This window comes from Paroedura picta, chromosome 4 (assembly GCF_049243985.1).
Source record: "Paroedura picta isolate Pp20150507F chromosome 4, Ppicta_v3.0, whole genome shotgun sequence".
Taxonomy (NCBI): domain Eukaryota; kingdom Metazoa; phylum Chordata; class Lepidosauria; order Squamata; family Gekkonidae; genus Paroedura; species Paroedura picta.
This window is the reverse complement of record NC_135372.1, coordinates 92,745,738-93,892,026: the sequence shown is the minus strand read 5'-3', so window position 1 is coordinate 93,892,026 and position 1,146,289 is coordinate 92,745,738. Positions and strand designations below refer to the sequence as shown.

Here is a 1,146,289-nt window from a genome sequence, read left to right as displayed (position 1 = left end):
CTATATATGTGTATAAGAAAGATAATGCAGCTGTGTTGATGGCTACAGGAGAATTTTTAAAAATTAATCTGAAAGGTATCATTTTTGTGCTATATGTATTTAAAGAAATTATCTTACAATTAGGACCATGAAGACAGGAAATGTTAAAAGTTTACTTTAAATTACAGTAATTAGTAATTATAATAGTCATTATTAGTAATTAGTAATTATAATATATAATTAATTAATAGTAATTATAAGTAGAAATGCCATTAAAGGAATGCCAAACCAAAAGATAGTTTTCACCTGCTGGCAGAAGACAATGATAGAGAGGTATGAGCACAGGTGGATAAAGATTTAACTCTGAGGAGACACATTCCTGAAAGTATCAAAGCCTTTCAATAGGCCATTTATCATGAGAATAGTCATTCTAAGGATTTTGATAAGTGTAGCTGGCAGGCATGCTTAGTTAATAAAAAAGGACTTGGCATACTATGTTCCATTTGTCTTGAATTTGTTCCTGAAATTCACTCACCTTGAGGTAAGAAATCAGAAATGGGGAACTCTTATTGGAACATGGTAATGTCTTTCAAATTACAAAGGACTGAACAGATTCACAGTACTGGATCGGAGGGGGGAGACTAAAAGGAGTATTGGTGTCCTTAAGGTCAAATTCATTTCAAAGTATGTGCAACATGCCTATTGTGTATTCAAAATATATTAGGTGTTTGCTAATAATCCATTTAGTGGTTTTCTGATTTATACTGTATTTGTAAACAGTGTAGAACAAGCTGCATCTAGATGTGCTATCTTTTTGACATCCATCAAAGTGCCTTCTGTTATGTAAATATGGACAATATTTTCAATGCTCCCAGTAGAACAATATGTAAATAAAGCAAGCTCATTTCCCTTGTATAGGAGGAAGAGTGTATCTTAGACCTTTTTACAGTATCAGTTTTCCCATGAGTGTTTTTCTCTTTATAACAGCCATATGAGGCACTATCCTCAGCTCCAGATAATGGAAAGAGGCAGAGATAGCTGATTTATGTTACTGTTGTTTGTTTTCTGAAGATGTATGCATAAGTGATGGATTCAAACTGGCTTATTCACGCTGTCCCTTCCCTAATAGGCAGATTGAAGGATTCTTAATGTTTTAAGTTTAGATTTCAACTTTTAATAAAAGTCATCTCAGGATTTTACGGCATCATTAATACAGATTTATTTAGCAAAGGGACAGTAGAGGGGATCAGTACTGATGGCACAATATTTCTGAATAAATTAATGGATAATTAACAATGTTTGCTTGATTGGTCACTATGAATCTGATGAGGGAAAATAACTGTAATGAACACTAAATACAAAGGCTAAAAGAAATAAAATGCCACAGAAATATTTTGGAGATACATTAATTATACATAAAAGTAAATGTAACTTGTTTGCAGTTGAGGTACTTCCTTTCATTAACAATGATTTTAGAAAATCTTTTTAGAAAATCTCAGATCACATGCAATTCCACATTAAAATTCAAGCAATTTTTGAAGAATAAGGACTTAATATATTAACTGTTCAGCCTTAATAGCTGGTGCCCTACTATCCGCCATTTGGGCACAAGGACACAGTGGAACAGCATGATCATTCTTAGTGTTTCAAAGCTGATAAATCTGCCTTGGCTGGTGTACAAGCTTAGAAACTTGCCAGCACAGAATTTGGTGTGGAATTCTAAGAGCTATTTGGCTGATGCTGGAACTCAAATGTTGGTACAGTTTACTGCCTGTGCCTGGGGGCCATCCCAGACACCTGGCAGGAACAGGAGGGCTGCAACTATTTAAGGCAAAGATTGGTCATGCTGGCAACAGGGCAGTGGGCATGCAGGAGAGCAGGACCAGAAGAGGAAAGCTGTGTGCTAGTTGCCATGGTGATGGTGATATGCCTTCCAAGCAGGAGAGGCCCAAGTGTAACATGAGAGGCCAAAGAGGACTGGGGCATGTTCACAGCCTATTGTGAGGCATTTAGGGACAGGGGGGAAAAATTCTGATTTCCCCTCAGTTTTCAGCCAGCCGAGCCCAAGCTTTTGAAGGAGTGTGAATTACCATTGTCCCTGGATCTGAACCTTATTTGTAAGAAGGATATGGACTATAGTCATATGTACATCCTTGTATTTTGAAATGGTTTTTTAACTTATTTAATTTAAAACATTTAAAATGTTGCTTAATAGGGTGAACTCCATGCTTGTATAACCTATTTAATTCAAGGAAGAATCTTGAATACATTTTTAAATTAAAGTACTAAGAGTTCATATGTATGGCAGTGTGACCCACATTGTGACACTTGCACTTATTAAACAACAATAACCAGCTTTAAAAGACATATTTTGAACAGTAATTAAGGAGATGCATATAAAACTACCAAGATGGAATAATTCAGGTCTATTGCAGCAGATCGGGGTCTCAGTCTTTCCAACTTGTGCATAACCAGTCTCTTGAAGACACACCAACTTGCAGCTGTGCTCTGTATTGGGATGTCCTCTATTCTTTAAAGGAGTTTCTGGTACTTCTAAAATATTGATACATAGTTTCATCGAAGAGTTTCTGCCTGCCTGCTGCTTCTGGCCCTCCAGTCCCTTAGGAAATAGTGTGCCTTTTTTTCTTTATAAGGAATACCCCAACTCTTTAACTCCCTCTAGTGCAGTGGTCCCCAACCTTTTTATCACCGGGGAACGGTCAATGCTTGACAATTTTACTGAGGCCTGGGTGGGGGGTAGTCTTTTGCTGAGGGACATCGTTGCTGCCACCTGAGCCCCTGCTCCGCTTGCTTTCCCACCGGTGCCCATGACTTCCTGCTGCCCACTGGGGGGTGCTGCCAGCAGCAGCTGCGCAGTGCCACGCCAAGGGGGAGCCTCAGCCATGGCAGCCGCTGGAGAGCACCAAAGGTGAGCTGGCGGCAGAGTGTCAGGGCAGCCCCTGAGGCAGCAGCCAGGGAGGAGGATGATAAGGAGCCACATCCCGGTACCGACTGATCCACAAACCAGTACTGGTCCCCAGACCAGGGGTTGGGGACAGCTGCTCTAGTGGACTCAAGGTCACTCTAGTTCAGTGGTTCTCAATCTTCCTAATGCTGCAATCATAGAATCATAGAGTTGGAAGGAGCCATACAGGCCATGTAGTCCAACCCCCTGCTCAACGCAGGATCAGCCCTAAGCATCCTAAAGCATATAAGCAAAGTGTGTATCCAACCTTTGCTTGAAGACTGCCAGTGAGGGGGAGCTCACCACCTCCTTAGGCAGCCTATTCCACTGCTGAACTACTCTGACTGAAAAAAAATTTCCTGATATCTAGCCTATATCGTTGTACTTGTAGTTTAAACCCATTACTGCGCGTCCTCTCCTCTGCAGCCAACGGAAACAGCATCCTGCCCTCCTCCAAGTGACAACCTTTCAAATACTTAAAGAGGGCTATCATGTCCCCTCTCAACCTCCTTTTCTCCAGGCTGAACATTCCCAAGTCCCTCAACCTATCTTCATAGGGCTTGGTCCCTTGGCCCCAGATCATCTTCGTCGCTCTCCTCTGTACCCTTTCAATTTTATCGACGTCCTTCTTGAAGTGAGGCCTCCAGAACTGCACACAGTACTCCAGGTGTGGTCTGACCAGTGCCGTATACAATGGGACTATGACATCTTGTGATTTTGATGTGATGCCCCTGTTGAAACAGCCCAAAATAGCATTCGCCTTTTTTACCGCCTTTTTAAATAGAGATCCTCATGTTGTGATCCCCAACCATAAAATTATGCAAGTGTTCTTTCACAGAAATTAAACCAAAACTGACCAATGGCGTGACGATCCATTGTTCATGATTGTATATAAATTGTTTTTCCCCCAGTTTCTCAGTTCATCTGCCTCTTGTCCCACCAAGCTGATCTCGCTCTTTTCCGCTGCTCCAGACAGACTAACGTTCTATTTTGATTACCCCACAAGCTGGTGTGTGGACAGCACCCCCCCCCCCGGCCAAGCTGCTTGTCCTGCCATGACCCCTGTGAAAGGGTCATTCGACCCCCAAACGGGTCCCGACCCCAAGGTTGAGAGCCACTGCTCTAATTTAATGTATTTAAAGGTGTAAAATCTGTGGAGACCAAACTGAGATGTCAGTCAAAAGGGCAGAGTTTTCTTCTATTCCAGTTTACTCAGCTCTGTTTTGCTGCAGTGCAACCACAGACTTTTTCTCCTGCTGCATTTATTGAGGGGGGGGGCACCATGCTCCCTCCATCTCAGCCCTCTAAAAGATCAAGGCTGGCATCCACTAGGCCCAGTAGGATGATTGATGAGCCACAAACTAGTTGCCTGATCAAAAGCAGCTGACCCTTTAAGCGATTGTGAAGCTCCATGCTGGGTGTGGCAAAGGGGAGTAACAAGAAATGGTACAGAAGGAGTTATTGGTTCCTCATAGGCTGGACCATGCCCCTGCAAGGTTTCTGGGTACAGCATGGCCACTGGGACCTGGCTAAGGCCTTAAAAGGGCTGGAGGGGGGAATCCCTTAGCTTAAGTTCCTGGCTCAAAGAAACAGAACTAGGGGAGAGAAGGTAGAGAAGAACCCAACTTCCTGACTATCTCATCTGAGGCCAAGGGAAGGTACTTCATCTAAATTACATTCTGGTGCATGATGGCTGGGGCTAGGATTCTTACAGTTTTCTTCCCCAAAAAATTTTGATCTATTTGTGAAGCATCTGTGGGAAGTGGCAACTAATGAAGCCAAAAATGTTGGCAACCCATGATGGTTTAGAACTACCATGCTCAAAATTGGGGACAGGAAGAATCCAGTCTGCTTTGGCATATTCTGCCCCCTTTCTAGCCGTTTACAGGCAAAGTTTTCTACATGCATCTTCCATTGGCTTGGGGTATTTCTTCTGAGCTGTACCACAGGTTGGCTGGCCAGCTACGTTTTGGAAAGTATCCACTTCAAATGCTGTGAAAAGTCTCTTGTTTTGGGCAGCAACCAGACATTGTGAAGCAAGACTTTCCTGTTTCATTGCTGCTTCTAATGACAAAGAAAGCGATGAAGTGCTCAACAGGTTATGGAAATCAGGCATGTTCGCGTAGGACATACAATTTACACAAGCAGTATACGTCATCTGGATATGATGCAAATTGCAGTGCCCTGACTTTGGACTTTGAAATCTTCTCTTTGTTTGTTTATGACTCATTAGAATTCATGATGCTACAAGCCTTGCCCTCTTGTTTTCATCAGAAGCAGCAAGTTAAGGGGAGTTGTGTCATCTGCTCAATTCTCCTGTGCATCTGTTTGCATTTATTTTGATTTTTTCCTTCACAATCCCAAGGTTAGAACATGTTCCAAATATATAACAGCTGAACAAAGTTACTAATTGATATTTTAATGGCTGTAATAATTTTGCTCTTCTTTTACTGTACAAGTATCTGCCATCCACAATCATTCAGTATTTTTCTTTAAAAGTATTTATCATCAGTATATCTAATTCTGAACATGGTCCCATCTGTGGAAATGAAATCCAAAAATGGAGGCCATGGACAGACAAGACAGATTTTTCTACAAACCTGATCAAAGTTTGAGGTGTACAGAATCTGAAATGCGGAGAAAAAAGAAAAAGAAAAATTAGGGAATTAAAACCCTCCAAAGTAACAGAAAGCAGCACTGTAGCTTTAAGAAGCAAATGTCCTCCATGGCCACTGCATAGAGAATCACAGCAATATTGGCAGTCTTCAAGCCTTGGTTTTGCCACTAGAAGGCACGATTAGGAGACCGGGTCTTTTTCTTTTCCAGGGCCATTTTGTCCTTTGATGGAGGACACCATGGCCATGCCCAGCAGCAGCCACCAGACAACTTGATGTATGACTTGCATGACTCGCTGCTGTTAACAGCAGCCATCCCATGAAAACCAGTGTAGTGTAGTGGTTAGACTTAAAGACTTGGATCTGGAGATGCAGGTTCAAATCCCCATCATCCCATGGTGCTCACTGAGTGACCTCAGGTCAGTCACACATTCTCAGCCTAATGTTCCTCACAGGGTTGTGATGATAAAGTGGAGAGGAGAATGATGCAAGCTACTTTTGGTCCTCATTGTGGAGTAAGCCCATCATAAATAAAGTAAATAATAAATATAGCTGAATATGGGAAGCAGAGAAAATATGGGTGGGAAGGAGAGAAGGAAGCAAGCAAAGGGGAAATGATATGGAGCAGAGAAAGGAAATTAGAAGGAAAATGCAGGACAAAGTAAAGTGACTTCTGCAAGTGCTTTCAGGTTCCCACCATGTAACTGAGTCAAGCCTGGTCAGCACCACACAACTGAGACTTGCCTGATGACTGGCACCATGCAATCCTGCAAAGGAGAGCCTGCTGGGGCCGGGAGCAGAAGACAGTAACCAGATAAAGATAAGGTGGCTGGTGAGTGGGAAGGAGAAAAGGAAGCAGAAAAAAGGGAGCAGCTATCACATTTCAAGGACATGAGAAAATAAACTATCGGGAAGGGGGAAACTAGATTTTCCTCCCCCACTTCCACAAGTTCTTGTTGGTACCCCATTTACTGCTTATAATTGCCACAAAAATCCAATGGTTGCCTATAAAATGGTGCTTTTCTGTCAGCCCCTGCGCATGTGGGAGCTAGTTGTTATCTTATTCCTAGACTGCTAAGGCTTGCTTGATGTTTGTTTTTCATATTCATGAGGTTGTTGCATGAGTGTGAAATGGATCTCCCAAGTGTTGCTGATGCACATAGAATTTAGTGGGATTTTGCCACTCTGTGATGTTTACTTGCCACATCCTTTTCCTCCTGCATATGACTTGTAAGGTCTTTTATGGTAAAGTTTTACTGTGCTGGCACAATCCCCAGGCCTGTGCCATTGTACATTATCAGATCTACTTTTTGGCCTGTCCTATAAGTCCAAAAGCTGTGCCCATATACAATCTAGAATAGACATAAGATAGTTCACATTTGCAAAGTATTTTATTTCAGGGCATATTTAGGATATTTCTAAATAAACAAGCCACCTGCATATTCACGCTTTAAAACAGACCAAGAGTTCCAAGACAGTCAAGATTGCAGGCCCGATAGGGGCAGTCTATAAATATGAATAAATACATTTTTAAAAGTGAATACTCAGGGATCCAAAATCAAAGATCACTTAAGTCTGAAAGACTTTGTCCCTGTTCTTTGGGGCTTCCTGGTATCTGTAAGCAACATTGTTGCTTTCTTATTACATTTTATTTTATTCTTACAAATGTTTCATTTATGCATTTCTCCATTCAAGAATCTTAATCCTTCTGAGCTTTTTGTCTCAGGAAATCTGGAGAAGACTCTGGGAGCTGCATCAGAGCTTTTTTTAACAGGTAGAGAATCAACTGTGAGATGTATCCAAAGGAAGAAACAAGGAGGCCACAATTATATCACAAAGGGCTTTAATTAGAAGCATATTCATTATTGGCACTGAAAGATGTTCCTGGTACAATTTTGGCTTTTACATGAAGAGTGAACTCTCCTTATATGCTCAGTGTCCTTGTGTTCCCCACATTGTAGGCCTTTTCATGCTGGTGAATATCCGCTGCTTGCTGGTTCATTAACATTCATTCACGCAAAGGATGTCTCACGCTGGACATGTCTGAGCCTACAATGTCATACCACTCCTTCTCTTGGAGTCTTTCCTTGCAATTGGGCTGAATGACAGTATTTCACTGAAAGTATGCCCTTGAAAGAGAAGCAAATGACATGAGGGTAGTTGTGTTCAGCTGCACATATGGAACACTTTAGCTTTTAATTAGTGGATGACATTCTATCATGACGTGGAAGGATTCCAAAGAGAAAGTGACTATAACAAAAGTTCAGATGGGTGCCAACCCTTTTATGGTTGATAGCCTTTCAAAAACTCTGAAACAACTGTTGAATTACATATTTAAGAATTCTGTTTCTATAAAAGCATGGGAGGAGGACATTATTCAAGTTTGATTCTCACATACTTCCCAAGCAACTAAAAAGAATTCAGATGATGGCATTTGAAAAATGTATACAAATGAAGACATTGGACTTATTTGGCATGCAAGCTAATTTAGACTATAATCTCATACTAACTTTCTTAGAAGTCTATAGCAAGGAAAGAGAATGCAGTTGGTGCCAACAATATAACCGCTGAGGGGAGGAGGGTGTACTTTGGGGAAGGCAGTAAACAAAAATAGATTTCTAAGATCAATGGAAGGTGCAAAAGGTATGTTGTAAAACATGGGAGCCAGTAATAGTGGAACTAAAAACAAAACAAAGCAATATGGTACATTCCCCAGAGAGCCATTTTAGTTGGTTGCAGTAAAAATAAAAAAGTGTTCTTGTGGCACCTTAAAGACATTGCAGCATGTGTGTTCATGGAAGATCCAGCCCTGGCTACTTGCTGTGCTGACATGCGCGCTCTCTCTCTCTTTCTCTCTCTCTCTGCCCCTCAATGTACAGCTTGAATGAAGTCTTCCTGATTTTGGAAACTTTGAAATAAACTCCAGTTTGTGTGATGTCTGAATGCAAGTGCCTGGGCAAACTGGAGCTTGATTCCGCACCACAAGGCAAGATAAAGCCAGAGTTGTGGTTGTCATAAACAAGTCTGTGGTGACATCTCGTGTAATGAATTTTAGCTAGGTCATTCACTGAAACGTGTGGGAATAGATCTGCCTCATGCTGCTGGTCATGATAGGAATAAGTCCAATGCAAGAATTCACAAGTCTGACTTTCTGCATTCATCATAAGACTGTCTGTAGGGGAAAGTACCTGCCTTTCTCTCTTAGCTGTGTACATTATCTGCAGGAAGTGAGACGCTGATTCTGGCAGTCCTTATGCAAAGGTATCCAGCCAAACTTACTTTTCCATTCACTTATTGTAAGCTTTTCACCCTCCAGAGAATCATCATAGGAGTGTTGTGCCTCTGTCTCTTCCTCAATATCTCTGAACCGGTCAAAATATGGGTGAGCCAGAGCTTGTGTGGCTGTGAGACGCTTTTCCACATCCAGCTGCAACATCTTGTCAAGTAAGTCCACCGCTGCAAGACAGGGAGGGGGGTATTGCTTGTTAAACAACACAACAGCTTTTATGGACGTTGAGGCTGAGAAATGAAGATTGATGCACAGCTCTGAGGTGCTTTCCCATCTCTAGCTGTGAAGTCACATCCAGCCAGTGCAACATGGATTTCCGTATTATATCATACTCCCTGGAAAGAGCTCAGCATAGTTCTCACAGAGGTACTGGATAAAATGTAGGAGAGGAGAATGATGTTAGCAGCTTTGGGGCCTCTTTGGGGAAAATAAGTCCCAGACATGTTTACTTCCATGGAGATAGATCAAGATCAAGATGTTAGTCTGTGTATGGCAGTAGAAAAGAGCAAGAGCCCAGTAACGCCTTACAGGCTAACAATATTTGTGGCAGGGCATGAGCTTTCATGAGTCAGCTGTATCTGAAGAAGTGAGAAGTGACTTGTAAAAGTTCATACCCTGCCACAAATGTTGTTAGTCTTTAAGGCAGTCTTCAACCTTTTGACCATGGAGGAACCCCAGAAGTGGTGACATGCCCCTTCAGAGAAGTGTGCCGGTAAGCAAGATGCAGGAATTAGCCAATCAATTGATCATTTTATTCATATAATTTATATACTGTCCCTCACTATGATGTCTTAGGGTGGTGTATCATTTCCATTGTGGAGAGAGAGAGACTAGGCCTGTAGTGCAACAGGAGAAATGGGCTCCAGTAACATCTCGTGATGTTAGCCACTATCTGAACTTCTGGGAAAGGCTGCGTAACCTCCAGAGAGCTCTCACGTAACCCCAGGATTCCCCAGAGCCCAGGTTGGGAATCCTTACTTTAAGGTGCTACTGGACTCACACTTATTTATTATTAGACTTATAGACTGCCACTCTTGGCCCAGCTGGCTCATGGTGGTTTATATTTAAAAAATAAAAACATATAAAATCCCATTACAGTCAATACAATCAATGGCAGCATAGTCGGCAACCTAATTTGCTTTATTCAGACCATTCCCTATTTGAGAACATCAATTCGTTTAGGCTCTAAAAATACCCCCAAAAGACAGCAAGTTGGACATCAGTATCACAACTTGACAGAAGTAATTTCCATCAGATTGTCCCTTTCCCAACAGCAGATGCTGCTGCTAATGCCTGGGGAACCTTCCAGAACAGTATACCGTGTGACATAAAAGTTGCCACAAGGAGAGAGATTTGGAAGGAATTCACCTCCCTCTCTCTTCCAATAACAATATAACACTGCATTAACAGAGATAATGCTCATGAAAAAGGGGAAGCAATTTCATCTGAGTCCCTCTCTTGGCACCCTTTGTACTGCACAGCATCCTGTTATGTGAGGGGAAATGTCTAACAACTGACCCATAACTGGATTGCTGGGTTGAATTGGGCTGAGAATCTAATTGGTAGTATTTTTTTTAAAACTGGCTCAGGTCTTTTCAAACTTCATTTATATATTCACAAGTAGTATTGTGAACTTAGATCTTTTCTGAAGATGAAAACATAGTACTGAACTGAAACAAGTTAGAGGTTGTTTGCTCAAATATTCTTCTGTATGTGGTTAGTGCCATGTCACCTTGCATAGATGCTGATGCAGAGATATGTAATGTGTGAACCTGTAGGTAGTAAGTACAGCCAGCAGCAACTTCTGTGACAGCTGGGAAAAGTACCACCATGGTCATCATGGGAATTGCTCCTGTCTAGACTACACCAATGATCCACTCAGACTCCATTCCTCCATGCAACTGCATATCCAGGGAGAGTATGCTTTATGGGAACACAAAAGAAGTTGAGTACTGAAACTGTAATGACAGAAAATATTAAGTCTTGTAGATTACATTATAGCAAATGTGGCAAATAAAGAGAAGCTACAAATGCAGATGTCACTAAGACAATTAAATTATACTAGGCTTGGAAACAGGAAGACAGGAAACCCCAAAGGTAACTAATCTGTCAAAGCCGTTTCCTTGTCAGTATCTCTCTGATTCTGGAAATGCTGAGCTTATTCTTATATACAGCCTAATAGGGAAGGAGTGGGGTGGGAGATAACAGGGGAGGTTCATTTGCAGCTAAGTCCCAGCTGACAGCTGTATGTATGAAACATTTCTTGACATAAAAGCCATAAAAGGAAACTTAAGCCTGGTCTACACATGCCATAGGCTAGAATCCTTCACTCTGATGCAGTCTTGTTTTCTTCTGATTTTCAGGGTGTTTTCAGATGGGCACATTCCGAATGCAACTGTCCTCTTGTACAGCCTGAAGAGGTACAGCCCATGATTGTACTATGTATGTGTAGTCAGGCTGCATCACATAGATAGAACCTCTAGCTTCCTTCTGTCTGTCCTACAGTTCCCAATGCCTTCCATGTCAGGTCCAAAGAAGAAGAACATGTGTTTGAGGAGCAATAATATGAAAAATCACTTGCTTTGCTGTTTATCCATAGAAAAGTTCAAGAAGAGCTTCCACTCTAGAAAGCCATTGTGGGCAACACTGCAGCTGGGACACTCTGGAATAAATATTGCCACAGCATCCTTTCATTTGTAATCCCTTGTCCTTGGATGTCTGCAAGTACATCTCAGGCAGTACACATAACAGACCCATGTAATCACTGGCCATGAGGGAGGGAGAGTGAGCGAGCCTATGACTGCTGTCATCACTGTCATGGTTGGATCCAGTTAGAGGAGAGCCTGTGACTTCACTGGCACTACAGGGTCACTTAGCTCAGCTTGCGATGGGCTGCCAGTGGTTTCCTATAGCAGTGGCCCACTGGGCAGGCTCCCTGTAAGACAAAAGGGCCAGTCCCCTGCCTAGTAGCAACTAGCTAGTTCAACTATCAGGGACAAAAAAGTTAAGTTATGAAGAAGAACAGTTGGTTCTTATATGCCACTTTTCTCTACCCGAAGGAATCTCAAAGCAGCTTACAATCGCCTTCCCTTTATGCTCCCCACAACAGACACCCTGTGAGGTGGGTGAGGCTGAGAGAGCCCTGATATCACTGCTCGATCAGAACAGCTTTATCAGTGCTGTGGCCAGCCCAAGGTCACCCAGCTGGCTGCTTGTGATGGAGATCGGACTCAAACCCCGCTCGCCAAATTAGAAGTCCGCACTCCTAACCACTACACCACACTGGTGTAGAATGTCCCTTACGTTTGTTCTACTCTGTGTTTTTTTCAAAGAAAGGCTTCCAGCCTCCATTACTAAACAGAAGAAAATCAAAGGGAAAGCAGAACAAATAACTCCTGGGCTGCATGTTACCAGCAAGGAATGGGACTAACTAGTACAGGCTGGCACACACAGTCCTATGGACTGAAAATGCTCAATGCAAAAGGAGACTTGGCACTAGTTATTCCTGAATTCAAAAATTCATGTGCATGCAGTTTGGCAAGAATTGCATGTTTCTCCTGCAGCTGCTCCCAGCTACTCCCTTTCCACAGATGTTACAACAAAGTGACAAATGTATTCAGAGCTCCAATCACCCCTTGTGTAGTCACACAGTGAAGTGGAGAGAGGAGGGTGATTTTGATTCAGATCATGGCTAGAAGGATTCATTCAGCAGGAAGTGTTGCAGCTCAACGGCAACCATTGCCCAAATTTCCCCTTGCCAAGGTATAATGAGGTACTTTCAGTTTTAGGGACTGTTTTCTTGTTGCTACAAGTCCAAGCAGTGCTGCTAGGAAAGTAACTGCTATCACATCAAGCAGTGTTTGTTACACTGAGTGGGAAAGTCCTCAGAGAAAGTGGCCACCATCACTTGGAGCAGTAATTTGGATATACAACAGGATGTACCACAGGATTTGGCTCAAAGCAGTTACCTCTAATGTCATGGCTTAAAGCTTGTTTGCCATGATGGCAGCTGATTGCCATGACAGCATTCTTTTGGCCTGGTGGACATGCAGTGATTGGCATGGAGTCATCACCTGGGGTTGGTGCTCTGAATTCAGAGGGATGAGCTCCCGCAAAACACTAGTCCTCAAAGGGCCTCTTACCAGCCTTCAGAAGGAGTCTGAGGTGTGGCAAGGCAAGCTTCTACCTGCATTTTTTCCATGGAATGCCATTTCAGTGAGTAATGGGAAAAACAAATACAAGTATTTCCTAGACAACATACTCATTGTCACTTATTTTATAGGAACGTTCCTTATTTTAAGCTATATCTGCTCATTTGCTGTAAGGCATTTCTTCATTATGTCTTATGTTAATACTTACGTTTTCTTTCACCATTGTTTACAATCTCTGGCTGTTTCTAGATCTCTACAAGTCAAGTGTCATTGCATTATCTTTTGGATGGCCCACCAGTGGTGTATCTAGGGTGGGGTAGCCAGGACATATGCCCTGGGTGCCAGTTGGTGTGGGGGGCCGCAGCAGGAGGACCTGAGCCAGGAAAACAGGCAGGGCTGGGGCCCATTATGCACGGGGGGGATAGCGCACATTCGGGGTGGAATGGCGGTGACTAAAATCACTGATAACGCACGGAGCCGGCTGCAACTGGCCACAGATTCGGTGCATGCCGTTGAAAAAGCTGCGTTAGTGAAACGTGGAAGAAAGCGCAGCTTCCAGGTGACCGGGACGCAACCAGAAGCAGCGCCAGGGTCACCGTGTGCATAATCGGTTACTCTGGGTTTTGCCGCCGTTGCGTCCTGTCCCGTGCATAAGCAGTTTGCTTCGGTTCTTCCCCCTCCGCGTTTTCCATGTGACCCAAAATCGCCGTTTCGGCAGCCGTGCATAATGGGCCTAGGTGATGCCAGGCAGTCAGGGGAACATGGGACTCCAGGACGGGCTGAGGCAGAGCTAATGTGCCTTCTGTAGCCTGAGCCAAATGTGCTGGCAGAGGAGTCACAGGGCCGAAGTAGCAGGCAGACTCCAAGCACCCGATCAGCTGGCCACTGTCACCAAACCAGCCTTTGCATTAGGGAAGGTTGCAAATACCAGTGGCTCGCAGCCCTTGGCTGAGTAGTGGTTTCTGGGAAGTGGAGCGTGCAGCAAGGGCCTCATGGCCGGACTGCAGCTGGGTGCTGGAGTAAGAACTGCTTACTGTGATCAGGGTGCGTGGGTGTGTGGCAAGAGGGGTGCCAGAAGCCAGGCCTATCCCCCCCCCAGCCAGGGCAACAGAAGCAGCGGTGACCAGGTGCCCCCCCAATCACCCAGGACATGCAGCCAAATATGACTTGCAGGAATCCCGTACCTGTGTCCCTAAGCCCTGCCCTCCCCACTGCCTCTGCATCATCAAGCCCCACCCACCTGCTCCTGCATCACCAAGCCCCACCCAGCAGCCTGCCCCAGGTACCAAATAGGCCAGGCATGCCACTGGTCCATTCCACACAGATTCTTTGTAGCAGGAGTGTGGCAAATGGAAATCGCTACGAAAAAGCAGTTATGCACAATGTCATAGACAATCTACCACACTCCTGAAACCGATCCGCAAAACGCTTCATTGTAGCGCTTTCAGGGAAATCCCAAAAAGTGGATTCACCCTCCGGAAAGCGCTACACTCTTGCAACCAATCTGCAACACTAGCAGAAGTCCCTCCCCCTGGAACACTAGCAGAAGTCCCTCTCCTCTGATCTTCCGGCGAAGCGATCGCCATTTTTTTTTTCTCGGAGCAAGTGGAGATCAACGAACCGACAAGCCTTCGTTTACCCAGCGAGGCTTCCCCGGCTGCAGTCCCTCCCCAGAGCTGTTTTAAGTCACCAAGCACCACACAGCCCTGTTTGCTGGTTTATTTTCCCTTTATTTTTCCCTTTATTTTTGGCCGAAAATCACACCTGTGTGGGGGGGGGAGGGAGGATTTTTTTTTCACTCGAGGGAGCGTGGCAACGATGAAACGGCAGCTCACATGCCACCTGCTAGCTAGATAGGTCTCTCCGTTGCAACGAATCAACGCAGATTTGTTGCAACATGTGTGTTTTTTTTTAACCTGCCTTAAAGGGAAAGGGGCTTTTCGGGAGCATGATAACGGCCACCCATTGTCTGCTTGTATGATTGACGGCCAGGGTCGGAAGAAAGCTTGGCAAATATTGCTTCCTGGATAGTAATTTTTGCTGAGACCAGAAACCTGTAGGAAACAATAGAAACGCAACTGGATTCCACTACAAAGGCAGGTATGCATAACGATGAATTCCACTATTTAAAATGGTGTTTTTTTGTCAGAAACCAATTTGCAACATAGATCCTGGTGCGGAATGGCCCACTGTTTTAGTCTAAGGAATCTGCTTTGAGGTCCATCAAGAAAGGCAAACTATAAACTATAAACATAAATAACAACACAGAAGAGCATGGATATTCTTGCTCCACAGAAAAGAGATTGCCGTGTCCTGGTACACTGTGTTTTTAAAAAATCCATCAAAAAAGACAAAAGTATCACATTCTGGTAATGTAATTTCTGTGATGGGGAGTCTCAGGAAAATAGTTTGACACCAGTGAAAGTGTTATAAAACCACTTACCTAAAGGATTGGCTCTTGGAAAAAGAAGAGATAAATCCATTTTTGGAATCTTGGGGAGAGTCTGTATATAGCTTTTAGCCTAAAAGAGACAAGAATTTCATACGGGCATACAAAAGTATGACTGGAAGAATACTAGGGAGAGTATTTAAAAGACCATCTACTGCTGAGTATCCAGACTCAACAATTCTTTCAGCAGTAGCATATGATAAGCCTGTTAATAAAGCAAACAAAGTAACATTTTCTCCTGCTTCACTACCTGTGCCTCCCTCTTGCTGTGATCACTGGCAGCTCCCTTTCACTAACAAATGGCCTCTCTGCTTGCCTTTCACTCCCTCTCTTTGAAGTAATTAACAGTTTCATCCTAAGCGCAGATTCAGCCTTCTAAGTCCATAGATGTCAATGGATGTAGAAGGGTGCTAGGATGGCATTGTTAGTTCTACGTAAGTATACATATATGATGCATCCAAATCATGTAAGTGAATCATGCACACAAGGAGTTTTAGTTGTCAGTGTTTGATTGATTGATTTTGCGACTTTTATACTAATCCCTCACAATATGACATCTTGGGGCTATATAGACTATATAGCTATATTTTGCCACAGCTATGAGAAAGCGATAATTCACTATCTCTTTATAGACAGGAGATCAACACAATAAAGGAAGCTACAGCCCTCAGTGTGCAAGACCTGAACCAGGCTGTTAATGATAGGATGCTTTGGAGGCCATTAATGCATAGGCTCATGATAACACCCCATCCCCATACACACATACACATCTCCCTCTCTCCATCCTGGCACAGTTTTTTGCCTGATATCCAAACTATGTTCCAACTACATTTTAGCCTTTAAGGATTATTTTCATTATTTCCATATTTTACTTTTAAGTACCAATAGGGCAGTATCTTAATCACATGGGGGAAAGGTGGTCGTACGAGCAGGGCAGCTGGGCACGTCTAGGCTATGTGGTGATTTCATCCCTGCTTGCCTCTGCTCTTTGTGGGTGAGGAACTGTAAGGCTATGGGATTTTCTACCATCTCCTTCAGCTGGAGTATCCCAGTGTCAACTTAACATTTCTGGTAGATCTCCCAGCCATTGCATTGGAAGTGGATTGCATCCAAATATCCTTAGCAACCCTGTGTAGCACTAACATTTTAAAAAAATGCTGGTTGTACAGTGCCACAATGATATAATTCTGATTTGCTAAAACTGTGGATACGCTATTAAAATTAATAGTTAAATTAAAATTTAACAAGAAAATTAAATTAAAAACCGATTAAGTGTACATCTTTAAAACCCAAGCCTTTGCTTTTCTCTTACTGCTTTGTCTTCTAGCTTCTGGACAAACTCATCACTAGGGCTTCCTGTCACCTTCAAGATCTGAGTCAGCTGGTCTAGATCTGGCAAGCAAAGTTAAGGTTTAGCAACATGGACAAAATAAGGTGCTAGAAAATGAAGTGACAAATATTTGCAACATCCTAGATTCTCAGTGACAAAAAGGCTGTGATCCACAACCTCAAAGTCTTAATTTACTTTGCATTGTTATACATTTTTGTGTTACCTTTTATACAGTGACTGTATTGTTTGTCTTGTAAGGGCAATAATGGATATGTGAATGGAAGTGACATGAAGGCATTTATGATGGCAGATTTTCCCCATCTCCCCCTTCTCACAGCAGTCATCTGTGAACAAAAAAGTCTTTGCTGGGACCACCATAGACAAAAAGCCACCAGGTACAAGAGGCTGCAGTGGGACCAGGGAATTGTTTAAAAGCATTCCTACTTTGCTCTTGCACCATCTCAACTATTACTTCTTCTGCCAAGTCTTCTCTTGGTGCATGAGTTAAATGAGGGTGATTTCCCCCATGAATAATAATGGTTTGGATCTTATGCAATACTAGTGGGATGGAGGGTTAGATCTTCTTTCTCTTCTCCCTGGAGAGGTCGGGGAACCTTTGTGGACAAAAAAGCCATGCAACACAAGCAGATGCAGTGAGGAAGCAGAAGAGGATGGACTTATCCCAATTTAACCAGGGGAACCTCTTGCCTGAGCAGAAATGTCTTGTGTTGGTGGTGCATTGGATCCAACTTATTACTGGCGCTGCTGCTGTTCATAATGATTAACCATTTTGTATCTTTCTGAGCAGAACCCTGTAAAAATCTTTATTTTCATCATTCCATTCCCTCTGTGATCAGTGACAGTTAACTATATCCTCCGAATATTCCAAGTGGAGATAACTGTGGAATCATAACAGGCAACATTTGAAGGTTTCCCTTCTCTGCTCTGGCCTTGTCACAGGCTGTTTTTCTCCAGATGCTTCTGACCTATGTATGCATTCACTTTAATATGCCTAAAGAAAAGCATGAAATGGTGTGAGAAGTAGCCTACAAGCCAGTGTGGTGTTAGGACTAGGATCTGGGAAACCTAGGTCCAAATCCACTCTCTGTTAGGGAAACTGCCCAGGAGATCTTGGACCACTCATTCAGCCTAACCTATCCCACAGCATTATTGTAAGGATAAAAATGGAGGAGGGGAGAACTATATTGTAAGCTACTTTGGGTCCCCACAGGAGGAACATAAGGAATAAATATAAATGAAATATATTAAAAATGTTAGCTAAATTGATTTAGCATGAGACCAAATGTGACAAGAGCAGGAAAAACTTGGGATAGGATTCTGAATGGTCTCTAAGGAATTGGTACTTCTGCCTCCTTCCATTTCCCCTCTCCGTATTCCACTTGTAATTCAAGCATGGGGAGCATTGGGCTTGATCACTCCCCCCCGCCCCACACACACACACAGCATTTTAATGTCATCCCAGAGGAGCCTGCAGCAGTTTGAGAAGGATACAGTCTTTGCCCTTAAACAGAGTTTTCCCAGTCAGCATTTCTGCCATGATACAGCCAACGGACCAGACATCCACTGTTTAGGAGGAAATGAAAAAGAAGAATGAGAAAGAACTAACAATGGATTTGGAAACAGCGAAAAGCTAGGCTGTTTTGGAGGCCTGCAACAACCCTGCATTTTAGGATTAATTTATAAAATGATACCTTAGCATTATCGTTTTACAGTACCAAATTGAATGGTTCCAAATGCCACAGCACTGTTAGGTAAAGGCTTGCCCTTATTTGCAGCACAACCACACAGCAACAGGAGAAGAGAAGCACTGTTTTTTAAATACTCCACCTTTCACTACCTGAAGGAGTCCCAAAGCAGCTTACAAACACCTTTCCCTTCCTTTCCTCACAACAGATACTCTATGACAGTGGTCCCCAACCCCCAGTCCAGAGACCGGGACTGGTCCGTGGATAAGTCGATACTGGGTCGCAGCTCCTCCTTGTCCTCCTCCCCGGCTGCTGCCTTGGGGGCTGCCCTGCCACTCTGCCGCCAGCTCACCTTTGGTGCTCTCCAGTGGCTGCCATGGCTGGGGCTCCCCCACGGCGTGGCACTGCACAGCTGCTGCTGGCAGCGCCCCCAGTGGGCGGGGGGAAGTCAGGGGCGCCGGCAGGAAAGCAAGTGGAGCAGGGCTCAGGCGGCGATGGTGACATCCCTCGGCAAAAAACTACCCCCCCCCCGGGCCTCAGTAAAATTGTCAAGCGTTGACCGGTCCCCGGTGATAAAAAGGTTGGGGACCACTGCTCTATGAGGTAGTGGGGCTGAGAGAGCTCTGTGAGAATAGCACTAAATGAACCGTGACTGGCCCAAGGGTCACCCAGCTTGGTTACATGCAGAGGAGTCAAATCCTGTTCTGCAGATTAGAGTCTGCTGCTCTTAACCACTACACAATGGTGACTAGTGTTTGAGGATAGATGTACATGGCTATCTAAATACCAGAAGAAATTGCTAAAATAAGACATACACCCCAATGTAAGACAAGTGTTTGAGAGTCATTAAAGGATGGACTGTCTGTACTAAAAAACATTAATCATCACTGGATGTTTACTTCATATCTCTTGCGAGAACTATGAACTCAAAAGATCCAAGGTGCCCACTAAAATTAGGGTTAAGACGAGAAGAAGCTAAATAAGAAGTATACCATCTTTATAACAGGCATGTTTATTTACCCAGTTTTAGCAACTGCCTGCGTAAATGAGGAGCAGCATGAGGGGACTGTTTTGCACTTATTTAGCAGGATGCACTATTGTTGCAGGAAACTAAACTCACAGAAAGCCTCATGAAAAGGCTGAATGCAGCTATTCCACATCCTAATGAGAAAAGTTGCCCAATAAGTCTCCAAATAGGTTATTTAACACACCATTCTGATTGTAATGCATCCAGTTAAGAATCACTTCAGGAGCTCTGTACCAACGAGTCACCACATAGCCTGTCATTTCTGAGTCGGCATGCCTTGCCAATCCAAAGTCCAAGATCTGCAGCATAAAAAAAGTATGATAACGTGATGGGGGAACCAGAGAACACAGAACTCCACCAGCAAGTAAAAGAGATTCTTTTCAGCATGAACACTCTGCAGTTGTGCTCTCTCTCTCTCTCTCTCTCTCTCTCTCTCTCTCTCTCTCTCTCTCTCTCTCTCTCTCTCTCTATCTATCTATCTATCTATCTATCTATCTATCTGTGGGTTCACTTCAGCTCCAAACAAACAACACTTTACTAGAACCAGAAAATACTGAACACAGACAAGCAGAACTGAGGAACTTATATACATGTTTGAGACTCCTGCCTAGACATGTGATTGGTCCTTAAAAGAGGCCCGTGATAGGTCCATACGCCTGTCTGCTGGGAACCAGTGAATCCCTAACATGAGTTCAGGATTCCAGTCTTTGCTCAGAACTGAAGGCTTCGGAATGTCGACAGACACAACAATGATGAACAAGAAAAATCCGAGTAAGCCGATCAACTGAGGGAGTCATATCTCTTGGTCCAGCCCCAGGCCCAGTCAGCTTAAGGGAACAAGAAGGCTGGCCCAGGAAAGTCACATGGTAGCTATTGCCACTTAACCCAGCCCAGGAGAATTGTGGTAGCTGCCACTACCAGGCCTGGCCTTGGTGAATCCATTAGGGTGGTATGGGAAGAAGGGGTAAGGGTCCTAATCTGTCGTGCTTTGGCCTCCCAATATGCCTTGGACATGCTAAAGATAATAGCAGATCCTAATTACCACCTATGATGTTTTCCAGTCAAAGCACAAAATGGTGGAGTTAAACTAGAGTAGACGTGTTTAACATTCTGTACGTGGCTAGGCTGAAATTCTATGACAATTTACTTTGGTGCAAGCCCCACTGACATTTTCCACATAAACAGGATTAGATTGCAATACATCATTGAATCAAAAGAGCTCACTTAGATCAACAATGCAATGTGCTACATATTTTATACTGAAGAAGGGTTTTTCTACCTTTAGTTCACAGTCTTCATTCACTGCCAAATTGCCAGGTTTCAGATCCTGTAACATAAACATTAAAAAAAATCAGAAAATAGCTAAGTCTACCATTCAATAATGACATCTTTCATTTCATCCCAATTTAACATATGTATAATATAGTTAAACTTGGTTTAAGACCATTTCCAAAGAATCCTGAGAGATATAATCAAGGGTTTAGTTTTATCTGCACAAAATGTACATTTTTGGGGGTTCCTCAAAGGGAAACCCTGCCCAGTTAGGCTATATAAAGAAGCACTGAGTACACTGTTGGTGTCCATACTTAAACGCATGATCTCTGTCTAGGAGGCAATGCAGATGCTACAAACAAACCTCAGGGTGTTCTTGATGCACATGAAAATGATTACTAGTTATGCCCGCCTGTTCCTCCTCCTTCCCTCCCTCCCTTGTCCCCTCCTGCAGCCTCCAAGAACAAAGATAGAAATCTTCAACTAACTACAAAAAATGGGAGAAGCTTGAAGGCAGTAGAGATATGATGTTTAAAGGCATTGACTGGCATTGAGTGCGCTGCTTAAGATAAAGAGCCTGAATCAGAATCAAGTGAATGCAAACGTACCCTATGAATGATTCCAGCAGAATGAATATACTGCAATAAAAAAGAGAGGCCTCAATTTGATCATTAGTCAAACAAGTTTATTTTTTCAACTGTTAATAATTAGTCAAGATCCTATGTGATAGAGAGTATTGTATTTAGTCCCTTACAATTTGTATGTGAATTCATTGGAAGGTCAGTAGCTCTGAGAAAGTCTACTCTACATCATTTCTCCCAAAGGGGAAAGAATAGCTAAGCTGAGAGATGGTAGGCTTTCTAGTCATCTCGCTTACAAATAGAGTCACACACTGAAAACAAACTACTTCTCTGCACATGATTTATTTCAGTTGCTGAGCTCTCAAATAAAATAACATGGGGAATGTGAAAAATTATGATCTTTTGTAATGAGCAAGCATGCAGATATTGATTTTTTTTATATATAAAGATGGGAATCTGGCCTCTTTGCAGCCCATTCCCACAGAAACTACTTTCAGATATTTCACAGTTCAGCAGTCTGAACATCTGACAAGATCAAATTCTTGTTTTGAGATTTTCCAAATCCTGCTTACCTTCAACCCTTTCAGCACCTGGTAGATTAGATACTGGATCTTTTCATCACTGAATTGATGTCCCATAATCTTTTGTAAATCAGTTTGCATGTAAGGCATCACCAGGTAGCTAAAAGGCAGTAAGACAATACCCTGAGTGTGGAGAAGCATGGAGTGAACTACACTAATCTTCCTCCTCTCACAAGGCAGATGGAATAATGTGTGAGCCACTGACAGGCTCACAGTGCAATCCTGAAGAGAGTTATACCCTTCAAAGTCCATTGAAGTTTAGGATTACACTGGAAGGCTCCCATATCTGAGAACAATAGTGCATGAATGTCCACTTCAGCATTAGGAAGAGCCATTTGAAGAGGAAAAAGAATCTCCCATGTATTCCCACAAAGGCTTCTACTCTGATCTGATTTTAGCATCTCTTTGCTACTTCTGGACATACCCCTAGGTTCTCTTTTCAAGACACCAATCAAGAAAGTGAGACCCTATCAAACCCTGATTTTAAATGAGCCATTGCCCACACACTACAGATATGGCACAGTGTCATCGCCTACTACAGCAGTGGGGAATGCTCCCTTCTTTATCCTATAGGTTCTTAGGGTAGCCCTACTGGTCTGCAAGAGAAGAGTTAAGACTCCAGTCTAGCAGCACCTTGTGGATTCACTCAAGTTCAGCAAACTTGCATTGTAATTCCCCCTTGAATTTCTTTTCTTTGAAGACTGCCACTCATAGGTCAGCAATGGTCAAAATGTTCTCCCACTGGTTTATCATATTATGTTTTGGTTTTACATGGAAACACTGTAGCCTGTACCATTGGTATTTCATGCACCCCCCCTCCCCCAGTTTGTTAATTGTGGCCATACTTCATGCATCTGATGTAATGAGCTCTAGTTCACCAAAATCTTATACTGTTGCCACTATAAAACTGCCACCCTTCTTCAGTTTTCATATCCTTATATGGCATCTGTTAATGTAAGCACAGCCACTATTTGTCATTTAGAGAACAATACTGCCAAAGTCAAGCATTTCTGTTCCCCATTAAAATCAGAGAGGGAGAGGTTTAACCTATTCAGTCCGATGAGCCTTAGAAATGCTTAATGTTGGCTAGATCGTGCACAATGTGTACCAAATACTTTATGTTTTTATGGAAGAACTGGATTTTACAAATTGATATGCTATATCAACCTCCAGGGTACTTCTTGGTAATATAGTGGAATATGAGAGCTCAGCTTCTAAAGACGGATACATTATTTAAGTTGCACTTCAAAACCAAAACAGCTGGAGTTCTTAGAATTAAGATAATTAAATCAGAACATCCAAATCTGCTTAAATAATACCACTCTCTAGTTTGATTGGTTTGAGGATCAGGTTGTGGGGCTATTCTGATCCATTTCACCCATGGCATCTAAATTTCATCTACTAACCAGACTGTCTGTTCAGCACAGGCAGCAATTAAATACAGCAGTTGTCAATTGGAAGCCATAATACAACTGATTAATACTTCATTAGTGTATAGATATCTTGACAACAGATTTTAGACTATTAAAGGCTGAGCCTATTTTGAAAAAAATAAGGGAAAAAGTTATACGCTCAGCATTTCAGTTTGTAAATATATAAGAAATAAAAGCAAATTAAACCCATTTGTATAAATTGCTTCTTTTGCAACAGTTATCCCACTTCTACTAGCCACAGACAGTAACCAAAATTATTGTTTGTATTCTATCCCTTTGCTCAGTGCATGCATCCTATCAGCACAATGCATGTTGTACCAGCAGAAAAGCTTCTTGCATCCACAGAATACATCTCCTGCCAATGGAACCTAGTGCCCTTCAATGAGTATCCCACAATTTTGGGGCTACAAACATGAAGGACCTTTCTTGGGTCGCCACTCATCTAACCTCACATGGCAAGGCCACCTGAAGCAGAACCTCCAAAGATGATTGGAGTGGAAGGAAATTCATGTGGGAGAACTTCCTTAAGATATGCTACCCCCAAGCCATATAGGTCAAGCACAGAACCTTGAACTACATCTGGAAGCAAAATGAGAGACCTCTGGCCCATTCCTGTTAACATTCTGGGCACAGCAGTCTGCATTACATCTAGCTTCTGGCTAGTCTCTAAGGGAAGCCCCATGCAGAGTGCATTGCAGTAATATAATCTAGATATTATCAGGGCATGCACCACAGTGGCAAGATATTTCCCATACAGGAAACATCACAGCTGGCTCACCAGCTGGTTCACCAGGGAAAGGCATCCCTGGCCACTGGTACCACTTTTTAATCTGCTTCTCACTGCAACCTTCCTTTTGTTATGTTACATCCCAATTACCTGTTGGTCTGTCCCTGCCACAGCATATCATAGTAATTAATTATAAACTACTTGTGGGGAAGGAATTAAGTACTGGTTTTCACTTTTCACTCATAACCACCGTTCATTTTAAAATTATCACACTACCAACATCACAAAACGAACATATATGAACAGTAGCTATATACAAAAACAAGTATTACAGTGTAGTCCTTTGCTGAGTTTCAATGCCCATTGACTTCAATAGACTTAAATGGATGTAATGCTGTTTAGGACTGAAATTATATGGACAAGTCAGGCCGAAAAAAGAGAAGAGGATAACATGGAAAACACGGATTCAACTGCCTGGCTAGAATGGATTCTGGATTCTCTATTGAAATTGAATAAACAAATAATGGCAATTCCTGGCAAAGTATGATGGCAAAGTGTTTGACAATGACCGATTATGCATGGGCCAGGAAAGGTGGGCTGGTGCCTGCATACCAGCAGGGCTAATCCCAGTTTACACATGATGCTGGAGCCATCCAAGCCCCCTACCAGCCCTGGCCTGCATTAGGGCCTCTGATGGCATGCAGCAAGGGAATGCAGATTCTTCCGCATTCCCATTCTTGCCGTGGTGGCCATCAGAGGCCCAGCCGGGCCAGCACCATACATACCTACCTATGGTGTCCCTGCAGGGACACTAAATGCCCTGTCCAGCTTTGCAGGGCTGTGGGGCCCAACAAGGCATTCTCACCCTCCCACAATGGTGGAAGAGCGGCATACTGCTCTCCCACCATTGTGCAGTGGGACCCCCATGCCCCCTGTCCTCCCTGATGCTGTTGCCACCATGAGGCACAGTGGAATTCACCTGTCCTGAAGTTGTGTGTGTGCATGCACAGCTCTGGGGCCAGACTGTGTGCACTGGGGGATTTATTCCCCCATGCATACACGGGACACTAGGAATCGGTGGTGGCCCTGTGTGGCTGCCCCTGTGCATAATCAGTTAATGAGATGCAAATCAGGAAATTCACAGTTTGAGTCTTGTTTCTGCTGTGAACTCAGACACTTAATTAAGCCACTATCTCATCAGCCTCAGACTCCACCTGCAATAGGGGAACATGTTAATGGGAGTAATAAGATAATGTATGTGAAGTATTTTGAAACTTGACCTGTCCCTTGTTACGGTTAAGAAGTTACATTCTTGACCAATGTTCATTCTGCTTAATCCTTCCTCTTTCTCAGATATTCACATGAACATATCTGAAATATCTCAAGGTTTTGCCTGCCACACTTTTAGGGTGGTTGCAGTTTTTCAACTGCATTTTTAAAAAAGAAATCCAACTTCTCAGAATAGACTCTTGCAACAATAAAGACAAAGCAAACTTACAAGTCCTGGAATGCATCAAAGGAAGTAGCTGAGGTGAAGACATCAAGCAACCCAATGACCTGCAGAGGAAGTGAGCTCACAATGTACGGTTATAAAGAACACCAAAGAGAAGCACAAACGTGGCCCCCTCCCAGGGCCAGATTATGACATGATGAGGCCCTAAATGATGTCAGTTTAAGAAGCATCATGCAATAAATGTCACAGTCTGTTATTCTCGTAGAAAGAATGCAGTTGTTTTTTTTTCTTTAAAACATCTCAGGTGCTTATCTGCAGCTTGTTCTGTGACTGATTATTAGTACTCATATCTATATCACAGAGTATGGAGAGGAAGAATTCATCCCCTCTCACAATATGTTTAAGTGAATTTGGGATTTTGTATTAATGTTTAAATTAATATATTATGGTAGATAAAGATCTAATCCAAGCAGTCATAACTTTAGTATGATATTTGTAATATACTGGAATTACAAGTTGAATAATGAAGCTCAACCTAATGCACTCTTTGCATTCTTGTAGCCAAAAGAAACTTCCAAAAGATAGTTCAATTCAAGTCAAGTAGCAACCTAACATGATTTTCAGGGTAGAAGCTTTTGAGAGGCAAAACTCCCTAAACCAGCTTGGTGTAGTGGTTAGGAGTGCCGAATTCTAATCTGGAAAGCAGGGCTTGATTCCCTGCTCCCCCACATGCAACTAGCTGGGTGACCTTGGGCTCGCCACAGCACTGATAAAGCTGTTCTGACTGAGCAGTAATATCAGGGCTCTCTCAGCCTCACCCACCCCACAGGGTGTCTGCTGTGGGGAAAGGAAAGGGAAGGCGACCGTAAGCCTCTCTGGAACTCTTTCGGGTAGAGAATAGCAGTATATAAGAACCAACTCTTCTTCTGACACTTACAGAGGACTTACAAAGTTTGCTGTGGACTTGGGCTGTGGTGATTTCAACTCTTTTCATATTTAGAGGTCCTCATACTGGGAGGCTGTAGTTGTATGTATGTATAAGACTTTATTGTTTCCAGCCATAGTCCATTACAATGTTAGCAATATCATAGCGGTTGATATCAAAAAAGCAATAAAACAATTAAAACAGTATATGCAGTGGTCCATAGATAATGAAAGATCATAAGAATTTGGGTCTCTAGCTCTCTGGTGGCATAAATTTTGCCCGAATTTTCCTTGGTGCTAGTGCAAATAATGAGACATTATAACTGATTAGGGGGTTAATATCCGATAATAAAAATACCATTTTGTCTAAATTCGCAGGGAAGTTCTGGCCATTCAAAAATCTCTCAATATATTTGGTTCTTGGCTCCAGGTATATATAATTATAGAGGTCTTCGGCAGCAGGTTCTCCACAAATACAAAGGCGAAGGACAAAAGGTACACCAGAAAAACAGCCTGAGAGTAGAGCTGATGGCATAGCTTGAAAGCGTAAATGGGCAAAAGCCATTCGAAGTTTTGGCACAGAAATCGTTACTAAATAGTCAGATCTGAGATGGACTTTTTTGAATAGTTTAAACAAAGAGGGGAAATTAGATTTTATTATTGTTTGTCTATCCAATATGGCATAACTATTAAAGATCCAGTCTCTCAGATTAGACCCATCAACTTGTGCTTTTAATAAATCATCTGGGATAGAATACCGTGATCGCATTTATCATAGCAGGCAAGTCGAGAAAAATCAATATTCAAGGTTAGGTCAAAACACTGCTTGAATATTAAATTGGTAGTGTCTTTTCCTATGTTTTGTCCAAAATTTAAACAAAACTGGCTTTTTCCCCACCTCCCTTACATACTAGACAGCATGTTTCAGTGGCAATTTAGGGCCTTTCCATGCAATGCAGTGTGTGTGTGTGGGGGGGGGGGGGGGAACAGAACCCGACAGCTGATTTGGTCTTGGATTCTACCAGCATGCTCCACTGGGGCACTCCTCTGGTGCAGGGCTGGATTAAGGCCAACTGATGCCTAAGCACAACCCAACAAAGGTGCCCCACAAACCGCCCCCACAATTGCTCAACTGACCAGACATTAAGACTCAGTGCTGAGAGTGAAATAGTTTTCTTCCAGGCCATTCCCCAGGCCAGACCCCACAATTATATTGAATTTAAATGTTATATAATAGATATGCAAATTATTTACTGCACATGGGCAACAGGAAAGAATGCAAACATATATTGGAAACTATTTTGAATCACCCTCCAAGAAATTATAAAGCAAAACACGATCTGATACTATCTCTACTGAAATTATTTGCTCTTGAGAGCATACTTTTCAATTTTGAAAATCCTCTTTCTACTGAAATCAGTGTTGGTGGACAATTTTTTTTAAAAAAGGTATTCTAATGGAGAAATATAATTATTTGAATGAAACAAAACATCTTTTATTCCATTGCTTTCTAACCTTGAAGATATTTAGAGTTTCAATATACATGGATAAAGTTGCCTAACTTTATTTATACTATAAAATGTTTTTTCTGACTTTTAAAAACTGCAGTCTTTGATCAAGTGATAAGGGCTCAAAACTGACCTGGCATAACAAATCTGCTTTTCTGCTTAGCAGAGACAAAGGCATCCAGTCTGTCTTGTCACACAGTTGTCCCTGCTGTCCCCCCTTCTTGGTTCTAGTGTCTCTACTGCCTATCATTTGTTGTGAATAGCCATAACAGAAGGGATGATTGAGAAAACTGTTTTGTCTTCAAGGTGCTCCCCTTTCCCTTGGTGCTCTGAACACGTGCTTAGTTTGCTTAATGATTAATCCAGGGCTGCTCTGCTCCAAGAGTGTTCTATCAGCAGAAGAGCACCGTTGCTGGCAAAAGAACCTGTCGATGGAAGGCAGGACTGGTTCCAGTCATTTGGCTGCTACAATAACGCTTCTGCCATGCTTTCTTTCTCAGCAAAGTCCAGGGCAGCAGCTGGTTGGAACAGATGGGGAGACTCCTCCTTTCCAAGCTACCCCCCGTGCAGTATCCAAGCTGGACTACAGAGCCACTGCTTCTGGAGCATGCTCTGGACAGGTACCAAAAATTGACAGGGAGTTTCCTCCTCTGCAGTCCTTGAAGGACAGACTGTAGAAGCCCTGGTTCCTACCATCCCTTCCCTGTTGATTTCTTCTTCTGGAGTTCCAGAGCATGCTCTGCTCACCCTGTGGTCAACATGGGTTATTTTGGATCTTGACATGGCCCCAGATAAAAGCAAAGTTTTAAAGCAGTTAGTGAAGCATGTTCTTTCAACTAGTGTATGTAGTGGACTTTGCAGTAGCTGGAACTCATGGAGAGTGATAGGAGATTCTGATGGACAGGATGGAGGTTCTGACAAAGCCAAGGATAGGCATACAGACAGCACACTAGATGAGACCATAATTACAGGTAGAATTGAAATGAGTAAACCAAAAAATGAAGACCTGGATCTCTTCAGACAGGTACATAGCCACAGAGACTCTGTGGAGAGGTACATAAAGGAGAGTAGGATCATGAAGGGACCTCAAATAGAGGTTTGAACCTACTAAAATAGTCCCTAAAGGTTCCAGTCACAAGAGTAGAAGGGGCAGGTCCCATCCTTTTGAAATGAGTGTATTTCCCAGAGTGTATTGCAGAATTCATCCCAGGTATGAGAAAGTGATCAAGACAAAAAGCTATAAGAATGAGAGTTTCAGATATTTCTGCCAGAAATTGTTGCCTTAAGTTGAAAAAGTAAGATGTAAGAAGATGAAGCTTGTCAAATACTTCCAAGGCAGTCCATGGGATCTTCATTTTCAGCAATCACAAACCCAAGGCAGGCTGCCAGACTGGAACATTGATACAGCTCAGTATAAGAACAAGTTGCATTTTGAAGGTGAACTCAGCAGGCTGTCATTGAAGGTCCAAGAGAGATAGACATATCTACCAAGATAATTCACTTACATGTTTAAAATTGCTGCAGCCACAGAGAAAAGCTGCATGTAAATTCTGCCAATATTGGTTTGGCTGAATTTTGCTTTAGTCAACCAAGTTCTGAAATGCTGACTTGTGTTTATTTATTTCAATTGTATTCTGGGTTAGGTGGAGCGAGTGACTGCCCCAAGGTCACCCAGCAAGCTTCAGTGGCAGAGCAAGGATTCACACCAGGGTCTCCTTAGTCCAATACTCTATTCACTACTCCCACACTAGACATTAAACTTCCATCCCAGGTAGTATGCAAGAGAGTCAGACAGTATGCATGCCCATGAATGGAGAGGTTACTCACATTCTCATGCTGCATGTGCTTCAGCAGGGTGAGTTCTCGATAAGCTCGCTTGGCAAAGATCTCAGACTGGAATGGGCGACAGAGCTTCTTGATAGCCACTTTTTCTCCTGTCTTCTTGTCTGTTGCTGAGCTGTGGCAAAGAATAGACACAGAACTTTGATTGTGCTCCATTTTTGCTACAATTGGATTCAGACCCACTGGGTTTCTATATGGATCACCAGATCTAATTGTAAGCATAGTTTCGTAAACCTAGGGCCTCCTTTAGCATTACATAGTGGCAAATGTTATTTTCTGTTCTCGAGTTCGGGCTTTTTTAACCAGTGTTTTGTGCAACCTTGGGGTTTCTTGACAATCCTGGAAGGGTTTCCCGAATGGGTGGGAGTTTATTAATTTTAAATATATATTTAAAATTTGTTAAACTTTTATTGGGTGATATGACCATAAATGGTCATATTGACCTTTTCCCCCTCCCAAATAGCCAATGATAGGGGTGGTGGGGATGGGAAGGAGAGGGGCCCCTGGTGTGTGTGTGCTTCCCAACCATATTCTTCACAATCATGCCACTTCTGGGGTTTCTCAAAGCCTGAAGAATATTTCAGGGGTTTCTCAATGGTAAAAAAGTTGAGAAAGGCTGTTCTATTTCATGTACACACAATAGGAAGCCATGGTTATTGGTGCATCCTGACACCCAGATGTCCAGTCACTGGTTTATATTTTAACATTTTGCTCAGCTAAATTTGGAGACTTTTGCTCCTAAGGAGCCTTCCTTCAGCAGAAGAAACTCTCCCATGGAAGTCCTCCTGCTCTGCAAGAAAACAACAAACAATATAGAATTATAAAATCCACAGTATTTTATGTATATGTTTGATGTGTATTGTAAAAAAATCACAATGTACGTATGCTAAAGCAGTTCTGCAGGCCCTGCAAAAGGGAGCTCTTCTGCCAGGCATTTGGTTGAGACCAGGCTTAACCAACAACATCTGCAGGGCCCCTGCTCTCTCCCTCCCAGAAATCCATCAATGCATTCTGCTCCTGGACCTGTTTGCACTGTTTGCACTGTTACAATTATCTGTTGGTAGTATTAATGTTATGGTTATTTATATGTTATGGATTGTTTCTTGCATCATTTATACAATTTATGTAAACCGGCCTGAGCCTCTGGGGAGGGCGGTATATAAATAAATAAATAAATAAATAAATAAATAAATAAATACATACATACATACATACATACATACATACATACATACATACATACATGTATGCCTTGCTGCCTCAGCAGTTTATTTATTCTTTAGATTTTTAGCCTGCCACTTTCCAGAGACTTGTGTACAATATAACCTCCCACATAAAATATGATAAAATCCCATCCCAATAGAACAACAAAACAAAGTTAAAAAGAGGATAAAACAGGATTGGCTGTATAATCCCTCCCCACATCCGTGCAAGCGTCCACCCCCCAGGGTGGGGTATGCTGGATATTACTGCGTAGCCTGAGGAGGGTCTCCCATTGTTCCTGGCTCTGACCTCAACCAAAGACCTGGCAGAAGAGCTCCATTTTGCAGGCCCAGTTCTGATCTTTCTTTGACCAACAGGAACTAACATGCCTTGGCTTGTGATCCCCTCCCCCTCCCCCCCCCAATTATATGCCTGTGTCACTGGTGATAACCTGGTCTACCATCAACGGTGAATATATGGATGATGGAAACAGTAACAGCTTTAAACAGGTGATCAAAGTGTTTATGCCTAGAGTGTCTGTAAACACAGATTGTCAGAAAGAGCCTAGCAGTGAATGAAACTGACAGAAGGGGAAACTGGTCTGTGTCTGTATTATTTACATTTATTATATTCCACCTTTGGTCCATAACAGAACTCAAGGCTGCACATAGAGGGGTTTGCAGATCTCCCATCTAGACACCGACCAGTCCCAAACCCAGTCCCAGAGCTTAGCTTCAACACGTGCCTTTCAATCCTACCCAGAGACTGTATCAGGTTTCTCTCCTACAGTGTTCCTGTAGCACCACTTTCAAAGGCCGAGTGCCAGGCTCAATGGGCTCTTGATTTCACTCAAGTAGGGATGTGCTAATATTTTAGCCATGTTTTGAAATTTCTGACACACATTCATTGCTATCGATCATTTTCCTCTCCAAAGTACTATGAGAGAATATCATCTGGGCTCCAAGATAGGAAAGAAAAATCTGAACTCCCAGCACAAGAATCAAATATTTTCATAACAAAATCTGAGGGAAATAACGAAGGAACCCCTGGAATAACAGCTCATCTCCAGGAAATGAGGTACATTGGGGGTGGACTCCATAGCATTATATGGTCCCTCCCCCATCCCCTCAAATGCATGGGTTTGCAATCACTCTTCCTTCATGGCCAGTCACTGGTTTGTATTCTAACGTTTCCATTCCCAGCTCCTGTCTCAGAGTCTCCCAAGTATTTCCCAACCCAGAGCTCACAACCCTAGAAACAACAGACCAAAGTTTAATAGGCACAAAATTGACAATAACATTTTGCATAACCTTCACTTAGGACATTTATTCATATTTTGATGCCATTGTACAAATTTTGCCACTAAAGATTACCAGATCTGGCAGCCATAGCCATCCTGAATAAGCAGACCTGCATAACAACATGCTTGCATAAATATGTTTGTTCCATCCACCTATTACATTTTTAGGCATGCATTTAAAACAGGTGTCTATCTTAAACAGCAATATGGAGACAGACTGACTTTCCATATTCTTTGGCATATAAGGAGTTTTGTCCTACCATAGGTTCGTGCTTATTAAATGCTGGCATTATTTTTATTCCAGGCTATTGAGAACTGAACTATATCTCCCTAATGAAGAACATGTCATCTGATCAATGTGCTTCTGGATCATATTGTTCAGCATTTCCAGAAATGTCTGAATTTTCTTTCTTCCATTCCACCCCAAAGAAACAAGCTGGTTTTTGTGTCACCTCTGACTATTTATAATCCAGGCACCAAAGAACTGAAATCTGACACACAGAACCCTGCAGGAAATGGGCCAGTGGTAAACTAGGAAGGTTACACACATGTACAAATCATTACGGCTGAGCTGTTGACGCTTAAATTGACGCACACTATGTCCGGAAGGAAACAAAAGCACCTTTTCAAATAGCTATCTCCATGATGGAGGAGAATGAAGAGGGACCTCACCCTGATTTCTCCCAAGAACCCAAACCTACAGTCTCCCATAACCCAGTCTCTCCCTTTTCCAACTTGCCAGGCTACAAAGCTACTCACCAGACACAGCCGTAAGCCCCAGATCCTACTGGGTTGATGGAAACATATCTCTTAGGCAGCTCCCAGACGGTTTTGTTTACTTCCTGCCTGTAGAAGCCCTTTCTCCTGGAGAAGCTCATGTCCTGTGTGTCTGGAGTTGAAATTTCCAGTGCACTGGGCCCCCTGTAAGATTCAGGGAGAAACCCAGATATTTTCCCCCAGTCTTCCTAAGGAAACTGGATGCTCCAGCTTTCCTTCTCAGGTGCGCTGTGCACAGTAAGACGTGTCCCTCCTCCCTCTGCCCACACATGAGGCCAGGAAGGAGGCATCAGGTTTCAGATTAGACACTCCTCTTGCAGGTACTTTCAAAGAACTCACCTTTCCTTTGTAAAGTAGGAAGCAGACATTCCTAGCTGATTCAGAACTGGGAATGTAGTGCTAAAAACAAAATCTTCTGAGTTCCTCACTTACAGAAATCCTGCAGTTAAAAGAACAAGGGTTCAGAGTAGAACACATTGTGTTTCTTTCTTGGGAAATTCTTAATGCAACTAGATAACCAGGACTTAGAAAAATCAAAATTGTATCTGAAGATTCCATTTCCCTTTTTAATATGTAAGAGAATGATATAGGTATTTTAACATTCTAAGAGACCAATTGAAATTAATGATAAATTGAATTATCCATCCCTTCCCACTGAACCTGTGTCAATATTATTTTTCTGGTTGGGGGGAAAATAAAACATATTTATGAGGACTTGTGGGGAACACCTTATTCCCCCCTGTATTCCTTCCTACGGGCAACCCCCATGTTCTCACCTTTCCCTGCATCCTTCTCTCCATATCACCTGCCCACCTACCCACTACCTTTTACTTCCCCCACCCCCATCTTCAGTATCGATTTAAATGTATACTCTGTCTTTCTCCACAATGGGGACTCAAATCAGATTATTTCAATCTCCTGTCCTTCATTTTATCCTCACAACTACCCCATGAGATACATTATGCTGGAAATGTGTGACTGGCTCAAGATCAACCACTGAGCTTCCACAATCTGAACCTGGGTTTCCCAGATCCAACTCTGAAATGCTACCCCTATATCACAGTGAGGTATCTCTGAGAGGTGTTACTCAAGGCTAATTTTATGCTTTGTATTGTTATCTGTAGTGTTTTATATTTTATTCTTTACCTTTATGGTATTAATATTGTTTTGCAAAGGTCTATGGCTTTTTATGCAGATAACATTTATTCATCCATTCACTACATCACACTAGCCTTTGTGGGGAGGGGCTGCTGTTGAACAATAGCAAGCCAAATGAAGAAACACTGTTGGTTTCTGGTGGAAATACACCCAAAGCAAATGAAACCAATAGGCAAAAGGTTGTGTCTTCTTGAGATTTATTAAAACCTAAATAATTTTGCAACCTGAACGGGGTCCCAGGTATTCAATCCCGCTTTCTATTGCTTCTTCAGTGGTTGCAATTGTAGTCTTAATATAACATATAACATCACCAGTATTAAGGTTCAGGATATTGGGGCACAATTGAAGAAGTGACCCCTTTACTGAAGAGCGATTGCCTATGTGATATGTGACTGGCCCTATTCCAACATGGGCAGCCGGACACGTTCCACCCCCCAGGCTCTTTCACAAATATATAGAGGAACCATGGATAAGGATATGTGTGTGTGTGCGCGCGCACACACACACACACACACACACAAATACTCTGGACAACATTAAAAAGTTGAAAATGATAAAAGGAGTTCCTGTATTTGTGGCTGTTGCTAGGCAACCATAGTATTCCAAGTTTGGTTCTGTCAGTAGAAGGCAGGGGAAGAGGGCAGGTGGGTTCACTAGTAGAGCAGGAGAAGGTCCAGGGCTGGGATACAGAGGATGAAAGTCACTGTGTGAAAGCCACTATGGTGGCCCTGGAAACCCCTCCCCCCCCCAATCACCAGTGCCAAGGCCAGGCAACCCACACACCAAAGGCTTGGAGCCATGAACAGAAGACAGCTCTTTCTACAAATCTGCGAAACGCCCTTTGTAGAAAAATCTGAAATGTAAAATAAACAAAAACATTATACTGTTTTAAAAACTCTATCAATATATCTAATTTGACTATGATAATTTTCATTTCAGCAGTGACAGGAAATAGCTAGTTTCTGTCTCACAGACCATCAAGAGCCAGAGTGACTCAGAAGATATATGTCTGTCAGGGCTATCATCCCACCAGAAGAGATAACGTACATCCCTGATGAACAGAATCATTCTTATTGGCATTTCTATGCCCTCTCTGTCCACTTCCCACTGATCATTCTCTCATCTCAGACTTGGAATGAACTTTCTCATTCTGTATTCCCAAGTGTCCTATTTGTAGGAGGTATTTTGTTACCTGTGCTTGTACCTGCTGGCAAGTAGGCAGAGCAGTGCAGATTGGGAGCAATACATGAAGATGTTCTGGCTGCTCATCTGCAGACAGGCAATTCATCTGATTTACAGGCCCTGCTCCCTTCTCCATTTTAGTCTGGTATTTAGTTTAGCATTTTTCTCCTAGCCCAGTTTAATACCAGAAGTCTGCTGGGGTGAAAGAAAAATGCTAAATCAGCAAAGAATAGCAGGACAACATTTTTTTTCTCCTCATCTCTGTTCTCCAATTTTTATTTAAAATAACGCCTACCCCTACCTGAGTACCCTGGGAAAGGAGAGAAAAATCACATGGCAATTCACACCTCACTGTAATGTTATTTATTCATGACATTTTATCCTACTTTTCTTCCACCACTGGAACTGAAGGTGATTTCTGGCCTGTCATCCTCCTCATTTACCAGACCTAGACCTTTTTTTAAAGCTCCAGCAGTGTATCAGGTCCATCTGATAAAACCTTGGCCCCATGAGCATTTAAATTTCCTCCAGGATTAGGATACTTTCTACCACCTCCTTGAAATTTGTCAGGGAAGATTCTTTTGGTGATACGTGCAGTCCATTAAATGCTCACCTTTATTGGCTGGAAAGTTAAAGAAAAAGTGCAGGTAGACCTATCCCACTAAAATAAATAGATTAACTTAAAAATAACAGAAATATGAATAGGTGTAATAATATAATATGAAAAAATATAAAATATTAAAGAACAAAACTAAACTGGCCCACACTAAAACCTCTATGCAGATCCCTAGCAGCCAGCAAAATATCTTAAGACTAGCCCAAGGTACTACTCTAAATGTTAACTATAGGGCCAAGAAATTAAATGCAGGATTAATCTCCCACAAGTAATATGATCCATTCCTCAACTTCTAATGAGCCATAAGCAAAACAGGTGTATGTACCACGCTGAGATAAGCAGGGCATTAGCTACAAATGAATGACTCAATTCACAAGTCTAACTATATGTGAGAGGAGAAGGCAACACCGCCTCAGGTCACTAGCCAGAGCAGGTGAAAATTCCTTCCATATCTCAAATATGGGAGAAAATCAGGCCTTCTCTGTGACCAAACCCCAGCTGCTTCAGATAATGTGTTTGTCGATGAGTGTACAGTCTTCAGGTTCCAGAACTTGTTTTCAAACAAAATGAAAAGGTAAAGATTTACATGGGGAAAAGGCCTCAAACACCAGAAAACAAGCATCTGTTTAGCATTAGGTGGCAAATTGTGGGCATAAAACAACTATTCACTAAATGCATCCAACCAACCATTATCGACTACAGTTCATTTCTTCTAGAATTACCCTTAAGCAACTCCTGTCATTGGCTTATGACCCAGTTACAATGGAAGCATATTAACACATTGTACACAAGGATGGAGAGTTCATGAATTGCAGTTCCATACTAGCCACAATCTGATGGAAGACCTTGGTGGTCAGTTGGTGTCTTCCAGTTTGGCTTCCATTGGTGGCCAATTACTTGAGCTGTTTTAAATCATTTCAGTGATCAGTACCATCACATGATGATTGATTGCTACACATTGCAATTAGTTGAATAAATTAATTCATTGCCTCACCATGGGAGGTCAGAGGTTTGGTCATAGCATGAAAAGAGTGTATAGATAATAGGCTCTTGCACAGGATAATGATTATTAATTCGTCATATTTCAGGACTGTGTTGTCATCTCTTTGCTCATGATGAGGACACCTGATCTTTGCACAAGGAAAACCTGGTGCTTGAAATAGCATGAGTAGGTCATGAGAAGACTATTGGTGGGAAGAGCTGCTGTATCTATACTTCAGCATCTATGTACAGGTGCTTGTAAGGAGAGTGTTAGAAAAGCTAAAGCTCAGTATGTGCTTAGGCTAGCATGAAATCCTAAACACAACAAAAAAGGGTTCTTTAGTTATGTTCAAAGTAAGAAAAATAGTAAGGACATTGTGTAGGCAAGAAAGTGAAACTGTAACAGGTGATGGAGGGATGAACTGCTGAATTCCTACTTCTTTTCAGTATTTTCTTGTGAGGGAAATTATGCTCATTGTGGCAAAATCAAGAGCTAAGGGCCTTGATGGAACTGTCAATGTTCTGCAGGGCCTGTAAAACGGAGCTCTTCCACCAGGTGTTGGGTTGAGGCTACGCTAGGAAGAGCAGCTCCCTCCCTGCACAGGACTGTTTAAGGCCTGTTGAAGTTGCCCCCCTGGAGGGTTGACAGCTGTTGTGAATGGGGGGTAGGAGTGAAGTGGGATATCCTGCAGATTGTGATTTTGCCGCCCAACTGGTTTGTGTGTATACTGTTTTATGTGGGGTTTTTAGATTTTTATGTAAACTGCCACGAGCCAGCTGGGTCCAAGAGTGGCAGTTAACAAATATGAATATAAATAAATAAAAATAGATAAACAAACAAACAAACAAACAAATAAATAAATATCACATGATGGGAGTTGCAGCCCACTGTAGGGCTACATCATAAACACCTTGTTTCCTTACAACTTCATTTAGTCCTCTGGGCCGGATGAATTGAATCCAAGGGTACTAAAAGAACTTGCAGATGTAATTTCTGAACCTTTAACCTTTATCCATTATCTCTGACAATTCTTGGAGAACAGGTGAAGTGCCAGAAGACTGGAGGAAAGCAAATGTTGTCCGCATCTTCAAGAAATGGGAAAAGGAGGATCCAGGTAACCTATCAGCTTGACATCTATAGCTGGCAAAATTTTAGAACAAATCATCAATCATACAGTCCTTGAACAGCTAGAACAGATGGCTGTGATTATTAAGAGTCAGCATGGCTTTCTTAAGAACAAGACATGTCAGACTAACCTTATCTCTTTTTTTGAGAAATTTCCAACTTCGCTGGATCAGGGGAATTCTGCAGATATACTTTATTTTTATGTCAGTAAAGCTTTTGATAAGGTTTCATATGATATTCTTGTTGACAAGTTGGTAAAATGTGGTATGGTTCCATAAGTCTCTGCAGGTGAGCTGATGTCTGCTTAGTGCCCAACTGAGGTGGGGGTGGCAACCTTACCCAGGTTTTCAGAACATAGTGGTCCGAACATGGCATGGCTGTAGCCACGACCGTATCTGTGTTCAATCCAGCGCTAAAATGAGGTCCAGAGGGTGGCCTGCCTGATGGGTAGGGCCAACAACAAATTGCGAGAGCCCTAGTGTTGCCATGGCTGACGCAAGATCCAGCTCATTGCCAGTGGACAGTAGTTCTGCATGCACATTAAAGTTCCCCAGAATTAATAGTCTAGGAAACTGTAATGTCCAGGCAATGACCACCTCCAGCAGGGTTGGCAGGGCATCTGGAGGTAGATTGGGCACGTGGTACACCAGCCAGATGGCCACACTCTCAGTTGTGCCCCACCCAAATCCAACACATTCAATTCCTGGAACTGTCGGTGCAGGGACAGCCCTGAAGGAGATCTTATCATGGATCAGGATTGCCACTCCCCCTCCCCACTGCATGGTCTGTGACTGATGGTGGACAGAGAACCTGGCAGGGACTAGTTCTTTAAGAGCAACTGTTTCACCATCCCTGGTCCAGGCTTACATCATGCATCGCAGGTCGACCCCCTGCTCTGCAAATTAGGCATGCAGGTGGAGGCTTTGTTGTTGATTGACCTGGCATTGCACAGCATCAGTGCTGGAGGTGCGTTGTTCACCATTGCCTCTACCCTAGTGGCCTGAGAAATGGGGTGGAGGTTAGAAGGGGACCAAGCATGTTCGTATCTCAAGCCCTGTTTTTTGTCCAACCTCCTTCCACCGCTGTTTCTGCCTCTTCCCCTTATTATTGGGATCCCTGACCTGCTTGGGTCCTCTGTTGATGTTATGACTGTGATTATGCCTGATGTTTGTGGGCCATCCATGTCTGATGTTTTGCTGGCTCTTCTTTGGGTAGCTAACAGTTTAACTTCTAGGGAACCTTGTACCCTGGCTTTCCTGCTTAATTGTCTTTGAATTTGGATTTTGCTTGGTGGTTAATTTTGCTAGGGTTCAATCAGACCCTGGTTCTGTCTTTAGCGGGGGGATTGGTTTCTGTTGTGTATGGTGAGATTGTGTGTCTTTGGAGAGATAGCCCTGATTGCCTCTCAAGCCATCGCAGGGCTTCCCACTATGGTCATTGGGTGCATGTAGGGTGTGGTTTGCTGTGGGGTGTTTCTGGAGGGGTGGCCCTGATCACCAGATATGGAATCTCAGGGTTGCCCAGTACAGGTGTGTGATGTGTGTAGGGTGTGTTGTTGTTGTTGTTGTTGTTGTTGTTATTATATTTATTTCCCACCTCTCCCTATAGGCTCGAGGTGGGTCATAGTAGACTCAACCCCATTAAAACCTCCATTAAAGACTTTAAAAATACCAACATGACAGCAGAAAATCCCCAACCCTCCCCTTACTAATAACGGAGATAATGGAAGAGAGCGATGTACACTTCCTGACTCCCGGGGGGGGGGGTGATGCCCCTGATTCGCTGACCCCAGCCTCAACCATAGACCTGGTGGAAGAGCTCTGTTTTGCAGGCCCTGCGGAAAGCTGGCAAATCCCGCAGGGCCTGCAGCTCACTCAGGAGCTCATTCCACCAGGTAGGGGCCAGGACTGAAAAGGCCTTGGCCCTGGCCCAAGCTAGCCAGTTTGGTGTAGTGGTTAGGAGTGCGGACTTCTAATCTGGCATGCCGGGTTCGATTCTGCGCTCCCCCATATGCAACCAGCTGGGTGACCTTGGGCTTGCCACGGCACTGATAAAACTGTTCTGACTGAGCAGTGATATCAGCGCTCTCTCAGCCTCACACACCCCACAGGGTGTCTGTTGTGGGGAGAGGAAAGGGAAGGTGACTGTAAGCCGCTTTGAGCCTCCTTCGGGTAGGGAAAAGCGGCATATAAGAACCAACTCTTCTTCTTCTTCTTCTTCCTTAGGGCTGGGAATGATCAGTAGGTTCTTGCCCGCATAGCGTAAGGCCCTGTTTGGTAGGTTGGGTCATGTTGTATGTTGAGAGAGGGATCTTGTTAATGAAGGACTACATTGATTGGGAGATTATTAATAGTAGTCATTGGTTGTTTCGGCTTAGGAGCAAATTAATTTGGTTGGGAGGGAGGGGTTAAATTGTTTGGGTGAAGTCAGATCAAGTTGGATAAGGGAGCAATCAGTTTGGATTTGGCTGGGGTGGGAGGTTAAATTAATTAGGGGTATTGCTGTGGGTTAAAACAATCAAAGGATTTGGTGGGAGTGGGCAAAGTGCTTATCCTTCCCTTTCACCCCTTTCCTCTGTGTGCACAATGTTTCCCATTTGAAGAGTGCCTATCCCTCCCACTCCCTTTTCTCCTGTTTCCCCTGTTAGAGTAATGTTTCAGCCTGATTTTTCCTGCAAATTATTCACAACTGTTTAATAGTTTCCTGCCTAAATTCTTCCCGCTAAAATTCTTCCCAATTAGTTGTGGTTTTCTAATGATCCTCTTGTCATGCACAACCCCCCTCCTGTCCATGGCTGATCTGGGTGGTGATTGGGACCTGCGGTAGCAGCAATGTCCAAGGGCGGTGGACTCTTTGGGGGCCATGGTGGTGGAGGAAGCCGTGGTAGTAATGAAGGCTGCAACAATGGACCTGCACAGCCCGAAGTCCATGGGCCATAACAGAGCTGTGGCTTTTCCACTGATGTAGGAAGGAGGGACATGTTTGGTCCCTGCAACAGGTATGTCATAGATCACAGAACCCGCTTACTCTTTATGTCAGTAAGAAAACTGGTTGGATTTACCTTACAAACTTAGAGAAGGTACACTCAGGCTGATTCTGCACAGGTGGAAAAAAGCCAAGAGGGCAGTCATATGGAAGTGGGGTAATCCCTGCTTCTATATGACTCAGCCACCAGCCAGACCTGCTGCAGATCAGGCCCTCAGTTGCCTTTAGTCTGCTGCAGGGGCCAACAGGGTCTGTCCTACATCAAGCCCATGTGGACAGGGAGGCCCAGCTCCACCCTGCCCTACAGTGACCCAAAGGGTGCAAAAAATGCCCCAGGCAGCTTCGTGGCACTTCACCGCGATGTGCGGCAGACCAGAGCATTTTTTATTTTGCCAAATACCCCCCTGTAGTCCCCTCATGTGGCGGAACCATTCTGCCACTGCTTTATTTCCAGGGGGAGCAGATCCAGTGCTGAAATGTGTCCCCCGAGGACACAGAAAGCTGCAGAGCATGCAGTTCTGCAGCAATGCACCGCTGGTGGCATGGTGTGGTCACTGCTGGTGTGTGGAATCAACCTCAGTTTTCCTGTTAAGGGGGATCAGGCTGGAGATCTACTTTTTTATTTGAAATGATGATGACATGCGTACTGGCTATGTTTTCAAGCAACAAGCAATTTTACCTTGCATTAGAGCAACATGCAACATTACCTTACATGTTGTGTAAATAAGAGTGAAACTTAATCCAAAGATGCTTGAAAACAGTTTTCATCTACTCACAAAATATGTTTAGAAACGCCTATCGACCAATTACTTGGGGAGCACAAACAATGCATATAGTTTGCTACTGTGTTCATATATACCTGTTTATATTCCTAGAAAGAAGTTTTAAGAATATTTATCCTGTTGCAAAATACTAGTGATTCATCCAAACATTAGGCATCTTTTCTAATTAGATTAAATGTATTGCATGCAGATCCACATTGCTGTTCAGAACAGAAGCTCAATAACTGATTTTTTTTAGTTCTTTATTTATATATATGGGTTGGTTGTTCCAAATGTAAACAGCTGGTTTTCTATTTCATGCAGCCCCACTTCTGTCTTCACAGAGCAGCTTGGACATACCTACCAATCTCCATTCATTTCTTGTCTTCGTGAGGATAAAATCGGCAAAGTAGCTGTTCTTAAATTTGAAGTGGATGCTTACAATATCATACTCAACACTCAATAATGCCATTACAGTAAACAGGATGTCTTTAGCCACTATACTGAAGATGCTTGGGGGGGGGAGCAGAATGTGATGCATATCACCATAAAAATGTAAACATATACAATGGAACCTGCTTGGAAGAAAGTTCTTTTGACCTCAGTGGAACTTGGCTGTTCTATTGAGTAATTCAATTGTCAACTAGGTGATTTGGACATGCTTAAAACATCTGCATTCAATACATGACTGGTAGCCATAGAAATATTTTGGCCACAAGAATGATTAGTTTACAATTTAGCACTAGCAGCTTTCTCAGCAGCTTAGGCATAATGAACATTTTGGGTTTTTCCCAAATATTTACCTTCTGCAGACCCAACCATTTTATCAAGCTGAGATAAAGAGTCCTCCATCCTCTGCTATCCAAGGGTGAGCCCAGACACACACTATTCCTCTTACTTCTTTCCCACCTTCCTCCATTCCTTTCCCCATAGTTCAGGTGCCCAGCTTTAAGAATAACAAAATATTCTAACTCTGGGCACATGGACATTTTAATCACAAATCAATTCTGACAGTGGAATCTTCAGATTTGCTAATTTATAGAATGTCTGTGGGTAAGATTTCCAAGAATTTTGTGAAAGAAAATTAGCTGGCTCTATTATGAATAGTTGCACGAGAACTTCTGCAGCAACTCGTATGCTTCTGTGTAAATGGAAAAAATATCTTTAGATTAACTTTTACTCTTTTTAAAACAACATTTTCATGCAAGATAAAAATAGTTTATCCACGAGAAGTTACCTTCCACGTGTAAGAGGAAACCTTTGGATCCAACTCTGTTAAGTTTATATTTTTGTACACATCTTAGAAAAAGAAAATCTGATTTAAAGTTGCACAAATACATTAATCTTTTCCGGGAAACTTTTATTTAAATAATGGCCTGTGTGTCCATGGAAGAGCATTTGTTTTGTTTGCAGAAAGTCCCAGGTTCAGGCCTCTACACCTATTTATTAAAAGATCAGGTAGTGCTGCTATGAGGACTTGGAAAGATCCTTCATTTCCCCCTCAAACGGATCCCAGACACTTAACAAGAAACTCAAGAGGCTTATGCAGTTTTGGGGCTGAGGCGGAGCCATGGCACTTGGATAGCTCGATTACTTCGAGCTCCTGTTCCACTGAGGGTCAATCACTGCTGTGATTGACAGAATCGGGTTTTGGGTACGCTAACCCAACCATAAATCTTCTCAGGAATTCCTTGTGAATCTCTGGGGCCTCTCTGTTCCGCAGGGAAATTAATCTCCCACTGGAACGTAAGCTCAGTGTGCACAGGGTCCAGCAAGCGCCGTCCGCCATCTTAAAATCTTTTTTCCTTTTCTTCTTTTTTCAACTCTGCAATCTACAAAGCTTATTTTAATCTTCCAAGATAATTGGACACCTCCCAGCAAGACCTTCAACTCACCACAACTCCGGAGCGAAAACATCTGGCAGACATCAGATCGAGCCTACAAACAGTGAGTGGGGTTTCCCTCGGCACCTTCTTCCCTGGAATGAACTCTCGGCGTGGAGAGTTGCTCTCGCTAATCCAAACAAGCCAGAGTGACAGGATTTATTACCACTGAAATAAATATTTCCAGGAAGGTGTAAAGGGGGTGAAGCAGCCAAATTCCAAGATATTGAGTCATTAATCAACGCAGAGATGCAAGTGCTTTTCCGCTTCTCCGTCTTTACTTTTCCCCCCGTTTCTGGCTCTGCTTGATGCCACCTCATCATGAGGCAGGCTAATTTTCTTTTCTAAGCGAAGAAGGACTTAAATCAACTCAAACTAATAAGTATTATATCTGTTTTTGGTCTTCGAAGATAAGAGAGATTAGAGCCGTGGAATCTCGCGAGAACTAAGCTCTAGAAACATTCCTTTAATTCAAAACAGACTGTTGCTTTCGTTAGGACTCTGTAGGACCTCTACTGGCTATCTGCAAAATTGCAAATATATTTTGGAAACAACATATGCATAATTGATTAACAAAATTCCAAACCTGGAACATGTTTTCGTTTAAAAAATTTGCATATCTTCTAGATAAACAAACACAAGACCTGAAAGAATCTCTAAATGGTTCACTTAAAAATATGCTCATGGAGTTTAAAGGCATTAAGGAAGAAGTCTCTAACAGGAATGATGAACCAATGGTAGTGGCTGATGATTGCTTTAAACAAGATGGAAAATTACCAGCAGAAGAGGAATCTGAAATTATGGAGATGGAAAAGGGGATGTCAGAGTCTTGCAGCTCAGATAAGGACACCCTACCTGAGAAGATATATAGCCACTCCAAAGCAACAATACACAAGAAAGACATATGGATCTGCGGTGAAAGCAATCGATTGAAAGGAGCTTCATGGAAAAACATCTGTACTGATATTGGAGTCCAGGAGGTACAACTGCTTCAAGATTTATCGATGTATACTTCGAGGGAAAGACTACAACTGTACTTTCCCAGCCAAAGACCAATAGGACAGAACATTAGTCAACGGGAGCTACAAGACGTAATAAGCCTCGAAATGAGACCTCCTTAAGAAGCTTGGGGAATGGAAATGCAACACAGTGGTCGAAATTCCTTTCCTCTTTTACCTCCTGTATGTAGCCATATAGGCAATATAACTAGTTAAGAAGTTAATCTGGGGTCTAAGATCTTTTAAGTAAGCTGAATCTGTATTATTAAACCTAATTTCGCACTGCCTACTAGCTCAAAATCAAAGCATAACTAAAAGGAGACACCTAATGGAATGGGCTTATATTATAGTGTGGGGTTTTAGATTTCCTATGATAGCTGAATTTGAATTATCTAGCATATCTCTGTAGTGACTTTCAGCCTAAACTTAATGCATAACTAAAAGAAGGTTTTTAACTGAGGAGGTGTAAATATAACTAACGAAAAATCTATTCTATTAATTAATGAAGACTCCATTTTATTATTTCTGGTATTAACAATGTATACCTATACATATTTGTTTCTCTTCTTTCTGTACAATTAAGCAGGCTTATTCTTTTTTTTCCTTTTTCCCTTTTTCTAGTGAAAATGTGGAGGGCTCTAGGACTACGTTAAGTATAAACTGTTTATGATTGTTAAAACTATCAGAAACTATGCAAACAAATGTTGAAATGATGGTAACAAGGTAGACTTCTCTTTTTAAATGTGGTGCAAACGTGAAAAAGTCTATAAAAAGTCTATAAGCTTTGGGTAAAAGTCCATAATATTGTAGCCAGTTTATAATCTTAAATGGAGAGAAGAGGGTTTTTAAGATTGAAACAGGGAACCAAAATGTTTTTCCACAGTGCTTCCTAACCCACATACAGAGCTTCTTCTTCTATGCGACGACGGCAGAAAAACTAGAATTGGCCAAGAAATGGAAAACGTAAGAACTACCCTCGACAGAAGACTGGGTGAATAAACTAGCTGATCTTACCAAGATAGTCAAACTGACACTAAGAGGTCTTTCAAGAACAATGGGGCCCTTACCTGAACTATTTACAAAAGGGATTAAAAATGGGGAACCAAGTGTATCAAATGAAGAGTATAGCTCTCCTTTTCTGTATTAACAATGTAGATTGCATGTATCTTACTGTCTTCAACTCTTCAATTCTGGAAAATAAAATAAAAACTTTCTAAAAAAAAAAAAAAAAGAGGCTTATGCAGTTTTAGCTTAGAGGCCTTAATTGCAACAAATCCAGCAGCAATCTTGACAACCACAACAACCGACTCCTTCTTCCCAGATAACATCAGGAGCCAGATGGCCTCACACCCAAATACTAACTGCATCATACTATTTATTACAGATAGGTGATGTAATGATCTCTCAGTCCCCTAGATAGCTGCAGTCAGAGTTGACAGTACTGAGTCTGAAAGACTAACTCAACAAAAGAGGGCTTAATGCATTCAAATATGAATTTATCCTACAAATTGGCTGCATTAGAGGGAAAGGTAAAACAGTGAATCTTCCTTTCCTTGGCCTGCTTGAGAAAAACTGCCATTTTGACTCTCCAAATCTTTCTGATATATCAACTATACCTTAATTTACTTGCTTTTCATTGTATTTTGCTATTATATTATTCTGAATTCTGAACAGTGTTAGGAAAATGTAGAATATGAATAGGCTATCCTCCAGTGTTAATATGTAAGCACAACTTATATCTATGCTAGTAGAGTGGTCTACAATGGCAGATACTGTTTCCACAGGGGAGAAACAATATCAGCAGCAGTAACAGGGCTTCCACGTGGCTGTTTTTGCTAGTGTCCCTGGCCCAGTCCTGAGCAGCTGCCACCCAGGGTTTCCAAATTATAAGACAAAATCAGTAGTAGAGTAATGCCAATATCCAGATAGCTTTTAACAATAGGAGTAGCAGGTTCTCTGCATTCCTAATTTTTCATTCAACAGATCTCTACTTGCTTTACATTGCAGAGACACACATTTTCCTTTTACATCTTACAAACAATTCTAAAATATATATATTTTTAATTGTAAGATGAGAATTCAGAGAATAGTTATATATACTGTAACAATGGTGTGTGAATACGGTATCCTAGCGCCAGTTTAACAGAATGAGTAAGTCTTCTCATTGTTGGGGAAGAATGTCTGCCATGGGATCAGAGTCAGGGGCAACGGTACTATGTGAGTGGGAAGAACAGAAAAAACATGGAGAAACCACACAAATGCACAAGGGTGTTACAGAAAGAAACCTGCTTTCCAGCAACACTGAATCTTGGGCAGATGTGGAAATGTCCACTGAAGGGACAACTCCAGAGGTATGGCAATAACATGCTCATACATTTCAGCTGTTGTCTATTTCTTAGAACTGGATTATGAAACCCCAGCCCCAGCTGGCATAATTTACAATGAGAATCTTCAGTCCTCGACAGTTCTTACCATGGATATGCATTCAGCTAATCGGAGCCAACATTTTTATTAATTGAGATGCATTTCTCAACCTATCTTCATAGGGCTTGGTCCCTTGGCCCCAGATCATCCTCATCGCTCTCCTCTGTACCCTTTCAATTTTATCTACGTCCTTCTTGAAGTGAGGCCTCCAGAACTGCACACAGTATTCAAAATGGCTGACCCAAAAAATCCTGAAAACATTCAAGAATTTTTTATGACTGCCAACTAGCTGCAGTTAGAGTGTATTCAAAGGGCTCTCAGTCCCTTTTGGTACCTTCAAGTGAACTCTGCTTGAAGAGGGCATTTAAAGATACCGCAAGGCTGTTAAATGCCTTCAGAGTTCACTTTACAATGCTGCAGCTTTCAAAACATATTTAATTGTAAAGGAACTGCATTCCCTTTAAAGTTGAAATGCCTTTCCCCCTTCCACTGGAAACAATGGAGGATGGGGGCATGTTTTTGTTGGGCTTATAGAATTGCCTCCCCGGTCCAATCTTTTTCAAACTTGGAAGGTTTTATTAGGAAAGGCACGAGCAGCTAAACAGCAAATTTGATGCCTCTGCCTCAAGAATAAACACCAAAGAACAGAGCCCCAAATCCATTCTCCATTATAGCCATTATAGTCCCCATTGGCCAGTAATGGTCAAACTGGAACTCGCCAGGTATTCATGGACTACAGTTCCCATGAGCTCCTGATAATTGGCCATTCTGGCAGACTATAATGCAGCAGAAAAAATTCAGCATTCCCACACATGTACAGAATCTGACTACCATACTGGCATTGGGATTGGGAAATATTGGGGGTTTTTTAGTTCAATATACTAAAAAAATACTGTTTTGGGGATTTTCTTTTTGCACACCCTTGGTTCTTACCATAGCTTGTAGTTTCCAATAGGCAGTATTGTGATAAATTTGAAAGTGGCCTTTGACATTTCCAAAATGCCTCAGTCATATTTCAGTGGTAAAGTCTAACGAACAGAGGATTTTTCAGCTGAACGAAAATGACGCAAGAACCACCCATGCTTGTCGGGTTTCTTGTACATCACCACTGGGTAGAATCATAGCACTGGAAGGGTGTCTATAGGCCTTTTAGTCCAACCTCCACTGCTCAATGCAGGATCAGCCTGAAGCATCCATGTTAATTACCTGTCCAGCCACTGCTTAAAGACTGCCAGTGAGGGAGAGCTCACCAACTTTTTAGGCAGCCTATTCCACTGCTGAACTATTCTGAAAGAGAGTTTTCCCCCCTGATATCCAGCTACTTTCTTTCTACAAATAGTTTAAAGTCATTACCACGGGTCTAATTCTTGCTGCCAACAGGAACCCCTCCCTGCTGTCCTCCAAGTGACCTTATGTAAGTAAATAAAATAAATCTCTCACCTGCATGCTTTCCTGGTTCTTAATGCCATTAACGGCCTCTAATAGTAATAATAATAAATGCATCTTTCAGCCAGTTAAAAGATAGCAATCATCTCTCTCTCAGCCTTCTTTTCTCTGAGCTGAAGACTCCCATGTCCTTTAGCCTTTCCTCATAGGGCTTGGTTTGACTTTCTTTTTAGCTGATTGTTCAAATTAATTTTGTTTTCTTAATATAGGATTACCATGTCTTTCCTCAGGTTTCAGTATTTTAAGGGATTTGTGTGTTCTATCTGGCGTTAGAGGATGTTTGATCTATCAGCTTTTATATTTTCAGTTGGAGGCTGCCATTCTCCCTTTCTTCCACACGACCAAAGAAGCAACCCAGTATAATCCCCCCATCACTTTATTTATTCTAAACAGATGTACATGGCACTTTATACATGATGCAGGGGGCTTAAGATAATGTTCTAAGAACATCTCCTCTACTCCTCCATTTTACAACAGTGAGTCTGGTAAATAAATCTGGTGAACTCAAGAACACTGTGTGTTATTTTCTTCTATTGGATTACTGTCCAATAAAGGCATTATGTATCTTTTCTGTCTCATATAACTTATTTACAAGAAGGGGTACTTTGAAAGGCAGTAAATGATGTCCTTACCGGATAGGAGTTATAATGGTGATTTCTTTTTTAGCCCACGTAACACTGAATTGTCAGACACAACCATCAAAACAAAAGGTGCAATGGTATTGTTTTATAAGGACCAACAGACGATTAACTCTGAAAAATAGGTTTTATTTTAAACCAGTGGCTTTGTGTGATATCCTATATGGCAAAACCAGTTAGAGCAAAGTTCCTGGATATGAACAAAATTGCAGAATTCCTCTATAAAGTGTGTACTTCTGTCCAGAATTCAGGCAGTAGAACAGCACCACACCACAGGGCTCCACAGGGGCTCCCACAGAGAATATCACCTTTGAGATATTCCCACTCACACACAAATATCTATACATTTTAAAATCTTTTGTAGTATTTCTGCATGTAAGTCACACTGTAGCATCTACACATAAAATGACTGATAAAAATAGTCTCTGTATGTTTTACAGAATGTATCTACATTTCCATCTGAATATCCAGACTGCAGGTCCAGCATAGGGTTGATTTTGTTTGGTCTTAAGAAGGCTTCTGAACCAGAAGCATGAAGGAGCACTGCTCTCTGGACCCCAACTCCAAGTTCTCTACAGAGTCTGCCCTGAAGGGAGATTGTTACAAACGAAGGATCTGATGGCTTCATTACCCACATGCCATCTTTTTGTGGCTTCTCTGTACAGAGGGATAAATACACAAAAAAATCCCAGATCAATCAGAAAACAAAAATACTGCAAAGCTATACTCTTCAGTGAGGCAGGCATATAATCCATGCATGATACCTGCATTATACATTTTTTTTGAAAAAATACTTTAAAAATAGGATCTCAAGATACCCAGAATACCCAATGAACACAAAATACTTGAATCAAAACCCCCGCCCCGCCCCCGGTAACTTCACTTACATCTGTGATGTATTAATACAATTATCTCAACCATGTGTTCTGGCACACAGACTGGTAAAGGAAAACATTTTTAAAGCCACAAAAAGGAAGAACAAAGAAATGTGCATGTTCATATGTCCCTTTTTCATATAGAAAGTGCCCAAAACGTCAACAATGAATTGCACAAGGTATGATGGATGCTGCAGTTCTTTATGGCTCTGACTGTGGTACTGAATAAAGTGATTTATTGGCTGATTTACCATCCCAGCGCCTCCTCCAAGGTAACACAAGTAAGCTGATGTATGCACATACAATCTGCCCCTCCCCCTAATTTAAAGAATATACACAAAGCGCACAGGCATCATGACAGAGCTATTGCCAAGATGTCTTAGGGCATGGGTAGGACAAGGAAAGGGATATGACCAAACTAAATTAATGAGGGACACAACCTCTACTCTCTTGGATGGTCTGTATCCTGGACATAGTAGTCACACAGGGCTACCTTGCAGCTCATGCCTTGAAAAGCAGCAAGCTCAAAACTCCATTTACTGTTAAGAAAGAAATAACCCAGACCTCATTTCCTCATTAACTTAAGGCACTTTTTTGTTTTTACTATTTCAGACAAAAAATTCCAAATAGCTGTTTACAATACTGGGAAGAGGCCTTGGGTGTAAAGCAACCACCCAGCATGGGATAGCAATACATCCCTCATTCTCCCTCCTCTCCCCTGGAAAGCAGAGGGCACAGTTCAAATAGTAGTTTAACTTCCATTAGCTAAGTCTTTTTCTGGACAGCCATTTAATGGCAAGAATTGCTACTGAGAATCTGAGGTCTCAGCTTCCCTGCATAATATCTGCCTTGCCCCAGAGCAGTGAAAGCTGGTTACCAACCATAAGGGCTAAAAAGCAATTGAACAGGCCTTCAGAAGCATGTCCCAGGCTGTATACAAAAATACAAGAGAACATGCAGCATGTTTACATAGTAACTGTATAAATACTTTCCTCCAAATCTCCCCTCCCCATTCAATACACAAGCACACACACAAAACCCCTCCACCAAGGAGAATCTTCACGGCAAGAGGCACTTGAATGATACTTGGAGAATCCCTATGAAAAGGCCTTCCCCTCACAGTGATATGGGACAAAGGGAGAGAAACAGATTCTCAGGACTCCATCTCTTCTTGGTCAAGCGGTGGTGGCACAAAACTAATTACTTCATCATATGTCAGGCCTGGGGGAAAAACAAATGAAGATAAAGACTTTAATATGGCTAATGGCTAACATTCCCCTCCCCTCCTCAGATGAGCAACCACTCACTTTCAATCATTCATCAACATGACAAAGGAGGTGGAAGGGGAACATATTACATTAGAACAAGGGCCTAATGCTTCCAGATAATTTTGGCCAAGGTACTCCAAACTGCCTATTGAGGCAAGATGGTAGAACAGAGAGCAGCTGGTCAACTGTATTATCTCTTGTTTTATCTAGAGCCATTTCAGTCTTGGCTAAAGGGCAGAAACTGCTTTAGTCACATTGATAGAGAACTTCTGCTTGGAATTGTGCCCTTGGTGATTCTCTCAGACTTCTACAGAGTCTTTGATACCATCAACCATGGTGTGTCCTTTTGAAGTAGCTGGGAGTTGCTACCACCAATCTGTCATGATTCCACTCCGACTTGTGTGGTAAGCTTTAGTTGTTAGAGCTAGTCAACTCTGTGCCGTGATCATTATATTTTTGGGTACCGCAAGAGTCTATATACTCTCCCTCCCCCCAGGCTGTTTAACATCTACAGAGAGTCAGCAATTAGAGGTTGTCAAGGGATCTGTGGTTCATGTATGCTGACATGTACAGTCCCCCCCTGAATCCCTCACTTGAGTGTACTGAAATAACACTTGGAAGACACGGACTCCAATCCCCACTCTGCTATGAGATTTCACTGGTTCATCTGGGGCCAAGCCATACATTTTCAATTGAACTTACTTCACACATTGCTGTAAGCATAAGTGGAGGAGAGGAGAATGACTTAAGCTGCTTTGGGTTCTCATTGGGGAGAAAAGCAGGGTAAAAAATAAATCTCTAACCATGGGTTGTTCTCAGGAGTTCTTAAATATTTGGAAAATGGAAGATTGTTTAGCATTAACCAAACTGGTATATTTCTCATGATAATATAAAGTGGTTTTGTTAATATTTACTAAGGGATATTTATGTATTTATTTTTTTTAAATACCAGAGTTTTAATTTAGTGGTAAACATCACACCAGCTTTGTGTAGTGGTTAGGAGCATGGACTTGATTCCCCACTCCCCCACATGCAACCAGCTGGCTGACCTTGGGCTCGCCACAGCACTGATAATGCTGTTCTGACTGAGCAGAAATATCAGGGCTCTCTTGGCCTCACCCATCTCACAGGATGTCTGTTGTGGGGAGAAGAACGGGAAGGCGATTGTAAGCCGCTTTGAGACTCCTTCAGGTAGAGAAAAGCGGCATATAAGAGCCAACTCTTTCTTCTTCTCCACAAGGGGCATGGGGCTTTTGTGAAGCTTTACTCTTAGCCATCACTTTTGCCCTGAAGATTAATCGACAGGGCTGGATACAGCCTTGCTGTGAAATCAAATCCAGCTGGCAAAGAACTGAATTGCTCAGGTGGCAAACCACCACCCAACTGTACTGCTACTGATTTGCATTCAACATTATCCTGACAAGTATTGTTCTGACCACAAGAACAGTGAGAAAAAATGGTAAATGACCCATGGCTCACAGTGTAATCCTAAGCAGAGTTGCACCTTTTAAAACTCAATGAAATCAATTACCTTGAAGAATGCAACTCTGCTCGGGATTGCCACAATACTGGATAAGTCTTCTGGCAAACTTACTTTTCCATTCCTCAATATCAAGTTCTCTGCTTTCAAAGGACTGGTCATAAGGATCTGCAACTGGCTCATCATCAGGGTCATGATACTGAGCAAAATAGGCATGAGCAAGTGCTTCAGCGGCAGTGATTCTTTTGTCTGTGTCCAGCACCAGCATCTTCTCCAGCAAATCTACAGCTTCACATTCCCAAAGAAGGTGGGAGAGGGGGGTTTAAAGTGCAACAGTTATTAAAAGTTCTACTTAAAGCTATACAAGATCAGGATCTAATTGCTGCAGTCTCGTGAGGAATAATATTCAATGGCTTTCTCTCAAGCAATACTTCAACCTTTGGCTGGGAATGGGTACTAAGGTCAAAACATGCCCAACATGATATCTTTTTGTATTGTAAGGAATGCTTGACAGAAAGAAGGATTCTACAGGATATTAGGATGCATTAATGTTGGTCTCTCTCTTAAACTAAATAATCTCAGGGAAGTAAGATTTCGTAGCAAGCAGCCACTCTTCATTAGAGACAATTATTTATTCAATGATAGCCATGAATCTAGAGAACTATGATGGTTTCATACCACTAAATTTCAAAGGTCTAGCTCTAGAAACACTATCAGTCTCTGAAAGATGCAAAAATGTGCTGCAATTATAGGAACATTCTGAGCAACTCAGAGGAAATGCCCGAAACATTTTCACCTCCCAGCAATACATTAATTAAAATCCACTACCATTTTAGACATAGGTTTCCATGCTGCCCCAAAGGACCCATCAACTCAGTATATGCATATTATATCCCCTATTGTAATGAAAGTGCTCCATGTCTTACCCAGTGGATTGGCACCAATAAATACATTTTCAAAATTCATCTTCGGCATGTAAGACAAGGACTGTATGTAGTTTCTTGCCTGGGAGAAAATAAAACATATTAAATAGTACCTTCATCTAACCAGAAAGTTCTTGTTACTGCAAGAACCTATCAGCTGTTTGTTTCAGCACTCTTACCCATGTAATTGGCTCTATTAAGAATACATGCTAACTTCTGGTCTTTATGACTTGTGCAAAACTGGAAGAGAATCCTCTGTTACACAGTAAAGCATGCTACAAGGGATGAGTTTCTGCAGGACAGTAGTAGCATCCAGAAGCCTTTCTTTCTTTAAGTGCTAATTCAATACAAATCTTACCAAATGCAACATGATGCAAGTATTACATGTGAACTGACACAACACCAAGATTCAGTAACAGTTTGTTCCACTTCATTCAAATCTGGTAGCCTTTCCTCCATTCTTTATTTGCTGCATGCGTGTGTGCGTTTTTGTTGCTGATTTGATTTTTGTGGTAATCTGGCCAACACCACAAAGGTAAAGTTAATTGTCCTCCCTAAAACTATGTAATTAGGCTAAAAGGAACATTTTGAGTGCAGACCAAGCATGCACACCTGTTAAGGTCTCACCTCATGGCTGGGCATCCTGTTAATGAGATATGCAGGGGGTGTCCCCGTCAGACGCATGATCTGCTGAAGCTGGTTAATATCTTAGGTGCCTTGTCAAGGGCTTTGTTAATTTACAATATCAGTGTAAACACACAATCAAGACTGCATACAAGGCATCTAGTCAGCACAAAACAGGCAGGAAATACTTTGTGTGTCATACCACCTTTAAGCACAGGAATGTGGACTAGGAAGTAAAGCAGCTTAATATTAGAAAATCACAGTTAACAACCCTTCAGCAAAGCCAAACACTAGCCTACTGGTTATCATGAATAAGCCATCCTAGCCTGGATATTGCTGCCTTTTAAGAGTCTCTTGAAGCAGGGCAGTTAGTCAACTTGATAAGGCTGCTACAGAATATGGTTTTCTTCTTCCTATCTGGACTTACAAAGCTTAGCTTTCACTCTTCTGCTGCAGAAGATAATATATTAAAACTGCAGCATACAAAATGTTTATTTTTCCTTCAGTAGACATTAACATGAGTAGAGCTACATGCAATATTAGAACATTACTAGCAAGGCACAAACAGTTCCTTTGTTAATTCACAAAAATCAAATAAAAGCTGCCAGCAACGAAAGCATTCCAAGCTTCTGCAAATCATGCACAAGCCATCAAGATGGCACAATATTAGCAAATTTATTTATATAGGTGAAAAGATCTTACTATACTTAATTTTGATGTATGGGGAAAGATAGCAGCTACTAGCCTATATGCATGCTGTAAGTGGAATCATACTAAAGCCTACAGTGCTAGTATATCATAACTTATTTTCCCTAGAATATCTTACCCTTTAAAGTTCTCATTTAAAGAAGTGCCATTGTATTGGAAGATCTGCAGTGAATGAATGGTCTTCAAAGTAGAAATGCATCTCTTACTTTTATTTCATGGACTCACATGTGGAATACAAGGATATGATTCAATTTCTGAAACTTATACAATCCAAGCTGAAGGGCCCATTTTGAAATTACTGTTAAATGTTCAGTCACCTCTAAACTTGACTTCTATACCTTGCTCTACATGGGCCTGCCATTATCCTTGACCTGGAAACTACAATTAGGTTCAGAATGCAGCCGCCTGTGTCCTTACAGGCAACCCCTGGAGGGCCCAAATTTGACCTATTCTTTGGCAGCTGCACTGGCTTCCAGCTGAATTCCGAATGAAGTTCTTACCTTATTGGTTCTTACCTTTAAGGTCACTCGTGGTCTGGGACCGGCATACCTAAGGGACCACCCTTCTGATATATCCCCCAAAAGGATTATGCTCAGCAAGCACCAACTGGCTAGTAATCCCTGGCTCCAGGGAATTACATCTGGGTTCAATCAGGGCCAGGACTTTTTTGGTCCTGGTCCCTACTTGGTGAAAGGAGCTCCTGGAAGAGATCTGGGCCCTGTCAGAACTGGCACACTTCCACAGGGCCTACAAGATGGAGCTTTTCCACCAAACCTTTGGATGCAACCAGTGGTTTAACAACATCAAATTAGTCCCCCCCATAGAAAATCCCCACAAAGAACATCAATATGATTCTAAGCCAGAAACAATTAATGATTGCACTGAGGACACTGTTGAATTTTGAAATTCAAAGACTTTTAATGTTTAATTAATTTATATGATTGTTATTACCATTAATAATGTACACCACTGTGAGCTGGTATGGGAGAGCAGTATATGAGTCAAATAAAATAATAATAATTCCTTACTCTTTAGCATAGTCATTTCACACTTGGCAGTTATCCTATATTTCAATCACCAGTCTATGCACTTTTGCTACTTAATTTACAACAGGCCAGGATTCTACCTGATCAATATCCCATACCACAGTGTTATAATTTGGTAGGAGGCTAAACTGAATCCTCATCTGCCATTTCATCTCACGATTTTGTGAAGTCACTTAAGTTGACAGGCTGCTTTAAGTGTGCTCTGCCATTTAATTCTGCATTTTTTCACCACTCAGCATTCTATTTTCTGTATGTTATCTGGGCCAGGAATAACTGCTAAGCACATATAAAATGAGAATGAAATGCAGGTCAGAAAAATCTGATCAGGTATAAATATGGAGCAATCTGTTGTGTAAGATAAATTAAGTCTAGGGTAGCTATGCAGAGGCAGGCAATGGTCTCTTGCCCTGAAAACCCTACAACCACCCCCCTCGGTAGTCTAATCTAATCACAGCCATGAACACCCATCCAAAGACCTAAGTTTTGCCTACATGCTCATGTGTATACAGGCACCCTTTTGGTACTGGAATGGAAAACCCTAAGGTGTCACTGTAAGTCAGTTGCAAACTTAATGGCACTTTCCACTATCACTGTTAAGGAAATACTAGTATTTTAGACTATTTCTACAATGCATATACAAAACAAACAGAAAATAATGAGGAACAGTAGTCTACCAATCCATTTTACTTTTTAGGGATCAGTCCCCCCACCCCCCCGACCCTAACCACAACTACTGCTATTCAATCCCCTATCCCTGCCATAATCGCCTGCTGACTATATCCTAAAGAATGATGCCAGAATTTTTGTTTTAGTTTTCCATGGCAACTGGAATTATAGCGGTTTAGATCCACTGGTGCTTTTCTGTAGGTACAAGGATTTCTGCCCCTGCAATGCAGCTTTCTCACTGCTCTCCCATCCTGCACCCACCTGAAATGCCCCCCAGAAATCCAGTCCTGGGGAAAAAATACCTCCATCCATAAGATTTCAGGGGGCATGTTAGGCTGCTTGAGGGATGGGGAAAAGCCATGCTCTACAGGTGGTAACCCTTGCACCTCTGTTCCAGTGGATCCAAATCAACCTCTTGAGTTCCATTCTCTTTTTCATCCATTTCCTCTCTATAATCAACATTCCACAGAAGATACAGCAACAGAGTATGTTGATGATACTTACTTTCCCATGCTGACCCAAGAGCATGCTTTAAATATCTGTAAACTGAGTACCAATATGCTGAATCAGAATTCCTTTCAGTTTACCTCTTCTCTAACTTCTGAATAAATTTTAATCTCTACAGTCTGCCTAATAATCTCAGACCTTACTACAGTTTTATTTTAAATCAGTTTCTAATCAAAGCACTTATATGTTAATAGAAAAGGTGGATTATTAAGCTCTATAGACACTATAAGCTCTAGTAACAAGTGAAGTGACTTCCAATTTTCATACTAGTTCCTAAACAGATATTTTTTCCTTCTGGAACTCTATTTGGGCAATCAGACATGGAAGTACATTCAGTACAGTCTAAAAAACCCATCCCTAAGAAATGTACTTTCCCATTAAGAAGACAGCAGACATGGGCACACCTACTGAATATGTGAGCAACAGTCTACAATAATAGCATATAGTAGCTAAGCTTAGTACAGCCTACAGACACACAAGGGGAAAATAAGCAAGATGGGAGGAACCAGTTACACAGTGAATAGTACTAAAGAAGAGTGAAAATTCAAAAAGAGCTTATGAGAACAAACTGAAGGGGAAATAAACTAAAGAGGAACAAGACAGAGCCAGTCTACAAGATGGCAAAGCAAAATGTAAAAACATACAAAATCCCGGGAGGGAAGACATTGCAATCAGGTTATAAACTCACAGACTCTGAAGAGATTTTCTTCAAAAGCTCAGGGCCTGGGGTTCCAACGAGTCTCAAAATGAGCTTCAACTGATCAATATCTAACGGTGGACCATAAAGGAAAATGCTGGGACAAATAAAATGAAAAGCAGCAGCCCAAATAAAGCGGAAGGGGAAAAGGATAACCAAATGCCTTGATTGCAATAACCATAAGTAAGATTTGAACATCTTGTGTGTAAAAGCATATATCCCACATATACCTACCAGCTGAAAATCCTGAATAAAAATTAAAACATGCTCAATCAAACCTGGGATATTAAGACCTAGCACTATGACAGGTATCTAACATATGCAAATGATTACTCACACTAGATGTCTACACACATGAGTAGTATATCAGCAGAAAGGTCAATTCCCACTGAACTTTTATAAGGCGTCATTTTACTGATCATGGACAGGAATAGATAATATCCAATTCTGAACAGTATGACTTCCCCAAGGAATCCAGCTGCTTCTTCAAAATTTTTGATTTTATGTTTCAAAACTTATTTTGCTTTCAACCTAGTAACAATATAGTAAAAGCTCTCCTGAAAGGATTATTGAAGAGAGCCTGGTTGAGTTTCTGTGATCACATGGCTTAGCTTTATTGCTCTACCTAGTGCTATTTTCTGGACATTTCTAGTACTTAGTTCATCTCTTTCTCCCTCCCCCACATTTCCCAACCACTGCCAATTCCAGCAAAGATGCCCATTTAAAAGCAGCATACAAAACTATCCAATCTGCTCAATTAGGGTTCTAGGGTGGCTTTAGATGTATAGACTCAGTGATTAGTAAAGTCATTAAGAATTAGTAACAGCAGTAAGATGGCAAAAGAATAGCAAGCACAAGTGCTAGTGAACAGTAAGGGTTACTGTTGCTGAACATTTTAGAGCCTGAGACAATCAGCACATTTGAACTGGGACTAGGTCTCTCTTTCCCCACCATGAGGAAAAGTTAACTAATGACCAGGAAATTGGCAGCAGAGCCCCCGCCCCCGCCCTTGGAGATAGTCTAACCCCCTGCTCGACTATGGGTCAAAATCAATATGAAACAATATGAAATCAAGTTATCCAAAACGGCCCATTATGGGATTATAATACGGAATAATCAATGGCATTTTAAAAGCACCTTGCTGTTATTGATGAAAGGTTATTTAATTCAAGACAGAACATATGGCAAATATCTTCTTATTCTCCTCTCCATATTAAGAGTTTCTGAAGGACATCAAGCAGGACTCTAATTGCAGTCTCTAGATATCAAGACTGCGACTCTACAAATATTGACAAGAAAATACCAATGAAATCAATGGGCTTTGCTTTCAAGTATACATAGGACTATGCTATTAAAACCTCAAAAGAATATGAAGATTAACAGCCAACCATCACACTATTTTCAAAGGGAAACTTGCTCACATGATAATAAATACTAAGATACAGTTGAATGACAGCACTGTAATATGGTATTCTGCTTGTATTTAGTGAACATAATGCTGTCTTGATTTATTATAAGGTCAATTGTCTATTTAATACTGCACCTTGGCCTTTATCAGTTAATTGCCAAAACTGTTCAGTGAATTGAAGACTGGATTAAACTGAAGCCTCTCCCAAAATCCAGTTTCCAATCGGGGGATTGCATCAATTCACCCTTAAAACAAGGAATCTAGTTCAAGTCTGTATTTCATTCATAAACCATAACAAGTCCACAAAGTAATACAATTAACATTTCAAAGATAAGCAAGTCCTGAACCACTATTTAAAACTACAACACAGTCAAGCAAGCAAAGTGTTAAAAAATGTCTAGTTTTGACCAGATACCCTCTGGCTGTCCTTATTATTTGATAGACACAGTAAGATCTGAGTGCAAAACAAGAAACAGATGCTGTCCAAGCACTTCCCCCCCTTCATGCCCATCTTTCCTGCAAGTGTAGGCAAAGAGTTCACTTTACTTCACTAGAACAACAAACACTATATCTAGGGAATAGGTAAAACCCACTGAGCATCAAAACTTCCCATGTAGATTAGCACTTGACCAACACCCTGAGAGAACTGAAATATACCTACAAGTTAGAACAAGAGTGCTGAATCTAACATTAGGTTTATCAGTGCTAACAGAATGCTCACTGTAGGAATGATGCCAACTGCAAGCAGCGAAGCGAAGCAAGCACATAAAGCAAAAGAAAAAACAAAGGGAAGAGCATGTAGAAGAAAAGCATGCAGATCTCAAAGGAGAATCACCAAAGATTGGCAAATCCCAATGCTTCTATTAGAGGGGGAAGATTGCATCCTTCCATCAACCCTTTGCGCAAGCCTTGAAAATGCCTCAGCAATTTACTCACAGAATGTTAAAACCAGATGCAAGCTTCAAGCAAGTAGTATCAAGAGAACATTTTGTTCTAAAAGGATTGTTGTGTTTATTTTTTTTAAAAAAAGCTTCCCTGGCTTAGAACATTGCGAACAGCAGTAATTCCTCACAATTCTTGAAATCGTTACCTCAGTTTCTTATACCATATTCACATTATCAATAGACTTTAAGACAGAAGCTTCCCTCCAATAGGTTAATCAAGATGTGACAGATGAAGATCATTCTTCCCATTGTTCTCCCTACAAGACTTGAGACCACCACAATCTAATCTACAACAGATTGGAAGAAAAGAAATTTGACACGTTCTTAGTAATTACTACATTATACACAGTTCCAGTCAAGGAAGCCTCCAATTGTTTAATCAAGCTTTTGCCCTCACCCAGCATTTTCATCTAAATTTTGGAAATACATGAAACAACTTTGGAAATGAAATTAGTTAAAATTACACATGTAGTACAGAATAACTTCACATGCCTCAAATAGGAATGGACAAAATCCACTGCAAAGATATTAGAAAATAAGACATTAGGAGAAGGGAAGAAATATTAGGAGGAAAAGGAAATGAAAATTTCAGGTTATAGCTATAAATTACTTCTTCCCATCTTCTCTGCACGTTGGAAAGTGAGGTGAACAAAACATTATGATACATTTAAGAGGAGACTGCACAATTATTTAGAAAAATCTAAATATTTGGGTAATGTCTAAGGCTAGTCTCAACAGTTTAAAAATCAGAGAAGTGACTCCAAGAGTGTTTAGCATTTTCTTCCAGAAGACACTGAAAACTTAAGCTAAAGAGCAATCCTAAACAAATTTACACTCTTCTAAATCCAATGAAGTTAATGGGCTAAAAGAATTTAACTCTGCTTAGGATTGTTCTGTTAGCTTGAACAAGAAGCAGCTTTTCATTGTGATAGGAAACAAAATCGGTAGTTTTCCTGTTTCAGAAGACTAAGCTGAAGGCCAGATTCCAAAAGACCTACGGATTTGCCAAAATTGTAATTTCCTGCTTCCAAGCACAAATGGCAGTGACTTTTAAGGAAGCATTAGAACTAAATTGCTGTTCACTGACTCCTGGGGACAAAGTTTCCCCCCTCCCCCATACCCTCACCTGCTTGCCACAAAGGCAGCAGGAAGACATCCCTGCCAAGTGCCTGCTGGAACACTGCTTCTGTAGTATCTCATGTACCACTGAGTTGGGGAAGTACAGTTTATCCAGGGCCACTGATGCTCATGCAAAGGACGCTAAGTCCCTTGGAACATACTTCCCAGGCTATCTGAGGTGCTGCTATATCAGTAATCCAACCAGTGTCAGGGAGCAAGGTAGGCCCACAGCATGTTCTCTCTGTACCAGCCATCACAGTCAAGCTAGGTAAGTGGGACACTCACAGGCAAGGGTTGGGGGTTAGGGCTCCAATCCTCCTGCACTTCTGATGTCACTGAGAATGTAGAATCCAGCAGACAGAGATTTTCTGATAGGTTTGGAAGACAGATCCTTTTGCTAGGCCCAATTCCAAATCAAGTTTGTAGAACAAGTGAGTGTGAGAGGAGTGTCACAGGTATTTGCATTAATAAGATAGAATCTTAAGAATTCCTGATCAAATGATCACAATGATCTCTTGTCTCCTTTTATACATATACACTGGGCCACTAAACTCTTTAAAAGGGTTGCATTGTAACTGTTGAAAAAATCCAACAGTGATTATTACTACATATGTTGACAAAAATGGGATTGCATTCAGGTGCATAAGGGGTTCATCAGAATTTGAAAAGGATGTAGACTTGGGATCTTTAAAAAAGTTCATAAAATATCCCTGGTGTTACAGTGTATAAAATGAAGCATAATTGCATAATCTTATATTATTTTAAAGGATACGGTCTGTACCAGGGAACAGTGTTCTTCCAGTCAACAGCTCAGCCATAATACATCCAACTGACCAAATATCAACTAAGGAAAAAAGTAGTTAGAAGCAAATGATTTTCTATATTCATATAACATTATTCCAGTACTAGGAAATAACCCCGCTGCAGGCTTAATGCAGCAGGCGCTAGTAGGCTGGGGCTAGTGGGGTTGGTGTCGGCGGTGGAGGGTGGGAGGGCGGGCCGCACAGCCGCGGGGGGCAGGGTCTGGCGACGGAGCCACTGGTGCAGCAACCGGCATGGCGGGTGGGGTGGCGGCGCGCTGCCGTTGGTGTGGTGGAGGGCCAGGTGTCGCGGAGGCCGCGGGGGGGCTGTGGCAGCTTGCGGCAGCAGGGCGTGTCGTGAGGCAGCGGCCATCCGAGCCGCATCGGAGCGACGAAATGGCGGCAAGCAGCGGCAGGTAGGGAAGCTGGCAGGGGGGCGGTTTGGGAGGCCGCACTGCACGCGGCTCGCAATTGGTCCCTTGCCGGCGGACTGACACTTGGAGGGCCCAATCAGCAGGCGCGAAGCGCATGCCGATTGGGCCCTCCGAGTGTCAGTCCTGAGGAAGGGTCCTATTATGGGCACCCTTCTTCATCACGGACAGGGCCCACCCTCGGAGCCCTTAACCGATTATTTAATCCGCTCCGCTAGGAGTGGGTTAAAGATTCTGATGATTGAAAAAAAATACAATGGCAGTCCAACCAAAAGTACTTAGTTTTAATATAATTACGTTTGTACTTCCTACGCTCCCATGATCAGATAAGTTCAGATGCAGAACTGCTCTCACTATTTTCAAAGGGATAATATTTCATAATAATACTTTAAAATTGAACATCCTACAGTACGGGGCATTTCAAGTGCAGTATTTTTATGGGTGGAAGGATTTCTTGCTGCAAAATGAGACTCTCTCATCCAGACTCCTCCAGCTGTATCTCTGAATGGCCTTGAGACTCTGTTCTGGGGTATCCCCTAACCCCCTGGGGCAGCACTTGATGTGACAGCAAGAGTGGGAAGGCAAGAAAGTCATTCTCCAAAGGTGGAACTCTTCCTGCCCATGGAACTGTTGCACAGGATCCAAGCCAACCACTATGGGAAAGCTAATAAAATAATACCTGTTTGATTATAATGCATCCAGTTCAGCATGATCTCAGGAGCTCTGTACCACCTGGTTGCTACATACCCCGTCATCTCATCATCGGTATGTCGAGCCAACCCAAAATCCAGAATCTGTACAACACAGACAGCCACTTAGTTGCACAATTGAAAAAGGCCGGGTTTCTCATTTCAGCAACTACAACTGGGAAACTCTATAACTGAATGTAGGGGACAACTGTAGGAACCGTTCAAGAAAAAGATATGGCAAAATCAAGTCTTCACCAACCTAAAGTTGCCAAGGCCCTGTGTAACCAAATTCAGCCAAGAGCAGTACCATTGCAGTCCTACTGCACAAAACTCCAAAAGTATAACATTGGAACTTTAAATATATGAAAGCATATCCAGACCTGAATATTCAGAAAATTATGAACATGGGCCATCAAACAAGCAATGGATTTAGGTTTGGGCCTACAGGAAGACAAACAATCACCAGGTTATGCACAAGTCAAACTATGCACACTAATGTGTAACTAACCTTTAGTTCACAGTCCTCATTCACAGCTAGATTACTAGGTTTTAAATCCTAAAAAAAAGAAAAAGAAAAAATAGCATTTTAACACTAATATTCCTTATCAATTTTGAAATTTACTGTTAGTAGTATCAACAACTATTCCTTGTACTTTAAGACAATATCACAATTCACAACAATCTGAATTTTTCACAGCCCACAGCAATCCCATGCAGGAGTAGCACACATCTAAAAATTCCCCCACCAAAAAATAACAGATACATACAAGTAAAATACCAGCTACTTTACAAAGCTACATGTTAATAAAAGAATGTAAAAATGCGTAGAGCCACCACTGTGACAAAGTGAATCAAAAACAATCTGGAGTCCCAGCTCTCTTTTGCATATCTTTAACCCAAACGTCTACTGTAGCCTTTCTCAACTTTTTTACTATTGAGAAACCCCTGAAACATTCTTCAGGCTTTGAGAAACCCCAAAAGTGGAGTGATCATGCAGCATATGGTGGGGAAACATAGTTGTATACATGCCCACCTGAGGCCCCTCCCTTTCCACACCCTCCAGTGCCATCATTGACCATTGGGGGGAGGGTCAACATGACCATATATATTCCCCCCCAGAAACTTTAGCCAAATGCCTGGAAGAAGTGACGAAATGGCTCAAGCAGAGTCATCTGAAGCTCAACCCTTCAAAGACGGAGGTCCTGTGGCTGGGTAAGAAGGGAACAAATGAGGAAGCGCACCTACCCAACCTGGATGGAGTGCATCTAACAGTAGCCCACTCCACCAGAAACCTGGGGGTGATCCTCGATGCCTCCCTTTCCATGGAGGCACAGGTCACAAGAGTAGCGCGGCAGGCCTTCTACCACCTCTGCCAAGCCAAGCTACTAGCGCCCTACTTGGCACCAGAACATCTAGCCACAGTGATCCATGCGGTGGTCACCTCTAGACTGGACTTCTGCAACTCGCTCTATGCAGGCCTGCCCTAATCCTTGATCTGAAAAATGCAACTGATCCAGAATGCAGCAGCCAGGATTCTCACCAATACACCGTGGAGATCTCACATCTGGCCTGTACTTCAACAACTCAACTGGCTTCCAATTGAATTCCGGATCAGGCTTAAGGTTTTGTTTTTTACCTTCAAGGCCATATGCAGTCTGGGTCCAGTGTACCTAAGAGACCGTCTCTCCGCCTATACCCCCAAAAGAGCATTACATTCTGACAATGCCAACTGGCTAGAGATCCCTGGCCCCAAAGAAGGATGCAGGTTTTCAACGAGGGCCAGAACCTTTTCTGTCCTGGCCCCCACCTGGTGGAATGAGATCACCTGAAGAGATCAGGGCCCTGTCTGAACTCCCAAAATTCTGCAGGGCCTGCAAAAGGGAGCTCCTCCACTAGGCATTTGCCTGAGACCGTCAACAGGCCCCCTCTCAGATATCCCTTCAGGGCCTGAACCAGTCTGTCCTCTCGGGGGCCTTGGCTGGGTTCCGTTCCTGTTGTATTGTTTATGATCACTGAAATTGTGTTATTGGATTGTTGTTTGTTTGTTTGTTTGTTTATTTATTTATCATACTTCTATACCGCCCTCCCCAGAGGCTCAGGGCGGTTTACATTATAACAGAGAACAATACATAAAACAGTCTGTAAAACATGTATAACTGATAACTAATAACTGTAACCAAATAACAACACAGTATAACAGTAAACAATATAGTAATACAAACAGGTCCAAGGCTTATTGATGGGATTCTGAGGGGGGTGGCTTATTGATGGAATTATGAGGGGGGGGAGCAGGGGCCCTTGATCGCTGTTGATTACGTCTGGTCTCGGCCAAATGCCTGGTGGAGGAGCTCCTTTTTGCAGGCCCTACGGAACTGTTTAAGCTCCGTCAGGGCCCTGGTCTCCTCTGGGAGCTCATTCTACCAGGTAGGGGCCAGAACAGAGAATGCTCTGGCCCTGGTCGAGACCAGACGGACTTCTTTAGGGCCAGGGATCCTTAGCTGATTGGAGGCAGTAGAGCGCAGAGCTCTTTTGGGGGCATAGGCGGGGAGGCGGTCCCTCGGGTACACTGGGCCCTGACCGCGTATGGCCTTGAAGGTAATTACCAGAACCTTTAGTCTGATCCGGAATTCAACTGGTAACTATTGCAGCTGATGGAGAATAGGCCGGATATGAGACCTCCACGGTGTTGCTGTGAGGATCCTGGCTGCTGCATTTTGAACTAGTTGTAGTTTCCGGGTCAAGGCTAAGGGCAGGCCTGCGTAGAGCAAGTTACAAAAGTCCAGTCTAGAGGTGACCGTCGCATGGATCACTGTGGCTAGGTGTTCCGGGGCCAGGTAGGGTGCTAGTAGTTTGGCTTGGCGGAGATGGTAGAATGCCAGCCGCGCTACCTTTGTGATCTGGGCCTCCATTGTGAGGGAGGTGTCCAGAATCACGCCTAGGTTCCTGGCGGAGTGAGCCGTAGAGAGCTGCACGCCATCCAGGGTGGACAGGCGCGCTTCCTCGCATGGGCCCTTCCTACCTAGCCACAGGACCTCAGTCTTTGAAGGATTGAGCTTCAGACGACTCTGCTTGAGCCATCTCGTCACTGCTTCAAGGCAGCTGGCTAATGCTTCTGGGGGAGTTGTTGTTGTATTGTTTATGTTATGTACTAATTTGTTCCATGTATCCCCCATGTTGTATGTAAACCGCCCTGAGCCTTATGGAAGGGCTGTATAGAAATCAAACAAACAAATAAAAAATATCTCTGATACATGATTAACTCCCATCCATTCAGGAAACCCTTCCAGGGCCATCAAGAAACCCTGGTTGAGAAAGTGTGACCTAGTGTAATAAATACCTCAACAGTTTTCAGATTAATTCTGCACCTCTTTTGCTCCCTTCTAATAACTTTTAAGGTGCACTGAAATGGGCTTTGTCAAAGAGGATACTTACTCTGTGTATAATGTCAGCTGAATGGATATACTGTAAAATAAAAGATAATTTAAAAATTAGTTTGAGAGCACCATCTTTTATCTTCATTATGAAGAGGCCCGTAATGTTAGCTGAATGATGCTAGTGGAACAAAACCTCCCCCTCCCCTGCTGGGCTGCTTTTTGAGAGAGATCCATCTTAAACACTGTGGACTGGGCAAAGTAGAGTCTGTATGGGAAGTGGAAATTGTGCACTTTATGTCCATGGGAAATAACCATTTGAGCCATCCTAAAACATTGCCTTTAAAATAATTAACTCTAATGGTTCTTTGAAGTACAGTTAAAAAAACAAACAAACCAGCCAACATAACTAGAAGTTCTGAGAATTTTAAAAGTCACAGATTTCTAGTAGTACACGGAATGTATACCAATGACCATTATCATGACAAACATATCTGGTAGATGTTGCCTTAAATGTCACATTGTGATGAAAAAGCCTATCTTCCAGATCATCAGGTGCCTGGCTGATGCAGATTATAGCACATAGACAGAAACATAAGCAAGACATTTTCATCAAACACTTTAAAACAGTGGTCCCCAACCCCCAGCCCAAGGACTGGGACCGATCTATGGATCAGTTGGTATCGGGCCGTGGCTCCTCCTCATCCGCTTCCCCAACTGCTGCCTCGGGGTCTGCCCTGCCACTCTGCCACTGGCTCACCTTTAGTGGTCTCTGGTGGCCGCCATGGCTGGGGCTCCCCCTCGGCGTGGCACTGTGCGGCTGCTGCTGGCAGCACCCCCCAGCGGGCAGGGGGAAGTCAGGAGCAGTGGTGGGAAAGCAAGCAGAGCAGGGGCTCAGGCGGGGGCGATGACGTCTCTCGGCAAAAGACTACCCCTCCCCCCGGGCCTCAGTAAAATTGCCAAGCGTTGACCGGTCCCCAGTGATAAAATGATTGGTGACCACTGCTTTAAAGGACCAAACTGGAAGGAATGAAAATAATGAAACCATGCCTCTTCATTTTCACATGAACCTCATTCTTTCTGTCTATCTAGTGAGAAAATAAGAACTTTATGTTGGCTGACTTTTCAGAAGCTACGAAGATGTATTGTCTCTAAACATATAATTTGCCAAAGTAACCAACAGGATAAAAAAAGCCCAGTTTGCCAATTTATTTCAGACGTTTTGTGTGAAGTTAAATCTTTCAAGTATTACTTCTAGACTTTTTTTCTGCAGGAGAAAAGGATTATCACACCAAAAGTTGAAAGAAGTGACATAAACCATTCAAGTTATCCTCTCTGAAAAAGAAGGGGTTATGGTATTTTCTATTACAATTCCCATTTTTATAGCAAGAGCTACTGATTTAAAGGGAATTAAGTACGTACCTTCAAACCACGAAGAATTTGATAGATAAGAAACTGTACATGATCATCTGTGAGCTTCTGACATTTCACAATATTGTTCAGATCTGCTCCCATAAGATGGGTTACAAGGTATCTAGAAAGCAAAAGTTAAGAAAATGAAATAATGTTCCCCATCTTTGCCACCTGTCTCCTGAAACTGAGCTACACATGGGACAAAAGTTAAAGCAAACCAAGTACTTGGGAAAAAAACAAGGCTAGATCACTATGGTATGCTGTCAGCAATCAAAAACATTTCAACTTCATTTGTCATCCAAAAGGATGAATCTGCAAAATCAAAAAGGGTCTTCTATCTACTTAAATGCACTGTGAAGAATATAGATGGCTCAACAGTTTATGATAGGCTTGTCTTCCCAGTGCAATACAAACTGCACTCATTGCACAAAACTATTTACAATTTGGCAGTTCTGTATTTTGAAATTGTACAATTATCATACCTATAACCCTACACATTTCTACTTAGGAATCATTCTATCTTTAAATAAATCCAGGTAACATGTATGTGCTGAACATTCTTGTGCAATTTAACTAGGAAAGCAACATTATCTCAATAAGATAATACAATTTTATTTCATAGAACCATAGAGTTGGAAGCAAACCTCGAGGGTCATCTAGACCAACCCCTGCAGAATTAAGGAAATTGACAACTACCTACCCAGCCACTGTAACCAATTCCATGCCCAAATGATGCCTCCCCCCAAACCAGATTCTCTGACCAGTCTGGCCTGGAAGAAATTCACTTCCTGATCCCAAAGTGGTGATTGGCATTTCCCTGGCCTGCAAGAAAGGGCCAGAAGAGCCAAGCACTGACACAATCCTTTCTGCCTACCCACTCACAATCTGCCTAAGTTTGTTTCATTTATACCCCCACCTTTCTCTGCAATGAGGACCCAAAGTGACTTATATTGCTCTTCTTTCCTCAGCTTTATTCTTGCAACAACTCAGTGTGGCAGGTTAGGCTGAGAGTGTGACTGGTCCAAGGTCACCCAGCAAGCTGCCATGGCAGAGTAGGGATTTGATTTTTAAAATTTCCAGATATTTATTACATAAAGTGCACTAGTTCAACATATTAAAAACATAGTCGTCAAAATTTAAAAGCATCACATTTCTAATTAAACATAGAATAGACCAACACAGAATGAACCAAATGCATTTCGACCCTGTGGGGTATTCCTCAATGGGCAAATTATTGTGAGGAATGCACTCATGCATCAAATCAAAGGGCAATCCTTTGGCTGTTTCTTATAGGGGCCTAGTTTTTAGTCTATATTGGTGGATAGGCAAACATCAAGTTTTGTCTTTGCACCTTCCTCTGCTATGTGTAGAAACCTGAATGTGAATCTCTATGGGATCCAGCTCCACTCACACAATACTACCTACCCTTGACATGCAAACTGAATTGAAACACACGGGGCTACTTGCATAAGAACTGATATACACTCCCTATCAACATGACAGAGCCCTGCATAAAAAGGCCTTGGGGAAAAACAGAAATCATTTTAAGTGTATATTCTGACAGTATGCCCTTGGAGCATGAGTCTTCAGAAGTTTCATTGTATTTGCATTCCTATTCAACAGGACCTCAATCAGTAATGCCCTTCACTGATTCAGTCTATCCACAGAAGTAGGAAAGTGGAAGAAGGATGGGGTGTAAGAAATAGTAAGCACCATGAAGTATCTATTAGCGAGGTACTTCTACACAGTCTTATTAAAAAAGAAACCTGACTCAACATGTACTTGGAAGCTATTACATACATGCCCAACAGGTTTGAACGCATCTATTTAGGACAGTTGCCATTTGATAATCCACTAGTCTCATGACATAACCACAAGTATCTGTGAGTGTACTCTGATACAAGTAATAGTGAATGAAACCAGACCTGACATTCCAACAGACTGAACAATTCATATGGTGAGCAGGAATATTAACATTATTGGTTTATTTGCTAACATGAGCAGCTGTCTCCAAGAACCTAGTGACTACATAGTCAAATCAAAATCCATCCAGCTAGACTACTTTCTTCAGTCTAGATTTCATTACCACAGTGCCCTCCCCTCCCCCGGTGATCATTTTTAAAGTTCAGTATTTTGCTTATGGTTACTAACTATGCTTACAGATTTTTAAAAGTAACAATATCATCTTCAACGAAAAAGGTTCCTACAACTCCACAAGTCACTCTTGGCACCAGAACAGTTACAGAAACTTATTATGACTGAGGATTGTGGCAGAGCAGCTGACATTATTTAAGAGTTAGGGAGTTACATCAGTGAAAAGATATCCAATATTTAGTCAGTACTCATAGAGTTGCATCAAATAGATTTTTTATGTGGCACTGATTCAAAAGACTGGAGTTAAGCACAGTCCAAGAATTACATTACTTTCTCTCTGTTCTAATGCTGAGCAAATGTGTGGTACAGCTCTACCTACCTTTCTATAATGCTTAACAAAGACTTGTTCAAGACAAACTCATACACCTACACATATTATTATTATACAATATATATTTTGTGCAATGAGAGATCAGGCTTCACTTAATTGTATTACCATGTTTACAATCACTGTCCAATAGCAACAGAGTCATCTCTAAACAAAGTTTTCAGGTCTATCATAACCATATTATAAACTCTCCTTATCAAACAGGCTTGAGCCTGCAAGCTTATTCCTGTATAAAGAAATGAAATTTGGATTACTTTGGAAAACAGCCAGATAGTTTGTGGTAGTTTCCTAAGTCTTACTTACACGTCATTGAATTCTTCTAGTGACTTTGCAGGTGTAAATACATCCAGAAGTCCAATAACCTGTTTTAAAAAAATAATAGTGAGAACACCCCACACACATTTTGATCATTAAACTGCTCTCTCTCAACTCAAGCATGCAAATTTATTAGTGATTTTCTCCATGAGCAAAGCTTTGGGCTCATCTCCACATACATGATGTATACAACTTCTTCAGCCTTAGCAAATCAGATTTCTGTGGTAGGGAAGGGCAATAAAAGAGCCTTGTAGCATGCATAGTCTCAATGTAAACTACTTCCTTAATGGAAATCTGTTTAAAGGATAGAGCTATTTTTTAATTTCAAATACAAAGGGTAAATCAAATAACTCAATAATAATACCTTTTATAGATGTTGCAGTGACATTTCTGTCTATCACAAAGTAAAGCTAAGCATGCTTAAGCACAGCTCATTTCAACAAAACTTCTGTGAAACCAGAAGCAACAGGTAAGACAGTCATTTCACTGGAGACAATCACAGGTAAAGTGAAAGACATACCTTACTGACAATAATCAGGAGTCACCAATGGAAGCAGAAGGCAGATAAATGGCTGATTGCACCGTTCTGACCAGAAGTTGTTAGCCAGTTCATAACTGCATGCTTGCACTGAGCCAACCCTATATCTACCATTGGCTTCCCACAGTTACTGGGATGGACATGCTTTCCTGTTTCCACTAAACTTCTCTGTAGTGGGAAGTGGCAATTCTTGCCAGCAAACCATCACAAAGGCAACTCCTGAAAACCATCTTATATTTAAATTGGTATTTAAGAATCATTACTTTCTAATTCATGACTGATAACTTCATTTACTAGCTACCATGCAGCATTGCGTTTTTGCTTGGCTTCCCATTGTTACTCTATATAATACTAGTTTATGGATATCGAACTTTCTATAACAAAGTACATTAGTGAATCATTACTGTTACTGTGTTGCAAGACCATCTCTTCCATTACGTCTCCCCAAAAAGCGTAAAGATCAAGTGATCAAAATAGGTTCAGGATCCCCGGCCCCAAGGAAGTTAAATGGACCCTGACCAGGGCTAGGGCCGTTTGAATCCTGGCCCCACTTTGGTAGAATGAACTGCCAAATGAGATCAGTGCCCTGCAGGATCTTAAACATTTCTGCAGGGCTTGCAAGACAGAGCTGTTCTGCCAGGCCAATGGTCGAGGCAAGAAATAACATCGAGAAATGCTGGCCTCCCTGCCTACAATCCACCAAATGAACTACGCCCACCCTCCCCTAGTGAGATTTAATATTTGGAAAGAGGTGGCAGCTTCTAATTCTAAATCTGTAACCATTAATAAATCCGGATGCTGGGAGGAGTGGGACTCACCGCCTAATCACCAATCAAGTTGGCGATCCCATTCCTGATTGGCGGTTTGTTAGATGGGCAGCCAATCAGGAAGGATGTCCCACTCCCAGTCGCGTCCCCCTCTAACTTCTTCCATTTGGAAGAAGTTCAAGCCCTGGTAAGCAGGAGCCGGGAGGGAGGGTGGAGGGCCTGGGACTGTGAGCTGCTGGTGGTGGGGGGGGGGGGGGAGGAGCACCCTGAGCAGCTGCAGCTCCAGCTGCAGCCCTGCCAGGCCTTGGTAGAGCTGCCAGGGCAGTGGGAGGAGGAGTGGACTGAGTGCCAGCACCTCCCCCCCATCCTGAAAATATTTGATCTAATATGATGTTTTTATCTGTGTTTTAACACTGTAGTCAACTGACATGATCTGCGCTGAGCCATCAAGTAAATAAAGAACTGCACTAGTTATTACAGGAACAGGAAAAACTTCAAATCTGGTTACAAAGATGAGAAATATTGTATCCTTTAAGCACACTTATAACAGCATTTTCTCCAGCAGAAATACAGGACTTTTACTATACAGAATCACTGTAAGGTATAAATGCAATACATGGAACCAAATTGATAAAATCAGGATGGGTAAGTGCATCATGGTCTAGCTATACTCCAAAAGTGGACTTCACATATAACCAGGCACATCAAGAAATACCCTCCCTTCTAACAGTACTAAAGCACAGAATATTTAAGCAAAACGGGGTTGGATACTAAGAAATGCACTTAGAGCTCTGCTGGTAAAATAGATCCTTCTTTCATTGTCTGAAGTCTCTTTGGTTACTGGCAAGTTTCTGAGGATATGCGAATGATTGGGATCAGCGTGGGCTGCAGCTGAAGTAGAAAATCCAGAAATTTCTCCATGAGCGAGAAGTCATGATCAATAACTGTCCCTATGTAGATTCAGATGGGTAGCCGTGTTGGTCTGAAGTAGCACAATAAAATCAGAGTCCAGTAGCACCTTTAAGACCAACAAAGATTTATTCAGCGCATGAGCTTTCGAGTCCAAGCACTCTGCCAGACTATGGACTCCTTACATGACAGGGAATATATAGCAAAAATCAATATAGCAAAAATCAGTAGACTGTGTCACACAACCAAATGCAGCCAATGATAATTCTTTGTCAAAACAGCCAATCAATCCCCTGGAATATGGTGAGGTGAGAGCCTTTGATCACTGGCACAGGCAGTTTGGTTTCTCCTTGTATTTTTGTAAACCACACTGAACTCCAGGGGATTGATTGGCTGTGAAATGCTTTAAAAACAACCTGAACCACTCCGGATATATTCGAAAAATTACTCTTGCAGGTGGTGCAGAAATAAACTTACATTTTCATGTTTCATATGTTTAAGCAGACGCAATTCACGGTAGGTCCTTTTGGCATGTATGATGGACTGAAATGGTCTGGACAATTTCTTCACAGCCACTCGTTGAGCAGTTTTAGTATCAAAAGCAGAGCTATAAAACAACAGTTGCAAAATCAGTATTAAGAATGCATATACATACTGAGCTACAATATCCAACTCCTCAATAAAAATGTGTAACAGATTATGTCATGCCTATTGACAGATTTTAATCTGTGTTCAAGAAACAGACCACAAGTTTAAGATTTGTTCCAGAACACTTTCGAAACAAGAATGAAAAAGCAGAAATATTACATGCAAAAACAGAACTATCTTAAACAGTATTAATTTGGGACTAGATTTTCAAAGGAAGAATGATACATCTGTGCAATCATTCAGTGACAGAACAAGACACAGCAATGATTTCCTGTAGCTTTAGGTATTTCAACCTCTAAAAGTGCCTTTTGTGACATTTCAGAAGCTTCTTGCAGCACCAAGGAGGTTGCAGAAATATGTTGCATGTCTCATTGCACAAGTCATTTGTGAAAATACAGCTTCAAAATCCATCCACATTTATCGAACTCAGTAATATCTATGACAGTCTTTCAGAAACTTGGAAAAGATACAGTGGAGCTGTCACTGCTCATAATATGAATGTTTCTGTTGCTTGTCGTGATCTCTAATTCGACTGACTTTGCAGATGTTACACTTCAAATTGTGTGCTGGAAAACCAGAACCACCCCACTCTCCCCAAAACACAACCTATAAAGTTGCAATGGTACATAATGGTGTCCTTGGCACTGTTGAGTAGTACTGATAATGAGTATTGCTCATTCCAACCCTGACCTGTTTGGGAATTGTTCTTAAATTTTAAAGTGCTTGGTTTCTCAGTCAATAAAAGAACAGACCCCTTTCAAAAAGAGGAAAGCATAGTGCAAAACCTCCCAGAAGAGTGAGATTAACTAGATGAGAAGCTGCCTATAATTCAGTATAGTCAATTTTACCATTCCATTGGCCTTTTGGAATTAAGGCAAGGCAGCTGCAATTAAGAAATCATTAAAAAAAAGAGTAAACAGCCTTTTTGTCCTGCATTGACCCTTCTCTGTTAATTCTAGAGTGTGTCAATCTCTCCATGCTAGATCAAAGCTAGAGTCAGCATGGTTTAAGACAGAAGCTCATTTTATGCAAAAATTACTCTGTAGATTATGGATTTATTTTCAGTTATAACTGCTTCTGACACCAAAAATATAAAATGGAAGTTAGCGGACACCTGCATTTGCTTCTGGGGAAGTTTCTTTCCCCAAAGTTATCGATGAAGTGTTTCATTTTAGCCCAAAGCTGAACCCCCACTCTGTATCATGCCTTGAAGTACTTCAACTGCTTTTTGTGTTGCAAGATCCAGAAAAATAGTTTTAGCTAAAAGGAACATCATTCCACTTCTGCTTTCTCTCTCTGGCACATCTAAATCAAGTTCTGCTTTGCAAACTATTACAGAAAGAAACCCAATATTTGAAATTATTGTAAAAATAATGATGACAGAAATGGTACTCAAGCTATGGTACTCGTTGCAATTCAACACAGACTAAATCTGTGATAATCACCAAAGTTACAAAGATGTGGGAACAGCACAAAGCTAGAGACAGCAGACTTGATACATTTGATAAAGGCCTGAGAGTTCAGTTGGAAAGAGTTTGAGCAGTATCTAAACCAACATGCTTGCTGACTGAAAGAACTGTGATTTGAATCAACTGTAATTTGTAGTATTATATGTGCATGATGATATTTAGTAGACCATGCTGGGCTCCATTTTATTCACTACTAAAATAAAATCAATTTACAATTGTTTATGGACATTGAGTAGCATTTAATAGAGTTTTAATTAACAAAGAGTACTGGCTATATAGAACTGGATGCAAAGAACTGTGAGCAGAGCTCAACTCATAAGAATGGAACTTGCCCATCCTCTCCCATTGGCCTGTAGCCAAGGGCCCCCATCCCAAAAATGCTAACCCCAGGGGTTAAAGGATGCCCCCCCCCCAGTTCTAAAAGTGCAACAGAGCTGTCCACAGGATTGAAACCAGTGAATATCCCCCCCCCCCACCAACTAACAATGTCCTGGCAGAAAATAAATTTTGAATTTACAATATTGTTTTAACACAAATCTGATGTTATCCCCCCCCCCCCCCAATTCTTCAATCCCAGGATAACATTCCAAGCATATATAAAGGAGGATAGTGTAAACTAGTCTTTCCTCAAATTCAACAATATGAACTTCTCATTGCACTATTTTTACCAGTACAAATTTTCTAAAAGGTGCAAGCATAGTTACTGTATACTCCAGAGGGTCCCCCACCTCTTGAAACGGCATTCTGGTATTCTGGCTGTTATGGATTTTCAGGGCTGTGTGACCATGGTCTGATAATTTTGGTCCCTAACGTTTTGCCAGTAATTGTGGCTGGCATCTTCAGAGGCAGGACATGGCAAGATGAGAATCTCTCAGCGCCCAAGTGTGGCATTTGGTACAGAGATATTCCTATCTTGCTGTGCCTGACCTACTGAAGATGCCAGCCAGTTAATGGCGGAATGTCAGGGACTAAAATTACCAGACCAGGGTTGCACAGTCCAGAAAACCCACAACAGCCAGTTGACTCCAGCCATGAGAGCCTTCAAAAATTTATTTCAATATTTGTTTCACTCTAGAAGTGGATGCAAAAAACATGCTGCCAATTAAAATTCTCCCAATATCTCTGAGTTTTAAAACTTCCACTGATGCTTTTTAAATTAATCTGAACAAAACTAATGAACAATATCATAGCATGCTCTACAAAATGGTCCATTACAAATAGTACATAACTGTCCTACCCTTCTTCAGTTAAGCAGTGCAAAAAGCTGTCTCATTTTAACCAAGTGCACAGAATGGAACACTTTGTTTATATACACTTTCAAGTATTCTTAACTGACCACTCACAAAAATAACTTGTAAACATTGGATGGAGTGCTGAGTACAAACTTGGGAAAGGCTTAAACTTGAGGAGCTTAATTATCTGCAAGGCTGTTAGTGCACTATCTTTGCCACAATCAAACACACTAGACACCTGTCAATTCTAGTAGATAACAGCATGTACACACTTTGCTGAAGCATAGTACTGGCAGCTCAGCATGCTAGGAAAAAAACAAAACAGCATGACCTACAAATAGTACCCAATAAGCCTACCCGAGGCTGTTACATCTATCCTCTGGACTGTATGTATATAACTGTATACATAATTTGGTACAAATCATTTGAAACAAATATCACAAAAATCATTGATTTTTTTGTTTTACACATCTAGAAATAACAGCTATATAGTGATAAAGTCTTGTGAGCACAAAGTGAGGGAAGTCAAAAGATGTGGGGATACCAGCAAGCAGGGTACATAAAAACAGATTTTTCTTCAAGTCAGATTTACCTTTCAGCTACAACACAATAAAAAAGCCATAATGTGAAATGTGACTGCTATACAAATTACAATTTAAATGCTTTATCCTTAATCACATTCATCATGAGACAGGAATGTTTCTTATATAAGAAACGAATCACAAGCCTTTCTGTTCATTCAGCCATTATAGATATGACACAATGGATAATATACGATATTAAGTGCTTACTTCTGGAGGCCAGGAACTGACAAGCTATCATAGGAATTGGGATCCAGCTATTATCTCTGTAAGGAATAATTCTATGTTGAAGCAAGATCACCCAGCAAGGTCTCATATAACCTGGCAGTCCTTGTGTTTCTATTTTGCTAATCCTATTTGAGCTCTGGAATTTGCCCACTTCACCAATGGGGAAAAATCTAGCTTGAAGATCATGTCTACAAGTAATTATCAGTGTTCTCGCAGGTAAACACAGTGGAACACAGAGAAAATTGTGTTTTGAATTAAGATACACTGTTCTATGTGCAATCTGAAAAGTTATATAGTAAGATCACAGTCAAGTATACAATTTATACATGAGTTCTAACAAATCACAAATCAAACATCAGTAAGGACAGTTTTCAAAGAAACTTGTTAATATACAAACAGAAAACTTTGGACTTTTCTGTTGGTGATTTGAAACCACCATGCTAGCATATCATCCAGCTCATTTCTGTGGGGAGGCAAATGAAAGACAACTGCAATTCAGTGCCTACTTTCACCCTCATGACTCACAGAAACAGAAGTTAGGTAATATTAGCATGTATATATGGGTATAAAGTATATATGGGTACAGAACTTTACTCTTCTTGGCTTAATTGGAAGACAGGGTAAGAGGGCCACCACTGGCCATCCAAGGTACAAAGCTATCATAAGAGCAACTAAATGAACCAGCAGCAATGCAAAGGAGCAAAGGAGGATATGCAGGCAGGGCTCATTCTGCCCTATTCTTAAGCATCAGTTAAGAGAGAGAGAAAGAACATTAAAAAAGAAAACTACACAACTTTACTGCTTATCTACTCCAACAACAACAATAGTACAGCAGATGAATTATAGCTGTCAGCTTGAGAACCAGGGTTTCAAAGCCCCCCAGGCTCTATAGAATTTTGCAAGTAAAGTCAGGAAGTTACACCACCATGGTTTAAACATACTTCTACCCTGCCTTTCCTCTTATGAAAAGACTCAAAGCAGTTAACTACTATGATAACATATGACACACTACTCCCTTATGTGACATAAGGAAAACATAAGCAAGTAAAATACAGCCTCATGAATTCTAGAACCAAGAAATAAGACAACAGCATCAATTTATGAGGGGAATTTATAAGACTATTTTGTTTAACAGTAAATTAATGTGACAGTCTTTAAATTGGTCTATGTAGCTATGGAACAGAAGTGTTAAATCTGATCCTTTGCTTCTCAAACCAGACAGGCAAGAGATATATGTTCATGTATCACTTTCAGAATGTTTACAATGGTTTTGACAAACATAAGAATCCTTTAAAAATGCTGAGGAAAATATAAGAATTTTGTTGAAAAATCACCCATTTATCTTGAACTCGTAATGACCAGGCCATAGTTTGCCCCCACTAACAGTAACTTTCAGAATTCCTTGTATCACAAGCACCATCGACAATATGTTCGCTTGAGTGAGACTAATTTAATTCAGTTTAGCCATCTGTCCCAAATACTGTTTAAACATACATGAACATCAAGCTGACACCCTTTGCACTAATATAAAGTATACTGTGGAATACCACCTTATCAGCAAGCTGGGATACTTTCTGAATGCTGGGAAACAGCATTTCCCCAACAATGTATACACTTGCTAAGGCAGTGTCATCTGGGTGATTCAGCAATGGCTGTGTAGTTTCAACAGGTAAACTGCAGCATCTGGAAAGTTTGAAAGATTATCGAGAAAGAGCAGGAGAATATTTTCTGTCTCCACCCAGTATGATAGTAACGCAGACACACCTTGCCCACTGATTGGTACTAGAGCGTTCTTCAGGCAGAAAAAGATATCAAGTACTCCATTATCTAAAATAAAGACTTGCTTTATGTTCTTTATGCAGCATCATACACACCTCTGGATTTCCTCTTGCAGAGTTATTTGTAGCTATGGTAACATTCACACAGTGCAGGGTTCTTAAGGTTTCTATTTTTGCTGTGCCTAAGAAGGTTGTACTAATGGCACAACCACTTATTACATGGTCCTTGTGACATTTTCTAGGAGGTGCGGGACAAATTTCTTTCCTGTTTACCAATGCCACTCTGAAAATCCTGCTAATTTTAAACATCTCCTACACTAGGAAAATAAAATTTCCAGAAATTTTGAAGTCATGGGAAAACACAGGGTTTCCCCCCAAGAAAAGATGGACATTTAGAAATCTGTGCAACATTTACTTGCTGGTAGAACCAAAACTTTATTCAATGATTTAACAACATGAAATGCATTATTTATAATTCAGTTGGCATATCTGTATCTTTAAATAACTTCATGTTCTATCAGAAAAAAATATAAGCATACCCAATTCCTAAGCTACTGTACTGCTACACTACCACAACCCCATCTATCTTTAATTTTTGTCACATGAGTGGTAGGAAAAAATAAATATTTCATAGGAAATTATTTTCAGTGCTATCCCAAACTGTTCAATTTTTTTTTCAGTGGAAAAACAGAAACAGTCCTCAGAAATTTTCATGTGATGCATTCTGAATATCAAAATGTTTTCCTTAAAAAGCATTTTAATCATTATAAAAGAAAAAAACACATTTCCCCCCATCACTCCCTCAAATCTTTCACTTTTCCCTTGGGAAAAATGGGGGGGGGGAGTGGGGCCATGGGGGGTACACAGTAAACACTCACATCCCCCCAAATTTCCCCAGTTTTTTTTCCTAAGCCTCCAAATCCCCACCCCATACATTTCTCCCCTTTGTAGTATCTGCATTCCATTTATACAAAAAGTCCTCCTTGCTAAGAATGGGCAAAATGTCCAGGGAGAGTGATTTAAAGCCCTAGGAAATCATGAGGTTCATTGGGTGATCATGGGTCAGTCACACTTTTACTCCAGCCTTCTGTAAGGATAAAACTAAGGAAGGAGAGAATAGAATCAAGTACATTGCTCTGAGCTCGATGGATGAAACACAGGGTAAAAGTGTAATCTGTATTACGGACTGGGATCCTTTCCATTATGCAGATTCAAGAATCTCACATTATATGACCGATTTGAAGGAAAGAATGCAACAAAACCCACAGGGTTTTGTTCTTGGAAAGGTTCTGAAGTTATCTAGCCACTCAAGCTCTTCCTTAAATCAAAAGGACCAAGCCTCAGCTATTGGCAAGTGAAACTGGACAACAGCCATGGAGCAGCCCTTTCGTTCAACATTCGTTATCCAGGCACTGGATAGCCAAGATCCAGGGATCTTATGTTATGCATTTGCAGACAGACTGAGAGTGAATTTTAAGGAGTACAGAAGGACTGCAGGAGGAATCAAGGCGCCAGAACACTGCAGCAAGCTTAGCGCCAGGGTCTAAAGCCTGGGCCATGTACGAGATCAGAGTAAAAGAAAACAAACCTGCAAGGCTTCACCTGCCGCCGAGGTCTGAGCCCTTCAAACCCACCCCGCCCTCTGAACGGCTGCCCCCAACCGCAGCGAAGGCCCTGGGGACAGCAGCGCGGACCTCCGACCCCTCGACTCCGTGCAAGCCGTGCGGCCCCCAGCCCCGCCTGCCAAGGAGCCCAGTTTCCCGGCCACTCACCAGACGGAGCCGTACGCGCCGGAGCCCACGGGCGAGAGGTTCTGGTACCGCTCGGGCACCTCCCAGACCGTCTTGTTCAGCTCTTGCCGATAGAACTTGGGCCGCTCCTGGGTCATCTCGACCCCGCGCCCGCCCCACCCAGCGCGGCTGGGAGGGGGAGACTGCTGGGGCAGGGGGCGCCGGCTCCTCCCCCGCAGAGCAAGGGGGCTTCCTCCCTCCGCCTCCGCCTCCGCCTCCGCACGCAGCACCCACGGGCTGGCCCGCGCGCCTCCCGCCCGGGCTCCCGTCAAGCGGCTGAGGGCTGGGGAGGGAAAGCGCGCCTGCCACCCAAGGGCCGGGCCAACAGGTGCGGCGCGGTGCTGGGGAGGAGGCCGGCGCTTGCAGCGGGCGAGGGGCGGGCGGGCGGGCAATGACGACGGCGACTCGCCACTGTCTGACTTCTCCCGACCTCTTCCTAGAGCCCCGACCAATCGATCGCGCGAGTCTCGCGAGGCGTGAGACGCGGAAAAGCTCGAGGCGATGCCCCAATATGGAACCTGGCGCTAGGATTCCATGAGCTCAGCCCGCAGGAGGGAGCTCTCGCGAGATCTGGGGCGGGCTGGGATGACAGCGGAGGCGGAGTTCGGTTCGGGAAGGGCTTCTGCGGCGCGCAGCCTGCGAGGAGCCTGGCTAGACGGCGTGACTCGGCTCAGCGCCGCGATATCCTCACTCGGCATAGGGGTTCTGCGACGAAGGGGCGCAAAATCCAAAACCTCGTGAACCCCCGACTGGGAGAGAGACATGACTGTAATTTCAACACTCCGACGTATTTCCCTTCACGCTATGTGTGCCGTAGTGGCTTGCCTAGCCTAGGAGGAGGATGGGGCTTGAGTCTGCAATTGGTCACGGTGCTTAGTTTGCAAACAGCTGAGCCTGCCATAGAAATGTCAGAAAATAGAGAATTCATTGCATCGTCATGTCAGCTAAAGACACACTACGCATATCACGTAGTTCATGAACTAGCTCAACTAGTCCGCTTCCTCCCCGGCCCGCTTTGTGAGTTCAGGGCGCGGCCAGAATCACAAAGGCCGACGGCCACCTCACAATCCCTTCTCCGGCGGCTGAGCGGCCTGCGTGGGAGCGACGTCGCCCCACTGCCTTGCCCCAGCCGGGCCGGCGGAACCCCGCGCGCAGGAGGGCGAGGGAAGGCGCGGGACGAAGGCGCGGGCAGGAGGCGGCGCGTGCACTGCGCCCATGGGCCAAGGGGAGGCAGGACAGGCGCCGGACGCGCAGCTCCCGCCCCTGCCGCTCATGCCGACCCGGGGGCGGTGCCGGACACGCTTGGAAGAGCCGGGGGGAGGGGCCTTCTTGAGCAGCCCCAGCTCGGAAGGAAGTGACAGCAGCAGCGTCGAGGATATTTGGTGGCGCGCGCAACGGCGCGCGAAGATACCGGCCTTACGCACGCGCCGACCGGCTCGCCCGCGTCCAGCGCAAGCGCAGGGGACATCCTTAGAGCGCACGCGCGGGGGGCCGGGGGGGCTGCCGTCTCTGGCCGCCATGGAGAGGAAAGGTGAGCGCTTTGGATCTCTCTAGGTCTCGCCCGCCCGCCCCGCGCCTCCACCCAGGCTTCCCCTCCGCCCGTGGCTGAGCCTCGGGGTTTGCGACCTCCACGGCCTTGGCCATTTCCCAGTACGCACGAGAAGACCTCCCTCTTATGTTGAATCTTCTTGTTGAGTACGCCTCGGTTTCTTATTGAGGATAACTGCCAGCCTCGTAGGTAGCCCAACTCCCCCTCCCCCCGCCCTCCAGTAATGAGTAGGAGAGTGACAAAGAAGGGTAACTTCGCAGGCTGCCTTCATCGGCTCTTTTTAAAAAAGGGGGGCAAGATAGTCTGGGATAAGCCTAGAACTCTACCTAGTCCTGCCTGGGAATACCTTGTTGGTCTGAAGCAGCGGAACAAAGTTTGAGTCTAGCGGTACCTTTAGGACCAAATCTGGAGAAATGTGCTTGTACACAGAAGCTTTTATCCTGAATTTTGTGGGCCTTAAAGGTGCTACTGGGCTCAAGCTGTTCTTATCCAATAGTGTGTATAGGTTTGATGCTAACTGTATAGCTTTTTCTTTCCGTCTCCAAATTTCTTGATGCTTCTCGTTCTTCTGTTCATTATTCTCCAGTTCTAGCACTACAGGCTCGGAAGAAGCGAACCAAAGCTAAGAAGGAAAAAACCCAGAGGAAGTAAGTGTGGTTCTACAGCTATTTCAAACCCGGATGAGGTGATGCTACAGGCAGTGATAACTGTCTGAAGTTGTGTATGGAAGCCAGCCTGGTAGACTTTGTGGTTGTTGAAATAAGTACTCTCTCACACCCTCTGCTGTTTAATTAGTCCTGAAAAACAGCCTCATATATACTGTGACTTCTTTGACAACAATATTTTGTGACTTTCTAAAACGGCACCTTTGAAAATTTGTCCATAGTGCTAGCAGTCTTCATCTCAGTTTTTAGCCTTTTTTCAAGGCAAGTGTGTTGATTTAAAACAGTAGGTGGGTTTATAGACTGGATGGATCATATTGTGTTTATCAATTTACATAAAATAAATTAATTAAATCATGAACATTATGCATATATAGTCTTATAGTCATGAATACTGGATATAATGAATAGTGGGTAGAGCATGCAGAAAAATTTGAAGTTTGGATGTGGCTGTTATAGTGAATTATTCTGGCCAGCCCTAGATTTCATGCAGCATTTGTTTGCAATTGTTGTCAGAAGTCATTTAAGCATAAAATCAAACAACTTGAAAAAATCCTTCAGAAATTTTAAGATGATACATTGAACAAAAATATTAGTTCACAAGTAACCTCACAAATGGATAAGATTTGTTATGTTTACAGGTCTGTGCAGTTCTGGTATAAGCTTCTATAGGTATGCTTTCCTTAAACCAAAGAACAGAAATTATTGTAAACAGCCATGCTGTTACTATGGCTGGAATGAAGTTTTCATGAATTATACAGTACTTTGTGACTTTAACATTAATGCATGTTGATTTTAGATGCTTAATTCTCTTCATTGACACTTCTGGAAACTTTTCAAAGGCCTCTAGAATGTAGGTCTGCAGATATTCCAGTACATCTATTTGTTTCTTACTTGCAGTTGGTATAACTGGCAGGCCCAGAGCTAACTTGTTCATCTGCATCTTAATCCTATTCTGCTCTTTCCTGCCTGTTTAATCTTTTGCCACCCACTTCCTTTGTTTTTGATAGTGAAGGAAGTCGCAGAGCTTATACTTTGTGTAAATAAAGACTTCAATTCCTCGTATATCCATTGGGGAGGAGTCATAGCTCTGTGGTCAAGTACTGTTTCATAGCCACATGTTCAGTTCATGGAATGTTCTTGTAAGGATCCTAGGTAGCAGTGCTGGGAAAGATTTACACTCTGAAGAACCACTACCAATAGGAATGCAGCCTTATGGGAGGGTAGTATAGAAATACAATAAGTAAATAAGTTTCCTGTAAACCGCCCTGAGCCCTCGGGGAGGGCGGTATATAAACAAACAAACAAATAAACAAATGCTCCCTCTCTTATTCATTCCTTGTTCAATTTACTGCCATAGAATTGTTTTCAGTATGGCCTTATCTCTCATCTCAGTTTTGTAACTCTGAAATATTTGAATTAGCATATGACATTTTCCTTTTTTGAACACTTTTGTAACAAATTTGAATTAGAAGGAATATTATGATAATGATGCCATAGAATTGTTTTCAGTATGGCCTTATCTCTCATCTCAGTTTTGTAACTCTGAAATATTTGAATCTGCCTTGACTGTTGATTCAGAGATTTACTGCTTTATCCCAGCAAACCAAAAAATACATTAAACTCGAGTCTGAAAAGCATTGCTCATAAATTAGTGTCTTGAGTGCAATGGCTTTTATAGCATGTTAATCTAAGCAAGTTATTTTCTTGTTTACTGATAACACAGTAGGAAATTTGCTGTTTGACAGATGCATGGAACAGAAGAACAGCCAAGCATATTCATAAGAGCATGTCAGGAGGAGCATATTTTACTGTTGTTTAGACAGTAGATATAGTGAACATACATGGTCTAAATTTTCATATCTGTTAGCTATTTTAAAAGTTTGAAGAATCTTAAAAGAAGCCAGTGCTATTTCTTCAGCTGTGGGGTAAGATGCAATAGAAAAATGATTCTAAACTTTACTATGCCATCCATATTTATTGGATTAAAGCCGAAGGCACAGAGCGTAAGCTTTCCTTGGAAGAAAAATTCTTATAGGGCTAAGTGGATCTCAGCTTATTTTTTCAGTTCCCCCACAGAATTATCATACTCCCAAGAAGCACATCAAGATTGTCTAATTTTTAACTATGTCAAATTAGGTCTTGGGAGAGTTGTACAGTTTTCTGTTTGAACATGAAGTTTTCTGGCTGACCTTGGGTTGGTTACTCACACTAATTCTCACAGATTTTATTAGTTATATATACTCCCAGATTTGTTATCACTGTATAGGAGTGGAACTGTGAAATCATGTACTTGGCAGTGTTTTTTTGGGGTAGAAAGGACTGGTGGCACTTTAAGACCAAAGTTTCATTCAAGGTATAAGCTTTCATGTGCATGCACACTTCCTCAGTTACAATGAAATGGAAATTACCAGTCCATACATATAAGTAGAGGGTGAGCAGTAAATTAGCATACAGCATAATAGAGATGTTTAACAGATTCAAGGATCAAACAGGAATAACAAGCTTAGTTTATAAAGTTACCATTTGTTTGGGCTAATACTCCAGGTGGGGGACTTAGTAAAGCAAATATGTCAAAATTGTAGATTAATAATCATATGTATCTTTAATTGTGGGCTGCTGAGAGTAATTAATTGAGACCCTGCCATTACGGTCCATCTGCCTCTTCTCAAGCATGGAGGCATCTTTACAGTATCTTCTTTGAAGTGGGGTGATTGGCTATGTGGAATCTCCCCTGTTCCCAGGCCAGAGAAATACATACCAACCTACCATTCAAAATTACATTATTACTCATTACATTACATGACAATCTGATATTCTGAACTATAGTTCATTATGGGGAGGAGGACATCTGTGTGCATGTCTTAAATTCTGGTGGAGCACCCACTCTTCATCCATGTCCTCATTGTTATTTTCCCTGAAGGATATCCTTTCATCTGCTGACACTTTGCAAGAGGAAGAGTCATGAATATGGTGGTGATGAATAAACGTACTTAGCTTCATTTAACTCTAATGCAACTGGCCTCAAACAGTATCTCCTTTTATGAAGTGAGATAGTTGTGTTAGTGTGTATTCTGAATTGTCTGATGTTTTAAGGGTACTGATGTAAGATAAAAAACATTAAATAATACTTATATGTAAGTGTGCAGGAGCTTACAGAAGCCTACAGAAAATTTTATTAACCCATCTTCCCCCACATACCTGCATTAGTCATCTGTCCTGTAAAACAAAACAGGATCAGCTTTCATAAAGCTTTCTTGCTTACAGGCAATTGTCATTGCAGATAACAAAGCAAGTGCTCATTGATAGTCTGCAGCAATGTGTGTGGCATCTGGAAAGAGCAAATATTAAATCTCTGCTAAAAGCTTACAGTCCAAAAGAGAGAGGAAATGAGATCAAAAAGCAAAGATGAAGTTGATCAATGAAAACATATGTATCTGTTTAAATTGATGGGACCAGCATGATTGAATAACCAGAAAACACGGTTTTTTATACATAGCTGGAGTATTGCAGTGTGCATCCTCAGAGAATCTCTTCACGTACTTTTTCAGATATATGTCTAGCAATACGAAATGATAGTACAAGAAACAAATGTTTGAAACTATGTGTATCCTATCCATGGATATGCTTGGATTGGCCTGGCAAATATATGCTTGTTGACAAACCTAGGTTTAATTTAATTTACAAAATGGCTCTGCGTGTATTGGTGTAACAACTCACGATTGTCAAATTAACTAAATCATCAGATCTAATCAGAGATGTTCCCATTGGTTGTAGATGCATCTTCACTAGTGTGCATAAAAGAAGCATTCTTACCCTTCTTCCTTGGATACTAGAAAGAAAGGAATTTCTCTTCTTCTTTTCCCCCAGGTACTGATACAAGGTCTCCTTATGAAAGGTTTTAATCATTGCCTTTCATCCTTTGTAAATATGCAGGACAACAGGTGGATATGCAAAAGAGAAGCTCGGTTAAATTTCTTTTTTATCTCTCTCCCTTTTTTCTTCCCCACCAATTTACCCCCAAATCCCCATACTTTAAGGCTTTGAGGAAGCCTGGTTCTTTGGGAGAGAGAATGAAATTCATTTGTCTTAGGCTCTCCCCTCCCCCCATGAAATAGCCCTTTAATGCCATCAGTTTGAATTCCAGTGACACATGTTCTTGTCATGTACAAAGTTCTTGTCACATACAAAGTATGGACCTGGTATATGATAGATACCCAACTGGTGGTTGGGGCTAGTGAGTTGAATGTGGTCCCTACTTTCACAGAAAATATGTTCGATAGTGGATCCAGTTTCTCTCATCTGATTGTAGGAAAAATCTCTTAATTGGGCCACCTCTAATGATAGAGCAACATCTTATCTCTGTCTCCTAAGAATTGAATGTTCTGATCCCTCTCTTCCCTGGGCCCAAGCCTTGAAAATAAACTCTCGCCTTTGTAGCATCTGAAGTTGTCCCTCGTGTGAGGTGTGAATACTTACCGTTTCAACTCTGCAGCGTCTCTGATTGTTCTGATTATTTTCTTTTGAATCTTTTCTCCGTCTGTAAACAGTTCAATTAGCGTGGAACAAACTATGAAATTTGAAAACTTCCTCATGAGTCTTACTTCTGGACCAGGGTACTTGGTCTTTGTGAGCGCATAAAGGGAATCTGTCCACCAATGGAATTAGATGAGTGCATTTATTCCTCCAGAGCAGTTCAATTTTTTTCCTTTAAGTCCGCTGATAGTTGTGATAAATCATAATTAAATGGATTTGGGCAGGTTTTGGTCTGGATCAGGGTAGATCTGATCTGTCAGAGTGAGCTGTCAAAAAACCAAGTTTTTGCTCTGCCTAGGCAGGTAATGGGGTGGTTTGAAGGAAGGCTTTGAAGAACTCTGAATAGCTTGGATGATGAGGCAGAGATGGAGAGGGGGGTGGGTTAAGATCTGCTGCCTTGCATTGCTTCGCCTCCGTTTCCCTTCCATTTATGTCTATATGCAGCTTTTCTCTGTGGAAGTTGTTTCTAAGGGATGGGGAGAATGTGGCCATCTATGACTTGTCCTTCCATTGACTTGAGGGTGGCATTCTTGCATAGTTACTGTGCCTGGGAAAGGGGACGAAGCCTGGATGCCTACTCTTGTCTCCAACTGTCTCCTTTCTCCCCCACCCCCATCCCCTGGCTCCTCGAAGCTTGAAAAAAATATTTCAGGGGTTCCTCCACAGTCAAAAGGTTCTAGTCACTGCATCACTGTGTCTTAATATTTATTACTGACATTCTCTGTTCTTACATAGGGCTCCCAGTGGTCTCCCAGGTTACTGCTCAGTGAATCATGAATAATTTTAGCCTTGTAATGGTATATATGGTTCACTGAAGTATCTTAAGACTTCTTTATATGAGTTTTGTATGTTCTGTTTTTTTATATCATCAATATACTGGGGAATTTGGGAGAACATGCCTACATAGGGACAGTAGACTCCTGGCCTACTGCTGCGGTGTTTTGTTATCCATTTTGTTGTTGTTGTTTTGTCCATTTTCCTTCTGGAGTCTAAAGGAACAAGTGAGAGAGCCCTTGATCTCCCAACTCATGGGTGCAGGACTCAGATAATCACATTGATTCCTAATCTTTTGCAAAAGTATTTAGGATGCATTCATAGATTGTTCATAATAATTTTTTTAATTTCATGTTGTGATAAAAAGATTAAGATAAATTCTTAGAACTGTTAATAGTTATAGAATATATATGGGACTATAGTCATGTACTTACATGTTCTTATGTGTCTAGTATGCAGTTTGATTCAGCCTACGAATGAAAGCCAGCTGAAGTAATGGACAGAATGTTTTCTGCTAGAATAAGCAAAGTACAGCTTGAAGAATAGAACAAATAATCCTAGAAATGGCTTTCAGTAATAAAAGCCATACTGTTTCATAACCCCCAGATTGATGAATGAGCATATTCTATTTTTTAATATGATGGATAATAAAATTGTAGAATTTTAAAATTAGGTACTGAAGGGATTTTTCTTCACAGTCTCTTCACGGAGCCAGCGTGGTGTAGTGGTTTCTAACCTGGCAGCTTTTATGTTCCCCCACATGCAACCAGCTGGGTGGCCTTGGGCTTGCCACAGCACTGATAAAGCTGTTCTGACCAAGCAGTGATATCAGGGCTCTCTCAGCCTCACCCACTTCACAGGGTGTCTGTTGTGGGGAGAGGAAAGGGAAGGCGACTGTAAGTGACTTTGAAACTCCCTTGGATAGAGAAAAGTGACATAGAAGAACCAATTCTTCTTTTAGACTGTACCCTCCTTTCTTTCAAATATTCAGACTACAGATAAACAAGAAAAGCATAAGAATGGTTATTGGAAAGTGGCACAATAGGGTATCTTGTGAAGTTGTGAAAAAATAAATCCAGAATAACATTTTATGTAGATTAGTGATTCAGACAATCAAGAATGTTATTATGTTGGAAATAGTCAACAGTCCTTAAGGTCTGCAATGTGGATTGCGTATGCAACCAAGCCCAGCTTCCTAAAAGCTACTTTCATGTACCACTGAAATTCTTGACCTTTTCCCTTTTAAACAGCATATTAGAAAAGCCATATTACCAGTTGCTTTCAAAAGTTCTCTTTATATCACAACTGTTGTGCTATTTGGTGTGAGGGGAGAGGTTACCATCTAAGAAACTTAAACCACCTATACCCTCTTGTGTGGTTCTGATTTTTGCGCAGTTTGTTGTAACCCTGCCCCGGATTCTGTGCACTGGGATATATTTTAAGTTAAGACTCACACCATAATAAACACGTCAAAACAGTTCTAAAATGAGACTTTTGTTGAACAATTAAACAGTGTTATGCATGATTTCCAGTGTCTGTGGATTTGTTAACATAGGATTTCACTATGAGATCCTGAGTACCTTTCATTCTTCTCTATATGTTGCTTCTGGCCTTTTCTAACCCATAGGGTGTGTCCCAAAATACTAGGGTGCAGCTTGCAACATTTATCTCTAAGACACTTATATAAAGAAACGAGGGGCAGGATATCAATGTAATTGATATGACTATCAAATAATGTAGAGAGCGTGGCAGTTAATACTTTGTTTCCTAGCTCTGGTGTCACATGCATTGGCAAGAGGCTGGAAAGTGTGAATAGTGCTACCTCCAAAATTTTCATCTCTCTTCCAGCGGGACTTCCTTTAGAAGTAGTTGCATCATAATTCTAACCTGAATCAATGGCTTTGTTTGATTTTAGCATAATGAAGATTTGAAAATTGAACAGCCTAGAAATACTATCTCAGGCGTGCTGTTACAGCACTTCCTTGCAGATAGCCCTGCTGTCAATAAAAGGGCCCAATTAGATTTTTTATACAGGAGATGTGATTTCAAGCAGATGTGACATACATGAATGACCATAAGGAGCTGTGTGAAATGGCAGGCTAGAACTGGAGCTTTGTTTCTTCCTCACACCAAAGCAGTGTGCTGTGTGATATATATTTACAAATAAGATCTGTGTGCTGGAACTTGCATTTCAGTGACCAAGTGGACATGCGTGCTCTCCTTTCACTTCAATTATACCCTTTTCAACTTTTTCTGTTATTTGCTTTTGCTTATAGAGCCAGGTGAGTTGCATTTTGGCTTTCACAGCTGACATGTAGAGCTTAACTCCAGAGAGGACCAACACAATGCTAGAATGATGGTATGTGACTCAAGTCCTGTCTGATAGCCAAGAATATTCTTGATGCTTTTCTGCAGCTATCTGCTTTGCTTATCTCCGTGCAAACTTGGAACAAAAAGAATTACAGTATTTGCTGGCGTATAAGACTACTTTTCCCCCCTGAAAAACATTCCTCCAAGTGGGGGGGTCGTCCTATATGCCGGGTGCACTTCAGTTGGGATAGACATAGCTGCCCATAGTGGCACATAGTACTGTATTTTGAGTGGAAATGTTGGGGGTCGTCTTATACACCCAGTCGTCTTATACGCCGGCAAATACGGTATTAGGATTGGGATGATTTTTTAAAGTTCCTCTGACTATAGAATTGTTTTCAAGCTCCGGAAAAGAAGTTCTTGGTTCCTAAAAACGTTGCTGCTGGCTTTACATAAGCTTGGAAGTGTAATTTATTTTCCACCTTAGCCTCTGTAGTCAAGATAAACTGTCAGTAGTTGCTTTGATACTAAGATAGCTTAAAAAGTGAGTTTATTGAATAGGAAGCAAATGATTCCTCAATGCAGAAAAAGGAAAATTGGATTCCAAAATTTCTATACCTGGAAAGATTTTAGACGCTGTTAAACATTAGTCAGTTCAGAGTGTGACTAAATTTGCAAGAAGCAAACAAGCTGAGAGCAAAGCCCTCCAGTAATGCTGCAAGCGGTTTACCTGCAATGCAGTGCTAAGCATCTGCAGCTAGGTGGTGGAGGCAAATTTCTTTTCTCTGTTGCTTCTGCACAAAGCTTTGCTACATTCAGAAATAGCCGGCACTCTGCTTGCAATTTATGCAACCCTCTTACAAGGACCAGTGTGCCATCTGATTTTTGATGGCTCTTTCGAAAACTCTGGGTTTGTCTTCAGAGATACCGTCATCAATGGGAGTCCGTGCTTCATGCCGGTAAGTTATCCTTTTTCTTTTCTTCTTTTCAACAGGAGTAAATGGAATTTGATTCCCTCCGTGAGGAGTTTTCTGCATTCCGTGAAAGCACAAAATGTCCGTGAACACTGCAATTCAGTTATTTCTCTTTCTATCTCTCCCACTTGACATGTAATCTCATCAGGCACTTAGCTTGAGAACAAATGCAGTGAAGTTATCCTGTAAAGACAGATAGACTTTGAGAAGCCTTAGGGCTATGGAGTGATCTGATGTATTAAAATGGGCTATTTCCAGGCTTCCAGCATTTTTAGCATTTTAGCATTTTGACAGCTGTCTCTTCCTGTTCATAGAAATCCAGACTGTGGAATTCTTCATCAGCCTTTTGTCCCTGCTTGCAAGCTGGATTCTGTGCTGCTTGAATAAACAGATAGGAAGAGGCTTGCAGGTTTTGTCTTCAGTTTAACAATTTGCTTGAATAAACCCTTTGCTGAGAGTGTAAAGATGCATGGCTCTAATGTCTTTGTACCACATTTGTATGCTTTACAATTCTGGCCTGTCCCTATAATGATTGGGAGAACATTTTTGGAGGGTGGGGCAGGAATAGTGGAGAGGGCTGCATTGAATATTTTAAGGGATTTCATAATAAAGGTTCATGTGCACACTGAATGGCAGCAGTGCCTTTGAAATCCTTGCTAAAAATTTGATTACATGTAGCCTGTTACACTGCCTAAAAATAGTTAACTCATTTTGAAAGTATAAGGAGTTAAAAAGGATTAATTGCAGTGATGCCAAGCTTTCTGGAGCTTTGTGCTGTCCATCAGTCGTATAACATTTTGATTCCTTTGGATGAAGAAAAAGGGCAGTTCTCAAAAGCTTTGTGTGGGTTTTCTAGTAACTTCTTTGCTGCAGGGAAATTGTACTTGTAGAAGAGGAGTGAGTGTAGAATCCTCATGGCAGTCATCTGATCTTTGTGACTGGGGTGCTTACTTAAATTCAATTCCTTGTCCTGCATCTTCCCTAAGGCAGTGTGTGGGGTACTATATGACATAACCTAACAATTCACCATTCTGGAATTAATGACGTAATTAATTTAAAAATAGCTTTGCTGTGATGGGTGTGGCTTTGAGATGGTTTGATATTTATTTTGCCAACTGTATGTTTTCTTTCAGGGTTAAGGATTCACTAACTAGCATTCTAAATATTTTTGGAACCCACAGCTCTCAAAGCTTGTGTTAATCCTCGTACCTTTACAGTGTGGCCTTGCACTGATAGCTGTCTTTGTTGTATTCTAATTAGGTTTATGATTTTAGCTTTTTTCTAAAGAAATGTATGTGAGATTAAGGTAAATGTTGCGTGATATTTGGGGCAGAGGAATTCTCAGATCAAAATTCATCTGCCTTGTCAGATGAATATCATTTTTCTCCCATTTACTCAGCTACAGATGTCTATAACAGATGTGTTTTGAAATCATATATTTCAGAAAATGGATATTACTATTCAATCACTATTCAGTCTTTTGATTTAAAAAGATCACATCTTGTAACTGAGAAAAACCATGGGATCCTATTTTTTTAAAAATGCTATCTACGCTAGTATTTGGTTGGTCGGTATCCAAAGTTCACAATAAGACTTCCATCATTGTTACAATCTGTAGCCATAAGCTAAAGTTGAAATTATGTGTTCTTGTGCTGCAGAGCCATTTTTTCTCCCTGCAAAAGTGGTTTTCAGTTCCCATATGCCACTCATCCACATTAAATGCTTCTTTTGTGTTGCCCCACAGCCTAGTAGCACACTGAGCCGTTCACAGGGTTGGAATTCCTGTGAGTATAAGATGAATCCTCTTGTAGATATTCCACATTTGCTCATGAGAAGACACTCTTAAGAATTTCCATCCATACTGAAAGATTTCATTTCAAGCTTTGAGCCATTTCCACTTACAGGATAGTTCATACATTAGGTATATTATAGAACCTGAGCAATTCTACAGAGTGACATTAAATAGTCTTTGTTTGCAAGGGTGTCAAACATATGACCTGCGGACCAGTACCTGCCCATCCAGAGCTCTTATCTGACCCATAAGCAACTGGTCATTGTATTTCTTGTGAGATGGCAGATGCTGTGCATTGCATTCCTGTATACTATCTAAGCACTAATGAGTAGTGGGTGGTGGAAGTGGGAGAATGGGCATCAGGGAGATATTTTAAAGCAGGGGTAGCCAAACCGTGGCTCTCCAGATGTCCATGGACTACAATTCCCATGAACTCCTGCCAGCAGGAGCTCGTGGGAATTGTAGTCCATGGGCATCTGGGGAGCTATGGTTTTGACAACCCCTGCTTTAAAGAAATACTGTAAGAGCATTAGTGTTTTAAGCATTTTTATATTTTGAATAAAAAGTATTGTTAATTGGATTTGCCTGTGTTGTTTATAAAATTTATATCTTCCATACCTGGCATTACATTTTATGGCACACATGGCCTGGCCTGCCAAAATGATAGCAAAGCCAGTCACAAAACGATTGCTGCATCATGACTTCAGTAGCACAGTATACAGTATACATTCTTGTTCTGTGAATCTACAAATCTCCAGTAGTCGGCTTTCCTGGGCAAAAGCCCTATCTGGCCCAGCCCATTTAGTGGGCACCAGAAAAGGTATTGGCAGGTGTCATGGCACTCATGGGCACCACATTGAAAACCTCTGGTGTAAAATGAAGTTGAGGCAAGAATTGCTAATTTGTTGTGCAGCTATTTTGTAAATAACTTTTATTAAACTCAGAACACACCCCCCTCCAAAAAAAATGGTCTTGGCAGAAATGTTGGTCTTAAAAAAACACATAACTTTGCTATGTACCCATATGGCTACCAGCTTCTTCTGTCTACTTTTTGGAGTATAATGTTTGGACTATAATAGCTAATTACATTAAAATTAGTTCCTGACCACAGTTTATGAATGTAGTTAGTACAGTATGTTTGTTTACTGCTGCTCAGGCTAGGAACTAAGAAGGCAGTGCACACATGTAATGTTATCTGTGTTGAGCTCTGAAATTGAAAGAAGATAGGGATGCTTTATGACCAGGATTGGGGAGGGGTGTACAAGCCTTTGCATGTTTTAAGCTGGTTAGGCAGTTAGGCAGTGTTTAGTCTGCATTGGACCTATGATCAAACTCTTTAGGCTGTATAGAAGCTACCCTGGTTTTCCCCAATCACCTTCTTGAGAGATGCAAGTGTCTTTTTTCAGAAATGGGGCTTCAGTAATTTCACTGTGCATGTAAGCTTGGATCACTTGGAGCATTTCCACAGACAGAAGGATTTCTACCCACAGAGTGTGGCTTTCTTACTTCCTCCCATTTTTGCTACAGCCCAGAATGCCACTCAGAAATGCTGTTCCCAGGAGTATTTGGGGCTGCAGTAGTAGAAGAGAGCCAAGAATGTCATTGTCCGTGGATGGAAATCTTAGTATCTGTGGAGATACTCTGATGGATTCAGAGTGCTGAGTCTACCACAGCGTCCACTGGATTGTTTATTTGAAGTATTTGTGGAGAGGTAGGTCTAACCTGCTTAAATCCGTGGTAACCCAAGACAGGTTATCTATATCTGCATTTAAGGGCATCTTTTAAAAATAAGGACTTGTTTGATCCTCTTGTCGTCTATCCTCGAGTAGCGTTTTGGTGTATTCATAGCCTTACATTCTTTAGTCTGAGTTACTTGCATACAATAGAAAGCTTAAATTTATGCATTTTATTATCTGTATCAGACCTGAAACTCAACATCGAGGCCCTACTTCCCATTCAGAGAATGACCAGCCTGAACAAGAAGAAGAAATCCTGGGATCAGATGATGATGAGCAGGAAGATCCCAATGATTACTGCAAAGGTGAGAAATCATGGCTCAGAATTCTGCTGTCCACATTTGGAATTGAAAATTAAGGCTGTAAACCTTGTGGTGGAAATATTGGGGAGAGAGAAAGGATAATTCCAGTTTTTAGGAAACCACCCTAGATGGCAACAAATCATCTGCCCTCCAGAAATGCTGTAGGCATAGTCAATTGTTGTGTGTTATTGGTTTAATAATCATTTACATTGATTTCTTTAACTAGAGCAATAAAATTATGTACCATACACATCTTCAGCCAGGTCAATGTAAAATAGTGTCTTCTGCAGCTTTACTCATCTTTATCTTCATTTTCTTGTTTGGAAAAGAGAAACAAGCTTTCCTAGTTTATGAGAACCCAAACAATTTCTCAGTTTAGAAGGAATGAGTCCAAAGGAAGAGAATATTCTTTCTATGCCAGCAAAAAACCCTTACTGCTGTTAAAACGATATCATTACTTCAACAGTATCTAAACCCAAGTGTTTAAGTGTAATGTGACTTTCTTTCAAACATCAGCAGCTGACATATTTCTTGAATGGTTCCTACTTAGCTCTGAAATTTATTATAATTGGCACTATTAGTGGGACAATTGCTGGATAGCCATGTCCTAGCTTAACGCCTCTTTTCAGCAAGTTTAGCCTTGGTACCAAATATTACAGTACTTGTTTCCTACATTTGGAAGGGGGTTGGTCTAGATCAGTGGTCCCCAACCTTTCTGAGGTTGGGGACCGGCAGGGCATCAGGGTGCGGCCTGCGACCCGCGCGGGCCACGCCCACGCATCGCCCGCGCCCGCGCATCGGGCCGCACCCGCGGGCCATGCCCACGCATCTGGCCGCGCCTGCGCATCGGGCCGCACCTGCGGCCCGCGCCCGTGGGCCACGCCCGCGCATCGGGCCACGCCCACACAGGCGTGGCCAGCCCTGCTTCCCTCTCCCCGCCCTCCCGCAGTAAGAAGCTTCACGGGCCGCAAGCTTGCGGCCCGGGAAGTTTTTTACTGCGGGGGGGGGGCAGGGAGAGGGAGCCGCAGCCCGGCGCCATGGCCTTCGCGGCCCGCAGGTTGGGGACCACTGGTCTAGATGACCATGGAGGTACCTTCCAACGCTGTGATTCTGTTTCTATGAAAATGATCTGGAGATGGTATTTGACCCATTCATTTCTTTTAGTGCTTGTGATTTAGTTCTATTCACTCTGTCCCTTCCAAATTTCTTCAGCATCAACAATAAACCAGCTATTTTTCTGTATTTTGTTAAAAGCTTCAGAAATGGGTTTCAAGGTGCTCAGCAAATGTTCAACATTTCTCTTAAACCCAGTTTTGCTTACTTAGTCATCAGAATAGGCCAGATCTTTATATACCACTCAAGGCAGTCTAGTACAGAGTTCCATCTAACATCTTGTGGGAAAGTTAGCTTGGTTCCACTCTTTCTTCAGAGCAGCTGATGCAAAATAAGAGTTACAGATGTATTTAGCTGTTTCAACAACCTAAGCCTTTATTTCTGGAACACAAGTCTTTGACTGGGAGGTGCTTCAGATGAGATCTACAACCAAACTGTATACTAGATGGATGCTTTAGGATGCTTTGGGCTGATCCTGCGTTGAGCAGGGGGTTGGACTAGATGGCCTGTATGGCCCCTTCCAACTCTATGATTCTAGACATTTGAATACAATAGAAAGCTTAAATTTATGCATTTTATTATTCTGCTTTATGTGTATTTCCTGACATAACCAAGATGTTCTCTTCTTTTGCTGTTATACAAGCATTTACAACAAGATCACTGTGGACATTGCTTAGTCATCAAGACTTAGGGTAACAATAGGTAACCCTGGATATCCTCAAATCAATTCTCCATTATACCCTGTGGGGACCATTGACAATAGAAATTCGGCATCCACAAATATTTACCAAATCCGAATACCATAATAGTATTTTGATTTGGGAATATCAAGAAATACCAATATTTTGGGGGTTTACTATAACCAAAACATACTGGGTTTTTCGTATACCTCTACTCTAGACTTGTTGCACACTGTTTAATTTCTCTTCTTATTGGACTATATGATGTCTTTAAAAAATGTATCCAGCAACATCTGCTTTTCTGGGTGGACTGTTTCTTGGTCTCTGACTGGGACCATATTAATGAGTTTTGGTTTTCAATTAAACATGAAGAACAGTTTGTTGCATAATCCAAGTGGGTTGTTGTTGTTGTCATTGTTATTATTATATTTATTACCCGTAACTCTCGGCAAAGCTGGCTCGTAATGGGTTACAAAATAAAATAAATCAATACAATCCCCTAAAACCCATATTTTCTCCTTAAAACCAGCAATTAGAAAACTACCAACAACCGGTGACAACCAACCCACCCAGGTTGGAAAATCAGGGGAGAGGATGATCACCTATGGTGGGCTACTCCTCCTTTGGGGAGGCCCATAGATCTTATCTTCACCCTGGCCTCAACCGTAAGCCTGGTGGAAGAGCTCTGTTTCAGGGCCCTGCAGAAACCCGGAAGCTCCCGCAGGGCCCGCAACTCCTCCAGGAGCTCATTCGACCAGATAGGGGCCAGGACCGAAAAGGCCCTGGCCCTAGTTGAGGCCAGGCGAGCCTCCCTGGGGCCAGGAATAAGTTGGAACCCGCAGAGCACAAGTCCCTGCAGGGGGCATAGGGCATCAGGCGGTCTTGCAGATATGTGGGTCCCAGACCACTTAAGGCTTTAAAGGTTAATGCCAAAACCTTGAACCTGATCTGAGATGCGACTGGCAACCAATGCAGCTGCCTCAGCACAGACTGGACATAAGCCCTCCAAGTTCCTGTGGGGACCCTAGCAGATGCATTCTGCACCAATTGCAATTTCCGGGTCAGAGAGAAGGGTAGGCCAGCGTAGAGCGAGTTAGAGAAGTCGATCCTGGAGGTGACCTTTGCATGGCTCACTATGGCCAGATGCTCAAAGGACAGATAGGGTGCTAGTAGCCTTGCCTGGTGAAGATGGAAAATTGCCTGGAGGGCTACCTTCTTGCCCTGTGCCTCCATGTGAAGCATCCAAGGTCACACCCAGATTCCTGGCCTGGGGTGTGGTGGTTAGTTGTGTCCCTGCCAGGGTGGGCAAACATGCTTCCTGGTCTGCCCTCTTCCTACCCAGCCATAGGACCTCCGTCTTGGAGGGGTTGAGTTTCAGGCGACTATGCTCGAGCCACCCAGCAGCGGCTTCCAAACTACTGGCGAATCGATCTGGGTGGGGGGGAGTCTGGGCGGCCATCCATGAGGAGATAGAGCTGGGTGTCATCAGCGTACTGATGGCAGCCCAGTCCGAAACTCCGGACCGGCTGAGCCAGAGGGCGCATAAAAGAGGTTGGAGAGAGTACCGCTCTTTCTCTAACATTCTGGCTCTCATCGCAAACTTATCTACGGTGGTTCTTAGGTGGTGATTTTTTCCTTTTTTTAGGTGATCTACTGTGGCTATGTGATATATATGTTAGGACTGAAACACTATTCTGGCAAATAACTCTGAAACTATAAAACAGGAGGATGGTGATCTTGAAGGTAGATAGTTTCCAGAATGCTTTATGTTGATGATGGATTCCCCCCTAAACCAAAAAGTCAGTGGTGTTTCACTGAAGTTATTAATTGCTGTTCCATAGTGCCTGAAAAAACTGCCTATTTCAACTATTTGTTTCTTTAGCAGCTCTATCAAAAATGACTGTACAAATATATTTTTGTTCATGATGGTCTTATTTTTATTTCTTTTTAGATTTTTACCCTGCCATTCCCCAAAGGGCTCAGGGTTGCTAAACAACAAAGTTAAAGTAGTTAAATATAATTTCAATTTTAAAATCTAAAATTTAGTTTTAAAAATCAGCCAATCCAATTGTAAAAACTGCCTCATCTTAGAATCATAGAGTTGGGATCTCCAGGGTCATCTAGTCCAGCCTGCACAATGCAGGATCCTACAACTACCTGCCTACTCAATTTCATGCCCCAATTTCATGCCCAAGTGATCCCACCCACCAAAAATCTCCAGAATCCACCCTGGCCTAGAGGGAATTTACCAAACATTCCACAGTGATGATCAGCAGTTCCCGGCCTAAGTTAATCTTATCTTTAACCGCTCCTCGTGGAGCGGAATAAATAAAGCAGTAAGGGCCCCGAGGGCGGGCTCTGTCTGGGATGAGGAAGGGTGCCAATAGGCCCCTTCCCCCAGACTGACGAATCGGGAGGTGCGAAGCCTCCAATATGAGTCCAATATGAGTAGGACTGTTAGTTGTTCAGCCAACCATGTGCACCCTTGACCCGTGTCCTTCATGGCTGGTGAAAGCGGTGAGGAGGTCCGAGTTCCTCTCCAGGAGATAATTAACCTGCCCCTAGTTTCAGGGACTTCCTGTGGTTAGGCCACTTTTGAAAGGAAAAAGAATGAGCTGGATGCATCCAACCCAGCCAGCTGGTCGTGTATTTGCCATTTCTGGGTATGGTAGTTGGACAAGCAGTCACAGAACAGCTTCAGAGTTTCCCAAATGAAACACTGGCCCTTCATTCATTCCCCAGCACAGATAACAATAATAAATAATATTAAGAATATTCTGATACAATTTAAAAGATTAGAAGGCTGTCACTGTTCCTGATCTTCACACTATTGTGGGGACTCTCAGAATAATTTCTGTCCAACAGCCATATAAAACTTTGAATTTCAGTTGGGATGGATTGGAGCCAAAAAGTTAGGTGTCCTCATATATTTCCAGAGGCTGGACAGTGGGTGCATTGAACAGCACCCTTTTGAGAACCATGAAGGTTCAGACCTAATCTACAGTTAGAGTGTGGAGCCAGCAAGGTAGGGGGCCAGTACAGCCCTGGGAGTCTGCTGAGGTTGTAAAGCTGCATAATGAAACAGCTGGTGCAGTAACTGATTGCCACCTGCAGGAGGCCATCAAAGACTGTAATCCAGTTTGTAGTCACCCTAAACAATTTATTCATTGAATTTCTTGACATTTACAACAAGATATTAGAGGTTGACTCTGTGTGCATAGGATGGCAAAGGAAGAAAGAGTTGGTTCTTATATGCTGCTTTTCTCTCCCCAAAGGAGTCTCAAAGTGGCTTACATTCGCCTTCCCTTTCCTCTCCCCACAACAGACACTCTGTGGGGTAGGTGAGGCTGAGAGAGCCCTGATATTACTGCTCTGTCAGAACAGCTTTATCAGTGCTGTGGCAAGCCCAAGGTCACCCAGCTGGCTGCATGTGGGGGAGTGCGGAATCAAACCTGGCACGCCAAATTAGAAGTCCGCACTCCTAACCACTACACCAAGCTGGATTGAGGGTCTCTTTCTCAATAGTGTATATTTATTTTAAAACATTTTCTGCAAGCACAAATCTGCAGTTTTGAGAACTGCAACACCAAGCATTTGTGATGTATCTTCTACATAGAAAAATTACCCTAAATTTACAGAAATCTCTGGGATAGCATGAATTAATGGATTTATTTACAACAACAAAAAATGCTGCATGAAGGTACAGTTTCATACTACATAATTATAACTTCTTATTTCATGATAAAACTGTTTGGCCTATAGTGTGTCTTAAATAGAAAGCTATCCTTAGATCTCCCCCCCCCCCCAAAAAAGTTATCAAACAAAATCTAGTTTAAGTTTTAAAAAACTGATTTGAATCAAAAATTGATTTTATTTATTAAAAAATTTCCCGGGTTTCTATCTTCCCTACTGGATTCTATAAATGTTGTTCCTCAGGGGAAGTGGAGAGAGAGATTGTGGCGCTGCTGGTCCAGTCGCTTCCTGAACACTGGCTTCTCCCATGTTACTAAAGGTGTGGGTGTTGCTTTGTCACACTTCTCCTTTGCTCTTGCTACCTTTCATGTATCATCTTAAAGATGTTACATCCTTTTCGCTATGTTGTGAAAGTTATTATTTGCCATAGGTATCAGTAAAAAGTAGAACAAAACATGCAGTGACATAAAAGACAAAGAAAATCTTTGGCACACCTGCTTATAAGAGGGAATCTGTAAATAGTACAGTATTGCCCAGTGGTGTCTTTTTGTTGTGACCTCTGTGAGGGTATACTAGGGTTGTGCACAGCGGCATCCAAAGTGGCCTTTCCAGGAGAGGCATAGGCACTGACGCGCAACCCAGCGCCTGCATGCAGGCGCGGAGCTCTGTGCCTGCGTGTGTGCACTGACTGGCGCCCCTTCGCCTCCCCCACCCCCCACCCTGTGCCGCGGCACTGGCTGTGACGGCCTGGAACGGCTGCTTCGGACACCGCCACACACAACCCTAGGGTATACTCTGCTGCTGTCTGTTCATAGGGTTTTTATGGCCTCTTTAGGCATACTTCCCTCATACCTACTATCCTGTTGTGTTTTTGGAGGGCTTGTAAGAGAGTCTCTGATTTTAAAACTGCTTTGTGCATGTCTTGAAAGACAGTGGTGTCAATTACATTTTTTAAAATTGCTGATGGTTTTATTCTGTGATTAGACTTATGTTTTACTGATTTCATTGTTAACACCTGCCTTGAATCCCAGTTGTTTGGCTTAGAGACAAGCGTAGAAATGTATTCACTAACTAAAACTTAAATAGATTAATCACTGTATGTAGGTCTAGAAAATACAGACAAATTATTAAAATGAATGGTTGCCTTACTCTAATATCATGAAACTTACTGGTCAACTTTCCAGGCATGCGTGTCAAAAGTAGTAGTAGGGGTGTGAATGCATGTGAACACACACACAGGATGCCCTGAGCCTTCGGGGAAGGGCGGCGGGCGCATTTTAGTCCGCCCGCGGAGACTTATGGATCCAATAGGATTCCGGAATGCTCTGCGGGACCCGATGCCTCCTGGCGACTCACTGGCGGCCCTGGTGGAGGACTGGCAGTCCCGCCTATCGGCTGCCATAGATGAGATCGCCCCTAAACGTCTTCTCTGCCCTCGACTCAAACGGGCACCCTAGTATAACAGGGAGCTTCGGGAGAGAAAAAGGGAAGTGAGACGACTAGAGCGAGTGTGGCGGAAGACTCGCGACGAAGCTACGAGAACATCTCATCGCACGCTTATGAGGGCGTATGAGATGGCGGTGAAAGTGGCAAAATGGGAATTTTTTGCTGCGGAAATCGCGTCCGCGAGCTCTCGCCCGGCCCAACTATTTAGAACAGTTAGATCCCGTACCGCCCTTGAGGGGCGCCAAAATAGTAGAAAATTAGAACTAGGCTGTGAGGCTTTAATGAGCCATTTTGCGGACAAAGTCTCGTCGCTCCGCCGCGCTCTTCCCGCCACAGTTAATACAGTAAATGAACTGGAGACCTGTTGGCCGCCTTTGGAGGTGACGTTCGATGGCTTCAGACGGCTCTCTCTACCCGAAGTGGACGAGTTGCTAGGTTCGGTCAGGGCGACCACGTGCCCCCTCGACCCCTGTCCGTCATGGCTCCTCAAAGGAGGGGGCCAGAAGATAGGAGGCCAGCTCAGGGATATTGTCAATCTCTCCCTGGATTCCGGGGAGTTCCCTGAGCAGTTAAGGGAGGCAGTGGTCCGCCCTCTCCTGAAAAGATCTATGCTGGACCCGCGAGACCCAGACAGCTACCGCCCAGTATCGCACTTAGCGTTCCTGGGCAAGGTGGTCGAAAGGGCCGCGGCAGACCAGCTCCTGGCATTCTTGGAAGAAACTTCGGCACTCGATCCATATCAGTCTGGCTTCCGACCTGGCCACGGGGTGGAGACGGTGCTGGTCGCCCTGCTGGATGATCTCCGTCGCCAGCTGGATAGAGGCGGGTCGGCAGTGCTGGTTCTTCTGGACCTGTCGGCCGCTTTTGACACCGTGGACCACGAATTGTTGGTCCACCGCCTCGCCGAAACGGGGATACGGGGCACAGCTTTACGCTGGATACGCTCCTTTCTCCAGGACCGGACCCAGAGGGTAGCAGTGGGGGATGAGTTCTCGCGCTCCTACAGACTTCCATGTGGAGTCCCACAGGGCGCGGTCCTCTCCCCCACATTATTTAACGTCTTTATGCGCCCTCTGGCCCAGCTGGTGCGGAGTTTTGGACTGGGTTGCCACCAGTACGCTGATGACACCCAGCTCTATCTCCTCATGGACGGCCGCCCGGACTCTCCCCCGGAACCATTTGCCAGATGTTTGGAAGCGGTGACAGAATGGTTCGAGCAGAGTCGTCTGAAACTCAACCCCTCCAAGACGGAGGTCCTGTGGCTGGGACGCAGGGGGCAGGATCAGGAAGCGTGCTTGCCCACCCTGGGAGGGGCGCATCTTACCATCGCGTCCCAGGCCAGGAATTTGGGCGTGATCATTGATGCCTCCCTAACTTTGGAGGCACAGATCAAAAGAGTAGCAGGCCAGGCATTCTTCCAACTTCGCCAGGCCCGACTACTAGCGCCCTACCTGTCCCCCGAACACCTGGCCACGGTGATCCATGCAACGGTCACCTCCAGAATAGATTTCTGTAACTCGCTCTACGCGGGCCTTCCCTTGTCCTTGATCCGGAAACTTCAGCTAGTGCAGAACGCAGCTGCCAGGGTCCTCACTGGTACACCTTGGAGGGCCCATATCCAGCCAGTGCTGAGGCAGCTGCACTGGTTGCCAATTGCTGCCCGGATCCGGTTCAAGGTTTTGGTTTTAACCTTCAAGGCTCTACGCGAGTTGGGACCCACATACCTGAGGGACCGCTTATCGCCCTATGCCCTCCGTAGAGCTTTACGTTCTGCGGGAGAAAATCTATTGGTCGTCCCCGGCCCTAGGGAAGCACGCCTGGCCTCGACCAGGGCCAGGGCCTTCTCGGTCCTGGCCCCTGCCTGGTGGAATGAGCTCCCGGGAGAACTGCGGGCCCTGCGGGACCTTCCATCGTTCCGCAGGGCCTGCAAGACGGAGCTCTTCCGCCAGGTTTACGGTTGAGACCAGGCTTAACACCTATGCCCCCCCGGGACCTGAGGATTGGGATTAGACATGAGTACCATCAGTATCCCCTCTCCACTTGCTAAGGGGGAATGGGTAGTTGATTAGCCGCTCTTGCCAGGTAGTCATTAATATTGACATGTTAATTGGTTTTAATGTATTTTATGGGGTTTATACTGTTGTAACCCGCCACGAGCCGCAAGGGAGTGGCGGGAAATAAATTCAATAATAATAATAATAATAATAATAATAAATATAAATAAATAAATAAATGCACCCTTGATGGTGCAGCAAGGAAGAATTGATCTTCAGAAGTCATTCTGGTTAGAATGCAATGTTGTTGCAGCATTAATGAGGTGTTAGTCATATTTGTCTGGATATTTCCCCACAATGACAAGAAATTAATTTTGTATGAATAGTAAGTTCCAGGTGATTCTGAAAACGCCAAAATCATGTGAAGAACAAATGTTGAGTCATCATCTGTTGACTTGAAAGTTGTTTAGTGCTACTAAGACCGTATCTTAGTTTCCGCAGGGATAATAGTCCTGCATCAAATAGTTTGTTCTTATTGGCTGAAACAGACACAAAGCAAATTGAGATACTGGTGGAAGCTGCCCTTTTGAAGCACTTCTTGAGTTTGTCTGTTTGTGGTGAAGTAGCTGGAAGACCTGGATGGCATGGGGATGGGTGTTCTTTGTGAATCTGCTAGAGTAGCAAAAATCTTGTTTCTGATTATCTTCCCTAGAATATCTTTAACTCTGTCTACAAAACATTAGAGCAAACTGTGTGGCTTCAGCACTTGGAGACTCATGTTCATCTTAACCCTTCCATTTGTACCGAAATTTGGGACATGAGAGCTAGAGGCTTAGTACTGGTGGCTTAACTAAAGAGATATGTTAGCACACATGCCTGGAAAACACATAAACTAGTGTTTTCTGCTAAGAAAGAGGGTGTTGGTCATTTTTAGTGGGATAAAGTCTAAATATTGCTCACTATGAGGGGTAGAACTTCCATATCCTTTTTTATATAATGGAAGATTTATAGATCTGGAGCTTTGATACTTCATGTTATCTTTACAATATATGTGTAGCTCTCATGCCCAATTGTATGTTTTTAATAAGACTGCACAGACATGCTATAGCTTTTATTGCCAGGGAAGGCAAGTCAGTAATTCAAGAACAGTAACTTTCATAACTCAGTTTCATGCAGTCCATCCCACCATGCTTGTTTCTGTTTTGGATATCTTATTCTCTCTGAATATCAACCAGATTCTTAGCCAGCTTGTTGTAGTGGTTAAGAGCAGCAGTTTCTAATCTGGCAAGATGAATTTGATTCCCCACTCCCCCACATGTAGCCAATTGGGTGACCTTGAGCTGGTCACAGCGCTGGCTGAGTAGTAATATCAGGGCTCTCTCAGCCTCACTCATCTCACAGAGTGTCTGATGTGAGGAAAGGGAAAGGTGATTGTAAGCCCCTTCAAGACTCCTTCTTGTCGAGAAAAGCGTCATATAAATAAGAATACTTCTTCAAACAAAAGCTGGGATCTGGTGTCTGCTCCCCCTTAGTCTTGGCATTAGTTTTGTTATAGAAAGCAAGCTCCATATGTTTGTGACTTACAAATTTTACACATTTCTTCATCTCCAGATAATAGTAAAAAATCAATCGTATCTTCCTTTTTTATGACTAAGTGGTTATTGGTAGAAATCTTACAGATCTGGTAGAGCCATGTTCTTACAAACATAGTGTGCTTTATCAAAAGTAGCTCTTCTATTTCATGAGTCGAGCATTTCATAGCATTTTATGAAGTTACTTGCAGAATAGCCTCGTGGTCTGCTAAACTGTTTGTCTGGGCCTTGAAATTGCCATCAGCTGGTAATGCTTGTTTCACAGGTAAAGTTTACCTTACAGACATATTGCTTCCCTTAAGGAGACAAGGAGCAGCTTGATGGATCGACAGATTTTCTTGCTACTTGTCAGAGATTAGCGTGACCATTTTTCCCCAATGATACTTTCTAGCAGTTTGGTTTCTTAAATTTCATTTATTTGTTATGGCTATTCTCTTAGTATATTGCCAGGAAAATCTATAGACTGACGTCAGAGAAAGACAAAATAATTTTCAAAACTCGAATTCTTTATTGTATGGCCACAGGAGACAGGAAAAACAGATTCTCAAAAAACGTACAGCTCCCAGGCCCATTCTTATAGATGAGTATGTGCAACTCAGACCTAAAAATAATTTTTCCATTTGTAACAGACTTTCCAATATCTTATAGGCTGCTTTAAACCAGTATGTGATTTTCAGTATGGTGGTCCACAAGTCGAAATTTATTAGGAATGGTGATCCATACAGCAGGGGTAGTCAACCTGTGGTCCTTCAGATGTCCATGGACTACAATTCCCATGAGTCCCTGCCAGAGTTTGTAATTGCAGCTTGAGAAAATATCCAAGCGGCAGGACCTTGTCATCATGGGTGACTTCAATTTTCCAGATGTGTGCTGGGAAACAAACTCTGCAAAGCATCCTCAGTCATGCAACTTTCTGACCTGCCTGGCTGACAATTTCATTTATCAAATGGTAGATGAACCCACAAGAGGTTCAGCCATACTGGGCTTAATACTGACCAACAGGCAAGAGTTGGTGGATGTGAAGGAGGTGGGGACCCTAGGGGGAAGTGACCATGTCCTCATAGAATTCTTTTTGAGATGTTGAGGCAAGGAAGCTGGTAGCCAGACACGGATGTTGGATTTTCGTAGGGCAAACTTTCATAAACTCACAGACATGATAAGTGTCATACTATGGACGAGAATGCTGGAAGGGAAGGGAGCATGTGAAGAGTGGGCGCTACTCAAACAAGAGCTATTGCATGCTCAATCAATGACTATCCCAGAAAGACGAAAACACTGCAGGAGCTCTAAGAAGCCTATTTGGATGAACAGAGAACTTCAAGAGGAACTAAGAAAGAAAAGGGAAATGTTCAGGAAATGGAGGGAAGGACAAAGCTCTAAAGAAGAGTACCTACAGGTTACTAGGCAAGATCAATCATCAGAAAGGCCAAAGCTGAGAGTGAGCTAAGATTGGCCAGGGAAGGCCACTGTAACAAGAAAAGATTTTTCAGTTATGTGAGGAGCAAACGTAAAGTAAAGGAGGCAATAGGCCCACTGTTGGGTGCGGATGGACAAACTCTAACGGAAGATGCAGAGAAAGCAGAAAGGCTTAGCACCTATTTTACATCTGTTTTTCCCCACAGGTCCTAGGGTTTAGGCACATCTAGAGATGGCAGTAGCCAAAGGATAGTGTCTGGGTGGCAGGTTGACATGGATAGAGAGGTTGTGGAGAGGCATTTGGCTGCGCTGGATGAGTTCAAATCCCCTGGTCCGGATGAAAGAGTGCTCAAAGAACTTTCTGGAGAATTTGCAGAACCTTTGTCCATCATCTTCGGGACCTCTTTAAGGACTGGAGATGTCCCGGAGGACTGGAAGAGAGCAAATGTTATACCAATCTTCAAAAAATGGAGGAAGGATGACCCGGGAAACTACAGACCAGTGAGTCTGACCTCTGTTGTGGGGAAGATAATGGAGCAGATATTAAAGGGAGCGATGTGCAAACATCTGGAGGACAATTTGGTGATCCAAGGAAGTCAGCATGGATTTGTCTCCAACAGGTCTTGTCAGACCAACCTGGTTTCCTTTTTTGACCAAGTAACAGGTTTGCTGGATTGTGGAAATGCAGTTGATGTTGTTTACTTGGATTTTAGTAAAGCTTTTCATAAGGTTCCCCATGATGTTCTGATGGATAAATTGAAGGACTGCAATCTGGATTTTCAGACAGTTAGGTGGATAGGGAATTGGTTAGAGAACCGCACTCAAAGAGTTGTTGTCAATGGTGTTTCATCAGACTGGAGGGAGATGAGTAGCGGGGTACCTCAGGGCTCGGGGCTCGGCCCGGTACTTTTTAACATATTTATTAATGATCTAGATGAGGGGGGGGAGGGACTACTCATCAAATTTGCAGATGACACCAAATTGGGAGGACTGGCAAATACTCCGGAAGATAGAGACAGAGTTCAACGAGATCTGAACACAATGGAAAAATGGGCCAATGAGAACAAGATGCAATTTAATAAAGATAAGTGTAAAGTTCTGCATCTGGGTCAGAAAAATGAAAAGCATGCCTACTAGATGGGGGATACGCTTCTAGGTGACACTGTGTGTGAACAAGACCTTGGGGTACTTGTGGATTGTAAACTAATCATGAGAAGGCAGTGTGATGCAGCGGTTAAAAAGGTGAATGCCATTTTGGGCTGTATCAACAGGGGCATCACATCAAAATCACAAGATGTCATAGTCCCATTGTATACGGCACTGGTCAGACCACACCTGGAGTACTGTGTGCAGTTCTGGAGGCCTCACTTCAAGAAGGACGTAGATAAAATTGAAAGGGTACAGAGGAGAGCGACGAAGATGATCTGGGGCCAAGGGACCAAGCCCTATGAAGATAGGCTGAGGGACTTGGGAATGTTCAGCCTGGAGAAAAGGAGGTTGAGAGGGGACATGATAGCCCTCTAAGTATTTGAAAGGTTGTCACTTGGAGGAGGGCAGGATGTTGTTTCCGTTGGCTGCAGAGGAGAGGACACTCAGTAATGGGGTTTAAACTACAAGTACAACGATATAGGCTAGATATCAGGAAAAAAATGTTCACAGTCAGAGTAGTTCAGCAGTGGAATAGGCTGCCTAAGGATGTGGTGAGCTCCCCCTCACTGGCAGTCTTCAAGCAAAGGTTGGATACACACTTTTCTTGGATGCTTTAGCATGCTTTGGGCTGATCCTGCGTTGAGCAGGGGGTTGGACTAGATAGCCTGTATGGCCCCTTCCAACTCTATAATCCATGGACATCTGGAGGACCACAGGTTGACTACCCCTGCCATACAGGGTCAGGCCAAGATTTTTTAATGCCCTGGGCAAACCATGACTTTGACACCCATCTAGTCTAGCACCAGATGTTTTTGAGAAACCCACACAGAGTGCGAAAAGGGCATAGCTTCCCAGAGTATAAGAGCAATCCAGCTGAATATGGAGGTAATAGTCTAGTGTTTGACCACCTTTTTCTCTATTACTTTCTTTAATCTCACCTAACATAAGTAGTATCTGTCAGGATGTATTTTACTTGTTTCTTCTCCAATCTATATTCAGTGAAGAAAAAAAACCAACAAATGTATGGCATGAGGAACAACTGTTTCTAGGGTCTTATTTTGGTTTCAAAATACCCCTAGCTTGGCAGAAACATGCAGAGTTTTATGGAGCCAAGTATTGCTACTTCCAGGTAGATTCCTTTCTAAATGGATGGAAAGATTATGGGCCTGGTGATGATCAACAGCACATAGTACCAGAGGCCAAATACCCTACAGTTCCAGTCCAGTTGTGATATTTTATAGGCCATTTCCCACATAGCCAGTATAATCCAGGAGCTGGTATTTTAGTGTACCCACTTGCAATTCCATTTCAGCAATAAGAGGGAGAACTGGAGGTGGCATAATAGGTAGTCGTGACATCCATCCTAATGTATGAATAATGTGGTTGCATTGTGAGGAGTATTGTTTGTGAAGAACAGTTCTGTGTCTTGCATTCCAGTTATGTTCCCACTTTAATAAGCGAAGTTATAATCTAGCCTGCAGGTATCCACTGGTACTACAGATAATTTGGCTACTCTGTTTTCAATGCAGGACTCCCTAGTTTTCTACTGAATAATAATCTAAGGGGCACACACAACTGGACTGCCTCTCTACCCAATATCCTTGGGAGGCCAGTTGCTATGGATACTTTCAGGTGCTCATTCTGTCCCACTCAGGTGTCTGTTCAAATCCCCATTCTGAGCTTCCTGGTTCTCCCCCCCTCCTTTTCTCCCCCTCTCCAGAGGGCAGCTCAGAGGTGTTAAAAACATGTTGCCCTGATCACTGCCTTCCTCCCCTCCCCTTTCCTTCCTCTCCCCGAGTGCCAGTGGGATCTGAGCAGTGCTCCGCTTTAAAATGTTAAAAGCATGAGCAGACGGCCCAGCCTGCTTGGCTCCAGCATTTAGCACCCAGCTCCGTTCAAAGACTTCCTGTTGGGAAAGGTTTTCTGGCTTGGGTCTACTCGTGCCTATAAAACCTGGGTCCGATCTGAGAGCATTGCTGCAGTCAGTTTTCCTGGTCTATGTATTGCCTTAGCTGAGTGTTTGTCTGTGTGTCCCCTCTTCAATAAAACTAACTTTCTGGTGAACTGCCGGGCATCGGTAGTCACTGAGTTGGGATATCGAGAAAGGGCTCCACAACTGCACTATTTGCTGGGTTCGTGACATTGACTGCGCCCATGCTCTTAGATCGTTAAAACCAAAGGGGCATCCCCTCTTGGGGACCCTTTACGCCTATTGATGGTGAACAGATAAGAATTTGTTTGGCATCTTGTTTTGGATGGAAGATAACCTCTTGCTCAGGTCTTGACCCCCTCAGATAGGAGGACAGGATAGCTAACATCAGGTAGCTATTCAGCCACGTGCATGGGGTCTTATGCAGACCTATCATCAGCTTTTGTCCGTTTGGCTAATAAGGTTTTACATGATATTTAAAAATTAATTTCAAGTCCAACCAATCTAAGCCTCACCAACATACATATTAATGCATACTAATAATTAGTATTTGCCACAAACAAAGGAATGCCAACAACTTCACTTTATGTGAGTAATGTATGTCTGCCTCTGAAGACTGTTCAAGGTTTTGTAGTCTGGTGTTCACTCATTGGAGACAAAGTTTCAGTCATTATGCGCACATTGGATAATATTCTTTACAAGTAGATTTTCCTTTTTTGCATGGGATAGTCCAGCTACAAAAGCACACTGAAGTGCATTATCAAATGTGCAGAATGAGCTTTGATGCTGAAACCACATAAGGAGAGTACAGTTGTGGCAAACAGGATAAGAATCCACCAGGCACTGGACATCCAGAAGGAGTGTTCTCTCAATCTGTTCAGTGTTCTTAGAACCACAACTAACAGCACATTAGTGCCTTCTTAAAGTGTCTTGAGTTCTGCAACTCAAAGGGAAATCAGAATGGTTTTATGCCAATTGCATGAGAAATTTCATGGTCAAAACACAAATGCTTTGGCAGGCTCTTGGTTTCTCAAATGTAAATGGGACCTGGGCTCATCTACTTCTGGGGCTGAATTTCTGCCTGTTGCTGCACTTTTAGGAGTCAGCCTTTCTGTAGACCCATCTGGTGTAGCAACTTCCTTGCAACATGACGTGGGCCCAGGCATTTGCAACCTTGAACCTTCAAAACTGTATGAGTAATGAGGAGAACAGGAAATAGGCATTTCCATTGCAGTTCAAGCATGGTTTTCCATTGATTTATTTTGACCAGGACTCACTTTTCAGGTTGTATGTTTGAAGGTCTGCCAGCTCCTATAGAGAGGGCAGTGAAGCAGGCTTTGGTGGAATTTGAAATAGATAAATAGCAGCTGCTGGAGGAAAGGATAACACAGTTGCTCTAGCAGCTGAGCCTGCTAAGACAGTCCCTTCTTGCAAATTCATGTTTCATGTATTACAGATGGGTTCTTTGTCACCATGATGTGACAAGGGACTCTCAAAGCATGCCTTCCAATGGGAGTAGTTTGGTACTAAAAAATTCTCACTGCTTTCCCTTTATGTCACTTAGCCACGGCTTATGTTACACAAACAAAATGCAAAACAATTCCAAGGAATGTTTATTGTTTTTTATGAATATTTAGAATCTACCTTGGGAATAGGGAGAACTTGTAGAGATATTAAAAATTGTTCTGGTGAAAAACATGCAAGTGGATAATATTTTCTAATGAATTTGCAAAAATAATTTAAATACAACCACCTTACAAAGTGCTGGATATCCAGTGCCATCTGTGAAACTTTCAGGCATCTTTGTGGAATTTTTGAACATCAGCTTCAGTGGGGAAATAAATCATGATTCCAGATTTTTATGGAGTAATGTGGAATGTTTTGCTGTTAATTTACCGAAAGCTCTTAAATATTAGGTCAGTGATATGGTACAAAATGTGAAATGATGAACTAGTTACAAGAATGGGAAACACACATTCAGACATTCCCCTAATAAAATGAACTTCTAATGATAAATAAGAAATGTCATTTTTTAAGGCTGTGGTTTAGAGAGGGCTCTAGAATCAGGTCACCTTGGACGAGGGGAGAACAACTGTCTAGAAGAAGAGGTCAATGTGATCATTGATGAGGTGGGCATTCATGCAGATACAATACTACATAGCTGCTCCATCCAACAAGCACTTGACAGAAATGAAACAAAACACTGAAAAAATTATACCATTTCACTTCCCTTAAAAAAATAGGTAAAAGATTTTCAAAAAACAAAATGATGGTCCATCCGTGAAGAGCCACTAGACAGGATTAGAGCAAGGAAATTCTTAGACACCTAAGCAAGGAAACATTAGTCAGCACCACACAATCATGGGACTGTTTGTCAGAGGGTTCCAGCATTCAGTGTAGCAGGAACACTGCCCCAGGGAGATGTGATGAGCTGGCAACATTCATATTTATTTTGATGTATAGATGCCGAGTCTGAAGTTTTTAGCAATAAGGCTGGAACTGCAGGTAGAACATGAAAAATCCATGGAGAAAAATAACAAGAATTTCAACATGTACTGAGAATGCTGAGCAACAGGATCCAAGGAAACTGAGAAACAGTCAACCAGTCTATGCTTCTTGCCATGGAATTGGGTTAAACTCCAAGAGCAAACCTAATGGTAGAGCAAATGAAAGGCTTAGAATAGAAATGTCCAGGACAGGGATGGAAATAAAACCGTGCTTGAGGGAATGAAAAAAGACTCTTGTGCAATGCTTCAGCCCAAGAGAACAGGAATGGTGGAATATCTAGCTAAAATGCTTTTTAGAAATGGAACACTGGCATTATAGAATCATACAATAATAGAGTTGGAAGGGACCTCATGGGCCATCTAGTCCAATTCCCTGCACTATGCAGGACACTCACAACCCTATCGCTCATCCACTGTAACCTGCCACCCCCTTAAGCCTTCACAGAATCGGCCTCTCCTTCAGATGGCTATCCAGTCTCTGTTTAAAAATTTCCAAAGATGGAGAACCCACCACCTCCCAAGGAAGCCTGTTCACTGAGAAACTGCTCTAACTGTCAGGAATTTCTTCCGGATGTTGAGACGGAATTTCTTTTGAATTAATTTCATCCCATTGGTTTCTGGTCCATCCCTCCAGGGCAAGAGAGAACAACTCTGCTCCATCCTCTATATGGCAGCTTGAAGATGGTTATGAAATCCCCTCTAAGTTGTCTCCTCTCCAGGCTAAACAGACCAAGCTCCCCCAACCTTTCTTCAAATGTCTTGGTCTTCAAACCCCTCTCCATCTTTGTTGCCCTCCTCTGGACACGCTCCAGTTTGTCTACATCCCTCTTCTACTGGGGTCCCCAAAACTGAACACAGTACTCCAAGTGAGGCCGAACCAGAGCAGAGTAAAGTGGTATCATCACCTCCCGTGATCTGGACACGATATTCCATTTGATACAGCCCAAAATCCCATTTGCCTTTTTAGCTACTGAGTCACACTGTTGACTCATGTTCAATGTGTGGTCTACCAAGACTCCTAGATCCTTTTCACACTTGCTACTACCAAGACAAATCTCCCCCATCCTATATTGGTGTATTTGGTTTTTCCTACTTAAATGCAGAACTTTACATTTGTCCCTATTGAACTTCATTTTATTCAATTTAGTTATTCAGTTTATTCGAGCCTATCAAGATCATCCTGTATTCTGATTCTGTCTTCAGTTGTGTTTACTATCCCTCCCAGTTTAGTATCATCTGCAAATTTAATAAGTATTCCCTCTAAACCCTCATCCAAATCATTAATAAATATGTTGAACAACACAGGCCCCAGGACAGATCCTTGGGGTACTCCTCTTGCCACTCTTCTCCAAGAGGATGCTGAACCATTAACAAGTACCCTTTGGTTATGATCTGCCAACCAGTTAACGATCCACCAGACAGAATAAGGATCCATACCACGTTTTACCAACTTAAGGTATCTCCTATCCCAGAGAGTGTACTGGAGGCTGACAGAATCACAAATGTTCCTTTTTTTCTTTTATTCTCCTTTGTGCCCTTTCTCAGTGAGTGCAATAAAGAGCATTAGAATTATCTTGCTTACCAGAATCTAAGGAATTTGAATATAAATCACCAACATGCTGAATCAAAACCGAAGATGAGGAAAACAAATATTGGAAATCTGGGTGAAATGGAATAGATAAAAGGCAGAATAGAGATCCACATTGAGGTAGCAAAATGAGTTGACAGAGGGAGGAACATTAGAGGACTATATGGTGAAACCTTGTAAATGTTCAGAACAATAGCAGGAGACAGCCGCATTTGATGCCCTCCTCTGTTTAGGGTAACAATAGAAATTCTTGATAAAGTTTGTAAAGCTGTGTCATAATCTTCTGGTCTCTCTCTCCCCCCACCTTCCCAGATGGCTTCTTTAGGCCAACTGACGGCAACTTTTTTTTCCTAAACTGGTCTTCAGCCAATGTGAGCATTAAGCATTAATTGTAAGGCAGAATAGCATTTTTCAATTTTTCTGGATATTTATTAGGATCTTCAGTTACTTTGGTAAATCTTTACTAAGAAAATGTAGCTCACTTCTGGACCTTCTCTGTCTGATTTATCCAAGGATTTCTTCATATTCCATTCCAGATTTTGGGTTTCACATTTCAGGGCAAACATACATTTTCTGAGTTCTTTAGAAGTGGCATTTGATCATAAACACTGTAACTCCTCAGGACTTAAAGATCTTATCACAGGCAAACTGGAGGAAGAGAAACCTGAGCCTGCAGTTTAATTGTTGCTTAATGACTTTTTCTAGTGTATCAGGAGGCAAGAGGTGGGGAAAAGTGGAGCATTGCACGCCATATGCAAAGTACAGGACAAAGTAGAGGTTTCCATCTGGGATGGTATAACCATCCCATTGCCCTAAATAGTTGGTCAATGAAAGGAAATCAGTCACAGACGATGGGGCGGGGAGAGGGAGGGCAATCCAGATTCATGACAACATCTCCTTCAGGGCTCTCCCTGCGCCGACAATCCCAGGAATTGAATGTGTTGGCCTCGGGTGGTGCACAACCGAGAGCGTGGCCATCTGGCTGGTGTACCGTGTGCCCAATGCATATCCGGATGCCCTGCCAGCCCTGCTGGAGGTGGCTGCCTCCTGGAAGTTACAGTTCCCTAGACTATTAATTCTGGGGGACTTTAATGTCCATGTGGAATTGCTGTCTTCTGGCAATGGGCTGGACCTGGTGTCAGCCATGGCGACACTAGGGCTCTCGCAATTTGTTGTTAGCCCTACCCACCAGGCAGGCCACACCCTGGATCTGATTATCAGTGCAGGGCTGAGCATGGATCCGGTCATGACTACTGCCATGCCATGGTCAGACGACTATACCCACAAGACCCGGCTTACCCTCAGTTGGGTGCCAAGCACATTTCAGCTTGCCGTGGAGACTTATGGATCCGATTGGATTCCTGAATGCTCTGCGGGACCCAATGCCTCTAGATGGATTGGTCAGCGACTGGCACAACAGACTGCTGGCCACTATTGATGAGATAGCTCCCAGACGTCCTCTCCGTCCCCGTCTCAAGTGGGCCCCATGGTACACCGAGGAGCTCTGTGGGAAGAAATGGGAACTGAGACGACTAGAGTGAGTTTGGAGAAAGACTCGTAACGAAGAATCAAGAGCATCTTATAGAACGCAGTTAAGAGCCTATGAGATGACGGTGAAGTCAGTGAAATGCAACTTTTACTCGACTAGCATCGCAGCTGCGCACTCACACCCAGCACAACTATTCAGGGTAGTCTGATCTCTTGCCACCCTCAGTGAAGGGCACCAAAACAATAGACAATTTGACATTAGCTGTGAGACATTTGTGAGTCACTTTGCAGACAAAATCTCGACTCTCCGCCATGACCTCCCTCCAACTTTGGACACAGAAAGTGAACTAGAGGCCCCTTGGCCGTCTTTGAAGAGAACAATGAGTCACTTCAGACGACTCTCACTAGCCGAAGTGGACAGGATGCTAGCAACAACGAGGCCAACCACCTGCCCACTAGACCCGTGTCCATCGTGGCTCCTAAAAACAATAGACATAAGAATAGATGCCCCCCCTCCAGGAAATAATCAACCTTTCCCTTTCAACAGGAGAATTCCCAGAGGGGTTAAAAGAGGCAGTGGTACACCCGTTGCTCAAAAAAACATCCTTGCCTCTGCAGGAGTCTGACAACTACCACCCCCGTCTCACATCTGGTGTTTCTGGAGAAGTTGGTTGAAAGGACTGCTGCAGGCCAAGTATCAGCATTCCTGGAAGAGACTTCAGCCCTTGACTCATTTCATTCGGGCTTCTGGCCTAGCCATGGGGTGGAGACAGCGCTAGTCGCACTGATGGATGACATCCGTGACCAACTGGACCAAGGCGGGTCAGCGCTGCTGGTACTGTTAGACCTAGCAGCATTGACACAGTCGATCATGAGCTCCTTAGCTCATCGCCTTGCTGACGCTGTGATACAAAACTGCAAAACTGAGGTGTTCTGCCAGAGGCTAGATAATAACCTCACAATGCTGGCCTGCCCACTGGAAACACCTTCTGAAAACTTCCACCAATAAGAAACCTCCAAACCTTGATTAATCCCTAGAGGGAGATGAACAGGAGACAGTTGTATGAAGAATCTTATTGTGTTACTACTTAATTGTTTTTTATTACATTGTATTGTTTTAAAATGTTGTTAACTGCTCCAAGCTAACAAGGATGGGGAGGTACATAAATAAAATATTTATTATTTATGTTTCCAGGAGGTTACCATCTTGTAAAAATAGGAGATCTATTCAATGGAAGATACCATGTGATCCGGAAGCTGGGATGGGGACATTTTTCTACAGTGTGGTTGTCTTGGGACATCCAGTAAGTTTTTATTTTTTGGATGGGATTTCTCCTTTGTTCATGATGTTATGGACCACCAGCACAAGGCAAATGGTTATCTCTGTTTAAACTTCTTATTTCATGCCTTCTATAAGTAGATAATATATATTCAGGTTGTACACACAGGCCCATATTGTTTCTCTCATTAGTGCATTTAATTTTCTACTGACCTTACAAACAATTATTTTGTTCAGAGCTGATCCATAAATTGGTTCTGTTGTTTATGGCAATGATTCTGAAATTCTGCTGTTGGCACCATCTTGTTGCTGGAGGATTTGTTTTTTGTTTTGTTTTTTTGCACTAAATTTTGTCTCTATTTAGGGGAAAGAGGTTTGTGGCAATGAAAGTTGTAAAAAGTGCTGAACATTATACAGAAACAGCACTGGATGAAATCAAGCTGCTGAAATCTGTGAGTAATATACAAGCAGATTATTGTGATGTTTTTTACACAGTATGTTCCTTAAAAACATCAAGATTTCTGTGACTCGGTTTCTGTGGCATGAGAGCTTAAGAATGCATGAAGAAAGATATTTTTCATCTGAGAAGTAAAGCCAGATTGTTTTGAATGTATGACTTTGACTGTTGTGCAGTGGTCATTATTTGTATCATTCCACAATCTAGTTTAAGAAATTTAACAACATGGTAGTTGTGTCAAAAGCACACCATCTTGCAAAGGCAGGAGGTTTGGAAAAATTTGCATTGAACAATTAGTTGTAAAGTTCGTATTTTTCCTCTTCCTAGGTACGGAATACTGACCCAGATGATCCAAGCAGAGAGAGGGTGGTTCAGCTATTAGATGATTTCAAAATCTCTGGAGTGAATGGTTCCCGTATCCTTTTCATAGAACAGGCCACATGGGTAGAGCTTTTAAGTATAAGAGCATACACAGTTGATAGTCTAATTGCAGTGGGGGTGAAACATTGGCCCTGTAATCTATGATCCACAACAAATCTGTAATAAAAACATGTCGTTTCTCTTGGGACTTTGGCTGTCCACAGGGCATAACATCATAACTTTGTCACTGGATACAAAGCACATCTTGTTCTTGAGGATTGTGGTTAGAAAGAATGTTGTTGATCTTTCATTTAATGTATATGGTACGTACATACATACTCAAATGCTGGGCTAAAACATAACAACTGCACAATGAAAGATTCTGATCCTATGGGAAGTATAGCTTATCACAATATGTTTTGAAATGTTTTCATTTCCTGTAGTTGTATTGGCACAAAGCAATCCTTGTGCAGCCAGAGGCACAAAGTGCTATTTACTATTAAATGGGTATAAGAATAGCATATTTTCTGTGCTTACTAACTCCAGATTCACAAAAAGTCTATGCTGGCAAGGCTTAATGTGTTCTGCTCTTCTGCAAAGGAGATAAAACTCCATATTTTGCCCCTGTGGACAAGAGATAGAATTGCTAGCTCATGTCTTTTTGTATTACCCTTTTAATTCTAATATTCTTCTTAAATTTATTTGCCTATTGTTTAGTAATAATATCAATCTTATGATTTTAAGGTAGTAATTGAATCTTTTGCAAGGTTTCTGCTATTAACATTGAGGCATTGTATTGAATATATTACCTTTAATACCTGATTCATGTTGCTGTAATTGTAATCCATTCTCTGAACTATATTAATTTTATATGTTATTAAAGGCTATGCTAGTCTATAGATCTAATATATATTTACTTGTGGATGGAAAGAGATTTCCGGGGGGGGGGGTAGGCATTTTGTTTGTTTTTCCACAGACTGGCCTGGTTCTGATCTGGGTTTACCTTCTGTGCTGCCATGTGATGTCTCTCTTATCACAGTGTGGATAGGGCTTTTTGGTGGAGGGGGGAGGACTATTAATATATGAAAGAACTTACTTACCTGATGTAATGCTGTTGTGCATCAGCCTTGGTTGGGCTACAGAAAGCTACATTCAGAAAGTCTAGAAAAGAAAGAAAGTTTAAGGGTAAATGCAATTTTATTTTATTTTTGAATCAACACTTATATCTAGCAAGTTCAACCTTGACTCAGTTACAGATATTTGTATGGTGTTTGAAGTTTTAGGGCATCATCTCCTGAAATGGATCATCAAATCAAATTATCAGGGGCTTCCATTGCTCTGTGTAAAAAGAATCATTCACCAGGTATGTTCCTCTGACTATAAGTTCATGTGGGTATGTGCATTGATCTGAAGCAGCAGAACAAACTTTGAGTCCAGTGGCACCTTTGAGACCAACAAAGTTTTATGCAAGGTATTGTGTGTATCTGAAGAGGTGTGCATGCATACAAAAGCTTATACCTTGCATAAAACTTTGTTGGTTTAAAAGGTGTTGCTAGACTCAAACTTTATCCGACAATAGGGTTAATTATGACAAAACTTGCCATCAGGTATATAAAGCTACTTAAGACAAACAGACATTTGGCTTTGTGCTTTGATACAAATGCTGTTCAGTTAATTTGGTATTTTGTTGTGCAGCTAGAGATGCTTCCTTTCTTGGCAGTTATTCCATATTACCAGATTGAATAAACCTAATTTTTCACTGTGTTTATCCATCTGGGAGAATTGTCACTCTGGGATTCTAAGACGCAATCTCCTGTAAACAACTTTCTAAGGTAGATAATTGTCTTGACCTCAGTGGACCTCAGTGTCTGAGAGCTTTAATCATGCCTTATACCAGCTGCATCTTTATCCCACCCTTCCTTTAAAGAGATTAGGACAGTGCATAAGGGTCTTCTCTCCTGATTTTTAGGGATATGGGATTGAGTGAGAGTCCAGCCCAGGTTCACACAAAGAGCTTGGTAGCTAAGTAAGTATCAGAGTTGTAGATTATTAAAGAAGGAAGAAAGTAAATTGGGGGATGGGCAGGAGAGATATCTCAGGCTGAGTAAAGAGAGAATGCTAAATGGAATGAAAATCATTGCTTAAGCAACAAGTTGAAGATCAAATAAAGGACTCTTTTAGCATGGTTTCCATAGCAACAGAAGCTATTGACAACTTCATAAATGAGTCTGGAATTGATTGCTATATTTCAGTTGAGAACATGCACATACTACTTAATTCTGGTACTTTTCAGTATTTTTAGGTTATGCTAAATTTCCAGGCTCTCTAAATGCCAGTTTTCCTTATTTTTTCTCTTTGCAGGTTTTGCAAGGGCTGGATTATTTACACACAAAGTGTAGGATTATCCATACGGATATTAAACCAGAAAACATCTTGTTGTGTGTTAATGACCAGTATATCCGCAGGCTGGCTGCAGAGGCAACAGAGTGGCAGAGATCAGGAGCCCCCCCACCGTCTGGCTCTGCAGGTGCTTTTTTTTCTCCCCTTTTTCAGATTTTCCACAAGTAATCAGGTGATAATGGGTGCAAACTGCCTGGATTAGTCTGAAGCTAGTGGGTAGATTGTACACCATTGCTTAATACATTTTAAACATTTCTTTAGATCCTGCATACCAGGAATGCTAAGAATTTTGTGTGAACAGGTTTGGAGCGCCATTTAGGAGGGTTTTGTAAGGAAGTGAATCTTGGGGTGTACTTTGCATAACTTTCACAAATGTATTATGGCATAAAGGTTTTGTGGGCCAGAGCTCATTCTGTCATATGCATGAAGTGTTCACCCTTAAATTGCCAATGGACACAAGCTGAGGTTAATGTGCCATCCTTATGTCACAATAAATAAGACTATTGGTTTTATCTGCTCCATCTTGAGTTTGCTACTCCTCTGGAATTAGTATATTGTACCTTGTAGGTTCAAGAAAGGGCATGTATTATCTCTAGCCCTTGTTCTATATTATATGTTTAATTAGATAAGTAGCTTTACTCCAGTCTAGTCCTGTACATGTCAGTGAGTTGAGATTGGACTAACTCTGCATAGGATTACTTTCGTTAGCTGTAAATTGGACCCAACAGAAGGCAGCCCCTATATTACGTTATAGACAATATATGCTGAGTCCTGTAGTGACTTGCTTCCCTACAACTTTCTGTACAGACCAGATTCTGTACGCATATTTGTCATAATCTCATTTGTGCCAATATGAGGCTTCCAGAAATTGGCAACAGTTAATCAGCTAAGCTTTCAGGTTCAACTGGTATCTCTACAGAGAGTGATTTTTTGATAAAATAGTAAACTTTCATTTGTAATGAGTTCTGGGAGATGTTGTGTGATTGATTCTTGACAGCTGTATGTAATTTAAAGTAGCATACATTATGGGAATACTGCCGGTAGTAGCACCATCATCGATTAGTGGAATTGGGATGGGTTTTTGGCAATGCACAGCAGTCACAATCCTTTTATGTCAGCCTGTGCCTAGATGGCCAACCAGGGCTCCTTTGGCCAATGGCTCTGATTTCCAGAGAAAGCTTTATGGACAGATGGGTGTGTTTCTGCACATTGAAACTTTATTTTTGAAAGATCAGGTTTGCTACTCAGAAAAGCAGCTTTCCCAGCCCCCTCCATTTACATGAAGCACTTTGATAAATCTGGGTCAAAGAGCAGACTTCCGTAGGCTTATATATATTGGTCTGATAGGAAATGATAAATAACCATTGTACTTCCACTGAGAATTGCAGAGGTACTACAGTGAAATCACTACTGAAAATAATTGGTGCAATAATTAAATTGCTATGTTTCTTAGGAGCCTGGTACCTGGATTTTGTTGAGCCCTGTTCTATAGCATTATTGCAGTATAGACAATAAATATGCTAATTGTATTTCTTTCTTGTTTTACAGTGAGTACTGCACCACAGCCCAAACCAGTAAGTGCGGTAACATCTTTTTAGAGTCAAATTCTTTGCATTTATATGTGTATCATATTTACAGAACAGTTCTGAAACATTGAGGGCCGCCTACTAAAGTGAGGGGACCCACAGTAATTTCTGAACATATTTAGGTTAGCTGCCATATGGTGGTGTTTCCTTCCTTTGTGTTAATGGTCAACTTTTCCTTGCTTGATTAATGTTGAGCCACTGCAGTGTGGGAAATTTCTTTTGATTGGCTACCCAGTGAATTGAACTGTTTTTTTTTCATGAGACTGTACTGCCCACATGAACAAAACTGTGTTAGCTGGTTTGTAATCCTTAAATGTCCTTAGGTTATCTAGAATGAGGTCAACCATTACTAACTAGATCTAAAGCCCATTTCACTTAGGAATGAAATGGGCGCTAGATGGCCTGGGAGCAGGGCCACCCCCCACCCACCCGAGGCTCTCTCGAGCCTTCTCCCGGCCGGCGGAGCGGCCTCGCCGCGTCATAGACGCGGCGAGGGCGCTCCGCCGGCCGGGAGAAGGCGGCCAGGCCCACCCGCCCCCCAAGGCTCTTTCGAGCCTTCTCCCGGCCAGCGGAGCAGCCTTGCCGCGTCTATGACGTGGCGAGGCCACTCCGCCGGCCGGGAGAAGGTGGCGCGGCCCACCCCTCACCCATGGCTGTCTGGAGCAGCCGGGCGAAGCAGCCAATGGGGAGCCCATTGGCTGCTTGGGGCGGGATGGACACTCGGAGGGGCCAATCAGGAGCCGCCTTGAGGCTCTTGATTGGCCCCTCCGAGTTTTTATCCCGGACAGGGCCCGCCCTAACTCCTCCCACACAGCCCTTACTCCTTTATTCAGTCCGTGGCGCTCCGCGCCACAGGGCTGTTTAAAGATGATGAGGGTCAGTTATTTTCTCTGCATGAATACTGTTAGCTATGCTTCAGTATTCTGCAATGAAAAGCATATTTGGCACCTGAGAGGGTGAGATTCAGGCCACATCTGTTAAACAGTAAACACAGAGTTTCCATCTGGCATATTATATACATGTGCACCATAAATACCAGAGCACAGTTAGAAGGACAGGTTTGAGGCCTGTTTGAAAGATAAATGTTGCTGGCCGATGGTTTGATGACCATTTTAAAAAAATTCTGAAGCAGTGAAGGCCTGCTGAATTGTTTGTTGCAGTAGATGTCTGAAAGGTGTTGTATTTTTAATTGCCATACAGGCTGACAAAATGTCCAAAAATAAGAAAAAGAAATTGAAAAAAAAACAGAAACGACAAGCGGAGCTGCTGGAGAAACGCATCCAAGAAATCGAGGAAATGGAGAAGGAAGGAAGCCCTCGGCAGGCGCAGCCCGACGAGCAGCAAGAGATTCCAAGACCCCTTGAGCTACTCCTAAAAGAGAGCCCCCCAGATGAAGGGCTGCCAGGAAAGACAGGTATTATCATCCCTGGAAAACATGTCAATCGGATGTCCATTTTTTCAAGATGATGAGATTTTACAAATGGAATTAATAGAAATTTCTGAAAGGTGAAACACAACAATCCTCTGTTTTTTGTATTTCTTTTAACATCTGTACACCGCCCGTGGCGCCGCGGGCGCCACGGACTAAATAAAACAGTAAGGGGTTCTGGGGCGGGATGTGTCCGGGATGAGGAAGGGTCCAGATTGGACCCTTCCTCATGACAGACAACCGGAGGGACCAATCGGCAGGCGCGAAGCGCCTGCCGATTGGTCCCTCCGATTCCCAGCCCCAGCAACTGCGAGCCGCGCGCAGCGCGGTTCGCAGTTGCTCCCGGCCTGACGAGCCTCCAGCCGTCGAGAAGCTGAAGAAAAAAAAAAACACCCCTGTAGGAGCCTTTCGCAGCTCCAAGCCGAGAGCCAGCAAAAAGAAAAACCCTGTAGGAGCCTTTCGCAGCCCCAAGCCGAGAGCCAGCAGAAAAAAAACCCTGTAGGAGCCTTTCGCAGCTCCAAGCCGAGAGCCAGCAGAAAAAAAAACCCTGTAGGAGCCTTTCGCAGCCCCAAGCCGAGAGCCAGCAGAAAAAAAAACCCTGTAGGAGCCTTTCGCAGCCCCAAGCCGAGAGCCAGCAAAAAGAAAAACCCTGTAGGAGCCTTTCGCAGCCCCAAGCCGAGAGCCAGCAGAAAAAAAAACCCTGTAGGAGCCTTTCGCAGCTCCAAGCCGAGAGCCAGCAAAAAGAAAAACCCTGTAGGAGCCTTTCGCAGCCCCAAGCCGAGAGCCAGCAGAAAAAAAAACCCTGTAGGAGCCTTTCGCAGCTCCAAGCCGAGAGCCAGCAAAAAGAAAAACCCTGTAGGAGCCTTTCGCAGCCCCAAGCCGAGAGCCAGCAGAAAAAAAACCCTGTAGGAGCCTTTCGCAGCTCCAAGCCGAGAGCCAGCAGAAAAAAAAACCCTGTAGGAGCCTTTCGCAGCCCCAAGCCGAGAGCCAGCAGAAAAAAAAACCCTGTAGGAGCCTTGCGCAGCCCCAAGCCGAGAGCCAGCAAAAAGAAAAACCCTGTAGGAGCCTTTCGCAGCCCCAAGCCGAGAGCCAGCAGAAAAAAAAACCCTGTAGGAGCCTTTCGCAGCTCCAAGCCGAGAGCCAGCAAAAAGAAAAACCCTGTAGGAGCCTTTCGCAGCCCCAAGCCGAGAGCCAGCAGAAAAAAAAACCCTGTAGGAGCCTTTCGCAGCCCCAAGCCGAGAGCCAGCAGAAAAAAAAACCCTGTAGGAGCCTTTCGCAGCCCCAAGCCGAGAGCCAGCAGAAAAAAAAACCCTGTAGGAGCCTTTCGCAGCCCCAAGCCGAGAGCCAGCAGAAAAAAAAACCCTGTAGGAGCCTTTCGCAGCCCCAAGCCGAGAGCCAGCAGAAAAAAAAAACCCTGTAGGAGCCTTTCGCAGCTCCAAGCCGAGAGCCAGCAGAAAAAAAAAACCCTGTAGGAGCCTTTCGCAGCCCCAAGCCGAGAGCCAGCAGAAAAAAAAACCCTGTAGGAGCCTTTCGCAGCCCCAAGCCGAGAGCCAGCAGAAAAACATTAACCCTGTAGGAGCCTTTCGCAGCTCCAAGCCGAGAGCCAGCAGGAAAAAAAACCCTGTAGGAGCCTTTCGCAGCCCCAAGCCGCCACGCCCACGAGAGCCAACAGAAAAGCATTAACCCTGTAGGAGCCTTTCGCAGCTCCAAGCCGAGAGCCAGCAGAAAAAAACCCTGTAGGAGCCTTTCGCAGCTCCAAGCCACCACGCCCACGAGAGCCAACAGAAAAGCATTAACCCTGTAGGAGCCTTTCGCAGCCCCAAGCCGAGAGCCAGCAGAAAAAAACCCTGTAGGAGCCTTTCGCAGCTCCAAGCCGCCACGCCCACGAGAGCCAACAGAAAAGCATTAATCCTGTAGGAGCCTTTCGCAGCTCCAAGCCAAGAGGCAGCAGAAAAAAAAAACCCCTGGAGGAGCCTTTCGCCGCTTCAAGCCGGCGCCCTGGGAGCCCCGGCAGCCGCCCACAGCGCAGCTGCTGTGTGCTCCCTGCCCTCATGGCTCCAGAACACAATGGTGCCGCTGGGAAAGCCGCAGAAGAACAAAAAAATGCAGACGAGCCGCCACAGCCCAGCGCACCACACCTGGGACTCCCGCCTCCTCTTTCAGGTAGCCTGTCCCTCGCTCTGTCCCTCGCCTGCCGCTCGCTCTGGTCCCCACCTGCTAGCGCCCATTGTCTTCTTCATACAATGGGCTTTTTTACTAGTTATTATATAAACCAGCTAGTCCCCAGTTCAGAGTAGTCTTAATTAAACAGCTTAGGCCACTATCAGCAAGTATTAAGAACATTTCTAGTCCCAGGGTACTGTTTTCACTAATAGGTTCAACAATCGCTGACTAAAATATGTTTGTGTTAGGGTTCGACTTGTGGCTGGACTTCCTTCACTCTATAAGCTTTCTGACTTGGTTCCCCCGCCCTTTCCCTTTTTTCTTTTCAGATCTTATCTCACTTGTACCCGAGCAAACTATCTTAATGGAGGGAGTTGTTGAAAAATGTGTAACAGAAATCAATTGCAATGGTGTAATGCAAATGAATACCTTCTCAGACTCCAACAGTCAAGCTTCAGTGAGATGTGAGGAGGACCTTCATAATGCCAATGACTGCGGCAGTCCCATTCAGGAGCAACAGGAGAAGGAGGAGGAGAGCTGTACTTATGACCAAAGTAATGGTGGGTCCGAGGCCAGGATACAGGAAGCAATATCAGATTCATGCGTGCCATTGATTTCAGAAGTTCTAGATTCAATGGTATGCCAGGCAGCCTCAAGTGAAGAGCAGTATTTCAACGAGCAGCAGATCAGCAACTTGCAAGAGAGCATTCGAGCAGAAATACCTTCAGAGGATGAGAATGAGAACAATGGAACTTCAGAGAGCAGCAAAGGTACTGATTGCTTATGTGGTTCTGTGTAACAACCGGATCTTAAAATCTTGAGGACAGTTCACCTAAAGGACACAGTAGACATCACCCCTCAGAGGTAGAATGTCATCTTCTAATCTGGCGAGCCAGGTTTGATTCCCCACTCTTCCTCCACATGCAGGCAGATGGGTAACCTTGGGTTCATCACAGCCAGGATAAAGCTGTTCTGACTCTCTCAGCCTCACCTACCTCACAGGGTGTCTGTTGTGGGGAGAGGAAAGCCACTGTGAGACTCCTGGTTGAGAAAAGTGGCATATAAGAACCAACTCTTCCTCCTCCTCTGTCTTCATGCCTTTCTCTGTTATGCATCTAGTTGCTAATTAGCCAAGTGCTGTTTCAGTTATGATCACTGTTGATCATGGACATATGCTTCTTTTTTGCCCCTCCAGTATCTAAGCTATTTTTCATTTAAAATATCTGCATATAGAGAGAGCAAAATGTTTGACCGAATATAAGCATGATTCATCCATTTTCCTTACTAGTGCCCTCCTGCACTTTTAAGAAACCAAAGAGGAAAAGCTTAAAAGGCACACAAAATGGATTTTGAGAAATCCTAACATGTTTTGAGATTTGTTCTCGTTTTCAAGGATCATGTTTAAAGGCTATGCCAGCATACTTGAATTTACAATGAACATTTCCAGGCTTTTTAATTTGGGTATGTTTTGGGTTTCATTTGAATGGTACTTTTGAGGGGTATTTCCTCCTGGCCTTAAATCTATTCGCTGTTTTGAGAAACACACTTTGAAATATTTTGGGTTCATGACTCTAGAGTAATTTTTTTTAATCCTGTGACTGATATACTGAAAACAAATGGCACTTTTCAGGATTTGTAGGGCAGATGGTAGCTGTGCCCCTGTGTCACTAACTTCCGCTTATACATTTTAATTTAGGAAAATCTGCTGCTGGGAATTTCCTCCTTAATCCTCTTGAGCCTGGGAATGCTGATAAACTCAAAGTGAAGATAGCTGATCTAGGAAATGCTTGCTGGGTGGTAAGTTTAAAATCCTTAGGCTGCTAATCCCACTTTAATTAGCTGAATACAGGCACTACCATATCTCTTATTTTTAAGTGTATAAACTCAGGTCCACAAGTACTCTTGTTGAGCTGCTGGTGGTGACCATTATCTTTTGCTCAGGTGAGTTCTGTGTAAGAGAATGAGGATGGTTTTCCCTATAGCTATAATGTTTTTTTAAGGTTCTTGCTGCTTCTGAATGCTTTTTTTCTTTCAAAGTTTATTCCTACATACTTCTCTCTTTTAGTGGGGGCCCCTTCTTTGGGGGGGTGTAGATTGGGGCACTCTGGTCCAATATTTTGGGGGGGGGGGTTTGAGTAGATGCAACAGAAGCTACGTTGAACATTAGGTGCTTCTACCACAAAAACCAATCCACCCACGTCTCACGGGCCATAGCCTGCCCCTGGAAAGATTCCCCATTATAGCCTATTGGAATCATTGACTATAACAGTCCCCATTGACTAAAATGGAGCTGAAGACATTTAAAGATGTCACAGTCTCTTTAAATGCATTTGTGAAGTTTGTGAATAGCCAATAAAATACCGATAAGATACTTTTCGATTTTTTCCGGTTCAGATGGAGCCAAATGCATACTCCTAGTACATGCATTTACTGTTGGACATGGAGTCCCCCTTGCTTTTGATTTTGATGCAGGATCTTTTTCTTCTTTAGCATAAACACTTCACTGAGGACATTCAGACACGGCAATACCGATCCTTGGAAGTTCTGATTGGAGCAGGCTATAGCACCCCAGCAGACATTTGGAGTACAGCCTGTATGGTAAATTTATTCAAGTTGCCTGAATCATAATTGCTCTTGAATTCAAAATTCTGTGGGAATTTCTGTTCCTATGAAACAGACCTCAACTAATTTCAAATGATGGTTTGCACTCTGATTTACAGATTAGTGTATCCAAAGTGATGAACTGTAATGGGCCATCATACAGTATATCTTGCATTGCTTTGCTAAAACAAGAATGGTGAGGTAACTTGTAATTTGTTACTTCAGCTTTCCAAATATTTGGCCATAGTTGGGGAACCTTTAAGAGCAAGACAATTAAATACAGGCCAGAATAGGTCCTGTGAGCCTAAGGGAATAGGCTCCCTAGCTGTGAACAGATTTCTCATCACTAGAGCTTACAGTATTGAGATGGTACTTTAAATTTGTTGCTTCAGGTAGCAACTGAGCATCAGCAAACACTGTGAATGCTAACATCCTGTTTTGCATACATTTTTCACTTCAAAATGTAGCCTCAAAATGTAATAATGCAATAATAAGATCTTTCAGTACTGACAACTAGTGCTAACAGCTGTGGATCACCTGGAAATTGGATGGGTTTTCAGAGCACTGTGCATTTGTGATTGAGCATTTACACTGGCTAGCTAAGGAGTTTCAAGCACATGGTCCCAGCCTTCATGGTCAGCCGAGGTTTAGTCTCTTGCTGGTGTCCGCCTTGCATGACATTTCACCAGCAATGGCATGTAAAGAGAGGCATTCTTGCTGGGGGATCTCCAGCTTTAGTACTCATGGAACCCAGAAAGCCTAAATCTACAGATTTTCCAGAAGTTATACAGGATGCTTTAATTTATTCAGGCAAGATCTAATGGATTTTAGGTACCTTTGTAAAAATATATGGCCTTGGTCCTGTGGAAGGTGCGTGTAAGAATGCATGTGAACATGGTTTTCCCTGCCACGGGCTGCATCGGAAGAAGGGTACAGGACTCACATAGAGAGCAAGTCCTATTTCTTGGGAGGCTGTACTGAGAAGCAGGCACCAGGCTTCCACAGAAGCATTTTTGTTCTCAGAGAGGATGAGGAAGGTGATTTCATCAGGCACCCAAGTAATAAGTCTGAAAGCGTCTGACTCTATTTTTCCTCAGGCCTTTGAATTGGCTACGGGTGATTATCTCTTTGAGCCTCATTCTGGTGAAGACTACTCACGGGATGAAGGTGAGCACCAGTATAAAAGATTCTATGCTTTTACTTCCTTTTTCTTGTGGGAAAAGAAGGTGGAGGCAATTTTTAAATTTTGATTTGTGTTTACTATTAAAATTGTTCTCAGCGAGGGAAGCCAACAACCAGTAAATAAGAATAATTAAACTACTAGCAGTAAAATATGGGAACCATCTGAAAATCATGCTGCCTCTTAGATTCTTTAGATCAGTGGTCCCCAACCTTTTTATCGCCGGGGACCACTCAATGCCTTTTACAGAGGCCCGGTGGGGGGGGGGGTAGTTTACTCCTCTACTCTCAACCACTGCCCTAACGCTCTCTGATCGCTATGGTAATGTTTAAACATCCCTTCAAAATAAGATACTGACACGCCACAACTATGAACATAAGGAACATTTTATTTTCATGGAAATTTTAACTCATGACAATGACAAATCAATGGGAACCCTGAGCTTGTTTCTCTGCAACGAGATAGTCCCATCTGGGAGTGATGGGAGACAATGACACCCGAAGTGTGTTGTAAAGGGCCGGGGAAGATGAAGTAAAGGGCCGGGGGGGGGGAAGGCGTCCTTCGGGGCCCACCTCCAATTAGTCGAAGGACCACATGTGGTCCGCGGCCCACAGGTTGGGGATCGCCACTTTAGATGACTGAATCTTTTTTGAGGCATTGCTTTTATAGAGCAGGAGGGGAGGGTGGGAGTTGAATGCAAAGCACAGTTGGTGAAGCTGTACAAACAGAACACAAAGTTCCTCCCTCTGCAGTCTACTGAGTTATGCAGAATGCTGCTTCTAGGGGACAGGAAATCTCCAGGAACAGCATGGAGGGCAAATTGGGAGGGGAAAATGAGCAAAACTTGACCAACCCTCCTTCCACTACTTGTGAAGACAAAGTTTGGATTCAGTCCAGCTTTTCCAACAACTGTGTATCTGATCCAGGTTCACAAAATGATCTTGGGCCATGGGTTCATTGCTTCTCTCTTTCTGTTGGGGCACACAGATCACATTGCATTGATAATAGAACTTCTGGGGAAAATACCTCGCAAACTGATTGTGGCTGGAAAATACTCAAAGGAGTTTTTCACCAAAAAAGGTAAGAGGGGAAAGAATTGTGCATGTGTTTGTTGCCTGAAGTTCAGAATCTGAGGCCTCCAATCCAGAGTTGTGCTTGGCACAATCTAGTTCCTTTGTTATTTAAGAGAAAGTATCTTTCTGCTTTCCTAATATATCTGATCCAATATTCTGGAATACCCATTAGTGGTTGAGGTCCTTGGTAGTTATTTTGGTCCAAAGAAAAATCCAAACATATGAGCTGTATTTTACACTTTATCAAGATGAATCAAAATCATGCAGTTTTTATTTACTCCTGTATTTCATTCATTGAAAACAAATTCAGATGAGTTCTATTTATATTTATTTGTATGCCACCCTTCCCTAACAGCTTAAGGTGGCTCATAAGATTAAAATACTGTATTTGCTGGCGCATAAGACGACTGGGCGTATAAGACGACCCCCCCAACATTTCCACTCAAAATATAGAGTTTGTTTCATTACATTAGAGTACTATGGGCAGCTATGCCTATCCCAACTGAAGTATAGGACGACCCCCCCCCCACTTGGAGGCATGTTTTTCAGGGGGGGAAAGTAGTCTTATACGCCAGCAAATACTGTACATACAATGTAATATAAATACATTAACCTTTTGGAGCCCTTGTGTGTCTAAACTAGTAGCTTGTATGGAGGAGCTAGAAGTATTATGTTCAAGAGAGGTAATTATGCTTTCTATGGATTTTTCAACTGCAAATCATAATTAAGGGTAGTGTGAGGTCTTGACATATTCTGTGGAGTGTGTCTGGCATTTTGCTTGTCTTCTGATTACATCCGGGCTCGGAATGCCATACTATAATGTCCTACCTGGAAATAGTAACATTTGAGTTTAAATAGATGCATTGGATAAATGCAATACTCCTTGAGCAAGCAACATTAGAGCAGGAGGATCCCTTTTTTCTCTGTTGAGCAACATCATTTAATAAAACCCTACAGTCTGCTTGGTTAACCTTCCTGCTCATGTTAATAACATCCTATTAATTTTCCTGTCACTGCTTTCAGGTGACCTGAAGCACATCACCAAATTGAAGCCATGGGGCCTCTTTGAGGTTCTGGTGGAGAAATACGAGTGGTCCCAAGATGAAGCAGCTGCATTCACAGACTTCTTGTTACCGATGCTGGAGCTGAATCCTGAGAAGAGAGCGACAGCAGCGCAGTGTCTCAGGCACCCCTGGCTCAACTCTTAAAACGCTCCAGCCTGGCACCATGGCCCTATAGTCGGGTTTGCAGCATAATATATATTCACACCTAGATGGCCTCCTTTTCCCAAGTCAATTTTTCCTTGTTGATTTTCAGAGCAAAGCTTCTCCTCGAAGGCTTTTGAGATTTTAGATAAATCTTAACTGTTCATGTGAGTTTGTGTACTTGGCTCAGTCAGGACCATTGTCAGCCAGTGGGCATCCAATTTGCTTTGGTGTGGTTGGGGCTTGCCAAAGAGTTTTTACAGAAATGTGAAATTACCCCCCCGACTCCTCCCTGCTCAAGTACAGTACCCTGAAAATGTGGGGAAACCTCCATTGGGACACACTCCCTGAAATATATTGCCGTCATCCCAAGGGGGATGTGAAGAGCTGTGAATCCCTCCTTAGCTCGCTGACTCTGGGAGTCATTTTCCTAGTGCACATCCAGTTGCTGACAGTAAGAGGAGAAATAGCAAATGGCACCAAGGTGGTAGCTCCATGTGGAGCACTGAACTCTCAATTCTCTACTCATTCCTAAGGTCTCCGATCTGCTGCTTGGGTAATATCCCCCTCCCCCAGATATACTTTCCCTCTAGTCTTAGCCATTGAATCTTTTGGAACAGCTTGTATGAAATAGATTTTAGTCTCATTTTTGTTCCACAGTATTCTGGAGATTTCGGAGTCCAGTAAAGTAAGCTGCTGCCCTATGCTGTACCATGTGAACTTGAAATACATCTTGCAGTGGAGATGAAAGCAACAGGAATTGGTAGAAATAAGAATCTCTGCGAGATAGGCCTAAACATTGTTGCCTGTAGAGTTGCTGCTGGATTGTCCCTATGTTTGTATGCCATACTGCCTGGGACAGCACATGGCATGCCAGTCATGCATTTGGGACGATAGGTGCTTGATGATGATAAGGCCCCCAAAGCAGGGGACTCAACCAGCATCTGACAAGCCACTCTTTGTGCATGTCTGCCTTATGCCTTTAATAGCACTAGGTTAGCCATGTGTGGCATTGTACCTTCAATAGAAAGCTGTAAGTTTTCTTAGAAGAATGGGATATACCCTTACCCTTTAACAATAATAAGAAAAAAGGGATTGAGGGCTGTCTTTTTAAGCAGACATTCAGCTCCCACATCTCCCAAGGCTCTTGCTGGTCCTGCTAAATTGTCTTAAGTTGCTTGACTCTTGACATTTACCTTTCAGAATAGAATTCCCTTTCTTCAATATGGACACCAGGGCAAATTATACAGGGGATGGAATAATTTCTTTCCCCTCAAAGACAAAGTGTCAGTTTTTGTTTTTGTTTTTCAGAATCACTGCAAACTGGGTTGTTCAGCAAGACACAAATATAAACTTTTAGACTCCTAAGGAGAGGGGGCTAGTTGTCACTGACTCTTGTAGGTTATTTTTTTTAATATAGAAAGGTCAAGGGTATGTAATACTTGGTAGTTTTGCAATGAGTATCTTTTAGGCTTCCCCAGGCTATAAAATCCCCTTCCTTCTGCTCTACTGTATGGTTTGGGATGAGTTGGTATATCCAGCAATCTTTCCTTACTATGGACCAAATAGGCCTTTGAGATTATGAAAATTCTCCATGGCTGTAAACTGCTGGAGGCCTCAGGTTTGCAGGCAGTGTCAGGCAGTCGGTTGCAAAAGCTGCCAACGGTGTGACACTTGTTTTTTTGTGTGTGTTTTGAAATCTGTTTATAGTAACCTTATTTTCCCCTCTTAAAAAAACAACCCTAGTTCTGTTTTGTTTTTTTAAAAATAGTGTAACCATCCTACCCCATTTCCATGCTGTTGTTTGATGCCTGACTAGGCCTTTAGCAGAATCCATGCTGCATGTCTATTTAAGAAATCTGAAGTAAAGTTCTCTATGCACAATCTTAAAGCAAAAAGGAAAAAAAGTTTTAAAAGTGTAATGATTCTCTTGTAATATGGAGAATCTTCTTCACCTCCAAAAGCACTTCTGTGCCTATCTATAGAGAGATTTAAGATGGGACTAGAATGTATAATACATACTTTCTCTTTGAATACTGTGAAGACTTGCTGGCAGGGAGAATTGAATTTCTGGTGTCAACACAACCTTGTTTGCTTCAACATCTTGACTGCCCGAAAGGAGCAAAGGCTCCTTGGGGTGGGGGTGTCTGCATCTCTCAGTTTAAATACAAGTTGTCCCCCCCCCCAGCAGAAGGCTGATGCCACCACCTCTCTTGCACTACAAGAGCAGTTCAGGTTAATCCAAGAGAACTTGTCAAGATTGCCTAAGTATTTTGCGCTCACATCAGGTTGACTTGACTTCCAAATTGCCATAAAGTGCTCACTAACAAATTTGTACTTGTTTTGTTGGCCTAAAACCTGAAGGAAAAAAATACATTTTTATTCTTTCTATTGTGTGCATTGTCTTTTTTCCCTTTGTAAATGCAGCACAATAAACCAATTATTAAATAAATTGATAGGTACTTTTTGATACACAGTTTATGTCTATCCGTAGGTTTTATATAGTAGTGCCTCAAATGAGCTGAGGAGATAGTGAGCAGCTCCCATTAAATGATTGTTGCTAGTATGATTCTTTTCAAGGGGGGCATATCATGGTGATAAAAGCTGCCTATTGGTAGGGAAGCTGCACACCAAGGTTCGCTGACTAATTCAAAAATTTTGGTTCTGTTGTTTGTAATGCTGCAGAAAGTTGTTGACTTAATCCTTAGAAGATCAAACCCTGATCAATTGTTATTCGATCTGCATTATCAGAATCAAGACAGTTAAAGGCACTTTGGAAATGTCAGCAGCAAAAGATAGTTTGTGTTCATAAATAAATACAATAGCACAACACAATAACATATAAATTAAAAATTCTAAGTCCTGTTTATTGTCCAGTTCTTGGAAGCCAAAGGAGAAATTCTCTATAATGCATGGGGAACCGGGTTCTGGTATAGCACAGCCTGTTTCATGACTTTCTTCAGCAGCATTAACTAAAAGATTAAGAACAACAAACATAAAAATATGAATAGCCATATCCATACAAACTTATATTATTCATTATAAGGTAAAGGTATCCCCTGTGCAAGCACCGAGTCATGTCTGACCCTTGGGGTGACGCCCTCTAGCATTTTCATGGCAGACTCAATGCAGGGTGGCCTTGCCAGTGCCTTCCCCAGTCATTACCGTTTACCCCCCAGCAAGCATTTACCGACCTCGGAAGGATGGAAGGCTGAGTCAACCTTGAGCCGGCTGCTGGGATCGAACTCCCAACCTCATGGACAGAGACCTTCAGACAGCATTTCTGCTGCCTTACCACTCTGCGCCGCAAGAGGCATATATTATTCATTATATATATGCATAAATGAAACCTAGTCAGGGCACCTGGCTCAAAATGGCCTGTGTCTTACCTTTAAAGCTATAACCAAGGTTGGACAGTAATAACTGTATTCGAGCAATATTTTAGAAATTATTTTCCCATAAAATATTTATTAAGCGACTGAAGGAGGTGTTTTTCTGGTACCTACTGATCCACAATTCGAGACTGGCAAAACATGATCGGCAGTTTGAAATTAACATCCAGTTTCTCTGTTAACCTAGTGGTACACATTAGATTACAGATGCTGCAATGTCCACATGGAACAATGCCAACTATTCCGGGTTTTGGGGTCTCTGTTTTCCAACTGTCTTATGTCCTTTTTTGCTAATTGGCAATCTCGCAATGTGGTTTATGCAATCATATGTTCTCTCTGTGATAAATGGTATGTGGGTCAAACTACCAGAACTGTAAGAACTTTTATGGTTGGGCAAAGGTCTCTAATTAGGAGTGGAAATAATGGTTCCCCTTTAAGCTAACATTTCAGAGAACAGCATCAAAGAATGGGAACATTTAGTGTTGTAATTTTGAAAATCCTGAAACGTCAGAATGAACATTGTGACATAGAATCAGAGAGTTGGAAGGGGCCATACAGGCCATCTACTCCAACCCCCTGCTCAACGCAGAATCAGCCCAAAGCATCCTAAATCATCCAAGAAAAGTGTGTATCCAACCTTTGCTTGAAGACTGCCAGTGAGGGGGAGCTCACCCCCTCCTTAGGCAGCCTATTCCACTGCTGAACTACTCTGACTGTGAAATTTTTTTTCCTGATATCTAGCCTATATCGTTGTACTTGTAGTTTAAACCCATTACTGCGTGTCCTTTCCTCTGCAGCCAATGGGAACAGCATCCTGCCCTCCTCCAAGTGACAACCTTTCAGATATTTAAAGAGGGCTATCATGTCTCCTCTCAACCTCCTTTTCTCCAGGCTGAACATTCCCAAGTCCCTCAACCTATCTTCATAGGGCTTGGACATTTGTTGCAGGAAGAAAGTTTTTTTTTTTAATCCACAGGTTATCAACATTATATCCTAATGATTTTAACCCATCCTGGGAAATGGGGGAATTTTTATAATTTTGTAAATGATGACATAAATGTATGTATCACTTTAAGTGTATTAATGAGATTGTAAGGCATCTGGCTCACAGAGGATCAGTCTGTTACCAACAGTTTCTTGTTAGACATAGAGGACCAGTAGGTACCAGAAAAATACATCCTACAGTTGCTTTGTAAATATTTTATGGGAAAACAGTTTCTAGAATATTACTCAAATATTGTCCAACCTTGGTTATAGGTTTAAAGGTAGAGACACACGGGCCATTTTAAGCCAGGCGCCCTGACTAGGTGAGTTCCATTTATGCATATATATTATGAATAATAGGTTTGTATGGATATGGTTATTCATATCTTTTGTTCTTAATCTTTTGGTTAATGCTGCTGAAGAAAGTCATGAAACAGGCTGTGCTATACCAGAACCCTCTTCAGCATGCATTATAGAGAATTTCTCCTTTGGCTTCCAAGGACTGGGCAATAAATAGGACTTAGAATTTTTATTTATACATTGTGTTGTGTTATTGTATATACTCATGAACACACAAACTATTTTTTGCTGTCATTCTTTGTGTGCTCCTGTCGCTTGAAGCCTTTGGAAATATCACCTGCCATCTTGCTTCAATAATTGCCTGGAAAAGTGGGGAAATCTTGGAGGTGCTTGTATTGAATTGTCCTAGACTCTTGCCCCTAAAGAAAATCCTGTTTGTATCCAGATTTGAGGTAAATAATTTTTCTTGAACTTGACTGGGCATTTGAGCCAATACTGTTGCCAGCTTTTCCAGAGCTGCCTTATCTGTGCAAGTCACCTTTGCTCTGTGGCTTTCCTGTTCCTGGTGATCTGAATTGCCAATGGGCACGGGTGGGAGGTAGTAGGCTAGGGAAGGATAGGAAAGTTCTTCTAAGGCTGGCTAATAGACCAGTGGATATAGAAAAACAGTATATGCATATTTTTGAATACAGGTTTTGTTAATATCTACTTTGTGGGAAACATCAGTTAAAAATGGCCCTATGTTTACTTGTCTGTATTTCAAACCTGATCCAGAGCACATTAATCTGAAAGTATGAGCAGCTTCAAAATTAATTTGCAGTGACTCCTGTGCAAAGGAAAATCTATTACTGTGGTCTGAAGGATATTGTATGTGTGTATGTGTTACACATGAATACACCATGAACAAGTTTTCTATTTAGTAATAATTTTTATTTAAAAACAGTCAGCATATCTCTGTACTTTAAGTTAGGATTCATTCTACTACTAAAATATAGATACTTCTGTGGTTAACAGGAGAAGCTCATAAAATACCATCAAGATTTTAATTTAAAGACCCCCCAGTTATTTTGACAAAAAAACCTAGATATTATATATTTTGCATAGTTAAATCTATTTCAATGCATTGAGTTTGTCATAATTATGTATAGCCAAATGGATTTGGTCCCAAAAGAATACAGAAATTAGTATGTACATATAACAATTTGTGCACACCCTATTTAGCTTCCCTCAATCATGCCAGTGCTGCATCTACATCTGGCTGAGTTCCAGTTCGAAGAATTCCACAAACACAGAGAACCAGGGTCAGTGGATCCATGCTGCTGACGGTGGAAACTTCCTCAAGCGGAGTTTGCTTTCCTCAGATGTAAGATTCCATGTCCTGGGGAAGAGTGCAGCATAGCATCCAACTCATATATTCTTGTCTGGCATATCAGAAGTCCAAGTCAAGGAGATGGTCTTATTGAAAGGACTAGGCCTTTCTGGACAAGAGGATTTTGTAAACAGGATCCTTTGTTATTCTTGTGTCTTTATACAATCAAATAGTTTATAGATGCCGATGCTATAATGCCTGACAGCCACATGTTTCACTCCATCTTTTGAAGCCCAAGTAAGTTGGTGTGTGTATACTTAGTGTAACCAAGTGGCAGATGAAGCCACACATATACTGCAGCCTTCATCTTCATTCAAGTCCTTCTGTGAGACAAAACACATTCAAATTATTACTTTTGCAAATAAGGAATAGGTGTATTACTCCCTGGTATCCCCAGCTCAAATGGCTGCTGCTTGCGGAACAGCTACTATTAAGCATCTGACTATTGTGGAATACAAATCATGTCATATAACATACATGAGGTAGGAAATAAAATTGTAAAAAATCCAGTAAAAAAGAATGAGACAACATGAGCTCTCAGTTCTAAAATGAAAGGCGCTGTTGGCCATGCTTCCTACAGATGCAGAGGCCAGGTGCAGTCTACTTAGCTTTATGGTGTCTTGCATTTTGCAATTAACGGTAGCAGTCAGCTCAATTTAATATTTGTCCTGCCAGTAAGTCATGCTTTGGCACTGTGCTTCGCTTGATCAGACTGGCTGACCCTTAATTCTGTGGAAGCCTAGGGCTTGAGTTCATTGTCCCTATCCAAAGGGATGGCAGGATGTGGGTTAGTAGTCACATTCCTCATGCTAATATAGAGATACATCGAGCCCTGAAAGCTTTTGGCATAATCACAGGTTCTTGAAACTTACATGAAGTACTCCACTGTAGATAGTTTTCAGTGATGTGTGACAATCCCAGTTCTTAGACTTGCGAACACCCCATGAGCAGTGAGTAAGACTTGTACAATAAATCTTGTCTGGCCAGTGCTGAATTGCACAAATGAAGCTAAACTCAACCACCTGTTTTGGACTTCATCTCTCCCAATCCTACATGAACATTAATCTTAACAAGCTAGGCAGGTAGAATTTATAAGAACTGAAAGCTGTTTTGGACTGTAATGCATTTCTGACAGTGCAATGAGAAATCATGCCCCACTTCTCTTTCACAGTCCTTGCTGTTCTCACTGCCATGTCTAGTACTCTGATACCTGGACCTTATGGTAGGACAGAGAAAGGAAGGTTTCATGCACAAATGAGAATTACCTTTGTTATCAACTTGGAAATCGGATGGAAGGAGATTGTCTTGCCGGTTGCCTAACACAAATGCCAAGAAAGAGAGGATGAGGGCGTCGAGGATCCCAATGATGCAAAGGATGTATGCCCAACGCACTGTGCACACACCTAGTGTGTATTTCTCAGTCTTCTCACCACACATGCGTTTTACTTCTGGGGAGTCCCAGCCATCTGGGTAAAGCATGCAACCTATTGCCAAACCTGTAGCTGCGGAAGAAGGTGGTTTGATTATTATATCATCACCATAGGACTAACACTGTAGTGTGGCATCTTGTCGCATGTGAGCCAAATGCCTGGCAAAGGGAGACAACTTTATCCAGAAAGGTTTGTGAATGTAATGCTGGGTCTGCAAGAGGGCCCCTAGCAATGCAAAGGGGTGAGATAGTGAGAAAGTGACAAGTTTTGCCCATGTGCCAGCTTTGACAGGATCTGCTGCAACCAGGCTACCTCATCCTCATTACTTTGGGGGTAAAAACTGGTCATGGAGGTGATCATCCCTGGGCAGCTTCCCTGCCTTTAAGAGCCACAGGTTAGCTTGATGGAGGGATGGCTTGGATTTGTGTAAGCCCCTACCTTGCTCTGGACAAATGTGTGTGACGCTATCAGTGGCAGAGCCTTTCCCTGACTACTGAGCACCCATTCTCTTCCCTAGATGTGTCTGGCATTAGAGAGGAGGTTGCTAGTATAAATGAAGGCCTTCTCCCTTCAGTATAACTCTTGTTGCTTTTCTGGAGTGCAGTCTACCTGCTTGTTCTTATTTTGGGTTGTGTTTCTGAGCATTAAGCCTAGAACGCCCATGCCTCCCTTAAATAAGAGAACCAAAGAGCCTGGATAGATGGGACCCCTGTGTTGCTAGTGGTCCATCTACTCTGCAGGTCCAAATCTCTTCCTGAGTTAGCGGATCGGGTCATGGGCATGTGAGGATCGAAGCCAAGTAATTAGAAGTGGCTCAGGGTTTCATGACCTTGATGACCGTGGGTCTGTCACAGGTAATTACTGGCCTTACATTTAGCAGGGCACACGCTGGATTAGATCTATCACTCTGATGGAGAGGGTGATCTGGAGGTGGGAGAGTTAAAGAAAGATCATTGTCCTTTTTCCTTTGCAGTGGTGCTGGGCCCATTCAGATGGTCTACCCCAGGCAGCTTATGGATCCTGATGGGTTCCAGTCAATGCTTTGGGATTTTCCTACCATGACTGCCAACAATTTGGCCCAAGCTGTTGAGACAATAGCCTGTATGCCTCCTCTCCCCATCTTCCCCAGTCTCCCTGGGGAACTGATGGTAATGAAATGGGAGGGAGGGTGGAAAACGTAGATCAAGACTGATTGAACATGTCATAGAGCCTATATTAGAGTTATTCTGTGGTGGGGATGTTGGCAAATGAAATAGTGCTCCACCGTCACTGTGTCTGCCTGTTAACATCTCCCAAGGGCCAGGCTGGATGGAGAAGGCTTCTGGATCCCACTAGCCCCTCTGAGGAGAAGGAGGGTGGGGGAAAGCAAAGAGTGATGGCCAGCTGCAGGACCCTGGGGAGGCTCAGAGGTCTGGGTTGTGGACACAACTATGACCTGCTCCTTCTTCTGATGCCCTTGGATAGCTTCCAGGAATCCTTGACTCACTGGACTCACTTAAGACATTCCCTTGGCATTCTGTTTTTGAAATTCTGATTATCTCTGCCTCCCTTGCATGCCATCTGTGCTTTCTTCCAGCATAGAGCTGAAACCTGAGACCAACACAAGAGGCAAAGGAAACATCCAGCTTTCCTCCCTTGCTTGGGGGAGATGAAGGGTAGGAAGTGGCTGAAATGGAGCAACTTACCAGTAGCAGGGCCTTTCAGAGATGCCAGCACCTCTTCCACCCAGTAAGTAGCAGAAAGGGGAAAAAGAGGACAGATAAGCCCCATGATTAGCCATCCTTGGCAGAGTGTTCTCTCCTTATTGGCTTCACACTCCCAGGGACAGCCAATGGGAAAGGGATTGAGTTGTCTGTATGCAATGTGAACTGATTGGCCCTCATTGGAAGAGTGCAATTTGTACTGCTTGGCCCTAATTGACAGAGTGCAATTTGAACTGATTGGCCCTTACTGGCAAGGTGGTATCTCCCATCGGCAGCACACCTCCAGGATCAATCAGGTAGGGAGTGAGTTGGCTGCATGCAACTTCAACTTTATGTTTAGTGATAGTGATTAGGGATGGTAACTAATGCTGTCTGAAGAGATCCAAGAGGATCTCCACCATCTGGGTGCCTGGGCAACTATCTGGCAAATGGAGTTTCATGTTTTTAAGTGTAAGGTGATATGCATTGGCACAAAAATCTCAATGTTAGGTGTACACCAATAGGGTCTGAATGTGGTGAGACCAAGAAGGAGAAAGATATTGGGGGTCACAATAGCTAGTTTGATGAAGGAAGAATGGCCAACTAAGGAGAGACCTGAAGATTAGCAGTCCCACCCCTCTTACAACCTAACAAGCCCTTTGTCTTCCCACTCATGAATATGTTGGAGAACTGCTGACCAATCTTCAATCCTTGGAGAAGGTGCTGGACAAGGTGGTTGCTTCTCAGCTCCAGGGGTTCTTGGAAGAAGCTGATTTTCTGGACTCATTTCAATCTGGCTTCTGGCTGGGCTTTGGAAGAAGGACTGCTTTGGTCACCTTGGTTGATGACCTCTATTGAGAGCTAGAGAGGGGAAATGTGACCCTTCTGGTTCTTCTGGATCTCTCAGTGGCCTTTGATGCTATCAGCCACAGTATCCTATTGAGCTGCCATTCGCCAACGTGACTAAAATGATACTCCCATGGATCAGACAAGGTATTGTGACAGGTGACTAAGGTGTAACTTCTATTCGTTATACTGTTTCCTTTGAGATGTTTATGTGGTGTGTTCATCTCAATGGAATGGTATTTTATGCTATGCTGCAAACACTCAACAGATCTGTTTCATAAAATATTGGAATAAGTTCATAACAAAGATCACATTCAAACAAGCAAAAATGAAAACAAAGTTACTGATCAATATTAATGTAAGACCAGATAGATGGAACCCAGTTCTGAATGTCACTTCCAAATGCTTATAGTATAATCCCACCACTACAGATATGCTATCAGACATCTATCACAGAAACTGGTAATCTCCACCGTTTTTGGTGATATACAACAACTGATGCTCTAGGACAGCCTCTTGGATTTAGTTATTTTACTTTGGTATACTGTTGGCTGGTGCAGTGTGACAGTAAGCTGTTCTGACTGAGCAGTAATATCAGGGCTCTCTCAGCCTCACCTCCCTCACAGGGTGTTTGTTGTAGGGAGAGGAGAGGAATGGGAAGGCAAATGTAAGCTGCTTTGAGACTCCTTTGGGTAGAGAAAAATGGCATATAAGAACCAACCTTCTTTTTCTAATCTCTGCTGCAGAGCCATTGTTCATGCTTGCCATGAAGTTGCAGCCCTCTTTCTGAGAGCCAGTTTGGTGTAGTGGTTAGGAGTGCGGACTTCTAATCTGGCATGCCGGGTTCGATTCTGCGCTCCCCCACATGCAACCAGCTGGGTGACCTTGGGCTCGCCACGGCACTGATAAAATTGTTCTGACCGGGCAGTGATATCAGGGCTCTCTCAGCCTCACCCACCTCACAGGGTGTCTGTTGTGGGGAGATGAATGGGAAGGCGACTGTAAGCCACTTTGAGCCTCCTTCAGGTAGGGAAAAGCAGCATATAAAAACCAACTCTTCTTCTTCCTTTCTTATGGACACAACTGTCCTGAGCTGCAAGGGTGGTACATAAATGCAAACAAAAAAAATAGAAACTGTGGTAACCTAGACTTGTCTGATACAATATGATCTTATAGCTTTCCATTAGCCTTTTGTTCTGAATGGTCTTTTCAAAGTGTCACAGTCTGAAGAGAGCAGAAAGTGTGATGCTTCTTATCTGAGTGATGTGACCTAATCTTTGTCACCTGTTTTATGAAGAAGAGTTGGCTTTCATACCCCACTTTTCACTACCGGAAGGAGTCTCAAAGCAGATTACGATCACTTTCCCTTCCTCTCCCTACAACAGACAGCCTGTGAGGGTGGGGTGAGAAATCTTTGAGAGGACTGCTCTGTGAGAACAGCACTATCAGGACTGTGACTGACCCAAGATCACCAAGCTGAGTGCATGTGGAGAGGCAGGAAATCAAACCTGCCTTGCCAGATTAGAAGCCACTACTCTTAACCACTACACCAAGTAGTTGTTCTTAGCTATTGTTCCTGTTATTATCAGCAGATGTAAAGGTATTAAAGTAAGGAAGCCACCCTCTCCATAATTCAAGCTTCTCCCAAGCTGCAGTGAAATGTATTTTCTTTTCTTTTTTTTTCTTTTTAATCAGAACCTCATCCTTCAGCTACAGAACTCCAGCAGCTCTGGTTAAGCAGGACTATCCTTGTGTTAAGTGAGTTAACCTGTAAAACAGATTTGAAAGATTTCACCATCTGTACAGATAGTCATCAGCCCCAAAGAAGGCCTTTGCATCTTTCTGAGAGATCCACCTGCCAACATTTTTCTGGATCATATTAAGTACAGAGCTTTTGTTCTTAAATGGTAGGTTTTTGTTCATCTCCATGGGGAAAATTTCTTTAAAGCATTTTCATTTAATTAAATCAGTTGATGATCTGTACTTCTCTATGATAGTCTTCATTACTTGTCACCCAAGCCTTTCGTCACTAGTGGCTCTGGCTATATTCCCCCCACTGTACCCCAGCTACAAGCAGTTCAGAGTGGGTTCACTGGGTAGCAAGTATTCCAGGCTCTCAAAGGGCAGTAATAGGTATTCATCCAGCTAACCAAAGAATGGTCTTCTAGGACAGTGGTCCCCAACTTTTTATCACCAGGGACCGGTCAACGCTTGACAATTTTACTGAGGCCTGTGGGGGTGGGGATAGTCTTTTGCCGAGGGACGTCGCCGCCACCACCTGAGCCCCTGCTCTGCTTGCTTCCCTGCCGGTGCCCCTGACTTCCCACTGCCCACTGGGGGGCGCTGCCAGCAGCAGCTGTGCAGTGCCACACCGAAGGGGAGCCCCAGCCATGGTGGCTGCTGGAGAGCACCAAAGGTGAGCCAGCGGCAGAGTGGCAGGGCAGCCCCCAAGGCAGCAGCCAGGGAGGAGGATGAGGAGGAGCCACGGCCCAGTACCGACTGATCCACGGACTGGTACCAGTCTCCGGACCGGCGGTTGGGGACCACTGTTCTAGGATACAATACAAAAAGAGAAATAGAGGGTGTATTTTTTTTAAGTTCGACAAAAGAAAGGCTAGATCCCAGGCCAACATTTTCAACATCATGCTACACTGATTCATATATGTGGCTCAATAATTTCTTTCCACAAAGTTTCAGCAAGATTTTTTGGAAGTGGTGTCCCTAGCCCCAACACTGTCTAGCTTGGTGCTACTGTCCATGGTTCTGGATGTGGACATTTTGCTAGTTTATGGTAATCTAGAATTTTCAGCCTCTTGTGGCGCAGAGTGGTAAGGCAGCAGAAATGCAGTCTGAAACCTCTGCCCATGAGGCTGGGAGCAGCTGGCTCAAGGTTGAGTCTATCCCAGCAGCCAGCTCAAGGTTTACTCAGCCTTCCATCCTTCTGAGGTCGGCAAAATGAGTACCCAGCTTGCTGGGGGGTAAACAGTAATGATTGGGGAAGGCACTGGCAAACACCCCATATTGAGTCTGCCATGAAAACGCTAGAGGGTGTCACCCCAAGGGTCAGACATGACTCGGTGCTTGCACAGGGGATACCTTTACCTTTAGAATTTTCAGCAGTACCTGTGGGATTCATTAGAAGATCTCAAGAGTATGGTTTGCTGTTCCTTGTGCTCCGCTTATTGTACCTTGGAAAGGAAATATTTATTCAAGGTGTCTCTGACTTGTGGGAAACTAATTTTGAGGAAATGGCACTTGGAGTAATCTACTTTCTGTAGCAATATTTGCTATGTGTAGTGCAACAAGCTTCTTTTCCCCAGGTATTAGTTACACAAGGTTGTTATAGAACAAACCACTGCCTGCTGAAAGGTCATAGTTTCTCATAGAATTTCACATCCTTTGGTGTCCATCTCAAGTTATTCACAGGTCATTTAGTGTCTCAATAGAACAATATTCGCTGCCTGCATGAGCTAACAATTTTGTTACTGTTCATGTGATCATTTGTATGGGGAAAACAACATTTTAATAAGTCAGAGCTCACTTAATGAGATACACAGGGAAGTCCAACCACTCCTGACTCATGAAAGCATCTGCTAGAATAATTTTGTTGGTGCTACTGGACTTCTGTTTAATTGTATTACAGGAGACTAATCCTTATGGATTTATTCAGTTTCTGGTTATTTTAATATGCCAAATTAATCTTGCTGCACTTTCACACATTTTCAATATATATCACTGGCATTTTTGCTGCAATTATTTCCACCTGCTGAAACAGAACAAAGCTGGCAATGTAACCTTTCTCTTGCACATAAATATTTCAAAGGGCTTCAGGTGTCTGTTTTGGATTTCAGTATCATCTTGCTACCGAGCATACAGGCCTCACTGATAGACCCTGGGCTCATAAAAACAGCACAAGCCCCTTGCTGTCTGCCTTGTCTTAGAATTTCACCTCTATGGATTGGGCTGAGACAGTCACTCTGGTTAATCATGTAAGCACCACCTTAAACAGAATCTCTGAGGCTACATGGAAAGCTGCTACATGGTGGATGCTCTAATTTGAATGCCCTTCTTGCATAAACCTGCTATCTGGATCTGTTCCACCATGCTACAAGAGCTATACTCGTCCATCATCACTAGCATAAAATATATTTGTCTTTCAGCGGAGGAAATGATCTCACTTCCTCAGACCAGGGTTTTAAAACTTGGATACATAGGAACTTATTTTGCAGCACCAGAAGCACACTCTGTCTTCTAGGATGTCTTTAGTGGAAGTCTCAGCAGAAAACCTAAGTATTCTTAATTAGGCCTTTTACTGTCAATTTCTAATTGGATTAGCTACTGGTAAAATTATAACCGTCTTGGGCTAAACCATTCATTTGTTCCTACTAGAATAAGTCCAATCCCAAAGCAATCATGGTCGGGGACCTCAAAGAGCTCCATTGCACCCTGAATGATATCCCTGGGCTTGAGTTGATTATAATTCAAGTGTTGTTCTTAAGAAGGCTTCACAACCCTTCCCAAACATTCCCTCTGTGCAACTCACCTGCTGCCAGCTGCATCCAGGCACACACCTTGTAGACAGTGGCTGCATTACAGAAGAAAAACATGCTGAAACAGATGATGCAGCCAATGATAAGGAATGTGGAGATACCCACAAAGAACATAGCTGATTTGAAGGCACTCGAGGGGATGGTGCCAAAGTCCAGAGGGCTACCTTTGCAGATGAGCTCTCCTGTAAGGGCATTGCCAATGCAATAGGAGTAAAGGCCAAAATAGCCAGCCTGTGGTGTATCAATGCTGTCTCCAATCCAATACGGCTGGATGAAAGTCACCATCATCATCACGGCAAAGCAAAGGGTAAAGAGTGCCCACAGGACCCCCATGGCCCGGGCATTCCTCACATAGTTAGTGTGGTAGATTTTTGCCGCTTCCTGTGCTGGGAGCATCTTCGCCATGGTGTCACTAAGATCAAGATGCCTCCTTTACAGAACCAGTGATGAGCACGAGCAACAGGAATGCAGAGGCAGGAGTCAGAATGTTGCTTTCCCCCCTGATCTGCGGGGGTGGGGGAGAAGCAGGACAAACAGTAGAGAGCAGTAGGGATTCTGTATTCCACACTTAGCTTAGCAGATCTATCCAGTCTAATAGGAAGCAGCTTCAGGCTCTGAGATCTGCCCCCGGTTTATCTGCTGGCTCCCCAGAATGCTGGTCAGTTTATATTCCGATCTGCTCCTTGAGAGACTGCCAGAGCCTGCAGCTCCTCCTCCCAGACCCTGGCGCTTGTCGTGAAGTTGCCTCCTCCTCCTCCTCCATTTCAAGACGTAGCCCCTCCTGCTTCACTGTGGACCTTCATTCGTTCCCCAGCATTAGGGGTGCGCTGGGGGAAAGCCATTTCTTTCTTCGCTGTGTCCCTTCCTCAGCAGTATGCTCTGTTTCAGAACTGCGGACAGCAGCTGGCAGAGAAACTGAGATCCGAGTCTAAACGGAGGAGAGAAAAAGGAGGCGTGAGAAGGTGGGGGGCTGTTTCCCTTGAGCAGGATGTTAAAGGACAGGCGAAAACTACCCTGTTTGGGGGGGGGGGGGATCGACGAGGACAGGGACTTACTGGAGACCAGCTGAGCATTTTGCAAGAACATCCAACATTTCCAATTTAGGATTTTTGGCTCCTAGACTCAAAAATGATCTGCAAATGATCTGCAAACTTGGCCGTGACATTTCTCGGCCCTAGTTTCAGACCATGTCCCATACTTTCCACAGTGAACAGAAGCAAAAAAGTCACTGAGTTTCTTTGCTATCACCTCATGTTCCTTTAGCAGTCCCTTTATTTCTTTGTCATCCAAAGGAGCCTGACTGCTTCTCTGGCTAGTTTCCTTCTCCAGATATATTTTTTAAAGGTTTTTTTGAGCAATTTGTTCCTCAAAAAAATTTTTTTGCATGCCAAATAATTGACTTATATTTCTTTTGCCCAGAGCCCATGGTTCCTCCTATAAAATCAGTGGTGCAAACCTTCCACTTAAAAAAAAAGCCTCTACTTTTTATACCTTCCTTGACTTGTAGGTCTTCTTTTAGACTTGGCAGTACCGTTCAGATCATGAACTGTTACTGGGCAATATCAAAACAAAACTCCGCAACATCAAGAGAAAATCAGGGTTAAGGAAGTTTTATGTAAATAAAATTCCGCTCACATATGCAGTAGGGGTGAAAAATTGATATCAACTATTGAAAGCAACAGAGAAGATTCCTGATGAACTGTGACAGGAAATTAAATCAACAGCAGTTAAACACCTACAACACAAGAAGCCAGAAAAAGAGATGAAACTATAGGAATAGCTGAATGTAGACAAGCAGGGAAAGGCAAAAAGGAGGAAACAAGAAAATTAAATGCAGATTTTCAAAGGGCAGCAAGAATAGGCAGTGTAGCTTAGTGGAATCAGAAATGCAAGCAATTAGACAACAACAAAAAGGGACACAAGAGAAATTCCATTTGCTACTTAGAATCATAGAGTTGAAAGGGATCTCCTGGGTCATCTATGCAGGACACTCACAACCCTATTGCTCATCCGCTATAACCTGCCACCCCTTGTACCTTCACAGAATCAGCCTCTTCATCAGATGGCTATCCAGCCTCTTGTTTAAAAATTTCCAAAGATGAAGAACCCACCACCTCCCGATGAAGCCTGTTCCACTGAGAAACCACTCTGTCAAGAACTTCTTCCGGATGTTTAGACGGAATTTCTTTTAAATTAATTTCATCCTATTAGTACTGGTCCATCCCTCTGGGGCAAAAGAGAACAACTTTGCTCTGTCCTCTACTACATAGCAGCCTTTAAACACTTGATGGTTATAAGTTGTCTCCTTTCCAGGCTAAACAGACCAAGCTCCCCCAACCTTTTTTCATACGTCTTGGTCTCCAAACCCCTCACCATCTTTGTTGCCCTCCTCTGGACACACTCCAGTTTGTCTACATCCCTCTTCAACTGTGGTGCCCAAAACTGAGCACAGTATTCCAAGTGAGGCTGAACTGAAGCAAAGTGATCTGGACATGGTACAGCCCAAAATCCCATTTGCCATTTTAGTCACCGAGTCACACTGCTGACTCATGTTCAATGAATGGTCTATTAAGACTCCTAGATTCTTTTGACACATACTACTGCCTGCAAAAGCATTATCAAAGATAAACAAGGGAAGGAACTAACTGACCAACAGAGCATCAAGAACTGATGGTAGGAATACCCAGAAGAACTATATGTATGCAGAATGGAAGTTCATAGAATCATAGAATCATAGAAATGGAAGGAGCCATACAGGCCATCTAGTCCAACCCCCTGCTCAATGCAGGATCAGCCTAAAGCATCCAAGAAAAGTGTGTATCCAACCTTTGCTTGAAGACTGCCAGTGAAGGGGAGCTCACCACCTCCTTAGGCAGCCTATTCCACTACTGAACTACTGTGACTGTGAAATTTTTTTTCCTGATATCTAGCCTATATTGTTGTACTTGTAGTTTAAACCCATTACTGTGTGTCCTTTCCTCTGTAGCTGAAGGAAACAGCATCCTGCCCTCCTTCAAGTAACAACCTTTCAAATATTTAAAGAGGGCTATCATGTCCCCTCTCAACCTCCTTTTCTCCAGGCTGAATATTCCCAAGTCCCTCAACCTATCTTCATAGGGCTTGGTCCCTTGGCCCCAGATCATCCTCGTCGCTCTCCTCTGTACCCTTTCAATTTTATCTATGTCCTTCTTGAAGTGAGGCCTCCAGAACAGCACACAGTACTCCAGGTGTGGTCTGACCAGTGCCGTATACAATGGGACTATGACATCTTGTGATTTTGATGTGATGCCCCTGTTGATACAGGCCAAAATGGCATATGCCTTTTTTACCCCTGCAGTTTACTATCTTCAAAACGAAAAATAGAAAAAGAACTTGAGACGACCATTCTTGAGGAGGAAGTTGAATGAGCCTTGAGCCAATTGCCAAATAACAAGGCCCCAGGCATTGATATCATATCCATGGAACTGCTGAGATGTGTACCAATCAAAACCATTACAGCTTCATGCCAGAAATCTGGGGAACTAATAAATGGCCAGAGGAGTGGAACTGATGTGTGTTCATCCCATTAGCAAAAAAGGATGATTCAAAAAACTGTTCCAATTACCGTACAATAGCCCTCATTTCTCAAGCTAGTAAGATCCTACTAAAAAACAACACATAGTGACAACCATTGAAAAAGAATTACCAGATGTTCAAGCTGGCTTTCGACAGGGACATAGCACTAGCGATCACATAGCAAACCTGAGCTGGATTTTGGAAAACTCACAGGAATATCAGAAGGATGTCTACATCTGCCTTATTGACTACAAGAAAGCTTTTGATTGTGTGGATCACAACAAATTGTGGGAAGCCCTGCAAAATTTGGGGGTGCCAGTGCATTTGATCAAACTGATGCAGTCATTGTATGCAAACCAAGAAGCCATTGTACATACACCATTTCATGATACTGACTGGTTCAAAATACAGAAATTAGTGTGCCAAGGTTGTAGTCTTTCCCCCTTCCAAGTTTAACTTGTATGCTGAAATCATTATGAAAGAGATTGAACTCAAAGAATCAAACACTATAATTAAGACTGGAGGAAGGAATGTTAAATTATCTTAGGTATGCTGATGACAAGACCCTCCTGCCAGAAATTAAGGAAGGCCTAGAACAGCTGCTTACAAAGGTCAATGAAGCAAGTAAGAAATTTGGCCTTAAATACTAAAAAGACAAAAATAAGGACCACTGCAAAAAATAGACTTGTCACAATAACAATTGATGGTGAAGAGATTGAATGGATTCAAGGATTTTTTTAGCATCACAAATTGATGTGAGTGGTGATTGCAGCATGAAAATAAAATGTCAAATCTGGGTTGCTCAGCAATGATAAGCTTGAAATGAACAAAAGCAAGGACATATGCCTGACTACCAATTGTAGATTAGTTAGATCTATCGTATTTCCAGTAGCCGTTTGGCTGTGAAAGCTGGATGTCAGTCAAGAGAAGAATTGATTCATTTGAACTCTGGTGTTGGAGAAGGCATCTGCAGGTTCCATGGACAGCAAAAGTCACAAACAAGGAAATACTACAGCGCATAAAGTCTGCTCTATCAGTGGTAGGCAAAATCACAAAACTCTAGCTCACTTACTTTGGCCATATCATGCGATCCAACTCCATGGAGAAAGCAATTATGCTAGGACTGGTCAGTGGAAAAAAGAAACCAGACCGACAAAGAGCACAGTGGCTGGACATGACCAGGGTGGATGCCCGCCAGAACACTGCATGGCTGAGGGAGGTGGTGGGGGATCAGGAATAATGGTGACAGCTGTGCCATGGGATCACCAACAGTTGGACACAACTGAATGGCTGACCACAAAAACGTGCCTTTCCTAACCTGTGGAATGCATTCTATTGGGGTTTCAATTTGAATGGTTTTAATAGTTTCCAAGCATCCTCTAGGTTAGTGATCCCCAACCTGTGGGCAGCGGACCACATGTGGTCCATCGACTAATTGGAGGTGGGCCGCGAAGGACGCCTTCTCCCCCCCCCCCGGCCCTTTACAACACACTTCGGGTGTCATTGTCTCCCATCACTCCCAGATGGGACTATCTCGTTGCAGAGAAACAAGCTCAGGGTTCCCATCGATTTGTCATTGTCATGAGTTAAAATTTCCATGAAAATAAAATGTTCCTTATGTTCATTGTTGTGGTGTGTCTGTATCTTATTTTGAAGAAATATTTGAACATTACCATAGTGATCAGAGAGCGTTAGGGCAGTGGTTGAGAGTAGAGGAGTAAACTACCCCCCCCCCACTGGGCCTCAGTAAAATTGTCAAGCATTGAGTGGTCCCCGGTGATAAAAAGGTTGGGAACCACTGGTCTAGGTGTATGACCCTTCAAAGTTCTCTCTTTTGAAATCAAATGTCACAATTTTTAACTGTAGTGATGCTGACCTTACTAGCATAGTAAACGCTGTTCCCAGTTGGTATAACAACCCCTGTATTGAGACCCACTCAGAACTGAGCCCAAGACAACTATTCCAGTGCTCAGTCCTTTAAGATGCCTAGGAATCTCATTTCTACAGCATGACTTAAGCACATGTTTACCCAGTCAATTCATTAACTCTTGCATTTGTATCCTGATTGATGACCTTTTGCAAGATGATGATAACTGCCTCAGTCCTATCTCAGCTATAATTTCCCAGTCTGGTTGCATCTGATCTCTAGCTAAACCTTCCTGGCAGTCTTCCTCCCACACACACCCCTCTATGTATGGCTGAGGAAATTCTGTTTTGTTATATCTGAAGACGTGTGCTTGTACACAAAAGCTTATATCTTGAATAAAACTTGGTCTTAAAGGTGCCACTGGACTCAAACTTTGTTCTACTCAGTGAATGTGAGGCTAGTTTCACAATATAATAACATTCATTATCTACTTTAGTCACCTCCCTTATTTCCTAATTATGGGAATTATGTCACTTTATTCCATTACAAGGTACCTTCTAGCAGCAGAAGAGTCTCCTGCATCAGTGGGCAGTTAGCAAAATATATTCATGGGATCAAAACTTAAGTTTTGAAACTAACAGACAATGAAAACCTTATTGCAAATCCCTGGCAGGAACGGTGGATTTGATTGGCAGGTAATACCTACCACATAATGTTTTATTTTTGTTTGCGGGGGGGGGGGGGGGGATATGTTCAGTCTCATTTTTAAAAAAAAATCAGGCCTCTAATCAGGGCTTGAGAACCATTACTTGGTCCACAAGATATCCCACAAAGGTAATGGTTTTATTGGGGGGGGGGGGAAGGGATATGTTCAGTCTCGTTTTTTTATCAGGCCTCTAATCAGGGCTTGAGAACCATTACTTGTTTCATGACTTCTCAGCAAGTGAGCTGGATAGTTTCTAAAATGGCATTGGCTAGGCTATATTGGGAGTTTTAATCAATAAATTAATCAAATAAAAACATGTTTATCCCTGCTGTTTCTTGTGGAGAGAGCCCTGGACTTGAATATCAGAGAATCTGAGCACTTCCACCCCATTTAAAAGCACTGCTGGAAGTCAGCACCAAGACACTACCAATGAGCTGTCAAACTCCTCTCCTGCCTGTGGGAACAACACAGAGTATCTGCATAATAACTCATCAGCTGCAAGGAGTGTTCAGCCAGTGAGTCCTCTCATTGGCTATTTGCATCTGGCCTTGTACTCCAAATAAGTCCTGGATACATTTATCTCCTGAGAAACTTCTAACAGGCTGCACCTGTTATTGGCTCAAGATCATCTCCTATCTCTGGCTGGATGCATAACACCTCTGGGAAAGGGCAAGAAAGCAGCACCTGTTGCTATGTTGTTGTTATGTGCGAAGTCGTGTCTGACCCATCGCGACCCCATGGACAATGATCCTCCAGGCCTTCCTGTCCTCTACCATTCCCCGGAGTCCATTTAAGTTTGCACCTACTGCTTCAGTGACTCCATCCAGCCACCTCATTCTCTGTCGTCCCCTTCTTCTTTTGCCCTCGATCGCTCCCAGCATTAGGCTCTTCTCCAGGGAGTCCTTCCTTCTCATGAGGTGGCCAAAGTATTTGAGTTTCATCTTCAGGATCTGGCCTTCTAAAGAGCAGTCAGGGTTGATCTAGGACTGACCGGTTTGTTCGCCTTGCAGTCCAAGGGACTCGCAAGAGTCTTCTCCAGCACCAGAGTTCAAAAGCCTCAATTCTTTGACGCTCGGCCTTCCTTATGGTCCAACTTTCGCAGCCATACATTGCAACTGGGAAGACCATAGCCTTGACTAAACGCACTTTTGTTGGCAGGGTGATGTCTCTGCTTTTTAGGATGCTGTCTAGATTTGCCATAGCTTTCCTCCCCAGGAGCAAGCGTCTTTTAATCTCTTTGCTGCAGTCCCCATCTGCAGTGATCTTGGAGCCCAGGAAAATTAAATCTGTCACTATCTCTATTTCTTCCCCATCTATTTGCCATGAATTGAGAGGGCCGGATGCCATGATCTTTGTTTTCTTGATGTTGAGTTTCAAGCCAACTTTTGCACTCTCCTCCTTCACCTGCATCAACAGGTTCTTTAGTACCTGTTGCTATACTCAGCCCATTTTTCATGAAGTTGACCATTCTGCTAGGCTTGTTGGATGGAGGCACCATGAAATAATACGGAAAGATTCTAAATCCTCCAGTACACTCTGTTGTTTTTACTTAAAACTAAGAAAGCCTTGCATCTGGAGGTATAAGCCCTCCATCTCCAGAAGATAGAAACGGACAGCTTGTAGTACACTCTGAATAAATCCTCTAACTCTTTCCAGGATGTAATGAGCTTAAACAACAGAATAAAAGACTCATTTCTTTTGTATGGACACACACAAGATTTAAAAGCTGAAAGTAATCTTCTATAGAGCCAAAATAAATGGGAAGCATGCAGACAAACATGCATCTTCTTGAGCAAGTTACATGGTGTGATCATGAAATGTGACATATTGGATTGGAACATGGTAGGATGCTGTACCTGAATTCCTAGAGACTGGAGAAGCTGAGCGAGCCTGCATAGATCTATGCTGGAGACAGCACATGGAAGCTAGAACAATCCTTGATTTGCAATAGCTCTCCCTTCCCTTCATACTGCTTGATATTCTGCAGCCAGCAGATTTTTCTACCAAAGTTATAAAAGGTATATTTTTAAAAAATGGGCAAATGAGAACAAGATGCAATTTAATAAAGATGTGTAAAGTTCTGCATCTGGGTCATAAAAATGAAAAGCATGCCTGCTGGATGGGGGATACGCTTCTAGGTAACACTGTGAGTGAACGAGACTTTGGGGTACTTGTGGATTGTAAGCTAAACATGAGCAGGCAGTGTGATGCAGCGGTAAAAATGGCAAATGCCATTTTGGGCTGTATCAATAGGGGCATCACATCAAAATCACCAGATGTCATAGTCCCATTGTATATGGCACTGGTCAGACCACACCTGGAGTACTGTGTGCAGTCCTGGAGGCCTCACTTCAAGAAGGACATAGATAAAATTGAAAGGGTACAGAGGAGAGCGACGAGGATGATCTGGGGCCAAGGGACCAAGCCCTATGAAGATAGGTTGAGAGACTTGGGAATGTTCAGCCTGGAGAAAAGGAGGTTGAGAGGGGACATGATAGCCCTCTTTAAGTATTTGAAAGGTTGTCATTTGGAGGAGGGCAGGATGCTGTTCCCATTGGCTGCAGAGGAGAGGACATGCAGTAATGGGTTTAAACTACAAGTACAACGATATAGGCTAGATATCAAGATAAAAATTTTTACAGTCAGAGTAGTTCAGCAGTGGAATAGGCTGCCTAAGGAGGTGGTGAGCTCCCCCTCACTGGCAGTCTTCAAGCAAAGGTTGGATACACACTTTTCTTGGATGCTTTAGGATGCTTTGGGCTGATCCTGCGTTGAGTAGGGGGTTGGACTAGATGGCCTGTATGGCCCCTTCCAACTCTATGATTCTGTGATTCTATATTGCCCTGAAAACCCTACTCAGTATAAGTCACCTGTGGCTTGATGGAGGAAAAATTTCTTCAATGGAGGTAGCACAACTTAGTACCTATTGTCTCTTGGGGAAGCGATTAGAACACACCAGCAGTGTTCTTTGTTGTCTGTGCAGGCACTGTGTGTGTCGAATTCCCATGCTCTGCCACTGAAATCTTATAATGGAAAAGTTAGTTTCATCAGCTTTACACTGATGCTGTTATTGGGGGTTGAGTTGCAGGCTGGGGGAATGGATACAATCACACCATGGCTTCACCATCCGCTGATCTCTACTCCACCTACCTCTTCATATGACATGATCTTTGCATCTCAAGTCTGTGTATTGCTACTTGAAAGTAAATCCCACTGAGTTAAATGAAATCTGCTTCCAAGTAAGTGTGCATGAAACAGGAGCACTCTTAAGCCTTTGTAAATCCACTGAAGTGGGCTGATAAGTGTTATCTCTGCTGCTTCCTTTTAAGCTCTTCTATGACTATGAGAGATTTGTTTTGACCCTGAATTTGCAATCACCAGAATATGTGTTGATATACCATTGGAAGGTGGAGTTCATGTGACTTTGATGACATAGTTTATAAGTCTCCAGCATACCACTAATTCTGGATTCTTCTCTTAAGAACATCTGCTTTTACGCCTGAGAAAGAATGGAAAAAGTTTTGATTTTACTGCTGCTTCCTCTTGTCTTGGGAGAACCCAGTTCCAGCTCAAGGGGACTCTTATTAAATCTGGTAAGACAGAACTTATTACAATGCCATCCTAAGAACATTTTCCTGGGAGTAAGCCCCACTAAATAGGCCAAAGTCAGATTCAAAATAGACCTGCTCAGGATTGCTCTCTTAGCATGCAGTGCACTTCTCAAGGACAACCTCATGAGGGGGTTATGTACTCTGAGGCTCACGGTCTTCTTTCTTTCATGAATGGATTATTGTCCAGAGGAAAGGCATGTGTAAGCATTTTTTTTCACACACCAGGACATAAGCCAATAAACTTACCATAGGAATAGGATACAAAAACAAACAGAAGTAGGATTTTGCTTGGAGCTTCACATAGCCCAAGGTACCAGAACATGAAAGGCAAGTGATCAAGGTACAATTCTAGCTATATGGAGGAACAAAATATCTGTAGAGCTGGGTTATAGATATCAACATGTCGAAGTAAACTGGAACCACTATTACTGCTCTATTTGCCAATGTATCCATAAAATCAAGTTCTTGATCTCCCAAATGCATAAATAAAAAGGACCTTGGAAAGGAAGGGAATGCTGCTAAGGAGCTGAATATGAGACCTGTGAACTTCAGAGTGGTCGATTATCTGTTTAGTAGATAGTGCTGGGTTTTCACCCATGGATACCTGCATTCACATTCCTGCTGAGTCATGGATCTATTGCTTGGCTTTATCACCTGCTGTATGTTGGGTTCCAGATCCCCCTATCAACAGGGCAGAGTCTGCACTTACTTTTTTATTCCATTGTCAATCCTGTTGAATTCAGATCACTTTGAACTCAGGTCTTCCTCTTCCCCCCCCTCCCCATTGAAACAGGAAAGTCTTCTGCACGTGGTTAGGGAGGCTCAGAAGAGGGGGGGGCAAATGGAGACTCTTTCTTTGTTTTCTTGAAGGGGGGGAGAGGATCCAAGAAGTCAGAGGAGGGAGGAAAAAAATCCTTTCTTTTCTTGAGGGGGGGGACGACGAAGAAGGCACACAAAAAAATCCAAGGCAGACAGAAGTTGAGAGAACTTAGGGGCTTCTCCTTTAAGGCAGGCTTGTCACATGACCACCTGTAGCCAATCACGGGTCCTCTACCACGGAGGAGACCCCAGATTCAAAACAATGCGATTTTTTGAATATATTCAGGATTAAAAGCAGTCCAAGATATTGCACAATAAAGGTAGGGTCACTCCGGATCAATCCTTCTTGCTGCAGAAGGAAAATTTAAATCGCCCAAAATCCAAATGGAAATCACATTCTGTGTAGAGGGAAGGGACTGAATCGATCTGGGGTTGGAATAAAAGCTCCGTGCAGTTTACACCAAGGAAACTATTGTCTCATCAAGTACTTTTGTATGCAGTCATGGTGTGACCAGCAGCAAGGGTATCTCCCTTTTCCCTTATGGAAGCCTGAAACTCCCAGCAGCTTAAGATTTGTTTTAGAGAAGGCAACATCTATCTTTTCTCGACCTCAGCCTGAGCTGTGGTTATGAATTGAACAAAAAACTGGCTAAGGAGATTAGTTTCTTGACAGGATTTGCAAATAAGAAGCTACAAAGTGTAAACAAGGAACCCGTGACCAGTTTCAGCCTTGGGAGTCCCCAGGATGTAAAAAGGAGCTCATAAGAGCCTGAAGAAAGGTTGCTTAAAACTAAGAAAACCTTATTTCTAAACTATTAGGGCCTGTTTCCTGATGTCCTATGAAGGACAAGTGAAAGCTAGTCTGGGGAACAATGGGACCCACCTGGTTCTAAGGTGCTAAAGGATTCTATAACAGGTATATATAAAACAGCAGCAATAGTAACTGAATTCTGACCAGGAGCTCACTAACTGGGCTGCTTTACTGGCCGGACTATGGTGATGGGAGAGAGACCAGATGTACTGTCGATGGGACATAGCAAATGTTGGCTCCTCTAGCTTACACAGATAGTCAGGAAAGGCAGGAAAGGCACAAAAGACACAGAGCAGTTATACCTACGAGCTGAGTTGCTGCAGAAAAATAGGTTGGAAGCCAATGTTGCTCTCACAGTTCAAGATCATGGCAGATTCACAAAGTTTGATATCAGTCCAAGACTCAGGTTGGGAGGCGTTCAGTAGAGAGTTTTGTCTGAGGTCAGACTAGGCATGAATCAGGTTAATCACTAGCACCAACAACACAGGAAAGACACAGACCATTTCCACATTAGGAGACATATCATGTTTTAGCCTCGCATTGAATTTCCTTTGAATGCTGTGAGTCGATTCTAGGATTTCCGCATGTGCACTTTCCTCCCCTTATTTCCCAGGCTAAAATTTGCAATTTGCTTTCTTTATTGAATCTGACGGAGGCAGCCTCCCATCATGCTTTTCTCCCTCCCCCTTTTCAAAAAAATTTTTTTTTGCAAAATGGTGCCTGCTTGCACCTTTGTTTTTGTTGTATACCTTAATTGCACCATTCTGCACCCCTGATCGCCTCCCCACCACCACCACAGTGTCCTGTATGTAATAAAAAAACTTATTAAAATGTTTTTATGCTGCTGTGCAAGACTGCTTTTGTTAAACTTGGAAACAGCATTGTAATACAATCACTATGTTTTTTTAAAGACAGATTTTTTTGGAACAGAGGGAGGGGAGGAAGGAAGGGGAGAAGGAAGACAGGGAACAGGAATGCCCAAATGACTCAAAATAGTGGGCATGGGGAAAACCTGATTACACGCATTTCCGCATTGGGAAGGCCTGATGTAGATACTACCATAACTGATGAAACTGATGTAAGTGGGAATTCACAAAATGTATGTCAGATGGCAATTTGGGACTGCATCTAGATAGGCAAAATTAAACGTGGAAAACAACGGAAAAACTGACCCTTTAAAAATGCAAATCCAAATGATATTGCTACCTTGGAAACAGTCACATGTTGCATCCACAAAGCCTGAACCTTCTTTGCAGTCTTTATGGGCATGTGCCGTGTTAGGTCTCAGGTCCGCAATTACATACAGCTGTTGTCTATACTGCCCTCTTCTTCATTCATGGGGCTCCTGGGTTTCTGCTTCTGGGATTTCTAATTCATCCTCCATAGGGAGCTCCTTCTGCTTTGAGGGCTGACTCATGACACTGACAGGACAATAATGAGAGAGGCCAGGATAAAAGAGGAACTACTAAGGGCCTCACTCTGCTTCTCCCATCTCAATATCCTTTTCCAGCCACACCAGCTACTTCCTGAGCTGAAATATAATTTCAGGACAGTTATTAACAGAAAGGCTAGTGGAGCTATAATGGAAGGAAACAGCAATCCACTAGTTCTTACTGTGATGTTTTTAAAGATATTTTATTGTTGATTTAATGTAAGCTGCCCTGAGCCTGTTGGCAGGAAAAGGCAGCCTATAAATGAAGGTATTAATACATAAATCCTTCTAAATGCCAAGTGTTAAAACACTTGATATGATGGTATGCTGCTGGTACACTGGTCATTACATCCAAAAATTAAAACAGCTCATGGCACTTTTAATAACTGAGAACAATTACATTAATCTGCCTGGAGAATAAAAGACGTATGCATGCATGTACACATGCACATACACAAACACACACACACACACACACACACACACAAACACAACCTGTCTTGGTGTTTGCATTTAATTTAACTGTGTTTTCTTTATAGGACAATGGAGAGCTATGTGCACAGAGTTTGCAGTGCAGAAGTAGATGTTGCCACTGGCCTGGTGGATTAAGTTTAGCTCGTTGTGCAAATAAAGCAGCTGAGAACCAGGAGTGTTCCCTCAAAGTAGGTGGCCTTTCCTGTGCTGTAGCACTTGTTGACTGATGGTTTGGGTGCCTTTCTTTTCCATAGGGAAGAAAGTCAATAGAAATACCAAAGGCCATTTAAAAAGAAAGAGAGAGGTGATAAAGGAGGGTTACCAATATCAAGGTGGGGCCCAGAGTTTTTTCTGGAATGACAACTAATCTTCAGATCATAGATATGTTTGCTTTAAGAAATGACAGCTTACCATAGTGTCCAGGAGAAATGGAAGTCCTAGAGTGGCTAGAGAGGTTGGATGCTCTAGCTCTGACACTTCTCTTGTGGTGTACCATAGAGATGAGGTGAAACTTACTGGGTTTTTTCTGTGATGACACTAAATGCCAGAGGCTCTCGTTAGGAGAGAAAAGACAAAGAGTTGGTTCTTATATGCCACTTTTCTCTACCAGAAGGAGTCTCAAAGCAGCTTACAATCACCTTCCCTTTCCTCTCCCACAACAGACACCCTGTGAGGTGGGTGAGACTGTGAGAGCCCTGATATTACTGCTCAGTCAGAACAGCTTTATCAGTGCTGTCATGAGCCAAGGTCACCCAGCTGGCGGGGAGAGGTAGAACTGCTATTGACTGGCATCCTCTAGCTCCTATGGGCCTTCAAAGTGTTTTTTTCTCCTTATCATGAACAAAAACCTGAAGAAGATTCTGGGGGTTTTTTCAGGTTGAGTGGAACACAACTGGATAAGCAGCGAGTTCCAATGCTAATATTCTAACACAAATATTTAGGATCAAAGGGTTAGTATGCCATATGGAACACATACATATGAAAGCCTACAAGTGAAGATAAGAGGGAAGAAAAGGTGGAAAGGGGAGTCATGTGAGATGATAAATTTATATTTAAGATTTGAATGTTGAAGGGGAAGCGACATCACAGGAAGGAGAGCAGCTGCCCAACTGACTAGGATATAAAAACACCATCAATTTCTTGGGAACAATAAGATGTCAAAAATTGAAATCAAAACGGCAACATCTTTTTTCTTATTAAATGAATATATTTCTAATTTTCAACTTATCAGTATCCATAAATTCCAGATATGAGCCACCCGAATAGGATCCCAGGTATGCTTATCCTGCTATCAGTGTCTTCCTCAATGATTTCCAGTCAATATCTGAACAAAATATCATGTCTCACATGTCACCATGAATATGAGCCAGTAATACGTATCACCTAGGCAAGAGCTCTGCTTTTCGCTGGGGCTGTTTCTCCTCACATATGTGAATTTATGGATACTGGTAAGTTGGGAATTAGTGCCATTTTGATTTCAGTTTTTAACTTCTAATTGACTAGGGTATGACATCACAGGATGCATCCCATCTCTGCTGAGCTCCCTCCCCAACACCGCCTCCAGTTCTCCCGGGATTTCTGAAGCCTGAGTTGCTTACCTTAATGAATGCTCCCCAAGGAACAGAACTGAAGGACTGAGGTCCAGCCTCCAATTAAAGCACCTCAGAGAGTTGAGCCAGTCAAGCCCTTTGACCAAGATCTTGGAGAACCACAGCTAGCTGGAACTGACATGGACAAATATTCTGCCTCACTAAGTAAATTCATATATATATAGAGAGAGAAAGACAGACAGAGAGAGAGAGAGAGAGAGAGAGAGCGCATCACAAAGTTACTAGCAAATATTATGAAAGGCTGAAGGGGTGCTCTGTGATGCCTGAGGTTTGTAGAATGGAGATGCATATTGGTTTTTACACTTGAAAAAAGAGTTTGTTCTAATCTGTATCTTTGTCTCCCCTGCAGTCTCTCTATGGGGTGTACCGCAAGTGTATCTGTGAGTCTGGCTTAGTTTGTGATACTGACAGAACTATCGTGGGGAGCATCACCAACACAGATTTTGGCATTTGCCGGGACCCAGCAAAATAATACAAAATCAAAGATGAAATTCATTAAAGATACCCAGACGCTCCTCTGTGCTTCTCTGTACTGATGCAGCAACCACTTCTTTCAGGGCAAAACCCACCCCTGTTCTTGTGGTCCCCAGCAAACCCAAGTGTTAATATTGGTCTTGTCTCTTGCATTTGTCCTTGTTGCTTAAATAGTCTGTCATCAGAATATATAATCAGCTACATGCCCAACCTGCTACATGCCTAACCTGCTGTCTGAGCAAAAAGAAAAACAAACAAAAAATCAATTTAAACAATTTAAACTCTCTATCATACCAAACTCCTGGTCTGGTTCTAGACCCACTGGCTTGGCTGACTGAGGGATACAGACTGCTTGCCAAGGTCTAAGAACTAGCAGCTGTTCAGGTCTTGCGTGTTGGCCCAGCTCTCTACCCCACTTATTTTCTGAGCGTTCTGAAACAGAGCAGTTAAGCTAAGCTATGCATCAATTTTGAGGCGCAAACGGGGAGTTCACATTAGGTCAGTCGGGACACTGGTCTCTAAGCCCATCAACCAAGGGTTCTCCCTGCTTGTGAAGAAACTAGTTAGATGCTAAAACAGTTGCTTGACAAAACAAACAAACAAACAAATAAACAAATAAATATATAGCGGTAGCTTTGTCCTCTTTTCTCCAACGCATTTATTCGTCTCCTTTGCTTCCATATATTGGCCCTACCCATTGTCACTGTCATCATCTGAGCAAGCAGCTGCAATGGGCTGAAAGGCATCTGTGGGGCCAACAATGACCGGGATGCTGCTGTTGGTGCTCATGGTGCTGCTGTGAAGCGGACGGAAGTGGTTCCCAGAGCTCTGAGAGGGATAGGAATTCTGACTGGAGCCATTAGTGCTTTGAAGGGGTTGAAAGTTGTGGCCAGCATCATCGGTTGGGCTGCCAGCACAGGAGGAATCCTCGGTGACGCTGCTGGTGGCGGGAGAGGAACTGATGCTCGGATCAAAGGGGAGGAGATTGGGCTGGTTACTTCTGGTAGAGGCAATGTTGTGAGCACTGATGTCAGTACTGAATGGGAGATTGCTGATGACTCTGTTCCCATCCTTGTTGAGACGGAGGCTAAGAATGGCTCTGCAGGCCTGAAGCTGCACCTCTTCCTCCGGGTGGACAACGAGAGCAAGCAGGCGGTCGGAAAGATGGGTATTATCACCAAAGATGACGGTGTGAAGGGAGAGATCGTTGTACTGCCACTGAGTTGACTGGTACTGCGGGGTCAGGCGCCCTTCGCTAAGCTGCTCCACAAAGACTAACATCTCATAAAGCAGGTGCTCAGGCAAAGAAGGCAGGAAGAAGCTCAAGAAGTCAGGCGGTGCCTTAAGGAGAGACATGAAATACTAGCTTTAGTTCAGTGTCTCTTCTTCCTTCCCCATGCCCCTCTCCATCTCTATGCAGGTGGCTATCATAACACTGGGGAGCTCTAGTGTGGTCTAGTGGGTAAAATGTTGGACTAGGACTAAGGAGACCAGGCTTCAAACCATCACTCTGCCACATAAAGCTCCATAAAAAAATTCCTGAATCAGACCAATGATCCATCTAGTCCAGCATCCTGTCTGACACAGTGGCCAGTCAGATCTTCTGGATGGCCAACAACAGGGCATAGAGGCTGAGGCCTTCCCCTGATGTTGCTTCCTGGCTCTGGAGCTCAGAGGCTTAGTTCCTCTGAATTTGGAGGTTCCCTTCAGTCCCCATGGCTAGAAGCCATTGAATCCTCTGTTTATTCCTGAGACTGCCACTACATCTTCTAATAGTAGATACCACATTTCATCACTTCCTTTTGTCTGTCCTGAGCCTACTGCCCATCAGTTTCATTGGATGCCCTCGAATTCTAGTATTTTGGGAGAGGGAGAAACATTTCTCTTTGTCAACGCTCTCCATTCCATATACAATTTTATAAACCTCTATCCTGTCCCCTTTTAGCCATCTCTTTTCTAAACTGAAAAGTCTCAGACTCCTTAGGCTTTCCTCACAGGGAAGATGCTTCAACCCCCTAATCACTTTAATTGCCCTTAACTGTACTTTTTCCTTTAAAAAAAAATTAAATTGCACACAATCAGCATACAGTCCCCAACAAAAAAATAAAACAAAACCCCAACGCAACTCTGTAGCTTCATCAATCTTTTGATACAAATGAGGCTGTACCATAGATCTATACAGGGGCATTGCAATATGGCCATTTTATTCTCAGTCCCTTCCTAATAATCCCTAACTGCTGTAGCACACTAGGTTGACCCTTTCAACGAGTTATCCATTTCGACCCCAAGATCTTTTCCCTTCTCAGTCTCAGAAAGTTCAGACACCTTTAGCCTATACTTGAAGTTGGGATTTTTTTTGCCCCAGTGTGCATCACTTTACACTTACCATCATTGAACTTTCTTTGACAAATTGTTCCTTGGAGGACGGGTGGGATTAATATATGTTACAGATACACAGTATTAAACCTAACCTCTGACCAAGATGCTACAGGGAACCAAGGGTAGAGCTTGTCCACCAAGAGGTCCTAGCCTTGACCAGCCTGCACCAGAGGGTAGAATGGTGGGATTGAGGAGGGGTTGTGGCTCACCGATAGAATATCTGCTTGTAGAAGGTCCCTTATTCAATCCCTAGCATCTCCAGTTTAAAAGGACCAGGCAGCAGGTAATGTGAAATACCTCTTTCTTTCTGGCACCTTGGAGAACTACTGCTAGTTTGAGTAGACCAGGCTTTCTCAACCAGAGTTTTGTAAAACCTTGGGGTTTCTTGATGGCCATGGAAGGGTTTCCTGAATGGGTGGGAGTTAAATAATTGTGTATATATTTTTTAAATTTGTTAAACATTTATTGGGTGATGTGACCATGTATGGCCATGTTGACTCACCCACTCACCCCCAAAATAGCCAATGAGGGGCTTGGAGAGGGTGGGAAGGAGAGGGCCCCCAGGTGAGCATGGACACAGCTGTCCTTCCCAACCATATTTGCATGGTCACACCAATTTGTTTTTATGCTGATCACACAAGAGATTTTTCATGGAGCTGCATTTGTAAAGATTGAAAGCCTGGTAGCTGTAGAGCCAATCAAATGTCACTAACTTTGCAATGAACAAACTGGATACTGGAGACCTACAGGAAAGTTATCACTGCTATGAATTGAAAGGGAAAATGAAAGGCTGACATATGGCCTGCCAGAGCTGCCAAAAATTGCCAGAAACTGTGAATGAACTGAAGAAAGCAGCTTGGGAGTGTAAGATTTCTATCCTGGCTCTGCTTCCTCTCAAATGATGAGATTCTGATTGCTCTGGTCATCTGTATTACTCAGCTGGAATCAGACAGGGTCCCATATAGGTGCAGCCCCCAGGAAAAGGAAGGGAAAATGCTTCTGTTTTTATCAGTTTTCAAAGCAACTGGACATTCCCTGTTTCTGATTCTAGCACAAGGCTTTCTCATACAGGCACAAGGGTGCTCCATACCTGGCAATTCAAGATGTCAATCAGCAGATCTTCCTTTTGGGCCATTGCACTAAGGAGCTTGAGAACCTGCACCTGGAGACACAGAGGAGAGCATTTCAGATGTAATGGGGATAGCACTAGATCATTTTGCAGGGCAAACAAACCCCAAACTCTTGTAGTAGCAACTCCCAAAAAACCCTAGTAAATTAAAGAAGAAACAAGGTGGTACTTTTTATTGGATCGTCTTCAAGCTGCTGTAGGGACGCATTCTTCAATAGCTTAGATGTTCAAGAAGTGAGGCACCAGAGCCTTGATCTTGTCAGATTTTAGAAGCTAGGCACTATTTGGATGGGAGACCTCAGGGGAATGTCAGGGTTGTAAAATGGAGACAGGCAATAGCAACCCATTTTGGAATGTTTCTTGCCTTGAAAGCCCCACAGGGTGGTTATAAATAAGCTGTGACTTGATGGCATTCTCTCCCACTGATTCTAAGCTGATAGGGATCTTTCTTTAACTCTAGGACTGCCAGCTCTTAAACTGGTCCTTCTTAGCCATGCCTTTAAGATAAGTTTTATCAGGAGCAACTTTCAGGAGATGTTATTTAGCTCCATGCCATAGATATCTTCAACCATGGATTTCTCCGTATTAAAGGGACAGGATGTTATTTTCCTTGGCCAGTCGGGCCCCTTAATTGTGAAGAGGTTGACATTGGTGGAAGGTCTAGGTTAGCAGAGTTCTTCATCTCAGAATTATTTGCCATTCCTACCTAGGCAGAGCTTTGGACCAACCCAAAGAGGGTTTTATACCTTCTCAGGCTACCCTTCCTGGACCATTCATAGTACAAGTGAAGAGCATATCATTCAAAACTTGCTCCTGATATTTTTAAATAAATAGTCGCTTTATGTTTCTAGTTCTTTTGTACAGATGTGTTTTCAAATTTACCAGGAAAGTCCTTGCTTGCCAGCACTTGGAGGCTAAGCAGGATGTGACCCCCCCCCCCCCAAGGAAGACCTAGGCTGCTTTGTACAGCCAGGCAATGGCAATCCGCCTTTGTATGTCTCTTGCCTTGAAATCCCCATGGGATCTCCATCAGTCAACTCTCCGTAAGTCTTCACACCCACAACACACTTACAGAATGCTAAGAAGTCAGTCCCACAATTATGCCATTCTCAGTTTCATCCAGTCATCCCTGTATTGGCTTTGATCGTGTCGAGCCAGCAGATCCTTTGGTGTCCAGTAGATGGCGCAAAAAGGAAGGGATGGTCAATGATGCTGGTGCAGTAGGACCAGGCCATGGCCTGAGAAGATGGATTAGGGGCAGAAATGTCCATACTTCCAGCTGAAGGCCCTAGTTCTTTGCTAGAGAGTGAATGACAGCATATCTGCTGACCACAGTTACTTTTGCCCAGGATGGGTTTGTTAGGGTCTGGCAGAGTAAAAAGGCAACTCTCAGCTATGATAATCATTAGTCTTAGCCTAGCAATGATATTAAAAAGTAACTGACTAAACTAAACGCTGAAAAGTCAAAGAAACCTCAGGTTAATCCCAGTGGGATGAAATCCACATGAAATATACTTGGCATTTCTTTTAGTATACAATGGAAAAATTAAAAATTGTAATAAAAGCTTGTTCCAAATAGAAGACAATTAGTATAAAGAGAACATGATACTTGGATCCAAGTGAAACTATACTGCAAGAATATGGAGCATCACACCCTTTGGAGAGAGACTGACAAATACAAAACCAGTAGAAATAGGAAGAAATGCAATACTGAAACGCTGTTGCTGAACAGTAGGAGTTATTTTATGATGTGTGAGCTCTATGCAAAGATGTCCGCCCTCTGGCCCAGCTGGTGCAGAGTTTCATTGACAGGTTAAAACTAATGATTATCATAGCTGAGAGTTGCCTTTTTACTCTGCCAGACCTTATGAAACCCGGCTTGTGATGCTTGACATTGGCGATTGTGTTGTTACCAATTCACCTGCGGGGTTCTGCAGGGCATGGTTCTCTCCTCCACTCTGTTTAACATCTTTGCATTTTCTGGGCTGGGGTGTCATCATTACACTGATGACACCCAGATGTATGTCTTGATGGACAGACACCCCTAATCCCCCCCCCCCAGAGTCATTCGCCAGATGTCTAGAAGAAGTCTGGCTCAAGCAAAGCCAGTTGAAATTCAATCCTGACAAGACAGAGGTCCTATGGTTCAGTTGAAAAGGGGCAGATCTGGAAGCATGTCTACCTAGACTGGACAGCATGCAATTAAAGATCTCACATGCTGCCAGGAATGTGAACCTAATTCTGCAGTTCTCCCTTTCTATGGAGCCCAACTGGCATTTTACCATCTTCGCCAAGCGAGGCTACTAGCGCCCTATCTTTCCCAGGATCAGCTTGTCACAGTGATCCATGTGATGGTCATCTCCTTGCTTTGGAAATTACAGCTGGTACAAAATGCAGCTGCCAGGATCCTTACTAGGACACCATGGAGGGCCCATATCCAGAAAGAGAGAGACTCCTGCTGCACTTGGCTCCCCTCCCCATTCTGAGCTTCTCCAAACAAGTGCAGAATACTTTCTGTTTGAATTGGGGGGGGAGAGATAAAGGAAGACCCGAGTTCAAATTGATCTGAATTCAGCAGGATCCACAATGGGGAAAAAAAAGTAAGTGCAGAATCAGCCCTAGTATCAAGCCCAGTACTGAATGTCTCTTTGAAAGCCAGCGTGGTGTAGTGGCTAAGAAAAGTGGCCACTAATCTGGGCAACTGGGTTTGATTCCCCATTTCTCCACATGCAGCCAACTGGGTGACCTTGGGCCAGTCACAATTCTCTCAGAGCTCTCTCAGCCTCCCTATCTCACAGGTTGTCTGTTGTGGAGAAAGGGTAAATTGAGACTCCTTTGGGTAGTAAAAAGTGAGAAACAAAAACCCAGCTCTTCTTCAGCTCAGGCTTTGTCTGTACCCAAAAGGCAGCGGTGGAGGAGAAGAAGCCCCATCTCAGCTGTACCTTAGCCACAGTGTTTGCCATGAGCAGGACATTCATTAAGTTTGGTAGCAGCCTCTTCAACAGTGGGTGAGAGTGATCTGGTACGTTCATCGCATTCATCAGCCGCAGCCCAGCAGCCTGCAGGTTGCCATCCCAGTTGTTGACTACTAGCTCCATGATCTTGGGGATATATTCCTATATAAGAAAACACAGCAATTTCTTGTGATTATGAATGTGGCAGTGGGACATAAGCAAGACCAGCAGTAAAATCTGTTCTCAATTACAGAGCATACCAGAGCACACATAGAAAGCACAATTAGTTTTCTTTCAGCACTGGGTAAATACAGCCCATCCTTTACATTTAAGTTTAGGGGGCAGGAATCCCAGGATCAGAAAGGAGTGAGCCCCAGGACCTCTCATGTAAGACCAGCTATTTCCTAATAATGATCTTGATGTATTTTTTTCATCTATATGTGGAAGCTGCCAAACTATTTTATGGCACTCAGAACTTCAGCAAGTTTGTAGCCTTCTATTTTCAGAAAGCTGTTGTATGCAGTTAAGGGGAGGTTTTATACCCATGTTCTTTGTTTCTTCCCATATTAGTCACTGCCAACATCCCACTAGTATTAACCTGCCAGTCACCTATAACCCTCTCCCTTCCTCACTTTCTGCTACCCTTGCCCTGGGCAAAATATTCCAAACTCTGCAGGAAACCGAACATTGCATTCATGATATATTATGCAAAGAACACCAAAACATTCATACTCTCTTCCTAAATACTTTTAGAAAAGTCTTCAGATCTCCTTAGCACTCTCTATGTACTGTCATGCTGGCTACAAGACCTTTGTCAATGGTGTTTTATTCATTGAACATAGTGAACTCTAATAAATTATGTTATATTTAGCAAAGTTATATTTTACTTCTTGGCCGGGAGGTGGTGGAGAGGTTCTTCCGGAAAATCATGAAATAGAAATTCATATGAACAAGAACCCTCTCCCCACCAGATCCTTAAAGCTAAGAAAACATCAGGAGATAAAATACTGGTAAAACATTTGATAAACAATAATAAATAAAAGAGATATCACTCAAACATAATCAGTCAGAACTTCCATAAGTCTGCCTTTAAAGCTATCATTTTAAAATATGGTTCAAAGGTAAAAAGACTCAGATTCAATCCCAATGTTTGCTTGAAAAGGTGCGTTTAACACAGCTCCTTAAACTTATAAAGCCTGCATTCCAGGAGATATTCCAACAGAATAATCATCATGCCTATTAATATGTCCTGGGAGATAGAAAACTGGGTCTTTCTTACTTTCTCCCCCAAATCTCCTCCCGGAGTCTAAATGATCTTGGGTGCTTGAGCAGGCTGGTTTGCTCTCCTCTTCCTTCCTTTACCTGATTCTACTTTAGATATTCTACACTCCAGGTCTTTTGGATTTCTATTTTTGTTTTAATTTGTTACTTACAATGTTTTCCTCCTTTTACAGCGGTTTCATCAAAGATATCGGGACCCCTCCCTTATCTGTGAGAATGCCTGGTTTTGATACTTTTGTTATTGACATGGGACCAAAGAGATTTATTATTAGATACTGAACAAGCAGGGGACCCACAAGACCCGAGGAGATCCCATTCTTTCACCTCCTCTTGCTGTCACCTCCTCTTGCCTGCTTACCAGGCTGACTGCTCACCTGCCAAGCCATCCACCTGCTGATCTTCCTGGACCATTCAGCTGGCAGCAGCAGAAGAGGGGGAGTGAACAGGTGGTTCCACAGTCACCTGTCTGTAGCACCACCACCTTAGCTGGCTGGCCTGGTTTGGGCTCCCACTTCCCGGTAGATCTGCTGCAGATGACCTTTGAGACATACAGGGGGAGGAGGAATCCTGGAAGCAGTGGTGCCCATTGGCTTACCTGCCCCTTCACCCACTCTATCTGCCTACCTGCCTACCCCCACACCTCTCACAAAATCTTTATGTTGTCTGCAGATGCTCAGGCATTCCTCTTTTGGGGGGATTTCAAAGCCTCCTTTTTAGATTGTTCACATTTTTTTGCAAATTTGCCTCCCACTAGGTCTATAGAAGAAACTTCTTTCCCAGAGTGGGAAAGATGCATAGTGGGGCCTATGTTGAGAATTAGATGCAAAGATGCATATTGGGGCCTATGTTGAGAATTAGATGCAAAGATGCATATTGGGGCCTATGTTGAGAATTAGATGCAAAGATGCATATTGGGGCCTATGTTGAGAATTAGACATAACATGGGGAACCTGCAAGGACTTGTAGAGGACACCTTAATTCCTGCAGTTTCTGCTGCATTTTCTTTTTCTTTCCTCCTAGTAGCCCTCATATCCTCCCACCTCTCCTCATTTCCCCCCTTACCCTATTTCCCTACTTCCAACCCACCCACCATTCTACCTTTTATCTGCTCTCCCTGCCTTCAGCTATATTTATCATGTATTTATTTTATACCTCACTTCCCCCCAAAATGGGAATTCAAAGCAGCTTCCAGCATTCTACTCCCCCCATTTTATCCTTACAAGAACCCTGCTGCTGTTAGATTAGGCTAAGAATATTTGACTGGACTGAGGTCACTTTGCAATCTTCCACAGAAGAGTGGAGATTTGAACCAAGTCTGAAACTCCAACTACTATACCATTCTGGATTTGGTGGCATAGCTGATGCTGAAAAGTAGCAAGCAGCTGGTCCTGGGTGGGTCATGTGAGATCAGGGCACCTAGTAGTTGCTGCCAGGCCTGGCCCCAACTGGTCACCCCTCAAAGATCAAAGCAGCCCTGAAAAGGCCCTCCACTCACCTTTTACTGATAGAAACCAAGACTTGAAGGCTGGCAATACAGCTGTTGTTGCATAGCATCCCCAACAACAGCCACTAACAGGGCATTGATGCTAAAAGCACTGCTGCTATTACTTTGAACCTCTAAATGTATTTCTATTTTTATCCATCCCCATTTTTTAGATTTCAGACTTTTTCAGAGTTGTAGAAAGATCTGATATCTGTTCATGGTTCCAGTGTCTGGATTTAAGTATTCAAAGATTTGGCTATGTTGAAAGTTAAATATATATATTGATGATAATAGCAAGACATAAATTCTTTAAGTAGTTACCTGGATTTTGATTTTAAATTTCCATATATTTGTAAAAGGTCTGAGAGCATTTAAAGCCTCAGTTCTGACAGCTTTATCTGGGTCATCCAGGAATGATGCCACTAGTTTTATATCATCATAGGTACAAGCAGTTGCCTGGAAAGCAAGAAACAGACAATCAAGTGGGAATCTGGCAAGAATATAAGTTATATAAGAATATACTGTATTTCCTATACTTAGTGCACATTCAGATAACTGCACACACACAACCATATAGTTTGGCCCTGTTAGCCCCCACATGGGTGTGGGGGGTACCCTTTCATGTTAAGGAGCACTGAAGAAGGAAGAGCATGACTTTTGCTTAGTACCCCAACTCCATGATGCAATCCAGAGTTCCCAAATCCAAAACTCCACAGGGACATAGAGCTATTTGACCACTCATAGTCAGAAATAGGGCACCTATGAGGCTACACCAGAAGATATATGCACTGACCTAAAGGTAGAGATGGGAACTCTCCAAATGCCATGCCCGGGCAGCCTAGACACAGCTTTCTGTGCTGAAAAAGCCTACTGAAGAGTTGGGTCTCCGGCTAAGTCATTCAAGCAACTGCTGAGGCCGGCACAATTAAGTGAGTATTGATGCTCAACAGGGATTTGGTTCGCACTTGGCCACTGGCAGTGAGGAAGGTGGTGAGCATTGCTCCTGGCCCTGTGCCACCACTGGCCAGCTTTGAGCCAACTCCCTGCAGGACAGTCATATGGAAAGAGGCTGTGGGGATAATGGGAATGACAAACTCCCTTGCCTCACTGGACCACATATACCTGGCACACTGATGCAGCAAAGCAAGCCCGGCAAATCACTCTCACTCTTGCTCCAACCTCCCTTTGATTCTCTCTGAAGAGACAACCCAGCTATAGATCCCCAATCCTGCAAACTGTACCTTGTACTTCCTTTTCCACTCCTGTGGTAATGATTGCCTTGTTTTTCTCAATACATCTCAAAGACATTCCAGTAAAAAAATATTTGCTTTCCTTTGCTGAAACAGTCTCATCCCTTAACTCAGAATAAGGAGAATAAGAGCTGTTTTTTTTTAACTACCAGAAGGAATATGCTCTTCGCTAAATGAAGGAGCTACAAAGTAGCTAGCAAAGACCTTTCCCTTCTTTGCCCAACAATGGACACCCTGTGAGGTAGATGGGGCTGAGAGAGCTCTAAGAGAACTGCTATATGAGAACAGCTTTAAGAGAACTGTAACTAGCCCAAGTTCACCCAGCTGGCTGCATGTGGAGGAATGGGGAATCAACCCAGTTCTCCAGATAAGAATCCACCACGCTTAATCACTACACCATGCTGGCTCCTTAACCACTATACCACTCTTTAACCACTACACCACATGTGGAAGATCCCAGAGACTTACAGTGCCATCCCAAGCAGAGTTACACCTTTCTAGGCACATTGACTTAAACTGATTTAATCTGTTTAGGATGGTATTATGAGCCTCACAAATCTCTAGTAGAAAATAGTCAAGATCTCTAGTAGAACACAGTCTTAGGTATAAACCCAAATATGAGTTGGGGACCTGTCCTCATTTACTTCTGTCTTGCTGTTCTATGCTGCATTTTAGGCCCACTGACTTTGGACTTTCACCTCTGATTCCTTTAGAAGGACGCACTGGGTGATGGTGCGAAGTGCCGCCTTTTTGGAGGAGCCATCTAGGTTTGTGTTGAGAGACTGCAGGGTCCTTCTGAGTTCTCCTGGAATAGTTGCTCTTGCACATGGAGCCGGGCGATACTCAACAGAAAATCCTGGAAAACATAATCCATCAGTGAAAAGTAATCCCACATTGCTTATAGACAATGTTGCACTGGATTCTGTTCTGATTCAGTGCTACGGAAACAATGGGAAATGTCTACCCAAAAAAATTTATTGTATCATATTTTATGCATCAGTCTATGTAATAATATACATTTATGTATTCATTATTAATAGCTGTTACCCACATCTGTCTAAAGATATGAGTTGGGTTGAGGTGATAAGAGAGGAGGTGCTGACTGAGAAATCACCAAGCCCAGATGAAATATATCCAAGTGTTCTGAAAGAACTCAAATATGATCTTGTAGATTTCCTGCCTCCGTTCCCAAGGACTGGACGGTACCTAATGTTACTCCCATCATGTAAAGTTTCCAGAGGAGATCGGAGAAGCTAACATTGATATCAGATAAGTTGGTGAAATCCATTATCCGTTATAGAAATGTTAGTCAGAATGATGAACAAAAATTGTTAGGAAAGAATCAGCATGGATTTTGAAAGAAGATCTTCTCTCACTAATTCTTGAAAGGGGTGAACAAACATGCAGATAAGGGTGACTCATTAGATGTTGTTAACCTAGACTTCCAGAAAGCTCTTGATAAAGTTCCTTATGAAAGGTTCCTAAGTAAACTCAGCAATCATGATATAAAAGGACAAGCCCTCTTGTGGATTAGAAACTGGTTAATTAACATGAGAGAGAGAGAGAGTAAATATGGGCAGTTTTCATAGTGAAAGGTGGTAAGTAGTATCGTACTACAGGGCTGGGTACTCAGTCCAGTGCTTTTTAACTTGTTCATTAATGGTTTATAGTTGGGAGTAAGCAATAAAGTTGCTAAATTTGTGAATATCACTAAGTTGTTCAGGGTGGTAAGAACCATGGAGGACCAGGAGGTGCTCCAAAGGGCTGGGCAAGTGTGTGGCAAATGGAGGATCAACATGGGCAAGTGCAAAGTAATGCATGATGGACCAAAAATCCTAACTATAAATTTACATTGATGGGATCAAAACTGGGAGTAACTGACCAAGAGAGAGATCTTGGAGTCATAGCAGAAAACCCACTGAAGATGTCAACTCAGTCTGTGACTGGAATAGAAAAGGAAAGTGCTATGCTGGGGATTATTAGGAAGGGGATTAAAAATAAATCAGCCTACAGCATAATGCCCCTGCATAACTCTATGGTGTGGCCTCCTTTGGAGGACTGTGTACAGGTCTGGTTACAGTGCCTCAGAAAAAAGGGGTAACAAATGATTAAGGGGATGGAAAACCTTCCGTATGAAGAAAAGTTAAACAGGTTAGGACTTTTAGCATGAAGAAGCAATGATTGAGAGGTGACATAAGAGGTTTACAAAATTGTGTATGGGCTAGAGAAGGCAGAAAAAGTACTTTCCCCCCTTTCTCACCATACAAGAACTTGTGGGCACTCAATGAAATTAATGAGCAGTAGGGTTAGAACAAATAAGGGGAAGTACTTTTTCATCCAAAGGGTAATTAACATATGGAATTCACTGCCACAGGAAGTGGTGGTGGCTACAAGCATAAACAGGCTCAAGAGGAGACTGTATATGGAACAGAAGTTCATAAGTGGCTATTAGCCACAGCATATGGACACTGTGTCTCAGGCCATGTTGTTCTGTATTCTTTGTGCTTGGGGAGCAACAATGTTGGGGGGGGGGGAGCTTCTGGAGCTCTGGGTCCCCTGGTAGACCTCCTGATGACATCTGGGTTTTGGCCACTGTGTGACACAGCGTGTTAGTCTGGATGGGACACTGCCCTAATCCAATATGGCTTCTCTTATGTTCATATGACAGTTTTTCAAATATATGGTTCCCAAAGGTAGTATTAAAAAAAAATCCCTTGATTAATAAAAGATTCTAAGTTCAAAATGATAACAAATTCTGTTATCTAAGTTTTAGGTATACAGAATTGTTAATACAATAAAATCAGAGTCCAGTGACACCTTTAAGTCCAACAAAGGTTTATTCAAGGCGTGAGCTTTCGAGTGCAAGCACTCTTCCTCAGACCAACACGGCTACCCATTTGAATCTAGAATTTTTAATGGAAAGTCCAAGCAAGATCTTAGTACAGGAAAAAAAATTAAGGCCTAGTTCTCACAGAAGATAAAACCCCTGTAGACCTTATTGTTTTTATTATAAATTTCCCCCAATGTTTAACATAATTTACCCCAATTATCATAAATATATATAGTAACTATCAGTTAATAAGATCCTGAAATGAATATTAGTTGCATCATAAATACATCTAAAGGATCATAAACATTTACAGAGTTTACCTAAAGAGGTGGATCTCGTAGAGCAATTTCCTGTTCCCTGATGGAAGATTTCTGTTAGGAAAAGATGCCTTGTTTACCTGCTTCTCCCCACTAGAGATGCCAGCCTCCAGGTGGCATCCAAGGATCATCTGGAACTGCAGATCCCCTCCAGTTCTGCTGGAGAAAATGGATGCTTTGGAGGGTGAACTCCATGGCATTGTACCCCACGGAGGTCCTTGTGTCCTCTCCAGGCTCCATCCCCAAATCTTCAGGAATTTCTTAACCTGGATCTGGCAACCTTCCCCTCCCCGTTCCCTGCTGGTAGATGGGTGGGGGAACTGGCAACTCTACCCCCCACTACACTCCAAGATGCCCCTGAAAAGCTGTTCCCAGCAGCAAGGAAGGGGATATTTGGGATGAAGTGAGAAGTGGGCATTGAGACAGTCATATTTCACTAACAGAACTCTGCCCTTTAGTTAGTAAACTCCATAGGATCCAAGCCAAACCCTTTTGTATTCAAAGATTCTTACAGTGTAATTCTAAAAACACTTTGTTTGTGGAATAAATGGTTGAGAAATAGCCCTCCTCCACAAATCTCTCTCCCCCTGATAGTGTACATTCTCTGGGACTCCAGTAGGCCATATTCCCCATCCCTCTGTTTTCCTGTTCAACCACCCTAAACATTCAGCAATGAGCATGCTCAGTCCACATCAAGGTCTTTTATGCCAAGCACATCTTCTTTTAAATTTACAATAATGCTTTTCTGTATAGCTAGGGAAATCTCCCAAGTATACAGAAACCCCAGATATATATATATATGGGCATTGAACTATGAAGATTGGTATTAAAGGATAAATAAACTTGGGGGATAAATAAATTTGGGGTAAAAAATTCATAAGTAATATGAGGAACTGTAGGGACTATGTCATATGGAAATCCCTCCATACCAACATTTTCCCCTGGATTATATAAACTCTCAAATACTTTATCTCCTCCTGCTTGCCCTCCTTAGCTTGTCCTCCAAATTACATGCCTCCTGTAACATACGCAGTCCTCATCAGGACATTTTTCACATTTTGTTTTGGTTAATTTAAAATATAGTTTCTGCATATTTTGGATGTCTGTGGGTTTTGATACTGTTATAATCCTCTTTGAATAACTGGGTACAAAAGTATCACAATACTCTGTGCCTGCTTAATAATACCCCAAACATCTCCTCCAAATCCCTGGATCTCAATCTGTAACAGCTCCTTTTTTATTAAGCCTCATCTCCAATATTTACTATTTTATTCAGGATACATCTTCCATTCCCAAGGGATGCTATACCACTAAAACAAGCATTTAATAATGATTTTCAGCAACCCACAAACATAAGATTTAAAACCCATCCTCCATAAATATCTTCAGTCTTCCTGTCCTAAGCAATTATCCTGACCTTTAGCCCATTACTTCATATAATTAATTGCAGCATACTTATGTGGAGAACTGAGATGATGTAACAGAGGAGCCAGTTTTAATCAAGAATAATCAATGCAGAATGTCTTCAGCAATTGTGCTGAGATGAGACCTACCAAGATTCTGGGGTTACAATTACTGCCTTGTTGGCTGGGGAAACGAATGAAGCAGTCCTGGGGTAAAATGAACTTGCTTTAATAGCAAGATTAGCCTTAGACATTTTAATACCCTTGGCTATCTAGACTATCTTCCTATATCTCACAGACCCCTTGCTGTGACCCTCCCCTCCCCAATTCCAACAGATGTATTAGCTATTCATCCTCTGCTGGGCTCCTAACAATGGGAGGAAAAGATTATTGCAACAGAGAGCTCAACAAGAAAGAATTTATAGAAGTCTAGACAAAAGATGGATAAGAATTACAGAAAGGGAAAAAATGTGTCATTAATTACACAATAACTAGAATGAGTAGCCCAGAATGAAACAAATATAAGAGCAGTTGCCAGACATTTACATCAAATGACATACTACATGGCCATGACCCCTTTGGGAACAGAAAACCCACAAAGAGTGGTGAGAATTCTTCATCATTTCCATGTATCCCACATGACTCACTGGCCAAATCTCTTTGCTCTGGCTTGAATGAAGGACTTCTGATCGCTGCTAGGAGAGTCTTGGCCAACAGATAGATGGCTCCGGCCCCTGTAACTGCAGTTATCACATTTTTTGGAGTTATCAGATCATCATACTTGATCATCTCCTCACTTGAACTTCCAGGGACCCTGGCTGAGCTCTGGCCAAAGGCTACTCTTCTCTACCCAGCCTCTACCAGAAGGTGCTCACTATGCAGTTTGTGACGTCACCTGAGTCCATCATGACAACTGTGCTACATCATCATCAGAACGTGCTTAGTTTCTGAGTCTCCTCTCCTCCTCCATGAACTCCCTGAGATCTTGACAAACTCTCATGGCCCCATTCCTGACTCTGTAAAGCAGGGGTAGTCAACCTGTGGTCCTCCAGATGTCCATGGACTACAATTCCCATGTGCCCCTGCCAGCAAAGTCCATGAACATTTGGAGTCCATGAACATCTGGAGGACCACAGGTTGACTACCCCTGCTGTAAGGCACAGGAGGGTTTTAGGACACATTTGTGTACATAGATGCTTCTTGGGTTCACCTGTGTAAGTGTATTGTTTCCCTTTTATCATTAAAAGCTTTCCTGGAGAGATATCCAAGTAGTGAGATTACTTAACAAGGGCATTTCAGAAAGAAGGGCATTTCAGAAGCAGCATGCCAGAGGTGAATAATTTCTCAACAGGGGAATACTTTGGAAACATCTTGGGATCATTTGTTTGGTGATCCAATAGATTTGTATTGAGGTGATATTAGAAGTATATAGGATTTATCCCTCCATAGCTCTAATTCTCTATTTAAAGGAGACTGCAAAGGGGTAGATGTGTTAATCTACCGAAGCTAAATAAAAGCTGCAGTTTGAGATTTTATGAGCCACAGCCCATATAGATATGTGGAGGGGAAATTGTGCTGAGGAATCTTTATGGGAAATGGGAGGAGTCAAGACTTGGTGTGAATTACACCATAAATCTTTCAAGTGTAAAACTCAATTTACAGAGCCAAAGGGAGGAGTTGCTGGAGAAAGATTACTTGTGAGTTGTCATAAATCAACTGAATTAGCAGTTACATATTCTGGATGGTGTTGGGACTTTTGGACTTGAATGGGTCCTGAGTCTCTCCAGAGAAATAGAGCTACAGAGTAACTGAGAATTTTGAAAGTATGCAGTTATTAGTTACCTTTGTGGATAAGGCACAGATCCAAAGTCTTTGAGGTTTAAAAGAGAGTAATCTTTGTTGGAAAATATGAAAATATATCATATTCATCTGCTTCAGTCTCCTTACTGAAGCAGAGTAGAAAAGCTTAGAAGATGATTAAACAGAAAACACATTACAAGCCCCTATGGCTGGCTCAAGCAGACTACGTGCCTACATATTAGTGGATGGAGAGAGCAGAGAGCATAATGGCTGCTCCTTGCTTGCTTCAGCAAAAGCACACTGATCTGCTCTTGTTGAAGAAAGAGGAAGTGGGCGGGAGCTCAGTTTAAACAAAGGGAATCCCAGCTACCTGCTTGGGATTTTCCCACTGCAACCATGACCATTAGGTACACTAGTGAGCCCATAGGTACAGCTCAGCTGCTTAAATAGCTTAACAACAGCTGACTTCAACCAACTTACTTACTGATTGCAATTCCAACAGATGGCGAGGGAGGATAGAAGTTTAAACAGATAAGTGAATAGTTAAAGTGAAAATTAAGTGATATTGGTATAAGGTTATAATCTATAAAACATTTTAGATCACCTCACACCTAACTAAGAGACTCACACCTAGCCAGGTGCAGACTAGCCATTAAGGAAGATTCCCATTCACCAGATCACCTGGGGGCTGTCTTTCCCTGCTGATACTACCCCAACCCAGGATCATACCAGTCAGAACAAAAGGACACTGCCCCAATCCAATATGGCTTCTCTTATGTTCATATGACAGTATACCCAGCCTCACCCTATTGCCCAGCTTGGACTGGCATCTCCTGCTGAGGGCTGGCTGGGCACATTTTCCCTGCCTGCTTTGGAGGGATGGGGCTGAGGCAGGCTGGGGGTGATACCCTTGTTCTGGACACTTTCTCCTTCCAGTTCACCCTGCACCTAATTTTTCTATTATCAGCTCCTTTCCCCTTTACGTTAAGATTGTCACTTGAAAGCCTTGTGACGTAACTCATACCAAGCCTTGGCTCCTCACTACCTTCAAGATTTCCCAGTCTGATTTCCCCTTTAAATATGTGGGCTGTGACTCACAAAAATTCATATGAAAATGTTTTTCATCTTTAAAGTGCCACTGGAGATTTGTTATATAAAGAAGAAACATAGAGTGTGGATATTCTTTCACGTGTAATCCCCCCCCCCAAATAACGTAAGTTCTAAATTATGTAAAATATTTAAATTGCAGGCCATGAGAGTACTAAGGACAGGTCTCTCTAAACAAGGAGCTTGTTCTTGAATGCCGTAGAAAACATCTGGCAGAAGAGGGCAGCAAACCCCTAGAGATTGTGCAATTAATTCAGTGATTATGTATCCATAGTGAATGGAGCACCTTTGAAGACCACAGTTTGGTGAGCCAGAAATGAGAGGTTACAGGTAAGGGAGGTAGAGTTAATTCATGTCCCAATCCTGCCATGTTTTGCTTTACAGCACCATTGGCACAGCAAGAGCATCCTGCTCCTAGCTGGGTGCTTATGATCGTTCAGCCAGAAGAGTGGGATGTGTGTGCTTATCCTCCCAACTCGTTTCAGCTGGGAACTGGGGTCCAGTTCTCAGAGCCCCATTGCAGGGGAAAAAACCCTCCAAATTTAAAGCAATAGTTTCAGTTATATTGTTACTGCATCCTATGCTGCCTGTAGCAGCAAAAGCTAAACATAAAGATGGCAAAGAAATTTCACCAAGTACACTCCACTTTTCTCTCCAGTGCGCATTTTATCCTCACCTCAGCAACTTTGTCAAGGTAGGTGAGACTGAGTGAAAGAGGCTGGCCTTAGCTGTAGGTGTCCTCTTATCAAGCCTTGCAGAACCCTCCCTAGGGACCCACAACATTCTTGGGGATATTTTAGCTTGGAAAAATAGCACAGGGAGGCATAGGCCTCTCTCCCTGTCAGCTGTATGTGAAAAGCAGAAAACTAGTTATGCAGTGGTACAGGGAAAGTTCTCTGTACATGCAAAGAGAAACTCCTCTTCCTGGATTCAATCCCAATTCTGAAAACTTGACACAAACTAAATAATTAAGCTGGAATAATTCAGAGGACAGGAAAGAGAAACTATCTAGAGTAAGAGAGATGAACACACTCTTTTTGGAGGGGGGAATCTGTTTTTGTGAAATGTTACTGGACATGGATAGAAAACACAGCATGGATTTTTGTTAGCTGGAACCGTAATATAATTGTCTGGTTGTAGTTTACTGGAGGGAGCCAGGCTTAATTTCTAAACAGAAAAGTATTGGGGCTTTAATCTTTGTAGGATGTATCATCACCGTTTAAACCTTATATCTGAACAGAATTCAGCTCAGTGGTGAGGGGAAAGCATGGCACATATGCTCATAGCTGAGTTTCTTTATTGTTCAACTGTTATTTCTGCTTAAGAATTCTGTGCCATGAACACAATGACTGATGTTAAGCTCATTTTATTTTTTATTTATGTGTCACTTTATCTTTTGTAGAGACCCAAGGAAGCTTATCACGTCATTCTCCTCTCCTCCACTCAATCCTCACACCATCCCTGTGAGCATGGTTAGGCTTAAAGAATGCAATGGGCTCTAGATCACACAGTCGGCTTCCCCACCAGAATGGACCCTCAAACCCATTTCCCCTAGGTCCAACTCTGTAACCATTGTGCCATGCTGGGTCATGCTTCTTGCTGAGCCTCAGTGTTCCTCAGTTGTAAAATGGGACCCGTGTCCTGTAAAGCCTTTTAAATCTAGCATTTTATGCATATGAATGTGTTTTATATGTATTTGACCTGTTTCACTACTTTTGTCATCTGGAACTTCCTCTTGCAGTCCGTTTTTGTCCTTCATTGTTTGCCAGGGCATGGGCAATGCTTCCAGATCCCACTCATAGCCATACCCACTTATATACAAAGAGTGTCCCTATTTTCAGCTGTGAAATGCTGGAGAATTGAAGTGTATTCCTGAAAAGGTACCCGAAGGAGGCTCAAAGCTGCTTACAGTCGCCTTCCCATTCCTCTTCTAATGTTCTACACATGGGTGGATTTTTGATATTCCCTCTTCCGTTTCTGTCTCTTCTTTCTTAATAATACAGCCGTAAGTGTTCTATCACATTTATTTACTCTTCTTCCTCCAAGGAGATTAGAGCAGTGCACGTGGGTTTCCCCAGCATTTTATCCTCACAACAGCCTTGTAAGGTTGATTGGGCTGAGGCAGAGACAGACAATCCCACAATAATCAAGTAAGCTTCATGGCAGATGGAGGATTTGGACCTAGGACACCCCAGTATAGTCCAGGATGCTCAATAGTACAGTTGATGAGTTTTCATTGCACCACATACATATACTTTGCTTAACAAGCCTTTTGAGTAGAATGAGCCACCCTGCCCTCTACTGCAGAACGCCAGAATTTCATACAGCTTGTAGAGCAAATGCCACGAGGTTCTTCTTTACTCAGAGATACCTGGAACTTCCGTATCTCAGGTTGTTTCCACAAAGGTTATTTGCCTTAGGTTCAGCGCTGTTGGGAAGGGGGTTCTTCCCTACTCCCACAAAGCTTCGTGGTTCTGCTGTGCACCACTCGGGGTTTCCTCAAGGCTTCTTTCCCAAAGCATCTTTGCTTTAAGGTCTTGGGAAAGGTGGCAGCAAAGTCAGGCTGGCTGCTGGGTGGGGCAGGAAAGTTTGGATTTCCTCCCCCCCCCCCTTCATGGAGGGAGTATGTCTTTGTTTTTAATTAGCAACTGTAATATCAATGTAGCCAATGTAATATCAATATACCAATGTATTGGCATATCCCGAGGCAGAAAAATACTTGTGAAAAGTACAGGTGAGGGGATGGCTCCACAGGGGACTGGGGAAGAGGAAAGGCAGGGGGAGCTGCCACTGGAGGCCCCCTTCCAGCTGCACTGCAGGGGCACTGGCAGAAAACTAGAGCTTCCACAGGAAAGCACTGCTGTGTGGGAAAAGTCTGAGTGACTGGGCGCGTGACCACGGAGAGCGACACACTGAGAGGCACTGAGTTGGCCGTCCTCTTTTTCGTTCTTTTGCAGCCTTGACCATCCTTAATAGTCCTTTGTGCCGTTCTTCCTTGGGATTGCTTCAGGCTGCCCTCCCCAGGGATGCACGGGGGCCTGCTCTTCCCCCACGTGCAGCACCCGAGACCCACGCAGGCACCGGGTTCCAGGCAAAAGACGCCCAACGGCCGAAGGGCCTCTGCCCGCTCCCGGCTGCAGCCTGCCCGGAGGGGAAGGAGGTCAAGGAGCTCCGTCGTGTGGGTCGCCCGGCTCTTGTTATTCCGGAGCCCGCTTGCTCTGAGAAAACACACCGCGAGACCTCCGGCTCCTTCGGCGGAGCGACTCCCCCAAGACTTCTCCCGCCTGCCTTGCCTTGCTCCCTCCCTCCGCCCTCACAGGGCTGTTTTTAATGCTTGAGGGTACAGGATGTTCTGTTCTCTTTCTCCAGCACACACACACACGCCGCCCCTCCCCCTTTCTGTTCCTCACTCTTGGGCTTGCGGCCTTCACCTTTTTAACCCCTGCTCGGCAGTTCCTGCACAGCGCCGTACATAGTCAACAATGCCCAAGTTGCTGCTGTTCCCCCCTCCCCCGGTTCCCTCTCCCTCTCGCCCGATGATTGCTCATCCCAGAGGCGCAAAGCGACCTCTCCAGCCTCTCCTCGCAAACTCTGCCTGCTTTTGATGAGGGGGTTTCCTGAGCGGGGCTGGCTGGCGGCAGGAGGAGCCCACCCGGACAGCCTGTGGTTTAGGGGGTGGCTTAGAGGCAAAGCGTTACTTTTCCCCTTTGACGTCGAGTGGCAAGAAACCCCTCCTCTCGCCAGGATCGCGTTCGCTCTTCTCCCTTTGCCCCTCCTTTTGACCCTGGCTTTGCTACACAGGTTGGCTGTTCCTGGGTAACGAGGCTGGGGAGAGAATGACGTGGATGCGCTGATAGCACTGAGGGATAAGCGGCGCCATCTGGCAAGAGTTGGCTTCACTTCAGGAGAAAGACTGGCGATTTTGCCCTCGAAGAAGTCCCTTGACCAGCCGCTGCACCCACGGGGGTCCTGCACCTAGGACTGCCGCAGATCAGGCCTCCTCCTTGATCTGCCTCATCCCGGGCATTGAAAAACAGACTACAGTTCTTGTAGCCTTTTACTTGCACGATCTCCTGCAAAAGGAGCAAAAGGCAGAGGGAGAACATACACGTCTTGTAACACTACTGGGAATTGTCTCTCCCTGATCTATTTAAAAGAAATCGCTGGAAAACAAAATGGATGTTGTCATTTAGGCTTGTTCACCCTGGCTGTGCTCTCGCCTTGCCAGTACTGCTAGAGCTGAGCTATAGCCACTGAGAGAGAATCCCCCCCCACCCAGAAATTCTTGTTTGAAGTGGAAGGGGGTGGAATTGGTGCTCAGTGAGTGGATGCTATTTCTGCCAACCATATTGTGATTTCTGTACTTCTGCGCTTGGAGGATGGATTATGCTAATAAATAAGGGTGGAGAGGGGAGGCCAGATGCAGGATGTGGATTTTATGAACACCCTAGAAATGGAGGGGGAAGAGGGGAAATGTTTTGGAAGGAATTAAATGGTGCTCAGTTAGGGCTGGTGCAGCATCATTTGGAAAAAGGAGGCAGAAACATGCCAACTCTTCATTCATACCTTCTTTATATATTTCTCATCCTTCATGCCAGCCAGGAAGCTAACTGTTAGTAGAGTGAGTGGCAGTGTTAGAAATAATTAGAGGGGTCTGTAAGAACTGGAGGCTTATGTAACCTAGAATAAACTATAAATAAGCAAGGCCCAATTGCTTGCAAGGGCCCAATCCTGCGGGCCAAAGTCAACGAGAATTTTGCCATTCTCATAAGCAAGAACAAACTTTCTATTTGTCTCCTTGGATTTCATGCCCAAATTTCACACAGGTCCTACGGAGAGCCTTTCAGGAGGAATTTGCTGAGGTTCCTGCAGACAGCAGTTTCCACACCTTGAACCCTGGACCCTTCTGGGATAATGCCAGCCATTCCCACAATTTTGCAGGGGAAGATCCTTCCCTATATTGGGGACATTCTTGTGGACAAAAAGTGCTGGCTGAGGCCATGAGAGAGAACAGGAAGTACCATGGCTGGCCTTGTGGGGAGGAAACACAGCATGTCAGGTATATGTGTGAAATACATTCCCCTGTAAATGGGGTCTGACTGCTTTGGGATGAATCATTCTTTAAGAGCCATCTCTGCTGCATGCACAAGGCCCCACATGGTATGAAAGCGAAACCACAGGATTAGTTTCTAAACCCGTCAGGCTCATACTTTAGGGGCATTACTCATGGTAGCTCTGTGAAAGGCATTACTGTCTGATGTTAGCATGTGTGTAGTGGTTAATGGCTTATCTGCAGAGTGGGGCTGTCTGGCATTCATTTCTACTCCCTTCCTACTTGATTCCCCTACCTATGGGATGGGTACAATTGCATCAAGTTTCTCTGCTGGCAATATTGTGCAGAATGTGAAGCACAAAATCTCAGTCCAGGCCACTCTCCTATACATTGGTCTCCCACAGACCTTCTAAATGACTCATGCCTTGTAGATACATGTTCTTACAAATGAACCCTCTTGTTAGGTCTGCATATAGCCAGGCAAATTTGCACTTGGTAGGTTGCAAGAGTGTTAGTACAGACTGTTTGCTTGCAATGTGAGACTCTTTCTTCCTGGGCCTCTTGAGATCACTGAGGTTCAAGTTGCCACTTTCCACTTGCTAAGAAGACTCCTATGTCTTAAACACTGAACAACAGACACAAATTCAGCATCACTAAGCTGGAGAAAAGCTTTCCATGCTGAATTTCAGCTTTGCAACAACTCTTGACAACACCTCGGAGAGGATTGTTTCTCACTCTTAGCCTCCTTTCTCTTCCCACCCTTTCCTCTTTCCTCACCATACCTTATTTCCATTTCTTGCCTCAACTATGCCTCTTCCCAAATAGCTATGCTTCCTTCCCTTTTCTTCTCCTTCAGTGGCTTCTCCTCCTCCTTTGACCTCTGCTTTCCATGCTTTGCTCACTCCATCCATAACCCTTTCCTTTCTTTTTAATACTTTTTCACTGTCTGAGAAATACCATCATTGCCTTTTGACCCTCTCACCTGTTTTCTGGACAACAGCTTTCTCTGTAGACCTCTTACATGATCAAAGCAAGGTCTGGTTATTAACATTGTCTGGGATGTGCTCATATCTTGTCTTTGTTGCTGGATGAGAATTATCTCAGGCAGTGCCTTTTCTAGCGCTTGCATGTTATGTTTCTGACCGTTCATGGATAGAAGACATGGCTTTAAGCCCTTGCAGAACTTTGGGGTGTTCATGGATAAACTCATGCACTGGAAAGAAACCAGTAACTTCTCTAAGTGGTGAAGACTAACTGGTAAGTGGTATTTGTTGTTGTTAGTTGCGAAGTCATGTCCGACCCAACATGACCCCATGGACAATGTCCTCCAGACCTTCCTGTCCTCTACCATTCCCCGGAGTCCATTTAAGCTCGCACTGGCTGCTTCAGACTCCATCCAGCCACCTCATTCTCTGTCGTCCCCTTCTTCTTTTGCCCTCGATCGCTCCCAGCATTAGGCTCTTATCCAGGGAATCCTTCCTTCTCATGAGGTGGCCAAAGTATTTGAGTTTCATCTTCAGGATCTGGCCTTCTAAGGAGCAGTCAGGGCTGATCTCCTCTAAGACTGACCGGTCCAAGGGACTCGCAAGAGTCTTCTCCAGCACTAGAGTTCAAAAGCCTCAATTCTTTGATGCTCGGCCTTCCTTATGATCCAACTTTCACAGCCATACATTGCAACTGGGAATACCACAGCCCAGACTAGACGCACTTTTGTTTGCAGGGTGATGTCTCTGCTTTTTAGGATGCTGTCTAGACTTGCCATAGCTTTCCTCCCTAGGAGCAAGCATCTTTTAATTTCTTTGCTGCAGTCCCCATCTGCAGTGATCTTGGAGCCCAGGAAAATAAAATTTGTCACTACCTCCATTTATTCCCCATCTATTTGCGATTAGGATGTGAGTTTCCTGCATAGTGCAGGGGGTTGGACTAGATGACCCATGAGGTGCCTTCCAACTCTATTATTCTATGATTCCATGATTCTAAGGCTGGAATGCAGTTGTAAGTCTACCATCCTGCCAGACAGGTGTTGGTTGATTCAAAGACCCCATAGAAATGTGCTTGCAAGCATTACAAACGTTTACAGAAACCAACTGTAGATTTCATGCGTGCCCCAACTGTGGGAAAAGAGTTAGAAACACATTTTCCTTTATGAAAGAATGCCTGAGAGCCCAGGCCATGCTGCCATTTGAACTCTCAATTGTTCCCATCACGTGTGCATGGCTTGTCTTCCAGGAGGCATGCCAAGGACACAGCTACGCTCTGCCTGCTGTGGAGCTTCTCACCCATGGGCCTTGAAACACTGGCTAGACCCAGAATATGAGAGGAACGTGATCAAGACTCAGTGATCCTGCAACTGTGTTCAGGGGTCACATTTATCAAGGCCAAACAACATGTAATGTTAGAGACATAGGACTAACATTTAGTCTTAAATCTTATCCCGTCATTGCCTGTCTTTTTTATTCTCTGTGAAGTTAAGAGCAACTCAAGAGGGAGTGATCTGGGAAATGTCACAGGAGAAATAGGTAAGCACCCCTCTCTTGTGCTGTGGCCCGGATCCACATCAACCCCAGCTTCTGCTTTTTACATCTAGACTGTGCATTCTGATCACATTTCCCTAACATATCATCTTCCCCTGAGCCAGGGCAGTTTATTGGTTAGAGTGCTGGACTATCACCTGCCAGAATCAGGGTCCCACTGTGCCAAGGAAGCTTGCTGGGTGACCTTGGGCCAGTCAATCTTTCCAGGCTATCCTACTTCACAGGGCTGTTGTGAGGATAAAAATGAGGTGTGGGGAATGATACTCTGAACCCCCATAGGAGAGGAAGAACAAGGTATAAATATGTAAATAAATAAGTACTGACTACAACACACATTATTTGTTTGTTTATTTATTTATGTATTATTAATTAGACTTCTTACCCGCTACTCCCATACAGCTCGTGGCAGGTTCCAAATGTCTGAATAAAACCCCCCAATAAAATACCCCTTAAAACTACAGACAAAAATGCATCAAATAAAAACAACAAGAGTGGTTCCTCAGTGGAACAGGTTTCCTCGGGAGGTGGTGGGTTCTCCATCTTTGGAAATTTTTAAACAGAGGCTAGATAGCCATTTGATGGAGAGGCTGATTCTGTGAAGGCAAAGGGGTGGCAGGTTACAGTGGATGAGCGATGGGGTTGTGACTATCCTGCATAGTGCAGGGGGTTGGACTAGATGACCCACGAGGTCCCTTCCAACTCTATTATTCTATGATTATATGCAGCAAAACCATTAAATCCTCAATCTGCCTTATAGAGATGGTAAAACCATTAGGTCCCCAATTCTGTACCATAGAGAGGGCAAGGAAGGGCAGATCACATATGTACACCTATCTGTGTGTCTCAGTCAGGATCCTTGAATCTTTTGCCCAGCCCATCCCCTGATCTTTAACTGCACCATAAATGCACAGTGCTGAACACTTTGTATGCTCTGGAAATTCCCAGGGGTCAATGCCCAGGGCAAGAACTTGACCCCCATGGGCTTTAGGCAGGATTGAAAAGCAGGTCTACATTCAAGGATCAAATGCCGTGGGAATTTAGTTCATCCCTAATTGTGACAGTGAACAATTAGTCAGCAGTGCACATATGTGCTTGAATGAACAAATCAACCCTCTAATTCTCAGTGCCCAATAAGGGGGAAATTAAGAGATGTGATCCTATGACTAAGTATTACTCTTGTAGCATATGCACTGTTCATAAATTTAAAAAGTGTGGCAGAGCTTTCAGACGTAGAAACTAAGCATGCCCCCCATTTTAAAGATGGGTAAAGTGAGGTGCTTGATGGGCTCGCTGGTCTAACGCAGAAACTAGAGTCACAGAACTGGGGAGTTCAGGAAGGCTGCCTTGTGGACTGTGCTCTGGGCGTGCCCCCTCGGAAATAGCTGCCCAAGACAGCAGAAGTGGACAGACTGCCGGACTCATGAATGTCTCCCTTTATGCTCTGCAGTCTCCAGAGCCTGATGCGGTGTGTCAGGAGGACTGATGTTGCTGACCACAGGCCCGCAGGAGTGGTTTATCTAGCGACACAGCACACCCACTTCCCCGGCTGCTGAGTCAGGCTGTTCCCTTTGCTGCCTCGCGCTCTGTACATTGTGTTCCAGCTCTGCCTCGTTGGCACGTAGCCCAGCTCACATCAGCTTCTCACTCTTGTTTGTGTTCTCAGCTTGCACTGAGGGCTGGCTTGCAGCTCAGCAGTCCTCCCCTCCCCACCCCGTTCCTCAGCTTTACGGGCCAGAGAGAGCTGGGGCTCTTCTGCCAGAAGGAAGCTCTCATGCTGTGATGGGGCAATGCAGGAGGGCGGTGGGGCGGGGGAATAGACCATCGCTTTCCTAAGAGACTAACTCAGGTCGTTTCCCCTTTGACTGAGCGCTATTTGTTGTGTATAAATTGCCACACCCCCACAGGTCTAATGAGGCAAACAAATACAACATAAGACCATGGATGTAACTGACATGCATAACTACATCACAGTCTCCTGGGAGACACTTGTTTGTTGCACACTCATAATGATGCCACTCAGGTAACGGCTGGTTTCCAGGAGCCCCGATTGAAGCCTGTTCCCATCCCATCTCGCTTTAGTCACATGCTCACACATTTCTTGCAGGAAAGGTCTCTAGTCCTTGGCCCTGATAGTGATTTACCTGGGGTGATATGCCGTAATTATCACTCCTTTCAAACTGAACCGATGAAATGTATGAGCCTGCTGGGTGTGAATGTGTGTGTGAAAGTCCCATCTGCCTTCTGCCCAAGATAGTGAGATAAACCCAGTGTAATGAATAGGGTTGCTGTATAGACCAGGTGAGGGAACTGATGCCACAGCTGAGTCCATGCAGAGATGTTCAGTTGATTCAGAAGAAGTCAGGACGTGGTTGTCTTGAGTATACACCTGTATGCAGCATTGGCCCTGACCAGGGCAGAGTCTGCACGTACTTTGTTTATTCCATTGTCAATCCTGTTGAATTCAGATCGCTTTGAACTCGGGTCTTCCTCTCCCCCCCCATTGAAACAGGAAAGTGTTCTGCACGTGGTTAGGGTAGTTCAGAAGGGGGGGGGGGAGCCAAGCCACTCTTTCTTTTCTTGAAAGGTGGGGGGAGAGGAGCCAAGCACGGAGCCTCTTTCTTTTCTTGGAGGGGGGGAGAGATGATCGAAAAAGGCAGAGAAGGGAGAAAAAATCCAGGGTGGACAGAAGAGAGAAATTAGGGGCTTCTCCTTTAAGGCAAGTTTGTCACATGACCACCTGTGGCCAATCACGGGTCCTCTACCACAGAGGAAAGCCCAGATTCAAAACAGCCTTTAAATATTGAGGCTTAAAAGCACTCTAAGATATTGCACAATAAAGGTAGGGTCACTCCGGATCAATCCTTCTTGCTGCAGAAGGAAATTTTAAATCACCCCAAATCCAAACAGAAATCGAATTCTGTATAGAGGGCAGGGACTGAATCGATCTGGGGTTGGAATAAAAGCTCCATGCAGTTTACACCTTGGATAGCCTAGGGTAGCCCAATTGTGTTAGATCTTGGAAGCTAAGCTCTGGTCAGGGCAAATATGGACTTCCACAAAGGCTGTCCAGGATTCCTATGCAGAGGCAGGCAATGGCAAACCACCTCTCAACGTCTCTTGCCTTGAAAGCTCTTCTGGGCTGTCATATGTCAGCCACAACTTGATGGCAAAAACAACAACAACAACAACAACATTGTCCGGCAGCCTTTCATCTCAGAGGGCTTTCTTTTGGTAAACTGCTATGGATTATGGTGAATTAGGATTAGAATTAGGATTAGTCTAGTAGCCTCTTAAAGTCTATCAAAATACGTGGCAGGGAATGAAGCTGTTGTGAATCACTGTTCACTTCTTCAGATATCACTAGGGGATATTTTATTTATCAGGTGGTTTATAAACTACCATGGGCCCCATTTAAGGAAGACAGATGGAGTATAAAAATTTCAAATAAACATCAAATAAACTTCACTGAATCAGTTTGCACCAGCAATTTCCCAATATTTCTGGTGAAATCTAATTTGAAAGTTTCTGGCCTTTTTAATGCTTCCGCTATGCTTCATGGGGGATCCACACCCTTCAACATCCTTTGATTTTGATACACGCCCTTCTATTTAATCATGATCAGCCCTTGGCTTCCTCTGCCTAGTTTCACTAACAATTCTGCCCATTTATTTTCAAGTTGATTTGTGGTTCTGCAGGAACATCAGCCAGCTGCCATATCTTCCAAAATTTCTGTGATCCCTCCCCCTCAAAATCAGAGAGTGGACCCTGAGAAAACAGATAAGGAGTTGTTATACATGCAAGAGAAAAAAATGTTACCAAGGTCCACTCATAGCTGCATGGAGATTCTTGGCCAAGATAGCCCAGGCATGCCCAGTCACATCAGATATTGGAAGCTAAGCAGGGTCAACACTGGCTAGTACTTGCATGGGAGACCTCTAAGGAACTCTAGGGTCATGGTGCAGAGGCAGGCTGTGGCAAATCACCTCCAAACATCTCTTGTCGAGCTGTCAGACAATCCTAGGATCTCCTGGCTATACTACACACGTGCCGTAAGATAAATAAATAAATAAATAATATTTATTTGTTTATTTTGTGGCTTTTAGACCGCCCCTCTCCAAAAAGGTCTTGGGGCAGCTTATGACAAACCATAAAACATATAAAACCTAAATGTTTCCTGCTAAAATTAACAGTTTACTCCACAGTCAGTCCATCTAATGTTCATTCCCTAATGAGCTGAGGCTTACTGTTGTTGATGTTCTCCTGCCCAGCCTGGGTCAAGATTGGGGCATGCAGCCTGGGTGAGATCCCCTGGTGTGGGACTGGGCGGGGCTCATACAGATAGGAGAGATGCTACCCTTAGCCTCAACCAAATCCCTGATGGAAGAGCAGCTTTGCTGGCCCTTCAGAACTTTGAAAGTTCTATAAGGGCCTGGGTCTCTGCCGGCAGCTCATTCCACTAGGCTGGAGCCAGGGCCAAATATGGCCTGACTTTAGTTGAGGCCAGGGGAACTTCTTTGGGGCTGGGAATCACTAGCAGATTGGAATTTGGTGAGTGAAGAGCTCTTTGGAGGGCAAATACAGAGAGGCAGTCCTCAGGTATGCAGGTACCAAAACGCATAAGGCCTTGAAGGTTAAAACCAACATCTTAATGCTGATCCAGAACTCAATCAGCAGCCAGTGCAGCTGCTGGAGTACCAGATGTATGTGAGTTCTCCATGGGATCCTTGTAAAGTAAGGACTCGGGCAGCTGCATTCTGTACCAGTTGTAATTTCCAAGTCAGAGATAAGGGAAGATCTGCATAGAGCGAAATACAATAACCTGGCCTGGAGGTGACCGTTATATTGATCACTGTGGCTAGGTACTTGGGGTCCAAATGGGGCACTAGTAGCTTTGGCTGGCATAGCTGGAAGAACACCTGGTGAGCTACCTTCATGACCTGTGGCTTCATATTCAACCATCCAGGACCACTCCCAAATTTTTGATGGTCTGTGCAGCCTGGAGGGTGTACCCCATAAACACAGGGAAGGTGCCTTACTTTGTCAAGTCCTTTCCTACCTAGCCACAGGATCTCTATCTTCAGTGGGTTTAGCTTCACATGTCCTTGCTGGGGCCACTCAGTCATAGCTCTCAGGCATCTGACCAAAGATTTTTTTTGGGGGGGTGGCATATTCAGCCAACCACTCATTAACAGGTAGAGCTAGGTGTCATCTGCATATTGGTGACAACCCAGCCCATGTCCCAGACAAGCTGGTGTAGAAGGTACATAAAGATGTTGAAAAGTATCAGGGAGAGAATTATGTCCTGAGGGACCTTGCATTGGAGTTCACAATGCTGACATGACTGTTCCTCCCCAATAGCAACCCTCTGTTCCCTACCTTGGAGGAAGAAGATCAGTCATTGCAAGGCTGATCCCCGTATCTCTATGCCAGTGAGGTGATGAGCTAGCAGCTCATGATCAACAACACTGAATGACGCAGTCAGATCTAATAATACCAACAGTTCTGATCCGCCTTGGCCCAGTTGTCTATGGAGGTCATCTGTCAAAGTGCCATCTCCACCCTGTGAAAGCCGGATTGGAAGGGGTCCTATACCAAAGAGTGATCCTCATCTACAAGATAAACTGGGATCCAAATCAGTGCATCTTCCAGTTTTGAAATAGGGAGCACTTGTAAGGCTTGTTCTTATTAGGCCTTTCTCTGTAATTAACATTGCATACATATTTGTGCCCTTCAGCATTCTTCCATCAGTGCAGGAGTCAGTTGTCCATGGCAACTTTTGTGCTGGAAGAATGTTTGGATGACCTAACTGGATGTACAGGAGTTGCTTATATAAAATCTGTGTAGAATGTATATCACACCAGAAGGGAAGGGGATCAAATTCCATGGGGAAGACCCATGTAACTAAGTCCTGTCCACATGGTAGGGACATAAAGTTCTCATCTAAGGGACTCTTGTCTATCATCAATTCCCTTATGTTTGTACAATCAGAGTTTAATCATAAAAGGGAAAAGAAAGCTTCAACTCTGCTATTTGTTTGTAACCTCAGAGGAACCTTCATATTGCACCAACACGACAGTGATGAAAACTGACGCAAACAATGGCATATCACAAAGGGAAAATCACAAAGCAGCATCAGGTTAGTGAACACCTCAATAATAATAATAATAATTGATTAGACTTATATCCCACCACTTTCCGAAGATTCGTAGCAGCTTACACCCCCCCCCCCGCATAAAGCCCCATTATGGCCGGGGCTCTCGGCCCCCTACAACCACAAAAGAATGGTGGCCTAAAAATCCCTCCCTTGAGCAGACCTCCCTAGAGGTGGGGAGTGTAGATGTAATCAACTGAGTCCGAGGAGGGGGCATATATCCCTAGCACTAGTACTGACCTCAATCGAAGGCCTGGCAGAAGAGCTCCATTTTGTAGGCCCTGCGGAACTGTGATAGATCCATCAGGGTCCTCAGTTCTCCAGGAAGCTCATACCACCAGGTTGGGGCCAGGACTGAAAAGGCCCTGGCTCTGGTTGTGGCCAGGCATGCTTCCCTAGGGCCAGGGATCTCCAAGAGATTCGCACCCAGAGAGCGAAGCATTCTGCAGGAGGCATAAGCAGGCAAGCAGTCCCTCAGATAGGATGAGGACGATGTTGCTAGTGGTTTGCTGCTTGGACGCTGGATGTTGGCGACATCATGCAAAATGCCAAAAATGTGGCATCTTTAGCAGGTAAGCATTTCACTCTATTTATAGCATATAGCTTATAGAAAGGCCTCAAGAGTCCTGGGGAACTTAACCTTTGTCCCTTTTATGACAGCCCCCAGCTTCAGTTTTTAGAGCACTATTGAGAGCATTTGCCACCCCATTTCCTAGCCACAGACAAGGGAAGGGTTCAGGAGGTGTATCACATGAATTTTATTGAGAGCTCCTAATCTCTCTCCACTTGCTGAGCTGTATCTCTTCCCCATCCCCCTGTACAGGGCTGGATACTGTCATTTTGCTCTGTCTCCTGTAACTTCATCAGCAGGAAGCTTTTCCCACAATCTCCATCCAGTCCCCAAGTCACAGCCTGGAGAGGAGATTGGTACGGCTTGTTACACTCAGGCCGGAATGTACTTTGTGTTACAAGTGGCTGGAGTCCAGGCTCAGAAGCTGGACTTTATTTATACTTCCCTGCGCTAGGCTCAGTTACATCCTGCTGTCAGCAATGTAGGACTACCTGCCTGCTTCTCTCTACAAGAAGGATGACCAGATCTTTTAAAAAGACATTCATTCTGGGTAAGGCATCTTAGAGACCAAACTGCCTTGTCTGCCTGCTTTCTCTCCCCAGTGCACAAACCTTTGATTAACTTAGTCTCAAAGAAGGTCCGTGACATCTAAGAAAAAGTTTCCATCCACTTGGTGTCTGTGCCTGGGCTGGGAAGGCTCACTGGCTAGAGGGCAGCAAGCATGGGGGAAAGTGGGCCCCAGACAACTGCTGGCTCTGAATGACCTTGGCAAGCCACAGCGGCTTTGTGCCTCATTTCCTCATTAAGAGTAGAGAATCTTACCTCATGGGGGAAAGCACCTGGAATGCTTTTGATGGTAGGTTCCAGAGAAGCAAGCAAATTACCTTAGAGAAGCATGAAATCAAAAGGGGGAGGGGGGATTAATAACTCTGATATGTTAGACAACGTGGTCTAGTGGCTTGAAGATGTGGAGGTTGTTTGTAATACTCTCTCTGTCACAAACACATACTGTGACCCTGGGCAACAATTTTCATGCTCAGTTCCCATAACTCTAGAAATAATAAATTACCTACTTTGCAGAGTTGTTGTAAGGGTAAACATGCAACAGAAACACTTTCCCAGGAGTATAATTGAATAAACCTGAGTTGAATTCTGAGGAGACCTGCTCCAAAGAGCTCTCTAAAGCACTAAGGAAAAGTTCCCTTTCCAATGACTAGTAATCTTTAAAAGATGCTTTAGGAAGGCATTGCCCATGCTAACTCCGGACATTTATATTGACTGTGAAACAAACAGGTTCACAACTGTTTACTTTCTTTCTAAAATGAGTGTTAAAGAACACCCGTGTTAGCTCCATGCTGCTTTTATATTCAGCTCTCATGGCTTCCCCCAGAGAATCCTGGGAATTGTGATCTGGTGAAGGTATTGAAAATTCTGTTAAATATCCCTAATCGCTCTCACAGAATGATGCTTCCAAGGGTCCCGGAGGAGTGGAAATTAACAGTTTAAGTATCTGGTTAGATATGCCCTTTGACCTGGGGGGATGGGAGGGCGGGACTGCTAATCCACTTCTGCAAGTGCCTTCTACATCCTTAAGCCATTATCAAAATAGTCTTGTGTTTTCTGCATGCTGAGCTGTTTTGCTTTAATTGCTTTCCATTTCTATATACAAAGCAAAAGCAATAGTCATATAGTGAGGGAGTTTAACTTCTATGGCTCCTCAACTCATGGCTTCACTGTTCCCATTACAAAATTCTGAGGGGGTACAGAGACCCCGAAGCTAGGGAGAGGCTGAAAAGTTAGCTGGCAGCACAATTGTCTTGGGAATCTGTGTGACTGTGCAAAAGTAGAAAAGGCTATTTAAATTATAAGGGAGAATAGTAGTCATGGGACTGTTTGTGATTTTAAAGGCTTCATCTCCCACACTGGCTTATCCTGGGCCATGCTGAGATTAATGTGATCGAGCCAACAGATGACCTCCTGTGAATACAATGAAAACATCCAGTTTTCAGGGTTGACAGTGTTAGAGATTGTATTTTCATGAGGCAAGCTTAAGTTCTTCAAAGAGGAACATAAGACTCTGATCTGACAGATAAATTAACCATTTGCTCAGCTTTTGTGCTATGTGCTGACCAGATAGGTTTGCTCTTGTGCATTCCTTCATGTAGTGATTTATTTACTTCATTTATACCCCATCATACTTAATGGGGGCCTGAAGTGTTTTTCATCATTCTCTCTTCCATCACTGGATTTGTCCATTCTACCTTCTACCTGGTTTGCCCCAGGATCCTTTTGGGTTATGCTCCTGGGTCTTATCATTTGCCCCTATCCAGCACCAAGAGCTTGATATATCATCCCCTGCAAACAGATAGGGGTAGCCCAGCCACTATCTGCAGAATAACTGCTCTACATGTCCAAGGCTTTCTAAATGTCTGTAAAGATGTATGCATAAGGAAGGAAGGAAGGATTAGATGAGTTTTCTCATCCAGGGAGCAGGGGGTTGAATAGGGGTTTGTTAGGGAAATGTGCAGGGTTTGTTTTGTTTTGTTTTTTGAGAATGCATATGTAATTTTCAACTCATACTAATCTGAACTTTCTTTTATTCTTTATTTTATTGCCATTATTTATTATTATTATTATTATTATCCTTGATTGGGCTGTTTTTGTTTCCACTGGGTTCATTTTTGCTTCTAACTTGTTTTTGGCAAGCAATTGGGATGAAAGCCCTCACCCTGGGATCTTACCTACCAAATATCAGACTGATAGGAAAAAGATTCCTCATTTTAAAGAAAGTTTGAATGCTGACTTATGAAGCTTTGGTAGGTGCAATTTCGCTTCTTTCCAGTAATCTTTGAATAGTGTGTGTGACTGTGTGTGTGATTATAACAAAAATGGAACACATATATTTTCCTCCACCATCCTTATGTCATTGTTTTATTTTGTGTGTGTTTTTTTGCTGCTGCTTCTGGTACTAGATTGGATTGAGTGATAAGGCCCTCTTTGAGGGTTATTTTGTACTTAGCCTGAGAAGATCCTGGGGCTTACCTTGTAGCAGGTAGAATGCATCATTGTAAATTTTACCACTTTCTGCTTGCCAGTTTGACTTCTGAGACAGAAGCCAGACTGGGAGAAAAATTATTTCAGAAACAGGCACAATTAATCTCCCCTTGCAAAAGTGGTCCAGTTTTGACTCCCACTCAACAACCTTTAAAAAAAAAACGTGTGAACAGGAGATTTTTGTCTTTTTGGTCCTACAGATTTTAATAGCAACTAGAAGAGAGTTTGTTTTGACTAAACTGTTCAACTATATTTACAAGGAATTTGATACTGAGAGATCTCAGAAATTTGATCCTCACTGATCTCTCACATAGACTGTTTCCACAATGGAGACTTAGCGCCAGTCTGCAGGCTGGAGTTTGAGCTGGGGCAGGTTATCCCACCTTTTCCTGCTACCGCATGAGGGAGTATTTGGCCCAGTGAACCTTGTCCCCACTGAATTTGTACTCCTGCATGGGAGCCAAGGCAGCGAAGTTTCCAGTGCGGAAATGGTGAATGATGTTTTCGTATAACTCATGTTTCATCTGGTCCAGACCTGCAGTCCATTGGGGCATTTGGGTTTGCTTCAGTTCCCTCCAAGCATGAGCAGTTATCTTATGAAAGAGCATAAGCAAGCTGTTTGCCTCCCCCTCTTGCAGATGCACTGCCTATTTTGCAGAGGTCAAGAGGGATGGAATATTGTCCCCACCAGCTTTCTTCCAGAGAGACAATCAAAGTGCTGCCTGGAAGTCTACTGTCAGTCGTGGAGGAGTATGCAGCTTCTGCTATACTTCCCCACCACCATCACTGCCTGCTCTTGCATTTGCAGAACACAAGCAAAATGATTGCCTCTGGCAGACAGGCAGAGACAGCACCAGAACAAAACAGAAAACAGAATAACAAGCAAATAGGACCTGCTGCTTCTATGTAAATAAGGCATCAGAGCCTGCAATGATTGGTGGAAAGTGAAAACAGAGTCACAGAAATGCCTTTCTAAACAATCCACTTCAGTGGGAAAATCTGCTTACTCTTCTGATTGAGAGATGCCCTTGTCCCTTAGATTATCTGTGGTTGCCCTCTCCCTTCACTGTCCCGTTCTTGTTAAACTGAGTCAACAAGTCACCAGAATAATAAAAGATGTCAAAGATTCATGCTGATTCCTGTATCAATATATTTAGCAACCAGGTTGGTTATATTAAATAATAAAGAGAATTCAGTTTGGACTTTATTTTTTAAATGCACATTTCTAATTCACTTACTGATCAACAGCTATTTCCTTGCAGTGAGAAACTTGAAAGGATTATGAGATTTGGGTGAATAAGTGATGGCTGTACAATTCCTTGTCCCCAGCAGATAAATCCAAGAATCTGGCAAAGGAGAAAACTCAAAAGACATCAGAGATTTCAAAGTTTTGCAAAGAGGTTTTGCAAGTATCACTCATCTATGTCATTAATTCTGAATGCAACATCTGGATTTCCTGTGTGTGTATGTGTGTACAAGTGTATCTTTGTGGGAGGGATGGCTTGAAGCACAGTATGTACAGCTCTGAACAAAGAGTGTGGAATTTATTAGAGATATTCAAGGCTGTGATAAGGTGTCCCTGCAACATTTGGATAACAGAATTTATTTGCATTTTCCCTAGATATAGCTCGTATTTGTCATCCTTTTAATATTTGAAATGTTGCCACTAAGATTGGCTAGATCAGTAACAGAGGGAAAAGAACATTTTATCAGCCCTGCTTCCTTAATCCAGCCACTTCAAAAGGCTATCTCCATTTATAGGCATGCCTCTTCATTAGAATTATATGGAATCAATTCACAGTGGCACATTTATTTATTCATTAAAGTACTTGTTCCACTGGTAATAGTAAATATGTGGGATAAGGGAAGCAGAACACAATGAACACTTAAGTTTCCTTCTGTGATCCTAGGCCACAGCTAAAAATGTCTCTTGTGGTGAATGCAGCCCCTTCAGTAGGGAAAAGGAAACCCCCACCAGTCCTCCTTGCCTGGATGAGGGAAAGAATGCAAGCCTGGGCTGCTGCAAGTCATTTTTGCCTGCCCCATTAATCCTCCCCTGCGCGAGTACATCCTGTCCCTGTTTTCCTGGGAGTGCCAGGGATGGGGTTGCTGCCCCATTGTGAAAACTGTAAAGATCTTCCGATGCAAGAACAGTAATTGAAAATTGTTTAGACCTATCTGTTGTAGCACTTAAATTGTCATCTGGAGCAGCTGCACCCAATGCTGACAACGGGGACAGAATGTGCTAAGAGTAGGCAGGCTATTGTGTAACTTGGAGGCCCCAGCAAGCGAGCAGTAAACACTGCCTATACCCACTGACGTGTTTAGGCCTCAGCTCTTTTCAGCAGCGGAGGGCAGTGCTGCCGCACAGCTCAGAGTGCACAGCCACTCCCCATTGTAAACTTCCAAAACATAAAGGATTCTTGCGCAAGCAAAGGAGAACGTACTCCCCTCCCCCTTTGGGTTAAAACTTGGCACACTGAGATACCAGCCTCAGAACAAATATTTTTAGAAAAATGTACAAGGAGAGAAAAAACAACATTGGTGTGCTTGAATGAGGCAATAGTTTATCCAGAGTATGCAAGAGACATCTACACCACCTGTTTAAAAGCACCAAGGTTTTATCGTTTGAAAGAAAACTAGACATTCCCCTGCGGGAGAAGCATATGCCAAGCCATATGCAGCGTTCTTCTTATAAATATATAAATCTGTTTAGGACAAGCAGTACTTTAAATGTCAGTGCATAGATCCACGTGAACTGGCCGCAACTCCCGTTTGCCTGTTTTCATAAACAGGTGGGTTCGTTGCATGCTTATTACCTGACTCCACCTTGAATGCTGTTTGTGCCTTTCCACTGTATCAATTTAATAGTTATGGCGGTTTAATGTAGTCCACAGACATCTGGAGAGCCACAGTTTGGCTATCTCTGGATTATGCACTTTTAACACACTTTAGAAGTAGATTATCCTGCTCCGCACAGGAAAATCCTGCTGCAAAAGCACACTGAAAGTGCATTATCCATTATGTGTGGATGGATACTCTTCTGGCTGTTTGTTTCAAAAATGTTATGAACTGTAGTTGTGTACCAGATTCATGCTGAAGCATATGGAGCACCTCAAGTAGGAAGGGCCAGGGCTGGTCATGTGAAAGTCAAACCAGGGGCAGGCTGGAATGTTTAAACAGCCCAGACGCAACAAGCTAGACGGTCCCTGTGGCACTACAAGTCAGCACTGCAGGGGTGTCTCAGCTCAGTCCTGCCCTTTAGCACCAACAGTACATGCTGCCTCACCCATTGCCTTCTCCTACACCCTTAGCGGATGGGCAGGATGGGCTAGTGCTCATCACTGGCTCTGCTGACCACGTCTAAGAGGAGCAGCTCCTGCAGTGCCAGCAGATTTACTGGGTCCAGGTTCTACCAGCAGCCCTCCAAGGCAGAGGCCCACCAGAAACTTCCCCTGTGAGTTAAATGGCCAGTCCATCCCTGAGCCAAACCATCTGCACCTAAACCTCTTATACTGGAAATTCAGGCATGTGAAAATGGCAGGGGCATGTGATTAGCTGCATCACAATTGGTGATACACATTTGGATACTCCTTCCAACAGATCCCATTGGCAGCAATGTGAAATGTTTCCTGATCTGGCAAGTGATCTGTTTTTAGGTGGCCTGAGTTTCAGTGGGGAGGAAACTGGACTCAGCACATGTTTGTAAGCATGGTTTTCTAGTGCTTCACTGATTAAATGTTTCTGAGATGTGTTCTTCGGTCAGGATGGAATCCATCTGTATGTTTCTTGAGACACTTAGGATACTTGAAGTGTTTTGGTGACTCTGTACCATTATCTGTTCATTCATTGTCTAATTAACTTTGCAGGGGAAGGTTCAATCTTTTTTTTTTTAATGCAAAGCTACTCTGGAAATTGAGGGGGAAGGCTTTTTTTGGTGACCTTATGGGCAAGACTTTATGTGGTATCAGTCAATGAGCCCTGTGCTCAGCCAGCTTTTTCACAACTTGACCTGAGAGAGGAAAAGGAATGTTTGGGCACACTACCATGAGAGCCCTTTCCAAATGTTCTGTCTGGGAGGCAGCAAAGGGGGGTCTGCCCACTGCATCTCTCCTGCTACTCTCTCCCTTAACCTGCTCTTTCCCAGCGTTTTACTGCAGGGCAAAACTGAAGGTCTACTTACCTTGGCAGATGGGAGAGGAGGGGTGGATTTAAAAAGCATCACAGCCAAAGGTGTACAACAGCTACAACTGTTTGGACAGGTGTGATATGTGGGCTGACAGATGGCAGCCCTGCACCAAAACTAACAAAAGCAGACCCTCCCCTCTATGGCAGTGAAGCCATGTTTCAGACACTTTGTGGGCACAGGTCTCCACTAGGTGATTGTTAGTATCCTTCAGCCTGAAGGGAAGAGACAAGAAAGGCAGACAGATGTCTTAATTTATTCCAATAGAGCCAAGTGTTTGTATGGGTCCCCAGAGACAACCCTGTTGCAAAAGTAAGTAGACTTTTATTGCCACAGTTACGCAGGATCCTCCAAACATTGCAGTGGTTCTTCTGTGAATCAGTCCATTCCCAGCAAGCCACCTAGAAGAGTCCAAATAGTGTAGGCCTAAAACTGCACAGCAGCAGGCAAGATGAGGGCACTGCTCTAACTCCATACTGGTGTAGCACAGTGGCTACAAGAATGAGGTGTCTTCCCAAAGCTCTCTCAACCCCTCATCGTAAGGCTTGGATTCCAACCCCTCAACCATCCTAATTGCCCTTCCCTAAACACTCTCCAACTTGTTAATGTCCTTCTTGATCTGTGGCAGCCAGAATATTCCCAATGAGGTCTAACCAAAGCAGAATAGAGTGGTATTACAACTTCCCTTGCTCCTAGCAATGCAGCCTAATGGTGCATTAGCTTTCTCAGCTGCCATATTGCCCTGTCCCTCAATCAAAACTCACCACAGAGTGCCTTACATTCACTGGGTGACTTCCATGAGCCACTCAACTTCAGTTCCTCATCTGTGATATGAAGACACTGGCCAATCTTACAGATTTATTGAAAAGACTAGAAATATAGCCCATTGCAGTCCGAAATGCAATGGGCGCTAGCAGCCCCCAGGAGTGAGAGTGGGTATGGGGGGGGGAGTACCTGAAGTCCTTGCTGGAGTCCTGGTCTTTCGGCGGCGGCGAGCAGCTGGCGAGCAGCGGCAGTCCTCGCTGGAGTCGGCCGGCCCGGCAGAAGCCGGGAGAACGTCGGAGGTGGGCGGGAGGGGCTTCTGCCAGGGCCGGGCCGGGGCGGCAGCGAAGGAGCGCCTGGGCCGGCCCTGGCAGAAGCGTCTGCCATGGGTTCCCTTGGACAGCGGCCTGACGCGGTGAGAGGCGCTTCGCACCTCTCGCTGCGTCAGGCCGCCGGGCAGGGAGTCCCTGGCAGCCGCGCTCTGCGCGACTGCCGGGGGCTCCCTCGGGCGGAGGCCTGACGCGCCCGAGGCTGCTCCGCCGGCCGGGAGAAGGCAGCCAGACCCCCCCGCCCCCCCGAGGCTCTCTCGAGCCTTCTCCCGGCCGGTGGAGCGGCCTCGCCGCGTCTATCACGCGGCGAGGCCGCTCCGCCGACCGGGAGAAGGCAGCGCAGCCCACCACTCACCCATGGCTGTCTGTGCGGGTGAAGCAGGCAACAGAGAGCTGCACTTTGCGCGGCTCCCCATTGGCTGCTTGGGGCGGGATGGACACTCGGATGGGCCAATCAGGAGCCGCTTCGCGGCTCCTGATTGGCCCCTCCGAGTTTTTATCCCAGACAAGGCCCGCCTTAACTCCTCCCACAGTGCCCTTACTGCTTTATTCAGTCCGTGGCGCTCTGCGCCACGGGGCTGTTTAAAGATTAGCAGGAGTCAAAGTAGAGATGATTTTCCTAGACCAAATTATTTTTTGAGAGTTGGGTCTATTTCCATATGATCAGCCACACGAGAAATAAACTGCTGGTACCTTATTTCCCAAGTATAAAGGTAAAGGTATCCCCTGTGCAAGCACCAAGTCATGTCTGACCCTTGGGGTGATGCCCTCCAGCGTTTTCATGGCAGACTCAATACGGGGTGGTTTGCCAGTGCCTTTCCCAGTCATTACCGTTTACTCCCCAGCAAGCTGGGTACTCATTTTACCGACCTCGGAAGGATGGAAGGCTGAGTCAACCTTGAGCCGGCTGCTGGGATCGAACTCCCAACCTTGTGGACAGACAGTTTCAGACAGCATTTCTGCCACTTACCACTCTGCGCCACAAGAGACTCTTTACCCGAAGTATACAGGACCCTGAATCAGAGTTGGGCCAGGACACAGGGGGAGGCCAGTCAATAGCTTTTCACCTGGACCCTTCACCCAACATGAAGCACTGTTTGGAAGGTGCCAATTGCCCCACTGGGGAGATGTGCTTGTGGCCCATCTATGTGCCTGTGACTTCCCAACATAGTAAATAGCACCTTCCTCCACAGCTGTTTCTGAGACCGTTATGCACACGTTGGATAATGCACTTTTAATGTGATTTTGTGGTTGAATTTTCCCATATGGAACAGGAAAGTCCACTTCTAAAGAGCAGTGAAAGTGCATTATCCAACATGTGCATAATGACCCAGGTTGGGAACACAGCATGGAGCGGGGGAAGCTGAAGCCTCTTCTCTCCCTGCACTAGAATCCCAATCTGAACTGGAGCCCCACAGACTTGGAAAATTAGCATCCAAAAGCCTGATGTGTGGCTCCTGCTATGTGTTGGGTTGGGGGAATCCACACCAGGTTCTCAACTATTGTCTTCTCTAGTTTGCATTGAAGCTAATGTATTTTAAACCCTGTATTGAGTGCATTACAAATTTTAAAATTACAGGTAAAAACCCTCTAGGTTGAGCTGGCTGGCTTACTGAGCCTTTGGAGGTTGCCTTATTGGGATGCCATCCCTCAATTTCTGCTCCAGAATCCAGCCCTATGGTGCCATTACTCCAGTGAAGCCCTCCGCCCACTATGGGGAAGAATGATACCCCTCAAACTGGGCTCTGTATTCAGTGTCCACAGTGTGCCAAGCTGTCCTCTTAAAGGTGAAAGAACACAGTCAAAATCAATGCACATTGATTTTTACTTTTTCACTTTGTTTGCCCTTGAGATAGCAGGCCAGGTTCTTGAGCCTAATTAAGAGATTAGCAGGCTCCAGTCATTGCCAGAGCACCAGAACAAATGCAGAAATGAGGCTCCTGCAGGCCCTGCCTGCCCCTACAGGTGATGCCAACATGTTGCCCCAATACATCTGCTGTTCCTTATTGGAAAAGAGAGACAATGGCAGGCTGGCTCATCCAGCTGTATCGCTGCTGACTGGAGTTCTGCTGCTCATGACACTGCATGCCTGCTCTGTCCTACTTTGCAGGTGTGAAGAAGTAAGTTGAGAATGCTAGCCTTCTCCTGGATCCCCCAGAATTGCAGCTCATCTCCAGAATACAGGGATCAGTCATCTGGATAAAATGGATGTTCTAGAGGGTGGATTCTGTGGCACTGCACCCCTCAGAGGCCCCTGTCCTCTCCAGGATCCATCCCCAAATCTCCAGGAGTTCTCCAGCCTAGATCATAGAATCATAGAATAATGGGGGTAGGACTAGATGACCCAGGAGGTACCTTCCCCCCATCCCCTGCTGATAACCAGTTGGGGGGGGGGGAGATGGCAACCCTAGAGTGAGGTAGGTCTGATAGAAAAACAGATGGAACAAATGTCTTGTCAAACATCATGGGCATGGATCCTCTCCCTCTGAACACTCATGTGCAACCTCTGTGTATGAACTCCATATAGGTGTGGGGCAGTCAAGGAAATGAAGGAGATCTAGAACCAAACTGAGGCAATGCATAGTTCATCATTTTACTTTCACAAATGGTGGATTAGGATTTTTGTCACACCACTTTTGACTTTAAGAAAATCTCTGCCAAGTCAGACCAAATTCTATCCTGACCAACAGCTGCCAGTCAGCAGCTTGCAAGCAGGGCCTGAAGCTAATGGTTCTCCCTACCCAGTTCCAGCAAAATCAGACTGCCCCAGAACATGGAAGTTCCACTCAATGATTATCCATAATAACCACTGCTAGGCTATCACTGAGTTATCCAGGGGTTCCCAACATTTAGGGCCTGTGGCACCTTCGGAATCCTGACACAGAATGGAAGCCACAGCCACAGTATGTAGAGCTGCTAACTTCCAGGTGGAACCTGGAGATATCCTGGGATTACAAGTAATCTCCAGGCAACAGAGATCTGTTCACCTGGGGGAAATGGCTGCTTTGGATTCAGAAGGTGGACTCTGTGACGTTATACCCCATTGATGTCCCTCCACCCCCCAAATCTCCAAGTATTTCCCAACCGGGAGATGACAACTCTAATAATATGACTGCCACAAAAGTACTACCATAGGCTACAAAGCAATCCACAAAATGTCTGCCACAGCAGATCTTCAGTCATTCAGCAAAATCCCTATGATTTGGTGGAAGCTGCTGCCAAACAAAGTTTTAAAGCTGTCATTCCTTCCAAGGGAATTGATCTCTGTAGTCTGGAAATTAGGTACAGTTCTTGGAGTGCTCCAGCCCCCACCTTGAGGTTAGTAAAGCTACTGGGGAAATCTGTGCGCACATGAAAACTCATACTTGAATAAAACTTTGTAGGTCTTAAAGGTGCCACTAGACTAAAATTTTGTTATGCGCTTGGGAGCTTCTCAGGTACTATTTGAGATGCTACAAAAACCTACAAAACTGGTTCAACTAGAGACCACTGCAGGATGGGGGTGTTATGTATATGCTGAGAAACAACAATTCCACAATAATACTTCCCACTCTCTGAACTGCAGTCTTCTCTGCAGAGGCATATAGTTCAAAATCTAAAATTGCTTAAAATTGGTTTAACTATCTTCCCAAAAGATCCATGGGGACTGTAGTTTTAAAAGCTCCCACAAGCTAATTTCCTGGCTTTCTTGTATTGCCTTAACAATTTAAACATTTTGAAATTATTTAAATCTGAAACATAGACTTGTCCTTCTCAGGCATCATCTGGACAATTAGCACTTTTTATGGACATAGTATATTCTTGCCTTGACCACTATAGCCCAGGCTAGCCTGTTCTTCTCAGATCTCAAAAGCTAATCATGGTCAGCACTGGATAGTACTTGAATGGGAGACCCCCAAGGAATGCCAGGGTCATGACGAGGAGGCAGCCAATGGCAAACCACCTCTTCTTATTGCACAGATCCTCCCAGGAGCTCAGAAGGCCTTACTTGGTTCTTCTTTTCTATCTGTTACTGGCACAACCCTATGAAGTAGGCTAGGTGGAGAGTGGCTAGCCCAAGGTTACTGAGGGAACTGCATAGCCAAGGACTAAATGAGATGCTGGGAGGAGTTCAATGCTTGGAGCTCCCTGAGCTTTTGTTTTTTAAACTCAGTTTTCAGGTCCATAGGTGTCTAATTCAAACTGTGTTTCCCCAGAGGGGGAAATAGTGGTTTCCCAGGCCCATTACAGATCACAAAGATGGCATGGGGGAGGGAATTTGCACACCCTCTCTTCATACCACAAATGTGATCTAAAGTGGGGTTTTGTGTGCCTAAAAATGAAATGTAAACTCTCAGAAACTTGCCTGGTTTATCACTGAATGGGAATTTGGACTTGAGTTATATGATTGACATAACTGCTATATTACAGCAGTTCTCAGAAAGTCCTAGCATTCCTGCCTTTCAAGATTTCATGGTGACTGACCTACTCCTTTTAGCATCTCAGTCCTAAGCAGAGTTATACCTTTCTAAGCCAGTTGTCTTCAATGGATTGAGACGGGTTTAACTCTTCTTGGGATTGCACTGCTAATCTCCTAGGGATAATAATGTATATGTGTAAAGCAATGGAACTAACCATAGCCAACCTGCCCTTCTGTTCCTGCACTGCCCAGTGTCCCACTTTGGAGATAAGGAGAAACAGGCAGGAGTAGGCCAGTGGCAGCACCACCATACTTAGAGCATTTGTTTACCCCGTCTACATTTTTGAAATGTAGGCTTTTTAGATGGCAACATCACAATCTGCATGGAAAGAATGAGAGTTTAAATAAGAATATTTCCAGTGGAAAAAGATGCTAATGTCCTCCAAATAAGACAGTATTCCAAATTTCCCATGACTATTGTTGTCTACCCATCAGATCTACCCACCCCATATTTTATCCATCATGCTTCTCTTTAAACATGAGATAATCCTCTCAAATTATCTGCTAACAACCAATATGACAAGATGCTTAAAGGAGACAAGCAATATGTGAAGTTTTTTGTTTATTTAAGAGAGGTGTTTGTTACAAGTTGACAAATATTTTGACACACAAATACTGTTTCAATCTACCCAATTCATTCACACTAAAATGCATCTAAGTCATGTGCTTGGGAACTGATTTAAAATGTTTTTGGTTGGTTATGGGGAAAACTGATTTTCAATTCACATATTTAAAGCCCTGCCTGTGACCATGGCAGCCCCACTGAACAAGGAAGGCTGCTACAGCCATGGGGTAAAGTAAGATACTTTAGTGACCTTCCTGCGCCTCCCTTGACAGGGAGGCATCAAAGATCACACCCAAATTCCTAGTGGATCGCACAGCAGTAAGCCTTCTAGGCAAAGCAGTTTCACTTCCTCGCGTGACCCCTTCTTATCCAGCCAAAGGACCTCCATCCTGGAGGGTTTGAGTTTCAGATGGCTCTGCTTAAGCCAGATCACTACAGCTCTCAAACATCAGGTGAATGATTCTGGGTGAGAGTCTGGCTATCCATTAGAAAATAGAGCTGGGTGTCATCTGCATACTGGTGGCATCCCAGCCTTGAACTACCAAACCTTGAACTACCTGGGCTAGAGGGTACATGAAGATGTTGAATAGAGTGGGGGGGGGATAGAACTGCACCCTGCGGAGTTGACAAGAATGCAAGTAACTCTCTCCCACTCTGTTTGAAAACAGCCCCACACAACTTGGGCTACATTCACCTGGTACCAGTTGATCACAGAAATGGTGTACTCATCTGTCCCTTTCAAGAATGCAGTGCAAATATGTTCTGACAGACTGAATATTTTGAATGTACCCCCATGCCAAAAGTCTCCCGGCACACATGCAAAGCTGGGGAGCATAGAACACACTCACATACTTGCTTTATATGTGCTGGGAGACTTTACCATCAGCTCTCACTGATTACAAACATGTGACTCCCATGTAGATTCTGAGATGGTATATTCCCACGAGGACTGTACTACGTGCCTCTTCTAAGCATTTGAATCAGCTCTAAGTGTTCTGGAGCAACTCAGTCGTGAAATAACCATGGTAACTCTATTGCTACACTCAGCCTTGGTACCTGAATACTGAAAGGTAGATAATGGAACATCAGATTTTAACACAGGTCTTCACAGGCAATGCTGAAAAGGACTAAAAGGACTTCCAGGACTAAAATAGTCCTAAGCTTAAACTGTTTTCAATATGTGCACTGCTCTTCAAGAAGGGTATAGCCATTTAAAGGTATAATCTCAATTTTAAGCATAGAATACATTTGTCAGACAAAGCCAAATTAGTAAACCCAGTTATTTTGCTTAATGGACCTACCAGCTGTGTTTCTGAACCAGGGACTACTGTCAATGCTACTATTGGCTGGCTGGGAGCAGGCTGTTATTTCAGTTACTCGCGTATAAACCGAGGAGGGCTTTTTAGTGCTAAAAACTGTGCTGAAAAACTCGGCTTATATGTGAGTATATACGGTAGGTGTATCGATCTTCCTGATTCCTGTGGGAACACAAAGTTGCCTAGTGTAGTTTTTTTTACTACTAGATGTAGTAGCTGACTTCCTAAACAGACCAAATCGGGCTGTGTGTATCACACTAAGTTTACTATTCCCTTTGGAAGTTGGGTCATCCTTTCCCAACAAAGTAAGTGATTCGACTAAAAACAAAAGAACTACAGATTGGCCTCTCATTCACAAGAATAGCCAGGCATGTTGCAGCATATCTAGCATAACACATGGCCGTCCAAGGGTTGACAGGGGTGGAAAACAAAGGAAATAAGTCTATGAAGATCCTCTCCTGTATATGCAAGCAGGATTTCTTTATTCTTCTGCTGGACTATAGGCCACAGACCTCCGTAGTCTAAAAGAGATGAAGCTAAGGAACTGGTGGTGGTGATGGTAGTGGTGGTTGCGATGGAACGTGCCGTTAATTCACAGCCAACATATGGCAACACCTGAGGGTTTCAAGCCAAGAGGAGACTGGAGTTGGTTTGCCATCACCAGCCTCTGTGTAGCTGCTCTGGACTTCCTCAGTGGTCTCTCATGCAAGTTCCAGCCAGGAGCAACCCTGCTTAGCTTCCATGATCCTATTTATTTATTTATTTATTTATTTATTTATTTATTTATTTATTTATATTCCACTCTTCCCCAGAGGCTCAGAGTACATCACACTGGTTAAAATACAGAACATAAACATGCATAACAGAAATTTAACATTATAAAATTCTAAATTAGTTAGTTTCAAATTATTCGGAGCAGTCTCCTCCCAAGCAGAAAGATCAGCTTGGGCTTGTTTGGCCCCTCCAGGTCAGGGCACAATGAACCAGGATCTGGAGAATAGAGAACAACCTGGCACCACTTTCTCCCTGAAGCAGTGTATCATCATTATATGCCTCACTTTGTTGTGGGTGCTTAAGGTTATTTTATTAACTTTATTGAATAATTGGAAAGCAAAGTGATATCTTCCCATTTCATGCTGAAAGGGGGGGGGGTGATTTACTGCCCTTTCCCCCCTCCCCCATCCCTCAATTAGGGAGGGAAGGGGAGGCAGATGTCAAGCAGTGGCTGAGGGACAGGATGGCTTGGCATTGATCTTTGTCATATTGACCCCTGGAAGATGCACAAAGAACCCAAAAAGGCCAATTAGCTCTGCTCATCTTGCGCTGCACAGAGGGCAGCTCTGGCTTCTTGCTGAGAGCCCTGAGTGCTGAAGGATAGTATGCTCTCAGCTGAAGCACATCCCAAAGCTTGTCTGGGAGAGGGGTGGGGACTACGTATCAAGGATAAACTGTACTTGTAGAATGGCGAGGGAAGCCTGATCACAGCGCCTGATGGCCGCTTGGCTTTCTCATCCGCGCTTTATTCAGCGGGAGGTGAGGGGAGAGCATTCCAAAAGGATGTATTTTGCTTAGGACTGAAATAAGCATTGTTGAGGTCTAAAAGCAGTTTGATCTTACATAACATATGAGCTGCTGCAATTACACAGGCACCATCGGGTGAGTCGAGGACAGCGTGGCTGCTCTCACAGAGAATTTCCTGGCTTTTGTCAGTTTACGTCAATCTCACTGTTGTTTTAACATGGTTTTTGCTGCTTTTTTTCCCACTAAGCTAGCACCTTTAGAAGGGGGCTTGGGGTAGATAAAAATGAAGAGCATATGAAGACAGCCCATGGACAAGAATGCTGGCTGAAATGGGAAAGTCACTTCAAATCAAAATATACAGAGACATGTTGATTTTTAAAAAAGAAAAACCAACTTTCATTTCTGCAGGACCATTCCCTACTGATGTGGGATTGTTCTTTGTTCAGATGATGGGAGGGGTAAGGGTTAACCTTCAGTGTTCACACACACATACACACACTTGACAAAGAATACTTATGTTCCAAGTGTTTCTCTGCCAAAATCATCTTTAATTATAGACACTTAGGCTCCAGTACACTTTCACTGCAGTCCTCAACATTTTATTTGTTCTTTGCTGTCTCCTTACACAGTATGATTCATGTGCTTTGTACATTGCATCCTGTTTACAGTACATATTCCTACTAAGAGGCATTTATTTAGTGCCAGTGGTATAGCAGGCACTACACAAAACACTGAAATGAAATGGTTCATTCCTAGAGGATGGGTGGTATTTACTAGATGAACAAGAGCAGAGCAGACAGAGAGATAAAAGATTTAAAAACGGGACTGCAGGTGAGAAGGGAGCATCTGCTGGCAGTGCAGGGGCAGATGAGGAGTATCTAGGAGGTTTCTGCATTGGAAAGGAAAAACCTGTGTTCAATTTATCACTTAGTCAACAAGGTCCGGAGTTAACTTTGAGTCATTCATACTCTGAGCCTAATGTACACTGCAGGGTTGTTATGATGACATGAGGAGAACCATGTGTACCACCCTGACCTCCTTGGATGGCATCCAATCCAAAGCATGATAAAAATGAGACAAGTGGACGAGTGGTTACTACAGCCTCTATTGCATCTGCGTATTGTAACATAGTGATTAGGGTGTGCATTTAAGGGGACAGATTTTAAAAGAAATGTGTTCAATGCATCCACAGTCAGAGAATGAAATCTATCTTGGATATTGTCAGCTTTGCTAACAAGGGTGAGTGAGGAGTTATCTTTTAACAGTATGTATGAGATTTATAAACTGTGTGTGTGTGTGTGTGTGTGTATGCAATTGTGCTGGGCCACCAGAAGTAGAATGATGGGATAACATTCCCAAGGTCCATGTGTATCCAGCTCTTTGAATTCCCAGGTTTTATTTTTTGAAATGCAAGTCTCTAGCCTTTTAAATTGCAGAGACATGCCTTTGTCCTTATATCTCTGCTATGGAAAGGGCTAAAGGCTTACTTTTAAAAAATGGAAGTTGGAGATTCATCAGAACCTGATGAACATATTCGTTATAAAATTCTAATATTATTTGTTATTATAGTCCACATAGTGTAATTCACATATAAACAACAAAATAGGACATCCAATGAACAGAGTCTGGACTACAGAAATCAGTAAACAATCAGAAATCGCAAATATCCTAGTGCCAATTTTTTTTCCATTAGACTTCAATGGAAGGGGAGGAAATGGCTGCTGCAGGGACAATCTCAGTGAAAATCTGGGGTATTTGGCTGACATGGCTCCTCTCCATGGAGGATACAATGGACTTTTCACATCTTCCCTATTTTCCTTTGTCATTAAGCATCTGTGCATTGTTGTGAGTTTGCTTTTTTGTTTCCAGTGATTAGAGATATTTTAATATTTTGTTTTTCAGCTGAGCACTTTTCAAAAAGATTGGTAGCTCATTAAATGCAGCTTATTCACAGGAAATGTATGTCTCATTAGTTTTTAATTTATTCTGGTTAGATCAGTATTCTGACCAAGCCTGCTCCCTTTTTGTGCCATATCCTATTTCAATCTGCATATTGCAATCTGAAGAAGTGTTCATGCACATGGAAGCTCACACCCAGAATTAAACTTTGTTGGTCTTAAAGGTGCCACTGGATTCAAGCTTTCTTCGGTTGCTTCAGATCCACCTGAATCTGCCTATTTAAATATTTGCAGAGTGTACATCAATGGTTCCCAACCGTTTTGAGCCTCTGCACACATTTGGAATCCTGAGACAGTTGGGCAGGTGCAACCACAAGATGGCTGCCATAGATGGCTGCTCCAGTTTACCTTCAGTCATACAGTGAACGTCCTTGAGCTGTGCTGGCCCCTGATGCCAAATCAACATGTTAAAAAGTCTGCACAGCTAGTCAAATCTGCAGGCATCAGAAGCTTTGCTGGGCAGAAGTCCCACCTAGCCCTGTCTACTTTCTAAAAACATTTGAGGGTACTATGAAAGGTGCGGATGGGCCCATCAGAGACCCCGGTATAAATCATAAGTTAAGTGAAAGCTATTCTTTACTAATCTGGTTCCTTTTCCTTTACAGTTTCTTATTCTATTCATGCTATCAGGAATTTTGTTATTATCTGCAGTTTGACCTGTAAGTAAGAGTGTGTGAGTGTGTGTGTGTAATCCTCGTCCTATGGTGGTTCTCAGAAGTCAGGTGTTTGTGTATAGTTTGATTTTTTAAAGATGAAACATTTTATGAAGATTGGTGAGCAACTAGAAAAAATGCCCAATTAGAATAAACACACATACACAAACACATTTGAAAAGACCAGTGATAAAAATGGAGTTAGAACAATAGCCAAGATAAAGGCTTTGGGAAACCTTTGTCCAAATGACCTTTATTAGCATTAAGAAAAATCATAAGATAAATAGTATATCATCTATGAACTACTAAGTTCAGTGGGAAAGAACCTCAAAACAGAATGCAATTTAGGACAGGATTGTATGGGCTGTACAAATTATTAGCAGAGCACTAACTAAAACAAGTCTTGTGAAAATCAAACCCTGCTGGTTGAGGTGCTATCAAATAAGAGCTGATTCACAATGATCTCATCTACAGGGCATTCCAGGCAAGAGACAAGCAGAAGTTTTGCCACTGCCTTCCTCTGCATGGCAGCCCCAGTCTTCCTTGCTGGGTGATTTGGGCCATTTACCCTACAGGTTACTTCCCAAAAACATTTAGAATGGGGAACATTATACAGTACTACTTTAAGCAGAGCTACTCCCTTCTAAATCCTCTGAACTCAATGTGGTTAGAAGGATATGCTTCTGCTTTGAGATGGTGCTGTTAATCTCCCTCCGGTATTATTTCCCCATATGAATCATTAAGTTCAAAAATGCCAAGTTAAAGACCAAGGTTTAATCTGTGTATCTAGTTTTTAAGTATGTTGCTAAATCATTCCTAAATTATTGTATTCTAACATGCAGGATGAACTGAAGAGAATCTGATGAAGAAAAGCACCTCTGCCAAAATGAATATATGTCTAATTAGAATGAACTCAAAGATGTAACTTGCATTTATTTGCCCTTAATGATTCAGCACAGTTAAACAGGAATTTAAGAGCCACCTAACTCAAAAAACAAATGAGAGTTCAAAGAATGCAAAAGTATAATGACTAGAATATTGATTCAAGCTGCTTTTCCAGTCCTGGGGGACAATTACCACTAAGTCAACAAAAAGCATGCAGCCCCATGGGAACTGTACATCATGGAAATTTGCTAGAAGGCTGTGTACATTATTATTGAAAGAAGACTTAGAGGGAAGAGGCCCTAGCCGGCAGCATTCTTGCTGAACCGGATGCATGACCCAAGAGTATCCTCTCACCTCAAGCTGTAAAGGACTAGCCCTTTCCAGTTTTCCTGTAATGATTTCCTGTTTCTATAGATTGCCATGGAAACTGGGATGTCCCACTTGAACATGTATAGGACACTGGGTTCGGGGGTGCAGTGGGAGATTAAAGTGGTAATAGATGTCTGTTTTTATCCAAATTTTAAAATCCTTTGTTCCTTTAGAATTGGGGGGGGGGTGTTTTTTGCTTATTGCTGCTGCACAAATACCCATGAGAGTATTCTCCTGGACCAATTTGGATTTTGGTCTTTGTTGTACCACTGACCACTGTTCTGCTTAGCTGGTGCTTTGTTGCCCATGTTGTGACTGCTGCTTTTGACAAAGTTTCCTGAATTAAATTCACTTCCAGAATTAGTTATTAACTTAAAACTTTCCAGATCACCACTAAACAAGGTTCTCAAGATGGTTCACAAAAAAGTTAATAAAATATATTGCGAATATGCAATTACTCAACAATAAAATATAAACAAGTATCAACAAATACTACAAAGTACTAAAAGCAGCAAACAAAATGACTTGAAAACATCACACAAGTATCACATGAAAATACCACTAACTATTCCTAAATAATTGCTAGAAAACGCTGGAAGAATTAAAAAAATCAAGCCATACCTTTTGTGTTTCTGTTGAAGGTGCCTAATAGTGCAATGCTATACAGACTTACTCCAATTGAAGACCACTGAAATCTTAAATTAGAGGAACTTCTGGTAAAACTTCTAGACAGGATAGAGGCAACAGGGAAATATTGTTCATTATCATGTATATGTTACTAAATTTAAAGCCACTGAGACAAACTGAGGCCCTTTCATGGGAAATTAAAACCATAGTGCTGAAGCAATCAAGTTTGCATTTGACTTTCATCAGTTCTCTCTGGAAAATAATATGTTTAAAATTTACATCAGGTATCATGGGCAACCTGAAAATGGGGGTTCAGGTGGGTAGCTGTGTTGGTCTGAAGCAGCACAACAAAGTTCGAGTCCACTGGTAACTTTAAGATCAGCAAAGCTTTTTTCAAGGTGTAAGCTTTCACATTCTGTAGATACATTGACATCTAGGCCATACATACAGGTAGAGGCTGAGTGTAAATTAACAGACAACATAGTGATTATTTGAGTTTGCTAATTTACAGCTCACCCTCTTCCTATACGTATGGATTGGTAGCTTCCATTTCATTGTATCTCAAGAAGTGTGCATGCACATGAAAGCTTATGCCTTACAAAAAACTTTGTTAGTCTTAACGGTGCCACTGGACTCAAACTGTGTTCTACCTGATGTATTGCAGATCAGTGGTGGTCTGTAGACCATAGGTAATTAATATACTCTCTCTTTAGCCTATCCTGTTATTTCTGGTAGCCTGAGAGACATCTCCCTTAGCAGACGGTAAACCTAACCAAATATATTGCCACTGTTTAAAAATAAATCCCTATTCATTATGCTTTAATTTGATAATTTTATCTCAGTCACTACAAGGTTTTGATATAGATACAGGGTAAGGAATCCTATGCAGATGGTTGAGGCAGTGTGAGGAACTGTGGAGAAGAGAGCTATCGCCCCAATCGCTCTCCCACCAGAATCTACAAAGTAGTGGCTTGACTAAGCCACTTTCTTCCCCCTCCTTTCGCCCTCTTTAAATGACCTTCAATCACCTTCCACATCCTGAGCCTTCACAGCATGCCCAGTCTATATCAGGTTGTTTTTAAGGGAGAATAGGAATATTCTTTATTTTTTAGGTGCATGTAGCCATCTTTTTATGCCTACCTGGGGAATCTCAAATATGCAGAAGTACTTAGGATCTGGGAGATCAATATTAAAATCTTTCCTCTACCAAGAAGCTCAGTGGGTGATCTTGGGCTAGTCACTCTCACTTTTCACATAACCTACTTCACAGGGTTGGTGTGATGGTCAATGAAATGAGCTCAATACACAATATATATATATATATATATACTTCCCTGCATTGGTGGTCAGCTTTTAAACATTTGCTGCTGCTAATTCATTTCCAGATCACTTGCTTCCCATTTCATCAGTCTGTTGGCCTGGTATATTGTGTTGTTTTAGGGCCAGACCAGAAGAGAGCCCTCTTGCAGGGCTTGCAGCCTTAAAAGTACCAGGAAGGGAAGTACAGATTAGAAGCACAGCTTGAGGCAGTTAGCTAGAAATCCTTAGGACACTTACCTAAATATTTCAAACACAGCACTCATGATCTTGCCTTCCTCTCTCAACCTTCTATCAATAAACATCACATAAAGTGGATTCCCAACCTATGTAGCGTGAGCTACAGGAGAGCAACCAGCAGGCCATCAGCCAAAGAAATGTATGGAGGTGAAGCGCTATCTCTGCCTCCAATGTCCTGCCCTCACACTCGCCTCCCTCTCCCTTCTCTCAAGGATGGGAGGGGTTTTTTTTTAAGCAAATTGCCTGGAGCAATGAATACAAGTGTGCAGGCAAAGCCAAAAATAAAATATTCCCAAAGTTGTCACACAAAGCATGCCTCTCTGAAGTCCCGAGATTGTAACGAGATTATTTTTCTTAAGTTTCAAGTCTCGTGATTCCATAATGGGTGGCATTCAAAAAGCACTATGATTAGATGCATAGGCATTTCTATTGACAAGTTTTGAATTTTAAAAAATAGTGGGCATCGTGGGCCCTTTAAAACATTGAGAAAAGGGGATTGGTTGCCTGGCTTGATTGACAAGTAGAAGAGAGTCACGTGTAAAGCGCGTTGCTCTCTTCCACCATGTCAAGCGGGCTGTGGGGTATAAGGAAAACGAAACAGCAGCAGATGAAAGCGAGACAGAAAAAAGTTGAGAAATAGCCAGAAGCGTGATCATTTTTAGTGCTACGCCATTATGCTGGCATAATGCTATTTTTTTTAGATATGCAGAAATGCCTTAAGAATACTTGAACACCCAGTGGTGTGGTTCATGCTGTTTGCCAGTCATGAGCAGGGAGCCAGTTCTATTTGTGACTGTTAAGAAGCTTGCCCTTCAGTATTCTTTCCCAACAGTGCAGCAAAACACAACCAGCTTTTCATGCATGTATATTTTTCACACACCAAGGTTCAGTTCCACTCCCCCAACTTACTGCACTACTAGTCCACTCAGCAGGCAAATATTTAAATAGGCAGATTCAGGTGGGTAACTGTGTTGGTCTGAAGCAATGGAACAAAGTTTGAGTCCATTGGCACCTTTAAGATGAACAAAGTTTAATTGTGAATGCACACAAAAGCCACTGGACTCAAACTTTGTTCTATTTAAGTAGGCAGTTATATCAGTCATAAAACATATACATCAGTCCTAAAGAAATGTTCCCCCCCCCCTCATTTCTACAGTACAGTGTTAGAGTAAGTAGAGCTTACTAACATTAAAAGCACTTGATCTGTTTGGATTGGCAGTGTTTTGCATATGCCCAGGGTAGTTGTTGTTGTTTTTTGGGGGGAGGGGGAGTTCAGTCTTGTTTGGCAGACAGTTGAATAATTCAGTACCAAACCACACAGTTACGTTGATGAACTCAAGTCTGATTATCACAGTCAGCCCCTGTACATTCAAATGCTGACCACGAGCAGTAGTGGAGACACGGTTGTGAAAAAATGAAGAAAGTGATCAGGCAGTTTCACTACCACCCCTTCCCAAAGATGTCTTAAGCCCACTGCAGTATCCTTTGGTTCTGAAACCAAAATTTACTTCTGCTCACACTGCCACTGAGTACTCTGTGTGCCTTTTTGCTCATGATTCCATCTCCTGCACAAGCACAACAGGAAGTGGAAGAGATTGTGACTGAAGCACTTAGTACTTTAAAAACTAGGGGTGGCGAAGTGAGAGGTGACTCAGGGCCGTTCCGCATTCGTCCAAAATAGCACAATGGTTACTAATTGAAATTGCTACAGTTTTGCCATTATGCACAATGTCGTTGATGATCTGCAACACTCCTGAAACTGATCTGCAAAAAGCGCTTCGTTGTAGCGCTTTCAGGGAAATCCCCAAAAGTGGATTCACCCTCCGGAAAGCGCTACACTCCTGCAACTAATCTGCAACACTAACGGGAAAGTTCTGTGCGTTACCATTGTTGCGGTTTCTGCAAAGTCCCTCCCCCTGGCTCTCTCCTCTGATCTTCCGGTGAAGCAATCGCCATTTTTTTTTCTCCGAGCGAGCGGAGATCAATGCACCAGCGAGCCTTCGTTTACCCAGCGAGGCTTCCCTGGCTGCAGCCCCTCTGTTTAAAGTCACCAAGCACAAGCATCGCAGAGGCCTGTTGGCTGGTTTATTTTCACTTTATTTTTCACACTGTTTTCGGCTGAAAATCGCGCCCGTCAGGGGGGGGGATTTTTTTTTTTCACTCGGGGGGAGCGTGGCAACGATGAAACGGCAGCTCAAACACCACCTGCTAGCTGGATGGGTCTCTTGCAACGAATAAATACATATTCATTGCAACGGGTGTTTTTTTTTTTTTAACCTTCCTTAAAGGGAAAGGGGCTGTTTGGGAGCATGATAACAGCCACCCATTGGCTGCTTGACGGCCAGGGGCGGGACACAGCTTAGCAATAGCTATTCCTGGCTAGCGATTTTTGCAGAGACCGGAACCCTGTGGGAAACGATAGAAATGCAACTGGATTCCACTACAAAGGCAGGTATGCGTTATGCCGAATTCCACTATTTAAAATGGCAATTTTTCATTCAGCAAACAATTTGCTACATGGATCCCGGTGCGGAATGGAGTTGTCTGATAAGGCTGCTCTTCAGATCTCCAAGCTGCAGTGGCAGTACATTCTGATTGTATCCGGCTGACACAGTTCCAAAACATGTTACTGTCCTGTACAAAACCATCAGTGTAGGCATGACCAAAGAGAGCAAAGGCAGACCAACAAAACAATGGAAAAATGGGTTAGGACTGACAACTGTACCTATAGCCTTGAAAGAGGTTCCTTGCCAACACTCTGTGCTCAGGCAAGCCAAATTCTACACACCAGCAAGGGAGGAACTCTGCAACCTTGAAGAAATTCTAGGAATGAAGCACATTTATAGAATCACTAGTAATCAAGCCCGCTGTACCTAAAATACAGCAGGCGCTAGGCATGAGAGCCCCTGGCAGTCACGCAGAGCGTCAGGCCGCTGGCAAAGGAGCAACTGCGAGCCGCGCTCTGCGCGGCTCGCAGTTACTTCCTTGTTAGCAGGGCGGGAATCGGCCGGGCCAATCGGCAGGTGCTTTGCGCCTGCTGATTGGCCCGGCCGATGGTCTGTCCGGAGGAAGGGGCCAATTGGCACCCTTCCTCATCCCGGACCGAGCCCGCCCTAACTCCTCCCACAAAGCCTTTACGGCTTTATTTAGTCTGCGGTGCCCGCGGCGCCGCTGGCTGTGTTCAGATAGAATCATAGAATCATAGAGTTGGAAGGGGCCATACAGGCCATCTAGTCCAACCCCCTGCTCAATGCAGGATCAGCCCTAAGCATCCTAAGGCATCCAAGAAAAGTGTGCTTGAAGACTGCCAGTGAGGGGGAGCTCACCACCTCCTTAGGCAGCCTATTCCACTGCTGAACTACTCTGACTGTGAATTTCCCCCCCCCTGATATCTAGCCTATATCGTTGTGCTTGTAGTTTAAACCCATTACTGCGTGTCCTTTCCTCTGCAGCCAATGGGAACAGCATCCTGCCCTCCTCCAAATGACAACCTTTCAAATACTCAAAGATGGCTATCATATCCCCTCTTAACCTCCTTTTCTCCAGGCTGAACATTCCCAAGTCCCTCAACCTATATTCATAGGGCTTGGTCCCTTGGCCCCAGATCATCCTTGTCGTTCTCCTCTGTACCGTTTCAATTTTATCTACATCCTTCTTGAAGTAAGGCCTCCAGAACTGCACACAGTACTCCAGGTGTGGTCTGACCAGTGCCGTATACAATGGGACTATGACATCTTGTGATTTTGATGTGATGCCCCTGCTGATACAGCCCAAAATGGCATTCGCATTTCTTAGCGCTGCTATCCACATGTACCCCATGGTCTCGTTCACACACATTTATATAGGCTTTAAATATTTTTAAACAACTTATTCTGCTTTTGTTAGACCTTAGCTGCTCACAGAATTTTGAGATTTTGCACTTTTGTCTGAATACTTTCAAAATCCACATTTTAAATGCAAAGACTTTACAATTTTGAACTTAAGATTTGGACAATGTTGAATGATGATCCCAATTTTGGATGGTATAATTGTTGAATATGCACTGTGTTGGGTCTAACTTAATTCCCACCCACTCCCAGTCACCTGATAGTGAGAGAAAATAATTGCATAAACCCAATGACACTGAAAAACAATGAGATGCTCTCTCACATCCAAACTCATGTGCTTGGAATGTGGTTTGAGTGGATCTATTCAGAGTTCAGTGTATACCTTGCAGGCTGACTTTTCACAGTGCTGTTATGATGGAAGCATGTGGATAAAGTTACAAGTTCAGCACTGGCAAAGCAACAGGACAACTATTCTGTCACATACTTAACTTTTTCACATATACACAAAGAACAATGTCTTGTGTCAGTCCTGCACATTTATATCTAATAGATACAAAACAGGAGACAGACATTTTAAGATGAGATGCAGACAGCCAATGCGTTGAGATTAGGATTGGAAGAAGTGGATTGTCAGTAAATAATTTAAGGGTGAACTGTGAGAAAACATTTGAAATCACAATCCACACAATTCATATTTCGAACTTCAGTTCATTGTAATCCATAATTTGTTTGGAAAGTAAAAAAGAAATGGTACGGGTAAACACAACACATTAATTTAAAAACAAGGCTACAGCTTTTGATTCATCAGTTCATTAGTTAGTTAGTTTCAATTTATTAATAGATAACCCTGTTAAATGGGCACCAGGTTTTCATATATGTGTGTCTGTGTATTTGCTGTATATACACACTAGCAGAAAAACCCGTTGTATCCCTGAATACAATGAGTGCTAGGCCACCCCAACCCCCTGCCTCAGGCAGGTCAGCCAAGGGCTGGAAAGGCCTCAGCAGGCCTTATCAGGGCAGGGTGGGAGGTGCTGGTGGGCAGTCCGCTCCTTCTCCTGCCGCCCCGAGCTGCTTGGGGCAGCACCGACTCCCTCCCACACTGGCCCACAGTCCCAGGCCCTCCTCCCAGCTCCTGTGTTTTGGGCTGGAACCTCTTCCAAATGGAAGAAGTTAGAGGGGGATGCAACCAGGGGCAGGACAACCTTCCTGGTTGGCTGTTTGTTGGATGGACAGCAAATCAGGAATGGGATAGCTGGGACAGCCAACCTTACTGGCAGTTAGGTAGTGAGTCCTAGCTCCTCTCAGCACCCCTTACCAGCTTTATTAATGGTTACAGATTATAGGTGTGTGTGCGTGCAGAGGTAGAGGTGCCATCTTAGAACAGAACTTCCTTTAAGATCCTGAGCTGTAGTTCTGACCCTTTCCCCACTCCCACTCATCTTAGAGGAGGCATTCCATCTCAGAGGGAAGAGAAAGCCTCTTCTACAATGGCCAGAAGGACAAGGGGGGGAAAGGGCTGCTGAGGGAGATACAGTCTGTCTCCTCTCACACAAGGGATGGAATGCATCTCCTAAAGTGCTTCCTGCTGTAGCACATGCATCACCCTCAAGCAACTAGCTGGGACAGTTCATCCACAGAACTGGGTGGTGGCCTCAGCCCTGCTGTGAAAAGGACTGTAAAGGGACTGATAGGCGCCCTACAAGAGTCGTTTCCTCGCAGCTTTCTCCCCTTTCCTTTTGGACGGTTTATTTTTCTGGCAATATACAAGACAAACGCTGAGGAAGTCAACCAGGGAAGAATGATGTGTCCAGGTAATGCTGCCAATCCAATACGAAGCCCACGGAACCAAGGAAAACAAGCGCGCTGGGAGCACCTCACTCCATCCTGGCCCCGGTGCTTCTCGGTTAAGCGACAGACCAGATGTGCAGAGGCAATGAACCACACGCGCGCAGGCCCGCGGGTGAGGCGAGGACAGCGCGTGGGCTTCGGGAGGTGGCCCGGGGATACCCGCCGGGCGGGCGCTTCACGCGGGCCGCAGGGGGCGACCTTCCCTCCGTCACTCGCCGCGTGCCGGGGCCGAGGCGTGCCTTTTAGGAGCCAGGGCTTGCCGAGCCCCCTGCCCGCCGCCGCCCCTGACGTGCTGCAGCTGCGAGGCGTCTGATCCTCCTACATGACCGCTCGGCCTCTCCGTGCCGTCCCTGGCTTCCACGCACCGAGGCCCGAGCCGCTCTCTGCCCTCGGACCACTGTGCGGAGAAGCCGCCTGCTCGGAAACACTCGCGCGCCGACGCCGAGCGCCTGACTCCCCCCCCCCCCGGGAAAGGATCCGGGGGGGGGGCGGGAGGGGGTTAGGATCCCGGGAGCCCCTTGAGCGTCGCGCAGAGCAGCGCTGCTGAAATAGCCGAACGAAGCCGCGCGAGGGCCAGAGCACCGGGCAGGTGTGGCGGGCTGAGGTGGACAACTGCGGTATGTGTTTGTTTGCTTATTTTAAGTCGCTCAGATAACCCAGCAAAGAGAAGCCTGGAGAGCAGGGAGAGGGATCTTCAAACTGGTAGTAACTTTGTTTCAGACTCCGCAGTTGTTGTGGGCATTTCTCTCGGCGGAGGAAATACAAACAACTCCGGTGTGTGGATAAAGTGTTCGCGGAGGGCTTCACCCGCGACAGGTCTTCCCATGACGCACAATGCGGAGCTACTCCTTGTTGAACTGGATAAGATCAAGAGAGGTCTGCGGGATCAGACCAGTGGTCCATCTAGTCCAGCAGCGTGCTTCACACACGGGCCAACCGGATGAGTTGCATCCTGCGCCGTACCTGCCTTCTTCGGGCCGTATTTGAAGGGACTTGCTCAGTTAGTCGGTATTATCCCTGTCCTGGTCAGATAGCAAAGCAACATCAAGTTCACGGACACGGGGAGATGTTTGTGCCTCCTAAACCAGGGGGCGGGAGAGCAGGGAACGGAATAACCGATGTCGACGCCCCGGCCGGGCAACCCCAGAACTCTCCAGAACCCCAGTGACTCTCTGAGGAGGACTCAACGTGGCGTTCAGCTCGGGGCAGCGCCTGGATCTTGCCCATGCACGCGCGCCCCTCTTGTGTCCTCGCAGGGAGGACGGCGGCTCGAGACTTCGGAGTGTCCCTTAGACCGTTGATTGGAGAGGGGAGGGAGCTTAGATTGACATATGGGAGAGGGGAAAGCGACCAATGAGAACGCGGCTTGGGCGCCGAGGCCGCAGACAGGCAAGCCCAAGAGCCAATAGGCGCGAGAGGGCGGGGTTTAGCGGAGGGGACTCGCGGCCAACACCGGTAGCTCGTGTCATTCCCGGTCGGGTAACGCGGCGGCAACGCGGAGGGGGTAGTCAGACGGGAAGGAGGCGGCAGCGTGGTGAGGGCAGGTACCTGGCTTGGGCGTGAGGAGGGCGTCACGGCTTTGCGGAGGGAAAGAGGCGCGCTTACTTGCAGAGGAGACGCTTCTTGAGAGAGAGAGAGACTCATCCGCCTTCTCCCTGCCCTGTCTGCCGGCGACGCTTGGACTCCCCTCCTGGCCCCCTTTATTTCCTGCGACCCCGTCATCCCCCAGGGGAGGCCCCTTCCGTTTGCATGTCTTGGGGTGGGGGCGCTTCCTGGCCAGTCCAGTCCCCGCCACCAGCGCCCGCCGCGTACCCATCCCCGGAGCCGCAGCCACTCACTCACTCACTCACTTTCCCTTCAGATGGCCGCCCCACACACGTCTCCAGGGCGGCTTTGTCTTAGGAGGCTTCCGAGCAGACTCTGCGTGTGTTTTCTCAGGACAGAGGCGCCTCTTCCCCCAAACGCACGTTTTCTGCTCAGTTTGGCAAGCACGGGGGCTGCTTCAAAAGTGCGGCTGTTTACATAAAATAGGGGGGTGGGTGGGGAGGAGATGGAAATAGTGGAGGGGTTGGAAAGAGAGCGAGGAAGATTCCCCCCGCCCCATCACCGTCCAGCAATCACTGCCGCCTGTGTTGACCCACCTTGCGCTTCCAGCCTGGTTTGTGTGTGTGGCTTTCTCGAGACAGGGGCATTTATAAAGCGCAAAATGCCGTTCCACGCAGCTACGGAGGGAAGGTTTAAATCTTTTCCCCATGAGTGTCTCTTCTTCATTATGTAAGGAGGAGGAGGTGGAAAGAGATGGGGGGGGGGAAGGAATATAAGATCTCATGTTACTTCCTTTTTTCATACTAAGACTTGGGTGAATGCTGATTTGGAGGTAGGCAACCAGACCCGATTAAATAATAAATTCAGGAAATAATTGATGGAGAGAGTGAGGAAGCCACTCTGTGGTAAAGTATCGTTTGACAGACCCACTGTCTCAACATAGCTTGTAGTTTGAGGGTCTTAAGAGTTTACAAAGCTTCCAACTTTGCATCTTTGGAATTGTACTGTAACTTTAAGCAATACTTGTTTTCTTTATCTCAGAGGGTATGAAAAGTTGATAAAAGCTTGAGTGGACAGATAATTTCTAGTTCAGTGGGCAATATGACTTAATGTACCATATGAAACAGCTTTTATTTACAGAGAAACCCCCACTTTTATTTAAGCCCTGTCTTTCATAACTGTATAATGTCTTTTGTAACCATATAAAATAATTCTTCAGCAAAATAGTACAAAAGCCTCTTGGTCTACTGTAACAGTATTGGAAAGGCAGTCTTTATCTCCAGAAGAGAGAAGAAATGTTTCCAAAATTATACACATTGCCAAAACAGTTACTGAATCTTAGGGTTGTCAACCTCCAAGTGGGGCCTTGTGAGCTCCTGGAATTACAATTTATCTCCAGGTGGCAGAGATCAGTTTCTTTGGACCAAATAGCTGCTTTGGAGGGCATGCTCTAGTTTATGCCATTATACTCCACTGAGGCTTCCCTCCTCAAACCCCTTCCTTCCCAGGCTGTACCAATAAGTCTCCAATAATATCCCACAGAGCTGGCAACCTTTAATTCCAAATAAATGTCATAAGTCCTAAAAAGCTGAAAGATTTAATCTACTGGAAAGTTTTTCTGCTGCAGCCCAACAACTAGGTAAAGATGGGATGCAAGTAAATTTGCTACCATTATATGGCTTATTTATTTTTATGGAGCTTGCACAGATGAACAGTGGATTGCACCTGAAGTTTTTGACTATGACTGCTTGCAACTTGCACAACATAAAAAGTAAGCTTCAACAACTGAGTTTCCCCTCTTTAACACTGGTACATTTCTGCTTTCAAATGCGTATTGACAATAATTATCAAAGAGAATGTAAATGCTATGAAGGGTAAAACTGAAAAACACCATACATAGTATATTTTACCTTGGGACAGAACCTCCTTGATAAATATGGCTTTGAAGCATTTATTCAGAGATGATGTCCAAAGGGTAAAATTAATGGTTTTAAGCACAAAGCACTGATTATACATAGATGTTCAGCATACCAGAAAGTTGAATTATTTATCTGATCAACTTCTCTTTGAGCAAGCTTTCCCTTGCAAATGTCCACCCTTGGTTCAGGAAACCAGAAATCAGTGTAAAGTTTTAGCATATCTGAGATGAATGCAAGGCCAGAACAATAGGGCCCATTCCGCACAAGGATCAATGTGGCAGATTGCTTGCAGAAAGAAATAACAGAATTTAAAATAGTTTCATTTGGCATAACACATACCTGCCTTTGTAGTGGAATCCAGTAGCGTTTCAATAGTTTCCCACAGGTTTCCGGTCTCGCCAAAAATCGCTAGAAAGGAAGCAATTTTTTCCGTGCTTTGTCCCGCCCCTGGCCGTCAATCAAACGAACAGCCAATGGGTGGGTGTTATCATGCTCAGGAGAAGCCCCTTTCCCTTTAAGAACAGGTTTAAAAAAAAAGAAAAACACACGTTGCAAGGAATATGCCTTGATTCCTTGCTTCCTCCTAACGTAGAGACCCATCTAGCTGGCAGCTGGCGTGTGAGGTGCCTATTCATCGTTGCCACGCTCCCCCGAGTGAAAAAAAAATCCCCCCCCCCCGTGCATGGGTGCGGTTTTTGGCGAAAATAAAGGGAACTTGCAAACGGGGCTGTGTTGTGCTTGGTGACTTGAGGGGAGCTTTCAAGCAGCTCTGTGGAGGGACTGCAGCCGGAGAAGCCTCGCTGGGTGAATGAAGGCTTGCCGGCTCGTTGCTCTCCGCTCACTCCAAGAAAAAAAAATGGCAATTGCTTCACGGGAAGTTCAGAGGAGAGAGCCAGGGGGAGGGACTTTGCTGAAACTGCAACAATGTTAATGCGCAGGTCTTTTTTGCTAGTGTTGCAGATTGCTTGCAAGATTGTAGCGCTTTTTGGAGGGTGAATCCACTTTTCTGGATTCCCCTTTAAGCGCTACAACGAATCGCTGTTTGCTGATGGGTTTCCGGAGTGTGGCAGATTGTGTGCAACATTGTGCATAACTGCAAATTAGTAGCGTTTACAATTTGCCACATTTCTGCTACATTTAACTTGTGCGGAATTGGCCTAGGTCTTCTTCCAAAGCCTGTTGCACCAAGAATGCAGAAGCAACTTTATTGTGTCACCCTCGATGCAGTGCTGAGCAACTAGGGAGGAAGCCCACATGTCTTAACAGCTTTTTAGTCATTGTAATGAAAGGAGAATCCGTGCTACTCAGAACTGATCTTTCTAAGTAATAATGGCTCAGAGATGAGGGTATATTCTGACACACCGTGAACAGCATGGTGTCAGCTATCCCTAGGATTTGGGCTACTGCTTTGTTACACCAAAGTAATTTGCTGCTTGTGTTGATTAGGGATGTCTGTTCTGAATTTCAAATACCTTATGATTTATGGGGTGGAGCCTGGGGAAGGCGGGGTTTGGAGCAGGGAGGTACCTCAACAGTCCGCCCTCCAAAGCAGCCATTTTATTCAGGGGAGCTGATTTCTATTATCTGGAGCTCAGCTGTAATAGTGAGAGATCTCCAGGCCTCACCTGGAGCCTAGTAACAGTACTGTTGATATAGATAGAGTAGACACACAAAGCAGGTTGAGGGGCAGTAATCCTAAAGGTACTTAGTTGGATATGATAGCATTATTGTGTTGTGCTGTGCTGCCGCAGCATAACCAAAAGAAGTCTCAAAAATGCCAGCTGGATATTTAGACTTATCTACTTATTAGTTTTAGGAGCATTTGCTTTCACTGACACGGCTGCTGACTTGTTTTTGTTTTCCCCTAGTGGTCAAACATATTCACCACAATGGTTTAGCTCCACTTCCTCTATCTGTAGATCTTCTGTTCAGTCAAGATTTTTGTATTTAGCTTGTTTCAGTATTCTTATTCTTCTTTTGTTTCATCAAGGACTCCAGCTGACTTAAGAATAAAATACAAATAGCCAATACACATTGACATCAAAACATCATACAGCCCTCCAGTTTCTAGCATCCTTCACAGCTGTCATTTGTTTGTTTTTTTCAACCTTTGCTTCTGTTCTCATATAAATATTGCCCCTCTTGATCCAGTTCCTTACAAATATATTCAGCTGACATTATTTGGATTTATTTCCTCATAAATGTGTTTGGAGGTGCAATCAATTATGTCTGAGGAAGAACACCTCTAACAGTTTAAGCTTATTTTCTGACATATAGGACCCTACTGCCCCTCCCCCAAGAAAACTGAAGTGAAAACATGATTGTGTTTTGCCTTATTAAACAGAATCTGCTGAGGATAAATCTGGAAAGTGTTTAGGTACTTGGCATCCTGTTAACTAGACATCATATGCTGTTGCCTCAGAGTTTTACTTTTTTTCTTGCTCATTATAAAGCTGGTGTTTAAAATTATTCAGGTTCCTAAAAACTTGATGCAGGCAGTCAGGAACCTGAAATTTTTTTTCCAGACCTGACTAGAAGGATGTTTATTTTGAACTGGGTTCAAATATTGTGGTACCATAGGATACACAGAGATTACTGGAAGTAATGATAATGAAGTTGGTCCCAGAATTGTTCAAAAGCCTTTTTATAGCTCTCGTGGATGGATGTTGAAAACTAATGAAAACATGGGTATAGCATATATTTTTAAAGAAAATTGACACAGAGGGAACACAACTTTTAAAAAAAGTTTTAAATGCTGGTGTCCTATGTTCTAACTATCAGTTATATTTAACACTAGAGGGTGGACTGTATCCATACTCAATTTAATCCTGTTCACTCTGTGGAAATAAAATGGAGCAGCTAGGAGTCATTCCTTGACAGTATCTTATCTTATTGCTGGGTATGAATGTTTTGACTATAAATGAAACAATAGAAAAAGCAGGTATACATATGTGTATATGTATATCTACTGAAATAGCAAAGGAGATGAATGGAAAATGTTTTGGGAGCCACTTTTACATATGGCAAAAAAGAGAACGATAATGCTACGTGAACATTAGGAAGATAATGTGTTTCATACCATCAGATATCCCATATGTGCATTTAGAAGATGTCAAAATAAGGTATTGGATAATGGCAGGTAAGGAGAGAAAATGGCAAATGAGAAGATTAAGTGGTTGGAGCACCATTCCTACAAGGAAAGGCTACAGAATCTGGGAGTTTTCAGTTTAGAAAAACTGATGAATTTATAAAATTATGGGTAGAGAACACCTTTTCTCTCTTTCTCAAAAAACTAGAACTTGGAGGTTGCATCCAGAGGAGTTGATGGGTAAAAGATTCAGAACAGACAATAAAAAATGCTTCTTGACTTACTGAGTAATTAAACTGTGGAATTTACTGCCATTGATTGTAGTCATGGCCATGAGCATTGGGTGGTTTTGAATGGGGGTGAAATTAATAGAGGATAAATCTATCAGCCATGGTGACTAAATAGAAGCTCTGTTGTCAGCAAGCCTCTGAATAATGGTGCAAAGGGGACTGCTTAGCCTCCATGCTCTTTTTATTCACCAGGTTGCTGGACTAGATAGACATCTATCCTGATCCATTGGGACTCTTATGTTCTTAAAGTGTCTGGTTTCTGCCATGGGTTTTTAGTATCTTAACTGCAGAATTTGATAGAATTGTTACTTTCTTGCTTTGTGGATGAATAAAGAATGAAAGAAAGACAAGGATCATCATGATAAATGTAGGTATTTGTTATAGTGATGGAGGGCTTTTCCATACTATTATTTATTTGATGCAAGACAATTGCAATTGTCGATGATTCGTTGCAAATATCATGACCCCTTCTGAGCTGGCTTGGAAGCCTCTGAAGAAGGCCCTGAGGAGCCAGAATTATGGCCTGGACCATTACTGTACGGAGAACACAAAGTCGTTTTGCTGCCTGGTTTTTGGTCCAGGGCTAGTCGCCCCAAGTTTCCCCACAACTGCATAGGGTAGCATTTTGCCTGCTTCTGCCTGCCCACCCTGGATTTTTGCTCTCACAAGGTAGCCATTCGACAGAAAGTGGAAACTTCCTGGCGTTGGTTTAGGTTGTCAATCATTGTGATGTAGCGAAAATTCCCCAATCACCTTCCAGTGCCCTTTTAATTCCCCTCCAAGTCTGAAATATATATTTCTTAATTCCTAGGATTGCGTTGTAAAGCAAAACGATTACAACACACAAGAGGATTACAAAAATGGACTGTTTTCACACAATACCCCCACAGATGCATGCAGACAGATCTCTCTAAAACCAAGAAATACAAATGTGTAGGGTGGGTTTCCCCCCGCTATTTTGTTACTTTAGAATTACATTGTAATGCAATCAGATTTTTTTTTTTAAGGTTGCAAGGGTAGATGATGGAAGTGACACTTGGGGAGAGGGGTAGGAGCAATGCCCTGACTATGGATGTTTTATGGACACACGGCCCAGGCCTGACGTATGCCCTGATGAAGCCTGGGGTAATACTGGGAATACAGATTTATTCGCATTCCCTTGCTTCAGGTCAACTGAGGGCCTGAGTCGAGCCAAGCCTGGGACTGCCCTGGACCAACCCTGCTGTCATCAGGAAGCAGGAATTAGCCCTATGACCAGACAAGTGCTTAGCTGAGCCGAATTCCTTGTGTGGTGGCAGTCCTAGGGAGCCAGCAAGTAATTCTGTGAGATCTTTGCAGGGTAGACGTCCAGGTCCATCTGCTCCAGAGCTTTCTCCAATGAACCTGCAGTTGAAGCTACTCAACCAGAGCTGCTCTCTGCCCCGCTCCCAGGTCCTGGGGCAACTAATCACCAGGCCTGGTCCACAAGCGCACCAGAATCCACCTCCATCAATTAGGAGTGGTAGAGGCAGTGGGTTCATACCGAGAGATCCCAGCGGAGATGCAATGGCAGGCTTTAGCCCATACTCTGTCTCCTGAGTCCAAGCATAGTGGATGTAATCTTTTGCAGAATTCTGACCCCAGTTACACCTGGACAAAAGGAGACACTGGTGTTGTTTCTAGAGCAGGTGGAGCTGCATTTATCTCAGCCTATTTAAGCTTAGGGTGGGAGGGGAAGCTTACTGGATCAATTGGTCTACTAGGCATAAGCCTGTGTTCCTGGTTGCATTATGACTTTTGTAGACCTTTTGCTATATTAATATTTTATTTTTCTGTTTTAGGCAAAACATAATCGATTTTTGAGAACCCTAAACTTTCAGTTTTTCTGATGTGAGAAAAAAAATCAAAACATTTTATTTGACCCTAAATATTAATTTTTCTTGTTCTGATTTTAAAAATCATCAAAATACCTTTGTGGGCCCCTAAAAATTTTGTGGGTCCTAGGCATTATGCCTACTGTGTCCAATGGATATATTAGCCCTCAGTCCAGTTCCTTGTCTCTAGTTCCAGCTATGTTGATGCTCAAGCCTTACTATCCAGGCCTGAGGTCAGTACCCCATAGGAGACCTGGCTGGGCTTGTCTGTGTAGATTGCGACAATATGGTGCAAGAAAGGTGTACTTGTTAATGATTTGTTGCAAAGCATCCAGAAATTTTCAAAGTAGTGCTTCTGTTTGTGGATGTAGCATTTTCTGAACTTTTAAAGTACAATGTCATGTACTGCCGAGTGTGCAGCTTTCCTCCCAGATAACATATTGCAATTGTACTATGGAATGTGGTTGCACAAGTATCATGGCTATTGCTAAAGGTCATAGAGCCACTCTAGAAAGGTAGAACAGGATTTTGAAATATGAATTCTGCTGAAGTGTCCAAATTGGATTGTGGCTCCAGCAACATTCTAGAATGTCCATTCCATGATCTGAAATGGACAAAGAATAAGAATATAAAGAAAAGCCTGCTCTATCAGGCCAGTGGCCTATCTAGTCCAGCATTATGTCTCACACAGAGGCCTATCAGTTCTTCTAGAGCAGAGATTCCCAATCGGGTCTGTGAAGGGTCCGCAGCCTTTCCCCTCCTGCCTTAATGGACTTGGGTACTAGCTAGAGAATCTGCTTCCATTGCTTCTTCTCCCACACCCCACTTTAAACTACCTCCTGTCTCTTTGCCCTCAGTCTTCCTCAAGCCTTCCTGTTAACTCGGGTAGTGATATCACTTCTGGTGACATGTCACTCGTGGGGTGTGTGGCCAGTTGACACCACTACCTGGGCTCCTTGAAGCCTGAAAAATGATTTCAGGGGCTCCTCCACAGTCAAAAGGTTTAAAAAGGCTGTTCTAGAGGGTCAATAACAGGGCATAGACGTTCTCCTAGCTCTGGGATACAGAGGTTTAGTGCCTCAGAATGCGGAAGGTCCCCTCAGAAACCATGGCTTGTAGTTTTTGATAGACATCCTCCATGAAGCTATCAAAACCCCCTTTAAAGCTGTTTATTTTTGTGGCTATTGCTAGATCCTCTGGCAGTGAATTGCACATTTTCATCACTCTCTGTGTAAAATAGTACTTCCTTTTGTCCATCCTGAACCTACTGCCCATCAGCATCATTGAATGTCTTCAAATTATGGTATTTTGGGAGAGGCAAAAAAAATTATCAACTCTTTCCACCCATGCATAATTTTATTAACTTCTGTCATGTCTCTCCTTAAAAGGTAAAGGTATCCCCTGTGTAAACTCCAGGTCATGTCTGACCCTTGGGGTGATGTCCTCCAGTGTTTTCATGGCAGACTCAATACGGGGTGGTTTGCCAGTGCCTTCCCCAGTGATTACCGTTTACCCCCCAGCAAGCTGGGTACTCATTTTACCGACCTCGGAAGGATGGAAGAATAAGTCAACCTTGAGCTAGCTGCTGGGATTGAACTCCCAGCCTTATGGGCAGAGCTTTCAGACTGCATGTCCGCTGCCTTACCACTCTGTGCCAATTTCTTTTCTAAACTGAAAAGTCCCAGACTCTTCAGCCTTTCCTCATAGCTAATTATCTTGCTTGCCCTCCTCTATACTTTTTCTAGCTCTGCAGTATTCTTTTTGCGATATAGTGACCAGAACTACACCCAGTATTCCAAATGAGGCTATACCATGGATCTGTACAGGGACATTACAATATCAGCCATTTTATTCTCAGTCACTTTCCTGATATCTTTTTCACTGCTGCAGCACATTGGGTTGACAGTTTCATTGAGCTATCCACTACAACCCCAAGATCTGGTTGTTTCTCAGTCTTAGCAAGTTCAGGCCCCTTAGCCTGTACTTGACGTTGGGATTCTTTTCTTTTCTTTTTTGTCACCTGACACTTACAAACATTGATACAGGAGGGTGGTAGAGTCTCCTTCATTGGAAGTTTTTAGGAGGAGATTGGATGAGCGCCTGTCAGGAGTGTGTGATTTTCCCCCCCAAGAAGGTGAGATGCTGGACTAGATGGCTCTTTGTGGTCTCTTCCAACTCTGTGTTATCCTGATGTCTCAGAAATAGTATTTTATTTTATAAGCCTTCAGGGAGAGCGGTATATAAATCTAAATAAATAAAATAAAAAATAAAAATTAATAACGTGCCAGTCCACCCTCACAAGAGCTACCAATATGGCTAACAAATTAAAACTTAAATAATAAAATAATTTAAACCAATAGAACATTAAAACAAAATGAGAGCTAAAACAAACATAAGAACATTCAGCAGGAAGGAGGAAACTCCAAACAAAAGCATCTTCACCTGCTGACAGGATAACAACAGAAGGAGGCAGATGAGTGTTCCTGGGGAGGTTTCAGTGTTTTGGTGCTGTGTCCCAGAACACCCTCTCCTGGGTCGCCATCAGACTAAAGTCAGAAGGCAGGAGCCACTGAAGTTGACTGAAAGATGACCAGGTTAGCCTTAGTATACCCCCATACCAATTGAAGTTTCCAAACACTTTTCAAAGGCTATCCCACACAGGGTATTGCATTAGTTTGATATAGATATAGCATTAGAGCAAAGAAACTGATTACTCTGTGTCCCATGGCAACCTGGAAGAATGGCCAGGACTTTCCTTTTAAAAGTACCATTTATATGTAATGCTAAGAATTGTCAGTTGGTAGAAAGCTATCGATGGTTGCCTTATAGTTACATAGTGCTTCTATTTGGAATTTCACTAAGATCTCAGCCACATTTGGGAGTATTGGCTTTTGGGGTCAAAGTTAAGTTGGCAGAGCATTATGGATCTTGTATTCATTTTTACTGATCTCTTATTTAATGAAGTTTCTATATTTGTGTTTAACTGCCCCCAATGTATTTGTTAATCACAACATGCATCTGAATGGATAAATAAACATCAAGCTAAAATGGGTGATGAAATGATAACAGTGAATAGAAAAGCAAACAGATAGCTCTCTGTCATAGAATCATAGAGTTGGAAGGGGCCATACAGGCCATCTAGTCCAACCCCCTGCTCTACGCAGGATCAGCCCTAAGCATCCTAAAGCATCCAAGAAAAGTGTGTATCCAGCCTTTGCTTGAAGACTGCCAGTGAGGGGGAACTCACCACCTCCTTAGGCAGCCCATTCCACTGCTGTACTACTCTGACTGTGAAATTTTTTTCCCTGATATCTAGCCTATTCTGTCACAGATCACCTTTTGGAAGTCTCAGCTTCTGTCTCAGATAGATAAGATTTATTCTTTATAAATCATTTGGATTTCACTAACAATTTTCTTGGCTTTATACATTTTTTCATTAAAACGCTGTAGTTACTGAGGTGAAGAAAAGCTCCTAAACAACAACTTTTCAAGGTTTCAGCTCTGTCAGCTCAACAGTAAATCCCTGAAACAGGTTAATAGATGAACATTCCTTACTTGAATGTTACTGCTATTGATCATCAGTTTTATTTTATGTAACAGAGTGGATTTTAATTGCTGAGTTGCATAAGTCCTGTCTATAAATTAGTCATGGAGGGAAAAGCTTAAATAATAATTCATGCATTTAATATTGATAAAAACCTTCCTATCATCTTCTCTGCTGTCTTGAATTATGAATGAGGGCTTGCTTTTGTTAATGTTGCATAGTTAAATATATCTTCAAAGCTTCGTTTTACTGCACTGGGTTTACGGGACTGCTTTTTAATCTGTGCGATAATTTTCCAAACAATTGATCTGGACCTACCAGTGGTTCATGGCATCTTGTGAATAGATCTCTAAATAGCCAACAGTGTTTTCTGGATGAGCTTCTTATTCAGGATAATTTTAAGAACATGTGGTAGTAAGCAAGATTTGGCTGCTAAATTATGATCAGTGTGTAAAACATAATCCCATCCATTTTGGCCCAATTTTTTGGCTTCACTGAAGTTTGAGCTCTTTGACCTACTTTCCTGGACTTCCATACTTTTCAAAATTTTGTTGTGGTGGTTGTTGCTGAAGTCTTCTTGAAGTTGAGATTTCAAGTGAAACTTATTTGGGACCTAGTTTAGTGACAATTCTGAGTTGCTCGTAACAGCTGTGTGGAGAAGGGTTACACCTCTGGCAGAGGAGAAAGGAATATAAGAGCTACTACTTTTCTCATTGTCTTTTGGCATTGTTTTCTTTCTTATTGATTGAAATGGCTATTAGCAACTTCTTTTAATCTGAAAGTAGAGATCATGGCAGCTTGATGATGCATCTAGCCCTGAGGCTTCAGTTTGCACTGTTTTCATGTGGGAATGGACTGAAGATTATTGTAATTGTCCTTTCTGCTGCATGTCATAGGGATGCAAGATGCTGATAGCAGAAAAGTAACCTTTTCAGGTTGAGTGGACCTTTAAAATGAGAGGAAACTGCCATTTCTTGGGGGACCTGCACCGATAAAAAAATTCTTTATCTTGCTGTAACTTCTTGTTTGGGGACATGCAAAGGAAGTGAGAGTAGTGACACTGAATCTCTTAGTTTGTGCATAGATCCATGGAAACCTTTTTTTGAGAGGTACCTCCATTCTCAGATGAAGGTCCTGTATAAAAAGAGGCGATCACAATTCTGCGAGTTGGTTCTTATATGCTGCTTTTCTCTACCTGAAGGAATCTCAAAGTGGCTTACAATCACCTTCCCTTTCCTCTCCCCACAACAGACACCCTGTGAGGTGGGTGAGGCTGAGAGAGCCCTGATATCATTGCTCGGTTAGAACAGCTTTATCAGTGCTGTGGCAAGCCCAAGGTCTCCCAGCTGGCTGCATGTGGAGGAGTGGGGAATCAAACCTAGCTCGCCAGATTAGAAGTCCGCACTTCTAACCACCACACCAAGCTGGCTTAGCCAAAAGTAAACACAGCGAGGTGGGAAACAGGGCTCCACAGTTTGTTGCAAGTTACATAATAATTCAGATAGGGATAACTGAACATTGATACATTTCACTTCTGGACCACAAATGGGAAATACTGAATGGGTCCTGAACAAAGCTGTGTTGACAGGCCAATCTAAAGAAAGGTTTATGAGCACTATAGCAGTTGTATTAAGTGACAGTTAAGAAATATGGCTAGAGCTTCACTATGCTATAATCACACTTCAAACTGAATGAATAGGTTGTGTAGTTGAAATTCAGACTATTTAATTATCAATTATTAGGTAACTGACTCTCAATCACCTTTTGTGAACTAACTTCTGTAAAATACTTGAACTTTAATTTCTCATTTGGAAAACTGTAGCTTAATAGTGTTCCCCAAGTTCTCTTGGCTGTTGTTTTCCAGATTCTTACTTTGCTGGAGTAGGGAGTAGCTGAGAATGGCAGAAGCAGCTGGTACTCAGGCAAGCTGATTATGAGCCAACCTGAATTTTGGAGGGTATATGTGTTATTCTCTCTGGCTGGCATAGATTTTCATAGTGGAAGAATAAATTTACAAAGCACATCCCTCTTTCTGAAATGAGGTGCCATTACAACCTCTACTGCATTTCTTTGATGTTATTAGTATATGTACCCTATGGCAACGCGAAAGATAGGATTTTGAGAATTGCTCTTGAGTAAACAGCAAACTATAGAAGTAGTTCAAAAGGTACAAGAATGCATGTTGGTAAGTTTGTTGAGAAATAGATTTTGACATTTTATATTGGAACAGCAAATACCAAGATGGAGTACAACTTTTTGCTAATTTCAAGGTTCTGTTCTGTCATTTTCTTATTGCTTATCTTTGTTAATTAGTGCTAAGATCTTAAAGTATGTATTAATAGAAGGAAATTTAGTATTATATAGGTCTATAAATACTGACATTAACTTGGATGGATTATTTGGATGGGTTGTCTAACATGGATGGATAACTGACATGTTTTTCACTGTGCCACACAAAGAGTAGAAAGAGTTACCCAGTTATGTGGACAAGGGCCAGATGAAGCTGCTATGATTGAGGGATTTGAATCTAAACCAGCCCCAGAAGATCCACAGAAAGGGGTACAGAAGTCAATTTGTCTCCCTGTTGGAGCCCTTCATTCAGAGATATATAGCTTATTTACATGGCTGTTCAATTTACATAGCATAGCCACTGATAGATCCATTAATTTTCATAATCTCTTTTTAAAGCAACTATTACAGTATTGGATGGTAGTAAATTTCAAGGGGCTTTCCGCACCGGGATCCTTGTAGCAAATTGTTTGCTGAACGAAAAATCGCCATTTAAAATAGTGCAATTCGTCATTATGCATACCTGACTTCGTAGTGGAATCCAGTTGCGTTTCTATCGTTTCTCACAAGCTTCCGGTCTCAGCAAAAATCGCTAGAAAGGAAGCGCTATTGCCGAGCTCGTCCCGCCCCTGGCCGTCAAGCAGCCAATGGGCAGCCGTTAGCATGCTCCCAAACAGCCCCTTTCCCTTTAAGAAAGGTTTAAAAAAAAAAAAAACACCCATTGCAACGAATATGTGTTGATTCGTTGCAACGGAGAGACCCATCAGCTGGCAGGTGTGTTTGAGCTGTCGTTTCATCGTTGCCACGCTCTCCCCAAGTGAAAAAAAAAATCCCCCCCCCCCTCACGGGCCCGATTTTCGGCCGAAAACAGTGTAAAAAATAAAGGGAAAATACATCAGCAAACGTTGTTTGTGCTTAGTGACTAAACAGCTCTGGGGAGGGACTGAAGCCGGGGAAGCCTCTAAACAGGCTTGCTGGTGGGTTGAACTTCGCTCGCTCGGAGAAAAAAAAATGGTGATCGCTTTGCCGGAAGATCAGAGGAGAGAGCCAGGGGGAGGGACTTTGTAGAAACCACAACAATGGTAACGCACAGAACTTTCCCGCTAGTGTTGCAGATTGGTTGCAGGAGTGTAGCGCTTTCCGGAGGGTGAATCCACTTTTGGGGATTTCCCTGAAAGCGCTACAAGGAAGCGCTTTTTGCGGATCGGTTTCAGGTGTGTGGCAGATTGTCAACGACGTTGTGCATAATGGCAAATCAGTAGCGTTTTCAATTGGCAACCATTGTGCGATTTTGAAGGCGTGCGATCTCAGAACAAGAATTATTTGTTATACAAATCAGTGCTTTTCTTTTGGCTCTCCTGAATCTGCTACCTATTGAATTAATTGGCTGTCCTCCTTCCCAAATACTCAGTGTTTTGTAATGTTGTAGATCAATACTTTTTTTCATTAGCAGCTTCACTCCAATGTCCTATAATGTTTTAATAACATTTAATTGATTTTTTATAAAGAAAAGTAAACAAAGAAAAATATTAGATAGTTATACTATATCATTACTTAACTGCCTATACCAAGTTGAACAGTAGAAGCAAAAGGGGGCAGCCTTGTCTTGTCTCTTTAGTTAGTTCCTGAAAATGCTCCATTACCACTGTGTACTGCTTCCCCTCAATAATTTCCAGTATCATCTGCCATTTCCATCTTTTAAAAAATCTCAGTAGCATTAGTGATAGAGCACTAAAAGAACCATTATACAGAAAGAGGGAATCACAAAACAGCTTTTAACCAAATAATACTGACACTGATACAGATTCCGCCAATACTGATACTACTGATACTGCTGGTGACCAGTTTTCCAAAGATCAAAACAGCTAATCATGAACTTATATTTAAAATTCATACAATGAATTTATACATTCAAACAATGGAACCAGTCACGTAATAGGGGGAAGGGACTTCCTGTAGCACACCAGGATGTAGCACACCAGAGTACCCTCCCCCCCCCCAAAAAAAGTTCACTGATGTCACCATTTATATCTCTGGGGATCTTTTGCTTTTTTTATGCAGTATTGCTGGAGCACATGTGCAAAAATAAAAGAAGGGGTGGTGGTATGCAACTGTGCCTCCACTGACTACAAGATTGTTGATGCCCAGCAACCTCCCAGGAAACCTTTGATTGTTTGTCCATATGCTAAACAAAGAAACCAACTACACAGCAGAAATAATACGGAGAAAAAACGGATGTACAGAATAAGCCACTGAAGCCGAATCCAGTGCTTGTAGATCAACACCTGAGAAAATCAGGAGTAAGCTGATTGTATAGAAGAGGCCAGAGTCTGTCTTTAAGATGTTGCTTGTGTGATGTCCCCAAGAGAAAAAAAACAGGGGGCAGGTGGTTGGTTGTATGAGGGAGGAAGGCAAGGCATGGGGTTGGAGTTCACTTGAAAAAGAGAAAATAGGTTGAAACAGAGGTTGAGGGAAGCCAGGTTTGAGGAAAGGAAAGCTGGAAAATGAAGGAGAAGAGCAACAGGGATAAAAACTGAGCTATTAGGAGGAGTTGTACAGATTCATGTTGCCTTATCCTGCAGCTCAAATGTGCTCAAAGACCTCCAGAGTGATGAAGGAATAATATGGGGAAAAGAACTTTCTCTTGTCATAATGGCAGAGGGACAGCTTAGGATTAAATCTAAAATGTCATCTTCACTTCCTAAAATTTCTATTGAAATTTGATGCCGATCGACTCAGAACATCTACTGGTCCCCCCCCCCCGACACCCTACCATGACCGAAATAACTGACTTCCCAATGTTATTATATATTGTATTACTGTTGAACAGTTATAATGTTTTATTGAAGGTTGCTAAATGTTGCAGACTATGTAATGTTCCATGTACGAGTTATTCAATGTTCAATGTAAACTGCCCAAGGCCACAAAGAATGGGCAGTATGGAAATCCAAATAAGTAAATAAGTAAATAATACAAAAGTTTTGCACTAATTCTTGACAGCAGTGCAGAATTCCACCTTTGGATCTATGTGGGGGAATATAAACAGGGCAGTTAATGATGTTACCTGCCTGAGGAATTCCTTGATTAGATTGCTAGATGTGTCTATGGTAAGTGACTCCTTTGAGTGGGAAGATGTTGTCCAGCAGATATTCCTCTTTTAGTTTTGGCCTGGGTGTATGGGGATTATGAAGAGTCTTAAAACAAAGCCTCCATTTGGGTGTGTTCCATTTTTCCCTCAGAAAGTGGCTATTTGCTAAGACCTGATCATGATTCTCTGGTTTGTACCCCTCACTGCATAGAACCTTGGGATTTTAGGAAGCTGGAGGGATGGATATTGCTTCAAATAAGAGGGGGAGGTTTTTGGCAAGTATATATAGGCAGGAATCCAAAGAGTATGTGCACACATGTGCATGTATGCACTGCAGTAGAACAGCATTTCTGCACTTGCAGAGGAAGGGATGAAAATCATCAGTTGTTTTTCTAGTGGCATCCCCTTGTGCTCTGGAATGGTCCTCTGCATTTTAGGAGACATGCTTGGGAGTGGAGTCCCCTCTTTATTCAGGTAGAGTGTGCATTTTTGTGGATTCTGTCAGCATGTTGTTGTTTTAAATCAGGCTTAGGTTTGTTTGTGCTATTGAAAGTGTTTAGAGAAAATGAAGATAATTAACACGTCCTTTAGAACAGTGGTCCCCAACCTTTTTATCACCGGGGACCACTCAACGCTTGACAATTTTACTGTGGCCCGGTGGGGGGGGGAGTTTACTCCTCTACTCTCAACCACTGCCCTAACGCTCTCCGACTCTGGTCGCTATGGTAATGTTTAAACATCCCTTCAAAATAAGTTACTGACACGCCACAACAATGAACATAAGGAACATTTTATTTTCATGGAAATTTTAACTCATGACAATGACAAATCAATGGGAACCCTGAGCTTGTTTCTCTGCAACGAGATAGTTCCATCTGGGAGTGATGGGAGACAATGACACCCGAAGTGTGTTGTAAAGGGCCGGGGGGGATGAAGTAAAGGGCCGGGGGGGGGGAGAAGGCGTCCTTCGCGGCCCACCTCCAATTAGTCGATGGACCACATGTGGTCCGCAGCCCACAGGTTGGGGATCGCTAGTTTAGAACACCTTGCTGATTTCTAGAGTTAATGCACAAATCATACACTTGTATATATATTTAATCATTTTAAATTTTAACAATCCCACCATAATGTTGTTGATTCCCAGGAGGAAGAGAGTGAAGAAATTATGCAAGTATTATTTATTAACTAATAACTAGCAGGTTAATATATATGCAACAATTGGAGCATCAGAGCTACTAGAATCTGGGGTGAGGAAAACCTAAAGCCTAGAATCTTGAGCTGAAGCATGTTGATTGTTTTTCTTTCCTTAGGATGAATTGTAGAATACTATTACAACATAGGATATAGATCTCAGTGATTGAGAAGAAAATAATTATTTAGTTTAAAATTGGGCTTTCTATATAAATTGTAGAGCAAGAGATGACTGTGTCTTCTTTGTCTATACTTGAAAGTAATTGCAACAGAGTTAAATGAAACTTCTTCCCAAGTATACATAGGTTTGCAGCCATGGGGTGTTTTAATAACCATCAACGTTCCACAGTGCCTGCAAGATGGAGCTGTTCCGCCAGGCTTTTGGTTGAGGCTGGGGGGAGATCCTGAGGTGATCAATTTGTTATGTTATGTTTATTTGGTCAGTTAACCCATATAAATGATGTTATTTTGCCAAGCTTAGATGCTGGCAAGTACATCTGATTGCCTGATGTTACATCGCATGCCGTTTCGCGGGATATGGGTGGCGGGATGGGTATTGGGGAGTATTTTCTGAGTTTTGTCTGCCATCTTGTTGCTGTTCAGTGGTTTTAATGCTGTTTGTGTTTAATTGGGGGGAGTATTGATTTTATTGTTTCACTGTATTACCTTTTTTGTAAGCCGCCCCTGTCATGTTGGGAGGGGCAGGGTATAAATTCAATAATAAATAAAATAAATAAAAAATAACACGAAGCAAATTAACAGTATTGTTGAGTTCTGGATAAAATCAAAACATTGTATTTCATAATAGGACTAAAGAATATTGAGGAAGGTGAACTTATTTCTTAAGCAACTTTGTGCCACGATGAACAAAAAATCCTGTTATATTAGGAATATTTTATAAGTATTTGCCACATTACATTCATGGTGAGATTAAAAACTGAAATAAACAGCAACTTGTTTTACTGACATTTCACCTAGTGTGAGTCTCATATTTCAGAGGTTTTGAGCAATATTTACTGCCACTTGGGGGAGCTAGGACAATTTTAAATTCTAAATTATTAATGAATCCTATTGAACTTTGTGGAATACTAGGAAGAATGAATGGAAAGCAAGCTATAAATGACATGCTTTCTATCATGTTACAGGACCAAAGACTATAAGTTCCAGAAACATCCTAGCAAATGCCATTTTGGCCTGTATCAACAGGGGCATCACATCAAAATCACAAGATGTCATAGTCCCATTGTATACGACACTGGTCAGACCACACCTGGAGTACTGTGGGCAGTTCTGGAGGCCTCATTTCAAGAAGAGCATAGATAAAATTGAAAGGGTACAGAGGAGAGTGATGAAGATGATCTGGGGGCAAGGGACCAAGCCCTATGAAGACAGGTTGAGGGACTTGGGGATGTTCAGCCTGGAGAAAAGGAGGTTGAGAGGGGACATGATAGCCCTCTTTAAGTATTTGAAAGGTTGTCACTTGGAGGAGGGCAGGATGCTGTTTCTGTTGGCTGCAGAGGAGAGGATGCACAGTAATGGGTTTAAACTTCAAGTACAACGATATTGGCTAGATATCAGGAAAAAAAAGTTTCACAGTCAGAGTAGTTCAGCAGTGGAATAGGCTGCCTAAGGAGTTGGTGAGCTCCCCCTCACTGGCAGTCTTCAAGCAAAGGTTGGATACACACTTTTCTTGGATGCTTTAGGATGCTTAGGGCTGATCCTGCATTGAGCAGGGGGTTGGACTAGATGGCCTGTATGGCCCCTTCCAACTCTATGATTCTATGATTCTTTGACTTTACTATGGGTATGATTAATATTGTGAATAATAAACTCAGTTTAGACAAAAATCTATACCTCTCATTGACCGTTTATACACTGGAGGTTTCATGTCGGGCTGCATGCTGGAGTTTTAGCTGTGGCTGGTTGCCCTACCCCTTCCTGCACCCATATGGGGGAGCATTTGGTCCGGTGCACCTCATTCATCCCCAATTTGTGCTCCTGCATGGGAGCTGGGGCAGTGAAGTTCCCAGTGCATAAATGGTCATTCAGCGTTAAACTAAGCAGTAAAAGGTTAATTGGGTCCTAGTATATTAATATCCTTATGTTTGTTATTTAGATCAACAATCTAAATTAAATGTTGTGGTTGGGTATCATTTGAGTTCTTATTTAGGCTATAGATAAGATTGCCAACCTCCAGATGGGTCCTGGAGTTCCCCTGAAAATACAACTGATATCCAGACTGCAGAGATCAGTATCCCTAGGGAAAATAGCAGCTTTGGAGGGTAGACTCCTTTGTAATATTTTCATGCTGAACTCCCTCTCCAAACATCATCCCTGAATCTACAGGAATTTGCTAATCTGAATTTGGCAACCATAGGTGAGCAGCAAGATTGATCAGAAACGTAATAGAGTGGTCTTGCTGGAGTTTCTGAATTTAGTTTTAAATTGTGAATTTTATTTCAAATGTATGGTATTTTGTGTAGGGCGAGATTTAAATCTAAACAATTTATATTTCCACCAGTATGCTAGATTTCCAGCAACTTGCTTGGTGACAAGACTTGTATTCTCTGGTACGGGGGGCGGGGCAGGATTCTTTCAGTAAAGTTTTAAATGCTTTTATGAGGGAATTGTTTTACTGCCATGTTCTGTGTAAAGTCTGGACATATATTTTGAGGAATATGTTCAACTTTCTTGGGAACAAGACAGGACACTGGCTGGAAGGATTTGATCCTATCACATTTAAGCACCCACATTAGTAAACTTGGAAGAGGGAAATTCAACCTGCTTTAGCTATATATTCTTCATTCTAAGAATGGATAAAATATCAGACTGTTTCCCTTGTTGTGCAGGTTTCTGTAAGACTTCAGACAGCATTGGGAGAAGTTGCAACTTGCTATGGTATGACTAGCACTGATGCAATATTTATACATCTTTGAATATTTGATACACTTATTGGATGGTGTCTATGATGAATGTGTGAGAACCTCAGTGGCTTGAATCTATGTAAATAACTTGAATAAGACAATGTGATCTCTAATGTGGCAAAATGTTCATCCCTTTTTTATCTGCAACCATAGCTAAATGGCAGAATCTGTATTATATACAAAGAACCAAGAGGAAGATGGGAGAAGGCCCTAAGTTTAAGTCCTTAATATCTTTAATTTTTTAATGCTAAAGGTTGAATTAAATTATGCTTTCTTGGAATTTAAAAGTATATTGCCTTAATTTTGTTGAAATAAAGTTTAAAACATAACTACTATTAGAGAAAGGAGGAATAGCAAACAGCTGCAGCCTGTTAATGGTTAGGGAAAAAGTGAATATTGAAATTAGAAACAATAACTTCTGCGATAAATTTTAAAAAAGGTTTTTACTTTATTATATGAAACTGTTCATATAGTCCAGACTTTCTCAACTAGAAGAAGAAGAAGAAGAAGAGTTGGTTCTTATATGCCACTTTTCTCTACCCGAAGGAGTCTCAAAGCGGCTTACAGTCGCCTTCTCTTTCCTCTCCCCACAACAGACATCCTGTGAGGTTCTTCCCTATTGATAAGAATCAAGTCTAAAATAGCAGAGCCCCTGGTTTCCCCTCTCTACTTTCTGGGAAATGAAGCTGTCAGCAAGACAAGTTAAGAATTTAATGGAGTTTGCATTTTTAGCAGAGTTGGTCTTCCAACAGATATCTGGGTAATTGAAGTGACCCATGACCACTGTTTCCCCCTTTTTTGAAAATTGTATAATTTGGTCTAGCAGTATTTCATTCAAGTCCTCTGACTGGCTTGGTGGTCCATAGCAGGCACCCACAATAATACCACTCTCATTTCCTACTACTTTTATATTTACCCAAATACACTCAACTGAACTTTCATGCTCGGGTACCTGTATTTCTTCACAAGTATAAAGATTCCTAACATATATTGCTACACCTCCCCCCTTCTTTTCTTGTCTGTCCCTTCTGAATAGATTGTACCCCTCAATTTTAGTATTCCAATTGTGAGTATTATCCCACCAAGTTTCTGTGATTCCTATTAGGTCATAGCCCCCTTTTAGCCCTCTATTACGACTACTAGTTCCTCCTGCTTGTTTCCCATACTCTGTGCATTGGTGTAGAGACCATTGGTGTAGAGTAGTTCCCTGCTTATGTAACATTCCCTGTAGATTTGAGATCTTCTCATGTTCAGATCTTGCCATCACACCAAGTTCTGAATTTGCATCTCGCTCCCCCTTTGTGTCTAGTTTAAAGCCCTCTTCACCAGGTGTGCAAGGGTTCTCCCAAAATACTTTTTCTGTCCCTTGTGGGGTGCACACCGTCTTCTGATAATATCCCCTCATATTGACATCATTGACCATGATCCAGAAATCCAAATTGTTCCCGTCGACACCATTGACGTAACCAGTCATTTACTTGCATAATTTTTCTCTCTCTTCCTATGCCTCGGCCACTTACAGGAAGGACTGATGAAAACAAGAATCGGACATTTTGACATACACCACTCTTGTGGGAAGTAAAATGGATCACATTATGGATCCTGTTATAAAATACTGCTGTGATGGACTTTCAAGGGTTAATGCCTAAGCGAGTCTGAGAACCTTTGAGTGACAGGCTGTTCAAATGCAGACCAGCTGCTAGCATACCTGGTTGAAGCTTCAGTCCTTGATCATTCCAATCCAGATTCCAACCTGGCAGTGGGGTGGAAACAGCATTCGTGGCCTGGATGGATGACCGGTGCCAGACAGACCAAAGTGGTTCAGCACTGCTAATACTGCTAGACGTGTCAGCAGCATCTGATACAGTTGATCATGAGCTTCTTGCTCACAGACTCATAATTGCGGGGATCCAGGGGACAGCCCTAAAATGGCTGCTCTCCTTTCTCCAGGTCAAGGACAAAGAGTGATAATCAGGGAGAACCACTCTCAACACTATGAACTCAAATTTGGAGTTTGATACTCTTACTAACACTATTCAGCGTTTTCATGCACTCTCTTGCCCAGCTGGTCCATAGCAAAGGCTTGGGTTGTCACCAATATGCAAATGACACTCAGCTCTTATCTTCTAATGGATGACCAGCCTGATAATCTCTCCCCCCCCCCCGGTTTGCCAGATTAGAAGTCCATACTCCTAACCATTACACCAAGCTGTCTCTCGCCCAATCTGAACCCACATCACCTCACCAAAGTGATCCATGTAACAGTTATCTCTAGACTAGACTATGCAGCTTGCTGTATGTAGGCCTTTCTTTATTCCTGCTTCAGAAATTACAGTTGGTCCAAAATGTGTCTGCCCGACTGTGCTGCCAATTGCCATGGAGAACACATATTATACCAATTCTTCAGCAGCTTCAGTGGCTACCAACTGAATACCAGATCAGATTTTAGGTGATGCATATTCAGTCAGGGTCACTTGCTCTAAATATTCCAACAACCTGGTAATCCTTGGCCCCAAAGAAATCTGTCTGGCCTGAGCCAGAGCCTTTTCCTTTGTGGTCCCAAACTCGTGGAATGAGCTCTACAATGAGATCAACTCAAATAGTTCTGTAGGGCCAGCTAAATGGAGCTCTTCTGCCAGACAGATAACGAAGACTTAAATCTGACCCAACCACCAGGAAACTGCAATACCAATGATCAAATGTCCCTCATCTGCTAGACCAGTGGTTCTCAACCTTGGGGACCCTACCCCATTTGGGGTCGCCTGGCCCCTTCCCACCGGGTTGCCATGTTGGTGGTAGCAGACAGCAGCAGACGGCGGTGAACGGTGGCAGCGGCAGGCAGCCAGTGGTGGCTGGAGGCGGTGGAGCCATGGCACTGGCCACCTCCGGATTGTTGTGCGCCTGCATGCACGCATGCACCTGCATGTGTTACCCATGTGTGTGTATCTGCCGTCCCTGCTGCAGTTGGGGTTGCAGTGTGAGGGCAGTTGAGAACAGCTATGCTAGACCGTTCTCTGTGATCTCTTATTCCACTTATATCTCCATTTTTAATTGATCACAAATGTTACAGTGTATTTTCTCTAGTTCTATGTTCTAGTTCTATGTTTTCTAGTTCTACCCCGAGATGCTAAGTGGGGGGCAGTATAAAAGTTGAACAAATAAATGAATAAAATAAATTATGTTGAGAGAGTTAATAAAGGAATGACTGTTGTTGATTGACAGTTGAAGAAGAGACAGTTAAGCACTGATTGTAGACTGGGAAGGAGGTTGAAAGTTGATTGAGAAGGATCTGCTATTTCTTTCTTTCTTTCTTTCTTTCTTTCTTTCTTTCTTTCTTTCTTTCTTTCTTTCTTTCTTTCTTTCTTTCTTTCTTTCTTTCTTTATCATACTTATATACCGCCCTCCCCGGAGGCTCAGGGCGGTTTACATCACAACAAGAACAATACATAAAACAGTCTGTAAAACATGTATAACTGATAACTAATAATTGTAACCAAATAACAGCACAATATAACAGTATAACAGTATAACAATATAGTTGTACAAACAGGTCCAGGGCTTATTGATGGAATTCTGAGGGGGGGTGGGGGGGGAATGCCGAATCCGAAAATAAGTGGGATCACTTTTAAAAGAACTAGAATTAATTAATTCCCTCCCTTTTCTTCTCAAAAAGAAACATCCCAACTGGAGTTAGTGTTTTTTGTTTGTTTTAAGTGCATCATAAAATTATTTTCAAGATTGAAAGGATTGAACTGATACTCTGGTAAATTTTAAAAATAAAAATAGGCATAAATTGCACTTTAATTTTTTTGTTGTTGAGCTATTAAACTGATGGAATTTAAAATGATCAAAATTAAGGCAATAAATGTAGCATTTGTGTTAACTCATGTCTGAGACTGAAGTCTGAAGTTGCTTTAGTATGTTTCTAATTTTGAAGTTGTTCCAGGAAGAACACAATGTGCCTTCTTGGTAATGAGTCAGGTATCAAAATAACTGACTAATGTGGTAATAGGGTATTATTTTTTTTTGTTTGGAATAGTACAGCTGAGCTTGTGGAGAAATGTTCTTAGTGGCTATTGTGCAGAGTATAATATATATTTAATATAATTCATGTTCCAGTATATGATACATTTAAAGGTAGACATTCTGAAAACCAAACATCTATGTCAGATTAGGTTATGGTTTTCATGATACTGTATTTGATTTTCTATAATATAAATTCATAGCCAGCTGGAATCCTGATACCCTTCCTCAGCAGTGAATATGGGAGCTCTTCCGCTTTGTAGTACTCTTATGAACTGGTGAAACAAAACTTGTATCAATTGCTCTTGGCAGACTGTAGCAAGAATGTAGAAAATGTGGGATCTGACTGAGCTAATTGATGGCTGTGGGTAACTAAATTAATATAAACATTATCTAAATAAAAATAATTCCTGAATCATTTAGGGACCAAAGCAGTCATGAACTGATCTCTGCCATGATGTTTTGAAAAGTGTTCATCATGCTCTTCCCTTTAAATGGGGAGGGGGGATTATGTTCCCATTGTAGATTAGCCCCCTCCCCTTGGTCTTGTTGTTTATTCTATGTGGTATACTGCATCCTACAAATGAAATAGCAGTAAGATCACCTCACATCTAAAGTTTCAATTGTACAGCTGGTAAAAGAACCTGCTGAATTTGGTAGAATTATTTTATAACACATACAGAGATAAAGAGAGGGAGAGAGAGTTCTGCGTGAAATATGTGTGAGTGCTTAAAGAAGCAGTGGTTTTCTGACCTGGGTGAAGTTTGGAATTAACCTCCTCCACAGCCATGCCTATGCTCCATCACTTCAACTCCCCTTCCCCCTCATGGGTTTGCTGTTTGCCCGCTGGTCTTCCTGCCCACCCTCTTACCCCCCTGTATCTCTATGCTCACTGTCTCCAGTTCTTGGTTTTCACCATCAGTCTTTCTAGCTTCTTCGGTCCTATACCCTCAATATCTATTGTTCTCCATCCCTGGGTCACTCAGGTTTGAAGCAATCTTTGCTTTAGCCTTATGTGCCCCCCCTGTGAATTGTTTTGCTCTGGACAGAGGAACGTACTTGGTTAATGGATATATGATTATGTTTGGCTAAAATAAAAAATGGCTTTGGCTTTAAGGAAATCCTCAACTAAAGCCAGACATGCTTCTAGAAAAAGAAGTAAAGGTACTCACCTGGTCATCTTTGGTGCATGTTCATTGTATTTATTACTGGAATTTAAATAATTGTAGTTGGCATTGGATTAGATGGCAAATGCATCTTAGTGCAAAGGTACATAAGATGCCAGACAGATGTGAGCTCTCCAGGCCGTATCTGGATTTTTTAGATGAGTGAAATTTTAGGGGCTGATACACTAATGAACTTTTCTCCCCACCCAAAGCAGGGATTCATATCCTTGGGACAACAGCATCTCCAGGATGTTCTAATTTCCCTATTTCTCCTTCCTCCTCACACCCATGAAATGCAGTTAGCAATTACTAACAGCCTGCTTCACCTTTGTAATTTCCTGTCCTGGAATACAGAGATCATCAAGACACATGAATATCTCTGGTTCTACCCCAGATATTCCTAGCAATCAAACTTATGAGGACCTACCCTGGGTATTGTCTTTACTGTGGTCAAGCCCATCACATGCCCTCTAGTTTATTTATCATGCACAAGATATCACATCAAGAATATCGTTTTAGGGGCTACTATGTTAGCCATAGCCTGAGGATACAATTCTCCCATAAAAGCAGAACACCTAGGGCCTTTTCGCACGGGGATCTTTGTTGCAAATTGTTTGCGGAATGAAAAATCGCCATTTAAAATAGTGGAATTCGTCGTTTTGCACACCTGGCTTTGTAGTGGAATCAGTTGCGTTTTTTAGCGTTTCCCACAGGCTTCCGGTCTCGGCAGAAATCGCTAGAAAGGAAGCGCTATTGCCAAGCTCGTCCCGCCCCTGGCCGTCAAGCAGCCAATGGGCAGCCGTTAGCATGCTCCCAAACAGCCCCTTTCCCTTTAAGAAAGGTTTTTTTAAAAAAAAAACAGACCCATAGCAACGAATCTAGGTAGATTCGTTGCTACGGAGAGACCCATCCAGCTGCCTAATGTGAGCTGTCGTTTGATTGTATGATCGTTTGCACGCTGCCTCGAGTGATAAAAAAAAATCCCCCCCCCTTCTCACGGGCCCGATTTTCGGCTGAATTTATGTGTAAAAAATAAAGGGACTTTATTTCAGCAAACGGGCTTTTAAGTGGTTTGTGCTTAGTGACTAAAGGTGAAGGACTGAAGCCAGGGAAGCCTCTAAACAGAAAGAGGCTCGCCGGTGCGTTTATCCCCGCTCGCTCGGAGAAAAAAAAATGGCGATCGCTTTGCCGGAAGTTTGGAGGAGAGAGCCAGGGGGAGGGACTTTGAAGAACCAGCAACAATGGTAACGCACAGGTCTTTAGCGCTAGTGTTGCAGATTGGTTGCAGGAGTGTATCGCTATCCGGAGGGTGAATCCACTTTTCTGGATTCCCCTGAAAGCGCCACAACGAAGCGCTTTTGGCGGGTCGGTTTCAGGATTGTTGCAGATTGTCTACGACGTCGTGGGTTATGGCAAATTAGTAGCGTTTCCAATTAGCAACCATTGTGCTATTTTGAAGCCGTGCGAAATGGCCCCTAGCATCAGCCTGTCTCTGTGTTCTTTGGACGTTCCTCACATACCGCTTGCTTGCATGTAGGCTATTCCTTTTCCTTCTCTAAGATTTAGTTGGATCTGTGGACTTCCCTCTGCTCATCATAATAGTAACTACAGTTCCCCTGCTTCCTTCAAACTATTCCCTTTCAACTCTGCTTTTCCTTAGTTAATTTCTTGTATGTTACAAGATCTTTAGTGTGTATGTTTGTAAATTGCCTTCTAATCTACTTAATAAAGTAACTTTCCAGTTATCTCAGGCTGTTTTATTTAAGAGTTTTTCAAGGGAATAACCTGGAGATCCTGTAGTTACACACCTCTCAATAAATCTCTAATTAATTTGCTAATTCCACCATCTAAATTCACAAGACCTCCAACTTGGGAAACAACTTCTCAAAGTGCCACCCATGCTACAAGGCATGTGTATGATGTTATGGAGATCCTACCTGAACTCTGTGGGTTCCCAGGGCAAGAGTAGACAGATAACCAGAGATTATACTTGTAGAAAGCCTGCTGCAAGCTGAAAAGCAGAAGGTGCTAGTGGGACGATGGTTGGGGGGGGGAGGGCTGGTGCTCCCCTGCCCATCTCCCTCTCGCAAGGAGGAGGAATGTGGGTCAGCCTTCAGGCTGGCGGGCCTCTGGCTGGCAGGTGGTGCGTGCACGAGTACTTTTAGTGAGGTGACTTCTGTGGCGCCACATCCCCCACAGCGCAGGCAGAGGTTCCTTGGAGGGCTTGGGCTGTTGGCTGCATGCTCTGCACAGCCTTGCATGCTGCCTCCACACTGCAGCCAGCTCCTCATGTGCCTGTGGCTGACTCTTCAGCAGTGTGGCTCCGCCACCTCCTCCTGGCAGACACCTCTGCTTCTTCCTGGCGACCACCACTTCCTGGGTAGAGCGCTGCACATGTGCAAGCCATGACAACCAGGCTTATCTGCAGCCAGGCTGCCAGAGAGGCAAGCCACCGGCTAGGGAGGGCGGTCTCTTTCGGGGCCGGTCCATTCAGGGTGCAGCCAGTGAATGGGCCAGACATGCTCCACCCACCGGGGTGTTTCACAAATATATATTGGTACATGGATAAGGATGAATTATATCAGAAGCATTTAAAATATCATTTTAGAAAATACATTAGATACAGTACAAAGCCCTAAAACAAATAACACAAAATAATAACAGCTATCTTATTACATAGCACCTTGAGAGGAACATTAGGCAGCACAGTGAGTGTATTTTTTCTTCTGCTGCTAGCTCATGCAATGCTAATCTCAATACAGTGATTAACATGAAATCTTGTGCCCAGTCCCAGGTGTTTTGTCTGCAGGCAAATATTGGCTGTGTTGTTAGCATTTACCCCCTTTCCATTCGCCTTATCCTATCTCTGGCATCCATTTCTGGTGAATTTTTAATTTAAAGTCAAAAGTCCCACTGAATATGACCCAGCTCTTGACTTTTGGCCCAGACCTATTTCCATAGTTCCAGGACAGGTAGGTTGTTGGTGTTAACTGTAGTGGTATCATTCAGAAACCCGTATAATTTTGATAATTTGGAGGAAATTGCAGGATATATTTTCAGAATAGATATCTTGGATTTCTAAAACCATCTGTTTTGCCATTTCTTTTCTCATTTCAATTATGTGTTTTTTTTTCAAAATTGGCTAGTATCTCTCTAGGATTTTTATATTGCAATCTACCTTGATGTTATTTGGACTAAAAGGAACTAAGTTTAAACAAAAAATTAAAATCACTTTCAGTCTGAAATGACTTTTAAGTATTTCTGTAGTCTTTTGTTATTAAGGTTTCTACCTTCAGATTGGGAAATTCATAGAATAATAAAATTGGAAGGGACCTCCAGGGTCCAACCTCTTGCAGAATGCGGGAAATAAACTACTACCTGTTCCCCCACTGTGACCCCAAATCCATGCCCAGATGATCCCCCTTGCCAAAACCATAATCTCTGTCCAGTCTGGCCTTGGAAGAAATTTTCTTCTCAATCTCAAAGTGGCAATCACAGGAGCCCTGAAGATTTGGGGTGTACCCTAGGGGAGGGTGGGATGTGGGGAGAGTAGGAGCCAAACAGGATATGGTCAACCCTTCAAAGTAGCCATTTTTCCCCAGAGGAACTGTTATCTGTATTCTGGAGGTCAGTGAGATTCTTGGAGATCTAGATGCCATATGGGGACTGGCAACTCTGTTCTTTCAATATGAATTCCACAGCAGATATAAAATATACTATATATAGACTGCATTTGAAAAATATTCAGTATCAGAAATTTGTTGTTACAAAAGTTTTCAAAATACAGCATACAGTTCTGTTAGATTTCTGAAATCTTATGTGATGTCAGTTACTTTTGATCACTTTTCATTTTGATTAAATTATAACTGACATCTAATGATTTTAGTTTTATAGGCTGTGTTCCAGATGAAATTCCCATATCATCTGTTGACAATTTTCTATCCATCAACAATTACAATTATTGCTCAGACAAGTCATAAATTGTTAAATAGAATTCTGATTAAATTTATTGTGCTTTTCCAAAGAATGAGAACCTTTTCTTGTATGGTAAGTGGAAAATCCTTTGATTCATAACACAATTTCAGCAGATTCACTTGTAATGCTGGAATTAATTTTAACAGCTAGTGATTCTCCAGCTATAGTTTCAGTTTGTTGACTTCTTACTGTGTTACACCTCAACATATTTCTAATTTTGTTCATTTTTATTAAATCACAGGGTGGCAGGAACACCTAAACAGTAACGTTATAGCTTTTATAGCATTTAATATGGATTTTTTGCATGCAGGACATTTTAGAGTAAGGGGAATGTCCAGGGAACAAATTGTTAGAAAATTCAAAGACTGGCTTATCCTTATCCAAAGTTTCTCTATATATTTGTGAAACAGCCTGGGGGGGGTGCAGCGTGTCTGGCTGTCCAAGTTGGAATAGAGCGTGTCCGACTGATTGGCCCTGCCCCTAAAGGTCCCGCCCTCTGTCCATGGACTCTAGCCTTTTTGCTCTCAGATGCACCTCAGTGCCTGGAGCCAGCAGCAGGTAAGGGGAGAGGGCCCTGTGCAAAGTGTGGTGGTGGAGGGCCTGCTAACGAGGGCCTGCTGACTGCCTGCTCGGGAGCTCTGTTCTGGGCCTGCTAATGAGCTGGCCAGCCCCTGCCCACCCCACTTAATCAGGCTGTGAGTTGCAGCCCAAAGCCACCTTAAACTGCCTGGCTGGGGTACAGGGGAGGGAACCTGTTCAACGCCCGTTCTTAGGAACAGGCTTTGAGGCTAGTATAAATATAAAATCTTGGAAATGGTGTGCTTCCGTGGATTTAACACATAGAATGATGTTTAATTTACAGCTGTTGTAATACATTAATGTGACCATTACCTTTTATTCTCAATATTTTAAGGGACTTGCACATTCCATTTGGAACATGACATTTTATCAACTACAGGTTGAGAAACGTTTTAAAAACTACAGCCTGTTATATATTCAACTGGATGGCTTTGATTTCTCCTTCTTCCTATAATGCCAGGAGTGTATTCTAATACCAGGTAGTTATACTTTCTGCCTATTGGTCCACTAAGCAACCATACACAGGATGAAAAAGAACTGTAGGTTTTTATATCTCAGTTTTCTTTACTGTAAGGAGTCTCCAAAGCAGTTTACAATTGCCTTTCCCTTCCCCAACCCACAACAGGCACCTGGTGAGGTAGGTAGAGGTAGAGAGATTTCTGAGAGAACTGTGACTGGCCCAAAGTTGCCCAGGAAGTTTCATGTGGAGGAGTGGGAAATCAAACCAAGTTCTCCAGATTTTATCCTCACAATAACTCTGTGGGAGTAATTTACACTCAATGTGTGTGACTGGGCCAGGGCCATTCCAGCAATCTTCCATGGCGGTGTAGGAATTTGAACCTGGATCTCCTAGATCCTAGTTTACCGCTCTCTACACTGTCTGTCTCCATAGAAATTGTTATAATAAAACAAATCTGTAAACCGTTCTTGTAGAGCGGTAAAAATAAAAGAGTAAGGGCTATGTTAAGGTGACCAGATTTTAACATTGGTAAAGCAGGACACTATTGACCGTGGGGGTTTTTGATTAAAAATTTGGTGTACATGGAGCAACAAAAATTTTCATAGAACGCATAGAATGCAAAAATAGTATTGTAATATATATTTCTTACTTGCAACGTAAGTACAATTTGCCAGGTGCCCCTAGATATCCCTCCAAAAGTGGGACAATCTGGTCACCTTAGGCTAGGTGAGAGGAGAAAGGGGCTGGGCGAATCCGTGATAAAAACTTGGAGGGGCCAATTGGGAGCTGAGAAGCAGCTCCCGATTGGCCCATCCAAGTGTCACTCTGGGGCCAAGTGGCCAATGGGGAGCCGCGCAGAGCACAGCTCCCTATTGGCCCCTTGGCCCGTTCTGGACTTGGTGGTAAGTGGGCCGGGGAAAGAGGCTTTGCCGCCTGGAAAGGAACAGGGCCGCCACGTCAAAGATGCGATGGCCCTGCTCCTTTCCTGCCAGCAAGCCCAGGACCTTGGCTGGGGAGGGGGGTGGCGGGAAGGCTTCAACACGCCCAGAAGAGCAGGCCGTAGATGCGGCAGGCCTGCTCTTCTGGCTGCGGTGAGGCCGGGACCTAGGGGGGGAGGGGGAAAAAGCCAACACCGCGACGAGAAGAGCAGGCCCGATGCATCAGAGACTTGTCGGGCCTGCACCTTTCGCTGCGCTCGGGCAGGAGGGAGAGGCAGGAAAGGCTTTGCCGTGGCTCAAAGAGCAGGCCCAACACGCCGAGGCCGCCAAATCGGGAGGGGAGAGAGGCTGGCGGGGATGCCGCAGTGGGGGGGCCCTCAAGGAGTCCTGCGAGTCCCCCCCCCGCCCCACTGGAACCCATGCTAGCGTGCATTGTATTTAAAAATACAATGTGCTTTGCCCCTAGTAAGTAATAAATGAATACAATATGCTGTGAACCTGTAAGGGAGATCTAAGGTTTATTTCTGCAAGTTTTACTTCTGTGGAAAGGTTTTCCATCTGGATGTGTGTGTTAATTATCTATGTTAAAATGTTCATTTAGGCCTTACTGAAATGACTGACTGTTGATGGAAACGTGGATCTAGAGCCACTAGGTGTTATGCAGGACTAATGCTGGATTGTAGCATTATATTTACTTTCTGTTTCTTGTTTTGTGACAGTCTTACAGGAACTTTTATATTCTTAGAGTGTTAAAATGCATCTGTAAAAATCTGGTATAACTGCCCAAGTGGAAAATGGTTTCGTTCTGTAATTGAGTAAAGATTTTTGTTGCTGCGCCAATAGTATTTTTGCTAGTATCAACTTAGATATTATTTGAAGCACTTTCCATGCAGTTCCTTTGCTTTCTCCTGCATTTTCTAAGTATCAACATCACTACATTTCTTTTTCACTGGTTCAAGGCTGCACATATATCTTTCCAAATAGTGAACATGATATCTAGTAGTTCATGACATGGCATATACTTACAGGATGTAGGGATGCTGTCCAACTACTCCTTTGTTGCATATATAAGTACAAATCTTGGGGATTTTCCTTAAATTATATTTGATTAATAAATTAATAATTTCATTGATAACAACAAAGAACCCCAGGAGCGTCTGTTTTTTATAAAAGTTACTATTGAGAACTGTTTATCATTGTGAGCTTTTGCTGTACAGAGATAACTTACGTGGAGCAAAAAAGTATAGACACTGTCTCTTGACTGTTTGTGTATAAGAAACGTATCATGCACGGCCATTTTTCATTTCAAAATACTTGAAGTGGGGGGGGTGTTTCTTGTAAACAGAGCAAAGAGTGTAGAATGACTTGAGCTTGCCATGTTATGGGATTGTTGCTGTTTAAAGTTGGGCAAAAAAATGGCATCAGGTTCTTACATATACATTGTAAATCTTGTTCTGTGTCACATGCTCCATTTGTTTGTTTTTTGTGTTTGTTTGATTTCTGTCATGTCCCATTACAAAGTTCTCTTGTGTGGTTTACAGTAGAATCAAAAAGTGAAACACGGCAAGTAATAAAACGCATAGATAATAAAATAATGATAAGTTTTTTTCCTTTAAATTAAAAAAAAAAACTCCCTCCAGCTTAAAAACAGACTCTCTTTAAAAGCTGCTTGAAATAAAATTGCTTTCAGCTGCTGCCTAAAACCCTTGAAGTTTGCCAAGCAAACCTTTCTAGGACTGGAGTCTTTTAAAAATGTTCCATATTTTAAGGTTGCCCTCCATATCTAGTGCATTGTGTGAGTCCTCTGACAAAAACATCCTCATTGTTGAACAATATAAATGCTTTGCAGAGATGGGTGGGGATCGTGATTTCTTTACATACTGGCCAAATGTGTTTAAGGCTGTAGCCCTGGACAATGACAAAAGTGCAAGGTAGATGCAAGACAAACCCACCTATCATTGACAGGCATATTTTTAGGTAGATTAATACTGAAAACAGTTTTACTAATTTGTAGTGGAAAGTTTATACACTCATGGATCCATGCAAAAAAACCCCAAAAGGACAAAATATGTTTTATATATTTTTATTGTTCCTAACCAAACTGCAACAAAGCACTGTACAAACTTTCACACTCACTAGAGCTCTTCATCAGGCTGGATGATTTAAAAAGAGCGTAGAATTCTCAGGCTTTGATTTTAAAGTGTATTCTTATAAGCATTTTTGGTGAGACAAAAGCAGGCAGTTAGCTTCCTGACTTTGTTGCTGAGCTGTGTTGATATAGAGGGGCTTTTTGCACGCCTTCAAAATCGCACAATGGTTGCCAATTGGAAACGCTATTGATTTGCCATAACGCACGACGTCGTAGACAATCTGCCACACACCTGAAACCAATCTGCAAAAAGCGCTTCCTTGTAGCGCTTTCAGGGGAATCCCAAAAAGTGGATTCACCCTCCGGAAAGCGCTGCACTCTTGCAACCAATCTGCAACACTAGCGAAAAAGACCTGTGCGTTAACATTGTTGCGGTTTCTTCAAAGTCCCTCCTCCTGAGCCTGTCCTCCAAACTTCCGGCGAAGCGATCGCCATTTTTTTTTCTCCGAGCGAGCGGGGATAAACGCACCAGCGAGCCTCTTTCTGTTTAGAGGCTTCCCTGGCTTCAGTCCTTCACCTTTAGTCACTAAGCACAAACCACAGAAAAGCCCGTTTGCTGAAGTATTTTCCCTTTATTTTTTTACACATTCATTCAGCCGAAAATCGGGCCCGTGAGGGGGGGGGATTTTTTTTTTTCACTCGAGGCAGCGTGGCAACGATCATACGATCAAACGACAGCTCACATTAGGCAGCTGGATGGGTCTCTCCGTTGCAACGAATCTACACAGATTCGTTACAATGGGTCTGTTTTTTTTTTTTTAAAAACCTTTCTTAAAGGGAAAGGGGCTGTTTGGGAGCATGCTAACGGCTGCCCATTGGCTGCTTGACGGCAAGGGGCGGGACGAGCTTGGCAATAGCGCTTCCTTTCTAGCGATTTCTGCCGAGACCGGAAGCTGTGGGAAACGCTACAAAACGCAACTGGATTCCACTACAAAGGCAGGTATGCATAACGACGAATTCCACTATTTTAAATGGCGATTTTTCATTCAGTGACCAATTTGCAACAAAGATCCCGGTGCGTAAAGCCCCAGAGACTAGTGTTATATATAGAGACCAAGCTTAGTGTAGTGGTAGCTTCTAATCTGGCTAGCTGGGTTTGATTCCCCGCTCTTCCACATGCAGCCAACTGGGTTACCTTGGGCTTGTCACAGCCCTGATAGTGCTGCCCTCACAGAGCAATAACAGCAGGGCTGTCTGCCAAGGTGCCTGTTGTGGGGAAAGAAAGGAAAGATGATTTTAAGCCACTTTGAGACTCCTTCTGGTAGAGAAAAGCAAAGTATAAAAACCAACAGTTCTTCAATGCTACCTGTGGTTCATAGCCAGCAAAAGAACAGAAATTCTTGTTCAGCATTTGAGATGACTTTTGGATGGATTTGGGTGTTTCAGTGAGAGATCAAAGAATCAAAGGCAATCAGTAGATGCAGCCTCCAAGAGACCTTGCTATAATTCTGCACACCTTAACACCTTGCTATAACTCTGCACACCAGCATCTCACAGAGAATGCTGGTAAGACCAGGCTTTAAGACCATGTACTAAAAATTCTACCCTCTGTCTTTTAAACATCCAGCCTGATGAAGAGCTCTGGTAAGCATGAAAGCTTGCACAATATTTCGTGTCCATTTAATGGGTCCTAATCAAAGGTAGTACTTAGATTTGGTAGTATTTAGTACTTAGATTTTGTTCCTGTTTTTAATAATTTGTGTGTCATCTTCAAAGGCTTCTTATTTATGCATGAATATGCTGGATTCTGATCACATTAGCACAGATGGATGCTTTGTTTTGCTATAATTGATTACTATCTATCTCAGTCTGGAAAGATAAAAACATTAAATGAGAGCCAATATTTTTAGTTGCTTATGCTAATGTGTTAGGCTGTGTTTATGAAACAACAGACGTGCAAGAATTAAAATGTTAAATTCTGATCGTAAGCAATTTCTGAATTCATGTTTCCTTAATTGGATTAGAAATGAGAGCTGTAAGCAATGCAGGCTCCTTTCTCAGTCAATACCACATTGTGCCTAGGCATTTGTATGTCTTTCTGGTTAATAATCAAACATAGTACTTAGTCCAGTCATTCCAATGTTGCTTTCTAGCATGTGGTAGTTTTTTGTATCCTTACCTTCACTATGCACAGCTCAGTTAAGCAAGTCTCATTTATTTTTTCCATTTATGGTGTTTATCTATAGTTATGCTATAAATCTGTACTTGCCTCCAGATGCTTAAACAACTTGATGGAGGATTTCAAAATTGGTATATAGAATGCACTGACATGTTAAGTTTTCAGATTATTCATAGCAATAGGGTTATGGAGAACAGTAAAATAATTTTTTCCAACATGCAGCTTCTCACCCTAATGAGCCGGGCACCCAGTTATTGATATTTAGCTGTCAAGCCTGGTTTGGGGGGGGGGGGGGGGAGGTAGGCAGCTTGAGCGAAAGCCAGTGTATGGAGTAGGCAGGGGACCCATTAAGATGTTAAGAGGCGCTGACGAAGGTCTTAACCAAATGCCTGGTGGAAGAGCGCCATTTTGCAGGCCCTTCAGAACTTTGGGAATTCTGTAAGGGCCCAAGTCTCTACTGGCAGGTAATTCCACCAGGTCTTTATGGCCGTGGCTTTGGTTAAGGCCAGGAACACCTCTATGTAGTTGGGGATCACCACCAAGTTGAAATTTGCTGCATGAATGGTATCCTTGTGTCCTGAGAAAACACATCTTGGGTGCCTTGAAATTAGACTTATGACATTGGATAGCTCAAAGGCAAACAAGCACTGTATTTAGTTATACCCCTTCCTTCTGTATTAAACATTCACTTGAGGCCGACTGACGTAGAACAGCTGCTGAACCCCCAGATTGAAAGAACCAACCCATGAAAGAATCAACCCCCAATGTTACTGTTAATTGTTATTTAGAATGTGGTTTTGCAATGTTCTGATGCCTCATTTGAAAGTTGATGTTACATACTGTTGTTACTATATATCATTCCATGTAATTTGTATTATATAATGTTCAATGTAAACCACCCAGAGCTGCAAAGAAATGGGTGGTATAGAAATCTAAATAAATAAATAAACAAACCAAGTGGAGTTCATCACTGCTTCAAAAAGTTACGTGGAAAACTTTCAACAAACCTTAGTAAAATACAATGTAAACTAAGTGTAGTGTCCCTTCTTTAACAGTAAAGGAATCCCCTGTGCAAGCACCGGGTCATATCTGACCCTTGGGGTGACGCCCTCCAGCGTTTTCATGGCAGACTCAATACGGGGTGGTTTGCCAGTGCCTTCCCCAGTCATTACCGTTTACCCCCCAGCAAGCTGGGTACTCATTTTACCGACCTCGGAAGGATGGAAGGCTGAGTCAACCTTGAGCCGGCTGCTTGGATTGAACTCCCAGCCTCATGGGCAGACAGCTTCAGACAGCATTTCTGCTGCCTTACCATCCTGCGCCACAAGAGGCTCTTCTTTAACAGTATACAGACCAATTCAGCAGATACATAAAAGTTGTGTATATTTCTGCTAGATTTGTTACTTTCAAAAATTGTGAAAAGGTTTCACAGTCATTACTAGTGGGATAGAAAAAGTGTAAAATGTTGCTTCTAAATTTTGTCATACATTTCCTGATTACATATTGCTATTTTTTTTAAGTAAGACTGTTTGGGTGGCAGGGTGTTGAGGGGCTTGGGATCCCATCCATTTATGCTCACCCAAGGAGGTTTTCAGAATCCTCTACAGCAGGGGTAGTCAACCTGTGGTCCTCCAGATGTCCATGAACTACAATTTCCATGAGCCCCTGCCAGCAAATGCTGGGAATTGTAGTCCATGGACATCTGGAGGACCACAGGTTGACCACCCCTGCTCTACAGGATCCAGTGCTCCCCAGCAACACAGTAGATTAATTGGTGGAGGACTGGCATACAATCTATTCGAAACCCTCAATGAAATTGCTTCCTGACATCCTCTCTACTCCTGTCCCAAGCTGACTCCATGGAACTGCATGAATGAAAACAGGAAAAGAGATGGCTAGAGCGATTTTGGCAGAAAACTCATGACAAAACTTCAACAACATATGGGAAGCTTATGAAAAATTATGAGATGGCAATAAAGACTATAAAGAGAGAATAGGTTGCAGCATGTATTGCTTCCATTAGCTCATGCCCAGTACAATTATTTTAAACAATTAGATTCCTTCAGGACTGTCCAAAAATAAACATTAGCTATGAGACTTTTACAGACTTTTGCACATTTTTTTTTTGTTACTCTGCCATAACTTATCTGCTGACTTTGATACAGTTAGGGAACTGAAGGCTCCTTGGCTGTCTCAAGGTCCTATTTTGTACTACCTCAGTCTGCTCTCTTAGAAGATGTGGACAGGACTCTGGTGGCTGTTTGGTCTACCACTTGTCCCCTCAACCTGTGTCCCTCATGGCCGGTAAAAGTCAGTAGTGAGGAGATCCAGGCCCCTCTCCAGGAAATTATTAACCTTACCTGTTGACATCTGACCTAGCCACTGTAATCCATGCAATGGTCACTTCCAGAATAGACTACTGTCACTCTATGTAGGGCTACCATTGAAGCTGCTCTGGAAACTTCAACTGGTCCAGAATGCAGCAACATGGTTCCGTACTGGGACCCAATGGAGAGTGCATATTTGACCTGTGCTCTCCCAGCTGCACTGGCTCCAAATTGAAGACTGGGTCAAATTCAGGGTTTTGGTTTCAACCCTTTAAGCCCTAAATGGTCTGAGAACATTGTACTTGCAGGACTGCCTCTCCTATTATGGCCTCCAAAGAATGCTACAATTGAGCCAACAATCTGCTCAGGATCCCCTGCGCCAAAACAGTCAAGGTGACCTCAACCAGGGCCAGGAACTTTTTGGCCCTGGTCCTGGTATGGTGGAACACTCTACCTCATGAAATCAGGACTCTGCAAGATCTTAAGCCAGTGGTTCTCAACCTTAAGCAGTTCCACAGGTCCTGTAGAACAGAGTTGTTCCTGGGAAAAACAACAGAATTCTAATTGATCTCCCTAGCTAAACCCATCAAATAAATGTTCATCTGATAACCCATTTCCTCTTCCTGACAAGGATATAGCACCAGGTAGACAGCAGCCCCTTTTTTGTATTGCTTTTGTGCTGTCTTCGAAATATGTATTAACTAATTTTGATATTATGATTTTAAATGTGTAATGCTATGTTGTTACCCATCCTGAGCCTCCCAGGAAGAGCAGTTAGAAATATATCATCATCATCATCATTAATATTATTATTGTCTTAGAAATTTTATTGATACCAATTTTGGAAAAGGCTGGGAAAAGCTAGAGAAACCCTGAGGGAGTACACAAATACACTATGGTGCTGTAGGGAGACAAGAAAAAGCCCACTTCAACAGCAGTGAACCCAGGGCAAAGAAATAAAGAAAGGGCATCCTTTGGGAAATGGTCTGTATATTATAACTGAGGAAAACATGAAGGTCATCTGTGCTTGATACCATCCATCTATTGTTTGCCAGGGGCTGTACCTGTGAAATGAGATCATGACAACTGATGAGGCTACAAAGAAGGAAGGAGAAGTCCAGACAGCAGCTCTTGCTGAACAAGGCGAGGATATCACACCAAACAAAGATCAAGGAGTTCTGAAGGTAACACTCAGGGAAAAGTTAATCAAAATGTTCTTGATTAGATCAACAAATGGTGAAACATATCTAATAACTACTGAAACAGCAGAATTTTTTTTAAGGTCGTGGTTTTTCTGTTTTCATTACAGCTAGAGCCTAGTTAGATGTTACAGTGGCCATCGATTTGATCTGATTTGAGATCATTTAAAAATGTTGTTGGGGCAGATCAGCAAGACCATATAATCTCCCACATGTACCTTGTCAGGTGCTCAACCAATCTCCCCACAGCTATTTCACACTTGAAAAGATGTGAAGGGGGACAGTGTCTCCTGTTCTCATTGCACCATGGGCTCGGTCAGGGCTGGGCCTTCATGGCATTTTTAAATGGCCAGATTCTTCTCTAAAACGGTGATGACTGCTAAGGAGCTCTGTCCCGGCCCTGCTAACCAGTTGCCCAGCCCCCACCCGCCCCACTTGATCTGGCTGTGAGCTGCCGCCTAAGGCCACCTTAAGCTGCCTGGCTGGGGTCCAGGGGAAGGGACCCTTTCAAGGCCTGTTCTTATGAACGGTCTTTGAAGCTAGTAGCATTATAATGGTATAACAATCTATTGCTACAACTTACTAATTCTGCTGAATTTCCAGCTTGCTTTTAAAATAAGCAAGTTTTTTTCTCTCTTTAGTGCAGAATGCACAAAAAAAAGGATACAGACTTAATTTTTTAAAACGAAAGATGGAAATTGGGATACACTACTAGACCATGGCAGTATACTGATAACAGCAGTGTGATGTAGGGGTTATAGTATTGGACTAGGATCTAGGAGATTTGTGTTTGAATCCCCACTCTCCTATGGAAAATTGCTTGGTGACCTTGGGCCAGTCATACAAGCTCAGCCTAACCCATCACCCAAGATGAAATGGAGAGAAAATTTCCAAAGTGTCATTAATGGAGAGATCCACACAGAACATAGAAGCTTTGTACAGAGGCATAAAGAATGGACTGTAGCCTTCTTACCAAGTTCCTTTCACTGCCTATGTAACTCAGTCGTCCATCATATGCCAAAAAACACTTTGAGTATATGATAAGAGTTCTCCTGCTTTTGTCATGCCGTGGCCAGTTGTAATGTCTCTGTGTTTATTGCCCACTGATATGTCATCTTAATGAGCTTTTACTATAGCTGACTACCCATTCAGACCAAATTTTGGTGAATGAATCAGCCTTAATGTTACCAAGTTTAAAATAGAATGGATTGTATTCCTCCACAAGTATATGTGTATTCAAATATTATGAAGCTGTGTATTCATATGTGAGTCCTTTTAACTCCAGAAATTTATTTCTGAGTATAATATATAACTCACATACATTGTAGTCTTCTGTAAGTTATCAGCTATCTCATTTATATCTGGTTGCAGAAAACATTCAGTATGGAAGAACCCCTGTAAATAGTCATAAGAAGTGCTTGAATTTGTATCAGTTGGATTTTTTTGTGTCTTCTAGATTGTGAAGAGACCAGGGAATAAAGATGAATCTCCTATGATTGGAGACAAGGTTTATGTCCACTACAAAGGGAAGCTGGCCAATGGGAAAAAGTTTGACTCCAGCCGTGACAGGAATGAACCATTTATCTTCAGCCTGGGCAAAGGTAAAGAGTGGAAAAGGTGGAGAAAGGTAAAGAGAGAGCCTTAGGGATATAAACTGGGTTCTTGTCAACTAAATTACAGTTTATTTATACTTAGTTCGGTTTTCCTTGTGTGACCAATAGCAGACAGAGGGCTCAGAAATGGCAAGCGTCTGGGTTTGCCACTGCGTGCAAATCAGTCACTTTTTCATTTCCTCATTTTACTATTGTGAATTGTTGAGACCTAGCCACATCAAATGTAATTTTGAATATACATTAAATTGAAACTTAATTTCCATGCCTCCACAACTGCAGTGTGAGAACATTGAAAATTATACTTCTGTCAGGAGGCTAGAGTATTCTAAGCACCTTCAGTCATCTATATTTCCCTTTGTTTCTTTGAGGACACCGCAGTAGTTACACTAGTTTAACAGCAGTTTAGATTGCTAGTGTAAGCTTGTCCTCAGCAGTTCCTGCTGAACAATAGGCTTGTGTTGCTGCATTAGCACTACCCAGAATGTTTGCACACAAAATGAATCTATCCTCTGCTGTTTGTATATTTGCATGGGCACTCTGAAAAATGGAAATGCATAGGTACTCTGAAAAGTAGATATGTCTGTTTTTTCTAAGAGTACGTATGTGCGTGCATGAATGTTTGATCATTTGCTCTCTGCCTTCTGTTCCCATGCACAAACTGGACTCGGTGTGATTCCATCAGAATTGCCCCACAGCCGACCACTATGGTTGGCATAAGCTCACTTTGTGTGTATGCTTTCTGATGATGGAATAAGATAATGTTTAGGCAGGAGAACCTGGTTGGGCCACCAGCTAACCTGCAGCCATCTTCAGGCTAATTTGGGATTGAATTCAGTTGTGATCCAAGCTTAAACAATCAGCAGCCAAATATGTTTATCCATTGTTGTGTGCTGCTTCAGATGCAGGTCTGATATTTTTATCCTCCATTGCTCCCCCCCTCCCCAAGTAATACTGTTAGGGAACAGATGAATTACATTAGGCTGCTGAACATGTGATTTGGCTCTTAGTAAAAGCATTTTTTGTTCTTGGCATTGTGTTAAGTCTTCATTCTCATGCTTTTCCATTGGAGGCTGTAGGAAAAAAAGGTTGCATTTTTAAAATCTCCTGTGGAGAAAGCTGTCATCCATTTTTGAGATAATAGAACAATTTTTTAAAATTCCTTCTTAAAGTCTCCATGTCTTTTATTAATCCAAATAATTGGTTGTGTTTACCAGGAGAAAGGAAGAAAAAATACAAAACATGTAGAAAGAACGGATATATCTGCTGACAAGATACTAACTTTGAACTTTAGTGTTCTGTGAACACAATTTCTTTGAGATAATTGAAATTCTTCCATTTCTTCTTCTGATATTATAATTATAACAATAAAGCAATAATAATTATAATTATAACAATACCACAAAGTGTTTAATAAAAAATAATAAAGGGTTTGTATTTAACTGAGGAAAGAAGGACCTCAGCTCCTATAGGGACACATAATAGGACATGCCTTTTAAAACTTGTTTTAAACAGTGCAGATTTCTGCCCTGGGAATTTTGTTGCCCCAACTCCCATGGGGGAGCACAAATCCAAGGTGGACGAGATGCAGCAGGCCAAATGCAGGAAGAGGCGATGCAACCTGTCCCAGCTCAAACTCCAGCCTGTAGCCTGGCACAGAGCCTCCAGTGTAGAAACTGTCAATGGAAATTATTTTGGTTTATAGCATCTTGTTTCTCTCCCAGAGAAGTGCGCCTGGCCTCAACCAGGGCCAGGGCCTTTTTGGTCCTGGCCCTTACCTGGTGGAATAAGCTCCTGGAGGAGCTGTGGTCCCTGGGAGAGCTCTCAGCTTTGCGCAGGGCCTGCAAAACGGAGCTCTTCCACCAGGTCTAAGGTTGAGGCCAGTGCCAGTGCTAGTAGAAGATCTGATGGGGCTCCCCCCTGGAAGATGTGCTTCCATGCCAGTCCATTGTTGTGGTTGGTTGTCACACCACTCTCCTAATCACCCTGGCTGTTAGTGGGGGCTGTTAAGATAGTGTTATATTTCCACCGTACGGTTTTTGTATTATTCTGTAATTTTATGGTGGTTTTAATTGGGGATTGTACTATTGTTCTGAACTTTGTATGTAACCTGCCATGAGCTGGTCTGTCCAGGAGTGGCAGGCAATAAATCCAACAACAACAGTTATAATACTTGAATTCATACAAAAAGTCAGAATCATACGTCCTTTAAACTGGAAAGAATGTGATGTCTTTCATCCTCCCCCTTTTCTGAGGATAGTATCCTTTGACTGTCCTCCTTATAATGTTCTCCTCCCTTGCAAAGAGATGCAGAAGAAAGAGGAATTTTCTGTAGGTACATCCTGACTATGGAGAATGCTTCTTCAAGGAAGTATGCTGAAGATTAAACCTAAGCAGCTCCAGCAGCAGTGAGATTGATTTTATAAGTTTCATTGTGCATTTTGAAACTATGGTAATCAAATGGCTTAATGTTCCAAGTGAATAACTATGGGTACATAGAACCATCAAATTGTTTTTACAACTGGTGTGGCCATATTTGTAACTGATGTGTGCTCTCCCCTTGTTGCTTCCAATTGTATACTTTGCTTTTATTGAATCTAGAGGCCAGCTCCTAAATGATAAACATTTTATGTGAACATTTTTTGCTGAAACTAATGCTGTCCATCATAAGAGCAGGGGCAGCAATAATAATTCATAGCTTACTTGAGCAATTGTCTGCCACTGAAGAAACCAAGACAAGTAGCTTGATTATATCAATGTACAACTTTTCAAATATCAATGTATGACTTTAAAAGGAAGTGAAGCTTCCCTAAACAAATTTCTTTTTTATTCCTTTTTATTATTAGGCCAGGTCATCAAAGCTTGGGATATTGGGATTGCCACGATGAAAAAGGGAGAGATTTGCCATTTGCTGTGCAAACCAGAATATGCGTATGGTTCTGCTGGCAGTGTCCCCAAAATCCCCTCCAATGCAACACTGTTTTTTGAGGTAAGTGGGCATTAGAACTGAGTAACAGTGCAGTCGTAAGTAAAGTTACAGATGTAACTCTATTTGGGATTACCCTGCAAATAATCTCACTATAACTAATATACCTGAACAAACTATTTTTTCTGCCTCCCTCAACAGTATCAATACCAAATCTTATTCTTTGGATATGAGCCAGACACTGCTTCATTGCCAGTTGATAATGTTGGAAATGGCGCACTGGCAGTTAGAAATTGGAGTAGACCACTGCTAGCTTCTCCATTCTATATGATGTAATGTTAGTCATCAACCTCTCTTTTCAGCAGTTTTATTACTAGCCAAACTTGAAGATAATTTAATATCTTCTTTTCCATTCAGCACATTACTTATAGTGAAAACAGTATTTAAACAAAACTTAGTTACAAGACTGAATTTTGGGTGGTATCCATTCAATATTGGCAGAAGGGATATCTGAGAAAGTGAACATGAGGATGGTCTTGGATGTACCGGGGAAAGTAAATAGTGGTTAGGCCTGATCTCTTTCACTGTATCCTTTGACAGACGTTGCTACGGGACCTACTACAATTGTTTTCCTTGATTATACTCTGGCACTGTGTTGTTTTGAAGATGGACTTTGTAATCCCAAACAGTTTTCCCAGTAAAAACAGTATAACTACAGGTTACTCAGCCACTTCTCTTGGAATCTGCTTAGCTTGTATTTTGTCCATAGTAATCAATGTGTGTTAAGGTTGGCAATGCGAATATTTATAATGCAGGCTTAACTTTTGAGAAACTTTTACATTTCAAATTCCTGTTGTAAATGAAATAGCACAATGTATAATATATTTTGACCTCTCATCCAAGTAGAAGAGATTGAACTAGCAGTACAGCAGCTAGCTGATTTTATCTCTGAAACTGCATCTTTGTTGCATTTTCTATTGTATAAATGTGCAGAAAACTATTATGAGTATCCACATTAAAGTACTCAATGAGGAACACATAAGTCCCCCATTGTTGTCTCTGAAAAAACAAGTATTTCTTGGAACTGAAAGCACAATTGCAACTAAAATGATCAGTCAAAATTAATAGGAAGTATTGCTTGCAGTGGGTTTAAAACTTAATTTGTTGTTAGCTTTTAAGCCTTTGGAGATGAATGTCAGACAATAGTGACAGCATGAGAAACAATGCAGTAAGTGAAGAAAAAAAATATTCAATGTGTTATTGCAGGACTGACCAGCAAAATGTCCTGCATTTACAGGAGCAATCATAATCTGTATCCCTTGCCAAGAACCAGGGAGGACCTGAGAAACCTAAATCACCTCAATGCCTTAATGTGTGATTTATATTCAACTATAAATGTCAAACTTACGTATTCAGTGTCAACATATATGGAAGCTAATTATTTAACAACAACAACAACAACAACATGTAAAGATAGCTAACACAAAGAGAAAAGTGGCTGATTAGAATCCTGTTGATGTGGACCAGCCCTTGTATCTGTTGCTTGTGTTTCTTGTTGGGTCTCATTTTGCTTAAAATATGGAAGATTAAATGTAATTTATCACTTCTTTCTGGTGCTTACTCCTTTCTTAATTGCTTTTTTAAAGATTGAGCTGCTTGATTTCAAAGGAGAAGATTTATTTGAGGACGGAGGCATCATCCGTAGAATTAAAAAGAAAGGTGAAGGATACTCCAACCCCAATGAAGGTGCTACGGTACAAAGTGAGTGCCAATTTGGATGAGGGACAGCAGTTCAGCAGCTGATGGACAGGAAGGTTTTTTTTCTTTTCTGAGTAAAATAGGAGTGGCTACAGTGGGAGGCACAACTTCAAACTTGGAAAACTAGATCAGTAGTTCCCAAATGTTCTGGGGCTACCAACCCCTTAGCTCCCAGGCCACATTGTTAGTGCCCTACACCCCCCTCCCATGTGTGTAGGACAGGGGGAGGGGGATGGGATGGAGGAGGGGAAGGAGCTCAGCAGAAATATGCTCCCATCCAGCCCATCTTCTGAAACTGCCATTTTCTTCAGGAAGCTAAGCAGGGTTGGCCCTGGTCAGCACTTGGATGGGAGACCGCAGAGGAAGCCCAAGTATGCTACTACCCAGAGGCAGGCAATGGCAAGCCACCTTGGAAGTCTCTCGCTAGGAAAATGCAGCTGCAGCAGGAAGAGCCAGACTGCTGCCCCAAAATTCCTCACTGTCCCCTGGATCCTTCCATCCCCCCGTGAGGGGGGTACTGCCCACTTTGGGAACCGCTAAACTAGACTAATACATTTTGTGCTCCCACAACTTCTAGTGTTGTATTCCTATGAGATATCAACAAAACTCATACATTTCTACGGTAAAGTGAGATGGTCAACCATAACAGATGCCCTTGCAGTTAGAGCATTTTAATTCTAAAACCTGTACTTTCTTTCTTGCCCCAAGTAGCCAAATTGTTTTTTGACTTTGCTGTTCATATGACTAGACTCATATGGCCAATTTCCCCTGCCAGCCTGTGTTATATTCCTTCCATTTCTTTTATCTTGGTTACCTTTAAATTTTCACTCAATGGACTTTTAAGTCCATTAACAACCTGACTGTTAGTGTCCCTTTCCCATCAGCTTGAGCAGCCAGCCACTTCTTTCCTTAGTCTTTCCTCATGAATTATGGGACACTTCTTGGCATGGTATTTATTTATAAAAACACCACTACTAGTATATCTTGGTTGTGGAAGCAGATCTGTTGAAATGTTATCTCTTTTCTGTTATGTGAGTATACTAGCCCTGTGTTCCAGACTAAGAAATTTTGTGAATTTGAATATAAACCAGCTCTAAATTGTTATGTATGAAAATTATCTAGGGGTCTTAGTAGACTGAACATGAGTCAGCAGTGTGACTCAGTGGCTAAAAAGGCAAATGGAATTTTGGGCTGTATCAAAAGAAGTATCATGTCCAGATTGCGTGAGGTGATGATACCGCTTTACTCTGCTCTGGTTAGTCTCCACTTAGAGTATTGTGTTCAGTTTGGGGCATCACAATTAAAGAAGGATGTAGACAAACTGGAGCACATGCCTCATTTCAGAATGTAGGGGAACCTGAAGCAGGGTCTTTGAAGATGGTCATAATAGTTGGGCAGGTTCATAAGAAAGTACGTGGTCTTTGGGGAATTCTGATCCCAAATCGTATGGGCCTTGTAAAGTCAAGACCAGCACCTTGAATTGTGCCCAGAAACAAATTGGTAGCCAGTGTAGATGGGCTAAGACTAGAGTGAGCTAAAGACATAGGGTCCCTATGATTCATTCCAGACACTACCACCATCACCACCATTGCATCTGTACTATGTAGGCGGTCAAAGGCCTATTGAGATCTGGCCTGCAGGAGAAATGGATTGCTTGATGACCCAGCTGTGACTATTTTGCTCAGCACTTTCTCAATAGAATCTCTCATATCTCTGCTTGGGCCAGCGGGAACTCCCATGGCCTTCTCTCTGGATTAATGGGGTCCAAGGTGGCTGGTTCCCCTGCCCCCACCCACGGGAAGGTGTCAGGTGACAAGGCAGGTCCAAGGCATGGGAGGGCCCTTCTTTTGGGTGGCTACAGGGTTCTGGCTCCCCCTCATCACCAAGCCCCACTCGTCATATCAGTGAGCCCTGCCCAGCTGCCCCAGGTGCAAAATTGGTTGAGTACACCATTGTATACAGGAAGTAGCTGCTGGTCAGTGGGTTTATTTGAAGTGCAAAAATATGCCTTGAAGTTGACAAATTCAAATATTCTTATTCAGATTTATCTTGGCTGGTCATTTTGCTTTAGTAACCTGCTGTAAAATAATCCAAATGAAGGAAATTTAGATATTGTCTTCATTCAGCTAACAAACGTACAAGAAATGGGGGGGGGGGGAGGTTGGATCAGAAAAGGACAAATTAATAGGAGGAAGTTAAAGATCCCATGTGTGGGTTCTTGATTATTGAAGGGCTAGGCTTGGATGACTGCTTGAGAACAAGCTTCTAGGATCACATTCAGGGAATTCTAGCACACAACAACATTCTAAAGTACAGAGTGTGCAGATTGATGAGAGGAGTAGCAGGCACAGAAGAAAACCCTTTCTACCTGTCACTACTCCCCCCCACATATTTCACCTCCTCTTATTTTGAAATTATAAACACATTTCTGCTGATACAAGTACAGAAACTGGTAGCATCCAATGCATGCTTACTTGGACCTTCCATTGATATTGCTGGGCATTCCTTTCAAAGACACACACAACACAGGATTATAGCCTTAATCTTCTGGATTTTTATTTAGCTCTTATTTGAACATCTACCTCTTGTTTAGCCATTCCATTCATACTACTGCTTTAGTTTATTTAATTTCCAAGAGCATCTCTTTAATAAATACGATTTGTGACAATAACACTCTGAAGGCTATAATCTAAAATAATTCATTTGTATTGCAATCCTATTCAAGGATACTCTAATTTAAGCCCATTGATTTTAGTAGATTTAGATGGGAGTAACTCTGTTTAGGATTCTACTTGGGTGTTTAAAATATTTTTGCCTTGCTTTTTTCCCTTAAATCTGTTGAGTGTCATTCATATCAATGTAACCTAAGTTGCCTTGTCACTTTTACCCTGGTCTGAATGCTGGTTATCAAATGTGATTACATGTTTCTGAAATCAAGCGGCAGCATAGATGGATCCCCCGAAAAAATTAATATGGTTGCTACCAATATCTTGTTGCTACCTTGTTGATTCGAGAATTCCATTTCATATTTCTTGTCAGCCAAAATGAAGTAGAAATGTCCTGATGATTTAATATGAACAGAACAGACTGGTAAAATGCCAGGAGACTAGCTAACAGTTGTATTTTCAAACCATGTAGGTGTTACAATCCCCACAACCATACTTTAACTGATGGTGTTTCCACTGAGTTTTAGTAAAACCCCATATTAACTGGAAGCTATTACAATTTTTAACATAACTGCCATAATTAGAGAGAAAATATGCATGTGACAGTAGTAAAGTCTCTGGGCCATTAACTTGAACACTAGGACATAATTCACATCTTTGCTTCCGAAAATGCAGGCTGCAGTTGAATATTTGCATTCCACATTGTGCTACAGCCCCTCTACTGTTTTAATCAAGCTACAAATTTCTGTTAGTGCACAGAGTTCATGTGCCAGCCACATTCAGAACACAGTGTCCTGTGCTCTTCAAAGCAAAATTGCTCGAGGCAAAGAGAACAATAAGTCAGCTCAGCAGCTTAAGTGATGTTCCCTAGATTGGCTAAGCTTTCTTGCTGTATAATCCAAGTGTAACTTTATCCAACCGATCTGTTTTACATAGCATTTTAGGATCATTTGATAATCAAGTGTGAAGTTTTTTTCTTGTTCTTTATCATATTGAAGAACTCCTTTTCTTACACATGTCTACTATGGAAGATTTTTTTGGGTCTTCTAGGCACTTTTGGATGCAAATTATGTTCTAGTACTACAGACTAACAAGGCTACCCCCACTAAAACTATCAAGAGAAAACTTAAGAATTTAGCAATTGATAATAGGTTCTTGCTACCTTTTGTAATTGCTTGATAATAATTTTGCCTTAACTATATCCTTTGAGATAGCAATATTTTGCAGCATGGATCTCATTCACAGAAACAAGGCTCTAGAATTTGTAAATTAGTTTTGTATAGGTAAATAATGGAGACTGTGTGAATATTCCAGTCATGTCACCAGCACTGGTGACATGGGTCCTCCCCCCCCCAAGTCTATTGGCATTCTACCCTTTAGTAGAGTACTGATACGGTGACAAAGTTAATTGGCTCTAGTTATGTGGCATTTTGAATTTTTTTCGGGGGTTATTAAATGGCAACGCTCAATATTGAGCAGGACCTTACCTTGTTTTTGTTGATATGTGGGTTACTGGTTTCCGTTTTGTCCTAACCCAGTCTGGAAGAATATACAGGTGTAAAATTTGTGGCAATTTTGAAACCCTCGGGTAGATTTCAGGGGAGTGTCCTTTGATTTGTTATTTTCAATACAACGCTGAAAGAAAACTAAGAACATTTCCTGTTGATATGTGTAATGGAAAGTTGTATTGTCTACAGTTATAGGGATGCTGCTCTTGTTTCAGAGATATTTTGCTGTGTAAAGGACTGTTTTCTCAATTATTAGGAACAAATGGTTCTGAAAAGATACATTTAACATTGTTAATCTCTTAGTGCCTCCAGCATAGGCAGTGATCCATGTACAGCTTGGATGCTCTGCAATTTAAAGGTGATAAATAGGTGCATTTTTTAAAAGTAACTCCAGACATTTTAAAATGCCAAACCAGATGAAACATCCGTGATCATATTCCAACTACATTTAGTGGTAAATTGCAGGGGGGGTCGTTTTTTTTAGAACAGTTGTTTATAGTATCAGCATGGGAGGTGATAAATGGGTTTAACCCTTCCCAGCTTGCATAGTTTGGCAAGCAAAATTAGTCCTCCTGGGAAAGGTAAAGATTGTTGCTGTCTTTATCTATCATTGTCCCCTTTCACAGCAAACTGCACTGTTGTGGGTGGAGGGAAGCATATGTCATAGTAGACAAAAATATGCAGGGTGGGAAGAGTTAAGCCTCTTCTATCGCCACGCAGTACCATTGACCCAAATTGGGAACTTTCAGTTGAAAGATTATTTCACAGCAATATCTTGTATAGCTAAGGGGAATTTTTTTGCAAACTTTTTAGAAAAAGCCTACATATTTAAAAAGAATTGGGGTTAACTGACTTAAAAATGTTATGAAATATCACAAGATGATCAGGGCATATCAAGGAATTTTTATCTCTTCATTCATCCCTGCAAATTTGAGATTTCGTTCGTTCTTGTTTAACCTCCAGTCCCTCCATGATGTCAATGTATAGATGTATAGATTGGTTTTATTGGGGCTTTTATCTCTTTTATGTAACCCGCCATGAGACTACAGAAAGTGGCGGGATAGAAATCGAGTATATAAATAAATATATATAAATACCTTTGCCCCTTTGCTACATATAATGAGCTTAATGTATGGAGCTTGTTCAGAATTTACTTAGGGTAATATGTACTGATGAATTTTAAATCGTAATCATTGACTTAACAGCTCTGTATGTGTTGATAACTCTGGAAGAGAAAAAAAGCTTATACCCTCAATTTTTTGTTATCTAAGTTGCCACCGGACTTGTATTTAGCTGTGTAAATATAGGTGATTATATGAGGGATTCACTGAGGGATTCACTCAGCACCAAAAATTCACAGACAGAAATGCAGTGGAGGAATATGCTGATCTACAGCCCATGTGCAGACAAGAGAATTGTAGACTTCTAAGAGAATTTTGCCTTCAGTGAGTAGTTTAGCAATGACTCTGAGGGAGAAAATTCCAGTGGAACAGCTCAGAGTGACAGGAATATATACAGAAAAATACACTTTTATTGACATTTTCTTGTTAAATCATACAATGTATTTGTTTTGGAGGGAGAAAGCAGGACTATACTGAAACTAACATTCACTAAGAAACCAGAGCATTTGGTTAGCAGCGGGTATTAGATAACATTCTGGGTGGGTGTGAGTCTTATAACACCCTTGAAAATGTAAGACACATTTGTGGAATACAAAGGGCAGTGGAAGAAGATGTGTTCCATTATTTACACCTCCCTTAATGAGCATGTGCACAATCTCTCTGAGATTGGAGTTCTTTTATATCTGCCCTCCAGAAATGCTGTAGGCATGACTGAACATCTTGTCAGGTGACCTTATGTGCTTTTGTAGGTGTTCTAGGAATCATGCACCATGATAAGTCAGGTGCCTAAGAATCAGGGACCCCACGTGGTACCTTCCCCCATGGATTAGGGCCATAGCCTCTTTAAGGACATTCAGTGACATCTCTTTCCACTGTTGGGAGCCCCTCCACACCCAGTCTGGCCACAATTGTTCTCTGCTAAGGGCCCTGCAAATCTTTAAACTGGCTGTGGTGCTACAGGCTACTGTGGTGCTACTGGCTGTGGTGCTACAGGCAAATCCTTAAACTACTCCTGATAAGAATGCTAGCAAAATTGAACATTGGTCATATACTCTTTTAATGCCTGCCAAAATATTTGATTGGTGCATCATGGTATATAATTTTCCCACTTCCATGCAGTCCACCTGAAAGGATTCTGTGGTGGTAGAATGTTTGATTGCAGAGATGTAGCATTTACAGTTGGAGAAGGAGAAGACCATGACATCCCCATTGGAATTGACAAAGCTCTGGAGAAAATGCAAAGGGGAGAACACTGTATCCTGCATATCGGAGCACCGTAAGTTATATCTGTAGATTAACAGTTAGATATATCTCCTTTAATATTTCATTGAAAATGTGGGTTAGGTTTTATTGGTACGGCTTCTTTGTAAACCATTTTCAGCTGAAGTAATTTATATATGGAAAAGGAAGCACATGCTGCATTCTGAGTTGTCTTGTTTTCAGTCTTTACACAGTTCTCACAAAATTATACTTTAGAATAGGGAGTTCTGCATGGCTTTTGTTATTTCCCTTTTCCTTATAGAAAACATAATTGGTTATGGCTTGTCTAATGGATAGGGAAGAAAAAAATGAATTTAGGCACCATTTCAAACATTTTAATGTTTAAATAAACTTTTGATGTGTAATGTTTAGTGTGATTGTTGGAAGCTTGCAAAAATCCCATTAATGAAAAATAAATGCATATTGTACTGATGACGATATTAGTGTTAAATAAAATGTAAAGTGTATAATTACATTCAATCTGAATACAAAGGGAACAATCCTGAGCACAGTATAGTGCATAGAGTTGCCACAGATGAGTTAGTTGGCTGCTGGTTTCCTAGGTAACATCTGCTTTTCCGGAGCCCGCTGTGTAGCTAGCCAATAGTGAATATTTAAAGTGCTGAATAAAATGTCTCATTCCAAGCCATTTCTGTTGAGTTGTTTCCGTTTATTTCAGATATGGATTTTGTGAAGCAGGAAAACGTAAATTTGGCATAGAGCCAAATACTGAACTTATATATGAAGTTACACTGAAAAGCTTTGAAAAGGTGAAAATGGAATTTATTTTAATAGTAAACAGACATGCATATATTTGGCACTTATCCAAAGGATCATATCTATAAAGAAAACATTGGAGGGGGCACTCTGGTGTGTTTGTAACAAAGCTTGGTAAAATAGATACGTCAACTAAGATCACAGTGTTCTTGTGTGTTAGTTTGTTTTATTGCTTTGGGTGGGGTCCAAGACTTGTTCCTAGCGTTGTTCCCTTTCTATTTTTTTTTTCTGGGCTGCAGACAAAAAAGTTCATGTCCTGCCAAATAGTACTGAAAGGAGGGCAGGGCAGAATAACTGAACAAGCTGTGCCCTCTTTGGGGTGCTGGAGAATGTGCCTATGTCTGTACAGTACTGTGAAGGAACAAGATGTACATAAGTTGGAGCATTGGTGCCAGTCTCTATCCTGGGGAATGTTTGTAGGAGGAATGCTTTGCTGATTGGTTTCTACTCCACCCTTTCTAACCTCAAAGGGATTTGCAGAGGTTTCTCACCCTTTCTTGAATGCATCTCCCTCTATCAGTCCTCCTAAGGACTGAGTTCTCAAGGAAGTTTAAAGCAGAGCTGTAACAAATTTCGGAAGGGAGGCAGATCGTCAAGCTTAATTTCAGTACTTTGAGTCCTAAACACAATGTTTTATGCTTAATCTATAAAACCTGATAAAGTTTAATAATGTACAACAATAATGCTTCTTGTTTGTTTCCATTGTAGTGAAGGTTATTGTTGTATTTTTCTGTATTCTTGCTTTGATTAATTCATTATTCCCAAATGCTTGTCTGCAGGCCAAAGAATCTTGGGAGATGGACACCAAAGAGAAACTTGAGCAGGCTGCCATAGTCAAAGAGAAAGGAACTGTGTACTTCAAGGTCTGTGCGCATACATCTAGGAACAGTAACATCGGCAAATGTGATTTCTAATGAGTACTATTTGTATTAATTGCTAGAAGTGACCTTTTTTGGAAGTATAATACATAAAATACTTGCCACAGGGGCATAATTGTGTGTTTTCCCTACTGTCATTGCAATAGGCAAGAGAATTCAGTGGAAATGTGGCTTCTATGTAGCAAGTTTCCAAACATTTTCCCTGCGCCACTGCCCCAGGGCTACCACCACCACAGTCATGTTTTGTGGCAATTCTCCCAAGAAGACAACTCTGTAGTTTATTTGGAGAGACATACTTACAGTGACATTAGGACTCTGTGCTGCCAAAGCTGGCTGCATACAAAAAAACAAGACAGTTATAGGGTTCAGCTCCCATACTAGTTGGTCTTCACACGCTCTGTGATCTTAAAGTACCCCTTATGATCAAAGTAAAAGTACAGTTTACAGCTTAGCACCTCAAGCTGGGAAATGGACACAATTTATATACAGTGACAAAGAAACCAGATGGCCCCAGGAAGCAGAGGTGTGAAATCTCCCATGGAAAAAACTCCACAAAACAAAATCAGAGTCCAGTGGCACCTTTAGGACCAACAAAGATTTATTCAAGGTGTGAGTGCAAGCACTCTTCCTCAGACTAAACTGAAAAAACTAAACTCAGAAAAAACTGGAGGAGTTAGTTTTAGGAATGAGGACAATCAAGTGCCTGAAAGGCATCATGGGACTCTGGTCAAGCTGAAAATATCATGAGCCTGGGCAAACCATATTATTGGTGGGCTTCTTCATTTTTAAAATTACCAACTGACATATCACTGTGGCATTATAACATAACAATATGTTGATCTCTGAAAGCCCAGCTTTCATTTTTTAAAAGTAAATTTGTAGCTCCTCTAATTGTGGACATATGCTTCTGCATTATATTTCTGCAATGAAAGGGCCAAAATCAATTTTTAAAGAATAAAAGATGGGAATTCAGAGCAACTAGCCAATAGATTTTTGTAATGTTATCATGTTGTAAAGATGTATCAGTTGCTGTTTTTTGCTGACCAGGAATCCCCAGACATTCTTGTCCACGTGAGTCCCACCCTGGTTTTGCCATAATCTTTCACAAAAAATTGAAACAGGGCAGGTTTGAGAAAGATCACAGGAAATGTGGGGAAAACCCACAGGGTACCTGGAAATGCTACAAAGTTGTGGGGAAAATGTGGGGGGCTCACTTTCTACTAGTATCCAAGCTAGGGCAAACAACCCATATGTAAGTGACCTAAATTTCCCATCAGTCCTAGTGCAACCTGTCTTCTGCCTTGTCTTCTCTTTTAATGTGAGTTTCTGTGCTTGGGGTTTCTTGTAAACTGGGTAGAGGTTAGATCAGCCTTTATCAGCTTTGAGAAATCCTGAAAGTGATGTTATCAGGCCACATCTTCTTGCCATGCTCTCAAAAGTCACATGTCACTAGAAATGACATCACCCAGACATTCCCTCTGGATATGACATTACCAGGCCACTCTAACAGCACAGGAAGTGACAGCACAGAAATATTTTTCAGATGATTTGTGAACCGAACCATACCTATACTCTGGGCTGGCTACCAGTTTGTCCTTCTGAAGGAATAGGGCTACAGCAGGCCTATGTTGCTCCACCCACACAAACACACACACACACAAACCCAGCAGTTAAGTTAAAATTAAAGTACTTACTTCTATGGACTCCAGTCGCTATCATGTGCAACAAGTCTTGGCCAGCAAGGATTTGTATAGGCAGGGTGCCTCTCCTTCTCACACCCTCCAGACCCATCATTGGCCATTTTTTGGGGGGGGGGAGAGGGAAGAATATGGTCATATGTTTTCTTAATTTAAAAAAATATACTAAAATATATTAATTTATTTCCTCCTACCCAGTCAGGGAAACCCTTCCAGGGATGTTGTGTAACCCTGGTTGAGAAAGCCTGGGTTAGATACAGGAAGATATGAGGTACAGCAAGGATTGATTTAGTGGGATTTTGGCTGGCTTTTACCAGGCAAATTGTGTTATGACAAAGTGAGGCAATACCAGTTTATCTGTCACTCCATTCATCTAGAGTCTTCTTGTGAGTGTAGACTGTATGAAGCTCTATCAGCCTGTGTATGACATTCATTTTACAGCCCAGCATTTCTGAAAATCCTCTTCCTCCATCCTTCTGATGCTTTTGTTCATTCAGATTGTAACCTGCAAATGTACCACATTTTGCAAAATATTTTAATAGGTGTGATCTCCTTTACCCTCTACTAGGAAGGCAAATACCCTCAGGCAGTGATTCAGTATGGGAAGATTGTATCCTGGCTAGAAATGGAATATGGCTTATCAGAAGGGGAATCTAAAGCTTCAGAGTCCTTGTTGCTGGCAGCCTTCCTCAACCTTGCCATGTGCTACTTGAAGTTACGGGACTATGCTAAGGCTATTGAGTACTGCAATAAGGTAAATCTGGGCATTGGGAGGACTGCTGGTAGTTTGGTCCTGCTCTGTGTGTTTTTCCTCCTCTTTTTCTTATGGTCAGAGTTGTTCTACCTATTTGAGAAGTACCTTGCTAGTTTTCATGTGAACATGTTTTAACTATTATCATAAGCTGCCTTGAACCAAGAGGAAAGGAAGGAGAATATACACATCTGAATGAATAAATACATGTGATAGATTTAGAAATAAGTATTTATGAGCTAGTAGCAAAGCCTGTTTCAAAAACGGACCATAGAAAGGGGGGGTGTAGGGGGGAGTGTTTCTGCAGAGAAGGGCAGCTGAGCTTGCCAGCTGTGCCACTGTGCTCTGCAGGAGCCCTCCTGCCCTTCCTTCTGGCTTTGCTCACATACAGCAGAGAGGGCCAGCAGACGGGCAGGACCGCATAGCTCCCCCCCCCCAAGATCTTCTGGTGACTAAGATGCCTGGAAGTGTGATGTAGCCATAGCAGAGTATAATCAGACAGCCCTCCTGGCAACCAGGAGACCTGGGAGCACGGGGTGGCTATGGCAGAGCATGCCTGGATGGGCCTTTCTGCCCTCCAGGCAGCCAGGAAGCTAGTGAGTGCCAGTCTCTCTCACTGAGGGACTATCAGAGGCTCTTCCCTGCCCCTTGCTCCTCCTCTCTGCTGCTTCCTGGCACTTAGCATGAGGAGGAAGGGCCAGCAGGAGGTAAGAGAGCCACAGTGCAGCAGGGCAGAGCACAGCTGGATGACTTTCCCCAGCTCCCTGTCTTACCTCCTGTCAGCTCTTCCTCCTCATGCCAAGTGCTGGGGAAGAGCATGGAGGAGGAGGAGCAGGGGCCAGGGAAAAGCCTCTGATTGTTCCTCAATGGGGGACAGCCATCACCTAATTGGGGGGATTCCCCCAGTGAAGGCCAATCAGAGGCTTGACATCGTCAGAAGGATGACCATACTTCTATGATCATACTTTATATGATATTTGTATGCATATGTATTCATAATGTTTACATTTGAGAGTAAGAGTAAGTTTTCTCTTAAGAGTAAGAACACGTTTTCTCAGTTATCTCAGGTGAATAGACCTATTCTTTCTGTGTGTATATAGTGCTATCAAGTCACAAACCACTTATGGTGACTCCACAAGGGGTTTTAAAGGCAAGAAAGAAGCAGAAGTGTTTTGCCATGGATTTCCGCTGCAGTCATCCTTGGTCTCTTCCAAGTACAGACCCTGCTTAGTTTAGAAGATCTCCTTGTGATCAGGCTATACCTCCTTGAATTGAAGATCAAAATTCCTTATTAAGATCAGGCTATACCTGATTGGATTGAAGATATCTCTGTTCATAGATATGTATATTACTGGAGTAGGAACATCTTTTCCTAGAATTCCTCTCTTGTGTCCAGAGAATATGTTCTCAGGCTATGAAAAATTAAGGCAGCATGACACCTTGGAATACGCTAGCATGATTCTAGTAAATACACATTTCCTAGGAAAACATTTGAATAGTGTGGTAGTCTATCAAAATCCTGTTACATTCATGTGAAACCTGTATAAATTCTTGTTGAAAGAACTTTTGTAGGCAATGCTGTGATTCTGCTGAGACGTATGGAATGAATTTTTTCAACAGTATTTTGTTCGGTTAATAACTATGCATATTTCTCAAATTGTCTGCATTCTTGGTTTTGGACAGAAATATAAAAAAACCAGCATGTGGATGCTAGGTTTAAGATGTGAGTGTCTAGATGCAGCACAGCTGAAGCAAAGTGTTAAAAATGAGAACATTTAAGTTGGTGAGATGAAATATGTAAAAAATAAGGCATGTACTACTTACTGCTGAAACTATAAATATCTGGGGTTTGTGAGTCATACACCAAACATTGCCTGTAAGTGCTCTTTGGGGCCTCTGTTTGGAAGCCTGAAGCATAATATCTGTTTGCATTCAGTCTCTGTATCGTATTTCTTTCTGGAATGTTCTGTTTGGAGGTATAGATGACTTTCATCTATAATGGTACATGTTTGAGATACAAAATTCATTTTATAGAGCAAACTAACAGTTTAGAAATAAGTGTGTGCTGTTCCTCTCTTTATTCTCACAATAATATTGAGAGATAGATTAGGATGAGAAATGGTGGCCATGGCATTCAAGAGATGCTAAGTGCAGAAGCATCTAATGTTATTACACTGTGAGACCACAACTATCCTCACATTCATTGGGTAAATGTGTGTTTAAGTCATGCTGAAGAAAAGAGATTCTTCGAGATCATAAATGTCTGTGCACTGGATCATTTGGTCACAGAGCCAACCAGAGGGGTAATGATCTTGGACTCGATTCTGAGTTCTCAGGACTGGGTGAGAGATGTAAAGATTACTGACCAGTTGGGAACAGTGATCACAATGCTGTTAAGTCCAGCAATCATGTTAATAGAAAATTACTCCTTAAGTCCCAAACTGTAAGATTTGATTTTAAAAGAGGGAACTTTATAACAATTAAGGGAATCTTTAAAAGGAAACTGGAAGGGAAACACAAGAGAGTCATATCCCTCAAGGATGTTTGGAAGCTGTTTAAAACCACACTAATTTGGACCCAGATAAAATGCATCACACAGGTAAGGCAAGGCACCGCCAAACTCAAAGAAGGCCTTCCTAAATGTAAAAGGTCTACCGCAATTAATTCTTTAGAAGGAGTCCAGAAGGGAACCAGGAAATTATAAGCCAGTAAACTGCCCTAATATGTTTCCCTGGCAAATTAGTAGAAACAGTAATCAAAGACAGAATTATTAGGCTCATAGAAGAACAAATCCTGCTGAGGCAGAGGTCACCTGGGGGACAATGTGGCAAATGGAGCTCAGTGCTGGTAAGGGTTAGGTAAGGCACATTGGGACAAAAAATGCCAACTTCCTAGTATAAGCTAATGGGGTCTGACCTTGCTGAGACTGAGAGAGAGAAAAGATTTTGGGGTTTAGTGGCTAGCTCAATGACAGTGTCAGCCCAGTGTGCTAGAGGTTATTGAACATAAAATGACTGCTATTATAATATCCCTGTATAGATCTATGGTACAACTTTACCTGGAATCTTGTGTAGAGTTCTGATCACTGTATCTCAAAGACAACATTGAAGAGTTGGAAAATGTACAAAAGAAGGCAACCAGGACAATTAAGGGCCTGGGCATCTTCCCTATGAAGAAAGGCAGAAGTGTCTGGGACTTTTGAGTTTATAAAAGAGACAACTAAGAGGGGGACATGATAGCGGTTTATAAAATTATGCATGGGTTGGAGAGAGTCAACAAAGACCTTTTCTGAAGTTGAATAAAATTTTGATTCAGCATTCTTGAAGTTTCAGGGAATAACAATTTTTTTACAGAAAAAATCTGGCTCTTATGGAATAGATCCAAATGCAATCTCTGTTTGCCCCACTGTTTGTGAAATATCAAAAACCACGATTGCTCCCTCCCCCAGAAGGCAATTTGCGGTTATCCAATGAGGAACCTCAGGACTTGAGTTTGCCTTCCTCCTCCACTCCCACCTCCAGTGGTGTCCTCAGAGATACGTATTCACACTACCTATTACCCACCTCCCATCCTCCCCAACCCCATCTCCCCTCCATATTATTTTAAATTTAAAAAATTATTACATTACAGCGTGAATTTGGAATAACAATAACACCCACCTTTAGTTAACACTCCAGAACATTATCTTATGTAGCTTTGTTTTCTGTTCAATCTTTCTCCCTTATTGATATGAGGAGAAATTTTCTTTCAAGAGGGAATCTGTGTCAGCAGTTATTCAGGGTCGTAAGCCTGCCAAGAACTAGGGCAGAGTCTGCACTTACTTTGTTTATTCCATTGTCAATCCTGTTGAATTCAGATCACTTTGAACTCTTCCTCTCCCCCCCCTCCCCATTGAAACAGGAAAGTGTTTTGCACGTGGTTAGGGTAGTTCAGAAGAGGGGGGGGGGAGCCAAGCCTCTTTCTTTTCTTGAAGGTGGGGGGGGAGGAGCCAAGCAGGGAGCCTCTTGAGGATCGAAAAAAGCAGAGAAGGGAGAAAAAATCCAGGACCAACAGAAGTTGAGAGAATTTAGGGGCTTCTCCTTTAAGGCAACTTTGTCACATGACCACCTGTGGCCAATCACAGGTCCTCTACCACGGAGGCGAGCCCAGATTCAAAACAGCCTTTAAATACTGAAGTTTAATCGCCCTAAATCCAAACAGAAATCGCATTCTGTGTAGAGGGCAGGGACTGAATCGATCTGGGGTTGGAATAAAAGCTCCATGCAGTTTACACCTAGGATTCCACATTCCCTCCTTCTGTCTCCCCCTCCCGCATCTAAATGCACCTTCAAGATTTAAGGTATAACTGAGTGCATCACACACTCTACCACCAGAACTCCATGCCATTAAAGAGATATTACTGAAGCTGTCGTTTTTCATTTTCCTAGGTAAATAATACTGTGAAATAACGAGTTGGTCCACAAAATGTTGTTGCGTTGCTGAGTCCTGATTTGAAATTTTGTTAGTTGTGTATTACCTGCCTTCTGCAGGGGGTTGGGCAGGATGACCCTGGAGGGTCTATGATTCTAGGCTAAAGTTCAGCTTTTTTAGTTTATTTTTTAAAGTTTATTTCATGCTGCCCTATTGTTCTTAACTTTTGTTCTGATAAAACAGTTGTGCAGTAGTCGCCAACATGCCTTATCTTCACTCAAGCAGGGTGTTTGGGAGCACACCAATACCAAACACACGCCCTTGTTTGCATGATTCAGATGTCATGGGAATCAAGGGATGGAGGTGGGTAGGATCATGATAAGTCCGGACTCATGCAGGAAGGGAACAAAAAGCAGCCAGATCACAAAATTATGCTTGAAGTATAGGGACTCAAAACCTGTGGATATCCGCTTTGTACATTATTCTGGCTGACATTTTTAATTATGCTACCATGCAATTGTGTTGTTGCGCATGTGCAAGCTTAAAAAAATTGTGAAAAAAGGAGGGCTTGACAGCAGATGTCACCACCTATTCCTCTGAAGAAAATGCAAAAGATGTGCTGTGCATTCAGTCCTGAGCTTTGATGGAAGAAAAGCATAGATGCAGAATGTCAGGTGCAATTTCAGGGTAAAATAAAAATGACAGCTATGAACTGCGAAAGTAGTCAAAGATAATCTTTTTTCCTCTCCCAAAATACTAGCATTCAAGGACATCCAATGAAGTTGGCTGGCAATAGGGTCAGGGCTGACAAAAAGAAATACTACTTTACACAGTGATTAAAATGTGGAATTTGCTGCTAGAGGATGTAGTGATGGCCACAGGCATAGACAGCTTTAAAAGGGGATCAGATAGATTCATGGAGGATAAGTCTTTCAGTGGCCACTAGCTATGGTGGCTGAGGGGAATCTTCACATTCAGAGGCAGTCAGCCTTTGAATCCCAGGGCCAGGAGGCAATATTTGTGCCAGATTGTGGGCCCTCCAGAAGAACTGGTTGGCCACTGTGTGAGACAGGATGCTGAACTAGATGGAGTACTGATCTGATCCAGCAGGCTTTTTTTTATCTTCTTACCTGTTTGCAGGCATTGGCACTGGACCAGGCCAACGAAAAGGGCTTATACAGAAGAGGTGAAGCACGACTACTCATGAATGAATTTGAATTGGCAAGATGTGACTTTCAGAAAGTTCTAGATGTGAATCCCCAAAACAAGGCTGCAAAGTCACAGATCACAGTGTGTCAGAAGAAGACAAAGGAACACAATGATCGTGACCGAAAGATATATGCCAACATGTTCAAGAAATTTGCAGAAAGAGATGCAAAGGTTTGAACTATGCCAGTAAAACTTCCTTCCACCCTCTGACAACCTCTAGTTCTACTAAATTACTGAAATTATATTATGAAATGAAGCTGGAGTGCTTTGTTAGTATTTCTGCAGATGATATTCTGTAGAGAACTTCCTATAAATGCAAGGAATGTATTGTGCTAAAAAAACCTTCCCCTTTTCAAGAGTGGGAAACTTGTAGAGTGAGCAGTAGGATTTCCCAGCTCCTAGTGATTTCTTCTTGCTATAACAGGACTGGAGCAACAAGATGTTAAATGGAAATGGTGGTTCCGGATTCTATTTTATTTATTTTATTTAGATTTTTATTTTCTGCCACTCCTGGAACCAGCTCGTGGTAGGTCGCAAGTAGTCCATAAATTAAAAACACCAGTAAAATATCAAACAGGACATAAAATTACAGCATATAAATAAGAAAACATGGTGGTATAAATCACTACCCGCCCACCCCCAAACAACATCCAATAGGGGAAATGGTGAGAGAGAGTCATAACCCCCATTATAGATAACCCTGGTGTACTGCTGCTTCGCACCAAAGGGGGGAAGCAACAAATCTTCAGTTCAGACTCTGGCCTCAACCCTAGATGTGATGGAAGAGCTCTATCTTGCAGGCCCTACAAAATGCTGAGAGCTCCTGCAGGGCCTGCAGCTCTTCCGTACATTAGTACATTGCTGCAATAGATTATTATGCTATTGCAATCTGCCAATTACTATTTTTTAAAAAAGTCTAAAGAAAGCCCTCCAGTTGGGAAGTGGCGAACATCGGGGCTTTAGTAAGAAAAATGGTGCTGGTGTGGTCAATGACTTGCAAAAATGTATTCCTTCCCATCTACACAGTGTCCAAAGATGCTTTGATTGTGATCTTTCCAAAACAGTCATATTGAATTAGGGGTAAATATAGAAGCAAGTTGAATAGAGAGGAACATCATGTGGATACGCTCCAAAACAGTACAGCTGGCAGGAAGCCAAGGCAGAGCAAAATATCTTCTGTGTAGAAATAAATTCAAACCTGGCAAAATATTTTGTTTCTCCTGTCCAGTTTTTCTTTTGTTTTTAAACTGCAGTCATCACTTCTACAATCACTAAACAATTATCTGAAAGAGCAATTCCAGTATGGATCCTTTTCATCTAGGACTGGAGATAATTTACATTTTTATGTATGAACTATGAAGTGTGTTTCCCATAATTTAGTGACTGGAGAATTCTATAAAATATCCTTTAACATTTTCTTTCTGGCAAGGTTGATGATGCAATTTAGTGGTAAATATCTGCAGGTAGTGTCTTGTAACAGATGTGTGCTAATGTTCTTAACATTCAGGTTCTCATTGAGGTAGTAAACATTCAACTTCTCAGCTAAAGTATCTGTGACATTGGGGATCATGATCCTCAATCTCCCAATACGCTTTTCAATCATAAATCACATCCATAGGCCTGGAAGGGGGTTAACCATTGCCCATCTCCCCATGTACTATTTCTCCAATGGGAATCAGCTTTTCTGAGCTTCAGTTAGCCCTGATATTAGGGAAAAGATAGACACCCATTTCATGCCTGTCTTTTCTCCACCTAGAGCCAAAAATAGCTTTTTGGGGGGGGTAGTGGGAGCGGTAATCCTTTTCTTAGTGCCCGAGTCTCAATTCAAACCACCTTCTTCCTCACTTCCCCAATGCATTTTAAAGTTAAAGTATTTGCAGTGAAATTCGTAATCTGGTTTTCAGGCAGCTTGTAATATAATGCTCCTTCCATATAAAAATGGTTCCTGCATCTTGCGAATTGGCATGTCTCAGAAAACACTAAATTGGAACCCTTCTTGATATTGCAGTTCACTCTTGTTCCAAGCCACCTGGTTAAAGTTGTTGTGAAGCACTCTTCATCATTTTCTGGGGGGAGAGACTGCTCTTGGGAGATCTTGCCTGCAGAAAGCAAAGCCATGCCCCCTACCACTTTAGCTTCTCTGGCTTTGTGTGTTATGATGAGCAGACTGAGTGTGTCAGTTGAGATGATGCATCCTGGGGAGCTAGCTGACTGCAGTGGTGGGAGATTTCTGGGTTGCTTCTTGACAGAGGTTGCACTGGCACAGTAAAGGAAGGAGATGGCTCATAGTTGCTGGGGCACAGCTTCTAGCATATCATAGAAAATAATAGAATCATAGAGTTGGAAGGAACCTCCAGAGTCATCTAGTCCAGCCCCCTGCTGAATGCAGGAAATTCACAGCTACCTGCCCACTACAGTAACCCAATTCCATACCCAGATGATCCCCCCCCCAAAAAAAATCCCTGGCCAGTATGGCCTGGAGGAAATTCACCTATTGACCCCAAAGTGGTGATTGACATTTCCCTGGGCATGCAAGGAAGGGCCACAAGAGCCAAGCACCAACACAATCCCTTCTGCTCACCCACTGACAATCTGCTTAAGTTCACAGAATCAGCATTTCTGTCAAATAGCTATCTTGCTTCTGCTTAAAAACTTTCAAAGAAGGAAATGCCACCACCTCCTGAGGAAGCCTGTTGCCCTCTGTCAGGAATGGCTTTCAGATGCTGAGCTAAAAATTCTTTTGAATTAATTTCATCCCATTGGTTCTGGTCCAACCCTCTGGGGCGACAAAAAACAACTCTGATACCACAAGTGAGGAATCTTTTTTTCTTTTTCTTTTTGTATGGATAAGCATTCCATTATTGGAGCTGTCCCCTTTTTGGCATGAACTGTGCAATCCAAGGAATGTTAAACATATTTAAGTCACATGAGTGAGTATGTGGGACTTTAGACCTGGAGATGTTCATTTTGTGGTGTAGTGTTGGAAATAGTTAATTTGGTAGTCTCTTAAAACATTGGTGTTTGTCTTGTGTCTATTGTTCAAGAGTATAATGAGACTAATACAACTCTTATGTAACTTATTGCCTATGATAGGTGACTTCTGAGGGAAGGGAGAAAGGTTCAGATAACTATTGGGCCTTTGAGATTATACATGTTCTTCTATTATCGAAATTCCTCTAATATGCTAAGTGACTATTGGGTAGCTTACAAATTCCCCTCCTATCCTTCCAGTCCTTCTCATACAGTAAGTTCAGTGGTGGTATGAATTTCCTTGCACTTCCTGTTTTGAGTCCCTTATGCTCAACTTCACTACTAACAGCTATGTAATGGAATTCTTAAAACAATGCTAGAAGTAATTTTTCCCCTACATTAACCTTTTGGAGTTGAATGTTTTAAGATTTTTCCAGAATTATGTTTTATGATCTTCTGCTTATTCCCACTGGTTAATCTCACAAAGTATATTTACTGTTGATTACAGGAAGAGGCCAGTAAAACCACAGGAGAGAAGGGAGACCTTGCATCTTCTGAAATTGGACTAGAGAAGACAGTGACTGAAGGCAAAGAATCAGAAGGCCATGTATGACTGCACAGCAGAAAGACAATCCTTCTGAACTGAGCCTGCACACAAACAGGTTTCTGAAGAACTCAGAATGCAACAGTGTTTATTGTAAAGCTTGTTACCGTAGGCGTCATTGTGGAAGCAAAAAGCCTATCCGGCAGCTTCACAAGGAACTATCAAATCATCATCACTGCTATGAGCACACTCAGCAGTGGACCATGAGTAGAGGGACAGTTTGGGACCACTCCAAGTGGAACAAATGGTTTAAAACACACAAACACACACAACAGCTCTTGGGTAGAGACGTTTTTCTTAACTGCGATGGCTCTGTAGAACTCCAGTTTGCATCAACTCTTCAGGCAGTGACCAGGGCTCCATATAATAAGTTGAAGTGTAGGAACTGTCTGCTGTATGATTTTGGCATTGCATTTGGTTGTACTGTAGTAGCACCACATGGATTGTATGCTATCTGTCTTTTTAAAAAATCCACAAAGTGCTGTCACCCGAAAGCATTGCTCTAGCATTACTAGAATCAAGTAGAAAACAGTTTTATGGATTTGAAAGCCAGACTCTGAGGATCTTGTTATCTTAGATTTCAGATGGGATTTTGTATCACAAACTGGTTTCCTGGGAAGCTCAGTAGTCCATATATTTTTATTCTTATCTGATTGCTTGCTGGAAACAGCCCTTACCTGTGATGTTTGTGCACTGCAGTGGCATACATGCCAAACAGAGTGCATTAATATTTCTTCTCTCCCTACTCTTCCATTGGCCAAATAAGATGATTATCATTGTTGGTTATAGTAGTGCTAGCAACCTGCTGTGGGGGGATGGTGGACACTGAGACTGAATCAGGGTCCCTCTTCTTTTCCTCCCCCATACTGGAAGGCAACAAGGATATCCACAAATCTGTTGTTCTAAACTGGGACAGATTTATTCAGTCATAGACTTGAACAGAGTACTTAGGCCTTTCTAAAAGGTATCTGGGATGCCGTTCCTGAAATTCTACAATATCATAGATTGGGATATAAGAACATTTCTTTTCAATAAATTATTAGCGCTCCTAACAATGCCCCTGTGCATTTTCCTACCAATTTTTTTGCTCCTTTTTGGATATGTATGGAACATTTTTTAATATTTGGGGGGGGGGAGTTCCTAGGGTCCATTCTGAATTATACAAATGACTTTTAAAGTGTTTTCATCTTGAACCGGTGGAATTTTACTGAAGGTGTAGTTGTACAGTCTATGTGAACTCTAACCATATTGTCCTACATGAACCCCAACTAGAAAAGGGTGGTCACTCAGTGCCATCTGAAGCAGAGTTATGTTGTCCAAAGACCATTTACTTCAGTGGACTTTAAAGGGTGTGTTTGTTTAGAGTGTCACTGTAAATTCCTCTGAAGTGAAACAAATGGAACTTAGTTGCAGTTAACTTGTCCTGTTGCTTTTAATGGAGCTCATGCATGGCTAACTTTCTTTGCACTTGGGCCTGTAAGTTTATTGATTTGTAATGGAACGTGGAACATATTCACAGCATACTACTATAGCATACTACTATACTGTCTAGGGCATTCTACTTTTAAGCATTGCTAAGTTTTAAAACAATTTTAATTATTTTACTCCATATTTTTTATAGGAGTTAACATACTCTAAATATAATTGTTCTTTCAGTTTTTATTCTGTTGAAATGCAGTTCCTGTTTCTTCCTCTTTCCTTCTGTTCCTGCTGGAACATTCTCTCACTCTATCCACCCCAACTATTGTTTTGTGTTTGATCACAGCAAATAATGAGGACAGGCTAAACCCTTACTGGTAATGTATTCAAATCTCTCCTATTTGCCTTAACTGGGGGAAGTCACAAAACAATCTGAAGATGCTGATTTCCTATTTCTTGGGGTATTGGGAAGTTTGTCCACATTTGAAATCTGAGTGGCAGTTCCCTATCAATTAATGAGATAAACATTCAATTACTAGTCAGATAAATATTCAATTACTATTTAACAAAGTGTTGCTGCACTTTGGCCAGATTTCTGCTGAGATTGCTGTAAGATGAACAGATAAAGGTACATTTAATGTGCAGGGCAAGTTGTAGTGTAGTGGACTTCTGGACCAAATTGTAAGATGAAAGACTTTTCTTCACAAATCAGATTGGCATAACATGGCGAAAATCATCTAAAAGTTCAGATTACAGATTATCATTTTATTTTATTGCTCATTGTTATTTACACATAAGCTCTCATTAATATTGTAAATACCAAATTGGATAGCCCAGGTAGCCTGATTTCAGCCAAGCACGTTGGCCCTTGGAAGCCAAGCAGGTTGGCCCTGTTTAGTACTTGGATTGGAGACCACCACCAAGGAAGTCCAGGGTCGAAACACAGCAGAAGGCAACGGCAAACCATCTTTGACCCTTTCTTGCCTTAAAACATTACCATAAATTAGCTGTGACTTAAGTGCAAAAAAAAATGTTATGAAAGACTTATGTTTGCAAAGGAACTGGACAGAAGTTAACATCCTCCCTTCATCAAATCTTCTACTGGGAGCCAAAGAAGAATAGTGTGCTATAAAATTGGTGTAGGTCAAAAGCAGTATTTGTAATAAGCACTAAATTTCTGGTTGCCTGTGTATTTGTCTGAGCCTCTTACTTTATTCAAAGAAATTCAGACATACTATGTAAAGGGATAGGATTTTTTTTGTCTGCCTTGTATAGGCAGAGAGGCTTTCAGTATGATGAGTGTGATGATGATTTTTAATGCTAATGAGAGAAGACAAGCTAGCAGCCTTATTCCTTCACTCCCAGCAGGATATCTCACAGGCAACTGGTGCGACTGATCTCAGCCTTCTGAGCCCCAAACTACACATTACATTTAGCATATGATATCAATGAGGATGGACAGTGGGATGCTAGCTGCTAGCTCCTTATGGGAACTCATTTCTAAAATGTCTCAGGGGTGTAATTTGGATTGGAACCATGGTGCAGGGGAGGAGCAGTTCCAACCTTCCACCCCATACCATTTTCCTGACCCAAAATGACTATAGTTGAGGGCATTATTTGCCCCATGCAGGGCTGAATACACTAGCATTCTGTTTACATGGAACCACACAGTGGGGCAAATAATGCTTCCCAAGCCTGTTTCAAGTTGGGAAAATGCAGCAAGGGGGAGCTTCCCTCATATCCTCTGCAGCCTGTTGTTGTTGTTATGTGCGAAGTCGTGTCCGACCCATCGCGACCCCATGGACAATGATCCTCCAGGCCTTCCTGTCCTCTACCATTCCCCGGAGTCCATTTAAGTTTGCACTGCAGCCTGTTATCCCAGTCCAAATCACCCACATACATATTTTAAAATTGAGTTCCCTGGAGAAACTTGCAGCTGATCACAGATCACTTTTTTAAGCGACAGAAACTACTTTTATCATTAGAAGTAAAAAAAAAAAAAAAAAAAAAAAAGGCTAATTAAGTCAGTGCTACCTCTCAGCTGTGAAGCAACAGTAGAAACTACCCCACTACATCGACCCAAGGTAGAAGTTGGGGATGAGATGGAGGATATAGGTCATGTCTCTAAAGTATGTTCCAAGTCTTGTTGGAAATATGTTGCATACTGCATTTGCAGGTCCTCTCTAGTCTTCTAAAACTTGCTTTGTGGTAAGCAAGCCATTTAGCTAATTTATGTGCTCATGTTCATCATCCTATTCAAAGTAATAACTTTTGGTTGTGTCATGTGGCAAGCTTTCCAGAACTTCATCAAGCTGTCCTTAGCATGGCTCAGCTGATCTTTCCTGTTCTTCTCATATTTTTCTTCAGTTACTACCAAGATTTGGCTGGCTGTCTCAATTTCCTACCAATTTGCCTGTTTAATAGAATTTTGCTGAGGACAATTGACAGTTTAGCTGCTGTGGTTCAGAAACTTGAATTTCTGCAGGTGCACATTCAAGCAACTTCCTGTTGTGCAGTCCCGTAGAGCTATAGTCTATTCTTGGTGTTATATCTGTTGGAAAATCAAGATAACTAAACCTACCTCACTACAGTGATTCTCATTTTGTTCTGGGACACAGCCATTTTATGCTCAGTTATATCTCTAAACTCAAGTAGAATTCTTCAGAAACTGTTCTATAGTGAATGTCCATTTAGCAACCTAAACCTTCTCAATTTTCTCTCATTTGTTCGAATCTCCTGTTAAGAACTGACATAACAGCAGCAGCCTACTTAGAGTAACTTTTCAAAGTGCTAAAACTTTGCAAGCCTCTGTTACTCCTATATTACTTTCTTCTCTTCCAAGACATTTTCTACAATGTTTTCTTCACCTGTTTCCTCAAAGCCATATGAATCTATTTTATGCTGATTCAGACAGTTGGTCCATTTAGCTAAATAACTTCCATGTGGACTTCCAAAAGCTCCCCAAGATCTCAAGCAAGGAATTTTACTAGCCCTTCCACCCATGGCTACTTGTTATTTGGGCCATTCTGCCTGCAAAGCATTTGGGCTTTCATTGAGATATGGGCCTTCTCCAGATTCAGACTTAATTAAACAGGTATTTAAATGGCAGGTTTATCCAGCTATCAGTCCTTGGTTTCATATGTAAAGTTAACAGGCTTTGGCTTTTTCTTACAAATAGATGTATGTGCATATACACAGGATATATATGTATATAAGTACTGTATTTGCCGGCGTATAAGATGACTGGGCGTAAAAGACGACCCCCCCCCAAACTTTGTTACATTACATTACAGTACTGTGGGCCACTATGGGCAGCTATGTCTATCCCAACTGAAGTGCACCCAGCATATAAGACGACCCCCCCCCCACTTGGTGGAATGTTTTTCAGGGGGGAAAAAGTAGTCTTATACACCAGCAAATACTGTATATATATATATATGATCAGTGAAACATGAGAAATGGGCTAGTTCTCTCAGAATGACTCAAAACTTCTTCCTGAGGCCTTTAAAAATTGAATACATGAAACAGTAGGAAGGCTGGTAATCTACCCCCCAGGCTCACACAGACATTTTTTCTTTCCAAACAAATGCCCCCAAATGTCACCTACTCTTCTTGCTTTTTGGCACTAAATGAGAAAGTAGTGTAGGACTGTGCTAGGTACACATTCCAGAGGTCTCTGACATGAAAACAGTTAAAATGAACTACTCAGGGATAAAATGTTTCTTTCCCTTCCCCAGTATATTTCTGAGGCCTCTTGAAAACTTAGAAACAGGTAAGTCACTATCTTGGACTTTTTTAAGTGAAAGAAATCCATAGAGGATGGGTCTGTTAATGTCATTTAGCTAAGCTAAATGGTGCTTTCTTGTTCACAGACAAGGTGCCTTTATATAGCAAATGCTAGCGAAAACTTTGGGAATTCTTCCCCATCATGCCTTGCTTGCAAGCATCCCAAAACATGTGGAAAGAGAATGCTGTGATATGTATACCTCCACCTGAGCTTCTGAAGTTAGCTTTGCTTTGTTAGGCTCCCCAATCCAGGTTTGTGGGCTTGCTTTAAATGGGTTGTCTTCTTCCTTGAGGTGAAACAGGAACCCTACTTGCAGAGGAGCTCAATGTGTATAAGGCAACTTCTCTGCCGGAGTAAAATCACTAGACTGGGAGCACTGAAGTTCAGAGAAGAACAACATTCGGAAGTACAAAAGAAAATGCAGCTAGCACAGTATTGTTGTGTAAATCATTTAAGGATTCCGGAGGCAAAAATCTAAAGGCCACTTCAAGCATTTTCCCAATACAAGGTTAATACAGAGTGTTAGCTGTTTAACACATTTTCCCCGGGTAAATTACATGGGGGGAGTGTGTGCAGTAATTTACTAGTCTACCATTGAAGGGCTACTGACTTTTCAACAATAGGAGGGCAAGCCAGCAACGAGAGCTGAATATCTTTCCCCTTTCTTTCCCCCACAGTAAACCACATGCAACTTTTGGCTTAGTTCTCTCCTAAGCACAAAGCTTGTGATACGGAGGTTGGTTGTATGCTCTCTCTCCACAGTTCATGGCCTATAAGTGGTAGGAAAGAACTGCACATTCAGCTCCTGTAGCACAACCTTGTGTCAAATGCAGCTACGTGCAGGGCATTCTTTCAGGGACACTTGGCCATTTGAGTACTTGCCAAGAGACAAACAATTGAATCAAATATTAAAATACAAAGCTGCTATAGAAATGTGAATGATCTGTTTTTGCTCCTGATTACATGTGTTAGGAATCTAGAAAGCCCATACATGTGATGGCTTCCTGATGGTCTTGTATTTGTACTACTAACCATTTACCTCACTTATAATTTGCAACAGCTGCACACTGAATCTCCCGGATTCTGATCCATCCTTCACTAGTTTTCAACCTCAGAGTGAAATAGAAACATGATACCTTTTAATGCTCTTTTTTCCTGACATGGATAATTATCTCTGTATCAGAAATACGTTACATGTAAAGTGGCCTTGAAAAAGAGCTGAGAGGCTGAGTGCTTCTTTTACCATTTACATAGAAAACAGCCGTGGGTTACCTACCTCAAGTTCAGAAACCCTGTGCGTCTCTCTTCTTCTGTCAGAAGATGCCGTGCCACAGTTGTGCAAGGAAGTACTACCAAATAACCTATAACAAACTACTTTCAGCTTAGCTGTAGCACTTTAAGGAACAGGGAGGGGAAATGGTAATGTACACTGAAGTGTCCTCATAATTTGTTGCAAGTATAGCAGAAGCCCAGACACCACGGCCTTAAGGGTGAAATTAATTCACTGTCTTTTTCTTTATTCATTCCTGCTTTACCTGAAGCTGCAAGTTTTTTCCCCCATATTCATCTGTTTTCATAAAACTGACTTGGAAGTATTGCTGTACAGATAGCTGAACTCTCTATCTTCCATTCTGGTAGAGGCAAATCCAATCTATTGCTAAAAGTGCTCTGTGTCTGTTTGGTAGTTGAATGAAGGAAGCACAGATGGAGCCATAAGGCTATGGAAGAGTATGTTTGGCATGTGTTGGAGCAGTGGAGATGATGCTGAAGTATTCCTGTCATATTCAATGCAAACATACCTTGTGAAAACTGGTTTTGCGAGTTCAGTATGGATAAAGACCAAACAACACATTAGGTGAAAAAAAAATTATGCTCTGGTCTCCTGACTTTTTTCTTTAACATTAAAAAGCTGGTGTTGAGCAGTCTTTTGCTTGATGCTATGGCCTTGGTCTGATATACCACTGAGAGCTGACATCTGCCACAGTAAACGGAAATGACAGGCAAATACAGGCACAGCTTGAGGAGGGGGTCATTCTGTGATGCAAATGGGAAAGGAATGAGGGAATGCTTCTTTTTAATGTTAAAGAACAGGACAAGAGATCCAGGCATGCATGTATGCATGTCTTATGCAGGATGTAGTTTGGGCCACAGCTTGACCTGAGGACCACCTAGCTGTACCAGTTGCTGGTTGACTAGTGATAGTGACAAACCAAACACTCCATGTTCCTGTTGTTTCCCCAGGAAAACTGCCTGCAGCATGGGGGGAGGAGAAGAGGCAGGACTAAGCCAGCATTTCACATGTTGATCATGCAAGCAGCAGAGCTGAACTTGCACCACAGGTGGAGAACTCACGATGATGATGCGTCTGTCTTCACTATGACCGTTTATGCACTGGGAACTTTACTGCCCCAGCTCTCATGCAAGAGCACAAATCAGGGGGTGGATGAGGCACACCAGGCCAAATGCTCCCCTGTGTGTGTGCAGGAAGAGGTGGGACAACCTGCCACAACTAAAACTCCAGCCTGCAGCCCGGCATGAAACCTCCAGTGCATAAATGGTCTATGTGAGGCTCCTTTCCTTCTGCATGCACTGATAAGGGATCCTTAGAGTCTGGTGATTTTGCATGTCCAGTTGTAATTACACCACAGAACAGCTATCTATTGGAAGATATCTATGAATTAAAGAAAGTCTACCTAGTTTCCCCCACATGCAAACATTTTGGTTGCTTAAACTAAAAGGACAATGGAAACAAGCATTTTTTCCCTTACTTCCTGAGCATCATATAAACAGCTGTGAATTCTGATGTGGTATGGATATCCAAAGTTTAGTCCTATTGTTTTTTGTCCAAGGCCAGGGTCTTGATGCATAATGAAAAGGCTTCTGATATATTTTATGTTGTCAAGAGCAACCTGGTAGCACTGACCCATGTGTCTCACTAAAACATAGCACAACAATAATACAGTTCTAGTGTGACCTAGGTTTGCTGAGTGAAGGATAAAGAAATGAGATTAATTTTGAGTAAATAGAAATCTTTGCTGATCAAGAGGCTAGTCGTATGCAGCTTCAAGACGGCATGCCACTGGCATGGCTTAGAAATGGTTTGATCCAAAGTGTTCTAATGACCTGTATGTCCTTGGAGGTGGGGACTTCCCAAAATGCCTGTTACGATAACTTAAAGCACTTACCAGTGTTGGGGAAACTGTAAACCCCCACTAGTGTCAAAACATGAAACAAAAAAAAAATAAAATCTGATTTTTTCCATCTTTTGGCTTGAGTCTTTTCTATATCCCTCTACTAACCTCCCTATAACTGCAAGTTACTGTGTTGCAGTGACTTCAATCTGAAATAGTTATTCCTGCATAACTGATATGTAGAAGAAGCATACACTTATTTGCAATCCAGCATATGCCAAGTAGCAGTTAGTGGACTAGGAATGGGGGAAAGAATTGTGTTCTAATTCTCACTCAGCTACAAAGCTTACTAGATTTCCTTGGGCCTGTCATTTGTTCTACCATACCATACTTGGTTGTTGTAAGGTAAAAATGGCAGAGGGGAGAACCACATGCACTGCCTCATGCTCCTTGGAGGAAGGATGGGGTAGGTATAAAATTAAATGGATACCAAGAACTTCCTGGTGGATTTAATGATTGTCAGGTAAGTGTGCTCTTTGATTTGAGCCTTTGAGCATTTGATTTGATTTGAGCATTTGCGGGGATTTCCTCCCCCCCCCCTGACTTTTATACAGCTGATTATATAAACCCCTGATGATTTACATGTGTAAATCGGTTATCATAGATCAAATGCCGCAGATATAATTTTCATATCCCAATATGCTTTTCAGTTAATTTTTCAAGTACACAGCAATCAAGTGTGAACCACACTAATGTGTTTAACAGCAAAGTCAGCCAATATTTGGATCCTTAAATCCAGTGACTGGAACTGTGAATGGTCAAGACAGATCTTTCTACAAACCTGAAAGGGGCTCCAGGTTTTCATGAAAATGTGAAATTAAAAAAAAAATTTAATTTGATAAGAGGAACACTCAACAGCAGCCACCCTATGAAAATCAGTGTGGTGTAGAGAATCCCCATCTTGCCATGGAAGTTCACTGGACAATTTTGTTTTATTTACTTTCAGGGGTGCTATGCAGATAAAAATAACTACAGATCGTTGAACTTTATCTTCCATTCTGCTATAGGCAACCCAATCTATAAAAAGGAAGAGAGGAAAATAATGTAAGTTGCTTTGGTCTCCACTGTGAATAAAGATGTGGAATGAATTAAGTAAATAATAAATGTATTTATTTGTTATATTTATATACCACCCTCCCCGAAGGCTCAGGGCGGTTTACAGAAAACAGGAAAAAATACAAATAACATATGGCAACAAGTGATAATAATAACATTATAACAACAATAACCATTAACATGATAATAACATGATAACAATAACATGAGAGAATAATGAAACTGCAAAGGAGCCTCAGCTCAACTCTTACTGAGACTGAGTGAGTTGTGTAGATTTTTATGACTGAAAACGGGAGGCAAATAAAAGGGTGTTTGTGAAGGAAAGAATGAGGCCTGTAAAGAGGAAAACATACGGGGGTTGCCAGGGGGAGGGTATACAGGGGAAAGTGAAGCACCTCTCTGTACTCCTTGCAAACAGCTTATTTATAGTCTGAGAATCTCTTTGAGCCTTGCCAATGATACTGCTATCAAAAGCAAGAAAGTTAAATGGATAATGGTCCTCATCCCCCTCCCCTGACATTCAGGTTCAATATGAAAAGTTTGGAGCAATTAAAGCAATAAGACAAGAATAGTGTCTACATAGAGCCATCCAAAATTTGCAACTGATCTATAAACGAGGATTGCAATACGAGAAGAATCTGTCTCTGGTTTTCTCCTCCCCAACAGCATGTTATCCATGTTATCCTCTAAGGCAGGAGAAAGAATCTGCTGTTTTTTAAAAATCAACCTTCCTATGGAACAGATTGCTGTTTATATCCTGGGTGAATGGAGGAAACTATCAAGAAACAGAGGTTTTATCTGCTACAGTAAACAGTGGGCAAAAAGCAGTTAGAAAATGTCTCTCTAGCCTAGCAAACGGATGAAGGAAATGGCTGGACCAAGATTTGGAGGCAGTACCTTGTGGCTCCTAAAGTACATGGCATGGCTCAGGATGAAATCACAAGCTGAACATTATTTTCATCAGAGAATACAGGGGATGGCTGTTCTGTAGTTGTGTAAAAGAGAGATGAGGTCCTTTATCCTCCCCCACTCTTGCAGTCCACACACCACCAATTTCATTTCCTGTAATGTAAGCAACTGATTCTTTGAAAGCTGTATAGAAATATAATGATAAAGTGCCCCCTAGTGGCAAAGATGCATCTGGTGTGGAGTCAGGCCAAGGGCACACTTGCAAGTTAACTGGACTTGGCCAGAGAAGCTGAAGATTCTCACCCAGTTCCAAATTTTTTTTTGGGGGGGGGGAGCTTGACAGCATGGACCATAGTGTTCCCATTCTCCCCTCTCGCCCTCTCAGTTGGCATTCAAGCCACATTGTGGTACAACTTTGCTAAAGTTACAAAATTTTTCAAAGCATTTAGTCTTTTTCTTGCTCTTTCCCTGTCCTTTGGATAGTCAGCCAGCTCTTTCAGCTGGTTGAAGCCCTGTTTCATTAGTGAGGCCTCATCTAGCACTGGCCAATGTTCCTCTTGAATAGAAATGCTCATTCTAAAAATGTACAGAAACAAAATTACTCTAGTGGCTTACACAGATTTCCTTCCTGGTTATCTGCTGTTTTTTGCTTCTTTATCCAAACAGTTATTTGCCTGGGAGAATGAAAGGAATGGCTGGTCTTCAATGCTGCTGGTTAATATCTGAGTTATAATAGTTTAATTGTCAAACTTTCTCCCTAAGAATCTTGAGGACTGCAATTTGGAAAAGTTGCTGAGAGGGATCTCTCATCACCACCCTGACCCTGGGGAGGAGGAATTGCTTGATTGAATCTTTTGGTCTACAGTAAGAACCAGGTGGAAGGATTGTTTAATTTTAGTCATGAACCGTTAGATTAAATGAAACTATCCCATGTATGAAGCACTCACATGACTTGTAATACCCCGTCCTGTTTTTAAAAGCTTAAATTTAAAAAGCACTCTAGGAGGCTTGCAAGATAAATTAAGTAACACAAGATTAAATAAAAATTTAAAACCAAGATAATAAAAAATACAAAATGAATAAAAAAAGATAAGCAGCAGTTTAAACTCCTCCTTCAGCCCCTTCCATGACAGGCTCAAACCTTAAAATCAGTTGTGATATGTAAATATGCAGTGCAATTTCAGCTATGAGGTTAGAGCATGGGATTGTGTTAATTATACTTTGGATATACAAATCAGAGGTAAATAGGGTAATGTTTCCTCTTATTTCAATTCCAACTAAACACTTCTTCCTTTGAAACAGACACACACACACACACAAAAGCTCTTTTCAGAAGTCTTGGTGGCTGGGATTTTGTAGGTTCTCTTACCCACCCCTGGTCAGATTATCCATGGGAACAGGGTCATTGTGGCTTATCCTCTAGCGAGCAGCTTGATTTGCCAGCTAGAATCATCTGGAGCTATTCATCTGTAGGCTCTTTTCTCTCTGTGTGGGGCATGTTGTGGTCTGGCTTGTGTGTATACTTGCTGGTACAATGAAGCGCCTGGATTCTTTGGGCAAGGGGGGGGGGGAGAATTACAGCCACGTAACTCAAGTGCACAGGAAACATGATACCAATAAGACTCTGAGATGACTTTGATTGCATCCCTGGCCACTCAACATTCATCTTAATTTTTGTCAGCCTTCTGGAGCGCAGAGGCTATTCCCAAGACCTTGGCCTTCAGTAAATTCTACCCCAGCCAAATAGCTTTCAGAGAAGATGTGGTGTTATAACATGCCAAGACTTCCATAGAGTTTGAGAGAAAGCAAAATGGAAAGGATTCAGTAGCAGGAGGATTCTCATGTTTGGAGCGCCTGGCAGGAACTTTCACTATGTGCTCCACATGTATCCATTTGGCATGGCAGAATAGAACACAACCCCCAGAATGGTCAAATTCATAGCATAACAGTCCCCCCGGTGTTGTCACCAGACCTTTGCAGAATGTCTGCCGAGTCCTTTCAGCTTGAGTTTAAAATAAAAGGATCCATGTGCACAAACAGATCCCCTCTGATATAGTAGTAGATCACAGCAAATCCCCCTCTGGGGTATCTAGGAGTGTGTGATCATAGAATCATAGAATCATAGAGTTGGAAGGGGCCATACAGGCCATCTAGTCCAACCCCCTGCTCAACGCAGGATTAGCCCTAAGCATCCTAAAGCATCCAAGAAAAGTGTGTATCCAACCTTTGCTTGAAGACTTCCAGTGAGGGGGAGCTCACCACCTCCTTAGGCAGCCTATTCCACTGCTGAACTACTCTGACTGTGAAAAACTTTTTCCTGATATCTAGCCTATATCGTTGTACTTGAAGTTTAAACCCATTACTGTGTGTCCTCTCCTCTGCAGCCAGCAGAAACAGCATCCTGCCCTCCTCCAAGTGACAACCTTTCAAATATTTAAAGAGGGCTATCATGTCCACATGATCCATGTGGAGGGGAGACCATACCATCTAGTTGTTCACTGCTCTTTTTGTAACTTATGTAAGTAATGATGCTTTCAGCGAAGTCAAGGGGGCTGTTTATCCTGCCTGACCTAGATTTGACAGCTCTTCACTTTAGAAGTTCATTCAGGGAATGTACTGCAGAGCCCCAGCTTTCAGGTTGGAAAGTATGACATTTTGAGGGGAAATATAAGAGGCAAAGCAAATGACAGGGACACAGAGGGAGAGCAGTGTGTGTGTGGGGGGGGGTATTACATGTGACATGAGTCATACCCAGACTGACTTGCCCTCATCAGTAACATTGGGGAACTAATGTTCAAATGGACTCTGGGCTGCAATTTGGCTTAGGAGTACAGCATGTGAGGGGAGGCATCAGCATTCTTTCCCTGGTCACTTTCTTTTATTTTTACTTATTGCATTGTATTTATTTATTCTTCGGTTTGTACCCCGCCCTTCCCTCCTGGCATGTGTTGAAAGGGCTACAGAGGGGCTTGTTTGCTTCAGGGTGGGGCTCCACATTTCCTAAGGGCAGCCTGCAGAGCCATCCCTCAGGGCAGCCTGTCCAAAGCCCCTCCTCCACCTCATGCTCTTGAGTCCAGTGGGCACCCAGAGCACTCTGGAGGGCCAGTCCCCTGATATCACACGTGGCTGTAAGAGGGACTCCACATGACCCCACTCATGTCACATCTAGCTGAGTCTGGTGCCAGGGTGTCCCGTGGACTTTAGAGTGGGGAACGGGTTAAAGAGTATCTGGGAAAGAGAGATTACAGGCAGCCTCTGCAAGGAACAAAAGGGAGACAAAGATATTTGACAAAATAACCCCAAACTAGTCTCCAGCTGACATCAGTCTGGCCACTTGGTTTCCGACACAGGGAAAGTTCATATCAGCTGATGCTGAACAAGGTTGGTAGCAGCCAGGAGCAAGCCAGGTACCAGTGACACTGGCGTGGATGCAGGGGCCCAGCTGCTTGGCAATGGATGGAGGCTGGTCTGTGCCGCCAGCAGCATTCATCCGACAGTTGTCGCTGGCACTCAGCTGAGCAACCTGTTGGGCTGTCTTGCCTCGCCAGTCCCTCCTGTCTCTTGCCCCTCTCCCCCATGGGCTGCCATGGGCTGCAGACAGTGGAAAGGATGACGAGAGGCGGAAGGGGGACCTTTTCTCCATGGATCTGTCTGATCCTCTTCTTAAGCATCCCCAGGCAGCAACTGGCTGTCTCTGAGGGTCGGTAGGATGCAGTAGCATTGTCATGCTTGCCACACTTCTCTGAGCATTGAGAAGTCCCAGGGTTACTGAGGTTCATTCCCTTTGAAAGAGTGTACTGAAGACTGGTGCCAGTTTGCAGTACTTACTTTGTTTACGAGTATATAGGTGGAGCACAGATGGAGACACGGAGACATTCCTACAGGGCACTAGATCCACTACTCCAGATCCCGAGAAAAAGAAATGCTCCCCTTTTCACACAAACACAAAAACGGCCTCTTCCATTTAGCTAGTTGGTGAGTCAGTCTTTTCCAGTCCTGAGGGCTGATTGTCCAGAGCTGCTAAAGCACAGTATGTGTGTGTGGGGGGGGGGGGGCACAGTCATTAATAAGTGCTAGCAAGCATCCCTGTTCTTTTTGTCTTGCAAGATAGATTAGAACCCAAATTTGCTGCAGTATGATTTTTTTTAAGTTCAGTCAAGCTAGCCCATAGCAAACTCCGTAGCCGAGAGCCACAAGCATCCCATAACTCGCAGACAAGAGGTGTGTCCCCCACCCCTCCTTTGATTGATTGATGAATTGAATGTGCAACTTGATGAAGAGTTCTGGAGAACGCAAAAACATGCCTGGGAGAATGAAAGGAATTCATCTTAGAGAGTTGGTAGCTGGCAAGATTAGAAGCCTGCCACTGTCAAAAGGGGATGCCAATAAGCATTTGATTTTAAAAAAATCATTTTTAAAATGTGGATTTGATTTCTTAATTCTAAACTTCTCATTGGCACATTTAGATCAGTGGTGCACTCTGCTTTGGCTCTATTCATTCTCCTCAGAAGTGTCATCTCACTCCCTGAGATGAAGTTGTATCAGACAGGTGCTTGTGGGTCAAAGTGCATCATCATTCCTAAGGCGATCAGAGGCTCTCAGAATAGCTCCCTAATTCCCTAATTCCTCAGTTGGAACCAGTTCAGCAGAAATGCATCAGGGACACTCCCTCCCTCACTGAGAAGTCCCAGACTATGCCGAGGGATCTGGCTCCGGAACACAGGACAAAGGCCCTGATCCCAGCCAAGCGGAGAACAGTTCCTTCAGTCCTACCCGGAAGCTGTTCCAGGCTACAGCTGGTGTTACCAAGAGCATCTCTGGACTGTTTTGAGGACTGCATGTATAATTCACACGATCCACACCGCACCTGCATTTAATCCTCCGGTACAACTACAGCACACAGGTCAGCTTGCAGGCCAATGCTTGAGAATCCATGACAGCATGAATCCTAGGGTGATCGGTCAGCAGGTAGTTTACATGTCTGTGGTTTAGTGTGGAGTTGGGGAGATTAGCTCTCCTACACCAGGCCATGGAACTAGTGTTACCAACCTCCAGATGGGATCTGGGAATCCCCCAGAATTACAACTGATCTCCAAAATACAGAGATCCATTTCCCTGGAGAAAATGACTGCTTTGAAGGGAGAACTCCATGGCATTGTACCCCCCTGCAGTGCCTCCCCTCCTCAGGCTCCACCCCCAAGTTCCAGGAGTTCCCCAACCCAGACCTGGCACCTTGTCGGGGACACAGGAATGGCTTCCCTCCCAGGAGGATCCAGTAGCCTAGAAGAATCATAGATGCATAACGCTTTTTGAACGCTAACCCTTCTTGAATAATGAGTCTTGTTAATTTTAAAAATTACTCTCATTCCCAATTGGGGGGGGGGGCTTTAGAGAGGCATGCTTTGTGCTACAACGATTGGAAAAAATTCTTTCTGGCATTGCCTGCACACTTGCCTTTGTTGCTCCAGGATTTCAGACATTTAAAAAAATACATTCTCATCCCTGGGAGAGGAGGGTAGGAAGAAGCAGGTGCCTTTTGTGCGTTTCAGTCTCCATAACTTCCCTCCACTGGTTGCCCGCTGCTTGCTCTCCATTAGGTAGTGCTACATGGGTTGGTGAATCCACTTTTGGGGACTCACCAACTAGCAATGTAGCTGGCTGGTTACTGCCCAGACACTGCATGCTGGCAATGTCATATGGAGGGGCCAGAATATAATGACAACAAAAGGTAAGCATTTCACTATTTTTAACGGGTGCGGAAATGCCCTCTGAGTTGCTTTTTGCAGCAGCCACAAAGCAAGGAGAAAGAGGAGTCCAGGTGGTGGAATTTGTTTACCCCTTTCCCTCTTTCTGAAGACTGGAGTAAGGCAAGTGAAAGAGCTGACAAGAAGTATGAGGAACACCATCTCCAACCCTCATATTGAGTACCCAGTATCTGATGGAATAAAATCTTTCCTCTCTGTCCAAAGGCAGCTAGATCCTGACCCATGCTTTAGTGCCAAGATCTACCTCCTGATCATTTATAATCAGTCTCCTGGCCTGATCCTAGGTCCAGGCCCTCCTCAGGTATTGCTACAAAAAAAAAAAAAAAAAGGATAGCAACTTGATACCCGGTTCCTCCCGCGCCTCTTGTTTCCTGCTGTTTAGGGATGCTCCCATGATGACTTAGCATAAATGGATAAAACAGTGATAAACAGAAGTTCCTCATTTGAGCATTGCCATGTTTGATTAAGGATTTTAGAAATCTGGCTGCATGGAAACTTTCCTTGATGTCTTGAAGATCAGGCCAGTCTCTGCTGTGCTAAGTAGCCCTTGGTCAAGGATCCTTGTCTGTGGAAGTGGACCCAAAAAGCCTCATCATGTCGTCTGGAAAATTGCTTTGTCCTCTGTCAATTTTTTATGTCTGAATGAGAAAGGAGGGATTTGGGGGAGAACTGTGCTGAGATGCCCGTTGGTTTGATAGCTGTAAAGTGACAAACAATATATGGGAAAGTCAAATGAGGGCCCTCCTGTTTGCATAGAGGACTCAGCATAATTTTGCTTTCTTACAGCTAGCAGGGTCAAGGAGACACTGAGCTTCTGAATAATCAATACATTTTGCAACAAGTATTCAAATATATGCTTAGAAAAACATGTGATGCCTCCTACAACAACAATGGTAGGCAAAGAACATGCGTACTAAAGGGAAGAGTGACCCAGTGGGTCAGACTGTGCTTTTTCTTCATTCCCAGCCAGGACAGAAAATTGGGATCAATTCTACCACCAATGTCAATGGAACTTCAGCAGGACAGTGGCAGGAGAGGAGAAGAAATCTTAACCGCTTTGTGTCATTTTGTACCATATTATCTTCCTGACATCACTGATACTTTCACAGAGACTTTTGCCTTGCCAGTGGTTCTATTTTTACATTTATAGATTTTTTGGTTGTCTTCTTCTTTTCCCTACCATTCTTGATGCTGTGCCTTGGTGTGAAGAGATGCTAGCTAAAATGACATGGGAGCCCACTCAAGGTAATACGTTTGCAAACGTTTTACATCAGTCGTGGCAGACTTAGAGTCACACTTACTGTCAGCTTTCTTTGGCCTTGTAACAAACTGCAGTGACAGATGTTCCCTGCTACAGAATCTCTCAGCAGGCTCAGCTGACAGCCCATCAGTCCCTGAAATCCTATTACCTAGTTTGAAGAAATAAAAAGTTAATTGCCTCCCTGGCTCTCCCATTCCCTCTTTCCACCTACTTCCCTGAGGTTCCACACACTCTCCTGGGGAGCAAGGAAGCCCACACTGAAGTCACCTGCCGCTGCGGAAGAACGGATATGGATCAAGGAACTGTGGTCATCCACAGAACGTCCTAGAGCTGCTTTGAAAGAACTGAGTGACAGGAAAGCCAAAGAAGGGCATCCACAGTGACATAAGGTGGATGTTTCAAACCCTGCTGCTTGGATTACGTTGTGTTGCGAGAGCACCGCCTGCCACGTGGAGTTTGTCAATTTATGCCAGAGGAAGGAAGTAGAATTCCTTTCCCACACCTGCACAAGAATCCCATTGCCTCTAGGAGCAAGATCTGGTTGCCACTGAATTAGAGAGACTGGTGGCCGGCAATGCCCCTTCAGTCAGAGATCCTCCGTGAGGTATGGACAACCGACAGGTAAGTGTAAGGATGCTCTACTCCCAGTCCAAGGGACATTGCTATCCAACTAGGAGTTGCCCCGTTTCTTAGATCTACACCACTCTGTAGGTGAGATTACTGGAGGAAGGGAGAGACATTTTAAAGAGACCAGGGCTGATTCTGCACTTACTTTGTTTATTCCATTGTGGATCCTGCTGAATTCAGATCGATTTGAACTCGGGTCTTCCTCTATCCCCCCCCCCCCATTGAAACAGAAAGTGTTCTGCACTCGATTGGGGAAGCTCAGAGCGGGGAGGGGAGCCAAGCACAGTAGGAGTCTATTTCTTTTCTTGAACAAGGGGGAGGGGAGAGGATTGGTGACAGCGGGGGGGGGGGGGGGACCAGGAGGCAAATCTCTACTGAGAGAAGTTAGGGCTTCTGGAGTGGAGTCACTTTAAGACAAGCTTTGCAACCGGGAAGATTTTGAACTGACCCTCTGGCCAATTAGGTAAGACTGCTTTGTACTGGAGGCACGAGGCAGCAAGTTAATTCACAAAAAGCAGAGAGCTGCACATTTACTCATGGCGGTTTTTGAAATATCGAGGTTTATATCTACTCCAGGATATCACGGGGGAAAGGTAGGGTCACCATGAATCAGTCATGCATGTTGCAGAGGGAAAATTTAAAACACCCAAAATCAAAATGCAAATTGAATTCAGTGTAGACGGGGGGGAATTCATTCAAACTGGGACTGGGTATAAAGCCCTGTGCAGACTATAACCTGCTGGAGATTATTCTAGAGAAGGGGGAGAGGGAAATTTCTCTAGGAAGGGAAATCCACTGTAGACCGAGAGGAAGAACAGCTGAACACCTTAACTGGGAGCAGAACCAGCTTGCCTGGCTCAGTGGGATTAGCTGTGGCAGACGGACTGAAGGCTCTCATCAAGATCTGGCCTAATTAGGAACTGATGACAGCAGACGCTGCTTTAAGCTTCATGCAGGGCCAGGCTGGCCCTTGAGTTTCCTGGGCAAGTGCTTGCTTGGTTGCTGCCCTGTGGTGTTGCTGGGGATGGGGACCAAGCAAAGCCAAGAGGCCCAGCTGTGCTGCAGGGTTTGCTTGCACTAGGGTTGCCAACCTCCAGCTGGTGGCTGGAACTCTCCAGCTACTACAAATAATTGCCAGGCAACCAAGATCAGTTTGGCTGGAGAAGATGGCTGTTTTGGAAAGTGGACTAGACCCTATTGAAATCTCCCCACCCCAAACCCCACTCTCCTCAGGCTGCACTCCCAAAATCTAGCTTCACTTTGGCTTCTCCCACTGGGCATAGGCTAGTGTAGTTGAACATCCCGCCCACCGTCCAGCCCCAGCCTTCTTGCGGGAAAGACAGCCAAGTTGTTCTCGGTTTATGGCAGCCCCATCATGGTTTGCCACTGCCTGCCTGTGCATAACTTCCTTTGGGGTCCTCCATCCCAGGACTACCCTGGGCTGACCCTGCTTAGTTTCTGAGATAGGACGGCAGAGCTGTCAGTCATACCTGCACAGGATAGGGGATTATTTTCTGTTTGTTCTTTGTTTTTTCTCACTACTGTTGTCACTATTTATGATGTTCTGTTTAACTGAGACACTGCAAATGTTAGATCATTTGACTGCTCTGGTCTTTAGACTGGAGGGTGCTACCCTGTTGCTTTCATTGCATTGCAAAGTGCGAGCATTTAAAGCGAGAATCTCAGCAGGATCTTGCACTGCTTGGTGACTCCAGATGGTTTTGGTATGTTTCATTGAAATCACAACATTGGCGCAAGAAATATCATACCTAATTTTAAGCCACAATAATCCTTGGAGGACTTCTAATGGCCAGCAGAACCAGAGAATCCCCTCCAGGCTGGGGGGGGGGGGCACATGAACTGCCTACACAGAAAGCATCTCTTTGCAGTGCCAATGACGTTGAACGTTTAGGATGAAGCTTTAAGAAAATGTTTTATTTCTGTGTCCAACCTTGAACTGGGCTAGACCACGTTACACTTAGCGTGCCGGGGTCACTTTAATGAATGGTGCAGATATGCAAACTGTTTTAAAGGTTACCTGTCTATAGCCCAGGCTAGCCTGATCCCATCAGATCTTAGAAGCTAAGCAGGGTAAGTCCTGGTTAGTATTTGGATGGGAGACCATCAAGGAAAATCATGCTAGCAACGAGGAGACAGGCAATTGCAAACCACCTCTGAAATCTCAAGTTTTGAAAACCGCACAGAATTGAGAGCAGAAAAGAACTGACTTTGCTAGACTCAAAAGGGCAGAACTTTGCTTAGGATGGCGCTGGTACTCTGGCATGGGGAGGCTGATTCGTGGGTGCTAGATGAGTGGAAGAGAGACTGAAGGCTCAGTTGTCCAAGACTGGAACCACAGACGTGTAAGGTGCTATGGGAAGGCAGGCTGGTCTATGGTGCTGGGGAATGGGTGAATATGTGGTAACACTTCCCATCCCTGACTGGAAAAGTTGCTTTTAATCCCCGATTCCTATATTGTTTTTAGGGTTTTTAACCCCACCAGGTTCTAAAGCATCAGGTGGGATTTTAGTCCACCATGTGGAAGAATTAAATCTCTTTTTTCCCATGCCACAACCCCCTTATTCCTATCTGGTCTCCTGTGGCTACTGTTAGGGGCCACATTATGCATCTTGACTTCCAGTCAGAGGTAGGCCTCACTATCCATGTGCAGAAATCTCCTGGCTTGACACGGGTGATGACCCCATTGCATTGTGGTAATGGATCTTCCTCTTCTATGCAACAATTAAAGAGGCCCGTCCTCCTTGCATCTGGTCCCCAAACTCTCTGGCAAAAAGCCTGGAGGAAGTGACTGATCAAGGAGTCATTTTGACTCATATGTATTCACTGGAAAAAATGACAGAATTGATTATGAAGATGAATTGACTGGAAGTGATCTAGACAGGCAGCAATGTCACCTGCTGGCAAGAAAAGGGATTGCACACATTTTCTCGGAGCCATGATTATTTCCCCTCCAATATGACTTATGAATTTGTTTGTTTAAATGCTTCTATAATACAGTTAAACAAGATTCACAACCCGACAGCCTCCAAACAATCTTAATTCAGGTAAAGTGGCAAGAGGGCACCCCAGGCTAGTTCTAATGGCACAGTTTACACAGAGGCACATGCTAAGGGCCAAAGTCCCTTTTATTCTTATCCTTTGGCTCATAGCTCTGGCCAAGGGCAGCGGAAGACTGGGCAAGGACATGGGAGGCCAGAAGTGACATAGGGAAAATCCAGAAGTGACATCATACCTTTCTAGGAATTGCCTAAAACTCTGGGGTTTTACCAGCTCTATAGTTTTACTACCTGGAAGTGATGTTACGGCCACTGTATGGTTTACAGAGTGGGTGTGACATCACTTCCAGATTTTTCTAGGTTTTCCATCACAGTGTTGCTGATAGCTTGTTAAATGTTTTCTTTTCTTCCATCAGCAAATGGCAAGCCTATTGTGGCCCAACACCGATGTCTGCATAAAGAGAAAGGCCAGATGCTCAGCCCAGTTCTTATGCTCTTGGCGTAGACATTTCCCATTTATTTTATTTCCATTTCAACTTTTATTCTGCCCTTTCCCAAAAAGTTCTCTTCCTTGTGACTTGGGAGTGCTCCATAAATGGTTATCAAACTCCTGTGTCAATTAAATCTGCCTCATACCTAATATTCCTGTCTTTACTAGTGTGAATGAGGAATCTGGGAGCCCCCAGCAGCAGAGACCTAATAAGCAGGTAGGAAAATTCTCCCGCTCTCACCTGATTCCTATTGTAAATTTCAAGCACTTGTATAAATGTGCCTGCCTAATCTCTGACTGCTCTATGGGGCTTCCCCTACAGCAACATCAAACATTAGCTGTTTAGGAAAATATAGCACACCTGCCCCTATCTAGCTGTGGAACTAGACTGATGCAACAATGCTTCTGAGCAACTGAGACTCTCAGCACGGGATGGACAGCAGCAGCAGCCATGTAAAAAAGGTGAGGCTCCTAGGCCTTAGTAACAGCTCATCAAAGGCACAGGCAAGGCCTGAAGCTCATGTGCTGAGTTATGGCAAAATGCAGCCTCAATCTTGAAGAAGTGTAGACGTGCTCTGTATGTTGCTTTTGGAGTACACCATTTGATGAGTATTCCTTGCGTTTGTTTTTCATCCTTTCCACCAAAAAGCTCGGGGTGGTGTATGTTTTTCCGATCTGTGCTCCCAACTCTGTAAAGAGATTAGACTTGAGAGACTTACCCAGAAGCCTCCAACAGTCATTATTGAGGGAGCATTTGGGCTCTCCTTTCCCCAGTCCATATCTCCACCCACCACGCCCTACGGACACACAGTAGCAGCATCTGGCTGATGAGATCAGGGGCTGTGTTTCTTCTTGCCTGGAGGTGATTCTAAAATGCCCAAGCTGACCAAATTGGATCGCCCATTGGCTAACAATCTTTCATAAGGAGACAGGCAATATTATCTACACCACCTCGAGTTAAACTGCTGGACCCAAATGGGCACTTATTTTCCAAATATTTATTGCCAAAGCTTCACGATTTGCATTTGATCAATAATTATTATTTATAGCCCTCAATGAAATAGGATTAGAACAATTTTAGTCATGCACAATTGTTTTCGTCTAAGCTTCCTGACTTCAGTAGGTTTAGCTTGAAATAAATCTGCATGGGATTGCACTGTAAGGGAGCAATCCTAAATTGGGGGGTGTGTGTTACTGTATGTTTGAATTGAGGCATGCAATCATTCCCGATGGATATCATAAAGGTGAGACACAAGTTGTGGGTGGGGGGTGAAATGCTGCTGCCTACTTTTTTGTCTTCTAAAAGGATATGTGACTCAATGTTTTCAAGTTTTTAATATTTTGAATGCGTCACATTTGGTTTTGGCAGGCACACAATGTGCATGTTTCACGTGCTACCCAAACTCTTCCCTCTTGCTTTTGATGGCCACACTGTTCCCGTCATTTGAATAAGTGAGTGATGTAGCCAGCTTGGGATGCAGAATGCATCGTCCACTCTACAAAGGAAGCCTGAAGCTGTTTGTGAAGTAGCCTGAGGGTACATGAGCACTCATGCAGCCCTTCAGAGAGAAGATCAAAGTGAAGGACTGTCCCTTCTCTCCTGCCGCAGAGCTCTGCTAATGTAGGATACTTTCTTCATGTCTTTTTTTCCTTTTGAAGTTAAGTACCCTGTCCCTTTCCAGCACTAGGGTGCATATCAAAAAGAAGAGGGGAGAAATGGGCTCCTTATGATTCAGCAACTTTCCATGCTTGTTATGTTTGAACAGTTAAAAGGCTATGGTCACCACCACAGCATTCAGCATATATAAATAAACCCACAGTGGATTTAAATATCCCTAGCTCTGTGCTGGCCTCCTGGGCAGGGTCAGGGCTACAGCACAGCATTTTGTAGGGAGTCACTGCTCTTCCTTGCCTAAAAGGGAAAGACTGAGGCTGGCACACAGTGTTCTGCCTCCATGCCAGACAGAAGTTTTCTGTTCCCTCTATTGCCCCATCAAATTAATACATGGCTTGTCGTTTCTTTCCTCTTTTGCTAACAATGGGCATCCTGTCTGGTAAGTGGCTTTATTAGTAGTACTGGGGGTAGTGGTAGTATGTATCATCATCAATGTCAACAAATAGTATGTCAGCAACAGGCATTGATTAGCATGCACAAGTCTGGAGATTGTTAGCTATGGAGAAGTACCTTCAAGTCTTAATGGTTTAAAAGTGTCCCATCCATTGGAAGAAAGGGGGCGGCAGTAGATCCAGTAGATCAGGGGTAGTCAACCTGTGGTCCTCCAGATGTTCATGAACTATATTTCCCATGAGCCCCTGCCAGCATTTGCTGGCAGGGGCTCATGGGAATTGTAGTCCATGAACATCTGGAGGACCACAGGTTGACTACTCCTGCAGTAGATCATTCTAGCTTCTGTCTCTAGGCAGTGACATACTTGAGTCCATGTTATGTTGTTTACATAGCATAAGTAACATTTACCATGATTTCTTACCCCATTTTTAGTACCTTTTAAACCCGTTCTTTCTACCATTTATCCTTAGAACAGACCTGCAAGTGGGTTAGGCAGAGAGAGAGAGTGGCTGCTCAAGGTCACCCAGCAATCTTCCATGGTAGAGTGGGGGCTCACTTACTGACCACTACACCATGGAGGTTTGTGTCTGTAAATAGTTAATTCCTCCCCAGTATCAATCCTGAAGATCAAATATGGACAATATATACAGGATATCAATACTTCCATGACTAGGCAGAATCAAAAATCAGATAAAATTGAAATTACTCCTTTTGGGGGAATTATATAATTACTGTTCTATTTTATGTTGTTTTTATTGTGTTTTTATGATAGTTTTATTTATGCTATAAGCTACCTTGATTTCTCCTAGGGTGAAAGGCAACTAAAACATTTTAAATAAATAAATAAGAAAATGGCTTTGATTCAGTTCTGTGAAAACTGTCTCAGAGAGATGCTGTGAATTCATAATTTATTCTGAAGTGATGCCATTGTACTGGTATATTGCTGACACAGAAAGACAGGACATGACATAGTGGAATGTCTGGGAAGGTGTCTGCTCTTCACTATGCAGCTATTCTGGTACAAATGGTGCTATTGAAAAAATCTTCAGTGATAAATATCAGTATGGCTTGCACCAAATGGCTCATCATCAGGGAATTTTCACTTTACTAAAGAACCCATTTCCTTGTCCCTCTCACAGCTAACAAGGCATCTTGTGGCTATGAGAGGAAATACAGACAGATTACTCTCTCTCTCTCTCTCTCTCTCTCTCTCACACACACACACACACACACACACACACACAGAGGATAATCAAATATTCCATGTGAGGGAGAGTTCTGCTTTAATGCAGCATTGCTAGGATTCTGTTTTTAATGGGGTAGCTTTTTTATCGTTCTCCTGCTGTTCCAGTGCTTTAGGTGGTATTAGATATGTTGGCAGAGTAATTAACGCAGCAATAGTGCACCTGATTAAGGAGCAGATAAAGGTTTATTTGGGAACTAATATACTTGATAGGAAATAGGAGAAACAGAGATAGGATCCTAATTACATCTCTAGCTGAGAGAGTAAGATTGTGGAAGTTCTGAAAAAGAAGGAATTGTCCTAAGATTAGTCGTCTGGAGACAGACAAGGAATGACAGCAGGAGAAAATGCTCCAACCTCACTATCCTTTCTAATTGTCCCCTTGCTGTCCCTTTCAGGGTCTTCGTCTCTTATTCTTTGTACACCAGAGTATATATATTCTTTCTCACTGAGACTCTAGGTGGATTACAAAATAGAGACAACAGTTCAATCAAACCACAGAAAACATCCAGTAACAAAGCAATAGGACTAAGAGTACAGAAACTAGGAAACAATGCAAACTGAAAATTGCCTGTACTATAACATACTATAAACAAAGCAAAGAGTGGCTTACAAAGGTACAAGATAGGACACTGACCTAGGACACATGATGCATACAGATGCTCAGGTGACCCACAGATCAGCAGTGTTAATGAGAATACTAAACTGAAACCTGAACTATATGGCAGTATTGTCAAAATTCCCACATATTAGGCCAAAATATGGACATACATTTTATGCAACATGTTTAAGTTGCAGCAAACATCCAGTTGTAGCACTCCCAGTTGATTCAATGGGGTCAGTAGCATATTTATCGACTTTATTTCTGTGGCACCTGAGATGGGTAAAGTAATTTCTCCGAAGTATGTGGCTGAGCCATCTAGTGGTGTTAACTGTGGAACAGCCTAAAGAAAGTCCGGAGCTCCAGAAAGATTGGTGTAGTTACTATCAGCCCTATTTGTCATCATTGCTCAGAAAATCGCACCCTGTGCTTTCATCACTTTTCCATTGGTTTAGTTTATTATCTGCCAGCTTGGTGTAGTGCTTAGGAATGAGGACTTCCAATCTGGTGAGACGGGTTTGATTCTTCGCTCCCCCACATGCAGCCAGCTGGGTGACCTTGGGCTCGCCACAGCCCTGATAAAAGCTGTTCTGACTGAGTAATATCAGGGCTCTCTCAGCCTCACCTACCTCACAGGGTGCCTGTTGTGGGGAGAGGAAAGGGAAGGCGAATGTAAGCCACTTTGAGACTCTTTGGGTAGAGAAAAGTGGCGTATAAGAACCAGCTCTTCTTGTTCTTGTAGTATAGGGTCAAGGGCATGGATAGCATTCAACCTGCCCTACTTTATTATAAAGGGCAGATTCAGCCTGCCTAATTGCATGGTCTCAAGGTTATGATTTACATGTTTTCTTGTGTTAAAACACAAGACCCTTGCTGACATTAGACAACTCCGGTTGGTGCCTAGATGGGAAATCTCTTGGAAATCCTCTCTACACCACCTTGAGTTCCATGATGGAAGAAAACGAAAGTATAACTGTCATACATTGTAGCTTAGACCTTTTGGAGGCATCTAACAAGAATCCTCTTTTTGTGACCGACCACTATTCCAAGGCAAGCCTGAGAGGCCACTGGCAGTAGTACTGGATTAGTTTGGCAGGATGGCAACAAAGCAGTGTTTGTTTAAGTTGTAACGCACTCCAGTTCCTCTGCTGGAACACCCAGTTGCTAATCCTGATGGGCAGGAAGCCTCTCTGAATTAGGGAGGGCCATCTCATCTGCTCCTCCTGGTATTGTAAGTCGTTCAGTGGTGAGTTGCTACATCTTCCCACACTTCGCAAGCACAAAAAACAGTGGTTTGTTTCTAGGTTTCACTTCTGGACCTTTTCTCACAGCTCCCACTTTGGTTTAGTTTTGTTTTTTAATAGGCAGCTAGTTAATAGTGCATACATGCACATGGGGTACATGCTCTGACAAGCAAAATAGCTGTGAAAGCCATGAGTGGTAGCACCCAGCGTCAGCTCAGTTGCTCTTTTCTTTCTCCTAATGAGCATATTCTTTGTCCTTTTTTAGAAGTGGGAGAAAGGCATGAAGACTGAGGGTTCAGGGCCAATAGTGCAAGGGAGGAATAGCCATGGAAGAGAACTACAGACGACCCTGCCCTTGTCTCTGCTGGAAGACCTTCCTGGTCTCCCCCCAGTTCCTGAGTCAATCTGTGGCTGGGGGTCCCCTGGGGGTCCCGAAAAGGATGGGCTGGCTTTTCACCCTCCTCATCACTGTGTCCCAGTCTGGATGCGATCCCTTCTGTTCCCAGGCAGTGGTGTGCAGAGGCCCTGATGGCCAGGTGCAGGGAATGTACTTCCTCTCTCCCACTCATCCTCATAGGATAGGCAGACTTGGATGCAGCCGGGATTGGGACGTTTGCCTCCCCTTCTGAGCCTGCTGGCAAGGTACTTTCTCTCTGAGACTTGCAGGACCTTAAACCAATTCTCTTTTACAAAACAATATGTGTTTTGATGAAAAGGACCTTAACAGACACCTGCGCTGTTTTGTCTTGCTATCAGAAATGGGATCCATAAATGTTGAGGTGCATGGGGGGAGGTGCTTCTTGATATGAGGCCCCGGACTGTTCTTGGGGTGTGATTTTTACATAAATGGGACCACAGAATGTCATTAGGCTGCTATTTCAAGCATGGCTTGGTTGAAATCTGGGGATATATCCTATCATTCTCTTACAGCCCCACCCACTGTAGCAGAAGCCAAAAAAGAAACCACAGGAGGCCACGCTGGAAGCCAAACCAAAGAAATCCAGAGTGAAGAAACCAGAGGAATCGAGCCCTGCAGAAGAGACCACTGCCCCCACTCAGGGTAAGGGAAGCCACGAGCCTTCCAGGAATGGTGTTCTATGGACAGGTGGAGCTACCAAGGTCAGAATCCAGCCACTTGTTCACCTGTACCTGAGGTCTCTGGTCTGGCTGATGATGGCTCCCCCAGATCTCAGGAAAATGTCTTTTGCAGCCCTGCCTTGGGAGATCAAGTCATTTCATATGCCAGGAGTGGCACCAGGGACAAAACAGCTCTCTCCCTTCCAGGTGGCCTTACAGTTGTCTGGCAAACAGGGAAGGGATCATTGTGGACTTCCATCAACTTGCACATGCAAATAATGGAGGAAGACAATCTAGCCACTCTTCTCCATACCCTAGCACCTAGCATATGGACCATTGCAACAGGCCTTGTGTAGGGATGCCCTTCAGTGTCCTCTGGAAGATGCCTTGGTGCAAAATAGTGCCAGCCCAGCTGCTGCCTGGGACCAAACCCTAGGAATGTATCATGCCAGGAGACTTGCCAGTTGCTGGGGCTGACATTGCAAAGCCTTTAATGACCTGGGACCCAGTTTCCTCGAGGAGCATCTCCTCTAGTCCTCTCCCTCTCTGCCAACCCTCTGTATTCTAATCAACTCAGATGGCACTGCAAGGGGCACCCTCAGGAACTAAGCAGGCAGGCCCATGGTGGAGGGTCTTTTCTGCCCCTGTGCTCCCTGGAGGGCTCTTTGCCACAGGCTTTTCAGCACGTGGGCCAAGAAAAACACCCACAGGATGCTGCTGCTGGACAGCTGGGGGGAATCTTGTTAGGTTTCAATGCTTTAGAAATCTTTCCATTGTTCTTTTGTTATTACTGCATGCCACTTCATGGCTCCACCAGACCAAAAGGCGGGGTGTCAATTTAGGACATCAATATTACTAAATGAATGGCTGGAATGAGCTCATCCAGACTCCCAATAAAGACCTATGCAGCTGTGCCCCAAAGAGCTTAGAACTGTCCATAATAAGCCTGCCCATCCTAATGGAGCCTCACTAAGAAAAGCCTCTTATACAGCTGATTTTTTAAGAAGCAGCAAGAATTGGTCAGCCAAGACAATCTTAAAGAGCATTTTCACACATTTTGCTAAACACAGCTGCACAGCCTATCTTGAGCTCACTGTGTTGAGAATGAAAGTTGCTCACTGAAGAGAAATCTAATGGATTTTGCACCTGAATTAAGTTTTATATTTCTATGCAGGATGGGTCGATCAACTCTTACTGGCCCCACAGTGACTCAAGAAAGCCTCCACATGACTCTGAGTACCAGTCATGGAGGCAACATCATGGGGAGGGATGCCTTGTTCTCCACGTCCTGCTTGGCTGGCCCTCCAGAGTCACTGTGGCCCATTATGCACGGATCTTCCTAATAGTCATTCATTGTGGTAGAGGGAAAATGGGGCAGCTTTTTCTGGCCTCACAAAAGCAAATTATTGTTGCTTCCCAAAAGACCCACTTTAGTGCCCTTCCTGCCCAAACTCCCCCTCCCATCCCAAAGAAAATCAGTCACAGAGGCTGCTCTCAGACATCCCCATCGCTTATACTCTGCACCTCCCTGTTACTGTCCCCTCGCTCATTCTGACTGTGCTGTTTCTTGTCACAAGCTGGTGTCAAAAAAGTGAGAAAGAAGAAGGAGGAGAAGTCAGAAGAAGGGAATGAGAAGGACCTATATGCCAAATTCGTTAAAGACCCCAAGAAGAAGAAGGAACCCCCATCATCTCATTTCAATGTGGCCAAGACCCCAAAAAAGAGACAAGGTAAGAGCCCAGTCAACTCACCCCCCCCCCTATTCCATTTTCTCAGTTGTGCATCTGCACTTATCCCCACCCCACCCCCCAGGAGTGCAATGTGGTTCAAGCCACAGATTCCAGCACCACTGTTGGATCTCCAACCCTGTGCCATTTTGTTTTTTAAATGACCCCCAGCTGAAAGCAGAGGAGTTGATATGTGGGTGAGGAGTGGAAGTTGTGTCAAAAGCCATCCAGCGCTCTTTCAGCGCCAGCCACCACTTACTATGCCACTGCAAAATCTCTGAATTGTGCATTCATGGCACTCTCATAACTTGCCTAATTGACAGGAACCATGCTGCATGCAAAAACAAACACTTCATTGCTTTTCTGTGCACCCAGACCATTTGGGTTGCTGCAACTCTCTCTCAGCTCTTTTTAGAAGCTAGCTGTTCCTGCACTTATTTTATTATTATTTTTAGAACATAGCAGTGGCCTTTGCATATTAGAGTGGCAGACTGGTGTGGTGGAGAAAGGACTCCTCATCCTTTCCCTTTGTGCTGTTTTCCTAAAGGCACCTGATTTAGTTCATCTCTCTTCCTCTTGGTGAAACTGACAAAGCCCCACAGCAAGGAAATTCCCTAATCTAGCCAATAACATGACAAAATTGTAGGAGAATCACAAAAATGGAAGGCATAAAATTGAGGCACACTTTGAAAACTGTTGTGGATTAGCTAAAAATTGTACTGTAATAATAAACAGTAGAGTTCTCTTGCTCCACATGCTTCCATCTGCCTCTGGCTTTTAAAGTTTTTGCTGTGTTCATTTACATGGTTGTTTCTTCCCTTTTTCAACTCCTGCTTGTCCAAACCCCAAACTTCCAGAGGTCTCTGAAGATGAGGAAGATGAAGACGATGAGGAGGAAGAGGTAGAAAGTGAAGATCCCCCAAAAAAACAGAAGAAGAAGATCAATAAAGACATCCCAGCTGGTGACAGTAAGGAAAAGAAGTCCAAAAGTAAAGGTCAGTGAAAAATTATTGTTCTTAGCAGCAGCAGTACTGGAACTAGCAGTACATTTTCAGCAGCTAGCAGAGCTATATCTGCAAAGATAGATAGCTTCTTACCCTTGGTGCAATTACAATCTAAACAGATAATTTTGCTGATTTACAGGGACCTCTGTAGAGTATTGCAAGGCAAGAGACATTCAGAGGTGGTTTGTCGGTCCCTGCCTCTGCATAGCAACCCTAGAATCATAGAATCATAGAGTTGGAAGGGGCCATACAGGCCATCTAGTCCAACCCCCTGCTCAACGCAGGATCAGCCCTAAGCATCCTAAAGCATCCAAGAAAAGTGTGTATCCAACCTTTGCTTGAAGACTGCCAGTGAGGGGGAGCTCGCCACCTCCTTAGGCAGCCTATTCCACTGCTGAACTACTCTGACTGTGAAAAAATTTTTCCTGATATCTAGCCTATATCGTTGTACTTGAAGTTTAAACCCATTACTGCGCGTCCTCTCCTCTGCAGCCAATGGGAACAGCATCCTACCCTCAAATACTTAAAGAGGGCTATCATGTCCCCTCTCAACCTCCTTTTCTCCAGGCTGAACATTCCCAAGTCCCTCAACCTATCTTCATAGGGCTTGGTCCCTTGGCCCCAGATCATCTTCGTTGCTCTCCTCTGTACCCTTTCAATTTTATCTACGTCCTTCTTGAAGTGAGGCCTCCAGAACTGCACACAGTACTCCAAGTGTGGTCTGACCAGTGCCGTATACAATGGGACTATGACATCTTGTGATTTTGATGTGATGCCTCTGTTGATACAGCCCAAAATGGCATTTGCCTTTTTTACCGCTGCATCACACTGCCTGCTCATGTTTAGTTTACAATCCATAAGTACCCCAAGGTCTCGTTCACACACAGTGTTACCTAGAAGCGTAGAAGCCTGCTGGTCTTCCTTCGTGGGCTCCCATCCAGCCAGAACTGAGCCAGCTTAGTTTCTAAGATCTGACAAAATCAGGTCAGCCTGGGCTCCCCACATGGAGCTATCTTATAACAAGTTAGATTATAAGCCACTCAGTCTGGCAGTGCATCTCCAGAGTCTCAGCAGATAAAGGTCTTTCCCAACACCTGTTAACTGAGACCACTTAACTGAAGAGCATTGAAACTATGGACCTTCCGCAAGGAAGATGCTTGGTCTGCCACTGAGATGATGACCCTTCCTTAGTGGGAAGAGAGAAAAACCCCGGGGCAGGGATGGCTGCTGACCCATGAAGGTGGGTAAATGTAATTGCACAGTTATAAAGACTGGCTGCAGTGGAGCATGGACATAAAAAGATATGGCAAAGGTCATGTGAAGAAGACAGCTTTGAGCAATTATTTGATGGAAGAAAATGAGATAGAACCAGGTATGTTTTCAAGCAGCAATTCAGGACAAAATAAGCAGCAAGAGAGAAAGAGTTATTTAAGGAAGCTGGAGATCCTCTGTCATCTGAAGGGGATAAAGGCTGGTCGCAAGAGTGACGTCCTCAAGCAGGAACATAATGAGAAATTGGTTTGGGGTGTTTTCCTCTCCCTAAGAACCTCTGAGAACTATGCATCTGTGAAAAGAACTAGGGACCTAAGACAGGCTCCTCAGCATCTTCAACTTGCTCCAGTGAGAGGTGGGCACAGTGTTGGATGCATGTGCTCAAAGGATCGGGTGGTAGGTGATGTGGAAGACCTCAGTCTGAGACCCTGCAGAAACACTGCCAGTCAGAGAAGACAAAAGTGACCTTGGTAGACCATAAATCTGATTCAGTACAAGATAGCTTAATGTGTTCAATTCCCAAAATACATCAGACATCCCTGTAATATCACTGGCATAACATTACAGGGCCTTCAAATGTTCAAAAATATCCTTTGACAAATATACCCAGAACAAAAAATGTGCCTTATTGTTATGGTTGCTACTTTAATGGGATGGAATATTTTGGAAGCCCTCACTCCATCCTTATTCAGCTAATTCTGTGTTCCAGTGGAAAATATCAGTATTGGGACTGGTGTGTTTTCAGATATCTGTTCCTGGTTCAGTTTTGCCATTAGTACTTTACCTGTTTTGTTGTCTTAGTCAGAATTCCAGTGCATCATTATGACACATTATGACATCTTCATGACTAGGCAAGAGAAATCCATCCATCCAGCCACTGTGACTAGGTTTTGAAACTGGTTGGGGGGGGATTAGCTTGACTCCCTGAGGGACCAGGAACAAAGTCATGAGCTACAAGAGTTTCAACCATTAAGCTACTGATGGCAGGCCAGACAAGAAGAATCAGGATTACAGCAGCAGCAGCAGCAGCATGAGTCAAAACAGCCTTCTGTGGTAGAGTCCCTCTGTGATCCTGAACAATTCACTCGGATTTTCTGAGCCTCACTTGGTCACTGGAAAATGGATGCAATGAATGTCCTCTACCTTAGAGTCAGAGGTGTGTGTAATGAGGAGGAAGAGGTAGATTGAAAGGCTATAAGGGCCTCTGATTGGGAAGGGGAAGGAACAGAAATAATGTAATGAGGCTAAGCAATGTACAGCTAAGGTTCTGTCAACTCATTTAGGACCAAATACTGAGACCCCATATCTGAACTCATGGAGTTATGGAGTAGAGCAGGGGTCGGTCAAGAGAAACTCTAGCCAATGGTGGCTATCATTACCTGAAGAGATTTGGGTCCATGGGCAAGGTGGTTAAGGAACAGCACCTAGGAAGAAATAGCTGCTCCAATGGGCAGGATGAGGATTACAGAAGGACTCTTCTTGACTTTCATTTTGCAGTCATCTCTCCTGCCCTCCCTATATCCATCCTTCCCCTCCTTTTCTTGCTTTCTTTTCACCACAAACATAATTCAAAGAGCCATCTGTGCTAAGCAGCATCTTTATTCAGAGCTCCTATCATGTCTGCTGAAACAGACTCTGCAGGCTTTTGTTGTTCTTCAGGAACCTGCAAACACTGTTTCAGCAGGCCAAGAGTACAGCAAAAGGAATAAGAGTGAGCCTGTCGACCCCCTTCAGCTCCCTTCACACAATAGTCTTTCTTCAGTTTTGCTCCATTTCTCACTTTTGTATTATTTAATTCCCAGTTGTTTAAATTCACTTCTATCCTTACTGTACTCGATTCCCTCCTTCACTCTGCCTTGACTCGTCTCCTTTTTGAGATCTTTTGATCCCAATTGCACTCATTGTCATCTCTTCTACAGCTCCAACCCCAGCTATTCATAAAATGAATACTTTTCACCTCTCTATATCTTAATAGGAGACAAAGGTGAACCTGATGCCAAGACCAAAACTGCAAAGACACCGAAGAAGGAACCACCTTCTGTGTTCCAAGTTAATGGGGACAAGAAAGACAAAAAAGTCAAAAAGAAAGGTGAGTGTCAGAATAGTTTGGCGGTTAGAGTGCTGGTCTTGGCCAACAGAGCCCCTGATTCAGATGCCTTCATGGGTGATAAACAGGGCTAGCCCAAAGAGTTTTGGTGTCCAAGGCCAGCTGCTAACCTACGTCCACCTGTCATGGGCCTGGGTGTGAACCAAGCCACCGTCAAAGAGGGAGAGAGCAGCTTCCTGCACTTCCTCCCTCCCTCCCTCCCTCCCTCCCTCCCTCCTTTGTGAGGGAAATGCAGGGGAAGGCAAGCAAGGCAACCAGAGCAGTGGTGCTGAGGAGAGGGCACCACTTGGGGCTGCCATTTGCCATTAGCAAGCGTCTTTGGTGCCTGCTCAGTTTGCCCCACTTTGCCAGGCAGCACCTTTCACACATGCAATTCAGCTGGGCAGCGTCTTTAATGCAGGATTCAGCCAGGCCTCACAGACCCTCTGTCCCATCACACATGGCTCAGCTCACCTAGGCAGTGCTTTTGCCCCATGCATCTTGTCCAGGAAGTACCTTTGCCACATGCAAACTGGCCCAGACAGGGGCAGCTGAGTAGAGGAGGCTCCCTAGGCCATTGGCCCACCAGGAAAAGGTTCAGCGGCCATAATAACCTACTTCTGGCAACTGTGTAGGTGGAGCCAGTCATAAAATAGTGGCTTGTACAACCATAAGCCTGCATAGCCCAGGCTAGCCCAGTCTTATCAAGAGCTAAGTAGGATCAGCCTTTAGTTGGGAGAACACAAAGGAATTCCAGGGTTGCTAGGTGCAGGAAGACAATGGCAAACCACTGCTGAACATCTCTTGCCATGAAAACTCTATGGGGTAGCCATAAATCAACTGGAACTCGACAGCACTTTCCTCCACCACATTTTACAGTGTTTTGGAGCAAAGATAGAAACAAAATCCAAGCAATATCTTTTATTAGGACCAACCAAGTTGACAGAAAACCTTACGCAAGCTTTTGAGCTTATCAGAACATTTGTTACAAAAATTTAAAAGAAGGAAGAAAAAGTACAGATTATCTGGATTAAGCTCTTGAAAACCTGTCTTGTCAGCCTTAGCTGCTGACAAATTCACAGTTCAATCACTCTAGATGCAAGAGTCTAGCATTCTGGGGAAAATAGGCAAAGAATGGAAGGCCATCTTATCTGAAAAAATACAGGGGAGAGGAATGCTACAGTTCTCCAACTTGAGGTTCACAGGAGCCCTAAAGGGTAGAGGCAAGGCCAAAGTGACAGGAGGAGACAAAGTGCTGCCTGTTAATTTGACCTCACGAGAATCCCCACAGAATTTAAAAGAACAATGAGGATGCAACCCCCAATGGAGCATGAATGCATGACACTGCTCCCCAGTGCCATTGTTCAGATCTTGCATTTTAACCAAATATGATGTTAAACAACACGGCTGGTTCACACTCAGTGAGGGCTTGAGAGGAGATTCCATGACCGTATTGCTAGGTATTATAAAGATTGTTTTCTTGATCCAAATCTCTCCCTTAATAACTGTAGTTCTGAAAAGCAGTGAGGCTGAAGATGAATCTGATTCAAGCACCAAGCCAACAAAGCCTGAGAAAAAGAAAAGCCCAGCATCCATGTTTCAGGCTGGAGGAGAAGGCCCTAAGGATAAGAAAACTAAAAAGAAGGGTAAGTACAGCATCCAACCTTGCTGGAAGAAGGTTCTTCTTGATGAGTTTCACAGCCCCTGGTGGTTGATAGAGGGAAAGTACCAAAACGAACTGCCAGAAGGCGTCATGCAAAGGAGACTCTAGGCTTGTAATTGGAAAGAGGGCAGTACCACCAATGCCTAGTTGAGCTTGAGGTCTTTATTAACAAATTCATCTTTTTGTGGCTCTGGTTTACATTCATTCTGCCTCTACTACTGCTTCTTGATCTAAAATATTACTAACTTTGGGGAGTGACATCCAATCCTGTTTGCCCTGTACTTTCACTCACCCCTATAAGAAGAATTCCAAATGTGGCCATGTTAGCAATGTTTCTGGGTTAATGTGCATTGCCCATTTGCCACCTCCACATTCAGGCTTAGCCAGAAGTCAAGGGCTCTAAGGCTGCTTCTGCAGAGGAAGTCAATGGCAAACAACCTCTGCTCATCTCATTCCCTGATAATCCCAAGAGGGGTCTCCATTAGTCAGGTGTGACTTGGGATATTATTCTGTAGAAGCTTGAATAGACCAGACAAGCTCAAGCTGGTTCGAGTTTGGCAGCAAAGTGGGGAAAGCCATAGTCAGTACTTAGCTAGGAAACCACCAAGCAACATGAGGGTTGTTACACAGAGGCAGGCTCAACTGTTATTATGTGTGTATGTTTGGCCACAGGTTTATCTGTCCATTCACTGTTATTCCTTTATCCGAAGGACATCATATGTATCTCTCCCTCCATCCACCACCTTTATCCTCACAATAACCCTGTAAGTTAGGTTAGGCTGAAAGGTGGAGAATGACTGGCCCAAGGCCATCCAAGAAGCCAAGTAGGGATTTGAGCTTACATCTCCCTAGGGTTAGCCTGGGACTATAGCCACTATGCCCTACTGACTCTTCCCTTCCATGCCAAATCTGGGTATATCTTTAGGCCACATCTCATTGGGTTCCTTTTGAGCACAGTGTTCTTTTGCCTTCAGGTGTTGCCAAAAATACTGAAAATGAAAGTGAAGATGACCCCCCAACAGAAACAGCTCAGAAAAACACCAACAAGAAAGGAAAAGGAAAGAAGTCCAAGAAGGTAGCTCCTTGGGAGTGTTCATATGGGCACTGGGAGCCCCAAGGCCTTTTAAGCTCTGATGGCATGTGAACCACAGGAGCATTAAGACCTGTTTCTTTAGACAACTATAGTTGCCATTCCTCCTTTTCTGAATCAAACTCCTCAATTTTTCCATATGAAGCCATGTTTGCACCTCGTCATCAATTTTATAATCAGTATATCCCGATGCTCGCAGGAGCTGCAGAACACAACTTCTTTATTTGCAACCTAGCTCCAGCTAATTTAGGAAAATGAAAGTAAGGAAAAAGAATAATTTGAGGGGTGGAGTTTCCCTCCACTCCTAATCAGGCTTCAGTTAACTCTTTACTATCTAGTTTACTACAGCAAGCAACTACATATCTTACCTAAAGCAGAAGCACCTGCAATCTGGCTGACTACAGTATGTTAATGGTGCCAACCACCTCTGTGCACTAAAAAAGAAAGTAGAGAAAGGAGGGAATTGTTGCACATTCATGTAGTCTGTTCCTATGCAGATGTATTTCCTCCCACTGCTCTTTAGCTTTCTGCCTAGGTAATGAATTTACATCTGGAGCAGCTGGGATCCAGCCAAATCACAATTCATGTCCCCTTCACTGTCACCTGGATTTTTCCTACACAGAAAACTTCATTGAACCCAATTATAAATTATATAAGGCCCAAATTATGAATTTTAAAACACTTATAATTACCTGCTTAAAGCCTGATAGCCTGCAACCTGTTTAGCTGCCATGTGGATAATGGTGGGTCATTTTGGGTTACTATTTTTATATTGCTCTTTTAGATATTTTAATCTCTTCTTTTATTTTCTGGTGGTTGTTTCTATTGTAAGCTGCTGAGCTTTTTATAATAGACAGGTGGGGTAAAATGTACTAAAATAAATGACTCTCTGATTAATCAAACATTTCGATGACCAAAATTGATATTTTCAGATGGTTACATTTTCAGATGGTCTTAGAGATTTATGCTATGGCTTCTTAGGCAATCAGAATGTGGATCTATTGTAATATAATTTGGGAAGAAAAGGTCAACCAAGGACCCAAAACAAAGGCAACTGAGGATGGGGTTGTGTATGGGAGGAAAAAACAAACAAACAAGAACTGTGGGTTGTGTGTGCTTGTGTTGTGATGACAGTCCCAGGAGAATGTGTTCACAGAAACAAACTCTCCTTCTTTGCTGGACCATAGAAAGAAGAAAGAGCACCGTCTCCTATCATTGAAGTGGACAATCTGGAGGAATTTGTGATACAGCCAGCTCCTCAGGGGGTGACTATCAAGTGTCGGGTTACTCGAGATAAGAAGGGGATGGATCGGGGCCTCTATCCTACCTACTACCTTCACCTTGATAATGATAAAAAGGTAAGAAGCTAAGGATCGACTTTGCCATGTGGAGAATGAGTACCTTGTAAGGAAATCCCACTGGGAATGGAGAAAAGGTCTACTAAATGGACTATTGTTGAGAGGAGTTCTTTGTACAATGATGGGGTCTCTTCAACGGGACAGGAAAGGAATGAAAATGAGCAGGTGAAGGCAGTGGCCCCCACCTATTAAGGCAACAGGTCAATGAGCAAGTAGGCATGATCTTTACATGTCCCTATTAGTGCTCTGTGGAAAATGTAGCATCTAGTTGGGCTAATGAGAATGTAGCTGATTATGCAATGTTGTGACAATGAACCATCTTGAGCCTACCTAGCCAGATTACCAATGACTAGACTGGGCATCAGGTGGTGGTGGAGTTTTACAAAAGACACAAAGCTTGAACCTCTTCTTCTTTATATGTACAACCCAGCAATTGAATGGGACTGGAGGATGAGGAGGTCTACGGTATTACTCTAAATCCCCTACCTGATTCCACTTTACCTTCACCATTTTGCAGTCTCCTGTAAAAGGGAGGCAAGTGTACATAGCCAGTGGCCAATAGCATGAAGAAGAGCTTCCATTCCTGAGACCAGCAATTGTAATCAGAGCTACAACCTTCTAAGCCCAGTGATATCAAGGGGTCAACTCATTCACTTCTGCATCATTCGCTATTCTGCCCAGCAGCAGTTCCTTGCTTGAGCAATGTGACAAGGGAGCAGCCACTTGAGGCTAGATCATCCATTCCTTTTTAGGAGACAGAGAAGCAGCAGATTTCCCAGGTCACGAAAGAGTTGCTGCACTCTTGGACAAGTTTGTGGCTCTGATGTCATTCTGCTCAAGTTGGGAATTTTTATGTGCATGCAGATCCTTCTTTGATCATTGGAACCACCTTTGTAAAAAGACTTTGATCACCACTTTATTTGCTGAGGAGTGCTTTGCACTCAGGAACTGCAACTAACTGAATGTGGTTAGCAGCAGTTTTCCTCCTGTTTTTCATAGGTTTTCCTGCTGGCTGGTCGGAAACGCAAAAAGAGCAAGACCTCTAATTACCTGGTTTCTGTTGATCCAACTGACCTGACTCGGGATGGAGGGAACTTCATTGGAAAACTGAGGTTAGAGCTGCCATATCACGATGGTTAAAATCCAGGATATTTTTGGCTATGCCATCAAATAATACAAGGTGTCCCTTTTAATGCCAGGTTGGATGTCTGGGAAAGACTTGTGACTGCTTTCCATTTGGGGACTCAGCTAAGACACATTCCAAGAGTGGGGAATAAAAGAATGACCCTTAAGTATGTTTAGCATTGCAGAGTGTGGACTTTGGAAATCTACAAGACTTCCTCCTTTGGCTTCCTTCAGCTGCTCCACGGTGCCACCAGCTGGCCTTTCCTTGCATTCCCTGCTTTTTCCACAGGAAGGGAAAATCTCTTAATAAACTGAAGTCAGCTTTGTCATATCCCTGGGAACAAAGGCAGATCCAAAGGCTTGAATAATGAGCAAATCTGGCATGCTAAGTAGGTTGTTACAGCCTGGTGTTAATTAGTAAAAATTAGACATCTGTTAAAGAAATAGGTGTTTTGCTTACCCCACTGATAGTTCTCACAACCATCAACACACGTCTGATTCCCAGTTCTAATCATGGGGGCTGGTGTTTGAGGATGCACGGGATGGACCAGCAATCTAATGAATCTAGGCCTGGGACTCATTCCTGAGAGCTAGCCAAGGTGGAGTATGCCAAGGCTTCAAAGGCCTCTTTGGACAGAATGGGAAAGAAAAGGAACACCAGCCCCTGTCACTGGCAAGGAGTATGAAACCAGCAGATTGGCCAAGACCATCCTTCCCCCTCCCACACAAGCCTCTTGTCTGCTGTGCTTGCAGCATCACCTCCACACCTGGCCACAAGGAAGCATTGCGGTGGGCCTGCTTCTTGCCACGGCTGCCCCTGGTTGTGCCCTGAGAGCTAATGGAGAGGAGTCAACAAACAGTTGTTTGTAGCTGGCTTCCTAGTTCGCTATCTTACCGTAGGCCCCAAGTACCAGCAGACTGAGGATCCTGAACCATCTTGTCCCCCAAGGGGGCTGCTGTTTCTGCTGTGAGGATATTTATCTGTTTCTGGAAAAGACAGTCACTGTGGTGCATGATTTATTCTGTTAGAAGCACCGCACTGCATTTCTTTTTTGCAGAGAGCAGATCCTTCTGTTCCATCTGAAATGCTGCAGTACTGGGGGGGGGGGGCTGCATTCATGAGATCAATGACATTCTAGACCCAGGAGGCCTTTAGAAGGAAGTGCCAAGAAGTCCTTGTGCAAATAAACGCCCCATACAGAGTACCCAGCCTGAAACAGTCCTGGCTGGGGGAGGAGGGTACTTGGCCTGTTGAGGTGGCCCATGCGTATCCCAGGGACCATGTGAGTTTCCTCAAAGAGTGCTTCCTGGGATTGTTTCAGGTTGGAAAATGTCCTAGAAGCCCTGCAGGCTTCCTGAGTGACCCTTCCATGCCCTCTTTATCCCATCCACACTTCCACCCACCCACTCACACATGCTGCAACCTACGTGAGCTTCAAGTGTAATGTGAGAATGGAATGATGTTTATTAAAACAGAATACTGGGGAACTACGCTGACGTCATCTCTTTCTAACCCCCACGATTTCTGTACTTTTGGGATTTGTTTCACTTTTAGGTCCAATTTGATGGGCACAAGATTTACGGTGTTTGATAATGGCGTAAATCCTGACAGAGCAAACTCTGACTGGTCAAATGCACGCCAGGAACTCGCAGCAGTTATTTATGTAAGTCACCAGCCTGTGAGTTTTTTCCCCCTCCATCTGCATTCTGAGAAACCCCTTGCTCAACTTCTCTCTCTCTCTCTCCCTCCCCCATGTTTTTATTCTGTTCGTCCTCCCAGGAGCTCAGGGTGATGTGAGCAATTTCAACTCCAGTCTACCACGTCTCTTTGAGTGATGACAAAGACTGGCCCAGGCCCTGAATAGAAAGAACACCATAGATTTCTCATCAAAAATCCAAATCCAAATGGCACAAATGCATTAAAAGTCTTTTTTTTCTTATTTAATGAATGTGTTTCTAATTTTCAACTTATCAGTATCCATTAATTTCTAGATATCGGCAACCAAACGGGGTCCCAGGTATTCTTATCCCGCTTTCTGTATCTTCACCAGTGATTGCCAGTCAATATCTACAGTTAGGCAGTGTCAGAATTACATAAATAACATAAATTATGCATCCAGCAAAAACAAATCCAATCAGCAACATACCTGAATGTTTCACAGTTATCACATTTCACTTGGAATATGAGACAAGAACATGAATCACTTAGGCAAGAGATCTGTTTTTGACAGGACCGTTTCGCCTCACATGCCCATTTACACTGTCTAAAGCTGTTCTTAAAAAGCATGCCCTGATAACACAGATGTTAGCACTCTATTTTAATTAAAGGACCATGGGTCAGTAGCAAGATGTCAGAGTTATAAATAACATGTAAGATCTGTGTTTTTCTGTCCACTAGGGGCTATCATATCCAAACAAAAGATGAAGTAACTTTCTCTACATTGAAGATGCACAATTTATGTTATTTGTGTAATTCTGATATTTGGAAATTAATGGATACTGATAGTTGACAATTAGAAATACATTCATTAAATACGAAAAAAACCTAATAGATTTGTGCTATTTGGATTTCTATTTTTGACTTCTGGACTGATGCATGCAATCAGTTTACCCATTGCAGAGTGTACAGGTGAGGTCCGGGTCCCCACTCTATCTTGTGTAACAGGCAGAAACTGTGGGTTCTCCTCTTGGATGCTGCATGTGCAGTGCCTGATTCAGATCATGAATGTGGTGCAGGTGAAGAAGGGGCTTCAGCCTTCCCCTACATCCTGCATGATTTTCCCAACCTGAAATGGGACTTTGCAGATTGCTGCTTGGCCACATGTACACTGGTGGGTTTTCTCAACATGCTCAGGATCTTTTCAAATCCAGAAATGGTTGGGAGGGGTTGAAGTTCATTCTCTCCAAGAGATAGCATTTGAATTAGGCACCACATGCTCAAGAACAGAGGAGAACTCAAGTCTGATTGTTACATAAAAGATAGGATGGGAATCCCTGATCCAGCCTGTGTACTCTGTAATGTGTAAACAGGCACCAGGAGGCAATTTGAACTGAGGTCTTCCCAGTACTCTAACCAATACACCACACTGGCTTTCTGTTTTTGTACTCTGTGCCAGGAGAATTCTGTGCAATTTCAGCACATTGTAAAAACTGCCCCTAAATGGGCCATAAGGTCCATCCAAATGGAAGATCAAATATACTCTGACTCATGGGCAATACACAATGTCCACTCCACAGGGTGTAACTTTGGGGAGTGAAGCAACCATGCCTGCTGTGTTTTTTCAAAGACAGACAAAGGAGAATGCAGACTTTCAAAAGACAGGCGGTCTTATTGTTCTTATGGCTCATATGAGTTCTGTATAGACTTCGTACATTCCTTTATTTTATAAAAGCATAATTTAATTATAGCTGAGTCTTCCAAAAAGATTTACAAAAAGATAAAGCAAAACAACATCCCACTCAGTAAATATCACAAAAGCACAATGAGCTTAATCAAACAGAAAAAGTATATGTTCTAAAAATATTTATTGGCATTCTGCACAACAGAACTAGTTGAAGAGCCAGAGATCTTAATCCTTCTCCTAAAGTTTAATGAGGAAGGAGCTTGACACACCTCTCTAGATGGTAATTTCTACAACAGCAAGGAGCCCCTGTTTAACATGAGCATTTATTATATTCACAGTCAATGATACCATAAGCAAAGATTTAAAACACACAGAGATAATATTTCAAGCCTTTGAAATGTGCCCAGAAAATGGAAGCCAGTGTAGCCCTTTGAGAACTGGCATTGAATATTCTTTGCAACCCTTTGTAGCATGCTACCTGGTCACCATACTCAGGAGCAGCTGAAGTTTCCAAATATTTATCTAAAACAGCCACAGACATATCTTATGTCTTTAAGCACAGATCTTTTCCAAACCTGTATACATCTTTAGCATCAGTCCAGTGAAGAGTAGTGCATCACCTGTTATGCATCCTTTGAAACAGCCCAACCTGGACAGCCCAGGCAAGTCCAATCCCATCAGATCTCAGCAGCTAAGCATGATAGGCCCTAGAATCACAGAACCATAGAGTTGGAAGCGACATGCAGAGTAGTCTAGTCCACTCCCTACAGAATGCAAGAAATTCCCAACTAGCAGTGACCCCAGTTCCATGCCTAGATTATGCCCCCTCCCCAAACCAGAATCCCGGGTCAGTCCGGCCTGGAGGAAATTCACCCACTGGCCCCGAAGTGGTGATCAGCATTTCTCTTTTATACCACCGCTCTCATACACAAGTTCTGGATAATTTGGGGGGGGATCTGTTTCAGGAGACAAATGTATTGGGATTCAAAGGACCTCGAAAAATGACAGTGATCATCCCTGGAATGGATTCAGACAATGAAAGAATTCCAATCCGACCCCGAAATGTGAGTCACTGACCAAAGATACAGTTTCATTTTGAGTAACATCCGTGTACATGATGCTCCATATTAGCAAAGCATGCAATAATAAGGGACAAATGTAAGAAGGCCTCAGAATTACACAGGTTGAATCTCAGTCATGCTTTACACCTCTAGAGTGAGTTTCTAATTTCAAGAGGAAGATCATGCAAGAAGCCAAGAGACACGCAGAACATGCTCTCGAGGTCCAGCCTTACCAAGAGGCTCAGACACTAGCAACTGTGAAGTGGGAAGGGCAGCCAGCCTTTCCAGTTCTGTCCCTATTGTGCTGCAAGGGTACCACAGGAATCCCCATGACAGGAAAACCAAACTGACCAGGAAGACATTTGAGTGAGGAGAGTGGAGTTTAGCAGGGGGGCAAAGTATCAAGTAGGCAGGCAGGTAAGAAAGAAAGGAAAAGAATCATCTCTTGGGTGTTCTGAGGATAAAATGAGAGCCTTCTGAAAATGGCCTGAGGAAGAGTGAGGTACAGATAAGTAATGGTAAAAAAAAAAGACAATAAATAATAATTGCAGATTTCATCTGTCTCCTACACTTTTCACAGGACAGAATGAGCAGACAGGAATCCGTGGGGGTATCAGCTAAGGATTTTCATTCATAGGTCCCCGATTCTTTTTTTTTTTAATCATAGAGTTGGAAGGGGCCATACAGGCCATCTAGTCCAACCCCCTGCTCTACGCAGGATCAGCCCTAAGCATCCTAAAGCATCCAAGAAAAGTGTGTATCCAACCTTTGCTTGAAGACTGCCAGTGAATTTGCTTGAATTCCACCCCAGAAGTCTAAACTTGCAAGTAATGCCTTGGTAAAGGTAAAGGTAAAGGTAAAGGTAAAGGTAAAGGTATCCCCTGTGCAAGCACCGAGTCATGTCTGACCCTTGGGGTGACGCCCTCTAGCGTTTTCATGGCAGACTCAATACGGGGTGGTTTGCCAGTGCCTTCCCCAGTCATGACCGTTTACCCCCCAGCAAGCTGGGTACTCATTTTACCGACCTCGGAAGGATGGAAGGCTGAGTCAACCTTGAGCCGGCTGCTGGGATTGAACTCCCATCCTTATGGGCAAAGCTTTCAGACGGCTGCCTTACCACTCTGCGCCACAAGAGGCTCTAATGCCTTGGTACCTTAATATTAATACTGCCTACATTGTGCAAGCTGCCTTGTTTGCCCTTAAGAGAAGCAAGACAAAGGTGCTATTTATACATCTTGTGCAGGTTCTGATGCAGAATGAGTGGAGGCCTTAACATAGCTGAACCCAGCACTAGGGATGGGAGGGGGGTACGGACTTAACGTCACCCAAACTGGCAGGCTTGCCATTGCTGTACTCCTCTCTGATAGTACTGACAGGGAGATACACTCATGTACAGAAATGGTAGGATTCCTGGAGGCAGTTAACTAGATCCAAGTCCAGTAGCACCTTAGAGGCCAGCAAGACTTTAGGGGTCCAAGGACCCTTTGCCAACTATTTGGTCACATATCTGACAAACGGAGCTCTTGAAAGCTCATTCCTCCAAAGTCTTATGGTTCTCTTAAGTTGTAACTGGACTCATATCTAGTGATTCTACTACAGACCAACATGGCTGCCCTCTGAAACTCTCTTCATGTTAGATTCAAGTTCAGTTGCACCTTAGGGACCAACAAGAGTTTCAGGATATACATTTAAAGCCGCTTTTTCAGACAGAAGACTTAATGGAGTCAGTTATAGTCTTTCTTTCTTAGGTGCCTCACTTTGGTGCTTATCTCACTTGTCCCCAGGATAATGATGGGCTGCTCCAGAGATGGCAAAACAAGACAATGGAAAATTTAATTGAACTGCACAACAAATCTCCATCATGGAATGATGAGACCCAGTCCTATGTGCTGAATTTCCATGGCAGGGTCACCCACGCCTCTGTCAAGAATTTCCAGATTGTGCACAGCAATGACCGTAAGTTCCTTAGAACAGATGCCCTTGGGAGTGAATAGATTTTCTCTGGTGTATCCACATGGCTCTAATTTAAGGTGTCCAAGAGGGGTAGCTGAAAACTAGTTGCTGTTCTGCTCAAAGCTCTGCAGCACAGGGGCAGAACAAGGGCACCCCTGCATGAGCATGAGAATGGAGCTAGGAACACTCTGCAGTGCCACAGAGAATCCTGCAGCATGTTCTCCATTTAGAAGAAGAAGAAGAGTTGGCTCTTATATGCCGCTTTTCTCTACCTGAAGGAGTCTCAAAGTGGCTTACAGTCGCCTTCCCATTCCTCTCCCCACAACAGACACCCTGTGGGGTGGGTGAGGCTGAGAGAGTCCTGATATTACTGCTCGGTCAGAACAGCTTTATCAGTGCCATGGCGAGCCCAAGGTCACCCAGCTGGCTGCATATGGGGGAGTGCAGAATCCAACCCAGCTTGCCAGATTAGAAGTCCACACTCCTAACCACTACACCAAGCTGGCTCTCCAGAAAGCCAGCAAACAGAAAGCCAGCAACACAGAAGGACGACTTGGACTGGTCCCTTCCTTCTGGCATGGTGAGCAGCTCTTGGATTGCTGTACTAGTAGCAGTCGACAGTTGAGCTTACCCTGGAAGTGAGGCACATCTGGTCCTCCCAGTACAAATAGAATCTTGCTTTCAGTTCAACAAACTAGCTTTATTATGTGGCAAATTTCAGAGAAGGTTTCCTGTGTTTGGGTGTATGTGGGTGTGTATCTGTGCACACATGTGCAATATCTATCCTAGGTGTGTCTTTAATAAAGATGAGCTCCTGCAGAGAACTGGTAGGAGAGGTGACTTCTTATTTCAGGTGTAAGCATGTCAAAAGTCTACACTGCCACTCATACTGGTCTTCCTTCAGCTAGGAACTGACATGGTCAAGGCAGTTTGCACTGCTAGCTTCCCACAAAGAGGCCCTTCCTTTTGCAGAGGCCTTTCCTGGACTTTTAGTAATACCCAGCACTGCAGGAAGCACCAGATGCTGCTATTGGACATAACCAGCATAAAAATGAGGCCGTGGTGCTCCAAACAGACTGGCAGGTGTCTAACTTTACCGTTAGACTTCACAGAGCAACTTCCCCTCCTGCTGCCACTATGAGTCCTGAAAAATATTGTTCCAGTGGGGAGTCAGTAGTTTTTCAGGATCAGTGTTTGGGGGGGGGCATACATAACCTCTTCTGTAAGTGGAAACACTGTTCTGTCAGAGTAACTGAATGGTTGGATACATGTCGTCAGCCACTGTAGGCAGGCTTGCTGTAGAGGTAGCACTTTTTTTTCTCCATAAATTTCAAAGTCTTTCAAGGTCACAGGTTGGATCCTCCAACTCCCTTCTCTTGTTCTGGAGAAGGGAGTTTACTCTGGAAGGAGTCTTTTCCTGTAGAACAAGGTTTCCTTCCTCTGAAATAAGACTCTTCACAATATAGAAAGGAGTCAGAGGATCCAACACTATGAATTTAGGATCCTGGCAAGAGGAATAAGTTCAAATGCCATTTGTTCAGGTGCTAAATATTTTATGTACTGAACAGTAAACATGCACAATGTAGGAAGTATGCGTGCATATTCAGAATGATAAATCAGCATATATTTGACACTCCTTTTTTCACTCAGAAGGACCCTTGTACAATCTGTAAATGGTTACCATCACTGCATGGGAATGCACAGAATTTTTTAAAAACCTCTCAAAGCATCCAAATTCTTTAGAGAATTTCAGAGGAAAACAAGACATGACTGGGTGGGTTACCCTACAGCAGCCGCACTTATATTATTGTGCTATTTGGTGATCCCTGAATTTCTTCTGCAGTCCTATGATAATGATCCAGTAGAGGGCACATGAGGGTAAACAGACTGCAGAGATTGGGTGGCCAAACAGTGGCTCTTCAGATATCTATAGACTACAATTCCTATGAGCCCCTGTCAGGGGCTCATGGGAATTGTAGTTAATGGACATCTGGAGAGCCACTGTTTGGCCACCCGTGCGGATTTGTTAGGCACATCTGAAAAGGGGCGAATCTGGGAGTTTTTGTTTTGTTTCTCAGGATGATGATTTCTCCTAGGTGAGCTCAAAACACGGGTGAAATACATGAGGCACTGATATAGTGTGAAGACTGTACATTTCTGTTTACTCTATATAATAGACTACGTTCAGACTGGTCAGCAGTGCTTGCTGTCAATATGTATCCTTCACTTAAAAACATTTGCTCTAAATTTCACATTGGACAAGATGAGGGGAAGGGGGTGAGATAGCAGGGTGGCAGTGACTGCACAGATCCTGCTGAAGAGGGATGCACACCTGGTGTTAGTCCTGTTTAACCCAATTAGATTCAGAGGGTTTTATCACAGAGTTGCCATCCTGAGATAACACAGCCTCCATCTACACTTATTAGGCATCCCAGGAAGTTTCAGCTACACTCCATTACTGTCGGATATTCATTGATTCACCCAGTGGACAGGAACTCCAGATGGGTAGCTGTGTTAGTCTGTGGCAACAAAAATAAACAGGATTATTCTGGCTCTTTAAATACAATGTTATTCCAGTATAATTCAGATTCTTGTCCAGAATTTTAGAAGAAGAACAGTTGGTTTTCATACCCTGATTTTCACCACCCGAAGGAGTCTCAAAGCGGCTTACCATCACTTTCCCTTTCTCTCCCCATAACAGACACCCTGTGAGGTAGGTGAGGCTGAGAGAGCTCTGACAGGACTGCTCTGTGAGAACACAGATTACTGGACTGTGACTGGCCCAAGATCACTCAGCTGACTGCATGTGGAGGATCAGGGAATTAAACCCAGCCCACCAGATTAGAAGCCACCATTCTTACCCACTATGGCAAATCTAGACAGCATCCTAAAAAGCAGGGACTTCACCCTGCCAACAAACGTGCGTCTAGTCAAGGCTATGGTCTTCCCAGTTGCAATGTATGGCTGTGAAAGTTGGACCATAAGGAAGGCCGAGCGTCAAAGAACTGAGGCTTTTGAACTCTGGTGCTGGAGAAGACTCTTGCAAGTCCCTTGGACTGCAAGGCAAACAAACTGGTCAGTCCTAAAGGAGATCAGCCCTGACTGCTCCCTAGAAGGCCAGATCTTGAAGATGAAACTCAAATACTTTGGCCACCTCCCTGGAGAAGAGCCTAATGCTGGGAGTGATTGAGGGCAAAAGAAGAAGGGGGCGACAGAGAATGAGGTGGCCGGATGGAGTCACTGAAGCCGTAGGTGCAAACTTAAATGGACTTCGAGGAATGGTAGAGGACAGGAAGGCCTGGAGGATCATTGTCCATGGGGTCACGATGGGTCAGACACGACTTCACAACTAACAACAACAACAATTCTTAACCACTACACTAATTTTGCCCAGAAAACTTTATGGGGGAATACCCCCCATGCATTAGTTATTCTTTAAAATGCTTGCAGTCAGCTAAGAGGGGTGATGTAAAAGGAACTGTGGACACCCTTAAGAGGTGACAACTCTGCTGTTTTGTTTACTGGATCACTTGCATATACCCATGAAGCTACCTTATACTGATGCAGAGTCTTGGCCCATCAAGGCCAGTATTGTCTACTCAGACTAACAGTGGCTGTACAGAGTCTCAAACAGAAGCCTTTCACATCACCTGTGGCCTAATCCTTAACTGGAGGTGCTGGCAGAGGCACATTGCCAAGCAGATAAGATCACTGAGGCTCTGATTCTGCGAGGGAACACTGATTTTCTTGCAGTTCTTCTTGGCTTCTGATTAATGCCTTGAATGTGCAACATCAGAGGCTGAAATTCATTTAAGAGGTTGTCAGCTGCATTGAAGCACTAAGCAGAAAAAGTAAAATTAAGACTCACCTCTTCCTCCTCCATCCAGTTAAAGCATATATTGGGCCATATGTATCACAAGACTCAAGCTACATTGTCCAGTGAGCTCAGAAACATCCAGCATCAGTTTGACTGTTTTCTTGGGGCAACTACACATTATCACAGTGTCTATGGGTCCAACCCATAAATGCCAACACCACGTTAATTAGGCTATTTAAATTGCTGAGAGTGGTGCTGTGGGACTGGATGATATTGTGTCATCCCCCACATCACACAGCTCTGTTTCAACACTTGAAAAGGTGCAGAAAGGGAAATTAGATTGCCTGATTTTGCCACACCATGGGCCTTATCAGTATCAGCCCCTCACACCAATTTTAAATATCTGAGCTCAAGACCCTAGGTTGTGAATATTCATTGTGTTCATGTTGTTGACAGAGGCATCGACCACACAGAGGTGTTATGTCGTGCTGCCCCCTGGGTTTTTGCTGAGACCCAGCTCTCCTGAACTTTTTCCAGCAACCACTTGGGGAGCCTTTGGCCCACTCTCCCCACTGTTTGCACCCAGGATTTGTGTACGCACTGGAGAGCCGAGGGACGGGAAGTCAAAACTTCCCACTATCTTACCCGTCTATCATGGCCGTGTGGCGAAAACTCCCTAATCATCTACTAGCACCATTTGAGCGCCCCACTCATGTCCGAAATAATTTGTTTTGTTTTTTTAAAAACTACCATGATTCAGTTGTAACACAAAACTGTTACAACACAAATAAGGAGATTTAAGAAGTGGGCTGTTTTATTGCACCATTCCCCTCCCCCCCCCCCACACACACACACACATGCTGGCATTTCCTGATTTCACTTAAATAAAGAAAAAATAGAAACAAGGAAAGGTGCCAACCAAACATGGTAGCAAATAGAGGGGTTGCTATTTTGTTACTTTAGAATCGTGTTGCAACATGATCGTTCATGTTCTTTTTTAAAAAATAAGGCTGCAAGGGTAGATGACAGAAGTGATGCTTGGTGGTGAGGAGGGTAGAAGCAATGGCTGGCTGGGGACAGCCTGCGTTTTACCCCTTACACACGGCCCAGACCCAGCATACACAGCGATGGATCCCAGGGTATAAAAGGGAACACAGGTCCTAGTCGGGCATTGCTCCCACTCTTCCTGCTGATTTCTCTACAATCAGGCCTGGCCTGATTCCATGCAAAAGTTGGAATTAGCCCTGCGCACAAACAAGTGGTGATTGCAGCCTAATCCGTTGTGCAGAAGACATCTGGTTTAACAACTCTAGTACAACGAGACAATAAATATATGGGACTCCCATCTCCCACAAGAGGGCTGGGGCCGTGGATACTGTGGGATCCACCTCAGTACAGCAAACAGAAGCAGCAAAGCAGTTTTGCAGAGTGACGGGTTGTCACCTGTCCAGCCCAATCAGGAGATGTAACTGTCTAGAGTGTAAGGTTACAGGACAGAAAGGACCTGCTAGGGGCCCCAGTTATTTTTACAGATTTCTTGTTACCCTCACTTGTAACAAAGGGAGTCATGGCCAAAACAGTAAGTCAGAGAGAGTTCTAGAATGCCACAAATGCTTTGGTGAGGAATTCTGGTGAGGGGGCAGTTCTCTTGGGGGAGGCAGCACATACGGCTTCTTCTGCCCTGTCACCCAGCTGAGAAAAGAAATATTCTTACTTGGTAGCTCTGTTGAGGAAACAGCAGTTCGTTGCTCAGCAGGTGGCTGGTCACCTCCTGAACTCTGCTCTGCTCTTTTCTTTCCCCTTCATGGTCTCTCCTCCTTAACATTTGGACAAGAGGGAACTGGATAAAATGCTTTGTTCCGCTTCATATTAGCAAAATGGCTTTGACACTGGAAGAAGAGATACGATCCATATAGCAAAATCAGTCCATTCAGGGCAAGACCGGAAACACTGGAAAGGCAAGACCTTCCCCAGGTGACAATATTAGCTGAGCACCTTAGGTTCATCTCTGAATTTACTGTTAAAGCCAGAAATGCAGAAAGGGGCTGAGAAGCATGGGAAGTTGTTTTCAGCTAAATCAGATCACAGGCTCATCTATTGTGTTATGACTGACTTTGTGGAAAAAAGCAATTTTAACCAGTACATGGACGTACATATCAATATTCTGGTCTGGACAGAATACATGCCTGTTTTCACCTGGATTGCACCATTGGAAATGCTGGTTGGTACTTGGAGAGAATTTATACCATCCCTACAGAATAAACACAACTCAGAGGTGATCAAAGACACATTGTCAGACAAAAGTACAGAAATAACTTCTGTTGTGGCCAGATTTGCTTGGAGAGCAATCAAAACAAGGAAGAGCTGGGTGGATTCAGAGCAACTTAGGTAGAGATAGTCTCAATTGCTTGAGATAATGCTTGTGAGTTTTAAAATTAGAATGTTGATTCTTATAGCTTGAATGTTTTCAAATTTTATACTATTTTAGTAATCAATGATTCTTTTATGTACTTTGTACATGCCAGATGTTCTTATGTACTTTGTAATTTGACTACTGGTCTAGTACCGTAATAATAAAGACAAGACAGTGTTATGGTAGAGCCCAAAGTGTGTTCAGGTAGGCAAAGAGCTCTTCCATGCTGCATCACACCTACTTGTAAGATGGTGGTCAGCTTTTCTTTCTCATATGATTAGTGCTAAAGCAGCAGAGTGATGTTCCTGTGCAGAAGTGTACATTGGTACCATATTCTAGCACCTCCCCATATCTGCCTGTGCTAAATTAGACAGAGGCCCAAAAGCTGTCATTACTGTTTTTCTTTGTCTAAATTTTGTTCATCTCCTGAACTGATAATGTCTTATCTCTTTTCTTATAGTTGACTACATTGTCATGCAGTTTGGCCGGATATCTGATGATGCTTTTACCATGGACTACAACTACCCTCTTTGTGCAGTGCAGGCTTTTTCCATTGCCTTGTCCAGCTTTGACGGGAAGTTGGCCTGCGAATAGCACTCCAAAGATCCTCCCACACGCAGGGTATGCTTCATCTGGGACATGGTGGCAAGATTCCTTCTCTCTGGAATGGCTCCTGCAGATAACAATTAGTTTATGACAGAAGTCAACAGAGAAGATGTGGACCAGTCACAGCCTCACAAGAGTTCCACTGCATCCTGGCAAGGATCAACTGGATATGACTTCTATGAAATCCTGACAGAATCAGTAAACCTGAATCCTTATTCACAGAGTACGGTTTAACTGACTACATGATGTGCCCATCCACATCTTTGGCACAGGCTCTTGTGTGAGAAATAATGATGAACCCCAGAACACAGCTGCTTTAAGCTGTGGTGTCTTGGACTGTGACTCTTAGAAACTATAGCATTTGTGTTTTCTTACTTAATTTACTCACTCTCAAGGGATTTGGAACCAGCTAAGAATCTCAGACTATCAAATAGTCACTTCCTGCATACATAACAGCTGAGGCTAGCATTGGCTTGGCACTCTGAATCCCAGAAACATTTGTATTGCTTAGATTTATTGGGGGGGGGGGGCGGTATTTGGTAATTTACAATTTAAGTGAAAGGGAAGTATTTTGTTCTGTACTGTTAATGACCAATAAATGAGCAACTGGTAGGAAAAGCTCCTATTGTTTGCCCCTTTAGAAATCATAGCCTGCCTCGCTTCTGCTTAACTAATCTGGAAGGCTGTCGATAAGTTGCTTTTCATAGGTCTAATGAATTCAGAAGTGCATTTGAGGCTCTGGACAGTGCAAAGACATCTCCTATATTTATTATCCAGGAAGCCCCACATTTTACCATCTGGCTGGAGAGCAGTTAGTTGCAGATGATATTTTAGAGTTAGACAGTCATGTTTCAGCTAACGTGGAATGACTTGGCTTGCAGAGAGTCAGACCTGCATTGGACAACTTTGCTTCGGGAGCAGAGGAGGTCATTTCTGAACAATGATTTCAGTTTCAAACTCACACATTAGCATAGTTACCTGACATTATCTTCCTCATGGGATTCCCATCTGTCTTGTTTTTGTAAATCCATCTTCCTAGTTTTGTTGCATTTAATGTTATCATATTGTTTTGACCAGAATTTAAGCAAAATATAGCCCAACCTAGCTTGATCTCATAAGATCTCAGAAGCAGAGCAGGGTCAGTCCTGGGAAGTATTTGTATGGGAGACCTCCACATGATACCAGGGTCCAAGTGTGGAGGCACACAATGGCAAACCACCTCTGAACATCTCTTGCCTTGAAAAAACCCACAGGGATGCCATCAGGCAATTGTGACTTGACAGCTCTTTCCTCTTCCACCAGAGGTCCTTGGCTACGGGAAGTTAACAACATGAAATTGGATAGGAGAAGGGAAGAGGCAGGATGAATGAAAGCAAATGCTGTTGCAATGATTTCATTTGGGGATGAAGACAGAGAAGTTAAGACAAGGGTTTGATGGAAGACGCAGGGCTTGAGAATGGATAAGGAGGATGAGAGGTGGTAATATAAATCACTGCTTTGAGGTACAAAGTGATGCCTGAAAAGGCACAGCCATCTCAAGCATCTTTTTGACTTGAAAATAATTTCTGCAACCTTGGACTGTCAATCAGTTTTTATATTAAACCAAGGAATTTTTGTTTGGAGCTCTAGCTTGCATTGAGCCCATGCAGAGATTATTAACATACATTTTTGTGAGATAGAAACAGGATTTCAGGCATACTTGGAAGGGAGGAAAATGATAAAATACACACAGATTTCCAATTAGGTAACTGAAATTAGACCTTATACTGGCATATATTCCTAACACCATCCCCTTTAAAACCATCCAAACTAGTAGCAGCCATTGTGTGGCAGCAAATTCTGTCAATCATTTACTTATATAATCTTGCACATTTATTAATCTTGCTCTATTCAGTCCCCATTTAAAAAAATATTCAGCACATTCATTTTGGGTTTTCTTAAATGTTAGGTTATCATTGCCTGTGCCATGTCTTTAGGTTGTATAGCAAATTAGAAATGTAAAGAATAACACCCAAATGGAAGACAGTCTGCCCTCCCATCACTGTCAGTTATCTTGTTGTACAAAGTATCAGCAATGATTAGGACCCTCCATCCTTCACACTAAAAAGGGTTGGATCATGCCATCTCTTGGCTGGAAAAGGCCATTAAGAGAAGAAGCATCAAGAGGATGACTGAGCTGTTTCAGGAAGTACTTACCGACAATGACTCAGAAGGTGTGGTGCTCTGTGAGTTGTTTCATAATACCTTGCAAGAGTATCGATGAAGTTCATGACACTTTTTCAGATTATATGGGAGGACCTGTCCTCATAGGGGTTCTTGTGATCATTTTAATATAGGGAATAGTCGGCTTGCATTGGACACTGGAATTAAGAAACAATAACTCCTTTCCTCTAGGTTTCAGCTGGGCAGAATGAGAGCCTTCACTTCCTGTCCTGATGTTTTTATGTGGTGTGACTGTGGGATGTTAGGTGACTTCCACGTCACGATGAATCATCCCCATAGGTGTGGAAGGAAGGCTGGGACATGTTTTGTACATGTGAGCTGTAATTAATTGTTATTGTTATTCTTATTAATTAACAAAGGGTTAGAGAAGACACCAAGCAGGCAGAGAGTAAAGTTTATGGCCTCTTTCCCTCTCTTCTTAATATGGCCTCTTTCCCTCTCTTCTTAACTCTTTATTTATAATGCACAGTTTCCACCCAGTGCTGATATTTAACCTGTTTCCTGCTGGGAAATTATATTCAGTCTGTGAAGCAGAAATGTGCATTATACCCTAACATTTTACCGTGGCATATAATAAAACATTAGGGCTGAGCAGTATTACTTTCCCCTTGATGACTTGTCCCTCCCCTCCTTTCTTTCTTTCTTTCTTTCTTTCTTTCTTTCTTTCTTTCTTTCTTTCTTTCGTTCTTTCGTTCTTTCTTTCTTTCGTTCTTTCGTTCTTTCGTTCTTTCGTTCGTTCTTTCGTTCTTTCGTTCTTTCGTTCTTTCGTTCTTTCGTTCTTTCGTTCTTTCATTCTCTGTTTGTTTGTTTGTTTGTTTGTTTAATTATTTAATATACTGCCCTTCCCGAAGGCTCAGGGCGGTTTACATGAAATGGGAATAACTCAGTTTATAGTAATGTGGTAACAACAGTAACAATAACAACATTGATAACAATAAACATTGTAGAATGATAGAATACTAGAAACATTGACTCATACTGAAGGCCCGGTGGTTTGGGCAGATCAAGGATAAGGGCAGGCCAGTGTAGAGCAAATTGCAGAAGCTTAGTCTAGAAGTGACCATTGTGTGGATCACTGTCGTTAGGTGTTCCAGAGCCAAGTAGTGCACTAGTAGTTTGGCTTGGTGGAGGTGGTAAAATGTCAACCATGCTACCAATATGATCTGAGCCTCCATTGAAAGAGAGGCATCAAGAATCACCCCCAGGTTCCTGATGGAATGGGCCACTGATAGTTGCACTCCATCCAAGTTGGGGAGGCGTGCTTCCTCACTTGGACCTTTCCTGCCCAGCCACAGGACATCCAACTTGGGAGGGTTGAGCTTCAGAAGACTCTCCTTGAGCCCCCGTATCACTGCTTCCAGGCAGCTGGCTAATGTTTCTGGGGGAGAGTCAGGGTGGCCATCCATTAGGAGGAAGAGCTGAGTGTCATCAGCATATTGGTGTCAACCCAGCCCAAACTTCTGCACCAGTTGAGCAAGAGGGCACATAAATATGTTGAATAGTATTGGAGAGAGAATTGCCTCCTGGGGGACTCCACAAGCCAGTTGGTGATGGCTTTATGAGCTCTTTCCTGATGATACCTTCTGTCCAAGATTCCAGAAAAGGAGATCAGCCATTGAAGAGCAGTCCCTCTGATCCCGGCATCTGCAAGACAGTGAGCTAAAAGCTCATGGCCAACCATGTTGAACACTGCTGAAAGGTCTAGTAATAGGGCCCGCCCTGGTCCAACTGGCAATAGAGGTCATCCATCGGGGCAACTAGCACTGTCTCTACCCCCATGGCCAGGCCAGAAACCTGACTAGGTCTAGGACCAAAGCTTCTTCCAAGTATGCTGATAGTTGGACCACAACAAACAGCTTTTTCAAGCATCTTCCCCAAAATGCTAAGTGCCAGATGGGCAGTAGCTGGATTACCGTTGTGGGTCCAGAGAAGGTTTTTTGAGTAGCAGACAAACCACTGCCTCTTTTAGTCCCTTCAGAAATTCTGCCATTGAAAGGGAGAGGTTGATTACCTCCCAGAGGGGGGCTACTACTCTTTGATGTTTTTAGTAGCCATGATGGACATGGATCTAGAGAGCAGGTGGCTGGCTTCACTGCCTTTAGCAACTTGTCCACTTCAGTTAGCATGAGTCAACTGAAGTAACTCAGAGTACTCTCCAAAGATGACCAAGAGGCCTCTAGTTCACTTTCTGTGTCTAAAGTTGGAGGGAGGTTGTGGCGGAGTGCTGAGATTTTATCTGCAAAGTGACTTGCAAAGGCCTCACAGCTGATCTCCAATTGGTTATTTTTTTGGCACCCTTCCTCTAGAACAATAAGATGTTGAACTACCCTAAATAATTGCGCTGGGTGTGAGTTAGCAGATGCAATTTCAGTTGAGTAGAATTTGCATTTTACTGACTTCACCGCCATCTCATGGGCTCTTAACTGCATTCTATAGGATGGTCTCACCAGTTTGTCATGAGTCCTCCTCTAGACTTGCTCTAGTCGTCTCCGTTCCTGTTTTTTCTCACGGAGCTCTTTGATGTACCAAGGGGTCTGCTTGAGATTGTGCAGAGAGGACGTCTGGGAGCTATCTTGTTAATGATGGCCAGCATTCCATTGGGCCAGTCACTGACTAGTCCATCTAGAGAAGTACCAGGAGACATTGGGTCCCACAGAAATCCAGTTGGATCCATAAGTCTCCATGGGTGAGCTAAAATCTACTGAGGGGAGAGTGGCAGTCTTAGCTGGGCCTTCAGGGCATAGTGGTCTGACCATGGCATGGCCATAGCCAAAACCAGATCGACATTCAACTCTGCAACAGAAATGAGGTCTAGGGTGTGACCTGCTTGATGGGTAGGTACAACAACAAATTGCAAGAGCCCCAGTGTCGCCATGGCTGACACCAGGTCCAGCCCATTCCTAGAGAGCAGCAGCCTAGCGTGGATGTTAGTCACCCAGAATTAAGAGTCTGGGGAACTGTAGCATCCAGGCTGCTACCTCCTCTAGCAGGGCTGGCAGGGTGTCTTGAGGTTCATTGGGCATGTGGTACATGAGCCAGATGGCCATGCTCTTGGTTGAGTCCCACCTGAGGCCAACACATTCAATTCCTGGAATTGATGGCGCAGGGAGATCTCTGAAGGAAATCTTCTCTTGGGCTAGTATTGCCACCCCTCCTCTCCACCCCATAGTCTGACGGATGAAGCACAGAGAACACAGTAGGGGCTAGTCTTTAAGGGCATCTGTTTTGCCCTTCCTAACCCAGGTCTCCGTCATGCATGCCAGGTCCACGTTGTTAGTTGCAAAGCAGTCTTGCAAAGTGTGGGTCTTGTTCTTGATCAACCTGGTGTTGCACAACATCAGTGTCAGAAGCAGGTTATGCACCTTTGCCTCCACCCTAGTAACCTGAGGGATGGGACAGAGGTTGAAAGGGGACTGAGGGTGTCTGTGTCTCAGGTCCCTTATCATTTCCAACTGCCTCCAATCACTGTCTCTGCCTCTTCCCCTCAGTACTGGGATCCCTGACTCCTTTGGCTCCCCTATTGTTATCATTCCCTCCATTATAATTGGTGTGTATAGTAGGCGAGAGGAGTCCATTTTTGATGGTTGCTATATCATACAACCCTAAACCACCCGAAACCATATGGGAGGGCAGTATAGACATCTAATAAATAAGCAAATAAACAAATAAATAAATAGACTTCTGTTTATGGTTCCTGTTAATGCCAGGATAGAGCCTCCTGTGGCGCAGAGTGGTAAGACAGCCGTCTGAAAGCTTTGCCCATGAGGCTGGGAGTTCGATCCCAGCAGCCGGCTCAAGGTTGACTCAGCCTTCCATCCTTCCGAGGTCAGTAAAATGAGTACCCAGCTTGCTGGGGGGTAAACGGTAATGACTGGGGAAGGCACTGGCAAACCACCCCATATTGAGTCTGCCATGAAAACGCTAGAGGGCGTCACCCCAAGGGTCAGACATGACTCGGTGCTTGCACAGGGGATACCTTTACCAAATGCCAGGATCTTGTTAGATCCAGCATGGTGTAGTGGTTAAGAGCATTGAATTGTAATCAGGAGAACTGAGTTTGATTCTGCCCTCCTCCATGTGAAGCCTGCTGGGTAACCTTGGGCTAGTCACAGTTCTCTCAGAACTCACTCAGCTCCACCTACCTCGCAAGGTGCCAGTTGTGGGGGAGAGAAATGGAAGGCAATTGCAAGCCACTTTGACACTCCTGTAGGTAAAGAAGAGTGGAATATGAAACCCAACTCTTCTTCTTGGATGGGCAACTTCCTGTGTGCTCTATCCTTGAGTCCCATATGGAACGGAAAGTATAATGAGTAAATTCTATGCAGTGACTGGCCATCTCTTACTCAGAATGAGCGCCAATTAAAATCGTTCTAGGGAATGCTCACTCTTGGCTTATCATCCCCACAGGCATCTATGTAGGAAGAAAAAAAGATGTTAAAGGTCCTAAATTGCATACTGTCTTAAAACTACTGCATGATTGTCCCTCTCAACAGTACAGTTTCCCAATGGTACAACATGATGAAATGATGGCAGAATTTTCTGCGTATCATGTCAATTTCTAAGGCTCCCTAAGATGATTCCAAGTGGCATCACATCCTTGAATTGGTGAGGGTGGTGCCTGGGCATTGACTAAAATTGGAATGATTCATCATTTCAATTGAATCAACACAACCCCATTGCCTGCATTTTTTCTCCTCTCTAGAGCCTTACATACATTTATAGAGTTGCTTCAATTCATTAATTGGGGAACTTACATGTGATTTTATCTTTATGTTGCTTTATTAAAAAATTCCCAATATAGTTATAATTGCTGCTGTCTTGGAAATTCTTCATTATGTATGGTGGGAATACACACCTGACTGTTTCACTGTATACCTATGGCACATGACGCTATAATCAATGGTAAGAACTTAACCATGTGTGGAAACAATCCTTCTGAAGAAGGTACTAGTAACTTGCGGAGGGGGGAGCAAATATTAATTCCACATTTCACTATAGATTTTGTGAAAAATCTCTACTCATGAAGAGGGATGTAAACAAACTGGAGCGTGTCCAGAGGAGGGCAACAAAGATGGTCAGGGGTTGGAGACCAAGACATATGAGGTTAGGGGAGCTTGGTCTGTTTACCCTGGAGAGGAGATGACTGAAAGGGGATCTGATAACCATCTTCAAGTATTTAAAAGGCTGCCATTTAGAAGATGGAGCAGAGTTGTTCTTTCTTGCCTCAGAGGGATGGACCAGAACCAAATAATTCAAAAGAAATTCCATCTAAACATCAGGAAGTTCCTGACGGTTAGAGTGGTTTCTCAGTAGGCTTCCTTGGGAGATGGTGGGTCTTCCATCTTTGGAAATTTTTAAACAGAGGTTGGATAACCATCTGATGGAGAGGCTGATTCTGTGAAGACTCAAGGGGGTGGCAGGTTACAGTGGATGAGCGATATGGTTGGACTAGATGACCCAGGAGGTCCCTTCCAACACTTTGATTCTATGATTCTACGATTCTACATCTGGAAAAGATTAGTTACATTTAGGAAGTCCCACATCCTTTGCTTATGTAGAATTGCCTTTGTTTAAATGGACAGGAGCAGAAGAGGATGCATGAGTGGTGTTTCTGGATTAGTCAGAAACAAACTGATGACTCCCAGAATTGTCACTACAAGACCTGTTATTATGATACTTTCAGCCCACTCTTTCTTCCAAAGGTTGAGTTAGTGCCTTTTGGGTCCAGCCCAAATAGCCATTGTTATCTCTAACTTCTAGAAAAATATATAATTTTGTGCCATATCCAAATACAGTTCTGCTGACAGTCCATCACATCATTAAACAGCCTCTGTGCACTTTCACACAGAAAACTCAGGTCAGCTTTATTATAACTCAACCTGCAAAGCCTAAAGTGCACATTCAGCTTCTCTTCTGTGATCTGTCCCACATTAACAACCACAACAGCAGTCACCTGTGGCATAAAGAGGATGAGTTCCAGGACTTTTGCATCTTTCCCCTTCCCACTGCCATCTCGATGGTCTGGAAAATGGAAGTTTGTTGGAAGTTTGTTGGATTAGTGGGTGGTTTTGGGTCAGGGGGATGTCACGAACTCTAAATTCCAAACTAGCATGGACCCCCCCCCTCATATAAACATTTGGGTTCGCTTGAGTTCCTTAACTGTTCAGCTGTTTCCTGGGGTGCTATGCTTGTGAAATTTACTGTGGAGCCCCCTAACTGTATCACTTCATTGTGGACATGGTTTCTGGGTCTTGTCCATTGTCCAGTCTTCGCCTCTTTGACCCTGAGAAGTGGTCATCCACCATCTACTTTCCCATATCATATTTTTATTTTGTTAGTTTAATGTTTCTTTCCCAAAGTTGTTCCCATTCCACTAACATTATTTTTGGCAAAAATTCTGCATTCAGTATGTCGTGGTTTTAGAGAGGAGCAAGGTTTCCTATCGACTTAATGGATGATGACTGAAATGGGCATCAGGAGCCCCCACAGGGGCCAAGTGGTGCCCACACATATGATCATGAAGGTATTCCTGGCTCAATAGGTGTCCAGGTGTGTTTAGGTGGTATCCAGGGTGGAGCAACTACAGATGTTAAAATGTTGTTTGTAGTACATAGTTGTTTTTAGATGTTTTGTATTTACTTGTTTTTATATCCTGATGTAAGCTGACCAAGACCATCTTGGAGAGGGATAGCCTAAAAATCATAAAATAATAATAAAATAACTTTTTAAAAAGAATTATGTTAATTTTACTCGGGTAACTCTTGATTAATCAATAAATGGAAATCAGAGTTGCATTATTATGGGATTAAGGTATCTAGAGTTTTTACCAAGAGAATAATTACGTCATTATGAAGAAAAGAGATGACCCAAGAGAAAGTGACTCATGTCAGTTAAAGACACTCAGTTGTGTGTTCCTTCATGCCTGGATTCTGAGACTTTGGAAGAGAACAAAATAGAGCTGCTCCTTTACTAACATATATGTTGATGAAACTAGCAAAATAAAATTAACTGATATAATTTAATATTATCACTACTGATCAAAGGCCCTTCCAGGCTAGCTGAGTGCCCTTTCAAAATAATCTCCTTAAATGTCAACAGTTTGAATTAGCATCTTTATAAACAGAATACTGATACTGCTTGATTACAAGAAACAAATGTTCAATTAAGAAAAGATAATATTTTAAATTGCACAAAATTGGGTCGCATATACTAGAAGAAGAAGAAGAAGAGTTGGTTCTTATATGCCGCTTTTCCCTACCCGAAGGAGGCTCAAAGCGGCTTACAGTCACCTTCCCATTCCTCTCCCCACAACAGATACCCTGTGGGGTGGGTGAGGCTGAGAGAGCCCTGATATCACTGCCCGATCAGAACAGTTTTATCAATGCCGTGGCAAGCCCAAGGTCACCCAGCTGGTTGCATGTGGGGGAGCGCAGAATCGAACCTGGCATGCCAGATTAGAAGTCCGCACTCCTAACCACTACACCAAACTGGTATACAACGTACCATTAAAAACCTAGAGGCATTGCTATTTATCTTTAAGAAGAAGAGTTGTTTTTTTATATTTCACCTTTTTCTACCAGGATCCTGAAAACGGCTTACAAAAGTACAAAATTTTGGATAAAATCCATAGTATTTTAGAAGCGATGTTGGATATTAAATTTCCTCTGTATCCTGATTATATGTTATTAAGTGTAATGCCAGATAATATTTCTCAAAAGGCTAAAGATTTCTTCTTCCATGTAACTACTGTGGCAAGAATAGTTATAGCAAAGAACTGGAAACGAAAGGAGATACCAAAGATAACAGACTGGTTAGACAAACTTGGAGAACTATCTAAAATGGCCAAGCTAGCCAGTCTAATCAATGGCAGACCAGCAGAAGAATTTAAAGAATTATGGCATTACTACACAGACTATATAGACAGATAATAAACAAATGTATTAACCAAATAAGGATTAACTATAACCATATGGGGGGTTAAATATCTCTGTATTGTAATTCTTCTTTTTATATTTTATAACAATCAATAAAAGCTGGTAACTCCAGCATTTAAAACAACAGCAACTAAGTGCAGGGTGATAAGGCTCCATCCTCTGATTTTTATACTCTTGAATTGGCAGGCAGATGTATATCTACAGGGACCTTCTATTTATGGACTGTCTTCTATTTTAGCACTGTACTTCTATTTATGTACTATCCATTCCAGTCTAGCTTCCACCCTAGCCATGGGGTAGAAATGGCTCTGATTGCCCTCACAGATGATATCTGGAGACAGTTGGATGTAGGTGGGTCAGTGCTGCTTCTTCTGCTGTTAGAAGAAGAGTTGGTTCTTATATGCCGCTTTTCTCTACTCAAAAAAGTCTCAAAGCGGCTTACAATTGCCTTCCCTTTCCTCTCCTCACAACAGACACCCTGTCAGGCAGGTGAGGCTAAGAGAGACCTGATACTACTGTTCAATCAGAAAAGCTTTATCAGTGCTGTGGCTTTAAACAGTCTGGGACCATCATACCTTCAGTACTGCCTTTCCCTGTATATTTAGCAGGCAAAACTTGCTAAAGATCCCTGGCCCCAAGGTGATCAAATTGGCCTCAATCAGGGTGAGGTCCTTTTGGCCCTTGCCCCAGCCTGGTGGAATGCTCTTCCAAATGAGATCAGAGCCCTGCGGGACCTTGAATGGTTCTGCAAGTCTTGTAAAACAGAGTTATTCTGCCAGACCTACGATTGAGGCCTAAAACAACATCTGAATTATGCCAGCCTCCCTTTCAAAGCCCCTAGTAAACATACCAACTGAGGTTACTATGGCCCTCCGACCTCTCTCCGCCTTTTCCAGCAAGTAGAAGAGCTGGGCTATTCTGGACTGGATTTTTGTATGTAAAATTTAACTCTATTTATTTAGTAATTTTATATTTTATCTGTTTCTTAATCTTAGATGTGAGGGGTTGTTTTGTGATGTAACCCAGTGGTCCCCAACCTGCGGGCCACGGCCCGGTGCCGGGCCGTGGCTCCCTCTCCCCGCCCCCCCCCCGCAGTAAAAAACTTCCCGGGCCGCAAGCTTGCGGCCCGGGAAGCTTCTTACTGCGGCAGGGCGGGGAGAGGGAATCGGGGCCGGGCCGTGCCCGTGCGGGCATGGCCCGATGTGCGGGCGCGGCTCGTGGGCGCGGCCCGATGCGGGGATGCTGCCCGATGCGCAGGCGTGGGCGATGCGTGGGCGTGGCCCGCGCGCGGGCCGCGGGCCGCGCCCCAATGCCCTACCGGTCCCCAACCTCAGAAAGGTTGGGGACCACTGATGTAACCCACCCTGAGTCTCAGGAGATAGGTCAGGAAACAAATATAATTCTAAATAAAAACCCACTCCCTTCCCTGGGTTGCCAAATGCCTCTCTTGGTGTGTTCTGCAAATGAGAATTTTAACTGCCTACAAAATAGGGATGTGTTTTCTCTATAAGAAATCTGGAGGGAGGGATCACTCCGTTTACACTAAATGCATGGGGGAAATTCTATAGATGGAAAATGTGTTGCTTAGTGCAACCTACAGAAATGAACACAATACTAAATGCTTAAACCGATTTTTATAATTAATTTGATGAAATGTCATCAAGAAACTTTAAAAAAGAAAACAAAATGATTTTTGTTGTGTGTAAAGGTTAAGGTAAAGGTATCCCCTGTGCAAACACCGGATCATGTCTGACCCTTGGGGTGACGCCCTCTAGCATTTTCATGGCAGACTCAATATGGGGTGGTTTGCCAGTGCCTTCCCCAGTCATTACCGTTTACCCCCCAGCAAGCTGGGTACTCATTTTACCGACCTCAGAATGATGGAAGGCTGAGTCAACCTTGAGCCGGCTCCTGGGATTGAACTCCCAGCCTCATGGGTAGAGCTTTCAGACTGCGTATCTGCTGCCTTACCATTCTGTGCCACAAGAAGTTGTGTGTACTCAGCCTTAATCATATTTTGTGGGTTGTGACATGAAGTGTTGTGCTGAGTTCCTCCCCCAAACTAACTATACACTTGATTCTTCCTCTGGAGTGTCTCTTCCCCCAGTGTATTGCTACACTGGCAATGTGCCAATGAACCCACTTTGAAAAAAATCTGACTTGGAAGCTTGGAAGTTTGACAGCATACTTTCTGGTCACCTATTCGTTGACTGGCTCAGAGGAGCTTATGCTCGAGCACACAAAATCTGCTCAAGATCTCTGGTCCCAAAGAAGTGAATCTGGCCTCAACCAGAGCCGGGGGGGGGGTCTGCCCTGGTACTGCCCTGATTAACTGCTCTACTGTGAGGTCAGGGCCCTGTGAGACATAAACAGGGCCTGCAAGAGAGAGCTGTTCCACTAGGCCTATGGTTGAGACCCACAGAACACCAACAAGAACTGGCCTCCCTACATAGACATAAACAATGACATCTGGACACCATATAGTTAACATCAACACAGCACTTTATTTCCCCTCCCTCCCACCAGAAAGAGGGGATAGCTCCTGGGTTTTAATATAAATTGGTTTTAATAACATAAACATTTTAATCTGAATGTATTGCTATGTATTGATACGCTGTAAACTGTCCTGGGTTCCCGGGGAAGGGCAGCATAGAAATTTGGTAAATAAATAATGTCCTGCTTTAACAGTGCTATCCTAAACAGGGCTATATCCTTATAAGTGCATTGGAAGACAATGGGCTTAGAAGGGTATAGGATACCCCTAGTGTAGTTACATTTTGTGCTTAAACCTGATTTATAGTCACTAATTTACTGGATTTACTGAATGACTAGGTAGGTACACTGAACAGGCAATTTCTCACTGGAATAAATGAGACTAAATTGATCTTCTGGTTCTAAAAGCCTAAAAGAGTGTAGTTAAAAAGTTTAAGAAATTTCTGCTATATGCAATTAAATATGACAGCTTTTGTCAGTGCAATCTCCAGATACGATGAGTTGATGACAGATGTCCATCCTGTTTGTTTGGCATAGGTACCATGTAGGTTTAAAAGATTGTCAAGATATCAAATTCTCAGCACAACCAAATCCACGGCCACTTAAATCCAGGCAGACAAGTTAGAGTTTTCTACAAAACTGAGAAAAGCCCCATGTTTAAAAGAAAGAAAAAAACAACCCCAAAACAAACAAAACAAGAAAACCCACTATCTGTTTTTTTTTTAAACCCTCATAGGGTAGTAAGGCTAAAGGTTCAAAAATGATATAAGCAGCACCTATAGCTTTATGAAATTAGTGCCCTCTGTGGCTGTTACTAGGCAACCACAACACTGACAGCTTTCAAGCCTTGGTATCTATCAGTAAATGGCAGGGAAATGGGCAGGTCAAGTTGGCTATAGAGGCTTCTGGGGTAAATGAAGGAAAAGCTGAAGACAAGGTAAAAAATAAAGGTAGATTACTTGGTGGATGGGAACAAAGAAAGGCAAGGCAAGAGACTAGTGGGGTATTCTGGTCAAGGAAAGAAGAAATAGTGAAGGAGAGGAAGATGGCCCCCAATAAGTTCTTGTGGGTCTCCTGCTTATTCACTGTTATTGACACAAGGATGTCAAAAATAGGATTTGACTTTTATCTCAACCAGTACAACTACAAATAGCCACACAACTGGGTCTTTCTACTCTCACAGCATCTCTGAACTTGTTTCTTCCTTCGTCGTGTTATACTCACAGCTCTGTCCTCCTAGCCATTCCCTCGCCTCTATTCACTTGTTGCAACTCTGAAAGCCACCCCTGTTTTTACAAGGGGCCTTAAAGCCAATATTTCATAAACTCCTTTCTTTGTTTTAATGTTCCAGAAGATCTCTAAGTGTTTCCATATATTACATACAAATGTGACAGGTTGGAGATAGAGCTTCAACCTTCTGAGGTGCATTCTGAACAAATAGAGAAGTGGGTAGGTGGTTGGGTAGATGTGCTGATTCTCATTTCAGGCATCTATAACAATAACAAAAACAACAGTAGAGATGCAGAAATGCAAGCAGGTTATGCAAGATTTCTCAGCTCTCTGATAGGGAGACAACAGGAGCGAGCCTTCCTACAAAGTCAGGTTTATCTACCCCACAGAATAAAAATGTGCAATTGTTACTCATTTGTTGCATGCCACTGAAACATTTTTCCCAAGCTATTATTTCTGTTGTTGGGGATGTTATATTTCCCAAGCATTCAAGTGTGTCAATTTCTATCAGAAAAAAAATATTTATAATCAGACTGTGAAATACATGTGTATATCCATGACTGCTGCTTGAAATATGATGGGCAACTGTCATGTGCACAGACTGGATATTGCCTGTTCTGGAAATGTTAATGATCAACAGAACACCCACGGCATCTCCATTTAAAGGAACCTCTGATGTTAAGAATGACTTTCCTTAACTCTCAGGTGATAGATGGATAAATGGTCTCATTAGAAGACAGGTTTACCTTTTCATTCCAATTATTCAAGAAGGAGTAAACAATGTTCCCTCTGTTACAAGAATAGAATGGATATTGCAAAACTGCCTTTGAATCAGGTCTTGGGGTTATTGCATAATTGATAATATGCAGCTGAAACATGCACTGACTGATCACACTGATAAATCCTCAGTGCTTGGATTTCATCTTGAATAAGATGGTGATGTGGGTCAAGGATGGACTGGCCACTTAACTGACAGGGAACATTTCTAGACGGTCATAGGAAACTAGGAGCAAGCAGAACCAAGCCCCAGTAACTGTACTAGTATTGTAGGGGACACTCAGCTCAGACCCAGTTCATGGGACTACCAATGAGTGTCTGCTCACTGATTTCATTAGAATCATAGAATCATAGAGCTGGAAGGGGCCATACAGGACATCTAGTCCAACCCCCTGCTCTATGCAGGATCGGCCCAAAGCATCCTAAAGCATCCAAGAAAAGCGTGTATCCAACCTTTGCTTGAAGACTGCCAGTGAGGGGGAGCTCACCACCTCCTTAGGCAGCCTATTCCACTGCTGAACTACTCTGACTGTGAAAAAAAATTTTCATTCATCATTCATCATTGGTACCACTGGCCCATTCTGAACCAAGTAGCTTCTTCTGTGATGGCTTACAGCACTGCAAGGACCACTCAGCTGGGTCATTTTAACTTGCCATTCTTCCCCAGTGATAGGCACTTATGTGTAGAAATAAAAATATGTTCATATTATCTCAGGAATCCTTATAGCAATCCTGTAAGGTGGAGGTGTATTATTATTCCCATACTACAGATAAAACGTAGAGGCTAATAGCCTTCCAGAAAGTGACAAAGGCGAGACTGAACTGAAGACTTGCCTGTCACAGCTTAGAAAATTTCCCAGATGTACCGATTTTTGACATCAGGCATCACAGCTCAATATCTCTCGTCTCCCTGGATGGGGCACTTCCCTTGAAGACTCTAACCCTTGAAGACCTAGGGAGGGGATTCAAAGGCTTTCAGCCCCAGAGTAACTTCATGTAGCCACAGCGTAGACTGAAAAAAAAACTAGTGAATGCTATGTCTATTAATTAATTCCCTCCAAAATATCCTGTCATTCACAGCCCTGCCTAGACCTCGCAAACTGAGGGCTTCCTTCCAATCGACCTCATGTTATATTTTCCTCTTTTCCTGCTGCCTTAAAATTTCCTTAGAATTATTGTCTTTTTTCAGTGATAATGTGACCAAACTAATCTCAGTTTAGACATTTAGGTCCAAATATAGAAAGAATTAATGCCTGATTTCATCTAGAACCCACTTATTGTCTTTTTCGCAATCCATGTTATCTGTAAGATGCTCCTCCAAATACAGATTTCATTAATTTTCTTCCTTTCAGCTCTCCTTACTGTCCAACTTCCACATCCACATAGAGTAACGGGGAATACTTGTATAAATGTCTTGATCTTGGTCTCCAGTCAAAGTTCATTACACTTAAGGTTCTTTCTAATTTCTTCATGGCTACCCTTCTATGTCTCAATCTTTTGCTTTGTTGGTTTCAGTCTCTCTTTTGGTGGAAGACTGGGACAAGGAACAGAAATTATCTAAAAAGGGGCAGAAAATCTGTAGTGATTTCTATATTCTAAGCCTTAAAATTGTGTAATTCTTCAGTTGTCATTACTTTTATCCTTTTAAATTTTCAGCTATAATCATGCTTTGGCACTTTGTCCTTTAATCGTCACCTGTAATCATTGAAAGTCCTCAGTGTTTTCTGCCAATAATGTCGTGCCATCTACATATCTCAAATTGTTAGGGGCTTTCCGCACCCCTTCAAAATCGCACAATGGTTGCCAATTGAAAACGCTAGTGATTTGCCATTATGCACAACGTCGTTGACAATCTGCCACACACCTGAAACCGATCCGCAAAAAGCGCTTCGTTGTAGAGCTTTCAGGGAAATCCCCAAAAGTGGATTCACCCTCCGGAAAGCGATACACTCCTGCAACCAATCTGCAACACTAGCGGGAAAGTTGTGTGCGTTACCATTGTTGTGGTTTCTACAAAGTCCCTCCCCCTGGCTCTCTCCTCTGATCTTCCGGCAAAGCGATCGCCATTTTTTTTTTCTCCGAGCGAGCGGGGATCAATGCACCGGCGAGCCTCCATTTAGAGGCTTCCCCGGCTTCAGTCCCTCCCCAGAGCTGTTTAGTCACTAAGCACAAACAACAGAGAAGCCCATTTGCTGATGTATTTTCCCTTTATTTTTCACACTGTTTTTGGCCGAAAATCGCACCCGTGAGGGGGGGGGGGGATTTTTTTTTTCACTCAGGAGGAGCGTGGCAACGATGAAACGGCAGCTCAAACACACCCGCAAGCTGGATGGGTCTCTCCGTTGCAACGAATCAACACAGATTCGTTGCAACGGGTGTTTTTTTTTTTTTACTTTCTTAAAGGGAAAGGAGCTGTTTGGGAGCATGCTAACGGCCGCCCATTGGCTGCTTGACAGCCAGAGGCGGGACGAGCTTGGCAATAGCGCTTCTTTTCTAGCGATTTTTGCCGAGACCGGAAGACTGTGGGAAACGATACAAAACGCAACTGGATTCCACTACAAAGGCAGGTATGCATAATGACGAATTCCACTATTTTAAATGGCGATTTTTCGTTCAGCAAACAATTTGCTACAAGGATCCCGGTGCGGAAAGCCCCTTAATGTTCCTTCTTCCCATTTTCACTCCATCTTAATCTAATCTAATCTTTACACCAATTTTCACTCCACCTTCATTTAATCAGTTTCTTTATGCTTATAGACTGAACATCTTTTTGACACCTTTGCCAATTGGAAACCATCCTGTTTCTCCATATTCTGTTCTAATAATAGCCTCCTGAGTACAGGTTGTGCATCAAAACAATCAAATGTTGTGACACGCCCATCCATACCATTTCATGATCCACATAGTTGAAAGCTTTGTAACCTATAAAGCATAGTGGATCAGGCTGCTTCAGCCTGCAGGCCCTATTCCATCCTGCCTACTCCAAGGTTTTCCCCAACACCTGGAGAGGCTTGTCTCTCTCTCTTTCTCTTGGGTAGTTTTGCTGCTACTATCTGACAACTGAGCAGAAGGACTCACAGCTTCCCTTCCAAGTTCTTGCCTCGGGGTCTCCTGCTGTCCAGTGTCTGGCCACCACAGGAACAATATACTGCCTGGTGCATTGTTGGATCAATGGCTGCTTGCCAACTGCCAACCTCCCTCCTCCAGATCTCTCTTTTACAGCAGCATGCATAGGTCTAGGTGGTACAGAGAACCACTATCAGCATCCAAAGTTATAAAGTATTTACTGAAAATGTTCTTATGTAAACAGTCTGCACAGTATTAGACTGAGCAAGAAATTTCAAAAGAAATTAATACAATGCAGTTTCTCTGTTCCTCTCCTTATACATGCCCTACCAGATCTTAAACTACAAGACAGGCTTTCTAGTTTAAGAAGTTACAGTTTTTTACAGAGCTACAAAGAAGTTTTCTCCAGCTCCTCATGCAAACACATTGTCAGTAGCTACATGTTCTCCTGGGCTCCTCATGCAAACACTTTGTCAACAGTTATGTGTTCTGCTGGGCCCAGAACAAAAAAGAGACCTCCTCCTTGCATCAAGGAGTTTTTATCATATCTGTTTCTCCATCCACTGACCTGGCCAGGCTGTCATGACTCAGGGCACAGGCTGGGTCAAAGAGGCATTTCCTGGAGTTTTCCAGGAATTCCCTCCTGGAGATTATTTCTGGAGGCGTAATCTAAAATTCTCCAATCTTCTTCCCCTGCTTGGAGAGGGGGGGGGGGCTTGACCATCCCATTGTGCTTAGCTGGATATATTCGCATTTCTTAAGAGGTACCTGAGGTGAGCCTGGGAAGCCATTAGTTTCCTCCTCCCTTCCTGATCACTGTCCAAAGAGGGATAAAACCCTGTTAAAATACTGGATTCAAACCTCCCCAGAAAAAAAATGCATTTCTTCATAAACACAAACTGATTTTCATCTGAAATTCTCATTTATGCTCCTGTAACTAATGCAAATCTGTGATATGATATTTAATGCTTCTGGAATTTCTCACTCTACATGGTAAGAGTCTTTGCCAGCAGGAGAGAAAGGGGGAAAGTGTAGGGAGGGGATACAGGAGAAAGTGAAGTGCCCCTGCAAGTCCTTACAGGATCCCCACTTTAACTGAGTGTCTGGCAATACAAAACTGGGCCTAGGCCATTGGCTGACAGTGCATAACAACTCAGACATAATTTGCTTAATTTTCTGAATTCAGCTTGAACTCTTAGCATTTCTCATTCCATGAATGTTAAGGGTCTATGTTGTAAATTTCTGAGTATCACTTTGCTAGCATGGAAAAATGATATGATGGCCCGGTAGTTGTTGTGATAGTTGACATCACCGTTTTTGGAATAAGAATGGAGATTAAGTATTTCCAGCCTGTTGATCATTGTATCATTCTCTATATTTGTTTAACAAGAATTTAAATGAACTCAATTTCTATAACTTGAAATTGCTCTATTGTTATCTGTATGTTCCTGGTGATTTGTTTCTCTCAATTGCTTTCAGTGCATCTTTCACTTTACTTCCTAAAATTGCAAGTTCTTCACCAAAATATTCTTCTTTAAAGGAATCTTCCATCTTTTCAGTATGAATTTTCAGCATCCCTAGCCTTGGTTTGAATTTCTTTTTGATTTTCTGGATCTTGAAGAACAGATCTTTTCTTCCTTTTTAATTATTCTCTTCTACTTCTTTGCACTGGTAATTATAATAATTCTGTTTGTCTCTGCATGCAAGTACCTGGAATGCTGTATTTCAACTACCGATTCTGTTTCTGTCACATTTTACTTCTTGTCTAGTAGTTTTTATAGTTTCATCAGTCATCCATCAAAAAATTCCATTTATTTTGGCTACGAAAATAGTCTTTGCACATTTTTTCTGATAATGTCTCCAGTTCTCTCACACAGATCATCTGGTTCATGTTTAATAAAAAATTCTGCAAATCTGTTCCTTGCAGTCTTTAATATCTTCAGCAACATTATTATTTAGATTATATTTTGGCTCTGATTGTTTTAGTGTTTTTCTTCAGCTTTATTCCAATTTGTGATATTAATTTGTGAACTGTACCACAAACAGCTCCTTGTCTTGTTTTAGCAGTGAGTTCATTTTGAGTCATACCTCTCATATTCCATATTCCTACATGCTTTGGACTTTCATTTTGCATCTGTTCCCACCAGCAACTTGCATGTTCTTTCAGCAATAAAATGGTTGCATGTGAGGTTCCACAGGGTGCGATTCTCTCCCCGATGTCATCTAACATCTTCATGTGCCCTCTTGTCCAGTTAATCTAGAGCTGTGGGTTTGGGTGCCACCAATATGCAGATGACACTCAGCACTGTGTCCTGATGGACAATAGGCCAGGTGCCCCTCTGACTCCATTGTTCCAGTGTCTGGTAGTGGTGACTAAATGGCTTAAAGTAAGTGATCTCAAACTGAACCTTCAAAGACAGAGGTTCTCTGGCTGGGAAGGAAGGGACCAGATCAGGAAGTGCACCTTCCCAGGCTGAATGGGGTTCGGCTTACAATGGCACAGTCAGCCAGAAACCTGGAAATGATCTTTGCTACCTCCTTAATGATGGAGGCTCAAGTTACAAGGGTAGCTCAGCTGGTGTTTTTATACCTGCGCCAAGCTAAGACACTACCTTGCCCTAGAGCACAAACATACCATGATCCACACAATGGTCACCTCCAGACTCTATTACTTTAAGTCGCTCTATGCGCCCCTGTTCCGGAAACTAGTTTGTCCAAAATGCAGCTGCCTGGGCTCTCATGCAGACAGCAAGGGGAGCCCACATAAGACCTGTGCTATGGCAGCTGCATTGGCTCCCGGTCAGGTTCCCGATCCGGTTCAAGGTTTTAACCTTTAAGGCCTTATGTGGTCTTGACCCTGTGTATCTGAGGGATCGCCTGCCTGAATATGTGCCCCAGAGATAACTGTGATCTAGTAACACCAACCAGTTAAGGATCCCTGGCCGTAAAGAAATACACCTTGCCTCAACCAGAGCTAGGGTCTTTTTGGCCCTGGCTCCTGCCTGGTGAAATTAGCTCCCTGTGGAAATCTGGGTCCTGATTGAATTTGCTAAGTTCCACAGGACCTGTAAGACAGACCTCTTCCGCTGGGTCCATGGTTGAGACCAGCCTGGTAACTACATCAAAAATACCGGGCCTCCCTCCCATCCCTTTCCCTCCTCTTTTCCTTCAGTGCCTCCTCTCAGTTAACCATCTTCTATCTCCGTAGTAAGTATTGGTGCTGACAGTGGTCTTGTGGTGATTTTTTTAGTATAACGTGACCTAATTTGTTGTTCACCACCCTGAGCCAGGACGATTAATACATTTTTAAAAAATCATTAAGAACAGTGTTCTCTGTATTTGTTCCCTGTTCTTCCCCAAGACCGTTTACGCACTAGAGGTTTCATGCCAGGTTGCAGGCTGGAGTTTTAGTCGTGGCAGGTTGTCCCACCTCTTCCTGCACTCACATGGGGGAGTACTTGGCCTGGTGCATCTCATCCACCCCCGATCTGTGCTCCTGACAGGGGGGTGGGGCAATGAAGTTGCCAGTGCATAAACGGTCCAATAGACAAATGTTCCGCCCTGTCTTTTAGCACTGTGTCTTCTTTATATTTATCTGGCAGAAGAGAGACCACGATCTCTGTATCTTCTTGTTTTGGGCTGTCTCATCATAGGATTTTCAAGATACGAGGTTTACCATTGGCGCCTGCTGTTTAGGACTAACCATGGTTAATGTAAGGGTCACTGCTGTTGCCGGTTACAGATCCTGTGCCCCAGCTACTGCTGACCTACAGCCACCCTTCAAGGGTTCTTCCAACTCCCTTTCAAAAACCTTTTCATCTGCAAGAGCTTCCCCTGCATGACTTCGCAAAGTGGTATATTGGTTGGATTGTCTACCAGCATAGCGTCCCAGAATGCTAGCTGTGTTTGTTGCTAAATCCAAATTATCAATCATAATCTCACTGAGGACAAATATTAGCTCAACCCCGTCAGACGTTATCTGGCTAAATGACCAAACTGTGTCCACGTTTTTGTTAGTTCCTTATTGTTTCCATAACTTGTCAAGAATTTGGCATTTATTGGTCATTTTACTAAATCTGGGGTCAAAGTCTGCTTTGGGGGTCTTATGCAAGAACTGTGGAGGAATCCATGTCATTTGCAGTAAATGATGTTAAACTATGTTAAACCTTCATGGTGATAGTAGATATTTTGTGAAGTGCTTCCTGACAGACAACAATATAACACAGAACAATAGCTTTGGAATACATAGGTTGATACCATTATTTTATTAATTATGAATGCTGAATTTTTATGAATGCTGATAGGATTTGGTTGTGTGATGTACCTATGGAGCAAGATAGCAGAATATATAAAGTATTGTTACATAATGACAATAAATGCTCTTTTGACTCTCTGCAATTTTTGTGTACATGAATAAGTGTGTCTAATGCAGGACAGAAAACAGAATAGAATTATTTTTAAAAATAAAATATGCATTTTAGCCAACACAAGAGTTTTATATATTTGGAGAAATATACTTTTTATGAAAACACTGAAAGACATGACTGCATTCCTGTAGATATTAACTCTTGAGTCTTTATGGGTGTAGACCAACCCGTCCATACTAAGTGGGGATCTACACTATTAGAGGAGGGAAATTAGTTTATACCATTCATTGACCATTAAGGCACTCCCTTTAGGTCACATGAGCCTATTTTGGAAAACAGCTTTGTTCAAATAGACTTTGTTATTGTAATTTTGTTGCTTACATTAATATGCTGTCATTTCATAAATTTTAATCTGTTCCCTACCTCGGAAATAAGTTTAGAGGCACTACACAAGTGCATCTAAAATATTTTAATATTTATAAAAGTCTATCTGTGTGAATATGGAGAGGCCTCCATTGTATTTTGCTTTTATCTGCACAATCCAATTTTTAAAAATAGTTTCTTCCCAAGAATTATTTTTGAACTATTCTGGAAAAAGTACTATGTTTTATAGAACGGTGGTTATTTTTGCCTAGACTTGGATATGCCAGCACAATAAAAATATTATTTGCAGATTTATTATGTGCAGTTCTTATATGTTATACTATGGAAATTACAACAGCTTAAATCGTCAGTGGAAGAAAAGAATGGTGGAAAAAGTTGTACCAGACTAACAAATCAAAACCAGTTCCTGAGAGGGGGTTCAGCAGTAAGGTTGCTAATCTCCAGGTGGTGGCTGGAGATCTCCCACCATTTCCATTGTTCTCCAGGTGACAGAGATCAGTTGGATTCTTTGTAAGTTGAATTCAATGGCACTGAATTCTTATGACGGTGTCTGCAGAATCTAAAATCTTACATCAGCAGAAGCAACTGCTGAATGGACAGAAGATGCAAAAGTAATCACAGTAAATGTTAGCAGACTCTTAAGCTTTCTTTTAAACTAGGGATTTTCAACCAGTCTGCTGCAGTGTGGCGGAACTGTCCCCTCCAAAAGTGGCCAATGATGGGTGCGAAGGGAAGGAATTCATTGAAACCTATGCAGCCAAGGCTCCTCTCACTTCTAGTTGACCTGTGTCTGTGGTAGCTTGACATGCAAGGTGTTTTTGCTTTAATGGGAGGGAGGGGGTGGCAGAGAGGCTGGGTGCTAGGCTGTGGAAGGGCCCTTGTAAGCTCTGGGGTTTGGGGGACAACAGGAGCAAATAACATAGAAAATCACACACAAAAATGAAACTAACTTCTCATTTAACAAGAATTTTATTTTATTAGTGATGCCATACAAAGGTAAACAAATGAGAGCTTTTTTTTTGGAGTTTTAAAAAAGTTTACCATTCACCAGGATTTGTGTATGCATGTGTGAATCCCCCATCTAGATGGCTTTCTTTCTCTGCTATACAGGATCTGGGCTGCAGATCAGTTTGCAGTTGTGTGAGATCTCCAGGTTCCACCTGGAAGTTGGCAATTCTAGGAAGTGATATCAGTTCCAGTAAAATGTCACTTTCTGGGGGAGGGTTGTTGGCGGGTGGGCTGGTCACCTGACATCACTTCCGATGTTCCTCAAAAATTAGATGTGCCCTCGCAGTCAAAAAGCCGAAAGAGGGCAGTTTTTAACTTAAGGGTTATGCCATAGCTTTCAGGAGAAATGGATTCAGAGGAGAGTTGATATTGTCCAGTTGTTCCAGGAGAGAATTCGTAGGGCAAAGCAAGGGACAACAGGCAGATGAACCTTTAGGATGTTAAAAGTTGATGGAGCAAAGGTCCATGAGCTGCGAAAACAGGGCAGTAAAGCAGGTAAGACATCTTTTACAGATGATCTTTTAAAATGCTTCAGTTCTTTTGCAGAATTATGTCAAATCAAAAGCTATTTAACAAAAAAACAAAATAACATAGCACACTGTGCTGTCTTTTGCAGTCTCCAGAACACATAATCAGAGTGCATGTTAAAACAAAAAAGAGAGTATCAGGTATGTTTTATTCCATTGTATGGCCTTTGAACCAAAAAGGGGTCTTTACCATGCCCTGAAAACTCTGATCTCCCCATTTGTTTAGCAGTAACCCTGAAGAGTTCTGGTCTGGAGAAAGCAAAAGCATGCTATTTAATGATAGGTCCTAATAGGAAGGTATTACATGACTGCTGTTTTTGGAATTTTTCTATGGACCAACTGAGCCAGCTACAAAACTTCATCCAAGTCTGAATATTTTCTCAAAGCCTTATCAGTCTTCCTTCTTTGGCCTGAGTTTCCTTTTTTGTTGGTTATTTTTAACAGACTGGATTAAGTGCGTGTGGAATTAATTTCTGGTTTGCTTGTTTAGGAGTGCCAGTTTCACAATACCGTGTGGTCGGCGGTGAATTAATGCCAGGCCAGAAGTGACACTTCTCCTGTTTTGACTTGAGGCAGCATTCCCTTTTGCACCCATCGCAAAAAAGTCTGGTTAGGGCGCGAGAAGCGATTTTATCCCCGCAGCTGTCGGGTCCGTCTCCTTGCAGCCTGCCTCTTGGCGAAGGGGGGAAGAAAATAAGCTTTCAGGAGTCTAACCGACCTCCTCGATTGTCGACTGCGGCTTCTTTGGTTGCAATGCAAGGCCTGTGGGGCGGGTGCGTGCGGGGGCCGGGACCTGCAGGAGGCGCTGCCGCGGGAGGCTGAGCACAAGGCCTTGGAAGTCCGGAGCAGAGCCCGCTCGGGAGCCGCTCCTCCCATGGTGACATCAGCAGTAGGGAGCCGAGGCTGTGATTGAGGGCAGGGGCCGCTCGGCAGAGATTATCAAGCGCCTCCTCCAACGTCGGGCCAGGCTCTTCCCTGAACCCAGCGCAGGCGGGCGGGCCTTTAGCCTTCCTCTCCTTCCCTTGGGCAGGAGCGACAATCGCCACCCGCCCGACCTGTTCCAGACAGGTTATGCCTGCCCAGGAGGACCTCCAGCGCTCAAGCATTCCAGCAGAGCCGCCGCTCCTGCCACAGGGGCAGCCTGATAACAAGCCCACCCCCAGTGCAGTTCTCCGTCTTCCGATTTCCCCTTCCCACGGGGGAAAGAAAGCGCAAGCCGCCCCTGCCCCCTGCAACAGCCGCATCCAAGCCCTGCTTGCCGGCAAGTCACGTCGACTGCAGCTTCCATAGGATGGCAACTTCAGCCACAAACATTCAAGGGGATCGCCCCGGTCTACAAAAAAGCAACAATGCTAAATCCACTCCCCGCACCCACATAACCAAGGGAGCTCAGCGGCGGTGTCTCTTGTGTCTTCCCCAAGCCCGCGCGGTCAACCCGCGGTCGGCCTGGGCTCACACCGCTCTTGTAGAGTCGAGGCGCGATTTGAACCTCGAGCGCTCAGCCTCTCCTCGAGACCCCATTACGCCCAAGGACTGCTCTCGGGGGAAACTGGCTTCACACTTAAGGAAGGGGCGTCCTGGTCCCGATCCGCGCTCTTCTGGGCAGGGGCTGGGCGAGGGGGCTGCTTGGGCGTCATGCGGCTCCAGCTCTCTCCAGTCGACGCCTCCCGAGTCTGTCGGACCCCCCCCCCCCCCCCGAGAGAGGGCCCTCTCCCCCAGCAGAGCAGGAGGCCTCCTCCCCCAGTGGCGGAGAAGGTTGTCCGTCCGCGATGAAGGGCGGGGGCTGTTGGGCTCTCCCTCCCTCCCTCCTTCTCGCTCTCTTTCCAAGTTTCTGCTCCTCCCTCCTTCGCACAAACTTTCCCGTCGCTCTTGCGCTGTTCCCGGCTCGCTCTGCTCCGTGCGCGGCGGATTCCTCAGCCAGCCAGCCAGCCAGCCGCGCCTCCCCCCGCCGCCTTCCTGCTACCCTGTCACCCTTTCGCCGAACCGAACCCAAGCCTCTGCCGGCCGCATCAGCAAGGACGACCACCACGCAGCCATCCTCCCCCCTGCCCCCCCGGACGAAGTAAGTGAGCGAGCGAGCGAGCGAGCAGGCGCCCTTTTAGTCTTTCTTCTCTCCCGGCCCTCCGCTCCGGGAAGCTCTTTAAGGAGGGAAGGAAGGCGGCTGGACTCTCTTGCGCGCCCCTCGTCAGTTGTCCGGAGCGGGGGTGGAGGAGGGGAGAGTTTCCCCGCCCCCTGCCCCCTCGCACCTTTCCCCCCGCGCCGCAGCCTCTCTCCCGCCCATAGAGTCGGTAGCGGTAGTCAGACGGTGCAAAGAGAAGCCCTGTTATGTTCTCATTCAGTCCCCGCGTCCCACGGCTACGGGCCGGGTCTTGTTTCCTCTGGAGAAAGGAGTTGTAGCCTTGGTGCCTCTTGGGGTCCCTCCGTCCTCGGGGCAAGTTTCCCTGCTCAGCCGACTGAGGGGGAAGGGGGAAAGCCCGAGGACTTCGAGAGGAGTCCTACAGTTTCCACTTGGAACCCATCCAGATGTGTTTTCGAAAATTTGGTCTCTGCTCCCATCCGTTTTGTTTAGTTGAAGTTTTGGACTCGGCGGCCTGTAACAGAGTTGGATTTCTTCTTTTCTTTTCCTTACACTTTGTCCTTCCAGTTGGTTGTAACTGTGGTCGCAGTCTGTGCTTCTGCCAAGAGGGCTTCGGTATATGATAGACAGTATATTGATAGCTACAATAGAGCAGATCTGTATGTTAAAAAGAGGTTATATAATCTCGTTTGCCTCCCAAACATTAAAACTTTGTGTGGCCTGCCTCCGCACGTTTGATTGCTTTTGAATTAAAGAGGGGTCAGAAGAATTTTAAAACAGAATTTGTTGTTCTTGTGCATGGACAGCCTCTGCGAGCACCAGAGACTTCTACTCTGTATTTTGACCAACTTTTAGCTAGGCCGTAGGAGAGCCATGTTGACAACTTGCGTATTGCACAAACACACTTCCTTAATTAATTACTTTTGTGTGTGATTTGCGTAATGCCGTATTTCTGACTTGTTGGCTACGTAGGTAAAGGCTAATGCTTTTGTACATTCATTGTATGTATGTGCTGTAGTGTACTGAGGAAAACTTACTTGTAAAATGGCACATTTCCTAATCAGGGGAGCAGGAGGAAGCACAGAAGCAATGCTAGATGCTGGGAGGAGAATAAACAACTTACAAATGTTTAAAGAAGCCGTAGGTGGGGTTGGATAGAACAAGCTACTTCACTATATACTAATCATAAACACCCCAGCCAATCTACTTCTGCTCGATTCGTGTTGGACAACTGACCTATAGTGATAGTGGATTAACAAAGAAAATAAAGCATTGAAATCCTGGGGAGGAGCCTTCTATCATACATAAGAGCAATGGTATACTAATAGTTTGATCTTGGACAATACTGTGGCATTTCTCTTCCAAGTCAATTTGATAGTTTTCAGAATTGGTGATAAGTTTTGGAGGCAGCCATTTGCCTGCCCTATGTGAAGTTCCATAGAAATGAGCTGGGGAGAAAAGGCAGTGCATCTTCCAGGGGACATGCTTTCCTGTGAAAAAACTGACACTTGGTTCTCTTGTACCAGAGGCCTTTCTGGCTGGCTGCTGTTTGGTCATGACTCTGCAGGGCTGGATGTATGGCTGATCACGCAGGCCCAGGCATGCAAGCACTTACACTGTACAGGGGCATAGCTGTCTAGAAAACAGCACCTGGGTTGCACTGTATGCTGTTGTGTAAAATCCAAGCTCGCCTAACCAAGGAGCTGCTTCTACGGAAAGCTTCCCTTCCCCATTGTCTTCACAACTGTTCTAAAACCAGTGGTGTAAAGATGAAGTCTCCTTGCCCTTCTTTGGTTTACATCTGGGAAACTGAGGTGGGAGTGAGCAGGCTAAAGTTTCAGCTTGCAAGTGGTAATGTACCAAACATACAAAAACCTGAAAATAAGAAGCCAAATAGTTAAGAATTTCTTAAAGCAATGCAAATTAATATATTGAAGTAGATGTCTTGATAAAGTAGCAGTTCTACAGGATCTCATGCAAACCTCCACTAACAAAAGTTCATCAGAAGGTAGACTCTTCATGTCTACAATCTTCATGTCTACAGATCTATTTAAACTTGTTTAGGGTGTTTTATGTCCTGAAACTATTATGTCTTAAGAAAAAAACATAGAAATATGTTTAATTGTATGCAGTTTTATTATAGATACAATTGCTGGGTATCAGGAACTTGGCTATATAATATCAATTCCTGTGACTTTTATTATTTATTATTTGGATTTCTATACTGCCACCCTATACTACTGGCAAGGCTATGCCATCTTGCTGAGAAGATATACAATATGCACTAAATAATAACAATAACAATAGAAATTAATAGTAAATAGTAAACAATAGATGGCAGTGACAGTTTCTCTCTGCTAACCCACAGTGTCTCAGCTCTTCCGTTCAAAGTTGTATATCCAACTAGGTATCCCCCAGTGGTGTTAGCTCAGGAAGGCAATGTTAGCCCTGGGGGGGAGGGGACCGATGGCCCAGCCAAATATAAAACCAAATCAAAGACATTTACTGTCTTTGTATCTCCCATTCAGTTTTAAGAGTGTCACGGTACATACATAAGACAATGCAGTGTTTATGATAATTAATAATAGCTTTGCCAGATCTCCTTGTTTACATATTTCAGTTGATCTATAAAGAGATGGTTGGTTGGAGGCTTCATAATAATATGGGTAGCTGTGGTCCTCTGTGTTTCAGGATGGCTGTTGTGGAAATTTTAAATCTACAGTATTTGCTGGTGTATAAGACTACTTTCCCCCCCTGAAAAACATGCCTCCAAGTGGGGGGGTCGTCCTATACGCCGGGTGCACTTCAGTGGGGATAGACATGCCCACAGTGGCCTCCCGATGCTCACCCAGTGCCCACAGTGGCCTCCCGGTGCCCATAGTGGCCTCCCGATGCCTGCCCACCCCATTCTACATACCATCCAGTATCGTGCGGTATCCAGTGTGGCCATGGCGGGTCATCAGCGTGGCTGCAGTGAGCATCAGCAGCGAGACAGGGGTGCCAGCCTTTTCAGCGTGACCGGCCTGTTCTGCTTGGCGGGAAGCAGCGGCGGTCCGGCCTGCCCCTTGTCTATGCAGAGTTCACACATGCGCACTTGTGCACTAGTGCCGGTCACAGGGAGATGCAGGGATGGGCCAGAGGCGCTGCGGTCGCACTGCGGCAGTACAATGGTGACAAACTATATTTTGAGTGGAAATGTTGGGGGGGGGGGGAATCGTCTTATATGCCCAGTTGTTTTATACGCCGGCAAATAGGGTAGTTAATTTCTAATTTGAGAAAGTTTCATATCCTGTTTCAAATTTGAACAATAATAATATCATGAAAAGTTGTCTCAGAGTTTAAGTTTGTATGTTGCTGGATGTAAAATCCTACTGTAACTAGAGAATTTTAATTTTGCATCAAAGGGACATACAAAACATGAAACCAGATTTATAATTTCAGTTTTAAATGCTTTGCTTTAGTGTATTTAACACAAGGGGTAGGATTTAGGATGCTATGGTAGGTGGTGACTGGAAGATCTACAATTTATTCAGTTTAGGGTGCTTTTAAGCAACAGATTTCTTGAATTCCTCTGTGGAAGCATGCTCCCAAGCACACCAGGATTAAATAATTTATATCGGGCTGAAAATATCATTCTTCTATAGGCAGAGACTCTCTCAAATAGGAATATGCTGGTAGGAATTAAGCATACAAAACACTGGGCTGGATCCAGTATAGCATTTCTGTGTGGACCCCCAGGAACAGCACTTCCAGCTGCTGTGGGGGTACTGAGAAATTTATCGTTGACAATTCCTGAGCCTCTGGAAATGCCCTGTTGGAGATGCTTATAATGTGGTGCTTGATTTCACCAAAGTTATGTACATATTTCTGCCTCTCCTATATAATATTGTATCCCATTTGTTGTCAAAATAAGTGTCACTGTGTTCAATGGTGCTTACTCATAGGACTGCAGCTTGTGTTCCCCCAATTTTAAGGGCTTAGCAGAATCGTTGCTTAAATTCTAGTTGAATATGAGAGTGGCTGTGATTTAGCATAGTAGTCTGGACTAACATCAAATCAAACTGGAAGTTAAGACAATTGCCACAATCCGATACCTTTCACAAAACAAGTTTGACAGCTCTTGGTCCAGTTTCCTTATGGGACCGGCAGTTGTCTCACAGAAACCACCAGCCCTATTGACAGTAACTGGCCACCCTTGTTTGTAGTTTCAGTAGAGAGCAGACACAATTACTTCTCTCCTTCTGTTAGTTTGGATCTAACTTCAGATGGACAGCTTTCGTCTGCTCATTCCCCTGCTTTTCTCAAGACTGGATCTGCTTCATGAATAAACCCCTTGGGGAGGGGGTGCTTCTTAAATTGATCCTGGTTGGACATAGTTCTTGAAGTGACTTAAGGCTTGCCACACTCTTATAGCAATAGTGTCATTTGTAAGGGACCATAGGCTGCATTGTTCCTCCCAGTCTACTTGAAATACCTGGGCTTTTAAATGCTGGTCTTGAGTAGTAGAAGGTGTGTCAATGAAGAACTTTACTAAGAATACTGAGGGTAGGAAAGTGTATATAAGACAAGAGTGATTTCTGTAGGCATGAGTAGAACATTCCCTCCCAGTTTCTATGAGAAGAAGGGACCAGCAAGTATGCTGCTTATGATCTACTTCGTATTATGCTTCCAAATAAATCTGAATAACTGTCCTCAGGCATATAGTTGTGTCAGTCTGTACCCACCAGAAATGCAGCGGAGTTTGGAAAATAAAATAGCTGCCCACAGATGATTATTGCTGTGGAAAATTCTGCTTCCCACATCAAACATGTATATGTGCAAGACAACTGTGCTTTCCATCTTCAGGCATCTGTAAAGGCATGGTTCCCATGACATGTAAAAAGATACTTACGGCTACATGCATGACATCCACACTTGACATGCTTGCTGCAAACAATGGTGCTGCTCTGATCCCCATCCCGACATTATTTTACAGCATCACCTTCTGGTTACAGCCACAAGCAGCTGCTTCTTTTTCTGCTCAGTAACAACTGCCTAGTCGTATTTGTGTATTATTGAAGGCAATCAAGGAGCTGTCTAATTTCTTTAATTTTTGTGTATGGATGGGGGAATCTGCTAAGTGGGGAAGGCACTGGCAAACCACCCCGTATTGAGTCTGCCAAGAAAACGCTAGAGGGCATCACCCCAAGGGTCAGACATGACTCAGTGCTTACACAGGGGATACCTTTACCTTACATTTGCTGAGCTGTGGACATAAGCATCCTTCTGTCAGGCTGAATGTGTTCTGACTTTGAAATGCCATCCAAATACTGCTACATATACTCTAGAAGACCAGGTTGTTTATTTGACTAAGTAGTTGAGGTTTAGTGAATTGTGTTTCCCTCTGGGGGTGATCTGAGAGCCAGCTTGGTGTAGTGGTTAAGAGCCTCTAGTCTGGAGAATGGGTTTGATTACCACTCCTCCACATGCAGCCAGCTGGGTGACCTTGGGTCAGGCACAGTTTCTCAGAGCTCTCTCAGACCTACCTCACAGGGTGTCTGTTGTGAGGAGAGGAAGAGAAGATCACCTTGAGGCTCCTTCAGGTAGTAAAAAGTGGGGTAAAAAAAGCAACAATTCTTTATTATTTTTCATGCAGGAACATATTGAAGCCTGCATAGAGTATAATTTTATTCAGAGCAAACAGTATGAGACCAAGGGGAATGATGCCCACCTAAGTCCTTCATAGCAGTTTTCCTAGTTCCAGCCTGTTGTGAGACATGAGTAAGACCTGGTGTGGAATTACTCCAGTTTCCGTAACATCGTCGTCGTCATCATCTAGGCCGCCCCTCTCTAGCAACAGTCCCAGGTCGGCTCACAATAGTTAAAAATTCATACAATAAGTAAAATCATATAAATTTAAATCAGTCACTTTAAAACAATAATCATCGAGTGAGCATGCCCTTGTCACTAAGACAGAGGTATCCCTTTCCTCAGGCTTGGATGGGACAGAGAGGGTGTGGCAGGGGGGGCAATTAGATGTCAAAGAGTGTTAACCTTGGCCTCAGCCATGTGCCTGGTAGAAGCACCTTGGGAACTTTGACTGTTCCAAAAGGGCCTGGATCTCAGCTGGCCAATCATCCCACCAGGCTGGAGCCAGGGCTGAAAAGGCCCTGGCTCCGGACAAGGCCAGGCATACTTCTATGGGGCCAGAGATCAGCAACAAGTCAGTGTCAACAGAGCAAAACTTTCTTTGGGGGCTCTACTCGGTATACTTCGAGTATACTTCTAGTACCCTGGGACTATAATAAAACATGAATTAGGCTTCTGAATATCACAGAGACTCATATTTGAATCCACCCTCAGCCATGCAACTCATTGGGTAACTTTGGGCCATGCACTCTCAGCCTAACTGACCTCGCAGAGTAATTGTGAGAATAAGACTGAAGGGAGGGGGAGGCATGTGTGTCACCTGGAGCTCCTTGAAGGAACAGCGGGATAAAAATGGGGTGAGTAGATGGAGACAGATAATAGAACTGCGTTGTGTGAAAGATGAAACTGTCAAGATACAAAAGGAAAAACAGATTCAAATGGGTAGCCTTGTTGGTCTGAAGTAGCACAATAAAATCAGAGTCCAGTAGCACGTTTAAGACCAACAAAGATTTATTCAGGACGCGAGCTTTCGAGTGCAGGCACTCTTCGTCAGACTATAATCTCCTTACATGGCAGGGAAAAAACAGACTTCCCAAATATATTTATTATTTAGATATTTAGATTTATTTACCGCAGCTCCTGGCAAGCTGGCTCCGAGCGGTTAACAACAGTAATAATTGCAGAGGTTAAAACTTTAAATAAAATTACAACATTAATTAAAACAATTTAAACCAATTTAAACATTTCTTCAAGATTCCGTTGTCACAGTAGTATCTGAGCCATTGCCAATAAATATTCTTCATTTCCAAGGGAGGTTCGTTGCAGGAATCAGCCAACTCCAAGATGTTACTGGTTACTGGCCCCAACCAAAGGCCTGGTGGAAGAGCTCTGTCTTGTAGGCTCTTCGAAACTGAGCTAACTCTTGAAGGGCCCACAGCTCTTCCGGGAGCTCATTCCATCAGATAGGGCTGGGACCTAAAAGATCCTGGCTCAGATCTCAAGGGCCAGGATCTGCCAGCCTGTTTTTATTGGCCAAGGGCAATGCCCTTCGAGAGGTATCGTCAGTCAGGTGGTCTCTCAGGTATGTTGAGCTCAGGCTATATATGGCCTTAAAAGTTAAAGCCAAAATCTTGAACTTGATCCGGAATTCAGATATAGGGTACCCTCACTGTTGGTGGAGGAAGAGGGGGGTACACAGTTGCCAGTGCCAGGTTGGGAAACTCCTGGAGATATAAGGATGGAGTGAGGGGAGGACAGGGACCTCTGAGGGGTACAATGCTGCAGAGTCCACCCTCCAAAGCATCCATTTTCTCCAGGGGGAGCAGATCTCTGTAATCTGCAACTGAGCTGTGATTTTGGGGGATCCCCAGGTCCCATGTGCAGGCTGGCATCTCTACAAATATATGTTCCAATCACATGTTGCATCCCCCATATAACTTGGTTCCATGTGAATTGCAACATGTCAAATAGTGAATGAGCTGACTCTTTATCAGAACTGTTGAGTAGAGAGTTTCGCCCAGCCTGGTGTGTTGTTAAAGTCACAGGAGGGAGAGCTAGAGAAAAAGTAGGCAGTCGTAAGCAGGTGAGATCACTCAGATTGCAACTTCAGCAAAAGTTGTCATGCTTTTTCAGGCAGCATAATAAGTGAGCATTTGAAAGGTTCAGTGATGTTGCTTTTTCTTGGGACTGCAGCTGTAGCAGCACAGGCAGAATTACTGCAGGTTCCTAACCCCAGTAAGTGATTCAGAGACCCTTGGCTCCACTCCTGATTGGTGCTCCAGAAATACCTGAAGCATTGCACTGGTATCAATGATTCCAGTGGTTTAGAAAACAGAAGCTGCCCATGGCATTTACCTTGGGGCCAGTATGATATTGCCAATGCAAAAGCATATTGTAGGTCACAAGCACAATCTGACATCTTACACGGTTGTGTTAACAAAGGACCATTACCACATCATATTTGCTTGTGCCCCCAACTCCTTTGGTATAATTTCCACACAGAGCAGTGCTGTATACTTTTATTTTGTTTTATTCTTTAAATTTTAAACAGTTTTATGCCACCTTTTCCCCCAGACAGGGTCCACAAGGCAGCAAACATTAAAAATTGTTTTTCAACAATTAAAAATAGCTAAAATATAAAAGTCAATTAAAAACAAAAAATACTATAGAAGAGCCAATAACTGTTATTGGGGTATTCTAGATGAAACAAGAAAATCTTCACCTGCTGATGCAAGGTACCATTAAGCCCATACTCGGTCTGGGCCCAGTATACCTGAGGGACCGCCTCTCCACCTACACTCCTCAGAGAGCCCTGCGCTCCACTACATCCAACCTCCTGGTGGTCCCTGGCCCCAAGGAAGCTCGCTTGACCTCAACCAGGGCCAGAGCTTTCTCCATTTTGGCCCCCACCTGGTGGAACGAGCTCCCAGAGGAGATCAGGGCCCTGACAGAACCTAAACAGTTCCACAGGGCCTGCAAAAGGGAGCTTCTCCGCCAGGCATTTGGTTGAGGCCGACCAAACTACCACTTCCTGTTGGCCCTCAAGCTCCCCCCCCTCTACGACCAACGCTAATCGGTTGCCCACAGGGTCCAGTAAGAGTTGAGCTGAGGCTCTTACAATTTCTATTTTATGTATCATTGCTATTATCATGTTAAATTATTGTTGTTATAATATTACTGCTGTTATTGTTACCTGTTACCATGTGTTAATTGTATCCTCCCTGTTTTCTGTAAACCGCCCTGAGCCCTCGGGGAGGGCGGTATATAAATATAATAAATAAATGAATAAATTATAGGGTTACAGATAAATCTCCCTGGGGAGGGAGTTCCAAAGTTTTGGTGCCAGGATGGAGAAGGCTGTTTCTTGTATCTTGAGTTGCCACCTATCTGGCCTCAGATGGCAGGGCATCTGAGGATGATCTATGTGAGTGGGTAGGTACACATGTGTGTTCTCATTTTTTTTCTTGTATCCCTATATTAAAGAGGCAGCACTATAAAAATTACACATGGCTTCCTCATTTCTGCATGCAGCTTCCATAGTACAGAGCCTCTCACAGGGTGAGAAGAAGCAGTCTTGCAGTCAAGTTTCCCTGAGTAATTATATAAAGTGCAGGGTTAAACTGTGAAACAGTTGTTTGTAGTCTTTCGATTATCTTTCACTACGCTGTATACCATTGTTCCTGCAGCTTCCTGCTCTGGGATCTTGGGTCTGTTAACTGTAACTCTTTCTTAATATTCAAGTTCTTAATGTTTCAAATTTAGACATAGAACTCAGTGCAAACTCAGTAGTTGTATTTGGTAGTAGTTGTGGTTGTATTTTGAATGAAATTATTTGAACAAATATATTACAAATGGAGGGCCTACAGAGGATCTTATTTCCCCCTCTTTCCCTTTCCTCACCAATTCTTTTACCCATCCTGAAAGCCTTCATAGCTTCTCCCCCTTCTTTGCTTCTGTCTCTTCCTCCTACTTACCAGTCAACCTACATTTTATCTATTCCCCCATCCTGAACTATATTTCTGTCTTAGCTTTCTCCCCAGTGTGGACCCAAAGTAGCTTACATTGTTCTCTTGTCCATTTTATTCTCACATTATTTTGTTCTCCAGTTAGGTAAGTTGGGTTATGTGGGACTGGCCCAACATCCGCCTAATCAGCTTACATGGTAGAGTAATTTCATAAATCCTAACCTAAAAAGCTAACCACTACAACACACTGGATTTCATGTAGTGATTGTTGTTGAATAGTCATAAGCAGCCAGGCCTATTTGTAGTTGCTGAGCCTGTCCTTGATGAGTCCTCCCTTAAAGATCAAAAAAGACCTGGAAAGTGCCCCCTCTCCATCTCTTTTGACAGAAACCAAAGTTTGAAGGCTGGCAATACTGTTGTGATTGCCTAGTAACTCCTACAATACCCCTGTAGAAAGCATTAACTTCTTAAAGATACAGGCTGTGCTTCTATTATTTGGGGGATTTTAAAACCCCCTATATATTTTTTTAATTAAAATTTTCCTGAAAATTGAGCTTTTCTCAAGTTTGTAGAAAGACCCATCTTGTCTGTTAATTGCCTCAACCTCTGGATTTTTCATAGATGAGGCCATGCTGCGACCTTACTGCAGTTGCTGGACTTGCTTTGCTGAGCTTTGCAGTTGTAGCCCGATCAGAATTGTGATTGTATGGGGCTAGAAAAATTCAAGCAGAAAACACCTTTGTTATGTAGAAAAACAAATACCCATAATTTTGCTGACATATAATGTAGTCTTTAGAACTGAAGTGTAGGTAGAGAGGACAATCAATTGTTTATCCTATCAGGAGCAGCCTCTTGAAGCTGTTGTGTTTTGGGTGGGAAATTACGCATGAAACATAACAGAACTTATGTTGTCTTTATTCCCTTTTATAAAGGGCTATTTCAAAATAATATGGTAAAATATAACTTGAAAATGCCTTCTGTCAAAAATGTCAGTGCTGTGCAACAAAGAACACTTTGTCATTGGATTGAATTATAATATTTCAAGTAATGTCATATCAGAAATATTTATAATTAGAGTCTAATAAATATACACAAAAGCATTGATCCATGGCAAGTGACATGAGGATTAATAGGTACTGATGCATGCAAGTGTGGCATCCCTATACGGGGAGGGGGAGTGTTATTATGGCATATTTGTGGAAGCTTTGGGATTTGTACATGAAGAGTGCCACATACCTGTTGGCATAGTGCTTGGGTTGCGAAGTGACCTAATTTTGAACAGGCGGTCGGTTGCCTGAGTTTCTTTAAATCCATTTTCAGTTTTAATCAATAGGAAAAAATATCAATGCAGTATCAGACAATGACACAACTTTAATTTTGCCTCTTAGTTCCTTCTAGGATGGATGGAGAGAGAAAGATCAGTAGTAGAACCAGTGTTAAGGTTGTTTTTTTTTAAATTCCTCTCACCTTCCAGTACTGTTCCACCCTCCTGTCTCTTGCATATTTAAAATTCCTTCCCTAACATCTGTGCCACCACAATCACCATCTTATTTTCAAAATAAATAAATACCTCTGCTCCTGACACACACCTACAGATTGTAGGTCCCAACTGTATAAGCTCTTTTCTCATATGCTGTCCTTTGATCTCCAAAATCCTCTTACATGCCAAAGCAGCTGCTCTTCCATCTTGCTTGCCTAAAAACCCTTGTCAAATTCTTCTTTCACTGACAAAAGGCCATTGGGAAGATGCTTGTTGTCCTGCATGCAGTAACATCTATTAGTAGGTCAAAGTTGTTTTTGTCTGCCATTTAATTTGGCCTGCTAGTATTGAAAAGTCTTTTTCTTCATGCTTTACACCCTCTTTGGGCCTCAGTATCTTGCTAAAGTAGGCATTGTTAGCATATGTCATAACTTCATTTTTCATCCTCTTTTCCCATGCCATTTATTGAATATAAATTTTTGTTTCAGATACATAGAGTGATAACATGGATACTCTTTCTGTACTGTGAAATTATAAAATTTATACTCTTGTTTTCTACTTTCAAACATGTACGACGCCAATGGGATAGTGATTAATAATGGTAGCCTCTAATCTGGAAAGCTGGGTTTGATTCCCTGCTCTTCCACATGCAGTCAGCTGGGTGATCTTGGGTTTTCATAGCACTGATAGGGCTGTTATAACTGAGGAGGAAGAAGAAGAGTTGGTTCTTATATGCTGCTTTTCTCTACCATAAGGAGTCTCAAAGTGGCTTACAATCACCTTCCCTTTCTCCACAGCAGATCCCCTGTGAGTTGGTGAGTCTGAGAGAGCCCTGATATTACTGCTCAGTCAGAACAGGTTTATCAGTGCTGCGATGAGCCCAAGGTCACCCAGCTGGCTGCATGTGAGGAGCAGGGAATCAAACCTCGGTTGCCGGATTAGAAGTCTGCACTCCTAACTTCTACACCAAGCTGGCTCTCCTGTCATAGCTCTCTCAGCCCCACCTTCCTACCTCTGTTGTGAGGAGAGGAAGGGAAGGTGTACCACTCTGAGACTCCTTCAGGTAGTGAAAAGCAAGGTATAAAAACCTACTCCTACATTTTGAAAGACTTTTTCTCTTTTCATTGGGATTAAGAGTTTCTAGTGAAGGGGTTTCATCCTTGCAGAGAACCCCCATAGCTTTGATAAGTCATGACTTCCTGGTAGCTGCTGTTTCTACTCACATTGGTCAGATAATGAGTAGGGCCTCTGGTTCTGTGGTAGAATATCTGCTAGGCATGCAGAAGATCCCTGGTTCAATCCCCGGCATCCTCAACTGAAAGGATCATTCTCAAATAAAGGATCGGGTGTTGTGAAAGGCCTGAGAGCCTAGCCACTGCCAGTCTGAGTTTGACGATACTGACAATGGATTAGTAATTTGATTCAGTATAAGGCAACTTTTTGTGCCCATAGGATGCATGTGTTCTCACAGTTTGAAAACCTACATATCAGCTATTTCAAGGTGCTTTGTTTGCCTAGTAGCTTTACTGGGCAGAGGGAGAGAAGCAGTACCTCTTAATTCTTTTGCCAAAATTTGGATGTGATGGTAAATGGGAGTATAGTATCTAGAGAAGGGAATGTGCCCCTACTAAGCACTGGCCTTTCCCCCTCTTGGAAATTCACCCTTCATTTGGTTGGGTAAGATTTAATGCTCAGCATTTGGTGGCACTTTTCTGAGAAGAGAGAGAGAGAGAGAGGCTCACAATCTTGTTGGCTAGTCTTAGATCCATAAGCCCCAAGTGACTTTTCTGGGCTTGCAATGCTGTTCATATACCCTCCTGTCCACATTAGACAGAAATAGGGAAAGAGGTGGGAAATGGACTTGATTTGTGTTTGTAGTTGTTCAGATGTTTAGGATGTGGTGGTCTGTACTGGCCAGTAATCAGTGAAGAGCAAAGGGGACAATACCAAGGGAAAATGAAGAAGAAACAACAATTGGTGCAGAAGTGTATGTATGGAAACAAAACCCCAAAAAATCCCCCCTGACAAAGCTTCATGTGAAATGCATAGGGATTGTTCAGGTATTAAAGATTATTTTACTTCTGCACCAATTGTTTCTTCTTCTTCATAGGTCTGTACTGACCACCATAAAATTAGTGTCTCATAAATATTTTAGCTCTGTAACAGTAAGTTCCAGCAAGGCTTGATCACCATACAGGGTACCATACAGCCTAGCTTCTGGCTTGATCCGAGATGTGTTGGCATGATGATAAACCCAATGTGTCTCCATGCCAGTGAATTGAAAGCACTGCATTAGCATTCAACTGAACATTGAGTTTAGGTGGGAATGGGACGGAGGGACATTAGAATTGAAACTAAACTAGATTTACCTGTGCTGCAATCTCAAGTTTTCTTGCAGTGATTATATTTTCCTGTACTGTGTGTTTTTTCATGAACAGGTGATTATATACACAACTTGCTCATTCAGTTGTTCTGCTACCTGCTCACTGTTACTGTGTGTACATTCTGGTTATTGTTTTGGAAGTATGTATCTGCAACACTGAATTTTCTCAATGAAGACTGAATAGGCAGCAGTTCTTAAAGGCTTTCTAGAAGCATTGTAAGCCTGTCACTTTCAGACCCCATCTGAAATGCAGAGATCATAATGTTGGGTGCTTGTAACCCACAAGAGAGGCTTCAGTGTGGGGATGTTAGTAGTGGACCAAAATTTACATGATTGCTAAAAACACTATTGCTTAGACCTCTCAGTCTGTAATATGGGGATGGATGTTCACAGAGGACTTCATTGCATAATGTTACCTCATAACACTGCTTGCTTAGTCTGTCAGACTCCAAATTCGAGCTCACATCATAGGGTTTACTCTGCACTGCAAGGTTGTTGAAAACTAACTTGTCTACAATCAATCCAGTATTTTAGAAAGAGGGGGAGAGAGACTGCATATGCTTAAGTTGCCTGCGTTTTTGGCATCTGATAGTTAGGTAAAAATAAAAGTTGGAAACAGTCAAGGCATTTTTCCTAGTAATCAAAATAGAATGAATTATTTGAACAGAAGTACAGTCCTAATAATATTAGCAGCATATTAGGATATTGCATTTAACTTGAGAAGACAGAAATAATCAACGTGTATACATTATAGCAAGTTAATTGTGGACATTTTCTCAAAAACATAGTCTTGCAAATATATTATATATGTCTACTGTGTCCACAGCAATTATAATCTGACTAGTAATCAAGCCCGCTGTACCTAAAACACAGCGGGCGCTAGGCATGGGAGCCCCCGGCAGTTGCGTGGAGCGCGGCTGCCGGGGGCTCCCTTGGTCGGCGGCCTGACGTGGTGAGAGACGCGAAGCTTCATGCCTGCCGATTGGCCCGGCCGATGGTCAGTCCGGAGGAAGGGGCCAATTGGCACCCTTCCTCATCCCGGACCGAGCCCACCCTAACTCCTCCCACAAAGCCTTTACGGCTTTATTTAGTCCGCGGCGCCGCGGGCTATGTTCAGATGATGTAGATTGTTTTACATAAAAATCTTTGTATTACATATTATGAGTAAAACATTTCCTCTAAACGTTTTTACACATTCCAAAAAGAAAATATTTCATTGGAATATTTTTATGACTCCTGCTTTGTAGTTAGAAAAAAAATGTCCTTGGGAAAAAGACTTCCCCTTCCCAAATATTTCTATTTGGGGATGTACTTCACATCTTCCATTGAAGTATGTGGATCTGTCATTATTGCCAGATTGCTCTTTGGTTACTACAGTGATAAAGACCTGGACTTCAGTATTTTCTTCCATGACTGTCTGACATTTCATTAGTCCAACAAGAAATAGTTAACTTATTATACCAAAAGTACCAAGAAAATCAAATGGGTTCACAAATAAACAGTCAAGCCAAAGCATTCTTCTGTCTATGCTATGAACAAACACATTCCCACTATTCTTACTTTGGTCCATCCTTGATGTGTGGTTTATCTACAGTTTGGTATCTTCAAAGAAAATGTCAATGGCTGTCTATGGTTGTATTTTGCTTGGATCAGTTCTCCCCCCAAATATGTTCATGGGCTATTTGGTTAAGCTATTTCCATATTTGAATGTATAGCTCTCCTGATTAGGAATGGGCATGATCCAGAAAATTTTGGTTTGGGCTGTTCCCAAACTGAACCCCCAAACCAAACAAAAAGCCCTAAAATGAACGTTGTTGGTCCAGGAAGGTCATTTTGCTTCCCCCTGCCTAGTGAGATAGGTGAGGCTGAGAAAGCCCTGATATTACTGCTCGGTCAGAACAGCTTTATCAGTGCTGTGGTGAGCCCAAGGTCACCCAGCTGGCTGCATGTGGAGGAGGAATGGGGAATCAAACCCGGCTCATCAGATTAGAAGCCCGCAATATGCCACTATGCCAAGCTGCTAAACCATGAACCCTGGAGGTTCCCTCCAACTCTGATTTGATGAACCGGATCTTTGTTTAACTTTTTTTGTCCCAGAGTCCTGCAGACTGTGGGTATGTAGAATTGTTTCTGGAGTTTCAGGGTCTATTCACAGAGTTTTCTTTCACAGATATATAGGAAAATATGAGGTTTATGCATATAACATGATACAAATGCATTCTGTGTTATTCTTTACATAGTACAATAAATGCCTATGATCTGCTACACAGGTATTTCCAGGGCCTTTTGTGCATGTGTAATAATACTGAACATTGGCACCTTTTGAGGGAGGGGGGCTCTCCCAAGTTCTGAGGGGGAATAGGTAGAAATCAGCACAACTTATAAACACGTGTTTATCTCTAGAAGTGTGAAGTGGTCACTGATTAAATTAATATTAGCTAACTGCCAGCTCTACCTTTGGACCACAAGCATGTGTGTGTGTGTGTGAAGTCACGCACAGTAACTCCCTTGTTTTGTATATGAATTCTTGCTTACCTTTTAGATAACTGATATTGGCATTTGTGATGATACCGTTTTTCTGATGGATTAGTTCTTAAAGAATCATTTCAAATAAATCATTGGTTAACAGTTATTACCTAAAAAACAAGATTAGAATAGCAAAATTTGAGTCCAAAGGCATCTTTAAATTTTATTCAAGGCATGAGCTTTTGTGTGCATGCACACTTCCTCAGACAATGGAACAAGAATCATAAGAGTACAGATAAGGAGAGAATAAATAAATTAGTAGGAAATAAAATGTGCTGGTCTTAAAGGTGCCTTTGAACTCAAACTTTGTTCTGCTACTTCAGACCAACATGGCTACCCACTTTAGTATAACCATCTCACCCAGATTGGAAAGGGAGTGCTAAAATGTCTGCACTGTTCTCAGTTCAGACATGCATTTCCTTCTTACCCCAAAATTTCCATCTGTTGGATATCCAATTGCGATACAGAACAAGGGCTGCAGTCCATTTTTAGGTACAGATACGCGAGCTTGGGAGCATTCTTCCAGGAATGAAAAATATGCACTGAACTCTGATCAGCTGATAATTAATAGAATGCATGTCCTAAAGTAATAATCAGTCACCTGCAGTTAATAACTTCTGTTCCCTGACTATAGTTACTTTTATGAGCATACCTAGGCTGCATGCTATATATGGAAGAGTTTGCATGACTGAGTTGGAACTTGATTGTATATTTGAAGGCCTAATGGTCTGACCATTTTTTAGCCTGTTCTGTGTTTGAAACTATTCATATTACTAATTTAACATCTGTAGTTCATTGTGTCTTGATTTATTTAATTATTTAAAATATTTCTATCCCACAGTCTCCAGAATCTGTAGGAGGCTGCTTACAACATAAAATGCTAATTAATATCATTAAAAAATCTAACCATTAAAATAAATTGAAACTCAGGACTAATATTGCAGCAGTATTTTAAAACAGCAACCATTAGAAGCAGACATAGAAGCAACAGGTTCACATTCCATTAAAAGCCACCATTAACAAAAGTACCTAAAAGCCAGTAAAATATGCTGTCCTAGAACTTTGAGGATATTCTGCAATCAAGGCACCACCAGTAAGGACGTCTCATGTGTACTCACAGACTGCCTCCCTTCTGTGTGGGGAGTACCAAAATAGTGTTTGAGATGAGGGAAGAGGTGAACTGGTTCTTTGTGTGCCCTGGCCCTAGGCCATTTAAGGTCTGAAATGTAACTGCCAGCACTTTGAATTATGCCTGGTAAATAAATAGGCAGCCAATATTATCTTTAATCACAAAGGAGATGTAATCCCCATATCCTCCCCCTGATAGAAACCTGGCTGCTACATGGATTCCGCTCAGTCTTCAAAGGCAGTCCCATGCATAGTGAATTGCAGCAATCTCACTAGGATGTAATTAGAAAATGAATCACTGTGGCCAAATGATGGTGTTCAAGTACCAGCCATAGCCGATGTATTAGCTGATGAGGAAGCTGATAAAGGTACTTTGATGGAAGAGATCTGGGCCTCCAGTTGTAGTCCAGGACCCAGTAGGATCCCGCCACGAGCCTACAGGGAGTGGTGGGAAATAAATCTAATTAATAATAATAATAATAATAATAATAGGCTACAAACCTACTCTTTCAGGAATAGAGCAACTCCTTCCAGGGCAGGCTGACTTCTGATTTCCTGAGCCACTGTCCTCTTGACCAAGAGCACCTTGTCTTAATTGAGCTTGAGTTTATTAACTCTCATCCATTACATTACTTTCTTCAAGCATTTATTCTGGCCCTCCCAAGGACCCTCCTGTCTGAGCTGGTAGAGAGAACTAGAGCTAAGTGTCATCTGCTTATTTGACACCTCACTCTAAATCCCCAGGTAATTTCTTCCAGTGGTTTTAGGGAGATATCAAATAGCAATGGGGACTAGATTTGACCCTTCTGGGATTCTGTAACATAAATGCCTTGGGGTTGAGAAGCAATCTCTCAGCACCACCATCTGAAAGTAGCCAGCCATTTAGGAACAGAGTCAATGGAACATGTTACCATTATCACCACCACCACTACTTTCAAAGGAGAGCTCCATACTATATTTATGATACTAAAAGCACACAACAGGTCCAGGAGAATGAGAACGAGTGTATTCTGCCATCACACTCCTGCCAGGGATCATCAATAGGGGCAACCAAGGCCACCTGCATCCCAAATTTAGACCTGATTCCAGATTGAATGGGTGATAAAGATGACCTGGAGAGTGGGCACTGTTACTTGAGCATCTTGTGCAAGGATGGAATAAATATTAGCCATCAGGCAGTAGGTCTTATGGGCCTGGAATTAATTCTTCAGGATGAGTTTCATGACTGCCTCCATCAAGATGGCTGACATCCCCTTCCCTCCATCAAGGAAGACTTTTTAACCTGGATTCAGTTACAAGCCAGGTTGCACTGATACAATAATGAAGAGAGGCAGGGGTCAAGACAACAGAATGTTGGCCACATACTTCAAAACAGTTAGTCCAATTTATCAAGACCTCCAACTGAAAGTCATCCATCCAGCTTGAAGTAGACTACTCTCCAATAGCATCCATAAATTGAACAGAGCCAAAATTTTGGCAGATACAAATGATTTCCCTTGCAAAATGTTCTTGCAAATGAGACACAACAAGCAAATCAGATTTCTGGGAATTTAAATCCCCTCACAATTTAGGAAATCATCACTGGAGGGCAGGCATGATCATGCATACTCCTCATATATACCCTGAATCTTCTTCCATGTGCTCTCTAAACATCTGTCCATATGTTTCATTGTTTGGAACTCTTTCATATTTATGCCACAAGGAGTTGTACTTTGTGTGTTTGTGTGTGGGGTGGGGTGTTGTGTAACTGTTATGAGTGCTGTGTCTATATTGTTCTTTTGGCTAGTTCAGAAGCTTTTTTGAATAACTCTTTGCCATCAATGAGATGTTAGTAATAGGAGGGATTGATACACTTCATTTGAGCTGTGAGCATGAACCTCTGGCTCAGGTTCAGAGGCGACATGCAAACTTGAGTTCTTTTAACTATGGTTAGTTTGTGAAACCAGCAGGATTTGGCTTGCAGATGATCTCTTACATGTTGGTTTCATCACTTTTGCTCTGCTCAGGTGTCCCTATAGGCAGGAATCACTTAACAGAGGAAAAGGAAACAAGTCAGGAAAAGGCCAGGGTGTCTGCATTGAAATGTCAAGGAAAAGTTAAGATTAACTGTGGTCAATAAAGCAATTTACAATCATGGTTTTGGATCCTGGCTTGACAGGCCCTAATTAATCATAGCGGAGTGACTTGAATATATATACATAATAATAGCCATGTTTTGTTTTCAGCTATGGCTTTATGTTGGTACCAAGACTTTGGGAGGAGGTACATTTGTAATAAATGAATTTTTAAGAAGAGCTATGTCTCAGCTACCTTTAGCCACATCTCTGCAAAACTGTAACTCTATCATAGTCTCTCTCCATCTGGAGCAGAAAGTTTCTGCTGCATTTTGATAATAGTTTTTTAAATAAATGGACTGTTCACATGCATAAAGCAGACTGCTAACAATTTTAAATTTTACCATTTTAAATTACATTTTTTAAAATTCTTTGTGTGGGCGCCTTAGTTTGGACTAGCTTCTTTGTTCCATTTTATCTGATTTTAGGATTAAGAGAAACTAGAATAAAAAGTTATTTTATAGTCAGCCAAAATGTCTTAACCTGGATTATGTGATCCAAACCAAGTCTTTGTCTTCTTTCTGTACTTCAGCTTCCCTCTGAGGTTGGAAGGCTCAGCAACACTCTTTCTGGGGGGAAGTGTTGAGAACTCTGGAAGTTTGTGAAGAGCTTTGAGATATGTTATTGTTCTTGATGACTGTCTCCTCCCATCTCCTCCTAAATTAGATCCAGCTGTTCACAATAGTTACCAACTTCCACAGAAGATGCTCAGAGTTCATAGGCTTACAGTAACTTCCAGTTAGTGGAGGATGGGTCCTTATTTGCGTGCCAGCTCATCTAACCACTTCTCCCCACCTCCCAGGAGCAGAAAGCTTATCGTTTTGTTCATGTTTCTGCAGTTTTTAGTTCCCTCCACATGTTTATTAGAATACCAAAACTCTGTGTCCTTCAGAGGAAGCCTTTAACTGTATTTTTATATCTATCTACCACGGCTGGAGAGTCAAACTCAAAATTATTTGCAGGGGTTTTATTTTGCAAAATTTTCCTTTGGAGTAATACACAAGTGCTGTTTTACAAATACCTTGCAGGTATGAGCATTGTTACTTGCTAATGCAGGGGACAGGAGAGATTCTGATTCAGAGGTTAACTACACATGAATACACGAAGCTGCCTTAAATGGCTCGGACCATTGATCCATCAAGGGCAATATTGTCTTCTGGCAGCAGCTCTCCTGGGTGTCAAGTGATGGTTTTTCACAAAACCTACTACCTGATCCTTTTAAACCAGAAATGGCAGGAATTTTATCTAGGATTTTCATGTAATCTAGGATTTTCCTATAGATGCACTTTTAAAGAATGATTGCATCTTATTCTGGTCAGCAGAACTGCAATTCCCCATCTTACCCCCCCCCCCCGCCCGCCTCATTTCCCCTGGCATGAAAAGCCATGGCTGGGAGAAAGGGAGTGGGGATTGCCCTAAAAGGAACTCCCTTTCACTTTTCTCCTAGCTGAGGCTTGTCTTGGCCAGAAGAAAAGAGGAGTGGAGTTGCTCTGGAAGGGACTATCTTCCAACTTTCTACTGGCCAAGACTCTTCTGGCTATGTAGCCAGAAAAAAAGGAGACAGGATTACTTGGGAAGAGACTTCCCATCTTCTTCTCTTCTGGCAGCACAGCCTGGAGAATGCTCCAAGACATTTAAACCAAACAACTGAGTGGCAGGGAGTTCCCAGCCCATTAGCTATATTCTTCTGAAGGTTCACGAACCACCACAAACTACCCCCACACACACCAATTTCAGAAAAGTTCACAATCCTCCATTCATAATTGTGGACCAGAAAAATTCCTGACAAAATTTGGTTTGTCAACTGGTTCATACCGATCCCTATCCAGGAGTTTCAGTGTTGAACCTGTATGACTGATAGCCTGTCTACATCAGTGAGACTTGTCCGTATTGTCATTATCTGACTCCTTAACAACCATTACTTTAGTCATGTCAGAATTCAGCCTCCGTTGTCTTGATTATATTAAGTCCCCCATTGTGGCCAAACATCCAAGAAGCACTGAGGCTGCAGGACTCCATCCAGGTGAAAAAGTGATTGGGAGCTGGTGAGACCTAATTCCTCATGCAGTAGCCTTGTGTTTTTATCTTAAATCCCTCCTGCCATTGATATTTTATGATGGCCAGATTTAATATTTTTCCTTCAGCCATGGTCTCTGGAAGATATAGGAATATTCCTTCTGAACAAAGACATTGTAACTGCCACCTTGGTAAACCAGAATTGATTATGCATGTGCTTTCATACTGTCCACTCTTCTTTAAGTAGCACATTTATTTGATCAGCCCTGTTCTGCAGGAATCTAATGAATCACCTGAGCAATGTATTAAAATTCTAATAGCTGGTAAGATTCCTGAAGTTAATTAATGTGTAGTGGAGTTTTTTTATTATTATACTCCAAAAGCATGTACAATCTTGCAGATTATGAATTAAATGTGTATGCTATATCAATGCTTGGAGAATCATTCTGGATCTCCCACAGATAATAAGTGATAAAAAATTTGACAAATTAGGAACACTGGTATAGTGATTGAGTCCTGTATATCTGTTCCATTGTATATTTCTGGTGAGGCCTTGGAGGAGGAGCATGTCTCATGGCTTAAGTGCCACTCTGCGCTTAACACCCACTCAGGGCGGCTGTCCTGCCCCTGAGTGCTTCCTCCAACCAGCTTGCCTGTCTGTCCAGGGGCCAGCCAAATACTTTTCATCCTCCACCCCTGACCACCCCCTCCTCCTTCCACTTCCCTCTGAGGCTAGGAGGCTGCAGATTCCTGCCCTGTGAGAGCTGCCTCTGCCGGTGAGTTCCCTAACAGCTGCCTGCAGCCTTTCCAGATCCTGGGGGGAGGGGGAGTCCATCTGCAGAGTTCTTCCATCCCACCCCCCCCCCCTAATCTAGTGCCCATTGTATTCCTGAATGCAACAGGCTTCGCCTCTAGTTGAGATATAAACATTACAATTTTAAGTTTTTAAGTAAGCTATGTACACATGCCTTGTTTTATTATGGGTTTGATGTAACCTCATTTATTTTATGTAAAATCTCTTTTCTCTTATGGCTTGCAAATAATGTATCTTACAGATAACTGTCAGTCTCTCTGTTCATTTTCTATTCAGATGGTAGAAAAAAGATGTGACTGTTTGGGGGAACTCTCTTCCCACTCTATTTTTTTAATGTGGGCCAGTATAGCATGTTACCATATATACAGTATATCCATGTTACTGTATTGTTATAGTACTTGAGGTCCATTCTGTAATAAAAGGATCAGGTGTCATTTATTAAAATGCCCAGACAATTGGCTGTCTACACATAGGTTGCTATCGTGCAGTGTATGAAATGGACCTAGTGCAGAGATTATCACATGGCCAAAGACCTGTGAAAGGTGAATTGCAATGATGCGGATGTTGCTGAATCTGGAGAGCGGGCAGGGAAATCTGGCTGGATAAGTGTCTTTTCTTTTGCTAAGACTCTGTGGGTGGGGAAAGGCGCCTTTTCATGGGCGATGGGGTGGGGGCTGTTGCCATTAACTTTCTGTTGAGTGTTAGTGGGCCATGCCCAGTTTGTTTATGTTTCATCCAGAGTGGGCTTTTGAAGACTCACTTTGTTAATGCTCTGATTGGTTTGGATTCGCCCCAGGCTCTGGTCATAAAGTGTGGAGGGGCCTGCAAAAACCTGCCTCGGAAACATAGTTATCTCTGTTGCTTTGTGTTAAGGGAGTGGAGGGGATAAGGAGCCTAAGGCAAGGAGTTTTGTTAAAAGGGCCTTTACCTTCAGAAAGAAAATACCTTGAGAATTTGCTTTTTAAATGCTTTCTGAGCACCAGAGTTGAGTGGTGTAATCTCAGTTTGTGAAGGTCACTTTACAAAAAGTCCTTAGGACAGATAATCTTAAATTCTAAAATGAAGATAAATTATCTTGATGCTAGGAAGCAAAAGTAGTCATGAGTCAGTTTCTGCAAACTAAACTTTGCATGAAATGTAGAGGCTGCTGCTCCCAAACCAATTTATTCTCCTATCAGAGAGCTAAAGTCTTGTGTGAACAAGCCTATAACTTGTCTTAGCTTTTCTGCATGCATAAAACTGTATCTGTGTATTAATTTACCCCAAACAACTAAAACTTGTTTCATATGCATAATCAGGAATGGAGAGGAGTGTTCCTTCACCTACAAGGGGGCAGTGAAATGGTAGAGAAGACTAATCTTTTACGGCTCTTTTTAATTATCCTAATTGTGAATGCAACAGCATGACTAAAGAGTAAGGAAATAATTTACTCTTGTTAAGTGATCTTGAACCTGAGCCCTAGGTGATTTAAGGAACAAATGTTTCCAGGTTTCTACTCAAAGTTTTCTACGCAAAGTTTGCTTTTGGCACACATCTTCCTGATAATACAAGTGAGGAGCATTCTGCGATAGCTACCATTAACCATAACTCACTTTAATAATTGCAATTTTTGTTAGTATGCATTGTTAATAAATGATTCATTGCCGGACTTTCTCTCTTTTTCCAAAAGACAGTGCTAATTCTAGTCTGCTAGTAATTGCGAAGACAGTTCTAGGTCAGTCTGCCCAGTATGAACATACAGCAGTTCTAGAAGTTCTTGTAAACATCCACAGGAGGATGAGGTGTGAAAGAACATCTTGAAAGGCTGGAGTAGCAGTTTCCAGTCCATGTTTATGATTATTAGGTCAATGCCAGAGGCTGGCACATATTCTGAATTAATATTACGAGTATATTTTAGATACCTCCAGAGTACCTTTGGAGATGTACTTTAAAGATTTTAAAAATTCAAGGGTATTAGTTCTAAGGAGAAGAGATGCCCATTCTTCTAGAGCAGGGACAATGCTCCCTGTCAGATGGCATGTTTTGATTGGAAAGTTTTGTAATAACTGTCCAATTACCCTTTGAGTAACATATATACTGAATGGGTGGTGCAGAAAAAATTGCCAGGCAGGTATAAAAACAGCTGTGTGGCAACCCTGCATAGGAATTAGTACATATCTTGTATGTGTCCATGTGCCAAGCAAGAATAGGACACTTTGTGTTTGTACGGATGCCCTGTGATTTACAATCCCTTGCATGTTCTTGAGAAGTAAGCTCCATGCAGTTGAAGAGGGCTTACTCACATTGTTACCAGTGGAGTCACAGGGAGCCCTGGCTTAAATCTGCAAGAAAGACTGTCCTTATCATTTGTAAATAGTGATTACTCTGAATGGTAAAATCATAGGAAGTTTACAAATTGGCTTTAGGTGATAGGCTATGGTGAACAGCAAATTTAGCCTTGTGCCATACTAATAGAGCCAAGCTGTAAATTACTTGGAGTGTCATGGACACTGGTGTGTATATGTTTTATGAAAACCCACCACTTATGGTTGCAGGAGTCTTTCATGTTTATCCCCATAGAGAAAAGCAGTCAATAGTTACAGGGATGGCCAAACTGTGGTTCTCCAGATGACAGCAGGGGCTCATGGGAATTGTAGTCCATGGACATCTGGATAGCCACAATTTGGCCACCTCTGCTATGATTTGAGAGGGGAAAATGGTCAAGAGGGAAGTGATTAAGCACCAATCCTCCACTCCTGGTCACAGAGTTTTCAGAGGCTGCTTTTAATTTAAAAGTGGGGAAAGTTATACAAAACTCTCTAAATATAAATTGATTGAAGTGGGTATGGATCTAAGGAAGCTGGTTTTTATACCCTTCTTTTCACTACCTGAAGGAGTCCCCAAGCAGTTTACAAATATTTTCCTTTCCCCACAGCAGACACCCTGTGAAGTAGGTGGGGCTGAAAGAGCTCAGATAGAGCTGTTCTGTGAAAAGAGCTCTAAGAGAAACATAAGTAGCCCAAGGTCACCCAACTGACTGCATGTGAAGGAGTGGGTAATCAAACCTGGTTCTCCAGATTAGTCATTCTTTAATCAGTATACCATGCTGACTCTGGAAGAAGACTGAAACGGTATTATTGAAATAGAATCCCTGTTAAATCTGCACTGAAGGCCTAGATCAGACAATATGATTTCTTTGAAGGGGCATCATCTAAGAACAGCATGCTTCTGAGAGATAGACTTGTATTTGGATTCAAAAGCATGGTATAAGAAAATAGTGATTGGAGGCTGCTTTTGTGGTAGTACAGAAGTGAAGATACGTGTGCAGTATTTTAAAGAAGATTTTCAAAGAGTTGAAGAAGAGCTGGTTATTATATGCCACTTTTCTCTACCCAAAGGAGTCTCGAAGCAGCTTACATTCTCCTTCCCTTTCCTCTCCCCACAACAGACACTCTGTGAAATAGGTGAGGCTGAGAGAGTCCTGATATTAGTGCTCGGTCAGAACCACTTTATCAGGCCTGTGGTGAGCCCAAGGTCACCCAGCTGGTTGCATGTTGGGGAACAGTGAATCAAACCCAGCTCACCCGATTAGAAGTCTGTACTCCTAACCACTACACCAAGCTGTCTCTTGAGACATCTTGGCTGTAATGTTGTGCTGAGTTATACCTGTGGACCTACATTGGTGAACTTAATTGCACATGGGGGGAGGCAGGTTGCCACAGTCTGAAATGCTGCTGACTTTAGTAGATTAATGAAGGCTTCCTGCCTCCGGAACCTATTACTGTCTGTGCTTGCAGTGAAATGCCAATGCATGCTAACTTTTAAAACTGAAGTGAAATATCTAAAGAGCTGAGCGTTGACTCATGAAAGCTAATGCCCTGCCACATATTTTGTTAGTCTTTAAGGTGCAACTGGAGTCTTGCTATTTCCTACTTTTAAAACTGAAATGCTTAATTTTATTCATTATGTTGGGAGTTTATGCTGCTGCTTTGTTGGGTATCCCAATATTTAGCATCAGGGCTTAAAGGAATACTGGGCCAATCCACTATGCTGGTTCATCATGTAAACAGGTATGGTCCTCTTTCAAGAGAACTAGTGTGGGCTCAGAGTATAAGCTGTACATGGAGCATTCGCAGTTCAGATGTTACCACCTTAAAAGTGAACTCACTACGTAGCCCTAGGCAAGTTGCTTTCTCAGCCTGAAAGCACCCACCCACCTCAGGCCAATGTTAATAACTTTATATTGTAATCCTACAAGTTTGTTGGAAGGATTACTTGAGATAATGTGTATGAAGTCATTTGGGCACTCAAAAACCACAATCTTAAGTATAATAATTATTGTGGACAAGTTTAGGTTACAGTGCCCTTCATTTTACCCCATTTAGTGAGATAAGATTGCAAAAATTTCAAACCATGGAACAGAGCTGTTTCTATTGGATCCAGGTATTAAAATCTGGTGCCTTCTGAAAGCATTGCAAGCCATCTTAGCTGAGATGCATGGAGTGTGAGAAGCACGTGTGCCAATTGGGGGAGGGAGGAATGTAATAATAAAGGGCAGTTTCTATGACTAATAAACTGTGTAAATTGCATATTTCTTGTTTTGTGTGTGCTTGTGCTGTTAATAGCAAGGGTAGTTAGGCTGGTCATCACTGTAACTCCTGCCCCCTGACCAATGGTCATCTTATTCTTCCACCTTCAAAGGCTTCGCCAGACATTGTCCACATGCTTTAAATGTTTGTTTGTTTTTTGCAGCCGTAAGGCATACAACTTGGTTTTTAAATTAAAACTCAGATTAGATCAGAATATCAAACTTTTCATGTGTGTGTATGTGCAGAGTTGAGGAACACATGCTTATCCTAGCTGGGTCATAGAAAAACTATGTAGACCTTAGTGCTATCATTGGAAACAGAGGCAATCTGTATTTCTACAGTGAAAGCCCAGAAAATAGCATATTCGTAACTAAAAATATAATTTTACTTATTTGTTCTGAAAGATAAAATATTTCATTTTTAAATGTTTCTCCTCAAATTTCCAATGTTGTAAGTCCCACATCCATCATCATGTATAATATAATGCTAAATATTTGTGTGTGCTCACCCCCCCCCCCCCCATGTCCTTGGCCATCACTTAGACAAACTGCTCAGCACAAGAGTGAAAGAAGGCAAGGCTTAACTGAGGAACTTTAAGAGAACCAATTTGACTTATCTTCTGTCCTTTCCCATTTACTAGAGTGTATGTTTCCAAAGTAGCTGGTAGAGGGGAAAGGGCATTAACTCTTGTTCACTTTGAAGGCTAATCCTTGGCTTCATCCTGCAGCAGGCAACAGTATTTTCTTTTCTGTGAATCTTGGTAGCAGCCATTTTTAGTAGAACTCTTGCAAAAAAACAACAAAAAAACGGTCTCTGTGGTTAACTTCCATGAACCTTTGCAGTCTGGTTGACAGCCAGTTGGTGGGAATAATCGAATTTAATTGCAAAGAAGGAATCCAGCTACATGTTAAAGCAAAAGGGGGAGGAGATTTTCTGACTGAGTTCTTTCTCTGCTTTGATGCAGCTTCATAGTCCTTCTAAGGCTGCCATCTGGTGTTCTGGTGTCCCTTGTGGCCTCTCAGCCACGTGGCCCTTTGTGGTTTCTTACTCAGATTGCTTCCTGAGCTTTGTGCCAGGCCGGAAAAGACAGGAAGTGATAGAGGAAAGAGAAATTAATCAGGGTTTCTCACAAGGGAGCAAGGGGCTGGACAAACTGAAGGATGCTACAAAGTTTCCCTTTCTAGACCTTTCAGAACCCCATTTGTTCCCCAAAGTACACTCTTGCATTCCACCCGAGATCTTGCTAGGATATGTGGAAAGTAAACCTATGTAGTGGTTGCAGTGTCTGGTCCTCAGATTCCATCCCAACAGTATGCAGGCAAAACAGCTTTGCCCCGTAATCCTAGGCAGGAACCTCTCTAGTCCCTCCAGCATCAAAACTCCACTTTCAGTAAGACCTTGAGCTTCTCCTTTACAACCAGTGATAGAATCATAAAGTTGGAAAGGGCCATACAGGCCATCTAGTTCGTCATGTATAAGAAGCTTAGAGGGTCCCTTGAGAGTAGTACTTTTAGGGATGTTAAAAGCATCCTATGCCCTCACAGTTCTTAAAGATTCTAGGATCATATGAGTAGTCTCTTAGGTTATTCAGTCTCTCGGGATGACTTGGCTCATCATTGTTCCATGGAATGGATTTCAGTGAAAGTCAAACCCCTTCCACAGAATAGAGGCAAACTGAATTTGGCTTTTGCTGCTAGGGGAGAGGATGGATAACTGATGCAGTGCCTTTACAGTAGTCATATGCATGTTTTTAGGCAGAAGCTGAAAGCTAGAAATTCTCCCTCGGTCAGGAGGACAGGTTGGTGGGCGGACAGGAATTTTGGGGCAATAGGGGGGCAGCAGTCTGAGTCTTCCCAGATGGTTTTCCATTGCCTGACTCTGGGTCCTAGTGATCCTGGACTTTTTTGATGGTCTCTCACCCCAGTGCTGACTAGGGCCTTCTCCTGTTTGTTCCTGGCCATTGCTTGCCCCCCCCTCTCTGTACTGAGAACTCCCCCACCTCTCTCTCTCACTAAAATATGGCCACTGCACAACAATAAAAAAAGAAATGTAAGCAATATAGAGTACTTTGAATTTGTATTAGACCTAACACCAGGAAAGAGGTATGTGTTTATGTGTATATGGATCCTTCCGAACTGCAGGTAACAGACAAAATTTAGAACAGAGACTAGAAAAGCACAGCTATACAACTTACCCTCAGTATAATATCTTTCTAATGAAATAAACTGTAAAATGCCCAGCTTAAAAAATGGGTTAACATTTCTTTCAGAAAATGGACAGCAACCTTTTGAACCTGTGGGCACTGCCCAAATTGGCTGCTGCAGCAATGGCTGCTGTAGTTAAGTGAAGATGGCAGTGTTTTTAAAAATCTGTAATGGCCAGTCAGAAACCTTGCTGGGTAAAAGTCCTTCCCAGCCCCACCCACTTTCTAAAACACTTAGTGGGCACCAGGAAAGGTGCCCACTGGCACTGTGTTGGGGACCCCTGTCACAGGGGTCCTCTTCACCTCCTGTTGGAGCCAGCACCCAAGAAAAATGGCCCTGTGCTGCAGCGGAATAGAAAACATGAAGAGCAGTATCAGCTATAAGAAAGCCCTGAGAGAATCTGAGGTGGCAAACAGACTGAGTCATAACAAGTCAAATAATAGTAATCTAGACAAAACAATTTTATATATAAATATCTAAGATACATACTGATCGCAGGCATCTGTTCAATGAGATCCTTGTGCCTCAGGGTCATCAGCCTGATTGTTAATATTAGGTTAGATTCCTATTAGTTAAGTGCCACTTTTTAAAGGGCCTGTGGAGAAATACAGGATCTTATCCTCAGTGCAAGGTGAGCAGAACAAAATAGCTTTAATTCATTCGCTGTTGGAAACCTGCAAAAGTGAGAGAAAATGATGCCTAAAATCCCCCATCATCATCATGCCACATAAAAAGGACCTTGTGATCAAGGATGACTCACCAATTAACCAACATTTCCTGTGGCTTGTAGGATCTGGGTAGCAACTGCTGTTGAAACCAGATTGCCTTTTTCTTATTGGTGGAATATCTCCCACTCAATGCCAGTTGTGGCTCTTGCTCAGGATTCAGCCCCCCCCCCTTCCGACAGGAACTTACTGAGGAATATGTTTCTGTCTGTGTCACATTGAGGGGCAGTCACTGGCACTGCTCTTCCAAGACCAATACAGGAGTGTCTGTGGGTGTGTGCATGCATTCCTTTTGAGGGGCACATGCAAGGGGGAGGGCTTTCCCCTTCAACCCAACGGTAGGCAGCTCCAGGGTTGAAAGCGGGGCTTCCAAAGAGTACAATGCCTCAGAGTCCACCCTCTAAGGCAGCCATTTTCACCTAGGGAGCTGATCTTTATACCCTGGAGATGAGCTGTAATCCCAGGATATCTCCAGGCTCCACCTGGAGGTTGGCTACTCCAGGAATGGAAACATTCCTTGAGGTTTAGGGGTGGGGCTTCAAAAGGGTACAGTGCCTCAGAGTCCACCCTCTAAAGCAGCCATTTTCACCTGGGGAGATGATCTTTATAGTCTGGAGATGAGAAGCGATGGTGAAGTCAAAGGGCAGCCTACAGACTGAGATGGGGACCAAGTGGCGCGGGTGTGTCAAGTCTGGGCACTGGGTTCTGGCCAACCCTAAACAGCAACAGTTTCCTAGAGCCTGTTGTATTTTCCTGTGCAACGGGCGCTATTGTTAGTATCTCATATTTGTCCCCAAAGTTCAGAATGCTGCCCTAAGATTTATAGGCTTCCCTGTGGAAAACAATATAACTGTGTCTGACCATTGCTTGTAGATATGGTGCCTTGCTATTATGCTTGTGTAATCCATCTTCAGTCACCTGAATCTTGGAAGTAATCATGGTTCAGCACTTCAAAGTTGTACTTATTTATGTGACTTCTAACTTCTGAGGATGCTTTCAAGCATACTTCTATAACTGTCAGTGTAGGATTTTCAAATGTCTAAGAAGAATCCAGGAATCTGTCCTCTGAGGCAGAGTGTTAATTTGGAAGGATCTGCAGCCTAAATAACCCAGCTGAGTCCAGACAAATCAGAACTTGGGAGCTAAGTAGGATCGGTCACATTTAGTACTTGGATGGGAAACCACCAAGGAAGACCAGAGTTGCCATCTGGTGAAAGGTACTGGCAAACTATCTCTACTCAAGTCTTGCCTGAAACACCCCATGGATGAGATCAACATGAGTTGGTGGTAACTCAATGGCAAGTCCTTCTTATCCAGTAGCTGTTTATTATTTGATGCTCCCCTAAGGAACCAACTAGTAAAAGAGCCTGTTGTTATCTACTTCTTGGCTAACTTTTAGGATAAGAATGCACTTATTGAACTTGGCACATAGTAGAAACTGGGAGTGTATTTTCACATACTGTGGAGGATGGGGTTAAATTCAAGTGAGCTTGAGCTGTAGCTGATATAGAACAATGAAAAACAGTTGAAGTCTCCACTAAACAGTATGATTAAGATTGTTCAAAACTAAAAACGTGCTGTGTATCATTTATTTAGATTTAAAAGAAAATGTAAGACAATGAATCTGAAGGCTGTTGATCAATTGTCTTTTTTACAGATATAAACTAGTTACATTGCTTATGACCAAAGGAAAATATTGCTTTGATGCCATATATATGCCGCATATGCCTGGCCCTGCCTGAACTTCCACAATTCCACAGGGCCTGCAAAAGGGAGCTCTTCCACCAGGCATTTGCTTGAGGCCAACTGACCCAAAACATCTACAGGTTTCTCTCCCCCCCCCCCCAGACTGAGAGGTAGAGTCTACCAAGGGAGCGTCAAAGTTATTGTTGTTGAAATGTTGTTCTAGTTGATAAGTTATTGTTATTGTTATATTGATATTGATATTGTTCTATGTAAATGTTCTAAAATGTTTTCTGTAAACCGCCCAAAGCCATAGGGAAGGATGGTATAAAAATCTAGATAAATAAATATCAAGAAAGTTGTATGGAAGCTAGAGAAAGTCCAAATAATATCAAACAAAAGAAAAGGTTAAAAACCTATGAGTGAAGGAAAAATTAGTTAACATAATTGCCGGCGTGAATTTAAAATATTGCCATTAAGGTCATGGAGCAGACCTGTTCTCTTTGCAGGTACTGTGAAAAAAGAGAAGGAATAAAGTTCCATATTACCTGTTAAGAGCTGCATTTGCAATTTGCATAAGGAAGTCCTGGAAGAAGCTTCTTTGGAGTTTTCTAGGATGCGGCTGGCTTAGGGAAATCTTAGAAGTGGTAAGCCTTGTGTCTGTATAACCATGCATGGGTCTTTGAAGTACCTTCTTGCTTTGGCCAGCAGACTCCTTACTGAACATGCTGTGATGGAATCTGAAGAAATCTTTAATCAGTGATGTCTTTGACATAAGGATGCTCAGAATTTGCATGCAAAATGTAATAGGAATTGATCAGTCAACATGTGGTTAAAGTTGACCATTCTACAGAATTTTTCCTTAAATATAGAGGCTCTTTGGTAGTTCCCAAATCACAGCTTGGTGTAGAGGTTAGTATTATACTCTGCTGGAGGTGAGTTCAGAACCTACTGTCTGAGATGGTTACCTGGCTCTATTTCCTGTTTTCCATTTCCCCTGCTTAAATGATGAAGCTTGACTGTGGAATGGTGAAGCAGTTAACTATTTTTTTGCTCAATCAAGGTTGTGGTTCAAATGCCATATGCAAAGATTTAAATTCTCTCAGATCTTGGGTGAGAAAGTGCCTGGTGTTGAGTTTAAATGACATCCCCCCCCCCCCAGTGCTTGGAGCAATGCCAGTGAAGCAGGAAATACACTGTACCCTTGCATAGTGAGTAAATGCCATTATTTGGGGCCTTCTTCAAACTGTGGTTTCAGCAGCAGGATCATGTTACTTCCCGAGAAGGCAGATGTTCTTTCCAGAAACTCATCTTTGCTGATACCGTTTTGAGGTGACATGTACTTAAAATTTACTGTGTTGTCTGTGTGAAGTAACAAGGACTGTTAAGCTATCAACTCTCATTCATCTTTGGTCTTCAAAATGAAAACAAAGATAATTGATTGGCCTCCTGTCTTTTTTCCCTTGTTTCTAAAAGTGTATTTCTGGCCAGTGTCTTCCTTAAGGAATCATCCTGATTTTGACCTTCTGGATGGATTGCTCTAGAGAGAGCATGTGGAAGCCCATAAATCCAAGCCGTCTAGGATTGTGCCTTGGCAGGTGCTTCCCCAGTCATTTCTTTTCACCTTCTGTGTCCTCTTCCCCCCCCCCATTTTCCCCTTGCACGTGGACAGATAAAACACATTAACACAGAGACAAAACAAGTATGCAAGAGCTGGGAGCAAGGGCGGGGGAGCATAGAGCAGTCATGGTCTGTCGGATGCAGCATCATGGAGAATGCCTCCGGCAAACACTCTCCTTCCCAAAATTAGAAGCATATTCATGAAGGCCTCTGCGTGCCTGCAAATTGTTTCCTCCTGTTGGAGTCCACAACCTGCTTTCAAGACTGTCCCCCCCAACGAAGTATTGGGTGCACAAGAGAGTTATTTTCAGAAAGAGTCAGAGCCATTATGCCAGGGTTGCTGGTTTTTTTGGACCTAGAGAAGGCTTTCACACCTCATATGCCACAAAATTCCTGTTTTGGTTGCACTATCTATCGCATAAAACTTCATGAAATTGTAAGCACTGCTTGTTATAAATATATATATATATATATATATATATATATATATATATATATATATATATATATATATATATATATATAGACACACACGCATAAGAGTTCCTGTCTTAAATGTTTTGGTTAGTCTCCAAGCCTGGGTGGCACAGAAATCAAATTAAATTATAATGCAGACTTGTGGCAAGAAAAATTGAATTAATGAAAACTACTTATGAAGGTTCTATACAATGACCTGTTCATCTAACTTTTAGAGGTGGTGAGATTGCTCCCAAAACATGCCAGCTTTTGATTGCTGCTCCTCAGAACTTTGCATTGGTTTCCTGGGGTTGCTCCTTTCTTACTATTTGACTTACTATTTGACTCTGCTGTTTTGGGAGATCTCCAGTGGCATTTTCAGAATCTCCCATGAAAGTGCTTTATTCCAGTGCAAGATTGACAAATGGGTTGGCTGGTTTGCTCAGCCAGCTCATCTTTCCTTGTGCTATTTTTTAACCATTGCCATTGTTCGGCTTCACTTGCACAGAAAAGCTAGTGGCCTGCAGCCTGTTCTTGAGATAGGATCGTTGTGACTAATAGGGTCCTGTAAAATACCTTTGCTAATCTGCAGCTTCTGAAGTTGATCAAGTGATCTACAGCTACCTATTTCAGAGATGGGAATGTTCTCCTTGAGTTCTTGTAGGACAAGAATTCTGCATGACATTTCAATCCTAACAGTACTTGAAAATTGGTAGCTTTACATTGTCTCCACCTTTTACCTTCTGGCTGTGAAACCTCAGTTGGAGGAAGCTCAATTGTTTTAATTGCATTTCATTCATATGTCTTGGGGGTTAAGGGGATTGTCCCCTTTGGTCTTTTCACTACACTCCAGCATGGGCTATAAGCCTGTCTGTAGATAATATTCTACTATCTCCTTTGTGTTATAGTGACTACTCCCAAATCTTCAGATTACTGTAGTTGCCAGTAGCCTTGACAGTAAAATTTTGTCAGTCCCCTTGTGCTATAAACACCTGTGCTATAAGACTCTCTGAAGGTGGAGCTCTGTAGTGGGGAGCCAGAGGCATTGGGGTGGGGGGCTAATTTGCATTTTGCAACATAGGACAGATTATCCGAAAACAAATCACTCTGCTTTGTCTACTTGCTTGCTTCAGAAAGAAGATCAAATTCTGCTAAGAAAGGAAATGTCCATGTTTTTCCTCATAATTGGTAATATGGACTTCTTTGAACAACTCTCATAATTTAATGTAGCCAGGCTCATCATTAATGATGCCACTTGGTACTGTTTTAAATTTCAAACTTTGACAAATCATTTCGAGTCTGTAGAAGGAGTCTGTTGAAAGATCATCTGGAAGTGAAAACAAAATCATCAGTTTTCCTTCTAGGAATTGATTTCTTTTGAATTCCTGTCAAATCTACATGTGGAATGGTTCTCTTTTGAATCTTGCTTTTAACTTCCTTATCTGATGCCTAGATCAAGGTTTCATTCTTTCCCGTCTTCTCTGTACTGAAAGGAAATGGGCTTATCGTAACTATACTATATAATGGCTGTGTTCATGAAAATTTCTTTTCCGTCACAAAATAGTAACCAGGTCCTCCTATATGTCATCACATAGCAAGCTGCAGGTATGACTATTGAAGGGGAGAATGGTTGGGGTGGATTTGAGCTTGTGAAGCCAGGTGAACAGGGAGGATTTGTTCTTCTGTATACTCATCAAACTTGCTACAATTTGAGCTTCTGTGTTGAATGCAAATAGAGCATTTCATGCACACCAGAGTGCTTTCTTCCTTTGACTATCCTCCTAGTGTTAGAACTATAAGCAGGCCCAGAGTATCTCCCTGCTGTTAAGAAGCGAAAGAGGATGGTTGTACTCCTTGGGACTATTTAGGAAAGTTCAACTTCTGCTTCAAACAAGTAGTTGCAGTTGCAGTACTACCTCCCCCTTCTCTTTTTGTCTGAAGGAGGAAATTCTGTGCTGGGGGAGGTCACACCCAAGTTGTAAGCTGAAGCTTTGTCTTCTTTGCAGGTGAGAGGTGCAGCTTGCAGCCTCCTGTCCAGGCTTGTCATTGAACTTTTATCCTATTCAAATGAAGACTAGAGGGGAAGGGAGGGGAAAGACCTGCTCCTTTGTGGGGCCCACAAGAACTGACCCAGCTCCAAGCAGTCTCATTGATCTGCTTCTGCGGCATTAGAACAAGAACAGACAAATCAATGCGTGGCTGGCTACCTATTGCTTCTTCCAAGGTATGAGAATGGAAGTACAAGCTGTTGTCTCCTCCACAAAGAGGATGCTGAAGTATGATCCCATGCACACCCCAGCACATGTTCAGTTGCTCACCTATGCTGTAAAAGAATAATGAAATTTAACAGAAATAATATATGGCATGGGGGAGGTAGATTATTACAAGAGCTGCATTGCTGTGATGCCTGTATAGATTTTCCAGGAAAGTTTTGGGCTTAATAAAACTCTGGACAGTGGGCATTATTAAGGCATAGGAAATCTTTCAGACTGGCAAATAGAATGTGTCCAAGGTTTGGTTTGCTGGTCTTCCTATGGCAAGCAGGTTGTAGAAAGAGTTACTTGCAAGCCAAGCTACTCACCTATCAGAGGACATATGACCTTAATTTGTCCTGCAATTTTGAACCAAGTAACAGTGTTCAAAAATGAATAAGTTCATGTTATGGTTATTTTAAAAATGCTGAGTTGAATGCTATCAAGATAGCATAGAAAGCATAAAAGTACTGTTTTGAAAAACAAAGTAAATATTAATTTATATCTTTCAGTAGTTGGTTTCCCTTATGAAAACTGATGGGGGGGTCATGACCTGTGGAACTAGAGGCAGGGGTAATCAAACTGCAGCCCTCCAGATGTCCATGAGCCCCTGCCAGCAACCGCTGAGATCCTAATTTTGCCTCATATATTAAGGAGTGGGAGAATCTTGCTGTATATTGTCCTTTTTATTGGACAATATAGTCCTTGGAAAGAAAAAACAAAGGCATTGAAAAGTGTGGACACACTAATATTTAGCCCAAAGAATTGTGCATGAAATGAATTTCAACGCGATTTGAATGTATTCTACAGGGACAACTCAGTTTCATTGACCTGGATTGAATCACATTAAGAAAACCTAAGTGCCCTTATGGCAGGGGTAGTCAAACTGCGGCCTTCCAGATGCCCGTGGACTACAATTTGCTGGCAGCGGCTCATGGGAATTGTAGTCCATGGGCATCTGGAAGGCCGCAGTTTGACTACCCCTGACAAGGTTTTGGGTTTTTTAAAGAAAAATTGGCAATTGTTTTTACCTTTTCGAATTTTACACTCTCATTGCAGATCCTTGCTGTGTTGGTCTTGAAGGTCTGCTTAGCCTCCCAGAATAAAATTTCAGGGGGCTAAAATTGCTACATGGGAGAGAAGAATCAACAAAATTTGCCACCTTCCCTTAAGGACACATTTTCTTGAAACCCAGACCATTGTAAATCTCAGCAGCATCACTTGAATTACTTGTTAGGTCATATTTAGATTTATGATTACAACCTCTTTGATTTTTAAAAGATGTGCATCATTACATGTATTTGTAGTTTCCCCATTTATAAACACCCAGCAACAATTTCATTCAGTTCCTAGGGATAATCACTTGAAAAACATTTATTATACCCTTGAATCTACCAAACGAAACAAATATTGCATTAACAATGTCATCCATTCAGTGTTCATGTTATTAAACAATCTTTACAAATTGTTTTTGGTTTTTTTTGCAGAAAATAAAGGACCAAAAAATGTTGTACCTCCATCTCTGGCTGCTTCCCTTTATAGCTGAATGTAACAAATGAAAAAACTTTCTGCCGTTTCTTTATTACTTAAGCTTCTGGTATTTGCTGTTTGATTTAAGAAGGGACTGGAAATTAAACATGTACTTAAACTGTAGTTTATGTGCAAAGCTTGGATTAAAAGTCAATGCTACCTTGAAATATATGTGAAATAATCACAGACAAGATAGTGCCTCTGAACAGATACTGGTCTCCTGTCTCTCATTACTGAGCTAGCATTGCTGAATATAAAATTAACAGAAAGGTTTTCAAGTCAGGTAGTTTATCTCATCACCACTAATTAATACAACATGCAAGCAGAAGAAGAGCCTTGCTGATTCAGACCAAAGATTTTCTAGTCCAGCATCCTGTTTCCCATTGTGGTCAGAGAAATGCTTCTGAGAAGGCCAGAATCTGGGCATGAAGGCAGTAGGCTTCCCGTGCTGTTTTTCTGCAGCAGCTAGTAGTCAATAGCATTTTGCATCTAACACTGTTGCATACATTTTGCTGCCACGCCTAATAGCAGTTTGTAGATCCAGCCATAACTTTTTGTCTTTTTAGCTGTTTCCCAACCAAACAAAATAAATTAAGTAAGTCATAGAAATAAAAATGTTGATGGTTTTGTTGAATATGACCTTAGATGCCAAGAAAACAATTCCTGTTAATAGTGTTTCCCTTTTAGCACCAATAAAACAGCACTAGAAAGAGCCGCAATAAAACACAAGGAAATACAATTCTGTAAATTTCACCCAATAAGTGCATTTCACTTTCCCATTAAGTACAATTTTGGAAACAAGAGATAATATGCTAACGTGGGCATGCATGAAAAAACACCACTGAACAGTGCAGTGGCATTTCTTTCTCTTCCATCCAGGAAATCCTGGTCCTTGATAATTTTATTTACTTCCTTTATAGTCTGCCTTACCTCAAGAACCAGTAAATAAGACTGAAGGAAAATATCTCTTTCAAGCAGTCATCTTCAACCTTTTCAGAACTTTAATCCCCAGGCAGTCTTAGGCCCCTGAACTGCAAGCATGTCATGACACTGGCATTTTCCACAGGGGGCAGGCTTTTGTGTGGTTTCCCCATTGCTGCTGTGGCTGCTAATAAAGTGTAGCAGCCCCCGCCCCAGGGATTATGTAAATCAGGTTTCCCTCCATTTCCCCTGCAACAGTCACGTGGCAGCAGCCATGTCTTTCTCCTGGGTCACTGTGGCTTTTTTCATTTTTAAAAATGGCACTAGAATATTATCCTATTGCCCTCAAAAGCTCATGCCTTGAATAAATCTTTGTTGTCTTAAAGGTGCTACTGGACTCTGATTTTGTTGTGCTACTTCAGACCAACATGGCTACCCACTTGAATCTATATTGGTAATCGGTTATAGGTATAAAAGGTTCTCTGCATTTAAAGCTTCCACCCAGATGGCAGGCATTCACGTTTTCCTTTGCTCCTTCCTAAACACTCTGTCGCAAGTTTGGGAAACATGGGGGAAATTTTGGCAAATCCAAGGGAGTTGCTATGGGGCAGCAGGAGGAAAAAACCTACTTCCCAACATTCTAGAATGCAGAGTAGATAACTCATGTGGAAATGGCCACACCTACATAACAAGAAGGGGGGTAGAGTTCAAGACTGTGAGGAGCAAACAAAGAGATGGGGATAGGAAACACAAGCCAAATATCAGGAGATGTACTGTAGTGATGAATGACACCAGAATCCTCTGAACCACTTACATCATACAGTTGGAAGGGGCCGCCTGGGTAATCTAGTCCAACCCCCTGTGCAGGACACAACCCTATCACACATCCACTGTAACCTGCCACCCCTTCACAGAATCAGCCTCTCCATCAGATGGCTATCCCGCCTCTGTTTAAACATTTCCAAATATGGAGAACCCATCACCTCCTGAGGAAGCCTGTTCCACTGAGAAACTGCTGTCAGGAACTTCTTCTGGATGTTTAGATGGAATTTCTTTTGAATTAATTTCATCCCATTCGTTCTGGTCCGTCCCTCTGGGGCAAGAGAGAACAACCCTGCTCCATCCTCTACATGGCAGCCTTTTAAATACTTGAAAATGGTTATCAGATCCCCTCTCAGTCGTCTCCTCTCCAGGCTAAACAGACCAAGCTCTCCCAATCTTTCTTCATATGTCTTGGTCTCCAAACCCCTCACCATCTTTGTTGCCCTCCTCTGGACATGCTCCAGTTTGTCTACATCCCTTTTCAAATGGGGTGCCCCAAACTGAACACAGTACTCCAAGTGAGGCTGAACTAAAGCAGAGTAAAGACACACCTGGAGACACACCTGATTTTTTTTTCAGCCTTCAAGACATACCAGAAGTGCTGCCAGCTGGCCTCCCTTCCTTTCCACTCCATCTGGAAGTGACATCACCTTAGCAAGTTGTTGTTGTTATTATATTTATTTCCTTTTAGGCTCGAGGCGGGTCACAATAGGCTCAATCCCATTAAAATCCCCATTTTCTGCCACAAATGAGGTACAATGAAATAGGAAACCTGGTAACCCCAGTCGATGTGAAACCCATTGATAAGTAACTTTCACTGTAAAGTCAGACTTTTGGGGAGTTGCAGAACACCCCTCCTCACCATCTAAGGCCCAGAGCATGCAGAAGGCCCTTCTGCCACTTCCAGGGTTAAAACAAAAAATCCAAAAGATACCCCCAATCTATCCACCCTCTTCCCTCAAGGAAGGACTCACCTTGCTTGACTCCAGCTGCCATCAGTAACACAGATCAATAAGGTTATGGGAGCCTCAGCCAGCAGAGATTTGAATGGCCAGGGGCCCTCCCCATCCCCTCCAGTCCCATTTTTGGCCAATTTGGGAAGGGGTAGCCTGACTTTGTCTATATAAGGGAAATTTTTTTTAAGTAATTTTTTTTTAATCCCAACACGCTGCAGCACACCTTGAGTGTACCAATGGCGCAGAATCCGCGGGTTAAACGTTCAAGATGTCTTAAGTAATAGGACTTCACTGGTCTGGAAGGAATTATCTTTTAACTTTATATTTTGGATACCTTATGCAAGTACTGGGGACAGCATTCACCTATTGTGTTTTCCCTGCATGGAAGCTTGAAATGAAAGTGGCAGTATGAAAAATCTATAACCATTGGAAGGCAAGCTACTCTGATGGTCAGAAAACAGAACCTGCAGATGTAATTATGAGCTGCTGGAAAGCTCAGGGAATAGTGATTATGGGATTTTGAATGGAAACAAGAATGGAAACAAGTGCTTTCTAAGGATGGATCCAGACTATTCTTAGTACAATTGGCTACCAAAGTTCACGTGAGAAGGTGAGCAAAGTCCTCATCTCCAGCCATGCTTGCCAAGCGTTCTGTTTCTGGCACTTATCTGAGAATGCAAACCTTTCTGTGACTTATTCTGGATGAAAGTCTTGCACTTTCCCAATTCCTACCATTGTCATATCCTCTTATCAAACTAATTATGAAGAGGTGTGTGATTGTATCATTTCCCCTAGACACCTTATTAATTTTATCTGCTGATTTCTTTCAACAGAAATGAAACCTGGTTTTACACAGTTCTATCTCAAGGCCATCCCAGTTGGGGAAAAGTGGGCCATAATTATCAGGCTATGTCTAGGGCATGGGTGCAGTTGTTCAAATTAAGTGTTTATTAAGTAGAAGAAGAGCCACGTATGCTACTCTGTTGTCTTTGGAGGAAGGGTGGTATAAAATTCTAATGAGAAGCAGGAAAGAAAAGGGAAACCTCATAAGTGTGCCCTTCCAGGAGAAGGAAGTTCAAAAATATTACCTAGGGAGTGAGGACTGACATGAGAGAAAATGCTTGCAAGAGCATCTGTCTAAACAGCCACACACAGAGGTAGGCTGTGGCCTTTGCACTGTGCATGGATCAAAACAGGTAGTAAGATAACATTTGGAAAGAACTTGCCTAGTACAATTAGCTTGGTTATTGTTTTTGTTGTTTTGCGAGCTTGGGTGGTGCTTTGGATTAATCTCTAGTAGTTGTATATCGAATTCTTGATTTGCCTTTTACTAGCACCTTCCCTCCAGAAAACGAAACAAGGTCCTTAATAGCTGCATTTTACAGTCTTCCTGTGTTATATCTTAAGACGCTGTGAGCACATAACCCAGACTATTTCCCCTCAGTCACAAACACTTGCTACTTAAATTGTGGGCAGGGAGGATCGGAGCTCAATGTTTTACATGCAGAAAGGTGCCATGTTCAGTCCCTGGAATCTCTAATGACCCCTGGTAGGAGAACCTCTGTCTGATGCCTTGGAGAGAACAGAAGCAGTATTGGAGAACACAAAAACAATATAGCAAAGCAAAAGAAACAACTAATCATGTGGCTGAATCTATGTCTTAGGAATGCAATGAAGAAAAGGTAAACAAAAAACATATTTATTGTGTTTCCTTTAAATAATAATGAAAATTGATGCTGAAAGCTAAGCAAGGTTCCAGTATATCCTTGTTTCAAAGATATTTCTAAGAAGGGATCAAACTCAAAGTGGCTTTTTAGGGATTGATCAAGAGGACAGATGCACCATCAGACTGCAGTACCTCAAACTGATCACTCAAACACGAAAAGTTAAAACAGCCATGTCTTAGAGTTGTTTTCTAAGCTTCATAAACTTTGCTACTGAGGAGATATCTTTGAAACAAGGATATATCGGAACCTTGCTCAGCTTTCAGCATCAATTTTCATCACTGTTTAATGGAAACACAATAAAGAGACTTTTTATTTACCTTTTCTTTATTGCGTTCTTAGGACATAGATTCAGCCACACGATTCCTTGTTTCTTTTGATGCCTTGGAGAGTCATCATCAGTCACTGTAGACTTCATTTGTAGTTGTGGTTGATTCTTGAATCCCTTCTTCCTTTCTTGGAGTTTGGGTGTGTGTATTTGGCATGGAGAAGGTAGATCATTGATGTCTATTGTGAATTAACAATAATGGGATTAGCCTGTAATCTTCTGAGTTTACTTTCCAAAGCTCCCGAAAATTAGAATTGCTTTTAGAATGGGTAATCAGGTTCTCCAAAATGCCTGTTTCTGTGGACAGAGTTTTTGATATCATAAAATTCTTTCCTGGCAGTGTCCTTTAATAACTGCGATTACATATGAGTAGGTTGAAGAATTCAGGTGGAAAGAGATGGCTTGACATCATAGCAATTTAGAAAGGTTTCCATAAAACCACTGCTGTTGCCGCTTCTCTAACTCTCAATCAACCTCAGTAACCATCTCTGTCGGCTACCTGCCTGCAGACTTTGTGGTAGGCTTGAATGTTCAGATTTTCTCAGCCAGGGCAAAGCTGCTAAGAGCCCTTCTCCAACTTGCGTCCTAAGATTAGCTCTCCAGTGTCCTGCTGTTGTTTAGCCCCCACTCTAAAAGCTAGCAATATGAGTTCCATCTTCATAATGCATTCGTTTGACCAAGAAATGGAATTGTGAGACCGTGTATAAACACTTGCATTGGCAATAGAAGAGAAGGGGTCTCATTTTGAAAAAAAAGGTGAGCTAGGATAATGCCTGTCGGAATCGGCTAGAGTTAAAATACTTCCAAATTAAGGAAACAAACCATGAGGTAGTAATCAGCAAGATTGGGGAGAGGGGCAACACCTTCCCCCCTTCCCAAACCAGGAATTGCCAGGGCAGAAGGCCAGTTCAGTTCTCACCCAGCGCCCCTTTTAAGTATTACTAGTAGGACTAGCAAGAAATCTCATGGGTTAAATGAAATTGAGCTTGGAGGAAGTGTAAATTTGAGACCAGTTCCTGCACACAGTCTTTTTAGAGAGCTGAGTTGATTTGGGATGGATAACAAGGTGCTTGTGGAAGTGAAAGGCAGTTGTAGCACCATTGCAAGTATAAATCTTTCTACTCCTGTGTACATGCTTACTTCCCTAAGTATCACTGGTTCTTGGCTAGCACAGGAGAAATTTCTAAAACTCTCGAGCATTTGGTTGACAGCCATTTCATGTTACTTTTACTCACCACAGAATGCATTCTCTCGTACAGGGGTACAGTTGTCTGCTTTTGATACAGGTGTTTAAATCATTCAAATAATACTTAGGGTACATTTTCCAAAGAGAATGGTCAGCAGTGGAAAAATGTGTGAGGTGGCCCTCAGATCTGGCTGCTTGAGGAAAACTGTCTGTTCAGCTGTTCATTTTGTATGAGTCTGAGGGGAATTTTGAGAAACTGCTGTCTCTTATGGATAGCAGTTGGATTTTGAGATTCAGTAACGGTACAGAGGAGTCTCTGTCTCTTTGGCTCATGTTCAGCAAAAAAAAAAAAAAAAGCCACCCACCACCACACTACCAAAATTTATATCACCAATTATGTAAATGACCCTCCATTCATATGTTCACAGCGTCTTCCATAGTAATCCACTGTACACATTTTTATATGTGTGTGGCTGCTTTTTGGCTTCCTGGTATATCCTGTGCATCCTGAATCTTCCCTTGCAGCGTAATCTTTGGGCACTTCTCACTCCCTCTGTCTGTGTTTGCGCGCCTGGTGGGGGAGACTATGAATAAGAGTGTGTTAGGAGCCATTTGCGGACAGCAGCCTCCCCCCCCCCTTTCCCCTTCATTTTGGCTAACAGCTCTTGTTCTGATCTCCTTATTTGGCTACACTGTTCCCAAAGAAGGGGTGGGGTAGGCGAAGGAGGGAGGGCAAGCCAGAGGGAGGCCGGATGACATCACAGAGCTCAGAGAGCAGCAGAAAAGTTAGTTGGGGGGGGGGGAGGATCGGGGAAACTCTTGAGCCAGCTCGTTAACAGCAGTTCCTTTAAAAGGAGATGTCTGAACTGGAGACTTTTGTTGTGCTGTGTCCAGGAAGCCTCTTGCTTGAAGGAGACACCACTAGTCTGTTCTCAGCTCCACACAAGCAGCGAGTGGAGTGCCGCTGCTGAGTATGTTTTTGCAGAACAAAGTTGGAGTCCAGTGGCACCTTTAAGACCAACAACATTTTATTCAGGGTAGAAGCTTTCGTTTGCAAGCACACTTCTTCAGACCCAGTGAAACAGCTTCCTCAACCGCTGGTGGAAAGGCACTCAGCCGCTCTGGGGGAGGGGAGGGAGGCAGAGTGGCAAGAATTATTTCAAGGCCCAGCGACAAAGTTTCATGGGGTTGAGAATCGATACTATTGAGGGATGTTTCTGAAAGATACTGTGGGCCAGTGGGAACACCTGTGAATAATTAGATGGAGTAGTGTGTGTTTCTTTTGCTCTCCTTTTGCAAGTCAGGCTCATTTTGTCAAAATGTGTTTCAGTTAGATTCTGTTAGAGCTTTAAATAAGTGGTCCCCAACTTTTTTATCACTGGGGACCGGTCAATGCTTGACAATTTTACTGAGGCCCAGGGAGGGGGTAGTCTTTTGCCGAGGGACACTGCCATCGCCTGAGCCCCTGCTCCACTTGCTTTCCCACTGGTGCCCCTGACTTCCCGCCACCCGCTGGGGGGCGCTGCCAGCAGCAGCTGCACAATGCCATGCCGAGGGGGAGCCCCAGCCATGGCAGCCACTGGAGAGCACCAAAGGTGAGATGGCGACAGAGTGGCAGGGCAGCCCCCGAGGCAGCAGCCGGAGAGGAGGACAAGGAGGAGCCGCAGCCTGGTACCGACTGATCCATGAACCAGTACCGGTCCCCAGACCCTATTAATCAAATGACCCTTGCTTTCAAGTAAGTACTGGCAGGGGCTCATGGTTATGGTAGTCTACAGACATGTGGAGAGCCACGGTTTGGCCACTCCAGTGTAGGTCTTGATCCTCAACCTTTTTGAACTTGTGGGCAACTTTGAATCCTGACAAGGGAGGTGGGGGGTAGACACAGCCACAAAATGACTGCCACAGCTTATCTTCAGACATCTGTACAGACACCTTGTACTGAGGTGGTAGCTGCTGCCAAAGCAACAGTTTAAAGAACATACATAGCCAATCAGAAGCCATGCTGGGGGAAAGCCCAATCTGGCCTCTCCTACTTTCTAAAAATGCTTAGTGGGTGGCTGAAAAGGTGTTAGCGAGCACCATGGCACTCAGGGGCGCCACGCTGAGGACCCCTGATCTAGAACTTACCAGAAAGAAGGGTTGGAAATATCAGAACCAAATTGTGTTTGCCTATATGGCAAACGGTAATGACTGGGGAAGGGAATGGCAAACCACCCCGTATTGAGTCTGCCAAGAAAACGCTAGAGGGCATCACCCCAAGGATCAGACATGACTCGGTGCTTGCACAGGGGATACCTTTACCTTTACCTTATATGGCAAATAAATATTTATGTTGTTTGGTTGTTAGAGTCATAAATAAGTACAGTTTGAAGAGCCAATTGTATTTGCAGAGCTCAAATTACTATCCTGCAGAAAAACAACTGTATGGACATCATGGATGAACCTTGTGAAGCACAAAATGGCATATTCTGAATTCTTGGTGCCTTTGAGAACTTGCCAGTCCCATGGAGTCCAGTAGGAAGCCAACAACAATATAAAAGACACTGTATCATCATTTCTAATATTTAACTGCCTGAACTGGGTAACCCCCATGTCTCTTTTTCTTTGTAGAAAAGCAAATCAGTTTTTGAGGAATGGTTATGACACATTTAAGAGATTAGAAATGCAGATGTTAACAATATGTTAACAATAAGATTTCATTTAAAAACTGGTCTTTTAAAAATAGATTCTGGTAGGAAGCAGTGTTGGTCTGAAGCGAGAGAGAACAGTTGATTTTGTTCAGGAAATCTTAAGAGATTCAAAATTTCTATACAACTGCAATTAAAAAAAGAATCTGTATTTTAATTAAAATATCTCTGCATAGTTTTCTCTCCAAGAGAATTCATTCTTGCCTTAAACAAATAGGATCCTAGTCATCCAAATTTTACTTACTACTCAAATGTCTTCTGCCATCTGTAAACTTTACAGCCTAGGTCTGCTGTCACAATCTTGGGAGTTTTGTGTCAGTCTTAAGTGGGCAATACTAATCAAGGAATTCCACTTCTATTTTGGGAGTGATACTTATTTTGATCAGTATCACAGCCTAGCTCTTTCTGAGATACAGGAGAGCACACTGCATCATAATCTATGTCCGTTCTTAAATTGCATCAGAAAGTGGCCCCAAACATTCACATGTGCATGTATTAAAAAAACAACGCTGGACCTGCAGAACCCTGCCAGATACCACCCAGTATCGCATCTGGTGTTCCTGGGTAAGGTGGTGGAAAGAGCTGCGGCAGACCAGCTCCTGGCATTCTTGGAAGAAGCTTCGGCACTCAATCCATATCAGTCTGGCTTCTGTCCTGGCCACGGGGTAGAGACAATGCTGGTCGCCCTGCTGGATGACCTCCGTCGCCAGCTGGATAAAGGTGGATCAGCCGTGTTGGTCCTTTTAGACCTGATGGCGGCCTTTTACATCTTGGACCATGAACTATTGGTCCACTGGCTCGCTGGCACGGGGATACGGGGCACAGCCTTGCGCTGAATATGCTCCTTCCTCCAGAACCAGACCCAGAGGGTTGAGGTGGGGGATGAGTTCTCATACCCCTACAAGACTCCCTTGTGGGGTCCCTCAGGGTGCAGTTCTCTCCCCCACATTGTTCAACATCTTTATGCGCCCTCTGGTACGGCTGGCATGGAGTTTTGGGCTGGGATGCCATCAGTACGCTGATGACACCCAGCTCTATCTCCTTATGGACTGCCACCCAGACACTCCCCCGGAACCATTTGCCAGATGGTTGGAAGCAGTGACTGAATGGTTTGAGCAGAGTCGCCTGAAACTCAACCCCTCCAAGACGGAGGTCCTATGGCTGGGAGGTAGGGGACAGGATCAGGAAGAGTGCTTACCCACCCTGGAGGGGCGCAACTTACCATCGCATTTCAGGCTAGGAATTTGGGTGTGACCATTGACGCCTCCCTGACTAGGGAGGCGCAGGTCAAGAAAGTAGCAGGCCAGGCTTTTTTCCATCTTTGCCGGGCTCGGCTACTAGTGCCCTACCTGTCCCCCAATCACTTGGCCACAGTGATCCATGCGACAGTCACCTCCAGAATAGATTTCTAGTAACTCGCTCTACACGGGCCTTCCCTTGTCCCTGGTCCGGAAACTTCAGCTAGTGCAAACTGCAGCTGCTGGGTCCTCACTGGCACACCTTGGAGGGCCCATATCCAGCCTGTGCTGATGCAGCTGCATTGGTTGCCAATTTCTGCCTGGATCTGATTCAAGGTTTTGGTTTTAACCTTCAAGGCCTTACATGGGTTGGGACCCACATACCTGAGGGACCGCCTATTGCCCTATGCCCCCCACAGGGCCTCACGCTCTGCAGAGAGAAATCTATTGGTCATTCCTGGCCCCAGGGAAGCGCACCTAGCCTCAACCAAAGCCAGGGCTTTCTCTGTCCTGGCCCCTACCTGGGCTGTGGGCCCTGCGGGATTTGATATCATTCTTCGGGGCCTGCAAAATGGAGCTCTTCCGCAAGGTCTATGGTTGAGGCTGGGGTCGGCGAGGTAGATCTATTGCCCCCCCCTGGAGCGGCTGAAGTGTACATCGCTCCTCTCGATTTCTTCCGTCGCCTCGGTAGTGGGGGGGTGGAAGTGGGATATTCTTCCACCATGTTGGGAATTTTTAAGTCTTTTAATTGGGGTTTTATGGGATTTTAAGACTGCTGTTACCCGCCACGAGCCTGATCAGGAAGTGGCGGGATATATAAATCTAAGAATGAATGAATGAATGAATGAATGAATGAATGAATGAATGAATGAATTTGACTCACAAACTGATGCCGTTGAAAAATTTTATGTGAAGTGATGTGAAAATTCTTTCTCTAGCAGGGTTAGCCTGTGGTAGTTTATTGTTGCATTGTGATTTTTTTTTGATGGAGCAGTCATTAAAAGACAGACATGTTTGTGAACTAGTCCCGAGCATCTGAGCCTCTCTGTTCCAATTTATACAATGAGACCAATAGCATTTTATACTCACAGTCAGAGGATGAATACATTTTGCAGCTGTACTGATGTAAAATAACTGAGATCGTAGATTCTGTGATTAGCGTAAACAGCTTTCTTTGTGGGAACCATTGGAGTGGCTGTCTCTTGCCACTTGCACTAATTTTTGATGAAAATCCACAGTAGTAGATTGAACAAGAATTAATCTGTGTAACCCTCAAGATGACTTGTTACAATAATACCATAAAATTTTCATTTTTAATTAATATGATAGGGATTGACTAACTTTCTGGCCAGCATCCACTGAGATTGCTCAACAGATCTACATATTAAGACACAGAGATCCTAGTTTTCAAATAAGTATGGGATTTCCTACTGTGGACATTACCTTTTATGAACAGCCAAGAAGATAGTTCATGGTCCTGAGGGTTAAAAGTGACCTCACCTTTGCTGTTAATGGGGCAGGGAAGCATAGGCTGAATAGGACATTGTCCCTCAAAAAAGTATAAGGTATGTCAAAGAATAATCAAGAACTTTGCAAAGTTTAGAAGAATTTTCTTAAATATTATTGAATATCCTTTATGGACATCCCAGTTCTTAAGGATTAATCAAACAGCACTAGCATTTCAGACTTTTCTCTGCAACTGTAGAAGTTACATTTTAAAAGTCCATACCTCAGTGTTTACATTATCAAGATTCCTCAAGATTCTGTTTAGACCTTTGTGATGTACTTGCAGTCTTAGGGGGTGTCTGAATCCATGCTGTTGTAAAGCTCTTCTCTGATGCCCATTATTACCCAAACAACTTCTGGTACAGTTGTCTCAATGCATCTTTTTTTAGGCAGGTGACATGATGTCCTATTTCTTGGAGTCAGATGTTCAGGGGGTTTGTGAGGACATCACTGTGGCTGTAATCATTATATTCCACTATATTTCAACTTGTGTTCTGTCTGTCTGCGAGCCATTTCTTTCTTTAGTTTTATACTTCATTTGTCCATCTGGAAGTCTTGGTGGGTGAAACAATGCCTTAAAACCATCAGATATGCCTTTTAAAAAGACCTGGTACATAGCAAATGCTAAAATTGCATTCTTGGTCAAGCTGGAGTCAAAAGCACACACAAAAATGATAGCAACTTCACAGTTGTGGGCAGGTCAATAACATAACATTGTTTTTTCTGCTATGTAAACTTCAACTATGGTCAAGATGATAGGTGTTTTTGGTTGGCTTCAGAGACATTGTAAACAGATTAAAAGTCTTTCAAAAATGACATTTTTAACTATGATAGTAAGACTCTTTGAATCATGGGGGAGGGATACATATAAATATTCTAATAAATAAAGTATAAGGTGCATGCCTGGGTTTTTCAGCATCTGGCACCAAGCCTTTCTGTTCATGTCAGACATAATTACTTGGCCATTTCTTCTCTGCTTTTGACTCAAAGTGGTGAGGGAACACACACAAAAATTGTTGAAAGGCTAGCATTGGCTGTTTGATTAATCCATACCCTTTCTTGCCCTAATCCAGATTGGCGACTTGCCACTTGGGGCTCAGGGTCGGAGCCCAGAGCAGCCATCACAATAGCGTCCAACAGCTGGAACGCCAGCGGCAGCCCCGGGGAGGGGCGAGAAGATGGACAGGAAGGGATGGATAAGAGTCTGGACAATGATGCCGAAGGAGTGTGGAGTCCAGATATTGAACAGAGCTTCCAGGAGGCACTGGCAATATACCCGCCCTGTGGCCGGCGCAAGATTATCCTCTCGGACGAGGGCAAGATGTATGGTGAGTGACCAGGTCACACTGGTATGTTCATATGACCTAACTGGTTTCAGACATGACTTAATGGTAATTAATTATGACGTGCATAATGGATATTAATTTTTCCACATGCAAGAACAAGAGTGAATTCCTAGTTAACAGTGAGACTCACTGGATAGCAATAGACAATTTTCTAATTCTTAGTAACTTATCTTTCAAAGCTCTTGTAAGAATGAACACAACAATTTTGTAATCTGATTCTTTCGAGTGACATTTTATTTTCTTAAATGCTGATTGAGTCTAGCCCAATAGCAATCCTATAAACAAGTTCATGCGTTGGGGTATATTAAATCCTTACACCACTTGATTAGTGAGAAGGAGGTAGGGGAGTAGGAATTTATTCTAAGATCAACTTATAAACATTCCAAAGTTGAAATATCTTTTTCAGGCACACAGCCTTTGGAGGTTAAATACAGGGTGGTTTGATTTTTTAGCTCCTTAGTCTCTTGCTATCCAGTCAGCTTTAAGAATTTGGCCCCAGTTGCATTTTATTTCCTTGCTTGCTGGATGTGAAGGAGATGGCCTCCATGAAAGCCGTATTGAAGGATGATGAAGTGTTTGTGGGGGTGGCCACCTTGAAGCAAATAAAATACTCCAGGGTAATGTTGAACTCTTCTTCTGTAGGTTGGTGAGTCACATTTCCTTTGTACTTCACTCAGTCTATATATCCCTCCCACTCCCTGATGCCTCACCTCTTCTCTCCCTCCCACTCTTTTCTCTGCTTTGCTTGACTGACTGGTTTGGTAAGTTCATTCCTGTCAACGAGAGATTGATTTTTGTCTGCTTGAAGAACCCACATGCCTGCTGTTGGGCGTGAAAGGTGGTTTATCTGGCCTCTCATACAGTTCATAAACAAAACATTTCGTTCTCTTTTCAAGATTTGATCATTACTATCTTCCTTGTATCAGGGTTTTTTTTGATGCCACAATGTGACCTGTATTAGTGACTTATTTTTGCTTCTCATTATGAGGCTATAACTTGGGAGAAACCAAATCTGTGATCGCAATGAAAGAGCCACTCCCACCATTTGTATCCTCTTAAATTTCACACTTAATGGGCCCTACTTAAGCCAGTGACATCACAAATTGTTCTCTTTACGCACTATGTAGAACAGGATATTCCTGTTAGGGTTGCCAACTCCAGACTGGAAAGTTCTTAAGGACAGAGCCTGGACCTCAGCAGTGTATAATAATAATAATAATAAGAGTTGGTTCTTATATGACACTTTTCTCTACCCAAAAAGTAGAACCCACCCATACTCTTCCCGAAGAGAAGAATCCACGCCTGCCTGAGCAAAGTAACATACAAGCATTCGTTCATGCGGGATCACAGTTCTGAGACTGCTGTGCTCAAATGAGCAGGTTACATACTTGGGTGAGATTTTTGCTTCCGGTGTCCACCTGTGGATCTGTGGATCTAGTTCTCATTCTGGTCTGATTCACCAGCACTGGGGGTGTGGGCTGGAAAGAGGTGAAATTTTATTATTTAGGGTTATGAAATAGTGCAGTTAGTCTTACTTTTATTAACATTGGTCGTTCCCGGCCCCAGCGAAGCGCGCCTAACCTCGACCAGGGCCAGGGCCTTTTCAGTGGTTCCTACCTGGTGGAATGAGCTCCTGGGTGAGCTGCAGCCCCTGCAGGATTTGACATCTTTCCGCAAGGCCTGCAAAACGGAGCTCTTCCGCTGGGTTTATGGTTGAGGCTGGGACCTGCGGAGGAGATCGGCTGCCCCCCCCCCCAGTGAAGGGAGGTTGTGGGCCTGTGGACATCACGCCACCTCATGCTCTCAACGCCTCTAGTTGGGATGGGGAAGTAGGTTGGGAGATCATCCGCCATGTTATGGGTTTTTAAGTCTTTTAATGGGGGTGTTTTAATGAGGTTTTAAGACCATGTTACCCGCCACGAGCCCATTGGGGAGTGGTGGGACACAAATTGAATAAACAAACAAACCCCATACCATTCACAGTGGAGAGAGATCATAAAAGGAATGGGCTGTAGAATATGAAGTGCCCTTGAAGCAGATTCAGGTGTTGGCCTGAAGCAGCAGAATAAAGTTTGAGTCCAGGGGCATCTTTAAAACCAACTAAGTTTTATTCATTGTCCATGGGGTCGCGATGGGTCGGACACAATTTCGCACCTAACAGCAGCAATGACAACAAGTTTTATTCAAGGTATAAGCTTTTGCATGTAGGCACACCTTGAATAAAACTTGTTGGTCTTAAAGGGGCCCCTGACTCTGTTCTGCTCTTGAAGCAGTTCAGCAGAGATGATAAAAATGGCCATTTTGGCTTGCAAAGTATATTATCATTAGAAATGTTTTCCCCAAGTTTAGTTCACTTTTCACATTCTCTTTAAAGAAAACTTTTTTAAAAGGGGAAAAGTAATAAATTAAAATCCCCCATCACGATTAGGCTTTATATTAAAAATCCAGGAGTTTATCAGAATGACTTGTCATGAATGGACCAGTTCTTTTAATCAAGTTTACCATCTACTGTGGGATTTAAGCCCTCATTCATCAGATCTGTGTATTCTGCTACTGTGAAATGAAATCTATAAGCACTGAATTGCTGCTTCCTGCTACATCCACCATAGTTTTATGAGGTCAGAATCCTGTTGTTTGTCACCTCAAAGACTGATCTCTATGGGATTTGATGATTAATGACCATTCCTAGTGAGTTATGGATAGTGATGGAGCTTTGCATGTTCCTTTAAATGAAAATTTGTCATTTTCTCATGGCAAGCAAACCTGGAATCAAGGAAGCAATGTTTGAGCCTACTCAAGTGTTTCCCCCCTTACCCAGAGGAGTGAGTCCTGCTCTTTTTCATTTTGGAGAATTGGGAACAAGGTACTCATTAGTCATTCTCCTAACCAATTAATGCTAAGCAGCTCCCACACTAATGGCCACGTGGGCGAGGTCTGGTTGTGTGTGTCTTTCTCCTGGTACCAGTTCTGTGGGGAAGGCTCTTATAGTTGGGCCCCACCCAGATAGTTTGGTCACCAACATGTTCAGGTTAAAGTAGCTTCCAGATGAATGTACAATGTATATGCATGTGTTGTTTATAGATCTCTGGCCATTTTGTAACAACCAAGTTATGTTGTAGGCATTAGCAGTTCCAGTGGTTAATTTCTTTGAATTCATCTGTCCCCTTCTGTTGTCATCTTTTATCACTGGCTGACGACTTTTTTGTTTCATTTGGCATATCCTTCAGTGATTCTTCCTTCCTGACCAACAATTTAATTGTTTTTATTTTAAAAATTGTTGTAATAATGTGTTTTTTAGGGGAGGGTTAAATGGTTTTTAATACAATTTTATGTTGTATGTTTTAATTTGTTAGCTGCTTTGGTGACCCTAGTATGGGTAGAAAGATTTGATTAAAATATTGTGAAATAAAATATTCAAATGAAGAAGAGGCCTGATTCAGCCTAGAATCAATATCTTTTGTCAAAAGCCTGTCCCTTATCCTAAATTTTTGTGAACAGGCTGTGTTTGCCCCTGGTGAGGAAACTGCTTCTGTTTATAGGGACTCTGTTATTAATCCCAAATTCTAGGTCTGAGCCCAGAGCTGTTTTCAACCAGCTCACTTGAATGTCTGAGTTGGAGTCCTTGAACTTCTCATCATTCTTCAATAAACACAGCAAAACTACTTTCCATTCCCAAGTCCTGGGAGCAACAACTACCTTAGGAGAAGCAGGCATTTTGTACCTTATCTCACGTATGCATGCCAATATGTAAGCAAGTGTCCCCCCTGCCCGTGGTCTCTGTGACAGAAGCAAGGATGGAAGCTTTCCAAAGAAGCACATTTTTTAGATTTCTCCAGGAATAGCTGGAGTGCCGCTGGGGAGCTTGGCCTTTGTTCATCAAACTAAAGTGTACAAACTGGTTTTTCCAGCCATTTGGAGACATCTGGCAGTTGCTTAAAGAGACAGCAATTCTGCTCTGCTTCTGTCTTTAATTTGCCTGCTTTTCAGTTTAGAAGCTTGTTTTTTACCTTGTTTTACACTCTGCCCCACCTCTACTTTTCTTCACTCTCCGTAATCTTTTCTAGATTACATCTGCAATAAAAATAAAGTTTTCTAGTTGGCCTCCCTCCCAGGGTATGACTAGAAGGAAGGGGACAAGCACTTAACTTTTAAGCTAGTTCAGTAAAGGATTCCTAAATTAGTTAATTCTAATCCAAATAGCCTATTGGCCTCTCTACCTATCTGCCAGAAGATAGACTGGAAAGAAACCATTGGCTTTTTACAGCCCAAACTCTTTTGTTTCTGTCCCCCCAAACAGAGAATGAGCTTGAAGCATTGCTCTGCTAGTGCTTTCACTAATGGGGACTTCTCTCTTGTTCCTAGAGAAATCTGCACTGTTGTTTGCCTGCCAGCCTCCAGGTAGAACCTGGGAATCCCCCAGAATTACATCTTACCTCCAGTCCACAGATATCAATTCCCCTGGAGAAAATGGATGCTCTGAAGGGTGGACTCTATGACATGGTACCCCACTGAGGTCCCTTTCCTCCCTAGGCTGCATCTCCAAATCTTTAAGAGTTTCCTAACCTCCCACCTCCCAGTCCTCCCCCAGTGGCCAGGGGAACCTGGCAACCCTAGTTTGCTTCAAGATCTTTTTGGAAGGCTATAAAGCACCTTTCCAGTTTATCTTAGGTGCTGGCTGAAGAAGATCTTCTAGTTCATCTATGCAGGGCTTTTCCCCAGCTGCTTTTTATGTGCACAACACTTGCTGTCCATAATGATCTCTGAACTCTAGCTGGCATTTTGGTATCTGCTAGAGAAATGGTGCCAAAAGCAGAGAGCTCATTATAGAACTTGGAGCAAGGAATATGGACTCTGGAGGCTTTTGTAGTCTGCTCATGGGTTGTGTTCATACAGACAAACATAATAGGGGTCCACTCTGGAAATTTCTAGGGATGTGTTTATGGTATAAACAGGAGTTAACTGGAGAATTATTCAACTTGACAAATTTCTCTACATGAGGAGCACTTGTTAGTAAAGAGCATGTGAAAATTTACATACCAATACCATCCAGGGTAATCCCAAATGTGCAGTCCCTAATGTTATCTGCAGTGTATGAAGCGTAGTCTTGCTGAATGATTTGGAAATTGTTCCGTTTCATTTTTTCTTAAATTACAAGTTTGGAGGCTTGCAAGGAATTCTGGAGGGGGGGGAGGTGGCGTGGAGAAATTTCATCCCTACCCCTAAAATCTACTGTTCTGGCTTCTATACATCCTCAAGGACTGAACTTTCCCTTACGCCTCTCCACTTAACTTTTGCTCAGCTGCTCTTCACCTTCTGTCCTTCAATTTTCACCAGGGGGTTTGGAGGATCCCCCCCCCCCTTTTCCATTCAATTACATTACTTTTTTCACATATATAGAAACTTCTGCTTTCTCTGTGGATAGCCTTGTTATTCTGTTTTTGTGATCATTATTATTAGCAGTGATGGTTTCCACTAAGTCTAATCTGTGGTGTTTAGATGTTACAAATATAATACATCCTGTACAAAAAGCCTGGAAATTGGTTGCTCAGGCATCCCCCCCCCCCCAGTGCTTGTATAGGAACAGCGTTTTTCAAGTGTGAATATTGAGATTGAATTTGGTGAGACATTTCTTCCACAGCCTTTCATACCAGGGTTGGGCAAGTGAGTAGGAGAAAGGGGGCTTCTGGAAGGTCAAAGATAGCTTCATTTTCGGGCAGGTGCTGGAAGTAGGATGCCTCAGGAATCCCAGAACACTGACTAGGCGAGCTGAACGCCTACGATAAATGGGTCATACTTGGCGAAGAGTGAGCGGTTATTGACAAGGGGACTGATCTCCCAGCTGCTGTGAAGAGTGGCTGAGGGGATGAAGGAGGGAGAGCTGTGACCTGTGGTAACCTATAGCATTTGAACAGTGGCCAGTGTGCAAGAGTTGGAGAGGCAGGCAGCAAAGGGTCTGGTCCGTGTATGGCAAGGGGCATTTCTTTCTCCTCTGGTGGGTTAAAGAGTAGAGCCAGGCGCTCGGGAGGCTATGCGCCTGCCCCAGACAGCAGGTGTAACTTGAGTTGTGCTCCACCAGAGCTGGTATGCTGCCGTATGCTGATTGGCTGGAAGATTGCCCCACTAGGTTATTTTTAACAGAGCTGTACAACTGGTTCACGTGGTGGTGTCAGAGAAGAGGAATTTGGAGAATGTGGTAATTTGGAGGAGGACGTGCCCTCCGAGAGGGAATGGCACAACCTCTGGTGAATCATGGGACTTGAGACAGCTGAGCAGAGACAGGTCTTCAGTGCCTGCTGGTACAGAGGAGAGAGAGAGAAAGAGAAATGATTAGCCACGGCTGGTGCCCTAGAGAAGGAAGATCCCAGGCACAGAACCTCTCAGCAGGCACAGACAGGAACACAAATGCCATGAAGAGAGATGGGATTACAAAAGGGTTTCCTGTGGGCCGTGCAGAAACGCCACTTGGTATTGCATTTCATCAGGTCTTTGTGTATCAGTTCCAAATACTTTGCAGTTATCAGTGTAATTACTTTGCAGCAACCATGTGAGCTAGGCTACTATTCCATTATGCTACCAGACCAGATAGTACATGGGCAATGTAATGATCTCCAGGGGGTTATTTAAAACAAAGAAATTATATACAGTCGTTGCAGGACTAGGGATGCCAGCCTCCAGGTGAGACCTGAGAATTCCCCAGAACTCCCACTCATCTCCAGGCAACACAGATCAGTTCCCCTGGAGAAAATGGTCACTTGGAATGTGGACTGTATGGCATTATACCCCACTGAAGGGATGCCCCTCCCGAAACCCCACCTCTGCAGTCTCCACCCCCAAAGTCTCAGTTGTTTTCCAACCAGGAGATGGCAGCCCTAAGTAGGGCACTGCAGTGTTGTGTTGCTTAAGTCTTTCTGGAAGCTATTATAATCAAATTTGTCCACCCGAGTTACTTCTCCGCCATAAGGAGAATGTGAGTCATTATATCTTTAAGCAGCCCCTTTGTTCTCCCCTCCTTTCTTCCTTTGCTCTGATTTGTATAGTATCTCAAGATTGATTTTTGTTAAACTGCCATGGGAGAACTTTATTAATCATCTGTGTAACATCTAGTTTGGCCGTAAATATAAGGTAATAAAGGCTGAAAGAACATGATCTACCTATTACAGGAAAAAACAGCAGGTAGAGTGGTTAGATTAGATAACGTATACTTCAAAATATTGGGGGGTATTTTTAATATTTAGTTTTTAGGAATGGTTTCCATACTTGTAATCAGGATTATTTGGTTCGAATACCAGTATGCAATTTGGGTTCAAGGTGTTTTCCCCCCTTCAGAATTTTGAATTTTTTTGGTGTCCATTATTTCCTATGAAGGGACTCTTTCTGGGAGGTGAGAGTAGTTTTTTGAACAAGTGACACCAAAACTGCAGGCAACCAGCAGGCAACCTAGTATTGTTTGTCTACTAAAGAACCCTCAATTTCCCAGAGAATTGGATTAAAGATTCCAGTGCTACTGGCCCATGGTGCCCCCAGCCATTTTACCTGTCGCCATAGCTTCCTTTGGAGAGGGGGGAGGTATTTGATGTGTTTTCTCCAGGGCAAATAAACCAGTAACCAAATATGGAAATGCAACCACTGGCCAAAAGCCTCCAAATGCAGAAATTAAACAAAACAACAACGTCACCATTTCTTCCAAACCTGTAAAGAAACACAACCAATACATCATGCATGTGCTGCATTTGAGGAGCTTTTGTGGATTCTTGTCTACTTTCATAATATCTCTTCTTCCAATGACATTTGTGAGGCATTTCTTTATGAGGTTGATGAGCTACAATTTTGCCACTGTGTTTATTATCTGCACAGAATTGTGCTATTCCTCCTGCATTTCCCTATGATGTACAGCAACTAGCATTCAGTTGAGTGTTTTTGTTTTTCAGTTTTTTTAGAATAGAATTTGGAGCGTGAATTTTACATAATGCTAATCAAATAGCAAAACTTCCTTGCTGTTTCATTCTACTTCTGATATTTACTCTTGGAGAAGAGTATTTTCCTTTGACTCACCAGCACAGACTGAAAGGATCCAGGCACAAGCACATGCTCATTTTACTCATTCACCAAGTCTAGAGCTGGGTAGTTGAAGAATGGCAAATTGATCTTCTGGGCGACCAGTTGCTCTGTACTTTCTATGGGAGCAGACATGAGCATTCAAGCTTACAATGTCACCCATCTTGGAAAAAATATGTCCAATCTGCACAGTCATTAGAGGGTGTAAGGAGGAACCTGTCAGCCACAGGAAAGGTCTGGCCTGACCATTTCTTGACAGGCCCAGTAGGTCAGTGGATCAGTGGCATGCAGCTCATAAGGCTCAGTCAGGTTGCCTTTCACCACTACAGCCACCAAAATCTGGTTTATGCATTTTATGTTCCAACTGATATTGACTGCCTCTTCAAAGGCTTCCATCACCATGGCCATTCTGGGAGTGGCTGTAGGATTACCCTGCCCTAAAGGGAAATATGTGAATAGAGCAGCAGAGCTACTTTCTCCCTTCTCCCTGGAGACAGTGTGCCCCCCCCCCCGTCTAGCTTGGCAAGTCTTCCCTTGATGTGCGGGTCACACATGGTCAGCAACATGACGACCAACATGCCCTCGTGCAGCCATTACACCAGCGGGTACACTGATAGAATATTTGCATGTCCTGTGCCTAGGTCCAGAAAAATGGACAATCTTCCCTTGAAGCATGTGGATGAAGAGAATGAGACCTAGGCTTGGCATGTCAGATGGGGATATATTGGTGGACTTCTTAAAGAGGTTAAAGACCATTCCTCATTGCATATTGGTGGCCTCCAAAACTATCTTGTTCAGGGTGCTGTTCTGCTTCATCAAACGCTCAATCATGGCACAGGTGCTACAAGTGCTGACATCTCTGATCAGCAAGTGCACTGGCCCACCCAACAGCACCAACTTCTGGAGCAGTTGTTGGGTAGCCTTCACACTCTAGACCAGATGCTGGAAATCACAAGTCACAATGTCCAGTCTGGGATTCAGAGTAGAACCCAAAGCCAGGATATCATTTGTTATTAGCTGAAGGAGAAGGCGATGCAGTAAATGTGCTTCAGACTCTCAACCTCTGCCACTGCCCTAATATTCACATTAGTCACCAGGTAGCCCATGAGGGTATTGCTGCCTATCCATGATACCAACTTTTTCTCAATGTTGGCCAATATGTGTCTTATCTAGTACCCTGTCATGAAGCAAAGCCTGGCAATAGCTGACACGGGATTCCCTCTCACTCTACTTAGCTCACTTTACCCCAATGCAGAACATTCTCAGGTTGCCACCAGTGCACAGTCAGCAAGAGGTACATTCATTAATTCAGTCAGTCACCCATTTATTTATGTATTAATTTATTAGATTTTTAGCCCACTGTTCTCTGGAGACTTGTGGTAGGTTACGCATGCAGATAACCCCCTGATAAAACCAATCAACGCCTTATAAAGAAGGCAACATAACCCCCCTGCATCCACCCCACAAGTAACCCAACTGCCTCGGGGGATGGGTTTACATGATGTTAGCCCAAGGAGAGGCCCCCATCGCCCCAGCCTCAACCAAAGACCTGGAGGAAGAGCTCCATTTTACAGGCCCTGCAGAATTTTGACAGTTCCATCAGGGTCCTCAGCTCTTCCAGGAGATTATTCCACCAGATGGGGGCCAGGACACGTGCTGCACCTGAAGTCAGGTCCAAATATTGGCTGTGAACTGCACAGCTCTTCCACAGATGTGGGACAACAGTGCCTTCATGTGGCCCCAGCAGTCCCAAACGGGTGGAGGTGGTAGAAACTATCAAGTTGCAGCTGACTTGTGGTGACCTCAAAGGGTTTTGAAGGCAAGAAACATTCAGAGATGTCTGAATGCCATTTCCTGGTGCTATGTAGCAGTTCTAGTTTTCCTTGATGCTCTCCCATCTCATTACTAATCAGGGCCGATCTTGCTCAGCTTCCAGGATCTAATGAGATTGGATTAACCTGGGCCATCCAGGTGAGGGTACCCTAAACAGGGAGAGTATCACATTCCTGCTCAGCATTGTGTGAACAAAGATCATGTACCAGGGCATCTTAAAACAGCCTGACATCCTCAACAGCAGAATAGGCTGCCCATCTACACTGATCATCTTGCCAATGAGGCAAGTGCCCCTCTGCTTCCACTTTTTCTTATCCCTTGGCACCTTTGTGCCATCATAGATTTTGGGCATCCGTTCTCTGCAGGACACCTCATTAGTCTGAACACAATGGAAAAATGGGCAAATGAGAACAAGATGCAATTTAATAAAGATAAGTGTAAAGTTCTGCATCTGGGTCAAAAAAATGAAAAGCATGCCTACTGGATGGGGGGTACGCTTCTAGGTAACACTGTGTGTGAACGAGACCTTGGGGTACTTGTGGATTGTAAACTAAACATGAGCAGGCAGTGTGATGCAGCGGTAAAAAAGGCAAATGCCATTTTGGGCTGTATCAACAGAGGCATCACATCAAAATCACAAGATGTCATAGTCCCATTGTATACGGCACTGGTCAGACCACACTTGGAGTACTGTGTGCAGTTCTGGAGGCCTCACTTCAAGAAGGACGTAGATAAAATTGAAAGGATACAGAGGAGAGCGACGAAGATGATCTGGGGCCAAGGGACCAAGCCCTATGAAGATAGGTTGAGGGACTTGGGAATGTTCAGCCTGGAGAAAAGGAGGTTGAGAGGGGACATGATAGCCCTCTTTAAGTATTTGAAAGGTTGTCACTTGGAGGAGGGCAGGATGCTGTTTCTGTTGTCTGCAGAGGAAAGGACGCACAGTAATGGGTTTAAACTTCAAGTACAACGATATAGGCTAGATATCAGGAAAAAATTTTTCACAGTCAGAGTAGTTCAGCAGTGGAATAGGCTGCCTAAGGAGGTGGTGAGCTCCCCCTCACTGGCAGTCTTCAAGCAAAGGTTGGATACACACTTTTCTTGGATGCTTTAGGCTGCTTAGGGCTAATCCTGCGTTGAGCAGGGGGTTGGACTAGATGGCCTGTATGGCCCCTTCCAACTCTATGATTCTATGATTCTATGAGAGCAAAGTACCAGAAGGGATTGGATTGCAGAGCAACTCCCTCTTGGCTGGCTGGCAGCCACATGGCCACTCTGTAAGCCTCTCTGTCCCCCTGGAGAAGCACTGCCTGGTGGTACTTTTTGAAATGGTTCCTGAGTCCAGTCATCAAGAGATGACTCTTTCCCTTAATGGATCCTAACGCTGGCACTGTACAAAAGAGAGACCCCTCCATTTTCTGGAATTGCTTCCAGATTGTAGTGGTGTGGCACTATACTTTTAAAAGCTTAGAAGTGCTATATAAACAGAAAGAACTATGAAGGTGTTAATTTTTCATAGAGCCAAAGAACCTTGAGTGACAGGCTGTTCCCAGATATCTAGCTAGTTAGTATCAGCTGAGCAGAGAAAGACTTATGAACTGGATGCTGTGGAGGATTCAATCTGATTTGAATCTAGCTGAGAAGAGTTGAGTACTGACCATTTTGGAATTCAGCTCTGACTTAAGAGCAGTTTAACACAGACAGAAGAACTGAGGAAAGTTGGCAAGGATGAATGGGTAGTTAGATGGAGACCCTATCTGGGCCAAAGAAAAGAAATAGATCTTTGAGTGAGAGGAGAACTTCCCTACCTAGTCAAACAGAGTTAATTTTGAAGAGTGCAGAGATTCCTGGTTTGGTTTGGTTAGAAACTGTCTTTAGTGACCTTAAGAGTCAGGTAAAAACTGAAGATGAGTATTGTTCTAAGAGAAGGGGTTTGGGTTCTAAAAAGAGTGTACCAACCTTCTGAAAATCAAAAGAGTTAGAGATTACTCAAAGCATTCTAGAGTGTTTGGGAATACAGTGGAACAAAAGCCTTTCAACATAAAGATTTAACTAACTGACTAGCTTAAGAAATTCTCATTAGCCTGAAACATAAAAGCTAAAGTATTTGCTTGTACTGATTTTACTTGAATTATCTATATTGAGTTACCTCAGAAATTTTCAACCTGTAGTTTCACCTGATCTTCCCCCTCTATGTTAAATGAAACATTTTAATTTTTAATTTCAAAATACCTTGAATGACATTCAGTTATTTAAGATAAAGAGGGCTTCCAATCCTTCCCTCAGATACCTGGAGATAGGGTGGGACTCCCTGAGTTCTTCAGTAAAGAAGAAAACACATTACTAAGATGCATAAGTTAGTAAAGGGAAAGAAACTGAGAGCAAATCTTGCCTCTGAGGGAGGAAAGTGGACAGGGTTTTTATAGGAGGATTAGGGGCACCCACATTTATTAGTAGGCGCAGCCACCTGTGGGGAACTCAGGGCAGACATATGTGTCTGGGGATGCTGAAGGAGATGCCCAAGGAAAGAAGGAGTTTAGATGGTAGCATTTCTAGGTACGCCTCTCTTTTCATCTTGTGCTATCTCCAGTGTCTCCTCTTCCCTGACCTCAGAAAGCCTGCTAGATTCTGGAGGAACTGGAGAAGGGATGCTTAGTCTCACCTCCAGTTCCTCCAGCATCCTCTGGGACCCCCTCAAGACTCTTGTTCCCCCAAGTTCAGCCAAAGGACAGTGCAGGCAGCTCCACCCCCTGGTGCTGAGTCACAACTGCTGGGAGGGTGGGTGCCTTGCCCTGGTACCAGTGCCTGCCTCAGGTACTTCTACAAGCAGTGAAGAACGAAAACTGGTGGTAGAAGATTGCTGTGGGGCAAGCCTCCATACAGATGGGGAGAAAGCTGCAGCTCTCCCCTTCTGCCCTGCTAGTCTTTTGCTTCGTCTTTCCCCCAAGAGCCCTGCTGCACTCCTCTCCTTTTTCTCATTCTGTCCTCCTGGTTTACTTCACCAAAGAAAGCCAGATGCTGCACTAGGCTATGCTTCATTTTAAGTCTGAGCAACAGGAAAGCCCAACAACTCAACTTTCCACAGAAGAAAGACCTTTAAAATAATTATAGAAGACTGTAAAACCAGAACCAGAATAATACAAAAAAGTAAATTAATAGAGTAAGAAGTTGGAAGCCCCCGTTTATCAAACACAAACTTAAAAAAAAAACCCTTTTGAAAATGCAAAGCAGTTAAAGATTTTAAAAGAACGCACTGAAACAGCACAAACCTTTTTAAGAACGACACGTAAAAACTTGAAATAATATATCAAATAACACATAGTCCACTGTGGGCAAAGCAGTGCTGAAGATGTCCAGGCATAGAATACGAAGGTCTTCAGAGGCAGACTGCAAAAATCCAAAGTAGCAGCACCACCAGCATTGGCTCCAGAACTGCCAAGCTTTTGATTCTCTTTGCCCATTCTCAGAGAGCCATGGAGGGCTGCAAAAGAATCATCATGGTTACAGCTGCTCCCCATAACATCTGATCCCATTGCCTGGGAGACCTGCCTCCCTTCCCCCTTCCTGCCCAAGAAACCTGTTAAATGATGAAAAACAAACCTGGCAGCCTTAAAATGCCATTCTGATATTCCCAAATATTTTCAGAAATATTTGTGAGCCAATTACTGGTATTTTGAAAATACCAAATATATCTCTGGTGTTTTTTGGATATATATTCAGACGAGAAGTATCCAAATGTACACCCCTTGGTTAGAGAGTTAGAGATCTGGGTTTAAATCCCTACAAAGATAATGCTCACTGGGTCTCTTTGAGCCAGTCAATATCCTTCAGGCTAATCCACCTTTCACATTTGTTGGGAGGGATAACATGGAGCAGGGGGAGATGCTACATGTGTCACTCTACACTCCTTGGAAGAAAAGTAGGATTAAAATATGATTGATAAAAGCCGAACATTCCCCATTCAAATCCAGCTGTCTGTTCATTTGACCACACTGAGGCCCATTCTGCACAAGGACCAATGTTGCCAATTGGTTTCACAAAGCAATAACGCTATTTTAAATAGTGGAATCTCGGCGTTCCGCATACCTTCATTTGTAGTGGAATCCAGTAGCGTTTCATTCGTTCCTCACAGGTTTCCGGTCTCGCAGGAATCGCTAGAAAGGAAGCGATTTTTTCTGTGCTTGTTCCCACCCCTGGCCATCAATCAAACAGAACAACAACCAATGGGCGGTTGTTATCATGCTCCCGAAAAGCCCCTTTCCCTTTAAGCACAGTTTAAAAAAACACATACACACACACGTTTCAACAAATATGCCTTGAATCTTCCTAACGTAGAGACCCATCTACCTGGCTTGTGAGCTGGCGACTCATCATTACCATGCTCCCCCATGGGAAACCCCCTCCCTGCACGGGTGCGATTTTTGGCCGAAATTAGAGGGAACTGGCGAACGGGGCTGTGTTGTGCTTGGGGAGCTTTAAAGCACTTCTGTGGAGGGACTGTAGCTGGAGAAGCCTCTTTGGGTGAATGAAGCCTCACTGGTTCGTTGCTTTCCCCGCTCGCTCCGAGGAAAAAAAATGGCGATCGCTTCACCGGAAGTTCAGAGGAGAGAGCCAGGGGGAGGGACTTTGTTGCAACCGCTACATTGAGAACACACAGGTCTTTTTCGCAAGTGTTGCAGGTTGTTGGCAGGAGTGTAGCGATTTTCTGAGGGTGAATCCACTTTTCTGGATTCCCCGGAAATCGCTACAATGAAGCGATTTTCGCGCTAGTGTTGCAGGAATGTTGCAGATTGCTCACGACGTCATGCGGAACGTAGTTTTAGTGGCGAAAACAAAATGTAAGGCTAGTGCTATATTAAAGTCGTGCAGAATGGACCTGATTTTAGAGCAGCTAAAATGTAGCAGAGAATTGGTCATGTAATTGTATACACAAATGTGTACCTTGTCTTGCTGAAACTTGGCATCAGTGTGATCTGTTGGCAAGAAAAGGGGAAAGTTGCATAGAAGTTACATGTGAATTTTGATACTCTTAATACTTACCCTTGTGTGTTGCCATGAACTACTACAAACTTTAATTAAATATAAAGACATAATCACAAGAGTGAATCATAACAATGGCCCATCTAATTGAGTTCCCTGACAGTCCTGCAATGGTCACTACTGACTCCTGGAGAGAGGCATATGAAACAAAAGAACTGTGGCATCCTTTGATAGTCTGAGGCTTAATACCTCCTGAACAGCATTTTTCAACCTTTTAACTGTGGAGGAGCCACTGAGACAAATTTTCAGGCTTCAAGGATCCGCGGAAGTGATGTCAGCTGGCCATGCCTCCCTATCATGCCCTTGGAAGTGAAATGTCACCAGAAGTGACATCACCATCTGTACCCTTTGCCTTCCTTTTACTCCCCCCCCCCTCACCTTTACTATTAGGGCAGCTCTAGTAGGCTGCAAGGAAGGGCAGGAGCTGAGAGGACAGCCTGGACCCCCATACCAACCACAACCAACTCCCCCACTTTGATTTTCACACCCACAGCCTACCCACCAAGCCCTCTGAGCAGAGGCAGCCCTTTCCTTAGCTTGTGGCCAAGTCCATTAAGGAAGGAGGAGAAAGGCCATGGACCCCTGGTTGGGTTCAGAAGGTAGCTGTTGTCTGATCAACTATACCAGCTTGGTAAAATACCAAGCACTGATAGTGCTGAAGTCAATTATTGCAAGTTATCTGAAGGTAGCATTTACTTTACTTATTCTGTACTTTTCTCCCATGAGGAAGCAAAGTAGCTTGCAGCATTCTCCCTTCTTCTTCGTTATCCTGACAAATATTTTGTGAAGTACATTAGGCTGAGTGTATGTGACTGGTCTGAAGTCATACAGCAAACTTCTACAACAGAGTGGGTTTGAACCTGGGTGTCCATGATCCTAGACTGGCTCTCTAATGACTGCACCAAACTGGCCTGCAGTCATCCATAAAGCAGCTGATTAAAAGTTGCATGATCCCACCATGGATAGTTTGTGTGGACAAAACAGCAACGAAGATATGTTTTTTTCTTTAAGGCACTATGCGTTTGGGAATCAGGAACTCTAGCAATGAGATCTAAGCTCTCTGTTGTATTTCAATGGTTTGTTAATAGAGGGAGGTACTCTATTACAGTTCCATGCTGCCACTGCCAATCGTGACAGGTTGATATTGGAGCTTACTTGATCAGCTGGTGACACAGGGAGCCAGTGTAGTCCCACCTGACTCTCACCTGTTTTGATTTGAACAATTCATTGGCCAGTCTTGCCTGCAAGTTCACTTGCTTGGCTACCAGAAGCCTTCAGACCAGTGCCCTGATTATCTCTTAACAGCTTGAAGTGGTTCCTTCCCTAATGACAGTTTACAGAGACACTAGAGCAGCTATACAGTCTCGTTCATGGCATTTTGGAAAGAGCAGATCACAATGAAGTACCTATAGCCCCTGAAGTGAGGTTTTCTGGCAAGGTAACAAAGCAGTAGCAACAGCAATTCTCTAATTGTTTCCTAATTAACACATGCAGGGAATGCTGTTGGGATGTTCTCTCCCCTAACACCACCCTCTGGCCCTGGAGGAAGGACTGTAGCCACTGAAGAGCCACACCTTGAACCCCCGTGCGGCTACAGATTGGGTTAACAACTCATGATGATGTAAGGAAGTTCTTGCAGAAAGAGCGGGTTCTCTTATGCTAGATGCAGTTCAGCTAAGTGCTGAAGAAACATGTGAAGAAGAAGTGAAGGCAAAAACGTGTTTCATCGGTATTTGCTACCACTACTTTGGCAGGTCTTGGTCATGATGGTAGATGGAATCTCAGCATGGTGGTGAACACAGTATGATGGTGGCTGTAGATGGTCTCTCATCTTTCCCTATTGTGCTGTTCTCAGCAGTTCAAAGTTGAGGGGGATTGATAGAGATCCCAGCAACATGAATGGACGGTTGCTGCTGTTGCCTTGCTAAGGACAGGCTCCTTTCTCTATTACTCTCTAGAGAAGCATAGCTACCTGACAGATGTACCTTATGGGCATACAATAAATAGTAAATGGAGATGGTCAATATGCATCCATCCAATCAGTAAAATGATAGGTTAAGACACTTAAAAGAAGCATATTTAAAAGGTGAACAATATTAACCAAGATAATTTAGTTAATACCGTGAAATCATTAATCAGTGAGCTCATTTGCCAAAGTCAGTCATCCAAAAAGCAGACCACAGAAAACTGTCAGCATAGACTTAAGTGCTTCTAAATGTCTCAGATCAGCAATCTGGTAAACCAGTTAAATGGAGAGAAATTTAGTACTCAATCTAGTTATAATGGCCAGTCATCCTCAAGGCCTTCCAGTTTTGGCAAGTCCCTTAGCAAAGGACCAACTCCTTTGTGTGCTGCCCTTTAGCATGCACATGGTGGCATGTTCTGGTGTTGCTGCCATTAACAGCTGTAGCCTTAAATAAGGCCTGAGCCAGGAAGACTAAGGCTTAACAGTCCTTGGCGATTTCTACAGACATGAGTGCTGCCATCATCTCAACAGCCCTGCAGCAGAAATATATGGAAAAAGTGAGCAAGCGGTCTATCAAAGAGACACCACAAACTTTTTTTTGTGTAATCGTGAACACATTTCTTTTTTAACTCAGGTAGGCCTGCCTTATGCTAAGAAACAAAATGCCTATAAGTAAGTCCATACAAGTCATTTGTTTTAGAACCAGGTTCTTTTCTCCATGGTGGTGGTAGGCATACAGTGTGCATGCATGGAAACAGTGAGTCAGTCAGTACAGGAGCAGGACATCCTGAGTTAAAATACTTCCTCTCTGGGCAGAAAATATTGCTTTGATAGAATGTGATGTCAGATCCCATGTGGAAGAGATCCAATCATAAGGAATTGTTCAAAGCACTCTAGTTACTAATGAATGGCTAATATGCATATGGAATACAGTGGGGGAAAGAGGCAAATTGAATGTGGGTAGTCAGTAAAATTAGCTATGTCTGTGTGTTATTTACATAGCTGTTCATCAAAATGGCCTTAGGTCATGCGTAGCCAACCTCTGCTTGTGCCTAACGTGAGTTTTGGATCAGAACAGGAGGACTTGGCTGTGGAGGCATAACCACACTAAGGGTCTTGGAAATACAGGGGAGGGCCCATATGGAGGCACGCTTGAGTTACACTGCCCTGTAACTTCATCCCATTTATGTGTTTTAATTGTTTAAAATTGTTTTTATACATTTAGCTGTGGTTTTAAATCTGATTTTCATGTTTTATTGTTATCTGCTTTACAAACCCTAAGTTGGGCAGGAAGGCAGCTTAAAAATGTTTAGAATAGCTAAATAAATACCTGGACACATGGAATTGTGGCACCATTACTATTACAATAGATGTGATTATTTCAATGAGTAATGGACAGTTTGATTCATTAAAAAAAACTGGTATATGGCTGAAAGTGAGTATTACCAGACAGAATGACAACAGAATGGCTGGTTGAGATGAGCTCTAGAGGGGAGAAAGTACTAATATCTCAGGATATAGCATTGAGTCTCCCTGTCTCCAGTAAATCTTTTTTATCCTAAAATTCATGTGGGAACAGAAAGAGGAATTCAGGGAATCATGCTGTCAATCAAGAAACCAAGTATGGTTCTTGAAGCATTCACACCAGTTCTTTTGAGTAGTTCTCCCCATTTTCCTCTGTGCATTTATGTGACAAGGGTACGGGGTGATTAAATACAGCATAGTAACATGAGTATTTGTGATTTGGCTGTACCTGCAATAGTGACATTGACAGCCCTGTGCAAATTCAGGGGTCTGCTGCTTGGCCTCACAGGCTAGAAAGTATCTGTTTGCTTAACTGTAAAGAGACCCACTCTTAGATTTATGAAGCTGTGGTGATCCCCCCCTCCCACCCAGTAAGGAGAAAACAAGTTCTCTGAGACCTGCCCCTGTCAGGAACAACACGTGTCAAGTGACATGCCTTGAGTTTGACGGACTGTCCAGCTGTGCTTTTTAAAAAAAGGGATGGCATTGTTAACTTCAGTATATGGCACCATCTTCTCTGTCTCTGTCATATGGTGCTGTTTGACCCTTTTGAGCACCTGGTCTTGTCTGTTGAAGCATGGGGGCGGATGGGAGGGGGAATTTGCAGAGAGGTCTGTTCTCAAAGCTGCCTTGAAAAGAACACAGGGCAGTGGGCACTGCCAGAACAACTACCGTTATTTCAGGTTTCTACATTTTTTTTAAAAGGCCCATGGAGCTAACTGCAAGGGCATTCCAACCAGCTTCAGCCACCGCCATCTGGTCCATTAAAACAAATCTGGCGTGCTTCCCTCCTCCATTCTCACTCCCACCCCCACTGTGTTCAGAGGGGAGGGGACCAGGGAAAAGAAAGCTCCCAGCTGCTCTGACGTTTGAATTTAGATTGGCCACAGCTGGCTTGTAAAATGTGGAGCAAAAGCTCTTCTGCTTCAAATTAGGACAAGGAGGATGGGAAGTGCTTTTTAAACGGCCAGTGCCACTTAAAACATTGTGTAGGGAGTGTGTCCTGTAGCATTCCATAAAACTGAACCCCAAACTCTGGGTGGAAAACTCCATCCATGCCTTTATCTGTTCTTTGAACCCTAGATATTGCTATATCTTTCTGGAGTCATATGAGAGAAGGCCAGGGAAATCTCTTAGATGTTCTGGAATTAAGCATCAAGGACTAATTCATGCTGAGCATATGGAGTGCAGTGGAATTGGGCAAGAAGCATTCCGGTCCTCAGTAATGTCATCTTAGTCTTCAACCCCTCCCAAGACAGTGGGAGGAAATCCTGTAACGAACACAATGGGAGCAGTGGCTTTCACGCTAGGTTTCTGGGTGTCCCATGTTTGAATCCTGCTTTGCGTGTACAATGTACATCATTCAGTTTCAGCTATCCCTGTGGAGGGTTGTAGGTGTCTTGTTCACTGTATAAACAAGCAGAGCTTTAGGCTCAGATTTTTCTGACTGCCCTGTACATTTTGACAATTGTTGTAGTAGTGCCACCTTCTGGTAAAATGTCATTGGCCCAGAAGTCCTGTATTGTTTATAGACTGAGCATGCAGAGGAAGTTAAACTTGGGCTTCCATACACTTGAGATTTTAAAGAAGGGCTTAGAGGCAAGATTCTCACTTTCATCTGGCTTCTGTTTATTTTGTTTGTTTTAGGTCGCAATGAATTAATAGCAAGGTACATCAAGTTACGGACGGGGAAAACACGGACAAGGAAACAGGTAAAGGCGTCCTTGATGCTTATCCCAAATGAGTGTAATGGTATCGAGAAGGAGTACCCTTTGATGGCCCACTGAGATCATTTGTGTATGTGTGAGCATGCGTTCCTGCACATTCCATTTCCAGAATTGATTTATCCTTGAGTTTGGGGATGGATGCCTCAGCTAGACTCTAACATGAAAGGGAGACTTGTGACTTTGAGGCTCTTCTTCTGGCTCAGTGCCCCAGTGTGCTGTCAGTTCCATGCTACACCATGTTTTGTCCATTTTTTTCTTCCTGGTGTGGATAGTAGTTGCTCGTCTCAGATAAGTGTTATGAGAGGCAACATCTGCCTGATTGATGGTTTGCCTCTTTGCTTGGAAGCTGCTGTAGGAAGAGGGCCATCTTGACAACTGTGAGCAGAGGCTTCTAAAAATTCTCATTCAGAACCAGGTTGAGCTTAACTGGAAGAACCCTAAACTTTGGATTGTATGACCAGAGTAAATGAGTGAGCCTCTTTTATTATCCAACTTACCCGGACTCTCCCCCAGAATCAGTTAACTTTATAGGGTGTAGCCCCAAAATCTGGAAGGGACAGTTCCATCAGGGTCCTCAGCTTTCCCGGGAGATCATTCCACCTGATGGGGGCCAGGACATGTGCTGCACCTGAAGTCAGGTCCAAATATTGGCTGTGAACTGCACAGCTCTTCCACAGATGTGGGACAACAGTGCCTTCATGTGGTCCCAGCAGTCCCAAACGGGTGGAGGTGGTAGAAACTATCAAGTTGCAGCTGACCCAAAGGGTTTCGAAGGCAAGAAACATTCAGAGATGATTTGCCATTTCCTGGTGCTATGTAGCAGTTCTAGTCTTCCTTGATGCTCTCCCATCTCATTACTAATCAGGGCCGATCTTGCTCAGCTTCCAGGATCTAATGAGATTGGACTAACCTGGGCCATCCAGGTGAGGGTACCTAAACAGGGAGAGTACCACATTCCTGCTCAGCGTTGTGTGAACAAAGATCATGTACCAGGGCATCTTAAAACAGCCTGACATCCTCAACAGCAGAAAAGGCTGCCCATCTGCACTGATCATCTTGCCAATGAGGCAAGTGCCCCTCTGCTTCCACTTTTTCTTATCCCTTGGCACCTTAGTGCCATCATAGATTTTTGGCATCCGTTCCCTGCAGGACACCTGGAGAGCAAAGTACCAGAAGGGATTGCAGAGCAACTCCCTCTTGGCTGGCTGGCAGCCACATGGCCACTCCGTAAGCCTCTCTGTCCCCCTGGAGAAGCACTGCCTGGTGGTACTTTTTGAAATGGAGGGGACCCTGAAATGGGATTGTGAATTACCAGGTTTTGGTATCAGAAGTTTTTAATTCCTGCTAGCAGGGGAAATAAACATGCCTAAGTGAATACCTGCATGGGTCCACTGGTTCAAGTTGATATGCATTGGCGATTTATTTCAAAAGCTGCTTAAGGCAAAAGACACAAAATAATGGTCAGGAAAAAATCTGTTGTGAGACTTCAGTTTTAATGAGGTAAAAGATTTTGTGAGAGAGACCCAAAAGTGGACTACAACCAATAACATCATGGGGGCAATGCAGATCACACTTCCTCTTTATATGAATTAGAGTGGCTGATTGCACAAAAAGCACCTCAAACCGGAGATCGCTGCTGGGTCTTTGTTGGCCTTTGACCATGGGGTTCTCCCAACATTTGGATTCAGTGCCTTTGTAGTCCAGTTGGAAATGCAGGAAATGGAACTGAAGGGAGGTAATGCATGCATCCGTCCTACAATGCTTTTGCTTTACCCTTCAGACCACCAGGGAATCATGGGGCAGAGAAGACATATGGGCTGTTATGGTAGGATCCACTGGATAAGCATATCTGAGAGCTGAAACAGTCCTCATACAGAAATGGCTGTGTTTCTTTCAGTTGTCATTGTTCAGCAGGAATACTCTATCCGTAAGATACAGAAATGTTTTCTTGAAATCCAGGAAGTGTCTGACAGGAAATCAAATCAAACACGTTATCTAGAATACCTCTGTAACATATCTAACCATTATAAACAGTCTCTTATTTAGTTCTAGTTCTATCTGTATTCCAGGTTTGCACATTTGGCATCCTGTGATGGATTGAGGAGTGTAATCACATAGGCAACTGAAATGCCAGTGAAGTAATTCTCCCAGCAACCAAGGGTGCAGAAAGGGAGAGAGTTCTTCCTTATATCCATTTTCTCCTCCCTGCACCATCATGCTGTAAAAACCCAGAATGTTCAGGTTTTAGACGTGGCTGAAAGATATTTTATGGAATGCACCATTCATAAATTGATGAAAGCTGGATTTGTAGAGAAACAGTCTGAAACCCATTTGCAGAGATTATATCTGTTGTTGTTTCTTGGACTTTGAATTATTCTTGGACCTTGAAGCTGTAAGTCTCAAGCCCGTATCTGTGATGATTTCTGAAGGTGCTACTATGCTCATGTTTGACTGAAATGTTCTTATGGACCCTTGGCATTAGGGAATTTTATCTGTGCCTGACATTATTCAGTACACCCAAGTTCAGCTCCTAGATTTGGTGCCCCATGACATTCTGATTCCAGTGTATAGGAGGAATGCTTTGACAAGCCACAAACTCTGTAAGAGTTTTTAGTAATGTCAGATTTCATGGAGCAGCTGGCAATAGGCCAAATACTGAAGGCAACAAGTTACTTAAAACTATCTTATACCACAGAATTAAATTCCTTTAATCGATGATAACTTTTTGATAAATGGGAGTGAGATATTGTGAAAAAGGGCAGATTTCACTTTTCCTTCCTGCTTGTTGACTTATTATACATCACATAAAATGCTAATCATTGTAGAGATGCTGTAGTATAATACAATGTTATTAGAAACATAGAAGGGATCAATTGGAGCAGATTACTGTTTATACACAGGGGAAGCACCAGTCTCCATAGGTTAGGGTACTTGGTCTTTTCCTCAGCATTCTTAAAACTATCAAAAAGCCCCTTGGAACATATGCAAGAGCCTGTTTTAATAGCGGAGAACTATGCTTAAATCACAAATATGCCTTCTGGAGGCACATCTTTGCCAAATACTAGATAGGTTTCTGTCCAAAGCTACCTACTTCTCCAAGATATAGTTTTGTGGCTAAGTGGCAAATCCTGCTCTGCAGAAGTAGCCTAGGGACTTGGACGAACCAGAGAGAAGTCACATAGAGATGGTAGATAAAGGTAGCTTTATGCCTACTTCCAGAATTCTGGTTGCTTAATTTAGTGATAAATTGGAGAACATTCCATACCTTTATTCCTACGATTGGGGTCCTTAACATTTTGTAACTCCTGTGGCAAGAGTAAACTTCTGAAATTCTGACGGCAGTAATAACTGCCCTCTTTTTTCCTCCCTGGAGACAATGCCACAGAAAAATATTCTAGATTCCTGGATGGCAACACCAGTCTTTTAGGGCTGGAGAGAACTGTGATTTTTCAGGTTTTGAATGAGAACATTTTTCAACATCCATCCTGGATTGTCCATAAGGTATTAATTCTCTCTTTTGCTTAGGCAAGCAAAAATAGTGCATCTGACTTCGACTAGCAGTTGAGAGCAGACCCATACTACAGATCTGTAGCATCACAAATGTGATGTTTTAATTAGCCCAGAATCCGAAAGGCGAATGCTTCCAGAAGCCATGTGTAGTAAGTGTACATGATGCAGCTGCCACTGCTTGCCATCAGGGAGCAAAATAAGATGCTGTTTCTTAAACTACCCAAGTGTTGTAGTTTAAATCAGTTTATGTTCTGTGGGTTATTCCCATTTCCTCTAGATGAGGGCTTGACCACATTCTTATGATCAGCATTGATTGCCATTCATTCTGATGTGCTGATACTGCTCCTCTGGAACCTCAACTGTCTTAAGAGGCCTGGTGCTTAAAGCACTCTTGTCACACAGAACACTGTAGGATCATGTCTTCATTCTGTTTGTGTTTTCCTTTTTGAATGGCTTGGCGGGACTTAGGTGTCCAGCCATATACAGGTTCTAGCTCGGAAGAAGGTGCGAGAATACCAGGTTGGCATTAAGGTACGTTAGAGATCCTGCCCATGCATCCGTGGTGTGTGAGCATGGGCAGCCCCCTCTCCTTCCTCTCCTTTCCTCTGGTTGACGGCTCTGCTGTTTTTCCCCTCTCCTTCTGCTTTTCTCTCTGCAGGTCTCTAGCCACTTGCAGGTTCTAGCCAGAAGGAAATCTCGTGAGATTCAGTCCAAACTGAAGGTACGCGCTTCTCCGGCTTTCCCACCTTTGAGCCATGGCCATGCTGGCAACTAACACGCTTCGCCCTGTGATTGTCAATCTTTTCCTTTTTATGTCTTTGCCCCCCTCCCTTTGTTCCTGGGACCAGAAGTTTACAAAATCCTCCTGAGGAAATAGTAAGCTTGAAAGGATAATAAGAACTTTAAAAAAAATTAATCTCATGCTTTTCAAAAATAAGATTTAAAAGCAGCGTGTAACAAATACAATGAATGTGCAGTGGTATTAAAGCTATCAATTAACACAAATATAGTAAGAGCTAATAAAGGAAACCTTAAAAGATCAAACTTAACAATCAAAAGCTTTTTGAAAGAAAGGTTTTTAATGTGACTTCAAAATGACAAGAAGGGATTGCATGAACCTGCCATAGGCAGACGTTCCAAAGCAGAGTGCTTTGACTGGAAAGGCTTGGCTTCTTGCTGAGTTAAGTCTAGAGTTGCAATTTTCACTTCAGTAATGCCAGGAACAGAACCTAACAGAACCTGGCTAGTGTAGTCACCTCAAAACCCTCCAGTGCCATCTTTCCCACGAAGATCAAACCATCCCAGTTGAAAAGAGGAAGATGATGGTAATAAGTGATGATATGGCAAGCTGTATATTTCCCTTCACCCCATAGGCCAGCCTTTAGTTATTTACTCACCTTGCCTTTCTCCCTGATGAAGACCTAGAGCAATTGACATTGTTCTCTTCTTTTAACCCTCACAACAACTCTGCAAGTCAGGTGTATCTCAGGTGCTAGTGTGCCATTGTAATCACAGAAATAGGGATCTTGTATATAAAAGAAGAAAGTGAAAAGATGGGATTATACCTAAATATCAAAAAGACCAAGATCATGACAACTACTGGCAGTAGCACCAAAGTCACGATTGACGAGAACATTTAATGTATTGATGAGTTCATCTTGTTTCTATGATCAATCAAAGTGGTGGATGCAGCCGTGAAATCAGACGGCGAATAACACTGGGCCGGAACGCAATGTTAGACATGAACCGAATATGGAAGAGTAAGGATATCAGCCTTAATACAAAGTGCCAGCTAGTCAACACCGTTGTCTTCCCCATAACAACCTATGGGTGTGAAAGCTGGACCATGAAGAAGGAAGACAAGAGGAGAATAGATGGTTCCGAATTATGGTGTTGGAGACAAATGCTGCGAATACCATGGACAGCCAAAGTTACCAACAAGATAGTTTTAGAGAGGAGCAAACCAACTATGTCATTAGAAGAGAAGATATTACGGCTAAAGATCACGTACTTGGACACATCATGCAATCAAACGAAAAATCGTTCATGCTCGGCATTGTTGTTGTTGTTATGTGCGAAGTCGTGTCCGACCCATCGCGACCCCATGGACAATGATCCTCCAGGCCTTCCTGTCCTCTACCATTCCCCGGAGTTTGCACCTACTGCTTCAGTGACTCCATCCATCCACCTCATTCTCTGTCGTCCCCTTCTTCTTTTGCCCTCGATCTCTCCCAGCATTAGGCTCTTCTCCAGGGAGTCCTTCCTTCTCATGAGGTGGCCAAAATATTTGAGTTTCATCTTCAGGATCTGGCCTTCTAAAGAGCAGTCAGGGCTGATCTCCTCTAGGACTGACTGGTTTGTTCGCCTTGCAGTCCAAGGGACTCGCAAGAGTCTTCTCCAGCACCAGAGTTCAAAAGCCTCAATTCTTTGACGCTCGGCCTTCCTTATGGTCCAACTTTCGCAGCCATACATTGCAACTGGGAAGACCATAGCCTTGACTAAACGCACTTTTGTTGGCAGGGTGATGTCTCTGCTTTTTAGGATGCTGTCTAGATTTGCCATAGCTTTCCTCCCCAGGAGCAAGCGTCTTTTAATTTCTTTGCTGCAGTCCCCATCTGCAGTGATCTTGGAGCCCAGGAAAATAAAATCTGTCACTATCTCCATTTCTTCCCCTTCTATTTGCCAGGATATTTGCCTTCTATTTGCCATGCTCGGCATGGTCAGCTGCAAAAGGAAACATGGTTGCCAAAAGTTCCGCTGGCACGACACTATCAAAGCCGATACAGGGATGACCATGAACCAACTAAAAGAAGCAGTCATTGATAGAAATGTATGGTAAAAACTTTAGAATCGCCGAGGGTCAAACACGACTGAACGGATGACATCATCATTATAAACAAGATAATAGTAAGCGGTAGTTGTTGCTACTGTCAGAGGGGGAAGGTGCCTGCTATTAAGGGTGTGTTCTCCCTTCACTTAACCAGTTATAGTATTTATAGTAGTCTAGTAGCTTTTGCCCTAGGTTCAATATTTTCATTGCAGTTCTGGGTTGACTGGTGGGACAGAACAACCCCTTAAACCAGGGTCACTGAAGCGACAAACCAAAATATCAACAAAGGTAAAAACATCTGCTCAGGAGCAGGCATTTTATATGGGAAAGCTATGATTATCAGTCTATTGACAGATATATAAATTATATGACTAGAACCTTTTTCTGATACACAAGAGTTCATTATAATGGCTGTTGGTGTGCAGTGGCCCATGTGAATCAACTTCAGCTTACGTGAAGTAAGATTGAAAGGTGTATGCTTTTTTCTGCCAAGTGGATAGAAATGCAGCACTATCTGAGAAGGATATTTGGGAGCCCATGTAATGATCCTATTATGATGGAGGGGCATAAAACCATAGATCCTTAACTTCCACAGTGGCCTTGCTGTTACTGACTCAGGAGCAAGACTAGTGGACCAGGAGCAAGGGAAGTTGAGCACAGATAAAACTGAAGAGCTTTTCTTCCGTGGTTGGCTTTCTTTTCCGCCTCTTTTCTTTAACTGGAGATTGGCTAACCTTTCCTATAACTCTTTCCTCTGTATGTTCTATGTACTGTGGTCTGTAGGGTAAGTGCCTATACAAGGCACATGTGGGAGGAGGGTGTATCAAGGGCAAGGTGGATCTGAGGGTGAGCGGAATTTTGAAATGTTCCTCTTTAGTCTTCTGTGCAACCCCACATTGTTATTGAATTGGATCTCTGCCCATTGTTTTTTGCTCCATGCATTGGAAAGTCCCTAGAAATTCCAGCACCTGTCATCTAAGCAAAATATTTCATTCAGGTCGTACAGCCTCCCCATCTAAAACCCACAAGACAGCAGCAACAGTAAAAAAGTTGGAGATACTCCGGATGGTCTTCCTGATGAGAAAGAAAATCTTGACTAGGCCACAGCTACACTGAGCTTCCCCTTATTTATTTATTGACCTAATAATTAGTACATTTTTAATTGTAATATGTCTCACTGTTCTAGAGCAGTGTGAGATGTGTAAGGCCTTCTTAAAATCTCACCTTCTACTCAGTAGCAAATGTCATGTGAGTGCATGCAGTGGTAGATCATATTAGAATTCATCTGCTTTGTAGCACATCTTTCAGAGAAAGTAATAGCACCTGTCTTGGCCTTCTGCCATATCCTTTTAAGTGAAGGAGGTATACTAAAAAGTGACTACAAGAGATTCAGTATAAATTAGGTATATCTATTTAATGCAGTTACTTTTGTTAAGCAGTTTGGTTTCTGTGTGTATATCTACATCCCCTTAGCTGGAGCTTTGTGCATTCCCATACGGAAATAGTGGCTTTCATACCATCCCCCAGGGCTCTGTGGTCAACTTTACTGCCTTTCTTAGGAGAAAAAATAATGATAGTGATGTTAACATAAAAACTAAAAATATTAGACACTGTGTACCAATTAAAAATATATGCCCTTTCAGCAGCCTTTTAATATAATTAGTCAAGATGGGAAGGAAGGTTTAAAAAAGGAGAAAAAAGATGTATATATTTACATAAATATTTAAGTATACATTAATTGTTGCTGAATATAATCCCATTTACTGTGCAGTAGTAAATGGGGAGCCATTGATACAGTGCTTCTGCCATGTACCAACCTCCTGTTTTTTATGGTCCCATCTGCCCCATATCTGCTGTACACCAAAGTACATTTTGAGAAGCTAAGCTACAGTAAGCTGCAGCTACACTACAAACTGATCCCTTGGTGGCTCCCTATTGTGGTTACGAGCCCATCTGAGAGAACCTTTAAGTGCTATGTGCAGATGTATTATTCTGCAGGATTTTCAAAATATTAGGGTAGTGGAAAAGAAGGAAGCAGGATGGCCTAGAAGCCATACACTAAACACATAAAGCTTTTCTCTGTCACCAGAATATTTAGTAGAATGAGACATATTTTTTAAAAGTTATAATTGTTTTCTGCACCAAGCTGCAGTCTTCCATTCCAACATACCAGCCTTGTACTTCTGAACATGACTTAGCTTCAGTACGGTGAAGCTGAACACAACTTAGCTTCAGTACGGTTTCAGTTGTCACCTGAGTCCTTAAAAGAGGTCAGAGGCTACCTAAATGTATAGGCCTAAACTAATATTTTATGTACTGACTTAGGGATGCCCAAATTAGTCCCTCCCAAAGACTAGAGCAGAATTTTATTATATTGGTGTTGCTCACTCTGCTTGCACTGGTGTGTCTAGTCTACTCTGAGAGTTGTGAGCACACATTCATATAGCAGTGCACTCTTATTCATTCAGTGTAATCATGCAGACATGGAACAGAAGAGAACACTGACTAGACCTCCTGCATTGTTTTTGCCTGTGTCTAAGCAGTTTAGTGAATGATCTGAAGCAGCAAAACAAGAAAGCCCGTTGCAATGTTTGGCTAACTTCCTGCATACTTCAGCTGTTTTGCAAATGTAAAAAAGTTACCTGCCCCAATAAGGACAGATAAGTAACCTGTCTCTTATAGTCCACTTTTTTTGTTCTTATCCCCGTTGAGCTATAAGCCCTAACTAATCAGGTAACTCCAAGTGTATTTAGTTTGCAAAATGAAACTCAACTGTCTTTTATATACTGAAGTCAAGTCCAATTATACCGGTAGCTGTTGTGAATAATGTTTACCCCAGTGCCCGTAGTTCTGATAACCGTTCTAACAATTTTTATTTCTTTTCCCTTCAAACAGGCTATGAACTTGGTAAGTGCAATTCAATTTCTTCACTTTTCCCTTTGATTTCCCTATAGATGATCTGCCACCCTTGGTCATCCTCTAGAGCAGAGGTGTCAAACTTGCATCCCATGGGCCGGAATAGGCCCATCCAGGACTCAATCTGCAAGCAACTGATTACCTTTACTGCCTGATGAGAGGCTATGCATTACATCCCTGTATAATGTCCCAGTATAGGACATGGTGGGAGTGTAGGGGGAGACATTAGGGAGATCCTGTAAAGAAAAACGTTTTTGTTTTTGTTTTGCATTAAAAATGTTTTAATTGAGTTTGCCTTTGTTCTTTATAAAGTTTATATCTCTGGTACTAGGCATTATATTTTATGATAGCAAGTGACATTCTAGCCCTTGTAACAAATGAGTTTGACACCTCTGCTCTAGAAGGTCAAAACCCTGATTTTTAAACGGAGACTGAAACGAAGAGCCGGACCTTTGGAAGTATCAGATTACTAGCCATCAGACTCAACGCCTTTTGGAGAACTGAACCATTAATTTTGCCAAACACCAGCATAGATGCTTGCGTTCTGCTTTTCTGAGCTACATGCCTCCTGTATAATTTTTACCATTGAGCTGAGCTGTATCTTTGAATGTGAACTGGGGGGAGAGGGATTGCAAACTTCTGGTCTGCGCTCCTGAGGAACTGCTTATATGAGTAGTTCCCTCATTGTAAATGAACAGGCTTAATGTGATCAGTACATGTTATGTAAACTGGTGCTCAATCCCAAGGGACTTCTACTTATTGTAGTCTTGAGAGGTGGGAGTTGTTCACTGTTCTTTGTATTCTTCTTCCCTCTTTCTGTCTCTGTTTTTGAAAGGATCAGGTCTCCAAGGACAAGGCTCTGCAGAGTATGGCTTCCATGTCATCTGCACAGATTGTCTCTGCCAGCGTCCTGCAGAACAAGCTCAGCCCCCCTCCTCCACTCCCTCAGGCTGTCTTCTCTGCTGCTCCCAGGGTAAGAGATGCTCCAGCATGCCCCTGCCTTATCTGGTTCAGATTCAGAAAACCTTTATTGGCATAAAACTCTTGCCTTTTGTATGAGGGAATGACTTTGAGAGTAGATCTTACCATGGTGTGAGCTGATTCATCTGAGAAGGGAGGGTGGGACTGGATGTGGCACAAGCGGAGAAAAGATCAAACTATGTATTTAACTCTCAGAATCATAGAATTATAAAGTTGGAAGGGATCTCCAGGGTCATCTAGTCCAACCCCCTGCACAATGTAGGAACTCACAACTACCTGCTCACGTGCTCACAATCTGCCTAAGTTCATAAAATCAGAATTTCTGTAATCAACCTGAATGAGTCTTAGAACTTTGGGGGCATGTCTTCCCTTCGAGGTCTGTCTCATCCTCTTTATCCTATCCTTCCCTGCTTCTTTTTGTTCCCCACTACAAACACACATACTTTTATAAACCTGACAAATGCATGATCAACTATTTGGGTGGCTCAAGAGGCAAGGCATAGGGGTGCCACCACGGTGGCAGAGATCGGGCAAGAGGAGCCTCTTCCCATCCTTGTGGCACCACTTCAGAGGCCAGGATGAGCTTCAGAAGCCTTCCCTCTGCAGCCTGTTCTGGAATCAAAGTGCTGCACCAAAGGTCAGAGCAGCATCCTCTCCTCTTCAGTGCTGCCAGCGCAGGAGAGAGATGGAGGCTTTGCATTTTAAAAAGAAAAGGGGGGGGGGGCTTTCCTCTCTAGCCCACTCCCAGTACATGCTCTCCTCCTCACCATCTTCCTCTCCTCCAGGTCTCCACAATCACTGGGATTTATATATCTTCTGGAAGCATTGCCCTGACTCTGGCCATTCAGTTGAAGTGGTGCTTCTCAGGAGTATCTCAGTTATCCTCTAATTACAGTCAGAGGGAGGAAGGGTGACTGGAGGGGAGCATGGGGAAATGATAGAATAGCCAAGGAAGCCACTGTGGCAAAGGCTGCCTCCATCCTCATGGTGCCCCAAGCTTCTTGTGCCATGAACCAACCCTGTTCATATAGGATCAAATAAGAGAGCCAGCTTGATGTAGTGGTTAAATCTAATCTGGGGAACCAGGTTTGGCTCCCCACTCCTCCTCCACATCCAACCATATGGGTGACCTTGGGCCAGTCACAGTTCTCTCAGCTCTCCCCACCTCAACTACCTCACAGAGAGTCTGTTGTGGGAGGGGAAGTGTAGGAGATTGTAAGCCATTTTGTGACTCCTTTGGGTAGTAAAAAGCAAGCTACAAAAGAAACAGCTGTTTCTCCACGTCTTCATCCCCCTATGCTCAGCCTGCAAAGAAACTTCTTCATTTAATTATTCTCCATAAATATCACCAACTGTGGCAAATGTAATCCACACTTTTCCCTTAGAGGTTCACTGGAGAATGGGGAAATACAGCTTTTTGTAAAACTCCAGACTGCTCTCATCCTAACTTTTAACCTCATCACTATAGAACTATAAAAAATACTATATAAGTTGGTAACTTACATTACAATAAAAACCCTTTAGGCTGCTTTGATCAGAGTAATGGAATCTTCTAAGTCAGCAATCTAATTTTGTTTTCTGTATTCATGTCCTTAGTTTTGGAGTGGGCCTATCCCAGGACAGTCTGGACCTTCTCAGGAGTAAGTGAAGATCTCTGTTAGTAAAGCTTCCAAGGAACAGCTGCTTAGAATTTGCAATTGTATTGCTTAAGAAATGCGCTGATGTAGGGTTCCTGAATTGTTGTACAGAAACTCATGCTAATGGGCTGTGTCTTTGAGCTATCCTGGGATTCTGAACCCCTGTATTCACAGCCTTCCCACTCAAGAATAGTGTGGCACTTCAGAAACACTGACCGAAGCTGCTATGACATGAAGATGATTCTCTGGGAAGCTCTCATTGCTGCTGCAAAGGCAGAGGCATTGCAATAGCGTGAAATACCCACCCTTAGATTTCCCCTTAGTTTCCTTGCCTTAGCCTTCCATGGCTGCAGTTTTCCCTCTTGCCACTGGAGGGATTTTTCTGGGTTTCAGTAATAGGCATAGTGCAGATAGCCCAGGCAAGGCTGATCTCAGAAGCTAAGCAGGGTCGACCTTGGTTAATATTTCCCTAAGACACTTCCAGGAAGTCCAGTGTTGTGACACTGAGGCAGGCAATGGCAAACTAGCTCTGAATGAATTTTGCCTTTAAAACCCCCACAGACTCGCTATAATTCAGTTGCGACTTAAGAGCAAAAAAATAGTTATAGGAATATATCAACCTATTGCAACAAAGTGTTAGTTCTCAGCTTTGGGCTGTAGAATTACAGAGATATGCGTAATATATGTTTTGCCTTAGAACTCTGCAACCAAGAGTGCCACAGTCTTACTTGTTACAACATAATGGGACAAGGGTACAATTTATCTTTTTAAAATATCCTGGAAACACCCTCTGGTGACAGTGAGGCAAATGGTAGCCATGGGGGGAGGGGGAGGATTGAAGCATTGGAGAATGGCACATGCTCAGACAGCATCCAGTGAGACTTTGGCCACAATCTTTCCAAAAGGATGGTCTCAAGCCATATTTGGGAAGGATTTCAGCAAAGCTGGGGAAAAGACATCTTGGGGATGCTATGCAAAATAGTGACGCTGAAGGTAAACCAAGGCAGAGTAAAACCTGTATGTATAAACAGCTGGAGAAAGACACTAAGTGAAAGCTTTCTGATCTGGTGAACTTTTGATGTGACATTCTGCCTCTATCCAAGAGATGATTTCAAACAACCAACATGACAGCTGCATAATGTCCCACCTGAGTTATGCATATTTGGGGTTAGTTGGGTAGCAATGTACAGAACAACCTTATGTGTAGATATTAGTGATTATGTGAAAGTTACTTGGAGGTACAATTGTACAAGGTGTCTTTGGACTTCTTAAAAACTTGTTTTTATCCGTCAAAATGGCTCTCTGCCCTCCATCTCCCATGCCTCTCGTCTTTGATGTATTTGTCTGAGGTCCTAATTCATTGGGTAAATGTGCTGTTCAGCAGAGACTAACATAGATCTCATGTGGGAGCTCAGTCTCCTGTTTATTTAGCTATTCCTGACATCATTTTTCCAGAGGTTGGGAAGCTGTCCTGGGTCACAACCTTTGCTATAGCAGGAGTGCACAGTGTCAATGTCTCTGCCTGTCTATTGAAGTGGATTTCTTTGGATTTGGAGGAAGAAAAATTACTTGCATGGATAACTTCAGCATAACTTACAGGGGGGGGGGGTCCAGAACCCCCTCCCATTCAGATATGCCCATTAAGCATATCATGGGATTGTCTAGTCTGTGGAGTTATAGTCAAAATGTTAACAGTTAAACAGTAAACAATCAAATGTTCAATTGTTAGTGATGTTGTTATTGTTAATTGATACAGTTATTGAAATTACGTTGTATCTGTCATCTGGTTTCCATGTTCCCTGTGAACCGTCCTGAGCTAAACAGGAGGGCAGTATATAAATGTAACAAATAAATAAATATTTGGCTGTGTCAGCTTCTCTAATATAAACACTTCAGTACCAACCCCCCGCCCCAAGAAATAGTTATTTGGTGTTGATACCCAACAAATTAATAGCAATAGATAGACCAGCCTTTCTCAACTTTTTTGCTGTCAAGAAACAACTGAAACATTCTTCAGGGTTTAAGGAAACACAGAAGTGGCACGATTATGCAGAATATAGCTGTGTACATGCCCACCCAGGGTCCCTCCCCTTCCTACCCCCTACAGGCCCATCACTGGCCATTTGGGGAGGGAGAGCAGGTCAACCTTACGATATATGGTCATATCATCTGATAAATTTATATATGTATATATACCTACCCATTTGGGAAGCCCTTTCAGGGACATCAAGGAAAGCCTGAGATAGGCCAATCTTTTGCCTAGATCAGGGGTAGCCAAACTGCGGCCTTCCAGATGTCCATGGCCAGGGGCTCCTGGGAATTGTAGTCCATGGACATCTGGAGGGCCGCAGTTTGACTACCCCTGGCCTAGATTATGATGGTCAGGCCCCCATGAACTGGTTGCTTTGTCTGGAGAGAGAAGACTTCCCGTTATGGTTCCTGCTGCTCATAGCATAGGAAAGACGGGTCAGGGACAAAAACTGAGAAGAGATTATTTCAGATCTATGAGGAGCTCTTACTGGTATCTCGTACTGAAAGCCAATTGGTGTAGTAGACAGACTTGGACCAGGGAGAACTGGGTAACCTTGGGCTGTTTGCTCTTTCTGTCAGCCTAATGTTCCTCACAGAGTGGCTGTAAAAGTAAAATGGCGGGGGGGGGGGCACGTGTGCCACTCTTGGAGGAAGGAGGGAATAACATACGATAGCTTCCTAATAATAAAGAGAGACATCCATCTTTGACCAATTTGAGGTAGAGGTGGATAGGAGGGAAGCTTATAAAATATGATTCTGACTAACCCGCTTCACCATTTATTTTATTTTTCAGCATTAAACCTTTCACACAACCAGCCTACCCCATCCAGCCACCCATGCCTCCATCACTAGCCAGTAAGTGGTCTCCTTCACTTCCTTTCTCCAACTGTTTGGCTCAAAGTAGATCAGAGTTTTATAAGCTTCCCTTCTGCCATTCCTGCCTCACTTATTTATACACACAGCTTTAGCTCAAGACCTCTCTGAGCCTGTTTTTGTTTTTGTTGTTGTTCCTTGTCCAACCAGAATAGCAGAGTTCTCCAGCTCCCTTCAGACACATTGCCTCCCCTGTCAGTCCATTTTTTAAAAGAAACTGAAGTTAATACTGTCCATGCTGGAGCAATGTTCTACCAGCAGTGCTCTAGCACAGACTGTGGCTTCAACCCTCACATAGCATAGTTGTGTTTACAAAGGTTTTTTGCAGAAGGCTTGGATCCCCAGGGAGTGAATCCAGCTCATTCAGGCCATATGTTCCCCCAGCTGGGGTGATGTGGCCATAGGTCTATCATCACAAGAGTAAAGCAGTGTTGAGCTGCCATATCTTTACCAGCAAGATCACATTGCATTTGCAAGGAGCAACTGCATACAAATATAGAAGTATAGCAGAAGTTCTAATGCAGGAGACTGAGAAATTCTGTTCAGATGTACATCTTTTCCCACCGGAGTTATTATTGATCTTACCGTTTCGGGCAAAACCTCCTTAATCTAACAAATTTCAGAGGGGCAGCAGTCTGTTGCAGCCTGAGTTGTACAGACCCCCAATTACTTAGCCTTCTAGACTGCCTTTTGAGCTTTGAGTGTATGAATCAGAAATCCAGTGAGGTGTAGCAGTTAAGAGCATTGGATTGTAATCCGGAGAACTAAGTGTGATCCCCGACTCCTCAACATGAAGCCTGCTGAATGACCTTGGGCCCGTCACAGTTCCCTGAGAATACTCTCCGCTCCACCTACCTCACAAGTTACCTATTGTGGGGAGAGGAAGGGAAAGTGATTGTAAGCTGCTTTGAGACTCCTTCAGATAGAGAAAAGCTGAGTATAAAAACCAAACCCTCCTTCTTCTTAAACTGAGTATTCTAGCTCAGCATTGTCTGGACTTCCCAGGGCTTCAAGTAGAGAAACCTTTTTCTGGAGATGCCAAGGACTTGTGCATGCAAAGTAGATACTGTGCCACTGAGCCTCTGCTTGTCCCTAAAGCCATGCTGTCAGGAGTGCTATCGGAATTCATACTTCCCTTCAGAGACCAGAATATGGTGCAGGGCGGGCAAGGAGGGGAGTGGGTTATATATATATATATCCACCATCCTGATATTGTGTTTTAATTACATTTTAAGGGGGCTTTATTGTTCTTATAAATTTCTGTTAACCGCCGCAAGACATTTGAGAGCAGTGGTATATAAAAATAAACAAACAGGCTGTACTTTTAGCCTGGTGCTTTAAATCAGTTGGCTGTCCTGATACGTCAGTTTTCCCCAGCTGCACATCTGTGAAATGGGTGTGTGGGTATGGAAAACCTGCCTGATCACAGGAAATTATGGAATTTTCTAGGAAACAGATTTCTCTAATGACATTTCTCACACTCTTCAGCTAAAGACACTTTTGTGGGAGTCAGTATGTGCCTCCACTGACCAGGCACATTTCGGCATGGCCGCCTTCATCAGTGGTCAAGCATAAATAGAACAGCATCCTTTGGAGAAATGACCTCAGCCTCCTTTGGAGAAAGGTTGGCTGCTATAGGACACTCACTGGACACTGGAAGTGCTCATCTGGACCAGGGCCTGCTTTAGAAACATAAGAGGCCTCAAAGAATTTTAGCTGGCCCTCTGGTCCATAGAATCGATTAAGGTCCTTAGTGTCCTAAATATTTCTTTTCCTGTATTTTATGCAGTTCTGTCTATGCCTGACCATTGATAAAGGCGGCCATGCTGAAACGAATCTGGTCTGGGGAGGCATTAGCATGAATGTACACATGGATTTTAATGAGGCTATATTTAAACCTTGTTTTTTTTAATTTTAATAAATATTAATTTTCAATTTTACATTATGTTCTACTCTATAGAGGCTTGAGTACATTTTCCTTATTTTGACCTTTTTTGGGGGGTGTTCTTGACTTGGGTCAGGATATTTTCTCATTTTCGTTGTGTGCATTTCTTCTTCTTCTTCTAGGCTACGAGCCCCTGGCTCCTCTCCCACCTGCTGCCTCGGCTGTGCCAGTCTGGCAGGACCGTACGATCGCCTCCACCAAGCTGCGGCTCCTGGAGTATTCAGCATTCATGGAAGTGCAGCGTGACCCGGAAACGGTAACTCCGAAGAAAGACCATCTGCTGTCAGCACAGGCCAAGGGGGTGGGGAAATGCTGGAGCTGAGCTCAGAGAACCTGTTCTTAAAAATAGCAGATTCTTGCAATTAGGACCTAAGACTGACCCTCCTTCTTAGACTGGCAGTTCTGTGTCTCCTGACGTGTGTGATCCAAGGATTGTCTGGCAGGAATGCTTGGTGGTGGTTTGCCATTTCCTGCCTCCGCCTCATGACCCCTAGTGTTCCTTGGAGAAAACCACCCAAATCCTCAAAGGTCTCCCATCCAAATACTAGCCAGGGTTGGCCCTGCTGACTTAGCTTCCGAGATCTGACGGGATTGGGCTCACCTGGGTTATCATTTGGAGTGCATCAGGCCAGTTGGTGGAGTGTGGCAGAAGGGAGCTGAGCCTTATGCTTCCCAGTGCAGCATTAGCAGGCGTTTCTGGTTGTCTTTGCCACAGCTGGGTCTTTGTGGCAAGGAAAGGTAACATTTCTGTGCCTCTTTTTTCTCCCCTACAGTATAGCAAGCACCTATTTGTGCACATTGGACAGACTAACCCCTCCTACAGTGACCCCCTGCTGGAGGCAGTGGACATCCGTCAGATCTATGACAAGTTTCCTGAGAAGAAAGGTGGCCTGAAGGAGCTCTACGAGAGGGGGCCTCAGAACTCCTTTTTCCTAGTGAAGTTCTGGGTAAGAACTGAGCAGGGCTGAACAGCACTTTAGAAAACCCATTTTAAGGATTCTTACACTCAAAGTAGTCATGACTTTTAACTAGTCAAGTCTGGCTTTCCCGTACCTGACTCATGCTCCTGCAGTCACAAAGGAGTTCCGGGGAACTTCCTTTTAAGGAGCCCCAGAGGCCCAGTTCTGCATGGGAGTGAGACAGGGGTGGAGGAGGGTCTCAACTGCCTTTCTGCTGCCTGTTTTCCCAAGTTGGAACAGCTTGGAGGAATGTTCTTTGCCCCATTTTGGATCTGCACAGCATTAGAAGTCACATGTCAAGTTGGATCCTTAACCACCTCAACAGCAGTACAATAAGAGGCAAAACATTAATAACAATTCATCAGTTTGTTTTGGGTGGGCAATGAAACCAGAGAATCTTGCTGTAAATAATTTAATTTTTTCTCCAATCAGAACTTGTACAGGGCATAAGCCATCCAGACCAAAATTAAACCAATTTTGCACTGGGTGTGGTTTCACCAGTTTTTGTATGCTAACCACACTTGGGCCAGCTGGCAAGATAGGAGCCAATATCTGAATGGGAACCTAAGAGGAATGTCAAACACTTGGCACCCTTGCTAGCAGCATACTTTCAAGCTGAAGAAATATAATTGCCTTCTCTAGTGGATGTTCTGGTTCTTGTAGCACATGCTGTAAGAATAGTTGGCACCTGTATCTATTTTTCCTGCATTTTCTAGTGTCATTTGACCTTGAGGTAGGTTCTGAACAGACCCCATATTGCCACCCCCCCCACCTTTGCCTAAGAGCAGCTTATGAGCACTATGCTACCTGCTGATGTGTTTCTGGTGCCTACTTGGAGTAGTGATTAAGAGTGGTGACTTTTAAGCTGGCGAGCCGGGTTTGATTCCCTACTTCGGAATAGTCACAGTCCAGTTAGAGCTGTTCTCAGAGTGGTCCTGTCAGAGCTCTCAGCCTCATAGGGTGTCTGTTGTATGAAGAGGAAGGGAAGACGATTGTAAACTGCTTTGAGACTCCTTCAGGCAGTAAAAAATGGGGTATAAAAACCAACTCTTCTTCTTCTTCTTCCACTTGCAACTTCTTCCCAACTTCTTGAACCTCCTAGCATTTTATCCTTGGGCCCAGCCCTCATGGAAGCCATTTTGTGATGGGTTCCTCCCTTTCCCATTTTGTTCTGGTACCTATTAACTGTTCTCAAAATTCTAGAAGTGCACATAGGTTTAGTAAGAGGAGGGATCCATGATGCAGAGTGTAAATTGAGCATCTTCAATTCATCTACTCAACTTTTGGCTTTAAAAAGGGTGGGATGCAAGTTACAGTTCACCGGTGCACCTCTGGGTGGAGGCCTTGAGCAAATCACATACTCCAAAATCTCCCATCTGTACAGCAAACAAGTAGTGACTAGTCTTAGGTGGTTGTGGTGAGTTTGACTGAGATAAGACATATGAAACCCTTTTTAAAAATGGTTTAATGTCTGTATAAAGTGTTAATGATATCACCATGGAAGCACACTTTTCATGTCAGCATCTCTTTCCCCCAGTGCATGTATCCCAAAACTCTGTCAAAAACCTGTTCATCCCTAGCAGAAACAGAGAATTCATTGTAATTCACCCTTGATTTGTAACACCTCCTTACTGTCGTTGTTGCAGGCGGATCTGAACAGCACCATTCAGGATGGTCCTGGTGCTTTTTATGGTGTGAGCAGTCAGTATAGCAGTGCAGAAAACATGACCATTACAGTCTCTACTAAGGTGTGCTCCTTTGGGAAGCAAGTAGTCGAGAAGGTGGAGGTGAGTCCTGGGGTTCTGTGTACATGGGACCAATTTGAAGGGGATGGTTTAAGGGAAGGAGAACTGCATTTTCGTCACTGTGGGATTGGAAGTTATGGCTCTGTTCCCGCTCTAGAAGGGAAGCCTAAAATCAAAAGGTAAAAGTGCTTTGAGTCTTGTAGTTGCTATAGATGAGTGGTTCAAAGAATAATGGAGGTATCCGAATATACCCTGGATTCCATGTGCACATCTTTGCAATAGCAGCCATTTGCAACTGCATTTTCCTGTGTAAATGCACAATGCAGTGGTGAATGAAGGCTGCAGTGCAATACAGCGGACTATCTGATGGTATCTGAGGTGCAGCCTTGTTGCTCCCCGCTTCAGAGAAATCTTTTTCCTCCATGGAATTCTGCAGTGCTTCCTGTCTCTTGTTCTTCTGGGCCCATCTTACTTGTCATCATCCCCATAGAGTCCACTGCCAGCTTGATGACATCCTCTTTTGCGTAAGGTCTGATGTCTTTTTTGGGTTGGGGTTGTTCTTGTTTTGTGCAGACTGAGTATGCACGGATGGAAAATGGACGATTTGTGTACCGAATCCATCGGTCCCCTATGTGCGAGTATATGATCAACTTCATCCATAAACTCAAACACCTCCCAGAAAAATACATGATGAACAGCGTCCTGGAGAATTTCACCATCCTGCAGGTAAAGAACCTGTTCCTATTCCCCTTTTATTGCTGGAAATCACTGGGAACCAGGTATTTCATGATTTAGTGGATTGTCTTGTCCTTTTGTAGCCTTTAATTTGCACTTAAGTTTCATTTGGCAGGAGAGGCTTTTTGCATGTCATTCCAGCAGGAATAGGTTTATGAGGTTTTGGTTTTGCAGTAAAGATTAAGCTATCATACTCCAAAGACTAACTCCCCCCCCCCCCCCGCCCGCCCGCCCATATTTCTTGATCTCATGTTGTGCTTTCTTCTTCCCTCAGGTTGTTACGAACAGAGATACCCAGGAAACCTTGCTCTGCATAGCCTTTGTTTTTGAGGTTTCCACCAGCGAACACGGTGCCCAGCATCATGTATACAAGTTGGTCAAAGACTAGAAGCCCCACTGGGGTAACCAGGCAATTTGAGAGAGGAGAGAAGTCTTGTCAAGAGAAGCCCACCCGCATAGGATGCCTTGACGCAAGTCTTTTGAAAACAAGCAGCAACAACAAAAAATGCCAAAAAGGACTGTTTCACAATCACAGATGTTTTCTACTTAGGAACATTTTTAAAAAAACAAACAGGAAAAAATACAGGAAAACATAAAGTTGAAGGAGTTATATCTGAAGGCAGCAGGGGCAGGACTGTCCCTGGGGGCTTAGGTCATCAGTATTTCAGGAGGCGTTGTCACTGGAGGCCTTTCCCAGCACAAAGTACCACAGGAGCATCTGGGGAAATGTGACTGTCACCCTCTTCTTAATACCTGAACGTGCCTGTTTTTTATTTTGTTTTGTTTTCTTGCTGAGAGTTGGGTTCTGTCTTCAAAACCAAATTAGCCTGGTGTCTTTCATTTGGAGAAGAGTTTGCGCAGAAGCACTGAGGATGTCCATTCTGAGAAGTGAGGGGAAGTCAGGGGCTGCCTTGCTTATGCAACTGGTACCCATTCTGCTCTGGAAACTGACAATGAAGACTCTTCTTCTGTCTATTGCCACAAGGCATGTGCAGAGACAGCACAGGGAATTGGCAGATTGCATCTAGATGTGGCACATAACCATTTGGTTAATTACAAGAAAATAATTTTGTTCCCATGGGGTCCTGGGCATTTTCTGTTGCAGAATCTGACCTGCCACTGCATCTTTTGTTATAGTGTTGGAGGAGAAAGCACCAGCAGTTAGTTGTTGCAGGAATGTGGCACCCTACACCCATGTCCTAGTCATTTGGGTCATACATGGGAATGTGGCTGCAGAATGTACGAGTGTATCTGTATTAGCCCTAATGACAAGAGTGGGCTCTGAAGTGTCTGTGAGATCTATAAAAGGTTAGAGTATGTTGTAGGAGAAAGGAAAGGAGGGTTTAGGTGGAGAAAAACAATTCAGGAAGCTATTGATAAAACGGAATGCAGGTTGAAGATAAACAGGCTGGTTCTAGTGGGGCCATGAGGTGAAATGGTGGTTTGGAGAAATATTCGGGCTGTAGAAGCTTGAGGGAGAAATCCATGAGTTTCTAACCAAAGTCTTGATGAAGCATTTTATATCTGCCATGTCAGAAAAATATGGAAAAGCTTAGATCAAAGTTCTTGTTATCTGGGCATTGTTTGGTGAGAGATTCCTTTTCCCTTCTGCTTCTCTGTTAATCTGCAGTAGTTGCCCAAAATAGGAGAACAGACTGTGAGTTGTTCTTCCCCTGTATTCTATACTCATATCTCCTTGTGGGGGTTGGTTAGAAGCAAAGTGAAAATTGAGTAATCTGTAAGCCCATATCCAAGGACATGCTGACAGAATGGACTGGCATACAGTTTGGGTATACCCTTGTCATTAGAAAGCTGCACTGTTTGCAATACTGGGGAAAGTTTCAGTATGAACATGAGCTTCTGTTCCTTCATCCTGGAGTACAATCCAATGGGCCCACAATTTAAATTGGTGCTTTTAGGAATCCTGTTACATTAATAGTGCCAAGACCTCAGTGCCCTCACTGCACATGGCACTTCCAGGACTCTGACCCATAGGTTTTAGCTATACTTTGTCTGTCTTAAATGCTTAGCTTGTAGGTTTAAATAATAGAGGAACTAACAGAATGTACGGTTTGTGCCATTTTCTACCATTGAACTTTTCTTATCTTGTCCTTCAGCTTTTCCTCGGCTACATTGCCCTTTTTAAAAGTTGGTTGACTTGATGTTTTTTTCTCCATGCTCCTTTTTTTTTTAAGCCTGGTATAATTCTAATCAAATTGACCAGACTCTACTCAACATTCTGTGATAATCCCAGTGGCCTTCCTACAGAGGTACCCCAAAACACGTTGTTGACAAAAGTGTAAGAAAACATTTGCCATGGAGAGGGAGAGTATAAGGAAGATTGCCATATCTAGAGGAAATGTTAGAATGTTCAGGCCTGCCTGCTTCCACAAATCCTAATACCTACTTGGGTGTCTGTCTGGTGTTAAATGGAATCTATTCTAAGGTGCTACAAACAAAGGCTTCACCTCCAGAACGATTTTCATAGTGGCATCAGTATGTGTGGAATGCCACCTCCCTGCCCCCACCCCCCACCCCAGAAAAGAAAGAGGCAATGAAAAGGGGCTGAGGATTCAGCATTGTATTGAGAAGAAAAGTCTGCCAACAGAAGAACAGTGACACTGAAGAAGCCAAATGTTTGGTACATGTCATTAGAATAAGAGGTTTGGGTATAACAGTCAGAGACTCTTCACATGTTTTTGTTGTTGTGCAATTTTTCTTTCCTTTCTATACTTCCCATTGTCTGCTTTAGAAGGTAGGAGGTGAAGTTATGGAGACTGGCCTTTTAAAAACAAAAATCTTGATGCTCTGATTTTCCTGGCTGACTTGGGCCTTGCTGTTGGGTTAGCACGTGTATTTCAGCTACTTGGACAGTCATCTTTGCCTGAAGGACCAGGAACAAAGGCATTGGTTTACCCAGACTTCGAGTGGCAGACTAAGAAAGTTCCCAGAAGCCTTTGGACAGTCACATGAAAGCAATATGCAGCCTGTTGTGCTATGCAGCGACACCATGACTGACAGAGTAGTCTCCCAACTTTTTTGAAGGACATTTTTAATTAATGTAAGATTTTCCTGTGAAGTGTTTTTAATTGATGCCACCCAAGGACTTCTGGAAAACTCCACCAGGACATTGAAATGAACACTCCTTTGTATTATATCAGACCCCCCCAGAAATGGGAATGGTACGTGGGGCTACTTTGGTAGTACAGCAAGTCACGCACAGCTTAGGAACAGTGCCTTGTTTGCAATTTGTGCTGCACTGCTAGGGGATGAGCAATGGGTGCTGGAAGTCCCAGGAGACCCTTGGTAGCAATGTTCAGATGAGCATCTCTTCTGCTCCCTGCCTCCAATAATACGCTGATCCTGCTGCACAGTCTTCCTGGGCAAAGCGGATTTGTTGCATACATGATTGTGTGTGATTGTTCTGTTTAGCTGGTCCCTGGAGTGCCACAACATTGTAGTGCCAGCTCAACATCCAGGTACGTTTGGAGTTTCCTTGTGCAGAGGTACAGCATCTATGGAATCAACTGACAGCTGTAGTAATGAAAATGGGAAGCTGCAGAGTTAAAAACGGGGTGGGATGTTGAATTCCTTTTCCATTACAGCCAAGTTCTCTGCATTTGCAAGGAAGATATGGCTGGTTACTTTATATGTAGCATGTTTATTTTCATTCCTAGATTTAAAACTCTGGGAGTTAAGGTTAAAATTTTCCTGTTCTCCTGAGCCCATGTACAATAAAAAATATGCCTTTTCTTCTAACCATGCCTTTTAAGAGAGGAGCCACGTGTATGCACGCACACACACACACTCCCCCCCCCTCCCCATGGGGCAGACTTAAGTGTACAAATGGGGGAGAGTAAAACGGGACTTTAGTCTTGCCTAATGCCACTTTTCTTAATATATAAACAACTCCCTTGTATTTTTATCCATAGTCATCTTTGGAGATTGGCTTGGAGTCTTTGGTATACCCCCTCTCTTAAACTGGACTGTGCTACAATTCTCCTCCTTTTTCACTCCAATATATTGTTTTTTATTTCTGTGCAAAGTACACTTAAATCCTACCCCCAATCTCCCTGCTGCAGAATCCTTTCACCCTTTGGCCCCTAGCTTACAGGCACAAATGTACATGCAAACCACTGCCCGTTTTATTTTACTTCCCCAGCCAAGAGCGGCAGCAAGGCTAAGAAAATGCCAGCTGCATGGATCTCTCTTAGCCAGACATCACAGGTACCCCAAACATCACTAACCAAGTTCCCCCCACATCCCACGTATTTATGAATTTCACATGAAGTACTGTTTTATTTTTTAAAGACTTTTTAAAGCTTTCCAGGGTTATGGTCACCTTTTTAGAGCTCTGTCAGTCCACAGTGTAAAACCATTTTTATGTATTATATATTTTGTGTATTTTTTTAATCCAGCTGTGATGGGTTGTATCATATAATGTTGTGTTTACTGTATGTCCATCTTCAAACAGATGAGACAGTGGAGCTCCTAAAAACCTATGGTCTGCTGAAAACCATTAAACACATTTGTTCATGGGTTGGCTGAAAAACTTTTGGCATCCATTCTTTTCTCCTTATTTATTCTTGAGCATTATATTCACAACAATAAGTAATGAGTGGACTCTTTATATCCATAAGGGCCTGTTGCACCAACAGGACATTATTAATAATAATAAATCTGTATATTTTGTGTGTCTACAAGCTCCCTGTACAAGTGCAGACTTTTGTATTGTGTTCAGAATCCCCATGAATCTCTACTTATTTTTTTCTTGTGGCTGTTAATGTGAAATGTCTGGCCAAGCTGGGCTTCTGTACTCCTAGGGGTAAAAAAAGTAAGAAAGAAAAGGGATAAAAATATAATTAAAGCAATGAGCCTTATTTTGGAAGCTACCTCCGTGTGTTCAGTCGAAATAATCCTTTCCAGGTCTGGCAAAACTGGCTTTTTTAAAGCTTGTAGCAGAAAACATAGCTTGTGAATCTCACCCCTCAAATATCTCAGAAACTGTTTGTACTATTTGGAGGGTTTGTTTTATTAATAATTTTAATTAATAAAACAAAACAAATTAATGGATGAACACGCAGTGGTCTTAATATGAAGAAGAGTAAAAGTTTAAAGCATGAGGCTGAAGGAGGCAGTATTTACAAATTCCAGGGGCCTGGAGCCACAGCCAAAAATGCCTGAGATCAGACTGTGGACCAACAGACTAACTCACAATGTGTGGGTGGAGGTAAACTTCAAGAATGGTCATTCTGACAATGTTTTGGGTATATGCATGATTACTTGTTTGAGTGCTTGGTCACGTGAACATGAGAAGTCTGTGGTTTGCTATTCCTTTTCTCAACACCAATCTCATGCTCTCTTTTTAGTGACATACCAAAGCTAAGGCAGTTTACCCAATTAAAGAATTCTGACTTACTATAATTGGTTTGATCATAATAACCATAATTGCTTTAAATCTGTGCAGATTTGCATAAAAAGTACAAGAAGAATGTTTTGTTTTTAGGCAATGTATGCAAGGTTCGACAACAGGTAATAGTCCCTCCTGGTGTGAGAGAGGAAGGGAATGTGGTTTCTAGCATGGTTCCTGTCCCTACAGCTTTTTAGTGTTTTATTTTATTAAAGCATTTGTAGCCTGACTTTTGGAGGGGGAAAAAACAGTTATCCAAGACAGATCATGGTCATGTGTAAACTAGAATATCAGCAAAAATAACACAAAACAAAAAAAATCAAGCAAATATAACAAAATTCTATTCGCCATAATTGGCAGAAAATTGAACAATTTATTTTATTAAAATATTTATATCCTGCTTTTCCTCTTAGTTCAAGACAACTAAAGAAAAAACTAGTATCTGAATACAAATCTTACACTAAATCAGGGTTCTCCAGTGTGGTGTCTCTGGCTAATATGGTATCCACTGACACTGTTCCTGTTGCCTGCAAAGTATTTTTGGTCACATACAACCAAGTGACCCAGTGTCAGAATTCAAAAGGTGTCTGCTGGCTCAAGAAGGTTGGGGATCCCTGACATTGAGCACTCTGCAGGACGCTCCTCTGTTTTTGCCTGACGCTTGAAGGCAACAAGAGAGGGATAGAGTGAACTCCCATTGTGAAGGAGCTAACAGTGTCATAACCCAGCATATCTCAAGTCAGTGGAAGGGCATGCCTCATAGCCTCTAAGCTTGGGTAGTACCAAGTAGAAGAAAACAGTCTCTGACATCCTAGGCCTCAATTATTTAGGGCTTAAAGGTTAACAGCAACACCTTGAATTATGCCTCAAACCCAATTAGAAACCTGTGAAAATGCTGCAAAGCTAGAATTAGATGTTCATTTTTTTCTTCTGTGCAGCCCTACATTGGGGACCACACTTGTACAGGCTGCCCGCCTGAGGATTCCTTCCCAGCTTTTTTTCTTTGTCTAAAGGTGAAGGGGGAAGCCCCTCCTGAGCCAGACACATATTTTTCCTGCAGAAACAAGCACTCTCCTCCTTCAGTTCTATCCTTTTTCTATCTTGCCATTGAGTAAAGAGGCCTTTCCATCTTCTCTTCATGTTCCTCAGTTTTACCATGTCACACAAAGTGTTATTTAAAAGGTGTTCCCAGTGTGGGACCAAGATGACCCACTCTGATTAACATTCTTTATGCCATCTTTGCTTGGTAAAGGTCACATTGTGAATTCTGTACAGTTCTGCCAACAGGGTAGCAAGACTTAAGGCTAGTCTTTTAAAGAAAGCACTTTTGAATCCTGAGAGCTTGGCTACAAAGTCTTCCACTTTGGTGGAGTGACAGCATGCCTTCATATTAAATCTCCTGCATTGACAGATTGTCCAACTCATACCAGTTCTGTCCAGTCTGACCTCAGTGCTTGCTAGGCACTTCTCAGCATCACCCAGACAGTCTCGCTCTGTTTCCAAATTACCCCCCAAGAAGGTTAAGGCAAAAATCAAAGCGTAAAGAGAGGCCCTGTGATAAATGCCTCGGCTCTGTCCAGCTCAGGCCCCTCTGACAGATCCCCTTTGGAACAGAGTTCTGATCCACCCTCTACTCCCTCAGCCGTGGGGAAGATGCATCCAATCTCACCTAATGAGGACTTGTGAATGGAACAGTTGATCAGGATGGCCAAGACACTGGAAATTCAAGTCACCTGGTCAGTTCCTAGATCAAAGGATAAAATATTGAGGGGGTCATACTCTGATTCTCCAGGAGTGATCACCTTCCCCATGTTAGAGGGGATCTTGGGCATTTCTATCACCATACTGGAGAAACCATTCACTGTCCCTACCTCAAAGAGTTGAAAACCTCTACAGAGAACAACAGCAGAGTTATCCCTACCTTTTCATGTACTTATTATTTTATTATTAAACTTTTATTATACCGCCGTTCCCTTAGGCTCACGGCAGTTTACAAGATAATAATTACAATAAAACCCATAGTTAAAACCATTAAAACCAATCCATACTATCAACGTTATCAACGTTAGGCAACAGGCGAGCACTAAGTAACCCCACTAACCCCCCCCCCAAACCGCCCCACGTGAGCCGAGGGACATCAGGTTGCTAATATGGGAGTGAGGCAATCAGATCATTCAGATGAACCCAGGGAGCCCAGATCTAATATTGGGACTGCCTGCCCTGGCCTCAACTGCCTCACTGGCAGTCTTCAAGTAAAGGTTGGATACACACTTTTCTTGGATGCTTTAGGATGCTTTGGGCTGATCCTGCGTTGAGCAGGGGGTTGGACTAGATGGCCTGTATGGCCCCTTCCAACTCTATGATTCTATGTTTCTATGATTCATATGCCCGGCATGAGAAAACTATGAAGAAGAAGAAGAAGAAGAAGAGTTGGTTCTTATATGCCGCTTTTCCCTACCCGAAGGAGGCTCAAAGCGGCTTACAGTCGCCTTCCCTTTCCTCTCCCCACAACAGACACCCTGTGAGGTGGGTGAGGCTGAGAGAGCCCTGATATCACTGCCCGGTCAGAACAGCTTTATCAGTGCCGTGGCGAGCCCAAGGTCACCCAGCTGGTTGCATGTGGGGGAGCGCAGAATCGAACCCGGCATGCCAGATTAGAAGTCCGCACTCCTAACCACTACACCAAACTGGCTCTCACTAACTTCAGATGACTCACGCTGACCGAAGTGGACAGGATACTAGCGACAACAAGGCCAACTACATGCCCACTAGACCCTTGCCCATCCTGGCTCTTAAAAACAGCCGGCATAAGAATAAAGGACCCCCTCCGGGAGATAATCAACCTATCTCTCACAACAGGAGAATTCCCGGAGGGTTTGAAAGAGGCTGTGGTACGTCCACTGTTGAAAAAAACATCTCTAAATCCACAAGAGCCTAACAACTACAGGCCCGTCTCGCACTTAGCATTTCTGGGCAAAATGATAGAAAGGGCAGTCGCAAACCAACTGACGGAATACCTGGAAGAAGCTTCGGTCCTAGACCCATCCCAGTCAGGCTTCCGGCCTGGCCATGGGGTAGAGACAGCGCTAGTCGCCCTGACGGATGACCTCCGTCGCCAGTTGGATCGAGGCAGGTCGGCACTGCTGATATTATTAGACCTCTCAGCAGTGTTCGACACAGTCGATCACGAGCTTCTAGCTCGCCGCCTCATCGATGCTGGAATACAAGGGACAGCCCTTCAATGGCTGATCTCCTTCCTCCAGGATCGTGGACAGAGGGTTGCAATAGGAGAGAAAACATCAGACCGCCAGCAACTTACTTGTGGAGTCCCACAAGGAGCGGTCCTCTCTCCTATCCTATTCAACATCTTCATGCGCCCTCTCGCACAACTTGTACGGAAGTTTGGGCTGGGTTGCCATCAATATGCAGATGACACCTAGCTCTTCCTCCTGATGGATGGCCGCCCTGACTCTCCCCCAGAAGCATTAGCCAGCTGCCTGGAAGCAGTGACGAGATGGCTCAAGCAGAGTCGTCTGAAGCTCAATCCTTCAAAGACGGAGGTCCTGTGGCTAGGTAGGAAGGGCCCATGTGAGGAAGCGTGCCTGCCTACCCTGGATGGCGTGCAGCTCTCTACGGCTCACTCCGCCAGGAACCTAGGCGTGATTCTGGACGCCTCCCTCACAATGGAGGCCCAGATCACAAAGGTAGCGCGGCTGGCATTCTACCATCTCCGCCAAGCCAAACTACTAGCACCCTACCTGGCCCCGGAACACCTAGCCACAGTGATCCATGCGACGGTCACCTCTAGACTGGACTTTTGTAACTCGCTCTATGCAGGCCTGCCCTTAGCTCTGACCCGGAAACTACAACTGGTTCAAAATGCAGCAGCCAGGATCCTCACAGCAACACCGTGGAGGTCTCATATCTGGCCTATTCTCCACCAGCTGCAATGGTTACCAGTTGAATTCCGGATCAGACTAAAGGTTCTGGTAATTACCTTCAAGGCCATACGCGGTCAGGGCCCAGTGTACCTGAGGGACCGCCTCCCCGCCTATGCCCCCAAAAGAGCTCTGCGCTCTACTGCCACCAACCAGCTAAGGATCCCTGGCCCTAAAGAAGTCCGTCTGGTCTCGACCAGGGCCAGAACATTCTCTGTTCTGGCCCCTACCTGGTGGAACGAGCTCCCAGAGGAGATCAGGGCCCTGACGGAGCTTAAACAGTTCCACAGGGCCTGCAAAAAGGAGCTCCTCCACCAGGCATTTGGCTGAGACCAGACGTAATCAACAGCAACCAAAGGGCCCCTGCTCCCCCCCCACCCCCCCTCAGAATTCAATCAATAAGCCACCCCCCTCAGAGTCACATCAACAAGCCCTGGACTTGTTTGTATTACTATATTATTATACAGTTATATTGTGCTGTTATTTTGGTTACAATTATTAGTTATCAGTTATACATGTTTTACAGACTGTTTTATGTATTGTTCTTTGTTATGATGTAAACCGCCCTGAGCCTCCGGGGAGGGCGGTATAGAAGTATGATAAATAAATAAATAAATAAATAAATAAATAAATAAATAAATAAATACATACATACATACATACATACATACATACATACATACATACATAAATAAATAAAAGCTCCGTCTTGCAGGCCCTGCAGAAAGCTGTTAACTCCGACAGGGCCCTTAGCTCTTCTGGGAGCTCATTCCACCAGGTTGGGGCCACATGCATCATCCCTCATTGCAAAGGAAATGCAGCCTCATCATTAATCCAGTGTCTACTTTTCCCCATGGACAGAGAATGGTATAAAACTGCTACCATCAGTAGAAAGACATATTCCTCATCCTCTCAGAACCTTTGGATTGCCAATTATGTGGCCATAATGAGTGGTTGCCAGCACTTTTTATGGGAGAGGATGTTGGCTCATATCAACCTCTTGCCAGATGAAAAAAGCTTCTTCAGGCAGAGGCCTTGTCAAAGGAGCAGATTAACCCCAGGAGACACAGGGTGGATTTATCTGCACAGGCTACGGCTTCGGTGGTGGTGCTCCTCAGGCATGCATGGTTTTGCTCCACTGCCTTATGGATTGAAGCCCATCAAAAATAGAGAACCTGCCCGTTGAGGGTGCTACCCACTTCTCCACAAAGATGGATGATATCCTCTTGCAAATTAAGAAAAACAGGCAGACAGATCTTTTGGCATATCTGCACCTCCATCATAGTCCCCCAGAGAACCTTTGCAAAGCCTCAATGCCATCCATTCAGCCACTACCAGTCTTCATAGTCATACCAACATATACGTTATCATCAAGAAAAAGTTTTCCAGTCACCTTAGCAGTACCAACAGTCCTCAAAGGACATCTCACTGGGCCAAAGGGCTCCCTTCTGACTACAGGACCAACTGCTGAGGACTCAACCATTCTTTTAGAATAGTTTGGCTATCTTCTAGCTCAGTTGGTGACACCTGTTATCCAATTATTTTGTCCTAGCTATTATTTGTTTTGGTTATCATTTAGTGTTTGTGGAGTTTCCCTCCTTAGAAAGCTCTATGGCTGCTTGGTATAGCTGTTAGGAGCACAGACTTCTAATCTGGCAAGCCGGGTTTGATTCCACGCTCCCCCACATGCATCCAACTTGCCACAGCACTGATAAAACTGTTCTGACCATGCAGTAATACCAGGGCTCTCTCAGACTCACCTACCTCACAGGGTGTCTGTTGAGGGGAGAGGAAAGGGAAGGTGAATGTAAGCCCCTTTGAGACTCCTTCTGGTAGAGAAAAATGGCATATAAGGACCAACTCTTCTTCTTTAGATAATGTTATATGCCTTGTTCCTGAGTTTGGGAGCTCTTATGACCAAGGGAGAAGTACAGAAGTTTCCCCCTTTCAATACTTCCATGAGTTTCTAGTCCAGAGTCTCATGTCCTTAGAACCAGAAGTTCTTAAGAAAGTCAGGGGTCTTTGACATATCCTGGATCAAGGGTCCTACCCTCCATGTTCTAGTTGTTAAAAAATTTAACACTCGTAGTTCGCTGTTCTAGGTTTGAAAGACACATACTTTCATGTGTCTATTTACGCATATCACAAATTCCTGCATTTTAAGTTTATGGGTGAGGTATAGCAATACACTGTACTCCCTTTTGGACTTGTCACAGCACCATGTGTGTATAAAGTCTATGGCTGTAGTGGTGGTACAGCTTAGATGCCTAGGTTGTGTTATTCACCCCATATCTTTTTTCAAAAGATTTATTCAAAATATAAGTTTCTGAATGCATGGACACTTCTTTTTAAATTTTATAATATATTTACTTAGAAGTACAGAAGAAAAAGACAGCAAGTTAACATGAAAACCTTAGTCTTCTACTTTATAACTCAGCATGTTTAGAAGGAAATCCCAGCATTCATAGAATTCTTAGGTGAACTTCTATTCATCAAGTTAGTAAGTTTCACCATTACAGCATGTTCTCCTAATTTCTCAGTCCTTGAGTCCAGTCAGGTAATTCTGCTTCCTTCTTGAGGTGATTAGAAGTCTGGCTGCCAGCATCTCATAGAAGAATCCCCTAGGAAACACAGACATTTTCTCAGGGAAAATACCTAGCAACATACAGTTTACATCTAACAGAAACTTAATTTTGAGTAATATCTGCAGCTTCTCATGAATTTTTATCCAAAACCTTTTAGGTCTCCCACATGATAAAAAGAACCTATAGCTTCATTACCTCTCCAACCGCTCCCATCCAGTTGATTAGACATTTTGCTTATATCTTTGGGTGACAAATACCACCTATAAAACATCTTATATCAGTGCTCCCTCAATAAGTGACATTTTGAAGTTTTATATTCCTAGACCAGAGCTGTTCCCATACATCAAACTTTGGCTCGTGCAAAGGTTTGCATCCACACCACGTTGGTCTTAACCTGCTCTGTTTCAATGTCCACTTATCACAAATATGTATAAACTTCCCAATAAATGTGATTTATTCAGCATTACTTCTGATTCAAACTCATTTGTCTCTAATTTTTCCATCACAGATTTTTAAATCTTTCATTCTTGAGACTAGTTGTATATGACTAAGCCAATCTTTTTGTCCTCTTGCTTTACCACTTGCCAATCCAAATGCATCCATCAATTATATTTTTGAGTCTATTTTCATTTGTAGTGTCACTTCAAAGTAAGCGTCTGTAGGATATTTTAAGGGAGAGATGTTAGGACTGATCCTGGACCCAAATCTTTAAAAGGCTGCTTCTCAGCACATGGTGATTTTCCATGCTTGCACCTTCCCACTTGGCCAAAGTAGGTTATGCAACCCTGTCCTGAGGCCTGCTGTTTTTGTCTTTAAAAGTCTCCCTTGCAGCTCTCTCACCCCATATCTTGATGATTGGCTAATTACTGCCCTTACGGAGAATCACCTCTTGCAGAATGTCTCTTTGATACTGGGTAACTTTGGTCAATATTGAAAAATCCAGATTAATGCCCAGTTGGCAGGTGGTCTTCATTAGATCCCTCCTAGACTCTTCAATAGGGAGAGTTTATTTAATTGGGATAGGGCAGCCGGCATAAGTGCTATGATAGCATGCATATCCAAAAACAGTTACTAATTGGGTCTATTTTTTCAGAAACGATTAGGCTTTATGGTCTCCATGACAACCATCCCTTACACATGCCTCAAAATTAGACCCTTTCAAAGTTGATTTATTAGGAGGTTTAACCCCACCAGATATTTTCAAGGGCAGAAATTTTCCTTACTATGTTCCATGGTGCGACAGTTGCAGAGATTGCTGTATGAGGATGATCTGTTCACAGGGCTCCCCTTTGATTAGCAGCACCTCAAGTGATTATCACCACTAATACTTCCTTAAAGGGATGGGGTGCACATTGTGACCCCTTGTTTGGCACAAGACAGATGGCTCCCCTCCAAGAGAACATGACATATTAACCTGTAAGAGATGGGTGCTGTTGGTTATGCCATTAAATCCTTTTTAGGTTTTGTCAGACACATAGTTACCCAGATGGACACCACCAAGGCTACAGTTTATATCAATTGCCAAGGGTACATGGTGTTCTTTTTACTTTGCCAAGAGACAACCAGCATTTGGGGGCTTCATTACACGTCATTCACACTGCAGGGTCAGAGAACACCAGGGCTGATGCCCTCAGGAGAATATACATTTCAGACCACAAATGATCTTTTGCCTCAGATAATCTTCTACTGATCTTTGCCTGAGTTAGACCTGTTTGTCACAAGAAGCAATACCAAGGCCAGGAGATTTTGCTCCAGAGCAGGATGCAACCCTTGGCCATTTGGGGATGTATTCCAGGTGTGGTGGGGCTTCCTATTCTGCACCTTCCCTCCGCTCCCTACATTAATCCAGGTACTGGTTCCCATTTCCATTTGTAATGTATGACCATGCATTGACTCTTGCCTCTTGCTTACAAACAGGCATTAACACTTCTATGCAGGTAGTACTTGTTTTCGCTGTAATAGGACACATATGCATAAGGACTCTTGGTCTCTTGATAAACCACATCAAATACAGGAAAACATGTCTGTCTTTCAGCCTCACACAGTCCTAGCTTAACTGCAAAGGGACAGTATTCCAGTGAAGTGTCAAACTGGGTCGGGAGGGCCAGCAATCCATAATGTTGCTTGAGATTGACACTTCTTCTGACTGGCTTCAGTGAATCTCACAAGAAAGCTGGGCAATACATTCAAGGAAATAAATGTCTAAAAATATAAGTAGGCATGATCTATAGTTCCCTCTTTTCCTCTCTCTCGGCAATGGAGACTGAAGGCTGGATGGCCACTAGGCACCTCCGGACTTCCTGGCACCAGGAAAGTGTACTTTGTGGGGGCTCTGACAGTAGAATCCGACTTCCGTGTAAAACCGCAACAACAAGCCCTTGAAATATCCGGGGTTCATGCGCTTTGCTTTCTTTGCTCGCCAGCCCTTAAAGGAAGGGCCACAAGAGTGCGACAGAACCCTGCTAGGCGCAAAGCATTTCGGGAGTTGTCGTTCGCGCTATTTCTGAGCTTAGACTTTTTGCGCTGCGGGAGCCGACAGCGCCACCTTACGGGACTTGAAGTTCTTACGGGGAGAGAAACGGCTTAGGCTGGGGTTATTGCGCGGCCGAAAGACTACAAGCCCCAGCGTGCCTTCCGCGCCCGCAGTGAAGCTCTGCCAGCTGGCTCTAGTTGCAGGAGGGGAAAGAGAATGAGGACTGGGAGCGGAGCCGGCTCTCCTAGATCTCTCGCCTGCGGCCAGGTATGCAGCTTTTCTCCCGGACCTTCCCGGTTTTCTTCAGGCCACTAGTCGCGCGTGAGGCAACCCGGTCCTCCTCTCCCCTCTCCCGGCCGCCTCTGAGTCGGCTTCATCTGTGCTTGGCCGGGTCCGCGGCGCCCCCCCCCCCCATAAACCCTCCAGGATCCGAAACAGCGGATCGATCAAAGAAGTGCTTGATGCGTCCCTTGAGATCGACCGGGATAGAAGCCCGGAGATCAAGTTTTATTTATGGCTCCTTCCCGTGGGACGCTTATAATGTTAGAGCACTTTTAATGCAACGCTTCGAGGCCGCCTGGGACGAGCGAGAGCGAGTGCGGTTAGAGCGCAAGGGAGCAAAAGCCGCCACGCTTTGTTCGTGTGATAAGATCTGGCTGGCTTTGTGTGAGGAAGTGTGCGTGCACACGAAAGCTCGTGCCTTGAATAAACCTTGGTTGGTTTTAAAGGTGCCTCTGGACTCAAAGCGTTTGCTCTGTTCCAGTGACTGTCGTGCCTTGGGGTGTTGGCACAGCTGGCGCTTAATGATCTAGAAACGGTGGAAGCCGCGTTAGAGCTCGTTTCCCCGTGACCTCTCCTCCGGGCTAAACACTCCAGTCCAGATCCAGTTCGTCTTGACCAACAGGCGCAACCTTCTGCATAGGACTGCTCTGTAAACCCCGCTGAAACCAGTGAAACAAGCTAAGCGTGATTTATCTGAACCCCACCTGTTTCTGTCCTGCTTGGACATCGTCTGACTTGACAGAAGCAAGCCTCACCCCGCTGATTTTTAATAACACCTATTCCAGCGTGAAACTTTGCTAAGATAAGAACTTCAAATCCGTTGACAATCCGCCCTTCCCTGCCTGTGTTTATGAGTGCTATTGCAATGGTCCACTTGGTCCCTGGGGCTTATGCCTTAGTGCTTGCTGCCATAAACCTAAACAAAGAAGTCTTTCATTGAATGGATGTCCAGATATGTCTCTTCTTTAGTGACTGTTTGGAATTTCCATTCATAAGAGACTGCAATTGATATGTTGATTTGCTTTGCTGTATGTTTTATTTCCCGCTCTGGCTTTGCTTTGCCCCTAAATTGTTTTGGGACTGGTACTCAGTTGGCTTGCTCTTTGTAACGTTTATTGCGTGAGGTTTCCAAAAAGTGATTTGTTTGTTACGATGACTTATTAATACTATATGTAGCGTAGTCAGAAGCTTTTTGACTGAAAGGCAGGATAAAAATTTCTTAACAAAAATTAACAGAACAAGAGTAACCAGTGGTAATATTTTAAATCTAAAATGGGCTTAATTTTCATTCTCCTGGTATTCTCTTTCTATGCTGCCAGTTACAATTTGTTGAGATGTGAAGAGCTTCTTCTCTGTAGATTAAGAAAGTGGTCAGATAAGTAGGGGAACAACAAACAAACAAATTTGCCGAAGTTTGCTAGTGGATGTTTTAAAACCAAAAGGCCCATGGCAGAAGGGAATCTGTAGTTTTACAAGATCAAGTGCTTCTTTGGTGTGATGTGAGAACCTCTCCATGCCAAGCAGCACCTGTGTTTTGTGCAACCACTAATGACATTTTAATCAGATTTCCAGTTTTTGTTTACAAGCTGTGAAGAAAACTAACAACAGACCCAACTATGGCCTGGTGAGCAATTAATTAAAAGCACAGTAATGAAAGGCCTTTCTGGAGAGCTTTTACTTCTAATGTAATTTAAGCAGCATCCTGTTTATGGACAGATGCATTTTACAATCTCATTGGTAGCTGCTGAATAGCAATTCTCAAGAGATGCCCACTCATTTTACAGCAAAAGAATACTTAGCCTTGATTGTGTAGCCTGGAGAGTGTTCTTTTAAATTAATTTTCTTGTTACTTGGGAGTGTTAAGACATATAGGTAATCTCTGCTGGGGCAGGATAGGTGATGTGCACTTAGTGTGAAATGTTGCCATCCAAATTAGCCTATCTGCAAATTTTGGATGCACACACACTTCTGGATGAAATCAGGTTGGGCAGTTGGCTGACTCGCTAACTTGAAATGACAAAAAATCCCAGATGGGTAGCTGTGTTGGTACGTAACAGCAAAATAAAACAAGAGTCCAGTCGAACCTTGACAGCTAGCAAAAGGGAGTCAGAGCTGACTTCATGTGATGCCTACATCTTATGGTGGAATATAAATATTGTTAGTCTTGAAGGTGCCACTGGACTCCTATTTCAGTTTCCTACATTTTGGGAAGTCACTAACAGGGAGGTTGGTGCTTCTCTAATAAAGATGCTGATTTTCACAGGAATGCAGGAGTACCAACCCTGCATGCACACAAAAGCCCATACCTTGAATAAAATCCTGTTGGTCTTAGAGGTGCCACTAGGCTCTAAATTTGTTCAACCCAAAAGCAGTTAGGGAATGGATGAGGAGCAGGAATGTGTTCCTTTTTCAAAGGGCATCATGCAAAATAAGCACATGTTCAACGGGTGGTTGTCACTTTTTGCTGAGCCTGCATATTGCTTTTGTAATGTACACAGTGTTTACAACAGGCATGATACTAATTCCAGTAATGAACAGGCACACAGTTTCCCCCTTTAATGAATTTCCCATGAGAGGGAGAATTTCAGAAAATGGTATTAAACAAGGAATTGGGAGATAAAGGGATGAGGGGAAAGACTGATAAATAGTTTTGTGTTCCACCTTATGCTACTTAACAGATCACAGAGTCATTCTTCCATATGGCAGCTGCTGGTTCCCCACAGGAACTCAACTAAGAAGCACCACAGGGCCCTAATTCAGATCTGGACTGCAGCTGGGGGTTGGGTGGCGTGGCTCCTTCATCTGTCCCATTTTCCTTACCTAAAACAGTCTGGGCTGTTATTTACCCTGCTGGGAAGGGGAGGAACACAGCTGCACATGCAATTAAACAGTGCATATGGAAACTTCTAGAAGGGGCAAATAACCGCCCCCCCCCATCCCAGCCCATTGCAGGTTAAGAAATTGGTAGAGTGGGCAGGCAGGAGCCTTTCTTGGCATGTGCCATATGGTTAAAAGTCTCTGTGGCCATCATCTGGTAGTGCATAGTTTGAGTTCTTGAGCTAAAGTCTGATCTTTATCAGTGAAGCATCCAGTCCCTTGCCCTAAGTGCAGGGAAACCAATAAGAATGGTGAGGCATTGTGGGCATCTGAGAATGGGGTTGAACAGGGTCCGGTTACATTAGATTAGATGGGAGATGGGTTACCTAGGGCTCTGTTCCAAATACTCCAGCATGGCTGAAAGTGTATCCTTGAAAGAAATTCAAGAAGTCGTTTGTCTTTCCACATTGGGTGTCATGCACCCATCTCCTGAACAACACTATTTCCTAGGTCATTTATGTGAAGAGGCTGCAGAAGCCTGGGCCAAAGCCTGTGATTTTATGTCTGGTGTAGTTTTGAATGGCAGCAGTGCTTTAGACTCTGGCTGGGAGTTGTATGAGGTGTGCTTTAAACTGGATAGGGAAGACTGGGGAACTTGTGTGTGTGCAAGGCCTTGAGTGTGTGTTAAAAAATAACACTATGATAAGAGCAACAAATGAAGTCTAAACCAAAGGAGTTGTGGTCTTTCCTTAACCGTACCTGCACGTTCTCTGATCCTTACTGGGTTTCTGCTGGGGTGGCAATTGGCCTGGAGAAATCTCAGCTTGTATGAAGGTGGGCCTACTTTTGACCTGAGGATGTCCCTTTAATGCTCGGTAACCCAGCTAAGCTCTGGGTCTTAGCCTGGCACCTATCCCTGTGCTGTTGCTGCTGCTGCTGCTGCTGGGGTTTAGTGGAGCAAGGCACCTATGGGCCTTGGACAAACCCAAGAGCACGTCATCCTGGCTGAACTAGTGACACTGACGGCTCCACCTCCTCCTTTCTTGCTTACAGCTGTCCATGCGCAGGTCTTCCTTATGTTAGTGGAGTCATAATCTCTTTCTCTTGGCAGAGGGGAGAAGGCAAAGTCTGACTCCACCCTGGTTGTTGGAAATCTAGAGGAAGAACCTCAATATTTGAATCCAGCAGTGCCCCACTGAGAGCCCCTCAGCATTGTCCGGTTCCCACAGAAATGGATAAGGATCCTTTCCTCCAGCTCCGAATCTTTGACCTCAATTGCTGGTGAGTTTCCGACCTGTGCTTTTGGCTGAGATGGCTACAAGGGTTAGATTTGTTCTGGTTGAACACACTGCTGGGCTTGGGGGGGGGGGTCATGTGATGACATGACAAAATAGTTTTTCCTGCGGCCCTGGAGCTGCAGTTCCTCATTGCTTTGGGATTCTGGCACAGAGTGTTGCCCATCTTCTCTGAGATGACCTAAATGTTCCTTTTAAGCCTGGATATGGCATTTTTTATTTAGCTGTCAGATAAGACTAACCTGTACTATGTTCTCAGTGTGCCTCATTAATTTGGTGGTGTCTTCAGACATACAGAGGGCGGGGTCACAAGGGGACATCTCACTTGAATACTGCGGATTCATTTTTTGTCAGTTAGTTAGCTAGTTGTTGTGCTGCTTCTGGGCCCTATTTAGCGTCCCAAAGGGCTCTCCCAACACAGGAGGAAAATGTATAAGGAGCCTACTGAGGAGAGGAAATTCTTGCCCTTGCTACCATTTCCACAAAGTTTATTGGGGATGCTAGACACTTATCTGCAGTGGCAGCCAATTTCTCACGAGATAGTATCAAGAGATTGTGATTTCCCCCATACAAATTGGGATGTCTGTTTACCTTACCTTTTTCTCCCTCTGATTTTGATTTATATGCTGCTCTTCCATACAGCTCAGAAACTCAAACCTTTCTGGAACACAAATGTTTTCAGGTTTCTCTAGAGGGCCTGTAGAAATGATATCAGCCTCATGTCTTCCATAACTTGAAGGCTCCTATTGCAAAGATCATGAGTCCTTACTGGTCTTATCTCAGATAAGGGTGATCCCTCTAGAAAGGCCTCATTCATTGATTGTGGGCTTGAGAAGGCTGGTAAGAGAGGAAGTAATGCTTCATATTCTGCGAGCCAAAACCCTTTAGGGCTCAAAACTTTAGGGCGCAAACTGGAAGCTAGTGCTGCTGTAATGTGAAAGTTTGTGTTCTTTGGGAGTGGCCCCAGTAAGCTGCTCTGTTTTGTCCTGGATTGATGCTTCTGAATTATCTTGACAGGCAGTGCCATGTAGAGCACATTGCACTAATTTGCTCTGGATATTCTCAAATAATGTGTGATTAAGACCAGAACAGGTTTTGTTTGTTTGTATGTTTGTTTTTTAGGAACAGCTGCAGCTAAGAAGCCAGCCTAGCTGGAAAGGGGCATCCCTGGCCCCTTTGGCCCTTCCCATGATAGTGAAGGATCCTGCTGTGCACCAAGACTGTGCTCTTAATGCTTCAGCAAGAGTGTAAAGTAAACACTGTTCAAAACAGGCTTTATTTCCAGCCAGCAGCATTTCTGTTCCTTTCCCTTCTAGGGCACTTCGCTACTTGAGCAAATTACGGCAAGAACGCATTGCGTTGATCGGCGATGTCCTCGACCAGGAAGGATTTGACCTAGCACTCTTGCAGGAGGTGAGGGCTTAGGAAGAATAAATCTGCTCTGGTGGATATTGTTAGGCTTGAATCGGGGAGTTTGTGTCTCAGCTCAGCCATGAAATGAACAGGGCAAAGCACTAGCCAGCCTATTGTAGAGTGAGGGGGTAGGAGGCTGCCTTTCTGAATGACTGCAACATTTGAAAGCATGCTGCATGGATAACAGGACGTGCAGGTAGTTAATAAACAAATCAGACCATATCAAGGCCATTACTCAGACTAGCAGCCACTCTCCAGGGTCTCAGGACTTTCACATCATTTCTACCTGATCCTTCTGACTATAGATACTGGAGATTGATTCTGAGAGTGCCAAGAGGAAGAGGAGGAGGAGAAGAAGAGGTGTTTTTAAATCCCACTTTTCATTGCCTGAAGGAGTCTCAAAGTGGCTTACAATTGCCTTCCCGTTCCTCTCCCCATAATAGACACCCTGTGGGTTAGGTGAGGCTGAGAGAGCCCTGATATCACTGCTCGGTTGGAACAGCTTTATCAGCGCTGTGGCGAGCCCAAGGTCATCCAGCTGGCTCCACGTGGTGGAGTGCAGAATTGAACCTGGCTTGCTAGATGCACTCCTAACCACTACACAAAGCTGGTTCTGCCAATGAGTCACACCCCTACTTCAAGGAACTGCTACCAGGTGCCTTATCTGCAGGTTCACTTGCCATTTTTGTTCCTTGATTTGAGATCACTGAAATCTCAGTGGTCTGCTTTCTGCTTTTCCAGGTGTGGAGTGAGAAAGACTATTGCGAACTGAAAAAGAAACTGTCTGCCCGCTACCCTTCTTCCCACTATTTCAAAAGGTAAAATGAGCTAAGAAAGGCCCTTCTAAAAATGGTGCTTTGGTAGCAGCCACCACCACAATATAAGGACCTTCACTGGGTGTGGCAGCTATTTTGTAGTTGTGTCCACTGCCCTGTGTCAGAATTCCAAAAGTGCCCACAGGCTTCAAAAGAATATGCTACATGCACTGTAAGAATGATGATACAGTTGCAGATAATTGCTGTAGAACAGGAGTATGCAAAAAGCAGCAGTGTGTGGATGTAGTTCTGGAAGGCCCTGGGGATCCCTTGAAGTAGCTAGTTTGCATTGGCTGGAGGCATAGCAAGAGAGCATGGTGATAACTGTGGAATCTATCTGTCTGTCTTAGTGGGGTGATTGGCAGTGGGCTCTGCATCTTCTCCAAACACCAGATCTTGGACACCTTCCTGTATCAGTACTCCGTGAATGGCTACCCATACATGGTGAGTGAATAATGCTTTGCTTCAGGGAGGTAGGACATAGCATCCTTCACAGCAATGTGCTGTTGGAGACCAGACTGTCCTGTGTGTGTCTCATATCATCCCCTGTACCAGAGTAGGCCATACTGTGACTCTCCAGTTGTCCATGGACCAAAATTCCTATGAGCCCCTGCCATGAATTGTAGTCCATGGACATCTGGAGAGCCACAGTTTGGCCATCCTTGCCCTATATACTCCCCGCCTTCCATTACAGCACTGGAAATTGCTCCACAAACCAACTGGATGAACCTACATATGTGGCCAATAGGAATTTGATATTAATTGGATGCATTTTACTGTTTTAAGATATTTATATTGTATTTTGATATAATTTTATGTTGTATTTAATCACATTGTTAGCTGCCCAAAATGCTGCTGTTGGACAGGATGCAAATCTAATCTAATAATCATAATAATAATCATAATAATAACAACAATACTTTGCCTTTAGCTCCAGCATGGGGACTGGTTTTGTGGGAAGTCTGTGGGGCTTGTGGAGCTAAAGATCCAGGGTATAGTCTTCAACGTCTATGTGACACATGTAAGTAATTTTATTTTAATTTGTTAATAAATAAATGTTTAATTTACCTTTCCAGCCCAAGAACTGGCTGTTCAGCATGAAGTACAGATATGAGGATGAGAGGAAAAGACTTTTTCCAGCATCTTAGCTTAGTGACCAAATGTTAGCATTTTCCTGTTCGACTACACAGAACCCCTAACAAATTGTGCTGGATGAGCTCAGAATTGGCAATTTCTGTTTTACAGCATATGTGCCAGCAGGAGATGCGTATGAATAACCCTAAAAATGTTTGCCAGTTCGTTGAGGATGCTTTCTCAATTATACCTTCAGTCTCCTAGCTTTGATCTCAGAAAGTACCTAGCATGTTGTGCTGTTGTAATGTTGTTCCCTTTTCCCCCCTAAGCTTCATGCTGAGTATTGTCGGGAGAAAGATGGTTACTTGCCTCATCGAGTAGTCCAGGCCTGGGAACTTGGCCAGTTTATACAGTGAGTGTAAAAGAGGGAGCAATGGGGGTCTCCCCAACACAAACCCCACTGTTATGAGATTTGTGCTGCAGTGAATACTCTGGAATGTAGTTATCCTTGCATCCCAAATTCAGTTTTGGCCCTTTCCTTGTTTAGATCTTTGGTAGTGGCCCAGAATCCTGTTTTTTCTTTATTTTTATTTCCTCCTGTGACAGCCCACATCCACTTTCCTCCCTCAGAAGATTTTCCCTTCATTTGTTTCCCTTTACTGACTGAGCTGCCCTAGTAATGTGTATCCATTTCTTTACTGAAGAAGTCTGGCTGGCCCACCTCATCATCACAGTATAATATTTTGGCTGTGTGCTCAGCCCAGAAACCTGAGGGAAGGATTGGGAGCCCCCTCAATTTAATGGGACTCAAGATGTTTTCATATTAATAAAATAAAAGTCACTTTCAGTGACAAATATTTATGCTGAGAGGCTTTTGTTCCAGTGTTTCCTAAATATCCTAGTACACTTTGAGCATTCTTTGTATCTTTTGGTCTCCATAAGGCTGATTTACTCTTTCCAGTACCCAAACCTCTTCTCTTGAAACACCAGTTACTCGTTTTGCATTTTTAAACTTACAGTTAAGGTCTCGAAGTTACTAACCATGCCAGATCAGGGATCACTGGTCTCTTCAGAACTAACTCCCAGTTTGACTGAATAGGGAATTCTCTTTTCTTCCTAGATTAGAAGATCTATTCCCCTTCTTTGACCCAAGAGGGAGTCTTTGTTTACTTCCTAAACTCCCTTGCCAATTTCCCCCAGTTCTCATGTCTGTGTTAAACTGCTCTTGGTCAGAGCTGAATTCTGAAACTTTCAGTACTCAACTCTTTTCAGCTAGGGCTGAAATCAGACTGAATTCTCAGCATTCAGCTCTAAAATCTTTGTTTGCTCGGCTAACAAATGCTAACCAATAACATTCCTTGGAACCACCTGTCACTCAAGGCTCCCTGGCTCTGTGAAGAATTTACAGTTCACAGTCCTTCAGCTGTTTGTACAATACTTCTAAGCTTTTAAAAAGTGCAGTCCATCACAACTCCATGTAAATTCTGTCCTATTCTCCACTGGAGACCCAAGGTAGATTTCATAATTCTCTTCCCCCTCCCTTGTATCTTCACAACAGCCCTTTGAGATAGTTTAGGTTGAGAGTGTATGACTGACCCAAGCTCACTAAGCAAGCATCCAGGGCAGAGTGGGGATTCAGACCTGGGTTTCCTACATCCTTGTTTAACTCTCTAACCTCTTCACTATGCTGACTGTCCAGTTCTAGCTTATAAGAGGATCCACATACTGAATAGAAGCCCTTTCCAGTGAGGGAGGGAAGGGGACTGGTTATGATCATGGATGGGTGGAAGCATTTGAGTCTGATGCAGCCTACATCCTGCCTGTTGAAAGGCTTCCTCAGAGAGGGTTTTTTTTGTGGCGGAGAGGTTTTGTTTCCTCCCAACCTCAGACTGCTCTATCTTCCCAGGCATACTTCCAAAGGGGCTGACATTGTGCTGCTTGGTGGGGACCTGAATATGCATCCCGAGGATGTTGGTGTTCGGCTGTTGCGAAGCTGGGTAGGCCTGCAGGACTCCTTCACTGCTGCAGAGAAGGTTGAGGTGAGTGCATACAAGACCATTAAATGTTCAGGAAGGAATGGGTGGTTTGGGGTCTTCTTAACATAAGAAATCTGACACCTTCCTCTTGGTAGAGAAGGTGGTGCTTGGGACTTAGGAACAACAGCACAGCGCTCTGTTTTGTTAAGAAATCAAATTAGACTCTTGAATTGGTTAGCATGGCCTGCTTCATCCACACAGTGGAATCCCTTGTCCTTCCTCATACTTCCAAGCTGCGCAGAATCCCACTTGCTGACTTCTGCTGAAAGTCAGACTGCTGCAGGTCCTCCAGTTAAAACAGAATTGAATTCAGGCTCTGATCTCATTCACAGGGCTGTGAAGATGGCTCTACTCTGGTGCCAGCCAACTGTTTCACAAACCAGAAGGAAATGCTGTTTTATCCTCAAGGGATTCGTATTGACTACGTTCTTTATAAGGTATATATGCAAGCTTTGGAGGCATAGACAATGGAGAATGGCCCAAGGTAGGACACAGAGCTCAAGAAGTGGCACTTGGCTATCTAAGTTTGCGTCTCTCCACTAGGATACTGAGCCAGAACAGCTTCTATTGCTTTTGGCTGCTGTTTCATAGGTGGGTGTCCAAAATAATGTCTTGTCTGGCTGAGCACAAGCAAGCAACCCATCCCTTGGCAATAGATGGAACTCCCTCCCTCGATTTGGATGGGTTCTCTCTGACAGCTGCTCTCAGAAGGACCGCTTTTCAAGCCGAATCACACGTATGGCTTTAGAGCTGGAACATACAAAGCGGCAAGCATCGCTGTACAAGAACTTGCTGCATTGCATTTTGAGTCAGAGCAGCTCTAAGCACTGAGACGTTTCTTGTGTTTGTAATTTCTGAGAACATGGACAGTTCTTTCACAAGAACTGAAGTCAGACTAAATGGCTTGAAAATGGGGGCAGCTGCCTGACTAATTCAGCCCTCCCCGCAGAAGGTGCAAGTTCTTTACTTTGAATGTGGCTGCTTGTGGCTTTGGCTGTTCTAATAGCGGAAGAGTTTGTTTTGCACACCAGGACTGTGATGCTGCTTTGGGAATTAAATTCCAGTCTCTCATCTCCTCTCCAATAACCCTTTCAGGTCAATACCATGAGGGAACTAAACCTCACACAGCACCTTTTCAACACACACACACAAACTTTATTTTTTTAATTCAACCATCTAAGACTAAATGAGTCTCATATCTCTGGACTCATGTTGCTTGTGAAAAAAATTTAAATCTAAAAATGAGGGAGAATTGGATCTTGTACACCAATGAAAAGGTGAGGAAGGCAGAACAACCCTGATGTTGGTGGGGCCGCAAAAGGGTGTGTGTGGGAAATCCAAAGGGATCAATATGCCTTTGAGTTACCTGGCCTGGAAGCAAAATTGAAAATTAATACAAAAGTACTGTCAGAAACTGCAGGGAAACATTAACCAGAAAGCAAACTCAGCCCTGAAGGGAAGAAAATTAGTGCAGAGAAAACTTGATGGACATGCATGGTGAAAGCGAGGGAAAACAGCCATGCATAATAGGCCATAAAGGGAAGTCCTAACTTGGCTGGCAGTGGTCCTGTTTCACTGAATTATTAGAAGCATGGGACTATCTAGTCTTGTTACAAGAAATAATATTGGAGGAAATGTCTATTAAAGGAGGCAGTTGGAAAACAGGTGGCCAGATAAGGAAACATATAATGAAGTGATCCCTAGTGAAGAATAGGTAATCCTTGGAGATGCTTCTGATCGCTTCCATTCTTCAGAGGGTGCTTTTGTTGAAGGCAGCCCAGCTTCTCCCTTCCTTTTGACCTGTAGATCACAATCTAGATACAGAATTTTACAGACATGAAGAGATAATGTGCACATCTTCAATCTGCTGGATTTCTCTTCCTGTAGGGCTCATCTCAGTATGAAGTAAAATGCAACAGTCACGTGACTACCACTGGAACAGTTCCAGGCAAGAGCATCCCTTACTCGGACCATGAAGCTGTCCTTGCCACATTGTCTGTGCAAAAAACAGGATTAGACAAAGCCCTAAATCATCCCACTGTTGGTAAGTGCCCTAGCTTCCTTGACTCAGTGCTTTCTTGCATGCCTTTGGGAAGCTGTTTCTTGCTTGTGTATATGACCAAGTATCTCCTCCTTCAAGGCTTATTCTTCACTCTGCTAGCCTCCTCAGAGAGTACTTGGCCTTTCCCTTTAGATTCTAAGGAAGGCTAGATTCCCCAGGGTCCGACAGAAACTATGGGCTGCCTCCCCAGCTCCTGAGAATGTGGGTTGGAGGTGTGTTATCAATGTTGTTTGACTAACATGAGCACCCATAGTGACTGAGTTCTGTCTTCTTTTTCTAGAGCCTCTGCTAGTGGACATCTTGAATGAAGCCCGGATGGAGGTGAGGGTGGGACTGCTTTCAGCAGAGCGCCAGCGGTACTCCTGTGGACGCATGGCTGTCCTGGCCCTACTTCTGCTACTTATGCAAGGGGCTATGGGCCTGAGCTCCGTGTTGGGCAGAAGCCTCCAGCCCTTCCCCAAGTTCTCCTTCTCTATGCTCAGCCTGCTGGCAGTGGTGGTGTTGGTCATCTCAGGCGTACTTTACCTCTTCCACACCATTGAGGTGAAGATCCTACAGGGGACAGAGGAGCAAATGCGGGTGGGGCTGCAGTCTCTCCAGGATAAGCTAAGCTCTGCCTGATACTCTTTGTGCTGGAGCCTCCATAGGGACCAAGAGACCCTTACTGAAGGGGAAAGCCAGCAAGCCCCTCTCTGCTGCCCAGGTTCTAGTGCCTAGGGGGTGTGTGTGGCAATAAATTAGCATTTGATGTTGTACATGTTTTATAGCTGCAGTTTAGTTAAATAAACTTTGTATGAATGGTTTTCTGCTGGAAAAGAAATTATGTGATGGGAACTGTCATGCTCTTGCCTGTTACACTCTCCAGAAGGAAAATTTTAAATGTAAGGGATTGTAGCGGTTCAAGAAACCAGTGTTTTATCGTAATCTGGCTGTGAAATGTAAGACTCATTCATGCAACGGCATTAGCAGTGCAGAAGTTGGCACCAAGCAGATCTGCCAGCCCAGACAGTGTTCGTAGTGATTCGTCCCCCACCCTTTTCTGAGTTTAGCAGTTGCATGCTGAGTTGGTGCCAATCCTGAAAGGGCTTGAATCACCAGCAAAGTTTCAATGCCAGCCTCTCATTTGCATTTTTTGTTGTGAATCCGATCTTTTACCCAGTTCTGAATGCCCTCCAGCAGTAGTCATGTGGTTGTTGATATAGCTACAGGGATTCCTGTGAGATGTCTTTTTAACACTTTTGATGCATGTAGTCCTGTATTTAATTTCTATCCTTATGTCCTGCACTTGGTCAGAAGAACTCATAGCCCCTTTCTGGTGGTTCCCAGAACATCCTTTGCAGAAGAACTGCCTTCAGGCCATTCTCATTTAAGGGGAGAAATGATTTTTCCTTTACTACTAAGTGAACTTTGGTAAGAAAAGAGAGACTCTACCTTACTGTTCACTCCATGCATTTTTATTGAACCTGAGGGACAGCCTGTAAAAGAAAGCTAGGCACTGCAGGTCTCTGATTATAATGACATGACATTTTTAAACCATAAACAAGTCTTAATTTGCATTATGTAGCAGTCACAATAATTATCTTAAGGCCTTGCAGGATTTGTCAGTGGGTAGCCAATGCACATTTGTTGTACACAGTTCACAAATCATCTTGAGGCTGCACTTCTTTTGCAGGAATAATTTTGAACACTTACACTGTTCCATGCTGTCTGACAGAATTAAAGCATCCATTGAAATTATACTTTGGACTAAGTCAGAGGCTCAGACCAGGCATTTGGTTCATTCTTGCAATCTATGGGTGCTAGGATCAGAGATCTCTCTGGTGTTCATCTCTGCAGCTGATTCTGGTATTATCAGATCCAGATTGCATTGAAGAGAGGGAAAAGAGGGAATTACCCACTCCTCCCTCAAATATCAACTATACTAATGTAAGAGGCAGGATGTTGGTTTCCCCCCTCATCAGTGCAGTTCTCTGACCCACATCTTTAGCCAAGAGAATGCTGGGGTTGTGCGCAGATGATGCACACCCTACCGGATTGGCCCTCGGTGGAGAATAGGCCCCCCAATAGGGAGAAGGCACTTCCCCATGGAAGGCCAATCAAGAGGTTTCCTTGCCCTCCCACTCCTTACTGCCACTTCCAGGCAGTGAACTGGGTGGGAGAAGAGATGGCCGCCCTCTGAGCAAGACATCCAAGGTAAGCCTTGATGGGGAGGGAAGGGTACTGTGCCAATGCTGGCAGCCCAGCCCATGTGGTTAGACTACCACACTCCCAGGCCTCTTGCTTGTCAGGGAGCAGGGGAGGCCGGCCAGCTGAGCACCATGGGCACAGCAGCGGTCCTGGTGGCCTAGTCCCCAGTAGCTGGGCCGCAATGCTCTGTGGCAGCCCTCCTGCCTGCGGCCCCTTTCATAGCCCAATTTAATAACCGACTTTGATACTAGTAGGTCCCGTAAATCTGAGGATCAATTTGCCAGGGGCAAGAGGGGAACAGTGCACGATGGTCAGTGCACTGATGGACCACTGGATCCAGTGTTATTCTATGATTCTATGAGTCTAAATCCCACGACTTCTCCTGTATGTGTGGGTTTTGCTTTTACTTTTGGAGGGAGGAATGTGTTCATGGATCATTTCCACTGTCTCCTCTTGACCCCTGGAAAGTTGACTCACCGAGTGGATTAATAGCCCTGGGGGCAGGGGCCTGTCTTGATCACATGACCTAATGCTGCCTAGCTAATAGTGCTTGCTGTTATGTTTTCTTTAAAGCTGCAGCTATATATGATAACCTTCCCCTCTCCCACTCTGCTGGAATACAGAGGAGCAAGCAGCAGCCCTTGCGGGAGGCGAGATTTCCCCTTTCCCATGAGGGGCAGAAGGAGGATCCCTCTTGTCTCATTAGGCAGAGGCTTGAACAAAAGACAAGATGGCACAGTTGGGAGATGTACAGAGCTCTTGCACCAAAAGGTCCTTGCTACCTCTGCCAAGGGCATATATCATTACTGGGTATGTTGTATCCTCCAAATGCTTCCTTGCACAGCCTTAAAAATAAAACTATTCAATACTCCTTGTTGGAAAAAAAAATACCTGAACTGTATTACAGCAGTAACCATCATGGGCAGCTGGAGGAAGGTCATGGTCTGCTTGTTCCAGTTTGGGAGAAGTTTACCAAGCACTGCCTTGTAGTAGCAGTGGGGGGGGGGGAGATTACCTGCTAAAGTCTCAACTGTGGTTCTCAGGTCCTTCAGAGCCAGTGTGGTGTCGTGGTTAAGAGCAGCGGCCTCCAATCTGGAGAACCGAATTTGATTCCCCATTCCTCTTCCACGTACAGCCAAATATGGGGGACCGCAGGCCAGTCACAGTTCTCAGAGCTCTCTCAGCCCCACCTGCCTCACAGGATGTCTGTTGTGGGGAGAGGAAGGGAAGGTGATTGTAAGCCGCTTTGAGACTCCTTTGTGTAGTAAAAGGCAGTGTGCAAAACCTCTCTTCTCCAGGCAAGACCCCCCTGAGGTGATCCAGGCTGTGGTTATGGAATGTAGGGCTGCACTGTTAGAAAGTGCTGCTCTTCCACGAATGGCCCACGGTTGTCCCCTCCGCTTTAAGGCGCATACCCCTACGGAAGATGTCGCTGGACGGTCTTCAGGAGCTCATGCTCAAGCGGCGTTGACTTCCCTGTCCTAATGCGGCTGCAGGGCTGGCAGGCTTCAGTCCCAGTAGGCCTCAAACCTTCCCCGTGGGCTACATCTTGGGAACTTCCTCACTGAGTTCGCTGAGGCGTTTATTCTCCAGCATCTCGATCAGAGCACTCCGCTGATTCACAACCTCCAATAGTTGGGACAGGATCCTTTTTTCTGCCACCTGGTCCTCTGGGGTTTTCAACGAGTCTGAATTAGGAATAAAACTGAGTTGAATTGCCATGACGAAATGCAGGAAGAAAGGCTGTCTAAAGTTAATGCTTGAGTATCTTCTGCAGCCGGGGGGAGAGGGGGAGTGAAGGAAGATTGGGCAGCCTGTCTCCTGAGGAGGCCTCCACACAATTCATCAAAACCACTGAACACAGCAAGCATTCTTCTTCATGGCTAAGCTGGCCATAGCAGGGCAGCGTGTAAATGTTTCAACTAAAGAAGCATGTTAATCAGCATGCATTTAGGCACACAGCTTCAAATCTATGTGCGGGAATTAGAAGATCTAACCTGACAAAGATACTGATTATTAAAATGGAAGGCTAGGGTAATTCATCTGTATTATCTTGGAGGACAGGGGATGTACTGCTCAGAGGATCTTTGCCCAAGGATCTTTGAAACCCTGCACTGCAGGAAACCTGTCGCCAATCAGGCTGCCCTCACTGCAGGGGGGCTGCACCTTCCTACTGTGCCTCCAGTGGGGGGCTCAGCAATGGGAAAGCTCCACCTGCTGCCTAGGCTTGGCATAGGGCCTTAAGGGAAGGGTAGCATAGGAATACAAAAGGAAATAAATAAATGGTGCTGCTGGGCCTTCAAGAAAGGATGGCCCACTCACCTGGGTGCTATGAAATGGCACCTTGGGCTGCCACTTACCATGTCCCATGCCACCACTCCTCCCAGACCGAGTGATGGGGAAAGGACCCAGATGCCTGTCATGTGGGTGCAGCAGTGCTCAGGGTGGTCACAGGACAAAGTTGATCCTGCAATGCCACAGGAGAGCTGGCCTGGCACCCTTCCCAGCTAGGCATAGGCCAGCACCCTAAGTCAGCCCGCCCTAGTACTGCTTTCGTCTCTAATTGCCTGCAATTGAACTTCACTTATCTATTTGAAGTCAGTATGTGTATGTATGTGCAAGCCCTTGGGGGCCCTGCTGGACAGAAAGAAGGGATATACTTTTTAAAAATAATGAAGCTGATTGGTGTTCATCTATTCAGGAACCATATGCCTCCACTGAACTTAGCAGAGGATTTGTAAATTCTAGTTTTTATTCTATGTATATACTTTGAATATGGAAGTTACTTTGTTTTTTATAGTTTGGGCCCTTCATTATTGCTAAAGGAGAATGGAAACAGTAGTATTTGAAGCGTTTATGAGCTTTCTGTCCACCCCACCGAGAGCCAGGCAGCTTACAATATAAATACTGTAGCAATAATAAAAATTAATCAGAAACCGCGATGTAAGGCTACACCCAAACTAATCAAGTGCAGGACTAAACAGATAACAAGTTCCATGTGAGACTGCACAGAAGATGAACAAGTTGTTTCTCCACCCCCCCCCCAACTCTTGTCAACATCACTGAACTTCAGCTGGCAGCCAGGCTGTATTTACTACAACCACTCTGGAAGCTGGTGCAGCCCAGGGGTTTCAAGTATGAGCCCTGATTTTGGAAGCTGATTTATCTCAGGCACGAACTCACTGGACAGTCTTTAATAAGCCATTCTCTCACATACCTGAGGAGAACCTGATATACTGAAAGAAGAATGGAAGTGCCAAGGGGAGGAAACAAATGAAAATAGTTCTTGGGTAGGCAAAATATTACCTTATTTCTATAAGGCCTATTTGCACATCTGCTTTCTAATTTTTATATGCAGGTGACTGATATTTAGAGCATCTACACTTCTCTTCCAAGTTGACAATATTGAAGTTAGTATGCCAATATTGGACAATCGTAAACAAAAAAGTATACTTTGTTCTTCCAAAGTGTTGCCTCTGGCTTTGTGTAAATATCTGATCGATTTAATAGATGTGCAATCCTCCACTTTGGCAGGTCTAGCTAGGAATGTATCTGAAGCCCATAGCAGGCTGCTGGACACAACTGGTGGGCAATGAGGTAAGCAGGTGTGCTTTAAATGTTCCTAATACCATTGACCTCTACTTTTAATTTATGTACTCCTGTTTTCCTTCCTCAAATGTACAAGCAGACATAGGAAAGGTTGGATCCTAGCAACTGCCAGCGGTAGAAATTTAGTTGTTTGCTGTGTTTCCCTCCCGTTGGAACAGAGGTTAAAGAATTGTTCTCGCCTCCCTCTTCTGTCAAACAGTGCTGTGCTCATGGAGGAGGCAAGAAGGATGATCTTGCCCCCTTCCCACTGCAGCCCTCTGATCTGCGTGACTATTAGTCTACACTGGTCAGAAGCAGCTACAGGGTTGAGGGAAACACTGCAAAGATCTGCATTCCTATCACTGGTAGTGCGTAGGCTCCAATCCCAGGATAATCTTCATGTCTCCCAATAATCTTGACATGTGCAAGTTCTTATACAGCAGCAATACAACCATGAGTCTTGGGATGCACTATGCTCCCTCCTACCTTCCATGTTGTAGTACTGTCGAAGTTCTTGATCCAGCTGACTCTGTTGTTCCTCTAGCTTAAGTTCTTGTACCCTGTCAGTTAAAAGAAGAAGAGTGTTTGTCATCCATAACTGAAAAGCTCATGGTAGTGATGAGATATTATCTCTGTATTTGTTTGTTATGTAGTCTCTCTGTAGCTCTGGCTGCATTGCTGTACTTAATCTGCACTCAGACCCATATAGGTTAGGGCTGCGTGAGAGGTGGCTAGCGGAGATGAGCGACTGTAGTCATGAATTAGACATGTCCCTCCATGGCTGCTCAGAGAGACTTCCTGTGCATACTGTGATACAGTCAGTTGTACAATTAACTACAGCTTTATTATCTGGTTCTCACAATGTTACCTGCGGAATATCTCTAGTTACGTTTTAGATCTTGACTGCACAGCTTATCCCATGTAAAGTTTGTATTCATTGGTTGCTTTGGAGTTCCTATGTTTAGTACCTATATCCCAAGGCATGTAAGTAGAAGATAGTGACCTTGACCAATAGAAAGTAATTTAAAAAAAAGAACACCATGCCAAACAAGATTGGGATGAAAATGTCCTTTAAAATGGCTGAAGAGCTAAGAAAGTCAACTGCTGTGAACTATTGTGATCCTCAGAGTGTTTCCCCCCATTGTTTGATAGACTGTCTTTGTTCATGCTCAGTGTCTGACAGGTCACTCTATTGGAGACTGGAAAGAAACCTGAGTCTATGACCTACATAGTGCCAAAGAACCCTGTAGCACTTTTACTCCATCTAACACCATTAGGGTAATATAAGAGCAGACCATTCTACAACCTCTAGCAGCAATAGCAAAGGCCAGGTTTTCATGAGGGGAGATGCTAATGTTGGGAGAAGGCACAGCACGGCCTCTTCCATTGTAATCTAGAGCTTTTTCAGAACAACTTACGCAATCATGAGATCAGACTCCTCAGACATCAGGCTGTTCTTCTTTTGGACAAGGGAAAGCAACTGGTTCATCCATAGCTTCTTCAGTTCAGACTCTGTTCCTGGAGGACAAAGGGGACAAGAATATGTGGCATCTGGCATCACAGGCTAAAATCCAAATGCTGTAGGTGGTACAGACCTTCCATATGCTGTATTCATTTCATCCCTGTTGGAAGAGCCTGCCACACTTACCTCCTTCACGAAGGGATCGCTCCAGTGTTATTCCCCATTTTTCCAGCTCTCGGAAAGTTACTTCAATTTCTTCTAGTCGCCTCTGGATGGACTGCAATGCCCAAGAGACAAAAGTGGTCAAACAGAAAAGAATTGTGAACTGTAGTGAAGAGAGACAAATACTCAAATGTCACCTTATCTCCTTACATGGATTAGGAGAAAGGAGACTTATGGAATGTTAACAGGATAGAGATGGTAGGCAACCTATGATAAAACTGAATGGAATAATTCTGTTTAATGATCAGCACTTTTCTAAATGCAGTGAACATGTATTACCTGAGCTTTGCAAAATCTTTTCATCTCAGCCTCTTTGGCTCGTCGCATCAATGTCCTTTTCCAAGTTGGGTGTTTTTCTTCCTCAATCATGCTCAAGGAACACTGAAAGCACAATACATGAACAGGAATCATACAGGAGGGGAAAATTCCCACAACCCACCATGTGGAAGAAGAGCCTAAATGGCAGATATCTTTAAAGCAGCTGCTTTGAAGAATAGTTTTATTTCTGTGCAGCAACCCAGAGTGTTTTTGATTCCCTCTCTAGCTACAGTCAGTTGGGGCCTAATCAGTTTACAGCCACTAACTACAAGCCCCCTCCCAAAAAATTCCAAGGTACTTAAGACAATCCAAAATCCTTAGGAAAAAGGAGGAGGAAGGCAAGCGTAACTGAGGGGGGAGGCTTAGGTCTGGCTTGCTTTTCAGCTATAAAATAGTCCTGAGGAACTGACTCACTATCCAGTCAGCATTTGCGGTGTAAACAGCATCCACAACAAAGTAGGTTGTCTATAGTGCTTTGTGAAAGTCTTGTTAATCACTTGACAGTGCACAATGTCCACTGATATTCACCAGGACCCATGAGCTCCCTGCAGCTCACTTCCTGCCTGGGGAAATTCCAGAGACTCATTATGTGTGGCCCTTTCCCACGTCCTAAATCAAATCAATGCAGTTGTGATGACATCTTAAGGCTCATCAAAGCCTAACAAAAGGAGGATTTGGGAAGACAGAATTTCCTTGGTTGTTTTGTCCATTCATGTCCACTCTTTTGTCTGAGGATTCAAAGGTGCACAAATGTATGGACTCACTGTCTTTGCACAAATATCTTGACTCTCCTCGTCTTCATCCTCCACTTGCTCCTCTTCACTGTCACTTTCAGTCTCCAAAGAATCTATCCAAAGAAGCAAAGTAGCTGTAATTGTATGCAGTTGAGTTCAAAGTGTCTACCGTTAGTAAAGGCAGAGTCACTTCTGTACCACTGAACATTTGGACCCAGCACTGCTTTCAGCAGAGTCCCTGTATTACCCAAAGAGGTAGTCTCCTAATTGGTTGGTGGATATTAACTTTCAAGGAGACAAAGTGAGAGGGGGTAACTGGGATTCTTCAATATTTACAGAGATTTTTCACTTAAGAGAACTCTCAGAATGATTTTCAACCGGAAAGAGAAGTAAAACAATAAAGCACATAAACAGACACACAGAGAACACATACAAAGCTAGCTAAAACCAAATCTAGGAGGAAAGGAGTTTCATGGAAGGCTATAATTATCAGTTTCAAAGAAGGTCCATGGAGGCAGCAATAAAATGACCTGTGTTTCATGCACAAAAGAAGACCCAAACAAATTTGGGTGTGTGATGTATGGGTTCGAGAACACATACAGCTATGGAGCAGGAGGCCACCATTCACTGGGCAAAATGCTCTCCAGGTCAAACTGAGGTATTGGCCTCCAAAACAAAACTTGGATTGGTTTTCCAGAGTGGACAATGATCTGGGAGAAGCCTGATGGCTTGACATGAAGGAGATTTTTGGTGTAAATGGTGCTTGATGACCGTGAGTACCAGGTGGGAAAAGCTACTAGGCTTGGTAAATAGCAATTAAGTGATGCTTAATTGGGGTAAATGGGAAAAGGGAAGTGAGAATGAGTACTGAGATTAATCCATAGACCCATTGTCCTAAATTATGCATCTCTCTAGAGTGGGGAGGATGTCATTAGCTAGCCAGCCACGCTTTCTCACACTTCTAAACTACATGTCCAGGCTTGTCTCTGTTTGACATCCATTATTTTGTGTCTTTTTGGGTGTTAATGGTTGTCTGGCTCTAAATTGTCCCTCAGTCAGTGGAGGGATTTGACTACTAACACCTGATGTAGTTTATATCTGTGAAATGTGAGCATCTGAATGTTGATGTAACACCTGCCAAATTACTTCAGACTGTTCATGATGGGATGATTGTACAAATAAAATGGCAGTTGCACAGATTATCATATTTTGCTTGCAGAATAAGGAAAATAGGACAAGTATTTAGGAAAAGGGCAGAGCTTAACGTGAAATGCAAAATTGGAACATGAGATGGTTACCTACTATCAGCTAGTACAGAATAGGTGACTTGAAAAAGCCATCAGCAAGCAGCCTTAATTATTTGGACTAGGCAAGCTGGAAATGCATTTCACAACCACCCCAAGTTCCTGACGTGGTCTTCTCTCTTTGGACCACAATGATGAAACCACAAATATTTCTATTTAGGCAGCAGCAGCAGACAAAAATGAACATTCAACACCAGAATCTAAGATGACCGAATGGAAAAATCCTAGCTGAGCAGAGTAAGTAGAAACATAAGCAGCCCACTATGCCTCATTCTTCTTGTCTGCAGCTGCAACATCCATCCCAACCACCACCTGCATACAACATGCAAACGGTGCCTGGTGAGAGGTGCTCAAGCGAAGAGCTGAAGAGGTAGCTGAGCAAACTCAGGTAAATATTAGGACATTGGAGAAACACAATTTTCAATTAACTAGGCCGATTTTATTCTGTTTACTAGGTTTCCATTCATGCGCCTACCTTTTAAAAAATTATCTGACCTGTGTCCTTGAAATATGGCTGACTATATTTAAAAATAACCACCTGAGTCCTTGCTGAAGCTGGAGTCTTCTGTGCAAGTCTGGTTCATATCCGGAAAATTAAATGAGGCTGAAATTGGACTCAGTCTGGATAATTCAAGCTTTTCCTCGGTAGACAGGCAAATCCGCCTTCTCCTCTGGGAATCTTCACTTTCCTCTTTTTCTTGTTTGGGGCCATCTCTGGGAATTGCAGGCTCTACTTGAGCTCCTTGCATTCCTATTTCTAGGTTCCCAAGTGCCTCTTCACGGGACAGGTTGTAAGTCCAGTTTCTTAGGCCATGTCCCAGATGCTTAGGATGGGCCCTGCTCTCCTTTATGTCTTTATCCTCATGTTGTGGCATAAAGTGGGCTTCAGAAGCAGGACTTCCAGACTCATCATCCCTCACAACAGAATGCTGGTGAACTGGAAACTGTGATGAGTTTGTGGTCCTGGCACCTCCATTTTCTCTGGATGGGGATAGGTTGGCATCTTCCCAGGTTGATAATTGAAGTTCTGCAGGTTGCTCTGCTGGCAGAGGATCATCTGGGCTTTGATGATATGCATCAGTCTCTAATCTGGACTCCTCAGCATCCAAGTCCATCATGTCTTTGCCTGAAGGAATGTAGAGCTGGGTAGAATCCTAAGAGAGCCAAACATAACGCAATTTGTCCTGTAAGCGGGTAGGTTGCAGGCACACCCCTGGATGGCTGGGAAGTACTATGGCCTCTTGGACTGAGATACCAGGTTAATTATTAGCTGAATAGGAGTGGCCTATTTAAGAAGCACTGATTGTTGTTAATTCCTAAAAAGGGCAACAATCTTCTCTCACTTACCTTGCTTGCTGCTTTCTTGGTGATTCCCCTGACAGGTACAGCCATACTTGTGGGGCCAGCACAGTGCAGCATACAATAGAAATTACCTAAGGATAAATCAAGAGGGCTATAGCCAAGTGGAGGGAGGCTGCTGCTACCAGCATGTATTCTGTCACCCAAACAGGTCCCACATCCCCTTTCCTCTTTCTGCTCAAAGAAAATGGGGCTGGGATGGGGGGGGGGGCAGCATCCAAGTTAAATGTACAATTTGAGGGGAAAGCACCAGTCAAATAAAAGAGAAACTGCTTGCATTGATGACTAAACTATTCTGGTGGGAATTCTCAGTTCCAACCATGTCTCTCTACTCACCGTCCTCCTCGTTGAAGACATAGTCACCCAGCCGCAGCGTCGTTCCACAGTGGTGACACTTGAAACAACCACGATGGAAGAAACGCCCCTCCGCACTGACTCGCTCTACAATGTACACGTGTTTACCACAGAAGTAGCAGGCATCACTGCTTCTCCCTGGAGAGAGTGGGGGACTCTGTCAAAAGACCAGGGCAGAAACGTAAAAGGATGTCTTGGGAATGGCCCTTAGGCTTCTCTGTCACTAGCACATATGAACCAAAGAACAAAGTTTGAGTCCAGTGGCAGCTTTAAGACCAACAAAGTTTAATTTTGGGTATAAGCTTTCATGTGCATGCATACTTCTTCAAATGCACATGAACATTAATACCCAGAATTAAACTTTGTTGGTCTTAAAGCTGCCACTGGACTCAAACTTTGTTCTTTGGTTCAGACCAACACAGCTTTCCATCTGAACATATGAACTAGCTCCACCTTAAACTACCCAAATATACCGGGCATCACCACAGATTAAATTCCGGTAATCTCTCCCAGTAAAATTTACTTAATTCATTTATACCCTTCCTTTCTTCCCAATGGAAACCCAAAGCTGCTTACATCCTCCCTGAGCCTCCGGGGAGGGTGGTATATAAATATAATAAATAAATAAATCATTCTCCTGTCCCCTACTTTATCCCCACAACAACCCTGTGAAGTAGGTGTGACTGGTTCAAGGTCACAGTGAGCTTCCATGGCATGAGTGGACATTTGAACCTGGGCCTTCCAAGTACTAGTTCAACCCTATTCAGAAAGGGGCTAGCCGGTGGCTCAAGGATCCAGCAAGTTCTTTCCTATCAGATGAGAAATCAATGTGTGAGAAAGTCAAATTCTAGGTTTCTTGCACCAGATGAGTGCAATAAAATTGTCACTCACTGTCCCATTCCATCTAGCTTCTTCTACATAGGCCTGCCTAACAGCTGTTTCAGCTGGGCGCAATATAAACCAGAAAGCCAGTGTCCTGCATCTTGTGCTCAGGAGTTCTGGTATTCCCCATGCATACATGCAAATGGTCAGACTTCACAAGTAGCAGCAAACATTTTCACACAATTATTCAGTGCACGTATACAAGCAGGCCTCTGCTTGCACTAGCCTCCAGGATGCACCCCCCCCCCCCAGCTCTCTGATGCAAGAAATTTTCTGGAGAGGAGGAAATCAGTAGGTCCTGATAATTAACAGTTGAATTCACATTTGCTGTGGACAAATTCAGAGTTACCTATTGGAATGCTGAAGGCAGGGGAGTTATTTCCTGGATGAGAAATTTCCCTGATGCCGTTTGACTCTTAGGATCAGCAGTTAAACTACCCTCTTTAAGTTGTGAGTCATGTGGCAGCTGTAGTCAATAAACATTATGCACTGGCTTTTCAGTCATGGGATAAAGGTCACAGCTTATGCAGTCAATAGCATACGGCTAACTACTAAAAATGTTTGTTCCGACCCTGAATATACTTTGTTTCTTTTTTTCAACAACAGCAAGATCCAATATATTGCTTCCCCCCTCCCCAAAAAAAGAAAATCACTGGTTTGTTCACACTAACAAGTCCTCCACTAATTACCAGATTATGGAAATCACATGCAGATAAATTGTAGGTACATATATTGTCTAATCCAGCCTTTCTCAACTTTTTTACCACTGAGAAACCCCTGAAACATTCTTCAGGCTTCGAGAAACCCCAGGAGTGTTGTGATTGTGAACAATACTGTTGGGCAGCATAGCTGTGTACCCACCCTCCCCTTCCAGGCCCATCACTGGCCATTTTGGGAGGGGGGTGATGGGTCAATGTGACCATATATGGTCATATCACCTGATAAATGATTACTTAAAAAAAATATTTTTAAAAAATTAACTCCCACCCATTCGGGAAACCCTTCCAGGGCTGTCATGAAACCTTGGTGGAGAAAGCCTGGTCTAACCTCTACACATGAAGCTTCTCTGTGTGCACACCAAGGATGCAACTGTCTGTCATTTCCCAGGATGCAGAGAGGTGTTAAATGTAGGAATTTCTTAATCATTTCAATCCCTATAAGAACAATGCCCTCCATGAGGGAATTTGGCCAAAAGCATATGTATACCAGAAGTTTTCTTCCTCCACTTCCATTTCATGTTCCATCCTGTTACATCTCTAAAATCTCAACATCTAACTTAATGATTGATCTTTTTTTTAAAGAAGGGATTGATCTTGTCTAAATTCGCTCTTAATACAAGGTGACAATCAGAGATAGGATAACTCACCCTAGCGCCTTGCTTCGTCTTCTTGGTTTGTGACTCTACCATGTTGTTCTCCTACAATTAAATGTTATGCCTCTGAATCAGCAATAAGACAAAAGACTAGTTTGCAGTTCACAGAATCAGACACTCCCACCCAGACTATCTGCTAGTTGGGCCCAGGTGACAAGGGTCTGCTGGCCATTACAGAAGACAACTGTTTAAGACATCGGAATGGCCTTTCATGGTCTAGCTGTGGTCCATGAGCAGACAGACTCACCAGGGATCGTTTACGTGAGAGAGAGAGACTTTTCTGGAGCTTGCTGAGGAAGAGGATAGCTCCCTTGCTGCCACGTGGTGAAAGAGGTTTTGCAGCCTCCTCCTCTGATTCTGCAAGAGAACACAATCTTCTCTGGAACAGAGGCTAACTTGATAGATATATTTGACCTTCCCCACCATCTCCATATAGAAAATAAACATGACAGTGGCAATTCCTCCATTACCACCAAATAACTGAACACATTTCCACAGGAACTGAGAGTCTTGGGATCTGTATCCCCTCTCCCATATTCCAAAGCAATGGGCTGCTGGTCCACTCCTGACCTTTCATCTGCTTCCATATTGTTCCTCTAGTGTACACTACAAGCCCTTTGGCTAAAGAACAGTGATTCCTTTGTAGAATATTCTGTAATTTTAGTAGCTAGGACATGTAGAGCTTTGCCTTTAAAAGCAAAAGTTAGATGATTCTGCTTTGGCGCATACTAGGAGACTGAGGTAATTATGGATTATAAATATTTTCCCCTTGGAAGCTGCATGTGTTGTATTCAAAGTGAGAAGGTGGCCAAGAAATGTCTTTATAGGGCAAGAGGTGCAGAAAGCAGCTAATCACATCTTTCTTTGTAGAATCTCCATGTTCTCATCAGTTTGTCTTAATTATTTATTTGATTTATAGCCTGCCACTGCCCGCCAAGCTGGCTTGCGGTGAGTTACATATTTAAAAACCCACAATAAAACCCCAACAAAATAATTATCCCTCCCTGGTGGCGAAAATAGCCTCCCTCCTTCTCTGCTCCGCAACTTCCCCCAAACCCCCTGCCTCAGGGGATAGATGACAGATGGTAATCCGGGAATAGCAGATGTTTTAGCTAATTTGGGCAAGGGGGGGGTCCTAGGTCGAATTGCCCTGGCCTTGCCCAAAGACCTGGTGGTAGAGCTCTGTCTTGCAGGTCCCGCGGAACTCGGAAACCTCTGACTGGGCCCTCAGCTCTCCTGGGAACTCATTCCATCGGGGGGGGGGGGGGGAGGACTGAAAAGAACCTGATCTGGGCTGCAACGGGCAACTAATGCAGATGCCTCCGGACTGGCTGGATATGGGCCCTCCATGGTGTACCTGTGAGGATCCCAGCAGCGGCATTTTGCACTAGGTGTAATTTCCAGGTCAAGAACGAGGAAAGGCCAGTGTAGAGCAAGTTACAGAAGTCAATCCTGGAGGTGACTGTTGCATGGATCACTATGGCCAAGTGATCCAAGGGCACTAGTAGTCCTGCTTGATGAAGATGGAAAAATGCCAGGCAGGCTACTCTCATGACCTGGGCCTTCACTGATAAGGAAGCATCCAGAATCACACCCATGTTCTTGGGCTCGGGCGAGACAGTAAGTTGCACCCAGGCAGGGTGGGCAATTACGCTTCCTGATCGAGTCTCTTCCTACCCAGCCACAGTACCTCCATTTTGGAGGGGTTGAGTTTCAGTTACATTCAATGGGAGTGTGCAAGGATGGTGAGTTGACCAAAACAAGACATCTGAAGCATGGAACAGTTCTCACCCCAACACCTATTAGTCTTAACAAATGTAGGATTTCTGTAGGACTTAGGTCATTTTTAGGTTCCAATCTGCTGTGTGCATTCTTCTCAAAGGAAGAAGACAATCTTCATCAGATGCAAAGCATGATCAAGAGACATACTGGTGTTAATATATGTAATTTAGATTTTTCCCTAGCAAAGGCTTAAGCTAAAGAAGGCTGCCACCTTTGGCTTTGACAAGGCTTTGTGTGGCATCAAGCCACAAAACTTTTCCAACTAGCTCTCTAAAAGTCAGGAAACAACCTTTAAAAAAATGGTATGCATGATACAGTAGCTTAAAGCAGGCTCCTATAGAGTTCCAAGGAAGAAACTACCCCAGTCTGCCGTGTTTTGAATGATACTACTAATTTCCCAATACTCAGTTCAAGCTAGCATGGTTTCCCCAAAGATAGAATTCAAGATATTACCTCTCATCTATCCCTCACTGAGCTGGTCCCTTCCCATATCACCAACCCCAACCACAAAATGGTAAACAGAAAGCCAAGCTTCAACATTGATGCCAAGATATAGCAGCACATATCACTGGATTATTTAGGAATCTCTACCTGGAGAGGTCTTGAAGGCATCATAAAACTGGCTTAGGTAAGTGATCAAGCCCAGTCGGTCAGGCTCAGACATTGAAGCCATTTCAGTACTGGAAAGGACTGGAGGGATCCCAAGCTCTTGCTCTGCCACGTCTAGGGCTATCTGGTTGTTCCCAATAGGATCATTCTCAACAAGTGAGTTGAAATCTCTGAAGATGGAAATTGCAAGTCAGAGTGAATGGCAGAAATGATACCTAGAGATTTTTTAAAAAATCAGGAGCCACTGAAAGCTTATGTTTCACTAAGGAAGTTGTTTGTTTGGGGATTTTTATTCCTACGCTCAACACATTTTAAAAAAATATACTCCATAGTTAAATCACCCTGAAGATGTCTGTCATAGGATATGGCAATGCTCAACAGTAAAACAATAAAGAACTGACCATTGTTTGAAGTACAAGAGCATTAGCTTGTGACAAACAACCTTGTGTTCAAGGTGACTCAACCACAACTCTCAGGGCCGTTCCGCATCCGTCCAAAATAGCACAATGGTTACTAATTGAAATCGCTACAGTTTTGCCGTTATGCACAACGTCGTTGACAATCTGCAACACTCCTGAAACTGATCCGCAAAAAGCGCTTCGTTGTAGCGCTTTCAGGGAAATCCCAAAAAGTGGATTCACCCTCCGATAAGCACTACACTCCTGCAACCAATCTGCAACACTAGTGGGAAAGTTCTGTGCGTTACCATTGTTGCGGTTTCTACAAAGTCCCTCCCCCTGGCTCTCTCCTCTGATCTTCCGGCGAAGCGATCGCCATTTTTTTTTCTCCGAGCGAGCGAAGATCAACACACCGGCAAGCCTTCATTTACCCAGGGAGGCTTCCCCGGCTGCAGTCCCTCTGTTTAAAGTCACCAAGCACAAGCATCATAGAGGCCCGTTTGCTGGTTTATTTTCCCTTTATTTTTCACAGTGTTTTCGGCCGAAAATCGCGCCCGTGAGGGGGGGGGAGATTTTTTTTTTTTCACTCGGGGGGAGCGTGGCAACGATGAAATGGCAGCTCAAACATCACCTGCTAGCTGGATGGGTCTCTCCGTTGCAACAAATCAACGCATATTCGTTGCAACGTGTGTGTGTGTGTGTTTTTTAAACCTTCCTTAAAGGGAAAGGGGCTGTTTGGGAGCATGCTAACGGCTGCCCATTGGCTGCTTGACGGCCAGGGGCGGGACACAGCTCAGCAATAGCGCTTCCTTTCTAGCGATTTTTGCCGAGACCGGAACCCTGTGGGAAACGATAGAAACACAACTGGATTCCACTACAAAGGCAGGTATGCATAACGACGAATTCCACTATTTAAAATGGCGATTTTCCGTTCAGCAAACAATTTGCTACATGGATCCTGGTGCGGAATGACCCTCAGCATTTCTTTCCTGTTCTACTATTATTAAGGGTTTGAGAGAATTTGAAAGCTTGCAGAGCATTTTATTTTCCGTTTATCCTAATAAAATGCATTAGGCAATGTTTGTTTACGGATTTCGCTTTGGACCATTAATGAAGCTACCTACAACTTCTGCCTGATTTTCCGGATCTATTTTAAAACAATCTCCTCCCCTGTTCATCATTCTCCAATCTCCAGTCCCAATTCCCCCACAATGGATACTCACAGAAGATCAGGTCTAAAGTGATGAATAAGGGCACAGAGGGCCAGGCCACTCTTCCAGGAATGTGTGAAGTCCACTACTTTGATGTCAGGGTAATTTGTTGTGTTAGTTTGACACCAGCTAAGGAGCTCCTCATACGCTCTGTTAGAGTCTGGGGAGGGGAGGGGTGGATCATGCAGAAGAGAGAGAACAAACAGAGATACTTCAGAATGAAGAACATAGTAAGAAATGAAGACATGTCAAAAAAGCCACTGCAGTCAATTTCCAGGAAATCTCCTGTTACAGGATTTCTGTAGTATACAGCAAATAGTACTTTCGCAGGCTTCTGATTTGCTTACTCTACTGGCCATAACTGCTTTTGTACTCCAGATCTAGTTCAGTCTAATCAGCTGTCTTTCTGAGGAAATGTTCACACATCCGGAAGCTCTAAAATTACATCTGCATTGCCCAGAACAACCTCTTCAGTGCTGTTGGAGAAACAAATGAGGTACCCTCTTGCACTTGTTAAAATCAAGACCCATGCAATGAAGGATGAGCCAAGCACTGATTCCACCCTTGCATTATACAGAATTGTGTTTGTTTTATTAAATAAACAAACATGATACAGAAGACACAATAACAATTCCAACATGTGGCACAGATTCCATGGCTCAGCTGCATGTTTGCATGAACCCACCTCCGTATTTCTATCCTTGAAAACAGAGCTGAGAGCTTAATGAAAGTAAAATTTGTATAGTTGGTTCAGCTTAAGATCAGGGGAACAGAGCCCCTGATTTCCTTTCTAAGCAAAATTAGCAGAAGTATAGAGTCATTTGGATTATCTCAATGTGCATTCATTTCCTTCCTTATTATCTCTCCCATTTTCTCTTCAGACCTCCTTGCTAACCACAAGGCGTACAGAACATTCCATCAGAAAGACAAGACAGCCAATGGGAACAGACTAGGAAATGAGAGACAGTAGAGTAAGGTGCAAGTGGGTAACCAAATTTCGAGTCTAGAACAAATTTAGAATCCAGCTGGTCTACTGGACTCTAGTAGAGTAAGATGACAGATGAGAAAGCACAAAGAAGCACAAGAGAACTGTAACTGAAAGAAACTGCAGGGATGGAGACAAAAACACTCATGCAAACATTCATTCATACTAGCATGCATGCACACAGACTTATTCAGAAGGTGGGGAAATAGTTCTAGAGATGCAAAGAAATCTGTTGCCACATTAATTTATTTCGCTGAATTCTGGATAGCAACAGGCTACAGTAGAAGCAAAATGCCACTGTCATAGAAAAGGATGCTGTGCAGCAGGGGATTTTGCTCATGGAGCTGATCCTTTTGGGGGTACAAAACCTGTGATAAATCTGAAGAACTATCATGTCAAACTATAGAGCAGACTAAGGGGAAGGGTGAGGAACAACAAATTGCTGAGATCATCCAAGAATGCAAATGGTTTTAAATGTGAAATTGCTGTTCTACATACTTTGCTATATATCCTCTCTACTTTGCCAGAGAATCTAGAAACAGTTAATGTTAACCCTGAGTCTTGTATGTATGTATGTAAATTTTATGAATTCTCAGGCAATGAAGATGAATCACATAACCCGTATACATAGGCAAACAAAGTTAATTTGTACACATATACACACATAACACATTAACTTTGTTTGTCTATGCATACAGGTTATGTATGTGATTCATCTTGTCTGAGAATTCATAAAAATTCCATGCATGGAGAAGCATAGAATTCCCTGTGAGGAAGTAGGCATGGTGTATAAGAGCAATATACTAGGATCACAAGATTCTCCATGGATATGCTGTTCAGGTGCAAAGCAGTGCCTTAGAGAAAGTATAGTGGAAAAGATGGCAAAAGGAATGGAAAAATCATTCTAATGGGAGGTGGTGGGTTCTCCATCTTTGGAAATGTTTAAACAGAGGCTAGATAGCCATCTGCCGGAGAGGCTGATTCTGTGAAGGCAAAGGGGTGGCAGGTTACAGTAGATGAGCGATTGGGATGTGAGTGTCCTGCATAATGCAGGGGGTTGGACCAGATGCCCCAGGAGGTCCCTTCCAACTCTATTATTCTATGATTCTATCAAGAAGGTCTGGAAGCAGCAAACAATCTGCATGAGTGTGGAGGAAGGCAGGCATCGCTGCCTAACGAGAGAGCCTGGCAAGCAAGAGCAAGTGGCAGAATCTATGTTCAGGTGAATCTATGCAGCTGGAGGCCAGGGGAGGGAGCCATCCACACTTGCCTGTGAAGACTGCCTCTGGGCTAGCCCTGCTGCTCCTCTTCTTCTGGCCCTCTTCAATAGCTCCTGCCAGATACAGATGGCGAACCTGAAAGCAGATGTGCCAAGTTACTGCTCTCACTGACAACAGCTTGGATCCAGAAGCTATATCCCCTGGTCTGATTTACTCATGTTCTCAGTTTGGACAATGTACCACACCCCACAACATAGCTGAGAACAGTGTCCCTGCCAGAATAGCACAGAGGGACATCTTGGAGACAGTGCACACCATTCTGCAGATCCCACCACAATGAAAAACCCTGTCATTTTTTGGAACAGGGCTTGGATATATGCAAGACACCAAAGGCCAAGATTTTGTAGTGGCAGAGAAGAATCCACAAACTCCTAAGGAACATAAGTTGCTCCCTCCCTCTCAGACATGTTACCTGAGAAGCTTTGATGGCTTGAAGGTTGATGTTTGGGTATCGTGTGGTGGGGTCAATACTGTACTGACTAATGTTCTTGTTGGTGCTGTCCGGGGAAGTTTGCGACAGCCGCTGGTACACGCTTTCTCTGAGGAGAAATTAAGCAGGAATATTCCCTCTTAACCCTTCAGCAGCAAGGCACATTGCCTCAACAGTTATGTCCCCTCAGGCAAAAAAGCAATCACCATCCCATCCTCTTCACAGAGGCCCCTCCTCATCGCTCTTGCCTGCCTCTGTGTCTGGAGGGAAATGATTAAGTTCTCCTGCACTGTTCCCATTCATGTGTCACTGTTACACATGACTCTGGACATTTCCTGTCTAGCTGGGGAATTGCTAGGAGGATTTATACAGATTCCGGTGGTGACAAGTGCTGTTAAGTCACAGCCACCTTATGGCAACTCTGCAGGGCTTTCAAGGCAAGAAATGAACAGAGGTGATTTGCCATTCCCTGCCTCTGTGTAGCAACCCTGAATTTTCCTAATGGTCTCCCATCCAAGTATTAACCAGGGCTGACTGTGCTTAGCTTCTGAAATATGATGGTATCAGGTTAGCCTGGACTAAATCCCAGGAACTGGGAAGCTGGAGTGAGTGTGAGATGCAACTAAAATGCATAATTGTGGTGGTTCAATAGGCCAACTGCCTCAAAGAGATTGCTGGAAAAACTCCACTTTGTTTATTCTAGTCCCTCATGCCACAACAGGGTTCCAGCAGTATTTCAAAATCGAAGACTCAGAGTAAGGACACTTCCCCTGGCCAGGCCCAGTAAGTCTGTAAGAGGCCAGGATGACTGGTCTTCTTTTACGAACCAGTGTAATGCAGTGGTGACCACAGAGACTTGGATCTAAATCCCACTCTACTGGGTAGACTGGGGTACGTTGCTGTCTCTCAGGGGAAGCCACCTTACAGAGCTGTTCTAATTGCCAGACTGGATTATCAGATGTTGTGTCACCCTGATCTCACATGAGGAAGAGTCATGGAGGCTATCAAGCCAAGGCTTTGAAGACTGTGGGGCAGAGGCCTGCCATTCAGGCAGTGATTATTTGACTGCAGAGTGCTCACTTTGAATTTCAAAGGACTAAACTTCTGGCACAGCTAATGGAAATTAGTTCCCTGCCTGAGTCACAGGCTAGGCAACAAGGGCTGATGAACCAGTGACCAGCTCTGTAGAAAGCAGCTCCAGATTTTTAAATCCCTTTCCCAGCACTGACCCAGCAACACAGAACTCCTGCCAAAAAAGCTCTCCCTTCCCCATAATCACTGTGGCAGGAGAATATCCCTCCTTAGATTGCTCACCTCTCAGCCAGCATATCCAGTGGAGGCGTCCCTGAAGCCCATCTCTTTACCATCCAGGCAGCATCAAAGGCTGCCAGGAACCCCCTGCCCACACCGGTGCCCAATGGCCAGAATGGCTGGAGAACACACAAAAAGAAAGAATGAGGAAAGCTTTCTGAGCCTTAACAGAATGGCTCAATACGGTACAATAGATCCCAGTGTGCAGCTGCACTGAAATTGGACAGGAAATTGCAGTTCTTGGATGAATCAGACTGTCAAGGTTATTCCACAGCCAACTCACGGGCTTGGAAAACTTTGGCTTTAAAAGAGCTCCTCTCACCCACCCTCTGCCCATTCCAGGTGTCAGCTGGCAAGCTGAGCTCTACCAGATGAGCTGACAGCATTGGGGGGTGGGGGAGACATGAGTACAGAAGATTAAATGCCAGATCAGACACAATAGTATCCCCAGCTGCTGGAAGAGCCTCCAGGCTCAACATACAGAAGTGTGTACTGTTCCCCCAGCCTCACAAAATCCAGCAGGAGTACTGTCGGCCCAGCAAGTGGTATAGTACCCTGTCAAGCCCAGGGAAAACGAGGCTTGTTGAAAGAAACGCCCTGTACAAAACAGAGGCGGCCATGAAGTCCCATTCATGTGACCCACAGTCATCCTGCAGTTCACCATGGAAGACATTGGGATTGTCTGGACCGAAGCATGATTTGTTGGATCTGGGCTCCTTCCATCCTTTAGCACTTTCAGCTTGCAGTGTCATTTTGTAACAGATCCTCTGACAATTTGCTTATCACCCAGTGGTAAGAGGAAAGTGAACGTTCCGGCTGGAGCAGCATTATCTACAACAGTGGTCCGCAACCTTTGTTAGGCTGCGGACCGCTGCGCCGGGGTGTGGGGAAAGGGCGACCCGGGGCCCCACGCGTGCGCGGCAGCCCCGGCGCAAACGCGCATGCACGGACTTGTCGTGCGTGCATGTTTGCGCCACCGACATGCCGGCGGCCAGTGCTCCCTCTCCCCACCCCTCCAGGCCGCAAGGAAATCGGCCGCCAAAGCGGCTGATTAGCTTGCGGCCCGGCAAGCTTCTCTTCCCGCCCCCTCCCAAAGCAAGAGGCTTGCCGGGCCGCAAGCTGATCGGTCGCTTCGGCGGCCGATTTGCTCGCAGCCTGGCGAGCTTCTCGCTGTGGGGAGGGCGGGAAGAGGGAGCCACGGCCCAGCGCCGAGACCTTCGTGGCCCGGCACCGGGCCGCAGCCCGGGGGTTGGGGACCACTGATCTACAAGACTTGCAATCTACATACATTCACCCACACATATTCTCATACATGTCAACGGGAATGAGTGCTAAACTCAACTTTCAAAAAAATCCCGTGATGGGATTATATCACTGCAAAGTGCAGGCTGGAGTTCACATACAGGAATGCTCTTCTGTGTAAAACACAAACACAACAAATAACACTATATGTTGAAAGCTAACCCAGGGAGAAACATGGTAGCCTGATTTCCCCAGCTGCCGGGAACATTTAACGTGGGGGAACATTCAGTGGTGAACCACCCATCTGAAAGTAAAGCCATCCCAGGATTTTTCTGTATTAATAAACCAGGCCCTCTTGAAAGAGAAACAATTGCAAGCACTGATGGTAGAGACGCATCCCTCCCATCACGATCATTCTGGTCTCCTTCCAGGGACACTTACCTCCACCAGGCAGTCCCCCACCAGCCCAATGAGCAGCTTGGTGCCATTGCAGTCACGAACTAGCGCTGCATTCTCTGAGCGGTTCATGCAGGTGAAGTCAAACATGTCAACATCTGGCTGGTTGTGATGGTTCAGCGCAAACTGCAAGTTGGGCAGCTGATAACTGGTAGAAAAGTTGGCAGCTTCCTTGGCATATGCTAGAAGAGCTTCCTGGTCCACATTGTCTGGAGACAGCAGGCTCTCTATGTCCAGCATGTCCTAGAGATATCAATATCCCAACCATAATATTTTAATCGTCTTCAGCTACGTTTGTTATGTTTACAGAGTGTAACCTTCCTTTGTAATCTTTTTGGGTGTGGAGATATTAGGAACCCCCATTAATAAGAAGAGTTTAAGCTTTCTTGAAGTTCCCTTGGAAGCACTCCCTACTGGCATTTCTCATCTGCTCTGCACCACCATTAATCCTTTCTCTTCAAAGTTTCCCATTCCAAACATTGCCCTCAGATTGATTCTGTTTAGCTAACATTCCTCAGGACAAGGTGTACTCTTGCCCTCTAACTAGTGAGCTTGGTTTTCCATCACAACCAGGACTTTCAGAATTTTAGCTATTATCCAAACAGACAACCTGAGTACATTTGTTAACCTGGGCTTTTCCTGGATTGTACTCTCTGCATGTCAAGGAGAAGAGTTCAGACTAACCTGCCCCTTGACATTCTGTTTTTGTTTTGTTGTTTTTTGAAGGGTGCTTTTCTTTGCACTGGACAGGATTAAAACCCCTAATCCCCCACTCCAGAGCCATCTGGTACAATTCTGCTCATTCACACTGCCACTTTTTGTTTAGATTTTGAGTCCATGGAAGTCCTTGGCATGCATGAAGTGAAATGCACACTGCACATCATGTCTACCAGAGAAACTCAAACACAAATCACCAACAAGCCTACAATGAGCTATGTGGATTTCCTTAGAAAGCTAGAAGGACCAGATAAAATTCACAATGGTTGCATCAAGTGACTCTAAGGTGAATTCAGCAGGTGAATTCAGACAATGTTTTTAAATCTTTTTCGCTTCCCACATGGTCCTTGTAAGAGTCTGTGGTTTCTTACATACATTTAAGATTACGCCTTTCTTCAGCAGGCTCTGCTTCTTGGCCGTCATGACGAAGTAATGAGTGTCATCTTTATAATAGACAATGTTTTCCAAGTCGATACCTAATCTCGTTCAAAGACAAAGATAAAGCCACAGTCATGTATAGTTAAAAATACCCAAATCCAGAAGGTAACAAATCTTATGCTAAGAAACATGAGTGGTGCTTAATATCCTGAACAAACCAGTTTGCACAACTGACCCTGTTTTTCTTAGACATCATCAAGGTGGTCAATATTCACAGAGACAAAACAAACAACCTTCTCCATTTGTCAGAGCCTCCCTGTTTCCTGCCACTCCAAGGCATGGAATGACATACAAGGCAAGGCACTGCTGCCTGCAGATGAGGAGCATTAGGCCCTCACCTGTTTTGTTACAGAGGTTTTGGAAGAACTGCTGGTTGTAGATGCGAGCGACTCCACTGATCTCAGCCACCTCCACCTCAGCCCTGCTGTGATGATTAACAAAGTTGGTAGTGATGCCAATGGCCAGTTTCCCACGGGTTTCCTTCCGCTTAAAACCTGGGGATACACACAGAGAGACCTTCCAGTTACCTCAGCAACCAAGTGGAGGGATGCAGGAGAGTAGGGATGAAAGAAGACAGGCAAGAATCATATGGAGGCTATACCCCAAATGCAGGCAATTCCCTCATCTGCAACATGGGTCCTCTTGAAAGTGACCAAACCAGATTTAAGTTTGAGTCCAGTGGCACCTCTAAGAACAAAAACTGGGTTGGTCTTAAAGGAGCCAGTGGACTCAAACAACACAGCTACCCACCTGAATCTAGCAAACCAGGCTGTCACTGTACTTTCAGGGGCTTATCCCTAAACCTCTGCTCAGATACCTGCTGAATCTTTCTAGGGGCAGGTACCAGTCACCAGCTCTCAAAGGAAGGTGAAATATTGTACATGAAAGCTCAGGACGTGGTTAAGAGAAAGAAAGCTCAGGACGTGGTTAAGGAAATACCATCCTTTCTTCTTATGTGGTGTAACTCCAACATTCTCCTTGGGGAAAGCAACAGAATCAAAGGATCACAACACGGATTGTATCTCATGTTTGGAGAACAGTGGGATTGTGGGTAGGACTGTAAAATCAAAGGTGATAGACAGGGAATTGCTGAAGCCAGCTCTGTCAACGATCTGGGCAGGTCTCAATAAATGATGTAACCATAGTTGCTACTAGCTCTCTGGTGCCAAACTGTCTGCAGCAAATTAGCCCTTTCCCTTTTTGTTTTTCATCTTCTGACGCATGGCTAGATGCCTTTCAGATGTTTTATGACACAAGTTACTCAGATCCATGGCTGGGCTCATATACATAGCTGCTATTTGTGTAGAATGTGAAAAGTTAGCTAAATTTAAGAAACTGCTCTTGTCACTCCTAGGAATTAATTGTTTAATTTATGAGTTGATTTTTCACATGCAAAGCTCAAAATGTTGTATGATTTTAATTGTTTATTCATTTTTAAAAAGACAGGCAATTTCAGTTCTTCTCTTCACTCACTCAACTAATCGATCCCAAATAATGCTACAATTTTCCCTAGCTGGGAGGAACAGAAAACCTTGGTTCTCTGAAATCTGAAAGATATTCATGATTGCAGAACCTGAGGTTTTAAATTTTGAAGGCTGTCTCTGATCACATGAACGTACCACAATGCAAGCCCATTTTCCCCTGGTGAATAACTTGGTTAGGCTCCAAACCACAAACTGCTACATCTGCATGAAACTGTAATGGCTAGGCTAGGTAGGAGCTCCCCATCTCTTTTGACTGACACTAGTACTCTGTTCAGGAAGAAGAGACCATCTACCCGACACAACAGAGCCAGAAACACCACTCCCCACTCTCAGCAGCAGCACACACGTTTTCAAAGCCAGGAGTAAAAATGAGAATGACTGTCGCCCTAAAAAGATTTGGGTAGAAACCTGCTTTCTTACGATGTACAGAAAAACTACCAATGAAATCAGTGTTCCCCAAACTCTGTCCCCTCACCTCGCTACAAAAACTCCCCAGGAGACGCTGAGCACCACCGAAGGAGCAGGTCTCTTCTGCAGGCCTTAAATGACCACTTACCTTCTGGCACAAACTTGCCTCCGCCTGCGGAGATGAGGACATCAAATTTATACTGGCTCAGGGGGGAGAAGCTGGGATGCAGCACAGCCCTCCAGCCAGCAACTGCAGGAATAAAGAGAGAGGGAGAGGAATCAAGTGCTTTGCTAACTGCCAGCCCCATCCTTACATCCCTTGGACATGCCTGTTTATAAAGGCAGCAAGGACAACTCTACATCGCTAGAGGTGTTTCTCTGAAAGGCTGCCCCTTAGTGGCCTGCTGTGAAATCCAAAACACATTCATCTGTGGAGCAAAGCTTGACTCCGGGGGCACCAATAAGACCAACTCAGTTTTATCCAAGGTATGAGCTTTCGTGTGGAAGCATGCTCCGTACCTCTATTCATCCGTGGATTTTACTTGCAAAGAAGGAGTATTGCCCATGAATGCAAACAGAAATTAATGAAAAGGTAGCTTTACAAACCCACCTTACAAGAGAAGCAATCTGAAAACAGGAATCTGGGTGATGATGTAGTATGTGTTTGAGGGGGAAGTGAAGTCCTATTTTCTTTCTAGTAACCGTTTGAAGGCAATGTAAAGAAAAACTGAAGAGTAGGGAGAGGGGCAAATAACTTTTCCAAGAAATGGTCATCGCAAAGTGAGTTTTACATTATTGTCTCAAAGTGAGTGCTACCAACAGCTTTTGAGTATTTTGCATTAATAAATCAAGGACAAGTCTAATTTTAGGGATTGCTTCTGAGCCCAAAAGTTAGTCTCTTTAGCTATAAATGTTACAAGGCATGTTAGATCTCTCCACTTTAGCCTCGACAGCAGTGTGTTACCAACAAGAACTCCACTCTCAGCAAGGAGAAATGAATCCCTAAAGACCAGTGGCTGTGCTTTAAAAGGGACAACCTGCTCACTCTTCACCAGTAGAGAATGAGGTGCCTGGATACAATATATCAGGGGTGGCCAAACTGTAGTTCCAGATGTCCATGGACTACAGTTCCCATGAGTCCCTGGCAGCACCATGCCAGCACTCATGGAAGCTGTAGTCCATGGACATCTGGAGAACCACAGTTTGGCCACCCCTGCAATATATAGTATTTGAAGACCCTTTTGACATCCTCACCCTGTCCTCCTGACATTGCAGATGGTGGAATGAGCCCCTTAAACTGTACTTTGTTATGAATCTGCACACCCAAGATTAAGGCTACTTTCAGCAAGATCAGCTGCAGCTGCCGAATACCTGCAAAAAGAAAGAGAGAAAACCAGATCTGGATTACTAAATATCAGTAGCGACCACTCTGAAGTCTTTTTCAGTGTCCAGCCCCACCCACCAGCTAGCATAGTCTGCTCCTTCCCTACTTTGCAAAGAGGCCCAAGTCTTGATCTCCCTGTCAAAGCCCACGTGTTGTTTACTTATTAGTTGCCTTTCTTCTGTATGGAACTCAATGTGACTTACAGCATATTATATAAAACTCATAAAACACACAAAAAGTAAGGTTTAAAATCACAATTCAGGCCTGCTAATAAGCAAAAGGAGTCCTAAATAAAACTCTCTTTAACGGCCTCCCTGGCAAGGCTGTCCCACAGTTGCTGTGCTGCCACTGAGAAGGTTTTATCTTGTGTACCCATCAAAGCAGCTTCTTTGATTGGTGGGAAAGTCAGGTGGACCTCTCCCTGTGATCCTAATTGTGGGCAAGAACACATGGGAGAAGACAGTTCTTCAGACACCCTGGTGCCAAGTCATGAGGGGTCTTAAAGGTCAAAAACAATGCCTTGAATTGAACTTGGCAGTGGATGGGAAGTTGGTGTAATTGCTGTAATATCAGGGTCACATACTCAAGATAGCTCATCCCAACCAGCAGTTAAGCCACAGCATTCTGCACACTCTCCAAGGGCAGCCCCAAGTACAACACACTGCAGCAGTTCAATCTATATTTAACTAAGGCATTGTTTACTGTGGTTAGAATTAGGAACACATACATTTTGGCAAATGTGCTCCAAGCCACCACAGTCACCTGGTTTTCTAAGGTGTCTGCTGGGTCAAGCAGCACTCCCAAGCTGCAAACCTGCCTTTTCAAGACGGTGTGACCCCGTCCAAAACAGGAGAGATCTCAAGTTCCTGGCCTGCTTTTCTACAAAACCCTGTCCTGTCAGGATTAAGCTTCACTTTTTTACCCTCATCCTGCCCATTACTGACTCCAAGCACTGGTTCAGAATATCAACCGCATCCTCAGAATTAGGAGGAAAAGAAAGGTAGAGGTGGGTGTAATGGCTTTTGGTTTTAACAAGAAAGATTCTAAGCCCATAAAAATGAAACACTGAGGAATCCTGGCTTGTAAGGGAAAACAACATAGCTAAAAACAAAACTGGAGTCCTATAGATAATAGTGTACGTCACAGCAAAGCCAGCCTCAAAGCCAAATGTTGGTTGACAGGCCGCATCTTCCTTGATAGGCTTCCCAAGGTATATGCTGACTTAAAATATTTGTATAAGATTTGTCATTTGGAAGGGTACCTGTGGCGCTTATGGGGTGACAGAGAGAAAGAGAGGACAACCGTCATCTGGACTGAAGAATGTCCAGGCTCTCGCTCTGGCCTCTCCTATGGATTATTTAAGCCCCAACTGCCCACAATCAGGTAAAAGTGGGGGACACAATCTTTGATTAAAAGGTTGATAGCATGTAAGCTATGTGACCAGTGCTGTAATTTATGAGGTATGCAGAAGTTATTTTTTCATAGTTATTTGACTAGCCAGAGAGGACACAAATGAAGAGCAACAAATAAGGTTTATTTAACAGAAAATAACATATTTAACAGAGTAAGGCTCTTATGTGGAAATATTTCTGGATAAAAAGTGAACTCATCTTGCTGTGACCCATCTATCACTGTGGGACACAAAGCTTTTGCAGTTAAATGTTCTATTGTAAGGCTTCTGGCCCTCAAAACACCGACAGCTTTGCTGACTTCTCAACAAACCTTTTCTGCATTTGGTCAAATATTCCTCTACCAACCTGTCTCCATCACCACCATCCCCTGCCAGGATCATTTCCATGGTATTGCAAATGGATACCAATCTGCCACTATGTCGGCCAGTCTTTCCTGTTGTACTCACTGATGTGATCCAAGGAGCCTGTGCAGAAGTGACCATAGAATTTTTTGGCCCCCAGCGCCCGCAAGTCATGGATGGTGAAAGGCCAGAGGTGCAGCACATTGTTCCGGGAAAAGGCATCTCTCTTCTCTACTACCACCACGTGGGCTCCAAGGAAGGCCAACTCAATGGCTGTGCGGAGACCACAGGGGCCTGCCCCAATTATCAGGCACTGAAAGAAGTGGGCACAGAGTGATCAACTGTTTAATAACAGTGCCAAAAGTAGATACTGGTGCTGGTAGACAATGAACATTGTAGCTAACTGTAAAGTTTTAGTAAATCCACATGGTATTAATCCAAACAGCAGCCACAGCGTGGCTTTTCAGGGACAATGGTAGGCCCAGAAGCCTCAAAAAAGTTGCATTTCCTTTTGTTGATAACAAGAGAGCTTTAAGCAGTGACTTCTTTGTAACAGTGGGCTTTACTGGATTACATACTTGATGGTTAGCACTCCTGTTGTATTTATTTATCCACTTCATTCCTCCACCTCTTACTCCTCCCAATGGTGGTGGATCCAAGGGGGCTTACATAATTATCCTCTCCTCTATTTTATCCTCACAACAACCCTGAAAGGTATGTTTATCGGAGAATGCGTGACTAGCGTGACTAGCCCACAGTCCCCAGGAAGCTTCCATGGCAGAGAGGGGATTCAAAGCTGAGTCTCCCACATTCTATTCCAACCCTGCAATGGCTCTCCTCTTTCAGAAGATCCTGACACATTTTGTCAGGATAGCACTTCTGCTATGAGGAAAAATCTTAGTTGCCACAAATTTATTTGTTCAATTCTTATTTTCCATGCACCAGTTTAAGTGGAAAAATTCAGTCATCCCCCCAAGAGCTACTAAACCTATTGAGATGGCAAGCAATAGTGCAATGTGCGGTGCTGTCACATGAAAGTCACTGGTGCCAATCTGTGGGGCTTCTGATCTCACTAGTGGCGAGTGATGTGCCTCCTTCCCGTCAAGTGGCTGTTATTTTGTGATCTTTTAAAATGATTTAAACAGAACTTGCACTCCTGTCTTTTTCTTTCTACAACAGCACTGCCAATCACTTTCAATTGTTTGACAAAGGGGGAAAAAACCAAGCAAGGAACACACATGACCTAGCAAGCTTCCATGGCAGAGTGATGTCTCAGATCCTAGTCTGAAACTTTAAACCATTATGCCACTGCAGTTAGGATGGTCATCTTCCAGACAGCACCTCCAGTTACAGCTGCTCCGCAAGCTGAGCAAAGGCAGCAGCCATCCTGTTCCTCCTTACCTTGGTGTTGGCACATGCCTTTCCCTGATCATAGTGTCTGTGACTGGCTTTCTTGTCCAGCTTGACCCACAGGGTTTTGGCATTCCAGTAGTTGAGGCAAGACTTGAGCTTGTGGTAGAAATGGAGCTGGCCAACATGCTCCAGGCTCAGATGTTTGCACAGAGCCTCAAAGCTGCTCATCACCTCTTTGCTCTGCTTGGCACGGAGGAAAGTTTCAAACAGGGAATGAGCCAGATTGCTCTGCTCTCCATACTGCTGATTCATCCTCCTGGTAACTCAGGATCAAGAAAGAAGTCTGGAAAAGAAAGAATAGAATATGAGACGTCAACACCACCTGCAGCTCAGGGAGATCTGGAACCTAGAGCTGCCAGGCAGCAAGATTTTGTCTCCAGTTGTGGCAGGTTGGACCTTAGAGACAGAAAGGCATGCAAGAGCAGCTACTACATTGTTCACCCTTATGCAGAGGTCCATTCCAGATAACAGCTGCCCTCAAGACTTCCGCAGCTTTAGGGACAAGACTGACTCTCTAAGTAGGAAATAGCCCTTCTTAGAGATGGCATAGATGGTTTTGCAAAGAGGGGTCTAAGCTCCTCTGAGATTATTTACATGGACAACAACACAAGAACAGAAAGAGCATGTAAGGCAGGGGTTGTATGTTTACTTACCCTTCCCATAATAAAAAGTTCTCTTGGCAAGTTAAAGAAAACACAGGGGAAACCCATATCTATTACATTTGGGGTTTTTTTAAATCTAATGGGAGATTTTCTTATTTACCAGGTGGAGTATTTAAATATTCAATTTCATCATCATTCTGAATAGATACAGTATCAAAATAACCTCTTTCTGAATGAGCTCAGTATAGATTGTCGTGATTAAGCTATGAGGCAGTATAATGAACAACATTTTCTCAGCAAGATATTATGCATCTTTTCCTGAGCGTTAACACTCAAGTGAGTAATTATCTCCACCCCCCTCAGGATATTTGCATAAGTGCACTTGCTTCCAAAGAACCTTGGAGTCCCACCTACCACCACTTGGTTATGCAATCCTTTATCACCACACACAGTTGGCCAGGGAGGATGCCTGGCCATTACCCCACGTATAAGTACTTCAACTTCCACAGACTTCCAGGACAGCTCATTACTGGCATTGACTGCGTGCACCTCACAGGATAAGCATTCTCCTTGTTTACCAACCCCTAATTCTCCATTAGGCACTTTGTCTGAACAGGAGGAGTTGGTCTCAGATGTAATGCTGGAGATACCCAGACTCAACATTCTGGAGGACTTCAGCATTCATGCCAAGGATACTCACCAGGGCTGGAGCAGGATTTTATAACTGCTTTGTCCACCTTGGGTCTCTCCAAAATCATGACTAGCCCAACACATGAAAGACATCAGATCTTGGATTTAAATCTTTGTCATTGAACTTTTGAGGAAAGGTTTGAAGTCAGGGCTGGAGGGAGATTCACCCTGAACCAAGGTCTGACCGCTACCCACTCAAAACCAAGATCAACACACCGCAGACTGGGGGCAGTAAAAATGGTCCACCCTCAGAGGCTCATGGATCCCACTGGATTCTAGAACAAGATTGCAGCAGAAGTGTGGAATCTGAAGTTCCTTGAGGCTATCAACAAGGTTGCTCTTTGATGACCTCTCCCAATCTTGGTTTACCAAGAAGCTGGATGATATAAAAAGGGCTAGGAGATGTCCAGAATTGTACTGGCAAAGAACTCATAACTGAATCTGACAACTCATGCTATAGAGCTCACAGTAAGACCCAGGAAGCGGTGGGGAAAGTGGCTAAGAAATGTCACTTCTCTGTTACTGTTCCATAAGTTCATTCCAATTGTTTAAGTTAACAAGGCATCTGTTGACTCCTAAAACTAAGGCTCGATAGCATTTGATTTTGGACCAGACAATTAATTGTGATATTTTTGCGACTTTTTTAGCTGATAAAATATCAAGAATTTGCTCTGATTTAGACACTGACTGTAACATAGGTCCACTAGAGAAACTGCCTGTTCTATTTATGGACCACTTTGACCCAGTTTACATGATGGATGCTGACAAACTCCTGTGCCTTGTGCCCTGGATCTTGTTTCTAAAGTCATGTAAAGATGACTTCAGTGAATCCTTAGTATCTAGTATAAACCAAACACTAACTCAGGGTACCTTCCCTCAACCATTCCAAAAGGTGGTTATCTGTGTACCTACCCTATCTGGCACCCTGGGAAGCCAGTGGATGGGGCTTGGTGATGTGGTAGCTGGGGGGCAGGGCCTCTGCAGAGAAATGCCTGCCCATGAACTGCCCCCCCCCCGAGCACCCAACATTCTGTGGCTCTTAACAGTGGGGGAGGGGCTGGCTGTCCAGGGCTGCAAGTCCCTCAGCTCATCCTTGCCATTGGGAAGCTGGGATTGGCTGCTGTCGGGGCCAGCTCACAGTAACACCCATACCATAGGAAAGGCTGTGAGGGTTTGTAAAGTGTCACATCTTTGCAAGCAGCTGCCATGCCCAGCCTTGGGTTCGTGGCATCTGTGGGCTGGGCTGCTTTAGGCTGGTGCACATGCCACCGAGCCATCATCTGCCCACTGGGACAAACGCAGGGGCTTTGGGCTCTGACATCTGTGAGACCGTGTCTCTCCCCCTATGCTGCACCACAACATCTTTCCTTATCCGAGAAGGGTCTTCTGCAGGTACCAACCAATAAATGGGCAAAACCAACAATTGCCTAAACATGTGCTTTTTATGTTGTGGCCCCCACCTCGTGGAAAGGCCTATCTGGGGTCAGGGAGTCTCCCACTTTCCTGGCTTTCCGCAAACTAGGAAAAACTGAATTATTCAAGAGGACTTTTCTGCTCAGGCAATAAGATAGCACTGTAGAAAAGGTTTCACAAAATTACTTGGATGAATTATTGAGGACTGTTATCTGTACTAGTGTGTGCGTGGTTTGCTGCTGGTTGGAGCTTATTGAGTAATTATGCATCATTTTACTTTACTTCAACTTTGCTTTTTAGACTTCTCGTTGGTTCTACAGCACCAATCCTATTTCATTGTTTATTGAATGCCCCATTTTGTTGAGCATGTTGTATTGACTCACTCTCTGTAATCTGCCTTGAGTCCCCGTGAGAAAGGCAAAATATAAGTAACATAGGTAAGTACATAAACAAAATTGCTTGTCTGTTTTGGGGACCATATTTCTTCCTTTATCCTTTGTGTGTGAGCAGGTATTACCCTGGCAAAATGCCAGCCTTGCCCATTTGGCTCAAAAAGATCTCTCTTTGACTTAGTGCAGGGTACTAAGATAATGTCATCATTTTATTCCTGTCAGCCACTAGGGGGGAATAATGGCCTACCATCTCATCTTTGCAGAGAAACTCTTGAAAAGCTTCAGTGCTCCCTCACAGGTTATTTCCTAAGACTCCAGTTATTCTGTAATCCACTGAGGCAGTGACAAAAGGGAGCTGGTTATCTGCTTCATTTTGCCAGTCCTAATATAACAGTTGGGAATGAATGGGCCTAAGGTCTGGTTTTAACACACACAAGTTCGCCCCCTTATAATTGGGAAATAGCCTCCTGGAAGGAGACTGTCCAGGACCTTGTCTGTCCAGGTCCACCCTGATTGGCCCTCCCCCTCCAGCTCCCACCTTGCCTCTTTGCCTGCTAGAAGCCTTGTGGCTGCGGCCTTCCTTATGCACCAAAGGGAGCTTTGGCTACCCTCTCATGCCTTCCTGCCTGCCACCCCTATAAAGCTCCAAAGTAAGAGCTGTAAAGATCAGTCATTAGCTCTCTTCCAAAGGCTGCCTAAATTTTTCAATGGTAAGTTTCCTTATTAGTGCATGTACTGCAATGAGTCAATAGCTAAAAATGCTTCTCACAGTTTATGCAGAGCTTGAGAGTGTTTGAAGCACATCCTATACATCCTGTGGCTGCTGTGTGGCCTACCACATGCCCCTTCAAGGTGCTGCCCTCAAATGGCTGAAATCCTTTCTCCAAGATTGGGAACAGTGTCACACTAGGAAAAAGAACCTCCCAGTGGCTCACCTTAGTATTTGGGATCCCGCAAAAAGCTATTCTCTCTCCAATGCTGCTATGTATACACCCTCCCCCAGTTGGTCCAGAGTTTCAAGCTAGGAAGTCATCAATATGCCAATGACACCCAGCTATATCTGTTGATGGACAGCCATCTGTCCAAACCCTCAGACTTCTTGGCCAGGTGTCTGACCATAGTGGATTGCCTCAAGCAGAGTCAGCTGAAATAAAATCCAACTAAGATGGAGATCCTCTGGCTAGGCTGACACTTCCCTGGTGAGATGGTGCAACTCCTGGCCCTTGATGGGGTGCAATTAGCAGCTTTAATGACCATCAAGAATCTGGGTGTGATTCTGGATGCCTCTTTATCTATGGAGGTCCAGGTCACAAATATAACTCACCAGTCATTTTACCATCCTTACCAGGCGACCCAATTAGCAACCTGTTGGCCTTCAGCAGACACCTACTGTATCTCACTCTACACAGGGCTACCTGGATGTTGTTCTGAAAACTTCAGCTGAACCAGATTGTAGCAGCACGGGTTCTCACTAGGACCTAGTGGAGAGCACATATATGGCCTTTGCTCTTCCAGCTGCACTGACTCCAGATGGAGGACTGGATCAAGTTCAAAGTTCTAGTTTTGATCTTTAAAACCCTAAATGGTCTGGGACCATGGTCTCTGCAGGACCACCTATCCCCCATGTCCCTCAAAGAACTCCAAAATCAAATGAACTAAATTTGCTCAGGATCCATGGCCCAAAGAAATTAAATTCACCTCAGCCAGGGCTTTTTCAGCCGTGGCCCTGACCTGGTAAAACACTCTGCCTAATGAGATCAGTGCCTTGTGGGACCTTAAACATTTCCACAGGGCCTGTAAATCAAGTTGTTCTGCCAGGTCTATGATTGGCCTCTCTGCCCATGTTTACCCAATCAATTTACATTTGGGGACTACATATCACCTAATGTTCCCCCTCCCCCCGGTCTTTGCCTTTCTTTTTGTTAAAGGATGAGGCATTAAGAAACTAGCTTTTAAGTCAGTTTTAAATCTATATGTTTTAAATCTTGTCATCTGCCCTGAGCCTTTGGGGAAGGGCAGACAACATACCCAATAATAAAACAATATAATAATACACAATGATAATTTGATTGGGAGAGAAGTACCAGGGATGAAGGCGTGTAACTTTTCCCTCTATGTTTTTTTTTGCAAACTAATTCACTTCCTGTGGCCCAGTAAAAAAAATACAGGCATAATCATGTTAGCAGTCTGGCAAATAAAAACCAGCTAAGATCAGTAATACACAACTGCAGGTATGTCAGAAGACATTCAAAAGCACTTCAAAGAAACTTCATTAACCAAAAGAGCAAGATCAGCCATCTCTTCCTTCCTGTATGTGAAAGACAAAGGTTTCTCTGCTGCTAACCAACATCTTTACCACATCCTTGCAGAGTTTTGGCTAGAAATAGGTATGGTCCCAGAGGTTAGTGTAAGAAGGATATTTGTGGCCTGAGATATGGGTGCATAGTGGCAAACATATCCTGGAAAACAGGGAAGTAGTATAACTGCTAGGAACAAAAAGAAGCCCCCTGTGTGGTTAGACTCTTTCAGAGAACAGGGGGGTGAAAAAGCAGGAAATCCCTAACAAAGCATAGAAAAATCAGCATACAGAGAACATGTCACTCAGGAAACAAAGGGAGCAGTTTTTAAATGTTGGGTGTCGAAATGTTTCTTTTTTACTAGTCTGAGCTGCTTGGTCCAGCTGTATCTCCTGAGGCTGGCAGGAATACATTAGCTCTCCATTGAATTTAAATAAGTTGCAATATAACAAGGATATGTGAACTGAATGTAGTTACAAATCTACAGGCTTCCCTGTTTAAATTCCAGTCTTTGTTGCACATTTAATGTTCAACCTGTTTTCCTGTTTGCTGAAGTAATTCACATTCCTGCCTCCTTTTGTTAAAGTCTAATGGGAGGTTGCTGTTCAAGGCTCTTGCATTTCATAATTAATATTGATTAGGAAAGTCAAAGAACACCTCAGTCTTGTGTAATCTCAAACCTTCTGTAGATCTGCCATGTAGCATGAAATGGGCAAAGGACTTTGATAGCTTTTACAAACTCCAGACTTCTTTGGGAGCATGAATGGCCTTCAGGAAAGTCTAATTTCCATTTTTATAACTTGGGAGCTGTTTTTCTAGCCCTTGCATGATAGAAAACCCTGTGAGGTTGCTGGTTTCCTTTGAGATAGGAAACCAGGATGCCAAGGTTTTTTCTAATGCTGTTTAACACAAAAAGGGGCCCCCAATCTTATACTAATTCCATGTTCAAAGATTGTTTAAATATTTGTTTTATTGTTTTTTCCAATTTTCTATGCTAACCTCTATTCTATTTCATTTCAGGGAAACAAACATTCCTGCAATAATATCAAAGTAACCATGCTGGATCAGATTATTGGTCCATCTAATTCAGCACCCTGTTTCATACTGGGACTATATCCACCCTCCTTTTCAGAACCAACTAAATTAGCAGCTATATGTCAGGCATAATTTTATCAACTTCTGTCATGACCCCTCTTAGCTGTATGTTCTCTAAACTGGAAATCCATGTACTTCTTTGCCCAGCTTGGTGTAGTGGTTAGGAGTGCAGACTTCTAACCTGGCAAGCCGGATTTGATTCTCTGCTCCTCCACATGCAGCCAGCTGAGTGATTTGGGGCTCACCACAGCACTGATAAAGCTGTTCTGACTGATCAGTAATATCAGGGCTCTCTCAGCTTCACCTCCCTCTCTCTTGTGGGGAGAGGAAAGGGAAGGAGATTGTAAACCGCTTTGAGCCTCCTTTGGGTAGAGAAAAGCAGCATATAAGAACCAACTCTTCTTCTTCTCCTTCTTCCTTGTAGAGAAGATGATCCAGCCTCTTGGTCATTATGAAGGGGGCTGTCACTTAATGGTAAAGCATCTGCTTTGCATGTACAGGTTCCAGGTTCAGTCCCAAGCAACTCAAAAGCTATTGTTGCTAGCTGATGTGAAGGACCTCTGCCTGAGATCAGCAAAGCTACTGGTGGGCAGAGCAGAACCAGAGAGAATGCAGGGAAAAACTAATGTGAGTTTTGAGGCAGCTACCTCAAGACCTCTTTCCTAAGTGTAAACTGCAGAGAGCTTTTATTCCAATCCCAAGTCGATTCAGTCCCTGCCGTCTACACAGAATGCGATTTCTGTTTTGATTTTGGGCGATTTAAATTTTTCTTCTGCAGCAAGAAGGACTGACCTAGAGTGACCCTACCTTTATCGTGCGATATCTTAGACTGCTTTTAAACCTCAATATTTTAAGATTCGGATTGAGAAAGCAGGCTGTTTTGAACCTCCGTGGTAGAGACACCCTGATTGGCCAAAGGTTCTGTTTTATTAGATGAGATCTTTTGCATATACATGAAACAAGAAGAACAACAATTCTGTACAATCAAAAAGAAGGAGAGTTGGTTTTTATACCCCGCTTTTCACTGCCTGAAGGAGTCTCAAAGTGGCTTACAGTCGCCTTCCCTTTCCTCTCCCCACAACAGACACCCTGTGAGGTGGGTGAGGCTGAGAGAGCTGTGATATTACTGCTCGGTCAGAACAGCTTTATCAGCACTGTGGTGAGCCCAAGGTCATCCAGCTGGCTGCATGTGGGGGAGTGGGGAATCAAAACTGGCTCGCCAGATTACAAACTGTCACTCTTAACCACTACACCATACTGGAAAAGGCAGATACAAAAGCCATCATGTTCGTATGTTATAGTGAATCCAAATACAAGACTACTGTGACCCGCCACTGGCCTACGGGGAGTGGCGGGAAATAAATCTAAATAATAATAATAATAATAATAATAATGTACATCCTGCCTGTACATGCATACAGCTGTTTGTAAGAAAAGCCAGCTAGCATTCACTTCACAAAAGAGACCAGGGACCAGTATTTAGATAAACATTTGTTCCCATCACACATAACATGAGAATTATTCAATGCACTATAAAGAACAATTCAGTGTACATTCATTGTAGAAGGTAGATGTGTTTGATCCCAGTAGCACTTTAAATAACATTAGCATCTTAAGGCATGAGTTTTCAAGAGTCAACAGTATCAGCACAGGACATTCACAGGACAACAGTGCAATTAGGGTTTGGCTTGCAGGAATCTGAAAACAAGCAGCAACCTGACACAGAACTGAAACAAAGCACAAGCATGTAAATGTGACACATTGAATGGTACAGAAATTCCATCATAGGAGCATACATGTGTTCACTGTAACTTGCAAAGAGGACTAAAGCAACTTAATGGTATTCAACATAAACTGGCTAAATATGTTACTAAAACCACACAAAAACACATAACAGAAGACTCGGGCTTTCCACATAACTGCTTTCAACACAAGATACGAAGGCATGCCATTCCGTATAAAGCGTGAAGGTTTCACACATATGAATTCATGCCATTCCATAACATTTTACCTGTTTTGGCCAGCCTGCATAGCTCCAAAGTTTTAAGCTGGTGTGTTATCCTCTCCATAATTAAGATATGCCAAAGTCTATAATACATAGAATTCAAAGACAGAGTTACCCATTCTTTTAACATGCATCCAGATCCAAATGTCCAGTCGCAGGAACTCAGATAACTAAAATTACAATCAAAGAATGCTTACAATCAAAGAAAAAAGTAGATTTTTTTCTCAGTACAGCAATTTACAAATGCTCCCTCTCTTATCCACACTGACTAGAGAACTCAATGAGATTTAATTCCATTAAATGAAATTTAGGATTGCACTGTAAATCGTTCTGAGAGAGTTCCTGCAACTTGTCTAGAAAACTGGCTGAAGTCAGCATATGTAAATTCAGCCTTCATCACCTATCTGAATACTTGGAAGTGTCTTTGGCCACCTTTTTAAAAAAGTGGCAGCAGCACCACATGCCAGCATATATGATATGATAGAACCAAGTCATTTAATAAACAAAAGTGAAAATAATTCCCTGCCCTGTTAAGTTTCAGACTTCAGAAGCTTTTTCATCCTAGGTACCAGTAGCTGAACTACACACAGGTTCTGGGCTGGAAATTTTGCTCAGGTATGCATTGCTCACTGCAGAGTAAGGCAGATCTCAGACACTACTCTAATCTGGACCGTGGTCCTGTACCTGGCTCAGGTTCTGACAAAGCCCAACACAGTCCCATTGCCTCTTTTTTGCATTTCTGGAATAAACATATGAAGGGGGAACTCCTCAGTCTTTTCCAGAGTGATATGCTTGAGCTATTTACCTGTCAGAAGCACATGCATCTCCCCACAAAGAAGATGGGCAAAGTGCCTTTTCCCACATTATGTCAGAAATACACATTCACACGCAGTGCACTCTGCTACCTCCAACTGCCTGATGATCCCTGGCTACAAAGAAGCTTGCTTGACCTCAACCAGGGCCAGAGCTTTCTCCATCCTGGCCTCCACCTTGTGGGACAAGCTCCCAGAGGAGATCAGGGTCCTAACAGACCCACAGGCCCTGCAAAAGGGAGCTCCTCTGCCAGGCATTTGTTTGAGGTTGGCCTGAACCAACCACCTCCCATTGGCCCCCAAGTCTCCCTCCCATGGAATCCACCGCTGATTTATCCAACCCACAGGATTGTCAGTCTGCTGTAGCTGATTTAATGTTCTCACCATTGTTCTATTGACTTGCAGTATAGCATGTCGGCCGGAAGAAGACACGACTCAAATTGTTGGCATTAAACATAGGCCACAACTTTATTTTGTAACCCCCACCCCAGGAGAGTTGGCCAAGCATGGAAATTAGAGCCTGATCATCAGCCATCCGGCTGCTCATATTTGGTTCCCTGAGGCGCCCTGGGACCGCATTCTTCCCAGCTGGGAGTGCATGTCCCTTGCCTCCTGGGAATCCTAAAGGCAGGGAAGCGGCTTTTAAAGAAGGGGGCCAACGGGGCACCCACCTTGTCTGGCTTCCCTTCAGCCACCTGACCAGCGAGCCCTTGCCTCCCAGCCGGGTCAGCTGCACTCGCTGCTTGCCAACCTCTTATAGAGGTTCACTTTCCGCCAGGGAGTCCGGCACGCAAACCGGACTCCCTGCCAACAGGCTCTCCCCCGTGCCCTGAAACACAGCTGTGACAATTAATAACAATGAAGTAGTATAACCAAACAATAACATAACAACTCGACAAGAAATACAGGGTGGGTGGGTGGGAGGGAAAGCTGTCCCTGATGGCTGCTTGGATGGAAAGGCGGACCTGAGCCACGTGGCGGCTTATATAGCCGATCAAGCTCCACCTCTCCGTTCCAACGCGATGGACGCTGGCATGCTGAAGCCTTGCCAGCCTGTCACGCCTCTCTGCCCGCTCTCCGCTGTGTCAATGGCGTCCCCGGTAAGTCAGGGCCACTATTTCTACTGTTCTGTTTGTTATCACTGTATTGTTTACAACTACTGAGTTATCTGTATTGTTCCCTGTTTTATGCAAACTGCCCTGAGCCTCAGGGGAGGGCGATATATAAATATAATAAATAAATTTCACTCAGATTTCTTCTTTCAGTACTACCAGCTACTATGACAAGCTTATGGTGGTTCATACAGTTCATGCAATTTGCTACTTATTACAGAAACCGCTCTTACAAGTTCCACATATGTCACATAGCTATTCCCTCTAGCAAAAGGGAAGGACTGTTACTTCACACCTGCCTTCCCTCCCACTTCCTCTTGTGACTCTCCCTGCTCAATCTGAGGTAAACAGATACTCAACATGAAGAATGTGTATCATTTGGGGAACTGGCAACCATCTAGTTCCTACATGTTAGGCATTTTTTAATGGGAAAACCTGTGTTTTGGTTCCTTATGCTCGTAAAGGGGGGGCATTTGAATATACAGCACTAAAAATTGCTTAAGAGTTTAAACATTCTAAAGGAGTAGCTGTGTAAATCTGTTGCTGCCAAAGCTCTATCATCTGACTAAGAAAGTAGATCTATAAGGTTTTTTTTAAAGCTAAGCATGAAGGTCCAAATGATCGCAGTTATACTGCAGTGCACACATGGTTGGTTGCCCCTCCTTATTTTCTTAGATTCAGGTGGGTAGCCTTGTTGGTCTGAAGTAGCAAAAGTATGGTTTACGAAGACCCCTAGATCCTTTTCACACATACTACTGTCAAGAAAGGTCTTCTCCATCCTATAATGATGCATTTGATTTTTCCTACCTAAATGAAGAACTTTACATTTATCTCTATTGAAATTCTTTTTTTTCCATTTTAACCTAGTTTTCTAGCCTGTCAAGATATTCTATATCCTATCCTATATCCTATATCTATATATCCTGATATATATCCTATATCCTGATTCTGTATTCTGCTGTGTTTGCTACCATTCCCAGTTTAGTATCATCTGCAAATATAATAAGCCCCTGTTCCTTCATCCAAATCCTTTATGAATATGTTGAACACCACAGGGACCAGGACGGAATATATTGAACAACACCGGGCCCACATGAAAGCTCATACCTTGAATAAAACTTAGTTGGTCTGAAAGGTGCCTTGGACTCACATTATGTTTTCCTCATTTTCTTGGCAGCATTTAGATACAGAAGCCATCTGCCCATCTCCTACCTCAGCTGGCAGCTAGTTAAGCACAGCAAATGGCAGGAAAAATTTTGAGTATGATGACATCAGTCATACATCTTTTTTTCTTGTATTCCACCTTTCTCTTGTGTCAGTCTTAGAACTTATACTCAGAACTGTATGGCTTCCTAGTTTGTTTTTAATTATGCCTCTTTGAGCATTTATTTATTGAGGTGCTCAATAAATAATTGATATGACTAAATTATTAGATGTGACTGTAGAGATGGGGGTGGGGGTGGTGTGGACAGCCACGTATTCACTGTAGCACGTAGCCTAAGTAGGCCTCAGGCAAAGCCCTTTGAAAATGCCAATGGCATATCAGCATCCAGGGCCATTCCGCACAAGGACCAATGTTGCCAATTGTTTTCACAAAGCGGAAACGCTATTTTAAATAGTGGAATCTCGGCGTTCCGCATACCTTCATTTGTAGTGGAATCCAGTAGCGTTTCATTCGTTCCCCACAGGTTTCCGGTCTCACAGGAATTGCTAGAAAGGAAGCTATTTTTTTCTGTGCTTGTTCCCATCCCTGGCTGTCAATCAAACAGAACAGCCAATGGGCAGTTGTTATCATGCTCCCGAAAAGCCCCTTTCCCTTTAAGCACAGTTTAAACACACACACACACACACACACACGGACATGTTTCAATGAATATGCCTTGATTCTTCGCAACTTAGAGACCCATCTAGCTGGCATGTGAGCTGGCGAATTATCGTTACCACGTTACCACGTTCCCCCGAGTGGAAAAAAAAATCCCCCCCCCGCAGAGGCGCAATTTTTGGCCGAAATTAAAGGGAACTTGCGAACAGGGGGCTGTGTTGTGCTTGGGGACTTAGGGGAGTTTTAAAGCACTTCTGTAGCCGGAGAAGCCTCGCTGGGTGAATGAAGCCTCACTGGTTTGTTGCTTTTCCTGCTCCGAGGAAAAAAAATTGTGATCGCTTCGCCGGAAGTTCAGAGGAGAGAGCCAGGGGAGGGACTTTGTTGCAACCGCTACGTTAAGAACGCACATGTCTTTTTTGCAAGTGTTGCAGGTTGTTGGCAAGAGTGTAGCGATTTTCTGAGGGTGAATCCACTTTTCCTGATTCCCCGGAAATCGCTACAACAAAGCGATTTTGGCGCTAGTGTTGCAGGAGTGTTGCAGATTGCTCACGACGTCATGCGGAACGTAGTTTTAGTGGCGAAAACAAAATGTAAGACTAGTGCTATATTAAAGTTGTGCAGAATGGCCCACATTTCCCCCCTGCAGTGATACAGGAAACTGTTTCAAGAAAGAAAACATAGATCAACAGAAACAAGAATGTTACTCCATTCTACCCACTTGAACTGTTCTACTCTGGAAGCGACCAGCCACTCACTTCATCAATGGTGGCGGTGGGGGGGAGGGAATGCTAGTGCTATTTGATAGATAATCTGGCAAAGAATGTTATGGCCCTGCAGCTGCACACTAAGAAAGGATAAAGAAGACAGAGGAAGTGGAGATTCCATCTCCCCCACCCCCATTCACTATGTTCAGCATAGTGTCAGCTGGAACAAAAGATTCAAGGAGCAGATGTCATTGTTGTAGCATATTAGCAGCAAGACACAGAATAGTGATGTCCTTCATTGTGCCTGTTTTTTTCAACATAAATAAAAAAATTATTTCAACTGTCTGAACTCCCAAGTAAAGTGTACATGGCTTGATTAAAGGTAAAGGTGCAAGCACCGGGTCATGTCTGACCCTTGGGGTGACGCCCTCCAGCGTTTTCATGGCAGACTCAATACAGGGTGGTTTGCCAGTGCCTTCCCCAGCCATTACCATTTACCCCCCAGCAAGCTGAGTACTCATTTTACCGACCTCGGAAGGATGGAAGGCTGAGTCAACCTTGAGCCGGAAATTCCCCCTGAGAGAGTATTCCACAATCCTATTCAGAAGGCCCTTTAAGGATGATTTCACCGTTCTCATAGATGAAGAGTGGAATCCTTAGGGCACCTTAGATCCAGACTTTAAGGGCTTTAAACATCAGTACTGGACCAGGAAACTAACTTATGTCATTAAGGCATAAGTAATCATAAACAGATCCTTTCTGTTTAGGAAGGGACACAGATGAGGAATTTGCTGAAGCTAACAAAAGGCATTATTTACAATTGCCACAACCTGACTACATAGGAGCAGCAAGTTTACCAGGAGTGCTCCCAAGCTACAGACTTTCCACAATTAAGGTACAGCCCATCAGATCAATCATCCTTCCATTAAGTGAGTGTCTGCACTATTCAAATGTAACACAATTACCATAATCTGTAACAAACAATTATAATGGTGGTTTCAGATCATATCTGCATCAATCCACTGTTCTCCCATTCTTCCCTTGTTATCCCCAGAAGCTGATCTGCTGCCTGTTTTGATTTTACATGGAGTAGAAGTATATTCTCTGGTACATGCACAGCATTTGGGCTAGCTGTTTCACCAAGTTCCTAGGACATAATTTTTTGTGTGTGCTGGAAAGCACAGCTCCAACCGTCAACCTCATTTTTATAACATCAGCACTATTATACCATTATTGCACTACTGTGAATTGCCATAATTTCTATTTCGACCACCAGCAACATTCCTGGTGTTGTGAAGTTATATCACTAATCCACTCAAATGGGGGTAAAACAAAAGAAATATACTTCTGCCAATATCAGTAAACTGAGAAGGGGACATGGATTCATCACCAGAACAGAACTCCCTCCATAGATGAAAAAAATCTGAAGCTAAAGGATTTCAAAAGCCAATACACGGATCCACTGTTGTAATGATGACAATGTAGCCCAAGTCCCTACTTTCCTGACCAGTTTCATATAGAGCATCTTTCAATTCTTTGCAGACCATGGCCATAGACCAGGGGTAGTCAACCTGTGGTCCTCCAGATGTTCATGGACTACAGTTCCCATGAGCCCCTGCCAGCATTTGCTGGCAGAGGCTCATGGGAATTGTAGTCCATGAACATCTGAAGAACCACAGGTTGACTACCCCTGCCATAGACCATGGCAGACTATGCCATATACCCTAGATCAGTGGTCCTCGACCTTTTTATCACTGGGTCAACGCTTGACAATTTTACTGAGGCCCGGGAGGGGGGAATAGCCGTTTGCTGAGGGACATCACCGCTGCCACCTGAGCTCCTGCTCTGCTTGCTTTCCCGCCGGTGCCCCTGATTTCCCGCCACCCGTGGGGGGGAGGGCGCTACCAGCAGCAGCTGCGCAGTACCATGCCGAGGGGGAGCCCCAGCCATGGCGGCCGCCGGAGAACACCAAAGGTGAGTTGGCAGCAGAGTGGCAGGGCAGCCCCCGAGTCAGCAGCCAGGGAGGCGAACGAGGAGGAGCCACGGCCCAGTACCGACTGATCTATGGACCGGCACCGGTCCCCGGACCGGGGGTTGGGGACCACTGCCCTAGATGGCAGAATTACTAGCCCTAGACTGCATACTCACAACTGCATATCAGACCCCCTTTTTCATTTATAAACATGCATTGAAAAGCAGGGGTATCCATTCCATTACAATCCTCAGCTATCATATTTCTGAGGACATTGCGAATGTATAAAAGTCAATTAACATTAAATGTTCTTAAATAACCTTGACAGAATAAAACAGAATACTGAACAGGTGCTCCCCCAAGTGCCAGTCCAGTGGCTTAAATACGGAACATGACTTTTAAAAATATCTTCATGCAGAAGAAACCTCTGTACCCAGGAAGTTCCAGAAAGGGACAAATGTAGGCAGCACATCTTTCACTTAGATCTCCTTTCTTAAAAGAATTTGCATGTCACACAGCATGCACACTTGGTTGTGACTTTTTTCCTGTAATGGGACCTTTGGCTGATCTCCATTTAAAGTATACAACGTGTGACTCAGATGCAGATCAGACTTACAGGTATAATCAACTTCAGTTCAGTTCAAACTCACCTTGGGCCACTGTACTTCTCCTTCAACTAAATCTCTCCTGCCTTCCTTATGTACAATTACTTCCGACCAAGAAATTTGTTGTTGGAAAGGCAGGAACAGACAAGGCCTGAGGTAATATCCATTCTCAGTTATCAGCTCATTTTTGCCAGCATTCAATTCTAGGAAGCTGCTTATCCTGTGCTGCTTATATATGTGAGCAGTACTATGTGAAATGGTATAATGATGTCAGGACTTGTTTATGCTGGAACAGAAGCTTATCTGAAGCTGTTTTTATTTTCCTGTGGATATTCAAGTAAATAGTCCTGGCCCCCTCCTGGTGGAATGATCTCCCGGAGGAGCTGAGGGCCCTGTGGGATTTGCCATCCTTCTGCAGGGCCTCCAACACAGAGCTCTTCCGCCAGGCTTTCGGTTGAGGCCGCACCTCCCCCCCTCTACATCAGCAGTGACCCTTGGTCTCCCGGATAGTTCCACCACCATCAGGTGGGGTGGGTTGGGTGGGTTGGGGATTGTTTTTAGGTGTTTTATGTATTAGGGGTTTTATGGGGGGGGGTTACATGTTGTTACCCGCCACGAGCCTCAGGGGAGTGGCGGGTTAAAAATCCAATCATCATCATCATCATCATCAAAGTGTTTCAAATGCATGGGTTGCTCTAGAATTGCTAACTCACATTATTTGTGTACAATTAATAAACACAGCAGAGATGAATCCACTTGTCAGAGTCCTTTTACAAATTCTCAAAGGTTCTGCCACTGTAAGCCAGTGAGCGGTCTTTAACATTTCAGACCTAGGGGGGCTGTATTTAAGGTTCACAGGGCAGCACTGGACCCACTGAGCTGCAAGAGTGTGACAGGAAATCACACAATATCAGAGACAGGCTAAAATGGCTATGTCACATTACAAGCACCACGAAGTCATGTGACATCAGATTTAAACAGCAGAAAAATTAGGATCTGAAGTTCTGACCTTACTTGTATCAAGGCCAGGGTTGTGTGTAGCAGTACAAGAGAGCCACGAGCAAGAAACACAAACCGAGCACCAGGAATTATCTAGTTTATTAACAAAATGTTTATCTGCCTTTCTGTTCTCATCAGGCACCCCAAGGCAGCTAACAGATTAGAAACTTACATAATATAAACACATCTTAAAAATCCATTAAAATAAAAGGAAAACACATCATTAAAACAATTCAAACCAAGGTAAAATACACATACAAAAGCAACAAATTAAAACATAGGGTAGGAAAGAGAGCAACAGGAGAGAGGCAAGTCTGCCTGGAGAGAGTTTGGTGCCACAACCAAGAAGGCCCCTCTCCCTAATGAATGTCACTACTCTGGAGGAGGATTGTTCAGATGAGTGCTTTTGCTTCATCATCCTGCTACATGTGCACCCACCATGAAGACGTCAGGTTCCCCTGAAACTCACAATTACCTGCTTAGGTTGTAAAAGTGACAGAGGTTGGCTGAATGGTTAGAGTGGGGAGTCTTCCACCTCCTCCTTTCCTAGGGTGAGTGTCACAGCAAGGCTCTGGTTGAGACCAGGTGCATGTCCTTGGGGCTAAGGATCACCAGCAAAATGGTGTTTAGAGAGCATAGTGCCCTCTGGGGGACATATTGGAAGAGGCGGTCCTTCAAATACACACGGCCCTGACCTCAACGGCCAATACCAGAACTTGAACCTGATCTGGAACTCCACAGTAACCAGTGTAGCTGTTGGAGGGCAGGTTGAATATGAGCTCTCCATAGAGTCTTTCCTGATTGTTTAGGTTCTAATAATTCTTCTGAAACTCAGTACTAACCATTGGGGGGGGGGTGTGGATCAGAGAAAGCAAGTAGAGTTTATCCAGAAAGTTTAACACAGAATGGCAAATGGGAAGAATGACTTCTAGCCCCTCATCCAGGATTGGATTGGTGCCTTCTTGAATATAGCTTTCATGCACATGATTTAGGACAGCTTATAATAGCTTCATTTAATATCCAGAGATGCTATGGAGTGGAAAATCTTTGCTAAGGATGTTCAAGATCTCATTGGCAGAACAATAAACTGACCCTCCCTTTTTCACTCCATATCCCAAGCTACCAGTTTGCTACTGATCCTCCTATCTAGGCCTTAGTTTCTGGCCGTATACACCATTATCAATCTGAAACTGCACAACAGAGACCAAAATCTTCCACCGTATTCTCTGAACTTGTTTACCAGGCTGCTCAAGTCTCAGTTATCAAAAGTCCCATCTATAGGTTCCAAATGCATTCTGGCACTATATTACAAAATGTTTCTGTTGTGAAATAGTTTGGATCTTACGATTCTCCGTTCATACATAAGCCAGGTGTGGAGAGAAAGCAACATTTCCCCCCTCAAGTCTCCCTCCCATCCTTAAATTTTGGATTTGTCAGAATGAAAGGCAACTATCAAGGTTTTGCAGTTTCTCTCTCTACAGTGCTTGTGTTTTCTTTGTTTGGTAAATGTAACGATTTACAGGCAGGCTTCTTTGGTGAGAATGGGGACACCACCTACCAACAGTTCTCTAGAGCAGGGGTAGTCAACCTGTGGTCCTCCAGATGTTCATGGACTGCAATTCCCATGAGCCCCTTCCAGCATGGCAATGAAAGCATCTCTAGGAATCACTCCAGTATATCAGACTGTCCTGCAAAAAATGTTCCTAATCTGATCCTTCTTGCAGGTGCCAAAGCACTCCTATTACAATGATCAATCAATCTTTATTGTGATTATTGACCAGCACAAATCTTACCATATACCATTTTCAGAATATAATATAAACTAGTCCCACGCATAACATAACATTCAGTGAGACATATTAAAATTTTACATTGTGTAAATAAGCTTGTCACCAGTAGTTGGCAAATTCTGAACATTGCTGCACAAAACTTTGCAGTAAATGCTGATCCCAGTGGATTTCCATCTGTTAGAAGCCATTTTGCATGTGCCAAGTCTGATCGCCTCCTAAGAGTGGGGAGAATGAACTTGGAATGAGGCTCTTGGTAAAAGGAGCAACAGAGAAGACCTTGTTCAGTAACTTCAGACTTCCTTGATCCACAGGGACATAGTTTATCTACCTTGGGGGCATTTTTGTATCACCCCTCCAAAACCACTGAAGGGAGTTCTTGGCATCCAGGCAGGGAAAATTCTGTTATAATGAAGTAAACAAGAATTCCTTCTTCATTGGCACAAGCCTTTAGGTCCTAGAAGCAGTTGATATGGAAAGCAGCTAGCTAGACTTGTCCAGGAAGCCACGTAGGAGTGTTAAAAGGCATGATTAATCATTAATCCACAGGTGACAGCAGCCACACAGAAGGATGTCATTCTTTCAGAACTTCCCATGTGCCAAGCGTGCAAGAAACTGCCTTTATTTTTCATACAGGATGAAGTGGAATAGAGACACAAGATACCTTTTGCTGCTTGGAAGCAGAAGACATCCGAGAAAGTATACAATATATCTGAGTACAGAGAGGACTGCTTTTCCTGAGTTGAGGATAGCAAAAAACCCTCCTATTTCTACACTCTGCTCACTGCCTGGGCAGCCCCAATAAAGCAGTAGGTCCACAAGCAGCAAGAGCCTGACGTCACTGGCTGTGAATATCTATACAGCACCCCTCCTGTGGAGTCAACTAGCAAGCTCAAGAAGTGGTTCGGATGCTGAGTAAGTCGGTCTCCGCATCAATGCGCACACTTTTGCCTCAAAGAAAGTACTTTGCTTTCACTCAGAGGAAATACTACAAACTCACTGATGGATGGTTGACAATACCAAGAATAACTACTGTAGTTACTCCAGTGCAAGAATAGGTATGCCATAAAAAGGGGGCCATCATACATTCAGGGCTGCCCTCCTTTTGAGTAAATATAGTATGACAAAAAATAGATTTGACCCATTTATTTATTTATTTATTTATTTATTTATTTATTTATTTATTTATCATATGGCAGAGTTACACACAGAAAGCACATAATATAAAATACATAGCCAAGTAGGTTCAATGGTTATGCATACAAATTGAGCAATTCCCCTAAATACTAATATCCAAGTTTTCAATCCACTTAACTGCAGCTGGGGTGAGCTCTGTCTCATCTCCCTGAAAAGCATTGCTGTGACAGGTGGGAAATAGTTTGGCAGGCTGCATCACAATCACATCCATGTCCTGGTATTTTGCCCCATTAACTCTGGCAGGGTCCCATCGATTCCGCCAGTGTCATGTGATAAGAAATGTGGGTGCTAAGGCATGGATCATTCTGAAGAGCCACATGATGTGGCATGACAATGCAATGCTACTGATGCAGGAAGCAAGCCCTGGGCCTTAGTAAGCCTGAATCAGGGCTTTTCTGTGAAATCCATGAAAGCTTCTCTCCAAGTGCATTTGAGCATTAATGTGAATTCTTGGGAAACCTCTCTGCATCATATTCGGTGTCCACACTGGTAGTGGCAGGAAAGTGAGTAGGAGAGCAGGGAGAGAGAACAACCTTGTTCTCGAGGAGAGTGTGTTGGTGTAGGAGGGGAAGGCAAGATTTCTGCCTCTTGTTATGCAAGACAAAAGTAATTCCAGTCCAGCTGCTGGTGAACTAGCAGGGCATTCATGCAAAGCAGAGAAGATGAGTCACAAATACAGGTTAGATGAACATTCTGTGCAGCATGACTGGTACAGCACCAAAGCACAAGGACTCAAGTCATAATAAAGCCACAGAAGAGGGTAGTAAATGCATAGGTGGAGGAAGTCATGGTTTCACTAGCGATCCCATAGACAGGAATGACACTTAAACAACCACATTCTGAGCACTTGTTGCACAATGAGGGCATTAGCGGAGTCAGACTTACAGAACTTTACCATGTTTCCCCTAAACTTTCCTCAAGGGATAACGGCGGCACTGAGCTTCAGCAAGGGTTCTTTGATAGTCAAATTCCTGTGGGAGCTATTCTGGGCACAATGGATCACACTCTCTCTCCTGCCCTTTTTCAGTACATGAGTATGAATCTACCATAGTTAGAGATCAGGTCTTCCTAAAGCTTCTAGTTCTGCTCAGAAGAGGCAAAGCTCCTTTGAAGAATAAGCTACAGTTGAATTTTGAAACAAGCAAACACACATCAGAATACTAAACTCTAGAATATATAAGAACTCGGATGGGGGGGGGAGAATTTGCACTAGAGCCAAGCCCTTTGGGGGCCAGATTCCCAGTCTAGGAGGCTGAAGCAGTCAGATTTCACTCCTGCAGTGGAGAAGCCAAGGCTAGGAAAGAGTGCTGACTAACTTGTTCTTTCTGTCCCTGGCCTTAATCAAAATGCTTGCATGATGCGCGTCTCCTGGGAACTGGGCTGCAGGCATTTGGTTTGCATTAGAGCTGGCAACATCAAGGACACCACAGGCACACTCCATTCCATGATGATGAGCAGGAATGTGTGTTGAATTGTCTTTGCTGCTAACACAGCAGGCTGCCACTGCCGGGGAAAACCAATTACCAGAAAATGCAGGTGATAAAGCCAGCCCCACAGACAGCCCTATAGCCATCTCTTTTGACTTTTCCATACACCTTTTGTCTGAAAAGGTGTGCCACCTGCAAGAGTCAGAGCACCTCTCTGGTCAGCAGGAGACATTAATGTTGTGGAACTGTACTTTATCAGCACCCTCCAGGATGTTGTTCTTAGGCTTAGTCTGGGGGAGGGCTTGCAAAAGATCATCTACCCCACTGTCTCCTTCATCTGCATGCCACTGAGTAGGAGCAAGGACTTCATTCCAGGCAAGACGCAGCCTTCACATGCTCTTCCCATCCTGCCCGCACCATCATCGGCAAAGAGGGCAAAACCCTAGGCTCCACTTCTTTTCTGAGGCAAGGGGCCTTGCTTCCTGCAGCTATTTATAACAAGCCGCAGAGCAATCTATGAAGATAAGCCTTACTGCACTGCAGAAACTAAACACAGCACACTATTTAATCACACAGCCTGCCTCAACACAGGAGGAAGTTATAGGACAAGCAGCAAATGCCAGTTTCCTTGGCCCAGGTACAACCTTATCAAGGCAGCAGAGCAAAGTACAACATAAACCGGTGTGGCTTCATCATCTGCACAAACTCAGATCCGTCTTTCATTTCTAACAGATAAAACGTCTTGTAGAAAGCAAAACCAGTTTACAACTTATTATACACAGGGAAAGTTGGGTAGATGATGGAACCAGGGAAGGAACAGAATGGAAGATACAGGAGCTGCCTAGGGATGCCACCCTCCAGGTGGGGTCTGGGGATCTCCAAGAATTAAGGAATTTCAGCCAAACATATGGAAGAAGTTCCTGACAGAATGGCTCTTCAGTGGAACAGGCTTCCTTGGGGGTGGGTTCCCCTTCCTTGGAGGTTTTTAAGCAGAGGCTAGATGGCCACCTCACAGAAATGCTGATTCTGTGAATTTAGGCAGATTGAAAGTGGCTGGGCAAAAGGGATTGTGTCAGTGTTTGACTCTTGTGGCTCTTTCTTGCATGCCCAGGGAACTGCCAATCACCACTTTGGAGTCGAGAGGTGAATTTCCTCCAGGCCAGGCTGACCAGGAATTCTGGTGGGCATCAGCTGGGCATGGAATTGAGATCACCATGAGTGAGCAAGTAGTTGTGAATTTCCAGTGTTCTGTAGGGGATTAGACTAGATGACCTTGGAGATCCCTTCCAATTCTATAATAATGACAGTTCATCACCAGACTACAGGGATCAGTTCCTCTGGATAAAATGGAGGCCTCGGAGAATGGATTCTATGGCATTCTACCCCCCAGAGGTCCCTGTCTTCCCCAGCCTCCACCCTCAAATCTCCAGGAATTTCTCAATCTGGAGCTGGCAACCCTGCTTCCCCCCAACAATAACTAGGGGAGGGGGATGTCTGGCCACCAAAGAGCCACCTCTTTGTTCATAGGAGAAAGAGGTGTTTCCAAAGCACAGGTATGCTTTTCTGACACACTCACTCTCCTTACTGCTCACGGGTCACACAAATGAAAGCATCTGGGTGTGTGTCAGTACCAGCCCTGGACTGACCACTGAGCAAAATAAGAATGTGCTCAGGGCTCCAGGGGGAGAGGGGCACCACAGAAGGGCTTTTATATTGCTCACTGCTACTCAGTTGTAAATAAATCTTAAAAATGAAAAGTTTATGTTTAATACGGTCCAGCTTGAGGATGTCCTGGAAGAAAACAGATTTTTAAATTTCATATGTGACCTTCAGTGCTTATTTGAGTTTTAATTTTGACCATCAACGGAAGGGCTGAGGGGCCCTATTGTTGGACTGTGTTTAGGGCATCTGTTGACATTCATCTGGCCCCAGTCAGTACTGGTAGTCCACTTCCAAGAAAAGGTCGGGAGAAGACTGAAGGCCCCTAGCCTCCCCAACAGGAGAGGCTGTCTGGCCCAAGGTATTTCACTGACCCAGGCAGCTGTGGGCCAAAGAGAAGCAGACCCTGGGTCACTGTTCAGTTTGAAGCCGGAATGGCATCCTCGAGAGGAGAGCCCCTCAGAGGCTAAGATCCTCACAACCATTCCTCCCTCCCTCCCTCCCGGTCTCCAGAGCAGTGAGGTCAACTTTCTGGCCAGTCTTGGCTACTCTGCGAAGCGGGCGGGCGGGCGGGCGGCTCCAAGTTGTGGCTGCAAGCGCCGTTGCAGGGCGCCGAAGGCAGGACGCTTTTCAAAGGGACGGGGCTGGGGGTGCAGCGCTGCTGCAAGGCATCTCCGGCCAGAGCAGCTCGTGGGCACAGGGGCGCCTTCTGTGCATGCTCGGGGGCACCGGCTTTGCCGCGGTCACGCCATCGCCTACCTTCCGCGCTGCGGCTCGTCCCGACTCGGAAGCGGCGTGGGCGTCGCGCGGGGCTGGTTGCGGGATCCAGCGGGGACCGAGAAGCGGGCGCGTCACTCTCCGCCGCTCCTGAACGCGCCGCCGCCGCCTCCACGGACAGCCGAAGAGCCGCGACTGTGCCGGCTCCCCCGCCTCTGCGCTCTGCTTCTTCCGCCGCCGCGGCTCCCTTCTCTCGCGGGGAGGGAGTGGCTGCGCTCCAGGAAGCTCCTCGGCCGGGCCCTCTGCAGTCATCGCCCCCCAAGGCCGGCGGGGCGGAGGCAGGAGCGCGGGCGGCGGCGGGCCTTCCTTGCCGGGCGCTTTAAAAGCTCGGCCACCTTGGGCAACCTGCGGAAGCAGAGCCGGGCTTCAGCCGGGGGAAAGGGCTGCCCTTGCAGCAACAGGCTTCCTCCCCAGCTCAGCGCTTTCAGGCGTGGAAGTCCAAAATAAGAGCAGTTCAGAGGGCCGAAGAGAAGGATGAAAAGGGAGTCTACGGGAAAACCAACTGAATGGCATGGATAATTAAGCCGGACTTTAAGGCCGAGTGTTTAAATAATTTTAATTTTAAATTCTATTTTAACTTTAAATCTCAATTACTTGTTTAGATTGACTGTATGTTATCAAAAATGGATGTACACCACCCTGAGCCAGCTTGTGGGAGGGTGGAAGTAAAATAAATTTTTATTTATACAGTTCTATGATATATCACTGCCCACTTAAATCATGCTTTCAAATGTTCCAAGCACTTCACACTCATAAATTTTGTAATTGTGTTGTAATTCTGACAATAGTCCAGTAAAGTGGCCAAGAGAGGGAGATTTGTCTTTGTGACACATGATACATGGGAAGTACAAAGAAGAAGAACCCCCATCACCACCTGTGCAGGCTATACAAATGGATTTCCCAGAGCCAATGTATGTGATTCCCCACCAGAAACAACTAATGCAAAAGTCAGTCGTGGTAACAAAGCTATTTCCTTTGATAACAGTAGTTGATCTAGCTTATCACAGTCAGGTTTGCTTCTTAACTGTATTCCTGATTTTATGTCACAAACACAATGCTATTATCACTGTTATTGTCTGTTGTCTGTGGCATGACTTAACTGTTATTGCTTCTTTTACTAATAAGCAACAAACCTTGACAATCACTTTGTAGGCAATGCTGAACCAAGACATGTAATAAAAAAAAGTGTTTTTCAAGATAAATATTCCCCCCCCCCCATTAAATTCACAGGGCTCATGCATGGGTGTCCAAAGGGGAAATAAATACATACACAAGGGATTATTCCACCCATACGGGGAGCCTAAGAATGCTGTTGTGCCAACTCTTCTCTTTCCCTTTAAACCAAACTTCTATGCCTTGACTGCCAGCCACGCCTGTGAGCCATCAGGGACATGCGCTTACTTTAGCAGGGCATTGCCTAATCCATGAACTGCCTGTGCCTCCAAGAAATAATTGGGGTGTTGGGGTGTAAGAATCACACATTGCCTGGTGTGCAGTTTGCTGGAGTGGTCTTTTTAGGGTACTATGTTGTGAACCTGGCAGGGGCTTGAGTAAGGGGGCGGAGATAAGCCACCACCTTGCATGTCCAGTCCCTGAACTGCGGGGTGGGAAAATAGCAGGAGGAATGGTTGAGCTGTGGGAGACAGCAGTCAGCTGGGCTGAGGGGTGCAATGGCTCTTGGGTAAGTCCCTACCAAGTTAGCTCACCAGAGTCCCTTCTGCTTTTAAGGTTGCCTAACGCAGAATCAACTTCCTGACCGCGTCTGAGCAAGCCTTGTTAGTGTGTGAATGGCTGTTCATAGTGTTTTAACGCAAGGTCCATTCTTGCTTGAATCCTTCCCCACCCCCAAGCCTCAGAGGTTTTCTGCATGTTCTCTGGGCATGTGCTTTTCAAAGTTCAAATGTAAATTGCTAGGCACCATCTCAAACTAATAGGCACACTTTAAAGGTCCATGTCAGTCCACTAAAACATAACATTACCCTAAGAACAAGCTAGGCTGTATCTTGTGAGCAACACCATATCTTGCACATGTGGTACAACTGGAAGACAAGAATGAGTCACCTCCTAGTTCTACCGAAATCACTCATTATTGCACTGTGACTTGTTACAAGCAGGAAGAGAAGAATGAGGGCCATTCTGCACTTCTAAAAACATATTTAAAAAACACGCTCCCCACCATTTCTCGCCTCCTCGCTTACCCCCTAGATCTACTGCTCTTCTCCACCAGTGGTTCAAATCAATTGCATTGCCTTTTCCTCGAATCCTCCCACTCTCCAAATCCGTGCAAAGTGATTGGTTTGACAGTGTAATAACACAAGCAAGTGGGTGTGCGTATAATGGTGAAGAGATTCTCTGGACTGTGCAAAACCATCAGCACTTTAAAGAACAAAGTATTCTAAAAGATAGTAAATGGAAATAAAATTTAAATTCTTCAGTGTCCAAACACAGCTAATAGTTCATGCTGTAGTAGCACAACAATATTCCTCTATGCTATACAGTATGGTAGAGTGCAGAATGCATAGAATTAACACAATCACTTTCACCTAACAAGAAATGCATTAAATCAAAGGGTTTCCCCCCCCCAACCACAAAATGGCAAATGTTTCCAGTGGGGGACTGCTGTGAAAAGACAAGCCAAAAATTAGAGGCTTGATCAAGAAAAGACATTTAGGGGAAGACCTTAAGGGGACGGAAGTGTATTACTGATTCTCAAAAGAGAACAACTACCAATATAGGTTTACTTTGGAAGGAAATGTTCTATCTCATGCCAATGGTAGGAAATTATCAGACATTCAAAAAAGGTCATGGACGGCTTGTTTGGGAGGAGTTCTCCATAGTGTGAGTTCACCAGTACACAATCAGGAGGAAAAAGAAAAACACAGCTGGCAAGTGGGGAAAAGGAGAGTGGGAGGCAGAGATCGGACATCTATGCGTACATGACGACAGCATTGTGGCTGAGAAGAGAGGATGAAAGTCAACTTGAATCCTGAACTTACACATTAGATAGCTGCAGATTCCCTCCCGGGAAAGGGGTGGGTGGGAAATCACGGTTCCTGAGGATTTAAAACCACAGAGCAAACTGGTATTGCATTTGGATCTGTGCCTTCAGAGCCAGAGTTTGGAGTAAAACATTTGCTATTCCACGGGGCTTTATGAGTGCTGCAGCGGCGCAGCAGCGCTTTTCACAACTGCGGGAAGAGCCAGATGACAGTCAAATGGAGAACTTCCTGCTTTCTAGTCACCACATTGCATTCTCTCAAGGGACATGGTTTGGAATCACTGTGGATCATTCCTTGGTTGGGGGGGGGGGGGGAAGGTATTTTCCTGATCAAAGGGGAAGGGGAAATGAGGGGCAAAGGTGGAAATGAATTGAATCTTAACAGTGTCATGCACGGTTCCTCATGCGGCCCTATGAGTGCCATGGCACCTGCCATTACTTCCCCTGCTGCCCACCAAACTCTTCAGAAAGCAGCTTTAGCCACTGTAGGGCAGGTCTTAGTACTGATGGCCCTCCTTCAGATGGAAGGGCGTTCCAGCCACAGCCCCTGGAGAATCAGGACAACAACAGGTAAGCAGAAAACATCTGACCTAGAATAAAGATGTTTAAATCATTATGATGAGGAATGTGCTCTTACTATTGTGTGCAATGTTAGGACTAGAAGGCACTTAATGTCATGAATGTGCCAGTTGCAAGAATGATGTCACTGAGTTTGAGTTTCCAGAACCGCTGCTGGCTTCAGTGTCCAGTTGCTTGCTATAAATATCCCTTCCTCTTTCATTGTAAAGGACTGGCACAGTCTGCTACGTATAGGGTTGCCAAGTTGGGCTTGGAGATTTGGCCGATGGAGACAGAGGCTGGCGATGGTTGGGTCACTGAGGGACTTCAATGGGGGGTATAATGCCATAACATCCACCTCCCAAAGGGCCCATTTTCCCCAGGTAAACTGACCTCTCTTACCTGGAAATTAGTTATAATCTCAGATCTCCAGTCACCACCTGGAGGATGGCAACGCAACCTACTTACCATACATATAAACCTCAGCAATGCCAAATTATCTTTGTCATACTTCTCGTTCAAGAGGCTCAGGTTACAGTAAATGGCTGTTCCTCCCTCCCTCCATTTTATTCTTATAATAACAATCCCTTTAGGTAGGTTAGGCTGAGAGTGTCCGGCTCAAGGTAATCTGGTGAGCTGAGTGAGAATTTGAAGCCAAGTCTGACTTGCTATTTACTAGGCCAATTGGCATTTTATATGCCTTTTGTCTGCAAATACATGCTAGCTACTCCAGCTCCCTTTTATTTGACGGTGTTAGGTATAGATCTTGTGAAAGATTTTGCATTTGTTCACTTTGTTTTCCAAACAGACACAAAACAGGAAAATCTACTTCTAAAGTGCATTATCCAACATGTGCAGAATGAGACATAGCCTTTGTTGAACCAAGGCACTAAACCATTCAGGGTGGGGTGATATGCCTCCTTCTGTATACAAAACGTTACTTTCATAATAATGTGTGTATGGGGGGGGGGGGGTGCAATGTTAGCACAGTTGTGTGTTTGAGTGCTCTGGGGAACTAGATCTCCTACCCCACCCCACCCCCTGCTGCTAGAAGAAGGTGTGCAGTATTTGCAGGAACGTCAGTGGCTCTGGAAGCCCTTGTTGACTCTGCAAGGGATTTCTCACACTCACACAGCCACTCCATGTGTCGTTTCTTGAAGGAATGTCACACGGAACAACCTCACAGGACTGCATCTTACTGCCTATCTTATTTTGTATCTAATTAATACATTCTGCCCCATTTTGACTTTTAGCCATTGAGAAGTTTGTTTTTCACAAAAGATGAGCATTTAATGAACTAAACATAGTTTGCTGCTTTTCAATGTAGGGGAAAAGAACTAAAGGGTGGACATGAAGAGTGGTGGACATTATAACATTATGCAAGGAACAGAGAAAACAGAGGGCTCTCTCTCTTTCTCTTTCTCTCTCATAATACTAGAACTTGGGGGCACCCACTGAAGCTTACAAGCAGTGGGTTCAGGTCAGACAAAAAGAAATACTTCTTGATTCAACAAGTAATTAAATTGCAGAATTCATTGCTAGTGGATGTACTGAAGATCACTAGCTTTAAGAGGGGATTAGGCAGATTCATGGATGGGAGGTCTATTAGTGGTTACTAACCACAGTGACTAAAGGGAATTTCCACAGAAAACCTCTCAATATAAGTACTAGGATGAAAGGCAACATCCAGCAGAAGGCTTCTATGCCTTGCTTGTTGACTGGTGGGTGAGATGGATCACTGGTCTGATCTGGAAGGAATGTTCTTATGTCAATATTTCATCATCCAGCTTTACGTCTTCAAAATCCAAAGGAAGGGACTGCATTAGGGCACATGTTTTCCTTGCAGAGAGGGTCCCAGTTCAAGCACTGGGTTCTCCATATGAAGGATCTCAGGAAGTTAGAATGGAGGAACAGCCATTTACTGTAACCTGAGCTTGGAGAGCTGTCACAGTCTGAGTAGACAGTACTGGCTTAGTCTGACTCTGTAATGCAGCTTCTTAAGTTTGACTTCATAGCCTGGTGGTGCATGGATTTTTTCCTTAGTTCCCTGATTGACAAGGATTTTTCCTTGTTGTTCTATCTTCCCCTTCCTTTTTATAAACTGACTCTATGCATCCCACCTAAGTGTAGATAGGATCATATCCCCAGCGATACAAGTAGAATGAGTAGTTTCTCATCTTGACACTTGTTCTGGAGATTTTGTGCAGGCAGAGGAGAAAGATGTATATGGTCCAGTATGCAGCATGAGTTGCAGATGTGTCTTGCAGATATCTATTCTATTGCAATGGCATAGCAGTAACATGTAACTGCACAAAAAGTTCTGCAAGATTAGAAAATTATTTAAAGGTCCCACCAATGAACAGATCAAATAAACAAACCCTTGCCACAGAATGAAAAACAAAGCTACATTTCCAGTAACATGATTTTTGACAAAACACATGATAAACATCAATGCTACAGTGTAAATTACTGTATAAATATAAAATACACTTTTGAGTGAACAGCAGTTAAAATGAAACATAAAGCCTACAACTCTTATCCTGGTCTGTGACCATATAAATAAATGAGTGAATGAACCCTACAACCCAAGACCTCCAGGAAAGCTGCAATGTAGACAAGCCCTTCGCTACTGCACATGCCCATATACTTGCCATTTTGCAAGGACTACGGGACATTTAACACTCCAAAGGCTGGAGAAATCTTGATTCCATCACTATGCAGAATTTTAAACATTATCTGAGGCTCATCATAAGAATCCACTGGACTTCTGTTAAAACAAGGAATGGAGTACTAATAGCTAAAGCCACCAAGGAGTCCAAGAATGTCCTGGCCTGTTTGCAGAGTTCTCCAGTGCTTCTCATACTAGTCGATCTGTTACCATCACATCCAAGGAAAGGGCTGGCCTTCTTTTTCCTCTTCTTATTTCTCATGTTTAAACTATCTGTGACTCTTTCCCAATTTTCAGCTCAGTTTATCCTGTATCTTCTGTGCCTAAGAAGATGGAAATGGATATTGCTTCTGTATCTCCATGATTCGGATCAGAACAAGGCAGATGATTCCCAGAAAGAAGAGCCACAGCAAAACCCAGTAGTATGTGGGCATAGAGAACCAGGCTCTGCAACACTTCATTTTAGATCCTTTGGACCTGCGGAAATAAATTGCATAATGGTCACCTATTGCCATTTGTTAGTTTACAATCTGCTACCTAGCCTACCTCAGAATGTGAAGATCAGGCCTGGGATCCATGTACTCAAAAGTCAGTCCCACTGTTTATAAGCTCTGTCCTCACTTTTTCAGTGCCTATAGACATAAAGTCTATAGTCTAAAGTCTAAAGTCTAAAGATGTGTATACTGCACAAAATAATTCTACAACTTGTATAAATTATATATTTGCATATTGTAATTTACCAGCTAGCTGTGAGGAAAGATATCAGGAAGGATATCACGCTAGAAATCAGAGGGGGGCGGGATTTCAGCAGTGCAATAGGCTGCCTAAGGAGGTGGTGAGCTCCCCCTCACTGGTGATCTTTAAGCAGCTGCTGGACAGATACTTATCATGGATGCTTTAGACTGGTCCTGCACTGATCAGCCACTTGGACTCGATGGCCAGTATGACCCCTTCCAACTCTATGATTCTGTGGTTATTTCAAACAATGTATAGGAATATGCATTCAAATATCTTCTACACAAAACCCAAAATGAAAATGCTTTTACTCACTATGCTTTGTTAGTTGTAGCATTTTCCTCCTAGCTTGGCTCACATATCAGTATGGGAGCTTGGCTGGGAGAAAAATTATTAATGCACAAGAATGCAGTGAGAAAAGTGCAAGTAGGAACAAAGTTTAGCTCTTTCTATCTGGACACTCTAGTTTCTTCAAAAATAAATTATTTCTGCTTTTCACTCTACTTAGAAATGAATGGGAGAACTTGTGTAAATATCCCCAAAGTCTGCTCATCATTACTATTTATGCCATTCACCTACAGTCTTGGGTAGCCAAAAGTCTATCTGTGTGCATTATGCAAACAAGGGATTAAAATTAGAAATCAGAGATACTTTCTGCTGACTGCCTGATGTTTTGCAAGGGGGTGGGGGATACAATTAAATGGACACTGGGAATTAAAGCTGGAAATGGATTTCTCATGGAACTTAGTGGAACCCCTCCATTAATATAAAATGAAAAGAAAAAGAATACACACACACACACATATATATATACACACACACACAGTTGCCATAGAGTCACAGCTGATTTATGGCAACCTCATAGGACTTTCGAGTCAAGAGATGTGCAGAAGTGGTTTGTCATTGCCTGGCTTCATGTGACAACCCTGGTATGTCTTGAAGGTCTCCTATCCCAACATCAGGCAGGACCAACCCTCCTTAGCTTCCAAAATCTGACAAATCAGGCCAGTGAGGGCTATCAGCCTATCAGGAACTTGATTGTATATTTTAAAAGAATAAAGGCTGAAGTTCTCAGGGCGCTGATCTCTATTTCATCCTCAGCTCTTTTCCTGCACAGTAATTACAGAAAGTTAGGAAAATCCAGCCTTTCTGACATGAGTCTACAATCATGCTTTAAAAGGTAACCCTGCCAGCATCTACTATTCTCAGACAAACGTCTTCTGCCAGAAGTTACCAAAGCAAAGCTGAACCTTATTTAATGCTTAGGCTCAGAATGATCTAACTCTGCTTTGGGTGACACTGTTATTGACTTTATTTTAAAATACTGGGATTGTAGGGATGATACATGTCAGAGTGGAATAGAATCTTTCTCTCTCAAACTACTTTCCCTGGGTTCATACTGTGGCCAAAGGAGGTGTTCCTCGTCACTCACAAGCCAGCATTCTGTTCCAGTTCCTCATTTTCTTCATCAAGGTCCTCACTGTTTGATTCATCATTGGCCTCTTTCATAGCAGTCTTGCCATTAGTACCTTTCTTCTGGAATTCTGTTTCCTTCCTTGGAAAAACAACAGAAATTCCTCATTACTAAATGAACAATGGAAAAAGAAGAAGAAGAGTTGGTTCTTATATATCACTTTTGTCTACCTCAGCGGTTATCAAGCTTACCTGTGCTGCGACCCCAGCTTCAGAGGTGGCAGCATGGACGTGCGGGTGGCATGCAGGTGCACATGCTCAGGCACACAACCATCAAGGCAGCATGGAGGCGGCCATTGCCATGGCTCCGCCGCTTCTGCCAGCCACTGACTGTTGCCACCCCCCCTCTGCCTGCCACCGTCCACCGCCACTGCTGCCAGCAACCTGGCAACCCCAGGGAAGGGGCCAAGTGACCCCAAATGGGGTCACAGCCCCAAGGTTGAGAACCACTGCTCTACCTGAAGGGGTCTCAAAGCGGCTTACAATTCCCTTCCCTTTCCTCTCCCCACAACAGACACCCTGTGAGGTGGGTGAGGCTGAGAGAGCCCTGATATCATTACTCAGTCAGAACAGCTTTATCAGTGCAGTGGAGAGCCCAAGGTCACCCAGTTGGTTGCATGTGGGAAAGCAGGGAATCAAACCTGGCTCGCCAGATGAGAAGCCTGCACTCTTAACCACTACACCAAGACTTGTGGTGTGGAATCTGATGATGTTAGATAGTACTATAGACCAGCGGTCCCCAACCTTTTTATCATCGGGGACCGCGCAATGCCGGGGTCCACTCAACGCCTTTTACTGAGGCCCGGTGGGGGGGGGTAGTTTACTCCTCTACTCTCAACCACTGCCCTAACGCTCTCTGATCGCTATGGTAATGTTTAAACATCCCTTCAAAATAAGATACAGACATGCCACAACAATGAAGTGTGTTGTAAAGGGCTGGGGGGGATGAAGTAAAGGGCCGGGGGGGGGAGAAGGCGTCCTTTGGGGCCCACCTTCAATTAGTCGAAGGACCACATGTGGTCCGCAGCCCACAGGATGGGGATTGCTACTTTAGAGGAACCAAAGAGAATCTTTGATGAAGAATCAAATTGGTCAGGGCCTTTTAATGCATGGATGTTTCCCCTTGCTTTCACTGTGCATGTATGGGGGAGAGGAAGCAAACAGCAACATACCAATTGCAAAGAACCAAAAAACCTACTAATCTAAACAAAATGGGATTTCAGTGTTGCATTCAAACAAAATAAAGAGGGGGAAGGATCATCAGCATGAAACGAAATTGACATGATTTGTAAAGAGAAAGAGACACTGGGATGAGAAGCCTACAGCTTTAAAAACATTTTTTCCCTTTAATGCTTTCGTGAACAAAGTTTTTGGGGAAACTATTTTGGCAGTCTCCAGAAACCTCCCATTAAAGTAGTGGCACAGTCACATGGACCTTCTGCAAACTACTGAACTTAAGAATCATTTTATATCGATCCATTTGGAGAAAACAGGGCAATCAGCATTTAAAAACTGCCAAGATCACAACCAGTGTGCAGGATAAAACTAGAGAATCACAAAGAGAAAAAAACACAAATTTGCAAGGAAGGGCAAGAAATTAGTGTTACTGTACAGCTATGCTAGGGAATTGGTGAAAATTCCACTTTCCCCCCAATTTAGTAGCACAAGACTAAGAAAGCTCTGAGAACTCCTTCTCCATACAAATTGCAGCCCTGTGCAAAGCATGATGGAGTTGCTGCCAACTTTGCACAGGTCGGTGCACGCATGCACACATACACTGCACACATACACACACATTGCCAACAATCAGTGCTTGCAATGCCAGCATCAGTGGGTTCCACTGTGCATTTATGCATGCAATGTGTTCCCCCACATTATGAGATCCTGTGACTCTTTTCCATTTTTCACAGTGGCTGATAATACAGCAGAGAATATCCTAACACCAGGAAGTATGGAAAACAGGGCTTGACATCTGCTTGGCAGTTTCCCCAAAAGTCTTGTTATTTCAGTATCAGGTTTCCTGGGTCTCTTTCTGTTCCTTTCATTCAATAAACTGACTCTAAGATGCATGCACAAAACCTGCACCATGAGAATTTAAATGGAAGACGCTTGCTGGATGCTCTTGCGCAGCTGCAATAGGGCAAATGCATAACTGGGGGGAAAAATTGGATCCCCACCCCCAAACGTCAGAAGTGACATTCCCACCCCGATTTAGAAAAGTGTGTTTTTAAAAACTGTGCTGCAGGATAAATACACCAGAAGAAAAAGAATGGTCATAAGTCAGGCACAGAATCTGAAATCAAGCTTAAAGGTCTATGGCTTGGAGAATCTGCAGGAGGATGTGTCTACTCAACATGGCCACATTCCCTATCTATACAACACTTCTGCCTCTCTGTTTATTGTTCCCAATCTCTGATATTTTAGAGGACAAAATGGTTGCTGGAAGAAGGGGAAGGTGTATGTGTGGGTGTGACAATCAGCTTCCGCTAGTGGAAATCTGGAAGTCTGAGGATGAAAGAGGAGAAGAGCCGGACCTGCTCCATGGTTTCATGCACCATATAACAATCATTTATTTCTGCCGCCACAAAGGCATCATGACCTGCAGCAAACAAGTAGTGTCTAAACAACAAAGGGCATTTTTAAAACATTTTTATTCATAGACTATGGCCAGATGAGTGACATGTGACTATTACTCACACTGTTAGGAACCCAAAGGTTGAGCTGCAAATATAATTCTTAAAAATATTTATTATATAAAGTGCACTAAAGCTTTGTCTGACACACATGGGAATGCACTTATGATTGAGAGCTGGGCAAAAGCAGAGAGTGGTGGCCTCAGGAAGTGCATATTTTAGAGGGTGGGCTCCGAATCAGATACTTTTACATGAGAAAGACTAGTTGGAGCAGCACCTAGCAGATTTTTTCTTTACCACCCAGCAGGCCCTTTGATTTTGATTTTATACATGAGCACATTCCTCACAATAATTTGACCACTGAGGAAGACCGCTTGGGATCAAAACATGTTTGATGCATTCTGTTGGTCTATTCCATGTGTATTTAGAAATGTTATGTTTTTAAATTATGATGACTATGTTTTTAATACGTTGAATTAGTGCACTATAAATATTTTTTTTAATTTAAATAATTATTTTTGTAGCTCAACCTTTGGGTTCCTAACTTTTCTGGTTAGGTTGAGTTTAAGTTTCCCTTTTTGGTTTTGCATTGTTACTCACACTGAACATGCTTACTGCAGGAAATGCCAATGTACTACATAAAGTACACAGCCAAGAAGCAAGAGGAGAGAAGCTTGCTTCTCGGGTTCATCTCCTATAAAATGTATTTTAGGGTGCAAAGGGAAACTCTTACCCTTTTGTGCAGTGGCTTCTGTTCATACCAAACTCTGTGTTGTTGGGTCTATGAAGACTCTGGTGTGAGAGACTGGAAGATCCTGTGTGCAGGATAAAGTAACTATCAGAAGTGTCCTCCTGGATGCAGTGCAATTGTCTGTGGAAGGAAGCAAAGGCAACAAGCCATGGGACCAAGCAAGTTGGTTCTGCATGGATGAGTGAAGTTTGGGGACAAATGAGGAATCTCTTTTACTATATTTCCATGGTTTCTTTGTCGTTTCTCTGAAATTCCTCAAATCAAACCTAAAAAGGTTTGAGAAGACATGGAGAAATGACATGGAGAACACAGAAGAACAACCAATCTAAAACAAGGGTGTAAGCCACATCAGAAAGAATGCTGCGGGACAGCCCACAAACCCAGGAAAACCTCAGTGTGAGAAACCACTAAACTACAGCCAAAATACCCCCTGAAATTATTTTTTTACCATTGCAGTAATCCTCCAATGTTTTGTGGCAGTTGCACATTCTCTAATCCACTCACATTAAAAAAAAAACAATGATTAATTTAAAGAGACCTGGCTCATTTAAGAGCTGGAAGGTACACAGGAGTGGGCGAGAGGTGGGAGAGCACAGTGCAAAAAGGGCAACGAGCCCCGGAGCCTAGTGAGATCTCTGATAGGGGCAGAAGCAAAGCCCATGGAAGTAGTGCCAGCTGACTGACATGAAGCCCTTCCAAAGGCTCTCCTCCTCCTCTCTTACTCCCCAAAGTAAGGGTGGTAGCGGATAGTACTTGACTCATCCCCTCTCTTCTCAAGCTCTTGTCATTGCATTGGCAGCTGCTGGGAGAAGGAGAAGGAAAGCAGGGGAGGATTTCCAAAGGGGGGGGGTTTGCTTCAGAACAGTAATATGTATGCCATTACTGGTGAAAATTAAGATGTTAGCTTTTTGTTCTTTAAAAAATAAAAGGATATCAATGAAACTGACCCAGCTCCATTTTTTCTGTATTTGTTTTGCAGTACTGGGGGGGAGGGGCATCTAAAGAAATACTGGAGAAGCAGAAGGAACAGAAATGAAGAGATGCCAGACCATCAGTCCCTCCTCTGTCCCAGGAGTGGTGGTAGTGCTTTGCCAATTCACTTCTGAGCAGAGAATGCTGCAGTCACGAGAAAGCTAAATAAGTCAGTTCTTGGGGAAACAATGGAAGGACCCTGGGGGAAATACTGAAATGCAATATTTGGAGACAGTGGATTTTGAGGACTCAGTGAGTGAACAAATAGTGTCAATAATGGAGGAGAAGGCTATAGATGGTTCCTTTATTTTCTTGCATCAACCTACCCCTACCTTTCCGTGCTCTTCTCTGCCATTGCTGTTGGCTGAATTGCTTCCCCCTCAGAGCCTCGCCCACTTGCAGGTCTGTGAAATGGCTACCAAAAACACACACACAAAGAAAAGCAGACTGTGTGATCAAAAAGGAAATTCTAGATCTTTGTGGCCATTTCTTCTGCTGTGCTTCTGTTGTAAAGCTCCCCTCCTGAATATACATCAAAAGCTAGCATGAGGAAAAATGCAGCATGAGAAGAAGAGTTGGTTCTTATGTGCCACTTTTCTCTACCTGAAGGAGTCTCAAAGCTGCTTATAGTCACCTTCCCTTTCCTCTCCCCACAACAGACACCCTGTAGGGTGGGTGAGGCTGAGAGAGCCCTGATATCACTGCTCGGTCAGAACAGTTTTATCAGCACCCTGGTGAGCCCAAAGTCACCCAGCTGGTTTCATATGAGGGAGTGCAGAATCCAACCCAGCTTGCCAGATTAGAAGTCCACACTCCTAACCACTACACCAAACTGGCTATGAGCAGGTCGCTACATTATTTCCCGTCACATTCATTATTTATGTGGCCAGGCGTACAGTCAAGGCTGCTTAAAGAGATAACTAAAATTGATAAGTAGAAAAAAGTGGCCTAGCTTTAGTTAGGGGAGGGATGTCCGAAGTTAGTTTGCTTTTGTGGTGTTCAACAGGCAACAATGGTCACAGTTTTGCCAAGCGCATGGTGTATCCTATTTCCCTTGTGAGTTAACCTTAAGATCATCAGTGAGTATGCCAAGAACTGTAGAGATGCAAATCTAACAAAGAACAGATAACTAGAATTGAGTGCATGTCAGCAGCCAGCAGAACACATCTGGCAAACCATTGACTGCTGTATTAATTGAAAACCAAGTTTCCCCCCAAACCCTACGATTTTCTCAGTAAGCTGTCTTGGGCCCTTATTATTAGGAATTGTTTATTTTAAAGCCAGGCAGAGGATGAAGTCAGATAAATGGGATCACATGAAAATGTTTCCGGATAAAGGCAGAAAAGAAGCATGATGTTCATGTCTGCCAAAAAGGGACTTGAACTTTTGTTCCATTTGGTGACATCTGTGGCACTTTTTCATCTCCAAAAAAGGTGGAGTTAGAGATGCTCTACAGCTTCTCAGCCCATGAATGAGGAATGGACAGTTGTTGTTGTTGTTGTTATTATTATTATTATTATTATTATTTAGATTTATTTCCCGCCACTCCCAAATGGCTCGTGGCGGGTTACAGTGTCTTAAAACCCCATTAAAACTCCCATTAAAAGACTTTAAAATGTCACAGCATGGCGACACAATAATAAGATCCCCTTCCTACCCCACTTCCTAAGGGGGCTAGAATAAGATATGCTGAGGCCGTAGCTTATATAAAGTTTAAGACACCTACAGCATTACCAAAAATGTGTAAGTACAGCTCTTATTATAGAAGACACTGTGGCCAGACATTGACACAGAAGGATTAAAATAGCGGGTCCTGCGTCCAAAGTAGTCATGGGAAATCTCAATAGGAGCCAGTCTTGATTGTGGTGCAGTCCAATAAGAAGCAATACCCCAAGAGATAAACAGCATCCATATTCCCCAGCCTAATTCTGTTCATGTTGACTTCTGATTTAAAGAAACATGCTGAGAACTGTATTCCACTGGAAATCATGGAAGATATCAGAAGCTGGCTATGGACACATTTCCCAAGATGCACTGCAGTGGCTTGTAGAATAATACACACTTCATAATGATGTACAAATGGAAATCTTCATACCTTTACAGGCATAAACATTATGCTACATTTGAGTAAATTTAAATATGCATTCAAAAATGTGACCTATATGGTGTAAGAAACACACATGGTCAACTGGCATGTAGGAGGTCAGTGAAATACAAACAAGCAAGGAGCAAAATCAGGGACGTGCATTCCTTCTTTGCCAAAAGAATATTGTCAGTGGGGATTCTTTACCATCACCTGTTTGGGGACAACTTCAATGCTGATTCGCCGACGAATTGATCCCTAGGGCACAAAAAAGAGACTTAATTATGGTATCCTACTTTGCAATCACATTTGTATTCCACCGATCCCCCATGTTGTCCTTGCAGCATATGGTGAGGCATTTTAGGCTGAGAAAGAAAACCACTGGTATGCAGTCAGCCAGTGAACTTCATGGCTGAGGCAGGATTTGAAGCTGGGTCTCATAGGGTCTCCACACCAAACTGGCTGTTGTCCTTTTACCTGCTACGACCCCTGCTCTGAGCAGATTACCATTGCCCTCATGTCCAACATTAGCACACTTAGGACTTGTCACTTAGGTATCTGCTGGACTGGTGTGTCAAAACTAAGAAGAACTGTGACCGTATGAGTGTATCTGCACTGCATGCAAAAGGTCCTAGTTCAATCCCCAGCATCTCCAGTTAAAAGAATGTGGTCTGGTAGACGGTGATATGAAATAAATTTCCTTGAGACTCTGGAAAGCTGCTGCCAGTCAGAGTAGACAATATTGACCTTGATAGATTAATGGCCTGACCTAGTGTAAGCAGGTTGGCATGTTTGTGTGTGTGTGCACGCACTGTACGCTGATGATCTAGTTTAAAGGTGACATTGTCTGTGCAGAATCTGGTCCAAGTGGGATGCTTGTTTGTTACATCATTATGTTTAAACTAGCAAGAAAGCCCATTGCAACCAGAAATGCAATGGGCGCTAGGACCCAGGGGACACCAGCAGGCCCACTCTCTCTCTCTCTCTCTCCCTCTCTCCATCGCAATAGGAGCCATAGGGGGCAATCAGGGCTGTTTGTAGCAGGGAATGAGAAGCCATAGCAGGTAAGCACGGCTCTCTGTGTCTCTCTCTCACAAGCTGGCTCCTGCAGCAGCTGGGAGCAAAGGGGCTAGCGTCCAGGGAGGGAGCTGTAGGTGCAGGGCCAATTAGGGTGCGGCCAGCTTTGCTTTGCTGGCCGCACCCTGATTGGCCCTATTCCAACAGCCAGGACACTCTCCACCCCCAGGGCTGTTTCACAAATATTAAGAGGAACAATGGATAAGGATAGGGCCAGGGACATCAACAAAGACCACTTAGTCCTCTCCTGCCTAGAAAGAGGCTTTGTCAGAATTCTCTTTAAGTGCTTCAGCTGCTAATTTCCACTGCCCTGAGCTGCATGGGAGCCTCTGTCTTGGGAGACAGTGACTGAGATATATAACGACCAAGTAGGATTCTGTCTCAGTTTCTGCAACTGTTCAATTACTCTTTTCCATTCTGAGGACTCCATGTGCCTTTGGCACCTAATAATGGTAAAGGGTCCTTATTAAATGGGGGATATTCTAGGGATTGAATGGGAAATCTGAAGAGAGCTGGGGGGCTTAGCCTGGCCACACTTATCAAACACAAATCAAGACTCCATGGCAGTTTCCATTGGCACCCTGCAACTGTCATCAAGGAGTAGCTGCTTCTTCATCTCAAGAACAAGATGCTGATGCTAGGACAAGGCCTTACTTCAGCTAGGAAGGCCCATGAAGACTTATACAAACATCATCAAGCACTAATGCCTTTATAGCTGATAAAAAATGACATCTGGGTTGTCCATTTATTTATTTATTTATTTGATTTCTATATCGCCCTTCCATATGGCTCAGGGCGGTTTACATACAACATGAGGGATACATGGAACGGCTCATAGATGGTGGGATGGTGAAGCCAAATGGTGGGCCCATCTGCCCTCTACTACTTTGATGTGGCTCCAAATAAAGCAGGAATATTTATGGATTACAATATTCCTACATTCTTAAGGAACAGCTGAGGAGCTAGGCATTGTCCTTTTCCATTTACCTTTTGGAACGTTCGAATTGGAGGATGTTTCAATCTCTGTTCACCATCATCTAAGAAAACAGACAAATCACCAAGGCTGGGTTAGATTGCTCTATGCCCTTAGTTATCTAGGCCCCGTGGATTTTGGGGACTCCCATAAGCATAATGAATGGATTCTAAAGGACCATGTGTCGCTATTACATTCAAGCAAACATTACATGCCAAAATCCCAGACCAAAATAGGCACCTGGTTAAACTAAGGACTAAATGAAATCTTTAGGTTAAGACTTCAGATTCCCTTACTGTGTGTGACTCTCTTTGCTAGCGACTGAAATAAGAATGTATGCACTTCTCTAAGCGCTGAAGGGACATGTGGCAGACATGCACCAGAGAACTACAACTGGCTAGGCTACCCTGGCATATTGCCATTTTCCAACTGATTCTGGCTCGCCACTGTTTGTCTGCAATATGTTCCTGCAGATCTTAGAGATGTGCTTGAAGGATATAAACTCTGCTCAGGACTGCACGATACTGTTCTCCGCTTTTACTTTACTTCATGTTTTACTTCTTCACATTCCTAGGAATGTTTTTGCATACTTGTAATGTTGTTATGCCTTAATTAATGAAACAAAAATATATATGCCCAAGTCAGTGCTTTCCACTTTCCCTTAGAATGCACATAAATATATATCTGTCTCCTCAATCATTTACTGTCCCCCACTCCTACAGGTTTCCAAAGATGGGCGGTGCCTGTGCACAGCTTACCCTGATACTAAAGTTGATTCACATTTCATGCAGCAATACTGATCATGAATTGGAAACATGCTAGAAGGTCTTAGCCAGTTTTGGCTCTCTGTTGTATGACTGCTGCAGGTTCCTCAGCTTGAAGATGTGCAAACATTCTTCGCACTCTGTACGCCTAAGCATCAAAATATGAATGCATAGGTGAGAAACATAACTGCTGTTTAGAAGGTGAATCAGGACTGATTGTCAGGGTGGATGCTCCTCCCCATCCCTAAAAGTGAAGCTCAGAAATGATTCACATTCCAGATTTTAGAAATCTGCCTCACCCTCAATGTAATTATTTGGAAATTTAATGAGGAAATCTCTCAGGGCATAGTTTATTGGGGTGGAAATATTCACTAGGTTTGGGAGACCGGTCAGAGTTACATGTCCCTTGTCTTTTCCACTTGCCTCAGTGAAACAGAACAATGGCAAAGCAGTTCTAAGCAAAGGACAAATATGTGACCTTCAGAGGGCTGGATAAACCTATCAAAATCTGTTTGGGTGCCATGAAACCAAGTAATCCCACTCCCAGACTGACCCACAACACATTACAAAGTCCTCATGCTTATTGTAGAAGGAACACAGATGCACACTGGCTGTTTTCTCTTTGCAGCCACAGCATGCTGGCAGGAGTCTTAAACCCCCACCATTGTTGGCATCCTCCAACTGCCCCATTAGCTCCATTGTGAAACTTGCATGTAGCACATCAGTAACATGGTTTTCACAGTGGAGCCAGTAGGGGAAAACTCCATGGGGCTGTCTGAGGATGCAAAAGCTGTGGGTGAGGTGGAGGCCACCATCAATTCTCCCAGCATGCCATGGTTGCCAACAGAAAAGAGGCAAGAGGCTTGAGATTCCCAGTATACCTGCAGTACAAAATCCTCATTTTGGTGTAGTGGTTAGGAGAGCCAGTTTGGTGTAGTGGTTAGGAGTGTGGACTTCTAATCCGGCATGCCGGGTTCGATTCTGCGCTCCCCCACATGCAACCAGCTGGGTGACGCCACGGCACTGATAAAACTGTTCTGACCGAGTGTCTGTTGTGGGGAGAGGAATGGGAAGGCAACTGTAAGCCGCTTTGAGCCTCCTTCGGGTAGGGAAAAGCGGCATATAAGAACCAACTCTTCTTCTTCTTCATGCCACTCCCCCAACAAACACAAGGGCTTTGTTATGCTCAGATGGAGCGTGTGATCTCTTAAAAACCTTCCCTCATGGGGCAGACAATTATTCTGAACTGAGCTTCAGTACAGTAGAAAAGATTTTACTGGCAAAGATATTTATTACATTTTTATCCCACCTTTCCTCTAGGGAAACCAAGGAAGAATGAATGCTTCCCCCACCTCCATTTTCTTCTCTCAACTATCATACAATTAGGATAGGCTGAAGGAGTTACTGGCCTAAGGTCAAGTGGCTTCATGGCTTTGTAGGGATTTGAACAACAGTCTCCACAGTTCACAACCAGCGCTCTGCCATACCACATGGGCATTCTTCTAGCAGGGGAGGCGATGGGGAACAGTTTGCTGCGAGCAGATGAACAAGTTCTGGACTGCATTTATTTCATCCATGTTTGCAGGACTCCTGACTCTTAGACCATTTGCTTGTAGACTGAAGCCTTGAAGTACTCTGGATCAGTGGTTCTTGGATCCTCCCAAGATTTGAAATATCCTTGTTTATTTGTTTGGTTTAATTAAATTGTACTCTTTAAGCCAATGCGGATCCCCTTTGGGGGGTGGGAGAGCAGAATAAAAAGTAATTCAATAAATAACTTCAGGTAATGCAACTGTTGTTAAATACACAGTTAGTGTTGTGTCTGCAGTCCTGACCAGGACAGAGCTTGAGATCAGAGGCAGTATCATAATTCTGTGTATGCGGCTGACAAGCACATGGTTGGATCTCATCTGCTGGATCCTGCCAGTTCAAAGTGAAACTGACCAATAGTGAATGCTGGCAGGAAGATCTTTTGTGCTGTATGTGCATATAAGTTGGGGTTCTTGTGGGGTTTACCTAGTTCAGTTTCGGCCTCTTATACCATCATGCAGGGGTCTCAGTAAAGAGCTGAAATTAACTCCCAGTGTCCTGATAAAATCAGAGGCCAGTAGCACCTATCCCAATGTCCTGGTCTCTGAACCCAGTTAGGTCATGGGGTGGAGTGGCAGTAGGGAAGTTTTGGATCTCTGGAAAAACCAAGAAGCCTTATCTCAGATGAACCATTGAACTTCATATGTTTACTCCCCCAGATGTAGTATTCAGAGATCCTTCAACACCCATCCCAAAAAAGAACTTCTGCCCATTAATGTAGCCAACCCATTAGAATGCACACAGGTCTATGTGGTGCAGAGAACCAGACAGACAAAAAAAAAAAAGCCTCACTCAACTAAAAGCCTCACTCACTCGTTCCCGGCCCTAGGGAAGCGCGCCTAGCCTCAACCAGGGCCAGGGCCTTTTCAGTACTGGCCACCACCTGGTGGAATTAGCTCCTGGGTGAGCTGCGGGCCCTGCGGGATCTTTCGGCATTCCACAGGGCCTGCAAAACGGAGCTCTTCCACCAGGTCCATGGTTGAAGCTGGGGTCGGCAAGGTACACCGACAGCTTCCCCCTGGGCCTTTTGAACATCGTTGACCTCCTTCTTCTCTGCCCCCACTTCGTTTGGGTGTGATGGATGTTGTGATGGATTTTAAGTCTTTTAATGGGAGTCTTAATGTTGTGATGGATTTTAAGTCTTTTAATGAGAGTTTTAATGGGGTTTTAAGACATTGTGAACTGCCACGAGCCGCTTAGGGAGTGGCGAGAAATAAATGTAATAATAATAATAATGATAATAATGATAATAATTATGTTGATGATGATGATGATGATGATAATAATGGAAAAAAATTAAAAAGAAAAAAGGCAACAATACCCCACCCGCCAACTGTTCTAGAAATTCCTTGCAGTCTGGTGTTTCTTACTCCCAGGGGCAACCTCTGACTGCACATCCACTGAACTTTCCACACAATGACTGGGCCTCCCTCACCCCTGATTTCTGCCAGTTGCCGATTCCGGGAGTTCTGTTGGATCAGTCTTTTCATCTCCTCCAGCTCTGTGTGCTCCCTCTGGTGGTGCCTTTTCAGGTTCTCCACATGTTGTATCATCACGTCTGTTGCCCGACTCATGCGTGCCTCCTATGGGAATAAGGGCAGAGGGGGAGGCTAGCTATCACAAGGCAACAGAGCAAAGGAGGAGGGGCATGAAAAGCCCAGAACAAGTCCAGGACAGCCTTTTTGCTCAAAGAACTGGTTTTCAAACCCCTCTCTCATTACAAAAATAAAAAAATATTTAGAACTTCTCCCTGTTGCTGAACTCTAACATACACACAACAACATTTGAGTCCAATGGCACCTTTAAGACCAACAAACAGCAATTGAATTCAAATTTCGTTGTACTACTTCAGACCAACATGGCTATCCACTTGAGTCTAACATATGCTTCATAGTTATATGAACAAATAATACTGCAGAGTTCTCCCTAGACATTATCTTAGCTGTCCTAACAACTCTCCAAGGCAAGTCAATATTATTATTCCAACAATGGAGAAGTGGGGAAGGGGTTGAGATGGTGATACAGTAGTTTGCATAAAGCCAGCTAACAGACTGGCAACAACAGTAAGATTTTAACCAGTGGAATTCTGATTCACAGTTCAGGCTTAGCTACTGTGGTGTGTCAGCTCTCGAAAAAGCAATATGTAAGATCCTTTTCAAAAGCCTCAAGGACTCAAAGCAGTTCTGTTTCTTCTATTTTCCTTGCTGAAAATAAGGCCTGGTCATGTAAACCTATCCAGAGAACAGATTATTCTTTCCTGGTGGAGAACAACTTGTATTAATTATGTAGGTTTAGTGTTCTGTGCCTGTGTATATCGACAACATAGGAGCAACAGCAACTAGAGATAATTGTCATAGGGCTGTGGGGTCCTCCTTTATCTGTAGGAACCACCCATGCAAAGTGCATTCATAGAGCATATGTTCTTGGGTGGAGCCCTGGAACTGAAACTGAACTCTGGTATTGATTAAGCCCTGTACCTTAGCCACTACACTCACTTGAGACCAAGATTTTAGAACAACAGCCGTAGTTCTCTTCAGCATTTCCTCCCATAATAACAACATTCATGCATGGCACAGATGGCTTTGAAGAACCTTGAAGAGGCGGCTTGAAGGTTGTTCCTAGTGCTACTGCCATACATGCATGAGCTTTGGGCCAGAACGCTGACCTGATGGACTGCTCCTAGTTTCTCTGCTGCAACTGCTGTCCGCTCAATTGCTCTTGCTAGGACTGTGACGCAGAGCTTCAGCTGTTCAACCAGTGCCATGCACCTGGAGTCTGGACAGACCAGGCCCAGCTTCTGCAGGGATAAATCCAAAAGCAGAAATTCTTGGGTTAATTCAACCATTGGGAAATATTAATTAGAGTGCCCATTTATTCTTCTTCATCAGACCTGAAACAAAGGCCATCCTGTTTACTTGGAATTTTTTTTCAATTCAGTCTGGCCATTGCCACTGTAGACATTCTCTGGTTTGCTTTCTCCTTCTCTGTGGGAACCCAGAGCCCCTCCTTCCCTTAGGAACACAGCTAGAGAGCTCCTGTGGATAAATGCCTTTTTCCTTTAGGGTTAGAGTCTGATATCTCCCCATATATAGTTGTTAAAATCTTTCTGTCTCCTAGCAGAAGATAGGAAAGGGAGGTTGGGGTAGAGTCAATTGCTCCCCAGTATGATCCAAGTATCAGTCATCATCAAAGCTTTGGGAGTGCTAATAGAAATCCTGGCCAAACAATGAAATGGCCAGCTTGCAGCTCAGCTGGAATCTGACACCTAGAAGGGGCACAGAGACTTAGCTAGATTGTATCTTCCTGGAGATTTCAGTAAAGGTTTATTTGACCCACAAGTGGGTAGGAAAACAGAAGAGATAAAATCTCTTGACACAGAAGGAGAAGGGTCCATTTTTGCAGATCCAGTTTGGCTGATCCTGTCTGGAGGAAGGAGCTCTCACACTTGGGCTCCATCCTCATGACCACCATTTTGACTACCAAACTCAAAAAGAATAAGCTTTTAGCAAACTGTAACTTCCAGTTAAACAGTCTGTCTTAAGGACAAGATCAGCTCGGCCTTGGAAGTGAAATGCGTGCTTGCATCTTTCTTTTGTTTCTCTTGCTCAATCCATTGCTGGGCAGAATTTTTACTTTTAATATATTCTTCATTATTTCAAATCTCGCTGTTATTTACATAGACCTCCACTGCCCAAACACCCTTTTGGAAATGGTGTCAGTAGAAGAGAGATGGTCAATAATTAGATCACATCATGACAATGCTCTGGTAGTTGGGCAAAAGCTCTCCAAATGCCAGAGTGCTGTCACACCAGCACAGCATGATGATGTCATTTCTGGAGTATGCCAAAAAAGACACAGCCACATCATCAGTGGCATCGCCTCAGCCTCCCTCCCTGGCAGCCCTGGCAGCAAGAGGCACAGGCACAAGGTAGGGCTGTAGAATGTCAACACAGGAAGGGAAGCTGGGGCTACTGGACCTATTGATGAGCAGTTGGTGAAGGGTATTGAAGAAGTGAGAAAGAAACCTTGCCCAGAGCTGTGTGAGCTGGGAGAGCAGCCTTCTGCAGGGCAAAGTCTCAGGACAATCCCTGGACACCTATAAACTCCAAAGGGCTGACTGAAGCAGTGCTATAGTGGCTCAGCAGGGCTATTCCACCACAGCATCACTGACCTGTAGTATCACCTGGCATTCTGCCAGCTCCTGTTGAATGTTCTCTTCAGCTGCGTCTCTGGCCCGTTCCTCTATCTGCACTCGTTGTCTCAGGGTGAACATGTCACAGCGGAAGGACAGAGCTAGATGGGCAAAGGCTGCCTGCGGAGGAAGGGCGCAGGTAAGACTCATGGTGGTACTAAGAAATACTGTTCAATCAACAATCACATCAAAATCTAAACATAAGCTTTTGGGGTGGAAAACTCACCAGCGACATTTCAAAGTAATTTCAAAGAACATGTTTACGAGCTGACTGGGAGAGAAAGGAGAGCATGTCAGAGTGTGCTACAGAATTCTGCTGGCTAATTTTTCTAGTTCTGTTGCTCTAACCCCAGTAGATGGTCCAGCAACTGTTTCATAAGAAAGTCAGGTGTGCATGGCAAAGAAGGGGGCTGTCCATCAAAGGAATGAGAAGTTTCTCTAGATTTCACTAGAGGGCTAGTTATTCCCCACTCTTATGAAGTAGCAGAAGAGTTGGTTTTTATACCCTTCTTTTCACTACCTGAAGGAGTCTCAGAGCGGCTTACAGTTGCCTACCATTCCTCTTCCCACAACAAACACCCTGAGAGGTAGAGGCTGAGAGAGCTCTGAAAGAATTGTGACTGACCCAAGGTCACCCAGCTGGCTACATGTAGAGGAACGGGGAATCAAACTCAGTTTTTCTGATTTGTGGCTGTCACTCTTAACCACTATATCAAGCTGGCTTTCTTATGTGAGTCTTCATGTGAGCAAGCTCAGTGCTGTTGTTAGGATCAGAAAAAGGCATGGCCAGGGACAGAATGGGGAAAACTTCTCTCATTCATCAATAGTGATGTCATGACCTCTCCCCAGTAGCTGGTTGTGACATTGTGCAACCACATGCTGAACAACTTTAAAAGTCACAACGGATTGATTTCAATGGGGTGGGTCCAACCATCCTCCAAGGGCCCTTCCTCCAGCCTAATGACCCTTCCTCCAACTTAAGCAGCTTTTCCTATAATGGAAGAGCCAGAAGGGTAAGTGGAGTATAGTTATTTTAATTAATAAATAAAACTTTTTCAGTGGAATAGTAGGATAGGAGTAGGATCCTATCTAGTTGGATCCCATGATGTGTTTTCATTAAGTCTTCCTCTGACTTCAGAGAAAGACTTAGCGGAGAAAGGTCACTGGATCTGCTTGAAGACTACCCAGCAACTAAGCAACAGCTGTATATTTTCCCACTACAAACTACCTGGAAATAGCATTTGGAGTGTGATGGGAATGGAACAGTTACACCTTCTGGAATACAGGAATTCACCATCTCGTACAAGGTAGCACAGCACTTTTGGTCAGTTTGACATTGGCCCCTTGGTATCAATATCTCTGATTAAGAATAGGGGCCATTTCGCACGGCTTCAAAATAGCACAATGGTTGCTAATTGAAAACGCTACTAATTTGGCATAACGCACGACGTCGTAGACAATCTGCAAGACTCCTGAAACCGACCCGCAAAAAGCGCTTCGTTGTAGCGCTTTTAGGGGAATCCAGAAAAGTGGATTCACCCTCCGGAAAGCGATACACTCCTGCAACCAATCTGCAACACTAGCGCTAAAGACCTGTGTGTTACCATTGTTGCGGGTTCTTCAAAGTCCCTCCTCCTGAGCCTGTCCTCCAAACTTCCGGCGAAGCGATCGCCATTTTTTTTTCTCCGAGCAAGCGGGGATAAACGCACCAGCGAGCCTCTTTCTGTTTAGAGGCTTCCCTGGCTTCAGTCCTTTACCTTTAGTCACTAAGCACAAACCACATAAAAGCCCGTTTGCTGAAATAAAGTCCCTTTATTTTTTACACATTAATTCAGCCAAAAATCGGGTCCGTGAGAGGGGGGGGGGGGTTTTTTTATCACTCGAGGCAGCGTGCCAACGATCATACAATCAAATGACAGCTCACATTAGGCAGCTGGATGGGTCTCTCCGTTGCAACGAATCTACCTAGATTCGTTGCTATGGGTCTGTTTTTTTTTTTTAAACCTTTCTTAAAGGGAAAGGGGCTGTTTGGGAGCATGCTAACGGCTGCCCATTGGCTGCTTGACGGCCAGGGGCGGGACGAGCTTGGCAATAGTGCTTCCTTTCTAGCGATTTCTGCCGAGACCGGAAGCTTGTGGGAAACGCTAAAAAACGCAACTGATTCCACTACAAAGGCAGGTATGCATAACGACGAATTCCACTATTTTAAATGGCGATTTTTCATTCCGCAAACAATTTGCAACAAAGATCCCCGTGCGAAAAGGCCCTAGATATTCCTCATCAGTAGGAACCAAAATTCAGAGGTCTCTCAACAGTAAGACTGAAATCAATTATCACAAACAGTATCCACTGGCTAGCTGAGAAACCTCAGAATATTTGGTGAAGAGTTCAAATCTATTCACAAAAGAGATCCTTAACACCCAGCCTCCAAGGGATGGGAGCACCCACCTCTGCATCCTGTTCTGTCAAAGCTGCCCTGCAAAGGAAAAGAATACAGAGGACAAGGTGAGCACAGCAAGTCATAGGGAGCAGAGAAGAGCGAGGGATTCGTGGCTTTCAACCTTGGAGTGAAGTTGTACAGAAACTGTAGGAGACAACCACTGTTGCATCCTTGGTTCTCCTGTTAGTAGATCCCCTGAACCAAGAAACCCCTTTGGGAATAGGCGGATCAGGCGGAAAGGCAACAAGATCTCATTGTCAGTATTAGTCCCAGGTATACAAATATACTGCTTTGTCAATAACATGGCAAGATTTGCGGTGGCTTTGCAACATTCTTTGAGCTTCAATTGCTAGGGTTAATATACTTTCAGCAATTTGCTTTCCTCTGGATTTCTTGCTCATGAGAAATGAATAGCAAAATAGAGTTGGGGAAAGGAAAACAACAGATCTGGAAATTACAATATTTTGGAAGGTTCCTCTGGTTCCTCGGTATGAATATGGAAGGTGTGTAGTCCTAGCTTTTCCAGAACTGAGACCTCTGCCACTGAAGTAGTCAGTGAGCCTTCAAAGGGATTTGTGTCTATACAAAGAAAGAGAAATATCAGTTCCAGAAACAGAGTTCTTACTGGAGATGATCAAGGACTTTTATTAGTGTTGCAAGATTTATCCATTTATGGCTAGAAAAAGCATGGGCAGATTGAGTCAGAAAAGCAAAGATCCAAACTCTGAACTGTGGTGTTTTACACTTTTCTCACTGCTGCCAGGAAGAGTTTAGACCTAAGATCCAAGACCAGATGGGTAAAAAGACAGTTTGCTTTCACCTTGTTTTTTTTGCAACTCAGAATAAAGATCCAGGTGTCATTTTGAAGTTATGTAAATCATCCATGCAATGTAGGTTAGCATCAAACTGACAGACAGAATGAAGGAGCCAAAATAAACTTTCCTGTCTCCATCTCAGTGTCTTTACAGTGGGTCCCAATGAAATTTGTGATTACACAACTAGCAGTAAAACATTCACAATAGGAAGTATAGAAAAAATGTGAGAAAAGAGGGCACACTGCCATTTGCAAATCCCTACCCTGCCTTTTCCACATACCTCCTTGGAAAACCTAATGATAATCTGTCCCCATAATTTATACTGCACTGGCTGATCCTGGGCACTGGTTAAATGCAGGAAGGAAGGTAGGTAGGTATAAAGGTAGGTAGGTGAGGTTTTCAGAATAATTCAGGAGGATTTTTTCATCTACTGGGCCCCTTAACAAAGCCACCTCCAGATTGCAATCTAGTTCTATGAGAATTGAATGATATAATATCCATCTACTTGATGCTGACACTGTTTCACAATTTAATCTTAGTTCAAATTTTATTTTATTGTATGTTTTTAATTAATGTCATTATATTTACATGTGGCATACTGCCCTGAGCCAGTCTGCTGGGAGATCAGTATAGAAATTATATCATCATCATCACAAATAATAATATGATTTCAATACTGCTATGTTATTAATATAATAATAATTTCCACAGAATTGCAGCAAACACACAGTCCTGACTATTTTATTCTCCACAAAAAATATAACAGGCTATTCTGATGCATTGAGCTTTGATTCATGAAAACCTAATAGCCTGGGAATTTGATTGGTCTCTAAGATGCTATTGGGCTCAAATTTTGTTCTGTTACCACAGACTAATATGGCTACACACCTGAAGCTATCCTATATTAAAGCCTATTGCTTTTCATCTTTCTATTAGTCGGGCTAAATGCTTAAGGCCACATTGGCAAAACTGGTTATTACAAATCTGTAGTAATTTTAATAAGCGTCAAGGCTGCTATGCATACTCTTCAGTTTCCAGTTTCATCTGTTCTACGACAAGAAGAAACTGTTGTTCTTGAGTTATGAAGGTTTTCTATAGGTGCTTGCCTGAAGAGAAGCAAGATTTGTCCTGAAAGGTGCAACTACATTTATCATAATGTGACTTTGGGGGGGGGGGGAGTGCAATGGCAAATTCCCATTGAATTGAAGTGTTTTAAAGGTAGCAATAAAGAAAAAAACTAGGAGGAATGGGCGAAAGCCTTGAAATATGAAAGTCACAAAATATGACATTTTTGCTTTTAATTTATCAATCAATTCACTTTATTGCATCAGCTCAAAGCCATCGCAAAGCTTATAACACATATCATTTCAGAATAGTGGATATAGCTCAAAGCATAGTTAATTTTCATTTTGGAGATGCTAAGCAAGATAGTACAGGTAACTCAAAGGAAAATAAAAAGGGAAAAAGGATGCAGGTCAGAAGAACAATTATACTATAATATCCCGGTGCTGGGAAAGGGAGAAGCACTGCACTGAGCACTCCACGTTCCATGATCAGCACTCAGAGGAAACTATCAGCTGAGGCTGTTTTGAGCTGACGAAGGAGCTTGCTGAACCCTTGGAGAAAGAGAACAAAATTTAGGGGTGGTGGAGAAGACAGAAAGCAACTGGAAGATGGAAAGAACATTCAAAGAAAACAAGATGGACAAAATTGGAAAACAAGGGAGAGGAAAGCAGGCCAATCACAGAAAGCAATGGCAAAAGCTCACTCACCAACCTTCATCGCCGTTCCCACCCTCTTCAAATTGCATGGCAAGTTCTCTGCTCCCTGTGCTCTTCCTCTTTGCTTGTTCTTGGAATCTTGCAGCACAAGGCTGCAAAAAGAGAAGAGAAGTAACATGCAATGTCAATGTAGATCATTCCCCTCAGGTAAGGATGTGAATCTTAGAACTGGAAGGAAGCGATGGCAAAAACCACAAAAACATCACTCCCACCCGCACACTGTGAGGACAGCTAATATTTTCCTTCTATGATCCTTCTATGGAGAATGTGTCAGGATAGCCATTTAAGGGTCAAGGCTTAGTTGTGTGGTGATGGTAAGTTTGGGGGAGGTTAAGAGGGTTAGCCTAGAAAACATTCTGAAAGCCTCTGGTTTGAGCCTGAAAGAAAAGGAAAATACTTCTATATACAGAGGATGATTAAAATGTGGAATTTGCTGCCAGAGGATGTAGTGATGGCCATAACAGAGACAGCTTTAAAAGGGGATTCGATAGATTCATGGATGATAGGTCTATCAGTGGCTACTAGCCATGGTGCCTAAAGGGAACTTCCATGTTTAGCGACAGCCAGCCTCCGATCTTGGTACCAGGAGGCAATATCAGGGGAAGGCCTTGGAATCCATGCCTAGTTGTTGGACCTCCAGAGGAATTGGTTGACCACAGTGTAAGACAAGATATTGCACTAGATGGACCACTGGTCTGATACAGCAAAGCTCTTCTCACATACTTATGATTGGGACCTAAGATGGAAACTTGGAGCTTCTTATTAAGAGTAATTCAATAAAGGTAAGACAGTCCTGTTCACTCTCACTTTGATAGTATACTCAAAGCTGTGCTTCCTCTCATTCACCATCCTCCTTCCAGGGTTTCCTCCTGAATTGCCCATTGTTCCAGGAGAATCAAGCACAGGATGGGGAAAGGCCTATGGGAATCTGAATTTCTAATGTGACTTGGAAGGTCAATGTAGAACATTCCTTTCTGAACTCAAAATTCAGGACCCGCATGGAGAAATAGCTATATGGAACAGGAGGCTTCTGTGGAGAGAGGGAAGGGGATAGAGGCAAATAATCCAGTTCTTCCTCTTCCATCAGCAAGCATCAGAAAGGATTGCTGTGGGGAGGAGAGAGGATGGAAGACAATAAAGATGCCATCGAGAAGGAAGGAATCCTGTTTGCAGAAGGTCCACCTCTGGGGAGGGGAGCCAGTGGATACTGACCTGTTGGATTAAGATTGGGAACCCCTGAGAACACTGGAGAGACAGGAAGCAATTGTCAGTCATGAACATCACCAGTTGTTAAGCAGTGTTAGCCAAGCATATAGGGACAGTGTTGTGGGAAAATGTGAGACAATTCTGTCTGCCCCTCCCTCCAGCACACTGTAGGATCTCTGCCCCCATCCCCAGTTTGTTCTTTTACCTGCATCCAAGGAGAATGCAAGTCCATGCTGATCTGCCTGATGCTCTATCAATGGTGGCTTTCTGAAAGGGCAAACAGGATAGGTTAAAGAAAACAGAGCTCCCCTAGAAGAGGACTTTGTTAGAGCAAGCAAATCTCTCTCTCCCTAGCCATCATCTCGCATGAGATATATCGCCTGCAATTTGTGACTCCAGGAGAGACAGCTACATACTGGCGGATGTTTCAAAGGCCCTTGGCAAAGGGGATGCAGAGGTGGCCTCCGCAGGACTTCCTTCTGCAGCATGATCCAACCAAATGTGGTGGTTTGGGATTCTTCCCCTCTGCTGAAGCATCATCTGTTCCTTACCTCTGCAGCACTACTCTGTTCTCCATACCGGTCCAGGCAGCAAGCAGCCAATGCTGCAGAATTCCTGCAGCAACCTTTCTTTCAATGGTAAGCAGAACTGAGAGAGTGCAAAGGCATTTCCAAAAAAGCTATGAGTCAGAGACTCATGGCAATGGTTACATTTATCACATTTCAGCTACTTTGACAAATGGGCCTGCAGTAGCCAGGCTGCTTCTGTTATCTTCTAATCTAACAGGCAAAACGGTGAGTTAAAGATGAAGGGAGCCATCTACCGGGAAGCTGCATGGACTGCAGGCATGGTGGCTGTGGGGACATTTTAAAGTTCTTTGTGGTTGATGGACAGAAGTGGGAATAATTTGAGGGCTATTTTCCCCAGCAAGCCCTCCCCCATCAGTCTGTTACATATATCTTCCTGATCTGGAAATATATGCACTTAGCATTGGTCTGGAAAGTAGAAGCTCTTGGATGCATTCTTACAAGGAGTCATGACAGTTTCATAGAGCTCCAGGCTTTCTTTCACCATTTTTTTTCCTATGCCGCCTCTCCTCATGGGCTCAGGGCAGCTTGCAACGCATTATAAACAATGAAAACATTGTATCAGTCAAACAAAAATGTTAATCAACTTAAAATCTCATTAGCAGCCATCTTTTATCCAATGTGGAAGGAGTGCTGTGTTGGTCTAAGTCTTTGATGGCTTCTGTGCAGGGAAGCCAGTTGGGTTGTTGATCTGTCTATGGCCTCAACTAAATCAGAGTCCAGTAGCACCTTTAGGACCAACAAAGATTTATTCAGGGCGTGAGCTTTTGAGTCCAAGCACCCTTCGTCAGTGCTTGCACTCGAAAGCTCACGCCCTGAATAAATCTTTGTTGGTCTTAAAGGTGCTACTGGACTCTGATTTTATTGTGCTACTTCAGACCAACACAGCTACCCATTTGTATCTGTCCTTATGGCCTCAACTGTAAGCCTGGTGAAACAGCTCTGTCTTATAGGCCCTGTGGATCTGTTTTAGGTCTTGCAGGGCCCTAGTTTCTTTCTGCTCTCAGGGAGAGTCATCTGCCCCTGCCTTCTGACAGAGAGTGAAGACTCCCCCCCTCCCCATTTGTCATTCTGTCAATGATCCCTCCTTCCTAACCAATGTTTTATATTTTAACTACATTTGAACTGCTCTATATGTATTTTAACTCTGCGTTTAACTTTTTTGTAAAAGTTGTTTTAATAAGGTAATGTTGGGAGAAGGATTTATTTTAATGGATTTATATTTATTTTATTATGTACTAGGGGCAAAGCTCGTTGTCTCCAAGAATACAACGGGCGCTAGAACTTGGCAGTGGGAAGAGGAAGGGGAGGAGTTGTCCAGCCTGTAAGGACATGGGGTTGAATGTTGAGGCCTACTGCACAGGGTTGTTGTGCAGATGAAAGAGGAGACAAAAAAGCCAGTTACCTTTGCAGAATAACGCTGTGCAGTGGCCTCAAACCTGCAGAGAGTTGCAAAGAAGAAAGACACATGGCTTGGCTGTGTCTAACCTCTGGGCATAGCAGTATTTTAAGTGAGAAGGGGCTTTTCTATGGCCTCCCTGTCAGGCAACTGTTTGGCAGAAGGGGAAAGTCCCCCCCCTCTCAAAAGGAAGGCCCTCACCCTCCCCTGCGTTGCTCTTGGAAAGGCCTCCTTCCCTCAGTCAGGGGCTGTCAGAGGCTCCTTCGCAGCAGGTCTGAAGGGGGGAGGGGGAGCACTCTGCAGCCTCCTGCCAGCTCTGTCGGTGCTCTTTGGCAATTTGCAGTTGGACATGACAGTTAGGAGAGCCTTGGGGTCAAAAGGGCTGGCACATCCTGTCCAAGCCTCTGTTCTCATCCCCTTTGGCAGCCCTGCTGACCTCCTCTCCCTGCGGTGGTCAGGAGCAGACTGGCAGCCAGACTGGGCTGGGTGAATGGAATTTTGGTCTGTCCTGGTGAGGGGCCAATAGGAAGGCACTTTGCGTGCCTCCCCATTGGCTGCTTGGCCCTGGATGGACACTTGGAGGGCCCAATCAGGAGCCGCTTCGCGGCTCCTGATTGGGCCCTCTGAGTTTTTATCCTGGACAGGGCCCGCCCTAACTCCTCCCCAGGTGGCCTTACTCTTTTATTTAACCGCAGGAGCGGTTAAAGTTGTTTTAAATCATTGACTTTTGAGAGGGCAGGCAGGAGGGATATAAATTTTGTAAATAAAATAGACACACAAGGTTCATGCAGTTTCCAAAGCAGCAATGATACTGGTGTAGCGAATGTGTTGTTCTACCATATCACAGTCCTCATGAACCTAGGCAGTTCATTTGGCAGCTAAAAGTTCATGATCGTCCGTGCTTCACAAACTGGGCACTCCGTGAACTATGAACCAAATCACATTTTTCCAGATTTGTGCCCATCCCTACTTGTGACTTTCCCAAGTGCCGCAAAATGAACTGATCATTTATAACGTCTAGTGGCCATACATTCTCAGAGGCCTGGCTCACTCCCAGCTTTTGAAGCCCCTCCTCATAACAAAAATCAAAGGTGAGGACCATTGATAACTAATGAGGCAGGAAAGGGAGAAAGAAGAGAGAGACAAAGAGACAAACTGTGAATCATCAAATACTAAAAATCAATGTGTCTACATTTGAACTTGAAGCCCAGGTAGAATGGCTCTCCTCCCCCAACCCCTTGCCCTAAGTCCTACCAGGGCAACTGACACAGGTGGCCAACTGTTTTCAATGAAGAAAACTAACAAATCCAAGAACAATTAAGACTAACAAATGAAACAAATTGTTGGGCCCTGCTGTGCATACAAAACTACCACCAGTTTACTGCACATTGCTTCCCCCCGGACAGCTGTCTATGTTACTGGCAAGCAAAAGCTTGCTACGGAGATCTGGCCAGCCTTGGCGCTTCACCCTGGAAGAGAAGGCGGGCTGCAACTTAGTGGAGAAAACAGCAAGGATCTTTGGGTTTCTTGACATTTGTGAAAAACTCGCTAAGCTACAGCAACAGACGGCCGTAGGGGGAAGAATGACTCAATAAACAGCAACAGAAAGGCATAACGCAAAACAAGATGTGAAGACACAAAAAAATAAACAATAAGATATCAAAACGACTGGGCTTGTGAGGCAGTTTTAGCTTGTGCTCGCAGGGAAAAAAAACGTTTGCGCTTGTTATTAACATTCCGTACTTTCAATTTGCAGCATGATTAAATTGTGCATAAAATATAAAGCACAATAGAAACAACTAACATCTAATGTTCATCCTGGCCATAAATTATGGTGATAACAAAATATCTAGCCATACAGGTTTATTTTGTGTGTTTGTGATATCCATTAAAACCTATATTTATGTCTTAAGATGACAGTCGGGGCAGGGGGGATCATTAAAAGCCCTCCAAAGGCACTCAGGCACTGAGTGACCATATAAGACCAATTAGACAGTGAAGATACTATATAACCTATATAAACACCAGAAAAATCCTTACCTCCAGGTTTCATGAAACAATTTCACATGTTTGGGTGAAGTAGTCTCCAAGGTAACTGCAAATACTTTTTAATCTTTATGAGACTCATGCTACAGTCAACTGCTGTCCAAGCAGAGGAAGCACAAACCACCATGACTGATACTACCTCATCTCTCCTTTAGGCAATTCTTCCTTTTGAAGGTCCCAGAATGGCAAACAACAGAGATTTTGCAGAAGGATACCCCCGTCCTCCCCCCCTCCCCCTGACACATGCCTAGTGGGACATTCTTTCCTTCTGAGAGCACCTGCTTACAACTGATCTCTTCCCACAGCCCACTTATGATCACTGTTAACACACAGGCATGACGGGGGCTCCCTTGCTGAAGCCCCTCCCACAGACAGTGACTAATCCTGGCCAAGGTCATAGAACTGAGCTAGAGGGAGCCAACAGGAAGGGACTGGCTGATCTTTTGCATGCAAGGGCTGCCAGCTGCATCAGGTGCTCAGATGTTAAGCTTCCCAAGCCACAAAGTAATAGTTAAGGAGAGGACAAAGGTGAATTCTGACTGTTGTTATGGTCATTGCCACATTATTTTGCCAGGTCTGCAAGACATGCAGTAGAATGAAGTGAAAGAGAACTGGTATAGTTCTGAGGTGGTAGATTGTACTGTACCAACAAAGGCCGCACAGAAATCTTCCTGCAAAGCAAAAATCCTTCAGAGCAAGGAGTGGACTGGCCTGGTGCCTTTCTCCTCTGATGTGCTAGTTCTCTACTTGCAGGAAGTTCTTCCTGTGCAGCACCATCTGCCACCTATGACTTGAAGAAGTATACTCCATGCTGCCACTTTAGGGGTCAACTGTCTCATTGTACTGCAAGTGCAGTCCAGGCCTTCTTTCCTTTTAGTAGCAGATATTTTGTGCCCAGCCAAACATGTTCAGCATATTGTATATCAAAGTCAATCCATACTGGTCTGATTGCCCTATAGATTACATTCAGGTCTGGTTGCCTTGGTCATACCTCCTAGAGAAACTCTAGTGCAAAAGCTAGCATCAAACGGAAGGATTCAGGGAGGGCAACAACTGATTAGAAAGACAAAGATACAAGCAACCTCTCCCTAAATAGCAAAGCACTGACTGTGCTCTCTTATCCTTTCCTTCTTTGTGCTTCACCTTCTTCCTTTGTGCAAACAGAAAGAGAATAACTGACCTTGATTGGAGTTTGATCAGTGCCCAGGGCCGGTGTGCAAAGGTCTGAGCATGGGCAGAGGGGGAAATTGCTTCCAGAGGGGTCTCCTCTTCAGTGCTGATGAAGGTGGCTGGAGAGTCCATATGCAACAAAGGCAGTTTGTGCACTACCCCTGAATTTCCCATTCATAAAGACCAATCAGCAGCGCTGCTCCTGCTGGCTCCCTTTGAAGCAATCTTCCCCCTAGCAAGCTTGCAGAATATGGAACGCATTTTTGCTGCTGTTGGAGAAGCCCCTTGTTTATGAGCCAGACGCCTGCTATCTTGTAAACATCGAGAGCTTGTCATGGTTTCAGCTCTTTATAACCGTATGCTAGCGAAGCTTAAAACCTGACAGGAAGACTTTCTGAATGCCGTCATCTCAGCTTGGAAAGAGAGTAACGTTTTGCAATCAGGAGGGGAAGAGTGCATTTTGCAAAAGTTGAGAAGCCAGCCCAACAGGGAGACCCAGACAGACAGTGTACCATTGCCTCCAGAAAACAGATTGTTTTGGAAGACCAAGATAGCTATATTATATCTGTCTCCACAGTGTCAGTGATCAGGATTAATCTGAATGATAGGAAAGCCTCACCAATAAAAACACACCTCACACACAGAAAATGCATAGCTATATTTTTGTGTTGTGTCATTATTAAAAAGAGTTCCTTTAAGCATGCCCTGAGTAGGCTCTGCTGTTTTACCAATTAGATTAACTGCCAGGGGGAGAAAACAACTAAAATATTAATTAAGGCTCAGGGGTTTATTAAATTGAATTTTTAAATGGAAGAATTTATAATAACTATGGATGCCAGGTGCCTTCTTAGAAGAAACATTTAGTTGCTCATCTTTATCTTTCACTTTACTTTCGCATACACACAACCTAACATATTTTTATCCCATCTTTCCTCAAATACAAATATGCATCATTCTCCTCTTCAGCTTTTGGTTGGAGGTGGGGAATATGAGAATATGAATGACTCAAAGTCACCCACAACATTTTACAGCCCTGTGGAAATCTGAACCCATGGTTCTACCATTTTTGCTTCCGATGATAACGAAAGCTAAGAACAGCCCTGCTTTCTGACCTATTTTTCTCCTTTGTACTATTTCCATCACAGAACCTCTATCTCCCGTGCAACCAATCCTTAAAGCAGCTTTGTTGCTTTTAATCAGACTTAAGTTGCAGTGATGCCTGCCTGAACCCCAAGGTAAACAATTGTGACTGGTTAGAAAGGAACTTCACAGGGTCCTTGTAGTGCCAGACTCTATGCAGGACCTGCTGCACGAAGAGTCACCCTTAACAAATGTGAACCATAAAGCAGGGGTAGTCAACCTGTGGTCCTCCAGAAGTTCATGGACTACAATTCCCATGAGCCCCTGCCAGCAAATGCTGGCAGGGGCTCATGGGAATTGTAGTCCATGAACCTCTGGAGGACCACAGGTTGACTACCCCTGCCATAAGGCATACTTTTCATTTCACCCCTCTCCCTCTTTATGACACAGCACAACTGAAATGAGGGAAGTCTGGCTTTGTTGCAGTTTGTAAAACTCTTATCCAGTGCTTCCCCAAAATTCTTTCAATTTGATAAGTAAGGTCAAAATTTCAGCATGAGCCATGCCAAAATGGACCTGAAACAGGTATGGTGTCGTGGATACCATCAGACTAGAATTTGGAGGAGACAGGCACAGACACCCCCCCCCCCCCCAATCTACTTTGGGAACTTGCTGGGTGATCTTGAGCCAGCCTGGCCAACTTTGCAAGGTGGCTGGAAGGATAACATGGAGGAGAGGAATATGACAGAGGGGAGAAAACCTAGAACTGAAGTAAATAAACAAATAGAACACAGATTCAAACTGGCTTTGCAGCATCTTAAAAACAAATAGATTTCCTGGGATACAGGTTTTCCTGGACTATTTGATTCCCCTTCATCAAGCACCCTCTGAGTACCCTCTGTTGGCAAACATGCATTGACAAATAGAAAGACTATTGAAAACAGTGGAATCAAAAGGTGATGACATGTAAGAGGTACAGGCGATCAAAAGTACAAGCCAGGACTCAACATTCATACTGTTTTGCTTAATTTCATCAAAGCATTGCAAAACTGAATGTTCTTTGGGAAACCTGACTTTCTTTTGCTGCAAATCTGCTGCTTTGACAGTTATTTACTTGTGACGCCAGGAAATGTGCCCCATGGCCATGCTTGAATAGCTCCTTCCATCTGAAATCTTCTGACTTCTGAAATGGCCGATGGCATAGCAGTCATAGAAATATTAAGGGTTTAAACTTTATGTAAGGGGAACGAGCTTAAGGTGATTAAATAGTGTTCTAGGCCATGCTAATTCTTAATCATTTTGCACCAGGATATAATCTTAACTGGAGCCACAGACAGCAAAGAGGGCTGGCTGAACACTTGATTCAGTCTGCTTTAGAAGCCTATGCTGACTACAGCCTTGAGTCCATCATAGCAGGTTATTAAAATGACATCAGTTGAACAACTATTGACAGCTAAATAGCAAACAAATTACTTTGGCTGTATCCAGTTGAATTTGTGCAAACAAAGTGTTGGTAATTGCTGTTTTGACAAACATGTCTGAAACAGAAATTTCAGATGCAATTAGCTGCCCCCCTGGTAAAATATCAGTTTCGATTCTTAAACTAAACAAAACACCCTGGTAGAGAACTGTAAGAACACCTAATATATATATTTTGGTAATATTTTACAAAGCCAATAAGAGTACTGTGCTACAATGTCTCTGAATCTGTGTGGAAGCTAAGGAAATCACTTGGAGCACATGAAATACTACTGCAGGCAGAAATCTGCTTGTGGAGTGTGACTTCTCTACCCTTCCCCAAAGCCTGAAATGCTGCTTCTGCCACCAATGCCATCATTTCAGGAGGGGCTTTTGTTTGCAGCAGGAATGAGCAGCCAGCAAAAGATAAATTTTGCACAACAGTTTATACGGGGACAGTTGGCAGGCAGAAAGCCTCAGAGAGACTGAATTCATTAACCCCCCAATGAAATAGATGGGCTGTGGATTCAAGGCACATGAGTGAATAGGGGTGCATAATAAATGTAAAGATTACTGGCAACAAGATACTGCATTGGGGACTACTTTATGTGTGGTAAGTGCTGTCGAGCTGCTTCCAAGTTATGGAGACCATAGCAATTAATGACCTCCAAAACATTCCCTTGTGAACAGCCTTACTCAGGTATTCCAAACAGAAGGCCCTGGCTAACCTCAGGAAGCCAGTTCATCTCATGCTGGGTCTTTTCCTGCTGCCTCCAGCAGCATTTTGCAGCATTATTTATTTACATACTGCTATTCTTCGCATGGACTCATGTCAGTTCACAATGAAAACATTAAAACCCATAAAACTTCCCTTTTCCAGCAAGTCTTCTCTTCTCATTATGTGACCGAAGTGCGATAGCCTCCATGAGATCACTTTAGCTTCTAGGGAGAGTGCAGGCTTGCAACTTTAGCTTCTAGGCGATTTCTGGCAGCCCACAGTATTCATGAAACACTCATCCAACACCCCGTTTCAAATCAATTAACTTTTGTCCAGTAAGCTTTCTTCACTGTCCAACATTCATACCCATACATAGTAATGAATTATCTTGATCTACTTTAGATTACTTTGTTAGGGGGCATGTTGTCTCAATGGGACCTAGTTGTCAAGGACAACAGAAGGGAAAAAGCTGCTGCCTATGTTGTCGTTACTCCAGCCTTGGCCCATCAGTACTGGCTCCAAATGAGTACAATCCAAGGTTTTGGTGCTGACCTTACCAGCTCTAAATGGCTTGGGACCAGCCATGCCAAGCCTGCCCAGCCACTTGTCATCTTCCAGCCCTGCTTCAGAGCGTCCCCCATCTTCAGAGATTAGGCAGGTGGCAGCCTGGGATACTGATCTCTGTCAGGGCCCAAAAACTTCTGAATTCTCCCCAGAGACTCACCTAGTCCCTTCTTTCACCAGCTCCCACCAACAGATACTTTTTTGCTTGGTTCAAAGTGATCCTGCCCTGTGTTGACCTTTCAGTATATTTTAGCTTGGTTTTGTTTTAATAATGTTTTCATTTTGTTTTAAAGATGTATTACAGATTTTTAATCTGCGAGCTGCCTTGGTGGCCATGACGAGAGCAGAAAGGCAGGATATAAATGCTGTAAATGACAACATAGCAATGATTTAGATATCCAAATACTGTTACCATGTTGGAGACATTAGTGCTTAGTCCAGAAACTTTAATGTAGCCATGGCTAGTGCCCTGGGTAAGACAGATCTCTTCAACCCATTCAGATATAAATATGGTAGATTAATTCTGTCAGTACTCTTAAGGGTAGAAACCTTGTGTAAAATTACAAAACTTCTAATTATAAAGGGTAGTTGCCCAGTTGCAAAGCACGTGGTTTGCATGCATAGTCTCAGCTTCAATATATTAATTCTGCCAACGATCCTCTCTGGAGTATCAAGACAGATGAAGTAGTCCAAGACCTCTATATGAAACTCCAAAGAGCAGCCACCTGTCTAAGACCAACGGCCTCAGTGCAGTGCAGCTTTGTATGTACAAAATTGTAATTTCCCTTTCGTTATCAATTTACAGGATTTCTGCTGCTCAATTCTGAACTGTCTGGCAGTAAAGCTCTCTTATTTAAACACACCAAGTTTAGATTGTATTTTAACATTCTGTACATGAATAATCCAAACGATCTCCAAAGATTAAGTGAAGCAAAGTATAAATGGAAGAGAATTTTTAAGGGGAACATTAAGAAGCTACATTATTCCAAGTTGGTTGCATCTCTTCAGCACAGGAAATGGAATGCGATTGTTCAAAAGTGTATGTTTATTTTGGTTGTTTTTTTGCTATATAATACTGATTTATGTGTAACGAAATTCTAAGAATCAGGAGGGAATGCCAGAACTCTACCCCTAAATGCTGATGCAACTGAGTATCCAAGTATATGTATGTGGCTACTTCATGAGATGGATATATATGCTGAATATGTCCTTTACATAGATGAGAAATTGAGCAACTTTAGTCCAACTGAAGTAAACAACACTTCATACTGAAGTCACCCAGATTCTAAATTGTGATTAAATTTAAGACTATACCCCTACGTACTCTCCAACAACAGAACTTGTGTTTTCTGTACAATTTTATTCCCCCCCCCCCCATATAGAAATGGTCACTATGGCTACTGGCAGAATGATCAGAATTAGAGTAGAATTCACTCTCCCTCTAGTGGTACATACAGTGGTCACAGGTTCTGCTTGCTTAGGTAAACAGGCAATTCATTCAAAAGGTTTAACTATGAGAAGAGGTATGGATTAGCTTCAACCCTTCCTCCTTCCACCATAGAATCTGGTTCTCCTGAAAAATCCCAGATACATAGGGAAACCAAAATATACCTGAAAAATACCAATAAGGTGTGTTCTTTGGTTAGGGTAACCGTCTACTGGAAATACAATTTCCAGGGTCACAGAATATGTGGTGTGGGGTAATAGCCATGCCTCTTGAAAGTGGGGGGTGCTGCAGCAAGGAGGGCGGAGGGCAAGAAGTCACCCTTCCCTCCTCAGGCCTCAATGTGAGGGACCAGCATGGTTATTCCTCCAAACAGGTTTGCAGCTGACATCCAAAGAGGTTTCTGCTGTAAGTCTGATGACCAAGCTGGTGTTTTCATGCATACTTATCCTTTAACTGAATGGCAATGGCATGCAGAGACCTCAGCTTAACACAAACAGACAACTATTTAGGTGACCAGGATTTTATCAAACCAGAAGACACACACAGAGTAACCTAGTGAAAAACAATTATATTGTCATCAGTATAGGCGTTGGGGTTTCCCCATGGTGCTCTTGACATACAAGGCCCGCACGTTTTGCCAATTTTTCTTCAGCAGTGATACCAGGAAGTTGATAGCCAGGTGAATGTTGTACACTAATTCATCTTCCGTCATCTTCACATGACCAACTGCCACAGCCAAACACAGCACCTAGAAGCATCCAGAAAAATATTCATCGGTTCACTGGTATGACTCAAGATGGATTTTCACTCCAATGGGGATCCAAAAACACTTTAACTTTGTTCTTTCCTCCTTTCATTTTTTAAAAGCATTTACAACAACCCGATGAAGCAGGTTAAGATGAGAATAACTGGCCCAAGATGGGAAAATGGAAGAGAACATACGCAACTGAAAAGCATGACACAGTTCATCCAACATCATACCCAGCACAGCATAAATGATGAAAAACTGACTATACTGCTCACAGAGCTGGTATGGCATTTGCTGAAGTGGGAGATATTGCCAAGATAAAACTGTTAACCAGGTGTGCACCTTGATTAACATAACTTGTAGCACAACTGAATGATGCAAACTGAATGGCTACAGTAACTGAGCTCTAAGGAATGTTTCAGCCTGTTTTCAGAGATGTAGCTGACCAGCTAAGGTTGGGCCACATTAATATCTGTTGAAATTTCTTCCCACACAACCACTTATAATCCTGTGTAATGTGGCTCTTGATGACCCCTACCACTCCCTGATCCTAGAGAAGACAACTTTACCTGTTAAGACATAAAGAGATTGTCCCAAGATAGATACTCTGACACATGCTATAGCACATTTCTATGCTAAGATATAAACACACAGTTTTGCGGACTGTATATGAGCAGCTCAATTCATACACTAATTCATTATGCTTTACAATCCCCTATGCATATGGGGGGGGAGGGGGAGTCAGCAGAAATCCAATAGATAAACTTGCAGTTCCTTATTTTCAGTGCAGGGATCCCACCACCAGACGTTGGACATTTTAGGTCACTGTGGAATTATTTTTTACCTTCTTCATTTGAAACTTGATGGTGGACTTAACCTCATCAGCTTTGGCCACCATGTTCTCGTTGTGGGTGAGAAGAGAGGGGAACTTGCCAGCTTTGTTAAGTCCTGGGCCTAGAATTCGAGGAATCTGCTTGATCAGGGACTCAGAAGCCAGGAAAGCATCGTATTTCTTGGCTGTTTAAAGAAAAGAAATCGATACATGGTTCTTCGATCAAGGATCACCTCGGGATTGGTTAAAAACAAGACAAAACACAGCTGATGCCTTCTGAAGCCACTAGCAATTAAGGGAAATAAAGACTAGCTGACAAGGGTGTTCACATGGAAGTGAATCCTGTTTTAGAACAGCTGTTTGGAGTCAATCATATTAATACAACTTGGCAGTATGTACGCTAAAGTCAGAAGCAGACCACAAGTATAAGAGCCCTGCTGGATCAGACTAGTGATCCATCTAGTCTAGCATTCTACCTCACAGTGGCCACCTGTTGTTCTGCAGGTCCTCCCTTAATGTTGCATCCTGGCTCTAGAATTCAGAGGTGTACTGCCTCAGGAATGTGGAGGCTCCCTTTAGACACTCTGGCTAGTAGCCACTTGAAGACCTTCCCTTAATAAATCCATCTAATCTGTGTTTAACACCATTTAAACATATCTGTCACCCAACCATATGGTATGGTATGTGGGGGCGAGGCTCAAGCTGCATGTGTAAAGAAAGACTTCTTAGCATCCTTGCTCTCCAGACTAAAGGCTGCCTCAGGTTAAAGACAGCAACAGAAACATATAGGAAAACACAGTTGGCTGCATAGCAGACTGTGTGCATTCGAAAATATGCTTCCATGGGAGAAGACAAGCCTTGGTCCCCAATATGTTACATTCTGGGATCTTTGCACTGTTTTCTGCTGAAACTCCAAGGAAACAGGGCTACCATGCTTTCCCCTAGATGCAATGGAGTCTTGAAATGCACAGGAAATGCCTTAGCACAGAGTTAAATTAACTCATCACTCCCTTACAAATATTTCTGCATACTTAAGGAGTCACCAGATGGGCAGAAAAAAAATCTCAAATGTTAAAAAAAAACACAAGGGGGAGGGGTTAACCCCCCCACCCCAAGTAAAACAATATCTCTGAATAGGAGGAGGCCGGGAGCTGCACTGGGCCCAGCAGCAGCTCAGTCTGGGAGCCTCATGACACAACCTGGGAGCCAGGCTGCATGGCCGCTGCACTGCTGCCTTTGGACCCAATGGTAGCTACAGTGTAGGAGCCCAGCAGGGTATGCTGTTGGTAGTGGCAAAGCCCCTCACGGCATGCAAGTGGCTAGGGGAAAAATCTCTGCTGGTTTGCTCAGAGCAACTCCAGGAAAGTCAGCTGAGACTACTCCCCCCCCCCCCAAAAAAAAACAGCAGGCTTCACAATGGGCCTGACGGGGGCATGGAGTAGAGGAGATGGGATTCTCCCTCCCCCCATGCAAGTCTCCCAGGCCATCATGTATCTCATTTTAATTCTGCTTACCCAGCTTCTTCACTAGCTTCTTGTTCTTATTGAGTTTCTTCAAAGCCTCTATGTCCATGTGAGGGATGTCCACTGCTTTGGCTTCATCGCAGTGCTGCTGATCCCCTAGCACACAGATTGAGAACTTGGGCCGTGGAGCAGACTTAAGCCTGTAAGGGGGAAAGAGGACAGCATGGATCAACCAACACTCTTTCCCCAAGTAATGCAAAATATTAGATGAATACTCAAATCAGCAGGTGAAGGGCCTTACCACAACCAAGTAACAAGTCGTCATCCACCAGTCTTTAATCTGGCTTCTCAAAATTGGTCGGTGGGATCAGCAGAAGAGCCTCCCCACACCTTCCCTCATGTTTTAAGACCCAGGGTAGGGGTCCGTCCAGCCACGCCCACTTTGCAGTGGGAGAAGCTGAACTACCCAAGCAATTCAGCATTACACCCAGCTGCCTGGCTCTTTAGCAGTCAATGTGCTGCACACTAGACAAAATTCACACAAAAGTGAATTCACACAGCAGGGAGAGGGGTGCAAACTGAATGCTGGGTGAGACAGGAACAATGCCAAACCTGACAGTTCCGGAAAACCGCTTGTCCTTTTGCGGGTCATAGTTTTTCAGACTGATCTGCAACTCCACTGACTCCAAGAACCTAAAAAAACAAGACAGTTACATTTGACTTGGAAGGAGAGAGTATCTAGTAACCCACAAAATACACAACAATAAACCTGAGTAACAAAGCACTACAGCTGTTACGGAGGGAAATGAACAAGATATTCATTTTTTCCTCAGTTTGGCAACTTGATGACCACGGGGAGATTACCAGGAATCCTTGTGTTCTATGTAACTTAAAGGTTTGATCATCAGGCACTGGCTACTCTTTCTCCTTCTAAATGGAGCATGCTTGAGCCAAACAAGGAATATTTTTTTTAAAAAAATTAAACAAACACCATTGAACAAAACTGGCCTCCCTTTCAAAGACCCATTTACTCCACTTGGGGCTGAGAAAGGGCAGGTAACAAATATAATTATTATTAATAAAAAATAATAGTCCTCCCTGACAAACACTGCTTCAAACCCAACCTATCAAGAGAGAAACCAGCAATTCCAATAGAACAGCTGAATCCAGGAACACCTTAGTGACCAACAATTTTCAGGATATAGGTTTTCAAGTGTCAATACTCTTTTCAACAGTTACTTCTGATTCACTAAAGCACAGTGAATGTTATTGGTCTCTAAGGTACTACTAGACTAGAATTTAACTTTTCCACATACTCCTTACACTTTCCACCATTTACTCTGAAGATAGAAAAAAATGATCACACAACACATCTTGGAATGCTCAAGCAAGCGTAAGCCTGTCTGTTCCGGTCAAGATGACAGACACATGCTGTGCTCTTCTAGAAACTTGGTGGAATGCTGAGGCAGTTTCCCCCTCTCTTCGGTTAAAGAAACTGTGTACCAGGCTGCCCCTTCCTTCCCACTTTAGACCTGAAGATCTAAGATTGAGCGCCATTATGCAATTTTCCATCATGTTGTCTTGCTTAACAATGCACACGATCAGGCTGAATTCCATCTTGAGGTCTCACGGTACAGAATAAATGGAAGTTCTTACTTGCGTGGCTTTGCCAGACTCCCTTGGAGGACTTCTTTCACTGCTTCATACAGTGTGTCCCGGGATACTTTGCTGCTGCAGAAAGACATCACATTTATTTAGACCAAAACTCCCTTCTGAAATTACTTGAATGCCAAAATGGCAACTCCAAAAATATTGAGCTTGGACTCTGCCAAGAAGGAGACCAGCCATCAGCAATACCTTTCCACACACCTTCACCATATTTATGTGAAGTCTGGGGGGTTTCTCCTGGCTGAACATAAAGATGTCAGACATAAAGGTGGAAGGCATTATTATAAAGTACAGTATTTGCTGGCGTATAAGACTACATTCCCCCCCTGAAAAATATGCCTCCAAGTGGGGGGGGGGTCGTCTTATACGCCGGGTGCACTTCAGTTGGGATAGACATAGCTGCCCATAGTAGTGTAATGCAATGTAACAAACTCTATATTTTGAGTGGAAATGTTGGGGGGTCGTCTTATACGCCGGCAAATACGGTATATTTTCACAACCTCTGTGCCCAGTCTTTGTACCAGCCGAGATTTCTTTGTACTGGTTCTCAAGAGAGAGAAAATGTTATTTTAATGATGAATTTGAGCAATCCCAAAACATTTCTAACCATTCTTATCAAAGCTTAGTAGTGCTTTGCAAGATATCCCAAGATTTAAAAACCTTAAGACTTGTAAGGGAAATGCATCACTATTAAATGCACTATGATTTATACCTGACATTGAACTTGTCACAGAGGAAATGTAAGCCATGTTGCCACAAATATTCCTCTCAAACACCCAATGTTAATTTCATTCAAACAGAAAGAGTTCCCAGTTACACAGTACCATGTAATGTTTATTTAGGTGTTGGGATGGCTGACCATTGGGTAGTGTACCCTCATTAGATTCCACCTACTCTCCCTTGGCTCACTAATGCTTCACATCAAGAGTTTAAGAGTGAGACAAGCCCTGCATTGCAGACAGCACCAAATTGGGAAGAACAGCCAACACACTGGAAGATACAGAATCAATGAGATACGGAACAGGTTCAGGAGTAATGAGGATGATCAGAAGCAAGGACATCAAGCCCAACAAGAAAAGGTTAAGGGATTTGGCAATCTCCTGTTTGGAGGTTGAGAGGGGACATGACTGCTTTCTTTAACTAACCAAAAGACTGTGCTGTTCCTCTTGGCAGCAAAGCAGAGGACTCAAAATAATGTGTTTTAATTACAGAGGGGTACCAGCTGGATATTAGCAAGAGTAGTTCAGCAGTGGAATCGGCTTGTAGGGAGATGGTGAGTTCTCCCTCCCTGGCAGTCTTCAAGCAGCAGCTGGACAAAATAACCTGCTTGACACATTCTAGGATTCTATATTTCAGTAGCAAGGCCTGCAAGGGTTCACTGTTCCATGGACAAAAAACTGCAGGGAATGGTCACACTTCAAAAGCACGTCAGCTTGATACTGTACCAGTCCTCCTCAGCATGAAGGCCAAAGCCTGTGCTGCTCCCACAAACTCCTGCTCTTGTTGTCCAAAATAAATTCATCCCTAACCATAAGCAACCTGATTTTGTGTATATTTCATTTAAAAGCTAGCCTCAGTAATTCAAGTGAACTTGAGCATGTGAAACTGCCTTACCTGGAATCAGGCCTCTGGTAAGTCAAGGCCAGGACCACCTACTCAGACTGGCAGCAACTCTCCAGACCAGAGTCTCAGGCAAGGTCCTTCACACCACCCACTACCTGATCTTTCAACTAGAGACCCTAGGAATTGAACCGAGGGCCTTCTTTACGAAAAGCCCTTCCCCTTAAGTTGTTTCCATGTATTTAGGATTGCAGACTATGGCCTGGTTTAGCCATGCAGGAAAACAAAGCAGCAGAAGTGGTGGGCGCAGCTTCAAGCCTTCCTTCACATTAAATACTCAAGCATCGGAGATCATTCAGAAACGTGACCCTCCCCCTGCAATCCGAAATGGTGCGGTCCGTTCTCATTCTCCCGCATGCGCGAGCCAGGCCTTAGATCCATGGCCGAACCCTGCGTTTTAAGGGGGGGGGGGAACCTGTCCTTCAGTCTTCTACGAGGGCCTCCTTCAGCGTTAGATTCGGCGGGCCGGATAAAAGGACTCCGCAAAGAACTTCAGCAAAAGCCACCCTCCCCCCCCCCCCCCCCCGGTAACGGCTCAGGCGCCTGCCTCCCGCCCAAGACGCCTCTTTGTCCCCTGAAGGCGCTCCGAGGCCGACTGGGCCCCCGAGACGCGGATGGCGGCAGATGCCCATCAGGAGCCCCCACAGAGAAAAACCACCAACCTCATCTTGGCGTCTCGGCGAAGGACGAAAAGACCCACCTCTTCCGGCTCTCACGAGAACTACAGGTGGTAATCTCGCGAGATGCGCATGCGGCTTAACTAGCTGACGTCATTCCGTTAGAGGCGCAGAGGGCGGTCTGTGCGACGACATATGCATTCGGAGGGGTTGGGGGAGGGACATAGCAGGACTCGTGGCTTCCGATTCGGAGATGCAACAACTTGGATTGGGAGTTCCTTGCTCCAAGGGCGGGGCGGGGAAGGCGTTTTCTGGCCTCAGCTCTCTTCTCGTCCGCCGTTTCCTATCGGGTCGTTTCTGCAACCCATTTTGGCCGTACCGGCAGGGTTGCGTGCCCGCCTGTGCGAGTCTAACCGGGTCTTCTATCCTGTTCCCTGTTGCATGGGGAATCGGTGTCTGCAGCTACAGCCGAAGTGACATTCAACAGAATAAACTGGATACCAAACCAGTTAAGGAAGTGAACGAACAAGGGGAAAGATCAAGGATTGTGCACAGAGCAGAGAGGCCAAGGGCACTGTGTTCCAGGTGGTTTTGCTCTTTCAGGTCTCTTTAAAAATACCGTGGCAGCTGCAAAGGTCCTGTGGTTCCCCCCCAAACTTCGGGGAGATCCTTTCCCCTTGTAAGGGCTTGGGCACCTTTTTGTACCCTTCTTGCATCCCATGCATTGCTTATTCAGTACAACTTTCTCTTCAGGCCTATAGCAGCACTGCTTCATAAAGAAAGAGTGCTGGCTAATTGGAAGTGTGAGCTGCTCTCACAATAATAACACTGAAACCAAGCAAGATTGCACTTTCAAAGCACACAGGCTTTCCTTCTCAACTTTGATATTTAAGGAGGAAAAGATAAAAATCAGGGTATTGGACTTCTATATGATTCCTTAGGCCACAAATGACCTCAAGTGGTCATTTATTTATTCGGATTTTTATTTTATGCCACCGTTCCCAGCAAGTTGGCTTGGGGCAGTTAACAACACAACAGCTTAGGGTAACAAAAGAAGAAAGACACATTAAGTTCAAAAGTAATAAAACAGGTCCTGAACTGGAGCTGTCAGGTCCTGGTGGCACAGGGAGGGTGGATGCAGGGAAGATTTGTCCACCCTAGACTTGCCCTCCCTGATTTATTTTATTTATATATCACTCTCCCCTGAGGCTTAGCCAATTTATGCAGATAGATAAAGAATGCTATTGTGTTGGCAAACTCTAGAAGTTGAAAAGAACAGTGTTTTGTATTTATCTGCTACAATATACGTCTGTAATACTGAAAATCGTGTTTAGAATTTTGTATCATTTTTCTTTGTGTGGGAATCTTTGTTAGATCAAGAAGCAAACTCTTTACTTAAGCAAGGGTTTCATTTATTGATCCAAGCAAGTACACTCATTCAGAAAGATTAACAGAACTTGAGATGCTGCTTCTTGTAAAGAACATATAATCTTTTCCAAGGCATCCAAAGTACACTGCTAATTAAAATTCTGTTGCTGGCAGTTTTCCTCCTGCTTCTCACCAAAACTATTATAATATTTCTTGAATATTTCACACCTTTTTTTCTCATTATACTGGATCAAAATATGAGATTTTGCTATAAAGAAATCTATTTTTATTTCATAGGCAACTGCTATGAACATGTTCCTTGCCATATGAAACTACAGGAGACCTAACTATGTAGAGATCAAATATTATATATGTTAGACTTTGAGCAAGTCAGCCACTGACTGTCAAATAAAGGGTTAATGTTTATTGACACTAGGTGCTAGTGGGAACAGACAATAGTGGGTTGTTTGTTTACTGCTATGCAAAGTGTTTACCAGTCATTGCTTACCTGCATACTTGTAACATCTGCAGCTAATAATTGAAGAGAAGGTTTTTCTGCTTCCACCCTTTGTTCCAAAAGAAGAATACAGGATAGAGATCTGTATTGGAGTTCAGCCATGTAACAGCTTGGAGCTCTACCATGAGCTATGCATCTTCTTGTTTTATTTCCAAGTTCCCCTGTCCTGGTAATCTAGTAAAATATGCTTTTTATACTATAACATTGCTTTGTGTGGGCTCATCATTTATAAATTAACTCTGCTACTAAAAGGTAAAGGTATCCCCTGTGCGAGCACCGAGTCATGTCTGACCCTTGGGGTGACGCCCTCTAGCATTTTCATGGCATACTCAATACAGGGTGGTTTGCCAATGCCTTCCCCAGTCATTACCGTTTACCCCCCAGCAAGCTGGGTACTCATTTTACCGACCTCGGAAGGATGGAAGGCTGAGTCAACTTTGAGCCGGCTGCTGGGATTGAACTCCCAGCCTCATGGGCAAAGCTTTCAGACTGCTTGTCTGCTGCCTTACCACTCTGCGCCACAAGAGGCTCTACTCTGCTACTACTTTTACACAAAATATCCAACAATATGACGCCGCAGTTACCATTGTTAGACAACAGATTTTCAAGGTACAGATCACCAGCCCCTTTGTTTCTGTATTGGGGTAGGGAACAATTATATTCCAGACTATGATGGAGGGATCTATCCATTGACTTTGGTAAGCCATTGATGGCTCAATAGAATTGTGGAGCAGGAGACTGATATTAATTCCTTCCCAAAGCTGGTTTTTATTGATTTGTTGTCATAATGTGTCTTGTTAGCAGAAGTTCTGATTGCTGAAGGAGCCTAATAAAGCACATACTCTCAAGTGGTGTCCTACTCATCCTTGTGCCAAGTCCGATGACAAATAAGATTTCCTTTCTGCTGCTTTATCTATAATTCCATGGAGACCAGTCAGCATACTGGAAGTTTTTTTTTTTAAGTCCTGGCTAGCAGATGGTCTCTTCAAATTGGACACAGGCCTGACCCCAACAGAGCTGCATTCCTACAAATCTCTTTTCCTAAACTTATCAAAATTTGAATACTTGGGGCAATAGAGTTCAAGAAACTTATACTGCAATTAAATTGAGATTATACCAGAAAAACAAAAATGTAGAGAGATTTAAGAGTAACTGGGTACCTACTATGTTAAGAATGGAGAATGTGTTAGATGCATTCGATTTTGATTATGGTAATGTTGTTAAATATTGTTAAATATGTTTTAAAACATTTTGTTTTTGTAAATTTTGAAAATTTGGATGGATTACTTATTTGTTTGTGTGAAGATTATTATTATTATTAATAATAATAATAATTTTATTTCCCGCCACTCCCCGTAGGCTTGTGGTGGGTCACAACAGTCCTATCCCCATTAAAATACCCATTAAAAGACTTTAAAAACAATCCCAACATGGCGGAAGCTCTCATTATTCCCACCCCTGCTATCAGAGCGGCAGGAAGGGTGGGGAGGAGATCTAACTTACTAGGTCCAGGGGGGGTGGGGAATGCTGGCACTCATTCGCTGACCCCGGCCTCAACCAAAAACCTGGCGGAAGAGCTCCGTCTTGCAGGCCCTGCGGAAAGCTGGTAAATCCCGCAGGGCCCGGGAGCTCATTCCACCAGGTAGGGGCCAGGACCGAAAAGGCCCTGGCCCTGGTCGAGGCCAGGCGCACTTCTGTAGGGCCAGGAACGATCAGGAGATTCTCCCCCGCCGAGCGTAGAGCCCTGCGGGGGATATAGGGCAGTAGGCGGTCCCTCAGGTATGTGGGTCCCAACCCGCGTATAGCCTTAAAGGTCAAAACCAGAACCTTGAACCTGATCCGAGCAGCAATTGGCAACCAATGCAGCTGCCTCAGCACAGCCTGGATATGGGCCCTCCATATCCAATGAGGACCCGAGCAGCTGCGTTTTGCACTAGCTGGAGTTTCTGGATCAGAGACAAGGGTAGGCCGGCGTAGAGCGAGTTTGAGAGTTGTTCTTAATAAATTAAGGGGGAAAGAATTAACAATGATTAACTACTGGCCTGGCTATGCTGTTTGATTTGTCCCTTCTAAAATTGTGCTCTGCAGTGACTGCTGGCTGCATTAGAAGTATAGCTCTGCCACCTAATGCATGTTGATGGAAAAGGCAGGATTTTTGTGGTCACTAAAGCATTTAAAGGATTTTATGAGAAAGAAAATGATGACAGGAACCTTTTCTGAGACATTGCTGACAATAAACAAGAATATGTAAAGGGTCCACACGTCAAAATATGACTGAGAAATAGGTAATCTTAGTATTTAGACCCAATTCAGAATTCCAGAAAGGTCTCTAGAAGTTATCAGTACCATTATCCTCTCCAAACAGTGATAGTGCAAGGCTGGGATGGAGGGAGGTAGACCTGCATTTTTGGGGATGGAGCTTGGGAAGGACAGAGATTTGAGTGGGGTACAATGCCATAGAGTCTATCTCAAAAGCAGCCATTTTCTCCAGGAGTCAAGAGATGAGCTGTAATTCTAGGCCATCTCCAGGTCCCCTCTAGAGGTCAGCCATCCCTAGGTGGATCACACCAAGAATGCAGGCAACTGCTCTGTGTGTCACTTTCTCCTCAAGACAACTTGTTTGTATTCCTGTCAGAATAGACACATCCTCAGCACTGTCTGTCTCTCCACTACTCACTGCCTCTCTCAGCCCTTTACTCTCCATCCTTTCCAACTAAATCTCCAAGTCTCCTGTTGCTAGGCAACACCTTAGCCAGGCAGCACAGCAATATCTTCCCTTCCCCATAGATAGCAGACCAATAAAGCCCTCTTTTCCCAGCTCTGTCTCTGTATGTAGCTACTTCAGCAAGCAAATCAGAGGGAGAGTTGGGATAGCAAAGTCAGCCTAGTTGAGTCCAATTGCCCCTTGTTGCCTCCCTAACAAGAAATTACACCTGCAGTGTCCATTAACCATTCTTTCTCATCATCTCAATATTAGTCATGTAGGACTGGGTGCTAGAATTGCTTTGTTTTCTCTAACCGTTCCATGAATTTTTTCTTTTGTAGTCTGTATTTTAAATTGTAGACAGTTATTTTGAACTGTCAACAGTCCTCCTCACTGTAGTAGAAAAAAGGCACTATATAATAACCGAGGGATTTTGCTGTGTTCTGGACCATTAACTATTAATAGAGTTCACCAAAATACTGTTTTTATATTCATTTTAAATTGTAGTAACTTAGAGCAAGTCTATGTAGGATCCTACTTGGTTGGTTTAATGGAGCTTACTATTTGGATTGCAATGTTAACAATAGTATGAGCACGATTAGGAGTGAGACATGAACATAAATTCTCTCTATATGGCCCATTATGCACGGAGTGGAAGGTCCTCATTCGGGGTGGAATGGCGGCGGCTAAAATCATCAATTATGCACGCTGTAGGCGGCAACTAGGCGCAGAGTCAACGTATGCCACCAAAAAAGCCGCGTGAGATGCGGAAGAAAGTGGAGCTTCCCGGGACCAGGGCACAACCAGAAGCGACTCCGGAGTAGCCGCCTGCGTAATCTGATACTCTGGGTTTTGCCGCCGTTGTGTTCCGTCCCGTGCATAAGTGGTTTGCTTCGCATCTTCCTCCTCCACGTTCTCCATGCCACCATTTCAGTGGCCGTGCATAATAGGCCTATAAGCTGCCATTTCTCTGAGGAGCTGAAGGTGGAGGTGTCTCCCTTCCATACCATTTATCCTTGTGATTGCTATGTTCCTCCACTAGATGTTACCATAGACCAGATTTATGAGAGTTCTTGCTCCCAAACAAAACTTGCTGTAGTAATTAAAATGTTCAATGAACTGGAAAGCTACAACAAAGCCATAAATCTCACTTTTTGAAACAGGGAAAGGGAAAGATATAAGAAGTTCCTCTTCCTATGGGTCATAATTCTGAATCAGCATGGACATATTTGTTCCATTAGTATTGTTGCCCGTGCAGTAGCTATGATATTCTGTGACAGCAAATACTAAAAGATGTCTTGTGTCAACTTAAAGATTATTTGAAGAACAGATAGAATGCATTCCGCAGGTTAGGAAAGGCATTGCCAAGTTTAAGACGATGCCTGTGTGATTAACAATGGAAGTCAAGGAAGCTATAAAAAACCCCCAAAAGGCTTCTTTTAAAAAGTGGAAAGCCAGCCTGAATGAATTGAACAGAAGGGACTAAAATAAATATAATTAAGCATGCAAAAAGAGAATTGGAGGAAATATTTTGGACTGAGTTGTCACCAATATGTGGATGACAACCAGCAATTTCTGCTAATGGCTATCCACCCACCCACCCACCCACCCGTCCATCAACACACCCAGACAGCCTGGCCAGATGCCTAGAGACTGTGGTGGACTGGTTGAGAAAGGATGCTATAGGGAAAGATAAGTGTCTGGGACTCTCACTTTCTCATTTTTATGGCTTGCTTGTTCCTATTGCTTTCTTTTCAGCACATGGTTTCTCCCTCTAGTGGTTAACTTGGGGCCATTCCACATCTGATTTAAAAAGTTAGAGTCTTACCTTTTGCAAACACCATATTTTTAGCATTTTGCACAACGTCGTGAACATCCAGCATTACATCTGTAAACTGGGAGCTACATCATCCACTTTAAAGTGCTTGCAGGGAAATCCACAAAACTGGATTCCCCCTGCCATGTAGCGCTAGCTGGACTTTTCCCCACCAATTTGCCCATAAAGCATGCCTCTTCCCCACCAACCCCCCCCCCAAAATCCCCCCCCCCATTTGTAAAGGCTTCAAGGTTCCAGATTGCAAGAGGAATTGCACTGAAAGGAGCCCTATGCATCCATGAATAAACACATGCGTTTAAATGAATAAGTCTCATTAAAAAAATAGTGGGCATTGCGGTCCCGTTAAAAGAGCGAGAAAGGTGATTGGCTGCCTGTCTTGATTGACAGGCAGAAGAGAGGAGCATGTCTAGCACGTTTCCCTCTTCTGCCATTTCAAGCAGGTATGCAAAATGCCAGTAAGTGAGAGATGGCAGCAGAGGAGCCAGCAGGTGAGGAATTCTGGGAGGTGCAGGGTTTTTTTTTAGCATTATGCCATTGTGCTGGCGTAAGGCTTTTTTTTCCTGTGGGGAATGGCCTTTGATCTTACATCACAGTATTCCAGCATATCTTCCTGCAGATTTAAACTACAGGTTTTTAAGCCAGACATGCAGAAATGTGATGTCAAATCTGTCACTAGAGGGAACAAAACATGTTCAAAGAAGATCACACACGCACACACCCTGAAGCCTTAGAGACATACATGTGACAAAAATGAGAATGTAGGAGAGCCTGGGATCTTTTCAGTTTAGAAAAAGGATGACTAAGTGGGAACATAATAGAGGTTTATAAAATTATGCAGGGCCATAGAGAGTAGTAATTGATGATATCATGACGTTGCTTCCAAGGAAAACCTGAAAGTGATGTCACATCTCTTTATAGAATTGGTAGAAACTCTATGGTAATTTTTTCCAGTGATTCTTAGAGCGGCATGATGGCACTTTCTTGGAAGTGATGTCATACCATTGCCAAAGGAGTTAATTATTTTTCTCCTACCAACTGCTGGAGTGCTGGCAGGCAATGCTTACTGGGAAGGAGAGATCAACAGCCCCTAGCAAGCATATGGCAACCTTGACTGCTGATGAGAAACAACTGGATTCTTCTGGCTGTGGCACTGGTATTGTTTTGACTTCCAATAATGCTTTAAGTTGTAATTAATATTAGTTATGGTTTTGAAACACCTTGATTTAGGCAAGTTTGATCTAATGAGTACAAGGAACCCCCCCAAGTCTGCACCTCTCCATCCCCTTTCCACAAGGTTTTATATGTGCTGATTAACTGGAATCCCTCAAATACAAGAGTAAGTGGATTTAACTCACACTGAACCAGCAAATCATAGGCACAGTATTTCCACCCAAAACAATAAAGCATCTAGATAACTTGGCTGGCTTTGAAATCCTTCTGTATCAACCACTTGTCTTTACTGGGCTGCATCACTGTTATTTATTTGATAAATTTGAGCATGTCATCTTGTGTGCGACAGAACTGATGGGATGTGGAAAATTAAGATTTGGGATTTTGAAGGAAGGAAGGAAGGAAGGAAGGAAGGAAGGAAGGAAGGAAGGAAGGAAGGAAGGAAGGAAGGAAGGAAGGAAGGAAGGAAGGAGGGAGAGGAACTTGGAAAGCTGAGCTTTGACCTGGACGTGTGTGACATCACCGAATGTGTGAGATCATATCCTGTTAAGCTCCCTCCCCTCCTCTCCCCTCCCCTCCCTCCCTTCCCTTCCAAGTTCTCCAGGAATTCCTGGGTTGGAGTTGGTAACCCTACTTGCTTACCTTACTGAGCTGAGATTTGAGCAGGAAATTCAACCAGACTTAACAGCATCACACAGAAAGTTTGGTCTGTTTGTGAGCAATGCTGATATGTATAATTCTTCTATCTCTGGGCAAAATATTACGGAGACAAGATCCTATGTGCGCAAAAGCACTCTGATTAATTCCTGACCAGATTAATGGTCTGATAGCCAGGTAAAGGGAGAGTCTCTATCCTTTTCTGGAGCTGCACTTGACCTCTATGAGAACTTGCTGGAGATTAAAATTCTGTCCTAATCCATCTGAAATCCTTGGTTGTTGGGCGCATTAGTGGCTGCTTGGGACTATATACAGTAGCTGGACCTCCACAGGGAAAAGATACATTTACATGGAGGCTTGATGGCAACCGAGAGAGTTCTAAAAACAGAGGCCCACACCATAATTTCATGATTTGTTCCGGATACCCTAGAATTCTGGGGGATTCTAGACTTGTAGTATGAGTTCCCTGTGCACACTGTATAGAAAGATGCAGTTCTACATATGAATGTTATGCCTTTAGAATAGAGCTCCAGCTTCCTATTACATTAAACAGAGACAGACTGGAACAGCTGAGGGTTTTTGCTATCCCATACGTCATGCAGTTGGCTGCTAATCAAAATGCCTGCAGCCCTTCCCTTATTTTTCAGTTCTGTTTTGCAGGGGGCCAGTGGCTTCTTGATTGGCTGGCTGCCCACATGCTTGGTTTAGCAATGCTGAAATTATCCTGTTGTGTATGTTCAGCCATACTCACACAACCATGTGGGTCCAGTGGTTAAGGCACCAGATGGGAAAGAGCAGGAGTTCTTGGTTTGTGTCCCAATCTCCAGCTAGCAGAGGGACTAGTTTTGTTACTTGTCCTATGACTTGGCAAGAAAGGAGCAATCAAAAGCCAAGGAGAGGGGGTTTGGGAATGGTCAGGGAAGCCAAAGAAAAGAAATTGACATACAAGCCACAGGCAAGGAACAATCCAGGCCAACAGCAAATTAGCTAACTATAATTTCCTGCATAATATAATGATTGCGGTCACAGAGAAAGATGACGAGAGCTGAGGCACAAGCTATGAATGTGATCTGCAAATTCCCTTCATGTCTTACCTCAGTCACAATCACAAACTTACAAGGAGATCTGAGAGGTATACTAGTGCTCCCTCCCATCCTCAAATTTGGGATTACTACTACTGGATTCCCTTGTAGGATTATGGTAAAATTTACTGAGGGAGAGGCAAGTATAGGGATAATCCTATAGCTTTGTCTGTTCATGTCATTACAATAATACATTACAATAATAACCTCTTGAGTGATCCAGAGGTAACTGATTTATGCACCGAATATTAGAAATCACTATAAAGGATGCAAGAGAGTTAATGGAGGATCATGTGTCTGAATCCTTAATACTGTAATAATGTCTGCCTGATTAGCAGAGGGTCGATTTGCGTGTGTGTCCATTTTGGTTTCTTTTTTTAAAGTTCACCTTGCAGGGCAGTTGTGAGTATCCTCACAAACATCTGCCAAATAGGTTAGACTGGGAGGTTGGTGCAGGGCCAAGGTGGGTGGTGGAATAAGGATCTTTCAGTATTTCATAGTTTAGGGCCAAATTATAGATAACATTACAGGCTGATCTGTGATTAGCCCCCCAACGTGTAATTTATCTTCAAAAAACAGTTAAGTCCCTATCACAGCATGGGTAAAAAGTTTGTGTCTTCCTTCTCCCCTATTATTCCCCTAATTGAAACTGTCAGCCCAGACAGTTTATGACCCTAATAGGAGAAAAAGATAACAAAGGGTTGCCAACAGTTAGAGTGGTTTCTCAGTGGAAAAGACTTCCTTGGGAGGTGGTGGGTTCTCCATCTTTGGAGATTTTAAAACAGAGGCTAGATAGCCATCTGATGGAGAGGCTGATTTTGTGAAGGCAAAGGGGTGGCAGGTTACAGTGGATGAGCGATTGGGATGTGAGTGTCCTGCATAGTGCAGGGGGTTGGACTAGATGACCCAGGAGGTCCCTTCCAGCTCTATGATTCTATGATTCTATCTATGATTCTAACCTCCATATGGGTCCTAGAGACCTCCCAGAACTACAAGTGATCGCCCAACGACAGAGATCAGTTCTCATGGAGAAAATGGCTGCTTTGGAGAGTGGACTCTCAGGCATTGCACCCAACTGAGCTCCTTCCCTCCCCAGGCTCCACCTCAAATTTCCAGGAATTTCTCTGCAGCTAACATCTTAAGTTGTCTTTTTTCTTAGCATGGCTAAAAGCAGGCAGGGGGGAACAGTTTCAGCTAGGTAAAGAACAGTGAAATATTAAAATTTCTTCCCTAACACTGTGGCCTCAATCCATATCCCACCATGGCTGTTTTGGGAGCTAAATTAAACCTGAGTGGATCAGATAACAGATTCCCCAAATCTTAGCTCTTCAAATATGTAACTTAGCTCTTCAAATATGTCTGAAATTTTGAGACTTAGTCAACTGTAGTATTTGGCACATAAGAATCAGCACTAACTGTTCCTCCGGGCCAGATGTGTGCATTTTAATTTATTTATGTATTTTGATGTTCACACTCCTTTTTTCTCTTCAGTCTCTTCTCCAATGATTTGGGAGTATTACCAGTCTGTTGCCATATATGGAATGAGAAATACCTGATGTTAAAGCTGGATTCAGAAAAGGAAGAGACACTAGAGATCATATTGCAAATTTACATTGGTTACTGGAGTATTTGAGATCATTTCAGAATAAAATCAGCCTGTGTTTCATAGATAGGACAGAATATGGAGAAACAGAATGGTTCCCAGTTGTCAAAGGTGTTAGACAAGGCTGCATTTTATCTCCCTATCTCTTCAATCCGTGCACAGAACATATAAGGAAAACTCTAGATTTAGATTAAGGTGGAGTGAAAATTGGTGGAAAAAATATCAACAAATTGAGACATGCAGATGATACCACATTACTGGCAGAAAACAGTGAAGAATTGCAAGATGTCTGATGAAGAATAAAGCATAAAGTGCCAAAGGAGGATTACAGTGAAAATAAAAGTAATTACTAGCGGGGATTTAACATACTGACTGACGATGAAAAAAATGAAATTGACCAAAATTTTCTATTCCTTGGCTCCTTCATCAACCCAAAGGGAGACTGTACCCAAGAAATCAGAACCAGATTGGGGCCCATTCTGCACAAGTTAAATGTAGCAGGAGTGTGGCAAATTGTAAACGCTACTAATTTGCAGTTCCGCAAGACGTCGCACACAATCTGCCACACTCCTGAAACAGACCCGCGAAAAGCGCTTCATTGTAGCGCTTCCAGGGAAATCGCCAAAAGTGGATTCACCCTCTGGAAAGCGCTACACTCTTGCAAACAATCTGCAACAGTTTTGAAAAAGTTATGTGCGTTCCCATTGTTGTGGTTTCAGCAAAGTCCCTCCCCCTGGCTCTCTCCTCTGAACTTCCAGTGAAGCGATCGCCATTTTTTTTTCTCGGAGCGAGCGAAGAGCAATGAGCTGGCGAGCGTTCATTCACCCAGTGAGGCTTCTCCAGCTGCAGTCCCTCCACAGAGCTGCTTTAAAGCTCCCCTAAATCACCAAGCACAACACAGCCCCGTTTGCAAGTTCCCTTTATTTTCGGCTGAAAATCATGCCCGTGCATGGGGGGGGGGATTTTTTTTTCACTTGGGGGAGCGTGGCAACGATGACTCACCAGCTCACACGCCAGCTGCCAGCTAGATGGGTCTCTACGTTAGGAGGAATCAAGGCATATTCGTTGCAACGTGTGTTTTTCTTTTTTAAAAAAAACCTGTGCTTAAAGGGAAAGGGGCTTTTCCGGAGCATGATAACAACCGCCCATTGGCTGTTCATTTGATTGACGGCCAGGGGCGGGACAAAGCACGGAAAAAATCGCTTCCTGTGTGCCGATATTTGCAAGACCAGAAACCTGTGGGAAACGAATGAAATGCTACTGAATTCCACTACAAAGGCAGGTATGCGTTACACCGAATTCCACTATTTTAAATTCTGTTATTTCTTTCTGCAAGCAATTTGCCACATTGATCCTTGTGCGGAATGGGCCTGAGAGTGGGAAGAGGTAGAAAAGATCTTGAAGTGTAAGGATGATCACATTAGTTCATGTCATTGATTGATCCACTCACTCACTCACTCACTCACTCACTCACTCACTCACTCACTCACTCACTCATTTATTTATTGATATGGTCACAGACCAGGATGTTCATATCATATTATTCCCTATTACCATGCAGGGGTGTGAAAGTTGGGCTGTGAAGAAAGCTGGCAGGAAGAAAGTAGATTCCTTTGAAATGTGATGTTAGAGGGTAGTTTAATGGATACTGTGGTCTGCCAAAAACACAAACAAATGGGTTCTAGACCAAATCAAGCCTGAACTCTCCCTAGAAGCTAAAATAACTAAACTGAGGCTATTGTACTTTGGTCATCCTCTGAGACAACAAGAATAACTGGAAAACATAATAACCCAAAGAAAAGTTGAAGGCAACAGGAAAAGAGGAAGATCCAACTTGAGATGGATTAATTCAGTCAAGGAACCCATGGCCCTCAGTTTAAAAGACCTGTGAATTGGCTGTTAATTGTAGGATATTTTGGAGGACTGATTCATGGGGTTGCAATGTTGGAAATGACTTGATGGCACTTTATACGCACACTGGAGTAAAGCTGCCTGCCTTATAATTCAGTGCTCCCTTCTTTCTTGTAATCAAACAGTATATATATGTGTGTGGTCCTATGATACTAGTGTTATTTGTATATATTTCTATATATCAGGTCTCAAGGTTTTCATCTTTTTGGTTCCCAAATGAATATTACCCTGTTGCTACTTTAACACAGCTGTAATTCACAAACTACTACAAGTATCAAGGGTTTTGCCAAGTACTTGTCAGCTCTTCTTGAAGACCTCAGTGAAGATAATACCATCCTTGGCAAGACACTGAAAGGCAGAAGGCAAGGTTTTCAAACCAGTACTGGCAATTTTTATTTACTTGTTCAATTATTTAGATTGTTCTTACCATGTCCCATTTCAAAGAACATTTTAAGTCAAAGGTCACCTGCCCCATTGCCAAAGAGCCCAAGCTACCTCAAAGTTTCTGTCCCCGACACCACAGTGGATTTCTTATGCCACTCTGCTTCTGTTTTCCAGATTCTGCAGTCCATGGAAAGCAGTTCACTGAGAATATTTTGGTCCATGATTTCATTCCTGATATATCACCTAGAAGTCAGCATTAGAACTGCAGCTCACATTACAGTTATAAGTTTATCTGTTATTTAAAAAAAAACAGTCATGTCATACATACTCCATACACCCACAGTTGATATGATGGAAAACATGCATTTTGCTGCCATATATAGTGTATAAATGTGACTTCACGTGGCTGTATTGAAGATAACAAATAGGAAGTTATTGTGATATTTGGCCTAAGGTTCTACTTAAAGTGGTGTAAGTCATCTTATTTTGACTACCCTTCATGGTTGCTGACTTCCAGGTGAGGCCTGGAAATTGCTCAGTTCCCCCGGAGAAAATGGCTGCTTTGAAAAGTGAACTATACTGGCATGATTACCCCCCCCCCCGAGATCCCTCTACTTCCCAAACTCTGTCCCCCCCAGACTACACCACAAATTCCCAGTAATTTCCCAGTCCAGAGTTGGCAATCTTACTACCCCACACAGATTTTTTAAAAGACATTGGGGATCCTAATATTGTTAGAGAACAGATAATTTCATGTAAATTCCTAGTGGCACATTCATCACAGTGAATAAATATGGTCCGTGTCCACCCAGCAAGTTCTTCCAATCATGTGCAGCATCTTACCACACACACAGGCAGCCAATACACATTTTCTCCATATTTTGTGATCAGATGGAGAAAACCACATTCCAGTTAATCTGTCTGAGAATCCACAGGACCACAGATGGCTTATTATAAAAAGCCACCACTACACAGGCAATTTCAAGCAACCTTCACATAACATTTGTGTCCGCAATCCAAACATATGGGTTGAAAGGAAGGTGCACTGGAGGGAATGAACATTTTTCAGCTCAAGGGCTAATGTGCCTCCTGCATACACACACATGCTTTCCCCTGTCCTGGTCTGATAGCTCAAAAATGGCCATGAGTAGAGTATGAAGAAGCAACAGCTGTCAGGACTCTTTTGCTGTCTCAGGAAATCTGAAAGCCCTGGGAGCCAGCCTGGTGGCTAATTATAAACTTCTGCCTGATGTATTTGTGTCTGTGGGAGTGCAGTTCCCAGCCCCTCAGCCCCACACTGTGCTGAGAAGATCTGATCAGCGGAAAGTCGATCCAGAGGGGCTTCAGCCTCCCTAGTGCTGGGGAAGGAAGCTTGGGGAGGGGGAAGAAGGGGGGGGTAAGGAAACCCTGGCTGTAGTAGGCAATTAGAGGAGAGGGAGATATCATGGAGCCCACTTCTGTCCAGGATGATATCCAGAAGAAAAAGCAACAGAAAGAAAAGGCGAAGAAAGCAGCACTGGAAGCTCCCCCCAGGCCCCTCCGGTCCCTGTTCTGCCTCACCCTCCAGAACCCAGTGCGCAAGGCCTGCATTGCTATTGTGGAATGGAAGTATCCTTTTGGGAAACTGTGGGGTTGCCTTGGGCTGGCTTGTCTGTGGGCTTGAGACTTGCCAGTGGGAGCAAAAGCAAGGAAGAGAGCTGAGAAATATTTGGTAAGAGACTGTCTTGGACATTCAGATGATCTTCTGTTTCTCAAAAATGCTGCAAAAGCAAGTGGTCTTGACATTTATCTCTGTCACTGAGAGAGGAAGAGGCTCAGGGGTCAGAGAAGATCTCAGAGGAAAAGCAATATTGGAATTTTGCTTTGACTTGACAGGTGGATATATGTCTGCAAGTGTAAATCAGGAGGTATTCTACAAAGTTTTCATTCATAGGTTCAGAATGCAGGTTTTTCATTTTCTTTTTCTGCCATCAAGTTGTGATCCCATAGGGTTTTCGAGGCAAGAGAGGTTCAGAGGTGGTTTGCCTAGGCATAGCAACTCTGGTATTCCTTGCTGGTCTTCCATCTAGATACTGACCAAGGCGGATCATGCTTAGTTTCTGAGATCAGACCAGCCTGGATTAACCAAGTCTTCTGATTACAGAAGTAATTCCAGAATAATTTTTCTAGAACAGCTATGGGTGCAGAAATTGTTTGGATTTCAAACAGAATAGGGAACATTGATTATAGTTATTTTGTTTGGCTCCTTGATGTGAGTATATTGAGGTAGGGACAGTCTCCCCAACCATCATGGTTTGCAGCAACTGGGATGAAGCAATGTTTTAAAAAAGGCCATCTGATTCAAGATCAAGAAAATGTTTCTCAAGATGATGAGCAAATTGGTTTTGTTTCAGACTCAGAATCTACCCATTCAGTGTCATAAATGAATTTCTCCCCATAGTTGGCTGTTAATCTTGTAAGGACTGATTTTTTACAATCTTCTCAAAAGGTCTGCGCCTTGGCTGATTTGTTTGAGCAATCCAGGTTGTTTTACAGAGCTGTTTATTGAATGGCATGAGGTGTCTTGTTCACTCCTACTCTCTGCTTGTGGCACATCATAATTCAGATGATGCAAAATTAAAGTGTGTGGTGTTCCTGGACTGATGTTGGGTGCATATTCAGTAGTTCGCTTAGATGAGACAAGTGGGCAAAAATATTGTTGTTTTTGTTACATTTCTATGTTACCCATAATGGCTCAGGATGGTATTAACTTTGGTTAAATAGTGGCTGAGGAAAGAGAGAACAAGGGTTTGTTTGCTATTGCGGTTCCAGTCCTTCACTCCTTTAAAACAAAAGGGTTGTACTAGGGCCCTAGACAGCAGTAATGAAGCTTATATATTCAGACATTAATGACTCATTTTGGTTCTTTCCTGTGAAGGAATGTAATAATCTTGCAGCCACCCTGGTCAGCCAGCACCAAGGAATCTGGTTTAATGGAGAAAGACAGTATATGTAGATAAATCTATTTGGGGGCAAAATCAGACTGTAGGCCTGTGAAACTGAACTGTCAACTAGAGCCGTTCCACTGGGAGGACAATATATAAATGAAAGAAAGAAAGAAAGAAAGAAAGAAAGAAAGAAAGAAAGAAAGAAAGAAAGAAAGAAAGAAAGAAAGATACGGCAAGCCACTCTCTATAAGCCCCAGCTGACCCACCAAACAAGGTTGTTAAAAGGATTATTGGGATAATGTATTGGGATAATGTATGTGTATGTGTGTGTGTGTGTGTGTGTGTGTGTGTGTGTGTGTATGTATGTATGTATGTATGTATGTATGTATGTATATGTATATACACATACACAAACACATTATCCCAATAATCTTTTTAACAATCTTGTTAAAAGGATTGTTAAAAAATACCATAAAATACCAAAAGCATGGATGATCTAGATGGTCTTATGACAGGGTAGACATTTGGATGTTTAAGATAGCCAGCATGCCCATGCCAGAAGATGCTCTGAGCTTCCTGGAATAGCTCAATAACTTCTGTTCATGTATATTTGCTCACACCTGTAGGTGCTTATGTGTAGGTATTTCCATCTGACCCGCTTCTACAGTTGTTCTTTGTTTTAGTGCCTAGGTGCTCAACTGTAGTGTTTAAATACATGTACCCGAAAGGTACAGTTCCTATTTTTCATTCTGCATACTAGCTACTGGCTTGTATTGAATCTGATATTTCATTTTAGAGCTCACTTGCCATCTCTTCTCATATTCCCAAACTCAGAGTCAGTTTGGTGTAGTGGTTAGGAGTGCGGACTTCTAATCTGGCATGCCAGGTTTGATTCTGCACTCCCCCACATGCAACCAGCTGGGTGACCTTGGGCTAGCCACGGCACTGATAAAACTGTTCTGACCGGGCAGTGATATCAGGGCTCTCTCAGCCTCACCTACCCCACAGGGTGTCTGTTGTGGGGGAGAGGAATGGGAAGGCGACTGTAAGCCACTTTGAGCCTCCTTCGGGTAGGGAAAAGCGGCATATAAGAACCAACTCTTCTTCTTCTTCTTCTATTTGGGATCTCAGCTTTAATTTAATAGATGCATCATTTTTAGCTGCTTTGCATCCATTTGGAAAAAAGGGATAGAAATGATATACATCACTACTACTTTAGTTGGTGCCACATAGTCTATTTTAAACTGAAACTGATTTATTAAAAGACTAGGGGCAAAGCCCGTTGTCTCCAAGAATACAACGGGCGCTAGAGCTTGGCAGTGGGAAGAGGAAGGGGAGGAGTTGTCCAGTCTGTAAGGGCATGGGGTTGTCATGTGTGTTGTGTGGGAGGTTGTGGTGGCATGGTGGCAAATGAGACCATGGGTGTGGAGATATGGGTGTCAAGAACCTGTGGTGTGGAATGTTTGTTGATTGTGGGAGAGGACTGACCTTTGGGAATTGTGGCATAGTGGTTACAGATGAGCTTTCAAGAGCCATGTCCTCAGATATGTGAAGGGAAAATCAGACTGGAGACTCTTCTTAGGGGAAGATTACATGGCAACCAATTCCCCCCAGTTCTGCGTCATTTCCCTTGTGTGAATTAGGCCACATTCACCGAAATGCCCCTCTGCCCTAATACACATAGGGTAGTCACAGTACACAGGTGTCCACCCTGTTCCTTCTGTCTCCCATATTTTCACTGTTGGTAAAATGTTATGTGGCCACATGCTTCTTTCATGGTTGCTCCTTAGAAGAACAGATTTTTGTACCCTATTGCTTACTACCCAAAGGAGTCTCAAAGCGGTTTACAAACACCTTTTCCATTTGTCTCTCCACAATAGTCAACCTGTGAGGTATGTAGGGTTGTGAGAGATCTGAGAGAACTGGGAATGGGCCGCAGCGACCCAGCAGGCCTCAGGTGTCTCAAAGCATTTTCCAATCGTCTTCCCCTTCTCTCCCCATTGCAGACTCCCCATGAGGGAGGTAGGGTAGCGAGCCTCACAGGGAAGCTGGCAACCCTAAGAGGAAGACTGTCTGTGCACAGCAATCTTGACCTTAGTAAGGTTTTTAATACTGTTTTTTTTATTTGCCAGGCCAAGGTTATTTGCCAGTTACTATTTCAATTACAATGTGTCTCCAGACGTTCTCTATTTAGTTTCAGGCTGTAAATATTTATTTAGATCTTCCTGCACTTTCCAGACTCACAGGACTGATGCTGGTCTGCCTGTCTGCGCCCCAGAATACAAACAGTTGCTGATAAGGGCTGGCCATAGCCCGAAGCCCAGGAGGGACACCCCTGCACCACTCCCTACCAACTGCAGGCAAAAATGGCTCATTTGAAGGCTGGACTCTGAGGCATTGTACGATTTTGAAGTCCCACCTCCAAACCTCCATGAATATTTCCAACCCAGGGGTAGCCAACCTACAGGTGTGGCCTGGAGAGCTCCTGGAATTACAGCTCACCTGCAGAGTATAAAGATCAGCTCCCCAGGCAGAAAGGGCTACTTTGGACAGGGTTGTGGTAGAGAAGAAACATTTAAGGCTTCCCACACAGGTTGTTGTTGAATTGAAAGACTTGAGGCCTACTGCACAGGGTTGTTGTGCAGATGAAACAGGAGACAAAAGAGCCAGCTTCCTCTGCAGAATAACGCTGTGCAGTGGCCTCAAATCTGCAGAGAGTTGCAAAGAAGAAAGACACATGGCTTGGCTGTGTCTAACCCCCGGCCAGAGCAGTATTTTAAGTGAGAAGGGGCTTTTCTGTGGCCTCCCTGTCAGGCAACTGTTTGGCGGAAGGGGAAAGTCCCCCCCCCCCCCGTCAAAAGGAAGGCCCTCAGGCTCCCCTGCGTTGCTCTTGGAAGTACCTCCCTCCCCTCAGTCAGGGCCTGTCAGAGGCTCCTTTGCAGCAGGCCTGAAGGGGTGGAGGGGGAGGGAGCACAGTCTGCAGCCTCCTGCCAGCTCTGTCAGGGTTCTGAGGCAATTTACAGTTGGACATGGCAGTTAGGACAGCCTTGGGGCGAAAAGGGCTGGCGCAGCCTGTCCAAGCCTCTGTTCTCATCCCCCTTGGCAGCCCTACTGACCTCCTCTCCCTTTGGTGGTCAGGGGCAGACTGGCAGCCAGACTGGGCTGGGTGAATGGAATTTTGGTCTGTCCTGGTGAGGGGCCAATAGGAAGGCACTTTGTGCGCCTCCCCATTGGCTGCTTGGCCCTGGATGGACACTCGGAGGGCCCAATCAGGAGCCGCTTTGCGGCTCCTGATTGGGCCCTCTGAGTTTTTATCCTGACAGGGCCCACCCTAACTCCTCCCCAGGTGGCCTTACTCTTTTATTTAATAGGACCCTGTCCTATTTTAAGATAATTGTAATCCAGCTTTCCTAATGGGTTGTTGTTTCTTACTGCTTTTATTATGTGTTGACAGAAGTCTTGAATATGTTCATGTTTTGGCAATAAGGTGTGTAGAAATCAAATATGCTAATCGAGTTGAGAAATGTTCTTCTACATCTCTTTTGCTGTTAATTTCAGACGTAAAAGGGATCTGATAGGTTATTTAGTCCAACCTGCTGCTCAGAAAATCCATAGAGTGTTCCCAACAGTTCCCAACCCTAACCCTAACCCAATCTCAAAAATAATGCCATTGCATCAAAGTAATTCTGTAGGACTCCCACAAAGCTCTATAAAAAACATAAGAGTTTGGGTGGAATCTTACTGCATCATGCTAATGGGATGCCATCCCTTCTGGGGTCTCACTGGAATTGATGTTAAGAACATTAGATTGGTTTTGCACTATGGAAAGGAGTTGGCAAAAAACAAGTTTTCACTGTTTGCAGATGACATCCCTTTAGGATCCCACAGTAATAGTACATGTGAAAAGGTCTGCAGTCAATCAGAAGATATATATGAGTCTGCAGTGTGATGTGGCTGTAAAGAAGGTTAATAAGAATTTAGGCTGTGTTAAGGGAAGTTGTACTATTGCCTAGCCAAGTATCCTCCACCCTATGTGTGCATTTGATTCTTTTTCCATGAGTACAGAACATTCCATTGGTCTCTGTTTAATTTAATTTTGTAAAATTCAGGACAGATTTCCAAACCATATAGCTCATTTTTGATTTTTTCTTCTATATTTAAGTGCATTTTACTGGCTCAGATGTTTTAATGATAGCCTCCTTGGGGACCCTAAATAGAAAGGACAGCTAATAAAAGTTAATGAGGGAACACCCCCCCCCCCCAATCCAAATCTCCATCTGCTGTCAGACAATGATGCCAAATCCCTGCTGGGGCCTGGGGATCCCTCACCTTGGAACGTTTCCACCCACTTCAGAAGTTCAAAAAACGGGGGGGGGGGGACACCAATTGTCTCACCTGAAACTTGGAGGCCTACGTGGCTTTATCCTAGTTCCTGCATTGGGCCACTTGAGAAATAATCATTTAAATTTTCATTTTTAGTATCTTCTTCTTAGTGTGATGGTAGTGACTATGGATTCAAAATATGGAATACATCAATTTGGTAGTTTATTTGGTAGTTTATGTAATGACTAGAGGCAAAGCCCATTGTATTTTCAAATACAATGGGCGCTAGTACGGGCGCCGGTGGGGCAGGGGGGGCTCACAGGGCTTCTCGTGGCCCCCCCCGCTGCCGCGTCCCCACCGGCCCCTCTCCCCTTGATTTCGCGGCTTCTGCGCGGCGACAGGCCTGCTCTTTGTCGTGCAGCGAAGCCTTTCCACCCCCCCCCCCCCCGCAGCGAAAGGAGCAAGGCTGACGCGTCTCTGACATATCGGGCTTGCTCTTCTCGCTGTGGCATTGGCTGTTCCCCCCTTCCCCCATCGAGGTCCTAGTTTTGGCGTGGCCAGAAGAGCAGGCCTGCTGTGTCTCTGAAGTGGAGGGCCTGCTCTTGTGGCCGCGTCGAAGGCTTCCCGCCAACTCCCTCCCCGCCCAAGGTCCCGGGCTTGCCGCTGGGAAAGGAGCATTGCTGCCGCATCTTCAACACGGCAGCCCTGCTCCTTTCCCGGCGGCGAAGCCTCTTCCCCCGGCCCACACACCGTGGAGTCCAGGATGGGCCAAGTAGCCAATGGGGAGCCGTGCTGCACGCGGCTCCCTATTGGCCACTGGGCCCCCGAGTGTCACTCGGACAGGCCAATAGGGAGCTGCAAAGCGGTTCTCGTTTGGCCCCTCCGAGTTTTTATCATAGACTCGCCCCGCCCCTTTCTCCTCCCACCTAGCCCTTACTCTTTTATTTTTAAAAAGATTTTGTATGATCCATGCATTAGTGATGAAGTCTTGGGAAATCATCCCACATCTACATAAAATAGTGCTAGTTTGAGAGGCAGCGAAGGAACACAAAGTTGAATTGTTGCTGATGTGACAATATGAGTGGAAATGGACATTCTATTACATGAAAATAGTAATGGGCATTCTGTATCAAGAAGCGATGGTAGAGCTACATCTGCTTAAGGAAATGGAAGAAGGGTACCAAGACAAGACTCTTGTTCATACCAGAGCACATTCTGTGGCTGCTGTAGCCTGATATCATATGCTATGTTCAAGAGTTTATGATCAGTAGCCAACTACATTAGTAAACTGATCCCACTACATCCAACAGACTTGCCTTCATCCTTAGTATTCAACCTACCAAGCATCTGCTGGTTATTGAGCTTCAGTGACTTCCCCTACTTAGCGGCAGGATAACACAGCTTAGTAGATTTTATAGACCACAAATAGGTTAGGTGATACCTATAATGGAACTTCTTGGTGTTAGTATGTAGGTTTGCAATATTCATCAAAATTCTTCTTAAATATACTTCTTCACTAGGGATTTGGTAGGGTGGTCTTAGGCGCTCTTCTAAGATTTTAAAGGAGGCAATCTGCAAACATATAAAGCAGGGGTAGTCAACCTGTGGTCCTCCAGATGTTCATGGACTATAATTCCCATAAGCCCCTGCCAGCAAACACTGGCAGGGGCTTATGGGAATTGTAGTCTATGGACATCTGGAAGACCACAGGGTGACTACCCCTGATATAAAGGACAATTTAATGATCTTGGGAAGTCAGCACGGATTTGTCCCCAATGGGTTCTGTCAGGCTTTCCTTCTTTGACTGAGTGTCGGGCTTGTTAGATTGTGGAAACTCAGTTGATGTTGTTTACCTGGATTTCAGTAAGCCTTTTGACAAGGTTCCCCATGATGTTCTGATGGGTAAACTGTAGGACTGCAGACTGGATTTTTGGATAGTTAGGTGGATAGGGAACTGGTTAGAAAATTGCATCCAGAGTGGTTGTTAATGGTATTTCGTTGGATTGGGTGGGAGGTGAGCAGTGGGGTGTCACTGGGCTTGGTACAGGGTCTGGTACTGTTCAACATTTTTATCAGTGATCTGGATGAGTGGGTGGAGAGACTTGTCATTAAATTTGCAGATGACACCAAATTGGGAAGAGTAGTGAACATTCCATAAGAGCCTCTTGTGGCGCAGAGTGGTAAGGCAGCCGTCTGAAAGCTTTGCCCATAAGGCTGGGAGTTCAATCCCAGCAGCCGGCTCAAGGTCGACTCAGCCTTCCATCCTTCCGAGGTCGGTAAAATGAGTACCCAGCTTGCTGGGGGGTAAACGGTCATGACTGGGGAAGGCACTGGCAAACCACCCCGTATTGAGTCTGCCATGAAAACGCTAGAGGGCGTCACCCCAAGGGTCAGACATGACTCGGTGCTTGCACAGGGGATACCTTTACCTTTACCTTTAGTGAATATTCCAGAAAATATAGAATTCAATGAGATGGGCAAATGAGAACATGATGCAATTCAATAAGAAAGTGCGGAGTTCTCCATCTGGGTCACAAAAATGAGAAGCAAGTATACTGGATGGGAGATACACTTCTAAGTAGTGGTGTGTGTGAACAAGATCTTGAGGAGGGCAAGGGCGATTCCTGTTGGCAGCAGAGGACATGACCTGTGGTAGTGGGCTTAAATTACATGGAGAACAATATCGGCTAGATACCAGAGGAAAAATTCACAGTCAGAGTATTTCAGCAGTGGAATCAGCTGCCTAAGGAGGTGGGGAGCTCCCCCTCACTGGCAGTCTTTAACCAGTGGTTGAACAGATACCTATCAAGGATGCTTTAGGCTGCTCTTACATTGAGCAGGGGGTTGGAGTAGATGGCCTGTATGTCCCCTTCCCACACTGATTGTATGATTCTATGGGCAAATGTGCTGAATTCGTTCTGGGATGGGCTGATAGACGCAGACTTTTTTATCTGCATTTCTTCCACATATTTTGCTTGCTCTAAGTTTGAAGTTCTGTCTTTTTATCCCCATACTGTCTCCAGCAGGCATGCTTCACTCACTCCCAGAGGTAAACTACACAAAACTCATGCATGTGTGCAAGGAAGATCTAGCTTTCAAAAATATGAAAGGCAACTTTGCAAGGCTGTGAAGTTGAGCAAAGGAGTAATGGGTCTTCCCATGGAGCAAAAATAAACAAGGGAATAATTCTGACTAGAATAATGGCTAAGGGGAAATGGTCACAAACAGCCCCTTCTCCCACTGCTCTTCCCCTCAAGAGCCCAGCTTCCTTTGGCTGTTTCCATTGTTTAAAAAATTGGGGCTTCACAAATATAGCTTACATGTAATGTAGCCTACCTCAGCATCATCGTGTGTACAGTTTATCCCAGACTAGAGAACCTATGATGCACTATTACTTTGATCAAAGTACCAATGTACTGTACTTCTAAAATATTAAAAAGAAATAGGAGCACAAGATAGAACAGAAGGAAACTGAATGGCTCAGCAGATTCTCTGTCTATATCTATGACTCTGGGAAAAGATAAATAGATTTCACAGCTGACCCCCTTGATTTTTCACACATCCCTAGTTAAACTTATGCTAAAACTTATGGAAGCTCATGTTGTTCAACATCATCTGCCAGCTTTCACTCTCTGTCCTTATGTGAGTAGATCTGAGTTTGTTCCATTAGCTGTACTTTGTAGTTGCAGTATTGCATATGGGTATGTAAGAAGGGGCATGGCTCGGTGGCAGAGCATCTGCTTGGCATACAGAAAGTGCCTCGTTCAGTCTCTGGTATTTCCAGTTGAAAGGAGTGACGTGAAAGACTTCAGCGTGAGACTGTGGAGAGCCAACTGCCGGTCTGAGTAGACAATAATGACTTTGATGGGTCCAGTGGTCTGATTCAGTATAAGGCAGCTTCACGTGTTCATGTAACACATACAATATGGAGGACATATTAAGATGCCTGGGTGTGAGAGGACTGATAGATCTTGGGAAGGGTTAAATAAACAAACGTTCCATGGAGGGAAAGGTCAAGCAAAATACCTCTGCTAACAGAGAACAGGACAGTGTTATGTGTGTATGAGAGAGTCCTTTGCATCAAGTTACATTAGTACACATCTCAGAGAACCTTAAATGCCCCCCAGATCTCTGAGCTCCTTGTAAACTGTTCTGAAGCCAAGAAATAGTCTGTTGGAGCTCCTTGGTGCTTTGACGAGATCCCAGTATGAAAAGGATAACTGCATACCCAGACTTCTCAGAAGTAGGAGGAATTTAGCACAACACAGGGAAGACAAATGCTGCTTAATGTTCAAAGAAATAAAGTACCAAAGAATGGCCCCAGGAGTTTTTATTTGAAGGTCAGCAGGGCCTAATGGGTGCTGTGTGTACTGGCAGAGCCAGTGGCAAGAGGATGGTCTGGGGAGGGGCAAGGATGGATTGGACAGGCGCCCACTGAACAAGCTAAAGCAGTCTTAATCTGCATTGATCCCCCTTATACTTATTCCACCACATGTGTCTTGCTCTGGTATTCCTGCCACCCTCTGACTCCCTTACTGGATGGCCAAAAGCTCTAGAAGGATGTGGGGCTGATGCTGTCCCTTATCTGGCCTTTGTCCTCTGCCTCGCCCAATGCTCAAGCATGCTATCCAGTGGGGATTCAAAGTAGTTTGCATGTTCTCCTCTCTTCCATTTTATCCTCACAACAACTCTGTGAGGTAGGTTAGACTGTGAATGGCTGGCCCAAGGTCACCCAGTGAACTTTGATAGCAAACTGGAGATTCAAATCTAGGTCTCCCAGATCCTAGTCTGACATGGTAACTATTATACTTATGGCTATGAGACCCCCAGGTCAGGGGCCCCCAGCTTTCAGGCTGCACCCCTGCCCAAATTAACACCCCCCACCCAAGGAAGGAATACCAAAAATTAACCTGGAATTGATGTAGGCACATTGAGAACATTCGGGGAGGGGGGATGCAACACCCTGGCTTTGGGGCAAAACTGTATGGTAGAAGCTAATTCTATCATAGGTGCATTGAGTTAATTTCCTGTATTCCTCCCTGTTCCCAGTAAGTGCATCCTATATTCCCCACTGGCAGGTCCAAGGGACCTGGCAACCCTAGCTACACAACGCTGGCATATTGATATCAAAACCAATGGCTTTTATATGGTTTTCAATTATTCCTGTTTGCGGCAAATCATCCTGCAGTCAACTTTTCTTTAACAAGTTTCCTTAGGCCCTTTGAGATCATCATCCTGCTGACCATCTTTGCCAATTGTGTCGCACTGGCTATCTACCTGCCTATGCCTGAAGAGGACTCCAACAAAGCCAACTCCAGATTGGTAAGAAACTCTTTTCTTTCTTTTGGGATGCTCCTAAAGTGACTCCTTAAAGGCTGAATTCAGTGAATGGTACTCCAACCTAGCATTAGAATGATTGCTCGAACATTAAGTTAACAGCAAGTCAAGAGGACCAGCCAGCCAATGATCCTGGCAGAAATGAAGTGAGCAAGCTGGCTACTAATGGCTCAAGTTTATTAATTTTCACAATATGCCAGAATGAGATCCGGTATACTTCATTTTTTGAAAAACCAAAAGTCTTCTTCAATGGCTATCATATGTGTAATAAACTCAAATCAGTATCAAGTAATATCTTTATTGCTACTTTATAATATAAATAGGGCTATTGACTAGGTTGTGACTATGATTTCCTCCAGCACATAATGGGACCTTTTAGGCAATGAGATATCCTGCCCCCTCTCGTCTTTCCCCTATAGCAAAACAGCTCTAGTGGAGATGGAGTCAGCTCCTCATTTTTGCTGTTCCACATGGAAAAGAGCTGGGGGTGGGGGAGGGAAGCTCAAGTGGACTCTGCTTTGGTTTTAAAAAGCCAGATTTAAAAAGCAAATGTTTAGTTTGGTCCTGTAATATATTTAAAACCCTGACTTTAAAATGTTTTCAGTTAGCAAAGTCCTAAGAGTGATTTTTTTGACATGCTCAAAAGACACAGGATTTTTTAAAAAATCCCTCTAGTATGCATCTCAAGTGCAATCCAGAGATATATGCTGGCTAACTTGAGCCTCATCCCATCCCATCCCAACCTTTCAGATTGATTTGTGATACCGTATATCAGGGGTAGTCAAACTGCGGCCCTCCAGATGTCCGTGGACTATAATTCCCAGCAAATGCTGGCAGGGGCTCCTGGGAAATGTAGTCCACGGACATCTGGAGGGCCGCAGTTTGACTACCCCTGCCGTATATCATCAAATTAGAGGGAGGTGATCAGCCAGGTGCCACTGGGCTCAATATTGGGTCTGGTACTTTTCAACATTTTTATCAATGAGGAGGAGCAGCAAACACCCCAGGAGTTCAACATGCTGAAAAAGTGGGCAATTCAGTAAGAAGAAGTGCAGAGTTCTTCATCTGGACCACAAAAATGAGAAGCATGCATACTGAATAGGAGATACACTGCTGGGTAGCAGTGTGTGTGAATGTGATCTTGGGGTATTTGTGGACTGTAAGCTAAATATGAACAAACAGTGTGATGCGGCAGTAAAGAAGGCAAATGTAGTCGTCTCCTGTATCAACTGATGCATCACCTCAAAATCACAAGATGTCATAGTCCTACTGTATATGGGACTGGAGACCCCACCTGGAGTACTGTTCACAGTTCTGGAAGCCTCACTTCAAAAAGAATGTGGACAAAATTGAGAGTGTTCGGAGGAGAGTAATGAGCATAATCCAGGACCTGGGGTCCAAGCTCTATGAGGAAAGGCTGATGGACTTGGGAATGTTCAACCTGGAGGTTGAGAAAGGACATGATTGCTATCTTTAAGTATTTGAAAGGTTGTCAGAGGAGGGCAGGGAAAGGTTCCTGTTGCAGCAGAGTATAAACCCTGAAATAATGGGTTTAAATTATGTGTAAAAGGATATCGGCTAGATATCAGGAAAATATTTTTCACAGTCAGAGTAGTTCAACAGTGGAATCGACTTTCTATGGAGGTGGTGAGCTCCTCCTCACTGGCAGTCTTCAAGCAGCGGCTGGACAGATACTTATCTTGGATGTATCAGGCTGATCTTGCATTGAGCTGGGGATCAGAGTGCTTGTATGGCCCCTTCCAACTCTATGATTCTATGATTCTCTCCCCTGCTAGTGTCATTTTCTGCAGCAAATGCATAAACTGACATTCTCAGGCCACACGGTGCCAACTTGGGTTGCGCTCATTACTATAAGAATAGCAACTCCACCACAGAATTTAGACATAGTTGGGGTGGGGATGGTTCTTTCTTTGGACCAGATGGGCAGATTGAGTTTATCCCCTGAACATTCACAGAGTATAAACCCAACAGTCCCAAAGCAAAGTGGGTGGTTTTTTTTTTTTTGTATAAATACCTGGTGTGAGATGTCATTTTATCACATCATTTCTTTGATTATATTTCACTGCAAAGTTTTAATTTGCTTTCATTGCATTGAAATTAATGGAGACATGGGTGCTTCCCATCTCTTCTTCGCCCTGCACTCCCCTATCAGCATATAGTGGGTGGCCACAACTCCTTTTGCTTGGGTGCTTGGGTGCTGTTTCTAGCACAACTGAGGCCCTGTGCCTGCTGCCCCCAGGGAACGTAGGCCTCAGAGGCAATAGCAAGCCAGTGAGTACTTTGAGGAAGTGAGAATTAGCTAGGGTTGGAGCCCTAGTAGGAACAGGAGGGCTAAAGGGAAAGGGAACTGATCAAAAGGAGGAGTGAATGGGAAAATATTAGTCATTCGTCATCATTCTCCTTTGGTTTTGGATTTCAAATACATGAAATGAACGCCATTTCCCTATTCATTTGCTTCATTTCTTTATGCATAAATGCACATCTCTAACAACCACATTAGCTTCTGGTGACACATTAATGTTTGTTGCATTGTGTAATGTGTGTTTATTTCCTTTGAGCTTTTAAAAGAGCCATTAAACCCAGGCTGGGCACTAGTTCTACTGTCCTCAGTTAATCAATTGACAGTAGGCTTTAGTTATTATCCACAAACTGCCATATTGAACAGCCCTGATGTTTAGTGCAGTCCTAAGCAGATCTATATAATAATAATAATAATAATAATAATAATAATAATAATAATAATAATAATAATAATAATAATTTAATTTGTTCCCCACCACTCTTGGCAAGCTGGCTCATCATGGGTTACAGAATAAAACCCCCATAATACAATAAAATTCCCATTAAAACCTCAATTAAAATTACAAATTGTATTAATGCAACATGGTAGCGTCTGCTGGGGCAACATGGTAGCGTCTGCTGGCCACCACTGATGGAACAAAAATGTGGTGGTGTATCTTCCTTTGGGGGGGGGGCGTCAGATATTCTCCCTGCACTGGCTTCATCCATAGACCTGGTGGAAGAGCTCTATCTTGCATGCCCTGCGGAACTCCGAAAGCTCCTGCTACTTAGAATCCAGGTCAGATCTAGTCAATAGGATTTATCGCCATGAAAATGTTTTCAGGGTTGTACTATAAATCACTTTTCTCGATCACTTAAACATGCCAACTGGGATTATGCAGTTATGTTGATGCAGTGATGTGACCACTGATGGATATGACAAATACTGGTCAGCATCCCTTAATGTGGTTGTGCCCTTGGACCCTGCCTGCCAGCTTTATTCTGAAATATGCCTACCCTGTCAGGGAACGGGCCCTGGCAACCCCTTGGGGAGCTTAGGGTGATGGACAGTTGCAGCTGTGGGTAAGGAGCAGGCAGCGGCCTCTGATGTGAACCCAGTGTGTGTGGGGTTGGGGGGTGGGAATTCCACAGTAACTATTCTAGGGTGTGACAGCCAAAGGTAGCCATGCTGACCGTTGAGTCAGCTGAAGCACTAAGCAGAAGAGAATGGACAGGGCATAAAGATAGCAAATATGTTCTCGCTGTTCCAGCTTAAAGAGATTTTTCGCTTTTCAACATTCTTAGACAGCTTCTTCTGTGCCACATTTCTCCTGCGGCCCTCTCCTGGGAGAAATGAAGGCAAGTTGAATTAACAGAGTGCTGGTGCAGGTTCACAGCATCCATAAGGAATTAGAATTGATATTGCCTCCTCAAAGACAGCTTGTGAACAGCAGTAAAAAATGAGGGTAATCCTAGCTCTCTCCCCCCTATTTGGTAACTCTCCAGAAAGAAAAAGGAGGGCAGGCTATTTTATTTTTGTTGTTGTTCTGATTGGTTGGTAACCCAAATAAAATGCATTATCGTAAAGTCTGAGATCACACATAGATGAAGCATGCAGATGGCTGAATCAGGGCCATTCTGCACCCGGGAAATAAAGTGAAAGGCTTACCTTTTGCAGATGTTTTTTTTAACGTTTCAAATGACATCATCAGCATCCCAGCAGCAAACTGGCAGCTACATCTTCCATTTTAAAGTACTAGTTGGGGAATTCCCCCAACTATGTAGCACAAACGGGAGGAGATCTACCAGCAACCATAAGCAAAATAAACGTGCATAACCCAAGTAGCTAAAGCAGCGTGATCTCCTTCTCCAGTGCCCATACTCGCATCTGCCTACCTGTCCCTTCTCCTGGGAATGTTTTTTTTTGTAGCAAACTGCCTGGAGCAACGAATATGCATTGCTTCATCCAAGCAGAGCAAAAAAAATTTCCCCCACCAGTTGACACACAAAGCATGCCTCTCAGACCCCCCCCCCCAAAAAAAAAGAAATCGGGGAAAAATTACTTTTCTTAAGCTTCAAGGGTGGGGTGGGGGGAGTGGCATTAAAATATGTACTACGCATATATAATTAGATGCATAGGCATACCAACAGAAAAGTTTCACTTAAAAAAACACTTGCATCACAGTCCCTTTAAAACGGGAAAAGGTGATTGGCTGGCATGATTGACAGGCAGAGGGAGAGACGCGTGTATAGCGCATCCCTCTCCTCTACCATTTCAGGCAGCCTTGCGGAGTGCCAGGAAACACCAAAAACCAGCAGAAGAAAGTGGGAGAGCAAGAAGGTGAGAAATGGCGGGGTGTGTGATTTTTTATCGTGTTACGCAATTTTGCTGGCGTGACACTGCTTTTTTAGATGTGCGGAATGGCCCTCACATTTATCATTATGAACTGATTTCATAATAAATGGCAAAAAGTCTTTAAAAATGTGTACAAAAATTGTTTTAATTTTCAGTGCACTATTCATTTTTTATTATTTCAGTTATTAAAGGTGTACTTTAAAAAAAATTATTTATTCCTATATTCCATACCCTGAGCAGTCTGGGCTGGTGTCAGGCCATCATGTATTGAGAATTCTGTGTGTGTGTGATGCATCTGATGTGCTGTACCCTTGAACACCTTACAACTAGAGGCTTGGGAAAAAACCCTGGAGGTGCAAGAACGCATCATGATGCTATGAGAAAGCAAAGGAAATACCCTGCTTTCCAACTACTTTGAGCCTAGGGCAAACTTTGGATTTTCCAGCCATGTTTCTACGGAACCTATATGGAATTTCAAAGAGGAAATCTGATGGAAGCTGTTAACAAGCATTGAATATCTTTCCCCTCACCCTTTTATGTCTTACAGGAGAAGTTAGAATATTTCTTTCTGATCGTGTTTGCCATTGAGGCAGTGCTAAAGATCATAGCCTATGGATTTCTATTCCATGCAGATGCCTACCTACGAAATGGCTGGAATGTGCTGGATTTTACCATAGTCTTTTTAGGGTAAAGAATCTGAGTTTTATGTATGTTTCTATGTGCTGAAAAAGGTGAGGTTCTGTGGGAAAATGTTAAAATATAATTGGGAACAGTGTTAAATTAAGGGCAAGGAAGGACAGATTGCTTCATCTCCAGAATGTAAGTATTTTGACTTCTGTGCAACTTGGCTATGATTTATTTATTTTTACATTTATTCTCTACCCTTCCCTAGCGGCTCAGCATTTCTCCCCCCTTACTCATTTTAATTAATGTATACATTAAGCTCAGTATAAAGATAGCAACAGTAAAAAAACCTTTTTTAAAAAAAATAATAACCTTCTCCCCTTTGGGAGCTGTGTTAACCCAAGGCCCTACAAAGGGAAATTTGGAGCCCCTCTTAGTTGGGGTGATTATGCAAGAGTTGCCACATATTCTTTGTGCCTGTTATAGGAAATGCTGTAAGTGTGAAGAAGAGAAAATTGCTTGCAAACAGAAGTGGATGGGCACCAGAGAACTGCCCACCAGTACATCTTGAACATTTAAACTCCAGTGTATATACTTCAAATTTTGTGTGCACAGCAAATAACATGGTATACACACCAGCTATGCAAAGTATGAATCAGTTTTAAGTGTGAATACACAGCTGAATGGAAAAACATTAGTTTTTCCAGATGGTGTATAGAGACAGCTGCTATGGTAATAGATGGTCACAGAAATGGCTGCCAGTTGTTGCTCTGTGTTACCTGGTTTACACTAGGGTTTCTTCATTCATCACATGCAGAAGATATAACCAGGGTTTGCATGTGCAACTAGCCCAGATTCCACTAGCCCTGCAGATCAACTGTTGATCTGGCCAGGAGCCAGTTATCCAGGGCAAAATGGAGACTTGTGCTCTTACATGGTCATTCACAGACAGGGATGTCTTCACTAGAATCTGATTGACTTTAAGATTCAGCAGTCAGGCTCTCAAGAGTCTATGGAGACTTGCACTCACCCTACCTAAAAACATTCTAACTTAGTTCCAAATCCCAGTCATTTTCTCGATCCATTGGTTCACTTTGCGAAGATCCTTGGTGCTTTCAGCCGTGATAGACAGACACCTTTGCTCATTGTTCTAATATATGGAATGCTGTAATCCACATTCATTAGGGAACCAAGTTCCATTTTCTAAGAAAAACATTATTAGGATTACAATGTAAATCACTCCGCATGAGTGCCGTTACCATGTTCCGAGGCTCTGAAGAAGTACACAAATCAGGGTTGAGATGCCCTGCACAAATCAGGCTGATTTTGCCATTTTACCATAAACCTTTCTTGTCAATCGGTTATGATGTGGTAAAAATTGCTGATAAACAGAATTACTCTAGTCCAAATGTCTTGAAATCAGTGGGCTTAGACTGCACAGGGTATCACAGTAGCAACCATGCAACATGGGAGACACCCTCCATTTCCTCTGAAGTCACAAGCGTCTTCGTGAGCCTTTGCTTTAATTCCTTATCTTCCTCACTGTTACTACGTTATCTCCCCTATATTATCAGCTCATTTATCTTCAGTGCTTCCTCTGCCCTTTCTCTCACAGAGTCTTTACAGTGATCATGGAGAGAATCAGCGTCATGGAGAGTGCCCTTCTCAGTGGGCAAGGTGGTTTTGATGTCAAAGCTCTGAGAGCCTTTCGTGTTCTACGGCCCCTACGCCTGGTGTCGGGAGTGCCAAGTGGGTGACGCTTTTTAAGCTTTTCATGAATAGATGGATCACACTTTCCATTACATGATCATAGGCAATCAGTTAAATAAGCAAAATCAAATTTAAAATATCATGTCATTATGTGGCTTAAAAATTATGCATGGGTTGGACAGACTTGAGAAAGAGAAATTTTTCTTCTTCTCCCATGATGCTGGAACTCAAGGGCATAAAATGAAGCTGAGGATCAGTAAGTTCATGACACACTAAAGGAAATGCCACTTTACACAGAGAGTGATTAAAATGTGAAATTCACTGCTAGAAGTTGTAGTGCTGGCCACAGGCATAGACAGCTTTAAAAGGGGATCAGATTGATTCATGGAGGGTAAGTCTATCAGTGGCTACAATCCAAGGCTAAGCAGCATTACTTCATTGCGTTTATTTCAATGAGTTTAGAAGGGTATAATTTTGATTTGGGATGCACTGTCAACCATAGATGGGATTGTAGGGCAATGTATGATGGTGGGTGGAAATGTATGGAAAAGATAATGCCTGTCTCTTTTCACTTCTTTTCCATTGCAGGCCTGCAAGTAGTACTGAACTCTATTATGAAGGCCATGTTGCCACTGCTCCACATTGCTGTGCTTGTCGTCTTCATGCTGATCATCTACGCCATTGTAGGAGAAGAACTCTTTAAGGGCAAAATGCACAAGACTTGCTACTATATTGGGACAGGTAGGAGGTGTTATTGAACTCCTAAAGATGCCAAGATGCCTGGGGAATCACATTGGGGAATGGAGCAAAATGCTGGCCTTTGATGCTCTAACATAAAACAGGAGTTGGGCCCAGGTATATCTACCACCGTTTCTCAAGCTCTGCAGCAATTAGACTGGAAGAGTGGAGTACATGCCTAAAGAGAATGCATTTGCCATACTTTGCCAAGTCTCACACCTGCACCTTTCCTTCCTTCCTCAGACATCATTGCTACAGTAGAAAATGAAAAACCATCTCCATGTACAAACTCAGGCCACGGGCGCCATTGCACCATCAATGGCTCTGAATGCAGAGGCTGGTGGCCAGGACCGAACAATGGCATCACCCACTTTGACAACTTTGGGTTTGCTATGCTGACTGTCTACCAATGTATCTCCATGGAGGGGTGGACTGAAGTCCTCTACTGGGTATGCTAAGCATGTCAGAACAGATGCTGTACAGCTCACTGGCCATGTGGTGAATGGAAGGTTGTGAATCCATGGATATTTTGTCTTGTTACTTCCTAAGCAGTAGATTATTCATGGAAAGCAGTGACACTGACTACAGGATGATGTTGTCATCCCCTGGAAAGAACATGCCATGAGTCAGGAGCAGGGTACAGATCAAGTTCCAAAATGAGCTTAAATTGTGGGTACCAATCACAATAGCCCCCAATATATGAGACCCTTTTAACCTAAATTTGACTTTAGGTCAAGCAACAAGAAGCTTGGGATATCTGTAAAGAATGGTCCAACAGGACAAATAGCACCCCTGCAGGACAGATTCAGGTTGGAAAGATGGAACATAAGTATTTAAAATGCTCTGCCCCTGCATGGTCATTCTAATCTGGATCAGGTCCTGCACAAATGCTGTTTAGGGGAGAAATGCTGTGTGCCTCCTTAAGCAGCCCTTCTAAGTGCATTGACCAACAGACAAATGTAGGTATAAATCTGCTCAGGCTGGTATTTTGAGCCTTTTTGCTTTATATGAGCCTTCCTTTGAAACTGGCAGTGACTTAATCAAGAAATAACCTGCCCAAGCAGACATTGCACAAAACCTAGGAAAGAGGTTTTCACCTTTAGCAATTATTTGCCATCAAATCTCTCAACTTTTAGGCAGCAAGGTCTGAAAAGTGAGTTAGGGCCTGTTTCCAGGTTGTCTTGGTTGTCTCCCCAGACCCAGACCCTTTTCACAAAGATGCAGAGGTTTTCCAAAATGCCAGCCTTGAAAGTGTTTCTCATCACCTTCCTGTTTTGCCTCAGGTCAATGATGCCATTGGGAATGAGTGGCCCTGGATCTACTTTGTCAGCCTCATCTTACTTGGGTCATTTTTTATTCTCAACCTGATCTTGGGTGTGCTCAGTGGGTAAGCAAAGCTGTGGTCTTTTTTTTCTCTCAGCATCGTCGACATGGGATTCTGTCTTGAATGTGTCTTAAAATTTTTCTAGGAAATGATTTTGGGAGGTTTTTTTTATGGGAGTCAGACAAAATACAGAACCTTCCCTTTCTTCATCCATATTCTCATGCCTAGTGTTCTTATTGCTGGCCTTGTTCATAAAGCAGAGTGCCTCAGACAAGAAGCAGGGGTTCTTAATTCAGATATGAACATATACATACAAATTACCCTCTGCAGCTTATACTCACTCCTCTGTAAACTGAAATCCCTGGGAAAGAGATTGTTCCACTACGTGGTGATTTAAATCTTCTACCAGAAATATGTTTTTATGGGTGGCATCTGGATTATGATTGCTGTCCGGGATTGCTGTGTAAATGTGTCCACTATTGACATCTAACAAAGATGCCTTTCTTCTGCTTGGACTTTACAGAAGTTTAATCTGAATTCTGTCAGTGTTTTTTGTTTTGTTTTGTAGTTGTTCTCAGCTGTTGGTTTTATAATGAAATACTTTGGAATGAACTTTTGAATGTGTAATGATGCTTCATTTTCTTGCTGTGTAAGCTACTATGAGCACCTCTTAGTGGAAAAGTACAAATGTAAACAACTAAATTATATTTTCTAAAAAAATCATCCATGATGAACAGAAACACTTGAGCCTACAAGACTGCTGGAGCTCCTGGCTGTTGAGTCTGAAATGCTAGAAAATAAGCAAAATCAATAAAGAATGACAGATGAAAACAATACAGTGCCTGAGTCTAACTAACATTAAGAAAAGAGAGCACTGCTCATAGCCCAGCCGTTGTAAAGAGATTGGCTTTGGCTGGCTTAGTTGTCTGGTGCAACATGAGCAATATCACAATGAGGATGAGTGTGGGAGAGATAGCGGGCAATGAGCAAAGGTCAGATGAGATGAGGCACCAGGAAGATTAATGTAGCTAGTATTTTTTAAAGTCAATCACAGATTCAGATTCACCCAGCCTATTTCTTATGCTTTTAACTGCTTTATAGTACATGTCCTGATTTTTAACTGGGTTGGTTCCAGGGAGTTCACCAAAGAGCGCGAAAAAGCCAAATCAAGAGGTACATTCCAGAAACTGAGGGAGAAGCAGCAATTAGAGGAGGACATGAAGGGCTACATGGATTGGATCACTCATGCAGAAGTCATGGAGAGTGACCGGACCCGTGGCGAAGGTACCCATGACTCATTAGCTACCTGATTTATGGGAAGTCAGTTAGAACACAGAGATTTCATTTTTTAAAAATGCCATAGGATGAAAACTGCTGGAACTTCAAGAACAATAGTCACTGGGGGATGTAGTCTAGGAGAACACAAGTCAAGAACAGCAGAGTGAAGTAAGTCCAGCAAGAGCAAAGAGTTAAGCGCTAGTTCTTATGGACATGCTGAGTTTTACAAATAAGCCTTCTTGGAACTTATGCTGTGCTTGAGTTGCCTAATAGGACACCGGTCTCTGTTTCCATCTTCCACAGGGATGATGCCATTGGATGAAGGCGGCTCAGAGACAGAGAGTCTGTATGAAATTGAGGGCATGAATAAATGGATCCTCTTCTTGTAAGCAGAATGCATACTAATTCAAACCCTCACTGTGCACCGCTCAAAGCATTGTTAGGCTACTTTAACATTTTAAAAGAAAAATCAAGAGAGCTGTTAACTGCAGAAAGCATTTCTGTTTTAGATGTAAAATGCAAGGGTTCATCTGGTGTTCTCCTGCTGAGATCTGCAGCTCACCACTGACTGGAGATGCTGGGCCAATCTAATGCCTAACAGCAAGGGGGGAAAGCAGAACTCAAGAAAATAATGTATTCTTCGATCTTCTCTAGGCATCTCTCCCACCAGAAAATACCTCAGAGACTTCTCCCATTTCATGCTAGGTGGAGTGATCAAAAAGAGTCCCAGATCTTTCATAGCATTTAGACTTTCCAGCTGCAATGTCAGTGGAGAGAACTATACTCTTTCCCAAAGGCCCATAACACCTGTTTTTCTTTGCTGTTCTTCTGGAGAACATTTTCCCATTCCATTGCATGTTTTCCTGGACCACCAATGGTTGCCAGCCTCTGGCTGGGAGCCTGGAGTTTTCCTGGAATTACAACTTATCTCCAAACTACACAGATCAGTTCCCCTGGAAAAAATGGCAGCTTTGGTGGTGAATTTCATGGCACCATATCCCCTTGCAGATGTTCAGGAACAAACACCAATCAGTAAAACCAGCAGTGTATGCATAAAAACAGGGCATAAATCAACTAGAATAGTCAGTGGTAAAAAAACAAAACAAAACAAGGAAATAAAATTCAGTTAAAAATGTGGGTCAGCGATCCCCAACATAGGGCCTGGAAATGTTTGCTTATGCCCACTTGCTTCTTCCTCGAAGGAAAGAGCCAATTCTGGCTTTTTCCAATGCCTTGGAGAGCAGAAATACTGACTGCTTCTGCATGAGGAATTTGCCCCAGGACAGCCTCTCATTGCTTGAGGGTTTTAGTGCTGCTTCCACATGACGTCAGCAATGCTTCTCCACTAGGTGACTATTTCCTGAGAATATTTCCTGAAAATAACTTTAATTGATAGCTAGTCAAAGCTTATTTTGGAAGGATTAATTAACCTAAACATACTTGAAGCATTTGTTAAGACTCTTGGGTCAGAACAAGCTACATTATAATTTTCATTCTTTCTCACTGTTTGCTTCCTACAAAGTTTCCAGACTGTGCCTGGTATCCTTCGAGAGGGCAACAAAGAGAAGGGGCTTCAGATGGCCCAAGGGCTTTATGATTGCTAGGCTTGGCTCTGCACATCGAGAAGCAGTGGTTCTGAAGCCTTGTAGGGCTGGCCTTGGAGGCTGATCTGCTGCAATTCTCATTTTGACTCCCCCTGCCTTTTTTCTTCTAGCCGACACTGGAGGCGATGGAACCGTCTTTTCCGCCGGAAATGCCGTGAAGTGGTTAAGTCCAGGTTTTTCTATTGGTTTGTGATCCTGATAGTCTCCTTGAACACCCTCTCAATAGCAACCGAGCATCACCAGCAGTCTGACTGGCTGACCCATGTCCAAGGTGAGTAGAGACTTCTCAGGTTCTGATTACCAAGTAGGAATGATGTCAGTTTGTCCTGAACATCATGGCCTCTGTCATTGCTTGTTTTCACTTATGACTGTCTTGTATCCCAAACTAAATTTCTCTGTCATTACGGATTTACTGTCTGTATTTCCACATTCAGGTATGAATTTGTATGCATACAGAGGGACCCAGAACCAGACCCACAGGGTTGCTGTGTGGGGGAGGAGTTCTCGCGGCCCTATAGACTCTCTTGTGGGTTTCCTCAGGGCGCGGTCCTCTCCCCCACATCAACATCTTCATACTCCCTCTGGCCCAGCTGGTATGGAGATTTGGGCTGGGATGCCATCAGTACGCTGATGACACCCTGGTCTATCTCCTTATGGACGGCCACCCGGATACTCTACCCCAGAAAGATTTGCCAGATGTTTGGAAGTGGTGACTGAATGGTTCGAGCAGAGTTGCCTGAAATTCATCCCCTCCAAGATGGAGGTCCTGTGGCTGGGAGGTAGGGGGTGGGATTAGGCAGCCTAGCCTCGACCAGGGCCAGCGCCTTTTTGGTCCTGGCCCCAACCTGGTGGAATGAGCTCCCGGGTAAGCTGCAAGCCTTGTGGGATTTGTCAGCCTTCCACAGGGCTTGTAAAATGGAGCTCTTCCACCAGGCTTATGGTTAAGGCTGGGGTCAATCCCCACTTGGGATTGGAAGTATACATCATTCACTCTCCCTGCCACTTCGGTAGTGGGGGTGGTAATGTGGTTTTTCCTATCATGTTGGAATTTTTAAAGTCTTTTAATGGGAATTTTAATGGGGTTAAGACTATTGTTATCTGCCATGAGTCTCTTAGGGAGTGGCGGGAAATAAATCCAACAATAACAATAGCAATAGCAATAGCAATAGCAATAGCAATAGCAACAGCAATAGCAATAGCAATAGTTTCCCCCTTGGCTTTGGGCTTAAAGTAAACATTTCACTCCTTAGATCCAGCCTACTATGCTCAATACCACATGTCACAGCATGTTCCTTTGCTTTGGCTTTTTTAATAACCCTGAAACATAGTCAAGTGCAAAGAATTAGTGTAGAGGAAAGGAAATGCTTGACTGTTCCCTTTCTTGCCATTTGTTTGTTCAGAGATAAAAGACCCTATTTCCCACTCCCACCAAGTAGGAAAGCAGCTAGGTAACAATTCCAGGTGAGCAGAATGGATGAGAATAAAGCCCAGCTCCTCCCCATCTCCTTCCCAATGGCAACATGCAAAACTCCTTGTCAAGTTAAAAGTGTCAAGGAAAAGACTCATACACCAGAACAGGTTGACCTTTATGCATACCCCTAATGACTCCTTGGAGGGCTGAAAGTGGATATGTTGCAGGAGAGAAGAGTGATGAACTAGTGGGGAAAGTAGTCCTAGGTTGCCTTCACACATGCTAAATGGTGCCATTTCAATCCACTTGTGCAACCATTTGCAAGTGGATTTTGCCATTTCACGCAGTAAAATCCAGTTGCAAAGTACATTAAAAGTGGATTGGGAGTGCATTATTAGGTGTATGTGAAAAGTTTCCCTAGACTCCCTGCCTTCTTGTTCTCCTTCCTCTGAAGAGGGTTCAGGCTCTTGGATGGCTGCTGGTGGCCAGAGGAGAATTCCTGCATTAATTATAATTTCTTTTCACAGATATTGCCAACCGTGTGCTGTTAGCCCTCTTTACAGTTGAGATGATTCTGAAGATGTATGCCTTGGGTCTACGCCAGTACTTCATGTCCCTCTTCAACCGCTTTGATTGCCTAGTAGTTTGCACTGGCATTCTGGAGATCATACTGGTGGAGATTGTTTCCATGTCACCACTGGGCATCTCGGTTTTGAGGTGTATTCGCCTGTTGAGGCTCTTCAAGATAACCAAGTGAGTCTCCCCTGGGAGGCAAAGAGGTACTGCTGTCAATATGGCAGCATATATGAAACTTTCTCCTGTTATTCCCAGCTAGGTTCGAGATGTGTGTATACGCATTTGCCCAATTCAATGTATCTTAAGCATGTGATATCTCCCCATGGCATCTCAGTAGGTAAATAGGTCGATAAGCAAAACAAGAATTCTTTCATAATTTCAGGCTTATAGCCTGATTCTAATCAGACTTGTTCCTGTTTTCTGGAGATGGAAAATGAGCTGGGAAAGAGGGGGGAGGGCTGTGATAGGACAGGCTTCTTCCAATCATACAAGGGTCTGAGCGCTTTGTTTTTAAGCCAACCATTAACACAAAATGTCTTTTTGGAATCCAGGGACCATGTTCAGCATCTCATAAATCCACCCAGACAGAAATAAAGTCCCAAAAACAGGAATCCTAAAAAAATGGGGGGGGGGGGATGCTGTATCATTCTGACATTTCTCCATGGCAACACAGCAGTATTGATTTTTATTGAATAGCCTCTGTGTTGTGGCATTGCCACATGTTGCTATGTGGCCTTTAAAAATAATTTGGGGACTGGGGGGAGAAAATTTCAGTCCATGACAGAACTGCTCTGCTATGATTGGTGGCTTGCTGTGATTGACAAGCCAAGGAGTGGAGGGTGAAGTTCGACTTGTTTCCTTTGCAACCTCATCAGGAGGCAAAAAGCCACAATGGGACAGAGGGAAAATGCAGGAGGGTTCTCCCTGTGAGTAGGGCTGCAAATGCAAGATTTGCCATCCTGCGTTTGCAAGAAGGAAGCCACTCACATTTTACCCCTCCGTGCGGAAATGGTCTGATAGTTCCAATTTGGAGGTAAGATTGGTGTAGACTTGGAGTAGGGGCTTCTCAGTAGTTATACAAACCCCTTGGAACTCCTTGCCCAGGGAAGCCCATCTTATGACATTGTTTCACACTTTTTCTGTTTAATTAAAATGTGATTTCATGAGAGAACTTCCTATATATCACATGTGTATGGATGCAGTCTAATCTGTAAGACTATAGTTGTGTTTGCACTATGTTGTGCATTAGCATGATCCAAAGTCTGAATACAGTGGAATTAATTTAGTGAGAAAGGACTGCAGGATACAGACATAGATGTGTGCATATTTAGAGTGACATTCCCTCTTTTTCCCCTCTCTAGATATTGGACATCTCTGAACAACTTGGTAGCATCTTTGCTGAATTCAGTACGCTCCATCGCCTCCCTGCTCACTCTCCTCTTCCTGTTCATTGTCATCTTTGCCCTTTTAGGGATGCAGCTTTTTGGAGGCAAATTTGATTTTGATGATGCAAAGATACGACGTAGCACTTTTGATAACTTTCCTCAGGCTCTCATCAGTGTCTTCCAGGTATTATCCAGTTAAGGGCAGGATGGTAAAAATTATTGTGTTCTGTACTAGGCTCGTAATATGCTAGTTACTAGTAGGAAAGCAGGAGTCATAACTGCTGGGATATTTTTTGAGCTTTGAAGCTTTCTTCTTGGTACTATAAGACCGGGGGGGGGGGGGGGAGAGAAGAGATTCTGGTTAGCTGGGTTTGATTCCGCACTCCCCCACATGCAGCCAGATGGGTGACCTTGGGCTCACCATGGCACTGATAAAGCTGTTCTGACTGAGCAGTGATATCAGGGATCTCTCAGCCTCACCTACTTCACAGGGTGTTTGTTGTGGGGAGAGGAAAGGGAAGGCATATGTATGCCGCTTTGAGCCTCCTTCGGGTAAAAAAAAAGCGGCATATAAGAACCAACTCTTCTTCCTCTTCCTCTTCCTCTTCCTCTTCCTCTTCCTCTTCCTCTTCCTCTTCCTCTTCCTCTTCCTCTTCCTCTTCCTCTTCCTCTTCCTCTTTTTGGAATATTTGATGGAGTGTTCAAGGCACTTAATGCAGCAGAACTCTGTTTATGTATGCTGGTATGAAACAAAATAACAGAGTCATTCATTGAAAGGAACTCCATTCTAGACAGGCCAAATACAGTCTCCTAATCTAGCCTAACTAGCTAGGATGGATAGGCATGTTTTGCCATCATGGTACCAAGATGGAGAGATCTGGCAGAAAGTGGAGAGAAGGTGGAGAGAAAGGAAGTATTCCTAAGAGTAACAATCTGCATATGAAAGGGATAGCATCAGAGCAATAGAAAGGAAGGAAGATCAGGGCCTGGCCTATCGATCTTTCTGACTCTAAAGTCCCTCTCAGTAGGCTGAATCCTTCACTTTCACTATCTAGTTAAGGGTAGCATTCTGGTGGTCAAAATTCTTGTGTTCTATACAAAGCTCTAAGAATATGGCAGTGACCAGTAGGAGATCAGAAGTCATAATTCTTGGGGTATTTTTTGAGCTTTGATGCTTTCTTCTTGGTACTACAAGACTGGGGTGAGGAGAAATTCTGCCTCCTAGGTCCTCTTCTGGGTTTGAAGTCTTAATGGCTGTGCCTATGGTGTCCTGCTGTTTACAAAATCTCTTTCCTCTTCTGAGGTCCTGACTGGGGAAGACTGGACTTCTATAATGTACAATGGAATCATGGCCTATGGAGGACCATCATACCCTGGTATGCTGGTCTGCATTTATTTCATAATTCTCTTTGTCTGTGGGAACTGTATCCTTTCTTTAACCAGTTTTCTTGGTTATTTACATCATCTAAGTGTAGGGCATTGGATATTTCATTTTAAGGTTTATCAGTGTCTTAATCCTAATAGTGGTCAACCAGCAAATATGGACTTCCTTGTCTCATACTATAGACTGGTCATTAATATGACCAGGAGAACAATATGTCTTCAGCCTATGCAAATAAAAAATATTCATTATTTATTAGATTAACTAATAGTAAAGACCATTGCGTGCTGTAATACAATGGGTGCTAGCTCATGATTTGGTGTGGGTTTTGTGCCTCACAGTGTCATCACAATGGAGACTCAAAAGAATTTGGCTCTAACAGGAATGTACTATTAACCACCACAGAGCAACAGCTCATACTGGTTGTATAACTGGACTTTTTGTGGACAGACTGCTATTCTGTGAGTGTGATTACACATCAGAACTCAGAACTTTCCTTTCCCTATGGCAAGAAGCTACAAATATGCAGGTAGTTTAATTTCAGTTGTCGAATACCCATCTGCATGTCTATGCAGCTGATCTGTACATAATTTTTGTTTGCATTTCCACAGTCCATTTGCACTGGTGCCATCATTCCAGCAAGTCCCTTGCCTGTCTTGTGATATTCATACTACAGGTGGGCAGGAAGGGTAGGGATATGTGCAGGTGGGGGAATCTCCATGTCAGGATTCTGATTTTTGGAACTATGAAAAAACGCCCTACCTTTGCCAGACTCCTGGTACTCTGTTCTGCATTTCTAATGTGCCAAATTGAATAGTGTGGTAAACTAAAGTTAAGATTCCTCCCAGTGTCAGGACAGAGTCATGGCAGAAATTCCAGACTCTTGATTCCTTTGTTCTACATTCTACATTGTCTAAACTGTAAAATTCCTTAGCTTTTCTCTCCTCATACCAGATATTTTGCTCAATGTCTTCTTGGCCATTGCTGTGGATAACCTTGCTGAAGCTGAAACTTTGACTTCTGCTCAGAAGGCCAAAGATGAAGAGAGAAAAAGAAAGAAAATGGCCAGGTCAGTTCTTCCATCTGCTGGGAAAACCATGATTAGGACCCAGTTTGTAGGTTCCAATATGATGATGCCTAGCCCAACTGTAAGTATTTCTCCTAGCATGCCTTCCTCTTGGGTTTCACTTCCCTCTTCTCTTGGTTTTTTTCTCTAGAGGTTACCCTGAGAAATCAGATGAAGAAAAACAGTTGCTGGCAAAGAAGCTGGAACTGAAAGCCAAGGGAGAAGGAATTCCTACCACAGCTAAGGTCAACCAAGGATGCCATCTGAGACTCCCATACATGTCTAGCCCTAAAGACTTCAGTGCCTTACAGGAGATTCATAGGAATAAGCATCCAGACTGCCTTTCAGATTCTATATCATTTTTTCAAAATTGTTCCAAATTAAAACAAGATCTTCAGTGTCTAAATTTGAGTGCAAGCATTTTGTTGTCCCAAGATAACTGATTCAGCTTACCTTGAGATTGTGTATGCTTTTTAGGAAGTATTTGGTTTTGGTGGAAATGGGATGAAACAAGTCCCATATTTTAAATGAAAAATGGAACACTTGATCAAACAAAGCATAGGTGTTCATTGATGCATAAAACCAAGTTACACAACAGAGGACCACTTCATATTTTCTGCATCAAAGCAAATCCATGTGGGAATAGGACCTAATGGAATGGTTGTTTATACATACTTATTTCACATTTGGTTGTGGTTTCCCTGAATTTTCCTACACACTGCCATAGGCAAATTCATGATCAATGGCTACTGGCCATGGTGACTTAAATATCCATATAAGGAGAAGGGATGCCACATGACAGCTTTTCTATTAGACAAAGTCCCTATGCATTTGGTTTTGTAAGCTTTGTCAGGGAAATCTGTAAAAACATAATTCTGCATTAGATAAAATTTTAGAAGGATCCCACAATAAACATTATTAAATATTGTTAAAATGAATATTGAATTGAAAAGACAGAATAAAATTAGTTCCAAAGTGGATATTAATTAGAATATAGAATGAAATGCATAGTCTATAAAATTATCCCATGTCATAACCCATACGGAAGTACTTTACATGCAGAAAAGGTGTAATTGTGTAGTGTCTGTAGTGGTTGGGCACCACTGTCCAGCCGTAATGTTGGTACAGGAGGATGTAGAAAGAACATTCATCCCCCTTATTTTTCTTTCCTCAGTTGAAAGTGGATGAGTTTGAGTCCAATGTCAATGAGATAAAGGACCCTTATCCCTCTGCAGACTTCCCAGGTAAGATTGGTCCAGCTCCATTTGTGACTCTTGAGTCATATGAACACTGAAAGTGAATTATAAATAGAAATTATCTACAGCATATTATGATGGTATTGCAATATGTGAGGTGAGATCATGTCTCACATACCTATGCTGTGCAGAACTGCCACATGCCGTTCCTTGGTAGGCCCCCTTTGTCTCCTGTCATGCAGCACTGAGAGAGGTGGAAGAAATAAAAAGAATACCAAAAGGCTTCTTTAGATTCTGAAAATGGTGGAAGCTCTGTTCCTGTTCCCATTCTTCAGAGGTGAATTTATCTGCAAAACTATGGAGGCTTCGAATCAGCAGCTTATCATGTGTCCTGCTCCTTGCTGTGGGCCTGTTACAGTAGTTGGCTCTATTACCCTCATGTGAAGGAAAACCAAACTGTGGTTTATACAGAGTGAAGCTGCCTATTCCAAAGACACTGCCCCTTATCAAAGCCTGAAAAGAATCAATATCAATCTGTGTTTCTTCTGACTCATCTGGATGCTTCCAAAATAGGCAGTATCTATGAATGAAACCATGAGCCTCTTGTGGCGCAGAGTGGTAAGGCAGCCGTCTGAAAGCTTTGCCCATAAGGCTGGGAGTTCAATCCCAGCAGCCGGCTCAAGGTTGACTCAGCCTTCCATCCTTCCGAGGTCGGTAAAATGAGTACCCAGCTTGCTGGGGGGTAAACGGTCATGACTGGGGAAGGCACTGGCAAACCACCCCGTATTGAGTCTGCCATGAAAACGCTAGAGGGCATCACCCCAAGGGTCAGACATGACTCGGTGCTTGCACAGGGGATACCTTTACCTTTACCTTTACGAATGAAACCATCAACTGTATATGTTAAGGTTCTCTCTATGGAGGATAAGATAAACTTAGAGCCATTCTACATGGTAGTGGCTGTGCTGGGCCACCAGCAGCGTGGTGCTGCTGAGCTTTTATGTTCTGCAGGCGTGGGGGAAGGTTTATATTTTATTTTTTTCAGGAAGGTAGGATTGCATGGAATACAATCCCACCTTCATGCAACCTTTTTTAAATGCCCCAGTTCGTGCTGCAGCACAGCGAAGCACTGCAAAGCTGACCGAGGAATTTTTTACCCCCTCTGGGCCACTGTGAGATGAGGAAGAGCTGGGTCAGGAAGTCCCAGCTCTTCCCTGTTCACATGGGCCTGCCACAGGACGGGCCCCAATGGCCCCTGCAGCGAGCTAAGGAAACACGGATTCTCCTGCATTCCCTTAGCCCAGGACAAAACAGGGCTCAATCCACGGCAGGCACAGGAGGGGGCCTGCAAAGCAGCTGCATCATGTGGAAGTGGGGATTAGCACCACTTCCATATGAACACTCTTTTGGCCTTTTCCACCCATGCAGAATTAGCTTGATGGAGCTAAGGCCTTTGCTTATTATTACTAGTACACAGACAATGGCCAAATTCCAGTAAAAATATTGAATAAAATCAGATGTTGCAGTCGGCAACCCAGGGTTTATGAGCAAGTCGCCTCTGCTAGAATTTTAAAATTAATAAAGCAACATAGAGGTGTTTTGGGGCACTGAACACAGAAGCATTGAGCCATTAGTACTTCCTTCCCCTGAAGTTCACCTTATAGGGACTTTAGAATATATAGGGTCCAGAATATAATTTTATGCAACAAATCAGCTTTTCAGTGATGAGCAGTGTACCCTGCAGGTGATGATGAAGAAGATGAGCCTGAAATCCCACTGAGTCCACGGCCACGTCCTCTAGCAGAGCTGCAGTTGAAGGAGAAAGCAGTGCCCATGCCTGAAGCCAGTGCATTCTTCATCTTTAGTCCAACCAACAAGTATGCCCTCTTCCTTTATCCTTCTTTAGTCCTATTAGTCCCCAGACAAAAAGAAGCCCCTTGGGACATCTGACATGGAATGTTTTGTTACCCGGATCAGTCTACATGTGTCAGGGCTGTAACATGGCAGGTATCCGCTGACAGAGAAAACTTGTATATGTTTGATATTTTAATATATTTGAAATCTCGCCTACATATGCCAAGGTCCAGATTCAGATACATAATTAGAACAATAAGGGGGGAAGACTTCCAAACAGAAGATGGGGTGTTATTTTAGAAACAAAAAAGAGGCCAAATTAATCTAGGCAAGTAGAAAAAGTGCAATGAAAATTACAGAAATGAAAAGGCAATGCAGTAATTACACACAAAAACCTTTCCCTGGACCATTTCCTACCTACTGGGGAAAACACAAAAAGGGGAGAAACAAGACATACAAGCCTGCCTGGAACCAAGAGGGGAAGGACTGCTGGCATCAGAATAAAGGAGAAATCAGTCTTTCGGAAGTGAGCCAGCCCCTTGTGCCTCGAGAGTATCAAACGTGTTCCCTGGGGAAGATCTGGAAATTAGACAGGTCGATAACAAGGTACTTGTCATGATTGGGGAAGGGCAGGAATCTTCCTGTCCAGTTTTTGAGATAGCTGAGAAATTGCTGAAATTGGCCTATTGTTTATTGCTTTGGAAACAGGGCTGTCTGTAAAGGTAGGCTGAAATTATCTGAGAAGAGGATCCAAAAAACTCAGGGAAAATGATCTTTGACTGAAAATCTCTTAGAATGGGTATTTGCATGACTGATATAGGAGTTACTCTGCATTCCTTTCCACCTTAGCATGACTCACTGCCTTTTAATGTCCCTTTAATTCAAGATCCACCTATCATCTCTAAGCCCACACTGAGATGTACATATGTACAGAAAAAAGGGGGAACAAACAAATTTATACCTGACCAGACCTGCTTCATTCAGAGATGGAATCCCAATGGGTACCTTCAGACCGTCCTCTTGTTATATTCATAATTTTCCATACAAGGTCCCAGATTTGCACTACAACAGTGGAACAACAATTCAAGAACCTTTAGAAAAATTCAAAGTGGGACAACACATGAAAAGGAGACCCATATCTACAATTCTGAATTCTCTGGATGAGGAGCTAGCTAGAAATGTAAAATTAATAGCATAAGCAACCCGGTACAAGAAAAAAAGAATACTTCCTTTCTCCCTGATTAGATATAAGCTGTTTGCCAGAAACGGCATCAGTTATTGTCAGTTAAGTCCCATTCAGTTGCCCTTCCTACTATCGAGTTTTGCTTAAGTAGCTTATGATCCAGCTGGCCTCTATTCCTCTCCCTCCTCTGCCTTCTTCAGGATCCGTGTATTGTGCCACCGCATTGTCAATGCCACTTGGTTCACCAACTTCATCCTCCTCTTCATCCTGCTGAGCAGCATCTCATTGGCAGCTGAGGATCCCATCCGAGCTGACTCCTTCAGGAATCAGGTGACTAGAGAAAGCGGTGACTGTGCCTCATGGTGTGGTGTGGTGATAGTGGATAACCCAGGCTGAATCACAGGACATCTCCAGCTGCTGTAGCTTCCTTGTACTAGGCATACAATGTGTGAAATGGACTGGAGCAATATAACAAAGGCAATGAGGAAGAGCTGTAGATGGGGCTGGTTTGTAGGTACGAGCCAAACACAGACAATGAATATAATGCCTCCATGAAAAATTACACATGGCTCCTATGACTTTTTAAATTATTCTGAATTGTGTTCCATTTTAATTATTAAATGAACCATTTGCCTTTCTACAAAGATAGTTAGCATGAAGAAGCCATAAAATAAACAGAAGGTAACAGTTGAATGTACTCAACTAGCATGAATACATTCCATTCTGAAAACGGAATAAATAAAACAAGTTGAAGAACATTCCTATAGCTCCATAAAGTAGTTAGCTGATAGCTCTCCTTAGAGAACTTGTTCTGCTTCATTGGTATGTCACCAAGAAAAGCCCTGCCCCAAAGGTACTACTAGATTTCTGAGTGAGAAGGACTATGGGTTGTAATAATGAATGCATTGTTAAAATTGGATCATATCTTTATAAGATAGTTGCTGTACCTTAATGTACTAGGATAACTAAAATATTTCACAGAATCCTTCAGCAGAGTACTAACCGTACAAGTTTGTAGTGCCCGGGGGCTGGAGATATGTGGAGGCTGCCCAGCAAATGTGAGTAACGAGAAGCTTCAGTTAACTATAAAGAAGGACGTATTTCTTTTCTTGAGTTTCATATGAGAATACCTACAAAAGGTCACCCCTAGGTTGGGAAATTTTGGGGAGTCAATTGTATTTACAAAACTAATTTCCTCTTTCTCGGGTGGGGTGTGTGTGTTTGTCTCCAGATTCTAAAATACTTTGACATCGGCTTCACTTCTGTGTTTACAGTTGAAATAGTTCTCAAGGTGAGTTACTTAGGGCTCGCATCCTCACATAAAGATCCTCATCATGTTCATTTTATGTGCTTTTGAACAGGGCTGGATATGCATCTGCCAGCACCTGGATTATTTTAATATGCATTGTACAGTTGTTGCATGAATCTGCAGTGCTGCAGAATTCCATTAACAATGAACTCAATGAACCACATCACCTTTCATGCTCAGAGTGGAAACAGGTAGCTTTAAAACTTTCCTAGTTTATCTCCACTACAGACCGGATAATCGGCAAACTTCATTCACATGGTGAAGTTAATGTTACCCTGGATTTCCAAATGAAAACAAAGCAGTTTTGAGTTGATAATTCTGATGAGGCTTACTGGACAGTTAATTTTCACAAAAGTAGAACTGTCATGGGAAGGCTTAATAATGGCAAGTGTAGTAAAGTGGTTGCCTGTTTACTTAACTATGGTGTCTGAAAGGAAGTCCTTAGTAAAACTCAGAAAGCATTTTCTTTAGATTTATATCCTGCTGCTCTCAGCTGTACCAGCTCGTGATGGGTTACCATTTATAACACCTATACAATAAAGTCCCAGAACAATGAAACACTGTACAACAATAAATCAAGAATTGCAGCTTAGTGCCTTGCCCCATATTTTACGACCCTTTGTGGGATCCCAGTTGGCCTGCCCATACCTGCAGTTGGCTGCTGATGTCCATGAGCAGCAACCCCCTAAATGGGGGGGATGAGGGTGGAGGGACCTAGGAACTTCTGGTCCAAGCATTGACCAGAAGCCTGGTGGAAGAGCCCTATCTTGCAGTGCCTGTAGGACTGTGACAGCTCCAAAAGGGCCCTCAGCTCCTCTGGGAGCCCATTCCACCAGGCAGGGTCCAGGTTGAGACCAGGTGCACCTCCCATGGGCCTGGGACAATCAGCCTATTCGTGCCCACAGAGCAAAGGGATCTGTGGGTGGCATAAAGATACAGACAGGCCCTCAGATATGTGGGGCTCAGACCACAGATGGCTTCAAAGGTAAGTACCGGCACCTTGAACTTGATCCAGAACACCACTTCATTTAACTGATGCAGAGACAAAAACACCAGTGTACAAACTGAAGTAGCCAGGATATACAGATACAGACAAAATGTGACACATACCTTGAAAGTAGTCCATGTATTCATACAAAGGGACATATACATATAGAAGAAAAAGAAGAGCTGGTTTTCTTGTACCTCAATTTTTAACTACCTAATGAATCTCAACATAGCAATTGTCTTTCCTTCTTCTCCCCACAACATATGCCCTGTGAGGGAGGTGAAGCTCTGAGAGAATCAGCTATGAAAGAACCAAAGCCACCCAGCTGGCTGCATGTGGAGGAGGAGTGGGGAATCATACCTGGTTTCCAGATTAGAGGCCACTGCTCTTAACCACTACATTAAGTTGGCTCTGGAAGAGAAACATAGAAAAATAACTACCCTTATGAAATTTGAAACAATGTGAGAGACATAGGACAATTCATGTAGCCATTTTGAAATGCCATACCAGACATTACTGCATTCATAGTGTACCTTTTGTTTGTGCTGAATCACTCCTCTGAATAGTTGACAAATACAGAGGGACAGTTATCCCAAATTCAGACTTGACCATAATCCTGCATTTTTAGGTTATTGACTTGCAGGCAGGCATTTGGCTCGAATAATGATGCTTCAGCTTGAATTGGCAAACAGGCCACCGCTTTATTTAACCTTTTTAACAGGGTGTTGGCAATAACAAGGGGAGAGGGAGCCCATCACCACCTTCAGACCATTTTGGCCTGCATACCAAAATACCCAAGCGACACCCTGGTGATCCGGTCCTAGTGCTGAGCCACCGGTCCCCTTGTCGCTGGGGATTCAACCTTTACGTGGACCTGGATGCCCGAGGAGGCGTGTACCTCCCTTGGCCTTGCCAAGTGCATTTAATTCTGCGAGTGTCTTTTCTGGGCCTTCCCAGCCGGGTTGGCCTTACTCACAGTTCTGGCCTCTCTCTTTGAGGCTTTTCTACCTGGATGAGTCTTTTCTTCCTGACTCACTCCCTTTTGATGGGCTCCATCCCCTTGCCGCCCCTCCCTGCAGTGACAACAAGAACAATAACCAAGTCATAACAAAACATATTAACAGAGTTTACAAACTTCTTCAGTACCATAATGTTTCCCCCCTTACATGCGGCCGCGAGCAAAGAGGCTGCCAAGGAGCATGCGGTGCCCTAATAAGGATGTTGCGTGCTCTCCCCTCTCCTCTCTGAGGTGGCGCGCTAATGCCATACCTGCCCCGCCTTGCCTCCGTCGCTCCCGGCGTCCTCCTCTTTGCCGCCTCCTGCCGCCACATGAATGGCGGCCCCCGGTAAGTCTCGTGCCGCTTTTTCTCAGGCAACCATGATTTTAGCATACCAACCAATGTTCTAACATGTCGAAATGATCATGTGAATTCAGCCACTGAAAGAAGTATCCTCATACACTGACAGACACCCAGAACTAGATCTTCTGAAGGCTAACCAGTTCTTTCTGCTCCCAACAGATGACCACTTATGGTGCCTTCCTTCATAAGGGCTCCTTCTGCCGTAACTACTTCAACATCCTGGACTTGCTTGTGGTAGCTGTCTCCCTCATCTCCATGGGATTTGAGTAAGCTTGCAGCAGAGGGATTTATTTTCTAATCTAGAGGGTTGTTCTATTATTTGTTGTAGACCCTGAGCTAGTGTCTTGGAAAGGGGAGAAGAAATTAGACAAATCATATGTCTTTGGCACAAACGATGAATCTGTGGAATATAAATATCTCATGTGTTACTTCAGAGTAGGGAATACCATGAAATACAATATGGATGGATATATTTCTGAAGAAATTAAAGAAAGATTTTATGCAAGGAAGATAATTACACCTTATACCCAGAAGTGTAGGAGCTGTTGAGGGTGGGATAAACTGGTAAAACTGCAGACAGTATTCTCAACAATTAAAATTAAAAGTAATTCCTTTCTCGCCTTCACATCAGGATTGAAATTAGAGGTACAATCAGCTACTGCAGTTTAATCCTGCTAGCTGATTATGCATAATTATCTCTTGGCCTGCTTTCTCTTCCTCTCATCAACTACAAATGTTCCTTCATAGGGTTTGGAGTTTCTAGTATTGATGGTGAATTAAGGATTGGAGTTTTGATATCTGTTTTCAAGTTTCATGCTGTGGGAATATTTTCAGTTTGACAGCAATTCAGGTAGCAATTATCACTCTGCTACTGCTTTCCAATATAATTTGAAGAAAATTCTATGTGATGATTCCATGTCAAATGAACCTGCCAGGACAGTGGAAGTGTCCTTCTGAAGAGTTCTTTCAAGCCACTTGGTGGCAAGGTCGCAGCATTCCCATCCACAAAGTGTCTCACTATACTGCTGGAAACATTGAAACTCTGTTACATGAGCACAAATGTCTGAGTTTATCGAGATGTCTTTCCTATTTCCTGCAACAGATCCAGTACTATCTCAGTGGTGAAAATCCTAAGGGTTCTCAGAGTACTACGACCACTGAGAGCCATTAATAGAGCAAAGGGCCTAAAGGTGAGTAGGTAACTGGGATACTGCTTAATGCTCATTAGTCCAGAAATAGGACATGTCAGGGGGAACATGTGATGACTTCTCACCTCTAAATGAATAAGTACCTTTGAGTTTATCAGTGAACTAGACAAAACTGTTTCACCTTAGACTGGGATGCTATCAGGCATTGTAATATCTGACTGTCTGGAAAACCCCATCACATGATGGCCAGATCAAATCTAGCCCATTTCTCTCTCTCTTTCTCTCTCTAGCATGTAGTCCAGTGTGTTTTTGTGGCCATCAAGACCATTGGCAACATTGTACTGGTCTCTGCATTACTGCAGTTCATGTTTGCTTGCATTGGGGTGCAGCTGTTCAAGGTAAAAACCTTTCTTAGGCTGAATCTGCACTTACTTTGTTTATTCCATTGTCAATCCTGTTGAGTCCAGATCGATTTGAACTCAGGTCTTCCTCTCCCCCGCCCCCCCTTGAAACAGAAAAGTGTTCTGCATGTGCTTAGGGAGGCTCTGAAGGGGAGGGGGGAGCCAAGTGCAGCAGGAGCTTCTTTCTTTTCTTGAGGAGGAGAGGATTGGAGATAGCAGAGGAGAGAAAAAAACACGAGGCAAACATCTACTGACAAAATTTAGGGCTTCTGCAGCTTCTGCTGAGAGAAAATTAGGGCTTCCCCTTTTGAACAGACCTCCCCAAACCTAAGAGCCTAAGGCCACATATATATAATATAATTTAAAGAAGGACAACCACTGAGGAAAACAAAATTGAAAACGGTTTAATCTAGAGGCCGTTCTGGTTGTGCTTATACACATAAATTTACAAGAAGAGATAAGAAACGTTTATTTGTATTTATTGTGGAATTGTTTAATATAGCCCGGGATAGGTTCTGTTTTCTGTCACTACCATGGACCTCAGCAACAAATGCAAAGCAAGCACTGGCTCTGCATGCTTTTTCAATCCAAATCTTCAAATATTGAGGGTTAAAAGCACTCTAAGCTGGAAACTTTCATTTTTCAGGATTGTCAGACAAATGAAATTGTACTGAAATCAGTTCTTCTTTGGCCTCTCTGATTTAATGTAGGGAAAGTTCTACAGCTGCACAGATCCACTCAAGATTACAGAACAGGAGTGCAGGTAAGCTACTCTCCATTTACCTAGTATGTCCTTCTGCAGTTCAGGACTATGGGATTATGATATAATAAGAGCAAGAGATGTCTTGTTTATGATACAGTCAGAATACAATGTTTTTTGAGAAAGTTACTACCTTGCTAGATCATGGGAATGGACATTGTTTACCTTGATTTCAGTAACACTTTTGTGTTATTTTATTTATTATATTTATATACTGCACTCCCCAGAGGCTCAGGGCGGTTTACATAAAATGTATAAACAATACATGAAACAATCCATACCATTTAAATAACCATAATAATAATACTAATAATTGATAGTTGTAACAGTGCAAACAATGCAAACAGTGCAACAGTGCAAGCTGGTCCAGAGCGCACTGATGGAGTTCTGGGAGGGAAGGAGCAGGGGCCCTTCAGACGCTGTTGGTTATGCCTGGTCTCAACCAAGTGCCTGGTGGAAGAGCTCCTTTTTGCAGGCCCTGCAGAACTGTTTTAGCTCCATCAGAGCCCTGATCTCCTCTGGGAACTCATTCCACCAGGTGGGGGCCAGGACCTGGTCTTGGCTGAGGCCAGGCAAAGCTTCTTTGGGCTAGGAACCTCCAACAGATTCATTCCCACCGAGTGCAATGCCCTGTGAGGGGCATAAGGAGATAGGCAGTCCCACAGATATGAGGGGTCCAGACTGCAGATGGCCTAAAGGTTAACACCAAAACCTTGAACCTGATTCGGGCTGCAACTGGCAACCAATGCGGCTGCCTCAGGTTGCCAGTTGTTTGATAGATTTATTTCAAAGGTTGTTTGATAGATTTATTTAAAGCTCAGAAAAAAGTTTGATGCATACTTCTAACGGCAAGGGTTGCCTGTAGCTTCAGCAATTACTACTTAAGAACATCTAATATATGTAGGAAATATAATAATTCTATTAATACTTTGCTCCATTTGCAATGGAATTGTCCTCTGGTTAAAGGAAACAGGAGAATGGTGGTGGAAAGAATTTACTGGACTACAAAACACCCTATATGACTTTGAATTAGGGTTCACAGGTCTGTCCTGGCAATTGGTGAGAGATGGAGCAGGGACTTACTATCTTGCCAGCATTGCACCAACAATGATGTCATCACTCTGTGATGTCACTGTTCCACTCTGATATCTGATTCTAAGATAATCTATTAACTGCTTAGGGATATGATTTCCTACCCTAAATACAAAAGTTTCCCTGTACAAATAGTTCTATTATTTAGAGCAGTGGTCCCCAACCTTTTTATCACCGGGGACCACTCAACGCCGGGGACCACTCACCAGGGACCACTTAACGCCTTTTACTGAGGCCCGGTGGGGGGGGTAGTTTACTCCTTTACTCTCAACCACTGCCCTAACGCTCTCTGATCGCTATGGTAATGTTTAAACATCCCTTCAAAATAAGATACAGACACGCCACAACAATTAACATAAGGAACATTTTATTTTCATGGAAATTTTAACTCATGACAATGACAAATCAATGGGAACCCTGAGTTTGTTTCTCTGCAACGAGATAGTCCCATCTGGGAGTGATGGGAGACAATGACACCCGAAGTGTGTTGTAAAGGGCCAGGGGGGGAGGCGTCCTTCGGGGCCCACCTCCAATTAGTTGAAGGACCACATGTGGTCCGCAGCCCACAGGTTGGGGATCGCTAATTTAGAGGACTGTTTTGTAAATTTTTTTCTAATTTTAGACATGACAAATTCTACCTACTGTATTTTTATCCCACGCTTCCTCTGAGGATCTCATAGCTGAGTATTTAGCTCTTACCTCCTCCCTTTTATCCTCACAGCAGCCCTGTTAGATAGGTTAAGCCATAAGAGATGTGACTGATGCAAAGTCACACAGTGTGAAATTGAATCAGAACTCAGATGACCTCCCTCCCTACTCCTAGACCACCATTCTAACCACTAGTCTTGTGATATCCTTGTCACAAAACAACACATCTACCAAAAATGAACTTTGAGATATTAATCATAAATAGATCAACTGAGGAAATTAATGTTTACCATTTTTTAAGACCAGGAACAACTTGAATATGACAGGCATCAGCCTAACATCAAAAAACCACTCTTGTCTGTCTTCTCCCAGAGGTTACTTCATCGATTATGTTGATGCTGATTCAACGCAGATCATTCTTCGCAAGCGGATGTGGCTCCATAATGAATTCCATTTTGACAATGTCCTGTCAGCCATGATGTCTCTCTTCACTGTATCTACCTTTGAGGGATGGCCTCAGTGAGTACAGAAGCCAATGGCAGGGGGAGAGGTGTAAAGTAGGTCCCTAGGGTTATTGCAAAAGATGAGTGAGCCTGCCACTTGCACTGCTACTTGATTTAACTGTGCTGCACAACCAGACTTACTGGGGGGAGTGGGAACATCCCCAGTGATGTCATTACTGCTGTGTGTCAGTAGGTGCACAACCACTACATCTTGTACTGCAGCTGATATGGGTAAGGACTGCACTATATTTATATATATTGTGGAATGAGCACTGGAAAATATAGTATCCCCACAGTAATCCATACCACAAAGTTGCATTTAGCCATAGAATGCTTGTCTGGAAAAAGCCTTTGAGAGTGGGGAACTGTCAATCTACCCGTGGCAATGCAGGATGTATAGGACTTCCAACATCACTTCTTCAAAGCTTTTTTGACCGTGCCTATTAACCCAGGTTGTTATGATATCCCCAACAGGCTGCTGTACAGAGCCATTGATACCCACAGTGAGGACATGGGCCCTATATACAACTATCGCATGGGCATTGCCATCTACTTCATCGTCTATCTCATCCTCATAGCCTTCTTCATGATGAACATCTTTGTAGGCTTTGTCATTGTAACCTTCCAGGAGCAAGGGGAAACAGAGTATAAAAACTGTGAACTGAACAAGAACCAGGTATGGTAATATGAGCCAGATATGGAATCTGAGCAGAGGTGCCATGGCCTGAGCTAGCTGTTGGGCTGGATACAGACTAAAGTTTCTGCAGTCCCAAGGATTTCCATTCATGACAGCCATGCCCCCCTCCCAGATACTGTGATAAACTTGGCCTCTTTCTTTCTCTTCCTTCCTTCCTTCTCTGCTCCTGCAACCATTCCCAGACTCAAACCACAACCAGAATTTCAGGAGAGTTTCAGTCATTTTCAATATTCCTGAGCTGAAAGGAAACAGGGAATTTAGGGACTAATTTTGGCTTGGGAGTTTTCAAATGCACACTAGCTGCAGAAATTCAGCTGCTGGATATAAGTCCCAGGGTGGTAATAGTCTGTGGTATTGGTGCTTGTTCTGGCTTAGTTCTTCCAAGTTGCTACTGCAGGAAGAACCTGGAAAATTCTGATCATTTGAAGTTTGTGATCATCCTAACAAACCTTGAGAAGAAATCCATTTAAGCAAATGGTTTAGGAAGGGAACAGGACATATACATTATTTGGCTTTGTGGTAAACTTCAGGATCTCAAAGAACTAGAACTCCTTGAGGAGAGAACCTAAGAATAATTTCTCTATGCTTCACCTTTTGCCTTTTCTCTCCCTGCAGCGTCAGTGTGTCCAGTATGCGCTGAAAGCACGGCCTTTGAAATGTTACATTCCCAAGAACCCCTATCAGTACCAGATATGGTATCTGGTGACCTCATCCTACTTTGAGTATCTTATGTTCTTCCTGATCACATTGAACACCATCTGCTTAGGCATGCAGGTATGGATGAGTAGAACTCCTGCCCACTGAGGGGTAGCAGGTATATGAAATGGTGGTAGTGGAATCCTACAGAAAATCTGCCCATGAAAGAAGGGTGGCAGAGCTGGGCCCCTTTAGTGAGGAGTTGCTGATCTTGTGCTTGAAAATATGGCTCAGTCTGTCAGTTCAGTGGTGTGTTTTACACAACTACATGTTACTGAACTCTCATGGTGGTTCTTGCTCCAGAGCTCCCAGCCATGGAAATGCTGGTGCGCAAAACATTGCCAAAATATTATTGGTAAGGGAATCTTTGCATTCACTCAGCTATGTCACTGCCACAGTTCTTTGGTCTGTTGCCTACACTTGTAAAGATTCCTCCTTGCAGATTTTTATTAGGGCTGCTTGTATACAAACCAATTTTCAATTATTTCTACAGCATTACAATCAGTCGGAGACAATGAACCAGGTCTCAGATGTTCTCAATGTGGTCTTCACCATCCTTTTTACTGTGGAGATGATTCTTAAACTTATAGCCTTCAAGGCTAAGGTGAGTAGGGAGCAGATGCACAAGACTCCCAGGGCAACACTTTAAACTCTTCAGTGGGCACACTCCAGAGAAACTGCTGAAGGTGTGTACAGTTGTTGGGAGGGGGTACATGTCCCTTTTCAATCTTAACAACATCACATAAGCCTGAAGTTTCAGAACCGGTTCCTAGGTTAAGTTCTAGAAAGACATGGGAAATACGCCCATCTGCTCTGTGGGTCTTCCTCCTTCTGTTGCACTCCTGCTTCTCCTGTACTCTTTGTAGCCCATTTTCTCCTTTCTTTTCCAGGGCTACTTTGGAGACCCTTGGAATGTCTTTGATTTCCTCATTGTCATTGGCAGCATCATTGATGTCATTCTAAGTCAGATTGATGTAAGTGCAATGGGAGTAGCGACAGGGTTGCATTTTGAGTAGGCAGCATTGGAGGCAGTGGTAGAGACTGGAAAACTGAGGAAGGAAGAAAACTAAGACCAGCTGTTGGGATGCAGCAGCATCTGATCTCTCAGCTTCCCACAGAAAAATCCTGCATGTCTGAGCAAAATTTCTGACTTACAGAAAACAGCAGCCATGCCCTAACTTCACCAGCCTTCAAAATGAAATAGGAGTGCTGTGATTGTTGAGTGAAGGGAACAATAGGCATCTCTCAGACATAATGGAGTCTAGTGTGTACTTTGACTCCAAGACATCTCTACCAAGAAGCACTATCAAGTAATTTGTCCTTGATCGTAGCCTGGAAACTGATGTGCCACCATGTCCAGGAGATTCCATCTGTCCTGTAAACTCTGCGCTCTTTAAATGTATACCCCTGGCAAGCAATATATAGCCAAAACGTGAGATGGTTTGCCTCATGGTACCGGCAAAGAATTTCTGCCATTGACCACCATGGCAACCATGTTCTAAGTGGCTGCTTACTATATGTGCTTATAGTGTGAATATTTTTATTGCAACATTCGCATATATGAATTTTGCTTTCTCTACATGCATGCATGGAAGCTATGAAATACTCCACAGAATATTAAAATATTCTGCAGTTGGAATAGCACATGCATATCCTACGTTCTGTGTTGCATATAAAGAGGGAGCATACTGGCAACTACAGCTGTCATTGGGCTAAAAATGCCTCCCTGTGCCTTCATGTGACCAGTGCTAATGCATGCATTTGCAGTTAGCTGTGGCTTCCAGAACTGCTGTAGAAGTAGATTAATTTACAATATAGAATTCATCAGTCATGTCTGTGCCTAATTCCACATTTCGAAGAAATCCTGCCACCGTCTCCCTCCTCCATTTTTGAACTCTGTCTTCCTTTATGTATCCATCCTTTGGAGACACCCAGTGTGCCTCTTTATAGAATCAACCAGGTTTTAGACATCATCAGCAAGAAGCTGTACATATTTTATGATGTTGTTTACAACCTTAAAGCTAGTAGATTTTATCTACTTGCTTTACACTGACCCTACTACCCTATGCCTTCCCTGAACATGGCTTGGCACATTAGATGGCCAAAAGACTCCGAGGGGAGGTCCAGGTGCTGAGCAATTAAGATGACGGGGATAAAGTTTAATGAAATCTAAGAATGTAGACTAGGAATCTGGGGCCTGGTAAGTCAGTGTGGCATATATTGTTTTATTTTACTGTCAGCAACAGAGTAGTTCTTGCCCTGATTTCATTTTTTCCTTGGGCTGTTTATCTGCCACACCGGAATGCTATTTTATATTGAATAACTGAGGTGGAAAATGCACAAGCATAATAGGAGTAATACTTGGACCATAATTCTCATCAAATACCCTCTACCTAATCCTCTGAAACTGTCAAATACACAGTCACCATCCTTCAGCATTGTTCTTGTTCTTCCATCCACAGATCTTTGCAAACCTCTGCACTCTATCCCTTTCTCTTTTGTCTTCCTCTTTCCTTCCTTGTCCATTTGTCTCATTTATCTGTATATTAATGTTCAACAAGTACACTATTAGGGGAATTCTTTATATGGATTAATAAATGTCCTTGTTGATGGCCTTTCAACCAAGAATAAGTAACACCAGTGGTATTAAAGTGCCACTGGCATTATCTGTGGGCCTTTAATAGAGTTCATATGTTGGTTTGGCTAAGAGAAACTTTTTGTCCAAATAGGGTTTTAGTCAAAAAAAGAGAAAGAACAGTTCAGAGCACTGATCTAGCAAGCCACTACATTCATTTCTTTATTACTGGAATCAATGGAACCATTTTGAGCAGGTATGAAATGAAATACAGAGATAGCATCAGAATTATTAAATGTGTACATTTGAATACTGCAAGTCTATCATAGATACCAGGCTATCTTGTTATATCCTGGAGAAGGCTGCTGTTCCTTCTTCCCCAGGTCATTCAGTCTAGTCTTTGGATTACTTTCATGTACAGAAGAAAGAGCTAACATATGCAGAAGAACTCAACATGGTAGGAGGTATGCTGAGAGTTTGAAGATGTGACCATGAACTATTGGAGCAGGAGTTCCTAATGGGGAAAGGTTATGCCAAGAACACTAATCTCTTGTATAAGAACCTAACAGCACCTGGCCCCCACTTGAAATCTAGTCCCCTAGTGGTCTCTTGACCATGTTGTTACAGCTGACCGTGTACCATAGACAGATCCATGTGCTTAATTTTAGGAGCTTGTGGGTCATTTAAAAGTTGCTACAGAGGGTCTTTTAACAAAGCTAGATCTTTGACTTTTTCTAAAATTCCAAGGTCCTGAAATTGTTGTTCAGGACCGCAACAATTCTCAGCTTAGTGCTCTTCTCTTCAAGTCTGTGCACTAGATACTGATCAATTTTTCCTATTGTTTCATGCATTATTTCCCCAAGCCCTTTATCCTTTCCTCTTTTTTGCTTGTCTTCCTTGTAGTGGTTATAATTAGCATCTGCCATGATCTCCCTCTGTGAAACTCAGTCCTTCCTACTCATCCGGTCTATCCCTCTGTCTCTTTCCTTCACTCTTTCTCCCTCCTTTCTCAACCTTTAAAGATTTGGGACTCTTTGGTTGACTCTTTTGTTCTCTTGACAGACTGTTCTAGCTTCCAGAGGCGGATTGTACTGCCTAAGCGGTGGCTGTAATGGCATTGTAAATATCAGCTGCATGAGCTTGCTGTGGACAACCTTTTTCTTTTATCATGCTCTTTTTCCCTTCCTTTTTAGACCATTCCATGTTGCTGTGTCCTGCTGTGTTGGTATGAGTTGCATGAGATTGGTGCCAAAATAGAGTCTTCAGAGAAACATGGAGAACACATCTAAAGATATGTCCATATAGTATAAACCCTTTAGTAAATAAGGTACCATTTCCCTACCTTGAACTTGGAAAGGCATGGCACATCTATCCTACAAATACATATATCAGTTTTATACCAACTGTTGCTGTATCCCTCAAAGAAGGTTACGAATTGTAATTTTTCTGAGATCCTGCTAGCAGAACTTCAGTTATCTCTGAAGAGGGAATAACTTTTAAGCAAGTTTAAATCCATAGGTATTTTATGTAGACTGCACAAGTGGTGCTGATGCGCCATAAATTCCCTTTCTGTATTATAGTGCCAGCACCCAAAATGAAAACTAGGACAATTTGAGAGCCTTTTGTACATGTAGCTAACCAGGCTTGGTAACTTAGCAGATGTACCACTGACCACTTTTAAGACCTCTGCATGGTTGGACAGTTCCATATTAAAATCTTATCGCAGATCTAGGAGCTCCTTTAGTCCCTGATCTACAAATGCCTTCTGTGACTTGAAGTTGGTTTCTACACTGTATCTGTTTTGTTGAGGCATTCTAAACTGTATCATTAAATATATTTTTAACTGGGGGGAGAGGGAAATCAATGTACCTTCTATATGATGGTCTGAACCATCAACAGATGAATATCTAGCACGTCCACAGTTTGTACTAGCCTACCACTTTATTCCATGCAGATCACGCCACCTTAATCATTCTTCCATTCATAAATCAGGGGAGGCTGATTTCAAGAGAAGGGTAGTCAATACACTTTGCCTTGAAGAGTTAAAGTTCACAAAATCAGTGCCGGCTTATTCCTTTCTTTCTAATGTTATTGCACTTCACATTTATCATATGTTGGTTTAATGAATAGGGAGCAAAGAGCTGTGCCCTACAAGATTTTCTTTCTCATTACTTTGTCATTGCTCCTTAATTATTTGATAACTAGTTAAAAAAGCCTGCTGTAGTGTAAATAAAGCGGGCACTAGCAGCCCCCAGACCCTTCTGGGGCCTGCGTGGCAGGATTGGCGGGGCCCCCCCCCCAGCAGCCGAGGCCTACCTGCGTCCCTGGCGGCAAAGCAGCAGATATCGTCGGTGGGCTGGCGGCAGGGGCGAAGCATGTGTGCCAACTGGTGTGAGGAGTGGAGGCGGGCTCAAGAGAGAATGGGGTCGGGCGGTGGCCTGGCGCCGCGGGCAGGCGCCGCCTTTGCTGGGCCCTGCCACTGCTGGGCGGCAGTGGCGGCGGCCTCTTTCTGTTCGCAGCGATGGGCGGCGGTGGCGGCTGGCGACACCGGCCGCCACCGCGGCCGGCTCATCGTGGCCGCGGCTGCTGTCGGTGTGTGTGAGCAATGGGGTGGCGGCAGCAGGTGCCGGCACCATCCGCCTCAACAGCCGGCTGTGTCCTCATGGCCTCGGTTGTCGGCCGTGGCTGTTGTCAGCTCGTGTGAGCGATGGGCGCCGCCATCGGCCACCGCCTCTTGACGTTGGCTGTTGGGTGCAGGTATCATGGCGTTGTGTTGCTGCTGCCACGGGGCGCAATGTCTTGGCGTCGGCTCTGATGGCCGGGCGTTGGAGCTGCGTGTTCGCACCGCGGCAGCTGAGCCTCGCAGGGCACCGCTCGTCTGGGCGCCGATGCTGCAAATGGCGGCGGGTGGGCTCCAGCGGCAGTCGAGGCGTCTTGAATGCGGCTTTAGGGGGGGAGGTTCGTGGAGGTCCCCCGGTCCGTTGTAGGGGAGTCTTGCCGCGGGGTGGTCCTTTGTCCCTTGTAGGTTGGCGGCGAGGCTCCTGATTGGACCCCTCCGAGTTTTTATCCCGGACGGGTCCCGCCCTAACTCCTCCCACAGAGGCCTTACTGAATTATTTAGTGTGCGGCGTTTAAAGATGGCTAGGCAATAGCTTGGACCCATTCCCACACTCCTACTGTAACTCAGAATGCTCCCTTGATTGCTGCTGCTGGGGTGATCCCAGGATCAGCCTGATGGCAGAGCTGGAGGTTTACCGCTGGAAGAGGGAATTGGCAACAAACCCAACTCTCATCTTCCATTTGCAGACATCTTCTGGTGTACTCAAGCCAATGCACATAGGGAGTGGTTGTAAGGTTGCAGAATTGCCTTGATCCTGAAGCCTCCTGACCTCCAGTTGCAGACTGATATACTATTTCTATTGCCATACTATTTTTTTAAAAGATTTGGAAGCAGCAAGTCCAATTATTGTCTCTGTCTGTCCCCCATTTCCCCCCTGCCCAGATAGAAATTGCTTGCCACAAGTTATCCAGAAGAAAGAAGTTGGCACATTCTGTACAGTTGGCTAATAAGACTATATAGCCTTCTACATTTTGTAGGACCTGGGAACTGTATTGTTGCCTAAAAGCAACAGCTTCCAAGGTGCAGCAGCTTTTTTGACAAGACTTCTAACACTGTAGTGCAGCCTTTCTCAACTTTTTTACTGATGAGAAACTCCTGAAACATTTTTCAGACTTTGAGAAACTCCAGAAGTGTTGTGATCATGCAGAATATGGTGGGGAATCATAGCTGTGGACACACTCACCTGGGACCCCTTCCTTTCCTACCTCCTCCAGGCCCATCACTGGCCATTCTGGGAGATGGGAGAGGGACAATATGGTCATATCATCCAATAAATGTTTATTATTATTATTATTTAATTTTTAGACCACCTTTCTCCAAATAGGTCTCAGGGCGGTTTACAACATAAACAGTTAAAACACAATAAAATCCCCATAAAAACCCCAATTTACAACAACAAGTCACATATAACATATTAGCGGTGGTGGTCACAATTCTAATCGTATTTACCCAACTTCCCCCCCAATTCAGCCTGGTGGGGAGAATAATATTCAGAAGAGGGTGGCGCCAATACAATAGATCTAACAATGATCTTGATGTTAGAGATCTCAATATTGGAGCGGATCCTCTGATGGATTAGTGGGAGAGCTGCCCTGGCCTCAACCATATGCCTGGTGGAAGAGCTCCATCTTGCAGGCCCTGCGGAAAGCTGGTAGATCCCGCAGGGCCCTTAGCTCTTCTGGGAGCTCATTCCACCAGGTTGGGGCCAGGACTGAAAAGGCCCTGGCCCAGGTCGAAGCCAGGCAAACATCCCATGGGCCCGGGACAACCAGTAAATTCATACCCGCAGAGCGGACATTTAAAATATATATTCAAATAAATTAACTCCCACTCATTCAGGAAACCCATCCAGGACCATCAAGAAACCACAGGGTATCACAAAACTCTGGTTGAAAAAGCCTGCTGTAGTGGGAATATTTCTGTGGGTGCACTATTCATGAAATTGCCAATGGACAGCAAGTACCAGCTAATATGTCACTGAGTCAGGGATGGGGGAAGTATCTAACTTCCATTTCTGGTCCAACCTGCAAGCCCATCCTGTGCAGTTTCACTGCAGAAGACAATAAAGCAAGAGCTGAAGATCCTAAAGCCTGTAGATATTACACTGAACATTGCAGGAAGCACTTTTTGAATTAATTTTTTTGCTCCTTTATCTGCACAAATATAAATCTGTAGATGGATTCTGACTCCATATTGAGTGTGTTTCCTCTCAGTGTGTTTGATCATTTGACCCTTCCTCCCATGCTGGACCTGGGGATCTCTTGATGATGCAGAATCACCTTTAATTTCAGTAAAATGGAAGCCAGCAGTCTCACAGCCAACAGAATGTGTTACCTGTAGCTTCAGAAGAAATATCAAGGTCAAAAGACTCATCTTCCTATTAGGAAGCTGAGTATGAAGGGGCGGCATTAATCTCTATTCCAGACTTTTTGAGTTAGCATGCCATTAGTGGAGTAGTGTGATCCTTCCTTCCCCTCTAGCATGCTGTTGGCCTGAGGCCCTACTTCTACCGGTGTTGCAACTATTGCTGTGTTTGTTGCTATGGGCTATATCCATAGACCAAGCAGCAGGTGAACTGAAGAGCAACGTGGCTGGTAAATGTGACAAACCTGCCAGACAAGCCGGATCAACTCCTGAAGTCTGTCTCCTGCCCGCTTCCAATTGTACTCACTGTCTAAGAGATTGCTCTTTCCGCAGCCTCCTTCCACAGGTGACGATGAGAACGGGCGAGTCTCAATTACCTTCTTTCGGCTTTTCCGAGTCCTGCGGCTGGTAAAATTGCTGAGCCGAGGAGAAGGCATTAGAAACTTACTCTGGACCTTCATCAAGTCCTTCCAGGTGTGTGACATACTTGTTGAGAGGACATGGGCCCTAGTCTACCTGCAGGAAGGAACTCAGAAGTGGGGTGGAGGGAAGGAAAGACAAGCACTGCAGGCCAGCACTTTCCATCTCATTGCTGTACTGGAGTTATAAAAGATTCTTGAATTCTATACTTTGTTCCACAGGCTCTGCCACATGTTGCCCTGTTGATTGTGATGCTGTTTTTCATCTACGCTGTGATTGGGATGCAGGTAAGGACTCCATGAAATGCTTGTATTCCCTCAGCACAGATGTAGCCAAGATCCCTAATCTTTCATTGGCATTTTTAGTTAACAGGTTAATTGTTACTACCAGTTTTTAGAAAGTTTTGAAGCCACTGTTGTTCAAATTTTTCTGAATTGTATTGTACCCATTCCTATGTTCCCATGTTCTGTGTAAGCCACCCTGAGTCAAAAGGGAGAGTGGTATATTGATATGATATACCCTTGAGTATCTTGCTCATTTTCAGTCACCTGAAATCTTCTCTCCGAAGGACTGCTGTGCATTCTATGAAGTAACCCATGAAATTATTACCCCTTGAAAGCCCCGTGCTCTGAATTGCCACACATTTTATTTTGAGGGATGCCAAAGAGACTAATGTTTGATGCCATAGACATTCAGCTTCAAACTCTGTAGGCTAGCATGTGCATGTTACTCAGCAGCAGATCACACAGTTTCATGGGGCTGATATAGCTTACAAAGGGCCAATTAACTGAGAATAAATCTGTCAATAGCTATTAGCTAAGTGGACCCTTCAGATTCAGGGGCAGTCTGTACCTGAATACTAATTGTTGATGGGGTGGTGGTGCTGCATCTATTGCCTTCATGGCCTCTGCTTTGGGGCTTCCTAGAAGCACCTAGTTGGCCACCTTGAGAAAGAGGATGTTGAACCAAATGGATCCTGTGTCTGATCCAGGAGGACTGATCCAATTGCTTTCACAAAGCGGAAACGCTATTTTAAATAGTGGAATCGCGGCATTCTGCATACCTTCATTTGTAGTGGAATCCAGTAGTGTTTCATTCATTCCCCACAGGTTTCCAGTCTCACAGGAATCGCTAGAAAGGAAGTGATTTTTTGTGTGTTTGTTCCCACCTTTGGCCATCAGTCAAATGGAACAGCCAATGGGCGGTTTTTATCATGCTCCCGAAAAGCCCCTTTCCCTTTAAGCACAGGTTTAAAAAAACACACACACACGTTGCAACAAATATCCATTGATTCGTTGCAACTGAGAGACCCATCTAGCCAGCGTGTGAGCTGGCAATTCATCGTTACCATGCTCCCCCGAGTGGAAAAAAAATCCCCCCCCACGGGCACGATTTTTGGCCAAAATTAAAGGGAACTGGCGAACAGGGGGCTGTGTTGTGCTTGGGGACTTTGGGGAGTTTTAAAGCACTCCTGTGGAGGGACTGTAGCCGGAGAAGCCTCGCTGGTTCATTGCTTTCCCCGCTCCGAGGGGGGAAAAATGGCGATCGCTTCGCCGGAAGTTCGGAGGAGAGAGACAGGGGGAGGGACTTTGTTGCAACCGCTACATTGAGAACGCACATGTCTTTTTCGCAAGTGTTGCAGGTTGTTGGCAAGAGTGTAGCGATTTTCTGAGGGTGAATCCACCTTTCCCGATTCCCCAGAAATTGCTACAACCAAGCGATTTTGGCGCTAGTGTTGCAGGAGTGTTGCAGATTACTCACAATGTCATGCGGAATGTAGTTTTAGGGGTGAAAACAAAATGTAAGACTAGTGCGGAATGACCCACAGTCTTCTCAGTTCAATAGGATTTGCTGTCTATTCATTAGGCCTGTTTATATGATTATTGTATATATATTCTGCACTTCACAGCCAATAAAGGCTCTACGAATGGCTTACAAACCGCAAGTCATGATTATATACAATTAAAAAACACCACTCAGTACCTAGAAAAAGAAACTCATCAATAATCAACAGGGGGAAAAATCCAATTAAAATACCATCTGAGTACTAACAAACCAACAGCAACATCATAACCTTATAAAATATTTAAAACCAACAAACTGATTACGATAGCAATAAAAGTAAGTATGTATGTACAATTAGGACTGTCTGCAGTTTTTTTGGGGGGGGATCTAAAGAATCAGAGAACAATGAAACAATGGGGTGTAGTAATGGGAGTCAGGAAAATGGGGCCGAGAGAGAGAGTAGATCAAAGAATCACAGGATAGGAATGAATGTCTGCACAAGTAAGTTGAACCAGAATTTCTGCTTTTCAGATGTTTGGGAAAGTTGCTCTAGTGGATGGAACCCAAATCAATCGGAATAACAATTTTCAGACCTTCCCACAGGCAGTGCTGCTGTTGTTCAGGTCTGTATCATATAAACCCTTTCCTGTGTTGGGCTTTGCTAGCACCACTTCCACAGTCCTCAGTGTAGTAGAGAATTGCTTTTTCACCCTCCCTGTGTAGTTGCTCTCTTCTTCCATTTCATATCACTCTTGAGTTAAGAGCCTTTAAAACAAAAATGCACTATTACAAAGATGTGGTGGAGCGTTATGTATTACTAGCTATAATGCCCATTGTGAAAAAATACATCAGGCTCTAGCAAACTGGTTGGGAGAAAGAAGCTTAATGGGAAGCCATTGTCCTATAAAGCTCATTGTGCAAAAAAAAAAAAATTAGCTGGTTGCTGGTTACAGGTTGATGGTTTTAAGGTAGGTGGTTTTAATAGTTTTTAGCCAATTTAAACTTTATAATTAAATTAGATGTAAATGAACTATTAAAGTAGATTAAATGTAAATGAACTATTATGAATTATTGTATTTGTATTTTATGAATTACTGTAATGGCATCTGATTGTGTTGGAAACCTCTCTGAGCCAGCTTGCCAGGGGGAATGGTCAAGAAATTCCAGAGTAAATATATAAATAAAATACAAAGGGCTCAAGAAAATCATTGATGCATTATTATATACATAAAAGCAAAGAAATTAAATAAATCCTTCCCTTGATAGGGAAGCACAATTCTATCTCACCCTTCCTCCACATATCTCAGAACAGGATACATGGTTCTACCTTCCCTCATAAAATCCCCCTTAAATGTGTTAGGTTGAAAGCACGAAAGAAAAAGAACAACTGGCCAAAGGCCATGCAGCCAGCTTCAGAACAAAGGATCTGAACCTGCTTCTCAAGAAGAGGCTTGCTCATCCATGGAATAGGGCAAAACGTGTGATTTGTTCTCATAGGACAGTTGGAAAATTGCTTCCAGGTAGATTAGTGATTGTCTCTGAACTGCTTAACTGTTGAAGATGGATTTTCAGAAAGTAGAACATATTTTGAGGAATTCATTACTGCCTGCCTCCGTGAAGTATCTGAGATATACAAAGCAACAGATTCAACATCCCAAATGTTTGATATACTAGCCTGCATTCCAAAAGAGAGATTCAAGAAGCATGTTCAAATATAGACAGCACATAGATTAACGAGACTAGGTACTATTTAGGTTGCTGCTCCTTTGCATATGTGCCTGTTGTAGAAATGGTCTTCCTTGGGGCTTTGCGCATAGCTCAGAGGTAGTTCAAAGGAAATGCATTTGTGGATGACTCCAACTTCAGCAGCCATTTATGTGCTTGGCTGTGAGTACCTGACAAAGTGAAGTAAATTAGGCATTTATTATATTGGGACTCCACCCTGCGATTCCAGGCATCAAATCACAACTGAATTTCTACAGAAATGTAATCGCAATAGCAATGGTAAAGGGAATCCTTAGGCTTCAGAGAAGGTGCTTGCATTTTAACCATGCTGTTTACTATAGAAAAAGAAGAAGAGTTGGTTCTTATATGCCGCTTTCCCCTACCTGAAGGAGGCTCAAAGTGGCTTACAGTCGCCTTCCCTTTCCTCTCCCCACAACAGACACCCTGTGGGGTGGGTGAGGCTGAGAGAGCCCTGATATCACTGCTTGGTCAGAACAGTTTTATCAGTGCTGTGGCGAGCCCAAGGTCACCCAGCTGGTTGCATGTGGGGAAGCGCAGAATCGAACCTGGTATGCCAGATTAGAAGTCCGCACTCCTAACCACTACACCAAACTGGCTCTCTATAACAGACCATAGATCTTGGATTTGGATTTTTTAAAAAAAAATTCTGGTAACTCAGAGAAATTCCAAAAGTGGGATCAAATCACCGCTAATTTCATATGATATAGATTAGATCCCAAAGATGCTGACCCCCATTCTCTTTACAGAACATAGTATGTCCTACTAATCCAGTTAAAGTATTTTGAAAAGGGTGATTTACTTTACTTTATCCATTTCTCTAGGTGTGCAACAGGTGAGGCTTGGCAAGAGGTCCTACTGGCTGCCAGCTATGGGAAGCTGTGTGACCCTGAGTCAGACTATGCCCCTGGGGAAGAACACACTTGTGGTACAGGCTTTGCCTATTTCTACTTCATCAGTTTCTACATGATATGTGCTTTCTTGGTATGTTATTTTTGCTCTCCTGGACAATTATCTGCTATATGACGACAAGTTTATATTTTCACACTTCCTCCAACAACACATATGATTCACCCATTGTCTGGGAACTGGGGAGTCTCTGGACTTACTAGGGACCTTCTATAAGAAGGAGGAGAGTCTTGGGGGAAAGTGCCACTGAGTACAGCCTTTTAAAGGGATCTGGAGATCTCAACTGCTAATTGGTGGCATCTCTGGGCAGTACCAGGATGGTGGGAAATGGGTAAAGTAGCATCTAGCTTCCTGCTAGGGCAACCCATTCTGCAAGTGGCTGGAAGTAGTTTATAAAATGGTGCTGCCCTCATGAGTGAGGGACCCCAAGGCTATAGGTCAATTGATGCACCTAGCAGCAGAGCTTTGCCTTATCTCTTTATTGAACTGGGAGAACTGACTGGATTTTTGTATGCATGTAAATCACACAGGAGAGCAATTCCTATTCTTTAATACTTCCTTGAGTACATGGGGACTTGAGAAATTCCATTTGCAAGAAAGGAATTATTTTATATGGAAAAATCAGTCTAGACCGGTGCTCTTTCCTATAAGAAATCCAGTTTTCCCTTTCCTCCTGTGTGTTGAATCAAACAATGGAAATGGGTTGTTAGGTTATGTAGGTTTTCATTAGTGCACAGATATAACAATGGATGAAATCTCTACTGAATGGTGCCTGTTAGGCCAGCTACAGTGCAAATTCTAACAAATGGTAAGAGAATTTGGAAATTACGAAGTCTGGTAATAGACAGATAAATACGAAGATCTGTTCTTAGCTCAGCATTCTGGGAGAAGTATGTTTTATGATCAAACTTATAACGACATATAATTGTAACTGGCCCTCAGACTTGTTGCATAATCATACACTATTGGCTGGTGTTGGGAGACCATTGTGTGTAGTAGATTGCATAATAATGTAAACAAATTGCCTAGAGATGTCTAATAATAGTGTATATATGAGTCAGTCAGGTTGGTTTGGGGTACTTGGCAAGTGAGGTTATAAAATTATCTCCATAGTCTAAGTTGAATGCTATAGTGCTAGACCAATATAGTGCTTCAGTGCTTACAGCAGCACCATTGAGATACACTGAGAAGTGCTATATTGATCTAGCATGATAGCATTCAACTTAGAACTTAAAAAAAAAGTTTGAGGAAGATCACATGGCAAAACAGGACAGTGAAAAAAAGCCTGGCACTGGTTAAAAGGGCCAGATCGCTTCTGAGAATGACTAATTAACAACATGAAATTCGCTGTATGAAACCTCTGTCCCTGTATCGCTTTACTCAGAACCAGGCCAGCAACAGATGACATCCAGTTTAGAACAGTAATGGGAATGAGGCTAAAGGCTATATATATGCACTGGTTTCTGAGATCTGAACCAACCAACACTGCAGAATTTGTCTGTGGTGTTTTGTCTTTCTGCTTACCATGTGGCATGTGAACTTAAACGTTATTTGGCCCATAGTATGCTGAATATTTTGTCTTCTTCCCAGAGAAGATTACTCAACCTTTTCAGGGTTGCATTTTAGGATTGCACTATTTGTCCTGGTTAAGTGATTGGCAGTGTTATGCCTTGTTATCTTCCAATGCATCTCTCCTTAGATTATCAACCTCTTTGTTGCTGTCATCATGGACAACTTTGACTACCTCACACGGGACTGGTCCATATTGGGTCCACATCACCTGGATGAATTCAAAAGAATCTGGGCAGAGTATGACCCTGAAGCCAAGTGAGAATTAATTAACAGCTTGTAACTATCAGACACGAGTCTCCATTAGTGGTGGGAAGGAAACCCAGTATTACTTAGTGGCGTTAGTCTTGACAGAAGTGATGTGAGAGCATAGTTACAAGTTTCTCCAGAATGGGAAGCATCACTGCAAGTTCCAGTTTTATTCCTAACTCTTGATCCTGACCCACTAACCTGGAATTTCCATGAATACATTTGAAAATGTGTTTAGAATTGGTTGTGTCAGATGGTTAATAGCTTGTGCTATAATTGCTATTGGTTCCAAGTAAGTATCTATTCAGTCTGTATGTTAAAAAGGGATTGAGATTGACCAGTGTTGCCCTGCATATATATAATTCTAGCTGTGTGAGGTTAGATGTAGAATGAGATAGAGCTGTCTAGAAAAATACTAGTGCTATTTTTCATTAAATGTGTCAGGGGGAGGAAGGTAATAATAATAATAATAATTTATTTTTAACTACCCTTCCTTATTGCTCAGGGTGGATAATAACATTATAAAATATCATACAATCATAACAAAACATTTGTGCTGCCCTACCTGGGCACACCCAGGAAGGAGTTCTGACACCCTCGGCTGGGAAGCAGAGACCGAATCACGTACCAGAGGCAGGGGAACATGCTCTGACAGCAGCAACGGCGGCTGTGCGGGAACCGGAGGCAGGGGTGTGACAATATTAAAACATTATTATTCCAACTTATGCCCTCAACTTAAGGTGACCAGATTTCAACATTGGTAAAGCAGGACACCATTGACTGGGGGAGGGGTGTTCTTGATTAAAAATTTGGTCTATATGGAGCAACAAATATTTTCACAGAATGCATAGAACGCATAGATAGTATGGTAATATTATATTATATATATATATATATATATATATATATATATATATATATATATATATATATATATATATATATATATATATATATATATATATATATATATATATATATATATATATATATATATATATATATATATATATATATATATATATATATATATATATATATATATATATATATATAATTTCAACATAAGTACAATTTGCCAGGTGCCCCCAGATGTCCCTCCAAAAGTGGGACAATCTGGTCACCTTGCCTCAACTACAATTCCAGGCAGGGGGTTAAGGTATCAGGAATTGTTTTTAATGTCTTTTCTCTACTCCCCCAGCAGTGAGGCCAACATCTTTAGTGGATATTATTATGGGCCCTAACAATAGGCGTGGTGGAATAGCTCCATCTTGCAGGACCTGTGGAACTGACTAAAGTACCACAGGACACTGATCTCCCTCAGGAGCGCATTCTACCAGGCTGAGGCCAGGGGTGAAAAGGCCCTGGTCCTGGTCAAGGCCAGTTTCACCTCTTTGGGGCCAGAGATCCTGAGCAGATGTTGATCCGAATATCTTAATGCTCTTGGGGGAATATAAGGGAAAAGACAGTCCCACAGATATGCCAGTCCCAGACTATTTAGAGCTTTAAAGGTTAGTATCAGGTTAATATCCTGGATGCTCAGAACAATCTGTCTGCACACATGACTAAATAGCCATTGATGAAATGGGTATTACCCATCCTGTTTTTAAACATGCAGATGTCTCTTGTAAGTAAGGACAGTTTTACATGCAAGAAACTTGAAAATCACTACATACAATGTGTGCAGAATGTCATGCTGTGTTTGTGTGTTTTAATTCATATACCCAACATGTAGCCAACATAATCCACAAATATTATCCCTGGACACAAATAAGGAAACTGGGATTGGCTGTGGCTCCCCGTTGCATCCACTTGTGTTGATAAACACATATTAATAGAATTACTGGTTCCCGCTTTTGATCTGGGAATATCTTCAAGGAAGGCTTCTGCCCTTTTCTCGGGCATTTCCTTTTTTTCTACTGGTATATGATATCACCAGAGCAGCTCTTGTTGTAAATAGTCCATAGACTACTGAACTGTTTTCTCCAGCTTCCCAAATTACTTAATTCCACTAGGGATTGAAGTTCCATTCCTGCTGTAGACAAAAAAGATTATTGTCTTGCTGTTTCTTAGGGGACGCATCAAACATCTAGATGTGGTGACTCTGTTGCGACGAATCCAGCCTCCCCTCGGCTTTGGGAAGTTTTGCCCACATCGTGTGGCTTGCAAGGTAACCCTGAAAAAATACTTCCTTTGGAACCGTAGAAAGTATTGCATTCTTGTCCACCTCCAGCCCAATTCTACCCTTACACAAAATGGTGCCCCATTTCCCATTGCAATGGGCAATATTATGTAAAAAGTGTAGGACTAATGGGCTGATTTTTTGTGAGAGTAAAGGACACAGGGATAATTATCAAAGGTGGGTGCGAGGAAGTGCTCTGCATGTATGTGTATTATTTTGTCATATGTGATTGTTTGTTATGCAGCGCCTGGTGGGCATGAATATGCCCCTGAATAATGATGGTACTGTCACTTTCAATGCCACGCTCTTTGCTCTGGTGAGAACGGCTCTCAAGATCAAGACAGAAGGTGAGAGATGAAACCTGCCTGTGGGCACGTCCACTGCGCCGATGGCTGCTTTCATTCATCTCTTGGTTTCTAAAGAGCATTAGTCACCTTACAAGCCAGTAGAAACTCTGCTGACCTTAAGATCCATTACTGTACAATTACACAAGCCCCACAGAAGATGCTATAAATCAATACAAACTAATGCCTTTCTACAGCATTTAATCATGTGAACTCAAAGAATCATGTTCTCATCTGTAGTAAATTAGCATAACTTGCTTCAGTGGAGCCTTGCCAACATACCATATCTGGAGTTCTTTTGCTTTAAGAAGCCTAAGTTTCACAAAAAGCAAATGTTAAGAATTTCATCTGCTTGAAAACGGATAGATATACAAAAGAACAAAATCCACTGTGTAAAGACAATAAGAATTGGTACAATGTGAAGAAAAGCTTTATCAAATGCTTTGGAAGCACAAACTATACATAGAAATCATACAAAGATGTTAATAAGCTGTAGGAATGCCAAATGAGGCACTGGTAAATCCTGCATTTCACTTGTGAATGCTTCCTCAGTGGACCCTAACAATTATAACATGGATTCAGAAATACAATCAATACTGAATGGGAGTATCCACCCTAGACTATACCTTCCTTACAGTCTTTTATAGTTTGAAGACCTCTGCAATTAGTAAGTATTATCCTTTATTGGAAGTAAATTGGGTACAGTTTTGTACTTTAATTTGTCATTTTGTGCATTTTAGACTGTTTAGCACGCATCATTCCTTGTATTTGTTGTAGAACTAAGAAGAAATGCATTAGAATGTGAATATTATCTAGAGTAGAGGCCTCTAGGCACTTGTGCAGTAAAGCTTCATCCTTATGTTTAATATTGAGAACCTTTGCAAATTTGGTTGTTGTCATTTTACATTGATTATATTTCTGAATCCATGATATAATTGTTGGTGTCCACTGAGGAAGCATTCACAAGCAAAATGCAGGATTTACTCGTGCCTTGTTTGGATTTTGGAATTTCCAGTGGCATTCCTACAGCTTGTTAACATTTTTGTGCTCCCAAAGCATTTGATAAAGCTTTTCTTCACATTGTACCAATTCTTGTTGTATTGTCTTCACACAGTAGATTTGTTCCTTTGTATAACTGAAAGCTGATAGAGGCAACAGCAACTTTACAAATATTACCACATTCCACAAAGCCAGTGTCTATGCTTAAAAGGTTCTTATAATAACAATTGGAGAGGCGTATAGGCCAATCTCATCGGACTTTCATAGCTCAGTCCTTAGATAGGAAACCACCAAGGAATGCTCTGCAGAGGAAGGCAATGGCAAACCACTTCTGCTGCTAACTTGCTTTGGAAGCCTCTTGCTGGGGTTACCATAAGTTAGCTGTGACTTGAGATATGTGCATACATCAACTACCAGCCCATATATGAAAAAGAGTCTCAAAGCAAACCTTTCCCTTCCCACAACAGACATTTTATGAGGAGGTATGTCCAAGAGGGCTCTAAGAGCACTGCTTTGTAAGAACAGTCCTAGGAGAACTGACTAACCCAAGGTCACCCAGGTGGCTACACATGGAGGAGGAGGAAATCAAACCCAGTTCTCTAGATTGGAGTCCACCGCTCTTAACCACAGCACCCTGCTGGCAGTGATAGCATTCCAGCAATGAGTTTATAAACACATAAACTGCTTTAAAATGAGTAAGAAAAAAGCAAATGCCCCACCACCAAGCCACATCCCCTACCCAGGTAGTCCAGAAATGCTGCACAGCATGGCCAATACACGGGATTAAGAGCCCTTTAGATATGGCACCAGCTGCTTGGAGCTCCTATGCAGGTAAGTGTTTTTCAATGGCCTTCATGTGGCTTTCTAGATATTTAAAACACCCCTCAGATGCATCCATCATGGATGCACAATCTGACAATTGGTAAATCACAGGCTGGCTGCAATATCACACCATGGATTAATACAATGTGAAAAAGATGGAAAATATGGTGAATTAATAGAAAGAGTACTTAATGATTGATTGGAGCAAAATAGATAGCTGTTCCAAGCCTCTGGGAAGAGCAGGGTATAAATGTAGAAATAAATAAAATCAAATAAGTAAATAGAGACAAGAAGCAGGATAATGTAAAACACCATGGCTAACTTTCGGTAGCAGAGGCAGCAAGGGAGATGGACCACACGTATGGTCCATGGTTTAATCCTTCAGTTAAAACCCCCTGTATAGGGAGAGACCTTACTTGAGGCCCTCAACTGCTACTGGCATGGCCAGTTAAAATACATGGTGCTGGTTCATATAGACTATTGTTCTGCCTCAGTATGACCGCTTATGCACTGGAGGTTTGATGCCGGGCTGCAGGTTGGAGTTTTAGTCGTGGCAGGTTGCCCCACCTCTTCCTGCACCCACATGAGGGAGCATTTGGCCTGGTGTACCTCATCCATCCCCGATTTGTGATCCTGCAAAGGAGCTGGGGCAGTGAAGTTCCCAGTGCATAAACGGTCTATAAGACAGCTTTATATATTTGCATGTTTGACCGTTATTTTTGTAGGCAATTTTGAACAAGCTAATGAAGAACTGAGGATGATTATTAAAAAAATCTGGAAGAGAACAAGCATGAAGCTCCTGGATCAAGTCATCCCACCAATTGGAGGTGAGTCCATCATTTAGCAACCCAAAGAGATTTCATGGTCTCTGATTCTCCAATCCTCTGCCTGGGATTTGTGCACTGTGCCAATCATGGTTCTCCTTTGTAGTGCTTACAGGCAATGTGGCATGTTCCGTCTGGCAGGATGTTGTTGCTGAGTAATCCTAATGTCTTTATTTGTGTGCATCCCTCTAGATGATGAAGTAACCGTGGGAAAGTTCTATGCTACTTTCCTCATACAGGAACACTTCAGGAAATTTATGAAACGCCAGGAAGAATATTATGGATATCGACCTAAGAAGAATGCTGTTGAAATCCAGGTCAGTCAAAAATCAGGCTGGGAAGCCTATGATTTCTTCTCAATCTTGTAAATTAAGTTTTTGGTCAACCTACAACAAGGCTAATCAAGATGAAAACTTAGATTCTAATTGCCAGGGTACCACAGATTCTGTGGTATCTGCATAAGCAGGCTTGCAACTTGCACCTAGAGAGCTGGCTGTTTGTCATATGATGATGTCTTTAATAACATTCTCCCAAAGCTTTTTTCTCCTCCTCAAATCACTTATGTGTGTTACTTCTCTTAGCCCTCCTGGTCCTATCAGCATATGCCCAAATTTATATTTTATGGGAAGGTTGCAGAATTATTCCTGTATTTGGTATATAGTGTCTGATCTAACCCCAGGGTTATTTTGTGGGAAGGAAATGAGATCTTGAGACAGATGACTGGATCAAACCCTGCTGCCTTTCTGTCCCCTTTCCTCTCTGATGTGATTGACCTTTGGTAGTACTAATAACTTCTCATCTGTCCTGTTCTAATGAGGCTGGACTGAGAACCATTGAAGAAGAAGCTGCTCCTGAGATTCACAGAGCCATCTCTGGGGATCTGACTGCAGAAGAAGAGCTTGAGAGAGCTATGGTGGAGGCAGCAATTGAGGAAGGCATCTATAGGGTGAGTGTGAACACAGAGGTAATGTCAAGTTAAAGGTCCCTTTCATATACACCACCCTACTGTCGACTTCAGCAGTAGGTATCATTTACAGGTAATGGCACCCCTGGCAGGAGAGTGCCTATAATATTTGCTACCTGGTAGGCTGAGTGCTCCTTGATAGATCATTTCCTCCCTTCCTGGGTCCCCTTGCCGGAAGATACCACTGCTCTTTATCAACAACAAGGTGTCCCTCCTTTTGTTGTAATGGGTAGAGTATTAAGGAGTAACCTGGGTGATCTCTATTTCTAGAATAATGTTAGCAATTTTTTTTACTGGCAAAAATGCCATTACAACCAACAGCACCCTGTATATTAGAATAGTGATCCCCAACCTGTGGGCTACGGACCACATGTGGTCCTTCGACTAATTGGAGGTGGGCCCCGAAGGACGCCTTCTCCTCCCCCCCCCAGCCCTTTACTTCATCCCCCCCCCCAGCCCTTTACAACACACTTCATTGTTGTGGCGTGTCTGTATCTTATTTTGAAGGGATGTTTAAACATTACCATAGCGATCGGAGAGCGTTAGGGGAGTGGTTGAGAGTAGAGGAGTAAACTACCCCCCCCCCCCGGGCCTCAGTAAAATTGTCAACCGTTGAGTGGTCCCCGGTGATAAAAAGGTTGGGGACCACTGTATTAGAACACATAACTATGTCTCTGTTGGCAGCCTCTTGGCTGTGCCTTGCAGAACTCAAGGGGAACCACTGAGAGCCATGGCAACCGTCCCCCCCTGCCTGCTGAGGCCCAGCACCCAGAATGATTAAGGTGATGGTCTGAAGAGCTGCAGTTTTAAGATAAATTGTTCAGCTATCCAGATTTAAGGTCAGCTAATTTGCATTTTAGATCTATATCAATGTTGAGGATGGTTTGGATAGAAGGCATCTTGCCTGAGGGCAAGAGTTTAAGCTAATCTTAGGCTCCATAGAGATTTAGCTCAGACTTTTGCCCTCAGCCAAGGTACCTTCTTTCCAAACCATCCTCAACATTGATATAGATCTAAACTGCAAATCAGCTGACCTTAAACCTCCTGATAGTGATCTACAGCAGCCCTGCTCAAGTGCATGGAGGTCAATCTTCCATGGAGGTGAGGCTGGTGCATGGATGCCAGGAATGCTGGGACAAAGCCTTCTTCCACAGCCCCACAGAGCACAGTGAAAGACCTTGAGCTAGCTGTTGCCCATCCTTTGTCCCACATATGGCTTAGTGATGGACTCACGTAGGGGTATCTGCATGAATCTTGCTACTTGTGGATTTTTTAAAATATGAAGTTTACTTATGATTTTTCTGCTTATGATCTCAAGGAGCACACACACTTTTATCCTTACAAAGAACCCTGAGAAAATAGGCCCATCTGAAAGGGAATGGCTGGATGAAGGTGGCCTTCAGGGATTTGTACTGGGCTGTCCCTTCTCTGAGTCCAACACTTCATCCACATTGACTCTCAAAAAGACTGTTATTAAATGATTTGAAAAATGCCTTCTATTAATCCATTTGTTATGCAAATTAAAACATAGACATTTTGTGGAAGTAGAAAACTAACTAATCGGTTTTAGTTGATCTGATAATCATTTTGATCACCTATCTTTGGGGGGTGAGATAGATATAGCAAGAACAGCCATTTTCCATGTAATTATTTTCAAGATGTATTGAACAATTGCATCTAAACTGCACTGAAGTTTGTGTCGCTAACTGGAGCTCTTCAATCCCTCATTGTGTGTGGAGTGGCAAGAATGTCAGACACAGATCAGTTAGACCTAGGATGAAGGCTCTAGTCAGCCATTAAATTCATTGCATGGACCTGGGCCAGTCATTCTCTCAGCATAACCTTCCTCATGGAATTGTTGTGTAGACAGAATAGAGCAGGCTTTCTCAACCAGAGTTTAGTGAAACCCAGGGGTTTCTCAATGGCCCTGGAAGGGTTTCCCAAATGGGTGGAAGTCAATTATTTATATATATATATATATATATATATATATATATATATATATATATATATATATATATATATATATATATATATATATATATATGTATATATATATGTGTATATATATGTATATATATATATATATATGTATATATATATATATATATATATATATATATATATATATATATATATATATATATATATATATATATATATATATATATATATATTAAAATTTGTTAAACATTTATCAGGTGATATGACCATATATGGTCATGCTGACCCAGCCTCCTCTCCCAATATGGCCAGTGATGGGCCTGGATGGAGTATGAAAGGGAGGGGGCCCAGGTGGTGGTGTCCACAGCTACCCCAACCATATTCTGAATGATCATGCCACTTCTGGGGTTTCTTGAAGTTTCTTGAAGTCTGAAGAATGTTGCAGGAGTTTTTCAATGGAAAAAAAGTTAAGAAAGGCTGGAATAGGGGAAGGGAGAACCTTGTATGTTGCCCTGAGCTCCTTGGAGGAAAGGTGGGATTAAAATTCACTGAATAGATTTAGAACAAAAAAACCTTAAGGACCTTGTCTCCTTTCTCTTTCCTATGGCCTCAGAGGACAGGAGGATTGTTTGGTCAAGTGGACACCTTCATAGAACCCAGCAGTCCCCTGCCACCGCACATGGCTAGCCAGAGACCCCTACAATTCACAGAAGTGGGGAGTGAAGATTTAGATTCGCCTGTCTTCCTTGATGATTTCCCACCAGAAGGGCATGCCAATGTCAACAACAGCAACAGCAATGCCAACAACAACAAAACAGCATGGTAAAGTCAGGTTTGGGAGCTGAACACTGGATGAGGTCTAGAGTAGAGATGCTGCAAATTTCACCACACATTCCACTGACCATGTTCAAAGATGGCAATCAAATGTAAACCAATGGCTCAGTCTGTAAAGCTCATAGTGAGCAACCATGCATGTCTGTCAAACTGGTTTGCACTGGACTTCCCCAAAATGGTGTGTAAGCAAAGACACTGTCAATTCGAACTGTTTGATGGCCATTAGTATCACTAGGGACTAAATCTTAGACAAATGCTGAAGCATAGGATTTTATTGATGACTGATTTATTTGAATTATGAGTGATCTAATTCTTTAAACAATTGTCCACTAAGCAGAGTGCTTACACAGCAAGGAGTGTGTGTGTATGGGGACAACTCATTTGGGCTGTTTGAGAATGTCATGCATGAAATGCCAGTTAAGTTGTGCTGCATGGTTAGTAAGGAGTATAGTAAGGCAACCTGCCAACATACTCACAAACAGATTGACAAACTATTGAACCAATCATTGGAAAACCAGGTCTCTTTTTGCAACAGGCGACAGGACACAAGCCAGACAGGCAGATGTCCAAGCATCCATGAGGATATCTGAAGGGTTCTCCCATGTAAACATGCTTGGATCCTCATTTGAGGCCTCTCTCTCACTCCCTTCCCCAATGGAGGTAGGTGGGGATCTGATAGAAGGCCTTTTCTGTTGTAGAATACCCTGCCCAGAGAGATCTACCTGATGCCTTCACTATTGAATTAAATGAAGCTCCTGAGAAGTTAATTTTTATTGCATAAGCTCCCAATGTATTATTCTTGTCAAGGGGCAGCATTCTGCACCAGCTGAAACTTCTGAACCATTACAAATAGATACTTCTTGTACATCAAAGTACATTAGTCTGTCTTTGCAGAGATAAATACCCAAGTGATGGTTTCGGGGTCTCTGGCACTGCTTTGTTTGCAGACAGAGCTGGGGGAAAGCATTCGGCCACTACCTGAACATTTAACTGTAGAGAAGGATCTAGGAACAACAGCACAAGCCTTTTATCCTGCATGACTAGAACTTGAACCTACTCAGTAAAGAGAGGTTCCTCTCTATCCTCAAATCACAGGCCTTGTTAATCTTCATTATTTCAGTTTCCCCCCTCCCCCAGTTCAAATCTCAGCAGGCTGAGGAACACACCATTACAGGAAATGCATTAGTTCATAGGGGAAACTGTGAAAACCATCCCATGCGAGGACTGTACCACTTCAGTTCTGTTTCATGTATGCACAAAGAGAAGAAAATATGGGGAAAGGGCAGGAAAACTGGAGAGCTGTGGCACTGGCAGTAACATGGCCTTTTCCATTGGACATCATGTTTTCATGGAATTCACCCTCAATGCTTTTCTCCCTAGGATGACATATGAAAATGAGCTGAGGGGAGAGAGGCTGTCACCACATGATCTGGGTGAGTTCCTGCCTCTTGCTCATGCCTTTGAGAAGCTTTTTATTCCTTATCCAAGAGAAATGATGCTGTCTATAAACAAAGGATTTTCAGAGCATGTTTCAGTCCCCATCCATTTTCATGGTGGGTGGATAGGGATCTGTGACACACACACAGAGACACACACAGATAGCAGGCAGAGAGTTCTCTGCTGTTAGTGAAGCAGTCCGATTGTGTAACTCAAATGTCTGCCTGTCTTCCTATTCATATTGTAACAGAAATTGACCAAGTAAAAATAACATCACCCCTGTTGTGTAGTTCAGCCAGACCTCTAGCAGCAACACTGTTTTAAAAGTTGCCATATATAATTCTCACAATTCCCCATTTCTCTTTCCTTCTCCTCCAGCCTGCTCCTTTCAGCCTGAAAAGCAACCAAGGAATATGAGCCGGAGGCAGAGACACAGAGTCACTAGCTGTTCAGAACTTCCACTTTCCACACACCAGGTAAATGCGAACTAAGCCCTGATGCTTTCTTCTCTCCTGTCTGGAAAGCCCTCAGCCCACACTGTGCTCTCAGTGTTCCCTTTACAATGCCATGGCAGCTCGTGTCCATAGTGTTTGTGGACTTGTCAGCAAAGGCATCCAGCCTGGAGCTCGCAGCATGTGGGGAGAGAAGAGCGACTGTGCAGAACTAGGTCTGCTCAGCCTACATGGCTGCCTGGTAAAAATCAGGGCCTGGCATCCAATTAGAATGCGTGGGTCTTCTAAACTCACCCCTAGAGGCCTGTAGCAATGATGCAGTAAACTGGGTCTCATTTCTTTTTCTTCTCACCCCTCCCCACAGATGGATGGTGATTCCAGGCTTATGCATTTCCTTGCAGCAGGCATACTTCAATTGATGCACCATAGCAGCTCTATGAAAAGATGAATGCTTTTTCTTGTACTTCCTCTTAGGTTATCAGTGTCCAAAGTCCAGAATGCAAATAGTGGAAGAACATTATGGCCTACTGCTACATTCAAGTATTAGGGTGGATGACCTTAGATGAACCCTGTATTAATTCTTAAACTCCAGGCAAGGTTCAGTTTGCATATCTTTCCCTTACTGAGGATGCCATCTGTACATTGTGCTAGAAGCCTAATGGAAATAGCAATCTCCCTCTAAGGAAGGTCACAGGACAGCAGGGAAAAGGCACATGAGATGGAGTTGGCAGAGCCCCTGCTGCACCTGGGGCAACAAGGAGGCTGGCGGCTGATGCCAAGCAGTTCCCACTCCAGTATAACTATTCTTGTTTCCATGTAGTTGCCCCAACAGAAGGCCATGGACTCACAGCAAGAGGCAGAAGATGTGGAAGTGCAACAATCCAGGAACTTCAGTGAAGCAAACACATCAAGGGGCGAGGAAACCTCTACCCCAGCTATTCTCCAGCTTATTCAGGAGGTACAGCAGCAGCATGACACAGCCAAGTCAAGGACAGGGACATTCTATAGGGATGGGCTGGTATGCGAGCACAAGAGTGAGGGAGACAAAGCCAGCTATGGCATCTAAATAGAAAATAGAAATCAGTTATGGATATTGGGTTGCAGTGAAAGGATATAGTAGAGAAACTGAGAAATGCACTGATTTTTTTTTAATTAAATTAAATTTTAATTAAATTTTAAAAAAATTAATGTGCAAGGGAAGCCTCCCCTGGGGACACTTACCAAGGCATACTTGTACTCCTCTGTTCTTTCCCAGAACATATCTTAGGGGCAATTTATACTAACTGCAGAAACAAGCAACCTGTCTCTTTCTGGCATTTACTGCTTCAAGTCACATACTATGGGCCATTTCGCACGGGGATCTTTGTTGCAAATTGTTTGCGGAATGAAAAATCGCCATTTAAAATAGTGGAATTCGTCGTTTTGCACACCTGGCTTTGTAGTGGAATCAGTTGCGTTTTTTAGCGTTTCCCACAGGCTTCCGGTCTCGGCAGAAATCGCTAGAAAGGAAGCGCTATTGCCAAGCTCGTCCCGCCCCTGGCCGTCAAGCAGCCAATGGGCAGCCGTTAGCATGCTCCCAAACAGCCGCTTTCCCTTTAAGGAAGGTTTTTTAAAAAAAAAAACAGACCCATAGCAACGAATCTGTGTAGATTCGTTGCTACGGAGAGACCCATCCAGCTGCCTATTGTGAGCTATCGTTTGATTGTATGATCGTTTGCACGCTGCCCCGAGTGATAAAAAAAAATTCCCCCCCCCCTTCTCACGGGCTCGATTTTCGGCTGAATTTATGTGTAAAAAATAAAGGGACTTTATTTCAGCAAACGGGCTTTTAAGTGGTTTGTGCTTAGTGACTAAAGGTGAAGGACTGAAGCCAGGGAAGCCTCTAAACAGAAAGAGGCTCGCCGGTGCGTTTATCCCCGCTCGCTCCGAGAAAAAAAAATGGCGATCGCTTCGCCGGAAGTTTGGAGGAGAGATCCAGGGGGAGGGACTTTGAAGAACCAGCTACAATGGTAACGCACAGGTCTTTAGCGCTAGTGTTGCAGATTGGTTGCAGGAGTGTATCGCTATCCGGAGGGTGAATCCAGTTTTCTGGATTCCCCTGAAAGCGCCACAACGAAGCGCTTATTGCTGATCGGTTTCAGGATTGTTGCAGATTGTTGACGACGTCGTGCGTTATGGCAAATTAGTAGCGTTTTCAATCGGCAACCATTGTGCTATTTTTAAGCCGTGGGAAATGCCCCTATATTTAAGCCCCAAGCCCTTCCTTGTATATAGAAAATTAGTACAGAGTAGTTTGTTTTCTAATCTTTTTCTGGATGCAGTTCTATTATGTATCAGACATTTTTCATGTGGGGCAGGAATTCAGAGATGCATCCTCCCACTAACATCCTAAGGGGACATTATTCAGGAAAAGCTTCACCACTTTATTCTGCTGACTGTATAAACTGACTGTTTATTAGTCCAGCTGCCAAACTTTTTGTGGGAGTTCAGTGAGGAAACTGGGTTTTTTGATGTCAAATCCATAGCCTCTGTGTATTCTGAGATCCCTCGGGCTTCTTTTTACCTCCCCCTGGTGCCATTTGCTTGAGGCAGGGCTAGTGAAGGATCCCTGTTTCAGAGACCTCATTCTGCGGTAGCAAAATCTCTGGGTCCCATTTCCTTGGCAAGCTTCACGTCTTCTATAAATTGATTTGGGGAATATCTAGCATAGGAGAAGGGTCAACTGCTAAAATCTAACTCTGTACAATTTCCCCTCAAGTTGAAGTGTCCACTCATACTGAGGCAAAGCAACTAGGCATCTGATTGCTCCAGATGGTGCTGAGAAGAGTCCTTCCTAAAGTTTTTCAGGCAATTTAATTTCTGTTTCCTTTGCTATAGGCTCTGATCTCCGGAGGACTCAGCTCCCTTGTCAAAGATAGTTCATTTCTGAAACTGGTGCGAGATGAGATGGCTGCTGCCTTCCAAATAGAGGTGACAGAACTGGAGGAAGTTGCTGCAATGCTGTTGAATGGAAAGGAGGGCTTGGCTACATCTTTGTGTAGGCCCCATAGCTTCACCAGCTCCTTGGAGGCCTCTCCAGATACCAGACTGTGAGATGTTGTTCCTAGCCTTTCTTTCTCCAGAAGAGCTGCTATACAATGTTGCCTGTTTTCAGGTAGTTCCTATGAAAACACTGTACTGCCTCCACAGACTGGTTGCTTTCCATAATAACAGCTGCATGGAGAGGTAGCAGAAGGAAAAAATATTGGTTGTTCAAAGAAGAGACATTAGAAATAGGTCTTCCAGGGTATTTCACACAGATGGTGATGGTACTGCTCAGCCAGTCTCTATTTTCATGAGCTAAATAAGATAAATATTCCTGAGGAGAGATATCAAAGTTCCCTCCATGCTCATTTCTTTGTTCCAGCACCTTGGTAAACATCTCAAAAAGTGTCTTGTAATGAAATTGTTTTTAACTTTTAATAAACTACAAGATCTAAGAAAGATGACTGGCTCTGATTTATATGCATATGTACATTTGCAAAATTCTGTTGCTGAATTTTACAAGAGTATTCTCCCCCACCCATGAATCTGCTTAAAATAATTCTTAAATAATTTTGTCAACTGCAAGATATTCATGTTAGTAGCACTGAAGTAATTATTTTCTTTATCTTGTATATATTTTACAGGATATATGATCTGAATTTTAACCAATCCCATTCCTAGACTGCAGAGTAGTTTACAATTTAATAATAGCATATAAGAAATTGTCTGTGCGAAAATATTCCATGTGGTAAAATTTTACATATATCTCCCAAAAGCCAGAACAATAAATATTTGGAAAAGATGCTACAGATTTGATGAGTTGGGTGAATCATAGAATCATAGAGTTGGAAGGGGCCATACAGGCCATCTAGTCCAACCCCCTGCTCAACGCAGGATTAGCCCTAAGCATCCTAAAGCATCCAAGAAAAGTGTGTATCCAACCTTTGCTTGAAGACTGCCAGTGAGGGGGCGCTCACCACCTCCTTAGGCAGCCTATTCCACTGCTGAACTACTCTGACTGTGAAAAACTTTTTCCTGATATCTAGCCTATATCGTTGTACTTGAAGTTTAAACCCATTACTGCGTGTCCTCTCCTCTGCAGCCAGCAGAAACATCATCCTGCCCTCCTCCAAGTGACAACCTTTCAAATACTTAAAGAGGGCTATCATGTCCCCTCTCAACCTCCTTTTCTCCAGGCTGAACATTCCCAAGTCCCTCAACCTATCTTCATAGGGCTTGGTCCCTTGGCCCCAGATCATCTTCGTCGCTCTCCTCTGTACCCTTTCAATTTTATCGATGTCCTTCTTTTGAAGTGAGGCCTCCAGAACTGCACACAGTACTCCAGGTGTGGTCTGACCAGTGCCGTATACAATGGGACTATGACATCTTGTGATTTTGATGTGATGCCTCTGTTGATACAGCCCAAAATGGCATTTGCGTTTTTTACCGCTGCATCACACTGCCTGCTCATGTTTAGTTTACAATCCACAAGTACCCCAAGGTCTCGTTCACACACAGTGCTACCTAGAAGCGTATCCCCCATCCAGTAGGCATGCTTTTCATTTTTCTGACCCAGATGCAGAACTTTACACTTATCTTTATTAAATTGCATCTTGTTCTCATTTGCCCATTTTTCCATTGTGTTCAGATCTCGTTGAACTCTGTCTCTATCTTCCGGAGTATTTGCCAGTCCTCCCAATTTGGTGTCATCTGCAAACTTGATGAGTAGTCCCTCCACCCCCTCATCTAGATCATTAATAAATATGTTAAAAAGTACCGGCCCGAGCACCGAACCCTCTCTCCAGTCTGATGAAACACCATTGACAACAACTCTTTGAGTGCGGTTCTCTAACCAATTCCCTATCCACCTAACGATCTGAAAATCCAGATTGCAGTCCTTCAACTTATCCATCAGAACATCATGGGGAACCTTGTCAAAAGCTTTACTAAAATCCAAGTAAATGACATCAACCAAATTTCCCCGATCCAGCAAACCTGTTACTTGGTCAAAAAAGGAAACTAGGTTGGTCTGGCAGGACCTGTTGGAGACAAATCCATGCTGACTTCCTTGGATCACCAAATTGTCCTCCAGATGTTTGCAGATCGCTCCCTTTAATATCTGCTCCATTATCTTCCCCACAACAGAGGTCAGACTCACTGGTCTGTAGTTTCCCGGGTCATCCTTCCTCCCTTTTTTGAAGATCGGAATAACGTTTGCTCTTTTCCAGTCCTCCGGGACATCTCCAGTCCTTAAAGAGGTTCCGAAGATGATGGACAAGGGCTGTGCAAGTTCTCTGGAAAGTTCTTTGAGTACTCTCGGGTGCATTTCATCTGGACCAGGGGATTTGAACTCATCCAGTGCAGCTAAATGCCTCTCGACAACCTCTCTATCCATGTTAACCTGCCACCCAGACACTATCCTTTGGCTACAGCCATCTCTAGATGTGCCTAAACACTTTGACCTGTGGGAAAAAACAGATGTAAAATAGGCACTAAGCCTTTCTGCTTTCTCTGCATCTTTCGTTAGAGTTTGTCCATCCGCACCCAACAGCGGGCCTATTGCCTCCTTTACTTTACGTTTGCTCCTCACGTAACTGAAAAATCTTTTCTTGTTACAATGGGCTTCCCCGGCCAATCTTAGCTCACTCTCAGCTTTGGCCTTTCTGATGATTGATCTACAGTGCCTAGTAACCTGTAGGTACTCTTCTTTAGAGCTCTGTCCTTCCCTCCATTTCCTGAACATTTTCCTTTTCTTTCTTAGTTCCTCTTGAAGTTCTCTGTTCATCCAAATAGGCTTCTTAGAGCTTCTGCAGTGTTTTCGTATTTCTGGAATAGTCATTGATTGAGCATGCAATAGCTCTTGTTTTAGTAGCGCCCACCCTTCACATGCTCCCTTCCCTTCCAGCATTCTCGTCCATGGTATGACACTCATCATGTCTCTGAGTTTATTAAAGTTTGCCCTACGAAAATCCAACATCCGCGTCTGGCTACAAGCTTCCTTGGCTCCCCATCTCAAAAGGAATTCTATGAGGACATGGTCACTTCCCCCTAGGGTCCCCACCTCCTTCACCTCATCCACCAACTCTTGCCTGTTGGTCAGTATTAAGTCCAGTATGGCTGAACCTCTTGTGGGTTCATCTAACATTTGATAAATGAAATTGTCAGCCAGGCAGGTCAGAAACTTGCATGACTGAGGACGCTTCGCAGAGTTTGTTTCCCAGCACACATCTGGGAAATTGAAGTCACCCATGATGACAAGGTCCTGCTGTTTGGATATTTTCTCAAGCTGCTCACAAAGTGCAGCATCCACATCCTCTCGTTGGTCAGGCAGTCGGTAGCAGACACCAACCACCACACTGTTTGTTTTCCCCTCGCTTATTTTCACCCAGATGCTTTCCACTGTAGATATGCTCTCCTTCACTAGAATTTCCTGACAGGTAAGCCCTTTCTTCACATACAGTGCCACTCCTCCACCTCTTCAATCTATTCTGTTTTTTCTGAACAGTTCATATCCATCCACCATTACATTCCAGTCATGAGAATCATTCCACCAAGTTTCTGTGATGCCTACTAGATCATACCTTTCCATCAGCATGAGAAGTTCCAGCTCTTCCTTTTTATTGCCCATGCTTCGGGCGTTAGTATAAAGACATCTGAATCCTTTTACTTTTGGTTCCCTATGAGCTGGCCTTGCCGGTTGGGCTGCCTCCGATCGTTTTCCTTCCATACACTCCCTATGTTGATCGTCTCCTTCCCCTAGTGGCTTTAGTTTAAAGCTCTCCTGATGAATCTCCCCAGGTTCCTGCCAAACACATTCTTCCCCAGTTTCGATAAGTGCAGTCCATCAGGTGCTAGTAGGCCTTCCTCAAGAAAGCCTATCCCATGGTCCCAGAAACCAAATCTCTCCTGCCGGCACCAACTACGCAGTGTACATCATGCACTCTAGATTTGTTAGTTGCTCTTGGGCTTTTCCACATGTTTTTTCCCATTGGTTTTTCCCCCTTTGGTTCTGGCCCCCTACTGCTTCAGTTTGTCCCCACAAACTTTTTCAATTTAGGGGGAGAACTCTGGTCTTTCCCTGTTTTGGTTTGGTTTTTTGAGACAGGTTTTACTCCAATGTTTTTCTAGAAAATTTTGAGTCTTTTCCCTCATGCATAACACTTCCACTGGTTTCCTTTGTCCTCCCACTCCCACCCACCTCCAGGCCACTTTTCAGTGACTGGACTGTTGTCATCGTCAAACCACCTCCTTCCCCTGCCACAGAAGATGAGTAATTAGTTATTTTAAAAATTAACTAAAATATTTATATACTGACATACTATAATAATTATATATAATAATGATCAAGCTGGTTCTCTGAATTCCCTGCTTTCTCTTTTTTATAAAGTATCTCCATAAGTGGTACAGATATAAAAGTATGTCTCTGCAAGGTAAGGAAACAGAGACTTTAAAAAATCTGGGAAATCAGAGAACCCGTTGACCTATCATTACAACAGCATATTGATATTTTAGTGCCTTTTTAAAATGTAGTCATGATACCCATCTGTCAATATAAGCATGTGCAGACAATACATAGTGTTTGTGTATATGCTGTGATGCCACTGATGCTGACACCCTCCCTTAAAAATCCTCATATTTAAGGCACACAAAGTTGACTCCACAACTGTAAAAATGCAGGGGAAAGGCAGACATGTAGAAGAATTGTGCCCAAACCAATTTCAAAGCCTGCAAATTGACTTCAGCCTGGACTTGGTGCATAGATGAAGAAGAAAATCTTGTTTCCTCTTGGCAACAGTGGAAGAGGCAAGTATGTGCAGCTCAAGTGATTTTGCAAACCTTTGTCTGAAAAAAAATGTTGACTAGTCATGCCTCTGATGCTGTGGGGAATGGATTTCCTATACACAACAAAGCCGGCACTGCAGTATGAAGACCTGAGAGACTTCCATAGGAGGCTGTTACAGCTGTCTATTGTGCTGGTAGTTAGGGGCTGCTTCCTTCCATGTAACGCTTGCTGCTGCGAATGCAGAAGCCTTTGCATTTATAAAAGAACACCTACACAAAAGCTCTCCTTGCTGTTTTCCTGCCTCAGTTCTTCTTGGCTCCCATTGCCCCCTGCCCCAAATACCTTTGGATTGTTTTTTTCACATTTTAAAATGTGGATAACTAAGAAATCTGATCATATGATGCCCGCTTTTCCCCTGTCGTTCTGCTCACTCCTTTCTCCAGCCCTTTGCCTGACGAGGGAGGCTCCCGCTGCCTCGCTGCTGGCAGAGCCTCCCTGGCCTGGCGAATGGCCTGGGAGTCATCCCACCCCACCCCAGAGGCAGTTCCATCCTCCGTCCCATCCTCTGCACATGCGTAGAGTTCCCCTCATGGAGGGGAGTCCAGACAGCTGTCTGGACAGTTACCCTGGAAAATAATTTGAATCAATACTCCAGCTCCTCTAATATCCAAATTAGGCTAATAATGATTTGGGGAAAACAGAGGCACATGGATCCTCACAGTCCCAAATTTGCTATTGATTGATAGATTTGATTTTATACTGCCCCTATCAGTTTAATTGCCATGTCAGGGCAGTGAACAACATGACCAGCATTAAATATGCTAAAATTCATAAAGAGTTAACAATAAAATTAACAGTTAAATTAACAGTTATATCATGGTGACCTTTGAGATCCAGAAATTCAGATCTTGGCCTATCAGGAGTTTCCCTTATGTATTCCACAGCATTTTAACCAACACCATTAGTTAGTAATAAATGTGACGGCCAGCTAGAAGCAACAAGGAATGAAGAAAACTATATACACACACACACATACATACATATATATATACACACAAATATATATACACATATATATGGATCTATATGTATGCATACACAATGATTCAATGCTATAACAGCACTCTAACACTTCCTTTGTCTTCAGGACAAGTCATAATGCTAGAACAGTTTAATTTAGCTAAATATAAAATAGTTATATCTTAGGCTCCTCAACTTTCAGCTTTCAATATCAACCTTCAAATCTAGAAATCCTATCCCTTAAGATTTCAAATACTATAGTAGAATGCTGGGTTTGGTATCCATGCTCAGTTTTATTTGGCCTTATTTGCACAGGCTGAGCACGTTAGCAAATATATAGATATATTAATGACTAATACCTTTAATTTTTCAAAAGATCAAGAAACCATTTTTTCTTCTTTTACCTGAACAATCCCTAAATAGGTGCCAGTTTTCAATGCAGATGGATAAACTTGTAATGAGACAGATATAGTCATGGTTGCTACTTTTGTTTTTTAAAATCAAAACTGGTACTGACTTCTCCTGTGCTCACAGAACTAAATTAAAAATAGCAAACAGCCAAAGACTGATAAATTGTCAGACTTTCATGCAAGTGGTTTTGATGGTACCAACAATTTTTAAAGGGATGAATTAAATAATATGAGGAATCATAAATTCATACTTCAAAGAGAAGAGTTGCCATTCATTTTCATAGTGTCATTACAATATAGCGATAGAGCTACTAGTGACTTTTTTAAAAATCAGAAAAAAACTTTCTGGTAGTGTAGCTGTTGGTGACGTGGTAGGTGCAAAGGGAAATAGAGGAAACAGAGAATATTGTTAGAAGAATTCTCTTTTGCAACTTCAAAATCTGCATTCACAGCAGTAAGAGGTACACAATGGGGAATCTTTGCCAGATGAAAATTACCTTTATAGCCTTTTATAGGTCTTTCAAATATGGTCACCAGATTTTCTACTAGCCTTTGCTTCTATGCCATTAGTAGCATTTGTAGACATACCAAGAAAGCTTCTCTTAGTTGCTATAAAAGCAGCTGAAAGGTTGTAGTTTCATAGTGTCTCTCTTCCTCTGTCATAACACCCTGTTTCCCTACATATTATACACTGTGTGTGTGTTGAACAGTTGGGCTGACATAATCACCATAGCCAGCTTCTTAAAGAACTGGTTCCATCTCAAGTGCTAATAGATATTAAATACTGAGGAATTATGCATCCCCAGGGAGAAGCTGAATCAATAGAGCCTGGCTTCTCTCAGCCAGGCCTTTCTTGTTTTTGTTACCTCAGAAAGGGGGAAAGAATGAGGGGGGCTGTGCACACAGCCAAGCTGTATGAACAGGGAACAGGAAGAGGTTTCCTCTAGAGTGGCTAAAGGATATCCTCTTCTCTCTGGGGACCAACCTCTATTGTAGGCAACCCAGGCAAATGAAGCCCCTGGAGCCATGAGGACCTACCCGCCCAGCTGTCAAAGGACTTGTTTCCATTTCTAAACATTTAATTATAATTTACTGTTGAGAAAGGAGCAAAAGGACTGCAGGAGGAGACTAGCAAAACAGGATATTCTCTTAGTGCCAAGGTCTGAGCTGTCCAAAATTAAGGTTGTGGCTGTGCCTGGATCCCTGCCCTTTATCACATTTCTTTTCTTTTTCACTTTGTTCCCTGTAATCTCTTAGGTCTCTTCTCTCACCCCATTTGCAACACGCAACATAACCAACCCCCCTCCCCCAAAAGATCATTATGGAAAAGGAGATATAACGAGGGATAGATAGGAAGCTGGGGCACTAATGTGCATGATGAGGCTGTGTTATCAGGCAAACACTCCAGCCTGCGCTTTCAAGCCTAATTCTTGCCAGGAACATTTTTCAGGCCTCATTCTTGTCATGGTACAAATGGGGGAAAGAGAGCAAAGCCTGAGGTTGTAGAATTCACTGTTCAGTCTTAAACTGCGCTTGCCATTGATGGATACATTCATGCTCTTACGATGTTTCCTGACAGTATCTCCCTGATGCTCACCCTCCCACTTCCACTAGCCGTTCCTAATTAACACTGGGACAATATACAGAAACATAATGCACAGCTGCTGTCAACTGGCAATAAAGGTTGTTCATGGGCTGAATAAGAGCTTTGGACAGGCTGGTTCTGGCCCAGTGGCTATGTTTTGCACCCCTCATCTTCATCAATGAGGAAAAAGCTGTTTTCGTGACAACACAATGGTGCATGCATGTGCATACATACATGGGCACATTAGGCAATTTCCCATCTGTTTTAATGGACATGCAGATATCAAAACAGGTAAGAAACAATATCTCAGCAATCAAGCCAGAATAGACAAGATGCCAGCTTTTTAAAGCAAAATTCCATATAATTCCATTCCATATAGTTCCATTCAGGGAGGAGTGGTCTAACCCTTCTACCCCTATATAGTTCCATTGATGAAAACTGTTTCAGAGAGGCAAACATGTTAGTCTGTTGCAGCAAAAATAAGCAGGAGTCATGTGTCACCTTAACAATTATTCCAGCATACACTCTCATAGTCCAGAGCCCATGTCTTTAGATGCAATGGGGAAGATGGAATTTCCCCTCCCCCATGAGTCCCATGGGCCTGGCAGCAGAGACCTGTAGTCACACTGGGCTTTTCAGGAACAGTCTGTGTGTGTGTGTGGGGGGGGAGCTGGCAACCAAGCAGCAGGGGCATCAACAGTGAGGGGGAGCCGCAATATTTGCAGAGTAGACCCATTCCCGCTCTTAGATGGCAGTGACTGGAGGGCAGGAATAAAGTTAAGAGGAGGAATGGATTCCCTTGTGAGTGTTACATGTCCCTATTTGAATATTCTACTAGCAAAGTTGGCCAAATCTGAGGATGCTTAAATCTGGTGACTGGAGCTGTGAATGGATGACAGATATTTTTATAAACCTGAATTATGCCTCAGATTTGCAGAAAAATATGAATTCCTAAGGAATGCATGTGAGTGTGTTAAAACCCCAGATAATAAATGGAATATCTTAACAGATGGGTTTCCTCAGTGGCTGTTGCTAGCAATCACAGCATTTCAAGGTTTGGCTTCAGTGAGTAAAAGGCAGGAGGATAAGTTAGGGGCCTTTCCTAAACTGTTCAAGGGATTCAGAATCTAAAGACAAATAATGGCTGAGAGAGAAAGTGACTTGGTTGTGGTCAGCCAATGAATTTTGTGGTAGAAGGGGGATTTCTACCAGAACTCTCCATTCATAGCCGAAATATCTGTCCATTGCACTGTATTGGCTGCCAGTCATTCTTCTCTCCTTAGGGCTGGTTTGAGGTATTTTGTCAGTCCTAGCAAGGCACGCCCATTTTCTCTTGTTGTGCTGTTTCTGGCTGGGTCTACTTGAGAAGAGTTCAAACATATTTATTGTGACAGGGAACTGGAAGGAAAGCCAACACATAGAAGTTCCACGTGAGAAGATACATGTTGACAATGAGTAATTGCGCATAGAACTACTCCATCATTTGAGGTCAGCATTTCATTTTTGCCAACCATCATTAAGCAATCAAAATTATCACATAGAAAGCATTTTCAGAGAATCAAAAAGTGGTCGGTGTCATCCTATGTACTGAACATGATATATGAACCCATCAGACAATTAGTGCTTGTGAACACTAATTCATCACATACTTATAATGCCATAACAATAAAATGCTTCTGTCAGATGTTGACAAATGATAAAGTCTGAATTTGTAGTTGGGAGCTTCAGAAACATAAACACTTGGAGAATCCTTCCGCAAACATTTTAATAAACAGAATATGAAAGCTGATATCAGTCCGCCTGATATTTATGCAATCATCTTTGCCCTTAAACCTTGTATCTTATCTCAATCAGACTGGAATATCAGCCTAAAATGCTTTCATTGTTACTAGGACCATAAGAGTTATTCAGCTGGATCACAGCAATGGACTATCTAGTCCAGCATCCAGTTTCACAAAGCTACCATTAGAAGCTAATAACAGGAGACCCTCCCTTGCTGTTGCCTCCTAGCTGAGCTCACACTGTTGCAGCACCATGGAGGTTCATATCCAGTGAGTAGCTACCAGAACTCAGTGGGGAACACATTGCTCACTGGTGCTAGGCTCTGCTGAAGGCGTGATCCCCACAGTTCCACTCCTGCCTCCACCTCCTCTTTCAGCGATAAAGGATAGGATATTCCAGGTGACCCAATCAGCAGAAATACGTTTTTCAAAAAGGAGCTGTTTAGGCATGAACAGATTTTATTTCAGGTTAGTATTGCGGTGAGAGCCATTTTTCTGCTGAAGTCAGCCAAGTGACTTCTTAATTAGTTAGTTTTAGTATTTAGAATCATAGATTTGGAAGGGGCCATACAGGCCATCTAGTCCAACCCCCTGCTCAACCAGTGCCGTATACAATGGGACTATGACATCTTGTGATTTTGATGTGATGCCCCTGTTGATACAGCCCAAAATGGCATTTGCCTTTTTTACCGCTGCATCACACTGCCTGCTCATGTTTAGCTTACAATCCACAAGTACCCCAAGGTCTCGTTCACACACAGTGTTACCTAGAAGCGTATCCCCCATCCAGTAGGCATGCTTTTCATTTTTATGACCCAGATGCAGAACTTTACCTTATCTTTATTAAATTGCATCTTGTTCTCATTTGCCCATTTTCCCATTTAAAACCAGTTACATTGTGATTATTCACTCAGTGACATTCATAGAATCATAGAATCAGAGTTGGAAGGGGCCATACAGGCCATCTAGTCCAACCCCCTGCTCAACGCAGGATCAGCCCAAAGCATCCTAAAGCATCCAAGAAAAGTAACGTGTTTTTTGGCCTGCAGAGCTCAGGGGTGAGCTCACCTGGTACATGTGATGAAGCTTTCTTACCATACCAGAATTTTTCAGCAGGGCAATCTGTTAACCAGTGATACAAGGACTCAGTACTTAATGCTGCAGTGAGAAAGGGAACTATTCATTACTCACGGAAGGGAACATTAACCAGCTCAGACAGCTGGCTAATGGTCATTGTAAATCTAGATCCAAACAGCTCATTCTGTATTGCTTTGCAGAAGACAGGCTAAGAGGAGCAGAAGAATAATTTTTAAATCCAGCCAATATGGCTTCACAGTAGCTAACTCAAACAAATTATTCATAACATCCCAAAGAGCAATGCATCACCCAGTGCCTGTAGCTTTTAATCATCAAGTAGCCACAAGGAACTCTTCAATCATACGCCCTCACCCTGCAGTGGAATGAAGAAGACATTTGGGATGTATATATATTAGGTTTGCCAAAACTGCAACCTTCAGGACATACATCTCCCATAAAAAAATCCCCTGAGCAGCAAAGATGAATGAAGCAGCCTTCCTTTCCCAGTGGTCTTGTCCAGCTGCTTCTGGTGGAAAGAATGGATGGAAGAACTAAAACAGGAATGGCAAGAAGAAGCTGGGGGTGCCAAGGCAATTAATTGAAAGAGATATGCACATTCCCTAGGTTGGGTCACCGTCCTCCTGCATGCTGAGCATAAAGCAGGGCCTGTGTGGACATGAAACATGGCTCCCACCAAGAATAGCAGAAAGACTGGGATGAGGAATCAGGGCTAAAGACACCAGGCATTCCACCCATGTGACTATTGCTATATTTTAGAAATCCTGCAAACTCCTTAGATGGGTATGATTACCTGGTGAACTTACTTTGCTTGAGCTTCAGGTCTCTGATTGGATTACTGTGATGAGCCTTGACAGTTTATCTTGAGCACAGCATGAGTATTTTTGTTCTTACACAGTAGCTGTTTGTGATAAAGGGCCAGGTCACTGCAGCTTGCTTTGCTTTTGCACAGACCAAGAATTATATAAATTCAATCAATAGAAAAGGAATACGAGTATCTCCCCTCCTGGGTCAGGGTTGGAGCCTTATGTGAGGCATGGAATTGCTTGCTGCTTATCACCTTTGGGCACCCGTCCAGTCAGATGCATCTTGTAAAAGAGTGAAAGGGAGTAGGTAGTATTGTCTTCTTTTGAAACCTTTGGTTTTTGGCAGTCAGCAATATTTGCTTGAGAAGTTGCCACAAGTGTTGATCACAAACTAAACTGGGTTTTTAGGCAGAATTTTTAAAATGATGCACTGAGACATTACAGCAGTACAACGCAATCTAAAAATTTCTGTGGCCCTCTGCTCAGTTATTCACCCCAGCATTACAGCCACTGTAACAGTATTGCACATAACAGAACTCAGCTGGACACATCTAGGTGCCAGGAAGGAGGGGGGCCATCATGCACTTTGGGGCTTACACATACTAATGGCTCTGACCAAAGTAGGACAATGGCTTCCCACCTTACAACTTGCTAGGAGGTCACACCTAAAGGGACAAAAATGACTATGATCTTGGAGCAGGAAGGGTTGAATGACCCTGAGGGTATAGACTCTTCCATGACAAATTTATATATTCTCTGGACACAGAGAAGCTCTCTTACTCAGTATTCATTTTGCTCTTCTCCATGAATATGCACAGGCCACAAAGGATCAAACTTTTCCCTAGGGGCTCTGTCTTGTCCACGTGGTGAGGGACAAGGGAGAAGTTCCAGCCATAAAAACTAAAACAATGCTGAACTTGAAAAAATAAATTGTTTAGGATAAATATTAGGTGTAGGAAAAGGGGACTGTGTATTTTCATCTTTTACTTGTGCTCCTGGTCAGCCTGAATGCTTGAACAGACCAAGGGTATTTATTTGGAATATTCTAAGCCTTATCTCTGGAAATGCACCATGCCTATTCAGTCTCGCTATCTTAAGTGCAGTAACAGGGAGTGGCAGCTAGTAAGCTTGCATCCCTGGAACACAATAGTTCCAAATTGCAAAGTTGCAATAGATGGCCCACATGCTAGCTCGTAAGGTGCAAAGGAGACAGGCATGGCAACTAGAAGGAGCCTCTAAACAAGAATGCAGGTATGGCATTCAAGATGCACAACTTGGTTCATGAGGAGGTACTCTCAGAGTTGCTGAGAGTGACTCCTGCTGTTGGCATTTGCAGAGAACGAGGGACAGTCATGAGATTTTCTGCCTCCCAGGGACCAAGCAAGAGGAATAGGGAGGGGTTCCTTCACAATTTCAACTGCCATTTTTGATACCAGGTAAATTATCCCCACATAGGGGGACAGGGACCCCAAAAGCTAGATTTACATATGAGTGAATGATGTCAAAATAGTATGCAGTGGGGCATGTGGCTACGGTTGCAAGAAAGCAGTGTAATCCTGTCCAAAAACACAAGAATTGTGCTAAGCATATCTGTTCAAGCAGCTTGCCAAATGATCAGCTGCTTATGACTGGTTGGCAGAGCATACACCTAAGTGATCTGCATGATTCCTGTGTTTGCCCCAGTTCCTACCCTCACAGTCTTCCGCCTAGTCACCCTCATCATTATTTCCCCCCCATCCTCTTGCCCAACCGCTTACCTGATCTATCTTACCTTTGACTGCTCATCTATCTTGTTTCCTCCATCCTCATTGGCTCTGCTGTCACTCTTGAAGTCCCCATGGTTTTTCCTTTCTCTCCTTTTCTGTCTACTCCTGCTTCCCCAACTAATTCCTTCAGTTCTTGGGCACCATTTGGATTTCCTCCAGTCCCCCCGCCCCATGTCTACTCATGTACACATGCCACTTTAGCTGTTCATTGATTTTAGCATCCCAATTATGTATTTTTTCCTGCAAACCTGGGGTTTCCAGAAACACATACTTTAGACCTCTATGATTTCCCCTAATGGATGTTGTAATCCATGTAACATGAATGTTCCTGGCTATATATGATAATATTGATCCAAGCTTGCATAGGCAAGTTTTTATGTTATGTGTTTCAAGGGGTCCAAAATGTTCTTCCAAAGAATGCACACATGCCCATTTTAAAAAACGGATCCTTCCCAACTGCATGGTCCAGCTAATTAGGGATAGCCTGTGTGATGATATCATGGACTATGTGGAAAACAAAGAAAGCTATAGTAGCTCCAACCAGTGTGACACTTTGACTGACACTTCCTCCGCAACTAACCTATAAAAGTCTGGATGAGCTTAACTTTCTGGACACTGAAGCTACCAATGGGGGAAGGGAGGGATTCAAATGTGGAAATGAGTGGTAAGAGGTCACTGCCCATTCACAGGATAACTGGAGGCATCACAGACCTTGTCAAATCAATAACTTTTAGGATATTATATAGAGAGAACACAATTTATTTATTCATCCTTATAGGAACTAGTGCATATTCTGTGAACGTAACAGGGGAACTATAGACATCAGTGCCCAGCAGGGGACAGAAGAGAATCATTCTCAAACTTGTGTATGTGTCAAGTGTGGGCAAGTTGCTTCCAATTTATGGCAACCCTATGAATTAATGAGCTCTGAAACATCCTATCGTTAACATCTTTGCTTAGGTCTTGAAAACTGTGGGCCCTGTTTTCTTTGACTGAATCAATCCATCTCACTTGGGCCTCCTTTTTCTTCCTTCCTTCAGTTTTTCCCTTTTTTTTTTTTTTTGTCTTTTCCAGCATTTTCTCATACACAGACTGCCTGAAAGGGAGGACTGTGCTTAAAGAATGCACATAGAGCTGTGAACATGCTTTAATCTCTCCTTTTAACATACTTTCATGTGGGTTATCTCTGAATCAAGCTTCAAAGTGTTTAGCCTCTTTCAGTACAGACATAGCAGGGAAAAGGCATATCTCTGCACTGAACAGGGCTAGCTAGAGACTTTAAAATGAAAGCTGGAAGTTCTGAGAAACAGACAGCCATAACATAATATTGCTGCAATGCTTTTTACATTGCCCTCAAACTCCTGGTGGTCCGTGGAGGTGGCATGGGGGATTAGGACAGGAGAAATGCAGGGAAACCTGCCATGTGGAAGCCTCATTGCTGCTGTGCTGTATTGGCAGCTGCAGTTCTAGCAGGAAAACCACACAAGTCAGTTGTCCTAGTGGTCAAACTTCCTCAGTTGTCTTGTTTAGCGAGATTATTGTTGTTTTCATATGAGTTGTTGGACTCAGTAAAGGAGGTGGGCTCTGACAGGCTGAATGGAGAAGTCACATGATATTTTACTGCAGGGCTGTTCAACGGACAGAAGCCCTGCAGGGAATTTGGCAGCTTTCTGGTGAACCATGTCGCCATTGTGTAGATTAATTTCAATAGTGGAGCCATGGCTCCTCTTGATCATGCTGCAAACATCTGATATATTTTCAGGTCATTTGTCACTGTGGCCAGATAAGGGTTGCCAACCTCCAAGTGGGGGCTGGAGATGCCCCAGAATTACAGCTGATCTCCAGGTGAGAGAGATCAGTTCTCCTAGGAAAATGGCTGCTTTGGAGGATGGGCTCTATGTGGTCCCCAACCTGCGGGCCGCAGCCCGGTGCCGGGCGATTTGGGACCCCTTTAGGTTGTGAAAAGTGGGGTATAAAAACCAATTCTTTTTTAGCACTGGAGACAGATTCCTCCGATGGTGGCAAAATGGGCAGGAACTGGACGCTCCGCCTCAAGCAGAACCCCGTTGCTTTGCAGCTCACTGCTCCCTTTTCCCCACTCTTGCAAACTGAATTATCCCCCCCCCCCCATACACAGACACTCCAGTGGGTGGGCCACGCTTTGGCTGCCCCTCCTTCTGCCTGCCTGCCCCCTCCCTCCCTCCCTCCCGCGCCGGCTGGTTGGCGGCTCACTCGCCGCCTGCGCTGCAGCCCAGTCCCGCGACTGCCGCGGGGCGGGCAGGATGGCGAGGAGCGCCGTGTAGCCGGCCGGAAGAGCGGGCGACTGCAGGAGGCTGGCTCGGCATGCCCTCCCTCGCCCCCGGCGGCCGCAGAGCCTCGTGCTCCTAGCCGAGCCCGAGCTTCGCCTTGGCCCTGTCCCCGCAGGGCTCCATGGTGGTTGAGGGGCAGCAGCGCTCTGCTTCGGCGCCGGGAGGAGGAGGAGGAGGAGGGCATGGCCGCCCCGGGGGACAGCTGCAGCGTCAAGGTGGCCGTGAGGTGAGATCCGGAAGGGGCCGGGGGGGGGAGGAGTTCGGTGCAGGTGAGCAGACAAAGCGCCGCTTCCCTCCGCGGGGGGGGGGGGCGGGGACGGTCTGCAGGTCGGGCTGGAGCTTCGGGGGATGCCCGTCTGTGGCGGGAGGTTGTGCATCGCCGGGGGGGGGGGGCGGGCGGAGGCGTGCTTCTGTCTCCAGCAGGGGCGCGTGAGCTCTGCCGGGTGGGTAGGACGTCTCCTCCGACCAGTATGGTTCCTCTTTGTCTTTGCTGCCCGGGGTGGGCCAGAGGGGGACGCCGCGTTCCCGTTGCTGGGCTCCCCTCTCTCCCTGGGCATGTGGTCGCTGCACCGATGCAGCTGTGTCTTCTCGCAGGCGAAACCAGCCCGGGCTTCTTGCCCTCCGAGAGTGCCTCTCGCGACTTAAAGCCCCTCTTGTGAAGCCCCGGCCCTGTTCCTTTCGACACAAGTCCGGTGCCGCCGCCCCCCCCCCCCCCCCCGTTTCCTTAAGGGCACATACGAGAAGAGGAGTCTGGATGCTCGTTTGTCCTTTGAAGAAATACTGGTCTGCCCCTCCTTTTTCTCTGACTCCAGCTGAAGCAAGGGAAAGAAGGAAATCCTGTATTTCACGCGTTTGCACGGCATTTTGCTGCCTTTCCTCTCAGTCAGTTGGGTGTGTGTGTGTGTGTTCTGTTTCTCTGCCTTATTGAGATTTCGGATACACCTGTCACTCACAGGTTTCCATTTGGGCTAGCTGGCTTTTATCTCCCTCCAACAGAAATCTGTTTTCCTTGGCCCGTGGTTCATTTTTCCTATATAGGTGTTTGTGCTCCAGTGTGGCCTGTGCAAGTGCCTGGTGCTGCCCTTTAAACATCATCCCTTCGATTAGGGTGGGGCTAGTCTCTACGCAGTGCCTTTTGTGAATGGCAGCACTGCTTCACACCCACTCGGATCTGCCTCCTTACCAAATGCAGTCACTCCCTGGCCATTTTGTATGTGTGTGCCCAAGAGCCATGTCAAGTGCAAATGGACCGCAGGTACATCACTCCCTTCTCCATTCATCTGAAGCCAGGCAACTGTTCCCCATTGCAGGGGAAGGGTGGTGTTAATGCAGAGGCACACCATGGCAGGTTTCTTTGTATTGACTCATCACTGAGGATTCCAGATGAGAATGTTTTGTTTGTGTGTTGAACGATGAGTGGCAGGGTTCTGGAAATGACATCTAATGGTAACCATGATAAGCTCTGGGCTATGAACTGTAGGATGGAGAAAGAGTTGGCTTTGTTTCTAGTGCAGCCTTGGAATCTCAGTGCCGTCTGTCATCTTGATGGGCTCAATAGTCAGTTGGAAGAGCTGGAAAAGCAGAGAAAGGCTCTGTCCAAAGCCCTGATACCCAGCTGAGACTGGGGACTGCCATTTTGGCAGCACTTCATTGCCACTGCCAAGGGAGAGAAGCAGATATTCCACATAGCACATGTATCAGGAACAGCAGCATCTATGCTGGGATCACTGCTGTGGAGAAGGGCATCACCTGAGCTCACTAGGACTGCTTTGTGTCATTCTTAATTTAGTATCCAGGAAGAATAGCAGAGCGAGTCACCAGCTGGTATTGGCTGCTGCATGGTTAGCGTGGACTCACTGTCACACAATCTTTTTGCAAGGAAGAAGAATGCCTATTGCTTCCATCTACCCAGATTTCAGCACAGCAAGAGAATCCATTAGCCTGCAGGTTGGAAAAACAGAGTGGTTTTCCTGCTTCTCTTTCCTGGCTTGTGCCTTCTCCATTAGATTGGCTTTATGGGTCACCCAAAAGAAAAGAAAGGTAGAATTCTACCTTGTCTCTATCTTTGAAGGACTTTCCTTCGAAGCTCTAAGTATTTTATTCCAGCTGGAAATGTTGGAGGCAACCCCTCTCCCTGCCAGTTGTGCCAGTACACTCTCTGGGTGCATAAAATAATGAAAACTGAGCAAGCCTCCAGGCCAACACTCCTGGTGTTACAAGATGACACTTCCTTTCCTGTTTTAGACTGAAGGGCATACACAGCCCAGAGCATGCTCTTAGTTGTGATCCTGGAGTTAGGATTCTCTTGACATAAGTTTTAATGTAGCTGAAATAAATACTATAAATATAGTATGTCCAAATTTACATCAGATGAGGATAGAATTTGGTATCTGGTGCAGGGAATTCACTTCCTGGGAATCTAAACTTTCATTAAATCAAGTATCTAGGCATTATGGACACAAACTTAAACATACCTAGTGAATTCTCAGAAGCCAAGAGGATAGAGTAGGATACCAGAGGTCAGTAGGTAATCTGTTCCATGTAACTTCTTGGATAGTTCCCAGAGGAAGGATTATACACTAAAGGAATCTGTAAAACTGTTAAACTTGTATAATTCAGACAGAATATGAGCACAGATTTTTCCCCAAGAAAATGTACTGCTAACTTTGTACGACATTCTATAGTTTGAACATATGAAGCTAAAGTAAAAATAAGAGAGGGACTGGACTGAAGTATGGATGTCAATCAAAGAACTGTAGTCACTCTAGAAGTGAAAAAAAGTGTCCAAGTAATAGGAAAGTGCTTATTTTGAAACCAACTGGGGACAAAATATAGAAAGTGCAGCCATTTCTATCAGCTTCTCCCTCTCCCATTCAAACTGGTTATAGCAATATCTAGATCTGAAACCTATCCAAAGAGCTAAAAACAGATATTTTATTAGGGAGGTAAGTAATTTCTTCTTAGGTCTGCAATGGGAAATGTGAAAGGGCAGAATGGATCAAAACATGCTCTGGGGATTAGAAATCTTGTGAACTTTCCCCTGTATTCCCAGCAGACCTGAACCTTATTTTATTGGCATTCTCCAGTGGGGCCTTGGATTCCCAGATGCCTCTTCCCTATCTTAATACATGGAGAAAGTTACAAGTGAATTTGAGATTTCCCTTATCCAGGGATCTGCTTTTCCTTCCTTTCAACCTGGTATACATTTTAATAGGTAAAAATAATATTAATATTTTAGAATATAACAATATCCATACAAGAGACCACAGACATGTAGCAGATAAAAAGATAAAATATTTGATTACAAGCTTGGGTAAAAAGAAACTCTTTGACTTGGTATCTAGAAGATAGTAAGCCCCAAGCGAGCCTCATGGGGAGGGTATTTCAAGATGAGGTGCCACCACAGCAAAAGGCAAGGCATACAGAGCAAGGTACCTTCAACACCCAAGACGGGGCTATGTAGAGTCCTGAGACAGCAAGACCTCTGATCCCTGGAACTTACCTGGCTGGGCTGCTGAGGTGTTGCGGAGCATAATGGAATCAGGGGGTGAAGCTCAGGGGCCACCTCTGGTGGTAAAGACCTTTGAACAAGCAAGGAGCCAGGGCAGGCCAAGTATGGGCTTGGGAGATACAGCTTCCGCAGATACAGCAATTAAGCCTGAGGACGGAACATGGTTGGCAGGCAGGATGACACAAGCTGCCAGGAGCATGGATGATTGACCCTGCCCTGGTCTATGCTGTTTCTGGCAGTGAGAGATGAGCACAGGGGCAGAGAGGCAACATCTGCCCAGCAGGGCTTCTGAGGAGAGAGGTGGTCCCATATAAAGAGGGGGCGTGAGGATAAATGAGCTGAAAGGAAAGGAGGGGGTGGAGCCACATGGGTCAGAAGGTAGATAAAAGAGAGGAAACCAGCAAAGGTCAGGGAGGAAGATGGATGGGGGAATTCCACAGATCTGGCAGTTGGGATCCTGCTGGGAGGAGGAGCTGAAGGTGAATTAACCTCTCCCTTCCCATTCTAAGACCTCTTGCTGCTCTTGGGATATATCCTAACAAAGGCAGAAGGAGACTGGTTTTCAGGTTATAATGGCAAATCTTTCCATAACCAATCCCTGACAATATCCTGGGTGCTACAATTTGAACTAATCGAGGCTTCTGGTCCGTATTCAAGGACCACCCATCATACCGTGCAGTACGGTAATATGACTTGGGTGCAATCAGAGCATGGATCACTATAGCCAGATTACCCTTTTTGAGAAAGGACCATAGGTGAAGCTGAAAGGAGATCCTTTCCCTATCATTTCCAGCTGATGTTCATGCTACTAGTAAAAAAAAAAATTCCTGCAGCTTTGTACTTTCTGCTATGGAATTTCATTTCATGTCTTTTATTCCAGTTCATGAAGCTGACCAGGTACCTTTTTGAGCCTTTTTGACCTTTTGACCATGGAGGTACAGCTGACATATGTTTCAGGCTTCAAGGCACCAGGAAATGATGTCAGCTGGCCATGCCTCTCAATGAAATGTTAAATACCCAGGAGGGCCCCTTTCCTTCTCACTCCCTCCGGTCCATCACTGGCCACTTGGGGAGGAGGCGGGTCAGCCTGCCAAAATAAGGGTAGAATTTTTTAAATTAAAAAAACTCTTTTTTTTTCACAGGGCTCTTCCTAACTGCCATTTTGAAAATCCACATGTTGCAGTCCCATTGAGGGACCTTTGTGGTACCATATGGTACCTCAGTACCATGGTTGGGAAACGGTACTTTAAAAGTTACAGCCAAGGTATAGGAGCCAAGATATGAGTTCCCACTGCTCAGATTTAACATTTTGAAGCTGGGCCACCCTGTTAGCTGGGCCAGTCATATAAATCCTTACAGCTCACTGGTTACTCAGGATCAGTGGTGATGTCCGTTGAAAGTAGCTTATAAACCATTGCTGGGACACATAAAGGAGATGCAGCACATCCTGTCGCTACCATCCTAAGCAGCGTTATGCCTGTTGATGTCCATTGAAGTCAGTGGGCTTAGTCAGCTATGCACAAGGGCATCTTACTTGGGGTGTCCCTGTGCATTGCTGCTTGATCCTCTGACTTATTGGGAGTATCAGTTAACTTGATTTTGTCAGTAAATTTGATCAATAGTAAGTAAATAAGTTTATTGTTGCAGCCTTATGCCATAACAGAAGTAAAACAATTAAAACAAGTATGTTTTCAAATAATAATTAAAATAAATCCAGATGAAAATATTAAAGCTTAATATAAAAATAATTTTAAAATAAAGATTTAAAAATAGCATACAGTTACACAATAAACATAATCAACTCTGGGTTGTATCAGAGACCAATCTTTTCCTGATGGACATGGATAAGAGCAGGAATGCATCTGCCAAAAAGAAACTTAATGCGGTCCTTATCCGGACCGGAAATACAAAAGAGTCTTTGATTGAAACTAGGTTGGGTAGAATCATAAAGTAGACAATATAGCAGATAGTGTTTGAGATCTTCTACCTGGTTCAGATTGCAGGGGCATAAACATTTATCTAACGGGAGACTGTTAAATCTCCTATATAAGTAAGCTGATGGAAAGTTTTGGAAACGGGCCCAAGTAAAGGCTTTTCTTAATGTAGCCTTGAATAGATAGCGGAAGAAACATCTATTAGGTTTTAGCTTAGGGTACTATACTGAAATTTTTTAATTTTGTGCCAACTCATGCTCACATACACAGCATCCTTCTCCTGGACTTGGGTCTGGATTTTATCAAACTCTAATGATTATTTGATCAATATATTTCTTATCTCATAGCCATTAGAGGGTTGGTCTACAATCGGTGAGATGTGAGTTCTAATCCCCATTCAACACGAGAGATTTTCTCTCAGCCTAAACTACCTCTCAGGGTTAGGGTTACTGTGAGGCTAAGATAGAGGAAGGGAGACTCAGAAGACAGATAGATTTCTCTGAAGACTATTCCTTCTCTGTTTTACTGTCCATACCTCTTTGATTCATAATTGCTTATATGATACTGTATAAAATAGATTATTCCATTTCCCATGCCCTAAAAACCAATTACCCTTTTAAAAACAGCCACTGGATTAGTCGCAAGGCAGAACAACATGGATCCTCTTCCCCTGCGTGGTGTGTATCATTCACCCTTCATTTACTGTGTGCTGTGCCTAGTGATTGAGAAGTACCGTCTTTCCCCCCTTTTTTTAGATTGCCGTTATGTGTTGTGCAGACCTGATCTGGAACGAAGTGCCTTCCCTTCCATGTGCTTCTTTTCCCACATCTGTAATTATCCTCTTAACATTTGTTCTACTGCTTTTTAGCCTGTCACTGCAATTATACTTAGTTTAAGCAGAGCATGTCATGCAAGCAGAAAACATGGCTGTTGAACTAGAAAACAGACGGTAAAGGAGTATAGTGCTGTTCAGTGGCTATAATTTTGTATCTCTAAATACTTCTAAGCCAGATGTATCAGTAACTTTCATGACACTATATGGGTAGTGTCAGACGGTATTCATGCTGGTCAATAGTAGAACAGTTAGATTTGAATTTTTATACCAGCCTATCAACTTTTTGAGAAACCCCAGAAGTTACATGATCCTGCAGAATATGGTTGGAAGAATAGCTGTATAAATGTTCATCTGGGGGCCCTCCCCTTCCCGCCCCCTCCAGGCCCAGCATTGGCTATTGGGGACAGGTCAACATGAAACTCTTGTTGGTTTTTAAGATGCCTTCTAACTATTTGTGTGGTGTTCGGCATTGTTTTATTCCTCTGTCTACTTACAGATAAAGAGGAGTGACTGTTAGACCACTATCTGAAATGTTTATTGAGATATCTGCCTAGCACTTTCCTCATGATAACGTCAAAAAAAAAGAAAAGAACATGGTTTTCAGGTTATAATGGCATCTTGCAGGCAGACACAGAGGTCTTTTTAGAAGACCTAAATATCTAGGTATTTTCTCTTAGTATGTTGCTTTTGTAGATGTAACAATAAGAAACATTTGCAAAGAATTTTCTCCTCTGTATCATTCTAAGGGCTAATTGTTCTCATTGGCTATAGGAATTGTGATTTTTGTATATCCTAGTTCCTAAAGATGTTAACAGAGTGGTATGAAAATTAAACCTGAAGAATCAAAGTAATGTTAAAGGAAAAGGACTGCTTTAAACTTTCCACCATCCTAATGCTGCAGTGAGTGTTTTTTTAAAAAAAAGAGAAACAAGTGATCATTCGTAACCAGGTCTGTCCTTTAGAACCATAGACATGTGTTTCGTAATCTCAGACAACATGGCCCAGAGATGTAAATGTTAGCAAATAACTATTGGTTGCTGAAACTTCTTGGCTGCAGTGAAGACTGCAGCGGAAAGAAGGAAGACTGCAGCTGAAAGAAGGATTACAAGACCCTGGCTAGACACAAAATCACATTTATAAAGACTGTGAATGCTCTTGAAAACTGATTTGCTTAAATTCATTTGCGCATACTTAATTCAGTTTTAAGCCTGTCTAATGTCTGTTCCATGTCAACCTCAGACATTGCAGGCCAATTTCTGATTATACTGAATGTCTGTATAACATTTGGGACCAATTTTATGAAGCCTGTTTTAAATTCGATGTTAATTTAACTCAATTCAGCTTTGAAGGTGGAAATAATTTCAGAGCACCAGAACTCAGACTCTGTCTGCTGTTAAAGCGGCCTTGCAAGAGATAAACTGACTACAGTACTTTGTGGGTTTCCTGCTTCTTGTGCTCTGATCAAGCAGGCCCTGCCTTCTGTAGATCAGAAACGATGCAAGCCCACTGTTGCATGTTCTTGTGGTCTTGGCTGCTGGTTCCCCCAAGGGTTCTAGTCCCTTAGTGGTTAGGGTCTCTGCAAGCAAAAGTGTCTCCCAGGATGGGCTGGTTCTGCAAGACCATTTTGAGCTAGTTGTAAATTCTTATAGTCAAAAGTGCTGAAGCAGGGCTGGGGCTACTCTGCAATGACAGTATACATAGGGAAACACCATTTTGTGATTGCTTCTGAGAATTAGAGTTGGTTTTTATTTATCTAGTTTACAACATCCAGGCAGAAGGATAATTGACTAATCCAAGTTATTATGTGAGAACTTGTATTAAACTGCCAATGAAGTGTGCTTTCAAGAAGGAATAACTTAAAAACTTAAATTGGCTTTCGTTGAGCGTTTCCTGTAGTGTCTGAGAGTTTGTAAGTACTGAGAAAGGGCCAGGAAGCAGAGCTTGTGAAACAGGGGAAGGAAGTGGATTTCAAGTTTATTTAACCCTTGTAGCCTCCAGACTGCGGCCACTATGTAAACATTCTTGCTGAGGCATGGTGTGCCTTGGATCTCTCAAAGATCCTAGATTTCTACTGCTGGCAATCCCTTTTCCATGTAGCCCGTGACTTCTCCTCTTTGGGAGATGGGAATGGACCCACAAATCGTTTACTTTCATCCTGAGCTGCTCTTGTTGAAGGAATTGGTTTTAAATTCTAAGTTGCCAGTTGCAGTTCGACTGGGTGTCAAGTTGATGGACTGATGAGTCATGTAAAGGGAGGAGAGTTTCCCCACATGTTAGCACCCTGCCCCCAAGCCACTAGGCTTTATTCTGATGTTACACAATTAACAGGAAGATGTTGCAGGATAATTTTGGCAGGTATACTTGGGATCTGTGCAGGAGGAAGAAAGAAATAGGGATGAAAAGGTTAGGGGAGGGAAGCTGTATACCCAAATATTTTTTTCAATTTTTCTGGGAAATTTTGGGAAACACTGAAACCCCTATGATATATTTTGTGTTCTGGAATCTTTTTAAGACAAGGTTTTACTCTCAAACAGTGTTCCATTAAACGTCAACAGCAGCCTTTATCAACTTTTTTACCATTGAGAAACCCCTGAAACATTCTTCAGGCTTTGAGAAACCCAAGAAGTGGTAAGATCATCCAGAATATGGGTGGGAAGCAGAGCTGTATACATGCCCACTTGGGGCCCCTCCCCTTCCCACCCACTCTTGGCCAATCATTGGCCATTTGGGATTGATCAGTCAACATGACCATAGATGGCTATATCACCCAATAAATGTTTAACAAAGTTAAAAATGTGATAAAACTCATTAACTCCCACCCATTTGGGAAACCCTTTCATGGCTGTCAGGAAACCTCAGGGTTTCATGAAACCCTGGTTGAAAAAAGCCTGGTCTACAGTATTAGATGATGGCAAGTGGGGCCTTAGAAGGACTTGCAGGGGGCATTTTATTTTCCACTGCATTTCCTTCACCTCTGTTTTCCCTTTCATTTCCCTGACAGCTCCCATAACCTCTCTCCTTTTCCTGCTTCCTTGGGGTATTATGCACTTACCATTTTGGTAGTCAGTTTGCTGACCCCTTTAAATCACCCCTTTTTAAAGCAATCCCATTTATGCATGTGCACTGATTATGCAGGGTTTTTTTTTTGTCTACCAGAATAGACTGTGGTAAAAGATGATGCATTTGAAACAGTTATGATGACAAATCCTTAAGTGGGAGGGGTACTTCCTCTGTTGTACTGGACACTCATTGGTAGGCTATAATCAGCTGCAATGTCACCTGACTGCTACTCTGACATATGTTGCTGGCAGGAAATTGTAGTTCATGGACGTGGAGAATTCTGTAAGACATTCCCAAAGGGATGCAATGCCTTTTGATGCCAACTTGTATCTCTGGAAACGCTGCCACCTTTCCCCCACCGAAATATACTGAGAGTGGAATGAAATGCCTCTGAGGAAATGGCAGAATTACTTTCTGCTGGTGTAATAGAGTTGGGAGGGGCCATGCTGAACAAGGGGCACATCAAACTTTACAACACATTAAAGAGGTTAGTGTTTTCAAATTTCAGAGTCTGATATGCTAGAAGTTCAGTGAATGTATGAGACTGCTTCCGTCCAAACAACGCACTTTCATTTACAATATTTGTTTTCTAGTTTCAACTTTCCCCCTACCTCTCTAGTGGCAAAAATCAAGGCATGTGCTGAGATAGCACAGGGTGCATCAGTTTGCCCTCTCTGTCAAGTATTAGATATCAATTGCAATTTTGTTTGTAGAAAACCAATGCAATTATATTTTTAAATTCCATAAAAATGCCAAATAGTTCAATTTTGTTTGCAAAGTTCTAATTGGTGAATTTTATGCTGTTAAAGATATAAAATAAGTTTAGATTTGACAAAGAAGTAAATATTGCATATTTCTGTTTTACCTAGCATTCCTGGGATTTCCCCCTCCCCAGAAGAAACATTTGTTTCTCTCTCATGGATACAAAATTACCAGAAATTTGAATCTGTGGTCTAATATCCTGGATTTTTCTAGGTCATAAAATTAGAAACCAGACCACTAACATGAAGCACTTAGCATGACATAAACTTGAGTGTAACCTGATTATAAAGCACTGCATTTTCATTGATATCCCTTTTGTGTTCTATCCTGCGTTAACAGTATTTCCATAAATATTTCAGACTAGAAATTAAGCCCGGTGTAAAGAAAATACAGCGGGTGCTAGCAGGCAGTGGGTGGTTGGGGGAGGCCTGGGAAGGAAGGAAGGCAGGCAAGCAGGCATAGAGAAAGGGAGGGAGAGGGAGGGGGGGAGAGAGACAGACAGACAGACACAGACATTTGGGCAGGGGCCAATCGTTGCCCCCCCATCCCAGACAGTGCCCACCCCCGAATTCCTTACTGTGGAGCGGTTAGAGATACTTAATTGTATTGAAGGCTCATGTGTAAAAATGCCCTCAAAACTGGAACTGAGCAAGAATAAGACAGATTGGTAGATTCCAATGCAAGTTGAACCAGACCCTGCCAGTATATGCATGGTATGGCTAAGGTTGCTGGGTGCATGAGGGCCTGTAGCTCCTAATGCTTTGAACTGCCATTGTGATGCCATTTCATCACTGCATTATTACAGTGCTAGAGCACCCTGAAGAAGCCACATCAGGGGAAAGGAAGCTGTGTCCCCTCCCCTGTCAATGTTACAGTTGTGGTGCGAGAACTATTTCCCCCCGGCTCCTTCCTGTTATGCTGTTGTCACATTTTAAGCTCTAGCATCAGGTGGGTGGTCTCAATTGCTTAAGTATTTTCCATACAATTGTTACCAGGCCAGGATCAGAAATACTGATTAAGTGTGAAGAAGTTATCGGTCTTGCACACAGGACATCAGGCTTTTAAATGTTACTGCAGTGCGATGGGATGAAACCATAGAAAAACGGCTCTTCCATCCTTGCTTTAGCTAAAGTCTACCATATTGCATGTGGTATCTGTGCTGGGATGATGGCATGCCTGCCCAGAAAACTCCATTGTTATAATATCTGGAGATGAATCAACCTTTATTTACTTTGAGTGGTGTGTTACTCCTTTGTCCTCAAAGATGCAGATTGTAATCCCCAAAACTCAATAGGCGCTGCCAAGGAGGCACTGTCTAATATCTATCCCCTGGGAATGGGTTTAAATGCTGCTGTTAGCTAAGTGTTGGCATAAATGAGGCCTTTCTAGGCTTCTGGAAGGGCTGATTTATGTTCATTTGGCTCCACTGACTCTCTCAGTGCAAGAAAGAGTCTTGGCTTTGATCCGGAAACTGCAACTGGAACAAAATGCATCTGCTAGGGTCCTCACTAAAACATCATGGAGGGCCCATGTTAAGCCGGTGCTTCATCATCTGCACTGGTTACCAGTTTGCTTCCAGGTCAAGTTCAAGGTATTGATATCAACCTTTAAGACTATACGCGGCCTAGGTCTCACTTATCTGCGGGACTGCTTGGTTGCTTATGCCCCCTGCAGGGCTCTTCGCTCTGCAGGTATGAATTTGCTGGTTGTCCTGGGCCCCCAGGATGTTCACCTGGTTTTGACCTGGGGCAGGGCCTTTTTGGTCCTGGCCCCAACCTGGTGGAATGAGTTCCCAGAAGAGCTGAGGGCCCTGCTGGAGTTATCAACTTTCCACAGAGTCTGCAAAACGGACCTGCCAGGCATATGGTTGAGGCCCAAGTGGAATCCTGATGTTTCCATCAGAGGATCCCCACCTCCTCTTTGATGCCTATTAGATCTGGCTCCTCACTCCCAGCAGAAGAAAACCTGAGCCTCTGGTTGAACGGGGGAAGGAAGAGGGAGGGGACTGGAAATGTTGAGCAAGAAGTCACCATCTGTCTTTCCATCTTTTTATTGTTGTATGGGGCTTTATTGTTTTAAAGCCTTTGATTGTGTGGAGCACAACAAATTGTGGCAAGTTCTTAAAGAGATGGGAATACCAGAGCATCTTATTCGTCTCTTGAGAAACTTATATGCAGGTCAAGAAGCAACAGTGAGAACAGAACATGGAATCACTGATTGGTTCAAAATTGAGAAAGGAGTTCGGCAAGGCTGTATACCGTCACCTTGCCTATTTAACTTGTATGCGGAGCACATCATGAGAAAGGTAAGATTAGAGGAGTCACAAATTGGGATAAAGATTGCAGGGAGAAATATCAACAACCTCAGATATGCAGATGATACCACTCTAAAGGCAGAAAGCGAAGAGGAACTAAAGAGCCTGTTGATGCGGGTGAAGGAGGAAAGTGCAAAAGTTGGCTTGAAACTCAACATCAAGAAAACAAAGATCATGGCATCCGGCCCTCTCAATTCCTGGCAAATAGATGGGGAAGAAATGGAGATAGTGACAGATTTTATTTTCCTGGGCTCCAAGATCACTGCAGATGGGGACTGCAGCAAAGAAATTAAAAGATGCTTGCTCCTGGGGAGGAAAGCTATGGCAAATCTAGACAGCATCCTAAAAAGCAGAGACATCACCCTGCCAACAAAAGTTCGTTTAGTCAAGGCTATGGTATTTCCAGTTGCAATGTATGGCTGCAAAAGTTGGACCATAAGGAAGATCGAGCGTCAAAGAATTGAGGCTTTTGAACTCTGGTGCTGGAGAAGATTCTTGTGAGTATCTTGGATTGCAAAGCAAACAAACCGGTCAGTCCTAGAGGAGATCAGCCCTGACTGCTCCTTAGAAGGCCAGATCCTAAAGATGAAACTCAAATACTTTGGCCACCTCATGAGAAGGAAGAACTCCCTGGAGAAGAGCCTAATGCTGGGAGCGATCGAGGGCAAAAGAAGAAGGGGACGACAGAGAATGAGGTGGCTGGATGGAGTCACTGAAGCAGTTGGTGCAAACTTAAATGGACTCCGGGGAATGGTAGAGGACAGAAAGGCCTGGAGGATCATTGTCCATGGGGTCGCGATGGGGCGGACACTACTTCGCACCTAATAACAACAACAACAATTGTTTTAAATGGTGTGAACTGCTGCAAGATCACTGGAAGAGCGGTGGTATAAAAATCAATAAGAAAGACACAATAGAAGCTGGGAAAAGACATTCAGTTTATATGCTCCCTATGACTGATTACACACAGGGAAGAAAGCTGGGCTGGCAGAGGCAGGGCAGTGGGCCTAATCCCTGAGTATGCATGAAGTTGCTTCCCGGTGGTGGAACATGGATTCCCTGTCTTGCTACGGTGGCCAGCAGAGGCCTGGCCAGGGCAGGCCTGTGCATAAGGGAAGATGTTTACATCCTCCTACATACCTATAGTGTTCTCTGCAGGGGCACAAAATGCCCCATTCAGCTTTGTGGTGCTGTGGAGCTGAATAGGGCATTTCTACACCCCCACATGAGCCTCTTGTGGCGCAGAGTTGTAAGGCAGCAGACATGCAGTCTGAAGCTCTGTCCATGAGGATGGGAGTTCAATCCTAGCAGCCGGCTCAAGGTTGACTCAGCCTTCCATCCTTCCGAGGTCGGTAAAATGAGTACCCAGCTTGCTGGGGGGTAAACAGTAATGACTGGGGAAGGCACTGGCAAAGCACCCCATATTGAGTCTGCCATGAAAACGCTAGAGGCCGTCACCCCAAGGGTCAGACATGACTCGGTGCTTGCACAGGGGATACCTTTACCTTTACACCCCCACAATGGTGGAATATAGCATGCCACTATCCCACCATCCTGTGGTGAGATGCCCATCCCCCCCCCTCTGCTGCCACTGCTACCAAGAGGCATGACAGAACTTTCATGCGCCAGAGTTGTTCATGTGCACACACAACTCCAGGGCAGACCTTGTGCACAGGGGGATTGTCTTGTTGCTGCCATGCATAATCAGTCTGTGAGAGAAATCCTAAGTAGGTCTAATCAGAATCCTACTGAGATCTATTTAATAGGGCTTACTTTCAGGAAAGTGTTCTTATGATTGTACCATAAGACCACTTCCCTGGAAGTAAGCCCTATTGAATAGATCTGAGTAGGATTCAGTCTAGTTCTGTCTTCCATTTGGAAACACCATGCATTAATAAACACAAGCCTATTTGTTTCCAGATGGAAGAAATAACTAGACTGCAGATTGCCACTAATGGTAGGTACTCAGGAGGAAAATAGATGTGAGGGCCAATCTGCACATTACCTGACTGGGTCTCCTGACATTTTAATATTTAAAAAAGTAGCAGCAGGTAATCTGAATTAGAACTGTGGCTCTGTAGTATTGTCGTGATCTGCTCTTCCCCTTGTGCTGCTTCTCCAGTTGCAATCACTTCCTCAGAGTTGGTATTAGCCCCTGTATGGAAAAAAGACTATGAGCCATGTGGCAGAACAGTCCTGCTCTAAACTTCAGGCCCAGGTCCTCCCTGCCCTTCTGCGTTTTCCCAACAGCAGGAATGGGCTTATTTCTCTGTGTTCAACCAACAGTGCCACCTGACCTTTGTAGGAATTGCCCACTTGGAGGGTCAGAGCTCCCAGTTTCCCTTCCAAGTTCTGAGGACTTGCCTCTGTGTCTCCTGGTCCTCATCTGTGGTTTACCATGGAGATAGATGGCTGCCATGTGTACCACTAAGGGAGGAGCCACTTGCCAGCTGACTGCCCTCTCCTTCCTCCTGGCACTCCTTTTAAATTAATGTGCCTGAGTTGATAGAGATCTATGTGACACAGGGAATCACTAACAGGATCAGAATTACAAAGTATTTATTTAAAAGAAAATGTTCACAAGCATATTCTTACCACAGCACCAGATAGAACAAGGAATTCAAAACAAATGGTCATGCAATTCCTCTGTCCCTCCCTCTGTACATGCCCTATCGGATGTTACATATATACGGCATGCTCCTTAGCTCAGAATGCTACAAATCTTTTATAGGTGTTCCATTACCTTCAAGGCTCTTTCAGCTGTGCAGGCAAGCACGTGGTAATAAGCATCTTCCTCTAGACCTCAGTTAAGAGCTTTGATGGAATCAGCACCCAAAAAGTCTTTGTTCCAAGGATTTTAAAAATCATCTCTCTTCCCCCCCCCCCCCCTGACCAGTTCAGGTTGGGTCAAAGAAGCTTTTCCTGAAGTCTCCAGGACTTTCTTCCAGAACAAATTAATATTCACAAAGCACAAGGCCCTGCATGGGGCATAAGACAGTAGGCAATCTCTCAGGTATGTGGGTCCCAGACTCGGAAGGACCTTAAAGGTCAAAACCAGAACCTTGAACCTGATCCAGGATACAACTGGCAACCACTGCTGCTGCCTCAGCATTGGCTGGATATGGGCCCTCCAAGGTGTTCCAGTGAGGACCCTAGCTGCTGCATCTTGTACCAGCTGCAATTTCCGAGTCCGGGACAAGAGAAGGCCCGTGTAAAGTGAGTTACAGAAGTCAATTCCGGAGGTGACCATCACGTGGATCACTGTGGCCAGGTGTTCCAGGGATAGGTAGGGCACTAGTAGCCTGGTGGGCTACTCTTGTGACCTGCACCTCCATAGAAAGGTAGGCATCAAAGGTCACCCCCCAAATTCCTGGCACCAGTTGCGGTGTTGAGTTGCACCCTGGCCAGGTTGAGCAAATGCGTATCCTGCCCTGCCCCTTTCCTTCCTAGCCACAGGACCTCCGTCTTGGAAGGGCTGAGTTTCAGGTGACTCTGCTTGAGTGATCGCAGTACCTAGATGGCATGTTTTGAGGTTATGGAAACTACATTTAGTGATCATAGCTATTTGAGGATCACATTTAAATGTAATAAAGACATATTCTTTTCTCCAATCCTGGGTGTAGCTGAAGGGACCTTTCCTGGACATAGGAAGCCTAAATGGTCAGAGCAATTACAGAATTTAATAGCATAAACTCTGATAAACGAAGAACTTTGGTCATGCCAGAATGCCATTCTACAATCTGGATCCAATGTTTTAAAGCACTATGAAAGGGTAGTTAGTTTTTTAAAACCTTTGTTTACCCAAAAGAATTCTCCAACCCCCTCTCTAAACTTTGAAAATGCTTGGTTCAATTAGGAGTGCAAAGCACTCAAAAAAGAATTAACAAAATGCATGAGGAGTATCAGGAGGGAAAATCCAGTTTTATAAGGTTAAGAATCAAATCTCAATATAAAGATTTACTTAGGGAAAAGAAACAGAGACACATGCCAAATGCATCTGGAACAATTTCTCATTACCCCCATACCTCATAAGGCAGCTATATCTGAACATATCTGACAAGGTTAAGGTAAGTGTTTCCAGATCTTTGACTCATGAAATATCAGTTGAAATGGGAGTTAAACAGGGGTGTGTATTGGCCCCTCTACTGTTTAAATATAAATGGTATAATGCAGAGATTGGAGGGACCGAATACATATGACCCTCCATTGGTCAATGAAAAGTTCTTATTGTGTTTATATGCTAATTATATGATTTTAATCTCCCAAACAAGAATTAGTTTAAACATGCTGCTGGATAATTTGGGTATATACTGGAAAAAAAGACACTTATAAACTACACAAAAAGAAAAATAATGATTTTGGGGGAGAAACCCACGAGATTTTCTTGGAGTATTCTTTTTGCACCCATCTAACAGTGTACTATATTCAAATATCTAGGAGTTACTTTTGATGATGATTTTAGCCATTCAGTCTTGGTGATCCAAGGCTCAGTGGTCTCCATGTCTTCCGATCTTGCACTTCTTCTTTTAGTTGTATGATGCTCTGGCCAGTGTCCATTTTGATAACTTTAATCACTTTAATTACTTTTAGTTTAATTACTGAAACACTATCCTGGAATGTGCACATGACAACAGTATGCATGATGGTGTTAAAAAGGATGGGAGCTATAGTCAAGTTCTTCTGCAAGGTGGGCTTCCAGTAGACATAGCCTCAAACTTTTTGCTAGTAAAATGATCCCCAACCCGCTGTATGGCACAGAAATCAGGGGATGGAAAAATGAAATTTAGAACCTTTTCAAAATTTATGTGATGTATTCTAGTACTGCCAAAAGAGACACCTGTGGTCTTTATGAAAGCTGAGCTTGGACTCCCTTCATTAAGAGCATGTGTGAATTTAGCAATCCCAACATATTGGGTGAAAAACAAAATAACAAATTTAGATTGTTTTAGCCATTAATGATATATGTTAGAGAGCTTTTGGGTTTAACAATTTAGTATAATCCAGTTACGGTATTCAGTCCCAGATGACCTGTTGAAGGATAAAGGAGTTAAGTCATGAGACTTGCAACACTGAACCTTTCACATGAATGCTGTAATGGATAGTTCCTTAATACCCCAAGCAACAATAGCCTTTTGGTTTAAATTAAAAAAAAAAAGATGCCAGAACACTAACTGGTGAACATCTCTGCTCATACCTTAACAATGGCTTTTACATCTATAAGGTTTCATGTATAAGGTTTCATCTTACATCTATAAGGTTTCATGTAATGCCATCAGCCCTTCTTTCTGGGTGATTTTCTTGAACTCCAATGTTTGTGTATCAATGGGATTTCAGAGATTTGAGAGTTTATGCATTATATTTTAGTCTGGCCACTTTATGTTGAACCTAGGAATCAATTCTTAATTAAGGTAATCCCTAATGTTCCTGCTATGTCAGAATATGATAAACTGACTTTCCTGCTTTCTGGCACTGATCCTTATGCATCCAGCAGAGCAGCTCTCTATGTACTGGCTGCTTGGAAGATCAAGGCAAAACCTGTTACAAGAAAATCCTATCTCCGTATTTTGGGCAATATGGGTAGAGTTCTAGTTTAACATATAGGCTGTAAGCTAGATACTTATGTGTCTAAGCTTGGGAAGTAGGGACAGAATATGTAGTTTTAATATATATATTCTTGTTATTTGTAGTATGTCATGGTTTTTTGTATATTGTGAAGGCCTTTGGCTGAGGACAACAAATTTTACGATGACTATAAAGACAGTGCATCAGGCCAAGGCTGGGTTGTCCCACTGGTAGCCGAAGGGTTATGAGCCATATCTGAAGAGTATGAGCTCCAGTTGAGTGTTATGAGGTCAGTCCCTGCCTGTGTCTGTGCTTCATACAGTGCTGTTTTTCTTTGTACTACATCTTGCTTTGAGAGCTCTGGACACGTGAGGCAAATGAAAGGACTGGAGTGTTGACAATGATAGTTCTATTCTCTGCATTATTCTTCTCTTCTAGAATATTTCCTGTCTCCCAACTGTGTGGTACTTCAAAGTTTTTGTGCTTTTCATGTTCAAAGGGTCTCATTAAAGGTCATTCTCCTCAGTTACTGAGAGTCATATTATACAATATGTAGGAGATTCTTGATGGGACTTCTGGTATTTACTTTAATGTTACATAGCAGCTATGAGGTATACCCTATTTGGATTGGGTCTATGGTATTGTTTCCTTGATAGAAATCAAACCTTTGATTTGCTACTTACTATGTTTTGTGGCCTCTTGATGAGCCTCTTGTGGCGCATGAGCCTCTTGTGGCGCAGAGTGGTAAGGCAGCCGTCTGAAAGCTTTGCCCATGAGGCTGGGAGTTCAATCCCAGCAGCCGGCTCAAGGTTGACTCAGCCTTCCATCCTTCCGAGGTGGGTAAAATGAGTACCCAGCTTACTGGGGGGTAAACGGTAATGACTGGGGAAGGCACTGGCAAACCACCCCGTATTGAGTCTGCCATGAAAACGCTAGAGGGCGTCACCCCAAGGGTCAGACATGACTTGGTGCTTGCACAGGGGATACCGTTACCTTACCTTTATGTTTTGTGGCAGCAATTTTTGAACTGTAGGTGGCCAGTGATGCACTTTCTAGTGGCTGATGAGACCACATGGAGAATGCTGAAGACTTTTCCCAGAGGAAAAAGTTGCAAATGCTGAATTTAAAACCAAACAAACCACTCCTCTTACTTTCTTATGTGGCAACTAAATATGTGTGGAGACGATAATAGGAAATTAATGCTCTTATGAGTTGCTGGAACATGGATCATGCTCAAATCTAACAGTATTTTCCTGCTTCTTTCTTCACTCTGTGCATTCAGCACAGTTGCAAAGGAGAACAAAGGAGAAGAGATAGAGTTGAATTTTAATTCAATTCCCTTTCTAGTAGCCAGTGCTTGCAAATATCATGCAAATGAAGACAGCATTCTTCAAAATAAAAGACTGTAAGGTTTGTCAAGGCGAGTACCATTGATTCTACTCCATGACCAGGTCAGAAACCCAAATGAAATGGGTCAATGGCTGCAGTTTCCTCCAGGAATGCTGATATTTGGTCCGCAGCAACCCAACTGGGGTTGGGCTAACTTCCCCAGAAATGCTAGATGCAAGATGGGGTAGAAGTTATTAGGCTCCCATGGGTCTAGAGATTTTGTTGTGGTGCAGGTTCACAAAGGAGGGCAATTCCATTTCATATCTTCTGGCATTTAGATGCCAGGCAGAGTAGTGCTCTTTAGAAACAAAATATAAAATCTTTGTTGTGGCTATTGTTTTGTTGCTGTTTACTTCTACTCATTCATGCTAGCCCCTTATTTTACATGCTGTGATGCTTTGCCTTTTACGCTGGTAAAGCGTATTTTTCATTGTATTTTTCAAACAGGAACTCTTTTTAATTTTTAGCCTTAGGGATTTGTATAAAAGGTGGGGTAAAAATGTTTGAATTATAAATATTAGGGGTCCTTAGGCAAGATTCTGGCTCTCATTTCAGTTCTATTCTGTAAAGGGGGGGCAGTAATGTCGTCAGGGCTGTCATATGGATTACGGAAGGTAATGTATGAGATGTGCTTTGAACACTCTGATGCATGAAATCCAGAATACTATGAGCACTAAGCATAGAAATATTTGTATAAATAGGGTCTTTGTGTGGGGAAGGGCAATTTCCAGATCTTTAATATGTGCAAAATCAGTGTGTGTGTGTGTGGGGGGGGGGGGAGCATTGACTCAAGCGATTTTCAGTATACAGTTTTGCAGTCAGCAGGGGAGAAGGCTTCTCCCCAAGCAGTGTTTGGGGTTTAGAGCCTGTCTATTTATTGCTTTCCCTAGCTCTTCCTGTGTGCTTCATCTGACCCTCTGGGCTCTGGGGGAGTATCTCTTGCCAGATGCTGTCAAAATATTCTGCTGTTGTTACATGAAATGGAGGACAGGCATGGGACGTGGTGTGTACAGAGAGGCCTTTACATGCAAATCTATCCCAGATTCCCTCTCCTGGGAGGTATAAATGAAGAGATGGTGCTGTGAACAATGGGGAGTTTCTCTTAAACACTAACATGTGATTCTCTTGCAGCCACAGACTTGTGTTAATGGCATGATGTGACTGTAATACTGCTAGAGGGATTTCTACCAAGCTCAGTCTGCTTACTCCCCCAGTACAGCAGATGCTTTATTTATGGATTGGAATGGATTTAGATTATTTACTTCATTTATAGTCTTCACTTCTCACTGAGACTCAAGATGGACTACAAAATGTTGGCCCTTTAAAAATATGATCAGACAGTATAAAATATCCAGTAAACAATGCGGTAAAGGCGGGATTCCAGAATTAGAAATCCATACAAACAGAAACGCATGACATACCGTAAAGTAATAGAGTGTACAAAGGCAGAAAAGACAATACAAGAAAAACAAGACAATAAATATTGTAGTAGACTATAGTCCTATTGTCTTTTTAAAGTGTCCTCCTGTTGCATTATATCCCCTTTATAAAAATAGCCTCCTGGATGTTTCTGTTTTGCAAATTCTATGGAATGAAAGGGGGGCCGGCACTAGTTACAACCAGTCCCCTGAACTGAACCCAGTATTTGATTGGTAACCAGTGGAGTAACCGCAGAGTAGGTATGATATGCATGCTTCACCTAGTTCCAAATAGTTGCCATTGCCCAAGTTGACTTTAAGAGCAGACCCATGTCTGATTTGTTATTGTGCTGTCTAAGTTTAGTTATTGTAATCCTATTGCATTGGATGTCTCATGCTTCCCAGTAAGGATGGTACTATAGGAGATGTTTGAGGGTCATATTCTAAAGGAAAGGATGTTTCATGCTATTATCAAGAGACCACGTTCTCTTGACAAAGCTTTCCCGTACCTGCAAGATGAAGGCAAGTGTTATATAAATAGAGTTCATGCTACAACTTTGAATTGGATATATAGTAAAAAGACATGATTGTCAGTAATATAGAATAGGAATAATATTGGAATATTGAAAACTTGTAAGGATAATTTTCACAATCATAGGAAGAAACAACCACTGATGAAAATCAACATTGAAAATGGCACGAATCTAGAGTCCATTTTGGTCATTAATCATTAAAATAGAGATTAGACACATTTTGATGTTTGATTCAATATCTTATTAATGTGTATTGTATAAATATTATACTGTATACAGATTCTAATAGCTTGGGACAGGTTCTCTCTTTTTTTCTGTTGGTACATTCTGGGCAGAGCCTGGTAATGTTACTCTACTCAGTGCTTATGTTACTCTACAAACATAATCAACAAATCAGTCCAAAGCTAGAGAGCCAAAGGTTCAGTCCCAGGATAAGGAAAAGAAGGTCCAGATCTTGGAACCAATGCAAAGAGCAAGATCTTGCCTCTCCTGAGAACACAAGCAAAGATTACCAAGAACAGAATACAAAGACAGTAAGCCAGGATAAAGCTGGTCAACTCACAAAAATATGTGGCATACAAAACAACTTTCTACACTGAGCCTTGTTCAGCATGTTCCTTTTATCTGCCTCATTAGCTGACTTATCCCCAAAACCCAGGTGTTGCTTCTTACTTCTGAGTTCATCATCCTCTTTGTGCAAGTCATTTGCTTCCCTGTCACCTTGTCATTCCAGAAGACTTTTTTCCAGGAATTAACACAGACTACTTCTGGGAGATCAGATGGGCACCCCTTTGTCTGTCTAGAGCTGTCAAGTATTCCCTTTTCTGTGCTCTGCTGGTTCGGGAGAAACCAGGGGCAACTGACTCTATGACCCCTGTGTCATTTCTTTCCCCTCTTGCCAAAATTAACAGTCAGGGCTTACCCCCCTTCCCTCACAGGCCCTGGCCGCTGGCTGGGCGACCTTCTGGAGGCCACTGATCATGGTCCCAGGCCCTCCCCCCTCCTCCCAGCTCATGCTCACTGGCTGCCTTATTTCTCGCAGTCAGTTGAGTAGAGTGGATTGGCCTAGAGGGGAATGTAGTCAGGGGTGGGACAGCCTGCCTGATTGGCTGTTCATTGGACAGATGGCCAATCAGGTATGCTATGAGTCCCTACTCCTCCCACCACTCCTTTCCCATTTTATTTATTTTCCAAGTGATGATGATAATGAAAAAGAAGAAGAAATTATGGTGATGATGATACTATTTAGCTATCTAAATTGAGAGTTTTGATTTTGCTTAATAGTCCTTCATTCCTGTCATTCAGAAATTTTATTTCTGGTTTTAAAAAAAATCAAATTGATCAAAACCAGTTTTTAACTGTTTTGTAATTGTTTCTTTTAATACCGTTTTTTAACATTGTCTGGAAGCAACCTCAAATTTGTAATGGCTTTTGGTTCCATGCCAAAATATGAATCTAAAAGAACTATACTGTTGTGCAAAACAAGCAGAACTATTAACACTACCCTTACCCAAACAAACATACACACAAATGTGGGCCAAGTTGAAAGTAAGCTTGCTTTTGACATACCATTGTATTCTGCGAGGCAGAATGGGGAAAAGTGATAATTGAGCACTTAGGGACAGAATCTGTAGCACATGTATTGGGGGAGTTAATGGGGTTTTATTGTATTTTGTATATTTTTAGTTTTGGAACTATAAAATACCTTGAGTCAGAAGGAAAGAAGAGTATAAATGTTTAAATCAATCCAACAATGGGATTATAAGAATGAAGATTGATCTAAAATGTGCCTAAACTTTGTGTGCCTTTTTTTCGCTAGAAAAAAATTCTCTCTGAAAAATTGTGGTTTTGTCATACATCTTGCATAGTCACAATATCTTTGCTAAATGCTGTCAGTATAGATCCTTCAGGCACGGATTAAATAACACTCAGCTCAGAGAAAAGTGATGTCTTTTACCTAGCCATCTCAGATTATGCTGGCCTTTGTCATTCCTGCGTCCCCAGCCTATATTTTGGGAGATAATAGCTCTTCCTATGATAAATGGTACCCTAAAGCCTCATTATTTGTGCCTCACCTAATCTATATTTCATGGTAATAGTCCCATGGTCATGGGCATTATTGCTTAAATAGCCTCTTCCTTGATCTTCTTACATGCTGAATTACGCCCAGGGAAACTGAAGCATTTGTTTAAAGGAGGAGCTGCCTGGTTCTCAAAAAGAACTGCAGGTTTTGCTATGAGTGGATGTATGACCATGCTGTACACATTCTTATCAGGGTACACTCTGTATGAATTGCATTTTAGCTGTCTATGGAGGCTAAAGTTTGACTAAACCAAGCAAGGATACTGAGTGAATTAGAAGGCTTGTGTCCAGCAGGTTTAGTGAGGAAATTCACTAATTTCTCCCCTTCCTGTCCTACTACTTTGGTTTTGGTGGAAATGATAAGAGGCAAATTTAATATTTAAAGTTCCCGCCTCTCTCTGAATCAAATGTGCTGCACATCCTTGGAAATTAAAAATATCTGAGTAGTGTGGAGTTATGTGGACAAAAAGCTCCTTACATCATTGTTTGTTTTCCCTCACAATTGACTTGAAAGGTGAAATTTGAAACCAGAGTGATATTAGACATTTTCTCTTGGGGAACTCAGTTCCAGGGCATTCAGCAGCAACATAGCACTGAACATGGGTAACTGACAGCATCTGGAGTTTGCAGAAGTTGGAACAGCCATCATACTTACAGCAGTGTCTGGATTTTCACAAATCTAAACAGATGTGGTTCTCCAGCGGGTGTCTGCAAAGGACAAGGCTGTTCCGTGTTACATTTGAAGTTCAAGTAGCTAATAGCAGATTATCGTGTCTTGATTTACTGATTTCCCAGAAATTTGACATCTTATTAGGCTGTAGTAACTGGAATCATTTGCCACTACAGAGTCTTAGAGAACTGGGGATGCTGAAGTAATGCTAAGCACTGTTCTTTCACTAGGGTGATGGAAACAGCTTGAATAAAGCAGAACCAGTCATTTTTGTTTCAGAGGCCAATGCTAGTATAGAGTAGACTTAGTTGATGTTTATTGGTCTCAGGGGAAGCCCATTCATAGAGACCTCCCACTTGTCATCCCCCGAGTCTCCTAGTAGAAAACTGGATAAGGAGAAAACATTTTTTAAACATGAAATTAATGTTTTCTCCCTTTTCCCCATTGTTTCTAAATCCCTGTTTTTGGCAAGTAGGTTTTCATTTCCTGGTTCTCTTTCAGGCTTCCCTGTAATCCCTCCCCTCCCCCCCTCCCATTTGTACATTAGTTCCTGTCTGAAATTGAATGAAGTCTGTCTTCCCAGAGACCCGCTTTTTAAAATAGAGGTCCTGGGGCAGATAATGGTAGAGTGGCACAGGTTCTCTGCTGCCAGTATTAATGAACCAACACATGTCTTCCTCTTGCTGCATGGGTACTGAGGATCTCTATAAATCTAGTGAGGTTCTAAGGCAAATGAGGAGGCTGGCTCTTGAGGTTTCAGTTACTGGGTGCAGTTGGAAATGTTGGAGTTCCAGAAAAATAGTTACTGGGTGTTGCAAATCTTTAATGAGTTATCTGCCTCTTGTTCTGTGTGCAAAAGAGAATGCATCCCATGATGAAATGCCTCTTCTTAGAAGGAAATAGGGTGACTATTTGTACATAATGACAATAATGGAAGTAAATATGATCTATGACAGGTCCTATCAAATCTAGTATGATAGGCTGCTGCCTACTGATTGTTGTATGAATGGGCTGCTTTGTGGCAATAAAATTTTTAAGTATTTTGTATTATGAAAAGCATAAGAGGTGCAACAGACTTACTGTTGTGACCTGCCCTGGGACTTTTGGGTGAAGTTGTAGGATATAAATTCCTAACCAAAATTAAATAAAAATAAAATCAGAATCTGATGACTCCAAATCAGACATTCTCAAGTGCATTGAGAAATCTGTCTGTTTGTCTGTCAGAATATTTATATCCTGTCTTTTAATCAAAAAAATCAATACTCAAAGTGGCTTACAAAAGAATAATTGTACCACAAGTTAAAATAGTCACTAAAAACTTTTGAACACAACACAAAGATTTAACTAAAACTGGCTTTCTGGTGGGGGGGGAGGAGTATTTTCAGCTGATACAAGAAGTCCTTTAAAGAAGGAACTATCTCCAGTCAAAAGAAGACCTCCTGCAAAAGAAGATCTCCTCAAACCAATGTATCTAATGAGTTCCTGCAGTAAGGTTTCTTGGCTGACCTCATGGCAGAAGCTGCTATATATGTGCAGGTGGAGGCAGCCAACCACATCCCTTTGACTCAAACCATTTCAGGCCTAATGGTTAACACTCAACACTTTATATTTATTTACGTAATTATTTTACTGTTGTTATAGCCCATTATTCTCAATGAGACACAAGGTAGTGTGTGACTTATGGCGACCCATACGGTATTCAAGGCAAGCAATTCAGTTTTCCTTGTTGGTAGGTAATCTGAACAGATAGTATTGGCATAATGTTGTCATGGCATTGTTAATGAATATTACTATTATGGATTTGGTCTCAAAATATTGAAACATTGAAAAGTTTATATAAGAATTTAATGGGAAAGAAAAGGGAGAGATATTTAACATTGAGAAACATCTAGGGTTTACCATTGCCTGCTTCTACAAAGTCTTCCTAGATGGTCTCCCATACAAGTATTAACCCTGCTTAGCTTCTAAAATTTGGCTACATGATACCTTTCCACATAACCCCGAAGGCAGCTGACAGAATATATATTCTAAAAAATTCAATCAGACAGAATGTCTGACAAGATATACCATAAACCAGGGGTAGTTAACCTGTAGTCCTCCAGATGTTCATGGACTACAATTCCCGTGAGCCCCTGCCAGCATTTGCTGGCAAGGGTTCATGGGAAATGTAGTTCATGGACCTCTGGAGGACCACAGGTTGACTACCCCTGCCATAAACGATAGAGTAGATTACAAAGAAGACAGTGCAGTAAAAGTAAGTTGATAATATTATGAACACTGCAATAGATTGCAATCCTCGACCCTTACAAATGCCTTTCTGCACTATTCCATTATACTACATTCTACTGGTCCTGGAATTCTGTCAGCAGCTAATGCACTTGGCATGAGACTGGAGTAATATGCTTGCTGTAGTCAGTGCCTGTAAGTGCCCCTGCTGCCTTATTCTGTACTATTTCAAACATCCGGACCATATTCAAAGGCAGCCCTGCGTACAGGGTATTAACAGTAGTTCATCCTGGATGATGCTAAGGCACCTATGACATTAGCTAGCTTCTTTTTCTTAAAAGAAAGGGCACAGCTGCGGAACTAAACTAATGTGGAAAAATGCACTGCTGGCCACCTTTATCATCTAGTCATCAGTGGTCACTGTGGTATCCTGGAGCATGAATGGTGAGCTTACTACTTCAGGGGAACTAAAATATTGTCTTGGGCAAGTTAAACACATATTCTTCATTGATCTTCTGTGTGGTCCCACATGGGGACTGTATATGAGCAGGCCTGCCATCCAAGAGGTTTTATGGCTAAAAAACCTCTAGAGGGCACTGTGTGCTGGAGCCAAAGCTTTTGATCCTGCCCAAGGAGCATGTGCAGCAGTGTCCCCACCTTCAGTTTCTCTTTTGCTGCTGAAGGAGTAGCTTGTGTTGTTGAGGTTTCTCTGTTCTTCATTGATATTAGGAATCCATGAGAATCTGTGTCTATATTGTGACCATGGTTCAGAAGACTTTATTTAAGAAATCCAGCTAATGTAGTGTTAAGATGACACATGAATATTGTCTTTTTTGTCTGGGTCAAGGAGGGTTAAGCATTTGTATAAAGTTTAAAAGAGTCTTTGTAACTGTCTCTCAGCTCACCGCTCTCCTTCATCACTGCCCCTACTGATCAGAAGGAAATTAGAAAACCTGAGTAGGAAGCTCTACTCTTCTTTGGCTCTTTCAAAATTACAAATTACTGGACACCAATTATTTCTTTGGGAACATATAGACTTATTTAATGAATTGTTGCCAGAAGATAAGAGGCCTTTGGTGAAAGTCTTCCAGACTGTTGTCAAAACAAATAAAAGCTGGCAAACATTCTGTTGACACTGCCTTACATGTGATGGCTAGCTACGTAGTTCTCAGACATCATTCCTGGTTGCATTCTATGGCCCTACTGTTAGAAACAAAGTGCAGGGTTGAAGATCTTCCTTTTGAGAGCTCAAAACCCAACAACTAAGTCACTGACTTCTCAGCAGGGAGCATCACAGTTTTTACAATGACTCTTTACATGCTATCAATGGCACCCTTACCAGAGGGCTCAAGGGATGCAGTATCCTCAGTCTAAACCTCTTTTCCAATCAGGGGATACTAAGAGAAGGGCCTTTACTCATACAAGGCCTATTGCTTCTGGTTCTTCTCCAAAATATGTCCCACATAATTAGAAGACAGGTTTTTGACTTTGGGGGGAGGGGCTGTAACTGTCAAATTTGGGGATCAATTAACTACTTGCCTACCTAGTTGGCAGTCTATTATCATGGATCAGTGGATCCTTGATATTGCTAAGGATGGTTACAAGCTAGAATTTAAATCTATGACTCCCTGTACCTTACAGCAGTGGTCACCAACCTTTTTATCACCGGGGACCGGCCAACACTTGGCAATTTTATTGAGGCCTGGGGGGTAGTCTTTTGCCGGGGGACATTGCCACCACCTGAGCCTCTGCTCCATTTGCTTTCCAGCTGGCGCCCCTGACTTTCCGCCACCCGCTGGGAGGCACTGCCAGCAGCAGCTGCGCAGTGCCATGCCGAGTGTGAGCCCCAGCCATGATGGCCGCTGGAGACCACCAAAGGTGAGCTGGTGGCAGAGTGGCAGGGCAGCCCCTGAGGCAGCAGCCGGGGAGGAGGACGAGGAGGAGCCGTGGCCCAGTACCGACTGATCTACGGACCAGTACCGGTCTCCGGACAGGGGGTTGGGGACCACTGCCTTACAGTACAGAGAGTGTATGGTCCCTTCATCTAAGCTCTTTGGCTCTCAAATCACTCATTGATAAAGGAGCAGTAGAGGAGGTTGCCAGAAACCCAGTTTTCAGAGGTATTCTGTTCATGCATGTTTACTGTTGACAAAACAGATGGGGTGTAAGACCCGATTTGAATTTATGATGGTTAAATATTTATTTGTAAGATTTGCATTTTAGAATGGTTGATGCTCCTGCAGTTCTAAAGTTACTGCAGCCTAACTGCAGGCTAATTGACATAAAGATGCATACTTTTATATTTCTATTCATCCTGCATATAGGAAGCTCTTAAGGATCAAGTGTGATTTCAAATTGCTGTGCTTTCTTTTGGGTTAGCTACTGTCCTCATGGTGTTCACAAAGTGCTTTGTTCCTGTTGCTCATTTCATGTTAAAAGGATACAACATCTTCCCATACCTTGATGATTGGCTTCTAGTGGCAGATTGTGAAAATACGTTGGTTGATTATTCTAACTTATTCCTAGAATTTGGGGCTTACAGTCAACTGGGAGAAATCCCATCTGATCCTTACTTAGAGTGCTCAGTTTATCATATGTTTTGATCCAAAGCAAGCTAAAGGTATTGCTACTGTGTTCCTAAACGGAACAAAAAATGGCCCTGCCACCCTCCGGCGTGGTTTAACCTTTCTGCCCCGGCTGCCTCGTGTGGAGGTACTAATCCACGGTGGAACATGTCCAGTGGGGAAAATCTTTCCCTGTCTGGACCCAGGAAGAGGTGGGGGGAAATGCCCTGTTGCAAACTCCTGGCAGCAACCCAGCGCAGTGCTGCCAGTGTGGAAAGGGTCTTAGCCCCACCTACCTCAAAGTGGAAAGGAAGGGAAGCTGATTGTAAGCTGCTTTGAGACTTTCAGGTAGTGAAAAACAGGATATAAAAACTTGATCATCTTCTTTTCTCACAGTTGATGTGCAAACCACTTGAACATGTCCTTTAGCTTTACTATCCATGAAAGTTTTTAGTCCCTTACTCCACCTCAGCAGGGTAAGTTAGTGAGCTGGGTGCTTTGTGGGCTGGCCCCCCTTTCTTGAAATTCTTTCCTGAACAGGTAGCTTTACATCCTCGTTTGACGCTTGTACCTAAGGTGCTGTCTGAGTTCCATACTTCTCAGGAAGTTATTTTACCTGTGCTTTTCCCCCAGCCTGAGTATGAAGATGGTAGGCCTTTGCAGCATTTGAATGTCAGAAGAGCTCTCTTATTTTACCTTAAGGGAACTCTAGAAGAAGAAAAATAGTTGGTTTTTATACTCTGCTTTTCGCCACATAAAGGAGTCCCAAAGTGACTTACAATTGCCTTGCCTTCCTCACCCCACAACAGACATCCTGTAAGGTATGTAGGGCTGAGGGACCCCTGACAGGTCTGCTCTGTGAGAACAGTTATATCAGGACTGTGATGAGCCCAAGGTCAACCAGCAGCCTGCATATGGAGAAGTGAGGAATTAAGCCCGGCTTGCCAGATGTTAAAAATCTTGGGAGACAAGATGGAAACCTGAGAGACTCCTGAGAGATTCCGTAAGCTAATGATATTGCAGCCTCATCTTCTGAAACCTCCCTTCTAGAACAGGGGTCTCCAGCAGGTAGCTTGTATCATACTGGTGGCTCCCTGCTGCTGGTGGATCCCTTAGAAAACCCAGGAAAATATCACAAAGAAAATCTGCTGTAAGCTTTTAAAAAATAATTTGCTTCATGAGGTTTTCTCTGTGCTGTTTATCTGAGAGCATCTAGACTGAACTTGGTAACAGGCAATCAGGCAGGACAGAGATAGATTGGGGTACTTTTAATTACTCAACAGAAGCTGTCATTGAAGAAAAAATGGGTGACTCCTGTTCCAAAGGGACCAAAACTATCTTTGACAAGACTTATAGACAGCTGTGCTTACCAATAAAAGGAGTATGTCGTAGATAAAATTGAAATTTCTAAAATGTTTGAAATTTATTGGCAGTGTGCATAACTGTTTGTGTGCTCATTACTGTAATGGTACAAGTTGTCTAATTTGATTTTAAATTAAGAAAATGATTGAAGCTCGGCATATATGAATTGTTACATCCATGGGTTCAGAGGCCAGGACACCATTTGAACTCTTTATCGTGACTCCAACATGATGGTACAGAGAAGCGCAACTGAACTGAAACTGAACTAAGGATATAGTTGGTGAAAACACCAACTTATATATAGGACAGTACAATAGATCTTCTTGCCAGCGCACGCTATTGGTCAGTTTCACTTTAAACTGACTGGGTCCGGCAGTCTGGATCAAGCCATGCATTGGCTGATTTCAGTGCAGGATTGTGATCCTGCCTCAGACCTAAAGCTGTGTCCTCGGCAGAACTACAGACACAACAAATGTGCCTATCCTTTTCCTTTCAAACTATGCATTTTCTTCTTCTCTCTTTCCTCCTGTATGTTTGAGGGTGACGTCTAGTGTGATGGTGGGAAAGAAAAAAGCATGTGGGTGAGCTGGCTGTTAGCCCACTTGTTTGTGCTCTGATTCTTAGACCATCTGCTCATTCTGCATTTATAGACGCAATAAAAATTCTTTAAAGCATCTTTTCTCAACTTTTTTATTGTTGAAAACCCCCTGAAAGGTTCTTCCGGTTTTGAGAACCCTCAGAAGTGGCACAATTGTACAGAATATGATTGGGGAGCATAGCTGTGTAGACACCCACCCAGGGCCCCTGCCTTTCCCACACCTTCCAGGCTCATCATTGGCCATTTTGGGAGGGGTGGGTGGGCCAACATAACCATATATAGTCATATCACCAACATATATAAAACATTACATCCCACTCATTAGGGAAACCCTTCCAGGGCTGTCAAGAAACGCAAGGGTTTCACAAAAGGAAGCCTGCTTTAAAGGTTCATAGCCTGCTGATATTACTACTTCCCATTTCCCAACTAGTCTGAGGTGGCTTCATGCAGGCAGTCTCAGGATTGGGCTAATGCTCTTACTGTAGAGATCTAATAGTCCCTCTTAAGTTCAGTGGCAGGAAAATATATTTGATTGAGCCTGACAGGTTCAGGATTTCCTCCAGTTTCCAGGGCATTTTCACTAGATCAATTAAATACTTTTGGAAACTGTTCCAGACTGCACGTGTCCATCTCTTTGACTTTTTCGTCATAGTTACAGAATAAAATAAGAAAATTGAGAAGGTTACCTTGGTACTCCCCATCCTATCTCTTGGGATTGAGAAAGTGCTCAGATCTGAGTGCAGGCCAGAGAAGACATGAAAGAAGAATCTTTCAGAGAAGGGTTGATCATTAAACAGCCAGTTAAGGTTCTTAATCAACTTTCTTTCCGGAGAGTTAATGACTAACCAGCAGTTGCTAAGCAAAAGTGGGGATGAATTAAACCTTTTTTGAGTAGAATTGTGTTAGGATGTATTCTGGTATCTAAAAGAAGACTGAGGAGGAGTCAGATTTGAGTAGGGAATAATAAGACAGAATCTTCTCTGTGGGGATCTTCCTGGATCAGAAATGTCTATACAGTGTGGCTCCTTGGGGAGGCGGGGGGAGGCTGGCAAAGGGGAAAATCTCCATCTTGGCCTTGAGGCCATCGCTTTCACTGTAAGAAGAGAGCCCATTTGTGTTTTGGATGCCAGCCCAATTGGTTCCCCTCTCTATAAATGTTGGCTTTTGCTGATGGAACTGAACAGCCAGACCATTGTATACATCAGGGTTACTGGAGAAATTGCCTAAGTGGTGTTTTGTATAGTGTGCTAGTGTGCTCTTTTTTTGGGTTGTTTGTCTCCTCCCCCTCTTTCTGCAGAGATTCAGTTGTCATGGCAATCATGTCATGGGGACTGCTGCTTTTCCATCCTGGCTGACACAGAAGGGGCTCATGGGCTACCAGTGAAGCAGCCTCTCAATTTGCATAAAGTGCTCTGTGAAAATTAGTCACAGGATATGCGGCTTGCTGGTGCACGATATATCTCTTGCAGAAGCTGCTAGAATTGTAGCCCTCTGAACGTGAACTGTTCCATTTCACATGAATTGGGGGCCCATCAGCCACACAGTCACCATGCCATGTGAGTTGGGCAATGTGTGGCTTGTCCATGCATGTTCAGCATACCAACATAACCCTGATTTTCCAGTGTTCTGTCTTGCATGAATGGATTCTGTATGTACATGAAAAATCCATGTGTTGCCCAGTTCACACAAGACAGGGTGGCATGAGTCTGGTATACAGTGGTGTAACATCTGTTTGCAGTGCAAGTAAGTTTTGGGTTAAATCCTGTTAATCACATGGGTGGTGAAAGACCTCTGCCTGAAAACCTGTTTAGCTGCTGCCAGTCAGGGTTGTCAATATTGACTTTGATGGACCAGTGATCTAATTCTTTGTTTTATTTTCAGATTTGTATGCTGCCCTTCCTTCCCCAAAGATTCAGGGCCACTCACAACATTTCACATATGCTACACACAGACCCCATACATATTCTGTATACAAAAGCTTTATATATGATATTGACCATATGGATCAGGTGTATGATGGAAATCCACATGCTCCTGCCAAATGTGTCTGGCATGCTTCCAGTTTGTGTGATCAGAATACAATATAAAATCTGTAGAAGGCTTGTGAGATGTATCGAAGGAGACTCTCATTCTTGCCAGCTTGGCTAGAATTTCAGATGCAAAGGAATATCATGGCCCCCGCTCAGGCTCAGTTGTATTACACCCCCCACCTCTAGGGAGGTCTGCTTGGGGGAGGGACTTTTTTAGCCGCCAATCTTTTGTGGATGGAGGAGGCTTTAGAGCAGTGGTCCCCAACCACCCGGCCGCGGCCCAGTGCCAGGCTGTGAAGGCCCTGGCACCAGGCCGCAGCTCCCTCTCCCCGCCTCACCCCCACAGTGAGAAACTTCCCGGGCCGCAAGTGGCCCGGAAAGCTTATTTTTGCGGGGGGGGGGGGGAGAGGGAAGCACGGCCACTGGCACAAACGTGCATGCGTGGCAGGTCTGCGCATGTGTGTTTGCACCATGTGTGGCTGCAAATGCAGCAGTTCCGCGCATGCGTGGCAGTTTCACACATGCATGTTTGCAGCTGTGCATAGCGCAAACATGCGTGCGCAAACCTGCAGAGCATGCGCTGCTGCCGGATTGCACTCCCCCCCCCCCACCGGTCCGCAGCCTTAAAAAGGTTGTGGACCACTGCTTTAGACTATAATAGGTTTTATGTGGGGCTTTTATGGGGGTTTTATGCTGTAAGCCGCTGCAAGTCTTCAGAAAGTGGCAGGATGTAAGCCTAAGTAATAATAATAATAATAATAATAATAATAATAATAATAATAATAATAATAATACACACCACCTTTCATTAGACATTTTTGGTGTGTTCAACCCTTGATTTGTGCCTAGTTTTTACAAGACAGCTGGAAAGCCTGGGCTTAGAGCAGTGCTGAACTGGTCCTGATAGCTCCAAAATGAGGTGCAAGAAAACATCCTTTGCCATCTCCATGTTTTTCAGGTGGCTGTTTTTGTCAGTCTTTGAAGGATTCAGCCATCACAGATAAGACAAAAACCTTAACAGAACTTCCTTTGTGCAAGGCAAAGGCATTAATGATGCACTTCCACTGTGCCAGTTTGTGACCCTTCCTCAAAACCCTGATGAGCTCGAAGTCATAGAAACACAAGTCCACTTTGCCACACATTCTCTCTGCATATGGACTTTGGCCCAAGCCCAGTGGTGCCTATCTGTGCGTAGATGTCCTTGCTAATTGCATATCCCCACCATCTCTCAACCAAGGAGGCACAGCAGATGGTACCACTGTGAAGGTATTAAGTCTTAAGATGACCCCCCACACACACCTTTTGCTTAATACTCCCAGCCCACACACAGCAGGGTTAAGCCTCTGTGGCCTTTTGGGCAAGTTTATATTATCCCTCCCCCCTGAAAAAGGAAGAGAGGGCAAATAAAGGCAGCAGCTTGCATGAAGGACTTGGAATGGAATAAGCCATCAATGGGTCTTTTCTATTGTGGATTTGCAAGGTCCTTGTATTGGATGAATAAAGCCCTTTGTGCCTGTAGCACTCTTGCATTCACCAAGCTATGACACAACTCAGAAGGGGGACACCTGCCAAGTCATGTTAGCAATGTCACCTTGAGACTGCTTAAGCCTGGGTTACGCAGCATAATAGCTTAGCTACTTCTATCACTGCTGTAAAGCTGTCAGTTCTTCGAGGTGCAGGAGGTGTGTGTGGGGTAAGCTGTCCAGGACTGGGGAAGGGGGGGAGGTGATGAGACAGCCTTGTTATGACAATCTGATCCTACGAGAGTTATTCCCTACCCATGGATTCATAACTAGAGCTCCCTGGGAATCCCCAGCCTTTCCCCATATCCTGCCTCAGTGGTCTCGGCCACACTTCTGGCCTAGTTCTGTGGCTCCTCAATGCCTGAAAAATATTTCGGGGTCAACAGATGGAATGGCTGCTCTAAATTATGATTGATTTCATAAATTATTGAGAATCTGCCAAAGAAGGATACCTAGTAGCTGCAGCTTTCACATAGGTATGACCAAGAATTTGTGCATACCCAGTAAGACCTTTAACAGTGATTTCTCCCACTTTTGGTTCAGCAGACTCCCTTCACACACACACACCGCACACCATGCCATGTTACAAACTCCTTTTGAAACATGCACTGAATTTCAGCAGTTACCTGTAAACCAGCATGGAGTCCTGCTGTTCATGAAAATGAAGCCCAAAGCCTTGCTTGGGAACAGAACAGTAATGTTGTTTTCTGGAATTTAATGCAATATTGTTAAAGCTCAGTGGGATCTCTATAAACAATAGCTGGAGGAATGAGATGCTAAATTCGAGTATCAAAATGGTAGTTGTAGACCCTCAAAGCTGTTCCTCTCGGGCTGCCGACTAGCCTGTCTAAGTCTCTTCTTAGAAGAGTCCAGGGACAAGATGGAGGTCATGGGACCGTGTCAGTTCATCCTTCCTTTTGCTCTCCTGCCAGGGGTCTAATATCAACAATACTATTTTTGTTCTTTTTTTAAAATATGGTCATTGTGCTAATCTTGTCTGGCATTGTGTCTGTACCTCTTTCATTTCATGGCCCTTTGGCCTCAGTATTAATGCTTTTCTTTTCCCATCTCTTCCCATATCTATGTGTGTGTGGGTGTGTAATCTATTTGCCAACAGAAGATTAACACTTCTTGCTGACATGGAAGTGATGAAGTGAGCTCTAGTCTGTGCAATTTTAGTATTTAAAGTACCATTGGATTATTTGTTTTTTTCTGCTTAGATAGAGGGATAATTTGGGTTTGTTGCGTTTTAGGGTTGGTTGACAGGTTAGCCCGTATTATTGCTGTAACAGAGCAATACTGCTGTAGCTTATTCCAGGTAAGTTGACTTGTTATGGCATTTTACGTGTGACTGTGCCTAACTAAAATCAACCTAGATTAAATTTTGTGCCTTGGCTTAATATCAGAAGCCTCTTTGGCTGGGATGTTTGCACCATGTAGTAACAGCTGGTGTGGGATCTCCCTTTTCTACTGTAAAAAATGGTTTAGGGAATAATTGTCTTTGTTCAATTTTCTGCAGGATCCGTCCTCAGATGCCAAAGGAGAAGATCGAAGGATGTCATATCTGTACATCAGTGACGCCTGGCGAACCCCAAGTCCTCCTGGGAAAGGACAAAGCCTTTACCTACGACTTTGTCTTCGATCTGGAAACGTGGCAGGAACAGATCTACACAACCTGTGTGAGCAAACTCATCGAAGGCTGCTTCGAGGGTTACAATGCTACGGTGTTGGCATATGGCCAGGTATGGAAGTCCCTTGCCCTCTTCTCAGTCTTTGTCATGAGCAGAGAGAACCTCACAACAACCTTGTCAGGTAGGTTAGGCTGAGACTGTTTGACTGGCCCAAGGTCACCCAGGAGGCCCTCTGTGGCAGAGTGAGAGTTTGAATTTTCAGTCAAACCTCCTTAGCCAAACTTATCTCACAGTACTGTTGAGGATAAAACAGAAGAGAGGAGAATGATGTACACAGCTGTGTGCCCTCAGCGAGGAGAAAGTGAGTATGTGTTAAATACCGTCAAGTTATTTCTGATCCATGGTGACTCTATAAATGAGTGGTCTCCAAATGTCCTGTTGTTAACATTTTGCTCAGGTTGCTGTAGTGGTTAAGATTGACAGCCTAAAGAGCTAGGTTTTATTCCCCACTTCTCCTCCACAGGCAGCCAGCTTGGGCTAGTCACAGTTCTCTAAGAGCTCTCTCAGCCTCATCTACCTCACAGGGGTGAGGAAAGCAAGGCGATTGTAAGCTGCTTTGAGACTTCTTTGGGTAGTAAATATGTCTGGCATTAACCACTGCCATGATTTATACTATCTGCTGCTTTACCCTACCAAGTGATTCCCTTCTGTAACCCCAGTGATCCTGATGATTTCTGCAAGTATGCCAAGAGTTTCTTGTTTGAAGTGCCATTTCATGATTGTTGGATTAACTTTATGTCTGGATATCCCAGCTCTGTCTGCCCACCCAGGCCTCCAGGCCGGAAATCGGACATTGCAGTGACCCCCAAAGCCACAAGGAGCCCCCCCCTCGAGGGCTCATGGGCAGTGGTCCCCAACCTTTATTAGGCTGGGGACCGGCAGGGCATCGGGCCGCGCCCGCGGGGAACGCGCCCGCGCGGGCCACGCCCACGCCTCGGGCCGCGCCCGCGCGGGCCACGCCCACGCCTCGGGCCGCGCCCGGCCGCGCCCGCGGATCGGGCCACGCCCGGAAACCACGCCCGCGGGTCGGGCCGCGCCCGCGAGCCACGCCCGCGGATCGGGCCGCGCGGGCGCGGCCTGGACGGGCACAGCCCAGCCCTGATTCCCTCTCCCCGCCCTCCCGCAGTAAGTAGCTTCCCGGGCCGCAAGCTTGCGGCCTGGGAAGTTTTTTACTGCGGGGGGGGCGGGGAGAGGGAGCCGCGGCCCGGCGCCATGGCCTTTGCGGCCCGGCGCCGGGCCGCGGCCCGCAGGTTGGGGACCACTGCTCATGGGGACAAGACCACCAGTGGGAAGTTGCCCCTGGGCCAGGTGACAAAGACGGCAGAGTTAGCCCAGACAAACCCAAACCCAGCAAAGCGGCTTGGCAACCTCCCCTCCCCTGGCAGGGAGGGAAATGTGACGTGTCTCAGCACAGGGAGCTCAGGTGCAGAGCATTGGCAGGGCTTACCAGCAGGGCTCCAGGGAGAAGAGGCCGTCGCCAGGGGCCAGGGCCCAGCAGGCAGGACACAAAAGGAGGTAGCCCAAGGCTTGGAGCAGAGCACGGCAGCCATGGCTGCCCTCCAGGATCACAAGCAGGGAAGGAACAGCCAGCAAGACACCGGCGATAGAGGGCATGTTTAAAGTAACCTCAGGTAACAGGAATCCAGAGCTAGAGAGGCACCGAGGGATAAAAATTGTGAAGAAGCACAGCAAGGTGGTGGGTGATAAGAATGGCAAGATGAGTGGAAGAGAGACGGTTTGACATGGGAGAGGAGGTGGAGAAGACAAGCCAAGAAGAAAGGCAGACTGGAGGGTTTGGAGGTTGGTGGGGGAAGAAGAAGAAGAGTTGGTTCTTAGATGCCACTTTTGTCCACCAGAAGGAGTCTCAAAGTGGCTTACACTCGCCTTCCCTTTCCTCTCCCCACAACAGACAACCTGTGAGGTGGGTGAGGCTGGGAGAGCCCTGATATCACTGCTCGGTTGAAACAGCTTTATCAGTGCTGTGGTGAGGCCAAGGTCACCCAGCTGGCTGCATGTGGGGGAGTGCAGAATCAAACCCGTCTTGCCAGATTAGAAGTCCCCACTCCTAACCACTACACCAAGCTGGAAAGATGCCCCAGGGAGAGAAAGACTGAAAGTGGACAGTGACAGCTCTTGTGACCGTGTGAGGAAACATCCTGTTGCAGCTCCCCTGGACATTTCTGTAACCCCTGCAGGGTCAATAATAAAGAGGGCTGACCCAGAGAGGGCACCATCACACCCACCTTTGGTCCCGACCTCCTCATTCAGTGTCACGGGAGACCTCAGCCTCAAAGGGCCGCTTGGAGCCTCACATTTTAATTGGCCTATTGATTGGTGAATTAATTTTAATGGTTTCTATATCTCCGATATGGGTAACATCTTTTTATCATGTGTTTTTATGTATTTATTTGTTGTACTTGTACCAGCTCTTCTTCCAAGAGCCATTCCAGCTCAGAGTGCAATTTTGACTTTGCAGTAACCTTTTGAGATAGTGAAGGCTGAGAAACAGTAGGTTGCTCCAGGCCTCCCAATGAATTTTGTAGCAATCACTGTGAGAATTTGAATGTCACAACCTAATGCCCTAGGCCAGGGGTAGTCAAACTGCGGTCCTCCAGATGTCCAGCATTTGCTGGCAGGGGCTCATGGGAATTGTAGTCCATGGACATCTGGAGGGCCGCAGTTTGACTAAGCCTGCCTAGGCTTTGGACCACAGTGGCAGTCACTAGCCCTCAGGAAAGGCTGGGAAAGAATCTGAAAGGAACAAACTGGGTGTAAAAGGAAAGCCTTGTAAGATAGTGTTTAAAAGTATTGCACAATTAGATGAAGCAAGTGATTCCAAATGACTCCGGATTATCAAGAACTCAATTTCAGTTTTTAAATGGTTCACTTTTCAAAAGTGTATCTTTCCCCCCAAAGAGAAGTCTGACTGTTGGAGTAATGACCAGAGCAAAGAAGAGTTAGGTGTTTCTAAACTGGAATTACAGAGGGAGACAAGGGGCATACTGAGTGATGGAAACTCAAAGGTACATTCCGTGTCACTACCTGACAATGAGGTTTTAGTCCTGAGGCACCTTCATAACACACCTGTGTTGTTCTCTTTCTAGACAGGTGCAGGTAAGACATATACCATGGGCACCGGCTTTGACATGAACATTTCTGAAGAGGAGCTTGGCATAATCCCACGGGCTATCACTCACCTCTTTAGTGGCATAGAAGAGCGCAAGCGGGCTGCACAGGAACAGGGTGTGCCTGCACCAGAGTTCAAAGTCAGCGCACAGTTTTTGGAGGTAGGTGCAATGGTATTTATGTGGAGATGGGGTTATGGTGATGTGTGAGACGGAGAGCACATAACCGTGCATTTGCCTTTAGCTGAAGAATTGAGGTGGATTTGCCATTCCAACTGCAGAAAATACAGGGGCTGGGCACCAAGTGCCATCAGCGATGGTCTAGGGTTGAGTACAAATTACAGAATGGGCCATATTTCTATTTACTTTATTATTTTTTATTTATTATGATATTTCTATGCCTCCTCTTCAGAGCACTGCTGGAGGCAACTTACAATTAAAATAAGATAACAACATAAAATTAGCTGCTAAAAACAAGCCACTGCACATAAACAGCATCAAAACTATCCATAAAACAGAGGCGGCTAATAAGATAACCCCCCCTGATTAAAAGCCACTGTAAAAGCATGTGTTTTGGCTTGATGCCTAAAAGAAAGTGAAGTAGATGCTAGGTGAGTCTCAATAGGGAGGGCGTTCCAGAGGTGAGGTGCTGTCAAGGCTTACCATGCCTTGGTGAGGAAGAACAACTGTTTTTTTATACCTCACTTTTCACTTCCTGAAGGAGTCCCAAAGCAGCTTACAATCGCCTTCACTTCCTCTCCGTACAGCAGATACCCCGTGAGGAAGGTGGGACTGAGACAGCTCTAAGATAACTGCTCTGCAAAAACAACTCTGGGAGCCATTCTGCACAAGGACCAATGTTGCCAATTGGTTCCACAAAGCGGAAACGCTATTTTAAATAGTGGAATCTCGGCGTTCTGCATACCTGCATTTGTAGTGGAATCCAGTAGCGTTTCATTCGTTCCCCACAGGTTTCTGGTCTCGCAGGAATCGCTAGAAAGGAAGCGATTTTTTCTGTGCTTGTTCCCGCCCCTGGCCGTCAATCAAACAGAACAGCCAATGGGCAGTTGTTATCATGCTCCTGAAAAGCCCCATTCCCTTTAAGCACAGGTTTAAAAAACAAACAAACACACAGTTGCAACGAATATGCGTTGATTCGTTGCAACAGGGAGACCCATCTAGCTGGCATGTGAGTTGGCGATTCATCGTTACCACGTTCCCCTAAGTGGAAAAAAAAATCCCCCCCCCCCCCGCATGGGCACAATTTTGGGCCGAAATTAAAGGGAACTGGCGAACAGGGGGCTGTGTTGTGCTTGGGGACTTTGGGGAGCTTTAAAGCACTTCTGTGGAGGGACTGTAGCCGGAGAAGCCTCGCTGGGTGAATGAAGCCTTACTGGTTTGTTGCTTTCCCCACTCCGAGGGGGGAAAATGGCGATCACTTCACCGGAAGTTCAGAGGAGAGAGCCAGGGGGAGGGACTAGCCCAAGGTCACCCTGCTGGCTGCATGTGGAGGAGTGGGGGAATCAAACTCGGTTCTCCAAATTAGCATCTGCTGTTCATAACTACTACACCATGCTGGCTCTCATGAGCAGTAATGTACTCAAGCTTTACCTGGGCTTGGTCTCAGTAACTCCCTAAGTAACACACACCCTAAAGCTAAAGAAAGCTTTATTCAAGAAATTCAGGAAAAGGATTAAAACAAGGCATATAGTTCAGTTGCAGTGTAAAAGCACAAAAATAACAAAGCTGACTAACTGTCTTACTTACTTAGGTCACACAACAACATAGTTGTTCCATAACATAATACAAATATCGTCTTGGCAGCAAGGAGGAATAGGGAGGAAAAAGGTAAAGGATAAAGATTCCTTTCTATAGAACAGCTTATACTTAGAGAAGAATGCTGGCCATAACCCCCTGACCTCCTCAACCAATCACAGGCCAGTATCTGTGGAGCATTCTAGATAAGAACCAGCACTTTCGATCATGCCCAGACACAGATGACTAACTAGTGTGTATGTTTCAGTACAGGGGCAAAATCATCTGTGTAACCAAGCCCTGACAATAGCATGGGCTAGTAGCCTGAGGTCCAGTTAACAATGTTGACCACCATTAGGAGCCTGGGCATAACTCTGGTCTCCTCACTATCAGTGGAAATCCAGGTTATGAATACTGCCTGCCAGGCCTTTTACCATCTCCACCGGGCACAGTAGCTAGCACCACACTTGACTTGGCCACTGTGATCCATGCAACAGTCACCTCCAGACTAGACTACTGCAACTTGCCCTACATAGGGTTACCCTTGCATCTAATCTGGAAACTTCTATTGGTCCAAAATGCAGCAGCTTGATACCTTACCAGAGCCAAATGGAGGGAGCACATTCGACCAGTACTCTCCCACCTGCATTTGCTCCAGATGGAGGACCAAATCATATTCAAGGTGCTGGTACTCACCTTTAAAGTTCTAAGCAGTCTGGGACCTTCAGACCTGCAGGACCATCGCCTCCATTTTGTCCCTCAGAGACGTTTACACTCGAAGCACTTCCCCAGGCCCAGAGAAGTGAAACTGGCCTCAGCCAGAGCCTGAACCTTAGAATCATAGAATCATAGAATCATAGAATCATAGAGTTGGAAGGGGCCATACAGGCCATCTAGTCCAACCCCCTGCTCAACGCAGGATTAGCCCTAAGCATCCTAAAGCATCCAAGAAAAGTGTGTATCCAACCTTTGCTTGAAGACTTCCAGTGAGGGGGCACTCACCACCTCCTTAGGCAGCCTATTCCACTGCTAAACGACTCTGACTGAGAAAAACTTTTTCCTGATATCTAGCCTATATCGTTGTACTTGAAGTTTAAACCCATTACTGCGTGTCCTCTCCTCTGCAGCCAACAGAAACAGCATCCTGCCCTCCTCCAAGTGACAACCTTTCAAATACTTAAAGAGGGCTATCATGTCCCCTCTCAACCTCCTTTTCTCCAGGCTGAACAGTCCCAAGTCCCTCAACCTTCTCTGCCCTGGCACTAGACTGGTGGAATGCTGTTCCGGAAGAAACTAGGGCCCTGTGGGACCTAAAACAGTTCCACAGGGCCTGTAAGATGAAGCTGTCCTCCCAGGCTTGAGGTTCAGGCTCATAGATCATCAGCAAAATTGGCCTGCCTATGCAGAAATACAGAAACCATATATATAGGAAATAACACCAGATGCCACATATCTATATTTGTATAGCATTCCCCCAGTCCCCCCCCCCCACAACTGCTCCTGGGGGCTTTAACAAAATTTTAATAACTTAATACTTTAAATGTTTTAATGATGTAATGTGTTTTAACCTGTTGTATTAAAAATATTGTGAGCTGCCTTGAGCCTTCAGAGAAGGGTGGCATAGAAGTATAATAATAAATTTTGGACCAATTTAAGTTTCCAGACCGTTTGCAAAGATTGCTTTGGTATGCAGTGGAGATGAAATTTAAAAAGTAGGAGACCCCATTGAAACGTCTAGTTGAAGTTTCCAAAACTCCATTAAGGATATCTGTTTCTTTTGAATGGATGGAGCATTTTCTTGGTGAATTCCATCTGATCCAGGCACCAATCCATAGATTCCAATCATGAAGGAGACTTGCTTCTTTTTTTAGTGGTTCTGACTGGAGTTAGCAGACCAGACTCATTTGAGATTTTTTGAGATGGAGCTCATGTATCTCTTTTAGTCTGTAAAAACTAAATGACAACCATGTCGACCCAGACTGGGGCCATAGAGACAGTTTGAGTTAACCGTATCTTCTCAGTATGGCTTCACTAACTGAACTGTAATAAACATAATAAAAAATCCTATTAAAAGATATTTTGTAACCCAAGACGTGTCTGCTCTTAAATTTTTTATTTCAATTTTTGGGCCACACAATTGTAGATTTATTAATTCCCATACAATCTTTGTTGTTTTTATAGTCACCGGTGGTAGTATTAGCACTGGAAGATCATGGTGTTTAGAAAACGCCCAAAACTATGATTGTGGAAACTAAGTGAATATTAATTAGAACAAGTTAATAAATTTAAGTATATAGGGGTAATCATCCTTGCCTCAGGAGTGTGAAATACAGAGCTTGGTCAAATATCAGCAAACAATATATGGTAATAATTTTTTCCCATACTAAAGGTAGGCATTTTGTCCTAGGTGCCATTGAACTATACAAGTAAAGACCCTTTATCAACTCTTACATGCTGTCTCTATTGGCCTCCTGGGGACGGACAGAGCCTGTATAGAAAGGGTCCAGTCCAAATTTCTTAAGGCCATTCTTCAACTCCCTGATTGCTTATCAAATTCTCCAGTATACCTGGACACAGGGATATTGAAAGTAGAGGGCAGGGTCATCATGTTCTGTATTATTATGTGGGTGAAATTAAATCACCACACTAACAGCTTGACAGCACTTATTTTAAAAGATAAAAGTTGTCATGGCTTAAATCTGTTGGCACCACTGTACAAAAAATGGGGACACCAACAAATTTCTTATTAGAACTGAACGCATCAGGCCAAAAGCATAATTAAACAAAGAATCCAGAATATCGGGTGACAGGGGGAAATAAACAGAGCCCCAGGTTTTCTGGCCCCAGACAGAAATAAATACTTGCTAAAGCCAACTACCTACCTTTTCACTCTGGGAAACAAAAGATGAGCTTTTACATTGGCCAGATGCTCTGCCCTGCCCACAGGTGTTTTGGAAGATAATTACAAGAAGGTACCTCAGAGACTATGTCCTTGTAACTGGCCACTTCTTGCTTTATTGCCCCACTTAAATGATTTGAGAGAAATTTTTACAACCTATTCTAGAAAAATATGCAGACCTGCCAACAAGGGAAATGACAAAGATGTTGAAAAAGACAAAGACAAGACAAAGAAGTTGAAAAATGACAAGAATGAAAAAAGATTCTTTTTGCATTTTATCCTGCCATTTATTGTTCTCTTTATTGTTTGGTAATTTTTATTGGGGAATTACGGGGCTATATTGTGGATTTTTACAGTTTTATATTGAAAACCGCCACGGGATGGCAATAGCCATGAGTGGCGGTATATAAATCAAAACTAAACTAAACTAAGTGATGGAGGAAGCCATACAACCACCTATATTGATAAATTTTGTGCTGCTGCCATTAAGATACACCATACCAGTAAATATTAAATAAGTACTTTCTTTTAGATCTGATTGAATTTTTAAATCTTTTTTTTAAATCTTTTAAAAAAATTGTTAACAAATTAAATTTTTAATTGCTATTTTTAAAAATAGTCTCCAAATTCGAATCATAGAGTTAGAAGGGGCCATACAGGCCATTTAGTGCACCCCCCTGTTCATTTAAATTTTTTTATTAATAATAAGTATATATATATATATATATATATATATTCCAATATTCCCAGCACAGCTGGCTCCCAACCCACCTCTTTTTACCCCCTTCCCCACACCAGCTCACAACACACATACCCCCTCCTGCCCTTCAACTGTATACCTGGGAAGATGACATTTCAGAGGAGGGGCTAGATCTTCCTTCACTTAGCCCCCCCCCCCAGCCTCAACTATGGGTCTGGAAGAAGAGCTCCATTTTGCAGGTCCTGCAGAATTCTGTCAGCTCCTGCAGGGCCCTCAGATGTTCCAGGATCTCATTCCACCAGGCCGAAGCTAGGGCCAAGACCAAGGCAGACCTTGTATAGCACAGGGACATCTAGTTGATTGGCCATTGCAGAGCACAACAACCTGCGTGGGGCATAGGGAGTTAAACAGTCCCTCAGGTATACAGGGCTCAGAACACATATGACCTTAAAGGTCATAACCAATTCCTTGAACCTGATCCAGTATTTAACTGGCCACCAATGCACTTGCCTCAGCACAGGCTGGATGTGGGTCCTCCAAGGTGTCCCAGTGAGGACCCTAGCAGTTGCATTTCGTACTAGAGCAGGGACAAGGGCCGGCCTGCATAGAGCAAGTTGCAGAAATCCAGCCTGGAGATTACTATTGCAAGGATCACTGTGACAAGGTGATGCTGGGACAGATAGGGCGCTAGTAGCCTTGCTTAGCAAAGATGGAAAAACGCCAGCTGCTTTAGTGATCTGTACAATGCATCGTACATATATATTACATATTTTATATTGTGAACCAAAATGTTTACTGATACTGGTCTAAATGACCATAAATTAACTTGTATTAGCCCTGTGCTGATCTAGGCTTTCTTAATGTCAAAGAACTTGCTTGCTTTTAATAGTTCTGTAGAGATGAACTCTTTGGTTTCAAACAAACTTATGTCAAATCATTTTGGTTTCTGTCTTTGCTCAGCTGTACAATGAAGAGATCCTGGATCTTTTTGATAGCACACGGGATCCTGACTCCCGCCACCGGAAATCAAACATCAAAATACATGAGGATACCAGTGGTGGTATCTACACCACCGGTGTCACATCTCGTCTCATTGGCTCGCAGGACGAGGTAGGTGGCCTTGTTCTTCATATTATTTACCTTTCTGTTTCATATTTATTAGACTGGAGAATCCACTCCCTTCCAGTTCTGTGTTCACAATAATCTGTCTTCACCCATAGACCCATTATCTACGGGGGTTTTAGCGCACATTCGGGGTGGAATGGCGGCGACTAAAATCACCGATAACGCATGGTGCCGGCTGCAACCGGCCGCAGCTTCGGTGCATGCCGCCGAAAAAGCCGCGTTAGCGAAACGCGGAAGAAAGCGCAGCTTCCGGGTGACCGGGGCGCAACCAGAAGCGGCGCCCGGATCGGCACGTGCATAATCGGTTACTCTGGGTTTTGCCACCGTCGCGCCCCGCCCCGTGCATAACCGGTGTGCGTCGCGTCTTCCCCCTCCGCGTTTTCCATGTGACCCGAAATCGCCGTTTTGGCGGCCGTGCATAATGGGCCATAAACATGCATCTGAAAAATGGAATGATGTTTATGTGTTGGGGGAGGGGGGATTCTGTCCTTTTACTGCTATGACTGAAGGATGCTAACAGGCTACTAATCCGTTTAAATGAACTTGAGCATCTGCCCCAACAGCAGTCCATCGATATTTCTGTGCCATCCTTTGTAAGTACTGAGACACCAAATTTGTCAAAACTAGGCTTCCTGCATGACTCCAAAGCCTGATTCCATCAGATCTCTGAAACTAAGGAGGGCTGGTTATGGCTATCACTTAGAAAGGCAACCTCCAAGGAATAATAGGGCTGTGGTGCAGGGGCAGGCAAATTGCCTGCAAATGTCTCTTGCCTGGTGGCCAGACAATCTTAGGATCTCCTGGCTATATAACACACATGCCATATGATAAATACATAAAGTAAATAAATTCCTGTGTAGCTGTAACCTGATCTCGGTGAAATGCTGTCATTCTGTATGGCATGACCCGGTGCTTGCACAGGGGATACCCTTTACCTTTACCTTTATGTCTGTGTTTGGGTGGAGCATAGTCTACCTTTTATCTATGAACTGACTGTCAAATCTTTTTACATTCCAGCTATCTTACATTTTTGAATATTGTTCCATTGTCAGCTTTGAGTCTAAAGATATCGTAATAAATATTTTAAAGAAACAATAATATAGAACCCCTGAATTTTCTGCATTCACTTCCCCCATCATTTTTTAATCCATGACTGTATTCCACTTTTCCTTTTATATGCCAATCAACATTTTTGTATTTTGGCTGGTTAAGGAACACAGATTTCCGCAAAATGTTTTCCTGTGGCAGGAGTAGTACTTTGGGGTATGATTTTTGGATGGACAAAGCCATTGGGGGAAGGATTCAATAAACCCATCTTTCTCCCTCTTTCTCTGTCCATTCTTCCATTACTCTCTTGCAATCTCTAAGGCATCATTTCATTAAAAACACAAGAAATAGATCTATGTCCTATCTGCTTTAGTCCTGATTGTTATTGCCTGGTACGTGTATATGTGGAGGGCTGATTTTGCTACAGCCAGTGAGAAAATAGTCCAAAAGACACCTATTCCTGTGAGTTTAGAAAATTGAGTGGTTTGCATTTATTTATTTACTTACTTATTTTTAGATTTATATTCCACCACTTCGCCGGAGACTTGTGGTGGCTTACAATAAGACATACTTAGTTCATTAAAACCCCAATAAACCCCCCAAACTTACCCTTCAAGTATGGCAGCCAAAAATCCCCACTGTCTCCTGAGCAGACTACCCAGGGGTGGTGTGCAACAATGTAATGGCTACAGCTTGAGGAGGGGCCACACTGATTTTAGCTCTGGCCTCAACCCAGGACCTGGTGGAAGAGCTTCGTTTTACAGACCCTGTGGAACCGTGAAGGCTCCATCATAGCTCTCTCATAGCTGTGTCTTGCTTTGCATGCAGGCAGAAAATATGTCCCTTCTGTGATTTCAGCTGATTCAGTGCCTGAAGCAGGGAGCTCTATCCCGAACCACGGCCAGCACCCAGATGAATGTCCAGAGCTCTCGGTCCCATGCAATCTTCACAATCTATCTTTGCCAAATGCGAGTGTGTTCTCCTGTGCACTTGGTAAGAGCATAAAGAGGATTATGTTCTTTACCTTATTTGTAAGGGGTGGAAGACTCAGGGGATGGTGTTACAATGAGACATTTGGGACAATAGGATTTGTGTATGTGTGTATTTTACTAGAACAAGAGATCTTGTCTTAGCTTTATTCAGAATAGGCAGCAGGAATTCAGGATGGGTGTGGGTGGGAATTCTGTGGTCTCACTTTCTGATTTGTGGCAAAACTGCTGCCTGTGCAGTAGAGTCTGATGCTGGTTCTTGATTTGGACCCCAGGTGAATGGAGAGACAAACAGCCTCCTTGAGGGATCTCAGTCTACCAGCGAGTATGAGACACGAACTGCCAAATTCCACTTTGTTGACCTGGCTGGCTCAGAGAGGTTGAAACGGACTGGTGCGACAGGCGAGAGAGCCAAAGAAGGGATCTCCATCAACTGTGGCCTGGTATAGCATTTGGGGCCTTCATTATAAAGATGGGTCAGAATTGGGTGTGGGGACAGGTGGCCATGCAGAAGTTAGAGATCCATGAAAGGTGAAACCACTACAATTGCAGCCCATTGGAAGCATAATGAAAAGGATTCTAATCTATTTTTAACAGACCCTGCTTTCATCATTTGAGATTTTATCTTCTATAATTATAAGAGCTTATAATATATATGAGAGTTGAATGGGTGCATTAGTGAAGCCTATGAATTCTCATTCCATCACGGTGATACAGAAAGCCTGTTTCCATACTTGTTTGACATCCTTGTGCTGAAAGTTTGGTAGCTTTTTGCCCCAAGCAAAATAAGACCCACTTTCAAAGCAAGAAGGGCTTCAGTATTGTCTATGCAGAGCTGTGTCATAATCACAAAAATCAAAGTTTGGAGTGGTGGCAACTTTCTGTGAAGATTGTCTGATTCCAGAATAAAGGGGATGGGGATTGTTTCCAGTCTTCTATACTGACATGCCTATTTCCTTGGCAGTTAGCACTTGGAAATGTCATCAGTGCCCTTGGGGATCAGAGCAAGAAGGCCTTGCACGTGCCCTACCGAGATTCAAAGTTGACCCGACTCCTGCAGGACTCTCTTGGTGGCAACAGGTAATGGAAAGAGATCTACTACCCCAGAAGTGCTTGTGTGGGGTTGCAGGCATTACAGATTGCAAGTGAGAAAGTGGTCTAGATAGTGAGTTATAGTTGACACTCCCAAGAACAGTGGCTTGGTTAATTAGAGGCCCCGCAGCTAATCCCCATCCTCTCTCCAAGGAATATAATTTGATACATAAATCCTGGGCTTTGTTTCCTCTGCCCACTCTCCTCAAGTTCCAAATACGATTATTGGCTTCTGCAGAACTGGTGCTTACATAGAAGGCCTAAGCTGCTTTTTATCCAGGACTTGTCAGCTGACCCTGCTAACAAGGGATCATCATGATTTCTTTTCCCCCAGTTTGTTTTCTTTAACAACAGCCCCTCTTTTGTTATGTTCTCTATCTAGTGTGACACATCCTTCCTGATTTGGTATCCTCTGCTTCTTGCTGAGCAGAAAAATTGGGAATTTGCAGAAAAATTGGGAATTTGCCCAAACAAAAGGAGCTGAGGTTGTTCAAAATTCTTGCCAGCCCAAATTCTCCTTATCTGTGCCTTTGTAAACCACACACACACACACAGTATTCAGCAAACTGAAACTCTTTGAAGCCTTGGATTTGGGCTGCCTAATTGCATCTAGTAGGAAGCCAGTGTTGGCAATAGTTTGACCCAGATGTGGTAACTTTTAGAGAAAGTTGTTGGAGCATGAAGACTAGCAATCTTCCTCTGTTTGGCCTCTATCTGCTCTCCCTCCCTCTTTATAGTCAAACCATCATGATTGCCTGTGTGAGCCCTTCAGACCGGGATTTTATGGAGACCCTGAATACCTTAAAGTATGCGAACCGTGCTCGAAACATCAAGAACAAAGTGGTAGTGAATCAGGATAAGACAAGTCAGCAAATCAGTGCCCTACGAGCTGAAATTGCCCGCCTCCAGATGGAGCTCATGGAGTACAAGGCGGTAAGGAAAAATCACTTGCTGATCCCTTGTCATTGCTGAAAACAGAACCACAAACCTTCAGCATAGGGATGGTCACAAACTGGAAAATTCTGACCTGGAAGCAGAAAGTCTGACCTGTTCTGGATGGAGCTGTAATCTCCTTAGGAACAAGTCTGTAGTTTGAGAGTGCTCCTGCACCAGGACCTAAGGCTGGGTAAGGAGGTAACAACTGTGACCAGGAGTTCCTTTTACCATCTGGCTTGAGTGAGCAAAAATCTGCCATTTCTTGGGCAGAAAAAAAATCTAGGCCCTGTTTTCATCTTAATTAGATTACTGCAATGCACACTCTACATGGGGCTGCCCTTGAAAAATGTTTGGAAACTTCTATTGGTGCAGGATACCGCAATCAGAAGGATGACTGGGGCAGGCAGTAACAACCACCCCATTCTAGTCTGACCCATATATACTGACTTTATCTGTTTCTGGGCACAATTAAAGGTGCCTTGTGTGGTTTGTGATTGCTACTCCCTTACAAGCCTACCCAACCACTGTGGTCATTCCACAATACCTGTTTTGGATGCCTCCATCTTCTGAAATTAGGTTGGTGGCAAAAAGGGCCTGGTGGCCTTTAGATGTGATGCCAAAATTCTGAATTCTCTCTCCAGAGAGACTTACCTGTTTTCTTCTGCTGCCATTTTCCAGCAATGGGGGAAGACTTTTTGTTTGTTTGTTTCATTTGGTATTCCCTCTGTGATTCCCTCCCTCCTGCCCTGTGTTTTAATTGTTGGCCTTATGTTTTGTTGGTGTATTTTAGCTCTCTTTTAATTATTTAACTACATGTTTTAATTTGGTTTTAATGGGTTGTAAGATATGTTGTTGCTATGTGTATTTTTAATGTGTTGGCAGCCTTGGTGGCCCTCATGAGGAAAGAACATCAGGGCATAAATTATGTAAATAACGAATGGACAATTCTGTGACTGCGTTAAATTTACCTCTTTGTTGGGATGTGCATAGGTCAGCTACCTTTACTTACTTTCTGTTTATCTCCTGCCCATCCTTGTGGCATCTTCTTTCATTTCTCTCTGCAAAGGGAAAACGTGTCATTGGAGAGGATGGCTCTGAAGGATACAGTGACCTGTTCCACGAGAATGCCATGCTGCAGAAGGAGAACACCACCTTACGTATGCGGGTGAAGGCCATGCAGGAGGCTATTGATGCCATCAATGTCAGGGTCACCCATCTGATGAGCCAGGAAGCCAACTTGATTCTTGCCAAGGCAGGTGAGATTGAAAGGGGAACCAGCTGGGATTTCCAGTTGACTTCCTTAGCCAACACACACGACCTAACAAGCATTCAGCACTATAGATTTCTGAAGTTACGTAATACTTTTATGTTCCCAGTCATAGTTTTGCTATCAAGAGGAATACTTTTAAAAAACTTCTTAGACTTCTTAAAGTTCCTGATACTGCTTTGTGCAGTTGTAGATCATCAATATATGTAATTCTCAATGCAGCAAAATCTGTGGGTACTTAAATCCAGGGCTGGAGCCATGAACAAACTAGATAATTCTTTTAACAAACTTGAGGAAAAGCCATTTGCTACTGTTCAATAGTAACCACTGCATGATAGCCACTGTAATGTAGTAGCTAGAGTTTCACATGAGGATCTGTGAGTGAATGCACTCTTCCTCAGACAAAAATCGAAAGCTCACACCTTGAATAAATCTCAGTTGGTCTTAAAGGTGCTATTAGTGTTTGTTGTGCTACAGACCAACAACATTTTTTTACAAATTTCAGATCTTGCTTATCTTTGGAGATTTTCAACAACACCATTAGCATGTCTTTCATAGTGCGTAAAGCTGCACACTTCCTTTATTATGTCCTGAACAAATTTGGTGTATTTAGTAAAGCACTCATGGCATCAGCAGTGGTGTGGCTTCTTCCAGACCACATTCTTGGTTGTCTTGTTGCACTTGTTGAGACCAGTGGCCATTGGGTAGTGGATTGTCATTGCTGCATCAGCCCTTCAATGGAAGCTATGCCTTTGAGGCCTTTGAGCTATTCTATCTTCTCTTGCTTCCTGCTTAGATGTTATATAGTTACTCTTGGTGTTTTGTTTCTTTGTTTCTGTAGGTGATGGCAATGAGGCTATTGGTGCTCTGATCCAGAACTATATCCGAGAAATTGAGGACCTCAGGTGAGTAGAATTTCCCTCTCTTTTTGTAGGTACTTAGAAGCCTTTAAGTTCTAGCTCCAACTCAGCTGACTGTCTATGAAACTATGATCCAGACCTTTTCTTATTTATGACTTCCTGCTTTTTATATACCACAATATTTAGACTGTGAGCATTATGAAGAAATTATCACAATATTGTTGCATATTTCATATGTGGTGCTTCTCAACTGAAGTTCTGCAGGATACAGAAAGATGCCTCCATAAATGGCTGGCTAGCAAAGCCTTGAAACAGACCATTGTAGAGCTTTAAAAGCTATCTCCTCATCAAGTGAAGATGGTGTCATGGTGTAAGAACAAAACCTTTCATGAAATTCCATGAGGCCAACATAGGAGTAATTCTCTTCTAAGCAGATTTCAAAAGGGCTTTTGGCATTTTTAAGGATCTAGTTAGAGTAGGTTCAGTACTGGTGAAAAACAGCTTTATCATGTATTTAGTATCTGTTATAGTGTTAGGCCGATGCTCCCTGCCTGTAGATTTGCAGCGGCTAACAATAATAAAAGTTACAATAAAAACAGTAAAAGCATAGAACCCCACAATCACATCCCTAACAATCGCAGCTGAATCTTCCCCGTCAGCCTCTCCCTATCTAAAGTTACTCTCTAGATATGACGTTTTTATTAGTGAGGGGGCCTCCCTAAGAAGGGGCAAGATCTTCTATCAGCCTGGCCTCAACCAAAACCCTGGTGGAAGAGCTTCATCTTACAGGTCCTGTAGAACTTTAACAGCTCCAGCAGAGTCCTTAGCTCTTCTCGGAGTTCATTCCATCAGGCAGGGGCCAGGGCCAGGTGAACTTCCTTTGAGCCCCGGACCCCCAACTTATTCAAACCCATAGAGCAAAGAGTTCTCCACCCTGCTATCCACATGCATGTGATATAAAAAGTCATGCTTACATGAGCAGAGAAACTAGCTCACCAATGCAAGAGCAATGGGTGGGCTAGCTGGTATCTCCTGTAAGCACTAGGAGGCAAAGTTGGGAACATTTTCCAGTTCTCTGGGTATAAGAAAGTTGTCAATTTTCACAGTTTTTTCTTCAGGAATGTTTCCCTGCTGAGAGCTTAGGAGATAGACTGTGGATACTGAATCAGTCATAAGTGGATTTGGGAACAATAATACTTTCTACTGGTCTCTCATTCAGTACTGCCTCAGCAGGCTCTTGCTCCATCACCTATTCTCAGCTGGCTCACATCTCTAATACTTGCAATAATCTGCTCCAGTCTTTACAAAATGGTGCCAGAGTATTCTGCTGAAGACTAAACCAAGAATCATGATTTTCTTTATCTGTTGATATGCTGATTATAGAATCTGAGCCTTAAATGATAGCATCCAATTGACTGCTTCATGTGGTGATGGGTGAGCAGTCAGTGCCTCTGTTTATTTGTTTATATTATTTTATTTATTTGATTTCTATACCGCCCTTCCACATGACTCAGAGAGGTTTAAATACAACATCACGGGGGGATACATGGAACGAATCAACATACAACATAGTCAATTCCAACAGCAACTATCCAACAGTGGTTCTAAATAACACAACTTTAGTGATCCCAAACAACAATATACACTAGCAGCTCAGCACAAAATGACACTCTCAGGTGATGGTGGTCTTTCTCTTCCTGGTAGGACAAAACTTTTGGAGAGTGAAGCTATGAATGAGTCACTGCGCCGTAGCCTATCTCGGGCTTCTTCCAGACTTCCTTATTCCTTGGGCTTATCTCCAGGGCCTGGTCTGGGGACTTTGAATAGCCCTGTCACCTCTGTGGAAGCAGAGGCCTCTGAAATCCTCCAGTATGCCAAGCAGGACCTAGAACGGCTGAAGAAAGAGACTAAACTGCAAAGAAAAAGGTAAAAACAAGCATTTGCACCTGGTGTTTGCTGAGCACCCTTTCCAGTCTCACCTGTATTGCTAGGATGAGGACACACAGAAATTCTGAGCAGTGCAGAAATATATCTGATCCTGTCCTTCTCACTCTTCACTGAATTCCTAAAATGCGCCACTCATTGTTCAAAATAAAATGAGTCCCCTTTCTGCTATTCCATGCCTTTATTTTCTCTGCCTTATGTGGAGATGGTGTCTGTTACACAGAATTTTCTTGCTAAAGACTTATGAGAACTTCTGCAGGTAAAGAGTTTGTAGTTTGAGAGTTTGTTAGTGAGACAAAGGGAGCAATATTCTTCAGATTCTGATCCCATTGTATTCCTCACTAGTGATACAAATGGAAATGTTGTGTGGTTTGAAATGATAAGTTAATTGTAGAATTTATTTTGTTGGGTGCATGGCAAAAGGTGGAATAAAAATAAGTACTTAAATGTACTTTCCTTCCTATAGCCCAGAGAAGGAAGGGTTTAAGAAGAGGTTGAAGCTACAGCAGGAAAATGAGGCAGATGAGACAGATGACAATGAAATGGAAGAGGTAAGCACTCTCACTGTTCACATGCCTGTAACTTCTGTAACTGAGACAAAGTATAGCTCACAAAAGAGTTCTCAAGCACTCTGCCACTCAGCCAAGCCAAGTTGAATTTCCACTTTGAAAGTCCTTTGACTTTAATGACAGGCAGGTAATGATTGATAGATCCCAATGCTCCTGGGTCTCAATAAAATATCTCCTTATCTGTTCTATTCCTGTCCATTTTAAATATGAGGATCAGAGAAGGCTGAGAACAAACTGTATTTCTGCACCTCATCTAGGTTTGGCTTTGCCTTATGTCTTGAGTGCCTTTCTGGATTATTTTTAGGCTCCTGCAAATTGGAGGCATAGAGTTATGCATTTAAAAATTGCTAAATTCTGCATTGAATCATGTTCTTCAGTGGCCGTTCAGTTCTATGAGACAAGTATAATTCTAATAATTTGCTTTTTATGGCTGGAGTACGAGATTATGGCTGGAGTACCGCACAGGTGGCGCACATGACTAAAGTGGAATAACTGAAAGATTAGACAAGGAAATAATATAGCAAACCTAACGTCCATCTAATCCACGCTCCTTTTTCCCACAGTAGCTAGTCATTTGTAAGCTTCAGACCTTGTAACTCAAGCTAGACATGATGCTGAGATTCATGCTTAGAATTTCCTGTGCTTTTGTCATATTAACTAATGCCCTTATGCAGCTGCTTTGAAGATGAGGGGGTGTTAATCCTTTTCTCCCATGCCAGTTTTCCTGATAGAAATCCCTCCTCCTTAAAGTTGCCATTAGCTTTGCAATGTGTGTATGGGAGACAAGACTTGTACCTGTCTGGGTTTTCTTTCCTCTGTAGAGCTCATCTTATCATCAGGTAAAGACATTTAAATTTGAGCCAGAAAAAGTTCAGCTAGAAAGGGTAACCAACTTTACCCTCAGTGGTCTTACCCATATCTTACAAAACAACTATGTGGAGCTGCTAATTCAATTTTTAAATGACATTCTAATTACGCATTTCCATTTGACCATTTGACGTTAAGTGGCAAAAATCACCAGGCCAAAGATTAAAGAGCACTACTTGTATCTCCTTATTATCATAGGAACAAGACGGTGAGCCTAGAAAGATGGATTGTAAATAGCTGTTCATAAGTCTGAATGGGGTAGGATTGAAATTGTGAAGTCCTTCTAATCATGGCATGCCTCCCTTTAGGAGGAACGGGATGAGAGTGGCTGTGAGGAAGAAGGTGGTCAGGAAGAGGAAGAAGAAGATGATTCAGGAAGCGAAGAAAGCCTGGTGGATTCTGACTCGGACGTTGAGGAAAAAAGTAAGCTCCAGCAGCAAATATTAAGGAACTGATTCTTTCAAGGTCACCTAAAGGAGAGTACAGGGTACTATAGCCTCTGTACAGATGTAACTAAATACACCTTGGATAGACATCAAGATGTCTGTAGAGGATGGATTAATTAATTAGTTATTATGATTCAATTTATTGTCTGCCCCTCTCTGTATCTATGCTCAGGGCTGGGTACCCTAAACCACAGGACCCACCCCCATTGCTTATTTATTTTTCTCAAAGGGCTTTGCCTGCATACTAGGCCTCCTTTCTTCCCATTCAGTACTATAAAGCAGGGGTAGTCAACCTGTGGTCCTCCAGATGTCTGTGGACTACAATTCCCATGAGTCCCTGCCAGTGTTTGCTGGCAGGGGCTCATGGGAATTGTAGTCCATGGACATCTGGATGACCACAAGTTGACTACTCCTGCTATAAATGACCCTTCCACCTTCAGTTTCAGTAGGAGGTTGCAATGATTGCAGGTGCCATTCTCCTCACAATGGTGAAGTTTGTCTCTCTTTATATAGCAGCAAATTTCCAAGCTGACCTGGCTGACCTGACTTGTGAGATCGAGATCAAGCAGAAGCTGATAGATGAGTTGGAGAACAGCCAACGGCGCCTACAGACCCTTAAGCATCAATATGAGGAGAAGCTGATTCTGCTGCAGAACAAGATCCGTGACACTCAGCTGGAGAGGGACAGGGTCCTGCAGAACCTCAGTAAGGGCATGCTGCTTAGGGAAAGCTGGGCTTTGACAGGCTGAAAGAATGTATATGCAATGACCCATAACTTAGAGATGGGGCTCGCATTTCACTATCAAGAAAGGTCATGATCTTGGCATAAAGAGATAGATTTGAATAGTGTTTTCTTGGAATGGATGTGAGTGATAATTCTTTTACCTGAACATTGGGTTTTGCCAAAGGTAGTTCTTTTCTCCTACTCTTGGGAAGATGCAAGTCTTAATGTAATAACAGTCAAACAAGCATACAAGCAGTGAACCAGTTTCCAGAGTTCTGCCTGGTATTTGAATTTTACTTCAGCAGCATATATTTTTATTTTCATATATACAGCACCTCTCTTGTAACTGAAATATGAGCTTTCTGTTCAGAGAAAGTAGAGAGTAAAAACTTCTTGACCCTTTTCCAAATTGGGGGGCTGCATTTCTGAATGCTTTCAACATTCCCTGCTTTTTCCAGTTGGTCTCCTATCCCAGGTTGTCCACTGGACATTTTCAACAGTGGCTCTCACCTTGTGGGATGGGCTACCTGGAGGGAGGAGAGGAGTGCTGTCCTTGTTTGGGAGGCACCATAAGGCTCCTTTATTTGTTAGGATTTTTAATAGCGTTTTCTTGGAATGGATGTTATTATATTATTCATGATTTTATTTTAGAATAGTAAGATACCTGGAGGCTTTAAATATTAATATTTTAATTAATAAATTATTCAAGTTCAAATAAATAAAATATCTTAAAGATCCTAGTAGGAAAATTAAGCCCAATAATGGGCCTTTCAGTTCAGTAACCCTGACATTGAGGACAGAGATCTATGTCACTTTCTCTGTTGTGTTCTCTTTTCTTCAGGTACCATGGAATGCTACACAGAAGAGAAAGCCAACAAGATCAAAGCAGATTATGAGAAGCGTCTGAGGGAGATGAACAGAGACTTGCAGAAGTTGCAGGCAGCCCAGAAGGAACATGCCCGTCTTCTCAAGAACCAATCTCGATATGAACGAGAGTTGAAGAAGCTGCATGCAGAAGTGGCAGAGATGAAGAAAGCCAAGGTATTTTAACTGAGGGCAAATGGACAACCTGAGCCAGGTGGAATAAGTCGGGTGCCTGCCTGGACATTTACAGTCTTACTGCTTCCTTTGGACTCCAAGCTAGAGGCAAAGAAGGTGTTAGTGACAGAAAACATTTACTGCATAAGTTACATGATCAAGCATCCCGGGTCTATCGAAGCTGAAACAATTCAGTATTTCAGAAGGAAATCCTGGACCAAATACCACTGGTATTTGGATCCGGGATTTTTTGGAAATACCAAAATACCTTTGGGTCCAATAGACCTGAACCAAAAAAATACCAATTAAAATGAAATTGTACACCTGCCTCTAGTAACTTGCCCTAAACTAGTCAGTCACCTTTGCAACTAGGCAAGGACTTTGAAGAAGAAGAGTTGGTTCTTATATGCTGTTTTTTTCTACCAGAAGGAGTCTCAAAGTGGCTTACAGTCACCTTCCCTTTCCTCTCCCCACAACAGACATCCTGTGAGGTGGTGGAGGCTGAGAGAGCCCTGATATTACTGCTTGGTCAGAACAGCTTTATCAGTGTTGTAGTGAGCCCAAGGTCAATAAGCTGGCTGCATGTGGGGGAGCAGGGAATCAAACCCAGCTCACCAGATTAGAAGTCCACACTCCTAACCACTACACCAACCTGGCTCTCAATTGGTGTCTTTCCCATTCAGTCCCAACCCCATACCTGATATTCTGTACTTTGTATACTTGGACTATACAATTTTGTTTTTGACCCAGAACCTCCCTCCATTCTTCTTAAAGTTGGTTTTCAATAAACAAATAAAAACAATCAATAAAATTCAGCCATCATTTAATCTCTAAGAAATAAGAGCACATCAATTAGTGAACATATAAATACCATCCATAATAATGGCAGAAAATGTCAAGGCTGTTGTAAAAGCCTGCTGGGCAATAAAACAGGCTAACCAGGACTCTTGCAATATGCATGTCTTCAGATTATGCTAAAAGGGGTGGTGCTAACTGTACCTTCAAGGAGCAGGAGTTCCATAACAGGAGAGCAGCAGTTGAAAAGGCTCTACTGTGTTGCTGGTACTAACGTTACATCTGACATCACAAGCTCCTGCAACAAATTACTACCTAATTCAGAATCCAGGCAGGATCGTATGGCTGGAGCTTGTTCTTCAGAAAGGCTGGGTTCAAGCTCTATAGTGCTTTAAAGGCAAAACAGCAGCTTGAATTGGACCAAGAAACAAGTTTACATCCCCAGTTAGTTATGGAGTCTGCATGGCTATTGGGGCCAGATGATCTCTTAATATGCCAGCTGGTGATTCTGTCCGCAGGTGGCTTTGATGAAACAAATGCGTGAGGAGCAGCAGAGGCGGAGACTAGCAGAGACCAAGAGAAATCGGGAGATTGCCCAACTGAAGAAGGAGCAGCGCAGACAGGAGGTGGGTAAGGGCTCCATTTGGGGCTTGTTCATGCTTTAGGAGGCCTTTTTCTACTAGTGAGATTAGCAAAATAAATTGGTTTACTGGGAAAGGGCCTAATTTCTCTAAACTACCGTTGTTTCAGGAGAATTCTAGGCCTCACCTTGAACTTAGAAATAGGGCTGTCAAGGCCAAAGGGGGATCCTTTGCCCCTATTCCTTTTGACCACCATCACCATTGCCTGGGAAATTTTTTTTAAATACTGCAACTCCAATTATGGCTTAACTTTGTTTTTGGTTAAAATATCAAAAGCGACATAAGGTCACTCTAGGAGTCATCAGAAGCTATGATTTTTACTGGCAGTCTTCAAGCAAAGGTTGGATACACATTTTTCTTGGATGCTTTAGGATGCTTTGGACTGATCCTGCGTTGAGCAGGGGGTTGGACTAGATGGCCTGTATGGCCCCTTCCAACTCTATGATTCTGTGATTCTACTACAGAATTTCAGAAATTCCTAGAGTTACCTATATCACTTCTGCCAGGCAGTGCTTGGCAACCCTAGTTGATAACTCTAGGCTGCCCTGGAACTATTCCTTAAACAGTGTTGTTCTACTCTAGCAACCCTCGTTAGGTGAACTGCTGTGAAGCAGTTTTAGGCACAAAAAGGGGATGAAGTTACCATATTGGATCTCAGATTCCTTAAGGGTCTATCAGGAAATGTTGGTGATTAGGATCGTCTGATAGGCCATCCAGGACAGTCATAGAGCAGGGACTAAGCATAGCTGAACAGCAGAAGAAATGTGAAGTACACCTGTGTTTCTCCAGATTTCTATTCTGTGTTTCTCTGAATTTGCTGTCAATCCTGGTTTTCTTTGTACAATGGCACATATCCTACCACTTAGCTCAACAAAGATCGAAGACTTCCTGCAGTTTAAGGAGGCTTCTGTTATGTTGCTCTTCTTCCAGAGGAGGAGGAGGAGGAAGGCCTGGAGAAACTCCTCAATCTTCATTGAACTGAGTGGTAGGATACAGGCCAATAACTCCTACTGAATGTGTCTGTTAACTCTTGGTCAGTGACAGCAAAGAGCTAAACCACTAGCCCTAGCTTCAATAGCAACAAGATGGATGAGCTTGCTTCTAGCTGTTGCAGCACTAAACAGTGCCCTCTACTGTTGTCTATGATCACTTCAGACCATGGAGCATCCTGTATAACTTTAGTATGAATAACTGAGCTGGTACCTTGCATTTCCCTACAAAACCCTGTAATGGACATTTGGGGTTAGGCAGGGGGCATTTTAAGATAATAAAGCTACATAGAAGAGAATAAAGGTGGGTGCTTAGGAAATGCTATTAAGGATGTCAGAAATAAGAGAAAAATAAAACCCGAGTCCTGTAGCACCTTTAAGAATTATCCTTGGTTGTTTATAAATAATAGAAGATAAATAGAGGTCTGAACATTGGGAATGTCAGTATATGGCAGTCAAGTATTGATCATATAGCCAATGCTATAAACTATATCAATGCAATGGATTCCAGGGGCATGTCCAGGCATGTAAGGGGCACGTCCAGGCTTGTCTCTAGTTGTCAGCCTGAGTCTCCATAGGAATGCATTGGGATGATGCAATAAGGTGTTGCACCTGTGGCTAATTACCTGAGTGAGTCAGCACTGTTGTGATTGGCTGTTAATCTGTATATATGAAGTGTGCATTGTGTTATACTGTCTGCCTTCTTCATTGAGAGCTAAGCAGGACATTCTGAAACTCTGATGAATGTATTGCTGGATGCTGGATGTAAATAAATCACTGTAAATGATTTGCAACAACTTGGCTGTGTTGGTGAGTGATCTCTTCTCTGCTGGTGGTTGGACCTCTGTCCAAGTAAACAGCGCAAACTCGCAACAGGGTTATGGGCCCAGCACGCTGCGCTAGCGGCCGGAGGCACCACCACTGAGGCTGGAAGAGGAAGAGAACTCAGTTGCCTGGAGTTGGATGAAGGTCTGTGGCTACCGAGAGTGACTTGGAGGACGTGCAGAACGCAGGGAAGTCCAGTGAGTCTGAGGATAGCACAGCGGACCAGGCAAGCAGCAGCAGCTCTCAGGAAAAGGCCGAGGAGGTGAGCATTGAGGGAGTCCAGGTGTCTTGGCTAGACGACAGCATGGCATACATGGTGAATGCTCAGCTGGTGGATAAGCTCACCTCAACAAACTATAGTGTGTGGGCACTCCGGATGGAGCACTATCTCACACGAGAGGCTCTGTGGGAGTGTGTGTCAGCTCCTCCAGCAGCCCCCACACCAGAAGACGTCAACAAGGACCGGAAAGCCCTGGCGAATATCGTTTTGAGTGTTGCAGATGACCAGCTGATCTTCGTGACTGGCTGTACGACGGCGAAGGCAGCGTGGGACAGCTTGCAGTCGGTATACGTGAGGAGAACGGCAGGGTCCAAGATAGCAACAACAAGGAGGATGTACCGTCTCCGGTTATCTAAGGGAGAGTCGGTGAGAAATCACATCAACACATTGACAGCCTGTTTTCAGCAGCTAGAGAAACAAGGCAAGACGCTCCCAGATGAGGATAAAGTTTACATTCTTCTCTCCTCGTTAAGCGATGATTACAACGTGCTTATCACTTCCTTGGAAAGTCTCGACGCAGACAAGCTGACTCTTGTTTATGTGACGGGTCGTTTGCTCGAGGAACAGGCACGGCAGGACGAGTTAAGAACGGTTTCCCCTGGCGCCGGAGGTGTTAAAAGCGAGCAGCAGAGAATCAACGGCTGCGACAGCATTCCAGAGTTTAGCTCTGGAAGAAAACAACGGCAGAGCCAGGAACAATGTGTTTACAAGGTCCGACGTTGTTATGGTTGTGGCTCTAAGGAACATTTAAAAGCGAATTGCCCAAACAATAGCAAAAAGGCTAAGGGTAAGGATTGTTTGAAGAGGCAGGGAGCTTCTTTGGTGGTAACTGGGGGTGGTGGTGTTGCTGGGATTTGGTTACTTGATTCAGGAGCCAGCCAGCATTTCTGTGCAGACAAAAAGCTCTTGAAGTCTGTACAGCCTTCCACTCTCAAACATGTAAACTTAGCGGACGGCAGCAGTTCTATAGTCAGCTGCCAGGGTAGTGTAGAATTTTCTGCCCTGGGGTGTGTGTTTGATCACGTTATGCATGTACCCTCGCTTGAAAATAACCTTCTTAGTGTATCCTCATTGGCTAAGCAGGGTTTCACTGTTCAGTTCTTTGGGGACAGGTGTACCATAAGCAAGGGTGATAAAACTCTGGTGCAAGGAGAGATGCATAATGATGTTTACAGGATTGTAAATGAGTCTGCCAAAGCACAAGCGGTCCTGAACAAAAATCCCCATGAGAATTGTATCCACCTTCTTCATAGGCGCCTAGGCCACGCCAGTTTCAATGTCATAAACAAAACACTGGCTATGTTAGGCAGGGATGATGTACAAAAATGTGATGTGTTTTTAGACTGTGACATCTGTAAACAAGCCAAATCTAAAGCTTTCCCTGTAGCCAAAAAGAGCTCTAGAATGACTGTAAGAGCCTTGGAATTAGTGCACTGTGACGTTATCGGCCCTTATCAGCCTAGCTTATCAAAAAACCGTTTCGCGGTCATTTACACTGATGACTATAGCAGATTCAGCTGGGTGTATATATTGAAACATAAATCAGAGGTGTTTCAGACCACCAAATATTGGCTTAAAAGGGTTGAAAAGCAACTGGGTTTGGAAATGGCTGCATTCCAAACAGACATGGGAGGCGAATTTATGTCACTAGAGTTCACAAAGTGGCTTAAGGTCAAAGGCATAGAGCATAGGGTGGCAAATGTGGCAACCCCACAAGAAAACGGGCTGGCTGAGAGACGTGGGGCAGTCCTACAAACCATGATGTTATCAATGATAAAGGACTCAGGGTTAAACATGGGGTATTGGGCTGAAGCATTAAAAAATGCATGCTATGTGGTAAACCGTCTATGGACGAGCAGTATACAAAATATACCGTACAGGGTTTTATACTCCAAAAACCCAGACCTAGACCATCTGCGGGTGTTTGGCACTAAAGCCTGGGTAAATGTACCACTAACAAAACGTAGAAAAGGGAAGGACAGAGCTCAGAAGCTAACCTTTCTGGGTTATCAAAACAGTATGAAAAGCTATCGGTTTCTAAACCAAAATAATTCCTTGAGCTTCAGTCGCTCAGCTGGTTTTTGTGAGAGTGAGGGCTGGCCAAGGATTCATGCAAATGATTTCCCTGGTAAGGTATCTCTCCCACTAACAGATGGCTCTGAAGGCCAAACTGAAATCAAGCAAGAGGCTACTCCCTCGTCTCCTGCTGACAGGCAAGATTCTGCTCAAGCAGAAGGAGGTGAAAGAGTGCTTCCTAGGGTGTCAGAGCGTACCACAAAAGGAAAACCACCTCAGAGGTACGGTTATATCAATAACGTCTATGCTGAACCAGAGAATTATGAAGCAGTCATGTCTCTGGACAAGTCTGAGAGAGAGGCCTGGGTTCAGGCAATGGAGACTGAGTACAAATCTTTAATTGAAAATGAAGTGTTTACTTCTATGTGTTTGCCAGCAGGGGAAAAGGTGATATCTTGTAGATGGATTTACAAGCTCAAACAGTTAGCAGACGGCACAATCCTAAGAAAAGCCCGTCTGGTCGCTCGTGGTTTTAGTCAATGTAAACACTTAGACTATGACCAGACATTTGCCAGCACATTACGTGCAGAAACGCTAAGAGTGGCATTGCTAAAGGCAAGCCAAAATCGAATGAGAGTACATCATGCAGATTTTGTTACTGCTTACTTGAATGCAAGGGTAACAGAAAACTTATTTATGACCCAGATCCCTGGTTTTGAAGGGGAAGACAAACACAAGGTCTTAAAAATAAACAAGGCATTGTATGGACTTCATCAATCAGCATTTTTATGGAGAAAATGTCTTGATGAGGCACTACTCAGTGTGGGTTTCAAACAATGTATAGGTGATGTATGCATGTATAAAATACAATTGTTTGGGTCTAATTGCTATTTGCTGTGTTTCGTGGATGATTTAGCATTTCTGTACAACACAGAGCAACAAGTTGATTGGTTTGTGAAAACAACAGAACAACTGTTTAAGGTCAAGCATCTGGGCAATGTGGAGCATTACCTAGGTGTTGATATATCCCAGGATGGCCAGGGTGGCTATGAAATGTTCCAAGGGAAGAAAATACTAAAGTTACTGGAGAGGTTTAACATGTTGGAAGCGAAAGCTGTAAATTCTCCAATAACCACTAGCTATCTAAAAGACCCAGAGGGTGCGATGTTGGAAGATGTGACAACCTTCCAATCGCTTGTGGGATCTTTGCTATATATAGCTACTTGGTGTAGGCCAGATATATACTATGCCACTCATTTGTTGTGTCAGCGATGTTCCTGTCCAACAATGAGAGACTGGGTGGCAGCAAAACGCATACTTAGATATCTTAAAGGTACGGTGCACCTTAAGCTATCTCTAAGTGTGGATAATAATCCAAGGGTGTGGGCGTTTAGTGATGCAAGTTGGGGTGACCTCAATGGAAAATCCACATCAGGGATTGCAATTTATGTGTCTGGTGCTCTAATAATTTGGAAAGCATTGAAACAATCACATGTGGCCACAAGTACATGTGAGGCTGAGTTTTCTGCTTTAAGTGAATTGTGCTTACAGGTTGAATGGTTAAATCAAGTCTTAATAGATTTTGACATTAATGCACCATTGCCAATAAAGGTGTATTGTGACAGTACGGCAGCAACCCAGCTGGCTGTTGACAAAGGGATAAAATCCCGCAGTAAACATATAACCATTCGTTACCAGAATGTAAGAGAAGCTGTAAAGAAGAACTTAGTAACATTGGAACATTGTAAATCAGAAAACAATGTAGCAGATATCTTTACAAAGGCGCTAAGTGTGGATAGATTTATCCAACTGTGCAAAGCCTTGCGCATGGTGGCTGAAGGGGAAAATGACACATCCAGGAATGATCAATACATGCCTGAGGAGGTGTGTCAGTATATGGCAGTCAAGTATTGATCATATAGCCAATGCTATAAACTATATCAATGCAATGGATTCCAGGGGCATGTCCAGGCATGTAAGGGGCACGTCCAGGCTTGTCTCTAGTTGTCAGCCTGAGTCTCCATAGGAATGCATTGGGATGATGCAATAAGGTGTTGCACCTGTGGCTAATTACCTGAGTGAGTCAGCACTGTTGTGATTGGCTGTTAATCTGTATATATGAAGTGTGCATTGTGTTATACTGTCTGCCTTCTTCATTGAGAGCTAAGCAGGACATTCTGAAACTCTGATGAATGTATTGCTGGATGCTGGATGTAAATAAATCACTGTAAATGATTTGCAACAACTTGGCTGTGTTGGTGAGTGATCTCTTCTCTGCTGGTGGTTGGACCTCTGTCCAAGTAAACAGCGCAAACTCGCAACAGGGAAGTGCTTGTTAACTGTAAGAGGAATTTGGAGTTAGAATGTTAGTTGTTGAATTGGATAGACATCTTCAGGAACAAGAAATTTACTTTAGGAAAGAAAGTAGAACCAGATCTCTTGTTTGGGAGGGTTTTTGTGAGCCTTTCTTGTTTGCCATTAGACTCTCATAAATTTGAATGCATGGAAGACATCTGATATTTCTGCCATAAAGTTGCATTCATTAAAGTCCTCTGACTATTTCTGCTCAGCTTGGGCTTTTGTTATTAAGGAGTGTTCTTTCTTCTCATTGTGCTGCAGTTTCAGATTCGAACACTAGAATCTCAGAAACGGCAGCAGGAGATCGTACTGCGCAGGAAGACGCAAGAGGTGAGTGGTAGTATTACTGTCCAAAGACCATAATCTGCATTGCAGACCTCTCCCTATAACCCAAAACCCTAGTGGATTCTTTGGTTTTATCATTCATGAATAGACTGCAGGCTTCAAGGAACCAAGAAGGGAACATCCCTACTGCTCCTCAAGAGTCCCCTGAGATGCTGCTCAAAGCAACAGGGGTTGGAATCAGTAATACTTTCTCTGGCATGCAAATGTAATTCTGCAGCTCAGCTTCTGTTTTTCCAAAGCAGTTCTGGTGCTTCTTCCCAGCAAACTGCATCAAGCCATGCTTAATTCCCAATCTGACTCTTTTTTGGGGGGAAAGACTTAAGTGTGCAGATATGTATAGTGTGTTGACGGTTTGCATAACATTCTGTGATGCATTTGGCCAGAGCTATGGGGGAACTCACCTGTGGTCCCAATGCTGTAGACATCTTTCAAAGTGACTTTTAGAGCCATGACACTCTGAGCTTGGATTGCAGTAGATCTGCCAGCATGAGTTGCTTGGACTCTTATGCCATCCCTATGTTTCCGTTCTTCAGGACTGCTTCTTGTCATTCTCTAGGTTTCTGCTCTGCGCCGTCTGGCCAAACCTGTGTCTGAGCGGGTGGCTGGGAGGATGAACCAGAAGTCAACCATGGTGGACTCAGGTGCTGAGGTCTCTACCAGCACCACCTCCTCAGAGCCAGAATCTGCTTCTCGTTCTGTCTCCAGCATTGTGCGCCAATGGAATCGGAAAATCAACACTTTTCTGGGAGAGTCTCCTCCTTCCACAAATGGGTCTCGGACCATCAGGTGAGATTTACCAGTTTGGTCAATGTGTAGAACTATCTAGGAAGTGTGTATAAAAGCCCCTTGGGTAGAATGAAGCAAGCTCCTTCAGGTGAAGTCATGCAGGTGATTGGCTTCTGTGTATTCTTTTCCGTGCCTTTAATTTGCAGTGTTCCCATTTCTATGCACTGTCAATGCTTGGAATGGCATAACCCAGGGTGTTTATGGCATTTGGTTTTTCCCTTCTGCAGAAAGAAGTTTGCAAAGAAAGGGGCAAGCCATACCTTCAGCAAGACAGCCCGCCTGAAGTGGCAATCACTGGAGCGGCGTGTCTTTGATATTGTCATGCAGAGGATGACTGTCATCAACCTGGAGTCAGATATGGAGCGGCTCATCAAGGTGAAAGAAGCTTGTTGGCTCCTGCTGCAGCACCATGTGGAGCTTGGGCAGGAGTCCATGCAGCACTGGCTGGGGACAAATATCCCATGTGCTTTCTTTCTATTCCAGAAACGTGAAGAGCTGTCGCTGATGCAAGAAATGCTCCTGGGGAAGAGGGAGAAGCTGCAGCCAGAGAGCCCAGAGGAGCAGAAGGGACTTCAGGAGCTGAATGAAGAGATTGAAGTGCTGGCTGCCAACATAGACTACATCAACGACAGCATTTCTGACTGCCAAGCCACCATCATGCAGATTGAGGAGACCAAGGTGGGCCATGTCTGTGAACAGTGAGCCTTTTTGGAGGGCAACAGACTGAGGTTTTTGAGGCTGGCTTAGAGGAACAGAGCTGGCTCATTTGTTTAGATGCTTGGATGTAAAGGTAAAGGTAAAGGTATCCCCTGTGCAAGCACCGAGTCATGTCTGACCCTTGGGGTGACGCCCTCTAGCGTTTTCATGGCAGACTCAATACGGGGTGGTTTGCCAGTGCCTTCCCCAGTCATGACCGTTTACCCCCCAGCAAACTGGGTACTCATTTTACCGACCTCGGAAGGATGGAAGGCTGAGTCGACCTTGAGCCGGCTGCTGGGATTGAACTCCCAGCCTCATGGGCAAAGCTTTCAGACAGCTGCCTTACCACTCTGCGCCACAAGAGGCTCTTTATGCTTGGATGTAGTGGGCTGTATTTAGTCATTTGGGAAGATCTTTGTTTTCTGGAGTTAGCAAATTCAGACCTTGCCTTGTCTTTCCAAAGCAGTACAGCTTTGAATGGCTTGGGCCTCTCTTCTCTCTCTCTCTCTCTCTCTCAAGGTAGGGAAGTGTAAAACAGACATTTGAAATACAATCTGTGCATCTGAAATTTCATGGAACTTTGCTTTAACTGTTAGCCAGCTAACCCCTCTAGTCCCTCTGAAGATGCTGTAGGACTGAACATTATTTAAAGATAGGAAAGGATAACTAGAAAGCCCTATCAGAATTTAGTACTGAGTCCAAAGGCCCCTTTAAGACCAACAAAGTTTTGTTCATGTTGTAAGCTTTCAGGTGTCCAGAACACTTCCTCAAACAATGAAATGGAACTAACCTGACCACATATATAAGAAGAAAGTCAGTTTTGGTTTAGTGCACAGCATAATGAGAATGTTTAGCAGATCCAGATACACATTATGCTGTGGACAAATCCATGACCGACTTTCTCTTTATATATGTGGGCCTGCTGCTTCCATTTCATTTTCTGAGGAAGTGTGCGTGCACACAAAAGCTTACAACTTGAACAAAACTTTGCTGATCTTAAAGGTGCCATTGGATTCAAAATTTGTTCTGCTACTTCAGACCAATACAGCTATCTACTAGAATTTAGTACAGTGTGTGAATTTAATACCTGTATTAAACAAGTCATCTTGAATAGTCTAGCTACTCAAGAAGTTACCTCTTGAGCATTCAAACCAATATCTTGGGAAGAAAGAACTCCTGTCCTCTCTAGACTTTTTCATTCTACCTTACTTTCCTCCTTGGGTTCTTTCTTCTTCCTAGGAAGAACTGGATTCTACTGACACCTCTGTGGTGATCAGCTCTTGTTCTTTGGCTGAAGCACGACTACTGCTGGATAATTTCCTCAAGGCTTCCATAGACAAGGTAGGTCAACAGAGACTAACCTTTTTTCTGCTAGCTTACTGACTGAGCAGTGGGTCAGTTTTTTCAAAGATCAAAAGTATGATATAGTTGCTTATTGACAAGTTTATTGAACTTAACATTGCTAGGGAGTATATTTTCAGGGATTAGAAAGCCTCTGTATCCGGTCCATAACTCTCTGAAAATTCTATGCTTTTGTCTAACCATAACCTTTACTGAGTAAAATCTCAGGACAAACCTAATCTAGTGTTGAAGAGCAGCCAACCTATCTGCATCATGAAAGGGAATATGCAAAGAACCCCATTTACAAAAATATTATTCTGGTCTTCAGGGCAACATGCATACATCATGTTTCAGCACAAAACTGTGGTAGAGGTTTAGTCTAGAACCATCCCCCCACTTCTTCTCCAGATCTAGAAAACCTTCACTGAGGGACTTTGGTTTCTACACACAGAGCCTGCAGGTGGTACAGAAGGAAGCTCAGATACGACTTCTGGAAGGACGCTTGAGACAAACAGATGTGACTGGCTCCTCCCAGAACCACCATATCCTGGATGCCCTGCGGGAGAAGGCAGAATCCCATCCTGAGCTGCAGGCACTCATCCACAATGTCCAGCAAGGTGGGTAGGATCAGATGTCCATTTTGCAATCCACTCATGATGATGGCAATATTCTCTCTTATAAGCATCTTTCCATTAAGAGCTATTAGCTTCTTGTAAGGAAGAAGTTGTGTGACTCTGTGGTAGAGCTCATGTCTGAAAAACTGCAGGCTTAGTCATGAGCATCTCCACTTAAAGCATCTCAGGTAACAGGGGTTGGCAAAAACCTTTCTCTGCCTGAAACCCTGGAGAACTGCTGCCAGTCAGAACAGACAATACTGAGCTATATGAACCAATGGGCCATACTCTGTGCTAAGTCCTTAGCTGGCAAAGGCCTTGCCTATGTGCCAGTGGATGTGATCTGAACCTGTGTTTTGCTTTATGTAGAGAATGGCTATGCCAGTACAGATGAGGAAATATCTGAATTCAGCTTGGCTTCAGAAGGGAGGTAAGTACATCCCCTGACCAAATTCCCCTGTCCTTCAGTGGCTGAAAAGATGCGAATTAAATCTGTTGATTAATAGAGGCACCCAAAAAAGTCAGTTTAAGCACTGTGTTATGGACTTTCGCCCGTGATGAATGCAGATAAAGAGAATTCTCTGTGGAAATGTCCATGTGGGGCCAGAACTTTACTAGGAGAGATCATTGAGTGGCAGCTAAGCTTCCTACTGTACTTTTTTTGTCTTTCCTACAGTTTTTCCCAGTCTTTCTCCATGAAGGGTTCTGCCAGCCAGGATGACTTCAAGTGTCGAGTAAGTTGAAAGCCTCTGTCTGACAAACATGGCTTTATATAGGATATAGCTACAAAGATTGACATGTGTCTTTAGGGTATATAAACAGTTAGAATCATAGAGTTGGAAGGGATCTCCAGGGTCATTTAGTCCAACCCCCTGCACAACGCAGGAAATCACAACTACCTGCCTCCCACAGACCGTTTATGCACTGAGAACTTCACTGCTCCAGCTCTTGTGCAGGAACACAAATAGGGGGTGGATGAGGAACACTGGGCCAAATGCTCCCCCATGTGGGTGCAGGAAGAGGTGGGGAAACCTGCCACGACTAAAACTCCAGCCTGCATTAAACCTCCAGTGCATAAACGGTCACAGTGACCCCAGTTTCATGCCCAAATGATTCCCCTCCCACCAGAAATCTCCAGAATCCAGCCTGGCCTGGAGGAAATTCACCTACCACCCCACAGCAGCAATTAGCAATTTCCTGGATATGCAAGGAAGGGCCACAAGAGACAAACACTGGCACTCCATTCCTGCCCATCCACTCACAATCTGCCTAAGTTAATAAAATTAGCATTTCTGTCAGATGACTATCTAGCCTCTGCTTAAAAACTTCCAAAGAAGAAGAACCTGCCACATCCCAAGGAATCCTATTCCACTGAGGAGCCACTCTAACTGTCAGGAACTTCTTCCGGATGTTTAGCTGAAAATTCTTTTGAATCAATTTAAACCCACTGGTTCTGGTCTGATCCTCTGGGGAAACAGAAAGCAAATCTGTTCCATCTTCTATATGACAGCCCTTCAAGTATTTGAAGATGGTTATCATATCACCTCTTAGTCGTCTTCTCTCCAGGCTAAACAGACCAAGCTCACTCAACCTTTCCTCATATGACTTGGTCTCCAATCCCCTCATCATCTTTGTACCCTTCCTCCGGACATGTTCCAGTTTCTCTACATCTTTCTTCAGTTGTGGTGCCCAAAACTGAACACAAGTGAGGTCTAACCAGAGCAGAGTAAATTGGTAACATCACCTCATATTATCTGGACACTATGCTTCTTTTAATACAGCCCAAAATACCATTTGCCTTTTTAGCTACCAAGTCACACTGCTGACTCATGTTCAGTGTACGGTCTACTAGATCCTTTTCACATATATTACTGCCAAGACAAGTCTCACCCATCCTATAGTGACAAGTCTCACCCATCCTACCTAAATGCAGAACTTTACATTTTTCACTATTAACATTCATTACAGCCCAGTTTTCCAGCCTGTCCAGATCATCCCATCTCTCATCATATGAAATAACTTTGCCATGTTGAGCATGATTCCCCTCACAAAAGAAGGAGAAGGAGAATTAATTCTGCCCTCTCTTCATCGCCTGTTATTTCCTGACATGTAAGCATGCAGAAAGGAGTGCCTCCACAAGGAAGTTTAACCAAGGGGAAAGAAAGGCCTTTTTTCAAAAGTACTGTCAATCCATAATCTGTCTCCTTCCCCTTCCTGCCATGCTCAGGGCAGAGGATTCTCCACTGTTTTTACTCTCCATTCAAGCCAACTGATCCAACTCCATCCTGCATGGAGTTATGACCAGTGAGGAGTCATACTCAGTGGCTGAGTTTTGACTTTGGCTTCTTCCCCACTTTTTATTGTGCCTAGATTAAACCTTTATTCTGAATTTTGCCACTAGAGGTAGTAGTATTGTAAATCAAGATGTTACTATCCTGCTCTGGTAAATCCAACAAATGAAATTAAAACAAAGCCCTGGTGTATTCTTCCCACTCGTTTCTCTGCCACCTCAGTGCAGCCACCCAAATTATTTCCTCCTCTACTGACCCACTTGAAATCCAGTGCAGAACTGGAGCAGGTGATTTACCAAGACTGCCAACTGCTAGATTTTAAGTCGAAGAAAGAGAAAACTGACCAAGAAGTGCCAGTTTTCCAGTTCTGAGCAGCATTTGCACTGGTAACCTAGGAATATCTTTTATATTGCTTCGCTAGCTAGTGTGCTTCTTGGGGTGACTCATGCATCTTGGCTGTTTGCTTTAGGGAGAGCCCAAGTTGTCTGGCCAGATGAAGGCTGTGTCTGCGGAGTGCCTGGGGCCAATGCTGGATATCTCCACCAAGAACATCACCAAATCATTGGCATCTCTCATGGAGATCAAAGAGGATGGGGTTGGCTTTTCCATTCGTGATGCTTACTACAAGGAGAAGGTTTCTCGCACCATCAGCCTGCCCACTCGGGGAAGCACTTTGTAAGTCATAGCAGCATAAGCCCTATTTAACTGACTGGGGAGCAGTTAGCCATTGACTTGGAAGTAAATTTATTTTGTTTAGATATACCTCACCACCACTTCTGTAGACAGTACTTGAGTAATACTCTCAGAGGGCTTCTTCACTTTGAAGTAGGGGGCTGCAGGCATAGAGGCTGCAGAGAATAGTGCATGGTCCCGGGGTCAGAGTCAAGGGCCTGTACTATTTTATAATTCAGCTAGGGGGATTACCTAGGTGAGAGAACTAGTGCAGTGGAATGCTTAGGTTGTTGTATGGAGTGTGGCCAAACCTGGGATCAAATCCCACACTCAGCCATGAAGCTGAATGACCTTGGGCTAGTCACTCTCTCTCAAACCAACCTGCCTCCGCAACCTTGGGGTATAGATAATGAGAAGGAGAGCAGAATCATGCATGCCACTCTGAGGTCCTTGGGCAATTAAAATGCAGGGGCAGAAGGAATGCAGTCATCATCTGCAGAAGGAAATTTCCTACCCTGCCCTTCTTCCTGAGAGGTTCACTATGAAGGTACTTACAGAAAAGTATGTAAGCAAGGAAAAAATAAATCCTCGTGTTGGAGTATCTTGCAAGTGGTAAGTCCCCAGCACTTACCACTTGCTAGATATTCTACCTACTTCAAGATAAACAGCAGAGTCTGTGAATTAATATAGTATGGAGAAATTGTGTAGAGCACACATATTCAAGAAAGCAATATTTAATAACTACAGAGCCATTTAAATAACATCTTGGCTAAAGCTTAGGATGCCTCATTAAATCTACCTCAGTATGGCACCCAGTAATAATGAGAGAGAGGAGGAAGAAGAAAAGAGCTGATTCCATGAATAACAGTGAAAAGAAGGGGAGGCTGATTCAGAGGTGTGTGTGTGGGGGGGGGGGGGGAAACAGTACCAAGCATCAGACCCCCTCCCTCTTGAAAAACTGTAGAGCTTTCTCTCATTCAAATTAGGTTCCAGAGACTTTTCAACACACATCTCTGATTTATTTATTTCTTATTTGGATTTATATGGCTGCCCCTCCTGGCAAGCCAGATTGTGGCAGTTAACAACATAACAATTAAATACCAAATAACATTAAGAACAATTAACAACCATTAATTAGAACCACTTAAACCCCATTTAAAATAGCTTACTTGGTTCTGTTATTGCACCAGTACTTAAGGCCATTGTCTGTAGTTGTTTCTTGTTTATCCCGGGACTGGCTTATCTCAGGAGGGAGCCAGTTCAATGGTGTTACTGGTTACTGATGATGTCCTGTGTCCTGGTGATGCCCTGAATAATAATGGCATATTGTTATAATGTTAATAATAACAAGGATGCCTAACTGTGAAAACTAACCACCTCTTCCTCCAGCCCTCGGCAGTCCCGTGGCTCAGACACCTCACCCCTCACAAGGAGGAAATCCTATGACCGAGGCCAGCCCATCAGGTGAGTGTGTGCAAGTCCAAGATCACGTGGCAGCAGGGCTTCCATTTTGCCTTTGATGCAGGGATGGGTTGCTTGATGTTGGAAGATCTGACAAGACTGGGAGCATCCGGGTACTGGGAGGACCAGGGACAGAAAGAGTCTGCCGTCAGTGCAACCCCTTGCATCTTTCTTTCTTGTCCAGGACACCAGATGTTGGATTCACTCCCCCCTCCTCTCCTCCCAGCAGGCCACGCAATGACCGCAACGTCTTCTCCCGCCTCACCAGCAACCAGAGTCCAGGCTCAGCACTGGACAAGTAAGACCAGTTGTGAGACTAGGGGAAGATGGCATCCCAGAGCAAAAGTGGTGATGAAATTGGCAATTATAGGTGGTGGCTACTGGCAGCAGCAGCTTGCATGATGGGTCACAGGAGGGGCTCTGGCTATTGGCATTAACAGCTGTCAAAGGGAGAAAGGGATGTGTTTGTACCAGAGGGTGTCATAATGTGGTTACAGAGGTGCTGATGGGAGCACGGATCCATTATGGCAGCACTGTATGAGTGCACATGTCTTCCAATCACATTCTACTTTCTACCTAATACCAAAACTTCAAGTTTTCTCCATCATTGGTAGTGTAATACTGCACATCTGAATTTGTCCAGGAGGTAACAGACCACAAAGGCTTCTGAACCTAGGTCTCCTCCCAGGACGGGCATCTTCATCAGAACTATAGCTGAAAAACCCCAGGAGCCTCCCTACTGCCCCTCTTCCAAAGTACATCAGAAATAGGATTCATTGATGGAGAGGTAGAAAGATTCTATCTTCAGATTCTCTGGTGGTCCTTCTGCCCCGGGAGGGGGGTGGCTGTGCTTTTTCCAGTGCACCAAGTAGAAAAATGGTGAGTAGCTCAGTCCTTCCAATTACTTCACACCAAGGTGTCACAGGCCCATGATGCACATCCAGGGAACCACAAAAAACAGGCATAGGCAGTTCTTGAGAAAAGTCCATAAGTTGTTTCATTAGGATTCTAGAGCAGTGGTCCCCAACCTTTCTGAGGCTGGGGACCGGCAGGGCAACTGCCCGCCCGCGCATGCCATGCATGCGCACCCGTGCCCGCGCATCACACATGCGCGGCTGGGCCACGCATCAGCACATGCGCGGCTGGGCCACGCATCAGCACATGCGCCATGCGCAGCTGGAATCGTGCATGTGCGGCACTTTCGCGAAAGTGCCGCGCATGCGCGATTTCAGCCGTGCACGGCGCATGTGTGCATGCACAGCCCGGCCACGCATGCGCGATGCACGGGCGCGGGCCTGATTCCCTCTCCCCCCCCTCCCGCAGTAAGAAGCTTCCTGGGCCGCAAGCTTGCGGCCTGGGAAGTTTTTTACTGCGGGGGGGGGGCGGGGAGAGGGAGCCGCGGCCCGTGGGTTGGGGACCACTGTTTTAGAGAACAAATACAGGCTTTCTGTCATAACAGGAGAACATTGCTGAAGACAAGGCTTGATAGCAAAGTCAGGATACATATAGCCTTAACCCCACACACCCCATCATCTGGTATTTTGAGCATCAAAATGCATTCCCGTGGAAAAGGCCTTTTTATCTTCAAAATAAAAACAAAGTAAAAGCAGTTCAGGAGTTTGACACCTGGATGCTGCAGTGCAACAAGGCCATTCACCTTTTCAGACACTACAGAGGCTTAGGCATAAAGATATCAGAACATACTGCCAGGAGATCAGAGAACCCAGGGAGCAAAGGGGCATAGAGAAAAATACCAGAAAACCCATTCAGGAAAGACCTCCGATTGATTACATGGAGCCAGGAAGGGGGCAACAATACATAAGGTATTTACCACAGGAGGATGGTCTTGTGCAGTTTCCCCATTGTCACTGTCAATTCAGCACAACAACAGCAGCAGGACTGCCATATGCCTGGTTCCCCTGCAGTTTTGAGGGGTGGTGGTGGTTAAAGTTAAGTCTCTTGTGCGTGTCATTGCAGAAGTACAAGTGCAAAGGTATATCGCACAGTGCAGGGGGCCTAGAGACTTACCATGGAAAAAATAAACCTGAGGATTCAGAAAACATTAATGATTGTGACAGCATTTATTTTAAAAGCCCCCTAGTCACAGGGGAAATGGCCATGGGTAATTGGGGCATAGAAGATGAGGGTATGAGTAGTGCTCAAAAGATCTGGATTATATTATGATCTTTCCCAAAACACTGCAGCAAAACAAGTTCGGGAAAGATCACAGGGAAAACATGGGAGGTGCATGAAAGCACCATAGTGCTGTGGGGAAGCAGGAAAAACTCATCTTTCGAAGAGCATCCAAGCGGGGCAAATAATCCGCGTGCAAGTGACTGATGGTTGTTGGTAGAAAAGGCCACGTGGATCCTGCCTTCCAAGCATCAGCTTGTCTGCTTTTGAGCCTGTAGAGTCTTTTTCCTGATCATTTTCTGACACTGTCTCCTGGGTAATGCAGCTGTTGCACAGTTGCTGCATCTTTGATGAAAAAAATGGATGTCTATAACATAAGACCCCTTGAGCTTAAGGGAACCAGTTTGGTATTTAAAGCACTTGGCAGGAGCCATCTCCACTATGTCTTGTACAGAATGACCAGCATGCCCATTTCTCTGTGTACAGAAGGCATGGTAGCTGCAACACATGTTGCTTAGAAGCAGGCCACCCAGTGCTCCCCAGCAGCCCTGCCTAGGCATTCCCAGGCTTGTGCATAGTCACTGGTTCTGCACAAGAGTGCAGAAAAATGTTGGATGTTGAAAGAATTTGGATGACATGCAGACTTTACAGTCCTAAGAAATTCTGTGTTGGTTTTTTTAAAAGGCAAATTTCTGGTCTTTAAGGCTGAGAAGATAATTGCTAAATGATAAAATGGTTAGTGCAAGAAGGTTTCTGCTCCTGTCCCCTCTGCTCCTGAGCCCTTTCTGTCTGTGTTCTGCTGTCCCTTGTCTGCCCCGCTAGCTTGGATGCAATAACCACTTTCCCCTTTTCTGACTTTGCTGCCCCCTTTCCTGCTCCTGGTTTTAATTACCCATAATCCTGCTAATTTTCTGTCCCTAGGTCTGATGACAGTGACTCCTCTGTCTCGGAGGTGCTGAGGTATAAAACTTACTATTTATTATGTAACTCTTCTTGTCTTGCTCTGTCTTATTCTTCCCCTTCCCTGCATAGAAAACCTGCATGCCACCAAACCCAGTGTGGTGTTTCTTTCTTTGTGCTGCTCCTGTTTGCTGAATACCTGATTTGTCTACCCAGGTCAATAATAAAATGTTCCTTCAGGCTCACTACATAGGCCACCTGGCACAGTGTGCTTATTTTTTCTCCTGTGGTTGCTCTCACACTTCTCAAGGGTCATGCCAGCGATCCCTGCCTGTGTAGCTAGAGCCAGTAATGCAGTTAAGCACCACATTAGCATGACCACTCTGAAAGCCTGTTTCCTAGGATAGAGAAGTAGCCAGCCACATAATCTGCTATTACATCCTTTTAATAGCACTTGGGGTTAGGAGCTAACAGCTTTAATGGTTGCTGTCTGTATGGATTGTTAGCTCCTAACCATGGGGTAATAACTGCAGGAATGAATTTAGCTTTTGAATTACGGCATGTACCTTAGCATCATGAGTAGTTTCTAGGCCTTATGGCAACAGAAAAGGCTTGTATGTTCCAGGCAGCTCCAGCTTCATGATGGCCAAGAACTTCTTCAAAACTTGTAGCTTCCTGACCCTTCCAAGTCTTTGCCAGGCCTTCCTCCACACAGCTTCTTGTTTGCTCTGCCCTTTGTATCTCTCCCACAGGACTAGTTCACCTTCCCAACGTAGTATTTGAGTGCAAAAGTCCAAATCCTCCTCTAATTCTTATTTTTGTTATACAGACTAAATGCATGCTTTTTTTAGTTTTCACAATGCATTCTGAACTGGTATTGTGACAGAATTTTGGAAGTTGTGAGTGCAGAATAATAGACTGCACCAACAGTTATGTTCCCAAGGTCCTGTGCTAAAGCTGTACTGTACTGGAAAGAAATGACTTCCCTTCTGCAGAGATCAAATCTAAAAGAATGTTCAGATTTTACCTTGGCCATTTAAAGGTGGGGTGGGGAGAGCTTATATTGTTTTTAGTTCTGTCTCATCGTGAGATTCAGTTAAGCACAGCCAGAAAGTTTGCATCAGTGTGAAGAAGGCAGAACATGGTAGGTGGCCTTCTTGTGTCATGGGCTGATGGCAGCTGCTATTCTCACATTGTCTGGACATGTGCAGGTTTGACAGTTTGTGGTGCTGGGAAGATGCTTATCTCCTCACACCTCAGTTTCTACTACTGCTGCATAAGGGTAATTACTCACAGTGAAGTCTCAGAAATTGTCATGTTTCATTCCTTTATCTTACTTTACTGCTTAATTTCTATCTCCTGTTTGGTTTAAATCGCTTTCTAGTGGCATCATTCGGCTGGCATTGTGAAAGCAAAGCATCTTAGAGCCACCCTTCTGACTCTCATGAGCATGTCTGCATTTTGTGTCACGCTAGGGATAGATATGCGTATAGCGGCGCAAAGATTGGTATTCAAGGGGCAGGCAGAAAAATCTGCAGAACGTATAAAATGCTGGAGCCACAATCAAAGAGATGCTAGTGTTTTGAAAGGCTAATGGGGCATAAGAGCATTTGCTTGGTCAGCACAGCACATTTAGTAAAATTCCCATCAGACCCTCACACAGAGAAATGATGACAAAATCCCCTCTTGCTGGCATCTGATAGGATCACGAAGAAGTTGGTTTGAGATGCTGTGGTCTGCTTTTCATTCCCTCCCATTGAAATGAACTTCAAGAAACTTCTCAGATGTTTGCCACAGCCACACTTGTTGCATTTCCCAACAAAAATCTGGGTTTCATTGTCATTTTCTGGGTGGATTCAGATGTGAGTCTGCCTTTTTCTTGATTGCCTTTTCCCATAGGGCCATATGCTGAGAGCTTAAGCGCCAAATGCCTTTTAAATTATTTTGGACATTTTCCCTTTATGATGCTAGTTCTTATTTATTCCAGTGTGCTCCTTAGGCAAATTGTTATATTCTCTGTCCTTTGTATTCAAATTAGAAAATGCATTGCTTATTGTTAGGGAGTGGGGGAGGGTGGGAATCAGACCTGGGAGGAGATAGTTCCATGCTTGCCATTGGATGCTGCCCTTATTGCATGCACTACTGAAGCTGGAGCTATATCTAGGGTAGGGAGAGGAGATCCCACTTGTCTTTTCTTAAGATCAGCTTGTATCTGGAGGGGATGACGTGATATCCTTATTAGACCATGGAGCTGTTTGAAATAATTGTACTCTCTTTGAGCTCACATAGTCTTGCCAAGCAAAATCGAACCAGGTTTCATTAAACTTCCTCTTTAATATTGCTGAAGATTGTGTCCTGAATGGTGTGAGCTTCTCTTCAATCTGATGTTGCATGTGCCCACCTGCCTTTCTTTTTCTTGCTGCTTACTGTGGGTTGAGCTCCTAGCAGGCCATGTCTCCTGAGCAGCGTGAATTCCCTGGTGCATGATAGGTCTCTCTTAGGAAGTCTGTTTGTTCCAGCTGCAGAAGTGCTTCTCCTTAGTAACTGTCACTTTCTCCCACACAAGGGGCATCATTAATCCAGTAGGAGGTTCCAGGGGTGCCCGCACAGCCCCACTGCAATGTGTCTCTGTGGCAGAAGGTCACACCAAGCCTATTCTATGTCTGGATGCAACTGATGAATTGTTGTTCACTGGATCCAAAGGTATGCTCAAGAAAAGGCACAAGGGTTCACCCTAACCCTGATGGTCTTAGGGTTCATTTAAACATTGTAGCCCATATGTGGGGGCTGCTGAATAGCATTTTCTCGTGGTGCCATTCATATGAGGGACATCATATTTAAAAGCATCTTAATGCCACCCATCAGCCCAATAGTCATGCAGTTCCTTCACACCATTAGCTATATAGACCTGACTGGGTATTTTTAGGGAACATGAATGTAAACATTGTGCCTTCTGCATGGTGGTTCGCCATGGGTAAGAGCTTTTGGGCAGGCTTCATGCATAGGCTATAATATTTAAATTGGTCCTAAATTTTACAAAAGCCAGTAAGACAGTCTGGCACATCAGGGTCAGACTATACATGACAGGCCATAACATGAAAAGAAGCCATCGGACACTGTAATCTTGAATGGAAGGTCTCAGGGAGGAGATGGAGACTGCTTAACCATTTCCCCCTGTCCCAGTTTCCCATTCAAAATTGCCTCCCCTCAGGCAACTTTTCTTGACTCTGGTGTGAAGACACCAATTCCTTTTCCTCCTAAAGGGAAAAGTAGTTTAAGAAGGTGATTTGGAACATAAAAATAGCTCAGAAGAAAAAAGTAAGCAGTTTCTCCCTATCTGCTGGTTTTCTGCCATGAATTACAGTGGTTGCACTCTGTTTCTGCCCCACACTGAATTAGTATTAACTACCATTTCCCCGGGCAATGTCAACTGGCAGATTATGCATATGTGAAATGGAGCATTGAATTGAATTGGGTTTAATGGTAATTTAAATTAATAATTATAATTTCACAGTGATTTCTTTGTTTATTTATAGAGAGGTTTTTATGCTGCCTTTCTTAGGCTTTGCCATCTCGGGGCAGTGTACAACCAGTTACCAATCAATCAATCAATCAATCAATCAATCAATCAATAAATAAATACACAATAAAACAGATAAAAATATATAAAATTATTATTAACAATAAAGAAGAAGAGTTGGTTGTGTGAGGTAAATAAATAAATACACAATAAAACAGATAAAAATATATAAAATTATTATTAACAATAAAGAAGAAGAGTTGGTTGTGTGAGGTTACTCCACTCTGTGCATTCTTAGAATGTGAGTCTAAGAATCGTTTGGGATAACTCTTGTGCAGAATTTTGTATCTTTTTAAGTGTCAGCACAATCTCTTATGATGAAGTGATGACCATAAACATCAGTTTCCACTGTGTTATTTCTCTCTGATGCCCAATATTCCTTGTGACAGTTTGTGGCCTGTATAAACAAAGTGCATGAGGGCTATTCTCTGTGCTCAGCCTGATGCATTGCTTCACAATATGGAATAGCCGTCACATGGTGGCGGTTTTGAGTGGCCTTCCTATTGTAGCTATACATAGGGCCATTAGATATATTTTGTTGTTGTTAGGTGCGAAGTCATGTCCGACCCATCGTGACCCCATGGGCAATGATCCTCCAGGCCTTCCTGTCCTCTACCATTCCCCGGAGTCTATAGATATATAGCAAAGATATATTCTGTTATGAGGAGCTCTCATTCACATACCTCAAGAAGACAATCCAGATATTATATTGCTGTATAGTAAAGGTATTGAATGGCAACCATCTGTTGTATGTAATGTACATCTGTTACTACCACATATGGGAAAAAGGAAATATGCATCTGTTAAAATGTTTGGATTTAATATTTACTTTTCTAGGGAGTAATTATTAGATTAAAAATTGTTATTTCCCATCTTAATTTCTGTGTGTTCACATTTTACAAGTGTGTCAGACAAATGAGCAATCTTAGCAAATCTGCTGAGATATTGTATTGCCTTACTGTAAGGAGGTTGTTTCTGACTCTCTGTTGGCATAATTTAACACTGATATTTATTTATCATATCATACTTATATAATTTAAGCATGCTCTCATTTTTTTAAGATCGGAGCTGCAAAATGTGGAACTTAGTGACTGGCCAGGAAATTGCCTCTTTGAAAGGACATCCGAACAATGTAGTCTCCATAAAATACTGCAGCCACTCTGGCCTGGTATTCACAGTCTCTACCTCTTACATCAAAGTGTGGGACATCCGGGACTCTGCAAAGTGCATTCGAACCCTCACGTAAGTAGTCAGAAGCTCCTGTGTTGCATTTCAGAGCTTCTCTAAGTTTTCATTTGGCCTTGTTAAGTTTCTGAACAGGAGCTTCAAGCACCCTTAATAATTCCTAGCAATGATTATACATTACACCTAACCATGGTTAAGAAGGCATTGTACCAGCACCTTGCTCCTTTTTCCCCACAGTGTTAAATGAGTACTTGTCCTGTGGAAGTCCTTTTCCTATACACCAGCCAGGCAGCTACATTTCAAAATCCCTACCAGACAGCCTCCATTCACTGCCTCTTAACATCCTCATAGATCTTCATTTCAGTTTATTAGGATTGCCTGTCACACTAGAAGGAACTTTGCCTTCTGAGCCCACTGGACTGTCTCTGCCTATGTGCACTTTCTTCCTTTTTCCATCCAGATGAATTTCTGACTCCTTTGAAGCCCGTGTGATGTCCTGCCTATTTCAGTCTCTCTTTCTTTGTGCTTAGCTCATCAGGACAGGTGATTACTGGGGATGCCTGTGCTGGCACCACGACCCGCACGATCACCAGTGTGCAAGGCGAGCACCAGATCAATCAGATTGCACTCAATCCCACGGGCACCACGCTTTATGCAGCCACCGGCAACTCCGTCCGCATCTGGGAACTGAACAGGTCAGAGGGCAAACCCAAAGCTAATTTCATTGGGGGAATCCAGAAACATCTTAAGGAAGGTCAGTGCAGAGTGGGAATAAGAGAGCAACAGAAACATTTTTCCTGTCTTGGTGTTTTAATAGAAGGAAAGAGATGGCCCACTCATAGTCCCAACCTATTTTCAATTTTTTATTCAGAATAGTTTTATGTTGCCTCTCCCAGAACCTACCAGAGACAACTTCCAAAATAAAAACCATAAGTACAAAACATTAAATTAAAACATTAATTAAAATCCAGCATAAAAAAGCTCCAGCTCAGCATAAAAACAAACCACAGACAATTTAGACAATAGTTTCCAGGCCTCAATAGTGTTAAGAAATCAGCTCCTTAATTAAAAGTCTGGGTGAACTGAAACATTTTCACCTTGCACCCAATAGAAAGCAATGGAGGCGGCCAGCGAGTCTGAAGGGAGGGGCACAGAGAGCAGGGCTTTATAAGGCAGGTCTTAACTGGCTGGCTGGGCAGTATGGGAGCGGGAGACCCTTCAAGTACCCTTGCTGCAATCCATTGCATTTATTTATTTATAATTGCATTTATTTTCTGCCCTCTCTCCAGGGACTCAGGGTGGATCACAACATAATAAATTACATAGATACAATAAAATAGAAAATTAGGAATTCAAATCAATAAATTTAAAACATTGAAACCAGAAGTTAAATGCTAAAATATGCCCAGTTCTTTCTGCTATATGAAAGAAGACAGGGTGAGGATCATGGTGTATAGCTGGAGTATAATTTGGTGGATTTCCAGTGGGGAGACCAGTGGTTCCAGATTTCATTTGAGGCCTCAACCATAAGCCTGGCAGAACATTTGTTTTACAAGTCCTGTGGAACCAATTAAGGTCCCACAGGGCTCTGATCTAATTCGGTAGAGCATTCCACCAGGGACACCATTTAGGGCTTTAAAGGTGAGAACCGGCACTTTGAATTTTCCCTAGAAACCAATAGGTAGAGAATCCATAGGGCAGAATGGAAAAAGGCTATGGTTGTGTCGAAAGTTCTTAATTAACAAAACTGAGGAGTTCTACGTGGGGCTTCTAGCTTAGCAATTATACCTGTATGACTCTTTGTGTCTGGGGCTGCCTATGTTGGAGGGAAGGAAGGTGCATTGTCAGCATTTGGTCTTGCATAAGAGCTTTTACACACAGAGAGACTCTCACATCTTTTCCTTTTCTGGCTAGACTGCAACCCATTGGGAAACTGACCGGCCATATTGGGCCTGTGATGTGCCTCACAGTGAACCAGACTGCAAACAACCATGACCTGGTTGTCACGGGCTCCAAAGACCACTATGTCAAGGTATTAAACCATTTGCCAAGGGTCCTGTGGGCAGCATTCATAAGAGCACTGCATTATGTGGTTTTCTTTGCCATCCCATCTCCTGTCCTCTCCAGAATAATAAGCTTTTCAGAATGGTATCAGTGGTATGGCATTAGAATGGTGTTTCTGCCATATTTTAAAAACACCAGCACTTCTACAATCACAGGGTGTGGTCCCATAGAAATGTCTACTTCTGGCTGAATGTTTCAGTCAGGTTGCAGAAAGGACCTTCTGTCCCAAGAGGGTCTAATTTTCATGGGTCTAATCAATGTCTGCATTATTATGCTACTAGCCTCTTGTGGCGCAGAGTGGTAAGGCAGCGATATGCTGTCTGAATCTGTCTGCCCATGAGGTTGGGAGTTCAATCCCAGCAGCCGGCTCAAGGTTGACTCAGCCTTCCATCCTTCCGAGGTCGGTAAAATGAGTACCCAGCTTGCTGGGGGGTAAACGGTAATGACTGGGGAAGGCACTGGCAAACCACCCCGTATTGAGTCTGCCATGAAAACGCTAGAGGGCGTCACCCCAAGGGTCAGACATGACTCGGTGCTTGCACAGGGGATACCTTTACCTTTACCTTTTATATGTTATATATTAATTTACATATTATTTGCTTATTCTAAACCTTCCTAAGGGAGCTTGCACAGTACAAGAAAGTCCAGCAATTAAAGTAACACTAAAATCCATAGTTAACATCACTGACTAATTGAAAGCTAGCCAAAATGCAACAAAAATAATTTTTAAACAATCAACAAAATGGCTGAACAGATTTCATCTAGAAAAATCTAAATGCCAGGTGAGCCAAAGCAGTACCAAAGATGAGGTGCCACCAACAGAAGAGGCCCTCTCTTTGCCTAGCATATTTTCAGTTTGGTACTGATGAGTAGAACTGGTGGTTTGGTTTGGTCCATCCTTCCTTTCTCCATCCTGCTTCTCCAACAAGAGAGGAACAGAGCTGTCTTATAAGGCAGGTGGTATAGGGCAGATTAATCAGGTGTTTATACCATGCTAAGTACCACAGCTATTATTTGTTGACAAATAACTGTTCATAGGGAATGGTCTGGAAATCAAAGAGGGAATTATGCAGTAACTATTAACAGTGTCACCAGCATTTATAGCTGAAGAGGGATGGTGACTTGGGCGCCATTATCCCACACCCCTTCCTATAAAATACCCTGGAACTAGCCCAAACATGATGCAAGCAACCACAAGCCCAATTCCAGCTCACCCACATTTCTGTCTCTGGATGTTTTTGGTAGGTGGGGTAAGAAGACTTCTTAGGAGGGGTAGGATTGCCTGTAGGGCTTGGTTTCATTAGCACTGCCCCTCCTCCTTTGGCAGGGCTTGGGCAATGAGCCAGAGGCTCAGCTGGAAACTGAGTTTTGATTGAGTCAATTTGAGACCAGAGAGTGAGTTTTGATTGGCAGCTTCTCTGAGATTTCTTTTCTTGCAGATTTTTGAAATCGCAGAAGGTATTGGTGGGAATGTTGGACCCACCCACAACTTTGAACCCCCACATTACGATGGCATTGAATGCCTAGCTATTCAGGGAGATGTTCTCTTCAGTGGCTCCAGGGACAATGGGATCAAGAAATGGGACCTGGAGCAACAGGAGCTCATCCAGGTATGGAGGGTGAGGAATGGCTGATTGAGGTCTAGGGTGGGTGAATGGGGAGAAGGGCAAAGAGCTTTCATGTGGTAAAGATGCTGCCTAGATTCCATTTGTAGAACTGTGGCCAGATAATCTATTTGCTGCCATCCTTGAATGATTTATCTAAAAATTGCTTTCAACAGTCAAAAGGCAGCCAATGATAAGGTGAAATGTTCTGCATACAGTTGCACTACACAGACATTCCAGGTCTATCTGTAGCACATTTGTTACCTGCAAGCATTTGTGATCTGCTGTTATACTAATCTCAGCAAGTTCCAGAGTCAAATTAGAATAATGGTTCTTAGGACTGAGAGCAAATATCTGGAGTCCTTTTGAGATGATTCCTTGTTGTTCAAAGATCTAAATGCCTTTCCTCTGCTGCAATGAATTTACAAACACACAAAAAAACAACACACTATCCCAGGGAAAAACTATTCTGCCTCCCCGAGAATTTCCGAGCCACAAATGTGGGGGTGCTGTTTTTATTAAAGGTGCCAGTGACATCACTGGTAACTGCCACAGGGAGGTCCAGCATTGTCCTTGCCCTTTTGGAGACTATTTCTGAGTTTAATTTTTAAAACCACAGGTCATTCCTACCCTTGTTGTACCACAATCCTTCCAAATGGCAGGGCACAGATTCTACAATGGTATATAGATGCCCTGCTCTTGTTTAGGTTACAACCTCCTGTCTTATAGAATCATAGAGTTGGAAGGGACTTCCTGGATCATCTAGTCCAACCCACTGCACTTGGCAGGACACTCACAACCCTATCGCTCATCCACTGTAACCTGCCACCCCCTTGAACCTTCAGAGAATCAGCCTCTCCGTCAGATATCCAGCCTCTGTTTAAAAATTTCCAAAGATGGAGAACCCACCACCTTCTGAGGAAGCTTGTTCCACTGAGAAACCACTCTAACTGTCAGGAACTTCTTCCAGATATTTAGATTGAATTTCTTTTGAATTAATTTCATCCCATTGGTTCTGGTCCGTCCCTCTGGGGCAAGAGAGAAAAACTCTGCTCCAACCTCTATATGGCAGCCTTTTAAATACTTGAAGATGGTTGTCAGATCCCCTCTCAGTCATCTCCTCTCCAGGCTAAACAGACCAAGCTCCCCCAACCTTTCCGCATACATCTTGGTCTCCAAACCCCTTGCCATCTTTGTTGCCTTCCTCTGGACATGCTCCAGTTTGTCTACATCCCTCTTCAACTGTGGTGCCCAAAACAGAACACAGTTCTCCAAGTGAGGCCGAACTGGAGCAGAGTAAAACGATACTATGACCTCCTTTGATCTGGACATGATACTCCACTTGATGTTTTTTTTAATCCCCTCCCCTTGCTCAGAATCCTTTGTTATTATTTATTTGTTTATTTGATTTATAGACCACCACTCCCAGCAAGCTGGCTCGCAGCGGCTCACAAAATAATATAAAACATAAAACAGATCTCCCATAAAAACGCCCCAATATTAACATCCACAAAAACAAACAAACTGCAGAACTCAAAGAGTCCTGTCAGAGCCCGCAGCTCAACCGGGAGCTCATTCCATCAGGTAGGGGCCAGGGCCGAAAAGTCCCGGGTCCTGGTTGATGCCAGGTGTGCCACCTGGGGGCCCAGGACCCTCAGCAGATTCATACCCACAGAGCAGAGTGTCCTGCAAGGGGCATAAGGAAGTAGGCGGTCCCATAGGTAAGTAAAGCCTGAAAGGTCAACGCCAGTACCTTGAACCTGACCTGGAAGCAGACTGGCAGCCAATGAAGTTGCTTCAACAAGGGCTGCATGTGGGCCCTCCAGGAAGGGAATGTTTTATTCGACAACAGGCCTTTGCTAATTAAGATAATTTTGTCCCTTTTCTAGCAAATTCCCAATGCACACAAAGACTGGGTTTGTGCTTTGGCATTTGTGCCCAGCCGGCCCATGTTGCTGAGCGCCTGCCGTGGTGGGACGGTGAAGGTCTGGAATGTCGACAACTTCACTCCTGTTGGGGACATTAAGGGGCATGACAGTCCCATCAATGCCATCTGTACCAATTCAAAGCACATATTCACAGCATCCAGGTGAGTGTGTAGGGCTGGCGTCCTCATTGCCCCACAAGAAGAACTTCAGCTCTTTGCCCATTCCATCCCACCCCAGGGAGTTAACTGCTCAAGGTAACAAAGCTTCCTTGGGCTGGCTGCAGGACTTACTTGATGGGAAAGCCATAGAGAGGCATTGCTTCTACTATAGCTGTGCTCCTTAAGGCTCCCCCCCCCCCGGCACAGATATGTTTCTCTCAGAACTGTGGGATGTGCCTCAGCAATTGGCTTTGCCTCCTCCAGACCCACCAACATCATTTTGTAGTGGTTTGTTATTTTAGAGGCTCCTCCTCTGTCTCCAGTGATATCCTAACCTTTTCACTTCCCTTCCTTGCTTGTGCAGTGAAGGGTTAGGGAGACTACTGAAATCACCCCTACAAAAGGTTCTTTTCTATAACAAATCATCATGTATGACTGAGTGGGGAGTACCTGAGGATGCCTCCCTTGTGAGGTAAAGTGGCTTATTCTAATAATCATGAATTGAGAGTGGGGATATGGCCATGTATCTGCCACGGTCACTTGGAGGTTCTGGCAGAGCTAGGAATGGGAAGCTCACAAGCAGGACAGGTTGACAAAGGAGACCACCCCTGGCAGGGCAGCTTAGACCACATCACGCACTTTCCCTCTCTCATGGAGTCTCTTAGCTCCTCTTTTCCGACTGTGTTTCTTTTTTCCTTTTCTGTCTTCCTCTCTTTCTCTTTCTCTGTTTCTATGTGCCGCAGTGACTGCCGGGTAAAGTTATGGAATTACGTGCCTGGGCTCACCCCCTGCCTTCCACGACGCGTCCTTGCCATCAAGGGCCGTGCCACCAGTCTGCCTTGATCCCCCTCCTGTCCTCTCTGCTCTCCTGCTCACTCTTTCTTGCTATGTTCTCCCTCCCCCTTCTTTTTCTCTTCCCTACCTCTCCTCCCCTCTACAAGCTGATCTCAGCTGCTTCTTAACGGTATGCAATGCTTACTTGCTTTTCTTTCCCTTCAGGGTGCCCAATTCCAAGGGAGACCTCACTCCCCAGCCCACTGCTAAAGTGGCTGTTGAAAGTCCAGCTCCTTTATCTTCCTGACTTGCCAGTTTGGTGTAATTAGTAAGGCTGACAGCTTAGCTTGGAATCTGTGTCCCTTGAAATCAGAGGACCATGCTTCAAGAAGAAGAGATCTCTTTAGAATTGGGATGTAAGGGTTGGTGGGGATCCAGTGAACAGTGCAGGCTCCATGAGACAGACCCACAAGTATCCCATTTAACAGCATGTGGAATTATTTCTGCATCATGTTCCTTAAGGGGGCTGGTTTGAGGGGAGCACCAATACCTTCATGATGCTGTTGGGCATTGCAGGACAGTAGCCATGTGGACAGGTTAACTCCGTTGCTCTTTCCCCCCAGCCTGTACAGTGTTTTGCTCCCCACTTGGCACACTTCACATTCTCACCCTCCTGTCTTTATTCCCCAGTGACTGGACTGTGAAGCTCTGGAGTGCGAGGAAGCTACTGAACAGCACAATCTAGGACAGGGAGAAGACTAGGCATGGCGGACACAGCAGGGGTGACCAGCAGTGGCGTCCTTGTTGAGCCTGGCTTACAAAGGCTAGGAAACAGGGATCATTTCCCCACTCGAATCTTGCACTCTCAAGGGCACAAGAACAAAAGGCAACCCTGGTGTTTTGGCATTCTGCACCAGCAAATGGGTGGCTGTAGGATGGTACTGCAGAATCTCTTTTCCCTCCCATTTCCTATCCTATATACTTGCTTGATAGGAGTCTGCAGTGTCACTGAGTGACAAAGTGAAGCTTGATGAGGTGTTGCTAAGATGAAGGTCTGAGAGCATTTCTCCAGCCAGACTCCATTTGGGACCAAAGCAGGACTTTCTCAACCTCTTCCAGGAGATGTGAGGCAGTGGGAGAAGTTGTGCAAAATCTCTTATTCCATCAACTGAGGAAGCCACACCCATTTCTTCCATAGCTTTCTATGTACAGCTCGTAGTTCAAGTCTCAATGGCGACATCTGCAAGAGGAAACTGGAACGTGCCAGCAGCTTCCTGGGTGTATTTCCTGCATGGCTGGTTGTCAGGATTTTAGAGGATATTTGTTGCTGTGAGTGTTAATGAAGTACTAGTTTTCTTTTTCTTATTTCCATCAGTGATGGACAGAGAGCTTTTTTTTTCCTTAAAGAGGGAAAGGTGGGTTTGGGAGGTGGCACAAGGATCCACCTAGTGATTGAGCACCTATGGCATTTCTCAGCTTTCGCTCCAGAGGTGGAATCACCAAAGGTTTTCATTTTCAGTTGCCATGACATTGGTTTTTGCCACCCTGAAGATCACCAATGCTTTTGACACAACATACAAACGAATGTACTAAGTGGTGACAGATACAATAAGATTTATTACAGTCTTCTTTGCCCTGCAGCGTCAACAAGGTTATGAGTTTGCAAGAATGCATTCTTTCTATATTCCAGCTTAAACCAGGAAACTAGGCCCTTCAGACAGTGGTCCATACTCAAATGAGACTGGCATGTGGGTCTGTTTACTTTGTCCTGTTCCAATCACAAGCTGGCTGTGGTCACAGGAAACAACATGTTCCCTTAAATGGGGAGGACCCATTTGTGTGGAAGCAGAAAAGTGTGGGATTTCTCCCCATTCCCCGGCTTTGAAATGCAGTCACTCTGGCTGTTTCACACATGTGATGTCATTATCATCAGTTTTGCCAGGAAGAGGCAAGAAGGAATTGACTTTCTGCGCTTGGAACTTTCACTGGATCTTTTGACCCACTCAGTTTACTCATGGACACTAATTTAAGCCCTGTCACTGTGTGACTGAAGCAGCTTTCATCTGTATGCATCAAAACACACCAGTCCATGCCTCACTGGAGAGGTGCCACACACCCTTCAGTATCTTCTTCCTCTCTCATACATTAATATGCTGTGCACATGAACTCTTAATATGCATTGTGCTTTTCCACCAAAGGTTGGGGACTGACTTCTGTGTGTGTGCTTGTCTCCAGCAGGCAGGCTTGAGGAAAGCAACTCACCAGTGAGCCAGTGCAGACATGCAGGCTGCATGAACCTGCTTCCTGCCTGTTTCAGATATTTTTTCACAGCTCTGCCCCAGCTTGGAGGAGTCCTCAGCTCTAGTCAACTGGGATTGCATTCGGTATAAGTAGTGTCTACTCAGGCGCTTTGTGAAAACCATGGCCTAGCGCATTGAAGCTGCCGATTCTTGCATCGGAGTAGGAAGTACTGTAATTCTGTATGGGTGTTTTAAAGCTTTTGTGTCTTATCTTGAGTATTATTTGGGGTGGGGGAGGAAGGAGTGCATGTGTGTCCATGTGTGTGAGAGAGAGAGCTTTGAAGAGGGTAAAAGTTTGTTTTGCGTTAACCTACCTCATGGCCCAGGGTCTTTTTATGTTAATAAAACTTGAATTAGTCTGGGGAACAGGCATTCTCACACTGGCCCTGATTTTTGATCTTGCAGTTCTGACAGCCAGCTGTAGCCAGAATGAGAGTTGTTGGGACTCTGTGCGTTGCCTTCACTGGTTATTATGTTGAAGTCCAAGACTTGTTTGTTTTCAACCAGCTGCACCATTTCACTAAATGCTGACACTTGTTGAATCACTGTATGCCTGGCAGTCTTCTCTTGACTTAGTATAGTGGGGAGAAGGTTGGGTGAATCAAGTCTTGGGACCATCTCATTGGTAATGAAATCAGCACAAACCCCTCTCCCCTGACAATCCCAAACCCTTTGTGTTACCACCCAAGCTATCTTGTCTGGTATTTAGGGATACGTAGTCACCTGTGAATTTTGTTTTATGTTATTACTTGTAAAAATGTAGGATCAGATTTTGAACTAGCTGCACACAGTTCACCTACATTCCTTCCTGTAGGAAGTTGCATAGAACAAAGACTATGAAATATCCTATGAAATAATACTTGATATACTGGCATGGAGGGGACGCCTCTCCTGGCCACGTTGCCATACAGCCCCATGTGCCCCACTCTTCTACTTTGCTTTGAAGTATGCAATTTCCCACCTCTGGAAGCGAGGGAAATGTACTTCTCTAGAGCTGCAGTTAGGTGCTGTCTCAATTTTGTTGTTGTTGTTACAGTTGATCACCATCTTCAAGCACATGGTGTAAAGGGTCAAAATGACAATGCAGAAAGTTCTGGTTTTAGTGGACCTTGAATATACATGTACATGAAAGGGTCTCCATAATCTACTCTAGCTTCAGCCAGCAGCACAAGGAAATTCCGGCTATGTTAGCATGGTATTCCTGATGCTCATGATTTGGCACACAGAGATGCTACAGCCCTGCTGTTATGCCTTCTGGCGACAACATATCATAACACTTACCCTCCCTTTCAAGAAAGAAAAATAAACCTGGAATGACCCTCTGATCTAATGCACATAAATGCCATAGGACTTAGTTATAGGCACCACCAACCAGTTTGTATGTACAGCACACCATTTCAAATAACAGGTGCCTTTTCTTGCTCTGAAATATCTTTTACAAAAGGCTGGTGCTTGTTTGGGGCTTCTAATGGGGGCTATGTCATCAGGCAAAATGGTTTGTGTGTGCGCGTGTGTGCATGTGAGAGAGAGAGAGGATAAGGCGTGTAAAATTTTATACCTCTGTGTAAATAGTGTAAGTTATTTATGGTTCCTGATGTAAATGGTTTTCCATTGTGTGTGTTTGTTCCTCTTCTTAATAAATAAGCTTGTTAAAATGAAATCTGTGCATAGGTTTTTTACTCCCCCCCCCCCCCCCCGTTTTGATCAATAGACTAGAATTGGAGACTCTTTCAGTAGATGAAGAGAAAGATGGGGAAATTTGATTTAGAGGGTTTAAAGGAACAGAATGATGACAGGAAAACTGCTGGTACAAGAAAGGTAGATAGGAGTAACTTTTGCTAGAAAAGAATGGTTTCTGCAGGTTACATGATTGAATTTTGTCTCCACTTCCTTATTACTCCAAACTCTGCCCCATTTCAGTACCTAAAGTGCAGCAGATTAGTCTGATGTGTTTTTTTGTTGAATCCCCAATAAGCCGATGATTGTCTTCAGTGGGCTGTGAGTGTGGTACATAAGAGAATCCTGTTTCACTGTGCACCCCTCATCCTTCTACACACAGTTAATTTATGTGTTACCTGGTTTTGTGCACCTTGAAAAGGAAGACAGCCAGTGTGGTATAGTAGTTAGCAGAGGCCGGAGTTCAGATCTTCTCAGCCGTGAAACTCACTAGAGACTCAATCTAGTCAGACTCTCAATCTCACTGGGCTGTGTGAGGATAAAATAAAGATGGGGGGGGGGAACCATATTCACCACCTTGGAGGAAGGGGGAGGATACAATGTGACTCATTATTTGGAGCCTCATATTTTCCTGCTATTGTATGAAGGCCCTTAAGCCAGGTATATTGTGCTTTAAGTTTGTAAATTGCAATTCTGATAAACCTGTTGTCAGATTTCTTTTGGGCAACAGAGTGACCTTTAACTGGTCTCCCTTGATCATTCAAGTTCCTACCTTGGAATGATCTGATGGTTTTTGGTGTTTTCTAATGACTGAGCTTTTTAATGTGGTATTGGATGGTTTGGAAGATATCATGTAGTGGCTGCCAAGTTCAGCCTTGTGGGACTTAGAATGCATGATTCTAAGCTTTTCCCTTAGAGAAGACAGTTCTTCATCAGCTAATTTTGCCCAATCTCTCCTTGCTCTGCTTTTGTGAATGCTCAGCTGTTTCAGGATGGCTGGTAGAATGCCTGGAGGGCTTCATAAAACAGCAGTTCTAAATCCATCCTTGAACTTGAGCGCTTGGGGACATAAAATTGAGAGTGACGATTTACTATATAGCAGAGCTATGAAGGAACAGATTGCAAGAACTCAGATAATTCACTCCAAGATAAAATGTTAAAATACATTTAATGCTGTTTAGAGGTAAGTCCAGACCAACTGTTACAAACAGGGACACAGGATCGCCAGTGGCAAAACTTTAAACAAATAAGTTAATCTCAAGAACATTGTGTGTTCTGCAGATACTGCACATACTCCATCATTATGGTACCATAATTAATGATTTAGCATCCCTAGTCTATCAAGCAAACAGGAACAAAGGTTAAAGACACCAAGCTGCCTAGAATAGCATTGCAGCACAAAAGGGAAGGGCCAGGCCCATCCCATGATTACATTCCACAAACACTGCAGTATCCTGAGAATCACTTTTTCTTGTTGGGGCAGCCAAGTTCCTAAGGATATGAAGGCAAACTATTTGTGTGTGGGTAATATCTGTTGTAAATAGAGCAGTGAAAGGAAAGACAGAACAGTTTGTCAGTGCCTTCCATAGTACTCTTGTTCTTTAACATAATAACTGAAATAGGAATGATACAAATTTGTTTAGGTTGCAGAACTAATGTGCACAGGCTGTAAACTTCAGCTTCCTGGGTAGAGAATTAGGACTATTGTCAAATGGAATTTTGATCCTAAAGCAGAGCTTATGCACAGCCCTGAATGACGGTGTGTGAGTCAGTGGGAGAGGTGCTGGGCTGGGACTAAAGCACAGAGTTTAAGTTGCTCAAATGATAAGATTACCAGAACAAAAGACTAGAAAAAGTGGGTTGAGATAGGATGGGGTAGATAAAAATCTAGACACACTGTAGTATTCTCACTGAGCTGAAAAGTATCTAAAAGGTTAACTTTGAATAACCTCAATTCAGTCATCAGACATGAGTACTTTGGTCTCTTAGCTGCTAAATTGCAGTGAGTATATCCCACCACAAAGCCTCTTGTGGCGCAGGGTGGTAAGGCAGCAGAAATGCTGTCTGAAGCTGTCTGTCCATGAGGGTGGGAGTTCAATCCCGGCAGCTGGCTCAAGGTTGACTCAGCCTTCCATCCTTCCGAGGTCAGTAAAATGAGTACCCAGCTTGCTGGGGGGTAAACGGTAATGACTGGGGAAGGCACTGGCAAACCACCCCGTATTGAGTCTGCCATGAAAACGCTGGAGGGCGTCACCCCAAGGGTCAGACATGAACCCGTGCTTGCACAGGGGATACCTTTACCTTTATATCCCACCACTCCATAAGCAAATTGTGACACCTTTCTGCCACCTAAGGAAACTTCTCTGATATATGTGGCTCTTTCTTCAACAGATATGAAGGGGAGGTTCCTTAGACTGGATTCATCCAATCAAACAGCTAGGCTCCTGCTAAAACTGAGAGAGAGAGAGACGAGGAGTTTTATACCCTAAAGGAGTTCCAAAGCAGCTTACAAACCCTCTCACCATAACAGGCACTCTGAAAGGTAGATGGGGCTGAGAGAGCTCTGACAGAACTGCTCTGAGAACATCCTTAAGAGAATTGTGACTACCCAAGGTCGCCCATCTGGCTGCATGTGGAGGAGTGGGGAATCAAACCCAATTCTCCAGATTAGAGTCTGCCGCTCTTAACCACTATGCCACGCTGGCTCTCATTTAGCACAATGCAGGTGTAACAGAAGTTGCATAACATAGTTTCTATTGGTCATGCAGCTGTCGAATGGGAGACCTGTTACAAAACAGTTTGTAACCCTAACCCACTATCTAAACTCAGAAATACTATGAGAATACAGAAAATGCCCTCCCCAAAAATTTGCAGCAAGGGTGTGATTTTAATTGCTTGGCTCAAGGAAGGTTTTTGCAAGAAATTTCAAATCTCTGTCATAAAAATGAACAACCCGGATTCCTGTGCAAGCTAGGCCAGACTGTGACTGAATTAACCATTAAGTTAGACACCTGAAAACCTGGATAGAATGAATCCCTTCCCTATAGTGTTAATGGATCTTGGAACTTTCCTGTGGGAGCAGCATACCCATCCTGGCATCCAAAGCTGTTGTCTCATTACAACTCAATTAAACAATGGACATTTTGTCAGTTGTAAGATAACAAGTTGTCTGGTAAACAAGAGATTACAAAATGCAATGACTTTGTATATGGAGAAAGTCTCTCCCATGAAGTAATGAGGGATAGGATTAGATAAAAACAAAAAGAACAAGACTTCATCCATGAAATGGGGCCATTTTTTAGTAGAAATTTCCAATAAAACTGAAAATAAGGCATCTGCGATTGAGATTTAGAACCAAAGAGGAGTTGTGAATGAAAGTACCTTATCACATGGCATGCTGGTAAAAGTGTAGCTTACACTCAAGAAGACTTGCCAGTTTCTTTGGTCTGGCCTGATCTGCTGGCAGCGAACACACAGCCTGATGTAAGAATAGAGGACAAAACCACAACTGAACATTTGGGAAAGCACATACATCCCACTCCCACAGAGGAGAGTCAAGCCATGTTGCCAGGCTTGACTCCTTTCCTAGCAGCCGTCTGAAATCCTTGGAGCTGATGCTGCACTCCTAAATTGCAAGCATCCCAAGATGTCTCCACTGTAGCAAACAGATGAATAAATAGGCAGACAAATTAGCATTGTTCTTGCTGGTTTGTGAATTCCACCTAGTCCACAGCAAAAGAAGCACAACTGTCCAAGACAAACAAGTCTACTGTGCGAGTTCAGCACATGAACAAAAAGAAAAGGCTGAGTAGTCCTCTCCTGTGGCTTCCAGCATAGATCGGAAATCTTCTATTCAAGTAGCAGGAAGGAGCGACGGGTCCAAGAACATGCCAAGATTTGGCTTGGGACGGCCTCCTCACCTTCAAGTAGACAGTCAGCCTGCTGACAATGCCCGATTCTTCGAGGTGGATGGAGTAAATAGCTTTCTAGACCTGAGTAATGATTTCCCCATTCTCCGGCACGTAGACCTGCACAGGGGCTCCCTCGGGAGAGCGTTTCAGAATATGCACACGAGGAACCTGCAGGGTTTAAGAGACAGCCTTTAGTAAATCTGCTTCAATAGATTGAAGCTCAGCTCCATAGTAGTGACTCTGCTACCATTAGAAATTTTCTCACATTAAGAAAGGATAAAAAGTACTTCTTAGAGTACTATCTGCCCTTTTGTGGTAGGAAAATGTGACAAGTCATGTGTTTAGTGGCAGAATTGATTACATTGATTGTGTTAGGAGAACCTAGTTAAAGAAACAGCAGGCTTAATAAAGAAACTAATAGGTTTAACAGTATATGACAAACAGGATAACGATAAGGGGAAAAATCCACCACATTCCCCAAAAAAGTACTGCCAGGAATTCATCTAGTTGGATGGTGTGATGGTTTATAAGAAGATGGGTTAAGTAAACACATGTGTTCCATGTGCAGTATAGGGGGAAATCTCTTTTGCTCCTGTGGCTACTTCCTAATTCAGCACTTCACTGCTTTGTTTCCCAACGAAGGGAAGCAGGTATTGTCAGGAATCAAAGGGCTTGGTGTGGCTCTGTCCTGCACTGCAGGCAAGGGAGCTGCCCAAGGAGAAGAGAATTGTCTGTGTTCTGCAACTCTTGCATGCACGACAGAGGACCTAATTTTCAAGGCCAAGAACAGTGTTCTACATGACAGGCATCGCTTTTGCTGAGAATATTTCCCAAGTTAGGTTAGACAGTACACAGATTTCCCAGAATGCAGTGTCCTCCTATCAACCTGCAGGATAAAGGAGCAGAAAGCAGCATAAATGGCAACAAGATGGCGGCTAGGGTGAGTGTCTGAGCATGGGGGCTCCGCCACCCTAGGTTTCTCTGAACTGTGGCACACCTATTATGTGCCACCCATTTGCCACAGAGGGTTGCAGCCCTAGGGATCTTTTTTCCCCTTTGGAGGAAGACTGGGTCGATTGGAGTCAGCTTGGGAGACAAGAAGGGAAGTTGGAGTGGGACAGAGGGAGCGCCCTGCTGTGGTATCTTCAGCCTTGACCTTGCATACTGGAAGTCCCCCGGCAAGTCTTAACTGAGCCGGGGGAGGGCCTTAATGGCCTCACCAGGAACAATGAGCTGACCAAGGCCGGGCCCGCAGTGGGGGTCAACCTCATGAATAAACTTGGCGTGGCGGACAGGAAACTTTTCACGCCCCCCCTCCTCCCCTCCCCTCCACGCCTTTGCCTCTACTCACTGTGGAAGGATCCTCAAGACATCCCCCCTCCCAAGAAATCGGGTTAGAGAAGGAGGAATACATCGATTGCCTACCGGTTCCAAAAGAGCCTGGGTGGTAAGAAGAGCACAGTCCATCTAGCCCCTGATTCCTGGCTCGCACAGTGGCAGAGCGCAACTGGGCTCTGGGAGGAGGAAGGGAGTGAAGGTTTGCACTGCTGGAGGAGCTGGCGGCTGGGCCGGGATCAAGGAGCGGAGTGTGATGGCGGCGGCCAATTTGGAAGAATGACACAGCAAGGAGGGAAGTCCTTGAATGGTCTTCCATTTCCAGTCAGGCATGTGCCTGAGGACAGAAAGAGTAGCCCCTTCCTCTGGGATATGTGGGTTGAGATCTTATGTCTGGCTGGAGAAGCCTGCCCCCCACCCCACTTTTCCACATCACTGTGATATGCCCCTCCTCCGTCCTAAGCGTGCTATGTAGCGATGTTTTGGAAAGATCACAGCAAAGCCTGGATGGCATCCAAGGGGACAGGCGGGTCTTCCCAATCCTGCTCCACCACTGCCCTTTCATCTGCCATTTACCTCCAACCGGCTAAGTATTCTTATAATGTGCTAATCTGCATATCCCACTTTTCTTTTCAAAAAGCAGGTTTTCTATTCCTTTCTGAGCAAATATATGTTTTTTCTCGTTATAGCTTTGCAGCAGAAAAAGCTAAAGACTTTTGTTTAACTTAACCAGGGAAATTCAGAGAACCTGTCAAACAGACTGACTATAATGCAATGATGATACATTTATTATGGATTTTTAAAAAATGAAAAGGCCTCCGCTTGTGCTGGGGGGAATGGCTGCTGCGGCAGCTGAGGAACTGGGGCAAGGAAAACACAGGGAAACTTGCCATGTGGAAGCTGTGTTGTCACTAGGCTGTATCAGCAGTTGCTGCAGCAACAGAGGAATCCACACATGCCTGTTCTCATGTGGAAAACACTTTCCACTGCAACCCAAAGATCACTGAACAAAATGGTAAGTACTTCTGAGTAGGCCTGCTTAGAGGTTGGATCCCTTAAAGGTAAAGGTATCCCCTGTGCAAGCACCGGGTCATGTCTGACCCTTGGGGTGACGCCCTCCAGCGTTTTCATGGCAGACTCAATACGGGGTGGTTTGCCAGTGCCTTCCCAAGTCATTACCGTTTACCCCCCAGCAAGCTGGGTACTCATTTTACCGACCTCGGAAGGATGGAAGGCTGAGTCAACCTTGAGCCAGCTGCTGGGATTGAACTCCCAGCCTCATGGGCAGAGTTTCAGACAGCATGTCTGCTGCCTTACCACTCTGCGCCACAAGAGGCTCTTTTTGGATCCCTTACTTGTACTTTAAAAAAAAATGCAGGAAAAGTCCAAGTCAGGAAAAGACACCATGGTTTCATATCTGGAGAACAGAGTTTGCTGTCCAGTTTAGTCAATGACCAAATGAATACTGGAAAACAAAGAGGCCCAATAATCTTTTCTCCGCTACTCCCAGGGGCATCCAAGGATGCGTATTTCTGTGAGAAAAAAACATCAGCCTACAATAGCAACTTCTTGAGCGTGTGGTGTGAGCTTTGTTTGTAGCAGAATGGTTCATTGAGCAGGGGGTTGGACTAGGTGGCCTGGATGGCCTCTTCCAACTCTATGATTCTATGGGTGTCTGAGACCAAAAGCAGAGGTCAGCTCTATCTCCACCCACTCAAACTGGGGTGGAGCCTCAGTAGGGTTCTGCAAGGAAAGCAGAACAGGGAAGACGACCATAATGCCAAGAGGAACAAACCATGATGGGCTAAAAAAATCAAAAGAAGAGCCTCCAGCTCATCAATGACAGGAATCCCACTTAGAGACTCATGAACTACGGGCAGATGATGGAGTGGCTTACTAATGAAATTCAGTTCAAAGCCTCCCTCTTCCATTTCTCGATGTACAGGCAAAGTCTCAGAGCTCAGTTTCTGTTTCTTCTGAGCCCAGATAAACCATCTCCTCAGGGTATCTTGCAGTTAGATGGCTGCGCTTGTAAACTGCTTATGGCAAAAGTGATTCTACAGATATAGGCTGATATGACTGGCACATTAGCTTCTTATCCAACCAGTACTAAATTACAAGGAGCTAGAACTACAGGGCAGGGCAAAGACAGAAATGAACAAACTAGCTCCCCTCTCCCAGTGCAGTTTGGCAGCCTCAAGTAAGTCCTTACCTGTGCTTGCTGTCCCATGGAACATGCAGTGAGCAACTCTCTACCTGGCCCACTGCGCATGCGGAAAGCACCTTGCCGGTCCAGCGAATGTGGCCGCGCATTGCGCAGGCGAGTCCGTTCATGCCATGATTTTAGTTCTTCTGTCACCGCTGACTTGGACAATACCCGAGCGCCTGTGGAAGAGCAAGGGAGGCTGTCCTTCAGGGAAGGGGTACGCACCACCCTGCTTTGGGAAACTATTGGCCTATGGAATCTCAACGGCACCGCTTCGTCCTTGTAGGCAAAGTGGGCAGAGCTGGCAGAGAGAAAGGCCGGCCGGCCATAGCAGGGCTCCCTCCCAGCAGGCAGGAGACACTCAGATGCATACTCCATGGCAGGGAAGTAGCCTGGTGGTGACAGCAGCTTCTGTGGGCACTGAGAGTGGTATTCTGCTTCGTGTCCCTTGCAGACCTGGCTCTGGAATCGCTGCAAAGGCTCCTCTGCGGGGGGTGGGGGTAGAGGCTTCAGGAAAGAGATGTCAGGGCTGCTGCTGCCAGCTGACGTTGTATAGGAGATGCTGGAAACGTCTGAATTGCTGTCTTCTGAAGTGCAGTGATAGGGGGGCTTGATGGCTGGGTTGGGTTTGGGCGCTGAGAAACAGTAATCGGGAACGGTGACGGTGTAGTAGGTCGGACGCCGCCTTGGCAGTGCGCTTCTTCCACGGGATTCCAAACCTTCCCGGGACGAACATATCCTGCGGGCCAGAGGGATCAAGTTAAACTCCGCATGCCAAGAGAGCCTGGTTCTCTCACAGAACAGAATTAAGGCACTGTTAAAAAAACCCGGTAAGGTAAACTGAGCCAAGCTGGAATACCATGCATGATTTTCAGAGTTTCCAAATCAATTTCTCTCTGAACTAACAATAACTTCTCCAGTAAAACCAGTAACTTCCTATCCAGTTTGACACCCAAATCAAAAGAGAAGCAATTAAATGAAGCGGGGGGGGGGGAGGGGGGAGGAACTTTCCTTTTTTGTTTTTAATTAAAACTTTTCCTTCTGAAAACATGTCATGGGTCTTGAATCTGTGTACATTGCGCAGATTATCACAGTTGCAATAGTAATTGAGTGATGAATACCCCCATTTACTTCATGGCTGTACTGTACCTTATGGCCTGGGATTGCCCTCTCCTTCCTAGGAACTCTGGTGTAGGTGGGGCACTAGAACCAGCCTGTCTCCTGACTTCTATCTTCCTCGCAGAAACAAAGTGGGACAAAGGTGGCTCAACTATCCTCTGAGCCGTGGAGCTGGGTGCTGGCTGGGGCATTAGGCCTGGGCTGTTAGGAAATACAAGGCAGCAACAAGTGAGAAGATACCAAAACCAAATAATGCTAGAAACCAAATAAGAGGGGGCCTTGGTTAGAAGGTGCTGAATTACCTTCCTATCAGCCACAAAAGGCAAAAAGAGTACAGGGAAAGAATGCTAGACTCAGGTGTGCCCACAAAGACAGCCACTGTCATTCAGTTAACTGGACCACCAGTGAAAAGGCATTTTTCACACATGATGCTGAAGTTGTTTCTCCATTTATGCCTTTTCTAATGTAGCTGTGCAGCCTGTATTGGTGGGATGTACATGCAGTTTGAAAAGACTTCCAAACCACGGCCATAAGTCCCAGAGAGATGGAAGTCCCTTTTTGGATCTTCCATTGATGTACTCCAACTTAGTGAAAAAGCCTCTCAAAGAATCACTGAGTTCAAAGGAACCAAACAGTCATCTAGTTTGATCTCTAGCTCCTTTATTTTCCTTTACAACTGCATTATTCCATATTAATTAATCTAGGTTCATTTAACTGCTTAATAACTTCATTTGCTCATTAAATCAAATTAATTCCCCCTACAGACACAACACAAGCCCTGCTGAATCAGACCAGTAGCCAACCTAGTCCAGCTTCCTTTCTCGCACAGTGGCCAACCCTTTACAAGGAAAGACCAAAACAGGGCACCGAGACAAGACTTCAGGAACAAGAGTGCTGCCAAGAACAGGAACCCACAAAGCAAGTTTTCATTTCTTTAGCTCAGCAACAATAAATTCTTTGGTTAAATACTGAAACCCAGCATACACTTTACCTCAATTTTTACAAAATCCTTGTAAAGAAGACTGATATTGTTATCCTCTTATTACAGACCTAGGGGAGACAAAACCTCATTCTTGAGATGACGTTTGTGCCAATGACTTTCAGCCAGCAAACAGTTTGAAGACAACTGGCACACTACACTAGCCTTGATACTGCTGGCACACAGGTTATGTGATCCTTCCTTCCAGCCTCAGACAGACATATTTTAAGAAGAGGAGCTGGACAAAAAGAGGGAGCTAAAGTAGCAAACTGGTTTGACCTTGGTATGTTGCTAGGCTCAGAAGGTTTCTTGGTCTTCTCGTAAGGTTTGTCCAGACTGGTCTCTTTCCAGGGGCTGTTCTGGATGGGTGCACATTCCAGTTCTGTAGGCTGGTAGTGGATTTGTCCTTCTGGCAAGCTAGCAGGAGAAGGCTGAGCTGAAGAACCATGAAAAGGCTGAAGATGAGCTGAGGAGGTAAGCTTGGATGGAGGATGAGAGTTCAGCTCCTGAGGGCCTTAACAAAAGAAACCATTACAAGCTGAAAACACTGGCACTGGGAAGGTACTGCCTATTACAACTGTTTTAACCTGAGGGTTCCCTTTGCTATTCACTTGCCATACCTGAGCTCTCTAAAACATCTCAATAGGTGAGTTCCTCTAGTCTAAGGAGCCTTCCTCCAGCCAAAGTGGTTTTTCTCTTCCATGGAAGAAAGAACGAGCACACGGTGGGAAAAGGCTCCTTAGGATGCTGAACTGCAGCAGGTTTTCATGGGTAAAGGAAAGACAGGCAGATATGTCAGCCACTCTCAGTCTTACATTCAAACCTTCTTCATGGGTCTTTTGGTAATGCAAAGAAATCCACTAATCCTGCCCCCAAACTTGGTTATGTACAGGAACTGACCTAAACACAAACTTTTAAAAATTCCATATGCCTGTGTGAGAAAAAGCACATATGTATCCATGCAGTATTATTTAGGTGGATTTATAGACTGCCTACAAGATACTACCAGTCGATGTACCAGCCATTGTTCCTTCTAAAAAACCTTGAAATAGGAAGGCTCACAGTGGATCTCAGCCCTTGTAAGACTGCAAGTAGATTTTGGCAAGGCCATTCCACCTTTGGCTTGCTGTTTCCTATCTAAAACAAGCAAGTCTTTTTCTCACAGCACCATGAGAATATGCTTCCAGCTTAATCAGACACACTGAGCTGCTCTACAGGGTAGGCAAGCTAAACTGCCCTCATTTGGAACTATGAAACTAAGCTCGGGATTTTATAGCCAGGGAATCTTCCCTTGTTCCATAAGGTTACAAAGGCTGTTCTCAGAAGTGCTGTTGGCCTGCAGGGGAAGGAGAGTCTTCCATAGCATTTTATTAAAATGCAAATGTGTCATGAAGAAGGCTAAAGTCTCAGGAGGATCTCCAGCATGACTAAGAAAACCCCCCAGTAGGAAAAGCTGAAGTCCACTGCCCAAAGGTTATCTCCAAATCTGTGGGAAGGCATAGCAATAAGGTAAAAACAATTGAAAGCCTAGTTAACTAGTTTACCTTCTTCTGCTAGGACGACATCTGACAGGGAACTCTCATCGGAGGCACTAAACCCTGGGGAAGACAACACCTTCACTTAGCATCCAGATAGTCAAGCCATAATTAGAACCCTGAGATGCACTGTCTGCAGGAGAGCTATAGCTCTCTATACATCCCTAATTCCATACCTGGCCTCTCAAAGAATTTCATGTAGTAAATGCTAGGGAAACTTTGGTATTTTGGTAAAATATAAGAGCTGCATATAAGGCTGAACAAGATGGATGAGTGGTATGATATAGGGTTAGACATTCATAAATCTAAGTGTATCATCCAAGAAAAGATGATTTTCCGGCTTGATAGTTCCAAGAGACTCTGACAATATTGTCCAAGGATTTAACTTAAAGATCTGATTCCAGAGGCAACTAATGAATAATAATCTGACTAAATACATTTAGGGCAGCTTCTTCCCACACCAAAATACTGAAATAGTACTTAAAATGTTTTTAAAATTACTCTTCCTGTGTAACACAAATAAAATAAACTGGCCATAATTCACTACAAAGTTAAGCAACAACTTAACCAAATTCATTTTAGCTTAAATGTGCTTAATTCTGTGCTGGGTTGCAGCTGCTGGTCGCTGAGTTGATTTTACTGCCCACCCAGGGCAATAGGCATGCTTGTGGAGGTTTAGGGGCAGGGATTCCCTGATGAGCCCATTCAGCAGACCTCTTGAACAACTTACACAGATCTGTTCATTATTAAGGTAAAGGTGGAAAAGGTTAGGCTGCACACTAAGGGTGCACCTCCAACGAATACAGAGAGCTACTCATTAACTCAGGGAGCTGAGTTCTTAACACTGGCACTTTCTAAATGGAATAGACCTGATCGAGATGCATGCCACTATTCTCGGAGTAAAGGGGAGAAGCTGATAACAAGGAAACAATTTCAGCTGGAAAAAAGATCCGAAGTTGCCTGCTTCCTAAGGGTTAATGTTACGCTACAGGGTTTTGCGTCATCCAGTGCAGGTCTCCACATGCGTCATCCTCCAGTCGGCTCTCCCTGTTCCTTCTTAAGCTCTCTTTGGCAACTGCTTACAGAAAATTGCAGTTTGTAGATTATGAGGACACGAGAAAGCTGTACATGGTCAACTTCCTGCCTTGAATTGGGATGATCGCCAAATAAACTAAGCCTGTCAGAAGTTCATCTGACCTGCTTATGACTTCAAGAGATTAGCCAACCTCTGCCCCATTTTCTGACAATTATTAATAGTTTTAAAATCCTCTTCCTTATAAATACTCATTCAGTTTAAGGCCTTTTTTTTTTTTTTGCCAACTCATACCCATAGAGAACAAGCTCACCATCCTCCCCTGTATACATTGTCATTAGGACATCTGCCTCCAATGCAAAACGAACCCAGCTGCCCAACCTGCTTCTTAGGGTCATGCATTCTGAACCTCCTCTGAGGTATTTCAGTGTCCTTCAGGTTAGGGATCTGACCCAACAGGACCAGATCCCTGAGTGGACCCAGCTCACCTTCTAAGACTGGAGCACTGGCCCTTAGCGCTGTCAAATGCCGGGCTGCCAGGCGGTATTCATTGAGGGCTTGCTCCAAGTCCTTCAGCTTTTTTTCTTCTTTCAACACTGCACTTTTTCGGCGCTTCCGGACTTGCTTGGTGAGATTCTCTTCCCGGGAGAGACATCGTGCAGCCTCAGCAATCTGCAGCTGCAGAGCCAGATCTCTTTCCAGTGTACTCACTGGATCCTGGGGGAAAGTCAAATATTGGTTCCCAATCAGGCAGTTTTAGAATGAGCCCGCAATGAGACCAGTGTGACTCAGCATCTTAAGAGATCATTTGGCGATTCAAAGAGACAGAATCCAAGGCCAACCGCGCTTCTTCTTACCCTCAACACTATCCCATTAAATCAGAGATCTCTTTCACAGTTCTCTTGGCAGGCCAAATTAGATTGTAAGTGGTTATTATTATCACAGTATGTACACTCGTGAGTTCAACTGAGGGCTCGCAGGGAGCCACGTCGCAACTGCACTGCAAGTTTAATGGAATGTCGGGTGAGGCAGCTTTTCTGAATCATGTACAACAGCCTTATTGTGATGGTTGGGTGAGGAAAAGATTTGCCATGGTTGTTGCTGTGTTTGCATGCAGGCTAGATGCTTTAGTGCTGAAACAGGCAACAGAAGAAAGAACAAAGAGGATCCCATAATTGGGGAACAATAAAAATGAAGTCTACCCTGTTGCTAAAAACTGGGGAGAGAGCACATATGTGCTTTTCCCATTGTTTGCTGTTGCAGCGGAGAACGGTGTCAGCCTCCAGACGTTAAGTACAAATAGAAAAATAAAATAGTGCTGGCACAGGAGGAGGGAAGTTTGTTTTGCTCCTCACCAGTGATATCACAAGGTTTTTAGTGATTGGTTTTTAGAATGTAAATGTTATTAATAAAATATATATTTATGCATTTTTAATATGATGTAAACTGCCTTGAGCCCTGTGGGAGAGAGGTGCTTTAGAAATCTAATCATCATCATGTCCAGTACCTACAGCTTTTTAGACCTGCACGAAAAGCATGAACCCCCCCCCCTTGTGCCTAAAAATACACACTCCAACACAGATTAGATCCCCTTCCTTGACAAATGTAGTCTTCCATCTCTGTTCATGGTCACGACTGAAGAACTATCTATGGGTTCTCCACTCTTTCAAAGCATATTGATAATGGGAATTTTAATCCAGTCAGTCATTTCTTAGTCCTGAGACAAAGATGGCAATGATTCCATATTTAACTAGACCTCTGTTAAAAGGCTGTTTACTTTTTCTGATGTGCCAGAAGATGCTGGTGACCTGGGCTCACTTCCCAGCTATATGCAAAGTCCAGGGAGAGGCTATCCAGAGATGAAGTGAAAGTGTCCTCTGCTTCCCCATACAATGGCTTCCTAGTGGCTGGGAACGGCGAAGGGCCTCTCTCTCTCTCTCTCTCTCTCAAAGGGCTACGGAAACAGCTTTCCAAGATTAGAATCGTGTGAAAGAGAGAGAAGCCGTGGTCAGCAAAAGAACAGTTCCGCTCAGCACCCGCGCCCTGTACCACCCACCATGGGCACAGACAGAAAGAATAAGCCGCCCTGCACCACACCTAGGCCACCTCCCACTAGGATAATTATTCAAACACATCACAGCACTGCAAGAGAGAGAGAGAGAGAGAGACAGACAGACAGACAGAGACAGAGAACTTGCACAATCCAAGAGGCAATGAAGACCACACCTGTGAGGGAACTGAAGTCTTTCCATCATTGCTTGCTCAGGGCCTGAAGCATCAACAGGCATTTTCCACAGAGCTTAAAACCTGAGCCATCTCCATCAACTCCCCCAAGCCTTCTGGGTGCTGACAACTGCTGATCTTCCATGGGAATACAGTTTACTCACCTTCAGGATCTGTCTTTTCTATTTGTTTGTTTCTATTTGGATTAGTTAAAACTGGTTATAAAAAGGGGCTGGGCTAAATGTTTTAAAATCCTCTAGAACAGGGGTAGTCAAACTGCGGCCCTCCAGATGTCCATGGACTACAAGTCCTATGAGCCCCTGCCAGCAAACACTGCCAGGGGCTCATGGGAATTGTAGTCCATGAAAATCTGGAGGGCCGTAGTTTGGCTACCCCTGCTTTAGAAAGATGGACTGCCTGCTTTAAAAAGCTACAGATCCTTCGACTAACTTTGAAACCTACCAGTGGAAAATTACAAAGGTGTATAGACTCCCCAACTAGGGAGCATGATGCATCCCCACCCACACTACTTGGCATGCAGAGATCTTTTACAGCATAACTCATTACGTCCCATGCCTTTATGGATCCAGCTAGAAAGACTCTTGCTTTTAGTTTCAGAAGACACCAACCTGTTTCCTGTTATGACATCCTCATGAGTATTAATTTGATTTAGGAATTGAAAGAGCCAGAAGGCAAGTGTTTTTACTTGTGTGGCAGTGTGATTTTGCCCTTATAGTGCCAACCTTGATTTCCAACATAGCACTGGTCCAGCATGAAGAACAAGACCGCTCCCTCCCATTTGTTTCTGCAGCAAAAGTTGCCTTTACATCTGCTAACTACCACCCCAAGCAGAACCTACTCAAGCAGCTGTGTAGAGCAAGACATCAAATGGGCCCTGCAGAATTCCCCTCCCAGTAGACCCCAGTTGGACTCCAAGATGTAGCTGTGATACCATATTGGCATCCAAGTTAAAATGGGTGGGGGGAAGACAATGACATTGCCAGCCCACATCAGTGCCTCAAGGTCTTTGTGCAGGCTACCAACTGCAAGGTGCAAAATGGGTTTTCACAGCAGGCAAGGAGTTACAGCCAAACTCTTAGGGAGTGCCAGTGTGCAGCCTTATCCACAGCATTCATCGCTAATATTATACAGACCCCCAAATTCAGCTGCATACACTCATCATGCTCAGCCTCACTATGCCTTGATTACTGCAGACTACAACAGTAATGATGCAGCATGGCTCTGGATGGAACGTCTATGCCAGTGGTTCTCAACCTGGGGGTCGAACAACCTTCTCACAGGGGTCGCAGCAGGGAGAGCAGCTTGGCTGGGGAGGGGGGCGCCGCCACTGTTGCCGCAAAATTGGCATGGTGGGAAAAGAGGCAGAACTGAACTGAGAAACCCCAGGAAAAAATACATTCATCAACAATGGATCTTCACGCCATTGGTCAGAACTGCTTCCTGAGCTGTAATATGTTACATGGCGGCTGATTCCTTGTGCCTGTCCAGTGTTTGCAGAAAGTAGGAGGAGCCAGATGAGGCTTTTTCATAGCAGGGCTTCTGAATGGTCACTTGATATCTGACTTGCTTTACAGATTAAAAGGCATCCTGTTAAGCAGAGCATCTGTCTGACATGTTACTGTTAGAGTTATGCATACCCTCATTCCCTGACGTTTTGTAGTTGTCTGCTATGACAGACAATTTGTGGTTGCGCGTGCCCACCACCCTGTGGCAGAATTCCAAAGGTGCCCACAGGCTCCAGAAGGCTGGGGACTCCTGCTTTAAACCCAAGGGGCACTTCTGACTCACAGGAAGATTCCTTACCACTCCTCTTGAGAGGATAGCCTTCTCGTCCAGTTTGAAAGCAGCCCCAATTCGACGACGGACCTTCGGGGGCTTTTCTCCTGCTTTCAGAGGATACTCTGAGGGAAGCATTCCTGTCAGCTCCTAAGGAAAAAGGAAAAGCAGGATTCCATTTCCAATGGTAACATGGATCTGTGAGCAAACTCTTTTATTCAGCAGGGTTTCTCAGACTATTTTTTATTTGTATGTATATACACAAGAGCCTCTTGTGGCGCAGAGTGGTAAGGCAGCTGTCTGAAAGCTTTGCCCATGAGGCTGGGAGTTCAATCCCAGCAGCCGGCTCAAGGTTGACTCAGCCTTCCATCCTTCCGAGGTCGGTAAAATGAGTACCCAGCTTGCTGGGGGGTAAACGGTAATGACTGGGGAAGGCACTGGCAAACCACCCCGTATGGAGTCTGCCATGAAAACGCTAGAGGGTGTCACCCCAAGGGTCAGACATGACTCGGTGCTTGCACAGGGGATACCTTTACCTTACCTTTATATACAGTTTTCCATATTGCTCCAAAATAAGCCTTCAAGAGGATACCCATCAGTAAAACTTCTCCAGTGATGAGACTGGTACTGAATGGCCTGAGATATCCTGTCAATGTTATGACATTGTGCTACATGAAACACAAAATGCCAAGGGCCACGGTCCCTCCAGCCTTATGTCCATTGCCTCTTGCAAAGTGGTGACCAGACAAGTGAAGAGGGGGGCTCCGACTGGCCCAGAGGAGGAATTCTGTCGTACTATTTTACTGAGTGGAACAGCCTCTCTACAATAGCTATGAAAACAATTATAGCTCTGATATTCAGGGTTGGATAAGCAACATGCTTATTTGGGCATATATTCCACAATGTCCCAGAGGCTGAGGCAGGGCAGTTGTGTTGGATAGTTATTTTAATCTGGTCCGTCCAATTAAGTTATTCTTCATTCTCTCAAAACTAATAGTGGCAGGTTTGATGAAGGAGATTTGGGCCAGAGGGGCTAGAACTTTTTCTTTGAGATAAGAAGGTAATTGAAAGAGTTTCCACATTCAGATCTAACACTGCCATGTTTCAGGTAAGGTAAAAGTCCGCCCCCCCCCCCCTCTGATTCACAAGGGATCTTAGGGGGAAGGAGTCTTTGTAGCATGGTGTCAGGAGGATTCAACTGAGCTGCCTGGATTGTTTTACTGAACTATTTTTGTTGAAAGATGCCAGCACAGCCAGACACAAATCAAATATTGCAGATACCACCTCCCCAAAAATGACTTTGCCCCCAATTATTTTTCACTATGTCCACCACTCTGTTATACTGATTCCAAGCCTAGGAACCATCTTGAATTTTATGGGAAGTCCCTCCCATTTCCTTCAGCTAACATGGCCCCCTTCTGGACTTTCCTCACTCCAGCCCTCAAAGCTTCATTTCTTTTCTTGAAGAGTCTTTCTCTCTCCCCTCTATCCAGCAGGCATATGAGCTCTGTGACGTTCTTAGGCCTTACCGCCTCACGCAAACACAGCCTTTTCAGTTCCTGTACACAAGCTTCCAGCCGCTCCTCCAGCATTCTCTGCTGCTTCCTCATAGCTTGGGTCAGGTCCTTCATTGGAGACACGGGGCTGTCCGGTCCTGTAGGAGGCAAGAGAGGCAGCAAATGACTTGTCAGTCAGTTGCTTTGGACAGGAAGTAACAATGCATGGGGAGTCAGACAGGGCTGGAGCCAGCTGCAGGTGCTGCAAACGTGTATCTTAAAGACCAATGTCATTAACAGTTATTGGCAGGGAAAATGACGTGGAACTTCAAAGGAGAGGCTGACCTGACAGTTCATGAGGTGCACTGTGGAATGCACACAGCACCAGGGGACTTTTTAAGCTCCCATTTCGTAGCCTGCAAGCAGCTAAAGGTCACCATAGATCAGATAAAGTGGAGACTTCATTGTAATATTCCTAGTTGTTAGGTTTATTAGAGAACTAAAGCAAACAGTTCTTCTGTTTGCTCTGCTCTTCTTTCCACGGGCTGGGCAGGACAAAAGGAGAGATGGCTTTGATCTTCATTAGGTATAAGCCAGGGCCATTTCGCACAAGTTCAAAGTAGCAGAAGGCTTGCAAATGGTAAACGCTACTATTTGCTGTTCTGCATGACGTCGCACACAATCTGCAACAGTCCTGCTACACTAGCACTAAAATCGCTTCGTTGTAGCGATTTTGGGTGAATCCAGAAAAGCGGATTCACCCTCAGAAAATCGCTACACCCCTGCCAGCAACCTGCAACACTAGCGAAAAGGCCTGTGTGTTCTCAATGTAGCGGCTGCAACAAAGTCCCTCCCCCTGGCTCTCTCCTCCGAACTTCCGGCGAAGCGATCGCCATTTTTTTCCCCCTCGGAGCGAGCAGGGAAAGCAGCGAACCAGCGAGGCTTCATTCACCCAGCGAGGCTTTTCCGGCTACAGTCCCTCCACAGAAGTACTTTAAAGTCCCCAAGCACAACACAGCCCCCTGTTTGCAAGTTCCTTTTATTTTCTGCCGAAAATCGCACCCGTGCGGGGGGGGGGATTTTTTTTTCACTCGGGGGAGCATGGTAACGATGAATTGCCAACTCACACACCAGCTAGATGGGTCTCTCCATTGCAACGAATCAACACATATTCATTGCAACGTGTGTGTGTGTGTGTGTGTGTGTGTGTGTTTTTAAACCTGTGCTTAAAGGGAAAGGGGCTTTTCGGGAGCATGATAACAACCGCCCATTGGCTGTTCGTTTGATTGACGGCCAGTGCTGGGAACAAGCACAGAAAAAATTGCTTCTTTTCTAGCTATTCCTGCGGGACTGGAAACCTGTGGGGAATGAATGAAACGCTACTGGATTCCACTAAAAATGCAGGTATGCGGAATGCCGAGATTCCACTATTTAAAATAGCGTTTCCGCTTTGTGGAACCAATTGGCAACATTAGTCCTTGTGCGGAAAGGCCCCCAGAATTTCCCAAAGACTGTTGCTCTCACTTAAAGAGCATTAGAAGGGTATTCTTCCAGGAATTACGCACTCAGCCAATGCCAGGCTTACTAAGGGCCAAACTAGTTGCAACAGAGTCCTTGTGGACGTCACACAGATGCTGCCACCATTTGAAAGTGATTTTAAAATGCCACATGTTGTTTTCTCCTGTCTGTTAAGTGCTGAAACCGCTGGGGGGGGATGTTTTGGCACGGTAAGTCACAGGAGGAAGAGTGCCTCAGCCTGCTGTGCTGTGAGCCAATCAAGATTAGGCCGCCATGAGTTTGGACTTAATTGACTAGGTTACTCAAAATGGCAGCCATGGCCTTATTAAGTAGTCTTGCAGCATTTTGATATTTAACCCCAGATTTGCAGAAACCTAAACGTAAACCTGGGTGGCACTCCTTACAGAATGCTTGATCTGCATATATCTTGGGGAGGGGATGACTATTAGATATATGACTGTCAACATGAGAGTTGTTTCTGTGTAGGTGTTTCCCAAGATAGTTAAATAGGCATATGGGATGGCTGAAGAATCAAGAGTATAAAGTGGATGCTGAATGCTGAGTTCCCATTTGGATTTTGTTTTTCTCAGTTTTGCCTTGTGACAATATCCTTTAGTTTATGTGTAAAAGTTCAAATTAGGGTTGCATGCTCTGGCGTGCTTCGTCTGCTTCAGCAAGCACTGCAGCCCAAGGCAGCCAGCACCTCGGCATGGAGGGGCGGTGCCAGCTAGAGCTCTGCTGCCACCCCTCCCCTCCATGCCACTGGCCGCCTTGGGCTGCGGTGTTCACCGAAGCGTGCCAGAGAGCACAACCCTGCAGTGCTCGCCAAAGCGCACCAGAGCACACAAATACAGTCGATACCAGTTTTTCCTTTGAATGGTCCTCAGTCATATCAAATCACTCTTAGGTTGCTCTTTGCAGCCTTCTGCTGATGCTTTGATCCAGAAGATAGACCAAGAAGCATGTTGTACCTTGGAATGCAGGCACAAGGGGATCCAGGCCTTGTGCAGACTTCAGCAGTGCAATCAACAACTGCACCAACCCTGATCATCCCTATCCATCGCGTGCTTTAAGTTTCTATCAACTGAGGGTCCCATATTGTGCTTGTGAATGGACGCAAATCTAGAGAACAAAGCAGCCTCTGAGAAAGGGTCAATGCAGCCTGACCTTACCCGAGGTCCACATGCTCAGATGGTTTAAAACTATTAAGGGATTTTTTAGATGTGACCTTTTCCTACACAGAAAGAATCTCATTGTAGGTACAAGCACATCTATTTGAAGTGCAAAACAATTGTTTGCCGTAAGTCTACTGTTCAACACTTTGAATATTTTTTTAAATTAGAAAAAGATTCTGTAAAAGTTTATAGATAACTAAGTAAGTACAAGGATCAGGCAGCAGTCATGAAGGAAGAATGTCACATATGAAACTGTCCTTGGCCTGTAGTCAAATATTCTCCCCAGAAGTCACCTTCTCATGGAAATAAGGGCCTAATTCCTCATTCCACGATCCTATCAATATTTCAGGACTATCTAATAGTTACCTTAGGAGTTCTCAATTGTATTGCAAGATGAGGAATAAGATATCTATACAAAATCTTTGTGTTTGTTTGGAAAGACCACATTATATCACACAGGCAATGGGAGTTTTGTGTCTCCCACATGCACACCAACTCTTTTCCTTACGCAACCAAAGCCCACAGGGAAAAGTAGCTGCAGCCTCCCCCCCCCCATACACATACATACCACCACCACTGTTTTTGGATCCTCAAATCACCCCGAGGAGCCAGTGTTGACTCCACTGTGAAATTTCTGATATGATAAATATTTATTGCCTATGGCCAAAGCAGAATTTGGACAATAAAATACAGAAGTACAACTGTATTTCTTCAGTTAATACATGAGAACAGTAAAACTAAAATGTGTCACAATAAGATTAAAAAAATAATGTATCAAGATGGGAACTCTTGTGAAAGTACTTTAGATTGGATCTTTCTGGCAGACAGAACAAAAATGTGAAATGTATGTCTACCCACATAAGTGACATGATTTTTACAAGATCATCAATAGTGGCTCAGTTAGGTATTTTGTGGATAGAAAGAGGGGCCGGGGGGGGGGGGGAACTGCCATGCAACTTGGGGCACAACATTCCCATTACATGTGCGATATAAGTTATCGTGTTGTCCCCCGATATAATATAAATACTTACAATGTGTAGATGTCCCCTAAACATTCCTGCCACTTTTCAGTGCCACTGCCATCTGATTTTACATGCCTGTGCAGAATCACATTCCTACAGCGGGATCCTGAATGCCCCCCTACATTTACAGTTTGGAATGCATTGTAGTAAACATGGAAGGAAGTGTTACTGAAGCAAAGCCGATGTGTAGGCTGTCATCACTAATGAGGCAGCTCCCTCCCCCCGGCTATGCTTTTATATGAATGCCCACAATTCTCCAGCAGCTGCAATGACAGCTACCAGCCTAGCCTGCTGACCTTGGTCTGGGGCAACTCACAGGCAGCAGAAGGCAGACCCCAACAGAACAATTGGTCTTGCTTAAACTTATTGACATAAGCCCAAATCCAGGAGACTATGCAGATGATACTTTACCACAGGCAGGAATTCCCCTATGAGTCACTCACCTGATTGCATTATGATTCCACTGTCTGTGTCACTGGTCTCATCCTTACTCTTCATGGCCAGTTCTAATGGTGGAGGGATGATGAAGTAGGATCCCACCTGGGAAATGTAGAGTCTCCTGTGTATACAAATAAGGGAAAGACTGAGATGTGCTTTTTTAGACCACATGGTGAATTGGTTGGAGTGTGAGACAGGATGCTGGACTAGATGGACCACTGGTCTGATTCAACAGTGCTGTTCTTAAGTAGGTAGTGGTGTTAGGGGATCAAGGCTACAGGAAAGTGGAAATAGTTGACTAAACCTTTCTTTTTGTGCTATAACCCAGTGCTCAGCTGCTATACCAGATTCTGACTTTTTCTCCTTCCACACCTAATAGCAGCTCAGGAAGGAGCTGATTTCTGTCAGAAAAACAGACGAGGGGGAGGGTTATTCCTCCTGCATTTTAGCATTGATCTATTCCCCTCTCTGTGCAAGGATGTTTCTTAACCCAATAATGGATCAGCCACATACTGTGTAGTTCATCCCAAGTCTCCAAGCCACTAACCTCCATTAACTTTTACATGTAAAGCAGAATGCAAATTTCTGGTTTGAGAAAGGTGGAGATGGCAGCCTTTGCATGTCTTGCTACTGCCATATAGGCTTTAGAGACAATATGCCTGATCAGTTCACCTAGTGCTGCTCCTTTCTTCCAGCTGAACTAAAAGGAGGTCCTGCAGAGTATGCCCTTAACACTAGTAGGATAGGCCAAGCAAACAGGTATTTGGTCCAGGCAGTGCTATAAAGCAACACATCTATGAAAAGGTGCCTTTCCACCCCAACCTCCAGTGTTCTCAATGAAATGCCCTCTTATTTACAGTTGTTTAAGATCCTGTAGCAGATGCCAGGGTGTGTCACCCAGACTCAGGGACATCACGCAATAAGGACAATTCTTGACACTTCCCCTGCAGCAGGGGGCGGTGTCAAATCTTCTGCTGCTTGTGTTTACATAGTGCTCCCCCCCACCTTCACCTGGGTGAGTCAAGCTGAGTTTCTGTCTGGAGCTTATCCTGGGACTACCAGTCTCCAGGAAAACAAAGGGCAGAAGGAGCCGGATGCACAAGGTTCACTGCACTGGTGCAGAGAAAAAATGTGTTCTGTGACCCAGACTGATGTCATCTACAGCTGGCTACACTACTGCTCACTCCAGACAAGAACAGGAGGGCCTGTGGGCACGAGCTTGTCCCCCTGCCTGCATGATGGGAAGCCCACAAAAAACACAGAAGTATACTTGCAATAGCAGGGTGGACTTTCTCCCTGCTGTTGATACTGCTGCCTGTATCAGGAATATGACTTGAAAGCTGGAATGCTAGTGCCTAAACTGAGAGCTGTGTGGACTTTACATGGAGAGTTTTTTAGCCGAGAATACTAATATCGCTGATTTAATCAAACTCCATAAGCTTCTCATTGCTACGGTGCCTGGGAGACTTGAGGATACAGTTAGTTTCCTACAGAGTATTCAGTTTACTCGTCAGAGGTGCTGTTAAGGTTACGAATGGAATTTTATCTGTTTTATGTACTACTGTCAATTGGTTTTCTGTTGTATAATGCCAATAAAGGCCAATTTTAAAAAAAGAGCCGTGTGGATGAGGTACTGTCTCCCTGTTACCAAAGCTACAGGAAAATGGCAGGTCATTCCAGAAGAACACCCCATCATTCTCTAGGGTTGGAAAGTCACGTGATGTTCAAGAGCCAATCCTGTGCCCCTGACAAAAATGAAGACATTTGGACCTACTGAGTCCTTATTCAGGGCAGCTCATTGCTGAGAACAGTTACCAAGTTTTCTTTCTGCAGGCCAGACTTTACACAGAGGAGGAGGAGGAGGGGGGGAGGGGGAGGAGGAGAAGGAGAAAGAGAAGAAGAAGAAGAAGAAGAGTTGGTTCTTATATGCTGCTTTTCTCTACCCAAAGGAGGCTCAAAGCGGCTTACAGTCGCCTTCCCTTTCCTCTCCCCACAACCCTGTGAGGTGGGTGTGGCTGAGAGAGCCCTGATATCACTGCTCGGTCAGAACAGCTTGGTGAGCCCAGGGTCACCCAGCTGGCTGCATGTGGGGGAGTGCAGAATCGAACCCGGCGTGCCGGATTAGAAGTCCACACTCGTAACCACTATACCAAACTGTACATGTGTCTTTTTATGGGCCAGTATATGAAAGAGTATAGAGGAAACATATCAGAATGTACACAAACTAAGTGCATATGTTTATGTGGACAGTTACTGAGAAGAGCGGTCAGGATTCATGCAGCTTCTTTCCTAAAGTGTGCAAGAAGCAGCTACAATTTCTTCTGCTCTCAGAGCATACATCTTATCCTAACCCAGCAGCTTCCGTTCAAGAACTCCTTAATGTCCTGTAGTTCTCATAGATGGTCAGTCCAAACAACTACTCATTATTGTGACAAATTCAAATTTTGATAGAATTCCAGTGGCACCTTAAAGACGAACATTTATTTCAGCATAAGCCTTAGTCCCCCCTTCAAGGATCGCTGCCTTGTTGTGGCAAGGGGGCTTGCGTAGCTCAGTGAAGCTATGAGCTATGCCGTGCAGGGCCACCCAAGACGGACAGGTCATAGCTGAGAGCTCTGACAAAAGGTGATCCACTGGAGAAGGCAATGGCAAACCACTCCAGTATCTTTGCCATGAAAACTCTATGGACAGTTCCAATAGGCATAACGATATGACGCCGGAAGATGAGCCCCTCAGGTCGGAAGGTGTCCAATATGCTACTGGGGATGAGCAGACGGCTAGTACGAGTAGCGCCAGAATGAATGAAGCGGCTGGGCCAAAGCCGAAAGGACGCTCAGTTGTGGAAGTAACTGGTGGCGAAAAGACAGTCCGATGCTGTAAAGATTTTTATTCCATAGGAACCTGGAACGTCAGATCCATGAATCAAGGCAAGCTGGACGTGGTTAAACAAGAAATGAGAAGACTGAACATCGACATTTTAGGAATCAGTGAACTAAAATGGACAGGAATGGGTGAATTTAATTCAGATGACCATCAGGTATACTACTGTGGACAAGAATCTCGCAGAAGAAATGGAGTAGCCTTCATAATCAATAAGAGAGTAGGAAAAGCAGTCTTGGGATACAATCCCCAAAATGACAGAATGATCTCAGTTCGAATCCAAGGCAAACCATTCAACATCACAGTGATCCAGGTCTATGCCCCAACCACTGCTGCTGAAGAGGATGAAGTTGATCAGTTCTATGAAGCACTACAACACCTTATAGAAGCAATGCCAAAAAATGATGTGCTTATCATCATGGGGGATTGGAATGCTAAAGTAGGAAGCCAAAAGATAACTGGGATAACAGGCAAGTTTGGCCTTGGAGTACAAAATGAAGCAGGGCACAGGCTGGTAGAATTTTGTCAAGAGAATACAATGGTCATAGCAAACACTCTTTTCCAACAACCCAAGAGACGACTCTACACATGGACATCACCAGACGGTCAACACAGAAATCAGATTGACTATGTACTCTGCAGCCAAAGATGGAAAAGTTCTATACAGGCAATAAAAACAAGACCAGGAGCTGATTGTGGTTCAGATCATGAGCTTCTTGTTGCAAAATTTAGGCTTAAATTGAAGAAAGTAGGGAAAAGCACTAGGCCACTCAGGTACGAACTAAATCATATCCCCGACGAATATACAGTAGAGGTGACAAATAGATTTAAGGAATTAGATCTGATAGACAGAGTGCCTGAAGAACTATGGACGGAGGTTCGCGACATTGTACAAGAGGTAGCAACTAAAACCATCCCAAAGAAAAAGAAATGCAAGAAATCAAAGTGGCTGTCTGAGGAAGCTTTACAAATAGCTAAGGAGAGAAGGGAAGTGAAAGGCAAGGGAGAAAGAGAAAGATACACCCAATTGAATGCAGAATTCCAGAGAAAAGCTAGAAGAGATAAGAATGCCTTCTTAAATGAACAGTGCAAACAAATAGAAGAAAACAATAGAATGGGGAGGACCAGAGATCTTTTCAAGAAAATTGGAGATATGAAGAGAACGTTTCATGCAAAGATGGGTATGATAAGGGACCAAAATGGTAGGGACCTCACAGAAGCAGAAGAGATTAAGCAAAGGTGGCAAAATTATACAGAAGAACTATACAAGAGCGAGCTTAACACCCCTGATGACCACAGTGGGGTAGTTACTGACCTGGAGCCAGACATCCTGGAATGTGAAGTCAAATGGGCCTTAGGAAGTCTGAGCAACAATAAAGCTAGTGGTGGTGACAGCATTCCAGTTGAACTATTCAAAATCTTAAAGGACGATGCAGTAAAAGTGCTACACTCAATATGCCAGCAAATTTGGAAAACTCAGCAATGGCCACAGGATTGGAAAAGGTCAGTTTACATTCCAATCCCAAAGAAGGGCAATGCCAAAGAATGTTCAAACTACCGCACCATTGCACTCATTTCTCATGCTAGCAAAGTTATGCTCAAAATCCTACAAGCTAGGCTCCAGCAATATGTGGACCGAGAACTTCCAGAAGTACAGGCAGGATTTCGAAGAGGCAGAGGAACTAGAGATCAAATTGCCAACATACGCTGGATCATGGAAAAAGCTAGGGAGTTCCAGAAGAACATCTACTTCTGCTTCATTGACTATGCTAAAGCCTTTGATTGTGTGGAGCACAACAAATTGTGGCAAGTTCTTAAAGAGATGGGAATACCAGAGCATCTTATTTGTCTCTTGAGAAATTTATATGCAGGTCAAGAAGCAACAGTGAGAACTGAACATGGAATCACGGATTGGTTAAAAATTGAGAAAGGAGTTCGGCAAGGCTGTATACTGTCGCCTTGCCTATTTAACTTGTATGCGGAGCACATCATGAGAAAGGCGGGATTAGAGGAGTCACAAATTGGGATCAAGATTGCAGGTAGAAATATCAACAACCTCAGATATGCAGATGATACCACTCTAATGGCAGAAAGTGAAGAGGAACTAAAGAGCCTGTTGATGCGGGTGAAGGAGGAGAGTGCAAAAGTTGGCTTGAAACTCAACATCAAGAAAACAAAGATCATGGCAGCCGGCCCTCTCAATTCCTGGCAAATAGATGGGGAAGAAATGGAGATAGTGACAGATTTTATTTTCCTCGGCTCCAAGATCACTGCAGATGGGGACTGCAGCAAAGAAATTAAAAGACGCTTGCTCCTAGGGAGGAAAGCTATGGCAAATCTAGACAGCATCCTAAAAAGCAGAGACATCACCCTACCAACAAAAGTGCGTTTAGTCAAAGCTATGGTATTCCCAGTTGCAATGTATGGCTGCGAAAGTTGGACCATAAGGAAGGCCGAGCGTCAAAGAATTGAGGCTTTTGAACTCTGGTGCTGGAGAAGACTCTTGCGAGTCCCTTGGACTGCAAGGCGAACAAACCGGTCAGTCCTAGAGGAGATCAGCCCTGACTGCTCTTTAGAAGGCCAGATCCTGAAGATGAAACTCAAATACTTTGGCCACCTCATGAGAAGGAAGGACTCCCTGGAGAAGAGCCTAATGCTGGGAGTGATCGAGGGCAAAAGAAGAAGGGGACGACAGAGAATGAGGTGGATGGATGGAGTCACTGAAGCAGTAGGTGCAAACTTAAAAGGACTCCAGGGAATGGTAGAGGACAGGAAGGCCTGGAGGATCATTGTCCATGGGGTCGCGATGGGTCGGACACGACTTCGCACATAACAACAACAAAGCCTTAGTCAATCAGAGCTGACTTCAGGAGATGCACTTGTGGCTGGATGTACACTCCATGAATCTCTTATGAAAACTTTTGCTGAAATAAATGCCGCTAGTCATTCTTTATTGGAAACATTTATTTCCACCTTCTCTTCCTTGTCTTCTCAGACTCAGAGCAGCTAACAGCACAACTTTGGATTTCTGTTTTGATTTTGCTGCAAAAAACTAATACAACTACGCATTTTGAGTAATCTCAGCTGAGTTTCACAGGTGGTTATGTAGTTGCTTTTCCACTATCCAGCTAGCCCATGCTTTCCATCCTACCCTTATATTCCAGTTCAACATTCATGGAAACAGAACAGGATAGCAGCTCTAGCTACAGAATAACTCTGAATGCCTTCATTCTGGTAATCTCAGTTTATGGCTGGAGCATGAATCAAGTAACTGGCACAAGGGTGTGAATTCCGGTATGCTAGGCGTAGTTTCACGTAAGGCCTGATTAGAGCTAGATGAGCCTGCTCTTCCAATAACAGTCCCAGACGAGTTAAGACAGGAAGATTAAGAGCACCGTCACTGCTGGCTTCTTTCCCACACTGCAAACCCTCCACAGTCCATCTTAGCATGATGTATCACCTTCCAAACCAACTGGACCACGTCAAACAAGTGATAAGGGGTTCTTCAAAATTTAAAAAACCTGTGCTCCCCATTTTCATACATGGCAGCCACACTTCAAAGGTTTATTCTGTACAAAAAAGGAGAATCTGGTCGGGCCTTAGTGATTCTTAAGAAGATTCCATCCCCCAGGAAAATGCTCTTCAAAAGCAAAAGATCATAAGAACTGGCATCCAACAAAAGCAAGAGAGAGGTACTTATATCCCTCCATCTACATTTCCAGTAAGAATTTTTGCTTGGAAGCTTATACCCAGAAGATAGGGATGCCAGCCTTCAGGCAGGGCCTGGAGATCTTACAGAATTATAGTTCACCTCCAGGCAACAGAGATCAGTTACCCTGGAGAAAATAGCCACTTAGAAGGTAGACTGTATGGCATGAAACCCCAATGAAGTCCCTCCACTCCCCAAGCCCTGCCCTCTGCAGGTTCCATCCCCAAAGTCTCCAGGTCTTTCCTTTCCCATTTTGCACAAGCTAATACAGACTGTCCCATGCTCTGTTGGTTTAATTTTTATGTAACTATCTCAGCAAAATTCTTCTGTTTCAGGGTTAAAAGTTCTATGAATAGAGCTCCCAGCAATAAAAACTGAAGGTGCACAGGGGCCCAGTTCAGACTGGGATCAAGATGAGAGGACCAAGAAGGTTTAATATTTCTTCCCCTATACCTTTTTCCATCTAAAATAATCCCAAGGACCTGGTGATATTTGGCCCATTAAGGTAAATATAGAATATCCCAATGGGGCAGCTAGGGGCTCCCTTAAGCCATTTCACACACACCAAATTCCTTGGAATTCCAGACACTGAACTCCCGGTACACAAAGCTCACAGCAACACTGGTGCCAAGATGGCCAAAGGTATGGCTTATCTGAAGTTCAAACCTTCTCTCTGCTTATTTCTATTGACTCACCGAGTCCCACACAAACCTTTTTTTTTTTGCCTGGCCTTTTAAGAGGAACTGTGACGTACTGAATATAGGGCATTATTATAAATTCTGAATGGTATGTCCATATGAGAATTAGACAGGGTTCAAATGTTCTACATCTACACATCTGATTAAAGTAAATCCAAATTGCAGATCAGCAGGGCCACATCAGAATCATAGAGCTGGAAGGGACCTCCTGAGTCATCTAGTCCAACCCCCTGCACTATGCAGACCACTCACAACCCTATCACTCATCCACTGAAAGCTGAACCTTCACAGAACCAGCCTCTCCATCATATGGCTATCCAGCCTCTGTTTAAAAATTTCCAAAGATGGAGAACCCACCACCTCCTGAGGAAGCTTGTTCCACTCAGAAACTGCTCTGCCAGGAACTTCTTCCAGATGTTTAGAGGAATTTCTTTTGAATTAATTTCATCCCATTGGTTCTGGCCCGTCCCTCCAGGACAAGAGAGAACAACTCTGCTCCGTCCTCTATATGGCAGCCTTTTAAATACTTGAAGATGGCTACCAGATCCCCTCTTAGTTGTCTCCTCTCCAGGCTAAACAGACCAAGGTCCCCCAACCTTTCCTCAAACGTCTTGGTCTCTAAACCCCTCACCATCTTTGTTGCCCACCTCTGGACACGCTTCAGTTTGTCTACATCCCTCTTCAGAAGGTCAGAAGCCATACTGTGTGGCAGTGTGGAGTAATAGATACTGAAAAATAAGAGACTCCAATCTGTGTATAGAAAGTACTTGTATTCTGTATTCAGCCATTTTACAAATGTGACATATAACTGCAGGACAGAGATTCTCAAGCTTTTTCAGCTGCAGGCCCCTTTGGAATTCTGACACAGGATGCTAGACACAACCATAACATGACTGCAATAGGAAGCAGAGCCAACAACAAAATGTCACCCTTCTATAGGTAAAGGTAAAGGTATCCCCTGTGCAAGCACTGAGTCATGTCTGACCCTTGGGGTGACGCCCTCTAGCGTTTTCATGGCAGACTCAATCCGGGGTGGTTTACCAGTGCCTTCCCCAGTCATTACTGTTTACCCCCCAGCAAGCTGGGTACTCATTTTACCCACCTTGGATGGAAGGCTGAGTCAACCTTGAGCCGGCTGCTGGGATCGATCTCCCAGCCTCATGGGCAAAGCTTTCAGACGGCTGCCTTATCACTCTGCGCCACAAGAGGCTCTTCACCCCTTCTATACATAACTCTAATAGTAACTCTTCAACATTTCAGTCAGAAACTCTGTTTAATAGGATGCCTTTAAAAATTAATGTATTGTTTTAAACATTTTATGGCATACACACAACTTCTCTTCAATGACACGGTGAAGATTCTTATCCTATAGTGGCAGATGCTGAAAAAGCAACATTTCTTAAAAATCTGATCTCCAGCGGCCAATCAGAAGCCCTGCTGGCAAGAGCTACTTCTGGCCCAGCCCACATTCTAATAATACTTGATGGACACCAGCAAAGATGTCAGCATAGCACCCACAGGCACTACTCCACTGTAGGACATCAACACTTGTCAAATGGATGATTCTTAGCCAGACTTTTTTGCCAACAACTCCTAAAAAAAAATTTCTCTTGTCCCTCCCCGTGCAAAAATATAAGGGGAAAGGCATATATCTGTGGAGGAGGGAGCTAGAGACTTTTTAAAATGCAAGCTGAGAATTCAGAGAACCTGCTTAAAACTACCTGTATAATACTAGATATCAATATAAAACTACCACTATTGCACTAGATATCAATATAACACATATCAATATAGCACATCAATATAAGCCTCTGCAAAGAATATAAGGGTCTGCTGTGATGCCACCAATGACAACAGCACCCTCCCTTGAAAAATCTTCAGTATTTAAGGCACATGAAGAAAATAAACTGACTCTACAACTGTAAAAATGCAGAAAGGGCAGACATGTGGAAGCACCATGCTCAAACCAATGGCACTGTTTGTGGATCAGGAGAAAGTGGGATGGGTAGAAAAGCCCAGGTTTGGATATATGAAGGCAATGTTTTCTACTGTGTTCTTCTGGGTCAAACAAGTCTGAGAATCATACTGCCTACTTGTTTGGTAAAGGACAATTGCTGCAGGCAGCCAATAAGGCAGCACATCTCACTTTCTCGGTGCCCCTCCCTAAGAACGAGTTTCTTTGGGCACGGAGCCCAGTTGTTTTTTATTTCTGTGTACATACATAATATGCCAGACACCAAACTCAGAAACATACTGTAGATATCAGTCTGGTAAGGGGACAAGAATGGAATGAGATGCACAGCAGTTGCCCACAGCTGGTGGGATTTCCAATTCATGTCTGTTCTTTATCAAGTTTCAAGTTCTCTGAGTTTTGCTCTCTTCCATTCTGGTATCACAGCAGGCAAGCTTTAAGCAAGTCTCAGCATATCCACATTCTATCCCATGCATGTTGCATATTTAAATCAGCCTTAAATTTGTCTCCAAGCTTTCAGGGAGAAACTGCTCATGTTTCAGAATTGAAGATGAACCAAAATGTGATGATTTCATAATTAGGTATCTATTGTGATTGCTAATTTGATAACAACAAGCTCCATTTAAGCCAAGATTTTGCACTAGCACTCCCATTCCCCTTTCACACCCAGCAGGATTAAAGACTCCTGGTTTGAAAACAACCCCAGTTCCCCATGGTGTTAAGACAGGTTCTTAGGAGAATCAAAATCAAGATTTTATACCCAAATTAAACCACAGTTTAGAATCCCAAGTTGTGGGTAGCAATTTACCCTCAATGCTACATTCATATGTCATGGGGAATTAGCCTGCTTCAACCTAGAAAACCTTAAATGCCCTCTGAATTAGATGGGAGGGGAAGCATGGACGGCTCATACAGGAGCACAGCAAAAACTGTGTTTAAGCACATCTTTGGCTTAATTTGACTTTAATGTCTGATTGCAAAACAGGGTGGCTGTATACATTATATACACCTTTGTATATTAGACTTGCAATGCTCTTAAAGGGAAAAAAGAACACCTTCAGAGGTGCAGTTAGGTTTGCCAACTCCCCGTGAGGCTCAGAGTCCTCCCAGAATTACAACTGATCTCTAGACTACAGAGATCAAGTTCTCTGGAGGACACAGTAGCTCTGGAGGGTGGCCCCTGTGTAGCAACACACCCTGCTGTGTTCTCTCCTTTCTCCAAGCGCCATCCTCCCAAGGCTTTACTCCCAAATCTCCAAGAACCTCCCAGCTCAGAGGTGGAGCCCTAGGGGCAAGGGAAACTGGAGCAGCAGGGGGGGAGGAATTTAACCCTTTCTCCCCATGGCATGTCATGCTTCAAATTACTTCAGAGCTTAAAATCTGTGTTTCCAATCAAAAAGCCAATTTGAAAGGAGCTATTTGGAGAACAACCCTATAAACTGATCTTCTTGGAAATAAGTTCATTTTGGTCAATGGAGCTTATTCTGAGAAAACTGACCTTAGGACTGCAGCCTCGGAGGGGGGAGGAGTTAGGCACCCTACTTCACTGCTTGTCCAGTCCTGTTGAAGTGGCCTTTCTTGGAACAAAGAAGCAGCATGTAGTAACATGTACCCATAGTGATGAGAGCTACAACACCATGCATGCAATGAATGCCACAATCCAAAGGCTGGCCTCCTGGGGAATTCCTCACCTCCCTCTCCTTCCCTCCAATCACCCGGAGGCAACCTGTCCCATGCATGCAGTCCTGTCACCCAAAGTTCCAGTTCACGGAAATCTGTGACTATACAGTGACCAAGCAAGTAATGGTGGTATGACTCAGCCTGAGTTTCCTTTACATTTCTGCACTTTCCCCACCAGAGCACAAGAAATGGTGGCCAGAAGCACATTAATGACTAAGCAGAGAAGCTCAGACGACTGATGTAGGGATGGTATCCCAGATGCAGTGTTGAAAAACCTCTTCTGTGATTTTCTGGTCCAGCTGCTCAGCTTGATAAAAGCTCCCTCTAGGATATGTCTGCAGCCAGCACATTCTTTGACCTACTGACACATTCAGGGGCTTTCCAGAAAACAAACATAAAAATTCTATAATAGCACTACCCGGATCTGTTAGTAAGGCAATATTCTGTTCCTTACAACTATTGAGTGCTCAGAGGAATGCCCTCACTAAAAGGAGAAGGTAGCTGTGCCTGCAGGAAGACAGTTTGGTAACTTTTTAAAATATGAGCCATGGACATTTCTAGGTTAAGGAAATAAAATATAATGCCTATTTTTAAGCATATTTTGAAATTTTAAATCTATGAATTTTTAACACTTACTAGATTATTTATTGTACAGATTTTTCATTGTCACGGGTTGTCTGACACCCCAATGCCATTTGGAGAGGGGTGGCTTATAAGCCTAAAAACAAAACAACCCCTCCCCCAAAAAACTTTTAAAGAGGATGTAAAATGATGAGCAAAGTATTAACACATGTTGGCAGGGGATTCATGGGAACTGTAGAGCCACAGTTTGGCCACCCCTACACAACCTACCACAGATGCAGCACCTGCTGGGTGAAGGGGATATTTTAAAAATTATTACAATTCATGTGTTCAGAAGCCACTAATGTCTGACCTTGGAAAATATGTCTCAGCCTCCCTCTTCCCATGATTCCCAATTAACAACTATTGTGCAATAATAACGCATGTCTGGAAAGGTCTGCCGGGTGTCCAGTCCCAGACTGTGACTCAAACCCACTGAAGTCCTCCTGCCCCCACAGAGTCAGGAAAAGTTTAAATTAAATCCTGAGCAGTATTAAAAGTAACACATATTGAGTGATCTCAACTTTAATTTGTCTTCTGATCATGGAGGCAAGAGTAGGGCTGCTATGCTGACTAATTGAAAGATTATTTAATTAAGTAATTTAAAAATTGCTACATTTTAATCTCCATATGATCATTACCACCCTACTGAAAGAATCTCCCAGATATCTAACATCTGGAACACTTGTTTCTCCCCTCCCACCCCACAAACAGATTCTAGAACTGCACATGGGAGCCCTTTTCCTATATCTGCCAACAGTACTTAACTATCCGAGTTGAATTCTATGAAATGGGGGGAAATGACACGTTGGGAACTAAGTTTTTGTGGGCAAATAGGGTATAAAAAGGAGCTAGTTCCTTTAAGTGAGAAAAAGCTGGGTAAAAAGAAAATTAAGATAGTCTTTCCCTCTGTGTTGGTTTCTTTCCTTTCTCTTCTCTGCCATTTTTCATTCCTTCGTTTTGTTTGTCGCTCTGATTTTCATCCTGTCCTTCCTCCAAAAATCTTAGGGCAGCACGCACAGCTTCTGCTTTGACAGGCAACCTCCCATCCTTTGCCTACAACACCAACATTGTTCAAATGAGCAGTGGGGGAGAAAAGGGAGGAAACAATGTTGCTCACTGCTGGAAGCAACATAACTCCGGGGTTTTCAACTGGAAATGTTGTTACCCAATACTATTTACACCTGTCTCCACCAATCTCTAATGTTCCCAGTTGCCAGCAACTGGCTGGCAACCATACTTCCCCTCTCCCAGTGTATTCACACAACAACCCTGTGAAGAGGGTGTGACTGCCTAAAAGTCACCCATTAAGTTTCAATGCAAAGTGGGAAACTGCATTGCAGCCTCTCAGGTCCTTCTGGTCTGACGTTGTCACCAGTAAAACACACTGCTAGGAAAGGTTCTAGTGTCCCAGCGTGGTTTAGTGGTTGGACCTTCTAGGATCTGGGAGAGCCAGATTCAAATGCCTGCTCTGCCATGTCTGCAGTTCACTTGGAGACCTTGGACCAGTCCTGTGCTCTTAGCCTAGACTACCTACAGTGGTTGCTGTGTGGATAAAATGGGAAAGAATGATCCACTCTGCTTTGGTTCCCCACCGGGGAGAAAGACAGAGGTATAAATGAAATCAACAAACTGGGGACAGAGGTTAGAACAAACTTTGCTAGCTACTAGTGAAATGAAAACTAGACAGGAAAAAATATCCAGTCCCTTTAAACAGAGGGTTTCTGAGTGTAAATGAGCAGTTAAATAAGTTAACCTGATAGCCATTTGCAGATCAAATCAATATCTAGAAGGACAGCTAGAGGGGCCATTTCAAAAGTTGGCAGCCATACATAGCTGCTTATACCCTCACAATGTGTACCAGTTGCAGATGTGTAACAAATTCATTGTTAAAGTGAAGTACCCCATTGGATAGTAGTGAAGTATGGCTCACTTGGGCCAATGTGAAGATGGGGGTATCTGTGGGGGTGCCCAGGACAAGCAATCCATCGGAAACAGAAGCAGGGGCAGCTGGTGAGGAGTAAAGAAGCCCTGGACAGATTCTACCAGGCATTCAGTGACTTTCACTTTACCATCAACCTGACAATCAATCTATGCAAGAAATACATTTTCTGGATACTATAGTACAAATACACAATGAACCCATAGGTACCACCTTATACTGGAAGTCTACTGACTCTTCACCCACAATAATATGACATCTAATTTGAACATGGACACTGGTACCAGAGCTTGCAATAATGCCAGATGCTAACTTTGTTGCCACATATACCCAGACAACACAATCACTGCACTGTCAGCTTGGTGCAGTAGTTAAGAGTGGCAGCTACTGGTCTGGCAAGAATTATATTGCAATTTTAGAAACAGACTCGAATGGGAGGTTGCTGAATTACAACAGGTCAAGTCAATGGAACCCTCTGGGCTTAACAGGGATATTGTCTTCTTATCTCACTATACATGTTAAGTCACTCAGTTCTTACTTATACAGAGAAATTGAACTTTATTGGTCTTGGGGGGGGGGGGAAGTACTGAACACAAATTCAGTTCTCACATCTGTTGCTAATTCCATAAGCCAATTTGCTGCTATTACAGGTCTTACCAAATGTGTTATTCCAATCAGCTGCATTTAGTGCTCAGTTACTTATGCATCTTTACTTTCATCAGTCATTCACAGATCTTGAAAACTGCCTTAATCCAATCTCAGCTATAATCACCCAGTCATATATCTTTAGCTAGCCCTTCCTGGCAATTAACCATCCCACCCCACCCTTTCTCTAGCTATATGTAATGGTTGAGGAAATTCTGTTTCACAAAATGAAAAAAGTATGCATGCACACAAAAACTTATGGCTTGAATAAAACTGTGTTGGTCAAAAAGGTGCCACTGGACTCAAACTGTGTTCTGGTGATGAGGCAGTGCACTAGAAAAACGAGGCTAGCATTGCTGGCTGGTGACTGAGGGGGAGCAGGATCTTGTGCACTCACTGGTAGGGTCCATGAAATAGCACCAGAGCCACGGAAACTGCTCAATTGCACCATGCAAGCACAAGCCTGAGGCCTGCCTTATCAGCAGCTGCCAGCTGAAAGAAAACAGGAAACGCTGAAAGTAGCCTGAAGTTTGTAGAAAAGGATCCACCGTTTCAACTAACATGTACTGAATGCTGATACCTGGGGGGGGGGGTGCTAATATATGGCAGTTCCTTCTATAAAAACAAAATTGATACTATATTTTTATTATGGCCAGCTCAAATAATGCAACACACTGTGCAAGCTTTCAAGTTCTCCAGAGTTCCTCATCAGACCAGATTCTTTTCTTTTTTTAATAGGCAGGGAAAATATGACCTTTATGCTATTGTGTTAAGTTATCTTGTCTGCACTGTGCACAGGGTGCTCAGCTGGTTTCAATGGACATCTGATATCCTCTAGTCACACCCTGTGATTGGCCCAGTTTTGCCCACTGGGCACCTCCCACTCCCCAGCCCTAACTGTGCTGTTTGTACACCAACCTGCTAGGATGAATTATTCATTTACTTAAGGCATATGTACTTCCTTAGTTTTATGCAGGTTTATACTACAAAGTAGTAAACCATCCACCCTTATAGTTCCTGCTGCAGAAACTCTTCTCCATTCTATCATGCAAGAAAATCCAAGGAAGTAGTGATTGCTTTTTAATATAAAACCTTTCTCCCTTTTGATCTCTGTCCAGCCTCCATCTACTGGGCAGTCTTTCTATCTTATGGCCACCAGCGGAAAGAGGCCATATGCTGTCCCTTTTTGTCCTCTGAAAACAAGGATGGATTGCCTCCTGGGTTAGCCAAGATTGATTCTCACATGATGGACATCCTCTACAAAGATACTTATGTGTAGCATTACATCTCCAACACACCTATGCATACTTGGATGTCCCAATCAGCAGACAGAAAATTTGCATATATGACACATGGCAATCTATATAGAAGTAGTATGTAGATTCCTACATGTAAGTGATACTGAATCTGTAATGTGTTTCAGTGACCCTGTACAAAAAGAAGAGTAGCCACTGGTTTAATTGAAGCTGTTCTTAAACACACAACCAGATATTAATGAATTTATTACCACCATTAACAGATTCCATTATATTTATTTCTTTTGATACCTAAATATTACAAAACTGAAAGATGAATGTCTAACAGATTCTATCTTTCTTTTTGGAAACAAAAAGCAGTGGCATTCCCTTACCTGTTAGGTTTAGTTCCGGATCCAGAGTAATTGATAGCAGGAGAATGATCAACAAAAGGAAGCTCAGCTAGATTTCGATTTCCAAGTATCTTAGTTGCTGTTGCTGGAATTTTGTTAAGCTCACACTTCCGACCCTTTGGCTGCTTCCCTCTTCAAGGCACTGCCTTGCTCTGGCTGAGCCAAAGAAATTGCATTACTTGTTTTGACTTGAGTCAGAGAGGAGGGGCAGGTGAGAAACACCTTCCGAGCTCCAGTAGAATCAGCACAGCCAAATCCTTCCAAGCAAAAAAGAACAAGCCACCACATGGCCTCAAAGCAGGAGGGATTACGTGGGGGGGGGGGGGAGGATACAGACTCTTGCAAAAGGAAAAGAGAAATCCCCCAGTAACTGATGATCCTTTGTAAACAAAGGGCACAGCAGTATTTTTTTAACACAGCCGGATCCAAGTTAACACTCATATTACCTGTTAACAATGAGCTGGAATGTTTGTGTACTCATAATATATTGCTTGTAAGTCCAGTACAACCCTATGTTGAGCCTTTCCCTCCACTATTTGTAAGACTTCACTGCTATTTGAATATAACAGTTTCCCACATATTTTAAAACTATACATAAATGCAATCAATCACACTTGAAGCTGCTAATTTTTGTACTGAGGACAAAACTAGAATAGAGCCCTTAGAACCACCACACTACAGGAAGGCTACTTCAGGAGGAAGTGATAGGAAGTACAGGAACAGCGAGTGGGCAGGTTGCTCCACCCTTTCCCATCTGCCACTGTTCTGCTGCAGCTCTTTTGCCTATACCATCTTTCTCTTCATGGGATTCCAGACTCACAGAGAGCACTGCAGACATGCATATGGAAACTGCAAGGAAAAATGCAACTTGGGGTGAAGAATTGCAGTGGAAAGGCACTGGGAAGGTGAACGGTTAAGCATCCCACCCCCATCCTGCCCCACTTTTGTACTGCAAATGTTCTTCTTCCACAACTGCCATCAATCCGTTTTCTTCGACGCCACTGAGTATAACAGGCAGTTCCAATTCTCTTGTTCCATAAGAAATACTCAAACATGAGTTTGCAGCAGTTGTGTGGGGTACATACAGACTGAAGCCACTGCCCTTGACAACACACATGGAAGCAGGTGTCAAATCCATTTTCAGTTTGCAGTTTCCAAGTATTTACTGACAAAAGCAGCAATTAGGAGTAGGAATGTCAAAAGATCACTTGGTCACAGTGAGCCTCCCTTCTCCAACACAAGGAAATCCAAGTGTTTACTTGTACCTTCATAATATGATATGGTATTCTTTTAACATAAATAATCTCATATAGTGGAACAGAAACAGGGATAGAAGCGAACTAACCCATGTGGTGGGGCAATGCTGATTGGGTGCTTCTTGTTCTCCCAGCTCTACCGTTTTGCTCAAAACAAGCACTGTTTGCCTCCATAGGCAAGATCAAATCCACATTCCATATTCAGGACCAGTAATCCCCTCAATTTCACTGCTAGGGGACAACGGGAGTCTTAAAGACTAACCAACTTTATTTCAGCATACATTTTCATGAGTCAAAGCTCATTTCATCCAATGTATTTGGTGTAAGTCTATCAGGCCAATTTATATGCACAACAGAAAGTGTGGGTAGGTGTGACGATAAAGGGGAACCAGTTCACAAGATATAATGCAAAGAGTTCACTCATGATGGGTGTGAGAGACTTCCATCTTTTGTTAGATAGGCAAAATATAAAGCCTACTACAGGATGAAATGAGATAAAGCAATAGAATAGGAAGTTACAGAAGCCTGTAACATGATAATGATTTCAGCAATACCTGTACAACTTCCTGTTGTAACTACCTATCTCATTTCACCCTGCATGAGATTTTACATTTTGCCAATCTAACAGCAGTTGGGAATATAAAACACCCATGCTTAGCAAACTCTTTGGAATGAATGCTCTTTTGAACTGGCCTGTCTCTGTAACTCCCCTAACCCAATGTTCTGCTGTAGGTATAAATCAATCTGATGAATTTACCCTCCATTTAAGATTGCCATCTCTGGGTTGGGAAATTCCTGCTGATTTTGGGAGTGGAGTCTCAGGAAGGCAGGGTTTGGAGAGGGAGGGGACTAAACCAGGATTCAGTGCCTTTCATACCTTCCAGAGCAGTCCTTTTCTTCTAGCCTCTGTCACCTGGGGATAAATTGCAGGTGCTGTTGTCATTGGTGGCATCACAGCAGACCCTTATATTCTTTGCAGAGGCTTATATTGATGTGCTATATTGATATGTGTTATATTGATATCTAGTGCAATAGTGGTAGTTTTATATTGATATCTAGTATTATACAGGTAGTTTTAATCAGGTTCTCTGAATTCTCAGCTTGCATTTTAAAAAGTCTCTAGCTCCCTCCTCCACAGATATATGCCTTTCCCCTTATATTTTTGCACGGGGAGGGACAAGAGAAAATTTTTTTTTAGGAGTTGTTGGCAAAAAAGTCTGGCTAAGAATCATCCATTTGACAAGTGTTGTTGTCCTACAGTGGAGTAGTGCCTGTGGGTGCTATGCTGACATCTTTGTTGGTGTCCATCAAGTATTATTAGAATGTGGGCTGGGCCAGAAGTAGCTCTTGCCAGCAGGGCTTCTGATTGGCCGCTGGAGATCAGATTTTTAAGAAATGTTGCTTTTTCAGCATCTGCCACTATAGGATAAGAATCTTCACCGTGTCATTGAAGAGAAGTTGTGTGTATGCCATAAAATGTTTAAAACAATACATTAATTTTTAAAGGCATCCTATTAAACAGAGTTTCTGACTGAAATGTTGAAGAGTTACTATTAGAGTTATGTATAGAAGGGTGAAGAGCCTCTTGTGGCGCAGAGTGATAAGGCAGCCGTCTGAAAGCTTTGCCCATGAGGCTGGGAGATCGATCCCAGCAGCCGGCTCAAGGTTGACTCAGCCTTCCATCCTTCCGAGGTGGGTAAAATGAGTACCCAGCTTGCTGGGGGGTAAACGGTAATGACTGGGGAAGGCACTGGCAAACCACCCCGTATTGAGTCTGCCATGAAAACGCTAGAGGGCGTCACCCCAAGGGTCAGACATGACTCGGTGCTTGCACAGGGGATACCTTTACCTTTTTATTAGATTCTGACTGTTCTGCATGGTATATCCTTATTTATGGATTTTAGTATATATTTATTATGACCTTTTTCATCCAAAAAATGTTTCCAAAAAAAGCAATGCAAACTAACATTTAATTTTAAAAATATAATACACAATAGCATATTACATACAAAACAGTCCATGGTGAGGATATTCTCCCTTGAGCTGGAATCATGCACAATGAAAGCAATGCTCAACATGATGAAACAGTAAGGAATTCTTTATGAAATCTAGGAGCTCCACGCCCTGACTCTCCTAAATTTTCATCCTTCCTACTGGCCCACATTAGCCACAGACCCAGTTTTGTTCCTTCAGGGCGCTGCACAAATTATCTGTACAGGATGCATTCATTCCATTACAGCCTCAGAACTGATTCATACATTACAAAGTCCACAAGGTAAGCACCTGAGTGCCACAAGGACTTTGGATCAGATGGGTGTCCATTCAGAGTTCCCTACTAAGACCGTTTATGCACTGGAGGTTTCATGTCAGGCTGCAGGCTGGAGTTTTAGTCGTGGCAGGTTGCCCCACCTCTTCCTGCACTTACAAGGGAGAGCATTTGGCCCAGTGCACCTCATCCGCCCCCGATTTGTGCTCCTGCATGGGAGCTGGGGCAGTGAAGTTCCCAGTGCATAAACGGTCTAAGGGTTGATAGGTGAAGGATGAGAGTGGGGAATAGGAAAGGAAGAAGCTAATAATAAATGCAATTTACCTATATCACCCAGAAGTGATAAACGTACATTGGGGATGACATACTGGTTTCTTAGCAAAACTCTATGGTAGAATTAGTTTCTTAACATAGAGTTTTGCCCCCAAAACAAGAGTGATACCCCCTCCCAACATCACCATAAATAAGGGACCATAAAATAAGCCTGCTGGGGGAGGGATAATGTCCCCCTGCTCCTGGTAGCTCCGAAATGGGGGGGGGGGGCTCCAAACTGTGGGACTGGCAACCCTATACCTTGCTGGAGTTCCCAGGCATGCAAGGCTCCAAGTCACATCAGGACCACAGCATACATAGAGAGGGAGAACATGTGGCACAGTGTAGGATGTGAATCCACTTTCAGACAATAACATTAAGCTGGAGATCAGGCTTCCTCTCTCAGAAGCCATAGAAAAATTTGGTGATGAGATTCATGTTGGTAGAGGGACATTGAATAGAAATGTGGAAACTGAATCATGGGACCCCCCACAGCCTTTTCAAACAGCAGCTAAGAATGCCCATTCCAACGTGGAGAGTCTGTCCCTCATAAATTCAAGTATTGAGATGGACGGGTGCATGACATGTGGTTGCAGGGAGGGCCCTTGCCATAATCTGCACAGCCAGGCCTGGAAGCCTCATGTCCATTCACCACAAAATATCTGGCTCAAACAGAAGTGTCACAACAACAAGCACTGGGAATGGGCCTGTGAATCAGATATGTGCACAGGGATGTCAGAGAGATGGAGCAGAGCCCACTCCAGGTCAGATTTGGGGGTGGGTGTGGGGCAAGAACACATGACAGTCTTAATAACTCCACTAGTTATTGTCCCCAATCCAGCCTCAAATTCTTTCCTACTTCCACACAGAAACAGTCAACAGCCTATGCTAATACAGAGAAAGTGGAGAGGCCAGTGGAAAGGCATTTCTTCTGCCCTGAAGGCACCTGTTCCACTACTGTAAACTAGTTCAGTTGTCAGAAAAATCAGTTCTTTACTCTAGGGCAGGGGTAGTCAACCTGTGGTCCTCCAGATGTTCATGGACTACAATTCCCATGAGCCCCTGCCAGCAAATGCTGGCAGGAGCTCATGGGAATTGTAATCCCTGAACATCTGGAGGACCACAGATTGACTACCCCTGCTCTAGGGCATAGAACCAACAATCACTTTCCATCTTTATGCTGCTTGTTCATTCTTTTGTTATCAAACACTGGAAACATTAAAGTAGTTTCACTGTCATGGATTCTCCTTGCTGCCCTTTGGAGACAGTCAGGGCTTCTTATTTCCAAGTTCTATACGTTTGTCACTGTGATACAAACCACTGGTGGAAATGTAGAACTCAGGACTGGAGGATCAGAATTCAATTTATGTGATCCCACTGAGTGATCTTGGGCAAATCTACCACCTTACCCCAATTTCTAGGGCTGCCAATTTCCAGATGGGGGTGAAGATCTCCCAGAATTACAAGTGATCACCAGATTACAGAGATCAGTTCCCATTGCATAAATGACAACTTTGGAAGATGGACTTTGTGGCATTATACCGTCCTTCCCCTTCCCAAAGACTGCCCCCTCCAAGGTTCTTCCCTGAAATTTCCAGGAATTTCCTAACCCAAAGCTGGCAACCCTATCAATTCCCCACCCCCAAACCAGAAATAATCTCTCCTATAGTGCTATCAAAGAAACGAATAAATCAGTGATTGCAAAACATTTTCTATTTAAACATGATATAAATTCATTCATTTTAATTATGATGACAGTTATTAGTATACAATATTGCAATGAGCAAATAATTTGCACTTCAAGCAGGCACCAACACCGGGTATGAACCAGAAAAGAAAATCTTGATTGTGGGAACTTCACTCAGCCTGGTGTTGCTCTGGCTGAAGAAAATGTGAAATCTGGAGCTGATTTAAATGAACAAGCCTTCAGGGCTTGCTCACTATAGGTCAGATAAGAATCAAAAGTGTATTGCTTGCGGCACTTTTCCCTTCAACCTTCACCTGCATAGTCTATGTACACTGATCAGGTTTACCAGTTAGCTATATTGCATTGTGCTTGTAGCAATGAAGCCCCTGACAGCAACTGGCTGCGCTGGTATGACGACTCCAACTGCAGCCACAAAAGTTTCCCAGTCCAGTTTCTGTGGGAGGGGACAGCAATCAATGTGACCGGGGCCAGAATTTCACACAGGCAATACGGAAGGAGGAACTGTATTGGGTAATCTAAAGATTAGAGTTAGATAGTGGACTATGAGGCGGGTTCCCAAGCCCTAAAAGCAGAGTCAACATGGTTGAAAGAAAAGAGCCGGATAAAATGTGCACTGATTTCTGTAAATCTAAGGGAAGAGAAAAAGATCTGATGGAAAAAGTTGAGCCTATGAACTATGGAGAGCAACCAGCAAGCTGATTTCTCACCTGAAGACATCCTGAAAAGAAATGATTCTACACACCTTTGGATTTCCATGAAGGATGCTTTGTGATGTTTTTTGCCACAGAGAATTACAAACAAAATGGAATGCATGAACATGATTTCTAATTGAATACTTAGATGTCAGCAGCCACACCTAGTTCTCAAAATGTGGGCCACAGTATATATCATTTCAGTGAAACAGCTAACAACGAATAATCACCCAACAACTTGCTATTTGGCGCCAGTAACTGAAAGATGACTAGCTTCTTTGCTGGCAATAAGATGTGAGTTTCACAAGCCCCTGTAAATCTAGAGAGCAAGTGGCCCAATACTGGCCTGTGTACAGAATCACAATTTTGGTGCTAGGCAGAGATTCTTTCCACATGGACAACAGGAAGCCCTTGCAGTAAAAGGGACAGCCCAATAACATTGGACTGGATACAGACTATGTTTTCTATCCGTGGAATGAAACTTTCCTGCTCCCCCCTTCCACTGCAGCCCACTAATCTCCGCAAAATGCTCCAAGAGGATCGGAAGAAACGAGGAGCGGCAGAAGGGTGTGGTCTGTAGGAGGAAGGGGGAATCAGTGGAAATTATCCGTGTAGTCTGGTCTGGATCCAACTGGTTCTGCCCAGTCTTGGTACAACTAGACAAGCCCCTCCCCCCCCACCGCCAGTATTAAGATGAAACTGCAGAAAAACTGTGTTTAGAGTGTCCACCTGGACTTTCCCAGAGCCCATTTTGGGGGGGGGGGGTAGAATTAAGGTCTCCATTCCTTCCTCCCTTTTCAGCCCTTCAAAAGTTTTTTTCTCAAATGTCTTATTAAACGAAAGGGGAAAGCCCTTTAATGGGAGGACTGCAGATGGAGGGGGCTGTGCAATGTGTAGGCGCAAGAGAGAGGAGCCTAGGGAGGGGTCAGCAGCAGAACAAACAGCATGGCAACAGAGTGTGCATATGTTCTTCTGACCTCTTCCCATACCACTTGCTGCTGTTGCTGTCAATGAGGCTGACAGAGCTCTGATGGAAGTTCTCTGTGAGCACAGCTCAAACAAGACTGTGACTAGCCAAAGATCACCCAGCTAGCTGCATGTGGAGGAGTGGGGAATCAAACCCCGCTCTTAACCACTGTACCAAGATGATTTGATCTTTAATCCCAGTAATAGTAAGTTTTGGACCAAGTACACTCAGACATTGCCAATTAGTTTTTAACTGCAGGTTTGTATTTTATGATATCTGCAAAAGGTTTCCAGGTACAAGCATGAGGTCATGGGGGAAATTTCAGCTGGTAATGCAAGTGTTAAAGGTACAAGAACCCTGCCAGAAAAAGTTGGCAAAGGAAGGCCCCAGGAGTAAATATTTGTCTGAAAACCCATTGATACGTTTATCTGCTTCTGACAATTGCCACTTCCCATGTATTTCAGAGAGCATTTGGGAACAATGTTTGAGTTCTGACCAGCTTCTGATGAAGCCAAGTCAAAGTCTTTGGGGGGAAAACACACTCAATTCTGAAGATCCTTCTCAAAGCAACAAAGAGTAAGATTGCACAACAAACAAACTTGAAAATTTGCACTAAATACACAATAAGTATTTTAGGTTCTGGAGAACAGTGTATAAATTCTTCTACTAGAATTTACATTTCACTAATCACTAATAATTATATTATAGAGTCACCAGAGGGCAGTCTATTTTACATTTTTAACAGGAACAAATTGGATTTGGGGGCTGTTTATTACTCCTGGACAAATGGCTAGCTCATTCTACAATTACAAGCCAAAAGCCTGTGGTGTTTTCCACCCAGAGTAGGCTTTTGTGGTTTCCCCATTGCTGCTGTGGTTGCTAGTACAGTGCCGTGGCAATGGGGCTCCCGCATGGCAGATTTCTCCACTTTTCCCCTGCTGCCAGTCTCCCCACTCAGCAATATCCATCCCCCACTCCTCAGTCCTCACCATCAGCAATTGAATAGTGTTACAGTATTATAATATAACAATATGTATATTAGTTTCCCTGAATTCCCAGATTTCTTTTTTTTATTTTAAAAAAGGTAATGCTTCTTGCAGTCATCTGCTTGAGCAAAAGTGCTCCCCAGTGCAGGATGGGAAATGGTTGCTGTGAAGACAAGGCTACGAAGACTGGGGGATCCAGGTTTTCCACAGGGCAGACATCATTGGCTACTTGAGAGGGGGAAGGTCAACCTGTTGAACAGCAGCCACAGGGTGGGAGAGCTGTCCCCAGCCACCCTTTGGAGTACTCGCATGCTGCAGTACCATTGAAAGGACTTTACGTGGTTGGGAAACCCTGCTTTAAGTTAAGGGCATTGTAAGATGGCTGTCTTGACATTTATGTTATGCTTTAGGTCTCCTGACTTGTAAGAGAAATGTACTGAGTGCATTGTCCCATTTCCCCTTACTAATAAGATTCAATTTGCAGAGGCCACTAATTATGTTCCCATAAGTGGAAAAGTGGAAAAATTATTGGCACATCTACAAACTATGCCTTGAATAAGTTTGCCACCACTATTTGGGGTTTCTTATTGATTTGTTCAATAAATGCTAACGGAAATTTAAAGACACACAATAACTGCAAATAGCAGTTTAATGTATATTGTAATTCTGTGCGGATTTATTCCAGTTTGTCCAATGACTTCAATGAGTTAAAACTGTACTAACGCTACATAGGACTGCATTGTACTTACATCACAAGGACAGTATAATAAAGGTACTGTTAATGTTCTGTGTCATTTTCTTACAGACTCACAATGTGTTCCTTATTTTGGAGCTCTTTGGAGACTTCGTATTAAAGCAGGACCTGTACGATAAATACGTGGCCTCAGTAGCTCTTTTGGCTCTTTGCTGAGACTTTCACAAAGAGCACTGAGCATTGGGAGATGCATGTGAAATGTTCAGGTTTGAATGCTGCATGGAGGTGCTACTGGATAAAGAATCCGTTGATCTCCAAACAGCAGTCTTTTCTTTTGCTTGGTCTGCCATCCTCTCTGGGAATTGAGCTGGCATCTAAGCCAACAATTCCTCCCATCTCTTTCAGCTGCCCCTTGCCAAAGGAAGCACTGTATAAAATAACCCATGTTACACTGCCGCTTCCGGAGAGCCTTCCCAGCCACACTGCAAGGAGGAAGTTTATCATAAATACTCCAATCATCCCATTTGGCTTTATTCCCAAAGAGTCGTGCCCTGTCTCCTTTCTCCCAGGCCCCATTACACAGGAGGGAACTTCACAACACTGAAGGAATTCATCTCACTCCCTCAGTTATCTGCCAGACATCCCCCTGAAAATAAAGAACACTCAGGGACAAATGCCCTTTTAGTGCCCCCTGCATGCAGGCCATCCATCATCAAATGAAGGCCAGGGGGAGACAAGCTCCATTGCGCCAGCAAGATAAAGACTTTCACAGTAGTATATCCTTCCCATTTCCTTTCCTGCATAAAACCTCCAACATTCCACCCATACTCCAAGCCAATTTCACATTAGCAGGTGCTTTGATGTGTTTCTATACAATGATAGTTTTTTAAAAAAAAAAAATCCCTGGCAGCGCAGTGGAGGGAGGGTTCCAGTTTGTATGTATGACTGAGAAGATCACCACACAACAGCTTTTTGAACTTTGCAACAAAAGCCTTCCCTTGCCCTTACTCCTCCTCCGTAGGAAATATGTCTGTGTGCATGGCAGAGAGGGTGGGATGAGGCACACTCAGAGACCTGTTGGTTTGTCTCTTGTCCTGCGCAAGGGTTGCATGCAGCAAGCCAACTCCTCAATGAGCTGATCAGATGTGTCTATTAGTATGATTATACCAAATTGTCACACAATTACAGGTTCTTTCTGCTGCTGCTGCTCTCACCTCTAAATTTGAAAAGGGCATACAGTGAAATGCAAAAAAATTAGTTTGTTTTTTTGAACTAAGACTACTTGATGTCCAGTCATGAATTTAGCTAATTTTGTAATCACTTCTTCTGGCCTGATCTTAAAAGGATGCTGCTAACTGTGCAAGCACACAAACCAGACAATGCAATTAAATGATGCATGTGTCTGCATATCTGCAAAGAATAATTATATAGGCCAGGATCACTTTTCATATATAGTTCACAGTTCAAACATATTTGTATAACAATAACAATAATAACATTAATAATATAATAAAATGTTATTTTCAGCCTGCCTTTCCAGTGCTGCTCAGGGCGGGTTAAAAACATCAATAAAACATCATATACAAGTAGGTTAAAAATGTTACTAATCTACAGCATTATAAGCCTAGATGTCCCAAACTAATATTCCAGGTGTTGGCATCAGGAGCTGATCTTTCCATCTTCCAGCATTTATTGGTAGTTTGTTATTTTGGGCCCTGAGAATAGGCTTGGTGGAATAGCTCCATCTTGCAGGCCCTGGGGAACTGATTACGGTCCGCAGGGCCCTGATCTCCCTCAGGAGCTCATTCCACCAGGCTGGGACTAGGGCTGAAAAGGCTTTGCCCCTAGTCAAGGCCAATTTCATCTCCTTTGGGCCAAGGATCCTGGGCAGATGTTGTTCCAAAAATCTTAATGCTCTTGCCAGAATATAATGAAAAAGATGGTCCTTTAGCTTAGCTACACTGGTCCAAGTCCACTTAGGGTTTTGAAGGTTAACATCAGAACTTTGAACCTGATTCGGTCTCCAATGTGGACCCAATGCAGCTGGGCGAGCACTATTGTTCTATGAGCCCTTCAGCTGGAGTTTCCGGAACAGTCTCAGGGGCAGCCTTGCATAAAACAAGTTGCAGAAGTCTAATCTAGAAGTATCACTGTGCTAGCAAATAAATGGTTAGAAGAGGAAATAAAATATACGTTTCCCTGCATTAGATCAAAGCTCATTAGCTCAAAGCCACAACATAACAGCAGATATAAAAACTTGATTCACAAGTTTTTACATCAATTAAAATTATTACAATAACCAGTGTGAGGGCCAGTTCACACGATATCAACCCCACATGTTTCACATGGCCACCAGGGTCCTGACAATCAGATACGCTTTGGGTATTTCATGTGTAGAACTTAGTGCGTGCCTGAGTGCAAAAGAAATCAAAAATCCAGAACCCAATGCTGCAGTTCTGACCCGGTTCTAAAGGTTTGATCTGATGTAATACAAGCAGACCAGTGCTTACGCAATGATACTTTCCAGCCACCAGCCTCCCACTGCAGCTTGCTGAGCCTTTCATATTCTGTTCCTGGGGATCAAGTGGGGATGCCAGCCATCAAGTGGGACCTGGGGATCCCCCAGAATTACAGCTCACCACCAGACTAAAGAGATTAGTTCCTCTTGAGAAAATGGGTGTTTTGGAGGGTGGACTCTATAGCGTTGTGGTGTCTGCGTATCCTCCACAAGATCCATTCCCAATCTCCAGGAGTATGTCAATCTGGATATGGCAATTCTACCCCCCCATCCCCCTCCGGTGGCCAGAGGCATCCTGACAACCCTAGGATCAAGGGACTTTCACTAATAGCAAAGATGCAAACAGAAACACCATTCCACCACCAGCATTAGAACACCTATGGTTCCAACCCACAATGTGCAATTTTTATGCAACAACAAAGGACTTTATGTGACTGTTGTGAGAGATTTCATGTCTTAAGCCTGCTCGGAAGCCTTTTCTTCTCTATAGATGTCTGGTGGTTTCTTATGGTACAGTGCAGTTAGCACATATTTGCAAGCAACCTTCATTGTTACTGCACATTTTCTAGGAGCCCCAGCATCCAAACTGGAACTCAGTCCTGGCTCAAAGTAATCCTTGCTTGTGATTTATTTTAAGAGGCCTTAATTCCTGCTTTATGCCACAAGTTTTCCTGGCAACCAGCTGAAGAGCTGATCCTCAGAATTTTAATTTTCTTGGAAAAACAGTCACCAGGAATACATCTTTTAAAGAAGTTATTCCCTTAAGAAGATATAATATGTTTATGGTGTACTAGAATTTTTGTTTCATTATCATAAAGCAAAAGGCCCAAGTCCTAATTTTATTCAGTAGGAGCTAAAGTGAAAACAGCTAGTCAAAAGGGGGCAACTTCAGAGAATTTTTAAAAGTAAACTAGCATTTCATAGACAATTTATCTTAAATTAAAGCGCAAATGTTCCAGACCCGGCAACCCCCTCCCTCTCCCCCTCTCCTCCAAATTCCCACCCAGCCACAGAAACTCTCTGGAAGTGGCAGGAATTCTACTAATTTGCAGCCAGCTAAAAATCCAGCTTTTGTCTTCTCTTTAACCTTGCTGCCAGAGTCAAAGGCCCTTCAGAAAACATAATAGTTCACAGAGTCACAACCCCTTTTCAGGGAGTAGTTTAATTCAGAAGTTCTCCCCATAATTTGTTCATATAGTCCCCATGTAGTTTAAGTTGCTAGAAGATCTCATTCCACACATACAAAAAGTTCTGCTTTGCTCCGACTTACCTTTTAAAACACCAAGTGGTTCTGTTTTCTCGAGTTTCTCAGCGGCCGCAAAAAGTGAGCATTGCTGCTCCCATGCTTCCAGGGTTCTTGTGAAATTCTCCACGGCCCCCTTGAGGTATTTAATTTAACTTGGGCACTAGCGACATCCAAATGTTAAAAGAACTGAAGACATCTGTCCCTGGGAGATACCAATCCCTCAGAGAAAAGGAGGGGTGGAAATTTTGCCCAACTGTTAAAAATCGCCTAAATGGAATGCCCTACAACGATACTGGGAGACAGAAAATTAAAGTACCGTAAAATGCAACGTAGGTTTCATTTTCTTGCTTTCTTATTGTATAGTAATTTCCCGCTCTGAGGAAATAGCCTTCCCCGGTCCCCATTTCCAAGATAACCTCAGCCCTCGTGGTAGGAAAGAGTCACTCGTTGAATCAAAGAACTTCTTCCAAACAACACAATGCCCCCCCCCCCCCCGTTCTGCTTTGAGACCCAGGGCGACCGTGTGAAAGAATGGCATCACAGAGAGGGCGGGTTTTTCCTTCAGATCAGTCCATAAGGAAAGTGTGCGCGGCAGCTGGCTATTAATGTCGTATTAGTGATGGATTAGCAGCGCTCTTCTCGCCAGTCCAGAGGCACAATGGCAAACTAATGAGCTTGTGAAGTGGTGATGCCTGTTTGCTACCTGGTACCCAGGAAAGAATGCAAGCAGACAGCGGCTTTAGGCCTTGATAAACGAAATTTTATTACTCTGTGACTTCACAGATCACAGATTTTTAATATGTATTTCTCTGGAAACTCCTGCTGGAGAGGGGTGAAGAATGTCAACCAGGTACAGCTCATGGCCTTGATTGAAATGTGTTGGTGAGCTCTGTACCCCATGCTGTTTTTTCAGGCAGGGCTATCTTGACAGCATTATGGGCCCCTGCACCAACCGCTCACAGGAATAAAAAGTAAATGGTCAATAATATTAAACATATATTTATTTTATTGGCACTTCAACAAAATTGGTGTTAAAACATTAAAAACATGATGTACAGCAGCAACTAATCAACGTGATAAATATTTGAACAATACACAAAGCTTGAAAAACACAATAATACTCAGTAAAACACACAGATTAGATGGCATGGTATGAAATTACTATGAACTTCTTATTATAACAAGGATTTGCGGCATTTCTTTTCAGATAATTGCTTTATTATTGGCTTGGTCAACGGGCTTCAGGATGTCATTTTCCATGCACATGAGTGAAAGCCAGAGGTGAGCTGCAGTTAAGGATTAGACAGGCCAAGGGGCAGGAAAGCTGGCAGGAAAGCTGACAGACTGTAAAGGAATATGGTGAACAGGAAGCCAGCAACAAGGGCAGGCAGAACTACCAGGAGCAAAGCAGGAGAGTCACACAAGACAGGCCAGAATAGACCATTCAATAGCCTTGTCCTAGAAATATTATGGCATGGCCAGGCCAGTAAGAACCACTGCATTGGGTGGGAGAACTGGAGCTGTCCTGGTGCCAGAAGTGCAATAGTTTCAGAGGGTAGCTGTGTGGGTCAGCAGTAGAACAGCTAGATTGGAGTCCAGTAACCTTAGAGACCAACAAGAGTTTTGGGATGTAATATTTCAAGAGTGACAAAGGGAGCTTTGATTCATGAAAGTTCCGAACCAGAAAATCTTGTTGGTTTCTAAGGTGCTACTGCACCTTAATCTAGGAGTTAAATGTTTATCCTTCTTTCTCTGTGCAAATGTCTCCAGCGTACAGATCAGAAGGGTCAATCCTGATCTCTCAGATGCTGTCTGTCTGCTGATTTAAAGCATAGAGATGGGAGGAAACTGCCCACTTCCATAGAAGAAAAGGCTCCAGCGTACAGACCAGAAGCAACCTGGTGCTTCCTTTGGCTCGCGGGAGGACTTTCCATCAAGGGCTGAACTTTTTAATCTTCTCAATGCTACCCCATGTCTTCTTGGAGACTGAGTAGCTATTTGTTTCTATTCTAAGGCTTTGTTCTGTATTTGTTAGCTGCCCTGGGTGTTCTTTTTTAACCGAAAGGTGGCATGTAAATAAATGAAGAAATTCTGCATCACTCAGATTCCATATATCCAGGCAGACAGAACTCCGCTTTTGGCAAGCAGTAGTATTTAAAGTCCAGCACTTGCTGTCCTCTCTGGCACAGGTGTTGAGATGTCAGGTTAAATCTGGGTTGCCCTGTCTGTGTACCCCCTGGGAAAATTGTTCTCTGGTGCCCACAAATGACTGAGATGAATCAGAGACTGAGACTGGGCTTTTACTCAGCTGACCACATCCTCTTCTAGAGGGTAGCAGAATAGTTAGCAGGAAAGTTATCTCATGCCAGCTTGTACTGTTGAAGTCACACTTTTACAGATTACTTTTGGACACCTGTCTGCTATGTAACATTCTCTAACACTCCTACACTGATTCTAGAGTAATGGAGATCCAGGAAAGAAAGGTATCCTGAATAAAAGGTAAGTTCTAGAGTTTTTCTTTTTCTCACTTATTCTGGAGAAAAGGTAGTATCCTCTGTGTAAAGACTTAAATAATAGTATCATAGAATTTTATGATTACCCAAATACATGGTGAAGGCCAGTGGAGAGCTGAGCCTATTGAATACATCTGCCAACCTGTGTTGATTTTCTCTCCACAAAGAACACATTTAAGGTAAGGTGACCAGATTTTAACATTGGTAATGCGGGACACCATTGACTGGGGGGGGGGGTGTCTATATGGTGCAACAAAAAGTTTCATAGAATGTATAGAACGCAAAAATAGCATTGTAATATATATTTTTTAATTACAACGTAAGTACAATTTGCCAGATACCCCCAGATGTCCCTCCAAAAGTGGAACAATCTGGTCACCTTAATTTAGGGGGGAAAGAGCTGGTTTGGAACTTCAGGTACTGGATTGGTGTTGTTTTGGGACTTGTCCTACACATCTGGGGAACAGCTTCTGGTCCCTTGTAATGACTTGCTCAGCCACATCACTATTAAAGAAACACGTTCTCCAAAGGAATTTCATTCAGTGACAATTACTCCAAAGATCTCCTTTCTCGTGGAAGCTGGAGAATTTTACTTGATACTCCCAGTTCTTCCAGAGTCTGGAATTGGTTTTTGAAGTAACTTTTAAAAAATGAAATTAGAAATTCAGAGAACTTGATTCTTTTTTTTTTTGTTCAAATCCCTTGATGGAGGGGGTCACAGGGATAGTTGCAGGGAAAACTGCTGCCATGTGGGTGGAACCAGAAAAATTCAATCTTTCTCACCCACATAGCAGTCATCCAGACTCTGCCATGAACTTTCCAAATACAGTATCTTTCTCCAGGGAAATCCAGGAGGTACATAAATGCACCATCATGCTTTGGGGAAGTGAGAAGAAAATCAAGTTCCCAACAGCATCAAACGTGGACCAAAAACCCACATAGAACATGCCTCCATATCTAAATCCTTTCTATCCCACCTGAGTTAAGTACTGTCAAGCTGCTTCGACTTACGGCAACTCTATGGGCCATTCCGCACCAGGATCTATGTAGCAAATTGGTCGCGGAACGAAAAAACGCCATTTTAAATAGTGGAATTCGTCGATATGCATACCTGCCTTTGTAGTGGAATCCAGTTGCGTTTCTATCGTTTCCCACAGGTTTCCGGTCTCGGCAAAAATCGCTAGCCAGGAAGCGATATTGCCGAGCTTTGTCCCGCCCCTGGCCGTCAATCAAAAGAGCAGCCAATGGGCGGCCGTTATCATGCTCCCGAAAAGCCCCTTTCCCTTTAAGGAAGGTTTAAAAAAAAAAAGAAAAACACATGTTGCAACGAATCTGCGTTGATTTGTTGCAACGGAGAGACCCAGCTAGCAAGCAGGTGGTGTTTGAGCTGCCGTTTCATCGTTGCCATGCTCCCCCCGAGTGAAAAAAAATACCCCCCCCCCACACGGGCGCGATTTTCGCCCGAAAATAGAGTGAAAAATAAAGGGGAAATAAACCAGCAAACGGGGCGGTGTGTTGCTTGGTGCTTGGTGACTTTAAACAGCTCTGGGGAGGGACTGCAGCCGGGGAAGCCTCGCTGGGTAAACGAAGGCTCGCCGGTGCGTTGCTCTCTGCTCACTCCGAGAAAAAAAAATGGCAATCGCTTCGCCGGAAGATCAGAAGAGAGAGCCAGGGGGAGGGACTTTGCAGAAACCACAACAATGGTAAAGCACAGAACTTTCCCGCTAGTGTTGCAGATTGGTTGCAAGAGTGTAGTGCTTTCTGGAGGGTGAATCCACTTTTTGGGATTTCCCTGAAAGCGCTACAACGAAGCGCTTTTTGTGGATCGGTTTCAGGAGTGTTGCAGATTGTCAAGAATGTTGTGCATAACAGCAAAACAGTAGCAATTTCAATTTGCAACCATTGTGCAATTTTGAACGAGTGCGGAATGGCCCTATGAATTAATAACCTCCAAAATATCCTAGCATTAACAGCCTAGGTCAGGTCTTACAAAATGAGGGCTGTGGCTTCCTCTATTGAGTCATTCCATCTCATGTTGGATCTTCCTCTTAGCCTGCCGCTTTCAACTTTTCCTGGCATTTGTATCCAAAGTACAATAACCACATTTTAGTTTCTAGGGAGAGTTCAAAAGAAGAGCTGGTGCTTATACCCCATTTTTCTCTACCTTAAGGAGTCTCAGCATGGCTTACATTCACCTTCCCTTCCTCTCCCCACAACAGGCACTTTGTGAGGTAGTTGAGATAGTTCTTACAAAAATTTGAATGGTCTTCCAGCAAGCTTCATTTGGAGAAGTAGGGAATCAACCATAGGGTTCCACCTTAGAGTCTGCCACTCTTAATCACTATACCAAGCTGGCTCTCAAGGGTTAATTCCATCCCATCTGAACATTAGAAAACAGTTTGAGAGGGTAGCAATCCTGGTCTGCAGTAGAACAGTCAAATTTGATCCCTGGGCCACCTTGGAGACCAATCAGAAAACTATACCAGTTATTTCTCAAGGTGCCAGTAGGTGGCATCCCATACTAATTCTTCGGGAACTTTATAGAGCCTTCAATTTTGAAGCTGTTTAAGCATTATATTAGAACTAGTTTCAAAGCCCCTTTATAAAAAGGGGTTTTGAAAGGGGAGAAGGCGCGTGAGTCCAGCATGGAGGGAACCCCCAGCAGCCGCGTTTCGCGCGACTGCTGGGGGTTCCCTCGGGCGGCGGTCTGACGCTACGAGAGGCGCTTCGCGCCTCTCGCCGCATCAGTCCGGGAGCAACTGCGAGCCGCGCTGCGCGCGGCTCGCAGTTGCTCAGGCTGGGAATCGGAGGGACCAATCGGCAGGCGCTTCGCGCCTGCCAATTGGTCCCTCCGATTGTCTGTCGTGAGGAAGGGTCCAACCCGGACCCTTCCTCATCACGGACAAAGCCCACCTCTAGGGGGCTTAACGAATTATTTAGTCCGTGGCGCCCGTGGCGCCACGGGCTGTTTAAAGATTACTGCTTTCTAAAAGTTCATGTAGTGAAGTGGCCAGATAAAAGACTGAAAACCCAACTGTGGACTCACTAAAGCTAAAATGTCTAAAATGCATAAATATACCAGATTTTTACAACTTTTTACATGCTGAACAACTATTTATACACATTCTAAAAACTAATTTCCAAGTATTCTCAACTTTGGGGTCAACAGACATCCTCTTTTTAGAGGACATGTCCTCTTTGTGTGTGTTGATCCTCTTTCAGGCCCTTTTTTAAAAACCTGATGAAAATGTCCTCTTTTTTGTACTGGAAGGTTAGAAATATTCCTAGTTAGTAGCAATTATCGTAGCTTAAATAGTATTTTAAATGAGCTTTGTCATAATGATCACTTATTTGATGTATTCAGTTGGGCAATATGTCCTCTCTTTTGCTTTTCAAGATGGTAAAAGCAAATGATAACCCTACTCAACTTGCAAATACACTTCCTCAAAGGAACTGCTTCCTTTTCTCCAGGATGCAAGCTGACTACTCTCTAAAAGCAGAGAGAGAATCTGTATATGTGGAGGCGGGGAATTGGAAACCATAGGGCATGTCCTCTGTGAATGCTCACTTTATGTGGGAATTTGAAATAAAATCATTGCCCCTCCCCCTCATCCTGGATTCCCAGTGACCCTGAGGAAGGGAAAATTAAGAGCCCCCTATCTGGGGGGAAATACTGAGGTCCCCAAACAAATTGCCAAATTCTGTGCCATAGTACAGATGCATTGGGACAACAATATGGCAATAATAAATCCAAATAGAGTAATCTCTCTTCAGTTTCAGATGTTTTTTAATTCTTACTTCATCTAAGTCCCAGCATGTTCCGCCTGCTGGCTTTGTCAAGGGACAAATTATTAGTGTTTCAAACACACTTCTTATAAGCAAATACTTGTATCTTGGACAGAGTATAAGGTCATATTAACCGCAGCTACTCCTAGCTAATGGCGTTCCAGACGCCATTATATAGCTTTATAGCTTTATAATGTTTAAATGTTTGATTTATAAGTGGTTCTTTTGTTTGGCATTTGTACAATGTAAGTTGTGTAAGAAACAGTTTACTTAGTTGGCTGGCATCATATGGTCACCATAAGTCTGACCTTGTATCTGAGGGAGTGTGTGCGCATACAAAAGCCTCGAATAAAACTGTGTTGGTCTTAAAGGTGCCCCTGGACTCTAGATTTGTTCTGATGCTTCAGACCAGAACGGCTACCCACCTGAATCTATGTTTGTTCATATAATGTTTTTCAGGATACTGCAGAGCAGTCAACGTGGGGGGGGGGGGGAAATAGAAATATGTAATTATTACAGATTCTCACTTTGCAGAATTATGGTTTTATTATTATACTAGTAAAAGAGCCCATTGTATCCTAAATACAATGGGCGCTAGGAGGCAGTGGGAGAGTAAAAGATTACTTACCCGGCGCTGGGTTTGGTGTCTGGCGGCGAGTATTAGCGGCGGCTTGATCGGCGGCGGCGGAGGCGGCTTTACAGTGAAGGGTGGCGGCCATTTTGAGTGGCGGCTTGATGGCGGCGGCGGCTTGATCGGCGGAGGCGGAAGCGGCTTAAGAGCGGAGGCGAGGGTAGATCGGCGGCAGCAGAGGCTTGAGGGCGGAGGCGGCTTTACCGCGGCGAGGCGGCTTTACCGAGGCTTGAGGGCGGAGGCGGCTTTTTGAGCGGCGGCTTGACGCGGCGAGAGGCGCTTCGCGCCTCTCACCGCGCCAAGCCGCCGGGCAGGAAGCCGCCGGGCAGGGAGCCCCCGGCAGCCGCGCTTCGCGCGACTGCCGGGGGCTCCCTGACCGGCGGGCTGATGCGTCGGAGGCGCTTCGCACCTCCGACGCATCAGCCCGCCAGCAAGGAAGCAACTGCGAGCCGCGCTTCGCGCGGCTCGCAGTTGCTTCCTTGAGCGGCAGCTTGACGCGTCGAGAGGCGCTTCGCGCCTCTCGCCGCGCCAAGCCGCCGGGAAGGGAGCAACTGCTTCGCGCGACTGCCGGGGGCTCCCTGGCCGGCGGGCTGACGCGTCGGAGGCGCTTCGCGCGGCTCGCAGTTGCTTCCTTGTGAGTGGGGTGGGAATCGACCAAGCCAATCGGCAGGCGCTTCGCGCCTGCTGATTGGCTCGGCCGATGGTCCATCAAGAGGAAGGGGCCAATCGGCACCCTTCCTCATCCCGGACCGAGCCCGCCCTAACTCCTCCTACACAGCCCTTACGGCTTTATTTAGTCCGTGGCGCTCGTGGCGCCACGGGCGGTGTAAAGATTTCACTCTTTGGAGTGCTCCTTCATGGAGTGTTTGTCTATAGAATTCTTTTAAGTCACCAGCTACTAGTTAAAAATTAAACCAAAGTCCACAAGTACCTTAAAAATGAACAGTTTATTTTAGCATATGCTTCCCAGAGTAAAAACTCACTTCATGAGATGCACCAGGAAGTAAGCTATGACTCCCAAATCTTATGCTGCAATAAACTCTAGTATTTAAGTTACTATAGGATTTCTTCAGTTTAATTTTGCTGCAAGAAATTAACAGCTGCCTCTGTCAAAAGTACTTGCTTATTTATTTTTGTATTTAAAACATTAAATAATTAAATAATGCCTTTCTCATCTGCAGAACTCAAGATGGTTCACAGTATAAACAAAACAATCATAAAAATACAATAAAAGAATGTAAATAAAACAACAATTATAAAAACATAATTTTTCACAATTTAAAAACTGCAGTTACATTTGCCAATAAATAAAACTATCTTCAACCGTCTCCTGAAGACTGAAAACAAAGCAGCCAGGTTCACCTCTCTGGGGCTGCCATCAAAAGGCCCTGTCCAGTGTGTCCATCAGATGAGCTTCTTTGATTAGTGGGACATTCTGAAGGGTTTCTCCCTGCAATCTTAATTCCTGGACATGTACTTATGGGAGGAGATGGTCTTTTAGACCAGTGGTCCCCAACCTTTTTATCACCGGGGACCACTCAACGCCGGGGACCACTCACCAGGGACCACTCAACACCTTTTACTGAGGCCCGGTGGGGGGGGTAGTTTACTCCTCTACTCTCAACCACTGCCCTAGCGCTCTCTGATTGCTATGGTGATGTTTAAACATCCCTTCAAAATAAGATACAGACACGCCACAACAATGAACATAAGGACAATGACAAATCAATGGGAACCCTGAGCTTGTTTCTCTGCAACGAGATAGTCCCATCTGGGTGTGATGGGAGACAATGACACCCGAAGTGTGTTGTAAAGGGCCAGGGGGGATGAAGTAAAGGGCCGGGGGGGAGGGGGGAGAAGGCGTCCTTCGGGGCCCAGCTCCAATTAGTCGAAGGATCACATGTGGTCCGCAGCCCACAGGTTGGGGATCACTATTTTAGACACCCCGATCCTGAGCCATGTAGAACTTTAACTGTTACAACAGAAAAATAAATCAATAATGTTTAGGCTCATTACGGCAGTGGCATCTATAGCTCATTCCACTTTCTTTATTTTTGTGATTGGAAACTACTCCCTTACCTTAATCTTAAGAAGTTATTCTAGATGTAAACATTTATTCAAATCTAAGTGGAAAAACCTTCCAATAACTTGCTTTAAAAAGTACATTTTTATAAATCTGATCTAAAAAATAAGAATATAAAATTATATTTTTATTAATCTCAGTTTTCATATAAATTTATAAACTGCAATTTCTTATGTTTCTATTTCTTTTGTTGTCTCCATTTTTCCTTGTCCTGTTTCTTAATCTTTTGCTGTAATATGTATTCTTCTGTGGTCACACTTCAAGAAGTTAATTTAGATTTATAACCATTTCATTACACAAAAGAAGTTATCCAGTAGAGTGGAGGATATAAGGAAATTGTGTTTATCAGAAGAAAATATACATAAAATCCTTGTGTGGACACTCAATGCCAAGTGCAAATGCCCCTGTGTTTACAGCAGCAGTGATGGGGTAAGGGGTTATCCTCTTCTTGTGGAAATTACTTGTACACAACTTTGACTGTTTTGTGGTTCTGTTGGTGAAACTATTTGTAAAGCCATCATTAAACATGTTTGCATATATCTCAGCAAATTGTATGATAAAGGCAAGAAACCTATAATGGCTTGATATTTTTAATTACCACCAAAAAAGTTACCACCTTTGCTGTGACTGAAATCAGTAAAATGCCATCAAAATTATTTTGAGACTAATGTGATATATTGAGTATATGTAGTCTTACATTTTTTGTTATGGAGCTATGTGATACTATGAATCTACATTTTTATACTTTTGTGTTACTGTGATTTTCTGCTTTCATAGTTTATATAACTTGAGGCTGAGACAAATAACCTGGATCTGAACTAATTACCTGTAATATTAAGTTTTAAACAGGCTCCCAAAATCATGAAACAAATGATGAAAACTCCAAACTTGCTGTAGAAATGTTTGCCAAAATGTTTTACTTCATAGCTCTGTGGAATATATATGCATACACAAAGTTTTCAAATCACTCTCAGCTGCAGTGTGGGCAAATTACAGTATTTACTGGTGTATAAGACTACTTTCCCCCCTGAAGAACATGCCTCCAAGTGGTGGGGTCGTCTTATACGCCGGGTGCACTTCAGTTGGGATAGACATAGCTGCCCATAGTGGCCCATAGTACTGTAATGTAATGTAACAAACTCTATATTTTGAGTGGAAATGTTGGGGGGGTCGTCTTATATGCCTGGTCGTCTTATACGCCGGCAAATACGGTACTTAGTACGATCTGTCTGTGAGATCAGATGCAGATGGGAGCAGATAATGTTATGACCAAGGCACATTTTCCTGTGATGAGCATATTCATCCCATGATTGCTTCTGTTCACAAAATTGACAGATTTTTTTTTTTTACTGCACCCTCCCTACCCCTGCAAAACCGGCTTGACCAGAAACAAATGTGAGGTACAGGAAATAATAGTATACCACAGGAAAAAATACTTTCAATTCCCCTTATTTTAAAAATTGGGTAAAGTTTCAAAAGCTACAGGAAATGTTAATGCCACAACTCATATTGCCACAATAATACTTTATTTCAAAGTTTCTCCTTAAGTGCATATGTAATATAATTTCAGTTTTGCTTATGACTTTACTTGACTTTACATGATATCTTTTTCACTCTCTTTTGAACTTTTGGCCACTCTTTTATTCATACTACTGTACTCATTCCTCAGAATTTTGATTACGTTCCTCCAAACAGATTTATCTCTGGTTTTTTTAAAAAAACATTGTCCTATGATTATTTATTTAGCTTCTGGTGCAGTTCTTGTGTTATTCTTTCTGGTGTAAACTGACATCCTCCTACCACCACCCTTGTTGCAGAGAACTGACTGATATTTTTCTGTGCTCTACTCTTGATTTTTGGAGGGGGAGAGGAGCAGAGGAAGATATTTAAAGGGACTGTGTGTGAAATCATCCTTAAATTAGTTTCCTCAAACTTAGCCCTACTGAATAGATCTTAGTGGGATTCTGAGTAAACTTCCTTAGGATTCCTTTGTTGGCCTCTTCTCACAATCAGTATCCTGTACCAACAATTAACAAATTGGCTATGCTGTCCTGCTCAACTTTGGCTCTTTCCTACTTTTGGTCTACTCCTTTTACCAGCTCTTTACAGTAACTGTTTTATTGTTATGAGATATTAGAGAATCTATATATTACATAGATCAAGATTCACATTACTATAGATGAACAACATTTTTAATTGCTGGTTTAGATTGTCCCTCTGTGAGTACTAAACCCAATATTTTCTATCAGTTGAAATCTTCCTCCTCAAATGTATGTAAACTCCTTACAGGAAAGAAGAAGAAGAAGAAGAAGAGTTGGTTCTTATATGCCGCTTTTCCCTACCCGAAGGAGGCTCAAAGCGGCTTACAGTCGCCTTCCCATTCCTCTCCCCACAACAGACACCCTGTGGGGTGGGTGAGGCCGAGAGAGCCCTGACATTCCTGCTTGGTCAGAACAGTTTTATCAGTGCCGTGGCGAGCCCAAGGTCACTCAGCTGGGGGCATGTGGGGGAGCGCAGAATCGAACCTGGCATGCCAGATTAGAAGTCCGCGCTCCTAACCACTACACCAAACTGGAAAAACATTTAGACTGTGACTCACTGCCGTTTGTATTGATTTTGATGAACAGGATATAGAAATCAGACCCAGAAAGACCAAATCCCACCTCAGCCACTATTTCACAATTTCAATATTTCAAACTAAATATTGCCAAGCACTTTGGAAAAAATAATTTTCTGTTAATGAGTAAAAAGAAGAAAAATTTTAAGGCAGGACTTTCCAGGACAAAAAAGGGAAAAGAAAGGGAAAGAAAATACAATTATCTTATAATCTTTAATCTGCTCCTCCTCCTTTATTTAATCCTGTGGAGCGTATTAAATAAAGGAGTAAGGGCAAGTTGGGAGGAGTTAGGGCGGGCTCTGGCCGAGATAAAAACTCGGAGGGGTGAATCAGGAGTCGCGAAGAAGGCTGAAGAACGCTGGGGGTGGGGCGGGGGGGCGCGCTGCCTTCTCCTGTCCGCTTCAGCGGCCGGGAGAAGGTTCCAGCTCGCAGCCACTGGGGGGGGTCCCTCCGCCTTCTCCCGGCCGCTGGAGCCGCCGGGAGAAGCATGGAAATGGCTGCTGCTGGGGGGGGGGGCGGCTCTAGTGCCCGCTGTATTAAAACTACAGCAGGCTTTATTTCTAGTATTATATATGATAGTAGTATTTATAGAACTCTTTTCTTTAGTGTTCAGAGCATTTCCAGTAATTATTTCAGCAATTCTTACAGTATGCCTGTAAGAAAGATCCATAATACTTTCCCGATATTGCAGAAAGGAATATAAATAGATTATTTGCCTTCAGGAGTGAAATTTAGACCAGGGACTTAATTGTTCAGAGCTCATCCTCCTAGCTACTACACTGCACCAAATTAACAGCGTGAAACATTTGAAGACAGGAAGAAGGGAAATAACCTCTGGAACACAGGATGGGCTCAAGAACCCTACACATACAGGCAGCTCTAACTACAACCCCAAATTCTGTATAAGAGTTTCTGTTTTCCATTCGATGAACGGTTTCCTGTTTTAAATAAGAATGAAACATCAGACTGTCCACACATACTCAGAGTTTAAATATAACATTTTAATTCAAATTACAAAAGTTTACTGTAAGAAATGCACAGATCAAAAAAGATTGTGTTTTTTCCCCCACAGCTTCATAACTGCAATGGAGCAGGTTTTTTAAAAAAGTATACATATACCTTTAATTAAAGATATATGGACGTATTTTGGCTTGCTTTGCATTTTGCTTCTAAGAATATTTGTTAAACATTCATTTATATTTTAAGAAAAATTATATCCTGCTATGCTAAAAGCTCAGTGTCAGCTTACAAACATCCATGGATATCACATATTATCCACAATTAGCCTGAGGAGGTTTATAACCTCTTCCCATGCCTTTCATGTCTTCCAAATGACGAGGAGAAGTGGCTGAGGAGATCTTCTTGTTGGCAAATAGGAGATTTGACTCTGTAGAAGAAAAAGACAGGGCTGAATTTTGCATTTTACTCCCTTTGCTGCAAAACATCGGGCAGTTCTTCAGAGCCTGCTGTTGAAAATGCTGATCCATAAAGATATAGATGATAGGGTTAATGCAGCTGTTTGTGAAGGCCAGGCAAGCACTGATGGTCAGTCCCCACCTGAGAGCCATCTGTGCTGGGCAAGAAAGATACACGTGCTGGGTCTCAACAAAGATGAGAAATGTGTTGAAGACATTGAATGGCAGCCAAAAACAGATGAATGTTCCAATAATAGCAAAAATGATTTTAAGGGCATTGTTTCTCCTGTTGCCTCGGCTGATGTGACCACGAAGCTTGAAGAAGATAGAGCAATAGCAGAACAAGATAACACCCAAGGGCAGCAGAAAGGTCAAGATGAGCAAGACCAAACTGAAAGTGGTGGGTGGCTCTTCATCCTGGCACAAAGGCTTGCTGGTGTCTATCATGGGGATCAACTTCCTGTAGAGGAGAGATGGAATTCCCAGCAGGAGGGAGACCACCCAGATGCAACCGCAGCTCATGCCTGCGCTCCTCTTGGTTCCAAGGGACCTGGAATCCCAGTGCTTCGTCACCACAAGGAAGCGTTCCACACTCATCCCCATCAGGAACAGAATGCTAGAGCAGCGGTTCACAGAGATGGTGTAACTGCTGAGCTTGCAGATCACTTCTCCAAAGCACCAGTAGCCGAGAGCAACTGACAGAGCCCAGAAAGGCAAAGTACATACAAAGACTAGGTCAGCCACAGCCAGGTTGAGAACAAATGTGTCCACAAGTCTCTTGCTGCCTTGTTTTCGTGCCATCAGCAGGATCACGTACAAATTGCCAAAGAAGCCAGTGAAGAACGTAATGAAGTACAGGGTGGGTATAAAGATATGAGCATATGGCAGCTCGTGCAACAGACAGTTGTCATCTGAATCAAAGCCAGAATAGTCTTCAGTGAATGATTCTAAGCCTGTGCTCCCGTTTGCCGTCATTGCTGATCCAGCAGGCTCCAAATGAACAGGTCCCACCTCTCTTGAAGATCCACCAAGCAAATACTCAGGCTGGCAGAAGCACGTGTGTTTTAGAACAAGTGAGGTGGTACTTAAATTGAGGGGTGGTTTTCTTGTTGTTTTGGAACTTAAAAAAAAAAAAAACTTCTGCAGTACTTCCTCTTGTTTTCATGAAGGGTTAGAGGGTGGTGCCAAGTAATACCTGCAGACCCGAGAGTCATCTAATTTTGGAAATGATTCACAAGATGCATATCAGCATTTTTGAGAGTGGATGTGATATAATGGTTAAGAGCAGCAACCTCTAATCTGGAGAACCACATTTGATTCTCGACTACCCCACATGCAGCCAGCTAGGTGACCTTGGACTAGTCACAGTTCTTTTAGATTTGTTCTCACAGAACAGTTCCGTTAGAGCTCTCTCAGCTTCACCTGCCTCACAGAATGTCTGCTGTGGGAGAGAAGGGTTAGAGGGTGCTGACTTTGACCTGAAAGAACCTAAATGGATGAAGACTAGAGAGGTTAAAGCTCAGCCTATTCTCCTTTACAAATCCACCCAGTGTAGTGCCATTGCAGAAGAAACCCTCAAGGAAGTACAGGGAATGGTGTTGTGGGGTTCTACAGTAAGCGATTCTGTTGGTGCAACTTGGGAGTTTATGTTATAAAAAATAGCAGAGTTAATGTATAAATGATAAGACCAGACAAGGCAGTTATCCTGCTTGCAATGGGCTTTCTTGCTAGTACTGTATATAAAAAGACAAGTTTACTAGCTAAAAAGTATAGGGGAAACTGGAAAGTAAAACAATAAAACACATAGCTTCCTTAGCTCATACAGGAGCTCTACACCTCAGCTGTTACATGGTGAAGGTTCATGGTGGATCTACCTATCTGCCTAAAGCAGATCTCTCTTCAAACAAAGGGAGGAAGGATAATTCTTCTTTTCCTGCTAAAGTTGCAGACATGGTAAACAAGTATGAAGCAATGGCCCCTAAACAAATCTGCATATTTATATGACCCACTCTGCCTGTCCTCATTAGCAACAAGCGTATACAAACAGTCAACCATGTAACTTAGCTCTTGCTAAGAGACAAAGTCTAACAGATTCTCTCTCCGATGTTGTTTAACATCTCTATGTGCTCCTTCACCCAGCTGATCTGGAGCTTTGGGCTGGATGGTCATCTATATGCCAATGGCACACAGATGTATATGTTGATGGGTTGCCATCCATCTATACCTCCAGATTCTTTAGCCAAATGTCTGGAGACTGTGGTAGGCTGGCTTAAGTGGAGTTGACTGAAGTTAAATCCAGAGAAGCCAGAGGTCCTCTGACTGGGTCAGCATGCCCCTGGTAGGCCACTGCAACTCCCAGCTCTTGACAGTGTCCAATTAGTGACTTTGGCAACCATCAAGAGCCTGGATATCTTGCTATCTATGGAGGTCACACACATTGCCTGCCAGGCTTTCTTTCATCTTCTCCAGGTGCAACAACTAGCACCCTATCTGTCAACACTCAACCTTGCCACAGTGATCCATGTCATGGTCACCTCCAGGCTAGATTACTGTAACTCACTCTATGCAGGTCCGGAAGCTTCAACTAGTCCAATGCAGCTGCTAAGTCCTTACCAGAACCCAGTGGAGAGCCCATAAACAACCTGTGTTCTCCCAGCTGCACTGACTCCAGGACCAAATTCAATTCAAGGTTCTAGTTCTTAGAACCTAAATGGTGTGGGACCTTTGAAAATCTGGGACTGTCTCTCACAATATGTCCCCCAGAAGGAGTTGATATCTAGTGTACTTAGAATTCCTTGAGCCCCTAACTAGGGAGGTCAAATTGGCCTCAATCAGAGCCAGGGTTTTCTTTGCCCTGTCCCCAGTGTGGTGGAACACAAAATATCAGAGCCCTGAAAGACCTTAGATAGTTCTGCAGGGCCTATGATTGAGGCCTACAGTAACATCTAGCCACCATTTAATCCACCTGTAGCTAAGTTATATTCTTCAGTGAGGGTTATATTACATGGACTCCCCTTTTCTCATATAAGAGTACTATTAAAGACAATAGTAGCTGTGTGATTTTAAAATGTTTTAAGCATATTTAATTAATTTTACTTTTGTACATTTTTTGAATCTATGTATTTTACTAACACTGTAATCTGCCCTGAGTCTTTTTGAGAAAGAGCAAGATAAAAGTCCATACCATAACCATTCCCATACATCAAAAGTAATATTATGCCCCAAGTTCTGCATCGATTTAATCATACACACCTTAACTTGTCCATCTTCAGTTTCATTTTTAACAGTAACTTATAAAGTTGCCTCTGTAAAGGTTTGTTTTGAAAAATAATATTCTCATGCTTTCAAGTTTTGAATCTTGTTATAATCTGATAATACTCCAACCAACTAATGTCTCACAAGGTCCTCAAAAGAATTTAATATCCCAGTTGGGTTCAAAAATCTTTATATTTGAGACAACCCAGTCTTCTCTGTTGGGATTTATCAAAATAAGCCTCTATTGGAAATTTCAATAAAGATGAATCAGCTGTTAGTCTTGATTTGCACTTTTTCCATATAGTTAACAAATTAGAGGACCATGAATTGAGTTCTATTGACCTCTTTATTTTGGATCCCAGCCATAAAAAACTGTGAAAACCTTCATCCATACTATTCTTCTCAAATACTAAATCCCTTGAATTCGGAGCAGAAATCCAATCAACCAGCCAAGATAGAGCTGCTGTATGCAGGTAAAGCTTCAGGTTCAGAACACCCTGGCCACCTCTTTTCTTTTCATCCTGTTAAGTTTTAAAAGCAATTCTTGGCCTTTTATAGTTCCATATGAATTTGTTGATTTTGGCTTGCCATTTTTGTAAAATCTTATCCTTAACTCCCAATGGAATCACTTGTAATAAAAAGTTGAACTTAGGTAATATGTTCACGTTGACAATGGCCAGCCTACCTGACCAAGAAAATTTCATTTTAGTCCATCTTTTTAGATCCTGCTGAATTTTAGACCATAGTAAAGCATAATTTCATATAATTTATTCAGGTCCTTATATATGGTCACAACAAGATATTTGACTCGATCCGGGTTAACTTCACATCTGGAATTATTCCTTAAATTTTTCACAGCTTGACATGAAGCTCCAAAAACCATTATTTTAGTTTTTTGTCTGTTTATTTTATAACCTGAATAATAACCAAAGTCCTTCAGGATATCTAACAATATTGGCACCTTAACTTCAGGTTTTGTTAATATCAGTATAACTTCTTAATTTGAACTCCTCACTGTCCGAGGCAAGTGTTTCCAAAACCAGATTAAACAAAAGCGGGGATAATGGGCATCCTTGCCTAGTACCCTTCTTGATATTAATTGCATTGCCTATAAGCCTCCTGGCAAAAGTAGATTTGTAGGACTGAGTTCAGAAACATTTCACCACATCCCATAGTTTGTAACGTTGCTTGTAAAAAAATCAAGAAACATTATCAAAATATTTCTCAGCATCTAGGAATGCAAAGGTTACAGATCGCTGTGATCTGTGTACATGTTCCATTGCATTTAAAGATTAATAACATCTCCACTACATTTTTGTCTTTCTGCCAGTATTTTTGTAATCCACATTAAGTAGGAAAATTGGCGTATAAGACTGAGGAGCAGACAGATCTGTTCCCTCTTTATGTATGAAAGCAATAGAGGCAGGTTGCCATGATTCTGGAAGTGTATGATCTGACAGTCCCATTATAATATTAAATAGCTGGTGTAACACTGGTGTAACCACATGTAACGGTTTTTTGTAATATTCTGCCAGTAATCCATCTGGACCAGGTACTTTCATCTAAGAATATTCTTGAAATGTTTCAATCTCTGGAAAGACATCTTGAAAGATTTTCATTTTTTAAAGATGGGTTTCTGTGGCATTTCAGTTAATTGTGAACAAGCATTAGCCTTGAAGAAAAGATCATCACTGCTGGCATTTTATTAAACACCAATTATCAGCTAACCATTAAAATAATACCTCAAGTCCTGAGTCAGAATTGTGAGTGGGGCTTTTACATAGATTATTCTGTGGTTAGTGACACATATCAAAAGGAGATACTGATCAAGGTTAACAGAAGTGCTTCTCCCCACATTCTCCCCCCTCCCCATACACACAACCACATAGCAGTTGTACACTTCAATCTCTCACACTGCTTGTAGGACTCTCCTGCTGATTGCAAGACATCCTCGCCCTGCTTCAGGACAGATCCTTCCCTTCACTGTTCTGGAGCAAGGGGCCGGTTCACAAGTGCTAAGCAGCTGGGCATCCAGTATGCATAAATTACAAGCTAAATGTATAATGAAGTTCTTGGTGATCTTGTTCATTTTCCCCACTGTGCCTGGTGGATACTACACTTTCATGACCTCTGGAGTTTATCAGCTGCCCCAGAACACTGCAAACTAAATCATTCATGATAATCATAATGTTTAACTGAATGTGTGCTGAAAACTGATTGGAGCAGTAACTGTGGATGAATGGCTCAAGCAAATAGGATCAGTTCATGAACTGTAACTCAGTTCATGTCAGCCATTTCTTTGTGGTTATGATCAATAGGTCCAAATAAGGTCAACCTCTCAGCCAGTCCTGCCTTGCCACCATAACTGCCAGTCTGCCAATCTTGATAAGGAATCAAAGGTTTTCTCAGATGTGTTGTTTGCTTAGTTAAAATATATTGTGGCATTTTTTAAAGCTTGTCATCTCCCCAAAAGTTGCTTGATGGGTTAAAAATTTAAATGACAAAAAAGCTAACTCAAATAGGTTTGTGCGGGTGATATAAAAAAGAATGATTGATTGTTTAATTTCATTATTAGGTGATATGCTCCTAAACGTTTGCTCTCCTCCCCTCCTAGACTGTTATGAAATCCTCCTGGCTAAGATCCATCTCAAAAAGCTGGGGCTGGCCATGCTTCTTGTTTGCAAACCTTTTGTTTACATGAATGTAATTCATGCTTCTCCTTGCAGAATACAGGGCAGGGGCTCATGGTTTCTTGACTGGCCATGCCCTTCTAGCCAGTAATGCGCATCAGTAATGTACCGAGTCCTACTGTCTCTGTGGTTCTTCCTTGCTTCAGTTCCATATCTCCTCCACCTGTAAAATCCCTCCTTACGATGTCCTCTTTTTAGCATCTTTAAAACACCTAACAACACATCATGCTCGATGGCAGCTCTTTTAAGGACAAGCAACTGCAGGAAGGGGCAATATGAAGTAAAGAAAGTATGTGTGAGGAGTTGTCTTTTTTCTGCCCGCTGTTCTGTATCTTTCTCATCATAATCTCCACTTATATGACGTTCCAAACTTACTTTTGTGAGGGCAAACTTCTTTGGAACCCTATGGGAGGACAAGTGAATTAGTATGGGAAAGCGGTAGGACTGGACAGTGCATTATTTTTCTGCTTCAATCTATTACCCTCCAAGGCTGTTTTTACTAGTCTTTTGTTACATACATGTAATCTGTAATTTTGCAATCTGTCTCTTGACCAGTCTTCCAAATCCCCCCCCCCCCCCCCATAACATAGTAGTCTGTTTTGATCTTCCGTGCTGTGAAGTTTCTTCAGAGCACAGTACCAGCTTCTTCCCTCAATGTCCTGTATCCTCTGTTCCCTTAAGGGCCCATTCTCAACCTATTTTTCCTTAAGATTTCTATTTTTCAGTCCAATGCTTACTCTGCATAATTCCTTAGACACTACATATACTGTTTTTGGCTTTCCAGCTTCTCTTGAGCCCTTGGTCTCCTCTTATATGCAGTTCTAATCCCAGCCCAATTTATAATTTTCCTTTCCATTACAGAAGTTGGACTGAACTCTTTTGTGACTTGAGCAGATGAACATCTCATTGTCAGCTGGCTCACAAGCAGTAAGCTAATGAAACTGCAGGCAGGATCAAATTTAGATTTGTACAGAGGAATTTGTGTGAAAGCACCTAGTTCCCCTAACCTTACTATCTCACTAGTAAGGAAGTATAATTGGCTACTGTATTCATTTCAGAACCTTTTTTATTTGTTGTACTTGTAATTTCAGCACCTCTGGAAGGCTTTGAACTGTGAGTTTATCATTTCTTGACACATGGTTTTAGGATACAGGAAAAAATAATAAAATAAATTCCGCCATCACCAGTGTTTTGGTAATCATGCGACTGATTATAATCATGCAACTTCTGCTGTCAAAATTTATAAATTTCCCCTTTTAGTTATTACCATATATTAGTGATAGTTTCTTATCTACATCACCATCCTCCACCATATATGTCAACAGCAAGCTGATGGCTGAGACGTGGCATATAATATTCCTAAATAAAATGAATAAATAATATATTCCTCAAGGGATGCCAGCACAGAAGTTGAGAATGATTCTTCACTCGGGATAAAGAATAAATCATCTTCTCATTTTGTTTTGAGTGATGTGGAACCCCTTGGAAGAGCTGGATCCTTATTGAAAACAATATTGAAAACAATATGTATTCTCTTCCTTCCCAAAAAAGGTGGTGACAGTTGACCCATAGGATCACCATGAGTCAGACATGACTGAATGGCTACCATCATCCTCATCCCCCCAAAATCTGGCAGTCAAGGTGATTTATATTGTTTTAAAAACATGCTGCTCATTTATATGTAACACATAATTCATAAAAGCAAACAGAGCAAAATAATAAAAAGCCACAATGATGGAGATCTAGCCAAATTCCTTCTAAAACATAATTTCTTTCAATCTGTCCTTTTAGCTAAGGAGATGATACCAGGGTATCTCTGATTTGCAAAGGAATCCTTTTCTTTCAAAATCCTCTGAGAGACTCAAGCAGGAAGGTGCTTGCAAGTAAATACCATCTGATCAAATGTAAGGTACCAAAAACCTTGCACTCACCAAACATTATTACGAAGTCAGTTTGGCTTAATTCTATTTATGGACAGATGAATATAGATGCTCTCAAGCTTTGTTGAACCACCTAATAGCAGCAATCAGTGTAGAGCATTAATCCTATTGAGAGGTCAAAGCAAATTTTCAGGCAGAAGGGGATTGAACTACTGCCAGTACTATAATTATACAATCAAGTATACTACATACTGAGTTGTTCTGTGGTTTGAGATCTCTTTTGCTTCTATACTCTGAAGTTTTATAGCTATAGATGACCATAGTTCAACAGATCCTAAAGGTGGCTAAGTGGACATTCTTTGACATCCATTTGAAACCTGGTTAACTCTGCCCCATTTGAGTGTTTTGCTCTTGACCTGAGAGACAGTGGAAGACCATCACATTTGTTTTAGTAGTAATAAACTGAGATCAACAGCCAACACAGCTTGTTGTCAACAGAAATGTTTTCGGGTTACCACAGCATCTCTGTCAAAGTTAGTTTTAATAATAGTTTTATGCTGCATCTGCTCCCCCTCTAGGTCATTAGGGAAAATGGCAGTGAAGCTATCATGAATTAAATCTGAGAGATATTCAGTAGGACTGGGTAAGAGTTGGGTGCTCTCAAAAACAGCAGCATTTTCTTTTTTTAAAAGTGCATTGTTGATAGAAAAAAGCCAGCCCTGCCCTCACAGAGCCTCCATTCTAATATTGTTCAGTCTTTATTATTGTGACCAAATGACAGCCTGCATGCATCTGTTGACTGAGTCAATGTCCTTTGCATCAGACTTAGTCCTCCTCCTGCTATGTCCCTGTGGTAAGCCTGAGCAGCAGCTCTGCAAGATCAGCACGAGTGCAGCAGCATTCTCCATTGCTCTTCTCTCATTCAAGTTTCCTCCGTATGAACTTCTGCCAGGGAGCCACTTCTGACAGAAGCTGCCCTTGAAGCCCAACTTTCACATCTACCTTATGGCTGTTTCTGGAGACTGCTTAATCTTTTTGAGGCTTTCTTTGACAAGGATGAATTCGGGCCTGCTGTCTTGTCCCCCATTCTGGGCCAGCTCTCGCTCATACTGCAAACAAGACAATGATGAAAAAGAAAATAGGCTCCTGATCCATTTGCTCAAGAACAGAGATTCTACCCAAACATCAACCGCCCCAAATCTCTAACCCAAATTTCATACCAATAACTTAAAACTAAAATCATTAAACTTCAGAACATTGCAGACACTGGATTTGCAATGAATTTTAAGACAGCTGAAAGTGGTTTGCAAATTTCAGAGAACAGCCCTCTTGTCACCCTGTTTGGGTGGTATCTTGCTCCCCATGATTTACATACAACTTTTGCTCTATTGGTATCTGGGCAAACAGGTTTGGAGGGTTTTTATCCCATAACTTGTAAAGCCTGCTTATCCTGGCATTGTTCTTCTTAGCCTTAAACATAGTGTTATATTTCGATGATTTACTCCACAGTAATTTAATAATTTTGATCATTGGTCTCTATGTATACATTTCTATATCAGAAAGTCTTGTCTTTAAGTATTTGGTTTAGTATTTACATTTATATTTTTTAGAATCACACATAGCTCAATAGGTAAAAAGGTTCTTTTTAGAGAACGCATCCTCTGTTTTTGGTTCTGTCCTCCTGGGCTCTTCTTAAAAAATCTGATGAAAATCTCCTCTTTTGAGGGTGAAAGGTTAGAAATATTCCTAGTTAGTAGCAATTAAATAAAATAATAAGGGTATATAAAATGAGATTTATTGTGGCGATCACTTGTTTGAAGTAATCAGTCAGGAAATACATCCTTTGTTTTATTTTGTTTTGCTTTTAAAAATATGGTGACCCTAATGCTGCTACTTCCTTCCATCTTGTAATAGTGAATCACCTTGCTTTCTATGAAGGGGCCAAGACTGAGTGGGCTAAGCATCTAGACAATCACCACTCATTCCCTGTGAATGGTGCTACATCAGCCTAGACTCAAAGTCTTACATGTTCAGCAAGGTTCCTTTTTACTTAACAGCTGAGTCTGCTCTTCCTACTGTAATGACCCTGCCATGGTACAAAACAAGAGAAAGAAAGAAATCAGTATCCTACAGCCCATGTATACATTTGAACTCACTTATGGCCAAAGGCAGTTGTTTCATTAACAAACCCTGCCAAACATTGGACTTGCCAGCAGACCATGACTGTGCTGGGGAAAAGCAAAACAGCATAGTGCTGGAGGACCTTAATAGAGTGGTGCCAATATTGAGAACCAGTAAGGATTTGTATGAAGTGGAACTGTGATTAAAAGAAGGTTAGAAAGAAAAATAATTGACATGGAATCAGCCTTGACATGTTGGGGCCTATCAGGGAGGAATATTGACCTATTGTACAGACCTATATACGGACCTATGGCTATGCTAAGGGATGGCTTAGATGTTGTTGTGGCTGATCAAGAACAAACCTGGTCAAGTTTCTGCTGTCTTTTCCTTAGCTCTTCTTCCAGGTCTCTTAAAGGTGTGTGTGTTTCTTCCTGTTGCTTGAGCTGCTTGAGTCTCCTGGTTTCTAGTACCCTCTGAAGCTCAGGCTTGTGTTCTGGAAACAGCCCCCTAAAAGAGTATAATACAAAATAAAGGACCTGTGACCATTCCTTACACCCACCTTTCCCACAATTTCTACTTCTGCTATTGAGAATTAGTGTGCAGTGGTTCAACGCTCCACTCTGCCATGATCAATCCTTACAGGATTGTTGTGGGAATCTATTATTTTATTTATAGCCCACTTTTCTCACTGCTTCAAGGTGGATTGCACAATGTAGATCAATGCAATCAGTATGATGATATATCTAATGAGCAATGCAATCAATATGATGACATATCTATGTAGATCAGTGCAATCAATATGATGATATATCTAATGAGCAATGTAATGGGATTAGGAATTACAGAAATTTGAAATGGAGCTGTTATCTGAACAAAGCAAAGGTATTAAACACAACCTATTATAGTAGAAAGTGCATATTTCTGGATCATACACAGCATATGACACCCTGAACTCCTTGAAGGAAGAATGAAATAAAATTGAAGTATATAATAGATTTTAATTTCTTCCACCTTTTTTGGCTATCAGGTAAAGTGTTTCTTGGAAGCCCAAGACTTTCCTAACAATAGAAACATGCTACATTTGGGAGCTCCTGAAACTATTTATCCTAAAATGGGATGTCTAGCCCCCCTGGGATCATTAGGCCTTTGAGTTTAAATGCTGCCCTTTCCTGAACCTTTCTGATAAAGTCTGAGATGGCTTCTTTCCCGTATTTCAGGAAAAAACTTTCCACTGTTAGGAACTCCCATGTTCCCATTGGCTTAATGGAGACCCCGTGATAACACTTAGGAATACGAGAATTAGATTCCCCCACCCCCATATTTTACTGACATATGTCCAAACCAAAAGATTCACACCTAAGTGGCAGGGGATTGTGTGGACCGTGAAACAGGATTGCTCCCTTGAATAATCTTATCCCTAACAGGACTTATCCCTCCACAGCAGAAATCCCTCCACAACAATCCATGGAATGCTGATCCACTCACTTCCTGTGAGTGAAAAGCAACTCCCGGTGCATCTCCCGGTGGTGCTTGGACTCCTTTACTGGATTTGGCAGTTTCTTGGGCTCAATGAGTCCTCTGTGGCTCCCAGATGCCTGGTAGATTCCATCCTCAAATCTCCCGCTGTTTGCATCTGGAACATAATAATAAAGGCCAGCTTCCATAAAGGTTCTGTGTTATGCAGCAAGAGGAAAGTTTTTTTGTTTTTTTTTACAATTCCTTCCCTACAATCCTGGTTTCAACCAAGAGAGAATACAGGAGAACTTTCTAAATTACTGTGGATGTGATGTGTATTTGGAGTATACATTTAAGTTAGCCCTGAAGAGCTAGTTTCTATCCCCTCCTCCAAACTTGTGTGGGAGGGGCCTCAGTTAAGTTTTGTCCTCTCTCTCTCTTTCCTGTGTGTGAGTTGGTTGCATCCTTCCGCTGACTATTCTCCACCTGTGGAAGTTTCCAGTCCCATTTATAAGTAACAAAGAGATCTGTGATTGAACATCAGGCTACACTGCCATCAGCAAAACTCTGCAATAAGCCTATTCCCTCCACTATCAAATGGGTTGCCATCCTCAAGATGGAACCTGGAGATCTCCCACTATTATATTTGATCTCTAGAAAATCAAGGTCAGCTTCCCTGGAGAAAATGGCAGCTGTAGACTCTATGGCATTATACTCAAGTTCCCTGCCCTCCTCAGATTCCACTCCCAAAATCTCCAGATATTTCATAACCCAGAGCTGGCAACTCTAACTATCAATCATGTGGGAATGGATTTTGAGAGTTCAGGGGACAATCTGGGTAGTTTTGCAGACTATCCTAAATTCAGCAGGTTCTTACTGAGAGGGAGCACTGTGTGCCCTCCCATAGACCTCAGGCCCAAAAGAAATTGGATTTCTTTCATCCTTGCTCTCCATCACTCCTAACCCTGTTCATTTCACCATGACCACTCATGGTCACAGGGGAATTTGGTCCAACTCACCACTCATTGGGATCAGGCCAAATCCCCACTGCTGAATGATGTCTGCACCACTCTGTGGTGGTCCCAGGCCTGGGGTGACTCAGGCCCTGAGTTCTCCTGCGGCAAGGAAATGTGGATAAATCATCATTCTCTTCTTTGCCACAAGGCTCATTGGAGCCTACATCAGCCCAGGGCCATGCAGCTGTGCATGAATCAGGCTGTCCTGGCCCAGCTCCTCCCCACCTGCACTTAAGTATGGTGTCCTGGAAGAGGAAAAATACCCCAGGTGGTTCTGAAATGCTGTGCAGCGCAGCAGAGCTACCTGGGGCATTTTAAAAGAATGTAGTATTGTGGTGTTACACAGTACACCGTTCCTTTTAAACAATTTAAAGGGTCCATGCTGCCCTGCAATGTGGCTGAAACTCGGTGCTCTGGCTGTCATGCAGAAGCACACATCCAGGGTAGACGGGGTAAACGAGCCAAATGCTCCCCCATGTAGAGCCAAGAAAAGGCAGCATAACCTGACCTGACTCAAAAACTGGGCAACAGTGTGGTGCAATGGTTCCCGTGCAGTAATTGTCCCTGAGGAATAAGAGCCTTGTCTTGCTGTGCAGATTTCCCTTTGCTTTTGAAGGACCCAGTTTGTCCTGGGGCAGCTCCTTGGAGGCTCTACACATTTGGAACTCCTGCAGGCTTTCTCTGTCCTGGCCCCCACTTGGTGGAATGAGCTCCCAGAGGAGCTCAGGGCCTTGCAAGAGCAAGCAAAATTCCTCAGGGCTTTCGGTTGGAGTCAATAAACCAATACCATCAACTTGGGCCCCCTAGCACCCTCCCCACCAGATACACCATCAGACACAGCACAAGGCAACTCCAAGTCTGGCCACCACGGTTATATAGTTAACAGTTTAAACATTTACAAGTTACAGGTTTTACAAATTTACAAATTAATGAGTTTAATTTAACGTATTGTACCAAAATAACAATGTGATGGTGAACCAAGAATTCATGCTGTAAACTGCCCTGAGCCAAAAGGGAGGGCGGTATAAAAATGTAATTAAATTAAATTAAAATGAGATCTGAACAACATCTGTGGGAAGCTGTTACCACCTGCATATCCCAGCTGTGATTCTTCCCAGCATCAAGGCTGCCTCCCAGCCAATTGTCATGCAGTGGGCTGTTAAACGGCCAATGCCAGTCAAGCACTGGAGCAGAAGGCAATGTTTTTAAAGTGCCTCATGTGTTGCTGTTTTAATGAATCTACACTGGGGATGGGTCCCCCCAGAGTGAGGGACCCTGGGGGCTGCTTGTGTCCCTAACAGATATTAGAAAGAAATTCAAAATGGAATGTGGAACTGGATATCTTCCCTAGCATTTCTTTAGAGAGAGATTTTTTAAAAAATTAGGACCATAATTATTCTAATGCTACAGAAAATGAGAAATTTATGTTCCAAAGGAGAAGGCAATCAGTATTTCCATCCCCCAAAGATGAGCTTCTCCAATCTGTATTCTTGCATATTTTCTCCCTACTATTATAACCATTGCCTCTCCTTTTCCCTCAAATGTAGAATACTCCTACCTGTATTCAGTCTGTTCTTATGTGTCCTGTATTCACCCTAAAATAGAAAAGTCTGAAATTAGGAAACAGACAAGCATTTTAAGAAATCAGCGAATAAAAACAAAAACCTTAATTTTATTTAAAACATCTGAATATCAGCTTTCCATCCACCTTATGGCCCTCAAGGTAGCAAACACTCAAAATAATTAAAAGTCCTAATACTGATTAAAGTACACTTTCAGCTTCAAGTCCTAAGAGAAACCCAAAAGCAGAATTCTAGAACATAGGCTAGAATACAAAGACAAGAAAATCAATCAATGGAAGTTGCAGCCTAGGATCACTGTAGGGGTAGTCCATAAACACCTAGTTTCTTTAAACAAAACCAAATCCTCTGGGCCAGATGAATTGTATTCAAGGGTACTAAAAGAACTTGCAGATTTAAATTCTAAGCATCTGTCCATTATTTTTGACAATTCTTGGAGAACAGGTGATGTGCCGGAAGACTGGAGGCAAGCAAACATTGTCCCCATCTTCAAGGAGGGGGGGGAAGGAAGATACGAGTAACTACTGGCCTGTCAGCTTGACGTCTATAGCTGGCAAAATTTTAGAACAAATCATCAAACAATCGGTCCTTGAGCATCTAGAGCGGATGACTGTAATTACTTAGTCTCCAATCAAACTGTCAATTCCATGTGGTATCTCCAATAAAAAACCCAGGAATTGTCCAGGCTATTCCAAATCATTAATGGATCTTTTTATTTCTTCTTTTTATAATGATTCAAAGCTTTGCAAATCATCCAAAATCATAACAGAAATAAATCACAACCAAAACGGGTTTCTAGGTAAATTACATCCCGTTTTCCCAAACTTCCTCAGTGATTGTGATCCTTCGTAATGTTTTCACTGCTCCATATTAGTTATCACTTGGGCTCTCTGCTCATCATACTTTTGGGTCCTAATTTGCTAGACCTTGACTTAGAGTCAGCATGACTTTCTCAAGAACAAGACATCAGACTAATCTCATCTTTTTTTTTTAGAAAGTTACTACCTTGCTAGATCAGGGGAATGCTGTGGACGTAGTTTACCTCGATTTCAGAAAGGCTTTTGAAAAGGTTCCACATATTATTCTTATTGACAAATTGGTAAAATGCGGTATGGATCCTATTACTCTTAGGTGGATAAAGCTGAGCAGTAATATTAGGGATCTCTCAGCCTCACCAACCTCACAAGGTGTCTGTTGTAAAGACAGGAAATGGAAGGAGACTGTAAGCTACTTTCAGACTCCCGGTAGAGAAAAGTGGCATATAAGAACCAACTCTTCTTCTGCATTCAGTACAAAAAGGGAAACTGATAAGCATTGAGATCCACATTGAAATGCTAATCCAGGACCCACTGAAGTGGCTAGATGTATTTTTATGTGGAGTTTTTAGCCTTTTCCTGAAGGACCACCTACTTTCATATCAAGTTCAAAATTTATGAAGCAGGCCTTCTCTAAGATACATTTTCTGAGGTGATGTTGGCTAATGGGAAGGTTCTTAACATCAGGCACCTCACCCAACATTGTGGAACTCTGTCCCCTAGAGAGCAGAACAATCTGTCCAGGCCTTCTAAGGGAAGTTGTTTTTTTTAAAAATTCTGAAAGATCTTTGAATAATGGCTTGCATTTGTTCTTTGCATTCAACTTTTATTTTTGAATTAAGATTTTGTTTGTATGATATGGATAGTTACAGTGGCTGCAAACCAAGTTGGATTCCTTATGATAGAAGAAAAGCAGCATATAGGATGTTTTTCATACAGCTGGATCATGTTCATTTTATTTCTTACATTAATCCTATCATCAATATGTAATCACCACATTTTATTTTGCTTTTTTATGAACCCAAAAATACCTGTTTCATATCATAGGGGACAGGCAATAGTTTTTACTCATTTTGCAGTAAATACACATTTTTTGTATAATTTATGATTTAAACATTTTATGTGGAAAATTTGAATCATTAGGTCCTTAAATAGTGATTTCTTTAACATTTGGACTCTTAATTCATATTTTTGGGTGAAGTTTTTTCTACCTTCTTTGTTGACAGGCAGTACAGACCTAACCAATTGACCTCCAAGTCCATTTAAGTTACAGGCCTAACCTAGTCCTTCTTTTGAGAGACCCTGAGAATTATAAGAGAGTATCTCACCAATATATAATGGCCAGGATTTGCTGGAGGATGCCATAGCTGTTTGTGTGGTATAGAACTAATATATTCATCCCATCTCCCAACAACTCTACAGAATACAATGAATTTGTTAGGTAATAAATACAGGAAATCTAAACTACATCTGATGCCTTTTACAGAATTGTCAATTTCTTTTTTCATATGGCAAGGCTGTGTTTGGGTGGTATGATTTTCACAGGCTAATCACACATGCAGTATTGAAACTCGTGTTCACTCCTTTAAAGCTGTGAATTGACTAAGGACAATTGGCTAACTGACTATATTTAGTATGTTTTCTCAGGGAAAGATTTTTAGAGTAATTGACTGTACATCATTCCCAGTTTTTTTCATATTTACATTATGTCTGTCTGTCAAAGAAACAAAAAACATGTCCGCCAACTGAACCTAACAAGTACAGTATCAAAAAATGCTATGTCTGCTTGCTTTTGCAAAGTTGTCAGGTTTTTGAGCCCCTATGTCCATCAAACTAAGCCTGCTTCATTTGCAAGACAACCTTTTCTACTAATTTGACAAGTAGGGTGACCAGATCCTTCTTGGCCACTGGTGAGGGATGTGGGAGAGGAGGGCTGCCAGATTCTGGTTGGGGAATTCCAGGAGACTTGGGGCTGGAGCCTGGGGAGGACAGGAACATCACTGGGGTCTAATGCCATAGAATCCGCCTTTCAAATATCCATTTTTTCCCACAGGAACTAATCTGTGTAGTCTGCTGTAATTCTAAGGTATCCCAGTCCCACCTGGAGGCTGGCATCCCTACTGACAAGTGACAGGGGAACTCAGACTCCATCACAAGCTATATACTTTCCCAGCGTCACATTTATTTGCTCAGTTTTGTATTCTGTCTTGCTCATTCACAAGATCATCTCAAAGTGATGAGGCTATTCTGGATGCCTCTGTTTCTCCATGTGGCTTTTAATGATTAGGCTTTCCATCTCAGAGCAGACTTTTCTTTTAATCCACTGCTGATTAGCCCATCACCTGCCAGGCTGAGCTTCTGTCGCTCATCAAAAGAAAACAGTGTAAACATCTGAACACCGACCGCGGCGCCACAGGCACCACGGACTAAATAAAAGAGTAAGGGCTTTAGGGGCGGGATGTATCCAGGATGAGGAAGGGTCCGGATTGGACCCTTCCTCCGGACAGACCATCGGAGGGACCAATTGGCAGGTGCTTTGCGCCTGCCGACTGGTCCCTCCGATTTCCGCCCCGGAGCAACTGCGAGCCGCAGGTGCCAAGCGCCTCCCGCCGTGTCCAGCCGCAGCCCAACGAGCCCCCGCCAGCCGCCCTGCGCCCGGGGGCTCCCTTGCCTAGCGCCCGCTGTATTCAGAATCCCTTGCCTAGCGCCCGCTGTATTCAGCGGGCTTGAATACTAGTATTGTAATGATATAGTTGTTAGCCAGTTCCAATTGTGCTGGGAGTGGAGTGCATGCATGTGTACTCACTAAGAATACATTGAATACACTAGGAGTCAAGCAAAACAAACTTTGTTAGAAGCATGCTTTTGCATATCATTTTAAGATCATGGGCAAAGCGACCATACATGTTTGCAACTCTTTTCTAACACATATCCATATAGGCCTGAATCCTAGAAAACAAAGAAGAGACACAAAGAAAACAAAGTTGATGCCACCATTTAGGATGCAAGACAAAATTAGGACAGGCTTTATACCCTCAGGCAATAGTTTCAGTATTTATTCTTATGAGGGGCATGAACTACTCCCCTTCATCTATGACTGTCTTTCGGTAATGACCTGCTTACATGATTTCAAAGCCAGGATTGTCAAATCTGTCATCTCTGAGCCCATGAAGGTTAGGAACATGAATGCAAGTTCCAAAATATGCTTTCTCCTTTCCCCCAGTCACCATCCTTCATTGGATCTGAAATGTTAAATATTACTATCTTTCTGTGCACCAAAGGAAGCAAGTCAAGAACTGGAAAGGCTAAGCATTATCTTGCTTCAATCTGTAGGGGAAAAGCTAAAAACAGCCATGGGCAAGCCTTCTTCTAGACTCTGGTTAGGCAACCCTAGAAAAGGAGGTAAAGTTCACTAGATCAATGTAAGAGTGAAAATGATGACTAGACCTAGCAGGATTAAGTATAATCTCCAAGTTTATCACTACAGGAAGCTGTTCTGTGGAGACTGTTTTCACCTGCAGGTGTGGTATCTGAGACACCTAATTTTTGCTACAACAACCACCCCAGGCAGAAGAGAAGTCACTGCAGCCTGTGAGTTAATACTGAACCTCAAGAAGACATCACATGCACCTGATCCATGTGTATGGTAACCTTCTTTGCACTTATGGAAATACCTCACTAGCACCTACCATATTCTTCTATAGGCCTCAGAGACATAGTAGTATAGTAAAGATGTTAGTCTTGCTATAGATGGTGTGCGTCACTGCTAGAGGAGATACACAGTTGATACCAGTTGAGAAAGAGAAGGAAGGAGAGAACCCAAAGTGGAAGGAAATTGCTGCTGAGGGAGGGAACAGCCTTGTTAACACTGCGTCTTAAAAAAACAACCTTAAGCCGCCATGTTATAGCATTCCAATGGGGAGTGCTTAGCATAAAATAGCTCAAACACAATGGAATCTTGTATTATTTGCCACCACTAATTTCATGGGGATCATCTAATAAGTCCTCATGAAGCCAGCTCCATCCGGAATATTCCATTAGGGATAGCATTTTATAGTAAAAACATGACAAAATCATTCATCACTCATACTACAATTCCACATCCATCAGCATAGCCAGACTAATATAAAATAATGCTGAATCCAATAGATCCAAATAAAAAAGTTCTTATAAGGCTCAACAGAAGAGATTATGGCCAAGCTTCCCAGTGTTTCCAGAGGTAGAATATTCCACAATCGTGGCACAGAAGCACCTCTTTGTTTTAGTCAAGAGACCATCATGTTGACACAGATCTGATAAGCTCACTACCCCAACAGCATAGGCAGGGAGATATGCCTGACTGATCAGAGAGAGCACATTGCAGTGTCAGAAAAGCAACCTCTGAGGCATGATGGGTACAAGTTTTGATCCCTTTTTACTAGACTACCAACAAGAATGCTACTCACCCGTTTTGACTGGGAGAGCCCCATGACCCTGAATCTGGAGGAAGCTGTTTTCTCTTTCTTTCCTCTAAAGCAGTAGACTATTGTCTCTGAAATATATACAGGACTAGATAATTTTAGCACTAAGGATTGATTTCTTTTTAGAAAATACCTTTGGCACAGCCCTGTTATGTTTTTCTTTGCAGAGACAATAATGTGATTGTGAATAGATGCTGCTTCTTTTAGCAGGCTCTTCACAAAACCTATTAAAGCCCTTAGACTAATCCTTGGGTGTGTGATTGGGGGGAAGGAGGTGTCATGTGACATGTTTCTGTAAGGACCTTGGACAGATTAGTCAGAGGATGTCATTTTCCAAGCCTGGAGCTCTAAAACAGCGCCTAGAATGACATGGGTTCAGCAATGCATGAAGGGCCTAAGTATGTATTTTTTAACTTTAAAACTATTTCCTCAACATGCATGTAACTTGCAAAAACCCTGATCTGCGAATTTGTATAATAAAAATTCAGTTCGTGGAAAAATCAAACAATTTATTGTACAATGTATAAACAGAAAATAAATTGCTGAAACTCCTTCTCTCAAAAGAAGAAGAGTTGGTTTTTATATGCCGCTTTTCCCTACCCGAAGGAGGCTCAAAGCGGCTTACAGTCGCCTTCCCATTCCTCTCCCAAAACAGCATAGCTAGTTTTCTCCACCAACCTAGAGAAAGACAGTCCTTGCAAAAATTTGTGGATCAAAAACTTAGATATTGTGCTGAAAGAGGCTAAGTCAGTGACCGTCAGTACTTCAAGAGGACTGTTCTATGCTCTGGGGAAATGGACAAAGCCATGGTCCAGTAGAGCTTGTAGTTAACAGGTAGTTCCTACCTTGAAACAACCACCACCAGAGGGATCAGAAGATTACTAAACTGTGAGCCCCATGAAGTATGGGCCTAGTGCCAGGGACTGAAGGGTCTATGTTCTTATACAACCCTCACTCTTCCTTGAACTCTGCACTCTCACATCAACACTTGGGCAACTGTCAGGGAGTATGCAAGCTAGCCACAATGGGATGGTGATGGTTTTGCAGTGGCCTCTAATCTGGAGAAATGGGTTTGAATCCTGACTCCTCCACATGCAGCCAGATGGGGGACCTTGGCTAGTCAGGGCTTTCTCAGGACTTTCTCGGTCCCACCCACCCACCTCACAGGGAGTCTGTTGTGGGGAGAGGAAGGGTAGGCCACTTTGAGACTCCTTCCGAGAGTAAATAAGTAGGGTACAGAAAAACCCAGTTCTGTGAGGAGGAGAAGGTAGATGATTACAAGCTGCTTTGAGACTCCTTCGGTTAGTAAAAAAGTGACCCCCTCCCCCCAACACGCTCTTCTTCTTCTTTAAAGCACTTTACAGTCTGGGTTCCACATAATGACAGAGCTGCCACCTGAGCTTAGACAGAACTAAAGTTCCTCACAGCAACTTTATTCTCTCCCTGCCTCCCTTTCTTAAAAGAGGTGAGCTCTGTCACCATCAGGACAAGGAAGTTTTCTGTGGCAGCCTTAAATCTGTGGAAGGTAAAGCCAGCTGAGGCAAGGACTGCCTCCTCTCTTAATCAATTGAGATGCCAGTATGAGGCTGTATTGTTTTAACTGTATGTCTGGAGATGTTTTAACTTCTATTTCAATGGGTCATGTGCTGGTTGGCTAGCACTCTGTCTGATATTATAAACTGCATTGAGACAAAAAGTACAAGTGGTATAGAAGTGCAGTAAACAAACTGAAACACATTCTTTGAGAAATAATTTTTAAAAAAACACGGTGTATCAAGGTGGGGACACCTGTAAAAAAGCTTTGGATTTTCCTGGCGGCCAGAACGAAAAGTGCCACCCTATATGAAATATAGGGGGCGACATCTGATAACAGATAGGTCACTATCAAAATCAGAAATGGGGCGTGAGTTTGGTAGTGACTTGGCAAGGAATTTGCCCCTGGGTTCGGAGTACAGGGGACAAGCCAAAACATAGTGGGGCAGGTCCTCCACAGATGAATTTCCACATATACATAGGCTGTGGGTATTTAGAGATATCATCTAAAGAGCATGGCTGATGGCATCATTTCAAACCGCAAATGAGAGAGACAATCCAGTATATTCAGAGGTACATTACTGTATGTTACATTTTTATATGTATTGTGTTTAGGACACATAGTAGTCATGTGGCTATTTTGGTTGATGGTAAGTGCAAATGTGGCTGTGAGCTGTAGAGTGAGCAACACTGGTCTAAGTCAAAGTACGTATGCGGCGCTTCTTATATGTCCTTTCAGGAAAACTTTACTTGGAAACATTTTAGTTCTGTCCAGGGTGCCCAGCATCAAAGAACAGAACAGACTGGAAGTACTGGGAATTTGCCTTTAAGAACAAATCATGTGCTTAAACCTATCTGTGAACAAGAATCACTGCCCCTTAAGTATCAAATCAGGAGGAAAAATGCACATCTCCAGCAGGAAAGCCATAGTAAGCTAACTTGAAGCAAATTTTCTGATAAGCATAAAGGACTAACAGAATATTGGACTCTGAGCAATCTGAAAGAAAAAGAAAGCTACAAGCAGTGGGTGGTAAGCTGGTGTACTCTACTTTTCATCAAGCAGAACTTGATATTCTGCTCAGCCTTTGAAGCAGCCATTGAGGTGGAAACAGCAGTCAAGAGCACCCTAAAGGTCCATGACTCCAGTATCCAGCCCTCCAAGCAATGTTCATCCATGGAACATATGCACTTCAAAGATCTGGAAAAAAGAGGTAGACTGCAGTTGAAGAGGATGGCATGGAGCTATGATAATATAATTTGTTTTATTTTATTTTGCTTTACTTAATGTTACAGTATCACTGAGGAAGTAAAACGATAACAAGATTGTACCTAGAAGCTCATTTTGAATGGTACATACATTTTGAATAAATGTTTGGTTCATTATTGCCATTCTTTTCTATGTATTTTCAGCTGATGGGTCATAGAATCATAGAATTAGAAGGGACCTACTGGGTCATCTAGTCCAACCCCCTGCACAATGCAGGACACTCACAATCCTATCGCTCACCTACTGTAACCTGCCACCCCCTTGAATCTTCACAGAATCAGCATCTCCATCACATGGCTATCCAGCCTCTGTTTTAAAATTTCCAAAGATGGAGAACTCACCACCTCCCGAGGAAGCCCGTTCCACTAAGCAACCGCTCTGACTATCAGGAACTTCTTCCGGATGTTTAGACGGAATTTCTTTTGAATTAATTTGACCCCATTGGTTCTGGTCCATCCCTCCAGGGCAAGAACGAACAACTCTACTCCATCCTCTATATGGCATCCTTTTAAATACTTGAAGTTGGCTATCAGATCCCTTCTCAGTCATCTCCTCTCGAGGCTAAACAAACTCCCCCATCCTTTTAAATAGTTGAAAATAGTTCTTAGAGCCCCTCTCAGTCATCTCCTCTCCCAGCTAAACAGACCAAGCTCCCCCAACTTTTCCTCATGTGTCCTGGTCTCTAAACCCCTCACCGTCTTTGTTGCCCTCCTCTGGACATGCTCCAGTTTTTCTACATCCTTCTTCAACTATGGTGCCCAAAACTGAGCACAGTACTCAAAGTGAGGCCAAACCAGAACAGAGTAAAGAATTTCTGCTTCTGTTGTTTGACTTTATGGCACTGTGGTTGGAAGGACTTACCTTTTCAGAGGAATATCAAAATAGGATACAAAATAGCCTACCACCTTTGGACATTGGTAATGGAGTCCCTATAGCTGACTGGAAGCAATATCAACATTTAAATCAGAAGAAAATATAAAAACTTATGTTCATGCAGCTGTTTAAAGGAATATCTTAATGGCAACAGAATACCATGGGGCTTAAGAATTCAGAAGTTCCCGACATTATTTACTGATAATGAAAATTTCAAAACTAAATGGACAGCTATATTAAACAAATGTTCCACGGATCTGATTTTACTAATTATTGAACAATCTGCTATGGAGGTTAAAACTACTGAGAAGGATATTAATAAAATCAAGGAATCCCTTAAGAATGAAACACCTGAGGAAACATTTATCAATAAAGTAGAAAATGTAGATAATGAATTTAAAAAATTTCTGGATAGTTTAAAGGAGTATAAGAACCGAAAACTCAGCTGTGGTTTATGTGATTATCAGGCAAATAATGTATGCCCTTGGATTAAAGCCAATAATCCAAAATGTAAGGCTTAAAGTGTTAGTTGGGATCCTTCAACATTTTCTAGCTCTGACACCGAAACAAAGCGTATAAGCATCGCCCTCCTAGACCAGCTAGAATTCTCCAGTGACTGGATAGATACTGGCTGGATTTTCAATATTGTACATGCCACCCAAAACCAAAATATTTTTAATTGGTCCAGTTGTTCCCACTCCACTGTAGAGGAAAATGTATTTTCTAAGGGTTTACATTTTGTCCCTTTGTACCAATATATCACCTTTAGGATGAGAGTGGATTTCATTAGTAAGTTAAACCTGAGAACCGTTTTTTCTACAGAGAACATAAGGGTTAGGAATGTAATACAAGCATGCATGCATGCATGCATGCATCTCCAGGCTCTGATTTATTGCACCAGATGTGTTGTGCACATCATTGGACGGGACCACAGTTAGTCACTCTGCTCTCCCCAAATCTAAAGCCATAATCAACTAAATTATCTACAATTAACAAATGTATTCAGATAAATACTAAATACCAATCTTATCGTTTGACTGATAATATACTCTGGTGGGCGATGTGTAAACATTTTCTAATAAGGAAAAAAAAAAAGATGCCTCGAAAACTAAGCGGGAGCTCGCCTCCTGTCGAAGGACCTGTCACTTCTGCAGGCTTTAAAAACCAAAAACAAAACACCCCCTCTGGCCTCTCGAAACATCAGACTCGGAATTATCTGTGTTCTGCAAGTGCTGCCTAAAACCCCTGTCCGCTTCCCTAGGAAACGAACCACCATAGAGAGCATGTCCGCCGGAGCTCGATTGGCAGTGTCTAGTGGATCCGGTGCCGCGCTGGCCTTGGTTTATTCGGGGAGATGCGGTGAAGGGACGTGGACTGTGCCTCGCGGGTTGCCGTCATGGCCAACGGTGAGCTGGGAATGGTTTGGCTGGGCCTCTTGGCGCTTGCAGTTCACGGCGGCTCTGCGCAGAGTTCTCCGCAGGCCCGTTAAGGCCCCGTCTCTTGTGCCCTGCAGTGGACTGCATGATCCGGCGGTTTATTGGGGGCCTGCCCAGGCCCCCTTCTCAGTCCCCCGGGCAGGGGGCAAAGCTAATAGTGGCCTTGCCGCCGCGGTGACGCTCTCTCTTCGCCTTCCTTGCAGTGTATTCTCTGGACGGGCTACTGGTGTTCGGCCTGCTGTTCGTGTGCACCTGCGCCTACTTCCGGAAGGTCCCTCGGCTGAAAGCCTGGCTGCTGTCGGAGAAAAGGGGGGTCTGGGGGGTATTTTACAAAGGTACGGATCTGGTATTAAAGCAGGTGAAAATTCAGTGGTCTTCGGGGAATGCGAAGTTCAGTGGTTTCTGTAACAACGGGATGTTGAAGTGGAAAGTGTTACAGGCGTCAACATGTTCCAGCATGTATTTGCTTTACAAAGAGGAAAGTCATAACATGTGAAATGGTCTTGAATCGTGGGAGAACTGAACTGTGCTGATTAATTTGCTGCTTCTCCCCAGTGTGACTTTGGTGTGTATCACTCCTACCAGTTCAAGTGCACCAGAAACCCTTGAAATTAATGCTTTGGGGTGTGACTGAAACCACTGCAAGTTTATAGTAATTTTTGAATCTCTCTGCAAGGCTAAGAGAATGCTTATAGTGTTAGAGATATTTTTACTGAACTCCATTGTGAAAACTAAACTGAGATATTCCTTTCTACAAACTTTTAAGAAACACTTAATTTCTCATAGACTTTAATGTAAAAATAAGTTAAATGTTGGAGCAAGTTAAAGGGCTGTCATCACAGAATGGGACTTACAGACTCTGTAAATAAGCCCTTGGTCTTCCATCTGGATTTTAAAATAAACCTTTATCTTTCCTCTGGGTCTGAGTCTGCCAGTCTAATTCTACTCTCTTTGTAGAACTTAGAACATGAAAGCACTCTGGTGCATTGTTTGGGATCTAGTAACTAATTACCAATTGTAGGAGGGGAAAAACAAATGCTAGGTTTGTGTATTTGACAATTTGTTCTTGCTTTTGATTGTTACTTTGTAACTCACTGTAGAAGCTTGCTATAAGATTTAGAGATTGTATCAAGTATTTTAGTCTCCCATATTGTTCATGGCAGATACATGGCATATATTCAGATGACCAAACAAAGGCTAGAAAGCCAATATCCAAAACAAAATTGTCACCTGTGGATGCCACTATATGCTATGGTAGCAGCCATTGGTGAGATTTGAGCCCTTTTCAAGTAACTCTTAATAGTAGAAATCTTTACTTTCTAAAATACAGCAAAACAGGTGCATAATAACATTTAATTCTCATGTTCTCTTAATGTTTAGAATTGATATCTTGATCAAAGCTGCAATAACAATGCCTATTTTGTTTCTTTTATTAGTGTTTGTTGAGGTACAATGTTAATTTTGTCAAATTTAGATAGAATTTATATTTTACAGTGGACAATTAGAAGCATGGAAAATGCTTGATAAACACGTAGAACAACCAACTAATTTGCATTATAAGTCAGGTTTTTGCATATGTACTAATAAAGTGGCAAGTCAGGTGTTTTGTCTGATAGTCACAGAAATGGTGACAATGAACGCGTGTTCTTTATAATCTGTTATCTGTTGCAAGTAATATCTTTTGATCTTACAGCGGCAGTAATTGGAACCAGACTCCATGCAGCGGTTGCAATATCCTGCATTGTCATGGCTTTTTATGTTCTCTTCATAAAATGACTGCCAGCACCTCAGATGGACACTGTTGGAATGAAAATGCTATAAAAGACATATATCTTTTTCTTCAGAGGACAAAATCTCTTACAGAAACTGATCGAGCACTCTACACAGATGTCAAGAGGAAATTCCCCTATGACCAAGCTTTGTTTGAGACCAAGAGAGTGGCCTTTGTAACAGCAAATATCCTCTGTACTTCTTGTAGTGCTCAAATATTATCAACAGATTGTTTCAGTGCAGATTATTAAAATCAAAATTATAGTCTGCATAAGGAAAATGTAACATTTGTGTTGCTAATCAAATTTAGTAAGGAAATTGTTTATGTCAAATAGAAATGGCTAAGAGTTTTCCAGATTCTGGGAAAGCGTGGAAGGGGAAAGGGTTAATATTTCTGGTGTGTTAAAGGGAATTGCTTTCAATCCCAACAATATGAGCAGCAAAAGTAGAGATAGAATTACTTTTGTTAACAGCTCGTTGATTAATGCACTTTTGAGGCTTCGGGCTAAAACTGTCCTAAAAACTAGTGACTGGATGTGGTATATGCAATAGCTGCAGCATGAAAGCTCTTTGCACAGTTCAGAGAAGGGCAAATGTGCTGTTTCCCTATAACAAAAAGAGATATGAAAAACAAGAAAGTTAAAAAGCTGGTAGGTAATATATTTCCATGCCCCTTGAAATAATTGTCAGCACCTCTTACAAATGGGTAAGAAAAGAAGCTGCACATTCTGTGAAGCTAAGCTAATCAGTAAGAATTGCTGAGTCAAACATAGCCACAGATGTTAGATGCTTACGTGTCAGAAAAAAACAATGGGGACATGTGCTGTTACATAATAGATGTGAAAATGTTTTAAGTCACTTTTAAGGATCAAAACTTGTATATTTTGGGCACTGTACAAATTTTAAAGATAACGATGCAAGTTTGTTTTCTGTATCACTTTTAATGGTTTGTTGTCCCCCCCTCCCCAGTTTCTTCTGTTCCCCTGAATTTTAATTGTAATAACTAATCTCCTATGGTAGAAGCTGTATGTTTAACTTGTACACTTGCAATATTGACAATGCTTGAAAGACAAGTTTACAGACTATTTCAGGATTGAGGCCTAATTTATTTTCTTTTAATCCATTCTATTTACAATGCTAGTTAGATCTGAAAGGACCGTCAATTTCCTTTTTTTCAGTTTTGTATCTTTTGCCACAGACAAAAACTGTCATCAATTACATGTCTATAAATTAGAAACAAATATACTGGAGCTTCTGGGTATTCCATCTATATATGTTAAACTAAATCTACTTTATTTTTATCCCTATGCCTCATATTTAGTAAATTACAGGACTCTTTCCATTTTCATGTGTGTAGTTCTTGCTGAGAGCTTTGAAGTTTTGCAAATTCAGCAAACCACGGAAGTGTGCAGGAAATTGCTAAGCGTGTGTTCAGAATATTCAGCTCCTGTTATGGAAGGTATCTGAATTAAGTTTTCTCCTTTTTATTTCAGTTTAGGATTCAAGATAGTATTATCTGTGCATATTTAAAGCCAGGTTTTCCTATAAACCTGGAAGGAAAACCCAGATTTGCAAAATAATCTTAAAATAAAACAAATAGGGGAAGGGGTAAAACAAATCAAAATGATAGCAGTGCCTGTAACATTAAGAAAGGAATGGCCTCAGCGGTCATTGCTAGCAAACCACAACAATATTGCTAGCTTGCAAACCTTGTTTTGTCAGTAAAAGGTAGAGGGATGATGGCCCTATCCAGGGCATATGACCTTTGTTGTTTATCAGTTATTATTTTATATTAGGATCTGGGAGACCCAGGTTTGAATTCTGACTGCCATGGAAGTTCACTGGGTGACTTTGACCCAGTCACACATTCTCAACCTAACCTATCACACAAGGTTGTTGTGAGGAGAAGCTGCTTTGGCCCCAATTGTGCAGAAAACTGAGGTATAAAAGAAGTAAATAATATAGCTGAAGATGGGTGACAGATTAAAGGTATGTTGGGGGGGGGGCTTTGTGCAACTGGATCTTGCCAGACCAGCACTGTACAGCTGGGCTCAGCTCAGCCAGTAGTGCCCAACTGGGTCTAGCTCAGCATCTGACACCACACAACAGCCAGAGCTTCCCCAAGCGATAGGCTAGCACAAGAGGAAAGAAGAAAAAATAAAGGAAATAATGCAGGAGAGGGAAAGGAGATACTCCTGCAACTCCCTGTGGTTATTTCCGTGCAGTATAGATCTGTGTCCCTGTAATCTTCCATATTACTATTGAAAATGTTCCTGCTTCAGCTTAGCAGTACTACAATTAAGACAGTATTGTTCTTACAGTTCTGATAAATGTGTCTACCAAAAAAGAATTAGCTTTAATCATTGGAATAAAAAATTGGACTTTCTATCCCCCTATAAGATCCTCTTGTGGCGCAGAGTGGTAAGGCAGCAGAAATGCTGTCTGAAGCTCTGCCCAATGAGGCTGGGAGTTCAATCCCAGCAGTCAGCTCAAGGTTGAATCAGCCTTCCATCCTTCCGAGGTCGGTAAAATGAGTACCCAGTTTGCTGGGGGGTAAACAGTAATGACTGGGGAAGGCACTGGCAAACCACCCTGTATTGTGTCTGCCATGAAAATGCTAGAGGGCATCACCCCAAGGGTCAGACATGACCCGGTGCTTGCACAGGGGGTACCTTTACCTATCCCCCTAGAGATGACTATTCAAAGGATATTATTAGATGCTTGTAATATCTTCAGCGAGTCTTCCCATTCTGGGCAGTCAAGCATCTGTAATGTAAGAGCAAAGTTAATGTAAGAGCAAAGTTAAACCAATTACATTCAAAGGAACCATGACAGTGCTGCCCCCAGATCAAGATCCTTGTAAGGGTACTTGCCACTCAACCAATGAGCTCATTGCATCTGAAGAAGGGGCTTCTATTCAATAAAAATTTATTGAATAAAAATTTCCGCTGGAATAAAATGTTCTTAGTGGTTAAACTTCTTCTATACCTGCTTGTTTTTTATTGCAACACTAACTATCCCTCTCAAATTTATTGCTGTTGAACATCACTAGGAGCCCTGGGCTGTGACTATATTACTGTTTTTATAAGAGCATGTGAAAGTGGTGGGAAGAATACACACATGAACACAAAATTAGTACCCTTCTAAATTATCACCCTTACTCCATCAAAAACATATGTTCAAAGTCATACTTCAGAACAAAAATATGTAAAAAGAAATAATGGAAAAAAATGTTGAGGTAACTAATTCCGGCAGCTGTTTTGGGTGCTAATGTATTTGATACCTGTGTAGACCATATACTTTAAAATAGAGAACAACAGTGAAAAGCCATGAGGTGCAATGGCATAACCTCTTTCTTTTGAGCCTGTATCTGTTCTAGCAAAGGAAATTGGACAAGAGGAAGAGTTAGAATCCAACTAGATGAGGGTTTTGTGAAGCCCTGGAGTTTCTTGGTGACCTTGGAAGTGTTTCCTGAATGGGTAAGAGTTAATATGTTGTTAATTTGTTAAAAATGTATCGCGTGATATGACCATTTATGATCATGTCAACTTGTTCCCCTCTTACAAAATGGCCAAGGGTTGGGAAGGGGAGGGGCCTGGGGTGGGTGAGTATGCAGCTATGTTTCCCAGCCATAATCTGCACGATTTGAGAAACTTCTGGAGTTTCTCAAAGCCTGAAGGAAGTTCTCAATAGTAAAAAAGTTGAGAAAGGCTGGAGTTGTTTGAGGAAATAAAGAAAATGATAATTATGAACAAGAAAATGTTGATAGTGCATTGTAAAAGACTCACTTGCATTATTTATTTGATTTATATGCTGCCCCCCCCCCCGAGGCTATGCAAATCTGATATTACCACATTATGTTATGGTGAAATGGTTCAAACCCAATTTTATTTTATTTCTTTAGATTTCTATGCCGCCCATCTAAAAAAAAAACCTCATGGCAGCTTACAACATAAGAAAACTTTACAATAACACTTTAATATCTTTAAAATTCTATTTACAGCACTGCAATTGCCCAGATATATAAACTATCACTTGGGCCAGATGTTAAATCGATAAGTTAAAACTGGCCCAGTTATGAATGGCAGTAAAGCAGCTCAGGTAAACAGCTCATAGTGCAGATCTTTGTGCTATACGACCAGCTGCTGCCAAAGCAACATTTTATAAAATCTGTACAGCTGATCAAATCTCTAAAGGCAATCAAAATCCTTGCTGGGCAAAAGCAGCACCTGGAACAGCCCACTTTCTAAAAACATTCAATGGGTGAAGACTGGCAGTCTTCAAGCAAAGGTTGGATACACACTTTTCTTGGATGCTTTGGACTGATCCTGCGTTGAGCAGGGGGTTGGACTAGATGGCCTGTATGGCCCCTTCCAACTCTATGATTCTGTGATTCTGTGCCAGGGAACGAGTGAGTGGGTGCTGTGGTGCCAAGAGGCACCACGCTGAGGATTCCTGTAGTAGAGGATATGCAGATCATACAAGCATTGAGCACATGTAATATGGTATAGTCACAGATTTGGCTGACTGATTACTAAACAAACTTGTTAACTTAAATCCCACCTGGCCATCATTCTCTAGTTCAGTTAATGGTTTCCAACAGCCTGGGTTGGTAGTCCAGTCTGTTATTCCAATAAATACAATAAATAAGCAAACAAACAAATAAATGATGCGAACTGACAGTAGAAGGGGACAGAAAAATACGTCTTGCGTGAACCCAGAGCTCCCTACTTAACACATTACTCCACAGACGTTTCCCGTTGTTAAATGAAACTTAAGTGCTACCCTGAAAATATGCTCTCGGTCACTTTCTGTATCTGATTTTCCTCAGCAAGTAAACTGAGGCACGCCGATATAAATGGAATTTAAATCGCCTCCTTCAGCGCTCTATGACAGCGCTTCTGTTCTTTTCTTTTTGGGGCACGAAATAGTGTCCGGGAGGACGCACGGCAGCCCCACGCTCTTACTCCGCCCGGTGCGGTTTCACAGGCCACTGAACCGGAGGCTGCGGGGCGTCCTCCTACCTCTAGGGTGCAGGCGAGGCCGGAGAGCCGCGTGGTTCCCGCCATGCATTGCGTGGAAGTCGACAAAGGGGGCGTGCCTGTCAGAGCCGTGTCCGGCAGCCGGGGAGAGCGCGTGGCGGGCGGGTGTGCGTGCGTGTGGGGGGCGCGGGAGGGGTTGTGCGTTGTGTGGGTCGTGTGTGTGCGTGTGGCGGTGCTAGTGCCGTGTGGCTGAGAGTGTGGTGTGGATGTCCCCGAGCTTGCGGCAAATTTCCTTCTTACACGTTGATCTTATTTGATCGGGGCGGGCGGCCGCCGTCTCCCCCGTCCCGAGATGAGAAGAATGCCTTTCCTGCGAAGCCTCCGGGCGCTGTGCAGCGAAACGGGTCGCAGGCGGCGGTAGCCGGAGATGATGAATTGATCAGATAGATGAGGCCGGTCGAAGGAGGGGGTTGCCCCTTCCCGGTGGCCTGTGTGTACTGAGGCGATTCTGATCCGGTTTAAACGCTGCGGTTCCTGCCCCGGTTCTCCTGGTACCTGCCGCGCTTGATTGATTTGCTCGAAATGGGCAGGGCCTTCCTCCACCACGGCTCCGGTGCCTTTCTCCTGAGGAACCGATTGACTTCCGTTAATTGGAGGAAAGCCCGATTTGCTGCCGCTCTCCCCCCTCCCCTTCCGCAGCAAGGACGGTGAAGAAAAGTCTGGGAGCTCCTGTTTGGGGCTTGTGGGCCTGAGCAAACAACAGGGCAGTGCATGGCTGGCTTCTGCTGGCCCAGTGCAGGGATCGGATGCTGCAGTTATCAGTCCAGATGCAAGTACGATTACTTCTGGACTATGATACGGCCCTTTATAGAACAATATGATTAAATTACTGGAATATTCATGGTTGTAAACAGATTGGGAAGTGATAGGAATCTTAAAGATGGCTTTGAAGCATTTAATCTACAAGCTACTTGTACTGTGACTACCAGAAGATCCCCAGAAGGTGGCCTTGTATCCAGGGCGAAAAAAGATTTAAATTTGAACACGATTCAAACTTTTTTAATGATAGTGGAATAACTCATAGTTAAGATATTGGGTGCAAGATTTTTGATAATTTATTTTATGTTTATTTCTTAAAAGCTTTGGCTTTTATTACAAAGTTCTCGTTAAAGGTAAAGGTATCCCCTGTGCAAGCACTGGGTCATGTCTGACCCTTGGGGTGACGCCCTCTAGCGTTTTCATGGCAGACTCAATGTTAGGTTTTGATAAATATATTGAAAATTTGGTTATCAGATATCCAACAACACAGATTATTGTGGGTCATATGAATGCAAGACTCAGTGCTAGCAATGCAGATTTTCTGAAATTAGGTTTGAAGGGGGCTTGACCTTCTCCAAACTGGATAACGTTTTTTTTATTTAGATAGGGGCATCAACATTGCTGGCAGCTATTTGCTGAACTTAACAAAACTTAACTTGGGGATTTTAAATGGACAGCAGGAATTAGTAATAGTTATTTCTTATATTTCTATACCGCCCTCCATTAAGGCTCAGGGCGGTTTACACAAAACCAATATCCAATCAGATAGCTAACTTTACTTATAGTTCCAACCAAGGAACCAGTGTTTTAAACTGTATTATTGTAGCAGGTGAATTGTTGGTTATCGATGTACATGTTCTACAGACTGTTTTATGTATGGTTCTCTGTTATAATGTAAACCGCCCTGAGCCTCCGGGGAGGGCGGTATAGAAGTATGATAAATAAATAAATAAACAGTTAAATTCACTATGATGGAAATCTTTGGTAGTAATCATCTCCCCATAATATTTGTACTAAAAGTATGTTCCAATTCTTATCGAAATGGGAAGCCATACTGTTGCAGGTATGTCAAGTGGAACACCTCCATTGTTGATTATTTTTTTAAAAAATGATGAACTAGGAAGCTGATGAATTTGGAACGTTTAAATGACATCAAAAGAAATTATTAAATCAGTTCCTGGCTAAATTTTTGGCAGCATTTTACATCTTTTTTCTGAAACATTGCAATTGTAAGAGGGATGGAAAAGATGGGATGATATGATAGTGAATATCAGAAGGATAAATCAGAACTCAAAAAGGAACTATTGAATGAAAGCTTTCTGTATATGCTATCATAGCTCAGATATTTCTCAGAAGCAAATTTATCAGAGGCTATTGCATGTGATAAAACAAAGACATACAAAACTGATGTGGCTAAAATAGGTTAACTGCTCAATCAAAAAACCCTAAGTAGTTTTGGAAAACACTTAATGATTTAAACAGGGAACAAAAAAATTTAGAAAGCGAAGAAATCTCTCCAGAAATCTGAATGGACTTCCTATGTGAGAATGGGGATATTGTGGCCAGTGATGAGATCTCCATGATGAAAATGGTCTCAGTTGCAGAAGTTGAATCTGATAAGGTTGTTGGGGACATTGATAATCTAAAACAGTGGTCCCCAACCTTTCTGAGGTTGGGGACCGGCAGGGCATTGGGGCGCGGCCTGCGGGCCATGCCCACGCATCGGGCCGCAGCCGCGCCCGCGGGCCGCACCCCCACACCGGGCCACGCCCGTACATCGGGCCGCGCCCGTGGGCTGCGCCCCCACATCGGGCCGCGAGCCGTGCCCGCACGGGCGCGGCCCGGCCCCGATTCCTTCTCCCCGCCCTCCCGCAGTAAGAAGCTTCCCGGGCCGCAAGCTTGCAGCCTGCGAAGTTTTTTACTGCGGGGGAGGGCGGGGAGAGGGAGCCGCGGCCCGCAGGTTGGGGACCACTGATCTAAAACATAGATTCCCATCTGACCTGTTCCTCTTTAAGTTCCAATTGGTGAGTTTTACTTCTAGTTGTTCCCCCCTCCCCACTATGTTCGATCAAACAGGTGACATTGCTGCAGACTGGCAATCATCATTGTGATACCCATCTACAAAAAAATTGATATTCTGTTAAATCCGGTGGATTATAGGCATATCTGTTTGCTTTCTGTGCTGAGCATTTGGAACTCTAGTTGAAGTCTTGTATGGACGATTGCATTATTTTCTGACCCAAACAATTTGACTTCAAGAAGGGCTATTCTTATAGAAAAAGAATGAAAGGAAACTTACCAACCACAATTCAAAATAAGATTTGAAAAAAATGTTTTCAAAGAGACACAAAGGCCACTAGTGATGCTTTGACTTATGTGCAAAGCAATGGATCCAGCTAGATAGATATAGAACTCATAATAATGTAATTTAAATTGACCTGATTCTGCAAGCAGTTATAGTCTAGCCCTGTTGCATTGAAATTTAAAGAAAATTGTGCCATGTGCCTTACTATGTTTGATGTTTTTTACATTTAAACTTAATACAGTCATGATTATTAGCATCTGGTGAGTTATATAGAACATTACATTTGAATGTTGAACTGTTTGATTTTGAGTTTATATGAATACTTGTATCTGCTATTTGACTGTAACAGCTTGAAAAAGATTTTGACAATATGGGTTTATATAGCTGGCCTCCCATTGCTGCCATGACCCTTTACTATGAGTTCTCCAATCAAATATTGTTTCACTATTGTTTCCACAAATTTTCAGCAGATCATTTTGGCTAAAGTATATAAGAAAGAACTCAGTGTTTAGCAGTGCTTTTATCTTTTTAGTTTTGTATCCATTGGAATCTTTTTGTATAATTTCTGTTAGTTATACAAAGTGGTAAAACATGGCAGCATGGTGACAATGGGTACTATATAAACTCATCTTGTCAAAAAAAAATTCAAGCTGCTATAGTCAAATAACAGACATAAGTACTCATGTAAACTCAAAAATCACACAATTCAAATACAGTGTTCTATATAACTCACCAGGTAATAGATAGTTATACTGATGACATCCAAGAGCTGTCTAAGTTTAAATGTTTAAATAGTGTCTGCTGTGAGCCACTCCCCAAAGAGGGGAGAATGGCTGGCAAAATAGCAGGAGTTCTGTTTCCTACAAATCTTCCTACTTGGAACAAACAGGCTTCCCCTTAGTTCACTGTTAATTTGAACCAACTGGTTCTCTTATGACAGGATTGGCCTGAATAGCTGAGGTAACGTGTTGCTTTTTAAATGTTGAAATATAGTCTTGGTGTTTTTTTTCTTGAGACATCGCAGCATCATACATTCAGATCCCCATTTGTTGTATTTAGAGAACACAAAATCACTATAATGTCATTGGACTGAATCTTAAGGAAAATTCTCACTAAGTAGAGGGGGTATTTGGGGCTTCAGTATGAGGAAGAAAGTAAGGAAGTCCCTTTTTGATGACAGAAATCTGTTACGTTAGCAGAGATCTTCATGTTCCAAGCCATTGGGATCTGGCCAGAAGGGTAAGTAATCCAGTAATCACTTAACTATGTATTTATAAGGATTTAAAAATCCATCATTAATTTTTGTTCCTCATCCAGTCCACACAACTCAACAAACAGTAAAGAATGTGGTCATGCTGGCTGTATAGCTCTGGAGAATCCGGATAAAAAGCACTAGTGTGAGAGGAACCTCCATGCTTTAGAGCACAGGCTCTAAAGAGTCTAGTCATCACCGTGTTTATTGCAAGGAAGTCCCATTACTTTGGCAGGACATATAATAAAGTGTACTTAAATGTATTTTGATGGAGACTCAAGAGTCCTTTCTATAAGGTGGACTAATGTGAATCTACCTTCTGTCCTTCAGCTGGGGGCAACTGTGTTAATTATATGTTCTCTGTGAGCACACCTGGTAGTTACTTTTCTCTAAAGAAGATTCTCAGGGGATGTATTAAATATATATATTGGATCTTAGCCCCCCAGTGGCTGTCAGAATACCACCTTGCTCTCAGCTTTGTTTCCAACCCTGAACTCTCTCCACCCCCATTAAACAGAATGAAATGTGTTTTGCTGTTTTGATGGCAAACCACAAGAACAGGTTTTTCAAGATATTATGGGAGATGTACACAAAGAATACAAACATGTCCAGAAAAGACTGACTGGACATGTGGCTCTGAGGTAAATAAATACATGGGTTTTATTAGGGAAACTGCTATAGAGAGATTTATTTCTGATTATAGTTTGGTTAAGATTTCATTTTTTTTTAAAGTGATCCAACCCAAAATATAAATCAATCCAAAATTTATGTTGGAGTTCAAGTACTCAATTTCATAAGTAATTCTCTGGATCCATTAGGCTTGATAAATTTAGAGTTTGGCCCATAGGCAAGACTTATACCTTTCAAGCCCTGAGGTACAGTGTCCCTTTGTGAAGATAACAAAAAGAACATGGGAACAGTTGCATTTAATAAGATGTGATCTTACTAGAACTCAATGAAATGGTGGGATTTAATGAAGAAACTAAAAGCAAAGCAGACTAAAGAATTAACTAGATGCAAATTATTGCAAGCTGAAGGGTGAACGGAGGATGGCCTTGCCAAAAGCTTTAGTGATAGAAGATCCCACCATTCTCTTTGCGTGAGTATCCACTGTTGGTGGCTGCAGTGTGAGGACTCTCTGAGGAAAAAAAAAAGATTTGAAAAATTCAGAATGTCACCTTTTACTACATATTATAAATATTGAGAAATCTTCCTGTTGGAGTTCCAGGCAGCAGCATGCAACAAGAACTCTTACGGTTTTATGTAGACCTGAGAAATACCCATTGAAACCTCTTTAGATGAAGAGAATAACATAATGGAGCTCTAAGTGCATAAAGTCAACATAGTTCCATATTGACTACACCAGGGTGTCCCCAATCTTTTACAGCATGTATCTCTGGAATTCTGACTGGATGCTAGGTGCAATTACAAAATGGCTGCCACAGAATCACAAAAATTCAGCGAGTGAGGTCATAACATAACTAAAAGTAACCTTTCAGCATTTCAGGCAGAAGCTTTAACATGGTGCCTTTGAAAATAAACATAACTAATTTACACACAGCTCACCTTCAGTCATACAATGAAGATCTTAATGCTGCTGCTGAAGCAAATTTTAAAATTTGTACAATCAGATCTTCAATGGCCAACTGGAAGGCCTACTGAGCAACAGCCCCATCTGGTTCTGCCCATTTTCTAAAAAACACTCGGCAGGTGCCAGAGGGCTCTGTTGGGGAGCCTGGGCTTAAGAAAAAGTCCCATTTAGGCAATAAGAAGAAAAAATAAATAGGCATGCAGTAGGCAGGGAACTATGAAATCTTAAATTGTACTTCTGCTTTAACTCTTAAAAGAATTTTTTAAAATCTCAACCACCATAACAATGTAGCAGGTTTTTTGTATGGTTTTTCAAAAACTGCCAGATATTTTCCAAACACAGCTATCCCATTCATTTTGGTAGATGCCCCATTTATACAAGCTGACTGAATATTTTTATTTATTTACATTATTTATAGACCACCTTTCTCATTGGGACTCAAGGTGGATTATGCAGATAGGTCAATACAGTCAACAGGATGGGACATCAATAAACTACATAATAGGATTTGAATTTTAGGAGTCTAGACAAGCAAAAGTGTAACGATTGAAGCAAAATGTATTAATATGCTATGTTAAATTATGCAAAAATTAGATGATGGGATGATATTTATAACAACAGACTGTACAAACTATTCACCACAGTAAAAACCACAGTCCTTAACATCGCCTAAGTATTTAAACTGCTTTGTGTACAGCCTTATCCTCGATGAAGAAAACCTTCTGGACCATATGTATATCTATGTAATGCATATATGAAACACTATGTCACTGTATTTTTATTAATCTATATATTCTTAACAGATAGGCCAGCAGATGTGCGAGTACATTCTCTTGAAAGGAAATCTTGTATTAAAAAGAATCACCTGAAGAAGTCAGGCATCTTAAATTAATTTATCAGAAGGTGCGGCTGATCTTTTGGGAGAGGGTCTTTGCTAATTTCCTAACCAAGGTTACAAATGCAGCAGTTGCACTTACCAATGGCTCCCTCAATGCTGTGGATTGACTCTTTTACTGGGTTGATCCAGTGTCTCACAGAGATGCTCTTGGAAGTGTGAGGCTGAATTGGAGGCACGGCACGTTCTTTCACAGATGGTAAGCCCTTCAAAGCACTATAGGGCTCAAAGACACACAGAGGGATATGGATTAACACGTAAGAAATATGAATTCTTGAACAAAGACAGTCATTCCCTATTTTCTGTACGTGAGGGCCATAATAATACTTTAGCCTCCATTATAGTTCCCAGCAGGGCTAATAGCAGTTTTAGGGTAGGGTGATTTAAATTGGTGGTTATGGGGGGAGGCCTGAACACACTGTTTCCCAGTGGCTATTGTAATTTTCACTCCTGTAGATGCTTTGAAGTAAAAAGTTCTTATCATTTTTCTCTTGTTTCACATCTGTTTTAGCACTCTGTTTATAGTTTTCTTAGTGACCTAAACTGTAAAGTTTGGCTGATGGTGAGAAGCTGGAAGCGGGTGTAATATGGTCATATGTATCCAGTAAAATAATAGTCTGATATTCAAAAAGAAAATACTACAATAAGAATCAGCAAAGATAATTTAATCAAGATTACATCTGTGTTTATGAATTACCACAGTTTTATTGAGTATATTTAAACGTACAAATAGGCCACATTTAGACTGTACAAAGAAGAGCAAGGGAAATACTTCTTCAGAGATTGCCTTCAATAATTTTGTCAATATTATTTACTACAGATATAATGTACTATGTTTAACAGTTTGGAATTCCGGTCCAGTTGATGGCACTTTTCACTTATGTCTCATTGGAAGCAACCTGGTGGCACTTATTGGGGAGATATATAAGCTTAAATGGTGGCTCCCAAGATCGTGAGTGGCTATGTGAGAAACTGAATTAGATGCCACAAGCGACATCATGATGTAGCTGCAAGAGTTGCAGGGTGGAGAACACAAGTCTTATGGGAAGTGTTGCCTGCTGAAACCTGGAAAGTGAAAGGATTAGGCTTACCCATGATCATCAAAAAGGGTCTCTCTGTGGAGAACTACCTTGCTCTTGTCCTTAAGCAAGTCTTCATGATGATTGTACAAGGAACTGAGGTTAAAATCCAGGCTGTCTCTGGAAACCTAAAAGAATTGAGGGAGGGGGAGTCTATTTTAGTATTTAAACTAGCAAACATCTGCTATTGGTAAACAATGGAATTTGCAGGTGATTAAAAACTGTCCATGTGAATGCAAATTAATACCACAAAAGCAAAGGCCCACCGGCTCCCACAGAGTGAAAGGCCAAGAGCATAGTAGTTGTTGGGCATGTTTTCAGCATGCAGCTCCTTGGGGTGCTTGTTAATGAAAGAAAACGATGGATAGTATCTGATCTGATATATATATATATATATATATATATCTATATTTACCTCAGGCTCTGTGTACCAGACTTGCCTCCTGATGCTTGCTAGGGTAGACTTGGCATGCAATTGATTCCAGGGATCTCGCCGTTGGATTAGATGGGTGGGCAAAGCATAGGCAGCTTTCTGGACCAAGAAAAAAAGTATAAGATGCTTAGACTGGCAACCTTTCTATACAAGATGCTTGGGTCTGGACCATCCCTGATCATGTCATTAAAGATGAGATGTGGTTTTCTCTTTGTACTGTTGCCACCAGCAAGTCTCTCCTCTTCCTACGGCCTCATGTGTAAATTCCCTTTGCGGTGTTGTTATTTAAAGGCTCTGCTCAGTGCTCAGGTCTCCCCTGCTCCCCTCTTTGGTTGTTGGAAGGGACTAATACACTTGATTGGTTGCTCTAAGGGAGTAGGATTAACTGCCATCTCTTGTCTCCTTTAATTTGTACATATCAAATGGGCAAATCAGCAAGCAGCATTCAGAATGTTAAGAAATTTAATAAGAAAAAGAACTGCACAGAACATAAATAAGCATGATAGAATCCACAAGGACAAAAGAAAAAGAACATAAAAGCTGTGCTGGATCAGGCCAATGATGCATCAGTCCAACACACTATGTCATCAGGAGATCCATCAGCAGGGCCAGAACTCCAGAAGCCCTTCCCATGCACCAGAAATACAGAGCACCACTTCCCAGGCCATGGTGTTTCATATATACCTTGTGCCTAATATTATTATTACTACTACTACTATTATTATTATTATTATTATTATTATTATTATTATTATTATTATTATTATTATTTGATTTATTGCCCGCCACTCCCTTGCGGCTCGTAGCGGGTTACAACATTCTAAAACCCCCATAAAATCCATTAAAATCCATTAACGACAACTACAATCCAACAATTATTAGTTAGCAAGCTAACATGGCATGATCGGCTAGTCAACTTCTCCCTCCCCCTACTAGCAGGTGGAGAGGGGATGCTGATGGTCCCATCCCCAATCCTAATCCCAGGTCCCGGGGGGGGGGGGGCATAGATGCCTTGGCCTCAACCATAAACCTGGCGGAAGAGCTCCGTCTTGCAGGCCATGCGGAACGATGGAAGATCTCGCAGGGCCCGCAGCTCTCCCGGGAGCTCGTTCCACCAGGCAGGGGCCAGGACCGAAAAGGCCCTGGCCCTGGTCGAGGCCAGGCGTGCCTCCCTAGGGCCGGGAACGACCAACAGATTTTCTCCCACAGAATGTAAGGCTCTGCGGGGGGCATAGGGCGATAGGCGGTCCCTCAGGTATGTGGGTAAAGCCTTGAAGGTTAAAACCAAAACCTTGAACCGGATCCGGGCAGCAATTGTCAACCAGTGCAGCTGCCTCAGCACTGGCTGGATGTGGGCCCTCCAAGGTGTGCCAGTCAGGACCCTAGCAACTGCATTTTGCACTAGCTGAAGTTTCCGGATCAAAGACAAGGGAAGGCCTGCGTAGAGCAAGTTACAGAAATCTATTCTGGAGGTGACCGTTGCATTGTGGCTAGGTGTTCGGGGGACAGGTAAGGCGCTAGTAGTCGGGCCTGGGGAAGCTGGAAAAATGCCTGGCCCGCTACTCTTTTGACCTGTGCCTCCAAAATCAGGGAGGCATCAATGATCACACCCAAGTTCCTGGCCTGGGACGCGATGGTAAGGTGCGTCCCTCCCAGGGTGGGTAAGCGCGCTTCCTGCTCCCGCCCCCTACATCCTAGCCACAGGACCTCCGTCTTGGAGGGGTTGAGTTTCAGGCGACTCTGCTCGAACCATTCTGTCACCGCTTCCAAACATCTGGCAAATGGTTCCAGGGGAGAGTCCGGGCGATAGGAGATAGAGCTGGGTGTCATCAGCGTACTGGTGGCAACCCAGCCCAAAACTCCGCACCAGCTGGGCCACAGGGCGCATAAAGACGTTAAACAGTGTGGGGGAGAGGTAAATATATATATATATATATATATATATATATATATATATATATATATATATATATATATATATATATATATATATATATATATATATATATATATATATATAATAGCAACTGATCATAGAATCATAGAATCATAGAGATGGAAGGGGCCATACAGGCCATCTAGTCCAACCCCCTGCTCAACGCAGGATTAGCCCTAAGCATCCTAAAGATGGACCTCTGCTCTATCTGTTTAACCAGTGTCTTTATCCAAGTCCTCTAATCCTTACTGTTACTTATCTTAAATGATGGAAAATTAGGATAGTGTATTGATTCATCGAGTTAATACTTGGAAATGATCCATTGTTCCAGTGGGCTCAAGACTTCCCTTTGTGGTCTCAGCACAACAACCCTTTCAACCAACTTCCCCAGAAACGCTTAAGTGCAAGACAGATCAGGAGTTGTTGGGCTCCCACAGGTCCAAATATGTTTTTTGTACCACTGCCTCTTAGCCCTTCTTGGAAGTCTCCTGTTGAAAGGGAGAATTAATGTGTCTCCATCAACACAAATTTTAATCCCAAAAGATCACAAGAAAATTATTCCTCACTCCATGAGAAAAAGACTTTTTTTTTTGCTTGTGTTACACTGTACACTCATGGAGCTCTATAAATACAAATTTGTATTGTTGTCTGTCATTACCACTGTATTATTGGTACAACTAAGTTATCTGTATTGTTTCCTGTTTTATGTAAACTGCCTTAGGGGAGGGCTGCACATAAATATATACATACATAGGGTAGGGAAATATGTCCTATGTTATATGCAGGGTGATTTTTCGCCCAGGCTACAGTGAGGAGAGGGGCTGGACTGCTTGTGCTGTTGAACTACTGACTTTGCCCACTCCTTTTCCTTTATACTCTTAAAATAATATTCTCTCTTTCATCCTTTCCTGTAGAAGGTTTCTTTCTAGACTCCAAAAGCAAGGAACATCTGCCATATAATGCCCCTTCTGCAGCCCTGGAGACACAGGAGAGGATGGGTATGCCAAATTACAACTGTACATTAGAACAGCAAGAAATGAGGAGAATAAAAACTGATAACATTGCTCTGAACCAATATAACTTGGTCTCCCTTACCTGGGAGGAGTCTTCAGTTTCAAAATGGGTAAACGTGAAGGGATCCCTGGTGGGTGGCATATTCCAGCCTCCGGATAACCCCGTGCAGGAAAGCCCAGGTGTCAACAGCAGCGACGATAGCAGCAGCAGACCTCGGGTTCTGACTCCGCGTGTCACTTTTGTTTAGTGTTTCACAGTGGTTGCTAGGAGACGGTCGTGGCAGCTTCGAGAAGTTGTCGCGCCATCTCTCGTCCGCCCTCTAATGGTCAGAAATGAAAGCGGCGGAAGGAGAGGAACCTGAAGCTAAAATGCCGGGAAGATAGATGCTATTGGCTTCCTGAACTAGCTTCGTGGCTAGTAGGGGAGATACGCGAGGGTCCTGAGGAGGGAAGGGAGCCCCCCCACGGAGACAGTCGTAATTTTCTTTTTTGAATGGCTCAGTTTTTACATGAGTGAACCTACTACCTTTTGGAAGTGTTCTGAATAGCTCGATGTATTTGTCATGCTGCCTAAAACGACCCCCCCCCCTGCAATTTAAAAACAGATTTTAAAATAAACTTCCAACCAAGCGCATGTGATTGCGTTGAGGGAAAGTGAGAATTCTCAGTCTTGCAAAGACACGTTAGGGGAAAATTGAGCTTCGTGCCTGCATTTCTTACGTAACTATTACGACTCTGGACAAGCATTTTTGCACAGTTAATTGAGCAAAGCCCCCTGCCCTTCTGTTTGCCGAAGTCTAGTCCCAAAGGTCTGGGCGAGAAAGAGGCCTCTGCGCGCCTCTTCATGAACCGCGCCTGTTAAGCCAAGTTCGCCAACGACTACGCATTGGATTTAAAATCCTCATAGAATCATAGAGTTGGAAGGGGCCATGCAGGCCATCTAGTCCAACCCCCTGCTCAACACAAGATCATCCCAAAGCATCCTAGAGCATCCAAGAAAAGTGTGTATCCAACCTTTGCTTGAAGACTGCCAGTGAGGGGGAGCTCACCACCTCCTTAGGCAGCCTATTCCACTGCTGAACTACTCTGACTGTGAAAAACTTTTTCCTGATATCTAGCCTATATCGTTGTACTTGTAGTTTAAACCCATTACTGCATGTCCTCTCCTCTGCAGCCAACGGAAACATCATGCACCGACCAACCAAAGGGGTGCTTATCTGATGTGCGAATTCAGCCTGGGCCAAAGGTGTCCTACAGCGACAGCCACTAAAAGTGGGTGGCCCCGCTCAGCAGCCAGCCCTTTCACAGGGAGAGCGGCAGGTCCTCCGCGCCAAGCGTTTCTGCAAGCGCCACGTGCGGAAGGCCGAGCCGCAGGTCGCCTCGTAAGCCTGCGCTCCTCATCCTCGGGCTCGGCCGCGTTGCTGAGGCTGTTGCCGGCGGCGGGGCCCTTCCGCGAGGCGCCGCCGGGCCTGCCGTGGAATGAGCGCGCGCCGAGCAAACGGCCTCCGGGCCGCCCGAACCCCGGCGGCATCTTTCGAGCCTCAGGTGCGCTTCCGAGGCAGCGGCGGTTGCTAGGCAGCGAGGGGTGGGCGGTGCCGGCGGGGGCGAGGCGGGGCGGGGCGGGGCGTGGCTCCTGCCTCCATCCCTGCGCCGGAGAGTCCAGCTGCGGTTGCACCTGAGCCGGCGGCTGCCTGAGACGTCGAGCACCGTGCCGGGCAGCTGCTGCGCCGCGATGGCTGGGGCTGGCGGCAGGCTGCATCCTTCTCCCGAGGCGGCTGGCTGCTGGTGCCTCCCCGCTGGGGCCGGGCGGAGGCGCCTGCCGCTCCTGCTGCTGCTGCTGGCTCTGCTGCTGCTGGCTGGGGCGGGCGTCGCTCTCCCGGGAGAGGACCTCCACGCCTGCAAAGAGGTAACCAGGCGGCGGTGGGCATTGGTGGCCGGGGGGCAGGGGCCCGGCGCTGAGGGAGAGCGGCCCTGGCAAGGCCGTGGACATGGCCTTGGCTGCTGAGGGCTATCGACCCATCGAAGTCCATCCCAAGGCGCCATCTGGGAAGCTGGTAGGACAGCGAAAGACACTTTGCAGTGCCACAGTTTTTGAGAGAAATGAAATGCGGGGTCTCTGGGGGGTCTGCTTGGTTGGTTTTGCCTGAGAGGGTACCAGGAACCCAGTTGCCTACCTTCTGCTCTGGTGACTTGGGTGCCACTCAGGATGTTAAGTGTGAAAGGACAGGAAGCCATGTATTTGTTGGCAACAAAACAACTCACTTGATGGGCCTTCGGGGAGGCTGTTGTAATGGGGCCTGAAGTACACTTTTACCCCAACTGACAAAGGCTGGACAAACAATAACGCCTTAGGGATGAAGGGAAATTTCCTAGGTGAGACTAAATCAAGAGTATTGCAATAAGGTAATGATTTTCACTAGTCTATTGTTCTGTATACATATATTCTGGACTGGGTGCACCTTTTGCTATATAACCCAAATGAAAATGACTGTTGCTTTATAGTGGGAAACGTCAGAGAGTCACCCTTGTGGAAAAAACAATGTTCTTGAAGCCCTGTGGGAAATGAACAAATTCACTGTGGCCTTAAGTTTTATGCCACACTAAAGTTGTTATGCCACAGGAGACTTCGTAACCTCAGCTATGTGTATCACTTCCCCCCAAACCCCTGCATCATCAGCACTGCCACCTGTCCTGGTTTTCGCTGAGGGTAAGGACAAGGACACATATTGCAGAGCAAAAGAGAGGCACTCTTTTAAATAGAGGGTCACCCAATAGTCTGCCACTGTAATAAATAGCTTTCCTACTTGCTTTTCCTATTAATTGCAGCCTGCTTTTAAAAAGTGTTTCCCTGTGTGCATATTTATTCTGTATAACATGGCGTATTACCTCTGAGTCAGATGCCACTATCTAATAGATCAACAAGGAATAATTAAAATTTCTTTTGAGCTTATCTGGTTTCTGTTTCTTTCCTTCTCTCTTTTATTTGAACAAGTGGAACTGTATATGAACATTATGGGTGGTGGAAAGAAAAAAACAAACATAACAGACAAAATGGAAAATATTTTTATTCCAAGGGAGTTAACATACTTTTGGTCTCAGCTTTATTTTTAAATTTTCAGTTATGAGAAAAGCAAAGTTTCTGAATTTAACATATACTCCAGAAGTATTTTTTCTCCCTTGCTGTTTCATGACCAGCTTATCACATTCCTTACAGTTTCATAAATTTCACATTTGTATCTTCAGAAAGCTGGTACAAAATCCAGAGAATACTTTAATTCTTTTTGAGATTCTGATATGGTCTCTTGCCAAGAATGTAACCTGCTTTAATTGTGGGTGTGATCTCTTTCTGTCCCTTCACTGTGCTATTCCTGCTTAAATATCTTGAGGGTACACAATACCATTTGATGCCCCCCCTGTGGCTTGTGGTTGTGTACTTACCCACCAAAGCACAAACATGGATGTGTTCCTGAGGGTGATTGGCTGCTGTGTCACTCATACTGTTCACATGATTGAAAAAAAAACAAGATTATTCAGTGAAATAAGTTGTTGGCAGTAGCAATATGAAAATAAAATGGAGCAAGAAGGGTGGTAACCTTTGTTAATAACAGAGGACCCCTCATGCTTGGATGTCTGGGGAGCCCATATGAGGTGAAGAGAAAATATGGAAGAAGATATCCATCACTCAACCTTGTTGGAAAATATTGGGGTCAATTGACTCCCATTGCTCCTCCACACTGTAGGTTTTGTTAGTTCCTGTGACTTCCCTCTGCTGCTCAGGAATATGCAAGCTCATTAACTGTACTGGCCTTAGCCAGTTCTTCAAACCTTTTTACAATCATTCTCAACAAGAAATCAGGTCTCAGACATGAACCCTAAAAAGCCAACACATTTATTTATTTGTTTGTTCGTTTATTTGCATTTATATGGAGCACCTGATTTGTTCACATTTACATGGAGCACCTGATCCCCTCCAAGTATAAATTACCCAGAAGATTGGACCAGCAGCCAAGGGTGAAGGGTGGTGAGCACTGAAAATATTTTTCTGCGCTCTTTCAAGGCCGGGCACTCCTTTCACTGCTTCCTTTGTGTCTCAGGGCATGCAGGAGGACTGGCCAGGACAAGAGTGCAGGGAGCTGCTATTTCAGCATCCAGCTTGATTGATCAGCTGAGACAGTGGATGCCATCTGGGCTCCTTTCACCCCATTCTGGCTCCTCATCAACAAATTTAACATGTCTGCATCTTTTTGCTGTAGAGCATGGGTCCCCAACCCTTGAGCTGTGGACTGGTCCTGGTCCGTGGAACCGTGTGTACCGGGCCGTGATGGGGGGGGGGATGGAGGCACAGGTGCACCTCCCTCCCCCTGCGGTGCAGTGCTCGCTGTGCTGGGAGCGAATCGGTCGCTTTGGCAGCTGATCGCTCCCAGCGTAGCGAGCACCACGTTGTGTGGGGGGGGAGGCACTGGTGGGCGCAAACACGCAGGTGTGGCAGCTCCGTGCCTGCGCGTTAGCGCCCACTGGTGAAGCGGTGCCCGTGCCTCCCCCCCACGGACCAATCCCCGGTCCGAAAAAGGTTGGGGACCACTGCTGTAGAGAATCCAGACTCTCTTCCAGGCCCTTAGCAAGGTGACAAGAGCAGAAGCAAATTTGTGGTGTTGGGTCGCAGCCTAAAAAGCATCTCTGACAGCATCCTTTAAGCCAGGGGAGTCAAACTCATTTGTAATGAAGTCTATGACATAAATGTCACTTTGAACAAGACCATGTGTTGTGTAAAATGTAATTCCATGTATTGGAGATATAAACTTTATAAATGACACAGGCAGATTCAATTAATGATATTACTTTTTACTCAAAATACAAACATGCTTAAAACATTAGTCTTACAGTATGCCCACCCTCCCTCTTCCATTGCCCACTACATATTAGCACTGGGACAGTTTAGTGTAGTGGTTAGGAGTGCAGACTTCTAATCTGGCGAGCTGGGTTTGATACTACGCTCCCCCACATGCAGCCAGCTGGGTGACCTTGGGCTTGCCACAGCACTGATAAAACTGTTCTGACTGAGCAATGATATCAGGGCTCTCTCAGCCTCACCCACTGCACAGGGTGTCTGTTGTGGGGAGAGGAAAGGGAAGGCGACTGTAAGCCGCTTTGAGCCTCCATCAGGTAAAGAAAAGCGGCATATAAGAACCAACTCTTCTTCTATACAGGGACATAATGCACAGCCTCTGTCCTCTGGCAATAAAGGCAACAAGCCCTGGATGAACCAGTCCTGGCCCACAGGCCATACATTTTACACCCCTGCTTTAAGCTTAATGTTTCCAGGTGTATGTTCTGATGAAATACAGTGGGTGTGGATGTCTGCAGGGCAACAAGGAGAGAGGATGTCTGCAGAGAGAATGTGCAAATGAATAGCAGAGTGGTTGTTGGTTTGTTTGCAAATGCAATGCATAACTGTGAGTGAATAAACATTTGAGAGGTCTCTGAATTTTGTACGTATTCGTGTTGCTCTATAATTAGAGTTTCTATACAAAATCCATATAAAAAAACTATAATATTTCTCACCGAACAATGCAGTTCTTCACTTAAGGTTGGTAGCCGTGATGATCCCCAAATGCATTCCCATGTCAAAAGAAACAACTTAACTGCACTGTTCTTAACATGTGGGTGGGAGATGAGATGTAGGGAGGATGAGATCATGCACTTTGAGTACCTGCAGTCTGCCACTGGATTGCATGGCTTTGGCCCTTGTCTTGGGGCTCATTTTTTGGGTCTCAGGACAACAGCTATTCCACATATTTAATAGCTTCACTTATGCATGCCTACTTGTGATAACTACCGGTCTTGGAGATAGGAGGTAATAATCTTGAACTGACAGCTTAATTACAATTGATGCTTAATGCACAGCTAATTTTAATTAATTTGTTTTACATAATGAATTAATAAATAGTCCATTTCTTCAAGGACACATTATTGTGACTGTACACATTTACACATGTCATCTGGTACAGTTCATATTGGTGTATGGAAATATAATCGTTAATACTGGTGTTGAATATGATATAATCAGGTCCCACTCCATGACATCAACAGCCTTCCCCAAATGTATATTGGGATGTGACTTGTGGGGGGTCTGGAAACCCCAAAGCAGCAGCACTGTGCTATTTAGAGAATAGATTTTTTCTAAGTGTGCATGTATGCCTTTAGGCTGGATTAGGAAACACTAACATTTATGTATTAATTAATTTGAGGAGTTAAAACGTTATTTCTGGGGGGGGGTGTTTTCTAAGCAACATACTAAAAAGAAAAACAATAACAGTGTCTATACCATTAAATGCTAAAATATTAATTAATATTAATATCATCCAAATCTATTGTCAATACTTTAATTAGTTAGTAAACCTGAGTCCCAAAACCCTGAACTACAGTCTTGAATCTTATTTAGATAGCTTTACCCTACTTTTTCTCTCTAATATGGACCAAAATGGACTCATTCTTCCCTTTGTTTTTCTCACATGAGAGTCCTGTGTGGCAATATTACACCGAGTAAGACTGATCTGCCCAAGGTTATCTCAAAAACTTCCCTAGCAAAAGGGTAGGTTTAAACCTGGGTCTCCCAAGCCCTAATCTGACAATTTATACCTTGGTGGCTCTCATCTGAATCTTAGCTGAACCTGGATGTGACAGCTGAAGAACCACAGCTAAAAGCTAGTTTCCAGGGGTTCTGTAGAAAATGCTTGGTCACGCAAGAACACCAGCCTGGCATGAGATCGCACCACCAGCAAATTGTCTGAAACTGATCTCAGTGAGCAGGGAAGAATACAGTTTATGAGGAAAGACATTGCACTGAGATCTGTTGCCAGCAGATTTGTTTACACTCTTGGTGTGTAAGGGCAGACTATACATTGAAATACAGTACGTGGCTCATCCCCATTGGAAGTAAGTCCCAAGCAGCTCAGAGGAACTTGCTTCATTGTTGAGTGTGCTTAGGCTGACAGCCAAACTGGGACTAACTTGGCAGTAACACTGTGTCCTCTGGCTGTCAACCACTGGCAGACATTTTTGTTGATTAATTGCCTACTTCTTAATCAATTGTTAAATTAAAAAGAGTCATCTGGATAACCCTTCAGGATAGGCATATGTATCATTGCCCATCAGGCAGCTATTGTGATCTGCTGGATGATAATCTTGTCTCTCTCTCTCTTTCTCTCTGTGTTGTAGTCCCAGGATGGCAGCCAACAAAGTCTGCCAAGATCCTGATGTGCTGCCATATATATAGCCAGTGGGCTGTGCTCAACCTAGCGGATCACCTGTTGTCATGCAGGCCTGGGTTAGGCACGTCTGTTATTACCAGTTTCAACATTTTTCAGCATGGCCATATTAGCTGTGGATGGGCCTGTGGGAACCAGACCTGCTGCTTTTGTAAGGAAAGCATGCAAGTTGTGATAGTAAATATTCATAGCTCTTCACAAATGCTATAGAACGTAGCCCAACATCAGCCAAATGGATATCAGTTACAAAATGACTGATGACCCACACACATAGTCCTGTTCTGCAGCTTAAAATGTGGCAACTTGGTTTCCATGAAACTGCATTTTCTACTTGCGGGGTAAAATGCTTCCATCCTGGGTGAATATCCGTGTTGACTGTATTCTTCATATAGGGTCTATCCATTTTAAGCATGCATCTGGCTTCTCTGGGTACCTGAAAAGAGTGTAGAAGCACCATGTCCTCCCACTGGTCTCTGCAGTGAAGGTGGGCTGGAGGGGGGGGGGGTTTATCCATCCCCATCTGGGAGATGGCAGCCCTCTTGCATAATTCAGTTTTGCATCATTTATGGAGTCAGGAGAGCGGAAGCCTTTCTCCTCAGGCAGCTCAGTCCAAATGTTGGAGGCTACAATGGAGAAGATAAACATGTGCTCAAGTCATGCTGTAGAAATGAGATTTCTAGACAACATAAATGATTGTGCCCTGGAATAATTGGTCACAGAACCAACCAGAAGGGCTGTGATCTTGGACCCAAGACCTGGTGAGAGATGTAGAGGTGGTTGCATCAGCTGGGAACAGTGACTATGCTATTAAGTTCAGTATTTAGGTCAATGGAAAGGTACCCCAACTTCTAAAATTGTAAAATTTGATTTCAAAATAGGGAACTTTATAAAAATGTGGAGAATAGTTAAAAGGAAGTTGGGTATGCTCTGGATCCCTTTTTAAAAATTGGTGTAACATTTGTAACAGAATTTAACTGGGAAATGTTTAATATATATCTTTTGTTATGTCTCAAGATAATTTTGGTGCTGGTATAATAAAGCATTCTTTTTAATGTGTTTCATTTTAATGCTCTCGTTTATAAATGTGGCCTAATAATATTATTCTGTTGATCAATGGTTATCACTTTATAAACTTACAATACTCCAATGACTGATCAATTAAACGTATTTACATTTGAATCTCTGCCTTCAAAAAGCCTAAGGAGATATATGTGGTTCGTCCTTTTTTTTTAATTTTCTGTGAGATAGGTACAGATGAAGTTTACTAAAAAAGCTTTTCCAGCAAACATCAAGGTGAACCTGGGTGTTTTGAGTGTTCTTTCCCCTTCACAAGAATCTTTACCTTGTTTGAGAATGCAAAAACGTCTGCATTTATTTGCATAATCTCCTACTCAGATATACATATGTCCAGGTTTTCAGTTGATTTCAATACATTGTTCACTATACATTAAGGTGACATTAAAAGTCCCACTTTTGGAGGGACATCTGGGAGCACCTGGCAAATTATACTTATGTTTAAATTAAAATATATATATTGCAATACGATTTTTGTGTTCTTTGTGTTCTATGAAAATGTTTGTTGCTCCATATAGACCAATTTTTTAATCAAGACCCCCCCCCCTGATCAATGGTGTCCAGCTTTACCAATGTTAAAATCTGGTCACCTTACTATACATTTATTTATTGCATATATAGTTATACCCTGTGCAAACAAACTGTAATTACAATCACTGCTATGTATTTGAGATCAGTTTCTGAGGCACTGTAGCTAAACAGGGACCTACATAACCACTATTTGTTCAAATCAGGATTCAGTTACTGGTGCCCCACCCCAATGCTTCACCTTCCTTAGCTTTGTTGTCCTGAGATTTTATGTGAAGTTTCCTCCAACTGCCTAGGTTGTTCATTATCTCTGCACCAAGCCTGCTTCTCTTCCTCCTCTAGTAGGAGCTCTGATGTCTTTTATCTTTGTTCTAAGTAAATCGATGTTTTATTTGTGTCAAGGCATTTGCTGCTGAATTAAATCTACTGTAAAATAAATTATGATAATTATGATAATCTTGCAAGACATTTGCCAATGCTTGAGCATTGTCTGATATGTCAAGAGAATCAAGGATCTGTGCCTTTTCTGTTCTCTGCAGTACTTATTATTTTGAACATTTGGAGATCAACCATGTTAATAGCTTCATTTTCTTGGGGAATTGATACCATCCAAATAGAAGTTTGGCCTCCAAACTGGAGGGAGTTTTGTTTGTTTTTAGCATCCACAAAACATTGCCCCCTGATCATTTGCTTGTGTTTCCTGGCTTGGTACAATCTTTTTTGAAATCTGCCAATCAAACCATGCTTTCATGCCATATGAATGGGAAGATATGCATTTTAGTGCACTCTCACATTGATGTTATTTACCCACTGCTGGAGAACTTTGGGGTATGTTTTTAAAAGAAGCAGGTAAATGACATAACGGAATAGTATTTGTAATTATCTACTAGACCCTATGATTTTCCAGCCTTTATTTAAAACAAAAGACTTTTCTCTTATAAAACGGTGTATCTCCTTTTATAGTTCCACAATGGAAGGGGCTAAAGGCTTCCTTTAAAAGGATGAATACTGACAATACAGAGGACTTGCTAAGTAGCTCATTATAACACTGTAGCAACATGTCAGTTCCCAATTTTGAAAAGCACCATAACAAGCCCTAAAGTGGTGGCAAGGGGAAATGGTGGCCATAAGGGATAAGACAAAGAAACTACTGTGTGGATACATCCTTGTCACTGAGAATGTCTGTGCATGAACTGTGGCAATGAAGCCTACACAGAAAATCATTGCTACTTAGAAGCTGCTACAGTTGCTGTATACTAGATGTGGGCTTCTTGTTTCACAATATCAGGTGTGCTTGTACTGGTCCTGCTGCTTCTGTGATTTATTGGAGACTATGTGATGCTTTGTAGTGTGTCCTGCTTCTGGCTGTCTAGGCATCTGACATGACTGAGGCCGATTTGCCTCCTTCGGATTTCAGAATGTAGTCTGCATGGGGCTTTTTACCCACTCCCAGATCGACTAAATCCCTGCAGTCTACACTGTATTCGATTTCCTAAATATTCCCACTACAACATGCTTGATTGATTCATGGTGACCCTGCCTTTCTCCTGGGATATCCTGGAGTGGATATATGTGCAGATTTTTTTTTTTAATTCTCACTGCTCCATGCCTTAATGCAAAGCAGTCTTCCTTGATTGGCCAGGGGATTAATTCAGAGACTTCTTGGTTCCTGATTGCAAGGCTTCCCTTAAAGTGACTGTGCTCCAGAAGCCCTAACTTCTCTCAGCAGAGATTTGCCTCCTGTTATCAGTATATTGATATGTCTGCCCGTGACACCACTGTTGCAGCGCTGATTAATATCACTTGTTGTGAGGCTATATTGATATCACTCGTGGGACTTCTCTCCAAAGTTTTTCAGGACTGGTGCAGTATGCTTTAAACGAAGCAGCTAGGCACAAAGAAATGCAAATGTAGCTATAAATATGATATTTTGTACTTTGTAAGCCTGACTTTAGAGCAATAAGAAGTCACACAATGAGATCTAGTCATGTGGGTGTGGCTCCATATGGGAAGCTTGATAGTATAGCACTTTTTAATGTAGAAATTCTTTACCACACCAGTGCAAATCATATCTATGTGCAGCAGCATATGTGGGAACCTATAATAAATGGGTGACTCTCCTGTACATATCCTTCCCCTGTGCAGTGAGTCAAATGTTTGGAATAAAGGTATGTGCCATCAGCTGACCACTGCTATCAGCCATTGCTGGGTTAGGGGCGTGGCAGCAGTAAGAGCATGGTGGTACCCGGGCACTGAGCACGTGGTCCGCATGCTCTGGTGCATACGAGCCACATGCTGCATGGGCAGGATTTAAAAGCAGGCAGAGCGACCATGCGAAAAAAGTTTCTTCCATTGGCCTTCTTTGCCAAATGTCTCTTTGACTACAGCAATGGCCAGTCAGCTGGCAGGAAAAGGAAGGAGAGACCACAAGGCCTCTTCTGTTAAGCTGTATGTGTTAACTATGCTCTGACCTATCCCAGGCTAGCCTGATCTTGTCACATCTCAGAAGCTAAGAAGGGTTGACCCTTGCTAGTATTTGGAGGGAGAATCACCAAGGAGTATCTGGGTGACAACACAGAGGTAGGCAATGGCAAGCCACCTCAGAGCATTTCTTGCCTTAAAAACTCTGCAAAGGTACCATATGTCAGCTGCAAATTGATGGCAAAAACATATTTATCCATCTTTTATTTTTGGAACAAAAGATTAAATACAAGTGTAACAGATGCATTAATAAATAAAAGTTCTTAGCAATATGAGATGTTAAGTGGACTGAGGGTATATTTGCATAGAATTAGTTCTGTACAGAGGCAGTTATTCTGAATTCTGCTACTGGATAATTACCATGCTGTGTGGTCTGCCCAGTAGTTCTCTGATCCTGTGTCAGACTGTTGCCTCACCAGCAAAGTACCATGGAAGAAGACCCCTGACATTAGTGGCAGAGAACATGTTTTGTGCACATGATGTTGCAAGTTCAGTTCCTAGCTTCCACTGTTTAAAAACTGGTACACATAGTGTACATATAATTTTTTCCTGTATACATATTGTTTTGTGTTCTTGAGAGACTGTTTTACAAAGAAGTCCATAGTGTGGAGCAGTGGCAGTGTTAATTTTTCGATTGAAATCCAACAAATATAAGCACCATAGGAGCAGTTAGAAGTGTGTGTGTGTTTTTTTTTAAGATCATAAGACAATTTTACAAGACCCTTTGTGTGGTCAGCCCTTAGAACTTCTTTTATGTTAATATCAGACTCAGAAGCTGTAAAAACAGCACAGACTCTTTATAAATAAGGGACAAGGAGAGGGTCTTGGGCAGGGAATCTTGCTCCAGATACCAGATTCTAGTCCTTTCCATGCTAGTGAGTTTAAAATGCCTGAAGGTGAATGCGGGGGTTGCTGGATAAAAGCTTCCTGTTCTTGCTCTGCAGCTTTTTACACCCTGTTCCTCATAGATAAAGGTCATTAGATTAGCCAATATCCTAATTATGCCTTTGCCTCTAATGTGCACTACAGGAACCTGTGTCCAGCTTTAGTGGAGAGAGAGTGACTTTGAATGCATGTTATTGCTTTTCTGAAAATTTCCGTTTGTTAGTTTGCCACAAAGTAGCTGAGATTCACTAAAGAAACAAATTTCTGCTTAAAAGAATTTACTAATTAAATTAATCTAAGCCGCATTTCAGTGTTTTTAAAAGGCATCTGCTTTCTAAAGAAGCGAAATATCGCCTTATTTGACTGCTCCATGTCTCGCACAATAGGCCTCCTGTTTTAGTACTTCTAAGGGCCTTTGATTTAATATTTACTATATGTTCTTGTTTGGATAAGCTGCTTGGCAACAGAAATCTTATTATTTTCTTTACCTTGATTTCCTGATATCCATGAATCTCAGGCAGGTTATTCTGACAGCCTGTGCCAAATAAAGAACCACTCAGGCAAGTGCCAGCAGGAAACACCAGTCCCTTGTCAGGAAAAATAAAGAGGACGAATTTGAATAGCAAGCTTGTGCCCAGAATGCTTGGGAATATTACAGGCAGTTTTGCTTGCTAAAAGAGAAATCTTCCTCATTGCCTATATAAATGTCAAAGTGTCTTCTTTATATTACAAGTTTTCATAGTGGCATATGGAAGGATGGTCAACAGACACTTGTTAATTAACTTGTTGGCTTATCTTTTTGCAAAAATTTTGTACTGCCTTTCAATAAAATGGATAAAAAGACAACCTGGAAGAAATGGTCATTTTCAGATGCATCTCCATAGATAACACATTGCAAGTGAAGTGTTACTATGAATGAGCATGGCAAGATTTGTAGATTCCCCACCAGCAGCAGTAGATGATTCTTTGAGCCAGTAATCCCATTTGAACATATAAGGATAAGTTTGGATCTCACAGGCTCCCAAAGCTTGGAAGCTAGTCTGATCAGGAGTGCTATCCTATCCAGAAGAGGCCAAAACATCCTCCAGGGTCTGTAAGTCTGCTTGCCTAGATTGGGTGTATTAGTTTTCACCTGGTTTAAGATGTCCCGCGTCTTTACCTGGATTAGATGAAAAAGAGTAGTAAAGCTGAGTATCATCAGAGTAATGATGACACCTCCCTCTAAATTTGCAAGTATCAGTTTCATGTAGTTGTTTAATAATATAGGAAGCAAAACATTGTACTCTGAAAATCCACTACACAGTGCCACAGACAGAGCAAACCTGTCCCGAGCATATTCTGGAAGCTATCTTCTAAATAAGAATAGAACCACAGGAATGCAGGGAATTAGGGAATTCAGTTCCCTAATTAGCCAGATGACCAGAAGGGCCCTATAGTCAGTTACACTGACAGAGGTCCAGGAGACTCAGCAAGCTTGCATCACTCCCCTTTGGTCTTTTCCCCTGCACATCAGGCACCATAACAAATACAAATGTACATATTCTTGCATAAACACCACCCATGTCACAGGTTGCAAATGTCTGGAAAATTCAAGGGACTAGTAACGTGCTAGATTCCTTCTCTATTTCCCCATTCACCAGCCAGAACCCGCATAGTTGTAAGAATGCTATAATTCTAATTCCCAAGTATCCTAAATTTTGTCTGGGTCAATGTTGGCATTTATTTATGTCCTATAGTCTAACTTTCTCCCTGAGTTTCAATGGGGATTACCCAGCATGAGACAATTTAAATCAACAGGAATGGGACATCCAGTAAACAATGCAAAACCTAGGACAAAGAAAAATTACATAATATATTTTTAAAATTGCAGGCAAATGGGGGATAATTGACAACAATGACAACAATTAAGTGCATACAGTAATCAGAACACAGAGTAAAAAGAGAAAAGGCACAGTACCTATTAACAAAATATAACGAGGTTATGCTGTGGCGTGTCTCATTCAGCATTATTAACCATGACTGGGAAGTGTTCTGGGGTGGAGGCTTTTCTATCTGAGACCTTGGAGCCACATGCTTATAAAAATGTGTTCCACCACTGACCTACAACTGGGGAAGTGGCTTTTTCCTTCTAACAGAGAGGCTGTGATACAAGATGGGGACAGCTGATGGTTTAAAAATATATAATTGACCTTGTGGGTAGCTGTGGTCTCTAACTTGATACCTTTAGGGCTTGAATTTCAAGCACGGCTCAAAATTAAATGTGGCTATTTGACCTTCAATTAGAATAGTAATTATTAATTTTTAAAATGTTGGCCTTGAAGCATCTTAGTGTAATGTCTGAAAAATGTGACCATGTAGAATCATTTGCACAGGCTCAGAGAGCTCTGCTTTGACAAGGAATAGGAATTCTCTGTAAGTTGCAAACAGGTGAGGACACAAATCTGGACCAAACACCTTGGGACCTTTGTTTTCTTTTAATTGATCTTTTGTTCTTATACTTCTCTGTACACCTCTGCAGTGTAAACACATATAAACATCAGTATAGGCACTAAAAGGGGTAATAGGTGCAGCAAGGGGCACATGGCAGACCACAAAGCTTCCTGGCAAGCAGTTCCACTTGCAAGTACTAGCCTGGAATTATGTGTATGAAGATTGTGGGCATCATGGCCTGGATCTAAAGAACTGCACAATTAATCAGGAGTACATCAGAGTAAAAAGTTAAGCCTGAAAAATGTTAAGCCTAATCTACTCCCCAGGGTTGTGGGGACAAAGTGGAAGAGTGGAGGACAGTGTAAGATGCCTTAAGTTTCTACAGGAGAGAAAGGCAGAGTATAAGTGAAGTAAATTAGTCACCACGATTTCAAGTGCCACCTTCAAGTGAATGACACGCTGCACTTTATATTGATGAATGAAAGTGAAATGTATTATTGAATTATTAATATGTATATTTAATTCTTAGGTTATCTGAGGTTGCTTCCAACTAGATGTTTGCTTCAGTTTGGCATTCACACTAGAGCTAGTTGCTGTGTTTTCTGCTATATCACAATGACATCTATTGTCATGGGCTATTGGTTCCTCTGAATTCCTAGGGTTTTATTTTGTTTTTGTTTTTTAAGTAGGCCCTTTCACTGTGATGAAAAGGGATAGACACTCTTCTTTTCAAAGTGAAGGTAGAAATTCAGACGATCTAGAAAGCTGCAGCAGTGGGTCATTGTAACGAGATTGCACTACCAGTCTCATTTTTTTTAAAAGCTCTATAAGCCCTCCTGAAGTAGGGAAGGAAATAGTGGCTGTGGGAAGCTCAGGCAAATAAAGGTTTGTGTGTGCATGTGTGTGTAAGAACTACTGTACAGATGCTCTGTTGCCACTTTAAACAGCTTTGTATTTGCAGCAGCAATGAGAGTTACACAGAGACACCCTGCCATGTGGAAGTGCTGTAATCTGAAAGTCTATGGGATCAGATGTGCATTTGCAGGTAGAGGAAAGCCTGTGTGTATATGTAGTTTTATTTCTGGTTGCACACAATAACTTGTACGAACAATGCATTTCTGGTAACAGTTTGTTCCCCTTCCTCATTTGCAAATGTGCACAGTGCACTGGAGTGTGGTATATGCCGACTCCAGTTGCAGATTATTTTAAGGCTTTTTTTTAAGGGAATGAAAATAATCACAGGAAAATACATGCAAAAATATTTGTTTTCAGCATGTGAAAATCCAGGACTGCTTTAGAAGCACAAAATCCAGAGCATTTCTCTACCTATTAAAATATATCATGTTCAAAAATCTGATGGTTTTATCTGTGATCCACTGCATCTTTTCATAGCAACAGATATGTGTGCTGAGAAAGATCAAGGGGATTCAAAAATCTTCCCTTTCAATCTGACATGCATTTAAGATAACTCCAGTCTTTCTCCCCCACCCCCTTCTTTTTATGTTCAGGAGCTATGAAATTTCAAAAGGATTTTTGGCCCCTGAAGTTTCTATTTTGAACCAACTAATGCTACACATCATTTTGCATTACCTGCGGAATAAAACCACCTCTGCAGACTAGTTCCATGTAATATAAATGGTATCTGAGACAAGTTTTACCTCATGATGGGCCCTGATCCTTATTAATTTAAGATAATACTAATACAGTGGCAAAATTTCAGTGTTATATCATGTCATGAAACCTAAAAGTTACTTCTCTAAGAATGTTTAATCATTCTCCTGAATTTATAGTGAAGAAGTTTCTGTTTTCAAGTTTCTGTTTGCATTTTAAACCAAGGTGATAGAAAATTAAAATTTCTTCCTTGAACAAGGTTTGAATATAGGTTACACAAGTAAGAACCCATAAGAAACTTGTAGAAGTGGCTATCCCATTCCCTCCATCTTGGGTACCCCCCTTCTCCTCCTGCTTCTCTCACTCTCACTCCACCCTGACACCCCTTTTCTTACTCTCTCTGCCCTCTATACCTGTCACTTCCTCTCTTTCTACCCCATCACATCACTCACTAGTTTTCTCCCTCCCCACCTCATCATGCTCTTTCTGGCCCCCATCACTCTCCCAGATGTCCACCTGCTACTCCTCTCCCAGCAGCAGGAATCACAATGGCACTCCCAACTACAGAGATCTCTTCCCCTTTGGTTTGCCAATTCCAGGCTGTGGGGGGTGAAGCCTTAGGAGGGTGACGCTTGAGGAGGGAAGTAACCTCAGCACAGTATAATGTCATAGAATTTAGCCTCCAAAGTAGCCATTTTCTTCAGGGGAACTGATCTCCGTCATCTAAACAGCAGTTGTAATTCTAGGTAAGCTCTAGCTCTCACCTGGAAGTTGGCAATACTAGTTTCCCTGAAGGGTGGAGCCCATGGCATTATCCCTGTCTGAGATCCCTCTCCTCCTCAAACCCCACCCTCCCCAGACTCTACCCCTCATATCTCCAGGAATGTCCCAATTTAGAGTTGATAATCCTATTTTCTGCCCAACTAACAGTCAACCTACCTTTATCTGCCTCTGTCTTCCGTTTTCTGTCTCCTTCCCCCCTGCAGCAACTACCTAGTAAAACTACAGTCTTTCTCTATAGTGAGGAAGCAGCTTACACTATTCTCTTCCTTTTTATTGACACAACAACCCTGTGAGGCAGTTTAGACTGAAAGGATGTGACTGGTCCAAAATCACCCAATGAGCTCTCTTGGAAAGATGGGGGTCTGAACCTGGTCTCCAAGATCCTTTTCTGAAGCTCTAACTACACTGGTTTTCATAGGGTGGCTGCTGTTGAACAGTAAAGGAAGCCAGGCCTAGCTGAGGCATGCACGTCAGGTGGTATCAAGTCACCCAGAGGTTGCTGCAAGACCTCGATTGCCAGCCTCTAGGTGTGACCTGGAGATCCCCCAGAATTTTAACAGGATCTGTTGAACTGGAGAAGATGGCTACTTTGGAGGGTGGACTCCGTGGAATTGTACCATGCTGAGGGCTCACCACTCACCAAACCTGCATTCTTCAGACTTCACCACAAAATCTCCAGGAATTGTCCAGGTATCCAAAGATTTGCTGTCTTTGCTATTCAAATATAAAATGATCATATTTTAAAAAGTTATTTTGTACATAGGCTTGATATTGCCTTGGCTGCATTTGCCCCCCCCCCCTCCCAATTTATCAAAAATATATCCAGCATCCTACCCACTTATCTAGCAAAACAAAAACAATCTATTTGAATATTAATCCAAATTTGCTTTCTTTTAATTAGTTGCTGGAAAATTAAAACATCTGATCTGTCTGAAACTGTTTGAAGTTTATTAAGAATTTCATATCTTTAGAATTCAAGAACAACAAAACAGTGGTTTTGTGATGGCAACTGAACCAATGTACACTGGGGGATTTCTTATGGCCATTTTAAGGCATAAGGTGAGAATAGTTGCTGCATAAAGAGGTGCGTAATCTCATTCTCTCAAACTGCGTAGTTTGAATGTTTGCACATGGCTATAGGTTCATAGAGAACAGTCTGTAAGGGCAAGTGATTGTTTCTCTGTAATATTGTTTACATTTTAGATAAGTACTGTCCATTCTTTTAGCCCCTGTGCACTACTCAGATATCCAAGCTCTTTTGCTTGAAGGAAATGTATTTAAAAATGAGATGCTTGGATTTTCAACCTAAGGATGAAAAACTATCCTAATATTAACACAAGAGAGGAAAAATAGAAAGCGCTCAACTGTTGGCTAAAATATTCTGTGTGTTTTGCCAGACATTTAAGCTAAGTGTTCCAGCTGGCTGTGTTTGCCTTCACTGTTAGCTTAACTTCTGCATAAACACCCCTCCCCAGTCAGTGCTCTGAGGGTGTCAGTTTTCAAGGTGATCTGTTGCAGAAAACACCTTGGCCATGCAACAGCTGTTCTGCCATATGGATGTTTGAAACACAATCAGTTAGGGCAGGTCATGAGGTTTTTGTGGGAAGCACAAATGCTGGAACAGATGAATCTGATAGAAGTGACATCTGGGGAAATGGCTGCCTTTATAAGACTGGCTTTTAAAGGTGTTAAGAACATAAGAGAAACCATGTTGGATCAATCCAGTGACCCATCCAGTCCAACATTGTGTTACACAGTGTCCAAAGCTCCAGAAGCTCTCCCACTGTAGCCCCACAAGCGCCAAGAATACAGACGTGGTGCTCCATCTATGCGTTGTGACTAATGGTTGCTGATGGAGCCAATGGGCCTCTGTTCCATATGTTCGTTCAATCCCCTCTTGAAGCAATGCTACCACTTCCTGAGGAAGTGAATTCCACATGTTAATTACTCTTTTGAGCGAAGAAGTACTTCCTTTCATATGTTCTAAGCCTACTGCTCATTAATTTCATGAAGTGCCCACAAGTTCTTGTATGGTGAGAAAGGGCCAAACATACTTCTTTCTCTACCTTCTCTATCCCATGCATAATTTTGTAAACATCTGTCATGACACCCCTCAATTGTTATTTCTCCAAAAATCCTAACCTCTTTAACCTTTCTTCATAGAGAAGGTTTCCATCCCCTTAATTTAGAGGTTTTGAACTCTTAACTTTTTTACAAGAGCCAGATCTGACATAAATGTTACTTCATTGGGCTGAGACATGAGTGCCATAAAATGTAATGTCAGGTACCGGAGATATAAACTTTATAAAGGACATAGGCAGACTCAAAAGCAGTCAATTCCTTGCAATGAAAGTAATTGATTTACTGTGGAACATACAAAAGCCCCAATAAATATATTTAATCATATGAAAGACTAGGTTTTTTCTCCAAGGGATGCCATAAAAAGGCATTTCTATACAAATTAGGGTGTTTTTTTTGTATACTTAGAATTTTTAAGAGATGAATAATTGTTAGCAAATAAATAACATTCTCCCAACTAATATGTCCAGCCTCAGCAGCCAAATATGGTTATGATATATCTTTTACTCCTTGTTACCTTTCTTCCCCTGTCCTACCTCTAAGAATCTCTAAGAGCCATACCATATCCCCATACACACCACCCCATTCCCACTGCCCCGACAACGGTACGGTGGGCCAGACTGAGCGACTGGCACCAAGTAATCCAGATAACATGGTCCTGGCCTAGGAGGAAAAGAGGTCTGAACCTGACTCTTCCAGATCCCCCACCCCCAGTTCTCATCCCTCCTGCATTTTCCATGGAAGCAGCTGGCGTGGGGGGGGGGGGAAGGCCTGATGAAGAGACTGTTTCTAGAGCCAGTTTGGTGTAGTGGTTAGGAGTGCGGACTTCTAATCTGGCATGCCAGGTTCGATTCTGTGCTCCCCCACATGCAACCAGCTGGGTGACCTTGGGCTCGCCACGGCACTGATAAAGCTGTTCTGACTGAGCAGTGATATCAGGGCTCTCTCAGCCTCACCTACCCCACAGGGTGTCTGTTGTGGGGAGAAGAATGGGAAGGCGACTGTAAGCTGCTTTGAGCCTCTTCAGGTAGGGAAAAGCGGCATATCAGAACCAACTTCTTCTTCGTCTTCGTCTTCGTCTTCCTTCTTCTTCTTCTTCTTCTTCTTCTTCTTCCTCTTCCTCTTCTTCTTCCATTACCTCCAAGGGGGAAATAAAATACAGTAAGGTGCATAATCACAGGGATGTTGTGAGGACAAAATGGGGAGAACTATGTATGCTGCTCTGAGTATCTTGAAGGATGTTAGGATACCAGTGTACCAGAAAATGTATTCCTAAGCAGCTCTGTTGAGAAATAAGTGCTATTTTATTCATTGGGGCTTATTCCAGAGAGAGAGAGGGAGAGTAACATATTGCATCTGAAGAAGTGTGCATGCACATTAAAGCTCATACCTTGAATACAACTTGTTGGTCTTAAAGGTGCTATTGGACTCTAAATTTACAAAGATAGAATGACAACTTAAAACAAATATGATAACTTTTTATGCATTTAATTTGCCAACAAGTCACAGCTGCCTTGTGGTGACCCTGTAGGGTTTTCAAGGTAAGAGATATTTAGAGGTGGTGTTGTTGTCATTGTCTGCCACAGTGCAGAACTCTGCTGGTATTCCTTGGTGGTCTCCTGTCCCAATACTAACTTGGGTGACCTTGCTTAGCATTCCAGCGCATTGTGCTGTTTTGGGCTATGTAGACCAGGGCATACCTTTTTATTAGGACCAGCTTAAAACAAAAGATGCTTCAGGCCTTGGTTCTAGGGCCCCTTGTCTGATTCCTGTGTGGCATGTGGGCAGTCTTGAATGTTGTTAGGTGGAGGTAGTATCACATTGTGCCTTCAGCCTTCTGAGGAGACAGGAAAATGAGTTTTCAACTTAATATATCAAAACCAGTCATTGATCTCTCCTGGTTTTTGACTTAAACCTTCATGCTAATGAACTCAAAAGCTTGTGCACTGAAGGGTTCAGTTCATTTCAAAGGCCTTCCTCTTCAGCCCCAGATAACCATCAGGACTTGCTGTTCTGGAGATGGCAGACTTCAGTCAGTGTATGTGCCCCTTCTTAGTACTTGTGTTTGATGCTCCTTTGTTAAACAAAGGAAAGCAAACAATGAGGAAGTGAGCTCTAACTCAGGAAAGCTTCTGATGGAATAAATGTTGTTAGTCTTTAAGGTGCCACTTGTTTTATTATACATTCTGTCTCTCCATTCATTGAGAGCACTGAAGAGCTAGTATTGTTTAGCTTTTTCTCCTTAGGCAAACCTCTGCATCTAGCTTTCCCCAAGATCCTGGTTAATGAACACTGGCAGTGTCATACTAATGACTGTAGTGCTAAAATAAATGTAGGTTGGCTAACTCAGGAAGTGACCCTATTGTATCAAAGCCGACGATGTGAAGAAAGATGAAAGAACCTTCAGGCAAATCTTGTATTTTGTTGAGGTAAATTTTAGTTATAGGCCTCTGTTATTTGCCCCCATATTTGGGAGGGGGGATCTCATAGGATGGTACCTATTTGCTTTCATCAGAAGGTGCCTATATGATAAGAGTGGTAAAGAGTCAATTATTTATTGGTACACACGCTTTATATAGTTTAGTATATAGTTTGGTAATAATGCACAGTCACACTATATTGATAATATAAACATGCAAGTCTGGAACATATAAGTGTTTGTGGGTTTTTTGTTTTTCTTTTGCTTCTTGGTGACTTAAGCCAATGAGGTTGATTTGAAAGGCACATCCCAATGGAAGGAAGAGATATACTCTTGAAGCCTATCCATGTTATGGGTTCAGCAACCTGACATACTCTGAGTTGCAGACTGGTTCTTCATTTTATCCAGTAAGTGAAAGAAAAATAACTTTATGAGTCTTGTTAGTTAAAATATGCTAGAAATACAGCATAAAAATGATTTTTAAATACTCCTATGGTGTGAGCAGGAACAAAAGACTGCATGGAGAATCACACATGAAACCATAAACAGGAGTCTTATGTCTTTTTAAAGACTAGCAAGTTTTTATTCTAGCATAAGCTTTTGGGGTCTTCTAGATTCCAAACGCTTGCCCATGTTTAGGGGGTCACATGACTCCTGTTTATTTTAGCTTCAGGTTAAAAGAACCAGCTTGGTGTAGTGGTTAGGAATGTGGACTTCTAATCTGGTGAGCCCTGCTCCTCCACATGCAGGGTGACCTTGGGCTCGCCACAGCACTGATAAAGCTGTTCTGACCAAGCAGTAATATCAGGGCTCTCTCAGCTTCACTTACCTCTCAGGGTGTCTGTTGTGGGGAGAGGAAAGGGAAGGTGATTGTAAGTTGCTTTGAGACTCCTTCTGGTAGAGAAAGGTGGCATATAAGAACCAACTCTTCATCTAATGCGGTTTTTCCTCTAGAATCATTACTATGTGAAACCATGTTATCACTGACTATGATTATGAATATTTTTAGGTGCCAAATGGGAGTCAGTAGGAGGTATCCTGTATAATAAATGTGCCAAACAAAGAAAATAATCAAAACACATTTGAATAACAGTTTTGGGAAATATTTAAATCTAGGAAATCCTAGGCTTTTCCATGACAAACATGCATAGCAATTGTTCTGTGTAGAAATAAATAGGAAAAAAGGGTTACCAACAGGCCTGGAGAAAAAAATGTCTACTCCTTTTAATTTGTGGAAATAGATGCTTAAACTTTTATTGGCACAAAGGTAAATAAGATCACCTGGCATTTAACATCCTATTATGCTAATTAAAGGGACAACACGCTTTTCCTCCAGACATGTTAGCAACTATATCTGCAAGGGTGTGGGATATAACCATCAAGATGATAACCAGCACTTTGAAATGAAACTCAAAATTACCATTACCAGTAATCAGTAAAATGACTGGTGGATAAGTGTAGTATCGATATTCCACCTAGCTTCATGAGCTGTGGCATTCTGTAGCAACCATAGTTTCCATGCTGACTTCAAACTGAGTGTATTGCAAAAGTCCAACCTGGATCCACAGGGCCAAATCTGCACAGTCAAGGTATATGTTCTCTTCTTTCTCCTGAGCACCTTGGGACTGAAGGCAGGTAATAGCAGAGAAACAATCTGTAAGATGGAGCTCTTCCGCCAGGTCTATGGTTGAGATCAGCCAAGGAAGATCTGATATCCCCCTGGACAAGAATGAAGTGCAAGACTGGATGCCCCCACTAGCCGACCATCGCTATGGGCGAGGGGTCGGCGCTCAGGGCTCCCCTTGTGACTGGTTTTAAGCTTTCAGTGAGTGCCATGGGATTGATTTGTCACCGCCACAGGGGGTTTTAATGAGTGTTTTAATGAGTTAATATTGTATTTTATCGGGGGTTTTAGTGTGACCCGCTGTGAGTCAGTATACTAAGAGCGGCGGGATATGAATGAATGAATGATTGAATCCCAATAGATTTATAAACATTAGCAACCATGCTGAAACTGCTGTGTTCTTCCCTTCACTGGAAAGGTATTTTCCTTTTGCCGAGGCTCAGGCCACTCCAAAAGTGCTACAAAACAGCTCTGTTCTGACATGTTGCCTGAAAGCTAGGAAGTTGGGGGCCTCCTTGACCTCTTCCAGGTCTGAGAGGTGGTTCCAGATTCAAGAGACCCAGCCACTGAAAACTCTGTACTGTTGCAAATAAACTTTGGATGAGGGGGGTATTAACAATAGACCATGTTGGGAAGAATGAAGCTGCTACATAGGAACATGCAGGTCCTTTAAATATGGTTCTATGTAAATGTTTCAAAATGTTTTATGTAAACTGCCTAGAGTCGTAGGGAAGTGCTGTATAAAAATCTAAATAAAGAAATAAAGATGTGGTCCCAAGGGCATGGAGAGGTTTACAGGTGAACGCTGGGCAAGCACCTGAGATTGGACCTGAAAACTAATTGAAAGGACTTCAAAACAGTAGTGACATTTTTACTTTGTCAGCACCCATGAGAAGGTTAGTGTAGAGACATCATATACATGTCTAAACAAACAGATAAGAGGTATAATACTCAGCCAGAGGTAAACTCTGGAACATTTCACAATAGAAAAAGATGACCAAAGGGCAGAGGTGGCATAGTACCCAAGCAGTTTTAAACCCCATTACTTCTCTTGACAAAATAAATCAGGTCTCTGGGAGGATCTGAATAAATCTGTGCAAATAATAATCAGTTCTCTAAATACTGAAACACTGCACATGTGCAGTGTACTTCCCTCCCCCCCATTACACAGCAATTAGGCACATCTTTCTACCTGGTATCCTAACCCCACCTGCGGCGCCTCAGGTGCCGCGGACTAAATGAAGCCGTAAGGGCTTAGGGGGAGGAGTTAGGGCGGGCTCTGTCCGGGATGAGGAAGGGTGCCGATTGGCCCCTTCCTCCGGACAGACCATCAGCGGGGCCAATCGGCAAGCGCAAAGTGCCTGCCGATTGGCCTCTCCGATTCCCGCCCTGCCGACAAGGGAGCCCCTGCCAGCCGCGCGCAGCGCAGCTGGCGGGGGCTCCCTTGCCTAGCGCCCACAGTATTGTGAGTACAGAGGGCTTGATTACTAGTTAGGGCATAATTTCTAGGATGAAGGAAAATATTCTGAAGAAGCTGCTATTTTAATGATTAAGGCATTAATCACCTGCTATCTCCCCTACCAACCTCTCTCTAGTTTTCTCAGAACAGTTTAGAATCTTTCAGCCTGTGACATCTCTTCAGAATGTAGGTGTGCTAATTATGTCAGCCAAGGAGTCATAGTTTGATCATAAGCAAAATCACTTTCTCCTGAATTGCTGATGTTGTGTCATATTGCAAATATGTGACTTCTTCTAAGACTTCTATAAATCCCTGCGTGTGATAGCATTTGTACATGCAAACTGGAGATGGGAGGCAATAATTGGTATTAAAAGCTCAGCTTCATTTTATAAATATAATAGAGTCACCATCTTTTTGAAGCCATATGATAATGAAATATGGGACATTCTTGGTGTGAAAGCAATCTTGATGTGAGGTATAGGGGGTAGGGGAAAGGGGGTAGGATTGCCAGATCCAAGTTGGGAAATTCCTGTAGATTTGGGGATGGAATCTCAAAAGGCAAAATGATATGTTCAAAAGGCAAAATGATATGACGCCAGAAGATGAAGTATAAGAATCTCAATGGGGTACGATGCCATAGAGTCTACCCTCCAGAGCATCCATTTTCTCCAGGGGAACTGATTTATGTAGTCTGGAGATAAACTGTAATTCCAGGGGATCCCCAGGTCCCATCTGGAGGCTAGCATCTCTATTTGGAAAGCACTGTCCATGTTCTGGAGAATGACTATTATCATCATGGAAGAAATCCTCCCTTTGGGAATTCCACTTAGGTTTAATAAAAATACATATGGTATGGATATTGAACTGCCCTCTATGGAAGGAAGAATAACTGCTGTCTGAAATTTTGGGCTTATGTGGAGCTCAATTCCCCTCTCACTTAGAGTAGCTGTTGAAGATAATGGAATCTTTTGTATGTATATCTCCATCTATATCTAGATAGATGTCAGCTTGTCATATGGTTAGTGCATTGCCCTCACCCTGGGGCAACAATATACCATTTTTAAATCTGGAGGGCTATGTGTTCAAGGATTGCTGCTTTGACATAGCTCAGTGAAGCTATGAGCTATGCCATGCAGGGCCACTCAAGACAGACAGGTCATAGCTGAGAGCTCTGACAAAAGGTGATCCACTGGAGAAGGAAATGGCAAACCACTCCAGTATCTTTGCGATGAAAACCCAATGGACAAGTTCAAAAGGCAAAATGATATGACGCCAGAAGATGAGCCCCTCAGGTCGGAAGGTGTCCAATATGCTACTGGGGATGAGCAGATGGCTAGTACGAGTAGCACCAGAATGAATGAAGCGACTGGGCCAAAGTCGAAAGGATGCTCAGTTGTGGAGGTAACTGGTGGCGAAAAGACAGTCCAATGCTGTAAAGGCTTTTCCCCCATAGGAACCTGGAACATCAGATCCATGAATCAAGGCAAGCTGGACGTAGTCAAACAAGAGATGACAAGACTGAACATTGACATTTTAGGAATCAGTGATCTCAAATGGACAGGAATGGGTGAATTTAATTAAGATGACCATCAGGTATACTACTGTGGACAAGAATCTCTCAGAAGAAATGGAGTAGCCTTCATAATCAATAAAAGAGTAGGAAAAGCAGTCTCGGGATACAATCCCCAAAATGACAGAATGATCTCAGTTCGAATCCAAGGCAAACCCTTCAACATCACAGTAATCCAGGTCTATGCTCCAACCACTGCTGCTGAAGAGGATGAAGTTGACCAGTTCTATGAAGTTCTACAACGCCTTTTAGAAGCAATGCCAAAAAATGATGTGCTTATCATCATGGGGGATTGGAATGCTAAAGTAGGAAGCCAAAAGATAACCGGGATAACAGGCAAGTTTGGCCTTGGAGTACAAAATGAAGCAGGGCACAGGCTGGTAGAATTTTGTCAAGAGAATACCATGGTCCTAGCAAACATTCTTTTCCAACAACCCAAGAGACGACTCTACACATGGACAATACCAGACGGTCAACACAGAGATCAGATTGACTATGTGCTCTGCAGCCAAAGATGGAGAAGTTCTATACAGTCAGTAAAAACAAGATCAGGAGCCAATTGTGGTTCAGATCATCAGCTTCTTGTTGCAAAATTTAGGCTCAAATTGAAGAAAGTAGGGAAAAGCACTAGGCCACTCAGGTATGAACTAAATCATATCCCTGAAGAATATACAGTAGAGGTGACAAATAGATTTAAGGAATTAAATCTTTTTTTAATAATAATTTCAAATTTTATTTATAATCCATTACAAGAAAAATACATTTAGCCATCTCCAAAATTACATGTTAATAGATTATATTACATTTATAAATAATAACTTCCAACTGTATTTGTTAAAGAATATACGAGAAAAACCCATTAATTCTCCTATACAAAATTTCAATCCATTCTCATTTCCCCTTATAAATTATAAATCATAACCAATAGTCATAAATCCACAACTATACTTTTTTCTAATATACTCTATCCATAAGTTCCATTTTGTCTGTTATTAGTTTATCTTTGACATAAATCGAAGGAATTAAATCTGATAGACAGAGTGCTTGAAGAACTATAAACAGAGGTTCGCAACATTGTACAAGAGGAACTTTTTACTACCCGAAAAAGTCATGGCTTACAATCTTACAAGAGGTAGCTACTAAAACCATCCCAAATAAAAGAAAATGCAAGAAAGCAAAATGGCTGTCTGAGGAAGCTTTACAAATAGCTGAGGAGAGAAGGGAAGTGAAAGGCAAGGGAGAAAGAGAAAGATACACCCAACTGAATACTGAATTCCAGAGAATAGCTAGAAGAGATAAGAATGCCTTCTTAAATGAATGGTGCAAACAAATAAAAGAAAACAATAGAATAGGGAGGACCAGAGATCTCTTCAAGAAAATTGGAGATATGAAAAGATGGGTATGATAAAGGACCAAAATGGTAGGGACCTAACAGAAGCAGATTTTAAAAAGGTGGCAAAATTATACAGAAGCAGATTTTAAAAAGGTGGCAAAATTATACAGAAGAACTATACAAGAGAGAGCTTAATGTCCCTGATAACCATGAGGAGGTAGTCACGGACCTGAGACCAGACATCCTGGAATGTGAAGTCAAATGGGCCTTAGGATGTCTGAGCAACAATAAAGCTAGTGGAGGTGACAGCATTCCAGTTGAACAATTCAAAATCTTAAAAGATGATGCAGTAAAAGTGCTACACCCAATATGCCAGCAAATTTGGAAAACACAACAGTGGCCACAGGATTGGAAAAGGAAAGTTTATATTCCAATACCAAGAAGGGCAATGCCAAAGAATGTTCAAACTACTGCACCATTGCACTCATTTCTCATGCTAGAAAAGTTATGCTCAAAATCCTACAAGCTAGGCTCCAGCAATATGTGGACCGAGAACATCCAGAAGTACAGTCAGGATTTTGAAAAGGCAGAGGAACTAGAGATCAAATTGCCAACATATGCTGGATCGTGGAGAAAGCTAGGGAGTTCCAGAAGAACATCTACTTCTGCTTCATTGACTATGCTAAAGCCTTTGATTGTGTGGAGCACAACAAATTGTGGCAAGTTCTTAAAGAGATGGGAATACCAGAGCATCTTATCTGTCTCTTGAGAAATCTATATGCAGGTCAAGAAGCAACAGTGAAAACCGGAATCACTGATTGGTTCAAAATTGAGAAAGGAGTTTGGCAAGGCTGTATACTGTCGCCTTGCCTATTTAACTTATATGCAGAGCACATCATGAGAAGGGCGGGGTTAGATGAGTCACAAATTGGGATCAAAATTGCAGGGAGAAATATCAACAACCTCAGATATGCAGATGATACCACTCTAATGGTAGAAAGCGAAGAGGAATTAAAGAGCCTGTTAATGCGGGTGAAGGAGGAGAGTGCAAAAGTTGGCTTGAAACTCAACACCAAGAAAATGAAGATCATGGCATCCGGCCCTCTCAATTCCTGTCAAATGGATGGGGAAGAAATGGAGATAGTGACAGATTTTATTTTCCTGGGCTCCAAGATCACTACAGATGGGGACTGCAGCAAAGAAATTAAAAGACGCTTGTTCCTGGGGAGGAAAGCTATGGCAAAACTAGACAGCATCCTAAAAAGCAGAGACATCACCCTGCCAACAAAAGTGCATCTAGTCAAGGCTATGGTCTTCCCAGTTGCAATGTATGGCTGCAAAAGTTGGACCATAAGGAAGGCCGAGCATCAAAGAATTGAGGCTTTTGAACTCTGGTGCTGGAGAAGACTCTTGCGAGTCCCTTGGACTGCAAGGTGAACAAACCAGTCCTAGAGGAGATCAGCCCTGCCTGCTCCTTAGAAGGCCAGATCCTGAAGATGAAACTCAAATACTTTGGCCACCTCATGAGTAGGAAGAACTCCCTGGAGAAGAGTCTAATGCTGGAAAAGATTGAGGGCAAAAGAAGAAGGGGACGACAGAGAATGAGGTGGCTGGATGGAGTCACTGAAGCAGTTGGTCTAAATTTAAATGGACTTCAGGGAGTGGTAGAAGACACGAAGGCCTGGAGAATCATTGTCCATGGGGTTGCGATGGTCCGACATGACTTCCCACCTAACAACAACAACAACAACAACAGCAACAACAGCAGCAGCAGCAGCAGCAGCAGCAGCAACAGCAGCAACAGCAGCAACAACAACAACGTTGTGTTGTGTAGGTAGGCTTGCAGAGACCAGGAATGGGAATCCTAAAACTAGCATTGGGGATGTGTGATTACTATTGGCTGGCATGCAGGATCCAGCCTGCTATTGGGTATTATAGTTGTCCAACCAGGGGGCTCTGCTTAGGGCCAAGCACAGTCTTTGGCAGGAACCTCTGAACTGTATATAAGTTTGGTTGGTGGGCTGTTTAATTTCATTTGTGTGTAACCAATGAAGAGTTGATGTTTTGTCACACAAGCGATTCTACGCCTTATTGAACCCACTATTGAATTTGTTGTATAAAATTCTATAGGTCTGAAAATAATACATTTTTATTATTTTCTATGGAGATAAAAGAGCAAGAGGGGAAAGCACCTGTGAACTGTGCTGAAATGCACATCATATTATTCCCGCCACATATTTTGTCTTCCAGTCTGAATACCATTATGAATACACAGCCTGCAACAGCCTAGGCTCCAGATGGAGAGTAGCAGTGCCACACAACCCAGGACTCTGCACAGGACTTCCAGACCCCATCAGAGGAACAGAATGTTGTAAGTTATTATTGCTGCCACTGCATCTTTCCCCATTAGCAACTGCTTTCAGCACTTCAGAAGATCCATGAGCCAGACTACGGGGCACAAGGTCCCTATTGCTGGGATGCATGGGTGGCACAGCACTGCTATTATTTTACTCAAATGTGATGTTTGCTATTTTCAGTGGAAGTAGCCCCTACTAATAATTGAGAATGCCAAAGAGAGAGTGCTAAGCTCCTCGTGCAATAGAATATCTTTCTGTTGCATCACTCCTCTTGGTGCATCACTTCTCATGATCTAAGTATTTTTGCACCTGTGTTGGGGGTAAAACCACCTGTGTTGGGGGTAAAACCATAGAAACATTTTATATTGCCCTATTTTAAGGCCGAATGGTAGATTTTAAATGGGTTTTTATTCTTTGCTATTTCTATGTTCTAATCTTAATTGACTGGCAAATGAAATTTTACTGAGCCTACTTTATGCAGTTGAGAGATATAGCAGGCAGCTGGTGACTGGGCTGCTGTGTTTAATTAGGTTTATTAATTGATTCAAAACTTTGGATTGACTAAAAAGTTGACCCCATTAATTGGATAACATCTTTTAATTTTTTTAAATTCTTTTTGGAACTACAAATAGAAAGTACTATCTTAATGGAGGCAATTCCCTTTCTTTTGTGCAGGAGGGAATTCCTATTCTCAGATAATGGTAACTGCAATATATATGTACATGATCTAAAAATACAGTGTGTTTTGGCTTTGAAATTATTGCTTAATCAATCAACAGAAGTTACTTAGATTATTTCTCAAATAATGGCCTGAAGGCACATGATACAGCAGCCTTGCTGTGACTAAGCAGGTCTTGATCTGGTCAGGAGCTGGATGGGAGGCCTCTTGGGAGCCCCACATACATCACCTTGAATTCCATGATGGATTATTATTATTATTATTATTATTATTATTATTATTATTATTATTATTATTATTATTATTATTATTATTATTATTATTTGGATTTATATCCCGCCACTCCCCGAAGGCTCGTGGCGGGTCACAGCAGTCCTATCCCCATTAAAATACCCATTAAAAGACTTTAAAACAATCCCAACATGGCGGAACTTATTATTCCTACCCCTGCTATCAGAGCGGCAGGGAGGGTGGGGAGGAGATGCTAAGTCTGGGGGGGGGGGAATGTTGGCACTCATTCGCTGACCTCGGCCTCAACCAAAAACCTGGCGGAAGAGCTCCGTCTTGCAGGCCCTGCGGAAAGCTGGTAAATCCTGCAGGGCCCGCAGCTCACCCGGGAGCTCGTTCCACCAGGTAGGGGCCAGGACCGAAAAGGCCCTGGCCCTGGTCGAGGCCAGGCGCGCTTCTCTAGGGCCAGGAACGATCAGGAGATTCTCCCCCGCTGAGCGTAAAGCCCTGCGGGGGATGTAGGGTGGTAGGCGGTCCCTCAGGTATGTGGGTCCCAACCCGCGTATAGCCTTAAAGGTCAAAACCAGAACCTTGAACCTGATCCGGGCAGCAATTGGCAACCAATGCAGCTGCTTCAGCACAGGATAAAAGGCAAGTCAATGTCTGAGAGTGGTAGATCTCATGAAAAATATGCAGAAATTGTTCTGAGTTCCTTGAAAGAAAAACAGATCTAATATATTTATTATTTATTACATATATGCATTTCTTTCAAGGAACTCAAAGCAACTTCTGCATATTTTCCAGAAGATCTACCACTCAGACACTGATCTGGGTCAAGCTGACTTAACTGCAACAGTTGAATATTACCATGTTCTTCTAGGCTATTCTTCAATTAAAGTAACAATAAGTTGGATTCTGTGCACTACCAGAGTGGCAGAAGCAGATTTTCTCTACCTTCAACTTCCCAACCATCCCACTTGTGGGACTCAAAACGGCAATGCTGGGCATGGTGAGAGCAAGACATACCACACAAGTAGCTGCCATGGGGAGAGGGAAGCAAGTACAATGGTTCCTCCTGCTCCTTATGCTAGAAACATTTCTGCTGCTGCAAGCGGCTTTGCTGGCATGAGACAGAACAGGGTGATTTCACTTATGAGAATTCCCGCTTCTCGCTTCAGCACCCCCCCCCTTATGCGCATGTACTTATGCACATTTTATGCACAGTACTTCTAGTACTGCCTTTTCAGGGTTTGCTGAGAGCCATGGAAGATGCAAAACTGGTTGCCATCAATACCTTTTGGTGTACAGGATCAAGTGCTATATACAGGCAGTTTATAGGGAAACATACTCAAACTTTCCTGTCAAATCAGTGAAACCCACTGCAGGAAGACGGGATGCCAGGTATGAGTTTCTGCCAGCATCCCTCCTAATCAGAAGCCCTTGCACTGGCAAAATCAGGACTGCAAAGAGGGTTGCCACCGGTGGGGGACAAAGTTGTTAGATTCAGATTGGGTAACTCCTGGAAATCTGGAAATGGAACCTGGGGAGCACAGGGACCTCAGTGGGGTGCAATGCCAGAGAGTCCACCCTCCAAAGCATCCATTTTCTCCAGGGAAACTGACCTCTTTGGTCTGGAGATGAGCTGTAATTCCAGGGGTTCCCGAGGTCCCACCTAGAGGCTGGCATCCCTAGCTGCAAAGGATGAATTTAACCTCCCAAATGTACTGTTGTGAGATGATGTTGCTTTCTGGTGATTGCAAGTGAGAATTTGTCTTCTCAAAAGGAACACTTACTGCTCAGTGGGGGAACTGAACTGTGGCAAGAAGCATTGTTTAAATTTAGCTTCTCTACTCTTGCAAAGCTTGTTTAGGATTCAGGAAGCGCAATAAAAAAATTCTGCTGTCCTTATTTAGATTTTTTTTTATTTTTGCTTATCTCCCTGAGATTTCAGGGCAGGCTATTACTGCATACCATTAAAAGGCAAAAAATATTAAAGACCTTGTAATTTTAGTGATGAGATTGAAACATCACCACAGAACCTTGGCAGGAGAGGTAGCTGGAATGTGTTACAGCCCAAGGGCTTAGAACAATTAATACATTTTGATCTTGGCTTTCCACCCCCACATTGTGATCTGAATCTGGAATGACTCTGACTGCAATTCTGTCCTTGCCTACAACTCTGTTGGCTTTGATCCTTCTTTCACTTTTTTTTCCTGAAGAAATACAAAAAACAGCTTTGCAGAGAATTAGTGTTAAGATCAGCATCTCATATAAGCAAGAAATCAATTTGGATCCATTAGGTTTTAGAACTGAAACAGCAGACAGACAGGATCAGTTCCAGATCTTTGTGTGGTGGTGGAGAATATTTACTGGATAAGCACAAAGAAGGCAGGTTCACAGCAGGTGAAGGCACTTTAAATTACAGCAAAAATCACTTAGTCATAAACCAGCTGGATTAGTTAAATCAGGTATGAATTAATAGATGTAATGAAATGACCAGATCCAGCTGTTTAGTTTGTCATTTCCCATTATTAGACTCATGGAGGGTAGGTCTGTCAATGGGTATTAGCTTTGGTAACTCAAGTGAGCCTCCACATTCAACAGCAGTAAACCTCTGAGGACCTGCAGCAGGAAATCTTGGCTTCTATGCCCTGTTTGTTCACTCTCTGGGACAAGTGTTTGGCAGCCGCATGTCATAGGATCTTGAACTAGATTGATCCCACTAATCTGATCCAATTTGTTGGTACCTTAGCGGTACCTTTGTTACATCTCTGAGTAACAGCTATATCAGAATAACTACAGATAAATTAACATTTAATGTCAGTTTAGGGCCAGTAAGAGAAAAAAGATCAAGAAGAACCAGTCTCGGATCCCAAATGTTGGAGGAAAGGCGGGCTTATAAATATTGTTAAAAATATGTATTTTTAAATACATAAAGATATGTTTTAACATTGTCTCTAACCTTTAAGCTTTTTTTGAGTTTGGGATAAAACACATAGGGAAAGGGGAGTAACAACCTTAAAATATATTCACTCTTTGCTAAATAGTGTTGTCAGAAGGCAACCTTCTGGCTGCATAGTCTAATGAGAACAGCTGTATTTTAATAATACTTTATAAAATACCAGCAATCTTTATAGAAAATCCTTTGATCTCTCTTTTGTTGCTCTTGTCTGCATTTCAGCATTTTCCTGCAAAGCTGGCGAGTACCTGGACATGAATGATCAGTCATGCAAGCCATGTGCAGAGGGAACATATTCTCTGGGCACTGGCATCAGGTTCGATGAATGGGATACACTGCCCCATGGCTTTGCCAGCATAGCAACCAACCTTGAAATTGATGACAGCTTCACAGAGTCCTTGGAAAACTGCACCATGTGAGTGAGCTTGTTATCATTTATATATGCTTTAAAAGCCATTCTGGATTACTTGAGTCACTGCCCTTAAGGCTGCAGATTCTAAAAGTTAGACCCTTTATTATGGCTGTTTATGAAATGCATTCTGTATGAACTTCTCCCCTTGAATCTGGAGTTTGGAGTCTTCGTTTCCATGAGGCACTGGTAAATTAGCTATCAGCAGTTCATCCATTTGTGATTTCCAGAATTTGTGCAGGTGACTCAGCATATCCGGTTTGCTACAGTTTTTAGCGTTCATCTTTTTTTCCTTGTAAGTTAATGATGTGCATCAGTGCACATGCACGTTGATTAAATCACAGTGCTAGTAGGAATTTTGTTGCAATCACACAACTACATCAAGATTACATTTTATGCTGTGATTTAGTCTGTCTACATATGCAAGACCCAGTTCCAAAATTAATTTTAGACACTGCCTAAGGTAAATGTGAATGCAATACAAAGCAGAATACAGTCAACCAATTGAGCAGAATAGAAAAATCAACTCATCAACAACTTTGAAAATTGGTTGTGCCATGGTTGTGAATTTAATTATGGCTGCATTCAAGTGATGCTAACAAGCTACAATTTGTCAATGAGGTGGGTTAGCTTCCAATCATCAGGTTCACATGTTTGCTTCTGCATTCACATAAATTCATGAGTGAATTCCGGAAGGCTACAGTCTAACTCCAGTTTGTTGTGATTCCCAAATGTTGTTATTCCCACCATAACAAACTGGGTTACATTTCTTTCCCAGTAATGGGGACTCTAAACCAGAATTAAAATGTGATTTAGAAGCTTAGGTTGTCGGCAGGAAACAAATGTCAATTTCCTAAGACAAAAACATTTGAGAATCAAAACAAATTGGAGCTAGATCCAAGACTTCCTAACTCAAGAAGCCTTCAATTGTTGGTCTGCATGTGAGAGAAGGGGGAGGGAATGTGCAGTAATAAACACAGAGGTCATTCATTGTGGTTTGTTGGTGATACCTGACTGGAATCTATATGTGCCTATATTACCATTATTTAGCAATTCTTTGAGATTATACTAGGGACTGAAAAATTCTGCATCAGGAAAAGTTCAGCTTTGCAACTTGTTCAAAGCATGCAAATACTATTATGAATTTTCACATAGTCACTCATTTTAACAAGAACAGCAGCAGCAGCAACTTTATTCTTGTAGCTGGCCCTTCCAGATTGGCTCAGGGCAGCTAACTTCAGGGTTTATACAGTTAACTTTACATTGATAAAACAGTTAATTGAACAGTTGAATTAACTTATGTTAATTAAATTAAGATATATTCTTCAACCACCTTATTAACCCTATAAAGGGAGCCCGATTTTTTGTTGAGCAGTTGTTGCTTTAGTAGATGGTATGTATGTTGTATTGTGGGTATGGAGGCCAGCATTTTGAATAATTAACAGTGCAGTAGCATAGGGCAGTGACTAAGCTCTATGCTGGAGTATGGCAAAGACACAACGATATAAGCAGGAAGTACTCCAGCATATTTGGAGAGATGTCTGCACTAAGGTGCATTGGTGCCATGCAATTGTACCTCCAGCACTGGTACATAACTGGACAGTGTCAAGTGAGGAACAAGGCTTGATTGGCATCCTAAAGCTCTCCAGCTCTGGTTATGCCCCGAAAGACACTGATGTTGCTGTTGTAAATATTGGCTCCATAGTTACGCTGTGTCCCTGAGCAGATGCAGCCCAACTATGTGGGAACATCCAAAATAAAGGAAGGTGCTGTGAAGCCTGTAAGAGCACATCTGTAGCCCTCTTGCTCCTTGATGCTACTGCAAGATATTACTCATTGCTATCCTTGTGTTTCCTTGGGCTCCAAGGTATGAAACTAGGATAGACTCCATCCAGTGCCAACAATGCACCAAGCCTGTGACATGACCAATGGCTGCAGAGACTGCTGCTTCCAGCTTCCCTGCTGGGGTTTTGCCAACTCCCTTGTTCTAGCTCCTGCACCACTACAAGCTGCAACTGCCTTGAGTCCTTGGAGGAAGGTGGCCCATAAATCTTATAAATAATGATCATAATAATAATTATAATGATGATAATAATAATTACAGACAGTGGTACAACCACGATAATTGCTCCTCTCATGAGCATGCAGTTCTAGAGACAGCTATTCCCACAGTCTGTCAGCACCTGCATAGGTGCAGGAACTTTCTTGGATTTGGTAACCCCATTCATATAGTTTGATTTCAGTGTTCCAGATGCTATTCAATGAATACGTATACTGCTGTGCAGCTCTGTTTCTGTGTGATTGGTGCTTGATAGATAGGGATTGGTTCCAAGCCCACCTTATTACTGATCTCAGATGTCTCCAGCAGGCAGCTCACAGTAAGAGAGATCTGAGAGGGTGGCCCAGTCTTTGCACTGGTATGCTCTTGCAAGGAGGAGGGGAACTGGCACTGGGTTTCACACTGTCCCAGTGCACTCCTGGCACCTGATACAACATGCAGTCCACAAGATGTGTGTTTGGGTGTGTGTGTGGGTGTGTGAACAGGCAGAGCGCCAAGACTCCTGAGGTGAATGGGAGCAGCTGACAGTAATGTGCTCTTGAGTGCAGTGTGCAAGTGGCACATGGGGGGTTCCAGGCAAAAATGATGAGAGTGTACAGCAAACAGGCAGCATTAAATTTATTATGTTCGATGGGAGGCAGTGAAGTCGTGCTTCCATAGATGGAAGTCCTTCCCTCCTTGGAAATTTTAAGTGGAATCTAAGCCAATGTATACCTACCTATCTGTGAAATCCAAACCATAGAGATCACTTTACACTTTGCTGTGACCTGACATAACTTGAAACAGAGCATCTGAATTGCAGCCAAACATTGTTTCTGATGCCGTTGTGCTAGGAGTGGTATCTGAAATGGCATGTGAACAGGCTGCTCTGTGCTTCAAGATTCCTTTGTTTTGCATGATATGTTATTAAGAGCTGCTGCTTTTTGGTTAGCATCTGCTAGAAAATTAGGCTGTCACCCTAAATCCCTAGAGATTCCTAAAGGTAAAAACTAAACAATACTGTGAATATGTACCAGGATGCTTAATATTTTTTCAGGAGTTTCCTACATGACACTGTAATGTGTGTTTTCCCTTTATAAACCAGTATTTAATGATAACACTTGCTAACCAAATACCAAAGTCTGACCAAAAGATCAATGTCAATATATTTTCAAAACACCTACCAAGCATTAAATGAAAAGAAGTGCTTTTAGCATTAGACTTATTAATGCAAATATGTGCAGAGGCAAAAAACATACCTTTGATTTGTATTCATGCAAACACCCACCTCCCGGCTTCTGAAAAAGAGGGTGGAAAACATTGTTCCTAGTGCAGGTTTTAATATAGTCTCCATCCAATATTCATTACCAGAGTACTATTTTTTAAAATCTATTCAGTCATTTCAAATCTACCAATTATAGGGAAATGGACCTATTGAAATAACACACAACTGAAAAGTGTTTTTTGTCAGTTCTTTTAATTCTATTCAGCATGGCTTTTCTCATCATGTTCCTGAGAGCTCTGTTCAAGATTTGTTTCTAATTCCACATTCCCCCTACTCTTTCTTTTACAGCGGTGGAAAAGATTTTGCTTTAAAAACAAATGCTACAAAATTTTTATTATTGTTAAGATGGTCAACGAAATTCATAGAACAGTTTACTAGTCATCTTTTATACTGAAATACTGAAAGTGCTATATAAATGCTTAGTTATTTAGTGGGGCAGCTTACACGGAAAAATATGATAAAATGATGGAAGCAGCATAAATTATCAATATAAAAACAAATCAGAGACATAAAACAACATAAAATATCGATTGCATACCCTGACAAATATCTATAAAACCAGAAGCAGACCATAAAATGGCTAATAAAAAACACCATAGCTAAAAGGCTAGATAGAAAGAAATGCTTTAGCTTGGTACCTAAAACCAATGTGATAGGTGCCTGGTAGTGGGATCTATTGCCCTCCAGCCCTTTCACCCACCATAGTGTTTTGGGCAAAGTCCCCACATAGTAGCATCACATCTGAGTTCTGCCAGAAGTAGTATCATGGTATGGGTGCAACACTGAAAAGGTAAGCCCCTGCCCCTGTAATCTCTCACCAGGCGCCAGCCATCGGAGAGCTTTCCAAGGCCAGAGACATTTATTTAGGTCCTTATCAAGGTGAATTGCAAAATTTAAAGTAATGTAGTAAGAGCAATACACACAAAAATATGATTGCAAAACTGGAGAACAATGGAGTAAAACAGGAAAATACTTACAACAAAAAATACCATAAACCTGGATTACAAAATTAAAGAACAATATGACTAATAATAAATAAAAATACAAACTATGTAATAAAAGCTGCCTAAAATTTCACAAGTATTAACTATAGCCTTATTTCCTTTGTAAAAATACTATCTTGAATTATTCCATTTTAAACACTCTGCAGAAACAAAAACCATGGGTGCCTTCCTAACCTCATGTCTGCATGGGAACTTCCTGCTATACCCCACAAGAAGCCCCTATGATGCCCTCATTATTAGCAGCTTGGGGGCCACACCCTGCCTTCAACACAACCAGCTCTTTTTGCAGTCCAAGCAACACTAAGAGGTCTCTTATCCAGAGTGGGCTGAAATTGGGAAGGAAAAACTTGGGAAGGACTCCTCACCCCCCCCCCCCCCCCCAACTCCCATGCCCTGGCTGGTGGGTCATGTATGAGCCCCTCAGTTATCTAAGATTTGTTTGCTGAAAATCCCAGATTCAATTATAAACATGCCCATCTGGATCTCAGGCAGTAGGTCTTACTCTACCTTGAAAACTGCTGCCAATCAGAGTATATGATGCTTATGACAACTTTACACATGTAAATTAGGAGTTTTAACTAACATTGGGAGGGGAGTCAGCTTTAATCAGGCTTCATCCTGCTTGTTAGTCTCCAACATTTGCATACTGGTGAGCAGACTTGTTTTCTTTCCTGGGTGCTTTGAACATTTTGATGGTGAAGGAGGGTGTGGAGGAAGGTCTTTTCAGCCAGAAAACACCCTTTAAAAGCATGTTTTTAAAAGTAAAGAAAGCAACAGCCTGGTGCTGTGATGTAAATGTGCGACGTGCAAATGTAACCTACTTATAGTTTCATTTCAATTATTCATTACACTTCTAAGCACATTCATAGCAGTGGAGGAACAGATTACTGTTGCCAGAGTCCTTCCTCATTAAGGTTGTCTGAACCTACCAGTTCCTTTTAGATCAGAAACACTTTTCATGATGTACAGGGGGAGATACAGGTGAAGGTTCAGTGCCACCTTACAGTCAAGGAGAGAGTCGTTCTTGGTTTCCATTAATGTACATGACTTCCCAAAGTATGTGGTTGGTGACATGTATCCTGGCTTTTATCTATGCTTACAGTATAAAGCAGAGAGAAATCAACACGGGTGGCACTTTGAGCCTGAAAATAATGAGTGGTGAAAAAAAGAAACAGTTTCATGAACAGGAACAGACTAGGTGGTATGATTTTTGGTGAGAGGTGAATTGCCTGGGGGAAAGTAAAGCATCCGTGAGTGCCTGGCATGGATGATTCAGAGAAGCATCCAGCCTTTTGCATGCCTGCTAAGAATGCCTGCTTCCTAAATTCAACTCCCCATTTTTTAGTCAAGACAGAACATTTGGGGTCTGTGCTTTTAGCTTTCTTGTCTCATCAATAACGCCAACTCCCTCATAATATTTTGGGAGTGTCTGATCTCTGATGCTGTGTTAGAGCAGCACCCATAACTCCTGGACTTTTCTCTCTCTCTCTCTTGGCATTCTGTTCCAGGTCGAAGTGGGTTCCCATGGGAGATTTCATTGCCTCCAGCACAGATGAGTGCACAGCCACTCTCATGTATGCTGTTAATCTCAAGCAATCTGGCTCCGTCTCCTTTGAGTACATCTATCCAGACAGCAGCATCGTCTTCGAGTTCTTTGTATGTTTCCCAAGAATCTGCTTGTCTCTCTGTTTTTGCATACTGTGCAAGGGAGGGTTCTCTTATGCACTGCCTTTAAAAAAACTGGCCATCCCTGCATCCATCATCTGGGACTATATATAAGAGGGTGCATCATCTTAAAGTCAAGAAAAAGGCAGTTGGTATTTAAACCAGAAAATAAGGAAAGAGATTGAAGTTGGTATCATGCTTTTTAGCAAATCTTTCATCCTCCTGCTGAATCTTGTACTATATTTGGAGGCTGATTGCTTCAATGGCTGATCTTATACCAGTGCCTACAACAGACAACCCAGTCAACTCATTCCCCTGTGCACAAAGACTTTATCCTCACTCTGTGTTCTTATTTGTTCAGGTTCAGAATGACCAGTGCCAGCCAACAGTGGAAAAGTCACGATGGCTGAAGACCACAGAAAAAGGGTGGCAAGTACACACTGTAAGTAAAGGGGTGGTAGCAGTTCCACAGGGCCTGTAAGATGGAGCTCTCGCAAGATGGAGGCCAGGACAGCAACACATTCCATCCAGGGCCCCTCCTCGAAACCTTGACTTGTCACACTGTTAGAAGATCACAGCTGGAACGAACTGCAATTTATATTGCATTTATATTTCTCTATGATGATGATGCTGGGTTATTTTATGGTGGTTTTAATGTTATTTGTTTATTGGTTTGTTTTTTTATAATTGGACTTATAGACTGCCACTCTTGGACCACCCGGCTCGTGGCGGTTTACATTAAAAACCTGAAATGGTAAAGTACAATTCCCATACAACAATCTAACAGATGGCAGCAACAATACCCTATCTCCTAATCTCTCACTACCTCAGCCCTTCTGTTCCCAGTTGTGATGTTCCAACCAAGCGATGTTGGCCAACGGGGGGAGCCAGTTTCAATTAGAAGGGGGGACCTGATCTTATTACCTCTATCTACAATATGGATTCTATTGTATATTTTAAAATGCTGTAAGCCACCACAAGCCGGTGACTCTGGGAGTGGTGGCATAGAAGTCCAAAGAAATAAATAGTGTGTGTAGAAAGTGGTGGCTTGGGGAAGCAAAACTGTCTGCCATTCTGGGAGCCAGCACTAACCTCTTACGCAGTTCACTACACAATATGCTTAATATTTGTAGGTAGAGCTGGGTCGTGGCAACAACGTTCTCTACTGGAGAACAATGGCTTTCTCTGTGTGGTCGAAAGCTCCCAAGCCCGTGTTGGTGAGGAACATTGGGATTACAGGTTTGTGTTTGGCTGGTGCATGTTTTGGGTCTAGTACCATCAAGAGTATCTGCTGCTTTTGCATGGGTGGTAGCCAGGTGACTTGCCTGTTCAGTGGGATCTAGCCTCTCCCCTTCTTTTGTCCTCCAGGAGTGGCCTATACTTCGGAATGCTTTCCTTGTAAGGCAGGCACCTACGCTGCCAAGCCCGGCTCTTCCTTCTGCCAACAGTGCCCAGAAAATTCCTACTCTGGCAAGGAAGCAACATCCTGTCACCAGTGTGAAGCCACTATGTACTCAGGTAACCCCTCAGGGGTCTATGTGATCTGTCTGAAAGCTTTCAAAGCAGGCTGCTTGTGCTAGGCAGTGTTTTCCATATTCCAAGTTGGTTACACAGCAGTCGAGTTCATCTGAAGCTGCAGGCCAAGTTTACTACTCTTTACCTTAAAATCTCATTCCATCAGCTCTAGCAAATGAATTACAGTGTGGGCAATTCTGCACCTGATAAATTGAGTGTAATGTTTACCTTAGGTAGTTGTTATATTTCTGATGCTGCACATGACGCTGCCAACATCCAGCATCCAAGCAGCAAACTGCTCACTACATATGCCATCTTAAAGTGGTAGTTGGGGAATTGCATAAAGTGGATTCCCCAACTTGTGTAGCGCGAGCTACAGGAGAACAACCAGCAGGCCACCAGCCAAAGAAATGTATGGAGGCAAAGAAGGTGAGGAATGGCTAGAGGAGTGATTATCTACAGCGCTACACCATTACACTGGCGTAACACTATTTTTTTAGATGTGCAGAAATGCCCTATGTTTTGCTCCTTTTAAATCTTTCAAAAATGTTGTTCATGTGGCTGCTCATTTTCATGCCTAGAGACTCTGCTAATTTATTTAAAAACTTGCTTCAATTTGCATTGTTTTCTCCTACCACAAAATACAGAGTGTCAAGGAGAAAAGAAACAATACATGCAGGTGTTGCATCTTCAAAAAAAAAAAAAAAAAGCCCACCAACAGGTGAGCCCAGGCATGGATGTCATGGGCACCTAGATACATTTCTGTTACGTTGCCCTTGCTAGACTCCAGAGGCCTTTAGCATATGGGCATTTTCCAAATGGAAAGTAATACCAGATAAACTTCTGCTTTCCTATCCCACATCTTTTTTGCCTTGGCTCTGAGCCTTTAGTTTTAGTCCCTTATTGTACATTTCCTCCTTGCCATCAGGTGCTTCTCATGGGAGGCACTGCCTTAAATGAACACATTTATTTATTTAATTTATATGAAGCTGAGCTAATGGGTAATATCTAGCATGTTCTTGTCTCCTCTGACTGATGCTGGCTCTCCATGCTCTCAAAAATAAATGAAACCAATAGGCAACCTTTTGCTTATTGGTTTCGTTTGCTTTTGGGTGTATTTCTACAAGAAACCAACGGTGTTTCTTCATTTGATCTCCATGCTCCCATGCATGGATTTCCCCTATCCTTAGTGCCTGAGATCCATACCCTAAAGAAGAGAAAACTTGGTGCCTTGCTGAGACTCAGCATACGTATAATGGCTACAGCCCTGGATTACAACAGGGGATCTTATGGGTACCCTGCCCTTGAGGTTACTTGCAAAACTCCACTGCATTAAGTAGTAGAGCAGATTTGGGAACTAGGGCCAAAGTCCATGAAAACACACATTATGTCCCCTCCATGAAGTAAAATCAAATGGTAGATGTGATTGATGCTTAATGCACTGAGGTAAAGTGTGGGTAAGGGCACAGCCATCATTTTGAGGTTGGTCCTGAGCTTTTTCTGTTATGGATGTTTTGTAGTCATATCATTTTAACCACAGACTTTTCCCCTTTTGCAATCAAGAACCAGGTTCTGCCGCATGCAAACCTCGCCCAGCCTGCACAGATAAGGATTATTTTTACACTCACACAGCCTGTGATACAAACGGAGAGGTATGTCACTTCAGGATTCCTTATAGTAGTGGCAGGTGAATCCTGGGTCTTATGTTAAATTTCCATTTATTTACAATTTATTGCAGAGCACCTTTTGTATGTGAAGAGTACTCCCAGGTACGGATAATTTCCGAATGAAAGTACTTTGTAAATCAGGAGAGAGTACCTTTATGCTGTGTTTATACCACCCAATTTCCTTCCAGAAGGGGGAAGCTATTCTGTTCTGTTTCTGTAATATTTGCACAATGCTTTTTGTACATACACAGAGAACCAGTCATGAATTACTAGCTTATTTATGTATTTAAAATTACACTCTGCCCTGACTATATTCTTACTGGCTTACATAAAGATATTAAAACCAGTTACAACAGTAAAAAAACCAAATGGAGCAGAAAATGCTTTAGCTGTTCATTACTAAAACCAGTGCAAAAGATGCATAAAGGAGAGTTTTTTGAGAGGCCAGTTCACAGCTGAGACTGGGAGTAAGCTTGGTGGGGTTTCAAGGCAAGAGATGTTCAGAGGTGGTTTGCCTGCCTCTGCATCACGACTTTAGACTTCCTTGGCTGTCTCCCATGCAAATATTAACTAGGGCCAACTCTGCTTTGTTTTCAATATCTAACAAGATTGGGTCAATCCAGGGCAGGGCAAGAGAAAGCTTACTTAAATAAAAAATATGCTGTGTCAAGTGAAAGATGTGTGCATCATATTCATACAGTGAAGACTTCTTGAAGGAACTGCCTGGGGTTGTACTCCCCGTATCTGCTCCCAAAGCATTTTATGTTTCTTGCAATGAGCAACCAAACATTCTGGGGGACATTAAAGGGGAAGCGAGTAGAATGGAAATGTTTGATATGTTTTTTCTCCATTTGACATGGATACAGCTTTCTGCGGCCTCTGCTCACATGAAAAAGCCCAGTGTTGCTCCTTTGCAGCTACTCAAATTTCCACAGAACATGCTAGGCTGAATTGTGTGAGCACAGGCTATGCAACCTGCTGCCTTCTTTTGTAATAAAGGCATCGTGTAATGAATTCAGTCATCCCATTTAACCTTTAACTCTCCTTTCACATATATGACTATAATGCCGGATTTGAATATGGATGGGCACAAACTGCATTTTTGTGATTTGGTTCATGGTGGAACTACAAACCTACATGAACCAACATGCCAGTTTGCAAACCAAACTTGTTCATATAGGTTTGTGAGCCATATAAAGTTTAAACCACTGCTTTCTGCTCCCTGCAAAAGTGGCAGGGAACAGAAAGCAGGGAGTTAAATGGTTCCACGATATGGAAACCCTCCAGTTCTGCTCCCTTCTCAAAGTAGCAAGGAGCAGATTGCAATGATTTAACCATGTGGTTTTGCTCCCTGCTGCTTTGCTCCCTGCTGCATTTCACCCTCCCTCCTTTCTGCTGCATTTCACCCTCCCTCCTTTCTGTTTTCCCCAGCCAGCACAAAGATGAAGTGCTTCCCAGAGGTCACTTAACCCCTTTCTTTTTGAAGGCTGTGGAGTGCAAAAAAGCTATGGGGAGCAGAAAGCAGTTCGAAGCTGCTCAAATTTCTCATGATGAACTGCAACAAGATACCACGAGTTGAACTAAAATCCATGGAAGTTCAGCATGATTCTTCAGTTTATGAATTTCAGTGAAAAATCATGATAAACTTTAGCTAGAATTTGTGACAAACTTTAGTCAGCTGGTTTGTGCCCATTTCTAGATCTGAAATCAGGAAATCTAAGTTCAGATCATTGTTTCTGTCATGGCCCTCTGCCTTGTCTTTCCTGTCCAGTTGTGCCATAAAAAGCAGCTAGCACATGTTTATCTCCTGGTGGAAGGAGCATGGCTTCGTCCCATTTGGCTTCTCCCAATTGCACATGGTTATAGACTAGAGCCAGCCAGTGATTGGGAGTGGAATGCTGATAGTACTCATTACTGGCTCTTCCTCCAAGCTTCAGAAGGGCAGTCAGCTTTTTAAAACATTGAAATGTTACATAAACTGGTATTTGATTTACTGTGAATTTATTTATTGATTTATTTTGATGCAATCAGTGCTTAAAACACTGTAAACAGTTTCTGGGGAGAGGGAAGGAAGAGGGATCGTGGTATCACCATCACTAGCCAGCCCTCACTATGCCCTGCTACTTTGCTTGCAAAGAACTGGTTTTCTTTGACCTGTATCCTCAGTCTTTCAGTGCAGAAATGACTTCCTGTGTCCAACAACTACTGTTTTCTGCATGTGTGTCTGTACATACCACTTGAGTACTCGTGTGGAAGAATGTGGTATTCATTACAAAGCTTTTTGCATATTAAAAGTGACACACAAGTATTTGGTGTTAATAACAATAATAATCTGCATCTTCCCAGACCCAGCTAATGTATAAATGGGCTGAGCCAAAGATCTGCAAAGAGGATCTCCCCAGCGCTGTGTCATTGCCCCCTTCAGGTGTGAAAATGATGTGCCCACCATGCAACTCTGGGTTTTACAAGACAAATGCCAGCACCTGTGAGCCCTGCGCATACGGATCGTACTCTAATGGGTCTGGTAAATCCCATTCTTTCCTTCTAGTTTAAGTGACGCAATCACTTGGGTGATGTTCTTTAAAATGTAAAACTTTAGCATGATGTTGTATTATGAATGCCTGAAACACAGAGGGCTTTCTCTTACCTGTCTAGGAGGTCAGTGATTAAGGCTTGACACACACATCTTTCTTTCTTTCTTTCTTTCTTTCTTTCTTTCTTTCTTTCTTTCTTTCTTTCTTTCTTTCTTTCTTTCTTTCTTTCTTGATATGTTGGTGAATGCACTTTTTGGGATTCACCAGCTAGCGCTTTAAAATGGAGGATGTAGCTGGCCAGTTACTGCCCAGATGCTGCATGTTGGTGACATGTGAAGGAGATGGAATATAATGACTACTTAAGCTTAGCATTTCACTATTTTTAAAGGGTGCGGGAATCCCTCCAAAAGTGGATTCATCAACATATGTAGCGCTGTCTAATGGAGAGCAACCAGCAGCCCACCAGCCAAAGAAAGGTATGGAGGCGAAGAAGCACGATCTATGCCTCCAATGTCCCATCCTTGCACCCACCTCCCTCTCCTGTCTCGTGGGGATGGGAGTTGATGGTATTTTTTAAAGCAAACTGCCTATAGTAACGAATAGGCATAAAAGCATGAAGGCAAAGCCAGAAAATCTTTTACCCCAAAGCTGTAGCACAAAGCATGCCTCTCTAAGCTTCCCCCCAATCAGGAATGAGATTCATTTTTAAAAGAAGCAAGACTCATGATTCCATAATGGGTAGCAATACAGGAGTACAATGCATGTATAATCATAGGTGTTTAAACAGAGTACTGAATAAAAAAAAATAGCGGGCATCGCAGGCCCTTTAAAGCATGGGAAAAGGGGATTGGCTGCCTGGCTTGATTGACAGGTGAAAAAGAGTTGCGTATAAACCGCATTGCTCTCTTCCGCCATTTCAAGCAGCACTTGAGGAAGGGGAGAAGTGCAAAATGGTGGCAGAGAAGAGCGAGACATCAAAAAGGTGAGGAGGGGCTAGGAGGCACAATTATATTTAGCGTTATGCCACTCAGCTGGTGTAATGCTATTTTTAATGAAGTGCAGAAATGCCCTCAGAGTTTTCCTTTGAGACTTTGGTATGGTTTCTGTCCCACTTCCATCTTTCTTCCCAACAGCCAGGTAAAGAAATAGCCTACTTGATACCCAGTCTGTGGGTATATATGTCACAGCGGTTTGAGGAGAGATGAAAAGGTAAACCGCAAGAGAAGAGCCAGGTGAAAAGAGCTATAGAAGCAATGAAAGACCTGCATGCTATCCCCATGAAAATCAGATATCCTTCTAGCTCCAGAAATGCATCTTGTATTTAAGGGCTATATATGTCTACAAAAAAGTATCTCACTCATTCTAGAAGACAAAGTATTTCATAGGATTTTTTCCAGTATTCCCCTAAATTTCCATTTTTTCTCCATTGGAAAATGGAGGAAAAGGCCTCAAGGGCAAAATTTTTAAACAAACGTTTTCTATTGAATTTTGTGGGGTTTTGCCTTTGGGGCCTTCACATCTCTGGGAGGACTCCCTGCTTGTTCTTGTGGATGACATCCTTTGCCATGTTGGAAGATGCTTTTCCCTGTCAAACACTGCATAATGATGCAGTCTGCTGATAACACTGCACATCATCTTGTCCTTAAAACTGCTTGCTTTCCACCATATTTCAAGACATGGCTAATTAGTGCTTTTACTCAATTTGTTCAATATGGCTTACTCACAAGAAAGTGTTCTTAGGATTGCACTGATTACCATAGAAGTATTATGTGGGACTCCACTCAGGGATGACTTTCCCCACCCAACAAGGCAGCAAGGAGGCTGGACCTCAGTGCTACTTTGAAAACATGCTGCCATTGAATCAGGGCCTGCTTGGAGTGATCTCATTTCAGAAGGTGTAGCGAGCAACTAGCAAGGAATGCCACCTGCTGCTGAGAATAGGTGCTATTCTTGCTCTGGATCTTACTGTAATTTTCCGTTGCCCAGGATATCTATGATTGAACTCTAGAATTTAAAATAAAATAAACCAGCAAGGAACCAGCAGGGGAGGGGGTTGTTGATCTGATTTAGGAAGCAGTGCAGGGTTAAGGGCATTAACCGTGTTTCCCTGAAAACAAGACACTGTCTTATATATATATTTTCCTCAAGAAAACACACTATGACTTATTTTCAGGGAGTGTCTTATTGGTATTTAGAAAAGTCGGTGCTATCAACAAAGGTGTTTGTGTGGGGTGAGAGAGACCCACAGACTGTTGCTGCTCAGTGCTGTGGAGCAGCAGTTTTACTGGTGTTTGTGGGGGGTGAGAGAGACTGGGGTGGCCAGTACTGTGGTGCAGAGGGGCAGGGTGTTGATGCTGACAGCGCTCTGCCCCTGCACGTGGGTGCTGGCTAGCGCACTAGTGCCAGTGCCGACCATCCCCTCCCCTCCGTGCTGCAGGTCGCCTCACAACCCTCCCACTGTTGCTGGTTGGTGCTGGGGGAGAGAGACCCACAGTGCTGAGTAAAACAGCAGCCACAGCTTTACTTCTATGGCGTATATGCGTAGAAATTCTGCTATGGCTTATTCTATGGGTATGTCTTATTTTCGGGGGAAACAGGATAATACTTTTCTTTCAGTTTCCTTATGAAAGCATACATGAACCCCCCCCCCCCCCCACACACACACACATTTTTTTAAGATCTAGAAGAATCAGGGTGTCAGTTACAGCTTTTCCAGCATATGTGTAGCTTGGGCCAGAAACAACATTTTTGCCTTCTGTTCCAGGCTGCATCAGCTGCCCTGTTGGGACTGAGCCGGTGCTAGGCTTTGAGTACAAGTGGTGGAATATGCTGCCAGCTAACATGGAGACAACCGTCCTCAGTGGAATCAGTTTGGAATATAAAGGAATGACAGGTAACTTTGTGAGTCTGTTTCTTCCCAAGGCATGGTTTGATGTGCTCCAGTTACATTCTGTGTTCAGTATGCTTTTTATTCAGTTCTGCCTAAGCTATGTGACCATCCCAATAGCTCATGAGACTAAACAAGCTTTGGGAATCATCGTAGCACTATCTTAGTTTCAAGACAGCTGGCGTTCCTGGGAGAAAGCTGGGACTATGGCAAAGGTTTTTCCGCACGTTATAAACAGGGTAACAATCTGAGCATTTTGAAAGTAGTACAATTGATATTATCAAAAGACCAAAAGGAATACATCACATTTCAAAGGTTATCTATAATGTTCAATATCTGAGATCTCCAGGCAAGAACTGGAGATTCTGGGAATTTCTGCTTCTAACAGGGAGGATGCTGTCTTTGATCAAAGTCCAACAAACAAACAGGTGATCATTCCCTGGAGACATGATTTACAATTGGCAGACAGATTCCAGGAAAGGGGTTAATTTACACATTACACAAAGACTGACTTCAAAAGCTGCACTCCAACAGATGTCTTTCACAACAGGAAAGGCGGGGAAAGGCAGATGAATCCCAGGACAGGGCATTATTGGCTATAAATCTCCAGTGGAGCCCTGGAGAAGATGGCATGGACATGACACTAAGGAGGTTTAGATTCAGATGTCCACTTCCCATGAAGCTCATCAGATAATGTTAGTCAGGGAAGAAAAATAAGTAATAATGAAATTTTAATGGTGGGGGTGGGTGAACAATTTCATGGGCTGTAGAGTTATTCAGAAATCCACCTGCATCAGCCTCTGAGCAGCTACAGAAGCCCTGAGCCAGTTCATTGGGATGGGAAGTATAAATATCAAATAAATAATACAAAAATAAACTGAGCCCGCATCACTGGGAGGGGAGAATATAGATCAACTTATTGTTATTGTTATTGTTATTAACAGTAATAACTTTCTCCATTAACATGGCTTAATGGGATGGTATTTATCTCTATGCTATGAAAAGTTTCCACCGTCCATTTCCACACATTAAACATCTGTTCAGGATTTTTCTCTTGGCAACTTTACCATGCAACTTTGTCGAACTATGTGCTTAATGTGCTTAATGTGATGAAACCTTGTGGCAGACTGCATTTGGTTTAACTTTTGACTGCTGTTTCAGGGTGGGAAGTGGCTGGTGACTACATTTACACAGCAGCAGGAGCCTCTGATGATGACTTCATTATTTTGACCTTGGTAGTACCTGGGTTTAGGTGAGTCTGTACCTGAGTTGGTGCTTTCAATGTTATTTCTTTCAAGTTCTGTTATAGTTGAAGGTAATACATTTGAATTAAAACAAAATGAGATCTTGGTTGGCAAATAGGACTGGGACAGGCTTGTTGGTATTTTGCATTCCCATTCTGAAGGTACCTGCTAAAGTCAACATGACTTATTTGAACCCATATTCACAATGCTCCCATACATTGAATTTAGCAGATTTTTTGTGGGCTGATTAAAGCTCAGGAAAGAGACTGGCCCTTCCCTCCAGAAAGCATCCCCAGCTCGTTTTCTTACTCCATTGTTGCTGCTGCTGGTCACACAAATGCTGGAAGAACAGTGAGGTAGTTGAGGCAGAGGAGTCATAGGGACCAGAAATGGTACGCTGCACACTCAGAGAAGAAGAGATACAGAACCTGGATGCAGTGGAACACTGTGCTCAGACAGTGCCACCCCCATATTGCTTGCATTGCTTTCACAATCCCTAATCTGATTTTTCCAGCAATTTCCAATCACTACAGGCACGGAGGGGGTGGGTTTGGGTTTATACTATCTCTTTAGTTCAATAGGCCCTTCAAACATCCATAGGTACTGTGAAGATGTTTGGTCTTGTCACACACTGGCAGTAGCCATGATTTCAATACATGCTTGTAGATGGAGTGCTGATGAGGAAAGCTACGACCTTGATTGCAAACACGTACAATAGAAAAATATGCCACGTTTGGCAGTTGCAATCTCCTATGAGCAGAATTTTAATCTGTTTGCCTATCTGCCATCTGGCTTGAACAGCACTAGAGTTGTGCTGGTAAAGTTTCACTTTGCGGTGGAGTTTTACTTCATGGCCTTTTTTTGTGTGTCTGAACAAATGGTAGAGTTAGGTAGCGAAATGAGGGAGAGGGAACAATACCTCTCATAATGCAAAAATGTGTATGTGTGAAATAATGTTGATTGCACAAACTTAAGTAAGCACTAAAACATAAGACTTCTTGAAAAGTGTGATGTTCATTTGACTGATCAGCTCACTATTTCTTTATATGATTGGCTGCTGAATGGTGCACAGCCAGAGCAGGTCCATACAGGAGAGGGGGAAGTAAGACATCCGTTGGGCTGCATGAAAAAATGCATATGTGAAACACTATCGATTGCACTGTGTGTACTCTGTTGCTTGAATACATGGAAAGTAACCTAACACATTTGAACTGTTCACAAACAGCCTAAGTGGTTAAAAATTTGCTTTTCTGTTTACAGCCAGTAAACATACCACTCTGGTATTCAACCATCCCTAGTACTGGCCTCTTAGAATGCATTACAGTTGGGAAGGTCTTCTGAGAACTTTATGGGAAATTTCTGACTGGATACTAATCTTATCAAACTCAATAACTGATGTAAAGCATACTGATTGGTTCCTGCTCTCCCATCTTGCCCTCCACCAAATTTTCACCAGCATCTTGAGAAGTAAAGACAAACTGAGTTTGGCTTATTCTCTTGTAGCCCCCCACAATCAGTGACAAAGGACTCAGAGAACAAGGAGATAGCAAGAATCACATTTGTCTTTGAAACTATCTGCAGCGTGAATTGTAAGCTTTATTTCATGGTGGTAAGTTTGTCCAGCTACTTCTTCCTCTTTCCAAAGGAGATGTCCCCCCCCCCCCCCGTTTTGTTTTCTTTGGCATTTTCCACTCATGGGACAAAACAGGCTGTCAAAGGAATACAACCCTTCAGCTTCTGCTGGCTATGTCATTTTTTTAAGGGATATGTTTCTCAGCTGGTTTTCACCTTTGGAATCCTGTACTAAAAAGCTATTATTTCTTTCCTTGGCAGATGCAGTTTTCAGTTTTGTCTGCTGTGGCTTCCACTGTTCTAGGTGGTGTCTAGCCATATGCATTCATCTTATCAACATGTAGCTGAAAAAAGCATATTTGCCTCTCACATTCTCACATTCGCCTCTCACAATGCATATATACTCATGGTGTGCCAACTAATTTTATGAAACGTGAGAAGTGGCACAGAATCAACTAGCGGGCATGTGAGGACTCGTTCCTGTGCTTTCTGGGTGCCGTGTCAGTGTCACTTGAGCTCCAGTGGGTATGCATGGAACATTCTCGTAGATACTACAGCATCCTTTCCTCTGGCTGGGCATTTCATAGCTTACTTCCCTTAATTTTCAGCTGGTTTGGGGAAGATTTACAAAGATCAAGATGCACTGACTCCCCTAGTTCATCCTTAAGTTTTGAAAATATCATAGTTGTGCATCTGCGATGAAGTCTTCTTTAAACAGAAATCATTGCCCACTCTTTACCAACTTTGTCTGACAGGGTACGAATTCTAGAACCGATACGCCTGTGGAGATCTGGGCTGGTCCTAAGGGAAAGCAGTCCTACACATACATCATTGAGAAAAATGCCACGACAAGCTTCACGTGGGCCTTCCAGAGAACAGCATACCATGAAGCAGTAAGGGATTCTTACTTCCTAAGAAATCTTGTTCACAGCCTATTCTTTATCATTTTAATGGAGGGATTCCACATCAAGAATCTTGGCTGTTTATGTGTCTAGCAAATGGGGAAGGCTACAGTGAAAACTGTATGGTACTCCCTGCAACACTCTCCTTTTCCTGACACCATCCCCCCTCTCCTTATGAAGCACTTCTGTGTATTCAAGGCACTTACAATAACAATTTCCATTTCTTTTCAGGGTAGAAAATACACAAACAATGTTGCCAGGTTGTACTCTGTCAACGTGACCAATGTCATAGACGGTGTTGCTTCTTACTGCCGGCAGTGTGCTTTGGAATCCTCGGGCTCATCCTGTACCTCCTGCCCAGCTGGGCACTACATTGACAGAGACTCCGGTGGCTGCTATCCATGCCCGCCAAATACTTACCTGAAAGCTCACCAGCCCTATGGCAGTCAGGCCTGCATCCCTTGTGGCCCTGGTACACAAAACAACAAGGTGCTGTTGTCCACCTTATGGCTAATTATTCTTCAGCTGTAACAGCTGATGGTTGTGAGTTAAACTAGAGTTCACTGGCAGAAATCTGTAAATAAGTGCATGATGTACATTAGAATGCAGACAAGTCCTGTTGTCCAAAGCCACATATTAATGAGCCAAGGCAGTTTATAAAACCATCTGTATTCATGAAGGGTTGTGGCAGATCTATTGGCTGGACAAGGCTCCATGTAAGGTGACAATCAGGAGACATCTTAGCCAGCATCTTATCTTCTGAGTAACAGCCCAGCTTATTGCTTCATATGGCAGAGGAAAATTGTTCTTCATGAGTGTTTCTGTTGCTTCTTTTTGTGGTTGGAAACTGCACAACTATGAAGAGGAGCAGCAGGACACACTGGGAGGATATGGGCTGCTGTCAATCGTCCACCAAGAAAAGTAAAGCTGGTGCAAGTTCAGTGTTAATCTTCATAAACTATTCTAAACCCCAGTTCACTCCAAAGAGGACTAATTGGTTTGTAAAATTCTGATACTATTGAGCTCTGAAATGATACCAGTTATACATTACGTAAGCCATTCCTATCCTAGATATTGGAGAAAAGGGTAGGCAGCAGTTATTCATAGTAGCTGCTTAATAAATATTTTGTATACCTAAAATCAGATTTAATTGAAAAAATACTTACAGTGTATTAATTTTGGTTTAACAGCTTCATATTTCTCAGACTGAAAACCTGGCAAGTATACATCCAAAGGGGCTTATTAAAATAACCCAGAGAGTTGTTAAAAATGTGTATTCAGAAATATGAAAAAGGCTACATATTGCCAGAATGGAAATGGCACTCTCCACTCAGTCTGTTTGGAGTAATTATCCACATGGTTCCATGGTTGCACTATGCTATTGGCAAGCACGACTCCTGAGCAGTATGGCTCTGATCCTGGCTGCCATTAGAATCATCCATCAGTTTAGGGTCCCCTTCTCTCAAAGTAAACAGAATTTCAAAAACTGTTGGGGAAACTGGCAACTTCTCAGCGCCATGGAAAGAAAGCAAAACTGTATAATATTCTTCTTCCCAGATCCATTCTCTCTGTTACAACGACTGTCATTTCTCAGTCAGTGTGGAAGGCAGGACTCTGGAATATGACTTCTCAGCCTTGGCCAATACCACATCCTTTTCAGGGGAGCCAAGTTTCACTTCCAAAGGGCTGAAGTATTTTCATCACTTCAACATCAGCCTCTGTGGCAATCATGTAAGTAGATGTAGCACTCATATGAGGTGAAGGCCTCTCTCTGTATGTCATGATGAACATTTTGAGACATTCAAGAAATGTCTCCTAATGGAAGTAGCTCCACACAGCGCCATAAAACATTTAAAATGGCTCATCAAATGGATCCCTTCTATTGCCAGAATAGCTGTTCAGTTCAATGTTGTCTCACAGCCACTGAGGATTTCTTAGCACCTTCCTTCTGCTTCTGGCTGCTGTAACTTGTCTGTGTGCATGTACAACTGCAGTTACGAGACATTTATTGAAATATGTGCCTGTGTGAATCATAAGGTTTAACATATGAAGAGGGTTTCTAGAAGCTTCTGTTTAAATTGTTAGCATTATAGAAAAGTTCATACCTGAAGAGCATAGGGTTGCCAACATTTAGATGGGCACAAATGAAGAAGAAAGACCGACCTCCAGGTGCTTAGATAATAAAATGATTTTAAATAAACAATGTTTATTGTTGCTCAATGTCTTTCTTTCTTTCTTTCTTTCTTTCTTTCTTTCTTTCTTTCTTTCTTTCTTTCTTTCTTTCTTTCTTTCTTTCTTTCTTTCTTTCTTTCCCCAGAGGCCCGAGGCAAGTTACAAGCATATAAAAAAACCATTAAAACCATACAATAAAACATATAAAAACGAATCATATACAATTCCTCACATAATAAAAACAAGACGAGATGTGGCAAAAACACAGCTCATATCTACACTGCCCCTTAGTAACCCACTATAGGGGGGGGGGGAGAACAGAGGTTGCCAGATGGACTATGCTACTGTCACTGTAAGGGGAGTCAGATCATCCATGTGGGCCAGCCTCATCCCACGACCTGGCAGAAGAGCTCCATCTTGCAGGCTCTGCGGAACGCTGAAAGCTCCCACAAGGCCCACAGCTCCTCTGGGAGCTCATTCCACCAGGTTGGGGCCAGGACCGAAAAGGCTCTGGCCCTGGTCGAGGCCAGGTGCACTTCTTTGGGGCCGGTAATGACCAATAAGTTTGTACCCGCAGAGCGCAAGGCCCTGTGGGGGGCATAGGATGACAGGCGGTACCTCAGATATGCAGGGCCCAGACTGCGTAAGGCCTTAAAGTTCAGATCCAAAACCTTGAACTGGATCCGGAAAATGACTGACAACCAGTGCAGCTGCCTCAGCACAGGCTGGATATGGGCCCTCCAAGATGTATCTGTGAGGACCCTAGTAGCTGCATTCTGCACCAGTTGAAGCTTCCGGATCAGGCGCAAGGGCAGGCCAGCGTAGCATGAGTTACTGAGATCTATTCTGGAGGTGACTGTTGCATGGATCACCGTGGCCAGGTATTCGGATAACAGGTAGGGCGCTAGTAGCCAAGCTTGGTGCAGATGGCGCCTGGCCGGCTACCTTCCTGACCTGAGCCTTGAGTGTTAAGGAAGAATCAATAGTCACCCCCAAATTCCTGGCCTGAGGAATTTGGTCTTAGGTCAAGCCAAAACAGTGCAGAATTCCAGAGAAAAGCTAGAAGAGATAAGAATGCCTTCTTAAATGAACAGTGCAAACAAATAGAAGAAAACAATAGAATGGGGAGGACCAGAGATCTTTTCAAGAAAATTGGAGATATGAAGAGAACGTTTCATGCAAAGTTGGGTATGATAAGGGACCAAAATGGTAGGGACCTCACAGAAGCAGAAGATATTAAACAAAGGTGGCAAAATTATACAGAACAACTATACAAGAGCGAGCTTAACATCCCTGATGACCACAATAGGGTAGTTACTGACCTGGAGCCAGACATCCTGGAATGTGAAGTCAAATGGGCCTTAGGAAGTCTGAGCAACAATAAAGCTAGTGGTGGTGACAGCATTCCAGTTGAACTATTCAAAATCTTAAAGGACGATGCAGTAAAAGTGCTACACTCAATATGCCAGCAAATTTGGAAAACTCAACAATGGCCACAGGATTGGAAAAGGTCAGTTTACATTCCAATCCCAAAGAAGGGCAATGCCAAAGAATGTTCAAACTACCGCACCATTGCACTAATTTCTCATGCTAGCAAAGTTATGCTCAAAATCCTACAAGCTAGGCTCCAGCAATATGTGGACCGATTTCGAAGAGGCAGAGGAACTAGAGATCAAATTATCAACATACGCTGGATCATGGAGAAAGCTAGGGAGTACCAGAAGAACGTATACTTCTGCTTCATTGACTATGCTAAAGCCTTTGATTGTGTGGAGCACAACAAATTGTGGCAAGTTCTTAAAGAGATGGGAATACCAGAGCATCTTATTTGTCTCTTGAGAAATTTATATGCAGGTCAAGAAGCAACAGTGAGAACTGAACATGGAATCACTGACTGGTTCAAAATTGAGAAAGGAGTTCGGCAAGGCTGTATACTGTCGCCTTGCCTATTTAACTTGTATGCGGAGCACATCATGAGAAATGCGGGATTAGAGGAGTCACAAATTGGGATCAAGATTGCAGGGAAAAATATCAACAACCTCAGATATGCAGATGATACCACTCTAATGGCAGAAAGTGAAGAGGAACTAAAGAGCCTGTTGATGCGGGTGAAGGAGGAGAGTGCAAAAGTTGGCTTGAAACTCAACATCAAGAAAACAAAGATCATGGCATCCGACCCTCTCAATTCCTGGCAAATAGATGGGGAAGAAATGGCGATAGTGACAGATTTTATTTTCCTGGGCTCCAAGATCACTGCAGATGGGGACTGCAGCAAAGAAATTAAAAGACGCTTGCTCCTGGGGAGGAAAGCTATGGCAAATCTAGACAGCATCCTAAAAAGCAGAGACATCACCTTGCCAACAAAAGTGCGTTTAGTCAAGGCTATGGTATTCCCAGTTGCAATGTATGGCTGCGAAAGTTGGACCATAAGGAAGGCCGAGCGTCAAAGAATTGAGGCTTTTGAACTCTGGTGCTGGAGAAGACTCTTGCGAGTCCCTTGGACTGCAAGGCGAACAAACCGGTCAGTCCTAGAGGAGATCAACCCTGACTGCTCTTTAGAAGGCCAGATCCTGAAGATGAAACTCAAATACTTTGGCCACCTCATGAAAAGGAAGGACTCCCTGGAGAAGAGCCTAATGCTGGGAGCGATCGAGGGCAAAAGAAGAAGGGGACGACAGAGAATGAGGAGGCTGGATGGAGTCACTGAAGCAGTAGGTGCAAGCTTAAATGGACTCCGGGGAATGGTAGAGGACAGGAAGGCCTGGAGGATCATTGTCCATGGGGTCGCGATGGGTCGGACACGACTTCGCACATAACAACAACAACAACAAGCCAAAACAGGATTTGGGTTTTAAATCCACAAACTTTCCTCAATGGCTCCATCTCAGAAATCTGTTCACAGATATATTACATGCAATTAATATATTTTGATATATACGGCAGTAAAATCTTATTGTTATTCCAACAAAACATTAAATAAATCTCACCCCTCTAATTCTCATTCTCATGTAATCCAGTGTATCTTAAACCAATGCGCTCTCAACTGTATAACGTAATGATAATTTTTCATTATTTCAACAATATACAAGTATACAAAGTACTACAAAATTAATTATCACATTTCTAAATATTTTCAAATACTTAAATGAACTTTACCTTATAATATTCCTTGGGCTTTGGCTCTCTAGATAAACGGAGGAGATCCTTTTTATGTTATATTGTAATTACCCTATGCAATTACCATGTGGCATTCTCTGTAAACCTCCCAGAGCCGTACAGAAGGGTGAGATAGATAGATAGATAGATAGATAGATAGATAGATAGATAGATAGATAGATAGATAGATAGATAGATAGATAGATAGATAGATAGATAGATAGATAGATAGATAGATAGATAGATAGATAGATAGATAGATAGATAGATAGATAGATAGATAGATAGATAGATAGATAGATAGATAGATAGATAGATAGATAGATAGATAGATAGATAGATAGATAGATAGATAGATAGATAGATAGATAGATAGATAGATAGATAGATAGATAGATAGATAGATAGATAGATAGATAGATAGATAGATAGATAGATAGATAGATAGATAGATAGATAGATAAACCAGACCAAACCAGACCAACCTGATAGATAGATAAACCAAACCAGACCAACCTGGTTTCCTTTTTTGACCAAGTAACAGGTTTGCTGGATCGGGGAAATTCGGTTGATGTCATTTACTTGGATTTTAGTAAAGCTTTTGACAAGGTTCCCCATGATGTTCTGATGGATAAATTGAAGGACTGCAATCTGGATTTTCAGATAGTCAGGTGGATAGGGAATTGGTTAGAGAACCGCACTCAAAGAGTTGTTGTCAATGGTGTTTCATCAGACTGGAGAGAGGTGAGTAGCGGGGTAACTCAGGGCTCGGTGCTTGGCCCGGTACTTTTTAACATATTTATTAATGATCTAGATGAGGGGGTGGAGGGACTACTCATCAAGTTTGCAGATGACACCAAATTGGGAGGACTGGCAAATACTCTGGAAGATAGAGACAGAGTTCAACGAGATCTAAACACAATGGAAAAATGGGCAAATGAGAACAAGGTGCAATTTAATAAAGATAAGTGTAAAGTTCTGCATCTGGGTCAGAAAAATGAAAAGCATGCCTACTGGATGGGAGATACGCTTCTAGGTAACACTGTGTGTGAACGAGACCTTGGGGTACTTGTGGATTGTAAACTAAACATGAGCAGGCAGTGTGATGCAGCGGTAAAAAAGGCAAATGCCATTTTGGGCTGTATCAACAGAGCATCACATCAAAATCACAAGATATCATAGTCCCATTGTATACGGCACTGGTCAGACCACACTTGGAGTACTGTGTGCAGTTCTGGAGGCCTCACTTCAAGAAGGACGTAGATAAAATTGAAAGGGTACAGAGGAGAGCGACGAGGATGATCTGGGGCCAAGGAACCAAGCCCTATGAAGATAGGTTGAGGGACTTGGGAATGTTCAGCCTGGAGAAAAGGAGGTTGAGAGGGGACATGATAGCCCTCTTTAAGTATTTGAAAGGTTGTCACTTGGAGGAGGGCAGGATGCTGTTTCCGTTGGCTGCAGAGGAGAGGACACGCAGTAATGGGTTTAAACTTCAAGTACAACGATATAGGCTAGATATCAGGAAAAAAATTTTCACAGTTCAGAAGTGGAATAGGCTGCCTAAGGAGGTGGTGAGCTCCCCCTCACTGGCAGTCTTCAAGGAAAGGTTGGATACACACTTTTCTTGGATGCTTTAGGATGCTTAGGGCTAATCCTGCGTTGAGCAGGGGGTTGGACTAGATGGCCTGTATGGCCCCTTCCAACTCTTTGATTCTATGATAATCTCTCTTGTCTCTTTCAGGGAAGGAAGTTGGCTACCTGCACAGACAATGTCACAGACATCCATATCCCGGGCAAGGAGGCAGATTCTTCCAAATCAGCTACCTCCTACGTATGCCAATCCATCATTGTCCCTTCTGACATGATGGGATACAAATCGGTAATGTCATCACAGCCTGTGAGCCTCGCAGACCGCTTCGTAGGTGAGAGAAACAGGGAATGTTCATATAGTTTGAAAAGAGGCCTAAAGAGGCTGTGGTGGGCGGGTGGGATGTTGGGTGTGCTGGGCAGTGGATGCCTGTCACTCCAGCTTTCACTCCAGCTTCCAAGCCCTTTAGACAGACTGCAAGAATTATATGTGTGCTTTGTCCAAAAGCATGACCATTTGGGTAACACACTAATTAGTATCTTGTCCAATTGGTACTACCCTTCCCTCATCCCACTGGATTTTTCTGGTTTGGAAAAGCAGGGATGATGTTTTTTTCTTCTTTCAACTGTTATTTATTTAGCAGTACAGCAAGAAGAATAAACAGACAGCTATTGTTCTCAGCTCTATTTCCGGATCTGCTTGAAACTTCTGGCTTTCACCCTCTAGCTCCATGTAGGATTGCCAAAGATCCAGAGAAAAATGGCTTGTCTCTTTAATGGAAATTTAATGTGTGGAAATGGGCACTTTATACCTCATGGCATGGAGATAAAGAACAGGTTGTTAAGCTTCTATTAAGAAGATGGGACTTTTTTCTCCCAAGAATTTGGCAGCCCTAGGCCACGAGTCTCAAATTTCTTTTTAATGTCAGGAGTTAGGAATCCTAAAGCTGAAGATCATATATTATCACCATGTCTGTGTCAAATCTTACCTGGTGCTCTGATCCTTATTTGAATTTGTAAGGAAGTCAATTAATATTATGAACTGTTTTTATTATATTTTTTTATTATGTTTTAATTGTTAGCTAAGTTGGTTGGCCTGGCTGGGCAGAAAGGTAACACACACATTTTGTAAAATTTATCATAGATTCCAGGTGAAATTTCTCCTCATTCACCCCCTCCACAGCACTTCTCCAAAATCACCAGAAATTTCCTGGGCTGGAGTTGATAACTCTGCTGTGAAATGAAACCTTGAGCAAAGCCTCATTAGCTGGCCTTAAGGGTTCATGTAGGCGGCTTGCCAGCAGATGAATTAGCACCTACAGGAGGATGGGGATGAGAGAGGGAGGTGCTCACAGGGTGTGTGGAGTGATGTCAGTTCTGGGGAAAACCTGGAATTGACATCATGTTGCTCCAGGAATCACCAGAAACTCTAGCATTTCAGGCAATTCCTGGAGTGATGTGACGTCACTTCCAGGGAAAGCATCATGTGTGATGCTGGCAGTTCTTTATCTTTTTTCCCATTACCCAAAGGAGGGGGGAAGAGCAGGCTGACATTGGGAGTTAGGGTTTCCAGCTCTGGTTTGTGAAAAACCTGGAGACTTTGGGGGTGGAATCTGCAGTGGGCAGAGTTTGGGGAGGGGAGGGACTTCAATGGAGCATAATGCCATTCAGCCCACCTTCTTAGTGGTCATTTTCTCCAGGGAGATGAGCTGTAATTCTGGGGGATTCCCAGATCCCATCTGGAGGCTGACATCCATATTGAAAGTCTTTGCTACACTTTATTGGGGTAGATGTTCAGTGAGATGCCCCAGACCTAAATTGCGTCAGCATAAAGGCTAAAACTTAACCCACAGTCTAATAATAAGCCAGTGCCATTGTTTCAATATTGGGAAACTATCTCATATGATTGTTTTAGGATTGGGGAAGGCGGTGTAAGCTGAGGAACAGGCCATAACATATCTCTATGTAGTTCCTCCTCATTATCTTTTCTAACTTTTAGGGGTAACTACAGAGTCTACCCTGGACAATATAACTTCTCCTGCTGACTATTTTGCTCCAGAGAATGTGGGATTATCAGATGTGATATTCTATTTCAGGTAAGCTGCAAGATTGCTAAAGGTAGGCTTTACCCATTTTACTGTGGCACACCCTTGTCTGTGAACCATCATCAGCAGTACCGGGAAGTTTTGAGTCTTTGTTTTCTAGAGCCTGTTCATGTGTGAGCTAGACTACTGTGGTCACTAGAGAGCAAGGCAGAAGTGCCAGTTGCTTTGCAGAATTAGGAAATGCAAGTTTCCAGCTTCCTATACAGCAGAGAAAGGCAGACTAGCAAGACTAAGATCCACCATCCAGAACCAGACATAAAATGGTGGCTCCTGAGGTGAAACCACACACAGGACGAGGTGGAAAGGGGACCGTTCCTTATTAATTTTCCAGGAAATCATCATACACACTTATTCTCTCCTCTCCTGTGACACACACAACTTTCCATCCCCATGAGTTGCCAACTCCGGTTAGGAAATTCCTGGAGATTTGGGCATGGAGTTGAGAAGGGTGCACTTTGGTGATGGGAGGGACTTATCTTGGTTACAGTTCTATAGAGTCCAAACTCCAGAGCAGACATTTTCTCTGTAGTGTGGAGATCAGGAGTAATTCTGTGGGAGCGCCAAGCAAGATGTGTAGGTTATCAAGCCTACCATTCCCCTCAAAATAGCCAACTGGGCAGGAAAAAATGACTTGCCCCTTTAATGACTGGAAGTGGAATGCTTAAACTTATTATAGTATAACATTAATCTCGCCTGATAATTATTTGAACAGACGTTAAAAGAACAGCTAGATAGACCAGCATAAACAGCTCGCTACTATCACCACACAAAGCTTCTCCAAGAAGAAAGCACATAATCATGCAGAGGATAACAGCTTTCCTGTCATGCTCCTTGGCAATTCTCCCCAAGAAGGCAAACTCAGAATTTAAGGCAAAACTTCAGTAGTTTATTTGAAGAAACCACTAACGGTTACATTAGATGCTTCATTACTGAAGCTAATAACATACAGAAGTTTGAAGCAGATCTCATTCCCAGCTTGCCTCTCATGCCACTTGTTTCAGTTTGGTGAGAGAGCCAGTTTGGTGTAGTGGTTAAGAGTGCGGACTTCTAATCTGGCATGCCAGGTTCGATTCTGCACTCCCCCACATGCATCCAGCTGGGTGACCTTGGGCTAGTCACAGCACTGATAAAGCAGTTCTGACCGAGCAGTGATACCAGGGCTCTCTCAGCCTCAACCACCCCACAGGGTGTCTGTTGTGGGGAGAGGAATGGGAAGGCAACTGTAAGCCGCTTTGAGCCTCCTTCGGGTAGGGAAAAGCGGCATATAAGAACCAACTCTTCTTCTTCTTCTTCTTTCCACAGTCTGTGATCTTACAGAAGGTACCCCCTTATCTTCAAAGAGTATGCATGATTACAACTTAACACCTAGAGGCAGGAAAAGGCAGTGATAATATTCAGAACGTGATAAGACCAGACCTAAGAGCCTGATGGACCTTGAGAAATCTGGAAGGAGGGATCTTGGGGGAAAGAGCCAACTGGCCACCCAAGAGGATCTTAGAACATTAGTTAAGTTGCCATGGCATGAGCCAGAGGCAAAAATGACATTCTTCCCCACCCCATTCTTCTAGCTGATATTGAAATTTATTTAACAGTTTCCCTTTCTATACTCAAACACATTTATCTGTGGTGTTCACATCCATTCCTGGTTTTCTCCTTGCTGTTGTTTCTCCAGTTTAGTTTACAAATGAGAGTCTTTTTGTTGTTGCTGCTGCTTTGGAAGAGCAACATGATGTGGATTGCAGTAGCTCAGCTGCAGATAGAGACTTTTCCCACAAACTCACTTACTCCTAATATTCTTGGGAGTTGATAAGCATTAGAATTGGTTTGGACAATTTTTCTTTCACGTCTGTCATCCCAGTGCCATTTCACAGTTGTGGAGTCAGTTTATTTTCTTTTTTTCTGCAAGTGGCTTAAATAATTAGGATTTTCAAGAAAGGATTCTGTCATCATTGGTGCCATTACTGGTGGCATCTCAGCACACTCCTTATTTTTTAATGGCCCTCATATATTGATATAGCTCTGCTATGTTGTGATGAATTCCCAGTCTCTAGCTGGAGAAATATAAGAAAAAAGGCATATCTCTGTGAGGAAAAAAGATAGATATGGTCCTGCTGCCCCCCCCCTCAACATATCAATGTTATAGAATCATCTGAGGAGGACGGAAGTGGGGAAGAAAGTCAGAAAACGGGATTGACTGGTTAGATTGCAATTTATAGGATGAAGTCTGCAATTTCACCTCTGTAGGACACATACCAAGTATGCTTTGTCAAACTGGAGAAGATATTTTGTCATAACATGACACATATGCTTTACCTGCAGGTCCAATGATGTGACCCAGACTTGTAATGATGGGAGAGCCACTGCTATCAGAGTAAGATGTGATCCTCTAAAGTCCCCTGGAAGTCTGTCTGTGCCAACGTAAGTTAAAGAGCTCTCCAGATGTTTGTTTCATTATGAGCTGTGCCCTTTAATAATCGTAGTCTGCCCCAAATTGGAGCAGTCTAGAAGTTGAAACAACTTTGGCAAAAATGAATGAAGGAGACTCATTCTCATACTGAGACTCACTCTCACTAAAATCAGAGATCAAATATACAGGATACAGGATTTATAGTGTATTGCTATCCAATTTAGACACATATAGATGTACCTTAAAATTTAGGAATGCCTGAATGCCTGAAAGAAAGAAAAAATGGTCTGTCCCTTTAACAGAGGTTTAGTGAGACGGGGAGGGGGTGGTGACTAGAATATCTGCTGGCCATGGAAAAGATCCCAAGTTCAATCCCCAGATAGCCAATAAAAAGGGTCATACCGTAGGTGATGCAAAAGATCTTTGTCTGAGAACCTGAAGAGCCAGTGCCAGTCTGAACAGATAAAACTGACATTGACGGGCCATGCCAGCTTCACGTGAGATGTTATTTACCAGGTGATGCAATTCATCTTGTTGCCCTGAAAATCTTCAGCCAGCTATTTCCACACAAGCCTCTGTTAAGGGGGCAGAATGTTTTTTCTTCAGGCCAGTTGGCAACTCAGTTAAAAAAGGAGTTAATTCCTAATTCCCCCCCCCCAAAAAAAAAACACTGTTCTGAGTTGTGTCTGTCTTCCTATCCACTTATCATAACAAATTTTCTTGCTTTAAATTCCATTACTGATTTCTGAATCTGAAGACCGTGCTTGGTGTAGTGGTTAAAAGCATCCGGGTTTGATTCCCCCCCCCCTCCTCCACATGCAGCCAGCTGGGTAACCTTAGGCTAGTCACATTCCTATTAGGATTATTCTCACATGGCAGTTTCTTTCAGAGCTCTCTCAGCCCCACCTTCTTTACAGGGTGTCTGTTGTGGGGAGAGGACAAGAAGGTGATTGTAAGCCACTTTGAGACTTATTCAGGTAGTGAAAAGCAGAGTATAAAATCCAACTTTTTTTCTTCTCCTCCTTCCATGCCTCAACGAGGGTATCAGCCTTTTCTATTGTTTAGAGCAGTGGTTCCCAACCTGTGGGCCGCGGCCCGGTGCCAGGCCACGAAGGCCTTGGCGCCGGGCCGTGGCTCCTTCTTCCCTCCCCCCACCGAAGCGCGAAGCTCGCCAGGCCGCGAGCAAATCGGCCGCCAAAGCGGCCGATTAGCTCGTGGCCTGGCAAGCTTCTTGTTTCGGGAGGGGGGGGGAGAGAAGCTTGCCGAGCCGCAAGCTAATCGGCCGCTTTAGCGGTCAGACTTCCCCTCGAGGCTTTAGCGGCCGATTTGCTCGCGGCCCGGAGGGGCTGGGAGGGGGAGTCGCGGCCGCGGCATGGCGGCGGCGCAAACGTGCGTGCGCGGACTGCCGCGCATGCGTGTTTGCGGCAGTCCGCGCATGCGCATTTGCGCTGGGGCTGCCATGCGTGCGAGGGCCCCCAGGCCGCCCTCTCGCCCCACTCCGGAGCAGCGGTCCACGGCAGCCGAAAGGTTGCGGACCGCTGGTTTAGAGCATTGCTTATACATTTATACAGTGTAATGTTGAATTATTCCTGTTCAGAGATGTAAAATTTCCAAAAACATTGAAGCCATAATATTAAAAAAAACATTTTCCCCAGAAGGAAATGTAATCTGAATGGAAACTGAAAGGTTTGCAACACTGACTTTCCTATCAAATCTAAACTTGCTGCTTTGATTACATGAAATGTCATGTATAATAGCACAAAAATCTATTAATTGATATATTCATGGTATATAAAAGAATCAGTGCCTTTGTTTTCTATAATCAAAGTTGCAAATATCTGCAGCACTAATATCAGATATATCAGCCAAGTGCAATACCACATGCCCTCTTAACACAATTCACTCATTTTAAATAAATAGTGCTTTTCCAGTGTTTCCCAGCTTGTCCATATTTTTCCTTTTGAAAAACTGAATGCTGCAGATGTCTTTGAAAGCATTTTGTACATTTCAAAAAACAAACAAACTTGCCTAAGATGGTTTTTTTCCCCAGTGCTTTCCAAAATTTCCATTGGAAAAATTGAAGTTCTTGGATTTCATATTATATATGTTGAATTAGTGACTACCTTCTCACTCATTTCAAAGGGGGGAAAGTTACATAGTTTTTTTTTTCAGTGTTTCCTCAGATTCCTCAATTTTATATCTCTTCCTACTAAGAGTCATAATCACATCTGTTAAATTTAAAAACCTAGTATGTCTAAATATATTTCTGAGACTAGCTGTGGCAAATCAGTTTCTTTACGTTCTGAACATCATATCCTTTCACAGAGAGTGTGGTGTAGTGGTTAAAGTGTCAGATTAGGACCTGGAAATCCAGGTTCGAATCCCCACTCATGCCATTAAATCTGCTGAGTGATCTTGGCCCAATCACATTACTCTCAGCCTTACAGAGACAGGAAATGGCAAACTACCTTCAAACATCTCCTGCCTGGCAGCCAGAAAATCTTAGGATCTCCTGGCAACACTGTGCCACAGGATAAATAATAATTACCCCTTTAAAAAACAAATATGTATTGTGAGCAGGAAGAAAAGCAGATAAGTTCTCCTAGCATGGAGCTTCTCTGAACCTTTGGACTTCAAATTGCTTCTAGATGGGTTATGTCTTAATAGCATAGTTCAGGAACTGTATGAAGTATTAGTCCCTGGAATCCAGCCTGAATAAGAGCCAGTACCTGACATCATCAGTAACTAGGTATTCAGACATGTTGATAATGGGCCCGTTGGTCTCAATTCATATAAGAAGACTTCTTATAATTTCCTTGCAGCAAGTGCCCTGAAGGAACCTGTGATGGATGCACTTTTCACATCCTGTGGGAGACAGTTGAAGGTTGTCCGCTCTGTTCTACGGATGATTACCATGCCATCATCAGTGCCTGTGTGGGTGGAATTCAGGTAGGAACTCAGTCTTTCTTTCTTTGCTAATTTCTTTTCCCCCTCTCCAAGATCCATGAGGTACACACATTAATGTACAATTACTGTACTGTTAAAATGAGCCATTGACTGCTACTCCAGCACTGTGGTCAACACATGAATGTGTATCTACAAACAGAATTACCAAACTGGAGGGAACAATTATTTCTACAAGACATATCAGCATGTTTACTCTGCATGGTTGCAGTGATTTTAGTGTGACTTTCATCCAGATAAGTTTGCTGAGGATTAAAGTCTTAACTGTCTCAGCACTGCTATACTTTAATACTGTCACAGCAACAATGCACTGTCAATTTTGTTCTACTGTTATGAAATCTTTGTATTCATCTAATTTGCCCTGCTTTCTTGGTCTACAACTGTTTCAGATGCTACTTAAAAATAATTAAATTGTACTAATCCTACTCCTAAACTGCTGATGTCTTAGAAAGAGGACCTCTCTACTTTTCCTCCTACAGAGAACCACGTATGTGTGGCGGGAGCCAAAGCTGTGTGCAGGTGGCATTCCCCTCCCAGAGCAAAAAGTCAGCATCTGCAAGACAATGGACTTTTGGCTCAAAGTGGGCATCTCAGCTGGGGCCTGTGCTGCTGTCCTTCTGACTGTCCTGACTTGCTATTTCTGGAAGAAAAACCAGAAGTGAGTTGTAAATCCTCCTTCTTCTCTTGCATGTTACTTGTACTATTTTGTAGCTGTATCATATCCCTATCCTAACCAAGGAAAGAGATATATCATATTTTCCTTTCTAAACTGAGTTTAGTACATAAATGCTTCATTTAAGTGTCCAAACCAATGAACATCTGCCAGCGTAGAGGTTCTCTGCATGCATGGTTTATTCCTGCTTTTCTTACCAATTGATATGCTAGCATCTGAATCACATTAAACTCAGGGATTCCACTATATCTGCATTTTTCCAGTGGCTGTATCTATTTTCTTACAGATATTTCTTTAAAAATCCAGGAATTTTGAGCAAGTCTGTTGTTATCATCAGCATCACCACTGCACCAATTCTTCTCCCCCCCACACATTAGTTTCATATGCCCTGTATCAATATACTGCTGGAAGAGGGGGTAGGCATGCATAGAATTACCATATTGTCCTTGTGGGAAAATGATTTACCCCAATTGTTGAATATTAAGGGCTACAAACTAGTTTTAGTCCCCCCCCCCATCAATAAATAGCAAGTAAATGGAGATGAGTCAGTTGCTCATCCATATAGTCAGTTGCTTTCATGCAGTCAGTAGGTAATGTTTAGTCATATAAACGTCTGTGGTTGGCTAAGAATAAAGGCACAGATGTATCATATAGAAGTATATTGTTATCAGGACCTTTTAAAAAAATCAAAGACTTCACAGAATCACAGACTTGGCTACACAGGGAAAAGAATCCTTTCTGTGGATGAGAAGGGGTGGGTTCAAGGTGTCAAGGCAGCCAAGGACAAAGGTAAAGAGTGAGTGACAAGAAAGAACAATGAGCCCTCTTGTGTCTTCCCAAGGGGCAAGGAAGCAAATGGTTTTGGCAAAACAAATTATTGCAAGCACATGGGAAAAGCAGTGATAGCTCCTATGCCTTCTTATAGTAATGTAAAGATAGATCTCTATTAGGTGAGCAAACAAAAAGTTGAAAATTTGCCAACATGAGAGATAAAAATTCCTCATTACCAAGGCAGGGGAAAGGGAAGACACCAAAGATTTGTACCACAGTCATGGTCCAGTCAGAACGAACCAACAAAAGCACAGGAAATATCACACATGGGAGTGAACATGACTCAAGTTCAGTTGCTAGAAAAAGAGCAGATAAGAGTGGTTCTAAAAGAACCTGTAAAATATCAGAGAAAATGAGAGGTAACAATGAATGACTCAGGAGAACATGAGAAAGACAGGATACTCTGAAGCAGTATGGAGTCCGAATGGATACGACAACACCTTGCAGGAAAAAAAACTCTATACCGCTCTTAATTTGATGCAAGCTCTCCTTATGAACCCCAGAGCCTCTCTGTCTGTTAATGGAAGACAGAGTAGTGATCATGCTACCATGTATTCCAGCTGTGCCTGTCTCAGAAGCAGGATTGGAGAGAAACGAGAAGAGGTTCCAGGAAAGCACAGACCAGATAATGCTGGTTGAGAAGCCTCTGGGAGAAAATGTTTCTCTGCCACCTTCTGTGGTGAACATAAACTTATCAACAAGAATGTGAATAAAGGTAGAGATTGAAAACAATCTGTTTCCTCAAAGAGTGCAATAGAACATCACATCTCTAGATTTTCAAATTATTAGGTAGGGCACTATCTATCTGATGGATGCAGCCCTTGTTTGTCTTTCTAGCTATCTGTTTGTTATCTCCAAAGGCTAGAATATAAATATTCCAAGCTGGTGATGAATTCAGGTGCCAAGGACAGTGAACTGCCTGCTGCTGACAGTTGTGCCATTATGGAAGGAGAAGATGTAGAAGATGACCTGATATTCACAAGCAAGAATTCGCTCTTTGGCAAAATAAAGGCTTTCACGACTAAGGTAAGTTGCCTGGGAGAGCCACCTTCTATAAGGGTCAGGAGGAAATCACTAAGACCTTGTTGGGTTGGGCTCCCAGCAGTGATCTAACCTGACAGATGTCTAAGATATCTTGTTTAACTGTCAAAGCAGTATCTTGAGTAGACACACTCTTGAACCACCTAACAGGCAATGCACCTCCAAGGCTGACATAGGCCTTTCAATAGTAATAAAAATCTTTTGATTTTTGACTCAGGGCTGCTTGTAAGAAATGATCTCAGCCAACACATGCTGTGGTATGTGGGAGAGAGCCTCAAGATTATAGGTGAGGGAGAAAGTGAAGAGGGGCCTCATTCTTCAGTGAGCCCTCACACACCCATCAATGTCTTGACAGACTTGAGTAACCAAATTGAAAAGGACACACACACCCCTCAAGAAATATATCAACTGTAGTTAACCATCCCTGGTGTAAAAGAACAGTCACTACAGGCTGGTCTTGAATTTCATTTGCATTCCTACTGTGACATCCTTACCCTTGGCTACACCTGTCAATGTTTTGCATTCTCAATGTCCACTTGCACGTGCAATTGGATTTCTAGTTGTTCTGACTGTTGTTCTAGTTAATAGTACAATGCTTGTTTTCTCCCCCTTCTTTTCTAATGTGGATGTTTGTCTTCCTGTAGGCTTCTCTTAGCTACAGTCAGGCTTGGCAGGAATCTGTGTGTAGGGATGCCCTCAATAAACTAAAAGGAGGAGTCTTCCAGGTAGATAGAGATTAATTGTAGATGGCATTATCATTTGTCCCTGTGTGTGAAAACAAACCAACTGAGTGACATAACTGAGTCACATGTTGCAGTGCCCACAGGGCAGACATGTGGGAAGTGAATTTAGATTAAGACCATGGCATGCAGGGAGAGGGGATAAAGCTTCCTGCCTGTACCTGCAAGGAGACTGGATGTGTGTTGGAGTCATGCTAAGTGATATTAAATACAACTGCAAATTCAGGGTCATCATCTGACACAGAAAATCCCTTGAGCTTGGCATGTCTCTAGAACAAGGGGCTGTTTTATTGTGCAGTTTAGAATAACATGTCACCTGCTTGCCTTTGGTCACTTTCATTACCAAAAACTGGAGCTCAGGGATTCTCTGAAAGAGTCTACCTGGGGAGAACCAAGGAAGAGCCATGGAAATTTGAACCTATGGATTCAAATTTCAGGCCTAGAATGAATTATAAGAATTTACTGGGTGTGTGAGTTTTCCCCTCTTCCTTGCCATTAAAGATAAGCTAGGTGTTCCCACTGTTGATCCAAATGTCACATTCTCACTGAAAAATATTTTGTAAAGTTATCTGCGGATGTTCATCTGTACGTACTTGCTTTGTTTGAATCAGGGCTGCATCTGGAAAGTGATGATAATTTTCCTGTGTTTCTTCTGTTGCCACTACAAGTGCAGTATGGCATTTACATTAGCAACACAGGCTCACCAATAGTTTCCCCAGATTTTCCTGTTCTCACTTCCTCCCCAGTCACCATTCCTTCCCTTCCCCATGAGCTACTGGAGGGCTTTGGAGGCTCTTTTTATACCACCACATCATTAAGCTGTAGCAATAGGCCAGTTGCCATAAAACAACAACAACAACAACAACAACTAAGATATTGCACCAAAAAGGGTTTGGGATGATCACATAAAAGAGGGAGGGGAAATGGAAAGTGGGTGATTGGAAACCACATGGTGCCAATGTTTATTGTTTTGTTTATTTATTTATTATTGGACTTATATACCGCCCCTCCCAGCCAGCTGACTTGGGGCGGTTCACAACAATTAAAAAATACAATTAAAACCGAACCAAAAGAACAAACAATCCCAAACAACATCTCATCCTTCTGCCATGCAATGGCTGGAAACACCGTCTCCCACCAAAGGTGGGGTAGTTCAAGGGGGGAGCCTGATTGATGTTCCACTACCCAGCCTCAACCAAATGCCTGGTGGAAGACTTCCATCTTGCAGGCCCTGCAGAACTCAGAGAGCTCCTACAGCCCCATGTCAGTCTGATGTGATGCAGCAGGCTAAGAATAGTGGGCCTGGAGGCAGTTGGAGGGAGAGGTGTTGGTGGTTTTTGCAGAGCTGAGAACTACTCTGCCCAGTGGCTTGGATCCTATGCCTTTGCTCTAGGTGCTGCAGGGGCAGTTCTCCACTGTGGAGCTCACTTCCTCTCATGCTAGACACTTTGGGTTCATTGAAAAACATTGGAATTGTACAAATGGAAACATGTAGCGCGAGGAGAAGCAAGCTTCAGAACCTCCCTAAGTGCAGAGCAAAGGTATAGGATCCGAGCTTCTGCTTTGTTACTAAATAGACGGCATTAGTGAGGGAAAGTACTTCCCTGCTGACTTTCCAGAGGCTTTAGGAGCTGTGCTGCAAGCTGTGCAAAGGAGTTCTGCGTACTTATCTTGCACGCCAGAGATCTACAGTCCCTGCAGCCCTTGTCCAGGCCTGCTCACTAAGCAGGTGTAGCAACTTTGCATAGCTTGCTATAGCACAGTAGAAATGAGACGTTGAGTCCATGCAAAGTCACCCAGTGAAGCCCTGGCCTTGCCAGCCCTATGTGTAAATCAGACCTAAGGTCACAGGGAAGACCAAGCAGCTTTCTTCCGTTCACACTGCCCTTTATGTTCCTTTCAGAGAACATCTGATGGTTTTGACTCTGTTCCACTGAAGACCTCATCTGGTACCACAGACATGGACCTTTAGGAGCAGAGTGGATTGCCCACTCCCACGCCTTTTCTGCAGGATTCTTTGGGTGTTCTCCTGGGTTAAGACCTGCACTTTGATGAACTTGCCATGTGGCCTTACTGGATGCTCTTTTATCTTCAACTTCTTGTTGTACTTTTTTAAGCCTAGAATTTTAACATTCCGTCCAAAAAGAAAAAAGAACCATGCCAAATATAAGTGTGCATTTAAAATTATATGTAGATACATATTTGTATGTCTCTTGCATCCTCCTCTTCTGCCACAATGACCTGAAAAGATCTGAATTTCTATACCCTTCTCTTTACGCTCTGACATCAATGCTCCATAGGACATTACTGCCATGAAATAAGCCCTCAGGACAGGCTCTTAAATTTCCCCCCTCTATTTCTTGGTACAGAAACCTGACTTTCCAAAGCCCTTCCCCTTCTGCTAAATTAGGGTCTCACTGCTGAGGTCTGCTTGCCTCAGAATGACTCTTCAGCTGGGATGTAAGACAGTGAGATACAAATTTCAGATTTCTTCTTACACCTCACCCAGTTGTAGGTGGATCATAGCAGAGAAAAAGGCAGATCAAAGTAGCCATGGAAAGGCTTTTCCTTTAAAGCTGAAAGCCTTTTCCTGGCTCTCCTTGAGCAAAGTAGAGGTTTTTTGTCTCCTGTCACAACCCTTCCATTGGAGACAATGCTTGGAACACTGCAAAATTTTACTTCAAAGACAGAGCAATCTCCCCTCCCATGACTTTCTCTATAGTGAGGATGACACAAGGGAAAATTCAGTGTGGCTTGTTCTTGGCCCTTCAGAACATCTACCCAATTAAATAAGTTACCTATGCGCTAACTTTCTTCAACATCTGAAAACTCTGATCTTAGGAGAGTGGTTTAAAAATATTACTGCCATTAACAATTGTCATCCTGGGAAATTTGTGCCATTCCTTGTAACATCCTAGCTGCCTTATTCAAAAGCTTTTCTTGGAAGCAGGAGAAATTTAACTCTTCCATGGTATCATGGATCAGGAAAAAACTTCCACCCCAACAGTTCTGTATGACACCCAACCCTTTTCCAGAAAAATGTAAGCCTATTTCCTTTAAGCCCCGTAAATTATAAGTATTAGGGGCACCTGATGTGGTTGTCAGATCTGATGTCCTGCACAGCAAACAAAAGCAGAGAATTATCCCTTCTTCATCAGTTATGTGGCACAGCTCTTAGAAAAAGACACTTTTTATAAACGAAATAAAATTTGCATTGGAGAAAATAGAATATACTAGTAAATATCAGTTGGTAAATAGATCAGTGCAAGTAGAATAATACTTCCTTAAACAACTGGCACAAAAATGAAATACTTAAAAAAGCAATCCCAAGATTGATCCTACATACAACTTTGATGTAACTAAAAAAAAGAAGCAGAAAAGGGGGGACAACAACTGTATAGTACAAAAATGCAACACACATTGGATAAGTCTTCCTTCCTTTCATTGGTGAAATGTATCATATATTAAACTTCCCCCCCCCCCCAGTTCTTCCAGTCTGATCTGTATCAAGAAACACATTCCCATTTTTTGACCCTGGGTTTTTATTTCCAAATTCTGATAACTTTTTCATTTCCCCAAATTCTTCCCTATGTAATTTCATATAGGTTGATGGGTATCTTGAATCCTTAAGTGGTAAACAGTGAATAAAATGTTTTGAGACTTTCCCCCAAACATATTCAAGTAATACTAAATGAATTAGTTTTAATTCATAATAAATCAAAGGCCCCAGAATCAAATGTGAAAAATCTAGTTTGGCCATTGCAGACACAGGATATCTGTGCCAGAACTCAATGTATATAGTAAATTGTGGCCCAGCTTCATGCTGAGTGTAACCACTAGAATCCAATGAGATGACACCGGAGTGAATGCAGCACAATGTCCTGTTATGTTGTGATGACTTCTGGTTTAGGAAATTCTATTCTCTCTCACTGCAAATGAGCCATTTACTGTCCTATGTACATAGGGTTGGTCACAAATTGTGATGAGAATTGCCTGGCCAGTGTTGAAATTTCATTTCATTGTATGTTTGGGAAATTAGAGTAGCCTCATTATAAAACAATTGGGGAAAATGTATAGTAAGCCAACATTTCCCCCCTTCGTGCTAGTTTAACTCTAATGGCACAGTTCTGTCCTGATTCTCCAGCTATTCTGGATTTCCATGCACCTTGATTTGCTGTCTGTATTGTACAACAGATCTATGAATCACATTCACTGTATTTGTTACATCCTATTGAGGAGAAAAAGAAATCACTGATAATATGTAACATGCACAGCAATAGCTCAGTTCCCTAGTAATCCTCCAGATATTTCCTGCCCACCCCCAAACTCTTCAAAGCTGGAAAACCTACCACGTAAGAATAGGAGAGTGGTCCACATGTAAGGTCTTGGAGTTGGCTGAGGTAATGTCCTGATCACAGGAGCACTAGAGAAATCCAAGAATGACTCTTTTTAGCCTTGCTGGTGCTGTCAAGCTCTGCAGGCACGGTAAAAAAACTGTTTATATATTCATCATCCAACACAGTGTGTGATCATGTATGTGTAGGTGTTGTGGAAAGAGACACCAAGGTTTCCTTATGTGAAGGAAAATAAAAGACACACAAAGAAGTCTAGATTAACTAATACATATCTTCTCTTTATTCATTGTTTAAGAATTATTAGTTTGAGAGGAGCCCTGCGCAATTTACAGCACATGGAGCTATACAAGAACGAGACCTTGGCAACATGACTTCTTTTAAGATCTTTGACAGGCAACAGAAAGGTGTTTTTCCCCACTTGGTGTGAACTGCCACAAATTGCTCATGGTCCATATTTGAGAGACTTAGTGAGTCACAAGTTGTGCCATATTGAGCCTAATATCGTACAGGGAAAGAACAATTAAAATGAAGAACTATTGTAGTAACCACAAAGCCCAATCAACATCATGTCAATTTTTTTGTACCATAAAACCTTTCTACAATATAATTTCAGATTTTGTCTTGGAGGATGGGAGTGGAGGTTTGTTGGTGTCCCAAGCAATTCAGGGGCTAAATGAATATCTTGTTTATTTCCAGTCAGAAGAAAAGGACATGGTTTACTGAGCTGAAAAAGCACAGGAGAGCCATGGCATAAGAAAGCCAAGGTACCCTCTGAATAATTGTGAAGGATAAGAAATCAAACTTCAAGGGGCATCAAAAGAAAAGGTCCATTTTCAGTGTTTTTGCATCTGGCAACTTCTGCTTTATACTATTCCTTTTGATAACCATTTATAACCAGAAGTACATTCTGGTTGCAGAGCCTGATTAAACTACTGCTGACAGGAACAATAGTGGCTAAAGCACCTTGTTGTTTTGGGGATCTCAGGATTAGGTTGGGAAAAGACTGTCGGCATGATCTACAATCAGGCTATGGGAAGGAGAATAGTACGTATATATAAATATCTATTTTAAGGTAAGGCTGCAATTGAAAGGGCATTTTCTTGGGAGTAAGACCCACTGAATAACATAGAACTTACTTCTAAGTAAATCTACTTAATATTGTTCCCCAGGTTTCTAGACAGGGCTGGTGTATGCCATAGATGGTAGTTTGTGATTGTGGCCCTTCTGTCGTTAACTGGACTTGATGCTAAATTCCATCCAGAGTTATGACTGAGGTCAGATGCATACCTTTGCCTATAATCGCATCAATACTTCTGTTTTTGTATGAAGTTGTGATTTATTATTCTGGCTTTTTGTCTCTGCAAATATTTTGTACATGGTTAAACAATTTTGGATGCAACTGTAATATATGATTGACATACAAGATATTTTATTGTCTGAGCAGAAATCTTTGAGAACTTTTTTTAGGCAGGGTCATAAAATGCTAATCAGGGACTTTGATGTGATACCTTTCTTACACAGATGAAAATGAATTTTGCAACTCTGTATGTTACAGAACTGAGTGGATTATATTTATAAAACTGTGTACCTATATTTCAGTGTTGTGATGACAACCAGCCATTTACTTTGCTACATAGACAAAGGGGGGTGGGTTTCTTTCATTTATAATTTTATAGCCACTTTTGGGCAAGAGCTGAATGTCCATTTTTGTTTCAAAAGTTAAACAATGTGTACTTTTGACTGTTTTGTGGTGGATTATCTCTTTGCTAGAAGGGAATGGGATAACGTAGATGCATACCCCTGGACCACCAATTACTGCACCTCATCTTTTTCAATATCCTATCTAAACCAACCTCTAAACCAACTTCCACATATTAAATAAAATGGAGGCTATCTTACAGCACATTGGACATCCAGTAAGTCCATGTAAAGGTAAAGGTATCCCCTGTGCAAGCACCGGGTCATGTCTGACCCTTGGGGTGATGCCCTCTAGAATTTTCATGGCAGACTCAATGCGGGGTGGTTTGCCAGTGCCTTCCCCAGTCATTACCGTTTACCCCCCAGCAAGCTGGGTACTCATTTTACCGACCTCGGAAGGATGGAAGGCTGAGTCAACCTTGAGCCGGCTGCTGGGATCGAACTCCCACCCTCATGGACAGACAGCTTCAGACAGCATTTCTGCCACTTACCACTCTGCGCCACAAGAGGCTCATAAGTCCATGTAGATGTATTCAATTATGTTGATTAGCTGCAGATTTATTTTAGGCCATTCCTTATGCCATGGATTGAAGTGGGGTCCTTATATACATATAGAACATATACTCTGTTTCTAAGCTATGGCCCAAAGGTTACCAAACTTGCTCATCTCATTTCATCTAAATCAAACGCAAGTTTTCATAAGGAACTGAAGAAGTCCAACCACAGCTGCCATTCTGGAGGAGGTCTATCTGTGGCCTCAAATAACTATGGTCATACTAGACTTTGTTTTTAAAGTCCTGCTTCTGCCCCTCTCGCATGCTGCCTTCAGAAGAATGGTAAAGCAAAGAAAAATGAATTAAGAGGAGTTTCCCAGTGCATACTTATTTCATTTTAATTCTGCCTTCCTTCCATCATGAAAATTCAAGGAAGCATCCCTAATCCCAGAGGATCTTCCACCCTGGCTCCGACCGACTGAGTTTCAAAAAAGGTGCTATTCTGCTTTTAAAATATTCCCTGGGAAATGTATGATGGTGATTGCATTTCACTGGAATGTAGAAGTAAAAATTGCACTATAGGTTTTATATGTGTGCTGGCTGTGCATCATTGGCACTCAAGAGCTCCAGCCCATGTTACAACTGTATTCTTATTAATTTAGTCACAGAGTCAATCTGGGAGTGTTCAGAAACACTGAACAACACCCTCCAGGCCTGTCCCCAAAGAAGGCTCCTCCTATCTTGTGTTGTGGTTTTTTGAATGCATTTATTACTAGGGGAATTTGTACATTAGTAACCAGGATGGAGATCACAGGTTTATTATATAATCATCCTTACTTCATCCTTGGCAGCATCATTTAGGCTAGTTCTGCTATTTCTATGAACACTTTTATATAGTCAGTGATGATTTCAGCCACGGGAAAGCAACTCATTTCTATTCAATAGGTCTTCTGAGTACAAAAAGAGTGAAGAATAATTGATCTTTAAAAATAATGCTGATAGTAAAGTTATTCATCTTTTATAAATGTAATTGCTGTTTCCTAATTATTATACAAGAACTAGAATATCCTATTTATCACAATACTTGATATTCAGACAACAGAATCAATGAGCTTTGATGGTAATTCTGTTAAAGTTAATGGTAATTCTGTTAAAGTTCTTAGCATTTAGAGCCATTTTGTGAATGGGGTGACAATGGCATGATGCTTTCCAATCTGGAACTTCCAAGAAAACACCAGGTGACACAACAATTTTAAAACTGTGCTTAGAAGAGCAGTGCCACCATCCGTGATTTGGGCTGGATGAGAGAACTCGGAGATTCATGGACAACACTTTATTTAAAGCATGCAAACAGTGATAGCAAATTGCTAGAGATCATCTTCTCTCCAAAGCCATTCACCCGTCCTCATATACAAGAGCTGCAGCCTCAGCTGTGGATTGTAACGTTAATCTCTTAACACAAATTGAAGCCGGTGATTTTTCTCACCTTCATTTGCAGAGCCTCACACCCTGCCCAGCAGCAGTTGAATTGTCCACCGAGAGAACCCTTTCCAGTCCCTAAAAATTAGCATTCCCTTGCCAAATCCCTGGCCACTGTCAGCCCCCCCCCCCCCAGTCATGAAGATCTCAGTGAGCCAACAAAATGGAACACGTTTTAAGGAATTTCTCAACCCAAGGATTGTAAAACGACGATGTTCTTTGCTGAGAGGGACCCAGCATTGGCAAACGTTTCTTAGCCTTGTCCTTGGTGCTTACGGAGCCAATCCCAGGGAGCTCTCCGCTAACTGCAGAGACGGTCCCAGGTCGGGAGCTGTTCTTCACGCTGGATTTCCGCACGGGGGTCCGCAGAAATCGACCAAGTGAGCGCCAAGAGCGATCCTGCGGATTACCAGTGGGGGCGCTGTTAACCCTATGTAGCTACCATGCGCGGCTCATCTTCGCTCCGCCGACAAGGCCGAACGCACGCGCAGTCCCTCTTCTCCGCCGCGCCCGCAGTGCGCGTGCGCACGTCCTGCCGCCTGAGTTGCCTGCCTTCTTTTCGCTTGGCGCAGGGCAGGGTGTGCCCCTCTCTCCCGCTCCCTCCGCGGCGGTGTTAGTCAGTCAGTCAGTCAGTCGTTCGGCCGGCGACCATGGTGCTCGACCTGGACCTCTTCCGCACCGACAAGGGCGGCGACCCGGCCCTCGTTCGCGAGACGCAGCTCAAGCGCTTCAAGGACCCGGCCCTCGTGGACGCGCTGGTGGCCGCCGACGGGGCCTGGCGGAGATGTAGGTGCTGAGGGGGGAGGACGGCAGGCAGGCAGCGCTCGCCCTGCCTTGCCCCTTTCCCCTCGCCCCCCTTGAGCCGGCTGGGCTCCTGCAGCCGCGGGGTTCCTGGCCAGGTCGGAGGGCGAGGGAGGCGGCCCAGCAGCCCCACTTCGGGGCAGCTCCGTGCTTGCGTGGTCCCAAGACCTCGGCGCCCCACGGCCGCGGTCATTCTACGGGAAGCCTTTCCCCGAGCTGCAGAGCCCCGCTGCTCCCCGGCGCCTGTCCGAGCGGGCATTGGCGCTGCCTCGTCTGATGCAATCCTGCTGTAAGCTCACGGATGCTGCGGCTGCAGAGCGCCTTGGCTGTGCTGCCGTAGGGAAGTCACAGTTCTGGGTTTGTTGTTTTGGCAAGTTGGATCTCGCAGCGGTTCCCTTACAGTTAGTTTTGAGCAAGTACAATTCTTTCTAAAAACATAAGATAGCTCCGTGATTTCCCATATTCCCTAACTAACAGCTAAGGTCAGCAATCTGTTCGATATTCACTAACCAGACTGAAAAAGAATATATGGAAGGGATCCGTCAACTTAGGGACCTGAGGCAGCTGTGCTTTCCTTTGTAAGAGTGTGCTTCCAACCACTGGTGGTGCTCTTAGTTTTTCCAAGGTTGCCAGAAATTAGTGTTAATTGAGAAGCAGTATTCCAGATAAAGGATCTAGAGTAGGATCTAGAGTAGGTTAGTTGGACCTTGGGTATAACTGGATACCAATGTTAGTCACATAAAGCCTCTTGTGGCACAGAGTGGTAAGCGTCTGAAAGGCTGTCTGAAAGCTCTGCCCATGAGGTTGGGAGTTTGATCCCAGCAGCCAGCTCAATGTTGACTCAGCCTTCCATCCTTCCGAGGTTGGTAAAATGAGTACCCAGCTTGCTGGGGGGTAAAACGGTAATGACTGGGGAAGGCACTGGCAAGGCCATCCTGCATTGAGTCTGCCATGAGAACACTGGAGGGCGTCACCCCAAGGGTCAGACATGACTCGGTGCTTGCACAGGGGATACCTTTACCTTTTTAATGTTAGTCACAATGCATTTGCCCAATTGATTTCAGCAAGGAATGGGGAAAAATGAATTCCTTTGCATTGGGGTCTGAAAGTAAGGGCTTTTTCAGGATTGAAGATGGGGAGAAGAATTTTGAAATCTATCAGAATGAGAAGTTGGAAAAAATGGAATTATGCATAAAGCAAAACAATGCATTTGGTGTAAATACCTAGCGAATTAGATTTACACAAATGAGGGATTTGTGGGAAGGGAACTAATTCCCCCACTCTCTCCTTCTTGCTTTTCCTCTTTCCCTTCCCCAGCAATGCCTGCAGTTTCTCTCCTGTCAACCTAACCTGTTTGCTTTCCTTTCCCCTGGCAGCCCATCCCTTTCCCTCCCATCCACCTACTTTCCTATCTCTCTCCCCTGGCATGATCAGTGTCTCCTGCCCACCCCATTCCTATTCCACATCTTTAGCTTTCCTATTTTACATGTTCAGATACCCCCTCCTCTCAAAGTTTATCTTCCTTTCCTGTTTTTGTACCTTTTTAAGACTGCATGTGTTGTTCCACCCTACCCTCTCCTCTTCCCAGCTGACCTGAACTTTGTATTGGCTGAGTGTAGTGGAAATGTCTGCGAAAATTCTTTTCTTAAAGAAGCAGACATTATATCTATTATTTTGAAAGAATTTACACCCAGGTATATATTTTAAATATTATTTAACTGAAGTAAACATAATCCTATTGTGCGGCTTTTTACTCTGCATTCTAAGGTCATATTCAGAATTATAAATGTAGATTATTCCTTTATATTGAGGTCTTATATATTTAAATGCCAGTATTCAAGAATGCCAGACTCATAAGAGAAAACAAGATCACTTTCATTGACTGAGACCTTCTTTCCCTTTATAATAAAGTCTTGGAAGTTAGGTGGAGATTATTTGGAAGTATACTTACATAATAAACACTGACAGGAGAAAGAGGTGAAACGTTTCCATTATATTCTTTATAGGGAAATTCAGTTGATAGACTCCTACCTTGTTCTTGCCCTCACTATGAGGCCATCTTAGTCTGTGCTTTGTATTTAGACAATAAAGCCACTCATGGAACAAATAAAAAATTTCATCTATCTGTTGATGTTTGATCCTATTCCAAAGTTTATGGTGTTCTCAGTTTTTCTGCACTAGTGACTTAGTGCGCATATAGAACAACTATCAGATCTGCTGAACCTCTTTAATTTCAGGGGGTGCTAAACAAACAATATAGGCTTAAAATTATATGAAAATATGTTCTACTGGTTTTGTACAGGTTGCTTTTCAAATAAGTGGTATAAGGATATAAAGCTTTGATACCAAAACATTACAGAGAAGGATTATGTCGAGGGTTAGGAAAGGAAAAATAGTAGAAATTTTGCTGATCAACATTATTTGAAAGGGAAATCCCTTTTTCCTTTGGAGGTGTTATTTTCAATTTTAAAACAGCTATTTTAAAGAACATAGATTATTTTAACCTATTTTATACCTCCAACAGAGGTAACTAAACAGTTTGACAGATATATAATGATGTTTAGAAAAGACTTAACACTTTCTCAATTTTCTTTCTAGGCAGATTCCGTGCAGACAATCTGAATAAAATGAAGAACCTGTGCAGCAAAACTATAGGAGAGAAAATGAAGGTATGATTTGTTGATAATATATATTCTGATGATTGTCAGCTTATCAAAACATTTTCAAGGACACCCTTTTAGTTTGTAATTAGCTTTGTAGGAAAGATATACTGCTTGAATCATGATATGAAAAATCATTGGCTGTGCAGAATTGGAGATGTGCTAATATATGCTAAGGATGGAGGGAAAGGGATAATGAGAGAGAATTAACAAGCCGTGCCACTCATTTTAACATTGGAGTACACTATTTAAAAACAGAAATTGTTTAATGAAATTGAGCCTACTGTCATCTTAGGGCTGGCATTGATTTCTTTTCCTCAAGTGGGTGATAAAAACATCATTCTACTTTTGTCCAGCCCGTCATGATAAGTTCAGCAGGTCTTCCATAAGAAGAGAATGTAGGAACTGAACCCTACATCTTCATGCTCAGTAGGGATGGGCACTAACTGGTTCGTGGCCTGCCCAGTTAATGAACCATGAACTGTTGTGAATAGAGATGGGCACAAACCTGTAAAATTGAGGTTTGTAGGTGTTTGTGGGTCGGGGGGAGTCATGAATCTCCAACTCTGAACTTATACAATTGTGTTCATGGACCAGTTTGGTTTGTTGGGTTTGTTATGTGGTAGGCTGTCTCCTGGTGTGCTAGAGATGCAAAATTCACTGCGGAGCCCACTGAGTGGATCACCTCATCTTGGACATGATTTCTGGATGTGGGCCGCCACCTCTCCTTGTCATAGGTCTAGGTATGAGTAGCATGAGCTGATGATATCTCCTATCTGAGAGAACACTCATTTTCTCTGCATAGTGGTGGGGGCAGGGGCAGGATAGCAGATTTATGGCAAGATTTGAGAGGTCAGGCCGTTTGGCAGCCTTGTCTGTCCAGTACTATAGGGGATTTGAGTCGAGAGGCTTGGCCAGGTGTACTGTCACCATGACCTCGGCCAAGACTTCCTTGAGAATTGGCCTGGCCTGCCTGATACCACCCACTTCTCACAGAGTCACCTTTGAGTGACAGACTGTTAAACCAAATTCTGTGGAGAGTGTTAGTTAAGAAATGACAATGAGGAATTGATAGTTTAGCAATGACTAAGGACTAGCAAGGAGAAAATAAGGAATTAATAGATCAACGAGGATCCCCATTCAAGCCAAAAAGGGGAAATCTTCTAGGTACGTAATCCCTGCCTGGTTAAAAGGGAGAGAGCTTTTAAAAGAAGAACTTAATTGTATGTTCCTGCCTTCTTGACTGGAATAGTCAGTGAAATTGAGAAATCTGGACTTCTAAGTTAAAGCAGAAATGGAAAAGAAAGCATCTCTCAAAGTTTCAAAAACCTACTGGAAAAGCAAAAATGCTTATTTGTTGGCAACATATTAGCTGGATTTAGAGTAATTGCAAAGTAGGTTTTATTATTTAGCCTCTTCCCTTAAGTCCGTGGTGTGGGCCAGAATCAAAACATATAATAGCATGACAGGAGGCGACAGCCATGGACCAACAAATAAGAAAATAGATATAGGGGCTACTCATCAAGAATAAAAGAAGGAAAACTACTGTGTGTGAGGGAGGGAGGAGGGTGAAATGGCCATAGCACCCCATCAGAATCTCAAACTAACTTCATTTTTATTAAATTCTAGAGCGGGACAGTAGTGTTACTAAGGCATTTAAAAATGTTACTGTTTTCATATATGTACAAACATGTGCTAAGCCTGAGGTCCATGTGTCCTGCGAGTTCTAATGTTTGTTTTTGCATCTGCCCATTCACAGAAAAAAGAACCAGTAGGAAATGATGACCATGTGCCAGAAAATGCACAAAATCTTGATGAGCTCACAGCAGACACTTTAGCAGTAAGTGATGTTCTACAAGCTTTTGGTTTATTTATTCAAATATACAGTCTTGTTTTGCGGGATGGACTGGAAGAGGTGTTAATATCAGTGTCTTCCTCTTCTATCCTTTGATCACTTGGATCAGCTGTGTAGTTGTTTTCAGGTGTGTGATGGTCTTTGCGCTGTAGGCATTGGGTTGGTCTTTTGCACTCACAGGACAGAACTTTTTTTTTACATACCCTTCCCCCTGCAGCCTCCTGTGAGCCCTGAAATCTTACCTTCTGGGGGTTGTTGGACCCTCTGGAAGAATGCAGTGGATTCTTGGTTAGTGATTGAGGTGCTTCTAGGTGGCTTTATACTGAGGGTTGTCAGCTAGTCAGAAAGCAGTTCACTTAGGCTTTGTGAATTTTGGTGTTCTAGGAATAGCACTCTAGGTATCATGACAGGGAGGCTACTGTCGATAGTCCAAGGGCTTCATTCATTGGAAGTGGCTGCAGAAAAGGTGAAATGCTTAAGTCATCTGTATTCCTTTTTGCCTGTATCAAGCAGCTGCCCAATGTTTCATGCTTGTGGTTTATCAATTACCTAGTGGGCTGTAGTTGTACTTGAGAATCTTGAATTTTTCAAGCTTTGGTGGTATGTGTGTTCCTTTGTTTCAGAAGGATATAATTTTGTACATTATTCTCATTAAACACGGTTGGAGAGAACATAAATCTTGCTTTCACCATGAGCAAACCATGGGCCGTTAGTGCCAGCTGGCTTTAAGGGACAAATTAAGGGGTTTAACAAAATAGAAGTGGACGTGAGTTATGTTTTCTTTAGCTACATCTCTTAGTTTACAGTACATAATTATTTTGCATTATTCGGTGTAAGTTAGTACTGATAATAATTTTTTTCTGGTTGCAGGGTTTCGAAAGAGGGGTGTATTCATTTAATCAATTGATAAGACACGTGTGCTGTTATAGCCCCTTGTGGCTTGCTCTTGTCCAAGCAGCAGCTGCTACTCTGGGAGTAAAAAGAAATTAATTTCAGAGTTTTATAGTTTGTATTGTCCACATTTAAATTTAGAAGTTATGCCTCCTGCATAAGTTTCTTCCCAGGCACCAGCCGTTATAGCAGTGAGTACAGAAGCCGCTGCCAGTCAGTTGCTGGGAATATGGTATATACTGTCCAAGCAATTTCAGAGGTCTCATAACTCCTGCCTTACTCTGCTGTCTCGTGGCTGCTGTTCAGCTACCCTAAAAACTCCAGGCCTGAACTTCGTTTTGTAGTAAATCCCAGCTAATTTAGAGTGCACCGTATTTTCAGTTCTGTTATATGTCTTATATGCCATATTATTACTTTTCTGTTTTAAAAGACTGATACAAGTCTCTGTATGCCTATTAATACTGTATCAGGCAAAGAATTTTGTTTAGAGAGCTGACTTGCTTAATAAGGTTTTTTTTCTGTTCAGAGCAATAAAATTGCAGAGTAGCATAGAAAATCTTGCAAAGGCAGTTCTAAGTATTTCTTTTGTTTACCTTCACTCAGCCCCTTTACAGGGGTCATTAGCCATTTAATATGCTTGTTAGTTAAAGACAATGTCTTTAATGAGGTGCTCCTCATCTAAGACAGAGTTTTTGCAGGAACGTGTTATTGACAGGCAAACTTTTGCCTTTTCTTCTGAACATATAATGGATTAACGCTGATGATAAACCTTCAGATGAAGGGTGAAGTTAAAATCAGTAGTGCCAGTATGTTATTAAAGGATGTTTCTTTTTTTGCAGGTGGTTATTTTCCCTCTTTCCTTCCATATGTTGCGATGTGCTTTGTGTTTTAGGGTCTGCAAGTAAGCCAAATAAAGAAAATCCGTCTTCTTATTGATGAAGCCATACTGAAGTGTGATGAAGAGCGCCTGAAGCTAGAAGCAGAACGATTTGAGAACCTTAGAGAAATTGGAAATCTTCTTCATCCTTCCGTGCCAATCAGCAATGATGAGGTAGGAGCAAATTTTGAAGACTTTTGGTAAAGGCACAATGGCAGTGGTACTTCTTGCAACATTCTTGTGTAGCTGTGTTGATGTATTATGCTGTCAGGATTGTGGGTTGAAACTTGATATTAAACGTCTCTGAACCAAACGACTGGCTATGATTTTTAAAAAGTTGGGTTCAGATTATCCAGAGCCACATAGCAGCTGCAGTGAAACGATTCTGTAAAAGAGAGAGGCCAAACAAACTCAGAACAGTGCTGTGGGAGGGAGGGCTCCTACTTCCTCCCCAGCTATTTTCACACATGAAATTCACACTGGGGGGAGGGAGTTATTTTCCCGATTTTACAACTCCAGTGCATGTAGAACAGGAAAATTGACAAAATAATTCCCTCCGTTGCGGTTTTTGCATGGAAAAATGAGGTGGAAGGGAGGTTGAGATCCTTCCATCGTGATGCTGTTAAGCCTGATTGGGCATGCTCTCTCTTTTAAGAAATTATTTCCTGTAACTGCTGCATGGCTGGACCCAACTCTGCAAAAATTGAAATGCATAATTTGATTCTCTGGGGAATGGGTTTGTGATGGGAATACAGTTTTCATTATAAAACATTACACTCCACAGAGGATAGACAAGTATAAATGGCTCTGAAGAAGTGCAAAATCCTATTAAGAAAATGCATGAGATATAGTTACAGTCTTTGTAATCAATTTAATTTAACCCACAGACATATTTTAACTGATAATGCTGGGGAAGCTTAATTGACTAGATTTACTCTGAAATCTTTAACACAGTTCCTGTGTGCAAGTGTTACTATGGAGATAATGTAGTTTGTTTAGGTGGCAAGTAGCAATTTTGGAAACCACGGCAGCTACTGGGTGCTTCTGTGAGGAAAGGACAAGTTCTTCATAGACACGTATAACAAGTTTAGACCCTTTTCAGTCTCTTGAGGATGAGTCCTTAGGATTCTTAGGTTTTCCAGGTAGAGAACAAGCGCAGTGCAATAAGACTTGGGTCAGTTTAATTAAGCTCTGTGCAATCAGATGTGCATACGATCAGGGTTGTGCTGTGAACAAATAAAACCTTTGAGGACATTCTTGCTAAGAACTGAAGTGATTTATTGTTCTGAAAATCTCTTTCCTCCCCCTTTCCCCAACTTTGGTAGGATGCAGATAACAAAGTGGAGAAGATATGGGGGGACTGTGCAGGGAGGAAGAAGTACTCCCATGTGGACCTGGTAGTCATGGTGGATGGCTATGAGGGAGAAAAGGGAGCCATTGTAGCGGGTAGCAGAGGATATTTTCTTAAGGTAAGAACATAATATCTTAATATCTAGTATATTAAAGACATAATAAAGTAAATTTATGTGAACTGAGGACCAGAGTTGTAGCATCTTGATAGATCTGTGCTAATTCAGGCTATGTGTTCTCAGGTAGTCTTTGTGAAATAGAATGCTGACTGGTCCACCTCTCTTCTCTTTCTTCCTTAGGGTCCCCTTGTTTTTCTAGAGCAGGCTCTCATTCAGTATGCCCTACAGACATTGCTCAGTAAAGGATACACGCCTGTTTATACCCCCTTCTTCATGAGAAAAGAAGTGATGCAGGAAGTGGCTCAACTAAGTCAATTTGACGAAGAGCTTTATAAGGTAAGGTGCAAGGAAAAGATGACATTTTCAGTAGTACATTAAGGCAGCTTCCAGGAATGTTTTGCTACAGTTATCAATGTACAAGAAAATTCTTAATGGAGTCACATCGAATCTTGAGAGGCTTAACTTCAGGTATTGCTGATACTTACCTCATTGTCAGATGCCAGAGAGGAACTGGTTTTTTGAACGGGAACCTAATGGGCTGATGCTATGGAAGTTAAGTGTCATCATACTGAAGGGACCAGAGGTAGCAGTTATGTCAGAAGGGATGCAGTCATTACAAGTATTTGTTTAAAGCATTACATGTCAGCCTTCCACCAAATTGGACCCCCAGTATTAAGAATACTTTGGCATGGGCTGAATGGGTCCATTGCTTTAAGCCAGAGTCTGCTATGTGCTCCCCAGGTTCTATGGCACATCTGTCGAAATCTTTTCTGGTGCCCACCAAGTGTTCGTCTAGAAAGTGGGCAGGGTTAGTTAGGGCTCTTGCCCAGAAGACTTTTGATTGACTACTGGAGATTTGATTGGCCATGCAGATTTTTTTTTTAATGTTGCATTGGCAGCAGCTGCTACCACAATATAAGGATACTAAACTGTGGTAATCATTTTGTTGCTGGGCCCACTATGCTGTGTCAGTATTCCAAATATTCTTGCAAATTCAATGAAGTTGGGGATCCCTTCTTTTAGATCCTTTCTTTTCTCATACCCACCTATCATGACAGTGGGCTTTGTTAAATATTTTCCGATGACTAAAAGTTAATAGGGATAGCAAGTTGGCCTAGTTATTATTATTTTAAATAAAATAATATCCTAAGTTGTATCCTAAGGTGCCCTTGTGCAAACAGAAGGCAGTTCTGTGTGGAACGTGTTAGCATTTTTGATGATTCTTACTATGCTCGCCTTGAGCTGTAGGTCTCTACATGGAATCCTGTGCTTTCACTGAAGAAGTTGAGAAATAACTTTTCTGCAAGCAGAGCTCATGGATTTTAGTGTGAACCTTGAGCTGTTTTTCTTTCCTAAAAAGAACTCTTCTTTAAAATGGATCAATATGTTGATATACATAATTGTGTGTGGCTGTTCTAGTGTGATGCACTCACTACTTGTATTTCTCAAGGTAATTGGAAAAGGCAGTGAGAAGAGTGATGATAACACCATTGATGAGAAATATCTCATTGCTACTTCTGAGCAACCAATTGCTGCATTGCACAGGGATGAGTGGCTGAAGCCAGAAGATCTGCCTATCAGATATGCTGGATTATCTACTTGCTTTCGTCAGGAAGTTGGCTCACATGGCCGTGATACTAGAGGCATCTTCCGGGTGCACCAATTTGAAAAGGTATTCCAGTGCAAAATCTGTTAAACAACTTTGCTGGGAAGATTGTTCTGGGTATGGTATGAGAGAGAGAAGAAGACCTGCATTACTTTTTCTTCGTGCTTTGTCTGTGGGGAGGGGGTGGTGGTGGAGTGCCTGAAGCAAAACACTCTTCTATTCTCTCAAAAGATTTTGAATTTGGAACAAATTTTCTCAACATGTGGTATATTCTAGGGTCTCTAAAGGATGGTTACTCATTGCTGTTGATAATTAGTGCTCAACATATGAAATAAAATTACTTGCTAAATTGTGTTTGGCATTTCAGTATTGTATATGTTTGTTATATTTTGTACTATTTTATACTGTGCTCCTCTTTGTGTTGCCTGCCGTTATAAATTTGTCTCCACTCTTCTTGGTGCTTTCTAGATAGAGCAATTTGTCTACTCATCACCTCATGATAACAAATCTTGGGAGATGTTTGATGAGATGATTGCAGTTGCTGAAGAGTTCTATCAGTCTCTGGGCATCCCATACCACATTGTGAATATTGTCTCAGGTACATCCACTTCCTCAAATCAAGGGAGGTCTGATCCTGTGTATATTTGCTGTGAAACCTCTCATTGCATTTAATTAAATAATCCTGAGTAAACTTACTAGACAGTAAGCATCATTGATCTTCTTAAGAATTGCTACAATCTCTAATATTTTATACGTAGTTCTAGTATTCAAGCTTGCAGATATGTACCCATGTTTAGTTTAATTTCACTTCAGCCTAGCAAAGTAAATATGTATCTCTTTGACAAATATCACAACAAATCTTTGTTTGTCTGAGATGGGAACGAACACAGCTGCTTCCACACCTGTGCCCTCCCTTGTGCCTTCTTTCTTTTTCCTTCCTTTGCATGCAAAGGACATCCCAAAACTTTGTGATTTCATTATGCACCAATTTGACATGATTTCCAAATGCAGGCACCTGGGCAAATTAGAATGTGTATGCTCCCTGCAAGGATTCTAAACTGGGATTAAACAGAAGTATAGATATTCTTTTACTGGCTGTCTTAGTTATGAAAACTGTCTTGGTAGTGGTTCCAGCATTCTGGAATGCCCATCATGAGGAGATGGGGAATGTTCCTGCGTTAGCTAGTTTTGTTTTCTTAATGAGATTGAGATTGTGCTTTTAGGTGAGCTCTCTGTAGTACATTTGAGGAAAAGGCATACAGTCCAGTCCATTAATGTTAGCCTGCTCAGTACCTTCAGATCAGGTTTTTGTAAGATGCCTTGAATTGATAGGGAAAGAGGAAGGCATATAAAAGTGTTAATAAAATAAATTGTGCAGGAAAGCTAAAAGCAATTTGTTTAAGTGCCTGAAATGTATCTTAATCAAACTAGGGAGTTCTGCTTTGTATGTCAAAAGTGGAGGAAGAGGGAAGTATGCAAGCCCAGTAAAGAAACTAAATTCACTAGTTTCAGGTTGACTTCTAAATGCAGCCTTTGTCTCCCTTGCTTTTGTTCTATATCTCTGAAATGAAAAGGGTGGGAAGGATACACCTCTCAGTTTTCCTTATCTTTGCACCAAAGGAGTGCCTAAATACTGCTGTTTGTCATTATAGGTTCTTTGAATCATGCTGCCAGTAAGAAGCTGGATCTGGAAGCATGGTTCCCAGGTTCGGGAGCTTTCCGAGAGCTTGTTTCCTGCTCAAATTGCACAGATTACCAGGCACGTCGGTTGCGCATCCGTTATGGACAAACCAAGAAGATGATGGACAAAGTAGGTTGCGTCAAATCTTTGTTTCTAGTGGTTAACTGAACTGAGATTGGCTTCAGGCTTGGTTGACATTCTGCATCGAGGCATGACCGGAGACTTGGAGTTATTGTATTTTCACTATTGTCATAGGCTCTGTGGGAACCTTTTCTTTTATGCCAGGGTTAGCTCCTGGAGAGGTTTATGGTATTCACTAAGCCATACTCCTCCTTTGACATCCCTCTGGTATCATTCAATTCTGTGGCAGCATCAGGGATACACAGGTGCTGGTGTATTTCCCTACTGATGTATCTTCACATGCTGGTATAGACCTTAGGAGGTACTCTAAATCATACAGAGTTTGGGTTAGTATTGTTCTGCAAGACTTCAATGAATATTGAATTGCTCTCATCTGTATCTGGAGGATTCCTGTGCCTTTTAGATAATTGTTGCTTCCTTTATGATTTTAGACACAGATCCAATGTCTAGAAAGTTCATTTTTAAAGCAAAGCTTTTATTTATGTGAATATAAGCACCTAAAAATAAAAGGCTTGCTAGATTCCCATCTACTAGTGAATTAGCTGGAGAATGTACTAATCCCAAATTAGTGCATGTTGATGTTAAACTGAAAATCCTCAGAAGGAGTACTTCAGTCCTGTTGACTGGCAAACAGTGGCAGAAAAACTTAATAAGAGCTGAGTAATATAGCTAGAGTATAAATATACCTACAAATGTATGAGTGGATTCGGAATTGGCTGCTGCTTTTCTATGGAAGCTATATTTTGATATGCTCTGACAGAGAATAGGGAATTATTTTAATGGCATAACAAGACATGCCATCCATTATAGAGAGAGAGAAAGAGGGCGGGCTTGCCCACATCTGGAATGCTACATGTAATTCTGACTGGAGAGTAATGAGATGACTGTTTCCATGTTCTGCTTGTGAACCTTTCGGTGGCATCAGGTTGGTTACTGAAGGGAGGCCAGAGTGCTGAGCTTGGTGGAAAATGATCTGACCCAACATCCTGCGTGGCTCACAATTCAGACCTCTTTCTGTGTTCTAGGGAGCCCTGACTGCCTCCTCTTTGGAGGTCTAACATGTAAACATATGTTGCTTCACAGCAAGAAAGAAACAAAAATGTAGGTTTACGTATCTCGCTTAACTGTGAAGCAACTTATGTTTTACACATTAAAAATCCAACTAGGCAGCATGACTTAAACAGAAAAAGAGGAGAAAAAACAAGGGAAGCAATACCAAAGTTTCCAACGTCAGCAATTATTTACAAGTATATATGTAATGTGCAGCGAACAAGATGGTGAGGTGGTTATTTTGGAGTGTTGCTTCACTTACTTAAAAGGATGCATTTGCTTGAAGCTGCCATTGTTTGCTGCTGAACACTCAGAATATGATGTTTTTTTTAAAAATGTGTAGGTGGAATTTGTACATATGCTCAATGCCACAATGTGTGCTACAACACGTACTATCTGTGCCATTTTGGAGAATTATCAGACAGAGGAGGGAATTGTTGTGCCAGAGAAACTAAAGAGCTTCATGCCACCAGGTAAAAAGGATCCCTTCTATATAATAGGCCATAATTCTTTTTCTTTCATCAAATTATCTCTGCTACTGTCTGAATCTGTTATCATCTAGGCCCTTTTTGAACTCTACCAAAGCTGTTACTTTTTCCCTTAGAGCAAGGAATCCAGAGTTGATTTGCTAAACCAAGACTATCCTTTAACCACAATTTTATTCACTGCGGCTTAACATATAGACAGAACCATATTGTTCCAAATGCTGCCAGGTTCTTTTGAATGCTGTTCTGCCCATCAGTAGCAAGTTAGGATTAGCCCATGAAAGGCTGGACTGTTAATATCTTTGACCTGTCCTTTGCTTGGTGTCGTGGTTAGGAGTGCAGACTTCTGATTTGGTGAGCCAGGTTCGATTCTGCACTCCCCCATATGCAGCCAGCTGGGTGACCTTGGGCTCGCACTGATAAAGTGCTGTGATAAAGAGCTTCGAGACTCTTTCGGGTACAGAAAAGCAGCATATAAGAACCAACTCTTATTCTTGGTGGGAGAGGCTAAGCTTTAATACTGTCCCTCTGCCTACCTTGCTAAATGTGAAATCCAATGAGATGGGGCAAGCATATAAACTATGGATTATAAGGATTGTGTACTTGTCTGAATGGAAATAATGAAAAGGGAGCCTGGTGAATATTTATTGTATCGATGCCCAGGTGTGTGGCTGTATTTGATATCTCTGTTCTGCTTTTAGGTCTGAAAGAAATGATTAAATTTGTGAGACCTGCTCCTATTGATCAGGAACTTTCCAAGAAGCAGAAGAAACAACATGACGGAGGCAAAAAGAAGTCAGCTGGAGGGGACTGTGCCCTGGAAGGGAAGATGCAGAGCATGGATGTGAACAGTTCTTAGTTTCATGTGTTCCTTTACTGAGGCTTTGTGGGTGGAACTAGGGGGCACCTGGATATGAATTGCTTTGTCTCATCCCTTCAACAGCAATGGGCAAGTCACCTTTTCCATCTCAGCTTCCTCTCTCTATAGCAAAGGAAGGCGCTTCCCATGGTGGCTTTGAGGATCCATTGACATTTACCCTGCACTTTGATTGTGGAAAGTATTGCAGGTGCTGACTATTTCCCCAGCAGTTGTATGTCTTAAATTATGTTAATTATGTGTAAAAACAGTTTCTGTCCAAACTCCTAGCTGCAGATCCAAGCAGAGGGAACCAAAGTGTTAAATCCCATTCATTTGTTGACAGTCTCTGACTAGCTGGAACAACAAGGGGGTTAAGACAGGGAAAGTAGATTGGGGCATTTATGTAATTTTACTGTCAAGACAGTCTGTACATGTTGTCATAGGATTTTACCTGATTTGATGGGACTCAGTGAATAAAGCAAACAGTTGAGAAATTAGTATCTGTCTTAGTTGTATTTTGAATTCATGCTATATTTTTGATGCCTTAGTTTAGGAATACTATTTGTATTTGTTCCTTTAGTTGAGTAACCTAGGTGTTGTGAAGAGAGCAAGTTAATGTGGTTTAATGTTTACAAAGTCTAATTTACCTATTAATGTATTTGCACCAAGCTTTGTTCCTAGATGTGGAGTTGCTGTGGGGCAGATTTGAGAAGTTTTAATGTAAGAGGAGACATGCTGGATCAGACTAATGGTCCATCTAAGCCAGCATCCTATCTCATACATAGAATCATAGAATCATAGAGTTGGAAGGGGCCATACAGGCCATCTAGTCCAGTGGTCCCCAACCTTTTTATCACCGGGGACCACTCAACGCCTTTTACTGAGGCCCGGTGGGGGGGGGGTAGTTTACTCCTCTACTCTCAACCACTGCCCTAACGCTCTCTGATCGCTATGGTAATGTTTAAACATCCCTTCAAAATAAGATACAGACACGCCACAACAATGAACATAAGGAACATTTTATTTTCATGGAAATTTTAACTCATGACAATGACAAATCAATGGGAACCCTGAGCTTGTTTCTCTGCAACGAGATAGTCCCATCTGGGAGTGATGGGAGACAATGATACCCGAAGTGTGTTGTAAAGGGCCGGGGGGGGGGGGGAGGAGAAGGCATCCTTCGGGGCCCACCTCCAATTAGTCGAAGGACCACATGTGGTCCGTGGCCCACAGGTTGGGGATCGCTAATCTAGTCCATCCCCCTGCTGAATGCAGGATCAGCCCTAAGCATCCTAAAGCATCCAAGAGAAGTGTGTATCCAACCTTTGCTTGAAGACTGCCAGTGAGGGGGAGCTCACCACCTCCTTAGGCAGCCTATTCCACTGCTGAACTACTCTGAACATTTTTTCCCTGATATCTAGCCTATGTCGTTGTACTTGTAGTTTAAACCCATTACTGCGTGTCCTTTTGCAACCAGTGGGAACAGCATCCTGCCCTCCTCCAAATTACAATCTTTCAAATACTTAAAGAGGGCTATCATGTCCCCTCTCAACCTCCTTTTCTCCAGGCTGAACATTCCCAAGTCCCTCAACCTATCTTCATAGGGCCTGGTCCCTTGGCCCCAGATCATCCTCATCACTCTCCTCTGTACCCTTTCAATTTTATCTACGTCCTTCTTAAAGTGAGGCCTCCAGAACTGCCCACAGTACTCCAGGTGTGGTCTGACCAGTGCCGTATACAACGGGACTATGACATCTTGTGATTTTGATGTGATGCCCCTGTTGATACAGCCCAAAATGGCATTTGCCTTTTTTACTGCTGCATCACACTGCCTGCTCATGTTTATCTAGTAGCCACTGATAGGCCTATTCTCCTTCTAATCCCACTTTAAAGCTGTTTATTTCTGTAGCAATCACTAGCTCCTCTCATAGTGAATTGCACATTTTAATAGCTTATTGTGTAAACAAGTATTTCCTTTCATCCATCCTGAATGTACTGCCCATTGTTTTGTTTTTTTTGGATGCCCTCCAGTTCTAGTATTTTGGAAGGGGGGGAATTCTTTATCAACTCTCTCTGCCCCGTTTATAATTTTATAAAGCCAGTTAGTTGCCTCTTTTCTAAACTGAACAGGCCCAGACTCTTCAGCCTTTCCTGATAGGAAAGATGCTCTAGGTTCCTAATCATCTTGGTCGCCCTCCTCTGTATTTTTTCCAAGTCTGTGATATCTTTTTTGAGATACAGTGACCAGACTGTACACAGTATTCCAAATGAATCCACACCATAGATCTATACGGGGTATTATAATATTAGCCATTTTATTTTCAATCTCTTTCTTAATCATCATGAACCCAGAGTTTGCCTTTTTTTAGTACTGCTGCTCTTTGGGTTGACACTTTAACTGTTTGCACACTGGAGGTTTCATGCCGTGCTGCAAACTGGAGTTTTGGTCATGGCAGGTTGCCCCACTTTTTCCTGCACCCACATGGGGGAGCATTTGGCCTGGTGCACCTCATCTGCCCCCAATTTGTGCTCCTGCATGGGAATTGGGGCAGTGAAGTTCCCAGTGCGTAAACGGTCTTTTATTGAGCTACTATGACTCCAAGATCTTTTTCCTTCTCAGTTTCAGTAAAGTCAATCCCTGTACTTGAAGCTGAGATTTTTTGCCCCACTGTGCATCTCCTTCTACTTTCTAATACAGAACTTCATTTGCCACATTGTCACCCACTCACTCAGTTTGTTGGAGGTCCTCTTGGAGCTTTTCACAGTCAGGCTTGGTTTTCACCATCAATAGTTTTGTGTCATCAGCAAACTTGGTCACTCTACTACTCACCCCTAGTTCCAGATAACTTATGAATAAATTATATTGTATCAGTCCCAATACCGATCCTTGTGGGACCCTGTGGCTTCCTTCCTTCCATTGTGAAGGGACTTTTAAATGAATGGGTGAAGCCTTCCCAAATGCACAAGCATCAGAACAAGGAACAGAGTTTATTTTTGCATTACACTTCACAAGGTCTCAAATGCCATTTTAACTTGAATAGACAGTCCAAAACAACATAGAGGAGCTTGAAGGTAAGGGGAGGGGAAGCCACAGGGAAAGCATGGGATGGAGGTAGAGTTAGTATTGTGATGATAGGTTGATAAGGAGAGAGAGAGAGACTGAAAGTAAAGAGAGAGGATAATAGACCCATAGGACGGGGCACACCTGCCAACTGAATGCTTTGGGCCTGAAAACAGACACTTTCAGATAGAAGCCTAATTCTCTAGCGTAAAGGGCATATGGCATATGTGCTCACAAGTTTAGAACCTTACACCTGGGTTTCATAATACCTGTTCAATTGCAAACTAAGGGTTAAAGACTGGGGTGGTTAAACAATTCAAATGTAGGTCTCCTTGTTCCCTCTCCCTTATAATCTTTCCATACTGCAGGCATTTTCTAGGTTAGAAAGCTGCCACAATGAAACATACTCATGTATCAAGGAAGTGTTCTGGTTAAAATAGCTGATGGAGACCCCATGATATGTGAGCTATTGCCTAAGTGATACTATGAAATTAATTACTTATGTGATAAGCCATCTATGTACCAAGAAGTAATCACTCAGGAAGATCCTGGAAAATGGATTTATTACCTGGGACCCCATTTTGATTACTTGCGATATTGCTGTAAGTTTGGGAGAATTTATTCAACAGCCATTTGATTTCCTTTATTTTTCTACTGTGACTTTGTGAGGAATCGTCAGTTCTTTTTTGGATAGAACAAAGGTGCCTGCAGGCTCAAGAAGGCTTCTGGTGAATCCTGGTTTAGGTCTATCGTGCTGATTTTACATTCTGCTTTGGGAACCCAATGGACCCAAAAGCAGGATACAAATATTAATATTAAGAATCAAATATAAAGACTCACAATGTATCTCCATGCAAAACACATTTACACTTCAAAAGATAGTGTGAGCATAGAAAATAAAAACATGCATATGTAGAGAGAACAAGTTGTGGACGTTGTGCATAACAGCAAAAAAAAAAAGGCGTGTAAAGGGAAAATGAGCCTCTTGTGGCGCAGAGTGGTAAGGCAGCCGTCTGAAAGCTTTGCCCATGAGGCTGGGAGTTCAATCCCAGCAGCCGGCTCAAGGTTGACTCAGCCTTCCATCCTTCCGAGGTCGGTAAAATGAGTACCCAGCTTGCTGGGGGGTAAACGGTAATGACTGGGGAAGGCACTGGCAAACCACCCCGTATTGAGTCTGCCATGAAAACGCTAGAGGGCGTCACCCCAAGGGTCAGACATGACTCGGTGCTTGCACAGGGGATACCTTTACCTTTACCTTTACCTTCCTAGGACCTGAACAGCTTCCTCCTCCTTGCCGCTGCCGGTGATGGTTTTCCTCCACGTAGCCAGGTATTTTGTGTCATGCATCTGCCCCCCCTCCCCGCCCCCTCTTTCCCAGGCTTCCTGTGTAGCTCTGCTCTTGCTTCTATTATCCCATATGCCAAGAGGTCTGGGGAGCCGTGTGCTTCCAGATGGCCTGGCTGCAGTGGGATATTCTGGCCCGGCAACAGCTTGTTGCCATGGAATGGAGAAGGAAAATTCTGAGGGGCTTTACGCACCGGGATCTTTGTAGCAAATTGGTCACTGAATGAAAAATCGCCATTTAAAATAGTGGAATTCGTCGTTATGCATACCTGCCTTTGTAGTGGAATCCAGTTGCGTTTTGTAGCGTTTCCCACAGGCTTCCGGTCTCGGCAGAAATCGCTAGAAAGGAAGCGCTATTGCCGAGCTCGTCCCGCCCCTGGCCGTCAAGCAGCCAATGGGCAGCCGTTAGCATGCTCCCAAACAGCCCCATTCCCTTTAAGAAAGGTTAAAAAAAAAAAAAACAGACCCATTGCAACGAATCTGTGTTAATTCGTTGCAACGGAGAGACCCATCCAGCTGCCTGGTGTGTTTGAGCTGTCGTTTGATCGTTGCCACGCTCCCTCCGAGTGAAAAAAAAAATCCCCCCCCCCCACGGGCCCGATTTTCGGCTGAATTAATGTGTAAAAAATAAAGGGAAAATACATCAGCAAACGGGCTTCTCTGTTCTTTGTGCTTAGTGACTGAAGGGGAGGGACTGAAGCCGGGGAAGCCTCTAAACTGAAAGAGGCTCGCTGGTGCGTTTATCCCCGCTCGCTCGGAGAAAAAAAAAATGGCGATCGCTTCGCCGGAAGATCAGAGAAGAGAGCCAGGGGGAGGGACTTTGTAGAAACCACAACAATGTTAACGCACAGGTCTTTTTCGCTAGTGTTGCAGATTGGTTGCAGGAGTGTATCGTTTTCCGGAGGGTGAATCCACTTTTGGGGATTTCCCTGAAAGCGCTACAAGGAAGCGCTTTTTGCAGATTGGTTTCAGGTGTGTGGCAGATTGTCGACGACGTTGTGCATAACAGCAAATCAGTAGTGTTTTCAATTGGCAACCATTTTGCTATTTTGAAGGCGTGCAAAAAGCCCCTGAGGATTCCCTTTGGCAGGTTGTGTGCTGAGGAGTGCAGACTCTTCATCTCCAGTTCATCTGGCAGTTGCTTCCCTTGAAAGGGCCGAAGAAAGGCACTGCAGAATTCTGGATATGTTTTTAGAAATCTAGCACAAGATTCTTGCTGCAAATGTCATGTCTTGAAAGTAGGACATGGGAGGCTCTGCCTGCTGGCTGACTGGTTTCATTTAAGGACAGCGATTAACAACTCTGGTTTATGTAGCAGATACTAACGAATGCTACTGTCCTCTAAGGTGGAAGCATTGCTGCTGGCTTGTCAGAAGAAGTCCGAGATGAATAAGACAGTTTGCCTTTGAGCCACGTGGAGCGAGACATTGCTGGCCAATGTGTTTCTAGGTGGTCCCTGTTATCAGTGGCTGGGAACCACTGGCTCTCAGACCTTCCTAGGGACTGTGGAGTGTTAAGCCTGGCATTGCATTTCACTAATTGGGGCATTTAGAGTCAGGGACAACATTCCACGAAAACATGTAATAAAAAAAAAACTTCTGATCTTGTTTTTTTTAAGACCTGCAATTTTTAAGAGATCCAGCCAGACTACTCCACAATACTTTTATAAAGAAAATTCAAGTTGTTCCTGAAAGTCAAGCAATTCACTGACAGAGTGTATGGAGACAGAGGTCCATAGTCTTCCTCAGCCAAGACTTTCCCATACAAGAACTTCCAACCATCATTACCCCGTCTGATGTCCCCTTTGGAGAACTGTGCTTAAATGAGTATCACAGAATGATGCATCACTTGCAGCCAACAGAATACTGCTTCTGATGCCAAGTCCTTTTTAAAAATCTCTTGGAACGGATGCATAGCTTCTCTCATTTGGCAACCTGAAAAATGGTTTTATGTTTAAACTAGGGGCAAAGCCCGTTGTGTCCAAGAATACAACTGGCGCTAGAGCTTGGCAGTGGGAAGAGGAAGGGGAGGGGTTGTCCAGTCTGTAAGGGCATGGAGTTGAATGTTGAGGCCTACTGCACAGTGTTGTTGTGCAGATGAAACAGGAGACAAAAGAACCAGTTTCATCTGCAGAATAACGCTGTGCAGTGGCCTCAAATCTGCAGAGAGTTGCAAAGAAGAAAGACACATGGCTTGGCTGTGTCTAACCCCCGGCCAGAGCAGTATTTTAAGTGAGAGGGGGCTTTTCTGCAGCCTCCCTGTCAGCCAACTGTTTGGCAGAAGGGGATAGTCCTGCCCCCCCCCCCCTTCAAAAGGAAGGCCCTCAGACTCCCCTGTGTTGCTCTTGGAAAGGCCTCCCTCCCCTCAGTCAGAGCCTGTCAGAGGCTCCTTTGCAGCAGGCCTGAAGGGGGGAGGGGGAGCACTCTGCAGCCTCCTGCCAGCTCTGTCAGGGTTCTGAGGCAATTTGCAGTTGGACATGACAGTTAGGACAGCCTTGGGGTGAAAAGGACTGGCACAGCCTGTGTTCTCACACCCCTTGGCAGCCCTTCTGACCTCCTCTCCCTTTGGTGGTCCGGAACAGACTGGCAGCCATTTCTCCAGATTGCCCCTGGCTGGCTGGAATTTTGATCTGTCCTGATGAGGGGCCAATCGGAAGGCGCTTTGCACCTTCCATATGGCCCCTCCGCTTGTCAGTCCAGGGCCATGGGACCAATTGTTGCCCTTCCTCATCACGGACTGAGCCCACCCCAACACCCCTTACTGTTTTAATAAGAGGGAAAAGATTGGCCAGTAAGGTTATACTCTGGAGCAAATCCTGTAAGAATTAAATGGGAGGGCTCTTAGCCTCCTTTGCCTTTTAGAGAAGGAACAATAAAGGCCAGAGAAGGACAGATCATCAGAATGGCTACTGACCAGCCAGCAGCACCCTTATTATTATTTATTTATTTGATTTGTATGACCGCCGCTCTCGGAAACCGGCTCGCGGCGGTTCACAACATTTTAATACAAATACAATATATTAACCATTAAAATTCCCCATTAAAACCCCATTAAAACCCCATTAAAACAATGACTAAGTCACAATGATGGCGATTAAAACTATTCCCGTACAGGCCCACTGGATGAGCAGAAGGGAACGGAGGATAATTGGGCATAGGATGGAACACTCTGGGGAACCAGGTCAGTTTAGTACTGGCCTCCCCCCTCCGGGGAGAGGGGTCCGATCTTAGCCCCGGGCCATCACCCGGCCTTAGACAAACGCCTGGCGGAAGAGCTCCGTTTTGCAGGCTCTGCGGAACTCAGAGAGCTCCGACAGGGCCCGCAGCTCTTCAGGGAGCTCATTCCACCAGGTAGGGGCCAGGACCGAAAAGGCCCTGGCCCTTGTCGAGGCCAGGCGTGCCTCCCGGGGTCCTGGGATCATCAGCAGATTCTTACCCGCAGAGCGAAGTGCCCTGCGGGGGGCATAAGGAGATAGGCGGTCCCTCAAGTATGCAGGACCCAAGCCGCGTATAGTCTTAAAGGTTAGTACCAAAACCTTGAACCTGATCCGGAAACAAACTGGCAACCAGTGCAGCTGCTTCAGCAGAGGCTGAACATGGGACCTCCAAGATGATTTAGTGAGGACCCGTGCAGCTGCATTCTGTACCAGCTGTAACTTCCGGGTTAGAGACAAGGGTAGGCCCGCGTAGAGCGAGTTACAGAAGTCTAATCTAGAAGTAACCGTTGCATGGATCACAGTGGCCAAGTGTTCCGGGGGCAGGTAGGGCGCTAGTAGCCGAGCTTGGCGTAGATGGAGAAACGCCGTCCGGGCTACCTTAGTGACCTGGGCCTCCATGGAAAGTGAGGCATCCAGAATCACTCCCAAATTCCTGGCTTGGGGCACAGATGACAATTGTACCCCGTCCAGGCAGGGAAGACGCGCTTCCTGTTCCTGCTCCCTTCGGCCTAGCCAAAGGACCTCCGTCTTAGAGGGGTTGAGTCTCAGGCGGCTCTTCCTGATCCATCCAGCCACTGCTTCCAAACAACTGGCGAATTTTTCTGGGGGGAGATCTGGCCGGCCATCCATCAAGAGATAGAGCTGGGTATCATCAGCGTACTGGTGACACCCAAGCCCATAACTCCGTACCAGCTGAGCCAGGGGACGCATATAGATGTTAAATAACGTGGGGGAGAGCACCGCTCCCTGTGGCACCCCACATGGGAGTGCGAAGGAGTCGGATAACTCCTCCCCCACAGCGACCCTCTGTGATCTGTTCTCTAGAAAGGAGGATAGCCATTTAAGAGCCACCCTTCCAATCCCAGTATCAGCGAGGCGGTGAACCAAGAGCTCGTGGTCAACCACATCAAATGCGGCTGACAGGTCTAATAGCACGAGAATGGCCGACCCGCCCCGGTCCAGCTGGCGCCGGAGATCATCTGTCAGGGCGACCAGCACAGTCTCCACCCCATGGCCAGGACGGAAGCCAGACTGGTATGGATCAAGGGCCGAAGTTTCCTCCAAAAATGCTAGGAGCTGGTCCGCGGCGGCCCTCTCAACCACCTTGCCCAGGAATGCAAGATGCGATACCGGGCGGTAGCTGGCGGGGTCCCGCGGATTCAGCGATGGTTTTTTCAGAAGAGGGCGAACCACTGCCTCCTTGAGCCGCTGAGGGAATTCTCCCGATGTAAGGGAGAGGTTTATAATCTCCCTCAGGGGAACACCTATCCGTGGGTCGCTGATCTTAAGCAACCACGACGGACAGGGATCAAGGGGGCAAGTGGTCGCCCTCACCGACCCTAGCAATTTGTCCACTTTGGATAAAGAGAGCCGCCTGAAGCCATCAAACCTGATCCCCCGTAACGGCCACGGAGCTTCTAGTTCACGAACTGTATCAACTGTGGCAGTAAGGTCACGACGGAGCGACAAGATCTTATCCGCAAAATAGCTCGCAAAAGCCTCGCAGCCTAGTTCCAATTGACTACTATTTTGATGCCCTCCTTCGAGGGCAGTAAGGGTCCGAACTATCCTAAATAATTGGGCTGGGCGAGAGCTAGCGGACGCGATTTCCGCAGCAAAGTAGTCACACTTTGCCGCTTTCACCGCCATCTCATACGCCCTCATAAGCGTGCGATGAGATGTTCTTGTAGCTTCATCGCGGGTCTTCCGCCACACTCGCTCTAGCCGTCTCACCTCCCTCTTCCTCTCCCGAAACTCCGCGGTAAACCACGGGGCCTGCTTGAGGCGAGGGCGGAGAGGGCGCTCAGGAGCTATCTCGTCAATGGCGGCCAACAGGCGGGACTGCCAGTCCTCCACCAAGGCCTCCAACGAGACACCGGAGGGCATCGGGTCCCGCAGAGCATTCAGGAATCCTTCGGATTCCATAAGTCTCCGTGGGCGGACTAAAATGCGTCCGTCACCCAAACAGGGGAGGGGTGGCATCCGTAGGCGAGCCTTCAGGGTATGGTGGTCAGACCACGGAACGATGTTGTTAGCCACCAGATCGATCTCAACACCAGCACCAAAGATCAGATCCAGGGTGTGGCCAGCCTGATGAGTGGGACCAGCAACAAAGGAGGAGACAAGCTTGTATCACCTATTAATGATGCTGCCCAGTGTCTGTGCAAGATGCAGTGGGATTCTTAGCATTGCTTCTGCATAGTGCCCACCAGTAGGGATGCTGGGAACTCCCTTGGTCAGCCCTCAGCAAATTACCTCATCTCACCAGTGTGTTGAGGGCAAAAAGACTATCCAGGTTGGCATGTTGGCAATGGGGACAGGGGACTCTTGAAAGCACAGCACAACCTAAAACTAAAGCAGGCAGAGCTCCTGCCTCTTCAGGGGGCATAAAAGGAACACTGGCAAGCACAACTGTTCTCTTCCTCTCTGTCTGAGGAAGTTTCCCTTTCTATGCAGCTATTCATAGTACAGGAGTGTTGGTCAATTTTGCACCTGGTCTTATTCCATTAGAGGTGACTGAATGGTCAGGATGTTTTTGCTGGGCTTGAACAGGCTTGCTCTTGGGTGTCAGATTTAGGTGAGTAGCTATGTTGGTCTGAAGCAGCAGGCTTAGCTATATTTCTTGCTCAATTCCTTATGCATCTTGACTTTAATTAGCCCTTCCTGGCAGCACCCTCTGCACCCTCGACCTTCTCAAGCAGAAGGAAGTTGGTGATTTCTGTTACAATGTATCTGAAAACACGTACGTCTCTGTGTGTGTGTGTGTGTGTGGAACCTCAAATACCCAATATAAAACTTTGTTGGCCTTAAAAGGCATGAGGAACTCAAACTTTATTCTCTTGGACTGTCGGCTGGTGGCAGCAGAGGCAAGCACTTCTTTCAAGACTCCACTGATACTGTTAACAGATGAGCGTAGAGCTGCTGAACACCAAGGATCTGTTGGCCTGCTTATTCTCTTTTCCTTTTACTTCAAAAGAAACACGTTTAGTTTAAAGTGTAAGTGCTTTGTACTCATCTGATTTGGGTTTTTTTTTGGGGGGGTAGATTTTCTTTCAGGAGAAAACAAAAATCAAATTAATTAAAAATGGTAGAGACATGAAAGTTTGACTTAATTCAACAACTGTAAAATTCTAACTTCCTAAACTGTGTCAATGTCCATTGCATCATTTCAGCTGCAGAAATATTTTCTCTTTATGGGCCTGTTTTGTTCATGTGAAACAAATAGAAACAAATATCTGTTGTTTTTCAGCACTTCCTTAATTTAACACATGTTTTGTAATCATGTCCCCTATTATAGACAAATGCAGCAATAATACAGCCTTATAACGAACTTTCAAGTTAATGCTACAAAAAGGAGGTATAGTAATGTACATGTAGTGCGTAGGATGAGGAGACAAGCTTGAAAATGTAATCTGTGAAGAGATGGCATAGGTGAATGTGTAAAAGAATGTTAGTATTTGTGCTGAATAGTGGAGTGTTGGGGTAGTGGAGTGTTGCTTAGGTGTGTATAAAACAGTATAGTCTGTTTGTAATATGAACGATTTTCATGACAGGGATGATGGTACATATGCCAAAGAGTGTTATGGCTAAGTATACAGTGCCAGGAGAGCAGGACGCAGTAAAGGGTTCTGGGGATTCTGGGAAGTTGTGCAGCCCAGGTTCTAAAGGGCAGACTCCTGGGAGGCCAAGGGTTTGTCTCCCTCACCCATGACCCTAAGTTCTGATTGGGAGCTATTTGCTGTGGTCTCAAGCAGAAGGAAGTCTGTACGTCAAAGAGCGATGCTGGGATGTGAACTACTGAGGAGCAACAACGTGTCTGCATAGCTTTTGGCTATCTTAACAGTGACAAGCCTGTGCTTTTCTTTATAGCATATGTGTCAGTGGAAAGGTTTGATTAGTGAATGACCTAATGACATCTGCTGTTGGCAGAGTTTAAATAGGCAAAAAGGTACAAAGCACCAGCCTGCTTGAAAGAATAGAATAGTTTTATTCTGAAGCGAGAAACATACTTGGTATAGAAAGAGGAGTGAGAGAGAGAGTACTGTCCCGGTCTAACTGTTCTGTTCCTTGTTCAGTCTGTTCATTCTGGAGGCAAGTGGGGAGGAAGTGCTCAAAGGAGCAGGAAGTCTCCAATAGAGCCAGTCAGGATACTGGAGGAGATTACTGGGACAATATCAGGATTTCTAACTACACTAAATGCAGGTCTCCTTCAATGCCCACTTTAGGATATTCTTCATATTCTGCTCAATCATGCAGACTGCAGATCTTTCGTTTTCCAACATGGACAAGGACTCCAGGCAACTTGCCTAATGTGCTTCGTTGGGAAGTTTGCCTGGCCTCAACCAGGGCCAGGGCATTTCGGTCCTGGCCCCCACATGGTGGAAAGAGCCTCCGGAAGAGCTGAGGGCCTTGCAGGAGCTTTCGCAGTTCCATGTAAGACGGAGCTCTTCTGCCAGGCCTCTGGTTGAAGCCAGGCCCCTCCATGCTCAAGAGCAATCAGACTAGAACAATCTATAGATGTATTAGCTGGCACCCCTGAGGCGCTGGAGGGGGGAGGGTAAGGGAGGAGGTTGGGTTGGGCTTTTTATTTTTTCTTGGCGCTGGAATATGGAATTGCTTGGATTTTAAAGTTTTTATCTAGGTGGGGTTTTATTTTTATTGTAATTTGCTGTGAGATGACTCTCAAGAGCGGCAGGTAAGAAATCGAATACATCATCATCATCATCATCATCATCATCATCATCATCATCATCATCATCATCATTATCACCACCCCCGCCACCACCATCTAGTGCTGCAGAGGCATCCATTCTTTGGATTTCCTCCAAGATTTAGGTTTTGCCACAGCTCCCCAGCTGTGGGATATTTTCACCCTATGCTCATTGCTTTGTACGCTGTTAGGAAAGCTGATGCTCAAAAAGACTATGGCCCACAATGCTGTATTATTCGCTTGTGATGTAAATATTTCTATCTTGCCCATCAGTCCAAAACAGGAAAACCTCCTGTCCTGACCAAATTGCACTCTGGCATCTCATTAAAAGAGGGAGGCAGCCTGGCGAGCTGAAGGGAAGCCCTTTGGGGGAAGGTTTCTTACAAAGCTTGTTAAATGCTTATGCACTTTAAGAGGCTGATCTTATTAAATCTGTAGTTAGAGGAGTTTCCTCCAAAAAAGAGGTTGACCAATTTTTTTTTGCACATGAAAGAGCAGCTGGGACTCAAAGACCTGGGACAGTCTTTCATTGGCTAATGAATGCCCACCCATCTGACGGTGAAGGGCCCTTGCGCACTGGCTGCCTCTGATCAGCTCCAGTGGAGAATAGTACCAAGTTGAAAGAGGAACAAAAGGAGCAGCTTGGAGAGGCTCCAATTTGTAATTCAAAAGCGGGGGGGGGGGGGAGGCTGGAATTCACATTCCAACTTGCTGCAGGCTTGAGGGGGGGAGGCATGGGGAGGAGGGCATGGGGAACATGATTTCACCATCTCTAATAGTTGCCTACTTTTCCCTCCCCCAAACATACTGAGAGGGAGAGAAATGAACATGCTCAATTCAGCAGCAAAAGATGTGGGAAGGAAGTAGACTCCTTCTCCTTTATTTTGGAAGGTGTGTGACATTCTTTTAGACAGGACAACTGAGCAATGTTCAGAATGAAAACCTGTAGGATGCAGCAGCAGATTAATCTGGTCTTGGTTAATTCAAGCTTGGTAAATATCAGTGCTAGCAGTAATTGGCAAACAACACATCTCCAGAATGAGCAAGAGACAGCGGGGCATTAAATCGGCAAGCATGTGTTTGGTGGGCTGAGAGTTTGTTTGGTGCTGGGTGAGTTACAGGACACAGAAGCCTGGCAGCCTAGTGCCCCTCCCCCTCAAGCCCACTGAGGCCCCCCTCTCCCCAGTTCAAAAGACAACCCTGCGGGCACTTTGAAAGTTCTTGTCCGATAGCATGAAGGTGCACGTAAAGGAGAGGCCTAAGCTGGGGCCTGGGAAGGAGAAAAGTGTAAACTTTACGTAAGGCTCACATGCACTCAGTTCATGTGACATTTGTCACGTCTTGGCTTACATTCGGTTGCTTGGCAGATTCAATGGCATCACTCATACCCATGGCAGCACAGCCATCATGCTCAAGGGATGGCATGAACGGGGGTGGGGGAGGGGACTTTGGGCTTAAATGTAGGGCCACTTTTGGTGGCCACGTTTGCCTTCAAAGTGACACCTGCAGGAGTAACCACTATTGATGGCTGCTAGCTACCTCTGTAGTTGTCCAGTTTAAATATTGTTGTTGTCCATATGAAGCCATACTGAGGAATGGCTAGCATCCCCTCTGTGGACAGGATTCCCCCTCCCCTCTGTGCACTGGCTTCTTGATGCTTTTGCTACAATGGAGTCAGCAAGTGCTGGCCTTTAAGCCAGATCTTTTTTGGAGGGTGGGTGGATGCATATCCTTCTCATCACATTGTTCTTCCCTCCTTCACTTTATCTCCCCAGTAGTAACCTTTTGAGGTAGGTTAGGCTGGTAAAGACTTACTGGCCTCAGGTCACCTGGTGAGATTCTATGGAATGGGGGGGGGATTCATTCAGGCCCTAGTCCAGTTATTCTGTGCAGTTGGTGACTCAGAGGCAAAAAGAAGGAAGGGGGTGGAACAGTGTCTGTGGCACACAGAGTGGACTGCTCGACAGGGTTAGGTGGCCACCAGTGGGGGATGGGGGGGAGGGTTGCCAGCTCCAGGTTGGAAATCTCCTGGAGATTGGGAGATGATGCCTGGGGAGGACAGGGACCTCCAAAGCATCCATTCTGCCCAGGAAAAGTGAACCTAGCCTAGAAAAGTGAACTTTCAGACAGAAAGCAAGAAGTTACAGCTTGGGCTCTGAATCTCACACTCCCTTCTCAAAGGGGTCTTCCGGGGACCTGCATACCATGATGATTCTGATCAAGTGAGCAGTAACTCATGAAAGCTCATAGAATCATAGGTTGTTTCCGCACAAGGACCAATGTTGCCAATTGGTTCCATAAAGCGGAAACGCTATTTTAAAAAGTGGAATCTCGGCATTACGCATACCTGCATTTGTAGTGGAATCCAGTAGCGTTTCATTCGTTTCCCAAAGGTTTCTGGTCTCGCAGGAATTGCTAGAAAGGAACGATTTTTTCTGTGCTTGGTCCCGCCCCTGGCTGTCAATCAAATGAACAGCCAATGAGTGGTTGTTATCATGCTCCGGAAAAGCCCCTTTTCCTTTAAGCACAGGTTTAAAAAAGAAAAAACACGTTGCAACGAATCTGCGTTGATTCATTGCAACGGAGAGACCCATCTAGCTGGTGTGTGAGCTGGCGATTCATAGTTACCATGCTCCCCCGAGTGAAAAAAAAAATCCTCCCCCCGGATGGGCGCGATTTTCGGCCGAAAATAAAGGGAACTTGCAAACGGGGCTGTGTTGTGCTTGGGGACTTAGAGGAGCTTTAAAGCACTTCTGTGGAGGGACTGTAGCCAGTGAAGCCTCGCTGGGTGAATGAAGCCTTGCTGGTTCATTGCTTTCCCCGCTCGCTCCAAGGAAAAAAAATGGCGATCGCTTCGCTGGAAGTTTGGAGGAGAGAGCCAGGGGGAGGGACTTTGTTGGAACCGCAACAATGAGAATGCACAGGTCTTTTTCGCTAGTGTTGCAGATTGTTCGCAAGAGTGTAGCGCTTTTCGAAGGGTTTCCTGATTTCCCTAGAAGCGCTACAACAAATCGCTTTTCGTGGAACTGTTGCAGGAGTGTTGCAGATTGCGTTCGACGTCTTGCGGAACTGCAAATTAGTAGCATTTACAATTTGAAAGCCTTCTGCTACATTAAACTCGTGCGGAATGGCCCATAGAGTTGGAAGGGGCCATACAGGCCATCTAGTCCAACCCCCTGCTCAATGCAGGATTAGCCCTAAGCATCCTAAAGCATCCAAGAAAAGTGTGTATCCAACCTTTGCTTGAAGACTGCCAGTGAGGGGGAGCTCACCACCTCCTTAGGCAGCCTATTCCACTGCTGAACTACTCATTCCCTGCAACAAATTTTGTTAGTCTCTAAGATGCTAATGAACTCTTGCTCTTTTCTATTGCTACCGACAGACAAACAGGGCTGCCCATCTTAATCCTCTTTGTCGTTCTGAAAGATGCCCCTGGACTCACACTGGGTCCTGCTGCTTCAGACCAACACAGCCGCCCACCTGACGATTCCCAACCAATCAGTCTCATTCTTCTTCCTCCCACTAGGGGGCCAACCGCCCTCGACTCTTTCTGGCAGTTTCAGAGTCGGCACTATAATAGGGAGACCAGAGCCCTTTCTTGTCAATTTGATGATTTAGCAGTTTCCCCCAGGCCGCACCCGGCCGTCTTCCCATTGCCTCATTTCTGATTCTTGTCTGACTTGTTTTCAGTTTGCGCCAGCTATTCCAGACGCTGCCTTAAGGCTACACTCCGTTCTTTGCACAAAGTAATTCGGGCCCATCCTCAGGGTGGGGGGCTATTGCTGAGATTCAGTTAAAATCTGGAAGCAGGGATTCGTGCCTGGCCTATGTCCAGCACTGGCTCCCCTTAGATGTGGAGCAGCCCCTGGGGCTGACCTAGCAGTCTCCTTTGACTCTGATGCCTCTGGACCAGTTTCCCAACAGGCACCCATTGCACAAGAGCAGCATGGTATAGTGGGTAAGAGCGGCAGCCCCTAATTTGGAGAGCCGGGTTTGATTCCCCACTCCCCTACAGGCAGTCAGCTGGGTGACCTTGGGCTTGTCACAGTTCAGTTAGAGCTGTTCTTTCAATTCTGTCAAAGCTCTCTCAGCCCTTCCTACCTCACAGGTTGTCTTACGAGGAGAGAGAGGGAAAGATATTTGTAAGTTGCTTTGCGTCTCGGTATTAACCATCAGCTCTTCTTCTATCACTACCCCACCTCCAAACAATTGACACTGTGAGGCTGAACTGGCACAGTTCCTTATTTCTTCCAGGCCCACAATATGTGATGTCCCAATTCCCCTCTAGTGTTATGTGCCATCTTATCACACCAGCATGGCATGAGCCCAGGTGGATAGGGTGACTGGGAGAGTTTGCATCATTACCAAGCTTCAGAGCCATATGTACTGCTTCTTAAACCCTAGCTCATGTATGTTAGAATGCTAAATAATAGACTTCTCTGGAAGACAAAAAGCCCTGCCATACGCATCTTTTTAAGTGACTCACTGAGCTGGTGTGATGAAGCAAGCCTCACACGATTCTGTGTGGTTCCTCCAGCATAGATCTTTTGTTCTGAGATATAAGAAAATTGGTTTGTGATTTCAGTCTATCCTCTGTCTGTTGCTGTGTGGAAACTATGTATGTATGAGAAAAGGCACCTATACCTGTAAGTTACAGATTCTCAATTGGAACAATCTGGAATGACTCCATTTCTATGACATTTCTCCAATTTATTGTAATGAGGAATTTTAAGGTTGTATACTGCCCTGAGTTGGCTGGTTGGAGAGGGGGTATATATAAATAAATAAATAAATAAATAAATAAATAAATAAATAAATAAATAGGCACCATTTAAAAAACAACCAAAACTGGCCCATGTGTAGATTACAAAGTAGAATAAAAGTCCTTGATTACTCATGGTTACCCCAGTGTTCTGTCTTCTGCCTGTCTTTGCAAAATATTCTACTCCCCCCGGTGACAAAAAGTCTTAAACATTGTCTAAACTGTGTAGTGAGAACTTGCCATCATGGATGTGCAAGAAGTGCAAGAGCACAGAGTTCTCTTGGTTGGAATTAAAACCAAGAGGCAAGAGTGTTTTTTTTTTACTGTTTATATGTAAGCTACTCCACGTCCTCGGAAAGGGGCAGGATAGAATTCTAAAGGATAAATAAATGAATAAATAGTAAATGATGAAGCCTGGGACGTGGCCATCACTCAGCAAGTGGCACATTAAGAGATGAGCTGGCACTGGATCTCCCAGGCTGCCCCATTTCCCTTTGGTCCTTCTCCTGCAGCTTCTGAGGGCATGCATCGGCAGAGCCTCCTTTCCCAAGGCTCTTTTACAGTCCTAACAAAGGGTGTCTGCGTGACTCCATCCTTATGGGGTTCTTATCCTTCGGGGTGCTGGGTACCCTCACGTCCCTTACAGGATGGGTCCTAAATCCAGGGTGTAATTAATTGATGGCCATTCTCCTTCTGAATGGCACTGTCCAACTTGTTTGTTTTCACTCACTAGGCTAGGAGGAGAGGCAGCATTCCTTCCTGTATCCCTGGGAGCTATTGAGGGCTCCAGCTTGTCAGCCTGCCTGCTTGGCTAGCTTGCAGCTACAAAGCTCTTTGGCCCTTAGAGTGGAGACGGGAGTTTAAAAGAGTTCAACAGAAACCTGCCATGCTGCCTCCAGTCCTGCCATGTGAACGTACAAGGAGCTGTTTGTTCAGAGGCATCCTTGATGCAGAGTTTCCTGAATCTGCTTTGTTCTAGGCTGGGGGGATGTCCATTTCCTTCAAAGAAATAAGGGATCTTTCAGGCTCTTGTTGCTAGTCAAGATGCTGATAGTAGCACAGGTCCCACAGAGTGACAAACAGAGAATAAACTACATGACAGAGATGAGAAAATGAAAAGTTTATGTTTTATTGGCCTAACCATTTGTTCAGACGTTCTGCAAGCTTGCAAACCCCATAGCTAAATGTTAAAATAGGTGTTGCCATATGAAGTTAACACGATTATATGTCATTTGGCTGGTCATAATGAAAGGTATTATTATGTGGACTGTCTTCTGTTTTAATTTTACTTTTGGAGCTATATGACTTACAGCAACTTCTTAGTCATATGATGCCTATGATGGGTGCCTGGGCATGTTGTTCTAGGGACAAGGAAACAGAGCAGAAATGTTTTCTGTCTCCTTTGTTATTAGGATAAAAATGTCCAGGCAGTCAGCCTTTAGATTGGAGACAATCTTCAGCTTGGCATAGAGCCACCAGAGTGTTTCCACTGATAGATTTCTACCCATGGAACATGGCTCTTTTTCCTCCCCCCCCCTCACTTGCTGGTGTCCTACATGTCTCCAGAACTACTGTTCCTGGGGGACAGGAAGAATATTTTGTGTGTGTGTGTGTGTAGGGGGGGGGAATGTTCAACAGCAGTGAGAGGGAGAGGAGATGAAAGGCTGTCCTCTGTGTGCAGCTATCCTTCTGTCCCTTGAAACACTCTGGTGGATCCAAACTGCAGAGAAGATACCGATTTCAAGAGGGTTTGTGTGTGTGTGAAGTACATTGGAAAGATGGTTGCTTGCACAGCTGCTAAGTGCCTGAACAGTAGAAGTGTCTACAAAACCTCTGAACAACTGACTTCAGTCCTATCAGTTATGCAGCTCTCTATGTAACAACAATCTCAGTTATTATGGCCACCTACACATGGCTACTGTGCACCTTCTACTTCCTCATAGAATCACAGAGTAGGAAGGTACCTCCACGGTCATCTAGTCCAACCCCCTGCACCAATGCAGGATCTCACAACTACCTGCCCACTCATGCACAATCTGCCTAAGTTAATAAAATCAGCATTTCTGTCTGATGACTATCTAGCCTCTGCTTAAAAACTTCCAAAGAAGAACTCACCACCTCCCGAGGAAGCCTTTTCAACTGTGGAACCACTCTAACTGTCAGGAACTTATTCCAGATGTTTAGCCTAAAATTCTTTTGAATTAATTTCAACCCATTGGTTCTGGTCCGACCATCTGAGGCAACAGAAAACAACTCTGCTCCATCTTCTCTATGACAGCCCTTCAAGTGTTTGAAGATGGTTATCATATCACCTCTTAGTCTTCCAATAAGCTTTGCTCAGGATTCCCACTCAAGTTTCATAGAAAGGATTGACATACAAGGGGCAGAACACGATAGATGCCTTCTGTTTGCTTCTAATTGGTGAGCACTAATATGGTCTTCACCATTCCATTAATCATCTTGTCAGCTAGAACATGCCCATTTCAAGGCTTGCTCCAGGTAGGAATTCCCCAGGTAGTCTCAGATAAATACCTCTCTTTCAAGGCTCTCCATATGAATAACATGGACTTCACTTCTTGGGATACTGTAGGTCTTACTAAGAAATTGTATATCAAGTTCTTTGAGAACTTTACATTGCTATAAATGTTAAGATTACTATGATCCCTTTCCTAATATATACATTTATAAAGGTTTCTACATATACATCTGTTTAAAAACAAAAACACCCAAACCATATTAACCATTTAAAACCCAACAACTGTCATATAAAAAATTATATTAAGAAAATGAAGCCAGCAACATTTTTGTATGTTCAGTGCAATTATTATTTTTGCTTTTGCTCTTGCTTTTGACTTAACAGTGGTATTTCCCCCTTTTTGCTTATATGTATAGCTTGTAACTGCAGCAGGGATTTTTAACTAGGAACAATTGCTTCTTGTTGCCAGCATATTAAACAGAGTGAGACCAGAAGCTTTTCTATTTTGTTCAGTCCAGAGAAAGAGATGTGTTCTCTTTTATAGGCACCTGCAGTGAGTGGGGCTTTTGGAATGTCGGAGCCATTGCCCTTTTAAGTAACTCCAGGGGCAGACCTTGTGCCAGTAGATTGAATGTGGCTGCAAAAACATAAGCAAAATGTGCTGTAAAAGTCGGTGTAAAGAAAGGCAGGAGCTTGAGACAGAAGGGAGAGAAAGAATCCAGGCTCTGTCTCAGCCAGGTAATGATCAGGATCATCTCGACACTGGAGAAGTCCACTGGGGGAAAGGGAGGTTTTAGCCAGAGAGCTCTGCAGGCTGGCTAAGGCTGCTGTCCAGCGTAGCAGTTCTGCTTAAGCACATTAATTGGCACACACTTATACAACAGAACCCCTAATGGCTCTCAGGAGGGACTGGATTCCAATCAGATGAATGACTTCTCAGAGTTCTGCTCACATTTAGCTGCCTTCCTGAATCAGAATATTATGAGTCCCTGTACTCTGACTGGCAGCAATGCTTCAGGAAGAAAAAAGGTCTTTCCCCAATTCTGGAGCCGGATCCAAAGACCTTCTGCATGCAAAGCATATAGCTCTGCCACTGAGCTGCAGTGGAGAGACCCATCTACCTAAAGCAGTTTATTCTGTCTGATCCTTGGGCCATCTAGCACACTGTAGTCTCCCCTTATGGGTGGCATCTCAATACCATCCCTGGTATTTCAGAGCCAGTTTGGTGTAGTGGTTAGGAGTACAGTCTTCTAATCTGGTGAGCTGGGTTTGATTTTGCACTCCCCCACATGCAGCTGGGTGATCTTGGACTCACCATGGTGCTAATAAAGCTGTTCTAACCAAGCAGTGATATCAGGGCTCTCTCAGCCTCATCTCCCTCACAGGGTGTCTGTTGAGGGGAGAGGAAAGGGAAGGCGAATGTAAGCCACTTTGAGACTCCTTTGGGAAGAGAAGAGCAGCATATAGGAACCAACTCTTCTTCTTTTAACTGGCAATGCTGGGGATTGAGGTCAAGACTTTTTGTTCTGTGTGTTCTGGCTCCCCTTGTACATGCCTCTTTGGCCTTGCCATACAGACACCTGCCCCAGATCCTTTACCCTGCTGAAAGGAGCTACTTGCCACTTATGAGTTGGCTCCTGTGGCCCCATGGTCAGTGTGCATCCTCGCCTCACTCTAATGTATGAGGAGGTGATGGGGCAAATGCCAACTGCATGCCTGTCCAAACCAGTTGATTCACATGTATGTGTTACCAGCTTATATGCAGAAGGTGGATGAGAAACAGTTAGAGGGGCATGGCTCTTGGCTCTTATGGCAAAGTGATTTCCCTCTCCACAATTACGTCTTGGAAAGATTTAGGTCAAAGTCATTCATGTGATTCACCCATGAGTGCTATTGTGACACTGTACATGGGGTCCACTTCTTTCATAGAACCAAAGGTAGATCAATAGAATCTTCTGGAGATTTCCTGCACAGGCATCGCACACATTCTGTTCCACTTAGCTTCAGCAAATGGGTGAATCATGGTCTTCACCTATGTCCTATAAGGCATGGCAACAGTGGCCTCTCTGGGCCCTGCCTGAAGGCCTTAGGGCAGCCTTTTTCAACCTTCTGACTGTGAAGGTGCCTCTGAAATTTTTTTTCAGACTTCAAGGCCCCCCAGAAGTGATGTCAGCTGGTCACCCCTACCACGCCTCCAGAAATGACATCACTATCCACTCCTTTAGCCCTCCTTTTGCTTCCTCCCCCCTGCCTCTACTACTATTATGAGGGCTCTGCCTCATGTAGGCTGGAAAGAAGAGTAGGAGCTGTGAAGACAGCCTGGGCCCCATCATGCCACGCCACTTCAGAACTCCCGGGGACCCCCAGGAGTCCATGGTTGGGAATCCCTGCATGAGGGGCTCTTGTGGGCCACTGTACGAAATAAGATACTGGGGTAGGTGGCCGATTGAGCTGATTCAGTATAGATATTCTTATTTTTTTTTAAATAGCAAAATTAATTTAGCCTTCTGAAGTGAATGCATATTGATATTTCCCAGTTTCATGCGGTGCTCACCCTGAGTGACTAACACAGCTTCTTGGAAAAGAGGACAATCTGGAAGTGTTTCATTCTCATCCAAGACCCCCCATCACCATATCAGGAGATCTCAGATCCCAGGCCAGCAACTTGTGGGTCAGAGATAAAAAGATTGGTTTTGAGTGAGGCAGCCAGCCTCTTATGGTTTCCACTGAGTAGGCCTTGTGGATTGACAAGGAGCCTAGCCTCTTCAGGGTTAGTAAGACTGGAAGCTATTTTGTACTTCTAGAACAGCTTAGTCACATCTGTACTTCTTTGGCGGTGTTGGGTTCTACATTCTCTTGCCTTGCCTCCCTTCATCTCAATAACAGACCAAAGTTCCCCACAAGGTACCTTCCAGTACTTCCCCTTGTTCCTTCCCAAGATTTTCAAAAGGTGGGAGGGATATTTTTAACACAGGGCTTGTTATTGGCTGCCCTTATTTCAGAGAAAGGGGTTTCCATGGCTTTCTCCCTTCATTTCCCTAGGGCAGGGGTGACCAAACTGTGCCTCTCCAGATTTCAATTGACTACAATTACCATGAGCCCCTGCCAGGAGATGCAGGCAGCAGCTCATGGTAATTGTAGTCCATGGACATCTGGAAAGCCAGAGTTTGGCCACTCCTGTTCTAGGGCATTCCTTCGTTTATTTCCATTCTCCTTCCACAGTTCCTCGGCAAAGTAAGGAGAGAGTTGATGTGTTTGGCTTCATCTCCTTTTATGGCTTTTTTTTGGGGAGGGGGGCTAATCTCACTGTCTCAGAAGTCTGAAGGTGTCCATGGACTCAAATGTTGGGGCCCTCTGCAATAGATTCTTATTAATAGCTTGTTGTTAGCTAATGGGTGATACATGGAGATGGCATCCTAATGCTTCTCATGGCCCTTGAAGGGATTTAGAATCTGCTGGGCTTCTCTGTGTAGTAAAGGCCAGCTAATAAAGGCCTGTTTGTATCATATAGCAGTGGTTTTGATTCATTTGATTTTCACAGTAATTTAGGTCCATAATTTAAGCATGGAATGGCATTCTCTATGTTTTACACAACTTCATGGACGTTACCAATAAAGGATTAGTGCCCATGTTGGGGCTGAAACCATGCTCATGAGTTAAGCCAGACGTCCGTTCCCTGAGTCTTCACTCCTGATCATTCATCCTAGAGAAGGCTACTGGCCTGGAGCCAGCTATTTTCATCCTCTGTAAAATCACTCTCTCAGGTCCCAACCAGAAGGAAATCATTGCTGGATCTTTCAAGTAGAGATGATAATTCATCGGTGTAAAGTTGTCTCTCCTTCCATCAGTGGACCATTTTCTGTCTGCTCTGGAAAGACCCAATAACCAGTAGAATTTGGTCATTTCCTCCTCTGCATTTCCAGCCAATTAAACAGTGGGCTTTGCTTTGAGATTGTGTACAAGCAGTGGCAGCTGTTGAGTTGTGGTTCAAGTCTGCCTAGAACAGAGAGGGAGTTCACAAGTTGTTGAGGTCTATCTCCATTGGATGGGGCAACCTAGAAGGGAATAAGGACTCAGCAACTCTGGCTTTGTTAGACAGCATTGAGGTGACAGTGAAGGATGGACTTGGAGTCCTGAGAGGGATGATTCAAAGAGGCCCTCTGCAAAGTGAGGGGTACGTGGAAGCAATCAGAGTGTAGCACCGAGCACCTCAACTTGGCTTTTCCAGAGCTGAACTCTGGTTGCATAGTTGGGCAAATGGTTAGCATAGGAAACTAAAGGGACATGAGGTGTTTTGTCTGAAGGCGAGAGATGCCAGGCAAATCACTAATCCCAGATGACACTCTGCACATGCTCAGATGCATTATTGCTTTGGGTATTCCTTGGGACCTAAACCAGATAACTCTTAGTGGTCCCTGGTCATAGCTTGTAGACTCTCCTTGCAAACAAGGTCTCCTGATAAAGGCTGCCTATCGACATGCTCCTTTTCAGAGACTGGGGCAGCAAACTTGTCAACATGAACTCCAAGGGTAAGCTACAGCTTACAACAGGGAGCAAGGGCCCAAAAGAGGCTGATGGAATACAGACAAACATTAGCTAGTGAGGGACGGTGATGCCTACTTAGGAGGTGTGTCTGCAGTAATCTCAGGTGTAAGGACATTGGCTATGGCCATTCACGGGAGCTGTGTGCTGAGCGGACCACTGGAAGGGGGAGCCCGGGCTCCGGATCTGAGGAGCCCCGACTCGAAGAAGCGACGCCGCCGCCGCCACTAGAGGAAGATGTGGCGCTGTGGAGGGGATGGCCCCACCGCGCGGCCGCTTCTCTTTCAGCAAGGGTGACGCGGCTCCTTTAAGAGCCGCAGGTCTATGGAAATGAGCCGAGCCGAGCCGCTGCCGCAGCGGAGCCGAGCCGGGCTTGCTTGGCAGGCGGCGCGAGTGGCGCGAGCTGCGGGGAGAGCGCACGCGGCGGCGAACCTGCTCGGGCGCCTCTGCCCGGATCGCCCTCCTGGCATGAAACGTCGCTGCTGCTGCTGCTGCTGCTGCCGCCGCCGCTGACCGGCCGACAGACCGACCGAGAGGAGGAGGCCGGACTGCAGGCGGCGGCGGGAGATGGGCGGCGGCTGCTGCTGCGCCCCGGGCCGGGCTCTGCTCCTGCTCCTGCTGCTGGCGCTGGGGCTCCCCCGCTCCGGAGCCGAGAGCCCCGTGGAGCTGGTGCCGGCCGCGCTCTGCGTCCCCAGCGCCGCCGGGATCCCGCGGCGGCCGCCGGACGAGCACGCCGCCTGCGCCACGCCGCCCGTCTTGTGGCTCTGCCCGGCAACGCGTCCCGCCCGCGGCCTTTGGGCGCACCTGCTCGGCCCGCTGTGCGGCGGCAACCGGACGGCGGCGGCGGCGGCGGACGGGCGAGTGGTGTTGCTCAGCCGCCTCCTCCTGGCCCCAGCCCCGGGCGGGCGGCTTGGCGGGGGCCGGGGCCGGGCGCTGTGCTTGGCGCCGGGCTCCCGCCTTTCTCTGCCGCCGTCCGGCGCGCGGGGAGGGGGCCAGCTGCGGTGCAGGGTGCCCGGCGGCGGCCTCCGGAGCCCGTGGCCCCCCCGGCGCGGGGACCTGCTCCTGCCGCCGCGGGCGCTGTGCCTGAGGGCGGGCCCCCCGCGGCGCCTGGGGCTGCTGTGCGAGCGCGGCGAGCCGGAGGGCGAGAGCTTCGTGCGCTGGAGCGTCGGCCTGGCCTCCTCGCTGCGGCAGGTGGAGAAGCAGTGGCTGGCCGAGGGCGGGCGCCCGGGCCACGAGGGCCGCCGCAGGAAGCGCAACGCCAACGCCAGCCCGCAGTTCCAGAAGCCCACCTACCAGGTGTCGGTGCCCGAGAACAGGCCCGCCGGGACGCCCGTGCTCTTGCTGGCCGCCCTGGACCCGGACGAGGGCGAGTGGGGCCGCTTGGACTACGCCATGGACGCGCTTTTCGACAGCCGCTCCAACAGCTACTTTGCCATCGACCCCCAGACAGGAGCCGTGACCACCGCAGAGGAGCTGGACAGAGAAACCAAAAGCACCCACGTATTCCGCGTGATGGCCACCGACCACGGCGTGCCGCGCCGCACGGCCCTGGCCACCCTCACAGTCACCGTCAGCGATACCAATGACCACGACCCCATCTTTGAGCAGCAAGAATACAAAGAGAACATGCGGGAGAACCTGGAAGTTGGCTATGAGGTGTTGACGGTCAGAGCCACGGACGGTGATGCCAGCCCCAATGCCAACATCTTGTACCGCATCTTGAACGGGAACGGGTCCAACAGGATATTTGAGATCGATCCGAAGTCCGGCGTCATCCGCACCAATGGTCTGGTTGACCGAGAGGCTGTGGAGTCTTACCAGTTAATTGTGGAAGCCAATGACCAAGGCAAAGACCCTGGGCCACGCAGTACCACAGCCACAATCCACATCACGGTGGAGGACGATAATGACAACTCGCCCCAGTTCAGTGAGAAACGGTATGTGGTGCAGGTACCTGAGAATGTGGCCTCGAACACACACATCCTGCGGGTGAATGCCACAGACCGTGACAAAGGTAGCAATGCCCTAGTGCATTACAGCATCATGAGTGGCAACACCCGAGGGCAGTTCTACATCGATGCCCAGACAGGGAACATTGATGTGGTCAGCCAGCTTGACTATGAGATGAATAAAGAGTACACGCTTCGCATTAGGGCCCAGGATGGGGGAAGGCCTCCCCTCTCCAACATCAGTGGACTGGTAACCATCCAGGTGCTGGATATAAATGATAATGCCCCTATCTTTGTCAGCACGCCCTTCCAGTCCACAGTCCTAGAGAATGTGCCCGTTGGCTATTCCGTCATCCACATCCAAGCCATTGATGCTGATTCTGGGGAGAATGCCCGACTAGAGTACGCTCTGGTCGACACTAGCTCTGATTTCCCCTTTACTATCAACAACAACACAGGATGGATTGTGGTGGCCTCTGAACTGGATCGCGAGGCAGTGGACTTTTACAACTTTGGCGTTGAAGCCCGAGACCATGGCATCCCACCGATGACTTCTTCAGCCAGTGTCAGCATTACTGTCTTGGATGTTAATGACAACAACCCTGAATTCACCCAAAAGGAATATGCTGTGCGTCTTAATGAAGATGCTGCAGTGGGCACCAGCGTCCTCACGGTCTCCGCCATTGATCGGGACGTCAATAGTGTCATCACCTACCAGATCACCAATGGGAATACCCGCAATCGTTTCTCCATCACCAGCCAGAGTGGTGGTGGCCTTATCACTTTGGCCCTACCCTTGGATTACAAATTAGAGCGCCAGTATCTGCTTACCATCACAGCTTCAGATGGCACACGATTGGACACGGCACAAGTCTTTGTCAACGTGACGGATGCCAACACCCATCGGCCAGTGTTCCAGAGCTCCCATTACACTGTTAACATCAATGAGGACCGGCCAGTGGGCACGACTGTTGTGATCATTAGTGCTACAGATGAGGATACAGGGGAGAATGCCCGCATCACTTACTTTATGGAAGACAGCATCCCTCAGTTCAAGATTGATATGGACACTGGAGCTGTCACCACCCAGATGGAGCTGGATTATGAGGACCAGGTGTCATATACACTCGCAATTACAGCCAGGGACAATGGTATCCCACAGAAATCAGACACCACATACCTGGAAATACTAGTCACTGATGTAAATGACAACGCACCCCAGTTCTTAAGAGACAGCTACCAAGGTTCTGTATATGAAGATGTCCCGGCCTTCACTAGTGTCTTGCAGGTTTCTGCCACTGACCGAGACTCTGCCATGAATGGTAGGGTGTTCTATACCTTTCAGGGTGGAGATGATGGGGATGGAGATTTCATAATTGAATCGACCTCAGGCATTGTTAGAACTTTGCGTAGATTAGACAGGGAGAATGTCCCATTGTATGAGCTTAGGGCGTATGCAGTTGATAAGGGTGTACCAGCCATGAGGACTCCTGTTGATGTCCATATCACTGTTCTTGATGTCAATGATAACCCTCCAGTCTTTGAACGGGATGAGTTTGACATCTTCATTGAGGAAAACAGTCCCATTGGTTTAGTCGTGGCCCGGATCACAGCCAGTGATCCAGATGAGGGCACCAATGCCCAGATCATGTATCAGATAGTGGAGGGGAACATTCCTGAGGTTTTCCAGCTTGACATCTTCTCAGGAGAATTGACAGCACTAATGGACTTAGATTATGAAGCCAAGTCTGAATATGTTGTTGTGGTACAGGCTACTTCAGCTCCACTGGTGAGTCGGGCTACTGTGCATGTCCGTTTACTGGATAAGAATGACAATGTACCTGTGCTAAAGAACTTCCAGATCATCTTCAACAATTACATCACAAACAAATCCAGCAGTTTCCCTACTGGGGTAATAGGTATGATTCCAGCCTATGACCCTGATGTCTCTGATAATCTTACCTATAGTTTTGAACAAGGCAATGAACTGAAGCTGGTGCTTCTGAACCACAGCACAGGAGAACTGCGTCTAAGCAGGGCCCTGGATAACAACCGTCCCTTGGAAGCAATCATGAGAGTTTCTGTCTCAGGTAAGAGAGTGTCAGTGTTGCTGTGAATTTGAGTCCAAATCACACTGTTTAGAAAGACCATTCAGTTCATTTTCTTATCTTTCACATGAGGGAGATCTCATTCACCTTTCTTGTAGGAACCATGGCCTTTCCTCCGAGGGGGGAATCTAACCACTACAAAACTTTGTCATGGAGAACCAACTCCTAAATAACGCTTCTTTTAAAACTCTGGGAAATACATAGCTGACTGTTGGGTGTTGACATCCTTTTTAAGCAGATATTCTGATGTTGTAGGTTTTATGTTCAGTCATAGCTGCATAGATCACTTTAGAATTGTTTGAGTCTTCATAGCCAAATGGCCAACCTCTTTTGTGCAGGCAAATCCAGTTGGCTGTCTCCATCTTTGCTTTAATACAACAGCTGAAGTTTCAGTCTTTTAGTTTTTGCACCTTTTCAAACAGGCTTCCTGTTTTTTTGCCAAAGAAATTTCTCCCTCTGTATTATTTTTCCATTTTCAGAATTGGCCACGAGTATAATTCTCCATAAAATTTACTTTCTTTTGTGTATCTCTTGATGGTCTGATGGCATCAGAGTAGTCTTTGGTGTCCAAGGCAGTGCAGAAGAGGACGGAGGAATGCTCAGTGGGTGGCTTCTGTGGTCTTACCTCCTGGATTCTGAGTTGATATGTGGCTGACAAAGAACAGGGCTCAGGTTGTTCATTTGGAAGCAGGGGCAAGATACTAGCCATGTCTGTGAGGCAACACTTGGTACCACCATGTCAGTGCCCCAAAACAGGCTCCTACAGTGAGTGGTCTGACAAAGTGAGCTGTAGTTCACAAATGCATATGCCAAAATAGGTTTCTTATTCTTTATTCTTATTCTTTAAGGTGCCTCAGGGCTCTTTGTTATTCTTGCTGCGATGGGCTCATGGCTACCTCTTCCACAATATGCAAGTGGAGTGTGTGCCCCACATGAGTCTGGTAAACCTGTCAGTGGACTTTACTGCATGCTTGTTCAGAGATAAGAGACTGGCCCTCTTTAATTAGCGCAAAGTGTCCTCTTTTCCTCTTTATTATGATGCCATATCCTTGTGCACTGCAATTAAATTAAATATCACTGTTTCCGTGCAGAGCTTTGCAGGGTATCCAGCAGAGACAGTGTAGGCAGAGGTACCTACCTAGAGCTAATGCTAAGGAAAAGCCTGAGACTTGGTTCATTCACAGGACAGTTGTTGAACTTGTGTTAATGAAACTAAGTAACTTTAAAATTGTAGCTTCAGAGAGACTTGTGTGTACATGTGGTGTTCAGTGCATACCTAAAAAGTACATGTTTTAGGACACTTGTGGTGACTCACTTAAAGATCATGTGCCATCATTTTAGGGGTTTTGTTTTAGTTCATCTTTAAGTATGTAGCTGGAAATGACTGGGAAGATGTGCTTCAGATATACTCCCAAGTGAGGAGGGAAAGCCAAAATTGAGAGCCAGCTTGATATTGTGTTAAGAACAGCAGCTTCTAATCCGGAGAACTGGGCTTGATTCCCCACTTCTCCCCCCCCCCCCCGATGCAGCCAGGTGGCTGACCTTGGGCCAGTCACAGTTCTCTCAGAACACTCTCAGCCTCACCTACTTCACAGGATGTCTGTTGTGGGGAGAGGAAAGGAATGCAACTGTAAGTCACTTGGACCGTTTATGCACTGGGAACTTCACTGCCCCAGCTCTTGTACAGGAGCAAAAATCGGGGGCAGATGAGGCGCACTGGGCCAAGTGCTCCCCCATGTGGGTGCAGGAAGAGGTGGGGCAACCTGCCACGACTAAAACTCCAGCCTGCAGCCTGGCATGAAACCTCCAGTGTATAAATGGTCTTGGAGATGCCTTTAAATAGTAAAAAGTGGAGTACAAAAATCAGCTGTTCTTCTGTTTCTGTGTGCACGGTGTGCATCGTGCAAGTAAAAAATGTAGACTCCGATTTGCTAAGACACAGCCAAAGTCAACCTAAGCTTTTCATAGACAACTGAACATCTTTGGCCTATACTCTGGCTTTCCAGTGCTTTTCCTTGAAGAATCCCTCCCCAAACAACTGAGCCATGGGCAAAAACATCTCATGTTGGTGTGCAGTGAAGGTAGAAGAAACAACTTTGGCAGATGAGATAAAGCCTATAGGCCTTATGGAGCTCACCATCACTGTGCATAGTTCATAATTGTGAAATGGACTGTTATCAGCTTGCTCATGCAGAGCCTTCCTCTATGCGCTGGACCAAATTCAGTCTGGTGCCTATTGCTTTCCCTGCAGAATACCTAGGGCTTGATAATCAGTCTGCCTGTTTTTCCCCCAAAGGCAGAGATCCAGATCCTGAGTCTTCAGAAGGAATTGGAAGCTTTTGTCCATGCTTTTTCACCTCTTTATATAGTAGTTTCCTCTGAGCAGAGGTTTCAGTGGCCTCCAAACTTCCCATGACTAAACTGAAGACTTTGTCTCCAGAACCACAATTCTGGCAGCTTTTGCTGACTGAAAATCCACTCCTGTCAAGAATGGCAATCAGAAAATGGGTTGGGAAATACATTGTCTTCTCTTATTGCTCCTTGGTGGAACCTAGCTTATCCTAGCCAGACCAGCAGCTATAATTTCCCTTTCCTTCAAAAGAGTGACTAGTTGTTACTTGTCTCTTGGGTCCTTGTGTAGCAGCACCGGTTTGACAAGATTTTGGCTAGGCATTAAAGAGTGGAGTTTATGGTCCAAATTTTGCTTGTGATGTAGTTGACATCTGCTATAAGGGAGAGCTAATGGACATTATTGTGTGCAACGTGAAGTGAAACCCGCAGGCTGCTTTTAACTGTCTGTCTGCTGGTTTGGTAGGGCTGTAAGGCTAGAGGTATTAGTGGTGGGAGTGGGAGTAGGTGGCAGATGCATCTTGAGAGCTGTCCAATCAGTAGGCAGGTCCGCTGAGGGTCAGTCCTCCAAATCCCTGCTGTGGGTAGGAGTTGCTTTCTCTGGCCACTCTGTTAATTCATCTGTTGCTTTTAACTTCAAGGGAAGGCAATTCTGTGACATCCAATAATTAGGTAGCACAGTTTTCATGTCAGGAATTCTTCCTGTTGTACAGAGTGAATCTGTTTTCCTGCGGTCTCAGTCAACTGACAGTTGTTTTGCTCTCGATGGCAAAAAGTGGTCACTTCCTTTTCAGAGCAGTAAGCCTTTAATCTAGACTTTGTCCGTTTGTGGCAATCTGTCAGGTATATATGGTTCTTTAGCCATCTTTTCTGCAGGCTGAACACTCCCAGCACTGTCTGTCTTTCTCCGGATCATCATCCTGCATGTTAATCCTTGTGGTTTCTTTCCTTCTCTTGAAATCATTTGGCTGCTGTGCATCCTTCTTTGTAGGAGGTGTCCAGAACGGAGTGGGAGACTTTCTGCTAAAGCCTGCTTTAACTGGCTGTGGAATTAAACTACAGCAACAACTGACATTGTCAAGTGCGCATCATATGTTTCCCCATGCAGAGCTGTGATTATGGGGAAGCTGTTGAGGCTGTAGTCTTGGGGAACTGTGTTCTTTCTGTGTTGGCTCTTGTGGGAGCTTTTACATCAAGTTGGAACTTGCAGAGCTAGTAGTTGCAGAACGCTGTTAATGTCTTCTGTCTCTCCCTTCCCAACTGGGCAGGTGCCTGCCCCCCCCCCCCATTTCTGCTCACAAGTGCAGCAATTAGGCATTCCAGATGATCACAGATTCTGCAGAGGAGCTAAGGAAGACGAGATTGGGAATGTAGGCAGAGGGGAGAGGAGCTCCTTGTCCCAGGAGCCTTACTGCATATTGCCCATGATTAATGCAGCCCTCCCATAGCATGGCCTGGCTGCCGGAGACCAATTTGGAGATCCTTAAGAGCAGCTGTCCATGAGTCTCGGCAATTAAACTCTCAGCATGGTGGCTGGAGATTGCACCTGCTCTGTGGGGACAGGAATACTGGAGGTGGGGGTGGGGGAGGCTGGGGAATACTCCATGCTGGGGAGATAGATGGAGTGTTGATAATACCTACAGCCCCTGGCTGTCATCAGAGCTGCATTCTTGGCTCTGATGCACGGGGAACCCAAGTCCCTGGTGTTATTGGAAATTGCTGCAGCTGGTGTTCTCCAGAGCTAGTTATTGAGAACTGCAGGGCAGGTTGTCCCTGGTGCCCCTTCTCTGTAGTATGGACAAGGAAAAGTAATGCCTGGTTGTATTCCTTGTGTTAGGTAGTAGGGTATAGGGGCTGGGCCGGTAGTACTAGGATCTGGTCTGGAATCCCCACTCTGCCCGGGGAGCTTGCTGGGGCACCATGGGCAGCCTGTCATACTCTCTCAGCCTAATCTACTGCACAAGTTTTTTTGCTGTGAGGAAAAAATGGATGAGAAAAGAAGGATATTGTAATCTGATTTGGGTTCCCATTAGGGAGGAAAACAGTATATAAATATATCAGGGAAAAGCCCCAATGAAGCTTGTCTGGAGTAAATTTCCACTAGGCTGTGTAATCAATAGAAAATACCATGATCTGCCATGGCCTGTCTGATAGAAGCCATATTATGGAGACATACTATCCTCAAATGTACATAGTGATAGCCTAACAGTTATTTCTGAAACAGAAAAGCCGTTTCTAGTGTGGGTATTTGGAAATTTAGTTTCTAGTATTGTGGGATAGGAAGGAAAAGTTCTCCTTATTTGCTTTCTCCACTCTATGTATACTTTTATAAGCCTCTATCATTTCCCCCCCTAATTGTCTTTTTCTGAACTGGGAAAAAAATCAGAAACTTTTCAGCCTCTTCTGGAAGAAAAGTTATTCCAACATCTCCTGCACTCCAGTTTCTCTCCCATGATTGTTTTGGTCTCTGGCTGAAGAAATAAACTGAATGGCTTTCTCCTCATGCATAGGAAACAAAGCCATTTGTTGGAAATGGAATTGGGGAAATTCCAAACAGTGAAAGAGTATAACTGATCCTCGATTTCCCCACTGGAAGCATCTTTTCTTGCACTCTTAGATGCATTTGTACATATACAGTATAATCTGGCTCCCCAATACACTTCATATGAGTCACTTTGGTGTTCAAGTCATTCTCATGAAGAGCAGTGTCATGTTAGAGGAAATAAAACCAGTGACCACTCACTGTTCAGACATGGCTTCCCCAGCTCTTTTCAAGGATGGTCAGATCAATAAATTCCCAAGAACATTGTTGGGCAAAAGTGGACCTCTTTGGGTGAAGACCATTTGAACTAGACCTTTCCTTGAGAGACTGGCCTTTGACCATTTCTAGTTAAAAATGCAAATGTGTTCTGGTTTCCACCCCCAGAACTCTGATGGACTAGGGAGAAGTATTTTAAACTATCAAGGGTTGTTAATGTCCCTAACCAAATTTGAGTGATAGGTATATTAATGATAATCAAGATAACCAGGGATGAGTGCCTCGGCTGTGGCAATTGAGAGCCAGTTTGGTGTAGTGGTTAGGAGTGTGGACTTCTAATCTGGCGAGCTGGGTTCGATTCCGCACTCTCCCACATGCAGCCAGCTGGGTGACCTTGGCCTCACCACAGCACTGATAAAGCTGTTCTGACCGAGCAATGATATCAGGGCTTTCTCAGCCTCACCTACCCCACAGGGTGTCTATTGTGGGGAGAGGAAAGGGAAGGTGATTGTAAGACTCCTTCGGGGAGTGAAAAGTGGCATATAGGAACCAACTCTTCTTCTAATTGCATTAAACTGATTGTTAGAAGCAATGGTAGGCAACTATTTCAAATTCCAGGGTGCTCTGGGTACTTCCAGCCTTAATATCAGGTCGAAACCTTGGGGTATGTGTGTGTATGTGTACATATATATTTACATGTGTGTATGATCAGCTTCTACTAAGAATTGACATGCCAAGTTAGCAGGTGCAGACATTTACAGCCATTGTATTTCCAGTTTGGCACAGTGCCAGCTAGTGGTTTCCTCCTTTCTCACTCTGCCCTGCCATCCACAGATGGATTTTCATCTCTTCCTTTCAGTTTCCTCCTTAGTCCCCAGAGGATTTCTTCTTCTTGTGCTGCCCCCACAATCCTGCCTCCACAGCCTTCTGCTTCCTTAGCTCATTCTGGATAGACTGTGTTGTTTTGAGCCATGGAGCTGAGTTTTCTGGGGTTAAACAGTGTCAGAAGTGTGCTGTAGAGGCAGGAATGAAAATCCCGGAGCAAGTCAGGCAGGTGCTAAAACCAGGGCAAACTGGCATAGTGTGGAGGTGGGGCTGAGGCTGACTGAAGACAATAAACCATCTGCTTTGTGTTTGGACTTGGGGGCTTGAACTCCATTGGTGGGTGATGGAAGGAGAGATGCCCAGCCAGCCCTCAAACAATGCTTGTGATGTTTAGCATTAGGGACAATGCTGGCCTAAACCTCACATTGATATGAAATACTGGAGAGTTAGAAGCAGAGAGATTAACACATCCTTCCCATCAGTGTGTTAGGGTAGTGGGATAGCAGAGGCAGATGAGGCAGAAAATGAGGAGCAGATTGCTGGCAGTAAGCTCTGGGGGGGACTGAGACATTAACTAGGTCAAGGCTGGAGCTGAGATGCTGGCAGGTTCTCTGGTACTTGCCTGGTTCTCTAGGAAAATACTGGCATCTTCTTTCCATCTTAGATTAGAGCACCGTGAGGAAGCATTCTTGTGGTACTTTGTTTCTGCAGTCGCGTCCATATGTATCTTTGTCAGCTTGTCCAAAAGCTAAGTCCTGATGGCTTTACAAAACTTCAGCTTCCATGGACTTTGTTGAAGAAAGCCTGTATTTTTATGTGTGCCTGACTTTAAACCATGGGTTAGGAAGCTTTGACTGAAAATTCCAGGGTGCATTCTAAAAGTCGGATAATCTAAACCCACATCCAGCATGGTGCAGAGGTTAAGAGCGCCGACATCTAATCTGGCAAGCCAGATTTGATTCCCTGCTCCTCCACATGCTGCCAGCTGGGTGACTTTGGGCTAGCCACAGCCCTGATGAAGCTGTTCTGACCAAGCAGTGATATCAGGGCTCTCTCAGTCTTACCCACCTCACAGGGTGTCTGTTGTGGGGAGAGGAAAGGGAAGGTGATAGTAAGCCACTTTGAGACTCCTTCTGATAGAAAAAAGCAGCATATAAAAGCCAATTCTTCTTCTTCCTCATCTTCTTCCTCCTCCTCTTCCTCATTTGTGTAGTTGCCATGTTGTCAGTAAAGGGCAGTGTGTGGATTTTCAGCTTTAGTAACAGAGGTCTGAAAATTCAGGGTTTCATGCAGCATGTATAGATACTGTACAAGTGTGCAAAATCCATGTGCTGCCTGTTTCAAACAACATGGGAATTGTGCCTATTGAGAAGATTGCCAGTAAGGCATGCTTCTGATGCACATGGCTGGCAGCATCCTGATATGCATGGCAGTATCCTCTGAGATATGGTGACCTATCAGACTGCCCTTCAGTCATGCTTGGTAGCTAGCACACAGAAGACTGCAAAAACAGGTCTTTTTATTGCTTCCAATTTATGGAGATGGAGCATAAAATATATGCTGGAAGACTGCAACCAACACGTACACAGAACAAGACCTCAGTGAGCCCCTCACTATACAGTCCTTGGGTTGGGGGAGGGACTAGCTTTTAAGGGCCCACTGAAAGCTAAACATGTGTACCTACATCACACAATTATAATATCTGAAAAGGGTCTCTGTCTCACACTGGGTTAGATCCTGTGGTGCATTTTTGCTGGCACAGGGACTTTTGCCCACACAATATGATTTTCATGCTTCTTTGCTTCCATGGCAAGTCCAAAATGCCTCTTGAAATTCTACTCCAGGAGAGAGAAAGTTGCATTTCTTGAGTGGAAGTCCTTGTGCCTGCGGAGGGACATACTTCATGGCATTTTGTACAGTCCTTAGTCATAAAGACAGCCTTCTTTATTTTATCTGACCCAAATCTGACATATGCACACAGCATTTAGTCTGATGTCTATTCTCCACCAGTATCTGCAACTGACTAGGAACACCAAAAGCTGTGCAGGTTGCAGATTTTGTTTCCTGATTTTAATGGGCGTTCTAGGGACACAATGCCTAAAATAATGAGACTTAATCTGAGGGTCTCTGATTCAAACATGGCATGGACGAATGCTTGTCACACTCAACCTCCCATTTTCCTTGGCCTGTGGCCCATTGTCCCAGACTGCTTTTTCCTGGGCTAAACTAGATGGGATGATGGGAGATCTGTAAATGAAAATCTTCAATGGTTTCTGTTAGTAAATAGTTGCCATGCCTCTCCCCCCTTTGACCAGGGCCATGTTGCAGGGAAAAGGAGGTCTTATTCACACATCAGCTCATTTTTCTGTCTTAAAACAGCCTATATGATTGGAATATTTCTGCCCTTTGGAAGGGCATTTGAGGTCAAGAAAATTGTGCAGAGGAAAGGGTTAAGCACTCCTCCACTGTGGCCCTTCTCTGAACTGGGGCACATGCGGCTTCTGCGGTATCGCTTCTAGTTTAGCTGTCCTTAGCATTTATTTTTAAAGAAGAAAGCTTTCTCATTGTGGGTGAGGCGTACCTCTTTATTCACCTCTGGTGCAGCCTTCCTCTTTTACTGTTGAGAAACCCCAGAAATATTCGTCAGGCTTCAAATATCCCCAGAAGTGGTGCAATTGTGCAGAATATGGTTGGGGAAGTATAACTGTGCACCTGCCCACCCAGAGCCCCTCCCCACCCCCTCCAGGCCCATCATTGGGCATTTTGGAAGGGGTCATTCAGGAAATCCTTCCAGGGCTGTCAAGAAACCACAGGGTTTCACAACCGCCTGGTTGAGAAAGCCTACCCTAGTGCATGTCACAAATAAATTCTGAATTTTTAAAAATTATCCTTAATTAGTCCCCGTCTTCCACTATTTTTCTCCTATGGCTTTTTGAGGCGTCTTTGATTATTTGTTCTGCAGTAGCTTTGCGTGCTCCACATGAACTGCTGTAATTCATATCCCTTCTGCTGATTTCTTGTGTCTTATTTGACTAAGCTGTGTCTTGGGGCCAGTTCTCCTGTTGATGTTTGTCCTTTGTTGAAGAATACTGGTTTGGATCCGCTGGTAATTTCTGCAGGCTGAAGGAATTTCCAAATGCAGTTTGAATTCCTTACCTCCTCTACTGTACCTCCAGTCAAAATGCCCCCCTGGAGTGCTGCTTCTGGGGCTGGGAGGAACCTCCAAGAACTGCATAAAGTAGAAACTGGAGATTTTGCAGGGAAGAGAGAATCAGCAAAAATTGCCCCCCTCCAGTTTGCTGACAACCTTATTTCTTTTGGGTTCATTGGGGGGGGGGCACTGAGAGAGATGTAATGCTATTTCTGGGACTGAAGCAACTTGAGAGGGAAAAACATGAAATTTTGCTGCTGGCTGCCTCTACATGTTTGTTTTGCTGCATCCTGGTTCTCAAGTGGAGGTTTTCCCAGAATGTACAAGCAATGGGATCCCCTATTTGATTTCCTTCTGTCTCCTTTCCTCTCATCTGCTCCAGTGTTTCCCCAACCTGCTTTACTGCAGTCTTTCTGGAAAGCTCATGCTCAAAGTGGTTTTCTCTCTGTATCCCCTTGTACTCACCTGCCTTTGATAGGTTTGCCAGCTTTTTAATTTTTTAAAAGTTGCTATATTGCTATAGCTTTATAATTCTTTTTACGTTGGCAAAATGCCCTTTGGCAGCAATAGTGTGTGTGTGAGAGAGAGAGAAAGATTGATGGTAAAAAAATATGGAGCATACTCAGGTGTGGGCACTCTGGACAACAGGGGATTGTCGCCATGTGGAAGCACTTAAATATTCAACAGAGGACCTCAAAGTTTCCTTTGGAGATAAAGTTTGGAATAAATAAAAAGGAGGAATCATTTAGGTGTTTGAGAGGAGAATGAGACCCCTTGTGAGATTCGGGAATGGTTCTCAAGTAGTAGTTGGTATAAATACCAAAGATTCATGCATTACCTACTTCCCTGGCAGGAGGTGACCCTCCTCCGTCTTCCACCATTCCCTGCCATTTGTGTTGACATCTGAGATGAATTCAGACTGGAAAGAGTTGGAACCATCTGTGATATGATTTATGCGTAGACAGGTCTCCACTGTAGCCTGTCATGCAGTTCTTCCTCTTAGCAGTTTTTCTATGACAGTTAACCCAGGGTTAAGTCTGAGCCCTCTGCCTCCCCCTTCCTCAATTCTAATTCAGTCCGGTGCTGAAAGCTGTCTGATCTCTGTCTGTTTTGCTGCAAGACAACTCAATGATGTGAGATTTGCACGTATGTTGCTTCTGCCATATGGTCATGTCTGCTTATTGCCGTGGGACTGGTTCGGCACCTCATCCATGGAAAGCGAAACTAAGCTGCTCCAGCAATAGCCATCTAGGGGAGCTGCCCCACTGCTACCCACCTGGGATGTGTCTCCAAGGCACCCTCCCTCTGTTTGGCAGCTTTGTTGCATGGGAATATCTTGTTTCAGAGTGAACATTAACTCTGATCTAACTTATTTATTTAGGGGGCTGCCTCTTTAAAGAGCTGCTCAGTAGCAAGATCCTGATGGGTTTGAGTAAATAGATGGGCCTCAGAAGTATTTTCTTCTCCTCCAGTGCTGTGTTTGCTACAGGAGTAAGAGCCTTAATTTCCCCATCCCCCTTTCTTTTCAGGACTCCTAGCAGTTCAAGGGCTATGGCTGCAGGAGAGTGAGGCTACTGGAAGCCAGGGCTCCTGAATCCCAATTGGAACTTCTCCTGCTAACTTGGTGTAGTGGAGCCAGCTTGGTGTAGTGGTTAGGAGTGCTGACTTCTAATCTGGCAAGCTGGGTTGGATTCCCCGCTCCCCCATCTGCAACCAGCTGGGTGACCCTGGGCTCATCACAGCACTGATAGAGCTGTTCTGACCCAGCAGTAATATCAGGTCTCTCTCAGCCTCACCTACCTCACAGGGTGTCTGTTGTGGGGAGAGGAAAGGAGACTACTTCCGGTAGAGAAAAGCGGCATATAAGAACCAACTCTTCTTCCAGTGTACACCTAGCAAGTGTCAGGAGATTAGCTTTTCCACACCTTGAAAAGCTGGGAGTCAATGGAAAAGCACCAAAGACTGACACCAATCTCAGAAGCTCCTTTCTCCTTGCTTTCTTCTTTCTGTGCTGGTTGACTGTAGGGCAGTCATTTTCAAACTTTTGACCATAGAGGAGTCCCTGAAATAATTTTTCAGACCTCAAGGAGCCATGGAAGTGATGTCAGTGGGCCTCGGCTGCTGCCACACCCCCAGAAGTGACATCGCCACCTGCACCCTTAGCCCTTCTTTTGCTCCCTTCCCTCGCCTTTAATACTACTATGGTGGCAGTGTTTCATATAGGCCAGAAAGAAGAGAAGGAGCTGTGAAGACAGCCCATAACCCTCCATACCACACTACTTCAGAGCTCTCGTGGACCCCCTTCAATACTCCTGCGGACCCCCAGTGGTCCATGGATCCCTGGTTGGGAATCCCTGCTGTAGGGTGAAGTTGTGACCAGACAGCTCAAGCTGCCAGATTTGGTATGGTGCAGGTTGCCTTTGTTCCATTAGTAATTATTTAGCAACATTATTAATTATTTAGAATGGTTAATTTGGCAGGGTGCCATTTCTCCTGCCATGATGCAGGACTTTGAGGAAAAGCTATAACTGCCAAATTCTGCTTTTTGTGCAGCTACCAAAAGTCAAGGGTCTTTGTTCTGAGTCTGGCGGTCTTACTGACTAGTTAGCATTGTCCTTCCGGATCTGAATCACAGTTATTTGCTACCTGAAAAACTGTGCAGATGGATTTGTGTATGTGTACATGCGCTTCTGCTATTCTTGCTTGTGTGGAACTCAAACCCAGGATTTGCAGAATAACCTTAATAGTGTTTATTGGCTCCCCCTGCACCTATATCCCCAATTAGCCGATGTCTGGGCAGGGACACATCTTGCAAGCTCTACAACTCCCTAGCTCCCTGGATTTCATGCTTTGCTTTTCTAATGGGATTTTCCCCTAGCAAATCCCCTTGATTTTCCCACAGATTCTCCAGACAATTACAGGGCAGCATCTGGGGAAGCTGGCTTATCAACAGTAAATTTGTGGTATACAGCTTTCTCAGTATCATGACACTAATGAAGCCCAGCACACCAAAGCTGTTGACCATGAATAGAGAAGGCTGTCAAGCCCACCCCCAAAAGGCAGTTATTGTACATAATGAAGAGTTTATCCAGTATGGGAGCAAACACAATTGGGGATCCCTTGAGGTCAGTATTGTGATGTTTTTGGAGACACTAAGATGATTGATGAGGAAGGAGTAAGGCCTCTTTACAACTAGTTTGCTCATATGTTATTTGTGGTGTCATTCATTTTTTGATAGGTCAGGGGTCCTTAGCCCATGAATGTCATGGTACCCAACAGCTTTCTGGACACCTGCCAAATGAGGATTAGACCCTCCTGATATGCTGCTCTGGACTTCTTTATGATTCACACGTCAGAGACTCATGTCTAAGGCAGGGATCCACAACTTTGTTGAACTTGCGAGCACTTTTGAAATCTTGAGAACATTTAGAAAAAGAGTTGGCTTTTATACTCAGAGTTTTATACTTTGCTTTTCACCACCTGAAGGCATCTTAGTGCAGCTTAAATTTGCCTTCCCTTCCTCTCTCGATACCCTGTGAGGTAAGTGGGGTTGAGACAGCTCTGAGAGGACTGCTCTGTGAGAACATCTAACAGGTCTGTGACTCACCAAAGGTCCCCCAGCTGGCTGCATGTGGAGGAGTGGGAAATCAAGCTTATATCTCCAGATGTTGATTTACCTTGATTTCAGTAAGGCTTTTGACAAGGTTCCCCATGATGTTCTGATCAGTAAACTGGAGGACTGTAGACTGGATTTTTGGATGGTTACATGGAGAAGGAACTGGCTAGAAAACCACACCCAAAGAGTGGTTGTCAGTGATATCAGGTTGGAGGGAGGTGAGTAGTGGGGTTCCACTGGGTCCAGTACTTTTCAACATTTTTATCAATAATCTGGATGAGGGGGTGGGGAGATTCCTCATTAAATTTACGGATGACACCAAATTGGGAGGAGTAGCGAACATCTTAGAAGATAGAGATAGAGTTCAGTGAGATCTGAACATGGTGGAAAAGTGGGCCAAATGAGAACAAGATGCTATTCAATAAGGAGAAGTGTTAGAGTTCTACATCAGGGTCACAAAAATGAGAAACATGCATACTGGATGGAAGATACATTTCTGAGTAGCAGTGTGTGTGAATGTGATCTTGTGGTACTTGTGAACTGTAAGCTAAATATGAGCAGACAGTGTGATGTAAAGAAGGCAAATGCATTATTGGGCTGTATCAACAAAGGCATCACATCAAAATCAAGAGATGTCATAGTCCCGTTTTAAACCATATTGGTCAGACCCCACCTGGAGTACTGTGTGCAGTTCAGGAGGCCTCACTTCAAAAAGGACGTGGACAAAATTGAGAGGGTTCAGAGGAGAATGATCCGGGGCCTGGGAACCAAACCCTATGAGGAAAGGCTGAGGGACTTGGGAATATTTAGCCTGAAGAAGAGGTGGTTGAAAGGGGACATTGTTGCTGTCTTTTAAGTATTTGAAAAGTTGTCGGAGGTAGGCAGGGAATGGTTCCTGCTGGCAGCAGAGGATACAATTCACACTTATGGTTTTAAAGTATATGGGGCATGATATCAGCTAGGTATCAGAAGAAAGTTTTTCACAGAGTCACTCAGCAGTGGAATTGACTGCCTAAGGAGGTGGTGAGCTCCCCCTCACTGGCAGTCTTCAAGCAGCTGTTGGACAGAGGGTTAGACTAGATGGACTCTTCTAACTCTAAGATTCTATTATTTGAAGCTGCTGCTCTTAACCAGTACACCAAGCTGGGCACCATTAGAAAAATGCTGCTGGGTGTGTATGTGCAAGAAAGTACAAAATGGCTGCAATGCACGCTGGGGTCAATGTCAAAATGTTGGGCAGTTCCAAAAAAGTGTCATCCTATGATAAAGACAGCTATATTCCAATGGATGCTTGTTCCATAAAGGAACAAATGTGATATCTCCTCAACTTTTCTAAGTACTACCTAGCAAGGTAGATGAAAGCCATGACTTGTTCTTTGCTGGGGGTGAGGGTGGGGAGAATGCTTTAGGAAATAAGGATGTGAGCACCAAGAAACTAGGGTTGCCAGCCTACAGGTGGTGGTTGGAGATTTCTGGGATTGTAGTTGATTTCCAGGTAACAGAGATTAGTTCACCTGGCGAAAATATCCACTTTGGAAGGTGAACTCCATGGCAGTATTCCCCACTGAAGTCCCTCCCTGACTCAGACTCTGCCCTCCTCAGGTTCCATCCCCCAAATCTCCAGGTATTTCCCAACCCAAAGCTGGCAATCCTACGGGAAACACATTAATGAGCATCCTGATGCCCGCATGTGCCTCATTGGGGATCATTAGCCTTAGGATTGTTAGGACAACTCTCTGGGCTCTTACTTCTGTGTTGTCCTGATATCTTTGTATTAATTCTTCCTACCTACACATATTATTTCTCTGATCTTTGCTCTGTTTTAAGAAACAGTAAGTTGAACTGAACTGAAAAGATAGAACAGGTACTGGATACCAAGCACACCATGGAAAAGTGGAGAGCCCTTTCTTGTGACTTAGAGTACTTTGCAAATGTTTGTATTTGTGTGTGGGACACACACACTTTCTTCTAAGGGAAAGCTTCAGCCTGGTCTTCTGCCAAAGAGCATGTTTTTCTTTACTGTTTGACAGGCAAACTGGTCTCTGGCCGTTGCCATGGTAGCTGTTACCCTTCACCAAACAATGAATACCAGTTGGAAAACCACATGTAGATTTACCATTAGAGCTTTGGGCAGGCAGACAACTGTTTCTGGCCTAGGCTGATGCCACTCATACCCAAACTGCTGCCATTTGACTCTTCTGCCTTCAGCTTTCCCCTGAGTTCCACTACTCTGAGTGCTCCTGAGTCCATGCCCATCATATCTCTTGCCACTCTAAGCCTCAGTTTTTCAGTTCTTTATCCTACCAGCTTGAAAGTGAAATATGGCGGGGCAGAAGGAACTGGAAAGTGACCGTCAAAAGAACACATTATCAACCACTCCTGCTTGGAGTATGTGAAGCATGCATTCTCCATCTTGAGAGCCCTTTAGGTATGACAACAGTGGCTCTCCCAGACTGAATGTTTGCTGGTTGTAACGGCTCTTTGTTACCTCAAGAGTATCAGGATCATGGAGAGGGCCTCCCTAAGTGTGATCAAAAGGTGGTATGCGTGCAAGAGAGAGTGCAAGGGGCCTTCAAGAGGCAAAAGTGTTAAGTGAGAAGAATTTTGTAACATGATCCCAAGAGCACAAGAAAAAATTCTGACTTGGATTCCACAATGGTGGAGGACCCTCCAATGATAGTCAGAGGGATTCTACTTTTGGCATCATGCACAATTGAGAGAGTAACCAAGAAGCTTTTTGAGATAGGGTTGATAAATCTAGTTTGAGAAATTCCTGAAGATTTGGAGAGCAATACCTGGGGAGGTTAGAATTTGGAGAGTGGAGAGAGCTCTGAGGGAATTTTAAGTCAGTAGAGTCTGCCCTGTACATTCCCACCAGAGGAATTGATTTCTGTAGTGTGGAGATTCTGAGAATTCCAGGCCCCACCTTGAGGTTAGTAACCTTGCTTGTAGAGACACAGCATTATGGGGAGGGTAGTAGGGGCTTTGCCTCCACATGCTTTCATTCCCCATGTCTGTAAGAAACGAAAATGTTTGGGTTTTTCCAAATCATTTGAATTTCCCTCCCACTTACTTGTATTTGTTCTAGGCTACAGTCCAGTCCAGGTGGCATTTATATACTATCGTATATGATAGAAGGGTGGGTGGTAGCATTGATATATATATATATATATATATATATATATATATATATATATATATATATATATATATATATATATATATATATATATATATATATATATATATATATATATATATATATATATATATATATATATATATATATATATATATATATATATATATATATATATATATATATATATATATATATATATATATATATATATATATATATATTTTTCTGTTAAGGTAAGCCTACTTCTATCTGCTTTAAAAAAATTAAAAGAATGGGTTTTGATGGCAACATCAGTAACTGTTTGAGATCCTATGGTGGCAGTTAAAAGAATCTGAAGCAGAGCAGGACTTTTCCCAGGTTTTTTTTTTAATGAGAACATTCAGCTATAAGAGAACTTTTTAAAAGGTTTCTTTTGAATAAGTAGTCTATCTGTGAACAATTCTTGTGACTTGAATAATTCACAGTTAATAATTAAAGAATCTATATAACATGTTCATTTGTTAATGGGCAATTAATTGACAGTATTTGAATTTATAATGTACAATTCCCATTAACTTCCATGCAGTCTCTAATGTCCTCAGGTTCTTGGCATTGTGAAGTCATGAATTACAGATCAGCATCTTACAAAAGAGAGGTTTTCTCTGCGGGCAGCTTTTCTGTAGCGCACCTGCCCTTTGCTTGTGTTGGACTATTTTCTGGATTGTATTGGCTGGGGTGTGGGTAGACAGGATGCTGGAATATATGACCTTTTGGTCCCCTTCATCTCTGTATTCATGAAAAAACAATAATCCTTTGCTATCTGATATTGCTTATATTGTACTAGGCTGGGCATAAGTACAGAAGGATCCTGCTTGTTTTGACCAATGGCCTGCCTAGTCATGGCTGGCATCATATTTAAACCAGTAGCCCAGGAGGACCTTCTACCAGCATTCAGAATTTTATTGTCTCTGCATGGGGAGATTTCTTTTTGTCACCATGGCTAGATTAAATTGTTTGGGTTTTTCAGTAGACTTCTGAGTAGATTTTCTTGCGGTTTTGTTGTGTTTCATACTATGATGTTAAAATGTAACTGGTTTTTATGCATATATGTAGAGTAACAAGTGATATACACCCAAACTTAAGGTATTGCAACCTTCAATTTTTATTTATTTGTATTTGATTTATTTGATTTCTTCACCGTACCTCCCAGCATACCAGTTCAGGGCAGTTTCCATCATCTTTAAACCGCCTGTGGCGCTGCGGGCGCCACGGACTAAATAAATGGTTAAGGGGCCTTGAGGTGGGATTTGTCCGTGATGAGGAAGGGTCCGGATTGGACCCTTCCTCACAACAGACAATCGGAGGGACCAATCGGCAGGCGCTTTGCCTGAGGGACCAATTGGAGGGACCAATCGGCAGGCGATTCCCAGCCCCAGCAACTGCGAGCCACGCACAGCGCGGCTCGCAGTTGCTCCCGGCCTGACGCGGCGAGAGGCGCAAAGCGCCTCTCGTCGCGTCAGGCCGCCGCACGAGGGAGCCCCTGGCAGTCGCGCGAAGCGCGGCTGCCGGGGGTTCCCTGCCTGGCGGCCTGATGCGGCAAGAGGCGCGAAGTGCCTCTCGCCGCGTCAGGCTGCCGCCGCCGAGAGAACGCGACCAAGCCAGCCACCGCCCATCGGACCGCCGACGCAGAAACACAGACACTGAAGAAACAGCCACCCACAGTAAGTGCCTAGCGCCCGCTGCATTTAGCTGCAGCGGGCTTGATTACTAGTATTCCAATAAACCAGTGTTTATTCATTAATAAAATTTAATATAAACCTCTCATATTAAAACCATAATTAAACATTTAAACAATCGATCAGTCAGCAAGCTTTTATGTAAATATTAATGTTTCCGTGCTGTCCCACATTCATTCTAGGATTCAGGGGTGTAGCCATATGGTACTGTTGTTATTGCTGGTGTTTTTTGACCCTAACCAAATGCTTGGCGAAATAGTTCCATCTAACAAGTCCTATGGAACTGGGTAAGCTGTGACAGGGCCTGTAGTTCTTCCAGGAGTTCATTCCACCAAGTAGGTCATAAAAGGTTCTGGCCCTGGTTGAGGCCAGAGGTATCTCTCTTGTGCCAGGGATCACTAGCTTGTTTGGATTAGCTGAGTGCAGTGCCCTTTGGGGGGTATAGTCAGTCAAGCAATCCCTCAGGTCCCTCATTCCAAAGTCTTATCTTTGGAGTTGTTGTTGTTTCTACTATTGTCCTGTCCAGGGATAAGGTTGCTAACTGGACCAAGAAAAAAACCATGTGCCTTTAATAGTAGTTTAATTTGTAGAAATGGACAGATGAAGTTTTTCATGGCATGGTGATAAATAACATAGCTTGACAATATCTTGAAAATCAGTAAATGATAGCTAGACAGGCAAGTTTAAAAGTTGGCATCCCAATTTGGGAACTGCCATATCTGATGGGCTCTCAGCAGGCCTTGCTCAACAAACTCTTCACTGTTGCCCGTGCGGAGAGAGAAATGGTGAGATGTGATGTGAACTGAGCTCCTTGATAGGCCCAGATGCACTCAGTCACCCCAGGACCATGCTGCTGGTGCCAATGAATATCCTGCGTATTCTGCAGCAAACTTTGGAGGGCTAAATTACCTTTGGCTTTGAATTCTTTGTTTGGTTCCCCAGTGTTTTAAATCAAATTCCTTAACATTCTAAAAAACTGAAATGTTTCTTTTATACACAGAGAAATCTTCTAACTCACAGCTGAGCCTTCACTATCTAGAGTTGCCTCCATAATTACAGATAGGCTAAAACAATTTGTTCTAAAGAACATTGTCTATTTTAATAGTTATACCTTGCTTTTCTCCCCATTGAGGACCCAGAGTGACTTGGGCGACGTTCTCTACTCCATTTTATCCTCACAACCCTTGGGGTAGGTTATGCTGAGCATGACTGGCCCAAGGAAACCCAGACTGTCACATCATAAACAGAAATTCAAATATTCTTTATTAGTCCTCAGAATATTGTCCTTTTTTATTTATTTGTCAGATTTCTATGCCTCCCTGTCTTGAGGACTCAGGGCGGCTTACAACGTGAAATGTACAATTCTGTTAAAATATTAAATTAAGCATTAAAATCCATTTTCTTTAAAACTCAGGAGCTTCCCACCTCCTCTCCAGTGCGAAGGAGAGGGAATAACTGAGATAACAATAATTATATGGCATCTAGGTGTTATTATACATACATATTTGTATGTATGTGTGTAGGGAGGCCAGTTGTTGGTATTGTGTAGGCTTCAACCATAGGCCTGGCAGATAAACTGTAGTTTCCTTGTGCTTTTTGATAGTTTTCTCTTTGTTAGTCAGTTGCTAGCTCTGGATTTGGAAATAACCAGAGACTTTGGGGGGTAGACCCAGGGATGGAGCTGGGAGTGGGTGGGATTTAGGGCAGGGAGGGACCACAGTGCAATAAAATGCTTTGAAGTCCATCTTCCAAAGCAGTCATTTTCTACAGGGAAACTGATCTCTTTAGTCTTCAGATGAACTATAATTCCAGGGGATTCCTCAGGCCCCACCTGGAGGCTGGTGTCCCTATTTATCAATGCTATTAGATGCATGTAATGAAGTATTGTCACTGGACTTCTTTTTCCTTTTGTATCTCAAGGAAAAAGTGCAGCCCTCATAGATGCTTTGTTTAGTAGCTGTTGCCATGGAGATACTGAGATTATGGTGAAGCAGCCGTCTTTTCCTGAAAGAGGGAAAAAGATAATTCAAGTTCAGCTTTCTACTCCTTTACTGGGATTTCCATTTATAAATCAGGTTGGTAGAGGTCACTCTTCCCAGCTATTTGTGGAACAGTTGCCCAATGGACAGACAGTGTTGATAGGACAGAGTGGTGGGTCAGTGTAATTTGCCATAGGGTGGAAAGAGGTAGCTGCATTTTTCCAGAGCAAAATTAAGACACAAAAGCAACTTAATACCTTTTACTGTGTCATAAAACAAATTTACTAACTTTCAAGTTCTCCAGAAATCTTCAGTGTGGTGGGTTTTTTTTAAAAGGAGAAAAGATAAGAAGGACTTGTCATCATCCTATGTAAAATACTGTGCAGGAAGACAGGTTTAAAATGGTTCTGGTATCATGTTGTATCCTTGGTTTTTGAGAAGAAGCAAAAGATAGAAGCTTCTCATTAAAACTACAGAAACACACAAGACATCTCCCTCTCCATTATTTTTTAAAACTCCAGCCCAACTGAGGGTTTGGGAGAACTTGAAAGCTTACATCCCACTTTCTATCCTTTTGGTTGGTCCTGCTAAAAGGTATCACATGGTGTTTGTTTGTTTTTTTGACTTTGTCTTAGGACAGTTTTAGATTAAACCAAAGGTGGCTAAAGAGGAAAGCTACTTTTGACTTCCAGTGGAAAACAAGCCTTGATATTTTCAGATTCACATGGTGAATAAGATTGCTGACCATCTAGAGGGGAAAAAAAACCTTGCTTCTTTAACAGAAGCTTAATGTATGGAAATCGGCAGTTGAAACTTTTGAAGTTACACAGGTCAATAACACCGCTGGGTAAATAATATCACACAATGTCTCTATTAAAGGGGCATGACAGTTCTTATCCAGATTGTTGGCAGCCCTAATGGTGAGGCTAGGTAGTTCCTGTGATAGAGAGGCTAGCCTCCAGGTAGGGCCTGGGAATTAAAGCTCACCGCCAAACTAGAGAAATCTGTTCCTTTGGAGAAAATGGATGCTTTGGAAGGTGGGCCCTAACCCCAGACCTCCATGAGTTTATTAACTTGCCAATTCTACCCCCAAATCCCACACTGTTGGCCCGGAGGGACACGGCAACTCTATTCAGTTAGGATGTTCTTAAATAGACATACAAACTATAGGATATGAGCAATGTGAGACTTGTTCTAAGCTAAAACAACTGTTGAGTCTCTTATCCATCAAGCGAAAATGATTGTCTAGGCCAGGGGTAGTCAAACTGCAGCCCTCCGCAGTTTGACTTCCCTTGGTCTAGCCTGTGGACACTCATTGTCGCTGGCCTAACAACTCCTGCTAATCAGTGGTGGTTGATTAGGCTGCCTTGTGGATAAGTAAAGCCCCCTGCTCCATTGCCAGGCTGCTACATGCATATTTTGTGTGTGTGTGTGTGGGGGGGGAATTCTTGTTTTGTTTTTCTACAATTTAGACTGTGCTGTAGACAGTTTGTCAGAGAGACTGGCGTTTTCTTGCCCAAGCTGATACATGTTCTATACTGGACATCTCCTCAGGAATATTCACTAATGAGAGGCGGGTTTTAGTGGCAAAGTGGAGTCCAAAGCAGAGTTACACCCTTCTAAACTCACTGGAACTGTGATTAGGATTGCACTGTAACAGAGCATAATTACCATTTGTGGCGTTGATATTATAATTAACTCCTGTTGGCTCAGCATTATTAAAGTGTTTACATACCAGCCCAAACTTACCAGTGGTATTCACTTATTATCAGGGTGTTGGTTATGTGTATTCAACTGCCAGGTGAGAGGTTCAGTATTTTTGCCTGTTGAAAAGGTTGTTTCCATAGTGGGGGATCTGAGGAAGAATGCACAGTGCAAATAGAGCCTAAAATATTGAGCAGACATGCCCTAGAATGAGAAATGAGAAGCTTTGAAGTTTGGTCATTGAAAGAGGCTGTCTTGCAGTAATTTGTCCAAGAATGAAAAAATTCTGGTTCAGAAGGTTTGCCTAACATGGAGTAGGTTCTTCGTAATATGTTCCAGGACATCTTCCTGAAATTAGATGAAGAGAATTATGTGCAGTGTACTGCATCACCTATCCTGGGTGTGTGTCCCCTTTTATGACTAGATCAGGGCTTGCCTTAGCAAAATTGAGCTTCTCCAGTGTGCTAGGACCTGCTGATTGCTTGGAATAGTAGCCTCTTGCCATGGCTTTATGTTAGGGATTCCAGCCTCCGGGGATTCCCCGGGAATTACAGCTGATCTCCAGACTAGAGAGATCAGTTCCCCTGGAATGCTTTGGAGGGTGGACTCTGTGGCATTGTATCCTAGTGAGGTCCCTGTCCTCCCGAAGATCAATCTCCAATTCTCCAGCAGTTTCCCATCTTGGATCAGGCACCCCCCCCCCCCCCGCAGTTGGCCAAGTGGGACCTGGCAACACTACTTTTTATCAGTTGCCTGCAAATACTGTCGTCAGAATCATAGTGAACCAAATGGGTTTCTGAATAACCTATAAGTTGTGAAAGTACTGTTTTAGGCAGTTGCCAAAATCATAGAGGTAAGATGTTTATCCTGTCTATTCTCTAGTGTTGCCAAAGGCCTAGAGGGGGGGGGGGAGCCCTGTCCCTTTCATGAAGGCTTAATGAGATTATTTACTGACTGGCGTTTCCTCCATGCCATGAGAAGACTCAGCTGCCAATTTCTGTACCTTAAGCCTGAATTAAGGGCACAGGACAGGAGCTCAGAGAAACGTACCCTGTTCTCCTCTCCTTCATTTTATCCTTCAACGGCTCTCTAGATTAGGCTAGAAGAATGATTGGGCTAATACCACCCAGCAAACTTCATGGAAGAGCAGGGTCTTGGACTGGGATGACCCAGGCCCTTGTCCAACATCTAACTACTTTACCACAATGGTTTGGCCAGAACTTAGAATTCCTGGATTAAGTGAATATGGAATGCATACTGGACTCATGCCTGCCTCATCTTTGGAAAATTTGTCTCAGTGGTTAAGGTTTGTCAGTAGGCTTGGAGAAGAAATGTCCACTATCTACCAACTTCATTTCCCCACATTTCTCAAAAGCCCATTAGCACAAATTAAACCTCAATTAAAGGCACAGGACATTTTCTCCAGACTTGTGGTCCAAACTCTCACCTTCTCCGTATTTTAACTCATATCCTCAAAAGACTTTTCACTGTTGTCATGCATGTTTGAAAGCCTGTCACTGTTAGTTTTTGTTGATTTGCCTTCTGGAATTGGAGCCTGTTGGGAGTGACATTTTCAAGTTCTCTCAGCTGTCAAGTGGATTAGAAACATTCTTTCTAACCAAGGCTACCCCTTAAGATCTACTGCTTCACAAATCTAAGATCAGGGGTCAACATTTCATGATTTTCAGTTATGGCAAATAGGGAGAAATGCAAGTACTGAAGTCAGACATCAGAAGAGTTTTGTGGGAACAAGTGGTAAAATCGTTATTTAGAAAAGCACAGGAATCCTGCAGGTAATTCTGAAGTATTATTGGTGTAAGAAGAGCATATATACCTCCTTGGTATTTATCTCCAAGGACTTACCTAAATTCTATGTGCATAGCAATCTTGAATTAAAATATATGGAATGGTTATAAGCCGACCATAGCTATGCTTATCTGGGGTTCTCCAGGACTTCCACTATGATTGCTTCTGTTTCTTCCATCAACTTGAGAGGGCACAGTTAGAGGAGCAAACTGGAAACTGAATGTTCACTGGAGTATCAAGCCAAGGGATGCCAGCTGCAATGCTACTAGGCTTAAACCCAGCCAGCAGTGATGACGAGTAGAGTCATAATGGTTGCCTCCTGCCATATTGCAAGCAGTTGTGTTCATTCCATGTTGGACCAGCCAGCAGGAAAATGGAAAGTGCCACCTGGCATACTTATGCTTATGTCTCCACTGTTGCCCAGGCCTGCCAAGCAGCCCTTATGCCTCTGCCAGTGGTGCTGGGGCTTGGCTTGCTGTTGGCCTCCAGTTTTCTACCAGGGCAGTGGCTCACTGAGAACTTTCCCATAAGTTAAATCCATCCTTGGCACTATATGTCCTGGTCCCAGACAGTTCAGAGACTACAAGACATTAATAGAATGTGTTAATTTGGTGAAATAAAATCTCCCAGTACAGCTAAAGCCTGGGTGGTTAGCGTGCTGTGGTTAGAGCACTGGACTAGGATCTGGGAGACCCAGGTTCAAAATCCCACTCTGCTGTGGAATCTTCTTGGGTGACCTGGGGCCAGTCACAGCCTCCCAACCTTGCCTACTTCACAGAGTTGTTGTGATGATAAAATGGAGAAGAGGAGAACAGTGTAAGCCACTTTGGATCCTCATTGGGAAGAAAAGTGGGGATATAAATGATGTAAATAAACAAACATAACTGCAGAAGTAGCTTTAAAGTCATACAGCAAGTCTCTTTTATGTTAAAGATGTTGGTAGTTTTTGGAGAGAAAACAGATCTATTTCTGATACAGTCTACAGATCTTTCTGTTGAGTTTCTTCTTAGCATGTAATAATTTCTTCTTAGCATACCATGTCATATAGCAATGGTATGAACTTATAGCTGCAGAAGATGCCCTTTATGCAGAAGAGAAGAAAAGTTGGTTTTTGTACCCCACTTTCCACTATCCTAAGGAGTCTCAAAGTGGCCTTCCTTTCCTCTCCCCACAATAGACACCCTGTGAGGTAGGTGGGGCTGAGAGAGCTTTTGATGGACTAATTGGTCAAAGCAGCATTCTCAGGGGTGTAGGGAGCCCAAGATCACCCATCTGACTGCATGTGGAGGAGCAGGGAATCATACCTGCCTTGCTAGATTAGAAGCTCTTAGCCACTACGCCAAGCTGGTTTACCAAGCTGATTCAGAAGCTCCATGTGATATTCTTCATTATCTTCTATTCACTGAAGGTGTTCAGTTGTAGTTTTCCCCACACTCTTTCACCATTACATTACGAGTAGAAACTGCCTGGAGGCCCGTTGTCATAGTGGGAATTTAATACATTCTTGAAACAGTTGGGAACACTGAAGCAGGCAATGGGTGGTAACACTTTCAGAATGCACTAAATTGTGGAGGACAGCCTATCTGGTAGGCACTTTGCCATAGCTTATGTGTTTTACTTAAGAAAATATGGATTTATTACTTTCTGTAAGTCGAATTTTCCAAATTCTGCAGGCCCAGGGTCAACCCAGGCATGATGGAGGCAGAATGGTGTGTTCTAATTCCAATCTGGCCACAATCAGTACAGTTCTATAACTTTTCATAGCATCAAAGTATGTGGATGGGAAGGGGAGATCCCCTGCCTCCTGCAGTGACCCTTTTGTTCCACTTGAACTCACTTCTGATTAGGGTTGCCAAGTCTCCCTTGGTCACTGATGTAGGATGTGGGTAGGGTTACCAGATCCAGAATGGGAAGCCCCTGGAGCTTGGGGATTGAGCCAGGACCCCGGTAGTTTACATGCCATACATCAGTGGTCCCCAACCTGTGGGCCGCGGCCCGGCGCCGGGCCGCAAAGGCCATGGCGCCGGGCCGCGGCTCCCTCTCCCCGCCCCCCCCGCAGTAAAAAACTTCCCAGGCCGCAAGTTTGCCGCCCGGGAAGCTACTTACTGCGGGAGGGCGGGGAGAGGGAATCAGGGCCGGGCCGCGCCCGTGCAGGCCGCGCCTGCGCTGCCCGCGGGTGCGGCCCGCGGGTGCGGCCGGGCGCGACTCGTGGGTGCGGCCGGGCGCGGCTCGCGGGCGCGGCCCGATCCGCGGGTGTGGCCCGCGGGCGCGGCCCGAAGCGTGGGCGTGGCCCACGCGGGCGTGGGCCCTGCGGGCGCGGCCCGATGCCTGCCGGTCCCCAGCCTAATAAAGGTTGGGGACCACTGCCATACATTACAACCCCCCCCCCAAGAGTATCCATTTTCTTCAGGTAAACTTGTCTCTGTAGTCTGGAGATGAGGTGTAATTCTGGGAGCCATTCCGCACGAGTTTAATGTAGCAGGAGTGTGGCAAATTGTAAACGCTACTAATTTGCAGTTATGCACGACGACGCACACTATCTGTGACACTCCTGAAACTGATCGGCAAAAAGCGATTCATTGTAGCGCTTAAAGGGGAATCCAGAAAAGTGGATTCACCCTCTGAAAAGCACTACACTCTTGGAAGCAATCTGCAACACTAGCGAAAAAGACCTATGCGTTAACATTGTTGCGGTTTCAGCAAAGTCCCTCCCCCTGGCTCTCTTCTCTGAACTTCCGGCGAAGTGATCGCCATTTTTTTTTCTCAGAGCGAGTGGAGAGCAACGAGCCGGCGAGCCTTCATTCACCCAGCGAGGCTTCTCCGGCTGCAGTCCCTCCACAGAGCTGCTTTAAAGCTCCCCTAAGTCACCAAGCACAACACAGCCCTGTTTGCAAGTTCCCTTTATTTTCGGCCAAAAATCGCGTCCGTGCACGGGGGGGGGGGATTTTTTTTTCACTCAGGGGAGCGTGGCTACGATGAATCGGCAGCTCACACGCCCGCTGCCAGCTAGATTGGTCTCTACGTTAGGAGGAAGCAAGGAATCAAGGAATCAAGGCATATTCGTTGCAATGTGTTTTTTTCTTTTTTTTAAAAAACTGTTCTTAAAGGGAATGGGGCTTTTCGGGAGCATGATAACACCCGCCCATTGGCTGTTCGTTTGATTGAGGGCCAGGGGTGGGACAAAGCACGGAAAAAATCGCTTCCTTTCTAGCGATTTTTGGCGAGACTGGAAACCTGTGGGAAACAATTGAAACGCTACTGGATTCCACTACAAAGGCAGGTATGCGTTACGCCGAATTCCACTATTTTAAATTCCGTTATTTCTTTGTACGAGCAATCTGCCACATTGATCCTTGTGCGGAATGGGCCTGGGGCATCCCCAGGTCACACTTGGAGGCTGGAATCCCTACTTCTGATACCTGATCCCAGCTAAAATAATAGTCCTGGAGAGAGGTTGTGGGGATATAAGCTGCAGGCCAAGGGACGACTGAGCACCTCTTTCCCATGTGCCCTCTTTGCTGCTAAAATCAGATCCCTTAACTTTGTATTTCTGTGTGTTTGTGGCAGATCCAGCTTTAAACCCACAGTTCAGGCACTGTTATCTCATCTGGCAATCAGCCTCCTCACCCCTTGGCATTTAGTTTTGCTGCATTTAGCTGAATTGTTACAGGATTCTATCCATGTCTTGCCCTTAAGGCTCTTTCTAATCTTTCTCCCAAAGTAAGAGTGCCACTGTGCTGTTAGGTGAAGCAGTAGATTTGCCCATATGGTTGTTCACAAAGAGAAACCAACTTGGTATGTCTGTTGCAGGTGAGCAATCCTTCTTACCCAGTTCAGAGAACCTTTCTTATGCTGGCTTTCTCTACGTGTGCAGCTTGACTCTGAAATACAACTAAAGTGACCCTATTCAAAGCTAGATGAGCACTGAGCCACTTTCCCAAGGAAATTCCCCAGCATGGGGGATGTTTGGGATATTTACCAGTCATAGCCCCTAGCAGCCACTCAACCAGTAAATTCCTGCCATTTCTTAGATTAAGACAGTTAATTATTGACAGCATTAGACAAAACTGTAGGCTGTTCTGAAAAAGAGAAGAGGGGGAAAGGAGAAGTCCTCCAGCCGGGTCACAGACGGTGTAGCAGTGATGATGTTCTGCCTTGTTTGGCTGCCAAGACAGTGCTTGAGGCTTACATGGTCCCCCTCTTCAGCCCTCACATATTCTGATTCCTTCCCTAGTTCATGCAAACCATAGCTTATCATGACACCTCAGTTAGACAAAGCAAGGTTACTGGAGGTCATAAAATATCTCCAAACCAATCTGTAGTTTCCAGTTCTGGTTGGGAGGTATTTTGTGGATACCAGTTTGGAGATCATGGCAAACCTTTGATTGGCTGAACCAGAAAGTGAATGAGGGAACTGAAGCATAAGAAGGGAAGGAGAAGGAAAAAGAGCATGAGCCCAAGGCATTATGTCTGAAGTTGGCCTTTGCCATGCATTCTCCACACCTTTGATTCGGGATTATCAAAACAAAAGAAAACTGAGAGACTTATCTGCTGAACTCATCTGCTTTATGGCTGGTGGGTTTATTGTTTTAACCAGTCAAGTCTTCCAGGCAGAATCATAGTGTGATCATGGTATCTCCATTTCCCAGCACTAATGTTAAAATAGTATCAGTATTTGTTTGCATATGTGGCCTGAGATCATAAAAATAAGTTCATTACTCCCCCCCCCCCTCAATAATTCAAATTACTGAACCCATCCCTTCCCAATGACGTCTCTAGAAAGTATTTTGCTGGCTTGATTTAAATGTGTATGAGTATATGATATGATAGCATTGTTCTTAGGTGTGTGGATTGTTGTTGTCTAACACCATGCCTGTTTAGTGCAGTATCACAAAACACCTGTAGTTCCTGGCAGCATTTGCTAGCTGGCCTTAGCTGTGTAACTAACAACAGGATGACCCAAGTTTCCTCCCCTGCTTCCTGACCAGGCAGCCCTGCTCTTCCCTTGCTTTAGCACATGACAGAAACAAAGGCCATCCTTCCTGCTTTCCTGCAGGCCACCAGTTCCTCCTCTCTTGTCTCTTGCATCTTGTTTCTTTGTAGGGTCTCACTTCAGTTGAATTTGTTCAGGGTGTTTGAAAGTCAGCCTCAACACTGAGACAGGGCTTCTTAGACGAATATCCCCTCTCCCACTGTGTAGACATCCTTCCATTTAGACACTTGTGATAAAATATGGATTTTATCCACAATAGAGAAGTATCTGAAACAGAGTAGGACAAAATGTTACTGGGAAATTATAAAACCATGTCTAGAATAGGAAAGGGAAAGGTTTACTTCATTTTGTTGTCACAATTTCCCCTCCATATTCAGGAGTAGGCAGAACTCACTGTGATGGACTGATCTCTTTTTAGATTCTTATGAAATCCTGTGTATGTATCCCATTCAATTAGTCTAGTACTAGATTTTCAAAGTGGGTTTCAGAATATATCAAACAATGAAACACACACAAACACAGCAGAATAGTCAGTAGCAGTTGAACAAATAGTAGAATCTTCTGTTAGAGCATCAAAAGCCCTCCTGAAGAGAAAGGAAGGTTTATTTAACTTTTCTGAAAACCAGGAAAGAATCAGCCAGGTGAACATTGCTGTAAAGAGAGATGCCAAGGTTGACTGTCATAGCCAAGAAAACCCCAGTCTTTGCCTCCACTGACCAGAAATGTCATAAGAGTGGGTGCTCTTTGAGACATCCTGGTTGTAGATTACTTGGTTCTTTAAAGGCTAGCACCAGCATTTTGCACTAGGGCTGGAAAAAAAGTGATAATCATGCCAGCTCCTTCAGGACTGCTGTTGTGATCTGTCAGGCTAGCCCCTGAGGAAAATCTGGCTGTCACAGCACCATGCAGAGCATATTACAGTAAGTAAGGGGTTACTATGGCATGTGTCAAAGTGGTGAATTCTTTGTTTCCCAGGAAGGGCAAGGCTGGCACACCAACTGTAGCTGTAGAAAAAAAAATATTCTGGCCACTGCTGCAACCTGAGAAATAGGCAGCAGCTGTGGATCAAGGAATATCCCTGAGTCACACACCTGATCCTTCCGGTGGGAGGCTGACTACATAGAAAAAGCCGAAACACCTATTCTTAAGTCTATTAGATGACCTGCTGTCAACATCTCTGCCTTATCTGGATCAAAGTTTTATATATTAGTCCATACCACTGCTCCAGACAGCCTTTCAAATATTCTGCTACAGTGGAATCAGAGAAGGAAAGGTACATTTGGATGTCACCAGCATTTTAATTTTACTGATCTCTAGTCCTCCAAATAAACTTTTCCAGTATTTTCATGTTGAAGTTGAAAAGCATAAGGGATGGGATGGAACCCTGTTGTGCTCTATGGACCAGTTCCCAAGATGGGGTAGAGCACTGAATTCCCATCATCAGCCTTCCTATGACACAGGGTTAAACCACTCCTGAGCAGCTCCACTGGTATCTGGCCTTAAGAGGCGGTTTAGAAGGGGACCATGGTATAAAATAACACTAAGAAGTTTAGGAGAGCTAATAGAATCAAGGTCACGTTCGCAGTGAAGGCTGTCCACCAGTACAACAAAGGCAGTTTCTGTGCTACCGGCAGGTTTGAAACAGGACTGAGTTCAAGTCTTGTTTTTCTCAGAGCAGGGGAAGAAAGTTCTGGCTGTGGATTCTATTTCATGCTCAGTCAGTCCATGAAAACAGTTTCATCCCCCCCCCCCAGCGCTCTGTTAATTATTCTGACCTCTTGCCGGTCCTGAAGCCTCATTAATGAAATGGCAGTTGAATAACTACAATAGTAGGAATTACACTGGGGGGAGACTCCTTAAAGGGACAGAAAGAGGAGTGTGAGGCATTGGCTGTTTGTAAGAAACCATTCCCCATACAGTAAACTGGCAGTGAAACAGTGGCAGAGATGTCTAGCGGTCACATTTAGTCTGCCTAGGTTGATAACACTAAAAATTAAGTCTGAAAGCACTGCTTGTAGCATTTGTATTTTTATTTGGGAAGGGCTATGGCAGTTTTCTGAGAACTGCATTACAACTCAAGATAGGTCATTACATTTCTGCCCATGAGCCAACCACATCATTTCTTTAGTATTTGACAGATATACACATGTTTGTAAAGACGTGGTTATATGTCCCTAAAGCTTTCAGAGACATGTTTATTACATGGCTTCAGACAGTTTCAGTCCGAGGCAAGCCCAGTTAAAGGATTTGTGGGGCCCAGAGCACCAGAGCCAGTTGAAGGATTCACGGAGCCTTAGCAGAGCACAACTTGTGCTGTAACAGCGGGGCACCCTTCCCAGGGAAAGCTGGAAATTTGGAAGCAACTGACAGCTTCACTTTGCTGGAAACCTTGGCAAGATGTACAAGTGGAATGCCCCAATATCTAAAGGGCCCTTCATATTTATGCAGCTTGTGGTCCACATACAGGCTCAGTGACAGATACACATGCACAGTTACTAACAAAGCATGCATAGCACCTTTTTTTGTTCTTACGATCCCAAGCTGCATAAGTATGAAGACCCGCCTAACAACCTCAATGTGAAGGCCCATTTAACCTTACAGCACTGCAGGCCCCTGAAACTGTGGAGCCCATAGCACGTGCTCCGTGTGCTACTAGAATAGACTGCTTGTGGTCCCACGTGCAATTTTGGGCAACTCCAGGTAAAAGACCTTTCTCTGCCTGATGCACTTGCAAGCTACTGCCATCCAGAGGACACTGTACTGAGCAGGATGGACAAGTAGTCTCAGTATAAGGCAGCTTCAAGTGTGTGAATCAGTTATAGCAGAATTGCATGATATACTTACTATTATTTACTCCATTAATACCCCACTTTCTCTCTACCTAAAGCATCTTACATAATCTCCTCTCCTCTGTTTTACTTATTGGTCCAAGAGCATTGATATCACTGCTGATAGACTGAGAGAATTTCACAGCAAACAAGAGAATATGTATGCCTGAACTTCTCTAGATCTCTATATTTGTCACCTGTTATTGTACAAATTATCATTATTTAGGAGGACAGGGATAGCCACACCAGACATGTAAGTGTGAAATGTGAATAAAAAACAAAACAAAAACAACAACAAGAAACAATGTGGTTCTTTCAGCAGTGTGATTATTAGGCTAGTGTGCATGTGTGCGTGCACACATACACAAAATCAATTCCACAGTGCCTTTCTGTGCATGATCAGAAGCTGCACTTAAAAAAAAGCAGACATGATTGAGTTATTCATATGCAGGCCAAATAGCCCATTGAAATTCAGCTTCCATGACTGCAAAATACTATCCATATGTGAGCTGCATGAGCCCATGCTCAGACTTCCTTAGGTCACCTTGTAGCTAGCATGACTGGAGGGGAAGCCACCCAAGTGGCTGTTCTCATATGTTCTGAAGCTGTTCAGTAGTGGTGGCCTTGGTTAGGGAGATGCTTAAGGGAAGCATCATCTACTCCTGTGTGGTAGAAAATATTCATCCACACAGGGGAGAATGTTCTTTTTACCTCTTCAATAAGCAAGATGGCAGATAATCTGATAGCATGCTGTGAACATATTCTTTTGTGGTGCCAGTAGCAGCTATTGTATTATGTTGTCATTTTGACAATGTTTTATACTTCAGTTTTGCAGTAAGCTGATTTATAGATCCAGGAGGTGAAAAGTGGAACTCACATATTTTAGCAGCCATAATGGGGCTGTACTTAGGATGAAGGAGTTTAGTCCTGGCTGTATATTGGGTGTGTGAACTGGGATCCACTATCTGTGATGAAGGACAGCGTTCCAGAATTGTAACCTTCCTATTCTGTCTCCAGAGGCCCACCAGTCTTTGGTCTCCCTCTCTTCCATGGTCCTGAGGGCAGAGTGAAAAGCGGTCTTCAAGCAGCAGCTGGACAGCTACTTATCAAGGATGCTTTAAGCTGATCCTGCATTGAGCCGGTGGGTTGGATGGCCTGTATGGCCCCTTCCCACTCTGTGATTATATGATTCTATAAGCATAGGAAGGCTGAGCCAATGGTAGGTGTCCCCTATACAGGAGTAACAGTGCTTGAATTTCTCTCTGCAGGCTGGGCTATTCTGTCTGCTCTGTGCTGCACAAACAGCATTAACTCTTTTTCTCCCACTTTTGTACAGATGGAATCCACAGTGTGACTGCCCAGTGCACACTTCAGGTGACCATCATCACGGATGAGATGCTAACCAACAGTATTACCTTGCGGCTAGAGAACATGTCGCAGGAACATTTCCTTTCCCCTCTGTTGGCCCTCTTTCTTGAAGGGGTGGCAACTGTGCTATCTGCCCCTCGTGACCATGTTGTCCTTTTCAACATCCAGAATGACACAGATGTGCAAGCCGCACAGATCCTTAATGTCAGTCTCTCCGTGTCATTGCCGGACGGAGTCAATGGCGAGCGCTATATTCCTTCAGAGGACCTGCAGGAGCGCCTTTACCTCAACCGCACACTCCTGGCAGCCATCTCAGAGCAGCGAGTCTTGCCTTTTGATGATAACATTTGTCTGCGGGAGCCCTGTGAGAATTACATGCGCTGTGTCTCAGTGCTGAAGTTTGACAGCTCAGCACCCTTCATTGCCTCTGATACCATCCTTTTCCGACCCATCCACCCTGTCAATGGTCTGCGCTGCCGCTGCCCGCTTGGCTTCACTGGGGACTATTGTGAGACTGAGATTGACCTTTGCTATTCTAACCCCTGTGGAAACAATGGACGCTGCCAAAGCCGCGAAGGAGGTTATACGTGCGAGTGTAAAGAAGGCTACACAGGTAAGTGTTTGTCAGGGGAGTGGGGACATCATGGGACAGAACCATCAAGTGGACTCCACTTCTTCATCCATTACTGCTTTATTTGGCTCTCTGGTCTGGTTTGGACCAACATGGATGTTCTGCATGGCATTATGGGATTGGATCCGTATGTCACTTTATGCTTACAGAAGTCACTTCCACTAATTTTCTGATCTTCCTCCTTTCATCGCAGCCTACTGAGATTCCCAGAATGTTGTTCCTGGGGGACAGGACACTTTCAGGAACAGCATGAGACGTGAATGGAGAGAGGGATTTTCCATTAAGGGGAGAAAAAAACAAATATCTCTCCCTTCTCCTGGTGGGAAATACTGTTGAATCCAAATCATTGTCATAATATATCATTTCCACAGTGATTTTTGGTGCAAAGCAGGCTTGTAGTCAGAGGTTTTGTGGTGTTGTAGGGTACATTGGAAGAACATGGGCATTTATGAACAAGGGCTTCTCAATTATGCCACAGCTTTTATCCAGTTTAGAGAGTTTACTGAACTGTTTCCTGAAGCTACTGATTAAACATTTGCCCTTATAGATTCACAAATAAGAGGGTTAGAAAGTTACATAAAAAAAAGAGAGATCGAAACTGAAAATTCATCGAAAGGGCCTGGAATATCTTGAGATATTCATTGCCCCTCACAGCCTCTTCCCTTCCGAAGGCTATTATTTTGTGTCCATGATATTTTCCATTTCTTAGTTCATTTGTACTTGGCAATGTGAATTAGCCTGAAGGATGCAGCAATCCCCAAAGTTGTCCAGTGAGCTTCATCAGTGAATGGGGATTTTAATTGAGGTCTCCCACATAAGGTACCAGCAATTTATCCTCTGCGCTCAACTCCCTCACCCCCACCCCATCACCAGCACATAGCGTTTGTACTTTCCTTTTCTTCTGTTCTCCTCCACTGCCATTTTATATTTTTATCCTGGACTTTAAAAATAAAATTGCACTGCAAGAAATCAAATTCTGTTACTGGAAAAGCTGATTTCTGAAATTGAGTGAATTAGGCAGAGATTCATCTCTAATTTTATGTCTTCTAATTATGGGGAGAAGCAAAAAGCTATGCAGGAAGCCAAAATCTTCCTTCCTCATTCCGGGAATTACATTGTAGCCCCATCCCTTCTTCTGAGATTTCATTTGGTATTAGACATACTTTTTGAAGTCTGTCTTTGCGGCTGTAATATCAAAGATAAGAGTCTTGGTATGCAGGATATTGTACTCAGTCCCAAATGCACTTAGGTAAATTTGTTGAATACACACTGCTCTGGCTTTATGACATCTCTCTGTGTGATTTCTGTTTCTGTATCATCCTGATGGAGTCACTTATCCTGTGGTGCTTCACTCCTGGACCAACGTGACTTAGGGAGTAGTTAGTTTCTGCTTTTCGGAAGGATATGGGAAGTGAGGACCAATCAGTGCTGCATGGAGCTAGATTAGAGGAAGACATTTTTAGCAAGTTTCCTGAGATGGTTCTGAACTTTAGAAAACCTTTTCTGTGTGCTCTAATGCTCTTCCCTCTTTGTGGCTCTACTCATTATAGAGCCTGATTTAGCCCTGCAATGGTACTACCATTTGCATTCCTGCTGCTTGGTTGCATTTGTGATATAACAGATGTAGTGGCCAGAATATGAATGGCCCCTTGTTTGTGCCCCAGTTCAACTAGATGTCTTTTCCATGCAGGGCTGTACAATGGCAGGCTGACTACAGATTCACTGGTAGCTTTCCCAGTCAGGACAATGAGTTGTTCTCACATGAACTCTCACATATTACTAGGAGATAAAAGGCAGTAGGAAGCTACTCTTGTATGTCTGCCTAGTTTGTGTATCTGTCTGCCTGCCTGTGCCTTTCTTTCATTAGGACTGCCTGCTTGGCATCCCTGGGAACATTATGCCCGGTTCAAGAGAGTAGCATCTCCTGCTAAGCAGCCTATTTAACAATGGGCCTGCTTGTTTTAGAGCCAAGGGAGCATCTGCACCTTGACTAGATCCTACAGCCCTACTCATGAATAGTATTGACCAGCTTGGAGTCTGAGGGGCTACTATTAGCATGTGTCTTAAATTTATTTGTGGTAGATAGGCATCAGTATAACTTTCAGTGGGATAAATTAGTGTCAGGAACAAAAATGTCAAAAAACTAGGCATCTTCTTCCATATTACTTTCTCTGCACTAAAATGTTTGAAGATACGCACCTACTGATGTGTTACCCAGATTCTAGAAAGTATGTTGGAAGAGTTTCTGTGCCATCGGATGGATTCACTGGATTTGGACTCCAGCCAGTAGTTCGCAAACAGTCTTTCGCTGAATGCAAAGGAAATGTATGGTGGCCAGAGGAATAATGTTGAGAAACCAGTGGCACAATTGAGTATCCCAGTGTCACCTCATAAGTCTTTGGTTCCTGTGTGGAGCTACTATGGTTGCATTCCCAAAACCCTGCCTTCATTCAGCTCTGCTGCAATGGGAGTGATCTCTCACACTCCATCTCCCTCAGGCTGTAAATGATGGTCTCTCTATGTGGCTTCCAGTGTTATGAGATTCTGGTATTTAAGGGAAAAACTTAAAAGCGTCTGAGACAGGGAGATATACTGTTTTATTCTCACTCCAAACTTGCAACACACCAGGTAGGGCCTGGAGATCTAACAGAATTACAGCTGATCTCCAGACGACAAAGACCAGTTCCCACAGAGAAAATGGCTGCTTTGAAAGGTAGACTCTATGTCATTATTAGGCATGGGTGGTTCAGCTTGGAGCCAAATAGTACCTGAATCAATGCTGATTTGAGTACTGTTTTGGCACATTCAAGCTGAACTGCCCATTCCCTGGATTCAGGGTAGCTGAATCTCAATCTATCTTATTATTTATTTTATTTATTAGATTTCTATACCGCCCTTCCATATGGCTCAGGGCGGTTTACATACAACATGGGGGATACATGGAACTAGTTAATATATAACATAAACAAATACAACAACAACAATAATCTAAATAACACAATTTAAGTGATCTTAAACAATATAATAGGCCAGATGTGAGATCTCCACGGTGTATTAGTGAGAATCCTGGCCGCTGCATTCTGCACCAATTGCATTTTCCGGATCAAGGATAAGGGTAGGCCTGCATAGAGCGAGTTGCAGACTGGTCTAGAAGTGACCGTCGCATGGATCACTGTGGCTAGGTGTTCTGGTGCCAAGTAGGGCGCTAATAGCTTGGCTTGGCAGAGGTGGTAGAAGGCCTGCCGTGCTACTCTTGTGACCTGTGCCTCCATGGAAAGGGAGGCATTGAGGATCACCCCCAGGTTTCTGGTGGAATGGGCTACTGTTAGATGCACGCCATCCAGGTTGGGTAGGTGCGCTTCCTCGCTTAGGCCCTTCTTACCCAGCCACAGGACCTCCGTCTTTGACCTCCGTCCTTCAGACAACACTGCTTGAGCCATTTCATCACTTCTTCCAGGCATCTGGTTAAGGTTTCTGGGGGGGAATTGGGGCGGTCATCCATCAGGAGTAAGAGCTGGGTGTCAGCTGCGTATTGGTGGCAACCCAGCTCAAACCTCCGTACCAGCTGAGCAAGAGGGCGCATAAAGATGTTAAATAAAATAGTAGAGAGGACTGCTTCCTGTGGGACTCCACATGTGAGCTGATTATGGTTGGATACTCTCTCTCCTATTTCAACCCTCTATCCGTGACCCCGGAGGAAGGAGATCAGCCATTTGAGAGCTGTCCCCCATATCCCGGTATCGGCAAGGCAGTGTGCTAGGAGCTCATGATCTACAGTGTCAAATGCTGCTGAAAGATCTAATAGTATAAGCAGCGCTGACCCGCCTCGGTCTAGCTGGCGATGGAGGTCATCCATCAGGGCGACTAGCGCCGTTTCCACCCCATGGCCAGGCCAGAAACCTGACTGAAATGGGTCAAGGGCTGAAGTTTCCTCCAGGAATGCTGATATTTGGTCCGCTGTGATTTAACCTGTTTAAATGCATCCCCCCCACACTACCTGAGAAATCAGGGGAGAGAGCATGCGCCTAACATCTAATAGTGACACCTGCTTCCTTTACATCCCTCCCCAGCTGGAGGGGGGAGCAGGAGTGACATCTGTCCATCAGCTGTTTGGCAGACACTCTCTTTCCCCCTTCTCAGGCAGCAGAGGTGATGCTGCCTGGGAAGGGAAGGGGAACAGAAGCATGTGCACAAAAAGCCCACAAACCTTTTGGAGTCGACCAAATTAATTTGGTCAAATCTGAAATGTAAAGGGATATTTGTGCATTTCAAATTTGTCCAAATTGTTTTCAGCTGAATCAAAAAGTGTACAATTTTTTGTGTGTGCGCACACCACTTCACTGAAGTTTCGCCCCATGCTTCACCCCCAAATTTCCAGGTATTTCTCAACAAAGAATTGGCAACCCTAGATCTAGAGCCTGGAATGGTGTGTGCCAAAGCAGCCCTCTGGCCACTTACGAAGAGGATTTGTTTGGGACTTTTGTCCTCTCTTGCTAGCAAAGAAAGCTGTTGGGTTCAAATATGTTTAGTGGATACATTCCAGAGTATAAATGTCAGGTGATTAGGGTGGTATTGGCTCCCATGTGTCCAAGTGGATGCTTGTTTCTTTTGCTGATCTAGAGCAAAGGACTTCCATGACAAATTCTGCAGAAGGCAACTGAAACTTCTGCTTGTAGATAGGTTAAGCCCGTTTCCCAGCATCAGTAGTAAATCAAGCTCTGGTGCTAATCTCCGCCTCCACATATTTTTAGAAATGCCATCTCTGGCTTCTCAGCTTTAATCATCTTGACTGAAATCTCCATCCCCCACACCCACTCCCCCACATCATCTGGCCCATTCCTCCAGTCATTGCGCCTTCCCTGTATACATTCCCATGAGGTTCTTCTTCTAGTGGTTTTAGGCCTACTGCTCTTACTCTGGGATTATCTGAACCTAAGAACCACAGCTTTTGGGGTGCTTTTATAACATTCTTGAATTGGATTTGAGCTGAAGGATCTACATTGGTGTCTTCAACACCAATAGTGTCAGTCAAACTGGTACTTGCACTCAGGAAAGTTAACAGCTCGTTCCATATCCTTGATTTTTATTACAAGGTAAAACAGAACTGGCGTGAGAGTAATTTCACTTTCATTGGGACAGAGAGTACTTTGACAACAATAGTTTTCTTACTAGAGCTATAATGAATGCTCATCTGTGTCACATTTTGAAGTGAAATGTAGACTTCAGAGGTATTCCCCCCTATCATCTTTTTCATTGCTTGTCAGCTACCACATTATACCGCTTGTTGTCCTCACTGGCTGTTGTTTCGGTGTCATTTGATTCTTCTTGTTGGGAATGTTATGCTAGAAATTAAAGGATCACGTATCACTCTTGATGGTATGGCACCATATAGCCAGATGCAGCTATTTGATGATATAACAAAGCCACTTTGGAGCAAGAGCAAAACAGAGTTCTGAGCCTCCCAGAGATCTCTAGAACAAATGGCTATTTGGCCTATTTGGTCCAATCCTTATTATTATTATAAGTAGGGTGTTAAAGGATCACAAAAGTTTCCATCTGCACAATATTAGAAATAATAATTAGGGTTAGCTTTCTCAGTGTGTGCCCCACACATTGGACTGTGGTCAAAATCAGTTATCCTGGGATAATGATCCACCATGAATCACATGCTAAAGTGAATTAAAGGGGAATCAGTAATCCCAGTTGTGGTCAGGAGTTTTGGATGGCAGTATGATTATGATCTCCAGCATAGCAGTTTTCGGACTCTATACATTCAAGAAATTCTTGGAGCAGGGAATATTTTGAAACTTTCTATTTGAATGCATGCCATTTTTGGCTCTGCAGAGCAGCTCACTGATCTGTACATTATTCTAGGTACTAAGTGAGATACGTATGGCAAAACCATCCTGGAACTCTTGTTTGTGAGGATAAACAGGCCTAACTTGGCATAGCAATCCCGAGATAATCTGTATGAAAACAAGCCTTAGTTGCATTAATAGAACAGAGACACAATATAGTATTCCATAAATATATGACAATACAGAAATATAATAGGGACAGATGGTGTCTTTTATTTCTCCAGTGCTTATTTTAAAGTGCACATGTTCAAAAGAGATGTTGTTTTCCCATCAGGTATAAAGACGAGAGGTTGAAATTCCTATTTTGAAGTCTAGTGTTCATGCTGCCAGGCACAATGCACAGTTCACGCTTTTTGGGTACATTTTTGCTCTGACCAACTAAACCTCGTGAAAAATACATGTGCAGGTCAACTGTTTGCTTTTCTTCTGGATCACTTCTTTGTCTCTTGCTGTCTGAGAGCAACACTGAAAGCCTGAACAACTCTGAAAGAAACTGAATATTCTATGCTGTCATGTGAGAATTATTGAATGGGAAAATGACCAGAAGAGAAAGGGTTAAGCAGTTTTTCTGATTAAACGTAGGTCTCCCAAGGATACTTTTGGTTAACCCCCTCCCCCCAAAAAAAATCCCACAGGAAAGCTGTACACAGCGTACAATCTCTGATAACACTGAATTATTATTAGCACCAAAATAATAGCAGTTGGGTGTTACAGGGACACTGGAGACTTACAAGTTCCACTTAATACTGGAAGTAATTATTTTCTGTTGCATATCATCACGCCTAACGGTAGCTGGAACAACTGTTAATCCCTGAGTATCTCAAGTAGCACCCTGTGCAATACAAATATATATATTTATTTGTAATATTAGACATTTTTATCAATGCAGAGGGATTGATAGAATCCAGCATTACTCTTCATGATGGTCAAGGATGATTATCAGCAAAAGGACATGAAGCACATTCCTGGGCATAACTAGAGACCGTCCCTGTTCTCTGGAATGCCCTCTGCCTCTAAGAAGTCTCAGTTATTGCAGACTAACTAGGGGCAGCTCAGTGGCTTTAGTCAGTCAGGGATCATCTACCAAGGATGGTATGATAGGGTTTCCATGGAGAGAATGATAGGTTCCCTGGAGAAAAGAAACCCTGGGTACTACGTGGACTGTGGGAAAGGGACATCTCTGTATTTGTGAGACTGCTTGGAAGAAAAGAGGTACTCTGAATGTATATTGGTTGGGGGGGGGGGCAAGAATGATCCTCATGGCCTGGCCTGACCCCCGCCCTCCCTCCATTTCTTTATGTAACTCTTCATTTCTGCTCTTGCGATGCTGGCTCTCCCTGTGCAGGTGGAGGGGGAAGGGGAGGCAGACAGCATGGGGGGGAGGGGGAACAGGGGCTTTGTCTGCCTCAGGATTGGGGAGGGGCACTGTGGGAGAACATTGGTTTCCTTGGCAACTGAAGCTGGTCACTAGGGTGAGGGAACCAGAAGGAGGCTGGGAATAAATCTTCTATTCAGAAAATCCTCACAAGGTTGGAGATGGGGAGGGGGATGTGTGTAGGGGTGTGAGGAAGGGGCTGAAGTGAGGGGGAGGGAGGGGCAGCATGGAGAAGGAGCAAGCTTTGATTAGAGAATGGGATGCAACAAGAGAATGAACTGTGTGAAACGGAAGGAAGTGTAGCCATGCCTTTAACCGGGAGGCCTTTAGTTTGGGGAATACAATGACATTAACATGCCCAGTGCAAACTGTACCTTGGTGAGTCCAGTCACCTATAGCCATCCTCCCCACATTGCTCAGAGAGTCTCTAGAATACAGTAAACCGCCATCAAAATGTTGCTGTCTTGTCATGGCTTGCATATCATTGTACCATAATGTTTTCAGTATCCCTAAAGTGATTAATAGTGTTAATGCAAAGAGAGAAAAATTAGTGGATGGGAAAAGCTAGTATTTATTATAATCATCTAAACTTAGCATTCCCATCAGTGTGATACTTTGTAGGATGCAGTTTTCAGATATAATTAGATAACGTAAAGAAAGCAGCTGTGCCATGGGATCGCCAAAAGTCGGACATGACTGAATGGCTGACAACAACAAAGAAAAATACAGTACAACAGAATGAAGGTCTTTATTTCAACTGTGATCGGGAGCTCATGTCACTGTTTCCTGTCTATTAAATTGCAGATCGGGGTGTAAGCCAGTGTTTTTCAGACCATAGGTTGGTACTGAAAAGTATCTTTCTTGCAGGGGGGTTGCAAGTCAGCATATAGAAGGAAGACCAGGATGAGCTGGGAGAGGAGACTTTGGGGATCTAGAAACAGTATTTGCTGGCATATAAGACTACTTTCCCCCCCCCTGAAAAACATGCCTCCAAGTGGGGGGGGGGTCATCCTATACGCCGGGTGCACTTCAGTTGGGATAGACATAGCTGCCCATAGTGGCCCTGTAATGTAACAAACTCTATATTTTGAGTGGAAATGTTGGGGGATCGTCTTATATACCCAGTCGTCTTATACGCCAGCAAATACGGTAGTTGTGTTTTTTTTTTTGAGGGGGGGGGAGTTATAATACAAAAATGCCTTGTGCTTCTGCATAAAGTGCAGAATGGCCATGAACTACAATCAGTAAGACAATATGTTTGTAAATGCTAAACATGAAAACTAAAATATACATTTGTTCAGTGTTAATATATATATGATATTCCTGTGTTTTATATTAGGGAGAAGAAAAGTAGAATGGAGTTACTGTACTTTTTGGGACCTACTTTCAAAGTTAGTTCAGATGTGGCTTCAAAGCCTTTGGGAATCATTAGCTTAAGCAGCCTAACCACTCACTGGGACCCAATGCATAAAAAAAAACTTTTTAGTCTGTGGTTTATAAGATGATAACATTTGAATCTAACAGAGCCAGCATGTTGTAGTGGTTAAGAGCAACAGCCTCTAATCTGGAAAGCTGGGTTACCTTGGATAGAGCTGTTCTCAGAGCTGTTCTGTTAGAATTCTCTCAGTCCTACATACCGCACAGGGTGACTGGTGTGAGGACAGGAAAGGAATGCAATTGTAAGCTCCTTCAGGTAGTAAAAAAAGGGGTCTAAAATTCAACCCTTCTTCTAATAGGATAGTGAGGCACATGGCCACCCTGGGGAAATTGGCTTAGTGGTGAAGGCATGGTGGTCCTGATCCCAGTCAGGGCTGCATGTATCTGTGACAAAATTGCCACTATGAACCTCACAATATATACTTGTGCCTGTGGTTAGTGTTCCTGTCACTACGCTTCCCGCAGAGAAGAGGGAGAAGCCGCTGGGACAGACCATGGGAACTGCCAGAGTGCAGACATCTGGGCCCCACCTGGCAACAAGGTAGCTGCGCCCAACCTGGCTCCAACAATTGGAGGAGGCTGGCAGGAGCCTGGAGGTGATGATCTGAAGGGGCAGGCCGGTAGCATCAGCCCTTGGGAAGCCACAACTGGAAGAAGTTGCAAACCATGCAGCAACTGGGCATCTGGAGCAGTGGGAGGGAAAATGACCAGCCACCAGCCTCTGCGATGCAGCAACAGTTGCAAAAGGCTGCAGCGGTGCTGGAGTTGGCATCAAGCCAGGAACAGTCAGGTCTGTAGCCCATACAAGCTGGAGAAGAAAAAAAAAACCTTCTGTGGATACGAAAGGGAACTGGTAGCAGTAATGGCATTAAGCCTACAAGAGTGGAAGCTAAGAGCTTTTAAGGCTATCCAGAGGGATAGCCTGAGAGACCATTGGCCCAGTGATCCACCACTCTGTAAGGGACCACACAGGAAATGATGAGATTGGCAGAGGCTGGAGGTGTCTTACCCCAGGAGGCTTTGGAGGAAAAACCAGACCTCACCTGAGACATATAAGGAGAGGTACTAGGCAAGAGGGGAGGGGAACCTGGATGCAGGAAACCTCTCCTTCCTGGCTCCCTTCTGAGGCCCTTTCTGGGGCCAACCTTGTGAATAAGAATGCTGGTGGAAGTGACAGCTCTGGACCCTGGCTAGTCCCTGGCAGAGTTGGGTGACTTGATTATGAGGACCCACAGAAAACATAATGTGTAGTGAGGTCCCCCTTCACTAGCCATGAAGATTTGAAATGTGAAAGACATCCTCATAATTTCAGTATGTTGGCTTCAGGCATGTGCACATGATCTAGAAACTGTGAGATTGACTGAGTAGCACTATAGTCATAAGGATGTGTTTGGCACAAGCATTGTACAAAGAAGCATTTATCCCTGATCTTGGAGTATACCGAGGGCAAGAGGAAAGTGTCCTCTGATCCTATGCCAAGCCCCCTTGGTTTAATTTTGTTTCCTTTCATACAACAGGATCTGTATATTGCAAACAATAATGTCAGATGAGCCCTAGGACAGATAGGAGGAACTTGATTTGGAGGAACTGGGTAAGGAGGCAAGAGGTGGAGTTTTCACCATCACTTTCTGGAGACTGAAGTTGCCATTAACAATCTAGCCCTTGGTAGTGATGATCATAGTATGCAAATCCATAACTGTGTATTTATTTACTTTTAGTCTGTCTTGCTCCACTTATGGGCTGAAAGCTTATTCTATTTCATTGGTCTATTCTATGTCATGCATTCTATGTCATGCATTTGTAGACTACCTTTCAACCATATCTAGTCCCCAGGTTCTAATGATGTACTAAAACATATATCAACAGACACTAAAAACAAAGATCCAGCTACAAACCACACATCCACCATCAATGTCAGCTCACCATCATAAACAGATACCCTCAGTGTCTGTTGGTGAAGAGGACCGAAGCATCACCTCCCTTATCCAGACAATGCTAGGAGAGCCAATGTGACATGGTGATTATCGGAGTAGGATCTGGAAGACCTAGTTTTGAATCCCCTCTCTGCCATGGAAGCTTGCTGGGTGACCTTGGGCCAGGCATAGCCTTTCAGCCTAACCTACCTCACAGGATTGTTGTGAGGATAAAATGGCGGAGAAGGGAATCACAGAATCGCAGAATCACAGATTTGGAAGGGGCCATACAGGCCATCTAGTCCAACCCCCTGCTCAATGCAGGATCAGCCCAAAGCATCCTAAAGCATCCAAGAAAAGTGTGCACCCAACCTTTGCTTGAAGACTGCCAGTGAGGGGGAGCTCACCACCTCCTTAGGCAGCCTATTCCACTGCTGAACTACTCTGACTGTGAAAATTTTTTTCCTGATATCTAGCCTATATCGTTGTACTTGTAGTTTAAACCAGTGGTCCGCAACCTTTCTTAGGCTGCGGACCGCTGCGCCGGAGTGCGGGGAGAGGGAGACCCGGGGCCCTGCGCGTGCACGGCAGCCCCGGCGCAAACGCGCATGCGCGGACTTGCCATGCGTGCGTGTTTGCACCCCCGGACGCAAACGCGCACGCGCGGCAAGTCTGCGTGTGCGCATTTGCGCCGCCGGCATGCCGGCCCTGATTCCCTCTCCCCGCCCTCCCGCAGTAAGAAGCTTCCCGGGCCGCAAGCTTGCGGCCTGGGAAGTTTTTTACTGCGGGGGGGGGGCGGGGAGAGGGAGCCGCGGCCCGGCACCGGGCCGAGGCCCGCAAGTTGGGGACCACTGATATATAAAGGGCTTTGAATAAGGGCATTATCATTCTTCCAGTCTTTTATTGACAGCTTTGGTTTTTCTTTTTAATTAAGAATTTGGCCTACTTCTTCCTTCAGAACTGTGTCTCAACATATTTCAGAACTGAAAACAGCAGGAATATCAAGTTTCTAGTAAATTATCCCCACAAATGTGGGAAATATGCAGACTTGGAACAAAATGCTACACCTATAGTCTGGCAGTTAGTTGGTGGTTCACCTAACTAGAAACCTCTCAGAATAGCTCTTTGAACTTCTCTTTAAAGCTCATTCCTGTGTCAGGTGCTCCTAGTTCACACTGCCCTTCTGGGAGATTTCATAAGTTTGTCTGCCATGCTAAACAAATGCATACGTGCCAGTTGTAGTAATTTCAACAGTGTAATTAGCTTCTTCAAGATCACAGCTAAAGTTATGGCAAATTTCCATATCTCTGAACATGTTGAAGCCCAGTACCAGGAATCTGACTTGCTGTGTGGGCCAATTGGTGGCAGAGGAAACACTTTTGAATGACACCCCAACTCCTGTTTCAACATTTGATTGTTTGTTCAACTGCAGCATGGCTTGCAGCTTCCTTTAATACAAGAGTAAAAGGTATCAGTCATGACAATGCAGTTAAACCATTTCATTCATAACGTTCATCATCCATAATATTAATATGTAAACAACACAGCACAAATTGGTTCTAGATTCCTGCTATAAATTATGTGAAGGTAGGCTCCTTGGCCACTTCCTAAGCTTGTTTGTACTGCAGCCCGCCTCTTTATAAAGTGATACTTCCCAATGTACATTGCGGTTTCTACTAGGGTATATCTTATTAAGGCTTGCGGGGGTGAAAGGCAGTTGGATACGCTCCACTAGTGTATACAGTCCCTTCAGGTCTACTGTCCAAAGGGGCAATGTCAGCATGATTCTTCTTCTCCACCGCATCATAATAGCTGATCTAGTCCAGAGCACCTCTGATGAATTTTGAATCTGGCCCTAAAGGATGCCTCTGCAAGATCCTGTGCAAACATGCCCTTGCTTGGGAGTCAGTTGATTCCTCAGTTTATAACAACCTGCCTTACTTCATCCCTCCCTTGCTTTCTGGAGTGCTGCTCTGAATAGAACAGTTGTAAAAAAATGGGAAGGGTTAAAGTAGGTCTGAACCTATTTTGTGATTCCACATAAGAGCCATATACTTCCACATTCTGAGAATAGTGGCCTTTTTTAAAGTTTTTTTTTAGTTTCTAGTCCTTATGGCTGACAAAATATATGTAATAGTATAGGCAAAATCTGTTGAAGTGTCTCAAATTGGGCCTAGGAAGGGGAGCAGGTAGGGTTGCCAGTTCTGGGCTGGGAAATACCTGGAGATTTTTGTGAGTGTTGTTTGGGGAGTGGAGAGACCTCAACAGAGTATAATTTCATAGAGTCCACCCTCCAAAGCAGCCATTTTCTCCAGGGGAGCTGATCTTGGGTTATCTGGAGATCAGCTGTGATAACGGGAGTTTTCCTGGTGCCATGTGGAGGCTGCCAATCTATCCTAGGTGTGGGATAGAATTGGGCTTCCTGCTACAGGATTTCAGGCTTCTGAGGCCTCCTCATGACTACAAGAAACAAAATAAATCAAACAATGGATTGTGAAGTGGACTGCAAACTTACATGGACTTCCTATGGACTGCAAAGTAGCCTTTCGTGTAACAGAACTGGGGCTATGCTTCGCTCTGGATATTAATTTGGCATAATATTGAAAAGTGTAGATTTTGTTTATAATGTTTCAGAATTTTCCTTCCTCTCCCCCTCCCACCCAGCACAAAAACATTGCAGTCGGTGGAGGCAACAACTTCAAAACCATAGCTGTTGAAAATGTTGACTTTTTAGGTTGACTCGCAGGAGGGCATTTTTGGCTGGAATAAGACGCAACACAGCAATGTAGAGATAAACATGGCCACAGCTTTATTACTTCCCCACGGGAGGGTTGGCGCAGCCTCTGTGATAGACAGCAATGCCAGAAGTATTATGGTTAAATGCCTGCAGACTGTATACTGACCAGTTTTCCAACAAAAGTGGAACAACTCTTAATTTGCTCTATCTGAACCACACACATAGGTTTGAGGGCAGGACCATGTCCCTGAGCCTTCTTCAAGCCATTATAATTGTTTTTTCAAACCTTTATAATTGCTTTGTAAAAGTCTTTGACAGACAAAATAATTTTAAGAATAAGACTCTGGCAGAGCACCTGGCTGTCATCTCTCTTCATTCCACAGACATCTTTATTGCAACACCAAAGCAGTTAATTATTATTGCCAACAGATGAAAGGTTTGATCTGTTTCTTGACAATTGCTGTTTTGCTAAAACCACAATCTACCCTGCCCTACGCTGCTTTCCCTCTCAGTCTCCAGAGGCACAGTTCAACATTCAGTCACTTCTATTAGAGAATTCCACTGATATCAGCAGCAACTATTACGAAAAGCTTCAGAATCACAAATGCTCTGATCTAGCAATCACAGTCCTTTTATGCAGTTACTTCCAAGGGCACTCCTACTCCTGGAGTTTTCTTTTCTCTTTATCCAATTTGTATGTAATATGCAGCTACCCAAAGTGCTGCTACCTTCCAGAATAAACTGCAGGGTCTGTCCATGACAGTTTCCACGCTAGCGATATTGTTTGGATTTGCCTTTTTAAAGGGCCAACTTTTTTGTCCATTTCTAAAATCTGCCTTTCCAAGCGCAGACCCAAATTGCACTCTCACTTACTGCAGTTAAGGGATTCCCAGTTACAGCGATTTCATTTTTCAAGGCGGAATCTAATTCAGGGCTGCCCAATGGAGAAATGCTTTCATTTGGGTTTTCCTCCTGTCCACCATCTTGAATCATATGTGCACACCCTCTTATCACCATTCTCTCCCCTCTCCTTTCCTCCCCTTCTGTCCCAAAACATCTGACTCTTTAAAAAAATGGGTTATTGTGTTACAGTGCTGTCTCTAATTATTAAAAAGTAGATTCAGATGGGTAGCCGTGTTGATATGAAGTAGCACAATAAAATCAGAGTCCAGTAGCACCTTTAAGACCAACAAAGATTCTAGGGGACTGTTTGGCTGTTTTGACAAAGGATTATCATTGGCTGTATTTGGTTGTGACACAGTCTACTGATGTAACATAATTGATTTTTACTATATATTCTCTGTCATGTAAGAAGATCATAGTCTGACGAAGGGTGCTTGCACACGAAAGCTCACGCCCTAAATAAATCTTTGTTGGTCTTAAAGGTGCTACTGGACTCTGATTTTATTAAAAAACAATGGCAGTCTCTTGTTCATTATGCTGCAGCAGTGTTAGATTGCGATAATATATATTTTAAAAAATCACATCAGGTATACTTGGGGGAAGGAGGGAGGCAAACAAGGGCCCAGAATGGTTGAAGTAAGTGCAAGCAGGCACCATTTTGCAAAAAAACACCCACCTTTTTTGGAAAAAGGGAAGGGAGCAAAGCATTATGGGAGGCTTCCTCCTTCCAACTCAGATGCGGAAAACATATGGCAAATTTCAGCCTGGGAAACCGGGGGTGGGGGCGTGGGGTGGGAGGAAAGCTCAGATGTGGAAAGCCTAGTGTTAACTCACAGCATCCAAAGGAAATCCAAAGCGAGGCTAAAACAAGGTATATATGTCTCAAATGTAGAAATGGGAGCGTCTCCTTCTCACTTCTTTCCTCCCTCCTAGTCTTGACATGGTCCTTCTCGATATACAGTCCAATCCCCTTTGCAAGTAAGTCCCAGTGAGTTTGATGGGATTTAGTCCCTCCTGAGGTGAGGAGTGTAGCCTTGTACTCTTTATCACTGCTTTCTGCCTAAGCTTGTGGTTCTTTTTGTATCCTTACTTCCATCTTTTTATACCTTACTGCTGCTTTGCTTTATTTGCTGTATTTTTTATAACTACTGTTGTCTTTAAAATTAATATCACAGCTTGAGAGAATTGACTTCCAATTCTTGCTGAGTCATGTATTCATTGAAAGGCCTTTGGTATGGCATTTTCTTTGCTTGGATTTCTACTCTGTAAAATAGGAACATTAATGACCCATCTCTCAAGAGGACAACTAAAGATAAGCATTATAGAACATTATATATGCATTACCTCGCAAAGGGCCCTTCTGCATAGCTGGCCATGAATGGCACCACTGGCAGTCTTCAAGCGAAGGTTGGATACGCACTTTTCTTGGATGCTTTAGGATGCTTTGGGCTGATCCTGCATTGAGCAGGGGGTTGGACTAGATGGCCTGTATGGCCCCTTCCAACTCTATGATTCTATGATTCTGTGATTCACTGCTGTATTTTCTTCCTCTGCCCGTATACTTTTCTTTCCTTTCTCAGGGCCAAACACTGAAACTTGTTGGCAGAGTCTGAATATGCAGGGAGAGTGTAGCACTAGGATGCTTGAAGAATTAAATAATTGTATTTATGAACTCAACTATGTATAGAAAGAGAGAGACCCAGCTAACTGTTCTAGCTGTTGTCATTCTATCTGATTAACAACTGTTCCAGAGTGGAAATGTGCTCAAAAAGCAGGAGATCTCCTGTTAAACCAATCAAGACACTGCAGGAGATAATGTGAAAATAATTGGGAAGTTTATGTGCTAAATATACATCTCCTCCAATGTCTCTTGAAAGGCACATGGGGGCGGGAGACAAGATCACCTGGTCCTGCTGTGCTATGGACCTTGTACCACTGTGGACATCGCAGCAGAGTGCAGTTCTAAAATGGTATTGGCATCCATGGGTCAAATCTGTGCATACTGCAGTGTCTACTTTGGCTCCTAATTCTTGGATGATACAATAGACTTGTGTTGGCATGAGAGATATGGCTCTTCTAGCTGCTGTTATATTGATTTCTTTGGTGTCGCAGAGAATATGACTGGCCTAGAGACTTTGGAATGTGAAACTGAATATATGAAATTTCCAATCCATTGGTTGATAAAGCCTAGTACTCTGACTGGCAGCCTTTCTCTTAGGTCTCGGATCCTTTGGGTGCCACAGACTGACCCATCTGCATACCAAACATGTAGTCTGTCATGAAACAAAGACTCCACTTCTCTTTGCCCGCACCCCGGCAATCTACTACAATATGCCACAAGTTGTCTTGCAGGGGTGCATAGGCTGATCTTAAGTCTTTCACCTGAAAAGGCTGCTTATCTGCTGCTTATAATTTGCTACTTATAAAGTAAGGTAGTATTTACTGTTTTGACCTTTACACATGTAAATATTCTTTATTCACCACAACCACTTTGCCTTCTTGGGTTTGCAAATTTCAGCACTCAGATTATCCTGAGCACCACTCAGAATGAAAAGCAGGAAGGTGTGCCTGCTAGCGCAGTGAGGCCGAGCACCGCTTTTCATGCGTTCCAGTGGCTTCCTTGGGAGAAGAGGCTGTGGTATCAGTATACCAGGGACTCAATGTGCCATACTGCATCTTCATCGTCCACTGCCAACGCAGTGTGGGTTTGAAGCACCACAGATGGAGACAGTGCCTTGATGGCTCAGCCTTCTGATGACCCAATATGTTGATATAGGAAAGGATTAAAATACAGAATTGGTAGGAGGAAGTAGGCCTGCTCAGATATAGAGGATGTTCCCTCTGAGACTCCATATTTACAAAAGTTCTCCAAAAGAAAGCACTGGCAGTTGTTGGGGGAATGAATTCCTCTATATTAGTTAGTAGAACAGTAACTATCAATATCTATACAAAGGTTTCTGTTATAGCATTAAATATTTTTATTCTGTTATATACAGAGCTCTTTTTTGAAACAAAATTATTCCAATATATTCCCATTTGTACTGACATTCACAAAAGAGAATGCTGAAAAACAATGACAGATGCAGATCTATTGAAACACACTTCTCTTTTTTTAGGACTGAATATGAACATTCAGAATAAAAACTTACAGAGGGCCATGAACTCCTCAGTCTGGTTTGCATTGGTATATAGGTTATAGGATTGTCAGGAACAACCTGACAAACAACTTTAGTGTTCCATCAAGAGTTTTTGCATACACACTGCCTGTTCTTGTCCCTGTCTTGTACCTTTTGTAATCTAGCTTTCTGTAGGATTGTATCAAAGTCATGCTTCTTAAACGAGTGGGGAGGAGGGTGGGCAGAAGACAGTGGAACTACCAAGAAGAGTGACAGTGGTGGCACTGTTCCCTGCTTTATCATTGATATTTGGATCCAAAGAGCTGCAGACAGAGGGCTTTTCTACCTCCTTTGCCCTCCAAGAAGCTGCTCTTAAAACTTCCTTTGGGACAATGTGATGAACTACAGTAGTGTGCAGCTGCAGGTGTGATACTGGTAAAAATCAGAGACCCTTCCCCTTGTGTGATCAGAAGTCACTTCGACCCAAACAAGGGGCTTTGTGGATTCAAGCCAAAGTCTGGTCCCCTAGATTGTAATTTGGAAAAATCAATGGGTCAGCAAGCACAGTGTTTTATGCCCCTCACTTCTTCCCAGATGAATACAGTCTGAACTATATGTTCTGCCTCTTAGTGTTGACAGGCGGTAGAACAACCTTCGACTAGACTTTACCTCGTATTTCATGGGACTGCTGCTCATGAACGTTGCAGCATGGCTCTTAATTCACATGCTATCTAAACTAGAATGACCTAACATAGTTGCCTGTGTACCTTTTAAAGCTCCTGGGATCAATTTATACTACTATATTAAAAGACTGAGTATGGGCATTGAAGGGATCTATGCAAAGTTTGAGCTTTCTGTTAGCCTATGTTTAACCCAGCATTGCTCAACCTCCTTAGTGATGGCATGATGATGAAAGAGGTAGGTTGAGTTGTGACTTGCCCACAGTTTTAGCCTTCTAGCATGCTTGTATGAATTGACTCTGTTTGATTTTGTTTGCAAAGAACTTTTTTTTTAACCTAGGGGGGTTCAATAGGGCAAAGTGTGAGAATTTGGGCCTGAACCCTTCTGCATGGAAGATTTGTTTATCACCTGTTAGTACTGGTGCTACTAATGGTACCTCTCTGCTTTCCCTGCAGGGCAGAACTGTGAGGTGAACTCACGCCTGGGTCGCTGCACCCCAGGGGTCTGCAAGAATGGCGGCACCTGTGTCAATCTTCTGGTGGGTGGGTTCAAATGTGATTGCCTGTCTGGACACTATGAAAAACCCTACTGCCAGATGAGCACCCGCAGCTTCCCTGGCCATTCCTTCATCACCTTCAAGGGCCTACGCCAGCGCTTCCATTTCACCATTACTCTTACGTAAGTACTTGGCTTGGGAAACAAGGGAGTCCTGGGCAGAGAGCCAAAAATAAAGGCCATATATTGTCTTTTATTAAGAGCAGCCAAAATAACACAACACAAGCATGCAAACGTTTGAGTTCTCCAAAACTCTTCAGCAGGCTAAGTGTTAACAAAATAAATAAAAAGGGCAGGAGGAGGAAAAGGTCTCTTAGGCCATGATTTTCAGGACTCTTCTTGTCAGCAGCAGAATGCTTTGTTGGCTTCACTGGGCATAGGGTATGGCTGGCTGGTATCAAGTGGCACCCTGGCATGCTGTGGAAGAGAAGCAACCCCCCCCCCACACACACACACACAAAAGGAAGTCTTTTAGTTTAAAATATAATCACTAGTAGACTAAATATCATTCTAATGCCAGACAGAATGTACAAGTCATTTAAAAGACTGTGAGCAAAGGGGAAGAAAGAGAACAATCCTTATAGAAGTCATACAAGAGATTTAATTTAGTTGATGCATTAAGTAGATTCAGTATGAGCCAAACTGTTACTTGGTATTGCCTGGTTAAATTTTCAATGTTGTTTTTCCACAAAAGGTATTAATTTGTAATTTCTAAGAAATCTTCCCAGAACTTTGGACTCTAAAGCAGGTTTTCTCAGCCAGGGTTTTGTGAAACTCTGGGGCTTCTTGACGGCACTGGAAGGATTTCCTGAATGGGTGGGAGTTAATTAATTTTATATATTTTTAAAAAATTGTTAAACATTTATTGGGTGATATGACCATCCACCCCTCACAAAATGGCCAATGAGGGCCAGGAGGGGGTGGGAAGGGGAGCGGCCCTGGGTGGTAGTGTCCACAGCTATGCTTGCCAACCATATTCTATACTACAGCACCACTTCTTGGGTTTCTCAAAGCCTGAAAATTGCCTGAGGGGTTTCTCAACAGTAAAAAAGCTGAGAAAGGCTGCTCTAGAGACTCAGGATAGCTCCACTACCACTACTGCTACTTTTTCTAGCATCTATATTTATTTTAAAGTAATTTTTAAAATACAGACACATAACTAAGGTATAATAAAACACACAGTGGGTCAAAAAGACTACCAGATTAGAAGTCCAGATCATGAGAAAACAGTTTAAATATTCAATATAATTCTATTTGAACATGAACCATTCTAGTAGCACACAATAAAATTAAAGGATCCAGGAAAACCCTGATTAAGAAGACTCAACTGGCATCTTTGGAAGCTATAATCACAATCAAAATAAGTAGCTTCCCGCTAGAGTCTGTATATAACAAGTTGCGTCTTTTAAAACAATTACTATTTTAGCATGAACCCACAGCTGTAATTAGTATTTGTTTAATGAAATGAAACAGTAAGAGATCTGAAGTGTCTCTGTTTATGTTTTCCAATGACTAAAACTAACTTCAGGAGACTTGGGGGCAGTACCTAAGAAAAGTGGGATTTTGGGAGAGGTGGTAGCTCAACAAGGTTTGTGATGTCATGGAGTCCGCCCTCTGAAGATGTCCTTTCCTCTAGGAAGTAATCCCTTTAGCCTAGAGACCATATGTAATTCCAGAAGAATGCCAGGCACTTTGAGGTTAGTGGCCCTACTCCGCAGATATAGTCAGGTATAGGCTGCTGGTGAGAATCCTTCCTGATGCTTCCACTTCAGAAGCTGTCCTGCTCTGAATGCGTTGAATGGGAATTATTCCCTCCTATAGCTGTGACAGTGTCCACTCTTCTTGTTTTCTACTCAAATAAAGGGCATATTCCTCTGCAGATGGGGCACCAAAGGCAGGTACCTGAATGGGCATTATTCCATCCTCATTCATTCTGCTTCCTTCAACAGAAAATATGACTAGATGAACCATTTATGGCAAGCAATTTTTCATCTATTTGGACTTTGGTTGTTACATTTAATCGATACATCCCACTAACTCTCAGCAGAATTCTCTAATATTGAGATTTTAAACAAACAAACAAAAACTTCTGTGTCTTCTGTTTCACTGAGAGAAATGAGAAACAGTGTATATGCCAGAGGATGTTGAGATAGCCATGACCATAGATGGATTCAAAAGGGGATTAGATCAACTGATGGAGGATAGGTCCATCAGTGACTACTGGCCATAGTAACTAAAGGAACCCCACCATATCCCTGAGACAGTACACTTCTGAATACCAGTGCTAGGAGGTAACACCAGAAGAAGGCCTTGGCTTCTTTGGTCTCCAGGACAACTAGATGGTCACTGTATGAAACAGGATGCTGGACTAGGAATTATTTATTTACTTTTTTATTTACTAACCCACCTCTCTATAATCTGTTTTAGTATCATTTAACAGTTGTTTCATTCAGCCCCTTTATATATCGCATAAAGATTTTTTGTCAGTATTTACTGTCTAATACTTCAACTTGCTTTAAAATGTTAATAGTGCCCCCCTGCTAGATTCAGGATTTTTGATCTAAAGATGCTCTGTTTTCTACTAAACCACTCTTGTTTCCTTGCTTGTTTAGTAAAATATTTACATCCTGGCTTTTCTATCATTTTATTCATTCGGTTTTGGTTGACCCTGTCTTTAGTGCCTTGATTTTAGGTTTGATTTTGTTTGCCCTTTCTGATTATCCGAAAATTCTTACTTTTTCATTAGTCTTCTTTAATTTCAGAACAAAAAGTACTTTGTCTATCAAGGGACAAAGATGGAAATGTCTCTTCACTATCAGTATAAATATTTTGTACCAGATTATTTGAGTCCCCAGAAGATTATTTTAGATTTTGAATAACTTTTACATTCCTATCTGAATATGTTGTTAATTAACACCCCATGGCCAGGTCGGGCTTCCATCCTGGCCACGGGGTGGAGACAGAGCTGGTCACCCTGATGGATGATTTGTGGCGTCAACTGGATAGTGGCAGCACAGCACTGCTTGTGTTGTTAGATCTGTTGGCTGCATTTGACATAGTCAATGACGAGCTATTAGCCTACCGGCTCATTGGTGCAGGGACCCTTGGGGGTCAAACGACCCTTTCACAGGAGTTGCGGCACGGCGAGCAGCTTGGCCGGGGGGGCACTGCCACTGTTGCTGCTCCTCCTGCAGGAGCCCGTGCTCAGCCACCAGCCACTCCAGCAGTTCCTCCAGCGCAATGCAGTGTCCTGCCAGGCACTCCAAGTGGTGGCACAGCTCAGCAGGACAAGAAACAGAACTGAACTGAGAAACCCTGGAAAAAAACAATTTATATACAATCATGAACAATGAATCTTCATGCCATTGGTCAGTTTGAGTTCAATTTCTGTGAAGGAACACTTGCATAATTTTATGGTTGGGGTCACCACAACATGAGGAACTGTATTAAAGGGTCGCAGCATTAGGGAGGTTGAGAACCACTGGCATAGATCCTGGAGTCAAACTACTTATTCTCCGATATATCCAAGAGTGGATTTTCCCCACTTCATCAGAGAAATGCGAGCCCATGGCACTCTATTCTGGGTGCAGATGGGCTGCTTTGTTCAGCTTTTCCTCTCGCCACGCACTGCAACCCTCCCTCTAGCACTGACGTTGTGCTGAGGTTTCTACTGATTGGTTGGTATGCAGCAGGAGCAGCCCCTTTGTCTTGTTCCTACATTTAACTTCAGCTTTATTGCATCTAAACTTCTGTGCTGTGGAAGTATTTTTCTGATTTTCCCAGCCCCTTGAGTAATGCATTAATCACTCCTATCAGAAGGAGTTACAGACAAAGCTGGAACCTGTGGTTGTCTTCACTGCCGTCCCTTCTCCCCGTGTGGGAAGGAAGGAGAGGGGACACACAGAAATTCAGTGAATATTCTGACTAGGGCCACAGGCAGCCAAGATAGCTCAGCTGGTAAAGTACTTGCCTTGAAATCATAGTTTTACGAGTTCAAGGCTGGCTGTGAGTCTTTTTTTCCCCATGCAGATTTTATTTATTTATTTTGCTTTTAACAGCTCATATTTTTAAAATACATCATTTTTAAAATGTGATTTTTCAAAATAAATAAATAAACAAACAAATAAATAAATAAATAAAACTCCTGTGTGGAGAAATTGGGAGGGTGAATTTGGGAAATTGTTTTACTTGCTGCCTAGTTAAGGATCATAATTGTATGGGGGATTGGTTTTTATAGTATTGTATTATGGAATTTTAAGTGTTACCTGTTGCGAGCCAGTTCACTGAGAGCAGTGGGAGATAGATAGATAGATAGATAGATAGATAGATAGATAGATAGATAGATAGATAGATAGATAGATAGATAGATAGATAGATCAAAACAATCTAAGCTATTAATTATAAAATCGTCATACACTTAAACTGAACAAATCTTTTCTGAGCTATTCATTCAGGAAGATTTTAATTAAACTAACAAGTATGCCTAGCCTATCGAATACCAGCCATAATTCGAACAGTTGGCCATTCATATAGCCTAACAGCTAATACTTTACCTGTCAGTTTACAAATGTTAAAGCTTCAGATCAGTTAGCTTCAGGAATTGGAGGCTAATATTTTTAAAAACATTTTTATTTTTCAATTTGAAACTGTAACATATTTGCAACAAAAAGTCCTGAAATGAAGGAACAGGACCTACTTTACAAAGAAATGGAAGTTTTGCCTTATTATAAAGATGGAAAGTGAGCCTTTACCATCGAGTTATCCTGTGGCATTGTTAACATTCATTTTATTCCATCAGTGTTTCAGGTGCACCTCCAGAGGAAAGCAGTCCTTACAGTTTTTGGATTTAGGATGCCTCATTTTCCCTTTTCCAATGGAAAGCACATTTATTGGCAGAAGGCAATAACCCAATATAAGTAGCTGACTTGGATGAGATAACATAGCCCACTCCCTTTTCCTGGCCTTGCCTACACGTTAATCCTCCCTAGTTCCATTTTATTGTTGGCCTAGTACAAAGGACCCAGCCAGCCAAGGCCTCTTTGTCTCCAGCCCAGGGTCATTGGAACTCCCAATCTGCTCTGCACTTGTCAAATTTGTTACTGTGTGTGTATGTGTGTGTGTATTATGCCAGAGTGCTGACAGCTTGTAATGAATCAGCTCAGGGGAGCAATACACAATGGGCTCCCTAGGGAGTATAATGCCTGTGTTGGTCAGATGGGAACCATGTTTGGCAGCCTTGATAAGCAACAGTGGGTGATAAGCCTAGTATCCCCCACCAGCTGCAGATTTGTCTGCTCCCGTAATCCTGCAAATCAGTAGTTTGGAATTTCAGTTTGACTCTGAAGGGAGAGAGTTGCTTCCATGTGGCTTATAACCAGTATAGAACAATGCTGCGATCATCTAAGCTTTGAGAATATCCTAAATGTGTTTATTAACTTCATTTATACCCCACTTCTTCCTCCCTGGTGGCATCCAAAGTAGCTTATAACATTCTCCCCTGCTCCTTTTTATCCTCATAACCCTGTAAGTTCCCTCACCCCTTTTTTATCCCCACAAGAGCCCTGAATAGCTCATTAGTTTAGCTCAGAGTGTATGACTGGCCCATGGTAGGGTTGCCTGCTGGGAAAGTTTAGGAAGGGTGGAGACTGGGCAAAACAACAGTACAAGATGCCATGATGTCACTTGCAGGCGAGTACTTGAAAGCAGTGTCACAGCATTGAACAACATCAATTTTGTTCCTGCTGTTGCATTGAACAAGGGCAAGTGCCAGATCAGACTTCCAGATGAGTAGCAGAGCATAGGGCCACAAGAGGTTTAAACCTTTCCTTCTGCACTATATTTCTAACCTGAAATAGCCTTAGGGGAACACTATTAGCCTTGTTGGGGAAAGTTATATGTTGGAAAAACAGTGCAGGGGACAAGGCTTAAGTCCTTCCTCTTACACATGGCAGTACCTATCTAAATTGGGCCTCTGTGAGTTGTTTCAAGCAAGCAACTCCCAATGTATTTCCGAATGACAGGGGCAGATATGGAAGGGGGCACACAGGACAATGTAATGTGTATTCAGATGAGTAGCCGGGTTGGTCTGAAGCAGCAGAACAAAGTTTGAGTCCAGTGGCAGGCCTTGAGCGTGTGGAAGTTTAATTACTGAATAAGGCTAATGACACTCAGACTGTTTATGCATGGCAGCAGTCACACCAGGCTGCTACTGGGTCATTGCGGCAGGGTGGCATGCTCCGCTGCTTCTCACGTATGCATGGGGGAGGGAATCCCCCAGTGTATGTGAACAGCCCTGGCATAGCGCGCGAATGTGCACAACACCAAGGCTGGGAGAGCCCGGTGTGTTGTGTGGCGGGAGTGGGGGGCATGGTGCCCCCACTACACTATGGCAGGGGAGCGATATGCCATTCTCCCGCCAAGGTGGGGGAACACCCTGTCCAGCTCAGCAGCTCTGTGTAGCTAACGGGCGTGTGGTGTCACTACAGGGACACCATAGATTGGGAGTTCTTCTGTTTTGCACAGGGCCCCATGCATAATCGGTCTCAGTGTGACATCAGGCAAGCAGAACCATAAAAAGACTTCCCCTCAATCAAGGGAAACCATGGCTTGATGAATCTAAGTGAGATTATTGTGAACATCCTAACCACACAGCTCTCCACTGCCTATTTAAGCTGAAACCATATCCTGAAGCTGGCTTATTAATCACAATTAATATTAACCCTGGTTTTGTATGATGTACGAATGCAAAGGCTTAATCCTATCTTGTTCCTTCCTTACCTCAGTGCTAGTTGGGAACCTTACAGGTCCTTGCAGGGGAGTGATGGAAAGAGTGAAGGCAATGAAACTAGTATCTGTTAAGGGGACCAAGGATCTGAATGCTCATCTGCAAAGGGACTTCTGGTGTTGCAGATGAACCACAGCTCACTAAGGCTTCCGCGTTGTGCATGAACTGACCCTTTCTTAGGAACACTGTATTAGATAGGGCTGCCAGCTCTGGGTTGAAAAATATCTGGAGATTTGGGGGGTGGAGCCTGAAAAAGGTGGGGTTTGTGGAGAGGAGGGACTTTAATATAGTATAATGCCACAGACTCCACCTTCCACAGCAGCCATTTTCTCCAGGGGAACTGACATATGTCACCTGGAGATCAGTTGTAATCCCAGGGGATCTCCAGCTACCCTAGTTTTAGAGGTTGCTCAAAAGGCCACATTTGCCTATGGATGGGGGAATTATGTATGCCACTGTGGGAAACCTGCAGCAAGGGGACTGAATTGGGAGAATAAAATTGTATCATACATGTGAAAACTATGATGTAGCTTTTGCTCTCTCATCCTGCAGGGAAGGTTAGTGTTCTGTGTAAAGAATTTCCTGTTTTGGATAGAAGGCTAGCATATTTTATTTTAAGTATAAGGTGCTTTCAAATATCAGATTCCTCCACCATCACTTTTAAGTGGCACAATTCAACATACTTTCTGATGTTAAACTGGCTCTCATGTGTATGGAAATTGCTCTGACAGGAAATAGTTTACAAATTAGCAATCTCTTCCATTTCCTTTCAACTCCTGGCAGTCAGTTCCATTCATTTCCTTTCAAATTTGGATTATTGGCAGGGTGACGGTACTGTGCTTCCCAAATGCAAGGGCAGTCCTCCCTAAGGAATCTGCTAGTATAAAAAGAATGGGATCACAGGCCACCTGTAAATGAAGCCAGGTTTATTTATGAACATTTTTATTCCTGTGTTTGTTTCACCATCATTTTCCATTCCTATTTTGTAGCCAACTGGCTATTTAGAACAGTGCTAGCAACCAGCCTGCCTTTGCCCTACCACTGAACATTGTAGAAAGGAGAAAGAAAGGATATTCCAAAGTTTTGGAAACAACTGGGGAGAACTGACATGTTGAAGCCTGTGGCCCATCAACTCACCCCTCCCCCTCAATTAATTCACATCTTTTTGGGCTAGACACTACAACAATCAAATCTCCCAATTCCATGATAATCCAGACAGGGGAAAGCATGGCTTTGATACTTCACTGAAACCTATTTAAGCAGATAACCCCCATGGCCATTTTTAGTACAGTGAATATTCCTATGCTATTTTTTTGTTGTGGTTCTGACAACCGATATTCTGAATTCTTTGGACTCATGTTCCCCCCCCCCTCCCTGCTCTTCACTCCCTTCCAGGTAGGTCTTGGCTTGTGCGGGGGCTGAGGGAGGGGATCCATGTAGGCCCCTTTTGGCCTTTATGCAGCAGGATTGGAGAGGCCCCCCCAAGAGTCTGTGGTGGTGGGGTGTCAGTATCTGGGAAGGAGCTGGAGGGGGCGAGGCTAGCACTACAGAGGGGAAGGGGACAGCTTGGAGGGGCTCCCCCGTGTGTAGACAGATACTTCTCATGAATATTTTATGCCGATCCTATAATGGGCAGAGGATTGGACTAGATGGCCTGTGTGGCCCCTTCCCCCTCTATGGTTCTGTGATCCTATGTCAGATTGCCAGCCAATCACACCTCCCGGTTGAGTGTTCCTTTCGAACGATTTCCAGTGTAATCCACAACAGTGTTTCACTCTTCTAAATCCATTGGGGCCAATGGGCTTAGAAGGATATCGCTCTGCTTTGGATTGCACTGATGTCAGCTGTCATCTTGGCATAATTAACAGTTGGAGAGGTCCACACCCACTCTGAATGGATTGTTTACTCTTACACACATTTAACCTCCTCATATATTCCCTGCCCAATCTACCTGATGAGATGGGAAGATAGAGAATGGTAGCAGATTATCATACAGAAGCTGCATTCACAGTATTCTTGGATAGGGTCTTCTTTTAGCCCCAAATATCTTTCTCCATGCCTAGCAAATTAATAATGATGAGCATGTCATCTGGTTGCATCTTTTTTCTGTATTTGCATATGTTTATTCACTCTGATTTCACTAGGAATGTTACTCCTGGCTTCCTAATTCCTGATCCTAATATGGTTCCTGCCTTCCTTCTGTATGTTTCTTGGATCTCCTTAGATACTTGCTTTTCAGTCTGAGACCTTGGCTTGGTACTTAGTGTAAATTCAGAAACAACACGCAATTCTCCAGTTTGGGGTTTATATTTAGGGAGACAGCATGGATCCTCATGATTCAAGTTAGTCATCCGTCTCTACCACACCAGCCATTTATAAAGCATGCAGTGGCAACTCACTCATTGATTCATAAAGCCTGCCAGCTACCGTTCTCCACTGACAATGGTAGAATTGGTTTTGTGCACTCGGCCTCTGCATTTCCCCTTGCTCTTATTCCTGTGCTGTATTTACACACGCAGCCACTCACTGCCAAAATTAATGAATGGAGTGTTGAGGTGGGGGAAGGGTGCCAGGATGAGTCACAGCTGAGCCAGCCCACTTAGGCGCTCCTTTGTGTTAAGAAAGCAGCACACCTAATCACATAGGAATGCCTTTGTTGGCTAGGCTTACTTGTTTGGAGGAATCTTGGGAACCTAGCAACAAACAGCTTGGAGCCAGAGCCACTTCACACATGATAAATCTCCTACGTGTACGTTCCCCGCAGGAAATTGGGTGAATCCCACATGTCACAACTAATGAATACATATGGTTGTCTTGCTATGCATGAACCTGTGGTAGGAGGCAACAGTGGCAAGCCTCTGTGTGTATATGATTGCAAAGGACCAACAAATGTTTACATGGAATGTGTGGGTCCCAGCACAGAGTGCAGAATGTCCTATAACGTAGTGCTGTATAAGTCTGAAGGGAAAATGGTTTGTGTCTTTCTAGAGCCTTTCATGGGGGTATTAGCTGCAGAGTTTTTGCCTGGGCTGGAGATTCCTTGACTATCTTAGCTGTGCTCCATCTACCGCTGCTTCCGTAAATGATTTGAAATGAATTGTTCAATCCTGGATAAGAGGACTCGCCTCTCTTTTCTGTTGGACAGGTTTGCCACTAAGGAACGGGATGGGCTGCTCCTGTACAATGGCCGCTTCAATGAGCGCCATGACTTTGTTGCACTGGAGATCGTGCAGGAGCAAGTGCAGCTTACCTTCTCAGCAGGTAAGCTCCATCCCATTGTCAGGGTTCGACTCCTCTTCTTTGCTCCACCACGGTGTCGGCAGACGGGAAGGCAGGTCGGAATAGCACTTGAGGCAGATAGTCGACGTCTCAGAATGGAGTCCACCGGGAAACCTGGGCTGAAACTCCCGGGTTCGTGATAGTTTCTTGCACTATCCCGAAACCCACCTCCTCACTGACGCCGACCTCTCCCATTAAGTAGCTTTCCTCCCTCGCATCCCCCGCCCACCGAACCCTTAAAGGAGAAGCTCCAGCGTCTTGCATCCGTCGTTTCAATCTTGGGTGGCTCCTTGCCCGGCCAAGACCGCTCCTCACTCCTCCCCGGTCCTCCAAGCGCAAACACTGCTCCTCGTTGAGGACTCCCCCCGCCGAGGACTCCCCCAGACCCGACTCTGCAGGGTTGGATAAAGGTCCAGGTGATACGCCTCTTGTTGGTGAGTCCCCGGGTAGGAGCGGCGAAGTCGGAGAAACCCCGACACCCATGATCAGCCCCCAAACACTGCCTTAGCTACCCCCTCTCCTCTTAATTTCCCCCCTGGAGCCCTACTTCTTATTTCCTCAGCCTTACTTCTTCCAAACCACTGCCTTATGCTACCTCAGCACCACTGTATTTAGGTTAGATGTCTTCTCTCTTAGGCTGTTGTGAGAAATGACAGCAGGATAATGCTGGTGATGATGATGATGATGCTATATTCCCTCCTCGAGATCCTTTCTCTGAGTTGTTTCTCATTCTTTCCCCAGGAGAGTCAACAAGCACAGTCTCCCCATTCATTCCGGGGGGTGTGAGTGATGGGCAGTGGCACACTGTGCACCTGCACTACTACAACAAGGTAAGACTCTCTCCTGATGAACAGAAGAAGACAGTTAATGGGATGCACAGCCCATCAGACCACAGCAGCCTGCATAGAGCCAGAGTGGTGTACTGATTAACAACAGCAGATCGTAATTTGGAGAGCGGGTTTGACTCCCCACTCCTCCACATGCAGCCATCTGGGTGACCTTTGGCCAGTCACAGTTCTCTCAGAGCTCTCTAAGTATCACCTGCCTCACACAGTGTCTGTTGTGGGGAGAGGTGAAAGGTGTATGTAAGTCACTTTGGAACTCCTCTAGGCAGTGAAAAGCAAGGTATAAAAAACAGCTCTTCTTCATAGACTCTATGGAACTTTTATGACAGCTTTTCACCATTTGCTGTGTTCTGAGCAATGATTGGATATATGTAGATAGCGCTGACTCCACAGGATGCTGCTGGGGTATGGAATATTCAAGGACTAGTGGAGTTAGGCATGTATAATGCAGTTTGAATAGTCCAAAAAGTACACAAATCAATGTCGATTTGGACACTTCCTTGAACTAATGTAGTCTGAATTGACCTTCCACTGAAGTTAACCACCTGAATTAACTTTGGTCAGATTGCTGAACCGTGATTTGGGTGTGATCCTGCCATACGGTGATTGGGTGGTTTAAAGTTTAAAGGACCAACCTTTTCCCTTTCTGTCTGTTCCATGGCCTGGGGGGTGGGGGTTGAGGTAGAGGCACCATATTTGTAGCGTAGATGCAGGAGCCACTTCTCAAAAGAAGCCCCAAGTTTCAAAAAGATTGGACCAAGTTGTTAAATTCTACGGGCACACAAATAAGTTGCCCCCATCGAACCTCCATTGTTTCCAATGGCAAGAAAAGAATTTTCATAATTGGGGAAAATGGATCCTCTTTGAGTACATGTAAAATTGGACATCTTGGTCCAACCCTTTTGAAACTTGAGACTTCTTTTGAGGAGAGATTCCCACAACTACACTGCAAATTTGGGGCCTCTACCTCAGACCCTCATCCTCTAGACCGTGGAATATACAGAAAGGGAACATTTCCCATTGAATTTGATGGCACCATTGACTTTAGTGGCACAGAATTGCTTCACTCGAATCTGAGCTAGGGAAGGATGCTTCAGGTTCAGCCTAAATAGATTCAGGCTGAATCCGAAACAGTCCGAGGATTGTTTTTTCTTTGGCACCTGTCTATTGGAGGTCACTGTCACCAGCTACTATGAAGAAGAAGAAGAGTTGGTTCTTATATGCCGCTTTTTCCCTACCTGAAGGAGGCTCAAAGCGGCTTACAGTCACCTTCCCATTCCTCTCCCTATCTTAGCTTCTGGCTACTTTAGACTCGTAAAGGCCCCAGCTGTTAGCAGTCATAGGGCCCTAAATGCAGAGATGCAGAAGGTAAGTGGTTCCCATTTGATGGAGTCTCAAGAAGTCATTCTCTAATAAGGAAGCTGCTGACAGGGGGTGAGCAGCTGGTGCAATTGTCACAGGCAGCTGCCTGCTTCAGTTAATAAGTTTGGGAGTGAAAGGGGCTGCTCAGGGAAATGGCATGGCATGGGGGTGTGGGAGCGAATGCTGAGGGGGAGGAGCAGGGCTTTCAATGTGCTGGAGGTGGGGAACAGGCAGTGGCCAAAGACTGGGAAAGCAGATTCCAAGGATCTAAGGCTCCATGGCAAGCAAGCTAAAAAGATCCCTTCCCTACATTTTTGGCTTGTTCTGTCCTTTTGTGTTTGCATAACCCCCATTCTATTGGAGAACCCTGTTTCAGTTTTTTAAGGCTCAGTAGGTTTCTGATTCTGTTTTTCAGAACAGTGAGGCAGAAGGGGCTTATCACAGGGGTCCCCATATCTGAATGTGGTGCTCACTGGCTAATTATTGTTGACCACAGGGAGGCCCACACAGTGTAAGAAGGGAGTGCACCAGAGAGATTATGTCATAGCCATATAGATTCATGAATAGTGGTCTCATAGACAGAATAACTAGTGACCCTGTACATATCTTCCTGATCAGCTGAACTCCCCTAAACACTTCTCTGCCTTTTAGGGTCACACCATGTTCAAATACTCCCTAGTCTGTCATCACACCCCTGAGAATGACAGGGGTCAGTCAGAACTCTAGCTGGTCACCAGGGGTTATTGCCACATGCTTATGGCACAGTTAACTACATCAGAATCCTGCTTTGAAGAACGAAGTAATAATCACCTGAAACTGGGCAAGAATTCAGTGTATACCAAGGACAGGCTGGTGCCTACCAACATTGTGTTAGTTAATACGTATTATTATACTATATAATTCACCTTCCATTTCTTTTGGTTTGTGAAATTGTTCCTTTGTTAGCGCCTCTTCCTTTTACCTGTCAATCTAACTGAGTTAATGAGTGGTGGTAGCAAAACAGAGCAACGTGATTGTGGTGAGCAGAACCAGGAGTGACCTGGCTGGATCCTTCCTCCAAGGTTGGAGTCTCTTACTGGAGTGCAGTTGGAATCCAGTTGCCTGTTCCCATTTGGCAACTCTTTGGCTGGGATAGGGTGTTGGCCTTCCCACTCCTGGGAATGTTTCTGAGCATGGGCGTCAGCACCAATGAGCTGGATTGCCTGCGGCAGCTTCATCCAAGCACACAGCCTCTGTGCCAGCAGGCAGTTACCTACTGAGGCAGTGCAGGGGAGGGTTCCAGCTTCACAACACTTGTAGCTGGTGCCATACTGTCAGTGTCTGCCCTATAGCTCTCATCCTATTTTAGAGGGGCAAGTTTGCAAAACCAAACAACCCTGATATCCCACGCCATTCAACAAATAGGTAAAATGGGATCCAGTCTACCAGTATTGCTTGCCAGTGGTATCAACTTATCAGTGATAGCTTGTGAAAGGAAAGTTAGCTGTGCTGACTGTTATTGCCTCATGACCTGGAGGCCAGGGGCATGCTGAAACACTGGGGTAGAGGAAGGGTGTGGTAGTGCTGTTCCATAACAATCTGAAGTTGCTCCACAACACCCACATTAACCATAAATCAGGATCATTGTGGAAAAATATGCCTGGCTTTCTTTTTCCTGTTGAACATGCTCAGAATAGGAACTACCCTGGTCATTACAATCTGGGATATTGAAAATACTGAGTCAATTAACAATCAGCTTCTCATATGAGACTGGGGGAACAGATATGGTTTGTACTTGGCCTCCTCCTGCAACCTGAGGGTCTCTAGGGTTTGTTGACTAAATATTTTCAAATGGTGGAAGAATTTACCAGAGGCTCAGCCATACTTGACTTAATACTGAACAACTGGCAATAGTTGGTGGATGGAATGAAGGAGGTGAGGACCCTAGGATGGAGTGACCACATCTGCCTAGAATTCCTTTTGAGATGGGGTGCCAAGGAAGTTTGTAGACAGATATGTATACTAGATTTTTTGTGGGATAGTCTCAGAGACATAAGAATCATCCTGTGAACCAGAATGCTGGAAGAAAAAGAAGCAAGTGAAGGGTGGGATCTCCTCAAACAAGAGCTATTGCATGCTCAAACCATGACTCTTCCAGCAATACAGAAACATGGTAGGGGATCCAAGAAGCCTATTTGAATGAACAGAGAACTTTAGGAGGAGCTAAGTTAAAAAGGGATATGTTCAAGATATACTCTTATAAAGAAGAGTATCTGCAGGTTACTAGGAACTGTAAGTCAGCCACCAGCAAGGCCAAAGCTGGGAGTGAGGTGAGACCGGTCAGGGGAGCCTACTATAGCAAGAAAAGCTTCTTCATATATGTGCAGAACAAATGTAAGGTAAATGAAGCCCACTGTTGGGTGAAGATGAAGAACCTCTGATATAGGACAAAGAGAAAGCCAAAAGGCTCAGTACCTATCTTGTCTCTGTTTTTCCCCAGAAGAATATGGACGCATCTAGGGATGATACTGAATGGGTGGGAATTGATTTTTAAATATATTTTGATAATGTTAAACATTTATTGGGTGATACAACCATATATAGTCATGTCAACCCACCCTGCCCCCTCTCAAAATGGCCAGCCTGAAGGAGATAGGAAAGGGAAGGACCCCGGTGGGCCTGTAAACAGCTATGCTCCCCAGTCATGTTCTGCATGATCACACCACTGGGGTTTCTCAAAGCTTGAAGAATGTTTCAGGGGCTTCTCAGTGGTAAAAATGTTGAGAAAGGCTGGTTTGGGTGGTGGGTTGGCATGGAGGGAGAGGTTGTCAAGAGGCACCTGGTTGCAGAGGATGAGTTCAAATCTGGAGAGCTTGTGAAACCTTTGTCCATTCAGGACCTCTTGGAAGACTGGAGGTGTGCCAGAAGACTGAATGAGAGCCAAGGTTATCTCAATCTTCAAAAAAGTGAACCTGGGAAACTATAGGCCAGTGAGTCTAACCTCTGTCTCAGGGAAGATAATGCAGCAGACATTAAAGGGGGCCATCTGCAAACATCTGAAGGACAACCTGGTGATCTGGGGAAGTCAGCATGGATTTTTCTCCAACAGGTCCTACTAGATCAACCTGGTTTTCTTCTTTGACTGAGTGACAGGCTTACTAGGTTGTAGAAACTCAGTACATGTTGTTTACCTGGATTTCATTTTGACAAGGTTCCCCATGATGTTGTGAAGGGTAAGCTAGAGTACTACAGACTGGACTTTTTTGGATAGTTAGGTAGATAGGAAACTGGTTAGGGAACAGCACTCAAAGAGTAGTTGTCAATGGTGTTTCATCAGATTGGAGGGAGATGAGCAGTGGGGTGCCACAGGGCTTGGTATTGGATCTGGTACCTTTCAACATTTTTATCAGAGATCTGGATGAGGGGATGGAGGGACTATTCATTAAATTTGCAGATGACACAAAATTGGGGAGAGTAGTGAACACCCCAGAAGACAGAGTTCAGTGAGATCTGCACATGTTGGAAAAGTGGGCAAATAAGAACAAGATGCAATTAGAATAATCAAATAATAGAATAATAGAGTTGGAAGGTACCTCCTGGGTCATCTAGTCCAACCCCTTGCACTATGTAGGACACTCACTACCCTATCGATCATCCACTGTAACCTGCCACCCCCTTGAACATTCACAGAATCAGCCTCTCCATCAGGTGGCTATCCAGCCTCTGCTTAAAAATTTCCAAAGATGGAGAACCCACCACCTCCCGAGGAAGCCTGTTCCACTGAGAAACAGCTCTAACTATCAGGAACTTCTGGATGTTTAAGCGGAATTTCTTTTGAATTAATTTCATCTTATTGGTTCTGGTTCTGCCCCTCTGGGGCAAGAGAGAACAACTCTGCTCCATCCTCCTCTATATGACAGCCTTTTAAATACATCTTGGTCACAAAACTGAGAAGCATGCATACTGGATGGGAGATGCACTTCTGAGTAGTAGAGTGTGTGAATGAGATGTTGGAGTACTTTTGGACTGTAAACTAAATATGAGCAAACAGTGTGATGCAGCAGTTAAAAGCAAATGCAGTCTTGGGCTGTATTAACAGAGGCATCACATCAAAATTGCAAGATGTCATAGTCTTGCTGTATGCTACATTGGTCAGACCCCACCTGGAATACTGTGTGCAGTTCTAAAGGTCTCACTTCAAAAAAGACACGGACAGAATTGAGAAGGTACAGAGGAGTGCAACGAGGATTATCTGGGACCAGGGGACCAAGCACTATGAGGAAAGGCTGAGGGACTCGGGAAGGTTCAGCCTGAAGAAGAGGAGGTTGAGAAGGGATATGATTGCTCTCTTTAAATATTTGAAAGGTTGTCATTTAGAGGAGGGCAGGGGGCAGTTCTTGCTGTAATGGCTTTAAACTATGTGTAGAACAGTACTGGCTAGATATCAGGAAAAAATTTCAAATTCAGAATAGTTCAGCAATGAAATTGGCTGCCTGAGGTGATGAGCTCCCCCTCATTGGCAGTCGTCAAGCAGCGGCTGGACAGATACTTATCATAGATGTTTTATGCTAATTCTGCAATGAGCCTCTTCCAGCTCTGTGATACTCAATAAACATTGACTTGCATGAAAACAGTATTTGGGGAGTTTCCAGTTTGTGGTGTTTGACTCATGTCAAAGTTAAAATCGCTGGCCAAATATCTTTCAGATATCTGGTTGGAAATGTCACGTGCATGTCATTTTAGGTAAGATCAACAAACTCTGTGTCTCAGCTCTCTAAGTGTCAAATAGAATAAAATAGTGTTGCTGTTTGTTCCAAGGAAATTAGTATGATGCATTAAAATCAGTATAAATCCCAGCCTGAGCATGTGAAAGACCACAAAGGGCTGTCTATATCCTGCTGTAGGAGCTGGGCTACATATAAAGTGAGCTCTTTCCCCCCATGACTGGACTGATCCTCTACTAGTGTGTTGCTACTGGGACCTGAATGAAAACAAGGGTGGGGGGAGAGCACTATTTGCCTGAGCTGCCCAGTCCTTCTTTGTCTCCATGAATGTGCACTTTGGGAGTTCCTCAACTCTCTTCCGAGCCTGCCCCCAGGACATACTGGTCCATCTAATTCTATGTATCCAATTGAACAGTGCATATTTATCGAAGTCAAAGGGGGTGTAGCCACAGGCAGATCTCCCCATCTTTCCCTGAATGAAAAGCATACCTACTGGATGGGGGATACACTTCTAGGTAACACTGTGTGTGAACGAGACCTTGGGGTACTTGTGGATTGTAAGCTAAACATGAGCAGGCAATGTGATGTAAATGTGATGTAAAAAAATGAGCAGGCAATGTAAAAAAGGCAAATGCCATTTTGGGCTGTATCAACAGGGGCATCACATCAAAATAACAAGATGTCAGAGTCCTATTGTATACGGCACTGGTCAGACCACACCTGGAGTACTGTGTGCAGTTCTGGAGGCCTCACTTCAAGAAGGACGTAGATAAAATTGAAAGGGTACAGAGGAGAGTGACGAGGATGATCTGGGGCCAAGGGACCAAGCCCTATGAAGATAGGTTGAGGGACTTGGGAATGTTCAGCCTGGAGAAAAGGAGGTTGAGAGGGGACGTGATAGCCCTCTTTAAGTATTTGAAAGGTTGTCACTTGGAGGAGGGCAGGATGCTGTTTCCGTTGGCTGCAGAGGAAAGGATGCGCAGTAATGGGTTTAAACTACAAGTACAACGATATAGGCTAGATATCAGGAAAAAATTTTTGCAGTCAGAGTCGATCAGCAGTGGAATAGGCTGCCTAAGGAGGTGGTGAGCTCCTCCTCACTGGCAGTCTTCAAGCAAAGGTTGGATACACACTTCTCTTGGATGCTTTAGGATGCTTTGGGCTGATCCTGCGTTGAGTAGGGGGTTGGACTAGATGGCCTGTATGGCCCCTTCCAACTCTATGATTCTAATTTTTTTAAAGGGGCTTTTTTGCTCTTCCTTAAAGAGCAGGAGGCCCATGAAATTCATTGGCTGGGTAGAATGGCTATTCACACTGAGATATCTTCTATCCTGTAGCCCCGATCTGGATTTTCCTTGTCACTTCCAATGATAGCTCGATCATGGTGATCATTCCACACTGCCTGCTTCTATGTGGAATTTCTCTCTGTGTGTGCATGTGTGATATTTTAAAGACTGTTTCAATTGTTTTGGGAGGAGGGAGATGAACACTAAACAGGACTGCAAGGGATTGCTAGCGAAACTGCATGGAAATGAAGAAATAAAGTGATAATACAGGAAATGAAACTGGAGTATTAGGGCTATCTGGAAGACGCCTCAGGCTGCATTACTGGGACAAGATGATTTGGTGAAGAGGGGATGCAGTCGGCCACACTGGCTGTGGCTTAGTTATAAGAAAAGTTGCTCACTGCGATGCCTGCAGCGTTGGACTTGGTATTGGGGGATTCTGTGTATTTCCCTGCCCAACACTGACCTTGGAGATCTCACATTCCCCTCAGGATAATATGAGGCTTGAGAGCTAATTTGTGAATATGTACATGACAAACATATGCTGCAGCTGTGGTTCTTTGACATGTGTCTGCTTTGGGCTGGTGGCGTGTTTTCAGAGTATGGTGGTAGCAGGAAATTTGACACTGTGTGCATCTCTATGTATACTGTGGGGTCTCTGCGTGCACTGTGGGGAGTTACAGTGGTTAGCGGAACTGACAGGCAGACCTAAAAGTGGATCCAATGTCTTGTTCTAGAACAATGCCTTGCTATCCTGCAGGATCAAGGATGATGAACTCTAAACCTGAGGTGAGGAGTGGGGTTGCGGTTCTCCTGTGGTGCCTATTGATTCTCTCACTGTGTTGGCTCTATGCCACAGAGATCGTCTGAAGGCCTGGTTTACACCAGTAGGTGCTGTATTACAATTCAGAATCCTTGGGTATAATCCTTCGGGTGCTGACTATTCTGTGAACTCACCTGAATTCCTGGTGGAAAGGAAAGGCAAGATTCCCCTAACATGTATTTCTCAGTAGTGCTTTGGTGTAGGAGAAAAGAGGGTGTGTCTGTTTTACCTTCTTTGGCTGTGAGTTATCTGAGGACACATCACTGTGTAGCAAATAAAGGAGGAAGTTAGATTTCTAAGGTTCAGTTGAATTCAGGTTAATTCTTACATGATGTTGTCCCACTCATTAATGGCAACTCAGAATTTCCTCAAGGTAAGCAATTTTGTACCTCCGACTTTTTTGTGTGCCACAAATGATTTAGACAAGACATTTATTTGCAGTAGTTTAGACCAGTATAACCATTGGCACTACAAGTAATTTCAGTTCAAAATGTACAACATATAGCATAAATGTACAGTTAAAAATGTCTGAGAAGCGTGCCAATAAAATAATAATAAAAGAAGTAATAAAAAGTAAAACTAATTAATTTTAAAAAGATTTTAAGATTCCATTGAATTTAACATATTGGTGAACATCTAAAACCTTGTATAAAATAGGAATGCTTATTTACCCTTAAAAGTTGCAGCATACCTTCACATACCTTCATAGTGGCACTACAGAATTTGGCAATGTAAACAGTTGTATGGCTTTCCCCATCATTTAGTAGCATCTTCCCTTGATGACAGTCCTGAATATTTGCCTAGAATAGGTTTTAATAATTTGCCTCAGACTGTATTATAAAAGGAGCAATAGAGGAAGAAATGCTCTCTAATTTCTACCTGTCCCCGTTACAAGGACACAGCCACTGGAGTAGGGAAACCTTCCTGTAACGCTCTTCCGAAACAGCCATGGGCAGGGCAGAGCATCTGGCCAGCGTTAAAGCTCCTCTTTGGTTATTATTCTCCACAATAAAAAAGTAGGTAGCTTGCTTTGCTTCAGCAGGTATTTATTTCTGTCTAGAGTCAGAAAACCTGGGGCTTTGTTTACATCCACTTCCCAGCCAATATCTTGGATTCGTTGTTTATGATTTTGGCCTGATGCAGGGTCAGTTTTAATAAAACATCCCCAGTTTTTGTACACTGGCTCCAACTGATTTAAGCCATGATGACTGAAATTTTTCTTTTAAAATAAGTGCTGCCAAGCTGTTAAGATGATGGTTTAATTTCAGCCACAAAATAATGATGAGGACCACAGAAACAGCTGTATGACTACTAGCAAAAGTACAGTGCATTAATTATGATAGGCAGTGTGTCCTATCATGGAGAAGCAAGTCTTAATGAAGGAATCCATGCTACATAATTACACAAAGCCACCATCACACTTTTTCTTAAGGAGAGACTTCATTGCTCTAGGGTTTGTTGACATGGCATTTATTCATTTATATTTATTTTATTTTATTAACATTCTGCCTTCCAAAAATGAAAATCCAGAAAGACACAGCTGAGAACATTGTAAGAACGATGTAAAATTATCATTAACCATTAAAAAACACAAGATAGTCTTAAAATGTACAGGATGTTCCACAATAAAGGTAGATTCAAGTGGGTAACTGTATAGCTGTAAAGCAGCAGAACAAAGTTTGTGTGCGGTGGTACTGTTAAGAGCGACAAATTTTTTTCAAGGTATGAGCTTACATGTGCATGCAGAAGTGTGTGTGCACATGGAATAAAACTCTGTTGGTCTTAAAGGTGCCAAAATTATGGTCTTAAAGGGCTCAAAATTTGTTTCACAATAAAGGTGTGGCCCTCATCTCTGGTAGAGGTGTTCAGAAAAGGAAGCCAGTGTGTTGCAGTGGTCAGAGTGTCTAGAGTATGGTCCAAGATTGGTCCAAATAACCAGTTTGAGCCAATCAAGCTCTTTCTGTCTTGCCTAACCTACCTCACAGGATTGTTCGGAGAATGAAATTAAGGCGAAAAGAACCAGGTGGGCCACCTTAAGCTTCTTAGAGGAAGGGATAGATAAAATAGACAAAGATTTTTTTTTGCCTGAGACTTTGAATTGCCCCTCCTAGCCATAGAAGACAGTAATGGTCCAAATGGTCTTAGCCTTGTTATCAGGCAGGTATACATGCTCATACAGCCACTGGAAAAAAGAAAAAGAAGCAAGAAAAATGGAGGAGCAATGGGAACTTTCAGGGAAAGGAAAGAGGATATGATGGGGAGAAGGGAATGAGATACCCCTTGCAAATCCTTGCAGTCCCCCTGCTTGTTTTTCTCTGTTCACAAACATGGCTTCCTTCATTTTCTGTCCTTTTCCCCTCAGAATTCCTTCTAGTGGAAAGTGCCATCAAGGTTTAGCTGACTTATGGCTATTACAATTTAGAGATGTAAGATGCATCTAGCAATTCATGGGATCCTGTCAGCCATTTATTTTCACAGTGAAGAGAGCCATAAAATGCACAAGGTGGTCAGAGAACAGGAGATCCGTTTCTGCAGAGAGATAACCATTTGATAACCAGGGTGGATAGTTGTTGTAAAACATGATCCAGATATGGAGTTGTGTGAGAAGTGCGCTCCAGAATGATTGGAGGGAGATTGGGATGCACCTTCCCATGTGGGGCAAATTCCTTAAATCTGGATTGAGAAAGGCTTCCTGCCAACACAGGGCAGAAAGGCTTTAAAAAGTTGATAACGTCTGTTCAAATGCTTTGTCCAAATGCTGGGAGCTAGACTCCTCTGCAAGAGGCAGGAGGGGATCTGGAGGTGCATTTGTTCCATAGACAGCCAGGTGGGGTTGTCAGAGGTGACTGTTCTGCATTGTTAAATTAACTTGGAATAATCTTTTATATTATTTTCATTACATCTTTAACCAGTAGACATTTATGGCTATTTTCTCTCTGTGTGCTCTAGCTTAATCTATAGCAAGAAAGTATTTTCCTGTTTAAGAAAGCAGGACACAATTTGGCTCTTCCTCACAAGTTCCTTAGATTAGTGGTCCGCAACCTTTTCTAGGCTGCGGCCTGGTGGCGGGGAGGGCGACCACCCAGCGGCACTCCCGCGCATGTGCGCATGCGCAGCCAGGTCACGCATGCGCATTTGAGCCATGCGCGGCTGCAAACACACATGCGCGCCCCGCGCAGCCCTGCGGAGGCAGGGAGCCGCGGCCCAGTGCCAGGGCCTTCACGGCCCGGCACCGGGCCATGGCCCGGTGGTTGGGGACCACCGCCTTAGATCACTCATCCACACTTAGACATGTTAAACACGCATGCCGAGGAGAAAGGCTGAAATAGGTGGGAAATTCTGCCCTTTTTGTTTGCTCAGAGCAGTCTTTGCCAGGATCTCCCAAGATTCTGATATTGTGGGAGGTTGGATCTTAACTTGGGGTGGTAGCACAAGAAATGGGAACATGATTTACATGCCCAGAAGCATGCAATACTCAGTTAGGAGCCCATAGACCCAGTGTGGCTTTATGATAATGGCCACCCCTCTTGTAGGGATTCAAGACACAAGATGTTCAGAGGTGGTAGTCTCTGCCTAGCAAACCTAGGCAGAGTCTGCACTTACTTTTTTAATTCCATTGTCAATCCTGTTGAATTCAGATCGCTTTGAACTCGAGTCTTCCTCTTCCCCCCCTCCCTATTGAAACAGGAAAGTCTTCTGCACGTGGTTAGGGAGGATCAGAAGAGGGGGGGAGGCAAATGGAGACTCTTTCTTTGTTTTCTTGAAGGGGGGGGAAGAGGATCCAAGAAGTCAGAGGAGGGAAAAAAATCCTTTCTTTTCTTGAAGGGGGGGGGGGGTGAAAGAAGAAGGTACACAAAAAAATCCAAGGCCGACAGAAGTTGAGAGAACTTAGGGGCTTCTCCTTTAAGGCAGGCTTATCACATGACCACCTGTAGCCAATCACGGGTCCTCTACCACGGAGGAGAGCCCAGATTCAAAACAATGCGATTTTCTGAATATATTCAGGATTAGCAGCAGTCTGAGATATCCCACAATAAAGGTAGGGTCACTCTGGATCAATCCTTCTTGCTGCAGAAGGAAAATTAAAATCGCCCCAAATCCAAACGGAAATCGCATTCTGTGTAGAGGGCAGGGACTGAATCGACCTGGGGTTGTAATAAAAGCCCCGTGCAGTTTACACCCTAGACATCCTTGGCGGTCTCTCCAGGGCTGATCTTGCTTAGCTTCCAAGATCTGACGAGATCGCATTGTTTTGAATCTGGGCTCTCCTCCGTGGTAGAGGACCCATGATTGGCTACAGGTGGTCATGTGATAAGCCTGCCTTAAAGGAGAAGCCCCTAAGTTCTCTCAACTTCTGTCGGCCTTGGATTTTTTTGTGTGCCTTCTTCGTTTCCCCCCCCCCACCCCCTTCAAGAAAAGAAAAGATTTTTTTCCTCCCTCCTCTGACTTCTTGAATCCTCTCCCCCCTTCAAGAAAACAAAGAAAGAGTCTCCATTTGCCCCCCCCACTCTTCTGAGCTTCCCTAACCACGTGCAGAAGACTTTCCTGTTTCCATGGGGAGGGGGGAAGAGGAAGACTCGAGTTCAAAGTGATCTGAATTCAACAGGATTGACAATGGAATAAAAAAAGTAAGTGCAGACTCTGCCCAGGAATCCCCAAAGCCTCTTGTTGTTGTTAGGTGTGAAGTCGTGTCCAACCCATCGCAACCCCATGGACATTGATCCTCCAGGCCTTCCTGTCCTCTACCATTCCCCAGAGTCCATTTAAGTTTGCACCGACTGCTTCAGTGACTCCATCCAGCCACCTCATTCTCTGTCATCCCCTTCTTCTTTTGCCCTCAATCGCTCCCAGCATTAGGCTCTTCTCCAAGGAGTCCTTCCTTCTCATGAGGTGGCCAAAGTATTTGAGTTTCATCTTCAGGATCTGGCCTTCTAAGGAACAGTCCAGGCTGATCTCCTCTAGGACTGACCGGTTTGTTCACCTTGCAGTCCAAGGGACTCGCAAGAATCTTCTCCAGCACCAGAGTTCAAAAGCCTCAATTCTTTGACACTCGGCCTTCCTTATGGTCCAATTTTCACAGCCATACATTGCAACTGGGAATGTTCTAGCTATTCTCTGGGGGGCTTTCCGCACCGGGATCCTTGTAGCAAATTGTTTGCTGAACGAAAAATCGCCATTTAAAATAGTGGAATTCGTCATTATGCATACCTGCCTTTGTAGTGGAATCCAGTTGCGTTTTTTATTGTTTCCCACAAGCTTCCGGTCTCGGCAAAAATCGCTAGAAAGGAAGTGCTATTGCCAAGCTCGTCCCGCCTCTGGCTGTCAAGCAGCCAATGGGCGGCCGTTAGCATGCTCCCAAACATCCCCTTTCCCTTTAAGAAAGTTAAAAAAAAAAAAAAACACACGCGTTGCAACGAATCTGTGTTGATTCGTTGCAACGGAGAGACCCATCCAGCTTGCAGGTGTGTTTGAGCTGCCGTTTCATCGTTCCACGCTCCTCCCGAGTGAAAAAAAAAATCCCCCCCCCTCACGGGCGCGATTTTCGGCCGAAAACAGTGTGAAAAATAAAGGGAAAATACATCAGCAAATGGGCTTCTCTGTTGTTTGTGCTTAGTGACTAAACAGCTCTGGGGAGGGACCGAAGCCGGGGAAGCCTCTAAACGGAGGCTCGCCGGTGCGTTGATCCCCGCTCGCTCGAAGGAAAAAAAATGGCGATCGCTTTGCCGGAAGATCAGAGGAGAGAGCCAGGGGGAGGGACTTTGTAGAAACCACAACAATGGTAACGCACAGAACTTTCCCGCTAGTGTTGCAGATTGGTTGCAGGAGTGTAGCGCTTTCCGGAGGGTGAATCCACTTTTGGGGATTTCCCTGAAAGCGCTACAACGAAGCGCTTTTTGTGGATCGGTTTCAGGTGTGTGGCAGATTGTCAACGACGTTGTGCATAATGGCAAATCAGTAGCGTTTTCAATTGGCAACCATTGTGCGATTTTGAAGGAGTGCGGAAAGCCCCTGGAATTCAGCATTCAGTTGGGTGTATCTTTCTCCCTTGCCTTTCACTTCCCTTCTCTCCTCAGCTATTTGTAAAGCTTCCTCAGACAGCCATTTTGCTTTCTTGCATTTCTTTTTCTTTGGGATGGTTTTAGTTACTACCTCTTATACAATGTTGCGAACCTCCATCCATAGTTCTTCAGGCACTCTGTCTATCAGATCTAATTGCTTAAATCTATTTGTCACCTCTACTGTATATTCGTTAGGGAGGTGATTTAGTTCATACCTGAGTGGCCTAGTGCTTTTCCCGACTTTCTTCAATTTGAGCCTAAATTTTGCAACAAGAAGCTGATGATCTGAACCACAATCAGTTCCTGGTCTTGTTTTTACTGACTGTATAGAACTTCTCCATCTTTGGCTGCAGAGCACATAGTCAATCTGATTTCTGTGTTGACCGTCTGGTGTTGTCCATGTGTAGAGTCATCTCTTGGGTTGTTGTAAAAGAGTGTTTGCTATGACCATTGTATTCTCTTGACAAAATTCTACCAGCCTGTGCCCTGCTTCATTTTGTACTCCAAGGCCAAACTTGCCTATATATTTCTAGTCAACAGTATTTTAAAAATTAATATGATGCTTGGAAGTGCATGCCTTTCAGTTTTTATTCATTAGTGGGGCTTCAGTCCTGTCTAGAGTTGCCAACAGGTCTGGAGAAAAATGTCCTGTCCTTCAATTAAACGACCTCTGGTGTCTTAATATGTGGAATTGAGCAGCTGAAACTGGAATGAAGGATAGTAGCATCACCTGGTAAATAACAGCTTTCTGTAGGGACAGGACATTTTGTTTCTCTAGACAGTTAGCAACCCTACTCCTTTTCTGATCACTCTCACTGGTATGCAAAAGCTGTGATTTATATATACATTATGTCATTCATAAACAATCCTGCATATTTTGCACTCAGGAATAAGTTTCCAAGTACATAATGTATCATAAAAAACATTCCAGCTTTGGGGAGTTTCCCTAGATGATCCCAGTGCTAGAGGGGTGTGGGAGGGCTGTGTACCATGCATTGTGCTAAGCTATCTCTCCCCCCACCCCAGTTTTGTTTTCAGTATTTTGAGGGAAGGAGTGGCTCAAAGGCTGAGGGAAGATTTGGGCTGCCTGCCAGTCCTCCTGGGTGCTCTGCTGTGACCTGTTGCCATGACCACACCCTCCCCTCCTCCCCCCCAGCTGCATTTCTTTTCTTTTGTCTGGAACTGCCCTTATTCCTAGCCATGGCCTTTGAATTTCTCTTCAAATTCTATAGTCCAGCCTTGCATACAAAAGTGGTCACCAATGACCTGTGTTCTTCTCCTGCCAGGCATGGGGGCCTGAAGCTGAGCACTAGCCCAGTGGACAAATACAATACAGAGAGAGACAGCCCTGAACAAAAGCTCCGGTTGTGTCGTTTACAGTCCAGAGTGACATGGCACAGTGACACAGTGCAGGTTTTCAATGGGATTCCCTTGCCAAAGTGACTTCAGAATCTCTTGTTTCTCTGACTATATTGGGTGTAGTTTCCTCCCTCCATCTCTGATGTATGTGTGATGTTGAGAAAGAATTCAGGAGCAAGATTTACTGACCTTCTAAAATCTTTGAACGACAAGCACACATTTGATGTAACCAAGTGTAAAGATCCTTAAATGCACAATTGTAAAGGATCAGGCTGTTGTCTCTTACTGTCTGTTCTTGTAATTGCCACTAAATTATAATTAAACCCTGAGTTTACTCAGCAGTGGCGTATGATCTGATGCCAAAGAGCTTGTCAGTTTTGTTATATTAATGTCTCTCCTGGTTTGTGTGTGTGCTTTTTTTGTTAGCCTCTTAAAGTACAGCCTTTTAAAACAAAATTAATAATGTTATAGAAGCATCATTGTCCCATACAAGCCTTTTTGTGCCTTGTATAATGGACAGATGCAGCAGCAGGAAAACCAAAAGAAGAAAACCAAAGTTGACCGGGCTGACCAAGGTCACGATATATACATCTCATAAATGATACTGCACAGGGACTGCAGACTGGTTGAATGAAAACTCACGGCCATAGATACAGCCTCAGATACCAAACCTGTTACCTTCTGTTGTGCCCACAGAATGCTTTTGTCAAAGCCATCCAGGACTCTGAATGTGTTCATTGCACCTGCCAGATTGTTGGCACAGAATTTGGCATTATGAAATTTTCAGGATGCACTTTAAAAAAAAAAGGCTTAACTTTCTTACCACGCTGAGGTGGATTGTAAACAGGTGGGTAGTGCCTGTTGATGGATCAATAGCAGACACTACGATAAATCAAATTATTTAGTGGCCTCCGACGGAGCACACACCACACTTGTTCTCTTTTATAGTAGACTCATTAATCTAACTAGCCCCTGGCTCTGTCCTTACAATTGCTCATGCATATTCGAATCACTGCTGTACACATCAACTTGTGTTGAGACGGTGTGGTGGGGTGGTGGAATTCTAGTCTTTTTAACCACCCAGCTTATTAAGTGCTCATTAAGTACTCAGCATCCCAAATGTGTGGACTACTTTGGAAGTACTCTAGCTCTGGTGCTCATCTCCTTGAAGTCCTGGAAGAACTGCTATTGTGATCTTCCAGAACAGCCAGCTGGCATGCTGCATGTTTTTTCCTTGGAGGCAGGGCCATGCACTGCCATCAGCATCCAACTTCTGTTCCCCCCCAGCTCCTTTGAGGGTGACCAAGAATTCAGGCTAAACACAGGTCTCTTCTTTGAGCCATCCTAGCACAAGAGTTTTGGGAGAGAGTTTTGGGAGAGAGTTTTGCGTGTTCTGCTAGCTTAGGCAACATCCTGCTGTTCTCCATTGGAGACTACATAGCCGGAGCTATATAATTGCCTGCCTTGGACCTTTTGCAACAGGAATCTGCTTTTTCTCTACAGCCTATCATGGGCAAATCTGGAGTTCCCCAGGGGCCCTCTGACCAGAAAGTAGCTGTGGTGACAGTGGACGACTGCGACACTTCAGTGGCCTTGAAGTTTGGGTCCCTCCTGGGAAACTATTCATGTTCAGCCGAAGGGACTCAGTCAGGCACTAAAAAGTAAGTTTATGTACCCGATAAGTATATTGCTACAAAAAGAGCAATTAATAGGTCTAGCTAAAGGCAGACTGTCTCCACAGTGATTACCTGCCAGTAAAATGCCTGCCAGGAGGACAGATTGTGAAATAGTGCCTGTCTGTGTTGGTTTTCCAGGTCACCTTCACCTACAGGGGCCAGTAATAGAAAGTGGAGTTATCCCTTTATTCCATCACACTTGTGAGAGACCCTGCAAGGTGGGCAGGGAGTGGGTCTCTGTGTGTTCCCTCTTATGAAGTTGGGAAAACAGTTGCTTGCCCAAGATGGCCCAGTAAATCCATTGCTGAGGTGGCATTTGAACTCTGACCTCTTGGGTCAGTTAAAATTTTGGATAACACAGATTTTCTCTGCTAAACGACTGTGGCCTTCAGTCTTCCCCAACAACTGTCTGCTACAGCAGCTTTAAACTCACACCAGTCTGCTGATATATCTTCAGGGCCCTAGCATAATTTCACTGGGACTAATGCAAATGAGTAACATGGGCCTCTGCACATATCATTCCATCCCCTATGTGTGACATCATCATTCGTGAAGGAGACATTGTTGTCTTATTTCAGAGGTGGTATGATTAGAATGTGTAATAGAAGTAGGCTTGCAGCATGGACCTTAGTAAAATGTCTCTACTGCCTGTCTTCTGTGTTTGGGAACTTTCAGACTCAGACTTCTACTCCCCTTTGGACAATGCTGTCCTAAGCAGTAATATTCATTTCTGAGTCCATTGAGGCCAGTATGCTTAGAAGGGTAAAACTGTGGTTAGGATTGCTCTGCCAATGATAGGCACTTGCAGGTATTCATAGCTCTGCTGATATCTATCAAAGTAGTATTCTATAATCCACAGGTTCATTCCCATTAAATAATGGCCCTTGATCAACCTTCCCCTGATCGTTGTCTTTTGATTACTTCCCATTATGTCTTCCTAGGTCCCTGGATCTGACAGGTCCACTGTTATTAGGTGGTGTTCCTGACCTGCCAGAGAGTTTTCCTGTACGGAACCAGCACTTTATAGGCTGTATGCGGGATTTCCTGATTGATAATCGAGAGGTGGACATGGCTGACTTCATTGCCAACAATGGGACTGTGCCTGGTATGGGGTGTTTTAAGACTTGGGGAAGAAGGTTGGGCACATAAATTGGAATCCTGTGCAGTGGGGAAGCTACCTCTGCCATTATCCATTCATATACCATCTTGCATTCTCCTTCTAGGCTGTTCAGCTAAGAAGAACGTTTGTGATAGCAACACCTGCCATAATGGTGGCACATGTGTCAACCAGTGGAACACCTTTAGCTGTGAGTGTCCTCTGGGCTTTGGAGGCAAGAACTGCAAGCAAGGTAAATAACGGAGGCTGTAAGCAACAGGAGTGGTGGTGGTCATGGTATGAACAGTAGTCACCCTGGGAAAAGGTACAGGGGAGAGTTTTTGTTGGATCTTTCTCCTGAGTGAACTAGACCAAGGTGTAGAATGTCAGTATCCGGTTCCAATCCCTAGGGTAAATGTGCCATGCCTTTGGGAAATGCGAGGTGCCCAATACTATATGTCAGGTAGGAGGCATTTCTGTCATGCTTAGAAGACAGAAAATGAAGCCCCATTGCTAGAAACATAGAGTGAGAGAAAGAGGAAGATAATGCCTCCACCCAATTTGAGCACTGTGTTGCAGTTTAAACAGCTTGTGAGAATGCAAGCTAGCTCACATCCCCCTGTTAAGGCATGGGAATGCAAGTAAACAGGAGCTGTTTACCCAGCTGCAAGGAATACAGTACTCTCCAGTGCCATTATATGTAAGGTAATGTTCAATCATCCAGTACAAGTGGGCAAAGACTAAAGAATTTTGAAAGAACCAGCTGCTATGTCCTTCTTCAGGGAAATAGTTTGGTCTAAAGAAACACATGAAATGATGTTTCAGAACTTCCCTTAGCCTGGAGCATCCCCTTCCCTTTTTAGTTGTTCTGTTCCCTGCTGTTCCAAACACCTACTGCTGAAGGATCAAAAGATAGCTAGTAAGTGTATCCTCATAGCCTATGAGCCTTCCCATTTCATGTCAGCCATGCTCTAAAATAAAAGTTAAACAAATCAACTGCTTTGTTCTTGATTCACAGAGGATTGCTAGTAAAATGCATCCCTGACTTCAAGTCTCTCTTGCCATTAGTTCTTTCACAGTCTAAGATGTGCTGATTTGGGATCTCCAGTCCCTGCAAACCCAAATGCACCTCTTAACTAGTGTGGACACTAATCTCAGAGCCACACGCCTGGCAAGCAGATGAAAAACTGGCTGCTGCTGTAAGATACTGATGCTTAGCTTAACAAAATTTGAGTCCATTGGCACATTTAAGACCAACAAGGAGTGAGCTTTTGTGTGCATGCATACTTCCTCAGACAATGGAACAGAGATCACTGGAGTACAGATGTAAGGAGAAATTAGTGGCAAATTAGTAAACAGCAGAACATCCTAAATATGCAGTATGACAATTCCTTGCTGGAAAATCAGTCCTTTGGGTTCACAAAAACACTGGGGGAATAAAACTTTTAAGGTTAGTGATTAATGGCAGACACTTTCCCAGTTGTGAGAAGAAGTAATTAGAAGAGACTTGTTGCTTGCCCCATCTGTCTCCACCCAAGCATGGAGGCATCCCCACAAGTGACAAGCTGTGCTGAGTTTGTTATCCTGTCCTGAGACCAGGGAGTTAGATTCTACATTACAGACCTCAGTATACATGCATTTTCTGTGAATTTCTGGGGGACACCCCTAGAAATACACCTTGGGAAGCACCTACAGTCTATGATCCTTGTGCCATGACCCTTTCTCATAGATGACTAGGACTCTCTGTTAGATAGAATGGTGAGATAGGGACACTGTCTTTTGAAACCCCTGGACGTGGACACCATGGTCCAATTGTTGTGAAATTCAGAGGGAGGTCAGAGAAGAGCCTCTTGAAGCTACCCTGAAAGTTTGGAGGCTGTAACTGGAACCCCCACTCAATGGCATCATTGACTTTAATGGGTGCCAAAGCTGAATCGGTCCAGATTGGTCCCCTGGTACACAAACCTGCTAGAATTCACTGGGTTGTAGTTTTGCAAGGTATATATTCTGATAGACTGTGTGACAGCACTTCTGTGCAGTACTTGATGTCTGATGATCCATGTTTGTTTTTTCCATTTCCATGAAGAAATGGCTAGTCCCCAGCGCTTCCTGGGCAACAGTGTGGTGGCCTGGAGTAACTTGGCATTAGTCATTACGCTTCCATGGCATATTGGGCTCATGTTCCGTACAAGGCAAGACAATGGTGTCCTTCTACATGCCACAGCCGGGCAGCATTCTACCATCACTCTGCTGGTAAGTGCCTCCATAGGTCCCTCCATAGATTAATGGACTGGAGAAGACATTGTTGATCTACAAACAAAAAGGTACAGTTGTCAGAGGGAAACTGGGTCACTGGGAATCTGCTTCATCCCAGTAGGTACTGGAAACCTTGGGGCAGACTAGAGGCTGCTTAGTTGGTGTTACATTCTCAAGCCCATGTTTCTGGACATGGAGGAGAAGGTGGAGAAGGTGGAGACTTCACACAGGACTGGGCTTACGTTGTTCTCTCCTGCTTCTCTTTCACAGCTGAGAGAGGGGAATGTGCTGATGACTGTGTACCGTGCCAGCAGCCAGGTCTCAGCCCTGCGGCTGCACCAGGTGAAGGTGAATGATGGTGACTGGCACCACCTGCAGTTGGAGCTGCACAACAGCAGGGACAGCCCAGAGGCAAAATGCCTAGCCATGATGGCCTTTGACTACGGCCTCCATCAGGTACTTTGGGTCCCAAGACTGCCAGACATCAAGTTCCGTGACTCTCAGCTTAGAAGTCTTCTGTTGCATAGAGGAGAGACTGGCCGTGGTACCTGATGACACTTTTCCTGGTGTCCATCAAGGGTTTTAGGAAATGGGTAGGAACAGGTGGGCTTTTGCCCAGCATGGATTGTGATCAATCATTGGAGAGTTTATTGGCTGTGCAGTTTTTTTTAAACGTTACTTTGGCAGCAGCTGCCAGCACAGCACTATGTGACAGAAGGTAAGTGGCAGGAGCCATTTGATGACTGGCTGTGCCTCCTGCAGGAGCCATTTTGTGACAGCCACCCACTACACTGTATCAGAATTCCACAGATGTCCCCAAGCTAAAAAAAGTTGTGGGTTCATCAGGGAAATTGGGGAAGGTGCTGATGTGTTTTCTTGCCCTCCAGGTGGTGGCCAACATCAGCAGTGAGTTACATGGACTGAAAGTGCGGACCCTGAGTATTGGCGGCATGGTGGGGGATGAGAAGGAGGTGCACCAAGGCTTCCATGGCTGCATGCAGGTAAAGTGTGGGCAAAGAGCAGACCCCCCCCTTCTGAGCTGGGGGTGAGCTAGACCATGAAGGGTGAGGGGCAAATGTTCCTCTTCCATCATCAAGTTTGTCTCCAGAGTCTCCTACATAATAATGACTGTCAGGTAGTGATGACTGAGCCCAGTCAGTTGTCAGCTCCTGCAGGAACAGGGCAGCCATGAGGTTTGTGGCAAAGATGATCCCTGGCAGCTCAGCATCTCCGGGAGACAACAGAGGGAGCCACCGTTGCATCACCAGCCCAGAAAGCAGTGCCAAAGACACTCCTGGCATTTGGCCTAGGTTGAGTGGCATAGCTTGCATTCAGCAGGGCAGGACACCTTGGCAGGGGCTGGCCTCAACAGGACAGCTGTGAATTTCATACTCTCACTGGCAATGGAGGTGGTGGCCCTTGTGAGAGGGTAGGGCGATCCACAGGCCTTGTGCTAGATGCATAAAGGGCTGGGGGAGGCCTGGCTGGGGAAGAAGGGCACGGGCCCTTTCCCCAATGCAAGGGGCAGGTTATGCAGGATTGGTTTAAGAACAGGATGCTGTATACTCCTCCCCTCTCCAGCTGAGGCATCTGGAAGGAGTGCAGCATCACTACAGACTTGACCAGGGAGTCCCAGGGCTCAGCAACCCCCCCTTCCACACATGCACACACTTCAGCAGGCTGACCCCCCACCCCAATCTCTTCTCCCTGGGGACTGGAGTCCCATTTCTGCTGTCTGACTACCCTTGCCCCTCACAGTGGAACAGCCCTGGGCAGTGGCCAGTTGTGAACTGGGCGGCCTACCCTGTGACAGTGACATATTTTTCAGGGTCAAGCAGCATAGGTACCCATTCTGATGTTATATGGATTGTTGAACACAATGCATACCTGTTGTAAGGCCTCTGGGGAGCTGTTAAGTGATGGTTGGATGTGTATGCAAATATTCCTGTACTCCTGTACTGCAGCCATGACACCCATCATCTGTCTGTGCCTGTAATGGACATGTGTCACTATCCCATTCAGGAGGAAAGAAGGTGTTGTAGATGGTTCCTGCCTAATTTGGGGGCAGCAGGGGTGCTACATGTTCCTGCAACAGCACCAAGTTGATTGCTCCCAAGTTGTTGACACCATTTTGGTTTCCGCTTTCCAGGCAGAGCGATGTGGTTTGGATGTGTGGTTGGAGCAAATTGATTATGTATTATTCCTATGCAAGTCTCCCAGAACACTCCGGCCTTCCTTAGTCTAAATGTATTTATTGGAGGCAACACAGCCCCATCTAGTGGATGCAGTTCTCAAGTGACTTCATTTGAATAATGGGAGTTGCTGACTTTAGATCCTGAGCAGTCTGCAAATTTGGTGCGGGAGTCATAGCTGGGAAATTCACAGACGTCTGTCCTTCTAAAAGTAGGAGTTACAGCCTGACTTCTTGTCTTCTTTGTCCCTAGGGTGTACGAATGGGTGAGACATCAGCCAGTGCTGTGTCCCTGAATGTAAACCAGGCAGAAAAGGTGAACGTGGAACATGGCTGCAGCATTCCGGACCCCTGTGACTCTAACCCATGTCCAGAAAATAGCTACTGCAATGATGACTGGGACAGTTACTCCTGCAGCTGTAACCCAGGTCAGTGGAGTTGGGCAAGTCCCACATGATGGCCATGTTTTATGGGGTACAAGCTGTTGTTGGGAGCTAGAGAGAGGTGCCACCTTTGGACTCCTCTGTGCATGTGAGGTAGCTTGCAATCATGGATAGCTGATACGATCAAGACGGGGTTCCAGATCTGATACGTATCGTGATGTTTGCTTAATAAGACGGGATACTGTTTTGGCTCATCTGTTATGAGGATGATACCACATTTTGTTACTCCTTTGATTGTTCTTTATTACTATTATATAGCCATTGGTGTTCTTGGGGTTTTTTCTCCTCCTGTACATTATTTGTGTCTGAAAAAAGTTGATATGGGTGTGGTCTGTTGTCTTAAATAATGACTAAGCATGCAATAAATCTAAATGGAAAAATATCAGGATTCAAATATACCCTCAGTGATGTTATCTCTGCACTATTTTCTTTGATGCAGTAATGAATTGTTAAAAACAAACCTCAAGTGTTTCTTGCTAGTTAGCTTGGGTCATTTACACAGGTCATAAGACTTCTGTAATGAAACGTGAGCCCCGTTCAGCTCACATATGATTGGTCAATTATGTGATGAAAGGGAAATCTAATCCCATGATTTTGCTGGGGATGGATGTCCTTCAGTGCATTTCAGCTTCTGAATAGGCCTCATGAATTGAAGTGAAATTAAAAGTTGATCCTTGATCATGTAACAGGCCTTTGGGTGGGTCTATACAATCCAGATGGAGTTCCATTCTGCTCTCTCTGTATGAAGCCAGTCCTCCCATTTGCACTTATTGCTCTTTGCTGCAGTTTGAAGGATGGCTCTTGTGTGCTTCTGTGCCCATCTAGAACGTTTGCTTATTGGTGCACCATTCATTTTTAGGCTGGAGTATCCCACCAGAATTACATAGTGGGAGTGACATATAACTTGGGGTTATCCTATGTTGCTTCAGGTTACTACGGAGAGAGTTGTACCAATGTCTGCTCCTTCAATCCTTGTGAGCATCAAGCCACATGTGCCCGCAAGCCCAGCTCATCCCATGGCTACACTTGTGAGTGTCCTGACAACTACTTTGGGCCATACTGCGAGAACAAGTGAGTTGCCAAGTGCTGCTCTGTAGAAAGGGTGCTTGTGTTTATACGCAACTGTGCCCACAGGGGTGTTTCTACTTATTGTGTGTAGAAATGATCCCTTGAAGAGCTGTGTGCTTATTGCTCAGGGAGAAAGTGAAGGAATTATTGGTAAATGTGTCTGTGCCAGAGGTCCTGGTAGTAAGCAGTTATAGGGGACACGACAGGGACAGGGATGAGAAGGAATCATGTTTCTAAATGAATACTTGTCCATGTGCAAATGAGAACAAGAAATTAAGGTAAGGGGATGCAAAGGTGTATTTTCTGTGCAAGGAAATGTATTGGTTCCCTCAAGTATGGGAGGGGACAGTAAATTCATTAAAGACTCATGGGTTATGATTGTAGCGTGCATATTCACATAGACTGTTAGTATGGGATGTACACACAGCAGACATATTGTGGTTGATGTGTGCTTGCTAGGAGGGGAAGCTACTTTGCTTACTCTACATTTAGAACAACAGTTATTATAACAACATTTAGTGCGTTGAAATCTCCAAAATCCTGGTTCAGTCGTAGAAATGAGAACCTAAAAAGGTTGAGAAAACTTAAAATGTGTTTAATGTAGATATATCACGTGTATTTTATTTTAGGAGCTCAAATATATCAAAATAGTAAAAACGATAAAAACAGCAGGGAGGGACACTTCTCTATAGGTTACCCATATATTAGTTACATAGACCCAGACATGCAAAAACATAATATATTTTGATCTTTACAATCATAGAATCTTCATGGGTCTTAAAAATCATCATTTTTCTACTGTGGAAGTGAAAGACTTGCAGAATGATGAGCCGAGAGGTAACATCGCATTTAACTATGCCTGACATCAGCAATGACTGAGATCTGGGCCTCAAGCCACACTGAGTTTTTAGCAAAAAATAGGAGGAAAAATCCCATTATTCCCAAAAAATTAACACTCAGGGATAATTCACAATAGTGATTTTATAATGAAACTTCAAAGTAGTAATGGAACTATATAATGGTATAATAACAAAAGTTGTATTTTTTCAGTTATTCTTTCTCATAACTCTTCTATGGTACATCCATTTAACATGTAGAAGATACAGATGACAGGTACTAGCTGAAATCCTCATTTCACAAAGAGGGCACTTTTTCTTGATATTAAAAAAAATCAAAATACAATACCATACAAACATTGTTTCCATATATTCTGAACATTAGGTTTCTAAAAAATTCTTAATTAAAACTAAGAATACTTAAACATAAAGTTATTCACATTTCAATGTAACAATACTTATTCTCTATAGTATTACTCATTATAAATTTATATACATTAAAAAGGGTAGCCAAGCATTTAATACAACGCATCAATCTTTACAACCACATGTATTATTAGTTTGTTATACTGAGTTTGCCTTTACCATGTAACTTAACTTTTTCAAAAAAAAATGAAAGCTTTACAAAATGTTTGGAAAAAACTCACCCTCTGAGGGTTTTTCTACAGTAAGAACCAAAAAGCTAAGAAGGCTAACACCTCATTGTGTCCCTTGATTTAAGATGAAGATCTGAATAAAAAAAGATTTGCAACAGCGTCATGTTTAAACTCCAGCTAATAAAGAAAATCTATTTTAAATGAAGTCTATGTTTAAAGATTTACAAAGATATAAACTCACCAATTACATGTAATCAGGATTTTCTAAGCCAAGAAAATTTTTTAACACTGGTCCTTATCAGTGCATGTGTAAAGACAAGTTCTTACAGATATCTTAAATAAACAAAATGATTAAGGAGGCCGATGCCCCACTGAGTAAGCGGAGGAATCCTGTAAATCAGTGGTCCACGAACTTTTTCAGGCTGTGGTGGGGAGGGCGATTGCCCGGCCGCGCATGCCGCGCATGCGTGGCACTCCCGCGCATGCGCGTTTGCACCATGCATGGCACTCCCGTGGGAGTGCCGTGCATGCGCGTTTGTGGCCGTGCATGGCGCAATCGCGCAATCGCGCAATCATGGCCCGGTGCGGCCCTGCAGAGGCAGGGAGCCGCAGCCCAGTGCCAGGGCCTTCGCAGCCCAGCACTGGGTCGCGGCCTGGTGGTTGGGGACCACCGCTGTAAATCACAAAAAAATCTATACGAAACAAGAAAAATCTTGATGGGTATTAAGAGCACAGAATCTAGCAACTGAATGTATATACTAAAAGTTGAAATAATAATTTTTTAGGGTCAGTAGGACTGGACAGAGATTGCTACATTTATGAATAATGAAAAACATTGTCATATTCTTAGTGTTTTTCTCTAGAAAGTGAAAAACCAGGGGTGCTTCTTGTATTTTATTCTTAATTCTAGATCTAGACTGGTGTTGTAAAATGCAAGTTTTTACTTTTCTCAAAGCCTTTCCTATTTAAGTTTTTGGACACTTACATAAAATAACATAAACTGCTTGTTCTATTTGACAATTTGATAAATGAGGAAGTGTAAGTTAGTCCTCTGTCAATTAAATTCCTTAATTTCTAAAGCAAAATTGCAAACACTACAATCAGAACACCCATAGTGTCCTCTAATGTGAGGTCCCTGAGACAAAAGACTAAACTGTACCTCAAGGAGCTTATCTTTTTAAATGCAAAAACAAGTTGTAAATCACATCCAGGGATTTTATCTAACGTGTCAATGTTTCCTTATAACATTTCTGGTGTTAAAAGCAAATTCATTATATTCCAATACACACATCATTCTATTCTTATCCTTTGGTTTGTCCTTAAGTAATTCAGATCATGGAACACTATTAACTCTCCTTCCAGCATTGTTGAGAATAGAAATGAGTAGCCCTTGTCTTAAAATTGTTAGGTAAGGCATTTAAATGGGTACTAATTTTCATCATTTTCCTACCATGGTAGTAAAAGACTGCGGAATGATGAGTGAAGAGATGGCATTGCACTTTAACTATGCCTGACATCAGCAATGACTGATATCTGTGCCTCAAGCCACGCTGAGTTTTTAAGCATACTGTCATTCTAGATCTGCTTCTATCTTATTGGCAGTTCCCCCTTCCTCCTGAACATTTGCTATTCTATTCTTTTGGCTTGTTGGTGTATTTTCAGTATGATCATTATAGGTACTGTGCTCTCATTCTGGCAGGCTTGCTCAACCCTGTCCTCGGGGTTGGTGGGGGCACCCTATATGTGGACCCTGCAACTGTGATGTTGGCAAAGGCTTTGACCCTGATTGCAACAAAACCACTGGAGAATGTCACTGCAAGGTAAGCTCTGATTTGTTTGGTAGTGGTGAGTGGGGAATAGAGATCCAAGTTGATGAAATAAGTCATCAGTGGAACACTTATATGTATCTCTGAGACTCCCCCATGATGCAAGAGACTGTTTAGAGGTGGAGGATATCTTAGAGCATTCCTCTGCATTTTCCTCTTGGGGGGGGGGGGAAGAGCAGCGTGTAGATGAGCATTCTGTAGCAGTATGGTAGGACAGTGTCTCAAAACCATGGCCTATCCCTCTGTGTCCTTTGGACCCAAGTTTCTGAATTCTTTCAAATCCTCTTTGATGCTATATAAGCTTACATGGGTGATGTGGAGAGACCTTGAAGAACCCCCAGTACTTTGCAGAGGATTGTGGAAAATGTTTAGGAGCATGATGTACATTATATGGGACACTGATGAGTCCTATTTGGCTTCAGGTGTTACTCTGCTTGGAAAGAGTTTGACCTTGAACAAACCCAATACTCTTCTGCTACTGAACATTGTAGGAGAAAAGCAATTGTGGCTGCTTCTTGAAGGGAAGCTTGTCAGCCATCATTACCAATCTTCTCACTGATAAGCTTTTAAGTAACTTCAGGAATTGCTAGAACTCAGTTTGCAAACCAGAGGATTAAGACTAGGCACCTAGTTTCAGATCCTGCTTCTGGGGGGCTTAAAGCTCTTTGTCAGCTTAATATAATTCACAAAACTGTTATGAAGATCAAGTAGACTAGAAATGACTATCATAATAATGTCTTGGGAGTTTCTTTCCTCAGGGAAAGTGTGCATGTTTGGTTGATGGGAGGGGTTAATGTGAGGTAGCAGATGCATGGGGTGCAACTATTTTTTAGTAGGTTTGTCTTATATTGGGAGAGGGATTGTGTGCTGGGTTAACTGAGGGACTTCAGTCCTGCTCCTCAGGATTAATGTGCCTCCTACTCTTCTTCAGGAGAACCACTACCGACCAGCAGACAGTGCCATGTGCTTGCTTTGTGACTGCTACCCCACAGGCTCACTGTCTCGCACTTGTGACTCTGAAACCGGGCAGTGTTCCTGCAAGCCCGGTGTCATTGGGCGCCGCTGTGACCACTGTGACAATCCTTTTGCAGAAGTCACCATCAATGGCTGTGAAGGTCAGTGCTGTTATTAGCTGTGGCTCATCGGGCACAGAGCAGAGCTGAGATTTCATTACCAAGCTGAAGTGAGGTTAGGACACTAGCAAACAATTACAGAAACCCCAGGCCTTATAGCAGAGAAGAGGCTTGTTGAGTGAAATAATTGGCTATTGTTTTGGCACTGAAAAGAAGATGTTAATGAAGAGGCTGTCCTCCATGAATGCCCTTTCCTTTGAAGAACTAGAGTTCTCCTGTCATCTGAGAAGCACCTAGTTAGATACTAAGGATGACAGCTGAGTTAGATGGTAATTTATTTCCATATTAGTAGTTTGAATTGGCAAATGCTGTCATGGGACAATGGTCAATCCCAACACTTAATATTTATTTTCTAGCTGATTCTGCCATTTACTCAGAGCTCCTTGTTATCCAGATATTTCTACATAGGCTAGGCCCAGACATTTGTTGGAGGATGAAGTCCTGATGGCCTTCCTGTCTACTACCTCTGTTGAAGGGATACACTGAGTTTGCATAACAAACTATTCACAATTCTCACTTTTGCTTTGCAGTGAATTATGACAGCTGTCCCCGTGCTATTGAAGCCAATATTTGGTGGCCCCGTACCCGCTTTGGCCTGCCTGCAGCTGCACCATGCCCCAAGGGATCTGTTGGTAATGAAATACATTTCTTATTGCTGTTTGTGCATGTTGTGGTGCCCCTTATTCACTCACACAGTGCCTACTACCCTTTACAGCCTCTTTTCTTCAGGTTATGGTTTGTCAGGACATCACGCTCGCTGTCCTTCTTAATCTCTTCTAAAGTCTACCGAGAGTCATGACCCATCTCACACTTCAGGTCCTCTCTCTCACTCCCAGAGACCTCCTCAGACAGGGCAGCCCCAGCCCTCTTTCACACCAGAGCCATTGGGACTGGGGCTCAGACATTATTCCAGTGACTCTCTGCCACCATTCCTTCATCTCCTAGGATATATGTCTGTAGACCGTGCTATTAACACATGTGTGCGTATGTGATTCTTCCCCTTAGGGTCAGTCAAAACAAGAAACTTTTCTTTATAAGAAGAAAACACTGAGAAAAGTAGTCTAAGAAACAATGTTTTGATTCCATTGAACTTGCAAGCTGGGATCCATTAGTTACAAATGGGATCCATTAGTTACAAATGAATTGTTTTGGGCCTATTCTAAGCAGCTCTTCTATACAGTCCCCCTTAGTCAGGAAAACACTTTTCACTTTGGCTCTTAAGCAATCAGCTTCTCTCTCAGCCACTAACCCCTTTTCACAAGTCTCCACTCTCAGTATTCCACCAGCCCTCATGGACTGCTCTTAGGGAGGGGCTGACCCTAGCCTGTATGTCAGACATGTGTTGGTGGGAAGCTGGGAGGATTGTCACACAGACAGTTCATGAACTCTTCTTTCTTTTAAATATATATATATTTATTTTCATAAAGATAGAAATATAGAAATAAGACAGATAATATAAGTTGTTAATACCAAGAAAAATAGATTATACTCTTCATTTGTTATATTTAAATCCCCTCCTTTGAGTGTCCCCTTTTAGTTTATCTTCTTTAATAGTTCAGATAAGGGGCCCATTGTTCTTGAAAGGCCTCTTCTGTTTTTCCATTAACTATCAGTGTCAGTTTGGCTATCTTTGCAAAGTCCGCTAGTTTGTTCAACCATTCTTCTATCGAAGGTAATTCTTGTGTTTTCCATTTCTTGGCACTGTGGAGATTTCATGAACTCTTCTTGATTTGTTTTGTTTTGACACTGAGGAAGTTTGTGTGTTCCTGGAAATGCCCAAAGAAAAAGCTGTGTTAAGCAGAGAAAATCACACAGTCTCTTAAATGCAACAAATGTGCTGTGGCATATACTTCCATGAGCCAGAGCCCCCACTGACCCTTCCCTCCTCCTTCCCTACAGGGACTGCTGTACGGCACTGTGATGAGCACAAGGGCTGGCTGGCTCCCAACCTCTTCAACTGCACCTCACTGACTTTTGCTACTCTGAAGGGTTTTGTGAGTGATCTTCTTCCAGTACTTTTTCACCCCCAGATTTAAGCCAAGAGTCTATAGATTTGCCCCCTTTTTTGTGTGCTTTGGGATGGAAGAACAGAGGGTGTCTGTCACTTTTAGCTTGCAGAAGCTACACAGCAGCCGCCAGAATACAAAGTGTTGTCCTCTTTAGAACTAAAGGTGCATTTACATGTCCTCTTGCCCGAGCTGGTGGTGTGTGCAGTGTACCCATGACTGCCAGCAGGACACAGAAAGCCTTGAAATCGGGAATCTGCATCCTGATCCTGTTTCTGTATTTTCTTTTAAGAGGACCAGCAGCTTTCACACTGGTGACATCCATTTCTCTGACTGTAGTAACTAAGTGTTATGAACTTAACTACCATTTTATAGGACTGCTTTTCCTTACTCTTACAGCAAGGAAGGTTGTCTATACACCGCACAAGGTGGCAGATCCAAATTCTGTACCAGGGTAATCTAAATAAACTATGCAAAGCAAGCCAACTAATATGTATATTTTTGCATAAGACAGACGATATAAACATTGCCTTGTGAGCATAAATTGCAAAATGGTTTCTTCCATGGCCTGATTTGAGTGGCCATCCTGCTCCTTAGCTGCTGGTTGGCCACTGAACAAGTACAGAATATCACTCCCGTTCTCTTTCAGTTCTTGTAGTTGAGCAGCACCTCAGCTAGCAAGGCACTCACTTTTGGACCTTCTTAAAAGCCTGTACAGCTGGGGTGGCTCCCCGAAAGGGCAGAGACTACCTGCCAGTCAGAGGTGGAGAAGTCCTCTTCCCCTAAACACAAAGGATGCTGACAAACACTCAATTCTGCACTTGTGCATTATAATTTTGTTGAATGCAGTCTGCATGGACCTGGTGACAGCCCAGGGAGGATGTATTTTATCTCTGTCTATAAAGTAGAATTGATATGGAACAATTCTGAGAACTGGGTTGGGTCAATGGATCTGTTCTGCCTGAAATGCCTGCCGCTGAGAGTCCTTGTCTTCTCGTGGAGTAGGCAGAACGGCTGTTGCGGAATGAGTCACTCTTGGACACAGAGCAGTCTCAGCAGATAGCCCTGCAACTTCGCAATGCTACGCAGCACACAGACAACTTCTTTGGCAGTGATATCAAGGTGGCTTATCACCTTTCAGCCCAACTCCTGAAGCATGAAAGCACCCAAGAAGGCTTTGGCTTGGCTGCTACACAGGATGTGTACTTTACTGAGGTAAACCCCTGGGCTTAGGTCTATATGAAACACTTACTGAGAAAGTTATGGCAAAAGAGTACATGTCACTGAAGGGGGCAGGGAGGCAGCTTGGGAGAAATGGAGCACAGAATGTTTGTGTTGCAGTCCTGCAAGGATGTCTGGCTAGTCTGCTCCTGTGCAACATAAGGCACCCTAACCAGATGGCACAGCAGAAGAGAAATGGTGAGCAACCCATTGGCTCTGGGGGGGACTAGCTTGTTCAGTTCTGCCCCTGGAGGACATCAGTCAGGTCAGTTTGGAGCAAGGACAGGAGCATTCCAGAAAGAAAGTGACTCTGGCATCATTTGGGTTTAGTCAGGTTCTCTCTGCCTTGACCCTGACCCTTCTGCCTATTAAGTCTTGTGATGGTGTCCTGGACAGATCCATGGCCAGAATCCCAAGTGAAGATTTCTGTCTGTGTACTATTGGGCTTTCTGTTCAGGGATGTGTTATTTTTAATATCCCCGAAAATCAGCATCGGTTGCCAAAATATTTGGGGATGTGTGAAGCTTCCATTTTAAGGCTCCCAGACTTGTTTTTCTTCAGTTTCTCAGGGTTTCCTAGCAACAGGCAGAAAGGGGTCTGGGAGGGAACTGTCCCAGGCAGTAGGATCAGACTATCGAGGGAGTGCTTGAACTTACCCAGTCAGGATGATTCTCACATCCTTTCATGGCTCTGAGCATGGGCAAAAGCGGGGGGGGGGGGGGAAGCAAACCTGCCTACAACTTGACTCCCCTTGAGAGCTAGATTTTGGAGAGCTTTCAGTGCTGCTGCTTGTCATCTCCATGGAGTCCTACAGCTGCTTCGATGCATTATAAATCCCCGAGAGAATCCTTAATCTGAAGGAAGCATATGCCGAACCTGCCAGCAAAGGCCGTTCACAGCTCTTTCATTGTTCTCCCCTTTTTGTTCCATAGAACCTGCTCAAAGTGGGCAGCATCCTACTGGATCCCAGCAACAAGCGTCACTGGGAGTTGATCCAGCAGACGGAGGGAGGCACAGCCCAGATGCTCAGACACTTTGAGGATTACGCCAGTACTCTGGCCCAGAACATGCGCAAGACATACCTGAGCCCCTTCACCATCATCACACCCAACATTGGTGAGAGCATGAGAATGACTATGATACTACTAGTAGTAATGATGTCTAACACTTGTAATAGGACCCCCTTAGGGCACCTTTTCCAAAGGAATTCAAGCCCTTCATATGCATTGTCTCAGCAATCCTTCACACCCTCTAAGTTGGTGAGTTTTATCAGCATGTTGCTTGACAGGGGAGGAGGGGTGAAGCTGAGGAACTGAGGCTTTCCTGAGATGAGCCAGATTGTCCATGACTGTGCTATGAATTTGGGATTTCTTAAACACTGTGCTACACCAATTCTGTGAAGAGTAGACATGCAGCATGCATCCTTTATTCATGCAATGTCATAAGACTTTTGACTGCATGAACTGAAACGTACAATTAATGGGGGATTCTCATAGGCTGAAAATGGATTAGTTGTATATTTGCCAGGAGTCTCAGTGAAAAAGGCAGACTACTCAAGAGGTAAATAAATAAAAAACGGAAAGGGAAAAATATGGGGATGCCCATGTAACCATGCTGCTTGCCCAGTGAGACTGCACAGCCGCAAGCTAGTATTCGGCTCGTTATATGCCCTTAACTAAGGGGGGATGTTTTTCTGGCAGTCATCTCTGTAGTGAGGCTGGAGAAGATGAACTTTGCTGGTGCAAAGCTGCCTCACTATGAGGCCCTCCGTGGTGAGAAACCTGCAGACCTGGAGACAACCGTCATCCTCCCTGAGAGTGTATTCAAGGCTCCTGAAAACAAACGTGAGTTTGAATTTTTGAATGAAAATTTAGCGGAATTCCAGAAGACAATGATTGGGAATGGGGGAGCTTCACTAAGGCTATTTCTGTTCAGCTGGCCCAGATCTTTGACCCACGATATGGGCCACTGGTAGCCATACCGAGTTAGAATAATCATATTGCCATACCGAGTTAGAATAATTCCCTGGCTGCTGTTCAGAAGTTAAAACTAATCAGGTGACTTCATAATTATTCTGACAGCTTTGCTGCCTTCCGCCATGCCTTCATGCATCGCCATCTCCCATGCCCTTTTTCATATGTTCAGTGCCTTCTGTTCTGGGGAAGAAGCCCAACTGCTGTGTGGGCTCCGAGTTGTGGGTCACATGATGGGTTTGAGAGGTGTTGGCAGAGATGTAGGAGCTGAGGCCAGAGGAGCAAATGTGAAGCTGGATTTTGAGAGCAGCTGGATACAAGCCTAGTAGCACCTTAGAGATCACCAAGGTATTCAGCACATGAGATTTCAAGAATCAAAACTCCCTTTGTCGAACATGAGTCGGAACTGAAATCTCTGAGTCCTTATAATCCCAGTCAGAAGGTGGGAGAGGTGTTACAAAGAAAGAACTCAGTCTTCAGAGGTACAATGCACATGGTAATCAGCTTGATTAGAGAAGAGGTGAATTACTTGGGGGCAGACCTGGATTTTGGGAATGTCAAGTATCCATGCCTATAATCACCCAGCCACAGACCTGGCTGGTGTTTTGCTTATATCACACAGGGGCCAAAGGAGATGTTTCACTGGGAACAGTAGCAAAGCACTCTCTTACTCTCCATAGAGGAGGCAGAATCCAGCTCTAGTCTCAGTGGGTCTCATTCTTGCTTTTCAGAACCTACTATGTCCAATGCCAAGCATCTCCCTGGTGGTGAGGAAGAAGAAACCACCCTGATGACAAGACAGAAGAGGCACCCCGATCTGAGTGAGGGCCAGGCCATTGCCAGCGTAATCATCTACCGCACACTTGCTGGATTGCTTCCAGAGCAGTATGACACAGACAAGCGGAGCTTGAGGTAACAACCCCCCCCCTCCAGTATGTAAAGGTAAAGGCAAAGGTATCCCCTGTGCAAGCACCGAGTCATGTCTGACCTTGGGGTGACGCCCTCCAGCGTTTTCATGGCAGACTCAATACGGGGTGATTTGCCAGTGCCTTCCCCAGTCATGACCGTTTACCCCCCAGCAAGCTGGGTACTCATTTTACCTACCTCGGAAGGATGGAAGGCTGAGTCAACCTTGAGCCGGCTGCTGGGATTGAACTCCCATCCTCATCGACAGAGCTTCAGACAGCATGTCTGCTACCTTACCACTCTGCGCCACAAGAGGCTCTTGTATGTAGGCACCAGAAAAGGGTGTAAGGGCTCCTCAGATACCTGAAGAAGAAATACAGATTGCCCCTTGTTCGTCTCCCAAAGAAAGGATAGTTCAAAACATTGAAATATTCTTTCCAAAGGATCTCCATCAGACTCTTCCTTGTATTCCTGGAGGGGCTTGGGTCCCATTTCCTGTCAGCATTTCTGCTGCTTCATGAACACCAAGCAAATGTCAAGATCAGGAAGGAAAGAGTTGGACTTTTATACTTAATATTTTGTCCTAGTGGATGTGTGGCTCTCCCCTAGAACAAAAGGGTGGGCTACTAATCAGGCCTAGAATTTACAGCTTGTGGGAAACCACCAACATCTCCCTGACTGTGTATCCATCTGCACCATGTGTCCCCCACAGGGTCCCCAAGCGTCCCATCATCAACACCCCAGTGGTGAGCATCAACATCCACGACAATGATGCACTGATGCAGCGAGCCCTGGAGAAGCCGATCACTGTGCAGTTCCGCCTGTTGGAAACGGAGGAGCGGACCAAGCCCATCTGTGTCTTCTGGAACCACTCCATCCTGTGAGGCCCACTTCTCACTCAAAAATGTCTGGGGTTGACATTTTTCTTTTGGGGGGGGGAGGTCTGAGGGGGAGCGATGTAGAAGCACTCAGTGCCAACCTTATCACCCTCACGCTGCTGTTTCCCCAGAGTCAGTGGGGTTGGTGGCTGGTCAGCCAAGGGGTGCGATGTTGTCTTCAGGAATGAGACCCACGTCAGCTGCCAGTGTAACCACATGACCAGTTTTGCTGTGCTGATGGACATTTCCCGCAGAGAGGTGAGGAGACTAGGGGCATGGGCACAGAGCAAGGGAGTAAGTGGGATGGAACTGGGGGTAAGGATTAGGCTCCTCACCAGTCCTTGTAAGAGCATGTCCTAACTAAACTGTATTTCTCTAATGGGTCCATAAGTAAATTCTCCTTTCCTCCCAGAACGGCGAGATCCTGCCCCTGAAGACCATTACGTATGCCTCCATTGCTGTGACTCTGGGCAGCCTCTTACTTACTTTTTTCTTCCTGGCTGGCCTGCGGGCCTTAAGATCCAACCAGCATAGCATCCGCAAGAATCTAGTGGTGGCGCTGTTTCTCTCGGAGCTTATCTTCCTCTTGGGCATCAATCAAGCTGATCTACCGGTGAGCTACTGGAAGGGGGGGGGGGTGTTATGGGGATAATAGGGAGGGATAAGCTGTTCAGCTAAGTGGACCCAGGATGCATAACTGAGCATTGCTGCACCTGGCACAGTCTCTGCCCTAAGCACAGTCTCTGCCCTAAGCATGGAGCCCATGGCTGGGGACTATCAAGAGCCAAAAGGATAGTTTTTGGCATGCTTGTATTATTGGGTGTCCCTGATTGGGTGCCTCTGAGATTGCCCAGAAGGATCAGGTGAACTGCTGGAGCAACCAAATTCAGCTTCTGCAGCTGCAAAACAGAGATGGAGGACAAGGGTGGGTCTCTGTGAACAGATGTAAGATTGCCATCTTCGACTAATGTATTTGTGCATGGGGTGGGGGAGTTTCCTTTGTAAACATAGGTCCATTCTTGTGCCAGCCAGCAATCCTAACCCCCTTCTTCTCTTTCTATCTGTGCCAGTTTGCCTGCACTGTCATTGCTATCTTGTTGCATTTTCTGTACATGTGCACCTTTGCCTGGGCACTACTAGAAGCTCTGCATATCTATCGTATGCTGAGTGAGGTGCGCGACATCAACTACGGTCCTATGCGCTTCTATTACATGGTCGGTTGGGGTGTTCCAGCATTCATCACAGGTAGGCCCTGCAGGATGGCTATATAGTGTGGCACAGGTCCACATGGACAACTCTACCATGGTTTTCCTTTGTGAAGCCTAGTTTAGCAACTAGAAGATTGCAGCAAGAGACTCTGTGTCTTGTTCTGTGATTGGAAGAACCTGCTGTTGAGCTGCCATCTGAGAGTTAACTCAAGATAGGCATAACTAGATAACCCTGGACTAGAACAGAGAGCCCAATTACGTGTGTGCCTTTTAGTCTTGGATCCTGCTGTTCCAGCAATGAGGTGTTTTCTGAGGCCATCAGTCCATGATACGCTGGGAGTTCTTTGCATGGAAATGCAGAATTTTATAAACTCACTCACCACTCTGTCAGGGTCCCATTCAGAATGGGACTCTGGTGCAAGACTTTTAAGCCTCACCCCATGTTGTTTCCCTCACTAAGAACAGCTGCCAGGGAGGGCTATTTGCCTCATGATGAAGCCACATATATTCTGGTATTAGGTGTGAATACACTTTCGCGGAGGGGCAAATAGTGTTCCCCCAGGACAATTTTTGATTGTGCAAATGACATGAAGGGAAGGCTTAAAAAAAACCCAGCTCTTTCACATAGTCCCTGTATGATTCAGGCACCACCTGATATGTTTGTGTTCCTTATGCAGAATTCCTCATGTATTGTGTAGATAGGGCCCGAAGTTTCAGAGTGGAGTTACTAAGGACCCTTGCTTCCCCTTTTCCCTGCTGATACCTCTTTATGGAACCTTGTGTAGGGCTTGCTGTGGGCCTGGACCCTGAAGGCTACGGGAACCCAGACTTCTGTTGGCTCTCCATCTATGATACTCTGATCTGGAGCTTCGCTGGACCCATTGTTTTTGCTGTTGCGGTGGGTAGAAAAATAAGGGATTGCTGGAGAGCTGGGATGACCTGTGGGAGGGAGATATGAGAGCACCAAGGCACAAAAGCAGGCTGACCTTATAGGTGCCGTCATATGCTTACACTGACTCTTTGGCTTTCATCTGGTAAAACTGGTAAATAGCGCCAGAAAGGGAAGCTCCTTGACAGTCACTAGAACAGATGGGCATGGAAACCCAAACTCTTTAATTTCATGTTACATTTCTATTTTACCAATGATTTCCTATAGATGCAAAAGCTGGCCAATTATATCATTCACTCTCCCCATCAGACATCTCTTGAAAATGCTTGGAGAAGAAAAGCATTATGTGAACTTATTCACCTTCTTGAAACCCTTTCCACCTTTTTCAGAGGAAACCTTCAGAGCTTCTCCAGGATCATCACATGGGAAGAACATTGGTTAAGGATGTGCCTTCAGATATTTGTGGTCCAAATATATATCCCAGAAAACCTTATTGGTATTTTTTGATCAGATTATCTGGAGCAATATTTGGGATATTTTTTTGGAATACTGGTAATTGGGTCCCAAATATTTCCAGAAATATCCAGCAATATCTGTGGCTGGCATTTTAACACTCCCAGGCCTGTTTTTCTTCCATTTAATGGGGATCCCAACAATGGAAGAGAGGGAGAGGGAGGAAGAAGAAGAGTTGGTTCTTATATGCCGCTTTTCCCTACCCGAAGGAGGCTCAAAGCGGCTTACAATCGCCTTCCCTCTCCTCTCCCCACAACTGACACACTGTGGAGTGTGTGAGGCTGAGAGAGCCCTGATATCACTGGTTGGTCAGAACAGTTTTATCAGTGCTGTGGCGAGCCCAAGGTCACCCAGTTGGCTGCATGTGGGGGAGTGCAGAATCGAACCCGGCATGCCAGATTAGAAGTCCGCATTCCTAACCACTACACCAAACTGGCTCTCATTTCAAGTTTTAACTGTGTTTATTTTAAGTCTTGGCCTGGGTGGGGGGTAGTAGTTGGGGGCAAGAGGAAGTCTTTGTTTTTGTTGTGATTCTAAAACTTCATTTTCCCTGTTTTCCTTGGGGGGGGGGGTGTACTGCTTTTTAAAAGGGTGTGTGCTTTTTTGTTGGTGATCTTCTCTTGGCTTCTTTTAGAATTTTTAACAACTTTGTACTTTCTCTGTTTATAGAAGATTTCTTAACTCTTAAAACATTTGGGCCGGGAAGGGGATTTTCCCTGTTGGAGTCTTTGGTTTGGCATTAGAATCATAGAATCATAGAGTTGGAAGGGGCCATACAGGCCATCTAGTCCAATCCCCTGCTCTACGCAGGATCAGCCCTAAGCATCCTAAAGCATTGGTTTGGTTGGACTTGCCATAGTCCCACAATTCTGCTTGGATTCTTTGGTTTATGCTGGTTCTTTTGGGCTTGTTGATTCTGTTTGGATTCGGAGGCTTTTGGCCAATGGTTGTTCTTGCATGTGTGGCCGCTGGCTTCTTTGCTCTAGAGAAAAGCATGGAATGTTGTTCTCAATGGGAAACCATGAAGGCAAGTAGGATGGATGGGGGCACCTTGTTCAGGACCCCATAGAATTGGACTCCTGGATTCAGTATGCTTGCAACTTGAAAGCGGGGGTCTTCAGCAGACAGACCAGACTAGGTTCCCTGCTTTTATGGTGTCATTGGTTTGAAAAATAGTTGCTCAGGGAACCCCCCGTCCCTGAAAAAGTACCTCTATGAGGCACAATGGACAAAAATGGGAAATTCTTTTTTAAAAATTCAGAACCCAGTTCCTAAAACATTATTGGGGTAACCTGATAATGGTTTGGTCCCCCCCCTGAAATTCAAATTTTAAAAAATACTGAATTTTTTTCAAGCGCACCTATCTAGAGCAGATCTTCACAGGAAACAGTATCCAAAAGAGTAGAGCTGTTCTGGTATGGAAATATTTCTCGTTTGGAAGGACTGGCTGGAAGAGGTGGGGGGAGATTATGATAACCATCATAAGAGGTGGGGGGAGATTATGATAACCTCTCTCTTTTCTCACAGATGAGTGTCTTCCTGTATGTCCTGGCCACAAAAGCTACTTGTGCTGCTCAGCAGCAGGGTTTTGAGAAGAAGGGGACAGTGTGAGTCTTCTCTTACTGTTTCTCTCATGCTCTCAGTGTAACACTTAGCTGTGTCCCCAATGCTATTTTGCCACTTGCTTCCACAACTGGGTCACTCCTACTATTCCTGTACCCATAGAAGTTTCTTTGCCTTTTCCATCCTGATCACTGGTGACCTACTAGTGCCCACTTTTTCATTGCTGTTTCCTAATTCTCCATTGCCAGTGTTACAGCCTTTGAGGCTTCCTTCATTCTCCTGGTCCCTGCAGGATCTCCAGAAAAATAACAAAGAGTCAAGTAATGTGTGGAGGACAATCAAAGTGGGGGACATTTTGTATAGGAATGGGCATTTCCCTGGGGTCAAGTGGCCACTTGGTCAAAACAGTTAATTAATAGTCAAGTGTCTTTCAAATCATTTGGCAGTATTGGATTAGGCTTTGTAGTAGTCAGGATGCAGTGCTGTGCTCTAGCTGACTGTGCTTCTTTTCCTCCATAGCTTTGGTCTGCGCTCAGGCTTTGTCTCTCTGCTGCTAATTAGTGCCACCTGGTTTCTGGCCCTGCTGTCCGTCAACAGTGATGCTATCCTCTTCCACTACCTCTTTGCTGGCTTCAATTGCCTCCAGGTAAGATGCTTCAGTCTACATTACGTATTCATTATTTCCATTTCTTTATAGTTTTACCCCAATCTCAGAGCGACTCGTGGACTGAGATTTTAGGCCAAATTTGGAAGGGTTTTTTGTGGCTTTTATGAGCATCACTGATCTGGGCTGATTCTGCACATCAGCATGGTTGGTCAGCATAAATAGATTCAAAGCTGATGCTGCCATAAGAGCATCATGAAGTGAGAACCCATTGGATCAGTGCAGCAGCTAGACTCTCTGGATCTGCCATTATAGGATTAGCCTAATATTATAGAGATTTATGAAGCTGCTATATTTCATATTGCATTAGAAATAGCATAAAAATCCCATTGATTATATCATACCATTTCTATCCTATTGCATTTGCTATATTTGTTTTTCCTCTGTGAATATATCTTGCTGACTGAGGTATCAGTTCGTGTGTCTGAAACTGGGCTATATCCCACAAAGTTTAGGCTTCAATAAATCTATTATTTTTAAGTGTCATGTGTCTCCTTTTCATGTTACCATGAGTCAATTAATCCAGTTGCAAGTGCCATATATATATATATATATATGCCTTAGGATGCTTTGGGCTGATCCTGCATTGAGCAGGGGGTTGGACTAGATGGCCTGTATGGCCCCTTTCAACTCTATGATTCTATGATATACATGCATACATACATACATATATACATACTTATATATATTTTACTTCTGTGGTTTCTCTCCATAAACTATTGCTTAGCAGAGAAAGGTTTGATATGCTTTCTCATATGAAGCAGCAAAAACTCATGGAAATTGACTACATCTGTGTTGACTACATAGATTTTCATATAACTGCCTGATGAAACAATCTGGATCAGTTTTTGGCTAATATAATTTGGGATGACTTTAAAATAAATTGTTCTTATGGTCATGGATGTGAGGAAGGTGGGAAGACGAGGGCAGCAGCCCCCACATTAGGCAGGGAGATAAAAAGTGAAGGTTGCAATGATATGGTATTCTGAAGGTGACCCTTGTGGCTTCCTGGATGCAATCTGGCAGCAGGCAACAACTCGAGGCTTATCACCCCTTTGGTTCTTCCACAGGGACCCTTAATCTTCTTCCTTTGTGTCATCTTATGCAAAGAAGTGCGGAAAGCCCTCAAGGCCAGCTGTGGCAAGAAGCACAGCACTGACCCCACACTTACCACCAAATCTACTTTGACAGCGGTAAGTGCTTGAGGAAGCAGCAGTCTTAATGGCAAATGGCCAGTGGGGTTTTTTTGAGGGGGAAGGACTGCAAGAGAAAGTTGTTTCCTCCATGTTCTGTTTGTAGGCTTCCCAGAGGCATCGGGCAGGCTTCTGTAGGAGAATGCTGGTCTAAATGGACTTTTGGGGTTTTCTGCTGGTCTTATCTGGTCAGGGTTGGTGTTGGTGAGGCATACTTTATTCTTAAAAAATGAAACAACAAAAATACAAAACCCACTAATGCAGCCCAATTTCTGGGCCAAGAAAAGCTCAGTGTTGCAACTTGTATAAATTAGAAGAAGTGTTGGTTCTTATATGCCACTTTTCTCTACCCGAAGGTGTCTCAAAGCGGCTTACAATCGCCTTCCCTTTCCTCTCCCCACAACAGACACCCTGTGAGGGAGGTGAGGCTGAGACAGCCCTCATATTACTGCTCGGTCAGAATAGCTTTATCAGGGCTGTGGCGAGCCCAAGGTCACCCAGTGGGCTACATGTGGGGGAGAGCAGAATCAAACCCAGCTTTCCAGATTAGAAGTCCACACCCCTGACTCCTAACCACTACACCAAGCTGGCTCTCCATTTGTATGCTTTGTGTAATCTATTTTGTTTCTGTTAGTCATAAAGAAGAAGCAAAAAAGCCTGATTCCAGAATTGTTGGAAATCCTGCTCAGCTACTGGCCCACTAGAGATTTTTCCAAGCGTGCTCCCCTGTGGTATCTTCACAGCTTTGAGGCCTAGAGACTTGCAGCGGGTGGAAGTAACGAAAGTTTGTGTGGTACAGAATATCCTAGTGTTTTGCCTCCAAGCTATCATGGGACAGAGCACTTTTCAGCCCGGAGGACAGCAGAAATGATGGATTGGTCTCTTGACAATGAAGAGCTGATTTGCAGGAACAGAGCTCAGAGGGTCCACTAGCACTGGTTAAGCCAAGAATATGAATAGTGGAGAATCTGTGAAGACAGGACTTAGAAAAGGGACGTTGCAAAGTTGTGTGCAGGAAGGTTTCCCAATTCTGGAATTCAGTTTCTAAGAAGAATGGAGATATATCAGGGGAAATGGTGCTCATCCCTCTGTGCATTGGCTCTCCCATCATCAACAGGCATATAACTGCAACAACACGTATGTGGATGGCCAGTTGTACCACACGCCCTTTGGAGACTCCACGGGATCTTTGCACAGCACTGTCCGCTCAGGCAAGAGTCAGCACAGCTACATTCCGTTTGTACTCAGGTAAGGCTAATGTCACAGGAAAGCAGTGCATAAACAGGATCTTGTTCCACATGTGAAATAAGCCAGCAATAAACTGCATACTAAATAAGACACACTCACCTGCCAAGCTGTTTTGGAAAGGAAGCTCAGGTGGGCTCAAATCCTTCTACTTCTGCTGCTGGGGCCTGATGTTTCCTTCGTGTCCTTCTAGTCTGTGTCACGGATTCTGTGTAATTGGTCACTGATAGCTACATAAACCCCAGAAAGAAAGGGTCATCTGTTGTTCTCTCTTAGTGTTCAGTCTTCAGCGGGGGGCTTTGTGTGTGGAAACTTGCTTCTCATTAAATACATAGAGATGTTGTCAAGGGCAGACACTTTGTTCCTCTTTTTGGCTGCTGTCTTGATCATGCATCTGTGTTTCCTTTGCACAATGGCAATATGAGAATGGGGTTTGGGGGAGATTGGGGTGGATTTTAGTAGGTGATGTGCTTATTAGCAGCCAAAGCTGCAGATGTAAAAAATATGTTACTTTGAGGAAGTGTCTTAACATTAATCATTCATGAGAACAGAACAAATGCTGGTTTCTCTGGATTCAGAATAAGGATGCATTCAGACATCACATCATGCTCCATTTTAATGTGACTTGAATGCTGACACCCCATTAACTCTAGTTAGTAGGAAGGCCACAAACTAGGTGTCTTAATCAGAAGTGCACCCCAGTCTGTTGCTGCTGCTGCTGTTGCAGCTGGCTTTCGCTGGCAGCAGCCTGGCAAATTTGCAAGTAGCCTCTGGTCAATTTTGGTTGTCTGCTGCACTAACAGTTATTAGTTAAATTAACTGCAGTTTAAGTTAACTATGTTTAATCATATAATCTGAATGCAGCCTGTCTCCCTGGGAACCTTGTTAGGGCTTATGCCTGATAGAAATCTTGTCAATAACGTGGAGAGGAGTGTGTCTTTCTGGATTTTATATTTAAAAATTAAAAACGTGATAGAAATCCACCAAAGGAAAAGACAGTTTCTTGGTTCCAAGTTGACTCTGGACACTATTGAGAAAATCAGGACATTTATACCAGTTTTCTTGCCTGGCCTACCCTTGGGTGCCCTGGAGATTCTGAGATGTGGATTGCATTCAGTTCTTCTCCCTTTGCCTTACAGAGAGGAGTCTGGCTTGAACAACAGCCAGTTACATATTGGGCCTGTGGATCCCAACTCCCTCTTCCTGGAAGCCAAGGATCAGAACAATGGTGAGGGAAAATGAGCTCGGTAAAAATAAGCCACAAATTGAAGTCCTGGCATAAAATAACTTGCGCTGGGGAGTAGGTTTAACCTGCACCCTCCCAATTCCTCTTCCTCTGGTTGCAGAGCATGACACTGACTCAGACAGTGACCTCTCCCTGGAGGATGACCAGAGTGGCTCCTACGCTTCCACCCACTCCTCAGACAGCGAAGAGGATGAAGAATTTGCCAGAGAGCCCTGCTGGGAGAACTTGCTGTGCCCTAACAATGAAAAAATGCCAGCACACAGCACTCCAAAAGGTACATCTGGGAGTGGACTTGGCAAAGTGAGAAAAATGGAGCCCTTCTCATTCTGGAAAGGCGGGATGGACCACACTAGCTCAGAACTTCAACCCTCAGCTTACTGATATCCAGGACTACTACATCCACCTGCCTAGGTGGCTTAGGCCTTGGACCATTAAATCCCTGCCCATTGCACAGCTGGTTGACAAAATAATTCTGTTCAATTCTAAAGCATCCATAATATTTCAACAGGATATTGGAGTTGACCTTTCTCATCTGTCCAGTGGGGACTGCAGAACCAGGGAGCTGAGAAAAGACCCTTTCCACTGTTTCTATGATCAAAATAAAAATACAAATTTATTTTTAGCCTGCCCATCCACATCACTCAGGATGGGTAGCAACATTCTAAAACTTCATGCCATGTCACTTTCTCTGGACTCACATCCCCTACACTTTGGCATATATTTCTTTCCCTTGAATAGGTAACCTGTTTTAGTGTAACTTGACTGAACATACCCTTCACGTACCCTAGAGGCAGGGAGACTGGCAAACAGAGCATGGCAAAGGGTTCACGCCTGTGCTCTCCTTTCGTCCCAGCAGACAACATTTCTGGTCCTGGCAAACCTTACTGGCCAGGAGACTTCGTGACCACAGCTAGTGAGAGTGATGGGCATGCTGGGTCAGAGAAGCTGCGTGTGGAGCCAATTGGTAAGAATGACTGGCTGGGGCCGGCAGAGGAAGCACCCAGAGAGAATGGGGAGACACAGACCAGGGAGAGCATCTTGAGCTCACTGCCTCACCCAGCTGCTCAGCCCCAGAAAGGTAAAGAGATTTGACTGTGGAACACCCACTCCCTGTACACAGTCTTAGAAAGGAAAAGCAGCCTCTTCTACTTGGTGTCCTGCACAAGGGAAGTTAGTATTGGATGCAGAATTAAGCATCCTAAGGGTCTCACTGCAATGCCATGAAAAGGTATTCCAGTCTAAGCCAGCGGCAGGTTTTTTTTGAGGGGTGGGGCAAGGGAATAGGGAATAGCCCTATGGGAGGGGGTGGCCAAACTGTGGTTCTCCAGGTGTCCATGGACTAGAATTACCATGAGCCCCTGCCAGCATCTGGGGAGTCAAAGTTTACCCACCCCTGCTCCGTGGTATCACTGGCTGGCCCTGGATGTTACCAAGCGCTCAGAAAGTGCACCCACGCAGTCTGCTCTGGAGCACTGTCACAGTGGTGGAGGCTTCCCTGCACCTTATCCCATGAACTGCCACTGGCCCAAGCCTGTTGAAAGATAGAAGAAATTCTATTTTAAATATTTCTGTCTTCCCATCCAACATAACCTCCCCAGAGATAATGCTGTTAGTTAGGCATGGTTCTAGCCATTATTCCTGTGGGCATGCCCAAAGCATGAATCTAGTGCCGAATAAAATCTCCAGGAGCTATCAGGAGGTAGGGTTTTCAGTGCTCTGCATAGCTCCTTCCTCCTTGCACAATACTTATCATTATATCACTGTAGCAGTTCTTGACTCAGTATCTTGCTTATCATCCGGTGCAAAGCATACCAAGCCTGGTTTATGCAAATCCAGAAATGCTAGAATGGCCAATTACTCACCCGCTGACTGAATTACCTCACAAACTGCTATGTAACTTGAATTTGATACAGTTCTTCATTTCACACATTTTCTGTCTGAGGAAAGTATAGGGACAAAGCTTCAGTTCTCAGCGTTACCAGAGAATATTAAACAAAATGGCCAGTCCCCATCTCACTGATTACATTTGCATTAGCGAAAGGCTGCATATCTTCTGAGGAGAAATTAGTGCTGCAGGGGGGAGATGATGAGGCAAACTTGGTTTAGTCCCTCCAGGAAATGTTCTCCCTAACTCCGACTATTCCTCCTTCAGGCATCTTGAAGAAGAAATGCCTGCCGCCCATCAGTGAGAAGAACAGCATTCAGCGTATCCACAACAAGCTGTCCAGCTGCCACTCAGGGATGGTTTCTTCGCATGGCTCTTCGGGCAGTGATGGCAGTCGTGGGGGAGGGGCACCGCGGCCTCGCCAGACACTCCAGGAGCAGCTCAATGGCCTTACGCCCATTGCCATGAGCATAAAGACTGGCACAGTGGATGAGGACTCCTCGGGCTCCGAGTGAGTATGACCGAGTCGTCTGTCTGGTGGACTGTATTCAGCAGCCCAGGAGCCCAGATGTCTGAGCCACCTGCCTCAGGGGAATTCCCTTGTTCACACAGCAGGCCCAGTATCTCAAATCTTTCTGTTCTAGAACTTGACTCCCCTCCCCCAGCTCTGCCTCTTGAAAACAAATGCTTTTCTCTCTGTCACTGTTTACAGGTCTTAGAGCTGACCTAGCCTGGACTAAATCCTTGCACCACTTCTGAGCATGGGTTGGGGGGGGGGGGTGGATAATATTTCCACTGGGGCTTCCTAGACTGCCTGCCTCCCTCATCATCAGTCCTTGCATATTTGGATTAGAGACTGAACAGGCTTGTGGCCAGAAAGATAAATGGCTATTTCAGTAGCCGCACAGCCTGGTTTGTGTTGAACTTGAAAAGCATGGTAGCAGCCATCAAAGTCAGGCTGTCCCTGGCTCTCCCTTCCTTGTCTCTATGGGGCTGAGTGAGGTCTGTGGGGGGTACCAGTTCTCTCTCTGCTGCCCGAGGAATAGTACAAGAAGGCATCTCAGGGCTGTGGTCAGATGCTAGAGCAGAATTAAAAAAATATATCTACAATTTCTTTTCATCTGGACAGAGGCTGTCAGTAGTATCCCAAGACCCCTTTCCTGGGAATAAGCCCTATTAAAGAGACCTGCATAAGATTCTAAATCGACCTGCTTCGCATTGCTCTCTCTGCTACCCAAAAGCTAAGGCTTTTCATGAATTACAGATAAATGCTACAGCATTTATAGAGTAGGGTAGGGTAGCATCCTAGGACAATGTATTATCTGGGATGGAGTGGGAATAAGGAAGCACTGTCCTACTCTAACTTCTTCCTCAGCTTTCTGGCACTAACACCCCCTCTCCTCCCTTCTCTGTCTCTTGTTCTCTCACCTCTCTTTTCAATCGCCTAGATTTCTGTTTTTTAATTTTCTCCATTAACACACAAGCCCCACAGGGGGTGCTTTGCCCAAACCTGCTCATGAACATGCTCATGTGTTTGTGTTTCCCCCTTTCCCGTCTCGCTTTATGTTTGATCACTGAGCAGGAGTGATGAAACCTCAATCTGACGCCGCACGTATCAGACTCTCTCGTGCATTGGCCAGTCCGAGAGCCAGGATTGCTCTCAAACCGCAGCGAGGAATGTTGTCTCCTTCAGCCCAGCCCTGCACGGTCTGGCCAGCCGGACCCACTGTACGTAGTGCCAAATGAAACTGACTTGCCACCCTGGCACCAGGGCAATGGCAGGTCCCAGGAGACAGACCTACTTGAACAGATGCACTTTGAATCATTGTACAATGGACAGAAACACAAACTTGACCACCTCCGAGTCTTCAGGGATTTTCATGCTTCGTTCCCCAGCCTGAAACTGTTGCAAGTCTGGAATATTTTTCTTGTCTTTCCAGTTGGGCAGCGGGACCTCAACAGCAACCACACGCCCGGGACCTCTGGACATGCTTTACTGTGCAGATGTCTGCATATCTGACAATGGGGCTGAGTAGGGGTCAGGGTGCTTGAAAACCGATGCCACTGGGGGCACAGAACATTGTTGCTTTTAGCCTGATGTAAAAATGGGGCACAATTTCTGGAGGGACACAACACTGCCGTGACTTTCTCTGAGGACTGGGGAACCTTAAATTAAGGCCTGAGAACACAGCAGCATGAAGTCTGTGCTAGGCACTACAGGCAGACTCTGCATTAAAGCCAAACTCTTGAAAGGCCTCACCTGCACAATCCCAGAAGGTAGCCCTGGCCCCCTCTGCAAGTATGTGATGGAACATCATAAGTGTGCTTTTCTGCCATCCCGTTGCAGAGGAGTTTAAACAAGAGCAACTGAAGCGGGCGAGTCAGTCACCATCTGTTTGGCACAAAGGAAAGAGAGCAGGATGGGGTGGGGCTGAAATCTGGCATTGCCATGCCAGGCATCCACAGAATTGAGAAAGGCTGAATATCCAGGAAGGAAACTTGCTCACCCAAACAACTTTCTGTATAAGTACTTGAGTGCTTCCCACAGGACAGCACTTGGTGCCATCTATTCTGTTATGGCACACGGAAAATTAAAACGTTTATTGAGAACGTTGCATAAGGAAGCGTTGAGGTTTATAACGCAAACTCAAGAGCCAGTCCCCAGGATGCTCCGTATGTCCATCAACTCACCGCCGGTTTGCATCAGCTGAGAATCTTGTCCCTTATCTGGCAAATGGCTCACCTCAGACTTTGTCCTCCAGATGGCACAGTAGAACCACAAAACTCTGTGGGACAACTCTTGAGCGAGGTTAGAGCCTGATATAGGATACTGGCATCAGTGGAAGTGCTCCCTCTTGGACCACAAAAGCGTACTTTGTAAAGTCATGTGGTTGTGGCAGCCGTCTCTCCAAGCTCAGCTCCGGTTTAGTGACTTGGCCCTATTGGGGCTGCCCCGAGAGGCCTCTCACAAGGTGCTGAGCATTGTGGGAGCGGTCTGCTGAGTCATCTCTCCATGCTGCAGTTATTTTAATAGAAAACGACAAAAAGAAAAAAAGTCCTCCTGACCAGACAGCACCGGCTCCCTGTGCTGCTGGACTGGAGCACGGATGCTGCCTTCATATTTCCTGATAGCGCCTGGCTCGCATGCCGACGGGGCGCTGCCTTTCTGCCTCAGAAGCCTTCATTTTTTTCTACACTCAGCCAAGCCAGATGCCTGTTCATCAGGGGGATTTTCATGCTGGGTCCTTTTGGAAAGTTTTTTATAATGTTCCTGGGAAAGAGATTTTTCGGATAAGGGCATGGGGAAAGAGGGGGGCAGCTTGGGGAGGGGTGAAGGCGCTGTTTATTTTGATGTAATTTTTTATTTGAACACTGCTGAAGGATGTTCTAATTTAAAGAGATGAAAAGCCGTCCAAGCTTATAACTTTTAGATTCGTAGCTGTTATCAAGTCTCGTTAGACTCCGCCACACTTTACCAACTTAGCCAAGGTTGGCACAAGGCGGGGGTGTGTCAGGACTTTGACCATCTCCATGGCCTGGTTTAGCCAAGGACGGGGTTTTCAGCATGAGGTGTCTCCTCTCATCTCCTCTGGAAATCTTGTCGAGGGCCGTCCAGCCTCCTGGAGCCTCCTTGCCAATCCTAGCCCTTTCTTGCAGGCTTTTGATGTAATGGGATGTGATACTTTTAAATCTGTGTCATGTCAGCCTGGCACTTTTGTAGCAGCCACTGTGTGTGTGAACCACAAAGTTAAGCAGACAGGAGATCAGTTCCAACACAACTTCTTGTATGGATTAATTGATCTGATGCATTTTTGTTTCCATCAAAATGTACTTTGTAAGGTCAAAGAATGAAGGAGATATTTTTCCTAATGCAGAAGGACCGGCAATTAAGTTCTAGCGGGGGGTTGATGTTGCCCTGGCCATCAGTTCCACATAAGTTAACTTCAGCTCTGTAAACCCAAGGAGAGTGTTGCTCTATCTGGAGATCAAAAGTCCGGCTAAGCAATCCTGTTTGCACTTCCTCTGTTCTCCTAGCAAGCTGCTTCCCATAATACTGCAGCATTAAAAGACAAGCTCCCTCAGGAGCCCCATGTGTACGAATATTGATACCTCAGCCCGTGGAGAATGGGACACTCCTATTGGCCCTAGCCTATTAAAATCACTAGGGGAAAAGAAACACAATGTAGTTTGATCAGCTCTACTCACATGATATAAAGAGAAGCAGCAGAGAAATTGCCGTGGATGAAAACAAGCAGTGAAGCTTCCCCCCTTCAAACCTCCCATTGCTAGCTCACAGGGCGGGAGTAAGTAACATATTGTTGTGGAGTGTGCTCCCTGTGGAAACCCCAGAATCTATTCTGCAGGTGTGAATGAAAGATGGGAGGCCGAACTAATGGCTACTGTACGAATGTCTTCCATAAAGGACCCCCTTCCCCCTAGCTGTAGTTCTCTGACCAGCAATGTCTCTGCCCCTTGGAGGGCAGCACAATAGGCAAATAGTCAGCAGCTGAAGTCTTTCTAATCATTCAGATACATGCTGAGAAAAACGTCACTTGTGGTATTGACGCCAGTCACAGAACTGTTGAAGAAGAAGAATTGGTTTTTATACCCCTTTTCACTACCAAGAGCCTGGAAGCAGCTTACAATCACCTTCCCTTCCTCTCCCTGTGAGGTAGGTGGGGTATAGGAGCTGTGCCAGAAAAAGACCTGGGCCAGTTGTTCTATTTCCAGTCCCTACCAATACCTCAAACCCTGATTTGCCTCCTGTATAGGTCCTAAGACAAGTGTACAAACTAACCTATCATACCAAGGTCCTATGCAAGATGTTTTCTCGGTGGGAGACTGCGGCAGTGGCCCAAAGGACTCTGTCATGACTTTTGGTAAATGACTTTGCCCAAAGTAGGACAGAACTGCAGTGGGTGGGAAGTCCCTTAAATTAGTGATCAAGAGTAAATTGTCAGAATAGTATTAAACCTTAAAAACATGTCACTGATTGGGAGGAGTCAGGCCTCGTGAAACAGCTTCTGCTTCATCACATCACTGGTATCACTTAGCCTTTCTGAACCCATGTGCTGCCATGGAGATAAAACACAATTCACCTGTTGGCTATCTCACCTGTGGAGAAGATGTGATAGGCATGTCTGCGTTTTAATTTATTTGTAATTTTTTTAATATATATATATATATATATTGACTGGAGAGTGAATTGTGCCATTCAAAGGAGGGATTGGAATAAACGAGGGGAGGTGTTTTTTGGGGGAAGGGGGAGATACACACATCTTCAGCACCTGAAGCATTAAGAAGTATGTGAAAGAAAATGCCTATAACCCTGTCCATCATCAAAACCTGATCATTGTCCAGGGTGAGGTGGTAAGAGGATTCCATGCAGCATTGGGAAGAGGGTGAAAACAACTGATGCACAGTATATCAGGTTTAGAGTCTCTTCATTAGCAGCTGCCCTGAAAGTGCAACAGCAGACTTTGTCCATGCTCTTCTTGCAGCTAAGTATACTTTTTGCTGCACAGGTAACGAATAACCATCTCTGTCCAGATGTGTGCTTCTCCCAGGGTCAGTCCGTTAACAGCCAGTGGTTCTTCCACCAACATCTCAGCAATACCAAATAAGGTTATTTGCAGTAGAAGCTAAGACACACAGCCAGGTAGGATTGACCTAGTTTTTCCTGACAGCATCCCAATGCCTCAAATGGCTCCATGACATAAAGAATTCCAGCAGGTTTTTATGCCTGCCTCCAGGCTAGGAAAAGCCAAAGCTGTTTAATTTCTACCTAGCAAGCAGCTGCGAGAGGCACGTAGTCTTGTCAGAAAAAAGCACTCTACCGTTCCTGAGAATACCAGCTGTCCTACATCAGCTACTAGGGGAGGGAGGGACACCTTATGAAGAAAGCCAGTAACTGGTCCTATAGAGGCTTATGTTTTGACAGATATCGATACGATGCTGGCTCTCTCCTTGGAACTAACAGTTGAAGTGTACAGATAGTTATTAATGTAAATACTGTAGGGTTGACACACATACCCCGGACACTAATAAAAACTGTAGTTCAGGTGGTTCCATTTCAGTACTGTGTCCATAGCTTGTGCTAAACACAATAGCCTGAGGGAAGGTATACTGAACTAAGTACCCAGGTTACAGTAAAGCTAACAACAACAGAACCCTGAAAACCCTATGGTTTGCATAGTAATTTTGAGAAATGGATGGACATTAGGGCTTGGTGTAGGGGAGAGAGTTGCTAAAGAGAAAGCAGAATCCCTGGCCTTGTCTTTCGGCAGTTGAGAGGGGCGGGTTTTGCATGCTACCGCAAAGGGGAGTTAAATAGCAGAATCCATAGCACAGCACCAACAGTGCTTGGTCACAAGGAATTCCTGACCACTGTGAAATGGAGTCTCCTGCAGATAGGATTAGCTCAGTATGCTCAAGTCAGTGGACTTACACTCCTGTAGGTTTGGGGTTTGTGTTCTAGCAGCTCATTCTGTTGGCACCTTCCTTTGGTGAAAGGAGTGGTTTGAGGTTGCAGAAGCCTTTCCTAGAGCTGACTGGCAGGAGAAGGTTGCACTCCACAGAAAGATCCAGCTGCCGCTCACAAAAGAAGGAGGTGTGTGTTCTCCTCTCACTGAGTGCTCTGTTTATCAGAGGTCATGAATAACTTCTCTACTTGCACCACCATCTAAACAGATTTTCAGTCATTTACTACAAGCCTTATTATAACTGTACTGTGTTTTATTAGAAAAAGCATATTTTAAAAAGAGATACAGTATACAATATTTAATATACAGCAGCAGAGTAATTGTTGCTCTTTGTTAAAGGTTGTTCCCTCAAACTCAGTCGAGGCATAGAGAAGCAAAAGGCACTGAATGTAGCTTCAGCTAGTATCTCTTGTATCCAATTGCTTCTCGGAATCTCTTTGAGTTTGGCCACATTCCAAGAACCAAGGCACATTCCTCTACTAACACCTCAGCAGCGACCCTGAGGATCGAATACTGTTGACTCCCACCTTTGGAAGGCAGAATCACAAACCATTCAACAAATGCCCATTCCTATTTACAGACTACCGAACCAACTGCAATGGCCTTGGATTCAGTAAAAGATTGTCATGGAAACGGCCATCTCACTTGAGGAATGAAGGAACTGCAGAGTTTTCTATCGAAACAGTTTGATATCAAGTGCCAGTTCCTAATATTGTAAAAGAATGAGTTAAAACTGAAAGAGGGACATATTCAGCTGAGCTCTGAGCTTTTAATATTTTTTAATTTTCCCACCACTCAGTTTAGGACCAGATTTGGGATATTGGGGGGCTTGGGTCTCCTACACTCAACAACCCTTTCCCACAAGCGTTCACAACTTTTTATTAATAACCAAATGAAATCTTTGAATAATGTGTACTATAATCCAAACATTCTTTAAAAAGAGAGAATAAAGGATAGAGGCAAAAGAACAATTAGTAACAGGAAGCAGTTTTAGGAGATGCAAAGAATACTCTAGTAATTATTAAGGTCACCTTTTTCAAGCAGTTCAGTTTAATTTTTTTTGCTTATGCTGTTTAATTTTTGCCCATCTTGCAGCTGATGGCAGTAAAGGATCCCTGCCTGAAGAGATTTTTCTTTTTCAGTCCTATCTTTGTGGATAATTTCAAACTCTGCCTTTGCTGAGTTCATAGCGCAGAATTGAGAGAGAAAATGGCCTTGGCAGACAGCAATCATGGCAACACACAATCCATTAGGGCTTGAAATTAGAGGCAACTTCTTAGAAGCAGTCAAGGGAAAATAGGACAGTAGTACACAATTGTAAATGGGTTAAGCTTAAACAGTAAGCTTAAAATAGTAAATAGAAAGCTTGAACAACCCCAAGGCTTCCCCCTCCAAATTCTACCTAATCTGAAATTTGCACTCATTTAATATAGCAGTCTTAGTGGGTCAACTTATATACTGTCCAGCAACAATGTAATAGTTTGATACAGCCCTATTTTGTAGTCAGATGACACAAGACTGAATAGAAGGACTGCACTGGTCCCAAATAAGGGAGGCTTTCACTAACCGTATATTAGGATATAAGCGAACTAGGCCAGTCATCACAAGCCATGAGAAGAGGCTATGGGAAAAGTCTGACCAGGTTTTCCAGCCTGCAGTTCAAGAAGCCTTCCAGCAGCACAAGTTTGCTCCATTCATCAAAGGTGTCCAAGGGAAGACATAGGAGAGCAAGAGTCAGCACTGCTTGGTGTCTCCTGGTCCAGATCTGTTTCTTGCGAGGCTAATTATGGGTTTTGCACAAGAGCAACAGATGTGATCAGGATGGAGGATAGCCGCAGTGGAACCTCCACAGTTGAGTGGCAGTGATAAGAGCTTCTGATGAAGCCTCCCTCTGAGGTAGATATGTGGCTTGGCTGCATCTTCACACGGAAGACATTGGGGACCCTCAGACATTCCTGTCAGCAAGGACTTTAGTGATGCCCAACATAGTTACCTTCAAAGAAAGACAGAACCTTGAGAATAGCCTCACAGCATTTTAATTATATGCAGGAATCAACTTAAAATATATTTCAGTATATATATTCAGTATTTCAGTTATATTTATATACCTATCTATTTGGGGCTCTACAGGTTCAAGTTGTCACCTTGACTTGGTCCTTTGTTCTGTATTATCCAAGCACTGTGCAATCTGTGACATTATTTATACCCCAAGCCCCTTTAATGCCAAGTGAGCCTACCAACCCCATTACACACACCATGGCTGATGACAAGTTATTAATTTTAAAAACGGCTGGCATGTGCAAAACCACTGCTTTTCTGGTGAGTGAATTGCACCCAAGGTGAAGTTCAAAGTCAACCATTCTTTGGAGGTAGTATCTTTGCCAGCCTGACAAGACAGAGAGGCAGACAAGCATAGTGCAGTGACACACAGGGCAACTGGCTGATGCTAATCTGGCCAGCTCTCCTTACAGGAGATGATGCACAATGTGCTCCTCCTGGCTTTAGTTTTCTCTTCCAGCATACCAAGAGAGAGGACTCAACCTGCATCTATAAATATCAGTGCTATTAGGATCGCTTTTGCCCTCCCCTCCCCCCCAGTTTGGAAGCAGGAAAGACAAAAAACTCACCGTGAAGAACCGGAGACTACCTTCTTCGGCAGCTGTGACCTGCTGTCCTGAAAGGTAGCAGAAGGGAGCTTCTGCTGACATGTAGAAGCTATAGAAAGGAAAGCCAAGGGAGAAGTGTAAATCTAGAAATCGGCATGACATATTTCACTTAGATGACACTAAACAGGATTCTAATGTCTTTCACTGTGACCTGTCTGGAATGTCTGCTCTAGGACCAAGTTGAGCACAGCTAATGAATCCAGTAAAGACCAACATGTTGCTAAATGAGAGTCAAGATCCACAGCATCACCTGAAAAAAATAAACATGCTTCTTTTCAAAACAGCTTCTTGTATGTCTGCTGATAAATTCCAAGTTCAGAAAAATCTGTATAACTATGATGCATTTATTTTTTAAAGTTAACTCTATCATGTATACAGTCTAGCTACAACACTGCTTGACTCTCGAGTGAAGATCAGCTTTTAAAAAATGTTCACTGTTATCTAGGGGGAAAGGCCATGATATGAATTCCTGGAGCAGAATGAGTTCTCATGCCAATCATGCTTGTTGCCTCCTGGACCTAACAAAGATCATTCCAAATTGCTTAGTTCGCCAGTCTGTAAAACAAAATTTAATAGAATAAATTATTCCTGAAGATCTTCACCAAACTTGCCTAAAAATCAGTATTTAAGTCTCAGCTATAACTTGGGTTAAATTTATTTGATTCCTTGTTAAAAGTAGAGGAAAATGTGCGACAGATATTTAATATGTTTCCTTGTACAATTTCAGCCAATTCCCTGGTTGGTTCATTCTCAGTGACTTCAAATAATACATTTATAGTTCTTTTGAGTAAACCTAGACCTTTGAAAACTGGAGCTTGGAAAAAAAAATAATTTCCTCCCTTAGTCTATTTCCACATATTGAATAAGTCCCTCGCCCTAACTCTTGCTTTCCAGGTGTTTGTTCCTGGCAATTATTCTCCACTGTATACTTTCCAGCTTGTTAGACATCACCGTAGAGCAAAAAGTCAGGCAAAACACTCTGTGAAAAATTACAAAATACTTTTTCAGAAGCCTGAATTAATTACAAAATACTTTTTCAGAAGCCTGAATTTTTCCAGCCTATGACCTACATAAAGTGTTACTGAAAACAATTAAATTGGAAATGTACAAACAGAAAATAGCAGGTCACCTAGCTGCTTAATTTCTTGTGCCCAGCATTCTCAAATCAACACAAATATCAGGAGAGTGGGCTTTGAGATTACTGACATGGAATCCTCTAAAACTGGTAGAGAAGGTTTGTTTGGAGCAAGTAGCCTTAGACTTTCAAAGAGTTATATTCAGTTTAGTACTGTTCCAGGGAATTCAGTGGGATCTATGCTCTGGTAAATGTTTCTGAAAGCATACATAACATCACAATGACCTCAGGTATGACCAGGATCTCTTGGACTAATGCCAGTTAATAATGCAAGACCCAGTTTCACAGAAATGAATAGCAATGCCATGGAAGTAGGAATCTTAATTTAAAGATCCTGGGTGGGCAGAGTCCTTTTTAAATGATGTCTTTAGGCAAGCCACCTTTGACTACTCAAGATTCACAGAAAATATGTGTTTCGAAACACACCCACATCAAGAATTCTGTGCCTCTGGTAAGCTAGTGTGCACCGAAGATGGGCTCTAATTTTACTGGACATGTACATTTGAAGCTCCTCCAAGTCAGAAATGTCTTGCCTTCAGAATATTATCAATTTTTCTCAGTCTATGAGTAGTACAATTCTTGTAGTACAAGGGGGGAGACATGAAAATGGTTTATGAAATCAGGGGCAGGGTAGAAAGAACTTTGTCTTCATTTCCAAAAAATATTAGATTTTGAGGGCATCCAGAGAAAGTTGATGGGTAGTAGATTCAAGGTGGACAAGAATAAATACTTTACATGCTTCATTAAAATGTGAAATTCACAGCCAGAGGATGACGTGGTGGTCACAGGTATAGTCAGCTTTAAAAGAGGATTAGACAGGATAGGTCTATCGGTGGCTATTATCCATAGTGACTAAAGGGAACTACCATGTTCAGAAGCAGTAAACCACTGAATACTAGTGTCAGGAGACAATATTAGGAGAAGGCTTCAGCTTCCATGCTCTGTTGTTGGCCAATGTGAGACAGGATGCTGAAATAGAGGGACCACTGGTCTGATCCAGCAGTGCACTTATGTTCTTAATCCTGATATCTCAAGATGATTCCATCAGGTGTTTTTTTACTCCGCTCCTGGTTCCACTTGCTCATAAAGCAGGGAGCATCAGAACAGGTTTTTTAAATCATGTCCAAGGTATTTTAACATGAAGAAATGCTTTGCCTTTGAAAAGTCTCAGGTTCAGTCTCTAGCTTCTCCAGCTCAAGGATTCTGGACAGCAGATACTGGAAAAGGCCTCTGTCTTCCGGGACTAGACAGACTGTGGCCTGATTATGTAAGGCAGCTTCATTCATCCAGTTTGTAGCATATTTGCCAAACTCCTGTCTTCTTCTGTATATCAGTGATGTGGTGGAGAAAGAAAGGGACTCTGCAGATTCAGACAGTGGTAACTGAAGGCAGTGAAAATTAGATCTAGCAGTTAGTCTCATAGGCACCACAGGACTCTAAATGTCATCCCCTCATACCACCCCATGGTACCTGAGGTCCAATATATCCACTAATCACTTTTCAATCACAATAATTCCTATAACAATTTTCATGTCTTCTTACCTTTCTTCTCAGCTAGCTTTAACACAGAGGACCCCTTCCTGCCAGGTAGCCCTGAATTTGGTGGCTTGAGCTGGCTGGGCCTCTCTGGGATTACACGCCTTTCTGAAACAGTGGCAGAACTGGTTGTTTTTGGAATGGACTTTAGCACAGGGAGCTTGGTTGCAAGTGTAGATGTGGGAATGCTCCTGGTTCGAGTCTGGCAAGAGCTGCTGTGGGGAGGCTTGGAGCTGGCTCGTGGGCGTGGGATGTTGCCGCCCACAGTTTTAGCTTGACCTACAGAGAAAGAAGAAAATATCATCAGACTGAACTACTTGAAGAGGGAAGTTCTCCTTGTTCTCATCTAGCCTTTGAGATTTCTTTGAAGGGATGAGTGCATACCAGGTTTTTCAAAAAACCCTCACCCCAGACTCCTAAGGAAACATAGCATTTGTGGGACTGGTGCTGAATATTCCCTTTAGATGCAGCCATTTTAGAAAGCAAGAAAGAGGGCACAAATCAACAGTGGAAGCAAGCAAGCAGCAGTAGCCACTGGAGAAATCTGCACTGGGACTAGCGCTATTTAATTTACTGGTGTCTGAATGGAAGGTGATATAGCCAAGTTTGCAGATGATGTCAGTGTATACTGGCTAGTGGTGATCTGACTGTAAAGGATCACAAACTGGGATGGCTGATGATACTCAAAGTGAAAAGTGATGCATGTTACACCCTCCCAAAAATTCCTGCCATCAAATATAATTTGATGTGATCTAAACTAGTTGTAACCACCAAGAAAAGAGTCCTTTGGAGTATGAGCAAAAAGTTCCCTGAAAATACCAGCTGAGTTTTCTGCAGCAGTGAAAGGATTAGAATCAGCATTACATTTGATTAGGTATAGGACTGAAAATCAAAGAACGGCAAGAGTGACAATGCTGTATCAGGGATAGTGTGATCACATTTTTAATAGTGTGTGCATTTTGGTTACCTATCCCTGAAAGGACAGAGAAATTGAGAAAGTTCAGAAAGAGGGGGGGGGAGCCATTGGAGCACCTTTCTTACAAAAGCTGGCATACAAGAGCTAGGATTTGCACAGGGTGGGGAAGAAATAATAGATTTGATAAAACTGGCTGCATTCTCAGTGTGAAGAAGCCAACATTATACTCTCTATCAAAATACTAGAACCACCAGCACATTGATTCTTTCATGCAAAACGCTTATGAAAATGAAGCACCTGTCTTCATATCTATAGTTACTAAAAGACTGATAAAAGGGGATTATGGATGAGGTGGAGGCTCATTTTTCAGTTTTGTGCCATGACAACATTCTGCTGACCATTGATCTTCTGTGGAGAGGAAAGTATTCTGATCCCAGTTGTTTACATTAACTTACTTGCATTAGCCTTCTGAAGAGGAACCATTTCTTGAACAGAACAGGACTTCTTCCCAGAGCTAGTTTGTGATGGACACACCCTGGGCTTCAGCTTTCTGTTACCATGTGCTACTGGCACTGTATCTGCACAGGGTGAATCCTGACGTTTCAACTAATGCAACAAGATAAAAAGAAAGCAACCTGTACAGCTGTGTGCTATGAAGCAAATACCTTCCCCAGTCATGCACAGAGAAGCTGCTGCGTAGGAAGGTACAGCCCCATGCTTCACTCATATATTCACATACATAAACAAAGGTGAATGGCATAAACTTGTAACTGCAGAAATTATTCTTGATTAGGACTCCTAGTCATACTACTTATTGGTCTATGTATTGCTCACATGCTTAGGTTACACTAGTGTGAACGAAGGTCAATAGGGCCATGTATCCTTGTAGAAAATAGTCAGCCTTACTGCACTATTCATGAGAGCCAGTGTATCGTAGTAATTAGGAGCAGCAGCCTCTAATCCGGAGAACCGGGTTTCATTCCCCACTCCTCCACATGCAGTCAGCTGGATGACTTTGGGCCAGTCACAGTTCTCTTAGAGCTGTTCTTACAGAGCAGTTATATCTTAGACCTTTCTCAGTCCTACCTACCTTACAGGGTATTTGTTGTGGGGAGAGGAAGGGAAGGTGTTTGTAAGCTGCTTTGAGATTCCTTTGGGTAGTAAAAAGTAGGGTGCAAAAAACCAGCTCTCTTCTTGCCATTACACATTGCTTATTCTTTGGCTGCAAATACCTCTGGGTCTTGAGCAGAATTGGCTTGGCCAGAAACTTCCTCCATCTTCCTCAAAAGTCCCCCTTTTGTAGTTTGAAGGACAGGCCTGAAATCCAGTGGTAGATTTTGATTTTTGGTGGTTCCTGGGAGGGCAAGTGGAGATGGTTTACCCTTCCTACAGCTTCTATTAGATGCCTGAGACTAAAGATGGAAGAAAACAGAGTAAAATAAGTAGTACTCAGAAGCACTCTGGTAGTGTGAACACTCCCTCACTATTTACAACCTTTTCCCCACTGCAAGGTTTTCAGTGGCTAGCAACAACAGATCACATCCATCCATATTATACGATCAAATCAAAAGAAGAGTTTGGGGTTGATCCAATAGAAATAAAAAATTCAATAAGTCGGATAGGTCAAAAGATTGTGCCAGTTATCTAAACATTTCAGTGGCATTGGGAGGGGATGACAAACACTTGGGAGGGTGTTTTCACCTTACAGGATCCCCTCCTTGATATCAACTTTAGCAAAGATGATAGAGGCTCTTTCTAGAGCACGGATCCCTTGAAGATACAATCTAGGCCTCCCATGTTATCATGGGATTCAGAAGGCAGCATCATGTGCTGTATAAACCTCCTAGGCGCATGCAGCTAGACAAAAGGAGTCACAACTAAAGTAACTGACACAAGCAAGATCAGAGAGGAAAACCAGGATAAAAGTGCAGGATTTCCTTATCCCAGGAAGCTATGCAGACTCCAGTCCCGCCACCATACCTTCTTACCACTGTGAGACATCACTGCTGGTGAGACATTGGGAGACTTGCTGGGCCTGGACTTTTTAAAGATCTGACTGTCAGCACTGCAGTCATTAATTTTATTTTGGAGTTTCTTGGAAACAGGGGTGCTTGCAATATGAGGAGCAGGACTTCGCCCTGTCAGAAACTGAACTCTGGGAGAATCTTCTTGAGCCAAGTGAGTTTCAGGTCCCACTGTTGGCAGCAGTGCTATCAAAGGACTGTTGTTTACATTGAAAGTCCTTCGCCGGGAGTTTTTAGTCCCCTCATCCTCTGTCTGCAAAAATCTGATTGGAGAGAAAGGTTCAAATTCTGGAACTGTCTCAGGCCTCAAGTCAGAGCTGGTGTTCTCCTTCTGCAGAAGCTGACATTTCTCCATCTGTGCAGCGAGCATATTGGCCTCCTTCCTGACCTCCTCCAGCTTCTCAGGACTCAGGGGACTCCACAGCTCTCTGGCCTTGCTCCTGCTCTCTCCCAACAAGGTGCTCATGTCAATGGGTTGTGCCAAGTTCCTTTCACTGGCCTTCCTGGGGCAACTGACCAACTCCTCTTCTTCTAGTCTATAGCAACAACAGCAAAGATCAATAAATAACAGATTCGGCAATGTTTAGCAGCATAACGTATGCACCAGGTGTAAGAAACGGCAAGCAAAAGAATAGGCTTCCTGTCATGTCACAGAACAGTTTTCAAATAGAAACTGAATAAGGTTGCTAATTCTGCAAATGCTAGAAATCCAAACTAAAAACATTCTTAAACATAAATGAGGGATACTGTACATATCAACTTAACCTACAAAACAGATATTTTGCAAACCAGCCTCCATTCACACAGCGCTTGCCCTGCAATGATAGTTCTCTTGTGCCACTCTGCAAAAGGGAATGTCACACAGCTCAACAATCTGAAAGCACAGGGGCCTTTGCTGTTGTGAGAAGCAGATGGACCACTGATCACTTAAAGCATCTGCTCTTCACTCATAAATGAAGGTTTTATATTGAATTCCAATTTGAGAAACTTCATTACAGAGCTGTGGTTTTGGAGGATCTTGCCTATCAAACCTACATTTTGGGCATTTTCAGGTCATTGTGGAATGACACATTTCTTGTCTGCAATGCTGATTTACACTATTAGGGGTTAGGCCCATCATCCTTACCCATCTGAAGGAGAAGACAATCCAAAATCTAATGTCTCGTCAGTAATAAATTTTATATCTGGAGGAATAAATAGGCATAATTATTACAAGAGATCACTGATTATTGCTATATAACTGTTCTATCAATTCACCAATAAGGATCATAAGCATTAATTAATGGTGCCTGAATCAAGCTGATACATGACTTTAATACTTTGGTATGCTTTAGACTCCATGCAAGCTGGGGTCCTTAACTACAAGGAAGGACATAACATCTGTCCCTATCATATTGGTGGGCATTCTCCCAGTAAAAGTCAGTTCCTGGCTTGCAACAGAACTTAGGTCTCATAATCCTTATGTTAAATCCATGAAAGTTAAAGACACATGGAGTCTATGGCATAGCAAAGTATTAAAGTCATATATCATCCTGATTCAGGTACCATTTATGTTAATGCATTTTGTGAATAGCTGATCAGCAATAATGCATCCACCTTTGTATAATTAACAGCCTGAGCTCACACAATTTTAGATTCACCTAAGGCTACTGAAATTAGTACCACGGCTAACTACTTATATGATCTGGCTGCATATTGTGCTCTTGGTTGTACACGTCATCAAAACTGCATATATGAGTCCTGAAAAACCTTAAACTTGCATCCAGCATCTCCATGCATTAAAAGACTTTCTAAAAGAGATTTCTTACTGTGGACCTATTCCTAGTTGGAAAACAAAATCAATGCACCCAGTTATGAAAGGCAGAGGTTTCAAAATGAAAGTGTTTACAATTTTGTCTAGCAAAGACCATCCATGTTTGTTCTGTCCAAAGCAACACGCACACATATGCACACACAACCATGAGTACATCAGAGCTCACCTTCAGTTAGCAACTCCATGTTTCCCAGGAACTATGTAAGCAAACCAGTGAGTAACTGAATGGGAAAACATTCAATAAAACATTCAATAAAACAGCAAGTATCATAAAACTATTGTAATGCATGTTTTAGATTGCTGTATTGAAACATCAGATAGCTAAAATGGTTAGTAAAAGATTAAATAAGAAAATCTACGGATCTGAGCATTTTCCCTCATTTGGAAAGGATTAAGAGGCTGCACTTTATTTTTAAGAGGACTAAATGAGGCACATTAGAGGTATTATAAAATTACAAGATTTTTTTGCAGAGAATTATCTCGATGTACTAGCTACCAAAAACAAACGAAGAGAGCCAACGCCAGCCTGAGCATGATGAGATTCCATTTTCTTCCAAGGCAGTCTTTAGACATATTTAAATGATTCAGCTGAGGAAACTTTCATATACTCATATGAAATTATTCGGCAATAGGCTAATGAGTGAGAAATACAACCCATATTCTTTGGCATTAATAGCCATAAAAGAAACATGTGATTGCTTAATTTTTTTAATCCAACAAATCTAAGTTTATCAATATCTATTAGACACTGCACATTTAAAAATAGAAACCATATATTGAGAGATTGCATACCTCTCAGGTTGTTGGGGATAAATAATAAGGGATAGCTATCTTCATCATACCACACTTTTGAGTTTCCCAGGAACATCTGGTTAGTCACTTAAGAAACAAAATGCCTAGATTTTAGTCTTGGCAATGATTCTAGAGAATCTGACTTTGCTGTGTAAAATGCTATGAAATCCACTTAACTCTTACACTATTTGGTATCTTTTTAGCGCCACTTTTTGTGTATTAATTAAAAGTATTAACAAAAACTTGTAACCATTTGCTTCAGCGTTAAACACATTTTATAATTCTTTAAAGAGAGATTCCACTTGCTACTACAGTAGATGATTTAGAATGGTGAATCTTCATATTGTAGCAAGGTGGTTTCTGACTCAGACTAGGTTCATTGAACTAACTGGATAGTGGTTACATTTTCCCACTTATTAAAGCCAGTGGCAGAAATACTTCCTTGCTTCAAACAAAAGATGGGACTGGAATCTCGATAGCTTCCTCCCTTTCACTGGATATAAATGTAATTATTTTTTTTCTCTACAATGGGGACCCCAAAGTAGTTTCCACCATTCCCATCTCGTGCTTCATTCTCACAACAACCCTGTGAGGTAGGTTAGGCTGAGAGTGCGTAATTGGCCAAAGGACACCCAGCAAGCTTCAATTGCAGGGTGGGATTCCAAACCCTAGCCCACTACACCATGCTGGCTCTCAGGAGTACAATCTGGATTATAGGAAATTACAGTTTCTGCAGCGTCACTTATTCATCCCTTGCCTCTCTTCTGATTGCCCGTTTTACACTCCTTGCGAGCAGAGCTATGTTTGCCTAGGGAATCTGAAAAGGAATGCTGTAGGCTAGCAGTAGTGCATTTCATTTCATGTCGAAAACGCTTCCCTAGACTGGGATACCTTTTGTTAGGTCAAAAGACTTCCGTTCCTCTCGCGACCTTGTCTCACTCACTACGGGGATTCCGAGTCGCTGCTCCCAAGAGAGACCATGCCCGCAGGGAGGGAGGGAGCCCTTTGTTTACAACCTCTCGTACGCAACGCCCTCCGGGCACCTTACACGGTCTTTCCTCGCAGCGGCTGCAATCAACCCCACACGTAGGAGGAAGGAAACCCACTGGAAACAGGGAGACGCGCGCCTTAAATATGCGCAAATTTGTAACGACCCAGATGAAGGGGGGGGGGGGAGATCCAAGCATTCCAAGTCGCAGCAGCGCGTGCAAAACGATCCAACCCCACGGGACCAGTTAAGCGTCTGCTCCTCTCACCAGCCCCATTCATGCGTGCACGTAACCCCGACACGCGACACGCTACCCTTTCCCGCCGGAGTTGCAGCCTCCCGCCTGGTCTCACCACAACGTTTTTGCAAGCGGGACGAAAAGACCCGCGCGCGTTCGAATTTCCCCCCCCCCATGCTACGTCACAATACTATTACAGCATTCTTGTGTTTGATTGGGCCGAAGCCTGCCGAAAGCCCGTTAGGCCACACACCCCTCCCTGTTTCTCTTAGTCGAGGACGAGATAGGCAGTTGTTCCGGAAGTGTGCTCTGTGAGCCTGGTTCCCCCGTTGGAAGACACTTCCGGTAGAGTGAAGAATGGCTGCGGTACCTCCTGATACTTGGCAGCCGCCCACTGTCTCTATGGAGACCACGTAAGTGGGGGAACGGACTTTAGCTTTCCTCAGGAAGCACCGAAGAGAGGCCTTGTTCTCGCTCTTTACTTGAACTCGGTTAAACTTTCTCGCCAGGTTCTCGTGAACTTGGTTTTTCCACGGCTGACTGGGGCTGGTCATTGTTGCTCTGGCTTCATCGCACAGGACTGTGAAGTTTACGGATGCTATGTGCTTCTGTGAAGCTGCTGTACACATGATATACAGCAAGTATTCAACAGGTGTGGGCTTACCTTTAATTAGGGAAATTATCGAAGAGGCAGGAATCCACCTGAGCAAAAAACGGTCAAGCCTAGCCCGTTTTGCTATGCTTGAAATGTATAGTTTGTGTTATGAACAAATCTAGCTGCTCTAAGAAAGAAATTCCATCCAATAAATTGGATTCTGTGCATTTATGTAGTAATCAGAAGAAGAGTTGGGTCTTATATGCCGCTTTTCTCTACCCGAAGGAGTCTCAAAGTGGCTTACAGTCGCCTTCCCTTTCCTCTCCCCTCAACAGACACCCTGTGAGGCTGAGAGAGCCCTGATATTATTGTTTGGTCAGAGAACAGCTTTATCAGTGCTGTAGCAAGCTGGCTGCATGAATTTGAATGTTATCATTTGGTCTGTGATCTGGGCTTTTGTGATTTTTTTTTAATGGCACTAGGCTTATCTTGATACACTTTTGTAATTGCAGGTTTTCTGAACTCCCTATTTTCATTTTTTAAAAGAGCAAATATTGAGTTCCCTCAGCTGCAAAGATATGCCTTTTCCCTTGTATCTCTGCAAAGAAAGGCAGAGAAGCTTCCAAAGGTGTGTGTACACATCACAATGTTGTGAGGAAAAGGGAACGGGGGATTCCCAAAAGCACGGAACTTGGAACAAATAATTGATCTGGAAACCAATATAATGTGACTCTTTGAAGAAAGGTGATGTTTCAAATGCTCTTGAAATCCTTCTCTGTGTGTTTTGCAGTATGGGTATCATTGTTATGGAGCTGTACTGGAAGCATGCACCAAAGACTTGTAAGAATTTTGCAGAACTGTCCCGACGTGGCTATTACAATGGCACAAAATTTCATAGAATAATCAAAGACTTCATGATTCAGGGTGGTGATCCAACAGGAACTGGTAAGAATGAGTGTTGATGAAAACTACCATGAATGGCAAAGGTAGTGTAAAGAAGCAATATGTTAATACACAATCCTGCACAATGGTTTTCAGTTATGTATTGATCATATTTTATATCATTTCCCCATAAATTTCCAGCACAGAATTGCATATGCAATGGCAGCTAGTATGGGCATTTTCATATTACCTTTCTAAACCAGCCCTTTCATATTACCGTTATAAATTGATGTCATCTGTTGTTGGTCTGGTACTGAGTAAAGCAATACAGGAACAGAGGTTTCATACAGTGAATTTCATTTTATTAATGAGCCATCTCTGAAGCAATCTGGCCATGCATCCTCCCAGCCCTTTCCTGCTGCTTTCATCTCAATAGTGCTATATTGCTCTAGCGCTATAAAGCTCAACTTAGAACATTTTAAAACAGTCTAAGGAAGATTGTGCAGTGAAAGGGGGCAGGGGAGAGTGTAGCACTATTAAAAGTGTTGCAGAAACTTTAAACAGCACACTACAATGATTCAGAAGCACAAAGAGATGAAAAACAGGAAAACAGTTTACCTCAAAAAATGGCTTAACCATGCTTTGCTAACCAGGTGCAAGCAGCTTTGTATGAAACAGTAAATAAAATCTGTTAGAAGCCATATGCTAAAATGGTTGTGTCTGAAATGATACCAAAATCTTTTAGCAACTGGCTACCAAGACAGATTACGGAGGGGCCATAGTAATGAAGAAGGATCTGGGTGACCCCAGTTTGAATCCCTACTTGTGCCAGGGAAGCTTGCTGGGTGATCTTGGGCCAGTCACATATTCTAAGCCTTACCCTACAGGGTTGTTGTGAGGATAGAATAGAGGAGAAGAGAAGGAAGTAAACCATTTTGGGCTGCTGTTGGCAGAATGGTGTAGTATAAATGAAATAAAAATATAAAACCAACATTTAACAAATGCCCTTAAAAATTAAACTTTCACTACTGAAGAGAAAGAACAACCTTTATATCACTTGGCAGCCTGTTATAAAAGGCTGGAGCTGAGAGAAAACATTCTGGCTTGGTCTGAGGCTGTGTTCACCCTAAGGCCCATTATGCACGGTGTGGAAGGTCCGCATTCGGGGTGGAATGGCAGCGGCTAAAATCACCAATTATGCACGCTGCAGGCGGCAACCGGGTGCAGAGTCAACATATGCCGCCGAAAAAGCCGTGTTATTGAGATGTGGAAGAAAGACTGTTTATGCACTGGGAATTTCACTGCCCCAGTTCTCAAGCAGGAGCACAAATCAAGGGCAGATGAGGTGCATCGGGCCAAATGCTCCCCCGTGTGGGTGCAGGAAGAGGTGGGGCAACCTGCCACGACTAAAACTCCAGCCTGCAGCCTTGCATGAAACCTCCAGTGCATAAACGGTCAAAGTGGAGCTTCCCGGGACAAGGGCGCAACCAGAAGCGACTCTGGAGTAGCTGCGTGCGTAATTGGATACTCTGGGTTTTGCCGCTGTTGCGTTCCATCCCGTGCGTAAGCGGTTTGCTTTACTTCTTCCTCCTCCGCGTTCTCCATGCCGCCGTTTCAGCAGCCATGCATAATAGGCCTAAGGGGAAACAAAAGTAGGCCCTGGTGGCTTACAACTAGGAAGAAGCTGTTGTGCTCATTGTTGCAGGAGTGGCAGATTTTTCACTCCTGTTGAAACCTGTTAATCAATTGCTACTCCCCCCTTTCCCTGCAAGCATTTATTTATTATCAGTGTTTTCTCTCTTACATAATTAATGGAAATGATAAGCCTTAATTGTCTAGGAGTGCATTATCCCTCTTGGCTAAGGCTTTGCTAATTAGATTACTGGTCTTGTAATTATCATATTCCATGGCAGGAAGAGGAGGAGCATCTATCTTTGGTAAGCAGTTTGAAGATGAGCTTCATCCTGAACTGAAATTTACAGGTAGGTAATATTTTAGCATGTCCTCAAACTCACCACACCACTGACTGCAAAATAGGTTCATTGTGAAAGCTGTCAGAATCTTGAAAAATTAAATGTGTGTTGTTTAACATAGGCTTTGTCTCAAAGCAGTCATACATCATTGGGTTGCCTTTTTAACTATATCAAATCCTTTTTTCATATAGTTACTGTCTTTTCATATAAAGACAGAAATTAGTTAGGTTACCATTATCACTGCATGTTGTCTCCATAATACTCCTGCAAAAATGGAATTTGTATGCCCAATCCCTATAAATTCAGTTCCTGTGCAATACTCCACAGCAGCTCCAGAATAGGGATTTGAGGATTTTGTCCAAATGGGTTTTCCAAGAAGTATAAATAGTTGGGCATTCAAGCAAGTGTGTATGGAGTGACAGTGTGACATAGTGGTCATACTAGAGCAACCTTAAAGAGACCTGAGTTTAAAGTCCTTCTCTCTCATAAAGCTCACTGAATGTCCATTGGTCAGTCATTCTCAGCTTAGCCTAATGAGAACATTGAACATACAAAGAGCTATGCTGGATCAGACCAGTTACCCATCTTGTCTAGCAATCTATTTTACATAGCAGTCAACCAGTTGCCCTGAATGGCGAACAAGCAGGTTGTTGATGTGGCCTGCTAGCAGTAATATTAAAGTTTTGCTTCTATACATGCCAGATTGTCACCACAGTTATTAACAATTGATGGACCTATCCTCCATGAATCTGTGTAACCCCCTCTTAAAGCTATCAGTGCTCCTAGCTCTCTCTACATCCACTGGCCCTAAATTCTATAATACCATTACTCATTGATTAAAGAAGTTTTTCCTTTTGCCTGTCCTGTACCCATTATCCATCAACTTCATTGTGTTCATGCAAAATCTAATAGTAAAGGAAAAGGGAGAAAAAGCTTCTATCCACTTTCTCCACCTCATGTATAACTTTACTATACTCTATCAAGTCCACCTTCCTTAGCAATCTTTTTTTCTAAACTGGTCCTGTACTCTTCCGCCTTTCCACATGGGAAGGGTGCTCCAACCCTTTCGTCATTTTGGTTGTCCTCTTATGTATTTTTCCAATTCTCCAATCTGCTATTTATTTGTTTGTTTGTTTGTTTATTTATTATATTTATATACCGCCCTCCCCGAAGGCTCAGGGTGGTTTACAAAAAACGTCTAAACAATACATGAAACAAGTCACAGCATATAAATAACTGTAACAATAGTATTAATAACTGATAATTATAACAGTGCAACAGTGCAAACAACAGTGCAACGGTGCAAACCGGTCCAGAGCACGTTGGTGGAGCTCTTGGAGGGAGGTAGCAGGGGCCCTTCAAATGTTGGTTATGCCTGGCCTCAACCGAATGCCTGGCGGAAGAGCTCCTTTTTGCAGGCTCTGTGGAACTGTTTTAGCTCCATCAGGGCCCTGACCTTCTCCAGGAACTTTTTCCACCAGGTGGGGGCCAGGACAGAAAATGCTCTGGCCCTGGTTGAGGTCAGGCGGACATCTTTAGGGCCAGGGACCATTAGCCGGTTGGTGGTGGCTGAGCGAAGAGCTCTTTGAGGGGCATAGGCAGGGAGATGGTCCCTCAGGTACACTGGGCCCTGACCATATATGACCTTGAAGGTTATTACCAGAACCTTTAGCCTGATCTGGAATTCAACTGGTAACCACTACAGTTGATGGAGAATGGGCCGGATGTGGGACCTCCACGGTCTTGCTGTGAGGATCCTGGCCACTGCATTTTGGACCAGTTGTAGTTTCCGGATCAAGGCTAAGGGCAGGTCTGCATAGAGCAAGTTACAGAAGTCCAGTCTAGAGGTGACTGTCACATGGATCACTGTGGCTAGGTGTTCCAGGGCCAGATAGGACACTAGTAGTTTGGCTTGGTGATGGTAAAATGCCAGCCGCGCTACCTAATAATTCCCAGTACGAAATTTTCATGAAGTGCTTCACAGGGTTGTGAGGATATAATGGTAATTTATGGTTCTGTGAACTCTTGGGGGAAGGGAAATAATAGATGTGGAGGCTAACTGGGATTCATGAGCATCATGGTAGAGCATTAAAAGGATTCAGTAAGAATTGACCAGTTTGTTTGTATTTTAGTCACAATTAATATGGGAGTTGAAGTTGTTAACACACTCTTTTTCTTCTTAAGGTGCAGGAATCCTTGCTATGGCTAATGCAGGCCCAGATACAAATGGCAGCCAGTTCTTTATCACATTAGCACCGACTCAGTGGCTTGATGGGAAGCACACTATCTTTGGTCGTGTTAGCCAAGGAATTGGGGTAGTTAACAGAATGGGTATGGTGGAAACCAATGCACAAGATCGACCAGTAGATGACATAAAGATCCTGAAGATGTATCCAACGGGTTAGACCAGTTTTTCAATAATCACATTGAATTACATTGCATTCCATTGTACTTGGTTTCTTAGAAGATTGTCAAGTTGCTCCAAGAGATCCTGGGCAAAAGAGATACTCAAATGCAAAATAATCCTACCCCAAAATGCATGTTCACCATTTATCATTAAAATTTTTTAAAAAAAATCCTGCAACTGAATTTCTTAAGAAAATTACACATTTTGGATTACTTGAAGAGAGAAGTACAACTAAATAGTGGCTGGATTGTTTTTGTAAGCTTAATTCAATCTATCATGTTTGGTCTGGTGGAAGTACAGTATGATGCCTGTAATGAATATGGATAGAGCCCTCAATGCACATGAAGGAAGCCGGCAAAAATATTTTTGAGATTGTCATTTAATGTTTTGATACTGTTTAATGTTTTAATGGGGGGGGTTATATTGTGTTTTCCTGTTTTATATTGTAAGCCGCCACGAGACTACTTTTGCCGAGAGTGGTGGGGTAAAAAAGTATAAATAAGTATAAATAAAAGTCTAGATTTGGGGGTCATTAGAACTACACATTAACTCAACATTGTGCCAGCATGGGTGTCAAGACTAAAAGGCTGTCCTACAGTTGCAAAGGAGATGAAATTGTCTTCTTGGAAATAGTTTGTGACTATTTAAATAGCAGATTTGTATAGATAATCCTGACAGATACTTGCGCTTTGTAGTAATAATGTAGGTGAAACAAAGTTACATGGTGTAGCAGCAGCTAAAGTGGAGCTTAAAGCTGGGTTCTTTGAAAGTCCCAAGCACACATAAATAGGAAAGCTAAACCTCTGACATCAAGGAAATGCAAAAAGTCTTGCTAAACTGAAGATCCTGGAAAATTGATCATTGTTTGTGATAAAAAGCAAGGCGCCCACTTGACAAATAAAGCCTTGCACACTAGTTCTGTTATAAACGGTGGTGGAGAAGTCAGGTCCGGGGAGCAAATCTGGCTTGTAACCAAGTGAAAGAGAATCATGAATGAACCAAAGTGTCTTTATGCGCATATGAAGCAACATATGGCCCAACGAGATCAGAGAGGGAAAAGAAACAGCAATTTCATGATGCCAGCCCTCAAATGTTCTATACTGACTCAAGCAGATTGTGTTCTCATCAGGCTGCATTTTGATCCCCCCCCCCATTTTTTGGGGGGGGTTGTTTTTCTTGTTTTTTTGTAAATTAGCCAATGCCAAAGCACTCTCCCCCCACACATCTGGAGTTCCCTGAATGGGTAGAAATCCCCACCCCCTTACCAGGGGATGGACCCCTTTTGCTGCTTTCATGATTAGCATGTGAAAGCCCAACAGCTGGCAGGCTTTCCTTGTTATTTCCTAGCAGTGATCACAATCCCTCAGTACTGGAGCCTTTTAATAATCTGCCTCATTTTGCAGAAGGTGACTCTTATTTTTCTCTTTTCCACATACATGTGTAGAAATATTGTAGTGAATATTATCTCGTTCTTGTACACTAACTTTGCATGCCCCTTGTAAATTTTTTCCAGTTTGCCAGGTGACAGCTCTGAAATATTTTGGTGTATGCTGAGCCACTTGCAGTAATCTAAGCATGATTCCTTATGCACTTGACTATCATTATTAGGCATGCTATCTAGTACATCAACCAGGTCAGCCTGCGTCCTCTGTATGCCTTTCTGCCTCTTAGGTTACCTGGCTGTGGTCCCGCAGCACTATCCACCAATTTGTAATTTCTATTGGTGAAAATATGATGGGGTGGAGACAACTTTTTCTGCCTCACCTATAATACCATGACACAAGGGTCACTCAGTGGAACTGTCGTAGCTTTGGGATAGACAAAAGAAGGCACTTACTCATGTAAGTGCATGATTGATTTCTGAAATGGGCTGCTAGGAGACATGGCAAAGGCCACTAGTTTTAGATGGCTTTAAAAGGAGAGTAGACAAATGGATGGAGAATAGATTTATGGAGTTCAGAGGCAGTGTATTTAGTTGCTGGACGATGTAGTAAGGAAAAGGATGTTGCCTGTAAGATCTGTTTGTGGACATGTGCTGGTCATCGTATGAAGCAGGGTGCTGGTCTAGATGGGTGTGTCATCTGATACAACAAAAGCTTGTCCTATATTCTTAAGAGGTAGAAATTTGCACTGGATGTGCTCATTTGCCTCCGGGAACTGCCTTGCTGTGATTAGGAATACAGCCCAAACTCACTGTCCTAAAGATCATTTGTAGTACTGTCTTGCCTTAAGGATGGGGCCATTTTTGCCAGTCTGTCCCTTCTAGTTCTGCTACTTTAATCTTTCCTGAGTCAGAGTAAATGTCTTCAAATGCTGTGAAAAGGAAACCATTTCCTTTTCACAGCATGTGAGTGAGTGTCTTCCAAGTGCTACAGGACTTCGATTTTATTTCTCTAATAGTATTCTATTTTTAAAATCCAGGGGTTGTGCCATTTTTATTCTGCCCCTAGAGGGCAGTGTCATTCCACAACAGTTCTTCCAAACTGACGAGTAAAACAAAAATTGAGTCCAATAGCACCTTTAAGACCAACAAAGATGGTTAGGAGCCCCTCAGAAACAGCAGGATGCATGTACTCAAAAGCTCACACCTTGAATAAATCTTTGTTGGTCCTTCAGACCAACATGGCTGCTCACTTGAATCTATCTGACTGGGGTAAAGTCAGTAAAGAATGAACTGGTGATGACCATAATATGGAGGTAGAGCTCATGAGTGCAGAAAAAGTGAAAAGGATGATGCTCACCTCAAGGTAAGGGATTGGATCCTACAAATTGGGAATGGAATGAGTTCAAGCTCGAAAAGAGCTTTTATCCTCACCCCCCCCCATACACAGAGATGCTTAAGAGCCCCTCCGAAACAGCAGGATGCATGAAGTTGTCCTTCTCTGAAGTTTATGCTTCATTTTTCTCATCCTTTTACTCTCCCAGGTAATTTTCAGTATGAAAAATTCTTCTTTCGGTATGAAATGTATTTCTATCCTTCTAAATTATAATGATACCCCCCCTAGATTGTCAATCTAAAGTATTTTCTAAGAACAGCAAGTTTGCCTGAGATTTCTTTGTTTCCTGGTTGGTTTACAGATGAAGGTGGATGCTTAGTAACTATAGAAGCTCTACTGCATTATCCTTCCTGAAGGGTCATGGATATCAGGGAAACTGCCTCCTAAACTAGGGTTGCCAAGGTCCTCTCCCCACAAGCCACTGGTGGGGGACGGTTGCCGAATCCTGGTGATTTGGGCAATGGAGGCCACCTCTCAAGGTAACCATTTTCTCCAGGGGAACCAATTTCTGCAATCTGAAGACGAGCTGTAATTCCAGGTCCCACCAGGAGGCTGGCATTGCTATCCTTAATGGAATTATTTACCCCAGATGCCTCTCCAGGATATGGTTATCCTCTAGTTAGTTTAACTATACCATCTTCTTTCCTACTTCTCTCCTAGATTGTATTGTCCATCTTGTCTGTTCCCCCTAGCTGTTGTAGGGAGAACGAGTCATTGTTGCATCCTCCTTGTTGAAGTGATGGAATGATCACTAGGGGGCAGCCTGGCATCCCTCCATCCCCTAGGGCAGGGATAGTCAACCTGTGGTCCTCCAGATGTCTATGGACTACAATTCCCATGCGTTTGCTGGCAGGGACTCATGGGAATTGTAGTCCATGGACATCTGGAGGACCACAGGTTGACTACCCCTGCTCTAGGGCCAAGCTTCATCCCAACCTTGCTTGTGAGAAACTTTAACTGAAGGTGCTTAGTGCTGAATTGTGGCGTGCGTGTAAAACATTTTTGCTGCCCTGAGCTACAGCAATCTTCAGTCTTCTATTAGAGGATGAATGACAGTACAAAGGCAGATACTTAGGGTGTTCCACTAAAGCATGCATTTATAGGAACCCTGTGCTAATGCTATAGCTACTAGACATTAGTATCCACAATCACCTTCCTTGGAGGGATACAGAGAGGATGTTAGAGGTCATTCATACCCTCATTGCTCAGGTTTCAAGTTTAACATTAGTAAGGTTGCCAGGTCTCCACCAGTGGGGGATGGTTGCCAGAGCCAGATTGGAAAACACCTGGAGAATTGGGGTTGGAGCCTGGGAAGGATAGTGACCTTAGCAATAATAATAATAATAATAATAATAGAGTCCATCCTCCAAAACAGCCGTTTTATCCAAGGGAACTGATCTCTACAGTTTGAAGATGAATTGTACTTCTGGGGGAACCCCAGGTCCTACCTGGAGACTGATATCCCTAAACATTAGAGTTCCTGTACTGTTCAGAGTTGTGTATAAAAAGGTAAGCAGGTAGCTTCAGTTTGTAGTATCACAATACTTCAGGGAATTAAATAACTGCAGCTTCCTAAATTTCATCTCTACAACCATCTGAATTGTGAGTGTCCTAATGCGGAATGATCTGCTGGTGGTGGAAAGGGCCATCAAGTCACAGTTGACTTATGGCAACCCCACAGGAATTTCAGAGCCAGAGACATTCAGAGGTGGCCTGTCATTGCCAGCCTTTGTGTGCTGGCCCTGGTATTCCTTGGAGGTCTCCCATCCCAATACCAGCCAGAACTGATTCTGCTTAGCTTCTGAGATCTGACAAGATCAGGCTAGCTTGGGCTTGAATAGTGTGCTTCTGTTCTTTTATATGGACTGTTTGGGTAATAGTAAAGCAGGAGGCAAGTGGTAGCTTAATGCAAGGGAGTTGGAGATTGGCATGTCAATCATTTTGAAAACCTAGCTTTAGATTGTGCATGTATAATGCCTTTCATCACCACCACCACCTCCAGCAGGCCCACTATAATGTACTTTAAACCAAATGGTATAAGACATTACTGATATTGCCTGATTGCCAATGTTGACCACACCTTACAACAGTTGTGTTTTTTGAGGCATTCTCCTAACTAAAACTGTATCTCAAAGATTGCACTCAATTGATGGGACTTTTTATGTTGTTGTTCTGACTGAGAATTATCATTTATTTATGCATTTGTTTATAATCCACCTTTTTCAACTGGAAAGGGACCCAAGAAGGCTATGTGAAGGCAATATTATGTTTTCTTTAAAAGGTTGCATTTAAAAGGGCTAAATTGCCATTATTTTTCCTTTAGCTGAAACTGAATGCAAACTGTACTTCAAAACAGTTCCAGAGAGGCTGTTACAGTAAAACAAAATATATTTTGTAGCATTTTAAATAATAACAGATGTATTACAACATAAACCTTTGTGGTCAGATATAGTTGGTTCTGTTCTGTGTTGTTGTTTTTTAATCCTACTTCTCCAGATCTGTTGCTTGTTTGCCACATCATCTCCTACACAGAACAGAAGATATACATTCCACCAAACACACTTGAAATTACGATTGATAAAAGTTACAGCAGAAAATGCCAGAGCAGGTTTACAGCTGAACATCAATAAGAGAATAGTAATGACTACTGGGAAATTAACACAACTTGAAGGGTGCCAGTGAAGTAATCGCAGTTTGTCAACATTTTCTATTCCTTGGCTCCTAAGGATTAAAGGGGAGGGCCACCTCATCAAAGAGTGATTCAAGTGGGTAGCCATGTTGGTTTGAAGCAGCACACGGTTTACTAATTTAAAAGGATTAACTTTTGCTTATATATTCCCACTGTCATGATGGTCAGTTCATAGTCTGAGGAAGAGTGCTTGCGCTCAAAATCTTTGTTGGTTTTAAAGGTGCCACTAGACTCTGATTTTGTCTCATCAAAGAATGCTGTTTGCAGGACACTAGATGCTGTTGTCACAAAATATGCTCTTTGTTCTTTTGAAGCTCTTCTGCTCCAACAAGAGTAAGGTTACCAGCTATTGATTTTAAACATGATACCTAAAGGAGGCCAGAGTCTCAGTCTGTTGTTTTCCTTGCGGTCAGGGATGAAGCTGATATCCAAAGTATCTTATTCTGGTGGCTTGCAACAGACAATGGAGTGTGTGTGTGAAGCAATCCTGACAGGTGGCCCTTCCAGTTGGTTTCCCTTTATTGCCTCCTCCCAGCTGAACAGACCACAACGGCCCTCTTGATGGGGGGTTGTAACACTCCCACTTATTTTGCTGCCCTGGGGATCAAGGGTACCATGCTTTCTGCCTCTCTTCACACAAGCTCAGAAAGAGCAGGGCATGATATGGTGTCACTCTGGTGGAGATTTGTTCTTCACTACCTGGTGCTTTGCTTGTCCCTAGTTCTGGTCTGCTGCCCACAGTTCTGTCTTTGACACTGCTGAAGTCATAACTGTGACTCTCCCACTTCCAAATATATGACTTTCTGTCATGTGTGTTTTTGTTTGTTTTATGACATCTGGCATCTCGGGGCAGTTCACAACATTTATTTATATTTACATAATGCAGTTAAAATAAAACAAAATAATTGATAAGACAATATTAATGACCCTAGCTGTGAGCCTGTTCTTACTGGCTTGGTCAGCCTGGGAGGTCTCTGTTCTCTCCCCCCCTTTAGGAAGGAGACAGGAGAGAAGGCTATTAGAGCAGTTATTATTACAGCTGCAGCAACTGTAATTATACTCCAGGGAAATACCTCCTCCATGCTCTGCTGCCAAGTCCTCAGGAATTTCCCCACTAGGATTTAGCAATCTTATTCCACAGCCAAGTGGAAGTTCAGACTTGGGTCTTCCATATCCTAGTCTGATAATCCAAACACTGTATCATGCTGGGTTCCCCTCACTTAGCAAAGCAATGCTTTGATTATTTTTAATGGAGGTGTTTTTAAAAGTTGCTGAATAAATATATGGCTAAACCGGTTGAGCCTTGGTGGGGAAAGGTTAAAAATGCCAAACACCAGCCTGAGACCTGATTAGAGTCAGCTATGTGTATGTGTGAGCCATGAGAGGAAATAGAGCAGAAAAAAACTGCTGATTTGACTTCATTCTTCCTTTTAAAATCGGTCCCAATTTTCTGAGTCTTCCACAAAGATTTCTAGCAACTGGTCAGTATGTGTGTTGTTTAAAAGGCAAACAAACACAAGCCCCCTATTGAGGCTGTTTCTCTTCCGGTCACTTGGTAAACACAAGAGCCAGTTCCATCGTCCCCCAAGCCCCTGTGCCATGCCCCAGAGGCTGCAGTCCCAAACCCTTGCACTGGCAAAGCCCATTGAATTCAGTGGGTCATCTCTCTGAATAAGGCCTTAAATCAGGCAGTCTGTCCCATCTGTACAATCTAATATTTTCTTTGTGCATTAGTTCTGCCATAATACAGCACAGGAGCTTACCAATAGCTTTTGAACTGAGTGCAAATTACCCTATAATTATAATTGCCTCTTATTGGCTTCACAGTGACAGTGTCTTACAGGAAAAGTAATTATTTCCCTGTCAGCATCTAATTGCCAATTAGCCACAGAAACTCAGCATCCAGAATCCAGCAAATGCCCTTCCTAACCCTACCAGACATCAAGGCAGTTTGTATGTCAAGAAACAGAACCTCCTTGAAATGGATGGGGCCATTCCTTCTGACTGTCAATAAAGAGTTTCCGGCCCCGTTTGTGAATATGACAGCAGAGTCCACAAGAGCTTCTGGCTCCTTGGTATGGCAAAGTAGAGTTTTGTTTCTCATGACTGGATTCATGGCTGAAATGACACACATTGTAATAGGTGTGTCAGCACTCGAAAGACATTTCCTGACACTTGTCAGGTTGCATAGAGGCCTACAGGAGAATGACAAAATGAGTGATGATGGCTGCTGTGGCTGCTTGTTGTTGTACATGTTGAGGTTTCTGAAGGAAGGAAACATTTTGAAGACAGGGTAGGGAGAGAAAGTGATTGGAAAGTCTGGAGAATTTCTTAGGAATGAGTGAGACTGAGGATGCAGAAGGAGAAATGGCACTGAACTGAGACTCACCATCAGACAAAGGAGGTAACAAAAATTAAATTAGGGTTAAAATGTGCACCCAAAGTCAAGGAAGTCTAAAAGAAAAAGGAGCATGTGGAAGCAAATTGGGGGTACGGGTCTTGCTTGGAAGGGCTTGTAAAGGGGCAACCATAGAGCTCAGCATAGTGGAGAGATCGAAATGAGCTAGCACTGTCCACGCACAGGGGTCTGCCTTGGAGCATGGGAGTTCTCTCAGCAGGCAGCTCCTATTCTTTGGGGAGATGTGTCTAAAAGCAAGAAGCTGACATATGAATTGTGACATTGAAGTGAGGCACATTTCAGATACTGCTTTCAATATTTTAAAGATTGAAATGAACCCATTGCAACAAAATGGGTTCTTCTTCCAAGTTTTTCCACATAGGCATATCTAATGCTGATGTTTTGAGCAAGAAATAAAAATGAAAGAAAACCTCTGTTTTGAAATGGATGGAGAAAAATAAGAAGAAGTAAGATAGGAGACACAGATATTTTGTCATGCAAGTGAGGTGCATGCTACAGAATCCACAGATTAGCTAAACAGTTGTTGATATGCCCTTGTAATTTCCCTGTGCCTTAATCCTGCAGCTGTAATTATGTTCATTTAGTGAGAGATACTTGAGTTCATAGATTCACCACTGTCCTGTATCTTGGGACATAGAAAGCCATTCCACAGTTGAGTCCATCAGAATTGCTGGCAAAAATTTACTGAGAAGAGAATGTTGTTTTGGGATGTTGTGATTTAGAATACCCAGACTGCCATTCATGCCATCCTGTCCTTTGCTCCTCTAAAACTGTGTATTTGGAAAAACTGTTGAAAATGCCATTCTGGCCTTCTGCAAT

At 43.5% G+C, this 1,146,289-nt stretch overlaps 25 protein-coding genes, 3 long non-coding RNA genes and 1 other non-coding gene across 92 annotated transcripts; 15 read left to right on the top strand and 14 right to left on the bottom strand.

Moving 5' to 3' along the window:
* Window positions 1-6,931: 6,931 nt before the first annotated feature.
* MAPK13 (mitogen-activated protein kinase 13) lies at window positions 6,932-33,551 on the bottom strand. 2 transcript variants are annotated; one of them, XM_077334308.1, is made up of 12 exons: window positions 33,452-33,551; window positions 29,818-29,947; window positions 25,604-25,662; window positions 21,937-22,045; window positions 21,392-21,421; window positions 20,791-20,838; window positions 19,696-19,810; window positions 18,291-18,362; window positions 16,761-16,840; window positions 15,443-15,521; window positions 8,839-9,015; window positions 6,932-7,688 (listed from the first exon to the last, which is right to left on the bottom strand). In XM_077334308.1, exons 1-12 carry the CDS (start codon window positions 33,478-33,480, stop codon window positions 7,609-7,611), a joined length of 1,008 nt encoding a protein of 335 aa, XP_077190423.1. In that variant the 5' UTR covers window positions 33,481-33,551; the 3' UTR covers window positions 6,932-7,608. The 2 variants fall into 2 exon arrangements, with proteins under 2 accessions (XP_077190423.1, XP_077190422.1); XM_077334307.1 differs by lacking the exon at window positions 33,452-33,551 and adding an exon at window positions 33,095-33,385.
* A 15,867-nt stretch (window positions 33,552-49,418) lies between these two features.
* MAPK14 (mitogen-activated protein kinase 14) lies at window positions 49,419-81,548 on the bottom strand. 2 transcript variants are annotated; one of them, XM_077334304.1, is made up of 12 exons: window positions 80,999-81,548; window positions 73,768-73,897; window positions 71,065-71,123; window positions 68,289-68,400; window positions 66,928-66,957; window positions 64,004-64,051; window positions 63,486-63,600; window positions 62,348-62,419; window positions 54,484-54,563; window positions 53,860-53,938; window positions 53,048-53,221; window positions 49,419-51,406 (listed from the first exon to the last, which is right to left on the bottom strand). In XM_077334304.1, exons 1-12 carry the CDS (start codon window positions 81,112-81,114, stop codon window positions 51,339-51,341), a joined length of 1,083 nt encoding a protein of 360 aa, XP_077190419.1. In that variant the 5' UTR covers window positions 81,115-81,548; the 3' UTR covers window positions 49,419-51,338. The 2 variants fall into 2 exon arrangements, with proteins under 2 accessions (XP_077190419.1, XP_077190418.1); XM_077334303.1 differs by lacking the exon at window positions 54,484-54,563 and adding an exon at window positions 58,096-58,175 and having other exon boundaries at window positions 80,999-81,545.
* Window positions 81,549-82,130: 582 nt separating this feature from the next.
* On the top strand, window positions 82,131-134,369 carry SRPK1 (SRSF protein kinase 1). Of its 2 annotated transcripts, XM_077334301.1 has the most exons (16): window positions 82,131-82,547; window positions 83,152-83,212; window positions 95,536-95,654; window positions 117,443-117,551; window positions 117,891-117,978; window positions 118,311-118,398; window positions 119,600-119,706; window positions 120,705-120,870; window positions 122,292-122,317; window positions 123,530-123,743; window positions 126,251-126,691; window positions 127,618-127,718; window positions 128,412-128,519; window positions 129,620-129,689; window positions 130,690-130,782; window positions 131,799-134,369. In XM_077334301.1, the coding sequence occupies exons 1-16, from the start codon at window positions 82,232-82,234 to the stop codon at window positions 131,981-131,983; spliced, it is 2,292 nt and encodes a 763-aa protein (XP_077190416.1). In that variant the 5' UTR covers window positions 82,131-82,231; the 3' UTR covers window positions 131,984-134,369. The 2 variants fall into 2 exon arrangements, with proteins under 2 accessions (XP_077190416.1, XP_077190417.1); XM_077334302.1 differs by lacking the exons at window positions 82,131-82,547; window positions 83,152-83,212 and adding an exon at window positions 91,669-91,806.
* A 3,236-nt stretch (window positions 134,370-137,605) lies between these two features.
* Window positions 137,606-147,777, bottom strand: LHFPL5 (LHFPL tetraspan subfamily member 5). Of its 2 annotated transcripts, XM_077334306.1 has the most exons (3): window positions 146,527-147,777; window positions 139,291-139,527; window positions 137,606-138,348 (listed from the first exon to the last, which is right to left on the bottom strand). In XM_077334306.1, the coding sequence occupies exons 1-3, from the start codon at window positions 146,936-146,938 to the stop codon at window positions 138,335-138,337; spliced, it is 663 nt and encodes a 220-aa protein (XP_077190421.1). In that variant the 5' UTR covers window positions 146,939-147,777; the 3' UTR covers window positions 137,606-138,334. The 2 variants fall into 2 exon arrangements, with proteins under 2 accessions (XP_077190421.1, XP_077190420.1); XM_077334305.1 differs by having other exon boundaries at window positions 137,606-139,527.
* A 7,652-nt stretch (window positions 147,778-155,429) lies between these two features.
* On the top strand, window positions 155,430-162,485 carry CLPS (colipase). Its single transcript, XM_077336330.1, has 3 exons — window positions 155,430-156,254; window positions 159,874-159,996; window positions 161,768-162,485. The coding sequence occupies exons 1-3, from the start codon at window positions 156,171-156,173 to the stop codon at window positions 161,888-161,890; spliced, it is 330 nt and encodes a 109-aa protein (XP_077192445.1). The 5' UTR covers window positions 155,430-156,170; the 3' UTR covers window positions 161,891-162,485.
* Window positions 162,486-162,530: 45 nt separating this feature from the next.
* LOC143836833 (armadillo repeat-containing protein 12-like) lies at window positions 162,531-177,780 on the bottom strand. 3 transcript variants are annotated; one of them, XM_077336327.1, is made up of 6 exons: window positions 177,566-177,780; window positions 173,067-173,224; window positions 171,440-171,574; window positions 168,343-168,516; window positions 165,362-165,433; window positions 162,531-163,233 (listed from the first exon to the last, which is right to left on the bottom strand). In XM_077336327.1, the coding sequence occupies exons 1-6, from the start codon at window positions 177,705-177,707 to the stop codon at window positions 162,583-162,585; spliced, it is 1,332 nt and encodes a 443-aa protein (XP_077192442.1). In that variant the 5' UTR covers window positions 177,708-177,780; the 3' UTR covers window positions 162,531-162,582. The 3 variants fall into 3 exon arrangements, with proteins under 3 accessions (XP_077192442.1, XP_077192444.1, XP_077192443.1); XM_077336329.1 differs by having other exon boundaries at window positions 173,092-173,224; window positions 177,700-177,775; XM_077336328.1 differs by having other exon boundaries at window positions 173,092-173,224; window positions 177,566-177,703.
* A 16,706-nt stretch (window positions 177,781-194,486) lies between these two features.
* LOC143835887 (uncharacterized) lies at window positions 194,487-215,045 on the top strand. Of its 5 annotated transcripts, none has more exons than XR_013230385.1 (5): window positions 194,487-194,684; window positions 196,841-196,950; window positions 198,451-198,648; window positions 212,890-212,943; window positions 213,780-215,045. It is a non-coding gene; the product is annotated as an uncharacterized LOC143835887 (long non-coding RNA). The 5 variants fall into 5 exon arrangements; XR_013230384.1 differs by having other exon boundaries at window positions 198,451-198,652; window positions 213,780-215,044; XR_013230386.1 differs by having other exon boundaries at window positions 198,451-198,588; window positions 213,780-215,039.
* Window positions 214,798-224,309, bottom strand: LOC143835888 (uncharacterized). Its single transcript, XR_013230389.1, has 4 exons — window positions 224,195-224,309; window positions 223,904-224,067; window positions 219,101-219,198; window positions 214,798-216,297 (listed from the first exon to the last, which is right to left on the bottom strand). It is a non-coding gene; the product is annotated as an uncharacterized LOC143835888 (long non-coding RNA).
* FKBP5 (FKBP prolyl isomerase 5) lies at window positions 221,993-297,331 on the top strand. 6 transcript variants are annotated; one of them, XR_013230382.1, is made up of 12 exons: window positions 223,460-223,587; window positions 262,576-262,704; window positions 264,176-264,320; window positions 267,176-267,318; window positions 268,902-269,016; window positions 275,428-275,584; window positions 276,248-276,338; window positions 277,125-277,208; window positions 279,489-279,674; window positions 285,222-285,461; window positions 288,769-294,550; window positions 294,597-297,331. XR_013230382.1 is itself a non-coding variant. In XM_077334299.1 (11 exons), exons 2-11 carry the CDS (start codon window positions 262,600-262,602, stop codon window positions 288,871-288,873), a joined length of 1,371 nt encoding a protein of 456 aa, XP_077190414.1. In that variant the 5' UTR covers window positions 221,993-222,016; window positions 262,576-262,599; the 3' UTR covers window positions 288,874-297,331. The 6 variants fall into 6 exon arrangements, 5 of the variants coding, with proteins under 5 accessions (XP_077190414.1, XP_077190412.1, XP_077190411.1 ...); XM_077334299.1 differs by lacking the exon at window positions 223,460-223,587 and adding an exon at window positions 221,993-222,016 and having other exon boundaries at window positions 288,769-297,331; XM_077334297.1 differs by lacking the exon at window positions 223,460-223,587 and adding an exon at window positions 222,341-222,670 and having other exon boundaries at window positions 288,769-297,331.
* A 9,131-nt stretch (window positions 297,332-306,462) lies between these two features.
* Window positions 306,463-341,785, top strand: TULP1 (TUB like protein 1). 6 transcript variants are annotated; one of them, XM_077334293.1, is made up of 15 exons: window positions 306,463-306,873; window positions 310,313-310,603; window positions 310,709-310,848; window positions 316,491-316,602; window positions 318,197-318,349; window positions 319,204-319,341; window positions 322,598-322,711; window positions 324,220-324,354; window positions 325,346-325,446; window positions 326,649-326,819; window positions 327,819-327,931; window positions 329,500-329,608; window positions 332,254-332,352; window positions 334,134-334,305; window positions 340,993-341,785. In XM_077334293.1, the coding sequence occupies exons 3-15, from the start codon at window positions 310,819-310,821 to the stop codon at window positions 341,124-341,126; spliced, it is 1,581 nt and encodes a 526-aa protein (XP_077190408.1). In that variant the 5' UTR covers window positions 306,463-306,873; window positions 310,313-310,603; window positions 310,709-310,818; the 3' UTR covers window positions 341,127-341,785. The 6 variants fall into 6 exon arrangements, with proteins under 6 accessions (XP_077190408.1, XP_077190406.1, XP_077190405.1 ...); XM_077334291.1 differs by having other exon boundaries at window positions 316,488-316,602; XM_077334290.1 differs by lacking the exon at window positions 310,709-310,848 and having other exon boundaries at window positions 310,555-310,603; window positions 316,488-316,602.
* A 25,177-nt stretch (window positions 341,786-366,962) lies between these two features.
* TEAD3 (TEA domain transcription factor 3) lies at window positions 366,963-462,232 on the top strand. 9 transcript variants are annotated; one of them, XM_077334282.1, is made up of 14 exons: window positions 366,963-367,209; window positions 416,761-417,015; window positions 437,099-437,163; window positions 441,157-441,219; window positions 441,347-441,409; window positions 446,414-446,425; window positions 447,276-447,407; window positions 449,012-449,055; window positions 451,877-451,938; window positions 454,024-454,157; window positions 454,675-454,848; window positions 456,507-456,647; window positions 457,179-457,331; window positions 457,615-462,232. In XM_077334282.1, the coding sequence occupies exons 2-14, from the start codon at window positions 416,880-416,882 to the stop codon at window positions 457,726-457,728; spliced, it is 1,293 nt and encodes a 430-aa protein (XP_077190397.1). In that variant the 5' UTR covers window positions 366,963-367,209; window positions 416,761-416,879; the 3' UTR covers window positions 457,729-462,232. The 9 variants fall into 9 exon arrangements, with proteins under 9 accessions (XP_077190397.1, XP_077190396.1, XP_077190401.1 ...); XM_077334281.1 differs by having other exon boundaries at window positions 447,270-447,407; XM_077334286.1 differs by lacking the exon at window positions 441,157-441,219.
* Window positions 462,233-469,115: 6,883 nt separating this feature from the next.
* On the bottom strand, window positions 469,116-471,684 carry LOC143836832 (uncharacterized). Its single transcript, XR_013230773.1, has 3 exons — window positions 471,563-471,684; window positions 470,497-470,687; window positions 469,116-469,309 (listed from the first exon to the last, which is right to left on the bottom strand). It is a non-coding gene; the product is annotated as an uncharacterized LOC143836832 (long non-coding RNA).
* A 170-nt stretch (window positions 471,685-471,854) lies between these two features.
* SMPD2 (sphingomyelin phosphodiesterase 2) lies at window positions 471,855-484,360 on the top strand. Its single transcript, XM_077334280.1, has 11 exons — window positions 471,855-472,013; window positions 475,957-476,126; window positions 477,457-477,553; window positions 478,295-478,371; window positions 478,719-478,812; window positions 479,300-479,389; window positions 479,772-479,854; window positions 481,349-481,481; window positions 481,811-481,915; window positions 483,366-483,522; window positions 483,821-484,360. Exons 2-11 carry the CDS (start codon window positions 476,077-476,079, stop codon window positions 484,159-484,161), a joined length of 1,227 nt encoding a protein of 408 aa, XP_077190395.1. The 5' UTR covers window positions 471,855-472,013; window positions 475,957-476,076; the 3' UTR covers window positions 484,162-484,360.
* Window positions 484,361-484,972: 612 nt separating this feature from the next.
* LOC143835881 (F-actin-monooxygenase MICAL1-like) lies at window positions 484,973-538,325 on the bottom strand. Of its 2 annotated transcripts, XM_077334278.1 has the most exons (24): window positions 537,973-538,325; window positions 514,612-514,906; window positions 513,316-513,523; window positions 511,328-511,444; window positions 510,222-510,323; window positions 508,520-508,675; window positions 508,119-508,219; window positions 507,012-507,269; window positions 505,332-505,447; window positions 504,000-504,126; window positions 503,578-503,662; window positions 501,335-501,482; window positions 499,696-499,883; window positions 497,570-497,679; window positions 497,317-497,367; window positions 495,051-495,225; window positions 494,703-494,788; window positions 493,894-494,509; window positions 492,082-492,164; window positions 491,279-491,380; window positions 490,964-491,054; window positions 490,734-490,833; window positions 489,802-489,875; window positions 484,973-487,415 (listed from the first exon to the last, which is right to left on the bottom strand). In XM_077334278.1, the coding sequence occupies exons 2-24, from the start codon at window positions 514,873-514,875 to the stop codon at window positions 487,270-487,272; spliced, it is 3,504 nt and encodes a 1,167-aa protein (XP_077190393.1). In that variant the 5' UTR covers window positions 514,876-514,906; window positions 537,973-538,325; the 3' UTR covers window positions 484,973-487,269. The 2 variants fall into 2 exon arrangements, with proteins under 2 accessions (XP_077190393.1, XP_077190394.1); XM_077334279.1 differs by lacking the exons at window positions 513,316-513,523; window positions 537,973-538,325 and having other exon boundaries at window positions 514,612-514,859.
* Window positions 538,326-543,918: 5,593 nt separating this feature from the next.
* LOC143835880 (inositol 1,4,5-triphosphate receptor associated 2-like) lies at window positions 543,919-573,117 on the bottom strand. 7 transcript variants are annotated; one of them, XM_077334272.1, is made up of 13 exons: window positions 572,912-573,117; window positions 567,905-567,966; window positions 566,485-566,585; window positions 563,906-563,933; window positions 561,437-561,577; window positions 559,931-560,062; window positions 558,701-558,848; window positions 554,926-554,975; window positions 553,069-553,119; window positions 551,111-551,193; window positions 549,789-549,926; window positions 546,382-546,504; window positions 543,919-544,691 (listed from the first exon to the last, which is right to left on the bottom strand). In XM_077334272.1, the coding sequence occupies exons 2-13, from the start codon at window positions 567,929-567,931 to the stop codon at window positions 544,538-544,540; spliced, it is 1,176 nt and encodes a 391-aa protein (XP_077190387.1). In that variant the 5' UTR covers window positions 567,932-567,966; window positions 572,912-573,117; the 3' UTR covers window positions 543,919-544,537. The 7 variants fall into 7 exon arrangements, with proteins under 7 accessions (XP_077190387.1, XP_077190385.1, XP_077190388.1 ...); XM_077334270.1 differs by lacking the exon at window positions 572,912-573,117 and adding an exon at window positions 571,726-571,997; XM_077334273.1 differs by lacking the exon at window positions 572,912-573,117 and adding an exon at window positions 568,251-568,475.
* Window positions 573,118-578,672: 5,555 nt separating this feature from the next.
* RPL10A (ribosomal protein L10a) lies at window positions 578,673-1,064,763 on the bottom strand. Of its 3 annotated transcripts, none has more exons than XM_077334267.1 (6): window positions 1,064,760-1,064,763; window positions 582,868-582,944; window positions 581,824-581,904; window positions 581,263-581,411; window positions 579,761-579,933; window positions 578,673-578,916 (listed from the first exon to the last, which is right to left on the bottom strand). In XM_077334267.1, the coding sequence occupies exons 1-6, from the start codon at window positions 1,064,760-1,064,762 to the stop codon at window positions 578,746-578,748; spliced, it is 654 nt and encodes a 217-aa protein (XP_077190382.1). In that variant the 5' UTR covers window position 1,064,763; the 3' UTR covers window positions 578,673-578,745. The 3 variants fall into 3 exon arrangements, with proteins under 3 accessions (XP_077190382.1, XP_077190381.1, XP_077190380.1); XM_077334266.1 differs by lacking the exon at window positions 1,064,760-1,064,763 and adding an exon at window positions 585,162-585,279 and having other exon boundaries at window positions 582,868-582,942; XM_077334265.1 differs by lacking the exon at window positions 1,064,760-1,064,763 and having other exon boundaries at window positions 582,868-582,971.
* Window positions 599,711-671,045, top strand: CACNA1S (calcium voltage-gated channel subunit alpha1 S). Of its 3 annotated transcripts, XM_077334255.1 has the most exons (44): window positions 599,715-599,957; window positions 610,816-610,921; window positions 616,141-616,280; window positions 617,833-617,966; window positions 618,516-618,668; window positions 618,909-619,114; window positions 619,949-620,052; window positions 621,125-621,273; window positions 621,571-621,652; window positions 622,982-623,142; window positions 624,810-625,035; window positions 626,220-626,427; window positions 627,547-627,667; window positions 628,579-628,693; window positions 628,842-628,935; window positions 629,865-629,934; window positions 631,631-631,763; window positions 633,124-633,253; window positions 634,155-634,214; window positions 636,741-636,847; window positions 637,684-637,771; window positions 638,020-638,127; window positions 638,841-638,893; window positions 641,003-641,149; window positions 641,608-641,809; window positions 642,446-642,604; window positions 643,020-643,130; window positions 643,417-643,500; window positions 646,164-646,220; window positions 650,419-650,559; window positions 650,727-650,792; window positions 652,822-652,913; window positions 654,858-655,017; window positions 656,642-656,769; window positions 658,834-658,930; window positions 659,187-659,289; window positions 661,833-661,934; window positions 662,124-662,248; window positions 662,749-662,877; window positions 665,453-665,661; window positions 667,054-667,106; window positions 667,489-667,586; window positions 668,383-668,520; window positions 670,440-671,045. In XM_077334255.1, exons 1-44 carry the CDS (start codon window positions 599,794-599,796, stop codon window positions 670,653-670,655), a joined length of 5,529 nt encoding a protein of 1,842 aa, XP_077190370.1. In that variant the 5' UTR covers window positions 599,715-599,793; the 3' UTR covers window positions 670,656-671,045. The 3 variants fall into 3 exon arrangements, 2 of the variants coding, with proteins under 2 accessions (XP_077190370.1, XP_077190371.1); XR_013230370.1 differs by lacking the exons at window positions 668,383-668,520; window positions 670,440-671,045 and adding an exon at window positions 666,209-666,333 and having other exon boundaries at window positions 599,711-599,957; window positions 667,489-667,569; XM_077334256.1 differs by lacking the exon at window positions 646,164-646,220.
* KIF21B (kinesin family member 21B) lies at window positions 686,043-777,987 on the top strand. 4 transcript variants are annotated; one of them, XR_013230368.1, is made up of 36 exons: window positions 686,043-686,367; window positions 722,034-722,256; window positions 725,310-725,492; window positions 731,645-731,794; window positions 733,715-733,849; window positions 734,121-734,288; window positions 734,810-734,925; window positions 735,675-735,870; window positions 736,940-737,129; window positions 737,982-738,045; window positions 739,705-739,926; window positions 740,411-740,495; window positions 741,689-741,803; window positions 742,340-742,531; window positions 743,392-743,591; window positions 744,902-745,009; window positions 751,754-751,822; window positions 752,394-752,623; window positions 752,851-752,998; window positions 753,107-753,301; window positions 754,562-754,663; window positions 755,115-755,280; window positions 755,647-755,707; window positions 755,954-756,011; window positions 758,038-758,243; window positions 759,630-759,704; window positions 759,886-759,999; window positions 762,756-762,794; window positions 765,301-765,437; window positions 767,376-767,556; window positions 768,030-768,194; window positions 769,414-769,531; window positions 771,003-771,173; window positions 773,057-773,256; window positions 773,997-774,217; window positions 774,718-777,987. XR_013230368.1 is itself a non-coding variant. In XM_077334253.1 (35 exons), the coding sequence occupies exons 1-35, from the start codon at window positions 686,324-686,326 to the stop codon at window positions 774,770-774,772; spliced, it is 4,881 nt and encodes a 1,626-aa protein (XP_077190368.1). In that variant the 5' UTR covers window positions 686,043-686,323; the 3' UTR covers window positions 774,773-777,987. The 4 variants fall into 4 exon arrangements, 2 of the variants coding, with proteins under 2 accessions (XP_077190368.1, XP_077190369.1); XR_013230369.1 differs by lacking the exon at window positions 762,756-762,794; XM_077334253.1 differs by lacking the exon at window positions 773,997-774,217.
* INAVA (innate immunity activator) lies at window positions 779,154-828,671 on the bottom strand. Of its 4 annotated transcripts, XM_077334251.1 has the most exons (11): window positions 828,256-828,671; window positions 815,569-815,742; window positions 799,797-799,912; window positions 795,672-795,796; window positions 794,170-794,292; window positions 790,611-790,839; window positions 789,099-789,152; window positions 787,834-788,068; window positions 786,606-786,776; window positions 785,463-786,195; window positions 779,154-782,083 (listed from the first exon to the last, which is right to left on the bottom strand). In XM_077334251.1, the coding sequence occupies exons 3-11, from the start codon at window positions 799,849-799,851 to the stop codon at window positions 781,991-781,993; spliced, it is 1,818 nt and encodes a 605-aa protein (XP_077190366.1). In that variant the 5' UTR covers window positions 799,852-799,912; window positions 815,569-815,742; window positions 828,256-828,671; the 3' UTR covers window positions 779,154-781,990. The 4 variants fall into 4 exon arrangements, with proteins under 4 accessions (XP_077190366.1, XP_077190365.1, XP_077190363.1 ...); XM_077334250.1 differs by lacking the exon at window positions 815,569-815,742 and having other exon boundaries at window positions 828,256-828,670; XM_077334248.1 differs by lacking the exons at window positions 815,569-815,742; window positions 828,256-828,671 and adding an exon at window positions 810,549-810,789.
* Window positions 841,126-842,291, bottom strand: GPR25 (G protein-coupled receptor 25). The gene is given in 2 exon segments (XM_077334241.1): window positions 841,126-841,147; window positions 841,149-842,291. Coding segments are annotated over 2 exon segments (1,125 nt in total). The 5' UTR covers window positions 842,252-842,291.
* On the bottom strand, window positions 847,240-865,838 carry LOC143835868 (uncharacterized). 2 transcript variants are annotated; one of them, XM_077334244.1, is made up of 6 exons: window positions 865,492-865,838; window positions 855,252-855,288; window positions 852,708-852,855; window positions 851,585-851,729; window positions 850,104-850,210; window positions 847,240-847,624 (listed from the first exon to the last, which is right to left on the bottom strand). In XM_077334244.1, exons 1-6 carry the CDS (start codon window positions 865,504-865,506, stop codon window positions 847,240-847,242), a joined length of 837 nt encoding a protein of 278 aa, XP_077190359.1. In that variant the 5' UTR covers window positions 865,507-865,838. The 2 variants fall into 2 exon arrangements, with proteins under 2 accessions (XP_077190359.1, XP_077190357.1); XM_077334242.1 differs by lacking the exon at window positions 865,492-865,838 and adding an exon at window positions 860,534-860,740.
* On the top strand, window positions 865,486-868,765 carry TMEM167B (transmembrane protein 167B). The gene is made up of 3 exons (XM_077334247.1): window positions 865,486-865,627; window positions 865,861-865,992; window positions 867,351-868,765. The coding sequence occupies exons 1-3, from the start codon at window positions 865,618-865,620 to the stop codon at window positions 867,431-867,433; spliced, it is 225 nt and encodes a 74-aa protein (XP_077190362.1). The 5' UTR covers window positions 865,486-865,617; the 3' UTR covers window positions 867,434-868,765.
* Window positions 872,575-872,926, top strand: LOC143836968 (small Cajal body-specific RNA 2). The gene has a single exon (XR_013230877.1).
* On the bottom strand, window positions 877,421-884,697 carry CFAP276 (cilia and flagella associated protein 276). Of its 2 annotated transcripts, none has more exons than XM_077334246.1 (5): window positions 883,815-884,697; window positions 880,766-880,882; window positions 880,401-880,478; window positions 879,354-879,495; window positions 877,421-877,923 (listed from the first exon to the last, which is right to left on the bottom strand). In XM_077334246.1, exons 1-5 carry the CDS (start codon window positions 883,872-883,874, stop codon window positions 877,853-877,855), a joined length of 468 nt encoding a protein of 155 aa, XP_077190361.1. In that variant the 5' UTR covers window positions 883,875-884,697; the 3' UTR covers window positions 877,421-877,852. The 2 variants fall into 2 exon arrangements, with proteins under 2 accessions (XP_077190361.1, XP_077190360.1); XM_077334245.1 differs by having other exon boundaries at window positions 879,354-879,487; window positions 880,363-880,478; window positions 883,815-884,662.
* Window positions 885,135-959,998, top strand: ELAPOR1 (endosome-lysosome associated apoptosis and autophagy regulator 1). 4 transcript variants are annotated; one of them, XM_077334238.1, is made up of 23 exons: window positions 885,135-885,277; window positions 913,527-913,647; window positions 917,722-917,914; window positions 923,744-923,891; window positions 924,262-924,342; window positions 925,034-925,139; window positions 925,269-925,418; window positions 926,979-927,067; window positions 929,429-929,606; window positions 932,381-932,509; window positions 933,665-933,755; window positions 935,251-935,356; window positions 936,075-936,212; window positions 936,453-936,710; window positions 937,779-937,952; window positions 943,291-943,471; window positions 945,136-945,232; window positions 947,561-947,659; window positions 950,471-950,597; window positions 951,092-951,270; window positions 952,977-953,142; window positions 953,802-953,882; window positions 955,801-959,998. In XM_077334238.1, exons 1-23 carry the CDS (start codon window positions 885,212-885,214, stop codon window positions 955,867-955,869), a joined length of 3,027 nt encoding a protein of 1,008 aa, XP_077190353.1. In that variant the 5' UTR covers window positions 885,135-885,211; the 3' UTR covers window positions 955,870-959,998. The 4 variants fall into 4 exon arrangements, with proteins under 4 accessions (XP_077190353.1, XP_077190351.1, XP_077190352.1 ...); XM_077334236.1 differs by lacking the exon at window positions 885,135-885,277 and adding an exon at window positions 885,349-885,638; XM_077334239.1 differs by lacking the exon at window positions 885,135-885,277 and adding an exon at window positions 908,719-908,737.
* On the top strand, window positions 962,433-976,795 carry SARS1 (seryl-tRNA synthetase 1). Its single transcript, XM_077334240.1, has 11 exons — window positions 962,433-962,709; window positions 965,323-965,393; window positions 967,144-967,224; window positions 969,023-969,181; window positions 970,333-970,476; window positions 970,657-970,812; window positions 971,927-972,148; window positions 972,551-972,680; window positions 973,735-973,892; window positions 975,298-975,427; window positions 976,141-976,795. The coding sequence occupies exons 1-11, from the start codon at window positions 962,574-962,576 to the stop codon at window positions 976,296-976,298; spliced, it is 1,545 nt and encodes a 514-aa protein (XP_077190355.1). The 5' UTR covers window positions 962,433-962,573; the 3' UTR covers window positions 976,299-976,795.
* On the top strand, window positions 1,000,979-1,122,892 carry CELSR2 (cadherin EGF LAG seven-pass G-type receptor 2). 6 transcript variants are annotated; one of them, XM_077334262.1, is made up of 35 exons: window positions 1,000,979-1,004,669; window positions 1,036,890-1,037,534; window positions 1,056,028-1,056,250; window positions 1,066,057-1,066,172; window positions 1,066,932-1,067,020; window positions 1,084,131-1,084,288; window positions 1,085,245-1,085,408; window positions 1,085,527-1,085,652; window positions 1,087,486-1,087,652; window positions 1,087,926-1,088,111; window positions 1,088,543-1,088,656; window positions 1,090,100-1,090,274; window positions 1,091,219-1,091,360; window positions 1,094,489-1,094,609; window positions 1,095,547-1,095,730; window positions 1,096,279-1,096,380; window positions 1,097,648-1,097,742; window positions 1,098,760-1,098,969; window positions 1,099,908-1,100,091; window positions 1,100,676-1,100,819; window positions 1,101,680-1,101,860; window positions 1,102,567-1,102,734; window positions 1,102,864-1,102,990; window positions 1,103,145-1,103,345; window positions 1,103,803-1,103,977; window positions 1,104,726-1,104,838; window positions 1,106,870-1,106,949; window positions 1,107,425-1,107,551; window positions 1,108,640-1,108,762; window positions 1,109,880-1,110,010; window positions 1,111,147-1,111,235; window positions 1,111,354-1,111,527; window positions 1,112,110-1,112,217; window positions 1,113,406-1,113,649; window positions 1,114,587-1,122,892. In XM_077334262.1, the coding sequence occupies exons 1-35, from the start codon at window positions 1,001,198-1,001,200 to the stop codon at window positions 1,114,612-1,114,614; spliced, it is 8,886 nt and encodes a 2,961-aa protein (XP_077190377.1). In that variant the 5' UTR covers window positions 1,000,979-1,001,197; the 3' UTR covers window positions 1,114,615-1,122,892. The 6 variants fall into 6 exon arrangements, with proteins under 6 accessions (XP_077190377.1, XP_077190373.1, XP_077190375.1 ...); XM_077334258.1 differs by having other exon boundaries at window positions 1,112,110-1,112,331; XM_077334260.1 differs by having other exon boundaries at window positions 1,112,107-1,112,217.
* PSRC1 (proline and serine rich coiled-coil 1) lies at window positions 1,120,651-1,131,902 on the bottom strand. Of its 8 annotated transcripts, XR_013230372.1 has the most exons (10): window positions 1,131,394-1,131,870; window positions 1,130,503-1,130,589; window positions 1,129,877-1,129,931; window positions 1,129,024-1,129,081; window positions 1,127,854-1,128,433; window positions 1,127,106-1,127,285; window positions 1,126,329-1,126,479; window positions 1,124,964-1,125,236; window positions 1,122,248-1,122,536; window positions 1,120,651-1,121,613 (listed from the first exon to the last, which is right to left on the bottom strand). XR_013230372.1 is itself a non-coding variant. In XM_077334264.1 (9 exons), the coding sequence occupies exons 2-9, from the start codon at window positions 1,129,893-1,129,895 to the stop codon at window positions 1,121,610-1,121,612; spliced, it is 1,353 nt and encodes a 450-aa protein (XP_077190379.1). In that variant the 5' UTR covers window positions 1,129,896-1,129,931; window positions 1,131,394-1,131,861; the 3' UTR covers window positions 1,120,651-1,121,609. The 8 variants fall into 8 exon arrangements, 1 of the variants encoding a protein (XP_077190379.1); XR_013230373.1 differs by lacking the exon at window positions 1,130,503-1,130,589 and having other exon boundaries at window positions 1,131,759-1,131,902; XR_013230375.1 differs by lacking the exon at window positions 1,130,503-1,130,589 and having other exon boundaries at window positions 1,131,844-1,131,879.
* A 72-nt stretch (window positions 1,131,903-1,131,974) lies between these two features.
* On the top strand, window positions 1,131,975-1,142,811 carry PPIL1 (peptidylprolyl isomerase like 1). 2 transcript variants are annotated; one of them, XM_077334268.1, is made up of 4 exons: window positions 1,131,975-1,132,141; window positions 1,133,114-1,133,268; window positions 1,135,119-1,135,187; window positions 1,137,363-1,142,811. In XM_077334268.1, the coding sequence occupies exons 1-4, from the start codon at window positions 1,132,086-1,132,088 to the stop codon at window positions 1,137,581-1,137,583; spliced, it is 501 nt and encodes a 166-aa protein (XP_077190383.1). In that variant the 5' UTR covers window positions 1,131,975-1,132,085; the 3' UTR covers window positions 1,137,584-1,142,811. The 2 variants fall into 2 exon arrangements, with proteins under 2 accessions (XP_077190383.1, XP_077190384.1); XM_077334269.1 differs by lacking the exon at window positions 1,131,975-1,132,141 and adding an exon at window positions 1,132,148-1,132,380.
* The last annotated feature ends 3,478 nt before the right edge of the window (window positions 1,142,812-1,146,289 follow it).

Excerpts from the sequence above, each read along its gene's own strand:
- CACNA1S (XM_077334255.1), top strand. The coding sequence starts at position 599,794 with ATGGAGCCCACTTCTGTCCAGGATGATATCCAGAAGAAAAAGCAACAG. Across the intron at positions 628,694-628,841 it reads AAAAGAAAGAAAATGGCCAG|AGGTTACCCTGAGAAATCAG; the intron begins GTCAGTTCTTCC and ends TTTTTTCTCTAG. Across the intron at positions 631,764-633,123 it reads ATCTTTAGTCCAACCAACAA|GATCCGTGTATTGTGCCACC; the intron begins GTATGCCCTCTT and ends TGCCTTCTTCAG.
- CELSR2 (XM_077334257.1), top strand. The coding sequence starts at position 1,001,198 with ATGGGCGGCGGCTGCTGCTGCGCCCCGGGCCGGGCTCTGCTCCTGCTC. Across the intron at positions 1,056,251-1,066,056 it reads CATTTCACCATTACTCTTAC|GTTTGCCACTAAGGAACGGG; the intron begins GTAAGTACTTGG and ends TCTGTTGGACAG. Across the intron at positions 1,102,735-1,102,863 it reads TTCTGGAACCACTCCATCCT|AGTCAGTGGGGTTGGTGGCT; the intron begins GTGAGGCCCACT and ends CTGTTTCCCCAG.
- TEAD3 (XM_077334281.1), top strand. The coding sequence starts at position 416,880 with ATGGATAAGAGTCTGGACAATGATGCCGAAGGAGTGTGGAGTCCAGAT. Across the intron at positions 451,939-454,023 it reads CATGCCTCCATCACTAGCCA|GCTACGAGCCCCTGGCTCCT; the intron begins GTAAGTGGTCTC and ends TTCTTCTTCTAG. Across the intron at positions 454,849-456,506 it reads TTTTCCTAGTGAAGTTCTGG|GCGGATCTGAACAGCACCAT; the intron begins GTAAGAACTGAG and ends TCGTTGTTGCAG.
- LOC143835868 (XM_077334242.1), bottom strand. The coding sequence starts at position 860,557 with ATGGGGCTCTCCCAGTCAAAACGG. Across the intron at positions 852,856-855,251 it reads TAAGAACAGACTGAATACAG|ATGCAAACAGCGGGAGATTT; the intron begins GTAGGAGTATTC and ends ATTATGTTCCAG. Across the intron at positions 850,211-851,584 it reads GACAGCAGAAACTTGACCAG|TATGAGCGAGAGCTGGCCCA; the intron begins GTTTGTTCTTGA and ends TCTTGTTTGCAG.
- TMEM167B (XM_077334247.1), top strand. Across the intron at positions 865,993-867,350 it reads CTGGGGGGTATTTTACAAAG|CGGCAGTAATTGGAACCAGA; the intron begins GTACGGATCTGG and ends TTGATCTTACAG.
- FKBP5 (XM_077334299.1), top strand. The coding sequence starts at position 262,600 with ATGACAACTGATGAGGCTACAAAGAAGGAAGGAGAAGTCCAGACAGCA. Across the intron at positions 276,339-277,124 it reads CACTGAAAAGCTTTGAAAAG|GCCAAAGAATCTTGGGAGAT; the intron begins GTGAAAATGGAA and ends GCTTGTCTGCAG. Across the intron at positions 277,209-279,488 it reads AAGGAACTGTGTACTTCAAG|GAAGGCAAATACCCTCAGGC; the intron begins GTCTGTGCGCAT and ends ACCCTCTACTAG.
- ELAPOR1 (XM_077334236.1), top strand. The coding sequence starts at position 885,465 with ATGGCTGGGGCTGGCGGCAGGCTGCATCCTTCTCCCGAGGCGGCTGGC. Across the intron at positions 929,607-932,380 it reads ATCGTACTCTAATGGGTCTG|GCTGCATCAGCTGCCCTGTT; the intron begins GTAAATCCCATT and ends CTTCTGTTCCAG. Across the intron at positions 950,598-951,091 it reads CCTGTGTGGGTGGAATTCAG|AGAACCACGTATGTGTGGCG; the intron begins GTAGGAACTCAG and ends TTCCTCCTACAG.
- LHFPL5 (XM_077334305.1), bottom strand. The coding sequence starts at position 146,938 with ATGGCGAAGATGCTCCCAGCACAGGAAGCGGCAAAAATCTACCACACT. Across the intron at positions 139,528-146,526 it reads CTGGATGCAGCTGGCAGCAG|CTACAGGTTTGGCAATAGGT; the intron begins GTGAGTTGCACA and ends CTTCTTCCGCAG.
- SARS1 (XM_077334240.1), top strand. The coding sequence starts at position 962,574 with ATGGTGCTCGACCTGGACCTCTTCCGCACCGACAAGGGCGGCGACCCG. Across the intron at positions 967,225-969,022 it reads TCACAGCAGACACTTTAGCA|GGTCTGCAAGTAAGCCAAAT; the intron begins GTAAGTGATGTT and ends TTTGTGTTTTAG. Across the intron at positions 973,893-975,297 it reads CCAAGAAGATGATGGACAAA|GTGGAATTTGTACATATGCT; the intron begins GTAGGTTGCGTC and ends AAAAATGTGTAG.
- SRPK1 (XM_077334301.1), top strand. The coding sequence starts at position 82,232 with ATGGGCCAAGGGGAGGCAGGACAGGCGCCGGACGCGCAGCTCCCGCCC. Across the intron at positions 95,655-117,442 it reads TCCCAATGATTACTGCAAAG|GAGGTTACCATCTTGTAAAA; the intron begins GTGAGAAATCAT and ends TTATGTTTCCAG. Across the intron at positions 120,871-122,291 it reads CCCACCGTCTGGCTCTGCAG|TGAGTACTGCACCACAGCCC; the intron begins GTGCTTTTTTTT and ends CTTGTTTTACAG.
- SMPD2 (XM_077334280.1), top strand. The coding sequence starts at position 476,077 with ATGGATAAGGATCCTTTCCTCCAGCTCCGAATCTTTGACCTCAATTGC. Across the intron at positions 476,127-477,456 it reads ATCTTTGACCTCAATTGCTG|GGCACTTCGCTACTTGAGCA; the intron begins GTGAGTTTCCGA and ends TTTCCCTTCTAG. Across the intron at positions 481,482-481,810 it reads CTGCTGCAGAGAAGGTTGAG|GGCTGTGAAGATGGCTCTAC; the intron begins GTGAGTGCATAC and ends TCTCATTCACAG.
- LOC143836833 (XM_077336327.1), bottom strand. The coding sequence starts at position 177,707 with ATGATCAAGTATGATGATCTGATAACTCCAAAAAATGTGATAACTGCA. Across the intron at positions 173,225-177,565 it reads AGAGCAAAGAGATTTGGCCA|GATTTTCTGTTGAGTATCGC; the intron begins GTGAGTCATGTG and ends TATGTTTTCCAG. Across the intron at positions 168,517-171,439 it reads AATTTAAAATCAAAATCCAG|GAATATATCCCCAAGATCAT; the intron begins GTAACTACTTAA and ends TTTCTTATATAG.
- CFAP276 (XM_077334245.1), bottom strand. The coding sequence starts at position 883,874 with ATGCCACCCACCAGGGATCCCTTCACGTTTACCCATTTTGAAACTGAA. Across the intron at positions 879,488-880,362 it reads ACCCTTTTTGATGATCATGG|TGCTTTGAAGGGCTTACCAT; the intron begins GTAAGCCTAATC and ends TGAGCCCTATAG. Across the intron at positions 877,924-879,353 it reads CAGCATTGAGGGAGCCATTG|AGAGTCCTCACACTGCAGCC; the intron begins GTAAGTGCAACT and ends TTTTTTCCTCAG.
- PPIL1 (XM_077334268.1), top strand. The coding sequence starts at position 1,132,086 with ATGGCTGCGGTACCTCCTGATACTTGGCAGCCGCCCACTGTCTCTATG. Across the intron at positions 1,133,269-1,135,118 it reads TGGTGATCCAACAGGAACTG|GAAGAGGAGGAGCATCTATC; the intron begins GTAAGAATGAGT and ends ATTCCATGGCAG. Across the intron at positions 1,135,188-1,137,362 it reads TCCTGAACTGAAATTTACAG|GTGCAGGAATCCTTGCTATG; the intron begins GTAGGTAATATT and ends TTTCTTCTTAAG.
- RPL10A (XM_077334265.1), bottom strand. The coding sequence starts at position 582,956 with ATGTCTTTCTGCAGCAGCAAAGTATCCCGGGACACACTGTATGAAGCA. Across the intron at positions 581,905-582,867 it reads AGTCTGGCAAAGCCACGCAA|GTTCTTGGAGTCAGTGGAGT; the intron begins GTAAGAACTTCC and ends TTGTTTTTTTAG. Across the intron at positions 579,934-581,262 it reads GAAGCTAGTGAAGAAGCTGG|CCAAGAAATACGATGCTTTC; the intron begins GTAAGCAGAATT and ends TTCTTTAAACAG.
- INAVA (XM_077334248.1), bottom strand. The coding sequence starts at position 810,658 with ATGTTACTACATGCTGCTTCTTTGTTCCAAGAAAGGCCACTTCAACAG. Across the intron at positions 788,069-789,098 it reads TGTCGTCCTAGCAGAAGAAG|GCCCTCAGGAGCTGAACTCT; the intron begins GTAAACTAGTTA and ends TCTTTTGTTAAG. Across the intron at positions 786,777-787,833 it reads GAGCCTAGCAACATACCAAG|CCCAGGCCTAATGCCCCAGC; the intron begins GTCAAACCAGTT and ends ATTTCCTAACAG.
- PSRC1 (XM_077334264.1), bottom strand. Across the intron at positions 1,128,434-1,129,023 it reads TTGTCTTCTCCTTCAGATGG|ACTAGAAGAAGAGGAGTTGG; the intron begins GTAAGGATGATG and ends TTGTTGCTATAG. Across the intron at positions 1,126,480-1,127,105 it reads ATTCTGCTCAAGACCCAGAG|TTGAAACGTCAGGATTCACC; the intron begins GTATTTGCAGCC and ends TTGTTGCATTAG.
- LOC143835881 (XM_077334278.1), bottom strand. The coding sequence starts at position 514,875 with ATGAATCAGCAGTATGGAGAGCAGAGCAATCTGGCTCATTCCCTGTTT. Across the intron at positions 504,127-505,331 it reads CTGGATATGCTGGCTGAGAG|AGAAAGCGTGTACCAGCGGC; the intron begins GTGAGCAATCTA and ends ATTTCTCCTCAG. Across the intron at positions 495,226-497,316 it reads AGACGAAGCAAGGCGCTAGG|AGTCCCCCACTCTCTCCAGG; the intron begins GTGAGTTATCCT and ends GTCTTTTGACAG.
- KIF21B (XM_077334253.1), top strand. The coding sequence starts at position 686,324 with ATGGCCGCCCCGGGGGACAGCTGCAGCGTCAAGGTGGCCGTGAG. Across the intron at positions 738,046-739,704 it reads CGAGAAATTGAGGACCTCAG|GACAAAACTTTTGGAGAGTG; the intron begins GTGAGTAGAATT and ends TCTTCCTGGTAG. Across the intron at positions 752,624-752,850 it reads AATGGGTCTCGGACCATCAG|AAAGAAGTTTGCAAAGAAAG; the intron begins GTGAGATTTACC and ends TCCCTTCTGCAG.
- CLPS (XM_077336330.1), top strand. The coding sequence starts at position 156,171 with ATGGAAAAAGTTTTGATTTTACTGCTGCTTCCTCTTGTCTTGGGAGAA. Across the intron at positions 156,255-159,873 it reads GGGGACTCTTATTAAATCTG|GACAATGGAGAGCTATGTGC; the intron begins GTAAGACAGAAC and ends TTTTCTTTATAG. Across the intron at positions 159,997-161,767 it reads ACCAGGAGTGTTCCCTCAAA|TCTCTCTATGGGGTGTACCG; the intron begins GTAGGTGGCCTT and ends TCTCCCCTGCAG.
- MAPK13 (XM_077334307.1), bottom strand. The coding sequence starts at position 33,213 with ATGAGCTTCTCCAGGAGAAAGGGCTTCTACAGGCAGGAAGTAAACAAA. Across the intron at positions 22,046-25,603 it reads TTTGATGCATTCCAGGACTT|CTACCTGGTGATGCCTTACA; the intron begins GTAAGTTTGCTT and ends ACTGCCTTTTAG. Across the intron at positions 19,811-20,790 it reads ATGAAGACTGTGAACTAAAG|ATCTTGGACTTTGGATTGGC; the intron begins GTAGAAAAACCC and ends TTTATGCTGCAG.
- LOC143835880 (XM_077334272.1), bottom strand. The coding sequence starts at position 567,931 with ATGGACTTGCATTCTCCTTGGATGCAG. Across the intron at positions 566,586-567,904 it reads TGCATTCTCCTTGGATGCAG|CCTTGTGCTGCAAGATTCCA; the intron begins GTAAAAGAACAA and ends CTCTTTTTGCAG. Across the intron at positions 563,934-566,484 it reads GGGAACGGCGATGAAGGTTG|GGCAGCTTTGACAGAACAGG; the intron begins GTGAGTGAGCTT and ends TTTCCTTTGCAG.
- MAPK14 (XM_077334304.1), bottom strand. The coding sequence starts at position 81,114 with ATGACCCAGGAGCGGCCCAAGTTCTATCGGCAAGAGCTGAACAAGACG. Across the intron at positions 66,958-68,288 it reads AAATTCTTCGTGGTTTGAAG|TATATCCATTCAGCTGACAT; the intron begins GTACGTACTTAA and ends TTTATTTTACAG. Across the intron at positions 64,052-66,927 it reads CAGCTGACATTATACACAGA|GATTTAAAACCTAGTAATCT; the intron begins GTAAGTATCCTC and ends TCTTTTTTTTAG.
- TULP1 (XM_077334290.1), top strand. The coding sequence starts at position 306,827 with ATGCCCCTTCAGTCAGAGATCCTCCGTGAGGTATGGACAACCGACAG. Across the intron at positions 310,604-316,487 it reads AGCAGAGACCTAATAAGCAG|CAGAAGCCAAAAAAGAAACC; the intron begins GTAGGAAAATTC and ends CACCCACTGTAG. Across the intron at positions 319,342-322,597 it reads AAAGAAGTCCAAAAGTAAAG|GAGACAAAGGTGAACCTGAT; the intron begins GTCAGTGAAAAA and ends ATATCTTAATAG.